Raw genomic sequence first — 971,973 nt, 5'->3', positions numbered from 1 at the left:
GAATAGTACTTAATATCAATAATTCCTTGCTCTGACAAAGAGCTTTCTATTTCCAAAGTGTGCGTATGTTAAAATCCACTTTAGAGAAGATGCATCAGCGATCCAAGAGGCACCACGACTTACCTGAGATCCCACAGCCAGTTCCTGGAGGTCCCGCCCCTTCCACCACCCACCCACCCTGCCTCAAAGGCTGAGATAAGTTGACTGGTCCTTCCATCCCTCCTCTGTCTTGAAATTACATCTTCCCTGCCAGCCTTCCACTTCCAGCTGCAACCTGCCATTCCAGCGTCAGGACCACCCCAGCCTGATACAAATGCCATGATTCCATCAGTTTAGACTCTTCCCTACCCACTGGTTGGCACCCAGCTGCCCATCACCTGGCCAGTGCTGCTGGGACTTGCTCTCCCTGCCCCCACCCCCAGCCCACCCCTGGTCCCTGAGGCTCCCCGATGCCCTTTCTGACCTCTGCACCATCCACTGGGCACTGTGTACCTGCTGCTGTGTACATGGGGTTAGTGTCAGGAGCGCCCTAGGGGAACAGAAACCACGCTAGGTATTTGCACAGAGAGTATTGAATAGAAGGGACTGGCTTGACTGGTGTGGGCGGGCTGAAAAGTACAAAGGGAACATGGTCACACAGAGATCACCGCAAGGAGAAGCCCCACCCCTAGGCTCGGAGAACAGGCGGGTGAGTTGGGGGTTGTCAGCACCTGGACACTCATGAAGGCCTCCCATAGAGGTGGGACCAGGCCCCAGAGGAGGTGGTGCTACCCACCTGGTGCAAGAGGGACGTGGAAAAGAAGCAAATGAAGCAGCAAGCCCCCAACTGTGTCCCTCTGCGATGGAGAGCCTGCTGGAAACATGGTTTGGTTTGCGGAGTTTCAGCCACGGCCTCACAGAGCACAGAAGGGAGGGGTTAGAGCTGGGAGCAAACAGGCAAATGACCTGCAGCGCGATCGTTATAGCACCGAAATGCACTGAGCACGGCTGCTCCTGGCACGCATTCTCACACACACAGCAGCCTGGGGGCGCTGTGACGATCCAACACTCTACACGAGGAAGTGAGAGAGTTTGCCCAAAGTCCCACAGCTAATAAACGACGGAGACAGGACTCAAAGAGCTTCGTCCCTTATGTCCCGCTGTCTGCAAGGTGCCCACACTGGGCTAAGGAGCTCTGGCAACAGGTGGGCATGTGTCCTGTGGGCAGGGACGGTGGCTTATGCAAGTGTCAGCCCCAGCACCAAACTGCCTGTGACACGCTGGGACCCACTGAGCCCTTGCTCACAGTAGGGCCTGCAGTGAGTGACGAGTCACAAAGGCGGGGCAAGAGCCGGGCTGAGCCCGGAGGAATGCCCCATGTGCTGGGTGCAGGCTCGCGGACAGTATGCGGCCCCCTCAGGAACTGTGTTAGGGCCACTGCTGCAACAGGACTGAGGTGACACTGGACCTCAGCATTGCCCTTCTCAGACCTTCAGTGGCTCCCTGGTGCTAACCAGCTAAAGACAAAGCTCCCACGCAGGCTGCCCCTCGGCCGCTCTCCAGTCCTCTGCTCTGCACACCCACGCCATCCCCAGAGGCCACCGCAGCTCTCAGCCTCCACGCCGTCACTGTTCCTTCCACCCAGAACGGCCTCCATTCTCCTCCATCCCGAGGATCGCCTCCTCTCTGAAGCTTTCTTATTTTAAACAAGATTTTTATTAAAATATAGCTAACATACACTATTATATGAGTTTCGGGGGTACACCATAGTTATTCAACATTTCTATACCTAAAGAAGTGATTTCCATGACAAGTACAGCAACCATCGGACACCATCCACACTGTCACAATATTGTTGACTAAAACGACTACAGTCATTTTAATTTTTCAGTTACAATTGACTTTCAGTATTATTTTATATTAATTTCAGGTATACAGCAGAGTGGATAGACATTTATATAATTTATGCAGTGATCCCCCTAATGAGTCTAGTCCCCACCTGACACCACACGTAGTTGTCACCATATTATCGACTATTCCCTGTGCTGTACCCCACATCCCACAACTACTGTGTAACAGCTAATTGGTGCTTCTGAAGCCTTTCCTGACCTCCCTCCCCTGGACCCCCTTGTCCCAGGCAGGAGGACCACTCCTTCCTACACCCGCTGGACCCCATGCTTCTAGCTTAGCGCCTGTCATTCTGAATTGTCTAGGATTGTTTACCTGTGTATCTCCCCTACCCGCACGTCTTATTCTCGTAGCCCTTGACACGACCTCACACTCCAGCACATAACTGATTTTTAGTGGCTGCTCAATGAATGAATGATAGCAAACCAGCCAGGGCAGAGGGCAGAGAGGAAAAAGTACTGAACCAAATCTTAGGGAAGCCTACCTCCTAGTCTGCTTGACCCGTGAGGGTCATTTGCTTCTCCTGGCCTCAGTTTAGCTCATCTGTCAAATGGAAAGTCCACTGCCAGGCTCACGGCAGGATGCCTGAGCCGGGACATCTGCCAGCCTATCTGCTTCCTCCTTCAGTGGCCATGGGTGACGTTCAGGCTGCACGCGGGCAGGACCAGGAGCCTGCATCATTGAGCCATGACTCCCTCTCAGGCACAGCGTCTACACGCTGGACCATGCTGGACGAGAGAAGAGGGGACCCGTTGAGCCCCATCCCCTCTAGACCTCGAGTTCCAGCCCCCAGAGTCTATGAGGTGCCGACTCCCCTGAACATCTTCCTGTCCTGACCCCAAAGACGCCCCATCAGCTTCACAGATGCCGCAGAGCACCCGGAGCATCCCTGGCTCCTCTGGGGACCCTTGAGACCACCAGGATCCTCTTCACTTGTCCACTGGTCCCCCTCCTGGTGGCCTCCAAGCACCATGGGACCTGACCCTCGGGTCACCCAGAACTCCCTCTGCAGCCTGTGCAAACTCCCAGCATCCAGTGTCCTCACAATCTCTCTGCACCCCTCTGGGCACTGCCCGCTCCAGACACATGGCTGCTGGCTGCCTGGCACGGGGACTCCCCACAACCCTCCTGCCAGTGCTGCTCCGGCCAGCTCTCTCCTGGACGGTGTTGGGATTCAGCCTGAGGAAACTTCTGGCAGCACACACGTCCCCAAATCACCCAGGCAGGGGAGAAGAGAAGGAGAGACGTGGGGCGGCAAGGGGGTCCAACCCAAACCCCACCTGCTCTTCACATGGCCCCGAGGCGTGGCCCTGTGCTTGGGGCACCCTTTTCACCCTCGACTTCTAATCAAGTTCCAGCCCAGGTGCCTGGGGACTCCACGGCCTGGGCCCAGGCCTCCAGACAGAGACAGCGAGTGATTCCATTTTAAAGACGAAAACTGCTTCCGCTGCGATTACCACAAAGTGTATGGAGTACTGAGCATGGTTTCCAGAAGTGCGCAGAGCAGAGCGGTGTGGCCACGCCTGGGTATCACGGGGCTGCAGGGACGCTCCTGCCGCTGTGATCCGTTCCAGGGCAGGTTACAGAGCAGAGGACAATCAGGCGGGAGGGGTGGGGACCTAATTCCAAGCAGCACCAATCCCCTGGTGTCTCCTTCGCAGGGGGATGGATGGAGACAGAGGCCGTTTCCAGGCTCCTCCCTGTCCAATAGGCAGAACCCCAAGGTGGGGTGACCAGGATTCTGGATTCTCTGCAGAATCTGGGCTGGGAAGGCGGACCTGTGGGCTGCAGGGGCTGTGCAGTCCCTCCACGCCCTTCCTTTCTGCCTTTTCCCCTGTTCCCATCTTCCCCAACACCTGTCAGGCCCAGCCCCAGTTACAGACGGGAGGGTTGTTGTTCTTTTCACTAATCCTCTTGCTTTAGTCTTTCAGAAAAACACTCGACCTCCACCTTGAAGGGGGCTATGTGACCCAACGGACCTGAAGCCCCCTTCTTGGGGAATAAGAACACATGTCTGCACAGAACACATGTCTGCCCTGCACTGTGGTGTGAGCGTTGGCTGGAAGGTGTGGGACACACGTGTACATGTCCTGAGATTCTCTTTGTCGACTCCTTATTTCCAAAGTCTTGCTACCTTCCTCAGAGCACTTTCCGTGCGGCCTGAGCTGACTGAAGTCCAAGGTGAAGTCCTGGGTCTTCACAGAGCACACCGTGAGCCGTCTCTCTGGGTCCCGACCGTAATCCTGACTCATCCCAAACAGCGCACCACGCAGGAGCCACAGAACCCGCTTCCCGAGCGTACACTGCGTCCAAAAGACGCAAGCACTTCTAAGTCCCTGCCTGTGGCATAACCTTGACCAGTGGACAGTGGGAGGGAACGGGCAGCTGGGGAGGTAAGTCCCCTCCTTTCTCCCGCCTGTGGACTCCTTACTCCAAGGTGTGGTTCCACCTTGTACCCTGTCTGGACAAGGGCCCCTTTGCCAAGTGAACGAAGCCCATCAAGCAGCCATGGTGTCTGATTGCAGCTCATTTTGAAGTGGTAACCGAAGCAGCAATGTTGTTTTGCATCTTTTTCTTGGGTCGCCCCTCTTTTCCTCGCCCTCCCCACCCTGAGCATGTACCTCCCAAGGAGAGGGTCACACTTGGATGTTTGCATTGGGACCTGCTAAGACACTTGCTAAGCTTGCCCTGCCGACTGGAAAAATGAGCTGGGTGCTTCCTCTGTCCAGTAGACAGTAGACGCACAGATTCCCACCGAGCTGGTTCTCCTCCCCTGCGGGGCGTGTGGAAGAAGTCACACCCTTGACTCTAGAAATGAGCCCAGCCACGCAACCTGCTTTCACTACTGATGTGTTAGCAGAAGGAGCGCGTTTCATTCTGGGCGGGGTGGGGGAGGGCATTTAGGAAGCAGTGTGCCATTCCTTGTGACACTCTGTCCTGGGTTCAAGGCCGCACCCATCCAATCCGGGGGTGTCGCCTCCAGCTGCATGACCACTGGTGGCAGCCCCAGTGCCACTGTCCCCAGCAGCTACCTTGCAGCACGCCATTTCTTCCGTGCATTTCACCCCTCTTCTAGAAACACCTTTCCCCGTCTTCCTCCACAGCACAGCTCAGTATCTTTTTCTGACACCCCAAGCCACACATGCACACGCACGCACACCAGGGGCTCCCGGGAGCCGCCCACACCACTAACTCCCCACCGTGAGTATTCATGGGCACATCCATCCCGCCCCACACAATCTGAGACAAGATCCTTTTTCTCTCTTGGTTCTTTGCATCAAGAACAGTGCCTGGCACAGAGCATGGACCATTGGCTGTCACGAGCTGAGAGATCTAGGTTCGGCTTCAACTGTCACCAACTTCTGAGACATGGACGGACCCTGGCCAAGGCGCCCCTCTGAGCTTCAGCTTTCCCTTCTGGAAAATGGGGATAATGTTCCCAGTCCCCTTCTCATGTGAGAGGATCACATGAGAGAGAAACTAGTCCTCTGGTGGCATTCAAGACCAGCACTGAAGTAAAGAACAACAACGGCTAACAGTGGCCCAGCTACTAGGGGCCTGCCCAGCTGGAGGACACCTCCCTCCCGCCTTCCCCCAGGATTGCTGGCTTTGCCCGCCCTGACTCAGCTCCTTATCTGCTGGAGGATGAAGCCAGGCCCCCTCCTCTCCACCCCTCCTCTCAGATTTTATATGACCTCAGAAGGTCATTCCAGAAGTCTGCCTGCACACTTCCTGCTGCAGCCCTGCCCACTCCCGTCCTAGTTTCCCTCCTCAGGTGTCCTAAGAGCACAGGCCTGAATATAAACCTCCAAGGATCCTGCAGCCCTGAGGCTGACCTGTCTGACCATTGCTCAGGACAGAAGCAAAGGGGGGGGGGTCCTAGTCTGCAGGGAGTGGACAGAGAATCGGGGAGCCAGGTCAGATAGCAATTAGGACTCCCCAACAGCCAGGCACAGAGTGACACAAAAACCCACCACCACACCGCCACCACCTTTAGCTGCCTGGCTTCCGGGGGAGGGACCAGTGTCTTACGACTTTCCATGACGTGGGTCCTCTGCCAGGACCAGGGCTGTGGGGAGGCGACATTTCCTGCCCTGGGGGCTGGGGTGACAAGCGAGTTGCTGAGTGTGCACACCTTGTGGGAGCACACACACACGCCCTGCTCCCAGGCTCCTTCTGCACCCATGGAGTTCCCCCTGGCCCAGGGAGGCCCCCAAGGTACGTGTGACATTGAAGAATGTGTGTGGGAGGGGACAAGACCACCAGGTCCCTGCTCTCTCTTGGGGCCAGAGCCCCCACTCAGAGGACGGGGCCCCAGCGGGAGCCGGAGCTGGCAAGGCTGATTGCTGGTGCCCACAACCCCTTTCCTTCTCTGGGGCTGCAGGTCCACTCAGCCCTGAGAACAAAGGTGACAGGGTCTGCTGTGTGCTTCTCAGGGAGGAAGGAGGGGGCAGGAGGGAAAGGGGAAGGCGCAGAACCCTGGGCCAAAGGAGGACCTGCCTTCCCTCCCTGACTGTGGGTTCGACTCCGGGCCACCAGAAGGCCAGCTGACATCTCAGCTCCCCTTCGTGGTACCGTTGCCAGGACAAGCCTCTCTGCTGCCTCAGCCCTTCTGTGCCCCCTGGGCCCCTTACTCCTCCTCCCTGAAAAGTCCCCCATGTTCCACCTGCATTTCTCCTACTGTCATAACCATCCCTTTCCTCCAGGTCCCTGGTCAGAGGCATGCAGGGCCCCTTTAAGCCTGTGGTGGTGGGGGACACGGAGACAGGCAGCCCCTCACTGAGAAGCCCCAGCTGTACTCTTTCTGCTCACAGGGAACCGAAAAGACCCCATGCCAACCTTCAGCACCTTCCATCCCTTGGACATCACCAGCAGGGGCTGCCAGGGCCTGGGCTTGCTTCCGAGGGCCAGGCTCCAGGCCCTGAAGGTCGAGGAGGCCCAGCCCAGCCCCAGAGCCCCCGCTGTCCACGCCTCGGTGAGTGGGGGCCTTCATCTGCTCCGAGCCCTCCCCTGGGGGAGGACTCACAGATGGACACAGGCCAACTGGGAGATGGCAGGGGTGATGTGGGGCACAGAAGGAGGGAAGGAGACAAGCTGGGAAGCTCAGGCTGAGGCCCAGGTGACCAGGGCACAGTGTCTGAGTCCGGAAGCAGCCATCAACGTCTTTGTTCACGGCCTTCATTTGCCCAGCACACCCTGGTCTTCTGGCCCCGCCAGTCCCCCCTCCTAGAGGGTGAGCGCTCCCTCATTCTGGCCTGGGGGGTGACCTCCTGCGTCATTCCTCAGCCTAGGGAATGACCTTCTGGACACTGGAAAGCCTCGCCCCATTTAAGCACAGCCTGCCACTGGCCGCTGCTGGAGCAAAGGCCCAGGAGCAAAGTGGGGAGAAGAAGGCCTGCCAGGGAAACCAGGACAGTTGGAGCTAAAGAGGGGACTTAAGTTAGACCTTGGGAAGGGCTTTCTGGGCAATTATACCCTAAAACAATCAAGTAGGATGGGGGGTTGGGAGTTTCCACCGCACGCCCAGGAGGGGCTGGGGCTGAGGATGAGAAGATGGCCGCTGGCGTGGAGTCAGGAGCAGGCCCACTAGTCATGGCTCCTTTCCCTCCCGGAACTCTCCCCCTAACCAGGCACCTCCCCAGGCCCCAGGCGCTGCCGCCAGCCCAGAGGATGCTGGAAAGGCTGATGAGGCGCCTAGGGAAGGAGACCAGCCCCTGCAGGCCGAGACCCGGGCTTGGTTCCAGAAGACCCAGGCCCACGGGTTCCTGCAGCATGGGGCAGCCCCTCCCTGGTTCCATGGCTTCATCACCCGGAGGTGAGTCACGGAGGAGGAAACGGGCCCAGAGAGGCGTGGGGACAAGTCCTGGGTCTCGCGGTGGGTCAGGAGTAGGTGGAGGCTACAAGTGCAGGTATGTCTCCTGGAGGCTCCTGGGGCCATTCACTCAGGCACCTCTCCTGGGGGAGAGCGCCGGAGAGGTTCCAGCCCAACCCCCTCAGTGCCTCAGTTTCCCCTCTCTAGGCTCAGTTATCCTCCCCTATCTAAGGCCTCGCTCCTCCTGGTCTCCGCCTGTGTCCCTCGGGCTCGCCCAGCCCTCTGCTCTCTCTTCCCTCCCTTGCAGTTCCTCAGTTTGCTTCTCCTGTACCTGTTTGCCTCCTCTGTTCCGCTTGTAACGTGTGACATCTAAAAGTCTATTGCTATCCCTGGTGCTGCGCGGCCCTTCCAGGATAAGGCCAGGATGCAGGGCTGCAAGCTGTCCTGGGGGGCCCACATCCCCTCTCCCACCTCCACTCTTCTCTAGCCACTTCAGCCTGCTTGGTTGGGGGTAAGGGTCCCCCATGAGAGCTGGGAGACAGCGGAGGCTGGAAGAGTCAGAGCAGCACTGTCTCTTCTCCACACCCAGGGAAGCCGAAAGGCTGCTGGAGACCAGGCCGCTGGGGTGCTACTTGGTGCGGTTCAGCGAGAGCGCCGTGACCTTTGTGCTGACTTACAGGTGAGGGGCGGGGCGTCCCGCTAATCCGAGGGGCTGAACTTGTCGACCCCTCTTTGCTCTGCCCCCCTTCTCCTCACTCCCCACCCCTGCTACTGAGAGTGGGACACCCTGGCACAGGGCGGGTGGCCCTGGCCGGGGAAAGGGAGCGGGTCACATCCCTGGTCGCATCCAGACTGGCGCCCTCCAGGAGCCGGACTTGCTGCCGCCACTTCCTGCTGGCCCAGCTTGAGGACGGGCGCCACGTGGTGCTGGGTGAGGACAGCGCCCACGCGCGGCTGCAGGACCTGCTGCTTCACTACACCACGTGCCCGCTCAGCCCCTATGGGGAGACGCTCAGCCAGCCCCTCGCCCGGCAGGTATGAACCACCCCCTGACACCCCTGACTCTCAGCCAGGGACCTAGGCCGTGCCCCTCCTCACGCAGAGCCCAGGCCGCAGGACGAGGCCCTTTCTCCTCGCAACAGATTACCCAGCCATGCCTCTTGCCCACACGTCTGGGCAGGAAGCCCTTCCAGAAAGATGCACGCTCGGGGAGGGGCATTAAGAAACCATCCCCGCCGCACAGAGCCATGAGGGGCTGAGTGAGAGTGCCCAGACAGGCGCATGGGTCATTTGTTGTTTATATTAAAAGCTGTTTACCAAGTGCCCGCATGTACCAGATGCTGGCAGGCCCTGAAAAAAGAGCCAGAGACAAGACAGCCGGGTCCCAAACCCACAAATAGTGAGGGAGATGGGAGGAAATAGAGAGTAGGATGCCGCCACTCACCTGGCCGGCAGCCATGTCTCCTGAAGGAAGTTCAGGCAGGACCACTCTATGCCAGCATCGGTCTGGGCACTGGGAAAAGAGCAGGAAACAAAACTAACCAAAACATCCCTGCCTTCATGGAACTTGCATTCTGATAAGAGGAGACAGACAACAAACACGTAATACAGAGAACACATAATCCGTCCAGTAGTAAGTGCTGGGAAGAAAAACCAAGCTGTGACAGGGAGTGACAGGTTTAGGGCTCTTCTACATGGAGACATCAGGGAAGGCTGCTCTGGTAAGGGGACATTTGAATGGAGGCCTGAGTGAATGGAGGGAGGGAGTCACAGCAGACAACTAAAGGAAAAGCATCCTAGGCAGAAGGAACAGCAGGTGCAAAGGCCCTGAGGTAGGAGGACGCTTGATGTGTCTGGAGAAGAGTGAGAGCAGGGGAGGAAGCTAGCATGGGTGGTGAGGTGGGAGATGAGGGCAGAGAGGTCAAGGGAGGGGGCCCTATGCACTCTTGTGTGGATTTGAGATTTTATTCTGAGCTAAAGACTTCTCAAGCCTCTTGCATTTTTACAACCACCGGCACAAATAGAGAATGGCCTGCCCTGTGTTTCAGAGGAAATTAAGTTTAATGCTTGATATCGCCCGTGACCCCAGCTCTGCCCTCTCCCTGGTATCCTTGCCATCCCCGGTCCTCATCCAGGGGACCCAGGGCACGCCACATTCCTGTGCCCCCCCCCAGACCCTGTTATTCTGTGCGCCTGGATCACCTGCCCACTCCACGGCCGTCCCTCCCGCCGCGCACCAACTTCCTCTGGCCTCCTCCTTTCCCAGCAGACTCCTGAGCCAACAGGACTTTCGCTAAGGACTGAAGAATCAGACTCGGGAAGCAAAAGCCAGGACTCACACACCCAGTACAGCCCGATCCTCAAAAAGGAGCAGCCCGCAGCCCCCACACAGAAAGAAGGGGTCGGCGAGCCAAAGGAGGTATCCTGCTGGAAGGGGCCCGCGAGGAGGCGGGGCGTGCGGGGCGGGGGCGGGGCGTGCGGGGCGGGGGCGGGGCGTGCGGGGCGCCCTGGGGCTCGTCCCTGTGACCCACAGGCCTCCCGCCTCGCTTCTTTCCTAGCCCTCCCAGCCGCCCAGGCCCAAGCCTCCTGTCCCCGCCAAGCCTCAGCTGCCCCCCGAAGTCTGCACAAGCCCGGCTCCGAGACCCCGCCCGGCCCCGCCCCTCAAGCCCTCCCACCCCATCTACCACGAGCCTGAGGAGCCCATAGCTTTCTATGCCATGGGCCGGGGCAGCCCCGGAGAAGCCCCCAGCAACATTTATGCCGAGGTGGAGATGGAGCTGTGCGCAGGGGGTCACGGCCCGCCCAGCATCCCCGTACACCCGGTCCTCCGGAAGTGCCGGTCCAGGCCTGTCCCTGGAGGCCAGGTAAATGGGGGTGCAGGGGAAAGCTAGACCACGAGAAGGACTTCCTGAAAGCTAGTTGGGGAGGGTAGAGTAGCTGGATACCTGGGTCAGGGTGAAGATCAGAGGGTCCAGGCTACCAGCATCCTCTGCCTTCCCCCACCGGAGCCTGCCTTTTGGTCGGTATCCCTCTCACCCAGCTGGGCCTCTTCAGACCCACCTGAGCTCGGCCCCGCCCAGCCTCTCCTCCCCAGTCTGAACTGCGGCCCCTGCCGCTCTGGCTCCCTCCCCTTAGCCTTGGTGGTCCTGCCATCTTGAAGGAGGGGTTTGGAGTCCCTGTGTCATCTCAGAAGAGCTTAAGGGAGGGGGCACCTGCACCCCGCTCCTTCCTGCACTCCCCCTCTCCCTCTTCTGTCCCCACCTACGGTCTTCTCACTGATCAGTTCAAGTCAGCATCTCCTGGGAGGTGCTGGGCCCACCAGCTGCTTCTGCCCCTCCTCAGGCCCTTCCCCAGCCTCTCTCCCCACTCGCTCTCGGCCCTGTGTCTGCCCCACTCACCCACACCCCTGCCACCTGCTGCTATCCTAGAGCTGACATCACCATGTCGTGTCTCCATCCCATCCTCTCTCCAGGCTCCCGCTCAGCTCCCCAGCGTCCCCCGGCTTCTGGAACTTAGTAACAGCCAGCACTGCCCTCACCCTTCCACCACTGCTCCTCGGGTGCTCCCTACCTGGATTCATAACCCTCTGGCCGCCTGCGGCAGAGCCAGAACGCTGGGCTCCCTCCACACGTCCCTGCTCCACCCCCGCACCCATGTAAGCTGCTGTTTCTACTGGGTCTCTTCCTGTCCCCAGGTTCGGCCCCCTCATCTCTCACGGGCACTTTTCCAAGCGCTTTTTCACTGGTCTCTAGCCACCAGTCTTGCCACTTCTGCTACACTCCGCCCCAGGAAGCCACAAAGGTGTTTCTAAAACAGCCGACTGGCCCACGAGGCCCTCCATACTCGGAGGGGGTGGGGGGTGTCACCTCATCAGCCTTACCACTCATCCTCCCAGAGCTATGCAGTTTCTCCAAACACACCAAGTGGTTTCACACCTGCTGGGGTTGGCACGTGCCAGTCCCTTGGCCTCCAGCGACTCCCTGCTGCCTGGCAACCTTCTAAGCACCCTGCAGACTAGCTTGCCCTTTTCACCTGGAAAGACGTCCCGGACCTGGCCACAGAGGCCATCCTCTGTGCTCTGTACACACCGGCCAGGCCACTGAGCACCTGAGACGGAGCAGAGTGGGCTCCCTGAGGGCAGGGCTAGGATTCACTCAGCTCTTTGCCTAGCACCCAGCACAGTGCCTGGCACAGGGCAGGTACTCAGGAAACGTCTGTTGAATGAATGAGAGGGATTTGGCCCTGCTCTGTGCAGGCCATCGTCTGTTAAGACCAGATGTCTTGGTCCTTGAGGCTGCAGGTGGGCCCGAGAGGGGAGAAGGTGTGACCTAAGACTGTCCCTCTCTCTGCAGAACCCAGGTGGTCAGCGACTGCATCCTGAGGACTCTGTGGCTGGACAAGGCCCTCCCAGGCCCCACCAGCCCCTGCCTCGCTGGGGGCACACCCTCCCTCACCACTTTGCTAGACAGGTGCTTCAGGGGCCGCCTCAGTAGCTGGTGAGTCTGAGCTGGAGAAAGATAACCAGAGACCTTCACACACACGCACACAGCCAGGTGCCCTTCTCGGGAAATGTGGATGGCACAAACTGTCAGTGATCGAGGCTGGAAAGGACCTCAGCCTCATCCATTGCAAAGATGGCACAAAGGTGTCACCTTGTGTGCCAGCTCCAATCCATTGGTCCTGGATGCCCAGGGCGCTGCAATGGGAAGGATGCTAAGGTCGTGTCTGAACTCAGCAGAAAAGAGCACGTGATTGATTAGTGATGTCTGCTATGGGTGAGAGAAGGGAGAGGAGCAGCTTCTTCTCTGCCCTTCTGGACCAAGTCCAACTCCCTCCCTTGCTGTGCAGATGGGGAAACAAAGCCGGAGAGGGCTGCTGACGTGGTCGAGGACGAGAGCCCGAGCCTCCTGACCGCTGGTTTAGCGCGGTGTTCCTGGCCCCACACCCACTAAGTCTTCTCTACGGGAAATGTCAGAAATTTCCTCAGAAGGGAACCCTGCTGCTTTCCAGAGTTCCGCTGCAGGGGGCCTGGGTGCCGGTTCCCCTCCTCCAGGTCCCAGCTTAGCCCTGTTCCCCCGACAGGTCTGGGACCCCCATAAAGAAGCCTGGAGGTCAGAGGAACAAATGTGGAGTCCACTCCCTGTAAGGGGGACACAGCTCAGTGCCCTCCCAGAGCCCTCAGTGGTTGGCGCCCCTCTGAGGACGTGGGCCCTTGCAGCCTCGCCCTGGCCCCTCCTGGAGGCTCATTTCCTGGGCCCTCTGAGCCTTTGGGTCTGGGCCCTGGTCCAATGCTGCTGTTGTCTGAGGATTGGATTTGGCGAGAACAGATGTTAGAATTGTTTGTTGATTCTTGTCTGGCTAATAAATCATCGCCAACCACCTCCCCCCACGGGACCCAGGCTCCTTCTGTCTCTGTCTCCGTCTCTCATACTGTGGAAGGCAGGTGCCTGAAGCACCACGGCAGTGTGGGGAGGGGTCCGGGGGCTGAGAGACATCAAGACACGGGAAACAGACTGCTCTCTGCAGTGTTCCTTCCCTAACGGGCTGGCTGGGCAGGTATCCTGGGCTGCCAGGCAAGGAGGGGAGTGGTCGAGGAGCAGCCCCAAGCCCCTGCCGAGCGCAGGACTGGGAGGGGGCGTGCCCCATTAGCCTGGGTGTGGGCCCTTCCACGAGGGGTGGCCCTGCAGTGGCTCCAAGCCCCTCCCTTGTGCCTTCCCATGAGCCTTTGCCTCGTCAGGACCCCTTCCCTCCCAGGAGCCTCCTGCTCCCCACTGAGCTCCACTGGGGCTTCAGCCACCTGAAGGGAGGGTCTGCCTGTGTCTGTTGTCTCAGGTTGGGTGGGGGCTCCCTGCGGCAGGGCTGGGTCTGCCCCTGCACTGCCCTCTGGCCCAGGTACCCCTATGGTCCCCTCTGTGGCCTGTCCAAGGCCATCAGTGCCCGTCAGAGGCACAGAAATCCTCCAGACCCTTCCCTGAAGCCATGTCCCCTAGGCCTAGGGGCCGCCACCACCACACCACCCCCAGCCTGGCGCAGGTGCCAGCCCAGTGACAAGCAAATTTCCCTCCTTTCCACTCCAGTGCTAATCAGCATAGGGAGAAATAGGGTTGCTGAGTCAACAGAGTTGGGGTTCCACTTCCTGCTGGCTGTAGGTCTGGGCTGCCTCCTGAGCAAGAGGAGAGATGGGGCGGGAGGGAGGGGAGCAGATGGTTTGCCGAAATCAGAGGGAGAGGAGTCACCTCCAGGCTGACTCCTCGTGGCAGGGGAGCAGGCCAAAAAAGATCCCTGTTTAGAGAGAGCTGGCAATCAGAAAACAGGATTTCCTTGGACTTTGAGATGTGACAGGATGGGCGGTGTGGGGACCAGTGACTAGAGGGGGCAGAGTGGGACCCGGTGACGTCCAGTCTTTCTGGCTCCACACAGCTGGGGGTGGGCTCACCCAAGGGGTGGTGGGAGACCCAGATGGCCTGGCTCTGGCCGCGCTAACCAGCTGCAGCCTCTGGTGGGCAGACCTTTGCTCGGAGCCACTGTTCCCCACACAGCTTTGAAATGGGGGTAATGCCTCCCTATCTGCACACAGGGCCGCTGCACGGATCAGCGGAGGCCATCGCCTCCTCCCACCCAAATGAAGGCAGAGCACGGCTGCAGGGCTGAAAGGGATTCAGACCCTTTGTGACTGCTCTCCGTCCAACTAAGTGGGAAAGGGAGGTCTAGAGAGGGCAGGTGACAGGGAGTTGGAGGCAGTCAGGCCCAGATCTTGTCACCTCAATCCCGGGCTCCCCTTAGAGCACGGCCCCCCACCCCCGCCAAGTAAAAGGATAAGACCCCCCCACCCCCGAGGGCTCCAGCTGCAGGCCCCGCCCTGAAGACTAAGGTGATGTGATGCAGCCCGGCTTCCCTTCACACATGGGCCCCTGCACCACCTCGCTGACGGGCTCTGGCGACACCTCAGGGTGGAGAGGGTAACTTGTACCGGAAAAGGAGCTGCAGCCAGTGTGCTGAGCAGGTAGCACCCCAGCCGGGGAGCAGCGGGCCAGGAGGGTGGGGGCACGTCCCAGCTGACTCAGCCTTGCCCCTTCAGAGCCTGCGAAGGCCTGGCTGAGTGGAGGGTCCGGCTTTGGCCCAGCTCCAGCCCCTGCAGCACATGGCTGCCCTGAGCCTGCCGGCCCGGCCTCTCCCCCCTGAGCGCCCCCTTGCATTCCTCAGCAAAGCAGTCTTCATAAGGTGCCCTGTGCCTCTGGCTGGGGTAAGGGGGCTGGAAAGCGATGAACCCCGTAACCTCAGCTGCCCCTCCCACAGTACATCAGCCCTGGGAACCCACCTGTCTGTCGCTGAGGCCTTCCCCTAACTAGCTGTACCGGCCTCCGGACACCGACCCTACCTGAAGGCACGCGGCGCGCGGAGGGAGAGGTTAGGGCGGCAGCAGAGCTCCCCCAGGCTCTACATGGCTTCACCCCTCTAGACTGCAGCTTCTGGGGTAGCAAGCTCAGCGCCCGGCTGGACTGAAGACCCGCGGGGCCCTCCCCAGAGTCACGACACCTCCTTATGGCAGTTTGGCCGTCTGCGATTCCTAAGTGGGGCCCTTGTGCATCCCAGCTTGGTCCCGATCAACGCGCAGCCACACTGGATCTGTGCACCCCCCCAGCCCAGGTCTGCAGGGCGGTTTGGACCTGAGGCCTGTACCCCTTCCTCCCTTTGTCACCCCGCTTTTCAGCCTGCCACTGCTAGCCAAGCACCATCCATTCCTGCCTCCTCTGCTCTCCCTCACCCCTGCCTGTCTTCTCTCCTGTTTATTTACCACCTCCAGGAAGCCCTTCTAGATAGCCTGTTGATTTTCTACCCTGTCAATATTTCTCCTGGTGACCGAGAAATTCCACCCACTAAATAAAATGTCATCGTTGGTAGGACTAAAAAGTAACTTAAAAAGAAACATGGCTTAAGATTCCTCACAGAGAATCAGAGGCGGCGGGAGTCAAAGAGGAAACTTAGAGACGTCTGACCTAACTGTCCGCTCCCAGGAGACTGGACTCTCCCTGCGGACCACGCTCTGCCCCCCAGCCCAGAGCCCTTCCCACAGCACGATGCAGCCCAGGCCCTGGGGAGGAGAGAGCTGAGGTGCTCTGAGCCCCGGGAGAGCAGGGCTGCCCAGTGGCCTGTGGACTGGCTGGGATGCATCCTCCCTGGCCCTGCTGAGCCGCCCAGACCAGCCCCCTGCGGCCTGGGGCCGGTGGGCGGTGGGAGTGCTGGCGCTCCTTGCTGACGACCAGCTGGAGGCACGACTGGGACAACTGCAGGCCGAGTGTCCCCAAGGGACACAGGAGCCCTGTCTGGCTCCAACCCGAAGTAGGTCAGGTTTCAGATAAGCGGTGGTTTTCCTGGAAGTGATGAAGCCGTCCTCCGCACTTAATGACAAACAGGCTGGATGAGCCGGGGACACGGGCCCAGAGCAAGGTGAGAGGCTGGCCCCTGCCGCCTGCATCTCAGCCCAAGGCCCACCACACCCTTCGAACTGCCCCTCTGGCCTTACCCTTCCTCTCTGTCGCCGGGGCGGTCACACAGTAACTCCTCTGCGTTTTGTCCGGTCGTTGGTGCCCCTCCGCCTGGCACCCAAGGCCAAGGCCTCGCCCATCTTCTTAAAGGAGCCTCTTCAGTGTCCCATCCTGCAGAAGCCATGGCGGGAGCCCCACTGGGCCCCATGACCGCAGCAGCAGGCTCAGGGAGAGCTGCCCAGTTCTGTGCCCACCTGAGCCCTGCCCTCCATCCCGTCGCTTCTGGGCATTACGGACCCCGCCACCACCCTTCCCCTCCCTCACCAGCAAAAGGCGAGGGGCCCAGGAGCCTCCCAGGAGCCCAGTTGAGCCCCCAGGCTCTATGCCAAGCTTCCACGCCAGTCCAGGCCAACAACCAACGTAACCCTGGATACGACCAGAGTCACTTCGCCACTTTTGCTCCTGCCGGACTGTTCTAACAATCTGTCCTGTCACAGAAGACCTCCTGACTTCCCCGTCGTCTACGACACCTGAGAAGGGCAATGATTTCCCATTCACTGCCCCATTCACTGTCCATGCAACTCCTGGGTCCTCGATGGACAGGTGGGTACAGAGGACAAGGCAGAGCCACCATTCAGGCAGCCCCGACGGGTGGGAGGGTGCTTTATCCAAGGCCAACACCGAGGCCCAGGGACGCACGACAGACGACGGGGGTCCAGAATGGAAAAGGAGACCATGCGAAAAAGTAGGAAGGGGGCAGGGCAGGTGGCATCTGTCAGACTGAATGTTTTATTTCAACACATCCCTGGTTAAAAAAAAAAAAAAAAAAAAAAAAGGCGAAGGGAGGGCGTCAACATTTTATCACATCCAACGGGGAGCGAGGCGAAGCTCCCATCCAGGACTCGGCCCTTGCGAGCGTCACGCGAGTCTGCCAGCTGACACAGCCCCATCTTCTGACTCGGCGGTAAGAAAACCTGATCCAATGTGTCCGTCCTCACGGCGGCGAGGCCAGGCCCTCAGGAAGGAGCGGGGTCCAGGCCGGGCGCGTGGCCTAGAACCCATACTTGGCCTGGGTCTGCCGGCGGCTGAGCCTGCTCTCCGACCACGTGTTCTTCAGCTCCAGCTCCCGCTCCTTGGCCTGCGGCGGGAAAGGACCAGTCAGCCGGGGCTCTCCGACCTGTCTCTGGCCCCCAAGCTGCGCAGTTTAAAATCTTTCTCCCATCACAACCGTCATGGGCAAATAGCAAACCCCTTTTCTCTTACTGAAGCGTAAGGGGAAGACATCTCTCTGGGGAGCTAACGGGTTCAGCAGAATAAAAACTCAAGAATTCTGGACCTTCAGCTGCTAGAATGAAAACTGGAATCCTCAGGTGGGAAATGGACAAATGACAGCTAGAATCTGGCATCTGTAAGGTGACACTTCAGCTGCTGTGGGTACCTGGCCAGCCCAGTGGGAGGGAACGGCCTCGAAGACATGGACGGATCCAAACAGGACACCAGGCAGTAATCCTGGTGGGGACACGTGGCTTGCTAAGGTGCTCAATGCAGTGTGCGTGGGGCCCCAGAAACACACCACTGAGACGGCCTGAAAGGGGCCAGAATCCTGCCTCCCCTCTGACGTCCACAGGTCCCGGCTCTGCAGTGCATTCTGGGAATGCAGACACTACCCCACCCCATGGAAAGTCATCAGGCGCCTGCTCATTTCCCGTGGAACCGGGGGGGAGGGGGGGCAGCTAACAGTTTGGGTTTAAAAAAAGACGCTACCCTCCAAATCTTCCTCAAATAACAAGACCGAGTACAAAGGAGTTCCTGAAAAGGAAGGTGAGAACACACGATAAAAACAGCAAAAGCCAGATCTGCCACTGAAATCCCCGAGAAGCAGACACCCCCCAGGAGTCTTCTCCCTGCCGGTACCTGTGACACAGTCCATACAGCTCGTCTGGAAAAGGGGGCTGTTTAACGACTGCATGAGTATTCGAAAGCTACCGGATCCTAGCAGATAAATACCAAGACGTGCTCTAACTCCTGAAGACATTTCTGGGTCATCTGTGTTCTGAGTTATTCGTGCTGACGCTCCCACCATAAAAACCAACCTCCTCATCGCTGGATGTTTTGCTAAAAGCTGGTGAACCAACTTTTTCTTTAAGTAGTTTTTAATTATTAAAGTTGCTGTTTAAAAGAACCCTGTGCTAAGCCATCCCACGCCGCTCTCACAGGTACTTCTGGGGCGTCTGTACCTGGTCTCACCTAAGTGCCACTGATACAGTGGGTGATTCTCAGGGACACGTCTCCCCCTAGTGGCCACATGGAGAACAGGGGGCCACCTGCGGGGCGCAGGCGCCGCACCTGGGCTCCTAGCCCAGCTCTCAGCCTTCAGGTTCCCGGGGAACCTGCGGACAGGCCAGGGTCCTCAGCGCTCTCACCTGATGAATCAGGTATGTGATCTGGTGTTTCCGCCGCTGCTGGCCTGTTGGTTGCTCACCTTTCTTCTGCAAGGGAAGAAAACAATCACTAACCCACAGAAAGAAACACAGAAGTTCCTCACGTGCCCAGGTGGTGCAACATTGGGGAGAAACCGGCGACAAAGCCCAAATCCTGGGGGAGAAAAGTGAGCCTGGAGCCGTTTCTATGCTTATGGACTTAGAAGTTATTTTATTAAAGCCATTAGGCAAAAAGCGCAAGCTCAGAGTACTTGCCTGAAATAGCCTGCTAATACCCCATTAGACTGGAAATACTCTGAGGTCAGGGGTGTGTCTTCTATTTGTTGGTCCCCACCCCACCCCCGCAGCACCAAGCCCGGGGCTCTGCCCACAGTGGACACTCGATAGCAGCTGCACGGCCTGCGGTCAGTCTGAAACGGGGTAAGTGCCTGAGGGCTGGCAACCTCCCTCCTCTCACAGCCCCTCCCCGCAGCCAGGCCAGGTGCCCAGTCTGCCTCCTGCCTCCTGCGCTCCACTCTCCCTCATCAATCACATTTGCCTGAAACCCCCACCCCCTTCTAGTCCCTGCCAGCAGCTTCCCACCGCTCCAATCTCAGCCTCCACCTGTAACGGGCACAGCCCCCTAACAGAACTCGGATGCCAATGGCTTCCTGTCAGAGCCTGCGTGCTCTGGCTCTCACTGCGGGTTTCCTGTCCTCGGCCAGCGCTGCCTCAGACCAGCAGCTTCCCCTCAGCCCCACCCCCTGCCCAGTCGCCTCTGGAGTCTCCTCGGAGCTTATGTGATCAATCTGCATGGTGGTGGCTTACACGGGAGCGTCCTTCAATCTCTTCCCCACAACACTGTCAAGTCCACAAGGACAGGAAAACGCGTCTTCTTTTTTTAAATTCTAGCTCAATACAACGAGATGGTGGAAAGAAAGCTTGGCCCTGGGACAACAGCAAAGTCCAATCCCTTGCTGGTATTTAATGTCATTTAATGACAGTTCAAGATGACAAACATAGAAGATGCAGCCCCATGGCAGGCCCATGCCGGGCACTGAAGCAGTCACTACCACGTGGTGATGCCTCCCGACCAACAGCCAGCAGAGCAGGCGCGCGCTCTAGGCGCGTGCTCCTAAGTGGTTTCCCGGGCAGCGGTGATGGATTTGTGCTGCTCTGACCACAATCCTTTGGTCTGTCCTGTGTGACCGCCAGCATTCAGTTCATACAAACGGCTGGGGTGCAGATGGCCACAGAACAAAGCGGAGCCAACGGGGGAGCAGGAGGAATGAGATGCCCGACCTTGGCCTTGCTGGTGCTGGGCTGGAATCCAGGGCCCCCCCCATGCTCCCCGGGGCAGGCCCATAACGTCCACGTTTGCTGCACTCAGCTACTAGGTGAAAAGGCGTGCCTTCGCCTGACTGAGACAGCTAGCCCGGATGAGGCGGGAGTGGTGGGGGACGTGAGCATAAAGCACGAGACGGGACCGCAGGCAGCAGGGCAGACGATGGAGAGGCGAGGGCAGGGGCTGCACACTCAGAGGCCAGGACCCCCGTGCCCCCGACTCCTGACGCTGTGGTGCCCACACCTCAAAGACGCGCTGAGCCACGTCCCTGCTTAGCAGGGCTGCAGACGGGGTGGCTGCAGGCAGGGCGTGAGCGGCTGTGGGTTCATCCAGGGTGGAGCCACAGCGCATCAGAGATGGGAAACGGCTGTGTCTGGACGCAGCGGAGGCAGGGGTGGTACCTAGGCGCAGGGCGTCGCCGGCACCAGTGGGAGCAGGGCCACGTGTGCTGTGGGCCCCCAAGCCGGCCGCCGACCTTGCCACTTACTTTGCTGAACGACTTCATGGTCTTCTCTTCCGTCAGGGACTTGGTCACCCACTGCTGGGCCCCACCGAGCTGGTCGTCACCTTTGATGTCCACGAAGTTGACCTCCTCCCGCCCCCGGTTCCTCTTGCCCTGCAACCGCTTAAACTGGAAGAGGAGACACAAAGCAGGAGTGGGGACCTGGGTGGGGACCGGAGACGTCGGCAAGGACCCACAGGCCACGGGGTTTGGAGCCCGTCCTGCTACAGCCACCACTGCCCTCTGGCCATGCTCTCCACCTGAGGCCCGAGGCCAGCTCCTCAGTTCTCCCGGACACAGGGAAAGGCAGGCCAAGGAGGCACCTCCAAACACGAGGGGGCGCGGCCACTGGTAGGGCTCCGTCCTCTATTACGTGCAAATTCTATCTGAGTAAGAATTCGGGGTAAAGCATCTGGGAATTGTCCTCTAAAAATCAGTACTTTGTACATGTGTGTGCCCTCACTGGTTGGCAGCGCTGGTTCAGCAGACCCCACACCAGAGCAGACGCCAGCGAGGGAAGACATGGAGCTGGGTAGAGAGGGAGTGTCACAAGGAAAGGCCTGGCCCACTTCCCAGGAGCCCGCTTCTGCTCCCTCCTCCTCCTCCTCCTCCTCACAGACCACGCAGACCACGGCACAGCCACCCAAGGACGTGCCTGGAAGGGCTGTGGGTGCAGGGCGGTCAAATCCAAACACTGTGGAACTTCAGTGAGCCCTGGGCCCTGGTCGAAGCATCAGGAGGCTTAGGACAAAAAGGGCCTGACTATGGAACCTGCCAAGGACGCGCACAGGATGGTGACTGGACACCACACAGGTGTAAGTGTGCAAAGGGACGGGCACCTTCCCATGCACAGGTGCACAGATAATTGTTTTTATAAGAAGCTGCGTGCAAAGGGGCGCACCCTCTGCTTCTCCGACCCCCCACAGGCGGCGACATCCCTGCAGATGAGACAGCACTTTACGTCCTGTGTGTGGCCTGATGGTTTTCTCTCCCTTGTGCTGAGACTGCGGAGCTCAGTCAGGTGAGACACAAGGGCCATTTACTGAGGCTGCTGCCCCTCCACCCAAATCCATTCTCCCCTTGCCTGACATGTGAATGAACCCAACATTTTGGCTAGGCATGTCACCACCCAACAGAAAAGACTGCATTTCCTAGGCTCCCTTGCAGCTAAATACGCCCATGTGACCAGATTCTAGCCAATGAGACAGAAGGGGAAGTGAACGCAGGAATTCTGGGAAGTCCCTAAAAGGGGAGAGAAATGTCTCTCCTCTCTTTTGCTCCTCGCTGCTGCAGAGGGCTGGCTGGACTGCAGATGTGACAGCTGTAGCCTCAGCAGCGATCACCAACCCTAAGAACACAGGCCACAGCCTAGGGATGGCAGAGCAGTGATCAGGATGGCACTGGATCCCTCACAACTTGGTGGAGCCATCCCACCAGCTGTGCCTGGCCTGCCGGTGTCCAGCCTTCTTTTATGAGGAAAACAGTTACCTTTTCATACACGAGCCACTGTCACTCGCAGTCTGTTATGTGCCACTGCACCTGACCCTCACTGAGTGTATAGTTTGATAAAGAGGAATCTTTTACCTTCAGATTGTCCCTTAGTTTCTGATTTGTCTGTGGGTCAAAGAAAGTCACTTGCGCTTTGTTAACTTACTGCTTCGTCATCGATGAAGGAGGCGTCTGGGGAGATTTCTTGGGGGGGGCCCAGGGCTGGGTCCTGTGCGGGGTAGTAGCCACCACTGTAATAATCCTGCAGCCAAGGAGGGAAAAATACAGCATCTGAGGGCACAGTGGAGAGGGGACAGGAATCCTCGTCACAGGGGCAGTGTGACGCCCACACCACCGACCAGAGAGGCACAGATCCTAAGCCCCCAGTTCCCAGGATGATCCCTGCAGCAATTCTGGTCTGCGCCGTCCAGACAGGTGGGTCCTTTTTAGGAACAGGTGACAAGAGATAAAGACAGTCTCTCCTGCTCGTTTACAGCCTGCACCCCTGGCTGCTTCCCGAGAGCGCTGCCACCCTTTCCATCTACCGTGCCCCAGCTCTGCTCCTCCTGCCCGTGACACCCCAGTAAGCCCCGATGTGAGCAGGGTGAAGTGAGGGCGTGCCACTGTGGACTCAGGGAAACCACCGCTAATGAACGTGCAGGAGGCTACAGACCCGATGGACACCCAGCCACTGCCTGGCGGTATGGGGTTTCCAGAGCTGGGAGCAAACAGGTGTGTGTTACCAGACTTTCAGCTCAGGTCCCCCTTAGGGGTGTGCTGTCCACACGTCGCTGTGGACCCGAGCGGAGGTACAGACCAGCGGGGCCAAGCCAGGCTGCCCCTGGGCTGATAACCCGTCCCCACCCTGTCACACTTCCCCCAATCCTTCCACCTTTGCCCAAAACTCCAAAGTAACGCCCCTCTAGGAACATTCATTTTATAGTGAGCCACGTGGGAAATAAGGTTTAATACTGACTGAATCAGAAGAATATATAGAAACCCAGCGCGGTTAGAGCATGGTTTCCCATCAAAGTGCAGCTGACCCTTGAACATGAATTTGAGCTGCGTATGTGGCTTTTCCCCACGTCTGCCGCTCTTTTCTCTTCCCTAGCTCACTGTATTGTAAGAATGCGTGATACGTGTAACATACACAGTATGCGTCCGTGCACTGGTCAGTATTGGTAAGGCTTCCGGTCAACAGCAGGCTGGTAGTTATGCTGTTAGTTACGTTTTGAGGGAATCAGAAGTTACAAGAAGGTTTCCGAGGGCTGAGGGGAGGGCTGGCCCCCTAACCCCACATTGTTCAAGGGCCAACTGTATTCACAATAAGATACATTAAGTTGCAGGGTACCCTGGGGTATTTAAAGTGCCTTCATTTGCATAGACTGCCTCAACGCCCCGTTTGTAACTGGATACAGACTTCCAATTTGTTAGTCATTTGCAGGATGTAAACCGGTGGTTTCTTAGATTTAAAGAGCATCTTTTCTTGCTCAAGAGATCAAAACACCCTCATCTTCCTCCTTCCTCCTAACAACGTTTAGGGAAGGTACACTGTCTCTGGTCAGATACAAGGATACAAGAAGATACAAGAAAGTTCAACAGCAAATATGTGGGCAACACTTCAGCCTTTGATCTGAACCCAGGCCCAGACTGAAGAGAAGATGAACACCGACCGTTCAGGGCCGCGGTGGCTGAAGAGGCAGCTGCTGGGACGGGCCTGCCAGCTGCCTCTGCTGGGCCACCATTGCTCTAAGCCCCCCACCTCCTGGGACCCTCTCCGTCAGGGAGGCTCTGGCTGCTGGGAAAGTCTTTCTTAAACCCGGTTACAACCTGGCATCCTATCCTCACGCTCTGAGGCCACACACACCACCAAACATCTGAATAAAAAGCTGCCAGCACCGCTCACCAAGCATCTGTGGTTCTGGGCACCACGCTCCGCTGACAGTTCTCCCTCAGCCCCGTCACTGCCACTGCCATTGCCTCTAACAGCTGCGGGGCCTGTGGCTCGGAGAGGGTTACGGGTCTGCCACCCACAGAGCTTGGGGTTCAGACCTCCTACTCCATCACTGCCCAGGTTATGGCCCCCCTCCCCTCTCCAGGGCCTCGTTCCAGTCCTTTCAGCGGCCTGTGCCTCCTCTCCCCGCCCCGCCCGCACCCCGCCCTTCCCTCCCACCCCTTCCCCTGTGTGCTCAGGGCTGCGTGTCTCCAGAAACCCCTTGGGCTCACAGCAGCTAGAAGCCTAGACCACGGCTCGCTGCCGTCACCCACGTCCGCGGAGGCCATCTTGGATCTCTAAGGTCAGAGACCACTCCCTCCCGCCCTCTCCCTGCACCTCCCACCAGCTCCAAGGTGAGCTTTTGCTTCCAGAATAAAGGGATCACTTACATGGTCCCACTGGTCAGACTTCAAGACTCAGGAAATCTTAGCTCAACATTGTTCAGAACAGAGGTCGGCCGTTTGGAGGCAGGACAGGTAGAGGAAAGGCCCTACCTGCCCACATCAGCGGCTCCGAGCCCTCCGCCCGCCACGCCGGCCCCACCCACCTGATAGTAAGCACCGGCGGCACTGGCGGCGCCATATGCGGAGAACTGACTGTAGCCGTAGTCGTCCCCAGGCTTGGGCATCCACGGGGCCCCACTTGAGCCTGCTGCCATCTTGAATTCCAGGGGGGCATTGGCTGCGTCGTCCTGGAAGGCCGGCTCCGGGTCCGTGCCCGGAGGCAGCTCCTCGGGGACGGCGGGGATGGGGTAGGGGTATGGCTCGACTCCAGGAGGCTCGGCCTTGTCGGGGAGGGAGAAAAAGTTCTCGGGGGCGACTTCCTCATCACTGTCGTCCTCCTCCTGCGTGATCTGCTTCGTCACCTGCAGGGCGGCACTCTTGGCAGCAGCCTTGATGGCCGAGGGTGACGGCGTGGTGGTTGTGGTGCCCACAACAGGCGCAAGGGCGGACGGCTTGGACTTAGAAGCCGGTCTGGGGGGCCTGGTATCAGAGGAGCCGTCCGCGGGTTTCCGGGAGAAGGCATGCGGCAGGAGCAGCCTGTTAGTCTCTTTCACAGTCAGGTTTTTAGGCTGGGGGAGCAAGGCTGACAAACCAGTCCCCTCACCGGATCCCTGGTGAGCCCGGGTTCGGGGGAGGAGGGAAGAAAGATGACAGGTGCTATGTTAGGACAGGTACTACTGACGGACCACAGAAGAGAACTGTTATGTGCTCTAGCCTAACTCTCATGCCCTCCACCCACGCAGGTCACCCAACGTGGGCCGACCCCTCCTGCCTCAGGCCCTTCTGCTGCTGCTTCTCCCAAGGTAACACGCCATCCGTCTTCCTCGGCTCCATCCCAACCCAGCCCCACTCCCTCTGCCACCGGGCCGTCCCTGATTCTGTGTTCGGCAAACACGACGCTCTTCCTGTCACATCTCCCTTCTTCCCAAAAAGCCCAGGGCTCTCTCCAGCTGCTCAACCTGTCCCCGTCCTGAAGGTTCCCCTTCGTGGGAACATGCTGCTCCTTTGGATGCTACTCAAAGTCAAGGACAGGTGCTGTCCAAGAGAGACGCTCACACGTGTTGCCACGAGTCCCCTGCGCTGCCCCAGGAAAGTCCTACAGATGTGGTGCATTCGGCTTTTTCATGCCCGATTCAAGCATTTAATGGATCAATGTGTACGCCAGCTGGTCCTAAGGTGCCCCTAAGAGGAACCCCCGGATCCTGCTTTCTGGATGCTCCCGGGCCAGCCAGACCTAACTAGGGCTGAGGAAGCGCCAGCCTGAAAACGGAGAATGGAATAAGGTCACTGTGTCACCTTGTGTCTTGGAGTCCAGTGCGCTGCAGCCTCTCGGCCAAGAAATGCCCAGAACACATAAATACTGTTTCTGGGTCAAGCAGTCCAGACAAAACCGCTCATGGGAAAGTGGGCTCCTCTCCCGGCTGTGTGTGCATAGGTTGGGGTCCCTCTAGCCCAGCTGACCTGAGGCTCAGGGTAGCAGGAGGCAGACTGGGGGGCCGAGTGGAGCACACCTGCAGGCTGCCTTGGCAAGGCTCGGCTTCCCAGGTGACACCTGCGGTCACAGCTGCGTCCCTCCACCCGTGCTGGTCCTCACCCTGCCTACCAGCTCAGTCTCCCTACCACTTATGTCTTCCTACCATGGGAAGACCACACTTCTTCCTGGGCTGCCTTCTGATCTGAGCCAGTGTCCCCCCACCTCTCAGATGCCAGCCCGCCTCCTCCAGGAAGCCCTTCTGATAACAGGAACGATGCCCCGCTCGGTCTCAGCTTGGCAGTTTCCTCCATGACTCTTTCATCACCCACCACCAGTAGGGACAGTTTTCTGTCTAACTTCCACATGACTGTCCTTCTGAGACCTCTCAGCTAAGGGGGAAGTGACACCCTAACAGTCAGGGGACGGGGCAGCTTCAGCATCTACACCTAAAACCTCCAGGCAGGACCACGTCTGATCACCACGAGGTCAGGGCGTGTACAAGTCACCGTGTGCCGGGTACAACAGGAAGAGACTCCTGGGAGCCGAATGCAGGACGTGGGACACGGAGGGACAGACAAGCAGCAGAGGTCACCTGCTGGCACTGCCAGTTCAGGACTCCTGGTCTCGGTCATGGCGCAGCGGCCATGACAGCAGACCCCTGGGCCTGAACCCCGGCTCTGCCCCCGCTGTCTGACCTCGAGTCAGTTCCTTAAGCCGCTTCCTCCCATGTAACAGGGATGATGAGGACACGACGACTTAGGCACTTACCAGAGTAAATGAATTAAACGCTGCTAAAGCACTTAGAACAGCGCCTGGTACACAGTAAGTGCTATTTCAGCGCTCACTGTCCAGGTTAGAAATGAGACAGGGAGAAGATGGGTAATTTTAAAATACAGATGTTCTCAAAACAGACTCATAGATACAGAGAGCAAACAGGGTTGCCAGATGAGGAGGGTTGGGGGAGGGTGAAAGGAGAAGGGACTTAGAAGTCCAAGTTGGCAGTTATAAAACAGCCACGGGATGTAAAGCACAGCACAGGGGATGGTCAATAGCATCGTGGTAACTGTGTGTGGTGCCAGGTGGGGCCTGGACTAACGGGCGGACCACTCTCTAAGTTACATAAGTGTCTCAGCAGACGAAACAAATATAATATTGAATGTCAACTGTAATTGAACAACTTTTTTAAATTTAACAAATAAAATGCAGATGTTCCCTAAATCATTCTGACCAATTTGTTTACCCTTCTGAAGAAATCCTTTTACTGGAAAGTAATGAATCAGATTGCGCTCTGGCCCACCCCCCCACGCCCCCACCCTGTCCTGTAAGAGGGAACACAGAAGCCAGGGGACAGTGCGGGGGGGGTGGGGGGGGCAGAGAGGCACACGGTCTGACGTTGTCAAGGAAAACGCGTCAGACCTAAGAGCCGATCCTCAGAGCCTCACTGGGAAACACTGCCGTCTCAAGCCCATCTTCCGGGGGGAACACGGGAAGAGAAACGGCTTCTATTCCGTCCCCACGCTTACCTGAAGGACAGTTTTCTTCTTTGTGGGTTCATCTTCCTCGGAATCTGACTAAGAGAAAAAGAAATGGAGTAAGGCCTCACTGGTGGAGGACAGAGGAGGAAACACATGCAGGGAGGCAGGTGGACAGGACCACCGGCCGCGGGGCGGTCCATGCCCCGGGGCCCAGCCCAGCAGCGCCGCCCCCTTGCTCTCAGCTGGCCCCGGGAACGGGGTGCGCTGGCCCCCGGTGCCCCCTCCCTGCCCGACCTGTCGCACAGACTTGTTGGCATCACTTGCTGTTTCTTTAAATTAAAACTATTTCCTTCTATTTAATCTCTAATGGAACAAAAGGCTGTGTGCACGCTTCTGCCTATAAATCTGTCCACTGGCAGGTGAGCGGGATTTGGGCCACAATCCCACCCGGTCTCAGCCTCACATCTAAACCACCGCACAGATGCCCTAACCACAGGGCTGGGGACTCCAGTGGGACCACGCGGTGTGTTAACTACTCTTCTAGAGGCAGTAAAGGTCAAGGCCATTGGAGAAATCCATTCCAAGCATGATGTACTGTCTGCCAGACAGCTGTGCGTGTCCAGGGGGCAGGCGAGCGAGTGACGAACGACTGTGCGAGTCTGGGCAGCACAGGACGCCCTCTGTGTTACCCCTCTGACCCCAGGACTGCTTCTCCACAAGCTCTCGCGCTGAGAAACAGCTCAACTGTTAGCTCAGAACCAGTTCCTTAGCATCTTCAACTCTCAGAAAGATGCACGGCACATCACCAGCAAGCTTTAACACTGTATTTTTCAAATCAATCCCCTCACCAAGAGCCTTCAAAGCTTCCCACCTGTTCTCAGGACCGTGGTTGGGGTGTCTGTAAGCACAGGTGATGGGCAGGACTCCGCTCCAGGCCTCTCCCTGCCCTTTCCGTGCACCCACCCCCGCCCCGCCAAGCTCCTTTCCGGCTTTGTCTGCTCCCAGCATCTCTTCATCGTCGTGACTGAGCTGTTCTACGCAGGACTCTGTGCTAGGTACTGTAGACGGGGCTTCCGACTGGTGTCCACGGCAGGTCAGGCTATGACATTGGTCCACTCGGCCCACAGGGCTCAGGGCAGGTCGAGTCCCGGCCCGCTGGCCTCCAAGGGGTACAACCCTGGAGCACTTACTGTGCTTCAAAGACCTGTGTGTGGCATGACCTGAAAAAACCCCTGCCCTCAAGAAACTCACAGTCCAGGAAGAAGAGTGACAAGAACCCAAACTACAATAAGCCAGGAGGAGCCCTGGGCAGAGTGGGGTCCAGACACGCCCCAAAGCATGGTGCCTTCCTTCACGCACAGCCTCTCCCTGCACCCGCGTCACATGTCGCGAGCGCCGCTCCCTCTCCCCCGGCCTGCACGCTGGACTTCCCGACCCAAAACTCCCGAGAGGCGCTACCTGCTGAACCTCACCTTGCTGTGCTGCTCCGTGTCCCCACGGCCCACGCTGGGTGGGGCAGCATCACTAACCCGGCTATGGAAACGGCACGTACACACGCGTGCACTCACCTTCGCTCTGACAGCAAAGGCCCTTCCTTATTATAGCTCAGTGCTGCCTCACAGCAGTCAGGACACCATGATTTCAACGACCAGCTGCTGCCAAATGTCTGAAAACCACCCACACGGGAAACCTGTCTTGATACTTAAATGTGGGGGATAAGAGTGGGTGGTACCTGCTGAGTACCTACTGTGTGTCAGGCAACTTCCGGCCTTCCATTCAGTCCTTACGTAACGTTCGAGGGAGGCAGCAGTATGTCAGCGTTACAGGTAAGGAAAGCAACGCTCAGGGACCATAAACAACGGCCGCCCCAGCTCTGGCTCCGAGTTTCTGGGGCAACACCGTGCTGCCATGCTGAGCTGCCCATGGCTGCCAGGCCTGAGATGCGCTAGGTCCCCGTGACACAGCCAACAGCACCAGACACACAATCAGGAATACAGCTTTGAGGCTCAGCTTTGTCATTTACTGGCTGGGGACTCCCCAATAAGCCCTTCAACTCCCCAAGCCTCAGTTAGAAATAGCACTTACGCACCTCACGAAGACGTTCTAGACACTGCATAAGCTACTATGCATGAAAATGCATACAAACTAAAATCCTAAACAGAGTGCAAGGTTATTGTTCTCTCTGGTCTGCCAAACTCATCCAAAGAAAAAGCCTTAAGGCCCAAACGCCTAAGCGTCTTCAGCCTTTCTCTCTGTTCCAAACTCTCACTGCCGCCGGGGCTCCTGACCACCTCCCACCTTTTCCCGGGAAGACCTGGCTCCCTCCCAGCAGACCACACACCTCACTCTGGACTATACACGCTTCTCAAGCCGTCCCAGGCACGGTTAAAGGGGAACGTCTCAGGCAATAGGCCCAATGGAAATGATCTGAAAATAAACTATCCAAGTTGGAGACGATCACGTTTACAAAACTGTATAAGCATATTCTTATTTTTCAGACCCTGTGCCAGACAGACAGTGGCTACTGTGAAAGTGAAGGCAAACTGTCCTACAGCTAATAGAACTAAGACCAGATCAGCTGTGGGAAGGAAATCCAATTTCTCTTTAAATGTCACAGAGTGTTTCCATTACCCTGACAGCCCGAGTTTCGGGTTTAAAAGCACATTAATAAGAAGACGAATGTACAAAGACGTTAGGGACACCTCATTCCTTCTGGACTTTGGGCACTGTTGTGGCTACTCCCCATCCGTCTGTCTTTGAACATCTTACAGGAATCTACTGAACCCCATTATAAACCATCTCGTCATGGGCACCAAGTCGGACAGGCTCCCTAAAACGAAACACCAAAATGAGACCCTGAAAACTGCTGAGCCCCTAAACCCCTGTTAAGTCATGACGACTCATCTGTGAAGCAGGGGTAGAGACAACCCTTCAGCTCTTTAAAGCTGACAGTGCTGAGACAGTCCATCACGGACCTGGGGCCACAGAGCAGCTCAGGGTGGCGAGGTGGGGAAACAGAATAAGGACCCCAGAGCTTGAGTCACGTCCATCCTAGAAGAGGCTGGGAGCACGGGACCCACTGGTCGCTGTGAAGAGACCACGCAGCACTTCTGGGCAGGCAGGGCCCGGCTGAAGCAGCGCCCAGGAGAGCTGGGAGGGAACTATCCAAACACTTCACAAAAGACAATAAACTTCGGTGTGGAGTCCCAGAGGCAGGGAGATGAGTAATCCGAGTGATAAGAGCCGTGCCCTCCAATCACCCTGGCGGGAGGGGGGAGGGCGGGGAGGGGTACAGCTGCCGGGAGCACTCAAAGGAAAATCAATGCCACTTCTGTCAAGAAGCGCCGGAAGCAGTGGGCTTAGCCTGAGCACACAGCACTCCATTGAGACCCGAGGAGGACTTCCCTCACGCGAGAGGTGCAGACACAGTGGGGTTCTTCCTTTATCATAGTAAAACACGTGTAACAAAAAATTGGCCACGTTAACCATGTTTAAGTGGACAATTCAGTGGCACCAAGTACGTTCACGAGGTTGTACAAGGATCACCACTGTCTATTTCCAGAACTTTCTCATCATCCCAGAAACTCTACCTATTCAGCCCCAGCCCCTGGTGACGGCGATGCTCCTTTCCCTCCGAATGTGCCCTCTGGGCGCCTCATGAGTGCGATCATACAGTACTGTGCCCTGTTGTGCCTGGCTTGCTACTTACTGAAGCGCAAAGTCTTCAAAGCCCATCCACACGGCTGCACGTCAGAATTTCCTCCCTTTTGAGGGCTGAGGAGTGTTCCGCTGTGTGCACACACCACACGGGGTCCACTCATCTGCCTGTGGCCACGTGGGATGCTGCCATCATGTGGCTACCGAGAGTAGTGCCCCCTAAACACTGGAGGACAAGTGTCTGTTTCAGTCGCTGCTTTCAATTCTTTTCAGCTCCGTAGGAAACTGCGGGATTGCCCGGCAATTCTAATGAACTTTTGGAGGAACTGCCAAACTGTTTTCCACAGGAGGCTGTGGAGTCAACTCCCAGGGGCCTATGGCCAGCGGGGGCACCTGCCACGGGCCCCGAGAGATGGGGCCGAGCACAGGGTGGGGAGATGAGCGCTGGGCCAAACTGGCGCCCCCAGTCCGGGAGGCACCAACTGGCTGCGTCTCTTCAGAAGAAGGCACTGTACTTCTTCGTGGCCTCACAAGCCCTGAACCTCAATGGCCACCGCTGTCCTCTCTTCTCCAGCTGCCAGGAGTGACAAGACACATACCCCCCGAGGCTGCTGAGCAAGAACGGAAACAGACATTTTCCATTAAGCTGGGCCCAGTGGGATCTGCTCATCCATCGGAGCCTCGCTCCCCACGGCGGCCTCCCCTTATCTCCCAGGCTCTGGTTCTGACAGACTCTCCCTCCAAAGAGCCCTCATTAGTGGCCAGGAGCCAGGGAGGAAGTGAGGGCACGGGCGCAGGCGCAGCAGGTATAAGCACACGTCACGCACACACGTGCACACAGACACATGCACACACGTGGCACGCACGCCGCCACCACCGCCAGGCTCCAACCTCAAATCACCACCACACTCGTCTCTGCCATGATCCCAATGAGCTGGACACGTCAACTTTGTGTCCTCGTGGGTCTCAGCGTGTCGCGCTGACACCCGCCCTCCGGCAGGATGGCGCTCTCTCTGCCACTTCTCTCTCCTCATCGGATGGCTCTCCCCTTGCTGCCTGCCCAAGGCTCTGTCTTTCAGACAGAACAAAACCTGTCTGCATGCAAACACAGCTTTGCGGCTTCCAAACAGGGGTTTCGGCGAGTCACTGCTCCTCTACCTCCTGTTTCCCCATCTGCAAACGCGGCTGATACTCAGCTTACAGTCACGGGAGGCGCCCCACAAGTGTCCGCGCACTTTCCCCTTCCTGAGCCGCTACAGTCAGCTCTTCCTTACTTGGTTAGCAGAAATGACCCAAATCGGTGAAACCTCAATCCCCCGGCTTCAGACTTCCCATTACCTCGGTCAACAATCCGAAAGTGTGGGTAATACTCATGCAAACAAGCCGAAATTCCTGTTTGCTGTGGAATACACTTCTGACAGGAAACTCTTCCCTACTTACTCCTCCAATTCGCGTTTCCTACCTCCTGATCTTAGAGTCAGCCTCCCCTAAGCCCATGAAAGCGACAACGGACCAATACCTGGAGGTGGCTTGGGTCGCAGCAAGAAGAGTAAGAGGAGACAGAGGAGGACGGGTGTCCCCTTTATGGGCCATTTCTGACTCCTCACATGGAGTTTGACCTGGCACCTGGAGAGAGAATACGGTATTAACCTGTCCCCCGACTGCAGCTGATCAAACCAATCTCTCCTGGAAAACTAGAACTGGGACTAAGATCGTAGTTTAGTCTGGGCTGATCACCAACAGGGAGGGAATAAAAACAAGGAGGTATGAGTGGCCATCTTTCACCTGCAACGAAGGCTAAGCGAGCAGCAGAGGAAAGCGGTCTGCAGACAGACAGGAAGAAGAAAATGCGCAGCGAGAAGCCGCAGGGCTGTCCACGTCCTGGCCCCAGGCCCCTCCCAGCCCTGGGTACATCAGGAGGCACTACCACCGAGGCAGCCCCAGCTGCTCTGATACCTGCAAGCAGGTAACCGCAATCCCTATCTGCTCCGTCTCCTGTGTTCCCCTCTAAATGGCACCACTGGGCTCCTGGCTGCCTGAGCCAAAGGCAGGAGCTCAACCCTGACTCGTCGCCTCACCCGTGACTTCCAGTCAGTCCCTTACTCTTGTACTTCTGCTTCCCAAAGACATGGAACCTCCACTTGCCTCCATCCCCGGCCACTCGCTCACCCAGGCGGCCCTCATGTCTCGCGGTGCCTGCCAGCCTTGCGCCCGCTGTCATCAGAGGGTTCTCACTCAGGCTGGAAGGCGCTGCACGCTCCCCAGGATCCCATACACGTGGCCTCAGCTCTCTCTGTGGCCCCGTCTCTCACCACCCCGCCCACCCATGGGCTCCTGGACTGCGCCCTGCCCACTCCAGGTTCCCCACAGCATTTTCATCGCTCCGCCTCTCCCTCTGCCTCTGGTTACCTCCTCCTCATCTGTCTCAGCTCTGTTCAGACATCTCCTCCTTCTGGAAGCACCCCCAACCTCTGGACTGGGGTCTCCCGGGGCACCAGCTCTATCCTGGGCTTTGTCTGACGTGACCTAAAATCTGTCGCCTTGACGATCTCCACCAAAGACCATAAGCTCCTTCTGACTCTTACTGTACTCTTAGCTCCTGACCCAGAGAAGTAGCTCAATATTGACTTAATTCAATTAGTTAATAAGAGTTCAGAGTTAATTACTTCTACTTTAGCACCAAACTCTGAAGGGAAATTTAAGGAAAACTAACTCATTTTTTCAAACATGTATTAAGCGCCTACTAAGTGCAAGACACAAAGTTTGGATCCAGAGGGGCTTAGAGCTGGGGGGGGGGGGGGGCGGGATGTACAACTACTTTCAAGGCAAAGTCCCCCTCACCTGCTCATCCTGAGCTCCCTCCGGCCTCCCTTCCCCGGGAATTACGTGTTCAGAGAACAGAAACACCAACTTGAACAGAACACGGGAAACCGAACCAGCTAAGGGCTAGCATGTGACTTAATTTTAATTGTCCGTGTCCCAGTTCCCAGGAATTCAGTGAAGTCTACTTACAAAGCAGGGATGGAGTTAGGCGTTCTCAGGGTTTTCTGCCACTGCAGCCAACCTAAACGGAAGCGTCTACAGCCTCCACCAGCACCTTGTTCTACCTTCACAGACCTAGAAGTGAGCCTTTCCCCCGTCACTGTGGAAGGGTGCGGCCTGGCTCACAGTGTCATCTTCCCCCAAATATCACAAGTGGGCTGAGGTCAAGTTTGGGAAGAAAACTGTGAAGAGGAGAGAAAAGAGAATGCCGTGGAAACGAACCTGTTTTCCCTTGTCTTTCCCTTGTTTCGGATTAAATCAAGGCCAAGTACATCTGAGCGGGGCAACAGAAGGCTTTCTTGGATCCCAGACAAAAATAACAGACTTAGGTGAGAAAGAAGGGGAATAATAAGGAAGAAGGTTTGGAACAGGATAGTGAGGGAGATTCTGGAACCTGCTTCCCTGAATAATCCACGTCCACGCGAGTCGATTCACTCAGAAAATATTTAGGTGGTACTCAGTATGCGTCAGGCATTGTTTTAACCACTGGGGACAGCAGTGACTAAAACAAACGCTAGGCCCTGCCTGCGTGGAGCACACATACCAGCAGAAAGAGAGGCAAGTAAAACATACAGTGTGTTGGATGTCGAGTGCCGTGGAAGCAAATAAAACAAAGAAGGGGCTTGGGAGGAATGGGGGACAGGAGGCTGCACTGTACACAGGAAAGCCAGAAGTCCTCCTGAGAACACGTCTTTCAAGCCAAGACTCGAAAGAGGCGAGGGAGAGAACGTTAGATGTGGGCAAGGAACTGGGGACCGCGAGTACCAGGAGTGGAAACAGCCCCTGGGCAGAGCGGGATGTCTCAAGAAAAGCAGTAAGAACAACCGTGTCTCGCAGGGCTACCGAAGGTGAGCCAGGCACCGACCGGGTAACTTTCCAGAAGAGAAACAGCTCAGGATAACTCTAAGCCACTACCTACCTGCCCCTCGGCTCAGTGGCTCAGTGGCTCAGTGGCTCCGGCTCAGTGGCTCCGTATCCCCAAAGTACTCGCTCCAGAAAAAGCCTTCTAGTTCCTGCTCCAACGTCCAGAAAACAGCAGTTCGGCTGCCTCTTCTAGAAAGAGTACCCAGGCTCCCTAATTCCCCTAGGCTGGACAGTACCTAAACGGTGAAACTGAGGCACAGACCTGGAGTTTGGATGGACCCAGCTCTGAACCACGCTGCCCTGGACCAGCTAAGCTCTCACCTGCTCAACAACACGTCTGTCACCTGTAAGTCGGGTTCTCTCCCGGGAGGAAAGGGCCAAACCCTCAGTAACTCCCCTCCCAAAGAGACGCAGGCCTCCTATGTTTTTCCTCCAGACCCTGATGCTTTCAAGTTCAAAGGCAAAGGAAAAGGTTCGTCTCCAGTGTTCAGCCAGGGCTCAAGGATCCTGTCTCCTGTCACTTCTTCGGGTGCCAGATTTTATGCTGTTCTCAGGATGGGGGGGGGGGGGGGACACACAAAACCCGGCCTGAGGTGAAGATGCAACAGGAGGAAGCAGAACCAGTGTCCCTGGGCCTGGGCCTGTCACGCCAGGTGCTGGTACGTGGCCCTGGTGCCGGCGAGTCCAGCGTGGAGAAACCTGCACGGACAAACATCCTCACTCCCCAAAGCTGGCGAACCGCAGCTCGGCTGACCGCGCTGCACCGGGACCCCAGCGGCCGGGGTCCCTCCCGCCGCCGCGCCCAGGCCCGCGCCGCGGGCGGTTTCGGGGCGCCCTCCCCGGATACTCACTTCCCCCTGATGCAGCTCGGGCGCCGCAATCTTCACGGGCTCGGTCCTCTTCTTTGGCTTGGGCAGCCCCGGGGGGGGCCCGGCAGCGGCCGCAGGCGCGGGCAGGCTGAGGCCAGGGCCTCGGGCCGACGGCAGCCCCAGGCCCAGTCCCTCCCCGACTCCCGCGGCTTCCGCCGGGCTCACTCCCGGAGGCGGCGGGAAGCCTCCCAAGCCGAAGGGCAGTGGGGGAGGCGGCTGGAGCCGGGGGTCTCCGCCGGGGGGGGGCAGCAACAGCGGCGGGGGAAAGGCTGGGGCGAGCATCTGAGGGGGCGGAGGCAGCAAGGCCGGACCCTTGGGCGCGGGGAGAGAGGCGAACAAGCCCCCTAAGGTGGGCCCAGACGCAGGGGCCGCCGCCTCCTCCTCCTCCGGCTCAGCCTCGTCCGGCTCACTCTCATCGCTGCTGGCGTAAGCAACCAGCGACATGGCGCCTCCCGCTTTTGGGGCGCCCTGGCCGGCAGAAGAGGCCTACTTGAGACCGGGGATGCCCGGAGGCCTAGTGGGCCCCGCCACTGGGCGGGGCGGGCAACCGTAAAGTCCACCTTCTCCGTGCTCTAGGGCTGGCCCTGGCAAGAGCCCATGGCCACGGCAGAATTCCCCCGAATAAGGCTTCCCACTTCACTTAAGCTCCCAGTCCCGGGCAACTACACACAGCTAATGGCCGCCGACTCACTCCGCCTCCTCCTCGCCTCACTAACACAGGAACTACAACTCCCAGAGAACACTTAGGGCACTGCCCCATTCTGCGCCGCAGGGAGCTCGGTGCAAGGCACGACGGGAATCAGAGTCCGAGGAAGGATTAAGGGGCGCGCAGAAAGACAGACGGGCAACCCGCCTCTGGCGCGAGGTCTCCTGGGATGAGTAGTTTTGGGTTTCCTTGGTCGCCTAACAATTCCTGGGTGACTACAAGCCCCATCGGTCACCGCGGTAGTCACGGAGGCGGGTAGAAGAGCATTTCGGTACTTGAAGTTCCCTAGGGTAGCCTCTAGGGCGCTAAGATTTATGGGAGATGTAGTGCTCTTAGAAACTGCAAGTGATGCCGGGAATGAGAGGGAGTCTGGGAAGGTGGTGGATTGAGGAAAGTGGCTTAAAGGGAAAATGATCTGTAAATGAACGGACGAAGCACCCGAGTCGGCTGAAAGCGGGAGTTTGAATGAAACACCCCAAAAAGAGCCAGGGCCTGAGAGACCTGTGCGAAATTGGGCTGCGGGCCGGAAAGAAGCAAGACGTCAGGCCTAACAATAAACATCTGAGAGCTGAGTAAAGATGACGTAAGAGGGAGGCGCTCTCCCGCGCCGTGACCGAGGTGCACACCCAGGAGCACACCTGGCTTCCAGCCTGGGGCCTGGCCTTCCTCGGCGGCCACCCGTGAGGCAGACGGATGCGCGGGGCCCTGGAAGTCGGAGCCGGGTGCTTGCGCTTAATCCCTCCCCCTCGCCCAGAGCGGCCCGGGCATCTCAGGCCCCTTCCCAGGTCTCGGCGTCGCCTGAGTCCGTCCCCGCTGCTGCGCCTCCCACCTGTCCATCCGCATTTGTCCTCCGTGTCCGGCTCTGTGTGTGCCTGGTGTGTGTCACACTAGTATCGCTCTGTTGGGTGTGCCCTTTATCTCCATCCCTGTTTGTGTCCTTCTCTTGCTCACGTCTGCCCCTGAGTCTGTACCTGTCCTCCCCTGTCCACCTGTGACTGTGTGCTTTTCTGTGTGTCCTTTACCCATATTTGCCCCTTCCTGTCTGCCTGTGACCGGCTGCCCTCTGCTTGTCAACTCTGTCTCCATGTCCTTTACATGCTAATCCACCTCTGCGTGGGCGCCACCTCCCTGCTCCCTGAGAGCAGGAGAGCCTACAGAGCTCAGCCCGGAAAGACTGTTGAGGTTTGGGAGGAGGCTGGACAGGAAGACGAGGGACAATGATGCTCGCGACAACGAAAAGGACAGTGAAAGGGCCCAAGCGTGCTAGTGCCCCGAGGAGCTAGACCTCCCAGGCCTACCTACAGCAGGTGCGCTCTGCACAGTGCTGGCCTCTAACACCTGCTTTTCTAAGCTAGGTGCCCCAACCCAGTCTCCGGCGACTTTCGGCAGTCCCCTCTCTTCTCTCTTATTTTTCTCCTTTGAAAAATGGATGGAGTATGAAGGAGCCCTGTCCGACTACTGTGGGAAATGCCTGCTATTAACACAGTGGAAGGACTTAGAACCCTAAGAGAATAAGGAACTTGCAAAGGGATCTGACAATCCTCATTCCTGGCCTTGCTGCCCTGCAGAGAAGAGAAGCCCCACCAGATCAGGGACGTGTCCTTGACACGGATTTTCCAAGCTGGGTCCTCTTCCTGTAAAGATCAATGATTCATTTATTAGGTATATACGCTGCCCTCAAAAGGTTGTTTTCATGCAAGTTGATGATAGAAACTTCAGGACAGGGAGGGAAGGGATTTATCTCCTATGTGCACCCTTTTATACCTTTAGAAATTTGTAACCTGTGCACATATTACTCCTTCAAACGGAGCGATAACAGGAATAAAGTCTTCCAGTAAAAGATAGTGAATTGAACACATATATCTAATGGGGTTCCCTCCTGAAATCCTACAAAAACTTCAATAAAGGAAATTTTTTTAAAAAAGGCATTAAAGACCATTTTGAAGATTTAACCCCATAAAGATGGGGCGATGAGTAGAGGAGACCACAGTGACAACATTTTGGAAGATGGAATGCAAATGCCCCAATGATAACCGACTGGGCACATCCTCTAAGAGACCCAAGCTGGCCTTGGGGACATGAGAATCCACGTGATGGCCTGTAGACGCCTCTAAGGGCTCAGGAGCGGGGGCAGCAAGTACCTCTGGAAGCGAGTGAGAAGGGGAGGGAACCAAAATGAGGATTGGTCAAAAGCTGTTTAAGAAACAGCTATGTGCCCTCCCCCAGCCAGTCTGCTAGCAGGAGACTGCCTCTCCCCGACCCCAGAAAAGATAAAGGAAGGTTTTTTGTTTTTTCCTCGAGAGGGAATAAAACAGAGGGCTTCTGCTATGGGGCAAACCAGACACAGTCAAGGACAGAGGCACTGCACAGAAATCAGGGGAATTAAAGCAACATACACGTGTGACACAGAGACCACCCCACCCCCACCCCCACAGCCCGGCTTCTTCCAGAAGACTGGCCACTGGCCTTTACCCTCCAGACTAGATATTGGGGAAATCACTGGAAAATCTGCTCAGCCTAAGAGGAAAGACTTATGGAGCTTGATATCAGGGGTCCCCCTACAAACTTTCCAAGCAGGTAACATCGTTGGCAAGTTCTCAGCTGACGAGCCCCAACCACATGCCCAGAGGTACCAGATGGTGTTTGAGTCCCTCGCTCTTAAGCATAAGCAGGTACCAAGGTGTATATTGAGGAAAGCCTCAGACATGGGTGACAGAGACAAAACAAACAAAAATATAGAAAGTGCAGGGAGAAGAAAACTTTATAAACCTACCAATAATTTTCTCAGATGACCAAGAGAAAAATACTGTATGCATGAAACAAGAACAGAATGCCATAAAAAAGTAACATAAAAATAAAAGCGCTCTTGAGAAATAAAAACACAGGAGCATAAATAAAATTCTCACAAGAAGAGAAAAGTTAAGAAAATCAGGGAACCAGCCCAGAAATATCTAAATAATAAGAGTGCAGGAAAACACAGAGGGGAGGAATTCATCAAAGGAATAATTACAGAAAACTTCCCAGAACCGAGAGACAGCTTTTCAGATTGAAAGGATCCACCAATCATTCAGCATAATGGATAAAAACGGACCCACACCATCATGAAATTTAAGAACACTGGAGACAGAGATCTTACAAGCTCCCGAGGAAAAGACAGATCTCTCAAAATGGGTCCAGCTAGAATAGCTCCGAACTTCGTACCAGCCATACTGTACACTGGATGACAATGGAGCGAGGGCTTCAAACATCCGAAGGAAACGTATCTCCACCCTCGAAGTCAACTCCAAGCCAAACTCTCAATCAAGTGGGAGGGCAGAATAAAGACATTTTCAGACGTGTTACATTCTCAAAAATTTCTGTTCTAAGCATTTTTTCTCAGGAAGCAACTAGACGATGTGCTTCAAAAGGGGCCGAGGCGGGGAGGATTAAACCACGAAAGAGAAACACCTAGAATTTAGGAAGCACAGTCCCCAACATGGGAGAAAGGAGGGGGTACTCCCAGGATGCTGGGGTGGGGGGGAGAGATTCCAGGAGGACAGCTGTGCCAGGAGGAGAAGGCCACCAGTCAGGCTGGATCAGGACACAGGGCTTTCTGAGTGACATCGACAAGAACTTGAAATTGATAGTAAATCGGACGTGCCTAACTATTTTAAGAAGAAATTGAAATGGTGGAGAATGTGTCGCTAAGTTAGCAAGTGAGAACCTAGAAAACTAAACAAAAAATGAAAATAATCAACAGGGGAAGGAAAATGATATGCACAGAAGTCATTGCAGCTCAGATGTGACTGATATGTGAATGCCTAATATTAGTGCAACAGAAATCATAGTATCACTCTATTGGGATGACCGATGAGTGTCTGACGGACAGGAACAGTCTCTGAGGCTGACATGGACAGAGGAAAGAACTCAATCTCTCCCACAGATTTCCATCAACAGCTAATACCTAAAACGGAATAAATCAAGAAGTATGTTGCTTAGAGATATGGCGGTAAATCACCAAAAATTAGTTAAAACAGTTTGCATGTTGAATATTGTCTCTGGAGAGAGGGAGTGAAGAGAAGCGGGAGCCGGGACCACTATTTTTCATCAAAACTTTGTAGAACTCTGCTTCTTCAGATCACATACGACTAAAACAACTGCGACAAACTCAGATGCACAGAAGTGGGATTCCCGTAACCCTTGGCTCTTACTTTCCTTTCATCATCTGTCCACACATGACTCTTATTAATTTATTTAAATATATATGTGTATATATATGTGTGTGTGTGTGTGTGTATTATACGTACATGTATCAATTACTTTTATGAAAAATGAAGCTGAATTTTTAAACAGCAACGTGGGAATCTGGACACGTCACCCCTTCCTGTGCTGTGAAGGCTGAAGCCCTCTCCCCTCAGGAGCTCTCGCCACAATTCTTGGAGAAAAGAACCCAGAAATACAGCTTCTCTCAGCAGGGACCACCATTGTCTCCTGATCTGGCAATTCCAGGCCTCTCCACATCTGTCCATCTGTGCAGCTGCCAGAAGAAGCTTCTGGAAGTTCATTTCTGCTCATGTTTCTCTCCTGCCCAAACCCTTTCATGGCTCCTACTGTCAACCAATTCGATCTAAACTCAGGGGTGTCCGGCCCAGGCATTAGCGATTTTTAATTCTTGAGGTGATTTAATGTACAGGTCAAGTGGAAGGTCATTGCTTTGGAGCACGCTGTCCAACAGAACTTTCCGTGATGATGGAAAGCCCTATATGCACTGCCTGGTACGGCAGCCACTCGCCACAGGAGGCCACCATAATAGTCACCTATGCTAGAGAGTATACAGTCTTAGGGAAAAGATCCAATGAGTTTCACTTAAAAAAAATAACTTTTTAAAAAATGGTATTTTTTTATGGAGGATATTCTACATATAGAGATTATAAAACTTAGGCACGTGTAAGAAAAACAGCTACTACACTAACAGCTAATACTGAACACTCAGTAGCCAACAGTACCTCCTACCGACACATCTATCACGTTAACTGATTATCAACAACCCCTTTGCAGACGACAAAAGTGACACAGAAAGACTGAGTGACTACAGCAGGTGACAGGGCTGCTAGGTTGTGCAGGTGGGACTCAAAGCCAGCCCATGCCAGCCGCCCTCATTCACTGGAGTCACGCCATCTCTCTTGAGGCATAATGCTCGCCGCAAAGGAAGCCATTTTCTAACTAAATGTCCCTCAAAATCTCAGTTCTATCCAACACTTACTAGGCTCCAGGCTGTTCAGAGCCCTTGTAGTACATTCTTTCCTTCCTTCCTCATCGCAACCTTTTACGGACCTGCAGACGGAGATTGGGCAGTTAAGTCGCTTTCCTAAAATGACTGTTAGCGGGGGAGCAGGCACTCAGACCATTACCTGATTCTTACCCACTCTGACTCCCCCTAAAATGCATAAAAGCATGGCTGTTCTTTTTTGGGGGTGGCATGCCGGGGAAGGGGCCATGGAGACGCAGTTTTTGGGGCGGGGAGGTGGGGGGTAGGTCAAGTTCCTTAGAAGTTAGGTGCAAGTTTGCACACAGATCATCTCCTTTTCATTTCACAACCACCCCATAAGGGGGACATTAGCTTTCACACTTTTACAGTGGAAGAAAATCTTGTTTAGAGAAGTTATAGTTGTTTGCCAAGAGCCACATTCAAACTCAGGCCCCTGACATGCAAACCCAGATCGTTGCCACTGGACCACAGTCCCTCCTGCTGCCGCCACTCCGCCTTCCTGCTGTGTCTGGACAGCAGGTCCACCCACACCTTCCCTGACCTTGCCCCTCACTTCAGAACCCCACGGCCAGATCTGCAGCCGCAAATCTTCTCTGCTCTGGGGCCCCACGTCCCCTGGCTCCTGTCTGATCTCCCTACACGTGTGTGGAAGGCAGCACCAGCATCAACAAGGTCATTTCACTGAGACATCTGTGGATTGCGTCCCAGCCGGGCTGGCAGTCTGGGGGCCTGCGACCTGTGTTCCAGATCTTCCCACTCACATGGTGGTTTAAAGCAGCAGGAGCAGCAGCAGCGCCCTGGGGCTTGTTACCAATGCAGACACCTCAAACCTACTGAATTAGAACCTGCTTTTTACGAGGATTCCCAGGTGATTTGTTTGCATGTTACAGTCTGCACAGCACTAAGTTAGACCTGAATCCCAAGGGAAGCGGGCTTATGCCCACCTGCCCGTGTAACTGACCACCTGCCCATGTAACTGACCCTCTGCGGCTCTTGGCTCGGTTGTTAGGGGCAGCTGGGAGTTGGTTGATGCTATTGTAAGGAGAACTTGGATATTAAATTGCAACCAAGGCCTGGGAGATTAATGCGACAAAGGGAACCCTGGTTGGTTTGTGGCAGCCAGCATGCGCTGGTGGACTGAGACAGGCCCAAGAGATTTGCTGCAAAAAGAAGTTACAAACCTTTATTGCCACCTCCAAACAGGGCATTAGGACGCAACGAAGTGGAAAAATGAATGGGACTCTCGGTTTTAACTAAATTGGGATGTGCCAAATTGGAAAATAGTTTTCAAATGTTTGTTGCACTGAAACTGCATGTTTATACTAATAGGACACCTACTGTGACACTGGATTTACTGAAATATATTCAAGGACAAGAGTCTCTCCTTCAGGGATATAAAAGTACAGTACAGGGACTATAGTCAGTAATGTTGCAACAACTATGTATAGTGCCGGGGGGTACTAGACTAATTGGGGGGATCACTGCATAAATTATATAAATGTCTAACCACTTAGCTGTATACCTGAAACTAATATAATACTGAATGTCAACTGTAATTGAAAAAATAATTAAGAGTCTGACTTTGAATCAACTTGCTTTTTCCACCAAAAAGCAAGCGACCAAAAAAGTCTCTCCTAAAGACCTAAGAACAACAAAGGAAAGCATTAGCGCAACAGACTGGACTGTCACAGGAACCACATCTCAGTGGAACGCAGCACAGAGGAAACACCAACTGTAGCTTAGCTGGTCTGTTGCAACAAGTTTGGATGTGCTATTGAACAAACTGACAGGTGTATGGCTGATGACATCCTGCAACAGGACCTGCAGAGTGGCCGGCTGTGCCACCAGCCTGGGGCTTGGAGTGCCTGTGGACAGGGCCAGAGGGAGTCCAGGCACAAGGGGAAGATGCTGAGAGAGTACACATACAAAGGCAAAACTTGTGAAGTCGTTGCCATGGGCAGGACAACAACCGACTGATACAAAAGGCTGTTGAGGGCCACTGCAGGCCTCAGCTATCAGCAACCACACCTGGCGTCTGCTGCTGGCGGGCAGTTATGTCACCCTATCTTACACTTCAGGACACTGATGTGGAGTCCAGGCATCATCCCAGATCTCGGGACTGTTGAGCAGTGGCGTAGGATGTGGGCCTGGGCATAGGATGTGGGCCTGCACTTCCTCCAGAGCTTGAGGTAGGATCAAGAAACACGCTAGAACAAAAACATGCGTTTTACCTATTCGAACCTAGCATGTTTTGTGGCAAAAGTTTAGGGATCTGGCCACGCTGAAACAGAAGATTCAAATCTGAGAAACCATACACATCAGGAATTTGGGCAAATCCAAGACCAATACAGTCACAGCAAACCAAAGAGAGAAATTACAATGAAGTCTCGTTTGGCTCAGAGGGGAGAGACCCGAGTTCAAGTTTTTGGCCCCATCCTTCGGTAACATATGACCCAGGCTAAAATGCAGACTCTGGAATCCAGCAAAGTCACCCTGGTTCTTTGAGGCCCAGCTGAAGCAGCCAGCTTTGGGAAGCCTTCCCAGATTGTCCCCCACTCCCACCCCGAGGTAGTTAGTGCCTGGCTCCTGGTCTTCAGTTTATGATGATTTGGGATTTACTGGCATTCTGTCTCTTCCCACTAGAACAGAGCTCATCTTCGCGGGCTTAGCTAGTCGTAGAGCCCACGTCTTTTGCCAGGAAGTAGCATGGAGAACCGAGATCTATCTAATAATGCACCCAGGACGTGGCTACTCTGTGCCACAACCCCTCGGCCACTCCTGGCGACCAAACTCGTCGCGGGGCGCCAATCCCCGACGTTTCCGCGGCCACCCCGCACACTTTGCAAGCACGTGGAGGTCCAGGGCGGACCTCTGCGCGCGGCGGCCCGGCGCCCACCCCAGTCCCGCCGCCCAGACGCTGCCAAGCACGGCGGGCGCCGAGCACACGCGCGTGGATTGGGAGGGAGCAGAGGGCAGGGAAAGACACTGTGAGTAGACGCAGCCACTTGACTGCGTGGGGGCCGCGGTGGTGAGCAGCCGGGGGAGGGGCGCCGCTCCGTCCAGCCCGGCGCCAGCTCCTCCCGCCCGGCGGGCACCCACCGACAGCGGGCACACAAAGCCGGCTCGGCGAGCTCGGCGATCGGCTCCGCACGCCTGTGTCGCCGCGCGCCGCCAGGCGGCTCCAGGTTGGGCGTCGGGCGGTGGCAGGCCCGGGCGTCCGGAAGCTGCGCGCATCGAACCGCGGCGGGAGGGGGCGCGGAGAGGGAGGAGGCGGAGTGGGAAAGGGAGGAGGGCGCAGGAGTGGGGACCGGGCGGGGGGTGGAGGAAGAGGCCTCGCGCAGAAGAGGGAGCAATTGAATTTCAAACACAAACAACCGCACGAGCGCGCACCCACCGCGCCGGAGCGTCGCCCCCGATCGGCGCCCGCCCCGTCCGTGCGGCGCGCGGGGAGACGCCGTGGCCGCGCCGGAGCTCGGGCCGGGGGCCGCCATCGAGGCAGGGGCCGCGCGAGGGCCGGAGCGGAGCGGCGCCGCCACCGCCGCACGCGCCAACTTGGGCTCGCGCCTCCCGGCCCGGCGCGGAGCCCGGGGCGCCCGGAGCCCCGCCATGTCGCGATCCAACCGGCAGAAGGAGTACAAATGCGGGGACCTGGTGTTCGCCAAGATGAAGGGCTACCCACACTGGCCGGCCCGGGTGAGCAGCGCGGCCAGCCGCCCGATCCCCCTCCGGGCTTGGGTTGCATAACACCCCGGAGGGCGCAAGCGCTCCGCGCGGAGGGGTGGGGGCGGGGGGCGCCGGAGCCCCCGACTCTTTCCCCGACGCCTCCAAGCCCACCCGCCGGTTATATAATGGGGGAGGCGACCGGGTGGGGGCGGCGAACACCCGGCGAGACGGCGTCCGCGCGTAGAGGCGTGTGCGCGGCGTGGGCACCCGAGGGCGCGGGTCACTTCCCGGCCCGGCTCCGCGTCCTCAGTTCCGCCCCCGGCCCCCATACTCCCCGCGGTTTGGGCCGGCTGCCTGGGTTCGGGCCAGTCGTGTGACTCCTCCCACCCCCCAGGCGCCACCGCCACCCCCTCTGGGACCCCCTTAGAGACCCCCAGTTTCTTCATTGATTGTTGCCCCCAGCTCTAACTTCTTACTGGATTAAAGGGTTAAAGACGAATCCCAGCCCAGAAAGGAATACATGGAGGCGGAGTTCGCCTCTAGAAAACTTTGGTTCCGGGCGGCGGTAAACGAGGTCTGAAGTTGGGAGGGTCGAGGAACGGCTGGGGACGGCGTAAGACGGGTCTACCTGGCTCGGAAATTAACCGCCAGAACCCTTCTTCACTCCTCAGCCCCACAAAAATGTCCCTCTACATGCTGCCAACTCAGATTTAAGGCTGAGGGTGGCAGGGCCCTGTGGGACTGGGAAGTCCACTCCAGACTGTCTCTTACTGGAGCGGGGGTGCCGGAGTTTCTAATCCCTCCCCCCACCCCATATGAGTCTCTCCCGCCAGAAAGGCCCAGTCTGCCATGTGGTTGATCAGCCCGCCAATATGAGGGCCCCTCCCCCCTTCCACCACCTGGCCAGGTGGGAGGGTGGGGCCCAAAAGCCCAGTCTAGTATCCAGTCTTGTTTTCCATAAGGGCTGAGACAGGTGAAGTAAGGAGGTGGGGGGGGGCCACAGGGTGCAAAGAGTTTGTGGGTGTCACGGAGGGAGGGGGGCAGTGCCTCTGGCAGCTTATTTCAAAGTTGGTGTCGGGAGGCCTTGGTACTAGGTACCTGCCGGACTGGTGCTTAGCTGTAGGAGGCCTGCAGAGTGAAGTCCAAGGCAGCCCAGGACCTCTTCTGGAACCCGGGGGCCAAGTGCAGAGCTGCCTTAGGGCTTTGGCTTGCTCTTGGCGTGAGTGTGTGTCTTCTGGGGCCCAGACCCTGCTCAGAGCTTAGGAAGTGGCCCTAGGTTCCCCTCCTTCAGTGTCAGAAACCCACTCGGGACCCTGTCCTGAGCAGTCTGCCTGATCACACAGGCCTTGAGCTCCTTGTTCCTGGAACTTCTAGATGCCGGGCCTCCAGAAGGGGAGTCAAGTAGGGAAAAGCAGGCTCTCCCAGCTTCCAGGGCCTGCTAGGGGCCCGGGGGAGGGTGTGGGGGGGAGGCCAGAGCCACTGAAGCCTGTGTGCATGTGTGCGTCAGGCGTGTGAACACGCATGTACTTTACCCTGCACCTTTGGTCCAGCTGGCTTCTTGGCCCAGATGCCAAGGCCCTGGTGGGCAGGGCAAGAACTGAATCCAGTCTTGACTGCCCAGGCCTCCTGGCATGGGACGAAGTCCAGAGGCTGGCCTTAGGCCCAGGGTGGGGGCACAGCTAGAATATGGGCTGCAGGGAACCCCTTAGCACCAGGGAAGAGAGAAGGGGTCAGGGGAGATACAAATGGGCCTATGTTGTTCCCTGTGGGGGAGACCATCAGGTTTCTGGTGGCCTTTGAAGTGGGGGCTGGGGATGCCATCCATCTCATCTCCCCACTGGCCTCCAGGGCACGGGGGGGACAAGGAGCAGTCTCTTCCTTTTTTGTGGCCTGGACCTTTCAGATAAAGTTTGTCCCCCTCCCCCTTGGCCTGTGCTCTGGCTCCGGACTGTCACAACTGGGGGAGCTGCACACCCAAGGCTCTTATCTCTGGCAGGCATCCCCCTGGACCGCCGAAAGAACAGATAAATCAGTCCCCTCACCATGCCTTGCGTGTGGCCTTAATCCCTAGCGTGGCAGAGCCTGAAGGGGCCTGGCCCCTCCTGAGATGGATGGAGTAGGAGTGGGGGCCTCCCCTCTGCCGGGTGAGGGCCCCTGCGTCTGGGGAGCATGGCTGACTGGGTGAGACTAGAACAGCCCAATGCTGGGCGAGTCCAGCCAGAGGGGCCACGTGGTAGGTGAGACCTGCCTGGAAGGATGGTGTGACTCCACCTTAACCTTCTCCTTCCCTCTTCCTCCTGCCTGACTTCCTGGGGGATCTCCAAGCACTTCACAATTAACCTCCAAGACTCAGGGATTTACACACACACACACACACACACACACACACACACACACACACACACGTTCCTTCCTCCTTTCTCCCTTCCTGTTTCAGTCCCAGAAAACCTGAGCAGCCAGAGGGCCTCACCCATCTTTCCTCCCTCTGCCCCTCCCCCAAACCCAGGCACCACCTTCTCTTTTCTGCCATGAGTTTGCCACACTTTCCCGGCCCCAACTGTCTCCTGCCCCAGATTTTCCGGTTCCTGGGGCAGCTGGGGCCTGGGCCCTGGGTGTGGTGGTCAGAACCCTGTTTGGCAGGCAGTGTGGCCTTGGCCTTCCCTGTTGCCTTCCTCTGAGCTGGGCAGGCCCCCCTCGGCCTGGACCAGGTCCTCTCCCCTACTCTTCACGTGGGAACTTCAGAGCCCTCTTCAGACCTCAGGGTGTCCTTGGGATCTGGGAGGACAGGGTTTCATATTCTAGGGCTGGTGGGATGGAGCCCTGCAAATGCAGACGGGTGGGAGTGGGTGGGCCTGGCCTGGGAGAAGTAACCTGCCTGGATACCTGGAATGGATGAGAAGTAGCAGGGTCCCCCTCCCTGTTAGGCCAGTGTGTGGGGTGCAGTAGGGTCCCCACCCTGACCCATTTAGCCTTGACTCACTTGTTCTGAGTCACAGCCTGGTTATAAAGGCACCGCCTGGGAGACTTCTGTCTGTACTGGGGGTACCGGCCTCCCCAGAGACGTATCTACGTCTAGGAAGAACCACCTTTCGCTTCCAAATGCAAGAAAAGACATTTCCTTTGTAACGTGAAGGATAAGGGTCTACTACAGAAGGGATTTCTCCCCTTTCTAGGGTGAAGGGTTGGGAATTCCATTAAATAAAAAGAGCACATCTCTCCTGGCCCGTCCCCCACTGGTGCCTATACTCAAGGTGCGGGGTGACGCTTTGGGGGCAGATGCCCATCTGTCCAGGCCCCACCCCCCTCTTTCCTCTAGGGCCACCCTTTATTTGGCTAGAGGCCAGCAGGGCTGGTGTGTCTGGTGTGTCTCCTGTCTATTTTTAATTCCCGTCCATTCTTTTGTTTCTCCCCACCCCTGAAGCTGGGCAGCCGGTGGCCTCCTGGGTCCTCTGTCACACTGGTCAGCTACCCCTCTCCGAGTTTGCTTTCCCTGGGAAAGAGACCAGTGCTCTTGGAGAGGAGGTCTTCACTTGCTCCGTCTGCTCCTGAGCCTCAGTTTTCCCCCTTTCATCACATGTCCTAGAGCACATTCCCGATGCGCTCCGGGTGGGCGGGACCCTACCCTGTCCTAGTGCAGAGACCCACGGAGAAGGGGTTTGCTGCTGTGCCGCCTCCTGGGATCTCTAAGCCCTGGAGGCTCTCCTTCTGTTTTTTTGCTTCTCCCTCTGAGAAGAGGGTGGGGAGCTAGCGGGTAACTAGACCCAGGTGTCCTGGCCAAGGCCTGGCCCTCCAGCCCTAACTGTGGTTTCTAGCTCGGCTGGGGGACCCAGGTGCCAGACTCCAGGCTTGGGGGTGGGGCTTGTGTCAGCATCCCCTCCTCCCCAATCTGGAGAGAGGGCCTGGGGGGAGGGGTGGTCACATTCCTGGTTGCTGAGTGGCCCCGGGGGCGGGGTTGGGTTGTCATGGTGATAGAGATCCTGTTTGTGGGGGGGGGCGGTGTGCCTTTCCACCCCCTGCACTCAAATCCCAGCTTCTCCTGGTCATCCGGAGGGCCCAGTTGGTGCATGGCCTTCTTGGGGGGAGGGGCTGGACCTCTGTCCCCAGAGGCCACAGGGCAAGGGGGGAGGTGCCCAGGAGCCTGAAGACTGCCGGTCTGAGCAAGATGCCCCTCAGATTCGTGCCCATTCCCACCCCATCTACTGGGTGTATCTTAGCTTATTTCCATCCTCCCAGCTTCCATATCTCCCCAGTCTCCCAGGCAGGCCCTCTGTCCCCTTCTTGGTGGACGTTAATCACTGCCTTGGCCTGTCTCTCCTAGCTGTGCCTGGGGCCCCAGTCAACATGGCCACCTGGCCTCTGTCCGCGGGAAGCCCGGCTGCTGGGCTGCTGCAAGTGCTGCTGGGAGTTGTAGTCTCTCCCCCAGCCTGGCCTGGGCTTCCAGGGCCTGATCCGAGAGGCTGGCTGGGCCACTCTCTCCCTTTCCCTGACCTTGGACCTGTGCACCTTCACCGCCACAGTGCTCAAGCCCCCAGGACATGTGGGGCAGGGGACGAAGTCCGAAGATCTAGCTCTGAGACCTGGCCCTCACTAACTTGCCCTGTCATTTTGGGCAAATCACTTTTCTTTTCTGGGCCTCAGTTTCCCCATCTGTAAAGTGAGAGTTTGACTACATCAAGTGACTTTCACAGTGCTCCCCAGAAGCTTTCTAGGGTTGCTACTGGGGGGGTGGAATAGGCAGCCCCTCGGCCTCATGCCTCCACTTCAACCAGAGCAGTCTGCTGCTATCGGTTTCAGAAATTGATTCCACCATCTTTATTGTGCCCGGCACTGCTGGGGATAAAAGCAGACCTGCTGTCTGATTTGGGGGCAGACATTAATCAGAGGACAACGTGAATAGCTGTAAAATGGGAACTAGGGAAAGCACTGAAGCAGGGGTGCTGAGAGTTATCTGGGAGGCTGACCGGGCCGGGGGAGACGGGCAACTTCCTGGAGGAGGTGAAGATGGGGCTGAGGTTGGAAGGCTGGTTAGGAGTTAGTGAGTATCGGAGGCTGGAGGGTCAGTTTGACTAGAGAAGCAAGCAGAAGGGCCGTCCTCTCAGGATGAGTACAGACAGCAAGCACGGACATGGGAAGTACTGTGCCAGGTCACGGTCATTTTGCACTCAACTCCACGACTTAAGTACTGAGACTACCCCCATTTTACAGAGGAGGAAACTGAGGCAGAGGTTCCAATGTCATACAAATATTGGTGGCAGTGTTGGGGTTCAGATCTTGACATGGAAAAGGTGGACGGGTGGGCCCTACAGCCCTGAAAAGCAGCCATGGAAAGGTTTCCAGCCGGAGTAGGAAGTGCTCACTGGGTTCCACACTTGGGAGGGCCCCTCTGGCTGCAGTGCGGACAATGGGTTGTGCAGCGAGGATGGAAGCTATGGTTTTAGTCCAGGCCAGAGCTGACAGTGGCTGAATTGGGGTGAGCTTATGGGTAGGATCTGGGCATGATATGGGCGGGACAGACGGAGCTGGGGTGGTGGGTGGTGGTGACTCCAGGGTGTCTGCTGGGCCATCATGTCTGACTTCGTTTGAACAAAGTTCCACTTGCTAAGAATGACTCTAAGTAATAACTAGAGTCAGATGGGTACTAGATTTATGGGGTGATAGATGGGAGGAGGTTGGGGGACGGTGTAAAAGGGGAAGGGATTAAGAAGTACAAGCTGGTAGTTACACAGTAGTCACGGGCTGTGAAGTACAGCATAGGGAATATAGTCAATAATATGATAATAACTAGTGCTGGGGGGGTACTAGATTAGTCAAGGGAATCACTTCTTAAATTGTACACGTCTAAGCACTATGCTGTACACCTGAAATTAATACAAAATAATAATGTAAAAATAAAAAGTGAAGAAAATGACTCTAAAACCACCTTGGCGATCTCCTGGGTCCCTCTCAGTCTGATTTTACACAAAAGTGCCTTAGAGGTCAGCCCCCCAGCCCCAAATCTGCGGCCTCAGGCCTCTGGCTCACCCCCGCTGCCCTCATCTTACCTACAGATTGACGAGATGCCTGAGGCTGCGGTGAAATCAACAGCCAACAAATACCAAGTGTTTTTCTTCGGGACCCACGAGACGTGAGTGAGGGGCAGAGGCGGGGAGGCCCCCAAGGCCACTTTGGGAACTGGGTGGTCGTGGCGCCCCTTCCCTGTTGGGCCGGGCAACTCGGAGGCCGGCAGGGGCCCCGGAGCACAGCCTCGCCTCTCTCCCCAGGGCGTTCCTGGGCCCCAAAGACCTCTTCCCTTACGAGGAGTCCAAGGAGAAGTTCGGCAAGCCCAACAAGAGGAAAGGGTTCAGCGAGGGGCTCTGGGAGATCGAGAACAACCCCACCGTCAAGGCCTCCGGCTACCAGGTGAGCTGCCGCCTGCCCCGAAGAGTCCCGGAGAGCAGGTGTGGCCGCCGCAGGCGCGGGGCGCCCCGGGCCACACAGGACCCTGCAGCTTAGTCTTCAGGACCGGGTCTCAGGAACCAACGCCGCTGGGCCTTTCAGAGTAGGCGGAGCTCGCGGGGCGTGGGCGGGGCTTCCGGCCAGAGGGATGGGCTTGCAGGTGTGAGGCCTGGGGGGCCACCCCTGGATGGATGGAGGCAGGCGGTAAGTGGGGACAGGCCTTCGTTGGGCCCAGCCTTAGCTCTTCCCCAAAGGCTTCCAGGAGGAGGTGCTCGAGAGCCGGGCAGGATGAGGCGGGAGGGTGGGGGGCGGGGGTCGGCGGGGAAAGGGTCCCAGCTCCCTTTGGGAGAAGTTGACCCGAGGTTTTGCCTCCTGCTCCAGCCCTCCCCCCTCCTGCACAGAGCCCTGCCTGCCCGGCCAGTGGGTTTACCCCGGGGCTAATCCGACAGAGGTGGGTCTCAAATCACTTGTGAGACTGGGCATCTGGGTGGGGGCGGGGGAGAGGTGGGCGAAGGAAGGAGTGAGTGGCTGAGGGAGGGTCTGGGAGGGGCCTGCGTGGCGGCGGCTGGTGCCACTCAGCCTGTGCTGTCTGCCGCAGTCCTCCCAGAAGAAGAGCTGCACGGCAGAGGAACCAGAGCCCGAGCCTGAAGCCGCTGAAGGCGATGGTGACAAGAAGGGGAACGCGGAGGGCAGCAGTGATGAGGAAGGGAAGCTGGTTATCGACGAGCCCACCAAGGAGAAGAATGAGAAGGGGGCGCTGAAGAGGAGAGCAGGGGACCTGCTGGAGGTAACTGCCCCTCCCCCGCGGCCCGGAGCAGGGCTCCCAGTCTGAGGGATCATCTTGGGGAGTCCCTTACCGAGAAGATGGGACACAGACCAAATCTCAGCCAGCAGAAGGCTGGGGGGGGGGGGCACAGGCAGGTGGCTGGCATCTGCCCTCCCCAGCCTCAATCCACCTTGTCTCTGCCAATCAATCTGCCTAGGATTCCCCAAAACGTCCCAAGGAAGCAGAAGACCCTGAAGGGGAGGAGAAGGAGGTGGCCATCTTGGAGGGTGAGCGGCCCCTCGCTGTGGAGGTGGAGAAGAACAGCACCCCCTCTGAGCCCAGCTCTGGCCGGGGGCCCCCTCCAGAGGAAGAGGAAGAAGAGGAGGCAGAGGGGGCTGCCGAGGAGGATGCTGAGGCCCCGGGCATGAGAGATCATGAAAGGTGAGCAAGCCCCCGCCCCAGCAGCTGGGCTGGGAGGGCCTGCAGCAAGCGGTCAGCCTCTCGGGAGGCCGGGTGGGCTCTCCTAGGAGACCGGCACTGGCTGGGGTGAGGCTAGGCCAAGGCCACACCATTAACCCTTCTCCCTTCCAACCCTCCCCCGCAGCCTGTAGCCACCAATGTTTCAAGAGGAGCCCCCGCCCCGTTCCTGCTGCTGTCTGGGTGCTACTGGGGAAACTGGCCATGGCCTGCAAACTGGGAACCCCTTCCCCACCCAACCTGCTCTCTCTCACTCACTCTCCATCCCTAAGCCCAGCCCCTAGAGCTTGACCTGGATGGGGCAGGCCACCTGGCCCTCGCCTCCATGTCCCCACACCCGTTGTCTGAGTTCGGGCTGTGTTTTCTGCTCCGTGCGATGAGATGAGGCCACTGTGTCCCTCCCTGCCTGGAGCTGTCTCCCAGGCTTTCTGTTGGGGCCTGGACCAGCCTTTTCCACCTCCTGACACCTCTCTGCCCCTTCCCCAGGCATTCTGGACCTCTGGGCTGGTTGGGGTCAGGGGTAGGAGTGGAAAGGATGGAGACTAAACAGCAGGGTGAGCGTCTGGGGCCTAGGAGGGTCAGTCCTCAGATCGGGGCGGGCAGGAGGACGGCATCTTCTTGAGCTCCTATTCTTTCTTCCCTCACCTATTATCCCAGCTGCGTAGATTTAGGGAAAGTGGGACAGCTTGTGGGGGAGGGACTCTGTTCCATAAATTCTTGATTGACAACACCCATTCTTTTGCTAACCCCAGGAGTTCTGGGAGTTGTAGTTACTCATCAGAAGATTTTGGGGCTTCCCAGTTTGGGCCAAGCACCTGAGATCTAAAGCGTTGACCTACTCAACTTGGATGGGAGTGTTGAGAAATAGCTGCCCCCCTTTAGATCTCTGGACAGAGATGGGATGCCCTGGGGAGACCTCTAGCTGCCCCTTTTCCTCTCCCCATAGTGCTGAAGGCCAGCCTACAGTCACATGTCACCCAGACATAAAGGAAAGACACATTTTTTAGGAAATGTTTTTAATAAAAGAAAATGTAAAAAAAAAATTTAAAGACACCTATCCCTTTGTGTGCGCCCCATTCTGCTCCTTTCTTTCCCACTGTTGCCCCATTTCTGAGGTGCACTGGGAGGCTCCCCTCTTCTTTGGGGCTTGATGACTTTTTCTTTTGTAGCTGGGGCGTTGGGTGTTCTTCCGGTGTCATTTCCCATCCACATACTCCCACTTGGTCCCCTCAGTGTTGTCACCAGATGGATTAGTAAGCCACTGAGAGGACCGAGGGAAATGAGTGCCCTTTCCCAACCTCTGTTAGTGGTCTCCATGCCTCTCCTCCATCTCGTCTCTCACTTTTGCCTCTCTCCCTTGGGCTCTGATGAAAAATTGCTGACTGTAGCTTTGGAAGTTTAGCTCTGAGAAGCGTAGGTGATTTCAGTTCTAGGAAAATAAACCTGTTGATTACTACATTGGATTCCGACTGGTTCTTTGGGGGTGTATTGGTTAACTGAAGAGGGGGAGTGGGAAAGGAAATGATTTCTAAATCAACTTTTCAGATTGAGGTTGGGGGTGTCAGCCTCTCCTCCATTCTCAGACTGTTAGAAATAGCCAAAATTCTATGCAGGAAAGTCAGAATAAACTACACTATTCATTCTACTTCTTCCCGGCCACTGTTTAACACAGGTCCCCTCATAAGCACCTGGGAAGGTTAAAGAAAAGCTTGCCCACAAGTGGAGTGTGAGGGTGCCAGTGTCAGCCGCGCCTACGATGGCCGTGGAAGGGGGGGTATTTGGGTTAGTTGTAAAAACAACTTTGACTCCCCCCCCCCCCCAAAGTTTAGAGCTAGGGGTTGCTGGCACCCTTCACTGGTGATTAGGGACGAGGGGGTTGATCGGGTGGAAACCTCCCAGGGTTCCCTGAGTCAAGTGAAACAGCTGGATTAGATCGCTCCAGGTTCCTACCGGATTTGACATTTTGTGACTAGATCAATGACTGGCATCTTGGAAGCGCCCACGTTTCATCCCTTCCTTCAGGAGCTTTTTAACCTGTCCGGGACCCTTTCAACGGAGAGGGCGGGTGTGGAGCCTTGCCTGGAAAGGGAGGCCCCGTGTTTTGACTAGGAAGCCACAATCACCTAGAAAATGGAGCCATCGTCCCTAGAAACTTCAATTCCCAGCAGCCCCTACACAGCATGTGCAGGAATGTGTCAGGTGCGGCAGCCTATCCCGCTTTGCCTCCGATTCCCGATGTGCTTCGCGCTGTTCTTACGCTTCTTTAACTTCTTACCCACCCAGTTTCCGGTTTCCCGCGTGCTTCGTAGCGGCGGACTACAACTCCCAGCATGCAGAGAGGCTAGGTTGGTTGTTGAGCTTCCGTTCTACGATTAGACTACATTTCCCAGAAAGCCGAGGGAGAGGGATGGGCGGGGCTCGGAGCCCACGTGCAGGAAGTAACGGGCCGAATGTCCGCGGCGCAGGGGATAGAGAAGGTGAGGGCCTCGGGCCGCAGGTTTGGGCGGCTCTGGGCTGTCCCGGGAGGCGGGGACGGGAAGGGCCTTCCTTTTCCCCGGCGGTGGTTCAGCGGTCTGTCCCCGGGTTGCCCTGCACCGGAAGCTTCGAGCGGGTGGGTGCTGCAGATGGCTGGGGCCTGGACTTCGTCCGTGCCTGGGAAGGGGCTGGTAGGGGAGCCTTTGGAGCCGGGGCGTGAGAGGCAGACACCGCCACACTACCTTGCACGGCCCTTCCGGAGCCTGCCGCGAAAGCCGCACTGTGGGAGCGACACCGGCCTCGCCAGGGCTTGGAGGGAAAGAAGGAAAAGATCTAGGGGGCTGCTTGTGGGATTTCCAGAGTTCAGATTTAGAATGGCTGAGGTTCCTGCAGGAGTCAGGCAGGAGTCGTGGGTGTTTACACTGGCGCTGCTCCTGTGGAGCTTGTCATGCGGGGTCCCTGGTCCCACTCCCCGCACAAGAACGCAGGATATGGTGAGGCCAAAAAGGACCAACAGCCATGGATGAGAGATTCATACCACTATAGTCTCACTGATGGCTGCGTTGGAGATACAGGAAGCAGGAGCCACAGGATCTGGAATCTGCCGCTTCTCTGCCAACCACCCGACCCCCTAGCATAGCCACAACCCGCTTGCTAACTGCAATCCGCCTTTGCCAGCTCAGCCGCGGCAGTTATATCAGTGGCTAATGGCTAACTGGTTACCGCTGATGGCCATTTACTACCCGAGCCAGCACCTTTCCACATGAGGCTGAGAGCCTGGAAACTGCTCCCTGGGACTCTGTCCCCACAGAGCTGTATGAACTAGGACAAGTCACTTCAGCTCTCAGGCCTTGGTTTCCTCGTCTCCTGTCCACTTCCCTCACAGGGAAGATCAAATGACAGTGACAGTGACGTTCCCAGCAATACATCTGTCACGTAGTAGTCTGAATGGGAACACTGAGGCCCTTACATTGAACCAGCATTAATTGGAAATAACATTAGGCCTTTTCCATATTGAGAAGTATAAAAATGAAAAATGACACAATATCTCACTGTTCAGATAAGCCGGGGTTTTTTGTTTGTTTTTTTAATGCACAGGGTTAAGAAATGGAAACGTTAGGGTAAGGGGGATCAAATATATGGTGATGGAAGGAGAACTGACTCTGGGTGGTGAACACAATGGGATTTATAGATGATGTAATACAGAATTGTACACCTGAAATCTATGTATTTTTACTAACAATTGTCACCCCAATAAATTAAAAAAAAAAAAAAAAAAGGAAACGTTATGGCAAGGAATGAAGTGGAAAGTAACAGCCCTCCCAAACAATTCCTCTCCAAAACAAGTACTTCAGTTGTTTCCTATTTCCTGCCCGTAAATATTTACGCCTGTGCCAGAATATATATTTTTTAAATTTACTCCAAAGGGATACTGCTACTCAAATTATTCTGTACCTCGCTTTGTTGAAATATTAAGTCACTTGAATGACACCAGCAACCCTGTAGAGTTTTCTGGACGGTGAAACAGCTCAGAAGTGAAGTGGCCTAGGGTCACAGAGTAAGAGATGGAGAGGCCGCACTGGAACCCAGGTCATCTGACTCCCAGCCCAGAGCTCTTTAGGCCAGTACAGTGCGCTGTGCTTGTACTTTGAAACGAGGCTCCTTCTTAGCTGTCAATCAAGATTAATGGTACCTCTTCAGCTGTTGTCCTTAGGCGTAAATGAGATGGCACAGGAAGCACTCAGCATGGCACGTGACAGGGAGGTGGTGCCCATTAAATGGAAGCTCTTATTTTGTGCCCAGTTCTCTCACCACTCGCCCATTGATCTAGTCCATCCAAAATTGGGAGGCTTAGTAGATACTTGGCTGAGACGTTTAGGACCCAGTTAGCCTAAGTCTGGCCCTGGGGCTACGTTAGGGAGGCCTGGTCTTTCCCTGACGGGATGGGCACTGGAAGTGGTGTAGGAACCTTTCGGTCCCCGTTTCTGTCTCTGTTCCGTTTGACTGTGTAAGTGCCTGCACCTGGGCCTTGTGCCAGTGTTTCATCCCATTACCTGTTTCCTTCCTATCCTGCTGTTCGTGCATTTATTTAATGACTTGATTGAGCACCTGCTATGAGGCAGCTCTGCTGGGACCTGCCGATTCAGGGGTCAGCTAGCTACCTCGGTCCCTGTCCTCAAGGAACTTTTGGACTTTGAAGTCAGTTACACGTGGGTGTGAAGGCTGATTCTCCCCGTAGTAGCTTTATGACCATGGGCAAGTCACTTAACCGCTATTTCTCATCTGTAAAGTGAAGACAGCACCTTGTGGAGATTCAGTGAGATGAGGGCCACTGAGCAGTGGAGTAAGTGCTTAAAAAAACGTTTTTCCCTTTGCTTTTTTGCTCCCTTGTTTCTCTCCGTCTACCCAGAGCTGACTAGGAAGGTTTCTGGGTCTACCCCTGGCCAGGGGATTTCGCACAGCCTCCGGCCATGCGTCTCTCTGTCCTGCTGGCCTTGGCGTCCAAGGTCACGCTGCCCCCCAACTACCGCTACGGGATGAGCCGCCCAGGCAGCCTGGCAGACAAGAGGAAGAACCCTCCGGGGACCAGGCGGCGCCCAGTGGCTGTGGAGCCCATCTCTGATGAAGACTGGCATCTGTTCTGTGGGGACAGGGTGAGGACCTCAGGCGGGGTGAACGGGGGCGCTCCTGGCAGGACCCGCTCCCTGACTTCCGTGCCTTTCGCAGGTGGAAGTCCTGGAAGGCAAAGATGCCGGCAAGCAAGGCAAGGTCGTTCAAGTTATCCGGCAACGAAACTGGGTGGTCGTGGAGGGACTGAACACCGTGAGTGAGGATTGAGGAGGGGCTGCCGGGACGTCTGTGCCATCAGGGAGGCAGGAGACTGGTGGAGGGGACATGGGACGACAGCACCTTCTGTCTTCCACCGGGGCTGGGTGCTGAGCTGCGGTAGGTTAAGTCCCCGTCACACCCCGAGGTTTCTGACATCCCCCCTTTTGGACAGCATTTCCGCTACATTCGCCAGACCAAGGATGACCGGGGAAACATGGTCCCTAGCGAAGCACCCCTGCTCCACAACCAGGTCAAACTTGTGGATCCTGTGGACAGGCAAGCACATGGGGCTCTGGCCAGGGGCCACCCTGAGTCCACAGGTGTCAACCACACTATGCAAGGGGAATGCCGGGTTGGATGCTCTGGAAACTGGGAGGGAGGGGCCATCTCATGGACATGAGCCAGTCAGCAACCCCAACACAGAGGTAGCAGAGAAACAAGATGGGGACCTCGGTGTTTTCAGCCATTGAATTTTGGGTTGGAGGGCGGCAGGGAGATAGGCTCCCAGGCCGGGCTCACCTTTTCTATCCACTAGGAAATCCACTGAGGTGGAGTGGAGATTCAATGAGGCAGGAGAGCGGGTCCGAGTCTCCACAAGATCAGGAAGAATTATCCCCAAACCTGAATTTCCCAGAGCTGACGGCATCATCCCTGAAACATGGATTGGTGAGGCTGGGTGAGGGGCAGGAAGGCAGGGTGGGGTGGTAAGATTGGGAGTGGGCGGTGTTAAGAGTCCCTCCCACCCCTCTTATTTCCTCTGGCTCAACAGATGGCCCCAAAGACACGTCAGTGGAAGATGCTCTAGAAAGAACCTATGTACCCCGTCTGAAGACCCTGGAGGAGGAGGTGATGGAGGCGATGGGGATCCAGGAGACTCGGAGACACAGGAAAGTCTACTGGTACTGAACCTGGGGCAGCAGTCCCTCCGCACGCCGTAGCCTTGAAGGCTGGGCACCTCTTCTTCAGACATCAATAAAGAGCCCTGAGTCCTGCCGTGTGAGCAGCTGTCTACTGGTGGCCTGGTGCTTGTTTCAAGGACCGAAGTGGTGGGGGGGCATTGTGACCTGATGTTATGACAGAACGTGGATGGAAGTTAGCGAGCCTTAGTGGGGACCTCCCCAGGGCATGGCCTGCAGATTCCAGGGTGGAAACCGAGTGGGAGAGGTTCCCTCCAGTGGGGACCTCTGAGTAACAAGCACCGTCTGTCTTGGAGGGCAGGGGATGGGGACGTGAGCCCTAATGTCACACCTCGGCAGGGTCTCAGTAGGGGAGGGGGATGCACGTCTGCAGATGCTTCTCTGTGCCTAATAAAAACGGAAGGAAAGATTGCAATTTTCTTTTTTAATAAATTAAAAATAAACTCTTACATGGCATTACCTAACACGTGGAGGGAGAGGGGATGAAGCCGAGGTCTGTGGGGACCCAGGGTCCCAGGGACGATGCAGGGGGCTGGCTCTTGGGGACACACATGCTCTGCCACATCCTGGCGCCACGGGGCCCTTCCCGGCCTGCCTCAGCCGTCTTCAGTCTCCAGAACAGAGAAGGCCTGGCCCAGGGGCTGCTTGGTGGCCACCAGAACCAGGTTTCTGGGCGAGAGTTCGGGGCTGAAGATGGGCAGGAGCTCAGCATGGAAGCCTGGGAGGAGGAGGGCTGCTCAGAAGGAGAGGTGGAGCCCCGAGCCCCACTTCTGGCCCAGCCTGCAGGCAGGCATGGCCCCTCTCCCACACGGAGGCCCCAGGGGACCAGGAACATGGGAGGAGCTTCTCAATGCTGGGGAGCTCGCTTACAATGCACCCCAGGGATGCACACCAGAGACCGCCTGAACAGGCCCTGCATCCCACTCCCGTCCCACTGGTGACTGAAGCAGGTGGCCTGACAATCGCCAGCCAGTGACAACCTGTGGGGCCTGGAGGAGGAGCCCATGGGCCCGGGTCCCTGCTGCAGGTCACCCTCACCCTGCTCCTGGATGTAGAGCAGCCGGTCCAGCAGAATCAGTGTCTCCACCAGCGGGGCCAGCAGCAGAGCCAGGCTGAAGAAAGCCACCACCCGGTTCTCCTGGGCCTGCTGGGCTCCGAGGGCAGCGGCATCCAGGGGCAGCTGGGGATCCAGCCCCACGCGCTGCAGTCCGCGCCGCACGTACCTGTGGGTCAGCCGCGTGCGTTCAGTTTGGTTTGGGGAACCTCCCCTCCCCCTCCTAAGTGGCCCTTCCTGATGTCATTTCAGCATCACTTGATCTGCTGCCCTAATTTGCATTTTAAACATTTCTCTGGCTGTGAGCTGTCTGTCCAATGGCAGATTGATCCACAAATGTATTTCAGCCAGATCGGTCCAATCACTCAGCCATACTCTTAGCACTTAAAAATCTTGATGGTCTCCTGATAAAAGAGTGACAACTCCCTTTTAAAGGAACTTTGAGAAACTGTGCCTGATTTTCTTTCTGACGCGCTAACCAGAGGTGGGGGGGATCAGACCTCCCCCCGCCCCCCCTCCAGTCTCACTGTTCAATCTTGATCTCGTGGGCCCTGGGGATCCCCTGCACGCCCGGCCGCCGCAGCTCAGGCCGGGCCACACGGATGGCAGTCTCCAGGGCTGCTCGGTAGCAGTGGGTGCGGAGGCCGGGGGCCTCGTCCTGCAGCCTCTCCGCATACTCCTCCAGGGCGTGGCAGGCCCCCTCCCGCAGCCTGTAGGACAGCTGGGAGCCAGGCAGCGCAGCCACCCACTGACTCAGTGGGTAGCCTCCAGGGTCACTCAGCTTCATGTAGCAGCAACCCACCAAGGCCAGGGCCGCCACCTCCGGGCGGGAGAAGTGCCTCAGCAAGGCCACGCTCAGGTCCCCGCAGGCGTGGAGGCCTGTCAGCAGCACGCGGGCCCCACCCCGAGGCGAGTTCTCCAGTGGGAGCAGAAGCTCCTCACACAGGGCCGTGGGGTCTACCCACCGAACCACGTGGTGTGGAGAGCGGCGAGGGCTGGCTTGCACCCCCTGTGGAGGCAGGAAAGGACAAGGCAGGTGGCAAGCCTGTTGGCTGTCCCCAAGCCACCTCAGGCTGCAGGAAAGGGTCTGTCCTGTTCCCTCCCAGGGAGGCAGGTGGGGAAAAAAGCTGGGGCGTGAGAGAGAGCTGGACCGTGAACCAGGGCAGGAGATAAACTCTGGGTCTATCGTTACTAACTGCAAGTTTTTTAATCTCTGAGTCCCAGTTTCCCCATTTACAACGAGTCTAAGACCTGATGACCACTTCACAAGTGGTTGTGAGAAGAACGTGGCGGTGTGGACAGCACTTGTAACTGCGGGGCCGTAAGAGCTGAAGAGGCTTTGGCAGGTGGGGGACTCGGGGAGAAGGGAAGCGGAAATAGGGACCACACTGGTTCACGCGTGGAAACGAGAGGGAACGTGGCCCCGGCGGGAGGGCTGGCCTACCTGCGGGTTCCTCCTGTCCTCTTTCTCCAGGGTCTGCAGCAGCTCCTGGTCCAGGTGCTGGGCTCTCCCCACCAGTCTCTGATCCCCTTCGATGCTCTTCACCTTCAGCCCCAGCCCCAGGGACATGAAGCGGGACAGGTGGCCCTGGAGTCAATGCAGGGAGGGTAGACAGCCTTGCTCGGTGCTCTTCCCCACTGTCACCTTCTCGATCAGGGGCCTGGACATCTGGGTCCCAGGCCCCCAGAAGGTTTCAATTCTGCCTTTTACTTCCCCACTCCTGGCACCTGCGTCCCTGGGTCTGGGGCCTGACAACCTGCCTTCCACCTGTTCTATCCCCACGATTCAAACCACCAGAACGTTAGGGGTCTTTCTGGCTCACCTGGCCTGAGCCCACATCCACAACCTGGGTGCAGGCCGTGACGTCACTCAGCTTCTTCACCAACTGAAAGAGGAGGGAACAAAGGTCGCCTGGCCACTGGTTCTCATCCCCGGGGCCCTCACCCGTAATGAGGGTGGTCAAGCTGCAGGTGGCAGAGGAAGAGGGGTAGAGGGAAGGTGCCGTGGAAGAGATGAGACAGGGAAAGCAAAACGGGGGTGGTGGCCCCAGGCTCGGGCTACTGTCCTTGCTCCTCTCAATTTCCCCACAGAACAAGGACAAGAGCCCCACTGTGAAGCCACAAGCAGATAAGGATGTAAACACAGGAACAAGACAGTAATCCACACACAGCCACCAGCCAACCCAAAAACACCCCAAACCAGCCTCGAGATGATTTTCGTATGCCTGCCAAGGAAAGGAACTTCCGGGGCTTGGGGTCCGGCAGGTGATACGAGGTGCACACATCTCTGTAACGCACCCAGGCTCCCAGACACCACCCAAACCCAGCCATCTCACCTCTCCGAGCCTCCGGATCTCATGCTGCTTCTTGGGCCTGACGTGTTTTCGGAATGGAGCTGTGAGTCGGGAGCTCTGGCTGGGGTTCTCCAGGAACTCGGAGGGGGTCTGAAACCCAGGCATCCGGGTGAAGGCCAGCGCACGGGCTGTGGACTTCAGGGCCAGCAGGGTGAGTGGCCACACCGACCTGTACCTGAGATAGCCCGGCCCAGGCCCCTAGTGAAGTCCCATTGCGTCCCAAGTGCACAGCCCAGGAAGCCCCTGTGAGACTCTGAGCAGTGGCAGGCTTTGGGGTTCAGTGCCGAGCCCCCCAGTACGGGGTCCCTTGCCCACCATACCTGACCACTTCCCCTTCCCTGGGCACCTCCAGTAGCAAGGTAGCCAGCTGTGGCGGTGTCAGTCCATCCAGCGCTTCCTGCCATGAGCCGGGCAGTGTGCCCCACAGGTTGTCTGTGAAGAATTCCTGCAGACAGGAGAAGCCATCAATAGGCAACACCTTTCCCACTCTCTCCCACCCACTCTCAGCACAGGGCGACTGGCTGCAGCCAGCAGGTCCCCTCTTCTCTCAAGCCTGCTCTGGCTTCCCCCTCCCTCCTCGGAGCCCAGACTGCATTCTGGACACACCTCTCCTTTCAGCAGGGTCCCACTTACTTATGTGTGTTTTCTCCACTCAACTGAACCTAAGGGCAGGGAGGGTGTCACCGCCAACCCCAGTGACTAACACGCAGTGTTAGTGTGTTACCATTTACTAACCTACCATTACACGTGCCAGACCCGTGAGATGCCTGAAAGTACTTTTACTCATTCATTGGTTCAACACAAATTCTGGAGCTTGGATTAGGTATCACGCTTTCCCTATTCTAGACTCAGGGGCTACAATGAACCAGACAGACAAAAAGACTCTTGCTCTTGCACAGTTTACATTTAAAAAAAAAAAAAAAATCAGGTAACATCAAGTGCCAAACTAAGGGTGGAGGGTGAGAGGGTGAGAAACTGCTACTTTGGAGAGAATAATGAGGGGACACTGCCTGAGGAGTCGACACACAAACTGACACTTGAATGATGAACAGGAAACAGGCATGTGAAACAATTCAGATAATAAATAGCAAATACTTATGAAGTACTTTAATATACCAGGCACTGTGCCAAACATTCTACATGGATTAACACAATTCACCCCCCCCCCAATAATCCTATAAGATAGATACCATGTTTATCCCCAAGTTTACAGATGAGGAAACTGGCACACAACAATTAAGTAAATTGCCCAAATCTATAAGCTAATATGCAGCAGAGCTGGGTTTGAAATCAACCTGACTCTGAAATTCTTGCTTTTAACCACTGTACTCCATTGCCTTTCTGCGGAGGAAAAGCATTCCAGGCAGACCAGTAAGTGCCAAGGCCCAGGGGCCTGCCTTCTTTGTGGCAGGTCAGGCCCGTGGAGGTGCAGTGTGGACAATGTGGGAGAGAGTGAAACATGACGGGGTTCCAGAGGCAGGAGAGAACGGGCTCCCCCAGGGCTTTGTGGGTGAAGGTAAGGAGTTAGGATTTCATCAAAGCACCTAGAAAGCAAGGGAGTGTTATGATCAGATTTACATTTTAAAGACATCAGTCTGGATGCTTCTGAAGAACTGAGTGTGTAGGGACTGAAGTAAACAAGCGATCAGTTAGAAAGTATCTGGGAGAGAGACGGTGGCGTGGCCCAGGGTGGCAGCAATGAAATGGAGACAAACGGGTGAATTTGGTATCTACTCCGGAGAGGGGGCCAACGAGACTTGAAAGGTTGGACTGTAGATCAATGAGGAGCTGAATCGAGGATGGCTTCTGGATTTGGGGGCCCAAACCCAGCGGATTGCTGGTGCCATTGACACAGCATCTCATTTCTTGTTCACAATGAGCCTGCAAACAGGGATCCATTTCACAGCCCAGAAAATGGGGCGAGGAGGAATTTTTCTTTCATGTCTGTGGTGAGCACAGTAAGGGAGGCAGGGTTCTAGACCGAGTCTGTCTGACTCCAAACTTGGGACGCTCCGTTACATTTCAAAACTAGGGATTTATTCAAAGCGTGAAGGAACGAACATGTAGGTTCTTGGAACCCCTCACATGTTCTCAGGCGAGTCCCACGTAGCTGAGCATGGCTCAAATGTCCACGCGTTTTATTACTCTGGATTTGGAAAGGTTAGGAAAACACCTTACATGTTAGAAATGTTAACATTTGTGTCATTTGTAAAAAAAAAAAAAAAGGGGGGGGGGAGGGATCGCCCAGTTTTAACCCCTCCTCGTAGAGACTGACCAACTCCTGGGAGAAAAGCGGTCAGAAGCTCCCTCTCCAGATTCCCCCCGTCGTGGGCCCCTAGCCAAGCGCACAACCGGGAGCCCGCCCGCACCCCCGGGGCCTCACGATGATGTAGGCGTCCAGGATGGGACGGTAGAGCGACAGGACACGGGTGAGGTTCACCGCCAGCTGCCTCCTCCCCTCGTAAGAGAGACCCCGGACGGAGACGCCCGGCATCCGGGGTGCAGCCGGCGGCGCCGGGGCGAGAACGCGGCGAGGAGGGAAGCGGGGTCGGCACCGCAGGCGGCGCTCAGCGCTGCGGGCGCGGCGGCAGGAAGGCGCTCAGCGCGGGCCCCCGAGGCCGCCTTCCGGGGGTCCAGGTGGGGGTCGCAACCCGGGGCGCCCTCCTGACGTCACAGCGCGCGACGTCCCCGGCGTCGGAGACGAGCGGGCGGGGCGCGGGGCAGTGACGCCGCCGAGCCGGGCAACGGCGCCCAGGCCCCGCCCCTCCCCTTGCACTTCCCGCCCCTCCCGGAAGTGAGGCCCGGGGCCCCGGCGCACGGCAGTTCCCGTTCGGCCGTCGCCGGCTCCCCACACCCTCCGAGCTGTATCTCCACGGGGCTGGGGGGCCGGGGAGCGCATCCCGCCCCCGCCAACGCCGCCGCCGCCGCCGCGCACGCCCCGAGCCCCGGGCCGCGCTCCTGGAGGCGCGGGCGCTGCGGGAGCGGGAGCGGGAGCGGGAGCGCGCGCACCGGCCGCCGGCCCGGGCCTCGTCGGCGCTTCCGCATCCGGCTCCGGGCGCTTCCGGCCTTAGCGAGCCCAGGTAGGAGGTAGGTGGGCAGCGGGGGGTGGGCTCCGCGGCCGGCGCCCGTGTGCTCGCCGGCGTAGGCCGTCCCCGCCCCGGCTCCCCGCCTGCCGCTCCGTGCTGTCGGCGGTTCTCTCCTGGGCGCGTCCTGCACGTGGGTGAGGCGCACGTGGAGAGCCCTCCACCTGAAGACGAGGGAAAGGGGTCCCTGCCGTTGCATCTCTGCATGTGGGGCCCGCGCGGGGGCTGCCTGGGCGACCCCCAGGTCGCCTCCGCCTGCGCGGCGCGGCTTCCGGGCGTACTTAGCCGTCCCCTCGCTGGGCAGGAGGTAGAGCTCGTCTTTTCTGGCTTCCCAGACTCTCAGAGTTCACGCTGGGTGGCCCTCCAGCCCCCTCAGTTCACAGACCTAGAGAAAGGAAACGACCTTCCTAAGACCGCACGGCTGGTGAATTGGGGGGTTTCCTGGCCCAGACCGTGCTCCTTCCGTCATTTCACACTGCAGATCCGTCCCCTTCCATGCGGGAGGCTGCTCTGAGTCCTGCAGAGATGGGTCTGGCTGTTCTCCCGCGCCGGCGGGCCCCGTTATCAGGTTCACTCTCTTCCCCAGGGCATGCTACCAACCTCCCCGTGTTGGTGTGTGGGATTCGGCAGAGCATGAGTCGTCTGCCCTTGCCTCCGTAAGCCACGCTTCCCCGCTGCTGACCCGCCAGCCACCGTCCTCATGTCTACCTTACTGCTCAACCTGGATTTTGGCGAACCTCCCCCCAAAAAGGCAGTAGAGGGGAATGCCAAGCACCAAAAATTTGTTAAGAAGCGGCGGTTCTTGGAACGGAGAGGCTTTCTCAACAAAAAGAACCAGCGCCCCAACAAGGTGCCGAAGCCGCACTCAGAACCTCCAAAGAAAGGGGAAGGCCCTCAGGTGGATGGCACTTGGAAGGTCCCTCCCCTTGCAAAAAAGAAGAAGACCGCTGCCTCCAGCAGTGGGACAGAGCAGTTCCTGGACAAGAAAACTGTGCCTTGGCTGACCCCTGCCCCTTCGCAGAAGGCTGGTTCTCTTGTGGCTGCAGTCGATTTGCTGGGGGAGTTCCAGAGTGCCCTTCCGAAGATCAAGAGCCACCCAGCTCGCCCCCGGAAGAAGGGCCCCCAGAAGAATGCCGCCCAGAACTCCACCCAGGCGCATCCAGAGAGTACATGCTCTGGAGCATCCCAGAAGGTGCCAACGAAGATGGTGGCGATTGACTGCGAGATGGTGGGCACAGGACCCAAGGGACATGTCAGTTCCTTGGCTCGCTGTAGCATCGTCAACTACAGCGGAGACGTGCTGTACGACGAGTACGTCCTTCCCCCCTGCCACATCGTGGACTACCGCACCCGGTGGAGTGGTATCCGGAGGCAGCACATGGTGAATGCTACGCCCTTCAAGGTTGCTCGGAGCCAGGTGAGAGGCGCGGGGTGGGTGGGGAGAGGTCCACGTCGCTTTCAGCCAAGGCTATCGCCCTGGGAAGGCACCAAAGGATTGTGGAGGGAGAAAAGTAGGAAGTGGAATATCAGGTGAGGAAGAGGCTCCCTGTTGGAACAGGTAGGGAGTGGTGAAAGTCTGGAAAGGTCAAACTAGCTGATGGAACCAACCTCGTTGGCTCAGACTTATTTTAGGTCCCGAGTTGGATACTAATCTGGGGAACTGGGAAGCTGTGTAGGGAAGTGACAGGCAGCGAGGGACAGAGCAGCGGGCATCAGCGCCAGGAAAGAGGGTTCAGTGTGGGAACGCTTTGTACAGTTGGAGCCTAGGACAGAACAGAGGAAGAAAGGGCTTCTCAACCCAGAAGTAGCCTGTGGCGGTGTGAACAGTTGGTGTGGAAGCGGGCAGGGTGTGGACAGAAGAAGCTGGGCATTAGCTGTATAAGTGGGACATGTCGCCTGCAGTGGCGGGGATAAAAGACACAGGGCTGGTATGGCGAGCTGACCTGCTCCTGTGCCCTGTGCGGGATCCTGGGAGCACAGCCAATGAACTGCAGGAAAGGAGAGATGAAGGGAGTGAAGGCGGGTGGCGGGCTGGTCCTGGGACGCCTCCAGAGGGCGCCCGTGGCCTACGTCTTGTAATGTCAGCTCCACACTCTTCACCTTCTCTAGACACTGTTCCAATCATTCCTTGTATGCCAGAACAGTCCGTTGGAGGTTCATCAGAGGTGAAACAGTTGCATTTCAGAAAGAACTTGGAAGGAAGAGTGGGAGAATGCCCCGTCACCAGGGGCACAGCCGGCAGAGGCGTGGTGGGCAGGAGATGGGCGGGTCTGCTCAGCTCTCACAGGGCTTTGTGCTGGGGGACAGTAAAGGGCAGGTGAAGTCGGCCGCTGAATACCTGCTTGGTGCACTGCACGTGGCTTTCGCTTGACGCACTGCCCCAGTGCCCACGCCGGGGTGTGGGACCAAGCCATCCAGGTGAGTGTGGCCCCTTCCCAGGGTCCCCCGGGAGGCCCTGCCCTGATTGTGCACGATTGTGGCTTCACGGTCCATGGCGTATCCTTTGGATGTCCTCACTGGTGGGGTGTCCTCATACTCTGAGGTGCTGAAATGGTGAGAGGTTACTTGGTTCACGTCTACTGTGAGGAAGGTTCCTGGACAGCTGGCAGGTACCCTCTGGTTATGAGCAGGAGGCGCTAGAAAGCCACAGGACTGACCGTTAAAGCAGCACACGCGTGGGTCACCTGACCAGTTCCGTCTGCAGTTTAGTCCATAAGTGCTTCTTAACCTTTCGTGGCCTTTTGAGAGTCTGATGAAAGCCGAAAAAGAAAAATCCGTATCTGTTTGCATAAAATTGGGGGGCTTGCATCAGCGCCCTAGAGTCCATCGTGACTCCATTTGTCCCAGCTTTGTCCCTAGGGCCACGTAACGATAATGGTAAAGGACTTCATGTAGCAAGTCGGAACGGCACTGGATAGTTACATGAACATCTCACACGGGAGCGTGACTTGGGACTGGGGGTAAATTAAGCCGTCATTCGGGTGGAAATTAATGAGCAGGTGAGGAAGGAACCACTGCGACATCAGGCCAAACAGCGTTACGCTGTGAAAAGTCTGCTTTCACCTCAAGTGGAGATGGAGTGCAGGTGGAAGAAAGCAGGTCGGGGGGCATTTCAGGACGCGGCAGGCGGGCTCTTGGAGAGAGCCTGGGAGGACCTGGGCAGCAGGGCCCCGCCTCCGAGCCCTGCTCACCCCCTTGCGCTGCTTTCAGATCCTGAAGATACTCACAGGGAAGATCGTGGTGGGGCATGCTGTCCACAACGACTTCAAGGCCCTCCAGTACGTCCACCCCAAGGCCCTCACCCGCGACACCTCCCACATCCCGCCCCTCAACCGCAAGGCCGACTGCCCGGAGAATGCCACCATGTCTCTGAAGCATCTCACCAAGAAGCTGCTCAACCGGGACATCCAGGTAGCGTGTCCGCAAATGCTGCCAGTCCCCTGCTTGCAGTGGAGCCATGCTTGCTGCCTCTCGGGGCTCTGGCCCCAGAGTTCCTTCAGTCGTAGAGAGATCCAGGCGGGCTACTCTTACGGGAGCACGTTGGTCTGAGGGCCCGGTAGCTTCAGTGCACAGCGGAGCAGTCGTGTCCTCTGCCTGTCAGTGTCTGGAGCACCTGGAGGGAGAAGAGCCCTGGCGGGTGTAGCAGCCCGAGCAGAGGAGAAAGGCAGCGGTGCTGGTCGGGCCCCACCGTGGGTGCAGGAACCTCGTGTGCATTTCACACGTTGGCATTCGAGGAGGTGGTGGCCTGCCTGGTGAGGGGGTGACACGTCGTACGTAGAGTTAAGGAACTGGGGAGGACGGCGACTCAGAAGGCCCGGCTGTGCCCCGGGTGTTGTCCTGCAGAATGTGGACAGAGCAGGCAGTAGCCAGGACGTCCAGCACTGACCCCTGGAGATCAGAGGAGCCGTAGACCTGCCTTCAGCCCACTGACTGCAGGAGCAGCAGCACAGGGTCCGGGCAGCCGCCGGGAAGGGAGAACACGGTCTCTTGTCGCTTCATGCTCTTCTCTTCCTGCCCCATCCAGGTCGGGAAGAGTGGACATTCCTCTGTAGAGGACGCCCAGGCCACCATGGAGCTGTACAAGTTGGTTGAAGTCGAGTGGGAAGAGTACCTGGCCCAAAACCCCCCAAAAGACTAGCAGCAGTGGGGGTACCGGTGATGGGCAGGAGCCGCCGGCACAGCGGGAGTAGCCGTGGGCAGTGGGCGGCCCCACCAGCTCCGCACCTTCACAGCTAGCCTGGCTGGCACAGAGGCACCACCCCATGCTAATACCCACTGAAACGTCACCTCGGGTGTTGTGTCCTGTGTCGGGTTAAGTGTCCCCTGAAAGGAGGGTGTGTCCCTATCCACAGGGGCCCTGTACTGTTTACCTCTGAAATGGTGCTAGCCACAGGGCATGCTGGGAAATGTAGTCCCCCAACGGCCTTACCACTAGGGTGGCTCCATGTCCCCTATACGCCCTTTGTTCTTGAGTGATTAACAGCACCTTCTTTCACGCTCGCAAGGACCCTGTTGGGGTGAGAAGCCGTGTGATCATACTACGTACCTCAGAGTCTCATCCAGCCTGGGTCACGGCACCCCTTTCTTCCCACCCCGACTCCCAGAGGAACCACCCTGCTGAGGTTTAGCTCTTGGGGTTAGAGTGTGTGACGTGGAAGTCAACTTTTCTGATTGAGGAAAGCAATCTCCTAAAGCAATCGAGGGTTTATTTAACTTAGATCCCACTTGGTAGGTTAAAAAAGAAAAAGTGTTTTAATGGTTTTTAGTCTACTTTGCTAAAGCAAGCCTCTGAAAATTCAGATTACTCCCTTGAAAATTTTTTATAATGGAGAAATAGTTGTGTGGGGTTTTCCTTTTGCGTTCACATTGGATCGCTTTGTCACAAGGTCTTGTAGACTGTCCTGCAAGGGGCTTGCAGACGCTCGGGTGGCACTAACAGCCCTTGTTCGCTGGAAATCATCAGGCAGCTTGTGCTCTGGTGCCTCGTCCCTGTCGCTACGACAAATCAAGGGCCACACAAGCAGCTTCACGGGTAGGGTCTGTGACCAGAGCGACTTGAGTGGGCGAGGGGGGCAGGCACAGCGTGCTCAGTGACACTGGCCTGGCAGCTCCCACTGCCCTTCCTCCGTGGTACACACACTGCTGGGTCTCGGGCGGGTGAGTCACAGGCCTGACCTTGTCGGGCGTCCTGTCGGTGTCCTGTCTTGAGACTGGACACCGGGACTGCTGCCCTCTTGAGTGGCCAGTTTGGCTCCAGGGCCCGGAGTCACTGTCGTGGCTGCCTAAGCAGGGGACTTCTGCAGCCACTGGACCCACACGGCCGCTGTCGTGGCCTGCGCCACAGGACCTGCTCGCACAGACAGCTGTTGGGCTCTGACAAGTTGGTTCCTGCAGAGCCAACAGGAAACGTCCAGGACACTTCACAAAGAGGTGCCAGGCGCCCTTACACACCTCTAGGTGGGAAGAATCTAGAAAGTCCACACCCAAGATGACACACATAAAAGTCAGTCTTTATTACATTGTGATCAGCGAGCTGGAACTTCTCATTCGAGTTCAGTTTTCAGGGTGCCTGTTGCTGAAACAACCTAGCTTTGTGTGCCTTGGTGAAGTAGCACCTGCCTTTTATGCTCCATCCCTCCCCCCACCACATGTTCTGAACAGCCCCTGGTCTCGGCCCAGCGCTGGAAAGAGCTCACTTGACTCACCAGGAAGAATGTGGGGAGCAGAAGACCTTGCAGTCGTTTCCTCACTGTTTTCTCTTATCCCACTTGCTGGCAGAGCCCAGCTCCTCCTGCAAGGGTGCCTGGGGATCCCTCGTCCTTGAGTCCCTTCTCCACGCTTCTGTCCCCCGGTCCTGGCTTCATCCAATTGATGGACCACCCCCATCGCAGACGGCTGTCTGAATTCCTGTCAGCAAGTCCTGCTTTAAATCCAAGAGCCTTCAGAGGAGCACATGCTGCAACAAAACACAAGGTGTCCTCATAACATTCTCCTCATGCTTAATGACGTTTTCTAGCGCTGAGGTCCCCTGCAGCACACAGTGTGGGAACTGTTCACCTAACACTTGGTAGTCTAACGTTTCCTTACTCAAGGTCCTTATAGGGGGCGCCCTCAGGAAGTACTGACCTAGTGAAGGCTCCAAGGGGGAATCGTTTAATTCCCAGTGTAACGTGAGGACGGCTGACCATAGGAACCATCAACAGGACTGTACGACGTCGCCCCAAGGCACTAGCCCAGCCCAAGTCCGTTTAGCGAGACAGACAGGCTCGTACTCTACGCCAGGCTCATCCATGTATGGTTGTCTTGTTCACGAAGGGCTTATGTACCCCAGGCAGCGGGAGAGGAACGGCAAGGTGCCTCATTTGACACTAGGTTTTAAGTTTGGTTTTGCCACTTAAACACATTGGTGACATGAAGTCACTGCTGCTTGGGGCCTCAGTGTTTCTGGCATCAAGGGCCTGGATTCTTCTCTAACCTTGATGTTGCACTGGTGATGGCTGTCAACAATGACAACTATTTGAGCGCCAGCGCCAGGCACTGTGCTTAGTCCTTGAGGTACCTTGTCCCATTCTCTGAAAGGTGGTGGTCTCATCAGACAGTTGAGGAAACTGCGGCTGGAAAAGGTAAGAAATCTTCCCCAGGCCACAGAGCTGGTGGTCGGTGATGCTGGCAGTCAGCCCTGCCCAGTCAGCCCGTCTGAGACCTCTGCTCCCCACAACTGCCCTACTCTGCTGTTAACGCTCAACGTATCTGGGGATACGGGTCCTTCCTCTCCGTCATGAAGCACCCTCTGTGCCAGGCACTCGGGTGATGGCATGTTCTTTGCCCCCGAGTTGCTTCCAGCAACCTGGAGAAGAGAAACCAGTGAGCCAATGCCAGGGCACTGGCTGTCCAGTCACTGGGGTTTAAAGCAGGAGTGATGTGGTCAGATGTGTATCAGGAAGATGGTTCTGGCAGCCAGATGGAAACTGGGCTGCAGAAGGGCCTGGGGTGAGTTCTGTGAATAGTTTGGATGAGCCATGACATGGGCCTGGAGAAATGAAGTGGGAAGAGGCATCTGAAGGCTGAGGAGATGGCATCAGCAAGACTAGAGGTCAGGGCAAGAGGGCTAACGGTGGGCGTGGAATTACAGTGGACAGCAGAGGTGCCATTGGCCAGGGCAGAATACGGCAGGCAGAAGAGCGGGTCTTTGAGGAAGGTGACGTGGGTGTGGATTGGGCTGACTGAGCTGCCTGGAGAAAGCCAACGGAGACGTGCAACCAGCAGCTGGAGACACCAGACTGGAGCTTAGAGTGGGAGCTGAGGCTGGAAACGAAGCCTTAGAGACAACGGCACAGCAGTGGGATGAGGCTTTTATACATATAAAGAGAAGGTCAAGATCAGTCTCGGGAAATACACCTCCTTACAAGCTGCAGGAGGAAGAGGACGACCTGGGAGACTTTCGAGAAGGGCAGAGATTGTGTCAAACACCACGGAGAGGGCGGGAAGATGAGAGCAAAGAGAAGGGTCTGTTGGTTGTAGCCCTTTGGTGCCCTGCATCTGAGCAATGTCGGGGTGGGGGTGGGGAGAGTGGCAGAAGCTCAGTGGGGGTTGGAGAGAAGGGGGTGCCCACTGCTCTTTCTTGGCTCTGAAGAGACGTGGATGAGGGTCGCTGTCGGAGCGAGAAGCCTGAAGTGCTGACAGGCAAAGCCAGGAGAGCACATGGCTGAGGAGGGGCAGGTTACAGTGGGTCCAGAAGGCGTAGGGGGAGGGGTCCCAGGCTTAGCCTTGGCCAGCAGTAGGCACCCCCGGTCTGGGACAGAAAGGACAGAGGAAAGGTCGGCAGCTGGAGCTGCTCCTGCGGGGCAGTGGGATAGTGACCTTGATTGTTTGTTAAATTGGAGGCAGTCATTTGCTGAGTTTGAGGGGGAGGCCAGGGGGCAGAAACTTGGAAAGAATAAAGAGTTTGGGGCCACCGAGAAGATGGGAGAGTGAGCTCAGAGAACCCAGGGAAGGCCGTCAGCGACAGCGGAGTTCCTGGTTGAGGCCAGAACCTGAACCTGCAGGGGCACTGCAGGCTGCTCACCATGTTTCCCCGGAATCATTTAGCAGCCCAAATGCAGAATGGTTGGGGCTGCGCCGGCTGCGGGAGGACCAGCTATGGTCCCCAGGGAGCGTCCGATCGGCTCAGCTGAAGGATAGGGTCCAGTTCCTGAGAGGCTAAGCTGTTGAGTGAGCTGTGGGGAGGCCCCCAGGTGGCCACAGGATGAGAAACAGGTAGATCAGAGCCTGGGTTAGACGCACAGGGGGCATGAGGGGATGTAATAAGCACATAGCCTGAACCTTAAAGGGTTGGGGGCCGGGGTCTTCTGAGGGTGGCTGAGGCATCACTGAGAAGCATGGACAGCTCTGAGCCCTCCCAGCCAGCGGTCTCGGCATCGGCCAGGGCTGTGTCCCTCTCGCTTTCAGACCTGACCTTTGTCCGAGTACCTCTTTCATGCACCTAGGAAGGACAGCTAACTAAATGACCAGATCACAAACGAGTACTCACGAAGATACCCAAGTATTTCTTCCAGGCTCAATCACTGGTTTTGGCTGAAGTCCTTCACTGACACTTCATTCGTCTGTTCAAGAAATATTTATGGAGCCCCAACCATGCACCAGACAGCGTTGTAGGCCAGCAAAGTCTCCAGGGACTCCCTTCCTTTGGGGGCTGATGAGTGAGATGAAAAGTAAGGGGATGAGGGAGCGACATATGTACCTAAGATTTTAGATGGCTGTTCAAGGAAGGCTTCTCTGAGGAGGTGACGGTTGAGCAGAGACCTGAAAGAAGTGAAGACAAGAGTCATATGAGAATCTGGGGGAGAACATTCCAGAGAAAGTGATAGGTGCAAAGGCCCTGAGGCAGAAGTGTGCTTGGTGTGTTCCGGAAGCAGCAAGGAGGCCAGCATGGCTGGAGCAGAGTAAGCGGGGTGGGGGGAGCTGCAGTAGGGGTCAGAGAGCGGGGGAGAGGTTGGCGTGTAACAGCCGTGACAGCCGCAGGGGCAATTGCAAGGGCTTCATGGGAAGCGGGGAGCAGCCATCTGGGCAGAGGACTGGTGGGAACTGACTTCCAGTTGAAGGGACTCCCCGTGGCTGCTGTGAGGGCAGAGAATGGGGACAGAAGTCATGCCGTCTCTTGCTGTGACCTAGGCAAGGGACAGGAGCCAAGGCAGTGGACATGGTAAGTGGCCCAGCTGGGGACATACACAGATGATCTTTGATGGGTATATCCCTGGACAAGTGTTTAAATCAAGGCCTATATCTTTGGCCTTTCAACTCCCACCCAAGCGCCTGTACACACTGGCCCCCCAAAGAGTGTTCAGGGAGTACATATGCCCTCAAAAGTGGGGGACCCATGTGTGCTGCAGACTCTGGGCAAACAGGTAGCATGGTCTTGCTCAGGCAGAGATGACGTGGGTAAGTGACATGTAGTGGCACTTGGAGGGCAGGGCTCATGGTGAGCAAGGCCTTCCCACTCCCCGCCCTGCCCCCTCTGCCCGCCCCGTCCTGGTTGTGCTGACTTACTGGTCTTGTTTCTTTCTTTTAATGCCTTCGGCTTCTAGCCTTAGTTAGCGGCACCATGCTTTCTTTGAAAGGGTATACAGAACGCATAGGATTTAGAGAGGTGGGCGTGGGGGAGAGGCGGACAGAAAAGGTGTTCTTAAGAATTTGGCATGGAAAGGCAAGCACACCTTACTCCCCTTCCAGGCCCAACCAAACTCCACTGTGAAGTGTTAAGAGCAAAGCTTTGGGAGCCGAGGGACCGAGCAGCAGAGGCGCGCTCTGGCAGGGAGGGCTCTGAGGCATGCCCCTCCCTCAGGCCCTGTGCCCGGCCCTCACCCTGTCCCGAGCTCCGCAGCACCAGGACGCAACTTGACTGGCATCTGCTGGCTACAGGTAGCCTCCGCGAAGGCCAGGCCCTCACTCCCTTCCACTCTGTGGAATCCTGTTTGGTCGCTTCTTTGGAAAGATTCCATGAGACGGATCCAATCCAGACCGAAGGAGGAAGAAGGCAGAGAGCCTTGCCGTGGGAGCTGGGGCCCACACCCAGGACCCACAGGGAGGCAGAGGCAGGCAATCCAGCCTGAGGCTGAGGAGAGCTGGGAAGTTTTCCTGAAGGGGAGTGGAGCTGGGTAGGAGCAAAGGGGTGGGGCTGCGGAAAGGGCAGCCTTGGAGCCTTCCTCAGAGGCTAGAACCCCCACCCCACCCGACCCCCACACACTGTCCATTCCAAGGCAGGCACTGCCTCCTCCCAGCTTTGGAACCAACTCCCTGGGGCTCCTGGAGGCCTGGCTCCAGGGCGTCAGGGAGCGTATAAGAGGCCACGGTCCATCGAGACCACCGTCCGCAAGCAGCGACAAGGGTCCACCCCGTGTCCTGGACTCAGGACGACTCCCTCTCGAGGCTAGTTGCTTCCAGCTCAGTGGGAAGACTGACTGACCCAAAACCTGGAGCATCTGGAAACCTGCGGCCAACAGTCCCAGAGCTTTGGGATTTAGGAGGCGTGAGACCGTGGCCCGTAGGCTGGCAGCTGTGGAATCTAGGAGCTGCTGGCTCCTTTGATCCCCAGGGACATGTCCCTGCGGATCCCCAAGTGCCAAAGCTCCCGCCTGCATGTGTTCCCCAGGCTGGTGGAAGAGACACGGGCCAGGGAGGCGGGGGGCTGCTCAGGGCAGTGGGCGTGCCCACCTGGCTCACTGAGATTCACTGGCCCTAGCCCGGTGCACTCTGGGAATGAGGGCAGGTTGAGGGACCCTGGTGGATGGGACGGGGTAGGGGGTGCTGGGCAGGGGGAGGCGGGGAGACTGTTCAGTCTCTTTCTTTGACAGCTAACATTTTCCAGAGCTGGCGCCCGCAGGGGAAAGGAAATCAGAGCTTCCCACCTCACACATCTTTTTCCCATTTTGTTCGGGCTGCCCAGGGAAAGCCATTAGGGCTAGGTCAGGGGGGCCTGCTGGAGGAGGGGCGGCGGGGGTCACAGGGAGGACAAGGCCCTCGCCTGGTGAGGGGGCCAGACCCCCTTCTTAATGCCCTACCCACTCATGATAGGCGGCTGGGGCCTCCCACCCCGCTCAAATCCTTCTGCACCTCTCATTCTGTCTCCAGGGAGTCTGGCCGCTGTGCCGGGGCTGCAGCAGGAAAGGCCCTGGGGTGGCAAAGCTGTTCCTGATTACCTGCGTCCTGGGGCCCCAGCTTCCTTCCCTGAGCTGCTAGCACAGCTGGTTTCTATAGGCCCCTAGGAGCCAGGCTGGAGCCAACCACTGTGTCTGGGGACAGTTGCTGCATCGGGGGCCAGAGAGGAGGGGAGTGGAAGCACTCAGGAGTCCTGAAGACTTCTCCCAAAGCCAGCTGAGCCCTCCCTGAGGCTGACCCTGAGCCCCTCGTACCCTGACCCCTGGCAGAACCTCAGAGCCCACACCTGGGAACCGTCCATCTCCTCTCTGGGACCTTGGCCTTCCTCTTTCAGTGCCCACCTCTGCAGTTTGGGCTACAGGAGGAACATATCACCCACCTCGTCTGCAGCCCTGCTGATTTATTTCCTCCTCCAGAAACTCCAGCTCATCTCAATGGGGGAGGGCTTCCCTGGACCCCTGCTCTTCCTCCATTCCCCAGTCGCAGAGGGTGGGAGAGGTGGCAGCTGGAAGAGGGCTTGGGCTCCCAGGCCCAGCACCCTGGGCAACAAGACAGGGGTCGAGGCTAGACTGCCGCTCTTCACCACTGTCCCCAGTTGCCGTGCAAAGCTGGGTGTCCAGTCTGCCAAACTTGTCACAGCTACAGCCTTCTCCCCCCTGCCCTGGGCTGCCAGGGGTTCAGGGGCCGGTGCAGGGCAGGGGGTGGGAGTGGCAGAGGCCCCAGTCACTGGGTCATAAAAACCAAGGGGAGTTCAACTGCAGGAGGCGTTGCTGCTCTGGGCGGTCCTTCAGGAGGGGGAGAAGGGGCCCAGGCTGTCCCGCTTCAGGTGTTGGCAGCTTCCCCCAATAGTCCAGACACAATGGACCCCCATCTCATGCTGGAGGTTCTCCAAGAAGTGGGGAGGCTCAGAAGAAGGGGAGTCAAACTGGCGCCTTTCGCTGTAGTAGAGAGAACACTGAGTGGGGAAAGAGGTGACCCTCCACCACCGCCGCCTCAGTGTTCAGCTGGTGAGAAGCCCCAGTGTGGGTGGTGGGGGCAGGAGAGGGACAGAGAAGCAGAAACCCCAAGGACAGAGAACAAGGTGCCTGCGGCAGCTGCAGCCCCTATGCGGGTCTCCAGGCTCTTCAATGACTACTGGTGGCCCCCGCCCCCAAGAGGCCAGCAGAGCCGGGCTCTCTCCGGAGACAGAGTCAGTGGCCACTGGTACTCCCTCTCCTCTCTCTCCTCTCAGCCTGCCCCCTCGGTGCCCGGGCCCAGCCCTCGGAGAACACTGGCAGCTGGAGCTGGGAGCCAGGTGGCAGAGCCAAGAACAGAACAGGCCCTGGCAGTCTGGGTGCTGTGTGGTCCTCTCTGGTCCTACAGCGCCTCGCGTTGCAGCCAGCCCCTCCTCCCACTCTGTGGTTCTGACCCTACTGGTCCCCCCATGCCAGGGCTGGAACTGGCCCTTTTCCCCTGGTCACCCAGACTCTCTAGCCGTACCCCCCCTAGTGCCCAGGGTCTCTCCCTGGTGCCTCCTTTCTGGCTCTCTGGCCCTGGCTCCCAGCTCGCACTGCGGCTTGCCGGAGACTCTTTCTCCTCTAAGGCCCATCCATCCTGCTGCAAGGGCAGAGTTATTTGGGGAGACTTGGAGCCAGGCCTTACCAGATTGGAAAAGGGCTGGGAGACGGGAACGGAACCTTCCCATCGGGAAGGAGGGTCAGACCAGACGGGGATGCGCCCACCCACTCTGTACGAGTGGAATACTAACAAGGGCTCAGGGAGGCCCGGACATTCCCAACTCCTTTCTTCAACTCTGACTTCCCACCCCTGTCCAAGTCCTGCCTTCTTTCCTGCCCCTACACGGAGTGGCAGAGACCCAGGGTCCAGCTCCACCTGGGTTTCATTTCTACATGACTCCCAGCCAACAAACTCTCCAACCCAGCAGATGCAATAACACGGCTCAGGGTGAGGCCCTGCCACAGCGCTGAATTTGGCCGGAGCTTTTCCTTGGTCCCAGCTGGGGGTGAGGGCGAGGGGTTCACGACAGTCCCGTCCTTCCCATCCCCGCCTCAAGGGAGTGATGGATGGGGTGGGGGTGTCTCCTCTAACCAAGCCAGACCCCTCAATCAAGTACATTCTACACCCTCTCTCAGTCCCTCCTCCAGCCGCTCAGAAGCCTGCTCATCTCCGTTCCTTCTGCTGTAAACCCAGCTACTTTCCTTAGCCACACTGCAATGGGAACAAAGCCCCAGAAAGTTCCTTTCCTAACTCTGGCCAGTTTCCTCCTCACCCCACCCCCATCCTGCCTCTGCTCCCCCCCCCCCCCCGTTTTTCTCACCAACTCTGCACCCTCCCCCACTTGAGTCTCCAAATTCCTGGGGGAGCCCCAAGAGGGGTATGACTGGCTCCTAGAAAAGGGGGAACGGGTTGCAGCAGATTTGGTCATAATTAAATGGCCAGCGACACTGGGAAATTCCTTCTTATTGATCCCGGCGGGAAATTAAAGCCAGTTGTTTTTCACTGAGCGGCTGATGCAGGCTAAGCTCCTGCTCGGCCCTCGCCCCTGCCCCTGCTCCTAGGCTCCAGGTTCTCCCATTCTCCTCGGCCATCCCCCTTTGCCCATCCCCCAGCCCACTCCTCCCACCTCCTCTTCCCATCCCCCAGACCCTTTCCCCTGCATCCTCCCTAAGCTCTGAGCCCCCTGCATGCTCCTGTGGGATAACAGGGCTGCTGGAGGCCGAGACCCCCAGCCCAGCTGCTCAGCACCCTGCCCCAGACCCTGGAGCCACCTTCCTCAGCTGGGGTTGGGGTGTAGGGGCTGGAGTTCAGGCCCAGAGCTGCCAAACCACAAACACTCACATCTGGAAAAAATTCCCCTCCCAGCCGGACTTCCCTTTGTCTTACTTCTGTCTTTTTGGAAATTCTGGCTGGCTGGCCAGTGGGGGGAGTGCGGAAGTAAAGGGAGGAGAGTGGGCCCGGGCCTCCCTGCCCCTACCCCAGGGAGCCCCTGAACAGCCTCCCAAGTACCCTCAGCCAGACTATGTCCATCCTCACGCTCCTGTAGGTCTGGGTTCCCTCATCCTGGTGACCATCTTCTGGGTGAGGTTTGAACCTCCTTAGTCACCAGGCTTGTGGAGGCGAGGGCCTACGCTTTGCAGTAGGATGACTATTGAGCGGGACACTGGGTTTTTCTGGCTGGGGGCTCAAGAGGGCTGGAGTGGAGACGACACAGTGACCTGGGTGGAAGAGGTGGCGGGCGTCGGGGCGGAGGAGGGGCGGCGGGAGTCTGGTTTCTGCCATGTTCCCTCCCCCAGCCTCTCCTGATCCCTTCGCCTGGGAGCCGGATTTCACTGTCAGAACCTAATACCGCTCCCTTTACCTACAGCGCTGCCGGAGCCGGCGGGTGGGGGAGGAGCACAGGCGGAGCCCGCACCCCCAGGCCCTAAATACCACCCCTGCTTCTGTCAGTCTGGCCTCAGAGAGCTCCCTGGCCTGCTGCCCTCTTACTTCCAGAAGCCCAGGTCCCCCACCCCCAAATAAGCTCTCCCACACGAAACCTGGACCCCTCAAACCAGGCAGAAGCACCCAGCTCCCTTCAAATCTGGCTTTATTGGTTACTGCTGGGTGGGGCCCCCATCACGAAGTCCTTCCTACAGCCTAACCTGCATCCCTGCAGCTGCACTCACCCTAGGGGCTTTATTGTTCTACAGATACATTATTCAGAGTTTCCTCCCTTACAGCACAAGCTCGACCCCCAGTGCGTTCTCCAGTCTTTGGCAAATCCTCCAGCCCCCGTCCTTTGGCTCCAGGCCTCCGGCCTCCTCCCCAGCTAAGGCCCCCAACCCCCTAGACCCGGTTCAAGACTGTAAGTGACAGCTCAGAATCTCAGAGCCTGTCCTCTGCTCCACCCATGGCCACGCTGGCAGGGAGGGGCCAGGGCAGAGACCCAGGGCTGGGGCCAGATGTGGGGCTTCTCGTCCCGGCCTCGTGGGGAGCCGGGAGGATGGAGGGGTGCACCGGCAGCAGGGCCACGTGCGCGGACTCGCCGAGGGCACCTGAGCCGTAGCGTCCCAACGCGCGGGACCCACCGGGACGGCTCGGCCCGCTCAGGGCGCCGCATCCCGGCCCGCTCCACTGCTCTGCAGTGGGCGGCCTCGGGGCTCCCGCCTGTCTCCGAGGCTCCCCGCCAGGCCTCCATTTCTACTTCTCGGTACCCCGGCCCTCTCCGCAAAGGGCTCCGCGGGAAGCAGTGCCCTGCCCCCTCCTTTGATCGCCCACTTCAAAGCCTCTCACCGAGGGGCGGCCGCTCCTTCCGCCCGTTTTATGGCTGAGAAGGGTGACACCTGAGACCCTGCTCCGCCCCTTCCCCGGGCACCCAGCCTCCCTCCATCCTCCGTGGCAACGCGGCGCGCCGGGGCTCCGCGCCTGTCGCCGCCTCCCCTCCCTGCCGCTACTGAGATCCCCTCGGGGGTCTACGCAGCAGAGCAGCAGAGAAAGCGCTTTAATAAAGAGCTCGTGTCAAGTGATTGGCTGCGACCTCTGCCCTCCCCAGCCTCGCGCCCCGGGCTCCTGCTTAACCCTTCGATGCCCACCCTGCGCTTTAAGAGGACCGAGTCTCCCAGAGCCAACTTCCAGTGTCCGCAGACACTACCGGAGCCCGAAACCCGGTGGGGAGTCAGGGCTGGGGGCTGGGTAGGGTGCCGCCCCCTCCCAGCCCCTTCGAGTTGTTCCAGCAGGGGGCGCCCTTGCCTCACTTAGGTGCCAGGCCCCGAACCCCCGGGGCTCCCAGTGGGTCCCTGAGTTCGTAGGGGTCACACTGGATCCAGTTCAGGCTTCAGTGGAGCCGCAGTTCGGCCGCCCATTCTCTTCCCCAGCTCCGGCTTGCGAACAGGGATTCACCCGCTGGTGGTGTCGCCGGGCGTCCGGCACCAAGGAGTCGAGTGCACCCGGTCAGGTTGGGAAGGGGTGGAAACTTGCATGACCTGACCCTGGGGTTCGGACTGCAGGACCTGAGACTCCGGCGTGTGCGCCCCGGGCCTGGCGCCCCCGCTGTCCTGAGAGCCCAATCCTAGCGCTAGCGCTCTGTCCGCCTCCCCATCCTCCCGCTGGCGCGGGGCAAGCTATCTGGGCGCCCAACGAACCCCGGACCCACCCACGGGGCCAGATACTGAGGCCGGGGGGGGGGGGCGGAGGGTGGTGGTGGGAATGCAGGGCCCGAGCTCGGGGCCCCCCAGGTGGGGTGGGAGGCGGGGCGGGAGGCGGGGCCACCTCACTCTTGGGCAGGGGCGGGACCGCGCAGGGTATAAAAGCTGCTCGCACGGGAGACCAGGCCAGCTTCGGGGTTGTCCTGGGACGTGTCCTGTTTCCTGAGCCTCACGATCGGGCGAAGGCGGCCGCATCTCTTTCGACTAAAAGACTCAGCGTCCAGTGCTCCAGCCGAAGGATCTAAGGGGACCGCCACCAGCGCCGCCACCATGCCCAACTTCTCTGGCAACTGGAAGATCATTCGATCGGAAAACTTCGAGGATTTGCTCAAAGTGCTGGGTAAGATTTTCCAGGGCCGGGGAGAGGAGTGGGGACGCCGGAGTCCTCGGAGGTGGGTACGAGAAAGAAAGGGGGGCTGGAAGCAGGGCGTGGGAGGCTGGGCGCCTGCATCCTCAGGAAAAGGAACCGCACACCTGGGTCCCGGGGCGCGGGGCCGGGACGCCCAAATGCTGCCTTCTCCGGCGGGGCGCCCACCGATGCCAGCTCCTGCTGTGACTCAGCCTGTGAATCAAGCAGAGCCCGAGGTCGGTACCCCTTGGGGTGGGGCTGAGGGCCCTCTGTAGTTCATTCAGAAGCTGCAAACCCTGCATCCGGGCAGGGAGCCTGGGTCCCTACCCCACCGGGCCCCCTCGGACACATCCCAGCCTCCTTCCCCTGTCTCTGCCGGTAACCCCGTTCCCAGGGCAGGTTCATTACCTCTCTTCTCCCCTCTCCACCCATCAGGTGACCCGGTAGATCCGGTACCCCAGCACCCTCTTGGTCCCCCTTCTTCCCCCCTTCAGCACTTTCCATTCTGCTCCTCCCACCCCATCTGTGAGACAAATATTTTCCTACAGTGAGCAGCTCCAAAGTCCTAAAATCGCTCTGGATAATTATCACTTTCTTCAATTTCAACAAATGGCTTCGTGTGTAAACCCCCCACCCCACCCCCTTTCTGAATCCGAGTTCTTTTCCCTCCCTCCCTGGAGACACACTGCAGCCCAGCTGGGTGTGCTGGATAAGGGTGGGGGAAGTTGAACCCACCCAGAAGGCCCTTCCCAACTGTACCCTCTGGGGTCTGGGGAAGGGGCGAAAGCAGAAAAGGACTGAAGAGGGGCTCTGGGAAGAGATAGATTAGCTAAGCAATTGGGAGGGCCCCTGGGAGCGCTGGAACCATCCATTTCTGGACTGAACAGGGAGATGCCAGGTGGGCCGGGGGGCAGGGGTGCGCTGAGTGGGCTGGGAGCTGTAGGAGTGAATCTGGACCTAGGAAGGGTCTGAAATGCTATGGGGGAAGCGGCCGTTTCCATCCTTCCTTGCTGTTAGTTCTTCTTGCACTCTAACCACTGTACTTGCAATCATGGCAGTCTTTCTTGCTCCGCCCTTAAAGAAATTAAAGACCGAAAGGACAGAAATTTTCCTTTCAGAAAGCCTAGATACCATTCCCTCCCCCTTCTTCTCTGGGTTCTGGCCTCTCCCCACAGTGGATGAGGCAGTGGCCTGCCCGCCACCCCCACCCCCCCCAGCCCCAGCTGGAGAATAAGATGTAAAGCCCAACCCTGTTGTCTGTCTGTCTTCGTCTGTTTGTCCTCCCTGCAGGGTCTCTCAGAGCCACGTGCCCTCCTCAGGTCCTGCTGGGGGACAGATTGAAAACAGACCCGTTAGACAAACACAGTCCCGAGTCAGCCAAGGTCTGCTGAGCCCGGCCCCCGCTCCACAGGCCACAGAGGCTAGCTGGAGGGGCGGCTCCTCGGAGCCCAGCAGCCTTGCGTCCACGCAAACCCTAGTCCCTTCTCACCCCTTTGTCCTAGTCACGGGTCGCTCTCCTGGTGAGGGACGCGTAGGTATTTGGAGGGTTACCAGCCCATCCAGTATGGTGGTCATGGCACGGAGCAGCTTCTGCCTCTGCCACAGGACAGGTAGATGTTAGCAGGATGGACCTACCAGGTGGCCACAGAGAGGGATGGAGTGAGTCGTGTCTCCTCTACCAAGTCAGTCGGACCTGGAACCAGTCATTTCTCCCTGGGCCTGAGCCAGAAGCGGGCTCCTGGGCCTCCCTCCCTCCCACTCCCTCTGTCTGGACCATAGTGGGTCTGCTGTGGCGGCTGAGGGGAAAGAGGATTTGTTTCTAGGAACCCAGGTCTGGAGAAGGGCCGGGAAGTCTGGGCCAGATCAGGGTGGAGACTCCCGCTCACCTGGCCCAGCCCAGCTTGCCCCCGCGTCCCCACCCACTGCTTCTCTGAGGGGTTCTGCTCCAGTACAGGGCCAGAGGCTGGAACAGGCCAAGGGGTGTGGAGCTTAGATTGGGCTCTGGCCAGAGGTGCCTCCCTGCCTGCTTTTCTTCCTGTCACAGGGGGGCTCCTGGCTCCCCTACCCCTTTTAGCAGAGAGAAGGGGTCCAATCTAGGAAAGGATATGGGGGACAGGCTCAGGTACTCTGAATGAGAAGGCCCCAGCTGGGTGATCCTGGAGTCAGGGACGCATCAGGGGAGGGGAGGGAGGGGAGGGCCGTGTCCCTTTCTGTTCCTTGAGGGGAGAGGGGCGTGGGAGCCTTCCAGGGGGGCAGGTGAGCAGGAGTCTGATGCAGGGAACTTTCAGCCCTGGCTCTGGTTTTTGCTTTGCCTTCCTTCGATCAGTGAAAATAACAACAACCGTAAGAATAGCTACCGTTGCCTGGAAATTTAAAGATATGCCTGGCAGTGCGCCTCAGGTCCTAAACACGCCTCATCCCGTTTGCTGGGCTTTAGAAGAAGCTTTTGTTTCCACTTGACAATTGAGGGATCTAAGGCTCAGAGAGGTTAAGCCATTTGCCCAGGGTCACCCAGCCTGCAAGGGAGGCTGAGCCAGGTGGAAGCCGGCCTAGTGCATCTTACTGCAGAGCCTCTGGCTCCCCCAGGCTTCGGGCCACCTCTTCCCCTGCTGAAATTCCCTGCTCCTTCTCACCCTGGGGAAGGACAGAGATTGGGCAAATGAAGGCCTACCTAGCTAGCACCAGCCGGGGCGGGTGGATAGGGCGGAGAGGGAAGTGGTCCTTACTACCGGGACACAAATGGTGAGGCCTGCCTGGGGAGGGGTGAACACACAGTGGCTCTGGTGAGCGCACCCCAGCAGAAGGGCTCAAGCAGGGTGGACCAAGGGCCAAAAGAGAGGTGGACAGAGCCATGCTGAGGGTGCCTGCTGGGCGAGGGGAAGGGGAAAACTGCCCTGGGAACTGGAGAGTGGAAGCTGCGATGGGCCTGCTGACTCATCAGGTGGGGTGTGGCTAGGAGCAGGTTCCTGGGGCGGGACACAGCCTTGCTGCCCCTCCTCCCTGACCCCCACCACCTGCACCACCTGCCCTCCCTTCAGGGTGCTTTCTGGGAAACCCAGGCAGACTGTCCCCTGCCCCAGCTGTCCCACTGGGGGTGTGACTGATGCCTGGGGGCCTCTGTCGTCCCCTGCAGGGGTCAATGTCATGCTGAGGAAGATCGCTGTGGCTGCAGCCTCCAAGCCAGCAGTAGAGATCAAACAGGAGGGGGACACCTTCTACATCAAAACCTCCACCACCGTGCGGACCACGGAGATTAACTTCAAGATCGGAGAAGAATTCGAGGAGCAGACTGTGGATGGCAGACCCTGCAAGGTGAGGCTCCAGGGACATGGCGTCTGTTGTCCCCGCCTATCAGCATGCCACTCTGGGTCTTTTCCTGGACTCCGTCCACTCTCCATTTCCAGGGGAGAAAGTCCCCAGGTAGTGGTGGCACGTACAAAGGGGGTACCTCCCAGCCCTCTCGCTGCACTGTCCCTGCTGTGGGCCCAGCGCACGTGGCCATCCCTCTCTTGCAGAGCCTGGTGAAATGGGAGAGTGAGAACAAAATGGTCTGTGAGCAGAGGCTTTTGAAGGGAGAGGGTCCCAAGACCTCGTGGACCAGAGAGCTGACCAATGATGGGGAGCTGATCCTGGTAAGGCCTGTCTCCTCCCCGCTAAGAGAGAGCCCGTGGCTCCCTGCAGAGATTTTTCTGGGTGCAGGGGGTTCAAAGACAATTCTGGTTGGTCCCCCCCATGGGGCTGCCATCCCTGCCCTGTTCGGTGCCCTTCTCAGGGAACAATAGACACACACTGAGGGGCCCTCACAGTTCTCCAGGGGCTGTCCCTGGTGGGTGGAGGATGGACCCCTGGGCTTTGTTGCCATCCTCCCTCCCAGGCATTTGGGGACCAGTTCTTACCTGTCAGTCCTGAGCCCAGAAGCAGGTTTGGGTCTGGAGACCAAGCAGAGTAGCTCTGGTCAGCTCTCTTCCTCCCCTCAAGCCTGGGGGCCTCCCAGGCTGACACCGACTCTGTCCTTCCAGACCATGACAGCGGACGATATTGTGTGCACCAGAGTGTACGTCCGAGAGTGAGTGGCAGTGCGTGCAGAGACGCCCGAACACACCGCCAACGCCAGCCCACGCTCCTGCTCCGCTGCCCCATTCCTTCCTTGTAGGCTAGCTTTCCCCCCACCCCATCACATGCCCAGGGTGCTGGGAGCTTCCTCAGGGGCTCTGCTCCTTCGGCCCCTCCTGCCCTCCCTGTACCAACAAAGGGATGGATTGCAAGAGCCCAGATCACCCATTCCGGAATCACTCCCCGTCCCCCCACTCCCCGTCCACGTCAGCCCCAAAGCAGCCCAGAGCACAGCCCCTCTCTCTGAGGGCCCTCTGGCTTCTACACTTTGTTCCTGTAGCCTGCACCGTGTAGGATATTTATTGGATAATTTTATTAAAATGTTTTAAAAAATATAACCTGTCCTTGGCTCATTGGCAAGTTCAACCTTGGCTCTGAACTGCAGTGTGGGAGCTGAGGTCCCAGCAGCAGGGATGAGTTCCAACCCTTCCCCTCCCCCTTCTCACCACCACCCCTTCATTTGCTGCGGAATCCATGAGCATCCATGAGCATGGCTTCCTTGGTCCCCCCTCTGGCTTCCAAGGTCACCAGGGCCTCCTCCCCCTGACCTCTCAGGGAGCGCTGGCCACCCAGGAGCTGAGTCCCACCTCCTCCCACATTCTCCATGATGGTGACACAGCTTCCTCCTCCAATTGTTCTCCTCTCTCCTCTGGCCTCCGTCTGGTGGCGACCCAGGCCTGGCCTCGGCCTCCCACGTGTCCCAGATGAGCTCATCGACACCCCAGCTGGCCTTGCCCCTGCCCAGGTCTCTGCTGTGTCTCCCACACACCTTCTGCCTGGCTCCTCCACCTTCCAGGCCCCGGGGGCCTCCTCCCAGCCGTCTCCCTGAACCTCCATACACAGGTCTACACCACGTGTTCCCAGATTCCATCCCGGCCTCACATGCCTGCCCTCCTTGCCCAGGCCCACTGCCCTAGGCCAGATTTTGTCATCGCCCGTCATGTTTTACACAGCAGCAGCTTCTGACTGGTTTTCTGTCCTGTTCTTCCCTTTATGTGGCGGGATCGAGTGAAATGGACACAAGTGTTGGAATAAGAGTTCCGAATTCTGGTTCTGCCACTTGCTATTTATGTCACTTCAGACAAGTTACTTAGTTTCTCTGAGCCTTAGTTGTTGTGTGTGTGTGTGTGTGTGTGTGGTTTTTTTTTTTAAACACAAAATAATGTGATTTCATGGCCTACCTACTGAGAAGTTTCAGTTTGGTTGGGTGTGGCTTCCGGGTTGCTGAAGTCCAGGGCTTCGACGAAGGTTGTCAACCTCTCCCTCTGGCTCAGTCCTGCTCATCTGTTTCTTCTGTGCATTGGCCATAGCCAGTCCTGTGACACAGACGTTGCCTCTAAGTCATGGGAAATTGGCCTCAGATGCCCTAGGCTTACATCGTACGCATGAGTTCCAAAGGAAGAAGGACTCTCTCCCAGGGTCCAAACGAACTCAGTTTGGTTCTGCTTAAATCACATGACCGTCCCTTGGACTAGTTCCTCCTGGACGGGCAAGGGGCCGAGTGACCGGCTAGGCCTGGACCTCATGGCACAGCCATGGCCAAGGCACAGGCGGGGCACTAACTGGCAGCCCAGCCAAGCCCCACCAGAGGAAAGGAGCTGTTCCAATGAAGAGGGCTGCCATGATTAGGTTTCTAATCTATAAAATAGCAGTTCTATCTAACAACTACCTCATGAGGGTGATGTAATAGTTAAATAAACATCACTAGGTACCTGGCACTTCGCAATAGAGAACCCTCCAAAAATGACGGTCATACTTCTCTGATGCACCCTCCACCGTGTGGCCTGTGTGTGTTTGGGGGGGGGGGGTGTACTCTAAAACACAAGTTTTCTGATGTCAGTGCCGCGTTCAAAAATAAAAAGTTCTCTTAGCTGCAGCCCCTCTTTGTCCAGAACAAAGTCCAAACTGGCCCTAGTGGCCCCTACCCCTTCCTGCATGGGCCCCTCCCAGCAGGCCTCACCCCCCCACAGCCTGCTCTGCATGCAATCCACCCTCTGGCCACTGGCACCCCGGCTGCTGCAAAGCTCAGCTCCCCGCGCAGCCTGCAGCGGCCTCTCCCTGACTGCACTGGGCTGACAGTCAGTGGTCATGCTTCACAGCCTGTGTTAGCGGGTGAGCTGCTGCCTGCAAGATGCGGTGCCCGGGGGCTCAGGGCCAGGGAGTTGGGGAGACAGCCTCCAGAGTCTTTGGGCAACTGAGAGCCCTCTCTGAGTGTGGGGTGGGGGAGGTGAGGGAGGTGAGGGGCCCTTTCACTTATTCATCCCGCTATAGAAGCTGAGCACCCTGCTAGGTGCTGGGAGCAGAAATAAATAAAATGGACAAGATCTCTGCCCTCATGGGGCCTGTGGGGGAGACAGACCTTGAATGGGGAAAGATAGACAATTAAAAAATAAGTGCTCCGGGGCCAGCCTGGGGGCTCAGGCGGTTAGAGCTCCATGCTCCTAACTCTGAAGGCTGCCGGTTCGATTCTCACATGGGCCAGTGGGCTCTCAACCACAAGGTTGCTGGTTCGATTCCTTGACTCCCACAAGGGATGGTGGGCAGCGCCCCCTGCAACTAGCAACTGCAACTGGACCTGGAGCTGAGCTGCGCCCTCCACAACTAAGACTGAAAGGACAACAACTTGAAGCTGAACAGCACCCTCCACAACTAAGATTGAAAGGACAACAACTTGACTTGGAATAAAGTCCTGGAAGTACACACTGTTCCCCAATAAAGTCCTGCTCCCCTTCCCCAATAAAATCTAAAAAAAAAAAAAAAAATAAGTGCACCAATAAATGATTGCACACTGGGTGCTGTGAGGGAGAGGGAGAGCATGATAGAGGGGACCTATTTAGATTGGGGGTGGGCAGAGGGGTGCGAGAGCAGGTGTTCTGGAGGAAGAAGCACTCAGGGGTCCTGAAGCAGCTGGGGGGGTGCAGCAGAGGGGAAGGTCCTCTGGGCAGAGGAACCCCAGGAGAAAGGTCTGAGGGGTGCAGGGCGGCTGGTGCCACTGCCAGCAGCCAGACTGATCTGAAGCCCACAGTATTTCTTACTTTATCCTAAGAGCAATGAGAAGCCATCGAAGGATTTTAAACATGGGCTGGCATCCCATTTGTGTTTTTAGGTCTCTGGTGGAGATGGGTGGGAGAAAGGGGGGGTGAAGGCAGAGCCAGCAGGAGGCTGGTGAGGTGCTCAGCAGAGGGGAGAAGGGCGGTGGGGGGCACGGCGGGGGGGGGGGGGCAGCACGGCCTCACTGATGCATCAGAGAGCAGGTGAGGGGAGTGAGAGACAGGGAGGTACTGACATGGCTCTCAGGCTCCTGGCCTGCCTGGGCTTTCTGGATGTGAGTTTTCTGTTCGTTTTAATCCTGAAGACCCCTCACTCCTGGGTCTGAGCCCCCATTCTGTCCTTTGTGCTTCCCTCCTCCCCTGTCTGTCGCCCTCTCCTTGACTCCAGCTCCATCTGACCTCCATCCAGGCTGCGGGCTCCAGGCTCCCCCTTCCTACCGTAGCTTGACCTGCCCCTTCCATCCAGTAGACCTTCAGGCCCCGCCCCTTCCCGGGCCCAGGGGGCTGCAGCTGTCTGCCAGTGTGCTCAGGAGTTTCCCCGCTCTTGTTTGTCTGCCTAGCTTGTCTCTTTCTGGACCAAAGATGCTGAGAAGGGCAGAGAGAAGAGGTGGGTTGCTCTTTTCAGGGAGATCCCAGAAGGCAGGGACTGGGTCTCCCCATCAGAGTGGGGGTTACCTGAGGGCAGTGGCTGTAGGGCCCATCTGAGACGGGTTCCCTGCTTGGCTCTAGTTCTCCAGCATTTTCCCCGCTCCTCAAGAAGACAGGGAAGTGACTGTCCTGGCCCAGAGATTGGATCAGGGTGGGGCCACCTCACCCTTCTGGCCCCGCCCGTGAGAAAAGCCCTCCAGCTTCCCGCCCATCCCCAAGGCCCTCTTGGGCTTCTCTTCCGTTACCTGGGCCTGCATTGCTCAGGGGTGCGTTTGCGAGGACACATGCAGGAAACTCCATCCCCAGCCTACACCCCCCAAATTGTGAGATCTCCGTGGGCGGGCAATCTTCTCTAAAGTCCTAACTTCTCAGAGCCCAACACCAAGAGGCTGAGAGTCCCAGGCAGCAGGGAAGCCTGGGCACTGAGCCCAGGGGAAGGGGGCAAAGACAGTGGGGCATGTGTGATTCTGCCCCGGGCTTGGGGGCTCACGGACATGGGAGGGGCACGGACAGGCCCTGGGAAAGTCTGACCAACATTTTCCAGAAACTGAGGTGCACGTGTGGGCACACACACCCAGGACAGGAGCATGGTGCTGAGGGAAAGGCCGAGCAATGCCACAACCACAGGGTTCAGGGCACAGCTGAGACCAGACAGGAGAAAGCCTGAGGGGAGCCCCAGGCCCAGGGTGGTGCCTCTTGATGAGACGGGATTGTAATGGTGGCACTAAGTCTTCTATTTTGATCATTCTAATTATATCAGAGATCCAAATCTCAAAATAGAGGATTTAGTGCCACCATTACAATCCTGTCTCATCATCTCTGAGGCCCCCAGAACCCAAGGACAAGTCCATGCTTATATGTGGCAGGAAGAGCGAAGTTACAGGAACCCACTAGGGAGGGACTGGCAGAAGCGGGGGCCAGAGACGGGGGTGGGGAGAGGGGAGAGAGAGGGACAGAGAGGAGCAGGGAGAGGAGAGGGAGAGAGGGAAAGAAAGAGAGACAGGGAGGGAGAGAGAGGGAAAGAAGGGCAGCGAGATGGAGAGAGAGAAACAGGGAGGATGAGAGAGCAAGACGGAGAGAGACAGGGGAGAGAGGGAGACAGGGAAAGGGGAGAGAGAGGGAAGGAGAGAGTCGCTGAGGGAGAGACAGGCTGGGAGGAGAGGAAGTGAGGAGGCTGGGAGATGGGGACACGGGAGACTGCAGGGGGCGAGGAGGGGGAGGAGGTGCAGACCAGCCAGGAGGAGAGGAGGACCGGGAAGAAAGGGCCCCAGGGGTGGGGTCAGAGGAGGGGGCGTACTGGTCAGGCCCTCTGACCCCAGGTCTCACAAAAGGCTGCCTCAGGCCCAAGATGGATGGGACTGGGGCCGCCCTGCCCTTTGTGGCGGGCGATGAAAGCGAGCAGGCTCTGAGCAGGGCCCCCCACCTCCGGTTGGCTCCCCTTCCCCTCCCTGTGGTGACTTCTGGAGGCTTCAAGTGTTAGTGGGGGTGGGGGAGAGGCTGAGGGGAGAGGGAGGAGCCAAGTCCAGCCAGGTATTTCTCCTGGCTGGGCCAGTCATGCCTGAGAAAAACGGGGGACAGAGTAAAGAGGGGGACCTGGGGTTCCCTCCATCTGTATAGGAAGTGAATCAGTCATGTGCAAATAAGATGCAAACACAGTGTCTATAGAGCCGAGCAGAGGTGCCTGAGACTTCGGAGTGAGGCCCGCGTCCCCTGCTCAGGCCGTGTTACCTCTCCTTTGGGCCTGCCATTGCCCTCCTGACCTCTTGGCTGCTTCCTGCCCCTGGCCCCTTGGCGCTGCCAGTCGAGAAACCAGTTCTGTTCCTGCCTGGATAAGGATCTCTGGGCTGGGCTGGTCCCAGGCAGCGGCAGAAACCTGGCAGGCTGACAGCGCCCCCGCCCCCCGCCTGGCTGCCAAGACTCCCCACTCCAGGCCCACCGAGGGGGCCACCCTCCCTCACCATCTCCCCCGTCCAGTACCACCTTCCTCCAGCCCCTGGGCAGACTCCCTGGGTGTCTATTCTTAGTCTGCCCTGCTCCAGGCCGAGCTTTGTAGCTCCTCCAGAACGAGGGGACCTAGAGGAACCCCTCCTCCAGCTCTGGCTCCAGCCCCCAGTAAGTGTCCAAGCCCTTCTCCCCCAGTGGCACTTGGACCCCCCAGAGTGCCTTGCCAGCCCCATTCTCGCTGGAGAAGTTCTCCTCAGAAGAGCCTTGTAGGAGGCAGGGTCTGTCCCCTGGCTTTTTCCCTGGGTGTCCCAGGAGCCAGGTCCCCTTCCTCCCACCCCACTCCCGTTTCCCATTCCCTGCACCATCTCTGCCCCTCGCCCTCCCCGGGGTCCCCACAGGGCCTGGACAATCACTCCCTGCCCTCTGCCCAGTCACTGGCACTGCAGGGGGTAGGGTGAGAGGGGGTGGACCCCATGTAACCCCAGCCCATGGCCTCCCCTGGAAGGACCATTCATTTGCTGGGACATTCTGGTCCCTTTCTCGTCCCTTGGAGCTGCAGCCTCCCACTCATCCAACTAGAGGGACGCCAAAAGGTCATCTCCTCCATTCCTCTGCCTCCTCATCTCACGTCTGCCTGACCTCTGCCCCTACCCAGCGTCCCAGAAACTTCACTGCTCCCAGCCAGCCGTAGGCTTGGCCAGCCTCTCCCAACTTCCCCCAGGGATCCAGCCACTTACAGGGGCAGGGGGCATCCAAAAGCAGAGAGGAGGGGAGCTCTGGGGGCGGCAGGAGGAGACTGCAGCTCCCACCCCTGCCCTGGAGGTGAGCAGGTGTGTCAAGCCAGGCTGGGATTCAAGCTGGTGACTCAAGCTGGAGCAGCCTGACAGCTGCCGTCGTCGTCCTCCACCTCAGGCCCTCCCTTCCGGACACCGAGGTTGAACCTTAGAAGCTGGGAATTCTAGAACCAGAGAACAGAGCCCCAGAAGGAGGGGCCCTCGGGGATCATGCCTGGAGAGGAAACTGAGAACCAGAAAAGGGTGTGGTGCACCTGGGGAAATCCCTGGTAGCCTGGGGGGTGGGGGCGGCTGCTTGGGGTCCCTACAGAGCAGCATGGCCCTCCCACATCTTCTCCCTCTCCTTCAGTGTGGAGAGAAATGTTAGTCCCAGAGTCTGTCTTCCAGCTCTCACCCTGCACTGCCCCTCACTGGGCCTCTCTCCTCCTTCTGGGCTGCAGATTAGAAAGCCAGGCCAGGTGTGGGGCCCTCCGGCTCAGGTGGGCGATTAGGGGCTAAGGTTTCAGCAGGAGCCTGAGAGCCCAGTGATCCAGGGCCCAGCCTGGGGGAGGGACCCTGGAGGAGATTCCTCAGGGCCGGACCCAGCCCCCAACCCACCTCAGCCCACCAGAGACAGGGGTGTGCCTGAGTCTAAGGAGACCCAAGGCCAGCTCCTCCCCTACAGGTGTCATCACTGATTTCAGGGTCCTTCAAAGGCAGGACCCAGGCCCAGGCCTGGGCTCGGGCAGGCGGGCAGCACTTATTCTCCACCTACCATTTATGGAGCTTCAGCTCTGTGCCAGACACACTGGTGAGCGGGGCCCACACATCCATCGCTGACACAGAGCTAGCTCCCCTCCATCCTTCCTCCCCTCCATCCTTCCATCCATTGAGGGGATGTTTCCTGAGCTCCTACTGGGTGCCATGTGTGTCGTCTCACACTGCCCCCAGTCCCAGAGCCAGGATGGGACCTCCACGACAAGCTCTGTGGGACATGGAGGCCAGGAGGGCCGTCTCTTGCCTTGGCCAGACTCTGCCACCCTCTGCCAGCCTCAGGCTGCTCAGGTCTTAGCCCCAGCCCCTTTCCTCACAGCTGTGTACAGAGGCTAAATCTTTCAGTGAAACTTTCCTGTGATTGTCCTTCTGTCATCACAGCCTGACTGAGAAGCCAGCCAAGGACCTGTGGAAACACAGAGGCAGAAAGGCGAGGTCACCATGTCTGGCAGTCTCATGATAACCCAGCTGCGTCCCACAGCTTAACAGAGAAGCCAGTCCACCCTCCACAGCCTCCCCATTGCCCCCGTTCCTCCAGGGAAGTCCTTCCTGAGGGCTAACTCAAGTGCCCTCCTGCTGTAGCTTCAGCTCCCTGGGGATGGAACCCAGAAGACAGGCTCCTTTCCTCTAGGGGCTTCAGGGACGAGGAAGGGAGGCCCGTGGATGCACCCAGGTGGGGACACTTCTCCGCTGCTCTCGCTCTCACCGTTCTTCTCTTTTCCTCTCCTCCACCCCTCATGCTCTCCCCTTCCCTCCTCTCCCCTCAGTCCCCACTGCAGCTCCTGGCTGGGAGCCAGCATTGTTCCTGCCTGGCTCCCGTCCCCTCCCCCGCCCCCAGCCCACGGGGTACCACCAGGCCAGGCGCTGCTGCTGTAGCCCAGGCTGGGGGTGAGGGCCTGTTTCGTCCCATCCGCTGCTTCCTCATCACTCCGCCCTTCTAGCCCCCACTGATGGCCCCCACCCCGCCATAGATGGCCGGGGAGCTTGGATTACTCAGGGCCCCCGGTTATTTTTAATGCCACCAGCTCAGAAGATAAATATACCTCCCCTCCCCCAGCTGCCCTGCACAGACCAACCCCCGCCCCCACTCCCACAGATTCCTTCCTTCTCCCAACATTCATCCAGCCTCCTCACACCCGACTCAGCTCTAATCCTTCTCCTCACATGCCCTCCTTGTGGATCCCCCTTTGGCCCTGGACCCCCAAATCCCACAGATGAGGTGGGAGGTGTCCTGCTGTCCTGGCTCCACCCCGTGCCTTCCTTAGACTTCACATCCAGCAAAGGGCATCCCTGGGGGGCGTGGGCAGGGCAGGACTCAGCCCTGGGAGGAGGCGCTGGACAAGCTCCTCTCCTGCAGGGGACCTGCCTCCTTGGCCAGGGGGTGGGGGCTGCTGCCTCTCCCTCTCCTTTGCCCCACTCCACTTCACTTTGATCCTGGGATGCAGGCAAGTTCTTCGCGGACTTAATCGCCAGGCCTCTTGCTTTGGCCCTCAGGCAATGGCTCCGGGCAGGGACCGCAGCTCTCCAGGAAGGACAGAGAGGTACCTTGGGATCGAGACGGATTGTTCATCCTGCATTGTTGGAGTCCCTGGGATTGAAGAAGCCAGCAAGATCCACTAGGACAGCCCCTAAAACGAATCACCCGAGTGGCTAGCGGGTCCGTGCTCCAGTAACAGGGCGAGTGCGCCCTCTGGTGGCAGCCTGCGCAGAGCGGCAACGAATCTCCTTTGGCTGGCACGTGGGCCGGGTACCATCCCCCGCGCAGGCATGTTCTGCTTCCTGGGTCCACATAAGAGAAGCCTGGGCCCTTTTACCCAACGGCCGTTCAGATACTTAAGATGCCTCACGCTATGTATTTATTTTCGAACATTTCACGTTCTCTATCAATAAAGAATTATATTACACACAGGGGCTACCTCTACTCCCTTGCGTCCCCTTCCACCTCCCCAGACCACTGTACTCTCCTTTACCTTCATCAATACTTCGCCTTTCAGAAATGTTTTTACTACACCTGTACGTCTCTCCAACTAGCACGTTCTTTTGCAGCGTTCAGGTCAACGGGCGTCTGCTGTGCGTGTTTACTGTGGCTGCCTCCCTTCTCAGCACCACGTCCTCCAGCCTCATCTGAAGCGTCTCCACACTTACGCTGAATAAACGCACCTCTGATCGTGAAAAATTAAAAACCCTGACAGTGCCAAGACCATGCGCAGCAGTGGGGATGCTTTCCTACCAGGTTCTCGGCGACCCGTCCTCCTCCTGCCATCATCACCTTCTTTCCCAGGCTTACTCTGAACTCTGAGTTCAAGGTCCTAGCTGTGTGATCTTGGACAGGTTACTTAACCTCTCTGAGTTGTTTCCTCAGACAGACAACCATAGAAGACAATGATAACACCTGCCTCCCTACTTTAAATCTTTCGAAGTTTAAAAAAAATCCCGTTCTCCAGGGAACGTAGCTTTTCTTGGGCCAATAGCGACCCCTGGTGGCCATGCCCCGCTGCAGTCCCTTCTACTTGCTGCAACATGGAAAGACCTAAACTGAGGCAGGATGAGGCAGCTTGCTTCTTTGCAGGTTGCTCATCCAAATCACAGACCCAGAGGGACATCTCATCCTTCTGAACAACCTCGTCCATGCTCAAGGCCCTCCGTTATCCACCCACGCGTGCATCATCCTTCTAAATTGTGGCTCCAGCCCTCATGTCTCCCCATGCTACCCGGTTACCCTTCAATTCAGGCTAAAACCTCAACTGCCTTGCTGTGAACATGAGAGAAAGGGAAGGCAGCCCCACCATCCCTCCAGTTGGGAAAGAGAAAATGAAGAGAGAAGAAGCACTTCTGTCCTCGAGCACCAGCTCCAAGCCTCCCTCCTGGGGACAGGGAAAAGCAGCAGGGAAAGGCAGGGTGCAGCCCCTACCCAGAGTTCTCAGGGAAAGCCGGACTTCTGGGGGGGCGGGGGCTGAGCCTTCTGTCTGCTAGGCTGACCACTCTCTCTCAGCCTCTCCACATCCCACCTGCCTTCTCTCACCTAGAATGGGACAGAGGTAAGTCCTACAGGGTGGGTCCGGAGACTTTGTTTGGGACATGCTGGCATCAGAAGCTGCTATGTTTAGTTTTGGCGCTTAGCTGCAATCCTGAGACTTGAATAGATTCCAAAAGTCTTCATCGAAAATCATTACAAGTTCCCTTACCATCCGGTTAGCCTCCTCTGGGGTCAATGCCAACCCATGAAGGTCTCTCTTTAAATACAGTATCCAGAACAACACTCCAGGTGTGGCGGGAAGTGGGACTGTCACCGCCTCTGATCTGGACACAGTCCAACTATTGGTCACTTATGTCCTTTTCACTTTTTTTTAAAAAAAAAGATTTTATTGGGGAAGGGGAACAGGACTTTATTGGGGAACAGTGTGTACTTCCAGGACTTTTTTCCAAGTCAAGTTGTTGTCCTTTCAGTCTTAGTTGTGGAGGGCACAGCTCAGCTCCAGGTCCAGTTGCAGTTGCTAGTTGCAGGGGGCGCAGCTCACCATCCCTTGCGGGACTCGAGGAATCGAACTGGCAACCTTGCGGTTAAGAGCCCACTGGCCCATGTGGGAATCGAACCGGCAGCCCTCGGAGTTAGGAGCTTGGAGCTCTAACCGCCTGAGCCACCGGGCCGGCCCTCCTTCTCACTTTTTAGGCAGCCACTTCCCGTGCCAGTCCATAACAAGCTGTGGGCTGCTAACCCCGCAGGTTTTCTTCACTAGAAAAGCCGTACTCTTTACTCTTCCTTTTTATGCTTTTTTTTTAAGCCAAAAGTAAAAATTTCCATTTATCCCTATTAAATGTCATCTGGTGGTTTTTTTTTCCTATTCTGTCAAAATCTAAGCCTCAGTTCTTGCATAATCTATGGATTTGATAAATGCAGCTTCTATGTTTTCATTCCAGTCTTGAATAAAAACTCGTGACAGTCAGGACCAAGGACAGAACCTGGGGGGGGGCAGTCCACAGAGCTCTCCTCAGCTGGCTCATGGACACCTCTGGGGACATCCCTGGCACCCGCCAGTGTAGTGTCACCTGGTCAAGGGACACAGGATGTGCAGCCAAACGCCTCACAAGAGTCCCTGTAGTCTGGTGCAAGCGTGGGGGAGCGAGGCCACCGGGGCCACCTGTGCCTGTGGAGTGCCGGCCAGCCCCCTGCAAGGCCTTGTTTTCCTCATTCCTCCTTGCCTCAAATGCCCTCACATGTTATCCACTCCGAATGTGCTAAGCACTGATGCAGTGTTTGCTGGAACCCACCTTCTCCTGCCTCGGGACAACCAACTCTTCTCCCTCATTCTGGACCATTGCTGCCCCCCATGAGCTCCAAACCTCGCCCACAGTGGCTCATGGGAGGCGCGTTCAGGTTTGCTCCAGCTTCATGGCGTTCGTGGTGATGAACCTCAGAAGGCTATGTGCAAAGACCGCCACAGCTGGTCTTGTTGGATTCGCAGAACAAACTTATGGGCCTGGGTAAGTAGTAACCTCCTTGACCAAGTCGGTACACTGAGGCTCGCTTAGAGAAGTCCCGTGACTTGCCCAAGGTCATTCAGCGAGACAGTTCAAAAGTCAGACCCACTGCTCTTTGCACGACACACAAGTGTCCCTCCTCTGCGTGAGACTGAGGAGCCCAGGAGAGAATTTCACCCCCATGTCACCCCTTCTCTCCACGGGACCCCCTTGAGGACCCCAGGGATCCCAAGTATTCAGCCTCTCTCTTCCCATAGTGAGGAGCTGGAAGAGGAGGTTGGGACCCCAGTCACCTCTCCTGGACACAACTCTTGGGGAGCCCCGAGCCCAAACATAACGGCAGGGTTTGTGAGGTGATGTGAAGCTGGAGAAGCCTCAGCCACCCCCCACTCCGCCCCCATGGGCCCTCCTGGCCTCCATTCCGCATACCTGTAAAGAATTCCGAAGCCCAGCTGGCCTGGGGATGAGGCATTGACCTTGCTGTAGGCGCCCCCACCCCCTACCCAAAAGCCCTCTCCATTCTCTGTGCTCCCCCAGCTCGCTGACAACACCCTGGTAACTGACTAAGTGGTACAATCATCTTATTATATCTACCCCACCCCCAGACTATGAGCGCCCATTACTGTTGCCCTCACATCACCAAAATGTGAGCTCCTCCAGGGCTGGGGCACCGGGCTGACACATAGTAGGTGCTCAGTGAACACCTGTAGTGCTATAGCGGATTGATGTGAGCAGAAATTCCTTCCCCAAGATCCCCTCGGTCTCATTATCTCTGACTGTCCCCCTCCTGTCCTGCTTCCCCTTTACATGCCCCAAACCTTACCTGTCCCTCACCATCCAGCTCAAGGACCCCTCCTTCTCCAGGTCTTCCCAGGTATTTCTATCCTCAGCGAGCTGTCCGCTTCCTGAAAGTGTAGAGCCATCAAAGGGATGCTTTGAGGATGCAGTCAGATAACGTAAGCAGAATGGTACAAGGTGATTTGGCCCATCACAAAGGCTCAATGAATCTGGGCAAGTTGTGATAAAGGAAAGGGGTGCTTCTTTCTGCTTCCTCTTGTTGGCCTGTCCTGCTAGCCACCAGGGGGCGACCTCTGCCCAAAAGTCCTGGACACCCAGGACAGGATGGGGTGCCGCTCCCTGAGAACTGGCGGAGGCCTTGAACTACCTGAGGTGGGTGGGTGAACCTCAGGCAACGTGGAATAGCTGCAGGAAGGATGGAGGTGAGTAATGAGGAAAGTATCCTTTTGTCCAATCTCTCCATTTCCTGATGGAGACAGGCCATAGGGCGTGTGTGCTGCGTCTCCCAATATGACCTATCTGTTCTCGTTTTCCAGGCAGTGTGTCTTTTACCTCTCTCTGCAACGTTTCCTTCTGCCAGTATTTCAGGAGGGTGAGCATTTGCTATTTACAAAAAACATGGCCACATCTATCCTTTTACAGTCCGTGAGATTTCCATCATTGCTCCCATTCTGTGGATGAAGAAACTGAGTCTTAGAGGAATTCAGCAAGTGATACTCTCTTGGGTGTGCTGAGTAACTGATACTCGCGTCCTCTCCCAGCCTGAATCCCCTGGTCCCCCACCCCCACCCCGCTCAGTTCTGTGCATAATCTGCTTTTACCCGGGGTTATGACCCGTCCTCACCGCGCCCTCCCTCAGAAAGCCACCACCATCGGATCAGATTCTCCCTCAGTTCCACTCTCCATCCGGCACACCCTGTGGCAGGAACAGGCTGCCGCTGTTCCTCCAACCTCTAAGGGGTTAAGGCCTGGGTCCCGCCCCTCCCCCCCGCCCCCCGCCAGGCTGGCGGGGGTATGAATAGCCTTGCTCCCACCCCCGACTCTGGGTCGCTAGGGCTGCTCCTTGCCCCTCCTTCTCATTGTCCCCATCGGTCCCTTTTCCCTTTCGTCCTAAAAGCTCTGAGAACCGCTGGCTTCTCCCGGTATCCCGCGTCTCTCCACCTTCGGTGGATCAGGATGGAGGGCTGCCTGGGGGAGGAATCTTTTCAGATGTGGGGGCTCAACCGGCGCCTGGAGGCCTACCTGGCCCGGGTCAAGGCGCTGGAGGAGCATTACGAGCTGCTCAGCGCGGAGCTCGTCGGTCTCCGGGCACAGTCCGGGGACGCCTCCTGGCGGGCCCGTGCCGACGAGGAGCTGGCCGCCCTGCGTGCTCTCGTCGACCAGCGCTGGCGGGAGAAGCACGCGGCCGAGGTGGCGCGCGACAACCTGGAGGAAGAAGTGCAGAGCGTGGCGGGCCGGTGCCAGCAGCAGCGGCTGGCGCGCGAGCGGACGGCGGAGGAGGTGGCCCGCAGCCGGCGCGCGGTCGAGGCGGAGAAGTGCGCGCAGGCCTGGCTGAGCCGCCGGGCCACGGAGCTGGAGCGCGAGCTAGAGGAGCTGCGCGCCGCGCACGAGCAGGAGCGCATCGACCTGACGGCGCCCGCCGCCGGGGCCCCCAGCTTGCCGGTGCCGCCCCGCGGGTCGCCCGCGCCGGGGCCCGACGTGGAGGAGCTGGCCCTGCGGCTGGGCGAGGCGTGGCGCGGGGCGGTGCGCGGCTACCAGGAGCGCGTCGCGCGCATGGAAACCGCGCTGGGCCAGGCCCGCCAGCGGCTGGGCCGCGTGGTGCAGGGCGCCCGCGAGGGGCGCCTGGAGCTGCAGCAGCTGCAGGCCGAGCGCGGCGGCCTCCAGGAGCGCAGGGCAGCCCTGGAGCAGAGGTTGGAGGGCCGCTGGCAGGAGCGGCTGCAGGCCACTGAGAAGTTCCAGGTGAGGAGGTGGGGGGCCGGCGAGACTAGGCTTGGAAAAGTCCCTACAGGGGCTCAGAGACCTTCTGGGGTAGAGAGTGGGGGGTGGGGTGGCTGGCCATTCAGGGACCACTTCTTAGGAAACTCAGGGCCGGTGCCAGAGGCCCTAGACTTTCACAACTCCCTTTAGAGTAGGGTGGGAATGAATGATGAGGTTCAGAGCCTTCTCAAATCACACCCCCTGGAAGGTGCAGCAGTCCCCCACTGTCCAGATGGCCCCTTCAGACGCCCCTGGGGCCTTCCCGAGGCTCTGCTGTCACTTGCAAGATGCCCAGATTCCCTCTCAGCGCTGAGTATCAATCTCCGAGTTCCAAACCGCCCTCCTTCCCATGACAGGTGGGGCTGTGGGGCCCTGGATGAGGGGCCACCCGCGCTTGTCCATGTCATGGCTTCTGGACTCCCTGAGCACATTCCAGAAGCCTGGGACAGCTGCACACACACACACACACACACACACTGCACAGATGTGACCAGCAGCTGAGAAAACAGCCCCCTGCCTGGGGCAGACAGATCTCTCCTTGGCCACCTCCCCACCCCTCCTCTCAGAAGAGACAGATTCCAGAACATGTGGGAAGTGGCGGGGGTGGGGGCCTGGTGTGAGGAGCAAAGGACAGTGATTGGGACCAGGGCGGTTTGGCTTCCCAGGCTGCAGGCTCCAAGCCTCTTGATTAATCACTTTTCCCTCTGCTCCCACTTTTTTTCCTCTCCTGCTCTCTGTAACCCGTCTCCTCTCCTCCCTCACGCCCCCCCTTCCTGTGGGAGCGGAACTCCGAGAGCATGTGCAGCCCCTTAATCTGCATCCTGGCCGTGGGAGGCTGAGAGGGGCCCCTGCTCTCTGGGAGGCTGCGAGGGGGTTCTCGAATCTGCTGGGCTGACAAATCCATAAGGTGCAGCAGCCCCAGGGCGGGGGGGGGGGGGGGGGATGCAGGTTAGTCAGCAGGCAGGCCCCCGCCCTCACTGACTGCCTCTGGCTTGCTCTACAGCTGGCCGTGGGGGCCCTGGAGCAGGAGAAACAGGGCCTCCAGAGTCAGATTGCCCAGATCCTGGAAGGTCGGCAGCAGCTGGCACATCTCAAGATGTCCCTCAGCCTGGAGGTGGCCACGTACAGGTACGGGCTGACCCCAACCCGCCCGGTACACAGGTGCACACACATGTGGGGGCAGAGGCTCCTCCGCGACTGGGCCCAGAGTCACAGGGGCAGCGGCTCTGCCACCACTAGGTTCTGTGACGCCAGGCTGATCCCTTCCACACCAAGACAGGTCCCACCTGAGCCCACCTGCTTCCCCATGGGGTCAGATCCAGGGAAGTACCCTGTGCCCAGGAAATCCCCCAAGGAGAGGTGATGTTGCTGAGTGAAACGGCCGAGGAGAGACGGGGCACGTGTGGGCCATCCGCATCCAGACCCTTACCCCCAGGGACTGAAAAGCCCCATCTGTATGTGTGTGCTCGCACCAACGGGGTACCGCCTTGGGCAACCTCAGAAGGGAGGAACTGCAGGTGTGAGGCAGTGGCACTGGCTTGCACTGACAGAAGACGGGCTGGGTGACGACCAAGGCCCCTTCCATCCTGAATGTCTTGGGTCCTGACTCCTCTTGAGCCCTGTCGAGTCCCTTGGCCCTGCCCAGCTCTTCTGGCCACATCCAAGTTGGCTCAGGAAAGGCTACGACTGAGCAGGTGCTGCTTCTTTAGCTGTGTGGCTTTGCGCAAACTCACAGCCTCTTCTGGGAAACTGGCCTGGTTGGCTGAGGTTCCAGTGAAGGAGCCTGAGGAAGGGGCCTTGCCACTGGGAAGGGCTGCATCTACCAAGCCCCCAGGGCGAGGCCCAGGGCTGGACGTGCCATGTGGAAATGCCCCCAGAATCCACTGGCAAACAAAGGCAGGCATCCTGGGATGGGGAGGGGAGGCAGGGCCCAGAGAGGAAGGTCGGTAAGGACCCAGAGAGGAGGAAGGAGCAGCTGCAGGAGCTCAGAGGGCAGGGTGCTACGCGGAAGTAGGGAGGTGAGCCCGCAGACAATTCCAGCCAGACTTGGTCATGAGGAAAAGCTGAGAGCCGCTGCTGAGTGGACCCTGCCGAGTTGATTGGTTCCCCCTCTGCCTGTTGGTCCCTTCCTCCTCAGTCCCCATGGGGCACTGAGGCAGGGACATGGACATAAAGACCTCCATTGCGCTGGGAGGCTTGGGCTCCAGAGCACTTAGAGGTCCCCAAGATGAGGGCCTTGACCCCAATCAAACCACTCAGGGGAGGGGTCTGGGCAGCTTAACCTCTGAGTTTTGAGGCATGAAAAGGATTTGGAGAGAGGGAGCTGAATTCTTTTGCTTTTGTCTGTGACTAGCTCTGGGGGCCCTGGGGAAGGAGGAGGGAGCCTATCCCATGGGAACAGCCTGAGAATTCCCACTTCCCCTGGGAAGCCCCCTCCTCAGACCCTCCAGATGGCTTGTGGACAATGGCAGCCATTAGCATGAGAATGGCCCCCCCACACCGAGGATGAGGTCATTGGCCTGGGGTGGGGAGGGGGGAACAAGCCTAAGCAATATGTGGGTGTGTGTACACTGTGTCCGCTGTGTGGGAATCAGCTTGTGTGTCTGTGAGCCCAGCTGTGTGTCCCAAATATGTGTGACTGTGTGACCAAGTATGTGATGTCTGGGTATGTGACCCTGTGGTTTTGTGTACACAGCCCGTAGAGCCCCCTCTGTGGCTTTTGTGCGGTGCTGTGAAAATGACGAGGCCTGCATTGCCAGGGTTTTCCCTGGTGCGCTTGCCCACAGGCCTGTGGGTAGAAAGCTGACCCAGCTTTCCCTTCCTCACCCCCAGGACCCTCCTAGAGGCTGAGAACTCCCGGCTGCAGACACCCGATAGTGGTTCCAAGGCTTCCTTCAGCTTCCAGGGTAAGAGTTGGGGCCATGTTCCCCCTCCCCGAAACTCTACCCTCCTTAGCTATTTACACCCCAGAGTCACGCCTTTCCTGAGAGGTACCAGTCTAAGTCTCGAGTCCTTGCCCCCCAACAACAGCTCAGGCTGACTCAGCCCAGACAGAGGGGGCGAGGGCAGGGCCCATGGGCATTCTTGCCAGAAGTAGTCGCTCATCTGTGACACCATGCCCCCTGCCAGGACGTACTGACTCTGTTTCTTTTCTTCTGCCTTTCCAGACCCCAAGCTGGAGCTGCATTTCCCTAGGACCCCAGAGAGCCGGCGTCTGGGTCCTTTGCTCTCTGTCCTGAGCCCTACTCCCCTGTCCTCACCCTTACCTGATACCCTTGAGATACCTGTGCCAACCTTTCTGAAGAGCCGGGAAACCCTCCAGGCCCGTACCCCCACCTTGGCCAGCACTCCCATCCCACCCACACATCAGGCCCCCTTCCCTGCTACAGATGGAGAGATCAGAGCCCAGGGTGGCCCTCCCTCTGTGTTCCACTCACAGGCTGGGAGTCGACAGGTTGCACAGGCCATGCCCGCCAGCATCCTGCCGGGACCAGAGGAGCCTGGGGGCAAGCAGCGAGAGGCCAGTCCAGGCCAGTCCCCTGAGGATCATGCTTCCTTGGCCCAACCCCTCGGTCCTGACCACCCCAGTTTAGAGGCCAAAGATGGAGAACCCAGTGAGTCTAGAGTATGCAGCAGATTCCAGGAGGAAGGTGAAGGGCAAATCTGGGAGCTGGCAGAGAAAGAAACAGCCATGGAGGTCAAAGTGGTAAGCAGCTTGCAACAGGAAACACCGCCAGAGGGGGATATGGGCATGAAGGGAATCCAGAATGCCCAGGGTCTTTTGAAAAAAGAAACTCTGAAGTCTCTGGAAGAGGAGATTCAAGAACCCCTGATGTCTCTGGAAAAACAGAGCCATGAGACACTGAGCTCTCTAGAGAAGGAGACTCAAGAATCTCTGAGGTTTTTAGAAGATGAGAGCTTAGAAACACTACGGAGTCTAGGAAAGGAGAAGCAAGAGCAATTGAAGTCTTTAGAAGAAAAGGAGATGGAGATAGTGAACACTCTAGAAAAAGAGACTCTAGAACGACTTAAGCCGATAGGAAAAGAGGACACACAGACATTGCAACCTCTAGAAAAGGAGAACCAAGAATTAGTGAGGTCTCTAGAAGAGAACTTTGAGACACTGACAGCTCTAGAAAAACAGAATCAAGAGCCATTGCGGTCTCTAGAAGAAGAGGACCAAGAGACAATGAGACCTCTAGAAAAAGAGAACCAGGAGCCACTGAGGTCGCTAGGAGATGAGAACCAGGAGATCATGGGACCTGTTGAAAAGGAGATTCAACAGCCACCGAGGTCTCTAGGAGAAGACCAGACAACATTAAGACCTCTGGAAAAGGTGGAACCAGAGCCACTGAAGTCTCCTGGAAAAGACCAGGAGATATTTAGACCTCTTGAAAAAGAGAATCAAGAGTTATTAAAAGAAGAGAGTGTAGAGGAAGTAAGATGTTTAGAAACTGAGAATCTAGAACCACTAAAGTCTGCAGGAGAAGATCTGGAAATATTGAAATCTATAGATGCTCAAGAGCCATTGTGGTCTCTAGAAGAAGCGAATCCGGAGACAGCAAAACCTCTAGAAAAGGAAATTCAGGAACAGCTGGAATCTGTGGAAGAGAGCCAAGAGTCCCTGAGGGCTCTAGAAGAGGAGAATCAAGAATCACTGAGATCTCTGGGAGAGGAAGGACAGGAGCTGCCGCTGTCTGCAAACCAGCAGAGGTGGGAAGGTGTGGTGGTGGGGGATCAAGAACTGGGCCAGGAAATGCCCCCTGGGAGGGCTGGAGTGGACACAGAGGACGACGCAGAGCTGGACCTGAGGGAGCAGGGTGGCTTTGCTGCACAGGAGGACTGTGTGGATGAGGGAGAGCTGCAGCTGACTACCGCAGGGGGGGCGTGGAGTGCAGGTGAGGAGCACCCAGGGAGCCCTGAGCCCAAGGAGCAGAGGGTCCCAGCTGAGGGATCCAGTGGGGAGGGAGACGTTGAGGGCCTCCAGGACACTGAAGGGCAGCCAGGGCAGGTGGGGGACCCAGGTCTCCGAGCTCCCTGGGAAATGTCAGAGGTGACAGAGCCTGTGTTGGAAGGTGAGGATGAGGCCCCAGGGGATGGCCGAGCCTCCCCAGAGGTCACCTTGGGGTTGGAGACAGCCGTGGGTGAGTCTGCTGCAGGAGCCGAGCAGGGACCCGAGCAGGAGGCGGTGGGGCTGGAGGACCCAGGCCACCTGGGCAGAGAGCAGGTGACAGAGCCACTCCTGGGGGAGGAATGTTTGGAGGCACAGGGGGTGCAGGGCTTGGAAGGGCCCAGAAAGGACCTAGAGGAGGCAGCTGCTCTGGAACCAGAACTTTCCATGCTGCCCATGCAGAACGGAGCCCCCCTGGAGTCCCCCGGGGCTGGGCAGGGGTTGGAGCCTGAGGTCTCCTGGGGAGCAGAGACGGTGTTCCCTGCTGAGAACTTGTGCCATGATGGAGGTGATGCCCCTCTACCCAGGCCCCCGGGGTCAGAGGGAACTGAGGGGGGTGCAGAACCAGTGCTGGGGGCCCCCACCCCCATCCCCAAAGATGCCCCTGGGTCCCAGCCCCCCACTGAGGGGAACCAGGAGGCTATCTGGGGGCTGGAGGGCAGGGCCGGAGGCCTGGGAAAGGTGGAGGACGAGCAGGAGGAGCTGGGTTCCGGGGAGTTCCCTGAGGGCCTCCAGGACGAGGGCGAGGGCGAGGACAGCAGGGAGGAGAGTGAGGCTGATGGGCTGGGGGAGACCCTTCCTCATTCCACCCCCCTGGGCCTCTACCTCCAGTCCCCTGCCTCACCCCAGTGGGACCCGGCTGGAGAGCAGAGGCCCTCCCCTCAAGGGGAGACCAGGAAGGAAGGCTGGGGTCCTGCTGTCCTGGCCTCTGAGGGCCAAGGGGCCCACCTGGAGGAGGAGGAGGGGAGGGGAGATGACGATGACGATGAGGAACGGGGCCAGGACTCTGACCTGTTGGAGGAATTTGAGGACCTGGGCACTGAGGCTTCTCTCCTTCCTGGGGACCCCGGGGAGGTGATGGGACCTCTGGGCCAGGTGTCCCAGCTGCTACTGCAGCCTGCAGCCTGGGGTCAGGATGGGGAGTCTGATGGGTTTGCTGATGAGGAAGCCAGTGGGGAGGAGGGAGAGGAGGAGGAGGGGCGGGAGCCCGGGGCTGGGCAGTGGGGGCCCAGCTCCTCTGCCCGCGGCCTCCAGGCCCTGAGCAGCCCTCAGAGAGCGAAGCTCCTGGGCTCTGAGACAGTGGATGTCAGCATCCCCTGGGACGAGAGCTTGAGGGGCGCAGCGGCCTGTCCCCCCGTGACTGCCCTGGGGGCTGAGTCCCAGGACAGCACTGAACCCTCGGGCTCAGAGGAGGAGTCTGAGGCTGCTCCCTTGGAGAGGGAGGACCCAGTCCCTGGCCCTCTGGGGACCCTCAGTGGGACCATGGACACCCCTGGTGTCAATGGCCAGGGACCCAGCTTGAAGGATGAGTTGGAGCACGTGAATGGGGGGGTGGTGAGCTGGCTGGAGCAGCCTGACACAGCAGGGCAGGGGAAACTGGGGGCCCCTGGGGGGGACCGAGGGAGCCCTTTGGAGGAGGAGGAGGGGGGTGCCCTGAAGACCCCCTGGGCAGGTGCTCCTCTTCACCTGGGCCCTGGCCAGTTCCTGCAGTTCACCCAGAGGGAAGGAGACACAGATTCCTGGTCCTCGGGGGAGGACTAGGGACAGTGCAGACAGACGTGGGTGGGGACATGTCCTCAGGCCCCCGCACCCCGGCTCGGGGCTAGCACCTTAACAAATGATCTCACTTGTGGTCTCTGTCTGAAAGGCCTGGGTGGCCAAGGTGAGTGGGTGTGACAAAGGGACCTGTCCTGAGAATGGAGCCTCCAGGAATAAAAGCAGCCCCTCAGCCCATGCAAACGGGGACACCGTGCCTGCAGTGTCCCATGAAGTTGAAGCCAGCTGATCCCTATAGCATTAGGCCCCTTTTCCTTGCACCCCTTTTCCTCCCCATCCTTTCAGCAGGAAAGGCCTGGGCCGGTGGCTCCTCTAAGGCAAGGGGGCTCACCAGCCCTGCCCCTCCTCACTGCACCCTATGGGGGTGCTCCTACGGCCTGACTCCCCATATTCCTGCCCTGATGGCCCTGTCTGGCTCGGCCCTGCCTAAATAAAGTAATGCCTCCACCTGCAAAGTCTGGACTCTTCCTTCCTCAATTCAGGGGGTCCTCAGGGGCATGGGAGCTGGGGAGGCAGGAGATGCTGCTGTCAGGGAAGGGCTGCTTCCTGAGGGGAGAGTCCCTGGGGGACTACTGGGCGGGACAAAGGCAGACAGACTCAGGCAGCAGGCAGCGGTGCTAGGGCTCCCGGGAGGGCTGGGGCTTCCAATCCAGGTGACCTCAGGGCCTGAGATAGTCCCGGCCATTATCATCATCTCTGCCACAGGCCTGATTACAGGGGGTAGGGCTTGTGCCACCCCCAGCCTGGCCCCTCAGTGCCGCCAGCATAATAAGCCCCTTTGCCCCAAACCCAAACAGTTGTCTGGGGTGTGCCCGTGTGCTCCGACTGGCTGGGGCCAAGCAGGCGGGGTGGAGAGGGAGGGAGGCCTGTTCTGTCTTCACCTGGCTGTGTGGCCTCAGGTCAGCCTTGAACCTCTCTGGATCTCAGCCAGCCACACAGTGAGGGACACTGGGCTGGGTAACGTGGGGGCCTCCCAGGGCAGGGAGAGCAGGAGGAAGGCGGGGGGACTGAGCTTTGATCTTCAGCGGGGCTTTCCTTTCAGGCTGAAGCTAGGAAAGTGGAAGTGAGGGGATAGACTGAAGCCGCAGGGGTGGGAGAAGAGCTGGGGGGGTGTTAGCTGTGCTGTGTGGATAACGGGTCAGATGGGGGAGGGCCCCCCAGCCACAGCTCCCCACCCCCCTCCCCAGGAGTTTTCTGGGTTCTTGGATTGGAGGGGCTGAAGGCTTTGAAGTCAGGAGACCCAAATGGAAACCACTCCCCAGTTCAGCTCAGCCAGGAAGGAAGGTCTGGCGACACCTCTAAACATCCCGGGTGGGGGGTCAGGCCTGCCAAACAAATGTTCCACATTTAGAGACAATCTCAAAGCTGAGAGTAGGCTCTTCCTCCCCCTCAGGCCTCAGGCTGAGAGCAGCGGGAAGATGACAGGATGCGGTCCCAGCCGCTCCGGCCCCCCTTTGTCTCCTGGCCAAAGAGGGGTGGACAGGAGGCCCCTGACAGAGTCTCACTGTCTGCCTCTGCCTTCCTCCTTCCTTTCCCCATTGAGCACTCAGGCCCCACTTCACCCACACCCCTGCCCTGGGCGGCCAGGATCCTGTGTCTCCCCACCCTCTGGCAGCCTGAGCCTCCACTGTCCTTCCTGGGCCCGCTGCTAACAGGGCCCCGTGTCATCGCGTCAGGCTGACGGGCTGGGGGCCAGCCCATTGGCACCCCTCCCTGGCCCTCTGTGGGACACAGGAGGCCTTGGGCACCCCTGCCTGGGCAAGGGACCAAGGACAGAGGCCGAGCCAAGCAGTCCTCCCCGTGCCGCGTGCCCGTCCTGCCCCCCACACCCAGGCCCCTGACCCCTACAGTTAACCAAACCAGCAGATTCTGCTCCCCTATCCCCAGTGGCTGGGGTGTGAGCTGGACAGGTCTGAGGACCCTCCCGGGGGCTGGGGGTGGAGAGGGAGGTGTGTCCTCTCTGGAAATGGTCATCTGTCTATACAGCGAGAGAAATGCAGGCTGGACAGGGACAGAAACATTCCCGGTGGTGATAACAGGAGTTACTCTCGTTTTCCAGCAAATACCGACTAAGCGTCCACTACAGGCCATGGAGTGTGCACAGGGGGCCCAGGGCCCCTCCCTCCGGGAGCTTTACCTCCTGACTGAACAAGGGCCTATTGGAAACAGAGAAGTGTAGGAGGTTAGGGGAGCAAAGAGCAGAAGACCTCACGGACGGGGCTGGGCGAGGATGGGAGGAGTGGGCCAGTGGGGGAAGCAAGCGGGGTGGGAAGAAAAAGGCTTCTAGTCAGAGGAAACAGCATGTGCAGAATCCTGGGGCAAGAGGAGAGTGTGGGCATTTGAGGAACAAACAGCAAGAAGGCTCGCTTGCGCTTGCGTGGCCACAGGGTGGAGAGGAGAGAAGGCTGACAGTGAGATTGGAGACACAGTGGGGGTCAGGCGCCGAGGGAATAGGGACTACTTTCTGATGGATATGAGGAGCCTCTGAGGTGACCTGGCCAGGTATGCTTTTCAAATAAAACCTGGCTGCTGTGAGCTGGCCTGGGGTGGATGGGAGTGCTTCCGGCAGACTCCTGCAGGGGTCCGGGCAGGGGCTGGGGGCCGGGCTGGGGGAGGATGGAAGGGCAGCAGTGTCAGGACTTGTGATTCTCTGCGGCATGGCAGCCAGGAGACCCCAGTTCCATCTTCTGAGCTGGAGGACCCAGCAGCAAACCTTGAGCTCCAAGGGGGGCTGCCCTCGGGAGGGTGCAGCTCAGGGGACCAGAACTGGAGGATCATTGGCTTAGATATCACCCAGACAGAGTCCCCAGGGAGCTCTGGGCGGAAAGGAGACACTTGAGCTGCTGGTGAAGGAGAGGCCAGAAAGCAGGAGGACCCAGGGCTGTGGCATCTGGGAAGACCCTGTCATTGTAGAAAGCTCTGGAAAGCAAGGCCTTTGTCAGCCCAGTGCCTGGGGGCCAGAGGGTGCTCAGTAAACATGGACCGGATAAATGAATGAAGTCTGGCAACAGGAAGCACTTTGGAGGGTGGAGTCCCCCCCACCCCAGGGAACAAGGAGGCAGCACCCTCCCCCCACCAGCAGGAGCACAAGTGGGAGGTTATTCTGGGGCCTCCTCTGCATAAATATAGCCTCTGAGTGGGGTGGGGGCAGGGTGGGGGGCCGGAGGTGGCTTCCTCGTTTGTTTGGGGCACTTCCTTATAAGGCTGTCAGGCTGATGGCCGTGGATGGTGAGGTCAGGGCTGAGCTTCCATCCAGCCCAGCCTGATGCTGTCACTGTTGCCAGAGTGGCTGCGAGTCTCAGAGGAAACCAAAGGCCCAAGCTTTGGGCTCCAGCCAAGAGAGCACCGAGTGGGGCCTCTTAAAGGGCTCCAGAGCCTCATGTCCACTGTGGGAGCCCAGTCCAAGGGTGGGGAGAGGGTGTCTTTCCAGGGTCCTCTTCGGAGGTGGTGCTGGAGCACTGGTTTGCCCACCTGCCTGAGTGCCTCCCACTGCAGGCTCTGCCCCCTCGCTCTGACCTCTTGAGAGCAAAGCCTCAGAACTCATTCATTGCTTCCACAGGCCCTGGTCCTTCGCCTCCCCTCAGCTCCCCCTTCTCAGACCCTCCTTGGGGAACCAGCTGCTGCCACTTGACCTGTGGTGTCACAGCTGCTGTCAGCAATGCCATCCTTGCCAGGCAGGGAAGGAGGAATGTGATTTAATTTCATCTGGAATGTGCCCTCTGGGGCTGCCCATCGAGGGGGAGGGAATGCAGACCAAGCCCACCCCAGCCCAGGAAACCCAGAGGACTCGGCTTGGGACAGGCCCAGGGGTCACTAGTGGGCCCCCCCCCAGCCCACAGGGGAGGCTGTTCCAGCACGGGCCCTGTGGCAGGATGGAGCTTCATGGTAGGTGGGAAAAGAGAAGGCTTCTTTGAATAAAAAAAGGACCCCACGCCTGAGCCCACAGGCCCACCTTAGAAAGCTAGGAGGAGAGCCTCAGGGGACAAAAGCGGAAGGGACTGCTTGGCTCAAGGGCAGGAAAGAGGCAGGGTGGCCTCTGGTGAGGGCCGCAGAGCCTGCGACAAGGTAGAGGAAATCGGGGTCCTCTGCTTCCTCTCAGGGTTCTGAGATCCAGCCTCCTCCTCTCTGCGTCCGTCTACCCTGGGGACCCATAACCCAGGATCCCCAACACCCAGATCAAGCTTGTCTCTTCTCCCACCTTTCAGGAGACCCTTCCCCAAGCCCACTATGCCAGGCTCTCCAATGTGTACTTTCTCCTGTCACCTCACACCTGTCCATCTTGCTCCAAAGGGAAGGACCCCAGGCTGCAGCATCCTGAGTCCTAGAGCCCTATCCCCCCATTGCCTTCTCCTCTCCCAGCCCCGTTCCCTCTCCCCACCCCCATGAATCAGCTGTGACTCCAGAAATAAACGGAGGCAGGTGCGGGGGGGCCTCTGTCAAGGAACTACTTTCCAGCAGCTGTGGACTCAGCTGCTGATAAGCCGCAGCCCAGGGTCCCGGGAGGGGGGCTGGGAGATTTTGGAGGTGGCTCTGGCCCCGTCCTGGGTCCTCTGGGACTCCATCCTCCCTGCTGAAGGGAACACCGTCCCTGTCACCCTCTCTCTCGTCTCCCCCTCCTTCCCCATCACCCCCTTTCACCTCTCTTCTATCTCCCTCCTATTTTTCCTCCTCCTGGGCCCCTCCAACTCCTGAATCACTTGGTGTCTCCCAGATTCTTTCCTTTTCTGTTCATCCCATTTGCCAGGAAGTTATACGCATATGTTAGAGAGAAATTCAGCTCACCTTGACGGGGAAACTGAGGCACAATGATACTGAGTCCCTAGATGCCACTTGGGGTCCAGGGGGCTGTGGGCTGCTCCCCTGAAGAGCTCCAGTCTAAAGTGGTCAACAGCCTTCCGTCTAAAGACTGAGGAAGAACCACCGGGAAAGAAAGACAGCAGCCACACATGCAGCCACCAGACGACTGATTAACAAGCCAGTCAAGTCTCTCAGAGGGGGCTTCCCTCACATCCTCCCCCCTTCTCCCTCTTGCCTTTTCCTCCTCCCTCTCCCAGCCCTTTCCGTGCACCTCCCTGACTCTCCCATTTCTTCCTTCACAGGAGGAAGGCGTTTGCTTTGCAGCAGGCAGGCCGGAAGTTAGGTGGCAGGAAGGCCCTCTATCTAGGGAACAGGAGAGAGGGATCTCATGGGGGTGGGGGGCCCTCAGGGAAAGCCTTCCCCGCCACGGGGGCTGACAGGCGCCTTTGGGAGGGCTGTGGCCACAGACAGGCCGGACAATGGGGCTCTTTCTCTCCCTGGCAGGAGCAGGCTCACAGACAGGGCCTCAGGGTTGGGACAAAGGCCTCAGTGAGGTCAGGGCCGCGTGTAGGAGCGGAGGTGGGAGGCAGGGTATGTGTCAGAGCAGCCTGGGGGCAGCCGGGGCTCCGGGGCTCTCAGGTCTCCTGACTTTCACCCAGGCTGGCCCTCCCACCCCAATTATACCCTCTGACCTCCCTCATCTCCAGGGAACAGGAAACCCTGTGGGGGACCCCATTTTAGACTTGTGGGGAAGGTTGAGAGTTGAACCGCATATCCAGGACCTTGGCAGGGTGGGCACATGGTCCGGTGTGTCCTGGGCCCCGGAGGCAGAGGTGGATACAGGTGTACCTACTCCAGCTTTCCAAAGAGACAGGCCGACCCTCCATGAGGACCATGCCCCTCCTCAGGCCAAGGTCAAGGCCACACACACACACTCCCTGGACAGAGTTGGATTCTGGGCAGCGTGCTGAGTCACCCCTAGACCAGCTCCCCCTTCTCCAGGAAGCCCAACAAAGCCAGAGGGCTTCCGGTTCCGGCAGTCCTGCCCAAACAGCCTAGCAGGTGTCAGAGCGGGAAATGATTCTAGTCCCAGCCCTGTACCACCCTCTGGAACACTCCTCATCCCCAGACCAGAGAAGATGGTGACCCCTGCCTACCGCTGTGGGGCAGATGCAGCGAGAAAGCATTGACTACGGGGCTGGGAAACCAAAGCACCTTCCAGGGTCTCTCTGGGAAGTCCAACCTGCTATCTAAACTCCGTCCCCATGTGGATGTGTTTCTCAGAGAACCGCCCTTAAGAACCCAAGGCCAGACACTGCTTCTCCTCAGCCTTCTCTTCAGGCGCTACCTTCAGAGGCCCACCTTGTCTTGATCCACTCAAATTCCAGCTAAATTCCCTGACATCCCTAAAAATGCAATGAGTGGGCAATCACAGGGTACTTCGGGATACAGTGGGGGTCTACCCTGGCTCCAGGATCACCCTCTTCTCTGCAGCTCCTTAAGAAACAGCCCTGCTTTCTAGCTATGTAGGCTGGATTGTGTGGAGAGGGCAGAAGGTGGGGCGTGTGAGCCCTGGGGTGAGCAGAGGAGTGTGGTGGTAGGTATTCAGGACTGGTTCTCAGAGACCAGCTGGTTCGGGGTTTGCATAGAGTGGAGAAGGTTCTGGAGCTGGGCAGGGATGACCTGGGAGAGCCCCTGTCTTTCTCTGTCTTGCCTCGCTGTCTCTGGGTCTCTCCCTGTTGCTCTCAGCCTTTTGCTCCTCTGGATTTGTCTGTCTCCAAGTCTTACCAGGGTCCACCAACTCCTAGGAAAAGGAGTGAGAACCGCGCACGTGGGCATAAGCAGGAACGTGTGCACATGACAGTATGCACGTGTGTGGTGAAGTGTGAGGATGTGCAGCAAGAAGATTCACCCCATCGCGGAGACAGATGGCATCCTGACACACGCTTTGCCACAGGGCACAATAAGGCACAATGTGTGCGCTGGGATGAGATACACACACGCTCACACTCACACAGCCGGTCATTCTCTTCAGTTCTCAGAGTGACCTCATCATCTCAAACTCCGCTGACTCACAGCCGGCTGGCCAGCTCAGCCTGGCCGGAAGTCTTACCCCCCCACCCCAGGCCAGCGGCCCCACGTCCCCGCCTTGGGCAACTCAGAAAACAAAGACCGCGGCGCCCCCTGGCGGCATCCTGGGACTCCTCCGGCCAGGCTTCACTCACGCACGCGCACATGGCACTTCAAGACGCTGTGCCTGCAGCCGCTGCGCCCTCTGCTGGCCACAGCCTGTGAGACCTACAGGTCATACCCCAGAGCTCTTACCACAGCAGGGCCCGGGACGGCTCCTCTGCCCTTGTCTTGTATCCCTATTCCTGCATTTCTGCCTCCTCTGCTGGAAGTAAGCCTCCCTGCAGTCTAACCCCCAGACCTGCATTCCCTTCGTCCTCACCCTCACCAGCTGCCCCCGCGTGACCCCCCTCAGGAACCTCAGAACTGGGATGCCAAGTACCCCCCTCTCTGGGCCCTCAGCCCCTCCTCAGCCTGAACTGGCCTAGGTTTGGTTGACTGGGCACTCGGGGCACTCCAGCTCCTTCCAAACATCCGGGTGCTGTCCCCCAGCCCCTGTGGGCTCTTCCATCCCATAAATACTTACTGGGCAGCTGCTCTGTGTCAGGCACTGTTCTATCCCCTGACATCCTGGGGACTCCTCTGACCTTCAGAAACCAATAAACCCAGAAGTGAGGCCCAGCCCAACCCCATCTCTCTCTCTCTCTCTCTCTCTCTCTCTCTCTCTCTCTCTCTCTCTCTCAAGCATCAAACTTGCTTGGGCTCAAACACAGCTTTATTTCCTGCTGGGTTTACAGGCACACTGTCCACAAACTCATTCCCTTGGAGAATTGAGAATGAGTGGTCAGCGTCCCTCAGGGAATGGAGGGGACAGGACAGCTGGCAAGGAGAGGGCAGTTGAGGCACTTAGGGACTGCTTGAGGCCCTGTGGGGAAAACCTGATGCCCAGGGCAGGGTTGAAAGGGCCTAGGCTGGGCTGGAGCTACCCAGGTATTTCCCAGAAGCTCCTCAGGCACTGTCACCTGGACTCCAGCTCCAGCCCTCTCATGTGGTCACTGCCCATGGTGGGGCATGAGGGCAGTGCTGGGGCAGCAGTATTCAAGGTCTTGCCCCTAGGGACCCGGAACAGGACTGGAAGGAGAGGTCAGCAGTGCCTTCCAGCGCCCCAGTAGCCTCCCCTGACGTCCTTCTGGGGCTTTCACTGGGCGCAGAGCTCGAGACTGGGGAAGACACACACACTCAGCCTCCACCCTGGGCTCCTCTCTTCTCTGCCCTCTGGTGGTCTTGCTCCTTAATTCCTGACCTCATCAAAACCCTTGCACTGGCTCAGCCCTTAAGGGCCCAGAGCTTGTATGAATGTTCCAACACCAGCACTGAAGGGGATTCCAGGGCATCCGGCCTGCCTCCTCCCCTTGGCCCCAGAGAGGGACAGTGATTACTCCAAGGTCACACAGCCAGTGACTGGCCAAACTAGGATGGGAGCTCAGGGCTACTGTTGGCTAGTTTCCCCCTCCCGCCTCCTCCCGGCACTCACAGGCCTGCGGGGCACACAGGAGATCTGGGGGGGCTCCCAGTGGCCATTCTCCTGGCAGCGGATCAGTGGCAGGTTTCGCTGGGCCAGCCCCTCCCGGCACTGGTAACGAAGCACTGTGTCCACCTCATAGCGCAGCCGCGGGCGACCAAACACTTGAGCCAGGGGCAGCTCCGGTGGGGACCCACAGGACACTGTAGGGGGGACACAATCAGTAACTGGGAGCCTGGCTCTATGGGTGACAGTTCCCAGAGGAGTGGGTCACAATCTGACACAGAAAAGAGCAGGGATTCCTAGTGGACCCATCTACTCTGTTTTCCCTCCCCACCACGGCCTGGGACACAGTTCTGCCTCCTCAGTGCAGCTTTGCACCCACCCTCCTTCTACCTACACTCAGCTCCCAGATCCCGAGCCCCGCCCCGTCTTCCTGGCCCACGCTCACCCAGCCCCATCTTGCACGTGTAGGACAGGTGGTAGTTGCAGGGCACATCGCTCCATTGTCCCTGGTCATGCCACACCATGACCACACAGTTCTCTCCGGACAGGAAGTAGCTGTCAGGTTGCCCAGGGCTCCAGTTCTCATAGAGCTGGGGGGTGGGGATGGAGGAGGTAGTGAGGTGCTCCAGCACAGGAGCCTGCGAGGAATGGACCTGGGGGGACTTTGGGGGGACGGATAATGGGAACCGGAAGAGAAGACAGAGGGGCACAAGGAAGGGGGGCAGGGAGAGGAAAAGGGCACAGGAAAAGGAAGGAGCCAGAAAAGGGGGGAGAGGGAGGGTCGGGTCACTGGGGTTGGAGGCAGAAGTGCTTGGAAGAGAGACCTAGACAGGCTGAGGGGCGGCGGGAGCCTCTCACCAGGGGGACGCCGTCTGACCACAGGAAATCGCCTTCGATGGTCCTGTCATTGAGCCCAATCCACTGGTACTCCCGGTATCGATCTGGGGAAGAATCGCAGGGGACACCGCATGCAGTGAGCTCCGCTGCCAGCAGATGGCGGCCATCCCCCGGGACCCGGCGGCCGGTGGGTGACCGCCAGGGAAGTCCCGCCACCCAAAACTCCGTGCTTCCCTCCCTCCTGCACACAGGCCGATGGAAGGCCGGGATGTGGTGGGTGAGGAAAGGAGAAAAACAGCACCCGGGCTAGAAAAGGAAAACTCTAGAAAAAGGGTGAAAACGTTCAACGAGGTCAGAGTCAGCGAAAACAGATAGGAGACCAGGGCGGTGGGAGCGACTGAAAGTGGCCCCTGAGCCACCGCCAGGCTGATGCAGGTGTATTTCCTGTGCGAACCTCAGCCTCCCCTGCCTGAAGCCCCGTCGCCCACGTGTGGAGTGGGAAGGTGGGAGAAAGGGGAAGTGAACGAGTGAATGAGGTAAACCAAGTAATAAGTACCTGAATTAATGAGCAAGCGGTTAATTCGTTAACACATTCAGGCTAACTAATGAGTGAGTGTGGGGGGTCCCCTCCCGCCCGTCCCCAGCCCACTGTTGATGAAGTCCTGTTCCTCGGGCGTGCTGATGCTGGCCAAGTGCGCGCCGTACATCCGGCACTGGGTCTCCGCCTCCTCCCAGCTCCTTCGGGTAGAAAAGTGCTTGTAGCAGGCGCCCTGGAAGGCGTCCCAGCCGGGGCTGCAGAAGCGGAGGCCTGGGGCGCAGAAGGGCAGGCAACTTAGGCCGGAGGACCGCAGAACCCGGGGAGGCCAGGTACCCTGCAAGGGACTTGACTCCTCCCACACGGCAGCCCGAGGGGCGGGGCTGAGGGCAGGAGGGCGGTGCCGGAGCTAGTGGGGAAGGAGGGGGAGAAGACCCTGGAGGGGCCTTGGGCTGGGGGGGCCTCGATGCCTTCCTTCTCTGAGCGTCGGGGACCAGGGTGAAGGCTGGAGTCCCGGCCTGGGTCTTTGCAATCCTCCGCGCTAAAGAAGAGCTCCACGCTCCTCTCTTCCCAGAAGAATGGAGACTGACATGTATTGACTCCAAATGCGGAGTGTGCTAAGCACCAAACCCCTGACACAGGCGTTTTTTTGGTTCCACTTAACAGATGAGGAAATTAAGGGTAGGGCTCAGAGAGGTTAGGTGATTTGCCTAAAATGGGGATTCATTAATGACAAGGGCCAAGCCAGTGCCCTCCCTCCCTCCTCTGGAACCTGCCTGCTGTGGCAGGGTCCAGGCTTCAGGTCACCCCCTCCCCCATCCCTCCACCCCTCAACACACTCACCAACATCGCACAGGTGTCCCCCGTAGCCAGGCAAACATAGGCAGCGGACCCCTTCCTCCTCCTCCAAGCATGTCCCACCATTGTGGCAGGGACTGGGGACACAGTCACCTGAGGGGGAGAGAAGTGAGGTGGGAGGGAGCAGGGGAGCACATCTCTGCAGCCTGAGTCCCTCAGCCCTAACCCCCTTGTCCTGGGAGCTATCACAGCACCCTAAAATTGCTCCCTGGACCCTACCTCTGGCCTGAGCCCAGCAGTCAGTTCTGGGTTTCTCCCCATCCCTGGTCCCCCTCGCCACCCCCACTTCAGCATTGGCTCAGCCCTGGGCTGGCCATTGTCATATCCACCAGCGTGAGCCCAGTCTAACAGGGGCAGGGGTGGGGGAAGGGAGTGGCCAGGAATGCCCTCAGGACCCAACCCCACTAAGGGGAAGGATACTGGGGAAGGATCATGAGACCTGGATTCTGGTCTGGCTCCTAGCTCTACTGGGTGACACTGGGCAGGTCACATTACCTCTCTGGGAGTTGAGTGCCCACCCCCGTGTCTCTGTGCCAGGTCCCAGTACAGTTCTGCAGACTCAGGGTGGGCTGTGTGGAAGTGGGGAGAGACCCCACGGCATCAGTGAGTGTGGCTGGCCCTTTATCGCGCCTGGGACCTGATACTGGGGGGTCCAGATGGGAGCTACCCACTACTCCTGCTGTCCACTGGCCAGAGTCAGCCCCAGAAGCTGTGAGTGAAGATCCGGCATGCTTCCCTCACTCCACGCCCTACCCCTCTCACTGGGCTCAGGAATGAAGCTGCAGGCCCCACACCCTCTCTCAGCACCATCCAACCTCTTGGCTCCCCTTCTTATCTCTGCAGACTCTTTCTCCTTACCAGGCTCCCCTTTGCCCCTCCACTTTGGGCCTTCTGCAGGTTCCTCAGCCTAGAAACCCCGCTGATGCGTCTCACTCCCTCCTCCGGGCGCCCTCTGCCAGGACAGTCGTCTTAGGCTAACACATTACCCTGAAGCTGGGTGCAATCTGCTGGGTGGATTCAGCACCACCTGGTTGGCCATCTGCCTCCTCCTCTGTACTGTCTCTAGATCAGGGTGGGAGGGGCTGGCTGCTCAGGCCAGGCCTGGGTGCTGGAGGGGCTCAGATTCTACTCCTCCCTGGTCCTGACCACCCAGGGGAGGAAAACCCCACAGACTGACCGCACAGACCAGGGCTCTCAGCCCTGGGCAGTGAAACCATCTTGGGGACCATGGGGGTGGGGCGGGCCTTCAGACCTAGCCATCCATCCCCAGCAGCCATGGCCAAAGCCCACAATGCTTCACTCTGGCCCAGGATCCCACTGCCTGGTGGGGATCAGAGCAGAGGTGGGGGAGGAGAAGCTGGAGTCCATTCAAAGAATTTTGCTGGGATGACCTAGCTGTTTTGGGTAAAGTGAATCAGCTGTTCCAGCACCACTCCCCCTGTCACCTCCCCTTCTGCCAATAGTTTCTTCCGACCTGGTAGTGCTTAGCCAGGGCTAAGGGGGGGAGGGGAGGTGTTTTGTTTAACCCTTTAAACACCAGGCCTCTCCAGGAGTGAGGGAGTCCTGACCCCCCCCCCCCCCCCCCCGCCATTCCTCACTTTCCTGTTCTTCCTGTTGTCCCCTCTCCAACTCTCCAACCCCGGGGGACAGAAACTTTCAAACTTGGTCCCTAAGGCCCCACCCCGGCCACAGGTCCTTCCCCATGGCTATGGGAGGCAGAGTGGGGTAGGGAAGTCCTCTTGAGATTTTCTGGTCCTTCTTCCTCCCCCTCTTTGGGCCAACTACTGCAAGCAACCAGGAAGTCTGCCCTTCCAGCCTCTGCCTTAGCAGGCCAGAGGGCTGCTCCTCGTCCTCCAGGTTAGGCAACTTAGACCCTGCAGGCCCTGGCCACGTGCCCCTCTTCAACCCAACCCCACCCCACCAGCGCTGCGCTCCAAGGCCAACCGGGAGGGAGCCAACAGTTGAAATGGGTGAGCCTGGATGTGGTGCAAGGGTCCCTAGCTTACGCTGGACCATCTAGGAGAGGCGGTCCTGGGACTGAGGGCGTCCCAGCTTTCTCTGGCTTCTACTGGCTTCTCTGAGCAGGTAGAACTTCTCTCAGAGCCTGGAACCCATCTCCCTGTTTCTCCTCCCTCCACACTGTCTCTCTCCCTGGCCTCCGGATCTGTGTCTTCTCCAGCTTTAGGGAGATCCTTTGGGTATAGAAAGGGTGAAACCATTCTTCCTAGGGGGTGGGGTCGTCATTAGTGCAGGGGTTAGTGGAGGAGGGGGAGGCGATGGGCAGTGGGATGAAAGTTAGATACCATCCCCTTGCTGAGATGTGGGGTGGGCACGGGCCCTAGAGCACTGGATGCCAGGGAACTGCCTTCATGCAAAGAGGGACTTTCTCGGCCATTCCTCTGTATGTGTGGCTCTATGTGGGAGCCATGGAGATGGACCAGAAATGAATACAAAGGCACACACACGCTAAGGAGGTTTCTCCCTCCAGGAGTGAGGGACCACACTTCCCAGCACTCGGCAGGCTGATGGAGATCTCTGGGGTGTGTACAGTCAGATTTGGGACCTCAGCAGTCAGGAAGGAAAGTGGAGACAGGACTGAGAAGGACAGGATGAGGGGACAGCCAGGGGCTATTAGACCACTAGGACAGGACAGGGTGCAGGCTGAAGATGAAAAAGGAAGTGAGGCAAAGAGACAGACAGAGAGAGGGGGGCGGGAAAGAAAGTGAAGGAGACATAGCGCCAAAGAAGCATCCAAGAGCTACCCAGGACGCGAATCTGTGGAATGCAAAGGGCAGACAGCTGGGGGTGGAGACAGAGGGTGCCAGAGTTTTGGTTATAAAGCAGTTTAATAGAGATTTATTTCCAAGACTTGTTTTCCATGAAACAATAAAAAAAAAAATACTTCACAGAAGTAGTTGCTTAAGGCTCTGTGGGGATAAGGGCTCTCCCAGACCCCAGAAGTTGAGGGGTTGGGATGGGGTCCCAGGCTTCCCTGATATTAGTGGGAGACAGCTGAAGGGGAAGGGAGCAGTGGGGGACTGGCCTGGGCCCTGAAGAGGGTGACAGGCAATGAGAGCTCCCTCCTGCACGAGGCCTGAGGCTGCTCTGTCGGGTGGGTGAGGTGTGAGTCACAGCTGGAGAGCCCAAGGTGGTCAGTGGTGGGGCTGGGGTCACAGGGTGGGGATTTCAGAAACAGGGGGGGGTCACAGGGTGGGGGTCACGGAGTTGAGGCCACAGGGTGAGGAATCAGAGCTGGATGGGAGTCACATGGTGGGATATCCAAGCTGGAAACCACAGTTGGAGGTGGTAGGGGAATGAAGGCAAAGGACAGGAGAGACTGGGCAAGGGTGGGTTAAAGGCCTACCGGTCAGGTGGCCCAGAGCTGCAGGGGGAGAAACAGGGGCAGGAGAAACAGGGAGGCTGAGCCTTGGGCAAAGTTACCTGCTGAGGGGGCCACGGCCACTCCACCGCGGCTGGCACTGTCAGTGGGCAGCGCCGGCTGGGCCCGCACTGAGGTCCCTGCTGGGACAGTTCTTCCAGAATCCTCTTCGGAGGGGGCCTCCAGCTCCCTGGTTCCCTCCGGGGCCCGTGTGGCTGGGAGCAGAGCAGGGGCTTCCTCAGAGCTCCCTGTCTCCTCACTCTCTCCTCGAGGGACCCCAGACAGCTCAGGGCCCCCAGTCTCCTCCCCCACCTCTCTCGCCCCAACTGGAGTGGAAGGTCGTGGGGATGCTAGTTTCCCCTCCCTGGGAGTGGGCTGAGTCTCAGTGGGTGGTCCTAGGACCCTTGGAGGCCTGGGAGCCTCTGGCTTTCCATTGGGAGGTGAGGATGCGCCAGGCTGTAGGGCTGCCCTTGCAGATGGGGGTGCTGGGGAGAGCGAGTCCTCTAGGGCCAGCTCAGTGGGAAGAGAGGCCTCTGGGTCCAGGCTGCTGAGCTCGCTGGGCCAGGCCCACAGGGCCTCCTCCTCCCCCTCCTCCTCTTCCTTCTCTTCTTCATCCTTGTATTTGTCTTCTTCCTCCAGAGCCTTGCCTTCTTCTTCTGAGGACTCCACGGGAGGTACAACAGACTTGGTTTCGAGTTCTAGGCAAAGCACAGATGGTTCAGCACCAGGGACAGCGCCCTCCAAATGGGAGAAGGAGAAAGGTGGGCTGGGGATGGTGAGGCCTGGGGGACAGGGAAGAGCCCGCACTGGGCAGAGCCTGTCTTTGCTCCACGCTGGGAGAATTTCACTTGGAGATGCGATGTGGAGAAGGCTCTGCGAGCTGTCATTAGCCCAGGAAAGCATGGTCCTTACATCTCCCTCTCCTAGTCTGTTAACATTCTCTAATCTGTTTTGGGTATGTGAGGGGAAGGAGAAACCAAAGAAAGGAGACCCCTACTTCCCAGAGGGAAGAGACTTATTCCAAGCACCTCCAGGCCCAGAGTTGGGAGTGGAAGTTGCTGGAAAGGCAAAGGTAGGGAGAGAAGCCTTGGACCACTAAACTGCCGATGAAAGGACAGGGCCGTTGTGCTGCCATAACCCCACCATCGAGCTGGGCTTCTGCACCAACCTCTCAGGTGCAGACTTGAGGGATTCGAGTTACCTAGGAGGGTCCTCGGGGCCTCTGCTGGATCTTCTGGAGTGGAGCTTCCACCGCCTCCATCCTCCATGATGGGGATGGAGTAGATGGCCCCTCGGGACTCACTCTCCTCCGCAGCTTCCTGAGGCAGCTGCAGCTCCTCCAGGGTCTCTGTCACTGTGACAATGGCCTCCAGTGCATCAGGGGCTGGGTTGGAGTCCTCAGGGATGGCAGAGGGCCGGGCAGAGTCTGTGGCAGGAGGAAAGTGCCAGTGGGGATCAGATAGGTGGCTCTGCCCTCCCAGGTCACGGCCAGCATGTGAGGGTGCTGGGTGAGACTCAGAGACCGTGGGATTCTCTCAGTTCTCTCTCGTCCTCCCTGTGGAGCACCCATAGGCCCTGGGAGCACCCTGGAACTTCATCAGTCGTTCCTCAAGCGTTAATCAAGTGCCCACTATGTGTCGTGCCAAGCACTCTGCAGGGCACTGAGGACACCGTGGAGAGCAAAACAGCAAGCTTCCTGCCCTCCAGAGAGTTTGTATTCTAGATACAGGTAATCAACAAATAAACATATAACGATATTACCATACAAAGAACAATTAGGCAGAAGTAAGAAGATGGGACAGGAAGTACTGCTTTGGATAGAATGGTAAGGAAAGGCTCCAGGGAGAGAGCTTCCCTTGAGGGAGGACATGGCGGCAGTAGGATACACAGAATGGCCTCGGCACCTTGGGCTTGCAGAGAGGTGCCAGGGATCTTAGTCATCCCAAGACTTTTGAAATGGAAGGGGACAGACTGCCATCACCACAGGAGAGCTGAAGGGCACACAGTCACCACCTGAGGACATCAGTGCTGAGGCAAGAGGTCCAAGGAAGCGGCCACCCCATCTTTCTGGGGTCTGCTCCCTTCAAGTGACCAGAGTTTTTGAATGGATTACCTCATCTCTAGGGAAGTAAACCAAGAGCAGAAAACCAATGAAGTGAAGGTGGAACTGGGCTAAGAAAAGGCCTGAGGGCCATCTGTGTTCAGCCAGATGAGACAGGACAGCCTGTCCTGCTCTCGTCACCTGCTCAGTGAGCCTTGCTAATGCCAGACAAGCAAACCTTGCCCTTGCCTGCTCTGTCCTCTACTTGCTCCCAACCATAGTCATCCTCTCCTATCCCCTCTCCTCCTGATTCAATTCCCCTTCCATTTCTCCCCAGAACAGTGTTTGGACATAGTCATAATCAGTGCATGGAAGTATTAGCTATGATGGTGATGATGGTAATAATGATGATGATAGTGATGACGATGGTGATGGTGGTGATGGTGATGGTGATGGTGGTGATGGTGATGATGGTGGTGGTGGTGGTGATGGTGATGATGGTGGTGGTGATGGTGGTGATGGTGATGATGGTGGTGATGATGATGGTGATGATGGTGATGATGACAATGATGATGGTCATGATGGTGATGGTGATGATGATGACGATGATGATGGTGATGATGATGATGGTGATGGTGGTGATGATGATGATGGTGGTGATGATGGTGGTGACGGTGGTGGTGGTGATGATGGTGATGGTGGTGATGATGATGGTGGTGGTGATGATGGTGATGATGGTGATGATGACAATGATGATGGTCATGATGGTGATGATGGTGATGATGACAATGATGATGGTCATGATGGTGATGGTGATGATGATGACGATGATGATGGTGATGATGATGATGGTGATGGTGGTGATGGTGATGATGGTGATGATGACAATGATGATGGTGATGATGATGGTGATGGTGATGATGATGACGATGATGATGGTGATGATGATGATGGTGATGATGATGGTGGTGGTGATGATGATGATGGTGGTGATGATGGTGGTGATGATGATGATGGGATAGTGATGACGGTGATGATGGTGATGATCATCTCTGTTCCTGGAAGCCTTTTCAGAGGGACCGGTCTTCCTATACTTTACTTCTCCATTCCCCCCCAGTTCCAGGCCAAAGATGCCTGGAGTTCTGTCCCAGTGAAAGTAATGCTTTTCACTCAGTCTCTGCTCATGCTGGGAGCAAAGTGTCTTGTCGTCCCTCAGATTGAGCCCCGTGTCTTCCCCCTTCAGACTAAGGGCTCCCCGAGGGTAAAGGCTGCATCTTCTCCTCCCATTTCTTCCTCCAGCCCTTGTATTGGTACTATAGGCTCACAATAGGGGCATGGACCCGATACCCCATGACAATGCCTCCCTGATTGTCAGTCACCCTTGGCCTGGGCCCTGTGCCTCTGTGTCCCAGGCACTGTCCCCCTGTAGTCCCCAATATAAGATATGGGCAGGAAGCCACCTCTACACCCAACTGTCCTTGAGGGCCTGCTCCCTGTGGGGGGACTTGCATCTTTTCATTAGTATTTGGTGATTAAAAATCTGATACTTTCAAGCTGAAGATTCTGGAAACTCCTCTGAGGGCTCTTGAGGCATTTGGTTAACCGGAGGAGATCCTCTGTTGCATTCAGAGAACATTGCTCATCTCTGCTCTGTTAATGAGCTGACCAGAAACGGAAACATACTTGGCAGCCCAACATGGAGAGAGGCAGCTTTAAAAGTGGAAGAGACGAGGCACGGACCCCTGTTGTGGAAGCAGGTGAGGAGACGTGAGCACTCCTTGAGGCCACACAGCCAAGCCAGAGGACCTGACCAGAGCTGGGACCGTAGGTGAGCGTCCCTCTCGCCTCCTAACTTCAGGCACGTGGCCATGACCTGGCAGGAACTGCTCAGAGGTGGGGTCGGACCTCAGGACTGCCTTGCCTCCGTGAGGTGGGTCTCAGCGTCTGCAGGAAGGCAGCTCACCTCGGAAGCAGTAGACATTGAAGCGGCTGTGCTTGTTGGGGAAGCCGGTCTGGTTGGGGAAGAGGAAGAGAGTCTTGACACCAGGCAGGCCCCCACCACAGCGCTGGCTGGGTGTGACAATGGGATAGCGCACACTGCCATCAGCCAGCCAGCCTGGGCTGCAGCGGTCCAATCCGCCATCCCAGGCGGCATACAGCTGGCCTGTGGTGGCAATCTCTGCACCCCGCTCCCGGCAGTATGCCTGGGCCTCCTCCAACGTCAGCTTGTCCGGGGGGGCACCCAGGAACAGCTCTCCTAGTGGGGAAGAGGATGCTGGGTTACCAGAAAGTTGGCAGCCTCTGCTACCCTGGGCTCCCGCAGGGACCCTCCAAGCCTCAGTGTCATCTGTGACATGGAGTCAACTACCCTATTTCATAGGATCAAAGCCTGGCTAGGACCTCAGGAAGGGTAGTATTGCTCGGAGGAACCTGGCCCAACTTCCTCACACGGCAAAGAAGGAAACAGAGGCCCAGAGATGCTGAGAGGAGAGAGACGCACAGGAGGAAGCAGCCAGAGTCCGACCGTGAGCTCAGTCTCCTCCCACCTTTCCGTGGCCATGGCCATGAACTTCCCTCTATGGCAGCGTTTAGAGGGCGGGGCACTGGTGGTTTCCTCATGCCTGGCTGCACCCTTAAACCCATGAGGGGCCCCAGGAGGACCTGTGGGCAGCAGTGTCCCCTGGGAGCGTGTCCCCTGGGAGCCCCTCACCCCCAATCACCATTCAGGTCTTCAGCGTAGCAGTACACATCATAGAGGTCATCCGGGTCCACGATGCCGTAGTTTCGGACCCCGGGGAAGCCGTCCATGTCCCCATAACAGGCCTCTCGTGGTGTCTGGATGGGATACCTGGGGACGCAGCACATACACCTTCACTAGGGAGCCGTCCGGGGGTGACCCTCCCGACTCACATCGCCTTTCCCTGCAGCCACTTGTCCTCCCAGCCCTGCATGGCCAGGTCCAGGCAGCACCAGAGGCCACGGCCACCTCAGAGACAGCTAGAAGCTCCTGTCCACAGCCTCAGCCCACCTCACGGTCTGGTCAGACAGCCAGCCAGCATCGCACTGCTCGTAGCCCCCCAGGTAGGCTGCGTAGAGCTGCTCCGGGGTGGCGATGCGTGCTCCGATGCGGGCGCAGGCCTCCTGGGCCCCGGAGAAGGAGAAGGCGTAGCGGGCAGAGCCCTTTCGGTAGAGAAAGACGACCCCTGAGGGGAAGGGAGGACTCCTGAGCATGATGCTCTGCACGCTGACCTCTCCTCCCCCTCCTCGTCACTCCTCTGGCCACAAAGGGCACAGTCCAAATGGCACTCATTCTACAGCATGAGGGACTTAAGTTAGACTCTAGGTAGACTTCCCTCCACCTGAAGAAAGGCAGTAACAAAGGCCTGTATGTCTGCCACTCCTTTCCCAACTCAGTCTGTGTGTTTGCTTTCACCTCAGACTGTGGGCTCCCTGAGGGCTGGAGCCCTCCCCTCCCTCTCTCGGGGAACCTGTCTCTTTCCCTGCCCTCTCACCTTTGACTTTGACCTCCACAGCGTCGCTGCTGTCATCTATGCCGTGCTGGACCTCGCAGCGGTAGATGCCTGAGTCATTGGGCCGTAGTTCGCTCAGCACCAGGGAGACATCGGTGAGTGACGCCGGGTAGGCGGGCAGCGCCACACGGAAGCGGTAGGCCTCGCTCACCTTGACACGGAGCCCACGCGCGACCAGCACCTCGGCCTCCCGGCCCCCGGACAGGAAGGTCCACTTGACCCGTGGGGAGCCCAGCGCGGCCCGCCGGCTCGGTGGCGGCCGCAAGTAGTGAACGTGGCACGGGATGGTGAGGGCACCACCCAGCACGCCCTGCAGCGGCGCTGTGCCCGGAATGCGCACACGGAAGGCCCGGTCCTCTGTGAACAGGTGGGGCCCACAAGAGTTTCAGTCGGATGCTCCAGGTCCCACCCCGGGGGTTCCCAGCCCTGTCCCAGGGCCCCTCCGACCCCACCCCAGGATTCTCTGGGCCCTTGGGTTTTCCTAACTCTGTCCCTAGAACCTGGGCCCAACTCCCAGGGTCCCGCAAACCCACCTCTAGGTCCCCAGACCCATCCCCAAAGTCTCCCAGTCAATTCCATCCCCAGAGTCGCCCAGTACCACCCCGGGGTTCCTGGGCCCCAACCAGGATCTTCTAACCCCATTCTCTACGTCCTAAGCCCAGGGCTCAACATTTCTCAGGATTTCTCCCAACTCCACCTCTGTTCTGCCTCCCAGCCCCTCATCCTGTCCCCAGGGTCCCCCATCCTCCACACTAGAGGCTGGCAGCCTTGCACCTCGTGTTTCTCCCTAGGGGACCCCAAGTTTCCACACCCTTCCAGAGGCCCACAACTCATTCTTTATTTCCAAGTGTCCCAACCCAGACTCTCCCCACAGGCCTCCCAATTCTATCTCCTCCTCTCTGGGTCCCCCAAGCCTAGGTGAGAAGAGGTTGGTTAGGGCCCAACAAGAGGCCACTCCCTATGGTAAGGGAGATGCAGGAGACAGAGGAAGTGACTCTGGGGGACTGCTTACCTGAGCTGTCTCCTTCCAGAGCATCAGCTGAGGCCTCAGGGACTCGGGCCAGGACCAGAGCTACCAGCAGAGGCAAGAACAGAGGGGCCATGCTGCAGGCTGAGGGGGGACATGAGGAGGAAAGACAGGGTTAGACCTCAGGAGGGACTTCCCCTGGCTCATGACCACATCCACGTAGACTCACACATATCCTGGCCCCAGAAGCCCACTGCCCCCACCTCACCATTAACACTCTGTTTCTGATCCCTGTCTCCCCACCAAAGGATTCTTCAGAGCCAAGCCCTTGGTCCTAGTCAACTCGCTGTGTGACTTAAGGCTAGTTCCTTACCCTCTCTGGGCCTTTGTTTTCTTACTTGTAAAAGAGCACCATGATTACCACCTCACAGGCTGTGATGAGGCTATGTGCTTTGAGAGTGCTTTAGATCCTAAAAAATCCTGTACAAATGCACAGCACCCAGCACGCAGTAGGAGCTGGGTAAATGCTAATAGCACACAGCACGAATGGTGGGTTCCATTACACTGAGAGCTCCCTCGGCCCCTCCCAGAGCCTCCTCCTCCCACAGTACCCCTCCAACCTTCCCTTCTGGTCCCTTCTTCCCTGAGACCACACCCACCTGGCCTCCTCCAGGAGGGTCTCCTAGACTGCACCTGGGCAATTCACAACTTCTCTCCAGCCCAACCCCTCCCCACCATTACTTATAAGGAAACTCTTCTCTTTACTCCCCAGCATCCTGCACCCCCTCCTTGGCTGCCTTCTCCTTTCTTCCTCCCAGCCTTTCCTTTCTGCCTGGCACGGGTTTTCCCACCGGATCTCCTGGCTCAGAAACCAGCTGGGACAAAGCCCCTGTCTCTGCCAGTCTGGCCTCCATCCAGCCTCTCCCTCCCCCAACCCCAGCCCTGGGCTGGGGGATGGGCTAAGGGGGCTGAGAATAAATGGGAGTGAGCATCTCCCTCCTACCCTGGGCTATCAGAAGCGCTGTGAGAACCCAGAATATTCCTCTGAAGATCTCAAAGCACTTATACTCTCCTAATGGAGAGATGGGGGTGTGACATCGAGAAATGGGGCCCAGAGGGCCTTCTGTGAGTCCCCAGTGAAGCCAAGTCAGGCACCAGGCCAGTATGCCCCAGGAGGGAAGGCTGCAGAGCTAGTGCCCAGCATCATCTTTAAGGGTCAGGCTAGACTTAGAAGACCATAGAGACCCAAGTGAGCCACGGAACAGACCAGTGGTGCAGCAGGAGAAGTGACGATTAGACTGCAGGCAAGACTTCCTAGAGATCAGGCTTATTCCCACGAGCTACTGATAGCCACTTCAGGCTCATTGTGTAACCTCCATCTTCCCCGCCCTCTCAGGCTCAGCCTTCGTTCATGTCCCCCTTTTCCTGAGCCTGAACTGGTAGGAAATTCCCCTCTTCTCCCAGATCCTTCTGGGGACTCCCCCTCACATTGCAACTGCTTCCCCGCTGTGGCTGGGATTATTTCCTTAGGGTCAGAGTTGGGGGAGGAGTGGCAGGGACCAGATGCCCAGGGCATCTCTCTGACCTTTGATGGGACCAGCTCAGAGGTTCCAAGACCAGCTCTGGGCATGGGGGCACCTGGGAGGGCTGTTTTCTGGGGCTGAGGGGACCACTGGCCTGAGCACCTAGTGCTTGTGGGTGCTGGGGGACTCCTGCCCATTTGAGCTGTGCTAGCTCCAGGGCCAGCCCCTCCCTGCGGCCCTCCCTCCCCTCTCTCTGGGCTGGAGCTGGAGCTGCTCACAACTCGGCTCCCAGCTCTCTGACCGGTGGCCCAGAAACCCATATAGTCGGAGCCACTCTGGGACCAACACCCTGGACCCCCCTTTCACCTCTGTTCTGAAGGTGGGGGAATGAAGGCAGGAGGTGTGAGGCTGAGGACCTGGTCACCCAGGAACATGGAGGGTATGCTACCCCCACCTCCAGGAATGGGAGTCACCGACCAGGCCAACAGGGTGGCCGAGTGTACGGTTCTCACAGTCAGAGAGCTCTGCCAGCTCCACCCTGCCCGCCAGGCACACCAGGCTTGGGCCTTGGCTACCTCCTGGTATAGCTAGGAGTCCTGAGAAAACTTAAGCCTCCCTCATCTGGCCCCAGACTCAGACCCAGGGGTCCATCCCACACACACGCCCACCCCCACTCCACCTTCTCGGCCTCCATCCCGACCCTCGAGAGCTCAGCAATCTTCCTGTCCCTTCCCCTGATGCCAGTGCTCTCTCCTTCCTGCTCTAATGTCTGGGTTTCTGCCCTTGTCTTGAGTTTCCTGAGCTGTTCAGGAAACTTCTCCCTTGTTCCATTGTCACTCCTGTCCTCCCATGGCCGTCCATCTCTCTCACAGGCTTCATGGACCCAATCCACACAGAGACCAGGCCGTGGGTGTGGTCACCCAACATCCACCATCTCCATGCTGAATGCCCACCAGCCGGCGTCCATGGTGAGCCTGGTAGGAACAAAGCTCCAGCGCTCAGCAGGGTCAGCAGGCCAGAGCGCAGGTCCCAACGGGAGGGAAGCCCTCGTGGGGACTTGCTGTCCCCGAGTGGCTGTGAGCAGCAGCAAGAAGCCACACAAGGCAGCCAGGCCTTCGCAGGGCCTGCGGGAGCAACCGCAGGGGTGGTATAAATGGTCCTATTTACTGGAAGCACAACTGCTGATACTATTAGCAACATCACCAGCGGAGCTATTGTAGCTGCTCTGACTGTACCACCTGCAGTGAGGAGGCTGCTGCTCCCATTAGCCGTGACAACGTGGGCACTGGTAGTACCGTGGGGGGTCGATGGGTCTTGACCTGGCTGGTATTGTTGGGAACAGAAGGAATGCGGATATTAATGTGATAACAAAATTGATGGCAATTCTCCGGTCCTGCTAGGACCATGTGGGCAGAGCTATTCTGACAGGAAGAGGAGGGTATGAAAGGACCAGGGGGAGGGGCTTCCCAGCCCAGGGCAGTTGTAGGAAGGCAGGCAGGACTGGTACCTGACTGAGCCAGGCCCCTTTTGGAATGCCTCCCGGCTATAACCTCAACCCGAGAAAAATGCTGTTTCCGCGTTACACGGACGGACGGACGGACGAGGAACCCAGCATTCAGAGAGGTCAACTAACTTGGCCAAGGTCACACAGCAGGTAAGTGGGGAGTGGGATTCCAGCTCCCGTGGGCGCCAGGATCGCCCGCTCCAGTGGCTCCTACCGGCTGTCCTGTGGGCAACGCGAACGGGGTGCTGTCCGCACCCACCGCGCACGGAGTCGAGGGCTGACTCGGACCACCGCCACCCTGCCCCTGCCGAGCGGAGATGCGGTGCGCAGCGGGAGGACGCAAGGACCTCGGGGGGCGTTCCCATTAGCTCGGGGACTCCGAGGGGGCTGCTGGCAGCAGCGGGCTGCCGGCCGCAGAGAAGGACATGGCAGTAGGGTCGTAGGGTCGGCGGGTGGGGTGCGCGGGATCCCGGGAGGCAAGGACTGCGGGTGGGGGGCGCGGACCACCAGGCGGCCGGAGGGCGCTCCCTTCTCTCTCCCTCCCAGGTCCCGGTGGCCGGGCTGCGGTGGCGCTCACCTACCGGCTGGCGGCCGAAGACTGGGGTGGGGGTGCCGCACCGCGAAGTTTGTCGCCTCCTCCGTGGGTCTCCGCCGGGTCCACGGCTTGGTCCTGCAGCTGCAGCCGAGACTGCGGCGGGGACCGCGCGGACGCGAGAGGTTGGGCCCACAGGACGCTCGGAAGAGGGCGCCGGGGCCGCCGCCGCACAAAACCCCCTTTCTTCACCCCCGCCCCCGCCCCGCCCTTCCCCGGGGCTGCCCCCGCCCCCTGTCCCGGAACGCGGGGGGCTCGGGAAGGTCACGAGACCCGCTGCCTTCCCTGCGTCGGTTCCCGGCGGCAGTTGCGAGAGCAAGGACGAGCGAAGTAGGACATCCTTCTGGGGATGAGAAGCCCAGGGCTTGGAGTAGGGAGGGCGGGCAGGAGGGGCGGGGAGGGAGAGCGGGCCAAGCTGGAGGATGTTGCAGCTGGAGGGATGGAAGTTAGACAGTCGGAGGGACTTCCGCTGGCCAAGGGGAGAGGAGGAGGCACTGAGACTTAGACAGTGGGAAAAGGACGAAGAGAGTAGGAAGCTTTGCTCCTAGAAAGACACTGCACGCACATAAAAATGGGGGAGGGAAAGTCTTTTCTGCAGGCAGGATGAGCTGCAAATGGCCCTATCAACCTCCCTGGAGGACGCTCCGGTTGGGTTTTGTCTCCTGCGGTGCTCCCACTGCCAGCACTGACTTTGCAGGGATGAGCTTAGACAGCAGACTCAGGGGTTAAGCAAAGCAAGTCAGGAGCTCTGCAGACATGGTCAGGGGACCAGTGGCACTGTGAATGGACAGTACTGCTCATGCAAACCAATGTGCAAACGCAGGCGTTGCTGGGAGCCTGAGGGCCCCTTGGCCAGGGCTGTGGAAGATGAATGTGCAGCCTGGTGCCAGGGGGTGGGCCTCGAGTGCTGCCCAGCCATTGGGGCGCCTCAGTGCCCAGAATACCAATGACACCCCCTCCCAGCTCCAGAGTCTTGCTTCTTTCCCAGGCTCTCTCCCCTCTCTCCTCCTTTCCTCCTCCCGCCGGGACTCCAGGCAAAACCCCTGGCACAGACTGTGAGCAGGACAGCCAGACGCCTGGATTCTGTCCCCTGTATACCAGTGGTGGCCTCAAGGAGAGCTCGTCCGAGGCTTGGATCCCCGTCACCTCCAGCAGCAAGCCCAAATATCCCCAAGTAAGGTGAGGTGCCTGCAATACAAATGCAGCCTCAGGAAAGATCCCTGTCCTCCCATCTCCAGGCAGCCAAGTCCCTCCTGGACGGGAATTCTGGACTGCCCTCTGCTGGCTGCCCCAACCACTCCACTCCCTCCCCCTGGGCTTCCACTCCCAGTGCAGCAGACTTGGCTCCAAAGGGCTTTGAGAAGCTCACAGAAAAACTCCTCCCCCAATCCTTGAGCATCTGAAGGTGAGAGTCTGGCTCCTCCCCAGGGACCCATGTCGGTAGACACAGGCCAGGAAGACTGGGGGTGGTAAGTGGGAGGTGGGGGGCGTGGAGGGTGGTATAGTCAGTCCCTCAGTAAGAGAAATGCCCAGGCAGGGCTGTGAGACTGAAGGGGACAGAGCAAGGTGCCTGGGATAGTGTGGGGAAGAAGAGACCCCAGTTTATTCATTTCATTAAACAAATATTAACTGGGTTCCACTAAGGCACTATTTCAGGTCTTGGGAATGCTGTCCCAAGTGCTCTAGTGGAGAAGAGGACCTGAGAAGGCCTTTGGGGACAGATGTCCCTTTGCTCCACTCAGACCTGGCATCCCCTGACTGAAAGAGAAGCCCCCTCCCCCAGGACAGGTTCAGCCTGGGTCCCTGCATGCAACCTGCCCCCCCCCACAGCTCTTCTCCATTAGGGCTCAATGGGGCCTGGCAACCAAGTGGCTGAAATTCAATCCCAGTGGGGCTCACACGTAACCACAGTTCTTGCCTCCGGAAAAGCTGGCTGTGACCTGGGAAGACAGAGCAAGTGACCTTCCTCGCCACCTTCCCCCGTGACTAGAAGTGTGGCACACATCTTGGTGCCCTGGGGGAGTCCGACCTTGATCAAGGGCAGGAGCACCTGGAGCAGGACAAGGGCTGGCGGCAGACAGTCTGTTCCAAGAGGCAGACCCCTGCTGGGAAAGCAGACGCGCGAGAGAACAGACAGCGGCTGCTGTGAAGGTGGAGCTGAGAGCCATGGGCAGGACTCAGTCATGGGCATGGAGGGCAGACTCCTGCTTTGCTGTTTGTGGTGGCAAAGCCTTGGGGGGTCTTAGTTTCTCTGACACTATTTCTTCTTCTGTACAACAGGCTGAGGAGCAGAGGCTGCTGCCCTGGGTGGCGTCTACCACACTGGGGGACATTTACTGCACTGGGTGACATCTGCTGCACTTGGGTAACACCTACCACCCTGGGTGACGTCCCCTGCACTTGGGCTGGGTAAGGGAAGCACCTGGCCCATGGCACGGACTCAGCAAAATCTAGTTCTTTTTCTTTCACACACACACACACACACACACACACACACACACACACACACACTGTCCACCAGGTCTGCTGGCTGAAGGTCAGTGGACCACACCCCTGTGGATGGGATGGAGGGCTCGGCACTCGAGAGGAGCATTTCCCAGTGGAGGGATGAGTACTTCCCAGTCTGCCAGCTGTGAAAACTCACGCTGAGCTCTAACACTGCACAGGCAGCGGCTGCTCAGGGACTTTCCTTCCTGTCTTCTTCACCGGCATCCTGACCCATGGTCATACGACACCCCCCACCCCCCATTTCTATTCACTTTCTGAGATGAGAAACAAGAACTTCTCTGTAGGTCTCAGACAGGAACCCTCGGGCCGAGCTGAAAGCAGACAGGATCAATAGAAGCAGGGAAAAGGAACGTCAGATTTCAAGTAGGACCGCCTGCCCCAGTAACCGGAGGAGAATGTCTCAGGTAACCTTAGGTACCTGAGACAAAGACACAGACCCAAAGAGGTGAAGTGACCGTCTAGGGTCACACAGTAGGCAATTGACTGGCCATGACCAAAACCAAGTCTCCTGCCTCCCAGGCAGGGCCTTGCCAGGGCACCCAGCTGTCTCTCTCAGGGGACAGGACGTTGGGGAGGTGGAGAAAAGACAGAGAGGAGGGAGAGTGGAGCTTTCGCTCCTCCCACCCCACGTGCAGCCCAGCTGGCTTGCCTCCCAGTCTCCTGGGCGCTGGGGAGTTTTCCAGTCTCTCTGGAGGAGGACAATCCATCTGCCTCTTTCCCTCGGGCTGAGGTCATGACCCGAGCTGAGGAAGCAGGAGCTCCCCTCCAAGTTCTCGCCTCCCAAGTGCCCCCACCTCCAGTGTTAGTGCTGGGACTTCCTCACCGCATTCCCAACTACAGTGGCCTGTCCTTCCAGCCCCTGAACACCTGCCCCCACTGCCCCAGACTTGGCAGTGGGGGCCAAGGCAGCTTGGTTCCTCTCTGAGGCCCTGCACGTCACACAGGGTCCTACGCCATGGGGATGTGCAAGAGGGGCTGCAGGGGCTGGAGGCAGCGCTGAACGCTGGCACAGCTGTGTTCAGAGAATGGGGCTTTGATAGCTTCTGAAAGGGGCCAGGAAGCAGGGCCCCCCAGCCCAGGCGGGGGAGAGGCCAGGAATGGCTGGGTATAGCTCTGAGGGCTCCTGCAGCTGAGCACGGGGGTGGGGGGGGGGAGTGGGGGGGGCAGACAGTGGTGGGGCCTACAGGCTGAGGACATGTAGGAGAACCCCTGTTACACAAACAGGAGCCAGTGCTCCCCAAGCTGACAGACCCCTGCATTGAGGGGTGCAAACTCTTGTGTTCCAAGGAGACCACCAGTCTGTGACACAAAGAACAGCTGAAGGTACTGGAAGGTACTGAGTACAGCCAAACCTATTTCTTGAAAACAGAAGTCCGTCCCCTCAGGCTCCCTGCAGCCTCATACCTCCTCCTGAAGGGGTCGACACTTGCTCACTTTTCTGTGATGCTAGACCAGCTACTAACCCCTGTGAGCCTGTGTCCTCACCTGTAAAATGGTCCTAACGTGGTCTATGGATTTGACGTTGGAGCCATGCGAATGTTTTAGAGAAAACACAAAATCAAATTGGAAAGAATTAAATGAATTTTAAATTAAAAAGAAAAGTGCTTCATTCCCTAAAAACCTAAAACAAACGTAAACAAATGCACTTCACTTCATATGAAGTTGGAGACAAAGCCACGCAGAAGAATTTTCTTTCAAGTGATTATAAAACTCAGCATTTTGACTATACATTTCTAAGAGCAAAAGATCCACGGAGAAATCTTAATGTTGGTGTTACTGTTTTGAAAGCGCTATTTATTGTGATAAAGCAAATAAATAATGATAATAACAGTAATAGGAACTAAGATTTTCAGTGTACGGAAAGGAAAGTTAAGCAAAAACTGCTAACCTGTCATCCGAATGAGACATAGTAGCATGAACTCATGATTTGTAGCCGTATCTTCACGTCCAGTTTACGGGAACGGCTTAGAAGCGGTGACAATGCAGTAACAATGGGTATTCCTCGTGTCCCCATTGTAGTCTCTAAACCAGGAATCTGGAGAAATTCCAGGCCTGGGGCAGGATAGCTTTTCATACCTGAGAAGAAGAAAGTTATGACACGCAGGTCAAGTTCATGTGAAAAGGACCCAGCAGCCAACTTGAGAAGACTCCCACTGGCCAAACAACTTCAGCATTAAAATGAATAATGACTGTAAGAGATGGAAGCGTGTCAAATATATACATAAAGTCCATGAATTCCTAATGCTACTGAAAGATAAAGTCACTGGTGACCTTTGGACATTGAGAGGGCACCAACCCACGACTGTGACAATCAACAGGCTGGAGCAGAACCGGTTGGTGCCCCCGCCCACGTCCCCTTAGCAGTCAGAAGCCGAAGGTGGCCGGCGGCCTGAGGATTCTTTTCTGCCTGAGGAAGGATGCTTGGCCTAATGTGTGGCGAGTCAGAGGGACCGGAGGGTTAATGCCCCTGGAGCAGCCCTCAACCAGAGGGGGAGGTGGTAAACCAAAACCACAGGCCCCTCCCCTCTCAGGCGGGAACGCACAGAAGCAGGTTCTCCAGTTTCCCAGAGCTCCCAGCCGCTTACAGCCCCAGCTGCTGGCAGTCATAACCTCTCAGGTATGTACTGGATTCTTTCCCTTCCCTTCTCACTTTTCAGATCTATTAAGATCTGGGAATTTTCAGACCCATCAAGTCAGGAGCACACGTGGGTGGGCACAGAGCAATCCCAACGGCACATTTGTGACTGGCTGTGGGCACATTGGGAGGCTGCGAGTAAGCGAGGTGAACAGGAAAACCAGGTCCCCACATGACCTGTTTCTGCTGCCCCCGTGCCTCTCTCAGCTCACCCGACAGCTCTGTGGGGCTTCTCTGTGATTCAGCTGCAGAGGAAAAGGCCCAGGCCTGGTTCATGGGTGGGTGTCTTTCACACACTGATGGGAGCCCAGCTGGCCTGCTACACATGGCAGCCCCACTCGGGGGGGCCCTGAAGAGCGGTGTGTGGGAGGAGCCTCCCCACAGGCCACCCACTTTCCGGTGAGAGGGGACCTGAGCAAAGTCCATACAAGGACTCATGAACAGTGGCAAATGGCTTGGTTGGTTGGTCAAGGGCCAGGCAAGGGCAAGACTGCAAGGCTGCACGTAAGGCAGTTCTGGGGAAGAGCTGAATGGCTGGAGTCACAGCCGTGGGCATTGTGTCTTGTGGACACTCACTGCAGAGGGGCCATTGAACAGCCAGGGGGACAGAAGGACTCCAGCGGGTAACAGCCAGCCTTTGTCCTCCGCCATGCCAGGCTGGCACAATGAGCCCAGGACTGGAGCGGCTGTGGCAGTAGACATGGAAACCAGCAATGGCTCCTGCCACCAAGGCTGATCTAGCTACCGCCCCTGCTGGATGGTTGGCCTGTCAGCAGCAGAGACAGACACTGAGCCCTCGACGTGGTCCCATGCCTCAAGGAGCCGAGCCAGCCACTGGGCTGCATGGAGGTCACCATGTACCTCTTTCAGGCTGGAGGGCTGGGCAGTATCTCCTTAGTGGGGTTTATATTCTGGATGTGGATTTGCCTTCCGGCCCCAGTGCCTTGGACAGCACCAGAATCCAAGGGCGTGAAGGAAATGGTTTATCCTTATGCAATCCCACACAGGCTCTCCTCCATCCATGGGAATGCATGTCACAGTGAGGAAATACGACAGTGGGCATATGACCACAGGCTCCTCTGGCCCTACCATACACACCACCCAGAAACTGCCAGCCTGCCAGTCCACTGGCACGGCCTCCTTACAGCACATCTGAATACCAGCTTGGGGAAACACCCTCTGGGATTGGGCTACTGGCCTTTAAAATGCAGTATATATTTTAAACCAATGGACATTGTACAGTGCTGCATTCTGGACCACTAGAAATCACTGGTCAGGAACCAGGGCATGGAAGTGGAATCCCCCTTACCATCAGTCTCCATGGCGCTTGGGGGAATGTGTGCTTCCTGTCCCTATAAATTTAGGCTCTGCTGGATTAGAAGCCCTAGATCCCAGGCAGGGAGCTGTGTCTACAGGGGTCCCAGTAAGGGTACCCCTAAAGCTAAGACTACAGCATCCTCTGGGTCATTTGGGGTGCCTCATGCCACCCGGCCAGTAGACAAAGAAAAAATTACCCTGGCAAAAGACATTTGACCTTGATTATCCCATGTCCAATGGGACTCACGGAACGGCAGCAGCTGCAGCAATGGCGGCCTGTCAAGGGCATGGCAGTGAAAGGCTCAGGGCTTCAAGGATGAAGGTGTGGGTTTTTCCATTGGGAAGCCCCAGAGACCAACAGAACGCATTGCAGAGGAGGGAGGCATTGAATACTGATTACAGCCTTGGAACCAACTGCAGGAATGGTTACTGTAGTTTGTCCCACTGGCCCTCCTGTTGTAAGACTTCTAAAGACTTAGAAACGGCCATCAGTGACCACTTTGAAGAATCAGTGATGGGACCAAGTGAACTTAGCATGGGGCCACCAATGGGTCTGAGTACCGCACAGGTGGGTGTACCTGTGACCCATATCCTTCAGCCGTCACCTCCACAAGGAGAAGGCTCTCCCTGGGAGCTTTTTCTCTGGCTGTGGGAGCATGTTTGCGCTCAGGCCTAGCCAGGAGCTCTAGAGGGTTCATGCTTCCAGAAGCAGCCCTCAACCTTCCCACAGGAAGTTGACCGGTAACACCCTAGTTCCTTTGCCCCACGCCCTACGGTGGGATTCTCTGAGATGGGTTGGCCACTGTCTCCTAGAACCCCAGGTGGGACTGAGCCCAGTGAGTGCTCCACCAGCTGTTACACACCTTCCCTTTCCTGTCTCACTTCTCCACCCTCTGCCTCTGAGCATGACCTTCCAAACAAACTATGTGTATTCAAGGTCAACTCAACATCTGCTCTCAGGGAATCCGTTGTCTTTGTTAGTTCGGGCTGCTGTAGCTGATTCCCACAGACGGGGTGTCTCAAACAACACACATGTGCTTCTCACAGTTCTGGAGGCCGGCAGATCTGGTGTCTGGAGAGCAGTCTTCTCGTTGTGTTCTCACCTGGTGGGGAGCAGACAGGAAGCAAGCCCTCCCGAGCCTCTTTTTTCTTTAAAGGTAGTCTTGCAAAACCTTCTGGGAGACTGGCAGGGTACAAACACGTTTTGAAATATGTTTAGGCCCCTTTTAGGTTTGCTCTGTGGTGCCCAGGGTACAGTAGGCCTGCGGGTTGGAGCGCTTGGGCTTAGGCGAGTGTGTGGCGCCCCCGCGTGGTGCCCGGCGCAACACCCTGGGTTCTCCGCTTCTGTCCCGGTCCCGGCCGCGCACGGTGCCTCCAACTCTTCTCCGCTCTTTTGGTGCCTTCTGCTCGCCACCCCCCTCTCCTGCAGGCTCACCCCTCCGCGGCAGTGGCCCCTCCTCTCATCTGTCTTCCCAGGCGCGCGTTCCACACGCTGGGTCCAAGGTCAACCCCCTCACCTCCCACGCCTCGTCACGCTTCCAGTTTCGCCCAACACAAAAACTCCCCCACTTATTTTATTGCTGTATACAGAAGTCAGTTAATGCCCCCTGAGCGCCCTCCCACCCCCTAGCAGTGGCTGAGTCACCTGCTGGGGGCACTGGCGCAGGGCCTTGATCCGCGGGTCTGGGGATAGTAGTCGCACCCCGCCATCGGGGGCCCAACTACCTCCAGTCCCGACGCCCGGCCAGCGGGGATCCGCGGCCCCCAGCCCTACCCTCTGGGCACCGGGAAGGTGGGCCAGAAGCAGCTGCTCCTTATTTGGTGGGAGGGGAGGCTCGCGGGCAAAGGGCGGCGAGAGACCCCCGCCACGACTCCCAGGCTTCGTCGCGCGCCCTGGAGGGGGTGCGGTGGCCTCTACTCTGAGTAGCAGTAGGTCCCGTAGGCCGCCTGCTGGGGCTGCGGGAAGCCGAAGCTGCGCACTCCGGGATCAGGGAGGCCCCCGCAGCGCGGCCGCGGCGAGGTGATGGGGAAGCGCACGCTGCCGTCTGCCAGCCAGCCGCCGTCGCATTGGTCCAACCCCGAGAACTTCCAGGCGGCGTAGAGGTGCCCGACCTTGGCCACCATGGCCCCGCGCCGCTGGCACGCTGCGTGGGCTTCAGACAGCGTCAGCCGCCCGGGCACGAAGAACACTCGGCCTGGGGACCGGAGCGAGTCACGGACTGGCCGAGCGCAGGGCGGGTGTGGCGAGGATTCGGGCTCCGGTGGAGCAGAGTGGAGGGCCAGGCTGAGGGGAGGGGGGCGGGCTGGCTGGGAGGAGGGGAAGTACCCAGGCAGGGGTGCAGGTCGGGTTGCGGGAGGTGGGAGGCAGCGGGCAGGCGGAGTGATGCAGGACCCGGGCTCGAAGAGACTGCAGAGCCGCGGTGATCTCAAGCCTCCCGCGTTCTATTTCCCCGCCCCATTCTCCAGCCCCCGCCCCAAATCCCGGTCTCAGCCTCGGTCTCCGGCCACGCCTCCTCCGCAGCCCGTCAGGCCCCGCCCCTTGGCCCCGGGGCGCTCGCCCCGCCTCTCCCTGCTCACCTGCCAGCGCCGAGGTGAAGCAGAAGGCGTCGTAGCGGTCGCGCTTCCGGTCGCGGGGACCGTAGCTACGGATACCAGGCCGACCGTGACCGCCGCACGGAGCGCGTGCGTTGAGTACCGGGTAGCGCACGGAGCCCTCGAGCAGCCAGCCCGCGTTACACCAGTCCAGTCCCTCGGTCCACGCTGGCGGGAGACGGGGGTTAGAGGCGTCTGCAGGAAGGAGCCAGGCCCGAAGGTCGCCTCGGCCCCTGTGACAGCTTGGAGGGGACCTCGGCGGTGCCGGGGCTCGGCTGCTCACCCTCGTACAGCTGGGCGTAGGTGGCCAGGCGTCCGTCCTGCTCCTCGCACGCCTGCTTCGCCTCGTAGTAATTGAACTGGTACCGGCCGCGGCTGGGCTGGTACGGAAACACCACACCTGGGAGGGGGAATGGCGGACAGCCTGGGGACGGCCGGCAGACGGGGGGGGGGGGGGAGGAAAGGCGCAAAGCCTAGCAGAAGGGGCTGGAGGAAGACCCTAACACCCCCGCAAGAGAGGAACGCGGTGGGAATCGAGGGGCCTCACCCTCCAGGCGCAGCGTCAGCGCCACGCTCTCGTCCTCCAAGCCGTTGATAAGCTCACAGCGGTACCGGCCCTCGTCCTCCAGGCGGACGCCCGCAATGACCAGGGAGGCGTCTAATCGGTGCCCCTTCCGCATCCTGGCTCGCCCCCCCAGGGCCCCGTAGCCCCGGGCGTGCAGTCCGTTGGTGATGAGGATCGGCGTTTCCCGGAGCTCCCCTGGTTCCACTTTGCTCCAGCGTACCTTGTAGCTGGGCGGCGGGGTGCCCAGGACGCAGGGCAGCGTGGTCGTGGCCCCACGACGAGAGTGAATGACCTCGTGGATGGGGGGCAGGAGGTAGTGGGGGCCCCGGTAGGGTGCTGAGCAGAGGGGGCCACAGTGGCAGGATCCCCCGACCCCCACTGCCCCAAGTGCCCATCCAGTCCCTGTTCCCCAGGCTCCCCCATCCTCCCCTCCGTTACCCACTCAGCAATAACTCACTCCCTGCGTACCTCCAACAACTGCCCTTTCCAACTTTCCCCACAGCTGGAGCCTCTTCCCCCTGTTATCTAGATTCTGGGCGGAGCCAAGGTCTTACCTAGGTCCCCCAGGGCTTTGTGGAAGATGGTGAAGGCCCAAGGGAGAAGGAAGTGGCAGAGTGTGGAGAGATTGAGCCCGCCTGGCATGATGGGGAGTCAGCCCGCTCAGTCTGCAGGGCACAAAGGGTGGCCATTCTTTAGGACTAAGGGAATGGACGCAGGGCAGAGAGGCAGGTTGGAGATGAAATTTCATCAGGGACTCCTCTGAGGGGAGTGTCCAGCTGGAAGCCATGGGGACAGAAAAAGGGGCTTATATTGGTGGCAAAAGGAAGGTGATGGGGGAGAGGGTCAGGAGCAACGCCCACCCCTGCCTATCCCTCTTCCTCCCTCCCATCCCTTCTGTCTGCAAGTCCTGATTTAGCACCTCCTCTCCCTGTCCCCTTCTCATCACAGGTGCCACTTCCCAAGTCTTGCCATCTGGATTACCAGCTCCAGTCTCTACCCTCCCAACACGCATTCCCATCCAAAATCAGAGTAAATATGATCTGGTCGCTCTCCTGTTTAAAACAGTGGCTCCCATTTCCCTGGGGGTAAAGCCCAGTCTCCTCACCACTGCTTCCAGGGCTCTCTGGGATCCAGCCTCTCCCTGCACCTCACCACCTGTGCCCTCTGCCCTGCGCTCCAGACATGTTGGACTTGCAGCTCCCGAACAGCCCAAGTTCACTCTCAGCTCCTTCTCACAGGCGTGGTTGGCTGGGCCTCACCTCCTCTGGGAAGCCTTCCCCCTCCACACTGGTGCAGTGTGGTCTGCTTCCCCTATTGCACTGGACTGGGGCCTTTTTTCCTTAGAAGTAACTTTTATTAGCAAATTGCCAGTGTGAATTTGAAAGCAATACATGTGCATTTGTAGACTATAACACGCAGGTTTCCAGTAATTATAAAGTTATTTTAAAAAGATTTCAAACACAATTGTCTATTTCAGTAGCTGATTTTTCCCTTTCTTTATTGTATCTCTTCATCACCTTGACCATTTTTAAAAAACTGAGGACCCCTTGGTTTTATTCATTTTTAAAATCTGGTTCCTCCACTTCCTAGCTGCATGACTTTGAACGAGTTACTTAACCTCTATCTGCCTCAACGTCCTCAGCAGTCACATGTGGATTATAATACACACCTCCTTCCCTGAGTAGCAGTGAGGATTTGATGAAAATAATACATCTAAATTATTTAAAATAGTGCCTGAGGCGTAGGAAGTGCTATGTGTGTGTTAGCTCATTTCTGCAGCTCCCAGCATGGTTTCTGGCATACAGTCGGCGCTAAATTCATGTGTGTGTGTTAGTGCATGAGCTCACATTCGGGACGTCTGGGGGGCCTAGCTGGGATATGGGGAGAGGGAGGAAACACCGAGGAGGAGAAAGCTAGGGAGCTGAGCTCCACCTTCTTGCAAACGAAGGCCAAAGATGACCTCCTGTGGAAGTGGGGGTCGGGCACAGAAAAGACTTCCAGTGGTTAAAAGGTAAAGGAAGTATCTGGGGCAGGGACATGAGCGAGAGAACCATTCTCCTGCACCGAGAACCTGGGAAGCAGGGTGATGGGGCGCCGAGACTGACGGAGGGAGCAACGATAATGAGAGCCGGCACTGACCAGTTCAACGTTTAAAGTGCCTGAAACGGCTCTAAGCACTGACATGTGGACTTTTACATTCACTCCCCTCAGTAAGCCTACGCGGCAGGAACGATTATGAATTCTGTTTCACGTGCTCAAACAAAGGTGCACATGGTTTAGAAAAAGCAGTGTAGAGGTCAAACTGCTTGTAAGAGGAGGGGCTTGCTGGGGTCTGACAGTGAGGGGAAGCCCCTAACCACTGATCCGTATGTCCATATTTCCGAGGCAGGTGCACACACCCCTTAGGAGAGTGAGAGGCCGACAGCTCCAGTGCCTACCTGTTAGAAGCTGCTGTCTTCACGGAGGTGGAGGGAGCGGTGATTGGCAGCTTTCTGTCCTGCTGGAGGAACAGGTTCCCGGTGAAGGAGTTGCCTGGGCCCCTGGAGGTCAAGGGACCTTAGAATCCGGGACTTGGGCACCTGGTCAGTGCAGCTGCTCCTTTTGCACCTTTGAGGAAATGCTTGTGCCCTAAGCTCACAGAAGAAGGCAAGGTGACCAGAACGCCGCTCGCCGTCAGTCCACTAAGCTAAGTGACCGGTGTCCAGCCCTCTGACCAGGCACTATTTCTGTGGGGCTTGGGATGAGGGCTGGGGACCCACGAAGGCGTGGGGAGTAAAGGAGGCAACCAGGAAGGGTCACCTAGAAGAGCATGGAAATTGGGGTGCAGCTTCTAGATGCTCACTGACCAGGGAAGTGTGGATTGATTGGTGGTATGAGAATGTTGGGCCAAGGGGCAGGGGGATAAACTACAGGTGAGGCTCAAAGACCCATAGCTGTCCAGCTCCAGCTGCCTCCGTTTTTCCATATGGGCCCCATCTAAGGAGCACCCCTTCCCTCCTGCCCCGAAGAAGTGCTCACCTCTGCCCTCTGGTGCCTGGGCGTGCATCGCCTAAGGGAAGAGGCGCTCAAGGTGGGAACCAGGCTTGTAGGACCTCCAGCTGCTTCAGGAAACCGGACCCCTCTGTCCAGTCCCCCCGTCTGTCCATCTGTTTGTCCCTTCCTTCTCTGTCTCCACCCCATCGGAAGCACAATTTCCCATTGTCTCTGTCTTTCCCCCTATTGTTGAACAACAGGGGCCCTTTCTTTATCCTGTGGGTAATGACAACGAAATGTCAACAGCTGGGGATGTGGGGTGCAGGACCGGCAGCAATGCCACCGGAAAAAGGACCTGGGTGGGGGTGGGCTTAGAGCAGGAACTGACATCCCCCAGGAGGGCAGAATGGGGGAGAGAAGGTTGAATTGGGTCCCCCTCAACACTCCATGCTTCGAGGCTCTAAAGAGATTTGGGGTGAGGCCAGGGGGAGGGCGGTCTCCACAGAGGGTGGAGTGAGCAGTTGGAATTGCAAAGAGGAGGTGGAAATTAGGGAGGGCGATGTTTCTGTCCCTGGGAAGGGACACGGGAATTTCTGAGGCTGGACGCAAGGTCTCCGAGAGAGAGGTTGTTGTATTTGTCCCCTAGCTCCCCACCTCCTCCTTCAGCGCAGGTGGGTAATCAAGCTCTCAAGAGGAGGGAGCTCCTTCCTCCATGTGCCTGGGTGGGGAGCACTTCTCTCACGCCCTTCTTGTTGGGAACTTCTTTCTGAAGTCTAAGCTGCTGTTGGAGTCTAAGCTCATTGTCGAAACCTCTCTCCTGAGGTATAATTTACAGGCGACAAAGTGCACACACCACGTAACTACCCCCCATCAGGTATAGAAACGTGCTGCCACCCAGAATAAGCCCACTCGTTTTTGTTCACTCTCAGTGCAGAGGGAGGACTCCCTCCATAAATAGCCATCTAGAAACGCTCTGAGCGTCCAGTCGCCTGTCGGCCTTTTCTCTCCACCGAGCAACCCCACACTGGTAGGTAGTTTTGTGTTTTTAGAACCACACACGTTCAGACCCAGAGGGGTTCAGGCTGCCGCCTCAGTTATCAGACCAAGAGGAGATGGGAGGGGAAGGGACCCGCTGGGTCTGCAGTCAAATCTAGAACTGGCTGGTTTTTTCCAATGACCCCCCTTCTGCTCCTCTCCTCGACTCTCCAAGTCAGAGGAGTGGCAGGGTTTTCACTGGGGCCAGATAGAGCGGGTGCCCACCCCACAGTACTGCTTACGGCCCCAGCCACTGTCTTTTCCCTCATCCACCCCATCCTTTCCCTCCTCCTCCCACAGAGGACAAACAGAAGACAAATACCCGCCTGTCTCCTGGGCCAGGACACTGTGATCCACGGCCTCTGATTGGCCTCTGCCCAGCTCAAACAGCCTCCCGCGGTGGTGGTGGTGGGGGGGGAGGTATAATGGCTCCACAGCAGTCACTGCCACCATTCCCACGCTCACACAGCACCCGCCGGCACCCGCCACTCCTTTCCCCCGAGATCACTCCTGAATTGTGGCTTGGAAGTCTCTGGTATATAAGCCCAGAAAAGGCTGCGTTGGGCATCCAGGGAAGCCTAGAACCATTTGATAGATGCAGAAAGAACCCCTGAGGAGGGAAGAGAAGGGAAAAGACCAGGAATTAAATACAGTGAATAGCCAAGCTGTGTTTAGTTTGCTCAAGGTCACTTTCATTCTCAGTTTTCCCAAAGATGCTTTGAAATAGGAATGGGGTAAGCTGGCTCAGGCTTGAGTTTGGCACCTTCTCACTAAACCAGCATCTTCTGAAGAGAGGCCTCTGCCACTCTTGTCGACCAGGGCGAGGTGGGTTCGTCTAGGACAAGCACGGAGTCCTGCCACCTCTTTCCCTACCACCACAGCCTCAGCTTACACCCCCGGGGTGCATTCGGCTGATCAATTTTCTGGGCCCCTGGTGAAGGCAACCATGACCCCAGTCTCCTACTGGGACTGTCACGTCAAGGACTGGAAGAGTTGGCAGGACACTTTGGGGGTGGGGGGGGCGGGGGGAGCAGGGACTAGGTGTGCACAGTCTGGAGGTCTAGCAGGCAGCTCTAGTTCCTCCTCTGCTGGCTCTCACCTTTGTCCTCCTCCCTGGGAGCCCCAGGTCACCTTGTCCTTCAGGCCCAGGCTCAGGCGTCATGGGGCTGGGTCCTGGCTGCACTGCAGGGCCACTGCAGGGCCCCAGGGAGTCAGCCTTGAGAAAGACACACTTTCGACCCAGGAGGCCCCACTGCACCCTTTGTCCTGTGCATAGAGCTGAGGGTGCAAGGAAGGAAGGGATGGGGTGCTGCCAACCCAAGGCATGGGCATGAGGCCACATGGGTTATGGGAGGAACACTGGACCATGGTCGGGAATCCCATTCCTGCCAGACGCTAACCCTCTGATTATCAAGCGGGCACCACTTCTGCCCGGCGGGACTGGCTGGTGTGGGGGGAGGGAACGGCATTCTGCCAAGTGAAAAGCACACGATGGCTTGTTCTGTGGTTGGTTCGAATTGAAGGAAGGCTAGAGTGGGGGAGAACAGGGCAAAAGGATGAGACCCCTGGACCCACTCACCCTCGCACTAGCCACAACCTCTAAGCACAGGCGTCCCAGAAAGTCAGGCAGCCGTAGAGGAGAAGAGGGAAGAAGGAAAGAAGGGGGGTGGAGAAAGGGAGGAAGGGGAGGCCAAAGAGATCTGTCCCTCTCCCTCTTCATAGTTCCATCTCTAGTGAGAGCAGGAGGGTGTCACCGCTGTGCTTCACGTGCCCTTGCAGCCCTGGCAGGAGACGGAGCTTCACCTGGAGCTGCCCTGCCCAGCCCGGAAGTCCCACACACAGCTCGGCCCTGTTCATCCTCCGGGCCCCACACCAGGCTGCCTCATGCGCGCTGAGGCGCCCTGCGGCGCCGGGCTCTGCTCCCAGCTCTCCCGCTGTGCACGGTGGGGGCATCACCACGTGTCTGGGGCGAAGGATGTTCCAAGATGAAAATGCAGCAGAAATCCTGCGGCTCCGGGGCGTCCTTCAAACTCTTGCTTCTGGTGCTTAGCTAAGCTCTAGTTCGGAGGTAGGGAGCCCCAGTTTCTCAAAGCATTTTTCTTCCTATCTGTGGCAGCAGCGCCAAGAGAAAGCACGAGGCTGGGATTCCTAGCTGTTTTTAGCTCCAGCGTTGCCCTCTTTCCCACCTCTACTCCCACTAGTAGAGGTGCCTTTTGTGGGGCCCCTTTCGGGAAATTTTCCACAGCATTTTAACCTATATACCTGGACTATGCGTATCTCATTTAAAAAAATAATTTAGGGGCGGCTGGTTAGCTTAGTTGGTTAGAGCACGGTGCTCTTAACAACAGGGTTGCCAGTTCGATCCCCACATGGGCCACTGTGAGCTGCGCCCTCCACAACTAGATTGAAGCAACTACTTGCCTTGGAGCTGATGGGGCCTGGAAAAACACTTAAAAAAAAAAACCTTAAAAAAAACAACCCAAATGGATATGTTCCAGAAACTTGGAAAGGAATTCAAGATTTGGTGGTATCAGGGTCACCCTCCCGTCCTCCCGCGTTTGTCGTCTCTCTGCGCCAAGTCCCTTAGCACCAAGGACCTCTGATTTGTGTCCATTTGCTGTTTTAAGATTATTTTTTCCTGATAAAATATGTTAATTGTAGAAAAATTGAAAATCAGAGAAAAGCTATAAAGCAGGGGAAACACTCATAATCCTTTTACCTAGGAATGAGGGCTTATGACATGTTGAGTGTTCTTCCCTTGTTATTTTAGGTGTGCTTACAGATTTTTATTTTTTTTTTGAGACAGAATTCACATACCACAAAATTCACCCTCCCCCCCCCCCCTTTTCCTTAAGTGGAACACCTCGGGAGCCTCTGGAAATGGGCACAATCTGGGGCTGTTTCTATGGCAACTATACCTGCCAGTGGGCCCACCAGACGCTGTACGCCCTGGGAGGACCGGAACCGTGGGTCCTGCACACATCTCTATGGTTTCGACAGCCTAGAAGGACCTAATCGGCACTTCCGGGAAGATGGCGGCGCACAAGGCTGCTCTGCCTCGTGTTTCCGCGGAGCGGACCCTGCTGATATGAAGGTAAGGGGCTACTATGTCTTCAGTGGTGGCAGTCGGAGCCCAGGCTCAAAAGAGTAGTTTAAGCCAAGTAAAACTGTGGCAGGAAGGCTGGAGTTGAGATCTCAAGAAGAGGGAGCTCTAGGGAATGGGTAGCCGGCTCTTGGAAGCGCTGTGAGAAGTGTGCTCCTGGGCCACCTCATCTGCAGAAAACTCAGGTTGCATGGAGAGGAGACAGGCTCTGCAAGTGTTCCCGCAGCCCGGGACCTTGCTGCTTCTGTCCACAGGTATCCGTTGTAAGTCCGTTACAGCGCTTCTCTCCATTAGTTCAACAAACAGTGACTGAATGCAATCTCGATTCCTGGCGCTGCACTGAGCGCACTGGGGTTGCGGGTAAAGCGCGTCCCTGACGTCCCGGGGCGTGTTGTTTCCAATTGCTGCGACAAGGGATAGGCTGTGCTAGGACTTCCGCAGAAAGCACAGACACTGAGTGAAAGACAGTGAAAAACACTAAGTAAGTGTAGTGATAAGGACGCCACTCCTGGAATGCCTGAGCTCCTGGACCCACTACTCTCCAGTTGTTTCTTTTGGGCAAGTAAGTAGACCTCTCGGTGCCATTGCTTCGTTTGTAAAGTGCAGTAATATCACCTTCTAACAGGGCTGTTGGAAAGATTAGATGAGATCATCTGTATGAATCAGTTAACAGGCTGGCAGTGAGTAAATGCGTAAATGTTATTATTGTTGAAATCTGGGGGCTGATAGATCCGAGATTACTTCTGAGAAGAGTTTTGAGGTGGTCTTAAAGGCCTCAGTGTTTGAATTTTCCTTCTCTTTAACAGTGTGAAGAAGCAAGGCAGGGCCATTTTTACTCAGTGGTTTTCTGTTGGAACTCTCAAGGTATCAGTTAGGTTTTCAGATAATCATCCTTCACGGTGGAAATGTGAACAGAAAGTCGTTCTGAATTTGCGTTCTTCAGATCTAACCAGACTGGTCATCATTCTTAAGCCTAATATATAATGTTTAGGAGAGGTGACAATGCCATGTCTGATTTTTGTAAAGCATACTTACTAGACCTTCTTAAACTCACGTGAAAGTTTCACCCTTTAGAGCTGTCACTTTGGGAGGCTTCAGGATTGTTCCAGTAGTGCCATTAACCAGCTTTAAAACAGGTCTGCAATGCCTGTAATAAATGATCTTAACGCAAGTTGAGTTTAGTGAGGCAAGTCAGCAGTGGTAGTCTCAGTTTTGTTTGAATGTCTTCAGGGATGAGCCATATGAACCATTTCAGAGGCAAATTTGGTATATAAGTTTGATAATGCCATTTTGGGGTCCAAAGGAGGGACGCTGGAGTGACTATAGAAACGCAGCGAGTTGGGCTGTGATAGAAAGAGGGCCACTTTGGATTCAGGCAGCCTGGGCTCATGTTCCAGCTCGATCTCTTACTAGCTGTGCAACCCCAGGCAAGAAACCCAGGCTCTCTTTTCCTGGCTTGTAAAGTCAGGATAAGTCCTATCTCACAGGACTGGAGGGATAAATGAGATAATATATGTGCAATTCCCTGGTGATGCATTACATTTTCAATAAGCGTGCCCTTCCGAAGCTGGACAGTTTCAAGACGGGTGCTCAACAAGATAGAGACAGCGCCGTTGGGAAGAGGTGTGTAGCCCCCGCAGCGAGAGCACAGTGGAAATGCTAGGACGTGGGTGCAGGATGTGGGCTCCGTTAAATACTGGTACAACTCCAGTTAACAGGCATCTCTTCCTTGCTTTGTTTTTTCACGGTGCTTAGCCATGGGAGGTGTTCTCGTGGTGGTGAAATGAGGCTTCTGCAGATAAGCTGTCCGGGCTTGAGCTCTGTACATGTGAGCTGCGTGACCTTGAGCAAGTCACCTAAGCTCCTCTGGCCTTTGTTTCCTCATTTGGAAAATAAGGCTACTAACACGTTCCTGAATGTAGAGTTCAGGAACTCTTCCTGGGCTGGGAAGATTAAATGAAATCCACGGAAAGCCTTACCCAGACGGACATGTGGTGATCTGTCCGTAAGTGTAGGTACATTAATAACTTTCGGCAGGTGGACGTTGACCTCTTGGTGGTCAGACGGGGCGCTCGGCAAGGACCCGCCTCCTTGCTCTGTCTCTGCCTCAGGTTCAGGAGAGAATTCTTAAGAGAGCGGTCAGGAAGGATTCCATGGGTGATTTGGGCACTTCCTGCTTTCCTCTTAAATGGATGATAGGAACCTCCTCTGGCGAGGACCTGAGAACCGCGACTTCTCTCACCATGAGTGTCACCCCAGAGGTCAAGAGCCGGGGGATGAAGTTTGCTGAGGAGCAGCTGCTCAAGCATGGATGGACTCAAGGTGACCCCCATAGGGCCCCCACACCCCCCAATTCCCTGCCTACCCTGTGCCCAGGGGAGAGGCATCGTGCGCGATTACCCCTGTGCAGTCCATTCAGCTGGAGAAGGAAATGCTAGTTTAAAGGGAAATTTGCTGAAGAAAATGCCTGACTTTTCCAGAAAAGGGAAGGAGGAGGAAGAAATTTGACAATGGGTAGTAGGAAGTGTTGGGAGGACTGGGAGAGGGAGGAAGAGGTGTGACCTCTGTTCTGAAAGGATTAAGAAGGAAAGATAGCTCAGGCTCAGACCCAGGCGGGCGAGGGCATGGGCAGGTGCTAGAAAGAATGGAACTGGAGGGCGCTTCCAGAGGAATGGACTCTGCCCGATGGTGGGTGTGCGACGGCAGGAGTGGCCTGTGTTGGGGGACAGAGTGAGGGTTCGGGCCGGGCCGAATAAGCCCAGTCATTCACTGTCTCTGCAGGCAAGGGCCTGGGCCGGAAGGAGGACGGCATCACCCAGGCCCTCAGGGTGACGCTAAAGCAGGACATGCATGGGGTAAGCCTGGGTGGGTGAGGGGCATGTGGATGGGAGAGGGGCCCCTTGAGGACAGGGAGGCAGGTCCTCAGAGTTCATACTTCTTGTGGCAGGTGGGACACGACCCTGCCAAGGAGTTCACCAACCACTGGTGGAGTGAGCTCTTCAACCAGACTGCGGCCAGCTTGGTGGTGGAAACTAGGCAGGTATGAACTCCCAGGGACGGGCACCTGGGATGTGAGGGCCTGGGACGTGGCATGTCACCCACTCCCTGACACGTGCCCACAGGATGGAGTACAGGTGCGGCGCCTTTCTAAGGAGACCACCCGTCAGAGTCAGCCCAAGCCCAACCTGCTGTATCAGAAGTTTGTGAAGGTATTAGACACTGGGAGTGGGAGGGTCCATCCTTTCTCCCTGCCCTGGTCTCCCCTGCAGCCTGAACAATCGCCTGGGATGCCCTACCTGCTCTCAGGATGTCCTAATGGGGATCCTGGGACCAGCCTCACTGCTGCTTAATCAGACTGCCCAGACGGTCGGCAAGAATTGGGACCTCAAGGTTGCATGGTCCCTGCCATCAGCTGAGGGGGCAGTGACAGGAAGTGGGAGTGGGGCAGAGAGGGGACGTCTAACTCAAAGGACTTAGAAGCCAGAGACCTGGGATTATCCGACCCATCTTCATTATCTAGATGTGGCCAAAAGGGGGGCAGAGGGGCTTCTGAAGCGCCCACAGCTGGCTAGGGGGGCAGACAGCAAGAGCAGACCGGTAGAAGGGAACTGACGTTTCATGGTCTCGTACGTGCTAAGGGCCCTGCGTGGTACCTAAGGAATTGCCCATTTCCCATCACCTGCTGCCAAACCCCAGCTCCCCGCCCGGCAGTTTGTCCTGCATGGAGCATCCAGTGTCCTAGCAGATTTCATCGTGTCACTGACTCCTTGACTTACGGTGACACGATCCAGATGTATCGGACTGGCTCGTATGCCCTTCATGCCTTGTCCCTGCGACTTCTCTCGGGAGCTCTGCACTTTAGCCAGATGGAATCGGATTCTTTTCAAGGTACCGTGTTCTTTCACGGTCAAGTGGGACATTCTGCTCCCTTTCCTCCTTTACCTTCCGATTCTTTCTTGTCTTCCAGAGCTCAGCTACCTTTAGCAACTTTGCCAAACCCTGCAGTCTGAGCGGGGACTCCTCCCCTAGCACAGGAAACACTTCGTTATAACTGTGTGTTCCGCCAACCTGTCCGTCACCACGTAGATTCCATCTGGGTGGGGCCCCTCTCATTCTTATTCCACTCTGTCCCCGACCCCTCGGCCCATAGCTATTGGAGGGGGAGAGGTGCCATCATTACTGGCAGTTACTGGCATCATGGCATGACTGCCAGGGGCAGTTGTCCCACCGTGAAGCCCTGGTGGCCCAGAGCATGTCTTCCTCCCTTGTTCTGCCCACTAGCCAGCTGTGAGCAGGGAGCCCAGGACTGCCCCTCCTCGCCCTCCCAGCCCACCTCCGGCCAAGTTCAAGTATTCAGGTGGGGGCACCCCTGGGTCTGCCGGGAGTGATGTAGGGCTGGCAGAGTTGTGCCTATGGCTGTGAATTCTGGGGTGGGGGGCCTTCCAGGCAGGAAGAGGGTTGGCAGTGGTGTTGAGCCGGCCTTGTCCAGCCCATGGTCCCTCCTTCTAGAAGGCCACCCTGACTGCAGGTGGGGAGAAGCCAGACAAGGACGCGGAAAGCTGCAGTGACGACGACAGCCAGGGGCCCCAGCCTCCAAAGATGTGAGACTTCGTTTTAGCGCTGGGGATGGTGGGAGGAGACGCTTCAGATCCAAGGACCGAGTCTAGTGCCTGACGCTTCGGGGTGGAACTGTCGCACTAACCCTTGCACCCACACCTAGAAAAGTGCCAGGTCCTCCCAGGACCCAGTGCGGAGGGGAGGTCAGGCTTTCCAGCAGGCCTGTCCTAACGCTGGGTCTCTCCCCACCCCACAGCCTGACTGACGAGATGCTGCTCCAAGCCTGCGAGGGGCGCACAGGACACAAGTGAGTAGCATTCACCCCTTCTCTTCTGCCGTCACAAGCCCACCCGTGATGGTGGCCTGTGCCACTTCTTGACTCCTTTCCACCCGAGAGGATTTCCACTGTCTGCCCTTCTCTGTAGCTGCCTGAGGACAGGCCCTCCACCCCCACCTCTGTCTTGAGGACCAGGCCTGTTTTTTCCAACCCTCTGTCTGATTTGGGCCCCGTGTATTTTAGGGCTGCCCGTCTTGGGATCACGATGAAGGCTAAGCTGGCTCGGTTAGAGGCCCAGGAGCAGGCCTTCCTGGCTCAGCTCAAAGGCCAGGCCCCTGGGACCCCTCAACGGCCGTCTGAGAACAAGCCACTCAAAACAAAGAAAAAGAAAAGGAAGCAGAAAGAGCAAGAGGCTACAGCAACGGAAAGGAATGCAGACGAGTCCTCAGGACACGCTGCCCGGAGCATCAGGAAAGGCAAGAAGAAAAGACAGCGTCGAGAAGAAAAGGTCACAGAGGACAGAGATGGAACGGCCATAGGGAGTGAGGAGGAGGCGAGCAGAGGACAAACTGCTCCGTCCCCCAGGAAAGGGAAGAAAAAGCGGCAACAACACTGCGAGGAGCTAGGGGTCGCAGATGAAGGGGCTGAGGTGGCTGGAGGCGGCGGCATGGGGACGGAGGCGGTGGGCAGCCGGGCACACACTGACCTGTGTGGCAGGCGCAGAAGGCAACGTGAGGACGTGCACACAGGGCGGGACGTCGAGGCCACTGCAGGTGGTGGGACCCCAGGAGCAGCAAGCGGAGCATGCAGTGACGGGGGGAGCAGAGGTAAGAAGATGAGGCGGTGGCATCCGGAGGCCACGGAGGGTATCGTGGGTGTAAGAGACGGAGGAGGGGACAGCAGGCCTAGGGACAGCTCAGGGAGCGGAGGTAAGAAGAGGCCGCGACAAGCAGAGGAGGAAGGAGCTAGAGTCAGCACCCAGCGGAGGGCAAAAAAGAAGAAACAGAAGAGACAGTCGGGTCGGGGCTCCATGGATTTCTTCTCGGGAGTCAAAGCCTGAGACCTGAATTCCTCCTGCCCCCTGGGGTGAGGGGTCCCCCAAGGAGGGATCTGCTCCGGAGCGGTAGTGCCATGCCTTACCTGGCTGCGCATCGTCCCACGATCATGAACTCAGGAGCCAGGCAGCCAAGGGACGAGGAGCTGGGGCTGTGGGCCAGCAGAGCAGATCCCCTCTGAGGGGCAGCCTTGCTGAAAGCTGAAAAGGCCGACTCTGAAACGCCCTGACTTCACTGCTGTGCAGGCCGAGGGAAACGAATTTAGGTCTGTGGGCTGGAACATACGATTCCAAGTGCTTAAATAAACAGCTTGGGCTCTGAGCTTCTGTGTCCTGACTGGCAGCCCCATCCCAGCCTGGGAAGGTCCTAGATACAAATTAAGTTTCCTGGGACGGACGCCCTTGAAGAAACTCCTGTGGTCTTGCCGCAATGCTAAGTGGCAGGGGAAGCAGGAAGCTTAGAAAACCACACTCCGCTCCACGTGCGTCCCTAAAGGGCCAGTGCACCTCGCAGCATCTGAAAAGTCAACCTGCACTGCCAAGGGCCACAGCTAGTCACCCCCAGAGATGAGACCCTGTCTCCAGTGTCATCCCCTGGCACCCGCCACCCATGAACCTGCCAAGAGAGCTCCCAGGACGCCACAGTTCTGGGAGGGGGAAGCAAGGCTTTATTGGGGAAAACACCCACTGCCTCCCCTCACTGCAGACGGTGCACACACTCAGTGTCCGGGTACGGTGGCAGGTTCAGCTGGTACTTCTTCTCCAGAGCAGGTGGCACGAAACGACCCCCCAGGTAGTGGTAGCGACCGGTAAAGTGGGTGGCAGACTTTTTGGGTGCAGTCAGGGAGATGAGCAAGTCTGGCTGGATCCCTCCAGGGTTTCCCTTCTCCACATCCCATCCTGGAGAGAGGGTTGTATTCAGGAAGAAAGGAATGGGAGCCCCCGCATCCCACCCGAGGAACTCGCATCCTTGGAGCTCCCTGGGCTTTGGCACCAGCATGGAAGGGACACTCCTGAGCTCTTTGCTCCCTGGCCCTGCTGTGGGGCCGATTAAGGCATGTTCTGCACCTCTGGACTCGGGAGCCATGGGTCAACAGTCGGGACTCCCAGGTCCCCACTTCAAGGGGGCAGGGCCCCAGGCCCCCAACCCCCCTGGACCCAGCACCTGAAGGAATGTCGATGCTGGCGATGGGCACAGTAAGTCCACTCAGGACGCCCAGGATGCTACGGAACGGCTCCCGAACGTCCCCCTTGAAGCTGAAGCCAAAGATGGCGTCCACCACCAGCTCATACAGCTCATCAATCAGCACGGGCTGTGGTGGGCGGGAGAAGGAAAGGTCGTCAGCCCACAGCTGCAGAGCCCTTTGCAGGACAAGGCTGTCCCCTGCACCCAGACCGGTCATAGAGCCACACGCCATTTTCTCATTCAAATGGCAATCTGAGGCCATGAGTCAGGCCAAGCTGAGTCCAGACAGCTAGCAGCTCTCTGCCTGTCACTGGGGAGGCCACCGTGTCGGGGAGCCTGAGAAGGGGTCACGAGCGCCAGGTTCTGGTCTGTGACTTTGGATAAACCATTTCCCTCCACTGCACCTCAGTCTCTTTACCTGTAAAATGGGTTAATTAAAAACAACACCCAGGTTCTCAAGTTCCCTACCCCTAAGTCCATGCATCTGCAGAAAGTGTTTAGGCCAGGGGTGTCCAAACTTTTTTCAACGTTTTTTACCAAGGGCCTTTTGCGGTAAAATACACAAACAGCCGGGCCACTCACTGGAGGTGAAGTACGAGGTGAAGTACGTATTGCCTCACCTGGTTTATTTAAGTAAACTAAATATATTTTTGGAATTTGCTGCAGGCCAATTAACAATGGATTGTGGGCTGCAGTTGGCCAGCGGGCCACAGTTTGGACACCCCTGGTTTAGGCTTTTGCTTCAGCTCCTCAGAGGGGCGGATAATGTTTACTGGCTGCTTGGGGAGGAGGAATGGCCAGAGTGACAGGAGGGACCAGGGCAGGAGGGGACGGAACTTCAGACAAGGTGGTGTTGGGAACTCGTCGGACACCTGTGGAGGAGGCAGCTCCACGCTTCTGCGCCAATAGCACACTTAGGGGCCTCTGCCCCTGTGCCAGGCACTGCCCAGCCCCTCTAAGAGTCTGCGTGTGGAGGAAGAGCAGCAGAGGCGCTCAGCTGGGAGCCCGGGAAGAGCAGAACGCTGGTTACGGCGGGCGGGCGCTGAGCGGCGGCCACCTACCTCTGCGGGCATTTCACCGAGGAAAGGGATGTCCATTTTCTGACACTGGGTCACCAGTGCGTTGAAGAGTGGCTTGTTAGGCCTTTTGGGGTAATAGATGGTTGGCTGGTAGCCCTACGAGGAAAGCGGTGATTCAAGCCCAGATCCTAGCGCCCACCCCCACCCCGCCCTTCCCCGCGCACTCACAAAGAGCTTGAGATGTCGCGCACAGACCAGGCCATCTCCGCCATTGTTCCCGGGGCCGCAGATGACCAGGACAGTAGGGGGGCTCCTGGACATGGACGTGGGGGGATACGCCTGAAGGCAGAGTCGGGATTCAGCGGGGCTTGGGGCGGTGACGGCCCAGGCTGTCCCGCTGCTCCTCCCGCTGCAACGTGCGCAGGCCTGGGGGCCGGGGCGAGCGCTGGGCCGCTGACCTTGGCTATGGCTGTGGCGCAGCTGAGCCCAGCCAGCTCCATAAGCTGGTCCACGCTGAACTGGTACTCGCTGAACAGCTCCTCGTCCACGGCCTGGGCCTCCTCCTGGCTGAGCAAACCCGTCGCCTGAGCCCCCGCCGCTCGGAGCTCGGTCCCGCCCGCTGGGAGACCCGTGCGCCCGCCGGGAGCCCCGCCTACCTCAGGTACCGCACCGCCGCGCTCGCCATGACCTCCGGGTCCCCGCGGCCACCCGACATCAGCCGCGGGGGTCCCCACCAGGTGGGGCCTGCGCGACAGGCGTCAGCCTGGGCTCTGATGCGCGGCAGGCGCGAGCCCGCCACCAGTAGCCCGAGCCCCAGTAGCGACCGCAGCCGGGACATCCAACTCTCGCGGAACGCGCCCCCGGCCCGCCCGGCCGCCCCGGCGCATGCGCGGCGCTTCGCCCCGCCCCCGAGAGGCCGGCCGGGGGCGCCCCGCCGGAAGCGCCGATCGGCTGCTGCGCGCTTGCTCTTGGGGGTTCCGCCTCCGTCGGTGCGCTTCCCTTTACAGCCCGGGTCGCAGCCCTTCCCGAGAGCATTTACCTGCTATGCTAGTTCACATTTCCAGCTGGCCCAACGTGCTTTGCTCCCAACTGCCCCTTGGTGATAATTCTTCAGGGTTAGCTTAGCAGTGAGCCCGGGTTCCTGCCCTGCTATTAACTAGCTGGGTGAACTTGGGCACTCCTGTCTGGAAAATGGGACGAGGGGACGTTTCATAGGGTGGTGACGCGTGCAAGGCGTCGACAGGGCCTGGTACACGGGGCTCAATAAATTAAGCTAGTGTTCTTCTGCACGCTTGAACTAAGCATTTTATATAACGTAGGACCCCTGTCCACTACATTAGCTCCCTCTGCCTGTTTACCAGGATAGTATGCTGTACTGCCCTAATCATAGAGTGCTTAACCCTTAATCAAGGTAATAGTTATGGAAATAGAAAAATTATAAACCTTAATAGGCTGAGTATGCCACGGTCAAAAATGTAGTTGAAACCATAGACTCCAGGTCACGATAATATTTCAAGAAAAAGCCGGAGAGGAAAACTACATTTTTTACCCAAGAGCTTTTAAGAATGCAAACGCACTCTTGCATGGTTAAGGGAGACGCTTGTTGAATAACAAGCCAGTTAGGGCACTAAGATAATTATCCAGGTGGAAAGAAGTTCCTGTTTTTAAGCTAGATTTATTCTTTTCTGTGCCATGAATGCCTTCCTGGCTAGTTCTCTGCAAAAGGCGAGAGCCCCTCCAGCTTTAACTACTGGTCTGATAGTCCCCATTTCAGTTGTGAGGTTTATCATGTCCTGTGGGGTGTGCCCTTGGCCTCCAGCATGCTCGTTTTATGTTTGTTGTGGGAAATTGGACTTACCAGACTGTGACTGTGGTGGAAAACTTTTTGTTAGACTGTGTTTAAGGTTGGAAATTGGATTTACCCATAATCTTATCCAAGACCTCATTAAGTTGATAACTTCCTCAGTATATAAATAGCTTTACTTTTACATATTGTCATGTCAAGACCCCTACAGGCATGTTCTAGACATTAACTTGGTGATTCTGGAGATTCATTTCTAAAACACAATGTGCGGTGTGTTTCTTTAACAGAGACAACATTTTGCATACTTACACGTGCCAAGTGATAACAGGAATCATCCTATGTCATCTTCACAGCAACCCTGTTATTATCCCCATTTTACAGATGAAAAAACTGAGGCTCAAAGATGTTGAATGCCATCTGATGGTACACTGATAGTTGTCAGTAGAGCTAGGATCCCCGCAGCTTGACCTAGAGTCTGCAGTCTTAAGCACCATTCTATACTGGACTGTTCCCCTAAATGCAGATATATATATATATATAATGAAAGGCTTGTCACTGCTGACTTTATTCTGATGAGATGACTATAAAATCATGACACAAAATACATCCCGCCACACACACCCAGAATTTAGAAAACAACCAAATGAGGGCTGTCCCCAGGGAGGCGGTGCCCAAGACCTGGTCCACCATGTTGCTGCCCTTTTGGAGTTTTCTTTGGGAAATGCCTTCAAAACCAATTTAGGAAGGGCCTTGGATTGAGCACCTGCTTAATGTAATCTTGTCAATCCTATGATATACTTTTATCCTCAGGGCATTGATGAGGAAATTGAATGGCAGAGAGAAGTCAAGTAATTTTCCTAAGATGATACAGTTACTAAATGGTAGAGTGTGACAGATGACACTGAGTTGGCAACACTTGCGCCTGGCAGACACTGCTACTTGTCCCTCAAAATCCATGCTCTTTTTTTCTGTTGGTAACAGAACCCCTGTGTTTCACCTGGCCATGTGGTTGCCCATCTAAACTCCACGTTTCCCGGTGTCCCTTGCAGCACCGAGGCAGGCACATGCCACAGCCCACTCTCTCAGCCCTGGACTGCTTGTAGGAGACAGGAATGAAGTTCTGTCTGGCTAATGGCTCTGTCATAGTGGCCTTTGTTGCCTTGGTGACCTGCATCCTAATAAAGACAAGAATGCCTGACAAGATACCACAGTCCATGAACACAAGGAAGATGAACAGCTGTGTCCCTAGCGCTTACTTTCATGTCTAGCACATAGTAGGTCCTCTGCAAATATTTGAATGAATTCTCAAAATCTCATTGCAAAGTAGTTCCCAGTACAGTAGAAGCCCTTTTATAGGACAAGATCAAGGGTGGATTATCTTATTTCAATTTAAAAAAGACATGCACTTGCCATCTGTCAAAGTATGGCCAGGCTCTTTTCTTTGAGGATGGGGCCCATGATTGTAGTTCCCCATCTTCATTCTTCCATAAACCTCACCAGTTTTTGTATCACCTGCAATTTGCCGTCTGCTTCTTTGAGATGGAAGAAAAACTAAATGGCACATTTGAAGCAATCTGCAAAATTTATCTAGGTTTTTATGATTTCCTCCCAATCTGTAATAACCTCCTTGCTCACATCTAATCCAGCAACAGTTTTTAAAGTGACTCACCGTCACCAAGTCTTCTAAGGCTTCAACTTAGTTTTCACAGAAACAGTGCTTGTTTTCACACTCTTGGCTCATCAGTTCATAGATTTAATTAAATGACAAGTGACAGTAACACGTACACCAGCAGAAACACATTTGGTGTCACGGGTCGCAGAGCTGCACAACACTGAGGTAGGGTTAGGATCACGGCTTCACTTCGCACTAGCTGTGTGGCCCCGGGAGGACAAACTGCCTAACTTTTGTGCCTTCTTTTCCTCCTCTGTGAAAGGGGACTCATCTGCTGTGAGGACTAAACACTGGGAGGCAGTCAGAATGTATGTGGCACGTGCTAAGTGTGCAGTAAGCGTTAGGTGATGTGCGTCGCTGCTGGAGGTGACAGCACCAGGGACCTGCACGCAGCCTCTGCTGTCTCACGGAGGAAGTGGGGTGCATGGGTTGGTTACTACATTTAGTATTAATATCCCGTTTCCCATATGAGAAGATGGAGGGCTGGGGAGAGTCACTGACGCCAAAGCCTCTTGCCAAGAAGTCTTGGTGTTTAGAACTCGCAAGGGCCTTCGTCGTGAAGTCTGGATCCAGAGAGAAAGGGGGAAGATTCACCATCCATTCTCCTTTTCTTTCTCCTGTTGAGTCCAGAAATCCCAGCAGGGAGCAAACAGCCTCAGTGCGGAGGCTGCAAATCCCTCGTCTAGCCTGCTGGGAGCCCACCTGCTGTGTTGTATTCTGTGTCTGCCCAGCGCTGAGCAACCGGGAAGACGCTCTGTCCCAGAAACCCCTCGCGTGTGTGTTGGGGAAGCCAGGGCTGCGCCAGCAGGGTGGGGTCACATGATCCTGCAGAAGCCCGACGTGGGAGGTCTCCTCTGTGGGCCCCTGCCCAGGGCTTCCTTGGGCTGCGCGGATGACCTGAAGGAGGCAGGGCACAGCTTGCCAGTGGGAGTGGCTGTGGAGAGAGCAGAGGCCCCTTCTCTGGCCCTTACCTCTGCAGGTGGACTCCAGGGCAGCAGGGAGGAGGCGTCAGGGACATGTGCTCCCATGCAGTGGGGTCCCTCCCTTTCTCTGAGGCCGACAGGCAGGCCGTGCAGGAGGCAGAGGCCACGCCAGGCCTGCAGAGCTGGCTGAGGGTTCAGATTGCTAAAGGGCTACGCACATACCCCCCAGCCGCAGACAGCTCCCCCAGCTCTAACAGTGACCAGGCTCCATCAAAATTGTCCAGAGCCACATCCTCTCCCGCTCCCTTTATCCATTCTCCAGGTCTCCTTCCCTCCCCCAGGGACCCACCTATTGGCTGGGGGCCACTGGGTACCGGAAAGCCAGGGTACTCCATTTGGGGGTGCCTTGGCCTCCACATGGGAGATGGGCCCTGGGTCCTGGGCCTGGACATACGTACTCATCCAGGCCTCTCTGAACCAAGAACCATCATGGCGGAAGAGAGAACAAGGAGGGTGGGTGTCAGAGGGTGCCCCAAGGACTGCGCCCTGTGTGGGGCGGTGCGTGGCATGCCTGGGCCATCGGTGGCTAGATGGGGGAATGGTTTGCTGGTGCCCTGAAGGAAATACTGAAGAGAAGTCAGTGAATTCAAGTCAACCAGCAGCAAGGTGCTCTGCTCCCCGAGTTGGAAGGCCTTGGGGGGAAGAGACTCGTCCACTGCCAGCTGCCTGGAATGTATAGGCTTCCCACCAGCCCTGCCGCTCTGAGACGCACAGCTCTGGAAGTGAGGAAGCCTCGGAAGCGAGGACAGGGTGATTCTGGAAAGGCTTTGGGGAAACCGGGCCAGGGTCTGGCGAGGGTAGAAATGGGGCGGCAGTAAGGGAAATGCCGGGGCAGAGTGTTCCCTTCAGCCTGACAGCCGGCATCTACTCACACTTCAGTTTCGGTGTAAGCCGGCCCGGCACAGGGATTTTCACGGAGCCCTCTTCCCCTTCCTCCTCACAGCGCACCTCTACCTCTTCACCTTCCCACCCACCTGAAGATCTGTGGGGGCAAGGACAGGGGCTGAGCCTCACCGGCCAGGTCCCCTCCCCCGTGGGGTTACCTATGAGGTCCCACGCCTGCCACACTGCTTTAACACTACCTTCCAACACCCTCCAGGCCACGCCCCTCCCCGAAGCTCCGCCCCCACGCCTCACCTGTGCTGCAGTTGGCCTGGGCCCCTTCCCACCCTGGCTGGGTTCCCCGCTGGCCAGGCTCCACCTGGAACCTGGGGCCTCCTTGGAGCTGAGGTCTGGGGATGAAGGGGAGTAAAGAGACTTGAGAAAAATGGCTGTGGAGGTGTGCGTGAGTGTATGTTCCCTCCAGACACAGGGGCCCCAGAGACAGAGAAGTGCCAGAGACAAACGGCTGTGCCACGTGCCTGGGAATGAAATTCCAGGGTGAGGCCCTTTGTTCTGTTAAGGCCCCACTGGTAACTATCATGTTAGAGCTTAGGCTCATGGGCTGTGAGGCGCGGCCAGAGTCTGACCACCACCCCATCCTGCCTGGGGACTTCAGGAGCAGTCACAGAAAGTCGGTGGCCAACTTTAGATGGAACCGAGGTCCTCTGACTCCCAATCCAGTCCGCTTCCTGCACCAGGCTAATTTCACTTTGTATGCAAATTGTCAATAGGGTGTCCTAGTCTTTAAAATAAGAGAAGACATAGAACCTATTGAATAAATACCGTAAACACTGAAATATAATCTCAGCTCCTGGGGTGGGAGGTCTCCTGAGGGTATCTCAAAGGGTGAGGGAGGGAAGGCCAGGTGGAGAGACGCCAACTTGTAGAGAGGCTGGGAGTTCCTTGGAGCACTGCCCCCCTCCTGTGGCCGTTTCGGGAACTGCAGCCAGGGACTCAAAGCACCACCTCCTCCCTGGTGGAGCTCAGGGCCCTGGATTCCACCCGTTGGCCTTCACCCGCTGAGCTGGTCACCACTCAGCCAAGGCCCTGGCACAGCCCTAGTGTTGGGCACGTGCCACGACCCCCAGCCCTCCGCCCAGCCCCTAGTGGCCTCGGGAAAGTGATGTGTGTCCCATATGCTGGCCCTGGGTCAGATAAGCTCAGGGGAGCGGTCAGTGTCCCTGACCTGAGAACGGCAGCTCTGCTTGCCTCCCCCTCCCCCCAATAGTCTCCCCACCCTCAGTTCCCTGTCTTGGGGGTCTTCTCACCAGGGTGTGAGCTGGGACCAGCCCCCCCTGGGCCAGGTGGGTCCTCATGGCATCTGCCAGCTTGGCCACCAGCCGCTCTCGCACAGAATCTGGCTCCTTCTGGGGAGAGGGAAGGTAATGGGGCCATGGGGAAGGCCTGGGAGTGGGGAAGAAAGGAACAGGAAAGGGAGCAGGGAAGGGGACTTTGTCTTCCTTCTCTTTTGCTTCATCCCCGTGCCTCTGCCAGGGTCCTGCCCACAACAGTGTCCTGGGACCTAGCCCACAAGGTGCCAAGGGCATGTTTGACGAGTGAATGAATGGGGGAGAAGGCACTGCATCGAGGCAGGAGTGTCAGCGGGCTGGCAGGAAGTTGGGCCCCGATGGAGGGTCTCACCTGACACCGGGCCAACGCTTCCTTATAGTACCTCAGGGCCTGCTCATGCTGCCCCAGTCTGGCTGTGGCTGCCCCTAGGCCCTCGCAGGCCTGCCACTGCCCCTTCACGTCACCTGGGGAAGACAGTCTGACAGGTCCTTTCATGGCTCCTTACCCCACTGACCCTCCAGAGGTACTCCCCACCCCCACCCCCACCAGCCCCAAGGACTCTGGGCCACCTGCTACCCCCTGGCCCTCACCTGCATCCTGGGCAGCCTGCAGAGCGTGCAAGTAGTTGTCCCTGGCGGCCTTGTGGTCCCCCAGCTGGCTCAGCGCAAACGCCAGGCTGCTGAAGCTCCGGCCCTGTTCCCACCGCTGCCCCACAGAGCCTGGTGACACAGCCCCCACCATCCCCAGAGGGCCTGGCTGCTGGGGCATCCGCACCCTGCCCTCAGCAGCCAAGGGGCGGGGAGTGGGTGCACACCTCCAGATGCACAGAGAGGCCTGAGCGTTCCACACTCCTCCTCTCCCCAGCCTGAGTTTTGGCCTGAGTGCCTCCCTGGCTAGTCTGAGCTGGGCGGCAGGCCAGGCTGGTGTGAATAGCTGTTCCATCTCCCAGCCCCAGGCTTCTCCGCTGGGCCCACAGCCCTCTGTCCTGCCTGGCTGTCCCATTCCTGCACCCTCAGCCCTCAGCGCTGGTTCTGGGATTCCCGGCCCCACGGCTAGTCCTTAAGGTCCACCCATGCTTCAGCCTTGGGGCCCCTGCAGGCACCCCCCTTAGTCCCTTGGCCCCAATCCCATCCCCCAGCCCCGGCGCTCACCATGTAGGTCGGCAGCCTTCTGGTGGAATTCCCGGGCCTCCCGATAGCTGCCCAGGGCATTGTGGGCCATCCCCAGGTTTCTCAGCACTGTGGCCTCCTCTCCCGGTCCCGGGCACAGGGGCAGGGCCTGCAGGAAGGCCTCTGCTGCTAGTGGGAACAGCTGGAGCTGGCAGTAGCTCAGGCCTAGGTCGTTATACAGTTGCCCTAGAGGGCGGTGGCCAGGTCAGAGGCAGCTGAGGCTATACTGGTGTAGCCCCTGTCCCACTCTCCCAGGGTCCCCCTGACCCCTTCCCCAGCCCTCGGAATTGCCTCTGCTTCCACCCCACCTCCCAGAGCACCCCAGGTCCCATGCCTCGCTGCCTGAAGACCTCACCCAGCAGTCCCCGCTCAGCGCTCTTCTCAGCGAGCCTCCGGCTCTCCTCCAGCACCCGCACCACTTCTCCCACACCGTGCTGCCCGCTCTGCAGCAGGCACCCCGCTGCAGCCCCCAGGGCCAGGGCTGCAGCCCGGGGCTGCCCTGCTTGGGCATAGGCCCGGCTCGCCTCCTGCAGGTAGTGGGCTGCTAGCTCAGGCCGTCCCAGAGCCTGGTAGCAGGCTCCCATTTTGGCCTGGGCTTGCCCCTGGTCACCGAGTGGCTGATAGTGGCCCAGGGCCCTGTGGTACCAGGCCAAAGCTTGAGGCAGGTCCCCCAGGGCATGGTATGCCAAAGCCACGTTGAAACACTGGTCACCATGACACCTGCCCTGTGCCTTCTCAGGCTGGGCTCGCAGGAGCAGCTCAAGGCCTCTGGCTGGGTCCCCAGTCTCCACGTAGGCAGCCCCCAGGTTGAAGGCACAGGCCCGGAGAACAGGGGCGTCCCTTTTCCGTGGGGCCTTGGAGGCCAGGAGGAAGGCCCTCTGGAAGCTGGTCAAAGCCTCATGGTTCCGGCCGGCCAGTAGGGCCCCGTGCCCGGCCCTGGTGAGGGCTTGGATGCTGGCCTCGTGCTGTGGCCACTTTCTTCTCTTCTCTTTCTTCTTGGAGCTTGAGAGTTCAGGCTCAGGCTCTTGTGGGGTACCGTCAGGGTTGGGGGACGACATGGCGCTGACAATGACAACAGACAGCACAGCGCCCAGCACATCACCCTGGGCTTCCTCCAAAGCAGGATCCCCATGTCCCTGCCCTGCTGGGACCCCAGGGCTTCAGGAATGTCTCTTTGGCACCTACTCCATCTGTCCCACTGGGAACCATGCCAACTCACTCTACTGTCCCGACTAATTCTTAGTCCTCCTTCAAGACTCAGTTCAAGTCATAGCTCTCCCCTGCCCCCCAGCCGGGTCCTTCTGTACACCCACCCCACCCTCTGTCTTTTACGGCACCTGTCACACTGGATCAGAGTTGGTAACGTCCTGTCTCTCTCCCCATTCAGATCTGGAGCAATTCGAAGGGCCTGGCACATAGTAGATTCTCAATAAATGTTCATCAAACGAGACGGAAGGGTTCTGGGGATGGGTGGTCGTATGGTAGCACAACACCACGAGTACGCTCAGTGCCACCTAACATGGCTTAAAATGCCACATTTTATGTTACCTCTGTTTTACCGCAATACACTGTTTGCTGAATGAATAAATGGACGGATGAACAGAGCAGACCCAGGCCCTCTCCTCCATCATCTCCTCCGTCCTGTGCCTCCACACACACCCATCCACTCATAAGCTAGGTGCTCCTGCTGTCTAACCCCAAGACATAGTTGGGGGTCACTTCAACAAATACTCAGTGAGCTCCTGCCATGTGTTGGAGCCATACAAAGCCCTGGGGCACAAAGCGGGAAAGGCTATCGAGTTGGCAAGGAGCCAAGGTCCAGGCGTGAGGACATGTCTATTTGCTGCCCGCTCTCGTCCTGGGGGGGGGTTCTTCCTCCCCTGTCCCGTTGACTTCCTGTCTGCTGGCTGATTTCAGTCCCCAACACCCTGCTCTGTCTCCAGGCTACTCTTAGACCCAAGTGCACTTCTTGGGTTTAAGCCTTTTCATGAACTTTGCTCCCAAGAGACAGAGAAAAGGGTGGAGAAGACCCAGGCCCTGAGTCCTCAGCCCCACCCATTTTCTTCTCTCCCTCCCCCCTCTTTTTAGGACGAGCAGGCTGCGGTGATACATTCTCCTTTTAAAGAAATTCCCACTGCTTCTAAGAACACCCAGGACTCCTGCTTCTTCAAAGGCCCTCACTCAGTCTTGGGGCTGCAGCCATAAGATGCCTTACCTCCTTCCTTCCTTCCTTCGATCTTCTCCATAGAGGGCTTTCTGGAATGGTCCCTCAGGCTTGGGTTACCTCCCCCAGCTCTCAGCTCAGAGCTGCAGGGTTACCAGACAACCAGGTACCGCCCTCCTCTCCTAGTGAATTCTTTGATTGACAGATCAGGTGCCCTATCTTAGACATGGATACCTGGATTCCGCCGCCCTTCCTGTCCCGTCATTCCCCCCTCCTGCAGACACACCCCTCAAGTACCTCATCAGGGGCTCGTTGCTAGTTAGAACCTCAGAGCTCATCTATGCAGTACCCCTATTTCACAGAGTGGCGGGGGAGGATGGGTGGGGGACCCAGGCTCAGAGAGCAGGTGTGACTTGCTTGAGGTCACAGAGCAGCCAGGCAGCTGGGATTAGACCCCGGGTTTTCTGATTCTGAGCTGACTGGCTTAGCAGTACTCTTCTCTCCCTGTGACTGCAAACGTTAAGGAGGCTTGAGCTGGCGGGAAAGTGAGCCCTTACACGCATACACACGTGAGCACCCACACACACTCACACGCTTTTGTGTGGTGGTCTCACAGTTGGGAACAAGGTGAAAGGCAGATGGTCAGGAGAGGCCTGGGGATCAGAAGAGCCTCCCTGCCCCATTTCCCCAGCTCCACTGCTCTGCAGCCCCCAAGCGGTGCTTAATGAGCAGACGGCAGGCCCCAGGACAACCAGCGCCTACGGCGCCAACTCACCAAGCTGGCCTTGCATCAAAGCAGATGCCTTCACTGGGGGGGAAAGGCCTCTTTAAGTTCACAGGACTTTGCCCGAAACAGTAAGGCAATAGCGGGGCTCAGCGATGGCCTCCTCCCTCTGTATCACTGATCTCTGACTTATTTGGCCGGATGTTTATCACTCATTCCAGGACAGCAAGCTTCTTTAGGGCACTCACTGTGCTTACTCATCTGTGCACCGCACCACCTGGTTTAGGTAGGGCACAGCCCCAAGCAGGCCCTCAAGTTAGCGGGACCAGGGAATACTATAGAAGCGGGGCGGGCTTAGTGGGAATACCAGGGGGAAATGACAGGGGCACCGGCAGGGCCAGGGGCGGGGCTACTCGAAATAAGACGGTTTGGCACCGAAGGAGCCCAGGAGGGACAGCAAGCCAAGCTGCCGCGGGGAGGGCGCGCCCTTCTCCCGTTGGGGCGGTGCTCTCGTGCTCTGCACCTGGCGACCCGCCTGTGCAGCCTGGAACTACAAATCCCAGGATCCCAGGCGCGCAGACCGGAAGTGTCCTGTCCGACCTTGGCGACAGTGAGGGGCGGTGGCCGGCGGCGGGAGATTCAAACTCGGAGAAGGAGGAACATGGAGGGGAGAGGCGCGGGCCCGGGCCGGGCTGTCTGTGAGTGTCAGACGGGGCGGAGGAGGGCCCAGCGGTGGTGCCAGCAGTCGGGGGCGCGGCGGTCGTGGCCTTGGGAGAGGTTGGGGCGGGGGGCGGGCGCGGGGCCTGCCAGGCAAGGGCCGGCGGGACACTGTCCTGGGGGGGCGCGAGCGCCGAGTCCGGACTCCTGCGGCGGGAGTAACGCTGTGAGCAGCCCAACCTCCCGACTTCTGTGCTTACAAAGCGTTTTCTCTCTTATTCCCAAGTTCTGGGGCTCGGGGGCTGGGAGAATGCGGGTGGTCTGGACGGCCCCTTCAAATTCAGTTACTGATGGCTGCCATGCTTGCTGAGCGCTGCCAGGGGACAGGACGCCGGAAGAGACCGACCTGGAGGTTGAGGGGAACCAAAGTTTTGCCACCCCAAAATATGCCTTTTGGGATATTGACTTTAAGCGGGTTATTGGGAAACAAAGACTCAGAAAGAACCTTTGACCCTCCCCTTCACCTGCCTGAAGGAAATCGGGTAGAAAACCTGCGTACAGGAAGGGAGCGTCCCCTCGGCATGAGACTAAACTAAACGAGGCAGACGGAGAAGTCCCGCAAAGGCTGTTTGTTGAGCCCCGCTCCGTGCCCCACTTTCTGCGCGGCCCAGCAAGAACTCGTCACCACGTGTTTGCTCTTCCTCACCTACCTGTGACTTACCTGCTCTCCCTTTGAAATCCCACACCCCTGCCTCCCTCTCCTTGGGCCAGAATAGCATATGAGCATCAACTGCCCAGTGCCTCTTGGGGTCGCATATTCTTATGGCACCCCCCACCTACATCCGTAATCAACTTGGGACCTTTTCTTCTGTTAATCTGTCTCCTGTTAATTTGATTATTAGCCCAGCCCGGAGAACTTAGAAAGGTGAGAGGAAAGTTCGTTTTTTGACCCCCACAGGGGGCTCCTTGACTTTTCGATGCCTCTTTGAGGCAGTGTCTGTTAAACGTCAGGATGCCAGAGTGACCAGGGGAGCGTGTTTAAAATGCAAATTCACCAGCCCTCACCCAGAGCGGCAGGTCCCTAGGTCTGGGTGGGGGCCCATCATCCGCACGTATTCCAGCACTGCTGTGCTTCGTCCTCACCTCAGGTAATTGCGATACAGGTAGTTCCTGGTCCACACTTTCCAAATCACTGCTCTAGAAAGAGCGATGAGTCCGAAGGATGGGGCCGCAGAAAGGTTCCCATCCGACCTTCGGAAAGAAAGGCAAAATCTCCTCTCCCACCCTTTTCCCTTCCTCTCCATTAGATTTCAGAAAACAAAGTCCGTGTTCAGCAATGTGGTGAAGGAAAGCTAGTTCCAGACCTGAAAAGAGCTGGAAGACTGATTTTTTTTTTAGACTGTGTGTGTCTGTACAAAGCCCCGCCCGTCTCTCATAGTCCTGAATTCATAACTCTGAGGTGATGTCATTCACTTACCGGTTTATTTTCCATGCTTAGCAACCAGCAACCAGCACTTGTTCCTTGAACACCCCCTCGGAGGAACTGCTGGATTTCCTGCGGTTAGCCAGTAATTTCAAATCTGAACACGGAGGGTGTGTGTACATGTGTGTGAACTGCCAATTCAAACAAGCCCCGCCCCTCCCCCAAAACATTGAAGGATATGTAATAAAAAGAAATAAGATCAAGAGTGGGAATGACATTCAGTGCTGAGGGAAAGACAGATTGGCTACGGTCTGTCTCTTTTCAAGCCCTCTGAGTTTATTTTCTCGGTGGGTGTGTGCTTGTGTGTGTATAGGCTTCTCTCATCCTGATTCTGTGTTTGTCTAGAGAGATGGGGGAGAGGAGAAAGCAGGAGACGGGGAGCCTGTGGCCAAGGCAGAATGTGAATGCCCTCTCATTTCAGGGGTTCTCTGTTCGTGAGTTTGGGGGTCAGAATATTGTCTGCATTTTGTTTAGCCTGGAGATTATTTTCCTCCTCCAGTGACCAATACCAAAAAGGAGAGTAAGATACCACCTTTGTGATCTTTGAAAATTTTTTGTCCTTCCATTTAATCCCAAGTGACTGGCCTCTTTCACGCGATGCTCTCTGTTGAACTGCCTTTCTCCTCTTTCCACCTGTTCATTCTTTAAGATTCTTTAAGGTTCATTTCATCGGTAGAATCCTTTGCTTTCCCTGCTGCGGGTATAGACTGTTCATGGGCTGTAATCACAGCACATGAGGTTGGAGTTTTTACCTACCTGCTGTCCTACTCTAATGATTACCTCTGTATTTGTCGAGAGCAGGGGTCCACCTGACATGTGGAGGTGCTGGGTGAACGAATGGCTGTTGAATCATGAGTCCTAGTCGGTTCTGCTCACCTCGCCTCTGGGACAGTACCTGAGGACACAAGCCCTGTTCTTGGAGAACTCAGTCTAATTAGGGATAAAATAAGGGGTGAAGTTCCCAGCCAAGGAGCTATGTGGACATCCCCGCTGGGCGGCACTGAGCGAGGGTCCATGACGTAGATTTGGGAAGGAGGAGGAGGTCAGGAAGATGGCTGGGGAGGATGGGGAGGGATGCGTCAGACAGAAGGGTCCCCTGTTCATGGGTGGAGAGCCCCCACCCACAGGGTGCTGACCAGGGCAGCTTTGCTGGGCAGAAGAGCGGAGCCAGGCTGTCCTGGGAGGAGGGAGGGAGATTTGGGAGATGCGTCTGGTCTTCGAGCAGTTGCCAAGGGCAGTCTGTTAAGAAGAAGCTTCAGGGAGGAGTGGCCAAATGGCTCAGTTGGTTAGAATGCGAGCTCTTAATGACAGGGTTGCCAGTTCGATTCCCACATGGGATGGTGGGCTGCGCCCCCTGCAACTAAGATTGAAAATGGCAACTGGACTTGGGGCTGGGCTGCATCCTCCACAGCTAGATGGAAGGACAACGACTTGACTTGGAGCTGATGGGCCCTGGAAGAACACACTGTTCCCCAATAAAAAAATTAAAAAACAAAAAGCTTCAGTGCTACGACCGACCCGCTGCTGAACGCACCTTCTTGGGCCTTACCCCTCACTCCTCAGGTGACCGCCTCACGGCTGAGGAGATGGACCAGCAGAGGAGGCAGAACGTGGCCTACCAGTACCTGTGCCGGCTGGAGGAAGCCAAGCGGTGAGCCGAGCGGAAGCACTGCCCCTGGGGGCTCCCCTCCCACGCCGCCCACCCCAGGCACCTGCCCCCAGGGCAGAAGCGGAAGCACAGGCGTCCATTCTGTGGGAAAGGGAGACTGGGAATAGCATCTTTCTTTCTTTTTTTTAAGGCTTTTGTTTTTCTAGAGCAGTTTTAAGTTCCCAGCAAAATTCAGAGGAAGATACAGAGATTTCCCCCATGCCCCTTGCCCCCCCACACACACATGCACACATCCTCCCCCATCATAAACATCCCCAGCGGAGGGCTCGTTTGTTATGATGGATGGACCAACACTGACACGTCACTGTCACCCAGAGTCCGTAGTTGACTTTAGGGTGACTCTTGGTGTTGTACGTTCTGTGGATTTGGACAAATGTGCAGTGACGTGTCCACCCCATAGGCTCACACAGAAGAATTCTTTCACTGCCCTAAATTCCTCTGAGCTCTGTTCATCCCTCCCTCCCCTCACACCCCTGGCAACTACTGATCCTTGTACTGTCTCCATAGTTTTGCCTTTTCCAGAGTGTCCTGTAGTTGGCATCATGCAGTAGCCTCTTCAGATGGGCTTCTTTGACTTAGTAATATGTAGTTAAGGTTTCCTCCATGTCTTTTGATGACTTAATAGTTCATTTCTTTTTTGCTGAGTAATATTCCATTGTCTGGATGGACCACAGTTTACTAGTTCATTCACCAAGGACATCTTGGTGGCATCCAGGTTTTGACAATTATGAACAAAGCTGCTGTAAACATCTGTGTGCAGGCTTCTGTGTGGACATAAGTTTTCAGCTCTTGTAGCGGGCCAGCTGCCACAAGTCAATCGGTTCCCGAATGGGGGAGTGGGAATGAATAAAAGACACTCTCACATATGATGATGGCGATCGGGGGCTCCAGTGATGCTGAAGTCACCTGAGTTTATTTTACTGCACCCATATATGCAGTTTGAGTACGTGCAAGTATGTATTAACATAACAAATGTAAATTCTTTAATTCTTTAACTTTCACATAGAGGATACAAAATTCACCGAAACTCTCACAAGTAATTATCTTATCAATTGCCCTGATAGGCATCAGCCTTCTGTGTCCGGGAACTGGCCGTTCCACCACATTCCTCAGCAGCTTACAAGCTCAAGCTCCCCCCAGGTGCAGGCAGAGACAATTGCCTCAGGGGGAGGAAACAGGTAGCATAAACCGAGCCATTCTGTAAAGCTCAGAGTCACCTGTAACCATGGCTCCCCACAAGCTCTTTTGGGTAAATACCAAGGAGCACGATTGCTGGATCGTAAGGTGAGAGTGTGTTGGTTTTATAAGAAACCGCCAAACTGCCTTCCAAAGTGGCTGCACCATTTGCGTCCCCACCACAGTGACTGAGAGTTCCCGGGGCTCCACGTCCTCGCCAGCTTTTGGTGTCGTCCGCGTTCCAGATTTTGGCTGTTCTAATGGCTGTGTATTGGGATCTCATCGCTGTTTTAATTTGCAGTCTCCTGATATAAGATGGGGAAACATCTCGTGCTTATTTGTCATCTGCGTGTCTTGTTTTCTTACTGTTGAGTTTTGACAATTGTTTGTATACCTTGGATAACAATCCTTTATCAGACTTGTCTTTCGCAAATATTTTCTCCCGGTCTGGATCGTCTTCTTATTTTCTTGACACTGTCTTTCGTAGAAGTTTTTAATTTTAGTGAAGTCCAGCTTATCAATTATTTCTTTCAAGAATGATGCCTTTGTTGTGTCTAAAAAGTCACTGCTATACCCAAGGTCATGTAGGTTTTCTCCTATGTCTTCGTCTAGGAGTTTAATAGTTTTGCGTTTTACATGTAGTTTGATGCTCCATTTTGAGTAGATTTTTGTGAAGGTATAAGGTCTGTGTTTAGATTCAGGTTTTGCCTGTGGAGGTCCTGTTGTGCCAGCTCCATTTTTTTGAAGAGACTGTCCTTTCTCCATGTGTTGCCTTTGCTCCTTCGTCCCAGATCGGTTGCCTATGTTTATGTGGGTCTATTTCTGGGCTCTCTGTTCTGTTCCATTGGTCTACTTGTCTGCTTTTTCACCAGCCTCACCCTATCTTGATTACTGTGGCAAAGTCGGGTAGTATCAGTCGTCTAGCTTTGTTCTACGCCTTCAGTATTGGGTTGGCTATTCTGCGTTGGTTGCCTCTCCACATAAACTCTAGAATCGGTTTGTCAATACCCACAAAGTAACTACCTGGGATTCTGGTTGGGACTGCATTGAATCTATAGGTCAAGTTGGGAAGAACTGACATCTTGACACTATTGAGTCTTCCTGTCCATGAGCGGGAATATCTCTCTGTTTATCTAGTTCTTTGATTTCGTTCCTCAGAGTTTTACGGTTTCCCTTACATAGGTTTGTACGTATTTTCTTAGATGTACCCTAAATATGTGATTTTCGGGGTGCTGATGTAAATGGTACTGTTTGTAATTTCAAATCCCACTTATTTGTCGCTGGTGGACAGGAAAGCCACTGACTTTTGTCTATTAACCTTGTGTCCTGCAGTCTTGCTGTGATCACTTGTTGGTTGGTCCCAGGAGTTTTTTGGTCAGTTCTTGCAGATTTCCTACATAGACCATCTTGCCATCTGTGAACAAAGACATAATCACATCCATTTGCTGCCCACACACCTCAGTGTGTGTCTCTCAAATGTATGGGCATTTGCTTACATAACCACAAGCCATTCTTATCCAACGAAGTTATCTGCGAATCCTTGGGAGAGCAATACCCAGGCCATTTTCAAATTTTCCTGATTGTCTTAAGAAGAAAAAAAAATCAGTTTTTACAATTGACTTATTCAAATAAGGGTCTTAAGAAGTTCAGATATTACATTTGGTCGTGATGCCTCTTAAGTCTCCTTTAACCTAGAACAGCCCACCTTTTCGTGCTTTGTGTCACCGGCTTGTTGAAACCGGGTCATTGCTGTGGAACATCCCCCATTCTGGCTGTCTTGTCACTTTCCTGTCTCCCTCCACTTGTTCCTCCCTCTCCACATTTCCTGTAAATGGATGTTGGCTCCAGAGGCAGGATAAGTGCTTCATTCTTTCCTTTTAGTCAATAGTGTATTTTTAACGTTCTTCAAAAAAGTAGGTAGGGTGGCTGGACAGGAAATCAGGTGTCTGTGACAGGGACGGCGTGAGGTGACTTAGGACTGGCTGTCTTTCCCATCGACCCTGACCTGCGGAGAAGTTCGCGGGGCCCTTCTGAGGAGCCCTTTGTCTCCCTCAGACAACTGTCAGCATTTATACTCAGTGTTCTCACGTCTGTGAGCACATGAGCCCTGCCTGGCAGCTGCCCCTGACGCGGGCAGTGAGGTGCTGAGCTTTCATTGTGCGGACTCTGCACTGAGGTTCAGGTGAGGTGGGGGGATGAGTGGCTGCCCCCTCCCATCCACCGGGGCTCCCCCCCGCCCTCACTACCATCAGAGCTGGCTTAGGGGCTGACTAGGCCATTCAGCCCGGGGTGACCTTTCTGCACCTGGGCTCTCCGAGCGCATGACAGTGACAAGTGAGCACCTCCCTTTGGCCCACAGTCAGTGCATGAGCAGACTGCCTGAGGGTTGTGTCGTGTAGCGGATGAGCCTGTGTAACCCCCCTGAGGGTGGGCCGTTCAGGAGCTGCCTGGGGAGGACTTCCGGGGGTGGGGGTTGACAACTGGCTGTCCAGGTCTCTGGGGCAGCTCGGGAGAAGGTGGCAGGAGCCAGGCAGTGGGCAGGGAGGGGAGCTGGGAGTGGGCTGCCGAGGGGGCGAGGGGCGGATGGGCCTGTGGTTAGGGGGTGCTGAGCTGCGGTGGCCTGGTGGCCAGAGCCGTGACAGGGCGCCCCCGTGTCCTGTGCTCGCAGCTGGATGGAGGCCTGCCTGAAGGAGGAGCTTCCGCCCCCAGTGGAGCTGGAGGAGAGCCTCCGGAACGGAGTGCTGCTGGCCAAGCTGGGCCACTATTTTGCGCCTTCTGTGGTTCCCCTGAAGAAGATCTATGACGTGGGGCAGCTGCGGTACCAGGTGGGAGCACAGGTCCCCTCTTCTCCCTCTTCCTCTCAGACTGCGCCTCTCCTTGCAGCTATGAGTAGGGTGGCTGTATCGTCACTGCGAGCCTGGGTACTTGGGAGGACAGCCAGTATCGTTGGGTGTCTCCCAGCCAGGCGTTGGCGTTAGCCTTAGCGAGGGACGCCCACGAGGGGGCTTTGAGACCTGCTGTGAGGCCCCCAGCAGAATTGTCTGCCTCAGGCTTGAGGGCTTCGCCACCCTGAAGGTGCCCTGGGCTCCCTGCCTGGCTCTGCGCTCCCCTTTTTGTAGGCGCCTCACTAGCTTGCTAACCCATCCCTGTGCCACCCTCCCCACACGTCCCGCTGGGTCGTCCGTTCCCGGTGGTTTCTATCCTGGGGGGTGGGAAGTCCACGGGGCAGGGTCCTCTGGCCCCCCAGCTCTTTGGATCTCCAAGCTGTGGTCTGGGCTGCGCTCGCAGGGAACCCTGGGAACGGTGGGAATGGATTCTCTTTCTTTCCCATTCAGGCAACCGGCTTGCATTTCCGCCACACAGACAACATCAACTTCTGGCTGTCCGCGATTGCCCACGTCGGTCTGCCTGCGGTAATGCCGGCCTCGGGCGGGGCTTCGTCTTGCTCTTCCCCACCCCCAGCCCTTACCACACACACTCGATCTGCCTGGCACCCTGTGGCCCTCACCTCCATGTGTCTTCTAAACTAACTTAATCAGAGGGCTTAAGTCCCTTGGGGCCGTGTCCTCGACCCCGGTTACTGGATCCCCGCCTCCACTTCCCTGTGGGTGAAAGGAGGGGAAGGCTCCCTGGCCCACGCGGCACGTTCCCACTCGGCAGTGGGCCCCTGTGTAAGGCAGGAGATGGAGTTCATGCTGGGCAGCCGTCTTCCTACCGGAATTTCATAGCGGGGAGCAGGCTGCACCACGTCCGTATGAGGCACCCCCCACCCCCCAGCCACCTGGACACATGCTGCGTGTCCTGTCACTCGGGAGCTCAACTGGCTCCTCGACTGTAAAACAAATGTCAAAATCCTGGCCCTGTGCACCTTATAAGGTTGTCAGGAGGCTGACACGCTGGCGAGTTCCCTTTGTGAGTCTACACTCAAGGCACGAGAGGATTCTACACTGTGGTTTCTTTCTGCTCTGTTTCTCTTCACTGCAGAAGAGAATTATAAGACAAGGAAGTAGAAAAAAAGGAAGCCGCTTTAGGGGGAGGCAGGAGCGGTGGAGGCCATGTGTCCTCAGTGGGGTGGTGGCACTCGTCTCTGGATTTGCTCCCTTCTTATGAATCTAACGTACCAACAGGTACTGAGGTTAGACCTCACTGCAGTCGCCAGGTGGCATGGAAAGCCGTGCCCGCGATGACTCAGTTCCTGAGCAGAGGCCTCTGGTTGGAGGCGGGTGACATGGCCCGACCCCTCTAGGGTCCTTGACAGAGTATCCCCCCGGGGCCCTCTGAGAGCGTGGTCAGCCCCCCCGCAGGCCACCTTTCTGACGAGTCCCTGGTGGGGGCACAGGCTGGCTGTGTGCTGGAGACCAGGCCTGCTTCCTGTCGCCCTGATGGCCTTGCCTGCTGTTTGGTTAACCTGGGGCCGAGGGTGAGGCTGGGTCCCGGCTTATTATGTGTCCCCACTGCCCTTCTTTCACCTGTGCTTTCTGTAAGTGGTTGGAGGAACTGACTAGAAGCCCCAGGCCACAGAGGAGGGCCCGTGGCTCCGCCTCCTGCCCAGACCTGGCATGGTCTCCAGTGGCAGTAACCGGCTACTTTCCCCGCAGACCTTCTTCCCAGAGACCACGGACATCTATGACAAGAAGAACATGCCCCGCGTGGTCTACTGCATCCACGCACTCAGGTGACGACCCCAAGCTTCTGTCATCCTGGCGCCTGTGGGTGGACGCAGCCAACAGTTGACAGCGAGAAACGCTGCAGCCGGAGGGCAGAGGGCAGACCCTGGGGCACACATCTCAGGGGAGGCGCCAGGGTTGTGCGGTGATGGCCACACTACATGCATGTTTGTGGGACCTCTGTGCGTGCCTGTGGGTGCAGGACAAGGGCAGAGGGAGGCGGCTGGGCCACACAGGACCCATCGAGAGCGCCACATGCCCGTCACGTAGTGTGAGTGGCGAGGGCTGTTGGGTTCTCAGCCAGCCATCGGCCCCCACGGGGCTGAACCGCAGAGAGTGATGGAGCAGCTCCTGTGTCCTCCACGCCGTGTCTTCCTGACCTGGTTTCCCGTGTCCTTTCAAGCCTCTGTGCCTTGGCTCAGTGGGTCCCTCCCTGCCCTCCATGCCCATTGGTGACCTGCTGGGGCCACGTGCCCTTCTCTGAGGCTTTGCTGACCCCCGCCGCCCACAGCAGCCTGTCTTCTGTAGCACTTGCCCAGCAGTGCCTTCCAAGCACTTCTCTCCCTGTGGTTTGGGGGTGACTGAGGGTGGGAGCTGCTGAGTGCGTCCCTCTGCAGGTCCCCACAGTATTTCCTGCAAACCCATATGGGCAGCGTGTCCAAATGAATAGGCCCCAGTGCCTCTTTTCTTCCCCAGCCTCTTCCTCTTCCGGCTGGGACTGGCTCCTCAGATCCATGACCTGTACGGGAAGGTGAAATTCACAGGTAAGCCTGGCACCCTCCCTCCCACCGCCGTTCTGGGCAGGCCACTGGGCTCTGGCTGACGAAGGATACCTGGGTGTCATTGCAGCTGAGGAACTCAGCAACATGGCCTCGGAACTGGCCAAGTATGGCCTCCAGCTGCCTGCCTTCAGCAAAATCGGGGGCATCCTGGCCAGTGAGCTCTCGGTGGATGAGGCTGCAGGTAGGCATTCGGTGAGAAGCCCTCGGTGGCTTCTGCACGCCTCTCATCCTCAGGCAGGGCCGCCCGGCTACCTGGTTTGCCTGGCCCCTGTGGGTGGAAAAGGGGCTGGTGTCCGAGTGGCCTGCAGCTGGTGTGGGCTGTGCCCCGGCGTCCTGACCTTGTCTCCTTGACCCCTCCAGTGCACGCAGCTGTCCTTGCCATCAATGAGGCAGTGGAGGCTGGGGTGGTCGAGGACACCCTGGCCGCCTTGCAGAACCCCAGCGCTCTGCTGGAGAACCTTCGAGAGCCTCTGGCTGCCATCTACCAGGAGCTGCTGGCCCAAGCCAAGATGGAGAAGGCCGCCAGTGCCAGGAGCCGCGTAAGGAGCCGTGGGACTTGGGCTGGGGCCTGGGGGCTGGGAAACGAGTGAGGCCAGGACTGTGCTCCGTCTCGAGGTTCCAAAGTTGCTTAGAGAGACTAGCTGGTCAGTTGTCCTAGAGAAATGGGAGAGGAGCTCGGGAGAACACTGGGAATTCGGAAGAGAAGGTGGGAGAAGAGGACTGGGTGGGGGTCTTTGGTGAGGGCTGTACAACCACATGACATCGCACTGGAGGTTCCAGAGGTTGGTTTGGCTTAACGGTGTCAGTGCCAGGGGGTTGGACCCACAACTTCCCCAGGTTCCTTCCGACCAGACTGGTCTTTGGCCTTGAGAAGGCCCCCAGAGGAAGAAATAGGTATAGATGCGGGGTGAGGGGATTGAGTTGGTTTCCGGGGTTCCCCTCTCAGTGTGGTATTTGCAGGGTGATGAAGAAAGCCAGGACGTCTATGACCGGTACCTAACTCAGGCTGAAATCCAAGGCCACATCAACCAGGTCAATGGTAAGGGAGACACCAGGAGGGCTGGGGGGGGCTCTCAGGGTGAGCCCCCGCCTTGCACGGTTTGGGGATGTCTCTCAGGCCTCACTAGGCCAACCCTTTCTCGGGGAACGGTCCGAGTCAAGGCAGTGTGTGCCCTGCCTTTTGGCCAGCAGTGTCTGAAGAAGTCCCTGTGGAAGGGGCTTCTGTTTGGATGGAGGGCCATGGAGAGGACGCGGGGTCCTTCCAGAAGGGGGTGTGGAGAATGGATGAGGGAGGGGGAGGTCAGGGTGGGAGGGGCCGCTCGAAGCCTCAGGACAGAGTGGCGTCTGCCTGTTTGGGCCAGGACGTGCTCAGGGTGTGCGGAGGCGAGATGGGAAGGCCGTGTGGATCAGGCTGAAGAATTTGGGCTGCGGCAGTCAGGCCCCAGGGGCCCAGGAGGCAGCGGGGGACGTGACTCTGGTCAGCAGGATGAGGGCAGGCTTCTGGGGCTGGGCTGGGGATGTGCTGGGCGGCCCCCCACACTGCCCGTTGAGGGGCTTTGTCTTTTCCAGTCCTTGGGGCTCTAGAGGCTGTTGATGACGCCCTGGAGAGACAGAGCCCCGCAGCCTTGCTGGAGGCCCTTGGGGACCCCGCCCTGGCCCTGCGAGGAGTGAGGAGAGACTTTGCAGACTGGTACCTGGAACAGCTGAGCTCCGACAGAGAGCAGAAAGCGCAGGTCAGCCTCTGAATCAGCTGTTCCCTCTGTCCAACCAGGATGGGGGGGCCTCTTCCTTAGTCATCGCCTGTCAGTAAGTGCTGACTACACGTTTCAGTGGTTCAATCACCCCAAGGCCTGATGGGCTGGGCCCGTCAGCTTCTGCCCTCCGAGTCAGACGGGCTGGGGCCCAGGGCCATGGGGCGGGGGGAGTAGGCTCCCCCATTGCTGAACTGGGGCCTCGTCTTACTGGTCTCATTGCAGTGCTGTTGACGTTCTCCCTGACACTGTCTTCGTTTGTGTTGCCTGTTGTTATTTCAGAGGCATGCTGTGCAGGACAGCCAGAGCTTAGACGTGGGTTAAAGGGAGGGGCCGGCCCACCGAGAGGGAACGGTGGGACTGAGGGTGGCTGCCTGGGGGCGGCTGGGAGCTCGTGCTGGCAGCTCCTGGCATGTGTGCGTGGCCCAGGAGGACTCCTGCTGCCCCTCTTCCCTCTCCCAGGAGCTGGGCCTGGTGGAGCTTCTGGAAAAGGACGAGGTCCAGGCTGCGGTGGCTGCTGCCAACCTGAAGGGTGATCGGGAACAAGCCAGTAAGTTGTCCCCAAGCTGAGCCGGGCCTGGCTGTGTCGCTGGCTCTTGGGAGAGCATCCAGCCCTTTCCCGGAGTCTGTAGTGCTGTGCGAGCTGCTGCCCAAGAGCCAGCCCGGCAGGGGCCTTCTCCCGCTGCATGTAGTGTGCCCTTGTCCTGGCTGCCTGGAGGGACACTGCAGACGGGCCCCTGTGGTCTCAGGGACAATGGCAGTGCTGCACCGGCTCAACTCCCGGGTAGGCAGTTTCCTTCTAGGCACTTCCCCTGCTAGCTAGAATTCCTCTGCCTTCTGAAGTGTCGTGACCTCTCAGTTGAGAGAGAAAGTGATGATCCAACTCAGTTTTCCCTAGAAACATTATGAACAAGTGTAGTTCTTTGTTAAAAGAGTGAGAGTTGGCGATGTCTCCGTCCAAGGGGATGGTTCTGGGTCATGAGTGGAGAGATGGCGGCAGAGGAAGCCCACTCCACCTGTGGCACCGTGCGGTTACGAGCTGCAGTGCAGCCCGCCTGGCTGCTGTCGGGCTCTGAGGTCGCTCCGTAGCCAGGCACCTCTGTCTGAAGCTTGTAGGAGCTGCACAGCCCCGGCCACTCGCCTGCGGCTGGCCTCAGGGCGTGCCTGCTGCCAGGGCGACCTCGCGGGCAGGGATCTGGCCTGGTCCTCCGTGTTGGGTACCTTCGGACCTTCACGAGTTCCGCCATTATTTATCTGCCTCCAGTTCCGTCTGCTCAGCCTGGCAGATGAGACCTCGTGTTCTCCCTCCCATTTCTCCCCACCAGCAACTAGCTGTTCCTCCTTGACTGTCCCCAGCCTGTCCCAGCACCAGGCCTCTGGGCCTCTGGATTACATTTCCCCCCTTTTCCCTCGAAAGCATGTGGAGACGTCCTCCAGCGCTGCTTCCCGCTTCGTCCTCTGTGACGTTTTCCTATGGTCCCACCAGCCTCGCGCGGCCCCTGCATGGCACAGCGTCGGGGCGGTGGGGGGGACAGACATCTCTAACAGCAGTGTCTCACCACTCGGTGGCTGTTTGTGTCCTTACCCCCCACAGCTGTGGGCTCCTCCGTGCCATGGCCATGTCCACTGGCCAGTGCATAAGCCCGGCGTTTAGGGCTAAAACTGCACTGATGCCCCAGGCCCTTTGCTTGCTCCCACACTTTTCAGCCCAAAGGGCTCCACCTCAGAGCTGGTCCCTCATTCCTGTGCTGTTGTCACCATTGGGCCAGCCTGGAGCCCTCCTCACCGCACCTTGTGTTCACCGCCCCTGGCCTGCGTGCCCACACCGCTCAGCCACGCGCCCTCTGGGCCCGACAGACGCCTTCTCCAGGGCCTCTTCCCGGAGTGTCCCAGCCCCTCGTCCCCACCAGTGGCTGAGCCTGGCAGACTAGTCTTCACGAGTAGTGACAGGCCGCTCGGCTCTGAGGTCCCAGCACCTCCCAGCTGGCGGCAGAGGGAACTGGCTCGGAGTGGCAGCCCGTGCAGCCCTCCCCCTCCTCCCTGCAGTGCTCCAGGCTGTGGCGAGGATCAACAGAGCCATCCAGAGGGGCGTGGCCGCTGACACCGTGAAGGAGCTGATGAGCCCCGAGGCCCAGCTGCCCCCCGTGCACCCCGAGGCCTCGGCTGTGTACCAGCAGGAGCTGGCTGTGCTCCAGCGGCAGCGGCAGGGGGTAAGGCCCAGCACCGCGGGGTCTTGCTCTGGGTGCCCAGTCAGCGGAGGGGCCAGGCAGTCTGCCCAGGCCACCTGCTGAGGGTCTGCTGAGGTGCTGGCAGAGATTAGGGGCCAGGACAGGCACCAGCTTTGCCCCCGAGCGTAGTGTAATGCCCTGAGCAGAGAGTGCTTTACACTGGCATTTACTCCTTGAAAGAAGCCTGTCAGGTAAGTGGTGCTTCCGTTTTAGAGAGGAGCAGACTGAGGCGCAGGGCTGAGTACCCGCCCGGCGGGTGTGGCTGGCAGTGCAGAGCATGTGACGCTGAGTGTGCCTGCAGCCCGTGCTCTGAACAGCTCTGCTGCCCACTTCACCCCAGTCCATACGGCCTCTGATGGAGGCACTAGGGACTTCCGGGCTGTTAGCCGACTTAGAACACCCCCGAGGGTCCAGGCAGAGACAGGAGGGCAGAGCGACGTAAGTGGGATCCAACTGCAGATTGGGGAGTGGAGGGAACAGAGCTGGGGTCAGTCTGGGAAGGCTTCCTGGAGGCGAGGACGCCCACACAGGCATGTGTAGAGCGCCGACTCCAGGCCGGCCCCTCAGAAGCGGCACAGAGCAGTGACCGAGGTTGTGAATTCTGAAGCCACACGCCTGCTTCAGTCCTGCGCTGCTACTTCCCAGCCAAGTGACCTTGGGCAAGTTATGTGCCTCCTCAGCCCCCTAATTCATGTATAAAGTGGGAACAGTAATGCATTTACCTCATGGGATTGTTGTAAGGCTTAGACGAGTTAACGTACGACGTACGTGCTTAGAAAAGAGCCTGGCATGTAGGTTGTAGCCATTACTATTATTAGTTACTATCATTCACAATGTTCTGTTGGTGGGGGACAGGCAGGGTGCCCCAGAGAGGGAGCAGCATAAACAGTGTCTGAAAGGAGGGGTGTGGTGCAGGTGCGCCCACTTCATCTTTCTGCCGTGGGCCGGGGCCTAGCGCAGTTCTTGGTGCGTGGAAGGTGCCAGAAGGGAGCTGGCAGAGCTCACTGGTTGGATGCGGGCTCTGGACTCAGGCAGCTGGGCTCATCTGGGACAAGGGGATCCTAATGGCACTTGCCTCACTGGCTTGTTATGAAATTTCAATGACAATGTGTGTGAAATATACATTCTCAAACGTTAAGTGTGATTGTTACTGAATGAATCGGGCCGTTGGGGCTTTGGGACAGACGCTGGGGTACAGGAGCGTGGGGGGCAGGGAGCCCCAGGCCCTTCACCAGCCCCCTTTGCAGGAGCTGGACCAGGAAGAGCTCTTCGTGGCCGTGGAAATGCTCTCAGCTGTGGTCCTGATCAACCGCGCCCTGGAGGCTGGGGACGCCAGTGGCTTCTGGAACAGTCTGGCGAACCCTGCCACAGGCTTGGCCGGGGTGGAAGGCGACAGTGCTCAGCGGTGAGGAGGGTTGAGCCCCGTGTTAAGGGGCAGAGGTGGCGGGCATGCAGCCAGCACCCCGAGTTCTGTGCAGAGGTGAGCCTTCTGCTCGCTGCCCCATTCCAGGCCCACTTCTGTTCACCGTCCCATGGCCTGCCCTTCTCGAAGGTGGGTGAGGTCACTGTCATTCCCTCCCTCCCGTATGCAAAGACGAGCACCCGCTCAGGGGCCAGGTACTGTCCAGGGGCAGAGCGAGTGAGCAAACAAAGCTCTCCTCCAACTCACATGCTTGTGAGGGAGGCAGACCAAAGCCAGCACGTCAGGTGACCAGAAGAGAAGAGCTGTAGCCCAAAGTAAAATGGGGCACTGGGGACAAAGGTGGGGCTGGGAGGGACATGTGGTTTGTCCATTTCGCTCAGTGTGGCTGCAGCAGTCCCCTTGGGTAAGGGGGTCGTTCCGAGAGGGACCTAGTGGGCCTTAGTGGTTGCCGCCAGGCGCTCGGGCACAGGCCCTGGGAGGCGTGCGGGTGTTCAGAGCTCAGCGGGAAGCCGTCTGGCCGAGTGGACGAGGGCGGGAGGTGACGGTGAGGCCCTGGCTTCCACTCCCAATGCGGGAGGGCGAACAGCTGACCTACTTTAGCGGGATCGCTGTGCTGCCGTGCTGGGAGCTGGCTGCAGGTTAGAGGGGAGCCAGGGAGCCCTGGCAGGCGTCGGGGAGTGACCGGGCAGAGGTGCTGGCGCTCGGCCCAGGCGCTCAGAGGAGGTGGCAGAAGGAGCCAGGCTGGAGGTCTGCTCTGAAAGCTGCACTGACGGATCTGCTCATGTGCGGGTGTGGGGTGAGAGGATGGCTCAGGCACGACTCCCAGACCTGGGCTCGGAGCTGGGAGTGAACATTTACTGGGACGGGAGACGCAGGGTGAGCGGGTAGCCCAGTGTGGTGTGGGCTGCAGCTCTGAGGGGCTTACGTACGGTGTCAGGCGTTCACCCGGACGCTGAAGGGGACGCTGGGCTGGACGTGTGCTGGGGGGTCATTAGCACTGGAGTTTGAGGCCATGAGTGTGGGGAGAGAGGGCCTAGGCTGAGCCTAGCGACACCCCGCATTCCAGGTCAGGGAGGAGCCAGCAGAGGGGCCCAGGCACAGCCTGTGGGGACAGAGGAGAACCAGAAGGGAGGTGGCTCGGAAGTCCCCTGACCTCTGGCTGACGCGTGCGTTGCCCACCTGCCCCCAGTTACTTTGACGCTCTGGTCCGACTGCGACAGGCGTGCGGCCTGGACGGGGCCTTCCTGAGCTGGACCGAACTGCAGGCCACCGTGAGCCGGGTCAACGCGCAGGTCCAGGAAGAGACCGACCGTGAGTGGAGCCTGGGGGGAGGACGGCCCCCTGTGGGCAGCCCTGTGTTGTAGCCGTAAGCCTGGGCCCTCTGCCACCCTCTGTCTCTCCCAGAGGTCCTTGCGGTCAGCCTCATCAACGAGGCCCTGGATCAGGGCAGCCCTGAGAAGACCCTGTCCGCCCTGCTGCTGCCCGCAGCTCGCCTGGACGACATCAGCCTCCCCGTCGCCCCTCGCTACCACCACCTCCTGGTGGCAGCCAGAAGGCAGAAGGCCCAGGTGAGGTTTGGGCTGGCTGCGTCGGTCACCGGGGCAAGAACAGCCCCTGTGGGTAGAGCTGTGCCCACTGCACCCTGGCAGAGCCCCGACTTCATGGACCCCGTCCCTTTGGGGTGGGGGCAGGCGGGGTTCTGATGTGGCCCCGGGGCCGGGCACGGAGCAGAGCTGCACTTCCCAGCACCGAGGGTGGGGCCTTGTGTGTGGCAAGATGGGCCTGGGAGCCACAGCAGAGGGCTAGACATGTCCTGCTGTCACATTAGTGACACATGACCTCCAGCCAAGCCCTAATGCCTCTGAGCTCAGCTCGCTCGCCTGTAAAGTACCCCAGGCCCTGGCCCTCCCTGACTCCTGGGGTGGGGGTAGAACATACATAAGCTGAAGAACGTGGCAGGGTTTGGGACCTGTGACGCCTGGGCATGGGCTGTGCAGAGCGCAATCGAGGGCCGGGGTCCCGGAGCCAGACAACCTGAGTCTGCCTCCTGGCGGGCTGACCCTGCACGTTACTTACCCTCTTCTGTGCCTCAGTTTCCTCGCCTACAAACTTGTGACAACAGTGAACTGCCCTCGGAGGTGGGGGTGTGAGTAAGATGATGCACTGCGACACTAGCTAGTGCTGGGGGTGCTCTCTGCCAAGGTCGTCCCCGTACTGTGTGATGTCAGCTCCTGGGAAAGTTCTTCGGAGCACTGGCTGGCACCTAGGGCAGTCTGTGAGGAGGGGGTTGGCAGGAGGTAGAGTCCGGCTGGGGGAGGGTGAAGCAAGGGGCAAAGGAGCCTGCCAGTGAGAGGCACTGGCTCCCCTGGCCTGTAGAGCAGTCGGGAGCAGGACTGGGCAGGAGATGGCCATGGCCAGGGGCAGGGGCAGGGCTGGCCTGAGGAGCTGTGACGTGAGGCCAAGGGCGTGGGGTATGGGGCAGAGATGGCGCCCCCGTGTGGGCTCTCCGGACATGGCTGTGGCACAAAGGCGGGGAAGTCAGCCGTTGACTGACTTCTGGTGGGTACTGGGGGTGTAAGAGCATTCTGGGGGTGCTGTGGCCAAGCCGAGTTGATGTTGGGCCTGAAAACAGGGCAGGAAGGAGCCTTCTGAGCCCGGCAGCAGTCCCAGCGGGCCACAGGCCATGGCAGGGCTGGGGTGGGGGACAGCGGGGACCTCCCTGCCTGCAGCTGAGCGGCTGGGCCCGGGAACCAGGGACACCCGCCTGGGCCCTTCTCCCATGTCTCAATTTTCCAGGGGACAGGCGATCCTGGAGCCGTGCTGTGGCTGGAGGAGATCCGCCGGGAAGTGGCTAGAGCCAACCAGGACACGGACACTGCTCAGAGAAGTAAAGGGCCTGGGGCAGCCGGTGGGGGCAGTCAAGGAGCCCGGGCAGGCCTGTAGCGTCCCCCGCCATCTCCCTCTGCCCGCCGCCTCGGGGAGGTGGGCAGGAATCAGAACAGCAGGGCCGCTGCTGGACCATGGTGGGTTCCTAGCAGTCACTGGGCAGCGTGTCGTCCGCAGTGGGGAGCCCATCGTACGTCCACTGCCTCCTGGGAGGGCACTTTCCCCAGCATGTGTGCGTGTGACAGCACGTGGGGGCCACACGCCCACCCCAGCTGCTGCTGCTGCTTGTTCAGGTTTCACCCGTCAGCTCCGGCTAGAGAATGTGGTCTTAAGGGTGGGCAAGAGGGGTTGGTTTTGAGAAGTGGGCAGGGTCCGTGCCGATGGACACAGCGTGGCGTGCTCGGTGTCTGGAGGCCCTGCGTCCACTGTCTGTCTGTGGGCGACTGGAAGGCAGGCGCTGCGTCAGCCGCCCCCTCCTCGGGGGCTTGTCCTACGAAAGCCCTGCACCCTGTGGGGGGGCACAGGGCGGGGCCACAGGGCGGGGCCTGTGGGAGGGGCTCGGGAGGACTGACCACGCCCTCTGACTCCCCTGCCAGTGGCTCTTGGTGTGGCAGCCATCAATCAGGCCATCAAGGAGCGCAAGGCGGCCCAGACGGCGCGAGTGCTGAGGAACCCCGCCGTGGGCCTCCGAGGGGTGGTGCCTGACTGTGCCCACGGCTACCAGCGAGTTCTGGAAGGTGCCATGGCCAAGAAGCAGCGCCCAGGTAGGGGCCCTGGCCTGGCCGCGTCTCCGCCTGCCCCGCCGCCTGGCCGCTGCTGAGCCATCTCTGCTCGCTTGGCTTCTGCTTAGGAGACACGGCGCTCTGGGCTCGGCAGGACATGAGGGACGGCACCGCCTACTACTTCCATCTGCAGACCTTCGAGGGCACCTGGGAGCGACCCCCTGGCTGCAGCCTCAACACCTCCCACCTGACTCGGGAGGAGATCCAGGTTGGCAGGGCCCCTCCCAGGGAGGGGCTATGGATGGGGGAACCCCTGAGGGACAGGCTCCCACCCCCAGGGCACCACAGCCTCTCCCTCCTGCCTCCACAGTCAGCCGTCACCAAGGTCACCGCTGCCCATGACCGCCAACAGCTCTGGAAGGCCAACGTGGGCTTCGTGGTCCAGCTCCAGGCCCGCCTCCGCGGCTTCCTGGTCCGGCGGGAGTTTGCTGAGCGATCCCTCTTTCTGAAGACCTGGCTCCCAGCAGTCACCAAGATCCAGGTGGCGCGCTCCGGCTCAGTCCTGGGGGCCTGGCCCCCCTGAGCTGCAGGGCTCTCCCTGCTTCCTCTGCTCAGTGGGGCGAGGCGATCGCAGCCTCTGAACGCTGCGGTTAAGAGTGTGGTTCTAGGCCCGCCCGCCTGGGTTTGCACCCCAGTTCCATCATGTGTCACAGGCCACTCACTGTGCCCATTTCCTGTGGGCATTGTGGCGCCCACCTTATAGGGTGGTGAAGACTGCGCGAGGGGGTGTTGCTTCTGCACAGTACCCAGCAGACAGGCAAAGGCGTGGCCTCACTGCTAGTGACTGTCGCCACCGTCACTGTCCCGCGGGCCTGAGGGCTGCTCCTTAGCTTCCCCACGAGGAGAGGGGGACAGTTCGTTAGACATCAGGGTTCCGACGCCCGGGGGCCTTCCCACCAGAATGGCGGGGCTTAAACACAGAAGGGATGGGGGACCCCTTAGGGGAAGGACTTCCACCCTTTCTCCTCAGCCAGCCCTTTCCAGTTTTATGCTTGCAATCTGTGGGTGATCGTGTGGCCTCTGAGACTGGCCCACAGGGAACTGGGACGTGAGGCCATCTGGGAAGGTGGCCCTGAGGCCCGAGCACTTTATCAGCCAGAAACAGTGGGAGGGGGGCAAACAGACCTCCCCATGTCGATGTGATCTGCAGGGCCTCACGGAGGTGGCGGTGGTGTAAAGGTACTTTATTTACAAACGTCTGAATGCCTGGTGTCTGCAAAGGCTGCCACTTGGCATGGGTGTGAGACACACATCTCCTCGCCAGAACTGGAATACAGCCAATGTTAGACGTTGTGACAGGAGAGACACAGAGCCCACCCCGGCAAACGCAGGGAGACACATGCGCGGCTGAGACTGGCCGGTGGCCCTCAGTGACAATAGTGACCAGCGCATGTGGGTGGTAATGAAGAACGCAGGCTTTGGAGCCTCCCAGTGCTACCGCTTCCGGGTCCTCTGGCCTCGGGCCCCCACCGAGCCCTCTCCGATACAGCCTCCTCGTCCCTCCAGCGATGAAGGGGGGAAACTGCAGGTAGCTCTCAGGGCAGCAGGCGCCCCGTTGTCGGCTGCCAGTAGGAGATGGTACAGAGCCCAGTGAGCAGCACTTACTGGTCTGAATCGGGGACCCCTCCATCCTGAGCCCAGGCTGGAAGTGCACGCGCAGTCTAAGGAGTGGAAAAGCCACACCCACAGCGGGAAGACGATGGAGCTGGAGGCGGGTTTGCCACAGGGCCTGGTGCCCTGCGGGGCCTGACCTGGGCCCTGGGAGACAAAGGCCACCTGCTCTCCAGCCATGGGGAAGTGAGAGTCAGAAATGCGGCCGCTTGGGTTGCTGAGACTATGATGTCCTGAAAGCTTGGAGCTTGGCTGGGACCCCAGCCCATGCAGACTGGGGGGCGCCCTCCTGAAGGAGGAGCCACGTAGGGGTGGGTAGGGGCAAGAGCAGAGAGGAGACCCTGTCTGCTGCAGCTGCTGCCCAGAGGGCACAGCGGGCAGTGCCTGGAGGAGAGGGAGACATCGGAATGGGGCCTCCTGGCCCTGGGGCTCCAAGGGGACAGTGTGTCACGGGCCCAAGCTGTCTCTCTTACATCCTGTTCCAACAGAGGGACAGTGTAAGCCCAGGCCAGGGAAAGCCTGCCGGGAGAGCTGGCTGTAAGAAGGGCTGGGAGGACCAGTGGCTGAGAGGGCTGCTCTTAATGCACCAAACTGGCACTGTCAGTGGGGGCATGTCTTCCAGTGGGGAGCTCCCTCCAGGACAGGTTTGACGCTGGCCCAAGAGACAGGAAGGGTTTCAGTGGGAAGACCAGGCTGGGGGGCGAGGGTGGGCACAGGCAAAGACCAGGGGCAGAAAATCCTAAGGCGTGTTTACAAGAGAGTGGACTGTCTGATGTGGCTAGACTCCTCACAAAGGCGGGACCAGTGGAAAGTCAGACGGGGTGTAGGTCAGGTGGGTGAGAGCTTTGGGGAACTTTGGGGATGAGAGGGACGGTGCCAGTGGTACTGTAGGACAATGCATCTCACACAGGGAAGAGGCCCCTGCGAAGGAGGCTGGCAGCTTAGAGACCAAAGGGGGCGTGGCTTAGGGGGGAGCCGGTCACTCGGACCCTTTGCGGCAGAGAGGCCATCAGGCTGACAGCTGAATTCCGGGGACCTTGGAGAGAAGATTTGCTTAGAGCCAGGGTGGGGAGCTGGATGGTGTCGTAAAGAGAAGTGTGAGTTGTGAGAGGTTTAGTGACCCACGGCCCCTTGGTAGAGATGATGGGCACACAGCCAGGGCCGGTGCTGTGTGATGGGGTGCAGGTGTGACGGGGTGTGGGTGTCCCTGAGTGTATTTTGGGGGATATGCTGCGTGCTTTAGTGAAGTTGGTGGGTAGGTGTGATGCTTCATTTCTTCTAAGCTTGTATCTTACAGTTGAGTTCTGGGAGGAGGTGTTGGTTAGCATGGGTGTGTGTGTTTGTGTGGTGCATGTATGCACATGCGTGTGCTGGGACCAGGGCGTGTGGCAGAGGGTGTGCTTAGCTCTGTAGGTGTTTGGGCCCCTCATGAAGTTGGGAATCTTTTGGGATCAGAGCCTGTTTCCCCATCCCCCTCTGCTTGCCTGTCCCCACCGTTCCCTGGGGAGCCCAGGACGACGTTTCCACAGGGCTCTCAGGCCAGCAGGGACCAGCCAGGCTTCCCGCCCTTTCTCTCCTGACGTGCAGGCTCATTGGCGGGGCTACAGGCAGCGGAAGGTTTACCTGGAACGGTTGCAGTACTTCAAAGCAAACACAGGTGCCATAATCAAGGTAGCTATCCCTATCTGGGCGGGTTCCTGTCTTGTGAAGGATCCTCTGAGAACAGTTTTTGAGTCCTCTCACCAGCTTGTGACCTCTGGAGCTGGCTGACTTGTCCCATGTCCAAGGCCAGTGTGTCTCTTCGCAGATTCAGGCGTGGGCCCGTATGTGGGCGGCTCGGAGGCGGTACCGGAGGCGTCTGAGTTACTTCCAGCAGAATGTGAGTGTCGCCTGCTCCCCGTCCTCACCCCCGACCTTTCCCCATGAAACCAGGCCAAGGGCAGCCAGCCATCCTCCTCCCACCTGTGTACGTGGCAGGTGAGCTCCATTGTGAAGATCCAGGCGTTTTTCCGAGCCAGGAAAGCCCGGGGTGACTACAGGACGTTGGGTAAGCTGCCTGGTCTTCCCGCACTGAGTGAACTGGTTCCGCTCCTCTGGCGGAGCGGCTGCTGTGCCGTCTGATGGTTTTCAGCCATTAGCAAGGGAGGAAGTCACACCGCCCCTCAGCTTACAAAGCGGGGCCTTTTCGCTCATCCACAGCTGGTGTCCCCAATTTCATGTGGACTGGAGTGGGCTGGGCAGTGAGATGTGCCCCTGCCTTTGGGGTTCCCCCAGTTTGATGGGAGAGATAGGGATCCCGCAAAGTCAGGCAGGTCTGGAGATCCCTCCTGGGGTTGCAGAGCAGTAAAGGGGAGGAACGAGTTGTCTGCAGGAATGTCGAACGGGTGGTGACAAAAGCTACCCTGCCCCCCCCCAACAGAAAGCCTGGTCACGGGACGGTCCCTCTAACCAGGCTTGTTCTGGACCAGGCTTCAATTCTCTTCCTGCCACTACCACCAAAGCAAAAAAAAGGGGGTCTTTCCCCTCTCCCTAGAGTTCTAACCCCCTCCCCGCCCATGACTCCCCCGCCTCCCGCCCTCTGGCCCAGCACGCAGGAAGCAAGGGGGCTTGTAGCATCCCTTCTGCAGCGCTGGGACCTTGGGGAGCTCCATGGCCTGCCCCACAGTCCCAGTAGCGGGCGTGCATTTAACCCTAAAGAGGTCCTCCAGGCTCCTGGTCTTGGGGGTCCGCTCCTGGTGAGGTGGACTGATGGATGGGCCATCGCCAGGTGGCCCTCGGCCCTTGGGCTCCTGAAGTGGGCGCCCCTTTCCTTCCTGGGCCTGAGGCTACTCTCCTGGGCTCCACCTCCTCAGGCCCCTCCCACCCTGTCCTGCTGCAGGGGTGCTGGGCACGCCCCAGGCCTGGTGCCCCCCGTCCCTCGCTGCAGCCTGGCCCTCGTGTGCTCACACACTGCCCTGGCCCTCTTTATCTTCCTTCCCTTCTCTGTGGTTCTGGAAGGACTTGCTTCCCCCAGTTCTGTCTCCCTGGTTCCTTAGCCCAGGCTCCTCTCAGCACTGCACTTACCGGCCACGTGGCCCTCGGCAAGTTACGGAACCTCTTCATTACCTCAGTTTCTCACGTATAAAATGGAGGTGGTGATAGCACGTGTCCTGTGGGGCTGTTCTGCAACTAAAGGGCTTGGTGTCCGTGTTTCATCGAAGCCAAGGTGCCGTCCATGGTCTTCAGGCCTCGAACGTCCAGCCTTCTCCGCGCAGTGACCAGACCAATCCATGAACCAGGCCACGTGCTCCAGTCACTCGCTTAAATCCTGTCAGTGGCCCCCGTTGCCCTGGGGATAAAGCCGTCTCCTGACCACAGCTGCCAGGGCTCTGGGATTCAGCCTCTGCCTGACCTCTGGCCTGGCTGGCCCAGCCCTGCCCGCACCGCCTGTGCCCTCTGCCCTGTGTCCAGATGGCACAGACTTCTGGCACTTCCTAAAGCAGCCATGTTCACTCTCTCTCACCTTTTCACAGACATTGGTGGGTCCTCACCTCCGGGAAGCCTTTCTTCATTCCCCAGGGGTCTTGGGTGGCCTGCTTTTGTTTTCCCAAAGGTCCCCATGTCCACACCCCCCCCCCCAAAGCACTGACCGCACTGTCGTGAATTGTAGTTTCTTTGTCTGGTGCCTTACGGGGCTGCCTTTAAGGACATGGCCTAGTTTTATCCGTCTTCACTTAGTACTAGCTGTGTAGCCTAGGGCAAGTTGCTTACCCTCTCTGTGCTGCAGTGATCTCGTCCATTCGTTACAGCACACTGACGTCACAGGGCTGTTGTAAGTACGTAGAGCAGTTTCTGTCCCACAGTGAATATTACACGTAGTCGTTTTGTTGTTATTCCCTGTAGCTGAGCTCAGAAGTTTCTCTTTGCTCAAATACCTGCTCCTAAAGAGATCCCAGGAGAATGGGCATCGAGCTGTGACCTCCCTTTGTTGTAAAACCCACTGGACATCCCTCCTAGCCGTGCCCTCCACCCCCGCCCTGTGCAGACACTGACAGGAGGGGAGTGTGAGGGGAGGAGGGCTGGGTGGAGGCTGATCGGTGGACATGACCTTGGGATGAAGGCCGGGATGAGTTGGTTCAGCAGCAGGGGGTAGGGAATCGGGAGAGGAGGGCCCCGGGCTCAGAGCTGGGGTCCCCGACTGGTGTGGAGGTCACTGCAATGGCCCAGGGTGGGCGTGACTGCAGAGCAGGGGAAGGACAGTGGTTACGGCAGACCTGGTTATAAGTCAGGCTCGGGGACAGGGCTGGCTGGGGGGCTGCCACCCCCTCCAGCGTCAGTCAGCAGCAGCTAGAGCAGGGCTGGGCTTTGGGGCATGCTGGCCACTGGCAGAATGGGGGCTGAGGGCACAGCTAGGGTGGGCTGGGTGAGGAAGCCTCTGGGGGGCACGTCATCCTGACGCTCGCCCCCTTCCCCCAGTCCACGCGCCCCACCCCCCACTCAGCGTGGTCCGCAGGTTTGTCCACCTCTTGAATCAGAGCCCGCGGGACTTCCTGGCTGAGGCAGAGCTGCTGAGGCTCCAGGAAGAAGTGGTCAGGAAGATCCGGTCCAACCAGCGACTGGAGCAGGACCTCAATCTCATGGACATCAAGATCGGCCTGCTGGTGAAGAGCCGGATCACGCTGCAGGTGAGGCCCCAGCCCCCAGCCCCCTGCTGCTGCTTCTGGGGGCTGCCACCGGGCCTCCTCCCGCCGGCCGCTGAGCCAGGGCGTTTCAGCGTCTGATCAGCCGATTCAGTGCCAGCTCCAGTGACCCTGTCCTTCCAGTAACTTGCTGGACACACAGCAGCAGCAGCAAGGGTACCTGACAGAACCCGGGAGTGTCACCTCCTCTGACCGTGGTGATGGGACCGCGGGCCGGTCACATCACCTCCAAGTCTGCTTTCTCATTAGTAAAGTGGGGTCATGGGAGGAGCCACCTCAGCAGGCTGGGTGTAGAGAAGCCCCTCAACCTGCCAGTCACTACATAGAGGTGCAGGGGCGGCGGAAGTGATGTGTGTCCACCGACGCTGGGACAGCCGTCTAGTGAGAACAGCAAGCCAGGAGGCCGATGCCTCAGGCTGGACCTCCGGTTCTCTCTGGGGACGCACCCTGAGAGTGCAGGGGTGCCCGGTGGGGCCTCGGGGCAGTAGGAGGGGCCCCTCCTGTCCCTTGGCTCATGCCGAGAGCACCATGAGCAGCCAAAGCCTGGCTCTTCCGGGCACTGGTTCTGGGCTGTACGTTCTGTGCTCTGGGCCGCTCGTACCACCCGCTGCCCCCCGCAGGAGGTGGTCTCCCACTGCAAGAAGCTGACCAGGAAGAACAAGGAGCAGCTGGCGGAGATGATGGCGCTGGACAAGCAGAAGGGACTGAAGTCGCTGAGCAAAGAGAAACGGCAGAAGCTAGAAGCGTACCAGCATCTCTTCTACCTGCTGCAGGTGAGCGGACGGTTCTGGACGGCATGTCTCCGTCTCCTGGGGGTCTGGGACCTTGGGGCCATCATGCCTGCGCCTCCACTAAGCTGTCCTTTCCCGTCGCGCTAATGCTGGGCCCCCCAAGGGAGACCTCTCCTCCCGTTGGTCTGGAGTGTTCCCGGAACCCCTGAGAAACTGTGCCGGTGCCCTCTGCATCCCACGTGCCTCTCTGGCCGCCAGTCCCAGGTGCATGAGCAGCCACGCCCGTCGCCCCCCTTGCTCACAGACTCAGCCCATCTACCTGGCCAAGCTGATCTTCCAGATGCCGCAGAACAAAACCACCAAGTTCATGGAGTCGGTGATTTTCAGCCTGTACAACTACGCCTCCAACCCCCGCGAGGCTTATCTACTGCTGCAGCTGTTCAGGACGGCGCTCCAGGAGGAAGTCAGGTAGGTTTCCCGGTGCCAAGGAGCGGGAGGAGAGCGGGATACGAGGTGCCGCGATTGGCGCCTTCACAAGGGGGCGGCTTGCTGAGGTTGGAGGCTACAAGTGGAATCGAAGACCTTTTCTCTGGCTCCCATGGAAGGACTGTGAGACCTCTCCTAGGACAGCATGGGGGGAGCACATGGGCGGACCTGGCAGCGCAGAGAGGGGGGCGTAGGGACAACAGGACTTTCCTTAGGAGAGGGGACTCCCCCCAGAGCAGGCTTTGAAGAGCCAAACCTCAAAAAGGAAAAACACTTGTTAGTCCTGCGAAGAGGCAAGAGGCTACCTCAGTGCTTTGCTAAACCACAGGTCAAGGGTGGAGCGGCCCCAGGATGTGGTGACTGGTAGCCCAACGGTGGTGAGGCTGGTGGTGCGGTTCTACCGCAACGGGCGGGGCCAGAGTGCCCTGCGGGAGATCCTGGGCAAGGTGACCCGGGACGTGCTGGAGGACAAGACGCTGAGCCTCCACACAGACCCTGTCCACGTCTACAAGAGCTGGGTCAACCAGACCGAGGCCCAGACAGGCCAGCGCAGGTGAGCGGGAGGCGGGGCTGGGCTCTGATGTGTCTGTGAGCAGCTGACATGCCAATCTGACAGCCACCCTGCAGGGTGAAATAAGGTGGCCTTTCAGACCCCTCTGGTAATTCCCGTGGAGCTGATCACAGAGGAGCAGCACGGTGCATATCAAATGTGGTTAATGGCTGTGTGGTGCTCAGTGCTCGCAGGCCCGGAGTTGGGGTGTGGATGAATGTTCAGGTGTCCCGATGAATAGGCAAGTGAGACACTGGCAGGTCACTCAGATGCTTAGGGACTAGGGATGGGGCCGCTGAGGAGAGCGGCAGTGCCGGGGGCTTCTCGGGGCCTGAGGCCTGTAGGTGGGGGCCTGCAAGGCTCTGGCCCGGCCTTCACTGGCGCCCCTGGGCACTTCCCACAGGCCCCAGCTTCTCCGTGGGCATCCAGCTCTGTTGCTTCACCTTCCGCCCACCTGGCTCCAGCCCTGAGTCCTCACTCGTTCTGGCCTGAGCACGTGTGTGTACCAGGTCCTGTCGTTAGATGAAGAGTTTCAGACTAGAGCCTCGGAGAGGGGAGGCTGTGGCAGGGGGCTCTGGCTGACACCTTGTTCCTCTCTGTCCACAGCCACCTCCCCTACAGTGTCACCCCAGAGCAGGCCCTGAGCCACCCTGAGGTCCAGAGACGACTGGACATCGCCCTCCGAAACCTCCTTGCCGTGACCGATAAGTTCCTCGTAGCCATCATCTCGTCTGTGGACCAAATTCCGTATGTGCAGCAGCCCTACCCCAGCTGAGGCCAGGCCGTGGTGGGGAGAGCAGAGTGGCCTTGGGGGGTGGGGGGCGGAGTGCTCAGGGCTTCCAGGAGGTGGGTGCAGGGTGCTCGAAGCTCCTGCTGGGTACTGAGCTGGAGCACGGCATGCAGTTCTCTGTGTGGTCTGTCAGGGTGTCACTGCAGCCAGAGAGGGGACCCTCACGTGACTATGGGGACGTATTGTCATCAGAGAGCAAATGGGGACAAAATAGGGCTCTTCAGTCCCAAAGTCAGAAGTAAATACTTCAAACCAGTAAGCGCTTTATAGCTCTCTCCTGCCTCAAAATGTGCTCAGGAAGGGTTTTTCTGAAGAGCAAGTAATTGAGGGCGTTGGCAGGTGGGGTTCCCTGGACCATCACTCAGCCCCCATCCTTTCTGGTGCCCAGTGCTGCACAGGGCAAGATGGGGTGCAGGTGAGGGGCCCCCACAGAGTTCAGAGCTCTGCTCCCTGACAGAGAACTGGACTAAGGGTTTACAACTGGGGTTCAGGAAAGAATGTCCCAGAGCCAATAAAGGCAAGTACACTTCTGTCTCTGGTACCCCAGCAGACAAATGGCTTTTAACCAAATGCGAAGAGCTCTGTGGCTGGCGTACCGGTAACAGGAATAGTAGAAATGATAACAGTGGGCCCTGGCCCGTTTGAGCGGCACCCATTACCTTCAGACTGCGTCTCACTGACCCTCCAAACCCTGGAGACAGGGAGGGCCAGCCCAGGGAGTACGTCCCAAGGGGCCTGCAGCCTAGTTGTGTGTCTGTGGCCAGTGGCGGGGTCAGGCCTGGAGCAGCTTCTCCAGGACACTGTCCCCTGGGGCTCTGCCTCGCCAGGCCAGGCCCTCCCAGGTGCTCTGATAGCTGCAAGGTCATCACCTCATTGCCCCCTGGGCTGTCCTGAGGCAGGGCTCTGGCTGTGAGAGTCAGACACTCAGGGTACAGGCTAATGGTGGGGAGGGGGGGGCACTGGGCTCTGGGGTGCCCCCAGGGGAGACCAGAGGGGCCAAAGAAGAGGCTCCCAGGCCAGGCTGGAGACGGCTGACCCTGGGGATTGACACGGGGCTGGAGGGCAGGGCGAGACCCAGGGACGCTGGGAGGAGGGCAGCAGGGAGCTGGCCCAGTGCCGGTGCTGTGCTCCCGTGCAGCTGGGCCTGGGGGACAGGGCAGGCGGTCGTACCCGGGTCTCGGCAGACACGGGCAGGACCCTGGTGCACTGATTGTCCCCAGCTACGGGATGCGGTACGTGGCCAAGGCCCTGAAGACGGCTCTGGCGGAGAAGTTCCCCAGGGCCCCGGAGGACGAAGTCTATAAGGCAAGGGCCCCGCCCGGCCCCCGAGCTCTCCTCCGCCCCGATGGTGCCTGTGAGCCCCCAGACCCTGTACTGTGACCCCAGCAGGACAGCAGGGCTTCGGGAGGAGCAGGGCCCGTCAGGAGGTGTGGGACCTAGTCCCAGCTCTTGCCCAAGTCTGCTGCGTGACCTGGAGCATGGGGCCCCTGCTCTGGGTCTTGTGTCCTCGCTGGCCGAGGGGACTGGGCTGGGCTGGGCTGTGGAGGCCCAGCAGGGCCCTTCTGGAAGGCTGTCCTCTGCCCGCAGGTGGTCGGGAACCTGCTGTACTACCGCTTCCTGAACCCGGCAGTCGTGGCCCCCGATGCCTTTGACGTGGTGGCCATGGCGGCGGGCGGCGTCCTGGCTGCCCCGCAGCGCCACACACTGGGGGCCGTGGCCCAGCTCTTGCAGCACGCCGCGGCCGGCAAGGCCTTCTCTGGGGAGAGCCCGCACCTGCGCGTCCTCAACGACTATGTGGAGGAGACGTACCCCAAGTTCAGGTCTAGGGTCCTGCCGCCCCCTCTTCTCTCATCTTTCATGCCCTGCTTCCCCTCCCTGGAGCACACGAGGAAAAGAGGCACAGGGGTGCGGAGAAGAGTTAGGGGGCTGGAGGAGAGGCTGGTGGACAGGAGGGGGGCTGAGGGCGGAGCGTGGGCCGAGTCAGGTGGCTTGCACGGCGGCCGGAGAGGGCCAGAGCAGCGGCTGATGGCACGGCTCTCACCTTGGGCGCAGGAGGTTCGTCTGCCGCGCCTGCCAGGTGCCAGAGCCAGAAGAGCGCTTCGCGGTGGACGAGTACTCGGACATGGTGGCTGTGGCCAAGCCCGTGGTGTACGTCACCGTGGGGGAGCTGGTCAACACACACAGGGTGAGGGGCCGCAGCCAGGGGCTGCCGGGTCACAGGCGGGCTGACAGGCGGGCCTGGGGGGTCCCGGGTGGAGGGCTGGCCGGCCTGCAAGCTGCCCCCATCCTGTGCCCTGCAGCTCTTGCTGGAGCACCAGGACCACATTGCCCCCGACCCCCGCAACCCCCTGCATGAGCTCCTGGAGGACCTTGGGGAGCTGCCCGGCGTCCCCGACCTCGTTGGTGCGTGTTGCCCCCGAGCGTCCAGTCTGGGGTGGGTGCCAGGAAGCTGGTTCCACACTCGGCCTCCCTCTCCCTCTGGTCTGGACATGGACACAGGGACAGACTGATGTGGAGGGTGGATAGACAGACATGGGGTACGGGCCTATCTGGGGTCTCCAGGGCGTCCCCCATGAGGGAGGATTTTGGGACCCATGGGATGAGAGGAAGTGAGTTACAGGACACACATCAGGAAGGAGGTGGTGACAGGTATGACAGAACCAGGGGCTCCAGGAGACCCCGCCCCCGGCCTCAGGGTGCCAGGGCTGAGGCTGTGGGGGAGACAAGTCCCAGGGTGACAGCCCTTCCGTCGGTGCTCAAGGCTGAGAGCACAGGGCAGCACCACCGAGCAGGGAGCTTCCTGGAAGGGCGCGTGTGCACCTCGGCCCCACCATGCATGTCCACGCGTCCACTTGTCCCTCACTGGTGACTCTGCCTCAGGGGAGAATGGCGCGGAGGACGGCAGCATGGATCTGAGCAAGCTGGAAGTGTCCCTGACACTCACCAACAAGTTTGAAGGGCTAGAGACAGACGCTGAGGACACCAGCGCCCAGAGCCTGCTCCTGAGGTGGGTGACAGTGGCCTTGGCCCCTGCTCTGAAGTGGCCATTGTGCCTTCCTCCTGGGCTCTCCTGTCCTTTAGAAAGTTCTCCCAGAAGCCAACTGGCAGTCCCCTTGCTGCCATCAGCTTCTGAGCTGTGTTGTAGCCGAAGGGAGAGGAGGCGTTAGCGTATTGGCATCAACGGATGTGTGCGTCCTGTTGTGCTGTTTACCGAACGCTTTTGTATGTGTTGTCGTGTAACCTTCGTAACAAGCGGCTTGCCGTTGAGGACAGGCTCAGGGTTAGGTGACTGGCCATGCCACAGCCCGGCGGGGGGCTCGTGTCTAATCCCATTGTTGTGCCGTGATGGTTGGGGTGGGCATGGGCTGGGTTCCGCAGTTCTGCAGAAGTGAGGGCGGCTGGCTGGTCATCGGGCAGAGAGCGGCCACGTGGCCACCTCCTGCTGCCAGCAGGGCAGCCATCCGTTCCCCCTGTAAACAAGCCAGTGGGCCCTCAGCTTTGTCCACCATCGGAGGCCACAGTGGGTGGGGCAAGGGGGGCACACAGAGCTGCGCAGAGGGGTTGCTGTCGGAGCAAGGAGGCCTGAGGGGAAGGGACACCTTGACCAGGAATGGTCTCGCAGGGGACGTGTGCACTTCAGCCCAAGGACTGAACAGAAGGCACTGCGGAGGGCCCTGCGGGCCCAGGACATGGCGTGTGGTCAGCCTGCGTCACGGGGGGTCCCCCTCACCCCCTCGCTCCCCTCCTCCCTGTGGCCCTGGCAGCCATGTGCCGGGCACAGTGCATTTGCTCTGGCTCCCGGCCCGCCCCCGTGCAGACCCTTCCCCGCCCGTCACCTCCCATCACGGCCTTCCTCCCGCAGCACCAAGCAGCTGCTGGCCGACATCCTGCCCTTCCAACCTGGGGCCTCCCTCCAGGACACGCTGTCCCTCTTGGCCTCCAGGGAGCAGGTGAGTAGCCAGGCCAGCTCACAGGTGCTGCTGGCCCCTCCCCTGGCGCTTCCCCTGGTCCTTGACCCCAGAGACACCCAGGGGAGAAGGGCGGCCCTAGCTGTGGATGCTAGGGCTGTACCTCCCTCCCTGCCCGCCAGTTCACCAGCCCTGATGCTGGGCGATGTGTTCTGGGCAGGAAAGTCATTGTGTGGCGCAGGCTGGCACTGCCTCGAGCACTCAGGTCTGGCGCTCAGAGAGTGGGTGCTTGAAGGCCTGGAGGCAGGAGAAAGCGGTAAGTGGGTGGGGGACCAGGAGAAAGTCAGGCCAGCTGGCGTGAAGACTAAGCCAGGGGCTTCCCAGAGAAGGTGAGGACGGCCCACAGAGGCAGGTCCCAACACAGGACAGACGGGAAATGTCCCCAAGGACCCTGGAGCCATCACAGAGCCATGGTGTTGGGAGTTCTTTGTACTTGTGTTCTGGTCTGCCTCTGCCAAGGCGCCCTATGGCGATGCAGGGGGCCCCCGATGGCCTTCACACCCAGTCCCTCTGCCCAGAAGCTGGGCCCTGGAGGCACAGTCCTGCTGACACCCGGACATGTCCGGGGCTGGCCTGGCAGGCCCCTCTAGCCAGCGTCTCTGCCCCCAGGAAGCAGCCCACAAGAGGCTGATGTGCCGACGCCAAGCTCAGGAGGCCCAGACCCCGCAGCCTCTGCGAAGACACCGCTCGCTGGCGGCTCAGTGCCTCCTGCCGCTGGCCGAGAAGCAGCGCCGCGTCCTGAGGAACCTGCGGCGACTGGAGAGCCTGGGCGTGGTCAGCGCCCGCGACGGCTACCAGGGGCTGGTGGACGAGCTGGCCAAGGTGACAGCCTGGGCATGGGCCCGTGTGTGCATGTGGGTATGTGTGCGTGCACGTGTGTGTCTGCGCAAGTGCTTCTGCGTGCGTGTGTCTATGTGTGTGTATCTGTACATGTTGGCACCGCAAGGGTGGGCCTCTCCCTGGTAAGTGGCCACCCAAACTTGTCACCAAGAGACCTCCAAAGGGTCCTTTTGGAAAGAAAGGTCTTAAAATTAGCAAGGGAAGCAGGTGTTCCTGTGATGGTCTTTGACTAAAACACGAGGAGCCTTGGAACTACCAGTGTCCTTGGTGGGGGTGGTCTGAGGCTGTCCTTTGGAGGCTGGGAATGGCGTCCTTGAGGCCGTCCTCCTAGGAAAAAGAGCCGGGGGTCTCTGTCTTCCTGCTTCCTGGGCCCCTGCAGTGAGTGTGCCTGGGCCTGCGTCAGGCCGAGGTTCCTGCCAGGAAGGCCAGCTCCCCCTCCCTGTCCCCTGTCCCCTATCCCCTGCCTGTGGCCCCAGGACATCCGCAGCCAGCACAGGTACCGGCAGCGGCGGAAGGCAGAGCTCCTGAGGCTGCAGGCCACGCTGCAGGGCCTGGACGCCAAGGCCACCTTCTACGAGGAGCAGGGCGACTACTACAGCCAGTACCTCCGGGCCTGCCTGGGCCACCTGGCCCCCAGCTCCAGGTCGGTGCTGCCTGCCGCCCGGCCCTCCCTGACTGTCTGGGGCCTCGTCTCCTGCCCTCGGGGTCTCGCTTCCTCCCCAGCAGCGCCAGACAGAACAGTGTCCTGGGTGTTGAAGGGTTTAGTGGATGAATTCTCTGGGGCCTTTTTTAATCAGGAATTCTGGGAAAGGGAAGAAGCAGCCCTGTCTTCATTACACTGCTGCCCAGCTCGTGGAGAAGGGCGTCTTGGTGGAAATTGAAGATCTCCCCAGCAATCAGTATGTGTCCCTGGAGGGCAGAGGGTCACCCTTCCTGTCCCATTACCTGTGGTAAAGCGCTGTCCTGCCTTAAAGAGGCTGTTAGAATGGGGAGAACAGAAAGTTCTGGGCAGTGGGCGTGTCTGGCACAGCTCCAGACACCCCGAGGCAGAGGAACTGGAGGTGAGGTCTGCTGATTAGGGCCGGGCCGAAGGGAGGCTGGCGGAAAGCAGAGCTGGGCCCTGGGAGTGACCAAGGGGACTCAAGGCCCTGGGTGACACGGGGCGCAGTGTCCCTGGGCAGGGGCGATGGGTCCCCGTTTTGAGTCCTGTTCCTCACAGCTTCAGAAACGTGGTCTTTCACATCACTCCTGGAGACGAGGCAGGAAAATTCGAAGTCAACGCCAAGTTCCTGGGTGTGGACATGGAGCGATTTCAGCTTCACTATCAGGTGAGGGGACTGTTGCCAGCCCTCGGGACACCTGCGGGCTTCCGGTGCGCTGCCTAATGACCGCAGGCCGGCCTCAATGACCACAGCTCTGCTGCCCACCCGGTCAGTGGCGTCTGTTCCTGAGAGAAGGGTGCGTCAGCCCCAGGCCCTCTGTCCCCAGGCCCTGCCGCAGCCCCCGGTTCCAAGCATCAAGCGGGATTAGTTAGTATCTGTAGCCCCATCGCGTGTCAGGGACTACCTGTCACCTCGTGTAAGCCTCGCCCCAGCTCTGAAGCACTTTACCCATTTTATAGGCTCTGTAGCTGAAGGGTTAGTTAGAAGCCATGCACGTCAGGCTGGCGCTCAGGGAGGCGGTGATTTTAAACCCACTGCTTTCCACTCTGCGCTTGGGCCTTTGAATGAGAAAATGTTTGGGCCCTGGCTCTGCTTGAATCAACACTGGTCGCGTCCCCGTCCCTGTCCCTTGGCCTCGGTTTCCCACCTGGGACGTGGGGTTTCAGTGCCCACTGCAGTGGCCCCTGCCAGGCATGGTGAAGAGGCCTCCAGCTCCCCTTGCCCTGCGCTCCCTCCTAGGACCTCCTGCAGCTCCAGTATGAGGGTGTGGCTGTCATGAAACTCTTCAGCAAGGCCAAGGTCAACGTCAACCTGCTCATCTTCCTTCTCAACAAGAAATTCTTGCAGAAGTGACAGGCAGTGGGTGCTGCCCGCCTGCCTTCCCTGGCCGGATGCTTTCCCGGCACTCACTGCTCCGCTTCCTTCAGACACAGGGCTCGCACTGGGCCAGTCTCAGGGCCACGGGCAGGGGCTCCAAGTGGCTAAGTCGGCCTTGCCCCAGAGTCTGGCTGTGCGGCTTGGAAGTCCTGGAACCCCAGTTTCTGAGCGAGATGGCAGGGCGTGAACCTAAGTGGGCAGAACCCTGCCCTCCAGCCTGGGGAGGCTCCTGCTCCGGGTCTGCTGCTGCCCCCCCGTGGTCACCTCAATATTGCATGCACTGCTCCTGGACCCTCCCTCAGGCTCCCTAGCCCCGCCCCCACGTCAGCAGTCGGGAGTCCCTGCCCGGCTGAGGCCCAGGAGGAGGCAGAGGCAGCTGACCCTCCGTCCCCTCAGGTCCCATCCCTTTGTTTACGGTGTGTCTTCTATGGGGGTCACTTCTATAGGGGTCACTAGAGTATTTATTCTCCTTCGTCCAGCCGTACGCTTGGCACCACTGTGCAGCCTGGATCATGGTGTGAATTCTTTCACCTCTTTGAGCTCCGAGTTCTCATGTCCTGGTTCACACTAATACCCTGCCAACCTCATTCCTTGTATTTGAGGTCACCTTAGGCCAGGGCTTCGGCCTTGTTCTCTCAGCTCCAGATGCACAGAGCTGCCTTCCCTTTTCTCTTTCACCTGCGGGACACGCACAGAGCAGTTTCCACAGATCTGCAGTCTTGCCTCTGGCCCCACATCTACCAATTCCTGTCCCTGTTGCCTTCCTGATTCCATTTTAATAAAAGCAGCTGTTACCCCACATCTGTTTTTAACCCCTTACTTCATTTGCTCCAGGGCAGGCCTCCACGTCTGGGACACGGCGTCCCTGAGAGCTGGGGCGTCCTTCCTGCACCTCCCACAGCCCCCCGCCTCCTGTGCAGGGGGGGACCACTCTGCCCGCCCAAGCTCGTAAACACTAATGAGATGTGGCGTTTATGCCTCTCTTCCCTCTCCGGGGACAGGAGGGGGAGGAATTCTTAGGTTCCTATTCTGTTTTATCAGCCATCTGAAGGCTGAAGCCAGAGGAAGAGGACGCAGTCCAGGGTCCACCCGCCCTCGCACGTTTCCAGCAGGTTCTGTGCCTGAGCCGTGGGTGACAGCACCCAAGGGACTTGAGCCACAGCTCCTTAGGCCCTTACTGCAGGTTCTATGCTCTAATCCAAGTCCCCTTCCCATGAGGATGCCCCCTCCGTCCCTCCCTGTCGGGGGGGACAGGGCACACCCCTGCCCTAGCATCTGAGCTCCCAGGCAGCCCCGCTGGGCCCCACAGGTTTGCCCGGTGCAGCCCGCCTCTGCACTGCCTTCCATTCTGTCACTCAGGATTTGTCTTGCTGTCACATTCAATCTCAGTCACATCCTTTCCCCCCTTCACATGCCACAGCAAAGACTTCAAGTACCGCCTGCTCTGGGTGACAGTGACACATACCAGTGGATCCAAGTTTCTACACATGATCAGTCATCATTAAAAATCTCACACTCGCAAAGGACTCCAGCACTGTCGCCCTGTGACGCCCGCACGAGCACATGACCTCGGCCGCATGCAGCACACAGGAATGTCACCACAGCCAGTTGCTGAGGGCCTGTCGGGTGGAATGTTGACGCCTCACAACTGCAAAGGTGTGTCACCCTCTGCTTAACATGATGACATAGGCATGTGGGGTGGGTAACTGCCCACGGCTACACGGCTGTGTAGTCAGGCCCCCCCACTCAGAATTCATAGCACTTTTCTCTGAAGGGAACATTTCCACTTCCTCACCCTAAGTGATGGTCCCTGAGCTTTAGTTTATCAATGTCCTTTCCTAACCTTCAATGCTCTGTCTGAGGTACAGGCATGGGCGGGGCACACCAGTGCTACCTCTGGAGGACAATTTGGCAACATAAAAAATGGAAGTGCAGGGCGCCAGGACAATTCAATGGGAAAAGAGTTGTCACCAAATGGTGCTCGGACAACTGGATAGCCACGTAGGAAAGAAGGAAGTTGGATCCCTAGCTCACACCATATACAAAGTTATACAGATCATAGACCTAATTAAAGTAAATTAATTAAACGTATCATAGACCTAAATGTAAGAGCTAAAATGATCAAACTCTTAAAAGAAAACATACAAATTTTCATGACTTTGGATTAGGCAAAGGTTTCTTACGACAAAAAGAAGCATAAGCAACAGGAGAAAAAATGAGTAGATCGGTCTTGATCAAAGTTATAACCTTGTGCTTCAAAGGACACCTTCCAGAAAATGAAAAGACAGCAGACAAAATGGGAGAAAATATTTTGGTTATGTATCTGATAAGGGACTTGTATCCAAGACGTATAAAGAACTCTTCTTACAACTCAAAAATAAGAACCCGAAAAAAAAAAAAGACAACCCAATTAAATGGGCAAAGAATTTTGGTTCCCATTTCTCCGAAGTGGAGGTCTGAATGGCTAATAAGCACATGAAAAAATGCTTCAGAATCACTGGATATTAGCAAGTGCAAATCAAAATCATGAAATCCCACTTCACCACACTAGGATGGCTAAAGCAAAACAGGTAACAACAGATGTTGGTGAGGATGCGGAGAAATTACAACTCAGACGGCCGGGAGGTTGTGAGATGGTGCAGCCAGTTTGGAAAACAGTCTGGCAGTCCCTCAAACTGTTAAACATAGAGTCACCATATGACCCAGCAATTCTGCTCCTAGGTATAAACCTGAGAAAATTGTACAGGCTTTTGTGTGGACATATGCTTTCAAATGCTTATAGCGTCATTATTCATAATAGACAAACAGTGGAAACAACCCAAATGTCCATCACTGTGAACAGATAAAAAGTGGTCCATCCACAGAATGGAATATTATTCAGCCATCAAAAGGAACCAAGTACTGACACCTGCTACAACATGGCAGAACTTTGAAAATATGGTGCTAAGTGAAAGGCACATACCAAAGGCCACACGCTGTATGATTCCTTTAATATGAAATGTCCAGAATAGTTAAATCTGTAGGAACAGAAAGTAGATTCATGGTTACCAGGGCCTGGGGAAGGGAGACAGTGGACGGTGATTGCTAATGGGTGTGTCTTTTCCTTTGGGGTGATGAAAAATGTCCTGTAATAGAGTGATGGCTGCACAGCTCTGCAAATACAGTAAAAACCACTCATTTGTGTACTTTAAAAGGGTGCATTTTATGGTAAGTGAATAATATTTTAATAAAGCTGTTATTTCTTTTAATGTAAGTGGACATACTGAGCAAGGAAGTTTTCCTCTGGATACACCTGGATAAGGGGTCGGAGAGCTCTGGAGTATTTGTGGCAGGATTGTGTGTAAGGGCAGTGATTTCAGTAGGGCAGCCACCCCACGGAACGTTACATAGCCAACAGCGGTGATGAGCTACCTCTGTGTCCCGATGCGAAAAGCTGTCGATTGTATATGTCGGTCGGAAGAAACCTGGCAGAGGTCACCTTTGGGGAGTAGCAATGAGGGGGTATCTTTCTGTGCTCTTCTTACAATGGGCTTCTATTAATCTCACAGAAAGGAACGCCGACACACACTTTGGCCCTAGAACTGAGGTGTGAACCACAGCGAGGAGTGGCGTGTCCCTCGAGTGGCAGTAGTGCTGCCTGGAGGGGGACCCACAAGTTGTTCCTTAGAAACTTCCAGCCAGCTGCCTGTCATTTTACCCCTGAATCGAATATGAAAAAAATGGAGTTTACATTTTCTAGGTCTTTTCCATTTCATTTTTCTAGCAACTACTTGTTACTGTATTTTATGAAAATATCAGTCCCTAACAGAGAAATTTTTAAAAAGTCATCCTTTACTATAGACAGTTTGAAAAGAACCATTCTAGAGGGCATGCTTTTAGTAAAGTGACCTAAGAATTCACACTGTTGAATTAAATAGATTAAGTAGCTGAGGTCACACAGTAAACACAATGTTAGAGTCTGCTTTATTCATTTAGCTATGAAAAAAATTTTCCATGTCTTTAAAATTCCTTCCAAACATTAAGGTCTATAATAAAGCTCATATATTTAATGTAGTTAACTTTCCTACACTGTGGAAGTGGTTTTCCATTTTCACTATTATAATTCTGTAACAGATATCTCTGTGTACAAAAGCTTTATTTACACTTTTACTTACCTCTTTCAAATACAGTGCTAAAATAGAAATGACTAGATCAGAAAGCATTAGCTTTAAAAAAATGTTTTTTCCTGTTTATGATACATATTCATTGTAGAAAATTCAGAAAATATTTTAAAAGCAAAAAAAAAGTGAAAATAATTCCTGACACCATCACAAAAGGATAACCACTTGTAACGTTTCGATGTATTTTCTTCCAATCATGTGTCAGAATCACACCATGCATCTTATTTTGTAACCAGCTTTCTCCGTTTACCATTGCAGACATTTTCCCACCTTAAGAGGATGTACCATAATTTACTTAATCCATCTGCTATAAAATAAACCATGTAGATGGCTTAAGTTTTTATATAAAAGAATGCTATGTTGCAAACCATCTGTGGAGCTTTTTCCCTTGGTCTGTTCCTCGGGGGAAGCGACCTTCCCTCCCTCATGTGACTGGGGGGGTTGTGAGTGGTCTGCGGAGTCACCCTCCACCCCCCACTGACCTTGGGCTCAGGTGCCATAGCAGACACTGGACTGCCTTCCGCTGTGCCGTGGGAATTTGGATTTGGGTGGCACCCATGAAGGGAAGCCAACTGGAGATGGCCCTCAGTTTCCGGCACCAGGACCTGCGGAGGGGTCAGTATATCACCTTTCCCAGGTCAAGTCATCTCCCTCCTTACAACCCTGAGTGCTACTGGGCATGTCTGACAAATCCTCCTCTGAAGTTCCTCGGCAGGCACTGTGCTTTGTCCTTTACAAGGAAGCTGTGGGGACAGAGCCCCCGAGAGCAGTTTCCAGGATCTCGGCCTCACGTGGAAAGGTGCTGGCTCGGGAAGTAGATGGCCGTGAGCTGTGGCTAGTTGGCCATCAGCTGTAACCAGTTAGCCATTAGCCACTGATATAACTGCCGTGGCTACACTAGTGGGGTGGGTTGGTTGGTTGGCAGAGAAGCGGACAGCGGGTTGCAGATCGTGTGGCTCCTGCTTCCTGTGTCTCCAACCCAGCTGCCAGCGAGACTATAGTGGTATGACTCCCCTATCGATGGCTCCCTGGGTGTTCCTTTTTGGCCTCACCATATCCTGCGTTTTGGTGTGGGGAGCGGGACCAGAGGCCCCGCATGACAGATGTCTTCCTGACGCGTCCTTGTACCTAAGTCTGCGTTTCCTTGGACTATTTCTAGAAGGGATGTCACTGTGGCAAAGGGTAAGCACTTCATACAGGAGCTTTTAAAATGTGACCTAGTGTCCTCCAGAGAGTCTGTACTGATGGCAGAGAGACAGGGCCCGACAGGGGGCAGAGAAGTGTGTGCCCAGTGGGCCAGGAAGGCGCCCAGCAGGACCCTCAGGAATCAATGCGAACCTGCTCTTGGGGGGCCTGGGGAGCACCTCAGATGCCGTTCCACCATTGAAGTGTAAGAGGGCCCCTTTCTCCAAAAGGAAAACAGGGATTGCCAAACACAGTGTGGTACCCAGTACTGGATCCTGGGCCAGAAAACAGGGCTTTCATGGGAAAACTGGTGAAATGGAACAAAGCCTAGGGTTTAGTTAACAGTATCATGTTAATATTTGTTTCTTAGTTTTAACAAATACAATGTGAGATGTTAACTTAAGGAGATTGTGCGAGGGGCACACAGGAACTCTCTGTACTGTCTTTTGCCACTTTTGTGTAAATTTAAAACTTCCAAAATTACAAGTTTATTTAAAACTGTATTGCACCAATTTACAGTCCCGCTAAAAGGGCCCAGAAATGGCAGTGTTACTGTGACCTTACCAGCAGCAAGTATTTTTAAAACGTCAGTCCTTTGACAAATATTTATGAAGTGCCCTCTCAGACGTGCCCAGCACTACCTGAGGTCCTTGGGGCTCCGTCACTGAACAAGGCAGACACACAGCGATGCCCTCACAGGGCTGACAGCGTGGCGGGAAAGACAGACACCTCAGTGTGTCGGCAGTTATAAATAAACGCTTTGGCAGAAAGGAAGAGCAGACGGTGAAATAGCGGACTGAGCGGTGGGCTGCAGCCTGAAATAGGACGTCAGGAGGTTTCACGCAGGAGACCGCTCAGTGATGACTGAGGAGGTGAAGAGGTAACCAAGTGGACATCTGCACAGAAGGTTTGAGAGGCAAGGTGGAAAGACACCTCATGTGTAGCCTGGCAGCGGCCATACTAGGTGTGGCAGGGACCCTCCCCCTCAGCCCTCCCCCCTCCCCCCAGCCCTCCCCCCTCCCCCCAGCCCTCCCCCCTCCCGTTTACTCCGACACATTTCCCAGAACCCCTTGCAGATAGGCGGAACTCTATGACTAGTTTGAGCCAATGAAATGTGAGTGGAAGTGTAGTGTGTCAGTTCCAGGTTTGGCAAAACACATGCCAACGTGACTCTCTGGTCTCCCTTTCCCTGGTGTGGCACGTGGCAGCTGCACGACGGTAGTGCCGCCATCAGCCTGGGTCCCTGGGTGACTGTGGAGCAGAGCCTTCCCTACTAACGCATGGGTGACACATGTCATGAGCTGGGTCACCAGCTGGTGGCGCCCTGGAGAGACAGCCACTGTCTGGCACTGAGACGCTGACTGTGTTAAGCTACGGAGACTTGGGGACACAACTTAGCCCACCTGGCTGGATACAGAAGCACGTGGCTCCTGCTCTGTATGAACTGAGCCAGTTGTTAATGGGAAGAAAGCTAGAGCACGGTTGTTTAAATCTCTTTGATAATTAGGAAATGCAGCAGATTGTTTCTTAAGATGGCCATCACAAAACCTCTCATCCGCCATGCGCTTCCTATCATGGCATTGCCACCTCCACATCTCGTCCCACTGGAAGGTCTCCAGGGCAATCACACGCACAGAGCTGTCACCTCCTATGACAACACTGCCTTCTTCTGGGACACCTCCTGAAGGACCTGCCTGGGGCGCTTCTTGAGGAGATGTCACTCTTCCCAGAAGCACATCCGTGGTGGTTTGCTTGGTTTGCTCCTTTGCCTCATCGTAGATTTGCTTGTGAGCAGACAAAGCACCATGAACATGCTACTCTGTTAACGAGAACCTTTCAGGGTTGGGGTCCATGTTCTCAGACGTTTTAGGCGCTTGTTGAGGTCGGCAAATGTGTCTGCTAACCCCTTCGCTGTGCATTTTCTTGGGCACCCTTCTCCTCCTGCGGTTTCCCTTTCTCCTGCCTCTTCCTCGGCTGTGTGTGTGCTGCTGCTCCAGGGCCGTCATCTCCCCACGGGTCACTGCCTCAGAAACCCCTCGAAGAGCCCCCCAGTGTCGTCCTCACCCACCCTCAGCCGCAGCCTCGGTGATTTTGGCATCCTTTGCATGACAATATTGCGGTGGCTTCGAGATGGCTTCGATGTCCCTAGTGATAGAACTGTGTTGGCTCCATCGTCCTCTTATGGAACCAGCACGTACGCTATCCGTGGTCCACTGAAACGTCCTTTTGTGACGCGGGGCTGCATCTCACAGTATTTGACATTTGTGCACTAGTTAATGTCCGTCACCACCCAGCGCTACGAATGTTTTCCTTTGTGACGAGAAGTGCTTCTCAATCTGGAATGTATACATTCAATCACCTATGAATCTCGTGAGGACGCACGTCATGATTAGCAGGTCTGGAGCGGGCTGAGTTCTCGGCTGTTCTGCAGTCTCGCAGGGGATGCCCACACTCACCCCAGTAGTCGGTCTCGGTGACCCCTGCTTTCTTCTGTAACCTTCCCAAATGTTTGCGGGGAGCTCAAGTCTGCAGTTTGGAAAACGGATCTTTCCCTCCTCTTAAAGACTGGAGCTTCCTATTTCCACCCCCAGTCTTCTGGCTCCTCGTCTATTCTCCAGAATTCCTCACAGACGGGGCCCAGGCCCCCACACCATGTGCACACACGTCCTCAGTGCAGCCGCTGAACTTGACAGGGGGGAGACAGGAAGTCACGGAAATGGGCTGTACAATCCAGTCTCACCTTTCTGCACTTCAGTTCTCTTATTTCCACCGTAAATATCTGTCTTAGGAAAGAAAAGAGGAGTTGGGAACCGTGTTCCCTCTGTCATTTGTCACTAGCACTCCATCTGCTTCAGCTCAGGACTATTTTTTGGCCCTTCTGTGATACTTTTGTTCCAAATATGACCTCCCCCGGCCCCTGCCATGAGAGAGAAAACTCCGAGATGGTCTCCCTGTGCCAGGCCTCAGGCCTCCTGGTACCAACGGGTCTGTACCTCCTCGCACTGGCCCGCGGTTACATGGTCCTGCCCCCCGGAAGGAGAGGGGCTCTGTTGCTAGGAACCATACGCACATCGTCACGTTCTCTATTGTCATCTTCGTGGCACCTTATGGGTAGCGCCCTCACATTGTCACTAAGGAAACCGAGGCTCAGAGAGGGTCAGTGACGCACCTGAGGTCACACAGCTGGAAATGACTGAGCTGAGACTGAAGCTCAGCTCTGCCTGACCACCCTTGTCTCCTGGCGTTGTCTACACCTCAGCAATGCCGAGGTCCCCGTGGGACCATACAGGACCTCTGGGCGCCCTTTCCTTCCTCATGAGCACTTCCGACACTGAATTCAGGAGGTATTGTCCTAACTGTGCCCTGAGTCTCACTCCCCTCCAGTGTCCCTGCGACCACCCTGTCAGGGCTCTCTTCCTGGGCAGCAGTGGAACCACTTTCTCCCTGGCCCTGGACTGGGCACAGACAGGCCCTTCCTGCTGTCTGCTGGTGACCACGGTCCTTAACCCCTCTGAGCTTTGCGTTTGTCACCTGTAACGTGCCTGACGGGCTATCTATCATGTGATGATGAAAACTGTGTATCTTGCCTTTCAGAGCACCTCGCATAAAGCTGGGGGTGGGGTGGGGATGGAACAGAACAAACTTGAACCCTGTTTATCCCTGATTTCTTCTCTTTCTCACGGGCCAGGCCTAAGGCAGCCTCTCACTGCCTCCCCTCCCCCCCCCCAGGCAGGGCTGGGGTGTGTGAGAAGAGGGCTTGCGACTTCCCAGCCCTTCCGAGAAGAAGGGACTGAAGCACACCCTGTTCCCTGTGGGCTCTGGGGGCCTGACCAGCGTGTGCAGCAAATGCAAGTGGAGATCTGGGGGGAGAACCGGTGTCTGCAGGACGCCAGCAGGCAGCCGGGCCCTCCAAGGCAGGGCTCAGTGTGGGCCAGCACAGCACCCACCCCCGTCACCCCCCAGTACCCTGTCATGGTGCCCAGGAAGTACTTGTGGCATGAAAGTGCTTGTTCTGAAGGGCTGAGCCCATGGGAGAAGCGACAGATGGCTTCCTAGGATCACAGGTCCACAGACCTGCTAGCCACGCGGTCGGGTGGGTGACAGGCCTCAGAGGAGAAAAGGTGGACCTTCCTATTGAAGGAAACCTCTGTCAAACCACAGGCAACCTAAAAATAAATGTAAAACCATCGAATAGAAATCATGAAATACAGTGGAGCACTTCAGCTTTGAGAACGCAGACGCCCAGGATGGGCGAGGGGCTGCCAGGCTGCCCCTCGCTGGGGTCCTCCATCCGGCTGGGGGGTGCAGCTCTGACCACTGGCTTCTCCCCACCCCACCCCTCCCCCCGGCCCCGCCCTCGGTGTTGCCTTTCCGCAGAGGCTTTTGGCAGATGGGCAAGTCCTCGTCCCCTCCTGTCACCCCGTGAAAGATGCTTAACCTGGCCTTTTGTCCCCCCCCAGCCCCTGTCCGGCCCCCGCCAGGCCTCAAAGACAGTCTGATGCGTGTCGTACAGGCGTGTGACCAGCTCACTTACACCCTCGCTAACAGGCTTGCTGAGCCGTGGCGGCGCCCCGCCTCTGTACCTGTCACAAGCAGGGTGGCAGAGGGAGCCTTGAGCTTTGTCACCCTGCTCCTTTACTGTCTCCCCGCCCCACCTGGTATCAGTGGTGCCGGGGCCCCTTCCTGTGCCCTCCAGGTACCCAGCCTCTGGTTGCTTAGCAATGGCGTGCCTCGTCCCCGACCTCAGCCTTAGCGCGTCCCTTGTCGCTGTAGTAGCAGCCACAGCAGGGAGAGCCAGGCTGGACACACAGGAGCTGCTGCTGACAGGGAACGAGCCCCAGTGTGAAGCCCACGGCTACTTCTTCACACTCAGGTCCCACACTGACTCTTGGAAGGCTCTGCCATGCTCCCCTCTCCCCCGCTTCTGCCTGCGTGCTGGCTCCCCCACCAGCTTGGGCTTCTCACCCCACTTGTCTGCCTTTCTGTCTGCCCATCTGCCCCTGGAGTCTCTCCCCCTCTTGGGGCTCAGGCCCTGGCCCTTTTGTCCATCCTGTAACTCCACATCCACGCGTCTGCCGCTGGGGTCTCTGCAGTGGCCCAGGCTCTCTTTGGGCCCCTCCTGTTCACACTGTGTAACTTCCAGTCTCCCCTTCACTGACACAATGCCCTTACTCACCAGCTCCAAGGGCTGGCCCCCACGTTGCCAGCAACCACGATCGCACCGCTTGTTACCACCTCTCTAGGAAAGGCCTGTGGGGGGAGGGGTCACAGAAGAGCACCCCAGCCCCCATTCCTGCTTCCTCACTCAGCCTGCCCAGGATGTTACCGCCAGTGGAAACTGACCTTCAACTCCTGGCAAATGAGAGGAGGCCTAGGCCCAGAAAAGAAAGCAAGTCTTTCCAGCCCCTCAGCTACAAGGTCAGGGCCCCAGGAGAAGCCCCTGACGAGGTTCAGTCCTGTGATGTCAGGATCTGCCCCCCCCCACCGGAACAGCGCTCCCAGCCCCCAGCTGACAGCACCCCCAGTCTCCCTGTGTCCCCTGACTTGACCTCTTTACCTGCATTCCCTGCCACCCTACTTCTTCAGTCTGACAGTATTGTCTGGGGGTTAAGAACCAGGATGAGGGCGCAGTCGGCAGAGACAGCTGAGAAGAAAGACTTGCAGAGCACGGGGAAGTGGGCTGGTGCCCAGCTCCCGGGAAGGCCGGTTGGAGGGATGCTGAAATGAGGGCATGAGGGAGGCTGAGGGAGGGGTCCGCATTCTGCCTTCAGAGCCGAGGAAGCAGGCAAACGGCAGATGGAACAGAGGAGGCAGGAGGCGGGACCGAGTGACCTCACCCAAACCCTGTAGTCTGCTGCTATTGCAACCTGGCGAGGCTCCCAGCTCTCCTGGGTCCCCAAGTAGGAGAGCTTTTTATAGTTCACTCCCCAACTTGGGTTTGAATAATTAAACAAGATGGACAGAAATAGCAGCGGGACAGCGAGGGAGGTTATTTTGGGGTTTTCTGGAACACAGAGGGCTCCTGGGCTGCACCTCACCGTTGCAGGGGGAGGAGCCAGCATGAAGGCCCATGGGAGATTCCTGTGGACGGGAAACCCACCCGCACCCCCCTTTTCTCGGGTTGACAGGGTTGCTGTCAGCCAGAGGAGGGTCTCAGGGCTGCTTCCTGGTCTTCAAGGAAGGGGAGGGCTCTCTGCCTTCTGCTCATAGCTCCTCCCCCGACAGGAAGTCCCTTCTGTTGTCTGTCAGCCCTTCTGCTTCAGAGATGGGGACAGATGTTGACAATGAGATCAATAAGCAGCTGCAAGACAAGCTGAACAGGACGGGGTGGCTAGTGCTCCGCTGGCCAGGGCACTGGAATCAGGTTATAGGAGGTCTTGAGCCCCCTGCCCCTGCTATGACTACGGGGAAGTGGGGAGGGAATGAGGGGTGGGGTGGTGGGAGAGCTGGGGAAAGGAATTGGTGGGGGACAGACTAGGCTCCAGAGAAGAAAAGGCCAGAGACGATTAGTGTCTGACTGAAGGACTGAAGTGTCAAGAAGCCCCCTTGTTCCTGCTCCATTACTGTCCTGCGTCCCTGCCAGAAGCCCAACTGGGTTTCCTGGGCAAAGTCTTAGCAGCTGAGCTGGGGATGGGGAGAGGTGGAGAGGCCCTCTCAGGTCTCCATTGCAGACCAGTCGCTTGCGTTTGTTTGCATAATACTTTTGGTTTGACTGCAGAGATTAGGGCCTCACCCCCGCTCTACCTGAGGCTCTACTACAGAGCTTAAAACCAACCTAGGCACAGAGGACACATTTTTAGTGTTTTCTCCCTTCCGGTGACAACTTCAGGGGTGAGTTTGGAGGTCAGATTTCAGGAAATACTGGAATCATTCATTCATTCATTCAACAAACATCTTGAAAGCACTAACTGTAAGTCTCGCCTCGTGTTGGTACTGGGAATAAATTAGTACAGCAAGATTATTGAGTAAGAAGCTCACAGTTCAGTGGGCGAAATGACCATCCTATACGCTACTCCCCACCATCACTGTATGCTTGCAGCCCAGTATACAGGAGCCTCACAGAAGATGTCCCATTTAATCCTCACAGCATGTCTACGGTGTACGTAGCATTAGTTCCATTTGAGATTTATTAGAACTAAGACAAAGAGACTTGATTCCAACTTCTGTGCCTTTTAACCATTGCCCTGTGGTCACTAACGCAGGGAAGGAAGACACAGATTCACTAGATGCGCTGGGGGTTCGAAAGTCAGTGAGCTAGTCTGTGCTTTGCATGCTCGGTGGGGCAATCAGGGACAGCCTCCTGAAAGAGGTGGCTTTGTGCTGGACTCCACCCATTCTACAAAAACTGGAGTTGACTAGCCACTAAGCGCTTTGTTCTTGGTGTGGGGATGCAAAGTCCTTGCCCAGCTGGGCAGGGATGGAGGAGAGACGGAAGTTATAACTGGGCGAGTCTTCAATGCCAAGCGCTGTTCACTGTCGATGTTGTCCTGCTGCTCCTGGGTTTCTCTCCCAGGCGCAAATACCCAAAGTTCTGGAGAATCTGGAGGAAAGGCCTGGCTTCCTACTCTGGAAAGTCTTCCCTAATGCCTATCCTGCACTTTTTCCTGTTCCAACAGATTTCCTCACTTCCCATTTCATCCCTCTTTTTCAAGGCCAAAATCTCACAGCAGTAACCGGGCAGATCGAAAGCTGCTGGCCCTTTAAGGCCACCTTCTCCCCCCCACGTGCCGTCTGGTTGGGTTGGCGACGCTGACGCACGCGTGACGTCAATGGCAGCTGGTGGAGTCTGGGCACGAGGAGCGAAGTTGCGATGGGGGTGGGGGAGAGAGCGAGAAGGCGGTCATTTGCACTTAAAGGGGCCGTTCCCGGGTTAGTGGTCAGGACTTTAAAGAAACGTGTATCTGGCAAACTTTGCGTCCTGAACGACGGGGCAGTAAAAAGGCGTGGTACAGCTGAAGTCGCTGGTGACTCAAGTTTGCCATGTCAATCATGTCCTTCCGCGGAAAGGGGGAAATAGTCCGCCGGTGCCCGGGTTGGAAGCACGTGATCTGTAGGGGCGGATGGGGGGGGAGAGGGAAGGAGGGAGGAGCTGGGGAGACGAGTGTCAGGCTTCGTTTCAGCTGCCCCCACCCCCACATCCTGCCCACCCTCCAGCAGCTGCCACCACATCCTGCCCAGCCGGGGGCAGGGAACTTGTGTGTGTGAGGGGGTAGGCACTGACCTGGGACCCGGCTTTGGCACCCCTTCCCTGGCCCTTTCAGTTCCAGGGTGGGGCCTCTGCCCTTTGCCCTGGGCCTGGCCCCTGGCACCCTGGCACTGAGCTTGGGGCACAGCTCTCTGCCTGACTCCGCCCTGTCCGCCCCCCCCCACCCCACCTCTGGCCAGCGGGACTTGTCCAGAATCCCAAATCAGAGCTGCATCCCTGGGCTAGCATAGTTATCAATTGGCAAAAACGTTTGATGACGTTTTTACACTCTTAATCCAGGCACACACGTTCATGTAACAGACATTCGCTGAGCATATTCCATGCCAGGGCCTGCAAAGCCCTGCAGACCCAAAGTTGAGTTAAACTGCTGCCTCCAAGGAGCTCAGGAGCTGGTGATGAAGAGTAAATTAGAAACCAAAAATGTCAGTATGATATGGCGTGTACTAATGAGGTCGATACACAGAACAGAGAGCGGCATGGACAAGTAGAGACACAGGAAGGAGGACACACAAGTCCACGCGGAGAGTGTGTACCCAGCAGGACCACCGCCCTGGTGCTGACAGCCGTTTCCCTCACAAGCAAGATGGGGGATGCAGGGAGAGATTGGGGCTTTTGCTAGGATCACTGGAAAACTGGGAGAATGATGATCCCAATGGAAGGGATGAGATGGATGGGGGTGCAGAAGGTCCACGTGACTTGTGGGTAAGGCTACATCAGCCAGCCGAGGCTGGAACAGCAGGAGTGGCTCCCCAGAGTTACAGAACCAAGGCCAGGAGGAGAAACAGCCTTTGGGGATGAGGAAGACCTTTCCAAATTAGGTTGAATTAGGGATGCTTGGGAGCGTGAATAAAGGGAGTTGCTGAAGTCGCTTTGCCATGTCGACTTACGAAGATGATACTGTACAGAGGCGTTTAAACAAACTTTGTAGGACTTTGGTGGGCGACTTTCTGACTCCGGGGGGATTTCATAGCAACTTTGAGCAGTTAGATAACTTTTCTCTAGGAAAGATGGGTTGGTAGCCAGAAGCGGAGAAGGAAAAAGGAGACCTAAGCGTCTGAGCCTCCTCAGCATTTTCCACCTAGAGGACTGTGGGATGGGTAGTCCAGAGGCTAGGAGAAAAAGATGTAGTGAGTCACTTTCAGAAAGTCTTTATTATAATCTAATTTCCAGCAACATTACACTAGATCCTTTCTTAGTCCTCCATGGAAATCAAGACCTCATGTTTGCTACTTTTCCTTTCCCATGAAGTTCTCTCTCTTTCTCTCTATTGAGATAGATAGATACAGATATAGATATATAGATATACAGATTTTTTTTTTCTATCCCACTTGTAATGTCTATCAGTTTCTCCTACTCTGTTCTTCAGTGAATTATCATTTCAGCATCTTAGGGTTCAGGACACTCCATCTCCCCCATTGATCTCTTCCCTCCCCTCCTTTCTCCCTCTGCTCCCGCCCCTTTAACACCCTCCCAGGTGACTCACCTTCCTTCCTCATTCCTTTGTTAAGGACCCAACATTCCAAGGCAGGGAGGACCAACTGGCCAATCACAGCCCTGGCAAGCCTGAGTCTGGCTTGAGATTGGCTGGAACTGTGGTTGGCGGGAGCTCACCACACAGCTCTGTAGGAGGTTGGGGAGGGGGTTTCTGAGAATCAGCCCTGGGCAAGAAAATGCTCAAGGGCTGCTTTTGTTTTTGAGAGAATCCTCCTAGTAGAGCTAGGGCCAGAGAGGTCTCTGGCTTGGAGAACCTTAAAACTGGAGGCTGGCTGAGACCCCGCAGGTCTCTTGGTCCTCTGGGGCTTGGCAGCCCCCTGCCCACTTTGGTTTTTTTCTGTGATCTGGGACTCAGTGGTCTGAAGGCTGAGTTCCCAAGCCTGTTCCTAAGAAGCCTTTTCCAGCAGCCCTGGATCCCTCCAGTCTCAACATTCTGCTTTCCCGACGTCGGAAACAGCCGGAAAATAAACACCCTGATGACTAAACGGTTTCTCCAGCTAGAGCCTAGGGAAGCACTAAAAATAGAGGCCACAAGTGAGGGGAGGTTCCCCACTTGAGGGAGGGGGCACTTTCCCATCCTGCTACTGCCACAACCGTGGCCTGGCACAAGCCTCTGTTCTCAGAGCCCTTGGGGACAGGGCAGATGGGCTTCCCTTGTCTACCCTGGAGGGCCTGGCTGGGGAGACTGACATCTCCTGGTGCTGGGGTCCCATCTCCCGGATCTGATGGGGCCCTGAGCAGCTACATTTGGGGACAAAGGGGGACACTGTCCAATCAGGTTTCTTGAAGGAGGGGTCAGGTGGAAGGACTGGAAACTGAGGCCAAGGAAACAGGAGCCTGGCTCCCTGTCTTAGGACATAGTAGGATAAGCCTCCCACCTATTTGCAGAGCAATTCCACTGAGCTTGCCTCTTCTGAGGCCTGTATGTGATCACAGGCCTAAGGGGGCTTGCAGTCGGCCCTTGAGTTATCATAATGCAGCATGAGGTGTTCTAAGCAATCGACTCAGGAACTAATTTAATCCTCACGCCAAATTGATGAGTGAAGTACCATTATCACCACCTCCATTTTACCCATGAGGTTCATGGGTAAATAATGGGAAGTTAAACAGTGTGTGTTCAGTTAGTGAATGGTGGAATAAGGATTGGACTACTCCAAAGGCGATGCTTCCAATCGCTGTGACATTCGGCCTCTCTTGGTATATACTAGTCTCTTCAGCACTTAACCCAGAATCAAGTCTTTGTCCAGTAAATCAGACCCAGCCTGATAGAAATCAGCATGTATGAAGAACTGAGCACCTTCTGTTCTGCAAGCTTCTTTGAGATCTAAGCCAGATTCCATCATTTCCTCAAGCTCCAGGTAGAATGCAGCAGAACCTGGAGGTAACAGAGATGCTGGAGAGGAAGTCTGACAGGTCAGTTGTCCAGTAGGCGTGGCACCCACACTCCTGTTGTAGAATGTGTAAAGATTCGACACACCCTGGAGCAACCAGGAATTCATTTTTTTTTTTTTAAGGGTTACTACTGCTTCTTTAATAAGACGCTTTTGGGCGTTTCCTTTGCTTGGGGAAATTAGGGTCCCGCCCCTTTAAATTGCCCCTTGGCTGTAAGTGCTCTGGGGCCTCAGGCACTGGGGATTAGGTCACCCAAGAACTATGAGCTGTCGCTTTAAATTGCTGGGCGTCTACCGAGCCAGGCCCTGGTAGGGAAGGGGGACTGTCACAGGTAGAGGGAGCAAACGAGCTCCCCAGGTAACCCCCAGAGATGAAAGTGGGGCTTCGGCACACACTAAGTGGGGGAGATGGAATCTTTTCACCACTTAGCGTCTACCCTTAATTTATCTATTTAGACTTCCACCGCTCAACTCTCCTGGGGCTCGGGTGGGGGGGAAGCTGTCGGAGTGTGTGTGTGTGTGTGTGTGTGTGTGTGTGTGTGTGTGTGTGCGTGTGTGTCCGGCTCTCGCAGAACCTCCCCGGAAAGGACCTCCTTAAGCGCGTGGTGGCAGCTGTGCTAGGCGGCCGTCCCGCGAGCTCCGAGGGGGCACCATGGGCGCGGGCCGATCCCTTTAAAGGCCTCTGGGTCTCGCCGCCCCACTTTGCCTCGCTCTGTCCCTCCCTCCCTCCCGGCCGGCGGAGGGATCTGCCGTACCCGGCGCTGCAGCCTAGCTTGGGCGGGCGGCCGGGTGGGGGCCGACCCGGCCCGGCCCGGCCGGGCCGGGGAAGCGAGGGGCGGGGCTGCGTCCCCGGGCCCGCCCCTGCTCCGGCCCCGCCCCGCCCCCCCACGGATCCTCCCATTGGCCCCCCGGCTGTCCATCACCCCCTGTCTCCACCCCTCAAGCTAGGCTGAGCTGTGCCTACGTCGGCCTCGACTCCCGGGGGCTGGAGGAGTTACCTTTGGAGCCCGAAAGGAGGAAGGAAGCAAAATATCAACACAGCCGAGGCGGCTTGGGCGCTCGGCCCCGATCCCCCGCCTGCCCGCCGGCTGCCTGCCCGCCCCCGCGCCCACGACGGGGGCCCAGGCCCCCCGGCGCCGCCCAGGGCCCGCGCGGACGCCGGCCTCATTTATTATTCCCCCGCCCAGAACTGCGGCTTCCCGGTGTTGAAGATCCCCCGGACTAGGGGCGAGGGCTGCCGCTTCCCTGCCGTGACACCCTCTCCTTGCCCCAGCGGGGCCGGTGAGTAGAGAAAAATAATGCGTCTGCCGCTTTAAGAGGCCCCCTCCCCCACCCCGTCCTGGGGCTGGGGTGGAGGGTGGTCTAGACCGTCCCCCAGAGGGGTGGGATGGGGTGGCCTTCTGGGCCGAGAGGAAGTCGCGGAGCTGGCTGTGTTTTCGTGTGGCGTTGGGGGGAGATTACATGGGGGACTGTTTGTGTTAGGGAGTCGGCTGTGGGGTCGGGGTGGGGATGGGCGGCTTGGGGGCGCGCCGGTCAGTTGGTGTCCGGGGGTTACGACGGCCTCCGAGTGGTGTGGGAAGGGGCGCCATCCTTAGAGGGGTCTCCGGTGACAGCCGGGACCGACTGACATTTTAACAGCCGGCCCTCCCTCCCTCTCTCTCCTCGCGCCGCCTGTTCCCTCCTCCTTGGCCCGAAATGGTGCAGAAGGGGGCCTGGGAGGGCGGCGGGAGGGTGGGGGCGGGGGGAGCCGCAGCTGTTTGGGAAGCGGGGGAGGGAGGGGGGGATGTTGTTCAGATGACACCGAGGTGGTGGGTTGGGGTGTGTGAGTGTGTGTGTGCCTGGGACTCATGTTTGGCGGGTGCCTGTGGAGTTGGGACGCGGAGTCACCACGGAGGTGGGCACACAGGACCCTTCCTTGGGACCTCCTAGCCCTCTTCCGAGACCCCTGATCTGGTTTGTCAGGAGCCCCAGCTGGAGAACCCCCGGCCAGAAGTTTGCAGCTGTTCAACATCTGGGCAAGAGTTCTCCAATCCCTCTCCACCTATGGCAGGCTGAACTGGGCTTGGAGTGGGGGTCCAGGGAGTGGGGTGGGGGGCTTTTGGAGACTGAGATGCATCTAGTCTCTCTTCCCAGTGCCAGCCCCATCCTGCCAGTGTGGGTCTTACAGAGATGCGGGGAAAGGGGCCCCCTCCCCCAGTGATTCAAACTGACCTCCCCACAGCCACCTGAGGTCTGGTGTGAAAGGAGGGCTCGTGGGGGTGGGCAGGCTCCTGGCCACTGGCTCGGTTATCCCAGGTTTGTCCTTCCGAATGGGAGGCCCTGAGTCCCCTTAAGCAGAGCATTGTTGAGGGGTTGGGGGAGGGCACTGTGGGTGGGTCCTGTGTCCCCTTCCTGTGCTGAGCCCCCCTTTGAGGTGTCCTTATAGGCCTGGCGTCTTGGTTGGGGGGGTGGCCCTCCCCCACCCCCTCAATGGGTCGCCTAGGCAGTTCAGGGGCCAGCCTGTACTATGGGAAGTTTGCCGTCTGGGGCAGTGACCTTGGGCTGCTCTGGCCTGGAGATAGGAGGGGAGCACAAGATTAGGTGTTTTCAAGTCAGGGAGCTGTCCACCTCCCACTCCTCTCCCAGCCCCCCGCATGGAAGTCTCAGTAGCATCAGAAAGGCACATGTCAGTATTCACAGATGTCCACCCGCCCCAGGTCTCAGCCTGGCCGTCCCAGCTCCCACGGCCTGCCTGGGAATGAATTTCCTTCCTGTGGTTTCCCAGTGTTGGGCAGGAGGTGGGGGTGGGGTGGGATCCATGTGAGGGTGGCTGAGGACCTGTTTCTGTGAGGTGATGGGGACCTGGAGCTTACGCTTTGCTCTTTTCCCACTTGCCCCAGCACAGGCATTTGAACCCTTGACTCTCAGTGATCATGTTCTCTTTGTGGTAACTCTCCTGCCCCCAACACACCTGGGGTGTGTGTGTATGTGTGTGTGTGTACATGTACAGTTTAAGGGGAGGGGTCCCTGGTTTCCCTGGGGAAAGGAGGAGCTTTCACACACACTCCTTGAGAGACCAGAGAGGTTACACTTTTCGCCTAAGACCACACAGCAAATCTGTGTCAGAACTTCAGTTTAGCTGCCACTGTTTCAGGCGCAGCGTCATGCGAGGGAGAGACCATAGGAAGGAAGACACAATCCTTGCTCTTGGAGGCCGTGGTCAAAGGGGAGAAGCAGGGCCAGTCAGAGAGCATTATAACCCTAGTGTTGGGGGATGGGCGTGGGAGGCTGGGCTGGAGCTTCTGTCTGCTGCACTCAGTGCCTGGAACAGAGTGGTGGAAGGGTGCTGCGCGCTGCCGATTGTCCAGCCCAACTCTGTACCTGCCGCCCCTGGGCTGGAGGGGCCTGGGCTTTCCAGCTCGGCCCTGCTTGGCTACTGGCTCTTTTCGTAGGCTGGGAGATATGATAGTCTTTCTGGCTGCTGTTATATAATCTGTCTCCAGCAGTTTTTTCTTTTTTTTTGAAATCTTCCCTGGGTCTTTCTTGGGAGGTGTGATGGGGGAGGAAGCAGAGGGTAGACTCCCCAGGTGGGGGCTGGAGAACCAGTAGCATGGAGGCTAGGGGAGGCCTCCTGACCCCTGAGGGGACCGGGGGAAAAGAGGCCTGTGTATGGTGACCTAGCCCCTGCCAGCCTCCCCCTCTGACCCAGCCCGGGGATGGTCTCTGCTGTGGGCGTCCCTCACCCTCTGTGCGTCCTGCCAGCCCCCTCCTGGCCAGCTGGGCCCTTGCCTTCCGTGGTTGGCACTGGGTCCGGAATCTCGGTGCTTACCTTGGTGCAGGCCTGGTGTGGGTGGGCCCTGTGTCAAACACGTTGACACCCACTTCTGTATCTCTGTGGGGGCAAGGGGAGTCAGCGACAAATGGGGGGGGGTCCCAGCATTTCGCTAGTTGTATTTGGAGCCAGGCTCCTGCTTCTCTGCCAGAGGGTGGTGGTCTTTACTGGAGAAGAGGCGTTGATGGGGTGGGTGAGAGGGGCCTCGACCTCCTGGGCACAAGTCCGAGTTGGTGTTCAGCTGGGTTCTGTCACCTAGAACCTGTCATCGGGTCAGGTTCTGGGTCTGTGGCACTGTGGTGGCGGGTTCTCCCCAGCCTCTGGGACCGTGGCTGGGACTCGCCAGGCTTTCTGAGGCCAACCGGTTTGAGGCAATTACCTCCCTTTTATAGGGAAGCAGGAGATGGTCGCAGGCGGCATAGCCTCAGCATCACTGTAATCGCTGGTGGCTTTTATGAGCCAGTCATGGGTTCGGAGTCCGGCCAACTGTCTGTCCTTCTGTCCCAGTTGGGTGACTTACTCATGGGGGGAGGGGGAGGTGCTAGGTGCCACGAGCTCTGTTCTGGAAGCTTGCTGTGTCGTGGTTGCCCTGTCTGTGCACAACTGCAGCAGGCAGGATGGGGCTCAGACCTCAGGAAGAACTTCCCAGAGGAGTAGATGGGGAGAGACAGGACTCTGACTTGGCCTGGGAAAGAAGAGGCTCTCAAAGCGTTTTCTTCTTCAGTGGCTCTTGGTGGCTCTGCTGAAAGGCCTTGAACTTTAGCCTAGTGGGGATGGTGCAGTTTGGCTCCCGGAATATTTACTTTTTCTCCCCCTACCTGGGGCTGAAAGTATTCTGAGGAGAGTGTGTCCTGGAGCTGTGGGATGGCTGCCTTGGGCTCCTTTCCCCAGCTGAGGGCTGCGGGTGCTGGGTGGGCGGCCGGGCAGACTGGCACGCCCAGGTGCCCCTGGCTGGCCCCCAGCATTGACCGGCACCGTGGTCATAGGTGTGCCAAGCTCACACGCGTGTGCAGACACCCACGGAGCAGCTGCCGCCCTGTGGGGGCAGGGGCAGTGAGTGGCAAAGATGATTAAAGGATTGGAGATTGGGGATACGGTGGGGGGCGGGGGGCTGGACTCAAGACACTGAAGGGTGTGCAGGATGAGAGATGGGCTGGCTGAAGCAGGCGGGATGGAGGTCAGACTACAGACGGGCTTGTGCGTAGAGGGGCCTGGCTGACTGCCATCCCTGCCCCTACGTCCCCACCCTCCCCCACAGTCCCTCTCTGTGGCCCTGACTTTGCCTGCCTCAAGCCTCACACTGGCCTCACACTGACGGGGTGTCCTTGGATAAGTCAGCTTCCCAGATGTGGGAGGGTGTCACCTGGCCTGTGGTGATCAGAGCACCTGGGTGTTTGGGGGTTTGTCACTGCTCTCTGTTCCCCTCCCCACTCACCCTGACGAGTGCGGCCACTCTGAGGTGCCAGGGTTACATCTGAGCCCTCAGGCTTTTGGGGGCAGATGCCTGGCTGGGCGGTCCCCGAAGCCCTTTTTATTAATTTTTGCTTTCTTCTGATTTTTCCTTTTCCTGAGGCTGTGGCCACAGCCTCCCCTTCTGGGAGCCTAGCCATGCACTCACTGACTCTGCCTGGACCCTGGCAGCCTGGGGGGGACAGTTGTCCCCACTCTCTGATCTTCCCTCCCTCCTGCTTTCGGCTGGGAGGGGAGGGACTTGTCCGCCAGGCCTGCCGCTGGCCACACCCAGGCGGGACCATATTTACTCATTTAAACTCACCCTCCCAGGAGGCTCTGGGCTCTAGGCCTGGTCACTGACCTGGCTCAGTGCCTCTGGCTGGGCGCTCTGGCCACTCCCCAGGGAAGCGTATAGAGAAGGAGCTTCTTTTTGCACCTGGTCGAGGGAGCGTTACCCCACTCACCCTATTTTCTAGTGTACCTGGGAGACCAACAACTAAAACGTTTGAGCTCCTTGTGGATTGGATGAAGGATGCTTCTAACTTGTGTGTCCCTGTGTGCCAAGCTCTGTGCTGCAAACATACGAAGACTCGTTCAATTCTGTCCACACCGTTTTTATAGTTGAGGAGAATGGGCAAAGGTTTCAGTGACTTACTCAAGCTTTCCCGGTGAGGAGGTGTTCAGGAAGGGACCTGCCCTGCAGGGGGCAGTGGGACAGGAGGCCCTGGGAGGCCCCGCAGTGGCGGGAAGAGCCGGCTGGTAGGCTTCCCTGGCAGAGGCAGAGGGCTACAGTTTGGTGGCAGGTGGAGGGGAGGTGCTTGGTTTCCCTGAGGTGTTGTCCTCTGATTGAGTGCCGTGGACAGAGTCCCCTGTGAAGCAGGAATGACTGACCCTCAAGAGACCCTTCCTGGGGCCCCGTTAGTACCCCCTGGAATGGCCACATGAAATGGATGAGGAGAGAGACTGCACTCCTGGCTGCCTGGACCACGCCTTCCAGGTCCGAGGCCCGGAATTGCCCGAGCCCAGGGGGGACCCGGCCTGTGCTTGGCCCAGGGTGAGCAGGATGCACTGTGCTCAGCAGTCAGCCCACCTCTGCCACTTATTCCTGCCCGGTGACCTTGGGCAAGTCCCTGCCCAGCTCTGAGTTGGTTTTCATTTCTAGGAAAGAGACACCTCACCTGGGGACGAGGCGGTGCAGCGGGGAAATGTGTGGTGCTCAACAGAGTGGGTGCTTGGAAACTGGGTGCCTCCTTTCTTAGGACCTGCCTCCTGAGGCAGCTGCCCAGCCAGAGGGGGGCGGGGCGGGCAGTGTCCTGGGTGGGGACCCGCAGGTGTCTGTGTTGGGGGGGTCCTCCAGGCCTAGGGTGCAGTCTGTCCTCCCCTGGACCCCCCCCCCCGTCCTGGTGGTCTTGGGAGTCTGTGTGCAGCCCTGCCCGCCCCCATCCAGCCGTCTCCCCGTCTCAGAAGCCCTCCACACCAATCCCTGTGGCTGCACGCTCACCCTGCCGGCAAATACTTGGGGTTGAGGGTTGGGGGAACCAGAAATTAGAGAGCTCATCCCCAAACCTCAAGGGAGCAGGTGTGGGGGGAGGAGGGGCCTGTCTCTTTCCTGGGTCCTTCCAGTCCAGGTGGATGGGGTAGCACGGAGGCTAGGGGACAAGCAGATGACCTCGAACCAGCAGCTTTTCCCCTGGAGGCATGGGCGCTGTGTTTGCTGAGGGGTGATGGGGGTTGACCGAGGAGGGCCTGCTTCAGGCCTTCCCGGACACGACCGGCCTGCCCTCCAGCCCCCACAGCTGCCTGCTTCCCTGCTGACTCCCCTGTGCAGCCTGCCCGTGGCAGGCCCTGGGGCCCCAGCTGACTGGGTGGGGACAGGTGTCCGGGACCAGCTGCTCCCTCTTGTCTTGTCCACCTGTCAGCCTGGGGGTGGGGAGCTGATGGGGAGGGGAGGGGAGCGGAGGCACCTCTTGGCCCCCTCACCTGCTCCCTGGGGTGCGGCCTGGGTATGGAGCAGCAGGAGGATTGAGCAGCCCCAGGCAGGGCTTCGCCCTCAGAGGAAGGACAGCTCCAGACATAGCCATGGCAGAGAAGGCTTGGTAGGCAGGGGTCCTAGCTGGCAGAAATCAGAGGGGTCTGCACAGCGTCTCCAGGAAAGGGTGAGAAGCTGGGTAAGGGGCACGAGTCGGATCTGGGGCAAGTGTTTGCATAGCCGTGTGCAGGTACCCCCCCCACTGCCCGCCTGGCCCCCCTCCATCTGGCTGGGCATCTTAGCCTCACCTGGCACCTTTCCTGAAAGCAGCAAGCTAATCCTGTAAGAGCTGCCTGGCTGGCCGCCTCGCAGGCCCACGCAGCTCCGCTGCCCGCCCTCGCCTGCCAGGGGCTTAGAGGACTGTCCTTCCAGGCAGAAGGGGACCAGCCACCGCCCTGCCCTGAGCCGCCCCTTTAAGTCCTTGCTGGGTGGCTTCCCGGGGTCATGAAGTCTCTAGGAGGATTTGCTTTCCCTGATTGGATTGGCCTCTTTTGGGCCCCTGTCTGTAACCGTAGGGGGGACACCTCCCGCTCTGACCCTCCACCTTCCCTTTGCTGTGGAGTCTGAGGGCCCAGGGTCAGGCCCCTCCCCTCTCGCTGTGTGCTCACTGTCCCAGCAAGCGGGGCCTGACCTGCTTCCTCTGCTTCAGCTAGAGCACCCTGCCCCTGCTCTGAGGGTGAGAAGAAAGGGTCTTGCTGCTTTAAACGGGACAGACCACCGCCCTGGGAGAGCGTGCCCCTCTGAGACTGTCTTCCTGCCTTCTTCTCGCCCCGTTTTCCTCTTCAGCCTGCTCTTCCTTTGGCCAGGGGCCCATACTCCATAGTTACCCCTGCCCTCATTTCCACCGGAAGTCCTTCCCCTGATCTAACCATGAGACCCCCGGCTACAGTGGGAGGCAGCCCAGATCCAGCACTGGTGTCATGCTCACCCCAACGGATCGCAGGCTGACCCGCCCCCAAGGCCCCAGCTGCCACTTTCACTTCTGTCTCCTGAGACCCCAGAGGGAAGTTGGGTGGGGAGGTGGAAGGTGACACAGTAACCGTCCCAACTGCCCCCACCTCTCCTCAGCCCCCCTGTCCACTGGAAGGCAGTGCCGTGGTCGGCTCCTGGGAGGGGTGGCGGTTCGCTGGCCCGGAGGACTTCCCAGGAGTAGACGGCACTGCTGGGCTTCACTGTCTCAGAGGGCACGGCTGCCAGTGCCATGCGGTAGCTGACAAGCAGAGGTCACTGTCTGACCTCACCAGGGTGGGCAGGGGACTGGTGGTCTTCCAGTTCCCGTTGGTTGGAGTGGAATGCTGGGGCCTGTGTGTCCTCCAGATGTCCCCAGCTACCCGTGCTCAGTTGGGTGTCTTCTGACAAAGCCACTGGAGCCCCGGGACCACTTAGAGGCCCAGAACTGTGGCCTGGGGAGTCCTCTGTGGTCTGGCATGTCTCTTGCCTGCTGTACTGGGCCGTTTCCTCTCATTGGGCACTCTTGGGAGTGGACTTTGGGAATAGGGGTCGAGGTAGAAGGACCCCCCCCACCCCATCCTCCTGCTGCCCCGCCTCCACACCAAGGAGGGGATGGGGCTTTTCTGTTGGGGAGCCCCAAGGCCGCGTGGAGCCAGCACACCTCACCCTCTGAATCCTGTCCGGTAACTTCTCACAACGGCACCTCCCCAGCCCCATCCTGCCTCACATGAGTGGAGGACCCCATGGGATGAGAGCTCTGGATAGCGCCCTGGCAGGGGGATGGGGACAATTCAGGAATGCTTTCCGGAGGAGAAGGATAGGACTGGAAGCCTGAGGTTCCAACAGCTCCATTTGGGGTCCCTAAGTGCCTCGGTTTGCGGGGTGGCCCAGGTTCTGGAATGGGAAGTCGAGCCTGATGGAATAAGGTCAGAGACACTATGCAAATCCCCATGCAAATGGGCAGTCGTGAGTCATTACTGATGGGCCTGCTGGGGTGGAGCATGAAGCAGGGCTCAGGCCCCACTGGCGCCCATGACAGTGACCTTGGGCCAGTCCCTACTGAGGAACCCCAAGGAGGATCCAAGCCCTGAGGCCGACAGGCATCCCTGTGTGTGAGGGGACTGGCATGACTGAATCTGCCCCAGGCCCTTGTGTGCCCACCTGGCACCAGCCTTGAGCCCTGTCTGTTGTGGGGGTTCAGGAAATACTCCCCTTCAGCTCCCTTCTGGGGCTGTCTTCTGGCCTCCACGCTGCCTTCCCTCCTTAAGCAGGAAGACAGTGGGCCCAGCCAGGCCGAGTCTGCTGCTTCCTCTCCATGGAATCACCATCTGACCTTCCATTTGGGCCTCTGAAGAGCACGGGAACCGAGTGTCCAGGCTGGAATGGCACTTGTGTCCCTCATGCACTCTACGGACCCATTGCACTGGCCAGTGGGTGAAGCCTGGAGGGGGCAGTAACTTAGCCAAGGTCACACAGTGACTTAGGGCCACAGCAGGGGTTAGAATGCAGGTATCCAGAATCCCCGCCCAGAGCCCCCATGTTTCCCTGGGACCCCACCCACTTTGTGTCTACTAGGATTCAATCTCCCGTTGCCCCAAATTCTTCCTGAGATGTGGCTGGGTGGCTCCAGGAACTTGCAGGGCTTGGTGGGGAGGTTCCTAGGAGCCAGCCCAGAGGCCACGGGGGTGGGGGCTGGCCGCTGTCTCTGTAGGGAGACAAACACCTCGCAGCTGCTACAGGAAGGATAAGCTGGGCTGGGAAGCAGCAGAGGAGGCTCAGGAGACAGACCCTCACTGGAGAGGCATCTCCTGGGCAGAGAGCAGGGTGACCCCCATCCCAGGAGGTGTGCCAAGGAGGAGAGGGCGGGAGCCCAAGGGTGGGGCGCGGGAGAGGGGAGAGTTGTCCAGCGGAAGCGGAGGGAGGGGAGGGCTCCCATACCGGGCGCTCCTCTTGGCAAGTCCATTCCTGCCCCTTAAGCCGAGGCCGCAGTGCCGCCCGCACTTGCATTCCTAGGGCGCCTGGGACCTGAGACCACCCCTGTGGCAGGTCCAGCTTTCCTGGACTGGTCCTCCCCTCCCCCAGCCCGACAGCCCGCCCCCAGGTCCCTTGTGGGTGAGTTAAAATTAGCCCAGTGCCCAGGCTAAAAATAGCCCCTGCCCAACCCTGAGGCTGCTGGGCTGGGGGAGGGGAGTCCCCAGGGAGGGGAGGATGGTGGGAACAGGGGTTTGGGTAGTGCGCCTGCCAAACTGGGAGGAGGATGGCGTGGGGGCCTGGCCTGTGCCTTTGAGAGCTGACCTAGGAGAACTCTGCCCCTGCCGTGGGGGTGGGGGGACAGAACACGGAGCCAGGGGAGCACTGGGTGGGGCACTGGCTGGGCAGGGGGTGAGAACTGGGCGGTGGCAGGGGTGGTGAGGGGCCGTATGGCCTTGCTCAGACTTGGGGGGATGCCCCCCACTTCGGGACCAGTACGGTGTTTGTGAAGGAAGGTTATCTACCCCAGGCCTGTGCACCCTGGACCCTCTTCCTGGGCCCCATCTCTCGGCGTTCGGGGGCGGTCACTGGGTTCACCTTCCTGCCCTGTTCAGACCTCCTCACATGTGTTTGGTTAGAGGGAACCGGTCCCGGTCCCGGGGCTGCGGTCAGTGAAGGACTGGAAGGTGGGGAGCTGGGGCTGGGCTGGGAATAGCAGCGGTCCCCCGGGACCTGAGAGGGCCCGCGGGCCTTGGGCTCACCTCTGCCCACTCTCAGCACCTGCCTGCCCTTAAAGTCAGGCAGAGCCCAGAGCCTCAAGGACCGAAGTGCTCCTGGGTGGGGGGCGGGGCTGGGTCCAGCGCACCCCCGGGGCCCCCTGGCCTCTCTGCCCTTGCCCAAGGGGGACCTGCCCTTCTCTTGTCTGTCTCTTGGCTGGACTGCAAGTTTTCAGGGCGGGGATGGCGTCCTGTGGAGTTATGCCACGTGCCCTGGCTTCAGGGCCGGCTCTCGGCTCTCTTCTCTGTCACTTCTCTGCGAACCTCCCTCTCTCCTCCGGCCCTCTCCTGTCTGCCCGTGTACCACACGCGGCGTTGCTTTTGGCCTCGCTACCTTCCCTGTCTCCTTTCCTGCGTCTGTGTGTCTGTCCCCCTCTGCCACCCCCTCTGCATCTGCCTCACCCACGCCTCCTCCCTCATTAGTGAGCAGGCTGCTTGAGGCCGCCTGACTGTGGGGGTGACAGGTGGATTGGATTGTCACCCCTCCCCCAGTGCCTGCTGCTTATTTCATGCCCTGCAGCCCAGCCACAGGGATGGGGCGGGAGGAGGGATGACAGCTGTCTGCAGTGCCTCCTGCCTTCCCCGCCAGTCCACAGCCTGCGCCCCGAGCAGCCTGGCAGGGAGGGATGAAGGGCCCGCTTAATGAGAGAGCTGCTCGCTCACTGCTCGCTCGCCGTGTGGAAGAGCAGGGCTGAAGCCAGTGCCCTGTGACGGAGGCTGCTCCCTCAGCCTCTCTGGGCACCTGCCCCACTGGGACCAGCGCTGGAGTGGCCGGTGTGGCCCCCTCAGGTCCTCAGGTCCTCAGGACGGACACGGTGGGGACTGTGGGGTCGAGGGGACACAGGTACTCCCCTGACACTTGGCACTGGGAGGCACTTCTCTGCTGCTCCCCAGGAAGGGCAGCCCTGTCACAACTGCTGCTCGCTTTGCTTGGGGAGACAGCCCGGCCGCTGCCCCCGCCCCTGCTGGCCCCAGGCCACCTTCACACAGGAACTGAGATAGCATCATTCTGAAACCCGAGAATGGTTTGAATATTGCTCAGGTACCCGGAGGTGTTACACTGGGGGAGGCAGAGGCCTGCTGCTGGTCCCCTGCCCCCCCAAACCGAGACCCCCCTTGGGGTGTATTTGCATACTGTTTGTACCTCATTTGCATGTTAACACCACCCATGTGTTCCTATTGGGCTGGAGAGTGGCTTGGAGAAATGGCTGTCCGTGGGGGTCCGCTGGGTCTCCTGTTCCCTCGTTCCCTCGGTCCCCTCGGCCGCTGCTCCTCGTCCAGGGTGTTGTCACGTGAACCTGCTGCCCTGTGTCCTCTGCTCTCCATGTGCAATGGCTGCTGTGCGACCCCCTTTACTCCCTTCATTCAGCCCGTCTGCTGTCCTCTGCTCCTTCAGTCTCCAGGGGGAGGGCCCTACATCTGCTTGCCCCCACGCCCCACCCCGGGAGGTCGCCTCGCCTCATCCTGCCCAGAGAGCACGGCCCTAGGGAGTGAATCAGAATCAGAAGCAGCCAGAGACTTGGAGGGGGTACTTTCGGTTACACAGATGCTGCCAGCCCACAGAGTTACAGGTGTAGGCTGAGGGTCATCTGAGCATGAAGACCATCCTGGACACGTCCTTGTCTCCATGGCAGCCCTAAGCCCTCCCAAGCCTTGGGCTCCAGGAGAAGTCGTCCAAAGCCAGGTCATCCTAGAGGAGGAGCAGGTGGGAAAGGAAAGGAGAACAGTGGGGCCAGGGCAGGCCAGGGAGAGAAGGCTCACATCTGGAGACCAGATGCTGAGGCCGCTGGCTCCTGGCAGTTGATTAGGTAGGTGATCAGGCGGACGGCTAATTAGGGAGGCCCAGGTGTTCACCAGTCTCCCTAATTGGGTGGGAGGGACGCTTGGACACCAGCGGCCTCCACACCTTGGATGTACCAGTTCAGGGTACGCTCTGCGCACCCAGGCTCCAGCACCCCGCCTACCAGTCAGGGCTGAGTTCATGTTCTCGCCTCAGGGCTTTCTGGGACTGCACAGTGTGGCCTGGAGAGCAGGCTCGTGCAGCCTGAGTCGCTTTGCAGGGGGCTCCTGCTGGGAGAGGAGGGAGGACGGCCAAGGCAGGGCCATCTCCTCGTCTGGCAGTGCTGGCACGGAGACGGGGGCAGTGGGGAACGGGCCTGGCGACATGGGATTGGAACAAGTGCTTTGGGCCACCTTGGCGGGGAGTAGGGAAACACGGTGCCCTGAGCCCCTGTCGGGGCGCTCCGTGGGTCCCTGTGGCTTCCGTGTTCTCAGTCCTGATACCTCTCGCATCCCAGCTCCCCCAGCCTCATGAGGCGGGGGTGGGGGGCGGTGGAGGAGATCAGCCAGGGAGATGGTTGCCAGGCGACAGTTGCCTAAGCAACCCCATCCTCTCTAGCTCCATGTGCTCAGGGCTGCTCCTTAGAAGACTTTAGAGTCTCCCCCTCTGTACCAGCCCACCCAAGAGTGGGAGGGTTGAGGACTCGAGTGGCAGGGCTGGTTGGAGGGTAGATGGTGTCCAAATGGACGCGCTTCAGGCGCAGCTGGGAAAGGAAGGGTTCTGTCTCCACGGAGCACAGAGGGAGCTGGTCCTGCAGCAGGAGTGGTGGACGCCAGACCACCAGAGGGCTTCTCCCAGGGTCACACAGATGAAGCAGTCCTTCCCTTCAGCAGACATTTCCTGAGCTTCTCCTCACAGGGCTGGGGTGGCGGAACAGGCAGCTGTGCTTCCTGCCCTCACCAAGCTTCAGTTTCACGGGGGGGTCAGGCGTTACATAGACGCACAGAACTGCAATAACTTATGATGGTGATAAGTGTTGGAAAGAACAAGATACCCTGAGAGCAAATAATTGGGGGAGCCAAAGGAGTGAAGTTGGCTTGCAGGAGTGGCCTTCTGGGGGCCGCGAGCGCCAGCTGAGAGCCTTCTCTCCCCACCTGGAGGAAGACCTGCTCTTGGCATCGGCCGTGAACGACAGGGGTTACATAGTAGCAAGAATCTGCTTCTGAACAAAAGGTGGTGAGAAGGTGATAGTGAACAGGGAGAGGGAGGGCAGGAGACGCTGTGACGGCATTTACCGGTCTGGATCGGGGTTCCAAAGCCCCACCGGGGAATCCTCTTCCCCCTAAGTCCTTGCGCCTGCCCCGCAACCTCACTGTGCCCGTCTCGCTGCAGCTCTAGAAAAGACAGCCTTTGGATTGCACTGGGGGGCAGGGGAGCTGAAATCCTTGGGCTGCAGCCTTTACATGGGGGTTTGGGGTCACAGGCGAGGAATGGGGGGCTGGAGCCGGTTCTGGGCTCAGGTGTCTGCTGGGCTTGTGTTGCTGCTGTCCTAGGGCCCTTGTAGGGGGACAGGAGGAGGCACAGGAGCACCGGGAGGTGGTACCTGGGCACAGAGTGGGTGGAGGTCCTTCTGGGAGTGGGCAGGGAGCTCCCGTGCCTTCTAAAGACATCTGGACAGAGTGGAGGCTCTCCAGCTGGGCTTGGGGAGGCCCAAGGGATAGTCCTGGTAATGGGAAAGGTGGGGAGGGGCATTCCTGCTTCCTGCCAAGTGCACAGACTCCCTGCCTTCCCTCCTCCATGGCCAAGATGTGGAGGCTGAACATTAGGACCTACTGTGGACCCTTGGGGGCCACGTTTGAGTGGAGCTGAACAGGCTCAGCCATTGGGAATGGGGGCTCCTAATTACAGGCGTCTGTCATCAAACAGCCCAGTGACACCTCTGCCCAGGTTGGGTGGGAGGCCTCTGCAGTGGGGTCTTTGGAGGGAGCGCTGGATTTGCGTGGCCCGGGCTCCTCCCAGGACCCAGCCGACAGGCTTTAGAAAGCACGGGCCCCAAACCCTCCACCACCTCCCAGGAGGCCCCACCTCTCATGCACACACTCCAGGAATTGAAGGGCTGGAGGAACTCCGGGGTCACGTTGGGCCTCCATCCCACCCTGGGCCTCCCCAGCCCCTGAGGACTCACCCAGCCTGTTGGGGCACTGCCCACACCTGGCAGCATGCACCTTTCCTGGCTCCGGCTGGGCTCTCGTCCCCACGCCCCTCCCATCCCAGTGTGCCCCCGAGTTGTACAGTGCCGTCCTGGCTCTGATGGGAGACGGTGGGCCGTGCCTGGTTTATAGGCGGACTGCCTGGTGCCCGTGTGCCTGGCTGCCAGCGGGCTCCTTTGCGTACAGCAGCAGCTCTGTATGTTCTCTCGATGCTACAAGGTGACAGAGGTTGGGAAGCATTGTCAGACTGAGCTTGGGTTCTAGACTTGGCCCGTTCCTCTAGAGCAGGGATCAGCGAGCTGCGCCCGTGCCTGTTCTTATAAATCTAGTTCTGTTAGGGCACCGCCACGCCAGTGTGTGTGTGTGTGTGTGTGTGTGTGTCTACAGCTGCTTTCATGCCACAAGGCAGAGTTGAGTAGTTACAACAGAGTCCGTATGGCCTGCAACATCTGAAATATTTATTATTTGTCCCCTTGCAGAAAACAGTGGCCAAACTCTGGTCTAGAGCAGTGGTTTATGTATTTGTTTATGGCAGCAGAACCCTTTCTTCAAATAAACTCATAGGCTGAAGCCAGCGGACTGGTTGGCGAGCTCGTGGTTGTGCAGCCCCAGCCCCGCTCTGGACGCCAGGCTCCTGGGCTCCGTGAGCTGGTGTGATGACGACCCTGCTCTAGACCTGCTCTGAGGGTGTAGAGCAGGGGCGCAGACACACCATCGTGGCACCAGGCTCCTGAACAAGAACCACTGTTTTTAGGCCAGAGAGCAGCGGACAAGCCCAGGTGTCTCTACCCTGGGTGGGCTCTGGGGAGAAAAAAGGGGTGGGGTGTTTTCTAAGACCCAGACCTCAGAAGCCAGGCAACGCCACGTCCTCTGTCTGACCTGGAACCTGAGGGCAGCAGTGACGGTGTGGAAAGGGCCTGACCAGAGTCCTGGGCCCTGAGTGTGAGGTCCAGCTGTGCCTGGTGCCGCATGCCGTCCCCTCGGGTTGCCACCATGTCTTCGTTTTGAGGCTGGAGCTGACACTGCCTGCGTGTCTCGGGGTACTGTGGGCCCGGCCTGTGTACCCAAGGAGCAGGGCTGAGGGCTGCCTGGCTGACAGTCCTCTCGTGACCCCCCCCCCCCCAGGTGGCTGTTCAGAAGGAGTCCTGCAGACCATGAACTGAGCGCTGCTGCCAGGCCGTTCATGAGCACAGTGTGAGGCGAGCCGCCACCCGCCACCCAGCGATCCCCTCCCCTCCCTGGCACTGAGATCCCCGGAGAAGATGGGGAGGAAAAAGATTCAGATCCAGCGGATCACTGATGAGCGGAACCGACAGGTGAGGAGGTCCTGGGGCCCGCAGTGCAGTGAGGCAGAGCACTGACCTCTGCCTCCGTTCCTTGCAGCCACTCTGAGAGGGCTTCCTGGAGGAAGCGGGTCTGGAGGCTGCCATGGAGGGGGAACCCCCACCTCCCTGCAGCTCTTAGAACCCTGCTCTCACCGGGCTGTCCTGTACCCCTGCCCACGAGCCAGGGGCAGGCCTCCAGCGACCTCGGGACTCCCCTTTTCCACGCCCGAATCCTTCCATCTTCCGACCCCAGGGGTAGAGCGGGAAGCCCTTCTGTCCTCCCTCCCTGACCTGTCATAGTCCCCAGCACAGGGACGCGGAGGTGCTTCCATTGGAATCTGAGTCCTCTGCCTCCAGCGAGTGGGCTGTGGGATGTGTCCTGGCCATGGGATGCTGGCCTATTTCTTCCCCAGACCAGGGACTCCTGGGGACAGAGCTGTGTCACCCTGACGTGGGGGCTCCCGAGGCAGGGGCTGCGTCCAGCGGCCTGCAGGTGGGGCTCCTGGGCAGGCCTTGACTGAGCCCCACCTGGCCGCCCACTGCCCCCCTGCAGGTGACGTTCACCAAGCGGAAGTTCGGGCTGATGAAGAAGGCGTACGAGCTGAGCGTGCTGTGCGACTGCGAGATCGCGCTCATCATCTTCAACCACTCCAACAAGCTGTTCCAGTACGCCAGCACCGACATGGACAAGGTGCTGCTCAAGTACACGGAGTACAACGAGCCGCACGAGAGCCGCACCAACGCCGACATCATCGAGGTGGGCCCGCGCGCGCCCTCCCCTGCCTGCCCGCACCCCCACGCCCCCACCCGCGTGTACATCCCCACGCCCGCTCACAGACCCGGGCGTGGAGGAAGGGGCAGTGCACCCTCAGTCTCTTCACATCCCTCGGGCGTGATGTGACAGCTCTCTGTCCATCTTCCCCATCCCTCCATCTTTTGGTCTGCTCCTGCATCTGACGCTTCCTTCATCTCTCTCTCTCTGTTTGCATATCTCCTGCTGTCCCTGTCCCTAGGGCTCTCTGTTTCAGAGAGCGCTCCCATTGTGAACTGTTGAGGGATGCAGGCTTTGGGACCCAGCTCTGGCCTTTCCTGACCACGTGGCCTGGGCACATGGGTTAGCCTTCTCAAGCCTGGGTGCCCACCCATCTCCACGAAATGGGGCCAGCGCCTGCTTTGAAGGGTGCTGTGGGATCGAACGAGATGGCACCATTCTCGCTCCTCACATGAGGCACGCGTGTCCTGGGCTGTGAGCTCGTGCTGGTGGAGAGGGTCCCAGGAGCCTTCCTGAGCGAGACGGACTCAGAGATTTGGAGGAAATACTCTTCTTTTTGTATTAGAGAAAACATTTACCGTGGGCTGCAATGTAAAATTTGCATTCATTTTAACGACAGCGCAAGTGTCTGAGTATGTTTTGAGCATGCAGAGGGCAGCTTTGGGGTCTTGCCCACACCCACGAGGTGTGTCCTTACGCCGTGTGGCCACATGTGAGAAGCTCTGGCCTTGGGCTGGGACAGCATATGGGGTGGTACATGGCAGGAACTCAGTAAGTCTAGTCCCCCTGTGCTTTTCCCTCTTGCCCCTCTCCCTCTGTCTCGTGTCTGTTTCTCTCCCTCCTCCCCATCTTCTAAGCAGAGCCCAGGAATTGAGCTGGGCAACGCCAGCCCTGACCACCTTCCCCCTGGGGACGCCCAGGCACCAGCCCCTCAGCCCGTCACCCAGAACCCTCCCCACGTCTCGCCCAGTGCGTTCCCTGGGCTGTGCCCACCTTTCACCCCTCATCACACAGTGCCGTCGGAAGGGGTGGCACTGAGGGAGAGGGCTGGGGAGATGCCGGGACCCCTGCAGAAGGAGGTTGGGGAGAAGTCGGGGGTCTTCGGGAGGAATGCCAGTGCTCCGGAGAGGCAGGAGAGGCAGGCGGGGAGGCCCCTCCCCCTCTGACTGCCGTGCGGTTCCAGACGCTGAGGAAGAAGGGCTTCAACGGCTGCGACAGCCCGGAGCCCGACGGGGAGGACTCCCTGGAACAGAGCCCCCTGCTGGAGGACAAGTACCGGCGCGCCAGCGAGGAGCTGGACGGGCTCTTCCGGCGCTACGGGGTGAGCCCCACTCACGCCCCTCCCGCCCCCCCCCAGGCGCTGCACAAGAAACACAGGGAGTGTGAGAGCCCCGAGGTGGACGAGGTGTTTGCCCTGACCCCCCAGACGGAGGAGAAATATAAAAAGATAGACGAGGAGTTTGATAAAATGATGCAGAGTTATAGACTGGCCGTGAGTAGTGGCGTGGAGGACGCCCCTGTGGTGCATGGTGTGGCTTTGCCCTCGGCTGCCTCGGACCTGAGGGGGTGTGTGCTGAGCCGTGCTGGGCTGCTGGTGATTCCTGAGGAGCCTCTGACCGTGGCCCTGATAAGCCTGTGACCCTTGCTGAGACTCACTGGGAGCATAGGCCGGGAGAGGCCTCCGTGTCCCCCTCACCAGCGAGATGTGTAGATGACGTGACATCTGTACAAGACAGGAACAGACGGAATGTGCTCTCTGTCGGGACTTTTTTGGGGCCAGGCCCCCAGGCCTGCTCGGACCCCCAGGCTCAGACACTCAGGAGCATTGTTTAGGAGAGGCAGTGAGGTGGGGTGAAGCCCTGAGGGGGAGGCCGGATGGACTAGCCGCCACAAGTGAAGGAGGCGCAGGCCTTCAGCAGCCGTGTGTTTCATCTGTCCTCAGGGCCTCTAACCTGCTCCCTGTGTGTCCTGCCTGGCTGAGGACTAACCCGTCTCCACTAGGGGGCCCCAGGGGGCCGGTCCCCTCTGCAGTGGGCAGAGCCCCGCCCTCACTGTCGGGGCCAAAGCTGGACCCCACAGCACCCCCAGCAGCGTGTTTCCTTGGTGGGAGTGGCAGGCAGGGCTCCAGAGGGCCGGGCAGAGACGGGGCTGCTGGCCTGGGATGCACCGCCCAGCCCCGGAACAACTCTCACCTGCCTTCCCAGGAGAGATGGGTCCCAAGTAGGGGTCACCCTGGCCTTACCCTGACTCTCCATTTTCTGTCTAGTCAGCTGTCCCGGCCCCCAACTTTGCCATGCCCGTGACAGTGCCCGTGTCCAGTCAGAGCTCACTGCAGTTCAGCAACCCCAGCGGCTCCCTGGTCACCCCTTCCCTGGTGACGTCATCCCTCACGGACCCACGGCTCCTGTCCCCCCAGCAGCCAGCACTACAGAGGAACAGTGTGTCCCCCGGCCTGCCCCAGCGGCCCGCCAGTGCAGGTGAGCGGGCTATAGGCGGACAGCTGAGGTGGACGGGAGATGGGATGGGGACCTGGGCTTCTGCTTTCAACTGAGAGCGTCCTGGCACCTGCACGGCGTCTCCCGGCTACGTGGCTCTGCCCGGTCAGTCCCCAAACCCCGCTCTGGAGGGGGTGTCCTGTCAGCTCACGGTTCTGCTTGTCTTCCAGGGGCCATGCTGGGGGGAGACCTCAACAGTGCGAATGGAGCCTGCCCCAGCCCTGTGGGTGAGTGTGGCAGCCCTTCCGGGGTGGGGGAAGGTCCTCCTGCTCAGCGAGCCAGGGTCCAGGGACCAGGAAGGACCTAGATACAGGCGAGGAAGACCCCGGGGTCTGAACTGGAGGTCCAGTCTGAGGCTTTCCAAAGCTCTGAGAATTTTTCGTCTGTAGCAGTAATTGGTGTGAGCTGTCAACTCAGGGAATTCTGGGCAAACTGAGAGAACGGACCAACGTTTCTAGTTGGAGGAGAAGATCCAAGTTTTTCCAACTGAGAGGGAGAGTCTGGTTGGGATCTGGGGGTACAAATACATCTGGCATTGGCTGATAGCCAGTAGGCACAGATCACACATACACGTACACACTCATGCGCACACACTCTCTCACACTCACTCTCACCTGTGTAAACATTACACACTCGATGCGCACTTGTGAGCACACATCAGTAAGCCACAGGAAAGGCTGCCCCCCACACACACCCCTACCCCGGCAGCTGACAGCCCCTCCTGCCCTGTGCCGGTGTCCGGCCGGTGACTGACTTCGAATGTCACCATTGACGTCACCCTGGCATTCCTGCCATTCCCAGAGTGATCCGGGAATTGGGATGGAGGCAGGCACACACTTACAGGGCAGCAGTATGCTCTCAGGCGACAGAGCAAAGTGACACTTCTGACTGGGGTCACCCCACATCTCTGGGCCCCAGAGTCCCCCAGCTTAGCACCAGTCACCAGGCAATGGCTCTCTGGCAGTGATTGTGTCAGGCCCGGGAAATGGGAGAGGCGGGGGAATACGCTCCCTCTGCAAGGAGGGGGACCTCAGACCTCAAGGAAACAGCGGCACACACGGGCCCTCACACCTGGCACGTGGGAAGTGGTGAGGGCCCTAGCGTGGCCTCCAGCTGTGTGCCCTGACAAGTCATGACACCTCTGCCACCCTCACATTTCCTCTTGTAAATAGGGCTGAAGATACGTGCCGTGTCCTCCTCGAGGAGTAGTGTGAGCATTAAATGAGAGAATATGTGTGTGGAAGCCGCACGTAGGTTACGTGGAGCAGATGTGAAGATAGTTACTACGCTTACTGTCCCAGTCTTCACTATGGGGGTGGCTGGCTTAGCCCCCAGTGAACGGCTCACCTTCCCCAGAGCTGCAGCAGCTTGTTACATGCTCATCCTAATCGCAGTGTCCCTAGCTCGTGGCGAAGGGACCAGCTCGATCTGGTCCCTTCTGCCCTGGTTGCTCTGCCCTGGTGACCAGGATCCACTGAGGCCCCAGTTCCAGGCTGGCCCCCCTTTCCCAACCTGGGCCATGGTGTGCCCAGTCGGGGCAGGTTGTGGGGTCCAAAGGTCCTTCTTGTACATGGAGACTTGGGAGACATGGGGGAGACTTGGCTGCCAGAGGACCTAGTGGTCACTGTGACTCTTTTTCATCCTTCCCATGAACCTCGGAGCTCCTGCTACCCAGCCCCTCACACATCGCTTAGGGACGAACCCAGTGATTCTGGAGGACGAGGTTCAGGGGAAATCAGAGAGCTCCATACCCACCCAGAGCCCGAATGTGGCTCTGACCAGTGCTGGGGGACAGTACTGTCATGGGGACACTTGGCAGGGCTGAGGCGGGTCTGTGCATTTCCTCTCAGCCTCATTTCTTCTCTCCTGCAGGGAACGGCTACGTCAGTGCTCGGGCCTCCCCTGGCCTCCTCCCCGTGGCCAATGGCAACAGCTTAAACAAGGTCATCCCTGCCAAGTCTCCGCCCCCACCCACCCACAGCGCCCAGCTTGGAGCCCCCAGCCGCAAGCCCGACCTGAGGGTGATCACGTCCCAGGGAGGAAAGGGGTTAATGCACCACTTGGTGAGTGGGGTCTGGGCCGAGCGAGCGAGGGTCGGGCTGGGAGTGGAGAGTGGACGGAGGAAAGAGCTGACCTCCAGCAGGAGAGACGGTTACCTAGCAGTTAAGACTTCCCAGGAGAGCTCAGGGAAGCATGGTGGGGGAGACACCCCGAGGGCCTCACACAGGGTGGGAACGCAGAGGTCCCAGCCTTGGGGCAGTCGGAAGGGACAGAGATGGGCGAGAAGGTTCTGTGACGGGGGACAGGGGAGGTGTGCCATGACCGCAGCATGGTGGGATGAGATGACGTGGGGACGCAGCAGCTTCTGAAGTGGGCAGGACGTCCTGCTCCCACACAGCGAGGGGCACGGGCTGGCGGTGGGGGCGGGGGCGTGAGGGGTGGAGGCCAGAGACTGAACGTCCCTTGGTTTTATTTCTGCTCCCAGACTGAGGACCATTTAGACCTGGTAAGTGAGACGGGGAGAGGTTTGCTGTGGCTTTGAATTCTGGGTCAGCCCGGGGCTCTGCGGTGCCAGCATGGGCTACATGTGTGCCCTGTCCTTTCGCCTGTGTGTGTAGCGTGTGTCGTGGGTTATTTGGTTATTTGCCGGGGGCTGTGCTCAGTGCCAAGTGGGACACCGAGGTAAATGAGGCGGGGGTGAGGGCTCAGACTTGCATGTGTGTGTACGTGGGTGCATATGGGTGTCGTGTGTGATGCTGTGTTCATGCAGGCACACGTGTGTGTGTGTGTGCAGAGGAGTGGGCCAGCCCCAGGCTGTGTCCCAGGATGCCCGGGTTAGACCAGGGGCTGGACTGCTCGCGTGCCTGTCCTTCCCTCTCCTTTCCTCTCTCTCTTTCTCCCCACCCCTCTCCCTCTGCCTGTCTCTCTGTTTCTCCCTCTCTCCCTGTTTCTCTCTCTCTCCCTCTCTCCCCCTCCCTCTCTCTCCCTCTTTCTCTCTCTTTCACACACACACACACACACACACACACACACACACTCTTACATACTCACCCTCAGCCAGGCGTGGGGTGGGGACTCCTCCCCCCAGCTCCCTGATGGGAGGCCAGAGAGGCTGGAAAAGGCAGGCAGGCTTTGGCGGCCAACACGGCGGCAGTCTCGGCCCCAGCGTGGAGTTGGAATAAACAAGTGAGTCAGCGGCAGATGGAGCTGACAGCCCCACGCACGTGTGTGCATACACGCAGGCACACGCATTCCGCGCCCAGATGCCAGCGCGCCTTCCCCGGCGTGTGCTGTAGTGAGATGGGTGGAGAGCAGACTCCAGAGGGACCAGCTGGGAGTTCTGTCCCCTCTGTCACTTCCTGAGGAGACGGCGTGGGGCCAGCATGTGTGCCTTCCTCTCTGCATGTGTGTCCGTGTGAGTGGGTGCGTGTGGCATGTCCCTCTCCATGGACCTCAGTGTCTCCGTGTCTGTACTGCGGGGCCTCCGTGCTCCAGCACCCCACCTGGGCCTGGATTCAGGGACGCCAGTCTGGCCTTGGAGTGGAGGGCAAGGCCTGGGCAGCTTCCCCACCTGCCATCTCCTGACCGACAGCTTTTTCCTACAGAACAATGCCCAGCGCCTTGGGGTCTCCCAGTCTACCCACTCGCTTACCACCCCCGTGGTTTCCGTGGCAACGCCAAGTTTACTCAGCCAGGGCCTCCCCTTCTCCTCCATGCCTACCGCCTACAACACAGGTGAGTGTCCCTGGGCTGTGAGCTGTGTGAGAAGGGACCAGACAGGGAACGGAGAGGTTCTCTGAGGGACACCCCAGTCTGAGGAAGGCTTTTGATTTGGGGGAGCCCCCACCTGGTTAAGGTTGGCAGATTTAGCCAATAGAAACATAGACTGCCCAGTTCAATCTGAATTTCAGATAAAACAATGAAAAATAAATAATGGTTTCATCTGAAATTCAGATTGAACTGGGGATCCCTTATTTTTAATACAGCACCTAGTGGAGAAAGCAGGCCCTGGCCTTAGGGAGCCTCCCGTCGGAGGAGCCAGGCCAGGGGTATGCTGGTAGGTGCCTCGGGCCACCAGGGTTAGGGCGTGGGGAGGGGACATGGCCAGTGCAGCGAGGCTTCCTAGAGGAGGATGAGGGAACAGAGACAGAAGAGACAGGGAGGCTGAGCGGGCCACAGAGAGGACTTGTCCAGGTTCCTGGGAAGGCCGTGGGACTCCAGAGTGGGGGTCTCTCGCCCCGACGCTGGCTGGTGGTGCCTGGTGGACTGATGGGGGCCAGGAGGACGAAGTTTGGGGGGAGGGAGCTGAAGGCAGAGTCACTGGGACACAGGGGAGGTGTCTCTAGGTAGAAGGATTCAGGCAGGACACTCAGTGCCCAGCCGTTCTGGGTCCCCAGGGCTGCCCTGGCCTGTGCCACCCACTCACACTGTCCCAGGAACAGTCTGTGACACTGTCAGCCGTCCTTGCCTGCGTTCCAAGCTGCTGTGTCAGGAAGGGCTGCCCAAGGGGAAAGCGCCCGTCATCCTGTTTCAAAGCACGTATGGGGCTGGAGAGCCTGGGCTGTTACCTGCCGAGGAGCCCTCTGCCGTCCCCAGGTCCTCGCACCTCCAGGGAGCTTGTGTTAGGGCTGTTCTGTGATGACCTCAGACTAGACCGAGAGATCCCCCTACTTCTCCCCGCCCCCAAAGCCCCATTCCAGAACTGAATCACACTGGGTCCCGGACCCCAATGCAGGTACCCCCAGAACCCAGACCTGTGTGTAGCAAGGCCCCTTGGGGCAGGAAGGAAAGCTGCAAGAACTGCCTCAGGTGGACGGGCCGGGCCCTGGCATATGCGTCTGCACAATCCTTTGTCCACACGTGCACCCACTCCCAGGTCGTTATGTCCTCGGGCAGCTTCAGATGGCCGCACGCCTGGGCCCAGTCTGCTCATCTGTGAGAGCTGTGGGCGGACAGGCGGCCTCGGAGGCTCATCCAGCCCTGCCACTGGGGCTCAGGACCCCCCCCCCTCCCCCCCCCCGGAAAAGCCGGCTCCCTGAGGGCAGGCGGGGTGGTTGCAGAGGGCACGCAGACCACTTTTCAGGAGCTGTTGTTTTGGGGGAATCAGTGCCATGGTGGTGGTTTTCTGCCATCTTCTCGCGCCCCTGCCACTTTGTGAGTGAGGAGGGAGGTTCAGGGGTGTCTGGTGCGCAGCAGGCCAGACTTTAGTCTCTGTAGTGTGAAAGCCGGTGGGGACGCTGGGCCTGCCCCTGGGGCCTCCCGGGAAGTGTGTGGCCTTCCTCATATCCTCTCAGCAGCCAGGGGCTCCAGTCCCTCCTGCTGCGGGAAGTTTAAACAGCAGGTGTTTTCAGGTGACTCCAGGTACGTAAACAAAAGCCCAGCAAACATCTTGCTGTTTAGTTGTTCACTGGTTATAGCCCTTGGCCCTAGTTTGTGTTCTGGCTGGGGGTGATTTGGCTTTGGCAGTGTCTCGGGTAAGGGACAGGCCTGGCCCCTTGTTGACACTGGCTGCAGAGGTCTGGCTCTGGTCACTCTTGGAGGGGCCGAGCCAGCTGCCAGGTGGCCTGCAGGCCGACTTGCTCTTGTCTCGGAGGAAACGAGCGTCCAGGTGGATGGAGTGGGAGTGTCCTGGGCAGGTGGGAGCCTGGGAGTTGAGTTTCAGCCATTCACTCATGAGGGACAGGACAGGCGGGAGGCACTGTCTGGGCTGCCTTCCTTCTCTGTCACACGAATGTTGGGAGTAGTCGGCCCCAGGGGCCCTTGCTCTGCTTTTTAAATACAAGAATCTGAAGGCCAGAGGCCAGTGGGGACTGGCCATCGCTGGGGTGAGATACGGACGTGATAGGGAGATCGAGGATCGTCCCAGCCCTGCCACTGGCTCTCTCGTGAACTGGGCAAGCTCCTCACACTGGAGGCTGCAGTTGCCTCATTCAGAAATTAGTAACAAGTAGATCCTGGACTATTTATTGTGTCCATCCTGGTGCAGCAGGATGCACCAGCTTCTCCCCTCGCAGTGCTCTGGGGTTTGGCCCAGCGGCTCCATCCCCAGCTGCTCCGGGTCCTGTGTGGACAGGCCTGGGAGACTGGGGACTTTGCAGAAGTGTGGTGGCAATTTAATGGCAGTTTGCTTGGGACTAGGCTTTCCAGACGGGAATTCCCGCCAATTCTCAGGAATGTTTTTTGCTTTCCCGTTCCCGAATCCCGAGATATAAACTGTTTTCTGTTCTCCAAGATGAATCGTTTTGACAAAGTGATGGCCAATACTACAAACTACCTGGGTTCAAGGAGCCGATTTTCCCGATTTCCTGACCAACTTTTCTCAGGATTTGCGAATGGGAAAGCGAAAAACATTCCTGAGAATGGGCGGAATTCCCACCTGGAAACCCTACAGGGGCTGGGTACTTCACCTGGGCCTCCTCTGTCTTGGAAAGGCGCTTGAACGTACTAGCCCCTCCCTGCTTTCTTTTAAATTGAGGTTCTAAAAGTGATGCTTCCACATGGTCAAAAACAACAACAGTGCAACACTGCTTGCTGTAAAGACCGCCCGTCTTCATCCTGTTGAAAGTGTTGCTCACGGCTGTTAGATTTGCAGCTCTTGACCTGGGAACACCGCCTCGCGGATGATTTGCCGCCTCGTGGATGATTCGCGTCTGTCATCAGCGGCTCCCGGAGCCTCCGCACCCCCCCCAGGCGCACCCTCACTTTGTCCCCCTCCCCCCCACCCTGGCAGATTACCAGCTGACCAGCGCGGAGCTCTCCTCCTTACCAGCCTTCAGTTCACCTGGGGGACTGTCACTAGGCAACGTCACCGCTGTCACTGCCTGGCCACAGCCACCACAGCCCCAGCAGCCGCCCCAGCCGCCTCCCCAGCAGCCGCCCCAGCAACCGCCCCAGCAGCCACCCCAGCAACCTCACCTGGTCCCCGTGTCTCTCAGCAACTTAATGTGAGTCCCCGGGACCCACAGTCTGCATGTGTTCGGGGAGGGAGAGCTGAGGGGCCGGGAGAGCGGGGCCTCCTGAGAACTGGGCTCCCGTAAGGGTGTCGTCTCAGTGGACAGCACGGGAGGCACAGTGACAGCCCTGGTGTCCTCTGTACAGGCCTGGGAGACCCAGCCAGCCAAGGGTGGGGCTGGGGCGGCTGGTGGCAGAAGACGACATGGCAGAGAAGGAACTAATGTGACTTGTCCCCTTCTGCCCTTCACTTGGCCTCTGTCCCCGTCCACTTATCTCTCCCTCCCCCTCATACCCCCACCCTGTGTTCTCACCCTCTGTCTGTCTCCCTCTCTCCTGTTTCTGCCCCTGTGTCCCATCCCTGTTGCCTTCTGCAGCCCTGGCAGCCCCTTGCCCCACGTGGGCGCTGCCCTCACGGTCACCACCCACCCCCATATCAGCATCAAGTCGGAACCGGTGTCCCCCAGCCGAGAGCGCAGCCCTGCGCCTCCCCCTCAGGCTGTTTTCCCAGCTACCCGCCCTGAGCCCGGCGACGGTCTCAGCAGCCCGGCTGGGGGCTCCTATGAGACGGGGGACCGCGATGACGGCCGGGGGGACTTCGGGCCCACGCTGGGCCTGCTGCGTCCGGCCCCGGAGCCTGAGGCCGAGGGCTCGGCTGTGAAGCGGATGCGGCTGGATACCTGGGTACTGTAGCATCACCCTCCTGCCTGCCAGTGTCGCCTCGCGGGGCTGCCCGGTGTGCCCCCAGCTGTCTTAGGTCCCGCCCTCAGCCCTCCGGGGACAGGACTGACACCCTGTACCCCCACCAAAGGCCCGTCTCCTTCCCTTCCTCCAGCATCAGCCCATCTGCTCGATGATGTCCTCCCCTCAGAGCTGGCCCTGCCACCAGAGTCCTGCCCCTCCAGGGAGAGGGAAATGGGGGGCACGAACCCTGTAGCCTGAGCCACCCCCTCACACCCCCTTCTCCATCTCCTCTCTTCACAGACATTAAAGTGACGGTCCCCACCCCCCTCTCAGCCTCCCTGATGAAGAGTTGACAATCTCACCGCCCACCCCCTGTCCTGGGCTCCTCCCGCTCGACCCCCACTTCCTCTCTTGTGCTCCGTGTCCTGTCGACGGTTACATTTGTGTATAATTATTATTATATTATTATTAATATTATATTTTTTTTAATTTGGATTCTCGCTTTGGAGGGGGGATGCTCCCATCCCCTCTTTCTGCACCCCTGCCATTTTCACTGGCCGGGGGAGCTCTTTTTTGCGGGCAGGGGGGATACTTTGCACGTTGTACACATATGCTGCAGGAGGGGTGGGGGCCCGAGAGGCGTCTGGGAAAGGACAGGTGCCGAGTCCTGCATGCGGAGCCCTCCCACCCCATCCCCCAGACAGAGGGAAATAACCAAAAAAACTACCAAACAACAAAACCCTTACAATAGACTGAAACCCCAAAGTCGGCTGGCGTGACGGTGGGTTTGTTTCAGGGCAAAGCGAGGCAGGGGCTCTGGAAAGGGTCTCTGCGTCTGGGCTGTCCCGTGGCCTCAGGCACAGGGGGCAGAATACCCATGCCTGGCCTCCACACGCCCCTGCACATGCACGATGCGTCCTCACTGCGTCTTGTGTGAGCTGCACCCCCAAGTGGGGGGGGTGCTGGCTGAGCTTTGGGGCTGGGAAGGCTGCCTGGGAATCTGAGGCTGGGGGAGGTCGGAGGTGGGGGCCCCTCTGAAGCCCCTTTCTGGAGAGAAAGAGCCATGACGAGAGAGCTGAGAAGGGACAGAGGACGAGCCAGGAGTGAGTGGGGTCCCCTCCCTTTCCCAGCGTTTTCTCTAAGATACACAGTGCAATAGCTCCCTTCCCCTCAGTGACACCAGCCCTGTCAAGCTGGCCATAAGCGGGGGGACTGGGGACAGGAGCTGGAGTGAGGTGGCTCAGTGGGAGCCGGCCTCGCCCGGGCAGGTGTGAGCGAGGGGACTGGCTCTGCCCTGCACGTACACGTCCCTGAGGAGTGCACGTGGGATGGGGCGAGCATGGGAGGGGCCTGGAGGTCCGCAGGCCTGCCTCCCGTGTCTCCTGCTGGGCCCTCTCCCAGCCCCCCAGCTCCTTCGCTGCCACCTCACCTCCCTGCGCGTCCCCTCATTGTCTCGCTACCTCCTGTCCCTGCACCAGGCCCCGCACCTTCCCTCTTGGCTACTGTAACTGTAAATAGCAACCTTTGGAAACCGTTAGCAGTGTAACAGTCCAGGAAACTGTTTTTTTGTTGTTGTTGTATTGATATGAAATGAGATTCTATTTTTGTCAAAGTATATTGTAATAATAATGACTCAAACGGCCGTACTGTACAGATGAGGTTCTTCTGCTGTTGTCCTTGCTCCCCCCCCCCCTCCAGTCTGCCCCTCTCTGCCGCCTCCCCAGGTCCTGCGACCTCGGGCTGGATGACAGCAAAGTGGAGGGGCTGGCCCCCAGCCTGTGACCCACACCACCCTCCCCCAGGGGCCTGGCGTCTGCCCCTCCTTCATGGAAACCCAGCTCCTCTGCCCAAGGGCCGCAGGACTCCCTTGGGGTTTCACCCTGGTGGGAAAGCAGAGTGGACTAGGCCCATTTGGGGGCAGGTGACTCTTTGCCTGCCTCTCTGACCCAGCCGCTGGCAGTATTCTGACACGACGCAGGGGGCGTGGGGCCGCACGTGGGCCTGCGTGTTCCTAAGGGCCCTGCTGTTGTATGTCTGAGTGTCCCTGTGCATGGGCGCGTGTGTGCACGCGTGTTTGCATGGATCTCTGAGCCCCTCAGGCCATGTGCATGAATCCTCGTGTGAATCGAGCTCTGAGGGCGTCTGCGTGCGTGTGCTGCCTGGGTGTGTTTGCACAGGGACAGGTGGCTGCTGCAGCCACTCACCCTGGCTTCCAGCCCCATCACCCTCCTCCCTGAGCCCCCGTCCCTTCTTCCCCCCTCCTTCACCTGTTCTCACTCTCAGCTCCGATATTTTTGTCGTGCAGTCAGGAGGGAGCTGGCAGTCGGGCCTCTGCTTCTCCCCGCAGCCCTGCCTCTCCAGGCTTAGTGCAGATGTCCCCCCAGTGCCCCGACCTTTACACACAGCTCCCTCCTGGAGTGCCCTCTCTCGCAGCCCCGTCCTGCTTTCAGGGTGACACTCAGTTCCTCTCCCTCCTTGGTCAGTGAGCCATCCTCCTCACAGCTTAACCTCCACCTGCTGAAGGCCACACGGCATGTCTGGTCCTTCCTGCAGGTCCCGAGGGAGTTTCAAGGGTCAGTGAGACTTGATCAGGGCCTTGAAAGAAGACAGGATGTCGTCTTGTGTGTGTGTGTGTCCCAGAGCCTGCCCAGTAATGGTGAATGGCTGGATGGGTGAGTGACAGGTGCTCAATAAACGCTGAATGACCGGCCTTCCCTGCTCAGGCTATGCCTGCCACCAGCCTGTCCGCCTTTCTAGGCTGGGCTCGGCCACCATTAGCACAGGGTGGGGTGAGGCCCCTGCAGCTCACGGTGCAATATTAACCAGTTTTGCCCTCTGCCTGGCAGCGGCAACCCTGGCTTTTGATGACCATGTATGGGTGTGTGTGTCCCTTCTTCTCTATCCCTGGGGGCAAGGGGTGGTCTGCGAATGAACATGTGACATTTCTGCAATTCACTGTCCCAAGATTTCTGCTGGCCGGCCAGATGAGGGTCCCTGGGAACCCAGACCTCAAGCGGGGGCTGCATTTCTTCTTCCTCTCACAAGCCAAATTTGCCTCCACCCACTCCTTCCTCCAAGACCGTGCCGTGGCAGAGTCCTCACGGTGCCCCGGCCCTCCCCAGGCTCAGGCTTCCCACAGCTTTCGGGGACAGTGGGCACAGAGCCCCCCCCCCCCCGCCGCAGTGATCCCTGGCCCCCCCGCCCCCCCCCCCACCGTGGACAGGAAGGATGTGATGCACCTTCTCTTGCTGATTATTTATTTGTTTGGAGAGACAGAAATGATGTAAAAGTGTATCTAGAAATATCTCTATCTATATATTTTTAACTGACTCTGCAATCCCCTGGGGTGGGGTGGGGGTGGATTTAGGCTTTCACAGCAGGGAGGGGACCTGGAGCCTGGGAACTCCTCTCCTCCCCTCGGCCACCTCTCCACCCCTAAACACTTGGTAGAAGGAATGGGATTTGTATTGGGGAGGGGGGGCTGGAATGTTCCGGGAGAATCTGGATTCTCTCTGTCTTCCCTGTTCAAGTCCCAGAGGGAGGGGGGGGACAGGCCACAGAGGTGCCCCACCCCCAAGCCCGACAATCACCCACACTCCTGCGGCTCCCCCTGCGTGTGCGCAGGGCGGGTCCACGTGTGTGGCGGTCAATTTGTTTTCAATATTTCTTTTCGTGCTGTATGGTGATGCTTTCTTAGTATTCTACACAATAAGAAAAGACAAAGTCCTTGAGATTCTTATGAGTTTTGTTTGAAAACTCTTTCACTATATTTGTTGTGAAGAGGTTTACTATTAAAAGGAAAAGAATACACGTTTCTGATACTTTGGCTCGGGGTCTGGTTTCTTCGGTGCGGTCAGTCGGCGGAGGGCAGGTGGGACAGTGTCACCTACCAGGTGACAGGCTTGGTGGTGGCCTGCGGCCAGGCACTTCCAGGTACCTGAGGTGGAGTTTCAGGTGAGAACTTTGGGGCTGTCAGAAGCAGAGGCAGCCCCAGGACTAGGGAAGGTTGTCCCGTAGGAGGGATCCTGGGAGGAGAAAGACAAAACACCTCAGGGCCAGGTCAGAACAGGGCGCTGTGTGGTGAGCCCGGGCAGTGTTGGGACCCACAGCTCACTCCCCCAGGGGCATCAGCCCTCCTCTCCTCACACATCCCACAGGGCCCCCCACCTGGTGTTCTGAGGGCAGGTGGCTCTTACCCTCCTCCCGCACCCTGCACAGCTGTGCTGTGGGCAGGTGCAGGGCTCACTGCTAACAGGTTTGGCCACCCAGGTGCCGCAGAGGCAGATGGAGCGTGAGGGGCCCAAAGACAGGCCTACAGATGCTGGAGATGCACATGGTTAACTCTGGTCGCTGCAAACGCAGCTGGCTGCACAAGTGCGTGGGGCAGTCACATCCACACTGCCTTGGGTTTCCTCACCTGCAGCATGCGGCCATCGGCTTCCCTCCCGGGTCCCTGCAGACCTCACCTGCTGCTCCCTCAGCTGGAGCAGAGATGGGTGAGCTGAGCAGGAAGGGCTTGGGAAGACACTGTCTCTCCTGCCGGCTGCCTGCGGTGGCAGCTCCTGGGTGGCACCCAGTTACCCAGCCTGGTTCTCACGCCCTTGTGTGGTCCTCATCTCAAATCATGGCTGGTAAGTATGACCAACAAAACACGGCAGAAGTGACGGTGTGTGATTTCTGAGACTAAGTCATGGCTTCCTGTCTGTCTCTCTCTCTCTCTCTCTGGGGGATGCCAGCAGGACACTTAGGCCGCTCTGTGGGGGGACCCATGTGACAACTGAGGCCTCCCAACAACAGCCATCTGAGTGAGGGCCTCCTGTCCTCTGTCCTTAGTTTCCCAGCTCCCCAGATGTTGTGACGGGGGAACCACAGTGTGACGTGCACTGCAGTTCACCCACGAGGTGACAGAACGGCCCTGACCTAGCACCAAATCCTGAGCCAGACCTCTCTCCTTTGCCCAGCTTGTCGCTGCTCCTCACACCTTGTGGCGCGCCGCTCTGCGGGCATCGCCCGAGTCCTGGCTGGGCATGGCGATTGCCCACAGCTACTCTCAGTTCCCTTCCTGGATGCACGGGAGACTATTTCCGGTCTCTGCAGTCAGTCGAGCAGGATCTCTGGACTAGTTCTGGCCAGTGGATGCGAGTGGGAAGTGATGTGTGTCACCTCCGAAATAGAGCTGGTACCTGGTTCTCCGAGTGCTCCTTCAAGTTGTGGGAACCGTGGAAGCACGTGGAAGTGGCCTGGGTCACAGAGCCGCCTACGGACCTTGTGACTAGAAAATGAGTGTGTGCTGAGCCAGGGACTTGGGTCTGGTGTCTGCAGCAGAAGTATCCAGTCCTGAGCGATGGCGCGTCCACTCACGCTTGGACGGCCTCGAAGCCTCGTCTGCTGTGTGCCCCTGTGGTGAGCTCCAGGTCTCTGCGCTTGACATAGCCGCTGGTTCAGCTCCTATGTCTGCCACTTACCAGCCGTGTGGCCTCGGGCAGTCGTGATCTCCCCGAGCCGCTGTTTCATTGACTATCGAACGAGGAATTGCCTGTTTCCTGTAACGCCTGCCTCCTTCTCTAGTCCGTCCTCCCATTTTTGGGCAGCTCTGATCAATCATCTAAGACATCAGGGCTCTCCACGCCCACCGCATAGAGTCCACGCTCCTCAGCCTGACTCCCAGGCCCTTCAAAGAAGCAACACGTCTTCTCCAGACAGTCCGTTGTGTCTCTGGCTACACATCCCTTGGGCTCCAGGCTGGTCAGGCAGCCCACTCCATTCCTGGACAGGCCCTTTGTATCTCTGCTCATGCCATCCTGTTTGACATGCAGCAAACGTGCATTAAGCCCCTACTCTATGTAAAACCCTTTGTTAGGCACTGGGGATGCAGAGAGGCTCTGACAAGTCTAGTTGGGGACAGAGCCAAGGGAACCAGCCATTGACACTTGAGTCAGCAGTCTGTGTTGTGTCACATCAGACAGATATGAGTGGTCTGTGGGACCAGCGACGAGGCACACCCAAATCCCAGTCGGTGCAGGTCAGGGAGGCTTCTTAGAGGGGGTGTTCGAGCTGGGGTTTGAAGCCTTGGAGTTTCCTGTGCAAATGAGGGCAAGGAAGGCATTCCTGACAGCCGGAAGGGCATGAGATCTGGAGAAGGAACTGCACTCACTCAGGAGGCCCAGTACTGTGGTGATCAAAGGCACAGCAGAGGAAGCTGAAGAGGCAGGCGGCGGCCTCCTCAGGAAGGGCCTTGACTGTCATAATTTAGACTTCATTGTGCAGACGTCTGGTCAGCAAAGGATTTAGGTGGAGGACGGACTTGATCAGATTTGCATTTCAGAAAGCCCCCCGTACAAGCTCCCTCTGACAGTCCTGCTGAGAACGGTGGAAGGACCGGAAAATTGAGGCTGGGTCAGGATCCTTTACAAGTGAGAGGGTGAATTTTGTCCATGTGTAGAGGAAGACGAACAGAACTTGGCAACTGCCTGGGGAAGGCAGAGGGGGAAGGAACGGGAGGACGGCCCATGGCTCCCAAACTCGTGCTTGGACGACTGACTGGATGGGGTGCTGTGACTGCAGGCAGGGCCCCCAGGTATCTTGTGAGACGTCCGCCCGGAGAGAACCGTGACCTCTCCATGCCTCAGCTGCTTCCTGTGTAACAAGGGTTGCTGTGAAATTTAAATACATGGTACACAGCAATGACTGCAAACCATTCCTGACCCATCATAAGAGCTCGGTAAGAGTTATTTTTGTTACTGCTACTTATCAAAGACATGAAACTAGACCAGCTTACTTAGGTAAGACGAGGTCTATGGGCAAAAAAACTGCACTATCCCGTTTCTATCTTTTGAGGCCTTTCCTAACATTTAAGGTTTCACTCTGTCAAACTTCTCCTTATTTCCCCGTCCTACCCAGCTGGCGGTGTTCTCTACTGAGGTGTTAGCCATCTGCCCTTCTTTCCAGCACCTGCATCGTTCTGCCTGAAAATGTGGGTACTAGTTTCTATCTTCTCTCTACGACTGGACTGAAAGCTCCTTTAAAAAACACCCTGCCTCCTGCCTTCTTGTGCCTCTCTCAGTGCCTGGGACACATTAAATGTTCAGTGAGACCAAAACGAGACAATGCACGCGAACGTGCACTTTGTCAAGCATGGAGTACTACCAACCCGGAGGATTTCTTTTTTTTTTTTCTTCAAGGGCGTGGTGACTTTCTGCAGCTTCTGTTCTCCTTTCCAGCTCCCGGGGCTGAGAGGGAGTGTGGGTTCCATTTCTCTGGGCTTAGCTATCAGTCTACTGAAGAAGTGGCACCTACTGGGCTCCTTCCCCCCCCCAGCCCCCCCCAGGTGGTTCTTGTGAGGCAGGAAGGGTGGCACGTGATTGTTCCAGCTAAGGAGGCCAGGCCAGTTCCCTGTACCTCACGTTCTTCTGACTCACCCCTCAGTCCCATGGGCTGACTAACTTTTCCAGCCTTGTGATTGTGGAAACTTGTTTCAGGAACAGCTAACGGATGTGAAAGGGACATAAGGTGACCCCACCCCAGGCTCCAAAGTGGCTCTTACTGGAGCCCACACAGGATGCTTGTTTCTCTTCACAGACTCAAATCATTGTGTTACTGCCAGGCTAAGGGGTACGTCTGCTTCTTAAGGCCAGACACCCCGTGTCTATTTTCCAGTTGGTAAACTTGAGGCCCCAAAGGAAGAGGTGGCTCTCGGGTTCTTCCCACAGCGCTTCCCGCAGTTCCTGGCTAGTTCTATTCTAGGTCAGGTCAGCCTGGGGGCCCAGGATTCATTGCTTCCAGTTGGACTGACTTGCATTTAACCATCCCCCCCCCCCACACACACAGCCCCACTTTGCTTTGTGCGCCTTTCCACGTGTTTACAGCTCCTGGGCCTCGCTCGGGCAGTTTGGTCTCGTAAAAGTGCGGTCTCCGCCTTCGCAGCGTGGCCGCCCAGAGTCACTCCTATTTACTGCGCATCGGCCTCCACGTGCCCAGTAAAAGCGGTGACGACACCCTGGGCCCGAAGGCAGGGAAGGGCCCCTCCTACCGGGAAGCTCGCCGCCCGCCAAGTCCCGCCCTCACGTGACCGCGGCGCCAGTCCTCGCCCGTCACTGCCCTCAGCCGGGAGCGGAGGCTGCCGCCCAATCCGTGCGCTGCCAGCCGGGGCCGGGCGGGGACCGCGGAGCCGCTCAGGGTTCGGGAAGAGAAAAATTTCCATCTAAGGAGAAGTCGGGAGGCGGAAGACAACAAAGCACTTGTCTAACCTGTCCCTCCAGCCCGTGAGCTCCCACGGAAGCAGAGGTCACCGTGCCAAAGCGCCTCGGCGGGGTCTGGCACACAGTAGGTGCTCACTACGTTGACTGGCGCCCACCCCGCGGACGCTGCCAGAAGCAGAGTTGACCCCGCCGTCCTTCCCACCAGCCCCTTTACTCCCATTCGCTCGCTCCCCATGTCATGGAAAAGGGCGACCGTTCTGCAGCTGGCGAGCCGACGCTTGCAAGCCCGCTGCCCGCGCCCCGGCCACACTCCGCCACCGCTCGGCCCGCACCTGCGTGGGGGCGGACAAAGACCCAAACCCACCCCCAGCGCCCCACCCCCGCCGCCGCCGGGCAGGAAGTGGATCTTGCGGCTCATTCTATTGGCTCCTCTAATGACGGATGGGAGCGTCAGCCAACCGCGGCCTGGGCGAGACGCATGCGTACACAAAAGATTGAGCCCCCACATGGGGAAAAACAGCCCTGCGGACGAAGTCTGGCTGGGTCTCAGCCGGGCCCGCAGGAGGCGCGCGTGCGTGGCTGTCACCGCTCCCTCCCGGCCCGACGCGAGGGGCAGATGGCGCCCTCTGGCCTGTTGGCCCTGTTCCCAGACGTCTGGCCTCGGTCAGCACTGCACACCTCTGACCCGGCGCTGTCTGGACGGTCCCAAGGAATGGACGAGTCCCGGTCCCTGCCCTCAGCGGGGACACGACCGTCCCCAAACACAGCCAGAGAGCCATTAGCCCTAGGGGAGCCGTGGGCCGACAGTAACGTGAATATCAAGTTGGGGATGATGCTTCTCAGTCCACCAAGTGTTACATCCGTTATCTCGGGAGTTCCTCGCAAAACCCTTTATGTAAAGAAGCGGAGGCTCGGGACGCGAGGGCCCTGCCCGTGAGGGTGTGACGGGCACCCAACCCAGGCCGCCCCGCTCCCTGTGCGCGCTCTCCTGCCTCGATAAGCTCCCCGCCTGCTCTCCGAGGAGGCTGTGTCTCATTGAGGTGATGGTACTTCAGACAGAGGGAAAGCGAAGGTACAGTTTCAGGCCCCCCCAGCCCCCCGTTTTTTAAATGGACAATGAGTGCTAAGGGAGCTCAGAGCAGGAAAGAACTTGGGGCTCTTGGGAGCTGAAAAGGCTGCGTGAAGAAAGCTGAAGCTGCAAAGTATATACGCGGATTGGATACACCTTAGGAACATAACACTGAACGGAAAAGGAAATCCCAGAACACCCCAAACATTTGAAATGTGTGTAAATGTCAAAAAAAACAAGCAAAATTTAAAACTATAGTGTTTACACGTGTCTGATAAAACGTTTTGAAAAGCAGAGGAGTGATCAATGCAAAACTGATTAGTTACCTTGCAGAGCGCGTGGGGGTGGGGTGGGGAAGAACGGTGGGTGCCCTTGGTAAGAAGTTAGTGGGTTAAAAGGTGATTTATGGGTATTTCATGATATTTTATATCCCACAGAACAATTATTCTTTTGTACGTATAAAATATAATTTAAAAGATGATAGTACAATCACCTCCCCGCCGCCAAAAATAAATATGTGTCACATAGTTGGAGAGACGGGAGAAAGGCTTACTTATATTATGCTTGGTTTCCAGAGCATTTCTACACATTTTATCACTTGATCCCCAGAACAACCCTTCAAGATGTGGTGTCCATGTTAGAGAACAGCAGATGCAGCTAGAAGTTACTGAAGGCCAGTGAACGAAGACAGGAAAGGCTGAAACGCAGAAGGACGGTGGGGCGCCCTGTGCAGCGAAACCTCCAGTGTCCCGAGCACTGCTTCTGAAACAGAGGGACAGTAGACAGTTGTTGAGTGGCGAGCGACGACCTACTAATCATGTGGGTGTCCCCTAGTGAAACAGGCCCCCTCTGGGACTAGCTGAGCCCCCTGCACAGCAAGTGGGCATCGTGGGAACAGAAGTACAAAGAAGTGATTCTCTCTCTGGGTGAAGGCAGAGTATAGATCACCTCTGAGGTTCTTTTCAACATTAAGGCTCTATGAGTTTTTTCAGACTGAAGACAAAACCAGTATTAAGATACGAAGGCACGCCACCGGGGTGGTGGAAGAGGTCACCAAAGAAAGGCAGGCCTTTCCGAATGTCTCAACATTTGGAAGTTAATAGGACCTATTGCCAGAATAGGAATGAGGTGTGTGGAATGTCGTCGTGTGTGACTACAGGATGTTGACCCATCCCAGCTGGGAGAATGGTTCTGCTACTGACCAGGGCAAACCAGGTAGAAGGCGGACATTCATTTAGAAATGCCTGGCAGGTAGACGACAATGCAGACCAGTGCTCGGGAGAAATACGGCCTGAAGGCGCCCTGAGGGGTAAGAGAGAGAACACTGGAGTTGGAGTTCGGAGACCTGGTTTCTAGACCTGGCCTTGACTTGAAGTCACTTTGGATAAGTCACTTAACCCGTGAGAGACTCTTTCCTCATAAGTTAAAGATCATATACACACAACAAGAACGAAAAAGGAGAATGCGCCCTACCCCCATCTCAAGATCTAGTGAAATCTACTCATCTGGTTAAATATACAGCTGTCCGCACCTGGAACTTTGTTTTCCTCTGTTGTCCCATAATATTATGTTCTTTCTCCATTATAGAACTCACCCCGTTTTCCTCTGTGTGCTTGTGCTGGATGGAAGTGAGTCCCTGAGGGAAGGAACTTTGTCTTACTCCAGTTCATGTCTCCCAGTGACTCGCACAGAGTAGGAGCTCAGTATGTCTTAGAATTGCACCGAACTGTGTGGTGAGCCAGAAGCAGCTCTGTTTGATCTCTCTGAGACCTACCTGTCCTTATTTGTAAATTAAGGCAGTTATCTTTGAAGTTCTTTTGAGTTACAGAATTCTGTTATCCAGCCATGTTCTAAGAGGGTTGAACTTGCTGATCTCCAAATTTCTCTCCAACTTCCCTGTTCGGTGATCTTATAACATTGAGTTGCACGCGATCTCATAGAAGTGATAGTTGAACAAGTTCTCAAAAGGAAAATGTGGAGAAGATTGAGAACAGAAGTGACACCGCGTTCTCCAGTACAAGAAAGAGAAGCCTTTGAAAGTGACAGAGGGGTCAGTCCAAGAAGCAGGAGAAATGTTAGTGGCAGGGGTGACACGTTCAGATGCTGGCGGAGCCGGGCAGGTACAGCACGTGAGTGAGGTGGCCCTGCAGGAAGTGTCAGGACTGGTGGTGGCCAGAGAGGCCACAGCCCATCTAAAGAAGTCAGATCCTGCATTGGGCAAGTTTGGCAGCGCAGGGAAGAAAAATCAAGCAGGAGGTACTGGAGACGATAGTGCCAATTACCGTCCTTAAGTCTGAGAAAATCCTGGCATGTGTGTAAGTGAAGGGGCCCGAACCAGCGGCATGAGAGGTGCTGAAAATGCCCGAGAAAGAGAAGTCAGAGAGTGCATAGTCGGAGATGATGGTAGAGGTGAGAAACCAGCCAGGGGAAGGGACTGGCTGGCCTTTCCAGGCAAGTGACCAGTCTCCTTCTCTGAAGCAGGCAGAAGGCGTAAAGGCGTGACTCATAATTATATACAGATCCTCAAGGTGCGGAAGGCACCCTGTGTGTTTTCTCAGGGACATGGCACGGTCACATGTCCAGGGACGGGTGGTGCAGCAGAGCTCCGGAACTAGATGGTAGGCGATCTCAGAGGCACTGTTCTTCACCGGCTTCCAGTCTGTGTATCCCGCCTCCTGTGCTGTGGTCACACAGCAGCCTAGCTGTCTGTCCCACCCAACCTTTCCCTAAGGAAAGAAGAAGTTGTGGGACTGTGCCTCTCTGGGATTGAGTTTATAATATCCTGAGTCTCTCCATCTGGTCTTCAAGAGAAGGGTCTGCAGTCAACGACAAGTAAGATTCCTCGCGGGAGGGACAACTCAAGCCAGACGGACCCCGTTGAGACCCCAATGAGCTGTTATAAGAAATAATAAAAAGCAGCCCTGCCCCTCCTTCCTCTTGTTCTTGTGGGAAGCTGCTGCTGGCCTCTGCTACTCCCTCTCCCCTTATTGTGAGAGAGGCCCATTAGAGCGATAAGATCTAGCTCTTTCTGCTCAGCTCATGGGACAGTTTCACTGCGAGAGACTCTCTCCCCCAGGGTGGTGCATACCGCACCTTAGTCATCTTGGGACGACATGCTTCAGCTGCTTTGGGACAAATAATTGGGTATTGAAATCATTTTTTTGAATTGGTGTAGGATTTTCACAGACCCTGCCTCTAATCATGTGATGCTCATTGTTTGTAATCAATAAATACTGTCAGTGACCCGATTCAGGGCTCCAGTCTCTTGAGGCTGCGAGTCCCTTGGTCCTCTGTGATTTAACTGTATATGAGTCTCTGTCTCTTTATTATGGTTTAACCCTCGCCTTCCCAGGCTTGTGTTGTGCAGGTCGCAACACTGTGCAACACATCCCTGGGCATTTCCAGGTTCAATTGAACGAGAACTCAGTGTCCTCAGGACTGAAACTGTTCATGACTCCCACGGTCCTGATCCTAGCTAGTGGTGACCGTACTTTCCCAGTTGCTCAGACACATCTCTCTGTCTCTCTCTTTCTCTCTGATTCTCTCTCCCTCTTTCTTCCCCCACCTCTGATTCTCTCCTTCTCTCCTTCTCCAAATGTGTGTGTGTGTGTATGTCTGTGTGTATGAAGGTATTTAAAAGGACAGGAACATACTTATATTTTATGTATTAGGTTTTCTTTTTCATTTACTAAATCATGATCATTTTATCACGTCAGTAAATACTTTTCTACATTTTTAGTGGCTGCATAGTATTGTCTCCTACACATGTACTCTGTTCTACTGTCTTGTTGAAAATCCTGTTTCCTTTTTGCATCACAAATAGCACTGAACATATCTGTACATTTCTTTGATTTCCTGAGATTGAATACTGAGAACTGAGCGTGGAGGGCCAAGGGGTACGCACATTTGAAAAGCTTTTACTACATGATGCCTAATTGGCCTTCCAGAAGCATTGGACCAGCATTCATTTGCCTGTACCTTTGCCAACATTGAATCTTACTCATTTTCATTGTTGCTGATTTGATCAATTATCGCTGACCCTCCAATTCTCAGCCCCTGACTTCCCGCTAAACCCTCCATCCTTCCCTCTGCGTATTCCCAGGTCTCCTCTGGGACACACAAGTCGCTGGAAAGGCAGAGGGGGAGCGATGCTGAGTTTCTCACAGGGATGGTTCTCGGTCTTCCGCACTTTCTAGCCCCACTTTTGCCGCTCTTGTGCACAGTGGTTTGTCTTGTGTGACTTCACCCTGCCTCCCTCTGTCCTTAAATTCCTGTCTCTAGGAGGGGGTTTTCCTCGCTCGTTGACGCCGCACATGGCCCCGGCCCTTCCCGCGTCCCCGACAGTGTTTGTCTCCTGCCAGCGCCTTCTCCCATTAATAGAGTATTAGCATCTTCCCTTTGGCAACAAATGTCCTTAAATCTCTCTTCCACAAGAGAAAAATGGAGTTCCATCACCCCTTTTATCCTCTCAAACTCCTGCCTTCTTCTCTCCTTCCTGCTCCATCACACTTCTCCAAAGAGAAGTCGAGAGGTGTCTGTCAACTCTCATTACCTCTGTTCCAGCCCAAGTCCCCAGCGGCCACAAAGCCACATTGAAAGCCTTGGTCTCTGTCCTCTGTCTCACTTCCCCACAGCCCATGACGCAGGCCCATGCCCTCCATCTGTCCTGTCCTGATGCTGTGTCCTTCCGGGGCTGCGTGATTCCTCCCTGGCCTGGTTTTCCCCTCTCAGCCCCGTGTCTGTGAGCTTGCACCCCTCTAATTGTGTGCCCTGGCCTCCTCTCTTCCTGTCCCCTCTCTTTGGGTTTCCTCACCTACTTCTGTGGCCTCGGTGATCCATGCATTGATGGTTCACAGCCTCTCTCTCAAATTCCAGACGCTAATGACCTAGTTGCCTGCTAGACAGCTGTAGCGGGACAGGGATGTGAGTCCTGAGATCCGACACGTCCCAAACTGAGTCTGTTAACTGACAGCTCTGCCCCTCCCTCCACGTTTCCCATGTCAGTTACGGCGCTTGCATCCTTCCGGTTGTCGTGTTCAAAACCCACAAGCCAGCAGCTGCCATGTACTGGGTACCTGCCGTGTGCCAGGTGCTTTTCACACAGAGTCAAATCCTGTCCTCCCACAAAAGTCGTGTCAGGCAGGTTTGCTCTTGTCATTATGAGGAAACTACTAGAAAGTGGTGGTGTTCAAGGAGTCTAGTTAGTGCTAAAGTCTGTGCGGTATTTCACGCCGTGATCTCTTCCTTCCTGCTCCTCTGTGCGTATCCAGCAGGCCCCCGGGTCCCGGCACATCTCCCTCCTCTCTGCGTACCCACCCCAACTCCTGAGGACAGGTTCTGCTCTTCGTGCCTGCAAATTAGCAAAGCTTCCTCAACCATAATGGCCAGATTTCATCATGAAGCATGGTTTGAAACATGCCACGCCTTGCAGATAGAAACCCTGAATGGTTCTTGGCGCTGAATGGACTGGAAACCCTTCAGCTTGGCATCCAAGGCCCGACCCTCTGATGCAAGCCTTCCATCCGGCCAGTGCCCTTTGGGAACCTGTGCCCCACGGAGCCGGGACGAGCCTCCCACAGGCCCTGCACCCCACATCTTTGTTCTTGCTTCCCTCTGTAACTCCCGTTCTTCCTTACCCCCGATATGGGGCTGCTGAAACCCTACCCACACGTAAAGCCCAGTTCACAAGCCACCTCCTCCATAAACCCTCCAGCTCCTCTGAGGACGCGGTCGGCTGTACCCTCCGCCGCCAGCCATAGCCGTCTTTGCCTTTTCTTTCCATTCTTTCCCTTATCTCAGAGACGGTGTTGTAAACGTGTGTCCCCACTCCTCTCTTCTATTCTCAGAGGATACGGACCAGCCATCTTTGCTTCTCCCACACGACCCCACTGGACTGTCTGCAATGGGCCCGTGCTGTGAATCAACTTTAGTTTGACTCAGTCGAACCAATCAACCACTTGGTCCATTCCTGTTACTCCTGCGACGTCTGCATCCCAGGCTCCGCTGTGCTGTTTCCGAATGAAATTGCCAGAAGAGAGATGGTTTTTCCCATCGCATTCTGACATAAGTGGCCTTCACCTCCTTTGCCCAGTCAGTCTGTTCCGAGTGGGTGGCAGGAGGCCGTGTCCGGGCTTGGGACTCAGCAACACTGGGGCGAGGCCCCCCCACGCACCACTCCCGTGACTCCGTGGGGCGGGCGGGCTGCTTTACCTGGCAGAGTGTCTGTGAAACTTACCTCACAGAGTTTTCAGGAGTCGATATTATGCAAGTGAAGCCCCCAGAACAGTGCCTGGCAAAGACTGGGGCTTAATAAATGTTGGGTATTGTCGTCAGTGAAGGAATCCGTGAAACGCACTCCAGATGGGTTATATCTGTTGACACTTAGTGGATGGGCCGCCCTTATGGACACTCGCCTTGTGCAGACGAGGTGACACTGTAAGAGTGTGGCCTGGGCCCCCAGCCCAGCCAGAGCCCCTCCCTCTGGCCGGTCCTCCCTCCCCCTCACTCTCTGCTTGCCTGGACACACTGCCATAGCCTGGCACGGCCACCAGGAGGAGCATTTGTGCCACACACGGCCACCACACCTCGGGACAGCAGGCCCGACTGAGTCCCCTGGCTGCGTGTGTCCCCTCTGGGAGGCCTTGCTCTGCAGTGTGCTGTTTGGCGATGCCACCATGGCCATCTCCCAGTGTCCTCCTCCCACGACACAGACGCCTGCTCTAAATGGATGGAGCCAAGTGGGAGCAGGGAGGCCTGTGGCTCAGCCAACCTCCCCTCCCCACTAACTCGCTCCAACTTCCTTTACCTCAGTTTCTTCACCTGTGAGATGGGGGTGCTGATACCCGCCCTGGGAGCCTCACCAGGTTGCTGTAAAAAGTAAACGTCCTGCCTTATTGGTGACAATACTTAGGAACTGTAAAGCCCCACAGGCGATGGCTCTAGTACTGTGTCTTTTCTCCCTCCCGCTGTCTGGGCAGTGGACACTCACGCCCGTCAGCCTGTGCCCAGGCGGGGACGCATTGTTAGGGGCGGCCGGCGGGCAGCTCATCTCCACGTCTGCTAACAAAAAGGCATGACAGGGACTGGAACTTGAGTTACCTGGAATGTTTCGAGGAGAGAGGCTGGGGCGTCTTTTAACCGGGAGAAAAGGGCAGAGCAGCAGCAGGAAAGCGAAGATACCTGGAAACAAGTGGGGGGCGCCATGACTTGCTCCATCATTGCCCAGAGGGAAGGCTTAGGATGTTTCCACCAGAAGATTAAGTGAATCAATGGGTAAAAAATGCATGTATTCTCTATATGATTCTGAGTGAATGAGGGAGAAATGTGGTCCCTCTCTAGGGTTAGGTATTTTAAGGGCTGGGGACACTAGATGGCAGCACAAGGCCACAAACCAAGAGAGAAACACAGAAACACCTCTTCGGGCTGCTCTGAAAAAAGGGGCACCTCATCTGTACCCCACCCCACCCCGACTTTGAGCAGCTCGTCCCTTTCTCTGCATATGTCCTTTCAAATGCTGACAGTCTCTCTAACGGTGACGACAGGCAGGGAAGGGAAACCGGGAAGCCCAAACACCTATTACCAGGGGCTGCGTGGAGACAGCCCCTGAGAGCAGGAGCTTCCCAGCTGTCGAAGGGGTCTAAGAAAGGGAAAACTGGGAACACTGCAGGATAAACCTGGATTAGGTTAAGGAAGCATTTAGATGGGACCCCCTCACCCCCAATCTAAACGGGGTGGGGAAAGAACTGGTGACAGGAATCTTTTTATATATGTGATCAGTGGTACCCTGAGAAAGTCGCTCATCACCCCTCAGACATCTCTCCTCCAATTTCTCCAAAGACAGAGACCCCACAGCAGGAATCGGGCCAGGTAGTTACATGGAAACGGTTCATTTTATTCTTCCATCAAGTATTGGTTCTTTGCTAGAGGAGAGAAGTGTCTGCCCAAAGCTGGGGGCCACTGAGTAGACCCCCATCTCAGCCAGGAGACCCTGAAAAGCTCCTGTGGATGCAGGCAGAGGGGCCATCACAACACCTTTACCAGCATAATGCAGGCCGTCCCTCAGCTCACTCTGCTTGGCTTTGTGACTCTGTGACGAAATCCCCAGTGTGTACCCTTTCCGTTCATCCTGCTGCTGTTCCACGCCCTACTGTCACAGCTTTCCCTGGGTGTGCAGCCCACGACGCCCCTGCCACTGCCTGTCACCCAGCTTGTCTGTCTGGGGCTCTGGCTCACTGTCCCCCCTGACTTCTCCCCATGCTCTTCCTTTCACTGGACGCCTGAACACTGTCTATCAAATTGTGCATATACAGCCCTTGAAACAACACGGCAAGTATCAGTGAGTATCGCCACTCCTAGCGGTCTCTACTATTTTACAGTTTATAAGAGATTCCACAAGTCTGTCCTCTCACTCATTCGTTCATTCACCAGCTATTTACCAAATGCCTGTTATCTGCCCAGCACAACTCGGGGCGCTTGCCAGAGGAATTAAGCAAATGGGCATGATCCCTGCCTTCAAGGAACTTTTGAGGAAGCTTGTGGTTTTTCATTTAAGCTGACACCTCCCCTGCTTTGTATTAGAATCTGGGCGTTGGGACGAACGTTAGACACCGGCTGGTTCAGGCGTTGACCTGAAACCCAAATTCCTTCTCCTCCACCTCTGACGGTGGCCATGTCACGCTGACATCCTCGTGTTTGGTCTGTTCCAGGTATTTGTACATTCTTCTTCATGCCAGCCGGAGTCTGCTGCTTCCATTCCCTGAGTGTCCTCCTGCGACATTAAGTAAGACTGCCTCTTTTCTCAGGATGATGGCCCATTAATTAGCAAAAGACAGGAGGCAGATACCAGGTCTCGGGCGTCATAGGTTTTTCACAGTGCTTCATTTTTGAAGAGTCCCTCTTTTTCAGATCATTTTAAGTGTCTCCCATGTGCCAGGCACGTCCGTAGGTGTTTTCATATAGCATGTTTCTCCTGACTACGAACCCTGGGCAATAGCATTGTCACTTCACTGGTTAGGACAAAGAAGAGGAGGCAGGTGAGGTTACCCACCCGTGGTCCCACCCCTTGGACGTGGCCGAGCCCCTCACTGTAATGGTGAACCCTCTTCTCAGTGCTCTGTCATATGTCGTATCTCACTTCCGGTTCACAGAGGTGAAACAATCTTCAGCTTTCTTTATCTGGGTGTTTCTTCCCCTTGGAGAGCCAAAGTCACGTTCGCTGCGAGCATTTCCATCAGGGTGTTGGCTCCCAGGGAGTGGTGGTTACCTGCCTGTCCAGGTCTCTGTGCTGGGCATTCTCTGGGGCATGGTCCCCCACAATCTGCAGGTCCCTGTCCTACTGGCCCTCCAAGGGCCGCCCAGCTCCTGCCACCTCCTGAATGAAACCTTTCCTGATTCCTCATTTCCCCAGTTGAACATTCTCTTTCTCTCTCCGCAGAATTTCCATCTCGTTCTCTGAGCACATACCATGTCCTGCTCTGTACGCAGTAATTTGTGTCTTTGTTTGCACTCTCACTGGGCATCACCTCATCCCGCTGTGTGTCCCTGAGTGCCTCGTACACAGAGGTACCCAGCAAGCTTGTCACCTGGACAGCCCTTGTGACTGGGAAGGTCACATTCGAAACCAGAGACCTTGCTGAGCCTGTGACTGTGTTGTCCTGTCCCCCGGTTGCTTTTCGAAGCTGGTGTCCCTGCGGAAGACCAGGATTGTGGGAGGGCAGTCAGCCCACGCACACAGAGTTGGGGGCCCAACCTCGGCAGACGGTCCAGCCGAGAGCCCCTTTAGGTTCTTGAGCAGATTAGGAAAGAGCTAAACGTGATGGTTGAGGGACAGAGTGGAACAGCAGTGACCATGACAGAAGGAAACTGAGGACACACGGCTATGCTTTGTGTGTGGAACGCTCTCCTGATTTCCTCCTGAATAATTCTCACGTCCTGTGAGTCCTTGCCCACATGCCACTGCTTTATATTGCACTTATTTTCTGCAGCAGTTACCACCTTTTAGTGTGTAGCTTGCGTGGTCTCGGGCCTGAGCCTGGTCTTGCCTGCGGTTCTCCTGCCTCCAGCCCTGCCGTCCCCCAGAGTCTCCTCCTAAGCCTCGTCCTCCCCCACTTACCAAGCCCCTCTTGGGGACAGAGTATAACAAACAGGACAATAAGTGTGAAAAGCCTATAAAGTAAATGACTTTTAGATGGACTCACGTTAGTGTTCATGTGGATTTTCCTGTCCTTTTCCCCACGGTTCTGCCAAGGGAGGGAAGAAACGTAGATTTCCATAATTATTTCCTAATAGTCACAGGTGGGAGACAAGAGAGAAAGACCAAAAATGAGCTGGGGCTAAGGTGGCCTCAGAGCTGAGGCAGCAGGAAGGTGGGGGCCGGCACAGCCTGCCCCACAGGGGGCCTGGTCCTCAGAGACCCCCGCAGCCCCTGCCCGCCCCTCTCCCCATTCCCAGCGTCGCAGGCTTCCGAGAAGAATGCAGGTCAGGAGCATAAGTGACCTTTCACACCTCAGACAAGCTAAGTTTGTTTTCTCCTTTTCTGTCCAGTCCGCAGCAGGAGGGAGGGGGAAATGGGACAGGCCTTGTCGAACTTTCTCGGCTACAATACCCCGGAGGAGCTGAAGTGGAGGGAGTAAAGGATCTATTTATTTTGGCTCAGGAGGGACAATGTAAGCAGATGGTCTTTGATGGGATTAGCGCGTAATCTCTAAGACCCTGGTAAATTGGAAAATGATCCATTATATTCAGGGAACCTTTGGGGCGGCTTCAGCTCCTGGGGAGGGAGGGGCAGGCCCGGGGGGGCACCTTGTTAGAAAGGACCCCCCTCTGGGAGCAGCCGAATCCCGCACAGAGACTTTGGGAAGAAGTTCGTTAGCTGTGCGATGCAAACGCCTCACCTCTTGAGAGAGCGCAGAAGTGCGAGCTCTCCCTGGGCCAAGGCAGGGCCTCCTTTTTCTCCTCCCTCCCTCTCCTTTCCTCCCCCAGCTCTTGGCCCAACCCTTCCCTTTCCCAGGGCGTTCAGGGGACTCTCTCTGAGAACAAACGATATTGGGTCTCCTGCCGTGGAGGGTCAGAACATTCTTCTTAGAACCCAAATTATGTCCGTCCACTGTAACTCCATCCGTTGCTCACTGCAGCGCCCAGCCCCAGGAGGACCCCCTCTCCTCTCCCTGCTCAGAAGAGCCAGGACGAGGGACACGGGCCGACCCTCTGGGGGGGTGGAGGAGGAGGAGGGAGAAATACGAAGGGGGAGGGGAGGTGATAATGAAGCGTTTCTCCAACCCTCCATCCTCTTAACTCACCTGCACCCCCAGAGCCCCGGTGCCTCCAAGCCCAGGGTCCCCTCCATCTGGAGAATCTAGGCTGAGTTGGGGGGCAGTTGGGAGAGCATTCCTACGAGAGACCGAGAGACCCTGCAGCAGGAGGGCACTGGGGCTAAGTCGTGCGGGTACGTGTGGTATCTCGCAGCCACACAGCACTCGGCAGTTCATAAAGAAACTGAGATGCAAAATGTCACTGGGATCTTGTAACAACGAGTGAGGGGGGCGGTTGAGACAGTGGCCAGCAGGTTTAGAGGGTAAGTGATTTGCCTAATGTCACCCAGTTTAGTCGGGGCCAGAGCCAGGAGTGAAAGTTAGCACGGAGACACGCTGAGCTCTGTGTTCGCAAGCACGAGTCTCAGCTTTCCTTCTGACTACTCACGTCTTGTTTATTCATTTCAGCGTGTAAGTTGTTTCCAAGACTTGATTGTTGCAACCATTCTTGAACAGGAATCTGATTGGGGTTGTAGCAAATGTATAGAATTAACTTGGGGAATGAAAAAGTAAAACATGTATTCCCCGTACATAGCGTCACCGCAGTGCTCTGAAAATAAGTACAGAAATAAGGACAGTGGGGGAGGGGTGGGCAGCCAGAAAGCGTAGATTACTCAGTTCCAAACAGGGACTCCAGTTTGAACTGTAAAAGGTGTAGCAGGTGGCGGGTGGACGTTCCAAGAGGAACTGGACGTGTACAGTGTTTTATTTCAGGCTATCTCAGTGAACCAAGGGACGTTTTATTCTATTTTAGTATTATTTTTAAAAAGAGTGACACTTTACGTCATAAACTTGTTTATTTGAGAGAATTTGAGGCTGACACAGGGATTGGAGGCCAGAAAACAGGAAGGCCGAGTAGAGAGGCAGCAAGCTACAGCCATTCCCTGCTCCCGACATCCCCCTACTTCAACCCCCCAATACGGAAATAAAAAAGTTGACATGACAGTTCTGAGTTGGCAAAAAGACACTATTCCTTGAGTACGAAGCGCCAGGCAGGCACTGGGCACATTCATTCCCTGAGCTCACAACCCAGGGAAGCAATTTCCTCTCCTCCATTTCACCTGCTCAGAGAGCTTAAGTAACAGATGCAGGGTCACACAGCCAGTTAAGTGGCGGGGCTGCCGCTGCAGACTGCGCTCTGCCCAGCCCACCTCAGGGCAGGGCCCCTCCTGGGAGGCCCTGTGGTGCCTGGTTCTCCTGGGTTTCTCCCCTCGAAGCAGCGCGCTCCTCACCTCCCACCTCCACAGCTCATGACTTCCTCTCAGGTCCGCTCACATCCTGCCCCAAAATAATAGTGTTTTCTGGTGACATTCAAAATGCTCTGGGAGGAGATGGCTCGGCCACCAAAGCTGAACTGGTCTCGTTCCTTCCAGCTCTGATGTCTTTCCACTGGAAGGACGTCGGTGACCCCAGCCCGAGCTGGGGTTTGCTCTGGGCCTGCCCGCCTCTCGGAGGCTGGGATTGCAGCATCCCGGAAACGTCTGTGCCCGACGTCTGGGGGAGTTGGGCTTGCAGTGTCCCTCCCTTAGGCACCTCTTCTGTGCCCTGACGGTCACAGCTTCCCATCACCCGCTGCACCTGAGAGCCTCAGGCCCAGAACCCCAGGTCTACAGTTTCCTAATTCTTTGGAGCCTGTCACAGGCTATGATGTTCCAGTGTCCCACCTGCCCCTGGAAACCTGGGGTCTAGGGGCGGCTCTGGGCAGCTTTGGGAGAGAGGGAAGGGCTCCCAGCAGCGGCTTGAAGGGGCAGGGGTATCAAGGCCTGTGGCCAAACTCCCTGAGGGACGGGGACGTCCCACTGCTGTCCCAGTCTCTGTCTTCCCTTTATTTTTCTTTCCCGCCTCTCTCCTCTCTTGTCCGCCTGTCCTGGGCGCCCTCTTCTCTGCTCCGTCTCACCTTCCTTCTCCTGGGCTTGCCATGCTGCCCTGTCGGCCCCCTGCTTCCTGGTTACTAATTCCCAGCCCCCGGGGCAGGTAGGGCCGCCGCCGCCCCCAGTCCCCAGGCTCTGCACGGGCCAGGGCTTTCCCGAGGCCCCGCTGGGCGCCGCGGACCCAGGAGCGGCGTCTGCAAGGGCCTCGCCGCCAAGCCCCTGACCCTGCGAGGTGACGGGTCCAGGATCTGCTGGGTTTTGTTTCCCTGGGGACGGGGTCAGCGGAGGCGGGGCGGCGGGGGGCCCCGGAGTCTGCGCCGCCAGCGTGGGGAGTGGGCCCTGGGGACCTTCCCGCGGGACTTTTCGCCCCAGCCGGGTGCGGAGCAGGCGGGCGCGGCCCGGGGTCCCCGAAGCGCCCGCCCCTCGCCGGCCCGGCCCCTTCCCCTCCTGCGCCTCCAGCTTTTCTTCTGCACTTGCCTCGTCTATATTTAGTGTAACATCTTTAATGTCTTGGGCATGTTTCCTTTTAAAATCTTATTTAGCGTTATTTTATCTTTTTTGTTTGAACGTTTGTTTCTTTTCAGATGCATTTTGTTTTTCCCTTTTCGCTGTTTCCGATTCTATCTGTTCCTTTTTGCTCCGTCGTCGGCGCCTGGCTCCTCCCGGCCTTCGCCTCCTGTCCTGGGCGCCCGCGGTCGTGCGGCCCGCACACCCTGGCGCCGCCGCCGGGGGACTTGGTGGGAAGCGGGCGCTGAGCGGGCGCTGCCGGGGCGAGTCCAGAGGGTCGGGCGGGCGGGCCACGCGTGATTTCGGCCTGGCCCAGGGCCAGACCTGCAGTCCACACACAGGAGCCTCAGGAGCCGCAGACCACGTCCACGAATCACACGGACACACAGCCAGCCTCACAGCCAAGGCAAGCGCACCCACAGCTCGCAGGGACAAACACCACATGCGCAAATGTCACACACAACACTCAGAGTGAGGACAGGTGGGCACCTGTGCGACCACAGCACACACACCAACCCCCACACGTGACTGCACACCAGAAACACGACAGACACAAAACCTACTTGCACAAACTCAGCCGCTCAGGGCATCTCGGCGCTCTGCTTGTGAACCCAGTACAAGGTGACCCTCCGGGGACCACGGTGCGGTGCGTGGGAAGGGACTGTGCCTGCTCTCCCCAGCAAGCACAACCGGGGCGTGTACACAGCCTCCCCGACCTCAGTGTCTGCCGGGACCAGGCTTGTAGGGGCGCCAGAGGCGGGGGACATTTGACCAGCGGAGGGATCCAGACCAGGTCTGAGAGCCGGGCCCCCAGAAATGAGCCCCAGACCTAGAGAGCCTTCTGCGAAGCAGCCAGAACCGGCGCTGCAGCCAGAAAATGGCACCGCGTTCAAGTATGAAGGAGACATGCGATGTGTGTGCCAGGGTGTGTTCCTGCCACATGCCACACAGAGCTGGTGCCTGGCCAGATGCCCACAGAGAGGCCATTACTGTTGTGAAAACGAGCAGAGGGGTTGTATGTGGTGCCAGGAATAAGGAACACGAATGTCCCGATATAGGGACCAACACACACCTAGGGAGATGCAGCCCCCAGCTCGTGGGGGCTGTCGTCAAGCTGGCACGCCAGCCAGGCCTCTGTCGCCAGGGCCGGTCTCCCTTCCAGGACACACATGACTGTTTGTCATCACCGGTGCTCTGTGGGGGGGTGAAAGGCTGCTTTGTGACAGAACCATGTGTATCTGGGAGACTTGGGCCGCTTTGGGGGGGGACCCCGGGGTAAAAGACTACCTGGATTGCGCCCCTGAAGTCCTGGGGCTGAACTGTGCCATTGGTGTGGCAGTGCAGGCGGTGACAAGCCTGGTGATGGAGGGGCCTGACTGCAGGCGGCTGTCAGTTGGTACACAGACTGTGCTGGATGCGAACGGACCCGCTCCCTTCACGCACACACGCACGTACGTTCTCCCCACGTGCACACACAGCTCCCCACAAGCGCACGGGGAAGAGGCAGACAGTGTGGTTACAGGTGTCCACGAGGACGCTGGGGGATCATTCTGTAGGAGAGACGAGATGAGAGGTATTTATTTGCATACACACAGCTCCATGAGTCTGGAGCTCAGTTGTTTGTACAGGGGGCCACAGGGTAGGAGAGTGTGTAGCTCAGAAGAGAAATGCCAGTGAGCACCCCTCGGACAGACAGGGCAGTGCCAGGCTGCGTGCAGGTGGGGCTGCCCGGGGAGGGCTTGACCGGTTGTCGCAAGACTCAGCTGCGTGCAGAGATGTGCTTGATGAAATGGCCAGTCCACTCACCAGTTCCAGGCTGAGCCTGGGGGAGAAACCAGCAGAAGTGAGGGCCACATCCCCGGGGTCTGACGTGGGCTACAGCAGGGAGACCTGGGCCTCTGGAGCTGGCTGGCTGTCAGTCTCTGTGTCTGCCTGTCCGCGCCTTTCTCTTTTGCGCCTGTGGGTCTCGGCCACTGGTGGCCTCTCTCACTGCCTCTCTGCTCTTTTCCTATTCTGTATTCAGCCACAAAGAAACCCTGCCAGACCCAGGAGCCGGTGTCAGTTCCAAAGCATGCCATTGGTGATACAGCTCACCCTCCTTGCTGGTCCATATATTGATGTGACAGGACATTTTCACTTCAGTGTGAAAATCGAAGTACCGCCTTGAAATGTGGTTTCCTTTCTGCCTCTTGGCTGCTGTCTCTGTGTCTGTTTCGCTCAGGGACCCCCGCCTTTCTTCATGACACTACACGCGAGCAGGCATTTGGCCCTCGACCCTGCCACGGTGTGGGCAATCCGCCCGCCCCCAGTGTTGCCCTCTTTGAAGTTGGCCTCAGGTGGGCAAAGGCTCTTTCTGAGACAGAGACAGCTGGTTAGGCACACTGCATGCGGAACCTGGAGAAAGACACCTGAAACTTGACGAAGTTACAAGTATCTCTAGGGGCTCTGTGGCCAAACGGAGATTTTTCCTTGGGCCACCTGGGGTCGGAGGCCTCTCCGAGTAGAGGGGAGCATATAAGTGAGTCGCTGGTCTGTGACCACCAACGGCCACTGGCCAGGCGGGGGAAGAGGTACCCAACCAACTCAGTTGGGCAAGTCCTGAGAATCTTAGGAAGGCAAAGCAGTAAAAAGTGTCAGGTCCTTCTTACGCCCGCGTAAGAGCAGGCTGAGGCCGAGAAGCAGGCGCGCTGTGAGGGCGTCCGCGGAGCCCAGGCCCCCGGGGAGCTGCTGCCGGGCGGGCAGTGGCCCGGCTCCCGCCCCCATGGAGCAGGCCCCTGTGTGCGCGGACCCACCCACCGGCCGGACTCGGTGTGTCTGTCTCTGCGTGAGTCCGTCTGGGAGTCCTCCGCCCCCCTGAGCTGTGTGTCTGTCTGCGCCCATCTCCCTCCCGCTTCGCTTCGCAGCGTTTCTGGCTTCCTCTGTCTCTGTTCTCAGGTCGCTGTCTCTCCACCGCCCCCCCCCCACCCCTGCCCCTTTGTTAATTCAGAGGCTCCTTACTGAGCCCCTCCCCACTCTTCCCAGAGTAACGGGGAATAAAATGAGAATAACCCCCCCCCAGAGGGTCTTCCTGTGCTCCTCCCCTCAGCCCCCTCCGCCAGGGGACAGGCCCCTCTTCTAATGTCAGATAATTGCTGGTGCGGAGCTCCGAGGAGCCAGAGCTGTTGGCAGAAAGGGAGGGGAGAGAAATAAGTAAGAATCTGCTTCCATTCAGCGGATATAGGTTACCTGATTTGCATATATGCTAATGATGCTATAATTACCCGGCTGTTCTGGCCTATGGTGAAGTTCTATAAATACATAGGATAGCAGAGCTGGGCCTAGCAACAGCACCCCCAAATTGTAAATATAAGTAAGTATAGTGTGGCTCCTGTGCCCTCGAAATCCAGAGCCTCTCTGGTTAGAACACACCTGCCCCAGATCCCGCTCTTCCTGTCAGGGAGCCCCCCTGCGATGGCTCCAAGGCCACCCCAAGGGAGGACGAAGGAGATGCCTGAATGAGAAAATGCGCTCGATTACGGTGAATCCTTAGTATTAATATCATTATGAGTAAGTTATAACTACTCTTAGGCAAATCAAAGATTTCCCCAAATTAGCAAATTAGTTATCACCTGAACACCTCACCTCCCACAGGCGCAGCTTTGGGGTGCAGGCCTGGGGGTGGTGGGACGAGGACACCTGCCTCTCCTAGGCCTGCTGTCTCTGATGTGCTTCAGAACGTGCTGTCCTGCTGTCTACAGGAGAGGAAGTGGCCTCCCCTGCTCCAGACACCGCCGTGCCTTAGTCACACTCCCCATGCTCAGGAGACCAGGTGGAATTGCGCAGATTTTTGGGTGACAGTGGCAGAAGTGGGGAGGAAGCTTGGAGGAACATAAAAGACGCAATCCACAGCTGTCTGCTTTTAATTATAATTATCCCCTTTCGCTTCCTTTCTGGCTAATGAGGGGGGATTTAATTTTTTCCTCCCTTTGCTCCCCCTCCTTCCCTGGAATTGAGGGGTGGAGTGAGTTGGGATCCTCCTCCCCTTCCTCCCCTGTCCCCTGGTTACTGGGAGAAAGGCAGACTCTAGAGGGTGGTGACAGTATGAAGAGATTTGTAGGAACAAAAGAAGGACAGGTTTGGATTGCTGGACACGTCCCAGAGTTGGAGAGACCCCCCCCTCCATCCCACTGGCACCCCCTCCCATCGCCCCACAGCTTCCCTAGACAAGGAGCTCAATGTCTTCCAGCCGGTGAGAAAGGAGCTAAAGGGAGCCCTGGTCTAGAGGGAAGGAGGAGGGAAGGGGTGGCGAGCTGGGGGTGCAAAATTAGTCTCAAAGGATCTTTATTTCTGAGCTAGTGAAGCAGATGTAATCAACGGAGAGCAAACTAATCGTGAGGGGAGGGACGAGGGGAGGGGGAAGGCGAGGCTGGAATTGGGGGACTGGGCCAGTGCAGGGCTGAGGATTGGGGGGCTGGGGGCCCGGAGTGGGGGCGGTCTGTTGCCTTCTCCCACAACCACCCCGGCTCTTCCTACTCTGGGGTGGGGAGAGAAGGGCCAGGTCTATACACTCTGACCTTTGAGCGCGTAGGGATGGCCAGGCCAGAAGGTGGCAGGGAAGGCACCAGGCAGCAGCCAGCCCCCACCCCAGCTGAGGGAGGTGGTACAGAGAGGGGAGACTGAAAGCAGGGGGGGAGGGTGAGAGAGGGGAGCGGGCAGAGACTCAAGTGGCCTCAGGTCTGTGGGACAAAAGTTGGAAGGAGATTTGTGTATGAGAGAGGAGAGGAGGGGGCCTTGGAGAAGGGGGGGCTTTGACAATGAACTTGAGACAAACTTCATTAGCATGCAGGCCTGCTGTCTGTCACGTCGAGCTCAGACTGAGTTCCCATGCAGGCCAGGAGGAGTGGGTGGGAGAAAACGGGAGGGGCTGAGAGTAGGGGTGAGCGACAGAAAAGAGACCCGACCATTGTACCATTCTGGGCCCCAGCTTCCACCAAATATCGGGACCCCAGCCCTGGAAACCAACCCCCAAATCACTCCCCTCCTCTAAGAACAAGATAATTCATCTCAGCTCTCTGAACCTGTGGCCCCACCCTCGTCTTCTCTCGTGGACGCACAAGCGCTGGCCTCACCGGCCCTACCTTGCTCCCCCCTCCAGCTCTCAGCCTTCACCTTCCAGTTGTCACCTCTCCTTCACAGCTAAGCTCTGGATTTGGGACTGTCTGGGCTGACAGGACAGGCAGTGAGGGGACGGTTGGGAAGGAGGCCCGGGAGCACTCTCCACGCGTCCTCTTCCGTCACTCAGCTCCACTCCACCGCCACACACAGCATGTAGTCCTGTTCTTAAGTTCCAGGGGAATTAGAACTGCAAGGAGACGGGGACGGGGGTCTCTGTGGCCCCCTTTCTCTTGCTTCCTCTGGACAGAAGGTGGCCTGAGGAACAATAGCCTGCCTTAGCCCCTCTCCCGGCCTCGGGTTAGAAAAGGCGCTGGGACACGGTGGAGATGACAAAGACCCCTCCCCACGCAGGCACAGGAAGGAAGAAGGAGAGGGTTCAGCAGAGGGGAATGTTATTTTGGTGGTGGTGGTGTCTCCAGACAGGGGTAGCACCCCTTTTTGCTGCCCTTCCAGGGAGAGCAGCGAAAGAAAGAGAGGCGAGCGAAATTCCTGAATGGAGAGACAGATGCTACGTCATCGCCATCGGGAGCTGCGTCCTCCCTCCACAGGAGGCAGAAGCCGAGGGAAGCAGTCCAGTGCCCGAGCCGTCTCTTCACAGAAGCCCGGTAAGCGGCCACATGGGCTGGGGGTGGGAAGAGACCCCCAAATCAGCTAGGTGCCCTAAGCTTCCTACTTCACCTACTGACTAACGGAGGCGGGTGCAATACCCCCAGGAAGGAAAGGCTATCAAAGGTTTAGGGGGTGACCAAAAGGAAGGAGGCACGTGTGGAGGGGGAGTTGGCGGACCGGGGTTTCAGCTCGAGCCTCTACAGCACCTACGGGGCACCTCTGCCTCCCCCCATCCCTGCATGAGCCGCCAACCCGGAGTCAGCTCACTAAGTTTGTCAGTGGGGTTCAGGGGGCTTCAGGGTCACGATGCTACGGATCCTATTAATCCGCCCCCCCCCCCACCAGACACGCCAACATCTTAATGCTGCCAGCAGAGGACTGGCTGGGAGGCAGGTTGGAGGAGGCGGGGAGAGGAAATGGTTCCTTGCCGCCCAGAGACCTCAGTTTGGGGGGAAAGCAAGGCTGAGGGACCGGGCTGTGGGAGGAAAGGAGCCGTGTTTCCTAGAAGGTGGAGACCGGAATTAGGGGGGAAATCCAACATTTTATAGGCTTTAGATTCATTTCATTTCCTTCTTCCCTGCTTTTCCCATGAGCTGGCAGGTGGGAAAGGGGCTGAGGGATTAGCTTCAAGTGAGGCACTGGGGGCTAATGCTTAGGTTCTAGAAGGGGAGAGAACCCTGCTCTAGCCCTCACCAGACCCATCAGATGGTGGGTTTTCTGTTTTCAATTTTTTTTTTTTTTTAAGAAGAGCCGGAGGAAATAGAAAGAAGGCACTATTCTTGCCCCTACCCCACCCCCATGGTGCTTTCTGGGGGACTGGCTGGGAGCATAGTGGTTCAGTGGAGGCTGGAGGCCAGCAGACTGTTTCTGGTACCCCAGAGGTCAGATCTGTGGGCGAGGCTGAGGCTGCCAGCCACCAAAACGCACACACGTTCCATGCCTCCTGGGCTGTGATCCTTGTCACCACCATCAGTGAGGAGAGGTACAACCTCCAGGGACCCCAGGACTCTGATCTGGGTGACAGAAGGAGCGCGAGCCTCCCCCAGCCCCCGGTGTACCTGCGCCTACTTTCTAGCCAGTCTGCAAGTTGGGGGTGGGGTCGCTCCCCCTTTGGTACAAGCTTTATGGGATGGATGGGCTGGCAGAACTGAGGCTGGGGGTCCAGTGGGTGTTAGAAGTGGGGAGGGGGCATTCGAAACACCCCTCCTAGAAATCAGGCTTGGATTTAAGGCTTATCCCTGCTCCCAGTCCCCTTTTCTCTGATTTCCTCTGAATTCAGGCAGGTTATCGTCTTAACTTTAAAAAAAGGAGAATTAGTTGTGGAACTGAGTTTGAGATGCAAGGATTCACCAACTTACTGTAACACACACACACACACACACACACACACACACACACACACTCCTCTTAGCATTTTAGGAGCTGGGTCGCCTATGGTGTACATGTTATTTCCAAATCATAATTTAGCCTGAAAGAAAAATACTGGGAGGGTGAGACTATAAAATATTGAGACTGGGTTCCATACCCAACATCAAAAATTAAAAAAAAAATACTTCTTTGTATTCACACCTTTTGTGTATGTGAACAAGAGGAGAGGAAGAGGGAGAAAAATCGAGAGCTACAGGACACGTCTTTATAGATCCTTAGTGAGATGCATGGAGAGTTGATAGGTAGGTAGGTAACAACCCAGATGGGGGAGGGGAGCTGGAGACAACACGACTGACCATATCTTAAGTGCACAGCACTTTACAGTTTACAAGGCAGTCAGATTGAAACAGACAAAAACCTGCCCGGATGCCAGACCCTTCCTTCTGTCCTGAGCATGCTTTCAGGTCAGGTAGGCCAGGAGCAGCGGGGGTCTGAGGAGCGGGTGGCCACTGGGCAGGGGGTTACTCCTGCAGGTTTAGGCCCTAAGCTTCCAGACGGGGTGGAGGGAGGTTGGGAGGAGGCACTGGAAGATGTTGCTGGAGAGGCTATGCCTGTGCCCGGCCTGCCCTCCTCGTATGTCCACATGTCCGCTGTCGGGGCTTTTCTCCCCGGCCAGCTCCCCGTGCAGCCCTGAGCTGTGCTGACTGAGGAGGGGCGCTACACTGTCTAGGTCCTGACACCGTGAGACGAGGAGGCTGGGAGGCTGGGCGTGTTGGGCGACCACGGCTGGTGCCATTCACAGGCCTTTAACCTTTGTTTTCTCCTCCTTGACAGGAGCTGGGCGTCCTGAAGAGGCAGCTGTTTGTTTCTGGCATCACCGTAGTGGCCACCTTTGGCTTTTGGGGTATTTATTTTCTTGTTTGTTTTTGATGGCGGTGTGGGTGTGGCCCTGTGTCATGTCACCTGTGTTTGCTCCTGTTCTCCACGTCCCTGTCCCACTCCCAGTGGCTTCCAGCTTCCAGCCCCTGGTTCGGGTCTCCTCCCACTGTGGGGAGACCTGTGCAGTCTTGATAACGGGGTGCAGCAAGGTGGGGGTGGCTTAGGAATGAAAGGTCAGGTCACGCTGTACCCAGCCCTGTGGCAGCAAGGGCAAGCAGTGGGGTTCAGGGACCTTGTTCCCCTTCTCTCATGGCTCCTGAGGGCAGAGATGCAGGCCAGCTAATGGGGGAGGTGGCTGGCTGTGCAGCAGGGATCTGTTGATGGCTGATGGAGGCAAGAAAGGAGAGCAGTGTGGGGAGCGGGGAGTGGGGACCTGGGGACCTGACCCCACTGCGAGTGAGCGGGGTGTACCAGGACGTGTCCCTGTAAGCGTGGGTCGTGGTGCTGCTGGAGTGTCTGTGGAGGTGTCACCGCGTCTGCCTCAGTCGCTAGTTTGTGTGAGCGCATGCGTGTGGGCAGGCCCAGCCTCACACTCACGTCTTTGCCCCTCAAGGGGACCATTCGTGATGGCCGACCCTCTACCATCCCTGTCACCTTGTTGTCACCTCCCCGACTCCACAGGGCTCTCAGGCAAGTGAGCAGTGTGTGGGTACCCCGGGCAGCGCTGGCAGCAGAGCGGGGGAGGCTGCGCTGAGACAGGCCTGAGGCGTCCCCAGGCTGCCTCCCAATAGGAGGAGACACTGGTGGGGAGTGGGGCTGGTGTCCCCAGGGAGAGAATCTTCCAGATTGTGGCTCCATGCTGTCTAACCTCACCTGCCCATATGGAGGTTTAAATATATATACATTTTTCACAGCTTCAGCATCTTTAATGCCAGTTCTTACTTTTATTTGTCACTATCCCGTAGACAATGCAAATGCTCTGTAGCCAAAGCACAATGTGTGGCGATGTGTATACAGTGCACCCATAAGACAGAACAAATACCTGAACCCACCCCCCTCCAAACGCAGCTTTCATCTGTGTCTTCAAGGCAAGTTAGCCGGAGCACCGAAACAAAGAAAAAATAGGCTTTTTATGTAATTACCTGAATATTTCAAGAGCGTGGCTTAATGCCAAAGTATATTTTGAGGACCTACATTCTAAAGATCTGTCCAAAAGCTGCACGAGAGTGTGATTCAGGCCCAGGTCCATCCGTGGGCCTCTTCAGGCCCACAGACAATGGGTGGGCATGAGGCCCGGTGGGGTGGGGGTGGGGACGGCCCCTGGCAGAGAAGGCAGCTCCTGGGCTTGCAGACACAGACAGACAGACAGACGCAGATCACCCCCAGGACTGTGTGCTCTCCCATGGCCCCCCACAATCTCCCTGGGAGGACTTGGGGTGGGGTCTGCAGCCCCTGGCTCTGTGGGTCACTGCAGGGGACTGTGCTGCGCTGGAAGCAGCGGGCTCTGCTCCAGCGGAGGCCTTGCCTGATTGGGGTGGGGGTGCCAAGCACAAGGGGAACCAACGCAGCCATTTGCCGCAGCTGTTATCCTCTGACAGGCCCGCCGTATCCCATTCTGGACAGTGGATGGGTCCCCTCGGGCTCAAAGGGGCGTCCCAGCAGTCACGGACACACTGCACACAATAGACCTGCTCCCCTGCCCTCCCACGCACCCGGCACAGATCCCACGGCCACACCTTTTGTCCGTGATGGCAGCTCAGATCTGCGTCCTGCCCAGGTGCACGCACAGCTTTATCAATGCGGTGATCACTGAGCACCCCGCGTTTTAGGCGTGTGCGAGATCCCTACCGGGAACTCAAACGTGTATGAAATTGCCTCTGCCCTATGGGGCTGTCCCATTTGCTCCCTGATGTAGTTTGTTTCGTGAAACTGGAGCAACGTGGCTTAGTTATCTGACCCGACCCCATAGAGGTGATGGTGGGCACCCTTCTGCTTCTTTCATGTCCTCCATCTCCACTGGAATAAGCACACATGCCCGCTCCCCTTTATCCCTGAGCAGGAGTTGGGGGGAGAGCGGGGCTCAAGTCCACCGGACAAAACCATCAGGAGCCCGGACAGAGCGCGGGAGTCTATGCACGTAGTACCAGGGCTCCTTAGGCTAGACTCCATTTTATTTTGGGGGGCCTCCTTCAGGTGGGACACTGTTTCGGCTGAGGTACCTCTGTAGAGCCCAAAGCCACAGTAAGAGGCGGGGATCTAGGTCTTTACTGAGCTAGCTGGAAAATTTAGATATGCACCCGTTTCTCTCTTGACCTTGGTTTTGAGGAAGTCCATTTGAGTCTGAATTTGGCCACTGGGGGGTGGGGTGAGAGTCTGCTCTGGGCAAGGAAGCGTTTCTGTCCTCCCACCTCCCCCCAAAAAATATAGCAGTGGCTGAAAGACAAGGGAGTTCATGCTGGCCCCAGCTGCCTCTTTCTCTGCTGTGTGGATGGCCCAGGCCAGGGTAAGGGGCTGTGGAGATCAGCGTGGGCCCCACAGAGGGCAGGAGACTCGGTTGGAAATTGGTGACAGAGAAGAAAGGGGCCAATGTTGACTAGCAGGGCAGCAGCTCTTTCCCACAAGCTGGCCCCAGCCTTCCAGGCACTGGGTCAGGGGAGGAAGAAGGGGAGAACGGTTTGCTCAAGGTGCTTTGAAGAGATCTTGTGGGAGGGCAAGATCTTCCCCCTTCCTTTGGAGGGGAAGTTGGTGGTATATCTGGAGAAGTGTGGGCCCTACTTAGGGTTTCTGGAATGTCTGGAGGACACTGGGTGTCCTATAAAGGGGTGTGAGTGGTGTTCTGAGAAATATTTGAGGTTTGTAAGCACAAAGAGAAAAGGCAGAGGGGGCCTATAGTTCTTCCGGGGCCCTGGTGTGTGCGGTACACCTGGGGAATGCATTTAGCAGCACTCCAGTGGGGTAGATCTACCTATGGGAGTGTTTGGGGAGGGTTCTGCTTTCCTGCAACTGGACTGGAGCAACAGGGAACTCCGTATTCCATTCTGAGCTGTAGGGTCACCTGGGAGGGGGCAGGAGGAAAAAAAGTCTCTTTCCTTCCCTCCCCAACATTGGCTGGTGTGCTCCCAGTTCTGGGAGGGAGAAGAATTGACACTATGGAAGCTTCTAGAAAGCTTTTTCCTTGAGTAAGGGCCCTGAGACCCAGTGGAGGCTGACAGGGAAAAAGCCATGCCAAGCCCAGGCCTGAGAACGTCCTAGACTGGGGCACTCAAGCAGCGGGGCTTCAGCTCCATACTGTTGTTCTGGAAGGGACACAGGGCCCCTGGGGTTTACCCTATTTCAGAGTGTCCCCCACCTCACTGCCACACAGTGATTGTTCAGACGTCCTCCAGCCTTTGAGGGGAACACCAGCTGAAACCCGCTGGCCATCAGTTTGCATCTAACCAAGGCCAATAGCTCAGGCTCTGTTTTGTCCTAGACAGGGCCGAGGCGCGATCCAGGGCGGATGAAACAATCTGGCCAGGCCTGATGCCCAAACCCGGGGTACCCTGCAGTGCCCCCCTGTTGGCACAGTGTTCAAGGACCCCTGGTGGTAGGAGCAGCCCATGTTAAGCAGAGGGACAGGCTCTAGGTTTCTAAGTCCTAGGATTTTTTAGAAAAGGAGCCAAGAGTAGGGGCGGGGGAGACAGGTTTGTTGGGGACCCGGCATTCAGACTGCTGGGTGGCAGGCACAGCGCTCAGTGACGCCCGAGCGGCTTGCTTGCTCGGCCAGGCTTGGAGAACCCCGATCCTGCCTGTGGATGGCCGTGGGGTTGGGGCGCAGCATTATTCGGCCCTCATTCTCCCGGCCAGATGGGGAGCCAGGTCGGGAAAGCCTGGAACCTGAAAGCTTGCTGGAGGGTGGTCCTCCGAGTTACCGCAGCTCTGCAGACACCCGGAGATGGAACGGGGGTGAGGGTGCAGGACTCGCGGATGGAGGCGCACCGGTGGGGGAAGGAAGGGAAGGAGCTACTGAGAGCCCCCACGTCCGAGTCAAAATCTGCGGGTGTTGCCCGGGCGAAGGCCAGCTGGGATCCCCCCGCCTCCCCCACCTAGAACTTTGGTGCAGCGAGCAAGTTCAAGAGAGAGTCCCGTTTCTGCAGACGAAAAAGGAGGCTCAGCCTCGCTCAGAACTCGCCCCCCCTGCCCACGCCGGCTCTCAGTAGGAGTTCCAAACTCCCTCAATCTTTCCCGCACTGTTTTGGGTTGAAAACCAACAAGAAAGGTTCGCGCCCGCCCTAAAAGATTAGAACCATAGTCTGGGAGGAATGAGAGCCCGAGAAGCACAAAGAAGATCCTCCTGAGAGGAGGCGGGAGGCAGTCAGGGCCAGAGTCCCCAGTCATCTGGTTGTCTTTTCCATCTGTGCGCCCTGGTCCTGGTGCGCTATACCTACCTAGGGCCAAAATGGAAAAGAGAGGACCTACAAAAAGGGTGAGGTTAGGGATCAAAGCCCCGCATGGCAATGGACTGGAGACGGCAGGCGGGTGTCTGGAGAGGGCGAGGCAGCGAGAGGTTGGGATTCAGCACACAGATGTAGTACTTCCTCCCTGCCTCCCCATTCTCCGGGGGAGGGGCGCCCCAATTGCGAGCTCCAGCTCAACCTGGGAAGGGGGAGGGGCGGGGCCGGCGGGGCAACGAGGTGTTGACGTCAGGCCTGGCGGAGCCAATCAGAGGCTGGCCTGCGGAGGGAGCGTGAAAGGATGAATGAAAAGTCCGGAGCCGGAGCGCGCCGGGGCCAGAGCGGCGGCAGAGCCGGAGCAGAGAGCTGGGAGGTGAGGCCCTCTCGGTCCTGCTCGGCTCGGCGGAGGCTGAGATCCGGGCTGGCGCCTCCGCCCCGGCGCCTGCTGAGCCCTGGCACCCGGGACCCAGGGCCGTGGCTCTCGGTGGGCGGGAAGGGGCCGGGAGGCCCGCGCCGCAGAGCACGGATGAGCGCCCTGGGCTGGATGTAAGTGGCCTGGCCGGCTCGGGGCCGAGGTGGGCGAGCGCCTGGGAACCCAGCGTGCCTGCGCGTGCGCCCCGAGGGGCCGGCCGAGCCCCACACCCTCCTCGGGGCTCCCGGGACCTCCTGGGCGATTCTCGTTCTTGATCGGAGCCCCCGCCAACCCCTTGGGCTCCTCTCGACTAGGACCCCCGGCCATTTTCACCGCCCTGGGTGATTTCTGGAGCCCTTGGTACAAAGCCGTTTCTCTGGGGAGTCCTGCAGGGCCTGGGACTCGGTTCAATTGCCTGGCTCGCCCTCCGCTTTCCATCCCGCACCCCATCTCGCGGGCGCTTTCCCGGCTCCCTTCCCGGGCGGGGGGTGTCCTTGCCTTCTCCTCTCTTGGGAGTCTCTGGGTCGCCTCCCACCCCACCCCCATCAGCTTCCCACTCTCTGGGTTGCCGGGATTTCCCTGTTTCCTACCACGGCGCCTGCGGGGTTTTACCACCCCGGCTTCGCTGCCCGCTCCCCCTTTACTCGGCGTCTGCATCTAGCCCTTTCCCCAGCACGAGCTCCGCTCCTCCTCCACCGCCTTCGCGAGTTGGGAGTCGTGGTGGGGCCGACCCCGCGCGTCCCCCTACGATCCCCGCGCGAAGGCCCGGGCTCCGCGGAAGGCTGAGGCGCGAGCTCTCGGGCGAGCTCTGGGTCTTCCAGGGGAGGGCAGTGCAGACCCGGCGAGGTGGGGAGGCCTCGCCTCGGCGCCGGTGGTCTTCCCGGGTGGCACGAAAAGCCCGCGAGTCCCTCCTCCCTGGGACCCCCGGAACTCCCGCTTCCGGCTCGAATGGGGAGCAGGAAACGCGGCGTGGAAGCTCTGGGGTCCGGGCCCGGGCCCGGGTCCAAGGGCGATCTCTGGACTTCGACGCCACCGGCGGTCGCGTCTCTATCCCCGTATCTCTGAGTCTTACGGTCTCGGACTCTGTTTCTCTCTCCGCCGCTCATCTCCACCCGTGTTCCCTGCCCCAACCCTCACCGGCGGGCGACCTGGAGGCGCGGCGGTGCTGGCGGCGGCGCCGAGAGGCTGCGTGGAAGAGGCGGCGGCGGCCAGGAGGCGGGGTTGGTTGTTATCTTTGGTTATCTAGCTGTATGAGTGGTGTGGAGTCTTCATAAAGCTAGATAACCGAAAGTAAAAATAACCCCATACACTGCGCAGAGGGGCCCCGGGAAAGCGGCCGCAAGGGCGGGCGGGCGGGCGAGACCTGAGCGAGAGCCCAGAGCCGCTCCGGCCGTGGGAGGCAAGAGTGGGATCGGCGACGCCTCCCCACTCCCCACCCGGTCCGCACAGGCGGGAGTCGCCGTCCTGTCCCACTTTAGCCAGGTGCAGTATCTTCCCCCGCCGAGTTGAGGGGAAGCGAGAAAGCGGCCTGTGGCTCCGTCTCGGCTGGGGCCTTTCGGGGCAGCCTGTGGACCAGGTCACTACTGGGGTCGCTGCTCCAGGGAGGGCTGTTGACACGTAGTTGCAGGGTGCTGGGGGCCGGCGCCCGGGGCTCCCCGCCCAGGCCTCTCCCGCGGGCGCTGGCGCAGTTCCCTGCAGCCTGTCCACAGCGATTGCAGGGCTGGGAGCTGAGAACGCTGGTCTTTGCTTTGATGGCTCCCTACAGCCATGTAGGTCCGTCCAGCTTGCTCGGGAGCTGAGAGTGGCAAAGTGGGGAGATAAGTGGAGGGAGGGCTGGAGGTCCTGGGTGGGGGGTGCTCCTAAAGTGGACGGGGTGGCTGGGAAAGCTTTGGGCGCCGCCTGGGCTCTGGGGCAATGGGCACAGACTGTCTCTCTCTGCTCCGTTGTCCTGTGTTTGTCCTTACAAGCCAGGACCTGAGTCTGATGCCTTGAAAAGCTTCTCGTGCCAGCTTTTGTCTTCACTGACCCCAAGGGTTGTGTTGGGGTCTTTCCAGACTCCCTGCCTTCCCACCCCATCCTCACCCTCAGCAATCATCTCCCGAGCAAATGGCCTCGAGGAGCTCAAACACTAAGGAATTTGCAGCTTAGTATTTACGCTGCCCAAAGAAAGCAAAGAATCGGAGATTAATCAGGGCCATTTCTAAAAGAATCCGTTTATCTGGCCTGACCTAAATACTTCAAGCAAAAGAGTGTTTCGGTGCCATTGAGAGGAGCACGGTTTCCAATCACTTAGTAGAAAAAAGTAACTGTGGCCCCAGCTAGAAGTAGCCCCCTCATATTTGCTGCGTCTCCCACATCCTGCCCCTGGTATTCCAGAACACAGGGCAGGGGAGGGGCTGAAAAGAGGGCAGGGGAACTGTGCAAAGTGACTTTGTACCGACTCCAGTTTCCAGTGTAAATCTAAATTTTCCTCCCAGGAACTGATCTTATAGCCAGAAGATTATGATTCAATTATATTATATGTGGGAGAAATATTGGGGAACCCAAATTAAGACACTTGGGCTTCAGAGGAGCCTGGAGTACATGTTTCCTTCCTTCAGAGTTTGGAGAAAGGAGAGGTTAAGGGCCTCTTGTCTTTTCAGCTGTTTGGAACTTTGGGGGTGGGATTTGGAGGGAGGCAGTTGGAGATGGATTTAGGGAGAAAGGGAGCAGGTTTGGGGCCCAGACTAAACCCCTAACACCACACCTACTGTCAGGTAACAACGCTCCACCTACCTGCCTTTCTTTGACCCTCCAACACGGTGAGGCAGCTGTTTTTAACCCCATTTTACAGACTCAAATGAGTTGCTAATGTCACTCGTTGGTTTCAAACCCATTGCTTCTTCCACTGCTCTCCACTTGCTTGCCACAGGGTCTGGAGAAGGTGAGGTGATGAGCAGGAAGGAGGGAGGGAAGAGGGGGTGGAGCAGTGAGTGCACGAGGAAAGGGGAGGCCTGGTGGTGACCACAGGCTGAGGGGACTTGGCATCTGAGAAAGACACGCACTGAGAAAGATAAGCCTTTTGGGCACTTGGGCCACTGGTTGGAAATGTGTCCTTGGGATCTGCTGTGGCTCATCTGAGGGAGACTTAGAAGTGACATTAAAAGCACAATGGATTCATGTTGCTTGCTGTGTCCGTTAGTACATTGGAGCTTAGAATCTCCAAAGAAGAGAGGGCCTGAGGGAACTGGTGGTAGGTTGAGGGTTTACATTCTACAAAACACGCGTTGCAGTGGGAAGTGGGAACAGAGGCCAGGAGGGATGTGGGGGTGAGGGTGTGTCTGCCTGCGCCTGTGGGTGTGTGGGTGGGCTTGTCAGGGGAATGATGGGTGACTGTGCTCGTAAGCTGCGTGTCTGGAGGAGGGTGAGACAGTGGTGTGTAGCCTCCTGTGAGTTTGGATGTGTGATCCATGGAGCAGGAAGCTCGGCCATGAGCTTAGGGCTCCCCGGCTACACACAGGTGTAAATCCACCTGAGGAACAGCCACTCTGGGATCTGGGGTTTTTACCAAATGCAGACATGACAGTGACCCAGTGCTGCCTGCCCCCTCCCTCAACCTTTAAAGTAGCACCCTCTCCAGCTAAACCCAAGAGAACTGACAGAATGGGGGTGCAGGGGAAGCTGGGTTGAAAGGGGCTGAAAAGGGCCCCACCACTTACCAGTTAGGAAATTTCTTCCTTTGTATCAGCACGCTGTGCCTGCATCCAAGAATTTTTAGTTCTGTTCTTCAGATCTTGCCAATACCCACCTTTCCCTACAGGAAACCAAAATCTAAGCTGGTTTCTTTATCTATTTCTGTCCTCAGCCTCTCACCCCCATACCCTCCTGTTGAATTCTGAATCCAGGAGTTCCAAGGCAATTTCCCCCTAACTATCTGACTCAGGTTCTGCATTATCGCTGCATAGGAAGGGTCTTGTTGAAATGTCCTTCCAGGAGTAACAGTCTCCCCAGTCAGCAAACCCGAGATGAACATCAGCAGAGCAGATGTGACGGAACCAGGTTTGTGTTCAGGGGCTATAATCTCTGAGCCTCAGCTTAGGTCGTTGTGTAATGGGGATAAGAACGTATATCCTTGGGGTTGTTACATGGAGCAAATGAAGCACTCCCTCTGGAAGGTCCAGTATGCCGTGAGACCCGTGGGGAGAGGGTCACGCTCAGGTTGCAGACGGGCGGGCGAAAGGCTCCGGTTTGGAATAACTTTCAAGTGATTGATCTCAGAATGCAGAAAGCGTATTCTCAACAGAGGCGCTCAAGACATTTAAACTTGAGGAAGTTCTTCCTGCTTTTCCGCTTTGGGACCTGGGTAGACAGTGTCTGAGCCGGGGGAGAGGAGGGAACATCCTTGGGAAGCCTGTTCAGGGAAGAGACTGGAGTCCACATGGCAGAATGGCCATTGTCTCTTTCTCCTTAATGGATCTTAACGCTTGTTGGTCAGAGTACTTAGGACTGGTAAGCGGACTTATGTAGATAGAGCTACGGCAAGTGTAAGTGATAATTCCAAGTTTATTCCATTGAGCATCTAGAGTTACTAAAAACAGTTTATTCCATTAAAGGACGAGGTAGTGGGTATAATTAACAAACCAAATAGAGACCTGCCTAACCGTGTGCAGACTTTTCTTCATCCACGAGTGACTTTGAGAAGGGGTGTTTTCTCTCCTCTTGCCTCCCCAACCCCCAACGGTCCCAAGATTGCTCACCCAACAGAAAAGCACCAGCCCCTCTGCATTTTTCTATGTCTGGAAGTCTGCACTTCCCAAGGTCTGGGAGTCGGACTACGGATACAACCCCATGTTCTGGGGACAGGCTGACCTTTCCACCTCCCTTCCCTTGCTGTTGAGACCTCAGACATCTTGGGGTCATGGCACTGTCTCATCCAAAAGCAGAGAGAAGTGAGTTTAGGTTAATGCTTTAAAATCACTGGAGGGAACGAGGAGACAAAACTATAAAAATGTTCTCGGAGCTTTGGGGAGAATGAGGAGTAGGGCTGTGGGAGGTAAGGGGTGTGGGGGCTTACTGAGATAGGCGAGAGGTGAGAGAGAAAGGGAGCCCTTCCTCGCTACTGGGCTCTCTCAGGGCTCGGAGTGACACCCCCTCCTCCTGCCCTAATCCCCCATTAAGGCTGCTCTGAGTTTGTTATGACAGCGGCTGAAGGCAGCTGAATTGCTGTTTGCTGTGTCTACTAATTGGGCTGAAGGGTTGGAATCTGGACACTGAAAGAGACCATTGTTGCTGTTTACCTTCCACAACTGCCTCCCTGGGGACCTTGTGGGTGAAGGGGAGCCGCAGGCCCTCAGGTCGTTGCACCCATCCCTTCACTGCAGGAGGGATTGAGCTGGGGAGGCAGCTCATCTCGTGCCTTGGGGTGGTTCAAGCTTTCACAGCACAGAAAAGACAAGCCCACCACCCGAGTGGGTCTCCAGGCCAGCCCCGAGCCGTGGGGAGCTGGAGGAGACAGGTCACACGCTGTCCCCTTCCCTGTGCACCCCCTTCTTCAGGGGCCCCAGCTTTGTCTCTTCCTCCACCTGGTCAGGCGTGACCCCTGCAATTTTTATATCTGCTCCCTTCCAGGCCAGTGATTCTCAACTTGATTACGTACTAAAATCACCTGGGGAGCTTTAAAAAAAAATACTGATGTTTGGGCCCAATGAAATCAGAGTATCTGGGAATGAGGCCGAGGCTCAGGAGCATTTAAAAGCTCCCTCTGTGTCTCTAATGTGCAGCGAGGGTTAAGAGCCACCGAGGAGGCTAATCTCTCTCTGCCTGGGACACACACCTGCACGTACACCTGGGCATGTGCACGTAGGTGCACACACACACTTTTCCTACCTTTCCTCCCAAGCTCCCGATATCTGTCATTGTGTGTTTTCACCTGTGTAGCTCCCTCATCTTTATTACCTAAAGTCCTTGTAGGAGCCTTAGAATTGAGAGGTCTGTACCTATCAAGGTCGCGCCCTGAGCTCTTCCCCCAGGGCAGGAGTTCTGACTCCATCTCCCTGTGGATTTCTAAACAGGGTCCGGGTGAGGGTTGAGCGAATCCGGGACACTGGAGTCATTAGGATGACGGGGTGGGACGGTCAGAACTCCGGGGGGACTTTTATGCTCTTCCCCCAAAGTATGATAGTATTGGCCATTTGCAGATCTTCAGAGAGGAAAAACTTTCTTCAGGAACACAGCCGCACACACCTGCCCCTTTGCTTACTGTTTCCAAACGTTTCTGCTTCTTCCCTTTAGCTCTCACCCCGGGGTGGGTGGGCGGGTGGCTGCTTCACCACCCTCCCGCCCTCCTTCCTCCACACGTGCGTCCGAGCCGCTGCCAGCACCACGGACAGCTCCCAGCGGTGAGTGAGGGCTGTGCTGACGCCCTTGGGGACGGTAGGAGGGGGTCCTCCGGTCTGCACGGGCAGATATCAAAGACTCTAGATTTTTACATCTGTGGGCATTGTTTGCACGCAGCTGTGGAGTCTCAGGGAGAGGGAAAGGCTGAGGGCAGTTGGCATTCCGTCTTCAGGAAATTGGGTTTGTCCACATCGGGGAGTCTGAGTGAGAGGGGCTGCTCCGGCAGTCAGCAGGGTGAGGGTTGCTTGCAGAAAGGATTTCACCTGAGTTCATGTAAGATACAGAGTAAATGGATCAGGTAGAGCTAAAATGAGCCTTACATGTCATCAGCCCTATATCCCTCATTTTACAGATCCCAAGAGTGGAAGAGGTATGACCAGTGTCACTCAGCTGGTTAGTGGAAATGACAACCCTGCCAATCCAGGCTCCTGAATTCCAGCCTGGCCACCTTTAAGCATCTCCCTGCCTGAGCTGGGCAGAGCAGGCTGGAAGCTGGTATGAAAGTTCACTGGCTGCCCCTTCCTTACAAAACAAGGACAGGATGCATGTCTGAATGTGAGGGCCACACAAGCCAGGAAGGGGTGGGACTGGCTGTCCTCTCTGTCTGAGGGGGTTGGAGGGGAGGCCTCCTCCGGGAGAAGCACGTGGAAAGGCATACCTAGCAGTAGCTGGCAAACTCATGGGAGAAAAGGCAAGGAGGCAACCATCTGCCAGGGAACAGAGGCCAGTGGATGGCCACAAGGAGTCTCCAGAGGCTAGCAAGAGTCACACAAACCGGAGCAAGCTGGAATAGGGCCTGGGAAAGGCCCTTCTGTGCCCCGGCCTGCTTCCCCATCACCGTGAGCCTAGAAACAAAGGGGCCATTCTCTCTAGGATTGGATGCCGCCATCTCCGGCTGGCAGTGCCAGGTGGTGGGGGCATCAGGGGGTGTCAATCTATTATCCCCCCCAACTCTTAGGTCTTCTGGGGCTAGATGTTGGGGAGGTGGGTGTTCCATGCTATGTTGCCATGGTAACCACCCCAACCCCCACCTTCCAAAGCACAAAGAGAGACAGCTTTCACCACCACCCCCCTCCCAGGAAGAACCTGGGTCTGGTTGGGAATCTTCCCTTGGGAATCCTCTTTCTGCTGCACAAGCCATGGCTGCACAAGCATCACCCTCTTTTCAGTCCCCTGAGAAGGAGGGTGGTGCAGCCAGAGGCTCTGGCCAAGGCCTTGTGCATAAGCTGAGTCCCTTGTACTTAACCCTCTCTCCCCTCACCCTCTCCTGTACCTCACCTACAGCCAAGGCCATCCCAGGCCTTTTCAGCTGAAGCAATGAGGCCTTGACCTACTCTTTCCCAGAAGTGAGGGAAACCCCAGTACTCCCCTCCAGCCTGCAGGCTGTGGGAATGGAGAGGCGGGGGTCATTCCTGCCTCCTCCATCTGCACCCCTCCACCATTACTCATTAAGCATTCTGCCCCTCCTTCCGCTCGTTAAGCCTTATTTGCATACATTTGCATAATACAACTCATTTGCATTCCAGGAGGCTCGTGGTAGGAGCCAGGAATAAAGGGGAGGGGGGGTTGAAGAAGAGAGAAAAGGGGAGAGATTTTGTTTTCATCAAAGTGTGTGTGTGGTGGGGGGAGGTGGCAGGAAGAGGACAGAAATAAAAACTCACACTACTTCCTTTCTTCCCTTCTGCCCTCCCTCCCTGAGCTGGACTCAGATGCCAAAGAGAGGTGCCAAGGGGCCAGCTTTTCTGTCCTTTTTTTGTCTTGCTTCCTCCGGCCTTGGCTCCCCAGCTTGGCCCCCCACTTTGTTGGGCTTAGGCTTCAGAAAGAAAGAGGCAGGGTAGGAGGCAAGGCTGTGGGAACGGAAGCCGAGGGAGAGGGAGGCCGCCATCTTAGGTAGCTGGCGCCTGTAAAATGGCGCCAGTGGCAGGTCTGGGCCGAGAGCCAGCCCTGCTTGGTGGACATGGAGGGAGGCGAGATCAGGAGAAGGACTTTCTGGCTGATGGGGAACTCTGTTGAGTCTTCCCACGGGTGCAACTGGGAAGAGAAGATGGGGAGAGAAGGAAGGAGGGTAAGGATGGCAGCCCCATGGAAAGGAGCAGGGTGCTAGGCGAGGCCTCCGCTGGTTAGTTCCAGACCTTGCGTGTAAGCTGAGCTCCGGCGGTCAGGGGTCTTGGAGGACTGTGGTGATGTAAAAACTGCTGGAGGAACCCGAAGTGGGAGCATCTGCAGGAAGGGGAAACATTGGCAGAAAGAGGAAGTATCAGCAGGAAGGGGGCTAGGCAGGGTCACCTGCCAGTTTGAGGGTCTCGGGCCTGTGTAGGGCCGCTGTGTACTTGAAGTGAAGCTCCAAGTCGTCTGGCTTCCACCTTCATAACTCTGGTGAAATTGCGCCTTCTCGGGCCACTCACCCTCCTTAACTGGACCCAACAGCCCTTGTTCAGTCCTGGTGACGTCTGGGACATTTCCTACTGATAGCAATCCTGTGTCCTCCTTTGGCCTTTGGCTCTTCTGTTATATCCCTGATTGTTCCTTCTGGGTTCTGTTCACCCAGTTCTCCAGGCAGAAGTTCTCCCCAAGGGTCACCTATGAGCTCCCCGCTTTCTTCTCACTCTCATTCACTTCTGTCACTTCTGCCACCTTTCCTGAAGGCCTCCTGGAGGGAAAAGGAGAAGTGATGAAAGCTAAAGGGGCTGGAAGTGACCACTGGTCAGTCAGGCTGAGGAGTTGGAGGCAGTGGGTGGTGGAGAGTGGACACCAGGTAGAGAGTGGACACCAGCAGGTAGGGAAGGGCCTGGTGTGAGGGCACCAGAGCGTCCAGCAGGGGGGCCTGGCCGAGGAGGTACAAGCCTGCTCATTAAGCGCTTGTGTGCTCTTCCGTGGGCTGGATTCCACGGGGTCCCTGGAAGTTAGCTGACAGCATCGAGGACGCAGGATGCAGTTGGGGAGCAGCACGTAAGCACCCCCAGGAGGCACGAGGACACCACATCTAGCTGCCCCTGGAACCCAGCACCCAAGCAGACCAGACACTTCACTGGCGCTTGGCTAGTTGTGAGCAGATGAAGGAACCCAAGAGCCCGAGGCCGCCTGGGGCAGGGTCTCTGCTGCTCCCCCCTCTGGGATCGCCCCCATCGCCCTCTCCCCGCCCCACATGGGGGGGAGAGGTGTGGAGAAGCCAGGCTGGGTTCCCAGCACAGCGAGTGCCCTGAGGTTAGGAGAGACGGTCCACTGGAGGGAAGAGCAGAGAAACAGCTTCAGTCCTAGGAACTTGTGGAAGAGGGGGTGACGGAAGCAGTAAGGGGGTGGCCAGGGGTGGCCCAAGGCTCTGAGGGGAGTCTTACCCTCCTCTAGGAAGAGGCTGGAGAGACTGGCCACTGGGTTGGAAAGTAAGTGGGGGGTGTCAGCTGCTGTCTGCCCCGACCCCAGCTCCTGCACAAAGACCTCTCTGTGAGAGGCCATGGTTTGGTCCTGTCAGGTGAGGGGACTTAGCTCCCCATGGCCCATGGGGGTGGGGCGGGGTGGGGTTGGAGGAGGGCAGAGCTGAGGGGTGGCCTCAGGCTTTAACCAGGTCCAGGAAGGGCGGAAGCTGCCCCTTGGCCAGGGTCTCACAGGAAGGCTGTGCTGGAGCAATTCCCAGGACAGGCTCCTCTCTGATCCAGTCAGAACCCAGGTCCCCAGTACAAGGCTCCCCCGTCCCTGCCCCGTTTCTTCCCAGCTGCATCTCCCAGTCCCGCCAGCCCAGCCCTGCTTCTGGGGCGGGCTCCGTCTGAGCCTCACCTCTCCTCTCCCCGAGTCCCCATCCATCTCCTGCACAGCTTCCTCCCCCACGGAGGGCTGTATTGGGAGACAAGACTGGCCAGAGCTAGGAAGGGGTCCCCAGGCCACCTCAGTTTCCACAGCCAGTCTCGTCCTCCTGGGGAACGGTCTGCCCTGGCCTGGCCTCCGTGTCACAGATCGCTAATCAGCAGTATGGACAGGCCTCCTCCCCCATTAGTGTTTGTGTTGGGAACCCTGGGAGCCCCAGTAAGACGGTGGACACAAGCTCAGCTTGCAGGTGGCTCTGTCCACAGGAAGCACAACCAAACAAGGAGATATGGGTTTTTGAGTCGAATCAGACAGGCTGGCCCGATGCACATTCTGGCGTCTCTCCCTTAGCAGCAAGTGACCTTAGGCAAGTCACCTACTGTCATAACTTCCTTCCACGGTTCTGAGGGTCAAATGCACTGGTTTGAATGCAAGTTTGTAAGGCCATGTGCAGATGTCCAGTGACATTCTAGATGCTGGGTGACCCAGTCACACGGGCCACTGCAGGGAGGTGGACACAATCGGGGAAGGTGTTGGAGATTGGGGAGGACAGTGAAGGGACCCTGTGAAGTTCCTGCTGCAGCGCTGGGCCCGCCAATGGCTGGAGCTACCGTAGGCTCAGGGCGACCACCCTCCTGACACTGGTTTGGGAGGCACGTTTCCAGCTGGGTGGTGGGCTCCATGACCACAGCTTCTTCCGTCTTCCTCAGGAATAACTCCTAGCTGGGTCTGCGTGAATACTGGCCAGCACTCCCGGATGGACGGACAGACGGATGGGGCAGGGACAGCAAAGCTCAGTTCCCCATGCCCCAGCCACTCTGCTCCCCCCTTCCCACGGCCACATCTCAGGTCTCCCCAGGGACACTAGCCAGGCCTGGTGGCCTCCGCTGAACATGGGCAACGTGGTGCTCGAGCCCCCGACCTCATGGTTCCCCGTGGTGTTGTCAGCAGTGAGCTAAATGCACTCAGTTAGGGGCCTCAGCCCATGGTCCAGGGAGGCTGCCCAGGACGGTCTCGGGCCTCTGCGGTCATTCCTTGTACAAGCAGGAGTCGGAGGCGGGATGCTTTTGGCTTCATGCCCCACAAATAGCAGTGCAACCTCAGGTCTGCAGGGAAGAGGTGGGTGGAGGCTGGCATATGGAGGGAGAGCCCTGGGCACAGGGGGCATGAGCTTCGCCCGGCTGGGGCTCCCTTCTGCTGGGTTCGTCCATCTGGCACCAGCTGGCTTCCCCGCGCTGCCCTGCAACCAACCAGACTCCTCCTGCTGTTGCCATGGCAATTGGCTGCCATCTTGTGCTCAGGGCACTACTTCGTATCTGGATTTTCCCGGGGGGTTCCTGGAGGATGGGAGGCAGGTCTCCAGCGATTTGTCCCTTCCTCCTGATCTCCAGCCAATAACGATCACTATTAATGTATGATTTTTAAAAGTAGCCCAGTGGAGGCTTCCTGTATGTCAGGTTCCATGTAAATACTCTCCACGTGTTAGCTAATGTAGCTAAGAAAGCATTAATGAGGCCACATTTAAGAGGTTCCCACCCGTGTCCTGTTTCTGTGACAGACTTTTCCTCTCTCCACCCAGGAACTTCCACAGTCTTGCTTCTTCCTGCCTGGGGAAGTCCTTCCCGATGTCTGACCGACCTCTGTACCGCCGCAGTGTCCCGTCCTTGACCTTGGCCTGACATGGCTGATCTGAGAGGTGAGGATGGAACTGCCACAGCTTTCATCACTTGTTTGGGCTTCCTGGACTGTAGCTGTTGGGCTCAGGAAACTGAGATGTGGCTGGCTTGGCGAGATGCCCCAGTGTCCCTTAAAGACTTGGGGGGCCCAAGCCTAAAGCCTTTCGTTTAGAGAAGGGGAATCATTGTCACCAAATGCTCAGACGGACGTTCCCCCTCCGTATCCCCATCTCAGCCAAAGAAAGAGGCAGGTGCCAGAGACCCTTGGAAAGGGCGTCTCCGGGCTCTTGCGGGCTGTGGAAGGCAGACTCCTACTCGCGCAATTGGGGAATCCTGGGATGGTAGGAATTCTGTCCCTGGGGACTCAGAAGGCATAGAATGGTCACCTTGACCTAGAGGGCTTCTACAAGGGGCAGTGAGCAGGGGCCAGCTCTGCTGGGGGAATCCAGAATGAGGAGCAGGTGGGGACAGAAAGGCCATTCTTAACTGAGGAAGCGTGGGCTGGCAGGGAGGGGCTGGCGATAATTTATGATGTCATTGTTCCCCGCCCCCCTGTCCCAGCCCCCTGCTACTGTGTACCGTTGCTAGGAGATGCTGGCTCCTTCGTGCTGGGTGGGTGGAACAGGGAGACTGTTCCATCTGGCCGCCTCCTTCCCCACCCAGGGGAGGCCTGACAGACAGTCTGCTGCTTCTCTGAGCCCAGCCAGCCTGGGCTAGGAGGGCTCCCAGGCAGGCTGAGGACTGGAGCGAGGGACCCCCCGGAAGGGGCCGTGGAGGGCCCGGCATCGGGGCGCTGAGGAGTAGCGCCTCAGCTCCAAGACTCGGGAGCCAGCCCAGGCGGGGAGGAGGGGCAGAGGGGAGCCCAGGCTTGAGGGAGACCGAGTCCTTACGTTTGGGGAGCTTCCAGTAGGATGGGCGAAGCAGACCTCCCATCCCCATCTCTCCATAGCACCTTCAGAGTCAAGGTTGGAACCTGGCAGAGGTGGGGGTGAGGGTGACGTAGGGGAAGGCAGAGGTGAGGCAGGAAGGCACGAGGTAAATCTGGAAAGTGAGGAGGGTCAGGGTAAGAGGGAGGTGACGATCCCAGCGGAGCTGTGCCTTGCAGGCGCGCGGGCTCACCTCTCTCTGGGTCTCACCTTTTAAAGCTCTTAGAGACGTCAGCTCAGGTGAACTTGAGGGGCTTCCAGAACTGCTGGCTCCCAGCCCCACACGGGGCAGGAACCACAGCTGTGCTTGGAAGCCGGTTACTGTGCAGCCCTGATCTGCCCCGTCTCTGCTGGGCACAGCGCCCCCACCCCAGGAGGGAAGGACCAACGACAAGCCTTGTGGGGGAAATCCTTATTTCCATTAATCTTCCAACAGTCCTGAAAACTGGGCGGGGCTGTCCCCACTTTACAAAGGTGGAGTCAGCCCCAAGAAAGACATGTTGTCAGAATCACAGGACTCCTAAGTCGGGCTGAGCTTCAAATGGGGTTCTGGGATCCCTGAGCACATGCTCCCTCCCTCCCCGACGCTGACTTCCGGCGGGAGGGGCTGAGAGGAGGAACAGGCCGTGCTTCTCAGGTGCAGGGTGAAGTCTGAGGGATGCTAACACAGGCCTTGCAGGCTGAAGACAGGGCTGGGAAGAAGCCACAGGAGCTGGGAAGTGCCCCAAATCCGCCCAGGCTGGTCCCTGGCCCAGGGAAGCGTGCTTCCTGCCTTCCTGAAGCAGGTCCTTCATGCCACCACGTCTCTCACCGGCATGGCATGAGTCTGTGCCCCAGGCCTGTCCCCACCCCGTGGCCCTGGGTACAACGCCCAGAGGAGGTACCAAGACTCAGCCCCTGTCATGGTGGCCCCTTTGGCATGGGCTGTCCCCAAGCCCTCTGCTGGATGCTCCCCTTGGAAGTCTCCTCTGCCTCCTACGGAGGGCTCCATCCAGAGAACTTTTTCACTCGAGACACCTCAACATTTTCTTTTCAGACCAAAAAGAAGAACCTTCCTCACGCAGTTGTCCTGGGTTTCCTCTGAGCTTTCCTGGATCAACTGAAGGGTGAGGCTAATGTCCAGCAAGCTGACACCTCCTCCAAGAAGCCCTTGTGCAGGATAGAAGCAGCCCCTACGCCTGGAGCCACCTGGGATAAGACGAGGCCTCACCATTGCTCCCGGGGCCACAAGCTGCCCGTCCCGGCCCAGCCTGGTCCCCACTGTTGTCTGAGCTGAGATTCCTCTGAGATGGAAGTGCCATCTCCTGTCTAATAAAGACTGTTGTCCACTGAACAGCAGTGCTGGTGGTAGTGGGTGTGGCTGTGCAGGGTTGGGAGAAGGGCTGAATGAGTGGACGGCGACCTGGGCTCCCTCTGAGAGACCAAAGCTAGAAGCCACCATAGCCACAGAAGGGGCCAAGGAGACCTTCACGAGGACAGAACTCCTATGGGGTGGGGGGTGGGGGAAAGAGCTCCCTGGTTCCCTCCATCCCTCAGCCACCCCAAGGCTCCTGGAGTCACTATCTGGTCAGTCCCCTCAGAGCGATGGCTGGTGCTCCCAGCCCGGGAGGCCGCTCGGTACCATCCCAAGGACCAAGAGAACGGGAGGGGGCAGGTTGCTCCCCATGCTGCCTGCAGGGAGGTCCCTGGGTGGCCTTCTGTCTCGTCCACGAAGGGACCGTCCTCAGAAATGCCCTCCTGGGTTTGAACAGACCCCAAAGAGAGCACCCCTGCCCCACAGGGGCACCCACTCCTGCTTCCTCCCTCAGTGGAGACATGGGAATGAATATGCCTAGCAAGAGGGATTCAGGTTAGAGAGCAGGTAGGACTTCCCAATGAGCCTTGGGAACCAGGGCAAGAAGGGGCAGGGGCTGCTCTGACCCCTTGTCCCTGTAACACATCTGTATCCAACATGCTCCCCCCAGAGACAGGCCCCTCGCTCTGGAGCGGCTGCTGGAAAGTTCGCAGAGGCCAGACTTTGCAGCTCTCACCGTCCTCTTCCTCCTGCAATCATAACCCCACCATGGAATTCTAGTCTGAATCCTGGCATTTTTCTAAACAAAAAGACTGATGGTAACACATTTGGTACAATTCTAACAGCACAAAAGGGAAGGTGTGTCTCCTCACCACTGTCCGCAGCCACCTGCCTCCTGTCCCACGAGGCCACCACTAGTACCTGTGTCCTCCAAGCACCTGCGTCTATACCGGCTGCCATTTAAATACTGAGCACAGCATTTTTAGCTCCTCTAGAGCAGGACTCCTAGCTCGAGGTCAAGTTGAGCCCCAGAAGCCCTTGCACCTGCTGAGAGGGCACACGGAATGCTGGCTCGGCACCTGGGCCCTGCCCCCAGGCAGGAGGAGCACATTGGAGCACCTGGTGTAGCCCAGCTCCTCGCTTTGCAGAGGAAATGAGGCCAGAGGGGGAGGGCTATGTGCAGGGGCCCCAGCCTGTCAGGAGGAGATTCCCAGGGCCCTCCACAAGGACGGGGTCTCGGAGGGCTGACCCGGAAGAGGCAGCACCATGTGCATGAAAGCCCGGCACACCTACGGGGTGAGCCCAGCCAGACAGCACGTCAGAGAGAGGTTCTCAGCCCTCAGACGCTTCCTGCTACCGACCTTGCAGGGACCCAGGGGCCGCTGTTCCCTGGGGAGGTGGGGGGGCGCGACTGGAGACAGGGTCTGGCCTGAGGTCAGCTGAAGGAAGTTGCCCAGGTCCGCCTGCTTGTGTTTGGGTCCCAGCAGCAATCTTTGGGGCCTCCTAACGCTCTGGGTGTTGGGGTCCTGTGCATGGGAGAGGCAGAGTGACGGGCCAGCCTCGGCCTCCTCTGGTGGCCTCCTGGCTGGAAGGGGGCTCCCGGTGAAGGAGTCTGACAGGCCCGAGGAGGTGGGACGAAGAACTCCTCGGAGCAGGAAAGGAAAGCAAGGCACCGGCCACCGCAGGTGGGAGAGGAGCCACAGAGCGTGGGCTGCCTTTGGGAAACAGAAAGCCCCAGACCCAGACGGGCAGCAGGAGCAGGGGCCCCTCCCTCGGCAGGCATGCTGGGACTGGGGTAGGAGGGTCCAGGACGGACACCTTGGAATGTGCTGAGAGTCCCACTGAGCGTATGCAGATGAGGCCTGTCTGTATGTAAATGAGACCGTCTGTATGCAGATGAGGAGAGAGGGCATTCTCTTCTCAGGGTTACCATAGAACCCACGTCCACCCCCTTCCTTCAGGGCCCCAGCTGCAGGGCAGCCTGGGAGAAGGAGGCCAGGCCTGGGGCAGGGAAGCAGGCAATAGGTTAGACTTCAGAAGGACTTTCCAAAGGAAAATGGCCAGTTGTGGGAAGGAAATGGGGGATAGAGGGGCTGCTGGGAGAGTCAGGCAAAAACGATGGGGGTGGACCGTGAAAGAACGTCTCAGTCACCTGGAAACAGAGGCAGACTGACCGAAGCTTCACGAGGGAGGCAGGAAAAGACTTCGATTGGGCATCTGCTCTGTGCCAAGCCCCACATGGGGTGCCTTCCACTCAGCGTCCCTTGGGTCCCAGTGATAACCCGTGAGGCCTTTCGCAGGTGAGGCCCCGACAGCCCAGGTCACACCATGTGCAATGGCAGGGCCTGGCCTGATGACATCATGGCAGGCAGCCACAGCTGAGGTCCTCCCTATGCCTTCCTGGCACGTAGAGAAACTGGACCGGCTCCTCCTGACCCAAAGGGAGGTGAAGGTGTCAGGGGTTGGGGGGCTGCCGGGGTGGGGGCACTGATGCACCCAGATGGGCCTGCAGAGGGCCGAGGACTGGTGGTGGCCCGTGTGGTGGGGCTATTGGGGGTAGCTGAGTGGGCAGAAATCAGGGCTGGGAAGCATGCCAGGGATAGTACAGTGGGGGAAACTGAGGCCCAGGGAGATCGCTCAGTAGCTCCAAGTCCAAGCTGGGCCTGAACCCAAGGCACTGGGCCCCTTCCTGGGAGCACAGAGCCTGGTAGTGGGGGTGTCTTTGAGAATGGCCTCTCCTCTTCCTCCAGTGGCCCCCGGCCCCCCACGTCCAGTGGTGCAGCCAAGACCTTTGTGGGGAAGCCGTGGGGAAGACAGGCCCCTTGTTGGCCCATTCATCGCGCGGGCGGCTCAGCGATGCCAGCCCAGTACCGGCGGGGCTCTCCTTCCTGGGGGTGCCAGCGGCCCCCACCACTGCCACTGCCCGCCCCCCGGCACTGTCATTTCCTGGAGCCTCAGGGCTTTGGCCCTGGTCCCGGCTGAAGGATGGCGCCTTTCACAGCCTGGCACCAGAGTCGTGGGAACGCTGGACGGCAGCTGGGCACCGGTGCCCGGCTCTGCCCACCCCCAGCCCGGCCGACCTCAGAGAGGGGAGAGGAATGGGCTGCCCCCAAAAAGCCCCTCCAGGATGGGGCCCTAGAAATCCTTAGCACTAATTATGAATCTGGGGACAAACAAGGCATTTGCAAGTCAATTAGTGACAGAACTTTCCCAGGAAAGCGCTTCATCCAGGCTTGGCTTCAGACAGGGCCGCATGCTGGGTCATCTTGTCCCTCCCCCTGCCTCTGCCCAGGGACAGAGGCCGGAGTCCAGCCCCCGTGTTCTGCCAGCACCTGTAAGCCTGACAGTGCCATAGGCCTGAGTGGGCACGAGAAGTGGAGGGCAAGGCTACGCTCTGTTGGGGTCAGCTAGAGGTCACTACCAGACCGCCACCAGGAGAACAGCCGCCAAGAGCCCTGCCTCAGTTCCACCTGTAAGAGAACCTGGCAGCTACTGACTGGAAATGCTGAGGAGACAGCTGGCCTGGATGGGGTGGCATGGGTGGGTGGACAGAAAACTAGAAGTCACTGTGAAAGGGCCAGGGGGACATGCTTCCCAGAGAACACAGAGAAACCAGGAAAAGAGGGGACCAAGAAGAGAGACAAGTGTCCCAGGCACCTTAGCTCAAGCCTGGGCGGCAGGTGAGCGGGAGGCACACAGCCCGAGGGCTTTCAGCTACACCTGTGGGAACTTCAGGTGGGCTGGTCGTCAGCTGTACGTGAGCTTGTTCCTCCAGGGCTGGGAGGCCCTTAGCTGGGAACCGGGCTCTCTGCTGAGAGGACCCCTTAATTGGGGAAGGAGAGGGAGGGAAGGGACTGTTTGGGGCAAAAGCCCAGGAGCTAGCCTGCCATCTGAGGGAGATTAAGGGATTATAATTAAAACGTGTTTGAGGGACCAAGCAGGTGGGCTGGTGCTAACGATCTAATTGGGGCCTTAGGCAGGGCTTCCCTCGGGGCCTGGCTGCTGGGCTCCTAATGGTGGGGGGGGGGGGGCTTTATCAAAGGAGGCGGAGTTGAGGGGCTGGAGGGGAAGTCTCCTTCACTTTGAACACCCCAGCTCACAGGGTCACCTGCTGGGAGAGGCTCCCCTAGTACCCTCCCCAGAGGCCAAGATGAAGGCTGCTGCATAACGGAGTTTCGGGGCCTGGAGAGGAATTTGGGGGGCCAGGACTGAGAAGGCTTAGGAGCCCCCAGAGAGGAGACATTGAGACGGGTGCTCAGGGTGTCCTTGAATAATTAGAACAGCCATCATTCGTCAAAAGGGCACCGCGTTGAGCACTGTACAAATCCCCTGACTCACTTGTTTAACCCTCACAAGACACTGTAAAGGAGCCCCCCCCCTCAGGACTAGACTGAGGGGGAGTTACCCATCTCTAGAGGGCCCAGCCCCCTCGCTGAGCAGATGCCAGGGGTCCCACTGACCAGGCGTGGCTCCTTTCAGACCCTTCCTTCTTTCGAGGAAGGGACAGGTGGCCAAACCCTGTCTAGACTCAGAGACCTCAGGCTCAGGGTCAAAGGCCTCCTGCTGTGGAAGTCCAGCCTCACCAGGGTGGTACAGCCCCCTCTCCTGCCTCTCAGGCAGGAAGCGCCCTAGGAAGAGATACACGTGGGTCACACCTTTGCACACGCTGGCTCTCCTTGGAAAGCCATCCCTCCCTCATGTTCTGCTCTGAGAGGACTTTCGCTCCCCTGTGTCCCCGGGGCTCCCCTGAGAGCTGACAGTTCTCTCTGGCCACCCAGAGCCTAGCTGAGAGGGTGCTTTCCACCCATTTGGGAGCTCTGGTGGTGTCTGCAATGGGAACTACGCATGCAGACCCCGGCAGGGGGGGAGCTAGTCACTAGTGCTGTAGCACACCCTTTGTGCCTTTGGAGTGAAGGCATTACTCTGAAAGAAATGTAATTAAACAGTAATGATTACTCCTCTTTAAAGGCTGGGGAAGGACAGTGTTTAACCCCAAAGACCCCTCCTGTCATGCAGGATGGCCTGCGGGGTCTCTGCTCCCGCTCCCCACACAAGAACGCAGGATGTGGCTAAGCAAAAATGGAAGACCCACTATATTCTTGCTGGTGGCTGGGTTGGAGAAACACGAAACAGGAGCCACACAATTCTCAACCCTCGCTGTGCTGCTTGCAGGCTCAGCCACCATCTTCTTGCTAGCCCCCATTTTCTGCTAGCATAGCCACAGCAGTTATATTAGTGGCCAATGGCTCACTGGTTACAGCTGACAGCCAACCAGCCGCAGTTGATGACCATCCAATCACAGTTGATGGCCATTTACTACCTGAGCCAGCACCTGTCCACGTGAGAGCCTGGAAACTGCTTTCTGGGGGCTCTGTCCCCACATTCCACCCCTACAGGCTCTCGCCTCACAATCTACGCGACAAGCATCTTCCGCGAGGGTCCCTGTGCGAGGAGCCTGGAGGTGAATGCAATATCCTGGACACAGCCAGGCTCTCTGGGCACAGCCAGGGTTTCTCAGGGCACCACCAGTCCTTCTGGGCACAGCCAGACTTCCTGGGCTTCTTAGGGTACCACCAGTCTTCCCGGACACAGCCAGGGTTTCTCAGGGCACCACCATTCCTTCTGGGCACAGCCAGACTTCCTGGGCTTCTTAGGGTACCACCAGTCTTCCCGGACACAGCCAGGGTTTCTCAGGGCACCACCAGTCCTTCTGGGCACAGCCAGACTTCCTGGGCTTCTTAGGGTACCACCAGTCTTCCCGGACACAGCCAGGGTTTCTCAGGGCACCACCAGTCCTTCTGGGCACAGCCAGACTTCCTGGGCTTCTTAGGGTACCACCAGTCTTCCAGGACACAGCCAGGGTTTCTCAGGGCACCACCAGTCCTTCTGGGCACAGCCAGACTTCCTGGGCTTCTTAGGGTACCACCAGTCTCCCCGGGCACAGCCACGCTTCCTGGACTCAGCCACGGTTCTCAGGGCACTGTCATTCTCTCTGGGCCTCTCAGGGCACCGTGCTGGAACAACAGTGGCTCACAGTCAAGGTGCTTACATATTCTCAATGGCGGCCGGTCAAAACAGAAAGGCAAACATCCACCAGTTCTACTGCATGGCAGTGTATTCCCAAACAGTCAAGGGTCCATTAAATTAGGGATGGAAGGCAATTCCCCATAGTCCACAGTCATTCGCCAGGGCTATCCTGGGGGCGAGGGACGACCTTGACCTCACCCTCAGCTCCCACAGAGGACTCAGCAAGTGTTTCCTCCTGGGACAAGTCCTGCATCCGGGCTGCCTCAGCAAGCACTTCCCAGCCCAAAGGGCTGCAACGACCTTCGCTTTCTCTGGCCTATGCTGGTTGGCAAAATGTCCACGTCTTCCCACCCCTCCACGGGGGTCCAGGTCTCCAGCAGCTGCTCCTCCTGGTCTTCCTGAGACTGAGTGTTCATACGCACAAACTGCTCCACCGCCCTTCGGGGAGCTTTGGCCGGCACCGGCACCGTACCCTGCTCGCTGTGCCATTTGTCGTGCAGGGTGCCAGGCGGGGTCTCTGCTCCCGCTCCCCACATAAGAACGCAGGATGTGGCTAGGCCAAAATGGAACACCCACGGAGCCATAGGTAGGGGAGTCATACCACTATAGTCTCGCTGGCGGCTGGGTTGGAGACACAGGAAACAGGAGCCGCACAACTCTCAACCCTCGCTGCGCTGCTTGCAGGCTCAGCCACCATCTTGCTAGCCCCCATCTTCTGCTAGCGTAGCCACAGCAGTTATATTAGTGGCCAATGGCTCACTGGTTACAGCTGACGGCCAACCAGCCACAGCTGATGGCCATCCAATCACAGTTCATGGCCATTTACTACCTGAGCCAGCAGCTTTCCACGTGAGGCCGAGAGCCTGGAAACTGCTTTCTGGGGCTCTGTCCCCACACCTCCTGTGGGAGGAAACAGTGAAATTCCAGTCCCTTCCCTCTGTCCTCCAGTCCCTCATCTGCTCCTGCCTCCTCCCAGGCCCCGGGGCTGGGAACTGAGCCCCACTCTCCTCCCAGGTGCTCCACGCCTGGCCTGTCGGGATTGGCAGATTGGCCCGAGAGGGAAGCACCCCTCCCTATCCAGCTGGTGTTGTGAGCAGAGCCCCTGGATTCTGGGATTCTCGCTTGCCCTGTGCAGGTGGGCGAGTCTGGGGTGCTCCTTGAGCCAGCATCTGCCCTGGGAGGGAGACAGTGATGGTCCGGCCGCTCCCCTACTGCAGCTGAGGCCGTTGTGAGCGCTGCCAGGAGAGCGTGGGGACCACTGCTTGCCCTGCTTGCCTGGCCGGTCCCTGATCACCTGCTGCGTGTTGTCCTACAGGCCACGACCCTCTCTGCCCATCAGAGTCCCATCTGGGTCATGGTTGCCTCCTGCCCATCCTATGCCCACAGCCAAGCTGAAGATAAAGGAGTTCTGCTCATTCGGTGGTAGCGTTCTCATCTGAGAAATGGGGGCACAGCTGTTAGCTATGTGCCAGAGCTGTTGGGGGAATCACATGAGCCAATGTACGTGAAGTGCTTGGCGCACACGGGCGTGAAGCGGGGCTTGTAAATGGTGGCTGTTATTATAGTTATTAAATGGGAGGGACCCTGCAGATTGCACTAGCCTGGGGCCTGCTCCTCATTATGGCTCGGGCTGGGAATAATGAGGCCTTGTGGTAATAGCTGCTCCCACTCACAGGCCCTCTGACAAAAGGACTGCGCCTGTGGATGGGCCCGACAAAGTGAGAAGTGAATGGTGCATAATGGGACACTTAGGGGCTTAGCCCTGCCTCGGGGGTGCTGGGAAGGCTGTGGCTCCAGGTGCTGAGGGGCCCATAGGCCAGAGCCCCAGGCAGACAGGCCACCCTTTCCCTGCTTTAATGTGGTGCCACCAAGAGCCTTTAGATGCAAACCCAGGTCACCCCGGCCTCCGGCCTTCGCTAACAGGCACTGAGCGTCTCCGAGTGCCAGGTGCAGGTCTGCGTGTGGGGCACCGGCCTGCACCCACAGACCCCGGGACCAAGGGCTTCAGGAGGCTCGTGCAGGAGATGGGCAAGAATCCAAACAAACAAGTGCAATCCACCGAGTGTCAGGTGGCGATGAACGACCTGGCGAAACAAACACCGGGCGGGGAAAGGGACCTGGAGGGCTGGGGGCGGGTGGGGCACTGCATTTTAAAGTAAGGTGCTTAGGAAGGACCAGATTCTGTTCAACTTCTCTCGTGGAAAATTTGAAATAGACACAAAAACGAGCAGACTAGTATAATCAAGCCCCACCGCCGCCACCGGGCTCCAACACTGCCAGTCTTGTTTCACCCACACTTCCAAGGACTCTCCCACCTCCGTGGCCACCGGGGAGGCCAGCATTCCAGGCAGAGGCACAGAAAATGCAAAAGCCTCGTGCGGCTGTCTGGAGGAGCAGGCTGTCACCTCAGCTTGGCCCCTCCTGGCTGTGCAACCTTCCACGGGCCTCTTAACTGCTCTGAACGGCAATTTTGTCTTCTGTGTGATGTGGCGTTTTCAGGGGTGGAGTGAGATCCCCTGCGAGAGTTTCATAAAAGGAGGGCAATGGGCAGGGTTGGTGTCTCCTCACAGGCAGGTCTGGTCCCAGAGAAGCTCAGTGACTTGGCAAGGCCCTTCGAAACAGAGACTAGGTGGGGGTTAGAAAGGGGGTCTGGGGTTGGTTTCCTGAACTCAGTCTAGCAGGCCCCAGTGATGGGGAGGGGGCCTGAGCCCAGAGCATAGCCATGTTTGCTGGCCCACCCCTCACCCCCACCCCCATGGGTGGCCCACGGGTCCCAGGCTGCTGAAGACAAGTGCAGGGCCAGAGGCCTGAATGGCCAAGTGTTCTCTGAGGAGGCTTGGCCCCTATAAAGGTTCTTATCACCACCTCCCAGGCTGACTATCACCCAGAGGGGCCTTTCCTGGGGACACAAAGAGACCCTCAGCTCCAGTCCTCTCAGCAGGATAATGGGCCATTCACGCAGAGGGACCCCAGCCCTACACCTGGCCCTCTCAGGCAGCCGCCGCCTCCCATTGGCCCAGGCCCGCCTTGCAGAGGGGTGTTGGTGGCCGGAAGGCCGGCCCCAGCTGGAGCTCTCCTGGCGCGTCCCCCTCCTCTCCAAACCCCTGAACGCAGGGCTCCCAGTGGGGGGAGCTGGGCCGCCATTCATCCCACCCCCACTCACTCTCACTCCGGAATTTCACTCCTCTCCAAGTCCTTACAGAGCGATGGGAAAATGGGAGGGAATAATTAGGAAAATCATTAGCGTCTCAAGGCCCATCTGAGAGGGATTAAGGGATTAAAGCCTTCCAGCACTTTCTCCTACTTTAAGGTTCTAGTAGGGTTTGTTTTCAGGACTTTTTTTCTCTTTTTCCCTGGGTTGGTGGATCCTTCCTTCAAAAGCTGCAGAAAAAAGTCAAGCCATTGAAGTCGGGATGGAGAAAAATGGGGGAAAAGCAGGTGTGTGGGGGAACGTCCCTTTCCAAGCTCTCCTGGGCCGCCTTGGACCACTTCAGGGGCAGAGTTGGGCAGGGGTGGGTAGGAGAGGGGTGCAGAGGCCAGGCTGGGCCGGAGGGGAGGCCCAGACAGTCCTGCTGAGAGTGGGGCTCCCTTGGAAGGCCCCCTCAGGGCCCAGCCCTGCCTGTCAGGCCACCTAGAACCTCCTGAGTCTGCAGCCTCTCCTGTCCCCGACTAGGTCCAACTGAGTCAAGCTGGGCCAAAGGGCACCTTGTCACTCAGTGCCCTGAGGGTGGCGGTCAGGGAGGGGACAGCGAGACAGGAAAGGCCACAACCACAAAGCCCGACCTGCTCTATGCACAGCCAGCCGCTGGCCTGGAGCAGTGCACGGTCTGGTTGGGTGAGCAGATAACAACATCTCCTTACATCGCCCTGTGAGGTAGGCTGGAATGTGAAAGGGGTAAGAGGGTCTGCAGAGGAGGGAGACCTACTCCAGTGTGGAGGGATTAATCCCCTGGAAGAGAGAACCCCCTTTTGTTTCTGAGAGCCTCACACCTGGTAGGTTCTCAGTAATTGTGAGGCACGCTGTCCGTTCCACGAGGAAGCATCATCCCCTTTACGGAGTCTCAAGCCTCACTGAAATGGTTCCCTCATCACAGGACAAACTTGAACACTCTACTACCTGGCTAAAGGCAAAGCGGGCCTGTGGAGGCCCCGAGAGCTCTGGGCGCTGGAAAGCAAAGGTGCACATGAGCTCTCTCCGGTCTTCATGGCTTCCATCCGCCCCGCCCTGCACCTTCTGGGGACGGATACCAGAACCACTGGCTCACACTGTCCGTCTCACGCACTCTCTGACTTCCCTGGTTCCAATTTGGGGCTGCTGGAGTGAAGGCTGCCCCTCCACTTCTCCAGAAGCCTCAGCTAAACCTCTTCCCTCTGAGGGCCTGAGACCAGGCGGGGCTGGCCCTTCCAAAGATGGAGTCAGGCAGAAGCCCCGCCCCCCCAGCCAGCACCTGGACGATATTAGCTGCTGCCGGTTGCAACCTGCTACAGCATCAATAACCAAGTTTATTAATGGTCTTAATTAGCAACTGCCAACAAGAAGCCCAGTGTTAATTCCAGCAATGATGGAGGCTTGCCGGGCGTGGAAGGAAGGGTGGACATGGGATGGAGGGCTTGCAGACCCTGTACAATGCTGGGTCTGGCTGCAGCAGAGGCCAGCCCGAGTGGCTGCGGAGATGGGTAGAAGGAGCACCCTTCCCCCAACGGCTCCCACACCAGGGTTCCTTGACCCCCCACGATGCAGCCACCTCATATGGTGTTGGGACAAAATGAGGCGTGAGAAATTGTGGGGCGGGGAGGTAGGGTGGGGGGACACCTCTGTCTGAGCCTCAGAGTCAGAACTCAGACTGCAGCCCGTGGGACGATGGCGGGTCTGTGAAAGCCAGAGTGAAATGAGCTAGAAGGGGATTGGGAACAAGCCCACAGTGTCCGGGGTACACATTCCTTGCTCTAAGGAGACGGAGATGGATGGTGCTGAGCTGGGAAGGAAGGGACCCTGGACCGCGCCAGGGGGCGGGGAGCTTCTCCAGCTGAGGGCTCTGCCGCTTTGAACAGCAGGGTGGGAAAGTGAGTTTAGACCATGCCAGGCCCAACAAAGCCCACTTCCTCTCTCAGCCTCAGAGCCGCACTAGGCCTGCCCGGGTCCTGCTTAGAGACCCGGAGACAAGCCAGAGCAGACTTAGGGGGCCCTGAAAATCCAGGCCAAAGAGAGAGGACCGCCTCCAGGGCAGGGAGCTCTGGCCCACCCTCCTCTATGGACTGACCAGAGCCAGTGCCCTTGGGGAGGACGGGAGGGGTTGTACTCTGGGGTTCAGGCCCTGTGTGGAGACCTGTGAGGATGTGGGTTTGTCTTCTTTCTGAGGCGGCTCTCGGGGTCTCTGGGTGAGTTCATGGGAGGCTGGGTGGTCCGAGGTCACAATGCTTTGCCTCAGAGACCTGGACAAGACAGCAGTCGGTGAGGAGCAGCAGGAGGCCCCCCTCCCCCAAGGGTGGGGAGTGAGGGTGGGCGGGGCTCCTGCTGTTAATGCCTCAGCCTGTGTCCCCTGACACCAACTTTCCTCTCACCTGATAGTCTCCCAAATGCTATCCCAGGAAGCCAATTTCCACTGCCCCACCCCACCTCAACTCCCTCATGAAGGCCAGGAGGGAGAGAGGGGAAGTGTGCCATGTTGGTGGAAAGCTGGGCCAGCCCAGAAATGAAAGGCCTGGGAGGCAGCTGGGACCGCTGCCTCCTGGAGGACGGCCGGCCCCCAGCACCTCCTCCCTCCTCCCTGGGACCACAGACCTGAACGTCCTCACTTTCCTGATGCCCCGATTGACTCTGCCCTTGCCCCCCCCCGCCCCCCCATGGTGAGCTCTGGGCATCCCTGCACCATCTCCAAAACAGCTTGTCACTGGAGTGGCATCAGCCCTTGACCTACGTTTTCATGGGCGTTTAGGAAAAAGGGCCTCACTCGGCTCCCTCACTGTGTGGGCTCTCAAGTCCATTTCCTGGAGCTCAGCCTGTAGCCTCCGAGATCAGAGCCCGAGTTCCCAGCCGGAAGGGACTCTGCTCCAGCACAGAGCTGCATTACCCACTGTCCGGCTATCCTCCTCCAGGGTTGGACCAGTACCACCTGTCCAGTGGACACAGGCTCTGGGCCGAGGGTAGAGGGATGCCAGGCTTTCACTTGTGGGAGGGGATGTCATGTGGCTCCCCCCTACACACTTTACATCATTGGGCACATTTATTTCAGTCCTGCCAGGGCTGGCCTTTCTCCTAGTAAAATGCCAGGCTCCTTAATTGGTGGTGGACCCAAGGGCAGGCAGGGAGGCCTGGCCTGGGCTTGGGCTCAGAAATCAGAGAGAATCCCTAAGATGTCTGTCTGGTAACTCTGGGGAAAACAGGAGTACTTCCCTCAGGGCTCTGGAAGGGAACTGCTCCAGAGACACCGGTGGGAGTCCATTGGCTGAAGGTGCTATGCAAAAATGGACGGTGATTGGGGAGGGGCGTGGTTAACAGGTAGGGAGCGTGGGAACAGCACCCGCTGTGGGTCAGAGACAGAGCCTCGGAGAAAGGAACTGGCGTGTGCGTCGGAGCAAGCTGGGAGCCCACCACGGTCTGACCCCCACGTCAAAGCTCTTTGGGGAGAGTAGCTATGGAGGGGACAGGTGACCAGTCCTCGTGGGCCCTAAGGCCTGGTTTGGGTCACCTTTGCCTCCCTCCCCGGGCCGGCGGACTGCACTGGCAGTCAGACGGTGCGAGACAATGGCGCTCTGTCCCGGCGGGCGGGCGCTTGGCCGGCCGCTCATCCCGAGGCGGTGACCGCCTCCCCCACCCCGCCGGGCCGTCAGCCCCTTTCAGGCGGTGGAGGCCGGGCGGCGGCGGCGGGGATTCTCACAGGCCGTTGGCATTTGCATAGCCGGCTCGCCGCCGGGAGACATTGGCCCGCATTGTTCCCTGAGGTTCCCGGCCGGGCGCATGGGCCGGGACGCGGGACAGCGCGGGACCCGGCTGCAGGCGGGCGGGCCAGACAAAGGAGAGGGGCGCAGAGCCGGAGGCGGCGGGTGGGGAGACCCTGACAGTGGGAGAGAAATATCGGGGTGAGGTGGGGGGACGCTGCTGCCGGGTTTGTCTGCCGGGGACGGCCACCGCCCCCCACTTCGGACACCCACGCCGTGTCTAATTCCTCCTCCCGCTGGGGCCGCCTCCAGCCGTGATGTGAATCCCAATGGTGGGGGTGGATCTCAGGCCTTTTCCCAGGCGCCGGGGCTCCGAGCGGAGCGCCGGTCCTCCAGAGGTCACAGGAGCAGCTCCTAGCTGCTCGCCAAGGGGGCTCTGGCCACACAGGTGCAGAAGCAACCTGAGGCCCCTGGGGTGCCCCTCGTCCAGCTGTCTGGGCAGGTCCTGTTGCTCACACACACTCGTGCCAAGCCAGGACACTGGCCGCTTCCAGAACCCTGCTCTCAGTGCCTCTGGCTCTGCGGGCTTCACACTGACCCCAGTGCAGCCCGTCTCCCCCCATCAGTGGGGCCCCGTGTGCTTGTCCATCATTGTCCGCAGAGCTCAGGCATTGGGGCTGGACAGAGAGTTCATGAGTGGCCGAGTGGCCGATTGTCCTGAATTGAGAGGAATAATGGTGGTGATCGGAGGGGCTGTCCCTGAGGGGTGAGGAAGGAGCCATTGTCACCCTGTTGACCCAGCCTGAATGGATGGGCCACCATGTTGGGGACCAATGGTGCTGAGTCAGGAACTACGGAGAAGACCAGGGAGGAGCTCGGTCCTGGTTCACAGAAGGCTCCAAGGGTACCTGTGTTTCCTGCCCTCTAGGCTCCCTGGTTGAAAGCAATCATGGGGTGAGCACCCCATACCCAGGCCACAAATGATGGCTCAGTGCAATTCACAGAACCGTGTATGAACAGCATACCAGGGTGCTGGCATTCGAGGTAAAGTTGGGGGAGGGAGAGAAGGAAATGCAGAGTGAAAAACCAAGGGCCTGTTTTAGGAGAGTTCAGCTCTGGACAGACAGTCCCCTGAGCCGTGGGGGCCAGAGCTCAGCAACTTCTCCCAAGTCACGGGAGGACTCCTGTGGGTGACAGAGCTTGGAACTACTTGGCTACAGGAGATGGAAGACCATCTGGTCTGTCCTTTCTCAGGGACCTCTTGGTGGGCTGTCCTGGGAACTGTGCCCCCCTCAGGGCTCAGTTGTCCCTTCTCCAGGAAGCCCCCCTGGATTCAGACTTGGGCAGCCTGGGCTGGAGCAGCCCATTTTTTCAGGCCTGTAGGAGGCGGTTTGGTTGTGGTGAAGGAGGAACCAACAGTGGAGAGGGTCAGGTCAGGGAAACGGTGGGTGAATGAGCAAGTGAATCTTCTCAGCTTTCCAGGGCAGAATGAGTTGGGGCAGGCAGGGTCTCATCCTGTCCTGGAATCTCCTCTTGAAGGTGCGTGGGGGGCTCTGGGGCGGAGCAGGTCAGCAGGACTGGAGCTGAGGCCCCAGAAGGTTGAATAGAGCTGGGGCCTCAGCTCTCCCAAACTCCCTCCCTCCCAGCAGGGGAGCTCGGACAGGAACCCTCTTTGCAATATCCACAGTCAGCCTTCTGCCTCAGCACCAGGATGTCCCTGACACATCCAACCCAGCCAGCACTGGGCCGGAGGCTGCGGAGGAAGGAGAGCACCAGGGTGGGAGGGGCATAGTGGGGCTCTGGGCAGGGGTGGTTCCCACTCAGCACTTGTGCTTGGCCTCTTTGCCAACCGAACTCAGTCCCTCCAAGCACAGTGAGAGCGGGGCCTGATGGGGCACCTTCTGTCTCCATCCCAGGGCCAAGCCTGGGAAATCCCTCCACTGCCTCCTTAGGTTCCTAGGTCTGAATGGGTTTTGGTCTTGAGGGAGAAAGTTCTGTGGTCACGCTCAACTCCTGCCAGAAACCTGGGGGAAGGGCGGGAGAGGGCAGGGCGGGGTCCCACTCCTTCCCTGGCAAAGAGGCTCCAGCCTCCTGGAGGGACGAGTCTCTGTTGCGTGAGATCTGAAGCTCCTAGTGCCCACCTGACATGTAGTGGTGGCACGAATGGTGAGGACCAGAGCTGAGGCAGATGGGAAGGCGGTTAGGCTATAGGAAGGACTTCCATTCTTGATAGAGGCTGGAGCCGCAGGAAAGCCACATCTCCCTCTGCTGGGTCTAGAGTGCCCTCTGGTGGCCAGACGACTTGAGGCCGTTGGAGGCCCTGGGCCTGTCCTTCCCTCATCTTTTTCGGAGCTAACTTTCGGGGGCTGGTCCACGCCTCAGACTCGGGACAGGGATAAAAGGTGGTGCCTGGGCGCTGGCTGCTTCCAGCCTCTGAGGAATCAGTGGCAAAGAACTCCTTATGCCACTCAGGTCCTGCGGGGGCCCTCTTCCCACTCTGCTTAGAAGCCACCCAAGTTGAGGGTCAGAACGACAGTGGCTCTGGAATAGGAAGAACTTTGCAACAGCCCAAGCTGTCCCATAACAGACACAGGCTTTCTGGGAGAGAATGAGCTCCCTGTCTCCAGGCAGGCGAGCCCAGGCTAGTAACCTACCTGGTAGAACACAGCATCCATGCGAGAGCTCCACGGACCCAGGGAGGAGGGACGTCCCCACCCTGAGGTTCTAACACCGGTGAGTTAGAGGGTGAGAGGAACGTCCCAAGTTCCCAGCACGCACACACACACAAAGGCAGAGTCCTTGGTGACAGTGGGGTTTATCGCCCTGGCTCTCCCCGTGGCTGTGTGACATTGGACCAGGGGTCAGCCGTCACTGGGTGCCTCACTTGTAAATGGGGTGTGGGGGTGGGGGTGAGTGGCAGTGAGGCTGCTGGGAGGTCCCCCCCCAGGCCAGTTACAGCCCTGCTCTGCCAGCTTCTCCCAGAGCTGCATGTGGAATGGAGGCTCCTTCTGGCTGGTGACTTCTTCCCGCAGCAGGAGGGATGGGAACTAGAAAAGGGATTCCCAATGGTCGCCAGTGTTCATCTTTTAAAAGGGGAGCGTCCTCTCCAGGGCTGGAAGCAAGTTAGGCCTGAGTGTCCAGTTCCTCCGTCCTCAGAGGTCCCTGGGCTTCATCCTCTTCCTCCTGGGGCACCTGGAGGGCAGGGTGGGAGAGTAGGTGGAAGGCTAGGTCCAGGGCGCTGGGGGCCACAGCTCAGGGGGAACCCCACAGGACCATGAGCAAGCAAGGAAGGGAAGCTGGGTCATAGCAGGTGAGGCAGGGAAGACGAGGGGCCCTGAGGGCCTGAGGGGCTGCAGCAGGGTCTCACCTCCCAGTACACCTGGTCCTCGTAACACTGGGAGTCTGGGGGGGCATCCAGGAAGGGCAGCCTCAGGAGGAGCCCTGGCAGTGGGTGGGAAGGGAGGGTGTGTGAGGCTTTTGGCCACCCCGTGCCACAGGGCGCAGAGGGGCTTGGCAAGCCTGGGGTCAGTGTGATCCCTAGCCCAGGCAAGTCACAGCTGTATTTGTCGAGCACTGACTGTGTCCCCAGCCCTATGCAATGCGCTTGACAAGCATTGCCTTCTGGAGTAATCACAGCGACCCTGAAGGTGAACTGACTCCCACATTACAGAGAAGGAACTAGGGCTCAGAGAAGTTAAGTAACACACTCAAGTTTGCACAGCTGGTAATACACCAAAGAGTGATTCCGTCATGAACCACAGCCGCCGAGCTCTCTGCAGCCTCCTATCCAGGAGGGGTGCAGAAAGTGTTTATTGAATGAATAAGTACTTAGATAAATGAACAAACAGAACCCTGTTTGGGAATGACAACGTCACGTTGAGGACAAGGGGGTGAAGACAACCACAGGTTTTATTTTGAAGGCGAAAAGGACTAAGACCAGACAGCAGGCAGCACTGAGCAGTGGGCAGTCTGCCTCAGTTGAAGGTTTCATTCTGCAGTCTAGTGGTGAGCCAGGCCCCTTGGCTCCCTGCCCCCGTCCCCACCAAAGACAGATAGCTCTGCACCTGTTCAGGGCCTCAGCCTGAGGTTGGACTGCCCTCTAGTGGGTGGAGGGAGCAGCGCAGGGACGCCTCAGCCCCCAGCGGGCTCCCCCTTGCGTTTGGCGCCAGGAGGGAGCGAGTGCCCCCCTGGTCCTCCCCACCTGGAGTCCGTTACCCTGAGCCCTACAACCCCACCCTGCACAGGCACCAAGTAGGCGCTCGATAAATAACTGAGTAAAGGAATGCCAGGGAGTGGGGTCCCATGGCGCTTCCTCTGGAGAACCTCTTCCTGTCTTCTGCCCTCCCTGGAGCTCCTGCCAGCCCCCGACCCCCGTCAAAGTCACTTACCTCCGAGGCTCCCACCCACAGAGGCAAACATCAGTGTGACAAACAGCCCGAAGAGCTGGTACATGGCCTGAGATCTGGCACTGCGCTGGACCTCAGCTACGAGTGGAAACACGCTCTGTAGGCTGCAGGGAGGTTGTGGGGACATAGGGGTGGCACGTGGAGCTGACACAGTGGCCTCAGGGATCTCAGGGGAGCCCACCAGGCTGAGTCTCGTCCCTGGGCCTTTGCTCCAGTCAGGTCCACAGCCTGGAATCCCCTCCCACCCTCGTGGGACAGCAGACACCCACACACTTTTCAAGGCTCAGTTTGAGGGTCCCTTTTGCCTGCCTTCTCCTGAGCCCTGATGTGCAAACATGGATCGTAAGGGTCATTATCTCTTACTGACCCTTAGTAACAATATGGATAAATGAGTGAAGAGAGACACTGCTTTGGTTGGTGGTGCACAAAACGGGGAGACACTGTGGGGGGCTCACTCCAGGGGACAGTGACTTCAGGGTGGGGGAGGGGGAACTCACCCATCTCCGTAAGCTTCATGGGTGGCCAGCCCAGCCACAAGGACCCCCAGAAGGGCTCCCAGGACCCCAGGCATCCCATGGAGGTTATGGACGCCACACGTGTCTTGAATTTTGAATTTTGACTCAAGGACGGGCTGGAGTAAGGAGAATAATAAAGTCTCACGTGCCCCCCCACCCCCCCGGGCCTGCTGGGAAGGTGAGAGAAAAGGCCCTGAAGACCCATTTTGCCCAGGGCTAGAGAGGCAGCTGTACCGTGAAGAACTTGTACCCCAGCGTGGAGACAGTGCCAGCCAGGAAGCCAGCTGCCAGAGCCCCAAAGGGTGTCAGCATCATTTCACTTGATGTCCCCACCACAACCCCTCCGGCCAGTGCTGCATTCTGGATATGGACCTAAGGGAGCAGGGGAGAGCAAGGCATTGGTGGCCCTTTCACGTTGTCACACCCACACCTAACCCAGCACAGTGGGCACCACGCTCCCGGAAGCCTCTCCACCATCTAGCCTCTAACTTTCCCGCTGTCGCATCATTGCCTCTCACTGTGACCCCGCCTCCACGTGCCTGAGCCCTTACCTGTTCCCCTGGAGAATGGGCCTGGCGGGGTGTCGGAGCTCTCCCCCCTCCCGGGGCCTCCCTCTGTTCTGCCATGGCCCATACCATGTCCAGCCGCCCATCCCCCCCGACAAGGGCTGACAGGGCGAAGGTGCTGAGGGTGCTGGCGCTCAGGGAGTAGTACGTGTTGAGGGCCGTGCGGTGCTGCCCGTCCCCCAGCGTGGTGGGTGCAGAGTTGAAACTAGGCCAGAAGATCCACAGGAAGATGGTCCCTAGATGGCGGGCAGGCAGGCAGAGTGAGAGGAAGTGAGTGGCTCCCCCACGAGCTACCAGCCGTGTAACTGCGGGCAAGTCATCTCCTCTCAGCGGCCTCAGTGTCCTCGTCTGTAAAGTGGGGATAGTAACACCTCCTTCATAAAGGGAGGACTGAAGGAGGGGTTGCAGGTGACGTACGTACGTAGCCCAAGGCCGAGCATAGTAAGTGCTCTACAAACAGTCGCACTAGCAGCCCTGGCACAAAATGGAGCTAGAGATTGGAAGCCACAGAGGCTGAGAGTCTAAGTATCAGGAAAGGAAAGAAGAAAAAGGCCAAGTGCACGGCATGGCAGGTCCTCAGCGGGGTACTTGACGTCTGTGTCAGGAGAGGAATTGGTTTTAGCACCTCGCCGACCTCTGAGAGGGTGGACCCTGCAGTGTGCAGGAGAAGGCTCTGTCTGCGAGCCCCGGATGCGCCAGGGGTAAGAAGTGGGGGCTCCGTGGGCCCTCCTGCCCATGTGAGGTACCCGGGTCAATCCTGGAGGGAGAGGGAGGAGCAGCCAGCACACAAGGTGAGGGGCGGGCTGGCACCCTGTAGCGTGGGGCAGCATGGCAAGGGGGCTGGAGGGGCAGCCCCTTCGTCCTGACGGTCCTTGGTGTGCCACGGAACTCCTCCTGCACCCCGCCATCTGCTCTGCAGTAGAACCCACACACTCACACCCGTGCTCTGACGGGAGGGCTTGGGAGGGATCCAGGAAAGGCCGGTGTCCTGCGGGAAGGTGCTGGGAGGCAGAGGAGAGCTGAGAATGCAGGAATCTTGGGGAAGCCTTTGGACTCGAAGCCAAACTTATCTGGGTCTCAAAGGGCAAGGAGGCCTCAGCTGCCCTAGGGTTCCGTGCGCTCTATTTCACAGCAAGCGCGGAGCAAGAAATACAAAACCAGCCTCTCTTTTTAGTGTAAGAACAGGCCCTCGGTCGTTTTCAGTACTGCCCATGAAAAAATCAATCACCTGTTTCCTGTTTGCGAAGGTAGAGAGGGGAACAGAGGCCAGGCTGCAGGTAGGTGCTTAGCAGAAACAGCTGGTGGTGCTGGTCACACCCTACTGCTCCCTGGGCAACCACGACCTCCACCCCCAACCCCGGTGCAGGGGCTTCTGGGAAAAGGGCCTGGGAGGAAGCATGGTGACAAAGGCCTGGGGGTAAGCGATGGGAGCAGCTGAGAGCAAGTGGGAGGGAGGAGAGGAGGGTGAGTATGGCAGGCTAGGAGCCTGCTTTCTCACTTGTGGTGGGCCCTGGAGGGTTTTGAGCGGGGATGGCCCCTGGGGATGGGTCTCGGGCCTGTGCATACCCAGGGCTGACATCTAAGAACCTGTCTAAAGCTGTTGAGAAGGAGCACAGGTCCGGGCTCTCACAGGAGAGTCCACATGGGAAAGGTGCTCCCCACCGGAAGCCCGGGGACCGCAGGCAGCACCCTGGGACCTGGCTTGGAGATAGCCCACCTCAGGGGGGCCTGGGACCGGCCCCCAGCCCGCCCCACCTTGGAGGCCTCACCAATCATGGCAAAGAGATCGGAATGGTAGATGGAGCCCTGGCGATGTTTGCTCTTCTCCAGCTGCGGCCTGTAGAGGACCCGTGACAGGACCAGCCCGAAGTAGGCGCCGAAGGTGTGGATGGTCATGGAGCCTCCTGCATCCCTCACCTGGGGGCCCAGAGCGGAGGTGCAGGGGCAGCCCCCCAGGGCCTGGGCCTGGCCTCCCCCAGCCCTCGTCCCATCCCCCTCTGGACTCACCCCCAGGAGACTAAGCAGCACAAACTCGTTGAGGCCAAACAGTACCACCTCCAGCAGTGCCATGAGCAGCAGCTGGGCGGGCCCCGTCTTGCCCAGGACAGCCCCAAAAGAGATGAGCACGGCGCCCGCACAGAAGTCAGCATTGATCATGCTGGGGGGGCAGTGGGGGGGATGAGAGGGGGGTCAAGACAGGGGGGCCCTGGGGGGTCAGGGGAGGAGCCAGGGAGCCCCCCACCTGCCTAAACACCTCCCTGGTAGGCAGGAAGGGTCACCTCGCCTTTTGTAGACAGAAAACCCAGTGTCTGGGAGGTTCTGGGAAGTGGGGAACGAAGCCCATGGCAGGTGGAACAACCGGTCTTGAACCGGGAGCTCCCCAGATCTTGCCCCTCCCATGAAGCTGTCTACCCTCCCAAGAGCTGGTGAGTAACAGGGGCCTGAAGATGGGGAGGTGTGGCTGAGTGTGCGGTCGGTCGGGCAAGAATGGGCAGGGCACCTACGAGAAGTAACTGCCGGCTGGGAAGCCTGTGCCAGGAGCAGACGTGAAGGGCAGGCCTTAGGCTGGGTCCTGCAGGCAGCGGCCTCCCAACTAGACCCGGGGCGGGGCGGAGGGGGCGCTGCTGCCCACCTGTCCACGCCTACATGGATGTGGCCATCGTGGAATGAGTGCAGGAAGCCCTGGACGAGCGTGGACCACTGCAGGGCCAAGGCGGCCAGGAGGAAGGTGAAGCCCACGCTGCTGAAGCCGTAGCGCTGCAGGAAGGCCATGAGGAAGCCGAAGCCCACGAACACCATGGTGTGCACGTCCTGGAAGCCTGCGGGCACGGCAGCTGCTCTGGGCACCGCCACCAGCCCAGCAGCCACCCTGCACGGCCCCGCTCTCACCAGCCAGGGCCGCCTTCAGGCTGGAGCCCAGCCTGTCAATCTCCCCAGGCGTGGCGGGGCCTCCCAGCCGGGGCCACCTGTGCAGAGCTGGCCAGCTCGGGGCAGTGGGACCCAGACCATCCCCGCTGTCCCCACGGCAGAGCAAGGGAGTAGGGCCTTCTGTTCTCTGCGCTGGCGCCCTCACTTGCCCTATCCTGGGGAGAAGTCCAACCTGTGTCTCTCCTCCTGCAGGCCCTGTCCTGCCCTGCTCAGAATTCTCTTCCCCTCCAGGCCTCTCTTCCATTTTCCCTTGCGGCTGGAAAGTCCTTCTTTGTGTCTGACCTCCATTCCTCACACTTCAGAATCTATACCTCTCCATTTGGAGGATTTTACATTTAAAGAAAATAATTCACGGACTAGCTTTAATTTGTTAGCAGAAATGACCTCAGGGAGAAGGAATTGGAGGGAGGGGCAGGCCTGCTCCCCCCCCACACACCCACACCCACAAACACTCCAGGGCAAATGACGCCCTTGGAGTTATGCAACATGGCACCTCTGGGAAGGAGGGTTTCACTTCTTAGTCTCTTTCCTTCTATAGTTTGACTTTTTAAATTTTATAGGTGAATTACTTGAATTTTTTCAAGTGTCAGTGGGATTTCTGGGCAGGGAGATTTGGGGTCTTTTCCGTTTGCTTTCTATTCTGTGCCACTGTGCGGGGAAAAAAACAACAACGTAAGCAAACAAAAATAATGTACAGTAATATTGACGATGTGATAAATACAAATGGTTTGCTTCAGTGTGGTTCTGTCCCCTCCCCACCTACTTGTAAATAGGGCTTGAAACAGCCTCGGTGCTATTCGGCCCACACTTGGGTCTGTATGTAGGAAGTACCGCGTGTTATATATGTATCTTTGCTGTAACCGAAAACACCAAAGAAAGAGGACGACGAGGGCACTTCCTGCATTTGTTGTAAATAAGTTATTGAGAAACAGGGCCATCGATGACCCGAAACGTGTCCCCTGTAGAGCTGCACACAAGCAATTTCTCTTGGAACAAAGTGCTAGGAAATGTCACTTCCCCCGAGGAACCGGTCTGCTTTCCCGCACTCATGTGACAGATGTTTACTAAACACTGGTACATCAGGCTCTGGGAATGTAGCTGTCATCAAGTAGCCACAGTCCCTGCCCTCACGGGGAGGGCATGGAAGACACACATCAAAGAAGCAAAGATTGCATATGTGAAGCTTCCTTGGTTCTGATGAAAACACAAAAATGATCATATTTCCTTTTTTCCTTGGCTGCCTGGAAGCTCAGAGCTGCACTGGAATCTCAATTGCAGGCCCTTACTGTGGTCATTCCTTATGTTCTGCTTCTCTGCTTTCCTTTCCTTATACATGTGTTTTTGGTTGTAAATGACCTCAGATCTCTTGTAGAAAGAGGCAGGTCATAAAGGAAACAAAATTATGGTCATCATTTTTTGTTTAACCTGAAGAAGCACCCACAAGCCGAAAAGTTATTATATTATTGAACTTTAGCACATAATCAGTAACTTGGAGAGAAGCAAACTTTTATGCTTTTTAGTGCTGTGTATGGAATGAGTTTGCAAGTCCCTGGCAGAGGGTTGGGTGCGTGCTGGAACTGGAGGTCTGCAGCTCACAGCAGCCAAGGGCAGAGAGGCTCTAGCGGCCCACTGGCCTCCCTAAATGTCCCCAACACTGCCACTTCTTCAGCCTTGCCCTCTACCCACACCACCCAGACTTCTCTTCCTGATCAGAGGGCAGCAGCTATGCCCACTCTGGCCCTGATCCCATCCCCTGGGCACAGGGACAGGTGAAGCCGCGGCTCATCAAAGCCCTGGGCTCCCAGATCTTAAAACCCAATAGAAAAGAAGCATCACTTAGAAGTTAGCCCACAGCCTACGTTCTTTTAGGCCTCACTGCCTGACTTCCTTTCTCCTTGTGCAACTAATAAAAGGCGTGCCATGTCTGTTCTTTTGCCCAAGGACAGCAAGATAACACAGGGGGCCGGGTCACAGGGCTTCATGCCCACTACTTGCCGAAACCCACCTGGGTTTGTTCGGACTCAAAACTCAATCCCTTGGTCTTTCAACTGGAGTCTAAACATCAGAAAACCTCTCCCCCTGGGGAACGTTCCATACAGGCACTCTCCATGGGCTCTCCGGAAGCCCATGGGGGACAGATGGGGCTGTGTTCTCCTGGGAGAGGTCACAAGCCACCCTGATCCTGGCCACATCCCCCTTCCTCACCTGTTCCGAGAAGATCCCGATTCTGTCTGTCCTAAAACCCTCTCCTGGCCAGTAAGGTGTATAGAAAAGGACATGCTGGGCAGCCAGATGGCTCAGTGGTTAGAGCGCAGTGCTCATAACACCAAGGTTGCAGGTTCGATTCCCACGTGGGCCAGTGAGCTGCGCCCCCCCCACCCCCCCACAGCTAGATTGAAAACAATGGCTTGACATGGAGGTGATGGGTCCTGGAAAAACACACTGTTCCCCAATTTTAAAAAAATAATAAAAGGACCTGCTCATACTTTTCTTCTTAGAACCCTTTCTCATGTTTCCTCTTATGGCCCCTGTGACCCTGGGCTTTTCCCTTCCTTCTTATTTTCCATTACTCGCCTCATGGGGTAGGAAGCTTGCATGTGAGGGAAAGGCCGCAGATGGGTCAAGAGACCTGGTTCCAGCCTGGCTAACTTGCTGTGTGATCTTGGGCCATCACATGCCCTCTCTGGCTCTCTGCACATCTGAGAGGAGCAGACCGGATGGGCTGAGGGCCCTTCCTACATAACGACATAACGACAGGCCCTCAGAGCAGCCATGCCCTTGGCACGGGCTAGTGCCCCAGCACAGCAGCAGATGCCGAGCTGCCTTTCATCTCCCGAATCAAAGGGTGCCGCTACACCCACTTTGGCCCCGATCCCTTCCCCTGGGCACAGGGACAGGTGAAGACGCAGGTCATCAAAGGCTCCCGGGACCTCACCCCTCCATCCTCCCCGACCTTCCCCCACACCAGGGTCCCAAGTCCACAGAGGTGGAAACCTAGGGCAGAAAACGAGGGAGGACTCCCACCGCCATTCCTCTTACTGCAATCCAGGGAGGGCAGCTGAGTCCAAGGCGAGCCCACCACTGCGGCAGAGGGGTGAGAGGCTGGCAGGTTGCAGGGAGACTTTGAAACAAGCAAGGTTTGGAGGCCTTGCCTGAGACCCAGGGGAGAAGCAAGTGGGGGTTCGTGGCAGGCAGCCAGGTCAGGCCCTTGGAGAGGAGCTTACTTCTCTCAGCCTGTGGACTGTTCCAACTCCCTATGTCTCTGGACAAAGCATGACCCCATGAGCCTGCCATCCCAGCTTCCACGGCTCACCTTGTCCAGCAGGGGCTGGGGTAAGAGATGGGGAGGGAGGTGCTGTCGCTCACTCTGCCCAGGATGGCTGGGGGTCTGATGCTTCATGCCCATGTCCAAACCTCCATCTCACCCTCTAGGTCCTCAGCACTGTTAGCTTCCTTTTGTCAGGCTGGGGCTGGGACAGGGGACAGCCTGCCGCCAGCTCTGCATACAGAAAGTAGGGTAATAATGGCCTGGGATTTTTTTTTACATGCGACTCTTACACTCTGGGCCTTGTTTGAATGTATATTCTTTAAACTGAGGCATCCTTCTCCCCATTGCCCAGATGGGGAAAACTGAGGCTTAGAGAAGACCTGCCAAACGTTTGTGATAAAGTATGGGAGATCTGGAGTCCTTGGCCCCAGCTGCACGGGGCCTGAGCCACAATGTTGGGCCCCCAACCTAGAAGGAGAGGCTCTGTCCCCTGCAGGGCCTTATCAGCAGGCAGGTGAATTGTGGGGCAAGGAGTTTGATGCCTGAGTCCCAATTCCAGCTCTGCCACTCAGGAAACGGGTGATCAGGAGCAAGTCACAACCCCTTTGAGCCTCAGCTTCCTCCCCTGTGAAATGGGCTGATGACTTTGCCATGCCTCCTTCTCAGAGCTAGGGGTTGCTGCTCTGTGGTTGACTGGTAGGTAGGTGAATCATTTTCTCTCTGACTCTGGGAGGGCGGGTGGTGTTGGAGGACTGGGGAAGTGATGCCTGAGCCCTCTGGTCTCGGCTGCCTTCTTCGCTAATACCTGCCATTACGGCCTGCTGGACCCCACTCCCTAACCCCCATTCTCTTTCCTGTGGTCAGGGTGCAGGCCCCAGGTAAAGTCAAGTCTCCGGAACAGCCCAGCAAAGCCCAATTAGGCCAACTGGGAGGTGGGGCAAGGGAGCAGTTAAAGCTGGACTGAGGCTTCCAATCTGGGTTTGAACCCCAGCTCCTTGAACCAGCCACTTAACATCTCCGAGTCTCAGTTTCCCCACCTTTGTCTTCTTCAGAGACTAAATGAGAGAACGCATGTGCCGCCCTCAGCACAATGCCTGGACCATGGCAGACACTGAAAGCGTGTTATAATAAGTCTGGTGCACCTTCATCTCAGAGCGAGAGGGTTAACCACCGAGGGCTAGATCTGGGCACCCAAACGCTCCCTCCCAAGACACCGGGGAGCTTGGGGTCTTTGCTCCCCGAGCGCCCTCACCCGCACTCACTTGGGTAGCGAAAGTAAAATTCATTGTCCGCGTTACTGTGGTTGCCCCAGTGCCAGAGGGCAGCGTCGGTTTCGTGGTTGTAGCGGACAAAAACCGCAAAGAGGATGGCGGTGGCGACCTGGACGAGGAGGCACAGCAGGGGCAGCAGCAGTCGCCGGCCCGCGGCGCGGCGTGGGGACCCGGCCATGGGACAGAGGCTACGAGTCTCGGGCTCCGGCTCTGGGCTCGTGGCACGCGGCAGACACTCCGGGGCGGGCGCAGCAGGTTTCACCGGAGCCAGGCCCCGCCCACGTGGAGGCCACACCCACGCAGAGGCCACACCCACGCGGGGATGACCTCCGCTGCTCCCAGCTCCAGCCCGGGAAGAGGGCCCGAGACCTCAGGTGGGGCAAGGACGGGGAGGGTCGGGGGCGCTCGGACACCCGGGTCCTGTCTCTCTTGGCCCAGCTGACCCTGTTCCGGTTGGTCCCGCTCCTTGGGAATGACCCTGGAAAGGCACCCCGTGTTCTGCCTGCTGAGGCACAGCGGCGACCTGGTCGGTGGAGGAGACCAAGGGAGTCGACCTGCCCCTCCCCCAAGAAATGGTGTTAGTTTAGAGTGTGTTTCCCAAGGAATACGCGGCCCTTAAAGGCCCGGCCTGGCCCCTCCAGGGTTAACGCAAGAGAGAGTTGAGGAGTTACTCAACCTTTTCCCAGCTGAAAAGCGAGATGGAGGATGGAGATAAAGAGCCGGCTCTCCAGGCGTTGATGGTTAACCCGGCCCCAGGGCGGGCGGCCGCCTCCGGAGGTCTGAGCCTCAGCAGTCCAGCTGCACCCCGCGCCACGCCTGCTCAGCCTCCCCACCCCCAGCCTGCACCCCACCACAGTACGGAAGGCCGGGCAGGGGCTGTGCTGACCGCCGGGGTCCCTGCGCCGCCCACTGTGGTTATGAGGGCTTGCGCTGCCCCAGCAGCTGGAAAGAAGGGAGGCGGGGTGGGAGGAGGGTCTTCTCACTTGGGGTCGAGTCCCTTGTCACGTAGTAAGATCTGCATCCCCCGAGTCTTGGTGGACAGGCGCCAGGAGGCACTTCCTGTGAGCTGAGCTTGGGACATGAGCCCAGAGAGCCCTCCCTCCAGGAGCCTCTGTCCAGTTGGGAGACACACAGTTAGGAGGGAATTGAATTACCACTGGGGTAAGTCCACAGGCTGTGGGGGCCCAGGAGAGAGGCTGCAGAACCCACAGGAGTGGGGATGGCGGAGGGACGGAGATGGAGCATTGCTTCCTGTGAGGTCATGTCTACAGGCGATCTAGGAGGGCACCCCTGGAATTGGGCAAGTGAAGAAAGAAGAGGGGCCTTTCAAGAAGGGAAGCCTGGCTGTGTGAGTGAGTGTCCAGTGCACTCAGAACTGGGGCTAGAAGGGCCTTGGAGACCCTGCTGAGGCACATGGCCTGACCTAGAGGCTGCTGGACCACCTGAGGGCCTGGCACAGCTGGTCCTGCCACCCGCAGACCACAGGCGCTTAGAGGAGAAAAGCTAAAGGCCAGTCTCTACATTGCTGCCTCTGTCAGAGGGGGCTGTGATGTGGGAGGGGCTTGGGGGTGTTTGCAAAGATGTCCCAGGCCCCTGCTTGAGGGGAGAGCTGCCGTTCCCAGGAGACGTGGTCCAGGCTCAGAGGGGCCGGCCACTCCCCAGAGCAGGTGCAGAGTGGGGCTCCTTCTCAGGAACGCGCAGGGCCAGAGGTGACCCTGCCTCCACCTTGCTTTCCCTTCTGTCCTTTCCCCAGTTCACCTCCTCCCCTCATGGGCTTGAGCTCCAGCCCAGCGTGGGCTCTGGGGTCAGCTGCACTCAGCTGCCCAGCTTCCTGACCTAGGGGCCCAGCCAGCGAGGCATGGGCAGGCGTGGGTCGGCCTCTGGTAGTGCTGGCTCCCTGCAGGCCAAGCAGGCTCCCTGGCCCCTGGCCCACAGGCTGTCTCTACTTGGTCAGCAGGACAGCTGATTTCCTGCTCCTTCTGGGGAGTGGTGGGGGCAGTGGGTGTCTGGTCAAGTGCTTGGGTAATGATTCTTGGATCATTCAGCATCTGGGTATCCCCCCAGGCTCAGTGTTCGGCCCCAGCGACGCAGCCTGCTTCTGGAGCCCGGTTTGGTGTGGGGGTTGCCCAGGCAGGCTCTGGACAGGCCCGCTGAGGCAAAGCGCCCTCAAGAGCTACAGGACCATGGAGAGCAAGGGCCAGGCGGCTGGGCCTTGGCAGCCTCTTCTGGGGGCCCCCCTCCCTGATCCCAGCCTCTTCCACCTCTATCTTACCTGTTGACTCTCTTAGTCTCTCTAACTTCCTTGGGCTCTCTGATTTTCCCTCTCCTCTGTGGCTCATCCATTCAGTCAACAACTAGTCGTTTAGTGCTAATCCTGGGCCAGGTCCTGGAGCAGTGACCTGAGGTTCTCACCCTCACTTGTAAGAGGCCTGGGTCCTGGAGGTCCCCAGTCCTGGCCAGCGTTAACCCTTTATTTGCTGGATAGTGGTGAGGTCTAGAGGGAGCCCCTGAAAGGGCCAGGATAGCTGGGCCAGCCTCTGAGGGGACACTTGGAGACCTTTGGGCCACAGATCTTTACCAACCTGTATTGGAGGATGTTGATATTTTAACAACTAGCGGATACCAGCTGGTATTGCTCTGAGGCCAGCAGAGAGCCAGACCCTGACAGTCCTCCATGTTTGAAGGCCCCCTGGCCCACCTTCCCGCTCTGAGGGCTCTCTGGCCCACCACCCGCATGGAGAGGCTCAGCTCATAGTGTTCTTTTGGATGAGCTCGTGATGGCAGGTCCTAGGCTCTCCCTCCCGCCTCCTCTGGCCCTGAAAGCTCTCATGGAATTGGGGGCCTCATCTCCCACTCCTCCCTCTCCCCCTGCCCCGATCTCTTCTTAGGGGCCCCTGACTCTGTCACCAGCTCCCATCCTGCCTAGCCTGGGGTCTGTCCAGTCTTTGACCTTCCATCTCCAGTTTCCAGCTGTGACCAGCAGAGCACCTGAAGGGTGGCCAAGGGAACCGGTGTCTGCTGCCTGCCCTGGCCCAGCCTGGCCAGGCCGTGCATGGGAACCAGGGCTCGGGTTACTGAGTAACCTGGGGTTGCTTGGTGCTGCTCTTTATCAGGGTCACCTCCCCACTACTCCCTGCTCTCTGGGCTCAGGAATCCCCCAAGCCACTTGGCTCCTTTGGGTCCACTGAGCCATCTCCAGTTTTATGGGGAACAAAAAGAGAAGTAGCGAAGCATCCGAGTCATTGAGACATTCGTCATTCACTCATTCATTCCGCATTTCTACTGGATAACCTTGGCACGTCACTGAGCCCTCTTTGAGTCTGTTTCCTCATCCAGAGGAGGAATGCTATTCCCTTTGTGGGATTGTTACAGCTATGGCAGATAATTGATGGCGAGTGCTAGCATTTTCACACGCTTTCAACGGATGTGATAATTGTTACTCTTCTAATTGGCTGAGCAGACAGGACAAATGGGTGGCCGACTGGAACACACTGTGGACGCCTGCCTCTGAGGACAGACGGATGGAGGGGGACAGACACAGTCTCAGTGCGTCCTCCCGTTATCGGCTGGAGGAGTTGGGCAGCAGGGGCCAGGGGCTTAGGATAGCACACTCAGAAGGGTCATCAGGCCAGCAGCCCCAGTGATATAGCAACTCTTGAATAGAGGAGATTGGGAAAGGCAGAGCCTTCCTCCATTCAACAAATATATATTGAGCACCTCCTGTGTGCCAGGCACTGTGGCGTGTGCTGGACACCCAGGGGCACAAGGTAAAGCCCCAGCCCTGGGCGGGGGCACGCTCTGGGGGAACGTAAATGAATAGGCAGAGGGCCACATGGGGGAGACCGGTCCTGTGGGGTTGCACCCCGCGATGGAGGTGGTCAGTGAAGGCTTCTCAGAAGAAGTGGTGCCGGCATTGAGACCTGGCCTAATTTCACAACTGGCATGGAGGAGGGGATTCCTTTTCGTCTGACACTCTGGTGTGAAAATAGAAAAGAGACTGTGTTAGAGAGTTCCTCCGTGCCCATTTTGTGGCAGTGGATAAACCCCAGACCTCAGTTTCTCCTAAAAACCACAGCCACTGCAGCACGGTGCAAAATATTGTGTTTATTTGGCCTGGTGAAAATTAAATATGGCTTTTCTTCCCCCAAGGGCTCACCATATTAGACTCCACGTAAAAATTTGTGGGAATCAGATTACCTATGTTAAAAAAAAAAAAAAAAGCCAGTACCTTGAAAAAGAGTTTGTCAGGAGGCAGTGACCTCAAACCAACGTTTTTATCATTCACTTACCACGTTCTGTTTGCACTCCTTTTCCATGCCAGGTGCCGTGCTGGATTCTGGGGGGCTGTCCTCAGTGCGCCATCTGTCACCACCACGTGGAACAGAGCTGGGTGAGACGTGGTCTCAGTTCCTGAGGCCTGATGGCGCCCTGCTTCCGTGGTACAACTCTTGCCCGTCCTTTCGGGGTGTGTGGTCAATTCCTGACCAGGAAAAGTTTTGCAACAGCCAAGTGCAGAAGGTAAGAGGGTGCTCTCAAAAGGAATGGGTGATAGGTCAGAGTCCCAGCTGTCCAAGAGCAATTTTGTAAAAGCTGAGAGATTTATCCGACCTGAGGGGAAATCCTTCTGGTGCCTTGAACTTCAGTTTCCTCGTCTGCCACACGGACATGGTAGCAGTGCCTCTCCCACAGGCCCCGCGAGGGTTCACGTCCACACAGCCCGTGGCGTGCAGGACGGTCACGGTTATTCCTGCTACTAAGAAGGAGCCTTGTAATAAATGCTGTGGCCATTGCGTTCTTTCCCTTCCATTCTTCCTGTTACCAGCCTTTGGGGAACTTTGTTAACTGCTGGGAATGGGACAACTGGCCCTCAGTCCTTAGCTTTGGAAAATAAAGAAGTGTGTTCGGTTAGCTCTCAAGAGCCCGCGTGGGGCCCCTTCTGAGAAAAGGCCAGGAGGGGATCCAAGGTGTGGGCTTGCTTCTAGGACTGGGTCACATGGAGGTGGCTGCAGTCACAGGGAGAGGGGCCCAAGAAGCCACCTGCCCACCTGCCGTCTCTTCTCCAGTTGTCTCAAGGATTCCGCCACTGAGCCCTGGACAGACAGATGGCTGCCCCATGTCCTTCTGCCTCTCCCTCTGCCAGGAGCTGTTGTGCAGGCATCATAGGATTGGCCCTGGCTCCCTCCCTGCCCCGTGAAACACAAGGGACACTTTTTTTTAAATTGGGGAATATTGGGGAACAGTGTGTTTCTCCAGGGCCCATCAGCTCCAAGTCATTGTCCTTCAGTCTAGTTGTGGAGGATGCAGCTCAGCTCCAAGTCCAGTCAGTCGCAGTTTTCAATCTTAGTTGCAGGGGGCGCAGCCCACCATCCCATGTGGGAATTGAACTGGCAACCTTGTTGTTAAGAGCTCACGCTCTAACCAGCTGAGCCACCCGGCAGCCCCACAAGGGACACTTTTTGATGAACACCTGTTTTCTCCGGAAAGGGAGCCGCCGAGCAGAAATGTCCTTCACATCTGACTGAGGACAGTGTTTGTGAAGGATGGAAGCACATGTCCTCTGCCCAGGACCTGGGAAGGGACCCGGCACGGCAGGGTGGGAGGGGCCGGAGGAAAGGTGGTGATGTGGGTCCTTAGGCTCTGAGCAGCTCAGGATGCAGAAAGGGACAGGACTGGGCTCCCTCTAGTGCGTGTCTGGGGACATGGCCTGTCGGCTCCAGGTCGCCCTCCGGCGGCCATGCCAGGCCCTGAGACACGGGACACGTGAGAGCTCAGTGTGGTTCAGCACGCGCCCGCCCACCCGTTCAGCTCTTCATTTCATAGTTACTTATTGAACCATGCGTTGCAAGGTCAAGCAGGCCCTGCTTTCAACCCCGAGAAGACAGGCATGGACCGGGAGGGCCGTCTGGCCAGAGTGAGCTGAGCACGTGCAGGGCTCAAGGCCCTGGGAGCGAGTTGGGGCTTTACCGGAAGGATTGTGGGAGCCAGTAAGGGGTCAAGATGGGTAATGCTGTCTGAGTAATTATTTCAAAGGATTTCTCCGGCTGCCTGGGGAGCAGGGACCCAGGGCTAAGTGGAAGCAGGCGGCCAGCGGAGGGGCCGCTGGGACAATCCAGGCAAGAGTGGTGGTGGGTGACCGTGGAGAAAGCAGGAAGCAGTCAGTTCCTGGCAGGACTTGGAAGGGAGAACCGACAGGGTTCACTGAAGGGCTGGGCCTGGGATAAGAGAGAAAGGACAGATGTCCTTTCCTTGTGATGGACGGAACTGTGTGTTGAAGCCTCCAGCCCCAGTGGGATGGCATTTGGAGACGGCCTTTGGGAGGTGATGAGGGTGAGACGAGGTGATGAAGGTGGGGCCTTCATGTGGGATAAGTGCCCTTGTAAGAAGAGACACCAGAGAGCTTCCTGTCTCTCTCTGCCACGTGAGGACACCGTGAGAAGATGGCCATCTTGTCTGCTCCCCAGACCTCCCCACTGACTTCAAGTCATGTATGTAACTGCCCGGTGGACATTTCCACTTAAATAACTAATGGGCATCGCAAACCTAACAGTCTAAGCCGAGCTTCTGTATCCCACCCCTACCGCTCCCTCCCCCAGGCTTCTCCGTCTCATAAGTGAAGACTCTTATCATGGCAGATGTTCAAGTAAAAAATCAGATCCTTGACGTCCCTTTCTTTCACACATCACATCCATCCATCACCGAATCCTGAGAGCCATGCCTTCAAAATATATTCAGATCCCCAACACTTGTCACCACCTCCATGGCTGCCACCTTGGTCCAAGCCAATGTGTAAGAGAAAGCGGTGACCTAATGTGGCTCCAATGGCTAAGCCACCGTCAGCTGTGCTCCTCTCAAATACTGAAAAACTTGCGGCTAGACTTGGCTCCTCACTAAAGCTAAACTGACTTCCCAGTTGGAAATTTCCAGATGCTTGTGCTTCTCTCTTGGTGTTCCAGGCTCAAAACTGGTCCTTCTCTGCAATATAGCTCAGATTTACCCACTGCACATCTTCATTTCCAAATCCTTAATCCAGACCATGGTGGATTCACATCAGATTACTATTAACTTATACAGGTCGCTCAACTTCCATTCTCCCTCCACCCAAAATGCGTTGCCCATGGTGTTTCCACTATCTTCTGTGTGCCTCGGCATGATGTGACGCTTCCTGTGGCTCTCCAGGGCTTCAGATACAGAGTTTCTAAGGGTTGCCATCAGAATAGTTCCTGGAGAAAGCTGCCTCCTCTGTTGTCAGCTGCTGTGCACTGTACCCTATTCTGGGGGGTGAGGGGGGTGGCAAACCTCTTCTCCTAATTTCTGATGACTTATTCTCCTATCTCTCGGTCTTTGTCCAAGCTTCCCAACTGACATGAAGCTACCTTACTTCATCTGTCCATGCCACACAATCCTGCCCCTTCATGAAGTGGCATCAGAAAGCCACTTCCTCCAGCAAGATTCCAAGATTGGTCCAGATGTACCCTAGTAACCTCTATCTCTCACCCTCCCCATTACTGTCCCCCTCAATGTACTGCCATAGAGTACCACTAAATTTTGCAATGAATTCTGTGTCGTCCGCCTTATCAGACAGCAAATCCCCCCAAACTTCTCTTCTGTAACGTGGATCTCTAGATACCTTGTACAGAGCTCTGCACTTACTGTGAACTTGTGACCTAAGCAACCACGTGGGATATAAGATAAGAATGTGGGAAAGTACACACGCAATAACTTTGTTTCATAATTCATTCACTGAACTGGGGCAGCTGATGCACACAGACCACGAGCTCAGGCTGGGAGTGAAGAGTCCTTGCTTTCCCTCCCAGGAGCCAGTCGTGTTATGGATGCTTGTAAATGTTCCAGAATAGTCATCTGTTTCTGGGCCAGCTGGGTCTGGAGCAGGAGATTGGTGTACATACATTCCAGGAGTCCTAGGCATTCCTTAGGCTTGTGGTCAGCTCCTGCAGGAAGCGCAGTGCAGGACCAAAGGGGACAAGAGAGAGACTTGTGACTGCGGGCGGGGCTCCAAGATGGCGCCTCTAACCTTTCCAGGCGCAGCTCAACCCAGACACCTTTGCTCAGCCGGCTCCTTTTCAGTGAGGCCTGCCTGGCCACCTGATTTTAACTGGAAACCAGTCGCTGGAATTTCTTACCTTTCTCCCTTGCTGCACGTATTGTCCCCACAGTATTAATGGTCATGTGTCCTATTTTGTAATTACTTATTTAATAGTTGTCTAAGCCCCCTTTCTGGAACGTAAGCTCCAGGAAGGCAGGGAGTTTGTCTCATTTGTTCACTGCTGTGTCCCTAGCACCTGGGTGAGTGCCTGGCAGGTAAGTTGTCAACAAACCCTTGATGAGTGGATGAAATGGGCTGGGAATGGGGCCTACCTTCCCTTTCACGAGCTTGGGGTGCTCAGCCTTCTCCTCCCACCTGACATAGTGTCTCATTAGCAGTGACCTGAAGCTCTGCCTGCTGTCTAACCTCAACCAACCTTGCTGCATCAGCACATTTCCCCCCTAATGTTTTCAGCTACATTAAAGGCAGCTAGCTCTTTATTCATCTTGGTAGTTACATTACCTACGGTTTGTGTATTTATTGGTCTTGACTTCTGAGGTCCTTAAACTCGGAGGTCCTCAAAAATAGGGGTCATGACTGTGTAGTGCCCTGTTAGGCTGCCCATGGGTATGCTAAGTACCCACTGATATCACCATGGGGGGAAGAATAATAGACATTCAAAGAAACTGCGCTAATAGTTACTGTTTCCTTCCCTGGCCACCGTTTAACATTACTAGCAAGCAGTAGAATTTTCATTTCAGTCCTGCCTAGTCTAGTCACGGTGCTAACCAGGAAACAGCACAATTAGTAGAGTCAGGAAGAAATCCGTAGAACCGAGTAATCAGTAAGCTCCCAATGAAACACCTAGAGGTGCCCGGACTCCAAGCTGGCTCCAGGCCAGTGGGAGACAGCTCAGGCCACCTCCTCTATGCTTGGCCCCACCCGGCTGAGTCCACCTGGGAAACCCTCCCTGCACCCTTACCTGAGTGCAGCTTGGTCGCCTGGATGTTCAGGAAAGTAGCTGGTGGGGCACTGGCTTGGAGATTAATAAAGCTGGGGGAGGGTTTGGCGCGACAAAGAGGCAGAGCATCACCTTCCTCTTGGGCTGGAACAAAATCAGAGGCAATTACTCAGAGCTCATCCCAGCAAGGCATGGCCTTTCCAGTTAGATGCCTGCAGCTGGTCTATCCACGCGGGGGCTGAGGCTCTGCCCTGAGTCGCTTCAAGGAAAGTTCCATAAGACACACAACAGCGAGACCAAAGTGGGGCTAAGGGCAACCGAGCAGAGGTGGGATAAGCTACAATCTCACCAGCTTCCCTTTTACAAATTCTTACTACCTGTGCTCCACATTCACCAGTGTACGACATACACAGTTTCCTAGGTGCTTAGTATCTGGGGAGCGACACAACCCCGATGCTGAGGAGATGGTGACATAAACACAATGAGTCTGACAGTCCAGGGTGGAAGTAAGGCCTTTCATCTTTTAGTTGTACCCAGTATGTGAGTAAATGTGAAAATGAGTGCTTTTGAAAAGGGGGAAGAGATCAACAGTACAACACAGAGGTCTCCAGGCAGGAGGAGGGTATTTATTGGACCTTGGAAACAGGAAACTTCTGATGAGTGGAAAAGGTATTTCAAGTGGGAGAGAAAAGGATTGCAAGAGCAAAGGGAAGGAAGAATATCGCCGGACTGACGAGCCCTGGGAAACTGGCCAGAGCTAGGGGTAAGGAAGGTGGGATGGGCCATGCCAGACCCACTGCAATAGCGAATCAGATATTTTAGGCTTTTGCTTGAATGCAGTGGAAAGGCTTTGAACCGTTTAGGATTAGAAAGTATGACTAAAATTGAATTTGAATTAATCTATAGGTATTCAAATGGGTTGGACATTGGAAGAAGTTCTCAAATGGGAAAATAGATAACCTTTGGCAAAAATAGTTAAGTTAGAAGGAAAAATTGATTTGTCGGAAGAAGATGATGAATCCTATTAGAAGACGTATGCTCTTTTTGTCCACTGAGCAACCCTTCCTTAGGAAACTATTCTGTCCCCGGATTCCAGGCCACACTGGTGGGACTGTATCAGGCCCCTTTCCCCAACAGAATAAGGCATGTGACCCAATCGTGGTATCCTGTCCTCCTTGGCAACTGTGATTGATCCAAGGGGCAGGCATGGGAGGCAAGCTGGGCCCGAGTCATTCTCTGGGGTGACATCTGGACTCTGTGTCAGAGAAGCTTGCTTGCTTCTGAGGTGCTGCGGAGATGTAAAGCTGGGGCCAATGAAAGCTACGGAATTTGGCCATCATGTCAGGGACGCAGGTACAAGTAAGAGATGAGAAACCAGGAGGGAGATGGACAGACAGACAGAGACCCTCAGGCACTGCACCCCCGTTCCAGTGCCAGGGGCCCTGGTTTTTGCAGCTCTTCCTGTTCTGTGACTATCTCAGCCTCCCACCCAACTGCAGCAGCCTCTGGATTTCTGATTAGACAACAACAAAGGATGAGGCTGGGGAGAAGCAAAAGGAGGTAGGACAGAATAACAATAAAAACAATGACAAAAGGTGCTTTCCACACCTTATCTCATATATTTGTCACAATGACCTTAGTAAGTCGGTAGCTTTAGCCATATTTTATTTGAGGAAACTGAAGTTAGGAAATTCACTCCAGATTCCACAATTAACTTGTGGCAGTGCTGGAATTAAATCCAGGCCTGTCAATTCCAGAGTCATGCTCTTTACCACTGCACCATACGCTCTGTGGAAAGAGCTAGTTCACTGATGTCCAAGGTATGACATAGCAGGACTCTCAAATCAAGTACTCTGCTCCACCTGCAGTTAAGTGGCTAGACAGACGGCCTTGGGCACGTCCCTGGCCACCAGTGGGGCTGCCCTGCTCAACCTGAGTTATCTGTTCACTCTAGTCGTCACTATGTCTCCTGCGACCCCTGTACACAAAGTCTTGTAAGTATTAAGAGGAGATACAAAGGAAGAATATTATATTCATTCAACACTTAATTATTGAGCATCGATAATTTAACAGGTCCCGTTCTAGGCACTGGGAATACAGCAATGTTCCCGTTACGTGGGATGCAGAACAAAGACAAATACTTCCCAATTAGCCTAGTAACAGGAAAAAACATATACAACTAGAATCATTTTCCCAAATGTGGAGCAATTAAGGCCTGGCTTTTAAGGGCAGGGGAGCCTCCGGCACACACCTTTCTTGTTAGCAGGATGACCTGTCCGGTGCTCCATCTGAGCACCAACAGATGTGTTTCCAGATGCCTGGAAAGAAACATAGGGTCACGTGATCAACAACCATGCTATTATTTTACTGTTGACAATTTTCTAAGTTCTCTCCAGCAGATCTCAGGCTGTTCCAATTTGGGGAGGAAAAAGTGGGAAAGGGGGTACTCTTCTATTTTATGGCCAAATGTTAAGTGACTCTTCACGGATTGTTTGTTCTCTCGTGGTCCCTGCACTAGTTTGGAATCCAGATGTTTCCATTATTATTGCTTCCTTTTTTTTTTTCTGGACAAAATAGTAATGCAACCAAACCCAAACCTTAAGAGTCTCCTACGAACGGGCAATTACTCTCTGTGTTCTCTCCACGTTTAATTTCCGTGTCAGCCCTTTTCCTTTCCTGTTAAGGTCATTGAAAAGCTCTGGCTCAGTCATCTCTAATGGACTAGCAGTTGAGTGGATGTCATGAGGGCAGGGGAGGCAACGGGCGTGGAGAAAAAATCTCAAAGCCCTACGTGGAGCCCTTGAGAAAATGTTTTGGAGAGAATAACGGGGGGAGGTTGCGGGGGTGGGTGGGGGAAGGAAGCCATCACCCTCCGGCGCCGCTCACAGCCTCGGTCGGCAGAAAGCATTTGCCTAAGAATGGTGAGGTTCCCGCACAGCAACGCGTCCAGAGGAAATAAACCACAACTCCCAGCGTGCCCGACAGGACTACAACTCCCATGTCACCCCGCAGCCACCCCGCCAGGTCTTCCCTTAACTGCCGGTTGAAGTCCCGCCCTTCTTTTCCTCCCCGTAGCCAAGGCTGCATCGAAAGAGTGACGGGAACTGTCCCCCCTTTCTTGACCTTCGCGGCCTGAGAGGAGCTGAGGTGCAAGCCAGTCTAATGCCATCACCTGCGGTGTTAACTGAAAGCCACAACCCCAGCGTCCACCCTGCTGGCTGAAACACGCGCAGCGACGTGCCGGCCAACTGCCCGAGCCTTTGCGCTTGCGCCGAAGCTCGCGCCGCACGCGGCCGGGAGCGGCCACCCTATTGCGCAAGCGCCGTTTCCATCCTCGTGCTCTCTCTATCTAGCTTGCCCTGCCGTTCTTGCGTAGGGGGCGGGGCTAGGAGTACCAATTGGCTTATTTTTGTGCCGGTCAGAGAGGTGGGCGCGCTGATTGGCGGCGACCCGGAAGATAGCGGGTTTAGGTGTAAGCCCTGAGGAGGCAGCGTTTTCTGGGCTTCTCTCAGGTTCTCTCTCCAGAAGCTTCTGCCGGTTCCCCCAGCTCTGGGTACCGGGCTCCGCATCGCGCCGCCATGATGGGCCATCGTCCCGTGCTCGTGCTCAGTGAGTTGTGGGGAAGCCGATGGAGGGACCCCCGTTTCGCTCCCCGTCGGGCTGCACTTTTCAGGGTGGCCCCAGCCCAGTCCCGCCATGGTCCGGCCCCTGAGCCTCCAGTCATCCTCGTTTGGGAAGCCCTTTCTCCCGCTCTCCTGCCACCCCGTAGCCCATTCCGCTGCCTTCACTAAGGCAAACTGACCTGTCCTCACGGCTGCCCACCCCGGGAGCCCCTGCCCAGTCGGCCTTGCGTTCGCCCCCTGCGTGGTTTTCGGCGTGGAGGTGAATGGATAGTGGTTTTTGGTTTGGCCCAGCTTCGTAAGCTTGGTCAGTCGCGTAGTAGCGGTTGTCCTCGGCCGAATTGCTTAGGTGTTTCCATCTGTCTTGTTGGGGTTCACAGTAGATCCCCGTAGAACCGTGAGGATCAAACGAGATACGTAGGGGAACAGCTGAAAAGAGGGGCTGGCAGACAGCGAGGGGTGTCCTTGTCACTTTTCCCTTGAATTTCCGCCCAGCAGCCCGTCCCTGTTCCCGAAGTCACTCCGCTTCCCTCACTGGTCTGTCTGTCTGTCTGAGATGTAATTGTTCCCTCCGCGTCCCCTGCGTTGTAATCCTTCCCACGAACCGACTTGAGTTTTCCCAAATTTCTTAACGGGTTCTCTTTACCCTTCAAAACATCCCACGTTTCTTTCTGACTGACGAGCACCTCGCCCATCGTCTTCCCTGGTTTGTTTCCATCCTGTGTGTCGCTTCTGTGTGGCATCTGCAAGACCACCTAATACCCCAACTAGGCATAGTATCTTCTGTCTACAGAAGGCCGTTCGGAGATTTGAACCATTTCCTGTACGCCTAGGAAATAACTATTGTTAGGGGGGGAAAAATCACTTAACCAGAAAAATGCCTGTTCTTGGGATGAAGCCGTCAGAAAGGTTCATGCAGGGTTTTACTCACCAGGGCCTGAAATAGGCATCTAAAGCGTGAGAATTGTGAATGTTTAGATGTGATGAGACGGGATTGGACATTTTTCAGATTTAAATTGTTGGCAGGAAAATGTATAATTTGGAGAGAGGAAGGAAATAAGCGTGTGTCGGTTTGGTTATGGACCACGGGCTTGTCTGCACTGAGGGGACCCTGGGGTGAGGGGTGCATTCATCCCTGGCCTTCGTGGCGAAAACCCACTGGGCTCCCTGTTAGAATAGGTAACAGCTCTTACTGATGGTACGTGGGTGACTGAGGCAATCTTACTACAGCCAAGCCTGGAGGGACTAGCTTGCAAACGGGGACACACTTGAAGAGTGTGTTCTCATCCCACAGCACGCTGTGGGGGCTCTCTCAGTAATTATGCCCGGTCTATCGAGAGAATGATTCTCCCTCTCCAAATAGGGAAAGATGAACCCTAGACTCCCTTTTACATAAAGCAGTGATTTGTGCTTCTTTTAGGGTCACCGGCCTTTTGAGACTCCGATGAGAGGCTATAGATCCTTTTCCCAGACGAAACCCCCATTTTCTCATATAATCTCAGGGATTTTCGCTTTGCCACAGAGGCCCACTCGTGAATCTCAGATTATGAATCCAGCTGTAAATACATGGGTGTTTGGTTAGAGGGAAAGTGATGACCAAGATTCCAAAGTGGAAGCATCATGGGTCGTTTCTAACACTTTTTTGAGGTGTAATCATACCATAAGCTGCACGTATTTAAAGTGTACAACTTGATAAGCTTTGATCTGTGTATACACCTATGGAACCTGTATATTTGTTTCTATTTTCAGAAGGCGGGGAGTAAATAGTTTATATATAATGGGACAATCCCACACTGTTGTCTTATCTATTTTAGGCCAGAACACAAAGCGTGAATCTGGAAGAAAAGTCCAATCTGGAAACATCAATGCTGCCAAGGTAGCCTATCCGTGAAATTGTTTACAGTGTGGTGGTTTTCCTCCAGGTGCCTTCCCTAGTATTTCTGTATCTGTTTGCAGTTAGGCAGAGGAAAGGTTGACTTCCCTTCTTTTAGGTCATTTCCTTGATAGTGGTAGAGAGAAGGAAGCCCTTTCTCTGTGCATTAGGCCTAAGCATCTTCTCATACTGACATAATGCCATCGCTGTGTATTTTACAATAATACCCTATTTGTGTCTGTCTACTAGACTAAGTTCCCTGTGGGGAAGGATTGTGTATCCCCTCTTGTATTCCTTGTGCCCACTGTAGATCCCAGGTAGTACCCAGTATCTTTGGCATAAAAAGCCCTCACTGGGTCTGATTTAGCATGGTGTGGCGGTTACTGTGATGGAAGAAATCCTAAGACATGGACATGCATTTATCTGGACTGCTGGGAAACTGAAGATCTGGGAAGCGTGTCCCCTTTTTTCTTGTGAAAAGTCATTTCTTTCTACCTCCACCCTGAAAGCATTCCCAAAAGGGAAAACAGAACAGAAGCAGCCACACAGCGTGCAGCATCTAAGATGCTCACCAACCCTGCTCTGGGTGGGGGTGTTGCTTGCCTACCGGCTCTGTGGGTCCATCGTGCCCCTTTCCTAACACAGACACTCACCCTGTCCTCTGACTTGTGCTCATGTGTTTATATTTTCTTTCCACTAGACCATTGCAGATATCATCCGAACATGTTTGGGACCCAAGTCCATGATGAAGGTAGGCTCCTCTCTTACTGAAAGCCTTCGACTACAGAGTTTCCCTTTCTGGTACCTGGAAGACTTAAATATAACTTTTGCTTGTGTCCTAGATGCTTCTGGACCCGATGGGAGGCATTGTGATGACCAATGATGGCAATGCCATTCTTCGAGAGGTGTGACTGACTTTTCGTTATGATTTCACACCTTTATAAAGGATCCAGAAAGATGTATTGATGATGACTAGTTTCTTAGGGCTGCTGGAACAAATGACCACACACTACGGAGCTTTAAACAACAGAAATGTGTTCTTTAGACTGGAGGCTACAAATCTGAAATCAAGGTGTCAGCAGAGCCGTGCTCCTGAAGGCTCTATGGCAGGGTCTTTCTAGCTTCTGAAGGCTGACCTTATCCTTGGCCTTCCTTGGCTTGTGAACTCGGTCTCCTTCTCATTTGTCATGTGGAAGTCTCCTGTGCCTCTTACTATAAGGACACCAGTGGTTGGAGTTGGGGCCTACACTCATTCCATATGACCTCATCTTAACTTGATTACATCGTCAGTGAGCCTATTTCCAAATATAGTCACATTTGTAGTTTGCAGCGGGTAGGACTTCAGCATGTCCTTTTGGAGGACACAACTCAACCACCACAGTGGTGCCCCCAGTAAATAAAAGATACTGTTCTGTTGTCAGAAAAACTGTAATAGGTCAGTTGGCCTAATACATTTTCCCCAAAAGGAAAGGGACTTGGAAAGGTGGTTTACTTAGATATTTTGGGGGCCACTTTTAATCTTTCAAGCTGTGGTAAAACAAGGGAAAAGGGAATAAGTATGAAAGCGAGAACCTTAAGGTTAGGGCCAAGCGGAATGTGAAGCGGGCTTTGAATAGTGTTGATTCTAGTGGCAAGCTACATGTTTCTTTTCAGATTCAAGTTCAGCATCCAGCAGCCAAGTCCATGATTGAAATTAGCCGGACACAGGATGAAGAGGTTGGAGATGGGACCACATCAGTAATTATTCTTGGTAAGAGGAGAATGGAGGGATAATAAAGAAAATTTGATTGAAACTTGAAGATTTTTGCTAGAAATAACGTCCGTGTCATATTTTAAGAAGGAAATTGTTACCAATCCACTAATCACAGATATTAAATAACTTGCTGCTAATTATCTGTGTGTTCTCTCCAACTGAGAATAAAACATTCATCAGTAGTATAGAAGGAGCTCTGTAAATCTGGTTGAATAAAATACAGTTGATTTTCGTTAGTCTCAGTAAGTTTTATTCTATGAAGTCACCACAAATTGAGTTAGCAAATGCTAAACCATCGCTCTTAGGGGAAATAATGGGGTAGGTTCCTGAGAGCCTCGGGTCGCATTCTTCAACTGAGAAATACCTTATTTTGTGTGTTTTGTTTTAAACACATTTTTATCTAATAACAATGTTGGTTCATTAATACTGAGCTCATGGGCAGTAGCACTGCAACTCGTGCCTGAAACAAGCTCATCTAATGTTTTCTCTGTAAGGCACATCACAGCCTTGTTCCATTTAGGAAAACTAGACCACACTTTAGCGCTACACTTGGGGGCCATTTTAAACAGTGAACTCACCAACAAGATGATCAAAAATGTGAAAACATGGTACTAAATGTACCACATAAAGGAGCCTTGATTATAGTGAGAGCTGTAGCAAGGCCGAGTGTTGTCTTGTTTAGCCGCAGCTGGGAATGTGTTCCTTGGGCGACTCACATGTTTCATCTGCACTTGTCTGACCACGATATGTGCAGATACCTACGTGGGGTTACAAATAACTAAGCAAGTAGTCAGAGTGACACTTGGACGCTTGAGAATGAGTCTGGACCACAAGTTTTAATGACTAATCTTTCCACTTCCTATAGGATCATAAAGGGTCACTTCTGAAAACTTGGTATATTGCTTTTATTTGTTGTATGCATTTTAAGTTGGTGAAATTTCTAAAATCGAAACATGCACTTTTAAAAATCTGATTGCAACAACATGTTGTTAGGATATGAGAAAACCACCATATTTTAGGGTGCCAATTTATAGTGTTGGCCAATGTGCCTAAAACATAAGAGTTCTACAATAAAATTATTATATGAATTTTTTAAAAAAATAGTTTTTATTGGGGAACAGTGTTTTTCCAGGACCCATCAGCTCCAAGTCAAGTCGTTGTTTTCAGTCTAGTTGTGGAGGGCGCAGCTCTCCCATGTGGGACTCGAACTGGCGACCTTGGTGTTATGAGCACTGCGCTCTAACCAACAGAGCCAGCTGGCTGCCCTATTACATGAACTTTTTAAAGTGACATTTTCATTCTAGAATGCTCTTGTGCTGCATTTTGAGAATGGTGAGTTGGGTGGGAAATTCGCATGAGTCACCACCAACTAATCACCTCTTTAGATTGAATTCTTTTGAGGATTGAGAATTACATATGGCCATTTCTGTAGTTTGAAAAAAAAACTTGGAGGATGAAAGAGGGAGGAAACACTTCATATGCTTTCTCACTTTTTTTGGTAGAAAATGAGCTTTAGAGATCAGGTAAAATTTTCTAGCTGTAGTTTTAGTTGAATCTCCTGGAGATACTAGATAGGTTAAGTATCCATGAGTCTGGGCGTCTCCGGTATAAGTTTCTTTTTTAAAAGAAAAAAACTACTATCACTTAGACACCTTTCTTCCCTGTTCCTGTTCTGACTATTCTTTAACTGGGCACATCCTTCCTAAGTTAACTTATTCAAGCTCTTTTTTATTTGATTTTCTTTTAATATACATGATGGTCAGTTAGGAGTTGGTATAAAGTATTGAATTCAAACATTTGGGCACATGTCAAAGTATACATGTGAACTTTGGCACATATGTGTAAATTTTAAAATTAGTGCTCGTGGTCAAGTAGTACAAGCAATCTGTGCAAAAGGCTTTCTGTGACCAAAAAATCACATTTCTCTCGTTAAACTTCAGGGTGTTTTTTTTTGTTTTTTTTGTTTAGAAACAGTCGTTTCCATGTGTGCATCTATATATGTGTTAGTGTGTGTGTGTGTGTGTGTGTGTGAATTACAAAGTAAAGACAAATTTTAAAAGAAGGGGACATTTTACCAATAATCCCTCAACCAGAGGGTAAATTAATGTACATTTTTGTGGGTGTTCTTCCAGGTGGAAGGTTTTGTGTGTTTTGTTTGTTTTCAGTACCAGCAGTTTGCATGTTAGCTGTTGAGATAATAAGTCAGTTTTTTGGTGTTGTTTTTTTTTTGACTTTTTGAGTTAGTTTCTACACATTAGATATAACAACCACCTGTTTTTTGTTACGTGTTTTTCTATTGTAGTCTTTGGAAAAATGTTTTCCTTTTGTATAGAAAACTGGTAAATAGTTAGATCAAGAGAATAAGTAAACCCTAGGTTCAATCTTTGATCATTTAAAATACGTGCAGTGAGGATGTTTTCTTTATGAATTGGCTTGTACAGAGTATAAAATTGGGAATAGTATAAACAGCCAACTGGCCTGTGTTTGAGGAGATTTTATTTTAGGAAGAAAAGTATCTTTAGAAGTGTGATGAAGTTGCCTTGAGACCCAGGTACTTCCTAAGACATCATTGTGGTGTGTGCTGTCTTTCAGCGGGGGAGATGCTGTCCGTGGCGGAGCACTTCCTGGAGCAGCAGATGCACCCGACAGTCGTGATCAGTGCTTACCGGAAGGCCTTGGATGACATGCTCAGCACCCTTAAGAAAATCAGGTACTGGGGGGCAGGAAGGCAGAGCGGCGACTGTCAGATATGGGGGGCCTGGAAGACTGGTCTGTTCTTCGATGGTGAAGGAAGACCAGGCACGTCACACACGCAGTGGTTTTACCCTGCGTCATTTTGTGAGAAGGAGAAATGGGAGAGTAAGGGAAGAGAAGGAGAAGGGAAGTAAAAGCTTCAGAAAATGGCAAAGGATACAAAGCAGACAGAGGAGCTGGATTTAATTGTTCAGAACACTTTGATTACATCTGTCTTCTTGGTTTCATGTTAGGCGCTGCCATGGGAAATGTGTAGTGAGTAAGATCGGCCTGCCTTTCAAGAGCTGAGATTGTTTTTCTCTTCTTCTGCCCCCCAGTCCGGTTCAAGCGGTTGTTTCTCAGTCTAGTTGTGTAAGACACAGCTCCCTGGCCCATGCTGGTATTATGAGCCTTGAGCTCCCCGGGCTGAGGCAGTCGGTCGACGGTCATTGGATGGCCACTCACGCAGGCCACCAGCCGCTCATGGCAGCACATAGCAGCACACGGTAGCCTATGGCAGCCCAGAAGCGCTGAGATTCTAGTGGGAAGGACAAGGGAAGGACTTGGATGGCCGTAATTCAGGACTTAAGATACCCTGCCATCACGTGGGATTCTAATTCTGATACAGTGCTGTGGGGGGCGGTGGCCCGCAGTTTGCGGTTAGAAGCGGAAAGACTGAGACTGAAAGTGCTGCTTGAATCCCATGTAGTAATCAAAGGACTTGCTGTTAGTCTGTTTGCTGAGCGTTGACAGGGTAATGGAAGGAATGCCGAAATGCATGATTTCACGCAACTTTCTTTAAAAATTTTTCTCTAGAAAGTAAAGCTTATAATGTTCTACCTTTTTATGTGGTTGGGGCATTGGATACATAAGTAGTAATTTGGTGAGTTTTGTGTTGTATTGTCTGCTGTTAATAAACAGTGTACGATAATGGCTGTATCTGGTACTCTCGGGAGTGAGGTATTTGATTTAAATCAGCTCTATGAAGTAGGCTCTGTACGAAGGTCGTGATAACCGTAGGATTTATTGAATGTAAGGCGCTGAATTGCTAGAAAGTTTTTCTTTTTATCGAGCAATAACTGCCTGCATGGCTTAGATAGTACTTTTGGAGTTGTTGCTTCGTCCCTAAAATGCAATTCAACGATATTTAATGATGGTTTATTATGTGCTTTACACTGTTACCAGAGGGAGTTCAGCAGTATGAAAATGGGGACAAGATGGCATCCAAGAACTTTTGTAATTTCATTTTATGGTTCTCAATAGTCTCACCATGGACAAATTTATCATTTTGTTAGGGGAGACTGACACATAAAAACAGTACACACTGGTGCACCGTGTAGTTTTAAGATGCCAGAAGGAGTAGAACCAGGTGTCCAAGGACGGTACAGACCGGTGCTAATGATTGAGGAGCTCAGAATTTGGTAGGTAAGGCTCAAGGACCAAACGTGTCTTGAGCAAGTTGTCAAGTTGGAGTGTTTATTTGGTTGAAGCTGAAGGTAAAGAACATTATTTTACCGTCAGGTGTGTGTATACGTGTGGAGGGTTGTCAGGCTTGGGAACACATTACTGGGGATTTGAGACACCTCCCAGGGGTGGGTTAGCTGTAATCTTGCCAAAAGGCAGAGGGATGGACCAGATTACTACCTTTTTTTTTTAAGTCTGTGCTCTTTTCATTTTTTAACTTTTATTTATTCAAGTGTGTTTTTCTAGGACCCATCAGCTCCAAGGCAAGTAGTTGTTTCAACCTAGTTGTGGAGGGTGCAGCTCTCAGTGGCCCATGTGGGGATCGGACCCGCAATGTTGGTGTTACGAGCACTGCGCTCTGACCAACTGAGCTAACCCGCTGCCCCGACCAGATTACTTTTTGATGTCACTCTCACTTTCCTGCAAAGGAAGATTGCCCTGGTTCTGTCTGTTGGGCCGTGATAGTCTCTGAGATAGAGACAAGGGACTTCCTTAAATGTCCAAGCTCCCGCTGAGCATATCACTCATTTTTCTTTTCTCCAGTACCCCTGTCGACACCAACAACCGCGATACGATGCTGAACATAATCAAGAGCTCCATCACCACTAAAGCCATCAGTCGGTGGTCCTCTCTGGCCTGCAGCATCGCCCTGGACGCTGTCAAAACTGTGCAGTTTGAGGAGAACGGCCGGAAGGAGATTGACATCAAAAAATATGCAAGGGTGGAAAAGGTAAGTACTTGGGGACAAATTGTTTCCTTGCGTGAATCATCCCACTTGTGGAGGAAATAGGTTTAAATCAGAGCAAGGTATCTTTGTAGTCAGAACTAGAAAGAAGAATATTTGCTGCCTGGAAAGCAAAAGCTTGAGAAGGGGGTTATTCCTGCAGTAATTCTGTTACTGTCACTGTTGTCCCTACACAAGGCTTCCAGGGGCAAGGGAAAGGCTATTGGTGTCTGTGTGTTTGGTCAGGATATAAAAAGGGTTCTAGGGAATACTATTAATAAACCCCAGAAAGTTCCTCCACCTCCTTGCTAATTTAAGGTCAAAAAGCAGCATTAATACCTTGTGGCCAGTAGATGGAGCCCATGCCTAAAATTCTGTGGGAAGATCTTTCAGGAAGTAGAAGAGATCTGAGCCCCTTTATTAAACCTTTGTCAGCTGCTGAACTGGGAGTCTCAGCTGACCTTCAAATTAGGTGTCATGGCCCAAGATTGGTGTACTTTGTAGAGGGAGAAAACGTGATTGCAGCAGCACTTGTTTTTTGAGGTTCATGAAAGGCAGATACTTTAGAAACCCGAAATAGTGGTCCTTTGGGAAGGATGAGCATCTGGGAAAGGAGCTGAGAAATTGTCTCCTGCCGGTTGTGGATTGAAGTGGGTCTTTGCTCAGATCCCCGGGGGCATCATTGAAGACTCGTGTGTCTTACGTGGCGTCATGATTAACAAAGACGTGACCCACGCGCGGATGCGGCGCCACATCAGGAACCCGCGCATCGTGCTGCTGGACTCGTCTCTGGAGTACAAGAAGGGGGAGAGCCAGGTAAGGGCCCCGCCGGCTGGCGCTGACGGGAGGCCGCGCCTTGTGTGTGCTTGTTGCCGCACGTGTCTGCTCCGTCGGTTACTGACCTTGACGTGCGATCTTGATTCTTACATCAACCTTTTACAACTGTTGATCGTGACGTCCATTTCACAGAGGAGGGGTCTGACGGTCAGAGAAGTTAGGTTAATCGCTTGAGGAACACAGCTGGTACCGACCGAGTCAGGGTTTGAACCCAGCTGTGTTTGGCGCCCGTTTCACACTCCCATGCCACCTTTCCTAATGCCTCATTCAGACAGAGAGGAGGGGTTAATGTCTCTTTGAAGGGCTAAAGGAGAATTTCCAGAGAGCAGGAGGCTCACGGGGCTCCGTCACCCTTGGTTAAAACGAGCTGATGGGAGCTTATTAAACAAGGATTGGGAACAAGACTCGGTGGGTTGGTGGGAGAGGTCAGACCCAGAATTGCTGTGCGTACTGACAGGCTAGACATGACACTGAGCCGAGTGGCCAGAGACTGAGGCCCCAACTCCACTAATTGCCTGGTGATTTTGAACTCCAGTTGCTTTATAATGAAACAGAGGAGTTAAACTGGGTGACTGCTAGAACTCCATTGGCCTCCAGAGGTGTGGGGTCATGGCTTTAACCTTATTCTCTCTCACGCTTTCGGGACGCGGGTGAGGGCTGCGTGGGGGGTGGAGGAGTTCCTGAAGAGCTTCGCCAGTCCAGGGTTGTTCAGAGTGACTTGTCTTCACCACAGACTGACATTGAGATCACGCGAGAGGAAGACTTCACCCGAATCCTCCAAATGGAAGAAGAGTACATCCAGCAGCTCTGTGAAGACATCATCCGTCTGAAGCCCGACGTGGTCATCACAGAAAAGGGCATCTCAGGTGGGGCCCGCTCCTTGTCCAGCCCACCGTGGAGGTGGGCGAGGGGGCTTTGTTTCCTTGCCTGTCGGCACAGGGACACAGCACAGAGGGGGGCCGGGGGGTGTGCGCTGAGGACATGAGGAGGAATTGGGTCCGGACTGGAGTCCTGGCTTTGAGCCGCCACCTCCATTCTCGGGTTTGCAGATTTAGCTCAGCACTACCTCATGCGAGCCAACATCACAGCCATCCGCAGAGTCCGGAAGACAGACAATAATCGCATCGCGAGGTGAGTAGGCCGGTGACACCAAGATTCTTCCTGCGCACGGGGCTTCACGATGGCGTTGTTACCTGAGAGGTGATGAGGGAGGAGACAGTCAGCCAAAGCAGTTACAGTGGAAGTAACCTGGGTTTAGTGTCTGCCGTCTGCAGAAATCTTGTCCCTAGTCCAACACTCGTCCTGCACGCGTCCCTCTGTACTGCTCCTAACCAGTAGTGACCAGCTCATGCTTGGAAATCTGCGAGCGCTGCCTTGGCGTAGGGGTGCCTTACAGAGGAGTCTGCTTTTAGCTGGAACATCTCAGAACAGCTGCCGTTAGTGCAGCTTTAGATTGCATTCATGACTTCAGCTCGGGTACCAATCACTTTGAATGCAAGTTTATATTTTTAAAAAGGTAAGTCTACCCCAACGTCACATAATGTAGATCTAATCCAGTTTGATTTGTCTGCTTGCTGTGAAATGGCTTTGGGCACGTGTGTATGTATATGCAGAGTGGACTGTGCCCATGAGTGGGGGTAAGAGTGGCGGGTAAGAAATTAGTCCTACATTAAAATTGGGTCCGACTAGACGTACGTGCTCAGTCACCTTCTTCCTTGCTGGCCTTGGCATTTTCTTTAGTACAGTCCTGTGATTGGCCTTCAGCTCTAACTGGGTGGGACAAGATGAATTCTATCTAGAAATGACCATTGTGGGATGTACACATTAGATATGCATAGGAACTCATTTGTCCATTTAATATTCACAAATATACTTTGAATTGAACTGTATCTGGTCATAGTAGGTGTTTTAGGTATGTGCACTTTTATTCATAAAGCCATACTTAACGAAACGTCATGTGTTTATAAATCTATTTCACCAGGCAGCCAGGACCTCTTGAGTTATGTAGCAGCGTTTCTAGCAATCCACTTTTGCCCTCTACCCAGCCACAGACACCAGAGACTAGAGAGATGGATAAAAGTATCTGAAATCATGCAGTTCTCCCCCCCCCCCCCCCCCCAATCAATAGAGCCTGTGGGGCCAGGATAGTCAGCCGACCTGAGGAACTGCGAGAAGATGATGTTGGGACAGGAGCGGGCCTGTTGGAAATAAAGAAAATCGGAGATGAGTACTTCACATTCATCACTGAGTGCAAAGACCCCAAGGCCTGTACCATTCTCCTCCGGGGGGCCAGCAAGGAGATTCTCTCGGTGAGTCGGCCTTGGAAGTGGGGCTGACGGGACGAGCTCATGCTTTCTGGAGTTTCCCAACGGGCCTAAAGCTACGCTGTGGCCCATGTAGCGTTATTTTGATCCGTAGCCCCAAACGTCTGCGTCTCCTGCTTGCTTTTTTGAGTAGGTTTACACTATTGTGCGGCAGATGTCCGGAACTTTCTCACCTTGCAAAACTGAGACACTGTATCCATGGGACAGTGACTCGTCATTCCCCAGCCCCCAGCAGCCACTGCCTCTGGAGTTTTTAAGTTGATGTTATAAATACTTTTTCCTCAGCGAGTTTAAGTAACTTACGAAAGTCACAGCTGGTAAGAAGCCTGACCACGAGTGACACGTCCTGCCGCAGCCCAGCCCTGCTGCGGTCGTAGTGCTGTGCCTGTCCAGGTGATAGCACCTGCCTGGCCCAGGAGGGATCGATTCCACGGGCCTTTCTTAGTTGCCCTCCTTGGTGGTTCGCTGCACTTGGCAGTCAGGAGCTCCCCTGTGCCTCCGCTCTGTCCCGGGTCATCACACTGGCTCATCCCTCTGTCTGCTTTCCCCAGGAAGTGGAGCGCAACCTGCAGGACGCCATGCAAGTGTGCCGCAATGTCCTCCTGGACCCGCAGCTGGTACCGGGGGGCGGGGCCTGTGAGATGGCGGTGGCCCACGCCTTGACAGAAAAGTCCAAGGCCATGACTGGGGTGGAGCAGTGGCCGTACAGGGCTGTTGCTCAGGCCCTGGAGGTCATCCCTCGGACCCTCATCCAGAACTGTGGGGCCAGCACCATCCGCCTACTTACCTCCCTTCGGGTGAGTTCCTGCCCTGCTGTCCCCTTGGGTTCAGCCTAAGAGACGGTTCACGTCTGTCTGTCTGGGTTCTCCTTTAAGGCTTGTGCCTTGGTAGCGCTTCTCCTAATTTTTGACTTGTTTGCTCTGATTGTCATTTGCTCTTATCTCTTTCTTACCAAGCCAGGATTTTTGGTTTCGCTTTTACCTAACGTTCCCTGCCAGCTTGCTTGTTCCCAGTATTTCCCCTTTTAACTTACGCCTCGCTCTTGTTCCGATGACAGGCCAAGCACACCCAGGAGAACTGTGAGACCTGGGGTGTCAATGGTGAGACGGGCACTTTGGTGGATATGAAGGAGCTGGGCATCTGGGAGCCACTGGCTGTGAAGCTACAGACGTACAAGACGGCAGTGGAGGTGAGGCCCGCCCGGCGCTTGTTGTGCGGTCTGTTTCCAGACGCCCAGCGACCCGAGTGGTCGGTCCCTCCCTGAAGGGTGGGTACAGAAGGCAGAGTGTCCCCCAGAGGCCTGCCGAGCAGCCCACCCTCCTCACCTCCAGCCGGAACGAGCAGGGCAGGGTAGCAGCACCAGCTGCGCTCCTCGCGTAGGGAGTCTGCATTTTATAATCCATTTGAGACTCCAGAAGGGCAGCTTTCTGATAAAATGGCAGTTACGTGGGAGGAGCTAGGGGGTGATGTGTAAGAGGAAACAATGTCGTCCCCGTCTCTGCTGACCGATCGGGGCTGTGGTTTTCCTCCTAGACGGCAGTCCTGCTGCTGCGGATTGATGACATCGTCTCGGGCCACAAAAAGAAGGGCAACAACCAGGGCCAGCAAGGCGGGGCTCCTGACGCCGGCCAGGAGTGAGGGGCGGGCCCGTGGCCTCAGCCCAGAGCCAGCAACCCCCTCCCCGCCAGACTGCTGGACACTGTGGGCGTCTTTGTTTGGAAGGGGTCAGGTGGCGGGGCAGCCCCAGGCCCCCTGTCCCAGCTCGGTTTGCAAAAGGCACTGATATGTAATTCTTCTCTATTGTAAGCTTTCCATTTAGTTTGCTTCCGATGATTAAATCTGAGTCATTTGAGACAGTTGTTATGTGTTTTTCAGTCTTGGGTCATATCTCTGCCTGCTGGCAAAGAGGGCGGAAGCAGGACACCTTGCTGGGGAGGAAGGGAGCTGGGAATGAGGTCACTGCGTCAGCCTTCTGAGCAGCGGCTGGGTGGGATGAGCTGGGGTTCACAGGACGGTACTTACTGGGAGGCTTCGAGCAGCACCTCTTTGCACTCACCTCAGAACAGGAGGAACCTGTCCAAACCCGGGGTGTTCCCCGTCTGTGTGTGTGTGCAGCCAACACCCAGCCCCTGCTGCGCCCAGACGTGTGGCTGTCATCCCGTGTCCTGTAGCTCCGAGTCCTTCCTGTATCGCCTGATTCCAGCCTCCTGGCTTGGCGGCCTGTTGTCAGGGCTGCTGCTGGTACAGGAGGGCCTCTTCCCTCCCTGCTGGCAGGTCGCATTCTGCGCTTTGTTTTCGTCAAGGAAAAACCTGAGGAGTGGCCCTGGGCTGTGGGAGGCTAGGCGGGGTGCCTTTGATGTCTTCAGTGCCCTGTGGGCTCATGGGCCGTCCTGTCCTGTGATTCACGGGGTCGGCCTCGAGCTCCTCCTGATCATGGCGCTCAGTGTTAAGTTGAATATTAGGTCGAATAGTAATAATAGCCCATGGTGCTAACTGTGTAATAGACACTTCTGCTCACTGTACATTAGCTCCCCTCACACACCCCCGTGGGCTGGGGACCTACGGCCACGGAGCTGGTAAGTGGCAGGCAGCCTGGCTGTGCTGGCTGGACCGAGCTGTGAGGCGGAAAAGGCGTGAGGGCCTCGGGCCGTGCTGGTCATGCCTGTGCTTCGCATCCTGCTTTGCCCAGTGTGAAGCCAGCTTCTCTGAGGGCCTCTGAGGTAAGCCTGCCCACTTGTGCTGAAATCCTGCCTCTCCACTTGCAGTGTTAATGATTCCCTCAGTTTTAAACCTACGATTAGTAGGGTAATTCTGAGATAAGTAGAACAGATGTTGAAGAAATGGTGTTGATAAGACCTGAGAAATGAGGGAGGGAGGAAGCCAGTCACCCTGTGGATTCCCCCTTGCCATTAGTTCCTTCCTCCTCTAGGGCCATTCAGGTTTCAACTCCACAGCCAGGCACTTGGGTAATGTACGTGGGGCTCCCTGTAACATAGGAGTTCACCTGCGCTGTCCCCGAACCCGTGTGGCCTCTCCTGCTGTGTTAGGTCAGTCTGTACTCCAGGCAAGCTTTCAGAGCCCCTGTGCTGCCCAAAGCCTGACTGGAACACTGATTAGAAGCCACCCAAGCTGTGCCTGAGCCCTGATCACTGACCTTGGGGACCCCGTGAGTACAGCTTGCCACCTCCTCGACTTTGCTCATGGCTCTGCCTACTGATAAACTCCTAGGTTCGGCCAAATTCCGCTTTCCCCCATTGACACAAAAGTCTTCAACATACAAGTGAAAAAGCAAATGGCAGAAGTCTACTCAGACCCTCTGTACTCAGCCAAGGCTTGTCTTTAGTCCCCCTTATGAGGTCCCAGAGTTGACTCTTTGGAGGACAGAAGTACTGCTTTTTTCTCTCAAGAAAAAGGAAAATTTTTGAGGGAACTTGAGTTCATCCTAGAGTAGTCACTTGGGGACAGGCATGAAATTGGATTCTTACTTCATTCCATCAAAATTAATTCTGGGCAGCGGAAAGACTGAAATGTAAGAAAGTGAAACCATGAGTACTAGAAGAAAACATGAGATTTAAAAATAATATCAGTGGGGAAAAATAATAAATGCAACTACATTAAAAATTTTGTGTGGCAAAAAGGGCACAAACTGGAGAGGGAGGATGTTTCAACAACACAAGAGTTAATTTCCTGAAAGAACTTGGCAGTCAAGAGATAGGGCCTGCAGAAAAATAGGCAAAGGGTATAAATAGCTCCAGAGAAACAAAAATACACGTCGTGGAGAGATGCTTCCCCGTATTCCCGGGGAAATGCAAATGAAGTCTGGCAGACACTCGGAGGCTGTGGGAGTGGGCGCTCAGACACGCGGTGTGAGCTGCAATTGAAGAGCCTCGGAGAAGCGTGGCCTGGCAGTTCCACTGCTGGGTGTTTATCCCATGGATTCGGTTGCAAATAGATATGAAAAGCTGTGCATACAGGGGTGGCCTTCCCGCATCCCTGAATGTTGAAACTCAAGGTTCTGGCCAAACACCCAGCACCTTCTGCACCCAAGTGCTGCGCAGAGCGCACAGCTCCCAGGGCATCGGCCCGCAGGCCGCCTACGTGTGCGGCGCACTTAACATTCCTGAACACGCAGAGTACCTTAGGGCACAGCACAATGACGGTTGTCTCGGGGAAGGGACCAAGTTGCTGGACAATGGGCACCCTGTGGCACCTCAAGAATTTTGTACCACGTGCATTTATTAGTGAAGATAATTTTAATAAGCAAAAAAGCCCAAGAACAACACTGTTCATTCAGCCCGACGTGAGATGCTTTTGACAACATGTTTTGCTCTCATACCCTGTTTTCTGAGGTCTGAGCTCTACCTGGGGGCTCAATAAATACCAATTATTGACAAAAACAAAAACACCTTCTCGGGTGTGCTATCTCCCTCACAGAATTCCTTCCGATTCCTCGCGGCTCCTTCCCCATCAGTCATTTTATTGGGATCCATCTGGAGCTGGACTCCAGACGTCATGCCCACTTACAGGCGACGGACTGTTGAGTGCGACCAGTCGGGTAGGAGAGGTTGGCAGGGTGTCTGCATGTCTGTCTAGTCTCGGGTGTCGCTTGCCAGCCCAGCTGGGGGTGAGGACCTCCCCACGATCCGATTCCATCCTCGCTCAAGCCTAAATCTGGGTTAAAGGAGCCGGTCTCTTTAAGGACTGGTGTGATGGCCCCGCCCTCTAAAGATGTCAGCTGAGTGTCAGTCACATGACTCGGTGTCTTCCGCCGTCTGAAGCTGGGGCTGCATGTGCAGCTGTGAGGGGCCGCGCAGGGGTTGGGGGCGCTGTGCCCCCAGCCCCGTGCTCCTCCTGAGTCTTCTTCTGGCTGCAGCCCCGCTTGGCCTGCGCGGGGAGGAGACCCGCCAGGTGAGGGGCGAGAGCGTGGAGGTTTCAGGAAGCGCTGCCTTCCGAGGCTGGTTGGAATCTAAGGCCACCCAGGGGCGGGGGTGGGGGCTGCACAGAGACGAGTTCCTCACCCTGGGGGTGGGGGCAGCCTGGGGTCCCGGGGTGGATTGTGGAGCAGTGCGGTGTGGGGGCTTCCCGCCCTCTGCTGAGGGCTGGGCCCCGACTCAGCCCCGAGAGACCCAGGTCCCCGCGTACCTCCGTTTTCTTCCCTCAGCTCTGCCCAGGGTCGGGCCAGCCCGGGCTGTCCCGGTTCCTGCACCCCGACACCACGATTCCCTGAGCTCCCACCCGATTTCTCTTGTCCGCACCCCTGAGGTCCCACCCTGTCCCCAGCTTTCCCAAGTCCCCTGCCCCTACCCCCAAGCCTCTCCTTTGCCCCGTGTCCCTCTCTCACCCTGTTGTCTTGACCCTCCACTGCTCCATGCTCCAGGTGTCTCTGGAGGTCATTCCCGACCCTACGGGGCCCCCCGAGAACCTGCTTCATATCCGGGCAGTGGGCTCCAACTCCACCCTGCACTACGTGTGGAGCAGCCTGGGGCCCCCAGCAGTGGTCCTGGTGGCCACCAACACCCCCCACAGCGCCCTGAGTGTCAACTGGAGCCGCCTGCTGTCCCCTGAGCCCGCCGGGGGCCTGGTGGTGCTCCCCGAGAACAGCGTCCGGTTTTCTTCTGCCCTTGTTTTTACCAGGGTGAGCCAGTTGGGCAGAACCAAGGGGGACAGGAGACTGGTTCTCATATTAGAGGGAGGAGCTGACGGCTGGGTGGGGGAAGTAGTCAGGTATAAGCCTGGGGGTGGGGTCAGTGAGTGTGGGGGTGACTCAGGAGACAGCTGGCCTGCAGCACTCCCCCCCACCTTACCCCACCCGCCAGCTGTTTGAGTTTGACAGCACCAACACGTCCGAGGAGGCGGCCGAGCCTCCAGGAAAACCGTACCCCCCTTACTGCTTGGCCGAGTGGTCCTGGAACAACGTCACTGACTCACTGGATCCTGCCACCCTGAGCGCCACATTTCGAGGCCACCCCATTCATGACCCCACCAGGGCTTTTGCCAATGGCAGCCTGGCTTTCAGGGTAAGAGTGTGGGGGAACCAGAACTCGAAAGGCTGGTTTAGGATGCTGGCAGTCGCTGAGGGGGCAGCCTTCCAGCACAGGTGTCCGTCTGCCTATGCCACCCAGGGCCTTTTCCATCCTAGGTGCAAGCCTTCTCCAGATCCGGCCGTCCGGCCCAGCCCCCTCGCCTCCTGCACACGGCGGACACCTGCCAGCTAGAGGTGGCCCTGGTCGGGGCCGTTCCCCGCGGAAACCGCTCCCTGTTCCGGCTGGAGGTAGCCACCCTGGGCCAGGGCCCTGACTGCCCCTCCATGCGGGAGCAGCACTCCATTGATGATGAATACGCGCCTGCCGTCTTCCAGGTCAGGCTCCCAGGGGGCGGCAGACGGTGGGGATGCAGGTGGGACCCCCATGGGGACCTCAGACAGTCTTCAGCCACTTACATTTAGCAACACTGTTCAGCCTTTTCACGGGCTGGGCGCCATGCTCATGACCCTGGCCCCGTCCCTGCCCCCTCAGTGGAGAGGATGGAGGGCGAAGGCAGCCATGCAGTGTGAGTCGGTGCTCTGGCAGATGGCACGTGCCAGGGCCGAGGGGCCCAGAGGAGGGAGCTGAGTGGTGGTTGCCAAGTATCAGGGCTGGAAATACACTCAGTGCCATCCAGTCCGACTGCCCTCCCTACAGAGGAAAGATTGAGGTCCCAATGCAAATAGCCCGTGAATTCTAGAACCAGGCTTGGGCTCAGAACGAGTGGTGACAGATGGGGTCTGGGAAGGTGGGAAGGTGGACAGAGTTGGGCGGCACAGTTGGTCTTCCTCACCCTGCCTTGTCTCCTTTCTCCCCAGTTGGACCAGCTGCTCTGGGGCTCCCTCCCATCAGGCTTCATGCAGTGGCGGCCAGTGGCTTTCTCCCAGAAGCAGGGGGGCCGAGAATCATCCCTGCCCTGCCAAGTTTCCCCTCTTTACCCCACCTTGGCATACCTTCCCCAGTCTCCCATTGTCCGAGCCTTCTTTGGGTCCCAGAACAACTTCTGTGCCTTTAACCTGACATTTGGGACTTCTGCAGGTCCTGGCTACTGGGACCAACACTACCTCAGCTGGTGAGAGTCGGGCCTGGGCCGGGTCGGGGATGAAGTGGAGGACGCTGGGCCCTGTCAGCCTCCCCTCCTAAGCCTGTGTCTCTTTCTCACTCTGCTTGTTCTAGGTCGATGCTCCTGGGTGTGGGTTTCCCTCCCATGGATGCCTTGTCCCCGCTAGTCCTGGGCATCATGGCAGTGGCCCTGGGGGCTCCAGGGCTCGTGCTGCTGGCAGGGGGCCTGTTTCTGCTGCTGGGCCCCAAGCGGTACTCAGAATATCAACCCATAAATTGAGGCTCACTCTCTGGAGAGGACATTACTGGACCTGCCTTGCTGTGCCTCAAACCTCTGCAAGTTTGAGGGTCAGTGTTCCCAGCCAGGTATTCCCTCCGCCCATCATGCTTTTCTGCAGAACCTCAGCGATCAGCCTCAAATCCTGAGACCACCAGGTGGGGCTTCTTTCATACTCTGGAGAGGGACCAGGCACAGGGTTATTGCTAGAGGGCAGGTGCCCTTGGAGTTGCCTCCTTGCTCCTCAGCCCCCATTTCCCTTGGATGGGACTCGCAGGCTGAAATGGAAGGCCCTCTGACTGGCTGTCTGTCTGGGGGGGGACTTGAAATAGACTTATTTCTTCCACAGGGCTGGTCTCTGTGTGAGTGTCGTTGGGCTGGTCCCAGGGATAGAGAGGGCTGAGCGCTGGACCTGGAAGGCAGGTTTCTGTGTACCGCCCCACTTCCTCACCAGGCCCAGTTCTCTGTCTTGACGTGGGACAGAGGCTCCCACCAGCCTCTCCCCATCACAGGGGGCAGGGAGGTTCTGGTGCAGCATCAATCAAACAAGGGACACTTGAGGTGGGGGTGCAAGCACAAAGAAAGAGCCAAGTAAGACTGTGGTACTCATTTATTGTTACACACACATATTCACATGGGGTGAATACTAGTCACTGTGCCTTCCAGCTCCTGCCAGCCACCACATGCGTGGACATACACACACACGGACACACACACACATTCATACACCTGTGAGGGGTGGTTCCTCTCCTCTTCTGGGCAGTGTGGAGGGGGGTCGTTACAGAGTTGGAAGGGAGGAGGCAGCAGCTCTGAGCTGGGGCAGCTGTAATAGTCTTGTCTGAGGCTAAAGGGCTTTGAGGGTCCATCGTAGAGGGTCGTGAACCCCGGCCCCCAGCAGGTTTTTACCCAGCGAGCAAGTCCTATTTGATGTGCCGGCCCGGCCTTTCTCTCTGGGCATGCGCAGTACTGCCAGTCTCCTTAAGGCCCCGCACGGATATGGTCAGGGTTTGGGCTGTGCGTCTGCCTCGCAGGAGGCTGGAGAGGAGCAGAGCCAGGCACTGGTGGGCCCTAGTGGCCGCGGTCGGAGCCCCGTGACCTCAGCATCCTTAAGGGACATGGCTGTCCACTCCTTCCCCGCGTCCCTCCCTCAGGATTATCCCGGGCTCCAAAGGCGAAGGGCGGCGCCACGTGGAGACGGGGGGACAGTCCAAGCTCACTGGATGGGACCCTGTCGGGGTAGCAGCGGGTTTGTCCCGCGGAGGTTCCAGGCTGGGGGCGAGGGGGCGGGGCGGCTCAGCCCCAGGGGCGGGGCCTGTAGTCGGAGCGGGCGTGGTCGGGGTAATCCAGGCGGCTCTCGGTGGCGGTGAACATGCGTTCCGGCTCCACCACGAACATGTAGTAGAGGTTCCACACCAGCATGGACACCAGGGGCAGGAACGTCAGGCCGTAGCCAAAGCCTCGGAAGGAGCGGCCCACGGCGAAGGTCAGCCAGTATATCAGCCTGCCGGCGAGAAGAGGGCAGCTAGCGGGCGGGAGGCGGAGGTGGGGGGGGGGCGCGACCGCTACTTCTAAAGCCACTTGCTAGTTACTCTGCGGCACTGTTTCATTGACACTCCCCGCATCGCTCTGAAGTGAGTTTATCGTTCCCCTCCGTCTTTTATTTGTTTATCTTGCAAATTTTAATTAAACATTTTGAGGAGGCAAGGTACAGTCGCATGGCTCAAAATACGATGCTGCTGCGTGTAGTAAAGGGTCGTCTTCCCTCTGCTGACCCCCAGCCACCCTGCTCTCTTCCCTCACCTCTGCACTCTCCCACCCCAGATCCAATGTTATGGTATCTTGTGCAGCGAGTGATTTTTTTTTATGCATATAGGAGCAAAAAGGATGTGTGTTTTCCTTTGCCCCCTTTTTTGAAGCTTGGTAGCATACGCTTTAGACTGTTCTGCACATTGACGTTTCCCCATTTAACACATCGTGGAGGTTATTTTTATCTATCTATAAACAGCTCTCATTCTTCTACAGCTGCAGCACATTCCTCTGTATTTATTTCCCATTTTGCAGATTAAGAAACTAAGATCCCAAAGGGGTTAAGACTGGTCCAAGGTCACCCATCTGGGAAATAGGAAAAGCGTGATTTGAGCCCACCCTAATCCTCACATCCTCTCCTGCCATTTCAGACAGGCAGAGGGAAAGAAGAGAGTAAGGAAGCCAGCTTCCATAGGGCTTGAAGCCGACAGGGACAGGTCACCCACAGCAAAATGTCTCCTCTTGGAAGATCCACTCAAAATACACACCCCTTCCCGGGGAGGGTGGGCAGTAGCTTCCTCTAATAGGTGAAGGACCACTGTTACAAAATTGAGGTGTCCCTCCGTTTCTGCCTGTTAAACAGAGGAAAGAGTAACTGCTGCATCCCTACTGCCCCAGGAGGCAGCGAGTCGTAATAACAATAAAAGTTCACAGCAAACCCTTACCAAGCGCCAAACTGTTGTACTGCACTCTACAAGAATTAACTCATTTAATCCTCACAACTCCAGTTCAGAGATGATGAAATGGAGACACAAAATGCTTAAGGAACTTGCCCGTGGTAGAGTAGAAAGCACCTTGGATGAGGGAAGGAAGGGAACTGGATTCTAGTCCTGCCCTGTGATTCCCCCAGTCTGTCGTTTCCTCTCTAGCAAATGGGTCAGATGGACCAGACAGTCGCTGAGTCTTTAGCTCCCTGATGAGTCTTAACCGCCTAAGCCAACTTCTACCTGACACCAGCACTCCCAGAGAGGGAGGTGGAGTTACAAAAGGTGGAGGAACATTTATCTCAGGAAACATCTCCTGGGAGAAAATACAGGGCTGTGTGATGGTGAGGAGGCTGAGGGGACAGAGGACGACTAGACTACAATCAGAAGTAACAGGAAGACAAATGTTAGCTCGATAGGAAGATGTTTTTAGCAGTTAAAGCTACCGGGAATTGTATATGGATAGTGACAAAAGGAAATGTATTAGGGGCAAAAATGGAAAGACCTGTGTTTATTTGGCTTCAGAAATTCAAAGGTGCCTTCTGGGTTAACAGTAGTTCCCATGGAAACACCCCTAAGGATTTCATGGGACTAAATTCGAAATGAAAGGAGAGTAATTAGGCTGCCGTGAGAGCTGACGTGGCCTTGGCTTGTATGAGCCGAAGGCCAATACCCTTCACCAGCCCCCCACCCTCACCCCATTTGACCAGCAGGAGAGTTTCCTGCCCTAGGGAAGGATGGTGAAGGGGGCAGGGCCACTTAGGAAAGTAAACACGGGGAGCAGGGTGCTGGAGTGGGGGAACAGCTGTTGTCAAATATCCGAATTTGTCCTAGGCAGTTCCAGAGATCAGGGTCAGGGCAGCAGTCTTTAGCACAACACAAAGAACTTCCTAATAACGAGGACCTTTGAAAAACGAAACAGACTGCCAGATAAAGAACTGAGCCCTTGGTCACAGGGGGTGTTCAACTAGAGGCCAACGGCTACCTGACCAGAGTGTCACCGGTGGGTGGCTGCAATGACACCTGGAAGCCCTTCCAGTTCTAGATGGTATATGAGTCTCCGAAATCGGTTTCCTGTGGGAAGAGGTTTGAGCTGATCACCTGCTACCAGGTGAGGTAAGGTGCAAGGGAGAAAGTGGACTCACCTTTCCAGGGCGCACGTTTGGGCCAGCGCAGGATCCAGACAGCTCCCGGACCCCGGCTCTCCGCACATGCACTCACCTGGGTCCCTCTAGCGCCATTACCTCCCCTGTGCCCCACCCCCAGCCCCAGCTCACCGGGAGATGGCGAAGAGGCCAGTGAGCAGAGGGAGCAGTTTGAGGGTGTCCTGGGGCAGGTAGGTGGACAGCACGGCCAGGTTGAAGAAGTAGAGGATGAAGAGCTGGACCGACTGGGCCACGTACTGCCGGTGGATCTCCACCTCCCGCCGGGGCTCCCCAAAGGGCCGCAGGGCGGAAAAGCACAGCAGACTCAGCCCGTACACCAGGAGGCCTGGCAGGGGTGGAGACGCAGGGTCAGAGAGCACGAGGCAGGCAGCGGGGGCAGGGTGCATGGTGGAGAGCTCATGGGCATGGGTTTCCACAGTGGGGCTTGGGGTCCTGGGAGGGGCAGGCACACAGGGTGGCAGAGCGAGCCAGGCCCCGAGGGTCCAGCCTCAGTAACGGGAAACTGCTGCTCCCCAGCCAGGCAGGCCTTGCCCTGGAGTCCAGCTCCCAGATGCCCCTTCCTTCTCACAGGGCCCAGTCTCACCCAGCACAATGGGGAAGGTGGCGAAGACCCCGCAGCGTAGTGTGTAGACGAGGCGGGAACTCATGGTGGGCAGCCGAGGGGCATCGAAGGGCAGGAAGGCGTACGCCCCGTACAGCAGGCAGGGGAAGAGGACCAGGGCGGCTGCCACGGAGGCCACAGCCCGCAGCCCCTCGTGGCCCCCGCAGCCCCCACAGGAGCGGCTGGGCGGCCTCACCACAGCCTCGGCCCACTTGCGCTCTGAGGGCTCCGGAGGGGTGGCTCGGGTGGGCAGGAAGTTCCGGCGGCGCTCTGCCGCGCCGGCCTCACAGCGCACAGCGAGGTCCTCCTGGGGCCGCCGCTCGATGCACTGCAGGTCAATGGGCACAAAGGCCCGTGGCGCCTTCCCAGGCAGCAGGTCTACGTCATCGTCACGCAGCTCCTCTGGTTTGCCAGGCGGCTCAGACTCCAGGAGCTCAGGCCCCATGTCCCGCCAACCGGGGGGGTCCGGGAACGGGGCAGTGGCCTGGGGGCCAGTCCCCCAGGGCAAGGTGGCAGCCTCGCTTACTGTGCTGTCCAGACCATCCTCTGTCCCCTCTCCAGCTGTGGGAGACCCAGCTGAAGATCCCACGCTGGAGGGCTCAGCGCCGGGGGGCTCGGCCCCACTTTCCCCTTCTGGCTGCCGGCCATTGGGGACCAAGGCTTGGGGTGAGCTCTTCTCCTGGGCCTCTGGCCCCTTCACTTCCAGCAGGGCCAGGGTCTCGGGCTCTGTCATCCTGGGACCTCAGTTCTGGGGTCTACCGTGAGGTCATGTCACCCTGGAGGTTAACAGGAAAGCTCTGTCAGAAGCTCCGTCCTCTGGCCCTTAGGATGGGTTGACAGAGCTGGAACTGTCCAGGGCAGTTGGCACCATGGGCTTGAGCCCCTTCTGGGACCTTGGGGAGAACATGGCATGCAGGAAGGTGTTGAAACAGTGAGGAAGGAGAGACGTGAGCAGCTGAAATGGAGACACCCTTCCGACATCAAACGCCAGCCAGCAGGAGCGGGTGAGTCAGGGGGCATAGGTCTTGGCAGCTGTGGCCTCAGCCAGTCCCCACCCACGCCTTCTGCTCCCCTCCACCAAAACCCCTGGGGTCATGGCCACCTTCGTGCAGGAATGGGAGGGAGAGGAGGTGCCTAGAATTTTGCCAAGAGCTGCCTTCCCACTAAGGACCTCCTTGTGGACAGAGAAGCTGCCCCCTCACCTTCAAACCTCGCCTTCCCTGCAGATTCCTGCTTGGAACCCTCCTGGTAACCGATCCCAGGGATTTGCCAACAAATCTGTCCTGAGGAACTGGCATAGCAGTGCACCCTGTTCTTTCGCCTCCAGTCTGGGTACACGGGCAGTTGCCAAACTCCTCACTAGCCCACCTCATCCATCTGCAGAGGGCCTGGGTCTGTCCATTCTGACTTCTCGGTCCTATCATGGCTGTTCCCCATGCCTCCTCTCCAGTCTCTCCCTTCCCTGCCGTCCCGTCCGTTCTCCGTCTCTCGGCTTCTTGATGGGGCTCACCCCCTCCCTCCACCTCCACAATGGCTCCCTACCCCTTGCCATTTGGGCCCATGACACCCTCTTACTTTCCATCTGGAGAGAGACGCAGGGTCCCCAGTCCCCACAGTGTCCGGGAAGGAGCTGCCCAGCTCCCTGCTGGCTCTGCAAGTATCCCTCTGGTCTCCCTCCCTTTACCTGTGTCTCCAAACCAGTCTGACCGGAGCAGGTGGGGCCCAGCTTAAAGGGGCAGGCCCCGCCCTGCTAAATCTGCCGACAGAAAAAGCCTTAGAGGTCGCCTGCCATCCTTTCTGAAAGTGGGGGTGCAGCTGGGCATGGGAGTGAGCGTGTGTTCTAGGCAAATGGCATGTGTAGGGGCTCCCTGCTCAGGAAAACAGAGGGGGACCATGGGGTTTGTGCATCACAGGCTGCTTGGAGTAGGTTGGAACACCCAGAAAAGAGATGGAATTTCTACACTTTATTCACATTTACTGAGCACCTGTTATTAGCCAGGCACTGGTCTAGGCACAGACTCCAGAGACAACAAGATAACAGGCAAGGGCTCGGTCCTTGAGGGGCTCGTTCTCTTGGGGTCACAGATAATAAAGAAGCCTAGCGACTCAGTAAATGAGACGATTTCAATAGGGAAAACCTCTCTGCCAAGGTGCCTTTTGAGCTGAGAAATGAAGGGAATGAGGAGGGTGAGTGTTGCAGGCAGTGGAACAGCAAGTGAAAGGCCAGTGAGCGAGAAAGACTGGCAGTTTCAGAAACAGAAAGAAGGACGGTGGCTGGAACCAGCAGCACAGGGGTAGATGTTCCCATTTCAACGCGTACACAGCCCCCCACCCCCAAATACCTTGCTTTTTACCAAGAGAGCAATAGGAATCCAAGGTGACCTTTTCAATGGGTCGACCAGGGGGCAGAAACGTGAGTGAGAGAGTGGCTTCTCATTCCTGCGGGACCTCACCACTAAAGGCATTTGAGTTTCGTGAAATTTTTTTTTCTAAAAAATTCTGACCGTAGTCTGAAAGAGACTCGACTCAAATGGAGTGAGGGGAGGTGAAGGGGCAGAAGGATGGATTATAAATGACCACCGTAGGACAAAGCAAAATCCGCTCCCGGCTCCTAAGCATGAGCCCATTTGCCCCATTGAGCTTAGCTTCACCCTTCTCGCTGGGCCCACTGTCCGTTCTCTAGCAGCTTTGTCAATAAAGTTTTTCGCAAGGGCTTGAAGAAGCCGGAAAGAGGCCATGCTGCCCAGAGTTAGTTCTGGCAACTTCCCGGGAGGGAAAGCGAGTTTCGCGAGATTTGGGGGCAGCAGGCCACTGGCCCGCCGCTGCGCAGCTGCTATCGCGAGACTTGGCAGGCGGGGGCGGAGTCGCGGGCAGCCGCCTCAGCGATGGCGGCCGAGCAGGGCCGGCGGCGGTGGCGGCTGCGGCTACGGCCGGAGACGGCAGTGGTGGAGGTAGCGGTGGGCGGCGGGGGCCTGTGACCGGAAGCCGCCCCCGGGCCCGGGCACCATGAGCCAAGGCCCCCCCCCAGGGGAGAGCAGCGAGCCCGAAGCAAAGGTCCTCCACACCAAGCGGCTTTACCGGTGAGAGGGGCCGCGGCGTGAGTGCAGTCGCGCAGGGAAGTGGGGGGACAGCGAGGGGCGGGGCCTCCAGGCGGGCGGGGCCCGGGTGCCGGGCTGGGGCGCGGGCGGTGGAGGAGGGTGCAGTTTTGGAGGGAGCGGGTGGGGGGCCCCGTAAACCGGGACGGAGCTGAACGAAGCGATTGGGTGGGTGGGAGGTTGGGAAGGAAGCACGTGGAGGGAGGGATCCCCACAGCGGGGAACTTGGGGCGGGCACCGAGCTCTGCGGTTTGGGGGTCAACAAAGGGGGGCGCTTGAGGGCTGCAGGGGTTGGGGAGGTGAGGGTGGAGCCAGAGGTGGAGGGAAACCCGGAAGGGATGAGCCCTCGGAAGCCCGAGGACTGAAACCGAGAGCCAGGGTAGGTCCTTCCTTGCCGCCTCTCACGGTGTGACCTTGGGCCTGGGCTTCCTCGTCCTTAAAAGGAGAGGTTTGGATTTGCTACGCCCTGAAGTCCCTGATGGCCCAAAGTTTTGGGATTCTGAATGGAAGGAAAGAGGCTGGAAGAGTGTTGCACTGAAAGGGCCCTGCAGGACTTGCAGTCCAGTGTCCTCAGTTCCCGGGAGCCCATTTCAGGGCACCTGGGGACTCGACTCCTGCCTTCCCCCAAGCCTCATGACTCTAGTCCTTTGCCAGGCCACCTCCAGTCTTGGCTTCTGGTTTCCGCAGTGCACCTCGCGCTCCTCCTCGGCGTCTGTAGCCCTTCAGTCCTCTGTTGGGAGCCGGCCAGGAGGCGTTCTTCCCACCCTGGGTCAAGGATATTTTGTGTTGGGCAGCTGGAACATGGGCTCTAGCACTGGATGGAAATAGAATGAAGCATAGAGACTCCGGTTGGGTTTTCTCCTTTCTGGTGCAGAGTAAGGATTGCGGTTTCCTTCGGCTCAGGCTCTGTTGAACAGAAGTGTTTGCACGAGAGATCGACCTTCGGAGCCTAGGCCCTGTCTTGGCAGTGAAAGAGTCAAGAGCATGTTGTCTTTTCCTCCTTTGAGTGGGCTGCGCCCAAAATAGAAAAGTGATCCAGCCCCGCAGCCCCTGGGCTCCCACTGCGGGCTGCCCCCCAGGTGGCACGTGTGTCAGAGCTGCCTGTCAGACAGCGTGGGCAGTGTCTGCAAGATGCCTTGCTTGTCTCCAGCTTTGGTAAAGGCTCTGATCATCCTGATCACTCTCAAATCTAGTATTTTCTTCAAGCCACTACCTGCACAGGACTGATTGGCTTAAGCCGATGTGTGGCTGACATGTGTGCTCGTGGCAGTCTGCCTGCAGTCGTGTGTTGTCGGCTTTGAGCAGGGTGGGAATTGGAGGCAGCGGGTCTCTGTTTTTATAATTTATTATAGCACGGGTGGGTGGAGAAGGAACTGGGGGAGGGAGGTCTTGTGTCTCTGCCCCACATAAGTGTGTGTTGTGAGACTGGAACTGTTTCACTCTGAGCTTCAGTAAATTTGGGACTTTCCCACAATCTAACGGCTTACAGAAATGAAATTCTGAAATGTTTTCAGCTCCTCAGAAGACAGGCAGCTGGAGAAGGGATGCTGAAAGGGACACAAGCACCAATTAACTAGGCCAACGAACTGGTTTTTAAAAACATTTTTCTTTTTTGACACTGTTCTAGGCCTGGGAGTACAGTAGTGAATGAGACACAAGACAGTTTTCGTGGGTTTTGTTCTACAGCAGATTACAGTCGAGTGGAGGAGCTTATGGCCTGATGGGAAATGGAGCAAACAGTGCTGCATCCTCGCAGGTTTAAGAATTTGCAGTTAGAACTTCCCAGAATAGTGGTTATTAACCTTTAGAATGGAGGGAACACTCTGGAGCCTGTCCAGAAACACACACACACACCCGCCCACATCTGTCTACAGACACTGAAGTTAAAAGCCCTGCCCTGGGGACTCAGCTGGCATAGAATAAATCCCTGACGACTGCCTGTGCCCCTGGCATCCAGGGTCAGGCTGGCTACAGGGCTTGGCTCCCACCTCTGGGCAGCCCAGCGTGGTTGGAGAAGTGCTGAGCTCTCAGGACTGCTTGTGAGAAGGCCTGATTGCCATTCCACTCACTGTCACTCTGCCCTGTATAGGGCAGCTTTTAGTGCTGTACGCCCTGAGCCCCCACAGGGCGCCCGCCTGCTGTGGCCCACTTTCCCCAGTCCAGCAGCACGTTTCAGTCTTCTGGAACGATCCGGACTGTTCTGGGAATCATCACTCCCTGGGTACTGGTTGCTTTTGTGTCCAGAGCTGTGCCTGATTCACGTGTTGTCACAGCTGCTGTCACCCTCTGGATTTTACCCTCCAGAGATGACACCTACCTCTGGAACGTCTTAGCCATCCACCGAATTTCCTTGGCCTTTTCGCTTAGCGTCTGGTCTCTCCTCCTCAGCTTTATAACAAGAAGGGTGAAGGTCAGACTTACTGCGCACTTGCTATGTATGGGCCACTGTCATGAGTGCTTTCTGCATTAGCCACTTTAATCCCCACAAAATAGATGATAACGTTATTCCCATTTTATAGATGGAAGAACTGAGGCATAAGGAAGTTAGATAGCTATTTTGCCCAGGACCACGTAGCTGGTGAGAATTAGAGCCAGAGCCTACACTCTGTACTAAACCAATAGTTCATTCAGCAGAATCCAGGAGCCCTTATGATGAAGCAGCTCAGGAACCCCCACCCCGCTTTCCCAGACCCACTATTCCAAAGCAGAACTCCACACTAGGAATGCCACTCCTTTATGTCAGAGATAAGAAGCCCTTCCGTAATCATTCATTCATTCCTTCACTAGTTGACTGCCCGCCATATACCAATGTTGTATATAGATTATTTATTCCTCACGACAGCCTCTGCAGTAACTGCATATATTATTATCTCCAGTGCTGTGGGTGTGGTAACTAAGGCTTAAAGAGTAATTTGCCCCAAGTTACAGAGTTAGGGAGGCACAGCCAGGGCTCCAACCCTAGATTTTCTGCCTGTGCTTTTTCCCCTGGGAGAGTCCACTTCCCGTGTCGCAGGGTTCCTCGTCCTTGGCACTGTCGATGTTTTGGGCGGGGTAGGTACTGTGGTGGGCTGTCCCGAGTACTGTGGGGTGTCTGGCGCACCCACTAAATGCCGCCAGCCACTCCTCCCCCTTACCACTCGCGTCCCAGTTGTGACCATCGGAAATGTCTCCCTCGTGGCCAGCTGTCCCCTGGGGGCGGCTGCTGCATGAGGATGGAGACGGTTCATCCTGTTTGGTGCAGAGCTCGGCCTGCTGCCTTCTTGTCCCCAGCCTGATTCGTGCGCCGTTGCTCTGGGCTCAGCATCAGCGTCCTGGGTGGGCCGTGCTCGCGGCTCAGTGGCCTGTGTCTCCCTGCAGGGCTGTGGTGGACGCCGTGCATCGACTTGATCTCATCCTTTGCAACAAAACCGCTTATCAAGACGTGTTCAAAGCAGAGAGCATTAGCCTGCGGAACAAGTGAGCTGGACACGAACCACAGGCCCTTACAGCTCCCCTACCTCTCTTCCCCCGAAAGGAACCCTGGCACCTGTGGACGCGTGTTCCCATACCTCCTGGCCTCTAGAAACGCTGTCACCTGTGAACACGCGTTCCCTCACCTCCCGACCCCGTGTACAGTGAGGGGCTAGGACGTCTCTGGCCCTCCTAGGAGGAGGCGGGGTCCCTCCCTCTGTGTGCAGCTTACACATTGGTAGACTGGTGCCATTTGAGTTGGGGAAGCGGCCATACTGATAATGAAAGGAAAGAAGGAGGGGATACAAAGGCAGAGACAAAAGGAGGGTAGGCTGCAGGGGAGAAAGTGCAGGTCCTTAATTATCATTCTAACTGCTCCCGTCTATCTTGTGGGGTGCCTCGTGCCTGCCGGGACTGCTGCGTCCGGTCACACTGACTGACCCTGCCTGTCTCTGGGGAGGCCGGGGAGTGTGTGTGGCGGGTGTTGGCAGGTGCCCCACGAGGCCTGGGCAGCCCCTCAGCCTGCTGCGCCCCTGCAGGCTGCGTGAGCTGTGCGTCAAGCTGATGTTCCTGCACCCGGTGGACTATGGGAGGAAGGCCGAGGAGCTGCTGTGGAGGAAGGTGTACTACGAGGTCATCCAGCTCATCAAGACCAACAAGAAGGTGGGCGAGGCCAGGGCTCGGCGAGGGGCAGCTAAGGAAGGAAGGGCCAGCGCGTGCGTGGCTGGAGATGGGGCCCAGGAAGAGATGGCGGCATCTGGCGGAATTCGGGTTGCGGAAGGAGGGATGCCGAACCCAGATGGGGAGACCTAAGGGTGCGACGTGATTCCTGGGAGGGAGGAGGGGACAGGGGGCGAGTGCCAGAGCCAAGAAGAGAAGTTCATTTCCTCGTGAGATGAAAAGGGTCAGGGAGGGGGAACGGTCCCCCGAGCTTGTCGTCAGCCACGCCTTCCCCTCCTGTCCCAGCATATCCACAGCCGGAGCACCTTGGAATGTGCCTACAGGACACACCTGGTCGCAGGGATCGGCTTCTACCAGCATCTCCTCCTCTATATCCAGTCCCACTACCAGCTGGAGCTGCAGTGCTGCATTGACTGGACCCACGTGACCGACCCCCTCATAGGTCAGTGACGTCTCGCAGGGGGGCTGGAGCAGCCAGCACCTGGGCCTCCACTCCGTCCTCTCGGCCCTCAGCTCAGCCCTGCAGCTTGGGACCCGCCAGGAGGGCAGGATTCTCGCAAGACTTACAGATGTCGTGCGGTTTGGGTTTATGCAAACAAGCGTATGCATTCGGGTGAAGGTCTTAAGGGGAGACAGGCCTGCGTTGATCTGGGATTGCAGGCGGATGCGGAGTCGGGACGGATGGAATGAACAAGACTAGGTCTGGCACTAGGCATTTGTTTCTTCTCCCAGTTGGGTTTGGCTGGCACTGTTCCTTTAACTTCAGAGGTTGTTTCCCAGGGTTTGATGAAAGTATTGACATTGACATTGTGGACACTCTTCCAACATAGGGTAGTCTCTCCAGCCACCTGATCATTGTGCTGGCAGCCGTACTCGGCCTCCGCTTCTGGTTGGGGGCTTTTCTTAAGCTGTGCCACCCTTTAGATCCCCTCCCCTTCTCCCAACCCTTGCTCTCCAGGCCCTGCGCCCCACACGCCAGCTCCAGGCCCAGCCCTCACCAGGGCATAGACACTGCGTCAGAGATGGAGGTGCTTTAGGGGTGCTCGGCCACCCTTTAGGGTTCCTCCCCTCCTCCAACTCCTGCTCTGCACGCCCTGCCCCAGCCACGCCACGCCCCCTCAGCCCCACTCCCCCCTCAGCCCCACGCCCCGCCCTCACCCGGACATGGATGCAGCTCAGAGGCCGGGTTGTGTCCTTGCACGGCCTGGACGCAGTCTCTGGACAGAAGCACAACACTGCATTTTGTGCATTTCAAACAAAACAGCATTCATCAGAGACAGCGTTCGTAGGCTTTATACCAGATGGCTCGAGGATCCAGCACCTAAAAAAGGATTAAGGGCCCTTACTTACTTCAAAGGTTGATTCCCCGGATCTCCAGTTTTTGTCCTTCTGTTGTTTTCTCCATTCGGCCAGCTAAGAGGTGTCTCTCTAGCAAACACTCAAATGGGGGCTGCACACCCAGGAAAGCGGCTGCGAGGTGGGGTAGAATCGAGGGTTGTCTCCAGAGCCAGGCTGCCCTTGGACCTTCCCTGCTGTGTGACCGATTTCCTCAGCTGTACAGTGGGAGTGGGTGAGAGGGACAGTGAAGGGCCACCTCGCGGGGTCGCTGCGAGGCCCAGCCAGGGTGACACTGGAAGACACGAGGCAGGGCCCAGCACACGGGAGCTGCCCCCCAATACTCCTCTGACTGAACTTACACGGAGGTGTGAACCCAGGCACCCCATCCTCGGGCATGGCCAGCACGCCTTGTCTCCGTCACGGGCAAGCTCCAGGCAGCGGCCGTGGTGTCCTCTGCGGTCCTCGTCCCTGGAGCAGGGCTTCCTTCACATCCCGTCCTCACCCTGACCTTCCTCCTTATGTGGGAGCTTCTGCCCCCGCACCTGCGACTGTCCTGACACTTGGGCCTCAGGTCCTCTTTCTTTCTAGAAGCCTCCCTATGATGACGTCCGTGTGACTTTCCCCCAGGGAACCGTCCTGGGTTGAGGACCCCAGCCCTTCCCGTCCAGTTCCTTCCTGTACCGTGAAGGAGTCTGCTCTGTCTCATAAGATGCTGTTCCAAGACCAACCCTGGCTTGTTCCTTTCTCCACCCAGGAAAGGTGTCTCCCCGCAGGTAGGGGGCCAGGCGTGGGCTCACGGATCTGTCCCCCTCTCTCTCAGGATGCAAGAAGCCAGTGTCTGCCTCCGGGAAGGAGATGGACTGGGCACAGATGGCATGCCACCGATGTCTGGTGTACCTGGGCGATTTGTGTAAGTCTCCACCTTCCGTTCTCTCTGTTGTCGGGGCTGCAGGACAGGCCCCAGCTGCTTCCATTGTAGGTGCCACCCTTCACGGGGCTGGGGAGCAGGAGGCGTGGTTTGGCCTCTGAGAACTTTCCATTTCATCTGCTGAAGCAGAGTTCCCTCCTTTTCATTGCTCTTCCGTGAGCTGGAGAGAATCAGTGAGTACAGGAAGCAGGAAAGTGTCCGAGCTTTGGGAAAGTCAGGGTGATAACTCCGTCTTAGTAGTGGTTTGGGAAGATACCAGTTTCTCCTCCTTTGGGGTTTTCTGTTCTCTCCATGGACTCCTAGAGGAAGTGAGAGCAGGCCTCAGGGAGGACTTCCTGCCTGACAATGTTTCTCAGTGGAAAAGCACCTTCTCCCGCTCTCCATGGCCCCGGGTCCCAGTCCTGACAGACAAGCGAGGTCGTCGGGCTGGGTGCTGGCCTCCGTCCCCTCCCGCCCCAGCTCCTGCGGGCCCCCAGGCAGTGAGCGCAGACAGTGCTTCCCTCAGCCACCCCCCGGTGCCCTTAGCCGTGACGTGCTCCTGCGGCCCCCTTCACCAGGAGGACATCACTAAGAAGAGCCTATTTACTTCCCAAACACTAAATACTCTATGTCTCAAACTTAGCACGAGGGAGAGAGTTGAACAGCAGCCATGCAGATTTAAGGCTGTGCCAGAGGCCCAAGCAGCCTGCTTCCTGGCTCAGGTGTCTCCTGCCCGGGCTCCTGTTACAGCTCCTCGGAGTGGACGCCCAGGTGAGGGGAGGTTCTCCTGAAACGTGGGCCATGTGTCTTCCTCCTCTGTCCCCTGCAGCCCGGTATCAGAATGAACTGGCTGGCGTGGACACCGAGCTGCTGGCTGAGAGGTTTTACTACCAAGCCCTGTCGGTAGCCCCCCAGATTGGTAAGTGCAGCCCCTCTGGGGCCTCCCAGCCCAGCAGCATTTTCCAGGAGGAGGACGACGCCATTGAGGTGGCAGGCAGGCCGTCCTGACTCCCCTGGTCGCTTGTGGTGCATCCTCTGCCTTGTAACGCACCCTTGGAAGATGGTAGAAGGGGAAGAGAAAGGGGAAAGTCCTGAACTGAGAAGGAGAGAGGCAGAAGGGAAGGAAGGGAGAGGTGGCGTCCCTGTCGCTGAGGTCTGTATAGAAAGGGGAGACAGTGTCATCTGCCCACAGGAGGCTGAGGGAGAGAAGGGACTGGGCTCTGTCGCAGGGACAGATGGGAGCGGCGTGTAGGAAGGAGAGCTCAGAGTGAGGGACCAGGCTGGGGGGCAGGACGGCCCCGTGCAGCTGTCAGCCTTGGGGGAGCCACAGCTGCCGCTGAAGGAATGGTGCCCGTCAGAGCTGCAGGCTGGGCGGGAACAGACTGATCAGAGGGGAGTCTGTGGCCGCAGCCCCAGCTCCGCTCCCACGGGTTCTCTGATGCCGCGCTGTGGTCGGGCCAGGCAGCTTCGCATGTGTCTATGGCTCCAGGCGTGGGGCTTCTCTTTCTCTCCAGGAATGCCCTTCAACCAGCTGGGCACGCTTGCCGGCAGCAAGTACTACAGCGTGGAAGCCATGTACTGCTACCTGCGCTGGTGAGAACGGGGTGCTTGGCTCGCCCCAGCCCTGCGCTCGCGCCCCGACTCCTTTCTCTCCTCCCTCTCTCCCTCCGCTAGCTCCTGGCTGAAGTAGGGAGGGGAAGGCTAAGATTGCGGGGTCCTTCCCCACACAGCCCTGCTGCTGTTTACACAGCCACCTGCATTTGTAGGCGTGGGCAGCCGACACTGCCGTCCGCTACCTCATGCAAAATACGGGACGGCTGTGTTGAAGGAGGAAGTCAGTTTGAGAGTTGAGAACATGTTACCAGAGTAGCCTCTGACCAGAACCTCGGATTGTAGAGCTTGAGTGTCTCGAGGGGATGACAGTTTGGGGGGCCAGCATAACAGCAGGCGGGTCACAGCTTCCCCAGTCTGACACTCAGCTCTGGGGAGAAGAAGCATTCTTTTCAGGGCGCCCGAAGTTGATTAGGCTCAGGGCACTGAGTCCCCATCCCCACATGCACATGAGACTGACAGGTGAACCGGGGTGCTGTTGATTGTGACTAAGAACGGCCAGGGAGCTGGGAGACGCACTCTGGCCCCCTGATGAGGGCTCATGCCTACGTGAGGACCACGTCATTCTCAGAAGAGGTTGTGTCGTGAGTTGGACTTCAGAGCAAAGGGACGATGTGGTCTTCATAGCGCAGGTGGTCAGAGCGGAATGAGAAACGCTGGGTTCTGACCAGGATTCCACGATCCTGGGCTCACCTGGTCAGGAAACCTGGTCCCTGTACGAGTGGGGTGTTCGCTCCCAGGGTGCCCCTTCTTTTCTGATCAGTACAGACTGGCCCCTCGTGCCGCTGTATTTACCTCTCAGTCCAGTTACCAGGCTTTTTACCTTCTGTTGCCTCTTTCCCACCACTCATTGGCTTGTCCTGGACCCCCCCCCCCCCCATCACATTCACACCATGATTTAGGGTGAGTCACTTCCAAAGAGCCCAGCATATCCCCGTTCGGGGGGTACCCGCTATGCATAAGTCCTACCCTGCGCCCTAACTCACCTGTCTCGTGGTCTGGGGTTCAGGCGTCTGGCAGGGCTCCGTGGGGCCGCTCTCTTGGTGGCACAGCCTGAGGTTAGTCACTGGGACTCAGCAGCCCTGGAGGTCTCAGCTGGACCCTGTCACTGGTCTCAATCTCCCCCTGTGGCCTCTTCCTCAGGGCAGACGGCCTTCTGACATGGTGACAGAGAGACACACACACACACCACCCCACCCCACCCCCCAGTGCATAGCAACCCGGGAGCCTGGGGAGTAGAATCTGCCAGTCACTTGTTCAATATCCTGCTGGTCAAAGCAGTTGTGTGGCCCTCCCAGCCCCCTGCCCAAGATTTCATGGTCCCAGGAGACAGCCCACTCTCAGTGGAAGGAGTAGCCAAGAATTTGTGGCTACCTTTAATTCACCACAGACGTATTTCTTCTTTTCTGTACCTCGCTTTTCATAATTAAAAAGTTGTTGAAGAGAAAAAAGGTTTAAATGTACAGCGCACTGTTACGGTGGAGCCAGACTTGGGGGGGCGGCCCGGCTCTGCCCTGTGTTAGCTGTGTCACCCGGACAATGCTCGCTCTCCCGGGCCCCGTTTCCTCATCTGTGTATGTGGACAGTAGTGGGGTGCAGCGCCTGACACATAGTGGGCGCTCAGTATATATTTGCGTTTGAATGACTGTTGTGAGGCTCAGCTGAAATAGTGTATGTATATGTCCTCGCAGAGAGGAGGTGCTTGTTAAACGCTACCTCCTAAGTGCTAGATGCTTAAAAAAGAAGAGTGTATTTCAGGGCTGGTAACTAAGTTAAGTTTGTAACAGAGTAGGATTGCTTGTCTCCTTCCTAGATGCACAGGAGATGTAGGCGTCATCCTCACTGATGAATCTGGAGGTTCCTGTGTGTGTTTTCTTGGGAGAGGGCTTCCACCCGAGTGTGTGTGGAAGGGGCGGCTGGGGCAGCCCTACCTACCGCAGCCCTAGAGCCCTGGTAGGGCCACCGACATTTCCCCTCCCCTGTCTGCCCTGCCAAGACTCAGCAGCCCGCCTCTGTCTCCTTCAGCATCCAGTCGGAAGTGTCCTTTGAGGGGGCCTGTGGGAACCTCAAGCGGCTGTATGACAAAGCTGCCAAAATGTACCACCAGCTGAAGAAGTGCGAGACCCGGAAGCTGTCCCCCAGCAGGAAGCGGTGAGGCTGTGGGAGGGAGCAGCCCCCCTTCTGCAGTTGGTGCTGTGGGACCCGGGGACTCAGGCCACTCACCGTCCCCTGGGCTCCTCATTTCAGATGCAAAGACATTAAGCGGTTGCTGGTGAGCTTTATGTATCTGCAAAGCCTGCTGCAGCCCCAGAGCAGGTGAGTGGGGGGCGGGGCGTCAGCCACCATCTGTGGGCCATGGGCTGAGCCGAGACGGGGTGCCAGCTTCTGTTTCTGGGGCACACCTCTTCCAGCCAGTTAGCCTGTCTTGACACCCCTCCCCGTCTCGCCCAAGGGTTCTGTGCCCGTTCTCTGGGCAGCTCTCCTCTGGCGCAGAGTGGGCTCTCCCTGGACGTGGAAGGAGCGTCTGAGCGGGAGGAGCACCGCAGCCCCCTCCGCGCCTGCCCTCCCCGTGCTGTCCTGTGTGCTTGGGGATCAGCCCAGCCCTGCGTCCCCCTGCTGCGCTCTCTGGTCTCCCCGCAGGACCCCGCAGTCTTGTGGTGTCTGAATCCCGTACCCCCCTCTTCTCGCCCGCCCCCGCCTCCATCACTGACCCCCTGTTACTCCCACCCCTCCCTAGCTCTGTGGACTCGGAGCTGACGTCGCTTTGCCAGTCGGTCCTGGAGGACTTCAACCTCTGTCTCTTCTACCTGCCCTCCTCACCCAACCTCAGCCTGGCCAGTGAGGAGGACGAGGAGCACGAGAGTGGATATGCGTTCCTCCCGGACCTTCTCATCTTTCAGATGGTGCTCATCTGCCTTATGGGCGTGCACAGCCTCAAGAGAGCAGGTACCTCTCCCGGTGCCTCTGGGAGCCTCGCTGCTGCGGCCCCGCTGGCTGTGGGCAGGCAGGGCCCGGGCCCAGGGCCCTCGCCACGAGTGAGCTGCCTGTGAGTGAACAAAGGCAGCGGCCCCCTGCGTCCCCTCCTCACCCTCCCACAAATGCACGGCCAGGCCGGCCCGGGCAGATACAAGCGTCTGCTCTGCAGAACCCCGCTGGCGGGTGTGTGTGGAGCCAGTTGGATGTGGAGGTGCTGGGTTTTGGGAGGGGCCCGTGTCAAAGCCAGGGCAGATGAGACGGGCCGGGAGGGCGCTGAGGAAGCACCGCGAGCTGGCACGTCGAGAGCAGGATGATGGCAGAGCCGGGACAGGGTGTGGCCTTAACGCTGAGGGTGCGACGTCCTCAGGCTGGGCCCTGACGCCTGCTCCCCTGGCTCTAGGGTCCAAGCAGTACAGCGCGGCCATCGCTTTCACGCTGGCCCTCTTCTCCCACCTGGTCAACCATGTGAACATGCGGCTGCAGGCGGAGCTGGAGGACGGCGAGAACCCCGTCCCGGCTTTGCAGAGTGATGGCCCAGGTGTGGGGGGCGCGGTGAGGGGCGGGGCGGGGGCCGGGCGGGGTGGGCGCATGGGAGCAGGGTCTGGGACACCTTCCAGCTTCCTGACTAGCCTGTTTCAAACACAGACGAGCCGGAGGGCAAGGAGCCCTTGGAGAAGGAAGACGGCCCAGGGGCCGAGCCCCCTCCCGCAGCACCTCAAGCAGGCGAGCTCAGAAGGAGCCGGAAATTCTCCCGCCTGTCCTGCCTCCGTCGCCGCCGCCATCTGCCCAAAGCCGGGGACGACAGTGACCTGAGTGAGGGCTTTGACTCGGACTCGAGCCGCGACTCAGCCCGGGCCAGCGAGGGCTCCGACAGTGGCTCGGACAAGAGCCTTGAAGGCGGGGGCACGGCCTTTGATGCCGAGACAGACTCGGAAATGAACAGCCAGGAGTCCCGATCGGACCTAGAAGACATGGGGGACGAGGAGGGGACACGGTCCCCAGCCCTGGAGCCCCCGCGGGCCAGGCCCGAGGCTCCCGAGGCCGTGAACGGCCCTGTGGGCCCCAGCGAGGCGAGCATCGCCAGCAGCCTGCGAGCCATGTCCACACAGATGTTCCAGCCCAAGCGCTGCTTCCGGCTGGCGCCCAGCTTCAGCTCCCTGGGGCTTCCGCCCTCCGAGCCCCGCTCGCCCTGTGTCAACGGGGATGTGGACAAGCCCACAGACCCAGGTACGGGGCCTCGGGGGACCTCCGACCCCGCTGTCCTCCCCAGCTCCCAGCCGTCCTGCTCTCCTGGTTTCGTTCCTCCCCCTGCACCCTGCCCAGTGGGTGTGGGGCGGCCTCCCCACATGACTTCCTCCCCGGGGCCATCCCAGGTCCCACAGCTCCTGAGCTAGAAAAGCCAGCAGCAACCAGGGCAGGTGGGTTGGAGTAAGACTCCTCTCTGAGGGTCTTCCCTGTGGAGGGGACACCTGTCGCCGGCAGCCAGCATTGGCGGAGCCTCTTGGTGGCCTTGTCGCTCGCCACTGTGCCTGGCACTGCCCTGGTCACACTTCTCTCGCTCCGAGCCTGCCGCTTGCTGATTCTTACTTGCCCTGTAAATTTTAGCTGAAAAGTCACTTTGTCTGGGACTTCCAGGGCGAGGTGACTGTCCCTTCCTGTGGGCTCCCATAGCCTCTGCACCTCACAGCTTCCAGCCCTTTCCCAGTCACGTGAACTTGTGACTTGTCTGTCTCCCCAGCTAGCCTGAGAGCCTCTTGAGAGCAGGACAGCCTGTTTTGGCCTCAGCGCCTGGCATAGGGAGTGGGGCACTTAGGAAATAGTGAATGAATAGAAGAAATGACGCTGGTGCTCGGAGGTGGGGCGGCCTGCTGTGTTCTGAGCCGTGGAACAGGAGCCGGGAGCTGGAAGTGGCTCCTGTGCCTGTTGCCCCCTCCTGCCGCTGCGGCCCCTCCCGCCTGCCCTGCCTCCCGCCCCGGGAAGCACAGCTGTAGGGCAGCCTCACACGTCAGCACGCGTCTAAGAGAATCGTGTTTGAGAACGGCGCCAGGCTCTTCGCTTAAGTCACCAGTTAGACGCTAGTGGGCCTGGAGAAACGGGGCCAGGGTCTGAGGGGATCTCATCTTCCCCCCGAGAGCTCAGCAGTCGGGTCAGGGCGGGCATGCTCCCCGCGCATAGCTGAGCTGTCACCATGTGCCCTTGGTCGCTTAGCCTGGTGCCCTGTCCCCACCCCAGCCTCGGAGGACAGCTCTGAGTCCGAGGGCAGTGAGTCCAGCGGGCGCTCCTGTCGAAATGAGCACAGCGTCCGGGAGAAGCTGCAGGTGCTCGTGGCCGAAGGCCTGCTCCCCGCCGTCAAAGTCTTCCTGGACTGGCTGCGGACCAACCCCGACCTCATCATCGTGTGTGCGCAGGTGGGTCGCTCCGGCCCCTGCCCTTGGGCAGGTGCCAGCGGGGGCGCGGCAGCAGGGATGGTCTGGCCAGGATGGCAGTTCCGGCCACACTGCTCTGCGCTGGGTTCCCCCTCTCCAGGAAGAGCAGGCTTGACCTCTGCCCTGGAGGAGCCTGTGGCCTGCGATGCAAATTGTGTGGGTGGGAAGGGGAGCTGCATGGCCTGCTCTGTACCCCCAGCGCCAGGCGTAGCACCTGCCATTAGGAGTCGTGCTGACCATGTGTTGTGTGTTCAGTCCCGAGAAAGGAGGGGACGCTGAGCACTGACGGCAGTGACCGGTCTGGGGAGCATTGGGGCTTCCAGTCCGTTGTGGAGGTGCCTCGCCCACAGCCTGAGCCACTGGTTGGGGCGATGGCAGCCTTCTCCCCGGGTCCGGAGTTTCCGGGGGGAGCCCCTGGCGCCTGGAGGCTGGTTTCAGTGTTTCTCCTCCAGGAGCACACCTGCCCTGTGCGGAGGTCCCTTCTCCCGGCGGGTCGTCCCCTTCCCCAGGTGACAGTGCTCAGGGCCAGGCACACCCTGGGTGTGTGCTCATGGTGGTGACAGTCTAGTTACTCATGCACTTAGTCATTGGGGAGCGTGCTAAGACAGAGCCGTGGGCATGGAGGGCGGAGGGAAAACGGGGCTCGGTGGGGAGAGGCCACCACCAAGGTCAGGATAGTCCCTGCTGTGGCCACGCCTCCTCTTCCTGGGAGGCCTTCTGCTGACGCTGAAGGCTGCCCTCCTTCCTCACTGGACCGGCCCCCTGTTCCCAGGTTCCCCACTGCCCCCGGGCCTCTATTGTTCACTTCTTATCAGTCCCTCCAGGCTGGTGACCAGGGCCCCAGGCCCCCAAGTGTAGTGCTCTGGCTCACCGTCACCCCACGCTGTCCCCTCCCCCCCCCAGAGCTCTCAGAGTCTGTGGAACCGCCTGTCTGTGTTGCTGAACCTGTTACCAGCGGCTGGCGAGCTCCAGGAGTCTGGTGAGTGAGTGCGGCCGTGGCACTGCTCTCCTCCCTGCCCTCATTGGCCCCACGGAGCCTGTCCCCCTTCCTGGTGACCCAGCCCTTGGGGTAAGGAGGTTAATGGCATTCACCACCCAGCCTGCCACACACAGCGGTCATTGTGGCCTTGGCCTCTCGGGTTTCTCACCCCAACACCGCCCCACGTGGGCAGGTGGCCTGGCCTGTGGGGGTGCTCCCAGGGGAGGCAGTGGCAGGGCAGAGCAGCGGCCTGAAAGCCAGCCCCGGGCGCTGGTGCCGCGCTGGTGCCCTGCTCGTGGGGAACCGTTCTTGATCTCGAGCTGGAAACCTCCCGTCCCAGCACCTTCTGCCAGGGCTGTTCGTTCCTCTGTCTGAGGCCCCTCCTCACTCCCATCCAATGTGCTTGCCCTGCAGTCGGGGGCCTTCCCAGTCCTGGTCCCCCCACCTGCCTTGCTCCCCCGGCCTTCCTGCTCCACGCTTCCCGAGCTCCGCCTGGCGGCCCCATGTGTCTCTCTTTCCTTTCCTCCCTCCATCCCTCCCCATTCTGTCTCATCAGCCTGGGGCCTCCCCCAGGGCGTGGTCTCAAGGGTCCTCTTTCTCCCCAGGCCTGGCCCTGTGTCCCGAGGTCCAGGATTTCCTTGAGGGCTGTGACCTGCCTGACGCCCCCTCCAGCCTGCTGCTCCCAGAGGACACGGCCCTTCGGAACCTGCCTCCCCTGCGGGCTGCGCACCGGCGCTTTCACTTTGGCTCGGAACGGCCGCTGCTCAGCACCTTAGAGGAGGTGAGGCCCTGGTGTGTCGGGCCAGGCGCTGCTATCAGTCCACGGCAGCAGAGCCGGCTCAGGCGGCCCCCCCTCGGGCTGCAGGCTGTGCGTCCTTTCACTCACGGAGCCGTCTGAGCTGCCTTCCTTCTTGGCAGGGTGGCTGCCCTGCACGGGTCTGCTGTTGTAGAACAAGCCTCGCTCTTTAGGCCCCTTTTGTGGGGACCAGAGCACGTGGGTTATTAGGGCTTTGAAATCTTCCATCTTTTCTGCTGTGGGCCCAGCCTCCTCTGAGCTGAGTGGGAAGCAGCAAAGTTAGAGCTGGAAGGGAACGTGCTGCCGACTTGGTCCAGTGACTTTCACCCTTGAGTCTGTCAGCACATGGGCCATCTGGGGGCAGCTGGGGAGGCAAGCAGGCCCCCCCGGCCTCCTTTCCAGCCAGAGCAGCTTGGCTGTAGTCTGGTTAACATATGAGGGTTCTGCGTAGGGTTGCAGCTGATGGGGAAGAAGGGGTCTACTGACTAAGATGGAGGGGTTGATACCGTCTTGTCCCCCATTTTGCACATGAGGAACAGATGTGGGGAGGTGGCAGCAGGAGCCAGGTACCCCCCTCCAGCCCGGTGCCCGGCTCTGGGCCTCGGCATCTCCATGCCCACCGCAGGCCACCAGCCTTCCCGAGGAGCGCCACTCGCTGAGGGGCAGGGAGGCAGGTGGCAGGGGCCCTGGCAGTGGCACCCGCTCAGCGGCCGGCTCGCATGTCCCCACAGGCGGTTGTGCGCGTCTGCTGCATCCGCAGCTTCGGCCACTTCGTCGCCCGCCTGCAGGGCAGCGTCCTACAGTTCAGCCCGGCCGTGGGCATCTTCGTGAGTGCAGCCCCGTCTGAGCAGGATGGCCTGCTGCAGCAAGCGCAGGCCCAGCTCCGCATGGTGAGTCACCGTGACACACCCACCGTGTGCACCGAGGAGCCGGGCCAGGCTCGGGAGTGTGATGTGGCCGGGCACTGGGGGGGGGGGCTGGGAGCAAAGCAGCCTGGCAGCCTGGCACCGGACCTGTGTCCACTGCTGGGGCTGAGGGCCGTCTGTCACTTCCTGGTCTGTGCATGGAGGAGTCACCTACCTTGCTCAGCTACATTAGAATCAGCTTTAGGGACTGTCGTGATGATAGAGTGAGTGAGTGCCTGGCACGTGATCTCGGGTGTGTGCTCAGAGGGGCGGAGACAAGCTGGAATGCAGTGGAGGGGCACTGGTGTCCGTCCCACAGAGGCCCGCGAGGAGGGTGTGGCCTGTGCTCGCTCCTGTACACTCAGTAAGTCCTCCGTTCACACTCACTGCACGTCTGCCCTGCTCAGACCCGGCTGTACCCCAGGCGCTGGGGCTGCAGAGCGAACAAGACGGGCCTTTCTCTCTGAGGCCAACACTTGGCGGCAGCAGCCTGGCTTCCACAGTGGGGTTGGCACAGCCCTGGGCGCAGCTGGCACCGATGTGTTGGGGGTGTCTGACCCGGAGGCACAGCACATGCAGCTCGGCAAGCCCCAGGCTCGTCTTCACCCCAAGCCAGTCCCCTCCTGTGTTCTTCCTGGGGCCCCCCTCTCTGAGCACCCCTTCCCGCGGGTGGTCTGTTGGGCTGGGAGGGCACCGTCTCCCCAGAAACCCCCTTCCTGGCTGTCTTAAAAGCAAGGACATTTTGTTAAAAAACCTTTTGTGTTAAGGCCTTTATTGTTTTGTAGGGGAAAACACAGGGGGTTACAAAAATCATTACGGGGAAGTTAATCACAGGGCTGCAAAAGTGTAAGAGGTTTTGTAGGCGTTCCCCCAGCCTAAGTTCTTGACTCCTCCTGGGGGGCAGGGGTACGTGCGAAGCCCTCCCGTGTGGTGCTGGACAGCACAGGCCAAGCTGGCCGTGGCCGTGGCCGGCTGGGGCCGTTCCTGCTCATCTGTCACTTACCAAGAGTTCTGTGTGCCAAGCCTGGTTGGCACGGACATGTCATTTCACCGTTGCAGCAGCCCTGTGAGGTGGTGCTGACACCCTCGTTTTATAGACGAGGAAGTGCAGGGTGACAGAGGAGAGGGCTCAGCAGGGCAGGTGGGCGCCCGAGGCCGCTGCTCCTGCTTGGGGCTCCAGCGTCTCTCCCCTGCAAGACCTCGGGGTCCCCAAGGAGCGCGCTGGCCCACGTCTCTAACTGCGGGGCCAGCGGTAGCAGAGCCTGGGTAGCAGCTGCTGCTCCTGGGCCCAGGTGGACCCCACGCACCTGCGTGGGTCTCTGGGGGACTTACCCTAGTGCCCCAGCCCCTCTCTGGAACACGGGGTCAGGACTCCAATTCCAGCTGAAAAGGAAGATTTCCGGGCTGGCTTTATGCAGGGAGGAGAGGGCACCGCACATCCTCGCTGGTCTGCCCAGGGCTGTGGGGCAGTGGGCCTCCCGGGGGCTGTGGCCAGGATGCCTGAAGGGGACACGGCAGTGTGCAGGATGGGGTGAACCTTGCACAGCCGGTGTGTGAGTGTGAGAACCAGTGAGGAGGGACGGCAGGGCGTCGCACTGGTTTCCCCACTGCTGGCTGTTTCCTCTGCCAGAGTCCCGCCTGCCTCTGGCTGTGTGTGCCCTTAGTTAGTGTCCCTCAGCCCGTGAAAGTCCCTTGGTCTCTCCGAAGAGTATTAGTCAGTTATTCTGTAGGGTCCCTCAGAGGGACTCTGCTTGATGGCCTCATGCTCAGAACGAGGTGGCACTCCCACGTTCTCATTTTAAAGCACCACCCCGATGACGCCAGTCACTCGTCACAGAGCCTGCAGTGGCCCCCCACGTCCTGTAGGGTACGTCCCCACCTGGAAGCCCTCCCTGTCCACTGTGTTAAGGAATTCAGCCTCATCCAGAGACCGAGGAAAAGCAGCGCAGGGCTGAGGGTGGGCGTGCTAGACACCAGGCCGCTAGAGAGCTGGCTGAATAGGGCCAAGTCTACTTCAGTCCCAGAATTCCTCTCCGTCTTGATTGCTGGAGAAAGGAGTGTGACCCCAGGAAGTTGGCCCAGCCTGAGCTCAGCGCTGATTTTCCCCTCATAGGCACAGGAGGAAGCTCGGAGGAACAGGCTGATGAGAGACATGGCCCAGCTACGACTTCAGGTAGGACGACTTCAGGTAGGACGGTGGCAGACCCAGATGCTGCTCCTGCTCTTCTTACCTTCACTGCCCAAAGGCCCGGTGGAGCCCCGCCCCCCCGGCTCAGACCCGCCCCCTCCTGGCCTCTCAGAGCCTGGTCCCTACGCCCCTTCTCCGTGGATCCTCTTGCTGCCTCCACGTCTCTCTTCCTCATCTTGTTCCCTTAAGCCTTGTTTCTACTTCCCTCCAAGGCCACTGGCAGGAGGAGCCCCCTGTGCCCTTTGGCAGCAGGAAGCGCCCCCATAAGAGCCCCCTTGAGCCCCGCCCTCCCTGCCGGCTGCTCCATCTGCTGCCTTCTCTCACCAGCTCGAGGTGTCTCAGCTGGAGGGGAGCCTGCAGCAGCCCGAGGCGCAGTCAGCCATGTCCCCCTACCTCGTCCCCGACACCCAGGCCCTGTGCCAGCACCTGCCTGTCATCCGCCAGCTGGCCGCCAGCGGCCGTTTCATTGTCATCATCCCACGGACAGGTGAGCGTGTTGGGGATGTGGGGGACACTCTGGGCTTGGGCTGGGACCCTTCTCTGGGCCGTTCACACAGCGGCCTTGGTCGAGTCCTTGCTCCTCTGAAGCTCAGCCCCTTCATCCATGAAATGGCACGACGGTCTGCTGAGCCTCGCTCAGTCCCCGACTCAGGATGGTTGGAGAAACATGGCACATCTCAGGGAAAGAAAGCACTTGGGAAACTGCCCAGCACGTGGCGGGCAGGTCACTGTGGAAGGACCGGGCGCCCTGGGGGAGGCAGCGGCCCTCTCGTCCCGCAGGGCTGGGCGAGTGCAGGTCCCCAGCAGAGCCCCGGCCACCGCAGTCTGAGCTCCCTGTCCTGTCCTTCCCCGCCCCGCCTTGCCCACCAGTGATCGACGGCCTGGATTTGCTGAAGAAGGAGCACCCGGGCGCACGAGATGGCATCCGATACCTGGAGGCAGAGTTTAAAAAAGGAAACAGGTGAGTGTAGGCCTGCTGAGTCCCGACCGGCTCCCAGACCATGGGTGCTGTGTGTTCCTTGTTACCTGTGCGTGACACACACTAGCTGTAGGTAGGTCCCTGCTCAAGGTTTGTTTACTGCCTGGGGGGGAACCAAAGATATAATTAGAAGTCCAGGTCTTAGGTGCTGAAAAAGAAGTGACCTGAAGAGCCAGGAACCCTGTGGGGTCTCTGACCTACTGTCCCTCTGCCTCACTGCGGGGAGGGCAGGGGAGCGGACACCCCCCCTGCCCATCCCGTGGGCACCTTTACAGGGGTTTCTCTGGCGTTAGGGTTGGGACGCAGACACGGTCAGGTCTGCAGGGTGGGCAGGCGTGCCTTCCTGGGGCTGTGGGGGCTTCCCACCCCCCACCGTGAGCTGAGGGCCCCACTCAGGCCTTTCCTTCTGGCCTCCCTGCTGGCTGACCCCCCACCAGCCACCGGCCTTGCCTGGCCAGGAAGCTGCACAAAGCCCGCTTGTCTGGGCCTTGTCCCCAGAAGCGTGGCTTGGAAAGCATCTGCTCCTGGCTCCCAGCCCCTCCCCCGGGAGGAGCCAGGACTCGATGTTATCGGAGGAAAGCGAGCTGGGCTCAGAGGCCAGCAAACTGCGAAATGGCTCCCAGTGATGGGAGAGACGTGCCCCCTCCCGCCCCCTAAAACCAGGCCTCTGAGCCACAATGGTCCGCTTTGTGTGGGGCGCCCGCCCTCCTCTGCCCCCCATCTTCACTCCCCCGTGTCCTTTGCAGGTACATTCGCTGCCAGAAGGAGGTGGGGAAGAGCTTTGAGCGGCACAAGCTGAAGAGGCAGGATGCAGATGCCTGGTAGTTTTAGCCCCGCCTCTCTGCCTTCCCCCCCACCACACACACACATAGGGGACAGGACAGGGGGACAGGGCCAGCGAATTCTGAAACTGGTGGCTGACCCGCCCAGGGCCCGGAGGTGCTTGGGCTCTTGCCAGCCCGCTCCCCACAGCCCATCTCCGGTGCTGGCTTGACCCGCTGCAGCCCTGGCTGCCTGGTTTCTGTCACTCAGTTGGTGCCCTCCCCGTTCCTGTCCCCAGCTTCTGTCCTGGGAGGCCTGGCGTTTCGGCCGAGCTCATGCCGACTGGCCTCCCTCCTCTCCCCACCAGGGCCCTCTATAAGATCCTGGACAGCTGCAAACAGCTGACTCTGGCCCAGGGGGCCGGGGAGGAGGACCCAAGTGGCATGGTGACCATTGTCACTGGCCTTCCACTGGACAACCCCAGCGCGCTGTCAGGCCCGATGCAGGTGGGTCACGGAGGAGGGGACCCCTTCCTCTGTCATGCCCCTTTTCCCCAGCCTGCCCGCAAGGACAGGAGCTCAGACTGTCCCCATCTGTCCCACCCCTGTGCACAGGCAGCTTTGCAGGCCGCTGCACACGCCAGTGTGGACATCAAGAACGTTCTGGACTTCTACAAGCAGTGGAAGGAGATTGGTTGAGACTGACCCCCAGGCCCTGCAGTGGGGCTGACTCCAGATCTTTCCTGCCCTCCCTGGCAGCCAGGACCGCCACCTGTAGTCACCCCACCGCACGCAGACTCAGCACGCACTAAGGAGGGAAGCCCCGCAGCACGCAGGCTGAGGGAGGGCTCCGGGGGGGTGCGGTCCCCGGTTGCCAAGATGATGTCAGGAACTGAGGAAGGTGCTTGGGGCAGGAGAGGCCTGTGGGTCCTAGTCAGCCTTCCTGCCTCAACCCCCTGCAGTCCCCAGGGGCAGGTGGCAGGCATGGGTGTCTACGTGTCATTGGAAGGGTTCTCGGACCTCTGAGGGGAAGGGACAGCAAAGGGGCCTCCTCCCTCCCCCAGGACACGAGGTGGTTGGGACTAGGAGTTTGCAGCCACCAGCCCTGGGGGAGAAGTGGGTAACCCCACATAGCTGGGTGGCTCTGCAGACCCTTCCCTGAAAGACCACCTGTCCCCACTTCCCTGCAGGGGCTGGGCAGCTCTGGGGCCTTGGGGACCCTTGAGGGAGAGGGACCTGGAGCTGGCTGCACCAATAGCAGTCGCCCCCCTCTGCCTCTGCCCCCGTCTCGCTCCCAGGGCAGGGGGCGGCCCCAGCAAGGGCCGCGGGCAGACTGGCCTGTGTGCTCGAGTCCTGTGCCCAACAGTCCCAGTCACCGCTTTGTGCTCTTGGCTGCTGTGCTGGGACGGGGGGTGCCAGTGAGAGGAGAGGGGGTGCAGTGAGGCCACCACCCCGACAGGATCAAGGAGAGGCCCCTGGAAGTGGCCGGTCAGGGGGCTCCCCTACTTGGGCTTCCCCAGCCCCGCGGTGGAGCTGAGCGTGGGCTCGCTTCCGGAAGGGAGGTGACTGGGGAGCAGAGCACGAGTGGCTCAGGGCAGTGGGCAGGGCTGTGGGTGGCACTTGGGCCAGGATTGCCTGGGCCCCCCCTTGGGCTGGGCTGGGGGTCTCAGCTCTGTCCCCACCCCCAGCGCTAGTCCAGCTTCCCAGGTTCTCAGGAGCAGGCTTCCTGCCTCCTTCCTCCGAGACGGCGCCTGGGACAAGCTGGCAGGGACTGAGACAAGCATCACTTTATAATAAAAGACCCCGAAGCCCACTGTGTGTCCTGGTGTCTGTCCAGTCTCGGGGGTGGGAACGGCCTGCTAGAGCGGCCTTTGGAAAGGTTCCTATGAGGGGCCCATTGAAGCTGCAAGTTGGCGATTGCAGCGAACCACCCAGAGGTGGTTTTGTGACAGCCTGTCGAGCCCCTTGGCCGTGTGTGTTGAGCCGGTGCCTTCAGGTGACGGTGAGAACAGGGCTTTGAGGCCTCGGAGCTACCAGGGGCCGTTCTGCAGTCTCCAGCTGGGTCGATGGAATCAGAACGGCCTCCGGGGGATACGGGGTGGGCCTCAAAGCCAGCCCAAATCCTCAGCCTGTCCTTCTGCAAGGCCTGGCACCTTGAGTGTATCACAGTGAACCTGGCAGGTCCCTTGAGGCACAATCAACACGCTAGAGGCCTTTGCCCTGGACAGAGGCAGTGAAGCAGAGGGACGGGTGGTTTCTGAAGTCCAAGGCCGGGATTGGGAATTGTCCACCCAGCCACAGGCAGACACCCCCAACTGGGAATGCTGGACGGGGACAGCCCGGTCTGGGGGAGCCCGGGCCCTGGCTAGCGCCCCAGCCTGTGCCGACCAGTCTGATCTCCGCTTGGGTCAGGCTGGAGGGGCTGCTGTGTGGAGGCGGCCGAGTGAGCTGCCTGCTAATGGGCCTGGGCCACCCCGCGCTGCTCCCTGGAGGCTGCACAAGGCTGGGATTGTTCCCTGGCTCCCCTTTGTCTCCCACACCCCGCCCAGGCCTGGCCGGCTGGCCTGCCACTTTCCTCTCCCTGCTGCTGGCCTGGCGGCTGGAGCACCCCGGGCCTGCTGACCCACCAGCTTAGGAGCGTCAGCCAAGCTCTGGGTAAGGAAGCTCACCTGGGGCTCTGCCCCCGTTGCGGGGGAACAAGCTGGGGCAGCCCCTCCCCCATCTGCAAGGCTACAGCAGATGGGAGACTACACATTCTAGTCTAGAGGCCTTAAGCTAAGGGAAGGGACCCTGAGGGGGGGCTAGAGCCCAGCCAGCATCCTGCCCGCCCTTCCCCAGGTCGCTGGGCAGCACTCCGCACGGGTGGGAGCGCCCCCATCCTGCTCCTGGGAAGGGCAGGGGGATACCTTTCGAGGCCCTATCTGTCTTAAAGCTCAGCCGGGGTGCAAGGACTAGGGACCGGGTGAGTCTGTCTTGTTCCCAGCCAGGCCCCCAGCACCCACCTCGCGCAGAGGGTCCCCGAACTGTAGAATGACAGGAGCAGAGGCTCAGGGGACCGACTGGCGGCAGGAAGAGGGGCGGGGCTAGGCCGCAGAGTTGCTTGGAAGTTCTGGCCCCGGGAGGTGGGGGCGTGTCCTAGTCCCTTGTCCGCCGGCGGCTCCCTGCCTAGCGGGCCCCGCCCCTCCACTTGTGCCAAGGAATGTGCCTGGGAGAGGGCCTGAGCGGCCGCAGCCACCGGACGCAGCACACAGGTCTGGGGCTGAGAGGGCCATGGGGTCAGGGGGGGCACAAGGGTAGTCCCCAAAGAGCCAGGCGTCCCCCTAATTCCGTGCCCCACGGGCGGGCATCTGGCGTCCCCGGGAACTCTCCCCGCGCACCGTGGACCGAGGGCTTTCCGCTGGTGGTGGGTGGGCTTAAGCGCTCAGTGCGGACCTCGGAGAGGCAGGCTTCTGAGACAGAACTGGGGGATGGGGTCCCGGACCCGGGGTCCGGGGTTACTCACTGAGGGTGACCGGATGCCCCCAGGCTAGGATGGGGAGGGGTCAGGAAGCTGGGCCAGTCTCCCCTGGCCTGAAGGAAGCAGCCTGGTGGCCAGCTACCACACGCACGCACGCATGCGCGCACAGCCCACCCTGGTACTGGTCAGGCCGCGCCTGGACCTGGTGATAAGGGGCCTGTGGATGGGAGCAGATACCTGATCCTGGTCCGCACCCCTTCACTCTGTCTCTAGGTCAACGTGGAGGTGCCGGGCCACCATGCTCAGCCTCAAGCTACCCCAGCTCCTTCGAGTCCACCAGGTCCCCCGGGTGAGGGGCTACACCCTCCAACACCGACTGCCCCAGGGACTGACTGGGGCAGAGGCCCTCTTAGCACCGAGGGAAGCCCCTCCTGCAGGCTGACTCCTATCCCTCCCATGGCAGTGAGAGCTGCCTCTGCGCCCGGGGAGCCGGCTGCTGACCCGCCCCCCAGGCCAGACTGCTCCTCAGAGCCCCTTCCCAGAGCGCCCGGCCTGTGCCCGCTCAGGCCGCCATCCTATGTGGGCCCCTGCGCTGGCTCTTGCTCCTCATCTGCTCTCTGGGTGCCGGACCCTGTGCTAAGATGGCAGTCGGCTTTGGGGCCCCTGTGACCTCCCGCCCACTGTCCTCAGGCCGGCTCCCCCAGCGCTCGCGGAGGGAGGGCCCGGCACAGTACACAGTGACCCCCTCTCCCGCCCACCACTGCCCCAGGTGTTCTGGGAAGACGGCATCATATCTGGCTACCGCCGCCCCACCAGCTCGGCCTTGGACTGTGTCCTCAGCTCCTTCCAGATGACCAACGAGACGGTCAACATCTGGACTCACTTCCTGCCCACCTGGTGAGGGAGGCTGTCCCCGCTCAGAGGGTGCTCAGACGGGCTGCGGCGCGAGCTGAGCACGTGCCGCCGCCGCAGGTACTTCCTGTGGCGCCTACTGGCGCTCGCGGGGGGCCCGGGCTTCCGGGCGGAGCCCTACCACTGGCCGCTGCTCGTCTTCCTGCTGCCCACCTGCCTCTACCCTTTCGCGTCGTGCTGCGCGCACACCTTCAGCTCCATGTCGCCCCGCGCGCGCCACATCTGCTACTTCCTGGACTATGGCGCGCTCAGCCTCTACAGCCTGGGTGAGCCCCGCGGGCGGCGGGGCGGGGGCGGCCGCGCGCGGGCGGGCGGCACGGGGTGCGGGGAAGGGTGCGCCCTTCGGGCTTCAGCTCCGGCCCCGCCCCCTGCTCCCCAGGCTGCGCCTTCCCCTATGCCGCCTACTCCATGCCGGCCTCCTGGCTGCACGGCCGCCTGCACCAGCTGTTTGTGCCCGCCGCCGCACTCAACTCCTTCCTGTGCACTGGCCTCTCCTGTTACTCCCGGTGGGTTCTTGGCCAGCGGTGAAGGGGAGGGCGAAGGGACAGGACAGGGCCCCGGGGATCGCCCAAGCCGGCCAGCCAGCGCGAGCCTGGCGCTAGCACCGTATCTGCACTGTCTCCTTCCGTTCTCCCAGCCACCTAAGGGGCGGACGGCTTTAGCCCCTTCACAGGTGTGGTCATTTACGGAGCTCAAGTGCAGCTGTTCATGAAGGGCTGGCAGAGCCACTGAGCTCCGTTGGCGTTCCCTCTTCCTCTGACCGCACCCCAGCAGCAGCACCCCAGCAGCAGCGTGGTGACCAGCTTTACCTCCTGCTCCCCAGGTTCCCCGAGCTGGAGAGCCCTGGGCTCAGTAAGGTCCTCCGCACGGGCGCCTTCGCCTATCCCTTCCTGTTCGACAACCTCCCACTCTTCTACCGGGTAAGGTCCCTGGATCCCTGCTGCCCCCCTCACCACGGCCACTGCCCCAGCCCCTCCTGCTCAGCCCGGCCTTTCCTTCGGCAGCTGGGACTGTGCTGGGGCGGGGGCCACAGCTGTGGGCAGGAGGCGCTGAGCTCCAGCCACGGCTACCACCTTGTGTGTGCTCTGCTCACCGGCTTCCTCTTCACCTCCCACCTGCCCGAGCGGCTGGCACCTGGACGCTTTGACTTCATTGGTGAGAGCAGGCCCGGCCTGGGAGGGGGCGCAGGGAGACAGCTCCCCAGAGCAGAGAGGCCACTATGGCCAGAGGACATCCTGGGGGACCTCGGGGTCCAGGCCCACCCTCCACTTTGTGCATGACGGCAAAACTAGTAGCCTGGGTGCCAGGGGTTTTGTGTTTCACGCCTGTCCGCTCATTCTCTCCTCCCGGTAACTGGGAGTCAGGCTTCCTTCTTCCTAATGTTGGGGTAGTAGCAGGCCCAGAGGAGGGGCTGCCTGGGGCATGGGGTGTGTGCCCTGACGTGCCCACCCTCCCACAGGCCACAGCCACCAGCTCTTCCACGTCTGTGCGGTGCTGGGCACCCACTTCCAGCTGGAGGCCGTGCTGGCTGACATGGGGTCTCGCCGAGCCTGGCTGGCCACGCAGGACCCCCCGCTGGGCCTGGCGGGCACCGTCGCCACGCTGGGCTTGGCGGTGGCCGGGAACCTGCTCATCATCGCGGCCTTCTCAGCCTCTCTGTTCCGGGCCCCCAGCACCTGTCCCCTGCTGCAGGGTGCCCCGCTGGAGGGGGGCACGAAGGCCAAGCAACAGTGAGCCCATCTCTGAGGCTGCCCTGGAGGGAGGCAGGGGCCAGGCCCTGGTGCCGGGGAGGAGCCCAGACCCAGACCTGAAATGTGGGGGCGCCTCTGGGCCTGGAACCGAGTGACTGAGGAGAGTGCAGAGGACGGGAGAGGGGGCGCAGAGAGCAGGAGGGTCAGTGAGGTGCGCTTGGTGGTGCTGGGCAAGTGCTGAGGGTCTGAGAGGGGACGTCGTGTGTCCAGGCAGGAGCCCCCCGACACTGGGACGGGCAGGTGTGGGGGCTTGCATCGGGTCCCCTGTCTGCTGCTCCAGGGACGAACTAACACAACTAACCCAGGCCTGCCCTGATCGCTGCTAACTGGGGTGAGGGGCCCACTGTCGCCCCCGCCCCCAACCAGGCAGTGCCGCCTGCTGGCAGCTCTTTGCCTGGGCCCCGAGTCTGTCCTGGTCACGGCAGTGAGCGCAGGGCCGTGAGCGCAGGGCGTGCAGACCTTCTGGTGTGTCACCGACAGTGCAGTGGGCTGAGGTGGGGGGGAGGGTGCTGGGCTAGAGCGGGGACCCTAAACTTTAGAAAGCCACCTTCAATGCTTCTGGAGCGAGGCAGGTACAAATAAAAACACCCAGCGCTTTGGGAAGCACTCGGACTGAGGACGTACAACCCGCGGCGGCGCCGTCCTCCCGGCACCACCCTAAGACGCACAAAGAGGCGGAGCCCCCCAGTTCCTCTTCTGGATTTATTCTAGAGTAGCTGGGCCGGTGGGGACCCCACACTGGTAGGGCAGGGGTGAGGTGAGGGTGAGGGGAGGCAGCGGGTGCCCGTGGGCAGGCGGCGGGGCGGGCGGCAGCTCTAGGCGGTTCCGTAGAAACGCGCGTAAGCCTCCTGGAAGCCGATGTGGTCTGCCAGCTCGTCGCAGTCGGGGTTGAGCTCGCACACCTCCCTCTTGGGCTCCAGGGGGTCCGGGTAGGGGCCTGGGGCTCTGAGAGTCCCACACAGCGGCATCAGCCCCCCGCCCCCCCCCCAGAAGGCCCTCCTCCCCTCCCAATACTCCCAGCTCTTCCTCTCACCCCAGCCCCTGGTCCACGTAGCGACGGAGTCTCTTGACCACCTCACTGCCCTCCTGCCTGGACACGAAGGCTGCGGAGAGAGGCCAGGGGTCGGGCGGCTGTCAGTTTGGGGGCACAAGGTGGGGAGCAGGCTGAAAGCCTGGCAGGAGGGCTGCGGCTGGGGACCGGGGTGGGCAGCCCCATTGGGTGACGGGCACACGGCCATTTTCAGGCCTGCATCCTACCTGCTCCTCGGCTGGACTCTGCACGGCTCGGCTTTGCACCTGCAAAGGAAAGCAGCCTGGTTCAGCCCTGCTCACGCCCAGGCCCTCTCCTGCCTCTAGCATGGGGCTGAGCCTGAGGGAGGGCTATTGGGGAGGCCAGGCACTCTCCCCTCGCAGCCCCCCTCCTCCTCGGCCAGGCAGAGTGGGGGACACTCACCTGCCTGGCCAGCGAGGCAGAGTACGGCCAGGGCCAGCAAGGCGAGGGTCATCAGGGGCCTCATGGTGTCTCGGCGGCGGCTGCTGGGATTCAGCTGGCCTGCGTCCGCAGCCTCCAGCTCCATTTATACCCTCCGGGCTGGACCCCAAAGGCTGGGCGGGGGGCTGACCACGGTGCAGGCGGGTCACAGGGGACTCTGCCAGGGCTATTTGGGGGTCATCCGCCCGGCTCTACAGGCCAAACCCCAAAGGATGTTGTGGTTGGAGTTAGGGCAGGCCCCGGGGAAGTGAGGGCGCAGGGTGGGCGGGCAGCCAGCCTCTGGGTGCCCAGCACCCCCACTCCCTCAGCAGGGGACGGGTGTGGGGGCCTAGAGGCCTAACAGATTGCAGCGTACTGTGATTTCCACTGTCAGCCGTGGGCAGGAGCCAAACCCCAGGGAGGGAGTGCCGGCCGTGTCCTCATTCACCCTGCGAGACCGGCCGCAGGCCTGGCGGGGCCCGTGGGGGCGGCTGGTCTGTCAAGCCAGGAGGAAGGGCTGGGTAGCCCAAAGCCAACAGAGGTGGGGCCAGCAAGAGATAAGGACAGCCTGAGTCTGGGGCAGGCAAGGGGGTCAGTGTGATGGGGACCCCCATCCCATGCCCCTCCCAGGGCCTTTGAGGGCTCCTGACCCCCGATCCTGGTGGGAACAACCTTGGGGACCTGTCCTCCAGGGGAAACATCCAGCCTGAAAAAGCCTGTCCCACAGCTGAGCCTGGAGAGGAGGCAGAGTGACCTCTCCCCACCTACTCACCTGACAGCACCCGCCATCCCACCCCAGGGCCTGTGGGGGGCGAGGGGGCAGCTGGATGTGTGGATGCTGTAGCTGCAGGGCAGAGGAGAGCCATGGGCTCGATGCAGGGGGCCAGGTGGGCGTGGTGAGCAGGGGCCACCTGAATTCTGAGTGTCCCCAGGGCTCCCACAGACCCAACGAAGCCTGTTTCCAGTTAGGGGGAGAGCCTCACGAGGGAAGAACGTTTTGCCCCACGCCTCCCCTCCCGTCCCCTCTGCCCGCTGGTCTGGAGGAAGCACTTTTCCCACCTTTGCTGAACCCCCATACCCGCTGGCCCAGGCTGCCTGGGAAACCAGAAGCCCATCTGCTCTGTGAACACCGAGGCCCCCCTTGGAGCTCTCCTCAGAATTAACTCAAACCATCAAATTGAAGGGGGGTCTGGGTTGAACAGGGACACCACCTGGAAGCTGGTCCTCACCTCAGGGAACCCCGGGGTTCTGGTTTCTGTGCCAAGGGGCTTCACCCCCACCACCCCACTGAGCCTGGAGGCTTTGGACTGCAGCCGAGACCCCGGGGAGCCCAGGAGGGGCCGCGGCCGCAAGGCCCCGGCGGAAGCAGCGTCCACAGATTACAGTGTAGTGAGTGGAGGAAGTTTATTTAAGGATGTGAGGATGTGGGCAGAGCACGGCCAGGGGCCTGGGGCTGGCCGGCAAGGGGGCAATCAGTGGCAGATTCCCCAGGCCAGGCCGGAGGGAAGGCTCGGGAACAGGGGGAGGGGGACCCAGAGGAGCGAGGCAGGGGCCGGCTTCCCAGGCTGGGAGCTGATCGCCCCATTAGAAGACGACAGGATGGGATCTGAAGGTAGCGCATGTGTGACCCCCCAGGAGCCCCAAGGCACTGGGGCCTGCGCAGGCTGGTCCCCCAACTTATTCCATCACTGCTTAGGGACCGGGCACCGTTTCAGCTGATCTCAGAGGCGCCTTTTTCTCCGGGTCCCCGCGGCTCTCACTCGGGCTCCTTCAGCACGGCCACCAGCTCCTTGCGTCCTTTGTGTAGAGCCTGCCATCAATGGGAGCGGAGAGACAGGCTGGGAGGGAGATGCCCCACAGCCTTCCCCTGCACGGCCTCCCCTCCAGGGCCACTTCCCCAGGCCCAGCAGGCACTGACAAGTCCCCCACTCAGCAGGTGTCTACGGCAGGCCGGTGCCTTGGCCACCCAGCCAGGGCCTCCCCAGGGCCCCCAAAGTGTCTCCTTCCGTCTCGGCGCCCACCACACTATCTAACAGGAACGTCTCGAGTGCAGTGAGTGGACTTCTGCTGGGCCAGACACAGGTACTGGCGTAGAAGTGCTCTCTGCAGCCATCAGCCGATGGGCCTGGAGCTGCCATGGCAAGGGCGGCCCTGAGAGCAGGGGGCTGAGCGGCCAGGGCCCTGTGCGTCATCATTTGGCCAACTTGGAAGCCAGGGCCCAGACAGGAGTGACTGGGGTCTCATGGTGACGGAATAGCAATGGCATAGCAGCATCTGGCCAGGGGACTCAGCGGGGTGGCCCCACAAATGCCCAAGACACAACTCTGAGCTGCGGGAGCCACCCCACAAGACAGCACCAGGCTGAGGGCTTTGGTCGTCTTGCTGCTGCCACTCAGGCCCCCAGGGCCGGTCTGTGATATGGGGACGAGAAGGGCAGAGTGAGCCTCCTGCCGCTGCCCAAGCCTCGGGGCCCTGCTGAGGCCGGGATGGGGTCCTGAGGCTCAGCTGCCGGGCCTTGGAAGAGATGCCCAAGGAATCCAAGAGCTGTGGATTTGGGGCCCATCCCCCTGGGAACAGGAGGGTCTGCCCCAGGAAGGGAGCCATCGAATGGCTGTAAGCTAGACGTGAGATGAGGGGTGAACCGAGAGGGGTGCCGCTGCTCAGGCCCTCCTAGAAACCGTCTTCTGGAACCGCACTGTGAGCCAGGAAGCAAACGCATGTCACACACTGCGGCCACACCTGCCGTCTGCCAGCGGCCTGAGCACCCTCTTCCCCTTACTCACCAACTTGGCCCCAAGTGACCTTGGCCGCTTTCAAAACTTCAGTCCACCCTGAAAGGACGCATGTTGCATGCAGGACGTTTTCAATGGGAAGCCCCCGAGGCCACCACATTGCATGTGTGGTGAAGGAACTAGACACGGAGCTGCCGGCCCCTTGGGCAAGTCACTTGTTCTCTCCGGGCCTGCTGTCTCCTCTGCTGCACCAGGGGACAGTGCCTGAGGGCAGGGCTGGGACACCCACCTGCCAGGCCTGCCACCGGGCCTGGCCCTGTAGCTGTAGCTCCTGCACCTGCCGTCGCCCAGCCAGGACGGCGTCCGCCAGCTGCCTGTTCTCGGCCTCCTGTCTCTGCAGCCGGCGCTGCAGGGCGTCCCGCTGACGCAGGAGGCAGGGCACGGTGACACTGCACAGGTCCTTGTCCGGGATGCCACTGGGGCGCCTGGAGGGGGCAGGGCGCATCGGTGAGGATTCTGCCTCCAACTCCAGCAGGGCAGGGGGCCTTTGTGTGTCGTCATGGCTGACACTTGGCAGAGCAGCCAGCGGCCCGGGCCAGCCTCATGGACGCGACCCCACGCCCGCTCTTCAGCCTCCTCCCGCCCTCCCTGCCCCTTCTCCACGGGCCAGAGGGGTCCGGCAGCAGCCTCCCCAGGAAGGCCCCCTCAGCCCACCTCAAAGCCCTGGACGATGCGCGCTTGCTGGGGCTCCCCTCCCCAGAGGGCACCGTGGTGTCACTGTTCTCACCAGGCCGGCTCCTTGCGGCCTCGGCCTTCTTCCACAATGGTATCCAGGGCGTTCAGGACAGCCTCCAGGTTCCCCTCCGCTTTGATGTCAGAGACCTCCTCCTGAAGGGCGAGGAGGAAGCGGAATGGTGCCCACAAGCCCCGAGCGGAAACATGCGAAACTGCCAACAGCGCGCGGCCAGGTCGGAGCCAGCTCAGTGCTGCTGTGTCCTCAGACAAACACCCACCTGCCCACGTGTGACTTCACAGCATAAAGGCGAAGATGACAACACTTAGAGCGTCTGCAGTGGGCCTCGGTGCCACCCTCACCGGGCACTGCGTCCCGACCACACGGACCCATCCTGGAGTGTGACAGCAGGGGTTTCACTCTCCTCTGGGACCAAGGGACACAGATCCTTTCTGGGTCCCCTCTAGTGCACAGTCCCATGAATTCAACAACTAGCGAAACGCCCCTCTGGGTCAGGCACCAGGCACTGGAGACACAAGAAGAGTGACTCCCGTGCCCTCGCTGACCTCACAGGGCTGGTGGGCACACAACATGTCAACACTCAATTCCCATCCAGGACAATGACAGAAAGGTCACTGAAGACACCCAGTCATTTGAAGGGACATCTGTCACTGCAGCCTGCTGGACACGAAGGACACTTCTAGGGACAGCAGGACCCCGAGGGCGGACGGTAGAGGCCCTGCCTTCAGGGGGCTGGCAGGCTGGCGGCAGGACGCAAGCCAACAGTACCCGCTGGGCTTCTTGCCACTCACCTGGATAGATGTCTGCAACTGGGTTACCAACTTGTCGTAGATGCGCCGTGTGACCTCCGGCTGCAACTGGTAGAAGCGCTTGTAACAGTCGGTGAATCTCTGGTAGCTGGAGCGGGGGAGACAAAGCGGGGAGTCAAAGGCGGCCAGTCACCAGGCAGCGCTCGTGCTTGGGCACCCCGGCTCTCATCATAGGTCTCGGCTGGCATCGTCCCGGGTGGACGCAGGGACGCAACGCGTCTCATCTGCAACACCAGCCAGTCACAGGGGACGGCTCCCGCCTACCAGGCCCCCGCGTTCCCTCCACAGAGTCCCAGCCGAGTTCAGGTGACCATTAATGCAGCCACATTTCTGATGCTTGAACTTCACTGACCATTAAACCAGCAGCAGGGCCTGTTAAAACACAGATCCCTGGGCCCGACCCGTCTCTAACAAGCTCCCGGGCGCTGCTGGTCTGGGTACCACACTGTGACGCCCTCAGGCACCCCAGGCGCCTTGCAGGCCTGGACTAGGATGGGTATGTGGCCTCTGTGAGGTTTCCTTGCTCCTACAAAGAGCCCCAGAAGGAACGTGCCCTTTCCCTGGGACGGGACCGTACCCAGGGGATGCCTCCAGCGCCCAGCGGCTGCGGGCCCTGGCCTGGCATAGTTTATCCCTCAGGAGGAGGCAGAGCAGAAAGAGGCAAGTATTGGGGGTCTCCAAAGACATCGTCTTGCTAGTGAGGTAACGGATTTCCTCATTGTTCACGCCATTTCAAATCAGGCGTCTGTCATGGCAGCCGAGAGCACTTGACTGACACGTCCCTGGTAGCTGGAAAAGTCAAAGGGTACCCAGCACACTCCCAATGGCTGTTGCTGGACAAAGAATCCTGGAAGTTAATGACTCTCCCAGCCGTCTTCTCTTCCTCCTCCCCTTTGCTCACACGCTTCTCTGTCTCTCACGCCCTGCCCTTCCACGATCGCCCACTGAGTACCCGTGTCACCCACCAGGCAGGGGGTGGCACGGCCCCCAGCGCTGCTGTAGACATGGCAGCAGACAGAGACCCTCGTGTGAATGCGGTGATGACACTTGTGGAGGCTGCTGCTGGGGGTTACAGGGCCGAGACTGAACCATGGGTCATCTTTAAGCTGAGGGGCTGGCTTTATTCGTGGAGAGCTGCTCGCAAGCCTTCAGCAGCACGCCTCTGGGAGAGGGTGACAGTCGCTCACCTTGGATGGTACAGATTTGATCTGAGTCCACCCTGGAGGCTAAACCGAGGCCCCAAAGGACAATACAAAGAACAGACAATGGGCCTTTCACCCTCAGCAGAGCCCCAGACGTCTTGTTCTGCTGCTGGCCCAGCAGCCAGGCAGTCTGTGGCTGCATGGAGGGACATGGGAGGACGCGTGACGCCTGAGCAAGTGCGGCTGAAGTCGAAACCGGGTAATTGTGGCTTGAAATGGTTTGGCTTGGACGTGGAAGATCCTGTCCCTCCTCCCAGCCCACATGACAGGCAAGGGGTCTGAGCTGGGCACCTCTCAGTTCAGTTTGGGCAGCGGGCCGCTCACGGCCCAGGGCGGGGGGGGGGGGAGGCAAACCGCCACCAGTGCTGCTCAGGAACTCTGCTGTCCCCCGTGGGGTCTGAGGATGCAGTGAAAGTGAAGGGCCACATGCTGCAAAGACAAGGAGGGCAGGCGGCCAGCCGAGGCCAGCGCCAGGGAGCACCGGGGAAGCAAAGCGATTCCTCACCTTCCCCCCAGTGTTTGTGGATGTGGAGCCCCAGCAGCGGGCACCTATGTCACAGGCGCCCAGCACAGTGACCTGACTTCCACGGACTGTGAGACGCTTACTGCTAGAAGTTTAGTTCACCACACCCCTCATCAGCTGAGGGGCCCTGGCCACTTTCTTTCCCCCTACAAGCCCCAGTCCCTCATCTGCTGTGTAAATCATGAGCCTCGTGAGGAGTAAATGAGGTTACGGAAGCGCTTCGCACACGCCCGGGGCAGGGGCGCTGAACGCCCGGGGCTGCCGCTGCTCTCGCCAGCTTCAGAGCCCTGCCCCTCGGAAGTGCAGGGCGCTCAGGCCCGGGGCGCCCCACACTTGAGACGTGTCCTCCCCTGCGGAAGGCAAGTGCTCGGTAAAAGGCACCTTGGGGACAGTCACGTGTGCAGAACAGGCCCCAGCTGCAGGAAGAACGCACTGGCTCCTGCTGGAGTGTGCCCCTCGCTCACCATGCTACATTTATCATTCATTAAAAGCAGCTTTTAAAAACTGCAGTTACCAAGTTTCAAAACCAAGATGACTACATCAACTGATTTAAACCAATTGTTTTCTCTTGAATACTTATTATGCGCTGACACACCCTCACTGGTTTTGAACTCAGTGATAAAACATTTCATTTCCTGCACTAAAAACTCACTGTGAATTATCACATAACTTAAAAAAAAAAAAATGACTTCAAAATATCGAGCCCAGGGGTGGCTGGATGGCTCAGTTGGTTGGAGGGGGAGCTCTTAACAGGGGTGCCGGTTCGATTCCCGCATGGGCCAGTGAGCTCGCCCTCCACAACTAGACTGAAGACAACGAGCTGCAGCTGAGCTTCGGGAAGGGCCGCCAGATGGCTCAGCTGGTTAGAGCGCGAGCTCTCAACAAGGTTGCCGGTTCAGTTCCTGCGTGGGATGGGCTGTGCCCTCTGCAACTAAAGATTGAAAACAGTAAGTGGACTTGGAGCTGAGCTGCGCCCTCCACAACTAAATTGATGGGCCCTAGAGAAACACACTGTCCCCAAGTATTCCCTAATAAAACTTAAAAAAAAAAATCGAGCCCAGATTGAGCTCTGGTGATTTGTTGATTTGTCAGTCCAGCGGTTTATGTGCAGACAGACTGCAGGCACGGAAAGGTGGGAGGCTGGACAAGTAAACAGGAGCCAGCATGGCTGGGCTAAAGGAGCACGGCTTGCCCTCCTCACCATAGGAACGGGCTTCTGGCCCAACTGAACGCCTATTTCACACACTGTCCACTAGAGGGCAGACGGGGACTGGCGCTTCCGTCCCAATAAAGAAATGGGGCAGAGAAATTGAGATCTAGACAAAAGCTTGGGGGCGGCCTGGTGGCTCAGTTGGTTGGAGTGGGAGCTCTTAACAACAGGGTTGCCGGTTCGACTCCCGCAAGGGATGGTGGGCTGAGCCCCCTGCAACTAGCAACGGCAACTGGACCTGGAGCTGAGCTGCGCCCTCCACAACTAAGATTGAAAGGACAACTGGATCTGGTAAAGTACTGGAAGTACATACTGTTCCCCAATAAAATCTTTAAAAAAAAATAAAAAGGAAACCAAGGTATCCAAACAGCTGGGGAAGAGGGGGGTTCGTTTGTACCACTGTGGGGACAGAGCCCCAGAAAGCAGTTTCCAGGCTCTCGGCCTCACGCTGAAAGGTGCTGGCTCAGCTAGTAAATGGCCATCAACTGTGATTGGATGGCCATCAGCTGTGGCTAGTTGGCCGTCAGCTGTAACCAGTGAGCCATTGGCCACTAATATAACTGCTGTGGCTACGCTAGCAGGAAAATGGGGGCTAGCAAGATGGTGGCTGAGCTAGCAAGCGCGGACTGCAGAGAGGCGGATGCCACCAGCGAGAATATAGTGATATGACTCCCCTGCCTTTGGCTCCGTGGGTGTTCCTTTTTCGCCTCACCATGTCCTGCGTTCTTATGTGGGGAGCGGGAGCTGAGACCCTGCCTGGCACCCTGCACGACAAATGGCGCAGCGAGCAGGGTACGGTGCCAGCCAAAGCTCTCCAAAGGACGGTGGAGCAGTTTGTGTGTATGAACACTCAGTCTCAGGAAGACCAGGAGGAGCAGCTGCCCGAGAGCTGGACGGACCCCCGTGGAGAGGTGGGAAGACATGGACGGTTCCCCAACCAGCATAGGCCGGAGAAAGCAAAGGTCATTGTGGCCCTGTGGGCTGCGAAGTGCTTGCTGAGGCAGCCTGGATGCAGAACTTGTAGTCCCAGGAGGAAAGGCTTGCTGAGTCCTCCATGGGAGCTGAGGGTGAGGTCAAGGTCATCCCTCACCCCCAGGACAGCCCTGGCGAATGACTATGGACTATGGGGAATTGCCTTCTATCCCTAATTTAATGGACAGCTTGACTGTTTGCTTGGGAACATACCACCATGTAGTGGAACTGGGGGATATTTGCTTTTGTGTCTTGACCGGCCACCATCGAGAATATGTAAGCACCTTGATTGTGAGCCGCTGTTGTTCCAGCAGGGTACCCTGAGAGGCCCAGAGAGGGTGGCAGTGCCCTGAGTGCCCTGGCTGAGCCCAGAAAGTCTGGCTGAGCCGAGAGTGACGGTGCCCTGAGAAATCCTGGTTGTGTCCGGGGAGACTGGTGGTACCCTAAGAAGTCCAGGAAGTCTGGCTGTGCCCAGAAGGACTGGTGGTGCCCTGAGAAACCCTGGCTGTCCGGGGAGACTGGTGGTACCCTAAGAAGCCCAGGAAGTCTGGCTGTGCCCAGAAGGACTGGTGGTGCCCTGAGAAACCCTGGCTGTGTCCGGGGAGACTGGTGGTACCCTAAGAAGCCCAGGAAGTCTGGCTGTGCCCAGAAGGACTGGTGGTGCCCTGAGAAACCCTGGCTGTGCCCAGAGAGCCTGGCTGTGTCCAGGATATTGCATTCACCTCCAGGCTCCTCGCACAGGGCCCCTCGCGGAAGATGCTTGTCGCGTAGATTGTGAGGCGAGAGCCTGTAGGGGTGGAGTGTGGGGACAGAACCCCAAAAAGCAGTTTCCAGGCTCTTGGCCTCACATAGACAGGTGTTGGCTCAGGTAGTAAATGGCCATCAACTGTGATTGGATGGCCATCAGCTGTGGCTAGTTGGCTGTCAGCTGTAACCAGTGAGCCATTGGCCACTAATATAACTGCTGTGGCTACGCTAGCAGAAAAATGGGGGCTAGCAAGATGGTGGCTGAGCTAACAAGAGCGGATTGCAGAGGCAGATGCCACCAGCGAGAATATAGTGATATGACTCCCCTACTTATGGCTCCGTGGGTGTTCCTTTTTGGCCTCACTGTGTCCTGCGTTCTTATGTGGGGAGCGGGAGCAGAGACCCCGCCTGGCACCCTGCACGACAAATGGCGCAACGAGCAGGGTACGGTGCCTGCCAAAGCTCCCCGAAGGGTGGGGGAGCAGTTTGTGCGTATGAACACTCAGTCTCAGAAAGACGAGGAGGAGCAGCTGCTGGAGAGCTGGACCCCCGTGGAGAGGTGGGAAGACATGGACGGTTCCCCAACCAGCATAGGCCGGAGAAAGCTAAGGTTGTTGCGGCCCTGCGGGCTGGGAAGTGCTTGCTGAGGCAGCCTGGATGCAGGACTTGTAGTCCCAGGAGGAAACGCTTGCTGAGTCCTCTGTGGGAGCTGAGGGTGAGGGTCAAGGTCGTCCCTCACCCCTAGGACAGCCCTGGCGAATGACTATGGACTATGGGGAATTGCCTTCTATCCCCAATTTAATGGACAGCTTGATTGTTTGATTGGGAACATACCACCATGTGGTGGAACTGGCGGAGGTTTGCTTTTGTGTCTTGACCGGCCGCCATCGAGACTATGTAAGCACCTTGACTGTGAGCCGCTGTTGTTCCAGCAGGGTACCCTGAGGGGCCCAGAGAGAGTGGCAGTGCCCTGAGTGCCCTGGCTGTGTCCAGGATACTGCATTCACCTCCAGGCTCCTCGCACAGGGCTCCTCGCGGAAGACGCTTGTCGCGTAGATTGTGAGGCGAGAGCCTATAGGGGTGGAATGTGGGGGCAGAGCCCCAGAAAGCAGTTTCCAGGCTCTCGGCCTCACATAGAAAGGTGTTGGCTCAGGTAGTAAATGGCCATCAACTGTGATTGGATGGCCATCAGCTGTGGCTAGTTGGCTGTCAGCTGTAACCAGTGAGCCATTGGCCACTAACTGCTGTGGCTACGCTAGCAGGAAAATGGGGGGCTAGCAAGAAGATGGTGGCTGAGCTAGTAAGAGCGGATTGCAGAGAGGCAGATGCCGCCAGCGAGCATATAGTGATATGACTCCCCTACTTGTGGCTCCGTGGGTGTTCATTTTTGGCCTCACCGTGTCCTGCGTTCTTATGTGGGGAGCGGGACCAGAGACCCCGCAGGCCGCCCTGCACGACAACCACACTTAAGGTTTGTTCCAAAGGCCTGGTGGTAAGAACCCAGTGACCGGCACAAAGACAGGCAAAGGGCTCAGTGGGGCAGAAGAGAGGCCCAGCCATCCGACAGATGGGGGCTCCGGAGAGCAATGAGGACGGATGAACTGTTTAGGTGACAGTGACTGGGAAAGCTAGAAAAATGAGACTGGCCGAGACCACCCCCTTACACCTTAATCCAGGCAGATGAAAGATTTTCAGTAGAGAGTAAGATGATAAATAGCCAACAGAAGAAAACATGAGAGATTCTCTCTGTGATCTAGGTGTGGGGAAAGCCTCTATAAGCAAGATCCCAAAAGCACAAACCATAGGGGAAAAGTATAATTACATGAAAAGGAAGGGCTTAAAAAATAAATTATTAGGCGATACTTAATTTATTATCACTGAGGAATGCTGAGTTAGTCTGGAGGCTGAGAAAGGAGCGTCATGGGGATCCATCCAGCTTGGGGGGGGGTCCCCAGGATGACCGCTTTTCTCTTTCTGCTTTATCCTCCTGGTGTAAAGTGCAAACAACTATACAATCTGTTGTTTTGTTTGTTTTACCTGAATGAAGATTTCTGTTCCTTAGAGGACATTACAGACAAAGTTAACACCTCATAGACAGAAAGAAATCTTCTTCAGTCTAAAACTGACAAGCAATTGATTTCTAGACTATACCAGGAATTCCAGGAAATCAAGATAAAAACTCCAACTGAAAAAAAAAAGGAGGGGGGTCTGAAAAAAAAAAGCTGGAGGAAATGAGTAGGCAGTTCACAGAAGAGGAAACCAACTGACTACCAAGTACAACAGGAAATACCCAAACCAATAACATGCCAATTCAAATAACAGATACCGTTTCACACCTTCAAAGCAGCAGGGGTTAGAATGGCAGATGCCCAGAGATGGCGAGGATGCTGGAGAGAGGAACAGCTTTTCTGGAGAGCAGTCTGACGAAACACAGCTAGGTGTATACCGCTGGGCCCAGTCACCCCTCTCCGTTCCCGACCTCACAGAAATTCTAGCACTCGTTCGAGAGGGGATGTACAAGGCCATTCACCCTGGCATAACTAGGCGTCCATGAGAGGTAGTGGGTGAGTGCTGCGTGCTTATCACGGATGGCAGGTCCTGAGAAGCTCTGATCTACATGCGCTTACAGGGTATAGTTAGATCTTCTTTAAAAAAAAAAAATGGTGTGGAGTGAAAAAAGACAGCACGATCATCTTTCATATAAACTGAAAACATATACGACAAAACAACATTTTACACAGAAACATTCAAATGTCACTTCCTTGCACTCACCCTAACCCGGAGCCTCTCCCCACTGCTCCCTATTTCCTTACCCTGATTTTTCTCTACACCCCGAAGGCAGGGACCTTTCTGTCTTGATCACTGCTCCATGTCCAGCTCCTAGAACAGAGCCTGGGACATTGCAGATGGTCGATAAATATGGGTACATGAACAGTGAATAAATGGAGGACAGACAGCCAACAGAAAGAGGGTGTCTAGGAGGGAAGAGGAGGGCAAGAACGCGTAGGGAAGAATCAACCAATCAAGGGAGGGAACGTACCTTGACGTAATAATGAATGTGTGTCATGAATGGTCCATAAAAAGAATGGGTTCTTTTCTCAAATTCATTATATGGAAACTAGGCCCTGCAGGGTAAGGCTGTTACCTGCCTGTCCAGCCTCCTCTGATTTCCCTCTCCCTCTGAGCACTATGCTGTGGCCACTGCCTCTGCCGGTTTCCAGATGCCCTGACGCTCCCAGGGCCTCGGCACAAGCTGTCCCCTTGCCGAGATGCGTTTTCTCTAGTTCTTTCTCTGGTTCTTCAAGTTTCAGCTCCATGTCCTCAGCGTAGGCTCCCCTAACCATGCTAGCTAGTGTTCTCCTTTCTGCCAAGTTGCCGGCACATCACCTGCTAACGGCCTCACCAAGCTCTGACTGTTGTATTCATTGCACGTCTCTAGCCATTGAATGTAAAGCTCCGAGTCGGGGCCTGTCTGCTGAGCCAGCGCCCGGCGCCTGACCAGGTGCCCAGCGGACGAGGCACTGAGACACATGCTGAGGGAATTAATGCGTGAAGAAATGGATCGTAAGGGCTCAGGAGGAAAGGAGGGCGGGAAGAAACCCAGAGGAGATGGGCGTCTTGATGAGGTCGAAGGACAGAACTTCGGGGCCGATGGGGAAAAGGCGGCGGCCGAACCCTGGACGTTCTCATGTGTGTTTCGGCATTAAAGCGCTCGGCGCTGGGACCACGGGCAAAACTGTTCCTCTGAAGCGCCCGATACCGTTATAACACTGTTGTATAAAATAAAAACCAAGGCAGGAAAGTGTCTCTACGGTAACACATTTAGGCCCCACAACCACGCAGGGAAGGGGTTCCTCCCAGGAGAAATCAAACTCGAGCGCTTTCTCCGCGGCAGGCCCTGCTCTAAGCGCTCCCCGCGGATCTACTCATTTATTGTGATTCTCAAATCCACCCTCGGAGAAGGGTCCTCCTGTTGCCGTCTCACTGCTGAGGGGCCGGGCGCAGAGCAGGAGCCCTGCTCACGTGACGCTGCGCCGTGAGCTGACCCCTGACCTCACTCCAGAGCCCGCGTCTCTCCTCCCGGCTGCGCACAGGGCAGGCAGGTGGGCGGTCCAGGTGGGCGGCCTTACCTGGCCACACGCCATACCTGGGCACACGTCACGTGAGTCCCGGAGGCTCCGGGACGGACAGCGCGCCGTCAGCCGGCCGCCCAACCCTCGGACACCGCGTCCCACGTGACTGGGCTGCCGGTCGGGTTACCGCCCTGGTCTCGCGGGATTTCCACGCCGGCGGGCCAAACCCGCTCCTCTTGGCCGGTCCCGCTGGGAGACTTGCTCGCAGCCTCACTTCCTCCACCTTACCTGCCTGCGGCGACCAGCTTCTGCAGGAAAGTGTCCACCGTGGTGTCGAGGAGCTTCACCCTCGAAATGGTCATGTCGGGGGGCACCGATTCCGGGGACGACCCCTCGGGCCCTTTCTCCTCACAGCCGCCGCCTACATTAACATCACTCGCTTCCGCCATGTTGAAGTGAACCGCCAAATCGAACTGGCCCGGCCGCCCCGCCCACCGGAGTCCCCGATTGGCTGCTCCCGGCGCTGGACGCCCCCGATTGGAAGCAGCGGAATGTCCATCACCGAGCCACCGACGGGGAGGGGAAGTGCCGGCGGCGGAGGGCTGTGCACAGGTGGGAGGAGAGCTGTGATAGAGCTTAAGTACCGTCTGGCAGGCCGGCGAAGGAAGCGCGCGCCAAAGCTCAGGGGCTCAATAAAAACGTTTAATTACACTTCAGAGACTTCGTACAGTGTAACAGTGAATGTTCACTGTTAATATTCACAAGAGTCCATTTGATCAAATGTTCACCGCCTCGGCATTTCCATTCCCGTCCCTGGATACTCCTAACAGCTTTCCTGTCTTGCCCGGTCTCCCAAGTCTCTTGGAGTTTTGGCCAATATAATATATCACAGCTTCCAGCTGGTCTGGTCTGTGGTCCTGGGGAAACGGAAGCCCACTGTCCCATCCCCACTACGGCACTGTCATTGCAACCAATCCCGTCCACTAAAGTGTTCCATGGGCAAGTAGGGGCCAGGGGTCTGTCACTATACACAGACTGTCCTCTCAAACTGCGTGTGAGGGGGGGGAGGGAGGCACACAGAAAGTGAGTGAAAGACTGAAATACTGTGAGAAAACAGAAGGAAAGGCGTCTGAGAGGCAGAAACATCCTACACATGAGGCAGGAGACGACCTGCTGCCCCTGACTCTGTACCCACTAGGCCAAAGTGGGGAAGGACTGAAGACAAGTCTCTAGGGAGGGGAAGGTGCTGAGAAAACCAATCTCCAAATGTATCAGTAGAGTGAGCTTCAAGAAAGGAGGGGTCCTTGGCTTCCATATGTTGGTGGTTCTTAGGGTAAAGGGGTGACAGGGGCAGGAAGATGCCGAGTGATCTGTGGGCCCAACCCTTTGGATGACCATTTATGGACAGAAATGGGCGGACTCTTGATAAAGTGCAATAAGAGACAGACAAAAATAAGTTAAAGGGAAAATAACCCTCAAAGATAAAATACCAAGACGGGCAGTGGTGGTGGTTAAAGGTAGAGAAATGTGGTTTTCAGATTCTGATGTGGCCAGGGTGACAGAATGGGACAGCCATAAGAAATGGCAAGGCTTCAGGTAGCTAGCACCTTTCACATGGGCACCATGGCCTTTCCCAGGGGGTGGGACCAGTAAGGTCTGGAAGGTCATCCAGGTCAAATGTCTCAAGGAGAAGTGCAGGCGTTGATAGGCCTTCTCATCCCTTACGCAGCACCTCCACCTGCAACACAGGCTTGGCAGCTGAGGTGGGCGGGTGAGGACGGAGGAGTGCTCATCCCCTAGCTCCTGAGCTCGACAGGTAATCTCGGCAGTATCAGGCTGGTAAACGCAGTGGTCCTGGTGTTAGGTGACTTGCTGACCCCCTCTGTACCATCTTCCAAGTGGCCTTCTAGCGGGTACGGTGCCCAGGAAGACTTCACATCGGGGAGAAGAAAAACAAGCAGTTCCACATCCCAGAAATTCCCATCCGGAGACAACGTCCGTTTCCATGAGTCCAAGTGACTGGGGTGTATGTCTGTCATGTCATGACTGCCTGGGGTTGAGGACCCATGCCCTCTCCTAGGCCTGGCCCAGCGGGGCTGGGCACACAGACCCTCTTGTTGCTTTCCAAACCAGCTCCTCTCAACCTGACTTCAGGGCAGTGCTCCAAGCCCTGTGTGCCCCAGATAGCCTGCCCTACTGAGAACTGCGCCCAGCACAGCAGCCATCTGGGCCAGGGGAAGCCCCAGCTCATGTGTCCTGGGACTGCTGGGACGCGAGGGACATGGAAGGCACAGGGAACTGGGCCGGAGGGAAAAGCTACATTACATTTTCCACCTGTCTGAGGAGGGGGTGGGCTCTGACTGCAGGATGGGTGTTTAGCAGGACAAAGACAGTAGCCTAGTTCACAGATGTTAAAAAAATATATACACACAAAATAAAGTATCGACATTTCTCCCCAACCTAGTAACTCTCCACAGAGAGGACGAGAGCTCTGGCGAACCAGAGGTTTTTTGCGGCTGTTACTCCCTGCACAAGCGTACCTTGTCCCCAGTGGCAGGGAAAAGCAGAGTCGTCTGGTGGGCAGCTCAGGCCCAAAATACAAACAAGCACACCTACAAGATGAAGCAGGAAAGGGCTGGCGGCAACTGCTTAGAACCGGGGCTGGAGGCCCAGGGGGAAGAACCAGTGGGAGTGAGCAAGCCCCACGTACAGCTCCACTCACGATGTCAGGGACACGGGGAGAGTCAGACGAAGGGTCGGCAGGGCAGGTGTGAAGTGGGGCTGGCGGGGAGGGCAGGTTTCCTTAGGGCAAGAACGAGTACAGGGACTGAGGGAGGGAGCCATTTGGCAAAAAAAATGAAAAAGAACCAGGTGGGCGCCTCTCCAGCCAGAGCAGCTCAGCTTCCGTGCCTGTCCCGGAAGGGCACCTGGCCCCGGGCAGGGCTAGCTATGTGGGGGGCACTTGGAGAAGATGCCCCCCGTCCTCTGCCCCAGCCCGGGGCAGTGTGGAGGGCAGCAGGCTTCTCTCTCACCGCGGGTTACCAGTGTCTGGAGTCCACCAGCTCGGGTCGCAGGCTGAGCTTCTTGAGGCTCTCATAGCCCACCACAATGACAATGGTGGAGGGCGTGGCTGAGATGATTCTGGCTGAGAGGCCCTTCATGAGGCCCCAGGGTCCCTCTTCTGCCATGAGCTGTCGGAAGGTCAGGATGATGGAGTTCTTGCCCTCGACCTGGAACCATCAACACAGCAGAGGTCACAGTCTGCAGTCAGAGCCCCTGCTGGGTCTCCCCTGCCTTAGGCAGGAGTCGGGGAAACGGCACTTGGGAGTTGGGGCTTGCCTCTGCTTCCGAGCACAGCCATTTAGGACGGGCTCTGGTGCCAGGCTGCCTGGGTCTGCATTCTCCCCAGTTTATTAGCAGCATAACCTCAGGTGATTTACTTCCTTAACTCTGCACCTGTAAAGCAGTGATGGTCGTTCCTATGCCGTGTGGCTGTTCTGAGCGGTAAACAAAAGAATACTTGTAAGTGTGGACTGGGTGTTTCCCTCCCACCTCGGGGAGGCTGGATTCAGTCACCTGCAGCTAAGATCCTCCGCCAGTCTGATTTTGACTGGTCACCTCAATCCCTCGAACCCCCATGGCTAGAGCCCTCCGCTCCGACACTGTCGGCCCCCAAGCACCTGTCTTCACTGTCACAGTGAGAGCCTTGCTGAGGCAGAGAACTCCTCTTCTCAACCTTCCCCATCCCTCACGCCCTGCCACCAAACTCCACCTTTAGACCCCACGCTCCAGCCCTCAGCCAAGGCAGGAGAGCCCGTCCCGTCCCCTGTGCTGTGAGCGTCACAGGTGACCCCATCCAGGCTCAGCACCTGCCCACTCCACGCTCCCTCGGCCTCTCAGTCCTTTCATCTGACCACCCTGCTGCCCTGGCTTCCCACGGATCCACGGCCTCGCAAGGGCCCTCTAGCTACGCCCTGTCTCCTGTGGCCTGGGAGCACCTCCACGTAGAGACCTGTCCTTTCTCTGATCTCCTTGGGGACCCCCAGAACAGGGCTCAGGAGAGAATAAGGACGGAACCTGCGCACTTTGGTACTTGCAAACCAATCAGATGCCAATTTATTCATTTTCAAATGTGTGTGGTAGGAGAGAGGGCACTCTCTTCCAGAGGCAAAAATACCTCGATTTACCCGCCGCCTCCACCCCCACACTGTGTATCATGGAAACTGACTGCCCCCAACCTGCTAAGGTCGTTTTCCTTCCCTCCGTTCCTCATCATAACCAAATGACCCCCCTCTCCTGGACAGCTTTCCTCTTCAGCTACCCAAATCAGACATTAAAACCCCCCATTCTCTTGACCTAAAGCTTTATTCAGCAAAAGCTGCTGTATATTAAAATATAAAATGCATATATTACATAGCATCGTTCAGATTCCATTTCCTCACACTAGGTGCTGTGAAAGTGTTTTTGAGCTAACTGAAGACGGACTGTAACTTCTGGACACCACCACCAAGGGCTCGTCAGCGTTCCTGCTGCGTGCGCACAGTACCATCTGTGAAACCTGTTCCAGAACAGTCACTGTCACTGTAGAAAGCTCATAGCCCCACGGAGAAACCAGACAGACTTAGGAAGTTAACTGAAGTCGGTATTTCTAATCACCACCACAAATCTGCAAGACCGGAAAAGGGGGCTGACAGGCTATGCTAACGGAATGAAAGGCTGGAAGCAGTAAGAATTCCTAGCGGCCTGCAAGGCAGCAGACAGGATGAGAGAAACACGCGAGGTCCCTCAGAGTGCTCGGCTGGTCTCTAGATGGTACATCGTAACACACAGAAGGGGCCTGGACGACCAGGACACAGAGGTCAGGGCGAGGAGGCCGGGCCTGAATATCACGCTGCTAACGGCCCGTGTGGGAGGAGGAGGCTGGTCTTACCTGCACTCGGGTTCGGATGACGTCCATGGGATTGGTGAGGATGGAAGCAGTGGCGGCAGCCAGGGGGCCTGAGATGGCTTGAAAGACAATGTGAGGACACTCCTTAGGGCAGAGGCACGAGAGCTGCTCTGGAGGGAGGGAAGACAGCGCCTTAAGACATGGGGCCCCAGCCTGTCGGTCCTCACACTGCTGCTGCCAACGAGGGCAAGCCTTCCGCCTTAGCCACCTAAGACGTCCCACCCGCAGTAACTCCCATCTCTTTTCCTCTTTGCTTCCTTCTGAACCAAGAGAAATTTTAAATCTCAGGCCTCTTCCAGTACTGGTTATATCACTGATTCTGGACAAAATTCCTCTGGAGGAGGGATTTCAAAACCTCTTTGCTGGGGGACGGCCTGTTAGCTCAGTTGGTTAGAGTGCGGTGCTCTTACAACAAGGTTGCCGGCTCCATCCCACATGGGCCACTGTGAGCTGCACCCTCCAACTAGACTGAAACAACTACTCGACTTGGAGCTGATGGGGCCTGGAAAAACACACTTAAAATAAAGAAAAGTTTTTCAAAAAATCAAAAACAAAAACCTCTTTGCTTGCTGACTCCCTTCATATCCCATGGACAGAAATCCTCCCTGATGGGAAAATCCTACACAGTTGCTCTACTCCTCCCGACTCCTAGGCTGGAAAAGCACACACTACATTATTTTCTACTACCTGCACTGAGTAACTGATAGGACACATTAAAAAGCGGTGACCCTGACTGTCCCTAAGGAAGGGAGCTGGGTGACTGGTGGAGGAGGAGCCTTTTCATGACATACGTTTTCCTACCTTTTCAGCTTTGAATCCACGTGAATGATTTTACCAATAACAACAATTACAAGGGAAAGTCATATCCTATAGGGAGGACTTTTCTCTAGCTTTTATTAAGAAAGAAAAAATCATTTTCCAGAATGCTGGTGAAGACGGGATAGTTCCCAGGTTCACCCGTCCCAGTACCACTAGGAAGTTCACCTGCAGTTGAGTGTTTTGCTTCACTCTCCGGAGGCGAAAGACAAGTTCGTTCACTCATTCAACAAAGACAGACTGAGAGGCGACCATAAGCCAGTGCCCCTGGGTTCTGAGAGTGTAACAGTGAATGAAAGAGCCTCAAATCCCACCTTCCTATGAAGTTTACAGACAGGCAATACATAAGCAAGCAAAATACATAGCTATAGCAGAAGGTGACGTGTGCTAGCTATAGATGAAAACAGAGCCAGAAAGGGAGATAGGAAATGGCAAGGATAGGGGATGAAAGGGCTGCCATGTTAAATAAGGTTGTCATGGAAGCCTCTCAAGAAGGTGCAGCTTGAGCAAAGACCCGAAGGAGAGTGCAGGCCATATGGCTCTGGGGAAAGAACTTTCCAAGCAGAGACTATCCTGTGCAAAGGCCCTGAGGTGCACAGCTGAAGTCTTCCAGGAGCAGCAAGGCCAGTGTGCCTGGAGCAGAATGTGAGAGAGCAGAATAGTGGATGAGCTCAAAGAGGCTTGCCACTTAGGACCCTGAGGCCATCGCAAGGACTCGGGCTTTTACGCTCAAGGATTCCTCTCTCTCTACACTTCAGCTGCCATAATACCTTTAAGACCTCTCTCATGTTTGGGTAATTTGTAGTCAAGCAACCAAAGACAAATAGTATGGTGGGGGTTGGCAGGGCAGAAGTGAGCCACGTGGCAGTGGCTCTTCCCTTCCCAGATCTGTAATCACTTTCTCCCCAGGGGCAGCATACAAACAAAGTGAATTGGTGGCTCCACCTCACGGGCATCCTGTTTCTCTTAAAAGCAAGCACTTTGCAACCATTAAAGGGTAGAGTCTGGCCTGGCACTGCCAGCCTCCGTGGGCCTGTCTGCACTGGCCCCAGGCCTGCGAGCTGCAGCAGGATCCAGACTCCAAGTCTAGTCACGCACACAGGCCACCTTCCTGGGGCTTAGGAGAGGATGGAAAGACCGAAGGCAAGAAGGTGGGGAACGGAGGTCTGTCTTTCTCCAGTATTTATTTAACAAATGTTTACTGGGCACCTACTATCTGACTTAAGTCCCTCCTGGCTAAATGACTTTGGACAAGCCATAAAAATCAATATTTATTTAATGCTTCCTAATGCCAGCCACTGAGATAAGCACTAGATATAAAACAGAAATAGATGGGAAATGCCTTCATGGAACTTAAGAGTCTAATTAAGGAGCTGGGAGTGGGAATGAAGTAAATACCAGTCATGACAAGTGCTATGAAGTAGTAAGGTGCTGAAACAGAAAACAGAAACTGTCCTCTTTCCAGCTGGGGAGTTAAAAAAGCCCTCTTTGCAAAGGTGGCATGGAAGCTAAGGCCGGAGGCCTGACAAGGACCCAGCCACGAGAGCGAGAACCGGGAAACGTATTCCAGGAGGAGGAGCCCTGTCTGCAAAGGCTCTGAGGTGCGAACAGAGCTTGGTGAGCTTCAGGCACCGAGAGAGAGACAGTGACAGTGGCCCAGAGTGAGGGAAGGGAGAGCAGCACGAGATGGGGCTGGAGAAGCAGACGGATCGTCTACACCTGTGCTCTGTGGGACGCATTCGATCTTATTCTAAAGGCCCATACGTCAGCATGGGTGTATTTTAACCAAAGGGAGTGATGAGAACCAGTCTACTCACTCAGCAAACACTTACTGAGCACTTTGCCTCCCCAGACCGAGACACACAGTGGTCACAGCCTGGCACATCGTGGGTACGCAACAGATGTTAGTTTCCTCCCCCTTCCAAGAACCTTTCGCGTCAATTCTCTCTCAGCAGAGCTGGAAAAATACGCGTTAAAAAATAAAAGGCCTTTCCCCTTTTATTTACAGCGCTAAGGCCCACACGAATCACTCCAAGGCAAGTGTTACCGCTGCCTTAAGATGCCCGGCTCTGCTTGTCTGATGCCCCGACTCTAACATAAGCTCCTCCACGGCAAGGCCCGGGTCCTGGTCATCCTGGATGCCTCTGGGGTCGGCTGTTTGTGAGTGAACCGCCCCTGCTCCCAGTCGGCCTCCCACCGCACCTCGCACCACGAGTGGGCGCGCCCTCCGGCCCCCCCTGGCCCCGCGCACCTGCGTAGAAGTGATAGAAGGGCCACCAGACGGCGCTGTTGGGGATGTAGGTGAGCAGGGACGCCACGTAGCCGCGGTAGAAGCCCCGGAGCCCGTCGGCCCGCAGGATCTGCCTGATGATGTCCTTGGTTTGGCCGAAGGCGATCACGCCGTGTCCCTGGGCGCTGCCCCGCACCTGGAAGCGGCCCGCGGTCTCGCCCTGGCGCTGCATCATGAGGTGCTGCGACACCACGTCGATGGGCACCGTGATGCTCTGGGCCACCAGCGAGGCCGAGCCCCCGGCCACCAGCGACTTGACCGTGTTGCTCTGGCTGTAGTCGGCCACAAACTTCCGGGTGAGCTCGTAGGTGGTGACGTAGCACTGGCCGGAGATGAGGGTGAAGGTGTTGACCAGGAAGCCCCGGTACAGGCCGGCCACGCCGTCCGCGCGCAGGATCTTGACGAAGGCGTCCGCCGTGCCCTGGTACAGGCTGCGGCCCTTCTGCACCTGCAGCCGCGTGCGGATGAGGGTGAAGGGGTACACGCTCACGCGGATGGCCATGGTCATGGCCACGCCCAGCACGTAGAACTTCCGCTTGTCCAGGTGCTCCCACTCGATGATCGGGATGTTGCGCTTGTCCTCCATGGCGCCGGGGCCCTGGGATGGGGCGGGTGAGAGCCGGGCTCAGCGCCGGGACACGGGCCTGGCTGCGCGGCCCCCGCCCTCCCGCTATCCGTCCTTCTAAGTCCAGAAGCCGCTCCTCACCTGTGACTCCCCGGCCCCCACTGGCGCCTCGGCTCCCTTCCCCATCATTGCGGTGTCGGCCTCTGCCCGGCTCCTGGCGTCATGGCCCCCGCCTGCCAGGCAGCGCGCAGGGTCCTGCGCACAGACCGACTGCCTGGCAGGATGCGAGGCCGGTCAGCAGGCCGAGGGGGTGTCACCAGTGGCATCGAGGAGGAAGCGCTCCACGTTTGAGGCTCCAGGCCAATGAGGAGGCCCTGCCTCTGGCCCTGCACCCTCAGCGGGCGCCTCTCGGCACCTTCCCAGCTGACTCGCCTGACCTGACTTCTGGTTTCCAGCTGGCCCCTCTGAGCCCCCCAGCCCACACGCACCACACACTTACATTTTCTCCTGTCCGCTTCAGGAGAAAGTGTGGGGAAGAAATTAAGTGGGGCTTTCACACCACGGGGGTCACGCATGCGCGCGCACACTACACACATACACCTCCCCTCCCTCCAATGAAAGGAGTTAGAACATTAGGAATGAGGCAAAGGTCAGAGTCCTCTTTGGTTATTAGATAACTCACTCTAGAAAGGACAGAACCACCTGATGGGTCTTGAGAACTACAGGGTAGAGAACACCTTGGTCCCTTTCATCCCTAAGGAGGTAAATCATAATAACCTCAGTCCCACACACGAAGGGAGAGTCACGTAACACAGAGGACACACTCTGCCTTCGAGAAACTCACAGTCTGTTCCAGGAGACACACTATCCCTCTGGGGACTGGATTTCAGCTCCAGAGAAACCAGGGTAAATGAACGTACATGTGACCCTGTACATGTGGCCCTCCTGTCGTGTGTTAAACAAACGGTTATGTTTTCTAACATAATAACTACCAAGCCGGGAGCTGTCCCACGAGAGGACGTCCTGTATCGTACATACTCGGTAACAATGGAATGTGCTCCTGTATAGGACACTGGACATTCTCAGCCAGAAGGGGAAAGGTGGGAAGTTCAATTCCAAGAAGTGAAAAGTCAGGGACTCCCCAGGCTTTCAGAGAAATCCCCAAGGGCTGGGAAGGGAGGTGGCCGCATCACAGGGACACCTCTAGAGGGCCGAGACATTCTCCACAAGCAGTCCTGGTGACAGTGACTTGACAAACCTCATGTCAAGTGTTTCATCAGAGTCCATCTTCAACCACCTTCCCCAGCCAAAGGTCTCAGCTAGCCGGAGTAGCTTCTTGGTTTACCATTTACCATGGAAGTCAGTGGGGGAAGCACGGTTAGCGTTCTAGAATTCCCTGAGCTGGACTATCACATTCATGAAAGGACAGGAGACCTGCAGTGCACGCTGAGGCATGTGAGGTAGGTGTAACCAAGTCAGGCTTCCTGGAGGAGGACGAAGCAGTCTGAATGAAGTGGGGAATGCATGCAGACAGTGAAAGGAAAAGAACAATGGCTTGGAACAAGTGGGTTGGCCAGGATGGAGAATCTAGGCTGTGGAAAATGAGCTAGAGGCGGGGTTCCAGGAGAATCCCTGGAACACTCATGTGCCACTTGCTGTGGGCAGAGGTGGCCCTTCCTCCCCAGCCTCAGCATTGGCCATCCACCAAGTCCAGTGGGGCAATGTGTCCTTTAAGGACCTTCAAGAGCAGGTGGTCACTGTCTCCCCTGCCCCCAGTGACTGTCATCCAGTTCCAACTGAGATGCAGCAAGACTAGGATTTACTGAGCACGTACCTATTACCTCCTGTGATCCTCACAACTTAACCTGTGTAGTTAGACACTTCTGCTAAACGAGGAAATGGAAGGTCAGATACATTAACAGGAACAGGCCCAAGGTCACGCAGCTGGTCAGTGGTGGAGGCAGGATCAGAGCCAAGAATTCTCTACTCCACCTTCTACCCTGGGAGTTGGGCAGCTCCAGCACCAGTCACTGCTCGCTCTAAAGCTGCCGTTCCCACACGGGAGGCAGAATGCATGCCCTCATGACTGCTGGTCACCCAGGGATAAGACAACCTCCTGGCCCCTCCGGTGCCCAGGGAGTTCTCTCAGCTTTGTTCCAGAAACATCAAGAGCTGCCTCTGCTTTCTCTGTGCTTGTGGAGTGAGCGAGCTGAGCGCCTGGGCAGGCACACTGTTGCACAAGACAAATACCACAGGGCCCAGGCAGGACGGCCTCCTGCAGGGCTCATGCAAACCGTGTGCTAAGCAGCATGCAGAGACAGAACAAAGGGTTCTGTTCCAGGACCGGTTTCGGGGGCACCACCTCAACTTGTCAAGCTGAATCACGCAGCACCGACATCTCCGGATGAGAAATCCTAAGGCAGGAGCCAGTGCCCACTTTGCTCCGTCTCTGACATGTGCCAATCTTATTTTAAATTCCCAGAAGAAAGGGGGGACTCTCCAAGGCTGGGGCAGGGATCTCCCGCCATTGCCATGGTGACAGGAGAAGCCACTAAGGAGCATGCCTCAGAGGGATAAGCCTCTAGTGAAGGAGAAGAGGGCATAGCATCCACCACCACCACCCCGCTATCCCTTCAAAAGGTGGGGCTGCTCCTAGAAGGTGGGATCTCAACCTGCTCTTTGTTGTTATGTGACCCCCAACGCTCCTGCTGAACTATCACCACCAGCTCCTGTCCGGCCTTCGGGAAAGCCCTCCTTGCAGACACGTGTTGCGGACTTCCTCTAGCCTGCCCTCCCAACTCGATCAGGCCACCTCATCACGGCTCTTCCCAGACCCCCGTTTGTGTGCCTGGCTGCAGTTCTGAGCTGCCCCCATCTTTTAACACTAATGGGGCACAAAGGCTGAAGTGCTGCCTATGGGGGCCCGACACGACCTACGATGGCCTCAGGTCATCAAATGGGATGTCAGAGGCAGAACCCCGACTACCAAGCCCACACGTGCAAAGGGACACAAGCGGTGGGCCCGGGACACCGCTGCTCTTCTTCCACTTTGTACCAGAAAAGTCACACTCGACTATTTACCAGGTTTTGAGATAAGATTCTGGTTCAGACAAGGCAGTGTCACCTCGAAGGCAAGGTCACGCAGTGGAAGGAACAAGAGTAATCAGGACACTCAGGTTTGAGTTCCAGTTCCATCACTTACTGGTACGACTAGAACCAAGTTACGTCAGTGACATTGTTTCCTCATCTGTGAGATGGGGCTAATCAAGCCTGCTACAGCTCTACAGTCACACACCCCTTAACGAGAAGGATACACTCTGAGAAATGTGTCATTGGGCGCTTTGGTCACCGTGCGAACATCAGAGGCCCTCACACACACCCAGGTGGCGTAACCTGCTGCACACCCAGGCCATGCCCGCGGTGTGGCCTATTGCTCCCGGGCTACAAGCCTGTACAGCAGGTCACTGTACTAATACTATAGGCAAGCGGAACACAATGGTGAGTAGTTGTGTGTCTAAGCGTAGAAAAGCTACAGTAAAGCTACGTTATACAATAGAACGGCACACCTGGACAGGGCACTCCCCACGGATGGAGCCTGCAGGAACGGAAGCTGCTCTGGGGGTCAGTGAGGGAGTGGGGAGTGGGTGTGACGGCCTGGGCCGACTGTAACTACTGCAGACTGTACCCACACGGTACACAGGCTACACTACATTTACAAAACAACACGTGATGTGTGAGGCTGCTGCTGGCGTGACGCAGCACGCTGTTTCTGCAAACTTTCTTTTCTATAAGTAGAAAGAGTACAGTCTAAAACGATTAAAAAGTATAGTGTAGTAAACACATAAACCAGTAACACTTGTTCATTACCAAGTAGTACGTGCTGTACATGACTGTGTGTGCTGTACTTTATACAACAGGCAGTGTGTAGGTTTATCTGCACAGCGTCACCAGGCACGTGTCAGGACAGGTACGCAGTCACTGGGCGACAGGAAGTTTCCAGCTCCAGGACAGTCTTATGGGAGCCCCGTCATACATGCAGTCCGTTGTTGACAGAAACATACAGTGCACGACTGTAGAGCAGTGTGGTGCAACTCATGTGAGCTAATGTGTGTGGAAGCCCTTGTTAGCAGCAGAGAGCCGGCACTGCAGCAAGCTCTCCTACACAGCTGCTCCACATCCTCGCTACTCAGCCTGCTGCACAGACCGGCAGCATGGGCGAGAAATGCAGAATTTCAGAACGCACGCTCATCTGCTGAATACGAGCCAGCATTTTAACAAGATCCGGAGCGATTACCATGTGTATCAGTTTAAGAAGCACTGCTTTAAATATGAAGGACGGTCAGTATTGTAACAATGATAACAACCACCCTGCAAGTCCAGGACCGTTATGACTGGGTTAGGAGCCCTGACTCCACCCTGACTGGTCACCAGTACTGGGCCCAGGGATGACGACTGGACTCATGCAGATCACAGTCAACCACCCCTACCAAACTACGTCACCTTCTGTAACTCCCAACAAGACACCCCTGGGGATTGGGCCCCATTTCTCAGCTGCAGACGAGAGCTTTGCTTCCTCCTCCTGTTCCTCTGTTCTCCCTAGGACATGTGCAGCAGCGCTCTGCATTCTGGAGCTACCGACATGATTGTGAATACATTTACACGCTTGCCCCCCTGTCTAATGAACACGCATTTCCTTAGGGGAGGTCCCTGGGGATACCGCCCTCCTGGGATTCGGTGACATTCCCAACCAGCCTTGCTCTGGTGCTCAGTAGGTACCCACGTGACGCCTCATCACAGGCACCACATGACAATCCTCTCCACCTACTCCACAGGACACCCCCCTTCATACAACGTCTGTCCTGCCCCGCACAGCCTCTGGGTCCTCGGACATGCCAATCGCCAGCTTCGGCGAACCTCATGCGCCTCCGCCAGGAAGAGATGCCTCGTTACGGTCGTCCTTCATCCCCACAACTGCGTGGCAGGCTCCCGCGGAACTGCAGCGGGACACTGCAGCCGCACGTCGCCCCCTTGACAGGTCCAGGTCCTCGGAGACCTTAGTCCTCAGGCACCCCAAACCAGTGGTTTCTCACCTTCTCAGATCAGGGCGGTCCCGCCGCGTCTGAGGCGAACTCCCAGCCCAGGCCTCTAGGCCGCAACTCCCACTCTAGCCTCTGCTCCCAGAGACTGCCGGCCTCGGGTCGCATCTTCCTCCATCTCGGCAGGACTCCGGGCACTGCCGGAACCGGAAGTTGGGGCGCAATCACTCCCGCCCCCCGAGGATGAACGGTGGGCAACTGCACCAATAGCGTCTGAGCTTTTGAGCCTCTCCTCCCGGCCCTGGGAGCTGGGGTAGATGGTCCTGGCGGCCATCTTGAGTCCGGGCATAGGCCACGCCTCCATTCGCTTCGCCGTGCCCTCCGCTCTACGGCGCGTGCGTGTCCTTCTAATGCGCGACAAGCGAGTCACCCGGTGCTTCTTGACGATCCAGTTCTAAACGGGTCACCTTGTGTTTGGGGTCTGTTAGAATCCTCAGGTTCAAATTTAATCTGTAATTTTCGTGTAACTTTTCTCATCTATGACCCCCAAATAGTAGAGGCCGATGCGCTGCAGGGGGAACTAAGGGCAGACAACCAATTTGGAGTCTTGGGAACTCAAGAAATGGCAGGAATAGGGGACACCCTGGAAGTGGAGTAAGTGACATTTAGAGTCTCTTTCAACTCTGAAGCGATTTGCCTGTACATGGGTTTAAAACAAGAGGAAGAGCTCTTTAAATGAGGGACTGGGAGACCTGGAGTGGAGTCAATTCATTTCAAAACAGGTATTTCTGCAACTCAACAGCAGAAAGACAAACGACCCAATTTAAAAATGGGCAAAGGACTTGAATAGACATTTCTCCAAAAAACATGTACAAATGGCCGACAAACACATGAAAAGGTACTCAGTATCATTAGTCATTAGGGAAATGCAAATCAAAACCGTAATGAGCTCCACTTCACACCCATGAGGACGGCTGAAATTAAAACAAACAGAAACCCAGGAAACAGCAAGTGTCAACGAGGATGTGGAGAAATTGGAGCCCTCAGACATTGCTTGTGGGAATGAAAATGGTGCAGCCGCAAATCGTGCAGCCGTGCTGGAAACTAGATTAGTGGTTCCTCAATAAAGCAAACAAAATTACCATATAACCAGGCAATTTCACTCTGAATATATACCCCCAAAGAACTGAAAACAAGTGTTCAAACCCCAGCTGTACACGAATGTTTATAACAGCGCTATTCGCAGTCGCCAAAAAGAAACAGGTGGTGGTACACACCCACACAAGGGAATATTATTCAGTAATAAAAAGGAATGAAGTACTGACACACCTACAACATGGATGAACCTTGAAACCATTATGCTAAGTAATCCAGACACAAGTCACATATTGTGTGATTCCATTTATATGAAATACGCAGAATAGACAAATCTATAGAGACAGAAAGCAGATTAGTGATTGCGAGGCACTGGGGTGGGGGGAGAGACAAAGAATGCGGAATGACTGCTTAATTAGTAAAGAGTTTCATTTGGGGGTGATGAAAATATTCTGGAGCTACAGAGTGGTGATGATTGTACAATATTGTGAATGACTAAACATCACTAATAGCAAATGTTATGTGTGTTTTACTACAATAAAAAAAATTGGGGGAAAAAATGATACCTCTGGGATAGATCCCTGCTGATTTGTGTTTACACTGCTTCAAAACATCTAGTGGATATTTTGAATTTGGTGTAATGGTTAGTTTCGTGTCAGTCTCACCAGGCTAGCATACCTAGTTATTCAATCAAACACTAATACCTATCCTTGCGGTGAAGGTACTTTGTAGGTGTGGTTGACATGTACAATCAGTTGACTTCAAGTAAAAGAGATTAGCTTGTTAAGGTAGATGGGTTTCATCTAATTAGTCGAAAGGTCTTTAGGGCAAAATTGAGGTTTCGCTGAGGAGGAAATTCTGCATCAAGACTTCAGTATCAGCTCCTGCCCCCAGAATTTCCAGACAGCACACCTGCCCTACAAAGTTCAGATGTGCCAGCCTCCACAATGGCATAACCAATTCCTTGAAGGATATATACTGGAGAATCCTGGCAGATAATTAGCATGTCAAAAATGGAATGCCTGTTCTTCCCCCAAGTCTCACCTACCCGCTGTCTTCCTCATTTCAGTTCATTGGCAACTCCATCCCTTCCATTTGCCCAGACCAAAAACCTGGGAGCCATCCTTCAATGTTCTCTTTTTCTCACATGTCCCATGCAACCCATAATCAAATACCATTGGCCTTAACTTAACAATATGTCCAGAGCTTGACCACTTCCCACTACCTCCATACGACCACCTCGGTCCCAGCCACCATTATCTCTCACCTGGATTGTTCCAGTAGCTTTGTCACTGGCTTCTTTGCTCCACTCTTGCTTCTGCTACTTTCTAATCATAATACTCAGAATGCGAGGCACACAGACACACAATGACACGGCAACACTGTATACAGAGGGTTACACTGAGGCGTGCACAGGGCACTGACTCCGTGTGGTGTGGGAGGTTAGAGAGGAATGCACAGGGGACCACGTTCCAGGTGGAAGAAGTAGCACGCCCAAAGGGGCCTCACTATTAGCTCCTGAGGCGAGATGGTTATTCATGTCTGTGTCACTGAGGCCTGGGATAATGCTGGGCACCCAGGAAAGGTTTCCGTGATACTGCATGGAGGGCACAGAGACTGCAGTGGTGCCAAGGTGTGCAGGGAGGAGCTGGAGGTGAGGCAGGCCATTGGGGTGTGCTAGAGAGGGAGGCAAGAAGCCTGAGCCAGGGATACACTGTCCCCGGTGCCTCCCCACCAGCCCAGCTGGGCTCTGACTGTTGTCAGCCCGTCCCTATGGCTGGAAGGCAAGTCCTGCGAGGGCCGGAAGCAGGTCTTTTTCAGGTGTCTCCCCAGCTCTCTAGGTCAGGTCTGGAACCATCACAGGTACTGAGTGTCTGCTGAATGAACGGACAGACATCCTTGGCTAACAGGTGTGGCGACGGTGTGTGTGTGTGGGGGGCAACAGGCATAGAGGACATGTCCAAGGGGACTTTTAAGGGGGACAAGAGAAGACGCGCTTGGAGGAGACAAAAGCAGTGGCCAGCGAGGTAGGAAGGGAAGCAAGAGCACTGCAACCAGAGGCCAAAGGACAGGTGGTACCTGAAGGAACTGTCACCAAGGTCAAAGGCTGCAGAGAGGTCGCATAGGGAGAGACTGACCGAGGCTTTTCTGTCATGAATGGCAGGCATTTACAGGGGCCCCTGTCACTGTAGCGCCTGCCTCCCTCACAGTGATGGGGTCAGGATACCTCCTGTCCCCAGGGTGGGGACAGTCCAGCCGGGGAAGCATGTGTACCATTATGACTGGGACTAAATTCCTCCTGAGTGACACCGCCAGTGAGTGCTGGGGAAACTGGGCAGAGTCATCAGCCAGTCTGGGGCAGGCTGGAGAGAGGTGCGGAGGAGAGTACCTCTGAATTGTATGTGACAGGGAGCAGCGCTGCAGAGTCTCTGGGGGAGGCGGAGAAGGGGAGGGCAGGGAAGGGTCCGCAGTGCTTAAAGCAGAAAGCTTCCTGTGTTCCTTTCTTCCGACAGGTGAACAAACGAGGTGCAGACTGGAAAGGCTAACGGCCGGGAAGGCCCTAGAAGCCCTGGCCCGGTGCCCTTTCCACTGCCCCACGCTGCCCCATAGCCCCTGGCCTTCTTAGTCATTGGGGAGACACCAGAAAGGAAGTTTGGAAAGGGGGCTTGGAAAACAAAAGCCAGGCCTTGGGGTGAAAGTGTGGTGGGTAATGGGCAGAGGCAAAGGGGCCAGCAGGGGAGAAAACTAGAAAAGCTGAGGAACTCCAATCAAGGAGCCATGGCAGACAGGCTCTGGAAGACACATGTGCCTCATGCCCACTGTGGCATATCCACAACTGCCAAGACAAGAAACAACCTACTTGTCCGACAGCAGGGGCGTGGGTAAAGAAACTGGGGTCTCTGCACACCATGGAGTATTATTCAGCCTCCAAAAAGGAAGGAAAGCCTGTCACAGGCTACAACGTAGCTAAACCTTGAGGACATTATGCTGAGTGGAACAGGCCAGTCACAGAAGAACGGATACTGCGTGATTCCACCGACATGAGGGACCTCACGTCACAGGGAGCAGCATGGCATGGCAGTTGCCAGGGCTGGGGGAGGGGACTGGGAGCTGCTGTCTGGTGGGTACAGACTTTCAGTTCTGCAGGATGGAGACCTTCTAGAGAACTGTTGCACAACAAAGTGACTACACTTAACACTATGAACTGTACACTTTCAAATGGCCAAGAGGATACATTTATAGTATGTGCTTCTTACCACAATTCAAACTTTTTTAAAAACTAAAAAAAAAAAAAGCCACAGTATCAGAGACTTGTGAGATTAGGGTGGCTAAGGTGTACAGGCTACATAGAAATCAAGGTGGTCAGGGGCTTATGGGTAATTGGGGAGAGTCGTCTGAGCAGAGGTGGGGAAAACAACCAGACCACAGTAGATACACGAGGGTGAGGTTGACACTGTGGTGTGTGTGTGGGGGGGTTTGGGGGGATTGGGGGTAGGGGTAGGGGGTGGGGAGGCAGCCAGCACGGACCCTCTCTGGTGTTTGGTGGTCACAGGAAAGAGCAGGATGGGGGGTAGATTGAAAGGGTGGAGTTGGGGAGGTTATTGTTTGCGTATTTTCCTACAGAGTCCGCCTGAGGGTAGGAGAGGGGAGATTAAGCAGAGGGAGTGGTGAACTGAGGGGAAAATGCTGGGCTCTCTGCGGAGAGCAGGAGGCAAAGGCACTGCTCAGCTTGGGTGGGAAGAGGCACATGTGCCTTTGTGACAGGAGGGAGGGGGGAAGGTGGTGTGGGGGTGTGGACAGCACACTGATTGTCAGCTACCGAGAAGGATGTGGCCAGGCCAGGTGGGGGAGGCTGCATGGGCTTTCTATAAATTAATCCACCAGGAGTTGGAACCAACAGCTGGAGTGGAGAAGGGGGGTTGAGTTAGAATCACGAGAAATGTGGGAGAGCTGGGGACAGCAACTGTGAGGACACCTGCCAAACCATCACCCAGCGATGGATGAGGTGTCGCCTGGCCAGCAGACACAAGCTGAAGCTGGTCAGCACAGATGTTAGTGCGAAAGGCAGTCTGACCACTCTAGCAGTGGCCGGAGTGGGGGAAGGGCACTTCCTCTGGTTTTAAGGGGAGCTAGCAGGGCAGAAGTTTAGGGGACAAGCACCCCGCCAACCTAGCCCTCTTCCCACTGATGTGCTCAGATACTGGTCTCCTTCCATCTCGCAGTCCTCTGCTGGAGCATTCTGCTTCAACAAGAACAGCACCGGTCGTAAACTTTGTATTTTTAATAAAAAATAAACTGTCTGTGAGAAGTAGTTTTTGGAATCCCAAAACAAAGGAGAGGGGAGAGGACAGAGGTCAAAGGATCAGTGTGAACAAGGCTCAGATACTCCTGCCATTCTAGCCAGGCTAGAATGGATCACAAGCTCCCCCAACTGAAGCAAGAAGAAAGGTGCTCAGACTCCAGGAAGGACTTCCCGGGAGTCAGTGGTGCACAGCTGAAAATGGGAGCAGGAGGGGACATCTCCCTGAAGAACCCTGGGAGAGGGGAGTTTGGTGTCTGAGGTGGCGCTGCCATCCGAGTGGAGTCCCCAGGTGCGACATGCTGTCTTGTGGTTGTTCAGATGTCTGGTGTTGATTGTCACTGGGTCCTGCAACAATCAGACGTTCTAGGGTTTCCTGGAGCATAAGTTTGCAGAGGGTCCTGGAATGGCCAGAACCGAAGGATGCTCTCCAGCGCCTCCTGTCACAGCCCAGGTCCAGGTCCGGGCAGCCCCCCTTGGAGAGCTCATGTGCTTGGCAGAAGGGAGTCCCACGGGGAGCCAGCCTCTGTGCCCAGCCGCTGAGTGCCGTTGGTGGCTCAGGGTGGAGGGGCTCCTCTTGTGGGAGGAAGGTGGTGTGTTGTACAAGTCCCATCCCAGTCAGGTGTGCACTGCCTTAGGCCGCCCCGTCAGCACGGCCAGGCGCCATGCCCGACTGCACAGCCCAGCCTATGCCTAGAGGTTAAGCCACCTCGGTGCCCAGGCAGTTGTTCGTATCCATGTCACTGGCAGAGGTCCTGCATTCCTTGGGAGGTTGGAGCTGCTCCCTGCTCAATGGGGCCTTCTCCCCGGGGGGCAGGGTCCCACAGCCCTGGACCTTGCCCCGGGCGCGGAGTGCCCCCAGTGGGGAAGAGAGGAGGAAGATGAGGGCTCCTGAAAGCACTAAGGTGAGCAGCACGGTGACGGTGAGGAAGTGGGGCCAGTAGGACCGCTGGGCAGCCAGGGTGGCCCCGCCCCCGACCTTGGTCAGCGGGGTCTCCACGCGCTCCCGGGGGATGCCCGCCAGTTCAGGATCCAGGGCCGGGGGCTGGTCCTGGAGGCCCACCCAGTAGGAGACCACGGGGTATGAGAAGCCGTTCTCGGTGGCCCAGCACTGATAGAGGCCCCCCACCCCGTCGTGCAGTACCAGCAGGAGGGAGCCATTGTAGACCACAGAAGAGGCTCCCAGGTCCATAGCTGTCCCCCGACTCCAGCGGTAAGAGGCCAGGGCGGAGAGGCGGGGGCAGGGCAGCTCCAGGATGGAGTTGGGGGCAGCAAGAACTTCTTTAACTGCAGGTGAAGGAAAAGGGACAAAGGTTAAGGGTGGTGGGGGAGAAGCAAGGCCGGAGAGCGTCTGCCCTACACACGGATTCCCAACTCTCGTCTCCAACTGCCATCTCGACTCTCAAACTCAACTCTGACCCCATCCCTATCTCCAGTCTGGAGCCCAAACTAACCTCCAGCCCATCCGACTCCAGCTCTGACACCAAAACCCACTTTACCCGCCATCCTGAATCCCAGTATAGCATTCCTGTCCCCTCTGCCTACAGCCAGGTACTGAATCCATCCCACCTCCAGGAGCTCAAGCCAGGCAGATGCTGGGCGAGGAAACTGAGGCGAGAACTCCCACCGCTGCCCGGAAGTCCTCCCGAGCCCTGGCATTGCCCCTGGTGCCACACTTACTGATCTGGGGGCGGCTCTGAGACCGCAGGCTCCTGCCTATGGGGCCGCTGGCACACAGCCACTGTGGATTCCCTTGCTCCATGTCCTGGCCCCAGGACTTCCTGAGAAGGCAGGGAAACCACAATCACCCATTGAAACAGACAAAGTGAGAAGAGGAGGGAAGGCGGAGTGGGAAAGAAGGGGATGGTGGGAACACAGGTAGGACAGAGAGGAGAGAAACCCAGGACGCTGGAACAGCTTCACAACTGCTGGGCGCAACCCCACCTCTGGAGGAGCCCCCCACAGGAGCAGGGACTTGGAGGGACAGGAACCCAGGCTGGGCAGAAAGGGCCCAGCGCCATCCAGGACTGGCACTCACGGGACGGAGGTGGGCAGGAGGCGGCACATTCGGGACTCAGGGTCCCAGGCGCAGTGGGGGTCCCGGGCAAGGACACAGTCCATACAGCTCTTGTAGACACTACAGTTGGCTCGGGGAATCCTCAAGACGCCTCCTGAGAAGCCTGCAAACAGTGCACCCTGGAAGAGAGATGGAGAGTGTCAGGGCGCTCCGGCCAGGCCAGGCCAGGACCCAGCACCCCACGCCCGCCCCATTGGGTCCCTTCCCACCTGGGTGGGGGCCAGCTGCAGGTTGCGAACAGGTTCAGGGTCAGGAAACAGCTGGATCTCCTCCACCAGATGGGCCCTGCCGTCCCCACTCACCACAGCCTTGTGCAGGGACCCTGTGGCTGTGGAGACAGAGCGCTGAACTTGCCTCACCTCAACCACACACCCCTCTTCCCCCTCCACGACCACAGATGGCCTCTCAGCTGTCAGAAAGGTCTTTCTGAAGTTCCATGTCCACTGGACACAGATCTGCCAGACCGTTTCCCTCTGTGCCATGAAGATGGAACACCATTGGCGACCCAACTGTCCACGATCTCGGTGGACACAGGGCCGTGGTCAGTTGAGCGCTTCTGTGGAAAATCCCATCACCAGCCTCCCTCACCTCCACCAAGTATTTCTACTCAAAGGTATTCCAGGGATTGTTCCCTGACTGGCAGTGCCAATCCCTCCACCCCTGCCCCGAAGCTGGACTGGGTTTCTAATCGCATCACATCCTACGTCACTGAGTCAGTGAGTTTCCTGTCTCCAGGCACTCCACAAGGTGAAGCTTTCTGTCTGTGTATATCCTACATAGGCACATAGGATGCCTTGTAAAGATCCTAAAAGAATGAATGAACCTGGTACGTTTCCTCCACTAAGGTCAAGGTCCCCACCTCACCAGGCCCTCCAAATGCACGCTCGGCAATCTTCCACGTCCCCGCTGTGCTCCGTCCCCCTGCCCACAATGACCATTTGAATCCACTGCTCTCCTCAAACCTCCTGCCTTGTCTGCCCCTCATTCCCAGCTCATCCCTCCTTCAGAGAGAACACAAAGGCCTTCACATGAGGTGCCCTCTGCTTCCTGCCCACCCGTCTCACCCCTGCTCGCCCACCCCAGCAGGGACGTGGCTCTCCTGTTTGGGCCAGTCCCTGAACTCTGGCTTCCTGCTCCCTCTGCAACTTCCCCTGCCAACTAGCCCCTTGTGACAAGCTGTCCCATGTTTAAGAAGAGAATGCTGTTTGAACCCCATGCCATCCACCAGGTGCCCCCTTCAGCCAAGCTTCCGGAAGAGTCACCTGTGGACTTGCTGTGTGCAGCTCCTCTATCTCTCACTGTCCACCTCTTCCCCCAGAAGATAAACAGCCCTGGCTAAGGCCACCAAAGGCCTTGTGTGTCCCTCCCCAACCAGAAAGCACTGGGACTGTATTGTTTTGTCTCCCCACTGTATTTTCAGAGCCCAGCAGGGTGCCAGGCACATAGTAGGTGCTCAGAAAACACTTGTTGAATGAACGTATGAGTGAATGAACTCAAAGGTTTCCCCCTCAACCGGAGTTGCAGCTCCTGCCCTCGTCCCCTGGGGGGTGTCCTGGAGCATTTACTCACTGGTGCCCAGGTACATGACCAGGTAGGTGTGCCCATCGAGGCCCTGGGCTGTCTCCACCGCAAGTCGTGTGTACTCCACCCCGGACTTCACTAGCAGGGGCTTCGCCACCACCTGCCCATCCATCAGGAAATGGTCCTTCATGAAGGTCAAGGCTTTATCAGAGGACGGGCCCACCGAGCACTGAAGGGGGAAGGAGACAGGTCGGGTCAGCTTCTCCGTCCCTGAAGCTCCCCCATTACCTCTTCTCTCTCTCCTCCCTCCTCTGCTAATCTCCTCTGCTGCCCTCCTTCATGGCAGCCCTCATCTCCAAATGGTGGTTAAAGGTGGGACTCCAGAGCTGCCTGGCCTGGAATTCCAGCCTCTGCATGCCCGAGGGTCCTGAACAGTGACATGGGCACACTGCCAACCCATGTCAGGCCTGCCGTGAGGACGAAATGGAAAACACACGAAAAGTCACTGGAACAGTGATTGAGTGAATTAAGGGCTCAGTAAATGTCCGCTGTTCTGACCTTCCTCCTTCTCACCTTCACGGAGGAGGAGTTGTGACAGAAAGTAGGAAGTGAGGGGACGACGACGACGATGACTTTGCAGGCCAGCACCATGTTTTACTCACGTCTGCAGCCCCGGCTCAGCACAGGACCTGGCACACAGCTGGCATGCAATACATGTCTGCTGAGTCATGACTGAATAAAAGATGTCACAGAAGGGGGTGCTGCGGCAGGGAGCGTGTCTCATCACGATTTTGCACGGACTTGCTGCGTGACTCGGGGAGAGTCTCCTCCCCCTGGGCCTCCTTCATCTCACCCACAAAAAGAGGGGTTGAACCGGCTGTTCTCTAAAGGCCCTGCCAACACCAGCATGCTGCGGCCCTGTGACACCTGTGTCCCGCTCTTTGGTCAGCACCCTTGCCCTCCACATGCGCGAGCGCTGTCTTAGGACCGGCCCCAACTCTGTCACCTACGCTGTGTCCTCAGACGAGTTACCTCACCCCATGAGCTGCAATTTCCTCATTTGTAGAGTGAGGTAATAATGTGTGTCTCGTTCTGATGCCAGAATCGGCTCATGCACCTGCTCTCACTTCCCTCCCAAAGGGATTGTTTTAAAGGCATGAACCAGGATCAAGAAAGAGGACAAAGGAAACAGAAAAAATGAACAAACAAAAATCTAAGAGAAAACAGAACTGTTTCAGAGAACAAGAAACTTCCAGCCAAGTATCATTACTATCTTAAGAGAGAGAAGTGAAGATGGTGGAACGATGAGACAAGACCAGAAAGCTACAGAACAGGGGTTCTGACTTCACGAGGGCAGCTGGACATACGTACGTCCTAAAGAAAGGACCCAGGACGACAAAGTAGCCTGGCCTCTGAAACCAAACTGATCAAGTTTCTAGATCCAAGTACCGATTTACAAAACACACTTAAACTCCAGCACCGCCATGCAAAATCAAGATCCAGATGGTGGAAAATTCTACATGACAAATCAATTGCAAGAGACAAAAAGAAGCTAGAAAGGGAACAGCTAAATGAAAAGAAACTTAAAAGAACAACCGATCCAAATTTATCGATCTTATTTGGATTTTGATTCAAATAAACAAACTAAAAAATACTCTTATGACATCTATGAGGCTGTTAGAAATGCATATTAGGTTAAGGAGTTACTAAGGAGTTACTTTTTGGGTGTGATAACGGTACTATGGGTATTTTTTAAACCCTTATCTTTTGGAGACACATGCTACAATATTTATCGGTGATATAATGGGTTGAATGGTGCCCTACCCCCCAAAAAACGTCCATCTAAAACCTGTGAATGTGACTTGATTTGCAAAAAGGGTCTCTGCAGATACAATTTAAAATCTCGAGATCAGCTCATTCTGGACTACTATGGGCTCTAAATCAAATGATAAGTGTCTAAGAGAAGCGGAAGAGACACACACAGGAAAAGCTAAAGTGACGACAGAAGCAGAGAGTGGAGTGATGATGCATCTACCAGCCAAGCAATAGCTAGGACGGCCAGCAGCCAACCAGGAGCTAGGACAGAGGCCTGGAACAGATTTTCCCTCAAGATTCCAGAAGGAACCAGCCCTGCTGACACCTTGAATTTGAATGCCTGACCTCCAGAAATCTAGAATAAATTTCTGTTGGTTTCAGCCACCAAGTTTGTCATTTGTTACGGCAGCCCTGGGAAGCTACAGGTGCGATTATATGAGTCCAGAATTTGCTTCAAAATAGCAAGGGAGGAAGTGGGTGGGGTATAGATGAAACAGGTTTGATTGGCTGTGAGTTGAAGCTGGCTGATGGCTCTATGGAGATCCAGTATGCTCTTCTGTCTACTTTGTATATTGAAATTCTCCATCATAGAAAATTTTTACAAGAGATATTTAAAGCTCAAAAAATGTAGGAAATTACATATTTTAGCAGAAATTAAAAATCTGATAGGAGGATCAGAAGATAAAATTGAGACACTCTCCCAAAAAGCACAACAAAACCAAAGCCTTGGAAAATAGGAAAAGATTAAAAAAGTTAGAGAACCAATCTAGGAGGTCCAGAAAGCAGTGAGAAAGCATTCTAACTCTGGCATGTCAGCTCCTTGAGGGACTTTGGTCTGTTTTGTTCACAGCTGTGTACCCAGTACCTAGAGCAGTGGCATGTAACCTCAAAAAATATTTGTTGAATGAAAAGGAAATAGGAGGAAGTAGTTTGAGAACACTTCTTAGAACCGAAGGAAGTAAACTTCCATGCTGAAAGGGCAGACTGAACATGCAGTACAGTATATGGACAGAGCCCCACCAACGCACCAGATTGTGAAATTTTAGAGCAGCCGGGGACCAAGAAAAGGCATTACAAGATTCCAGTGAGGAAAAAAACCCACAACCAAACAGGTGACATTCAAAGAGTCAGGGATCAGAATAGGTTTAGACTAACAAGCAATGTCACCCCCATAGGTTTAATACAGATGTAAAAAGATAGCTTTGGACTTTTCAACAGCAGGGCTGGAAACCAGAAAATGGTAGACAAGCCTTCAAAGTTTTGAGGGAAGAGTATTTCTAGTCTGGACTGACATGTACCGAGCCAAACTGTTAAATGTGAAAGCAGAATACAGACATTTTCAGACACTCACGGTCTCAAAGGATTTTACCATGATATATCCCTTTCCAGGAATCTACGGAGGCTTTAAGACAGAAAATAAAAGAAGAAGCAGCAGCAGCAGCCAAGGGATGCAAGAAACATCATCACAAAGAAGATGCAAAGGGAATGTCCAGAATGATGACAGAGAGTCTAGGACGGCAGCGGTGCCCGGATGCAGGGAGCCCGGGCCAGACTGTGGCAGGCAGGCAGGGTCTCCAGGAAGATGAAACCATTAGAATACCTACCGGGTCTGTCTCAGAGGAGATTCAGATAATTGAGAAGAGTTTGGGGTTAAATTAAAGATAAGAGCTTACGGCCAACCGACCACTGGTGACCGACTGCCTCAGTCGAGGGGAGCGCAAGGCTCATAAAACCAGCGTGGGCCAGGGAGCTGTGTCCTACACAACTAGACTGAGAAACAACGGCTTGAACCGGAGTGGGGGGGAGTGGGCGGAAGAAAGGGGGAGGGAGATAAGAGCTTAGAAAACAAAGCAAGCAAAAAAAAAAATCAAGATAATTCCTAACCCCAGAGAAAATAAAAAATTATGCAAAAGCAGAAGTAATTATGGCTTGGCTCACTACTTGGCTGACCTGTGAATAATGAGTCCTAATATAAATATTGCTCTAACCGAAATTACTATAAAACTGTGCTGGAGATGAGGGCTGGGTGCACTGGTGTGCTGACAGGCAGCTCTGGGGCGGGCGCTGGGGGGACCCTGATTTGTAGTCTTTGTGGACTTCCCACCGTGGCCGATTTCAACCTACCGATGTAATGAATGTCACTGGACATGAATTTGGAGAGAGCTGTGCAAAGAGAGTTCTTGCTAGTTGCTACAAGCCAGCTCCAGAACACCCCTGGGGAGAGGGGGGGAGGCCGGGGAGCAAAGTTAAAGCCTCACCTTCCTGAATGGGAATTCAATAGATACTGCCTGAAACGGAAACGTCCAGAAGTAGCAATAAAAGTATATTATTTAGACATTTGGAGATAAATACCAAAAGAACCAGCCAAGCGAGTTGAAAATGGTTGTCCCTAGAGAGGAAAAAGCGGAGGGCGCAGAATGGAGCTGTTTTTTTGTAACCAACCATGTAGAAGCACGTGATTCTTTAGGGTGTAAATACACAACTCTGACCCAAGACAAAAGTGAAATAAGACATGCAGGGGAAGAGGCCCCACACGGTCTTTCTCCCTTGTTCCCTCAGTGAGACACCCAGGTGTTAGGTGTGTACTTAGGTGGGGTGGGGGTGGGGCTGCACACCTGTGGAATGTGGGCAGCTGGACTCGGTGTATATCTGAGAAGAAGGGACTGAGAGGTAGCACTAACATTTATTGGGCACTTAGGACGCCACCATAGGTGCTTTGACAAGCTCACTCTGTGTGTGTCTCTGTGGAGGCGGGGCTTTGCTCAGTGTGGGGAGTGGTACTCACGCTGCCTGGCCGCGGACTGATCCCATCGGCAAACCCATCAGTGGTCCAGCGTGAAGTCTCTTTGTTCAACTCCTTGTATTTCCCTTCAAAGACATCCTCGATGTCCTTGAGAGAAAAGGCACAGACTGCGGAGCTGCTGGTTCCGCCGATCTGCCTGGGGACAGCCAGAATGGACATTGTCTGGATCTCCTCTGCTGCATGCCCCATCCCTGGCCCACCCTTGGTGAAAAACCCCAGGAGGGCAGGAGCGTGGAGGGATGGGCCAGCCTCCAGCCGCCTCTCCTCCCCCAGCTATGGTAATAGGGCTGGAGGGCCCCAGACTCTGACCCCTCTAAGGATTTGAAGTGTGACCATCCTTAATGAGAATTAACTGGGGCTCAGGACCCATGGGAGGGGCAGTGTGACCAGCCCCTGACAGGCTCCCGATGAGGCCCTCCTGCCTTAGGTCCCGTGGAGTCCTGGTCCTTTACGGGACCTAAGGGAGAACCAACCAGAGCCTGACGACAAGACTGTTTTTATTCCTCAGCCCTGGTCTGTGGAAACAGAAGGTCTGTCTTTCTTTTTCTCTTTAAGCTGACCGTGGCACACGAAGTTGTCAGTTCTGGATGCCAAAGATACCAGACCCTGCTTACACCAGGTATCTTTGGTACCTGACATGCTGTCAGCAGGTATCTAAAACACCATGGGGCCAGATCACAGCAAACCAGTTAACCTTTCTTAGCCTCCAAGCAATGGCTACATTTTTTTTATCTTATGATGTGTTTCCCTCTTTGCTCTGGCCATTAGGAAGCTCAGAGCTAAATTTGTGACCAGCAGCCAGAGACTGTATAAATGACAACTATTTGTAATGGGCTGATCTCATCCTTGGCTTCTCTTGTTCTCCTTTTATTCCCCGTTCCTTATTGATTTTCTTTTCTTTTAAGGGTTGCCTTTTGTAAGCGGCCTCCTATCTTTTTCGGAAGCAGGCAGGATATAAACTAATAAGACCCTTTCTGAACTTTATTTTTCCCATCTACATGAAGGGCACGCATCGAATGCCTTCCTATGTGAAGTGCGCGGTGTGTGTTCGTCGAACCAGGACAGCACCGGTGCTGGCCCCAGATGCCGCATCCATCCAGCCGCCCCCCCTGCGTTCCCGCCCCGCCGCTCACCACTGAGAGCTGAAGACTGCATAGACGTGGGCAGCAGTGGAGGAATCGCCCGGCACCAGGACAGCGTGGCGGATGATGTTGAAGGGCAGCTGCCCGGGCTCGGCACAGAGCAGCTGGGCCTTCAGGAAGGTGGTCCACTTCTTCTGCAGCAACTTGTCCCCGCCCATATCGTTCTAGGGGCACCGGCTGAGTCAAGGGCCACCCCAGACCTGCGGGCGTGTCCCCGCCCCCTGACACGCCTTCCCCTTCTCCCATTGGCTTCACGGCCAGCCCCGCCTCCCGTCCAGGAGACCGACCTTGCAGACTCTGGCCACCCGCGATGTGTGGAGCTTGTAGAAGAACTCGAACTCGCTGGCTGTCTCCTCGAAGAAGAAGTAGACGACCTGGGTCGAAGGGAAGGCTGCCACGAAGGAGGCGTCCGCTGCAGGGGAGGGGCAGGCAGGCTTAGGGATGAAACCCCTGGATGCTCTGGGCTCCCCTCGGTGAAAACCCTGGGGTTGGCTCTGGAGGCCGGAGACAGGGTGCCTCGGGTCCCCCGCCGGTCGAGGGTAGCCATGCGGGCTGGTACTTTTATATTTATGAAAGGCGAAAGTTTCACGAGGATGGGAGCTTCGTGTTTTTCCCGGCTGTACCCCGGTGCCGTGAACATAGTATGCCCTCAACAAATGAGAGCCGACGGGACTCGGGGCAGGGGGCCAGACCAGTGCTGGCTGGGGCTCAGGTCCTTACGTTGCAGCCAGCGCAGGAAATTGTCGGTCTTGAGGACAGGCTGGGATCCCAGCGTGCGCATCAGGATGGGCTCACTGCCCAGGAAGTTGTTCATGGTGCCCGAATAGAGCGTTCCGTCTAGATGGGGGGAGAGCAGGGAGACCTTATCAGGTGGAGGGTGCCCTGCCTGCCTCAGACCTGCCTGGGGGAGGAGGGCAGCATTCTCACTAATCTCTGGCCTTCTTCATTTGTTCTTCGCCTTCCTGTGGAGCCCAAAGTCCAGATCACAGCCCCCCACTGAGCACCCTTCTTAGGTCCTCTGCTGGCAGCAAATGGCCAGCCGTCCTTGCCTTGTCCAGCCTTGTTCTGGCTGCTCCCCCACACACCCAGCTGAACAGCTTGCCAAGTAGAATCACTCATTGTTCCCAGGAGGCAGCTGTGTTTTCTGCTTCCATATTTGGGTCCTCCCCTTCTCTCCCTGGCACACCTTTCCTATCCATCTCCCTGTGTTTCAAGGTTCCATTCAAAAGCCAAAGGTTACCTCCTCCAAGAAGCCAGGGTGGGAAGTCTAACGGTTTGTGGCGGGAAGGCACGGGGCCGTGACTTCTCTGTAACCCCACAGTTCTTAGCACAAGGCCTGAGCACCAGGAGGTATTCACACAACGCCTATTTGTTGAACTGATAGCTGCGTCTCAGGCCTGGCCTCTTCTCTGCCCTCCCAGGCCCTCCTGCCGCTGTGTATCTCTCCACATCCATCTCTCTCCGCCTCCTTTGTGGCAGCTTCAGCAGGAGCTAGTGGTTGGGGTGCCCGATTCTCCCTCTGACCTTATGTCTGAGGCTCCTGGCTTCCCCTGCCTCTGTCAGATTCCATGTCACAGAGTGACCTGGGAAAGCAGGTGTTGGGATGGACCAGGGAACGTGATACTCACCTACCAAGACAGCTGTGTGCTTGTGGGCGGGGTCAAAGGGGCTTTGGCCTTTCCCCTCCACAACCTTGTCCTCAGAGATGGGCAACAGGTCGGAATCTCGGAGTTCCTGGGGGGGCGGGAAGTTGGGGGGCTAGAACACCAGAGTCTCACGTGTGGGAAATTAGGGGTGTGAGGGAAGAAAGGAAAGGGACGTAGGGGAAGTTGGTCCAGGGCCAGGAAGCTCCCAAGGGTTCTGCATCTGGAAGGCCAGAGGTTTCCAGAGCAGCAGAGGATGGGCTGGGAGTAGGTATAAGGGCGGAAGCGTGGGGCCCGAGCAAGGTGGGTGCCAGGGAACTCACAATGAAGACACAGGCAGGGCTGAAGGCGAAGGTGCCGCAGGCGTAGAGGTGAGTGCCATTGAGGGAGACCAGGACACGAATGAAGTTGAAACACTGTGTCTAGGGGAGACAGAGAATTCAGGCCTCCAGGCCACTTGCCCCAAACTCCTGGGCCCCCAGAGTCTGCCCCCTCACTTCCTAGTGTGGAGAAGGGCTGGGCATTGCTGATGTGGTCCCTGTGTGTCTTCAGAGGACAGGATGAAGATTGGAACCATACATCATCTCTGCTGCCTGCCCTGCCTGAGGTCTGGGGACCTCAGTGATGGTCTTGGGACACAAGCCCCTGTACCCCACCTCAGCTTACCTCATTGCTTTTCCTCTTCAAGGCACAGTCATTCTTTTTTCTATCACTGGCCGGCCAGGATATCTGAAGTGGGGAGTTGGGAGGGGAGAGAGGAAAGGACATGAGGTGTTCAGCTCTAGTTTTGACCTACCACCCCCTCCCTGGCTCTGCTGTGAGATCACCAGGAGGCATGGTGGCTGGTGACTGGCTGATGGGCTAGAATGACATCACTTGGTGACGAGGGCTCTTACTCTGATGATACTGATATTCATTAGGACACAGCTCCGTGCTGCTAGAATGTGGCCTGTGGAATCAGACCTGAGTTTGCGTCTAGGCTCAGGCACTTACTGGCTGAGAGACCAAGATCAATTTCACAGGCTTCTGGAGGGCACAACCCAGGGGCATAGGCAGATCACCTAAGGCAAGGCGTGGCATACAAGCAGCAGAGTTGTCAAACCACGTATTTCCTGGGGAAATTCTTAAACGTGTCAGTTTCTGGGCCACGCTTTAGGGAATCAGCATTTGCATTTTTAACCCGTATCTCCATGATGCTCCAGAATTGCTAGCTCCCCCCTCCCCTTTTTCCTTCCTCTTCCTTTTCCCTCACGTGATTGCCATTAGTAGGGCGACTATACTTGAACACAGAAGCCCCACGGATTTCTCCAGTGGGTGGATAGCACATTATTAACACAATTTGAGTCGATGCGTCTCTCATGGGTCCATATCAGCCGTTTTAGCAACTGGCATTAGTCAACCAGTACTCATACCAATGAGCAGTGAGGCCGCTATAGTACGTCCTGTGTTACACAGACCAGCTATATATAACCAGCATTGATGGTTATCGCTGAAGACAGTTGACAATCGAATAACATTGGCGTTGGGGGCACCAACCACCTAAGCAGTTGAAAATCCACGTATAACTTTTGACTCCCCAAAACTTAACTACAGTCGTCCCTCGGTATCCACGGGGGATTGATCCCAGGACCCCCGTGGATGCCCCAGTCTCTCTTATAAAAGAGGGAAAAACAATGTTTACAGTTGGCCCCCCGCACCCATGGTTGGTTGAATCGTGGATGGGAACTCCAGGGATACAGAGGGCCAACTGTATGTTTATTGAAAAAAATCTGCGTATAAGTGGACCTGCAGGGTTCACACTCATGTTGTTCAAAGGTCACTGGGTGGATAACTGCAACGTGTGGTGATTCACCCTGAGGCCACCCAGGCGTGGGGGCAGCTGCTGGCCCCTCCTCACTCCCAGCCCACGCCTTTGACCCCCGGCCTCCTCACCATTTTCTTCAGCCTTGGCACCCCTGGATCCTGGATGTCCAAGGCCAGAATGGCCTCTCGGACCCCCACATAGAGAGTGTCTTCATCAGCACTCAACAGCAGAGTGTCAAAATCCTGGAGGCCCTTCTGTTGGAAGAGGCTAAGAACCCTGCGTCCGTCACCTGTTGGGAGGCGGCGAGAAGGGGTGAGTGATGAGGAACTGGTGGGCAGGCAGCTGATTTCTGAGGTGACAGTGGGGGGAAGGGAAGGCCTGGACGAGTGTGCTCCCCAGGCCTTGGCCGCTGGACCCACTCTTGATCAGCAGCTCCCCCCCTCACCCCACCCCGCTGGCAGCCATAGCTTTGTGTGTTGAGCCCACCGCAGAGAGGAGAGGGAGCCAGAGACAGGGCAATGACAGCCTGGGGCTGGGGGAGAGCAGCCCACACCCAGGAGGTAGACAAAGGGACCAGAAATAGAGTGAGGCTCAATGGATGCTGAGGGGGTGGGGGCTGTGCTGGGTGAGGACACGCTGGTCCCTGATGGGGGGGGAGCTGAAGGCAGATAGATAAGAAGGTGTTGGCAGCCACAGACAGGAAAGCGGACACAGACAGATAGGACTGTGAGTCAGCGTCACTGTGGGTGGGTTATCGGGTCCCACTCACCAACCCCACTCCCTTCCCCTCCCCTGTAGGAAATTTCCACTACTACACTGACTGCCACAGGCTGATCAGAAAGGAAACATTTTTCCTCAAAGGTCCAGTGGCCATGCCTGCGAGGGGAGGGGAGCCCCGATGACTCATCTAGTTCCTCTCCATCACCTTGGTGTAGTGATGGGGGTGCTCCCGTCCCACTATCAGCAAGGGGCAGGGAGCCCCTCAACTCCTCTCTCCTGGGCACATCTGCTTATTTGCATTAGTTAGAATGCTGCCAGGCTGCAACCTCTGGAGGCTCAGAGTCTTAGGACCGAGACGGGGGCTGGGGGATCGTGTGTGGCAAGGGGCCAGAAGGGACAGACCCCCAGAACTGTATAAACCCCCGTTACGGAATTGATCACCCTGCAGCATGACTGACTGCCCATCTGCTTCCCCTTGGGGCTCTGAGCAGGTTGAGGGCAGGGGCCGAGTCCTGTTCACATCCGTAATCCCAGCACCCAACACAGACGGGCCTCCCCATCCAGGGGTGACATGCATTGCCTTTACCACGTTGCCCCTGGAAGATGCTACAGACACAGCGGTGCCAGGAGCCCCTCCCCTACAACTCCTATAGGACCCGTGTCCTTCTGAATCTTCTCCCTGGAGGCGAGAGGGCCCCATAGCCTCAGTAAGAAACCAGCCAAGCTGTGCCTCCAGGGTCCTGGGGCCTGTCCCCCAGCCAGGCCACCCTAAGTTCTTGTATCGCTGGTGTCCACAGTACTGGACATAGTCTGTGTGTCCAGCATGGTCTGTGTGGATGGCATGGGCCCGCTGTGTTCTGGGCCAGCAGGTCCACAGATGACCTTGTGGCATGGGCCTTGGCTTTGGGGGCACCTGGGGCTGTGAAAGCAGTTACGGGTTTGAGGTGCCACTTGATATCCGTGACATTTAAGGAGGGAAATGAAAATCAGCAATTTTGGAGAACCAGAAGGAACGGTGCCCCTGGCCCCTCTCCTCTCTGTGCTCAGTCTTTGTCCCACGTGGTTTGGTCTCTCACTCCTATCTCAATCCAACCTTCTCTTTCTGGCTGTGTCTCTGTCTGAGACCCTCTCTCCCTGGCATATCTCTCGACTTCTCCACGTCTGTTTTTGTCCCCTCCCACCATTCCTCTCTCCTTCCTCCACACCCCTCGGCTGATGACATCCCCATACTTCCTGGCCATCAAACACTTACCTGCGTAGTATCTGAGCCTGGGTACGGGCCCCTGCCCACCTGCCCCTGCAGGGGACGGCGGCAGCAGCAGCAGGAGTAGTTGGAAGAGGAAAAGGCCCAGGAGACTCCACGGGTCCAGGCCCAGGGCTGGAAGTGCCATGCTGAGCCAGACACTGTCACCAGATGGCCCTGAAGAAATAACACTCTCTGGGCAAGGTCCTTACCACATCCCCCCTGGGGACCAATCGGAGAGCCCCAGGCAGCAGAAGTGTTGTAGGGAGGTGCTGGGGAGGGCTGGTTTCCTCCCATCAGGGAGTCTCACTTCCATGTCAGTACAGGCTGCAGCCTTCCCCTCCCCTCTGGGTAGGAGTCCCTTGAGACCCATCCTGCCCTCTGGTCTCTTTTTACACACAGCCCCTCTCTGCCTTTCGCACTTCACTCACAGAAGTCCTTCTGGCTTCCTACCCTTTGCCTTCCTTCCTCCCATAGCCCAGAGCCCAAACCACTGCCCGCGCCCAGGCAGGGGGCTTCCCGGGAGTTCTGCTCCTCACACTCAAAGTGTGGATTCCTCAGACCCGCCACTCCCGGCACTTTCAGGTCTGTTGACACCCTGACCTTCATACTCACCCCTGCCCTTTGCTGACCTAGGCAGGCAGATCAGGTGTGCTTCAGCTGGTCTGACCTGGCCCCAGCCCCAGCTGGGCTCCGGTCATGGACACTCAGGCCTACCTGGCCCTCTTCTGGCAGGGAGGCCATGAGTGTCTAGCCCGCCAGGCTAGCTCACAGCATTGCCCAGGGAGTGGCCCAGGGCATGGAGTGACTGGCTGTCTCCCAGCCTCTGCAGCTGCCCACCCTCTCCCTGGTCTCTCTTCCCTCGGACCGCCAGCCTCCAGCCACCCAGGTCATCTCACACATACCCTCGAGCGAGCCAGAGTGCAGAACCCAGGTGTCTGGACTCGGGCGGAGGTGCCATCCGAGAACAAAAGTGAGAGGGGGTTCCCAGACCCCGGAGGAGGCCGGGGACAGAGGCTCAGCCCGGCTGGGCCGAGAGTGAGACCCTCCAGGTACCCATCATGCCAAAGCCAGCACTGGGAGCTCTAGGGAAAGGGAAACCAGATTTTCCACCTCTCGAGTTCTGACAAATCCCAGGCTTGGCGGAAGTTGGCAGACTGGGAGGGGAATACAAGGAGACACGCCTCTCTTTCCCCCTCTTCTCACCTCCCTCTTTCCCGAAAGTTTTAAAGGACAGAAAGTTTCTAGGTCATTTCAACCATTCCCTTGTTCTGTCATGTCACATCCCGTCTAACTAGTAAGGTTTCTCCTCTTAATGAAGATTCCCAGGCAGGAGATGACACGGTCTTTCATATTCCTCTTTTCACTCAACCACAAGGTGGGGTCTTTCCACTCCTACCTGCTTGAAAGTCCCTGCACTGGTGTAACCTTCAAACTTCCCCCTCCAGTGGGGCCATCGTCTAATTGCGTTAGGCTCTTATTTACGGCTTGCGGAGGGAGTCCCCCTGTGGTCTGGCCTCCATCACTCTAGGGCAGCATCAGGCCAGTGGGAGGCCCAGAAAATTTCCCACCCGAGCTCACACTTGTGGAACATGCTTCTGAGGCACCCAACCCCCAGTGGTGGCTGCTCAGCCCCCGCTGAAGCTCCAGGGGGCACCTCATAAAGCAGGGTTAATGAGGCCTCTAGCACCCAGGGCTCCGTGACCTACAAAGGGGGTAGTTTGCTCCCACTCAGCCCGACCTGCGAGACTGAGACTGGGGCTCAAAGGGCACAGCCATCCCAGGGCGGATCTGACTCTAATAAATCACCCACCTCCTTCTTAAAGGTACAGCCCTCATTGCCAAGAAGTCCTTTCTGTAGTGTGACGTCCGTCCCTCTTGCCTCAGCATCAGCCTGCAGGGCTATGTGACCGCCCGGCTGTGCCTGAGAAGAATTCCTTGTCCAAGGCTGCTCAGCCTCCTGTCCTTCTCCCTCTGCTGCCACTTTTCTTCCATTTCCCTGGGGGTGGTCTCAGCCAGACCCCTCCTGACAACTGTTTCTGTCAAGACTTGCCTAAGACTCCCCCAGACTCTGGCAGAGGCTGATTGCCAGGTCCTGGGGAGAAGCCAGGGACACGCCCCCCAGGGAAAGTCTTCCTGACTCTCAGAGTCGAGGGACACTCCCACCAGGACCCCACCTTCTGTGTGTCCCCAGCCCCAGCTCACATTTGGGGACCTACCCTGCCCCTGGGCCTCTCTGCTTGAACGATTGGCTTATCTGGGTCGCTGGGAGGAGTTGTGTTGGGGGGTGAGGAGGAAGCCTCACGCCCTGCTCCCTGTTCCAGCTCTGAAAGTGTTGGATGAAGGCCCTGCCCCTAGTTCCTCCTTCTGCAGAGACCCAGGGATTCTCCTGGCCCCAGCCTTCCAGCCAATGAATTGTCAGGATTATCAGGCTCTGGTCTGCCCAGCTCCTTTAGCAGGTAGGTACCACCAGGCTCCCATTTCACAGGTGAGGAATGTGATTTGGGCCTCATTCCGAGCTCGCCCCTTAGCTACACTGCTTCTCTGGAGTCCCGCTCCTGCCCTAGTCCAGGCCATGTAGCCTCTTGGATGGAGAAGGCAATTGTGGAGGGCGGAGGGCGGAAAGCTCTAGGTCCTCTGGGCTGAGAAACAGTATCTCTGGGGTGATTCCTGACTCAAGAGGGAACAGAAACCTCTGTGGGTAAAGGGCATCCATCAGGCACCGGAGCCTTCCCGGGTACCACCCCCCGGCCTCCACGGGACCTCCTGGTCCAGCCCCCTGCCCCCTACCCACTGCTCCTCTTGCATCAGAGCCTCTGGAGTCAGACCCAAAGTCGCACTGCCGCCCTCCCTTGAGCTGGCAGAGCCCACAGCCAGGGCTGGCTTCATGGGCACATGTCCTGAGCAGCCACACAAGGCCCTGCGCTCAGGAGGGCCCACGCTGCGTCTAACGCTCCACTGCGACTGTCTGGATCCTTTTGAACAAGGGCCCCATGTTTTCATCATGCACTGGACTGCACAAATGCTATGGCAGGTCGTGGCCACAGCGCACTAGCTCTGAGCAGTGGGGTCCCATCTCCTCACGGTACAAATGAGGAAACAAGGCCAGGGAGGGGAAGTGTCTTGTTTGGTTCAGGTGACCTGGGGGTGGGAAGGGGTCAGATGTTGTGGGGGCTTCCCAGCTCCTTTGTCCCCACGCCCTGGAGCCCAGCGAGGGCATCCTTGTGACAACACTGCTGGCTCCAACCCCGCCCCCTGCTCCAAGGTCCCCCTGCTGGGGGACGCCGCCCCCAAGGCCCCTAGACCACAACAGACCTGGCCCCTTCCTTCCAGGCTTTCTGGCCCAGGGTAGGGGTTCAGATGTGGGGGTAGGGGTGGGAGGGGAGATGGCCACATCAGTCTCCAACCCTCCCCCATGCTCGCCCCAGGGAACCTGGGTACCTCACTGAGGGAGGGGCTCCTGGAGCCAGGAGAGAAGCCACTCCAGGCTTCACCGATGACCCAGCAGGCCCATGTTCCCTATCTCCTCTCCCTTCCAGCCTCAGGGGCAGCCCCAGAGAGCTCAGTCCTGGGAAACTCAGCTTCCCGGCTCCCCTTCGCCAGTCCCACCTGCTCTGCCCCTCGTTGCCCTCCTTTTATGGTCACAAGCAAGTCAAAGCAACTTATATTTATTAAGTGCCCACTGTGTGCAAGGCACTAGGGATGTTCCCAAGCCTCTACTCCCCCGGCACCCCCCACCCCGCGGTCTCCCCGCCTTCTCGCCGCCCGCCCAGCCCAATCCCCCAACCCCTTACCCAGCGTCTCCCAGGCTTCCTCCTCCAGTCTGACTAGTGCTGGAAGGCTGAGCTGACTACCACACACAATAGCCCGACCCCGTCTGTCTGCCCCCTCCTCAGGGCAAAGCCAGCGCCAGACAATGGCCCTCCCTCTCCTTTCAGCACTGTCAGCTCTCCTGCTCCCTTACCTGGAGCGTGGGGGTGCCGCCGCGGTTCCCTCCCCCTGGAATGCCAGGCTTTGGGTCTCCTGGTGCTTCATCCCGCCACACCCCCGCCCCCATCCCCAACCCCATCCCGCCTCACTGGTCCTCAGTTGCCATGGCAACTGCATCTCTAAGTGGGAGGGACTAGAATCTCCCCATATTCTTCCTCCTCCTACCCGTGTCCCCCTGCGCCCCACCTCTTGTGACTCCTGGATCCACATGTGGAGGCGGTGGGGCTCCTGACGTGGAGGAGGCAGGAGGGCCACCCTAGCCCCTGGGGGCCATTGTTCAGCTCCCTCACCCACCAGTAGGCGGGCGCCACAGCTCCGTGTCCCCCAGCTGGGCTCAGGGTCAGCTGGGGCCAATTCCCCTTCTGGTTGGTTCCTCTGGGCTTCCCTTTTCCCTGCATCTATGTAGGGTGGTCACACCTGGAAGCCAGCCAGCCTGACACCATGCAAACTGAGTTTGCCAGAAAGGAAGCAAACGAACACATAAATATCTATGCAAATAAGCCAAGAGACATGGTCTCTTCTCTGTCCAGAAGCCTAAGCCCTCTTCTGGTAACAGTAACCTGACTTCTGTGTGGGGGGTCAGGTTCCCATCCTGCCGTTCGTTCCTCGGCTGCCTTCCCAAGAACATGGCTTCTCCAGAAGCCTTCTTTCACAAATGCTCTGAGACCTATTGGGAGGGGAATGTTTGGGCCAAAATAAAAGAGGGATGGAGGGCAGACTCCAAAGGTCTAGACCAGAGAGGGATAAAACAAGAGACAAGTCTGAGCTGGGTCCTTTCCCATCCGTGAGGGAGCAGAGGAGGGCAGGGATCTGTCTGGGAGCTCTGGGAGCTGGGCCTTGCATCCTCTCCCAGCCCTACCCTGAGCTGCCCCAGCCTCTCCTGTCCTCGCTGGACTCTTAACTTCTTCACTGGTAACAAGAGGAGTTGAAAAAACCCCTTCCAGTTTGGCCTCTCCCCACGTATGAGAAGTTTGTGAAAAAGGGGCTGGGAAGCAAGAGCTCCGGATCCCAGGACGGGCTATCTGTAACTTGCTGTGTGATCCTGGGCAGGGTACTTGCCGTCTCTGATTCACATAGGTAGAAGAATCTCTTTGCAGCCCACCTGGGAGCCACATGGCTCATCTCTAGACTCAATAGTATTTGGGGAAGAAGTTAGTGTGCTGGTGCCAGCCCTGGGCAGAGGGTTTCGCAGGCCACCGTCTGGTTCCCTTTTAGGTCTGGGTTGGGGTGGGGGTTGAGCAAAGAGGGCAAGGCATGTACTGAAAGCAGAACTGAACTCTGAAGTCACATCCGCCACCGCTCCTGACTCCATCCTCTCTGCCTTCATCCCCTACGCCTTTGGGCCTGCTGGTTCAGACCCCTTCCCCCCTCCCCCCAGGATTGGGACACAGGGTAGGAGGGGAAGGAAGCGTTTGGAATCAAGGTCAGCGGGGGTGGGGGGATGGGGGTGGGGGTGGGATGGGGGTGGGGGTGGGATGGGGGTGGGGGGATGGGTAGAGGAAAAGCGAACTAGTGTTGTCGGGAAGGAATGACTGCAGATAGACTTCACATCCTGGGAAGCCCTTGGCCCCACCCCCACCGCCTTCCCTCCCTGTAGGGGATTGGACCCTGTGTCTGTGGCAGACTTGGGAGAGGCTGCATTTCTGAATAATCCAAGGCAGTAAAGTAAGGCGGCCTCCAGGCTTCCCCTGGCTCCACGTCACCCCAGGTTACCCAGCTGGGCTTCTGGGAGCCTCTCTGGGCCTTGACCTTGGAAGGCTCTAAGCTGTCCTGCTGAGGGAGTGGCCACCTAGGCTGGGTGGTAGCTGTGGCTGTCGTGAGAAACTTGCTGGGGGGAGCTAGACACCCAGGTCCCCTGTGTCCAGTTCTCTGGGGGGGAGGACACGGCACCTTTCTGTCGTCTAATCCCTGTTTCTGTTGCGGCCTCACACTCAATTCCATTTCCTCTGCTTTGCTGAGCCTCAGTTTCCCCACCTGTGGGAAGATGAGGTGTGGGAGCCCTCTGTCTTTTATTGTGGGAGGGGCAGGAAGTGGCTGATGAAGTTTAGCAAATGAGGGTCCCAGGAAAATGAGATGGGGGAGTGCAGGGTGAGGGGACCCACACATCCTGTGTCCCTAGGTTCTGTCCCTCAAAGTTCTCCCTCCTTCCCCCAGTCTGAGGCCAGAGGACCACCCAGCCAGGGCCCCCACATTATCCGCGGAAGGTGGCACGCAGACACCCCATATCCACAGTGCTAGGAACCTGGCATCCCGCAGCCCCCCTCCCAACCCAGGGACCACAGCCCCCCTTCCCCACCACCTTCAAGCCTTACCCCCAGCCCAGCGGTGGAGACCCTAACCCTGGTGTCCAAGACTTCCAGCAGAGTCAGTAGGGGTGGGGGGCGGAGCAGAGGCGGGCATGTCAGGGGGAGCAGTGGGGGCCCTGCCAGCCCCCTCTTGCCAGCCCCCTCCGGTGCCCCAGTTCCCAGGCAGCTCTTAAAGGGACCAAGATGAATTAGCAAGGGGCAGTTTAAGGGGGTGGGTACAGAGGAAAGTGGGTGGTGGGGAGAGGATTAGGTTTGCCAGAGGCAGGAGGGCCAGAGTGGGGGGTATGATGCCTCTTCTACGCCCCAGACTCCTCAGTCTAGCCTTTTCCTCATCCCATGTGAGCCCCACGTTGGCCACCCAGCTTCTCACTACCACCTCCTGGGATCCTGGCCCCTATTCCCCTTGGGCCCCTGCCCACTTCCTCCCCCTCCCCCATATTCCTGCCACCTCAGGCTCCAGTGAGAGCTGCCAGCTGGCACTGACTGGTACTGCGCAGGGAGAATTAGCCCACGGATTTTAAGGCCCTGAGGCCTGGCCCCAGAGGGGGAAGGGAGACCAGCACCTCAGAGCCCCTCGCGGGCATAGGAGCGGAGGCACCTCCCGAGGACCTCTCCAAGCCTTGTTTCCTAAGGAGAGAGACAGAGAAATGGAACCCAAACGACAGCAGACAGACGGACAGCAAGCCTCAGAAAACTTCAGTTCTCATCACTCCATGGCTTAAGGTCCCCGCTGGCTCCCCGGTGCCCACGGCAGGCATTCATCCCCAACTCCTTGGCCCCCACCCATCTCTTCAGCATGGAAGGCTCTTCCCCAGTCCACCCGGACCCTGCCTGTCCGCAAGTTTCAGTTTATGTCTCCTGCCTGGAATATTTCCTCTCATTTCTACCCGATAGAACTCTTCCCGTCCTTTCATACCCACCCCCAAAGAACCCCTTCCTCCGTAAAGCGCTCCTGGGTCCTCCCACAGTATTCTGAGTCGCCACAGTATCTCCTGGCAGTCAGGGGTCCTGGATGCCACCACCGGCAGGTCCCAGCCGCCTCACTTAAAAGGTGAGCTCGCCCCCTAGTGGTCGAATTGGCTCCATCTCTGGAAGCGACGGGACAACAGGTCTCACTCACTCAGGTTCCATTCTGGCCGAGTGATTCCGAGTCTATGCCTTAACAGTACGTATAAAGGGCCTACTATGTTGTCGGGTACTGCACTGGGGGGGAGAGTACAGGCAGAGAAGATTCAGGCGGTGCGGGTGGGGAGAACTCAGGATGCCGGTTTCGGACATGTTCCTTCGGGATGCCATTAGACTATTAAGTAGGTATTTGTGTCTGGAGTTCAGGACAAAGGAATGGGCTGGACTGTAAACTTGGGAGTCCCAAGTACTGCACGGACAGTATTTAAAGCCATAAGCCTGGAGGGAGTCTCTCAGGACCCAGTGGAGACAGAGAAGAGGACAGTGGAGCCCAGGGGCACACCATCTGTCAGAGGTCAGGGAGAAGAGGAAGAACACACACAAGGTCACACAAGGTCAAGAAAGGTGAGGAAGTCACCACTGGGCCAGCAGTGCAGGGCTTGGGGACCTTGACAAAAGCAGTCTCTGTGGAATGAAGGAAGCAGATCAATAGTGAGAGTGAGGAAGGGAAGTGTGAAGAGAGAAGAGAAGGTGGGAAACAGTCACCTGAAGCAAGGGGACATGGGGCTAGGGACCGGAGTAGCAGGCTGTGAATTTAAAGCAAGACTGTTTGGCAGGGGAATAATCAGGATTCCATCCTATTACCTGAGATATTTAAAGAAAAAGTATTCACTGCAGTGTTATTTACATAAAACTGAGAGTCAGTGAACTGTCCCAAGGGGATTGGTTAAACGGGGTGTTGTATAAACATTCAGCCATGAAAAAGTACGTTTCTATCATAAACATCCTTTATGGAATATTGGCAAAACATGATCTTAAGAACCCACATGAAGATAATCTTGCCAATTAAAAAATGAGCAAAAGGAATAGAAACATGTTACACTAGAATAAATGCAAATAAGCAAAACCCATTAATGGGGGGAAAAAGTCAACTTCTCTTCAGAGAAATGTAATTTGAAACGATCATGAAAGATCATTGTTTTCCTATCAAATTGGCAAAGATTAAAACTGACAAAACTTGTATTGGGAGGAGTATGGAGGGAAGTGAGCCCTGCTGCCGTGACAGTGACAAGAGTCCACTTGTCACTTGGATGATTCTCAGCAATATTATTAATGGCCTTTATCAGTGTATACCTTTGACTCAGCCAGTCCCCTTCTTGGAATGTATTTCACAGAAATTCCCAGAGATACATGCAAACATGTACATTCCAGGAAGTTATTTGTAACACCCAGGAGAAAATTGTAAATGTATGCATACATTTGAAAATTGAAAAAAATAAAAAAATTCTCGAAGCCTCCTACTGAAAGGAGGGAGGTTATGGCTGAGTAGTGGAAGTACAGATGGCTATTATTTTTTCTTGCCCTTTTCTACCCTCTCTGTAATAGCAAAGTATTCCTTACACGAAAGAGAAAAAAAAAGAGTTATTTTTAAAGCCATATTTATAAACTTTGAAATAACACTGGAAAGTCCTGAGGCATGTTAACTGAGAATCCAAATTTCAGCCACAGTGAGATCTCAGGGAAAAAATGCCTGGAAGGAAAGCCATCAGTGGTTGCCTCTGGGCGATTGAAAAGGGATGACTTTTTTCTCAATCTTACTACAGAGTATGTGTTGTATTCTAACCCCCACCCTCCAAAAAAAATTTTTTTAAATAATCACATGTAGTCTGCTGAGTGCTGAGTTGCGTGTGAGTGTCCTGTGAGGTGACCACGTGTGCAGACGCCCCAGCTGCGCCACGTGACCAGCTCGCAGCAGTTTCTGCGGACTTGCTTAGTCCTTCCGCCCTCCTCAAGAGCCGGGACCTCTCCCGCGGTCCGGGTGCTCCCCAGCCCGGGGTCCGCACCGCGGTGCCCGGGATGCGCGGACGCCTGGCGGGCCGTGGGTGAGGCTCTGGCGCCCCCAGGTGCCCGGACCGGGAAGTGCATGTAGATGCCCTCAGGTGGAACTCTCTCCCTTTGCTGATGCGCCCAGGGCTGGGAGAGCGTTTCCTTCTTTAATGCTGCCCACCTCAGGCAGGGACCCCTTTCCCAGCCCGTGGGGGGTCAGGTGTTTCCAGCATGACTTCAGAGGTTCTTCTCCTCTCATTCATTTTGCTTTTTCCAATCTGCTTTCCCATAATCTCAGGCATGCTTTTTCTCACTGACGTGACTGCTGGCTCAACTCCTCTGCCCCAGGGACTGTAAACTATTTTATCATCACGACTTTTTGTTCAGAGGGGGAGTATGACGTCACTGGAGCACGAGTCTGCAGCCAGAACCCGTGGGATCTCTGCCACCTACTAGCTGTGTGGCCTTGGGCAAGTTAACTGAGCCCCAGTTCCAGGGGCAAAGGGGACAGGACAGTACGAAGGGCAAAGGGACAGTGCAGAAGCTTTACAATCTATAAAGGGCCACAGAAAGGTTGGCACCGCAGCTTTTCCCCCGTCTGGGGCCCTTTCCTTCAGTCCGGGCTCATTTCCCCAAGATTATAACGCCCACCCCACGCCAGGCTCCTGCTCCGCCTGACACACCCTGGTCTACAGCAGTCCACGTTTTCCGGACTGTAAGTTCCCTGAGGACACCCATCATGTTGTCTTGTTCATCTCCTACCCCCTAGCTGAGCAGAGTGGCACAGAGGGACATCGTCTACTTGTTTGCAGTCAGCCCCACTCCTTCCCCATGGCCCTCAACTAGTTTCTACTCCCCCAGATGGCACCATGCTCAGACTGGGTCCATAGCGTACTCGTGCTGAGCTCAGGATCCAGCGTGTGCTGGTGGGAGGAAGTTAGGAAGGAAAGGGCCTCCTACGGGCTCCACCTTTGAGGGATTCCACAGGGAGAGCCCCCACATGGGTGGACATTGCTTCCGTCACAGCCTCTTCCCACCAGTCACCACAGATATGTACCCAGAGGTGCTCAGAAAGCTGCATCTTGTCCCCCTAGAGCAGGGGTGAGGCTGGGCAGCAGCAAGCATCCGCACGTGGGTGACCGCAAACTTGTATGTCTGTCCCTCAGAACACACGGTGACGCCCACCAACAAAGACACCACAGCAGCCAGGGGTAAAAACAACTAGTGTATTTTTTCGGGGCGAAGATAAAGGGTGCAGATGGGGAATGTGGAGGCAAGGGGATCCTTAGTGTTTGCCAAAAACCACTGCCACTCACCCTCCACCACTGCTCACCTTCCTCTCAGGGGTGTGGCCCCGCAGGCTCCCACCCCTTCCAGTAAGTCTCCTTGTCCCTCCTTTCCTGCACCCACTTGACCTCGACCTCCAGTGACTGGGCAGAACTCATCTGGCTCTAAAGCTGGGTGAAAGCAGGCTCAAACTCACGTTTCTCCCCGCTCCATTCACCCCCACCTCATCCCCATCTCTTGTCTATATAAAATACAGAAAAAGCAAGCACAGCTGGTATCTGGGAGAATCAAGCCCCCCGGGGCTGGGGCAGGGGTGAGACTGGGGGGAAGGAAAGGCAGGCAGAAGGGCCTCAGCCACGAGCGCTGGACCGATGGGGCGGCCCAGGGACCTGGCTCAGCCCTTCTCCCTTGGAGGCTGGCTTAAAAAGACTCCACACCTGCCTCTCAGGCACCATGTTCTTGGGGTCCCGGGGGGCGGGGGTGGGAGGAAGGCAGCAGGCAGGGCAGAAAAGCAGAAACTCGGCTCTGCAAAAGCACCCCTGTCCCTTGGCTCCTGGAAGAAGCCCTCTTTGGTTTTTAAGGCAGATATGGAGTTTCACGGAAGCAGGTAAAGGAAGAGTGCCTTGAGATAGATGCTTTTTTTTTTTTTGCTTGTGTTTTTCCTTCAGTATAAAATCACTGTAGAAAATAACCTCTCTTAGAAAAAAAAAAACAGAAGAAAAAAAACCAAAGGGGTATTTTTCTTTGACTTCAACCCCCATCCCATGACGAGCAGGGAGGGGGTGGGCAAGAGGTGAGGAGGAAGCAGGGGGCCTCCACCCCCACCTCTGCCTGGCAGGTCCCAGATTACATGATGCTGCAGTTCTGGGGGCTCTAAGAGAGAAGAGAGGAGAGGGAGGTGTGAGCTGCAGTGCCTGGCCCTCTACCCTCACCCCCAACCCTCAGCCCTGCCCCTGCCTGCCCTCCTGTCTGGGGCTCAGACAGGAGGGGCAAGACGCAGGAGTGGACTGTCTGGGATCTCGGGCTGCATGGGGGAGGCTCCCACTCCACCGGGGTGCGGAAGAGAAGGCCGTCCCCCTCACCGGGCCACCGTGTCCTAACCCTCAAGGACCAGAGTGTGGTGTGGAGGCAAAGGGACAACTCACCTGGTTTCGGGGACTGGAGTTGCCCAGGAGGTAGGAGCGGGTGACCAGGTTGTCCCCGAAGCTGCCACCCCCACTGCCCCCCACACTGCGGTAGCTGCGAGTGACTGTGACACTGGAGGCAGAAGAGCCAGAGGAGATGGATCCGCCCACCTGGGCTCCTGAGCTGCTGGCAGACGCCTTGTCGGCGGGCTGCCCGCACGTCCCGCACAGTACAGTGCGTGAGCGCAGGTTGTACTCGGCCGGGTCCCCCGAGCCGCTGCAGTGGGAGCCCTGAGGAGGGAGACACGGCTAAGGCGAGACTGACCGCCCAGGCCTCACACAGGGCTCCGGCAGCCTCCACCAGACAGGAAGGTGGGGCTCTGTGCTCAAGGGACCCGAGGGAGGGCGGCAGGGTTTGGGAGGCTGGGCTGGGAGGATGGGACAGGAGGACGTGAAAGGGAGAAGGGCCAGGAAGACGTGGGGAAGGGAACTGAGATGGTGGCTTTGATTCTGCCCAGCTATTCTAAGCTTAAGAGCGGAAGGAGAACGAGCAAGCTTGGAGGGCCGCAGGTGTGCCAAATCAACTGGGGAGGTGGGGACGGACAGAGAAAGTTCTTGCAAGAATGGGGGAAGAGAGGACAGGCATGCCACAGGAATTGGGAGGACCAAGAACGGCAACGCATGCAACAGAAATGGGGGGAGAGAGGCAGGGCTGTGCGCCCCACGTCTGTCCTCCCGTCCCAGTCCCGAGACTGATCCAGACCCTTGTCCACTGCTCCCACAGAATCATCTATGGCATCAGGGAGTTCCCACTCCCGTCCTTACCAGAGTAGGGCACCCAGACACCTGGGTTCCCTGTTCAAGGTATGGGGAGGAGAGAGAAGAAAAGCCAGGGCAGCAAGTGAAGTTCCAAAACATTCTTTAATGAAAATACTTTTGGCATGGGGAGGCCGGGGAGAGGCTGCCCCCTGGCCTGGCTGGGAGCCCAGTGTGGGCTCGGCCTCAGCGGCGGCTGCCACTCACGTGGTGGTGATGGATCAGGTCATCGCCATCCTCATCCTCGTCGTCATCGTCGACCACAGTCACTGAGCGCACCAGCTTGCGCATGGCCACCTCCTGCCGGGGACGAGGACCAGGCCCAAGGGTCAGGGGTGGGCCGGGGGGCGTGCAGTGTATCCACTCACAGGGACCGCTAGGCCTGGCCTGTGGCCTGCCCCTAGTCCATCCTGCACTTACTTGTCCTCTGTGCTGCTGGAGCCAGAGGGACACCGCCAAATGGGGTGGGTATGACTGCGGTCCCGCCTGGAACAATCCCCCTGTCTAACCCCCACCCTCAGGCAGCTGGGGGTGCATCTTCTGGTTTGCCCACTGGGGGGAGAGTTTGGGGCCCAGGGCCTGCACCACAGAGCTGGGAGAAAGTAGCCCTGAATTGGTGTCCCTGGGTGAGGGGCTGTGGTCACCAGGGGTGGCCTCGCCCAGTGCCCACGATAGGCCGGCCGCAGCATACTCACCTCCCCACTGGAGCTGATGAGCGCCGTGCGCAGGCTGTTCCCGCAGCCCCAGGTGTTCTGCGCCTTCCACACCAAGTCGGTGGGGGGGCTGTGAGTGGCCCCAGCTCCTGCAGCCCAGATCTGGGGACGGAGGGATCCAGAAGGGCGTTCAGTCCAGCGCACCATCGTCAGGCCACCCCGCCCCACCTCAGGCCACCCCGAGTCCAAACAGCCCACCACTTACCGTCACCACCTGGCCAGCCTTTAGGGTGAACTTTGGTGGGAAACGGTAGGTCAGCAAGGGCTCATCTCCGTTCTGGCGCTTGATCTGCCAGTTGCCCATGGCCTGGTCCTGCCGGGAGGGGACAGAAGGGGAAGGTGGGGGATGCTGGTCCCGGCCCCGGGCTTCCTCTGGCTCAAGGGTGCAGGCAGGCACAGTCGGAGGCACTGCCCCCAGCCCTGCACTGCCCTTGCCCCCCAGCCGCATCCTGTGACACCCCTGCTGTGCGGGGTACACTCCCCCACAAGGAGTTGGGGACTACTGTTCACCCCCATTTCACAGCCGTGGAGACTGGTTGGTACTCGAGGTATGAAATAACTTCAGGGCTGCAGTGTGTGGGAGGTACGCACGCTCACCCGGGTCAGCCTGTCAGCAAGGCTCCCCCCTCCCACGGGGTTCCCCACTCGCAGCTGCCAGGCCCTCCCACCCGGCGGGCGCACCACCTACCTCGTTGGACTTATTGCGCAGGCGCACGAACTTGCCATCCTCGTCCACCTCCTCCACCGCCACACGCCCGCTGGTGCGCGCGTGCTGCGAGAAGCTGCTGCGGCTCTCGGTCTCCAGCTTGCGCTTCTTGGTGACGCTGCTCCCACCCTGCGTCTGGGATGAGTGGGAGGAGGCACGGCCACGGCTGCGCTGCGAGGTGGGGCTGGGGGACAGGCGGAGCCTGGGGGCAGGAGACAAAGTGGGGGGCTCGTCAGGGCCACAGCGGCGGGCGGGCCACAGGCGGCTGGGAGCACCCGAGGCCTCCGCAACCCACCTCTCCTCCTCGCCCTCCAGCAGCTTGCGGTAGGCGTGGATCTCCATGTCCAGCGCCAGCTTGATGTCCAGCAGCTCCTGGTACTCGTCCAGCTGCTGCTGCATCCTTGCCCGCATGTCCGCCATCTCCCGCTCCTTCTCAGCCAGCAGCCGCCGGCTGGTGTCCCGCTCCCTGGACAGCGAATCCTCCAGGTCCCGCAGCTTCGCCTCCTTGGCTGTCAGCTGGGTGCGGCGGACAGGGGGGCGCTGGTGAGCTCCCAAGGGCCCCGAGTATGCAGAGGGAGGGGGGACACCCAGCCACCGCCTGTCCCCAGGATCTCCAGGGCCACATAAGGGCCTATCACTGGCTCTAACGTGGCCTGGGCTGGCGACTGGAAGCCTCCCCAAAATCTAACAGAAATGTCTTGTTCTGAGGCTAGAATCTATTTCTTCCTGTCACAAATGGCACAGCCAGCCAGACTAATGATGCTTTTTATGCCTCGCACTGAGTCTGGTGGGGGGACTATGAGTTTGGGAGGACAACAATGATCTCCATATTGAAATGGGAAACCGAGGCTCTGAGCAGTGAAGGTCACACAGGTGAGATAAGAGGAGGAACAGCAAACAGGTCACCTGAGTGCAAATCCTAGGCCCTTTCTCCGTCTGCCGAGGGGGCTGCGTTCTGTCCCTCTCCCCTCCCCTCTGTCCCTCTCCCCTCCCTGCCTACATCCTGCCCAGACTATTGGCCCACTGGGGAAGGGGTGAGGCGGGGCGGCACCTGCTTCTGCAGCTGGCTGAGCTGGGCCGACAGGCTGTCGATGCGAATGCGGGACTGCTGCAGCTCCTCGTGGGCTGCCCCCACCAGGTTGCTGTTCCTCTCAGCCGACTGCCTGGCGTTATCCAGCTGGAGGGCAGGGCACTGGGTTAGGGCTGCAGAGGCCTGGGCACCCTGCCCCCCCCCCCCAGCCCCGGTGGGCGGGGCGGCACCTTGGCAGAGTAGGTCTTCTCCAGCTCCTTCTTGTACTGGTCCACCTGCTCTTCATGCTGGGCCCGCAGCTCCTGCAGGGCGTCCGACAGCCGGCTCTCAAACTCACGCTGCTTCCCGTTATCAATCTCCACCAGCCGGGTCTCATGGCGGCGCTTGGTCTCACGCAGCTCCTGGAACCAAAGTCAGAAGTAGGCTCGGAGGCTAGGACCCAGGTGGCCAAGCCCCCCACCCAGTCTGCCCCACTGTGACCGGGGAGCTGGGTGCTAGCTGCCCCCACACTCACCCACTGGCACGAGCCCTGCACATACTGAGCCCCCAGCCCCGAACGTGGGGCCTGCAGGACCCACCTCGCTGTAGATGTTCTTCTGGAAGTCCAGTTCCTCCTTCAGAGTCTGCAGCCTGTTCTCAGCATCGACCCGCCGCAGCATCTCGTCCTGAAGCTGCTTCTTGGCCTCACCCAGGGCTGCTTCAAGCTGAGAGGAGGGGACAGAGGTCGGGCAGAGGGGTCAGAGGACATCAGAGCTGGAAGGAGGCCGAGAAGTGGGCTGCCCCCAGTGCATCCCTTTCTATGTGTGACAGAGGAGAGAGAGCCTTGGATGCCCACAGAGGTAGTGCTGTGTCCTCACTCGCAGCAGCCACTCCGGGAGGTACTGCGCTCAGAGGGGAGATAGCATCTGCTCTCTCTGGCATACCACAGCAGTTGCCATAAAGGAGGTATGTCCGAAGTCCAGAACCAAAGTGTGCCTGGGACAGTAGAGGAGGGTTTGGGAAGGGCTCCAAGAGGCTGAGACCTGAAGGACAGGTGAGTGGGACCTGGGGAGGGACAATGCCGTGACTGCAGGGCAGAAGAGAACAGGGGCAAAGGCACGGAGGTCTGAAGGGACACGTGCCCTTTGGGGTCTTCAGGAGGGGCAGTCCCGCTGACGCCTGAAGGATGTGGTCGGGCTGGATCATGAAGAGGTGCGCCCTTATGTGCCCTGAAAAGACCCTTTGGAGTTTGAGCACGGGGGGGCCCCTTCTTAGATCTTCATCTAGAAAGCACAGGCTGGCCAGTACTGCTGGGAAGGGCTGGGGGCAGGGTGGAACCAGAGGCAAGGACTCGGAAGAGAACGGCCCAGGCTTGGTTCTGTAGTCAACCCGCTGGCATCTAACGGTCTGTCCATGGCGTATTGTGGTGGCAGAGCCTGGGAGGGCAGAGAGCCCAGGACGGAAGCTGGGCAGTTGACTAGTGCTGGCCCGGCTCTGTGCACAGAAGGCTGTGAAACTGGGAACAAGCCAGCAGCTTTGATTCTGGTCCCCAGCTTGGGACATGAGAGGTTAGAGGATAGAATAGACAGCAGAGTGTTTTGAAAGTAAAGACCACCATACACACGCCAAGCATTAAGAAAGTGTGTCCCGCCTGTGATGTACCGCCAGCTCCCGGCGGGTCTCTGTGGATGGCCCACGCTCCTCTCCTGCCCCCAGCGAGGTCACCGCTCTCTATGAGGGTGGCCCGGGAGGCATCCAGGGCCAGGCACAAATCATTGCAGTTAAATGGAAATGGCTTGTGGATTATTTTAACTTCAGTGTGCTAGGCAGAAAGAGTGTGGTCTGGAGGGGTGCAGTGATGCGAGGGCCGGTGAATGGCTCTGAGACCCGGGGACAGGTCAGACAAGGCACCTCCTAAGAGTAACTGGGGAAGCAGAGTGAGTATGCATGTGTGTGGTGGTGGTGCTGGGTGTCAGGCGGGGTCCCGGCGGGGCCTGGGGAGGTGGCCTCACCTTGGCCACTTGGCCCCGCAGGTCATGAAGCTCATTCTCCAGTGTGCGCTTCTCGCTGAGGGCGGTGCTCAGTGCGGCCTCCTTGGAGTTGAGCAAAGCCTCCAGGTCCTTGAGCCGGGCCTGGGCAGCCAGCAGGTCTCCCTCCTTCTTTGTATTGCTAAAGAAGCAAGGGAAGAGCGGGTTGAAGGGGAGGAGTCTGTGTCCGTAGAGAGCCAGGTTCCCCAGGGAGAGGCCGGTCAGCTCTGCTGTGCCTCCAACTGCCAGCAGAGGGCGTCCTGGGTTTGGATTTGTCTGCATCTGCCAGCCTCTGGGGCTGGACTCCCACTTTCCCCAAGGTCCCCCAAACCCCTTTCCTGCTTCTCCACCCTTCCCATGACTCAGTGCTCAGGAACGTGCCTGGGGCCAAGGGCAAAGCTTGGTCCCGTGTGATGAATGCTTTTCCCTCTCCCCTCCCATTCCTTCCCAAAGAGACAGGGCCACCTTTGTCTCCTGCCCCTTCCCACACAGGGCCTGAACCTTCTCCTCCCAGACTCCACCCGCTTTTTATTCAGCCAAGCCTCCGTCCCAGCAGAGATCCAGACAGCCAGGTTCCCAGCCCTGGGGTCTATGTGTCCCTACCGCTTCTCAGTTTGAGCCCCAAAGGTGTCAGTCACCTCTCCTAGTCCCTTTTACACTCTCGGGACTGTGGGGCGGGAGAGTCTGGTGAGAGGTCAGAGAGACCTGGGATGAGGGTAACCAGGCGTGGCATGGAGCCTTCCCTTTCTCAGATACAGTCTGGGTCTCCTATTCTGGGTGGGGCACAGGGCTTCCAGCCTCCCCCATCCCCCATCTGGACTTCATCAGAGCCCAGAGAATGCCGAGCCCCACCCGTCCACCACAAGCCTCAGCATCTGGCTGCAGATACAGCCCCCACACCTCCTGGCCCACCTGCACCCCAGCCTTGAACCTCCTCACCCCTCAAACAGGGTAAAGCCTTAGCTAGAACCCAGCGAACTGGGGCTGCCTCTGCCACTCCCCCCCGTTTCTGGGCCCCTGATTATTTTTGCTGAATAGTGAACTGGAGAAACAGAGGGGGCCTATTTTCTTAAAAACCTCTGAAGAACCTAAGAACTCTCCAGATGTGACGATCCCTTCGCCAGTGTCTGGTGAGGGAAAGCGGGAGACCCAGAGGGTGGGGGGAGAGCCGTGGGGCCTGGTCCCAGCTGCCATCTGTAACACATCAGTCCTTCAGTGCAAGCCCACCACAGCAGATGGGGGGGAAAGGAAAACCAAACGTGGGCAGGGGAAAAATTCTATCCTGGAAAGGAGAAAAGTGGCGCTGCCAACATGCTTCTGCTGCCGCAGGACTGCTAAGCTCCAGGAGACCTAACGATTCACTGTGGAGCAGGCGGGAGGACAGACTTGGACGCTCAGGCCAGGCCAAGACTGAGGCCGTGCTCTGCCACCTGAGGAGGCTTCAGACAGGAGCCACCTCCCCTTCGGCCGGTCTCCACTGGGAGGGGACAGAGTGACGTCAGACAGGCTGCCCCAGCTGGCATGCCTGTTCCTGTCCAGGCCTCTGGCCACACCTCAGAACAAGCTGTTTAATGCAACAGGGTCTGTCTCCTGTAAAAAAGAGGCCCTTCCAGAACTGGAGGACGTTTCCCCTCCTCCGGCTCAGCCAGAAAAGCTAAAAATAAAGTCAAAACCCAGCTCAGGTTTTGGCTGCCATCCGGCCCGCGCCTGGCTGGGAGCACAGCCCCAACTTTCCATGACTTCAGAACTTTTCCGAAGCTGAGGCAGCTGCAGGGGGAGGAGGAGAAAGAAGAAAAACCTCTGGTAAAGGGAAGCGATGCGGCAGGCATGGACCCGAGCTCCTTGGGTCGATTCCCAGCCGGCAAGGGCTCCCAGAGGCAGCCCCTCCGCCCTGCAGGCTAACCACCGCAGCCGGCCTACGGGGGGGCTCCCAGAATTTAGAGAACTGGAAGCAGCTTGGAGAGGGTTCAGCGCCACCCCCTCCTTCCTCAGATGAGGACACTGAGGCACGGAGGAGAAAGGTAAAGGGCCCCGTGTCAGGCATGACAGGGACAGGGGCATGGTCAATTCTGGCTGCTGACCAGGACTCCTCCCCCCCCACTTCACTGCTTCCTGAGCCACAGGTCTAGAGAGAGGCAGAGCCAGCCTGAGCTGGGAGAAGCAGGAAAAGCGAGGCTTTCAGGAGGCAGCCCAAGGGCGTCTCTTCCCCAGTCCTGCCTCCCCAGACACCAGAAGGGGAACTCCGGGAGTCCTGCTTGGACACACCCCTTCCGTGGCTGTGCCAGGCTGACAGCGAGCGAGCGCGGGGAACAGAGGTGCACGCTCCCTGCCCTCCGGGAGCTTACAGTCGAACGGGTACAGGACTGTCTAATCTCTTCCCTTCCTACTGCTCCCAAAGGTTGGGTGGTGGTAATAATAATGATCATTAATAATAATAAAACGGTGAACACATATACAGGTACCAGGTGCTGCCCTAAACCTTACACTGTTAACGTGGTCTTCACAGCCTCCCTACAAGACAGAGGCTATTGCTATGTGGTTGGGGAAAATGAGGCAGGGAGAGCTGTGTCCGGCAGCAAGTCGGGACCCCACTGGGACCAAGTGCTGCTTCAGCACCTGTCACACTATAATGGTCTCCGAAGAAATTAAGGGGGCTGCTTTGCTCTCCCGCCTGGGGGCCGTTCCAGGGCTGAGACACAGGCTCACACACAGGGAGACGATGAGCACAGAGGAGCGAGAACAGCCTCTGCGGTTTTCTTGGCCAGATGTGGGGAGCTCCCGTCTGTGGGGGAAGAAGCCACTATCATTCATGGCTTATGACTCAGACCTCGGGCGCTCTGTGGCCAGCGAGCCACACGCACTCCCCGAGATGGCTCCCCTACATCCTCCTCGGGCTCGCCCGCCCAGCCCCTCCCTAGCTGGGGTCTTCAGACCCAGCCAGGACCCCACACACACCGGCCAGGGTGGAGTCCTCTGGGGGTTGGCGGTGGGAGAGCTGGGCACGTGCTGACTGGGTGGGGCAGGCGAGGGGAGCTGGGCAGGGTGGGAAACGGGCCCCACAGGTGAGTCATCCCCAGGCCGACAATAGCCGGGCAGGGGTCGGGAAATCCTCTAGTGTCCACAGGGGAGACGCTGGCTTTGCCCACGTCCTGCCCCAGGCCCCGTGCCATGCCGGTGGGGGGGTGGGGAGGGGGCCACTCTTTCCCTGTCGTCTGCAGGTTCCTCAAGCACAGGACTGGCCCATCCCTACCACCCCATGAGACAAGAAGGGCTGGGCATCCTGTTGCTAACTCTTCCCACAGCTGGCAGATCTGATCTCTGAAGGAGGGAAGACAGTGGGGGGGGGGGGGCGGAGGGCAAGGCAGCTGTGAGGACAAGAATAGGGTAGACAGGGGAGCCGGGGGCCTGCGGGGCTGAGGCTGGCGGGACGGGGAAGCCCGGCTCCAGGCCTCTGCAGGCCAGCACTCTGGGGGCTGCTTTTGGGGAAGAAAGGCGCCCAGCGCAGCAAAGGGGCTGGATGGGCACCGGGCCAGGCACTGGCCCGCCCGCTGAGTCACACTCCTCAGCCCAGCTCGATGCCAGATATGGAAGCCAGAGCCTCAGCAGGCTTGTTTGGGCCCAGTGGCTGGGAGCAACTTGCTAGGCCCCAGGGAGGGCCCCCATTTCCTGCCTGGGCTGAGGAAGAGACAGGGGAGCAGAGATAAAGGGGCTAAAATAAGAAGTGGAGGGGAAAATGGCCAAGGGGGCTCCCTCAGACCCATCCCAGTTCCCTTGCAGGCCACACCTCTGGCCCTCGGCCTCACCGACCACCAGACCAACGGAGTTCCCCATGGCTGCTCGCAGACCCTGGGCAAGAGGTGGTCCCCAGGGGGCAGGAGAGCACAGGTCTGAGCCCTGCATCCCTGCCTCACAGGAAAGGGCGCCCCCTGTGGCTGGGCTGGCTCGGTGGGTCGCTGGCTTAGGGACAGCTCTCCCCTATCCCCAGCCTCTAGACCTCTGGCCAGGCTGACTTCCTGCCTGGTGATGGGGCAGCTCCTGTGGCCACCCCAAGCCTCCTGCAGGGTCCAGCCACTGCTCCCTTGGAATATATCTCCCTTCCCTCCGCCCCTCCCACCCTCCCTCCATTTATCCAAATACCCCCTCAGCCAGCCCCCTGGCTCCCCTTCCCCAAGCAGTCAAGTGTTGTTTTATCTACTGGCTTATTGTTTGCAGTTACATTGTGTCTCTGGGGCTTTTTCTGTCTGTCCCCTGATGCCCTGACACCAGGAGGTTCATATGCTCAAGGCCTCTAGAGGGACCTCCTCCTGGGCCAAGTCCTGCACATTTATAGATGGGGAAACCGAGGCCTGGAGAAGGGCAGGCTCTGACATGAAAAACCTGCCCACCCAGTCACCTCCGGACACTCACAGCACACAGGACAGAACACGGACAGGGCGAAGAGGGTGGCGCGGAGACACCCAGGAAGAGAGGCTGGGACACGTGGCGGCGACCTCTGCCTTGCTGACTGAGACACCCCAGTGAGAGTGTCACAGAGGCCCAGAGAAGCCAGCCTCAAACACACTCCCACAACAAAGCCATGAGGTCTGACGTCCCCCATCCCCAAAAGGAACCACGGCTTGGTTTCTTGGCTGGTCTGTGGGTCTGCCCTCACTTTCAGGTCAGGGCCGGATGTGGGAAGCCTGGGACATCTGGCTTCCCCGCTCCGCTCTGGTATTCAAGGCACCTTCCCTCCCTGGAAAGTTCTTAAAAAGAGGAAGTGAGGGCAGGTGTTCTAGGACCTCGAGCCCCCCCTGAACTCCACCCTGTGAGGGTCCGAATGTCTTACACCCAGAAAGTATATGGTAGCCCCCCCACGGATCCCCCCCACTGCCGACCTCCGCACTCGGGCACATGCACCCACAGCAGCCATGGCCCTGCTTCCACACGCCTCTCTTGGGTGTGACAGCCACCACACATGGTCGGGGCCTGAGGCCCATCTGATCCCCTTTCAGAGCCACCAGGCTCTCAGCTGTCCTCTCCTCAGACAAAACTGGGTCTTAATCCAAGCACAGGGAGGGTTGGAATGGGGGTACGGGTGCTGAGAAGGGGGACAGGGGTCTGGTGACAAGTGCAAACGCGGGGCCTGGCAGGGGGCCCGGCCTGAGGCACAGCTGCTGGGGATACCAATGTGGCAGGGTACAGAGGTGGGAGCAGCCTGCAGCCACCGGCCAAGGCACCAGGGTTATGGGCAACAGGCGGCTGGCGTCCTGACCACCCGCTCCCTCAGGGTCCCCTGCCAAACACCACTTTCCTTCTTCCTGGCCCTTCTCTCCAGAAAGCACTCCTGTGTTGTCACAAAAATGCAGGGGTGAGGCCTGGGGACAGACCAAAAGTGGGGCCATGGAGTGGGGCGGGATGGCCGCCCCTTGGGGGGCCCACTGGCCAAAGGGAGGGACACTTAGGGGACGCCCACAAGAAGGCGACTCGGCAGTCCCTTCTCAGGACATATTAACCCTCCATCTGGTGGCTCCTGGTTATGAACGCTGACTGCAGTGGGAGGGGATGGCCTGCACCCCAAGATCAAGGACGGAGGTGGGGGAGGGCGGATGTAGGAGTTCTGGTCTCACTGCATTCCAGCTCCTTCCAGCTCCAGCCTAGGAAGCTGCAGCTCTCTCCCCAACCGGCAGAGGGTGGCAGCTTAGCGTGTCAGAGAAAGGGGGAAGGGGGGGAGGGGAGGGGGCCTCGGCAATCCTGAGCTGCCTCCTCTCCACTGCCCAGAACCAGGCCCCTCGAAACCAAGGGTCTCCAGTTCCCCTAAGCCAGCCCCAAAGGGACTCGTATGTCCTGGCCCCCCTCCATGTGTCCCCCGTCTGACTTACACCCTCATCCCTTCAGCAAGAACACCCACCCTAGTTTCAAGAAAAGGCCACCCTTTCATTTTCTTGGACGGAACAAGCTCCGGGTCTCCTGTTCGCTCCCCACTCTGCCCTATACCGTGACTCAGCCCCTGGGCTGGGCCTGGGATCCCAGCCAGAAGTATTCCTGGCTTCCACAGGCAGGATTTGGGCTTCCTCTCCCACAAAGGGACGGGGAGGCCCCCAGGCCCGCCTCCTTCCCAAACTGTCCTCCTTGAGGGATTGGTAAGGGCCGAGACCTCCTCACACAGCCCAGCCACAGCATGGGTGCAGCGAGGGCTGGAGGTGGGCAGCTCAAGGTCATGCCGCCCCTCGTCCGACTCCAGAAACATGCTGTCTAATTCTGGCCGGCGGTAAGCTAACAGCCCTGCCTTTCCCAGGGCCTCCCTCCCTTCCCAAGACAGGTCAATGGGACATTCTTTCTCCTTCGTGAAACAGCCCTTCGCACTGCCCTGAACTGTCCTTTGCTACAAGCAATAAAAGCAAAGTCTAAGCCAAGAGTGTAATAGCATAACTAACCATTTCTAATAAACTTTCTTAGAGACAGAGAGAGCCTTAGTACTTTTAATCCCATAGCTTGTGGGAAATATTTCTATTGACAATAGCATTGGCTGTTAATTATATTCACATGCATTACTTTTGATTTTAATATTTATAGCCTGGCATGTTAGAGGACTGTTTGTTCACTTTGGGGGCCACGGTACTACTTTGGAAGCTGAGGGATCTCTGGAGACCTGCTCTATCCCCTTCCTTTTATTGCTAAGGAAACCCAGAGAGGGGAGGTGATTTGCTCAAGGTCACACAGCAATTTAGTGGCAGGGCCGAGCCTAGAATGAAGGCCACCCAGGGCCAGGGCTGTTTCCACTGCCTCACACTACCTGTCATTTTGTTGGTGACCACCCTCATTAAGGGGTGAGACCCTAAAACCTCCCCTAGCCTCTCTATGGATAGCTCCAAGGTATTAGAGCTTGGCCTGTGTCCCCATCAGTATACTGGGGCCCAGGCAGGTAGGAATCAGATGAGCTACGCTGGTGTCTGGGCCTCTGAGCTAGACCTGGTCTTGGCTGCTGCAGCTGCTGGAGGTGGCAAGGGGCTGGGGGAGGAGGGGGTGAGGCGGAGGACAGAAGAGGGCACTGTTGGTAGGTGAAGTCGTCTCTACCAGTTGTTCTCTCAGCTGTCCCTGGCTTCAGCCCTGACACTGAGCTACTGAATCACTGGGGGTGGGACTGGGAATGGGGACAATGGACACATCCCAAACAAGAGTGAGTCTCAGACTTCCTGGAGGCCAGGGAAGTGCTACCCAGGGGTCCTGATCACGGGAAGGCTGTCGGGGCCCTCGGAGGAATTATTATCTCTTGCTTCTCTTGGGCTCCTGAAGTACTGCTCAGCCCTGGATTTAGCTCACCTTCTTCTTGCCCTTTGAATCAGAATGTGGACTTGGGGGAGCGGGGCGGGGGGGCAGAGATAACATCAGGAGGCTCCCTCAGGTGAGGACTGGGGCCCAGGTATCCTCAAAGGCCTCCATCAAAGGCACAGCCTCTTTCAGACCCAAGCAGACAATTGTGCGGACAAGTCCCAAGCTGGGAATCACCAGGCTCCCCTCCCAGAGCTCTGTTTTCAGATCCATGGCCTGGCGGGATCCTGGGTCTTTCCAGGTACAAAAGCCGCTGACCAAGTGTTAACAAGCCCTGGCAGAACGATGGCAGAGCGCTGAGGCGTCACTGGTCCAGAGCAGGAGGGAGCCTCAGCCACCCCACTCCACCCTCCCGACCCTGCAACCTGTTCCCCAAGTGAGAGGGGTAGGTTTAATGGTATGAGCACTCAACTGGAAGTCAGACGTGGACCTGGGCTCCAGTCTTCACTTGTCACTCCCTTGCTGTGTGACATAGAACAAGTCTCTGCACCTCTCTGTTCATACCCTGATGAGAGAGTGTGGATGGACCTGGGCCTGTGCCCACTGCCTGTCCCCACCAGGCTGTTGCCTGAGGTGGGCAATCCAGGAAGTTGTCAAGCACGGGGGCCTCGTCCGGTGGGAAGAGGTGCTTCTGCTTTGTGGGCCTGGGAGCTCCCCACTTCTGACTCACCCTTCCTCCACCAGTTCCGCACGGGAAGAGCCAGGCACCGTCCTGCAGCCCAAGCCCGTAACTCTGGCCTCAGCTCTAGGACACTTGTGCACACTGCCCGTCCGGAGTCCTGGCTCCAGACCACCACAGAGGTCCCAAGGAAGGAGACAGGAAAGGATCCCAGGACATCACTGTGGGGAGTGGGGAGCAGGGGGAAGGGCGGGGATGCAGATATTCAAGCCCCCATCCCTCCCTCTGAGACATCTGCTGTCTCTTGTAAAGCCACCAGGGCAGGAGGGAGGGGGGCAGGCTGAGTCACCCACCCAGCTGTCTTGCCTGGGGTGGGGCCCTGCTCCAAGCCTGGACCCCAGGCAGGCCTTCCCAGTTCTCCCTACACTTCGGCTCCAGGATAGAAAGAATGTGCGTATGTGTGTTTGTGGGGGGAGTGGTGCTGCTTGGAGCCCACAATCCAGCTCAATAAGAGGGCATCCCAAACCCCTGGGTGTGGTCGAGGTACCCAGGCCGGACCACAGGAGCTTACAGACAGCTCTGTATCCCAACACAAACCTTGCCCTGAACTTGGAGCTCTAATTAAACACCTTCTCTCCAGGTTTTAATGGGAGAAATTGGGACAAGACAGGCCTCTCCTCCTCTTCCAAATTCTTCATTCTACTCTTCTCCACCTCACCCTGAGCACAGCAGATGCGAAAGGGAGCAACAAATCCTAGCTCCTCCCACTGGGAACATAGAAGGTGACTGTCACCCCAGTCTGAGCCCTCTTTGTCTCCACCCTGCCGCCGCCCATCAGCCTAGGATCCAGGTGTGCAAATCCACCCCCCTTTGCCGGAAGCCCAGCCTCCCCAGCCAGGATCAGTGGGGGAGAAGAGAGGCAGGTGGCTAAATATAACATGTACACACGCCACCCCCGCCCCTACCCCACGTGCGCACACCCCCGCCTGGTGTCCCAGGCCTGGACAGCTGCACCAGAAGGCAGGGGAGACAGACTGCTGTGGCTGGCTTAGCTTCCCCCATCAGCCAGGAAAGCCCTTCGCCGGGCTCTGCGAAGGTGGTTGAGTGGACAGGTTTCGAACACTGACACTCTCTGGGACTCCCCCAGCTTACCTCCTGTCTGTCCTACTAACTAAATTGTCCACATCACTAGTGAAAAAGACAGGAGCGACCCCTTTCAACAGGAATAAAAGCCCATCTCCCCACACAACTAGCAACTCACTACTCTTTACAAGACATGGATCCGCCACACGCCCCCTGGGCTGGGGGCTGGTGAAGGGGTGTCTAGAGAGCTAAGAGCAAAAGTTTGGAGAAGATAAGGGGAAGTCAAACCATAGGGCCCCCACAACCGCGGGTCTGCAAGCACCATTAGTTCTCTTTGGGTTAGGTCTTCATGGCGAAAAGGGCAGCAGACAGGAGGAAACCAAATTCCTGGGGGGCTGTAGAGGGGCTAAACTTCCAGGCTCCAAAGGTCTTTTTAGAAGAGGGTGGAGTCAAGTAGGGTGGGGTAGGGTGGGGCCGGGCCGGGATGGGTGAGGGAGGAGTGGCCTAAAGCTTCCAACGGCTGGATTTCAAAAATGTCACTGTATTCCCGGTTTATTAAGGCCAAGACCAAAAAAGTCAGACTGAGAGGATGGGACAGAGGAAAAGCGGTTGGGCCTGGCTGGGAAAATGAAAGTGGCTCACCCCAAGAGGGGGAGACCGAGAGGGACAGAGCCCTAAACCCTCCAAGACACCAGGCAGAGGGCGGGGAAGCTGCCCGCCCGGGCAGCCAGACCTGGGCACAACACAACTTCCTGAGTGGGAGCCTCTGCCTCCCTCCCTTGCATTCCTGGGCCAAGCAGGCCAAGGGCTGTGGGAGCTGCGGGGGAGCCTGAGCTGGGATCCACTCTCCTGGAGCTGTTTGGGGGTGCTGTCAGTCCAGGGAAGGTCCCAGAAATGCAGCGAGTGAAGGAGAGTTTCCCAGGTCTTAGAAAGAACCCAGATAGGGCCGGGCCAACGGGGCCACCTCCATGCCCCTGCGGTGTGTGTGTGGGGGTTGTCACCCTGACTTGGTGACCTCTCTCCAGCACCAGTGGACATCTGCCAACTTGGGAGTTTGTCTTAGTGGACCTCATGTATTCAGACCCAGGCTGGGCAAAACTGGCACTGTGCCAAGCCTGCCAAGAAAGTTCTAACTGGACCCTTTCACCCACTGCAATGTGTCCTGCGGTGCCCAGACTTCTTAGACTTGGTGGGGTCAGTTCTGCTTTGCTCAAGTCCCTCCCCGCCGCTCCAAATGGCTGGCAAACCTTCCCCTGACTGAACGGGCCTACCACCAACCCCTCCTTGGCCCTGATGCCCTCACGCTTGGATACCCATCTCCCAGAGACCCCTCCCTTCTCTGTCCTGTCCTGCCGATTTCCCTTGGCACTGCCAGTCACCCGCTAGGGGCAGTTCCGGGGAGGGAGGAGACTATATGGCAAAGTTATCAGCCTCCTGGGGCCGGGCAGGGGTGACCAGTCCGCCCACACACCACCACCTGGGCGTGCGGCCACCTGGTCCCACTCACCGCGCTTTAAGCTCCTTGAACTCCTCGCGCACTTTGCTCAGCTCCAGCTGCAGGCGGGCGCGCTCCTTGGCCACCGAGTCGAGGGTCTTGCGGGCATCACCGAGCTCGGCCTCGTACGCGGCCTTGATGCCGGACACCTCGCGGCTGACCACCTCCTCCGACTCGGTGATGCGAAGGCGCAGACCTGCGTTCTCCGTCTCCAGCGAGCGCACGCGGTCGATGTAGACGGCCAGGCGGTCATTGAGCTCCTGCAGGTCCTCCTTCTCCTGCAGCCGGGTGATGCGGGTAGGCGACAGCGGGGTGGAGCTGGCCTGCGCCCCGCTGCGGGTGGCGCGCCGCTGGGACGGAGTCTCCATGGCCGGCAGGGTGGCAGTGCTGCCCGCGGGGCAGGGATCCCGGGAAGGGCGCGGGGCTCGGGACGAAGGACAGAGGCGGGCCGGGGCCGGGGCCGGGGTCGGGGTCGGAGCGCGCCGGCCGGCAGGCTCTCAGCTTGCTCCTGGCAGGCGTGGGGATCTGGGCCCGGCGCTGTCTGACGTGGGATCCGGGTTGGCTGCAGTGGCTGCGGCGCTCCCGCGAACACTGAGTCACCGGCGTCTGGGCAAAGGCTCTAATAGGTCCTGGGAATGGGAGGAGGGGCCACTGCTCTTAAAGGAGCCGTCGCATACCCATGGGGTGGGGGCGGGAGTGGCGAGCAGAGCAGAGGACAGCCCAGCCCGGGCGGAGGGGAGCCCCACCCTCTCCCTCGCACCTCAGTCTGCCCGGGGCTTCGCTGAAGCTCGCGTTTTGGTTCCCGCTTGCTCAGCGCTCCCGGCTGCAAGCCTGCCCCCACTGCCCCAGGCCTTGGGGGTAAAGGGCAGAGCCAAGGGGTGAGAGTGGGTGGGCGAAAGGTGGGGGTGGAGGGAGAGGGAAAGTGGATTTAAAGCAAGGGAGGGCGCTAGGCAGACAGATCCAGGAAAGGGGAGGGGGGGAGGGCTGAGGCTGGTGCCCATCGGGGTGACTCACTCTTCCACCACCAGCTCCCCCTTTCCTCCCCATAGTAATAGTGAGTCACCCCTACCCCCACACACACACACGTGGGCAGCCCATTCAAAGCTGCCATCTCAGAATGCCAGGGTGGGGTGGGGAAGGAATCCCTGGGGGCACACAGCGAAGTTCCAGATTCTGAGGTCCATCCCCTGACCACCTTCCTTTGGACCCAAGCAATTGGGAAGAGAGGCTGTGTAGGACCCTCCCCCTTCAGTCCCTCCTACCGCTTACCCCACCCTGCCAAATCCAGGGCTGTACTGATTTTTTTTCTTTTTCCAGGACTGTACTTATTTTAATGGATAATTTAAAACAGATACCAGAGCTGTGTGTGCACTCATCACGTTGCCAGGACATCAGGTCCTAGATTTTTGTGGTTCCTAAAGGGGCCTGAAAATGGGAGCAGAGCAGGGGGCTGGATGGCCAGTGGTGAGTTTCCATCCTGGTTTCATCCAGAAAGGGGTTAGTGGGGAACAGGGACAGCAAAGCCCCCACAACCTTGCTGGATGCAAAGGCCAGCACTGCACTTATCTACATTCCTGCCCAGCCAGGTCTACTTCACAGCTGGCTCTGGGGAGGGGCCAGGCCCTCGCACAAAACAGGATCACCCAGGTCCCCAGGCCCGCACCCCAGGCTCCACAGCCTCCATCCTTGGTCCTCACCAAGGACCCCTTTGGTCAGTCTTCCACTCTCGTCCCCTAATCCTGGGTCTGGCCCCACCAGCCACATTATCTTTTCTAAAAGGTGGCAGAGCTGAGGCTCTGGAAGCCATGGGTGCCCTGCCCCTGGCAACCCACAACTTATTCTGATGAGGAACCAGGGTTTCTGTAATATGCAAAGGAAGCAGAGTTGGTCAGGCCCTCTGTTGTGGGTTCTGGAGCTGGCCTCAGATGGACGAGAGGGGCTGCAGTGGGCTTAAGGCAAGGGCTCTGAGTGTTTAGGGAGGGGCCTCAGGAAGGGCGGGGATGCTCAGGTTCCCAGCTCTAGGAGGGTCCTGCGCAGTGCAGAGCATCCAGGATGCACCCATGTGAGGGACCCAGGACTCAGTTACCTCTCTCCCAGGGTGTGGCACCCACCCTGGGCTCCCCAGACAAAACAGTCTTGTTCTGCTTCTCCCTCTTCTGTTTCCCAAACCAGGAGTGGAGGAGGGGGTGGGAGAGCCAGTGAAATGTGAGGGGCAGGGCTCCTGCAGTCCCACTGCCTCAGCCCCCACCACACTCACAGCCCCCCCCCCCACCCTTTCTGGCTTCCCCTCTTGGCTGGGGAAGCAAAACCACACTTAACTCTTCCTATCCCGGACCTCCTCATCTTTGGGGGAAAGAGGCAGAAGAGAGGTGGGAGGAACCCCACCCCAAATTTCACTCTAGGCCCTTTCCAGAGTCCCGGGCCTCACCACCACGAAAATGACCTCAATCCTAAATCTGAGCTTCAAAGCTGGCCTTTCTCCTGAATACTCAGTCCTAACTCTGGATCCCACGTCTGCTCTCCCCCTGCCAGGGTACAGGTCCCCAGTCCCAGAGAAGCAGGAGAAAGTGGAAGAGGCCAGTTCAGAGGACGGAGCCTGCTGGGGGGAGCGTGGCAAGTTGGGACTGGGTGGACCCCAGGTCCCAGTCCTGCCGCTCACCTACTATGTGACAGATAATACATCTGCTACTGACTTCTCTGGGCTTCAGTTTCCTCATCTGGCCAGAGTGGCTACTCTGCTTGGTCTCAAGGCAGTTGCTCACTGGTGGGAAAAACACAGGAAAAGGCAGGACCAAGCACAGTGGCTAAAGGGCAGTATAGGACCCTGACCTGCCAAATGAATTCTAAATGGGTTCCAGAAGCCTGGGAGCTGGAGCATAATCAGAACATAGTGGGTGAGTCCAAGGGATGGTTTGGGCAGTGAAGGAGCTCTTGTCTTGAAGACCAGTGACCTTGGAGGGGGGCCCTCCAATGTTTCCACAGCATCCTGGGCCTCCCTTGAGGACCCTTCCTCCCAAAAGTGCTGTGGGGACAGAAGGGGCCAAGTCTTGGTTATCTGTGTCCCCAACAACTGGCCCAACGCCTGGCGCACAGGAGGTGCTCAGTGTTTTGAAATGAACAAATGCATCTGGCCCTGCCACTTTCAGGAGAGTGACTCTGGGCAAGTTACTGCATTTCTTTCAGCCTCAGTTTCCTTATCTATAAAATGGGGATACTGCAATGATTAAGTTACAAGCATTTGAAAGGAGGGTCCTTAGAAGAGGTAGAGTGAGGGACTTTATAGAAGTGCCTTATAGAGAGACAGAGAATTCACTCATCCAACAAATATTTATTGAACACCTACTATGTGCCACCCACTGCTCTAGACACTAGCATACAATAGTGAATAAAACAGACAAAAATCCCTGTCCTCTTGGAGGTGACATTCTAATGGAGGGAGATAGGCAATAAATAGACAACATTACAGTTTGTTAGAAGGTGGTAAGCACTACGAAAATAAAAATATAAAGCAGGACCTATATGCTTTCACCTACATTCTCAGGTTGGTCCCCAAAACTACCTCATGGGTCGGAGCGGATGTCCCCGTTTTACAGGTGAGGCTGACTTTCCCAAGACTAGACAGTAAGTAATAGGCCAAGCTCAGACTTGGACCAGGCAGCCTGGTCCAAATCCAAGATGTGCTTCACTATCTCATGCCACTTTGGCGGGAGGCGTGGGAGGTGCTGGGGTGGACTGGGGCCCAGAGGAAGTCTGGACACAGGCTGGGCAGAGGCTGGGCAGCCAGCAGAGGTGAGGCGGGGCAGTGTGGGAAGGGCAGGCCGGGAGACATGGAGAGGCAGGAGCTGGGGCTGCATGCGACGGGGTCTGAGGGTAAGATTCTGGCTGCTTGAGAAGGCTGGGGTCAGGAAGGAGAGAAGGGGGGCATGGAGACCAACAAGCAAGGACGCAGAGGCGCTGGCCTGGCAAGAGGCAAGGCCAACGGAGCGGGCTTAGCAGAAGGATGAGACCAGGAGGGATTCCAGAGGCAGCCTGACTCATGCAGGGAGTAGGTATGAGGACCTGTTAGCCCTGTTATCAGGCAAATGGGATCCGCGTTAACTTGTTGACCCTACACAACAGCTCTACAACGTACATACCGCATTAGCCCGCATTAGCCCCATATGACCGACGAGGAAACGCGTTCTTTTAAGGCAGGGTCTCTCTACTCTGGCGCTATTGATACCAGATAATTCTTTGGTGGGGGGACGGTCTGTGCACAGGGGGATGCTTTGCAGCATCCCTGGTCTCTACCCACTAGATGCCAGTAGCACCTCTGCCCCTCATGACAATCAAATATGTCTTCAGACATTGCCAAGTGTCCCCTGGGAGGCCAAATCTCCCCCAGTTGAGAACCACTTGTCTAAGGTCCCATGGTTGAGAGCAGAACTGGAATTTTAACACAGGCTGTCCTGACTGAATGCCCAGATGGTACCCACAGGCTGTAATCCTGGACAGGTGGGGTGGGAGGGAGACCTCAAATGGGTCCTAGGCCATTGGGGAGCCAGTTCTACTCCCCCATAGGGCTGGCAAGGGGTGACTTTTGGAGGCGGGTCTAGGGAGTGGGGTGATTTGGACAGTCAAGGCCATGGTTTGGGAATGCCTTTACTGTGACTTAGTTCTTGAGGGAGGGTCCCTGTCTTGTTCATCCTTTGATCACAGGGTCGGGACAAAACAACTGTTAAAGTGCTGAGTCACTCATGCCCCATGCACAGGTGATGGTCATAACCTTGAAAGTGGAAGGACTTGCCTGTCCTTTAGGTGGCTGCCATGTACCAGGCACCGGGCTAGGGGCTGCCTGTAGGGGATCCTATTTCATTTTCACCTCAGCCTTACTTATGAGGTACGTAGGATTGTCTGCATTTTAGATGCCAAGAACCCAAAGCTCCGAGAGGTTGAGTGGTTGGCATGAGGTTGCACAGCGGAGTAGACTGCCTTCTTCCCACCCAGATTCAGCAAGGAGGAATCATGCAGGTTCAGAGCGATTAGCTCAGTTTAGCTCAGTGGGGAAGGCTCTTAGAAGGAGCGGGTGATCAAAAGCCATTTGTAAAGCCAGAGAACCCCTCATCTCACCCGTAAAGCCCAACGTACTAAATGACAGAGGTAAAGTCTCTCTAGTAGGGAGGTTTGGGGGCCCCTGCCTGCCATGCAGGAGGCCTCCAGGGCTCTGGGAAAGAAGCCCCTCTCTTTACAAGTGGGCTTCTGAGGCCAGAGGAGAAAAGACCTGCCCAAGGTCACACAGCCGGGCCTGCCCAGAACCCCCCAAATAGCACTCTGACCACATGTCACACTGTCACAAGAGACATCACTGTGGGCAGATCTGAAGGGGCTAGCCCATCTTAAGCAACCCGCATGAAGGTTACTAGGAGTTACTAGGATGAACGTTACTAGGATGGGCCATCAGCCAGAGTGGTTGTCTTCCCTCACTGCTCCAGCCGGCCGGAAACGGCTGGATAACACCTGGCTGGCGCCTGGCAGGTCTCTCCCTGGCGACCCTTTCACAGTCAAGATCACTAACTTAATCCTCTCAAGTCTCTCTGAGGTGCACAGAGCGAGCACTGTGACCCCCCTAGTACACATGAGGACACTGAGGCTGGGCCCCTTTCTCAATGTCACACAGCTGACAAGTGACAGAAGCAGGCCCGAAACTCCACGTCTGCCTGCTACACCCACCTCTCTTCTGCCCAGACCCCAAGAAGACCAACCCAGCAGCAAAATCCTGGAGGCCAGTAGCTCCTTCCCAACATTCCAACCCCTCCCCCCTGCTGTTATCAGTGTTACCTGATAACCAGTTGGCCCACGACCGCGCCCCCCTCCCGTGAGTCTCATGCTCAGAACGGTCACAATGCACACTACAGAACGCAGTCCTGCCACAATACACACCAGAGCAGAGCCAGTGGAACAGAGAGGCAGCAGTGACATCCCCTTCTCTCCTCTCCATCCCCCAGCTTTGGCCCCGCCCGACCTGGTGGCGGTGGGGGAGGGCAGGTAGGGGTGGGAAGGGGCGGGGCAGCGGGGCCGTGGGCGGGGCCATGTGGACGCGCCGCACCGCCCCCTTCCCCCCATCCCCCTCCCGCACAGCAGTGGGAGCTGTCGTCCTGGAGGCGGGCAGCGCTGCCGGAGGGTGCTGACGCAGGCGCCGCGTGTGGGCGGCCGCCTGCGAGTCTGCATGTGTTTCTGTGTGTGTGTGTGGTTGCTGGGGCCTCCCTGGACTCCTAAATGGGGGTTTCCTCTCCCTGTTGCCAAGGAAACAAACAGAAGCGCCACAACTCCAGGCAAGTGGCTGGAGGAACGGGTCCCCAAACCCCTTGTCCCTGCACACTTCCAGGAAGTGAGGCAGAGAGGTTCCCCTTTCACCCTCCCCACATCCAGGTGCCGGGCAAACGTTTGTGGGGCCTGAAACCAGAGTGGTCAGCTGTCCGGGTTTGCCGAGCCCTGGGGAGTTCCCAGGTACAAGGCCTTTCTGTGCTAAAACCGGGCCAGTCCCCGACCAGCCGGGACAGTTGGCCTCCCCAGGAGTCCGTCCAGTTTCTGTGGGGAGGCCCTCTTTTAAAAATATGAGGCTATCTTTTACAAATTTTACAGGGGCACATGGCAACGTGGCAGGGCAGGCTTCTCACTGGGTCCTGGAAGGGCCTGTGCAGTGGGGGCTCTGCAGCTTCACCCGCCTTCGCTTCCTAATGAATATGCCCGTCCCCAGTCCCTGCAATCCCCAAGCTCCTCAGGCCACAGGAGTCAACTGGGAAAGAACTCTAACGGGAGGGTGGTGGTGAAGCAGACGTCCGGAGGGGTGGGGCGGAGCAAGGGGCACTTTCTGGAGAAGTGGCGGGTGGCAGGTGGCTAGGCAGGGGCTCTGCCCCATCAGGAGCGCCTGGAGGGAGGGACTGTGGGATGGGGAAGGGACTGCCCAGCGCCAGCGCTTCATGCGTTGCGGGGAAGCCAGAACTTCGGCGCTAGGAGGAGTCTTGCGGCATCCTGCAGGCCAGCCCTTCACTTCGCGACCTGACTCAGCCCAACTCCCAGATTCCTCTTTGCCCCGTCAGTCCAAAGTTTACAGGGCACTCTGAGAATCCACCTCACTTTGGCTCTTGACCGCTGAGGGGCTCTTTATGACAGGGACAGGTAATGGGAAAACGGGTGGGGCAGCGGGGCCTGGCTGGAAAGGACAGGATGCACAGGCCCCGGGAGGGGCCCAGGGGGCATCTGTTTCCTCTTGGCCAAGGTTCCCTCCATCCTACCCCCAGCGGAGATGAAAATGGTGCTGGCTTCCTGAAGCAGAGCTTCCTGGCCTGGTAAGGAGGGCCAATACCATGTCCATCAAAACATCCCACATTACCTCACCTGTCTCCCCTGCCGCTCCAGGGAGCTGAGCTAAAGCTTAGGGGTGGAGGTATATTTCCTGTTGGGGCAGAGGTGAGGTCCTGGGGCTCTGAGCACCAACGATTGCCAGGAGTGATAACCAGGCTGGGCTCCCAGTGGGATGGGGTCGGGAGAGGCAGGGGACCTGTCTGGCTCAGGGGTGGGGTCTCACTCAGGCACCTTAGTGGCTCTGGGTGGAGGATGAACCATGAAGGGTAGAACGCAGCGGGAAAGTGGGATGAAGGGAGAGATAAGGGTGGGTAAAGGGAGGAGATTGGGGAGATAGTACCACGAAGGAGGAAGAACTGAGTTTTGAAGGGGTTTGGAATCACATCTGGAGTCTAAGCCAGGGGGCCAGAGAGTGGGGAGCTGGGCAGAGGGGAGGCCCAGGAATTGAGGAGAGGGGCAGCTGCCCGGACAGACACCAGCGCTCCAGCCCCAGATCCTGGTGGGGCAAATATTTACCTGGCAACGGTTGCTAAGCAGGGAGGAAGGAGGAGGGAGGCCAGTAGCTGGAGGCCTTGGAGGCTCCTCCCCATCCCTCACAAGAGAAAGCTTGGAGGCTGAGTGAACCATCCATACTGGCCCGGTCGGCTCAGCTATGTCCCTTCACGTATCTTGGGGTCACCTCTACCCACCCAACAGGCCAGAAGGCTGGGCTAGGTGGGATTTAATCCCTGGGCTGCCAGGCGTTTCCCCCCCACCCCCAGGACAGCTCTTGGCAAAACACCCACTTCCCAATCCGCTGGTCAGTGGGGGTGGAAAGGTCCAAAGAATCAGGATACAGTGAGGAAAGAGATGCTGAAGGAGGGAGTCAAGATGTCCAGGAGACGGAGAATGGAAGAGAGGATGAGGTGGCGGAAAGGAGGGAGTCCATCAGAGGCAGTGAAGGAGCAGGTGGGGGGCTGATGGGCCCAGAGAAGAGGGGTCCTCAGGGGCACTCCCTGCCCTGGCCCCTGGGCAGAGGCGGGGGAGGGGCAGAGGAGAGGAGGGTGTGCTCTGATGGAGCCAGATGTGGCCCATGTGACATGGGCTGTCTTTGGCATGGGCACAGTGGGCAGGCTGAGCTGCCAGGAAGGATTAGTCAGAAGCGGGGAGGGGGGAGGAGAGCTAGTCCAGGACCCCCAAGGAAGCAGATGGGAGCTTTGGGGAGGCTGGAAGGGCTCAGCGCCTGCGAGGGGAGCTGGCGGGGGCATGGGCTGCCCTCCCCAACCAGCCTTCAGGTTCCCATCCATTCCCCTGGCACAGCCTCCATTTCCATGTGCAGAAAGACACCCCTTCCTAGGGCCCAAGATGTGTCCGTCACACAGGGGGGACTCACAGGTCCCCTTCCTTACCCACCTCCTCAGGGTAAGTCTCTGCTCTGCAGGGCTTCTCCCTGGGGGTCCACAGGTTCTCACCCTCTGCCACAGGCCCTCTGGAAATTGGGGCACAGAAATGGGAAGGCACAGAGCAGAAGCTGCTGGGGCTGAGAGGAGGGTCCTGGAGCCCAGGCTCCCCGGTGCTGATGGGGGTTCTCAAAGGTCGAAGGGTTGGCCAGAGTGGCTGCCACCCTGAATGGGGGCAGACAGAGGGCTGTCACTGTGAAGCGACACCAGAGGAGGGACTTCTCCAGGATCCCATAACAACATGAGCCAGGCCAGAGGGGTGGGGCACCCCAGAGCAGACCTGAAGGGTGGGCCAGGGCACAGCAGGTAAGGAAGACCTCTAGTGACAGAACGAGGGACCCCTGGAGAGCCAGGTCCAAGCTGGCAACCACAAGAGTGTTGTTTTCCAAACTCTCATCGGAAAGTTTGAAAAATATACATGGAAACATGACTCACTGCCCCCTCCCCAGGGCCCCCCTTTCCTGGTTTCTGTGATTTTTCTCCCAAGAGTTAATTCAAATCATATTCTCATAGAAACCAAGCTTAATGAGGGAGGGCAAAGAGCAGCTGAAGGAGGTTGAGAGGCGCCACGGGAGGGGCCGGAGATGGAGAAGTATGCTGGGCAGGGCACACAAGGCTGCAGGGATTGTCCCCTGTGGTCACCTGGGGAGGGGCATTCAACTTCCAAACACCAGCCCAAGTGAAGGGTGGGAGTAGACTCCACTCACACCAGTACCACCGAAACTGGGATGGCCACCACATCCCAGGACCAGAGCTGGCCTTCTGGCCTCCTCTTTGGAACCCCACCCAGGGCTGCCACTGAGCCCGGGGCTGGGAGGGGGTGGTGTGGGGAGCTCTCTGAACTCAGCCATCTCCACTGCTCCCCCCAGCCCCCAGACTTTTGTGGAACAGGCAAGGGCACACCCGTTCCTTTGAACCAGGGAGTGTCCCACCCGACAGGGTGTCTCTGGGCCAAGAATTCCCAGCTTGTCCCTCAGAGGGGGACTGGGCCAGGACGAGTGGCCCTTCCACTGCAGAGTTCCTGGAACAGGACTCCAGGCATTCCCAGGGGTGATTCCAGAGCTTCCATACTCGTCATCCTTGCTTGGGTGTCCCAGATGGAGTCTCCAGGCCTCCCCAACCCCCCGCCCCCTCTGCTCCTCCTTCCTTCGCCTCTCCCTCCAGCTCCCTAGGCCAGTGAGTCCCCAAGTCCTGCGGGGTCTACCTCCACAATCTGTCTCCATTCTGCACACTGCCTCCAGCTCCCGTCCGCTCACCAGAACCCCTGGGTGACAGCAGCGCCTCCCTGCCTCTTCCCTGCCTCCGCTCCAATCCCTTCTCCACCCTGAACCACAGCCATCTTTCCAAAATGTCACCCTCGGCATGTTTCCACCAGACTTCAGACTAACAGAGCATCCCACTGTATTCGGGACGGGGTCCGGATCCGTGAGTGGGCTTGTCAAGCCCTCCACGACCGGCCGTGCCGTCTGCGGCCTCCACCCTCAGCCTGCGGATGGCAGCAATCACCACCTCTCGCCTTACGTCTAAGCTAACGCCACACACTTTACCTGCTGACCAACTCCTCCTCATGCCCCAGGCGCAGCTACAGGTGCCACCAAGACTGGACCAGTGTTGCCCTTAAGCCAACACCTTTCGTCATCCTGTAGTGACGCTATCTGTACACCTCTGATTCCCCCATTAGGGGAGCGCCCTGAGGGTGGAGGTTGGGGCGTCTGGCCCGCTTCTGTCTTCCCAGCCCCCAGCACAGCGCCTGGGACACAGGAGGGGCTCTGGTCGCGCTTGTGTTGACCATGTCACCATGCCTCCATCATGAATCAGCACCCTCAAAGTGCTCAGCTTCTCCCTCCACTTATTCCACACCCCACTCTTCAGCGCCTGATGCGAGTGTCCGTTTCCTCCACGCGGCCCTCACTGTCTGCCTTCATCAGAGCAGTACATGTGCCCTGACTCCACGTCTCCACACCCAGCCCGGGGCACATGGTCCCACCAGCGGTGACAACAGCTACTGTTTATACAGCACACACTATGTGTCGTGGCTTGCTCTAGGTTCTTTCCATTCATGGCTCATTTGATACCTAGAGCAGGAGCTAACAAGAGAGCTTGGCCGGAGAACCTGACTTGTCTGAGGGATCAGGACAGACCTGTCCAGGAGGCCGAAACCCTGCAGCCATTGCGTGTACAGGAGGAGATGGGCATAGGTTAGGCCCTTAATGAATGTTTATTGAGGGAAGGAACAGTACAATTGTCTGCCTTTATAGCAGGTTGTATCACTACTGAAACATTATCTCCGGGCAGCCCTGGAGTAAGCATAGCTAGGTCAATATTCTCGTTTTATAGAGGACTTAGTCCAGGTGAGTGGGAGGGACCTGCTTCCGGCCACACAGGTAGTAATGGGATCTCATTCAAACTGTGGCACCTCCAGGGCTGTGCAGAGGGTCCTGTGTGGTCCAGGACAGGGGGCCGCTGTGCTGGGGGCTGGGGAAGGGGGTTACTGGAGAGTTTTCAGGGGTCAGGGCTGGGGGGAACCTCGGAGACCACACATCCAGTGGTCTCAACTCTCACTGGGCATCAACACCACTTGGGGGAGGGGGCTTTCCAAAGTGCCAGCGCCCAAAGCTCAGATATGTTGATTCAGTAATTGGTCTGGGGTGGGACCTGGGCATTTTCGGTACCCACCACTTCAGTCTGTCATCTTATAGATGAAGCAGCTGAGGCTTGGAGTGGGAATTATGGTAACAGCTAACCACGCACGATGCCACACTGTTCTAGGTATTGCAGGTATGTTATCCACCCGACCCTCACCAGGACGCTGCACTGAAGCCACTTACTGCCGGCTCCATGCTACGGTGAGAAAACAAAGCCCAGTGGGTCCAAGGTCACACGACCAGTAAGTGGTGGAGCTGGGATTCAAACCCCAGAGACCTGGCTTTGGAACCCACACTCCCAACCTTGACCCCACAGCTGTCAACTCCAAAGTCGCCAAGCAGCCAGTGGGAGAGCCAGGCCTGATCCCATATGTCTGGGCAGAAAAGTCCGGAAGCCAGTGAGAGTGGGTAAACTGAGGTCAGAGACGCCATGGTCCAAGTGGGAGGCCTGGAGGCTCCTGAAGGGGCTGAGTGGTGCGGGGCTGGGCAGTGGGCACCTTCTTCCCCAGGGCCACCCTTCACTGGCCTGCCTCCCTCCCCTCCTGTAGGGGAGCCCTGACCAGCCCCAGCTGAGCTGTCACCCTCCCTGAGCTAATTGATGCAGCCTCCTAATTGCTGATGACAAAGAGGCAATTAAGCCCAATTAGGGAGCAAGAGAATTAGTGCTCAGCTTCCTTGGCCTCTGGGCTCCCCCCCACTGCGATCTCCAGGCACCTGCTGCCCACCTTCCCCTCCCCCAGGGAACAGAACTGCTACTTGTATTGACATTGTCCCAGTTCACATTCTTTCTTTGCTCTCCCAAGGGTCAAGGGCCAAGCACCTGTTTGTCCCCCACCCTCACTGCAGGGCAGCTCAGTCTCCTAGGCCCGCTAGACAAGTGCATTCGCATCACCTCATAATTCACAAGTACTTGGCCACCATCCCATCCCCCCTACCCACAACCCTGGAGGTAGGGTACCCCTCATCATCACTGGGGCTCAGGGACAGCAAGTGATTTGCCCGAAATCAGAGTCCACTTTGACCCCAGATCTCGTACCCTTGATGTACATATGGGATAAGTCGGTTGATGGCACCTCCGTTATTCCCGATGTAACACGGCAGGTAAACGAACTGCTCCACTATGTCAGGTTGTCCCATGTAACCTGCTGTCTCCTTCTGTTCACCTGCCTGACTGTTCCAGAGAACCCAGGGCCAAATTCAAAAGCCAGGAGACGGGCTCGGTGTGAGGGCCCTGGGAGTAAGCACGAATTTACTCTGTAGCCCTGGAGAGACTGTTTCCCGCCGATGGGCCTCAGTTTCTCCATCTACAGAACAAGTGGACTGGACGGGAAGATTTCCACGGCCCTTCCTGCTTCCACCCTCTGCTACAAGGGCAGAGCTGGTGAGGGCTGGGCTTTCCTCCTGCATGCCATCAGGGCCTGGGGGGGGAGGATGGGGATACCCCTTTCATACTGAAAGTTGGGGGCCCCATAGCTCAACAAGAATGAAACCATCCTGACGGCAACTGGGGGAGGCCAGGCAACTCCCTGGCCTGGAGGATGGCAACTCCCAGGCTCTAGCGGGGGAGTTGCAGGACAGACACCACACACACACACACTCCTGCCCCCAGGGCCGGAACACAAAGAAAACTACGGGGGAGGGTGGAGGAGAGTGAGAGCTGGGCTGGGTCACAGTTCTGGCCCACATCAGGCCACGCATTCTGGCAGCCTCCGACCCGCCAGTGTTGGGCCAGCAGGGAGGCGTGGGGAGCTGGGTCTTGGCCACACTCTAACTTCCATGCCTTTGTTCTTCCTTTCCTGCTCTGTGAGTCTTCACAAGCATGGTTAGCGTCAGGCGAGCCTGGGTTCTAATCCTGCCTCTGCCACTCATGTCCTACCTGTCACCCTGGGCCTCGTCTATAACATGGGGTGACAGTAACCCAGCAGGGTCGTCGGGAACAATAAGTGAGATGCATGCACAGTGAGAGGGCAGAGAACCCAGTTCCGTCCTACACCTGGCAGGGTACGGGCTCCGGGGCTGGGCTTGGGGGAGTGTGGCTGAGCACCCAGGAACCACAGGGCATCCGGTCCCGGGCACCCAGCACCCATTACCCAGTCCCTCTGCAGCAGCCTTCCCTTTCCTGTGGTGAATCACTGTTCACAGGCCCTGGGGACCCAGGAGTCCCCGGCTTGCCACAAACACTACCATTGTCATAGAAACCGGGCCTCCTCCGCTGATTGATTTCACCACATTGTCCCCCACGCTGTGTCTGGTTCCTAGATCTCAGCTTTTGACTCATTGATTGAACCGCTTCTCGTTTCAGGTCCCTAAGATACTGTCAGCCTGTCCCCACTCCGTGGTCTGTTCCCCCAGCCTCTGAGCCAGGGCCCCACTCCCTTCGCTGTCAAGTTAGGCAGGGCACCCCCTTAGGAAAACATCTGTCCAGGGGCAGGGGCGGTGAGCGCGGCAGCCTGGCTGCCGGTCAGGAGCCCAGCCAGCATCACCCGCCCGCTCAAACGCAGCCCGAGGCTGTGAGACCGGCCAGGGCAAGGGAGGTGGCCGCGGGCAGAGACCGGCGGGCGCTGGCGCCACCTGCTGGCCGGGGGGACCGGCCCCCCCCCTCCTCCTTAACGGTGGCCGTGTCCAGACTAGTCCAGAGTGGCAGAAGGCCCTGGCTCTGTGTCCTCTCAGGGGACAGCCATCCACACCATTTGTTCATCCGTTCAATCACAGATATTCACCATCTGTGTGTCCTCATGGAACCAGCAATTAAATCACGAGTGCCTCCAAAAGGGGCAGCTGGGGGCGGGGGAGGATGGCAGAGGACCAGGCACCCGACCCAGGCTGCGGGTTTGCAGCGGCCTCCCCGGGGGCGGGATGCCTAAGCCCTGAATAATAAAACCAACATTTATTAAGCGCTTTCTGTGTACTAGGTGCCATGTCAGCACTTACATGCCTCTTCCCACTAACCACACAACCCCATGAGGTAACTGCTCCTATTATCTTCGTGTTACAGACGGGAGAACAGGTTCAGAGACAGTAAGTGATCCGCACAGGCGCCGCCCGCTCACCTGCGGCCCAGGTTTGGAGGAATCCACACTCCCACGGTAAGGGAGGGGCACGCGTGATCCGGCGGAGGAAACCGCAGACATGGAAAGCTCGGAGCCTGGGCACAGGGACTAGGGCAAAGGCGCCGGAAAGAAGCGCCCAGGGAGGGAGGAGAAACGCCAGGGAGCGAATAGAGTTTGGAAGTGGGAGGGACCAGCAGGGTCAGAGATCAAGCCGGATGAAACCTGAGATCGGCCGCAGCCCCAGCTCTGAGAAGGCCCTGGTCAGTGTGGGAAGAAGGCTAGGCCCAGAAACTGGGAGTAGCTGGTCCCTTTACACAGGTCTGAGGTCAGGGCTTGGGCCAAACAACAGACCTTGAAGTCTGCGAAGGCGGCCCGGGAGATGCGCAGTTACCCCCGGGGGCGGTATGGGGGTACTTCTAGGGAATAGGCAGTAAGCGGCACCGGTCATAGTGTCCTCTCTCCAGCACCCAGCCTGAACCCATACGTGGCAGGAACGCAGTACTGGTGCGAATTCACTGGCAGGACTTCTGACTGGTGTGGCTCAGGAGGGATCTGCCAGCGGGTGAACCCCTCCCCTGAATCACGGAGCCTTGGCAGTAGCATGCCCTTCCTTGAGAGGGCAGGGGAGTCTAGATACGCGGGTCAAGTGCTCCGGCCAGGGCCCCTCCACCCACAGGCCTTCAGGCACTGTTCTCCCTGCCAGGGACCCTCTCTGCCCCCTCATCTTGGCTGTCCCCCACTCATCCTCCAGAGCTGAGCTTAGGCGACCTGACCACGCAACGGCCCTCCGTGGCCCTCCTGAGTCCGCTGTGGCAGCCAGCATTTACCCTCCACAAGCACCTAGCCCACAGTGCTGTCAAAGCCAGTGTCCACTTTCTGCGAGCTATAACCCACTCACTGAAAGCCCCCCAGGACAAGGGAAGTGTCTCTCCACAGCCTGGCAGAGGGGAGGCACTCCATAAAAATGTGTGTGGATTAACTGAATGAATAAAAGGAAATTACCGTGTGATACTGAACAAATCACTCCCCATCGTTGGGCCTCAGTTTCCTCCTCTGTAAAGTGGGGGCAGGACAGTGTGGAACAGTGATGTGCGTCTATGTGCTTAATAACCTGTGGGGAAAGCCCTGGTTTGCGGCAATTGCCAATTTCGATGGTGCAAATTCTCTCACCATGGCTGGTTTCAAGTTGGACCATGGGCTCTCACCAGCACGGGTAAGGCACCTCTAGCTCACCACTGCAGGTGGGTGGCTTGGGCCAGAGGGCCTCCAAGGCACTTTCTAGGTCCAATATTCTCGTACAAGGCCCCTCCCAGGAGCCTGTGGCTCGGAGGTTAAGCTGCTCCCCACTCTCATTACCTCCCCAGCACCTCCAATTATCTCTTGTACCCAGTTCTGGGACCTGGTGCCCTTTAATTGCCGCGGTGTGCTCAAAGCCCTAAAAAAAAAAAAGGCCCATGTGACTGGAGTGGAGAATGGGAGGGAGGGCAGGGTCAGCTGGACAGGTGTGCTGGGGCCAGAACGTGACGGACATTCTAAACCACACGAAGGCATTTGGGCTTGAATCTAAGGGCACAAGGTTTTAAGGGAGAGAGTTTCATGGTCAGATTTTTTTGTCAAATGATCTCTCCGGCCACTGTGTGGAGAATGGATTTGAGGGGGCAGGAGAGATGAGAGAAGAGGAGGGAGACCAGTTAGAGGCTACTGCAGACAGCAGATGATGGTGGTGTGGGATAGCAGGGCAGGCGAGAAGTTGTTGGACTTGGGAAGTGTTTTGAGGTGTAGTGGAGCGGACTGGTTAATGGACAGGATGGGAGGAAGTGAGGGGAAAGGCAGGAATCATGGATGGCTCCTGACTGCTGGCTCGAGCACCCATGTGGATGGAGATCCTTTACCGGAAATGGGGGAAGAGCAGGTCTGGAGTGTTGTGGCAGCACCGGGACTAAAAACTCCTGGTACCAAGCCAGCATCTGCCTTCCCCGTGGGGACCGCTGGGAGAAGGCATGGAGAAAGTGGGTCAGAGGAGAGGGGACACGGCAGTGGACGGGGCAGAAGCCAAGGGCACAAAATAATGGTAACAACAGCCGACACGCTGCGCTTTATACAGGTCTGGTTAGAGTCTCACAATATGAGTAACCTTTCTAAATTCGCCACCTCACACCTTTCTACCCCCATGTCCTGCTTTATTTTTCTCCATAGCGATTTCCACTACCAGAAGTCACATGATCTCCTTCTTTATTGTCCCCTCCCTTCTGTTTCGTTCAGTGGTGTATCGCCCAACACAGCAAGTGTTCAATATATAGTATTTATTGGATAAAGATTTTAACTGTGGATTAGGTAGGTATTATTATTATTCCCCTTCAGACTCAGGTAGTGGGACTCAATGCCTGTTTCCTTAGCCTGTCCCTTGAACAGTGTCTCCTGGGGACTCAGGAGGGCAGCTGGACGCGAAGCCAGCGTTAGGCAGCTGGAGGGGGCTCAGGATAACCTGGGGAGCTGGTCAGACCGTGAGGACGTCCAGGTCTCAGCCACCTGGGTTTTTATCCTGAGTCAGGAGTAGACTGGTAGCCTCGATGTCTCCCACATATTGGATGACCTGCCAGAAAAGGGCAAAGTGGAGCTTGAGAGGACACCTGAGGAGGCTGGGCTGGGCAGGGAGCCCTCGCTGGGCAGGAGAGAAGCACCTGGGCCCCAGAGTGGCAGCCTAGACTGGAGCCGCTCCCAGCAGTTGGCCTGCAGCGCCACCTCGTGGCCAAGGTTCAAATGCACTTTTTTCTCCAACTGTCCCGTTCCTTAGGGTCCAGGCAAAGGGGACACCCGCCCAACCAGCAAGCCCCCCTGGGCACCTCTGGCAACCTCCACTCATCCCACCAGTGCTTTCCCTTCGCGTGAACCTCACTCATCCTTCAGGGACTCCAGACCTACCTCACCCAGGAAGCCTCTCCAAACTGCTCCAGCGTCAGTGACCACTCCCTCGTCGGTCTCCAGAAACTCACTGGCTGTCACTGTTTACCTCTGGGGTCCTAGGCTCTGGAGTCAGACAGATCTGGCTTCGAACACTGGAGTGTCCACTTCCCAGCTGTGTGACCTGAGCAAGGTACTTAACCTTTCTGAGCCTTAGGTCTCTGGTATTCAGCAAAGATGGCGATTCCAGCCTCACAGTTGTGACAAGGATTAAATGAGATCAAAGCTATGGAGGCCCAGAGAGCCTGGCAGTGAGCAGGCACTCAGGAAATGGCAAGTCCCTTCCTGCCCCACTCTGACTTCTTTCCTTTCCTGAAAAAGGTAGCATGATGGAACAGAAGGCACAAAAGAGGAGTCACAGGACTAGGGTCCTCTGGGCCATTAGGTAACTGATGAACTCATTCATTCATTCATTCAACTTCGAGTCCACCTAAGACAGTGTATACAGTGAGTGTGTCTTTTATATCTGTTAATTCACCTGTGCCAGGCTGTGCCTCATGCCTCAGTTTCCTGTTAGTGCCTAGCAGAGAAGGCACTATATATACAACAACCCACCAAGGGCATGTATACTGCCTCCCCCTCCCTGCCCCAAGACAGCACCCTGCTCTGGCTGGCAGCAGGAGCCTCTCCCCCTCCCTCGCCCCAGCCCGAAACCAGAGCTGGCGCCACTGGGTGAGGAATCTGGGGACCAACTGTCACAGCTCCGGTATCACCTGCCTCCGGGACGCCTGGGTCCAGCCCTGAGTCCCAGAGAGTTCCTGTCAGCCAGCTGTCCTGCGGGACCCTAGCTTGGCCCCAACCCCTCTGAGCTGCTCTCCCGGGGGAAATTAGAGAGTGCAGGAGACCTGGTAGGGGGAGCTGGAGGGATCCCAGGGGAGGAGCAGAGGTGTTTGTCTGTCCAGGTCCAAAGCTCAGGCTGGGCTTTGAAACCCTTGGAGGTCAGGTCCGTAACAACAGAAGGACCGGCAGTGATCTCCTCTCTCCTCCAACTGCTGTAGCCCTCCGAGTCCCAAAGACCATCTGGCTCTCACATTGACTCCCATGATCACTGAGCCAGGTAGACTTGTTTCTGTCCTGCCGAGGGCAGAGACCAGGTTTGGTATTTCTTTTGTGCATCCTACAGAATTTCCAATATATTCTCATTGATTGAAATGAATGAGCTGAGTGTGTACCAACAACAGAACTGGCTGCACTCTCAGGAGCAAAGTGGACATCCTGTAAGGGAGGGGGGCATTTAAGAAAAGAAGATGGAAGCCCCATGAAGCAGAAGAGGGGAGGTTCAGCTGACTAGGACACATGGACATGGGTAACAGAACCTCTAGAAGGGCCAGCCAGCTTGGTAGGGCACTTGGTGGCAGCCTCCTGTGTCTCCCTCCCTCTCTTCTTCCCTAGAATAGGGCAGGGAGGGGCAGTATCAGGTGTGTGCCCCCTTCACTTGGTACCTGGTGTCTATTCGGAGATATTAGGCACCCAGTTTTGCTCAGAAAATAGAAGGGACACAGCTCTTCACAGACAAGCAGTCTGGATCACCCACCCCACTCCTGCCCTGCAACCAGGCCTGTGCGTGCACACGCGTACCCTTGCACAATGACACACATACAGCCAACTGAACAACACCACAGCGTCCTTTGTTCCTCAGGCCTGAGGCCAGGAGCCCTGTGTGTGTGTGTGTGTGTGTGTGTGTGTGTGTGTGTGTCAGAGTTTGCCTGTACTCCAGTGCTCAATAGGAATTATTTTGGGGATTACTGCTGTTTGTCTGAAATGGTCTTATTACTGCAAGTCTATCTAGAACTGACTGCAAGAGACTCACGGTGGGTCAGGATCTCCTCCAGTGCCTGGCACATTGTAAAAGCTCAACAGGAAGTAGTTTGCTGAATGAATGAATGAATGAATGAATGAATGAATATTAATTAATGAAGACCACAGTCTAGCCAAAGCCAACTGTAAGGGGAGGGCAACCAGGGCCAGGAAACTAACATTGATCAAACACCTAAGAGAGCCATGCATCAGGCCAGGCATTCAGTTTATGATTTCCATTTTAGAGATGAGGAAATTGAGGCTCGGCAGTAAATAACTGCCCAAGGGGTAGAAGCCACAGGCAGCATGTCTGGCTCGAGGCCTGCCCCTTCCTCTTACACCACGAAGCTTCAAATACACTGTTACAGTCAACACATGCTTACTGAGCTTCTGCTGTGGGCAGGGCTGTGTGCTGGCTGGGCACTGGGGGGCCAGGACAATGACAAACATGAGAGACACGGTCCTGTTCTCTAAGGTCCTGAGGGGGAGAGATATGTCACCTACACACCTTTCTGGTCATAAGGCAGAGAGTGGAGGAGGGGAGTCCCCTGAACAAAGGAGGCCAGCAGCCTGTGGGAGCAAGGAAAGGACTCATCAAAACCCTGCCCCCGAACCTGGCCCCTCAAGGTGCCCACCTTTGGGCTCCTCTGCTGCTTGGACGCTCTGGTGGTCCCTGTTGGGGGTGGACATGCCCCACACCGTCTGCAGGCACACACTCCCACGTGTATACCCGTGCCACAGCCACAGACCTAAGCTCGCTCACACAGGTCCCACACTCCCACTCGGGTTCAGAGTGGCCTCTGCCTTGGATCTCTAGCAGGGAGCATGAATGCACCCAGGGGGCTGATTTGTCCTTGTGGACCAATGAGGTGGGCCCAGCAGGGACCGCCATCTCCCCTACCCCATGCCTTTGTCTACCCCTTCCTAGCCAGCAGCTGCCCCCTCCCCACTCTTACACACTTGTTTCTGTCCTTTGTTTTCCACCCTGGCCAAATCCCCAAGGCTTCTTTGGTCATTAACCTCCTGCTTTAATTAGCTTAGCGGGGAGGAAAGTGGAAGCAGGGCAAATTCAGGGGTGGGTGTCTAGGGGGGAAATCTCATTTGGGTGGGGACAGGAAGGCTCAGACCAGCTGGTGACAAAAAATGCCTGGCACACAGTAAGTCCTATGCCACTGTTTGCTATTTCTATTAATGTGAAAAAACAGTCACCTGGTCCACAAAGTAAGAACGTTCCCCTAGTGAGAGCCCCCTGGCCCCAGTACCACAGCTCCCCCAATCCAGGGTCCTGGGGCAGAAGGAGAGGGGATAAGAGTAGGGAACAGCCCACTCCCACTGGGCCTTGTCTCTCCATTTCTTCCTCTCCCACTCTTGCTTGGAGGTGGTAGGAAGAACCCGATCCCACAAAAAGGTTTGTCGTGAATCTTACGTTAAATCCCTAATCCAGGGGGCACCCTTCCCAACTCAGGGGCCTTCCGTGTTTCATCAGTCATGGCTCCCCCCCCCCAAAATCTTCTGCCTAGCGAAGGAGCAAGAGCCCCGCAGCGTGCACCCCCAGCCCCTCCTGAGATCCTTTGGCTCCCACCCTGCCATTGGTGTGCAAATTTACTCTCTCCGAGAACCAGTTTAGGGAACTGGGCTTCGCAAACGTGCCAGGTCTGAGGTCATCTCATCTGTTCCCCCACATCCAAGCAGGACTTTACCTCACAAACTAGTTCAGATTTTTTGTTTCCAAGCGCTCCAGAAAAGCACACCTTACCAGTGCAGCTCACCCACCCATTCTTATAAAACTCTTGTGCGAAGTTCTTCAAGTCTGACCTCCAGCCCTTAGGCTACAATCCCATCCTTTCTCCTCTTGGGAAAGACTCAGGCATAAAAAGGTGACAAAAGAAATGGTGAGGATACGGGGGGAGGGGAGAAGAAAAGCTTGCACTACATTTCAACTTCCCCAAACTCCCTCCAAAAGTGCCCAAGTGTCCAATTCATGCCTTCAAAACTTATTTTTACTTGCACCAAATTTCCAGAGTCGGAGCTGAATTAATGGGTTTTCAATGGGGGAGTGGAATGATGGTGGGGGCTAACGAACAGATGGCCCTCAAGTTGTATGCATGGCCCAGGCCTGAAGGAAGTCTGGGTCCCCAGTCAATCCGGTCTCTCCTTCCTCCTCCTGTGGCACCCAAAGCTCATGGCTCTCACCCCAAACTGTTCAGTCACATGACGCCCTTAAGACTTTCCCAGCCGCCCCACTCTGTCCCCCACTTCTCTCCTCGCCCCCCACCCCTTCATCCTTCTCACCTCAATCACTCTACAGTCCTCCCGGCTCCCCTCCACTGATCAGAAGGCCGTGAACTAACTCACCTCCCAGTCGGCGCCTCTCAGATCTCCGAGACTGGGGGGCGGGTGGGGATGAGGGGAGATGGCTTGCCGCTTGGGGATGAGGGGACCCCGTCCTTTGCCTGGGGGTCCCACCCTCCAGCCCGGCACCCCATCCTGGCCCCCACTGCGCGCAGAGCCGGGTCCTCTCCGCATCACGGCTGCGGGCTTTGTCTGCTCTGCGGAGAGCCTCTCCCCGCGGCCCGGAGCCGGATCGACTCTGGGAGCGCGGGAGGGGGAGCGGAGAGGGAGCGCGCCGGGGAGGGGGAGAGGGGAGCGAGAAAGCCGCAGTGACCCAGGCGGGACCGCTCCCCGCCCTCTCGTCCCCCCTCATTACCATAAGAAAGAGGGACCCGAGACCGGCCGGGATCGCGAGGGAGCCCGTCTTGGGAGGGGGACGCCCTCCATTAGCCTTTTTTCAACCGTTGCGTTTCTGTACACTAAGTCCTCTCCCCGCGCCCGCCCCTGGGAAAAATTAGGGACCTAGGCTTTCATCCCACCCCCAGCTTCGCCTCCGAGCCGCGGGTAAAGACCGAAGGCAATTCCCTATCCTCCTCGGGTCAAGGAATTCGTCCCCGCGCCCCCGAGGGCGGGAAACTACAACTCCCGGCATGCCGCGGGCGCCCCCGGCGCGCCCCCCTCCCGTCAGTTCCATGCTGCTCCATCCAGTTCATTTAAAACAAAAGAGTTTGAGCGCTGGAAGGGGCTGGGCTCTATTGGGGGCCACTGAGCGACGCTCCTGGACTGGGGCTCGGTGCGGGAGCCTACGGGGGGCGTCTGGACGGCGGGGTCTAGAGACTCCCGGGTCCGAGGCGGGAGGGGTGGGGGCAGAGATCCCGCAGCCCCCCGCCCCCCGTCACCCCCGGAGAGGAGAGGAGATCTGCTTTCTTGGTTTTGCTTCTCTTTCCCCCCACCCCCACCCCGGGGGCTGGGGCGAGGGGAGTCGGGTTACAGGGTGTTTGGGGAGGGGGGCTTAGGGGGAGGGTCTATCTTTCTATCTCGCTTTCTTCCCCCCTCCCCAGTTCTTTGTTCCCCCCTCCCCACACACCCCCTCCTCTCCTCTCTCCCCTCCCCTCCTCTCTCCTCTTTTCCCTTCCACCACCTCTCTCTCTCTCCCTCTCTCTCTCTCCCCCAGCTTTTGTTTCGCCATGCCTAGTCTAGTGGTATCTGGAATAATGGAAAGAAATGGGGGCTTTGGAGAACTAGGGTGTTTCGGGGGAAGCGCTAAGGACCGAGGGCTGCTGGAAGACGAGCGCGCCCTTCAGCTGGCTCTCGATCAACTCTGCCTCCTGGGTTTGGGGGAGCCCCCCGCCCCCACGGCGGGTGAGGACGGGGGAGGTGGGGGGGGCGGCGCCCCTGCGCAGCCGGCCGCCCCCCCGCAGCCGGCCCCGCCGCCGCCGCCCGCGGCGCCCCCGGCCGCCCCGACGGCGGCCCCCGCGGCGCAGACGCCCCAGCCCCCCACCGCCCCCAAAGGGGCCAGCGACGCCAAGCTCTGCGTGCTCTACAAAGAGGCCGAGCTGCGCCTGAAGGGCAGCAGTAACACCACGGAGTGTGTACCCGTGCCCACGTCCGAGCACGTGGCCGAGATCGTGGGCAGGCAAGGTAAGCGGGAGGCGGCATCGCGGAGAGGGGCTGGATGGGGGCACCCCATCCCTAGCGCGGAAAGTTCATTTCCTCTCTCCTTGTCCGCCTCTGGCTCTGTCCCTTCCCCACAAAGGGGGACCCGCCCCCTACCCTGATTTCCAAGTGCCACAAAGTTCCCTGCTACCCCCAGTCGGGACTGTTCTCCAGATCCTTCCTCCCCCTGGGCCCTGCCCTTAGACAAAGAAATATCCTCTCTTAGAGAGAGGGAAAAGGGAGGGGGATCGGACTCCCAAACCAGGGAGGCTGTCCTGAGGGGGTGTCCACTCAAAGCCAGAAAAACTGGAGGAATGTGCAAAGAGTTACTCAGAGCCCCTACTCCGGCATCTGCTAGTGGGCTGGGGAGGGGGTACCCCTGGGACCCCCAGCCGCCTGGAGTTACAGACTTTGGGGGGAGACCTGGCCCAGGGAGCCAGACTGAGTATCTGTCTCTTTGTTGGGCTGAGTGTAGGAATGGAAGGGGGTGTGGCTCATGGGAGGGTCCCAGCCTTGGGAGGAGATGGGGAGGGGGCTCTTGGGAGGAGGGGATCCTGTGGTCACCCACATACCAAAGTTGGACGGTCTGTGGGGTTTTGGAAGGGGTGCCTCCAGCGAAGTGCCACGTCCTGGTGTGGACCTCTCCTCCTCCCTCAGGCTTTTGTTCTGGGCTGGCCACGGCCAGGGGCCAGAGGCCTGGAGAGGGGTCTCTGGTCGTGAGAGAGTGGGACAGGGCTCGAGGGAGCATGCTGGGGGGCGAGAAACCTTCAGTTGGACATTTGGTGCAGGGCCTGTCTGGGTGCCTTTGGTGGGGGTGTAGAATTAATCCAGTGTAGTCTGTCTGATACCACACCCTCCTCCGCTCCAGCATCCCTGGGCGGGTGGGGGTGGGAGTGTTGGTGAGGGTCCAGATTGAGCAGACGGGATCTTGGGGACCCTTCCCTCTCCCGGTTTCCCAAAGGGGAGTGGGGGGGCGGGATTTGGAAATTGCTAGGGGGCCGGGCTGGGGAGGTGGGGTGGGGGAGGAGCAGGGGAGGAGCTGTCCCACAGTGGGGAACAATAGAGGAGCTGCATTCCGGCCGGGAGTGAGGGAGGAGGCCGGCTGCTGGCAGGGGAAGAGGGGAGGAGAGCCGGGGGGCCCTAACCCTCATCCCACCTCGTACCCCTGGAGTGCTGGGGGTGGGGGGGATTTTGCAGGGAGACCCAGAGTGGAGGAGGGGCAGATAGATGCCACTGGCCTGCACAGCCCTCGTCCCCCCAGGGCACTCCATCTCTTGAGCTTTCTGATTTAAAAAGTTGGATTTCCTCTTGTTGCCAGAAACTGGGGACCCAGAGGCCTGGAGTTGGGTGGGGACACTGATGTCTTTTCTTGGGTGTGGGGGTGGTCTTGGGAGGCCCCGGAATTTCATGGAGTCATTCTTCCCTCTTCTGCCTCCGCATCAGATGGGCCTGCCTCTCATAAAAGTAGGGGGGTTTCTCCTGCTCAGAGAGGACAAGCTTCCCCCTCATTCCTTGAGTATATTCAAATCCTCCCTGTTGTGTAAACTCCCTTCTCCTGCAGTGAGTGCTCCTCTATTTGACCTCTAGGAAGGTGAAGCCCAGTGGGTCTTCCCTTCAAGAGATGCTTCTTCCGTCTTTCGAAAGCCAGGGTGAGGTCCCCACCAACTCTGCACCTCCAGGCCGCCAGCTCTCCTCCTTCCTCTTAGGCCCTGGCCTGTCCTCCTCACCCCAGCCCCACCCCCCAAAAGCACCTGGCTCTCAGCTCTCCCAAAACTTCAAGCCAGACCCAGGTGGCTATCAGACACCATGGGAGTAGAAGTTGTAGGAGAGGGGACGTCACTGGTCCTCTATACTCCATGCCTCACAAATAGAACAATCACTTACTGGCATTAAAGCAGCAAGGATGTGAGCTCGACAACAGGTAGGACTTCTCAACTGCCAAGAGGTTTGAAGACAAGAAGGGAGGAGCAAATTCTCCTTCCTGAGGTCTCCTGAAGGGGAGGAGGAGCTGCCCCCAACCCACTCTGTTGTCACATCGGCCAGTGTGCTAGGGTTGGAGCAGCCATCTGGAGTGGAGGAAGGAGAGAAAGAAAATGAGCTCCCTTCAGGCCTGTGGCTGGAGCGTTGGGGCAGAATCAAACACTGAGGCCTAGTGGCCCTGGTTTTGGGGGGATAGGTGGGTAGTGTGGCGGGGAGTGAGCAAGGCGATGGTGAGTCTGTACCTGCAGAGGGTTGCGAACCCTCCATATGAGAATGGGGTGAAAGTTGTGGGGTGGGTATGGGCTGTGCTGTTTGTGCTGGGGCGGGGAGGGGTGGAGGAGTCCCGGGGTGGAGGGAAGGTTGAAGAAGCAGTCCGCCTGTGAGTGTGAGAGGGGTGTGTGCAAGTGCCCCACCAGTATTGTTTAGAGAAAGGTACACAGTGCATGACGCTCAGGCCCGTGTGTGTGCAAACTCACACACGTGGCACGTGTGCTGCGAGAAAGCCTGAGAGGCTCTGTGCGAAGCTCGGGGCAGGGAAAGGGGACGTGGGAGAGGAGAGAGGCTTGTCCAGTCAGCCATCGAGGTCTACAACCTTGGGAGATGGTGTGGCCCGCCCAGCCTCCCTCACTCTTCTCTCTCCCCTTCTCCCTCTTTGTCTCTTTGTCTCGGCTTTTTTCTTTCTCTTCCTGCCTCTCTCCCCGGTCTCCCAGCTTTAACCCACTCCCACTTCAAAGCAGGAGTGTGGGTCCAGAATACCTTCTACCTCCCCGTATCAGCCGCCAGCCCCTCTCAGCTCTCCTGCTCCCAGGAGACAGGGTGGCAGAAGTATCCCTGGGGCCTGGTGCTCTCCCTCACGAGTCATTAGCTTCATACTCTTTTCCCTCTTGAAACTGATTCTCAGGCCCTTCCCAGCCTCCCATACGCCACTACTTGCTGCAAAGTTGCTGAATTTGAGAAACACTAGTGGGTGGAAGGGGTGGGGGGGTTGTCAGTGTCCTAGAGCAGGTGGGGGTCAGTAGTCCCTGATTAACTTGGAGGACACTTTTAATGAATGGAGGTCAAGTGAGGAGTATAGATTGCGGGGTTACTGAGTGCACTGGGGTTCTGTGGAAAGATCAGGGTCAGTGACAGATGGGGGGATTAAATGGTTTGGAAGCTTGTAAGTAACCAGGAATCAGTAAAGAAATATAGGGAACTGCACGTGGTTGGAAAGGAATTACCCTGTTTCTCCGAAAATAAAACTTAGCTGGACAATCAGCTCTAATGCGTCTTTTGGAGCAAAAATTAATATAAGACCCGGTGTTATATTATATTACATAAGACCGGGTCTTAGATTAATTTTTGCTCCAAAAGACGCATTAGAGCTGATTGTCCCGCTAGGTCTATTTTCGGGGAAACACGGTAGTGCATAGATTTGAGGTTAGCAGCTTGTCTGGGAGGTTCGGTGATTATTTCTGGGTTTCAAGGAGTGAATGAATTTGGAGGGTCCTCAACGGAATTCGAGGGAAAGCTGGCACATCTGGAAATCTAGTTGATAGGCGTTGGGTACATCTGAGGTACGATGCGTGGATTGTTCAAATGGGGGGGGTTCAAAGGGTAGATGGAGAGGTTGGGGGGTGGGGGTGGGAGCACAAACCTTCCTGCACCGTGAGCTCCTTTCTCAACCCCCTTCCCTACCTACCCCAGGCTGCAAGATTAAGGCCCTGAGGGCCAAGACCAACACCTACATCAAGACTCCGGTGCGGGGCGAGGAGCCAGTGTTCATGGTGACCGGGCGGCGGGAGGACGTCGCCACAGCCCGACGGGAGATCATCTCAGCAGCTGAGCACTTCTCTATGATACGCGCGTCGCGCAACAAGTCGGGCGCCGCCTTTGGCGTGGCGCCTGCCCTGCCGGGCCAGGTGACCATCCGCGTGCGGGTGCCCTACCGCGTGGTGGGGCTGGTGGTGGGCCCCAAGGGGGCAACCATTAAGCGAATCCAGCAGCAGACCAACACGTACATTATCACGCCAAGCCGCGACCGCGACCCGGTGTTCGAGATCACGGGCGCCCCGGGCAACGTGGAGCGCGCGCGCGAGGAGATCGAGACACACATCGCCGTGCGCACCGGCAAGATCCTCGAGTACAACAATGAGAACGACTTTCTGGCGGGGAGCCCCGACGCCGCGCTGGACAGCCGCTACTCCGAGGCCTGGCGGGTGCACCCGCCCGGCTGCAAGCCGCTCTCCACCTTCCGCCAGAACAGCCTGGGCTGCATCGGCGAGTGCGCAGTGGACTCTGGTTTTGAGGCCCCGCGCCTGGGCGAGCAGGGCGGGGACTTTGGCTACGGAGGGTACCTGTTTCCTGGCTACGGCGTGGGCAAGCAGGACGTGTACTACGGGGTGGCCGAGACCAGCCCCCCGCTCTGGGCGGGCCAGGAGAACGCCACGCCCACCTCGGTGCTCTTCTCCTCCGCCTCCTCCTCCTCTTCCGCTTCCGCCAAGGCGCGCGCCGGGCCTCCCGGAGCGCATCGCTCTCCCGCTACCTCCTCCGAGCTGGCGGGACTCCCGAGACGCCCGCCCGGAGAGCCGCTGCAGGGCTTCTCCAAACTCGGTGGGGGCGGCCTGCGGAGCCCCGGCGGCGGGCGGGATTGCATGGTGTGCTTCGAGAGTGAGGTGACTGCCGCCCTCGTGCCCTGCGGACACAACCTGTTCTGCATGGAGTGTGCAGTCCGCATCTGCGAGAGGACGGACCCGGAGTGTCCGGTCTGCCACATCACAGCCACACAAGCCATCCGAATATTCTCCTAAGCCCCCCCCCACCCCGTGCCTCCTGGGGCCACTCCCCAGGGGCCCGCCCCCTGAGCTGTTTTCCACTAGGGCCTTTTGGAAATCAGTAATTCGAAGGGCAAGGTGCTTAGAGATACTCGCCGCTGGGGAGGGGGAAAGGGAGGCGATGGTGGCTGGAGGGTGGGCCACTTTCAGAGCCTCTGGTCACCCTGTCTGTCCTGGAAAGGTTGGGAGGAGGCCAGACCGAAAATTTACTAGAGTTACAACTCTGATACCTCAACACACCCTTCAATCTGGAAGCAGCTAAAAAACTTTTGTTTTGCCAGAGGTGGCAGCTAAGGCATCCTGACTCCCTCTGTCCACCTCCCCGTGTGTGTCACACTACCCCTCCCTCTGTGGAGGGGAGGGAGAGGGAGAATTACCATGTGTATCTAGAGGTGCTCTAATCCCCAAGCCCTCTGGTCCTGACCTCAGACCTCCTAATGTGACCCTCGACCCTCCGCTGCCATATCCTGTTTGGGAATTCTTCCTGGGTTTCCAACAGGGGGAGGGGGTTGGGGCCCTTTCAGAAGCCTACAGAGATTGTGGGGGGTGGGGGAAGCATGCCAATCAATAAAGGGCTCAGACTTGTCTGTCCCCACAAAGCTGGGCTAGAGGAATCTGGAGGGGCCTCCCTCTGCCCCTTCAGCTTTTCCCTCCACTCTCCCCATCTTTCCTCCGTTTGGGTTCTTCCTTTCTCTTTTGCTCTTTCCGGAGCTCTTCTCTTTGCTTCCCCTTGGCGGCTGTCACTCCCACCCTGTCTTGCTCTTTGTCTTTTTTCCTTCCCTCCCTACCTCCTGCCTCTTCCAGCCCAGCTTTGGGGATACCATCCCCCTGGGGAGAAGTAGGGGAGGGACATTTTGGTGGTCCTCCTAATTTTCTGTCATCTGGACGCCCTCTCCCCAACTCCTCCAAAGAAACACCTCGAATTCTTGATGGAATGTATCCCCATGCTCAGTGAAAATTTGAGGAGGGGCTAGTACTGGGGTACATAAAGGGCCAACCCTCCACCTTCATCATCTTTGGGCATTACATTTAGGGAGCAGTTCTTGGGCTGGATTCCCTGGCGGTGGGAGGGGCAGAGCAGGGTAGTGGGTCTGCTGTTTCAAGGAGCAGGAAGGGCCTGAGGCAGGAGAGAAGCTGCTGGAGGGCAGGGCTCTCCTCCCCTGCAGCACCCCACTTCCTGGACCTGACCTTTATCAGTGAGCAAATCATGGAGTCTCTGCCCTACCCACTGTGACTGAGGACAGAAGCCAGGTCTGCAGAGGGGTCAGTGCAGGGCCCATTCGGAGAACCTTGGGTTATAGGCCTCACATCCCCTTTGCTGCTTCCCTACTGCTCAGTTGGGTCTGCCACCAGCCTCCCACCCTCCTGGTTCCGCTGGCCGGGCCAGGAGAGGATGGGGGATGAGAGTCCCTGGGGGTCCCAGGAGATTCTTGTATATAGTGGGTGGGACTATTGTAGGTGATCCGTGAGCACTTAAGCTCTGGAGTCCCATTCTTCCTGGATGGAGAGGGGGTGCAGGGATGGGGGTACAGAGGGGATTTCCTCTCCTTCATCCTGTTGTGAATTCACTTACCTCTCCTCAGCCTTCCCCTCCAGACCACCAGCCAGGGAGGGGAGAGGAAGGAGGTCACAGCCAGGAGAACTGGCCTGTGACAACTTCCCTCCTTCCCGCCAATGTGAGCCATCCTGAGATGTCTGTACAATAGAAACCAAACCAAATGGGCACCCTCGGTCGTGCGGGAGGGGGGGCGGGGATGGGATGTCTGTCGATCCCCCTCCCCCTCTCCACTCCTTATCCACAAAGGCAGAAGACTGTTACACTAGGGGGCTCGGAAAACTTAATCCCACCCTTACTCATTGAGCCAAACCTAGAAACAACAAAAAACATACATAGTGAGAGACAAAATAGAGGAGAGAAAGAGAGCGTGAGAGGGAGCCAGATAGGTGACCAACACAAAGGAGAGAAAACAAAACTAGCAAAAAAAAAAAAAAAGCAGTTCTTTATAATTTAATATTCTATTTTAATAAAGGCGTTTATTACCGTATAAATGTAGCAAAGAACCTGGGCTAATATGAAAAAAAAAAGACTTTTTATTAGGTAATTTATTATATGAAAAGGATATTTTATTTTATGATAAAGTGATCCTTAAAAAAAAATAAAAAAACTTTAGAAGGTTTAGAATATATGTAGGGAGAGAAAAAAATACATTTGTATTCAGAGTTAAATCTTAAAAAAAAAAAGTGTTTTTAATATATGTTCGGGTTTACGTTCCTTTTTCCCCCCACTTTTTTTTGGGGAGGAATGTCATTTGCTTTTCCGGGGGGAGCATCCTGGGATGGATGGTGGAGACCGGCGAGGGGAGCCGGGTCCCTCTGGGGCCCTGTAAGTGGATTGGATTTCACTCCGCAGGCTCCCCTCCCCTCTCCCCCTCCCCCTCGGGGGAGCCGGCAGAGCCAAACAAAGAAAGGGATTAACAAGAAAGGAAGAAGCTGGAGGACTGAGGACAGGATCCTGGGGTGCCCCCCCTTCCCCTGCCCTGTCCCAGGGGCAAGTGAGGAGGGCAAGTCCAGAACAGGCCTAGCAGGTCTACGGGACCCTCAGAGGTGTGAGATTTCAGAGAAATTGTTTTTGTTTTTGTTTTTAACCAAAAATGAGAGAGAAGAAAAAGAAAGAAACCGAGGGGTTTAAAAGAAAAGAATACTACAAAATAATAATTATTAATAATAATAATAATAATTCAAATTTATTTCATATAATCCTAGAGAAAAAGAGAAAGAATTACTAGTTACTTAGTAGATGATATTCAGATAGCTTAAAGTTTAGTAGCATTGCGGGCCCCTGGGTCCAGTAGAATGTATAAAAGTAAGGAAAGGAAAATAGAGGAGGGAAGTGTCTGACCCACCCTGAGTCACCCCATCTTCAGATATCAGGGTGGGAGCTTCCGGTCTGCTGGGGTTGGTTCTGAGAATCCTTGGGTTTTTAACTTGTGGGACAAACATGAGGGGCTCAGTTCCCAGGGTCTTTGAAAGGATGGACGTTGCTCATCTCAACCAGATGGGGGCAGCCGAGGGGGAGAGCACGTCACCCGCACCCCAGTAGCTGGGGGCGGGCCATCCTGGCTATCCTGTTTCTGCTGGGCAGCCCTTACTCCAAAGTGACATGTCCAGTCTTGGGGCTCTCTGGGAGGATGGAGACTGGCCAGCTCCAATGCTCCTGAGCCACCTCCCGGGCCTAACACGAAGTCCTTCTTGAAGTGTGACCTCAATCCACTTCACTACGGATGAATTCAAGAGCCTGGCAGGTCATGCCACGGGCGGGAAGCACACACTTCTCACCTCAGAGTTTGGAGGGCACTGGGGGAGTCCGTCCCCCATCCCTGTTCCCACCAGTATTCCACTCGGCTTTTGGCAGCAGTGGGAGTAAGAATCTCAATTGTTCCCCTTTAAAAGCTGTACTGTCCCATAGGAGTTAAGATTCCAAGAAGGACTTCCACAGGGGGTAGGTGGAGACGCTGTCCTTGAAGGCCTGGGAAAAGGGGCCGCCAGGGGTGCAGAGGCAGGGGTGGGGGCAGCACAGACTTTGGGTGACCTCCACCTCCATCTGTCAGTGTTCAGGGAGGGGACATCCACCGAGCCATCAAAAATTGGGGAGCTTGGCTTTTGCATGTGAGAAATCAACTAATTTTGTAAGCACTTGCCTTCTACCAACCCCAGCTTGCAATCATGTCAGGCCCCGCCTTCGAGGCTATCCAAGGGGGGCAGGGGGCCGCTCTCCTTTCAGCAGGAAGAGCCTACCCCAATACACCAATGACTGTCAAGCCCCGACTGGCCCTACACCCCAAACATCTCCCTCTCCCCAATGTACTCTTCTCGCCCCATCTCGGACAGGTTATCCCCTGCTCTTTTTGTCCTAGAAACCCCGCTAGTTTGGGAAGGTAGCGTCTGGGGTGGGGAGGGCCTCCCCTTCACCACTCGAGGGTGCGGGTGGGGTAGGGTGGGTGGGTGGAGACAGCCCTGGGGCAGGGGGGATGGTCTCTCCACTGTAGAAAGTAGAGTAGGATTGTGGTCAGACTTATTCTGAGGCATCTAGTGAGGACACATACAAATCCACCAAGGAAAAATAGTTCAAAAGCAAAATAAAGGCGGGAAACAACGGACCCATGAATAACCGAGTCAAAGTGATGTTGCACAAAATGCAGAGAAACCAAGAAGGGGAGGGTTAATGTATTAAATGTGCTATTAAGAACTTAATTTTATTAAAAGTATTATTACTTAAGGCTCTGGCTTTTCTCTCTGCATGTGGGCATTGTAGCTGGGGGTTCTCTGCAGGCTGATCCTGGGTGCCTCTGCTCACCCCGGAGGCCATGGATGGCTCCTCTTGTCTGTTCTCCACAAGTCCCCACTTACCCCTTCTATTTCTTGGGGATGCAGTCAGACCCCCTTCCACGAGACCCTGCAAAACGGGAAGGCAAGGCAGGGTGCCCGACACCCTGCCTGGACAGCCAGCTCCTGGGCTTACTGGAGAAGGGGCCCGAGACAGACAGACCCTCCCCACTCACTCCCACCAGATTCAGTCCTCTCTACACATCACACCCCCTCTTCTCTGGGTCTGGCAGAAAACTGGATGGAGGACTTGGATCGCCCACCGCCCAGGCTTAACCCCCTTCTTGCCCCAACACACAAACTGGGCTGGCTCTGACACCCCCTTCTCTCTTACGTCTCCCCTGCCTCCTCCCCTCACCCCTGGCATTGGTGTGACCTCAGTTCTTGGCACCAGGGCCCTGGGCACCAGATGGTGCCCGCCGATGGTTTCCTTTGTCTCGCCTTCCAGATACCCCCTCTGTGCCATGCTGTCCTCCCTCCCCCACCTGCCCTGAGGGTTGGCAGAGGGAAGGGTGAGCACCTCCCACCCCCTTGGCACTGTCCCCAGACCACAGGACTCCAGAGGCAGCTGGCCGGGGGGCAGTGGGGATGGTGGGGAAGATGGAAGGAGGGTGAGGCGGGAGGGAGGGGCCAGAGTTGAGGGAGGCAGCATAGCCAGGCGTTGGTACAAAACAGTTTATTTGAGGGCCCTAGTCTGCATGTTGGAGGGCAGATAATAGAGAGATGGGGGTGTGAAGAGCTTAGAACTCTGCAGGGCTGTGAACAGGGAACTGGCCAGGCTGGCATCTGGAACCACAGGGCAGCGAAGGTCCTGCAGCTGGAGTGGGGTTGGGGGCCGGGGTGAAGGTCAGAGGTTGATGCAACAGGATCTCTTCTCGCCAAGGCCAAGCTCCTGCCCAGCCTGGGCACTGCCCAGGGTGATGGCGTTGGGCCGCATGCTGTTCTGCCTCTGCTTGGACACCTTTGCAAAAATCTCTGAGGGCGCAGAGGGCAAGGGTCAGGTCAGAAGGTGTGGAGCCCGTGCTCCCTGTCCTGTACACACACCACATGCCACGTTCTGAGTACAGGTTGGCCACACCTGGAGGAGGCTTTGCCCAAAGGCAGTGGAGTTGGCGTCCCTTGTCTGGGTGGGGAGGGCCTAAGATGGCTCCCCAGGAAGTATGGCCTTCTGGTTCCTTCCCTAAGCTCCAGGCTGGGGGGCCGGGGGTGCTAGGGAGGCTCTGAGGAGGCTGGGGGTCCACAGAGGGGCTGAGGAGGCAGTGGGGGCGGCGAGGCTGGGCATCTGCATTCCTCCACTGCCCATGGAGGCCTCAGGGGTGCGATGGGGTGCCCAATGGAGGCAGGGGCTCTGACCTTTGAGGACGGTCTCGAAGGCCAGCTCCACATTCGTGGAGTCCAGGGCTGAGGTCTCCAGGAACAACAGTCCATTGTTTTCTGTCAGGAAAGGAAACACACCAGTAATTGTGGGGTCAAAAGCAAAGGGAATGACACTTGCTGTTCACTGTGTGCTAAGCCTTGGCGTGTGACGCTCCTTTAATTCATAAAACCACCTGTGAGGTAGGTTTGTACACTATCCCATTTTCTAGAGGAGGAAACCGCAGCCCAGAAACACAGGGGATGACAAAGACCTTGCTCAGTGTCCTATGTCTAGTAACTGGCCAAGCGTCGTCAGGCAGGGCCATGGGCCTCCCGGCCTGTGCCCTTAACCACTGTATCTTGCTGCCTCTAAACCTCAGAGGACTCCAGGGGGAAATGTGATGGGAGACGGCTGATGCTACGTTTCAGCTCTGAGCACTGTCTTAAAATAAAGAAGTGCCCATCACACCAATCTCCAGGCAAGCGGTGAGACAGCGCGAGGGACACAGGGTCACCAGGGGAAGGGCTGGGAAGCCCTGTGGAACAGGACATGGAGGAAGGGCAGGCCGGCCCGGGGGCTGGGCGGGTGGGGGAGGGGTCAGCCTGGGGCCCGGCAGGCCCTCACCAGCAAACATGCGGGCCTCGTCGGTGGGCACCTCCCGAGCCTGGCTGAGGTCACTCTTGTTGCCCACCAGCATGACGACGATGGTGGCCTCTGCGTGGTCATAGAGCTCCTTCAGCCAGCGCTCTAGCACAGTGTAGGTCTGATGCTTGGTTAGGTCAAAGACTAGGAGGGCCCCCACAGCACCACGGTAATACCTGTGTGGGGTACAGGGGTAGACAGACGCCAGGGCAGGTGGTTGGGCCCAGCCCGAGCACAGCCCTCAAAGCAAAGCCACAGATGAGTACCAGAGACTGGGAAACAGAAAACTGAGGTCCAGGGACCCAACACGGGACAGGGCAGCCGGAGGCCCCACGCCCACCCCATGTCTGACACTGGGAGCCTTCAGAACACGGGTCTTGGAGCCTCTGAAGACTCCCCTCCCTGCCCTACAACCACTGGCTCCCTCCTTCCTCATGGCCCCTCTGCCTCCTTAGGTCCTTGGCTCTGATTGTAGCCCCTGCCATCCACCAGCACGGACCTGGGCTCCTGGATGCTCCACCTCCAAGGTCTGCCTCACGTGGCTGCCTGACCCACAGGCCCGTCTACTCCTGTGGCCGTCCTTCTAGGGCCAGCTAAACACTGCCCTCGAGCAGTAGCCCTGACTGGACATGTCCTCACAAGCACCTAGCCCGGGTCCTTGAGCCAGCGGGAGCTTCTTCTGATGGTGACATCTAACTGCTCCCGTTTTACTGAAGACTCAGTCCACTGAGGCTCATAGAGGTCAGGTGAGCGACCCCTTAAGAGCCCCTGGCAGGCGCTGCCCCACCACACACACACAGACCCCCCTTCTCACATGTGGCCTGACAGTGGCTGGGAGATACTCTCCTTGTAGTGTCTGTCAGGACACACTTCCGGTGTGTCCTCTGAGTCTTTGTAAAATGCAGTGGAGGGTCCAGCCCTTCACCTTGGTGGTTAGACCGTGAGGGTTGCAGTGCTTTGTGAGGGCGCTCTCAGTCCCCGGACCTGCCCCATCCCAGCTCCACCTGGATTCACGGGCTTGGGCCTCGTAATGGCAGCCCCTCACGGCCACGGTACCCAGAGGATGGTATAAAATGCCCAATGTGAGGTGCCTGCGCCTTTCTGGGCACACAGCAGAGGCTGTGGTGGCAACGACTCTTGTTTTGGGTCCCAGTGGTCAGAATCACTAGATCTGGCCTCAGACTCTGTGTGGCTCACAGTACTGGTGTGTCCTCAGCCAGGGCTGTGGCGACCTGCGGTCCCTGCAGGGAGCACATGGCTGTGTGCCCTGCTTCCTGTGCCCCACCTGTCCTCCGGAGGTGTCCCCTGACCTCCCCAGCACCCCCAGCCCGGGGCTCACGCCGAGGTGATGGCTCGGTACCGCTCCAGGCCAGCCGTGTCCCAGATCTGAGCCTTGATGGCAGCAGTACCCAACATGACAGTGCGCGTGGAGAACTCCACCCCGATGGTGGTGCGGCTGTCGTGGCTGAACTCATTGCGCGTGAAGCGGGACAGCAGGTTGGTCTTGCCCACGCCAGACTCTCCGATCAGCACCACTGAAGAATGGAGAGAGAAGGGCTGAGCTGGGCAGACGGCCGGCCCAAGCCTGCCTGAGCCCCGGGGTCTGCCCACCAGCAAAGGGGAGCTGAGTTCAGAAGACTGAGGAGGGAGCCGGGGCTCCTGACTGCTGGGCTTGCTGAGTCCATCGAGGCAGAAGGGCTGGGAGCTGGACGCGGCTAAGGGTCTGGTGCTTTCAAGTTCCCAGGTCGTCCATTGAGACAAGGCTGCAGTCAGCCTGGGGTTCCGGGTTGAGTGATGTCTGGGGGCTGCTCGTGGGTGTTGCGTGGGGAGGTTAGCAGGTCTGTGACTGCACAGGGATGGCAGGCCTGGGGGAGGGTGCACATTCCCGGCTAGGGGACACGTTGTTGTGCTTGTTTCTCTGTACATGAGCTGGGAGCACAAGTGAGAGGCTGGGGTGTGTGTTTGCACAGGAGCAGAGGTGTGACTAGGAATGTGGGTGAGGAGCAAGTTTGGCACATGGCACGTCCGGAGGTGAATGTGTAAGAAGCTATGATCCCGTTGTCCCCTAGCAGGGTCAGTCTTGCAAGGTGAAGACCCTGGGGCTGGGTGTTACACCACCTGTGTGTGTCCCTCAGCAAGTTATTTAACCTCTCTGACCTTTTTCATCCGAAAAATGGGAATAACACTAGTACCCGTCTTGTGGGGTGTTGCAAGAAGTAAATGAGACATTGCCAGGATGTGGTGAGCGTGCAAAACTGTTACTGCTATGATTGTGGTTGGTGGGTCAGTGCGGTTACCCTCAGGTTTTCAGGGGCAGGGAGCCGCTGGGGTTGAGTGGGTGCTGATGTAAGCATGACCCACACACTGCCCGGCACTAGGCTGAGCTGCAGGACTAGAAGGAGTCACCCGGGGTGGTTCTGGGAAGGCAGGCTGGTGCCCAGGGACTGGTTCCCACTCGGCCTCTGACTAGCTACGTGACCTTGAGCAAGTGGCTCACCTTTTCTGGGTTTGTTTCCTTGTTTATAAAACCTAGAAAGGCACCCACCTCCAACTTAAGGCATTACTTATTTGTGTAAGGCAGGAAAGAGCTGGGAACAGTATGGCTGTGTGTGTGTGTGTGTGTGTGTGTGTGTGTGTGTGTGTGTGTGTGTGTTCCTGCCTCTCCCCTGCCGGGAAGCTCATCCCCACTCATCTGGCCAGTGGGTGAACACTTAGCCTTATCCTCAGGCCCCAGAGGCTCAGGCCTTTGGTGTCAGACAGACTAGGGCTTGTGATGCCGTGTGACCTTTTGTAAGCTACATAACCTGTCTCTCATCTGCATCTGTGAAATGGAGATCTAGTTGTTAACATTTATCTCAGAGGCTTTCCACATATGAAGTCACTTCATCCTCACAACAGTGCCACAGGCAAGTACCATTAGTTCCACCACTGCATTTTTACAGACAAAGGAAGGAGGCGCTTGGGGGGGTTAAATGACTTGAGCAAGATAACATAGCTAGTGCGGTAAAAACACAGGAGTGCTGCCCAGATGTGTCCTCCAGGAAGGACTTGCCCCAGCCCAGGGAGTGCAGTCAGCAGGCAGCCTCCAGCTGCCCGCTCCTCCAGCACCTGCCTCCTCCTGCATCGTGCAGACAGCTGCCTCACCTGAGGTCACGCCCCCTGGGCAGCCTGCATCCAGGGCCCCAGCAAGGCAAAGGTATTACGGGGCTCCCGGCCCATTGGCCAAGGCTTGGTGACCCTGTCTTGCATTTTCACTTCCCTCTCTGCCCAATCCTGTTCCCTCCCCCTTCTTTTCACTGGAGTTGATCCGTAATAAGCATCTTGCATCCCAAACTTCTGGAGACCCCAACCTGCAGTAGGTATTAAGTGGCAGGGCTGAAATCGGAAGGCAGTCTGCCTCCTGACCATTACGCTTTCAAAATGAAAGAGAACTTTGGGGGCTGTTGTGGTGACTAATGAGCCAGTGGCTACCACATGGTAAGGGTTCAATAAACAGTAGTTACTATCGTGTTTCCCCGAAAATAAGACCTAGCTGGACAATCACCTCTACTGAGTTTTTTGGAGCAAACATTCATACAAAACCTGGTATTATGCTATATTTATTATATTATTCTACATTATATTACATTAATACATTATATTTATTAGTTATATTACATTATTACAAGACCCAGTCTTATAGTAAAATAAGACTGAGTCTTATATTAACGTTTGCTCCAAAAGACACATCAGAGCTGATTGTCCCGCTAGGTCTTACTTTCGGGGAAACAGTGTGATCGCCCTAGACTATTGCTAACCTTTACCCTGTCTCTCTTCCTGGGAAAGATGCTGGGAGTACAGGTTCCCCAACCTCAAGTTGCCTGAGTCCCAAGTGAGGGCGGGGCTGAGGCTGGGAGAGGCAGTGGGGTGGGGTGGCTGGACAGGGAACCAGAGCCCCGCCAGCCCCCCTGCCCTGAAGGAGGTGAGGAGGTGGGGGTGGCGAACAACGGGGGAGGGGGGGACGGGACGCAGGCTGAGATAAAGAGCAGGAAAGACACGTGCACACTTTCAGGGACAGCCACGCTGAACCCAGTGCCTGGCATTACGTCCCAAGGGACAGACCGAGGAGGCCACGGCCCCAGGAGCCCTCGGGGTTCTGTCAGCCCCTGCTCCCAATTCACCACATCTTCCCTATATCTTCACCTCGCCCCATGACAGACAGAGCGGGACCCTCCTTTGTCTCCTTTTCTGTATATCTGCCCAGAAAAATGACTTTCCTCCCCTTAAGTCTGCCTGAGGGAAGTCCTCTCTGAAGTCTGACCTCCACCCCTTCTGCTGCAGTGGCTGAGTATTCCTAGGGATGTGGCATTAGGAACGGGGCAGAGGAGCCTCACGGGCACTATTAGGGACAGAGGAACACATTATTTACAACAGTAGAGCATTCGGGCCACCCCAGACACCAGACCTTCCCAGCTCCCTGCAGCTTTCTTTCTTATCCAAAAGATGAGCCCAGGGGGTGGGGGGCGGGGGGAAGAGGGTGGATTCCTGGTTAGAGATTAAAAACAAAATAGGAGGCTATGCCTCTGGCTCTGTTGGTCTCTTTCTGGGTTTCTCTGGCCTCCTCTTTCTTTCCGAACCCCAACTCACCCTTGAAGACAAAGTTATAATCTTCCTCGGTCCCGTTCCCCATCTCGGCTCCACATAAGAGGGTACAAGTGTCTTCGGGACACAGGTGACTGTCTCTGCGTTGGCTCAGTGCCTTCAACCTTCAGCTCTTGAGACCTGGATCCACCCCTCCTCTCATTGGGGGTAAAGGAACTTCCGGCCAGCCAGAGGGACTGAGGGCCTATGTCAGGCCAGGCCAGGCCTGGGGACGCTCCGCTCTGGCAGGTAGGGGTGCTGTAAGGAAGCTGAGAGGACGGAAGCTGAGAACAGGAAGAGCAGGGCACTGGAGACCTGGGGCCCAGGTGGGTGGAGACGATGACGTCAGACAGGTTAGACAGGTTGGGTGTCTGCTCTCAGCCTAGGCTCCCGCAATGAGGTGAGCAGGCTCCAGGGGGTGGTAGTGGGGAAGCTGGGGCAGACGGGACCTTCCGAGAGACAGCTGAGGACCGAGTGCATGGCGCTAGGCTCGTAGCACCTGCAGCACAGGGGGGCCCAGCCGCCAGTAAGTGACAAGGCCCCTCAGGGAGCAGAAGCCGGCTTGGCCTCCTGCTTTTCCTTTAGAGCCTCTGGTGGGTGGTTACTGGGGGCCCCAGAGGAAGGGCTGATGGGGTGGCAGTCACCTATCTGTGCGCAGAGCTCTGGGAGTTGCATCTTGGGCCCGGCAACTCCTGCCCCTCCCAGACAGCTCTGGGCCTGGGAGGGGCAGCGTTTCTCACCCTGGGTGGAGCTGGAACTTGCTACCTACAGGCTTCCCTGCAATGGGTCCCTTTCTACAGCACTGGGAAAGGGGCTGGCAGCTTCCCGCCCACACCTGCTCTAAGGACACAGGTAGGGGGAGACCTGGACAGAAACAGCCAGGTGGGGTGAGGGGTGCGAGTGTAGGGCCAGGGTGCGGAGACGAAGGCCTGAGAGGTCTTCTGGTTTCTTCAGATCCCTGCCCAGGACCTGAGGCGTCGCCGGAAAGCAATGGTGTCTGCAGAGGGCTTTGAGAGCTGGAGGTGCGCGTCAGAATGTGAAGGCCTTGGAGAGGAAAGGGGTGGCCCCCTCCCAACCCCAAGAGTAGGAAAGGCAACCCCGCCAAAGTCGGGACCTACGGACACTGAACTCCCTGGCTCTATATGCTCTTTGTTCAATATGACGCCCACTGGCCCTGTTCCTCGGAGCTCACTTCCAAGGCTTTGCCAACCAGGTGGGTGAGATTCTGAGTGGCGAGGGCCAGGTGAGGCCACTCCACTGGAGACCCTGGTGGGGGAGCAGGACATGAAGAAACCTGTAAGCCAGTCCTGCTCCGTTCCATCCCGACTCCTCCCAGCCAAGAAAGCAACCAAGACGTAAGACAGGACTGAAATTTATTCTTGGAAAAAACAAAGTCCCTCCCCTCCCCCCACATTCCAGGAAGGATTCCCCAGGGGGCCCTGCCCCTCCAATGGTCATCTCTCTCGTCTGACCCCAGCTTCCACCAGTGCCCCTTACGACGCTGCTACCTGGGTAAGGGGTTCTTCCAGGTACTGCACCAAGGCTTGGGCCTGCGGGAGGGGGAGGAGAAATCGTCCCACATGTGGCCTGCCACGAAAGGGACCCCAAATCCAGGTCGACTCCCAATACCGAGCACCCAGCCCCCAGCCCCAGTGGACAGGGACTGGGTGACATGAGGACCCAGGAAGGCGGTGGGGACGGGAGTGGACACTGACGGAGCACGGGGGCCGGGCCCAGGTGGCGGAGCCATGAGCACACATACCTTGGCCTTGAGCATCCCGAAGCCGACGGTCTCCTTGGCATACATACACAGCAGTAGGTTGGCCACTCGCGTGATGGCCACACGGCCCTCCTGGGGGGGTGACATCGTGGGATGGGAGGCTCTGCTTGGCACCCTGAGCCCCCTTTCCCCACGGGCTCCTCGTGAGACAGACTGTGTCTTCCTTCCACGCCCCGGGCAGGGTGGGAGCTTCAGCTGGGGGCTTTGGCCGCAGCCCTGGACATGGGGTCCTGTGCCCAGATTCCAGCCTCAGCACAGCCACGAACCAAGTCACCCCAGAAAACTCAATCTCCCAGAAACTCGGTTCTCTTTCTGTAACCCCTACCTCATCCCAGTTGCTGAGGGTACTAGCACACGGGAAGGAATTCTGGGCTATTCTAATGGGCGATGTTATTATTATGGGTTCACCTCAAAGACACTATAAGGGGCTTGAGAGCAGAAACCCCACTCCTAGTCCTCTTTTCCAATGGCAATGTGTTTCAAACTGTACACTTGACGTCCGGGTTAGGAGACTAATTAAGAAGGTTGATTAGCATCAAAAGAAAAAAGGAAGGAAAAGAAGAGAAATGAAGAGAAGTGCGTTGCATGCAGTAAGGGAACTTGTTTGAGTGGGTGATTGTGTGTATTGGGCTCCGGCATCACGTGTGTTTCTTATGGCTGGGTTGTGGTCAAATGTTTGAAAGCTATTGCCCTATAGCACTAGGTCTGAGCTGGGCACCCAGGAGTAATGAGTTGAGCTGGAATGCATCCTTGGCTGGGCTGGGGGCAAGGAAGGGGCAGGTAGCTGAGTTACAGTGGAAACCCTTCATTCTTGCGGCCTTCTCCATTCAGTTCAGCAAACTTTCACTAGGTATCCAGTGTGTGCTAGGAACCCTGTGCTGTCTCTCCGGCATCACCTATGATCCTTCCCCCATTCTCATGCCACTCCAGCCACATCTACCTTGTTGATCTGTGGCCAGGCACCATTCTGCCTCAGGGCCTTTGCACTTGCTGTTCCCTCCATCAGAAATGTTTATGCCCCAGACAGCCACACGGCTTGCCAACTTCCTTCAAATCTGTGATGAAATGTCACCTTTTCAGTGAGATTGTCCCTGGCGCGTGCCACCCTTATCTCACTTCCTTGCTTTATTTTTCTCCATTGTGTTTTTAGAAAACTAACATCTTATTTTTTTAAACTGACATATTTTTTTCTTCCTCAAGGGATTAAACAAGGGTCTGGAGACTCTCATAGTTCTGTGAGTCAGTGAATCCGGCATGACAGCACTTTGTGTGTACCTCACTCTACAGTTTATACCCACTCTTTTAGTTCATCTTCACAACAGCCCTGTGAGGTGGGGACTGGGGGTTATTGTTTCCACCTCAGAGAGGAGATAAGGAAGCTCAGAGAGGTTAAGTAACTTACCCAAGGTTCCACAGACGGTAAGTGGCTGGCTGAGACCAGAACCCCAGGCAGACCCGGGGTCCAGGGCTCCTTCCTCACCACTGTGATTTCTGCCTATCATAAACGGTGCTGCGGGCCAACTCTTAGCACTCTTCCCGAGATCCTGCCCCTCCAACCAGCCGGGACCGGGGATCCCCTTGGGGGACAGAGGAAGTGGCTTCCCTCTCCATACCATGCAGTCCATGAGGATGAATTTGAGATTGTCTTCATTAAACGCTTGGTTCCCATTCCGGTCGTAGGCGGCCCAGATGTTACTGGCGATGGCGGCGGTGACCCGGGCGTCAGTGTCCCCGTAACCAGAGTAGGCCAGCAGAGATCCCTCGTTATTCAGCAGCCTGGCGAGGAACCGGAAGGGGCAGCGACGTGCTCAGGATGGGGAGTAAGAGTCCTGGGTTCCCATCCCAGCTCCCGCCACTGGCGCTTCTAGAAAGCAAGGGTCTAGGTTGAGTGTGTCCTAGAACGTGCCCAGAGCACCCAGCACGTCGCTTTCCCTTGTCGAGAGGGGCCCTCCAAGGCGGCTGCCCACTCTGCCTCCTCCCTTCCCGGAGATGTGTCCCCACCCCTCCCTCGGAGAGCCGCGCGCTGCCCGACTCCAGTGCTCGTCGCTCGGGTCCTCGGTCCGCACTCACAGGGTGCTCTGGACACCTCCAGTGTTGGCTTGGCTCAGCACCTGGGTCAAAGCCTTGGGACGTAGCATGCCTGCAGCTCCCAAACCCGGGTTTTTGCACCCAGACCTCCGAGTTGCCTCCTGCGGGCCTCCGCCGGCCCCTTCCGGTGGTTCAGCTGACCTGCTGCCCCGGAACGCCCTGGGAGTTGTAGTTTCTCCGCCTGACTTCGTAGTTTGTGACTCAACCCCGCTCCACCGCGGAGGGGACTGGGAATTGTAGTTCCTTGAGGCCTCGTGAGGCATCCTGGGAACGATAGTTCGCCTTTCCACTGAGACCACGCGGTTGTGGGGGAAAAGAGCGGGAGTGAAAGGACATTGGCGGTATTGGAAGGACATTTAACCCCCTCGGGGAGAGAAAAGTCATGTCCGCTTGACAATCCACGACTCAGTAATTAAAAAAATGAAAAATAAAATCCCTGTGTTTGTTAGGCACACCTTTGGTTGCTTTTCAAAGCAATTTTCTACATTATGCACAATTCTGTGAGATGAAGCCATAGATACTATTGAGGAAACCGAGGCTCGGGAAGGCCATGCAGGCAAAACCCAGGTCGCTGGAACAGTACCTAATAGAGTTCATTCAGGCCACGATCCTCGGGGGAATGAAATCAGTTCTAGAGATGAGATTTTAGGTGGACGTCCAGAAGTGGGAAAATGCATCCTCCCAGTCGGCAGAGGCCCCAGGCCTGAGAAGGATTTGGGCTTCTCGAGAAAGACCAGCTATCGCAGGGGACGGAGATAAAGCGGCGACACAGAGAGTCCTTTGTCCCGGAGCGGGAGTGACCCGCGGTGGGGGCAGGGGATGCTTTGGGCCGGAGGGGACCTCGGCTCAGCTCTGGCCCGCTCGGATGGGCCGTGGTCCCCCGTGGGGCGCTCGCCCCTCACCCCAGCAGTGAGGGACTCGCCCCGTCCGCGTCCCGAGCGCCCCAGGGGCCGCCGCCCAGCGAGGCCCAGACCAGGCTGCGGGACCCCAGGCTCGGCCCTGGGCGGACCCTGCTGCAGTGGCCCCCCCAGTCCGCCCGGGGCGCTGTGGCTGCCGCTGGTCCGGAGGGGGCGGTGAAGCCTTGGGGAGGGGAGGGAGGAGAGGGGAGTGTTGGAGGCGCCGGAGCCTAGCCGGGCCGGCGGGGCGGGCGGGGAGGAGGAGGAGCCGGAGCGGGCTGGCGGGCGGCCGGGTGGCGGCGGCGGCATGGCGGAGCCGAGCGGGGCTGAGACGAGGCCCCCCATTCGGGTCACCGTCAAGACCCCCAAGGACAAGGAGGAAATTGTGATCTGCGATCGAGCCTCGGTCAAGGAGGTACTACGGTCGTCGGGGGGAGCGCGGAGGAGGGGTCCGCGAAGAGAGGGGGGTGGCTCGGGACGGCCGGGCGCAAAGAAGGGCCTGGGAGAGGAGGGCGGGGGCCCAGGCGGCCCTCGGAGGAGCGAGAAGGAGGAGAGGCGGGTCAGGGGCGTCCTGCGAGGGTAAGTTGGAGGAGCGTGGCACGCGTGTTGGGGAAGGGAGGCCGGGGCTTGCCTTGTGGCCTGGACTGGGGGCGTGGTGGAGAGAGGGGAGGGGGACACCTTGCGCAGGGAAGGGGCAAGGACCCTGGGCTTGCGCCGTGTTACTTATAGGGGTTCGGGGCGCCGAGGCAGAGTGGGGGCCGGGCATGGTGCTGAGCCGGGAGAGCGCGCGGGGGACGCCGCGGAGACCTCGGGCGCCTGCTGTGCGCCTGGGAGGACGCCCCGCCTTCTTCGCCGCCCCGGCAGTGGGGGGAGGATTTCCCTCTGCCCAGATCCTTCCTGCGCTTTCCAATCCAGGTGGTTACGTTTGGTTCTCAGCCCTCCGGGATTTACACAGTGTGCAGTAGGTGCTCAATAAAAACGTATCCGATGAGGGAGCGTTGCCTGGGTTCGCCACCCCCCTGTGGCTGCTCCAGAAATTCACAGGGGCGGGGCTTAAGATAGGCCATCTGGTTGGAAGGGAGGGATCTGGAAGCTGCCTGGCTTAGCAAGTGCACTGGTTTTGGAGCGCAGGTTTGGTTTGGGGGCGCTGATAGATTTGGGAGTCTAACTCTTCCCAAGCCAGCCTTTAGTACCCTCGCTGCCCACGCCCTACCCCCAACCTTATAAAAAGGCTATATTCCGTAATTTAAATCCTTTTCCCTGCAAAGCTGGATTTGAAATCAGCTGTAATTGAGAGGCAGTGTGTTTGGTTAAGAACCTGGGCTTTGGTGTGGAGACTTGAGTCCGGTCTGCGGGCGTGCAAGTCACCTACCTGCCCAGCTGTTCAGTTTCCTCGTCTTCCTAATGGAGATGGTGACTAATGTGTATCTCATAGGACCTAGACTCTTAACTCGTGAATAGTTGGTGCCGGTATAATAACTGGGCTCCTTGTGTTGTAGTTGTTACAAGCACTTTGGGAATGAAGAGGGAAGAGAAACTGGGGGTTTGAGAAGAGAAGGCTGAGGGAGACTGGGCCTGGGTCCAAGGCTGCTGAAGAGTGCTGCCCAGGCAGTACCCTCAGGGACCTGGGCAGAGGGACTGGGGGGGACGGACAGGTAGCAGAAGGGCTTCCTGGGGTGGGAAGCCCTGGGCTGATTAAGGGAGGAGCCTCTCATTGGTCCATCGCCTTGGTTAACAAAGGAGCTGCTTATGGCAGTTGGAGAGATGGAGTGAAGACTGCGAGTGGACCGCCCACACCTAGAGGTGGCAGCAGAAGAAGGCAGAGGCTCTTGATGGGTGGAGCCCAGGCAGCCTCCACAGTGACCTCTGCCTCTTGATCACAGTTCAAAGAGGAAATCTCACGGAGGTTTAAGGCCCAGCAGGATCAGCTGGTCCTGATCTTCGCAGGCAAGATCCTCAAGGATGGGGACACACTGGACCAGCACGGGATCAAGGATGGGCTCACTGTCCATCTGGTCATCAAGACCCCTCAGAAGTAAGTTCAGCAGAGGAGCAGGCCGAGCTTCTCATTGGCCCACCTTGCCCCATCTGATACTTTCTCGCCCATCACTCAGCTCTGCCGGTGGAAGGTGGCTCCTGGGTGGGTTGCCAGGCAGGCCTGTGATCTCACCTGCAGGGGACTTAGGTCTCCCAGAATGCCCTGAAGACACCCGGTGCTGGCTCCTTCCCTCTGTCCGATTTACAACTGCCCCCCCGGCATCACCCCACCCCAGCCTCGGGGTTGCTTAGGACGCAGCGTGGGTTTGGGCAGTAGCTGCACAGCAAACACGGAGAGGGTTGCCTTCCCTCTTCCCGCCTTCATGGAAGCTTGGATCTTCTTTCTCTGTCCTCAGGGCTCAAGATCCGGCTGCCACCACTGCTTCTCCCCCCTCCACTCCAGACCCTGCCTCAGCACCCTCCACCACACCCGCCTCACCTGCCACCCCTGCCCAGCCCTCCACCTCTGGCAGTGCCACTTCGGATGCTGGCAGTGCAAGCCGGAGGAGCAGTGGAGGGGGGCCCTCCCCAGGGACTGGGGAGGGCCCTCCCAGTGCTACTGCATCCATACTCTGTAAGCCCTCAGGAAGGAGGACACTGTCCTGTTGGGGGGTTGGGGGAGAACCAAGGGGTCTGATCGGGAGAGGGTACTTGAGCCACATGGAGGAGGAAAGCTAGCCTCTGAGAGCTTCCCAGAGGAGGGAAGCATGGCTAAGTGTTCAGAGTGAGGGGAGAAATAGCGCTGGGGATGTGGGGGACCCTGGGTGAGCATATTGGAGTTAGGGGCACTCAGAAGGCCGTCGGTGGTCAGGACTGTGCCTGGCTCCCAGCCTCTGCCACCAGAGGGCTCAGCCCGCTAGGCTGACATCTCTGCCAGCAGCGGATCTGGGCTGGGCAGCAGGGATGATTAGAAAAGGGAGACCAAGAAGCGGGGGGGGGGGGGGGGATCCCGGAGACCTGAACTCGGTGGCTCTGGGGGGGGGGGGGGATCCCGGAGACCTGAACTCGGTGGCTCTGGGGGGGGGGGGGGATCCCGGAGACCTGAACTCGGTGGCTCTGGCCAGGTGGGGGCAGGGCTCCTGTGGCCGACTGTGACCCCGCCCTCCCCGCAGCTGGCTTTGGGGGCATCCTGGGCCTGGGTAGCCTGGGCCTGGGCTCCGCCAACTTCATGGAGCTGCAGCAGCAGATGCAGAGGCAGCTGATGTCGAACCCCGAGATGCTGTCACAGATCATGGAGAACCCGCTGGTCCAGGACATGATGTCCAACCCCGACCTGATGCGTCACATGATCATGGCCAACCCCCAGATGCAGCAGCTGATGGAGCGCAACCCCGAAATCAGCCACATGCTCAATAACCCCGAGCTCATGAGGCAGGTGGGTGCGTGTGTGGCGTCGGCGGGGCAGGGGGTCCGGCACTCCGGGGCCTGCCCGGCCTGGTCCCACCGTGTCCTGCCTTGACCTGGGTGTGCAGGCGTTCCGTAGCACACTGGGAGTCCAGTGATGCAGACACCGGCCTGGCCTTGCAGGAGCTGCTGGTGTCAAAGGAAGTGGGACGAGTCAGCAGGCAGTTATAATACAGTGTGGTCGCCACGACCGCAGAGCTGGTCACGGGATCCCTGAGGAGCACATGGGGGGTCCTAATCCTACCCTGGGGCTCCAAGGGAGCCTCCTAGAGGAAGTGTCACCCAAGCTGAGACCCAAAGAAGGAAGAATAAACCAGAGGAAGAAAAAGAGAAGAGTGTCCAGGGCTGAGGGACAGCACGTGTAAAGGCCTGGGGGTGAAAGATCACAGAGTGTCCCGGGAGTGCTGTGGCTGCCCAGGGCTGGGTGGGGAGGGGAGGCCCAGGGGACGCAGTTTTGTGTCGGTCTCTGGGAGCTCCGTCTCATGGCCCAGCCCAGCAGGGGACAAGGAAAGACTATCTCAGCTGAGTTGTAGACACCGTGCTGGACGCAGCAGAAGGTAAGTTCCATAAGGGCAGAGATTTGCAAGTATCCTCTTCACTGTCCAGGACAGTGCCTGGGTCCCGGCAGTCACTCAGTGGATGCTTCCAGATGGCTGCTTCTGGACTACGAGTCAGAGTCTCATCTTAGACGTAGGGTGCTTAGAAGAGGCAAGTGTGGAGCAAATTTGGGAAGAAGGACAGGGAAGGCATTCCAAGTTGCATGGGAACAAGAAGAAGTCATGCTCATTTTCTCTCCTGCACTGCTGTCCCCCGGAGTTGACACAGACCACCCCTTATCGAGAGTGAGCCATTGGCTCTAAAGAGAAAACCTCCATCCTGTTTCTCAGTCTTTAGTCAGGCCAGAGACCTGGGGGTGGGATGAAAGGGTGTTAGTAGCTTTGTCCTAGCGTGAACCCTTTCCCTCTCCAATCTGTCACTGACCGGAAGCGCAGGATGGCCTTGGTTGGACAGACCTGGCTCCACCACTGACTGGCTGTGTGTCCCCAGCAGTGAGTCACTGAACCTGTTTTCTCATCTGCAACACAGGGAGATAAATATCTACCTGGGATGGTTATTGTGGGCATTAAATGACTTGAATTCTGTAAATTACTTACGCAGTGCCTGTGTATCATAGGTGCTCGATGGATGTGAATTCCCACTTGAGCCTCCCCTTTCTCAGATCCCTTCTTGCTTAGTTTTCTTGTGCTCCCTAATACTCTGTGGACCCCCTGGACCTGCAGGAGGACAGCTGCTGCCCTCACCCCTTCTGGGATCACTGTCCTCGCTAGGAAAAGCCAAGCAGAATGCCCACAGGGAAGAAGTTCCTCAGGCAGGCGCTGGGCCCGCCCGCCTGATGCAGGCCTCGTGGGCTCGACACTCCTGGTTCCAGGGCCCTCTGTCTCGCTTCTCCCCCAGACGATGGAGCTTGCTCGGAATCCAGCCATGATGCAGGAGATGATGCGGAACCAGGACCGGGCCCTCAGCAACCTGGAGAGCATACCTGGGGGCTACAACGCTCTCCGCCGCATGTACACGGATATCCAGGAGCCCATGTTCAGTGCCGCCCGGGAGCAGGTGGGGCCAGAAGTGGGGGTGGGCGTGTCCAGGGGCATCAGGCTCCATACTCCCTACCCCTGACACAGGCGAGCCTGGGGTGCTATCCACTCCTCTTTCTTTCCCTAGCCCCCCAAGGGTGGGCCTTGGCTCGAAAACAGTTCTCACAGTGACAGCCAGGGATGGTCCCAAGTCGTCCAGGGCTGAGGCACAAGGGCTGAAGGTAGAGTTCGTTGCGCAGGGAAGTGGGTGAGGTGTAGAGCCCAGGGCATTTGCCATGGGCCTGACAGACCTCTTACACCAGGGGCTCACAGGTTGTGGGGCGGGCTTGGGGTCAAACAGCTGACCCTCGCACAGTGTCTCAAGTGTGGTCCCCGAGTCACCTGCGGTGGGTCACCTGGAGAGCTTATTGAGGATGAGATTCCTGGTCCTCACCTTGGAGCTACCTACCAGCCCCAGCTCTGGAATCAGCCTCTGAGAATACGTGCTTTTAAAAATGCTTTATCAATTCTTTCCAAATGCATAACCAATGTAGATAAAAATAGCCTTCCCTGTATCCGAGTTGCCATATGTATTAATAGATTCAGGGCCTTTTTTGGTTCTTTATTTTTAAAGTTTACTTTACACTGAATACTTTATGCATTTACATGTTTCAAAATTGAAAAGGTGTGTGGAAACAAAAGGGTATTTTAAAAGTAAGGAAAGGTATACGAGCTCAAAGTATACAAGAGAGACCCTTCTGTTTTCATATACCAACCACCTCTGTCCTACCTGAGAAGTCACGAATGTTGCTATTGTGGACATTTTCCTAGCCGTATTTAATATTTGCAAAAAAGACATTACAGATGGCATTGCAGCCTTCACCTAGCCCTCTCCCATTGTCCGGCTCTCTTTCCCTCCACAGCTAACTACCACCCCGGAGTTGGTGCTTGTCATTTTGATTCTTTTATTACCTATGCATGTAGCTGTAAATACTCCATAGCATTGTTTTGCATATTTTTCTACCTTATAGACATGGTATCATGCTGCCCGTATAATTTTTAATTTGCTGTTTAAATGTTTTAAAAACATTTAATTGAAGGATAAAACAGCGACAGAAAATACACATATCATAAGTATACAGCTTGATGGATTTTCACAAACTGAACACCCCCTAACCAGCACTCAGGTGGGAAGGTGGCATCTCACGTTATTTCTTTTGCTGTGGAAAGGAAAAAACACCATGTCTTGGGTGGCCCATGCTATTCCCATGCTGTCTCTGTCCTGCACCAGGTCTCCACAGATGAGTATGTGTCTTGCTGACTCTACTCAGCCCCACTGGGCTGTCTGTCTGTTGGTGCAGTGATACCACGTCTTAATAAGCCTGGGCACCCGGTGGCATGAAACCCACCCCACCATCATCTTCAATAGCATCTTCGTTACTTTTGGCATTGCTCTTTCAAATTACTGTTTGTAGGGATCAACTCTGAATTTTTAAAGGATTTTTTGGGTTTATTTTAAATTCTATTTAAGTAATTAAAAATAAATATACATCAGAGTAACCCATTCACCTAGCTAAAAAAAAAAAAAAAAAAAAGCAAGTAATTGAGAGAGAGGCTTATAACAAGCGCTCCAGCTAATTCTGAGGGACCCTAAGGTGTGAGAACCACTGGTTTAGTGCACAGAACTGGTTTAGCATTTGGCATCAGCAAACCTGGCTTCAGATGCCTGTGGTACCGTTTCCTGGTGATGGGATTCTGAGCGCGTTGCCTGACCTACCGATCTGGGCCTCAGCGCCTGGATGTTATAGCCGTGGTTCTCAGTCATTTCCGTCTCAGGGTCCCTTTATACTCTTAAGAATTACTGCGGGTCCCGGAGAGCTTTGGTATTCACTGTGTCTGAAATTAAAATGAAGAGATTTTACAAATATCTATTAATTCATTTAAAAATAATAAATCCGTTGTATGTGAACATAAATAGCATTTTCTTTTGAAAATAACTTTACGGAGGAAAGAGGGACCTTGCGTTACATTTTTGCAGCTATAAGACAGCTGGATTCTCAGGTATGCTGCATTCACCCTGTTGCGCTGTCACACGTTATATAGCTTTTGGAAAACTCCAGTCAGTACTCACAGGAGGAGGAAAGTGCAAATGGCAAATAACATCTTGGAATTATAAAAACAGTTGCGAACCTTGCAGGGGTCCTAGGACCACACTTGGAGAACTGGTGTATTAGAGGGATACTGTAAACATTAAAATGACTGTAGCAGGCACGTAGTAGGTGCTCAATAAATGATTACGCCGACAGGCAGTTCAGGAAGAGATTTGGTCCTTAGGGTGCACCAGGAGGAAGAACGCAGGGCCCAGGACTAGGAGGGGTTGGGTGCCAGGCCGGTGAGCAGAACAGGAAATTGGAAATGGACAGACTGAAGCTATGGTGCCCAGACCCTGGCATCTGCTGAGGTAAAGGAACCAAGCTCAGAGCAGGGCAATCCTTGATCAGCCCTGGTTCCCGTGACCCACTCTGAATACACAGGGAACGTGACTGGATGTGAAACCCCATGGTGGGGAGGCGCTGAGGCAGCTCAGAGACCTGCTTAGGTCCTGACCACCTGGGGACTCAGGAGAGGGGAAACGGGCCTGGGACGTCCCTTAGACAGATTTCTTTCCTGGGAGCTGGCGGGTCCGGAGGGGAGGTCCAGGGGCCACCTTGGACAGCACGCCATATGATGGGTGCAGACCCTGAGTGACACAGTGGGAGCTGGTGCTGAGGGGGACTTTAGCTGAAGCCGCCTGTCCGGGGAGGTAGGCCGTGGAGGGAGGGGAAGGAGGAGATTGGAGACCCAGGGAGGGCGTGCTCAGCCGGGGATGTGTGCCATTTTGCCCCTGGAGGGGCAGCCCACTAGGGGACCCAGGCATTCAGGGAGAGGCTCTGGGGAGTCCCATTGGACCAAGGTGGTCGGGGACGGGGAAGCTGGGGCAATTCAGGGTTAATGTAAAAGCCAACAGTTACTCATTGAGCACCTAGAGTGTCAGGAACGGGGTGCAAAGGTGAGCCCCACGTTGTCTCCAGCCCTGAGGAGCTGAGGAAGACCAGGGTCTCCTGCACACTGGGAGTGGGTGTGAAGCCCTTTGGAGCACACGGGACTGCAGACCACGTGCTGAGAGCCACTGGGAAGACGGGAGGGGTCAGTCGTTAGCAGCAGCCAGCTCCCACCCTGCAGGACGGGGCTGGTGCTGCCCATTGTGGGCTCCCCATCCAGCTGAGGGCCTCGGAGCTCTTAGATCTCTCTCCCTTTCCTGGGGAAGGGGAGGCTGTCAGGTGAGAGGAAAGAAAGGGCAGAGCCCTTGCCCCTGGTTTGTTTCAGTCCTTAACCCGAAACCTTTCCCTCCTCCCAGTTTGGCAACAATCCCTTCTCTTCCCTGGCCGGGAACTCCGACAGCTCGTCCTCCCAGCCTCTGCGGACTGAGAATCGAGAGCCCCTCCCTAACCCCTGGAGCCCCTCGCCCCCCACCTCCCAGGCCCCCGGGTCCGGTGGGGAGGGCACCGGAGGATCGGGGACCAGCCAGGTGCACCCGACAGTCTCGAACCCCTTTGGGATCAATGCGGCTAGCCTGGGGTCAGGTATGTCCTGGGGTGGAAGGAGCTTAGTGGGGTCCCCATGGCTGTCCCTCAGGCCCAGGACTGAATGGGGTTCACAGTGCTCCAGAATATTGAAGACAGAGGTGAGACTGTATTGAAGCCACAGAGCGGGCTCTGCAGCCTGGGGTCATGGCCCCACCCCTGAGAGGGTGACGGTTGGTTCTGGCCATGTCCTGATGTCCCCGGGAGTGACCTAAGTCAGAGTGACCCCGGGAGTGACTCGTGAATAAACCAGACCCCACCTAAGCTCTTTCAGCATGACGGGAAATGGGGGTGTGGGAGAGGAATCAGGGCAGACCTGGGGTCATGTGAGGCTGGGGCAGAGGGATATGTAGGCTGCCCTGTACAGAGGTGCAGGTTACACACTGCTCAACCCTGGGGCCTGCCCCATTTATCTGAACTCTACATATGACCCTGGGGATGTGTTTGGTAGATGCCCTGATTTCTCTACCCTGGGGGACACCTCATCTCGGTTGGGAAAGTCCCTTTCCCTCTATGTGCATCACTTCCCTTTTTTATAAAATAGGGGACTTGAACCTGATCCTGGGTTCCAAACTGTGCTCCTGAGTCCCAGGGGGTCTGGGCCATCTCCAGGATGAGGGAGGACCAAGTGAGAGAGGCTCCAGGCCTTCTCCGGCTCCAACCAGACCATTGACTTACTTGGTTTCTGAGTGGGATTTGGTTTGAGGAAAGGGTCTTTGCCACTAAGACAAGTTCGAAAACCATTGATCTTGGTGATTTTCGTCAGATCCTTTGTGAGTCGGATGTTATCGTGGCAGCAACAATCCAGAGGGGCAGGAATCAGACCCAGTTTCCAAGTGGCTCGGCCTTAGCAGGGTAGATGGGAAAGGGGCCAGGCCAAAGCAGGGCGAGAGGACCTTGGAGTCAGGAGAGCCCTGGCCCACGCCCGGTACCTGGGTGGCCATTGTACCGTTGTCCTTCTGAGTCTTGCCACCACTCAGTGTGTAAAGGAAGGTAGACCGATGCGAGGCCGCTGGTTTCCATCGGGACCCCTTTTCTCCTGTTTGGTTTCTCTTTTCCTGCTTGGGGTAGGGATGTTCAACAGCCCGGAAATGCAGGCCCTGCTGCAGCAGATCTCAGAGAACCCCCAGCTGATGCAGAACGTGGTCTCCGCCCCCTACATGCGCAGCATGGTGCAGACGCTCGCCCAGAACCCCGACTTTGCCGCTCAGGTACGGACCTGGCCCCGGGGTGGTGGGGTGTGTGTGTGCATTGGGTGTGGTTACTCGGGGCCAAAACACCCCAGACACAGCCTGCCTGTGTCTGTAGGTCAGGCTCCCCCGCTTCCCAGCTGTGTGAGCTAAGCAAGTCGTGGAACCTCCCAGTTTCCTTGTCTGTAAACTGGTAATAGCAGCAGTTCCTCATAGACCAGTGAGGATTATGGGAGTCAGTGCATAGGAAGTGCTTTGAGCGTGGCACAGGGTAGGCACCGTGCCCTTGGGGTTGTCAGCCCTCATCATCGTCACACGCAGGGCTGAGCAGCCTGGCTGCTGACACTCATCATTGCCTGGAGTGTTCTGTTCCCTCTCACTGTCCCACTTAGGTTGTCAGGACACTTAGGGGTCTGGCCAGATCTCCTGCAGGGGTAATGGTGCTGAGCGAGGCGAGGCTGTGGGGGAATTCCCAGGGTGGGTAGGCCCCGGCCTCCCCTGACTACCTTGACCCTGGCAGATGATGGTGAACGTGCCACTGTTTGCGGGGAACCCCCAGCTGCAGGAGCAGCTCCGCCTGCAGCTCCCCGTCTTCCTGCAGCAGGTGAGTGAGGCGCCTGAGCCCAGAGGGTGGGCCTGCAGGGGGCCCTCAGGGTGCGGCTGCCCCCTGCCCACTACTGCCTCTCTGCTCCTTCGCCACTAGATGCAGAACCCGGAGTCTCTCTCCATCCTCACCAACCCCCGTGCCATGCAGGCGTTGCTGCAAATCCAGCAGGGGCTGCAGACCTTGCAGACCGAGGCCCCCGGGCTGGTACCCAGGTGAGGGTGGGGGCAGGTGGGCAGTGAGGTTCTGGCCACGGCTCCCCTCGACCCCTCCCTCCACCACTCAGACCAGCCATTGTGTCTCTGAGGGTCCGTTTTCCTGTTTCCTCTAACTGCTTTTCCTTCTGGACCTCATGTTCCCATCCCTTTCTCAGAGGCCACCTCCCACCTCTTGGTCTCTCCTGCCCGCAGCCTCGGCTCCTTCGGGATGTCCCGGACGCCCGCGCCCTCGGCAGGCAGCACCGTGGGGCCTGTGCCTGAGGCCCCCACCTCCTCGCCAGCCCCGCCGGCCACATCCTCTCCAGCTGGGGCTCCCAGCGCCCAGCAGCAGCTCATGCAGCAGATGATCCAGCTTTTGGCAGGAAGTGGAAACTCACAGGTACACAGGGCAGTGGGGCAGGGGCTGACTGCCGCTTCCAGCCTGGCGGTGTCAGGGGTCGCAGCAGAATAGAGACACAATAGAGAGCAGGCTTTGGTCAGCCAGACCTGGTGTTAGCTCCTGGCCTGCACTTTCCGGCCCTAGACAAGTTGCCGGTGGGGCTCTTCCATTCCCACAGCTGTAAAATGGAGGTGAGAATCCTAATAGCCCTTCCCATGTGCTTACGGAGAAGCTCTCATTCCTTTATTCCTCACAACTGCCTCGTGATAATTTCTGGGTTACAAAAGGGGAAAACGAAGGCCCAGAGAGGTGCAGTGGCTTGCTCCTCGCTGGTACGTACGTAATGGAGCCAAGATTCAAACCGAGGCAGGCCGGCTCCAGAATTTATACTTTAACCACTGTCTTATACCACTTCTGCTTCTATCAAAGGATTCTTTTGCTAATTAGAGCAGCCTCCATCCCTGAGACTAGAGAGGAGGATTCTGGAAGGTGAGCTGACTAGAGCCCTGGGCCACAAAGTGAAGGCCAGGTGTATGGGGAAGGAGTGAGGGTGACCTTGGTGAGCCCCTTAACCTTTCTCCGGCCTCTATGACTCATCTGGGAAAAGCCTTTCGGCAGAAATGTGTGCCCAGCTCAGGGCGAGGCAGTCTGTGCTAGGGCCAGGCCAAGTGATCGCCAAGGCCTGACTGGGTTTAAGCTGGCTTAAATCCTTGGATGGCACTGAGAAGGTGCACAAAGGGCCGGACGGCGCTTCTGTTCTGTGTCAGAGGGCCTCTGTGACCCTCAGCAGGTCCTTTCCCTCCCTGGAGTGCACTCTCCTGTCAGCGGCCACCTGGCCTGTGATGTCTGAGCTCCTTCCAGCTCTGAGGGTCTTCTGTCCTCTGGGCTAGCCCTCCCTCAGCATCCCAGAAAACACTTCCAGGAGACGTTCACAGGAGCGTCAGACAGGAAAAATCTTCTCTTTTTGTTAATAACTGTGCTTGTTGATTGGCTAAAATTACACAGGTTCTGTCTTTCCTGGGGCCCTTCCCTGGCCTTTCCGATGGCTGCATGTGTGATGGTGGCCAGGAGGGGTTCAGCATGCACCTTATCGACTGCAGAGCATTTAGCTTTTGGGGTGTCTGTTAAAACCTCCAGACTGTTGATGGAAAGCCATTAAGAAGACAGGCTGATCGAGGCCTATCTGTTACTTTGAAATTTTAACAAAGATACCCCTGCCTTATTATTACACAGTTGTTTAGTGACTTGGGGCACAGGGCTCCTTGGCCCGTCTGCAACCCACGCCTCCCTGCCCCACTGGTTGACTCAGGATGTTCGAGAAGACCTACTGGTTGTCTTCTCTCCATCAGAAGCCCCCAGCTGCCAATAGGCCCCGCTCGGTCTTGCGCCCACTTCACGAAGCCTGTCCCCTGCAGGTGCAGACGCCAGAAGTGAGATTCCAGCAGCAGCTCGAGCAACTGAATGCCATGGGCTTCATCAACCGCGAGGCCAACCTACAGGCCCTGATTGCCACAGGAGGGGACATCAACGCGGCCATCGAGAGACTCCTGGGCTCTCAGCTGTCCTAATCCTGCGGCCTGCCTCCTGGTCTCCCTGCCTGGATGCCAGCCAGTGGTTCCTGTCAGCCCCTCCCTCCCCTCTTCAGCCCGTTATCCCTTCCATCTTCTCCCCTGTCCCTTCCAGACAGCAGGGTGGCTTTAGAGGCGTCGGTGGGCCCCGACCCCGTAGCTCTGAGAACTTCGGTTCTACTTCTGCATTCTCTTACAGACTCTCCTCTCCTGCTTCTGCCTGAGCAGAGCTGTTTAAACGGTTTTCACACTTTTGCTGATGGGCCCCACAACTGCCTCCTGCAGTCTTTGAACTTCTCAGTGGCCGTGCAGAGTTGAAGGAGGGACTCACGCTCTGGTTTACTGGAACAGGGTCTTCTGTCTGGATCACTAGAGTTTGCTTCTTGTGTTTACTTCTGGTAACTCTTCTTTCTCTCCCCGGCCCCTCCCTGCCCCAGCCTAACCAGCGCTAGGATGTCATACTCGGAAGGAGGGCCGGGTGGAACAGGCTGGGGTGTTCTTCCTCACCCTTAGTCTGGTCAGCACGTTTTCAGGGGGTCTGTTGGGACTCCCAAGGGTAGATGCCTGGTCTCCCTGTCTGAAGAGGGAAATAAAGACAGCCCTGCAAACAGGAGTTAACAAGCCCTGGGCCAGCCCAGGGGAGGCTGGTGCAGAAGAGGCCATGAGGTTTTTGGAGGAAGGGAATGGGCAAAACAGCCGGAACTGACGGAGCGGAAGCACCAGTTACTCTTTCAGGCGGGAGAGTCCTGGCAGAGGACACTTAGAGATAGATGCTTATGGAACTGGAGTTGAAAGGGGCTCAATGAAGCTAAACCGTGTGGCTCACAAGGGGTCATACTGGCTCCATTTCCTCAAACACATGTGCCGTGTACAATCTGACACACATTTCCGTGAAGCCAGGGCCTGTCTGTGTCCTCAGGTACCAGTGATTTGAGCCCCCCACAAAAGACATGAAGTGGATTGGGGGTGTGTGTGGGGTTGGTGGTGCATGCATGCACACACGTGTGTGGGAGTTAAGTGGGAGGGTGGATTCTTAGGTGATGTCTGCTTCAGAGCTCCCCCACCAGAGAAGTAGGCGGAAGGGCCAGTCTCGGGCAATAATACATACCACCCGGAGAGCTCGGCCCTTTGGCCCCTGGATGTGGCGTAACCCAAGGATAGTATGGATATCCCGTCTGAAGCTGCCAGGGCTGTGACCAACTCCCTTACACTCACTGCTTTCGGGGAATGGTAGAGGGTCTTTCCCTCCAGAGCCCCTGCCCTTTGAGTTCTTCACTGTTTCCCCCAGGCCAGAAAGTGCTGTTTGAACAAGGAAAGGAGAGGGTGGCAGTGGCGCCTTTGATCTGGATTTGGATATTGCTCTGTTGGGGCACAGGAGGCTCGTTTCACCTCCACTGCTGCTTAGCCCGGCTGTTAGGGTTGTGAGGACCCGCGGCTGAGAATATGGAGGCCCGAGGAACAGAATTTCCTCCCCATGGGAAAGGGTCCCAAGCAATCCAGAGAGGATGTCTGCGTGGCTTCCCTCCCTCCTTCAGCTCCCACACTGGCCTTTGTAAATAAATGGTGTGGTCTTTGTTGTGAGGGTGTCTTTGTATTTGTTTTGCGTGGGAGGAGGCTGGCTGAAGAGGACTTGGTTCTAGAGGGTTTTCATAAAGTAGGTCTAGGGGAATGTGAAGTTGGGTTCAGTTACCACCGGTGCTAGGAAACATTGAGGGTTAAGGGCTAAGCGGTCATGGGATGGCTATAGCTCCTGATTTAGGAATGGGAAGGATTGCGCTCTTCCAGTCCCGTCCCCATTGGTCAGCCTGGGAGAGGAATCTATGAAGGTGTTGGGAATATTCCTAGGTCATTACTTCCATCCTCTGATCTTTGGGCAAGACTGTCCTCTCCTTCCCTCAAGCAAAAGGAGCAAAACGAACCTTTGCATCCAGAACGTATGCAGGTGAGTTTAGTCATTCTTGGTCTTGAGCCCTGAGACTAAACCTGTTGCTACCACTGACTGTGTGGATTTGAGGAAGTCTTCATGTCTGAGGTTTTATCCGTTGTACAGTAAGGTCGTGTGCTGGAGTTCTGTGATAATGAATGATCCGTGGGTAAAAGGTTCCACTAGAGATCATGGTAGACTGGGTGTTTCAGACCAACTCGTGCTACAAGTTCTAAAAACTGGTGACATACTTAAAAAGGAAAAAAAAAATCTGAAAAGCATCAAAGGGCCAAGATTGGCTTGAAATCCAGAGAGAGAAACCTATAGGCTGCCTTTGACCTGGGGGCTTTGGCTCACTGGGAAAATGTTGCTGAGAGGGTTTCAAGGGCCTCAAATGATGAAGCTAGAGGAACAAAAAATTGGAATCTGAGGACAGCTAAAGATGGGGATGCTAGTAAAGAGGATGAATCAGGGAACAGCCAATTCCATTCTGCCTCCTAGTCTCCCACCATTCTGGGGGGTCCAGTAGTTCTCAAGCCTCAAACTTGGAGTCAGAGGATCCCAGATGCTTTGTAGAAATCTTGACTGTAACATCAACCTAGACCTCAAAAATATTGTGATAAATAATTTTTCAACTACAGCATCAACCACAATAAAAATTAATGAAGCATTTAAAGAGATAAGGCAATATAAGTGAAAGCAAACAAATGACAGTAAGTAGACCCACGGCAATTCCATATATAGGAATTGTGCAGAAATGAAAACACTGATGCTTAGTGTTTCAACAAAATAAAAGCCACGCTTGGAAATTTCAGCAGCTATCTGAAACTACAAAAACGGACAGAGCACAGTTAGAAAAGGACCAAATAGGAATTGTAGCTAGAAAAATAAAGTAAGGTCTCAATACCATATTTCCCCGAAAATAAAACCTAGCCGGACAATCAGTTCTAATGAGTCTTTTGGAGCAAAAATTAATATAAGACCAGGTTTTATAGTAATTTTTGCTCCAAAGAACACATTGGAGCTGATTGTCTGGCTAGGTCTTATTTTGGGGGAAACACGGTAGATGAGTTTAACAGCAGATTAGACATGGCTGAAGGAGGAATTGGTGGGTTCTAGAAATAGGTCAGAAGAGCTACACAGAATGAAACTTGGAATAATAAAGAGGATGGGAAATACAGAAAAGACCAAGTTGGGCTCACGTTTAATTGGCATCCCAGGAGAGGAGAGAAGGGAAGAAGCAATCGGAAGAAATAATGGCAGGATTATCTAGGCTTGATGAAAACCATCAATTGACAGATTCAGGAAGCCTAATGAGTCAAAATGAACTTGCACTCCGCCAAAAGCAAAGGGAAAATGTTTTAAAGCAAGTAGAGAATAAAGACAGTTATGTTCAAAGGAGCATACAACTCAGAGGATAACTCTTAATATATGCAAACTGAAAAAATACGTCGTTTGGGAGGAGATCCCAGGATGGAATGAAGAAGGTAGCCAAAGAATCTGTATCACAAGATTCAGAAACAATGACATTGTATGAAACAATGTCACCAAAGGGAGAAAGAGGGGGTGCTGGCCTCAGTAACGGAAATGAGCGGAATTTGCAAGACTAAAGGCAAGAGAAACTGCACATGGCCTAGTAGGTACATGCCCCATGGATGTACTGTTAACAGCTGTTACTATATGTGGACACTAGAACTGAACAATTGAGACGGTGGTGGGAGCCAGGTGTCTCACGGTTGGAGTTCACAGGTAAGCAAGGGGGTGAGGCTAGAATGACATATGTAGTAATGTATTGGAGGTGGAGACATGAGTATGAAATCCCCGAATGTGGGTTTGGCTGATGTTTTCTCATGCTCAGATGGATTTTGCATTTTGACAAGCATGTCCCAGAAGTGGTGTGCCTTTTCGGCATGTGATATCAGGGTACACAGGTAATGCTCACCTCGACCACTCGGTTAAAAGGGTGTGGTGTCTGGTTTCCCCTCTGTAAGGTTATTACCTTTACCTCTGTACTTAACAAATACCTTGAAGGAGATACTTTGAGACTATGCAAATATCCTGTTTCTCCTCAAATGTTCACTCCCTACTTTCAGCATCCATTGTTGGGTCTAGCTGCGATAATTGTGACTGGTGTTTTAATAGTGCTTTTCTATTTACTTCATTCCTTCCATATTTGTTGGTTGCAGTTCTGTAAGGAAGAGCCATCCTTTGTCCCCCATTTGTAGGTTTATTTTTATCACTTTATTATAATACACTTTTTAAGCACACATGGGACATTTATAAAAATTAACCACAGACTACAAAATGCAATACATCCCAATGACTTATAACAGTTGCCCACACGGTGCTCTGCCCAGATTCTCTTTACTGGGCCATACGTCCCTTCCCCCCTGCTGTTGGGGTGATTGCTAACCGCTCACAGATAGCCTCTTCACCCAAAAACCGCCCTCAGTCAACAGGGTGGCCGCCTTGCTGGAGACTTTTCGCCACCCAACCTTGGGCAGCCCACAGTGAGTGATGGACAGGGGCTTACAAAAGGCCAAACCTTTGCCTCAAAAGTGTGACCAGTTTTGAGGTGTAACTCATGCTGCAGAGTTCCCTGGGGTCAGGCCAAGGTGGACTCAGAGACCACATTCTTGCTTAGTTTGTCCCCTACCCTCCCCAGCTCCCTCACTGTCTTCCCTCCTCAGGGCCTTCTCTCAATAATTCACCTGCACAGGGCCCTCCCTCTCAGGCTCAGCTTCTTGGGAACATGACCTCAGACGGCCACAGTCCCTGATCTCTGACATTCCTTCGGAATTATTAGCGTGGGGGAGGGGGGAGGGGGGAGGAGGGGAAAGGCCCCTCTTCTTGTTGCTAGGGGCAATCACAACCTTAAAAATGGCTTCTGCATTCACTTTGGGCAAACAGTCTTTGTTCCTGTCTTACTGTTTGATACAATTAGAAGCTCAAAGGCTTTATTTTAGAGCTGAGAGTCATTAGGAAGAAAATGACACAACTCTGGAGTTGAAAACCTGAAAAATTAAGCCTGAAGCCTCTTCCCTTAGTGACTTCAAGACTCTTTCTCTTCAGGGGGCTTCTCAGAGTTCCAGGCCTCAAGGGTTGAAAAAGCCGCCTCAAACCTCCCTCTCAAGGTCTCAGCCACCCACAGGCTAACCCCGCGTCTTAGAGATGGAAATTCATACCGAGCTAGACAAGATGAGAAGATGCTCAGAGAGAGAAAGAGGGAGAAGGGTAGGAAGAAAGTGGATACATCTACAAAAACAAAAGGCAGGAAAGAAAACAACCTGGAAGCATCAGGCGCGTACATGCCATCCACAAAAACGAAATGTGCTTTATGTACACGCTGAACGATGACGCGCTCTGTTCTGGCTTCTGCCCAGACCTGCCCTTGGAGTCTCCCCAGGGGCCCATTGCGACCTTTGCTCACAAACGGAGCCTGGGACCATGCCACGCTCATCCAGAGCCCTCCTTCCTATGGAGTCCAATGCCTCGTTTCCCTCCACCGACTTATGCCTCCTGTGGCAGCAGCTACACAGGTATTGGCAGAACCAGGCCAAACTCCAGGGGCATGGCTGGGTCTTGGAGGTGGGTTCGCTCAAGCTACTTTCCAAGACGCTCACGTGCTCCCTGGGCCTCCGTGGGCGCGTCCTTGAGTATAGGTGTGGCTTCTGGCTCATCCTAGGCGATTGCAAAGAGGTCGGGGCCCCCTTGGAGTTCTCGTCCTCATCATCTGTGTCATCCTGGTGTTCCTCCTTCCTCTTTTTTCTTCTCCCCATCTGGAAAACGACAACCTTGTTCCGCTTCTGCCTCTTGGACTGAGCAAGGCCGGCATCTTCTTCCTTGGGGAATGCAAGAGCGAGGAATGAAATTGCTCTCCATTGACCCGTCCCATGACACACCGGACTTCTAGCGGTGGGGTGGGGGAGTGAGGCGGAGGGGGGCAGATGGGAAGGAGAACTTAAGGCGAGCACCCACCCGCGTGTGTGTACAGGTGGGAAGCACAGATAACCGAAGACTGTGCCGCTTGAAGTAGACATTCACTTAAAATTACTAAAGAGAAGTTACAAAGCGGTGTCTGCAAAAGACAGAGGCATATTCTGAATGCGGTAGAAGAGAGCTCATTATTTTGAAAGGGTTCTGATGCAGATACTTTGATTCAATACTCACTTTAGACGGCAGATAATAACCCTCTAACTTACCAGTTCTAGAAATCCTTGTTGTTCATATTTGGGGGAGATAGATATGTTTATTATCTTGATTGTGGCAATGGCTTCACAAATATATACACACATATGTCGAAACAGCGAATAGTACACTTTAAATATGAGAGGTTTATTGTGTGTCAATTATAGCTCAATAACAAAAAACGTGGCTAGCATTTCAACCCTCCTCCAAATAAACAAACAAAGAGTTTATACATCAAGTGTGCTTAACAGCATATAAATGTTGAAAGAATACCACGGGGGACTAATAAAAATGTGGTAATAACTGGGGTAGCTATCTCTGTGCGTGAGATCTTGAATCAGACAAACTGAGCTCAGACTCTAGCGTGTTTGCTTCGTTCTTAAATGCTCTTGGGAGAGTTACTTAACTTGCCTGTGCCTCAGTTTCTTCATCTGAAAAATGGGGATAATGACAGTATCTACTTTATAGGGTTGTAATGAGGTTCAAATGAGAGAGAAATTCTTGTAAAGTGGCATGAGTACTTGATAAAGGTAAGTTGGGATTGCTATTACTGCTGGTATTTTTTTTTTCTGGAAGCAGTAAATTTGAGCCATGTTTAGTAAAGCAGTGAATTGGAAGGATGTAGAGAAGATACGGAAGATTGCCACAGGACACCTTAGGGGAGCTCAGTGAGCTAAAATGCCCACATGGGTGTAGGGCACGCGGAGGAAGGGGTGTGGAGCAGGCTACTCACACTGGTCAGTTCCAGGCTCGCTTGGTAGCCCGGGTCATCAGCGACGCTATGGATGGACGTCAAGGATACATCCAAGTTGCTAGAGGAGGCACTTTTTGTCCCTGAGCCTCCCCAGGCTTCTTTGGTGTCCTAAGGGGGAGCAGAGGGAGAGGTCAGTGAAGAGCAGCGCAGGTCACAGGAGCGGAACCACCCTGCCCTTGCTCCTGCCGGCGTCCCATCCTGCCCTCCTACCCTGAGAGTCGAAGATGAAGACACATTCTCCTTCCTTATCATTACCCTAAGGTTCTGGGATCACCAGTGCGATGAGACTCTGGCGTGTCCCTGCCCTCCCTCAGCACACACTCTAACCCCCATGTCCTCACAGAAGTGGTTGTCATAGCGATAGGGAGGGTGGGGTCCCAGGATCATGGGTTCAAGAAAGGCTCCTGTGAAGGATGGGAGAGCGCGCGCGCATGCGCGCACACGCACACCTGTTTCATTTTTCAGAAAGAGGAGGCTGGATATGCTCAACCCCCTCCCCTCAACCGCCATCAGGGCAAATAGGAAGAAGATGGGGCTTAAGAACAGAGATTGGTCAAATTTTGAAAATGGGACCAAAACCCTAAAGGGCCTCAGGACATAGCAGATGGAGATTTCAGCATCCACCTGGGAATGCGCCTGTGCGGGAGAGAAATTCAGCAGGAAGCACAAAATAGTCCAGCATCCAGTTCCGGTGGCTGGGTCTGTCTGAGACTTCAAGGGATCCCGGGCTTAGAGGGGACCCTTCCCTGTCCGTTTCAAGAACCGGAGCTCTCTGCCTGAGCCTCCCATCCGCTCCGTGTGGGGAGGCAGCAGCCAAGAGTCCATCTTCCATGCATCGCTCTTTTCCCTCCACGCCTCCCCGGCGAAGCTTCTTTGGTCTGGCCTGCACACATGTATCGATCTAATGCGAGCTACAATGCATGATCCTGACAGCGTCCTAGGTTTGTTTTTGAGTCAGCAAGGGCATTTGGGGGGACATTGAATATGGGCCGTATGTTACATAATAGCATCAGAGCAATGTCAAACTTCCTGGGCGTGGCATTGTCACTACGGTTCTGAGAACGTCCTCGTACCTGGGACATACGTGCTGAAGCTCACAGGGGTGAAGTGTCGTGATGTGCAGCTTACAATCAAATGGTTCAAAATATATGTGTGAATGTGTAGTGTTTGTACATGTGTATAACGTACAGAGGGTGCCAAAAAATGTATACACATTTTAAGAAAGGAAAACATTGTATTAAAATTACACGGATGGCAACCACTTTGAGCACCTCTTGTAACTGCAGAAGTCAAAGGTGACTTGTATTCGTCTTTTGTGATTAGTACATATTAAATATTACAATTTTAATACAGTTTTTCCTTTCTTAAAATGTGTATACATTTTTTGGGCACCCTCTGTATATAACATCCATACATGCAGTAATTTATCCATAGAGAGAAAGCAAATGGGCAAGATGTGAGCAACTGCCAAATCGAGGTAAAAGGTAGACAGGTATTAATTGAACCGTTCTTTAAAGTTTCTATAGGTTTGAAGTTTTCCAAAATAAAACAGTCATGTGTGTGTGGATGGGGGGGGGCAGTGATTGAGCACCTACTGTGCTCGGCAGTGTTCTGGGCTCTGTAGCCCGGCCTTCTTTTCCAGCCTGTCCTGTTTCCAGCCAAACCTGACTACTACGTGGTCGGCAGCAGTGGTTTTCTCCTCCTGCCCCGGCTTAGTTCTGTCCTGTGAGTATTTATTTCTAGGGTAGCCACTCAAACTGACACAAACTCTGGGTGTGTCCCCGCCCTCTAGATGCTCGCAATCCAGTGAAGGGACAGACGTGGCAACAAGTCATCTCACTACAGTGTGGTGGGTGTGGTGGCCGTGTGGGAACACATGGCAGGGGCACGACGACACTGCTAGGTGTCCCTTTGTGTCTGGAAGAACGAGCAGGTGGGCACAGCTGGGTATCTGGAAGAAAACAGACCCATGAGGAGCTGGCTATTAATGCACACAGACTCCTTGCCTGGGAAGGGAGACGTACACGTGCTCACTTCCTCCGAAAGGTTGCCTTCTGGAGTCAGCCTGGAGTAGACACTTGAAGTCCCTTCTCACAAAGGACCCTTCCCTTTCCCACCACTGGGCTCTTGTTCCTGCTGCTGCCCCTTGTGGTGAGGCGGGGTGATCACTGTTTCTGATTTGTCTTCTTCAGAGTGGCACCTACAAACCAACCAACCAGCAAGGCGCTCTCTTGCTCATAGAGACAGCCTCTCCAGCACAAAGATGCTGTGCTGGTTTGCTAACGTAGCTCCTGTCACTAGAGATGAGGGTCGGGAGGAACAAAAGGGTGAAGGGACTGAGGGGGACACAGGGCCTTCATACCGCACTCTCCTACTGTGGGATGTCTTTGAGGCCTCCAACGGGGATTTCAGCTTCCTTCCCCATTAATGAGTCAGGAAACTTGATAGGGAGAAGGTGGATCCCCTGTGCTTTCTACCCCCAGCTGCACCTGCCACCAGGAAGGTATCTTCCCTGGGTTCAGGCATTCAGTGGAGTCAGCCAAGATGCTGGCATTTCCTGGGGACTGGCTGGGAGCTGTGCCTTTTCTCTGCTTTTCTTCTGGAACAACACTTCATCCATCTCCCAGTGACGGAGAGAAGTGTTGTTCCAGAAGAAAAGCAGAGAAAAGTCTTTCTGGCTATAAAATCTTGGGCTTTGGGATTTCAAAGCCCAAGTCCAGAGATGTGTCAGAATATACAAGAACTGTACTGTCCAATACAATAGCCACCTATGGCTCTTCCAGCTTAAGCTGAAATTAGTTAAAATGAAATAGAACTAAGAAAGTCCGTTCCCCAGTCTCACCAGTCACAATTCACGTGCTCAACAGCTACATGTGGCTGGTGGCTACTGCACTGGACAGCGGAGGTATTACAGGACGTTTCCATCATCACCGAAAGTTCTGGTGGGCGGTACTGCCTTCGAATGAAAGGGAGGTTTGTCTGTTTCGGCCACTGCTATGGCCCTAGGGCCTAGGATAGTGTCTGGCACATGGGACAGTGATCAGTACGTGTTTGTTGAAGGAATAGTGGAGAAGTTAGAACTGGTTTTCCATCCCATCTATCCCTTCACCCAAGTGTCTCAGCTAGATAGAGCCTGTCCAAACTGGGGAGGAAGAAAGCGGAGAGAACGGAAGAGAGGGGATTTTAAGTACACACTGTTCCCCAATAAAGTCCTGTTCCCCTTCCCCAATAAAATCTTTTTTTCTTTTTTTAAAAAAAGAAAGACATCAGATAAGAAAACTACTGTAGTAAAAACACCATACAGTAACGAGTAAGAAAAGATTTACGTTTTTGGCACCTCAAAGGGCTTCTGAATAAAGCTCACGGCTTGGTGACTTACTGGGTGTAGGGGATGACGACGTGTCTCACCTGGAAATAGGAAGAAGGCTGGCAGCCCTGAGAGAAAGAGCTTTTCTCTAATTCCTAGTTCGACAGTACATTCGACATTCTAGATCCAAACCTCTAGGTGTGGCAGTGCCACAGAGCACCTCCTCAGGGGCTGGTCACACACCGTAAGGGCGAGCCAGCTTCGAAGGCCACTGAAGAGGGCCGAGTAACAAGAGCGAGGAGCACGCACACCCAAGCCTGTCCCAGGCGCCTCGCGTTCCCGAGGCGGGCGGGCCCTACAAAGGGAAAGGTGGGGCTTGCCCCAGAACTACAACTCCCAGAAGGCATCTGACGGAGCACCAGTTTCCGGCCAGAGCCTATTTCCGGTCTTTCGGGTGCTGACGCTTGCTTCCGGTCTTGGTGGCGCCGGAAAGGCTTTTGGGGCTGAACACGGTGAGTCTCGAGGTTTTAGGAGTGCTCGCCCGAGGGGGGAAGAGTCTCGTGTCCGCACGTCAGTTAGCGGCTGAGGGTCAGCTCGGGGCGGGCGGGCAGGGCAGAGGGCGCCGCGGGAGGACGTGTCATCTTGGCGGGACGGGGGAGGGGCAGAGCGGATTGAGCCCCCGGAGGGACCCAGAAAGGGATGTGGGAGGGAGGACCCCGCGAGCGCGCGGTGGGGGTCCCAGTGGAGCTGGGCAGAAGACGAGAGGGCAGCGGGAAGGCAGCAGCCGAGGGGCCTCCTGTGTAAAGGACAGCTGGAGGCGGCTGCAGGTCCGAGATCGGCCACCAGAAGAAAGCCCTGCTCTGGCCACGTGGTGTCATCCATCTCAGGAGACCCCACCAGTTAGGGAGCACCCCGGGCTCCTGGCAGAAAGAGGGTGGCGGATATGCTGGCGCTGTGGCCTCTGCACTGCTCTGTGGAAGGGGCTGCTGCTTTGATAGACGTTGTCCTGGAGGAGTGTCAGGAGGTTTTGGTGATTTTACACGCTTGGATCGACTGCTCACTTGGCGTTTTTTCTGCACAGATGAGGCTGCTGGCATTTGTGGCCTTGGCACTATTTGCTGTCACTCAAGCAGAGGAAGGAGCCAGGCTTTTGGCCTCCAAGTCACTGCTGAACAGATACGCGGTGGAGGGCAGAGACCTGACCTTGCAGTACAACATCTACAATGTTGGCTCCAGGTAAGGAGCCTCTGGGCTACAGGTGGGGCCCTTTTCAGGGTTCTTAGATGTCCCCGGTGGGATCAGGGACCAATAGGGATTTATCTTTGGGAGACGTCCACTGACAGATGTCATGAGCGAATGAATATACTGCTGGACCTGATTTTGGAAGAGGAGGACATTCTCACCTGAGCTGCAAGAATCATGCTGAAACAGGGACAGGAAAAGGAGAAGGCAGAAAATGTGTGGTCCTTTGTCACATCCTGGGTCAGCGCGTCTGCTTCCTTTGTCTCATTAGCCTGTACGCATTTTGGTTGCCTTTTCTTTATTTCGTTCCCTTTAATTTTCTCTGTCATATGCATTTGGGTCCTTCTCTCCTTACACACACACACACACACACACACACACACACACACACAGAAATTGGGGCAGGAATGAGTTCGAGCCCATTCTTTCCTACATACCTGAGTATTTTGGTGTCTTGGGGCCATAGAATCCAGCTCTTGACCTGGATTCTTCAGTGCAACCAACCCAAGCTACTGTGTGTCTCAATCTGTCTTTTGTACTTCTGAATTTTTAGGGCGTGCAGGCAGACTTGATTGCTGGTGGCTTCAATTTCACGTCCACAGCTTTCTGATCTTTCCTGTTGCCTCCGTCTTCTAGTGCCGCGTTAGATGTGGAATTATCCGACGACTCCTTCCCCCCAGAGGACTTCGGCATCGTGTCTGGAATGCTCAACGTCAAATGGGACCGGATTGCCCCGTATCCTCTTCACACTGGGTGACGAAGGCTGGCAGCGGGGGAGGGGACATGGCCAGCAAAGCCGCAGGCTCCCTTCAAATAGTTCAGGTGGGCGTGGCTGTTCTTCTGTCACCTCTGTGGATAAGACGGGGCACGAGAGCCTGGTGACAGTTGTATGATCGCCATCTAGGTAGTCCTGAGGAAGGAGGTTACTGGAGTTCAGGTTCTAAGGTCCCAAAGCATACTCTCTTGGGAAGGTGTAGACACTTAGAAAGATGTTTGGCTGGGCAAGGGTATATAAGGTGCTTTTAAAGGAAATGCAGTTGGATGCTAAGGGGTGACCTTCTAAAATCTCTTTACTTAGGTCAGTGAGTCTCTCGTTGTGATCTGTTAGTTATTTCCTGAGTGTTTTGAATTAGGATTCCCCCCACCCCCCTGTGAATGGAAGTATATTTGATTCCCCCCACCCCCCTGTGAATGGAAGTATATTTAGATTTTTCCCCTCCCCCCTTCTCCTGCCTCCCCCCCCACACACTCCGTTTCAAGCCGTTGTTTCTCAGTCTAGTTGTGTAGGACACAGCTCCCTGGCCCATGCTGGTATTATGAGCCTTACGCTCCCCCCGGCTGAGGCAGTCGGTCACCAGTCGTCGGTCAGCCGCTCACAGCAGCTCACAGCCGCTCACGCTGGCTGCTGCCCACCGGCCATTCATGGCAGCACACAGCAGGCCGCAGCAGCTCACGCCAACCTCCAGCTGCTCAGGGCAGCCCAGGTCCAGGGAGAGCTGTTGTTCACAGTCCCAGCTGCAGAGGGCGCAGATCACTGCCCTATGTGGGACTCGAACCAGTAGCCTTTGGTGTTAGGAGCACCGTGCTCCAACCGCCTGCGCCACTGGGCCGGCCCGTATTTAGATTTTCTGTGAGTTTAAATGATTAATTTTTCATCCATAACACAATATTGCTTTGAAAGTTTACTTCAAAAATATCGATACTGAGTACATCGTAGAGCCTTAAAACTTGGCTAGAAAGACGTCATATTGTACCCCGCACTTTAGGCTTAAAAAAAGTCTCCGTTTATAATTCTTGCAGAGTAACCCAAGTGTGATACCACCACATGGGTCAGCAGCTCTTTTTGTGAATGGTGCATCTGGTCCACAGGTTGAAAGGCTGTTGTTGCAACTTGAGCTCCATCTGTTTCCCTTCCTTAAGTCTCGGGCCAGTGCTAGCAACGTGTCTCACACTGTGGTCCTGCGTCCCCTCAAGGCTGGCTATTTCAACTTCACCTCAGCAACCATTACTTACCTGGCCCAGGAGGACGGGCCCGTTGTGGTGAGTTGACAGCGCTCAGGTCTGCTCTCCTTTGAAACCTCTTGCAGAAAATTATCAAAGCAGCCACTAAACTCTGCGGAAGATAAGAAGGACCAGAAACTGGGGCCATTGTCCTTAGGAAGGAAGTGTGGTTGGGCCCTAGAATGAAGCAGTTGAAATGGACGGGAGGGGAGTACTGCGGGAACCCCTTCCTCTCCGTTCCTTCTGCTTTGCTTTTCATCGAATGTGTCTTTTACTGCCCAGTGTACTGCTGTTCTTGCCCTTCCAATTCGTCTTCTGTGTTGCTTTCACGTTATTCCCCGTCTTCTCTGTTTCTGCATCTTTCCCTTGCTTAGAATGCTCTTGCTTATTGCATCAAGGCCGAGCTTTTCTGCCTGTCATTGCGGACCCTCCAATGTCCAGCTGTTCTCTGCCACTTGAAAAGACCCTCCGTCCTAACGAGGCCAAACCCCTTCCTGCTCTCCACCCCCAGTGCTGTTCTTTCCCCCTTGTTCTCTGTTTGAAGTACTTTCTGAGGCCTTCTCGAGACCCAGCTGTGAGCTGCAGCTCCGTGTTTCTGGCTCCTCTGGCTCCTTTTACAGTTCGTACCGCTCTTTTCTCCTCGTTCTCTCAATCACCATCCATGGAGGGCGTCTGAACTTCCACAGCTTGGAGTCTATGCCACTTGAACCGTTAATTATTTCCTGTCCTCAGTAGTTTTCTTTCTTGTGTGTAGCTCTCTCCCACCCCTACCTCCCAATTTAATTATAAACTCCTCGAGGCCAGGGACCGTGTCTTAGATTTCTCTCCATTCCCCGTATATAATAGAAACACACTAATAAGCAGTTTTTTGATTGATGTAAAGTCAACAGACGTTTCTTGAGCCCCTGCAATGTGCTAGACTCTAGGGAATACCCAGAAGCTTGAGACACTGTGCCAGCCCTCAAAAAGCTTAGGTCATGAGTTTATAAAGCCCTCTGACCCCATACAAGTGGGCTGTAGGCTCCTTGGGGAGTGCCAGCAGGGAAGGGACTTAGCAGTCAACCACTAAACCACTAAGAGAAATGGAAGATTCACTCACATTCAGTGCACTTTCTGAATGTTTTTTTTTTATAAGCCTTGTGGAACTGTATTTTTGTCAGCCTAGTGACATTTTCACACTTGAATCATTTCTGCTTTCAGAACCAACTTTAGGACTCTTTGTTTCTACCTGGTATTTGATGGGTTAAAAGACACGAAATCAAAGGCTCAGCTGCCACTTTAGAGCAAAGTTGTTTGCTGTGGCCTCCGAGTCTTGGCTTCTCCACGACAAAGGAATGTGGGCCAGACTCAGCCGTGCACTAGTAACGTGCGTTTCGATCGGGCTTTCTACGTTTCAGAATCCTTCTCATTTCATCCGAGAAGAGTATTTCCACTTGAGGGATATGCAATGACTGCCAAATGCAAGCCATTCCATTCCACACTTGGCCCTGCAGAGGTGGTGAACAAGTCTTTCCAGAGTCTGAGGCTGGCAGGGAAGGATTTGGTTTGGAATCCGGCTGCATACCTGGCCTGCCTTGTTTAGTAAATGCTCGTGATGTGTTTATCAGGTCTCCTGGCTCCAAACTTTCTCCTCCTTACAGCACACTAGGAAACATCCGCTCCGTCTCGTTCAGAAGCTTTTCCTCCTTTTGAAGCTCTAAGAATTAAATGTTTGAAGTAGGCTGGCTGGGACTGCCCCTTCTCAGATGAGAAAATGTGGGACTTGCCCTGATGCCCTTTTTTTCTTCTTTCTAGATCGGCTTCACCAGCGCCCCGGGGCAGGGAGGAATCCTGGCTCAGCGAGAGTTTGACCGAAGATTCTCGCCCCACTTTGTAAGCCGAACAGTGTTCTCTTATCATCCCCCTGGGATTAGAACACCCTTCTGCTTCTGGGACTTCTTAGCCTCCTTAGAAGATTTGTGTCCTTGGTTGGTTCTTGCCATATCTGTTTTTTGGTGTCTGATACAGCCATCAGATACCCTGATTTAACCGTGATTAGAGAGCTTTGGTGATGAGATCACAATTGTCAGAACCAAAACACTGCCCTATTTCTCTCTCAGCCTCGGGTAGAGCCCCACCTTGGATTCCTGGGTCTATTTTGAGATTTAAAAGACTATCTGCTTAGATTCAGAGTCATAGAGCATTGGGAAGGTGAGGAGGGAACTTGGCCATGGTCTAGGAAAGACTTTTTTGAGGATTGGCCTAACACACTGAACGAGGAAGTTCATTTCTTCAGTCATTGAGTGAATATTATGAAGGTCCGAATTGTGTGCTCAGTGCCGTGCTTTGCTTTGGGAAGTGGTGACCGAGACACAGTCCCTTCCATTAAATACCTTTGGGGCTCAGAACAAGTCAGCGGGAAGAGCGTGACAGATCATATACAAGGCGTGGGAGGTGTCCTGGGGCAGGACATCTGGCCTGGTCTCAGTGTGGGGCCTTTCTAGAGGAGGTGATATTTAACCAGTCAGAGCAGCAGCTCCGAGCGACAAAAAGCCCGGCGCAGTCCAGGAATGGCAGGTAGTCTAATGTGGCCAGAGCATGACGGTGAGGCGGAGGAATGGGGGTGGGGCAGAGGCGGAAGTGGGGTTAGAGCACAGGCTTGACTGTCTGGGCAGCTCCTGGCCATCTCCCTCCTCAGAGCTCGCCTGGGAGGGAAAAGCTGCTCTTCTGGTCCCGGTTGGGTCAAGTGAGGCCTTGGCGTCGCGGCTTCAGAGGTGGGTTGGTCTTCAGAGAGCCATTCTCTATCGAGTGGTCGGAGCGGAGCCTTCCGCCAAGGTTCTGTGTGAATCTGGGGCCAGGCTGCTCCCTTTCTGGTCTGGCCCCTGCCTCCTGGCCCCCCTGCGCCGCGCCCCCGACCCTAAACAGGCCTTTCGTCTTCCGCAGCTGGACTGGGCAGCCTTCGGGGTCATGACCCTGCCCTCCATCGGAGTCCCCCTGCTGCTGTGGTACTCCAGCAAGCGGAAATACGACACCCCCAAAGCCAAGAAGAACTGAGTGCAACGCCCACAGCCCTCCCTTCCCGAGAAATCCAGGTGCTTTCTAGACTCCAGAGGGTACCTCAGACGCAGCTCTCTCCCTCAGCCTGGCCGCCTCCTGGATCCCACCCTGCTGTCAACCAGAGTGAAGGGCCAGGCCCAGGAGTCCAGAGCCGCTCGGTCCCCTCCTGAAGCCATACAAGCAGGACTGCCGTCGGCAACAGCCTTGAGCCAGCAGGGCCTTCAGGCGCGCCCCTGAGGTGCTGTGGGGGGTGCTGCCGGCAGTGTGACGCTCCCAGGGGCGCAGGAGGGGGTGCTGGGGACTGCCTGACATCAGCCCCATCGCCTGCCCTCCCCTCAGGAGAGGGGGGAGGTAAAACGAAAGCTGTGGGACTCTTGGAGGGGACCCAGTCTCTGTTCTGGGTGAGGGACGTGCTTACCAAATGGGGTTTTCTAATAAAAACAAATGCCACTCTGACTTGTCCATTTCCTCATCGGCTGTGGGGCACCGCTTGGAGCTGAGGCCCGAGTGCTGAGTCCCTGCCTCGTGGCTGTGGGCTGCTGGGTCCTGTTCCCACCCAGACCTGCCCCCACCGAGCACCTGTGTTTCCATCCCTAATTTCCAGCTCTGTCCTCACCAATCACATGTTCCCCTAAACCTTCCTTGCCGGTTAGCTCCTCTCCACAGCTGGAGGAGACACATGGGGAAAGATGGTCTGCAGATAAGCAGCTGTTCTGGTCCCAGGCGGACAGTCTGGTCTGATTTATTTGCCGAGTGTTTATGACACGCTATCTTACACCTGACTCTAGCCCTTCCTCTGTTTAAGAACCAGCTCTTCTTGAGCTTGACTTTATTTTTAATGCCTCTGCACTGAGCTCAGGCTGGGCTGGAGTGCCTGGATGTCCCCACCTGTCCCCTAAGCACGGCGTGTGGAGAGGCAGTGGCTTTTGCAGCGGCTGGCAGCGGTGGGGAGGCTGCTCTGAGCCGAGTCTGTCCAGCCCAGGAATGCCGTGGTTGAGATCAGCCTCCCAGGCAGGGGAAAAGCCCAACAAACACCCGCTTTGTTCCCGCCACCAAGCTTCCCAGTTTCAGAGTCCGTTGGGCATGGGGGTGCTGCCCAACTGGTTTAACCTTTCCTTCGCCCAGCAGTGGAGTCTCGGCCCCAGGAAGGATGAAAAGGACATGGAGACAACGGGAAGCTCCGGGGGGAGTAGCCCTCCACCAGCTCACCTCCCTCCTTCAGGGGCTGCGGCTTGGACACCCCAGGATGGCCCAGGTGAGGGCGAGAGTGCGTTTGCCGGCTCCGTGTGCTCCTGGTGGAGACCTGGGATGTGCTAGAATCGGGGAGAAAGTGGGTCAGTGTGGGGTTGAGCCCCGCATAGGGAAGGAAACGGGCTGGTTTGATGTGTGTCGTCTCGCTCTCCAGGACGATGAAGGCGAAATGTTAGTCTTTGGAGCAGGGACCACACTGTCCCATCTGTGTGGTCTCCCCTTGAAACAGCATGAGGAGTTAACCTGTAGGAGGAGGCCGGCGGCCTTAGAGGACAGGATAAGCTTCACCACTGGAAGGTGACAAGGTGGCTTCCTCAGTCTGAACTCGGAGGTGTGCCCTTCCCGAAAGCCGGCGGTCTTTACCTTTCCTTGTGGAACTCAGTACTGTGTCCTGGCCAGTGGTTAGGATGAAGAATGCTGGGGGGATGGGGTGGGAGGGCCCCAGACCTGGTGGATGACATTGTGCGGCACTTCGTGTCACAGGCACCTTGAAAAGGGGCCAAAACCAGATCCTTCATCTGTGGAGAGACTTCCTCAGAGTCAGGATGGAATTTGAGCCCCGTAAGTAATGGGCTTGGCGACTGTAAGAGCCTCTGACATCTACAGACAGACTTCGCTGGAATGGTTCGCTCTAAGACTGAGCCCTCTTAACTTCCGGAGGCAATCTGATGGGGGAGGAGTGGCAGGCGGCCTCCTCCACCCAAGGGAACCGCCCTAGGGAGGTTGGAACCCTGACCTCCCAACTGCCTGCTGGCAGAGACCAGTAAGCCCTGGCCCCACATCCTTCCTGGAGGTTGGGTACCAAACTGAGGGGCTCCTCCCTAAAAGGCAATACAGGGAGTCGCCCAGCTGCCATCGTGTTCCAGGTCCCACCCTGGAAACCAGCTGTCTGTCCCTCCCACGTTGTCCAAACTTTCAGCTGGCCCCTGCTCACCCACACACCCAGCCCTGGTACCAGGAGGAGCCAGGCGCCCGGATTCCACCCCCTTCACATGCCAGGCCTCACGACTGCGTAAAGAAAGTCGATGGGAGACGGTGTAAGAATGTCCACGAAACTGGCAGTAATGCAGCCGTTTGGGAAGTCCTCGAGCCTTGGTCCCTCGAGAATGGCTCAGGGTGGTGGGAGCAGCATGGACCACAGACAGAGGCCACAGTGCTGGGTGTCCCCCCATCCACCAGTCACTGGGTCGGGCCTCAGGTAAATCACCCCCCTTCCCTGTGTCCTTCTGACCAATTGTGAGATGGTCTAATTAGAGGGTTTCTGAGGACCTCACACCAGTAAAATGAGGCAGCTGTTTACCCTGTGTTCTTGTGACGTGAGAAGCAACCCCTGTCACCCATCACGTGGTTTGGGGCCCCGCCAAGTAGGGAAGGGCACAGTTCCCACAACTGGCAGCAACTGCCCTCTTCCTGTGACCCAGAGTAAGAGTTTTCGAGCAAGCGCACACAGACCACGGATAACCTACTGTAAGCCTCTGCTTTGACGGAGCAGGATAGGCACAGAGTGAGGGTGACACACAGGCGGCAGCTAGACTGACTGGTGTGGGAGCAGCATGTATGTGTCGCTGTTTGCACATGTCTCACGTGGCACCCCCATTTTACAGATGGGACGAGGCTAATGGGTCACTTCTCCAAGGCCCCGTAACGAGTGGGCTGGCAACCCCAACGGGGCCGGCAGGAGAGGCTCCTCAGTACCTCAGGAAGTCCAATGTCTGCCCACGCTGTCCTCTGCCCCAGGGAAGCAGCGAGGGTGAGTCAGCCCCCCAAGCGTTATCGGGGCAGGGGTGGGGGAGCTGGTCTGATATCCTGCGCCCAGTTTGCACAACAAGCTGGAGGGAGCCAGCCGTACGCGCGCCCTGAGCTGTTGGTCACTTGTTCCTGTTGGCAGAAGCAGAGCCCTCCTGAGAGGTGGCCGCCCTGGTGAGGGCCCTTTCCTGTGTGTCCTTCATCATAGAAAATACAGTCCCCTCCCTGCTGTAACCTGCCCCTTAAAGGGCCCGACAAGCGGTTTCAACGCCACATATGGGAGAGGGCACAGGGCCTCCCTGACCCCAGTGGGACCTTTCTGTTAAGTAGGTTTCCAGCTGGGGGCCATTCCCTGCAATGTCCTCTTTCCCCCTCAGCTCCACTGGTCCTGTCGGAGGGAGGGAGGAGGCTCCCTGGACGCCAGGTTCCCACGTACTCCCCTAGGGTGACCCCCAGCTTGGCTTGCCCTACCCGTCTCCACGTGAGCCTGAAATCTGGTGGCTGCCCTTTGTCCAGGGAATGCTGAGGACAGGAGCCCTCAGGACCAGCACTGGCACCCACGGGGTTAAAAGCCTGTGCACACACCGTCCAGGGTGTTTGAAGTGGGGCGGGGGAAGGGGAGGGCCTGAGGAGTTGAAGAGGCAGCTGGTCTGGACGGGAATGAGTCCCCCCATCTCCTGTGCAAACTTCTGGAACATGAGCCTTTCCCTTCAACGGGCCAAATGAGAGGCACCCCCTTTAAGGTGCTGGGCTGGGTTCTCAGAGGGGCTACCTGGAGCAGGACTTCTTCCCACCTAGACGCACCAGCGGAGGGCAGGAGCAGGTGCCCCAGCTTTGGGATCCCTCCCAGGTCTGGTGAGTTTCTCTCTTCCCTTTTCCTGGGTCCTCACCCTGGGAATGGGCATTCTCCCCACCCCCAGAAGCAGAGACCTTCAGGTACCCCCTGCACCCCAGAAAAGGGCAGAACAGTTTGTAGCTTCTTCACCAGCCTCCTGCATTCAGCTCCCATTTTTAATTCAGGGAGCATTGTGTGTGTGTGTGTGTGTGTGTGTGCGTAAGTGTGCAAATAGCGAATCACAGGATGGCCAACAGTTAACATTTACTACTTGTGCGACAAGTAATGCTAAGCCCTTTCTATATGTTCTTAATCTTTACGGTCCTGTGGGGTTGACAGACCACAGTCCCTGCATTAAAGAGGAGGTTGGGAGAAGTTAAAGAGCTAAGTAAGGCTCGTCGGTCGGGGTAAACTGCAGGAATGAGCTTCAGAGTCCTCGGACACCATGCTGTCTTCTGGCGTTTTTTCTTACTCGGGAGGGACGGATGGGAAGTACAGCTCTGGGGTTTCAAAATCTTGCCCTTCTAATTTATTCAGGGTCCCCTTCCTCTAGTGCCGGATGTTGTTCCTTTATCAGTGTGGGTTAGTTGTGAGATTTAAAGGCCACCATCTCATAGCTGAGAGCTGGGTACTTCCCGATTCTCATAGCTGAGAGCTGGTGACCCCGTCCACCAGAGTGGGGCCCCCACTCTGCCCCCTACCTTTGGCTGTCCCCTGGGATCTGATGGGTTAATTCCCCAGGACACAGTGGCCAAAGTCTTCTCAGGTGTGTCCCTCTGAACCTCAGACCCTCTCCCGCCCCACCCTGCTGGCACAGTACCCAGAACGCATGCCAAGAAACTGGCAGGAGGTAGGACACAGGTGGTTGTCTGGCCTGCCCGCCCCGGGGAACCCAGGGTCCCCGCAAACATCCAGTCCCAGCAGAAAGGAAGAAGGTGGCTTCGCAAGGCTGTGTTTGGTTTGCAAACCAATTTTAAGCAGCAGTAGCAGAAGGAAAGGGGGTCACGTGTGGAAGCCCAAAGCTGCCCAATTCCTGGCTGATTTGTGAGCCTGGCAGGTTGGGGTGACTTAGGGTGGGTGTTTGAGATGCCCGACTGCTGACCTCGTGGGAGGAGTGGTGGTGAGCCCAGGGCGCTGGGGATGGCTGACTCTGGCTTTGAACTTTGGAATTCAGCCCAAACAACGAAATCCATAACTCTGCCCTGTGGGCCCTGGAAGCAGGTGGGAGCCTCTCAGGAGGCAGCTGGAAGCTGACGCGGGCAGGTGGCTGGTGGCCATGCTTCCCGTCCCACTCAGAGCTGGTACACAGGTCCCACCATTGTGTTTGTGCACAGACCCTTTGGGGGTCCTCTTGTCTGTTCCTGGCCCTGAATGAACGAACCCTCTCTATACACCTTTCGCCTTTCCTTTGATTGTTGGCATTTGACAGGAAAACCAGAGAAGGGGAGGGAGTTCCGGGACACCACTGTTCAGTACACGGCAGTTTGCTGTGTCTCACACTGAGATAGAGTGGCGATGTGACCAAACCGGGGACTCGGGTGTAGGAGCTGCCATCCAAGGGGGTGTCCAGGGTACGGCTGGGAAGGAACTGTGGTTGCCGGGGTCTTTCTCTGCGGCTGAGAGAAGCCCTGCTTCTCTCCAAGAAGTCTGCCCTCCTTGCGGGACACTCTTGCGTTAATGGTTTACCTTCTACAGGAGAAGCAGCAGGAGGGTTAAATTTTGAACCATCAAAGGGTTTCCTATGACCCCATCTCCCCCTGAGGACTTGGAGACCCGCAGGAGAGGCCAGCAGACCACTTCGGGCCTCTCCCTCCCATTCTTTATTACGTGGGTCTTTGTGGCCTCCCCATTATTGCCCCCTTCAGGAAATTTAGGACCCCACCCCCCACCCCCCACCTCCGCCATGTTTGTGGGCAGCAAACAAGCAGAGCCCTACCTGCCCCTATGGCCTCGTTCAGGTTTGTTTACAAGCTAATAGGAGGCATAAAAAGGACAGTTAACTTCCCCCAAAGAAGTGAAATTCCTTTTGGAAGTTTCTTCCTTTCTTTGGCTGGGGTGGCGTGGGGGGTGAATACCAATATGGCCAGATGTCTCTCAAAGCCACTTGTTCTCCTTGGGAGCTAGTCTTGGGCTTTCAGAAAAGAACTCAGGCTCAGTACTGGGATGGGTTTGCTTCGGAAGCTCAGCTCCGCCTCCGACAGGCCTATGACCTTGAGCAAGTTACTGTACCTCTCTGTACAGCCTGTTTCTTCAGATGGAGAACAGGGGTAATGCTAGGTTATGAGGAGCCCACAGACGAAGTGGGCACTTGTGGGTTAACTCTCCCCCCTGGAGGTGCCGGAGGCTACTGGGGAAATGGGTTTGCTGGGGTCTTCACAGCCCCCAGTCCCCCCAGCTTGATGGTGAGTGCCTGGTTGGTGTACAGTGAGCCTTGATACCTCTTTTTCCTCCTTCCTGAGATGTTGAGACCCGGCTGCTGGACATTAGGAGTCTGCAAATTTCTGTAGAGACCCAGTTGATAAGTATTCCAGGCTTTGTGGGCCACATGCACGGTCTCTGTCGCAACTGCCAGCTTTCCTGCCGTACTGCAAAGACAGCCAAAGACCCCATGTAAAGGAAAGAGTGCGGCTGTGTTCCCCCCCCAAAAAAGGACTTGATTTATGAGCACTGGAATTTGAATTTCATACAATTTTTATGTGTCACAAAGTAGTACTCCTCTTTCGATATCCGCCCCCCCAATGCTTTAAAAAAAGATGACAGGACAGATTTGGCCCACAGGCTATATGTTATAGTTTGCAAGCCCCTGCTTTACTAGAGGCCACTCTGTTTCTCCCTTCTCTTTGAAGGGGACAACTTCATCAGGGACCCAAAGGACAGCAAAGCTATGTCTTCTTGCTCTGGTTGTGTGTACTGTGTTCTATCAGAAGTTACTTATGACAGTCAGTCCCTGTCACAGGTGTGACATGTCATTCCGTGGGTTATTTATTCTCTCTCTTCAGAGAGGATGGTGGGGTAACCACCTCTTCTGCGTCTGTCTTGGGCCCCCCTCCTCTCTCCAGCTCTCCATTTCTCCACGCCCTGCCTTCTCTCTGCCTCTCAAGAGCAACAGTCATAGTAGTATGTTTCAGCATCTAATACGGTCCAAACACGTTAGTCACACTGCATACGTTGTCACCTAGTCTGTCAACATCCTTACGAGGTGTTATCATTCCCATTTTGCAGATGATTCTGAAGCTCACCACCATTAAGTTCCCAAGGTCATGTGGCCTGTGAAGGTGGCAGAGCTAGCCAGTCTGACAGGCTTCAAAGCCACGATGACACCGTAAAGAAGTTAGGGTCTCACAGTTTTGGATAAGAGATGTCTCTCTCTATTAAAATATTGTGTACTCCCATCCCAGCACCTGGTAGACCAGCCAATCACTGATGGTTAGTGCAATGCTAGGAGGTTACACACTCAGAGCGGGGGGCCGGCGACCCTGATGGTCTGTGTTGGTGGGAAAACCATGCAATCCAGGGGCAGGGGAAGGAGTAAAAGGCCTTCTCAGAAGCTTTTTTTCATGCTTTCCTCTCCATCCCCACCTCAGGCTGCTGGTCCCAGACCTAGTACATCATCTATCTCTGCTCAGCGGAAGCAGGGATGTGACATGATGTGATCTCATTGGAACTAAATAAAGCCATTGTGTGAGACCCAGCCCTGGCGGCTCCCTTGCACCATTTCCTGAGCTCAGGCTTGGGGAGCGGTGGGAGGAGGCTGGGAGAGAGCTAATAGAAGAAGAAGGAAGGAAGGGCCCAGAGCGTGGGGGCGCCAGCTCGAGTGTCTCTGGGAGGGGGTTGAGGAAGGCTTGCTACACCCCATCTCTTTGAGGGACAGAATCAAAATGAGTACATCACGGCATGGAGGGGTGGCGGTCAGGAAAAAGGAAAAACTTTCTGAGAAGTGGAATGCAGATGCGAAGATGAAATCCATTTTCCCAGAGGGCAGAGACCATGCCCGACATGCCAGAGCTCCTGGGAAAGGGTAGAGCTTCGAGAAGAAGTCAGATCCCAGTGTTCTGAGGCGGCTGCAGAAGGATGAGATCAGGATCGGCTCTGAGTGTGCAGTGGGCCCGGGGGTAGGAAGGGTGCCACGTGCCGCAGGTGGTGTCTCCAGGAAGGGAGAAAAGGCTTCATTCCGTTCACTGTGTTTCGTTCCTCTTGCGGCATCCAGCCCTGCGGCAGCAGTGGCTCAGCAGACAGAGGCGTGGAGCTCAGGCAGTTTTCCTCTTGCGAGGTCACTGAATGCCAGGCCCAGGTCCTCAGTGCCCCCTCGGTGCCCTCAGGTGCTGTCCTGTCCCCAGTCCCCCTTCCTCTCTGCCCGGTGTGCACCTCCAGCTCTGACGCTTCCATCCACCCCTGCTTTGAACCCCCCTCACCCCCCAATCTCAGCTTTGCAGACCGCTGTTGGCAGGGGCCCTGGCCTGGCGCTCGGGCTCTGTCCTTTCTGCTCCTGCAGATGTGCCTGTCATGTTTACAGCAGCACATCCGGTGGCAGGAGGCCGGAGTCTGCAGACAAGGAGAGACAGACCTCCCGGTGGCTGCTGCGGGGGGGCCCCCTCTGTGTTGCTTCCAGATGTGACGATCAGGGGCGGGCGCAAGGCCTGGGCCTCGTTTTCTGTCGTCAGACCCAGCTGGCAGGGCCGCAGATGCCACCTGTGGAGGCCTGAGCCCTGGCCTCCTCCTTCCCTATGGTGAGCAGGCACAAGCGCCCTCTCAGTCCTGGGAACACAGGCCGCACACAGGCCAGTGACACAGGGAAAAGTAGACTGGACGCTCCTGGTGGGGTGGGGTAACAACAGGGGGTAGGCTTGACACCCTCACAGAAAGCCTTGGAGGAGGCAGGATTGTAGCTCCCTGCTCCTGGCCCGTCTGGCTGCCCCCACCATCTCGGTGGCTGGGGTGTCCCCAGAGAAGGGGAGCCTGGGAGACTCCTTCTGGCAGAAGATCCAGAGGCAGAGACAGGGCAGTGAGGTGTTGAGAGGTCTGCCTTCCATGTGGGGGCTCTCCCCGCCCCGCCACCATCTTGGGACTCTGGTATCTGGTACTTCTTTCAGGAGTGCGGCTCAGCATTCCATCTTTACGAGCGCCTGAGGGTTCTTAACTCTGAGACACACTGAGGCACGCCCTGGTGGCAGCCAGGGGTGTTGGGCAGTGAGAAGGCCCTGGAACCTGCTGCCGGAGGCCTGCCCTCCACTCCATGGGGAGAGGTCAGAATGGCGCCCTTCCCCCCGTGTGACCCGTCCAGGAAGAACTCAGGACTTCTCAGAGTTTCTCTGCCCAGACTCCTCCCTCTCCCACTTGGCCAAATCCTAAGCACTCCACCCCTGCAGGCCCATTGCGAGGGCTGCCTTGGACCTTCGTCCCCCTTCTGAGTCCTCCAGCTGGTTAAGCGTGCTCGTTCCTTCAATGGCACGAGGCCTTTCGTTGAAACGTCTCTTGTGGCGTTGGTGTGCCCAGGCCAGTCAGTCGTGTGGTTGGTGCTTCTGTCTGCGTCTAAGCACGTGTCCCTCACTAGCTTGTGGCTTCCTTCAGGACAGGAACAAGGTCTGTTTCTCTTCGTTCGCCTTGGTTTTCTGCCACGAAGGTGCCCGGGAAATGGAATAGTAACGAGTGAATGAGGACATCATTCCAAACTGGAAAGAACACTAGGCTGGGAGTGGGAACACCCACGTGCTGGGTGATCCGCTGTGACCCTGAGCCAGCCATTGGCCTGCTCTGGGCCTCCCTCGGGAAAGGGCGGGGGGCCGGATGCCCTCGGCCAGCTGCCTGTGACACCTGTCTGGTTCCGAGGGTCCAGTGTTCTAGAACTCTGCTCACGGCTCTGTCTTCTTCACTCAGACTGGCCTGCGTGAGCCTCCCATGAGCAGAGACGTCCCAGAGGTGTTCCTCGCAGGGGGAGACCCACTGCCCCACAGCCACACTCGCCGCTGCCTGTCTGTGGTCGAATCTAGAGAGCAGCTGGAGGAGGACGAGGAGGAGGAGGAGACAAAGGAGGGCCATGGCTTCCACGCTGTGCCGCTCCGGAGGACGGGGGCTTTCCGTGCCCAGAGCCTCCACTACGACCCCTTCAAAAGGCATAGTTGGGGGCCAGACGGGAAGCAGCAGGATCCTCTGAGCAGGTAAATCCCCAGGGCCCCCCGTCCTTCCTTCGTCCACATCTGGGGTCTGGGGGAACATGCATGGAAAGGAATGGCAGGAGTTGAAGAGACCTGGTCCCCTTGTCCCTTCCCTGGAGACTCAGAAACCCAGGCCTAAGGCAGGCCTTTGGGGACCACAGACCCAGCCTTTCAAAATGTGGCTGTCCCTAGCGGTCCTAGCGCCTCCTCTCTACCTGCTGTCAAGGACAGGTGGGGGTTGGTGTGGAGGGGGGCAGGCACAGAGCTGGGTGAGTACAGGACCCCTGGGTCTTGTTGCCTGCATCTCCCACCTTGGGTTTCATAGACCCGTACAACGCTGGAAGGTGCTGGAAGGCGCTCAGGGATCACATGGCCCGATCTCCTCATTTTGCAGACGAGGAAACTGAGGCCCAGACAACGTTGGGAGGTTTCCTGAGAGAAGTGGGCCCAGGTTTGGGACATTGAACCTGCCCCTTTGCCAGATGGCGGCCTACCTGCTGGGTCCAGGCCAAAACAGGTCCGAAATATCTGCCGTGAAGGGGGAAGAGCGACTCTTCCTCAGAGGCCAGCATGTGCTTAGCAGACCGGAAGACAGGGACCCATGTGTCCCCCACTCCTGGAAATTCCCTACCCACTTCCCCAAACACAGAGGAAGTCAGAAAGAGAAGGCCGAGGGTAGCATCAAGAATTCAGTGTGAGGGATCATTGTGAGGGCCTGCTAGCCACGGAAGGGCACTGTCCCTCTGCTGTCAGCACGGTCCCCTTGCACAAGCTCCCTTAGCTCTGGTGAGTAGACCAAGTCCCCCTAGCTCCCGGGCAGGGCTGGCTGGGCTGGGTGAGGGCAGAGGACGCTGTGTCTTGTCCCTGCACTGGCTTGGGTAGGACCTCAAGTGAGAAGGTTTGCTTGCGGGGCTCCTGGCACCTTGCTAGAGCAGCTGGTTGAAGGCAGAGGTGCCCTAGGTACCCCTATATGGTGCCAAGTGGAGCTCACAGTCTTCCAGGTGTCACCTTTCACTATCAGGCGTGAATTCTGTCCCCTGGGTGGGCAGGGAAGGGACCCCGAGGCACACCATTTAGATGAGCAAAGACAAAGCTGGCTTCCGAAACCAGGCAAGGATGGAGAACCCAGCTGGCCCTTGGCCTCCCCAACACTGGCTGTCTGTGGGAGGGTAGTACTGTTCTTTACCAGCAGGGGCCACCCTTGCCCGCCGCCCGCCGGGCATCTCTCCTGAAGCACAGGCCCAAGCAGAGGCCAACTTGGGTCTGGGCTGCACTTATGCCAACAGGAAGGGCTGGGCTGGGGGCAAGCACCGGGCTGGGCTGGGGCTGTGTTCCTCCCTGGTGCCCGTCGCTGGCCACTGGGTACAACGGGCAGTGGTGGCAATGTGTGTTTCAGGAGCACACTGCAGGCATCGGGATGCGTGGGCCCCCAGGAGGCCCCCTTACTGCAGAGCCAAGAGGACCTGGAACCCTTTGTGGAGTTGCAGCACCGTGGTGGCCCAGCCCGCCGTGTGGTAGGGACCCACAACCCCCCACCCCACCCTGGGGCGGCCCGCCCTCCCCATCCTGCCCTTTGCCTGTCCAGCCATCACTCTGTGCCTTTCTGTTCTGCCAGCTGCTGGGTCTCTCTGTGCCCGGGCATCACCCTGACTCCATCTGACCAAATAGGAATCTGTCGTCTGCCCCCCACTCTTGGTCTTTTGCCTCTGCTCTTTCTCTAAGACCCTCTGTTCCTTCCTTTCTGGGCCTGTATCTGTGTGTCGATGTGGGGATCTCTGTGTCCCTCTCATTAAAAGGCCCCTGTTCCCCTAGTTGTTATAACCACTTCTTTCTGTGGACTCCACATTTCTCCGATTTGAAGCTGAACTCATTATCTGGGGGATGAAACGAGGCATCTGGTACCCGAAAGACAGTCGTCCTCTAACAAGATAATCAGAGGATTATTGAATGAGGAGGGATGTAGAGATTGCCCAGCCTCTGGGAACACAGCTGGGGGCAGGGGGCCTCACACCAGGACCTGGGCACCACTGAGGGGACACACCACTGGGCTGCCAGCTAAGGGTGCCTGAGTCCACAGAAATGTCTCAAGGCTGGTGACGAAATGTTGCCTCCCTTTCAGCACATGCCCTAGTGGGCAGGCGGGAGGGTTTATTGTTCAGGGGCCTGTGGTCTGGGGGAGAGGCTGGGAAAGGGGTGTTACAGCCTGTCCTGTCGGGGGCAGCCGGAACTGTCTTACCCGTCCCCCACTTTTCTCCGTCAGCATCTCTGCATATGTTCCCTCACCCCCACTTCAATGTGGAATGGTGGCAAGAACAGGACTTCCAAGGCACACGACTCCTGGGTCTTTCCTTCACCAGCTGAACAATTTATTTCATTTTTCTGAAAATCAGGATAATAAGAACGATCTTTTAAAGTCGTGATCGTTAGATGAAGAAAAGTTGTCAAAGTGCCCAGTACAGAGGCTGGCACACAGGATGAGAGGGAGAGATAACGGTTTCTTTTTCCTCTTCTCCCCTCCATTTCTTAGTACTTCTTTCCCTCTCTCCCACCTTTCTCTTCTCCTCCTCACCTCCCCGCCCTGTTCTTGGTATTATATGTTTTCTTCTTTCCCCCCTTTCCCTAGTGTTTTGCTCTGCCTTCCTTTCTCCATCTAATCTTCAAGCAATCCCCTTAGCTTTCTCCTTGTCTGTATGTTTGGGTTTTGTTTTGTGTTTTTTCCATTTCTTCCTGGAAGAGTAAGTGTGTATAAGTTTCTCCTCCAAAATCCACAGACGAAAAGTCTGAGTCTCATTAAGCTAGACTGGGGCTTGCAGACTGGCGGCCCACGAGCCTAATCTCATTCCAAAATTTATTTTCTTTGGCCCGCTCGGTGCTTACACTTTTAAAACTTCAGATGTCCTTAAACGGGACTTGGACTCTCCAGTCTGCCAGAGTGGCGAAACTCTCTATTGTATTTTTCCATTTGTCTGTGAAATAAGTGAATGCCCAGTAAATCAACCACCCATCCCAAGAACTAGAACGTCACCAACACATGTCTCTTTCCTTATGTCTTCCTGTCTTATTCCCATGTCTCCCTACCAGAGAGAGGTAATCACTATCTTGAATTTTCTTTATCGCTCATTTACTTTTTAAAAGAGTTTTAACACAAACATATGCATTATGAAATGATGCATATTATTTCTTGTTTCTGAGCTTAAAAACAATGATGTCCGTAGTGTACCAAATTTTCTATAACTTGCATTTTCATTCACATTCTATTTCTAAGGTTTCTCCCTAAGGTTGCAAATAGAGTTCATTCGTTTTCATTCCTTTCTTCTGTGGATGGATATTTGGATAATTTCCATTCCTTGCTCTTATGAAGAGCGTCACCATGAACGTTCTTTTACCCGTCTTCTGGTGCACATTGCAAGAATTTCTTCAGGGTAGATACCTTGGAGCGGAATTGTTGCGTCATCAAATGCACAGGTGTTCACGTTAATAAGATCATAGCAAGTTGTTCCGACTTCTGTGAGCAGTATGTGAGTTCCCTTTATAGCAATTGGAGTTATCAGACTTCTTAATTTTGCCAATCTGGTTATAAATCTCACTGGGGTCTTAATTTGAATAATCTTTATTTCAAATGCAATTGGGCATCTTTGCATTACGTGTATTGGTCATTTGTGTTTCCTCTTCTGTGAAATTCCTCTTCATGTCTTTTGCCCATTTTTCTATTGGGTTCTTTGAGGAGTTTTTCTTTAATAAGCATGTATTTTAATTAGCTGCGTTTTTATTTAGATGAAGTCCAATTTATCAATTTTTTTCATGGTTAGTGCTTTTGGTCGTGTTTAAGAAATCTTGCCGACCACAACAATGTGAAGATTTTTCTCCAGTGTTTTCTTCTAGAAGCTTAATAATTTTAGCTTTCATGTTTTGTGTACATGGTAAAAATCAAGGTTTTGGTGGCGGTTTTCCCATATAAATATCCAGTTGCTCCATTAAAAACCATACTTTCCCCATTGAATTGCTGTGTGAGTATTTCTGGGCTCTGTTCTATTGATCTATTTGTCTGTCCTTAGGCCAGTGTCACACTGTTTTAGTTAATGTAGCTTAACTGTAAGTCTTCAAAATGTAGTAGTGTAAGTCCTTCAAGTTTATTTTTCTTTAAGATTATCTTGGCTGTTCTAGGCCCTGTGCATTTCCATGTGAATTTTAGAATCAACTTATTAATTTCTGAAAAACAAAATTCCTGCTGGATTTTGACCGAGATTGTACTCAATTCAAAGATTAATTTAGGACAAATTGACATCCTTCTAATATTCAGTCTGCCTATCCTTAACAATAATAATATCTCTTCAGGTTAGTCTTTCTAAAAATATATGTCTTTTAATAAAGTATTAGTTTTCTTCATACGAATCTTGCCAATTTTTATTAGATTTATTTCTAGGTACCTGATAGTTTTCATTGCTATTATAAATGCTTTTCTTATATTTAAATTACGCTTTATAGTTACTTTTGGTTTATTGAAATGGAATTGAATTAGTCATTCTTCTTGCTAAGCGCTCTCTCTTTTTTTTTAGTTATAACACCTTATCTATGGATTTGTTATTTTTGTTTTTGTAAGTAGACAATTATATTATCTTTAATCTTTAAGTGAGCTTTGTTTCTTCTTTTCCAGTATTAATTCCTTTCATTTCTCTTTCTTGCCCTACTGTGCTGGCTTGGGCTCTATCGCAGAGTTGAACAGAAGGTGATAATGAGTATTCTTTGTCTTGTTTCTGATTTTAGCGGGAGTATGTCTTACGTTTCACTGTTGAAATTGACTTTTGGCTGTACGTTTTTGAAAACTACTCTCGATCAGGTTAAGGAAGATCTCTTCTACTCCTAACGGCCAAGGCTTTGGTTTTACAATGAACGGGTGTTGAATTTTATCCGATGCTTTTCTGCTTTTCCTGAGATGGTTGTGTTTTTTCTCCTTTAATATGTTATGGAGGCAAATTACGTTTAAAGATTTTTCTCATGCGAAATCACCCTTGTATCCTTGGGGTGCATCTAACTTTGTCGCGATGGATTATTTCTTTATACCTTGGTGGATTTCATCTGTGGTATCTGTGATCTATTGCTACGTAACAAATCAAACCCAAACTTAGTGGTCAAAAACAGTAACCTTTTTTGTTGTTGTTGTTGCCTCATTCTGTGGATGGGTAATCTGGTCTGAGTTCAGCTGGGTGTTCTTTCGCTGGTTTCTTCTAGACTCATTCCTATGACCTTAGTTATCAAGGATAACCATACTCACATCAGTTCTGATGCCGTGCTTCTTACCACATGGCCTCTCCAGAAGGCTTGGGCTTGTTCTCAGGGAAATAGCATTTCAAGTGGGCAAGAGTGGAAGCTTTTAAGGTTTCTTGAGGTTCACAAATCACATAATGCCACTTCTGCCATGTTCTGTTCATCAGAGTAAATCACAGTCCCGCCCACGTTTCAAAGAGTGAAGAAATAGACTCCTTGATGGAAGGAGCTGCAAATAATGTATGCCTGTTTAAAATCTGCTACAGTTTGCTAATATTTTGTTCGTGGTTTTTGTGCTTCTGTTCATAAGAGAAACTGGCCCATCGTTTTCCTTTTGTTTGTGTCTGTGTATAGCTCAAGGATCCAGGTTCTACTTGCCTTATAGAAAGAGCTGGAGAGTTTTTGTTTTCTATCTTTGGAAGAGTTTGTAGTATAAGACTTCAGTGATCTACTAGTATTCCTTGAAAGCTATCTCCCTTGCCTGTAAAACTGTTTTGGCCTGCTGTGTTTTGTTTTGTTTATAGAAAGATTAACTACTGATTCCATTTCTTTAATAGGACCATTCAGACTTTCTATCTCTTCTAGATTCAATTTTGGTAAGTTATATATATACATATATGTTTTAAAGAATTTGTCTTGTTTGCATTTTTAAAACTACTGGCATTAAGTTGTAGGTAATATTCTCTTTCTAATCACTGCTCTTTCTGTAGTTAGCTCCATTCTACTTATATTTGTGCTGTCTTTCTCTTTACCACTCTTACCAGAGGTTTGTCTATTTTACTTGCCGGTTCCTAAAAAACAACTCTGGGCTTTATTCTCCCTATAGTATCTGTTTACGACGTCATTGATTTCTGCTTTTACCTTTATTATAGGCTTCCATTTTCTTTGGGTTTGTTTTGTTGTTCTTTTTCCAAACTTTCAAAGTTGGCATAGTTCATTAATTTTTTGCTTAGAAATTTTCCAATATAAGCATTTCAAGGCTACAAATTGCCCTTAAAATACCACTTTGGCCATCTCCCACAAGTTTTGTTATGTAGTATGTTCATTATTGCTATTATAAAATATCTTTAGATTTCCATTATGATTTCTCTGACCAATCAGTTTATTTAGGAGGGTGTTTTAACATTTCAAAATCTATAGAGATTAAAAAAAAACACTTGAAACATTTTTGAAGTATTACATACAGAAAAGCATATACAACTGACATGTACAATGTAATGAATGATAACGAAGCAAACACCCATGTAACCACCCCAGGTTAAAAAAAAGTATCACCCAGATCCAGAAGCCCCCTGTATCCCTCCCCTTTCATAACCCTCTCTCCTGGCTGAGATGCCCACTTTCTTGACTTCTGAGATCGATTTTCCTTGTAGATTTGCCACCTTTATATGATGCCTTTCTCAACAATATCATTTAGTTTTCCCTGGTTTAAACTTTGTATGACTGTAATCATACAGCCCATAAATCTTTTGTGTCGTGATTCTTTCGCTCAGCGTTATGTTTGGGAGATTCTTCAGTGTTGCTGGGCGAGCTGAGCTGTGGTTGGTTCATTTTTACTGTTGGATAGCATTTTAATGTATAAATACATCAGAGATTCTTTATCCAGTCTACTAGAAAGGGACTTCTGGGTTTTTTCCTATGATCTCTGTGACACAGAGTATTGGAAATTGTGCAAATTTGCCTTATGGCCTGATATGTGGCCAGTTTTTGTAATGCTCCATGTAGGCTTGAAAACAACAAGTTATTTTCTAATGGTTGGGTGTGTGGTTTATACATATTTTCACTCCCTATCGTCTTAAACCCAGACAGCCTCAGTTTTTTTTTTTTTCGTTAGTCACCTGGCCTCTGTAGGTCGAGTTTATCACCTCTGGGGAAATCTTTTCAGGGTAAATCATTTCTAAGATGTTCTCCATGTTAAGGAAGCCTGAGCTTGAATTGCAGCAGAATGGTGACTGGTAAACAGCAGGAGGAACTCTCCAACTATTTCAAGTGGAATAGCCCAGATATGAGCCGTGGAGACGGGTGGAAGGCCTGAGGCCCTGACGGAGGGTTGTGCTGTAGGAAAGTGAAGATCATGGGGGGTGGGGAAGAGGGATGAAGCTGACCTTTGTGTGAGGATTCTTGACATGATTCTAGGGTCAGGGTTCCTGTCATCCATCTGCTGGCCCTTTGGACCATTCGGCCACTGGTATGCTTCCCAAGTCTGTATCCATGAGTGGCATCAACTGCTTCTTGGGCAGCTCAGATCCAGCTGGTAAGTCAAAGTGGGGAGCAGAGCAGCTGTGGCCCCCTCCCCCGTCTGTCTCAGAGCCAGGTGATTAGGCCTCAGATATCCTGGGTTTTGTCTAATCACAATTTGGAACCCCCAAATATCTTTATTCCGATGAGAGATCTGAATTCAGGACTTTGGCCTTCTGGCATTCTCCTTCCAGTGACGAGAGCATAGGACAGTATGAGGCCCTCCAGCTTCCCCTGTTCCCAGAGATGGAGGATAGTTACCTGCAATGCACCTTGTCCTCAAGGGCAGTGTGGCACCTCTGCCCTTCCCAGCCACCAGAAACAGGCCTGGGACATGGGGCCCCAGCCCCCTTCTCCGTAACCCTGGTTCCCAAGGCTTTCAGCTGCTCAGAGCCCGCCTTCCCTCCCACTCCCCAGAGCCCGCCCTCAGGAATGGCGAATGGCGTCACACGCACCTGCAGCTTGGGAACCTGATCCAGGTGGAGGGGGTGGGGGAGGCGGCCCTGGACGCCTTTGTCTGGCTTCAGCTGGACACTTCTCGTCTCCTTTTGTGTTGGCAGGAAATTTATCCCAGTTCTCTGCCGCGGACCTCAGCCAAAGGTGAGTTGGGGGGATTCAGGTCCTTCAAAGGCCTAGATGGGAGAGGGGCAGTGGGACTGGGCCATGGGTTTGTCGCCCTAAGGGCCTCTGCCTCCGAAAACATTGCTCCCCTTAACATTTCTGATCAAAGACCTCCAAATGTCCTCCCTGAGCTGCAAAAAATTCACTCTCTTCTCATTGGCCTGGGAAGGCTGGGGAAGGTTCCTGGTAACCCCAAGGGATGGGGAAGAAATCAAGGAAAGAAAAGGCGTATCCAGACGCTGGGGTGTCCGTTGAATAAGAGAGAGTGGGGGTTGCTTGCTGTCGTCAGCGTCAGAAAGGTGAGCAGGCAGACGGGCTGTTAGGCTGTCCCAGGGAGAGACCGTGACCACTGACCGTGGATCGATGTTGGGTGGCTCAGGTAATGGGGGGTGGCCGTAAGGAGAGCTGGGCAAGGGCTGCAGACCCCCACAGATCTGGGCAGAGGGCAGGGGCTGAAGGCAGAGTTCAGAAATGAGGTGGAGGCCAGGACAGTTCCCAAACGATGTAAACAGGCATGAAAATCAGCACCTGTTCCTTTGGCGTTAGCGCGGGCCAGCCCTCTGAGAGGCTTGGGTGTGTGAGCCAGTAACGGGCCCTTTAAGATATCAGGCTCTGATTTGTGGTCCTGAAAATCTCTAGCTGACACATCCTCCTGGCTCTGGGTTTGGGATTAGCTCATGGGATGGGGCTGATGAAATCCCAGGAAATTCAGTCCTTATTGGCTTTAGGCCCAGAGGCCCAATCCAAGCAGCAGAGAGGGTCGTACTTACACAGGGCTCTTGTTTGGCATGGGGACCATGCCCCTCCCCCCAGAGAGCCCCCACCCCATATCACTTCCGTTGGGAGCGGCCTGAGAGAGGAGATTGGGCCTGGATTAAGTAGGAAGGGGTGGTCTGCACTTATCTGGGAGGAGCCTGGAGTTTTCCTCATAAATAGAGGGGCCTGGGAACCTGGTGTCCACATCCAGGAGGTCGCAGGAGCTGGGCAGTGGAGGTATCTCTCTCCTCCTCACCTTTCTCTCAGAGTCTTTCCCTCAGTGGATCTTTCTCTTCCTCACCTTTTCTCTCAGTCTTTCCGCTCGCTCGCGTCTCCATTCTCTCCCCTGGTCGTGGCACCGTCACCCTCCATCTCTGTGCCTTTGCCTCTCCCCTCTCTGCAGCTGTAGCCAACTGGAACGGAGCTCAGGGACCTGGGCCGGCTCCTCCCTGCGACGGACCTTCAGCTTCCTCTTGAGCATGACTGGAAAGACCAAGGTAGGAGTCAGACAGGGAAGCAGGAGGCCTGGGGACCACTGCCTCCCGTGTCCCCTTTCTCCCCATCCCGTCGGCCTCTCCCTGCCCCAGCTTCCCCTGTAGATGGAGACTCCAGGCAATGTTCAAGTTTTAAGGGAACGCGAGCCATCCCTCCTAGCCTCCCTCACCTTCCCTCTGCTTTCCCCATCCCTGCAGCTTAGCAGCCAGCTGTGGACAGCTGGAAGAGAAGGTCAGGAGCCTCAGCGGCCACGGAGTGGCCTAGCCCTCCCTGTTTAGCCGTCACATAGCTAAGAGGTGGGCAGCAGAATCATAACCATCGGGCATAAGAATGGTAACAGTTACAGCAGTACTTTTTACTTCTTGCAAAGTGCCTGTAGGCTCATGATTGTATGGGTGGGTACGGCAGTCGCAGGAGTTGAAATCAGACACCAGGCAGAGGGGCAGCCAGGAAAGTTGATGGTTCTGGAAGCTGCACACCGTCGTCTGGGGCCATGTGCAGTGCTGACCCTGCGCAGGTGAGCACGCCGCTTTCTTCTCTCACCACCCTGGGCTCTGCGGAAGCCGGGAGCCCTGCTGCGGCTGAATTCCTTTCCACTTTCTTCATGGACTGGCAGAGTGAGCCCCCCCTTTCCTCTCGTGCATGTGCTCCTGAGCACCAGGCACACCCGCAAAGGCAGCAGCATATTCACCTGGAAGGACCACGGGAGTCACCCAGGAAGGTTACCAGGCTCCTGAGGCCCCACCCATGGTGGTGCCAGGGCTCTGTCCTCTGCCAGCCTCAGCCAAGTGTGCCCTTCCTCTGCAGGGCAGGGAAAGCACAGATACAACCGGGCTGTCAGCACCTTCTCACCACGGGCCAAGGTGGGGACGTTGAGGCCTGAGACCATGCAGTCTGAGCGGGGAAGAACAACTGGAGAATTCTAGAGCTTGGGGGGGGGGTGGCGGGGGGACTTCTCCTTAACCATGGGGAGCAGAGCTCTCTAGAGAACAAAGAGAACACTAGCCTTGGGGGGAGTCCCGTCCTGTCCCTCACGTCCTGTCCCCCAGCCCCCCACGGCTCTCTCTCTCTCAGTTTAGGGTGGGAGTCTGTTGGCAGAACCGCCCCCTTTCCCTGCTGTGGGAATGACGGGGGAGCCAGTTCTGCCCAGCAACCATCCAGATCCCAGCTGGTCTGCATTGGCCCCCACTTGGCCTCACAGGCTGGGGAGGGGATGAGGAACCGGCCGAAGGGGAATGTGGGCACAGACAGGCAGCAGGAAAGAGCACATCAGGACACCGTCCCACTCCTCCCCAGGGTCCTCGGTCTGTCCTCCTGTTTCCCTCTCTGTCATCTCCTGGTCCATCTTCCTTCTAACCTCATGCCTGGTGTGCCGGCCTCACCAGAGCTCTTCTTCCTGGTCGTCCCAGCCCGAGGTAGGAGGCTTACACAGGTCAACACCAGGGGGTGGGGCTGGCAAGGAGCTCAGTCAAGCAGTGAGAGAAGGAAGTGGCTGATTCCTTCCTATTTGATTAGCATGGCAAATCAAAACACTTTTCCAGAGATCATCTCAATTAATTCTTATAACACTCTGGCAAAGATGGTATTTCACTCTCCATTTTTCAGACACGGTAACTTAGAGGCTAAGTTACGTGCCCGAGATCCCGCAGTTAGTGAGAGGTGAAGCCGTATTGCAGAGCCAGAGTTTCAGCTATAGAATGCTGCCTGCGCCGGGCAGTGAACCTAATGAAATCGCCTGTCCCGTCTTCCGCCATCTTCTGATGACTTGCTGCTGGAGTCAGTGATGTCTCCATCCTTCCCTCCCAGAATGCACGAGGTCCCGAGCAATAGGAGAAACAAGCTTTTTCCTGGGCCCAGGTCCCGTGTCGCTCTGTGTGTTACTTACAGGCCACGGCTCTGACAACCCGCTTCTCCCCTGGGCTGGCCTCCGCACCCCTGCAATGTGAGGGACACATCTGCCAAGTCAAATGACCTAAAGAAGGTGATGGCTACTTTTAGCTTCTGGCAGAAATTCGGTTGGCTTTTGTTTTTGTATACTTAAAGAGTTTCTGAACAGCTGGGTGGTGCCACTGGGTAAGAGTAGAGAGGGTTGGGGTGAAATGGTTTGGAAGAAGGGGCCGGAGAGGCCAAGGACGAAGGAAAAGGGCTCGTTGTTCCAGAGGATACAGAAAATGAAACTCAAGTCCAGCTGCAGGCTTAGCTCACTGAAAGCCCAGGTGTGTTTAGGGGTAGACCATTTGTTCCCTTTACCCCACCTCCAGGTCCTCTTCCCTGATACTCATCTCCTAAGAGGAAGGAGAACATAGGGTGACAAACAGCAGGTGGGATGAACACTAGACTGAAGAAGGGGGGAGCCAGGAAGCGGTTGGAGAGTTGGGTCCTTTTCTTTTATAGAAACCTTCTAAGTTGAGTTTGGGGACTGAGATCCCTCAAAACACCGTGGGATTCAGGTCCCAGATTTATTGGGTACTCAGCCTGGAGTTTGGCCCTTTAAAACTCTATTCTTAGCTTGCAGCACCCTCTCATTCCCAGCCTGGGAGAAAAGCTGAGGTCCCAGCCCACCCCTTGTCTCAGGGCCCCCAGTGGGCGGAGCCATAAGGTCAGGGTTCTGACTTCTGGCTGCTGTTTTTAAATCGAGTGCATTCCTCAGCCTGCCCACTGTGGGGAGGTGAGTCTGGGGTTCAGCCCAGGAGCTGGTTTAGGGGAGTTCCTGGGGCCTTGCCCCAGATGTTCTCGGCAGGTGCACCCCAGGAGGAATCAGCTCCCCTTGGGGCCTGAAAGTCCTTTCTGCTCTCTACTTTCCTTCCAGCCTAGAACACGCGCGGTCCTTTCCTCTCCTTTTGTCTGGCCTTTGCTATATAAGGATCCTAACGGGGAATAGTGAAGAAGGAGGTGAAGAAGCAGTTGCTAAACAGGAGGTGAGGCCACAGGAGCCGTGTGGGGGTGGCGCTGGGGGTGCACAGCCCAACCAGCTTAGCCAGTGGTGAGGCAGTGACGCCGAAAATAGTGGCAGAGGCTAAAATTGGCACCTCCAAGAGTGCTGAGTTGGGCTGGAAACCTGCAGCCTGGCTCTGCGGTCCTGCGGGCGTCCCCCCCCCCCTTCTCCCACACCTTTTGGGACCAGAATCCCGCAGGACTCTACGAAGGAGGATGCGGTCTAGGGCACTCGGTGCTTCCGGTTTCTCCGGGGAAATGGGAGACCCAAGGAGGCAGAACTGAACTGCAACGTGAATGGGCATAGTTAGGTGGAGGAGGAATTTTCCCAGTTGCAGGAAACTCACCAAAGGTGGAGGTTGCCTCAAGGGCTGGAGCAAAGGGTTCAGAAAGAATGCACCCCACCCGCCTTCTTGTGGAGACACTGGCCCGACTCCAACTGCCCCTGACTGAGGCAGGCTGGTCTTTTGGTTCTGGCATAACTTGCAACAGACAGGACTGGAGTTAGACACAAGGAAGGACTTCCTCAGCTTGGCTTTCAGGAAAGGTGGCAGTTCCTCTCCAGCGGGGCTAGGGGAGGGGAATGGACCGAGTGCGGTCTGGAAGGCCCCAGAGGGGTGGGGGCTAGCTGGAGAAGTCTCTCCTCTCCCCATCTGTCTTCGACCTCTGTTAGTAAATCCTTTCCACGCCTTCTAAAGGTCCAGCCTTCAGTTCCCCTTTGACTTCCCGCCCTCTCCCCACCCCTGCCCCCAGTCGTAAAAGGGGTCTGTCGGCTTGGCCTGCTTTGATGGGCTGGAGGGCCAGGAAGGAACTGGTGCGGGTTCCCTGGAGAGCTGGGGGAGGATGGGGGAAGGGAGACCAGGGCTGGGCAGGGGTGGCTTTTAGGAAGACCAGATCTCAGAGGCTGGTCTCGGGGGCTAGAGGACAGCCCAGGTGCTGGAGGGGAAACAGGCCGGGGGCCCTCATCCTGTCCCGGGACGCCCGCACTTCTCGGAGCTGCCCCTGCGGGTACCGCGCTGTTGGTCTCCGCGGGCACCCGCCCTGCTCTGCCCCGCCTCCCCCTTCCTGCGCCCGGGTGGGGGTGGAGACTCCGGTTTGAGGAACTGGCGCGGGTGCCGGGTGAGGGGAGTCCGACTTCCTGTATCCAGACCTCGCGTGCCTGCCCGGCCCCCGCCTCCCCCACAATAGCTGGACGCCTGGGTCCCGCCGTGACCCCCCGACTGCCCCCCACTGGGGGATTATGTCTCGGATTGAATCCCTCACGCGGGCGCGGATCGACCGGAGCAAAGAGCTAGTGAGCAAGGTGGGCTCTGCAACCCCTCTCCTCCGCGCGTCCTCGGGGTGCCCTTCGACCCCGGCCCGCCGCGCACTCCCCTGTCTCCCCGCCTGCTTGCTGGGCGCCAAAATCGGGCGGAGCATCGGCGGGCCGGCGGCGGCCGGGTGGGTGGGGACTGCAGTGAGTGGGGAGGGGTGGGGGGCCGTAGCCGCGACCCGCGCTCCAGCTCCGCACGGCCTCGGTGCCTGCCGGGTGCCGGGTCCCGGGAGAGAGCGGGCCCAGCCTTGGTGGCCTCTGATTCGGCGGGACCGGGTGTTCGGGGCCACACCAAAGAAAGTTGCTCGTTGCTCGGGTAAGGGACAGGGCGGGCGGGAGGGGTGTGTATTGGAGTGGGGGCGACCAGAGCTCGGCTGCACCCCCTCTGCCCGGGTCCCACCGACCTGCTTTCGGCCGTCCCCCCCACCCCGCAGTCGCCGCCTTGGTTGTTCCCCCTTTGTCCCCGCCATCCGGCCGACGGGACCGGAGGGGGTGGGTTCTCGGCTTCCTCCCACCACCACCCCTCCGAGACAAAAGTCAGCTCCTCCTCCGCGCAAATGGACTTTCCAGCTGTGATTCAGTTCTCCCCTCGGGTGGGTGGGTGGCTGGGGTCCGGACGGCTGTGGCATGGCTGACTTCCCCCCTAAGCCGCACCTTGAGGTGAGGGCAACAGAGGTCTTTGTGTAGCTGGGATCCTTTCCTCCATCCTTAGGGGCCCTGAGCACCCCTGTTCCTGCAACGCAGGGGCCCCCACCCCCGTCTGCCCCGCCAGCTTCCCAAATCCTTGTTCTCTCCGCCTGAAACCACCTGAAACCCTTAGGCTGACCCACTGGGCACCGTGCCCCCTGCCCCTCCTCCCTCTCCCCCAGCTCCCTTATCTCTTTCTCTGGGGATCTGTTCACATATCCTTTCGAGAGTCTGGGTATATAATTATCCTCACCCCCCACCCCCACCATGACCTCTTGGCCACTCTTTTCCGAGTATCCTTTATCCCTGCCTTTGTACCCAGGCCCACTCCCAAAGGCTATGGCCTCTACACGCAGCCCCCAGGAAGTGATGATGCTGACTCGGGGTGAATAAGTGAGAGCTGGGATAAGTGAGAGCAGTATGTGCACGTAGCCATGCCCGCCCGCCGCTCCGGGCACCCACACCCGCCATTCTCAGAAAGGCCAGGATGCGGCCCACAGCTGGTTTAACTGTGGCTTCTGTCCTCCCCCCCCCCCCTCGGGCCCCAGCGCCTGCTCCAGGCCCCCAGCCTTGCGGAACCACTGTCACCACCTTCAGGCAAGAGCAGTACCCTTTGGAGCCCTCGAGGATGGGGGACACCGCCCCACCTGCTCCTAGCTCCTAGCCTGCCTGCCTACCTCTCTTGAGGTTAACTTGGAGAAGGTTCTATCCTGAAACTTTCCCTTGGGGGGTTGAGATGAGACTCCGCTAACAGGAAAGCAACTGGGGATTGGAGTGGGGCCTCAGACAAACCAAGGGCCTGGGGCCAGGAGGTGGCTGAAGTATAGAGCAGTGGGGTGGCCAGAGGCCGCTTGGCTCAGCCCTGCGCCAGGCCAGGCCCCAGCTCTGAGAGTCTGTTTATTTTTCAACCGTTGGAGCTGAGACCCTGGAGTATTGCCAAGGGGGGTGGAGAGCTTTTTTGAAACCACGGAAATTTGGTTCCACCCTAAAAAGGAAAGCCATGGGGGAGCCGGTGGAGGGCAGACCTGGAGAGAGGGGGTGTAGAGAAGAGTTCTGGGAGGATAGATACTGACTGGGGCCTTTCTCTGTTATTGGGAGGAGCTGGGGTGCTCAAGCCCTGCTTTTTTGGAGGTGGGACCTGGGAAACCAGAAGCTTTGCTCTTTCTATCCTGGGGCTGGCCATGGTGGGGGCAGTGGGACTCTGGCCACCTGGCCAGGGGTGGGGTATAGGGGGCTGAGGTGGATTTGAGAAAACTAAGGCCGCTGGAGCAAGGTGGTTGTCAGTTTGGGCTGGTCTGAAAGGGAGGGCCAGCTCCGGAAAGCTGTGGTTACAGAAGGGGGAGTTGGTTCTTAGCCAACAAACCCTGGATCCCCTCTTCCCCCTCCCCCCGCAAACACACCAGCTGTCTCCTTTCTTTTTATACTGTGGTGGGAAATAGAGGGGGGCCTACTGGAAATGAGATTATTTGAGGAAGACATTCTCTCCTGCTACCTATTAGGGGGCATGTCAGCTAAGCCCTGACACCCCCCTTCCTTGCCTCATGCCCCAGGACCTCCTTGTAGGTGGAGACATTGAAGTGGAACCTGCCTTTTCTTCCCATCCTCATTGAGCCTTTCTGTGTGGCTCCCCTCCCGTGCTTGTTTCTTTTCACTCCCTTTCTGTCCTTTCAGGCTGTTTTCAGCCCTCCACCCCCTCAGTTCTCTCTGCTCTACTTTCTACCTCCAGGCCCCAAGCCCCAAGCCCCGTAGGTCCCCGTTCTCTCTTAGCCCCCTGTTCTCCCTCCCACCCCCATTCCCAACCTTCATGCATCTCAGAACAAAGGGTCTTTCCTGCCTAGGAGCAAGCAGGGGCCAGAGATGCAGCGATGGTTGTGGAGAGTGGGAGTCCCCTTGGACTCTCTAGGATCCCAGCATTGGATTCGCGAGAGAGGAGAGAGACTTTCTTTGTCCTGAGGAATGGAGAGGTGGCTGGCTTTGTGTGCAGGATGAGGAGTGGAGCCCCAGGGGAGGGCTAGGTGAGCCCAGGAGGGAGCTGAGAGGGGCAGCAGCTTTAGGGGGAAGTTGAGGCATTGGGGGTCCACAGAAGGCTGAATCTTTGGGGGGGCACAGGAAAAGATTCTGTGGGTCATGGAGGTTAGGGAAAGAGCTGAGGGGAAGGGGGGAAGGGAGCCGAAAGCTTAGGGAAATCTTAGAGAAATCGCTGATTGACTGCAGCGGTTGGAGGTGCCTGGAGCCCACTAAGGATTTAAAGGGGTCTGAGTCCAGGCCGTCAGGCTTCCCTGGGACCCTGACTTGGGTATCAGGGAGGAGACAGCTTTCAATGTGTGAGGCCCATGCCTGCACGGGCCCTCTACGTTGGGGGTGTGTACGTCTTTCCGTCCGTCCCCAGATGCTCTGGGGACTGTTTTGAATGGTGGTCCCCACAGTAGGAGGCTCGTGCTCTGGATACAAGGAAATAGTTCCAGTCTTAGCTTTCGTCTTTGGTGTGAAGCGTCCTCCAGGAGCTTGAGTTTGTAGATGGGTCAGGGTTCCCGGAACTGGTACGAGACATGGCTGATTGGAGCTGGCTGGGCCCCTCTGGGTTTGTTTATGTCTCTTTGGGGGGGAGGGTCTGCAGGCAGCAGCTGCCCCCCTCCCAGCTCCGCCGGCCTGTGCTGTGCCAGGAGGGCAGGGAGTCCTGGCACAGCTATTGTTCACTTGCACAAATGCCCGTCTGTCTGCACCACCCCGCCCCCTCTTCTGGTCTCCCTCTCCTGACCCGACAGGTGTGGCCGGGTGGGGGGCAGGCTGGGGTCCAAGATGCCTGGGTCTCGCGGTCTCTGGCCTGATTTCATTCCCTGTGGCCCTAAGCGCTCCTCTGCTTCACCGCTGTGCCCTCCCCCTCGTCCAGGGTCTCGTCCTCATTCATCAAGCAAGTGTGTATTAAGTGTCTTTGTGTGCTCAGCGATGCCTTTTTGTGTAACGTGTGTGGCTTTGGCCCTCGTGTTTCAGTCGGCCGCCTCCTCCTCAGCCTCCCGCCTTTATCTTGTCCCTGGAAAATCATCAAGGAGCAGAGCCCGGCTTGTGACTGTGCCAAACCCTCTTGGCCCCACGGCCAGGACCCTGTCTCATTTCCCAGCCGTGTAGCTCATCCCCGTGACTCAGAGCGCTTTGCAGCCTCTGACTGCACCCCGGCTGGCCAGGGCTGAGCCACAGATGACTGGAGCCCCTGCAGGGCCTTCTGCTCTCCACTCAGAGGGCCTGGACGGTCTCCCTGTGCGGGGAAGGGGCTGCTGGAGCAGAGGCCCGGCTGAGGACCATGTGACCCCAGGACTCTGGGTTGGGACACCCGATGGAGGAGCAGGGACAGCTGTGGGCGTAGGCCTTGCCTGGACAGGCTCTGCCATCCCTTGCCGTCCCGCTGGGAGCACAGGAAGCCAAGTCCAGCTCTGGGATTGCTTTGTCCTTCACCTGCCTTTTCTCTGCCTGGAGAGCAAAGTGCAGAGAAGGGGGCAGACTGCCTCTGCCTTTGAGCTTTTGGGGCACCAGCCGCAATGCCCTCTGCCATTTACCCCGTCTTTCTTTCCCAAAAAGTGACCAAGAGCTAGGATGACAGTCAAAGGAAGGGTTGGGTTGGCCGCCTTCTGGGCTCTGAGGGAAACCCTGAGGGTCTGAGCTCAAAGGAAGGAGGAAGAGAGAAAAGGAGAGATGAGGAGAGGACACAGAAGAGTCAGCGGTGACGTGGACTCAGGGCCCCAGAGTGGGGGAGGCTGCTGCGGGCCCCCCACCCCCGTACAGGTGTCCTTCCGTCCGTCCGTCTGTCCATCCACTCCCCCCTTCCGTCCTTGCTTCCTTCCTTTCCTCCGTTTTCAAACATGTGTTGAGCGCATGTTGTGCTGGGTGCTCACCAGTGTCACCTCTGTCACCGTGGTACAGGTGAGGGCTGTGCAGCCAGAAAGGCTCCCGGGAGGGTTCACGAGAAACAGTGACTCTAGACGCAGGACGGGTTAGTGCTGATCCAAGCAGGAAGGGCCTGGGGGTCTGGTGGGTGTTATGGACTGTGGGGCAATGGGTCCTTTTCTTGGCGGACAGATTGGGGCGTGGAGGCAAAGGGCTGTCCTGCTGGCGGGCAGGTGGATGGGAGACCAGTGTGATGACCTTACTCGGAAGAACACCTGGCAGCGACAAGCCCATTCCTTGCTTCTCTGCAGTGGGCTCCCCTGGTGAGCAGGCCCTGTGTTCTTGCATCTTTAGCAGCCAGAGCTGAGCCCTGGGGCGGGCACAGGCTGCCTCTGGGACAATAGCGCTAGGCAGTGCCAGGACTGCTAGCTGCTGGGCAGCGCCCGTGTTGGGATGTGCTGTTGCTGTGGCTGCTGCCCGCTGCTGGCCCACCTAGAGAGGGGGTCGCTTGGCGAGAGGGTGAGTGTTGGAGGTGGAGGAGGCTGGGCCCAGAGCACCTGGGTTGCCTGTCGGAGGCATGGATGCCAGAGAGGGAGGGTCACAGAGACCCCATTCTCTGGCAGCCCCAGTCCTCACCTCCCTTGCCCCCCACCTCCTTCCCAGGTGAGCTCCCCAGAAGGCCTAAGGGTGGAGGGCAGGGGCCTGCGAGGGGAGGGGCGCCCAACACTAGGGCAGGTCTGCAGCGCTGCCCCTTGTGGGGCTGACCTTGATTCAGATGTGTTGCTCTTTTTGATGATATTCATGGTTTTGTTTGCTTGCTTTTAATTCATTTTGTGTGTGTCATGGAGAAGGCTGGGAGGTCAGGAGAGGAGGAGAGAAGGAAGGGTGTGGTGAGAAGACTTAGTTGGATTTGACCTTTGAGATTCTCTAAGGTTATCATTCAGAGCAGGATTCGATCTGAAGAGCTATAATCTGGAGCAAGGGAGGGTTTTCTAGTGGTCCTGGTAGGTGGGGACCAGAATGGAGGCCTGGAACATTGGAGGCTGGAGTTAGAGCAGGTCAGCTTCCTTAACCAGGCTGAGCTGGAGGGTCAGGGCAGGAAGAGGCCAAGGGCACTGGAGGAGAAGCAGGGTGACAAAGGGGGGCGGGGGAGGGAGTAGAGGAGGGCCGCCCCATGGCGGCAGGGAGGCCAGGAGGTAGGAGGAGGGAGAGACAGAGGAGCAAGGAAAAATGCATGTTTGGGATGGGGCGTGACCTTGAGGCTTCAGGGCTCTGCTCATCAGACAGAACTGGAACCTCTGAGGGCGGGCAGGAGAGAGAAGGATCCCGGGCCACCAGGAGCCCAGGACTGGGACTGGCTAGGGCAGTGCAGGGGCCCAGTGCCCTCTGGCCCTGTGGTGTTGACTCAGCTCCCGCTCACTTCCCTTTTCTCCCTAAGCACCAGTATGTCCCGGCCCCTCCCCCAGCTCTTAAGGGCTAGTGTGGCTGGAGCTGGGCGCCAGGCCTGGGCGTCTGAGGGCCGGCCTGAGGGCTCCCCTGAGTTCTGATGCTCTGTCCCAGGCCCCCTCCCCACAGTGTCCTCCGACTGGGGGCCCTTACCCTCGGCCTCAGCTGATTGATCTGATCCGCTGGTTGGTTCTGAGAAGCTGGGAACCCTTGGAGGCTGTCTTGTCAGCTTCTTCTCTGCCCTCTAAGAGTGGAGGGAAAATCCAGGCTCTGAGGCGACCCCTGGGGAAGGCCCTGGCATAGGTGGGAGGGATGATAATCTGTCTTCTCACCTCACGCTTTCGGGGAAGCTTGGGCTTGAGGAGGGACAGAAAAGAGGTCAGGGGGAATGAAAACCAGCAGAGGGTCTGCTGAGGTCAGGACAGCAGAAGAGAGAGCTGAGCGGGAACCACCAGCGTCTGAGGAGCTGAGGAAGGGCTAGGTGTGTGCCATCTTGAGGGAGACCAGGAGAGCTGACAAGACCTGACGGAGGGTAGATGCCAGAGGGACTTGCGAGGAGGGAGAGACCCGTCGGATGAGGAGGGACAGAGGGGGCTACCCTAGGTTTTGGAGGGTTGTACCGGAGGGATAACGGTGAGGCTGCAGGAGAGCCTTCCTGCCAGGAGTGAGGCCCAGCCTGAGAGCCCGGAGAGGAGTCACTAGACCACAGCCAGGCTCCTCCTATCTCGGGGTGAGTGGGGGACGCGCTGCCTCCCGCACAGGTGATCCCTGGCTGAGTGTGTGGGGGGCAGTCAGGCTTGGTACCCGGACTCTGCGTTGCTGGTGGCAGTGGAGGCATTCTGCCCCCTTCAGGCAATCTGACAAGGGGATCTCCTGCCCCCCACTGTGACTGCCTCGAGACAGCACCCGTTGTCATGGTTATAAGAGGAGCTAACTCCCATAGATTTGAAAGCGCTGGTGAGCTGGCACCCTCTGCGTCGTCTGCTCTCTGCGCATCTTCCCCGGCACAGAGGAGAGAGCACAGCCGCTTGGGGACGAGCAGAGCCAGGGCTGGGAGGTGGAGTGAGGACGCCGCGGTCGAGAGCCAGGGACATGAGTGGCACCAGGAGGCAGCCCAGCCGCAGAGGCCAGGTGGGTCCAGCGCTGGCCTGGTCCCTGCTGGACAGCTGCAGCGAGCTCTGCTGTGGGACTGGTGTCCTCCCGGCAGCCCCAGGCAGGCGTTCCTCCCTGCCCTGTGTCCCTGGACTCCTCAGGCACCCTGGCATCTCCCAGCCTCACTTCCTGTCTCTCTCACCCCTGCTATAGGCCCGGGAGAAGGAGAAGATGAAGGAAGCCAAGGACGCCCGCTATACCAATGGGCACCTCTTCACCACCATCTCCGTGTCAGGCATGACCATGTGCTATGCCTGTAACAAGAGCATCACGGCCAAGGAAGCCCTCATCTGCCCGAGTAAGTGGTTTGGACCCTGAATGTCACTCTGACTTGGTACCCACTGACCCTGAGCTTTCCATCTGTCCTTTCTGCCCTGGATCCCTAGGGATCACTCCTCTCAGGGCCCCCGCTGGGCCCACATGCCAGATGCTTGCTCCCTTGCTCCCTTTCCTCATGCCCGGGGATGGTGGCGGTCGGAATCCAGCATAAGCAGGGTTTATGCAGCATAAGCAGGGTTTATGGGAACATGGGGGAGGGGAGGCTGGGATGGCTCCCCGTGCAGCTGTCGTCCTCTGGTGTCCCTGGAACAGCTGCTGAGGGTCCGGGGGACTGGCTGGAGAAGGAGCAGGAATGTATGTGAGGGTGGGTGGGGGGAGGCCTGGGGAGCTGGGGGGCAAGCTGCCGGCCTTGCAGCTGCCTCTGCCCATCTTCTAGGCAGAACTGGACACTCCAGACTTCAGGGGCCCCATGCCCCTCCCTTTGCATTGACCGAGGGTGGAGCCTGAAATCTCTAGGTCTCTGCAGTGGGAAGCAGAGGATGGGTTAGGACCCTCTGCTCATAGTTGCAGTCTGGCTGACCCCACCGCAGGAGGAGGGCAAATGGCAGGGATGTGCGCATTGGGGATGGGGTTCGAATTCCCACCCGGCTCCCGCCTCAGAGGGTGGCCCTGTGTTTGGGAAGCATTACACAAGCAAGGGCTTCTCCTCCCCAAGGGGCCAACATACTACCTGTGCAGAGCCGCCTGCCCCACCCCAATTTATGGCAAAGGGCCGCTTGGGATTGGAGCAGGGCTGGGGTATTGTGACCTGCAGCTGAATGGCGGGGCCGCAGCGCTAGCCTCTCAATCCCTGTGGGACGGGGGGAAGGAACCCCCAGGGAGAACCAGCTGGGTCTCCCCGCTTCCTTGCTGCTCAGCTTAGAGTTATGAGGATGAGGAGGGAGTCCCAATCTAGATCCCTCTAGAGACCTGACAGAATTCCCAATCCAGAAGCTTGTTGCTAGGGGAACCTGTGAGGCGGCCGCGAGCACTATTTTGAGAGCAGGTGGAAAGCGTGGGGAGGTTGGTCCAGAGACGCGGTGCTGGGGGTAGGGGGGGCAGCCCCCCCACTTCTGTCTGCCCCTCGGCCCCACCCCACGGGCCTTGTATTTGTGGAAGTGAGTGCGGCGCTGGGCATTGTCTGAAGGAGTGAGCAGTTTCCGGTGTTGCTTCCCCGGGGGCCGGGAAGCTGGTACAGGGCATGTTGGGAAGGGACGGCCCGTGGCCCCAGCGACTAGGCTCGGCTGCTCCTCCCTCCTCTCCTCTCCTCTCCACCCCCATGGCAAGGTGTGTGGGGCTGGTGGGGGAGAAGCAGACGGAGGGTGGGAGCTGTGGGTGTGCCTCAGTGGGGGAACAGGACTCCCGGCCTGGCAGGGAGAAGGCAGCCTGCCTTGTGTCGGAGCAGGCATCGCTGAGCAGTGCAGAGGCAGGCCGGCTGGTGGGGGACAGGACAGGCTGAGCCTGTCCCCAGTCTCCCCTTGGCCCGTCAGCCTCCACACTGCTGGGGCCCGGCCAGAGGTCACAGAAAGAGCACAGCCTTTGGACTCAGGCACACCTGAGCTGAAATCCCAGCTGTACCGCTCGCTGCCTGACGTCTGGCTGAGCTGAGCTCCAGGACAGGTTCCTCACCTGTGAAATGAGGATAACATAACGGAGGCTGCCTCAAAGGGTTGTTAGGACCAAGGCAACGTGGAACGTTTACTAGACGCTCAGGGGCGGGTATTCCCCCCTCTGCCCCTAACCCCCGTCCCAGCTGCTCCTGTGCCATCTTCTGCTCTGTGGGCGTCCTCGCTTCTCTCCCATCTGTCATTCTCAGCCACCTTTGTGCTTCTTGAGCTCATCTCTGGCAGCCAGTAACCCCGTCTTCCTCTAATCCCCCCCTCGGATCACCTCTGAGTCAGGATTGCACATCCCCTTGATTGCTTAGCTGGGTTCAACACCTGTACCCTCACTTCATTTCCTGTTGGAGGGACGGTGGGAGGGGTGGGGCTGGGGTGTAGGGATGGCAGAGACGTCTGGGAAGGGGGAGAGTCTCTGAGCCAGCGTGGCCAGGGGGAGATGGGTGTCTGCATGTGGGGGTGCCCCCTCCTGTACCACCCGGCCCTCCCTTCACCCTCTTTACCCCACCCTCCCAGCCTGCAATGTGACTATCCACAACCGCTGTAAAGACACCCTGGCCAACTGTACCAAGGTCAAGCAGAAGGTGAGATGGCAGGGAGGGCAGAGGGCTGGGGGAGAGGGCAGTGAGTGTGCGGTACCCTCAGACCCTTTTCATTCATTCCCTCCCCCTGTGTTCCTCTGTCACCACGGGGCAGCCGGACCTCAGGCCCCAGCGAGCCAGCCCCCAGCACTGGGCTTAGCCACCCTGGTGCCCTGCCAGCTTTCTCCCAAGGGGGCCGACTCCTGCCCTGTGTGCCCTTGTAGGTCACCCTTGGGTGACAGCTGACTCGGTGTCTCTCTCTTGCTCTGTGTCACAGCAACAGAAAGCCGCCCTGCTGAAGAACAGCACTGCCTTACAGTCTGTGTCGCTCCGCAGTAAGAGTGAGTAGCAGGCCTGCGGGAGCCCCCGGGGCCTGGGCCCCCTGCCTCCGAGCCCTGGGCTCTGCTGCCCCCTTGAGGTGGTTCCCTGGCACAGCACCTTCCCCCGCTTAGGTGGAAACAGGTGATGGATGTCCAGGCTCCAGCTTAGGGACAGGGCAGGACAATTCCCGTGGGGGGCTGGGCGTCAGCCTGCTCGCAGCCTGTAGGAGTATTGTTATCGTTCCTTCAGTTTTTCACACTGCACTTGGGAGCGTTGGTGGTAGCCGTCAAGTGTCAGTTCACACAGCTTTGGTGGGACAGGAAGGGCATGGTGCTTAGTCAAGAAGACCAGCGTCCGAGGCCCCGCTCAGCCACGGGCTGAATCGCCCTGACAGGTCTTGGGACCTTTCTGAGCTTCAGTTTGCTCCTAGGCTTGTTGTGGGAAGGGGGAAGATAAGATTAAAACTACTGCCCACCTGTCAGGTGACATTGCCCTTGTCGTGTCTCTTTGACTGGCGCGGGCCCCGGGTGGGCTGGGACAGGCGGCCTCACCTGTAGTCCTGGAGCCTGGGAGGCCTGAGTCCTGGGAAGGCACCAGGCATGACGTGTGCCTGTTTGGTGCCCCCATAGCCACCAGCCGGGAGCGGCCAAGCTCCGCCATCTACCCCTCCGACAGCTTCCGGCAGTCCCTGCTCGGCTCCCGCCGCGGCCGCTCCTCCCTGTCTTTAGCCAAGAGTGTTTCCACCACCAACATTGCTGGGTGAGCCTCCACGGGTGGGGGGGCAGGCGGGGGAGGGCAGGGAAAGCCAGGCAGGCAGAGAGAGTGGCAGTGGGCACCGGGGGCCTGAGCAGGCCTTGCCACCCCTGGGTTCAGAATTACAGGCAGACGGGTAAGGAGAAGTTGGGTGCCTGCCTCTCGGGTCCTGCCGGGGCCGCGCGCCTGGGAAGGGCTCTGCTGCCCGCGTCGGGGTGTTGAGCTGGGCCCTGTCTCCCACAGACACTTCAACGATGAGTCTCCACTGGGGCTGCGTCGGATCCTGTCGCAGTCCACAGACTCGCTCAACATGCGGAACCGAGCCCTATCGGTGGAATCCCTCATTGATGAAGGTGAGCGTGCCAGCCCGGGACCTGAGGGGCGGTGGGGCAGGAAGGCCCGGGGCCCAGGGAAGGGGATTGGCTCTGAGCTGTCCCCACTGGCGTCCAGGTGCGGAGGTGATCTACAACGAGCTGATGAGCGAGTTTGAGATGGACGAGAAGGACTTCACTGCTGATTCCTGGAGCCTCGCCGTGGACGGCAGCTTCCTGCACCAGCATAAGAAGGAGGTGATGAAGCAGCAGGATGTCATCTACGGTGAGCCTCCTCTTCCGTCACCAGGTCCTGCTGTCTGTCCTCCCTCTGCCAGCCCCACCTCTCAGGACCCCCGGCTTGGCCCCTTGGTCACCAACACCCTGCCCGACATCCCACAAGTTGCCTCTGGCCCCTGCCTTTTGGGGCCGTTGGGCTCCAAGGCTCTTTGTTTCTATCTTCCTTCAAGTTAATTCTTAGTCTTCCCTCGGTGCCTGTCACGCCTGGTGCCGTGCTAGGGACGGTGGGGACCCAGATGTGGCGAGGACACGTGGTCTGTGCCCTAAAGCAGCCAGCAACTGGAGAGGGCGACCGTAAAGCCAAAAAACGATCCGTAAACGATCATAGGTCCTGGTCAGGCTGAATGTTAACCTGGAAGGGGCCTTGAGACCCTCCGACGAGCTCCGAGGTCCCCCGCCCCCCCACCCCCCCATGGCAGCCAGGCTGGGGTGGAGGCCACACGTGCCTCTGTCTGTGCAGAGCTCATCCAGACGGAGCTGCACCACGTGAGAACGCTGAAGATCATGACCCGGCTTTTCCGCACGGGGATGCTGGAGGAGCTGCAGCTGGAGCCCAGCGCCGTGCAGGGCCTGTTCCCCTGCGTGGACGAGCTCAGTGACATCCACACACGCTTCCTCAGCCAGCTGCTGGAACGCCGGCGCCAGTCCCTGTGCCCGGGCAGCACCCGCAACTTCGTCATCTCTCGCTTGGGTGACCTGCTGATCAGCCAGGTGACAAAAGGCAGGGCCTGTGGGCAACTGGTGGCAGGGGCTGTGACGAGAGTGGGCGTCTCTTGCCTCTGAACTCAGGCAGGGGAAGCCAGGACCGCTGGAGAGGCAGGAGGCCAGCGGTGGGCAGGTGTCCGGGGGTGCAGTGTGGCTCTGGGGGGACACTGACCCAGCTCGTGCCCCGCCCTCCAGTTCTCGGGTCCCAGCGCGGAGCAGATGCGGAAAACCTACTCCGAGTTCTGCAGCCGTCACACCAAGGCCCTGAAGCTCTACAAGGAGCTGTTCGCACGGGACAAACGCTTCCAGCAGTTCATTCGGGTGAGCGGCCCTCTGCAGGATCCACACCCAGGCCCCGTCCCCGGCGCTTGTATGTGCCACAGATGCGTGGGTTCAGGCTCCACTCGTGGGGCCCCTCACGGCAGCAGAGCAAGAGCTTCCCAGCGCGGGGCCCGTGGTGTGTGTCCCCGTTTCCCAGCTGCTCTCCCCTAGGCCAGCGTGAGGTCTGCGGCCGAGTTAGGGCCAGCCCCGGAGTGCAGGTTCCAGGTCCTGCGTTCTCGGAGCCGCCCTCCCCTCCGGCCCCACACGGGCCCTGACCCTGCCTCTGCCCTTGTAGAAAGTGACCCGCTCGGCGGTGCTGAAGCGACATGGGGTGCAGGAGTGCATCCTGCTGGTGACCCAGCGCATCACCAAGTACCCGGTGCTCATCAGCAGAATCCTGCAGCATTCCCACGGTGAGAGGGGCCCCGAGCCAGGGACGGCCGCCCGGGGCGAGGACAGGCCCGCGGTGACCGAGGGAAGGGGCCCCGGCAGCCCCTGGAGGCGGCGGGGTCGGGACTCGGGGCCGTGGGGCCGGAGTGAGGCTGGCTGAGCCACCCCCTGCCGACCATGCCAGGGGTCGAGGAGGAGCGCCAGGACCTGGCGACGGCGCTGAGGCTGGTGAAGGAGCTGCTGTCCAACGTGGACCAGGACGTCCACGAGCTGGAGAAGGGGGCCCGCCTGCAGGAGATCTACAGCCGCATGGACCCCCGCGCCCAGACCCCGGTGCCTAGCAAGGGCCCCTTCGGCCGGGAGGAGCTTCTGCGACGCAAGCTCATCCATGACGGTTGCCTGCTCTGGAAGACGGCGACCGGCCGATTCAAAGGTCAGTTGTCAGCTTGGCAGGCTGGGCAAGAGTGGCAGTCAGGTGTAGGGAGGGCGAAGCATCCGTCCCTTAGGAACCGCTGGACACAGCCTGGCACCCAGGATGACAGGGGTGCAGCGGGAGTCCAGAGTCTGGATTTAACTTCTGGGCCCCACGGGGACTTCCATCTCAGTACGTAGTCGTTTCTCTGGTCCTTGCCTGCCCGGAGAGCTCGGACTTGGATGAGGAAGGTGGAGAAACTCCAGGACCAGAGGACAAGCTCGGGGCATTTGGTTCCACCTGCTGGAGCCCCAGCCACCAGGGCAGGAGTTTGGGAACACAGTGGGCTGTGTGTGGGGGGGTGTTGGGGGCGGGGCACACGTTCCCAGGCTCCCTTCCCAGACTGCGTTGCCCGATGTTTCCTGCCCAAATCAGGGCCTGAGAGTAGCAGGCCTTGGCTAGGGTGAGGACTGAGGGACCCAAGCAAGCCATACTGCCTGAGACCACAGCCTGGCTGACCCTCTGTCCTCTGTCGGAATCCCCAGCCCATGCTCCTAGAGGCTGCAGTCTTTCGCAGTCACTTTCCTTCATCCCTTTCTCTCCTTCCCATCCCTCCCACGCAGCAGCTAAGAATATAAGCCGGGGGGTGGGGGTGGGGGTTTAAAAATAGCAAGGCTGGAGAGCTTTATTTTTGAAGCATTCAGCAAAAGCCCTGCCCTTCCCGCTGCATGCCCACAGTTGGGTAAGATCTCCAAGGGAAAAGGGTGAGTGTGTTTTCTTGACCATGACACCTGCGTTTTTGGACTTGACCTTTGTTTCCTCCTCAAAGTGCGGGACCTCATAGCCGCCGAGGGCCAGGTGGGTGGTGTAGAGGAGAGTGCAAGGGGGTGGCTTCATTCCACTGGAGAAGGAGCCCAACTCTCCCCTCCCTGCCCGGCTCTGACGAGAACTGGGAATATGCTGGGCCCGGGGAGTTTAGGTCCAATATCCAGAAAGGTCTTCGTTACTAGTTAAGTGTTAGACCTGGAGCTGAAAGGCTGAAACAGGGTGGCCCTTCCTTCTCTGGGAATCTCTTCTACTCCTAAAAAGCCTGGACCCTTTCACCCAGAAAAATACACGTGTGTTATATTAATACTCAGAGTTGCTTATGCACCTTCAGAGGGTTTGCAGAACCCCTGGAGCCCAGCGGTGGACCCCAGGTTAAGAAACCTGCCTCGGTTGGGTGAAGATGGGTGTCCTCAGAGGCACTGGCTGACCCTTATGGTCTCTTGGAGCTCTAGAAGCTCTTTTACCTGATAACACGTGCATCTTTTCTTGCCCCTCGCATTTCTGAGCTGTAACAATGGGGACGTGGGAGGTCTGCACAGGTGGAGGGAGCAGAGGGAAGAGGGGCCAGGAAAAAGGGGCTCCTGAGCTCCGGCCGGGGTCGGCCGGTCCTCGCGAGAGAAGCCCTGCTCAGACGCTCCCAGGCTAACTGCTCTCCGCCTTTGTCCCCACCAGATGTGCTGATGCTGCTCATGACAGATGTGCTGGTGTTTCTCCAGGAGAAGGACCAGAAGTACAGCTTTCCTGTCCTGGTGAGGCCTTCCTCCTCCTCTCTCAGCACGGCCTGTGTTTCGGACCTTTCTTGCTTTCCTGCCTGAGCCCGAAAGCACCCTGGAACCCTCCAGTCCAACGGCTGATAGCTACCATAATAAAATGGTTGTAATAAGATAAGACTGCAGGCCCTTTTACACCTGTGAGGAAGGCCACTAGTACCTCCTCTATGCAGATGTGGAAAGTAAAGCTTAAAGTTAACTACCGTGTTTCCCCGAAAATGAGACCTGGCTGGACAATCAGCTCTAATGTGCCTTTTGGACCACAGATTAATATAAGACCCAGTCTTATTTTACTATAAGACTGGATATGATATGATGTGATATATGATATGATATGATACCAGGTCTTATATTAATATTTGCTCCAAAAGACACATTAGAGTTGATTGTCCGGCTAGGTCTTATTTTCGGGCAAACACGATACATGGGCAAGGGTCTTGTGCGTCTAGGTCCTCTCTGGTTGGCACCAGAGCTGGGCTCTTGTCCTGCAGGCAGACTCTTCCGTCCTTTGATCGTCCAAGTATCCAAGAGTCAGGATGCCCCCGCTTAGCCCTCCTTTCCCCTGGCCGCAGGACAAGCCCTCGGTGGTGTCACTGCCGAACCTCATCGTTCGGGATATCGCCAACCAGGAGAAGGGGATGTTTCTGATCAGCGCGGCGCCCCCTGAGATGTACGAGGTCCACACGGCGTCGCGGGATGAACGGAGCACCTGGATCCGTGTCATTCAGCAGAGTGTGCGCCTGTGAGTGTGTGTGTGACCTCAGGACCTGCCGCTTCAGGCCCAGGCCACAGCACCCCCCGGGGACAGAGCCCAGGGTTCCGAGGCTGGGGGGAGACGAGAGGGCCCAAGCCGGAAGGGTCATCTGTGTTCTCATACACGCAATGACGACCCGGTGTGAGCGGACTGGCCGAGGAGTACTCTAAGCTGCGATGGCCGCACACCTGCCAGCCAGCTGGTCTGTGGGCACGCGGCGATTCATGGGATTGTATCGCATTTTACCTTTATTTTTCTCAAAATGAGTGAAAAAGAAGATGACAATAGCACTGATACTGGAGATGAGAGGAGCAAGCCTCATAAACAAAACTCCACATAGTAGCGGCAGGAAGGAAATCGTTCCGTGTGCTCACGTAGCAGATCTTTACCCTCTGTTGGGCATACATTAGATTTGAGGCAACCAGTCAGCTGTGTGTGTCTATTGGGGCGAAACGAGTCAAGCAAAGAAGCATGTAGTGTTGAAAGTGGATTCTGGGAGATAAAACTCAGGATGCAATATATACAGGGTGCCAAAAAAAGATACACACATTTTAAGAAAAGAAAACACTGTATTAAAATTGTAATACAATGAATGATGCTAACATTCATTTGATTAACGCCATGTTTTGCGTGAACTGTCATACTACACATTGCAGTATTCAACTTCAGAAAGTAATACGTAGATAACATCTCTTAAAATGTGTACATTTTTTTTGGTACCCCTGGTGTATGTATATATATATGGAGAGAGAGAGAGAAATTTTTCAGGGAATGGCTTCTTCTCCACTTTATAATGTGTAAACCTGTTGTTTTAAAATGTCTGCAAATTACACTTTTGAACAAACTTTTTCAGAAATGCATAAAAAACCGTGAAATTGCATATTCTAGCAAAACAACGCAGAATACGTGTCCCGTGGACATTAGATCCATAGTAACCTCTGTGTCACTAGTACTAATGTTTGAAATTGTGAAAATTAGAATTCATATTCTTCGTTGTAATTGATTTATTGAGCTTCTGCCATGTCCAAAGCACTGTTACATTGTTGCAGTTAATCCTGCCGAAGAAACATGTAAGGAAGTTAGTATCCCCATTTTTCAGAGGAGGAAATAGAGCGGAGACCTTCTGGGAAATAGCGGAGCCAGGGTTTTAGCCCAGTTTGTTTGGTGCGAAAGCCTGTAGTTGTCCCTCTGCCGCTTCTCCAGGTGACCTTAGGAGAGGCACATAGAGACCCGTAAATGCAGGTGACCAGGTCTAAGAAAAGGGATGGTCATGGGTGAAGGGAGACAGGGCTGTGGCTGGTGGGTCTCCCCTGGGAAGCACCGAACGTGTTTGGCTGATTCCTGGTGTGTAACCTGGCCTCCTTCCCCCCACCACACCCAACCTGTTACCCCTCCAGGTGTCCGTCCAGAGAGGACTTCCCCCTGATTGAGACAGAGGATGAGGCTTACCTGCGACGAATCAAGAGTAAGGCCGCTCAGTTTGTCAACTAATTCATGATATATCCACACAGTGGGAAACGATGCAAGTGTTTTGGAAAATGATATGGTTCCATGAGGGCTGATGGAGAGCCATAACTAAAATATGTTGTCAGGTGAAAAGAACAAGGTTTAAAACAATGTAAAGTGGGGATAAGTATGTGTCATATGTAGTGTGTGTGTGTGTGTGTGTGTGTCTAGAAAGATAAGGTATTACCGTGGCTGCCTCTGGGAAGGGGAGCTAGCAAGACGAGGGTTGAGACCCTAACCTACTTGTTTACATGGGGCCTTATATTAGTTAGGGTATGACCTAAGGTCTGTACAAAAAGACCAACAGAAATCAGCTGCCTAACCAAGGTAGATTATTTCTCTCCACATATCAGTCTAGAAAGGGGAAGTGCAGAGTAGTGGTCCCACTCTGCCACCTTCAATGGGCAGATTCCCACCTCTGGGTCCAAAGTGGCTACGAAAGCTCCCACTGTCACATCTGCCTCCCAGCTAGCAGGGAGGCGTGAAGGAACAACGAGCCTGTATACCCATTTCTTTTAAAGGCCCATCTGGACGACACTCATATCCGTCGGCCAGAATTGAGTCACGTGTAATGTCTAACTGCAAGGCAGGCTGGGAAATGTAGTCTTAACTGGGCAGCCCTGTGCCCCATGACTGTACATGTTCCCTAACTGGAGGGAGATGGGAGAGAATGAAAACTGGTAGACAGCCGTAGTCCCTGCCACTGATCCTTCTTGCTTTTGTTTTGAGAACAAAAGTGCAGATGTTACTTTTCCCCAAAAAAGTTTTTTCTTTTTTAGTAAATGCCAAACAAATCAAATTTAGGTTCTGCCACTCTGCCCAGCCATGACCCCTGACCCCTGGGGCTGCCCATTCCCCACTGGCTCTCCTGGGTACCCTGGGCCTTCCCGTGTGCTCACCTGTCCTTACCCACAGTGGAGCTCCAGCAGAAAGACCGGGCACTGGCAGAGCTGCTGCGAGAGAAGGTCGGGCTGTTTGCCGAGATGACCCGTTTCCAGGTGGAAGAGGACGGCGGCACTGGGTTGACCCTGACCACACTGCCCAGGGGCCTGTTCCGCTCCGAGTCCCTCGAGGCCCCACGTGGCGAGCGGCTGCTGCAGGATGCCATCCGTGAGGGTGAGGGGCGCCTAGGTTAAGAGTGTGGGCTCATCCGCTCATTGTCACAGACTGGGCACACGACTAGCCCTGGATGCACACACACACTGGGGATGTCAGCCCGTGGCCTGCAAAGTCCCTGCTCTGTCTGCTGGGAGCTGGGCAAGGCGGGGAGAGCCTGATCTTTCCTTCTGGGACCCTCTCGCCCTGCGCACCCTTAATGACCTTTGCCACGTCCAGTGCCCATGCAGTCAGTGCCCGTAGGGTCCTGCTCTGCTCCTGCCCTCACCGCTCCTCTTCCCTTTCAGTGGAAGTCCTGAGAGACCTGCTGGTGGGCCCTGCCGTGGAGCTGCTCTTGACGCCCCGGGAACCAGCCCTGCCCGTGGAAGCAGAGCGTGGCGGGAACACAAGTCCGGGGCTCACTGCCAGTGAGTAGTGGGTGTGCGGGGTTACGGAGAATGGGGTGGCACCAGGGGCCGGGCCTTCAGTGTCCTGGGGAACTGAGCTCGGCCTCTCCTTGCCCCTCAACAGATGGCGAGGCCAGAACCTTCAACGGCTCCATCGAGCTCTGCAGGGCCGACCCAGACTCCAGCCAGAAGGTGGGTCCTCAGGAGGGGTCCACACCGGGCCCGAGGGTGGGAAGGGACAGCCGGCCACGGATCCTTGACACCGAGATGTCAGGGACTTGTGTGCCTGCTGACTCCCCCTCCTTGACCATTTCTGCAGGATCGAAATGGAAATCAGTTGAGGTCACCACAGGAGGTGAGATGGGAACTTGGTGGTGTGGGAGGCTCCTCCCCGTCTGAGGAATTGGAGCCAGTTTGGAGGGGCGTGGGGACAGTCTGTACCTCACAGTCTCCGGAGTCGGGCCGTCCCCACACACGCACTAGTTCAGCTTCTGGGCAGTCCCCCCACCCTGAAGCTCGGGCCCTATTCCCACCCTCTCGTCTGTCCTCAGGAAGTCTTGCAGCGATTGGTCAATCTCTATGGACTTCTCCACGGCCTACAGGTGAGTGGGGCAGGAGCAAGAACAGGGGCAGTGGTGGGGATAGGGGGCGCCAGGGCAGAGCTGCCCTCCCAGGCAGGCAGAGCCTCTCCCAATTGGGGTTCTCCTGGGCCCTGGGGGTGGTGAGGAGCAGAAGAAAGAGGGGGTTCTGATACAGCCATCTGTCCCCATTCCATCTCAGGCGGCTGTGGCCCAGCAGGACACTTTGGTGGAAGCCCGGTTCCCTGAGGGCCCCGAGCGAAGGGAGAAGCTGACCCGAGCCAACTCTCGGGACGGGGAGGCTGGCAGGGCCGGGGCCGCCCCTGTGGCTCCTGAGAAGCCGGCCACGGAACTGGCCCTGCTGCAGAGGCAACATGGGCTGCTGCAGGAGGAGCTGAGGCGCTGCCGGCGGCTGGGCGAGGAGCGGGCCACCGAGGCTGGCAACCTGGAGGCCCGGCTCCGGGAGAGCGAGCAGGCTCGCGCCCTGCTGGAGCGGGAGGCCGAAGAGGCCCGCAGGCAGCTGGCCGCCCTGGGCCAGACCGAGCCCCTCCCCGCCGAGGCCCCCTGGGCCCGCAGGCCGATGGACCCCCGGCGTCGGAGCCTCCCTGCGGGCGACGCACTGTACTTGAGTTTCACGCCCCCACAGGTAAGGAAGGCGGGAGTAGCAGTGACAGGGGCGGATAGCAGGGCCCAGGAGAGAAGCTGAAGGAGCTGGGGATTTGAGCGATGGGCTCACAGCCTCTTAGGGTACTGGCTGGGGGACCACAGGTTTTGGGTGAGTGCAGAGGTCAGGCATTGGGGTCTGCCGGGAGAGCCAGTCTGGGGGCCGGCAGGGCACTGCCCCCGGCTGAGCAGGGCCACGGTCTGCACCCTGCTCATCGCGGGGCTGCCTGCCTTTCCTGCCCGCTGGCTGCAGCCCAGCCGAGGCCACGACCGCCTGGACTTGCCTGTGACAATTCGCTCCGTCCATCGACCCTTTGAGGATCAAGAGAGGCAGGAGCTGGGCAGCCCTGACGAGCGGCTACATGACAGCAGTGACCCCGACACAGGCAGCGAGGAGGAAGGTGGCAGCCGTCTGTCTCCGCCCCACAGTCCACGAGGTGAGACCCTGGCTGAGACGTGGCAGAGAAGTGGGGTGCAACCTGGGTTCAGACCCTGGGGCTGTGGCTTCCAAGGGAGTCTGCACCCTGGAGCACAGGACCTCCGGGCTAGGCAGGAAGGTCCCTCACTACCCACTGAGGTCTGAGTGACTGGGAGGGACACAAAGGACTTCCTGTTTTGGCTGATGGTGAAACTCCAGGAAGCCGAAGATGTAGGGGGGCCACCCCTTCTCCAACAGCAAGTTGGTGATTCCCAACCTTTTGAAGCAGACATGGATTTTTGAAAATAAAAAAAAAATGTCAAAGACCTCCAAGTTCTTACAGTTGGTTCAGGAAATACAAATAGCCAAAAGCTACTGTAACTCCACCTAGGAATCTTAAAATACTTTGTATTTCATGACTCAAACTGTATCTTCGCATACTTACAGGGTGTACACAGTAGCTAGCTAGGTGTGGGCACATTCCTTACACCCACGGAGGTTTCTCCCACCCCCAGGGAGTCACGGACCTCGCCACTCCTCAGCCCACGGCAGGGGGGCACTCGTGGAGGGGTGCAGTTGCTCACCCACTAACTTTGCCCCGTCCCCCTCAGACTTCACCCGGATGCAGGACATCCCAGAGGAGACCGAGAGCCGCGACGGGGAGCCTGTCGCTTCCGAGAGCTAAGGGGGCCCCCCTCCCTGTGCCCCCCGAAGAACACTGCTGAGGAAGGCAGACCGTGGGGACTCCAACCTGCCTGTGACCAGGGAACTTTTGAAAGAACTGCTGTCTGTCCTTGCCAGCTCTTGGGATCCTTGCACACCTGGGGCCATTTAGGAAGCTGGGGAGTTGGGCCGCAGTGCCCCCTGGTGGCAGCCAGAAGCTACACCACAGATGCCAATCTTTCATGCCTTCTCCCCTCTACTTTAGGAAAATTTATTTATTTATTGTTTATTAGCTGTGGAGAGAGAGGGGAGACTTAGAGGACCAGGGACATGGGAACCAAGCCATAGGGGTCAGGGGGCCTTGTCCTTCAACACTACTGGGGTTCATTCAGGCTTAACCATGTGGCCACTGGGTTCTCGCCCTGACACCGCCCAGCGACCCCCCCTGAGGGGAGGCTGCGGCCACAGGACCCTGCTGCCCCTTCCAGAAGGGCTGTGGGCAGGACCATGCCCCTCTCCCTCTCCCCTCAACCTCTCACTGCTGGTCTCCCGTCTGTCCGTCCTCCACGGACCCCCAGGGAGATAACCTGGCTTCCTGGAGGTGGTGGGATGGAGGTTGAGGTGGCCATAATGGTCCATTGCGGGGGTGAGGGAAAACCCCACAGGGACCAGAATGTCTTTTTGTTATCGTTGTTTTCTTTTTTGTACCAAAGCCAACTGCACGTATTTTATATTTTTAAGAGAAGATTGTAGGCAACTAGAAATTGCAGCCTTCTATCTCCTCATCGCTGAAGAACTTGAGGGATGGGGGAGCTTTGACTTCTCCCCTCATCTGTAGTAATGGGGAACCTAGTCTGACTTCTTCCCCAGCCGTTTGGAAACAAAGTTCCAGGGAGAGTTGGGGAACCTCTGTGAACCCTGACCTCACCCTCACCTCAGCAACCATGACCTGAAACCTCAGCCTGAACTTGGGGGATTTTTTTAATGGACCCCCAGTGCCCACCCACCCCAGACCTTTTCCTGCCCATTTGATTGTAAAAAAAAAAAAAGAGAGAAAGAGAGAAAAAAGATAAAGCAGGGAAATTAAAGACCTGGAACCCTGTGAAGTGCCATGTCTGAATGTCTGCCGGTTCTGAGGGTGCTTGAGCCAGGCGGTGACCTGTGTGCCTCTGACGGGGCCCTTTACCTCTCACAGGAAGGTCCGCCAGCCTCCCTGAAGACGGGGTCCTAACAAAAGAAACTGTTGCAAACCCTTTTTGGTATTGTTGATACTCAGACACAAGGACCAAAATGAAGGGGCCCTTGATCAGGTTCCGGTGGCCGTTGGTGATTCCAGGACATTATTAGAAAACTCATTTCCATCTCATTTGCATGCCATGCTCAGAAGCCCAGCAGCCTCTCAGCCCCAGCCCTTTTGGCACAGTCCTCTGTGCCTCCCCCAAGTGTCATGGGTTTTCAAGTTCAGTCCCCACTCTGCCCTGGGTCTTACGTGTCATGAGAGTAACCTCTTCAAGATGGTTCCCCTCCAGAGTTGCTGCTCTTAGCTCTTAGGCTCTGAGAGGCAATGAGGTTAGGTTGATTTCAGTTCTCGTTTTTTTGGCTAATTTTACTTCCTGTTTCTGGTTAGTAACAGCTCTGGGGTGCAGGGAGGGGAGCGAGTCTAGAGGTGTAGAAATGCTGGTGTAGAGCACATGTCTCTGTGGGAGCCCCTGGGGTGAGATAAGAAGAGTGGGGCTCAAGACCTCAGCTACAAAAAGGACTTGGAATCCCAAGATGGGGGTCAGCAGCCCCTGCACCCCTGTTATTCTCCCACCGGCATCTGGCCTTTACAAGGTGCTTCCTCAGTCTGCGGTGGGAATTACTCTCATTTTACAGATGTGGAAACCTGGGTGCAGAAAGGTTGCCAGGCCCACACAGGTGAGCCAGCAAGGGGCCAGCCCCCAGCTGCAGCCTTCCTCTGCTCCCTCAGTGACTAGAAGTGCCAGGACTCCAGGTTTCCAACGCAGTGGCTCAGCGGTGGCTACTGTATCACCTGGGACCCAGGGCCTGTGAAAGGAGAGGAGGAAGGCCAGCGTGGGTGGGGTTCAGACAGCACCCAAAGACCCCTGGAAGGGGGGTTGCAGGCTCCTCCCACTGCCCACAGGGACCCCGTGAAGGATGCTGGTCAGGCCCTGAGCCTGTTGGAGGAGCCCATGGCTGTTCCGGGCAGCACGGTCCCTCCTGCCACCGCTGACCAAAACCCCCTCCCCATCCTTGGAAACGTGACGTCACACTGAGAGATTGATGAGTCCGTCTCACCTTTCACCATTCCTCCCCAAAACCCCTCCCAAATCCTATTTTCAGGGAAACGCAGTTTTAACCGTCCCTCCTGCAGTTTCAAAGCTCTGGCTTCGTGCCACGCAGATGCCTTCCCGCTGGAGCGGAGCTGCCCAGCCGGGCATCGCTGGTCCTTCCCTGCGTCTCCACCCCTACCAAGGGTAGGCCTACTATGTGCATTCACTCATCTGTGGCCAGGACCTGTTTAAACGTCAATATTTACCGCTGGGTCCCATTCAACCGGCCCCCAGAGGAGCCAATATCCGGAGCCTGGCAGGGCAGGGCCATCGCAGGAGCTGCGGGGGCGGCACTTAGGCGGCTAAGCATTTCCCGTCCCGAACTGGCTGGGGACAGACCTGCAGTTTTGGAACCAGATTAAACATTACCGAGAAGAGGAAATTAAACATCAAGAGGCTAATTAAATCTCTTCAACATTGCTTAATATGTTGTGAATTGGGTGGCTGTTTAGAGCCTCTTCTCAGCAACTGGAAGGAACCGGTGCGGGGGCGTCTGAGGCCCCCTGGCCGCCCTCCGCGCGCAGGCGCTGCTCGCAGCTTGCGGATTGGGGGGCGACGAAGTGGGAGCTGCAGCCCATCGTCCCTCTGCCACCTCCCCCCTTTGCAGGGCTTCCCCCTGGAAAGTTCCTTCTGAAGGCCAACCTTGGCCACTGCTGCGTCTTGTTTCTGGATCTGGAAACCAAAGGGGAAACCCTGCCCTGGAACAACTTTAAGAAGGCTGGAGGGGCCAGCTCCTCTCTGAGTTCTTTTGTAAAACTCGGATTTTACTCCAGAGCTCGCGATTCACCCCAGATGAGCCTCTGGCCCTCCAGCCCTGCCTCCCAGCTGCCCCCTCTTTTCTTCCTTTTTCTTCTCTCTCTGTCTCCACTTTACACGAAATGTAAGAATAACAGTTAACACTATTTAGGGCAACAGCCCGCTTTTCAGAGGAGAAAGCAGGTACGGAGAATTAACTTTGTTCCCTCAGCTGGTTAGTGTGGGAGCCGGACTGTGAACCCCGGGTTCTGACGGGGGACTTGGGGCAGCGAGGGGACCAGCACCCGTCTCTGCGCCTTCCATTTCCCCCACCTTCAGCCTCATCCAACCCCTTTCCTCATCTCTCACCTGCCTAGGCCCCACCCACCCACATCCTTGCTTGTCATCTTCACTTCTCCCTCCAAACCCGGATTTACACTCCTGCTGGGCCCTGCCAAGACTGCAGCAAGACCCCTCGTGTGGCATCTGCCTGCTGGGGAGCTACAGCTTTTGCAGCTGAGGTCTCTGCGGGCAGCACTGAGAGGGTAAGAAGGTGCAGCTGTCCCGGGATGAGTGCAGTTTGGGCCTTGGCACCAGAGAAAGACAAAGGGCACACCCGGTTTGAGGGGAGGGGTGGGAAAGGGAGGCCAGGCAAAGGGAGAAAAGCACTGAGCCCTCATCCAGGAGCCTAGAACCCCTAGGGGGAATTTCCTGGGAAATCGCACTGGAGGCAGAAGTGGGGCGAAGACGACTTGTGTCCGCACTGAACTGGAGATGGCACTGGACAAAAGGTCAAGGCAATTTGCGACTCATACACAGGTTTATTGTTAGACCCCCTCCTTTCCCACCTCCACATGGGAACTTCAGTTTTGTCCTACCAGCCTGACCTGGGCCGGGGCGGGCCGGCCCCATTCCACCACACCCAGAGTGGGAGCAAAGATCAGCCTTCCCAAGGGATGGCGGCCTGGCACAGGCCAGCCTCTCTCCGGGGGTGGCGCTGCCCCTGGCGGGCCCCAGCGGGGGAGACCTCCAGCTTGCACCTTCAGGCAGGGGTGCCTGTGTCCCAATTGGCCAGCATGGTAGAAGGGCCGCTGTCCTGGCGAGCGCTCTGCGTCCCCCGCCTGCTCCCCGCCTTTAAAGCCACCTGCTCTGCCCAGCCCTGGCCCTGGGGCCACAGCCGTGCGCGCAGGTCTCGGAAGGTGTGCGCCAGGGCCCGGCGGGGCTCCCGCCGCAGGAGACAATACAGCATGGGGTTCAAGCAGCTGTTGCTGTGTGCCAGGCAGGTGGTGACCGGGTACACGTAGGTATGGATGGCGTAGAAAGTGCTGTCCCAGGGCACCAGGTCAAACCTCACCAGGACAGCCCAGAAAGTGACCACATGGTTGGGGAACCAGCAGAGGAAGAAGGAGGCCACCAGGATGCCGATGGAGCGGGCCATGGCCCTGCTGTCTTGCCGTCGCCGTTGCCGCCGCCGCAGGAAGGCCAGCAGCAGCAGGTAGCTGGTGGTGATGACACCCAGGGGCACCACAAAGGCCAGCAGCACCCTCTGCAGCTGGTAGGCCCCCAGCCAGTACCTGCTGGGGAAGCGCAGCAGGCACAGGCGTGCGCCCCACAGCTCCCCCTCGGCCCCAAAGACGGCTGTGGGCAGCGTCACCAGGGTGGCTGCCACCCACACCGCCAGGGTGGCCACGCGGGCCCAGAAGAGCGAGAGGTGGGTGCCTGGCCCCCCGGCCATGGCCACCACCCAGTAGCGGGCGACGCTGAGCGCCATGATGAGGAAGATGCCGGCATAGACGTTGAGGACAGTGGCCGTCAGCACCACCTTGCAGAGGGCACCGCCGAAGGGCCAGTGGAAGTCCAGGGCCGACTCGGCCGCCCAGAAGGGCAGAGTGAGTGCCAGCCCCAGGTCTGCCAGAGCCAGGTTGAAGACAAAAGTGTCAGATGGTGGGCAGGGGGCTCGCCGAGCGCAGTTACCCAGCACCCACAGCACGGCCAAATTCCCCAGCAAGCCTGCAACCCCCACGAGCGCGTAGACCAGGGCGACCCCAACCCTTAGGGCGAGGAATTCCACGGGCATGGCAGCATCGTCCACACTCAGCACGCCGCCTGCAGACCCGTTGCTCCAGAACACGGGCAGCGGGGCGGAGGTATTGGGTGTGGGCATCTCAGGGCATCAGAGGTCAGCGGTGCCGGGCAGCAGGGGCCATGGAATCTCAGCAGGAGGCTCCAGACCTCAGTGCTCCTCTGGGGCCTCTGGCTGCTGGGAGCCCCAGCCCACACCCACACCTGCATGGGCGGGGTGTGGATTGGACAGTCTGCCCTTCCCCATTGCTCTTGGTGATGGCGGGTGGGTGGGGCAGGGTGAGGTAGGACCCAAGCTGGTGTGTGTGTGTGTGTGTGTGTGTGTGTGTGTGTGTGTAGGGCTCTGGGGCAGAGGAGAAAAGGGGCAATTACCCCACTATGAAGAGCAGCCCCAAGCCTCTGCTCCAGGGAGAGAGCTAGAGAGATCCCGTCTCAGGGATGACAGGAACCAAACTGCATCCCCCTTCTCTGCAGAAAGTGCTCTCTTGGGGCCTGGGGGAATGGTCCCCCCCCAGGGGGCATAAAGCAGGGAATGAATGCCAGAGAGAGAATGAGCAGAGCTTCTGGAGTCCCATATCTGCTACTCACTTGCTGTGTGACTTTGGGTGAATTACTTCACTCCTCTGAACCTGTTTCCGTGCTTAAAATTTTCAGATAAAAGTATCTGCTTCACTAGACTGTTGTGATAGAGTTTGATGATACATCTGCAAAAGCCCTTTGTACGTTGCTATTTGCATGACTGATGATTAGTTCAAAGGAAAAGTTTGGGGTGTTTATGGCAGAAGAGAGCAGGGTACTGAGAGGTTATCACCAAGCCCAGGGACCCGTGCCAACTAAAACACAGGTTGGAATTCATTGCAGCAACAACTGACCTTGAGGCAACGGGCAGGGAGGGAAGGGGGAGAGGAAGTGACAGGGAGTGCTCTCTCCCTGCTGGGAACTGGCCTGTGAGGACTGAGGGAACCTAGGAATATCCTCAGTTCTCTTCCTGCTCCTGAGTAGTAAGTAGTCTTGCTAACCTGTCATTCCACTGTCTTTCACCCTTTGCTGCTCTAGTCTATGGAGTCAAAGGTCAGGGGTCCTCCCCTTCTCCCATCCCCAACCACATTTCAGAGCTCTGGATCCCAGATATGCCCTCCCCACGCCCCATCCTGTCTCCCCATGACCTCAGTCCTGACTGGAAAAAATGCTTCATTGGGCCCTCCCATTTTGTGCCTGCACCCCTCCCCCGTGCAGAATTTGCTGTGATGGGGAAAAGAGGAGGGCCGTGGGTAGACAGAAAAGTGAGGCTTTCTCAAGGATTCTGAAATAGTCAGCACCTTCCTGCCCTCTGCCAGCAAATCAAGATGTTTGATGTTCAGCTCCCTTGGAGTGCTGGGGGCGGGGAGGGGCCCTTCGGGACAAGGAGTCAGCAGGGTGTTGGATGAAGCCTGCAGGAGAGACCCAGAGGCAGGCTCAGACAGGGTGCAGGATGTTTGGGGTTTTCAGCAAGGAATGGGTGTGGGGGGAAGGCAGAAGGGGGTGCCCAGCCCAAGTCCAGGTGAGACCCAGGGGCTACCTCCCGGCCTCATGGACTGGCCGTGTTTACTCTCCCACCCATCCAGAGTCACCTTACCCCCCTGGCACGAACATGTCTGCTCAGCGCAGTACTGATTTTCTCTTGGCTCAGAGAAAAGGAGCTGGGTCAGAATTCCAGGCTTCTGCTATCCATTGGAAATATTTGGTCCTCTGGTCATTTCTTTTTTTTACCTTTATTCATTTCTAATCAATCCTTTCCCTTGGTCGGCGGCTGTGAACACCCGCTTGAGGTTATGTAGAGAGGTAATGCCACCAGCTGGCCACATCTGAGAACTTCACTTTGGGCCCATGATTTCTATTTCCTAGTCTTTTTCTTTCCTTCTTTCTTCTTTCCCTCCCTCATTCATCACAGTATTTCCCAATTCCTTACCATGTGCTAGGCTCTGTGCCAGATGCTGGGGAGACAAAAACAAATAAAATATGGTCCGTTGCCTCATAAAATGTAATACACTTGTTGAGATGGATGGGACCTTTAAGATCATCTCGTTCAAGTTCCCGTTTTATAGGGAGTGGAAGTGACTGGCCCCAGGCCACTACGGATGTGGTGGCAGAGTCAGGATTCGAGATAAAAGATCCATGACTCCTGGTACCTGGCTCTTTCCACTCTGTCACGGAACTTTTCAGGATAATCTCTTCCCCCTTCCCGAGTGTCAGACGCGCCAGTCCCTGCCCTTGGGAAGCTCCTAGGGAAACTGGATGTGGACACAGGAACAGAGACAGCTCCTCTCTAGATGGTCTTCATTCACAGCTGCTGGGAGATGAGGAGCTGGAGTCAACAAAGACGGCTTTGCATCGCCACGTTCATGTACGTCACCAGCCCGATTTTCTCCGTCAGGGTGCCAGGACCTGCGGTGGCAGATTACCGTGTCACGCTGACATGAAAAGGACTTCTAATGATGGGCCGCCCTCATCACTGATTTTCCACCCCTACAGCTTACCGTCTCCAGCCTCAGAGGAGACGTCGCTGATGCCTAGAAGTCCCTTTCCGTGTCCCCGATGAGCTTGGGTTTCCGTACCTTCACCCAAAAGGCATTTCCCGGGTTTCTGGTAAGTGCCAGGCACGGTGCAGGCCTGGGGCACGACAAAGGCCAAGCTACCCTGAGAGCTCACTCAGGAAAGGCAACCGCAATAGAAACAATCCTTGTAAATGTGTCAGAAAGGTGCTGTGCTAAAGACTTAATAGAGAGTTCAGAGCAGGTACAAAGGAGGAAGTGTTTAATGTTAGCTTTTCAGTCCTTGGGCAAGTAGGTATCGTTGGTTTAATCAGCTGTGGCCACCAAGTCATGAAATATGCAGGACTGTATTTCTGGAGACTGGGGGAGGGGTATGCTCTGCAGAAGGGGCTACGTGCTGACAGCCAATGAAATGGCTGGCACATTTCTCTGTCCCCTTGCATACGCCCCCTTCTTATATGTACATTTCTAAAGATTCCTCCTCCACAAACGTGATCCAGTTTTGTAAACAACCGTGAACATACCCATCCCCTCAGCCTAACTATTGCATTCAGAAGAAATGTAATGGGGCCTCTTTCCTCACTCTACAATCTCTAAGCGATGTCCATTCTTTTCCAGTTCTGTTGGAATTGGCTCCAGGAACGATCCTTTGACACCTTACACCTTTTAGAAAATAAGTACCCAGACATCTGATGTACGATACTAAGGGAGAACACAAGACAACTGCAAAACTTTTTGCAGTTACTCTAACAGGTGCCAAATGGTGCTTTTTGATGCCATTGTTTTTACAGCCATGGCCTTTTCCTGATCGTTATTTCTCTAGAACAACTTGTGGCCTGGAAGGAACCCAAGCCTGGATCTCCACTGCTCTTCTCCTGCTGGCTTTGTCCTTAGGCCCCTGATGAGAAATGACACTTGGGACTGTCATATTTTACATATCACCTCCAGGTACACTCATTATAACCATATGAAAAATCACGAGAAGTATTTTTGAGCAGTCCAGATGTTAGGGGTTTCTGCCTAACAGAGTTCCACGTTCCAATTGTCAAGAACCTAATCATGGCCAATCAATGCTTTAACTTTCGTCATAAAAATCTAGTATGGCAAACAATTTGGTATGGCCTAAAATTTGACAAGGAAATGATTGATTTTCCTTCAGCTGGCCTTAAGTAGTTTCAGACTACAAAGAGAAAGGGTTTTCTCTAACAAGATTGCATAAGTGCATTTTTCCCCCTCTGCCTCTTCATCAGAGAAACCTGGGTCTCTTTGAGGACTGTGGGTCTCTTTGGGGACTGTGCTTTTCTTAACGCTCTAAAGAATAATCAATGCACTGCTATCCTCCCATTTTGCTAACAGTCCCCTGAGCTGTACCCTGTCTCCTGGTTTGTCACTGCTGACTTCTCAGTCAGCAATGGGTTAATCCATGCCAGCCAGTTCCACAGTTCCACGAAGGGTCTGTGATTTGCAAACCCACTCTTAGTTACCAATAGTATCCACACGATGGAATATTATTCAGCCATAAAAAGGAATGAAGTTCTGATACATGCTAGAACGTGGATGAACCCTGAAAACATTAAGCTAAATGAAAGAAGCCAGACTCAAAAGGTCACATATTCTATGATATCATTTATATGAAATGCCCAGAATAGGCAAATCCATAAAGACAGAAAGTAGATTAGTGGTTGATGGTGGCTGGCGGGAGAGGAAAATGGGAAGGAACTGCTAATGCATATAGGGTTGCTTTTGGGGTGACGAAATTGATGTGGAATTAGATAATATTGATGGCTGCACAATTTGTGAATTCACTAAAAGCCACTGAATTGTACTCTTAAGTACCCTTTTTAAAAAGGGTAAATTTTATGGTATGTGAATTAGATCTCAATTTTTCTCAAAAAGGAAAAAAATAAACACAATGTAATTACAATCAGAATCCAATTGCACTGTGTTTTGGGGAAACAAGGCAAAGGGAAAACAACATTGTTTAATCTAAAATTCATTTGGGGGGGTAAGAGCAGGGCGAATTGGATAAAGGGGTCAAATATATGGTAAAGGAAGGAAACTAGACTTTTGGTGGTGAGCACACTATAATAGAGTACACAGATATCGAATTATAATGTACACCTGGAATTTATATATTCATTTAAAAATTAAATAAATAAAATTCACTTGGAAAAATACACCTGTATGTAGGAAATGTAGAAGAAAGAGAATCGGCTTGCCTAACAGGCATTAAAATATGCATAGAACAAAGCAATAGACCAGTGCAACAGAAAACAATGCAGAAAAGTTATATATATCACACGAGTGTGTGTGTATACATATATATTATATACATATATAAAATTTCATGTATCATAAAGGTGTTGTTTGTATGGAGGGGACACTTGCTAAATCCTAAAGGGAACACACTATCAATTTGACTTTTAAATGAACTTGAATTCGATGAATCCTATCAGAATGTAGACTTACTTGAAAACACAGCATTGTATTTCACTTATTCGAGCTGAGCTAGAGACTCCTTGCAGCTCCAGGAAACCCCAAATGTTGGAAATCTCTTGGCTTCCACAATCAACTCGAATGTCTCAGCTGGCATTCAGGGCGTTTCGTGACCTGGCCCCCACAGTGCAGCCAGGTGAACGCTAAGTACCTGACCCCGGAACAGGGTGTGTATAACCTGTGCTGATCACCTCTCCCGCCCTCCTCACCCAGACGTTCAGCTTCCGTGTCTTTCAAACACCTGCGTCTAAGCCCCACCAGGCTGAGCATTTTGTCTTCTTCACCGTGGCTTATTATACAACCTTATTACTACAGGTATTTGCCTGCGTGTCTACCCCGCCACATTACGACTCCTAGAAACGCAGGACCCGTGACTTATTCATCTTGACGTCTTTATAGGTGGCCTCCTCTTAAAACTGGCGCACAGAAAGAGGAAAAAAAAAAAACACAACACAGAAATTCTTCAGATGACCTTTGGGACGAATCATTTTTCTTCCCCTAAATAGGTAACTGAAACGGGAAGTGGGCAAAAGTCGCGAGAAACCTCTCTCCCCGGCCAGAGGTTGGGATTCCACGCGAATAAAGCTGAGCGAGGGGAGAAACCTGGTTAATTCCCTGACTCATGCGTGTTGTCTTGTCGGTTACCAACGTGCCCACAACAAAGATGGAGTCCCCCCCGCCCGCCCCAGTTCCGCCTTCACAGGAGGGCTAGGGTAGCCATCTTTGTCAGGGGCAAGGCGCGAGCAGGAAGGTCACACCTCCCTGTCTCCGGCAGCGCCGGACGCCTCGAAATCAACGAGAGGCCAATCGGAATCGACGTTTTGACCGGAATTGCTTTGCCTCACGACCGGAAGAGGCTGTGCGTGAGGGCGTTGGGGGCGGAAGTGACGGGAAGGTGGTAGTGGGGTAGTTGGCGGGTGGTTGAGCAGAGCCGGTCGCCATGTCCGCGGGGAGCGCGACGCATCCCGGAGCCGGCGGGTAAAGCTCTGCGGGCGAGGGCGTCGCGGCGAGCGTGGGGCGCAGGACGGGCGGAGGGGCCGTGGGAGCTGCGTGTGGGCGGAGGGCGCTGAAGTGGGCGGTGTGCATGGGGGAGGCCGGGCTGCTGGGGAGGACGGCGAGCAGGCCTGGGGCCCCCGAGAGAGGCCGGCGGGGATCGGCGGGAGGAGGAAAGCGGGGCTTTCGGGAGGACGAGCCCCGGGGACGGCGAACACGAGGGCACGCGGGAGGAGGGCAGACGGAATAGAAAGGAAGTGGATTCTGAATAAGCGTTGAGAGCCGTGAGGATTTGGAGCAACGTTGCAGGAATTGTCTGTTTAAGATGGTAATTTTAAGCCCCAGTGGGAGAGGCGAAGGTGTGAAGGGAGCGTGACAGACGGAAGACGGGGCGCTGAGGCTTGGATGAGAGGAAGAATATACATAAAGGCTCTGAGGCCTATTATTTTCCTTGTCTTCACTGCAGGCGTCGCAGCAAATGGGACCAACCAGCGCCGGCCCCCCTGCTCTTCCTGCCGCCGGCGGCCCCGGGTGGGGAGGTTCCCAGCAGTGGGGGAAGCCCTGGGGGCGCCACAGCTGCGCCGTCGGGAGCCTTGGATGCCGCTGCTGCTGTCGCCGCCAAGATCAATGCCATGCTCATGGCCAAAGGGAAGCTGAAACCAGCGCCGAACGCTGCCGAGAAGGTACGCGAAGTTGAAGGGACTCTGCTAATTGCGATTTTAGTGAGGTTCGTTTCGTAACCCTGTCATCTCCCAGGCGTTTGTGTTAATGGAGAAAACGGCTACAGGCCTTGCAAGATCACTTAGGTTTGGAATGTGTCAGATGATATGTTGTCGTTTGTGTTTGCGAGGCGGTTGTGACCGGGCTGCTTGCACTTGGGGACCCAATAGCTTGTTTTCTCTACGTTTGCTTAGTTCAGCTTCCCTTCTACCTACATGATTGTGTAAAGCCGTGATGTAATATTTTTTCTGATACATGTGCGTTTTCCCTAAAGTCGAAAGAGAGGTTCAGGTAAAGCAAGTGAGGTTTAAAATGTCTCTAATAAGAATCTATCTGTAGACCCCACGTTGTAATAATGACTGCGTAACTGAGCTGCCATTAAACATGAAATAAATGACTCATTCGTATATGGGTGGTTTTGTTGTTTTCGCACAATTGAGGAAATTATTTGGTCGTTTTATAAAACTGATCTAATTAGAATCTTACAACCAGGATGGATCTGAACTTTGAAGCCTTTAATGTACTTTGCCATCGAATGCAGGAATCTTCCTACAGGACAATGAGTATAGTGGCTCTCTGTTACTAGAATGCATACTTTGCACTTTAAAAAATCCCTGCAACAATTCTATGGAATGGATGATTGTCACCAGTTTACAAAGAAGAATCAGGCTCATGAATGGAAAGTGACTTGTTCAAGGCCTCTAAGTGGTATTAGTTTTTGCTGGGAAGCCTCCATAGAGTTGTAGAATTCGGTGTCTTCCAAAGCAGCCCATCCCATTGTATTTATAATTTGAAAACAATACTCTTTTGGCTTAAAATTTGCCTTCCTTGGTACCTGTGAAGAGTTCTGTATTTGAAAATGCAATTCATGTGAGGTGATGGATATGTTTATTAGCATGTTTGGTGATTATTTTGATGTATATGTATAGCCAAACATCAAGTTGGACATCTTAAATATTCAATTTTCATTTTTTGATTATGCCTAAGTAACGCTGGGGGAAAATGGAAAGTGAAATGCTCTGTTAGCTTTCCAGTTTATCAGTAGGTAACAGCCGGATGTTTAATCAGTAGGCCATAACCTGTCTGGATGCTGAAATATTCAAATTGTGCAGAATCGGTGCAAATGTTTAGTGAATTGGGAGTTGATTACTCATTGTATTTTTATGGTTTGCAAACACTGTGAGTCAACTTTCCATTTCTAAGCTCTACAAGGAAATAAAAGGACACTGACGAAGATGGACTGCTCCTTGAATATTAAAATTCTTAATACTGATTTTAATCGTTTAGACTCATTTTTCTCTAAAAAGTAATCTTTGAAATGGTAAATGAATTCAGCAGGAGGCAGCGTGGCACATAAGTACTGGATTTAGAATCAGAACACCTAGGTTTGAAACCCATAGTCTCCTGTTCCTGGCTGGGTAGCTCTGACAGATGTGCCTCGGTTTCCTCATCTGGAATGGGATTGGTAATACACCTGTGCGGTCCAGTCCAGTAGTTACTAGCCACATGTGGCTGTGTAAATCAAAATTTGAATTAAAAATAAAATGAAACATGTAGCTTTTTGGTCACATTAGCCACATTTCAAGTGCTCAATGGACATGTGACTGTGACAGTCCAGTGGCACCCATACTGGACTGCCAGAGAACACTTAACGTCACCACAGAAGGTTCTGTTGGACAACACTGATAATCTTTAAAGGTGGCCAGAAGGCTTCAGTGAGATAAGATGTGTAATGGGGTGGAATGTTAATTAGATACCATTGAAAGGTTTTTGAGATATTGCAAGGATGGTATTAGTTGAATTTGATATGTTGTGACTATAGAGTTGGCACACACGTGACGTGAGTTGTGCTTTGGACTCGACCGTGTATTTACTGCCCGCACAGCCAGCCAGTCAAACTGTAAAGCAACTTTCCTTTTGGAGTTTGCAGTTTCTAGTCTACAGACTTCTGTAATGGTGTGGTCATAAAAATGCACCCATGACCAAGGTTGTAGCGAAGTCTGACGACCTTCAAGTAAATTGACTGACCTTGGCGTCATTTTAGTGAGGTTTTGTTTGCTTATTAGTTTATTTATGAAGAATGCCCAAGGAGTGTTTCCAAGGGTGTTTGCAGGCTGGTAAAGGGAAAGGTAAGGAGGTGGCGGGTCTTGGGAAGGGGTGGCTGGACACGGGGCAATGGGAAGGTCCTGTTTCATCCTATCCACTTTTTAACCTGATTTCCCTCTTGGTAGCTTCAGGCCCCTGGCAAAGGCCTCACTAGCAGTAAAAGCAAAGATGATCTGGTGGTGGCAGAAGTGGAGATCAATGACGTGCCTCTCACATGCAGGAACTTGCTGACTCGAGGACAGACTCAAGACGAGGTGTGGAGCTGTTGGGCCCCTGGGGAAGTTGGGGTGGGGGGCTGTCGTTTCAGGAAAACAAGACTTCCAAATACAGACAGACAGGAGGCAGGCACTTGTTAGTTGACTTGGGTCAGAGTCTCCAAAGTCAAGGCGGGGTTTAATTTTAACTGCAGAGACTTCTTAGTGAAGGTGAAGAAATGGGTTAATTCCCTGGGGTGGCTGAGTAGGGAACAGGGGAACGGGAGTTTCGGGTAGTGGTGAGGACTCATTCCTGCCTTGGTGGGAGTGAATGGGTGGGGATACTCTGTCCTGCTACCTGTCATTGAAATCGGTCAGTTGCCACATTCTCTTTTTAATGGAACGTTTCCTTTTTAGATCAGCCGACTCAGTGGGGCTGCAGTGTCAACCCGAGGGAGGTTCATGACCACGGAGGAAAAGACCAAAGTGGGACCAGGGTGTGTGTGCTTCTCCTGTGCTTTGGGGAGGGCTGGACACACGGCTCGCGTTGGCTTCATAGTTTTCATTCTTCAGAAGTGTGTGTAAATGTTTGATTAGCAGCTTATACGGCAGCTGTTTGGTTACAGGTGTGTGTGTGTGTGTGAGTGTGTGTGTGTATGTGTGCGTATGCTTTATTGCAGAATTTGGGACATCTCCAACAGGTGGGAGAAGCGTTATTTTCTTCCCTGTTGCTCTTTGGTTTTTTATTTCACAGTTAATGTTTCTATTGATGGAAACAAATTATGCAGAAGTATCAAAGGAGACGATTAACCTTTGATGTATAGACTTCTAAACTTTTTTCCTATGGAAATAAATACTTCCCCCGATAGAGGAGGTCATGTTTTGTCATAATTTCCCTTAAAAAAAAAAAAAAGTTCTTTTGTCAGACCCCTAAGGTCTCTCTGATTATAGGTTGTAGGTTATCCATGTAAATATTTCATCTCGGTTTAGTTTCATCCCCTCCATTATTCAACTTTTGAGGGCAGGTACTCAACAAGACAACATTTTAAACCTTGGCTTACACTAAATGTAATTAGGAGGCAAAATTTCCTCCTGAAACTGAAAATGTATACGTGCTGGTTACTGTTTCAAACTCTTTTGTTTTTAAACAGTTGTCTTTTATTTACAGCTTTTATTAATTGTATGGCCACAGATCACTTCTTACATTGTAATTCAAACCTGGCTCTAAGCTGCTGTTACATTTCTAAACTAAGGCGTCTCCTCGGTGGGTGTGGGCCTGTGGAGAAATGTGTGTGTGCCGTCACTCCCTCCCCATTAACTGGGGCAGCCCGGAGCTCATTTGTCCATAACCTGGGAGGCAGCAGGAAAAGGCCTTGTTCTCAAACACTGGCCTATGGGGCGTCACTGGATGCCAGTCCTTCTGAGCCCCTAAGAACAGATCTGATCCCTGTGTGAGCCAGTTAACTTGAAGCAACCAGAAAAGTTGATTCGTCCCCCCGCTGATAAGCCATGTTCTCAGACATTAGCACCAGTCCCTTTCAATGACTTGGAAGCAGGGCACATTACAAGTTAGTTGTGGTGACCCATTTGGCGCCTCTTGTAACCAGATTGGGACTATCCGTCATCTTCTATTTCTCTTTATAGGGATCGTCCATTATATCTTCATGTTCAGGGCCAGACACGGGAATTAGTGGACAGTAAGTAATACTTTTGGCTCACATCGCTTTTTGTGAAGGGCAGAGTACAGGGCTGTGTGTAATAGGCTGGTAGACGGTCCCTGGGGGGTGTTTATGAACTACTCATGAGTGTGCACGGGGGTGTGGAGAGGTTGGGAGCCAAATACTTGAGTCACCTATAAAGTGGATTAATGCTCAAGTAATTGAGTGTTGGCCTGTGTTTCTCATTGGGTACTAGTCAGCTCTTTCAGTGCTCTGGTGTAGTATCTTACGCTCTGTGTTTTTCCCTAGGAGCTGTAAACCGAATCAAAGAAATCATCACCAATGGGGTGGTGAAAGCTGCCACAGGGACGAGCCCGACTTTCAATGGTGCGACCGTCACTGTGTATCACCAGCCAGCACCCGTCGTGCAGCTGTCTCCAGCTGTTAGCCAGAAGCCGCCCTTCCAGTCAGGGGTATGTTTTGTGGAGGGATCATTAACAGCTTTGTCATTTCTATAGAAATGACACGTGCCAATTAATACAGAAAGCGTGAAGAAAGAAAATCTGAACAACACCTATTATTGACGTGCTATTAATGGACCACTGAGGTTTCCAAGATGTAACGAACACCTGAGCACACATCTCTTGCTACTGAAATATTCCAGAAAGGGACTTGACAGATCAAACAGAGAGTGTGCATATGGTATATTTCAAGTCAGTGGTTTGAATTTCTGTTTGTAAACTTGGTGGCGCCTGGAGGACTAAGAAGGCTGAGTCTGATGAAGTAAGACTCTGCCGATACCATCCTCCTAGAAAAACGGGTTGCAGAGAGCAGCCCTCCCTGGAGAGCTCAGAGGGCTGACTGTACTACCCAACACTCTGCTCGCTTTGCCGCAGGCTGTCTACCCTGATTTCTTAATTGATGGGGCCTTCCGCCGAGGCGGTGTGGCCATGCCTACTCAGGGTTGGACTTGGGGTTTTCGGTTCTTAAGTAGATTTTGCTGAACCGAGTGAGGTGTTAGTGTCATAGGTAGGGATACGGACTGTGTAGTTCTTATTTAAATTATTTTTGTGGGCTCTTGGTAGAAATGATAGGGGTCCTTATTCTGGAAGTGATGTATCTGGAGGGTTAAAGTATTTTGCATAATAATTTTTTAAGGTTCGGATTTAATTATGTGTTCTCTGTTTAACCTGGGTACTCTGCTCTTTATAGATGCATTATGTTCAAGATAAATTATTCGTGGGTCTAGAACATGCCGTGCCCACTTTTAATGTCAAGGAGAAGGTGGAAGGTCCAGGCTGCTCCTACTTGCAGCACATTCAGATTGAAACGGGTGCCAAAGTCTTCCTGCGAGGCAAGGGTTCGGGCTGCATTGAGCCGGCATCCGGCCGTGAAGCTTTTGAACCTATGTATATTTACATCAGGTACGCTGGGCAGGGTCCTTGTCGGTTATCAGTATAGACAGGAATGATTGGGAAGAAGAAAATTGGGCTTCATAAGTAACGTGAGGGACTTAGGTAAACACTGAGAGGAATCATTTCACGATTAGTTGAAAAGCTTCCTGAATTAGGTTAAAAAGATGAACTTTTTGGTGTTCAAGTCCTTGGGTTTTATTCAAGTCCAGTTGTCCTGAAGGGAGCTGGGATGAGCCTCTGATGACTTACATTTAAATCTATGACAGTATCTTAACGTATCTTTATATCAAGAAGTACCATCACTCAGAGAAAGACCAATAAAATATTGGTGGCCACAATCTAAGTTACATCCTAAAGGGCTCGTGACACTATTTTGTGATCCTTTTTTGTGGTTTTCAGAAGCTTAGATTTGTGCTACATTGAATATATTAAATTCATAAAGCAGCACACAAAGTGAAAGAATCCTGTATCCTGTATTTTTCCCCCTTTGAATCTTGGTTCTTACTTTGCAGTCACCCCAAACCAGAAGGCCTGGCAGCTGCCAAGAAGCTCTGTGAGAATCTCTTGCAAACAGTAAGTAACACTTGTCTGGTGCTCATTTGGCACAGCTCCTGCCTTTGTGGACTGTGTCTTAGCTGTGTTTCCTACCTGTGTTAGTTTCCTAGGCTGCCACGCAAAACTACCACAAACTGGGTGACTTAACACAATAGAATGTATTCCCCTCATACCTCAGGAAGCCAGAAGTCCAAAATCAAGGTGTGGGCAGGGTTGGTTCCTTCCAGGGCCGTGCGGGCGAATCTGTGCCAGCCCGCCCCCACCCCCCCAGCTTCATGTGTTTGCCTGTGTTCCTTGGCAAGCTGTCTCATGTCGGTGCGACTCCAGGCTCTGCCTCCGTCGTCACCCGGCCTTCCCCTGTATCTGTCTCTTCTAAGGCCAGCAGCCATTGGATTCAGGGCTCTTCTCGTCCAGTACGGCCTTATCTGAACGACCTAATAAGGTCATAATCTGAGGTCTAGGCAGACATGAATTTGGGGAACACTATTCAAACCACCCTACCATTCTGGCAACTACTGTTCTCTGTAAGGAAGTCAGAGTTCCCTAGCCAGGGGCACCGATGGTCTGCATTTCTTCTTCGGGAACTATTTCAGTGTGGAATTTTGAAACTGGTAGTACGTTAGTGTCTCAGAGTCTCAGTGTGGTCGGTTATTGAAACCACACCTTATCCCTGCTCGGGTCACTTGGGATAAGTACGCCAGATGCTGTTCAATACCAGCGTTAGCCACAGTAGCTATAGAGCTATACCGGTTCAAAAGCAGTTCGCAATGTCTTTGGGATCGTTGCCTGCTTATTTTAAAAACAAACAAGTAAAAGTTAAACTAGGGCTGTCTGGCCAGCACCTAAAGGAGATCGGGTTTGGGGGTTCGACCCTGTGTTCGTTCCGATTGAAGGATGCCCTTTGGCGATGTGCTGTTTCCTTGCTTTGGTGACGGAACCCGATTTAGCTGCCCTCGTCCCAGATCCCTTCCCTGAGTGCTCCCTGTCTTTGTCTTTGATGCTGCTTGACGTTACTGAGTTACTAAGCTGCTTACAATGAGGAACGAGTGGGAAAGTGCTGGACTTTTATTAAACCATGAGCTCCTCGGGCACAGGTCACTCAGCACATGAGAGAACAAGCAAGTCTAAATTTGACTGAAACACCAGTGGGGATATTTGAATTCCTGACTGCTTGGTCCTAGAACTGTATGTCAGGTCCCTTAGACATACTCAGTAATAGGACTGCCCCGCATTCATTTGTTTTTGCTTCTCTTTCAGGTTCATGCCGAATACTCTAGATTTGTGAATCAGATTAATACTGCTGTGCCTTTACCAGGTGTGTGTGTCTTGAAGTGTTTCACCAAAAAATATTTTGCTAGCGATACTTACGAATAAAATAATGATACCTGAGGCTAAACTAACTGCCTGGGCACCAATGACGTTCCCTTCACCTTAGGGTGATGTGGAAAGCCATTTGAGCCTCAGTGTTTTTCTTCCCTAGAGATTAAGTTTAATATTCGGCTAAAATGTCTCCTTCTGCTGCAGCTGATTAAACACTTTTTTTCTTCCCCCTCAGGCTATACACAACCCTCTGCTATAAGTAATGTCCCTCCTCAGCCACCATATTATCCATCCAATGGCTATCAGTCTGGTTACCCTGTTATTCCCCCTCCTCAGCAGCCGGTTCAGCCTCCCTACGGAGCACCTGGCATGGTGCCACCAGCTGTTTCATTGGCACCTGGAGTCTTGCCAGCATTACCTACTGGAGTCCCACCTGTGCCAACACAATACCCGATAGCACAAGTGCAGCCTCCAGCTAGCACTGCACAGGTAGGATGCAAGGGTATGAAACGTGGTGCCACCGGGCAGGAGAAACCGGGCCAGGCTAGGGGCAGGAGAGCGGTGGTGAGACTGGGACTCGTGCGTGACGTGAGGTGCCGTTTGCCTCTCGTCCTCGCCGTGTTCCCAGCACCAGGCTTCTGAGTACTTGGCAGTAATGTGTATTCATCCCAAAATTAACAGTTACTTTCCCGAGTCTTGGCCCGTACAGTAGTGCAGGCATTCTATGAACGGCCCGACGGTACACTTTTTGTCTTTGTGGGCCGCTCAGTCGCTGTCATAACTCCTGCCACTCGGCTGCTGTGGCCCAGAAGCGGCTGCAGACAGTACCAGACGAAAGAGCATGGCCGTGTGCACATCACACTTGGCCGACAGAAATAGGTGGCAGGTCAGGATGGTGGTGTGTCATAGCGTGCGCCCTCGTTTGCCTGGGCCCGGCGTTCCTGTCCTCCCCTTAGTGATTGGCACGGAATTACTACTCAGAGGAAGAGATATTGTACCACATACAGGTGTTCCTAGGCCAAGAGATACGTGAACTTGCCAAACTTAAGCATTCTAAATGCGGATACATATTTCTCAAACCATAAGAAACCAGAATTTTAGGGAAAGAGTAGGCAGCTGCTCCTCTAGGCAGGTTGTGTACCATCCTCCTCAGGCCGGGGAGAGACCCATGAGATGGCATGGTAATGGATTTATGGCGGGCCCTTCTCCGTGGGTCTCTCATAGTGTACCCATGCCAGAGCAAACGGCAGCCTCGAACCATGGCCCGGCCGCCTTCCTGTGGGCTGTGAGCGCTGAACGGGGCTGTACAGAGCGAGACAAGAAGGGGTTCTGAACTAAACACTGTGGGTGGTCCCCGGTCGTCATTTTACCTTTCATAGGGAGGCGGAGCCATGGTTCTCCAGCTTTGAGCCTCATTCTTTGTAATTAGAAAACAGTAGAGCAGAGTGATTAAGGGTTGGCTGTAGAGATAGGCTGGCAGCATCCGTCATGCTTCGCCATTGTGAGCTGCGTGACCTGGGATGTACCGTCACCATTCCAGGTGTTAGTTTTCCTTCTATTTAATGGGCATGATAGTAACTAATATCTCAGAGGATTGCAAGGATCAGGGAAGGTGATCTGATCAGTCAGTAAATATTAGCTGTTTGTTATAATATTTTCCTTTTAGAAGTGCTTGTTTAACGTGTACTGTCTTTGCTTTTGATGACCCTCATTCCTTTTTGGAACAACTTCTTAGAAGGTTAGACAGTAAGTTGCTCTCGCTCTTGACATAACAACTCACCATGGAAGTGGTCCAAGGACTTGCCTTTGCCACAAGCGTTAGCAGCATGTATGACCCAGAAGAGCTAGTCGCATTGATTGAAGGGCTTTAATAAGAGCGTGTCCTTGGTAACTTCTGAACTGAGTAAGTGGCTCCAGGTACTACCGTTTGTTAATGGTTGTGTTGGCTCCTAATAGCTCAGATGCACAAGGAGCGCTGTAGGGATGGTCGATTTCATGTTTCCCTACTATGAAGGTGGGCAGGCCAGGTAATAATAATAGTACTGTTACTGAATTGTGCATGAAGGAAGCTAAGAACCAGACAATGAAAGATTTGTCGTGACGTATTGGTCATGACAGCATATCGTAATCATTGTTGACGTCCCGCGCTGGGCTTTCTCACACTTGTTTTCCCCTTGGTTTGTTTTGGTCTCAGACTCCGCTGAGTGGACCTTTTATTCCTGCTGCTCCCGTCAAAACGGCCTTGCCGGCGGGCCCCCAGCCCCCGCCCCCGCCCCCACTCCCAACTCAGCCCCAGGCACAGAAGAGGCGTTTCACAGAGGAGCTACCTGACGAGCGGGAATCGGGACTTCTGGGATACCAGGTTAAATACAATCCCCTGTCTTACTTTCCAAGCTGTAGCCTACTATATTTTCCCTTGAAAGAAAGAGAAATTCATCTCTGTATCCGCTATCCCCCCAGTACTAGCATGTCTGCCTTCTGGAGTTCTTTAGATCAGATTTTTATCCTTAGGGGATCAATTTAAAGCAAGAGTGATGCCTCTTGGGTGGCTCTTGTTTTGGGTGTCAGTGTGCTTAGAGAATAAAGCTCTCCCCCCAGATAGGTCTCCTGACTGGCCTGTGGGAGGCGCTCGGTAGAATTCTGTACTTGCTGGTCCGCGCAGCTGACTCTTGCAAGCCTCTGATAGGTTTACCTCCCTGCACATCTCACTGAAAGCTATCATTCTACCAATACATGGTTTGTGTGTAAAACCCTGGCTTTCGGTGTACGGTTCTTCCCATTCCTTCCCCCTAAAAAAAGGCGATTTTTTCCCCCCCCAAATCCTACCCCTCCCCAAAAATGTAGTGATTCTGTGCATATATATCATTATAAACACAGTCATTCACTAAAGAGTTTTTTAAAGTATTAAAATAACGTAGCTTTGGTGCAATTTTGTTTTATCAGGAGAAGCACCTTTACGTTTTGCCAGAAACAGACTTGGAAGTGTTTTTGTAACTAGGTTTATACAAAGCAGTGACGTATGAGAGTTGAAAACAGACAGACGTAGCGTGATGGCTCCCAGCGCCCCCGACCATCCCTCCAGGGAAAAGGAGTGTGTGCAGTCTCTTCGCCTATAGTTATGCTCCAGACCCCAGAGAGCCGTGCAGTGTAGATTACTGCAGCTGACCAGAAAGGGAGGTGCTTGACAGTTACATTAAGGAGCTAAAGTCAATGCAGCAGCTGTAGATTTGCTAATGCCACTGTATTTTTCTGCTCATAGCATGGACCCATTCATATGACTAATTTAGGTACAGGCTTCTCCAGTCAGAATGAGATTGAAGGTGCAGGATCGAAGCCGGCAAGTTCCTCAGGCAAAGAGCGAGAGAGGGACAGGTAAGTCAGGTGGGACGTAACGACAGGAATACGGCCGGGCGCCGTTCGAGCGCACCGTCAGTGTGAAGGGTGATTGCTAGGAGCTTCCGTGTTCCAAAGCTGAGATGCAACCATTTGGATCAGACAAGTTCCTGCTTGCTGTAATTAGCGCAGTACTGGAAAGTACAGTGATGTGACTTTTACAGTCTTGGATGCAGGCGCGCTCAGCTTTGACTCATTCTGTGCTTGCTTATCCGGGCAGTAACAAGTCAATAATGCTTGCTTATTAAGGGTAGGCAGTAACAGAAGTGTTACATGGTCGAACCATTTTTGCTACTTAGAAGCATAGAATATCACGGGTGGAGGTATTTGACTGAGAGCCCAGCCTGCCAGCCAGTGCCTGATTTCTCCTGTCTTGTATTATTACGAGCCTTCGTAAGTGGGAGCTCACTTCCTGAGATGGTTATTCTGGTTCTGGCATGGTCTGGCTGTGTAGGCAAGGCCTGATAATCGTACAATTTGAACATAGCTTAAAGGATGGGTCAGGTGGAAAGGGTTGAAATTAATGGTAAAAATGAACTTGAAAATTTATCTGCGGACAGTATTGTTATTCCACTTCTTGTCTACTGGAGAATTTAAAATTGAAGAGTGTTTCATTTTTTCTTTTAACAGGCAGTTGATGCCTCCACCAGCCTTTCCGGTGACTGGAATAAAAACAGAGTCTGATGAAAGAAATGGATCTGGGACCTTAACAGGCAACCATGGTGAGTAAGGTGTAACTGGGGGAATAAGGAAGTGGCTAAGATTGGTCTTCAGCCATTAGTTTTCACACCTGATGTTTATTCATCTGTGACTCGTTTAGGTGTCCAGTCCAACCTCTTTGATCTAATGAGAATACTTTTTTTTATTTATGTGGGCAGATTATAGTTATACAGCCTTTTATTTTCAACCGACGTGTGTCTAGAAACGAGTCAGTCGACTTGTATTTTATACATAGCATCAGTGACATTAAAACCCTACGAAATACTAACGATTGGTAGGTCATTTCAATATTGTGTTGCCTTGTTGTCTAAGTACCTGAAGGTGATCTGACACAGACTTAGTGAAGATTTTTTTGTATTGAGAGCTGAGCCACGTCCCCCCGTCATAGCTCTGTTAGTGGGGGAATAGGTCAGCCTGTGGCGGTACAAACACAGCTGCTCCTTAGTGCCCCAGAGCTCTGAATCCTGTGAAGGCACTTGGGTTGCTGTTCTTTACCTGTAGTCATAATAAAAATGAATAGGAGAAAATAAATTTTTTTCTTTTCTTCTTTTCTTTTAACTCTTTAAAAGGTGAAATATCATCTTCCAGAGACTCACTTGCTAACTTTCCTTTTTTCTTTTTCTTTCTTTTTTTTTTTTTTTTTTTTATGTTTCTTTTTTCTTTCTCTGTTTTCTTACATGGTTCTGGTGGACCCACATTTGCTGGTGCTGATGCTGTTTTTCGTGTGATCTTCAACGTTTTTGGGTGACCACTGACCCTGTGACTTCAAAATGGTGTCCAACTAACCACTTACAATTAACATCTTTTTTTTATTAACGAATTTATGGTATTGTCTTTTTTTTCTTTTTTTTTTTCTTGGTGGGGAATGGGGTTGGGATTGTTTTTCTCTATTCTAGATTATCCAGTCAAGAAGATGAAAACTACAGAGAAGGGATTTGGTTTGGTGGCTTATGCTGCAGACTCATCGGACGAGGAGGAGGAACATGGAGGTCATAAAAATGCAAGTAGTTTTCCACAGGGCTGGAGTTTGGGGTATCAGTACCCTTCGTCGCAGCCACGAGCTAAACAACAGATGCCATTCTGGATGGCCCCGTAGGAAACAGTGGAACAGAGTTTTGACCCGTGGTGACTCTTCTTTAGCAATAATGCATGCATTTGATTTACCAAGACGGGGACCTGCACTGGGAACCATCGTGGACGTTCGTGGAACTTAGAGACGCAGTGTCCCCTTTCTTAAAGGGGTTGCATTCTTTTTAAAACAGCCCTTTTTCTGCAGTGGCACAGCATCTGTTCAAATTTACTTAGGATCACAGATTTGTCTCAGAAGCTTTTTTTTTTTTTAACGGTTGGTGATATGTGCTTGTTTGGCAAAGCTTCCCAACAGGGTCATTCCAGTATACATTGACCTGGTCCAGCCTTTTCCAAACACGTAGCCCCTATTCCGTCGTAAAGAAAGTTTTATTTGTATTTTACTACTGTTTGTTCAATTTTGATAATAACTGGTTACACACAAAGCCTTACTATTTATTAGTGGGGAAATGATTTTAAGGCCATTCTTTCCTTTCTGTACTAAGTCTCTGAATTCCTTAGCCCCGTTTCATTTTTGGATTCCTTCTGTTTTGGAAAGTGCTGTTTTACTAATTTCAAACTGTCAGAGATAGCTGGATCCTGGGTAGGAAAACAAAGTTATGTTTTTCATTGTGTCTTTTTATTGGAATGGTCCAAAGCTGGCACCTTCAGGCACACTTGTGGCATAGCCAACGCTGTGTTTATTGCTCAACTGGGTCAGAGAAAACTACTTGATCAGAAGCTGGTCGGAACTCATCACAGAAATGAAACACAGCGTCTGTCTCTCAGAACTGGTTGTCTTTTTATTGGAATGGTCCAAAGCTGGCACCTTCAGGCACACTTGTGTCGTAGCCATGGCTGTGTTTATTGCTCAACTGGGTCAGAAAAAACTACTTGATCAGAAGCTGGTCGGAACTCATCACAGAAATGAAACACAGCGGTCTGTCTCTCTCAGAACTGGTTGCAGCGAAAATAGAGAGATGTGACTGCTCGCTATAGGATGGGGACTTAGTGACTGAGATTGCCCCTCCTTTTTCTTGGCATTACCGGTTTTGCCAAAAGAACTTTTTTGTATCAAATATATTGATGTGTGAAAGTGAAGGAGCTAGTCTGCTGAACCAGGAGTAGTTTGAGATACTGAACTGTCATTTTTGCACATTTGAATACTTTGCAGGCTGGCTTTGTATAAACACCCTCTGGTTTCCTATATGTTGTAAATATTTAGACCATAATTTCATTATAAATAAATGTATAAATATTCTGCTCGTGGTTTCTCTGTTCTCTCTTCCACAAGCCATCCATGCACTAAAATTCATAAATTTATTTACTCATAGTTGGAATTACACGACAAAATTCTAACCCCATCAGAAAAATACATACATGGACCCAAAAGTTGGCCTATGGTTTCATGAATTTTATGACTTTGCAAAGTAAACCCTTAGAAGGCCAGATGAAAATGTAAAACTAATATGCTTTATGTTTTCCATTTTCATATTTTAGCTCTCCTTTATTAAACTCCGTTAAAGGGACTTTAAAGGGACTGAGTGAATGAAACCTATTTTTAAAAGAAATGCAAATTATTTGTGGGAAAGCATTCTCAGGAAGGAAGGAGGGTGAGCAGAAGTTGCAACGGAAGGATTTCCCAGAAGGTTCCTTCTAGTACCTGTGTGTGCTCCCTCAGAAGAGGAAGATAGTGATCGTGCCTTCATTTGTTTCTATATTTAATTCAAAGCTACCTGAAAACTCAAATTTCCTGTTGGGAGGGTATTTGTTTACAACAAAAGAAAATTTTTAATATCTTTCATTTACATAAGTAAAATAGAGAACACGAACTAGACTCGGGGACACGTGGCCTTGGAGACCTGGCCCTCTGTGTTCGAGGGCCCGAGTTCCTTGTAGCTGGTCCTTTGAAGATATTTGCTTTTTCTGCTGCTGAGCGGGAAACTTGGTGTCTGTCCTGTTTGGGGGAGGATTTGGCGGCTGACCCGTCCCGTTTCCTCCTCTTTGGCCAAGTGAGTTGATACTAAATGACTCCCTCAGAGGCCGCCTGCGTGCCTGTCACATCCTCGGCTTTTGACTCGCGTAGGTCATTGTTCGGCACGTTTGTGTGCGCGCGCGCCTTCGCTGTGGCGCCCCACCCAGGGACAGGGCCTTCGGAGGTGGCGAGTCGCCGAGCCGGGGTGAGGACCTGGAGGGGACACGGCCCTCCCCGGAGGGGCGGGGCCTGTCGCTGCGTCACGGCGCGGCCCCGCCCCTCCCGCCGTGGCGCCATCTTCCCCGGCCGCGGGAGGGGTCACAGGTCAGTGCCCGAGCGTCGCTGTGAGTGGAGGGGGACACGGTGATGGGACCGGGCGTGGCCTTCCCGTCCGGAGTGGGAGCAGCGGGGTTCCTGGGGCGGGGGCGCAGCTGGGGGAGGGGGCGTGAGGACCCCTGCGGCCCGCGCGGCCCGCGCCTTCGGTCCCCAGACCACTCGCGCCGGCGCCGCCTCCCTCCCGTGGCCGTGCCGCAGCCGGAAGAGAAATGCCGAATTCCTTTGTCTCGTTTTTCTTTGGGAAAACCTGTGATGTGTCACAGGACCGAGCCGCCCGGAAGGGACGGTTGGGGAGGGGAAGTGTCCTCGGCCGCGGGGACCCGCCAGCCGGGAGCTGGAGCACTAGGCCAGGGTAGGGGCGCTGGGCGCTGGCTCTGGGACTGTCGCTCCGCGTCACCAGCCTGGGCGCCCCGGGTTGTTCCTTCTCCCTAGGTGCCTTTCTTTTCCTCGGGGCCGCGCACGGGTCTCCGCGAAGACAATGGATCCTGGAACCCGCCCCGGGGGCAGCTGCTGCAGCAGCCCCCCGGGGTTCTCCCGGGAATACAAACTGGTGATGCTGGGCGCTGGCGGCGTAGGGAAGAGTGGTAGGTGACATTTCCTTCCAGATTTTAAGGAGGGAGGATGAAAATGTCTGAACACGAGTGACCGCCACTCAAACCGAACGGGAGAATGGCTTCGTGCAGTGTTGATAACTTCGAATTGTTTCCGTGGCGCCTTGTGTGGACTTTAACGTTCATTTCTTCTTTTGAAGCTATGACCATGCAGTTCATCAGCCATCGGTTCCCGGAGGACCACGACCCCACCATCGGTAAGTCCGATTAGGGGTTAGATTTCCACAGAAACCCCCAAAAGCGTCTTTCTTGGTGTCCGTTTTTCAAATGGTTTTTAACTTTCTATTTTGAGCCTTTTTCCGTGTCTAATTCAGATTTATTTAACAAGAGAATCATAGCAGGATGGGTAAACAAATGAATATTTCCCTTTTTCTCGGTTAACTCTCTATATACATAAGCATACCCTGTCTTGAATCTGTCTGTTAACCATTCGTGGGACACTTTCTTTGTCACTGTTATGATGGGTATACTGTATTGCTAGATTAAAGGAAAAGTTTAAAGGCCACTTAACAAACCTTTTGCTGTCACTTCGCTAAGGGTCTGACTTGAGACTGACTCTGTAACTCGCTGTAACTATGAGTCAGCTGGTTTGAACTTCCACAAAAGGAAGCAGAAAAGCGAGTAGAGCCAGCCAGCTGACCTCTTAGAACCCAGGCTCGCAGGGCCTGGACCACCCCTCACGCTCTTCCTTCACGTCCTTAAGCTCAAGTTCATTAAACAGTAAGGCCCGCCATTGAGTCTTTTATAGTCCTCGACGCTCTGTTGTCGGCGAGACGCTGTTAGCATAACGGGTGACTTTATTTTGCCTTTTTAAAAAAAATGCTGTTCTCTACAAAGACTAAGCATTGCTGTCATTCCTAAACCATAAGGAAGTGGGTTGGATTCTAAGGGGTGTGATATCCCAGGAAAAAAGGGGTGGGGGGGACAGGGCACAGAAGGTCTGCCATATTACTAGTATTTTCAGGATGTGGCACTCGGCTGGGGTCCTGGGTCTCCAGGAAGGATTTCCATTTGGCCAGGCCTCTGCTGCTGTTTTCTGCAAAGCCAATGAGTGTTCTGTGCTAACCCAGCTTTGAATGTGGTCATTTTATAGGAGACCGCTGTGGATGGGAGAAATGGAAACAGTTCTTGCCCCTTCGTGTCTGAGAGAAATTTAGAACTTGTTCAGGGATTCGGACACTGTGGGAATTCTAGAAAGAAAACAAAGTTAGGGTTTAGGACAATTTACTTAGAACTCCAAAAGTATCTTTTCCTTTCTTTAAAGTGCTCTGAAAGAGTTACGTACTTCTTTTAATTGCTCGACTTTTTTCCCAATCAGCTACCCTCCTGACAATATTAACTGATTCACCAGCAAATACTTACCTCTCTTGAGTTCCTATTGTGTCCCAAGCACTGAGGTAGGCCCTGGCAGGTAGAGCCGTGAGCAAAAAGAAACCAGTGTCTGTTCTCACTGACCTTATAATTTAGCGCGTTTTGTTTCAAACTTTGGCTGCTAACTCCAAGACGGAAAAGTTTACGTTGTAACCAGTACACATACATGTATACATATGCACACATGTATATGTAATTAAAATAGCACAGAACTATACTTATCTCACTATGTGCGGTGTGCTCTGGTTATTTTCTCTTGTTAGGTTTCTGCTTGTTTATTTTAATGCTGGTCCCAACCTATTAAATTCATTTATAACTCACTAATCCTATTCGACAGTGACTTGTAGTCAGAGAAACATTGATTTAGTGAGTTCTTCATTTTTGAGGAAGAGTCAGATGCAGGGGTTCAAGAACAAAATTTTAAAAGGAAATACATCAGGATGTAAGCAGCCATTGTTTGAATGATGGAACGATCAAGTGGGTTTTTTCTTTTTACTTTCCTGTATTTTCCAAGGTTACTGTAATATAATGATATGCGTAAGGAAATTTGCTTTCATAAAGGAGAAATGGTGGTGATGTGGATGACTTAGGAAATAGGAAAGTGAGTTATGATTTTCCTCTTGTCTGTAGTATTAAAATGAGAAGGAGCAATGGAGTATGGGTAAGCACAGGACTTTTGAGTCAAGGAGCCCTAGATTTTAATTCTGGCTATATCATTAACTATGTAATTTAATTCTGGGTATGTTATTAGTTAGCTATGGGGAAGACGTATTAATGTTTTAATTTTCCTTATCTGTAAAGTGGAGATACTAATTCCTCCCTCACTGGATTATTGTGAGTATTGAATGAGTTAACGTATATAAATTACTTAGTATAATGTCTGGCATGTAATAACTGTTTAGTAAATAAATGGTGCAGTTACTTTTCTCGCCTAATATTTTTAAAAAACCAGAAAAAAAAAATCAGTAAGATAATCTCTCAGAAACCTTTTTTAGCTTAGAATTGTGGGTGAAGTCTTATAAACTTAAGCTATGAATAAACTTACATCATGGCTTATGTGGAAAAACAAAATAAAACCTTAGTTGAAGACCCGATTTATGCATCTCAATAGGTTTAGTATTTTTCCTGAGAAAAGGAGGGCCCTTAAAGAACATTGGTGTAACCTGATTTTCCATTAGACGGATTTTAAAGTAAGGTCGCATATTCATTGCTTGTGGGTTTACAGTACACCTTCCTTCCTTCTTGTAGAAGATGCTTATAAAATCCGGATCCGTATTGATGACGAGCCTGCCAATCTGGACATTTTGGACACGGCTGGACAGGTACCCAACCCCCGAATGCTATGAGTCAGGCAGGGTCTTCTCACTGTGGTAAAGGGGAGGGGAGGGCTCGTGCGGAGAAGGTCACTAGTTCATGTCTTTTGATTTTTCATGCACCCTGACTCAGGATAGCAGGTAATCAGCGCCTCTCTTCTTTAACCCGAAATAAAGCGCTAACATGGACGCCGTTCTGGGGGGCATCAGACCATTGATGACTCCTGTCTCCTCTAGGCAGAGTTCACGGCCATGCGGGATCAGTACATGAGGGCCGGAGAAGGGTTTATCATCTGTTACTCCATCACTGACCGTCGAAGTTTCCATGAAGTTCGGGAGTTTAAGCAGCTCATTTATCGCGTTCGCCGTACGGATGACACACCGGTGGTTCTTGTGGGAAACAAGTCTGATCTGAAGCTGCTGAGACAGGTGAGGGCAGAGCTGAAAAGGCCGCCTGGACTCTGGTGGGTTTAGTCATTTTTATTTCGGTTTATAGATTCCTCTGTCTTAAAATAAAAATTCAAAATTAGCTTCACCCTAACCTGGAAGACGAAGACTTCCCTCTATGCACTGGTGTGCTATGATTTTAGATAAAATCGGGATTTTGGGAATCAGTTTGTCGGACGAAAGCTACCGGATAGTAATTAGATGACAAGTAGGACTTGTGTTCAATGAAGGATCGTGGAATGGTCAGTCCCTAAAACCTCAGAAACAAATCTGTTTGTGTCGCATGAGAAGAAACTGAAATTAGACTTCCAGAGATACTTCCAGAGGTGAGGGTTAGGAGCCCTGGGAGGGGAGAATAAGAGAAAGTGTAGAGGATTTTGGGTAAGTGACACTCTGTCTAGGGCCTTGCTGCTTGGTGCAGAGTTTCTGGAGCCAGAGGGCACGTTCGGGACGACTGGCGGAAGCAGTGAGTGGTCCAGACTCCTTGGAAGTAGTTTGACAGTAGTTCAATTCATAATGCTTCTCAGTTAATCCTCATTCGAAAAATCTCTTCAGCGATCTAGATATAAAACGTTCACTGCCAGGCTCTTTATGGTAGCCAAAACTTAGGAAAAGGCTAAATGTCCGAAAGTGGGAGAAGTTGTGGGACATCCATAGTTGGATATATCGATTTTGGGTTCCTTCGAGTTTTCAGGATCGTGGTTTTTTAAGTATAGCTCTCTCTGCCTTGCATTTTACTTTCTTAAAATGAAAAGTATGAAGAAAATTGGTATCTCTAACTGTTCCCTGTTCCAAAGCGCTGTCTTCGAAACAGAGTAGAAATAGATTCACCTAATTCGAAGGCAGAAGAAATCTCAGAATTTGTGTAGCCCTGCCCCCCCCACTGCTCCAGGCACCCCTCAGTGCTGAGCATTTGGAGGTGTTTTCCCCCTGTCCAGGTGTCCCCTTCCCCTGTGGGTCATTGTAATTGTTTCCTCCGGTGCCATTACAAATTTTCTCACGGTTCCATTTGTAAAGGTCACCAAGGAGGAAGGGCTGGCTCTGGCCCGAGAATTCAGCTGTCCGTTCTTTGAGACGTCTGCTGCGTACCGCTATTACATTGACGACGTGTTTCATGCCCTGGTCCGCGAGATACGCAGGAAGGAAAAGGAGGCAGTACTGGCCATGGAGAAAAAATCGAAACCCAAAAGCAGTGTCTGGAAGAGGCTGAAGTCACCATTCCGGAAGAAGAAAGATTCTGTCACCTGAGGTGGCGAGGCGTCACCTGTGGACTGCAGTGCTTGGTCAGAGGGGTCCAGCACGTGCTTTCGTGAGCCGGGTCCTTGCCCTTTCTCCTGTTACGACTGTTGTTTTTAAAGTAACTGATGAAGGGGACGTGCCTCCTAGGAGTTTTCACGATGTGGTATTTGAAATATTGTCTCTTAGCTAATTCTGATTTATTAACCCAGTGGACCACTGTCTGCTTTTGAATTGTCACATTAGAATTTGATCTACCCACGTGTCGGGTTCTGTTGCTGATGGTAATGAATGAATTAATGTACGTTGTCAGGCCCCAGGGGGCCGCGTGCACCATGAGCTCTCCAGAGGAGTGCATGGCCCCGCCTCCCCCTTCAACTTCGGTTTCCTGGGACTGTCCCCGAGAAGGACCTCCGTCTTCTGCACACTGTGCCTCCTGGAGACATCACAAAATCCACACAGAGAAACTGGTGCCAAAGAGAGCGGTGCTGACGCCCAGCAGCTAGCTGTGGGACTGAGTCCTGTACAGACAGTGGAGGGACGAGATTGGGGGGATCGGGCCGGAGTTCATAGGAGCTGGGCTAGAAAGAGGGCAGGGTCAGGACGGCGTCCCCAGCGCCACCGGGCTTCTGTAAGAAACGTGCTGGGATGGGTGACAACAAACAGGAGCGTACGACTTGCAGTGAAGGCTCCTCATAGGATGTTGTTTTACTGCTTTCAGGGTTTGGCCTTCCTTTACCTTCAGAGGCTAACGCTGTGGGAACCATTCCTGGATTGCTAACCTTGCTTCATCTAAATCCCTGCTTGGGAAAGCCATCGCCTGGACAGGCTTGTTTTCCCCGAGGTGCACCCAGCAATACATTCATAGCTTCTAGTGCTTTCCCTTAGCCTCCCCGCGCTCTCCAGAAGAGCTGGGCCTGGCCATCTGCTTTAGGCCCTTCATCAGACTGATGGCGTTTTCCAGGCAGAAGAGACATCAGGAGTCTGAGTAGAATTGTGTTGCTGGCACAAGCCTCAGTGCTCTAAGAAAGCCTGTGGCGTTTCTGTGTAATGAGCCCATCGTGAGGCTTTAAAACCCCCATGCGGCGAGTTCCTCATTGAAGATTTCTTTGCGAGGACCCAGCTGAATTCACCCCAGGGTTGTCTGAAGCTTGACAGCTCAGCCTGAGAGAACAGCACTTCCACAGCCTGTGCAGAGCTGACAGACTGTCGTCCAGGAAGAAACAGCTGTAGTGTTGGTGGTGAGTTCTCTCTTAGAATCAGGATGATTTTGACACCCGAGTCCTGTGCGGAGGTGAAGTGCAAAAGTGCTCAGAGCAATGTCACTTATGCCGAACATTCCATGCCACTGAGCGGTGTTTGTATCCACTTTCAACTCAGAACGTGACTGTGTGATGCCTCTTAGAAAGCACACAGCTCAGCTTACTGTTTTCCGTTTTTATTACGGGCAGGACAGGGTCGTTGGGTTCTCCCGTCCAGTCAATGGCAGATGTTGCAGGTTTAAAGAAAAGTGCTGGCTGTGACTTTTTCAGCTGACTGGTGGTTTCTTTTAAAATGCCTGGAAATGTTTTTGCTACAAATGAGTCATGTTTTATGGTACTCAAGCCATCCAAAAGTGAAAGACCTGGAATTTGAAAATGTGCAGGACAGAAATCTTACTGAACCGTAGCACTTTGGAGAAGCATGAAGGTAGAAAAGAAATACAGCGCAATTCTGGATTTCACCACGTTTAAACCAGCATTAAGCCTTCTAAGTGTGATGCCTTAGCTCGCGTGACTGATGACCTAGTGACCTGTGGCTTTCATCGGCAAGAACTTGACAGCTGTATAACTATTCGGGATAGTCCAGGTAGCAGAGCATTGTCGGAAGGGAAAGTCTGTTAGGCCGGAGAGAATTTGTATTGTACAGAAGGACAATAAGAAATCAGTGTTGTTAAGACTATCACTGTTATCTGTCTGACTGTTGGACTCATGAGCCCTTCAGTTGGGATTGAGACTTCTCTTCGTGGTGCTAAATAGTCTGACGCATACGATGTGTGTGAGTCAGAGGTCTCTTAGGAATCACACAGTGTCCGTAATTGATAAGTTCTAAATAGTCAGCTTTATCCAATTTGAGGGCATTACAGTCAATTACTGCCTGGAACTTGGAGGAGAAAAATTCAGGGACAAGTTCAAAAGCACGGGAACTATTCACGTCCAGGGCAGATGGGTAAGTTACAAATTTAGACGCTAGTGTCTAGAATCAGGTGTTTGGGATTCAGAAAGGGACCTGTGTTTTACCTTCTTGATATGTTAGCAGTTACTGGTCTACTGGGGTGTGTGCGGAGGACATGTTTCCACTGACGCCCTTGTATATGAAGACAGTTTGTGTGATGCAATACAGAACTCCGAAACCACCTGTTGGCCTTCTCCTTTACGTCCCGATGTGTGGGGAGAAATGTTCGGAATCATTGTAAGGGGTCATTTTAAGAAAAACATTGGATACCGTGAGATTTTATATTCTGGTGTCATGCAGGAGACCCTGCTCGCTGTGCCATTTGTCATGAAAGGTGTCATGTGGGGTCTCCGGTCCCGCTCTCCACATAAGCATGCAGGACATGGCGAGGCCAAAAAGGAACACCCACGGAACCATAGGTAGGGGAGTCACACCACTATAGTCTCGCTGGCGGCTGGGTTGGAGACACAGGAAGCAGGAGCCACACTATCCGCAATCCACACTCGGCCGCTTACTAGCTCAGCCACCATCTTGCTAGCCTCCATTTGCTGCTAGTGTAGCCACAGCAATTAGTGGCCAGTGGCTCACTGGTTACAGCTAATGGTCATGCAGTCACAGTTGATGGCCATTTACTACCTGAGCCAGCACCTTTCCACGTGAGGCCGAGAGCCTGGAAACTGCACTCCTGGCTCTGTCCCCACACTGGGAAGTATTCAAAAACATGCTAAGCGCATGAGTTCTAGAACACTAGTGTCACGTGCTCGGGAGCATGTCATGGAATGCCCCTTCATTCGGAGAGATTACGTCTTGGGTAGGGAGACAGGAGAAGCACCCTGAAGGTGCTGGCACCTTTGCCAGCTGGGCCAGGGTTAAAGTCGTTTCAAGGACGTAAACTAAGTGTGAGAGTGAGGAGTGAAATTGGAGGTGGTTGCTGGTATCTCCACTAGGCTGAATGGGTCTCCGTGTTGTGGAGAAGACTTAGTTTGGACACTAAGGCGTGTATTTCGTTATTTAACAGTTACCAAGTGGCGCAGGAACTGTCCGTGTGGCCCACTATTGAAACGGGTCCCGAGGGCCCGGCACTCCATTTTCTGCTTAACGTCTGTCAGGAAAGGCGGTGGAACCACGTGCTGTTTTTAAGGGCCGTGAGGGATTCCAAGGAACATAAAATACCCCTGCTCTGGTGAAATGCAGAGACAAAACCATGAGAGCGCAGTCTTAACACAGTACGTTATGTGCTCCAAGCAGGGAATGTCACAGGAACTCAGAATTAGTATGGCCGGACAGGGGGGAGAGTGAAGAGAGCCTGAATTTAACCTGAAGGGAAAAATAAAGAGATCAGATCAAAGAGATGTAACTTCTGAAGTTTCTCCTCATTCCTGCTTCTCTACTGCATATTTTCTTTAAAAAATTATTTTCTTATATAAGCAGCTGACAAGTAATGGCTAGGGTTGCAGCTTTTCCAAGCTCAGTCTCGAGAAGGGTGAGACGGAGGGCACTTGGGAGTTCCACAAGCTAATGGCGTTCTTGGTCCAATACTGCGAATGTTGGGTTTGCAGTAAACCTGGATTTGTTCACCTTTGAATTAAAATCTTTTTTCAGATTATTCCTCCCCCGTTTGACCAGCTCAGCTGGAACTGAACTTAGGTGGCACCGTGCAGGGAGCTAGTTGGAGAGAGAGCCTCGTCCTCTGACTAAGGGATCATTCACCTTGTTCTCAAAATACCTCTCAGTGATGTCACTGCACACACCCGTCTTGTCTTTCTCCCTTTTCTGCCTGCTCAGAAGCGCTGTGACACAGGTAGGTAGAGCGTGAGTTAGAAGAAAACAAGGAAATAGCCACTGTGTTTGTATTTTACTCAGAAGTTTCGACAAGTGTTTTTCCGAGAAAGTTGGGAGATGAGTCTGCTGCTGTTCCTCCTTGGTTTATTGCTTAGCTGTTTCCAGGGTGTGTGTGCTCTTGGCCTGTTTGGCTGGACCGCACCCTCGTCGGTGAGGAAAGCTAGAGCTGCCTTAGCGCTTGTCTGCAGAAAGACCCGTATGCATCGCGTGGAACTGACGTGCCGCCTGTCTGGCCTCACTGTCAGGAACACGGGACCAAGTATGGCCTGGAGGCCCCAGGATGGATCTTTAGGACTTGTGGTCAGCGGTCAGTTGACTGTCCCATGTCCGGATGGCCAGAGCTGGGGTGTGGACAGCTTCCTTCAGCTGAAATGCACTAGCTGACCTAACGGAAGACCCCCAGCACGTCCTTTCTGCTCCTGGGGGGTTCCAGCTGATTGGGAAGACGAGGCCACATAAAAACCGACATTACATTGACCAAAACAACACTTGGCAAGGTCTAGGATTAACTTGGTAGGTGGGGTTAGCCCATTAGGTGTCTCAGGAGGAGGAGCAGTGCGACAGGGAGCAACAGAAAAGCCAGCACTGTGCAGAGGACAACTCCGACACAGGCCTTGAGGGCGGAAAGTCCAGACCGGATCACGTGACGTGAGGGCTGGGGTACAGCCAGAGGCCAGCAGGGCCGGGCTGGGGGTGGAAAGCCAGGGAGGCCGGTCCGTCGCGAGCACAGGTCCCAAATACCTGGTGATTCTGCATCAGAAACAGCTGGAGAGCCATTTCGGTTTTTTTCTCCTTTTCTCAGCCTGTGGAAATGTTGATTTGATGGCTCTCTGGTAGGACCCAGGAATCTGTAAAAACAGAACCCCCCCCACCCCCAGGTGGTTCTGCCACAGCCATGCAGCCGGCCCTGGATGACTAGGAGTCACTGAGCTGGACCCGGGGGCCGTGGAAAGCAGTGACGGGCTGTTATTCACAAGGTGGGAAAGTCAGTGGATGTACACCTGGGAGGAAGCAACAAAAAAGGCTCTGATAGTGCACAGGTAAGGAGACGGGATTGGACAGGACAAGCAAGAAAAACTTACAGGACAAAGGGCGGGGAGGTCTTCGTGTTGGGGGCGTTCTGAAACTGCCAATCAACTTTTGAGCACGAGTTGGCCCGTAGACAAAAAGGACTGGACGTTTTAACCTTGCTTAACAAACAAACAAACAAGCAACAAACCTTGAGGAGCAGCTTTTGGTTCAGTGTGTACATTCCACAGCACACATGACCATGTCATGAAGTCACCCAGCTTTTTGAACAAAAGCTGCTGGGGTGTGGACGTGTCATTTCCTGCCTGTCCCAAAGCTGGTTATTGCTAGCGTTTATTACAGTTTGCTGTGAGCCAGGAGAAAAACCTTTCGCTCCCAAAACACCCCCACTAGATGCTCTCCCTGGATCCCCTGCAGTGGAGCGTGGAGGTGAGGGAGAAGTGGAGGCATGCTTTACATGAAGGTGAGTGCAGGGACGGGCTCAGGGACAGGGCAATCCACACCAAACGGCTGGCGGGAAAGTGTCTGCATGTCAGTTTGGTCAGAAATAACACAGTCCCACCCCAAACTGTGGCCACTCTTTCTTTCATATCCTTAGACTTCTCGAGAATACGTGGGTTTGACTGGCTACTACACACTGACCACCACCAAAAACACAGTAACAGAAACCACTTCAGACCCAACTTCTGAAACTCCCCGACTCGGCCTCCAAGGAGAAGGGGAAGCTAAGCCTTTGTGAGTTTGCCTGCATCCTAGATGGTACATATTTTGCTGCCGGCCTGTCTGCCTTCATCCAACAAGTTTTCACGAAGAGTCTGCCACAGGCCAGGCTTGTGTTCGGTGTTGGGCAGTCCCCAGTGACTAAACAGACAAGCACACAGTTCTCGGGGCATCTCTAATTCTAACGTGCAAAGTCTCATGGGAGATTTGGACCAAAGGGCAGAAGAGAGCGCAGGGGTAAGGGACATGCAGAGTGTCAGTCGCTTGCTAACGGTCGTTACATGTTAGCGTGGAATCTGGTGGGAGGGAGTGGAAACCATGCAAGTGCCCAGGTTCATGCCACTGCAGGTGACCCTCTGCCACATTCTTGAGGACCTTACAGTTAAGGTCACGAGCACATTCAAAGGTGCGTCAGTTCCCACTGGGCTCTTTCTGTGGCTTTCTTTGAAGTCTCCACCCGGTCAGCAGTGACGGTAGGAAAATACAGATGGTAGAGAAAAAGCCAGGCTGCTAATCCAGGCTCCACGCTTATGAGCCGTGGAACTTGGAACAAGTTATTGAAACTCTGGACTTCAGTTTCCTCACCTGTTAAATGGGAATAATAATAATAGCACATATCCAACAAGGTTGTTGGAAGGACTAAATGAGTTCCAAATGTATAAAGTGCTTAAAACAGTGGCCAGGACACCTAAACATTCAGTCATGTTAGCCACTTTTGCTATTATCATTAAAAAGAAAACGCATCGTTCTTTAGGGGCCCGTTAGAGCTTTGTAATTAGATTGACGCTCACTATCCCAGGTAAGGAGAATTACCAGCCCCCCAGGCCTGAACACCAGAGCAGTTAATGAGTTCCCAGGCTTTTATCCAGGCTGTTCTGGGAGCACATCTCTTCCTGGGCCCGTGAAGCCTTACGGCCTCCTGCAGGGGCTTGTTTCTGAGCTCCAAGCAGAGTTCTGAGCGTCCCAGAGGGGCTCAGAGGTGGTATTTCACCCAGTACCATGTTAGGCCCTTGGGATGGTCTCTGGGTTACTGTCTTATAAAAGCTCTGCTGATTACAAATGACGTTCTCAGCCTTCCCAAAGAGGGGACATAAGCACTAGACTGTTTGTCTTCTCAACCCACACGGCATGGGGGGCGGGGGGTAAAATCAGGATGTGGGGCACTTACTAGGCTGGCAACGCTCCTTGGAGAGTGTGTCGTAAGATCCCAGGAGAAAATACTTAGAGTGAGAGGTCCTGCAGAAAACTGTGTGTGTTCTCTCTCGGGTGCCCACCCGGTGACCATTTCTCCTTCCAGAAAAAATGATTTTATTCGAGAATCCACCTCTTTCCCATACTCAGTTCCAGGGCAATGGCAAAGGTAATCCCATCCTCCTTGCCTGTGATTGGTTCAGAAATGCCGAGGGGACAGTTTGGACCAGCAGGATTAGAGGAGAGAATTGCTAGAGGCCTCGGGGTGGCTTGCCTTATTTTTCTGGGAGGTGTGCTGAAGCAATCTCCTCTCTCCTCCTGAAAATGAATGAGGATGCATGGAGCCGTGGAAGGGGTTCTAGAAACATCAGGAAAGCCTTGGGATAACGCTAATACTGAACATCAGATGGGCCCACAGAAAAAACCTGGGTCCCTGATAGTTTCAGTGACCTTCTGCTGGAGTCAGCTCCAAAGCCTGCCCACCTTTGACTTGTAGTTGGGTGAACCAATGCACTGTCATCGTGTTTAAGCCAATTCAAATTTGGTTTCCTGTTAATTGTAGCCAAAAGCATCCCGAATGCCGAGATTCTCTTACTGTCATTTTGTTATACCATCATGTTACTTGTCAAGACTGTCACCTAGAAAAAAGGAATCTATAAAGCTCCATGCGTGCCATGATTGCAATCCTAAGCTAGTTAAAACAAATTGGAAGGAGCTGTGCCCAAATGAGTCATCTCTGTCTGTAGCTGGACTTTTCCTGTTTCTACGAACATGTGCTGTATTTTGCATGTTTTCTGCCATGATCCTGAGTGACGGATCAGGAGAAAATGCACAGGAAATAAGACTGGGAGACAAAACGTTTGTTAAGGTTTTGGAATCTTGACGATTTTTTTCTAATTGTCCTATGATACGCTTCTTATATTAGTTTTGTCATTTAAAAATGTTTTTTAGTTCCTTCACTGAAACTTAAAAAAAAAAAAAGCAGGGACTTTTCCTCCCACTTCCTTTCTCTCCATCTCTAGCACACACTCTGGGGGGATCGTTTACCCAGAACAGAAAACGTGGAGAGGGCACCGTTCCAGGCCTTCAGGCAGCCAGGGAAATCCACAAGGATCAGTGGGCAGTGCTCACGTCACCCCATGCCTTGGCCCCAGACCGCGGGATTCAGCGCTGTGCCTTTTCTTTCAGAGCATTTCTTGGTTGGTAATGACACATTTATTAGTGATTATGCGACGAATGCTTGTCCCCTGTATTGTACCCACAGTATGTGGCACCTGGCGGACACTTAACACGTAGTTGTTGGCTGATGTGTGAGAGCAGAATCAGCCGGTCTCAGCCTTGCTTCTTGGAATAAATATGTCCAATTACTGGGGTGCTAAAAAACATCATCTCTCCGTCTGGTGGTTAGGATCTTACGAATGACGTTTTGAGAGGAAAATAGACTAGAAAAAGGACTAGAACAAGCAGCAAACCAAGTCGCCTACCCAGTGAGGGGCTTTAGGACGGGAGCCTGGAATCTGCATTGTTTTAACAAGTGCTCCCCGCGGACGATTCTGAACCAGGTGGTTGCAGGCCCACACTTGGAGAAAACGCCCTAGAACGTCCCCTTGGAGTCCAAGTGTTAATTTCACAGCCATCCAGCTTCCAAGAGAACCACGCTGACGTCACTCTGTCTTTAATGTCAGTCGGCTTTTATTTTGCAGTTGTGTGGTGCGTTTACAAATTCAACATACAGGATAGCATTACATATCGTAGGTTAGCGATACAGCGTTACGCGAGTTCACACAATTCATGTTAGCTTTTTCAGGTTTTTCTTCTTTAATTTGACATGTTTATTTTATTTTTGAGTTTCCTTTTCACAAGAGAAGACACAAGGTAAAGAAAGACGACCACACTGGAGAAGGAGCAGAGTGAGGGATGTGTCACTATCATGGCCATAAGAAAAGCCTTCCAAGACGGACTTGCACTGTCCCCTCTCCTGAGCAGGCGCCCCTGTCCCCCAAACCAGTTCTGTTTTCACACCTAGAGCACATAAACATGTGTGTCTTGGCCGTGCTCCACGGAGAACCGAAAGAAGAAATAACTCATAAAGGGACTTCTGTTATTAAGAAAAACTCTTGTCTTCCCAAAGGAAACAAGACAGGACAGAAGGACTGACTTTTGGAAAATCAGAAGTGACCATTCCCTAACCCTTCCTGACCAGGAGTGCCTTGTGCAAAAGCTAGGACGTGAGTCTCTTGTCTTTCTACTGACTCTTAGGAGGGGGCATTCCTCCTCCACCGTTACCAGCTAGGTCTGGGAGGGATGAATGTGAAAGTCAAGGTCAGCTAAGAAACTTTGGGGCAGCAAGGTCAAGGGCACGATGGGTCAGGCCTGAGGTAGGAGGGAGGGACCCTGTACTGTCTGCCTCTTGGCCTTTTTCTGGGAAAGACACCGAGGCAGCTGTCAGGCTCCAGAACTACTGGTTCCTCCCCTGTCACCACCCAGTGCGCAGTAGACCCAAAGAATGCCAGGAATAAAGCTACAAGGAGGTGGGGGGCAGAGGAGCGGGCTGCGGCTATTCCCAGACTTCCGCCAGGAGGAGCTCAGAGGCACACACAGCGGGGCGACCACCACCGGGCTGGCTCCACCTGTTGCTTTAGCATTGTCTCTGGGAAGGAAGCGAAAGCAGTTGCTCAGCGATTTCTGATCTTTAGACATTAAGGCGATGAAGAGGAACCGTTGAAATTCTTTCCTAATGGGGCTTCAGAGTGCTCCTGTCAGATGTACAGTAAACCCTCTCAAAATGCATTTTTAGAAAAGGAAAATTAATTTCTTCTACATATGATACAGTATTTACATTCCACAGAGTACTGGTGGTGGGAACCCAACGGATGGTGAGAGACAGAGTCGGATTGTGGGGGGTGGGGGCTGACAGGGACAAGGACAGAGCTTGGGCTTCGTGCCCGCTCATACCACTCTGCACTGTCAAGAATCCAGGCTTCGAAACACAACGAAAGGATTGGGGGCTGGGGCAGGGGTGAGGTTGGTGCAGATTGATTTCAAATCCACAAAAGCTAAGGGCACATCCAGGCAACACCCACTCCCGCCACGGAGACCCAGATTTTCAACCCCCGTTTCAGAAGCAAGTTAGAAAGTGGGGTTCGGGCATGGGAGTGGATCTTCCACCTCAGCTAATCTCTCAGGCCTTGCTTCAAGGTGCTGCTTATCTGAGTTCCTCTCCGGGCTGGCAAAAATATCTCCTGCCTACCCAAGTTTCCTTATCGTCAGTGACTTAAGTCTCTGCCACCTGAAGCGTCAGCCTTAGATCCATGGCTGGACGAGGGGTAAGGAGGCTGACGTCTCATCCCCGCAGGGTGTGCGATGTCTCCAGGACGAGCATAGAACCCTGTGGTTCCCCCTTCCCTCCACCTTGTTGTGAGGCCCGGAAGTTCCGAGAACCAAGCACTTTGTTTTGAGGGAAAGGACATCCTGAAAGAATCCAAGTCACCATGAATGACTCGTGGCGTCACACTGTTATTTTTAAGAGCCATTACTGAAAATTTTAAGGAGAAGAATCTTTGAAGGAAGGCCCGTTGCCTTCTGAAGCAAAACTGATCACATCTAAGCTACCTGAGAAGACACTAAAGCTTCTCAAGAGTCGCATTTCTGGAAAAACAAAGGCCAAGTTAATCTTTCAAACCTCTGATGATTTCTAACCCATCGACCAAGGAATGGCTGTCGCCCTCCATACAGAGATGCAAAGGGAGGGGTGGGGGTCACAGTCATCTCACTTCTCTCTTCGTCCTCATACCTGCAAAGAGCGTTTGGGATCAGCGGGGCTGTTTGTTGGAACTGTCCTACCGCTGAGTTGGAAGTCTCCAAAGCTCTTTTTGGAGAAGTCATCTTGTTTTGTGAACCCAGCTCTACCTCCTAAGTCGGATGGGCCCATGCGCTTTATCACAATCTAACCACAGACTGCCGTCTACCCCTTCATAGCAGGAGCTCCGATGGCGAAAACACCCCATTTTTCAGAAACCCTTTCTCCCACACATGCTGTCTAATCCATCCCACCTTTGTTTCTTGCCTGGCTAACGGACCTGTGGACCTTGAGCTCCAAGAGTGGAGAAGTAAGAGGTAATAGGGAGAGGAGGTGGTGATGATGTACACGTGAGGTCTTACAAGAGCAAAATACTCTTTTGCAGAGGTGAGGAGTGAGAGTAACTCCAGAGAAGCCCAATAAAAAGAGGCCAATTTCAGGTCATCAGCAAATACAAGTCGGCACAAAACACAATTTTCATGGGTTAAAATCTGTAACTTGATATTGGCAGTTAGGCTACTTTCTTCAGTTTGTATTAGACATGCAAGTATAAGGTTACATTGTTATATATAGACTTGTAGAGGTCTTTCCCTCTCTTTTTTTTCCCCCATTAAAAAAAAAAAAAGAATTTCTAGTGCCTTGCAAAGGAGAAAAATCATCATCGCTAAGAACTGATCTGCAGCTGTGGTCATGTGGGATGTTCTTTGTGGGGTTTTGTTTTGTACGAAATTTTCTTCTACAACTAAAATGAGGTCTCGAGTCCACTTCTCTCTGTCACCCCTCTCCCCGCCACGTCCCTGCCCAGCCCGGCCCCGGGGGGAGCGGTGAGGGGCACAGGATCAGTACTCGCTCAGACTGTGCCACTTGGCCACAGGTTTGCGGGGGCTTTCGCAGACCTCTCTCCAGTGTTCGGCACCACTGGCGGTGCCGCTGTGCGCCCCCAGGATCAGCCTCCCCACCACCTCGTTCTTGGTGGTGCGATCAAAGTCGATGACGAGAAACTCAATGCTGATGTCGGGCAGGAGGTCAGTGGGGATGTCATAGATGAAAGACTCATTGAAGACGGGGTTCAAAGTGCACTTCTTGACATGGGTTTTCTTCTTGGCGATGCGCTTTCTGCCGTAGTAGACGTTCACCTTGACATAAGGATCTGGGTCCCCCAAAGAGATAAGAAAAAGGGAGACAGGCCTATGACACGGTCCTCTCTTAGGAGATGTGGTCTAGTGTTGGAAGGGGGGGATCCTGTCTGTCTCTTTGGTGGCCACCCCCACGTGGTTTTGGGTGATGGCACAAACATGCACGCTGGCTGGGTTTCAGTCCGCCCGCCTGGACGAGGGCCCCGGGGAACCAAGAGAAGAGAATAACCTCCTCGAGTCAGGTTTGAAGAAACCCCATGCCACCGGGAAGCGCTTTCAAGGACACAGAGACTAACAATTGCCTGCAGCCCTTTTGAGACGTCTCACCTGGAGCAGGGAGGGCCCGGCACCAGGCAGGATGCCATTTAGGGTACCTCGCCGAAGGTAACGACCCCATTTGCTCACCCAAAGCACCTCCCTGGCTAAGAAAGTCTATAACCTAGATATTCGTCAGGAAGAGGGGCAGAGAGACGGACAGGTGCAGCGTGAAAGGCGGGAGGGGCCTGAAACGTGGGGGCGTGTCTGGGTCACGGGCAGGAGGCAGGGTCTGTTCCGAAGGTTAGAAATAGGTTGGAGTAAATAGCTGCTACCTGAGAGGCCGGTGATATCCATCTTCGGCAAGTGTCTGGCTTTGAGGACCACCACTGTCATTCTCTGGGCCACGGGCTGATAGGACAGAGACACCTGGAGCTCCCCTCTGCTAATGCACTTCTGTGGAGAAGAAGCAACAGGTGAGAACCCAGCAGGCGCAGGCCCGGGCGGAGGGCAGGGAAGAGCAGCCCCGAGAGGGAGCGTGGGGAGAAGGCCGCTCAGCTCAGCAGGTGCCCGTCGTGTAAAGCTGTTACCGTCGCACTGAACAGGGAGGGAGGTGTGCTAATGCGGGTGGTGACACTACATGAAACCATTTGCATGGACAGACAGCCCAGCCTGGTCTGGATTCACGTCCTGCTGCCACTTGTCACCTGTATGACCCAGCACAAGTCCCTGACAACGCTGTACTTTGGTTTCTCATCTATAAAATGGAGATAAAAACTATGCAACGCACGGGCTTAGGAAGAAGATTCGGGAAGTTAACCTGTGTAAAATGCCATGGTCCGCCCGACGAGTACATTCTCTCTTATTCTCTCACTTGGTTCTTGTGATAAAAACGCTTTGAAGACTGTCCCGTGGGAGGTTGGAAATGTGGGTCTGAGTCAACCTTGCCACGTTCGCATCACCTGGCCGTGGGCGAGTCCCTGAACTTTCTGGAGCCTGTCCCTCCATTTCCCAGGGTGACCAGCCACCCTGTATCGTGCGCACTTCACGTCTTCCTCAGCCCGGCTGGCTCCCGCCCTCCGCCCACGTCTTTGTCTCCCGTCTCTAAGTTTCATCGAGGCCCTATTTTGAGCATGAAAAACCTCTAGTCCTCCGAGAACATTTTAAACATTTGGATACTTACTCCATGCCCGGGGTGGGGCAGCCAGCGCTGACAGGACTCCCGAGGGTAGAAGAGACAGAGATGTGAGCAAACGTGAACTAGGCCGAAAAGGAACAAGCCTGTCTAAGTGCTGCCGGGAGGCCCTGGGCAGGCTCTGCCAGCTGACGTCTGGGATGAGTTTATGAAGGGTGAGTGAGGGACCGTGAGACAACAGGCAGGGGGGGCGGTCATGGCCGGCGGAGTGGTGGGGATGGCCGGGACAAAGGCACTGGGTCCTGAAGGGGTACGTGGTGTTCAGGGAAGGGCGAGGGGGAGGGGCCGTGTGCCTGGTATTGGGGTGCCTGGCCAGAGGGATGTGCCCGGAACCTGCGGTGGGGGGAGCGGGGGGGGGCGAGGGGAGGCTGAAGGGCCGTGGGGACACTGGAACAAGCAGCAGAGTCAGCCCAGTCCAGAGGAGGTCTGTCAGCACACGAGTGACAAAGTGACCGTCGTGGTTGTTACCATCTTAGTAATAATATGATTGTCGTGAAAGCTGGAGAGTGAACTGCAGTGGACAAAGGTCAAAGTCAGAAAGCTCAGTGGAGGGGCTGCTGCAAGGCTCAGGCAGCTACGGGGAGGCCTGGAACCGGGGCTAGAGCAGAGGAGATGGACGGAGGGGAGCTGTGTCTCAGGAAGAGTCGTCAGGGTTTTCTAGGTTTGGTGGCTACTTGGATGGCCGTGTGAGGGAGAGGGAAGAGATGCAGGGCTATTTCTCAAGTTTCTAGCTTAGGAAGTGGGGCTGGGGCTGGGATAAGGAAAACAACAGGAAGTAGGGGATATAATAAGTTAAATTTAGGACAACTTCATTCCCCGACTATCAAATCTGATTCCTTATAGTCTTTATAGCTTCAACGAAATGTCACTTACGTCAGGAATTCTTAGATTGAGCAAAAATAGACTCTTCTCACCACCAGCCTTACATACCCTCCAAAATGACTTATCCTGTATGCACTTACTAAGGGCCAGGCACTCTGCCAGCAGCTATGCAAAGCTAGACAATCAGGAACCCTCTCCTCAAGAAGCTCGCAGTCTCGTGTTCTACCTGCTCAGGTGTGTCTGGTGCAGTAGTAAATAATTTAACGAGCTCATTAGTGAAAAACAGGGGGGAAAAAACCCTGAGTCTATGCTTTATCAACCTCAAGTCCTCTCAAGGGAAGAACTCTGATAATATTTCACATGGCTTAACACACTTCTCGAGGTTCCATTTCACACCAGGAGCATGTGGAAATGTCTCTTGTAAGGCACAGAACATGACTGAAGAAAATTTAAACTTAGCCTCTAGCTTTTGAAGTTGAAGTACAAAAGAGAATAGATTTAAAAAAAAGATTTTCATGGCTTTTCTTCAACGCCAGAGTGAAGCTCCACAGGTTTCCCTTCCCCAGGACATATATGTTGTCAGTGCCTGACTGGGTCCATGGGAAGAACCTTCAGCCAGTTTACAGTGACAGGCTGCTTGCCCGTGCCAACCAGGACCCTGCGGGGTGGCTTCCTTTCCACGGGAATCAGACCACAGAGACTGTAGACTCACTTCTGGGAGGAGCCACGGCCAAATGGCAGCAGGAAAGTGTTGCTTGTGACAAAGCAAATCAGATGCCTTCCAGACATTCAGAACTGAGCTATCCAATACAGGACCCACTAGCTCCACACATCTATTTAAATTTTAATTTGTGAAAATGAAAGAAAATCGAAAGTTTAGTTCTTCAGTCACAGTAGCTCTACTTCAAGGGCTCTACAACCTTATATGGCTGGTGGCGGCCACATGGGGCAGTGCACAGAGGGGACAATTCCATGTCACAGAAAATCCCAGCACACAGCGCGGGGCGAGAAAGAACCTATGGATTATTTGGGCCACTGCTCCCCTTCATTTCCATAAATAATGAAATGTTAACTGGATCTGATGTCTATGTCTGAGGCCACCCTTGAATACTGGTATCTAAGTGTTCAATACGCAATCTGTAGCTATGGTTCTAACTTTATATACAGAAGGAGGATAGGTGGGGCAAAAAGATTTGACGTAAAAACGAAGGGTTTAACTTGTAAAAATAACATTGACTGCAGGACTAGGCTTTAGGTTTCCCGATTATTTATCTAAAACTCTGTTTCCTACATCATCCATTACAGCCAAATCTTCCTCCTCTAAGCCCCCACGCACCTTCCCTACTCAGAGGACGCGGATGACTCCTTTTAATACTTTTCTCCCCTAAAATCGCTCCTCAGGTAACTGTTCTCCACCGGATCCCCCTTCGCCTTTGGTATTTTCCCTGGGCAGAGTGCCTGCCGCTCTGTGATGCCCACATCCGCAGCCACACCACCACCTGAATGCTATTCCATTCTGCAGTGAAGACCAGAGTCTCACGTCCGTCCCCTCACCTCCCCCACTTCTCGTTCCACCCAATCCCACTCCAAGCATCACTGTCAATGGCTCTTTGTCACGGGCTGGGAGCGAGCTCTGTTTCCCAGCCCCTTGCTTAGTGAGGCAAAGGCCCTGCTGAGGGGCCGGGAAGCAAAAGGCGGAGGAAGGGGACAAGGGTGTTAGCCATGCCTGACAGAGCAGGGAGGCCTGGCGCTCAGAGGGCGGGATCCTCCTCCCTCAGTGGAAAACAGACCAGGAGCAAGGAGCGGGGGTCCTAGAGACATTCAGAGGAAGGCAACACTTGGCGAGGGAGCAGTCTATTTCTCGGTTTCCTCTAATGAGCAGAGCCCCTTCCAGAGTGATTTTCTGGCCAGAGTTTTTGCACTAGGTGGACGCACACATCCTCAATAAACCGTTATTGGGGCTGGAAGTCCAGCTAAGGGCCACCTCCATCCACATAAATCACAATCATGGGAAAACAAAAGAAACAAAAGCCTTAATGTTCAAGCACATCCCCCCTGTATCCGCCCCAATACTCATGCATAGCAACCTTCTTTATTGTTCCTGGAAACTTGACATTCCTTTTTCTTTCTCCCTTTTCAGTCCCTTTGGCTAGAATGGATGACCTCTAAGGTCCCTCGTAAATCTGAGATTTTAAGAATCCTCTCGTTCCCATGACCATCATCCCAGGTCAGCAGCACCAGATCTGGCAGTGGAGAGACAGGAAAAGGTTTGGAAAACAATGACCTGCAGAAATTAGGAGAAGTGGAGCAACACTTTATTACCTACTTTGTAAATCACTTCTTTCCCCCCGTCTCTTCTTTATCCCCCAGCCCTCTCTGTATCGCCTGCCTTCTCCTGGTGGGGGATTTATTATGGGAATGTAAAGTCACTTTAATTTCTATCTGAAGGAAATATTTGGAAAAAAGCTGCCATTGAAAAAAAAAAAAATCTAATCCCAAAGTCCAGCTCGGAGATTTGGGGCATCTCGATAAGAGTTTATGCTGTGATCTTCTTGCACTCGTAATCAAGGGTTAAGATTGAATGCTTCTTGCATCTTTTTGGATATTCCTAAGAGCTGAGAGTGCTCTCACAAGCCATCCCAGGAGGCTTCACGCTCCAGCCTAGAGGGAGGCTGAGCCCACAGATAATAATTGCTTGCCGGGAGGAAGGCAGTGAACTGGTTAGAGTCAGAAGTGATGGCCAATCCTGTGCTTCTTCACCTGGAATGGCCTGTCCAGTGGAAAGGACAAGCGTGTGTTGTCTGCTACAGGCCAGGAAATGCAGTGAGGAGTGGGCGGCTTCCTTAGAGAAATGCAGGTCTCACCAGTGGCCACCCAGGAATCTTCGGAGGAAGATAATCTGGCCCCATATGATAAGGGGATGCCTGACACAGAGTGTGGAATAGTCCGGAACAGCTCTAACTGATGAGCTAAGGGGAGATCCAGAAAGGGCGGACTCTCGGCCAAGCAGGGAGGACTCAGGAGATGTTTGGAGGCTGTCATGCTAGGGAATCACAGGGACGAGTGACGGGGAGATGACAGTCATGGCTCCGATGGGACATGGCCCTGCCCAAGACGCTGGCTGGGGAAGCCTGGGCGGCTGCAAGGCTCTGGAGTGGGGCCGCACAGGCTCCGGTGTCCTGTCTGGGGCCTCTTCCAGCGGGGGTGTTGCCCAGCCCTGGCTTATCCCTCCCGAAGGGAGTTAATAAAGTGGAAAGAAATGTGCCTCTTGCCAAGAGCCCCTGGCAGCTTAGCAAATGCCATTGTCTGTGCTCCCTACGCCATGTCCTGGATTCGAGGCTCTTTTGTACGCAGCCCAAATCAGTCCCTTCCCTTGCCGTCTCTTCCCAGCTGCAGCTTGGCACAGAGCCATCCTTCCGTCTCAGCCTTGGGCTGCGAGGGCATCAGACTCGGGAGGAGTCTGGCTAGTTGGCAGCTTTACCAAGGTTGCGGCTACAGGGAAGGCTGTGTTGGAAAAGGGTCTCCCTGCGAGAAGAGCTGGATGAAGGCAGGGAGGGGAACACTGGAGCCACTGCCAAGAGGAACCTAGAAATGGGGGGGCGGGGGGAGGAGCGGCTGGCAGAAACCTGTGGAAAAGAGATGGTGGGAGAGGAGAGCGGACAGAGGGGGTTCAACAAAGCAGGGGCTGCGGTTTGTGGCCCTGCCCTGCCCCGTGGCCTCTGCCCCCCAGGCTATGAGAACCCCTGCTGTGTTAAGACTCTAGGATGTCTATTAGACCCCGCGTTGGGCCTGTGTTTATGTCCTGACCAAACGCCTCTAATATTCTTCAGAATGTCTGGGCTTCCTTGGCCCCGGGAGGTGAGCTGAGAGCCATGTGACAGCAGCAGTGCTGAGGGCGGAGCTGGCCGCAGTGGGCCAGGCGCCTCTGGAAACGCTGAGAAAGTGAGAACACACCTCCAGGGGGAATTGCCCCTGGCCCCTGCCCCATCTCGGTGTGTCTGTGTGGTGCCTTCTTCAGCGGACAGACCTTGTACCTGCGAGCGCACTGGGCGCTTTCCCTCTGCTGGTCTGGAAGCTTCTTTAGTCCAATCCCTAGCTCTTGCCTCCCCACTGAGTCCAGTGTGGGCTTGCAGGCAGCAAAGGCATTAAGAGATGAGCGAGCACGGCACCTACAGCCGGGGCCCTTCCTGGGAGATGGGCAGCTGTTTCTAGTGACCCTGACATCCTTCCTGAACCTTCTATGTGCTTCTCCACTGATGCAGTTCTCCCCATCTTCTTTTACTTTGTCAAAACAAAATACAGACATCTTCAAAGGACACATATCTCCCAGGGGTCAAACGTTATTAAAAATAGAAATAATAATAACAGTAGTTACAGTTGACGGAAGGTTTCCTATGTGCTAGGGGATGATGTAAATCCATCAGCTTCCTTAACTCCTTTAAGAAACTGAGACAGAAGCTAAGCCACTTGCCCGAGGTCACCTGACTGGTGGCATGTGGATTCAAACTCGGTCTGACTTCCAAGCCCTTGCAATTAACCACTTATGTTTTCTCCTGAAAAGAGAATGAAACTGAGAGTTCCAAACGTCTACACCTTCTTTCAAAGCTCCTACCACACTCGCAGCACGGTAACTGCCAAGACTGTCTGTCTTTCTCTCCCACTATAGTAAAAGCCCCTCCAGGGCAATAATATGCCCCGGGGTATTATGTCATTTGAGCCTCCTAACCCTGTCGGGAAGGCAGTCTTAACAGCTCCATTACACATGGGGAAACAAGCCTAGCAGTGTCCCTCACCCATGTCACACAGCTGGAAAGGGGGTGAGCAGGGACGTGAAGCCAGGCAGTCCAGCTCTGAGGCCCTAGCACGTCAGCACAGAAGGACACTGCCTCCCCGTTTGTGGGAGAGGAACTAGTGGAGGACGGGGGTACATTTCTTACACCCCTGAAGTTACAACGTAAGACCCAGCGCTGGCGCCGTGGGAGGAGGGCAGAGGGAGGGCTCTCAGGCCCCCTCTAATGCCAACGGGGAGGAATGGGGCCTGGCGTCTGTGGCAAAGCTTCAGGCCTGGGGAACAGGCTTGAAGGTGAAGCGATGCATTAAAAAGCGTTTATAAAATGGTTATTCAAAGACGTAGGTATAGTACGTGACGCGAATGACACCCGGAGCTTTGGCTTGGAAAGGGAAGCCGAGGGGAAAATCACTGAACTCTTTTCACCATTTTTCAGCTGTGAGAAATAAGTTCGCTGGAGGACGACATGTTTTGGAGAAGAAATGAGCCCCTATATCCTTGATATGACTGGGGGTCCAGTCTGCTCCCCGGGAGCTGGGCACAGCATCAGGGTGCCCACCACTAAGTGCATCTCAGGAGCCACCTGCCCATCGTCTCCCCAGGAAGGCGCTCCTTAGAGGAGACCACCGCCAGGCCACGGCTGAGGGCTTCCTCCTACAGCCCCTCTTTGCCACCCATTCCATCCCCTTCCCTGCCATGCGTCCTGAGATCTCGTGGCCCCCACCCACCATCCCGCCCCACCTCACGCTTCCTCCTCACCTGGATGTTCCTTTTGATGATGTCCCTGGTCAGCTGGACCTTGCCTGTGCTGGGGTCCACCCCGGCCAAGGGCACCATGACCTCCCCGATGACGTCGTCCCGCGAGAAGCGGTCAAAGCTGAGGACGAGGAAGTGCAGCAGCAGATCCTGCAGCTGGCTGTACGGGACGCCGTAGAAGGTGAAGGTCTCGTCAAACACTGGGTCCAGGGTCTTGCGCAACACTCTGGTCTTCACGCGGTGCCGCTTGTCGGGAAGGATGGTCATTTTGATGTAGGGGTCAGAGCCCTGGGTCTGGTCATCCATCACCGGCAGCCCGTGGGCCTCCTGGATTGTCACCACCAGGGCTTTTTTGGGGAAGTTATAGTCCACCGAGAAGGTGAGGGATCCTAGCATGACGTCCTCCTCTGGAGAGGATGGAGAAGTAGTTTTGCTCTCCCCAGGGGTCAGGCTGGCCATCGGGCTCCTTAGTTCTTCCCCATAGTCCACTTTGATGGGTAGCTGGTCCATACAAGCTCCAGAGCTGGGCCCTCGGGGACCCTTGTCCCGGCCCAGCAGGCCGGCCTCGGCAGCGTCCACCAGCAGGTTCCCTCGTCCACCTCCCCGCCCAGGGCCATCTTTGTCTCTCCGCACTTTGATGATTTTATTCTTGTTGCTGAGGGTCTCTGGGTAGATGCTGATGCCCTTGAGCATATGGATAAACTTGTATGGGGGGTTCTTGTGCTTCTTCTCCGCCTGCTGATGGCAGCACGTCCAGACAAAGACGGTCACCGAGACACACACCACCAGCACGGAGGCCCCGATGAGGCCGGCCACCACGGGTGACACATCTGAAGGTGGAGACCAGAGAAGCGTCAAGGCAGGTGGACCTCAAGCCCTGGCCTGAGCTCCTCTGCTCGTCAGCAACCTACTCTCCCAAGCCAAATGGGCTCATCGGGGCTTTGAACTTCTCCCCCATCTTCAAGCTGCCCTCTCCCACCCTCTTCAATCAATGCATGGCTCTCCCTTTCCACCAAACCTGGGTGGAAGTTACCTGGATGGAACCGTTACCTGGATGGAAGTTACCTTCCCCAGAAAGCCTTCCTGACGTGCCCTACCTGCCTTCCTGTTCTTTTTGGCTTTTCCTCAGTATGTACGGACTTGCTTAGCTCATATAGACTTGAAGCTGCCCTGTAAGTGTTACAAGGTCACCTTTTACATGGGAACCCCTTCACCTCAACTGTTACACGAGGGCACAAGCTGTCTGGCTTCAGAAGGACACTCCACAGCATCCAGTACAGGGTTTGTCAACAGTGGGCCTGTGTTAACTGACTGACTGACATACGGGGTGGAAGGATGTGGGCTTGACCTTGGATGGTTTTAGTAGGATGCTCAAGGGGGGGGGGGTGTAGAGTGGGTGGGTAGTAAAAAGAAGAACTCTGGGTCTAAGTGCTTTTAAAATATTTTCCAAATTTCAGCTCCCAGGTATTTAAAATAGAAAAACTTTAAATAGAAAAAACAGACGGTGGAAAATGTCAGATCTTTCCTTAAATGTTACCTTCTTAGTAAGACCCTCCCTGACCACCTATTTAAAAGTGCAACCTTCTCCACCCCCGAGAGCCACACTTCGTAGCCCTGCTTAATTTTCTCCACGTCTTCTCTCTGACACACACACAAACACGAGAATACATATAGACACACACACACACACTCGTATAATTTTGCCATTTATTGTCTATCTTCACTAGAAGGTAAGTTTCATGGACAGGTTTTGTCTCTTTTGTTCATTTCTGTATCCCCAGCACTAAAAACACATAGTAGGCACTTAATACATATTTGTTGAATGAATGAATTACTAAAAAGAGACAGATTCCTTCCCTTTCCTTTCTCTTGTCTACCTTTTCCCACTCAAGTTGGACCCCTGAGTTAGATAATTAGGTTTGGGGTTATTTCCCCCTTACATTCACTGAAGCTGATTAGTCTAGATCCATCTCCAACTGAAAACTTTCAAACAGAGGTTGGATTCCCCCTGGTCAGGCATATTCTAAAAGGGATTTCTTCCATGAGGACTGCACTAAATGTCTGATGTTTATTCTACTTCAGACATTTCATGGTTCTATGAAAAAAAGAAGGGCTTACATTTTAAAATAATCTAGATAAAGAGTAAAGCTATTAACAAATAAATCAATTATCCATGGCATTGGAGGACAAAAGGAACAAGGAGCATGGGTCACTGCAATTGTCCATGCCGTGCTGAATAATAATAGTGGTTATTCTCAGAGTATTAGGTGGAATGAATTATGAGGGAGAGGGTTCACAAAATGGGGCGTTCAGCCTGGAGAGTAAGAGAAATAACACCCTGTTCATCACTGAATCCCCGAGTCTCCTGCATCTGATACGGGCTCAGGAAATATTTGTTTGAACAATTGATAGGTTTCAGTTGTCAATCAGAATGGGCACAAGCTGCAAAAATGGCTATTCATCAATCAGGAGCTTTCCTGAAAATTGTTTGCTACTGATTCATGAAACTGAACATTGATTATCTCCATGCGAAGAGGAAAACAGGGAACTACCAAGACAGGTATATTTTCGAGACTTATTTGAAAGGGAGATCCAAAGGCCCTCGTTGGGAGATACCTGTGTGACCCTTTTGGCTCTACCATAAATCTACTCTGTGATCTTGAGGGAACCCACTGCTGCTTCCCAGGCCTCAAGTTTTACTGTTAGAAGATGGAGGCGGGGTGGGTAAGAGAGAACATGAAGGATTCTCACCTTTCATTGGTCAGAGAAGGAAAAGAAGAGAAACAGACAGATCCATCTGCCCGAGGTGATCACCTCGGAGACCTCCCCCACCTTGTTTCCCACCTTTGCCCCACTTTCTTCTGTATTTGATCGTTCCGTAAGCCCTGCTTCTCTCCCCCACACTCAAGGCAGTGAAGTAGAAAAATCATCAGAACTCTTTGTCTTGCTTTCGTCAAAAGCTCGGTGGGAAAAAGAACTTGGACCTAATGGCTGAAGTGTGTTTCAAAGTAGTTGTAAATTGCAGTGACCCGGGCTGCTTGTTCCTTTTGTCCTCCAAGGTCATGGAAAATGGGAGTGTTGGCTTGGTGTATCTCCCAAGAGCTATGGCGTTTGAAATGAAGTACTCTGGGACACTTGAAAAAGTCAGAAGTGGCAGTTCTCTATGTGGGAGATCCTCTGTACAGGTCAAAAGACCTGCACGACCCATCGGGGCTATGCCCAACTCGGTCAGCTTCTGATCTGACCTGTTATTGACACTCCCTTTATTAAAACAGCCTTTCCCTGTCAAGGAGGCCGGTGTGATACAGTGAAATGAGAATGATCTTTGCCATCAACTGGATATTGGTTTAAATCCTACCATGACCTCACCAGTTTCTTTGACTTTATTGTATCTCCCTGAGCCTCAGTTTCCTCATCTGGCAAATAGATATAATACCAACACCAGAGGCTATTTGTAAGGATCTAATGAAATGTAGTATGTGAAAGGCCGATATAATTTCTTTTCTCTTTTCCCTCTACAGTAAATCATTACATTAAACTCCACACCATTCACTTTCCAAGGAACTTGGGACTGCAATTAGAGAAGAAATACGTTGGCAAGAAGGCCTAAGAAGAAAAGGAAAGTGCAGAAAGAAAATCATGGAGTGCAGTCCGACTGCAAAAGGGACATGTTTTGGAAATTTGGGACTGAAGGAGGGAAGATGCAAAGGTGAAGGGGAAGAAAGAAACACCATAAAGATTTAGCCTTGGGAGTCCGTGGGACAAGCACTTAGAGGTGTGATCTGTTGTCTGCAGACTCTCCCTGACCCCATGTCCTCTCCTGTAGTCTCTGGATATTGAGGGAGTTCTGCACAGAGTTCTGCTTATTTCCAAGGACCCCTTACTGGGGAGTGAGAAAAGCCATTTCCTGGTGGGACTGCGGCCCCACCCTAACCTTCCAGATTGTCTGAGGGTTAGGATCTCTTAGGGGTATGAAGGAACGAACCCCAGGTTGACAGCACTCAGACTGGCTTCTACCACCCAAACTGGGGGCGACCTGACGGAGAAGCTGGGTAATTCTTTTTCATTTTTGCACCAGGAGAGCACACCACAGGAAGTTTGTTGCCCTAGCCTATTTTGGGGGAATCTCCAAAGGGGGAAAAACTTGCTTCTCGAGCTTTTCTTTCCCGTCGTCTCCCCTATTTTCCACTCCACTCTGCTCCAGGGAATGTAACTGATCTTGGAGCCCATCGGGCTGGGTCGGGGACCAGCGGCGCCGAGATGACGTAATGCTTTCTCTGGTACACAAAGCGGCCTCCCCCGGGCTCGGCCTCTCTCGCCCCTCCCCCTCGGGCCTGGATCGGGCCCCTGCCAGCGCCAGCGCGGGTGAGTCCCCCTTTTTGAAAAGCCAGCAAGCCAGCCCAGGGAAACAGGGAACAAAGGCCCGGGAGGAAGCGCCTAGGCGCTGCCAGGAGGCCCAGGAATAGACATCACGTCATCCCCCAGCCCAGCAGCACCAAGCGCCATTTGGAGGCATCGGACGGACCCACCATTACGGTGCAGAATACAACTTGCAGTGCTCACGTTGCATCCGGCTGACCGGCTTAAGGAGTGGCTTCCTTTCTGCTCCCCACCCCCGCACCTCTCTCCCCAGAGGCCGCCGCCTCCCCTGGCTGCTAGCCACACAACCCCCAGTCTCCAAGCTGCCATCTTGGTGCCCCATCCCCCTTGCCACCTCCCTCCCCCGCAGCCTGAGGGGTAGGAGGGGGAGGAAGGGGCACCGCCCTGCGTGCCCCAAGGGGGAGGGCTCGGCCTACCCCACCTCTCCTTCCCCAGAGGGAGGGGTTCACGTCTTCCCGAAGCTCGCTGTTTTTCACCTCCAGCAATGCCGATGGTGCACCACGCAAGGTTTTCGCATCCTGCACCTCCCACCCTCCGTGTGGCTCTGGCCTTCCCAGCCCTGCAGCCCACAGCTCAAGTTCAGGCGCTGTCCACTGCCCGCTACTCACCAACACAGGCCCGATTCTAACGGGGATGGCTCTTGAAGGCCCTGGTCTGGGCTCCATTCCCTGTCCAGCTGCTGGGCTCTCCTGGCTTTGCAACGGTGTCGACTACCCCAGGCTTAGTTTACCTCTTAAGATGCTCCAGGGCTGTACTTACCAAAGCTAGGTCGGATATTGGTGATCTCAGCCATGTCGTAATCACAGGCTATCGCTATAAAAATGCTTTTGCAGCGGTCAGACAAACTCTGGGAACCCCCGGTCAGTATGGAAGCCGCCGCTGTAGACTGCTAGGTCAGGGGAGGGGGAAGGTATCAGGCAGACGCCTCCTGCGACGGTCTGGTCCCTGGTTGCCAGCTGCGGTCTCCTCTTAAGATGCTCCAGGGATGCTCTGAGCTAAGGATGCAGGTGCAGGCAGACTGGTCCTGATGCGAGGTAGGCCCCGCCTTCTTCCGAACGGCCCTCGGCGGGAGACTCCGCCTCTGTCCGAAAAGTTCCGGAAGGCAAGGCCCGCCCCTTTCCGGAAGATCCCGGGGAGGGGACCCCTCCCATCGCCGAGATTGCCTAAGAATGAGACTCCGCCCACTGACGGGCTGTGGGTCTATAAGGAGAAAACCCTGAGGCCTGAGTAAGAAGTGTAGGTACATTATCATATGAGGTTCTATAGATCCTGTGATTACAATTCCCTGGGCTTAATATAGCAGCAGAATGTTCTGGGTGCCTAGGCTTTTGGAATAACAAAATTCAATACTGCTTGCATTTCAGTATCCATTGCCATTACTGTTATGTATTTCTGAGACCACTAAAGGTTATAGGAAGCTTTCTTAAACTTAAGAAACTCTAATTAAAGACCAAACCTTGTGGTGGACACACAACTCTAAAAATTTACTTGTAATAATTTAATTGTATAAATAAAGCGGATGGATTTTGTGGTGTGTACATTCAAGCTGTTTTTATAAAAAGAGTAAGGAAGAGTGCCAAAGTTAATCAGTGTTGGATACGTCTCTTCCAAAAGTTGCAGGAGCTTAGGGCTGCTTAGGAGGGAGGGGAGAAGAAAGGGGGGGTGACGGGGCGGAGGGAAGAGGAAACCAACAGATCTGTATTCTGTAGGTTCAAAAGCAGGACTCAAATGAAACTCCAGGCTTCCAGAGACTTCCTTGGCATTTGGGAGAATTAGGGTGATGCAGGTAGAGTCAGACAACTCGTGGGTTGTCCATGATTCCATCAAATCACTCTTCATTTTGACTGTGGATACTTTTCATCCTGTCGGATTCTGTTTACAGACAGGATGGGGTCAAACAGATTTTTAAATGGATAAATATCTGTTGGTGGTTCATCTGTAAAATGAGAGAGTTGACTGTATTTTTCCAGCTTTGGCATTCTGTCCTAGAAGAGTGGAAAGAACGCGGTTCTAGGAGTCATTTATTCGTTCAAAACACAGGTGTTGAATTATTGAACATCAACTATGCCCCAGGCACATTCCCAGGTACCAGAACGGTGCATGAGAAGCTAGTTAGGATACCTGATTCCCCTGGATAGCTAGCTGTGTATAGCTGTGTGAAATCACCTTCCCACCTGAGCTAGAAGTTTGTCTTGTGTAAATTGGAAGGTTTAATAATATCCATTGTCCCATTGGGTTTATTGTGGAGATCAAATCACCTATGATAATGTAAGTGAAAGCATTTTGTAAAATGCAGAGTATTATACAGATATGAATGATTACTATGGATTGAGTCCATGACAGCTTTATTCAGGAAACTGCACTGCTTGTAACCCAGGGATTCCTCTTTCTGAAATTTTATGAATTCTCCACTTCCTTGGTCCCGTATTCCAGGTGTCGCGCCGCGAGAGGATTAGTTGTGTAACGAAACCACTGAATCTCAAACCCCAGTTTTGTTTTGAGTAGGATAGCTCCATGGACCGAGAAAGCGAAGCGTTGCCTTTAAATTTTTTTTGCCAGCAACTGACGCGCTAGTCTTTCGGCTTCATTCCGCCCTTACAGAGGATGGCGCTTAGTGGTCTGCGCATGCTCCTTGGCGACCTGACGCCGCGCACCGCGACTCGGGGTCGCGCACGTAAGTCGCTGCCGTTGGCTGACTTCCGGTGGTGCCGACGCCGAGTTTCCGCGGGCTCAGGCCGGCTGGTGAGCTTACCGGGTCTTGTGCTGTGGGGCGGGAAGATGCTGTGGGAGCTGGACGTCCCGGCGAAGCATGTCCGGGCTGAGGGCGTCCGGGTCTGAGGGCTGGGGCGGGGTCGGGTCTGAGGGCGGGCGCGGGTCTGGCGCCGGGTGCGTTACAGAAGGTAGAGTCGTGAGGGGGTCTTGCTGGGAGTGGGGACTTGGGCCAGGGCTGTTCGCTGAGGGCAACAGCGCAGTTAGGATCCCTTTTTGAAATCTGTTTCCAGGAGGGGCCCGGCCGGGGCTGCCTCTGGATTCGCGTTCATTCGCTGTTGGTCTGACCCCAGTGTCCAAAGCGGGTGTGTGTGTGTGTGTGTGTGTGTGTGTGTGTGAGGGGGGCGCCCCTTAGAGCTGCTGTGTTTTCGGTGCCTGGAGCCCAGACCTGTGCGCTGCCGACTGGATGGTGGCTGCCGCCTTTCTTCCCCTTTCCCCCTTCTCCCTCCTTTTCTGGGCCTCAGTAATTCGTCTGTGAAATGCAGGACTCGCCTACGCTGCCCCCTCACCCACGCACCACCCTCCCTCACAGGGGTCAGCGGAACCTTCACGTGTTTATGGAGCTGTAATTACCGAGATGAGGGCATCGTTGATGGGGGGTTGGGGGGAGACCTTTCCTGGTGTCCCGGGGAAGCTGCGTTAGGGAGGCTCAAGACTGACCGTGTCGTTCAGACTCTTTGCCGTTAGAAAGAACCTTGTTTGGCTGCCCTCTGGTCCGTGTTTTCATCTAGTGCCCTGATAGCTGGGCGTTCAGACCGTCATTGGACATTGTCGGTGACGAGGACTCGCTGTCATACCCGGCAGCTAGTTCTAGTCTTGGACCTATTTTCTCAAGTAAAGGTTTTTTTTTGGGGGGGGGTAGAAAGATGCAGTTAGTTTCCACATGATGCTTAACTCTTGGTCTGAATGTTGCACAGGAATAAGCACTGAGTAGGAAACTCATACCCTCTTTTGTTCATTCATTTATTCAGGGAACGTTCATTGAGCCTCTACTATAGGGCAGATGCTGCTGAGTCGTAGGACAGTTTGAAAGAGTCGTTCTCTTGAAAAAGTGCATCGTTTTGGGGAGAGAGGAGATGGGGAGACGACAAGAAGCAATCACAAAAGTGCTGCGTACTATCAAGGAGGTTTGCGAATAGGTGCTATAATAACATGAAAGCAAATACTCTCCCGTTTAGGTTAGCGTTGCCTTCAAAATGTGATAATTGGAATTGACGGCGAGAGTCCAGAAGTAACACTATAGAGAACAGTCGGAATCTCTCTTGCTTTCAACACGAAATTTCTGTTAACATGGCCTAGCCTCTTCACACAGCCACACTTTGCTTTTGGGTTGTTTCTGTTAATGGAAATACCCCTTTATGGAAACAACAGCAGAAGACATTTACTATCTATTGACATTACTATCTAATGATGCAAGTGCTGTTTTTATTTTATGGCTGAAGAAAGTGAGATTCAGGTTAGGTGACTTACACAAGGTCACAAAGCTGGAGAGAAGCTGACTCGGGAAACAAATCCAGACAGTTTGACTCCCAGTTTGCTCGCAGGATCACACTATTCTATCCTCCTGATGGTAATAATAATAACTAACACATACTGTGTAATTATAACAGCTCTATGAGGTAACAACGATTATTTTTTACAGTTGAGGAAACAGGTTTAGAGAGGTGACGTCCCTTGGCCAAGGTAACTTACTAACCTGTGGTAGGGTTAGGATTTCAACTCAGGCTCTAACTGCGGTCTCTCAACTCTCACCTAACAGGAGATTGTGCACTTGGTGTGAAAAAGGTGCGAGGAAATCCTATTATCGTAATTAACACGAGGGTGGTAAGAAGCTGCTTTTACCCTTTCAGGATGGAACCAAAGTAGGACTTTAAAAATGTTGCCCAGTAAGAAGAGAAGAACTGCGGTGACAGAATCCCCACATCATCAGGGCAACCAGGAGGGAGATGACTTAGCCCCAGAGTCGGCCGTGAAACCAGACTCGGACCAGGTGAAAGACTTGGGGTCCGTGTCTGTGTCCTGGGGTCCAAGTCACAGCAGAGCAGCTGGCCTTGAAGTCCAGTCTGTGCCGGCTGCAGGACAGCAGCTGGGTGTGGACGGTCCGTCTTTGAGCTCTAGGGAACTCAGCCAGGACACAAGTGCACCCGTTCCGGAAGCTGTTGATGCGGCCACCTCTAAGGGACTCACCGTCCCGTCCTCGGAGTCCTCCCAGCCCCTTGCTACGCACATGGGGAAAGAAAACCTCCAGGCCACTGGCTCAAGGAGAGGGAAGAAAGTGACGCTCAGGCCCAAGGCGGTTACCCAAGAAGACAGAGGTGATCGTCCTATGACAAAGGAGCCTTTTGCAGGGGAAGCCAGTGAGGAAGTGAAGGAGGAAGGAGGTAAGAGATGCCAGGTCCTCAGGCCATGTTTTCCTCGTGTCTGCACGCTCGGCTTTGCCTCGACAGGATACGTGTTTCTGCCAGCGGTGCCGATTTGGTTTGGAATTAGAACTGCGGTCTTCCTATGGGTCAGCAGTGAACTTGGGGAATGGGTGGAGACTTTCTTCTCCTCTCTCATTCCTTAGCTCCTCCTCTGGGTTCGTTTCTTGTATCCTGTCGTGTCCAGAGGGGAACTATGTGTGGCCACTTAGTTGTGACTTGGTGGGTGTCCGTGAACTGGGGCTTGTGGAGGAGAGACACTACCTGGGACATGGGGAAAGGCTCTGCAGAGGTGACAGAACCCTCAGAGATGACAGAATGGTGGCATGGGCAGGCATGGGCCACGGACAGTCTGCAGAGGCAGGGGAGGATGGCGACATGGTTAGAAGTGAGACATGGCTTCAGAGCAGGAGGCCGTGTTTAGGTTGTGAAGGGCTTTGCTTTTCACACTCACGTATTTGAACTTTTCCTGGACTTAGTGGTTGCTAAGAGCATAAAAGAAGCAGGAGGCGTAGTTGTGACCTCAGGAAGCTTGTAGTGCAGTTGGAAAGACAGGACATAGACACACAATTCATTTGGAGCAGGTAAGACAGTAAGTACGTGATCAAGTGCTGGAGAGTGTGGTGCAGCTCACGAGGGCTTTTGAAATTGGAACTTGAAGGATCGCTAGGTTCTGATGGATCGTGGGGAAGGCGTGGAAGTGGAAGAGCACGTGCTGCGAACGTGTGGGGTGCTGTGTTTGTGGGGAAGTGTGGCGGCTTCAGATCACTCAGAGCCTTGCCGTTGTTCCCTTGAGGGCTTATAAAGGATCGGAATGGGTGCTGACAATAAAGACAGAGAAGAAAGGACGTATCTTAGAGACATGACAAAGGCAGAATGTGGCTCAGAGACCGACCAGTACCATTAGACATACCTGGATTGGGGCTGGTGAAGCAGCCTTCTTCCGGGGAAGGTATGTGAGGGGCTGAAAATGAGTTCAGCTCTGGGTATGTGGAGTATGAGGTGACACTGGGGCCCTCAAGGGGCAACAAATTCGAGATTGAAGTTTGGAAAGAGGTAGGACTAGACATGTTCCAAGCGTTAGTGGTGGTGGTTCTTCATGGAAAGGAGTGTGGAGGGAGAAGGTAGCCTTGGGTTGATGAAGATTCCAGAGAAGGAAGGACAGAGGCGACAGTAAGAGTCAAGGAGGGAGGAGGATTTTAAGAGCAAAGTACTTTATTTAAGAGCGAGGGATGCGGCATAGTGTATGCATCGTTAATGGTTACCTGACCAAAAGGACTGGAGCAAGATGCCAGTTTCCACAGCAGAGGGTGACAGGACGGCAAAGTGTGAAGCCGTGTTTGTGATTCTTCCAGGAAAACCTCAGCTGCATCCTGGAGGGGAGATGCCGTTGCCTCCATCAGGCAGCCACGCTGCCCGACCAGGAGCCCAGCCTCGGAAAGCAGCTCGGCCGGATGTGGGTGCCTGCCCTGAAGGAAAGCCCCTCGGGGCTGCAGCTCACCGAGCTGAGGAGGAGGCAGAGGATGACGGACTCTTTATTCCAATGGGTAGGCTTTCCTTTTCTGTCCTTTTTTTTTTTTAAATTAAAAACCGCTATTGAAGTATAATATGCAGAAAACGGTGCCTGTCCTAAGACATCCAAGTTCACTGAGTTTCCAGAGATTGAATGTTATGAGTACCCCAAAGTCCGCCCTTTTCAGTTATTACCAGCACCCTACCCATGGGCCACCGGTCCCTCCCTCCAGCCGCATGGACCGGCTCCTCGGTTTTGTGCTTTACGTGAATGGAATCATACGTTTTGTGACTGCCTTTTCCCACTCAGCATTATGTTTATGACATCGGTCCACACTATGTGCTTGCAGGTGACTCATTTTATTGCTCTGCAGTATTCTGTTGTTTGAATATTCTGCATTTTCTTTATCCATTCAATTCTGAACGGGCGGGCGTGCGGAAAGTTTCCAGGTGTGGGCGGCCGTGAGTGGTGCTGCTGTGGACGGTCCCGCGCAGACCTTCGGGCGAACACGTGCGCTCGCTGTCTCCGCTGGCTGGAATCGGCCGGTTGTAGGACTCGGCCGCCTGAAAACTGCTTTGTTTATTGTGAAATATAGTGCATACAAGCACGTGAGGAGAGCCTGCTTTATTCGATTTAACACATGGTTTTAAAGTGCGTGCCCGTGGATCGTACCGCCAATGCTAGCGCTCCATTACTGTGGAGGGCGCAGGTGGTGATGGGGGCAGCCACGTCTGGCTTCTGAACCTGGGGGAAGGTGTTCCGAACCCCTCCATTACGTATGGCAGTAGTTATGGGCTGTTTCTATATTGTATCAGTTTAAGAAAACACTTTTCCTAGTTTTTGGACAGTTTTACCATATATTGAGTTTTGTTAAATGCTTTTTTTTTTTTTTAATCTCTATTAAGATGATACGGTTTTTCTCCTGTATTGTGTTAATGTGAAGGGTTATATTGATTCTTAATGTCAGCTTTATTAAGATAACTTATATGCAATAAAATTTATGTAGTGAGTTCTGAAAAATGTGTAACTACCACCACGGTCAGTGTATGGAACACTTTCCTCGCGCCCCCCCCCCCCCCCCCCCCCCCCCCCCCCCCCGAGTTCCCTCTTTCCCCCTTGCAGCCCTCCGTGTTCAGCCTTTGGCAGCCTCTGATCTCATTTCTGTTCTTATAGTTTTGTTCCACACTGTCATGTATACCTATGGTGTCACAGCACATGTAGCCTTTTGCATCTGGTGTCTTTCACTTAGTGTAATGCTTCTGAGATCCATTCACGTTCCTCTTCGTTGCTCAGTAGCGTTTTATTGCATTGAGATACCACAGTCTGTTTATTTGTTCACCAGCTGAAGGGCATCTGGGTTGTTTGCAGTTTCTGCCTGTGTGACTAAAGTTGCTGTCACATATAGGCCTTTGATGGACCTAAGTTTTTCGTTTTCCTTGGGTAAATAAGTAGGAGTGTCATTGCTGGGGCTTATGGTAAATGTATGTTTCACTTGATAGAAACTGCCAAACTGTTTTCCAAAGTGACTGCACCACTTTGTGTTCCCACCAGCGTGTGTGAGATTTACAGTTGATCCTGATCCTTGCCAGCCGTTGTCAGACTTTTCAGTTTTATTCGTTCTAGTAGGTGTATTTCTCTGAGGTTTTCACTCGCATTTCCCTAATGAATAGTGATATGGAGCATATTTTCTGTGTTTATTTGCCATGTGTGGATTTTTTTGGTGAAATGTTTGTTCACGATTCTGTTGTTTGCCTTATTCCTTTTGTAATTACTACATAACTTGCAGGAGATACTTTGAAACTGCACATACCCTGTTTCTCTTCAAAGTTTTAACCACTAATTTTTAACATCCCTTGGATCGCCTGGATCAGTTTTATGGTGTTGTTTAATGGTGATTTTCAATTTCTCTCATTCCTTTGACATTTATTAATGGGAATTTTTCTGTAAAGAAGAGCTGTCCCTTGTCCCTCATTTATTTATGCGTTTATTCAATTTTTATGAGTATGGACTCGTGGATATTTATTTTATTATTTGAGTTATAGTGCAATACTGTCATTATTTATTTTGCTCAAATTGTTTCAGCGTTAGTCCTGGGGAACTGCTTTAGGTTTTACTTTTATGGGCTATGCCTTTGGTGTCATAATAAGGAGCTCAGCCTAATGCAGTGTCACCAAGTTGTTGTTTTTCCTGTTTTCTTCTAGCAGTTGCTTAGTTTTGCATATTACATTTAAGTATGCGATCCATTTTGAATTAATATTTGTATAATGTGAGGCATATTTGAGATTTATTTATTTATTTGCATACGGATGTACAGTTGTTTCAGCCTGTTTGTTGGAAAGATTCCCTTTTCCATTGAGTTACTGTTGCACCTATATGCAAAAATCATTTGACCGTATCTGTGGGGGTCTTTTCTGGACTCTACTCTGGCCCATTGATCCGTGTCTGACCTTCCCCCCCAAAACCACACAGTTTTGATTACTGACTTTATAGGAAGTCTTTCAATCAGGTAGTCTGCGTCTTCAACTTTGTTCTTTTCTTTTTAAAACTTATTTATTTAAGTGTGTTTTTCTAGGACCCATTAGCTCCAAGTCAAGTAGTTGTTTCAGTCTAGTTGTGGAGGGCGCAGCTCACAGTGGCCCATGTGGGGATCGAACTGGCAACCTTGTTAAGAGCACCACGCTCTAACCTGCTGAGCCAGCCGGTTGCCCCAAAAAGGCAATTTTTAGTGGCTCGGTAACAGTCTGGTGTAGGGATGTACCAATGTTCAGTTAACTGTTCCTTTAACATTGGACATTTAGCAGTTTTCTGTGTTTTTGGTAAAATAATTAATGTTCAAATTAATAACTTAATTATTCATTCTTCCAGTGTCTTTGCATGTCTAACTATTTCCATAAGAAGAATTATTGCATTGAAAGTTAACAAATTCTTGATATATAGTCACAAGTGCAAAAGCAATTGTTTGAAGTTACTAATAATTTTTCACTGAGTAAATACTGCCAGGGTGCAGCTTGAAGGTTATGAAGTCTTTTAAACAGACAAGGTCAACTTGATATTAATCGTCTTTAATCCCTTGTTTTCAGACAGAAGCCGACCAAAAATATCAGATGGGAGCCTCATTTTGGAGTTGCGTGATAATCTTACCAGATTCTAATAATCAAGAAGTTTTTCTTAGGGTGGCCAGTTAGTTAGCTCAGTTGGTGAGAGTGCGTTGCTACTGACACCAAGGTTGCTGGTTTGATCCCCGCATGGGCCACTGTGAGCTGCGCCCTCCTTTAAAAAAAAAGTTTTTCTTTTTGTCTGGTTGTATATGTATTCCTTTCTTGTAGAGTAGCGACATTTTGTCCCTTTTTTATTTATATAGTTCAGAGTAGAGTTTTTGTTGATTTGCTCTGTGTTTTTCTCTTTTCTAGACTGAATAGTATTATAATAGACATTTTATTTGTAATTTGTTTCATTGGTTACACAGCGTGTGTGTGTGTGTGTGTGTAAAATTTTGCTTAATCTCCATGGCATCCCTGATGGGCAAATATCTGTATTTACAAAAGAAAAAAATGGGGCTCTATTGCCAAGGTAACCCAGAACGGGGCCACAAACCCAGGGTTTCCGATGTACTATCTGTAGAGTGCTGGTTAAGACTGCAGATTCTAGAGCGGGAATGCTTGGCTTCCAAACATGGCTGTCATTACTAGCTTTTGGGAAAGTTTCTTACCTCTGCCTCAGTTTATTCATCTGTACAGTGGGGACAAGAATAGTCCCTACGTCATAAGGTTGCTGTGAGAGACAAGTGAATTAATACGTATAATGTGTGTAGAAGACTGACATGAGATAAGTATTCAGTGAGTGTTAGAGATTGTTACGGTGACAGTTCTGCCATCTCCGTCACGACCACCTCAAAGTCGACTTGGATGTCCAGGCCAGACAGCAGCGGCTTGTTTTTCTTTCTGGGAGCAGTTGTTTGGAGATTCTGGTGATGTTCTTGGTTTGTTTGCAGAGGAGCAAGACAATGAAGAAAGTGAGAAACGGCAGAAGAAGAAGAAGGGGACCAAGCGGAAGCGAGACGGGAAGGGTCAGGAAGAAGGGGCGTGTGACCTGAAGCTGGACGACGTGCTGGACCGCACCCTGGAGGACGGCGCCAAGCAGCACAACCTGACGGCCGTCAACGTGCGGAACATCCTCCACGTGAGTAAGACGGAGAGCTCGGGAAGCAAATGAGAATGGCCCGGAAGTTCCCGACTCCTGCCTGGTATGTGACTGACTCGTTTTGTGAGGACCCGGGGCAGAACATTTCACATTCCAAGATAGCTTTCTCTTTACACTCAGCACGAGTTTGGAATCTGAACACACGGTAAAGAACTTAACTGGGAAGGTAAACTGTCCCTCTGCTTCCTTCCACTGGTTTGAATGTTCAGTGTATTGTTTAGCACATTCAGGACTAACGTTCACACTGGATTTACCCTTTCGTGGGTTAACAGTTTGCAGTACTTTGCACATATGCAAATACTGTTCTTTGATATGTAGCAACACAGCTATTTACAAAGCCTTTGTTGTTTATTACTGTTTCTCTTAAGCATCTAGTACCTCACTGATCTCTCTTTATGTGAGCCATTCCTGTTCCCCAAAGCAGCTAATGAGGTTGGCCTGTTCGCTGCTGCAGTGTTTGGAGCTGTGTGCTTTTGTCCACAACTTGCTTCTTTGCTTTCAGTTCCCTTGCATCCCCCCAATCTGAAGCTGTTTGAGTATCTAGCAGAATTACAGAGACATGAGTATTATCTAGAAGACACATCTTTGTTGCATAAAGTGAAATTTTATCTTTCTCCAGGAAGTAATCACAAATGAACACGTGGTAGCGATGATGAAAGCAGCCATCAGTGAGACGGAAGATATGCCGATGTTTGTGAGTAATCCGTTTGTCACGGAGCAGAGCTCCCTGTAAACTGGCGATGTGGGGCAGGTCTCTGGGGGCTCTGTAAATAGTCTGACAGTTGGGGGCCAGGGCAGCGTCTCAAAACCCAAGGATCACACGATGATTTTTATTGACTCGTTTCTTCTCGTTTTCCCCTCCTTAGGAGCCCAAAATGACACGCTCTAAACTTAAGGAAGTGGTGGAAAAAGGAGTGGTAGGTGTTATTTTTTATTTGTTTAGCTTGGTAAATAACCTCTAATCATAAGTTATTTATAGGGAAAAAAATACAGGAAAGATTTATTGTTTGCCTGGGTTTACCTCCTTAAAGAAGGATTTTCGCAAGGCTCATAATACCAGCATGGGCCAGGGAGCTGTGTCCTACACAACTAGACTGAGAAACAACCGCTTGCACTGGAGGGGGAGGTGGAGGCGGAAGAAGGGGGGGGAAAGGATTTGTAAAAGACAAGTAGACACGGAATATATGAAACCATTATCAGAGTTTATTTTTATTTTAATTGATGTGAAATTATTCCTTTTTGGAGGTACTAGATAGAGAACCATTTAGAATGGTTGAAAGCAGTGAGAGGTCAGATTTTTTATTGCTGTTCTAAGATATGTGCAACGTGTTTAGAGTGTGTTTTTCCAAGTGTGTCCAAAGGGACCACTTGGGTTGAGATCACCGTGGTGTGGGGTCCCTCAGGAGTGCCCACTACCAGTGCACGTTCTTGGGCTCACCCCAGACCTAGGAGTCAGGGCCCGTGGGTGGGCAGGGGACTGTGCATCGGTGAAAACGTGCTCGTTTCTTCCTTTGCACATGGAAGTACGAGAACCACGTCACTTCGGAAGCATCCTGGTGCGTGTCATATCCCGTTTAGCAAGCACCTGTCCTGTGTGTGCTTACCTTCTGTGGCCAGGCCGGCGATAGTTCGGAGGGGGCCCGTTCTGTCTCTGATAGGAAGGAAGATGGACCCCAAATGCATGTTGTCGTTTCCGTCAGTCTGTCCAGTTCCGTTCCTTGCTACCTAATAGAGGAAATAAGTCTGTTCCTCTTCCATACAACTTTTCCTCTAGTTGAAGAAAGCTAGTATGTTTTTTTGTAACATTCTTTCTTGCTAGACATTCCCATTTTTTATTGGTCTTTATGTGACAAGGCTTTGAATACCTTCACCAATCAGCCCCATTTCTTCTGAATGTGCCTAGTTTGTCAAAACTGTGGCTAACGTGGAATCTACTGCCCAGATGTGGTTCAACTAATACGAGTGAGGTTATCCCTTCAGTGTTCCAGATACCGTATTTCTCTTAATGTGGCCTAAGGTTGCACTGGCTTTTTTTTTGACAGCCACATCATTTTCTTTTGTGTAATTGACTAACTGGTTGCATAAACTGAAATCGTCTTTCTCCAGGGAGTACACAAATGGACATGTCGCAATGATGAAAGCAGCCATCAGTGAGACAGAGGTTGTATGTCTCTCTGACATACAGAGTATAAGTAACATTAATTCCATATTTGATTTGGAAAAAAAGACCGAGGAGATCCACTGCAGGCTCTGGATTCTGTTTCCCAGCCCTGAATACAGGTGTAGAGAAGTTGGACAACCGAAGACTCTAGTTCATGTGGGAGAGCAAGGATTAGGGTTCAGGCCTCCTGTGCCTTACAGCTTAATAGACTGACTCCAGCGCACTTCCCGGTGGGTGTGGCAGTAGGGAAACTGACTGGTTCAGAAAGAGACACGGGAAGAGGTGTGGACCTGAGTCACATCAGCGCCTGTCCCCCCTACTGGCCTCCCTGCGCAGAGCGAGATAAAAGGCCGGAACGCGGCAGGGCTGAGATGTGGGGAACCCGAGCTCCTTGTAGACACAGTCCAGCCTTGGATTCTGTTCATGAGAGGATTCTGATCGGGTCAAAAGGAAGTGGTCAAGAAATTATGCCCCACAGTGGCATTTGTTAGCAGTGCGTGGGAGCTTTAAAAAATTCTTTATAAAATGTCCCCCCCCCCCAACTCTATTGTTTTAAAACATACAAAAAGTTGAAAGAATTGTAGTGAATCTAGATTCTATCTAGATCTAACAATTATAACATTTTACCATATTTTCTTTATAGCTCTCTATCTCTATTGGTTTTTTCCCCTGTACTATTTCAAAATAAGTTGTGGACAACTTGACAATGATGTCAAAGGCCACTGTATCACCTGTAATATCTTAGGTTTGTCTACTATTGTACTTGACAAATAGTTTTAACGTTCGTTATTCCACGTGAACCAAGCTGTGATACAAAGTAGGCAAGGAGGTCTTGTCTCCATTTATGGATGATACAGAGTCTTACTGGGGCTATGGCAGAAATGCTAATGATGGAAATGGATCCTCTCTCCTTTCTTCTGTCAAGCTGACAGCAGCGAGTACACCCTCAGGGGTAGTCAGTGCCCCTAGCTCGCTGCAGCTGGCGCTAGGTAGACGGCTCTTTGTGATGGCAAAGAGGAATTAAAAATGAAAACAGCCTATTTCGGTTAAGAGAACTTAATTATTTATATTCTTTGTTGGTAGGTGATTCCGACGTGGAATATTTCACCAATTAAGAAGGCCAATGAAATTAAGGTAAACTTGGAAGGAGGTAATTCCTACTGTTTTCCAGAAAGACTTCGTCCGTTTTTGAAACCTAAATGCTTCCTTTCTATTTGTTAACATTTTGGGGAACTTGGAATTGAAACTTTTAAAATCCCAGCTTTGCTCTTAACGCTGTGACCAAAGATTGAAGTTCTCCATAGGATGTAGTAGTCACTCACTAGTGCTATGTTTTCCTGAGGAGATACATAAGATCAATGAATGGTGATATGGGAAAGTAAATAAATGTCTCCTAAGTTTAAAAAAAAAAAAAATCCCAGCTTTGTTTTCCCCTCCTGTTACTCTCAGATTTGAGTCTCTTGCTAGGACTCTCTTGAAGCCCCACTTTGCTCATTGTGTTCTTAGATTTTTCTCTCCCGCTCTGCCTTTTCCCCTTATTTTCCACATCCATACGACTCATGTTTCCTTTCACTTTATTTCTTTCTGGAACTGGACTTGTGTAGCCTCCTCAGTTCGTGGATATTCACCTTGAAGAAGATGATTCGTCAGATGAAGAGTACCAGCCGGATGACGACGACGAGGACGAGACCGCCGAGGAGGTAGGTGGGGCGTGTGAGTGTCAGCCGCGAACACAGACAGAGTGGGGCCGGGAGGCCTCGCCACCTCGCCGCTTCTGTAGCCAGGACTGAGACGCGAGCTTTCTGAGCTTCCCCTGTGCTGTTGCCTATCGCTGGAGTGCATTTTCATTCCTGTGTGATACTCTGTCTGGACGTGTTTGTGAAAGGATTTTAAGTGAAGGCCCTACAGGTTCCCCCAGTGTGCAGTGCTGGTGGGCGTAGTGAGCTGATCCCTCCCACCTTCCGAATACTGAGCTGCTCTTTCAATTGTATTTGCTCTCACTCTGACGGATTGACTGACGGATACTCTGTCTCCTGAGATACTTCAGACTCAGTGGAACGAGGTAGGGGCAGGGATATGAATGAAAGTGAGTGGGGTTTGTTTTGTAGAGTTTGTTGGAAAGCGATGTGGAAAGCACTGCGTCGTCTCCACGTGGGGCAAAGAAATCCAGACTGAGGCAGTCTTCTGAGATGACCGAAACGGATGAGGAGAGCGGCATGTTATCAGAGGTAAATGTGCGTCGCACACAACAGAGAAGTTCTAACTGGAAGGAAATATGTACCCGTGATTCTGAGCCGTCACCCTTTGCCAAACCCGATGGCAGGTCAGTCATCGTGCCAGTATCTGCCTGGTGTTTTTGATTGGTTATAACTGTTTAGCAAAGTCTTTTAAGTCACTGAACATCTTAGAGAAAGCTAAACTCAGTGAAAGGGAGAGAGCTGCTTTGAATTCTCCTTAAGGGGCCGTGACGAGCAGAGTTTCTTTTCTTCGACCCTTCCCTGTTTCATACCTGTTCTCTAACACTTTCCTAAAGCCATGTTTATTAGATCGCCCACTTCTGGTATCTAAGTAGCACCCTGCTGGCTTCACTGGAAAGAGCATGACACCTAGTTATGTAGATCAACGCGAGTGGACTTGACAGTGCCCTTGTGTTATGTCCCTCTATCGAGAGGGGGAGAGAAAGATCACTAGTACGTGAAAGATATGCCTCTCCCTGCTGCTTTTTCTGTTTTTCTCCTCGTTCTCCCTCCCTTTTATTTTTTAACGTGCTTGCCTCTTTAAATCAGGCTGAGAAAGTCACCACACCTGCCGTCAGGCACATCAGTGCTGAGGTAGTGCCCATGGGGCCCCCGCCGCCCCCAAAGCCCAAGCAGACCAAGGACAGTGCGTTCATGGAGAAGTTGCACGCTGTGGATGAGGAGCTGGCTTCCAGTCCGGTCTGCATGGACTCTTTCCAGGTAACCGTGTTTCTAAAGCGCTGAGAAAGTCAGATGGAGTAATTTAGTTGTGGCTCAGGTTGGGGAGGGAGAGGAGAAGATATTAAATTCTGCTATAATAAGTAAGAGCCGTGAAATTGTAGGTCTTTGATACTCTTATTTCATTTGTGCTATTTTACTGTGAAAGTGGCAGTTCCTGAGGACAGAATAAGGTATGTGACAGAGAGCATTTTAAAATGTGGAACATAGAAACAGCCGTCAGCCAGATCCCCCAAGTACTAACTTTTACCACAATTGCCTTATTCTCTCCTTCTTTCTCTCTCTATACACGTAATTCTTTTCCTGAATCACTTTAGGGTATGTTGCAGCATGATGTTAAAAATTTCCCTAGGGTTAAGGTGTGCCAAGAGAGGGAACAGAAATGTGTTGGGAGGTTGTTGCAGTTGTCTAGGGAACACTTTCTAAATAGATCTGCCTTTTCACTAGAGCCCCTATCCAAATCTCAGCTGCTCTTTCTTTTTGTAGAAATCGCCCAACTTATCCTAAAATTCGTACGGAAATGCAAGGAACCTAGACTAGCCAAAACAATCTTAAAAAAGAACAAAGTTGGAAGTCTGTACTTCCTGATTTCAAAAGTTACTACAAAGTTACAGTAATCAAGACAGTCTGGTACTAGCCTAAGAACAGACACATAGATCAATAGAACAGGATTCAGAGCTCCGAAGTAAACCCTTACATCTGTGGTCAGTTGAGTTTTGACAAGTGTGCCAAGGCCAACTAATGAAGAAAGAATAGTCTTTCCAACAAATGGTGCTGGGACAATTGGAAATTCACATGTAAAAGTATAAAGTTGGACCCTTACCTTACACCACACACAAAAATTAACTCAAAATAGATTATTGTTATACCTGAAACTAATATAAAATAATATTGAATGTCAGCTGTGACTGAAAAAAAGAAATAATTAAAAAGAAAAGATCACTGACCTAAATGTAAGAGCTCAAACTGTAAAACTCTTAAAGAAAACAGGAGTAAGTGTTTGTAACTTTGATTATGCAGTGGTTCCTTAAATGTATCACCAAAAGCACAAGTGACAAAAAAAATAGGTACATCGGACTCATCAAAATTAAAAATTTGTGTTTCAAAGGATGCCACCAAGATAGTAAAGACAACCCACAGAATGAGAGAAAATGATTGCAAATCACATATCTCATAAGGGACTTGTCTCCGTAATACATAATGAACCCTTGTAACTCAACAATAAAAACACAATCCAGTTCAAAAATGGGCAAAGGACAGATGGGAGGGGGTTGGAGGGATGGATAAAAAAGAAGGAAGGGAGTAAGACGTATAAATTGGCTGTTATAGAAACAGTCATGGGGATGTAAAGTACAGCACAGGGAATATAGTCAATAATATTGTAATAACTATATAAGGTGCCAGGTGGGTACTAGACTTATCAGGGGATCACTTCATAAGTTATATAAATGTCTAACCACTATGCTGTACACCTGAAACTAATTTATGGTATATCAACTGTAATTGAAAAATTAAAAAACATTTTTTTAATGGGCGAGGAATATGAATAGACATTTCTCCAAAGAAGATACACTCATGGCCACTAAGCACATGAAAAGATACTCAGCATCGTTAGTCATTAGGACAGTGCAAATCAACTGAGAGGGACCACTTCACAACCACGAGGACGGCTGTTGTGAAAACCATGTTCGATGACAAGTGTTGGTGAGGATGGGGAGAAATGTGGACGGAAAGTGGTGCAGCCACTTTGGAAAGCGGTTTGGCGGTTCCTCAGAAAGTTAAAACATAGGACCCCGCAGTTCCCCTTGAAGAGAACCGAGTACACACGTCCATGTAAAAACGTGTAGACAAATGTTCACAACAGCATGATTCAATAGCCCCAAAGTGGAAACAAACGTTCGTCACGTGATAAATGAATAAACCAAAAATGGCATATCAGTATAATGGAATATTACTGTGCAATAAAAAGGAAGGAAATACCGGTACGTGGTAGGAAATGGATCAACTTTGAAAACGTTATGCTAAGTAAAGGAAGCCAGAGACAAAAGGCTCCTTATCGTATGATTCCATTTATATGAAGCAGCCGCCTAAGCAAATCCACAGAGACAGGAAGCAGATGAGTGCTTGCTGGGGCCTGGGTATGGGGAGGATGGATTTCTTTTTTGGGGGTGAGGACGTTGTTCTGGAGTTAGTGTTGATGGTCACACAGCTCTGAATAGAGCAAAACCCACTCAGTTTTACCCTTTAAAAGGGTGGATTTTATGGTATGTAAATTCTACCTTAATACAGCTGTTACAAATGTTCCTGAAATGTTGGTTTTAAAAGCTGTCGTTGTCCTTCAAGTTTCTTGAAGAAGGCTAAACCCCAGTGGTTTAGAGAAGAGACCTGTGGTTTCCGCTGAGAAGAGCAGCATGCAGGCTCCGGGGAGGTCGGGGCATTTGGAAGCTGTAGGCCTCAGTGACGTGTTTCTGTGTCTCCGTTGCCAGCCCATGGATGACAGCCTCATTGCATTCCGAACCCGCTCGAAGATGCCCCTGAAAGATGTTCCCCTGGGGCAACTGGAGGCAGAGCTCCAGGCTCCAGACATCACCCCAGACATGTACGACCCCAATACCGCAGATGATGAGGACTGGAAGACGTGGCTCGGGGGGCTCATGAATGGCGACGTGGGGGACGAAGGTCAGTGGCTCCGGTGGCGCGTATTGTCTGCTCTGTCCCTTAGCCCCGTGGTGCTGTTGTTCGTGAGGAGCGTAAAGCAAGGGGTGTTCTTGGTTAATTGAGCTGCATTTTGTGTTTAACCTACAATTCACTTTAAATCAACAGTTAAATTCTCTGCCCTCCCCTTTTTGATGAAGAATCTTTTTGGGACTCTTGAATGCTAAGAACCCCCCCGAAACATGAATGCACACATAATTTTAGATACCGTTTCGTGAGAGTGCATTGACTCTAAGACTCTTGCGTTAGTTGAGGTTCTTTATGATGATGCAAGTGAAAGAAGACTAACTCCTAACTTGCACAAGGTCAGGTGAATCCAGACTCCGCAAGGGGCAGAAAAACCTGCAGTGGGATTGAGGCACTGCCCTTCTTCCCTCTCTACAGCCGTCATCTTGACTTCTTTTTGTGGGTCAGCTCCATGCTCGAACCTGTTGTTTTCCATCAGACTGGAACTATGGTCATAAGCGCACCGCTTTCTTCTTGCTTGGCCCGCACGTGAGAAGGACTCTCTGACACGCTGCGCTGTGGAAAAGCCAGAACAACTCAGACTGGCTGGTCTGATCACAGGCTCACTCTCGGGGTGCGTGGGATTCGTAGGGACACTGCTCAGCAGAGACTCCTGGATTGGCAGCACCTTCTAGAACAATGTGCTTGGATTAGGCACTTGTTCAAGAGAAGGGGTAGTGTTTGCAGAAGTGGGGAAGGAGTAGTGATCAGACAAAAACAGTGCGGCCTGCAGTCATGCCTAGTGGACGAATCCCAGCCACAACCCTGGTTTGCTTTAGAATACAGGCAAAAGGTCCTATTGAAATAAACAAGTTGTCTTTGGTGCACCATTCATCGTTTTGTGCAATGCGTCTGTGTAGATTGCGAAGATAGAAGGAGATTGTGTGTGTAGTGATTCCAGACGATGCCACATTCTTTTGATGGAATCAGGGCAGTTTTGTTATTGTTCCCTTTTGACTTTCTTCAGTGGAAGTGACCAGAATATTTTATTAGTTGTGTTGTAGAGGAGTCACATGTTTTAAAAAAATTTATGTAACTGAACCAAGGTCAAGGTTACTTGCATTTTTATGTGAGCAGAGTCATCCAGTGCCTGTCTCACGTTAATCTGAAGCTAATTCATTGCTCCTGTTTCCGGATCAGATGGTGTCCTATCAAATCTGCTTACAGACAACCTACACAGCCCATCTGTATTCTTTGCCTGCCTTCTGAGAACAACCACCACGAAGTGGTATGTTGAAAAGAATGATGCTTTAGGATAAATAGGAGAACATACAGTCTGGATGGAAATAGACCAAGTAAATGTTTGGGTAGGTAAGGCTCGGAATAACTGGAACACTGAATGAAAGAAAATAAATCCTTGAATGTACCTTATAAAGCGTTTATAATTATATTGTACATCGTTTGGCAAATGTGTATTGAGTACTTTCCTTTTATAAGGCATTGTACTACGTAGGCTCCGTGAGAGAGAAAGGTGCATGGCGTTTGTCAGGAAGTCAGACTGGTATGAGTGGTGCCTGGCCCGTTGTTAGATGTGCAGTATGTTTCAGGTGAATGAAGTTGAATAAGCTCAGATACAGCATAAAAATGGCATAAATGCTGTTCTGGAAGAGGGAGGAGGAATTCTTGTTTAGAGTGATCAGAGGCAGTGGTAATTGAGATGGACCTTTGCGAGAGATTTGACGACAGTGACAGCGAGTGAGGGGGGAGCACATAGGTGGAAGTAACGCGAGATGTAATACGTATTCTGGGTTCTGTACGCTGTGTCCTCCTAGGAGTTTCATTTTCTGTATTACATACGTGCTTGGTGTCAAGAAATCAAATTAGTCCTCACTTCACATCTTTGATAGGCTTTGGCAGTTTAAGTAAAATGACCTAGAATGAAACCAGCTTTACCATAAGCTAATTGACATACTGTACACAAGAGGTAAGTTCCTGTGGCATTACATCAACGGAATCACAACATGATTGTGGTTGAAGGAAATAATGTTATGCGACAACTGCCTGTATTACATAATGAAACTAAAGCCCCTCCCATGCTGACAGTTTCGTACCCCGGCGGGATCACTGATAACATTTTCGTGTGCATCTCTTAAGAGTTTTCAAATCTAAAATTACCTTTTTGTTTTTCACATTAATGTAGAAGTAGGGAGAATTTTAGTTCCAAATTTAAAATAAAGACTTTCCCCCAAACATTTAGAAAAGACAGATAGCAAGTAAGTTGGTATGGATCTTAGCACTTTTCTTTTTCCCACCCACCCTCTGTAGCAGAAGTGCTAGTGAGCGACCGAATGCACAGACTTGTGTGAGGGGAGGATGGAAGCTGAACTCGAGTCATCGTAATTGACAACTGACATGTCACCCGTTAGTCTTTCTGAGGGGAGTCTAAGCTTCTGACTTTTCTGTTACCCCTCAGAGAAGCTGATGAAAGCTATGTAGCCTCTCTAGAAAGCTGTACACGTCTACATACATGGATTTTTTTTCAGGATTTGTAAATCTTTTTCATTTATTGACACTTCCTTTTTCTACCAACCTCTCCCAAGGCCTGCGACACCAAGGCTCAAATCTGTGCAGACAAATGAGCAGGGACTTAGGTGTTTCTGTCGATTTTGTAGAAATCTCCGAAAAAGTCTTGTGCCAGTGGTAAGAAGCAGTTTGTGACACTGCTAGGCTTGGAACCCAGTTTTACCATTCCAGGAACATGTCTGATAGCAGTAGTCTCGGGACATTAAAGTGTTTTAAAGCTGAATATGACTCTTCATAAGCCAGCTCTGCTTTTTTGTCCTCAGAACTAAGCTGATACAAAATTTTGCCAGTAATTAAGTCAGGTTCTCGTAGCTTCGTCAGTGGCAGCAGCTTCAGTGCCCTGACGTTCATCACCTTGGTTGGAAGAGCTGAGACAGTAGCTGTTGAGGGGGGAAGGCCAGACAGTTGGCTGCCAGGGTTTCGGGAGTCCAGGGCAGTGTTTTTTATCATATGGTCCCTAGAACTTGCAGCACACTCAAGGAGGGTAAGGTGTGTGTTGGGTGGTGTTAATTAAAGCTGCAGATTCCAAGGCCTCCCCACTTAATCAGCATCTGATGGGTGTGGCCTAAGGGTCTAATTCTTTATATCCTAAAGATTGGAGACTACTGGTCTGGGAGTTGAGTGCCTGACCTAAAGCTGTCCCAGGAGAAATGTCACCTTAGTATGACAATCCCACAGTTTGTGACTCCTTCACAGTTTCTGTTTAGGAACAGGCAAGACATCACAGCATCAGCATTAGAGAAAGTTAGGAAGAGAAGAACGCCCATGTTTCTGTACTCTAACATAGCGTGCGTGTTATGGTTGTGTATTTTTAGTTCTTTGAGTCCTAGTTTAGGGGTATAATTTTTCACACTTAGGATTATTATGTGTATGATATTGGGTTGTACTTTGTCATGTATGTAGTGACTATTTATGCAATGTTACATGTTTATGTTTTATACATACATACTATTTCATACTAAGGCATCAGAATTATAGTCATTCCCTAATTATTGGGAATTAGGGGTATTGCTTTTTTTCACTGTCGCTACCTTTGTATAAATAGTTTTACAAAAGTGTTATCTTCATGAGATGCACTATTCAAAGTGGGATTACTGAGATAAATTATATATTCAGTTTTCTGGCTTTTGCTGCATTTTGAGAGACTTAAGCCTTGTTTGAAGGAAGAAAGGAACTTGACTTATTGGAGAGGATACTAGGTGAGACGGGTCAGCTGTGGGAAATGATCTGTGCAAAGGCATGGACGGAAAACAGAATAAGTTATTTCAAACCTTAAGAATCCATGTGCTTTATTGACAGATTCTTACGGTGCTGAATATCTTACATTTTTACTGGAGAAAAGATTTCAGAGTGGGAAATAAGTGTCTGAAACATTTTTGTCCCTTAGATGAGGCCGATGATGACGACGATCCAGAATATAATTTCCTGGAAGACCGTGATGAGCCAGATACGGAGGATTTCCGCACCGACCGGGCCGTGAGAATCACCAGTGAGTCTGTGTCACAATCACGACGAGTCCTGCTCTGGCCCGTCCCCGTCTACGTTTGTTTGCTCTGGAGATCTTTGAGGGTGAAGCTAAGACATTTAAACTTCCTCTACCCATTTATTTCTGTAATTCTCGAAATTGAGGAATATATTCAGGAAGCCTGTTAGGCACTTGGACACCCCAGTCTTGTGTAAAGGTAGGGACTGTTCTTAGTACCCAAATGATTAAGACACGGCCTCTGCCTTGTAGGACATCGGCTTAGTAGGGGACACAAACAGAGAAAGTTAGAATCCAAAGTGATAGGTGCTGTGAGAGGTTGTGTGTAAGGTGTGCTTGTGCCTCAGAGAGGATGTGATCTAGTGTGTGATGTGGAGGGGTGTGTGTGGGGGAGTCACCAGACGAGAATTTCATCTTAGTTTGGAAGGAGGAGCAGGACATTTCTGGTGAGGTGGGGCAGAGAGGAGATCTGCCAACCACGGAACTGGGAATCAGCAACGAATGTGTTTGGAGAATCGCGAGTGGTTTGGTACAGTTGTGGAGTGAGTGGTGGTAGAAAGGTGAGCAGGGAACCTTGACTTTGAGTTTTGATCTATCGAAAAGGATTGCTCAGAGTTTTACGCAGGAAATGAATTGGAACTGATTTGGATTTTAGAAATAGCATGTTGATTTAACACCAGTTTAATGTACTGGTTTGGTGGTAAAGAGAACAAGATTGGAGGCATGGAAACAAGGAAATGACTTGGCTTGAGTCGTTTTTAAAAAAAATTACTTCATTAGCTAGTTTGCCAGTGATGGAAAACACGTGTTTCAGAAACTATTGATTTTTACTGAGTGTATGCGTGACCCTCTACTGGAATAGTATACACAGCACAGAGAAGGTAGGTTGTTGGCTTTTGACCAGATTATGGAGAAAGCTTTATAAGCATCTAAAAGTATTTATTCCATACCTAAATAACACAGCTTTTTGTGCGAAGAGAATTATGTAATCACGGTCCTTTAGGACTTACGTTCTAATTTGTTGTTTTATTTGATCTTTCATCTTGTTTTTAAGATTAGAATGCCACTTCCTTTATGAAGCTCTTCCATTTATATTGGTATGTTCCGGCAGTTAAGGACAGGAGGCACTGACAGGGCTACCAGGAATCAGAGAAAGTACAGAATGAAAAAGCTTGAGGATTTAGGCTTGGAGAAAACCGTGAAGGAGGGCGTAGGAAAGTACCGGAAAAATCAAGAAAGTCTGGTGGCAGAAACCACGGGCAGGGTCTGTCCAAGAAGGAGCTCTGGTCCACAGTGTCATATGCTGGGAATGAAACATCTGCTCGAAGCAGAAAAGTAGGTCTCCTTTCGGTTCAGCTCTCAGCCTGGAATACATGTGCCTTCCCTTTCTGTTTGTGACTCCCTTCAGTTTACAGTTTCTCAGGGAGGTCTCCTCCTTAGCATCGATCTTCTTGCTTTGGACTCCATACCACTTGCTATGTCCTTTTTAATACTTAAAAATCACTCTCAGAATTGCTTGTTTAGTGTCTGTCTTCTGCCCTAGTCTGTGAACTTCTGGAGTTTGTACTCAATTGCTGTAGAGCCGGTGTTTTGCAGGGTGCTGACAATATTTGCCCATCAAATAGTGAACTTTTCTGGGATGCCTGCCTGAAAGGCCATCCTTTCTAGTCGGTGATCATAAGTAAAAGCTAGGGTAGAATTTTAATGTTCTTCCTCCTGTTCTCATATCTGACGTTGTCATATTTAATTATAATCCCTTTAGGAGGACTTGCCCTTACATGCATAACCAAAATTTAAGAGTAAAAAAGCATAGAATCATAGAGTTTGAAAAGTTTCATGTGGTCATATTTTTTTCTCCCACTTGTTTCCAGTCTCTCATGTGGCCTTTTCGTCTGTTTGGGCACCGCTGGTGGGGAGCTTGTCCGTTTGCAGAAGTGTGTCTTCCATGAATATTTCGCTGCTGAACCCAAATCAACCTTTTACAGTCCCCTGTTTGTCCTTTGTGGCTGAAAAATGTAATTTACTCCCAAGTGTGCAGAGTAAAAGGTGTTTCTTTTCCTGACTTTTTTCTTTCCTAAGCCAGACACACCAAGTTTCTCCAGTTCTCTGGATGCCGTGGTTTCCACACCTCTCACCGCCCAAGTCACCCTTCTCTGCATTCCAGCCTTTATTTTAAAAAATTTCTCACTCATTATATTATGGAACTTTTCAAACATAGAGAAAAATTCAAAGAATTGTACAGTACACTAACCCATGTACCCACCACCTAGTTTCTTTAATTAACTTTTAATATTTGCTTTATCACTCAGCTCTCCATCTCTCTAGCTATAAATCTGTGTGTGTGTGTGTGTTTTAAATGCATTTCAGAGTGAATTGTAGGTATCAGTACACTTCACTCATAAACATTTCAGCATGTTATCATGAATTAGAGCTCAATATTTGTTTGTAATTTCTCTTTTTAGGTAACTTTGTACTTAGTTGTTTACTCAAATTTTAATGTACCATTCAGTGAGTTTTGACGTGCTTACATCTGCGTAAGCCAAACCCCTCTCAGCATACAGAATTGTCACCCCAGGAAGTGTTCTCATGCCCCTGCACCATCCCCCTAGAGGAACTGCTGTTCTGATGTTTTCCCATCACAGATTAGATTTGCCTGTTTTATGACTTCGTATAATTGGAATCATACAGTCTGTGCTCTGTCGCAAGGCTTTGTTCACTCAGAATAGTGCTTTTGAGATTCATCCACATTGCGTGTATCTCTTACTACTGACTCGGAGTCCATGCGTAAATATACCAGTTTGTTGATCCATCTTTTACCCCCAGGTGTTGATGGACATCTGGGCCCTTGCTGAGTTTCGGTGACCTTGAATAAGGCTGCTCTGAACGCTTGTGTTCAAGCCTTTGTAGGCGGATGTGGTTCTTCTCGTGGGTCAGCAGCTACCTAGGAGAGGTCAGAGGACAGATGTAGGTTTAGTTTTATAAGAAGTTGCCAGACATTTACCCCAGTGGCTTTCCATTTTCCATCCTCATTAGAATTCCAGTTGCTCCGTGTCCTCACCAGCATTTGGATTTGAGCCTTTTAATGCCCTCTGGGAAAGGCCCGCATAGAAATGACCGCAGTCCTTTAGACGCCGTCTGGCTCTGCGCTCGCTCAGTGAGGGGCCTGCTTTCCCGGACGTGAGCGCTATTTTGCAGCAGCTGTGTCACACTGAGCTTCAGGTCAACCAAAACATTCTGGTCTTTTTCACATTCGTTGGTTTTGAGGCATTTCACCTTTTTGTGCCCTTAAGAAACCGATGTTTTAAAATCCTGAATGCAGCCTTTACATTTCTCCTCGTTATGATCCGTCCATTAATGTGAGAAAACAGAATTTGGAAGCTGTCATCAGTTGGTCTGACAGTCCCTTCCAGCTTTGTATCACTTACCGATTTGATGACTATTTCGTGGGTCTCCTAGGCCATGGAGGGAGTTGCTGAGTAGTTCAGGTACTAAGACAGGGTCCTGTGACACACGGCTCGAGACTTCTCTCCTGACTCTGTTCAGTAGGACAGGTCAACAAACTGAATTTATCTTACCGTAAAGTCATCGAGCTCACATTCCGTGTATATCTTCCCACTAGAATTGAAGCTTCAAGAGAAAGCTTCACTTCTGTTCGTTCTGTCATGTGTCCCAAGCATCTAGAGCAGGGATAGAGCCCCCGTTGATGTCCGTAAATGTTTCTGAGTGACTGAATGGTGGATAGATGTGAGGAGCTTGCTGAAAACAACACACATTGTCTTCTTGGAATTCTGCCTTATTGCAAAATGGAATGAACTATGCCAACAACATGCTGTTTGGCTCTTTTGCAGAAAAGGAGGTGAATGGGCTGATGGAAGAGCTGTTTGAAACGGTGAGTAATGATCCTGGAGTGAGAATTTGGGATGCAAAGTGGGTTCTTCTGACCGCCCCGAACCCCGTCAGTCCACCTGGGAGAGAGGCTAGTGGCGGGGGAAGTTTGCTAACTATTAGGTTGGTACAAAAGTAATTGCAGTTTAAAAGGTTAAAAAAAATTGCAAAAACCGCAATTATTTTTGCAGTAACCTCCTAACAAACTTTGATCACCCATATGTAGGTTATTCTCTTGCAAGCTTTGGATGGCCCCCCAGCTATCATTTGGTGCATCCATAAAGATTGCGAACTGGTTTTAGATTATTCTGAGCAGACATAGTTACCTTTCTCTTAAGTTTGTCCCATGAAATATATTTATGAGCATTTTGAGTCATGCATGCTCTGTCCTCACCATTATAGGTTGGCCGATTGAGAGATTTTTTTCCCCTGTGTGGGACTGTGGGTGCCTGGAGGGAGGAAGGTGCTGCTGCAGCTCTTTCTGGGTGCTGCTAGCGTTGTTAATGTCCTGGGAACTGCTCTCCGCTTTCCCTTGGCATGGCTGCAGCGACGTCCGTGTGCCCATCTCCCAGGGAAACCCACCTTTTTCTTCCCCTCAGTTCCAAGATGAGATGGGATTCCCCAGCATGGAAGATGACGGCCCCGAGGAGGAGGAACGTGTGGCTGAGCCCCGGCCTAACTTTAACACACCTCAAGCCCTACGGTAGGCTAGCCAGAGTCCTTGAGCCTCAGAATGGAGGCAAGTGTATGTCTGGAAGGTTCTGCAGAGATGTCCGTTTATTTCTCAGCCCTAACTGCCCGAGTTGCTGATGTCGGGGTCCCAGCCCTGGGGCGTGTTAGGTGTCGAGTGGCCAAGTCTCCTTACTATGGGGCAGTGCAGCTCTAGGCCATGCTGTATCTGTTTGGGAAGGGAGAGAGAACAGTAGCTGGCATCCACGGCAACCTCTCCAGGTGAGTGGTGCTGGAGGGGCGCGTGGCACTCTGGCCAGCCACAGAAACCGCCCAGATGTCGGAGCCACGTCCCCGTCCTGCTGCTCATTTGCCGCTAGCGTCTGGTAAGTGGTGGGGAAAGCCTGCTGGTTACCTAGGCAACGCCTTTTTATACCCCTTGCTTAGGTAAACCATGAAGCACCTACAGAAACGCCCTGGCGTCTGAAATACATGTACTGCCCCCTTCACACAAAGCTGGCACTTGTGTTGCCCCACCCAGATGGTGGAGGCTTTCATTTTCCCCCGTTTCTGTGATGGGTTTGCATGATCCGTCTCTCTGTACTTTGTTGTTACCCGTTCTGAGTTGCAGCAGAGGGCAGGGTGTGGCTTATGCCACGGGTGGAACACAGCTGAGCGGAGAGACCACGGCCTCTGAGTAGTCCTGTGTGTGACCTGAACAGCATTATCTGACAGAGAGCTTGGGGTCGGCCTGCCAGCTGCACCTTAGTGCAAAAGACAAGGCGTACTAAACAGTGTGCAAGCCAGACGTGTCAGTGATGTTCCATCCGATAAATGCCGTAGTATAACTACCACAGAAACCTCGGGATTTCACTTTGTTTTTAGTTTTATTGAGGTGTAATTGACAAAGTTGTAAGATATTGAAAGTGTACAGCATGATAATTTGATCATGTATATATACACTGTGAAAGGATTCCCCCGTTGAATTAAACACTTCTGTCACCTCACATATGTACTTTTTTTAAAAAAGAACATTTTCAAGGTTTCTAAGAGTGTATTTGACCCGCTTGCTGCAAGCCGCAGTGCATAGAACACAATTCAGGTGCAGCAGAACGGAACCATTGCTCCGTCTGTAAACCTATTTCCGTTCCCAAGTCAACTCTGTAAATTTTAAAAATTTGGGGATTATGTGACTACTTTAAAATCCTTGTTGAAATTCAGTTACTTCCGGCATTCAGTTGATCTGCTTGCACTGCTGCTGCTGCTCTTTCAGCAAGAAAGGCAAACGTGGTTTAACCTTTGAGTAAATAACGTGTGGGGAAGGAGAGTTATCTGTGCTCCCCTTACCAACTCTCCAGGAAATACTATGACTAGAAGGAGGTCGGCCTCCTTTTGCGATGCCGACTTTTTCTGGGCTCTGTTCTTCTGTTCCTGTTAGCAGTGCAGATAGTCAGGGGTTTTCAGTTCTCAGTAAGGGTGTCCAGAGGACGGTCCCCTGCCCTTAGGGTTTTACCCTGTGCCTGTCTACACACTCGTGGGAAATACTGTAAAAGGAAACGTAATCTTATTCTCAAAGGCTGTTGGAAAAAGTCCTTATCATTTAACTGTTGCTACAACAGAGAGAATTTCTTGAAATACGATAACCTGGCAGTCACAGCTACCTGAGCAGGTCTTGCCCTGATGGCGCAACGTGTCAGCGCGTGCTCCATCACCCAAGTGTCTCGTGCTGCCTCCACTGCAGAGCTAGCACGCCAGGTGTTAGGATTCGTGCTTCAGCCCTGCCTGGACGCAGGTGCGACGGTCGGGTTAGAAAACTTGGAGGAGCAATTCAGAGGGATTTTCATGGACGGAGTTAGGTACTGGAACCAGCTTCTCACTGTTGATTCAAACTGCCTGTACTTTAGTGTATCCCCTTCTTGCTTCATGCTAGAGGCTCTTGGACTTTTTAAGAAAGGAAGGCAGGGCAGCCGGGATGGGTGGGAGTAGGAGAATGGGAGAAGCTAGACCTGGGGTGGGGCTCACGGGTGAGTTAGAGAACACAGGCCGTGCTTTGAGCAGGTCGTGTATCAGCGTGCAGAACACGGCCCCGGTTAACGTGGGTGTCAGTGTGATGCAAGAAGGACGAGTTCCCATGGCTCCTTGACGCTTGTTATCCCGCCCTTTCTCTGCGCCTAGGCTTTTGTTTAATTTCCCTGCGTTACTTAGAGGGCTGATGGTAGAATGGGTGGGGCAGTTGGGAACCATCCTGTGTAGATCTACGCTCAGAACTCTGGGGAAGGCGGGTAGGCTGCGCGTGTCGCCTGCGGGCTACCGTGGGAGGGGGTGAGGGGAAGGACTCGGCCTCTCGGCCCATGAGGAGGTGTCGGATGTGTCGTGGACCCAGGGCAGTGCTCACATCCGGCCGTCTCCCGTGGGCGCAGGTTTGAGGAACCGCTGGCCAACTTGCTGAACGAGCAGCACCGGACGATGAAGGAGCTCCTTGAACAGCTGAAGATGAGGAAGTCTTCGGCCCGACAGCAGCAGGAGGCGGACAGGGTGAAGCCGCAGCCCGAGAAGGCGCAGCAGACGCTGATCCTGGACCCCGCACAGCGGCAGAGGCTGCAGCACCAGATGCAGCAGGTGAGGCTGCGCGTGGGGTGGCGTTGGCACTGCCCGGCCCACAGCGGCACAGCCACGCCCCGGGGAGCGGCTTTGGGAAGGTCAGAAACGTGTCGTCTTGGTGCCGGGGAAACCGCAGGCCCAGGGTCTTCCCACAGCCCTGACCTTGACAGTCAGGTTCAAGAGTCCTGTGGCTCAGGCAAGAACACACTTAGGACCCGACAGTGTCCAGAGTTCTGGATTTCAGTGAGTCCTTGGCACTCCATTCGGAATATGACAGCCTCCCTGCCAGAGTCGGTTTTCTTCTTTCCAAACTCAGTTTCTATGGTTGGAAGTTAAGCTTCCTCTGGTTCTACCATTTAGCTCAAGGGGAACGAACACATCTGCGAAGTTCATATCAACATACTGTGTTGTTCTCAGATTCCCACCAGAAAGCAAAACACGTGGCACAAAGTTGCAGCTACCTTGGTAAGATCTTCTGGGTTCTGGAAATGCCGTCCTAACGTGTCGCTGTGTGACTTGTTTTCACTCCCAGCACGTTCAGCTCTTGACGCAAATTCACCTTCTCTCCACCTCCAACCCCAGTCTCAGCTCGGAGGCCAGCACCGCCAGGATATTTCTGGTAAGATTCCAGGTGTCCCTAGTGCTAGACTAGAGTGTGCAGTAGCTCGGCAGGTGGCCCTGCACAGGTATTCCCCCGTCGTCACCCACGTGGTTCTCCTCTCCTGCACGTTTCGTCGCTCTTCTGGTGGCGTCCCTGTTTGCTGAGACAGCGGAGCCCTGAGTTCCATGAAAGTGCAGAGTGTGTTCCACGTCCTTCCGCGCGTGCCTCACGTTTTCATTGGGTCCTCGTCCTCATCTTTAGATCCACCCTGACTTCTTAGGTTTTCAGTGCTTCTCTTTTTATTGAATTCATTCTCCATTCATTAGACTCAATAACTGTGTCTTATGTAGAAAATTAATTTTGCTCATGACATTTTGAAGTATTTTGGAGGAAGGGCTTTTAATTTTGAAACTTTAAATGCTATAAAAATTGCCCCTGAACTTCTGGGCAGGTAATGATGGTGAGCTTTGCTTCTTGGATAAGTCTCTCTGGCATTTGAGTGCTGTGTTGGCTGGTACTCCAAGCTGTCCTGGTCGTCAACAGTTGTGTTCACCTCTTCCTGTGTTCAGAGAACTGTGAGAAGTACTTTGTTCTAAGTGTTATTTGAGAAACCAGACGACAGAAAATTTTGAAAAGCAGCGGCTCTCGCTTTTGAGAACCTTGATTGTAGCTGGGAGCTACACTCAGCACCCAGCAGGCGCAGGAACACTCAGCCTGAGGACAAAACCAGAACAAAATGGGTGTGTCCTCATCACAATTCCTGAATATCAGGGCTCAGCAGAAGCTCAGTGGGGTAACACTAATGCTACCTTTGTCTCCTATAGTAGGAAGGACACGTTCCTCCCTCCGAGGCTGAGGGCTGTGGGTGCTAATGGCCTGGAACTTAGATCTCCTTTGTGTCCGCTTTTCCCAGGAAGAGCTGGGAACCTTCGCTCAAAGCTCCATCGCCCTTCACCAGCAGTTCAACCCCAAGTTTCAGACCTTGTTCCAACCCTGTAACCTGGTGGGGGCCATGCAGCTCATTGAAGACTTCAGCACACACGTCAGCATCGACTGGAGTCCTCGGAAAAGTGTCAAGACTGGTAGGGGACAGACGTGTCCACTTCAAGTTTTTACTTGCAATGAGTTGGGAGTCGTATTCCATGGATAGTTTCCTGGGGATGGAAGAGACAGGAGATGTATAATTTCTCCCTCCTCTCTTCTGGACTCCCTTTGTACTCATGATCTAACTTCCAGAATTGTGTGGTAATTGAGCAGGGAATGGAGGCAGTGGACAGGCAGGGTCGTCGGGGCGACATGGGGCTCAGTGCTAGGAATTGGACTGAAGTAGACACACGGGCAGGAGCGAGAGCAAGACACTGGGGTCTGGGAAGACGGAAGCCAAGTGGGAGGGGAGGGTCAGGTTTAGGTCTTCGCTCTCCTTCCTCAGGATCGTTTCATGTCCCATAACAATTATCGTGCTGTCACCGTTTTGAAAGAATGTTGGCTTGGGACAAGGCACAAATCAGAGATGCGGCCCTTGCGCCATGTTCAGTATTTTACAGAAATTTGCGGGTTTGGGTTTGGGTTTTACCTTGCGTTGGTTTAGTATTTTTTTTAGAAAATATTTGCTGTTCCCTGAATCCAGCTGTTTGCTTCTGCTTTGTTTCCTGGTTTAACACATTAGTCGTGGCTTGCTCTGGACTTTGGTTTGTCTTTGGGTTTGATGTGAAATCCCTGACTCTTCTAGTGAAATTGAATATAGTTGGATTTAAGTGCATTAGGTTGTGGACACTGATCTCTAACTGCTTTATTAGCTGCGTGTTGTCACTGGAAACACCAAACGACTGCTAACTTAGCGTGTGGTGTTCTGTGTTTTCCTTTTGGGCACATGAAAATCTCATTTGTGGAAGGAGAAATATGGCGGTAGCAGTGCTTATCTCTGGGAAGTTAGACGTGCCTGGAACCCGGGGCTCAGGCAGCGAGCCAGAGTGGACGAGACTGAATTGTCTCATTCCCTTTATGGTTTGTTTGTTCCCAGCCTCAGGAGGAATCTGGGAGAACTTAATGAAAGTTAAGTAAGAATCAAATCAAATCAAATTTGGAATATCAGATTCTTGAGGGAGATTAAGCAAGTGGGAATCTTATCCCGGAAGAAAGAACGCGTAGTTGAACATCACGTACTGTTCAAGGATTTAAAGGGGGAAGGAGGTAAAATTTTTGGAGCGTACACTGTGTGCCAGGTGTCACTCGGTACTTTGTAGGTGTTGATGTTACTTAGTGTGTTAAGTAACATAGTCTGGGAGACAATGAGAGAATCAGCTTTTAATACCACTGAATGTGAAGCCCTTTAGGCAAATGTTAGGCTGAGAAAGTGGTGGAAACATTTGGCGGGAGGGTGTGTGGATGGCAAGACATCGTTAGGTAGGACCAGCTCTCCCTAACGCAGAAAGGCATTCAGGAGCTTTTGTGAAGCCCTCTTGGTGCTAGAATTTCATTTAGGAAAGATTTTTTGTTTTCTTTTTCTTACAGCCTGTAAATTTCCCTGTTTGCCAAAGCAAGTAGCTTGGATCCTGGCCACAAGCAAGGTTTTCATGTATCCGGAGCTCCTCCCAGTGTGTTCTCTGAAGGCAAAGAACCCCCAGGATAAGAACTCATTCACCAAGGCGGAGGACAAGTAAGGGTTTGCTGTGGGGTGGGGGGGTGGGGGCAGGCACCGAGTCCCAGGACAAGACCTAGTTCTGTTCTGGAGGAGTTCAGGGGAGTAAGGTATGTGCAGTAAGACAAGATTCAAAGAGAAGGACGCATATGGGGAGAAGGTTCTCGTTCTAGACGTGCTTGTTTCAGCAGGGCCAGACACTATTCTTTTGGGGAAATAACATGCGCCCTTTGGAACATTAAAAAAAAATTTTTTTTGTCTTTTACCGTGTTTCTCTGAAAATAAGACCTAGCCAGACAATCAGCTGTAATGCGTCTTTTGGAGCAAAAATTAATATAAGACCCAGTCTTATTTTAATATAATGTAAGACCGGGTCTTACATAGTATAAGACTAGGTCTTATATTAATTTTTGCTCCAAAAGACGCATTACAGCTGATTGTCTGGCTAGGTCTTATTTTTGGGGAAACAGTATTTAATGTATTAACCAATCTTCTCATGTATACTATTAGAGGAAATTTTCCAAAGGAAAAATGTTTTTATATCCATTATCCTAACCACCCCAAGACAATGATTTTCCTCTTTGCATTTCTTACATAATTATTGGCAGTTTAAGTATAATTTTGTTGTTTTTTAAACCTCACATGTTGAAATTGTTTTTCTCTGTGCTGTACCGTTGTCCTTTTTTGTTTCTGTGTCGCGTCTCTTAAAGCAATATTGAGTGGCCTGATGATGGTCCTTTTATTTGCTGGCACCCTCCCCCTCCCCCGCCCCAGTTTTGCTGTTGTCAGTGACTCCATCTTTGGACATAGAGCTTTTGAAAATCCTTTGAGTTTATCCTTTTGGGTAAATTCCCAAGAGTGAGATTATCTGATGAAGGTTAGGAACGTTTTTATGGCTCTCGATACATGTTGCCCCACTGCCGTCAGTAAATGCGGACATAGGCAGCCGGAAGTGAGCACACTATGGGAGGTGGTGTTGGTGCTGATTTCAAATGGCTAACTCGGTGCCCGTTGCTCTTTTCGTATTTGTTCTGTTGCACCCGTCCTCCTTCCTCTGCATTCCTTTGAGCTGCGTTTGTATTATTAGTATAAAGATCACGTGGTCTGACATTTATTAGTGATTTATGCCTAGGTTTTCCTCTTTCCACTTGATTGTGTCTTATTCATAGTACTTACGAGTGCTCAGTAAATACCTGAAATTTTCTGTCAAGTAGCCGTTCACTCGTGTAAGAATTAGATGCAGAAAAAGTGGATTGGAGAATGGGGAGTGAGTCTGGGGGGCTTTGTAGAAGAACGCATGTGAAGTGAGGTTTCACGCCCCTGCTGCTTTCTCAGTCTGTTAGTTTTAGGACTGAAGCACTTTGAGGGGACCGAGTTTCCCAAGCCCCTCATCAGCAAGTACCTTCTGACGTGCAAGACTGCCTGCCAGCTGACGGTCAGAATCAAGAACCGAAGCATGAACAGAGCTCCTGACAATATCTTCAAGGTCAGCGCTCCCTGCAGGCGGCTGCCCTGGGGCCTCGCCCACGGGCCGCGCCCTCTTTCTCCATGGGCCCAATGGGGAGGGGTCTTCCCCTACAGCGATTCCTCCCGCCTGCGCTGAACTAAATCTCCTCTCGCCTTTCCAGGGACGTTGATCTAGCATTTTCCTCTCGAGTATTACCTTCTTCCTCTGTTTGCTTAGAAAGGAAGCTGCCACGCGTCCCGGAGGGTTAGGGCACTGTCATTGCAGCTCCTGAGAAGGGGCAAAGTTTAAATAGGCTCCGTCTAACTAACCACCTCCTTCCTCTTCCATGCAACCTAAACGCTTCCCTCTGGGTGACCAGCATGGAGATGAGAAGTTAGCAGACAGGCAGTCATTGCACAGTCTTTACCAGTTAGACGTTAGTTGAATTTGAAATGCAGGAGCTGATTCAGCGCATGCTGTTGCTGTACATGCATTTGTGCGTGAGCGCTCGTGTCTGCCTCAGTCTGCCCGCCCCTCTCCCCCACCTGACAGAGGGCCGTGTCTCTGACAGGAGTGTAACTCGTGCTTTATTCTTCCTGCGCAGTTTTACAAGAAGACCAAACAGCTGCCCACCTTAGGGAAGTGCTGCGAAGAGATCCAGCCCCATCAGTGGAAGCCGCCTGTCGAGCGGGAGGAGCACCGGCTGCCGTTCTGGTTAAAGGTAAACCTCCTGCTCGGAGAGGCGGGGCCGCAGGCCGCACGGCAGCCCTTCACCGCTCTCGGGCTGGCGCTGTGGAGCCAGGACTTCAGAGGTCTCCCTCATGAGCCCTTCTCCTGCTGCCCCCTCCCCAGTGGTTCTACAGGCCTTTACAAATAGTGGGGACAATGATTGTTTTCCCCATGAAATTCAGAAAAGCGTTTCTGGAGTGTGCAGTTGGAATGTAGTCTTCGTAGAAATTTGATGTCAAGCAGGGAAATCTTTTTTTTTTTTTAAATTTATTGGGGTGACAATTGTTAGTAAAAATACATAGATTTCAGGTGTACAATTCTGTATTACATCAACTATAAATCCCATTGTGTGTTCACCACCCAGAGTCAGTTCTCCTTCCATCACCATATATTTGATCCCCGTTACCCTTAAGGAAAATCTTGAAAAGATGTCTCGAGACCATCCTGGAAAAGTCCCTGAAATCTGGAGAGCCCTATTTTCTGCCCCCCAAACTCTGACACGTGCTGCATCTGAGCACTCTTGTTGCCAACAGGCCAGTCTACCATCCATCCGGGAGGAGATGCAGCGCATAGCTGACGGGGCCAGAGCGGGAGGAAATGGCACCACGGACCCTGAGATCAAGCCGGACCCAGACCTAGGGAAAAGCAGCTCCGACCCGGGGGCTGAGAGCCGGTACCCACTGCTGCTGCCCAAGGGCGTAGTTCTGACCCTGAAGCCAGCTGCCAACTGCTTTTCCAGGAAGGGCTGGAGACAGAAGCGCTCGTCCGCCCTGAAGCCCCTACTGATCAGACCCAGCCCGTCTCTGCAGCCCAGCTCCAGCTCGGGGAGACCCCCAGCTAGGTCAGCTCAGTCAGAAGCCCCTCCGAGCAAAATGCTGCTCCGCCTGCCTCACAGCCTGCAGCCAGCCGCTGTTTTACAGACCGTGTCAGGCGTCCCTCCCCTGGGGGTCCCTGGGGGCGATACTTTTGAATCCCCCACAGCACTGCCCACTGTGCCCCCTGCGGTCAGGACCAGCTACCCTCTGTCCGAGCCCCAGACCCTGCTCTCCTCGGCTCCTGTGCCCAAAGTGATGCTGCCCTCACTTGCCCCTTCGAAGTTTCGAAAGCCCTACGTGAAACGGAGAGGCCCCAAGAGAAAGGGGGCCAAGGCCTCCGTCTGCCTGAAGTCTGTCCCCCTCATCAACTCGGCCCCTGTTATCTTCACTGTCCCTGCCGCCACTGTGAAGGTTGTGAGTCTTGGCAGTGGCTGCAACGTGATCCAGCCTGTCAATGCCGCTGTGGCCCCCAGTTCGCAGACGATTCCCATCACCACACTCCTGGTTAACCCGACCTTCCCCTGCCCACTGAGCCAGCCCCTCGTGGCCTCCTCCATGCCCCCCTTAATTGTTTCTGGCAACTCTGTGAAGCTTCCTGTGCAGCCCAGCCCTGAGGAAAAGGTCCCGGTGAACGGGGACATGGGCTGTCCTTTGGACGAAGGGAAAAATGCCTTCCAGGGCCTGGTACCCAAGTTAGAAGCCCAGGACCTGTCTCCTCTCTGTGCTGCCGTCTTACCCCCGAGGGAGCACAGCCCAGGGCCTGCGCCCGCAGACGGGCTGTGCCGGGAGGACTCCCCGGAGAACAGTGCGTATGTCTGGACTGTTGTGAAAACAGAGGAGGGGAGGCACGTCGTGGAGCCTCTGGCTCAGGGCTTCCCAGAGTCTCTCAGTGCTCTTCCTGGGGACTTGGATAAAGTGGTCAAGATGGAACCTAAGGACCATGGGCAGGAAGTGTGCAGCGCCCCCCCGGAGCAGGCCTTTTGTGAGGCCGTCAAGGAGGAGTGCTCTGGGGAGCCGGACGCCGGCTGTCCACGCGAGGAGCCCGGCGTTGCCAAGGAGGCGAGGACACAGCCGGTGCCCCCAAAGGAGGAGAGGAGTCCACCCGCTAAAACCCCTCCAGCCTCGCAGGAGCCTCCTGACGGAGCAAATGCAGGGAATGGGAGCAGAGAGTCTGCGAAGAATGCTGCAGCCCCCCCTGAGCCTGAAACGGCACTGAGCAGCCCCCCAGGGAAGCCCGAAGGCTCTCCCAGCATCGATGGGCGCTCAGCGGGGACCCCGGCTGGGCCAGAGGAGGAGGAAGAAGAGGACTTTGACGACCTTACGCAAGACGAGGAGGATGAGATGTCGTCTGCTTCTGAGGAATCCGTGCTGTCCGTCCCGGAGCTGCAGGTGAGCGCGGGGGTATTCGCAGCTGCTCGGACTCGTGTGCTACTGCATCGGTAGGCCACCGTCCTGCGGGTTTTAGGACTTTAGGTAGTCCTCAAACCATTTTTACTCGACTTTTGAATGCATTATGGGACATCATTTTGGGTTTGAGGTGAGAGGAGAGGGAAACGGTGAAATTTTACTTATTACATTCAACTTAAGCTAATTTAAATGTTAAATTGAATCACCTAAGCACATTATAAATGCCAAAAAAATAGGTCATACGTGTGGCCCGTGGCAAAGGAAAACTGTCTTCAGGGTAGAGGGGACCTTCCAGAATACGTCCTCTCCCCGCTCCTGTCAGGCTGCCGTCCCAGCGACCCCTGGTAGTTGGGGGCCCCCACCCCACCCCGATTGATTACCCTCGGCTCCTTCTGATGGGCTCTGCGCAGCCAGCACGTGGGGGGCCGTCCCCAGCCCTTCTGAGCATTCTGGGGCTTTGCAGGAAACGATGGAAAAACTCACCTGGCTCGCGTCGGAAAGGCGCCTGAGTCAGGAGGGTGAGTCTGAGGAGGAGAACTCGCAGGACGAGCACTCGGATCCCGAGGAGGAGGAGGAGGAGGAGGCAGAGGGGGCGGGAAGCCTGCAGAAAGAGGGTGACGTGGCCCATGCAGCCGGCCGGGGCCCTGCCGAGAGGCCTCCCACCCCCTTTGCCTCGCCCAAGACGGCTCCGGAAGTGGGCACCAGCAGCACCCCCCCAGGTGAGCTCGGTGAGCGGTGAGGCCAGGCCTCAGTGGGCCTCACTGTCTAAATGACGTGTGCAGAGCGGCTGGCGGGTAACCCGGGATCTGCCTCTCCCCTGCAGCCCCCCCCCCACACTGATGTTTACGTTGGTGCCTTTGCAAACGAGATGCTCATGGCATTTTGTATTGGAGTCTCACCAGCTGCTCGATTTGTGTTAGGTTTGTCCATGTCCTTAATTCATCTGTCACGCGTGAGTCTCAGAGCTGTGCTCACTGCAGAAACACTGCTCATTCCTCACCAGACCTCGTCCCCAGAGAGCCCCGCACAGGCCACTCTGCCTCGTAGACTGCTGGCTCTGCACCGAGCCGACTTGACAGGCAGACGGGCCTCATCCCATTTCCCACCAGCTTCCTCCTGAGTTGTCCATACTGTCGGTGGGGTGGGTGGGCTGGGGGCTCAGGGGCGGAGACACAGCCCTTCTCACGTGTGCTCTAGGAGAGAGCAGCAAGGCTGCCGGCAAGGGCCGCAGCGGCCATCGAGCTCGCAGCAAGCGCGGCAGTCGGGCCCGGGCCAGCAAGGACACGTCCAAGCTGCTGTTGCTGTATGACGAGAACATTCTCGAGCGGGACCCACTCAGGGAGCAGAAGGATTTGGCCTTTGCTCAGGCTTACCTGACCAGGGTAGGCAAATGCGGCTTCCTGTTTCCACCATTCCCACTGAAGGGGGCGCTTCTCCTTCAAGGGAGGAGTGCTTAAAATGGAGACTGCCTTCCGGGCTGCCCGACAGCCTTGTGTGCCTCTGCCTTTGCCCTCCTGGAATCACTGAGATCTGTGTGCGACAACCACAAGGAGACGGAAGTCAGTGCCAAGCAGGGTGATTGTTAGTACCTCACATCAGAAATTGGGGAAAGATGATACCGCCATCATGGGTGAGAGGCTGTGACCTCACTGCGGGGCTAAGAAGGACCTTTCCCGAGCGCTGGGCTTGAGCAGAAAGGCCTTTGGACACTGGCCAGAGAGTGGATCTCAGGGAAGCACCTTGACTTTCAGAGACGTGAAGCAGCCTGTTCCTGGCAGCTGGCTCCTCCGCCAGCTAACACTGCTTTGATCCCCCAGCAGAGTGGAGGGCGAGCAGTGAGAGCCGTGGCTTTTTCTTGTCTCCTGATGTTTTGCTAACAGTCCTAATCTCTGTTATTTACCCTCGGATAATCCACACCGAGATAGATGTAGCAGAATTCCTTATGTATTTCCGTGTGGAGCTGAAGTCAGGAAGGCGAGATTAGGGCTGTGAGCTCGAGAAAAGCCGGCCTGGTTCTGTGGGGTGGGCCGTGGTCCCTGGGGAAGGAAGGCCTCTCGGTGGCCCACTGCAGAAGGGGAGCTATTCCTTGCTCAGCGCTCCATGTCGTCTGCTAACAGATCTCAGGGCCTGTCGGGGGAGGGGCCTCTGAAGGAGGAATCCTGGGGCTCCCCGGCAGTAACTCCTCCTCCCCCCTCGGTGCCCTTGTTTTCTGCTGGGGCCCAAAGGAGGGCACTGGCGACTGACGTCTTCCTGTACAGGTACGAGAAGCCCTGCAGCACGTCCCTGGCAAGTACGAGGACTTCCTCCAGGTCATCTATGAATTCGAGTCAGGTTCCCAGCGGCGCACAGCGGTGGATCTCTACAGAAGCCTGCAGGCTCTGCTCCAGGACTGGCCCCAGCTGCTGAAGGACTTCGCCGCGTTCCTGCTGCCTGAGCAGGCCCTGGCCTGCGGGCTGGTGAGTAGATGGGCACACAGCGCCAGACTCGTGGCTCAGAGCGAGACGGGATGAACGGAGCTGCGTGACGCTGTCCGCTGTCCCGACTCGGCGAGGCGCCGAGAGCCGTCTCTCCATGGGCCGCCCCCCCCCAACCCCCTTCTTCCATTTTCTCCCATGCGGGGTGGGGGTTACCACTAGTTGCCATTGAAGACTGTGGTTAAATCAGGTGCCTCTTGCTTGTCACTGTTGTAAAGCAGGCGTGCAGTCAGCAAAAGGGAATGCGTGCCTACTACGTGGCAGGCGAAGTCGTAGGGACGAGGACTGTGGTAACTACAGAAGACGAAATCCTTCCCCCGTGGAGTTTTCATCCTCATGGGGAAAGTTAGATGATAAACAGTCAAGTATGTGTGTTACGCAAATTATAAAATAGACATAAACAGTAAAATATGTAGCATATAATGCCTTAGAGTGATACCATTCTATAGAAAAACAAAGCAGGAAAGGGGACCTGGGAGTTGTAGGTGAAGGGTGAGGGGCATGTTGCCGTTTTACCCGCGGTGGGCTGGGCTGCGAAGGCCAGGTGGTGAGGTGACGTTGGAAGGTTGGAGAATGAGGAGCTAACCAAGGGGCATGTCCCAGGGGTTCTGGGTGTTTGTCCTGGGAATAAAGGGTACATTGAGACTACTCTGGGTGTCTTCAGGCAGTTAGATGGTAATGGAGTAGTGCAAACCACGCCAGTCTTCTGTTCCTGTGTTGTGAACAAATGAGTGGATGTGTGAAAATTCTTTGTAAACAGTGAAATGCCGCATGGGCCTGAGTGCCTGATTTCACAGTCCATGAAGCAATAAACACCGTGAGATTTGTCCGCATCGTGACTCTTTCCTTCACATCTTACTTGCCTGGGGCCACGAGACCCCAGAGACCCAGGGCGGGTCGATGCCTGGGTCTTAGGAGAGTGGCTTTGCCAACCAGAGCCCTGCACCCTCGTGCCTGGCCTCGTCGTCTCGGCTCGTGTGGCCCGTCGAGTCCTCTCTAGCAGCTCTAGTAGGTGACTGCTCTCGCCCTCTTTCCACTCCGGTAGTTTGAGGAGCAGCAGGCTTTTGAGAAGAGTCGCAAGTTTCTTCGGCAGCTGGAAATTTGCTTTGCGGAGAACCCATCGCAGCACCAGAGGATTATCAAGGTCCTGCAGAGCTGTGCGGACTGTCCGCCCCAGGAGGTCACGGAGGTACCTTTCCCATCCGGCCTCGTCCACCACCATCTGGGCCTTGGGCCTCTCCCTTCACCCTCCCCTAACTGGTCTAGAGCGGCTTTTGGGGTACCATGCGCTTACTGGAGGGGATGAAGGCAGGGATTCTCAGGCTGACTCGTCTTCATGCTCAGGAATGCCATAGAGCCTTGGAAGGAAGTTCCAGGAGGGAGGTGATGGGCTCGGCTGGGTGGTGCCCGAGCTGGAGGTCAGTGGGGCAGGGGCAGTGTTGTCACTAGGAGTCACACCTGTTGCTAACAGCCCTCCCGTGTAGCCAGGCACGGAGGGAGAGGGGCTGCAGAGTCCTCGGCTGTCCAGGTGGACGTCGGTGTCTCCCAGGGGACTAGGAAAGCAGAGCTTGGAATCCGTCCCTGGGGTGGATGGGCAATGCAGGCTGACGGGCTCTGCAGACTCCATCTGTCTGTGCCGACAACTCTTCCCAGCTCAAGACACAGATGTGGCATCTGCTCAAGGGGCACCACCACCTCCAGGACGAGTTCTCCATCTTCTTTGACCACCTGCGCCCCGCAGCCAGCCGGATGGGTGACTTTGAAGAGATCAACTGGACAGAGGAGAAGGAGTATGAGGTACAGGCCGAGGCTGCAGGAGGGCGGGGGGGGGGGGCGGGCAGACGAGGGGCGTCTGCCGGCTGGTCCGTGCTGAGTGGCACCAACTTCTGCCCAGTTTGATGGCTTTGAGGAAGTGGCACTGCCTGATGTGGAAGAGGAAGAGGAGCCTCCCAAGATACCCACGGCATCGAAGAGCAAAAGGAGAAAGGAGACGGGGGCCCCGACTCACGACAAGGTACGGGGCTCATTGGTGTCGTTTCACGAATCACGTCTTGCGCCTCTGCCGAAATGTCCGCTTTAGGATGGCGCCAGGCCTCGGCTCCGAGGCTGCTGCAGGCGTCAGAGCCCGTGGGGGCAAAGTGCAGCCGCTGGGGAGTCCAGAAGGACCTGTTCCCGGTCTTCCTAGCTCAGCTGTTTCTCTTGCCCTTGGGTCTTCATGTCTGCCTTTGTGTTCATGTGAAGGAATAGAGCCAAGACTCCCAGTTGAATGATAATCACAGCTGGCACTCAGCTGTGTTACCAAGTATCACGCATCTCTTGGGAGCTTTTTCATGGGTTATCACTCAGCTGACGCCCAGTAACCTGTGCAGACAGCGCTCCCCTCTGCAGTTTACAGAAGAGGAAGCAGAAGACAGAGGCCATGGCCAGGTCTCGCTTTTCCTAAGAGCACGGCTAGGATGGGACCCCACGTAGCCAGCTGCAGGCTGCGCTTTCTCACTGCTCTCAAGAAGTCGCGTTTTTCCTCCATGTCCGTTTACTCCATGTCTTTTGCTCTTTCTTGGGGAAAAACTGACTCGAGGTAGCTGCATGACCTTGGGCTGTTTATTCAGTCTCTCTGTTTCCTTGTCTCACCGTCAGTGGGGACAGTAGTGGTACGTGGGTTTATTGAACAGTGTCACTGAGTGAGCCTTCCATTTGTACAAAGCCCTCCTCCAGGGGATGGGAGAACAGCGGAGACCTCAGGGCACAGGGACAGACAGACAGACAGACAGATGAGTGAGTAGATCGCAGCTCAGGAGGGCGCTCTCCAGTGACTGCCTCAGGCTGTGTTTGACTTAAATATTTCCTCAACGTCTGGGCAACTGGGACATGTCAGTCTTTGGGTCATTTAAGGATGTTTCCGGGATTCATAATAGGCTTTCCTCGAGGTCGACGTTGATTTCCTCAGGCCACGCGAGGAGATGGTGTATGATCGCAGAAAGGCCGGGCGCCGGGGCGGGCTTAGCTTCCTCACTCGGAACCGCAAACGCTGGGCAGCTGACCAAGCCCAGGTCTCTCCTAGGAGGCTGAGTGGCCAGACGGGGCGAAGGACTGCGTGTGTCCCTGCCATGAAGGAGGCCCTGACTCCAGGCTGAAGAAGAACAAACGCAGAAATTGTAGTCACTGCAGCGGCAAGGTGAGCAGGGGACGGGTGCCCAGGGCAACCCCAGGCTGCTTGGGGCGTTGTTCCTGCCACAGGTGTGGACCTTATTTATATCTGTGTACAGATACAAGTAAGTTCATTACAGACACACAGAACACACATAGAATCTTTTAAAAACATATGGATTTTGCTTTTTAAAGAGAATCTTATGGGTAAAGCTTTTGGAGTTGGAAAAAACTCTACCACTTCAGATAGTTCTGTCTTAGATTTTTTTCCCCAATGAAGTAAACCTGTGTCAGGGACGCAGCCCCTAAAGGTGGTCTGGTTCTCTAGAGCCAGGGTGGTGGGCAGCGGAAACGCGTCCGCAGGAGTGCCCGGGCTCGTCCTGGCCAGCCGGGTAGAGTGCGTCCTGGTTGCCTTGCTGAGCTCACGGCAGCGCCCCTTCCTTTGGTCGGCCCCTAAGACCAAGGAAGTCAAGACGCCCGTGACCCAGAAGGCCATCCCTGCAGGTTTGTGACGGCAAGTCCTACAAGAGCAAGGAGCCTCCAGAGTTGGTGGGCGGCAGCCCCCCCCGAGAGACAAGTCCTGTGCCTGCTGCTAAGGAAGCTGGGCAGAGCAAGGATGGGACGGAGGAGGATGGTCCAGAGGAGCGGGGGGGCACTGAGGCCCCCCCGAGCAGGGCTGGCAGGAGTGCCCGCAAGGGAGAGATGCCCGTGCCAGGTGAGTGAGCCGACGGCCGCCCCGGCCTTCTCCCTTTCTGTGTCTTACTGTCACACGGTTCAAGCAAGAACAGCTTTGACCCTGGATAAATGAGTTTTTAGCGATGGGCTACCACCCCTCCTAGTGACAAACCGGTGGGAAACACTTCTCCCGTCCAGCCTTAGCTTTCCCTGCGTGGCCTCCGTCCGCATGCAGAATCAGCAGGATTCAGGCGTGCTCGTGTTCCCGTGCCTGGATCCTCCCCCGTGGCCAGCCCCGCTGATCCGCATTCTAGACTCTTCTCAGATTGGCAGCCAGACTTTCTGTCTTCCCACTGTGCCCTCAGCCCCCAGCCCCGCCTTAGATCAGAACTGATCTCCGTGCTTACCTGCGTGAGCCTGTGGTGCACTGGGGCCTGGCCAGACCCTTAAGTCCTGGTTTTCTCCTAAGCAGGACCGGCATTGGGGAGCAGTTCGCTGTCCCCTCAAGAAATGACGCCTTCAGACCGGCAGTTCCTCCCAGATGGCCCACCGGCCCGCTCACCAGAGCCGCGTCAGCTTCCCTCCAGCACTGGCGCTGTGCCAGCCAGCGTGGGGAGAAGCCAGGCTGGACCTGAGGCGTCCCCCAGGCTTCTGCACGAGGGGGGCGGCCAGAAGGCTGCAGGGGAGTCGGACGTTCCCATGCTGGTCTGGGATGCCTCAGAAACTGGGAAACGGCCTGGAACTGGCGACCCCCCTGCTTCCTTCCCAAGTCCTGCTTCCTCGAGGACCAGAGACTTAGGGGGAAGACAGGCGCCTGGGAAACCAGACGCTCATGAGAGCTGGCTGCCTTCAGGCAGAGCTGGGGTGAAGACGTCAGAAAAGAACGCCCTTGTCCATGAATCTTCATCAGGAATTGACACCTCAGAGACTTCTCCCTCAGCCCCTAGAGGCGGTTTGACTAAAGACAATGGAATGCAGGGCAGGGGTCCAGAGGGGGAGCCACCGCCAAAGGCCACGGAAGTCACAGTATGTGCCAACAACAGCAAGGTCAGCTCCACTGGGGAAAAGGTGGTCCTGTGGACAAGGTGGGTAGGGCCGGACGTGTGTGTTTGGAAAGTGCATGGAACGCAGCGGTTAGCGATGCAGGACTGACCACGGCGTGTGCTTACAGGGAAGCCGACCGTGTGATTCTCACCGTGTGCCAGGAGCAAGGAGCGCAGCCGCACACATTCCGCGTCATCTCCCAGCAGCTTGGAAACAAGACCCCCACCGAGGTGAGTGGGGGGCACCACGGGGGGCCTGGCAAGAAGAGGACAGGCTGGCCAGCCGGGAGGTGACACCCACTGTGACTATAAAGGTGGGCCCCAAGGAAAGGCCTGACTCTTCAGGGTGGTGGCACTGGTTCTAGAAGATTTCGAGGCAGCGGCCCCAGAGATCCCAGTCGTTTTTTTTTGGGAGGGTGCGACTTTGGGCAAAACAGCCCCTCACCCTGAGTCTCCTTTCGTGGGAGGAGGACACGTTACCCTGTTTCCTTTTGTGAGGACACCTCACCCCGAGTCCCCATCTGTGAGGACACGTTACTCCGAGTCCCCATCTGTGAGGACACGTTACTCCGAGTCCCCTTCTGTGTGAGGACACCTCACCCTGAGTCCCCGTCTGTGTGAGGACACGTTACCCTGAGTCTCCGTCTGTGAGGACACCTCCCCCCGAGTCCTCTGTGAGGACACAGCCCTTACTGTGCGGGACAAGTCAGGCCGTTCGCCTGGCCACGTGCTTCCTGCTGACGTGCCACTAGCTCGGGCACAGGGAACAGCCCCCTCTCGTCCTAGGTGTGCCACCGCTTCCGAGAACTCATGCAGCTCTTCCACACCGCGTGCGAGGCCAGCTCTGAGGATGAGGACGACGCAGGCAGCACCAGCAACGCCGACCAGCTGTCTGACCGCGGGGACCTTCTGTCCGAGGAAGAGCTGGATGAGTGAGACGGCAGCGTGCCGGTGTCGCCTGCACAGGACCCAGGCCCCGGACCCTGATGAGGGACACGGTGCTTGTACTTTGAGCGCAGTGGACAGCTGAGGAGCGGGCAAGGACCAGGACACGGCAGGCTGGCAGGGCTCTGCCGTCCGCATCACTGTCTTTTCTGAAGACCTTGGACGTCCACTTTGTACATACACAGCGTCGAGGGACAGGCTCAGCTCCGTGCCCCCGCCCCCGTTCTTTGTCCCGAGCGTACACTCGTGGTTCTGTCATCTGAGCAGTGTTCCTACATGTCATAGGTGCGTGTGGGTGTAGCCAGTCCCGACACCAAGCGCCTGCATCCGCACTTTTATTGTACACCCACTTTCCCTTCCGGAACTTCAGTCCGCGAGGCTGTCCCCGCCCTGGTAGCACTGGGCCAGGCTGCGGAGCTCGTGGAGCAGCTCCTCCAGGTCCCCCTGTTCCACCCCAGCCTCCATGAAGCTGGCCCAGCGCCGCAGGTCCACTTTGGTGAGCTCTTTGGCCAAGTCACCCAGGGTCCGATCCAAGGAGGAAGAGGAGCAGAGAGCCCCAAGGACGGGGACGCTGTCCACTGCTGTGGAGGAGAGGGCGGGGAGACCTGTCACGGGGGTCTTCTCCCCTGGGACTCCGCGTGTACAGAGGGGCTCAGCCAGTCTGTGGGCTGTCCCCTCAGTAGACCAGTACTCCAGAGGAGAGCAGTTCTCAGGAACCAGCGTGAATAAAGGAGTGTTTGACTGTGAACTTTCTAAGTACCTTTACCCAGGAGGGGACAGAGTAAAACCGCTCCCACGCTTAAGTTGTGGTTTTCTTCCCGTCCTACGTACCTGCCCCGGTTGGGGGACTGTCCAGGCCCGAGCCCTGCTGGCTGAGGCTTGAGAAGAGGTGGGGGTAAGGAGGGGCCACCTTGCAGGGCGTCAGCAGCAGATGGGAAGAGCTGGGGGGCAAGAAGGAGGGCGGCAGTAAGAGGAGCCGGGGCCTGAGGGGGCCTGAGGTCTGGGAGCAGCCCGGAGAGCTTGCACTGACCTCCTGGCTCCAGGCTGCTGCAGCTCCAGGTACCGGGCCAGGACTTCTTCCCCAGTGGCGCACGCGTGGAGCACGGAGGGCACAGGTGTCCCTGGGGGGAGCTGACTGCCAGGACAAAGCCAGAGCACCTTAGTCTGGGGCAGCGTGCTAAGGAACCAAGAGTCTTCTGTTCTCAGGCCCTCAGCTGAATCGGGCTAAGGGGGGGGGGGGAGGTGTGGCGATGAAAGGGGCTGTGCCCTTAGACTGTCCGGAGGTGCCAGGGAGAAAAGGACAGCTCACCTGGTGTGGCACGCTCTGTTGAGACCCCTCAGCACCACTGACTGCGCAAAGCACCGTGTTCCAGAAGGGTCCCCACATGCAGACAGCGGGGTCCACGGGGCGGCCCCTCCAAGTTGCACCAGGGCGTCGGGAAGGGACTGGTTTGGAACCAGGGGGAAGGGGATGGTTGCTCCTGCTGTCACCACCTGAAAAGAAGGATGAGATCCAGTCCCAGAGCTTTGTCGCGGCTCCGACCCGACCCCGCCTGAAGCTTCCTACCTTTTTCCCAGAGAAGTTCAGCATGTTAGCCAGATGGACCATGGAAACTGGTGAGGAACGCAGGCGATAAGGAACGGTGACTGTGTCCAGGGCTGTGGCCAGGATGGCACTACAGTGGAAGGGCAGAGTGGCCTGGAAAGGATACCGAGAAGAGCAATTGCCTTTCGGGGCTGGAAACGAGTGCAGGCAGGATGGTAATGGCAGAGAGGTCCGGGGCTTTGGGACAAAGCGGGTGTGTGAGGCCCATGGTGGCAAGCACAGGACCCGGAATTAAGGCCACCTCCTTGCTAAGTTCAAGCTGAGGCTGCAAGAGTGGAGCCAGTGACAGGCTGCCTCGGTGAGTCAGGGTCCCCAGGGTCCCTGTCACGAGCTGTCACCAGAGCATTGAGCCTTACATCATAATGCAGGTGCCGGAAGTGGACGGGGGGCTCAGGTCGCAGCCCCAGGCTCCCGCCCAAGGATAAGGGGCAGACCAGGGAGCTGTGAGCAGACAGATGCACCAGACCGAAGGCTGTGTTCAAGAGACGGTAGATGTTTTTCTGGGGCTCCTGTTGAAAGAAAGGAGAGTAGTTTGTTTGAGCAACTTTCTCACTGGGCTCTCATTGCCTCTTCTCCCCACATTTTACTCACCCTAAGACTGTAGGGACCGGGGAGCAGCCCCCAGGTCACTATTCCTCGCCCCGTGTACTCATCTCGAAGCAATTCTGAGGCCTTAGCGCCCAGCCCAGAGAAGCCATCGTGGAGGTCACACAGGATCTGGAAGCCCTGGAGAGGTGAAGGATGGAGGGTGGGACGGGACAGGATGGGAAGGGAAGCTCCCAGCCCCATGTCCTCCGTGCACACCGCTACCTGCAGGTAATCACATTCCTCCACGTAGAAGTGCAGCCTGTCCTCCAGCTCTTCCTGGTACCTGGGTTCCTTCAGGATGCTCTCCCCTTGGCCAAAAGCCTCCAGGCGACTTGCTTCACTGCCATTTATAGACAGAGCCCAGGATTCACTGGACACCCCTCCACCCCGCCCTGAGGTCTTTTTCTCAGGGAGGGCACGGAGGGTGGTTTCAAGAGCCTCATGCACCATGGGTGGGCCCCGGTTTCTCACCCCCAGCCTCTGGGCCCCCGTACCCATCGTGGTTGTACTTCTGAATCATACAGATGCTCCGAGGATGGAGATGGACTCTGAGGAAGTCTGACCAGACTTGGATGCTTCCCTCAGTGGGGATCCGTGGCTTTGGAGGTGTAGCAGTGGTGAGTGGAGCGGGACCTGAAGAAAAGCAGAGGAAATGTGCCTTGCTCGGGGTCCCTGATCTACCCAGCCCCCATCCTGCAGAACCTGGACAAGTCTCACCTTTGCCACTGGGAATGGACTTGACCCTCCAGACACCATCACTACACAGCACTCCCTGGAGGGATGGGAAAAGTCTCCATTTAGTTCCAAGCAGCCCACAGACAAAAGTGGATTTCTACTCCCCGATTTTGGTGGCCACACCCTGTAGCCTCCTTTCTGTTTACGCCTTGGTCCTTTAGGAGGAAAGGGTGCCTCTCCCCAAATCCCCCTCGGGCCTCGAAGGTGACTCAGTGCCCCAGTGAGGCATGGTGGCAGCGCTGGGCCTGCAGCTCAGGGCCGAGGCCCTCACCTCTGCACTCAGAAGGTCCTGGAGATAAGGGTTCTTCGGATGGAGCTCCTCTGTGTGTGTGGTGAGCTTCCCCTCCCTGAAAGAGATTGGAGACGGGTCCTGGCCACAGGTGCCGCGTCCCCAGCTTCCTGTGCGCACCCACACTCCTCTCCCAACAGCCCCAATACCAGGCTATCGCAGCGTCTCGCTGTGTGTCCCTGTAGAGTCCGCCTTCTTGTTTTAGGGAATTCATGCTCCCTGCACAAAAATGACAGGCCATGTTAGGTCAAAGCCTCGTCCCTCCACGCCTGCTAACCCCATCTCCTGACGGTCTGCCGTCACCAGCACTTGGTGCTTCCAGATTTTCCTGAACAGACATGAGTTGTTCAACACCCTGGCCTAGGCGACTCCAGAGTCCATCCTGTCCTTAGCTGTGGGACCGGAGGCGAAGGGCCCACCCCAAGGTCGTACAGGAGTGCCACTTCCACACACCACTGGCTCCAGGGCCAAGCAGCCCATTTCCGAGATGGCTCGGGAAGGGAACCGAGGTGTGCCTTCCTGCGTCCCGCGGGTGGAGGCCTACTGCGGTCAGTCTCCCTGGGCTCCTGGGCTCTGTGCTTCAGCCCAGTGCGGTCTGGGAGCCTTGAAGCGAATGGGCGCTAGAGACTCCACTGGCAAGCGAAGGGGAAAGTGGGCACCGGGCTGACCCGGCCGCCGCCTCACCCTTCAGGTCCATGAGGATGAGCCTCGGCGTGTAGGTCTCCTGGCCGTGCAGCGTCCGGCCGGGCCGGTACAGGACGTCGGGGCACAACTCCGCCGGCGTCTCCTTGGCGTCGGTCGGTTCGCGCAGCGCAGCATCCTGGAGAAGCACAGGAAGGACTGGACTCGGGTGGCGAGAGAGGCAGCACGGAAGTAAGGGCTGGAAGTCCCAAAGGCTCCGCTGGGGCAGCCGCCCCGAGACCTCACCTGCTGGTTCCACCAATGCGCTCCCACGAACCCCGCAAAATGTCCCAACTGCAACGTGAGGACCTCCCGGGCCCCGCCCGCCATGCCGCACGACTCCACTGGGTCGCGCAGCCGCCGCCTGCCCACTCACCACTCCCAGCCGATTGGCTCAGTAGGCTTATGGGCGGGGCCTCGTCCTCTGCGCCCTATTGGTCCATAAACGTCTTTTCCTAGAGGGTAAACCATTCGTTGGCCTTTAGAGACACCGCCCATTATTCCCGCCTCTTCCTAGCGGGAACCAATCCTGCTTATTGGTGGTTGTCAAGGGGCGGGGCCCACGCCGGAAGTTGTCGGCGCCCGAGCCTACGCGCCATCCTGGAGCTTTCTTGGTGCTGTGTTTGCATGTCCGGTGGGGTCCCCGGTGAGGCTCACGCTATTTCTTACTGCTCTCCAAGCTTGTGTGTCTTCTCACGGGAGACTTCAGGCAAAAGTGAAACCTTGCCAGAAAAGTCGACGCTCCCCTAACGCCTCCCACGCGCCCCCTCCTCCCGCCCCGAAAGTCACCGCCTTCCGGGTGTCCGAGCCTGTGCACTGGCTTAACTCAGTCTCTGCCTGTTTTCCTAGCTGCCTGTCGCACGTAAACCGGAGCACGTGTTCTTTTGCGTCTGCCTTTTGCTCGCTATCGTTTGTGAAGTTCTTCCCTGTACTTACGGTTCGTTCTCATAGCATCAGAACAGTGATTGCATGAACGTACCACAAATGGTTTATTCTGCCGATAATGGATGGGCTTTGGCATTGTTTCCAGTTGGGGGCTGTTCGGTGCTGCAGTAAGTCTTGTGCGTGTGCCCTGCACACACTTCTGTCGGGTACACACCAGGAGTGTAATTGTTGGGTCGTAAGGATGGGCATGTTCGACGTTGGTAAATAACACCAAGCTGTTTTCTAAATTTACCAACTTAAATTCCACCACAAGTGTAGGGGAGTTTTCAATCGATGTTCCATGATCTTCCAACATTTTAAAATTTGAGTCCTTATCACTGGTTTTAATTTCCCTGATTACTAGAGGTTGACAGCGCCTTTTGGTATGTTTACCAAATATTTGGATATCCATTTTTGTGAAGTGAGTGTTCAGGTCTCTTGCCTATGTTTCTTGCGGGTTGTCTGTTACTGTTTTGTAGGAGTGAGTACTTTATTCTGGATACAAGCCCTCCATCAAGTTATGTGTTGGAAATATCTTCTCCCATGCTAGTTGTCCTTTCATTTCCTTAAAGGGGGTCTTTTAAAGAACAGAGTATTTTGTTTTTACATATAGTCACATTGACTGATCTTTTCAAATATTACCAATGCATTTTATGTTATGTTCTGGGCTCATGATCCTGTTGTATTGGTTTGTTCCGATTTCAGTCTTTACACACCACGTTTTAAAAACACATCTTAGATCTGTGAGTCCACAAGAGACTAAAGAAAGGGGAAGGGAGGGTGCGAATTAGGGGCGACAGAAGGAATAGCAGCAAATAAATGTAGACAGAATAATAGAATTTAAATTTAGATTGCAGCCATTAATTTAATAATTTATTCAGATGAGAATCATCAATGGATATTAAAACCATTGGGTGGTAATTTGTTGGAAAAGGAGGTGATTTCAGGATTCAAAGTAACCTTCTGCGGATAACTTGTTAATTACATTGGAGGAAATGTAGTCTCACAATGATGGATGCCAAAATTGACCAAGTGATCAAACTTAGTGTCACCAGTAATAGAACAAACTGAAATGGTGGGATAGTGTGGCACATACAAAATATCATACATAATATCCTGTGTTATGCTGGTTAAAACCCTGTCACCTGTGTTTGATCTGGAGGAAACAATATACCAATCCAGAATGGGGAATAGTATAAACAACTGGCCCAGCATTTAAAAAAATGTCAAAAGACAAAAAAATCAGAGGGTCTATCAAAGATAAAAGGACACAGTAAGGAGAGATTATAGCTTAAATGTGTGGTCTTTGATTGGAACCTGAACTGGTAGGGCCCGGGGTGGGGAGAGCCATAAACACATTGTTGGGATAATGAGAAGTTTCAAAATAAACCATATATTACATGATATTGTTGTATCGATGATGAGTTTCTTTGATGTGATATTCTGCTTATGTAGAAGAATATCCTATTCTTGGGAGGTATGTGATGAAATACTTGTCTGTAATTTACTTTTAAATGGTATGTTATCTCAAAGTAAATAGATAAAGCAAATGTGACAAAATTAGCAATTGAGTCTAAGTGAAGGTTATATGGTGTTCTTTTGTACTCTCAACATTTCTGTAGGTTTGAAATTTTTCAAGATAAACGGTTAGGATAAGTCTTGTCTATTCTGGGCTCTGTGTATGTCCACATATATTTTAGAATCAGCTTGTCAATTTCCACAACAAAATGTAAAATCCTATAGGTGTTTTGACTGGGATAGCATTGCATCTCCATAGATCAATTTGGGGAGAACTGGTGCCTTTACAGTATTAAATTTTCCAATTTCTATTCTGCCTTTATTGAGGTCTTTAAATTTTTTAAAATAAATTTTATAGTTTTCTATATAAATGTCATATGTGCCTTTTGTCATATTCTTTTAAAATTGTATTTTCTGTTATTGATATAAACAAGACTGATTGGTACACTGACGTGACCAGCTACCCTGCCATGCTCGCTGATTAATTTTAATCATTTATCTGTAGACTCTTGGATTTCTAGTCTTATCCACAAATGATGATGGTTGTTATGTATTTTCTAGGAATTTGTCCATTTCATCTTCAAATTTAGAGATATTACCATCAAACTGTTCGTAATATACCCAGTTAATCTTTTTAATGTCTCCAAGGTCTGTAGTGATATCCTTTATCATTTCTGATATTTCTTCTTTTGAAGGTGAAAAATTCCTTTTACTTTTTTCTTGAATATTCTCATTAGAGTTGTTTTATCAAGTTAATAGTATTTTCAGAAAAACTAAATTTTTATTTAAGTTTTGAGTTTAGTATTTTCCTAATCATTTGGTTTGAATCACTTTCTGATTTCCATTCTGATTTTTTTCTCTGACCTATGGGCACATCACGAAAGTTTTTAATTTCCAAGCACAGTGGGGATTTTCTGTGTATATTTTTGTTATTGATTTCTAGCTTAGGTTGTTTTGGGATCAAAGAAGATGGTTTGTATGATTTAAATTCCTTGAAATTCGTTGACTTCTTTTATGGTCCAGTGACAGTCAATTTTTAAACAGGTTATACATGTGCTTACAAAGAATGTACATTCAGAAGTTTTGGGGTTTAAAAAATATACTGTCATTTGGACAAGTTTGTTAATCATGCTCATTAAATATTCCTACTGATACTTTTTGTCTTCATCAGTTACTGATGTATGTTCACTCTCCCACTATGATCGTCTGTTATCTCCTTAGAGTTTTGTCGGTTTCTTAGGCTCTGTTGTCAGGACCTACCACTTTACGTGTATTATCCTCCTGACAAATGGAACCTTCCACCATTATAAAATACCCACTTTTCTCTGGCTATGCAGTTTACCCTCGTGTCTGCTGCGTTTGATAGCAACACAGAGGACCTCCTTTCTTTTGGTTAGTGTTTGTAATACAGCTTTTTTCACGTTTTCCTTGCAGCTTTAGATTTGTGTCTGGAAGACGGCATCTGCTGGAAACCAACCCCAAGATGGAATGAGGCATGCAAGTGCTTTATCTGGAAAGCCTGTGAGGGACCATCCTGAGGAAGGAGAGGTGGCCAGGCGGCCGGGTGAGCCAGCAGACCACGATGAAGGTATGACCCCTGCGAAGAACAGAGGGAAGGAGGAAGTCTGACCGCAGTTTTTTAAAGACCCTATTGAGGTATCATTTTCATCCATTTTGAGTGTACAATGATTTTGTGACTATGCAGAGTTGTACCTTCATTATAATTCAGTTTTAAAACTTTTCCAGCATCCCCAAAAATGCTTCTGTGTGATTACAGTTAAAGCCTGTTCCTACCCCAACACTAGGCAACCACTGCTGAACTTCTGCCTTAGAAATCTGCCGTTTCTGGATGTTTCACATAATCACACAGTATGCGCTCTCTGTACGGTGTTTGAGGTTCCCCACGTCGTACCACGTACTGGTTTCTCTCCCTTTCTGGTTATGCCTTTACAAGTTGAAGGGTATTTGGGTCATTTCCTTTTCAGCTATTATGAATAATGAACAGTCTCACGCTGCTTCAACACAAATCTGTGTGTGGACGTGTTTCCATTGCTGAAGGTTAGATCCCTACGGGTGGAATGGCTGGGTCGTGTGCAAACTGTTTAACATTTGGAGAAACTGCCAGAGTGTTGTCCAATGTGGAAACATTCTGGAAAATTTCCATTTCTATTTTATATTTGCACCAGCAATATCTGAAAGTTCCTGATTGTTACTGTCTTTTTTATTTATAGCCCGTCCTAGGTGGTGTGACGTGGGGTCTCGCTGTGGTTTTGATTTGCATTTTCCTAATCACTAGTGATGTGGAGCCTCTTTGCATTATCTTCTCAGCCATTTCTATGTCTTCTTTAGAGAAATATCTATATTTAAATTATTTACCTATTAATTAGTAAAGGAGTTATTTATATATTCTAGAAATTGATTTGTCACGATTTTCTCAAATCTCCCAAAGACGGCACGCAGCTTGTCCTCCTCTCTGTGCACTGAAGGTACGTGAATCATTACATGCGGTATCTGCGTCGGGGTTTAGTACTTGATTCTTTCAGGAACTTGTAGAAAGGGGCTGTACCGTATGCACACAGCGGCCAGACTCAGCTGCATTCAGTAAGGTTCTCAGGGACCCCGATAAAGGTGTACGTACAGGGAGCGAGTGCTCAGTGTCTGGGAGGGGGAAGGAAGCTGTGACTCGCAGTCTCCTGAACTGAGTTGAGGCTGGAAAATAGTACTGTTGGAAATTTATCTAGAACGTAGTCTCTTTAGACACTCGCCAAGCAGAACGCCAGAGAAATTCAGTTTGGCCAATATGAAGACTCTTTCCATCTTATAAATCGAACACATTTTAAGAAAGATAATTTAATTGTTAAGGAAAAAAAACATGATTAATTAAAAGGAAAACCACATGTAGTAAACTGATGTGAGCTCCAAAAACAAGAGGACATCTTACTGCCATTACAGTCGCTTTACATTCACAAGGAACCCATTTCAGCGAAGGGTGCGAGCCGACAGCCGTCCTGTCCAGTCCCACGAGCTCCGCTGGGCGACCGCCCCCTCCGACTGGGTGTGACCACGGCTCAGAGGCAGGCACAGAGCCGCTCCAGCTGCCCCGGGTTCGAGTTACTCAGGAACAGCAGCTCCCTTTTCCCTTCCTCCGTGTGGGCTAAAATGGAGTCAACAGAGATGTTGGGGGTTTTCTCCCACAGCATTATGTTACCCAGGAAGTTCCGTAGTCAGAGGCGACAGTACCCAGACTGTTCTGATGTAACTAGCACTCACGACACCTCCCTTTTCGATGCTTTATCCTAATAATAAACTATTAGGCTTCTAAGCGTAAATCCCTCCAATCCAGCATCTGCCTCTCCCTCTGTTCCGAGAGTAGTATCTTCTGGACTTTAGGACTCTGTCAAATCCCCACCCCTTAGAAATGTCTCCACTGTGCTTCCCAGCCCACAGGCAGCAGCTTCACGCCCTTCCATAGCCTCCTCCCTAGTGATGGGACAGCCTTCCTCTTCGCCTTCCCCTTCCCCTGCACCCCAGCCGCTGCCCCCCCACCCCCGGGCTGCGGGGACGTTTCAGATGCACACCCTGGGACAGCCCCAGTGCAGGCCAGTCTGCGGCTGGCCTCTCACACTATCAGTTATTCTGTGGGTGTCCCAGCTTCTGGGTCTCTCGGTCAAAGTTTGCTGAATGATGAGTAAATGCAACAGGAACAAAATAGATAAAACCCCCAAAACAAAGAAAAAAGGCAACGACGAGAGTGTGGCAGCAGCCACACCAGGTGCCCAGACTGCGTGTGGGCCTGTCAGCACCAGCCCCTGATCCTGGCCTGCTGCTGACACTCAGCGAGGCACGGACAGCTTCTGTCAATCCAACCTGCTGTCCCATCTCCTCAGCCAGAAAGGAGTCAAGACCAAGGGAAAAAGGCTGAGCTACAGATTACAGGCTGCTGCCGAGGGGACACACCAGGCTGTGTCTCGGGGTTCTCCTGAGAGCACAAAGGGAAACAACTGACCTTTCTCATGTTGAAGCCAGCTGTTCTCCAAATAATACTGAAGACAACTTTCAAATTCTTTTGGGTTATAGTTGGAAACCAGGATGGGAATAAAGGGGTCCAGGGCATCAAATCCTTCCTGAGGAAAAAGGACAAAGATACAGTAATTGGTAAGTGACATGGGCAGAGATCCAGTTATTTAAACACTTCAAGGGCACGCGCTTTGCTTTTCCTCTGCTCTGGTCCTTACTGAGGGCGCCCCACTCAGGGCTCCACGCACGTCGCTGCCTGCCGTGGCTCTAGCCAGCCACGAGTACTATGTATAAAAAGAGAGGACGCTTGAGGGGGTGCCCCTTGTTTGTATATACATAAGCGTATAAATACGTATATACTTTCATTTTTTCCAGTTCTTACTTGAATAGTCAGCAATAGTTTTGACAGTTCAAATATTCCAAATAGAAAATAAAACTAACAAGGATGTGGAAAAGACCCTAAATGGAACATAAACTGAAACAGACAAATCAAACTGTACCGCAGCCCCCCTTACCAGCCAGAGGTACTTTCTACGACCCCCAGGGGATGCCTGACACCTCGGGTAGCGCTGAGCCCTCCATATCCTGTGTTTTTCCTCTCCGCACTCGCCGTTTCACTTAAAGGAAGCACTTGACCGCTTCTCTTTGAAATACCTGAACTGCCAGTGCTTTGGAGTCAGTATTAATTAAAACGTGTGACCAAAACACAAGCCCTGCGACACTGCGACAGCCGATCGGATGACCAAGAGACTCCTAAGTGACCAATGGGCGGGGAGCATGAGCAGTGTGGGGACACAGGACAACAGGGTGAGTCACGTCCCAGGCCGGATGGAGCAAGAGACAGCATCACACTGCTCAGCAGAGTGTGCAATAGAAAACTTGTGAATTACTGACTTCTGGAATTTTTCATTTAGTATTTTCGGACTACAGTTGACCATGGCAAACTGAAATCGCCGAAAGTGAACCTGCAGACAGAGGCACTGCTTATCTCAAATTTCAAACATCACACTGAAGGGATGAGGGAAACTAACCCGTTAACTTCTGAACAGAGTGTGGACTAAAGACCCTTAGGCTAAAGATAAAAACTTCCCTAAACAAATACTGCGACCCAGTTCAAAGCTGCTTTTCTATAGCGTCAAGGTTAGCAGTTCTGAAGCTCCTCTCACTGTAACCTGAGACGAGTTCGTGAGGAAATGTGCTGTGGCTGATGAGCGGGTTACTCACGGGCGGCGAGGGTTACAGACACGGAAAGGGGGAGGACGTAACGCGTGCTGTGATGCTAGCCTGGGACCTGCTTGTAAACACACGCACTCATACTGGTCATGAGCTCGGCGGGGGGCCCAGAAGGGACACCCCCATTGCAGTCCTCTCGGTTCCTAACACCATGTCCTCTGAAGCGAACAAGGCCGAAGCCAGGACAGGGACATGGGAAGTTCAAGATGAGTCTGGAACATAGTCTTGTGCCCAAGAGTAAGCACATACAGAAGGATGATGGGCACTTGTTAAGAGGACAGAGAAGCCAGCTGGAAAGGCTCCTGCTGGCCACATCTGACGTGATGTAAGCCCGGAAGTAAACAATGGCAGAAAAGGTTACGCATTCGCATGTCTGCGCTGAAACAAATACATAAGAGAGAAATGGAAGAGAAAGCCAGCTGATACACTTAGAAGAAATGGTGCAACTAGAAAATACCTATTTTACAACTACCTTAATAACTGATCTAGGGAAGACGCACCCCTGGTACGAAAGCTGGTCAAGGACACGAGTGGAGTAACAGACACTAACCCAGTCTCTGCAAGGTACTCGCCGACTCCAGAGTAAACCAGGAACTTTGCTGAGGAGGAACCGGAGTGCTGGGGGGGCGGGGAGGGTCACCTCATAACTAAGTGGTCAGAGTTCGCCAGGCCAGTGATGGGGGGAACACTGAGGAACCGTCCCAGATGAAAGCAACTACAGAGACGTGACAACTGAAGGCAACACCTTACCCAGGACTTGTTCTTTACAGGACACCCGGCTGACTGGCAAAATCAGCCTAAGCTCTACAGACGGGGTACGAGTGTTTCAGCGATGTCTGTGTCCTGATCTGATAACTGTGCTGTGGTTAGATGTTGGGGAGCTGTGATTTTTAGGAAGTCCATGTGACTAAAGAGGCATCATGTCTCAGGTTACTGTCACAAAATTCAGAAAAGAAAAGATAGCGGGAGAGAGTATGGTCGAGTATTAGCATGCTAGGAATCTGGGGGAAGTCATGCAATATGCGTTTCCTCCAAGTCTGAAACTAGGTCAGACTTCTTCAGACAGAATGACTACCTAAGGGAAAACAAATTTTCCAGTGATCTGACCTTTCCCAGCAACTCCTGAGGCAGGTAGGCTTTCCGGGGCTTAAAGAGAGAGCCAGTCTGGCTCAGAGTCAGCACAATGGCACCTCCGTTCTGAAAGGAGAAAAAGCCACATCAGAAAAAGCTGAAAAAGATAGAAAAATGCACTTCTATCGTCTGCAGATTTGTTTGTCTGCCATACAGTGGGGTGGCGGTGTGGCCCAGCACAGCTGAATGGCAACGCTACCGGTTATTAGTTCTAGCTTTGGCGCCCGCAGTAAATTGCTACATAATCTCAAACTTTTCCAAAGTTGATAAGAAGATACAAAAACACTGTGAACAACTGCAAGCGAGGTAATCACACCAACATTTAAATAAAATGATTTTGAACAGCTTACTCCAGCGAAGTGAAAAGATTAAAAGCCAAATACGTAGGTTTTAAACTTGGTACAGTTACGGGAATTAACAAGATACAAGACCTTTCTGTCCATCAAGTCTTAGGTGAAGCAGTTGTGGCTCTGAAGTGAGAGCGCGCTGCCGTCTGAAGCGTGTTAGCATCTCTGGACTCACCCAGTCGTTCCGTACCACTTTCCTCAGGTTGTAAATGAGGGCCAGCTCCTCTGGGGCGATCTGCACTTGTCAGCATGGGGTGGCAGGGAAGGAGGGAGGGGGACGCGGGCGGGGTGGAAAGCAGAGACCATTACTTGCTTTGCCTGGATCACCGCAAAGCCCTCACCTACTAAAGGCGTCACCTTAGTCCCCGAAGCCTGAGAAGCTCACAGCTGCTGGCCCTGAAACTGGCAGCTTCTGGAGAATAAAAGCAATCCCCAAGGAGAAAACACCCACTGCTCTAAATACCCGCTCTCTCGATGCTTCCGATCTCCTCTGCTTAGACTACAGAGCCTCATTTTGAAAAGAAAGAGAAAAAACTGACAAAACAGCTTTTGCTGTCATGTGCTGTTCAAAATACTCTCCCTTAGTTTTCAATGGATGGCGGAACTTGGCATTACCTCCTACTGATGCTGCTTTCACTCTACATCTTAATTCAAATACTTTAAGGGCAAAAAGACATCTCCCATCTAGTGAGTCCCAGCTGCGTAGGTGACGGCACCAGAAACCAGAGGACCCAGAAGAGAGAAACTCAGTTTTCCTACCGGGCTTTTATCTTCTCTCTTCAGTGTCGTCCTTCCCCAGAGAGCATTGACTCCATCCACTGCCACCAGGAGGCGGAAAGTTCCTAGAGAGCTTTGCCTCTTCAGCTCTTTGAGCACAATCCCCACGGCATCGGTGGCGCTCCTCACGCGGGTCATGCCCTGCAGGGGACGAGACGAGACAAGACGAGATGGTGCTTGCTTGCCGCCCTATAACCCTGTAACAGGCCTTCTCAGCCCGGGGCACAGCACTTTCCTACCTGTTCAACCACTTCGCCCAGGGGGCTGCCTTGCTCGGTGCTTTCTCGCTTATTCCACACGTACTTCTCTTGAGTCTTTATCTACAAACAAAATAAAAATCCAAACTGGCTACTCAGCCGAAGGATGGCCATCCCTAGCTGACAGGTAGGAGGTTAAGGGTGTTAGGAATAGTTTTAGTCTATTTTTCAAGCCCTATCAGAGATCTCAGTATGGAAGTGAATGCTATCGAGACCATTTCTGCCTGGAGCTTTAAAATATCCATCTATTATATACGATTCTGACAAAAAAGGTCCAGGAGGGGGCCTCAGCACCTGCATTTTTAACAAGCTCCTAGGTGATTCTATCTAGCGCTGAAAACCCCTGGCCTAGAGATCATATTCAAGAGTCACTAAAGAGTAACTTTACCAATACATTTCTGGTTCCAAAAGTGGTCTCATCTGGAGAAAATCATGTAGTTGAAAACATGCTTTAGAGAGTATGAGGCCGTGACCTTGGAAAAGTCACTGAATCAGTCTGGACTTCAATTTGCTGCCCACAAGAAATACAAAATGGTACAGTTATTTCAACTACGACATTAGGTCTCCAGAGTCTACTGGTCCTCAGAGCACAGGAGATCAAATCCATTTACAGAATGTCCAGCAGCGAACTGCCAGGAGTGTAGTCACCTGACTCAGGAAACGCTCGTTTGCAGTTTTGAAATTCTTCAGCCAGATCGAAGCCTCTAGAGGTTGGTCGAAGCGCTGTTTGTTGTAGGTGGACTGCAGCAGCTCCCGGCAGTTTTTCACCCAAAGATGAGCTAAAAGGAGGTACAAGAGAACAGACTGTGCAGGAACGGACTGGATTCACGTCAACATACTCTGTGCTTCCCTGAGTTATGGGAATGACTTCGGTCTCCCATGGATATTTCTGAAAGCCTTGCTGTTTCCAGGCTTCCTTTTTTGTCTGGCCCATCTTAAACATCATTACGATCAACACACAAGGCACACCGAGTGTGTGAAAGGTCGCCCCAGCTTCCTGGCAGTTTGTAAAGACAGTCCGAAAACATGGCTGCACACACGGGGAGGGATGTGTGCAAGTACGAGAGTTATGTTTTTAAGATGCAGGCTGACGACTCGAGAATGCTGATAGCCAGCACCGTGTCAGAGGCGCTTACGGGCACTCCAGGTTGTTGACCGAGGGCAGTAAAGCCCGCGATGACCTCTCAGGCGGGAGTTACGCTCTCTCACGTGTCAGAGTGAGGACCGCTGGGCCAGAGAACTTCATCCTTATTCCCGAAAGGCTCCCGGAGGCTTTCAGCGGAATTTCTCCTTGTTGCATTTACTTCTCCTTGTGCGTCGCTTGTCAGTAATGCGACGAGGTTATGAACGAGCTCAGGCCTGTGCACCTGGAGCCAAGGCCTCTCCCAAGGCGGGCAGGGCCCTGTCGCATATGAAAGCCACGCGCTACCACAGTGACAGGAGAACTAACCCCGATGTGGGGACAGGAAGGGCTTACCATCTGGAATATGCAGTACCAGCCAGTCCTGTTTGGCACAGAAATGAATAATGTGGCAAAGGCTGAGGGTTTTTCCTGTTCCCTTCTCCCCATCTAAAGCACTTGTTGTTAAAGAAAACATGACCAGAGGTGACCTTCTACTGCCAACAAGTAGCACTCTCGCATGGCTTCTGTCCCCGACCTGAGGGAGGAAGCCCGGCTCCAGACGGCCGGACAGGCAGCAAAGGATACAGAGAACGTATCGCACGGCCGGGTGAGCAAAATTGGTGTTTTTCAGGTGATGCAGAAGCTCTAGGGCTGGCTTCCTTACCATCAGGCAGGCTTCGTTGAATGTCTTCACCTAACGCAAAGGGAAGGAGAGAGGAGTGAGGGTGTGGATTTCCGGCCACGTCTCGGATGCGCACTGCGCCTACCGTAACCGAACTGCGTACAAGTTACATTATGATCTTTGTCTGTCTGCAGCACAGGAACTATTTTCACAGTACTTTCCTATGGAAAGTATTAAATTCGTTTTGAACAACTACTTGATTGGCTGCCAAAGTTTGTAGAAATCTGTTGGGTAACACACGGAAAAGAGCAGGCTATTGTTTATTTACGAATATCTTGCCTGGCTTCAAAAAGGATTTTAAGTAAAGGCAGATAAACATGGCCTGAAAGTAGTTATAGTAGCAGCAGCACTATTTACAGAAGATAATCAATAGCTGAATCTGTTTTTTCAGACTCAAATGTCATATTTTAGTGTCCCGCTCACTTAACCCCGCCCCCTGTGCGCACAGCTTGCGCGCTGGCCCCGCCCCTCCCTGGCCCCGCCCCCCCTGTCCGAGCACCTGCTTCAGGTAGCGCGGCGGCAGGCCCTGGGGGAACAGGGCCTTCACGTCCGGAAGCGGGATGTTGTAGTGCTGGCCCTCGTGCCGCAGTTCGTGCTTGGCCTAGGAAACAGGTGCGACAGGTGTAATGGGGCCACAGGCAGGGCGACAGACCCCATCGAGGACACAGCTCTCTCTCAGAGCTGGAACAGGTGGCTTTCATTTCTTATCGCAGACATAACGTGCTGGTCGTTGCCCCAGTCCTGTGTGTATATGAAGCTGCTGTCAGCCCTCCAACCCCCAAAGATGGAGCTCGTTGCTCAGCAACAGTAAGCCCTGGACGTGGAGGTAGCAAAGTCAGTTCTTGCCATCTGGATTCTTCTATGCCGTGTAGAGAGATGCTCCGGTCATGTGACAGCATCATCTGCATGCTGCTGTTTCCATAGAAACACCAGGGACTTGGCAGATAAAGGGACTACAATTACCGGGAAAGCTGAAGGACACTTCGATGAATTCATTTACTTGCTCTATTTCATTTTGTGAGTGTGCAGACAGGTGAACACTAGAGGCAGAAAGAAAGCACGCCCTGCTGAGGTGGCATTGGGGTAATGAGTTCTTTTCCCCTCCCACACTCACAGCATCGCCTGTTAAGGTGGGAAGACTCAGAAGGTAGGGACAGGAACAAAAAGAAAAAGCTGTTGGTTTCCTTCATGTTGAATGAAGCACAGCCCCAACAACTAACTGTATTTATTAAGCAGCAAGGATGCCGGGGAAGGAGAGGAGAAATCGCCATCCAGCCTAACGGGCCTGTGGGAGAAAATACTACAGTGGACCCTGCTGGAACCCTGGCTGCCACTGACCACCCTCACATTAAGTGCCGGTCTTCTCAGCAAGTCGTTAGTTCCCCGTCCAGAACCCGGAAATCCACTTAGAAAGGTAGAAACAGCCCCAGACTGGTTATTAGAACTGGGTTCTCTAGCTGCCGCGCCGTGATCTTAGGCCTCTCTGTACCAGGGTCTGTTCACAAACTCGCTTATTACCTGTTTGAAAAGAGTGTGACTGGAACCCAGCCACGCCCATTTGTCTGCGTCAGAGCTAAGGAGTTGTGACAGAGACCACTTTGGCTCATAAGCTTACAATTTTACTACCTGGTCCTTTAAGGAAAAGTTTGCTGACCCATCTAAATTTAACTGCTAAAGAACCGCCTTGCCAAGTATTTACCACGCGCCTACCCTGCCCAGCAGCGCTGCATTTAGTGGTGCGATGACAGCAGAACAAACGCGGACCGACCTGCCCGATTGTCCTGTCACCACGGCAGCAGACAGGGATGGGCGGCCTGGTCTCAGCCTACTGTCCTGGGTGCATCCTGTGATGATATGGAAATGTGCTTAGCTTCTCTGGGCTTTAGTTTCCCTGATATGTAAAATGACAGCAGCACTAATTAAGCCCTGAAAACAGCCCATACACACATGAGCAACTCACCGGGTCATTCTCACTGGTGCGGGAAATGGCTCTGGGCCTCTCACTTGAAACCTGGTCGTCCAGCTGAGCAGTAAGGTTTTGGGGTGCCTGGGTCCCTGTGTGCAAAAGACGTCCAGGGTCCAACTATAAAAGAAACCATTTTAGTGGTTTGGAATTGTAAGGCTTTTCTGTTTGCTATAACATGGAGGCTTTAAGCCAGGTCTGCAACAGGGAAAAATGTCACTAACATACAGTTTAGTTTTATGTAAAGCGGATCCCTGTGTTATTTACAACGCTCTGTTCACACTGTGCATCTGTTCCAGCATGTTGCTGAGTCAGGGCTCTGTGTCATATGGAAAGGACAGTTCCTTAGAGTCTGTTGGGGACCACAGCACAGCCATTACCAACCTGAACAGGACCATTCTTTCAATGCTTCTCCACAGGGCTGAATGGTGGTCAGTACTATATAGTTATCAGAGGTTTAGTGCAGCTTCCTGCGTGACAGGGACAAGTCTACCCCCCACCCCAACTGTCTTGCTGGCTATACCCTGGAATCAAGAGTCTACTGATAAAAGGAGAATGGAGTATGTAAAGCATCCAGAAAAGTGAAAATAAACTGTTCTACAGGCAACTTGTGAACTGCACATGGAAACTGCTGAACTGGGGAGGGGTGGGGGGGAGAAGATAATTCAGGAGACAGATCTGACCAAGTGCTAACTGGAGAATCCCCAAAGTGAGCCTGAGGGTCACAGGCCTTATGTAGAAGTGAAGACGCCAGTTACAGGAGAAGCTTAGGAGCGGGAGAACAGGAACGTGAGAGGTGGCTGTAGCCAGGGAGCTGACTGGTAGATCAGTAGGTAACAGGAAAGCTGCCGGGGTCTGTAGTCTCACCAAGCTGCCCGGGAGTACGGGAAGCGTGTATCGTACCACCCCTTACAATGCTTCTGACCATTTCCTAAGAAGACCCTGAACTCCATACCAACCTTCTAACTGGTATCTTTACCTCTAAATCTTTGACTTTTTGTCTTTCATAGTCTAAAAGATTGTCCTCCCAAAATAACAGGATTAACCTTCATCGAATGGAAAAGCTTGGTTTCCTGCTGGTTTTAACATAAGCCCTGAAGTCCTGAGCAGGGAAATCAAGGCCATGGCTGCCACCTGCCTGTCATTCTCGTTCCTGTGTGAACTCGTGGCCATGTGACTGCACTAAAACGTGGTGTCCACTTTTATGCCTCTGTACTCCTGCTCACTCGACTTCACCTTCCCTCTCTCCCCACTGAAGTCTTACTCATCCTGTAAGGCCCACCTCAAACGTCACACCCTCTGTGAAGACTGGCCTCCAGTCATAAGTAATTATCTTCCCCTCTCTGCTGACAGCGCATTCCACATTTTCTCTGGGCCTTGAACTGCATTCATGGCTTTTGTTAACTGAGTATCTATTCGAGGCTAGGCAGTATAGTGTTTTACACACGTTATTTTTGAGCCAACAATCCTGGAAGTAGAATATCATGGTGCTTGTTTTATGATGCGGGAAACCAAGAATGGGGGAAATTAAGTAATTTTGCCTACGGTGACAAAGTTGGTAGGTGGTGAAGACAGAATTCAAATCCAACTTTGTTTGACTCTAAAATCTCTATTCTTTTGATCAGATCATGTTACCTTATACACAGGTTTGTCTCCTAGGCCACACACACTTGGAGAGATCAGCTTTATTCATCTTTGGATCTCCTTCTCTTGGTACCTGACACGACACATACTAGAAGGAAGGCTCTTCCATTCGAGACACGTAATGGGGTGTGCGTGCAGCACCCAGCTAGGTGAAAGCACCCTGCACGCACACCTCCGTGGACTGCACAGACCCCTGAACCAGAATGTGGAGATTTAACAGAACGCAATATGGTCAAGCACGAGAGTCGTTCTAACTTGGTCTGAGAACAGCAGACACCCGTGTTCACCTAATGTGCCACTTCTCCACATTCCCAGCCTCCCTTGGGCACACACTGGGGTTATTTGACTAGTTCTGGCTCACGAGCTGTCTGTGAGTACAGGTACCTTTTTCTACAGAGCCGCTAAGAGTGGACATACTCTCTCCTTCCCCTGCTGCGGCAGTCTTCAACTCTCCGTGCGGGATGGCGCCCCAAGATGACTGTCTCCTGTCTGCCTGCCCCCTCCCACGTTTGCCTGCAAACCACTTTGGAAATACAGCAACAGCAAAAACAACACAAAGCATGTGTACACATCAGACAGGCTTATGTGCTGCGTTAGGCCCGTGAGAATTCAGGGACAGTCAGCTGAGCAGAGCTGTCCGGATACTACACCCTGGTGTGCATAGGACTCAGTCTTTTCAATGTGAGTGGGCAGAAAGCACCGTGGCCAAAGCAAGCGGCAGTCGGGGCAAAATTAAAGACCTTCAAGGGCCACGAGGTGGTGCTGTTTCGACAAGAATGCTAAGACTCTGGTTAACTGCTTTTTGCAGCAAATTAAGAGCTAGCAAAATGGATTCCTTCCTTCTTACGGCGTTATATGTGGCATCAGCCGGCTAGTCTTGTTTCCAGGGAAAACAACCATATGTGCAGCTGCCTCTGCACAGTTCCAGAGTGAATACCATGCAGTTCCCGAAAGAACGGTGTTCACGAGCCAACCAGTTACTCTAAACTGTCTACAAAAAGCAACCAACTTCTCACTGACATCTCTGCAGTTTGGATTCACTTCGTCCTTGTCTGCCAGTAAAGAAAGTTTAGCCTTTAATGTAACCAGTTGGGGCCAGAATCTATCCCTCTGCCGACCAATGGGTTCTTTTATGTCCATAGGTTTATTGTGAGCCCTGTAGCAGGAGGGGCTGCTTTTCTAGGAAATCTAATTTGTAACTAAACGAGCAGATGGAAGTGACTAAGCCCTTCTGGCTCGGTGCTCATCTGAGGACTCAGCTCCCGGACAGTTTCCTCTGGGCCCTACAGATCCGGGGTGGGTGCTCGCGCTGGGCGCTGTAACAGGCACCACAGTGACAATCGTTTCTTCACGAGCCTGCGACTGCGCGCTGAGGTCGTGGAGAACGTGGACCCGAAAATACAATACAGCGCAGCAGTTATGGCCACAGGCTTAAGTCAGACAGACCTGCCGTCTAGTCTGGGCTCTGCAACTTCCCAGCCTTTCTAATCCTCAATTTCTGCATCAAAGATATTATCTACTTCATGAGTTGGTCACGAGAATTTAAAGAAATAAAGCACCGAGCCCAGTGCCTGGCACACAATGAATGCCCGACAAATAGTAACCATTAGTGAAATGAGTCATCTTAAAATCCTGAGTACCTGCCATATGGGAGGTACTAAAAACTATTTCCTAAATAAATGAAAGAATGAAGTAAAGCAACAGAATGTTTTTTTTCCATATATTTTATTATTTCATTCAACTATCAGATGCTAAAGTTCTAAATTGGCAACATATTTTCCTTTAAAATATTTCATTAAGGGATGATAATTATTAATACAACTAGAGAATATTGATAAAATTTAATAAAGATAACTGCAATCAAGCTCTTTATTTTTGTAAAAAATAACAGTTATCCTATGATATGCTGAGTTCTCAAGCACAACTGTCTACTGAGACCTGTTACTTGCAGATTTGTAGGGCAGCTGGGAGAGAAGTCCATGGGCAGAGAAATGGAACTGGGCCTGTTCTTTTGAGTGTAAACTTGTAACTGAAAGCACTAGTCAGCTGAGGTTCTCCAGAGCATTTGATTCTGGGCATAATAAATCCATCTAAAAGCAGTTCGTACAAAGTGTTTAGGTCAGTGAGGACTCACCTTGTGGACCCTGGAGATAAGCCTTGTCATTCCTTTCAGCATTGTCCCTGCACGCTTAAAAAAAAGGGAAAAGGTCAGCCAGAACTGGGGAATGGTATCTGCACAATGGATTAGTATCCGGAATATATAAAGAACGTCTACAAACTGATTTAAGAAATGAGAAGACACGTACAGACATTTCACAGAAAAGTTAATACAAATGGCTAGTAAACCCAGGAAAAGATTTTCATTCTCATTATAAACCAGGGAAATGGAAATGAAAACCACCACAGTGAGACCATTCCCAGCCACCGTATTGGGAAAAACGAAAAGGTCAGGCAACAGCAAATGGTAAAGAGGCTGTGAAGCTTTGGGAATCCCAGACCTGGGGGTGGTCTTGGCCCCCACGACACAGTCACCCAGTGCCCAACACCATCCAGCATCCATCTTTACCTGGCACCTCACCCCTCTGATACCCAGCCTCACCTGGCACTAATGCCAGCTCAATTCTCTTAATTCTTGTCATTCTCCCTCTACTTCAACTAACTCAACTCCCTGCCCCGACACTGCCTACACACTGGGACCCTCACAGTTTGCTGCCGGGACTGTAAATGGTGCAGCCACTTGGGGAAGCAGTCTGGCAGTTCCTCAAAAGGTTCAACGTGGCCTTACCAAATGAGCCCGCCATCCCGCTCTGAGTTATGACCCAGGAGAAATGAACACACGTGTACACTCAAAACCGTGGGCACAAGCGTGACAGCCAAAATGTGGAAACCACCCAGATGTCCACCGACTGACGACGACACACAGAATGCGGTGTAGCCGTAGGATGAGTATTACTCAGTGACGCAAGAAATGACGTCCTGATACCTGCTGCGACGTGTGCATTTGAAACAAGGGAAAGAGTCTGTCACCAAAGGCCACACGCAGCATAACCCCAATGATACGAAATGTCCACAACAGGCAAATCTCCTGATAGAAAATTAGATTAGTGGTTGCCAGGGGCTGGGAGAGGGCAGAATGCAGACTCCTGATTGGGTTATTTTGGGGGAGATAACAATGTTCTAAAATTAGATAATGGTGGGTATACAACTCTGTGACTATACTAAAAACCCACCAAATTGTACACTTTAAAGACCCTGAATTTCATAGTATGTGAAGCTCAGTAAAGCTGGTGTTTAAAAACGCTGCCACTTAGCCGTATTGAAACAGCAGCCCCAGCAGAAGCTGACATGGCGGATGGCTCCCTCGCCAGACCAGACAGGAGCTGGACCCACAAGCCCATGCTGGCACGACAGCGTCCTGTGAAGCACGGTGAGCTGCCGCCGCATGACAGTCCACCCCAGGCTCAGGGGCTCAACACGGCAACTGCTCCTCAGGCTCTGGTCTGCGGCCCCAGGCCCGTTAGTTCTTTGGCTCTGGGCCGGGCCTGGTTCTCTCTGTGGCGCTTCCTCGTGCATCTAACCAAGGTTGGCTGGCTGGTCAAGGGTGGCGTCAGCTGGACTGACTGATTCTGTGCCACACTGTCTCAACCTCTAGCAGTGTATCCTGGACTTGCCGTCATAGCGGTGGCAGCGGTCCAAGAGCTGAAATAACTCAGGACCTCTTCAAACCTGGCTCAGAACCAGCACAGACTTCTGTCACGTTCTACCGCAGCCTATTGTTGGCCAACCCAGCTTCAAAGGGGGGGAAGGAGACTTTTCCACTTTATGGGAAGAGCTGTTAAATCAGTTTTTCCGCCGTGGAAACTGTTAGAAAATGAAGACGTCGGGATGTAAACATGGTGACTGGACTTCAGAGCTACAGTCCTCATTGTTACACCACATTTCTTCGTAGGTGGCCGCACTCTTTTATTTGTGCAGCTACTTGTTGATTTTGATCTTAGCTAAGAATAAGTGAATTATTAAAATTCATTTTATTAATTTTGAACCTTATGTCAGTTTGCTGATATTTTATTAATAATTTTTTTTAATGTCACAATTTTAAACATTTAATTATAAAAGTTAACCAATGAGAACCAAAAGTTGTTTCGATGACAGTCTAAATCAGAAACGATGAAAGAGAGGTTCAGTTTCATATCAGTTTCAGCATCAAATGAATATCAGCTTTTATTTTGTATGTACAATATTAGCAGTCTTGTCACACAGGTAAGTAGTTGCAAGTGGTAACCATTTGTGATAGTTTTTTGTTTTTACTTTTAAAAATTTTAGATCAACAGACTTGTAAAGCAGTCTCAAGGACTTCCCTGCACCTGTCCCCGAGCTTCCCCGTTACCACAGCACAATAATCAGAACTGAGAAGTTAACATTGTCAAATAGGACCATCAACTAAGCTCCAGACTTTATTTGGATCTCCCCAACTTCTCTGCTAATGTCCTTTCTGTACAGGATCCCGCATATGGAGAGCTTTCGGTTTTTGAAATCTATCACATACATATTACTACCCTTTAAAATTTTTGTGAAAATTATAAACTTGGGCCAGCCCAGTGGCTCAGGCGGTTGGAACTCCATGCTCCTAACTCCATAGGCTGCCGGTTCGATTCCCACATGGGCCAGTGGGCTCTCAACCACAAGGTTGTCAGTTCAATTCCTCGAGTCCTGCAAGGGATGGTGGGCAGCGCCCCCTGCAACTAAGATTGAACACAGCACCTTGAGCTGAGCTGCTGCTGAGCTTCCGGATGGCTCAGTTGGTTGGAGTGCGTCCTCTCAACCACAAGGTTGCCGGTTCGACTCCAGCAAGGGATGGTGGGCAGCACCCCATGCAACTAGCAACGGCAACTGGACCTGGAGCTGAGCTGCGCCCTCCACAACTAAGACTGAAAGGACAACAACTTGAAGCTGAATGGCGCCCTCCACAACTAAGATTGAAAAGACAACAACTTGACTTGGAAAAAAGTCCTGGAAGTACACACTGTTTCCCAATAAAGTCCTGTTCCCCTTTCCCCATAAAATCCTTAAAAAAAAGAAAAAAATATAAACTTGAAAAATATATCCTCAGTGATGTCATTCAAGTAACGATGAACAGGATACAGTTACCGGAAGAGTTCTACAGCCTAGCTCAGTGGTTCTCAACTTGGCTGCACAGAAGAAACATCTGGGTATAATTAAAACTTCTGATGCCCAGACTGCATCTCAGACCAGTTAAATCACAATCTCTGGTAGTGAGTGAGATTCAGACATCGGTATTTTTCCAAGTTCCCGAGCTGCTTCCAATGTGCGGCCAAGCATGAGATCCACAGCAGAGATGTCAGTGGTTAAGGAATTTTAACCCATTTAACTAGCATATAGTCTTTGGGTATGGTTATTCCACCAATTAAACATTCAATGCATATTTCTCCAAAAAGCCACGTGAGACTGCCAAACATGTTACTTTAATGAAGACACGATATATACATAATGGCACTATTCTGAGTTACCATTGTAGGAATTCTGACAAAAAGGATGTATTATCTGCCATGACTTGACTGATGTCATTTCCTGATGATCAGTAATTCTTTTTCTAAATCAGTGGTTCTCAACTGAGGCAATTTTGCCCCCTATGGGACATGTGGCAATGTCTGGAAGCTTTTTTAGTTGTCACAACTTGGGGGAGTGGTGCTACTGGCACCTAGTGAGAAGAGGCCAAACTTCCGGATTAGAGGATTCTGCTAACCATCCTGCAAGGCCCGGGAGGGGCTCCCACAGCAAAGAATCACCCAGCCCCAAATGTCTGTCAGTAGTGCCAAGGTTCACAAACATTGTTCTAAATCCTGAGCCCTGCAGGAAAAATTTGGTTTTTGGAGACTGATCTCTTTGTTTTCACAATTTCAGTTAGAAAACCTAGAATTTGTTCCACTGCATTTTACAATCCTCATTATACCTGTCTCCCCAAGTTGGGATTCCTAGAGCAGCATCAGGGCTACAGAAGTACGGGGTTTCTCTGAAACCCACTGATGACACACTTCAGCCCCTTGCAAACTCCTCTGAGCTCTCAGTATCACACCTCTAGTGTTTTTGCTAGAAACCACGCACTTCATCTCCAAATGAAAAGGGAGCAACTGTCGAGGAACTTCACTAACTGTTCTAATACAGAACACAAAGGAGGAAGGAAATGGAAGGGACTCCATCCATCCGACTGCCTCCTGCTGCCTCCTGCGTAGGCGAGAGGATACTCTGGGTATTGCTCAACAAACTAAACCTAGAAAATTCCTCAACAAATTGACTCCAGACTGGGGAAACATCGGAGACGGCCCTAAAGGCTTCACAAGAGGCATGTGAAGTGTACACATATGCCCACAGTCCACACCCTAGAATTTTAGGGCTCGGGTACATCGACCCAACTGTACGTGTGGATGATAATGGTTCTGGCGTGGAGATGCATACGCGCTACAGACTCGAAGAAAAAGATATGCACAAAACAATCTGATCTACTGTGCTAGTGTTGCAGGTAATTTTCTTCCTTGATTTTTATTTTTAATGTTATTCACAATAATAGAATATTAGTGATATTAATATTGTTTATATATTAAAAACTGTCCAAACTTCAATAAAGTGTCCATGGTAAAAAGTTTTTATGAGACCTCAGCAAAACCATTTTTATAGTGATGTAATAAAAACATAGGGGGCCCTATGTATATTAGATTGTTCAATTGCAGTACTGTTTCTAATATTAGAATGGGAAGAAACTAAATATCTGTCAACAGTGGATAAGCAGCATATCCATACAACGGAACACCATGCCATTGTTTAAAAACAAAACCACCCCGAAGCCATGTGGGTACTAATGAGGAAAAATCTCCAATATATATTAGGTACAAAAAAAAAAAAAAAAAAAAGGCAGTGTATATAGCAAGCTATCATTTAAAAAAGGGCAAAATATATCCAATTTGTTTGTAAAAAGGTAAACATTTTGAATAACATACAAAAATTCGTAATACTGGTTGCCTTCAGAGAGAGGAAATGGGTCCCTATGGGGACAGGAAAAGAGGGAGAGTGGTGTCTTCAGTAATTTTTGAATTCTGAACTGGGTTGCTATTACCCAGGCAAAGAGTAAATCTTTAAAAATTAAATCAGCAACCCCCTAGTGAATCTTTTAAAGCTACAAGTAATTATTCTGTATGGATATTTCTGTATGGATATTTCTCTATATAGGAAACCCTGATGCTTCAGATTGTGTCATACTGGGTCCCCATTTCCAATCACACACCTAAGCCCACCTCTAGAGTGTCTGAGAGACCCTTTGGTTTCTCAGGTGAGCACCTTTCACATAACATTCTCTACAGGAAAAAGTAACATTGTTTTAAGCTTGTAAAATCTGTTTCCTCTCTGAGCCCAGGTTTCCTATCTATAAAACAAGAGCATGAACTAGCCTGTTTTCCAGACATTTCCCCCTCTGGGAATAGAACTTTTACCAAACTAAGAGCAATTTCTAATACTGACACGGACAAGAGCTCAAAGGGCTGTGCTGGGAAAGAGGCGTAAGGAGCACATACTCCCCCAGCTACTAAGTACTGGAAAAAATCTGAGGCTCCAAAAAACTCGTCACCGCGACAGCAATAGCTAACATGTACTGAACACTTCCTATGTGGCAGGCCGAGTTCAAAGTGCTCTGTGTGACTTAACTCACTTCTTCTTCACAACAGTCCTATGATGTAGGTGATGCTGTCACATCGAGTCACAGACAAGGAAACAGTGGCAACAACAGCAGAATGGTTCAAAGCACGGAGTCCATCAGGACTGCTGGGGCTTGAAACCTGGCTCTCCTACTGAGCTGGTGTCACTTTGAACCAAGCACTTAAACACTGTGTGTGTGTTTCCTCGTTTCTAAAATGGATATAATGGTAGAGTCTAAATACAGGATTGATGTAAGGATTAAATGACTTACAACATCGGGTGGTCACGATTACTAAGTTTCTACCCAGGTTTACACAACTACCAAGTAGAAGAGCTGGGGTTCGAACCCAGGCAGTCTGGAGTGTACGCTGCTCCTCTGCTGAAAGGCAGTCGTCGGAAGCACGAGTTCAAAACCTTGGTACCCAGACAAAAATTGCAGTTCTTGTTAAATAGAAGATTATTCAGAGAATGTTACGCTTATACAGCATTTACCCACACCTTGTGCCGTGGAAAGTCAGTCCCGATGCTATTCCAGTACGTTTTATCTTTAAAATTTCCTTTAACATTTGAACCTTTATTTTAAAAGTTGATACTGAAGAGCTTTTCCTATTTATCTATTTTGCATTTAGTCAACATCCCAGCAAGGAAGCTGGGATGAAATAAATGTTTGATGGCTTCTGTTCCGGTGGGGAAGTGCGGGGCGGCTGAGCGAAAGGTGCGGCGGGCCAGCCGCATCCAGAGCCCGGCCGTCCGTACAGCTGAGGGCTGGCGCCAGGAGCCGAGCCCAGCACTAGGGAAGCACGGCGACCGGACATACTGCAGGTTTGGTTCCGGACCACCACAGTAAAGCGAGTGAGGGGAAGGGATCCTTTTGCTGGGGGGTCTTGCCTTCCATTTGTAAAAACCACGAACACCTAGGAAGCGCAGTACGAGGCGTGACACAAGGAGCCTGTGCTGGAAATCTAGCAGCTTTGCTGAGTGCTTATCACTGTTCTTAAAGAAAACTTTCAGTTAAACCACACTTCATTTAAATGAAAGCACAAATAATCCGAGACAGAAAAGTTGAGAGGTTAGTCAGGATTTGGTTCCCCTTTCTCTGTTAGTTTCCTATCGCTGCTGTAACGAATTACCACAAACTAAGTGGCATAAAACAACACAAATTTGTCATCTTAGAGGTCTGTGGTTTAGAAGTCCAAAATCAGTGTCTGCAGGGCTGTGTTCTCTCTGGAGGCTCTAGCACAGAATGTGGTGCTTTTTTATTTTGTTTTTTTACTTTTCTGTTTTTAGAGGCTTTTTCATCATTACAGCCTGAATAGCTGGTCAAGTCTTTGTCGCATGGTGTCACTGTGACACTGACGGTTGTCTCCCTCTTCCATCTTTTCAGAACTCTTATAATTACAGTAGGCCTATCAGATAATCCAGGATAATCTCCCTATTTTAAGGTTAGCTGATTAGTAACCTCAACACCATCCAAATCTTTAATTCCTTCTTGCCATCACATGTTCACAGGTTCCAGGGATTAGGATGTGGACGTCTTTGGAGGAACCATTATGTTACCTTCCGTACCTTCCTTGGTTCAAATAATTCAGTGTCCATTGATTCAATACTATAATTTATTCAAAATATTGAGTACCAAATGTATTTTGGCCTCTGGTAGACACTGGGGCACCCAATTAGCTGACAAATCCTGAGTGCAGTTACTGAATGTTAGCTGAAGGCAGAGACCGTAAGTAACTTTCTTTATATATTGTGTAGTGGAATCCCGTTACAAGCATGTGTTTTTTTTCTTTGTAGCATATGCATTATGTTGCTGATGAGAAATTTTACCATGAAGGCAATATGGTATAGTGAAATGATTTTGCTTTCAAGAGACAGGCAAACTCCACTCTAAACTTACTGGACTTCTCTGAGCCTCAGGCTTCTCATCTTTAAAATGGGGATAAGATGATCTATTTCTAAGTGTTTATTACAAGGATTCAACAGGAACACGTGTTCTCCTGGCACGGTATTCCACCAAGGTTAACTCTTAACCCTCTCATGTTTTAAGTAATTCATTTCAACATTTCCATGACTCGTTTTGCCCCAGACTATAAAATATGAAAGAAATGTGTTGGCAGGGTAACTTTTTACCATGGACAGCTTACTGAAGTTTGGACAGTTTTTAATATATAAACAACATTAGCACTGCTAATATTCTACTATTGTGAATAAAATTAAAAACGTGCTGGTAGGGTAACACACTTGCATACATAACACAATTTAAGAAACATCAATGTCAACCTAAATGGGCTCCCTGAAAGGGCTGGGACTTAAGACACGGTTAGGAAAAGCAAATACATAGTGAGGGAGTTAAAACTGATTTCCTCTTTACCTTAAAAAAACCAAAGCAAGCACACAAAACCTGCTGCGTATGCTGAAACAGGTAATGGGGACATTTAGGAGTGTCGTCTTGAACTTGAGAGCTGACGAGGCCTTTGGGGTAAGTCTAGCACAATGACTTTCAAACTAGTCCCTCATCCCCAGACGTCGGCTGATGCTGAAGGAAAGGGAAACCCAAGTGCATCCCTCCCTTAATACATTCTGCTTTGCCCTTTGGGTGAAACTGAAAACTACTGGATACACTTTGGGGTTTTCTGTGTATGTTAATAGTCTCTAGTTCTCCTGAATCCAATGCCTGTAAATGTTCATACCGAGTTTTGAGAAACAGAAATCTGATAGGCCTAGTTTTGCGTTCTTTTCTATTAATGATTGGGAGGAACAGGACACACACTACCAATTACACCCACAAACCTTATCAACATCAACAGTAGTGTGAACGATAACGTAATAGTCGGCGCTTAGTTGTGCCTAGGAGCTAATTCTACTTTACATGTTATTATTTGACACACCGACCCTGAAGGCAGATTTGGCGTTAACTAATTTTTTATGTCCAGTTTTCCCTTTCTTGTTGATAAAGAACTAAGAAAAGTAACCCTGTGAAGGACACGCCAGACACGGAAGGTCGAGCCCAGAACTGAACTGGAACCGCATGGTTTCCTTAGCCTCCGCCACCACCAGGCTGCCTGACGGGGTTCAAAACGCACCGTCGTCCGCGAGGACTGAGTGGTGCACGGAAACATCGCGTGCGGGCCGTGGTGCGAAACTGGAAAACCTCAGCCGGGTTAAAAGAGAACAGAAAGCAGGCCGACCACCGCGCCGGTTCCTCCTCGGCTCCCAAGTCCGCGACGCGGAGCCCGGAAAGCAGCCCCCCAGGAGGGTCGGCTGCCCTGGCGGCCTCCCTCCCTGCGCCCGGGGGTCCGAGTCCCGCTCCGTCCCCGCACGGGCACCACGCCCGCGCCGGCCCATCCCTCACCGAGTCGCGGGCCAGTCCTCCTGACGCGGTGAGCGGCAGACACCGTCGAGGGCTGGCTCCCAGCGCTCGGCCACCGACGGAGCAGCGAGCGCGGCGCGAGCGGCAGGAAGGACTCAACGCGCAGCCGCCGCGGCCTCCAACCGCCGCCCAGCGGAGGGGCGCCCGCCGTCCGCGCCCCGCTCGCCGCGGCCCGCAGGCGGAGGGGGCAGCGAGCCGGCGTCGCGGGGCCGCGCCCGGGAGGCGAGCGGTCGCAGGGGTGCGTCCGCCACTCGGGCAGTTCCCGGCGGGACCGCCGGCTCCGCGCGGCCCGCCCGCCCTTCTCTCCCCCGCTCCCGCGGCCGGCGGAATGGAACAGGCCCGCGGGGGGATTGTGGGAGGCGCACGCGCGAGGGGTGGAGGGAACGCGGGGGGGCCGGAGGAGGCGGCGGCGGCGGCCGTGGCGGCGGTTGGTGGCAGTGGGGGCGGGGAAGGGGGAGGAAAGACGAGGAGGCGGAGGAGGAGGAGGCTGGGGCTCGTGCCGCCGGAGGTACGCGCGAGGGCCCGCGCCGGAGCCGGCTTGACAGGGGCCGAGGGGGCGCGGGGGGCCGCGCGCGGAGGCGCCCCTGAGCGAGCGCGTACGGGCTGGCGGGCGCGCGAGGCGGCCGGAGGCGGTGGTTGGTGGGCGCCGCGAGCGACGAGCCCAGCTCCACTCCGGCGCGTGCGGGCGGGCGGGCGGGCGTGCGCGCTGCGCCGCCCGGGCCGGGGGAGGGGGGCGGAGGGGGAGCAGCCGAGGAGGGAGGAGTGGGAGGTGGGGGGGCACGAGGCGCCCTTCGCTCCCTCCTCCCGAGGAGCCGCCGCCGCCGCCGCTCTGCCGCCGCCGCTCCCGCCGCCATTTTGGGTTCGCTTTGCGGAGGGGGAGACGATCCCCGTCTCGGTTGCGGGACCCGCCTCCCCTCAGTTTCCCCCGCTGAGCCCCACGCCTTTCCCTTCTCCTCTCTCGCATTTCCGCCAGTCCGCTCACCCGCCGGCCGCCTCTTGACAGGAGGGAGGGATCCGCCGTGGACCGCGGGAGCGGAGGAGCCTGGTGGCGGCCGTCCCCTCTTCCCCACTTGCCTGCACTCTCATGTGTGGGCCTCGGCCTCTGACACGGTGAGTAGAGGCGCCTGGGGAGGCCTCGGGGCCTAAGCACTTCCGCGACCACTCCGCCCTCGGCTTCCCGGGAGCGCCTGTCATCTCCCGGACCTGGACCTCCGGGAGCGCGGCGGGGTGGGGGAGGGGAGGGCCGGGCCGGGATCCTGGGCCGCCCGGGAAGTCCCTCCTGGCGGGGCGCAGGGGTGTCCCTGACAGGCGGGCTGCTGGCTTGGGGGAGGGGGCGGGAGAGTGAGCGCGTGGAGGCGGAGTCGGCTGGGCCCCTGACAGGTTAGTTTGCGTGTTGTGCAGGCACGACGGGGGCATCCGCCACCGTCCAGCTCGTGGCGGCGCGACGGGCGCGAGTGGCGGGCGGGGTGATCTGCGGAGGGGACTTTACCTGTGCGATCGGCTCTGGCGTCCCTGACACGCCGCACGGTACGAAGGGACGACAGGATGAGCTCAGTGTTCCAAGTTTAATAAATGTTACTGGGGAGTTTGTATAATCCAGGGAAAGACATGTTTTTGGTCTAGAAGACAGATGGCCTGTTGGTGTATAGCGGCTGTGTTTGTGTGTGTATGCAAGGAAGGAAAGTGTTCCGGAAGAGTTTGCTTGTATTTGTGTAAGTGTGATGGAGTTCCCCTTATAAGTGAGTTTATTTTTAAAATAAAACTTGGGATGCTCCGTGCTGGCTGATACGGGTGTGCATTTAGGGTTTGGGAGCGCCCCGTTACTGGGCCAGAGCAGTCATGGCAGTAGTGTTTTACACATAGACGGCATGTATGTGTGGGGTCAGGGCTGGGAGGAACGTGTCACAGCCAGCTGTGGTCTTAGGAATAGTTTGTGTCTCTGGAGAGAGTGAATTGTGTAAACGTGAAGGCTCAGACCATCTGTAACAACCATTTCTGGGAGGGGGTAAAGAGTGTGTGGCCTTCTGGGTCGATCTGATTTTACATTAACCTTTTATAGTAGCATAAAGCTTTTCCATTTTTCAGACTGCATTTTCAGTTTCTTTGTGATTCTAAATCTCTGTAGGGTAAATGTTTTCTCCCATTTTACAAAACAAGAAATTGATGCAAAAAGAGATCATTTTTCCAAGGTCACATGTTAAATTGGAGAGAAAGTTAGGACTGGAATTGAGGTGTTACGACCACTAGTCCAGTGGTATATGCCCTTCAGGAGGTCTCAGTCAGGCAAATCTGAGTTTAGTGGAAAGGGAGCGGCATATGTGACCTGTTGAATTGTATTACATTTGGTAGAGATCGATTGTACCAGACATGTATGTGGCATGTAGGTTGTCCTGCCAGGTTGGCCTGTCTGAAATAGGTGTCCCTGACTATATTATTTTTTTGTTTATGGAGGAAGCAGAGCATTTCTAACCCTTCAGCTTGTATGTTTGAAGGAGGGATGTCACTCATAGCTTAACTTATACCAGAGCAGGTGTATGGGGACTGACAGCGTAGCTTTAAATCTTTGAGAGGAAGGAGCTTCTTTCATTCATTCAACAGCTACTTACTGAATAACTACTCAATAAATGGTCCTGCCTTGGGGTGAGAAGAATCAAGGTGACCCTGTTGAAACAGCCTGGATGCAAATGAGGGACGACTTGTCTTGACAGTGATATGTGTTAATTTGAGCGAGGCAGACAAGTCAATGTGGAACAAAACTGGAAAACCTTCCTAAAAAGTCTGTTCAGTTTGGAGGAAATTTAAGATCTTCTGGACATTTTTTAATATGGAAGGATACAAGTATATTTAAGCATCTTACAGGGTGGCCAGTTTGTGATAGAATGTGCCTTCTTTTGTTGTTGTTTGTTTTTGGCACTTAATGAGTAAACTGTTTTTGGGGATCTTGGAATTGTTATATGTGCCTGTGGATACTGGCACTTTTTGACTAGGATGAAGGAATGCTTTGAAAGACTAATCTTATAGTAAGGATCCCCTCTGTGAATATGAGAGAAGAATACTTGGACGAAACCAACTTTATTTCTGTGGAAAATGGAATGTTTCTGATGTGCTAGGTTAGTGGTTCTTAAAGTTTTTTTGGGTCACTTACCCTTCTGAAAATCTGATGAAAGACCCTCACTATAGAAAATGAGCATAAGCACAGTGATGCGAATCATGCATACAATTTCAGGAACTTAAATCGTGATGAAATAGAACCAGTTTATGTGCAGGTCTTATTTGAAGCCTTTTAAATTTATTTATTTTTTATAGTTGTGGGGTGAAGATGTTGTCATGAGTTTTTTAAAAAATTTATTTAAGTATGGCTGGTATACAAAGTCTGAGTTTAAGATGAAAGATTCTAGAATAGTATTTGAGCATGCTGACACTAAGGAGAACTTTAAGATCCATTTTTTTTATTGCTTTTACTTTACTCTTTGCAAACTTGTTTCTGTAATGTTAGCATGTGATTATGAATCAGGTGGTAAGAGAATATAATATAGCACAAATGTTTATAGTTCTTTTCAGTATCTTTTTATTCTCAAACTCATATTTTTTTCCAGTTTTGCACTGGTACTGAGGTGTTTTAAAGCTCACTTTCTGGAGTTTATTTTAGTTATAACAAACATTGAGTTCATTCTGTGCAGGGGACACAGAGATGAATAATACATGGTGCCTGCCCTTGAAGAGATTCGAATCCAGTTGAAGATACGAATTGTATGATGGTAGGAGCTTTCAAAACGGCAAGGAGGAGGGACGCGTGTTCCTACTTTAGGTTTTATGACTTCATTGCAGAGAGTTTTTGCCATTACTTATTCTTAGGAAGCTGTAAAGCCTTTGTATGCAACTTTGTAGAGAAAAAGTGTGCTTTGGTATCAAATGATTGACCATCTGATGTTTTTGGATGAAGGCACTCTGGCTTGAAAAGGAGGTAATCATTGCTGGCGTCCCTATCTTGTTTTGGATGTATTTCTACAGTAAGTTTATGTAAAAAGGTCCTAACGTCATTTTGGATATACGTGCATCTGGGATACACTTCTAGGGTAAAATTCAGTAGTTATTTCACAGACTACCCGTGAATCTAGTACTGGCAATGAAAAATCATTTCTGCATTTTAAAAAGAATAAGAAATTCAGAAAGGTGTTTTACTTGGACAGATTACAGGATTCATCAAGACAATGGGAAGATCTTAAGAAAAACGGTCTGGTTGTCTCCTTTATTGTCATGGCCTCTGTGTAAGAATGTCATATAAACTTGTCAAAATTTTAATATTTTATCTAATTTTTAACTTGGGTATTAGGTTCATGGTTTTTTAAAAACATGTCGTGTGTGTGCATGTCTGCATATAGATATGTAGGTAATCTCTTCTATGTAGGAGATACTTCACAAAAAATGATGCTTGTAATAATCAAAATTATTCAGGCCCTTTAAGGATCAAGAGTGGAAAGCAATTTTTATGTCCTATCCTTGAGTTGCAGTCTAAACTACAGAGCATCACTTCCGATGTCTTGCTAGGCACTGTATCTTCGTAGTATTAGCAGTTCCACTTAAGGCTTTATTCTCAGTCTTCCATACCAACGAATAAAGAGTCAACCACATTCAGTCCTGCCCCAAATGGTCAGCCTACACACAGAGCAGAAGTTTTACCATATGTGTAGGTGGTGTGTCTCCAGTTAAATAATTTCATACTGCTATTCGAATTATGTATGTTGGTCTGAGTCTTTTAAAGGTAATGTACAGCCTGACTGAAATCCACTGTGAGAGCTGCTTTGTGACAGCCTTTTCAGGGCATGAGATATCTTAAGCCTGGCTGTGCTGAGAGGGAAATGAAAGTAGTTTTTGTTTTGTTTGGACCTGTATTGTAGTTTTTTTCCTTTTTTTTTTTTGGTTGTTGTTTATATTTCTTTGTATGTAGAGGTTAGATCTTCATACTTATGATTTGTCATCTTAATGATAACTATCAGTCTTACATTTCATGTTTTAGAAATCACGTTTTTTAGTGACTGCCTCACTGGAGATGTCAGTGGCAGTGTGATGTTGACACAACACAAAAAGTTATGGATTCGAGTGATGACAGAAATTTGACTAATAACCTTACTGCTGCTTCAGAGACGTATTTCCTTCATTGAACATCTTTTTGTTATGTTTGAAGACTATAAGATTTTATTTTTAGCATTAATTGTTTTTGCTTTTCGTAGTTTTTAGTCATTTGCTCTCAGTCACGTGCAAGCTGATGACAGGATTGTTTACTTTTTTTTTCGTTTAATTGCATTTGTTTTTAAAATGTGGAAGATTTCAAACTGCAGAGATGAATAGAGCAGTATAATGAGTTCCCATGTGTTCACCATCCAGCTTCAACAGTTACCAGCACCCAGTTATTACACTGTAGCCCCATCCACTAGTCCCCCCCACTTCCCGTGCTTTTTTGAAGCACTTCTTCCAGACATACCATTTCATCCACAAGTACTTGAGTGAATACTTTTGTTGCACTCTAAAATGGGGAATTATTTCTCTGTAGTTAGGTTTATTTACCTTTTTAAAGCATCTGATGATAGTTGGAACTAAACTACTTATACGAAATACTTCCGATCTATATAAACTGTCAATAGGGAGTCCCTCTGCAAACTAAGAAGTGAGCTGAATAGAAGTTCACCTCACTGCTTGTAGGTGTTTGCATTGAAAAATGCAACAGGTAGTTCCTGTATTTGCCAGAAAAGCTTATCAGCTTTTTCAAATGCACAAGTGATAAGTAATGTAGTTTTTTTGTTTGCTTTTGTTTTGTTTTTAGTCAGAGTTACAAGATGGTAAAAACATTTTCTAGTTCCTCTTGGTTTTCTAACTGGATCCAGTTACCACAAAGAAATCAGATGATTCTGGTGATGTTGAACAGGAGCTAAAATTGGTCTAATGTCCACTTGCTGTTTAAAGAGTAAAATGCACATTGTTTTGAATTTTGAAATTCTAATTGTGGACATTTGAAAATCCATCCCATTGCTTAAATTGCTTCATATGAACCGTGTTCCAGAGGATGGTTATCATGATGAGTAGAAACATTGTATAAAAAGAAAGTTAGTGGTCCTATTGAGTTACTGAAATGAATCAGAGTATAGAGATTTGAAGTGGTTGCTAGTGAAGAGATTTACAGATATATTCCTTCCACAAAAGGCTGACAATTATAATTCAGATAAATGTGAATTCCATCATTAGTGAAAGTTTGGCTGATTTATCTCTTGTTAAAGCTTATAATCCCACAGTAGCTAAATCATGAATCTTCGACTTTTTGGTTTTGCATTTCTGTCTTCTCTACATTTGCTACTTCTCATTCAGTTTTATTTGTCCTCGGACCACAGGTGGACAGTGTGTCAAATTATAAAGTAGCCATATCATAGCTTCTTGGTGTAAAGGACATTGTTTAGAATGTGGAGGAGACATTCTTTATAATAAAGTTTCTTAAATTCAGCACTGCTGAAAATGCAGAGCTCCAGAGTTTAAAGATTAGTGTTTACTAACATAAGCCTAACGGAGCTGAATGGAGAGAATTTTAAAAACTGTCTTTGAAAGAAGAAGCTGCTAACTCTGATATTTGAGAAAATGGGGGAGTGAATCAGTCATGTATAATAACTACTGGGTGAACAATATTATATATAGTAGAAAGGTCTTCAAAGAAGATTGGAGGATATAAATCTCAAGTAGAGATTCCATCAAGCTAAATGATAACACAGGTTGGGGAGTTAAAGTTTCTGCAGAAGCATAACAAAAAAGCAATCACCTTTAAACCTCAGTGAGTTAGAGATTTAATTTGTGTGTGTGTCTAAGGGAAAAAACCTCAAATGTAGAACAGGTCAGGGTTTAATTTCAGTTTAACAAGTATTTCTTCTATTCCTTTGTTCGTTCGTTCATTCATTCACTCATTCGTCACTCAGTCAACTCACATTTTCCCAGTGTTTACTCCATTCCCACTTCTGTGCTTAGGTGTTGGGGGGGAAAAGACTTTTCCTTGCCTCAAAGAATTGTGACTCCAGTAAGAGGAACAGCTTTTTAACAAACATGACAAAGTACAGTGTAACACATTATTTATTCCCAGGTAGAGAGGGGAGAAAGTTACTGAATCTTTGGGAAGAAGGGAAAGCTTAGGGATGTCTTCCTACACAAATAGGAAAACCCAGGTTTGAAAGGATAAATTGTGAGTTATTCAGTACGGCTTAGGGCATTCTAGGTAGAGGAGGGTCATGTGCCCAGTATGAAAATGAATATAACATAGACTGAATTCAGGGGACTAATTAGGGTCAGTATACTTTCCACCCATTCTCCTACGATATCCTGTGTGTTCAGTGCTGTATAAGATTGGCCTTTGTACTGAGAGATCGTCAGCAATATGAAGATGAAACTAGTGTGTTCAATACACTCTACTTAGAGTCTGTCGTTACGGTTAGAAGTAATTTCTAACAAAGACTAAAATCAAGAAAATAACTGGTTTTGTTTTAGTTACTTAGAAAATTTTTTCTAGAATGCACCCCGTTCCATCAGTATTTTAGTTAAGCAAGCTTTGATTATAGTAGGTATCCATCCAGCCAAATGCAAAAATGTATAACTGCTTTTCTTAATAATGAACAACTCTCCCAGCCTCCAGATTGGTGTATTCCCCTCAGTTTGTTGAAAATCCCAAACAGAGGTTAACTAGTCAGGTTGACTAGGCTCAGATACCAGTTTTGCTGCTTACTGACTGTACTGTTGAGCAAAACACTGATGCTCTTTGGTTTCCTTGACTGTAAGTTGATGATAATACTTGAGCACAGGGTTGTTGGAGGGTGGGATGAGACGGTGAGTTTAAAGTGCTGAGCATGACGTGTGTCATGTAGCAAGTGCGTGATAGAGATTTGCTGTTGTTAGCTATTTCTCGTCTTCGTTTCCTGACAAGATAAATTATTTTTTAGCAAAGCCAGTGACCTCCCTTATATTTCCTATAGGAGGTAAGAATATGCAAAATGCATTTTTGAAAGTATATAAACATCTTCCTTAGAGGTATGTGTATTTTTCTAATTCTTAATTTATCTTATTTTCCTCACATGTGAATTCTGCTTTTGTATTTTCCAACTTCACTCTATGCAAGGCTTTTTTTTTTTTTTTTTTTTTTTTTTTTAAAGATTTTATTGGGGAAGGGGAACAGGACTTTTATTGGGGAACAATGGTCAAATTGTTGTCCTTTCAATCTTAGTTGTGGGGGGTTATGTTCAGCTTCAAGTTGTTGTTCTTTCAGTCTTAGTTGTGGAGGGTGCAGCTCAGCTCCAGGTCCAGTTGCCGTTGCTAGTTGCAGGGGGCACAGCCCACCATCCCTTGCGGGAGTCGAACCGGCAACCTTGTGGTTGAGAGGACAGGCTCCAACCAACTGAGCCATCCGGGAGCTCAGCGGCAGCTCAGCTCAAGGTGCCGTGTTCAATTTTAGTTGCAGGGGGCGCTGCCCACCATCCCTTGCGGGAGTTGAGGAATTGAAACTGGCAACCTTGTGGTTGAGAGCCCGCGCTCCAACCAACAACTGAGCCATCCGGGAGGCAGCTCAGCTCAAGGTGCCGTGTTCAATCTTAGTTGCAGGGGGCAGAGCCCACCATCCCTTGCGGGACTCGAGGAATTGAACTGGCATCCTTGTGGTTGAGAGCCCACAGGCCCATGTGGGAATCGAACCGGCAGCCTTTGGAGTTAGGAGCACGGAGCTCTAACCGCCTGAGCCACCGGGCCGGCCCTATGCAAGGCTTTTGTGTTTGGCTTCTTTTTACCTTCTTATCAAATCAAGGATTTGTCTCCAAAGTGAACAGGGATGTATCTTACTGGGTGAATTTTTTGAAATGGAAAACCTTAAATCTTTGAACTGAAATGGGTTTGGTTATGACCATTCTCTTTAAAACTGATCAGTATTTCCTTTGATTTTTAGGAGCCCAGTGTATTCTTCTAAAGCAGAACCCATCTCTTTCACTAAACCACCTCATTTGATTCAGAAACAAGACCAGCATGTATTTGTTAAGTGTCATGGTGTGCCCGGCACCGGGATGCAATGATGACCGGAATAAGGTCCGTGGCATCTTCCTTTTCCTTCTCCAGGACGAGGTCTTTCAGTGCTACTGTCACATACCGCTTCTCTCACACTACATGTGGTTCGGCAAGACTTGTGTTCTTAAGGTACAGTAGGGATTTCGGAAGGAATGTCTTGGGATAGGATTATTTTATGCCAGAGCAAATCAATTCTAGGACAAAGATCTCTTCTCCTTGAGGAATCTTTATTGTGTGCTGTGTTTTATCCAGGCAGTCCATTGGGCAGTTAGTCCTTTGGGATATCCGTGGGCTTAACTCCTCTGTTCAGAGTCAAATAAAAACCAGCATTCGGCCTCCTGTGCCTTCTAACAGAAGGAACATTTCTTTCATACAACAACTATTCGTTGTATACTTTATGCCAAGTGCCGTTCTAAGCCCAGGGCATATAGGAGTAAATAAAACACTCAAAAATCAGCTTTCCTAGTTAGTGCTCACTTTCTAGTGCGTAAGATAGATATTAAATAAATAAGCATGACGTCCTAGCGTGTGGGGGTTAAGTGTTGCACAGGAAACGTAGACAAGGTCAGGGGATGTCAGGAGGTCAGGGACGTCCTCTGAGGCGGTGATATTTGAGCAGAGACCTGAATGCTGTGAGGGGCCCCATGCAGCCCCCGGGGTGGAGAGGGGGGTGTGAGCCTAAGCCCTGAGGCAGTAGTGTGTTTGCTTCATTTAAGAAGTAGGAAAGCGCTGGAACAGAGTAAACAAGGTAGGGAGGAATGCTAGGAAATAGGCAGCCAAGGGCTTGGTAATCCAGGGTCTTAGAGGGCTTGACTAAGTGTGCAGGTTTTATTGTAGATTTGATAGGAAGCTGATGGAAGGTTTTGAGCAGGGAGTGACTTGATCTGATCTATACCCTTTGAAAGGCAAGAGGGATGCAACCAGAGTGGCCAGTGAGGGGCTGTTGTGACATTGAGGCAAAGGTGACTGAGCTGAACCTGGGTGTTATCAGGGAGGTGACTGGGATACATGGTGAAGGGGATGGGACAATAACTTGTCTTACATGTGGGTCTACAGAAGAGAGTTGTCAGGAATGACCAGCGACGACCTCAGGAGTTGAATGCTTTACTGAAATGAAGAGCCCTGGGAGAGGCCGGTGGCGGGTGTGCTGCCGTCAGGAATCCGGTCTGGATATATTGCCTTTGCGTTTTCCATGAGATGTTTCAGGTGGCGTTACTGAGTAGGCAGTTGGATGTGTAAATCTCCAGTGGGGGCACGGAGATATCTGGGAGTTGATCAGTGTGGAGTTGGTATTTAGAGCCAGGGGACTTGAGGAGATGACCTAGAGAGTTGGAGTTCTTGGACTGCACTGTGGGGTAGTCTTGACACTTAGAGGAAGTTAATCAACAGTGCCAGGGCTGAAAGGATCTTTTGATAAATTTGGGAATTAAACCTTCCTAAGAAAACCTAACAAATACTAACTAGTCAAGACATAGAAACAAAAATAAAATGGTTGATGAACAAATTGCTATTTTTTAAATCTGTTAAATAGCTCTTTGATTGTGTTACAGAGATCAGAACACTAATTTTATATGAAATTAAGAACCAGAGTGCCTATTTCTACTTGATTACTCTAAAAAGATAGCCAGCTTGGTCACTGCCTTCCTATCTATCCATTGTGGAGAACAATATAAGGTAAAAAAAAGTTTATAAAATGATGAATGAGGTATCAAAAGACCTGAAGCTCCTTACCCATTAACACGATGAGTGTTTCTAGCTTTGAAAACTTACAGAGTGTGATATCAACCTGCCTCCTGATTTCTTCGTTAGTCTATCATTGGGTATTGTTAAACCTTCCTTTGAAGAAGCTGGTTTTTTAGTGAGTCAACATATGTAATATCCTAGAATACATGTGTAAGGTCCACTACCTGTAAATATTAGGGGCTTCATATCATTTAGGTTGATTTACTGCCTGTTTAGGGACATATTTTCTGGATGTGGGTAACGATCTATTTAAGTATATTGGAGGTGTCAGAAATTGAAAGGAGTAGAAATAATGGACAATAAAGGCAGTCATAGCATAAAGGTTATTTGTTGTTGTTGATTTAAAAACCTTTTAGAAATCCTCTGAGCTAATGCCTGAAACAGATACTGTTCTCTTGTTTGAGTACACGACTCACACTTGCCAATCCACCTCTACCATTAGGAAAATGTAGGGCCCATCTGTTGAATTGGCACTGTGCCTAAAAGGCCGGTAGTTTTGGACTTCTATCAGTCCTGGAAGAGAAATTAATTTCAGAACATTGAGGGGAAACATTTCTAGTAACAACGTATTCCCCAGGGTTTAGTTGACCTCTTGTTGCTATTTTATAGAAATCACCAGAGAATTAAGGATCCGTATTGTGTATGATTTCTTTTTCGCAAGTCAAAGTAATAATCAGCAGATGAATGCATTAGAGAAGCCAGTTTGCTTCCAAGTAAATGGTGCCCTTATGAGGACACTACCCAAAATTCCCGTAATATTAGAGGCAGTCTACTTACGTAGGACTGAGATGTTTAAGATAGTAGTACGATTTGGGATTCCGGTAAGCCTCTAAAAATGTTTCTAAATGAATTTGTTCCACAAAAATCTGGAAACTGTTCACTGAGGGGTAGAATTAGATGGTGAAAACTGGCCATCTCCTAGTTTCATGGGCATCCGTTTTGTACCTTACCTTAAAAATGGGATCCAAAGTCTGGTGGTGGTGGTGGTGGTGGTGGTGGTGGTCGTCATTGGCCCCAGTAAGAATGTAATGAAACCTTGTACCCTTTCCCCAAAGGTACACACACACCATACAGTTTTTGGTATATCATTTTTTGGAGTTCATGGGCAATTTTGATTATAGGCCAGAATCCTTTGTTTCATAAGCATCTTAATTACGAATGCTATGGAATGACAGTTGCATTCTTCACCTGTTCCCCAACAGAGACTACTCTTAAAAATGGAAATAAACACTTAAGGACGTGGCGGTTGGTTGGTGGTTTAAGTAAATCTTTGCTGAACTGTCTGTCATCGTCCACCTTCCTTTCCCTTTCACCCTTTTGGTAATGCAGTAATTTCTGGAGAATCATCAGTTAAAGCAACAGAGTAGTGTTAGGATGGCCGGCTGGGTATAAGAAAAGTGATTGTTCTCCAAAATCAGTAAAATGGCAGCAAAGCGATAATCGTGTGTCACGCCTTATGCTGATTGGCTTCCTGCCTGTGGTTACCTCGCTTTCCTTACTGCACTCCACACCTCTCTGAATGCGATTCCTGAATCTAAACCTGACCTTGGCCTTGGTAGAACAGACTCTTTAGCACTCTCTTCAAGATCTTGCCCACCTCTCCATCTTGGTGTCTCCCTGGGCCCCTGGCCCTTGTGTTTCAGCTCTCTGGACCTGCCATCCTTCCGAGCCCGGGTCATTTAGATCTACAGGACTGTCACATTTCTCCCAGTGCGGGGCTGCCCATCTTCTGAGACAACAGTTTTCCGAATTGATTGTATGACTGTATAACTCTATCAGAATATATAGGATTCCAGTTGCTCCACATCTTCACCAACATTTGGTGGTGTCATTCTTTTTAACTTTAGCCATTCTCGTGGGTAATAGTATCACATCGTGGTATTGATTTCCATTTCTCTGATGACTCGGGAGGTTGAGCATCTTTTTATGTGTTTGTTGGACATTTGGACGTCCTCGTTTGTAAAGTGCCTGCTCTTAACGTATTTTCTGAATGCATTTCCTTTCTCAGATACGTATATGCATCGCGAATATCCAATTTATGGCTTGGCTTTTCACTTTCTTGGTGGTATCCTTTAATGAACAGAAGTTCTTACTTTTGATAAAGTCCAATTTGTCTTTTTCTTAAAAAAAAAAAAAGGATGGTGATCTAATTTGAAAAGGTATGGACTTGGGGGTGGGGGCCTTGGGGGATTATCAACAGTCATAGAGTTTCAGGCAAGATGAATAAACTCCAGAGCTCTGCGGTACCTGTAATCAACGCTGTTGTACACTTAATACAGTTTTGTTAAGAGGGTAGATCTCACATTAAACGTTCTCACCATAGTAAAATAAAGTTAGGTGTGTAGTAGGTGGTACTCTATTGAAAGGAAACAAAGAAGAAAGGAATGGATTAAGAAAGTAGCGAGTCAGTATTAGAATAATGGAGTTAGAAAGGATGTGTAGAAGTTATTCGGTTAATTTTCTGATTTGTATGTAGCTTTGAACAAAACAACAAGACTATGAGAGGTGTGTGCGTATGGTAACTTAGGTATTTCAGATCTTTGCAAAATATGTATTTATTGGATTTTTGTGTATTATAAAACTAATACAGTTCTGTAATAGGTCAAGAGAAAATACATAATCTTTTTTTTTAACTTCCAAGCTTTCTCCCTAAAGTAACCAGTGCTATCAATTGGTATATAATCATCTATACTTATTTCTGTATATATACAAATACATACGGTTTTTTCCTGCTCTTTACAAGTGTAAGATCATGCTTGCTTTTTTACTTAAAAATAGCAGTCATGCTGTGTGTGTGTGTGTGTGTGTGTGTACTTTTTTTGTGTGGCTACATCAAGGAGTGCTATAATAAAATTTGGTGGTGCTTTTATTTTTCTATGATAAGAGTTTCAAAAGCAGAATTACTATTGAAGTCAGAGTATGTAAAATTTAAAATTGTAATAGATACTATAAATACCACTTTCCAAAATAATGGTGGCTACTACTGGTGGCCACTAGTGCCTATTTTTCCTTGCCAGTATTAGCTGTTATCAGTTTTCAAAATTTCAACCAAACTGATGAATGAAAAATACCTTGTTTAATTCATACCTCCCTGACTATTAGGGAGGTGGTACATCTTTTTATTTTTATTTTATTTTTTTAATTTATTTTTTAAATTTATTGGGGTGACAATTGTTAGTAAAATTACATAGATTTCAGGTGTACAATTCTGTATTACATCATCTATAAATCTTTTTATTTTTCTAATTGATTATTTCTATCTCTTTTATAATTGCCTTTGCATATCTTGTGTGTCTTTCTTATTTACTAGTTCATAGAGTAACTTTATATATTAGAGATATTAACCCTTTTTCATGTTTGTTATATTTTCTCCCAATCTATTGTTTGTCTTTTTATTGTTTACGATGTCTTACCATACAGATGTATTATGCTTTTAGATAAATTTGTGAGTATTTCTTTTATGTCTTCTACTTTCGTGATTTGATTGAGGGTTTCTCCACTAGAGGCTATAGAAATATTCACAAATATTCTTCAAGTGCTTTTATTTTTGCATGTAGCTCTGAAACCTATGAGGAAATTATTTCTATATGGAACGTGAAGAATGGGTCTGACTTTCTCCAAATGGATTGCCAGTTAGGTCATGCAGCAACATATGTCAAATAAATCAGCTTCTTGCCATATTGAAATCTAGTAATTGGAAAAAGTTTTCACAGGACTACCATTAGCCTATATTTTGTTTTTATGCAAAGTAGGAAAGGAATCCCTTCCACAACATGCTTTATTTTGATATGCCAGATAATTTTTAAATGGGTTTATTGAGATATAATTCATGTACTATACAATTCACTAATTTAAAATGCATAGTTCAGTAGTTTTTAGTATATTCACGTAGTCATGGAACCATCACCACTAATTCCAGAGCATTTCAACTTGTATCCATTAGCAGTCACTCTCCTTCCCAGGCGTTCCTCCTCTCCCCTAGCCCTAGGGAAGTAACCACTATCTCCTTGCTTTCTCTATAGATTGGCTTTTTTTGAACATTGCATATAAATGGAATCATATAATGTGTTGTCTTTTGGAACTTGCTTCTTTCATTAGCATAACGTTTTCAAGGGTCCTCTGTGTTGTGGCGTGTCAGCACTTCATTCCTTTCATTGGTGAGTAGCACTCCATTGTACGGACAGTGTTGCGTTTGTGTGGACACAACTTTTCATTTCTCCTGGGTAGCTCCCTAGGAGTGGAATTGCTGTGCAACCTTGGGAGGACCTGCCAGACTGTTTTCCAAAGCAGCTGCACCATTTTACATTTCTACTCCAACTTCCGCACAGAAAGTTTTTATAAAAAACAAATGTAAGATATTTACAATGTAAATGCTGCCCTCCTGGAAATGGCTCTTTTGTTTAGTGTACAACCGGGTGCACTGGCCCTGAGTTGACAGCCCCCACCCTTGTCACAACGTAATCATTCATTAATGGGAAAGTTGACCTCGGTTTCCGTCTTGTTGCCATTGTAGGATTCCCTAGGGACAAAGATAAATGTCCCTATATATTCCTTGCAACCACAGTCCCACCCCACCTTTAAAAAAAAAAATTAAAATTATATATTTAATCCATGTTAATTTGGCTTCTTGGGAAGAGCTGAGTATAAGGTTTGATTAAATTACCACCTGACGGTCTATGGGTATAATTTTTTACTCAGGATTTAATTTTGGGAATGCTTTCTGTGTGTATCTTCCTCTTGTGGCTTACTGGTTGTAATTTGTGTCTGCTCTTTCACTTTCATATTCTAAGTTTCTAGAAGTAGTTTGTTCGTATCGTAGTTTTTCTTTGCTCCTGAGACATATTTTTTCCTCCCAGTTTAATATTTCTGAAATTAGGAAATAATAATTGATAATTACATTTAATATGATAGTTAATATGATAGAGGTTTTTAAAAATTTTTTTCCTGAAAATGTGGGCATTCATTCATAAAGCCTCTTAAAATCGGTGGCATCATGGAATTTAAAAAATATATACAATATATCAATATGAAAACAAATAATTTATTGGTGATTAGTACTTTGGAAGTTAGGAATTATTGGTGATTGTCACTGTCTTTTAAATGAAAGGTCTCTCTTTAGTGGAGTGAAAAAGTTTAGTTTGTCCTACTTTGTAAGTGTAGTTTATATATTGTATCAGTTATGTTGTATAAATTATTTAGGATTATAGTTCAAATTTTATTGGTGTCATCATGGAGGTAGTTAGCATTTTGTGATTTCAGTACTTAGGTAATGGCAGTGATTCAGGGGTTTCATGTAAAACCTCTTAAATCTGTTCGGACTGCTTACCTTTTTACTTTTGAGAACAGATTACATGGTTATACACATAGCACTTATTTTTTAAGTTGTGAAAACAGTATGCGATTATATAATATCTAAAGAAAAATAGCAATTCTTTATTTATTTGTCTGATGTCTTTTAGTCTTTGTCTTATATTCATGATTAAAAATATAGTAATGTGTATATTGTTTATTTAGTCATTAAGTATTGAGTATCTTTTACTTTTCAGGTAGTTTGCTAAGGATGTGGCCGTGAATAAAATTAGGCAGACAAGATTCTTATTCTCATGGAGCAAGTGGTCTAGTGGAAAATAAGGCTATAACTTACTAGTACTGTAAGTGTTAAGAGACAGTATAATGCGTGAGCGCTTGGCAGGAGGTCTCTGGTCTGGGGGCTTGGGAACTGTCCGCCTGATGAAGTGACCTTTAAGCTGAGGTAGAAAAGATGAGTAGAAGTCATCCGGGAAGGGGGTGGAAGAGAGAAGTAACGTATAAGTTCTTCTAGAAGAGGGCAGACAGGCATTTGATGACCTGACAAGTCCTTGGAACACGTGTGTCACACATACCTCAGCTTTTGCTGTTTTTTGGTTGTAATTTGCCCCTGCCTCTGAATGGTGAGGCTAGAGGTAGTAGGTAGGGGCAGACAACAACCACCAACACTGGTATGTGTGTGAAGTACTGTTCTAAGTGCTTTCAGATGTTAGTTCATTGAACCCTAACAACAGTTTCTATTTACAGACGAGAGAACTGAGGCACAGAGAGCCTTGCCCAAAACAAAATGAGCACAGCAGCACTGGGATCTGAGCTGTGCGTTCTGGGTCCCGCGTTTGTGTCCCTAACCACTGTACCACACTGCAGTGCCCATCTGAGCTGTGAGTTACGATTAGGACCAGGAACCTCCATGTCGGAAAGCCAGCACGAAAGAATTCCAAGGTTTGAAGCAGGGAAATGACATAGATTGTTAAATCATTTCTGGCTGCATCTTGGAGCAGGGACTAGAGGAGAGCAGGGGGTGTACAGAGACGTTAGGACGCGCCTGCTGTATTCTGGGCAGCGATGGTGTTTTGACAAGTCAGTGGCAGTGGAATTAAAGAGAACTGAATGTAATTGAAAATTACTTATGTGGTCTTCACAAGTTTGGATGTTAGATCGAAGATTGGGAGTGGAGGAGTGAGAGGAGCCAAGGATGAGGCCAGAGTTTGACTTGAGCCACTGGTGGTACTGTGATTACTTAGCTAATACGATATATTCTAAGAAATATGATCATCTGCGAGGATTTTAAAGAGCATTAAAGCTAGGACAAATTAAAATGCATATCGTGCTGTAAATTTTTAAATCTTACACAGTTATATCTGTTTTTCAATGTTGGAAAATAGAACAATGATTTCAGTCTCTATGTTTTAAAGACCACAAAGAAAAGCAAAAAATTATCACAGATGAGACAAGCTGATTTTACTTGTTTTAAGCTAAAAAATCTGCCAACATTGTTCTGTCCACAACGATCGTTTTAGATAAGTATACTTACTCAAAAAGAAAGTTATTTTTATATATTAAAGAAAGTTAATAAGATAATTACCTTTCTTACCTAGTTTTTTAAAAACCTTATAAAATTTACTTTGTATTTATATGTTGTCTTGCTGCCTCCCTTTGTATGTATCATGTTCATATTTCCAGCTGTCTGCTTGGTCTTCCCACGTAAATGTGTGACAGGCGTCTATAATGTAATGTATTGTACTCTTAATGTAATGTACTCTTTCTTCATCTCCCTTTCAGTCTCATCCTGGCAGACAAGTTCTAGAATGTCAACCACATGAAGGCAGGGTTTTTGTGATTTTTTTGCACAGCTGTATCCCTGGCTCCCGTTACAGAAAGGGTCTCAGTGGTACAGCTCACGCGTTGCTCACGTCTTGAGTTTCTTTACCTCCCTTTTTACTTCTTATTGACAAATTATGTCAGTCACACCTCTAAAATACCTCTCAATCAAGCCATTTTCTTTATTTCCAGTGCTGCCACCTTAATCTGTCAATCTTATGACTGGTATTCCAGAATTAATGTTTGCTGTCTTTCTAAGTATTCTTCCACAGCAAACAAGTTTTCTTAAAATGTAAATTGTGTCTTGTTACTCCCCTACTCAAAGCTGCGTTTTGGATTCCAGATCTTTAATAATATAGCCCAATAAGGCCCTTGGCAAGCTATTTTCATTTATCTTTCCATTTTCATTTTGTGCTGTTCCCCCTTTGGATTATCTACCGTTAATCTTGACAATCTGCGGGACTGTTTACACATACTGCTCGCTATTTTCAGATCATTTTTACCTCCACGTTTTGCCTAGCTATTTCCTACTCAGTCTGGGTCTTGCTTATTAAAGTTAAATATTCTTCTAAGATGTGTCCCCTGTCCCTCCAAGTTCCCTTTATATACTTTATATCGTAGTACCTTCACATTGATTATGTTATAATTACATATTTATGTGATTAGTCATTTGTCTGCCTATCTCTCTAAAAAAGTTCATGAGACCCAGGACCATATTTATATCACTTACAACTATCTACAATGTGTTGTCCCAGTTTTCAAAAATGTGTTTTGCGGCTCTTCAAATATTTATTGAATGAATGAAGGGATGGATTAAGAATGATAAATTCGTAAAGGAAATGATGGCATGGTTAGAGAGCTAGTTGGAGAGCCAGCGGAATATATCATAGCAGCCAAGTGAGCGTTCCAGAGAGCAAGTATGCCAAGTGTAGCAGGAGGGAGTAACAAGATCAGGATAGAACTGACCTTTGGGAGGCAGCATAACATAGAATTTAAGAGGAGCCAGACAGACATGGGCTCTACCTTTTATTGGCTGTTAGCCTGTTTTTCCATTTCTAAAAAGGGAATAATAATAGTAACTGCCTCGTGGTGGTTGTGAGGCTTAAATGAGGTAAATCTATATAAGCATTTAGCATAGACCGTTGCACATATCCAGAGCTCAGTACATTTTAGGTATTTTTTATTACTTTTAACTTATTAATGCTGGGCCCACTGAGGATTCATTGTCGCACGTAAAGAATATGAAGTTGATTGTATGTCGCCTTGCTAAAGAGGGTTCTGTCAAAGTGTGTCTGTCCCCGTCCCACCCCTGCGATCGGGTATCTACACAAAATGGTCTCCAAGCACAGTTGAGTTGTTTTCCAGTGGTTTGGTGTGTCCCGAACCAGGGCTCTGTATTAGCAGCGAACGTGTTCATTTCAGCCAGATCCACTGGATGTGAGATGCGTAGGAGAGGTTGGGTGGGCAGGGGTCTTCACTCTCTAGAGGAAATAGGGCTTGGAGGTGAAACGGGTCGGAGCAGCTCCTGTTTCAAGTCCGTATCTGTATTGCTCGCCAAATGTTCAGGTGCCGTTGCAGAACCTACAGAGTGGCATTCGTAAATCACTGTGAATGGTGATTTATTTTGTAAATGTATACATAGGCTCTCACATGTTCTTGTATTTGTGTTGATATAATGTGTATATTCTATTCTAAAAAGTTTGTTCACAGCTAACGTGATCTAGGCACAAGGGCTTCATGCTGTAGGTTTAGTGGTAGTTTCCCTGGAATTTGGACCAGACTGTTCCAGATTGTTTTAGTGATTTGAAAACACTCTATAAATCCCAAAGTTGTGAAATGAATGTTGAACTTACCTCTTTGAGTGAAGAGACTTTTGCAGTCTTTGTTCTGTGTGTCTCCTTGGAGCTGTGTTTTAAATTGAATGTGTCGTGGTAGGAAGCATAGTAAGTTGTGTAACAACATGGAATCCTTGCCCCAGGATGGAAAACCTAGATTTGTGTAGATATCTTTCCAAAAGCTGAAAGAATATCATTCACAAAGAACATGCTTTGAAAGTTCAGAACAGCTTTCTGGCAGCTGCTGTAGGGACTGCTTTTCAAACAGTTTACATTTAGCAGATAAAAAGCATTCTTTGTTGTGAAGTATCTTCAGAATTTGGATTTATCTTTACTAGAAACACTTAAATTTGGTATGTGGGGTTTGCCAATCATGATTTTCCAGCCCCCGCTGCCTAAATGGATTCACAAAATATGCCCTTAAGCGTACTGTTCTTTTTCCTCCTTGATCAAGTTAGGGGAACAATCTCTTTCTATTTGTATAGACATTTTTAGGGTGGTGGTCAGTGTTTTCAAATGAATTCCTTTGCAGCTTAGTGATATTCTGCTATTTTATAATACTGCGTGTCGCTTGAGTTCAGTTTTTTCCTTTTTTAAAATAAAGAGAATCACGCTTTCCCAAACACTTTTATGGAATATTTTGAAAGTAAGTACTGTTAAAAAATGCTTTGAGTTCTTTGGAAGCAGTAGTGAAATTCGACTTTACATTTATAAATATATATTAAGACTTCTGAAATTCTTTCATTATGAAAAGCACAAGTCGCAGTAAATTTTAAAATTGTATACTTGCACATAGTGGATATAAAAGCAATTGTTTTGTATACATTATTATTTATTTTTATTCCAGAAAGGATTTGTTTTAATAACTCATCCAAAAAATATATGGCCGGTCCATCAGTTCACCATTAGTAACAGGATGGGCATTAGAAATTAAGAAAGAAGGAAGAAGAGAGAGGAAAAAAAATCAGAAAAGGAACAAATTAAAGCCAATGAGGTGAAATCCACGTAAGGCGTGAAGTTACTTCAGGTATTTATTGAGCAGTGCCGGGTCCTGTCCAGGTGCTGGGCTTCTCCGTTCAGCTAAGCTGCCAAAAGTCCATTTCCTGGTGGACTTCACACTCCAGTGGAAAGATGTAGGCAGTAAATAAATAGGTTGCACACCATGTAATGAGAAGAGCAATGGAGAAAAATGAAAGAATACAGTGTGAGAAGAGGGTGGTGGGCTGGCTGTTCTAGTCTGTAAAGGGTTGTCAGGGAGCGCCTCTTCTGTAGGCTACGTTTGGGCAAAGACATGAAGGAAGTAAAAGAACAAACCATGCAAGTATCTGGGGAAAGGGTGTTTGTTCTAGGCAGACGGAATAATCACTGCAGGCCGTGAGGTAGGAGTGTTTTTGTTCTATTTGAGAAACAGAAGGAGGAGGCCTGCATCCCCCTCTTTTGGGAACTAAGAGGCGAGACTGGTAGGAGATGGAAGAGAGATAGAGGGGATTGTAGGGCAGATGAAATAGGGTCTTCAGACCATTGGAAGGACCTGGGCTTCTACTTGGGGTGAAGCAGGAAGCCATTGGACAGATACGGAGTAGAGGAGTGACGTGATCTGACACAGGCTTTACGAGGATTATCCCGCTGCTGAGCTCAGAAGACCAAAGAGCCCCAGGGCCGGAGAAGCAAGGAAGGTTAGGCTAGTCCAGTGGTCAAGCCCAGATACGTTATCGCGTGGATCTGATGGGTAGCTGTCAAATTAGTGGGAAGGGAAAAGTTTAAGAAAATTAGTGAGAAATAGGCTCTCACTGATTATGTGACACTATAATTACATTACTACATTCTGTATATATTTCAAAGGTAAAGAACACTTTGCTGACCGTACGGGTACGGGGGGATTAGAAATAGAAAGGAACCAAGGGTGATTAGAAATGTTGGGCCTAAGTATTTCTGGTTGAAGTTGCATTTATTGAGATGAGGAAGCCTGTGGGAAGAACAGATGGTGGGGGCGAAGATGAAATGATTTTAGGCACATTAGGCTTGAAAGTACCTAATTACTACACATCCAGTCAGTGTCGAGTAGGCATTTAGATGTGAGTCTGGAGTTCCGGGAAGAGGTCTCAGCTGCGCTGTCTGGAGAGAGAAATTTGTTAATCATCGTGTTGGATGGCATTTAAATCCAGAAGCTTAAATCTGGTCCTTTAGGAAGTAAGTGTCGATAGAACAGGGAAGAAGAGATGCCCTGGGGCACGCCCGGGTGTGGAGCGCGGGGAGGGAAAGAACTGGCAGAGGTTGGCTCACTAGTGGGTGAAGAATCCCGAGAAGGGTCCTGGAAGTCAAGTGAAGGAGGGAGCGGCCGTTCAGCTGGTCAGGTACTGGTGACAGGTCAGGAGCCGTGGCCGTGGTACCTGGCGGTGGAGGGGACATTGTAACCCTGGCCAGCAGTTTCTGTGCAGAGGTGGTGGTGAAAGTGTAAGTGACGTGTTCAAGAGGAAAAGAAAAGACGCGGCATTGGAGACGGGGAGTACAGACAACCCTTTCGAGGAGTTTTGTTGAAGAAGTGGATGCCTGGTGGGGGTGCGGGGTCAAGAGGAGTTGGGAGCTCATTGCATTGTGTGGAGGAAAGGGGAGAAGTGGGGGTGTGAGGGAGAAAGGACACGCGGTTCCCTGAGCAATGCCCCTGAGAAGCCGGCAGGCACAGGATGCAGCCTCCAGTGCAGGGCGTGGTGCTAGAGACAGGTGATACGTTCTGACAGAAAGGAGGGCAGGAGCGGTGGGAGCAGGACGGGCGAGTGGGGAGACGCGGCTGGGAGCTGGCAGTTTCCTTCTGAGCGTTCTGCTGCCGTCATCAGATTGGACGCCACGTCAGCGAGAGGGCGATGCTGTGGGATAGGTGTCCAGCGGTGTGGTTGAGGGACGGACATGTGACAGCACTGAGGGCCACCGGAGGTCAGTGGTCAGGAGCAGAAAGGGACATCAGTGAGCATAACAGTTTCTCTTCCCCCAACTTTGATGGTACAGGGATAGAAGGGTCATCAGTATGATTTGGAAGCTCTTACTAGTGCAGTTAAGATAGTTTGGGGATTTTACAGAAAACCCCTGTGGGAGTTACAGTCAGCATACAATAAGGAAAAGCTTGTGTATAGGTTTCAAATTTATAACACAAGATGAAGGCATGTAAAAAAAGAAAAGGAACATTTTCTACGTGCCAAACATTATGTTTGAAGCTACAGAGGCCTTAAAATTCACTCATTCATTCAAATATTTATTGGGTACTATTAATAAACTATGTGATGGTCATTGTTCCGGGGGCTGGGATGTAGTGGTGAACACGCCAGGAGAGGTCCCGACCCGCATGGAGCGTACATTTTAATTACAGTCTGCCTGGGGTGTAGCTGACAAATGGGGAGCAGGAATACAAATGACCCGAATCGTGACCCTCTATGGATAGTAGGTATTTAGGGGAGGGTCAGGTCAGTGCGAGCTTGAAGGCAGGTCTGAGAACAGAGGTCCACAATTCATCGTCCCAAAGTTTGTTGCTTTTAGAAAGATAACAGGATGCAGAATGGGTTCCTTTCACTGCAGTGTGTAGAGTACCACTCCTCAATCAAACACGGTAATGTTTCAGCATTGAAATACACAACTATCCACAGATATTGTGGCAATTAAGACAAAAATGGATCCAGGTCAGGTTTTGTCACTAATGAGTGATGAAAAGGCTTTTGGTTTTCAGACTTTGGATTTCAGGATTGTGAACCCATCACGGAGAAGATGGAACTTTGTACTCTTAGAGGGGAAGCAAGCACGTGGCACAGAAGCAGAAATGAACGCCATTTGTTAGGGACAGTCAAGAAAAGACTTGACTAAATCCCAGGGGATGTGCGTTAGGACGTAAGGGTGAGACCAGTCTGGATAGTCAGAGCCGGATCAGGAGAAGCCTGACTGCCATGGTGGAGCGTTGCTGTGTGAGGTGAGAGCGAGAATTGTCCGAGTGAACTGACTGGGAGAGCCTCTCTCAGCTGTGTGAGTGAATAGAGGGGAACAAACTCAGAGGTGGAGGGGGCTGGCCAGTACTTACTGAGAAACTGCTTAGAAAGCTGCTGCTACCACTGGTGATAATACCAACACTGAATTGTTGGTACCTTTTATTGAGCTTGCTATGTGCTAGCCCTTGGGCTATGCATTTTACTTACATTCCTCGTGAGAGTTACCAAACACTATAGCACGTGGTCTTTGTCCTTGAGAATCTTATAATCTTGTTGGAAAGAAAAGTCTTAAGGCTTATAATTTAAACTATAAAATATTCTACTTCATAAACGGAACTTTCTAAGGGTTAGGATGTTCGTTTTCCAGATACTAGTCCTGGCTCTTGTTCTAGATACAGGCTTGAAATAAAGACTGTCATCCTCAAGAATAGTGAGTTGTTTTCTTTTGGTTTTACATTTATTAGTCAGCCTTCTGATTATATAGTGATCTGGTTTCCTGAGGATCTTTATTCATCAGAAGGGGGTTGCCTTGTGTAGAGATTATTCAGTTTCTCAAGTAAGGGGTACCACCTGCTGTAAAATACTACATTACTGTGCAGGTTTAGAAGTATTTTATGGATTTGGGCAATTGAAGCGTGCCAGCTGACTACTGCTGTTAGGAAAACTTGTAAGAATAAATTTCTGGTTTTCGAAGTTTTTATAACAATTGTTATAAATCATTTGTGCAATTAGTTGTTTACCATTTGTCTTTCTCACTAGTGTATAAGACTTGTAAGGTTGGAAACTGGATCTGTTTGGTTGAGTGCTGTGTTTCCAGCCGAATGCCTAGCACATGATAGGTGCTCAGAAATATTTTTGAATTCAGAGTTGAATTGTACAACAGAAATAATTCCAGCCTAAGAGCCCTAATGTAAAAAAAAAAAAAAACCCCTGACAACCTCTTATAAAAAAAGTCTGGAGCAGTGAAACCAGCCCAAAACATGATTCTTCTTTTTTTTTTTTAATTTATTGGGGTGACAATTGTTAGTAAAATTGCATAGATTTCAGGTGTACAATTCTGTATTAATCATCTATAATCCCATTGTGTGTTCACCACCCAGAGTCAGTTCTTCCATCTCCATATATTTGAAAAACATGATTCTTTACCCTCAGTGAAACTGATTTTATTCAACTGAAAATGTAAAAAATACATTCCTTTAAAACCGAGGAATGCTAAAATATATGAATATAAAATTATTTTTATCTTAGGCTTGTGTTTGCAAAAGCTTTTTGGTTGAGTTCTAACAGTGGTTCTTAATCATTGATTTGTACCATACCACTGCCGCTTGTTTATGATAGCTGTAGAATAATAAACTTATTCTGAAAATTTAAATGTAATTATAACTAAATGAATTTGAATTCATTTTGAACTACATTTTGATTTAACTGATTTGAGGTTCTTCCTGACTTCCTTTCCCCCCTCCCCCACCCCCGTTGCTCTTGTAACCAGTTGTTGCCTCTATTCTGATACATGTTTGTTGTGGTCTATCCTGCAGAGAAAGAGATGCTGGTTGCACATTGTGGAGATCCCTGTTTTTTGTGGAACACAGTTCTGTAAAATACTCCTAGGATTCCTTGGCAATAACACACACTTGTGATGGACCCTAGAAATACTGCTATGTTAGGATTGGGCTCTGATTCCGAAGGATTTTCAAGAAAGAGTCCCTCTGCCATCGGTACTGGCATACTGGTCAGCAAGAGAGAAGTGGAGCTCGAGAGCAGCACGAAGGAGGACGAGGGCCCTCGCAAGTGGAGCCGGGACCGGAGCAGCGAGGCAGGCAAAGGTGACGGGCTGGCTGATGCACAGCAGCAGTTTTCAGTGAAAGAAACGAACTTTTCAGAGGGAAACTTAAAGTTGAAAATTGGCCTTCAGGCTAAGAGAACTAAAAAGCCTCCCAAGAACTTGGAGAACTATGTATGTCGACCTGCCATAAAAACGACTATCAAACACCCCAGGAGAGCACTTAAAAGTGGGAAGATGACGGAAGAAAAGAGTGAGCGCTGCCCTTCAAAGCGGGTAGGTGGCGTCCCGCGGCGCGTGGTCGCGGGCAGTGTCTGGGTTCCTCGAGTAATTCTTCTCTAGCCTACACGCCTGTTCCGGGAAGTGGGACTTGCATCCTTGTGTGTTGTTTCCCAATAGTCTGTTTCGAAGCCTGCTGTGGGCTTCGAGGCTTTCCAGAGATGGGAGCGCTAGTCACCCACATGTATTTGTGTTTGTAAAATGACGCACATACTCCCAAGGGGGCGTGTTCAGATCCCTGCTCCTAATGGCTTAGTGCAAAGAAGGCTGGATTGGTAGTTAGGAAGCCTGGCTTGAGTCTTGCCTTCCTGTTTACTAGTGTGACTCTAGACAAAAGAACAGAGAAGAAACTGAGGCTCAGAGATGGGAAATGATTGTAATGCCGCCTACTTTTTGAATGGTTGGCAAGATCCAGTGCACTAACACATGTTGAAAGCTTTTGTTAAATGAATTGTCATGCAAGGATTAATTCCTGTTGCTCCTCATAGGCAAGTTAACATATTAAAAATTGTCCCCTCTTTCCCACCAGCTATCCAAATATAATAACTGATTTTTCTTAACTCGTTACTCTGTCTAATAAGATATTAAGTTTGTTTTGGACTATATGTTGATCACAAGTTTTAGTCACTCTATACAATACCTAGTTTCAGGCTGAGCAGATTTAAATTGTATGTGTACATAAATAAAACAATGGTTTAGGCAGAAAGTTTTGGTGGAACATTTTCGCTGGAATTTGGGAATATTCCTGACTATGAAATAACTTGATTTTTACTGTTAATTCCTTAACATAAAACTCGTATGCTGTCTGCATGATACCAGAAACTGTAATGATGCAGGCTCTTTGTTCTCCAAATTGCTATGGCACCCAGAAATGTTTAGTAGTTGCCGTTCTGCACAAGATAAAAGACATATTGTAGCTTGGGAAGTTTTATTGATAAAATCAACTGTGAATGAGTTGGATGATAAGTCAGGGAAAAATGGGTACTGTACCAATGAATTTGTGAAAAAATTAGCTGGATGCTTCTTAGCTAAATTGGTTACTCTACCCTGAGCCTTACTTTCCTGACCTCTGAAATGAAGCCATTACCTGTTTCTGCTGACCTCAAGTATTGTCATAAGGTTGAAAAAGATTTTTATTTGGATCTTTTTATTTGAAACAGCGTTACAGTTTATTTGCACAGCTAACTTGTAAAGGGAGCTAGGATGAATAATTGCCTTTAGTAATCTTTCCATGGTGTTTTTAAAATATTCAGTACTGAGGATGAGGTTTTGTACTGAAAAGGTTTCACCCACAATGCGTACTTACTCTCAATGTATAAGTTGTTTATATCCCACATATCTTGTTTGTAGTGGAATCCAGTCTGTGGTTTCTGAGGGAAAGTATTTGTATACTTAACAAAACTGCTGGTGATGGGTGGTTTTTTATTTTTCCAACAGTTACTTTAAGCATAGGCTGTTGGTTATCACCATCCTCTGAATTAGTTCAAACATAATGTAAAGAGCAGGGCCTATGGAGGCAGAACCAAATTCAATTGCTAGCTTAATAACTGCACAGGCAATTTGGTTGATCTTTCTGGGCCATGTTTTTCTCGTTTATAACATGGGACTTAATCCCAATCTTAAATGGTTATATAAATAATTAAATTTATGTGTAGTATCTGGCATGTGATAGGTTCATATGAATGTTAGGGTTAGGGTTTAGGGTGTAGGGTTAGGTTTTCAGGTATCCCTCTCATCCTCAACTTGCTCTCTGAATTCAGAAACTGGTTAAGATAGCAAGGGATATACTTTGGGCATGGGAAACGTATAAAAAAATTTAATGTATAAGAGTGTGGTTATTGGACCAGCAAATATTTGATTAGGTAATACCCTCCTATGATTGGGAATTTAAAAACTACAAAAGGAAACAATGAAACATTTTACCGCCATCACCTTTCTCCCCCCTCTGAGTAAATCCATTTTGGAATTCCCTTTTAGGCAATTGTGCGAGAACCCCTTATTAATTTACGATAATTCATTAAGCAGAGGACCCCTTATTAACTTATGATAATTAATTAAGCAGAACAACCATTACTCAACCAAAATGAAGAAAACTATTCTGTATATGAATATGTCATCAGGTTTACATTTACTCGGAAAATAACGCCACATTAAGAACAAATTGCTTGGAACCAAAATTGGTGCAAAGAAACTTCCAGTAAAGGAACTCCAACATCAGTGTCTGTATCTCCCACAAATATATACAAGCAAATGCATGCCCCCCATTTAAAAATAATAAACAGTAGCACACTATGCACACTGCCCTGCATCGTGCTTTTGTCTACTTAAATAGTGTGTTCTGGAGATTTCTCCATACACAGACTGAGAGATACGGCTTCAGCTCTTTAAAATACAGGTTACAAGTATTTTTTTCCGGTTGGTCATTTGTCTTTAGATCTTGCTTATTTTATTTTGCCACACGGAAGTCTTTAGTTTTTTACCTAATTCAATTAATCTTTTCTTTTATGGCTACTAGAGTTCGACATATCATTATAAAGACTTTCTTCACTCTAAGTTTATAAAAGATCTTATGTTTTTTTGTAGGATTTTTTTTGTTTCATTTTTAGCATATAAATCTTTGATCCGTTTTGAGTTTATCATATGTAATGTGAGTTGTGAATCCAACTTTATCTTTTTCCAAATGGCTACAGGTTGTCCCAGGACTTTTATTAGTAAGTCCTCTTTACTCCTTGGAGTTTAGACACCGCCTTTACCGTACACTGACTTTCCCTATGTACTAGGGTCTAGTCTGATTTCTCATTTTATGTCATTGGTGTCTCTATTTATTTGAGAGCATGATAGTTTTAATTATGTCTTATATCTGGTAGGGCTAATCCTTTTGCATTACTCATTTCAGAGTGCTCTTTGCATTCTTGCTTATTAATTTATAAACTTAATATGATTTCAGTAAAAACAGAATTTTTTTCTAGAACTTGACCAGTTGATTATGCTTTATATTTTGTGCATTTTTATCTGTGGCTGAACTTGGAAGCTAGTTGGGGAATGATTGAGAAGCTCTGAATTTGCTTTGTCAGGAATTAGGGTGTGTTACTAACCCCTTTCCTGGTCCCCACTTTCCCTCTAGGCTGTGGCTTGATGCATTTCCCCTCTGGACGACTGTGCCTACTTACGGCAGCCTCCTTTTTCCTTTTCTTCTGGTATCCTTGGAGATTTTTCTTAGTTTCTGTGAGGTCAGCAGGCCAATAAACATTACATTTTGTGCTGTATTGAGTTATTTTGTTGTAATAGAAGAATCTTCACGGTATTTAGCCTACCATATGGCTAGAGTGGAAATCACACCTGATTATTTTATAAGAAATATGTTCATTATTAATTTTACAGCAGATTTTCCTGTCTCATTTTTGTTTTTCTATTGTGGAAAGAAATTTTTTTTTAATTTCCTGTAAAATTCAGGGTATCATGCAAATTCATGCAGTACCTGTGTCATTTCATAAGTTGTCAGAACAGTATATTCATTTTTCTGGAGCAGTGTTTTCGAAAGTGAAAGTAGAGATGGAAGTCATAATATTTACTTAAATTTATCACACATTAGCTTATAAGGAGAAGAGGCAATAGTACATTTCTTTCGGGCATTTAAACAAAATCCCAGTTTGGAATTGTTAAACATAGCTAGTAATATGTGATCTTAGTTTACTTAGGATACTAAGCCAGGGGAAAAAAAAGTGCTTTTGTGACAAATGAAAAATACCCAAATGAAAAATAACCAAAATATCACCTGATACAGGAAGTAGCAGGGGATTAAAAACAAACTTGTGTGAGCAGGAAAGGTTTGGGGTGCTTTGGGTCTCCAGTACACTGATTACAGGTTAGGTCAGATGGCACGGAAGCTTGGTACTGTGTTGACTACCACTTTGTCAGTGAATAGTTTATTTAGCCTAGTTGAGTGGATTTCATATGCACAATGAATTGGAAACAAAATTTACAGCCCTAATTATAATTTTTCCTCCAAAAGATAGTTTTCTGTTCAGAAAAGAAATTCCTCTGCCAACTTAATGTATTGTTTAAGAAACATTTCAGTGGAGATGGAATTTTAAATTTCAGTGTTTTTTTTGTTTTGTTTTGATGGAGAGTTATTAAAATCCACATGAATCCGAGTTTTCTAATTAAGGCCTGTTGAGCTTGAGATTTTATTAAGTTATACAACTGATTGATGAATGTGGTTTCTTTAGTAAGAAACCGCACAGATAATAGTAGTGTCGCAGTTCTTCCTCAGTGTCCGCGGAGCTCAGCTCGTTTGCCTCGCGATTTTTCAGTTGCCGCATGCAAATCCCAACTGTTTTGAAATGAAATGTTGGGGAAAACATAGGTTTGGGCTTTTCATCCCTTGGCATTTCTGCTAAATAGCAATAGTATGTTTGGTTTTCTACATACATTCCTTCCTTTAAATTGTGCCCTATGTTGGATTTGCCCAGTTTTAGATAAGATGTATGTATTTTTTATTGAGATATGATTCACCTACCACAAAATTTGTTCTTTTAAAGTATACTGTTCAGTGGTTTCTAGTATATTATTAGCTACATGCAAAGTTTTACAACCATCAGCGCTATCTAATTTCATTACCCTAAATATGTATTTTTATTGTGTCGATTACACTGTAGATAACTGATCAGAGAACTGATACTTTACTTTGTACTTTTCACTGAGGGAGATGAAGTTTTGTATTATTTAATTTTCAATATAATCTCTAGTCAAAACTCACAGTTTTCTTTGATTGATTTATTCCTCCAAAAAATATGTGCCTGCCTATGCTGTATAGTAAACAAGTAATTAGGATGTAATGTAACTTTCATAATGGACACAGTGTTTATGGACTCACAGAATGGTTGGGACAAAGTGGTGAGCAGGAGTTATATGCAAGGGAGGCTTTCCCGAGGAGCCCTTGTTTAAACCTGGGTGTTGACGTCTTTGTTAGAATTGCTACAAAGAGAAGGGCTTGGGGGCAGAGTAAATAAAGGGCAAAGGCATACTTAGCATGTCTCCCAGAGGCTTGTCTGCTGTGCTGTGAAACAAGAATTGCCATCCGTTAGTGTAGTTGAGTCCTGAGAAGATAAACAGGACAGAGGACAAGCAGGGCACTTACATAATCAACTTACGTGTTGCACTCAGAAAACTTAGGGAGCCTTCGCGGCTGCGTTTTCTGTCTGCGTTTACTTCTTAACAGATCTTGGGTTGAAGTTTCTTCTCTGACTTACAAAATGGGTTGTTTTAATTTTTAAATCACGTAGTGTTGCATTTAATATAAAATTTAAAAATAAAAATTGCATGACTATACTCATTCTTCTTAGGATTTTTTCTTTGTTTTTAAAGTTTTGTGGTCCTACTTTATCTTAGTATTCCTCTTAGAGGAAACATTCTGAAGTTAAAATTGCTTTTTTGTCAAGTTTTTCTAGTTGAGAAATTCGGGGTTTTTTTGTTGTTGTGTTTTTTGTAGTTGTAGTCAGTAGGAGCCCTGTGGTTTATGATTGTATCGTTAAGCCTCACCAAGGATTAGTGCCTGGATTTTATTTTACAAATCTGTTGATGGTCTTCGTGCAGGAGTGAAAAGTCACGTAGGAATAATATTGGGGCCGATGGGTCGAGCTTCTCAAGGACACAACTACAACAGCAGGTGGCATTAGAGATCAGGTTTAAGGATGAGTTGCAAGGATTTAGCTGTTAAAGTGGGGAGGGAAGTGAGGTGTATTGGGGGTTCAGGGCACAGGTGGCAAAGCTCAGCATGACCCTTGAGTGTCATTGGTCTGTTTAAAGATTATCTGTCGGTGTGTGTATTTTTCTTAAACCAACTACTTTGAAATCTAGGAATTAAGGATACTCTTCCAAGAGGAAAAGGAAACTTTTGCTGTATGTCTAATATCCCCTCTCCCCTCCTAACTAAAAGGGGGAAAAATAGGAGGGTGTCATCCAGGATGTTTCATAACCGTTGCCTTCTTGTTCTGAGTATCGCTTTGCAGCAACAAGTGCCTGATGGCAGGTGTTAAGAAAGGTACATGCAATTGGATCAAGACCGACCAGAGAAGGGGATGGTAGTTTGCATGTTAACTCTGGCTTCTTTGAAACCTTGTCTTTCTAAAAGCTGGATTCATGGTGTCCTTAAGGCTTCAGTTTCTCCAAAATCTATTCTCTAAATTGAGAGAAAACAGATTAACAAAAGAAGATAATATCAACAAAGGTGTTAGAAATGATAAGTGTGATTAAAGTGAAATGATTATGGTATCCAGAATTCACTCTTTAAACAAAATAGGTTCTGAACTATTACATGTGGTCTTTTTCTACTCTTTATTTTTTAACAGCCAAGTCGTGATCTATTGTTTTACCTACATTTTTGGAAAACATCTCAAAGTCAAGTATACAAGCTTGCAGTATAAAGTTCTGCTACTATATTAGGAAGTCAGAGTTTAGGAGGTGTGCACAAGCATTTTGACAGAAATGCACAGATGGTAGATGCAGACACTAGAATATTTTAGCTATTTTTAGCCAGGTTAACATAGAATTCTAACATCTGAGAATATATGGGAAAGCAGAAAGATGAACCTAACAATTGCGGGATGCAGTAGTAACTTTCACAGTAAAAGCCGTGAAACAAGGTGGAATCTACTTCTGAACCCCACCTTTTCAGTTGTTGGCAAAATGACTGAGTGTCATTATTCTGTAGCTCCTTGTCTAGTCCTTGGCTGCACGGGTGGGGGCTACAGACTGTTAAAGAAATATCAGGCAGATCCTGGAAATTACAAACCAGAGGCAAGGGGAGCTTGGTAACTTTTCTTTTTAAGCCATTTGTTTGTTATTTATGACCATTAGGAATTAGCAAAGAAGTGGAAATTCTCCTAAGCATCTCTGGTGACATTTTTTCCTTCTGTCTGTTTAAACCTCAAGAAGTAAATTATCTAAGATAAAAATGAAAAATTAGAAAAATAAAGTTAAGGTTATTAAGTTCCTGAACAAAAAGAAAACAGTTTCAGAATGTGATAGAGAAAGGAAGGAGGAGGAGGGAGTGGAAAGACTCCGGTCACGTATCGCTTGGTTCTGTGACGTGTTGCCTGAACCCTCCCAGGCAGCGTTATGCTAACTTTTGTGCTTCCATTGCGTGTTTTTCTGTTTGTAACCTATATCACGCACTGAAATTAATTTGTCTTTTATTAGTGAATGAATGCTCTTTGAGTGTCAGGATGAGCTTTCTAGTTTTTGCATTTCGTCAACACTGAACATGCTTTAAAATAGTCCAGTGCGATTACGGACTGTGGGTTACGCATACACGAATCCACCACCACCACCAAAACCAACCCTGAAAATACAGGTTACGGATCAGAGGATTTGTTTCCCTGGCCCTAAATGGTGCTTTTGCATATACTTGCATAATGGAGCTGCATATATGTTTTCTCTCCTTTACTAAAAGTGTATATTCAAACTTTCAGGTCAATTTAAAACAGTCTGTAGTTTGCTACTTTTAAGACGTGAGTGTTACTACTGCTTGTAATGCTACCACCTGGAGCAGTTTCGTGCATTTCCTGCTAAAGGACAGCTTAGGTGACTACCCTCATCTTATGCTATAGGTCACACAGAACCTTTTTTGTCACAGCACGGCGGTAAACTAGGTTGTATATCGTGTCTCCATTTAAAAACAGCCCTAACCCTAACACGTTCTTAGTTTAAAAAAACATTTTCAGATGTCAAACACCTTTTGAAAAGATTTACACATCTTAACGACTCATCCACCAAATGGTACCAGTATTATAGCCCAAGTGAAACTTTTGTCGTTGTTACTATCAGCGTTATGTTTATACCAGTGCCTTTGGAGAACGTGTGTGTGTTCGGGCTCTTTAGCGCTAACCAGAGAATTTGAGACGCTAAATGGTCACGTTTTCTCGTCTTACCTGTACCTTGAGGGTTGAGTGCCATCTATGAGTGTCGCCTTTTTTATACCGACTTACGACAAGGTCCAGAGTACACACCCGCATTATCCCGCGGCCACTTTTCCACTCCCACGCTTTTGTTGACAGGCCATTCAAGCAGGGAGATCTGATGGTGGTTACTAGGTGTCCCCAGGTCCTGCTTCAAATGGGTTCTGTTGTCTTACCTCATGTACTGTTTGTTTACTCTGGACGCTGCTTCAGCTCCAGTTATTTTGTAGCAGAGAAGAAGAGAACAGCTGGCGCAGAGCCCAGCTTCTCTGTGGCAGCAGCTATTATGCAAATTCTCCTGGAATCCTTCACATTTCAGTAAAGGCTGCTTTTCTCCCTTTACGTACACAAAACAGACAGCTAAGGGGGCAGCCATGATCTGTCCTAAGCCTTGGAGACAAAACGAGGTGCCCTGCCACTCTTTTCCCCAAATCACACCCATTAGGGAGGCAGATGCTCCCATACATGGAGGGGAAAGCAGCTCCCTGCTAGTGCGGCATCTGCTATAAATACACCAGGAAGATTAAAACTGCCATCGTCAGTTTCGTCTCAATTCTTGCTTTCATTTTGCAGTAGAAGCTTCTCTGATCAGCCCTGCGTTTGGCTGCTTGAGCAGTTAGTTCACTTTCTCTTAGTGTGGGGTATTAGGGGTAGCTGCTTCAGGGTGCTGTGGTTTGTTTTAATGGCGCACGTAATGAGGGATGGTGAGTGGGGCTTGCTAATGGAAAAAGTCATTATTGAACCAAATTGAGAGAAGGCATAGCTTCCTTAGTCCCAGAACGTGAAGCCTAAATATTATCCCATTGACTCGCTAATTCACATGCAGCTTTTTATGGTTGTCTGTTCCTATCTTTTGTTTTAAAGACTGTAAATCACTCCAGAGACGATCTCATACAGACTGCTCCGTACGTGCACATTGCTAGTTAATTCTGAGGCACAGCTGCATGGGAGTGAGTGAAGACTTTGGGGGGAATATCAGAATGAAAGGCCCTTGATGATGAGATAACGAAGCCCAGAGCCTTTGTGAGCCTTCATCAATAGGGAGAAAAGGTTGAAAACTTGTTGAAAGAGAAGTTGTTTCCTGTCTGACCTCACTTTGTGAGTCAGAATTACAGGGTACATAGTTCTAAATTGTACCTCTTTCCCAATTAGTCAGACAGGGATTTGGGGGGAAAAATCCTGAGAGAAAGATTATAGATTAAGTTAGATATGTGCATGGTGGTGGTTTGTCAATTCAGGAATAAAATAGGTAATAAAGAAGCGCCTGAAGACTTCTTTCCTCTCCCGTTGACGCCTGGGACAGGTTGGCATGGTGTGATTGTTCCTTAAATTCTGTTAAACAGCAAGACGAGCTCTTTGCTGGTGGAAGTTCGTATCACATAATAGTTTCTATGTTGTTATTGCTATTCTTTTACCATAATGTTCTCTGAAGGAATTAAACTTCCTGTAGTAATAGGTTTTGGTTGACTCTTGATCATAATGGGGCAGCATAGTATAAAGTGAACCAGCATAGCTGGAGTTGGGGCTTTCATCTGGAGTGTAGAGTTCAAGTGCAGTGCTCACGGACTTTGTCAGTGAAGAAAAGCCCTTGGAGGTCTGCTTTGGAAAGAAAAGAATTGGTGGTTTCTTTATTAAAGTGCTCAACTTAATCATCTATATGTTAAGTTTTCTTTAATATTTTTGTTTAGAGACCCCCCCTTCCCCATCCTCAGATGTTTTGGTTCTCTTTTGATTACATGCTACCAACTGAAACTATGTACCTTCCTTGAAGATGTTTTCTGAATATCTTGAGGCGCAAACTTAAGGTTCTTGCTTTACTTACATTTCTAATTTCTAATGTAGTTTTGTGAGTAACATGTTTCATACATTTCATTTGGGAAAATTTTGTCCATAAACCTTTTTCTTTACATTTTTAGTGTTTGTCCTAGAGTTTACAATATACATTTACAAATAATATTAAGTCCACTTTCAGATAACACTGTATTGCTTCACGGGTACTTTATAATAACAAAATAATTCACATTCCTTCCTCCCTTGGCCCTTGTATCATTGCCATCATTCAACTCATATATAAGGATATATAAATATAAAGCCATACATTAGCAAACACATTGTTGCTATTATTATTTTAAACAAATTGTTAGATCCATTAAGAATAAGAAAGAGAAAAGTTTTTATTTTACCTTCACTTTTTCGTCCTCCAGACAAGTGCTCCTCCTTTCTTTATGTAGATCTAGGAATAAACTATCAAGGTTTAAGATCTATATGAAGACAGCTTTCCAAACATTACTGAGTCTTGAAAAAATGGAAAAGCTTAAGATGTTTTTGAATGAGAAAACCTCATTGTAAATGTCAATTCTCTCAAAACTTATTTGCAAGTTTTTTTATTGGAGTAAAATATAGATAACATCACATATTTTGAATCATTTTTACATGTCCAGTTGTATGGGCGTTAAGTACATTCATGTTGTTTTGAAACCATTGTCCCCATTTATCTCCAGAGCTTTTAACCGGTGACTCCCTGTTACCCCCTTCCTGCAACCCCTGGCAACCGCCATTCTGCTTTCTGTCTGTGAATTTGTCTGCTCTAGGCACCTCATATAAGTGGAATCATGTGGCATCTGCCTTTCTGTGACTGGCTTATTTCATTTCGCATAGTGTCCTTGAGGTTCATCCATGTTGTAACGTGTCAGAATGTCCTTCCTTTTTAAGGCCGAGTGATATTCCATCGCATGTGTGGACCACAGTGTGTTTATCATTCATCTGTCGATGGAGTTGCTCCCACCGTTTGGCTGTTGGGAATCATGCTGCTGTGAACATCATTGTACAAAATCCTTTCAAGTCCCATTTGTCTGGGACGTTTGTAAATATAACAATCAAAGTAACATTTGCTGGCACTAGATAAGTTGCTTGTAAAGTTTAAATGAAAAATAAGCAAAAGTTGCCCAGACATTTCTGCAAAGAACAATAGCGCGGGAATCAGACTTATTATTAGATAATAAAGCAAAGTTAAAATCATTCAGACCTGTGAAGGCGGTGCATGGATAGACAGAAAATCAATGGCCCAGAATGGAGCCTGTAGCAATAGACCCACGTTTGTACGAGGATTTAGTACACAAGAAGGGTAGCATTTCCCATCAGAGGGCGACTGATGAAATGATTCAGTAAATTCCACTAAACTGGGTCGCTGTCTGGGCGATATTAGACATACGCATACACACATGTATTCAACTTCAGGAGTGTGTGGCTTTTTATCTTTTCACTGCTCTGTTTCCTTCGAGAATAAAAAGATGCCGTTGTTTTCCACATTTTAAAACTACTTCGATTGCACTTTAGCTCCTCGCTCTGACCCCCATTTCTGTTTTCCTACTGTTCGTACGTGGTTTCCGATTTCTCTGTGCCCATTCTCTTTTAAACCCATTCCAATCAGATTTTTGCTTTTGCACTTTATAGAAACTGCTGGGGCAGTGATCGCCCCCTCCCCCAATGCTAAGTCCAACAGACAAATCTGTGTTCTCGTTTCTCTTTGATCTGTCGGTGGCCACTCTTGGAAGCGTTCTTCACTTCAGTTTCGAGGCACCACAGCGCTTTCACTCTGTGTCTTTTTTCCCCCTTGTTACCTTCTGGCTCGTCGGTCTTTGCTGGCCGTCTTCATCTCCCTGATCTTTGAATGTTGCGGTGCCTCAGTCAGTCTTCCGTCCTCTACTCATCTCTACTCACCCTCCCCTGGTTGTCCCAGCCAGTCTCAAGGCTCTAATACCTGTGTGCTGTTGACGTCCAGATGTGACTCTTCCTGCTCAGACTTCTCTGTTCGGATGTTTAGAAGTCGTTTCAGTCTGACCATGTCCTGAACTGAACGCCTGATCGTCATGTTTAAGCCTCCTCCCACCAGGCTTTATCTTCCCATCACTCCCACTGTTGTGCGTCGTCCAGCCACTATCATCTCTTGTCAAGATAACGCCTGCAGCTGCCCCCAGGAGTCCATGCTCTTAACCTGAGTCCCTACAGCTTTATGAGGAGAGCAGCTAGAGGGAGGGACGCCTCGAAGACGTAGGTGAAATCATGTCATGCTTCTGCTTAGAACCTTTAGTGCTTCCCCATTTCATTTAGAGGCAAAGCTCCGGCCTGTGGACTGGCCTGAAGGCCCTTCGTGGGCGAGCCGGCTGGTCACATGCGTGTTCCTCTCCATGGTTGCTCCAGGCCTGTGGTCTCCTGCGGGCCTGCTCACCTTCTCGCTTCACCTTTGCTCGATGTTTCCGCGGCACTGAGGCCCAGTCCCCTAACTCAATTTCACAGACGCTCCTAGAACTCGCAGTTGCTTTCTGTTTTTCCCATAGCAGTTACCACCGTCTAACAAATAATATTTTAAAATTGTACTGTTTTTCTCTCTTGTCTTTCTCTCCCACTAAAATGTGTGCTTTGTGAGAGCAGGCATTTTTGTCTGTGTTGTCTTTGCTGTATCTCTCGCAATCAGTAGTCACCCAATATTTACTGAATGAAGAATTAGGTCACATACCTTTTCTGCATAAAACCTTCCAGTGGCTTCCCCCCTCTCTTGGACTGAAATGAGTCTGTCCCCTTACCCCTGCCCGACTGCTCTTCCCTTGATTACTCCAGCAAACCTGGATTCCTTGAATCCACCAGACCAGCTCCTGCCGCAGAGCCTTTGCTCTTGCTGTTTCCTCTTCGGTATCGTTCTTCTCCTGGGTAACTACAAGCGTGCCTCCCTCACCTCCTGTGGGTTTCTCCGGAAATGTAATCTCAATCAAGACTTTCTTGACAGCCTGCTTTAATGCTGGTGGTCCCTTCCAACCCTAGTCTGTTTCTTTTCTCCTCCTATGCTCTGATTTTCTGCATGGTTCGTTTCACCATCTGATGTACTGAGTGTTTTACTTTTATTGGCGCTACCCCTCTCGTGTATTAGAATGAACTCGACATGGTGAACGGGATGTTTTTCCTCACTGCTGTTATTCTTAGCCCTTAAATAGTAGTTACTTAATAACTATTTGCTGAAAAAATGAATTCCTGATGAAGCAAGAATTTTAGATTATAAAGTAAATAAAATCAGTAGTGTTCTTGAATACCATCAATTTATAGAGTTAGAAATATAACAGAAAAGAATTTATTCACAAAAGTAACAGCAGTATTTATGTAATATTTAGAAGTAAACTTGATAGCAAGTGTTTAGGATCTATATGAATAAAATCATCCAGTAACACCAAAAGGCTTGACTCAGTAAATAAATTTACTTTGTTATTGTGGAGCTAATATTAATGTTGAGATAGCTTTTTTCTACATTAATACACAAAGTTAAAGCCATTTGGAGTTTTTAAACCTTCAAATGGATCTCAAGGTCACCTGGAAGTATACATATGCAGAGATTACCAGAGAGCCTTGTGAAATGTTCTGAAATTACTGGTAATGGTTGCACAGCTCCGTGAATATACTGAAAATTACTGAACTTGTGCTTTAAAAGGGTGACTTTTATGATATGTGAATTGTGTCTCAATAATGTTATTAATAAAATAAGGAATTTCTATAGGAATACAAAAAGGAAAACATTAGTCTTTTTCAAGTATTAAAAAATATAAAGTTAATATATTGTATTAGTGACTTAGGAATAAACATAAATATGCAGGAAGCAAAATGGAGAGCTTAGAGAAAGACCCAGATAGGAATAGGAATACATGATGAAAGTATTTGAAATCAGTGAACATGCTATGTTACGAGTAATGGAAAAACTCTTAGAACAATGGACAAATCTTTTGAGGTAAAGGCTACTTCCCTACACAACAGATTATATTTTAAAAACTCAACACAGATAGATAAAGTTTAATAAAAAAGAAACTGTGAAAGCATCCATTGAAAATGTGAAGGTTGTCATGTTTGGGAGGACGTGGTCTTTCCAAAGATGATACGAAAACAGAACTAGAAAGCTAGAGACTGTTTTATATAATACAGTGTTTAAGAGCTTTGGCTATGAAGTCAGACCAGGTTTAAATCATACCTCAGTCTCTTACTGGTTAAGTGACCTCGGGCTGGTAATCTAATATCTAAACTGTTTTAAAAGCTATTTAGTGAGGATAATTATAGTAAGTGCATCATATGGTTGTTGTAAGGAGTAAGTGGCAGATTACGTGAGGTACTTGGTACAGTTTTTCATATGTATTCGAATGCGTAACGTACTTTAACTTCTTTTTAAGAAAAATAATTAGAAGTGGAAAGACAACGGATAAATTAGGGGAAATAGGTGCAACATGAGAGAAACAAAGAACTATTATTCCTAAAATATTAAGGGTTCTTCTAAATCAGAAATGATACACTTCACGATTTGGAAAAATAATTATGAATTGAGACCTTGAGCAGCAATTTCACTGCTGCGGAAATACACATGACCAGTAAAATCATGTGACAAGACATTCAAAAGAATAGGTAATAAAATGTAAACAGAAATGCAGAAAAAGCCTGTCTGTAGGTTGTAAAATATTAAATACTGACAATTGGAATAAAAAGTCTTTCCTTCACACCTAAAACATTAAACTCAGATGGCTTAATAGGAAAACATTGTAAGCCATACAAGAACACAGACCAACAGTAGGGAAAGAATCAGTAGATCAATAGATCGACATAGACTTTATAACCGGAGAACTAGGAATATTGAAACCATCTGAAAGACTTTGAAGTGAGGAAACAATATCCATTTATAAAAGGTTTTCAGGACAATAACAAGTGGATTGAAAAATGAACTAAATAGTAGTTAATCCTAGAAATAATGACATTTGACATGAAAACTCAGTGAGTTTATTAGAACAGTAAATGAGTCACTTTCTGGAGCTTGCTGTAATCAAATTACCCACTTCCAAGGTTTGGGAACATCCAGAGTAACAGGAATGCTGTTAGTGTAATGTTTAATTTCAAAATGGTCAGGGTCAGGGTTGTTAGATGTTATTATTTCTGCCGCAAGAATCATTGCTGAACTGTAGAATATCACAAGTCATAAAGTATTATCTTGGGTTACAGAAATGTAGTGTTTATACAGTCTGGATTTTTATCATCAGCTTTTTTTTGTTACAGTGTTTTGGCACTTTGCTTTCCACCATGTAACTATTGTATTAATATATACCCTTTAACCTTCAGGCAGTTCCACCTTTAGACATTGATCTGAAGGAAATAATTGGACAAGTAGGCAGAGATTTATATAATTTGATGTTCATCATTATATTACTTATAAAAATAACCAGAATTATTTAAAAAGCAGCCAGTAGGTGGCTGACTTTACGAATTATGGACTACTATGAAACGATTGAATTAATCATCAAACTCGATTTATTTACATAGAAAGGTGTCTTCCTTGTATTAAGTAGGCTAACAAAACAGCAAGCTTTTTTGGCCCTGTTTTTATAAAAGAATGTACATGTGTATATTTCTGGGTACATGACGAAATATCTGAACTGTAAAAATATTTATACATGGATGATAGTAGTCATACTTTGTCTCTTTTTAATGAGCATACTTTATATTTGGAATAAAACTATTTTCATGTTGAAAAAAATTATATGCCTAATGGGATATTTTGATAGTTCTTTTTCATTGGCTAATATATAACATACTCTCTTAAAAATGATACCTCTTATTGCTAGTTGTCATTTTAAAGGGTTCTTAGAAATGCAATAGAATAATATTACTGGTGTGAAATATAGTTTTCAATAGCTTATAATATTATCTTATTCACTCAGTTTATCTAATGTCAGGATTTAGAAGAAAAGATCTTTGAAACCCAAACGAAATTATCTGTGTATGTCTCCCTCCAACCCCCTTTTTATCATCGATCATTTACTGTGGGATACTTACTGTGTTTTAGCCTGATATTAATTAATCTGAGATACTTATTTCTGACAAAGGTGAAAAACCAGATTTGAGTACAAATTCTTCATCAGGTTAAGGGAGTTGGGTACTTTTCTCTTAGACAGAATTTTTAAATTAACTTACTAGTGAAGTGTAACATACATATAAATTTTAAGTAAAACCGCTCAGTGAATTTTCAGAAACTCTGCCACCCCATGTAACCAGCATCCAGTGTAAGAAGTAGAACGTTACCAGCACCCAGCAGGGCTCCGTGAGCTGCTTTCCTCTTGCTGCCCCACACCTGACTTTTAACATCATAATCCGTTATGCTGGTGGGTCTTGCGCTCCATGTAGAGGGAGTCGGGAGTGGACGCTTTTGTTGTGGCTCCTTCACTCAGTCTTGTCGGTGAGCTGTGTCCATGTTATCACGTAGTCATAGTTTGGACCAACAGATTTTTAAAGGTGTCACAAACAATATTGAGGGACTTGAAAGTGTCATGATTTTCAGACATAAATATATTTAATACTTAAAATAATAAAGCCTTTTAATTTTTAATTTTTAAAAATAACTGTAAAAGTACAGAATGGGAGTATTGTTTCTTTAATAGAATGGGAAGAAAATGTAAGGGTTTCTTTAATTACAAGCTTAATATGTATCAGAGACTGTCAGAAAAGCCAGTTTATTCTTGGGCAGAATTGTCGAGTCCAGTCCAAAAGAAGAGATAGTTCCCTTAATTCTGAGTTGAGCAAATATTGATTGTATTGTTCTATTTTAGTTGCTATGTCTAAAGAGGAATATTGACAGACAGAAACATGTACTTCAGGAAATGACCAGAAAGAAGTGGAACTGCTTGGGGCAGAAGGTTCAATATGTTGGTTGAGTTCAAATGTGTGAAAAGCTGTTGAGAAGAAGAGGAATTAGACTTATTCTATCTGATTCGAGAATGTGAGACTCAGATCAGTAAATGAAAATTGTGGAAAGGTAGATTGTACTTCACTCCAGGGAAAAACTTTTTCTTACCCGTATTTCTCTATGGTACATTTCAAATTAAGAAGTAGAGTGACTAGTACGCTAGTGAAGACGCTAGCGATGTGCACCCATTACCAGGGTTATCTTGTACATTCCTGACCTAACACTAGGAAACAGTCCTTTGTACAACGTGCCCTGGTGCATTTTAACACGAATGCTGTTTAGGGAGACCAGAGTCTTCGAGTGTTAGAGGTGTTCGTTGCTACTGGGTTTTCGTTGTTTTTAGATATTTCATTGAACAGAGGTAGGGGTGTATGTGTGTGACAGAGAGAGAAAGAGAGGCACTTCTTGTATTTATAATTTTAATGTGAAATTACTGGGTTTTTACTTGTTTGATTTTATATTGTATCTCCTTTTTTCTTCCAAAATTTTGGTTCCTATTAACACTCACTAGTAACTTACTTGATCTATGTATCTATCAATCATCTAGGTTTAAAATAAATGAACCAATGTTACCGCTAGTATCTTGCTCACTGGATGCAGTTTAAGATATCTTTATTGTCAGTCTTTTTGTCTTTAGAATGTATAGTGTGATCACTGTTTTAAAGTAATTCAGAATAATTATTTTCCATATAGTTATGTAATTAATTTGATAGATATATTTGTTTCCATTGTTTTCACTATTTAGAGAGTTGGGATATTTTTCTTTATGACATAATTTTGTTTCTTAAATATGTGAAAGACTTAATTGTAAAGTCAGAACCTAAAGCAGATTCGCAGAAATCTTACTTGTAGACTTGTTTCTTCCCTCATACGTCACTGTTTTTATTAATCTTTGCCTTGTTCTTCCATTTTTAATGTAATCAGGTGTAATGTACTGATTACATTGCCTCCGTTCATTCCCATCTTATACAAAAGATAGCACATGATATAACTACTGTGCTAACAGCAGGATGTTGGTGTTTCCTCCCCCGCATTTCATACTACTCAGTTTTACGGATGTACTTTGGTTTATTCAGCCAGTCTCCAGTAGGTAATCATTTGGATTATTTTAGGGCTTTACTATTAAGATATTGGTACATTTTATAGCTTTCTGGAGACGTCCTGTTTTTGCCAGAGTATCTTGGGATAAATCTCCTAAAAGTGGGATTCCTTGGTTGAAAGTATAGGTAAAGGGATGTGGTGTTTTTCTAGTTATTACTAATTTCCCTTCTATAAGGGTTATACCATTTTATATACAGCACATTTTCACACATGTATGCTTCAATTTGTTCCTGGGTTTTCTGTCTTGTTCCATTGGTTCTTTTGTCTTTTCATGTGTTAGTTCTATACTGTTTTAATGGTAGAGGCTTTAAAAAATATTTGGTACGATTATTCCTTTGCTTTTCTTATTTTTAGATTTTGCTGGCTATTCATGCTTGTCTACTTCTCCCAATGAATGTTATAATTTTTCTTATCACTCAAAGAAATCTTGGTATTTTTTTGGGATCGCATTAAATTTATAAATTTGCTTAGGGAATATTGTCATTTTTATGTCTTCTAGTCACAAACACAGTATGTGTTTTCGTTTGTATTTTATAGTTAAGAATTGTTTATGTCAGTTATACCTCAATAAAAAAAATTATGCTGAAATGTGAAGAAAAAACCCTTTGTCATCCAAAAGTAAAACAGACTGTTGTAAAAAATAATGAATTTATTTGTAAAGTGTATAGTGAGGATTCATGCATTATATAGCAAGTTACTTCCAACTCTAAGATTTTATATAAAAACATTTTAAAGAAAATATGAATGTATCTTATTGTCTTTTCTAGACCCCTCAAATTAAGAGAGAACTTGATTGTTTGTTAAAGACTATAATTGAGAAGAGTTAAAGGAGTGGAAGTAGGTCTGAGATTGTCCTGTATTGGTTTGAAATCAATGGAGGAGGCGGGCAATAAACTATGATTTGAAAAGAGGACCATGGGATATTACTTCTCTTTTCAAAAACAGTACATTCATATGCTAATGTGTATTTAGTCAGTCTAAAGTAAGATGAAAGTAGACTATTAATTGCCTTTTAAAAGCAATGTCACAAAATATCACAGGGATATTTCTAAATACCTGGTAAAAACTAGGTGTACATGGTTGAAAGTCCACCAGCATAACATGTTGATGGCCTCTGATATAGCAGCAGTAGAACTAGCATACTTTGGCATTCGTGTAACATTATTAGGTTTTTTTATTTTTATTTAATTTTAAGTATAGCTGCTATACAGTATTATATTAGTTTCAGGTGTACAATGTAGTGATTTGACATTTTTATACCTTTCAGTGTGATCACCACACTAAATCTAGTAGTCATCTGTCACCATGCAAACTTACTGCAATATTATTGACTATATTCCCCTTCACCTTTTTTATCCATCCTCCCAACCCTCCCACACCCCCCATCAACCATCAGTTTGATCTCTGTTTCTATAAGTCTTATGTTAGATTCCAAACATAAGTGAAACCATATGGTATTTGTCTTTCTTTGCCTGACTTATTTTACTTAGCATAATACAACAGGTCCATCTGTGTTGTCATAAGTGGCAAGATTTCATTCTTTTTCATTGCTGAGTAATATTTCATTGTCCATCTGTATCACATCTGTAATCATTCATCTATCGCTGGATACCGACCGTGTTTCCCTGAAAATAAGACCTAGCCGGACCATCTGCTCTAACACGTCTTTTGGAGCAAAAATTAATATTAAGAGCGGCTCTTATTTTACTATAATATAAGACTGGGTCTTATCTTATAATGTAACATAATATAATATAATACCAGGTATAATATAATATATAATACCGGGTCTTATATTAATTTTTGCTCCAAAAGACGCATTAGAGCTGATGGTCTGTGTAGGTCTTATTTTCGGGGAAACACGGTAGGTTGCTTCCATATCTTGGCTATTGTAATAATGTTGCAGTGAACGTAGGGGTGCATATATCTTTTTGAGTTTGTGTTTCCTTTTTCTTCGTATAAATACCCAGAAGTGGGATTGCTAGGTTGTATGGTGGATCTATTTTTAGTTTTTTTGAGGAACCTTCATACTGTTTTCCATAGTAGCTGTACCAATTTGTAGTCCCACCGAAAGTGCATGAAGGTTCCCTTTTCTCCACATACTTGCCAACACATGTTATTTGCTGACTTTTTGATAACAGCCATTCTGATTGGTGTGATATGATATCTCATTGTGGTTTTGATTTGCATTTCCCTGACGATCAGTGACATTCAGCACCTTTTCACGTGCCTGTTGGCCATCTGTGTGTCCTCTTTGGAGAAATGTCTCTTCATCTACTCTGCCCATTCTTTTATTGCATTGTTTATTTATTTATTTTTGTAATTGACTTGTATGAGTTCCTTCAAAATTTGGGTATCAACCCCTTATCAGATATATGATTTGTGAATATTTTCTCCCATTCAGTAGGTTGTATTTGTTTTCTTGATGGTTTCCTTCACTGTACAGAAGCTTTTTCGTTTGATGAAGTCCCATTTGTTTATTTTTGCTTTTGTTTCCCTTGCTGGAGGGGACACGTCCAAAAAGATAGTACTCAGATTGATATCAGATAGCTTACCTATGTTTTCTTCTAGGAGTTTTATGGTTTCAGGTCTTACATATAAGTCTTTAATCCATTTTGAGTTTGTGTTTGTATATGGGGTATATGAGTGGTCCAGTTTCTTTCTTTCTTTTTTTGCATGTATCTGTTCAGTTTTCCCAACACGGCTTGTTAAAAAGCCTGTCATCTCTCCATGGTATATTGTTGCCTCCTTTGTCATAGACTAATTGACCATATACATGTGGATTTATTACTGGGCCCTGTATTATGTTCCATTGATCTGTGTGTCTGTTTTTGTGCCAGTATCATGCTGTTTTCATTATTATAGCTTTGTAGTATAGTTTGAAATCAGGGAGCTTGATACTTCCAACTTTGTTTTTTCTCTCAGGATTGCTTTAGCTAGTCATGTTTTTTTGGTGTGTGATTCCATATCATTTTTAGGATTATTTGTTCTAGTTCAGTTAGATTTTTTTTTTAAAGCGCTATTGCCTATCTTATATCTGAGATGTGATCGATTAGTTTGTTCAAATGTAATACTAAACTGAAGTGGTATAAGCTTTACTCTCTCTGAAACCTTTTTCTTGTTCAAATTTTAGGACCCTTCAAAATTGTACAAGAAAGCAGGTGATGTTGCCGCCATTGAATGCCAATCTGAAGAAAGCATCCATCTTCATTCACAGGGAGAAAACAATCCTTTGTCTAAGAAGCTTTCTCCAGTCCACTCCGAAATGACAGATTACATTAATGCAGCGGCCTCCGCGCTGGTTGGTGGCCGGGATCCTGACTTAAAGGACAGAGCATTACTTAATGGAGGAACGAGTGTAACGGAGAAGTTGGCACAGCTTATTGCAACTTGTCCTCCCTCCAAGTCTTCCAAGACAAAACCGAAGAAGCTGGGGGCTGGCACTGCGGCGGCAGGACTGGTGGGCAAGGGCTTGACCAGGAGCGCGGGCGTCGGCTCTGTGGCTGGGGTCATCCATAAGGGCTTCATAAGGAAACCAGCCATCAGCACAGCGCTGGGCTTGGTCACTAAGGATCCTGGGAGGAAGCCGGTGTTTAATGCAGCGGTGGGACTGGTCAGTAAGGACTCTGTGAAAAAGCTAGGAACTGGCACTACAGCGGTATTCATTAATAAAGACTTGGGCAAAAAGCCAGGGGCCATCACTACAGTGGGACTGCTGAGCAAGGACTCAGGAAAGAAGCTGGGAATCGGGATCGTCCCAGGTTTGGTGAATAAGGAGTCTGGAAAGAAGCTAGGATTTGGCACTGTGGTTGGACTGGTTAACAAAGACTTAGGAAAGAAGTTGGGCTCTACTGTCGGCCTCGTGGCCAAGGACTGTGCAAAGAAGATTGTGGCCAATGCAGCAATGGGGTTAGTTAGTAAGGACATCGGCAAGAGACTAGTGAGCTGTCCTGTGGCAGGACTGGTCAGTAAAGAGGCCCTGAACCTGAAAGCCGAGGCACTGCTCCCCACTCAGGAGCCCCTGAGGGCGTCTTGTAGCGCGAACATCAGTGCTCATGAGAGCCAGGAGCTGTCCGAATCCCTGAAGGACAGTGCCGCCAGCAAAACGTTTGAGAAGAGCGTCATACGGCAGAGTAAAGAAAGCATATTGGAAAAGTTCTCAGTTCGAAAAGAAATCATCAATTTAGAGAAAGAGATGTTTAATGAAGGAACATGCCTTCAGCAAGACAGTTTCTCATCCAGCGATAGGGGCTCATATGAAAGCTCAAAGCATGAAAAGCAGCCTCCCGCATATTGCACTTCTCCAGACTTTCAGATGGGAGGTGCTTCTGACGGGTCTACAGCTAAGTCCCCTTTCAGTGCAGTAGGAGAAAGCACTCTCCCTTCCCCATCACCTACTGTGTCTGTAAATCCTTTAACCAGAAGTCCACCTGAAAGTTCTTCACAGTTGGCTCCTAACCCGTTACTTGTAAGTCCTACCACAGAACTAATGGAAGAAATTTCTGAATCTGGTGGAAAGAACCAATTTACTTCTGAAGGTACCCACTTGAACATTGGTCATAGGTCTATCGGTCATAGCATGAGTATTGAATGTAAAGGGATTGACAAAGACCTGAGTGATTCCAAAACTACACATATAGATATTCCACGAATAAGCTCTTCTCTGGGAAAAAAGCCAAGTTTGAGTTCTGAACCCAGTATTCATACAATTACCCCTTCAGTTGTTAATTTCACTAGTTTATTCAGCAGCAAGCCCTTCCTAAAGCTGGGTGCAGTCGCTGCACCTGACAAGCACTGCCATGTTGCTGAGAGCCTGAGCTCCAGTCTGCAGTCCAAACCATTGAAAAAAAGGAAAGGAAGAAAAACTCGGTGGACTAAAGTGGTGGCAAGAAGCACGTGCCGGTCCCCAAAAGGGCTAGAATTAGAAAGATCAGAGCTTTTTAAAAACGTTTCCTGTAGCTCACTATCAGGTAGTAACTCGGAGCCAGCCAAGTTCATGAAAAACCTTGGACCGTCTTCATTTGTAGATCACGACTTCCTGAAACGCCGGTTGCCAAAGCTGAGCAAATCCACCACCCCGTCTCTTGCTCTGTTGACTGACAGTGAAAAACCATCTCATAAGTCTTTTGCTACTCACAAACTGACCTCCAGCATGTGTGTCCCTAGTGACCTCTTGTCTGATATTTACAAGCCCAAAAGAGGGAGACCTAAAGCGAAGGAGATGCCGCAACTGGAAGGTCCACCTAAAAGGACTTTAAAAATCCCTGCCTCCAAAGTTTTCTCTTTGCAGTCTAAGGAAGAACAAGAACCCCCAATTTTGCAGCCAGAAATTGAAATTCCTTCCTTCAAACAAAGTTTGTCTGTGTCTCCTTTTCCGAAAAAGAGAGGCCGACCTAAGAGGCAGATGAGGTCCCCAGTCAAGATGAAGCCACCTGTCCTGTCAGTGGCTCCATTTGTTGCCACCGAAAGTCCAAGCAAGCTCGAGTCGGAAAGTGACCACCATCGCAGTAGCAGTGATTTCTTCGAGAGTGAGGACCAGCTGCAAGATCCAGAAGATCTAGATGACAGTCCCAGGCCCCCTGTCTGCAGTATGAGGGACCTGGAGATGGACCCAGATAAAAAAATTGCAAAGAGAAACAATGGACAGTTGATGAAAACAATTATCCGCAAAATAAATAAAATGAAGACTTTAAAGAGAAAGAAACTGTTGAATCAGATTCTTTCAAGCTCTGTAGAATCAAGTAATAAAGGGAAAGTGCAATCCAAGCTCCATAACACCGTGTCAAGTCTTGCTGCCACATTCGGCTCTAAATTGGGCCAGCAGATCAATGTCAGCAAGAAAGGAACCATTTACATCGGAAAGAGGAGGGGCCGGAAACCCAAAACTGTCTTAAATGGCCTTCTCTCTGGTAGCCCCACCAGCCTTGCTGTTCTTGAGCAGACGGCTCAGCAGGCGGCCGGGTCAGCATTCGGACAGCCGCTGCCCCCTTTACTGCCCTCGTCTGCCAGTAGCTCCGAGATCCTTCCGTCCCCCGTTTGCTCCCAGTCCTCTGGGACTAGCGGGGGGCAGAGCCCTGTGAGCAGCGACGCAGGCTTCGTGGAGCCCAGTGCGGTGCCCTACTTGCATTTACACTCCAGACAGGGCAGTGTGATCCCGACTCTGGCCATGAAGAAGGCCTCCAAGGGGAGGAGGCGCTTATCTCCTCCGACTCTGTTGCCAAATTCTCCCTCGCATTTGAGTGAGCTCACATCTCTGAAAGAAGCCACTCCTTCTCCCATTAGTGAGTCACACAGTGACGAGACCATTCCCAGCGACAGTGGAATCGGAACAGACAATAACAGCACCTCGGACAGGGCGGAGAAATTCTGTGGGCAGAAAAAGAGGCGGCATTCTTTTGAGCACGTGTCTCTGATCCCCCCCGAAACCTCGACAGTCCTCAGCAGTCTTAAAGAAAAACACAAACACAAATGTAAGCGCAGGAGTCATGATTACCTCAGCTATGACAAGATGAAAAGGCAGAAACGGAAACGGAAAAAGAAATACCCGCAACTCCGAAATAGACAGGATCCAGACTTTATTGCAGAGCTGGAGGAATTAATCAGTCGTCTAAGTGAAATTCGAATCACCCATCGAAGCCATCACTTTATCCCCCGAGACCTCCTGCCAACGATTTTTCGGATCAACTTCAATAGTTTCTATACACACCCTTCTTTCCCCTTAGACCCTTTGCACTACATCCGAAAACCGGACTTAAAAAAGAAGCGAGGGAGACCCCCTAAGATGAGGGAGGCGATGGCTGAAATGCCCTTTATGCACAGCCTTAGTTTTCCTCTTTCGAGTACCGGATTCTATCCCTCCTACGGCATGCCTTACTCGCCCTCACCCCTTACCGCTGCCCCCATAGGCTTAGGTTACTATGGCAGGTACCCCCCCACTCTCTACCCGCCTCCGCCGTCCCCTTCTTTCACCACTCCGCTTCCCCCTCCTTCCTACATGCATGCCGGTCACTTGCTTCTCAATCCCACCAAGTACCATAAGAAGAAGCATAAGCTGCTTCGCCAGGAGGCCTTTCTTACCACCAGCAGGACTCCCCTCCTTTCCATGAGCACCTACCCCAGCGTCCCCCCCGAGATGGCCTATGGTTGGATGGTGGAGCACAAACACAGGCACCGGCACAAACACAGAGAACACCGGTCCTCCGAGCAGCCCCAGGTTTCCATGGACACTGGTTCTTCCAGATCCGTCCTGGAGTCACTAAAGCGCTATCGATTCGGAAAGGACACTGTCGGAGAGCGATACAAGCATAAGGAAAAGCACCGGTGTCACATGTCCTGCCCTCATCTCTCTCCCTCAAAAAGCTTAATAACCAGAGAAGAACCGTGGGTCCACCGAGAGCCTTCAGAATCTAATCCTTTGGCTTTGGGATTGCAGACACCTTTACAGATTGACTGTTCGGAAAGTTCTCCAAGTTTATCCCTTGGCGGATTCACTCCCAATTCTGACCTGGCCAGCAGCGATGAACACACAAACCTTTTCACAAGCGCAGTAGGCAGCTGCAGAGTCTCAAACCCTAACTCCAGTGGCCGGAAGAAATTACCTGACAGTCCCGGACTGTTCTCTGCACAGGACACGTCACTGAGTCGGCCTCACAGGAAGGAGCTTCTGCCTTCCAGCGGGAGGCCAGCCCAGACCTCGGCAGGTAAGGGGGCCCTCGCGGCCTGTCGCTGGCTTAGAGAAGTCGATAATTGGGCCCACTGGTTGCCTGGCACGTGGACATGAACTTTTAGTAGGTCTACTGGCTTTTGTTTTTATAAATGTATGTTGAAATGTTATCTTGGAAGTTTTCATCTTCGGTAGATGTGAGAAGAAGTGAGATAAGGCATGTCTTTGCCTCAATTCATACTCATCTTTTCGAAACCAGTAAAAGTAATTTATCTTTCTTAACTCAAAAAGGCAGTTCTTTAGTGAGGAACGGCTCCTAGATATGTTGGTAGCTATGCAGAATTTTTAGTGTATACTAATGTGATAATTATAAATGCTTCTGTGTTGCAGGAAGAATAGTCCGTATGTCTCAAAAATCTAAGCATCCAAATTATCAGCTTCACAAAATTTAACTGAAAATTCAGAGGGACTTCATTTTGCAGATTTCCTTTAAGTAACTTTATAAAAGCTGCTTCTATTCATATAAAATGACATAAAACCAACCTAGATAATGCACTCGTAATGTCTAGAAAGTGTCTTAAGAATTGAAGAGAAGATAGAAACATGAAAGCGGAAGCACTGCCCATTCATATGGAAGCTCTCTGTAAGTCAGGAGTTTTTTAATCAAAGATCTCAACCGTACACGTTTGTAAATTAACTCTAGGAAATCCGTAAAACTTCTGGTGCTATAAGGAAAATTATATGTGTGTATGCTTGTGTGTAGTTTTTAAGAGAAGGTCCATACGTTTCATTGGATTTTCCAAGTAAACTCTTTAAGCCTCAATATCCCTTCCTATAAAATGGGATTCATAGGGTTATTATAAGAAGTAAATGGGATTATAGTGTAAGCAAAGTGATTTGCACGTAGTAATCACACAGATGCTAATAGGTATTGTTATTAAAAACCTGAATAGTAGAGGAAATGATGAGCTCCCTCAAAGACAAGTTTTTGTTCCTAGTTTTCATTATTCGTAAAGTTGAAAAATAAAAGCTACCTTGATGGGGAAGCTGAGCATTGTTTAGTTGTTAACAATGTAGTGTAATAAAAGGGGAAAAAATCCTAAACTTTAGTTAGGGTCACTCAACAAAGAAAATTTTTTTTTACATCTTTAAAATTTGTTTAATAATAGATAGGTAATCTAGGACCTTTTAATAAGGTATTTAATTATAATAATTCACTCACTGCTGTTTTTTATTTTATTTTTCTAATTCATCGTTAATCATAGTTGCCATACAACATACAATATTATGTTAGTGTCAGGGGCACAGCAGGGAGTCAGCATTTATACCTTACAACGTGATCGCCACAATAAGTCTAGTAACCATCTCAACAAATTTTTGACAAATATATATTTAATCAACAAGAGTGGTGGCCTAGCTCCTGTCTGCCAGGCATTCATTCTCCTTTGTGGGTCTCGTGATGGCACAAGGCGTGTGGGCTCACTATTCTCGGGGAACCTAGAGTGGAGCCGCTGGGCCGCCGGGGCCTAAACAAAGTACGTTAATGTCATTCAGTTGCTACGAGGGCTGTGGAAGCAGAAGAGAAAGTACAGGGTTCTGGGGCCTCACTCAGCCAGCTCCCCGGAGAGAGGGACCCTAACCTGTGACCTGAAGGCTGAGCAGCAGTTAGCGAGGTAAACAGAATGCCACTCTTACGTTGACCCCTCATTCTCTCAGTCATGTACTTCCTGAATTCCAGGGCACCGCGCACAGTTCCGGCCCCTGGCACGTACTAGCGGAGAGGAAAGGCCTGAGGTCTCGCTCACTCACTGGCAGCGTAGTGAACGTGAGCGATAGAGGGGAGAGCACGGAAACAGTGTCGGACTTGCGCAGACTCCTGCCGAGTTGGAATAGCAGCAGTGTTCGGGTGGACAGTGAAGGGGGAGGGCTGACCTGCTCAGATGAGAGTTTTTGGCTTAAAACTTGTAAGATGAGGAGCCGCTAGTTTCTCAAGCTGAGGCGTGAGCGGAGGACACTTGGAAGATCCGGAGCTGGAAAGGAGCTTCCGTATTTAAAAGCCTTGGGGTGGGGGTGTCATCGTGGGAGCAGAGGGACCACAAAGCGGAATGGTGAGAGTGCCTCATCCACAGGCTGAGACAGAGCAGAGCACATTACACACCTGAGCCCGGAGAACATCGGGCGGCTGTGGAGCAGGCAGTTGGACGTCTAGTTCTGGAGCTCAATAGAGATGCTTGAGCTGGACATACGGGCATTTCACTGTGAGTTCTGAAAAACGTGTTTGGCGGTATCATTCACGAAAAATCAAAGGCCTTCTGGGAAAGATGGAGTTGGGAGCAGATTCCTAAAACCTATGCAACTTTGTAGCCAGAGCACCAAGAAAAATAATTATTCTAGGGAATACCAGCAACCGTTAAAAGGACTTTAAATTGTTTAATAAATAAACAAAATACTACAGTAAACATAGGGACTTAGCTTTTTAGGAAAATGTGAAGGTAGCCGGACAGGTGACAAGAAGGGATGAAGCTGCTGAGCTGTGGACACAAAAGCGTGTCATTGGCAGCGAGATGCAGAGGTACCAGGTGGAGCACATTCTGGTGTATTGTCCTTTTTCGCTTGTTTTGTGAGATTGGGGAAACCACACAGTAAGCACTTGTAGGAAAGTCTGGCCAGTTGGAGCCGAGGAAGAACGTAGGATGAACGTGCGTTGGGAACGGACGGCCTCGGCGTTTCGTTTTTGTTAGTGTTCTCTTCGTTCCGCTGCCTCTAAACATGAATGTGTTTGGAAAATCGTGTGAATTCATACAGCTGCCATGTCATCCTGCTATTCTGCTGTTTATCCGTTGTACATGAGCACGTTTCCTTTGCAGAAACACGATAAAAAATAGACTGTGCACTTACGAATCGTCAGTTGGGGCCGCATTCTGCAGTTCCCTCTCTCGGTGGAATCTGGGGGTGTGGCCCTCCCACCCAGCTCCCCACTGTGTTCACCAGCCAAGAAGCTCCCCAGCCCTCTATGTCCAGAGTTTTGATTAGGGCTTCATTCCATAGGATGGTGGAGTTAAACCACTGGGCCTGTGCTGGAACCAATCTCTAGCTCCCCTCCACCCACTGGACCGGATGCTGGCCCGGAGTTTCATCCCTCTCATCATGTGATCGGTCTTTGTAGTGATAACTCCTATCCTGAAGCTATCTTGGGGTCCACCTAAAGTCACCTCTGTGACATAACAAAGAAAGGCACTTCTATCCCTCAGGAAATTCCAAAGATTTTTGAAGCTCTGTGCCAGGACTCAGAGACAAAGAGCAGATATATTCTTAAAAGTTTTTCTTTGAAAATACAAGAACAAATGTATTCGTTATTATATCACACGTCTAAATTCTTGTGTTAACTGGTCTATATCTTGGAATCTGTCCATCTTCACAATTACTCTTTTGATAAGTGGATAGAAATGACTTGATTTTCCAATAGGAACTTTTTTTCAGGTACACATGAAAACTGATTTACCTGTCCTCTTAAAACCAGTTGAAAAGATTTTTAGTTAAGGAAAATAAGTAAAAAGTACTAAATAAGGCATATGGTATCTTCTAACTGGGTCAGTTTGAAAGTCATAACTTGTTTTGTTTAGACGAAACTTTATATACCTGATTTTTTATCTTCCCAGTGTGATGGTGGCTGTCCCTTCAGCACTTACTGTGAGTCTGTTGTTTGCCAGATGCGAGGAGCACAAGCAGGAGTCAGATACCGTGTCTGCCCTCACGTTTGCAGTTCGGCAGAGAACAGACATGTGTGTGATTATCAACAGCTGCTAAAATTGAAATATTCACAGTGTGTTTGGGGAGCACAGAAAAGAGGGACTCGCTTAAAAGGAGCTGAGAAGAGGTTTTGAGTTGGGTGTGCAAGAATAGAGGGTGAAGGCTGCTTCTTACAGAGAAATAAGCTTCTCTGGGTCAGGTCCTGCGCTTCGGTACCTGTAAGTGGTCAGGTACGGGGCCCCGACATGAGGCTGGAAAGGTAGGCGGGGGCTGATCATAAAGCCCCTGGTTTATAGACAAGGTACCAAGGAGTCTGGAGTTTACCCTGTAGGCAAGGGGCAGTTTTAGAGCAGAAGAATGACAGCTGTATGGTGGACGGATTAGAGAAACATCAGGTGGACCAGTTTGGAAATTGTCCCAGCGAAATATTACGGGGTTTTAATAAGGCCGTGATAGAGATGTATTCAGAAGTACCGTGTTTCCCTGAAATAAGACCCAGCTGGACCATCAGCTCTAATGCGTCTTTTGGAGCAAAAAATTAATATAAGACCCGGTGTTATATTATACCCGGTATGGTATTATACTGTACTATACTATATTATATGATATTATATTATATATTATATAAGACCCGGTCTTACAGTAAAATTACAGCGGGTCTTATAGTAAAATAAGAGCGGGTCTTATATTAATTTTTGCTCCAAAAGACGCATTAGAGCTGATGGTCTGGTTAGGTCTTATTTTCAGGAAAACACGAAAATAAGTAGATTTCGTAGTAGATTTTTAAAAGCGGTAAGGGGGAAGGATTTTAGAGTGTCTTCAAGATATCTTTCTTGGGCAGTTGGTTGGATGGTGATGTGATAAAGGAGGTGTGCGAAGGAGAAGGCTGGAGACAAAATGGATTGGGTTTGTGCTGTTGAGCGAGATACGTGGGTCTGTAGCTCAAAAGAGAAATCAAACCTGAAGATAAAAGATGCAGACATGATTGTTGAAGCCATGAGAAGGAAGCATAGATAACATTTAGGGGGAACACACTGGGTTTCCTGAGGGAGCTTGTAGTCAGGAGTGTCAGTGCTAGTTAGAGAAGGATTGGAAGTAGATGGTTTGCTTTGCTGTAGCAGATTATCTTAATCTAAGAGCCGTGGTCTAAGAGCCCTTTCCATAGTATCAAATGTTAGATTTCTGGGCGTTAAGGAATGAAAGGGAAATGAGGAAATCAGACAATTAAAATTCTTACAGCTTTAAATTTTATGGCAGTTCTGACTGGTTTATTATTTACTCTTATAATGTCAAGGAAATAATTGTATCTTCTCAATCTGTGATTATTTTACAGTTTTTCTTCAAGTATAAAAAGAACATAACTAAACTTCGTGTTATTTTAACTTGACCTTCTCAGTCTTCAGTTGGTATTTTCTCCATACATAACTTGAAGAGATAGATTCATTATACATGGGTTGGTATCCTGTTAAAATGTCCAAAAAAGTGCTTATTATACCATGTATTACAAAATCGTCATTTACCTTCGTGACGTTGTTATCCTAAAACAGCTCTGAATGGCCAAAACAGGGCAGTTTAAGCAACAAAATAAATAATAACAGTATTGGATTATAACTTAAAGAATAAGGGAAATATCCATGAGTCCATGACAATATAAATGAATGACTGATTAAATAAATAAATGGAGGAAAGGGACACCTCTTCCTTACGATACATGTAGACTGTCCCTTTCAAGGAGCTGGAGCTTAAGCCCCTCTTGCTGGTTCTGGGCTGGATTTGGTGACCTAACTCCTAAGAGCAGAGGACGGAAAAGGAACAGTATTAACTGTACAGGAAGGAGGCCTAGCAGACAGCACCTTAACCAAGTGCAAGGTTAACGTCCCTAGTGATCAGTCACAATGGGGCAGGTGCCCTCTGCTGTAGTATCAGACGGGAGCTTCAGTCCTGTGATACTCTTTCCAGAAACTCATAACCCCCATCTTATCATAAGAAAACTAAACAAAAAAAGGAACAAAATGCCTGACCACTACGCCTTGAAAGGAACAAAGACCTGAAAAAACAGGAAAGGTTGAGAACCTTTCACAGATCAAAGGAAATGGGTTAAGGAGACATGACAACTAAGTACAATGTGACGTCCTAAATTGGACCCTGGAATAGGAAAAGGACGTAAATGAAAAAGTTACACCACTGTCAATGTCATAGTTTTGACAAATGTACCGTAGTTACGTAAGATGTTAACATGAGGGGAAGTTGGATAAAGGATGAGAATTCTTGCACTGTACTGTCTTTGCAACTTTTCTGTAAATTTAAAATTATTCCAAAACCAGTTCAGTTTTTAAAAAAGCGGACGACCAGTTGTTTAGTGAAACCTATCTCAAACTGGTAACTGGTTAAGGAAAAAATGGATTCTTTACTATTAATATTGAGTAGCCTTATTGTAAGTGTTCGTTGGAATAAAACAGATGTGATTGATAAGTTATGTTGGTGTAAATTTGAGGGAAAATAAGTGAAATCAGATTGGGCGCAGGCAGGAGTGATGGGCCTTCACATGTAGTCTGCGGCCCGGCACCTCAGCTTTCTGTCCTGGTTCCCCGGACGAGGACTCGGCCTCGGCCTGACTGAATCCTGCAGCGGCTTGGAATGAAACTAATTGCAGCTTGTAAACCTTTAGCAAGAGGAACAGGTGTGATCGTGTGAGAAATGATGTCCGTGCTGTGATTAGTTAACTCCTTTTTACTCACACACGATGTAAGTGCTGTTCTGTACCCGCAGTGTGAGAGCAGCTTGATGCGAACGGAACTGCAGTGACATTAGACACTTTCAGTGAGGACAGGGTTTCTGGTTTCACCCAATCTTACTAACTAATTCTGTTTAATTAAGTATCTACGTTAGATAGACATGAAATAGGCCTCGTCTGAGCTGTTGCGTCACGAGATTCCGTTGCTGTTTGCGGTGCATTTCAACTCATGGCTGGCTGCATGTGCCACAACCCGCAATCTGATTTCAAGAATGGGGAGAGCAGAAGCATGGAGCATTTTTACACTTACAGAGTCCAAGTTACACAATCAGCAGGCAGCCGGACGTGATTGTAGGTGTTGATAACTGTTTTGCCTCCCATGAATAAATTAGGGGGAAATCTTTTTGTTTGGAAAAAGTATATTCACTGTAAAAGTATAATGGTCGAGGCAAAGCATCCTGAGTTTTATTTTGGTTTTTAACTGAAGAATTTTCTGATTTCTGACATTTCTCTACATGGTATATAGATAAACCCATAAGTGAAGTGTGAACATATAGAGATGAAATCAGAACATTGATTGTGGTGATTAGTGCGGTTTGGGGAATTTCTAGAGGAATTCCATTTCAGTGAATGATCTGATTTGGGCATTATGAGAAATAGCCCAATTAGAAGGAGAAAAACACAGACTTCTAGCTTAAAAATCACCAGCACAGGCTCTGAATCATAGTGCATTTAATTGGTGAGTCAGATGAAATGTACTGCTTTCAGTAAATGTATTTCCCACAATTGGAAACAGCTGTTTTCATGGTGGAGCCAGCTCTTCTCTCAGCATTCGCCTCATTCAGAGAAGCTTCCAGCGTTCCCGTGAACTGTGAACCAGAGCAAAGGATTCAGAACTTGAAACAAAAAATCTTGATCAGAGGTTTTCAAATAGTTTGGTATTAAATTTTGCAACTTGCTTTAGTTTCGGTGGGAAAGAGTGGTTTAAATGTTAGAAATTAGTTTTAAATATATTATTTTAAAAGTAATTTATATAGTCTTTGAACTGACTATTGTATAGTATCCTTCCAAATCGAGCAGACTTACTCTGTTTTTCCATCATTTACCCAAAGATATTTCTAGCATTAGAAACATCAACCCTCTCGTTCAAACCATTCCCTAGTTACTTGGATCTTTAGTATTGAACTCCCAACAGGGTGTGACCAAAACTCATGCTGTATTAAGTTATGAAAGTTTAATAGTGGATTTAGTCTAAGGAAATGCACATTTAATCCTACAGCTGCTCATTCACTGTGTTCTTTGCTAATTTACGTTTGGAAATTCCTCATCTTTTAGTCTGGGATACTCAGGGCTTCAGTGAAATTAGGTTGAGTTTTTATTCTAGTGTTTTCTTTGTGATGGCTCCCCCCACATACAGACGCTATTATCTGTGGGAATTTTCTCTATTTATGCTCATATCTTTGCCCATTTGACTCTGTCCTCACACCCAGGCATCTATCTGTAAACTTATTCCTTTTTTATCTTTGTTTCAGTTCCACGTGTGTAGACATCCATCAAGATCTCTTGTGACAAATCAGCTTCAGAACCTCTTCTTGGTTCCCACCCATTTTTGTGTATAATGTAAAGATTTCCACATTCTTATCCCTTTAAAATCCAGTTATATTCTTTGTTTTCTCAACTTCCTGGCATTCTTATTCATGAATTCATCTTACGCTTTTGCTATAAAACTACCATCTTTCTGCTTTTTTGTCTAATTTGATACAGATGTTTCCCCAAAACCTGTCTTTCTTTAAAAGCTCATTGAATAACGGCCACAAAGATCCAGAGATCCCACAACCACGCCGCTCCCAGAGCTCCTTCACGTCTCTAAGTTGGTTTTTAATTGTTAATTCCCTCTTTATTGTCCCGGTTTATGATACTCAGTTTGATTTTCAGGTTACCTCCTTACTAGTAGGCTGCCTTCTTTTTCACATGAAGGCCTCTATTCTAACAGAAGAAAAAACTTTCTTGTAGTAATCAACTTGCATTTGTGTTGAAGTCCAGTTTGAGTTAGGCACTTTTGTGATTAATCTGTAATTTCTGCTTCCTTCGTGTGTCTACAACTTCTAAACATATTTCTGAAGCTGTCATCTGAGTGATGAGAATTCGGTAGTGTTTCTACCCAGTAGTTTTGTGAGTTGAGGAATTCCCACTTACGTTCCTTGTCGGCTTCCAAAGTACTTATTACTCAGTTTTACTCTATACTGAAATGAGAAGTGATGGGAACTCTGATATCTAAAGTTACACGTGTTCTCAGTGTGTATTCTTTGAGGAAGGTTCTGATTTTCTTACACTGGAGGACGTACAAACTTCTGATCCTGTGAGGAGGGGACAGTCTTCACAGATCCCTCCAGGCAGATCTGAAATGACCTCTGATGAGACATGAACAAACATTCGTCACGTGATGGAGACGGCAACAAAGCAGTAACTCCCCTTAGGACTCAGCCATGACTTAGAGGAACCAGAGGAAGCAGAGGAAACAGAAAACTACTTTCTCCCCCGGTCCAGGGCTGACTAGAAAGCCAGACACCTCCCGGTTCTGACTCATCATTTGGGCACGTCCGGTCCTGTTGATGTCATCTAGAACATAATCCCAGCCCTGGAGAAGACTCGGTGGATTAGAAGCTTCACTTCAGAGGAGCTTTTTCCGACCTGACAGTTACCTACCAGCCGTGGAGGTACCTATCTTACTAGTACTTCTTCATTGGAAGTACTTAACTTTATTAGTGTTTCTTTATGTTCAAGATAAATGCTTGATATCTTAGATTAGTCCCAGTTCCTACGTGGGCATAAGTCCCTGCCCTTCTTTAATTTTTATTCTAATATCGAATGGTTGCCTGTGCGTGTCAATGACATTGATAAACCCAAAGAGTCAGATTATGTGTAATAGTATAGCACTTATAAAAACCTTTTGCATTTTTTTACGTTATCTCATTTTGGATCTCACAACAACCATGTGAGTTAGCGTGCTTTATTAAACCAACACTGAAGTACGTTTCCTTGCGTGATCGTACAGTTTCCTTACGGCAGAGCCAGGAGTCAGCCTCGCCAGGCCTGATTCCATGCTCATGTGCTTACCACTCCACCGCACTCGCTCTGCCTGGCCTTCTGTTGGAGGTTTTGAGACATTAACTACGTTGGGCTCTTTTGAAATGGACATGCTAGTTCTTTGGGGACATTATCTTGCTCTTCTCCGGCCCCCCAGCTGCGTAATGGCACTTAGGAAGCAGGGTATTTCTGGCAGTGCTGGAGATGACGTTTGCAGGTTTCACGTGCTCGGGCCAGTTTGAACAGCTTTCGAACATCTTTAGCACGTACTTCTTGCACTTGAGTTTATATCGTCTTTTTCCAGTCTTGAGCTTGGTTGCTTTACATCATTAGGTAACAGTTTTTTCCGATATCCTCATCCTCTTATTGCTTAAGCAGTGTTTTTAAATGAAATAAGAGTCGAGATCTGATGATTCCCGAGCCCTAGAGACCGTGTCTCAGGGCTACAGCCTGGTTCCCTCAAATACAGAATGTTGTCAAGAACAGCTCTGCTCTGTATGAACAGGGGATTCAAACAGACTTTTGAAAATGAAAGATGAGAACCTTCCTGAATGAAGTTTTATTCCAGTCTCCTAATAAATCCTAAGAGTAGGCAGCTGGCCTCCATTACTTTCAGGAAATGACAAATGGCTCAGAAGCTAAGCAAGCTAAGCCATCTCTCTCTCAATTGTTTCAGTTTCTCAGGAATTGCTGTACAAGGCTGCCAATAACGGTCTCCGGGGATCTGCCCCCATTCCACCTCCCACTGTCTCCTCTGCAGCTCCAGATGCCACCAAAAGAAGGAGCTTTGAAGAAAGTGCCTGTACCCTCCTTTACCCTGAGGTGGGAGAGGCCAGGCAGGCTGGTTCTCAGGATTGCCTGGTGCTCAAAGGTACAGTTGAAGCCTTCATCAAAGTTTTCTTGAAGATGACCAAGAAATTTGGGAAACGTTACCAAGTAGCCTAGATACTGAAGACGGAGCTCAAGCGTGGGTGGCACAGATGCCGCCTGAAATGTAACCCATGATGACATACAAGACCCTAAACGCGCTCCTGGAGGGCACAGACTATGCGCTGCGTCTTACGTCTCGCCACCTCTGCAGTGCCCGGCATAGGCCCACGCACTGAAACTGTTCCATCCGTGACAGTTTATGACTGAGAGAGAATGCTGTAGAAGGCGCTGTCCAACCCTTCTTCCTAGCACTTGACCTAAGATTGTTTGCCCAGGCAGCAGCAGAGTAGTGACAGAGAGTTCAAGGTCTCAAGCTTCTTGGCCACTGTTGTCTTCTGTCTTGGTTGTGTGTCTGAGTAGGAAATAATTATCTGTCCGGTATATGAATTTTTCAGTATTAATACTTAAAGTTACGTCTTCATTAATGCCTGGGCTTTTACTTCTTACTTTGTCGTGGAATTTAGCTCTTTAATGGAAATCTTTTCTGAGCCATACTCTGGGGGGATTTATTGTACTGTTTTAAAATCCCTTTGTGTCTGTTTTTAAGATGCAATACTAGACCTTCTTGCTTCTTGATTAGATCTGACAGTGGTCATCACTGGGTTTCAGAAGTAGGATGAACTATCACAGCACCAGTTTCCCAGAATCCAGCTTGTTACTCTTGAATGGCAACGCATAGTCTTCTACCTTCCTGAGTGGTGCAAAAAGAGCCTGCTTCAAGGATTGACAGTGGTGTGATTTAAGATCGTAAGCGATTCAAACAAAGCCCGTGGTGTAGTGTTTGTCTTAGAGCAAGGGAGACAGTAGCTTAGCTCCATTCAGTTCTTCTGTCCCCAGATTGTCTGTCGGTGAGTGAGTCACTTCTGCAGTAAGCAGTTAACTCATTTAGAGGAGATCTTACAAAATCACATCTTTAAGTATTTGACTTCTTGTACCTTTTGTGCCTCCAGTTATATGTCAGGCTTTTTATTTGTAATGTTTTTCAAGTTAAAAGTGAACATTTCAGAGTGCTAGTAGTTTTCTGACAAACATGAAATGGACAGTCGTTGTGTATTCTCAACAGCTGGCGTTTCTCTCTCTCTCTCTCTCTCTCTCTCTCTCTTTATTTTTTAAGGAGGGCGCAGCTCACAGTGACCCATGCAGGGATCGAATCGGCAACCTTGGTGCTACCAGCACCACACTCTAACCCACTGAGCTAACTGGCCACCCCAACAGCTGGCTTTTTCAGTCATGAGGAATCCAGTACCAGAACCAAGTATATTTTATTCAGGAAAATAATCTTTCCTGAATGACATACTTTTCTCTTGAGTAGATGTGTTAAATTATGCTGCATTAATTTGGGGTTTTGGTAAAAGTACAAGACTTGCCGAAAGGACATTGACTTTCTTTTTCTTCATGAGCTTTTATGTAATAACCAAAGAACCTTAAGTGTACAGCTTTAAAGGAAGTTTATTATAGTCCTTGGGTTAATTAGTCAATATGCTATAGAGGAAAAACAGGCTATGAAAATGACCTCTGTGGATTATCTGGGATATGTAGATTTTAGGTCCAGCTCTTTAACTTTCATCTCTGATTCTGTTGAATAAAATGCTCAGGTTGGACCTGCTTTTTTCACATCAGTCATTTCTAATTAATTGCTTTGTAAGTTTTGTCAAATTTGTGTGATAAATTTGAATCAATAATCAGGAACAGATTTAATTAAACTTTTGTTAGTGATTTTTATCAATAAACATCTCAATTACATGTTTCATAATGGTAATATTAGGTTGGTGCAAAAGTGATTGCGGTTTTTGCATTATTTTTAATCTTTTAAACCTCAATTTTTTTTACACCAACCTAATACATAGAAACAGAATCATTCGTTCTCTTCATTCTTCCACTCAAACTAGTTTCCCGCTGGTACTGTCACGGGAGAAATCATGTGTCTGAGACCTGTGGCATTCTGTCGGGGTGTCCAGTGTGGCGTGTCCACTGTTCACTGTCCCCTTCCTGCTGCCTTCGAAGTCCTGTTATTTCAGGGAATAGCAGTAGCACCAATTGAATGATTACACACAGAATGGCTTAACAGTCTTTTTAGACTGGGATTTTCCTATGATGTCTGTCTCTTCCTGTCTTTCCAGGTTCCCAGCCAACCTCAGATAAGTCTTCCCAGCGAGCGTCAGAAAGCACAAACTGCAGCCCAACCCGGAAGCGGTCTTCATCTGAGAGCACTTCTTCAACAGGCAAGTGCTGTCGATTCACCAGCCATTGGAGATAACGTCCCATCTGTTACTTACGAACAGAATTACAGCCTAATACTGTAGACCTGCAACGTGAAGGGAAACGTGTTACATAGTGACGTACACCATACATTGTAGGAGAAAACACAAGCGGTTCTGGGATGTGAGAACCACTAGTGATGGACCTTGAAACAATGTAACAGTCTCCCCTGGGTGCCCCTCTGTGTCCAGCTAGACGTGGAGTAGTCCTCCCTCACCTGCGGGGTTCTGTTCCCTGACCCCCCAGTGGGTGCCTGCAGTCAAAGGAGGACTGAAAACCATGGTGGAGAGGACAAAGTAAGGGGTGAGAATGTATCTGACACAGTGACAGCAGCGCGTCTGAGAAAGGCACAGAAGTATACAGTAGCGCAACGCAGCTTTTGCTCCTCGAGTGTCCAAACGGCGTATGATGCGGGTTGGAGATGAAGCTGTCAGAGTAATGAGGGGCTGTGGCGTGTATTCGCATGTGCTGCAGTAGGTTGGTTGGGGTGTTTGGTTTTGTTTTTCATTTGAAGCGAAGCAGTTGGGAGCCATGAAGGAATTTGAACAGGGAATATAAAAATTGTTTGATATTTTGTATCAGGCAGAATAGGCTGAATTTCCGTGGCGTCCGTGGCGTAAAACACCAGAGATGTGGGTTTTGTTCGTGCTGTGTGGCCGTCCTGGCCTGTGCCTTGTGTCCTTCTCTGCAGGACCCCGTCTGACAGCAGCCTCTGTCTGGGACGCTGCTTGTCTTGTGGAAAAGGGTTAAGGGCCATAGTAAAGCACTGACTGACTCTTAAAATTTCTGCCCCAGTAACATGTTACTTGTCACATTGCAATGCCAGAGAAAGTCACAAGGTTAAGTCTTACATCAGAGAGGTGTGGGAAGTATAATCGTACCGAGGAAGGAGCAGCAAATATTTATGAACAGTAATAATCTACCTCATGCATTTTAGGAAAAGACTGAAACATTACATTGTGGAGAACGGAGTGGGGAGAACAAATGCATAAAGACAGTAGATAACGGCTTCAGGTTTGGATATGTTACATGTGAACTGTCTTTGGGCTATTGAGGTAGAGATGTTGGATAGCCATTTGGAAGCAGTGGTTTGTAATTTGAGGCACATGGCAGAGACACGGGTCTAGTCGCATATTATAAACTTGAGTCTGACAGTGAATGAGATTGCCCAGGGAGAAAGTGTAAATTGAGAAGATGACAGGAATGGAGATTTAAGAAGCATTAGCATTTGAGAAGGAACTGGAAGAAAAGATGTCAGTGAATGACATAAAGATTCTAAATAAAGTTTTAAATAGGAAAATCAGAGAGTACATGTCTTAGAAGCCTCTTACTGTCAAATGTAAAGAGGTCGGGTGTCAACTGTAATTGAAAAAAACAGATAAATAAAATAGATTATCTTTCATTCAAAAATACATATATAAAGGCAAAATAAACATTATCAGACAAACAAGTTTAAAGAATGTATTGCCCGTGGGCCTACAGCAGCAGAAAAATTCTTCAAGCAGAAAGGAAGTCATACTAGATGGAAATGGATTTACCAAAGGAATGAAGAGTTCCAGAAATTTTCATTAACTAGACAAATATAAAGCACCTTTTTCTCATGTTGTTTTGAAGTGCATGTAGAATTATACCAAGATACCATCATTTTGGGCCATAAAACATCTCAATAAACTCAGAGATTGAAATCATACAGAGTATATTGTAAGAACACAGTGAAATTCAATTAGAATTCAGTAACACAGGATATCTTGAATTCTCCAAATATTTGGAAATTTAACAACACACTTCTAAAAAGCCCGTAAGTCAGAGGAAATTCACAAACAAAATTCGAAAATATTTTAAAGTGAATAACAAAATGTATACAAATTTATGGGATATAGCTAGTGCTGTATTTTGATCTTCAAAGAGTTACATTATTAAACAAGAAAGGTCTGTAAATCAGTAGCCCAAGACCTCACCGTTAGGCAACTAGAAAAAAGAAGAGTAAGCTAAGCCCGAATTAGAAGGAAGAAAAGAGCAGAAATAAACAGAAAACATAGCGAAATCACTGAAAGCTTATGCTGGTTCCTGGTGGAGGTGGGGCAGATAACTAGCCAAAAGGATTAGGAAAAAAGAAAAGTTGAATTAGAGCTGAGGGATTTCTACAGTTACATTAAATGGAGTTGCAAGTAATTGGAAGATAAAGTGTATTATAGAAACAAAGGAGGCAGGATTTTCAAGAATAGTGATGTAAAATATAGCTGAAGTTTGAAACTTTAAAAAACACTGAATTTAAACAAGACTATTGGATATTATTTGAAGGAAGTTATTGGTAATTTGAAAAACAAATTCCATTGTAGTCTGATGAGATTGGAATCCAGAATGTTGTAAAGGAGTCTCGAGAGTAGTTCCTGCTTTAGTCACAGAGATAAGAAATCCGCTACCTTTGGAAAAGTGGACCCTATGATCATTAGTAGTAAACTAGGCATCTTGAGAAGTGGCCTATTTTGATCTATTTGGCCTATTTATAATATTGTGAAACTAGCATAGCTTGCCCAGAGGAAATTCAGTATTTCCCACGTGGATTACAGTCATAAAAAGTTGCTGAGTGGTTTCGGAAGAAACAAAGATTACCAGATCATTGGGCCACTAGGATAACAAGGTTTATCTAAGACCACTTATTTTCTAATTTTACTAGAAACATATTCTTTCTAAACTAGTTTATACAGATGTTTTCTATTCTAATTTTAAAGCTCTCCCCAAGAAGAAAGTTTCACTTTCATTCCTTTGCCGTTACTGTTAGGAAAAGCACTGAACTAGACAAACATCTATATTTAAAGTTTAGGTCTCTAGCCAAGATCCAAGATTGATTTGACTGTCAAGTACTTGAACTGGACATTCATTTTTGAAGAAGTAAACTCTTATTTCATTCTGTTCCTCATCTCAGAGAGTAGGAATTGTTTTTTTAATCCACATATTATTAGGGAAATATGGACCAATTTTGACTGTATTATGGTTACTGTAATGTACCTTATTCAGAAAGGTAAACTACCAACTTACCTGTGAAAGACAGATGCCTATGGTATTATGATATTTATTTAATCTTGCTATGAAAAATAGAGCAATATCCCTTGACTTTTAATCCTGTGTAAAAAGTTATTTTTATAAATAACTAGCTGTGTTCAATTTTTATCTCTGTGTGATTTGTCTTATCAGTGAACGGCGTTCCCTCTCGAAGTCCAAGACTGGCTGCGTCTGGGGACGACGCTGTGGACAGTCTGCTGCAGCGGGTGGCACAACGGGAGGACCAAGAGGCCCTGGAGAGAAACATGGACGCCGTGGTGGCATCTGCCTCGGTGCCGCCTGCCTCCAGCCCAGGCCTCAGCCACAGCAAGGAGCGGCCCCTGGGGAAAGCAGACAGCCTTCTCGTGCCCGCGGTCCCCACTGACCCCTGCGGTAATGGCATCTCCCTCCTGTCTGAGAAGTTGCCAAGCAGCTGCTCCCCCCATCATATCAAGAGAAGTGTAGTGGAAGCCATGCAGCGCCAAGCTCGGAAAATGTGCAATTATGACAAAATCCTGGCCACTAAGAAAAACCTGGACCATGTCAATAAAATTTTAAAAGCCAAAAAACTTCAAAGACAGGCCAGGACAGGAAATAACTTTGTGAAACGCAGACCAGGTCGACCTCGGAAGTGTCCCCTCCAGGCTGTGGTATCAATGCAAGCATTCCAGGCTGCCCAGTTTGTCAGCCCAGAACTGACTGAGGGTGAAGAGGGAGCAGCACTCCCCCTCGGCCCTGACACGGTCACAGACGTCATTGAAGCTGTCGTTCAGAGCGTAAGCCTGAATCCAGAGCACAAGAAGGGCCTGAAGAGGAAAAGTTGGCTGTTGGAAGAACAGACCAAGAAAAAGCAGAAGCCATTCCCTGAGCAAGAAGAACAAGAGAATACTAAAAGGTAAGTCCTTGTTTATGTGAGTAGGGGAGACTAGCTTTTGTACAGGTGTAACATACCTGTGCCGCTAATAATTCACTTCATCTTAGAGCCTTGCGTTAGGTAGGATCTGTCCTCTGTCAGAGTGTTCTTATTCATGGCTTTCCAAAAGCATAAATAATTATGAAGCAAAGCGGATGCAGCAGTCCAGTTCAGAGCCCTCACTTTGCAGAGGAGGAAATCAAGGCCCGGAGAGGTCACGGATCCTTTCCAGTAGCTATAGCTGTGTGGGCGGGGTTACTGTTACTCTCGCACCATCTGTCTTACCTTCACTGTGCTCTCACCTTTTCATCCTGACATCAAAGACTTTCTTTTTTTTTAACTTTTATTATTTTAAGTTTCTTCAGGACCCATCAGCTCCCAGTCAAGTAGTTGTTTCAATCTAGAGGCAGCTCACAGCAGCCGGCCCATGTGGGGATCGAACTGGCAACCTTGTTGTTAAAAGCACCATGCTCTACTCAGCTGAGCTAACCAGCCACCCCGTCAAATACATTTTTAAGTCTTCCTACATGTTAGATTTATTTTATTCCTAGTGTCCTTTTCATATTTTTTACTTTTTTCTAAAAGGTATAAAGCAGAAAGTAAAACAAAACATTTAATCCTTTTGTTAGGTATCCAACCAGGTTCTTTCCCTGGAGGTTTATTTGATATTTTTAAATGAGTCAATACAATATTCACCATTTGAGATGGCGTTAGCTTTACTAAATACAGCATGCTTGGTGTCACTTAATTGCACCCCTAGCTCACAATTAGAGAACTTAAACCTGCTAGACGCATTTTCAACCTTTTAACATAATATTGTCAAATTGATACAGATTATCAGATCGACCTCTTGATAGCCACACCTGTTGATACTTTTACTAACATTATGCAGTAATAGTTGTGGACTACTTGCCCCACCCTTATCTGCCCTGGAAATTATCTCTTTTTTAATCTTTATCAATTTGACAGAAGTGAAATGTACTTCCTAAATGTTACTTCCTACTTGTTTCAGTTTGTACTTTTTGCGTATTGGAGGAGATTAGTATTTATCTTACCTATTTTTAAGTGCTCATTATATATAGTAAGAATATTAACCCTTCATGTTTGTTGTTTGACATTTGATTTTGTTTATGTTTTCTGTCAGCCTTTTTCTCTGTCATCTGCCTTGATGAATCCTAAATAGAGAGGTTTTTCACATCACTCTGTGCATACATCTATAAAAAAATACTTTTTATCCTAGCGAATATATGGGATTTAAATTTTTCATGAGTAATACATGCTTGTAAATAAGTCAGTGAAACTAGAGCTTTACTGATTCAAAAGTTAAGTCTCTTTTCACATGGCCTCATTTCCTCGCAAATCCTGTCTTTCTCAGGAGTAAAACTGTTAAATGAGTATGTTGTGTATCCTTTGATACCTTTCTTATGCATTTACTAATCCATACATGTGCAAAGCTGTTGTTTTATGTAATTGGTAACATACTAAACTTAATTTGGTAACTTAACTTTTTATCTTCATGTATCTTGGAGATCTTGTCATCGGAACATACAGAATTATCTTATTCAGTGCTAAGAATATATTATCATTTATTTAGTTATTCTCCTTCAATGGATTGCACATTACTTTTTTACATGTAGGACTTCAAATCAGTTGAAATTTACTTTCATATAAGGTATGAGTTAGTGCCGTGCTTACGGCTGGTCATTAGTCGAAGTTGCAGATTTGGGAGTGAGCATGACCCTTCTTGTGCTGGGTGTCGTTGTTTCTGTTGTCAGTGGACTTTAGTAAAGGGTTTCTTTGTTTTGGTTTGGTTTGGTTTTTTGGAAAAGCAAAAAAAGATTTAATTTAAAAAGAGATATAATATTTTTGAATTTTTGAATGGTGACTTGCCACTATTTATTAATTTATCCTTTCCCTACTTATTTGAAACAATACCTTTATTGTGTACTAAATTCTTATACATCTTTGGGTCTCAGGGTCTTTCTTTTATATTCTTATATTCTCTTCCCATCAGTCTGTTTTGGTATCTGTTACTCCATTTTAGTTACTGAGGCTTTAAAATGCCTACAAAGAGAATGATTTCTGCCTTTACTGTAGTAAGAAAGTGACAGTTTGTGACATCTTAATCATTCACTTCAGAAAGGGTCACCTTAAAAATGTGCTTTGAAGGGAAAAGGCTTTATTTCAGATAAGCCTTTCTGTGCCAGTAAATTCTAGTGTCATACACAGTCAGCAATATGAAACACTTATTTTCAACAAAATTATATTCTGAAATTTGAAGAGATTATGAAGAGAAAGATACAGTTTCACAGTTTCTGCCCTTAAGAGATTGTACAGGAAAGGACATGACACAGTGAGTTCCCAAAGACAGCAAGTATTTCACCTTTCTCTCACTGGAACCTACTCTCGTACTTGTTATGTAGTAGGAGTTTGTTCATTTACTTATTCAGTAAGTAATCATTGCAGAATTAGTCCATGTGCTGAGGACAGATAAAATGTGAGCACATCTCGATACGCTCCCGAGCGTCATGGATCTCAGAGTCTCAGTGCTAATAGGAAGAGTTATGTAGGGTTATGAGGGGAACCACAGAGATAGGTAATTGACTTCTTTCCCTTGTAGAAGTAGTGATGAAGCTGAAATCTGAAGAATAGACATCATCGGTTCTTTGAAGGAACAAGGCTAGAGCAAACATTATAGGCAGACAAGTGTGCAAATGCATGGGAGGTTGAGGGAGGTGAAAGCTGTTGTGGCCAGAACACAGTGAATTAGAGCAATAGGGTATCAGATGAGTCCAGATGGGCATAACGCTTATGTGGGGTAATGCCTGTGAGCTGACCTCTAGACTCAGAAAAATCTGGGTTCAAATTCTGCTTCTAAAAGGGAGAAAGATAAATTTTTTAAACTTGTGTAAAAAATAAAATCATACTAAAAATATTAGTTATATTTAGAACTGAATACTGTGCTCTGTAGTAAAGCTTATCGGTTGGATCTAAAGAGGTACCTGGGGCAAGATCAATAGGCTTTAATGCTTGTATTATTTTTTAAAATGCTGAAAATTTATGAACTAAGAGTCCAATGAAGAAATTAGTAAAACCAGAGAATAAGCCTCAAAATGGTAAAGAAAGGGTATAAAACATATACATTAACGAAATAAAGCTGCGGTACAGTAGAGAATCACTGAAGACCAAAGTGAGTTCATTGAAAACTAATAAGATATACGAAGTCCTGGTAAGGTTAATCAATAAAGAGAGAAAGGGAATAATAAAATTAGGACTAAGAAGGAGAGCTATATGTGAGATGTTACAAAGTGACTACTGGAAGAACTTCTGGAGCAACAAATTGGAAAACTCAATTGAAATGTGTGCATTTCTGAAAAAAGCCTGCTCTGGAAGACATGGCCTGAGCACTCCTCTTAGGTGACTTAATCTGTAATTTAAAATCTTGCCACATAGAAAGCATGAGGACCAGACAGTTTAAAAGAAAGTTCTACCGTACTTGAAAGAAAAAGATCATTGCAGGCTCATTACTGCACATTAGAGGCTCCGGGGATAGGGGGGCACATACCGAAAGTACGTAAATGTCAGTAATCGGGTTAAATCTTGACGTTGACACCCATGGAGACACAGGACAGGTGACCATATAGAACAGCGCTGGTGTCCCGAGGTCCTTCCTGTCCTAAGCCGCTGCCTTTCCACTAGCCCGTCTCCTGGGTTTGAAGGTAACCATATCTTTACCTTGCATACCATTGAAGCGTGTAGCTGGAGGCAGTAGAGTTTAGTTTATCCTCCCTGAACTTCATGGTTTTCTGTCTGTAGACTTGAATAATTATAACAATAAAAAGCTCAAGTTGTCAACTTAAGAGCAGAGGCTGACTTGCATACTTTGGTACTTTGGGCGTACTTCTCATTACTTATTAATTTAACACCAAAATGCTCTGAAACAATGAAACCCTGAATCTGCTTCAGAAAGGCCCTTGCTTCATATTCATATTAATATTAGTAACTTCCGTGATTCTGAGGCTGACCCTTGTGGCCCAGGGATGACAGTGATCTACTAGAAACCATGAAACACCCAGGCTGAAGCAAATCTGCTGATACTTGGTGTTGGCTGTTCAGCTGGCTCATCCCTCTATGGGGGAGAGCAGCCAACAGGTATTGGGGGTCATGACCCACCTGTGGGGGAGGTGAAAGAAAATTGCTCCTGACTCCCTGAATTTCATTGGGAAAGTTATACAAGACGTGCTTTTGTGTCTCACCGTTTTTGCTCAACATACTCACATTAAACAGTTTTTGTTGTTGCATGTTGCTGTAGTTACCTCCTTTTTGTTACCGTATAGTAAGCCATTATTTGTATATAATACCGTTTTTCCATTTTACTGTTGAGTTATTTCCAGTTTGAGGCTGTTATCCAAAACTGCTGCTCTCTCTGTTCCTCTAATGTCCACTGGTGGGTATGGGCACTCATTTCTCTAAGGTACATGCCTAGGAGTGGAATTACTGAATAAAGCAGTGGATTTGCCCCAAGACTTAATTTCAAGCTGTGGTATATTAAGCTCGTGTGGAAGTGTGTGGGTAAGAGAAAGAGACCCCTGCACGCGTACAAGCTTCGTACGTGACAGAGCTGACACTGTGTTGATAGGGAAAGAAATCAATAGTCAATAAATTGTGCCCCCGAAGCTGGTATTGGTAGGAAGGAATGGGAATGAAACTGGGTTCTGCCTTACCCCATACACAAAAGTTAATTCCCAACTGATGAAATACATAAACCTAAAAAGCAAAACTTTAAACTTTTAGAGTTTTGGAAGGAGAGAAGCTTCCTGACCTTGTTAGAAAGGATTTCATAAACAAGGCATCAAAAGCAATAACCATACGGGTAAAGATTGATGGACTGGATTATATTAAAACTAAGAATTTCTGTTCATCATATATTATGATAAACATGAAGACTTGCTACAAGCAGAGGAAATGTATACCATATAATGTGTACAGTTTTGGTGCTCAGCATGTATAACAGCAACAACGTAATCTAGCCTGCATAATCTAGCAATTCCCTTTTAAGTAATTTAGGAAAACTCTTGGCCAACGGGCACCAGAAAACACTTTTTGAAAAAGTAGTGGCAAGACTGGTTATAATACATAGCAACTGGAAATATCCCAGATTAACGGAAATAAGTATATTGTAGTTTTTCACACAGTGGAATATAACATGGTAATACAAATTAATGAATTACAGCTGACATGTAATAATTGTGGATGAATCTTAGAAACATAATACTAAATGAAAGAAACAAGTTCCTAAAAATGATATAGTAGCGGATACTATTTTTTTTTTTTTTTTTTAGAAAAACACAGAAACTAAGCAAAGTATTGGTGTAGATGAATATATCATAAACCGTATTTTAAAATGCCATACCTCTTCTTTCCTGAAAAATTCAGTCTTAAAGCCGTTAGGTTGATATCCACTTGGGGTATGGAAACCATGGTGACCCCGAGCTGGGCTTTGGAACCTTAATGGAGTGAGGGGTTGGGCTGTAAGATGAGAGAGAGGGAGAGACGGGATCAACCCAGCCTAGGGCGGCAGGAGGTGAGTAAATGAGAAAGACTCTTACAAAGAGCCCCCACTGTGGGGTGTCAGGGACCGGCAAGGTGAGGAAGATGTCCGTCCCAGACCGCGGTGGAAAGTTTTAAAATTCTATGAGGAGGCATCTGCGTTTCTTATATGCCCGCAGGGTGATTCTGATCTGTGTGGGTAGCACTTGGAAACCCGTGGCCGTTGGTGGGAGGGAAAATACACACACACACACACACACGTATGTGTATGTGTATATATTATATATGTATATTCAGGAAAACAGCAAACATTTTTGATTGAAGAAGAAAGAAAGATAAGGTGAAGACGTAGAAGTGAATTTGGCTGGTACGGAAGACAATAAAAAGGTGATAAATGAGTAAATAGATAATAAATAGATTCCATGATCAAGTAAAATTTATCCCAGTTATGTAAGACTTGTTCAATATGCAAATGTCAGTTAATGTAATCTAGCACAGCAGACTAAAGAAAAGTCATGATCATATCAATACATGCAGAAAATGAATTGGGCAGAACGATGACAAAACCTCTCGGGAAGCTAGAAATAGAAACTACCTCAACATAACAAAGACCACATGTGAAACCCCAAACTCAGGGGTGAGAGACAGAGCTTCTCCCCCAACAAGGCAAAGATGCCCACTTTTGCCACTTCAGTTCAAGAGTGTTTAAATTCCTAACCAGAACAATTAGGCAAGAAAAAGAAGTAAAAGGCATCCAAGCTGCAAAGGAAAAAGTAAAATTAGCTCTGTGTCCAGATGCCACGTCTTAGATTTGGAAAACCCTAAAGATTCCACAGAAAAAATTGTTTAAGCTACTAAACGGATTTAGCAAAGTTGAGAATACAGAATCACCATACAAAAATCAGTTGCATTTCTCTACACTAACAACTTTCCAAAAAGGAAATTAAGAAAATTCCATTTACAGTAACATCGAAAAAGAATATAATACTTGATAAACTTAAGAAGGCAGGAGACTTACACATTGAAAACTTCAAGCCGTGGGACAAGATTAAAGAACACAGATCAATGGAAAAGCCTTGTGGCTGTGCATTAAGATATCAGTGCTACCTACCCAGAGCCGTCTGGAGAATGAGTGTCATTCCCACCAAAATCTCAGTGTCGTTTTCTGCAGAAATAGAAAAATCCATCCTAAAATTCATAAGGAATTTCAAGGGACGCCACATAGCCAAAACAATCTTGAAAAAGAACAAAAGTGGAGGACTCAACACTTCAAGGTGTTTTTTTCTATCTCGCATTTTTGCACAGGCAGGGACTTTGACTGTGATGCTGAATGTAAGTGATGAGAGCAGACGTTTGCTCTGTCCTTGATATTAGGGAAATTGTATGTCTCTCACCACTAAATGTGAGGCAAAAAGAAAATCTAGGAAATCCCCTGCTCAGGTCCCACGGTCCCCAGCCAGTCTGTTTGCGTATGTTTATTTGATATATAATTTCCAGGGTTTTCAGTTGTACTTAGTGGGAGGATAAGTAGACATGTCTATTCCATCTTTGCCTAGAACTGGAATCACCTTAATTTTTAAAGATGTTTTTGATTCATTTAGAATTATTTCGGCAGGTGTTTTCCTCTCCCTTCTGGCACTTACAATTTATATCATTGCCTTCTGGCTTGCGTTGTTTCCAACGTGAAGTCTACACTCATTCTTATTTTTGTACTTTTGTGTAGATTGGGTATTTTTTTCTCTGGCCCTTTATTTTCTTTATCAGATAGTTTTCAGCAAGTTTATTATGATACCACCTTACTTGTTTTATTTGAGTTTACATTGTTTATGGCTTGCTGAGCTTCTTAGAACTTTAAATTTATATTTTTATCAAATTTGGAAATTTTTTGACCATTACTCTTGAAATTCTTTCTTTCATTATGAATTTTTGTTACATTGTGAATGCTTCATTATTGTGTGTCTGGTGTTTGTTCTTTTCCCACTGTTGAGTTTACTTTGGTAGGCAGTGAAGTTACTTGCGATCGGCATGGATTCTTTTGAAGATTGTTTTTAAACTCGTAAGAGCTGGCCCATAGTCCAGCCCTACAGAAATGGATACTATTACCCTCCCCCCGTGTTGGACAGTGTCTGTCCGTTCTGCCCAGTGGGCCCCGAGTATCTCCCATCATGTCTGAGCTCTGGGAGTTGTTCAGGCGATAGTGCTGTGGTCATTCTTCGTGCAGCCTTAGGAACTGCCCCTGCACAGGCGCAGTGTCCTGAGGGACACGCACACGTAGATCTCTAGAGTTTGTTTCCTGCACAGCTTTCTGCGCTGCCGTGCTCTGCCCCACGGGCTCCCGCCGCCCCAGCCTCTCTGCACGTACTCTGGTCTCGCTCTCTTTTCAGCTCATCAAGTTGGGCGTTCTCTCTGCTTTGGTTCTGCTGCTCTACCACCATCCTGCTCATAAAGGAAAAGTGGTTGCAGGACTCTTCTCTCTTTTTTCTTTCCGTTTTCTCGGGGGGTCACAGTGCTGCACTGTAGTCCAGTGTCTGATATAATAATTGTTTCGTACACTTTCCAGGTTTACAGTGGTTTCCAGGTTTATACCAGGTTACAATGGTTCCCTGTAGTTTTACAGTTGTTTCTCGTAGTTTTCTGTTAGTTTCTGTCAGTAGGACAAGTCTGCTATCGGTTACTCCAGCATGGCCAGATGAGGCAGTCTCCGTATCTCTTTCTTTAATTGCTGTTATGTTTTTATAAATAGACAGTCATTTGTAGGAAATTATTTTTTTCACCATGAAATTATCTTTAAACTTCTCTTTGTAGCTTTACTGAAGCAGCAGTTGAGATTCCCAGTCCTCCTGAAACCCCAGCCAAACCTCCCGAACCTGAAAGTACCTTGCAGCCTGTGCTTTCTCTCATCCCAAGAGAAAAGAAGGCCCCACGTCCCCCAAAGAAGAAGTTTCAGAAAGCAGGGCTGTATTCTGACGTTTACAAAACTACAGAGTAAGTAATAGTACCTCTCAGCTAACATCCGTTACAGACCTGTTATTGTCCCATGTTTGAGAAAACACTTTGACCGTCAAAACAACATGCGTAGAATGTACACGAGTAGGAATCGCATCACAGACACCTCAGGTTCTCTGTCGTCCTGACACTGCACTGTGGTTTGGGGGCTGGTAGATCTTCCCCGTCTTTATCTTCTCTGTCTTTGTAGGTTACATTTCTATAGTTTGGATTCAGATGGTGCTTTTTTGTTCATTAAAACTAACAAGAAGGACATTATGCATGTATCTAAAACGACCTTGGTGATTTTCGGCAGCTCGTTGCTCATCAATTGTGTTCCAAGCACTTTGCCAGACGAGTAAAATCCTCCTTACTTTTAAAACTTCACATTCCCTTGGGAAAACATAGCTTGATAAGCACTCGAATTGAGAAGTTTTAAAGCACCAAAGAGCTCTCACTACCTGTATCATGAGTAAGAAGTATCTCACAGAATCGAGTTGGGTTAGGTTCGGAGCTTCGGTAACAGTTCGCAAGGTGGAGAAGGGTATTCCATTCAGAGAGTAGCACGTACCAAGGCACGTCCTGGGTTGCAGAGATTTTTCATATATTAGAACAACTCAGAGGTTCAGTGTTTCTACAATGTAGTGCTGTTGTAGGAAATAAACAAGTGATAGCCAAAACCGTGGACTTCACTGACTCAAGGTGTTTATTCCATTAAGTGACAGGAACTTAAAAATGGTATTTTGAGAAAGGAACTGAAAAGTACGAGTTTGTGTTTTAAGGTCAGTCTGGCAACAGAGTGGAATATGAATTGAGTGAGAGCGTTACTACTGGCAGAAACTCACACTAGCCATTAACAGGTCATGAGGGTCTGAATTTAGGCAAGAAAGAGTAAAATTGAAAGAGGAAAGGTTAAATGTTAGAGACACATCTGACTCGGTCAACATGTGAATCACAGAACTTTATTAGCATTGAAAGATTTTTCATTGATTTGCCACTGAGTTAAATGTCACATAAATTCTTTGTACTCTATTCCTGCTTCTTGATCATGGAAATGTTTTATTACTTAGGTTTAGTTTCAGCTGCCAATCATAGGAAATCCTCTCAAATCACCAAGACTGAAAAGATAGACTTTTGTTTTCCTCTAATTTAAAAGAAGCTGTGAAATACACAGTTCAAGGTTACTATGGTATCAAAATTAGATGGAGATAAAACCACAGTCTCGATATGGAAGATGCATTAGATGAGGAAATATTAGAAGACCGGTGGGAAGCTGGACGCCCTTGAGGTTTTCCAGGATGGAAGTAATGTCATGAACTAAGGAGAGAGCGGTATCAGGATGTTGGAAAGGGTGGAGTCTTGACACTTTTCTCACAGTAACATTGAAAGGAATCAAAGCCTGATTGGATGGCAGGGAGTAAAGGACAGGGCCAGAGTCCTGGGTTGAATGTTGCATCCCCGGGTGTGTGGCGGTGTCAGTAGCTAAGATGACAGATACAAGGGGTGCAGCCGGTGCTCCTGGGTTTCAGAAAACCTCTCATTAATGATGTAGGCACCAAAAAAGTCTAGTGTATTAGTCATCAGACTATTAAAAGAGGTTAAGCTGTGGATCAGTATTCAGTGCCTGCTGTAACAAATTACTTACGTTGTTAAAAGCAACACACATGTATTTTCTACTTCCTGAGGTCAGAAGTCCGATACGAGTCTCTCCAGGCTAAAATTAAGGTTCTGGCAAGTCTGCATTCCTTCTGGCGCTCTGGGGTAGAATCCTTTGACTTGCCTGTCCAGCTTCAAGAGGCTGCCCACGTCCCTTGGCTGCCCACATCCCTTGGCATGGGGCCCCTTCTGTCTTCCAAGCCAGGAGTGACAGGTTGAGTCCTCACATTGCATCACTTCCACCTTGGCTCTGTTTGCACTTCGGTTTTCACTGACTCTGCCTCTCTCACAGCCCTCTTCCACTTACAAGGACCCTTGTTATTACATCGGGCCCACCCAGATAATCCAGGATGGTCTCCCTGTCTCAGAATCAACAAATTAGAAATTTTAATTCCATCTGCATGTTCCCAGGTGCTGGGGATTGCAACGTGAATGGGGGGGGGGGGGGGGGCGGTTATTACGTGCCTACTGTACCCCTCTAGGCTATAGGACAGGGGATGGGGAGTGGGGTTCTCACTTCTGCTTTTCTGTTTGTCTGGAAGTTAGAAAAATGCTGTATTACTTTTAGAATTTAAATTTTGTTTTCTCTAAATGGAAGATATTAAGTATCAGACATATATCAGATGAATTAGAGAAGGACCGTCAGGCTTCAGGGGCTGTGTGACAGTCAACAGCACAGTATGCAAGACTTCACACGACTGACAGGAGCCGTCAGCTCTCCTCTGAGGCCCGTCACTCGTAACATTTTGGGCAAATGACTTTCTCTGGGAATCGTGAAAATGAAGCTTGATGTATAAAATTAAGCCGTTGAACTATAGAGCTCATAGCTTAAGATTCTCCCAGCTCTCAAATACTGACTTCTAAATCTTATAAAATAAGAAACTCGCATACACTTACTTTGATTTATGGGCTAGACTTTGAGTACTGAATCTCTTACAGGAAATGGGGTAACTACAGTTTTATAGCTTGCAGACTTATTTTCATGGGAATCATATATAAAATATAGATGTACTTTATAATATTTATTATGTATCATACATAATGTTTGCACTTAGCTATCATTTCCTCAAAATAGTACAGATCATTGGAAATAAAATCATGGTACCATCTTGCATTTGATATGCCATTTAAATTTTCAGAATACTTTTATGTTAAATCTGTGGAAAATGGTAAAGCTGGTAGTTACTATATCTACTTCTTAAGAATCTGACACACAAAGGTTAAGGAACTTACCTAAACGTAACAGTGTTTGCCTTTAAAACCAGTTCTGGAGTCGAGTGCTTAAGGCCACACCACTTGTTTTACCATTGACTCCTGCTGCTTTTCAGAGACAGATTTGTAGGGCAGAGGATTAAAATTTCTGTCTTACGTACAGAAAATCTGATGGTTAACGTAGGATGAAATACCAGAACCTGGTTCATTTTCCCCTGAATTGTTTTAGGAATAGTCGAGGCTCTGAGTCTAATTTGAATGTAGGAGTGTGGAGAGAATGAATGCTGACATCACGCCACTCCCTGTATGAAGTAGATTCAGGCTTTGTATTTGTTTCAATTAATAAACTATCTTTTAGAGCAGTTTTACGTTCACAGCAATAATGGAGCAGGAAGTACAGGGATACCCTTGGCCTCAAACCCCACAGAACTCCCTCATCTCTGCTTGGCCTAATGCTGCGCTTGACAGGTGGTGACACAGAAGCTAATGAAAGGTTAAATGACTTGCTCAAGTCACACAGATTATTTTTAGCTAAAACAGCTTAAAATTTCATTTATCTGATCTTTATTTCAGTCATTAATCAAGAAAACAAAAATAACCCATGTAAAGTGTTTTTTGAATCATTTTTAAAATTTTCTTTAGGGTTGTTGTTTTTTAGGTATAGTTGAATACAACATTATATTAGTTTTGGGTGTGCAGCGTGTTTCAGTATTTGTATATATGGCAAAATGATCACTGCGATCAGTGTAGTTAACATCTGTTGCCTTACGTACTAGGAAAGTTTATTTTCTTGACAGGACTTTTAAGATCTACTCTTAGGAACTCTCAGATATCCAATACAGTATTATTAACTGTCGTCACGATGCAGTGCATCCTGTGACTGTCTGGTTTTATTCCTGGGAGTTTGTCTCTTTTGACTCTCATGGCCCATTTTCCCCACCTCCTACCCCCTAAGAGTCTGTTCTCTGTATCTCTGTTTGGTTTTTTTTGTTTTTGTTGTTTTCAGATTCCACATATAAGTGAGATCATATGGTCTTTGTCTTTCTCTGAGTTATTTCACCCAGCATAATGCCCTCGAGGTCCATCCTTGTTGTCGCAAATGGCAAGGTTTCCTTTCTTTTTAATGACTGAATAGCATATCACTACATTTATTATATTGTAAATAATGCTGCATGAACATGGGGGTGCATACGTCTTTTCCAGTTAGTGTGTTCGTTTCCTTTCGATACATAAATACCCAGAAGTGGAAGTGCTGAGTCATATGATAGTTACATTTTTAATTTTGGGGGGAACCTCCTTACGATTTTCCACAGTGGCTGCACCAATTTACATTCCCACCAACAGTGCACGAGGGCTCCCCTTTCTCCACATCCTCGCCAACCTTGTTATTTCTTGTCTTTTTGATGACAACCATCCTAACATGCGTGAGGTGATAGCTCACTGTGGTTTTGGTTTGCATTTCCCTGGTGATTAATGACGTTGAGCACCTTTTCATGTACCTGTTGGCCATGTGTGTGTCCTCTTTGGACAAATGTCTGTTCAGATCTCCTGCCCATTTTGTGATGAAGTTGTCTTTTTCCTGTTGAGTTGTATGAGTTCTTTATCTATTTTGGTTATTAACCTTTATCAGATATGATTTGTAAATATCGGTAAGATTGCTTTTTCATTTTCTTGTTGGTTTCCTTTGGTTTGTAACTTTTTAGTTTGATGTGGTCCCTTTTGTTTATTTTTGCTTTTGTAGCCTTTGCTTGTGGTGTCAAACCCAAAAAAATCATCACCAAGATGGATGTCAAGGAGCTTAACCCTCTGTGTTTTCTTCTAGGAGTTTTATGGTTTCAGGTCTTATTTTCAAGTCTTTAATCCGTTTCAAGTTGATTTTTGTGTATGTTGGAAGATAGCTGTCCTAAGTGGCTCTGCCTCCTAAATCCAGGTGAAAGTAATTTTGAGAACAGTGTTTTACATCTTAAAGATCACGTGTAAATGCAACTAATTTTGTTCCTACAAACAACTGCAACATACCATTCATTGACTCTTATTTCATAGTTTTCGTATCTAGTAATTAGTTCATAGTTTTCATATCTGAATAGCTGTTAACACAGGTAGCAAATTTTGTGAATGGTATTATGACAGGTAGCCTTTTTGATCTTAGGTCTGTAATGTTTATATCTAGGAATTTGCAAGTGATTTCCTACGTTTAATCTTTGTCCATTTTGTCTTCGATGCAGTCTTCTCTGCTTGACTTTGTTTTGTGTTGGAATGTTTTAGTAGATTTGCCTTTAGCTATCTAACAAAGAAAGGTTGTAGAATTGTCAGGATTTTAGTGGCTATTGACTGAAAATATAGTACATGTTGCTAAGAAGGCGCTTTCATTTGTTTTTTGTGTTCCCGCCACACTTGGGTGACCTGCCTGTGTCACCACAGTGACTGAAGTCCGTGTTCTAATCTGTGGGTCTGTTCCCACGTTGTTTCTTAACCATTTACTATGAACAATGTCCAGCCAATCCATTAGTATTTAGAACTTATCCTATGAGTCATTTCTAATCAACCAACAATAAAAAAGAAAGTAAACTTAATGAAACTTATCTTTGTTAAAAAAGACTAAAGATAAAAAGAAAAATATATTTAATTCCAGAAAAAGTTTTGCAAGCAAATCCAGGCTTTAAAAGAAGTATTCTTCATAGGAAAGTATAATGGGTGAATTTCAGTGCAACACACCCAAAAACACCAAGATTACATTTGTTTGTTCTCATATTACCATATTCACAAAGATCATGGCCTCCCATCTCTCTAGACATCAGCATCGCAAAGGGACAGGATTGTGAGGGAGTCAGTAACTTACCCAAAATGGCTGTGGTTCCAGGTGTCAGTTTCACTTTCACAGTCCCTTTTTGTAGTGAAGTCTCCACCTCTAAGGTGGATATTTTACTGCATAAATCTGTTCAGTGATTTTTCTGATTCAGAATCATGAATTGGATGTTTATTGGACCAGTTTTATGTGCATTTATAATATACAATATTGATTAATACACAAAGATGTCTTTTGTGGTTTGCTTCCTACTACGAGAGCAGCATGCTTCTAAGCCTTCAGAATCAGCTTTGGCTTGGAAACACTGATAAAATTCTAAGTTACTCTTATGTGTCAAAAGTATTTTATTGCCCTTATCAACTGACCTACGGAGATGAGGAACCAGAATCCTTCCGCCTTACCTCTGTCAGGTTTCACATGGAGGACCTGGGAAAGACTCCTCTTTCTCTAAACGCCCACATTTGCCCGTCTTCCTAACCTGCCAAGAAGTGCCGTTACTTATTCCCTTAAATTATGGGATTTTCTAAGCCATGGTGCGGATGGCAGTCCAGTTTCCTGAGGATTTTATAGGTATCGTTATGTTTAGGAGGCGTACTACTTGGATTCTTCATGGTCCCCAGTTTAGTGTATCCACTTACGTATCTTATTGGTCCTACCTAATAACTCCATGGTCCTAAAACACATGGGAAATGTGAGCTATCAGAAAACACCTGTGTCGCTCTCTGCCCTGGCTCCTGGCACGAAGTCCCGAAAACCCTGGCGATTTCCTAAGTGACGAGAACACAAGGAGCGTCCTTGTTCTGACATTTGTCTTTGGCCCTGACCCTGACACAGGGCTCCCAAAACCTTTGGAAATTCCTAAGTGATCAGATGCTGGGAGCATCTTGATCCTATTGAGGGGACGCCGGGTGGGCGCCTGGCGGGGGGCTGTCCCCAGAAGGACCAAGCCCTGAGGAGAAGCTGGGAATTTTCAGCCCCACGCCCCGTCCTCCAAAGGAGAGAGGGCCTGGAAATCAGAGTTACTCATCAGCCATGCCTGTGTGGGAAGCTCTGTAAAATCCCCACAGTGCAGAGTTCAGGGCGCTTCTGGGTTGGGGCACATGTTGGGGTGCGTGGAGTGTGGGCCCAGAGGGCACTAGTGCTCCGCCCCCTCCCTCATGCCTGGCCCTCCGCAGAGATGCCCTCCGCAGAGATGCGTCTGGACGTTCACCTGGGTCCTTTAGCACATCCTCTAATAAGCTGGGAAACAGGAAGTGAACTGTTACCTTGAGTTCTGTGAGCCGCTCCAGCAAATTAATCAGACCCAGGAGGGGGTCGTGGGAAGCTTCCATGTACAGCCGATTGGTCAGAAGCTCAGCTGACCTAGACTTATGACCGGCGTCTGGGAGCGGGGTGGAGGGCAGTCTGTGGGGCTGGGCCCTTACCCTGTGCCGTCTGGTGCTCGTCTGGTGCTTGCTCTCCAGTGTAGTGTCAGCATTGACACCCCGCTGGTGTCGCAGAAGGACTTGGGGTGGGCGATACCTCCACACATTTGGTGACTGAAGTTGCAGCTGTAAAGTGCTACCTGTAAAAGTAAAGGAGACACACAGGAAAGAAACTCAGTGGGGAGCACGGGGGTGTCCCTGCACAGGCAGGGAAGAGCTGGTGGTTTTTCTAAATGGGGACAGGAGAGGTACTTTACATTATACAGATGCCGTATTCTGAATCATTTTTTAAGCAGGCCAGTGCGGAGACATTCAGCGCTTGTGCTTTCATCTCCTTTTTATGGCTGCTCTGCTGACCATGCCTTTTGCGGAGGGGTGAAAAGAGATTTGAAGTAACAATGTTTAGAAACATTTTTTAAGTTTATCTATTTATTTATTTATTTTTTTTACAGAAATTGTATTAAGTTTTCGGGTAGGCTTTTAATCGATATTAAGAATTTTCACAGGATAGTTTTTCTAAATTTAAGACATTTGGAACAGTATACCAGTTAACGGATATTTCGTTCTAATTTATACAAGTATAGCCTATGAACTTGAGAATTATAGAAAAAGTGAGCTGAAAGAAATGGTCTTTATCATGCACTCATTAAAAATGGAATATTGACCACAATTAAATCAGTTTGTTCAGTCCTAGGTAGTTAATTCTTGTTTTGCTGGTCTTGAGTTATAGAAAGTGACTTTCACAAAGTCATTTGTTTCCTGGCTTAAAACGTCTTGGAAATTCTGTCCCTTTTTACAATCCAACAGGCATCTGTTTGAGGTAATGCTGTCAGCTAATAAAGGGAAATCTGTCCCCGTAAATCTATTCCCAGTAGTATCATTAGTCAGAAATAACTGATACAGTCATTTCCTGAGGCCGCTTTGATGTTTCTTCCGACAGTATTGGTTTTTGCTTCTAGCTGTGGCTTTTAGGCAATTGTATGAAACAAATCAGAAACCACCTTTAGATAAGAGTGAGTGGCTTTGGTTAACCTATTGTAATTATAAATAATATCATAATGAATGGAAATGGAGTCCTTTATAAATCACTCATAAAGATTTAACCAAAAGTTACTCAGAGAATGAAAACATAGAAAGTGAAGGCACTGACAATTCTGCAGACCCTTCTGATACATCCAATAAAACGTATGTTATGATTGTCACCAACTGACAAGGAAAATCCAACCTAGAAAAACAAATGTTCTTGACAAAGAGGATAAAGTTTTGACAGTTACTGTTCCGGTGCAGTATAGGAACGTTAGTACGATTTTGTTCAACCATCAAAATACGCAGTAGCTCAGACGTACGCACATGAATAAAATACGGCTTAACGTAATTAACTAGGGAACTTGGACTTCGTGTTGATTTGCCGGACAGGAAGCTCTTGGAATAGTGATGTGTGTGGCATGAAGTGGGGGACAGGCCCTTCTTGTGACTCCCTCAGCAGCTGTCTGGGCAACTTCAGGGATAGTTTGAGGATAGAAGACATCTTAATAGGTTTATTATTTTAAGTTTGGGGCCTAGATTAAAGGTGACATGACTTGAAAATAAGGTGAATAGTGCTTAACGCCAAGAAATATTTAAGCTAAATTCAATAGCAATTAATGATTGTTAGGAATCCTAGCTTTTTACGTTTCTTTCTGAAGTACTTATATACTCTTTCTCCAGTTTGGTGGCGGGTTTGCCTGTCTGGATTAGATATCCCTGTATTACATCCAAATGATAAATCAGTAAAACTGCTCATTACCATGGAGCGAGAAAGCTGGCCACAAATCCTGAATGGGTCACCTCTATAAATAGAGGCACATTGCCTTCTTTTGATAAGAAAACCAAAAGGGTGTTTTTATTTACACACATAGAACAAGGAGTCTCATGTTATTTATACACATAGACATAGAACGAGGCGTCCCTTTGCAGCTTAAGCCATAGGCCAGAAGTGAGCACCTGTCACAGAACCGGCGTCCAGCTTCCTGTCTGCAGCGGCCGCGCTTCAGTCCTACAGGCTGGAAGCTTTTCCTCCTGAGTGATGTCGATGAACAGTGGCTCACAGTCAAATGAGAAGCACAGAAAACGCTGGCCGTGTTCAGTCTCGGACGAACTGACAAAGACAGCCAGATGCTCTCTCTTAACCTGCCAGCCCGCAGCACTCACACAGAGCAGAGTACTAAACAAATGAGAGGCCACGTTGTTATCAGCAACAGGGAAGTAAGCGGCCATGCTGCACCTAGCCGCGCAGCCGGACCTGGCCAGGAACGAGGGAGACAGTTGCTCACGTGATCCGCAGACCCCTGATGGTGTCACGTACCGTAGACATCAGGGTTGCAGAATCAAGGATGGAATCATTTTTGTTAGGGAGCCAGTGAGTAATTGATGGGATGTATTCAGGGCTCATTTATTTGGGGGACTAGAACTATGCAGGTGAGCCTGGAATTTCTTGTGGTTTTGTATGTTTGCTCATCTCAGGCTGCCAAATGTTTATTTCCCTGACTACTGTCTGTTACGTGCTTGCTTCTACCCTAATGGCAGCAGGGTAAATGTCGGCTTGGCTTCGTTCCTGTTTTAGCTGAATGTATCATTCCTAAAAGGCTATTCCAGAAATGTAGGTTTTAAAAATATTTGAAAGTACTTGACATCTGTCCCCCCAGAAATGTGTATTTAAGACTTAAGCCACTGTTAAATCCTCTTGATAGAGTGAGGAAATTGCATTGCCTCTGACTGTTTTCCATTCTTGTCTTATCATAGCCCAAAGAGCCGACTGATCCAATTAAAGAAGGAGAAGCTGGAGTACGCCCCAGGAGAGCATGAGTACGGGTTATTCCCCGCCCCCATTCATGTTGGTGAGTATCAGTACACAGGACATTGCTGAGAAGAAATGCTGTTTCTCGAGTTTGGGCGAAGGGTCTTCTGTATCTCCAGTGGGGTCGAGCTCTTTCTTTACCATTAGTTTGTATACGCACTCTGAGGAATCCTGCAAACTCTTTGCTGTCGAGGAGTCAGAATGACGTAACTTCCTCACTGGAGTTTCAGTAAGCAACATCCATCTGGAGCATTCGGTTCCCTAAGTACATCCTATAGGAAAAGCCAACTACTTGGCAGCTCGGTTTCAAGTGTTTCAAAGGGGTGAGATGACTTATGGGTATGTAATAATCAAAGGAAGAAGGCCCACTGCTCTCCCTGATCATTATAGAGCTGCTTGAAAATTGAGCAAGATTTCACTTTCTGTTTATTTTTGGAGAAAATGTTGAGGCTTTGTTTAGCATTTGGGTGATAGTAGCTTCTAGGATCTTACTATGAAGCGTGTCCGACAAGCAGGAGGTACCTGGACGTCATCCCAGATTCCTGTCGTTCTTTCAGCACCTTATCCAGTCCGTCTCCAAGTTCTGTTATTTCCATGCTTGAACTGTCTCCTACTCTCTCCAAATTCTGTTGCCAGCGCCCAGCTCCGTGCCTCTCCGCCTTTGCTCGGGCTGCTGCAGTAGCCTTCCGACAGGTCTGTGCACTTCCCCGCTCGCCCCTGCGTTCCGCTGTCCACGCAGTGACACGAGATGGTTTTCTCAGCTGAACTGGATGACACTTAACACCTTCCGGTGGCTCCGCCTTCGAGTCAGCTACAAACTCCGGAGCCTGCCTTTGAGGGGTGGCCTGGCCCTGACTGCCCCAGCAGCCCCCACCTCCGTTCCTGTCTGCTCCTTGTTTACTGTATGAGGTCATGTTGGTCTTCTTTCAAAAGAACGTACCAGCCATTTCCCACCAGACGATCGTCATGCTTATTACTCCCATTGCCTGGAAACCTCTTCTTCAAACTCTGCCCATGATTGGTTTCTTCTCACCCTTTAAGGATGAGCCTAATGTCAGTTTCAGCTTAACTATCATTTTCTTTAAAATTTCTTTCCTGGTTTTCCCACCAAAGAAGGTCCCTTTCTTTATTCTGTATCAAGGACCCTGTCTTTCTTCCTAGACTCTGTAATGACTGTATGTTTACTCACTTATTATCTGCCTCCCCCGTTATATTACACGTTCCAGGAGTACAGGGCACATGTCTTATTCTCCTCTGATTTCCCAGTGTCTGGTACAGAGTAGAACTTGAACAGTTATTGTTGTATAAATGAGAGAAGAGGAGCAGTGAGGCTAAGTTGCTGAGTGTGGATGACAGCGTTTTCTCAGGAACACCTTTCCTGTGCAGAAGATGTGAGTCCCACCTGCAGAGTGTTTTCTCTTCAGCTGTGCTCCCTTGACCGTCCTGACCGTGGGGCTCGTCTCTATGGCCCCATTATCTAATCCCCAGAGGGCCCGGCACCAGGGGGACTTAGAGCAGCAGACAAGGACAGGTTCTGCGCTGAGGATCCGTGGGCTGTAACTTCTGTGTCGGGCGGCTGGAGAGCGGTTTAGCTACAGGCCAGAGTTACAAGGCTTAGTTCTCAGCCGGTAACTCAGCTAGTGCGCACTTAATGAAGGTAAGAATTAAGTGCCATTTTCTCTGGGCTTAATGCCAAAGTTCTCTTGAAAAAGCCTTTTGTTTTTACTAGTGAGGTCATAGCAGTGGAAACAGATTTTCAACAGATTTACCTATTTCCTAGAACCTACTAATGATAAGTAGGCTTTGAAAATAAGAAGTAATTTACAAGTCCCATTTAAAGGAAAACATGACCACCTTTCAGAGAGAAAAGGAAAGGATTTCTTTGCTCCTTCCGTAGTGTTGGGTGGCAGGACTTACGATCTCAAGGCTTGAGCACACAGTATGAAAAATTCACCAAAATATTAGATTTCATCTAATTTGCACCTGGGATTTAAATGATTTTCCCCCCATTTTTCAAACAAAGATTAGCGAAAGAAGCATTTTTTCCCCAAATAAGGAGCTCCTGCCTAGGTTCCCCCGAAGTATCCGCTCCAGCAGGATTTGATAAAGAAAATCTCTAGGTGGGGCTCACTTCTTAGCCGTGCATTAGCTGGCTCTGGTTTCAGAACGTTTCGGGGGAGGAACCATGTTTTTGTTCCAACTCTCAATATAGGGACTGGAGAGGAGGGATACAAATAACCAGGAAAAGCATCGTTAACCACCGTGGATCCTCGCTGCTGGGAACAGGCGCGATGTCAGGCGGCTGTGGCAGGAAATTGTTCTTTGAGATTAGTGGAAGTAGATGTAGAAATTTCTTTCCTAGAAAAAAAAGAAAAGGTATTCTTTTAAAAAATTCAAAACTTACGATCTCCTTCATTCTTTTACACCCTCTTCTCTACAGTAAACACGTGAGATATTACTGGTAAGGAAAAGAGTTAACTCTTCACGTTCAGGGCTTTTTCCTTTTAAAGCTCAGCTGACTACATTGGAAGAGCTAATTGGCTTTGTTCAGCAATTCATGAATCGGGCAGCATCCCGTCCAGCGGACAGAACAGAGCTCCAGGTTGCTGTGCAAAATGGGAGACTTTTAAAGACAGAAAGGGGTGGGACAGGAAGTCATCAGACACAAAAGAAAGGATCATTTCAAGCATGGTCACCTTTCTTTGGGAGAGGGGAGGGGTCTGTCAGGCGGATTACCCCACTAGTGCTAACCAGGAAATTACATTCGTAGGGAAGGTTGAAACTGTAATTAAATCTTAAGTGTGGTGATGTAGGCTTAGCACAACTGACTCCGTTTGGGGCCTGTTGTCTCTTTTTTAACAGTCCTATCTTATGACCAATTTTGACTTTCTTAAAAATTATTTTTATATTGTTTTTAAGAAGCAGTACGTACTGATAAAAAAATTCTAATATAAACGAGTGTGAGTTAAAAGATAAAGTCTCCCTTCCTAAAGATATAATGGTTTAGCATATACCCTTTCAAACTTTTTCCTGTATAGTTGTCTTTTTCCAACACTTCATTATGAACTTTTCTCCCCCCCTTCTTCCGCTTTCCCCCTCCCCTCCGGTTCAAGCCGTTGTTTCTCAGTCTAGTTGTGTAGGACACAGCTCCCTGGCCCATGCTGGTATTATGAGCCTTGCGCTCCCCCCGGCTGAGGCAGTCGGTCACCGGTTGACCGCTCACAGCAGCTCACGGCAGCTCTTGCCGGCTGCCAGCCACTCATGCTGGCTGGCAGCCGCTCCTGGTGGCACACAGTAGCCCACAGCAGCCCACGGCAGCTCACGCCAACCTCCAGCTGCTCACGGCAGCCCAGCTCCAGGGAGAGCTGTTGTTCACAATCTTAGCTGTAGAGGGCGCAGCTCACTGGCCCATATGGGAATTGAACCCGCAGCCTTCAGCGTTAGGAGAAATTTTAGTGAACACTTCACCTAGATTTTGTCATTAACATTTGACTTTATTTACTTCATCATATATTTATCTATCCATCTATTAATCCATCTTATTTTTTAATGCATTTCACAGTATACTGCAGGCATTGATACACTTCCCCCGAAATATTTCAGCATACACACAGGACCAAGATCTCAGTATTTGTTTATACGTTTTTCTTTAGAGGTGAATTCACCATCAGTAAAATTCACAAATCTTAAATGTACATTTGCTGAGGTTTTTAGATTTTCCATGCACCTGTGTAACCCAAACCCTCCCAAGGCCGTTCTCATCACCCCAGAAAGTTCCCTCATGCCTTTCCCCAGTCAGACCCCATCATATATAGCTAGTTAACTTTGTTTTAAGTTTTAAAAAAATGAGCCCGTGCTATAATGTTGTTCTGCAACTTGGAGAATATGTTTCATGTGAGTAAATATACACCTCATTTTGCTTTAATAGCTGTGTAGCTCGTATTCAAATGTACCAAAGCTTACTTCCCATTGGTAAACCTTTAAGTTGTTTCCAGTTTCTCATTATAGGCCTCATAGTTATACATTCAGCTTTGTTTCCCTATCAGCAGCTGGACTCTAGACTTCTACCAGGTGTAACCCCGGAATCTTATTATATTACCTTACCTCCATAGTTATTTCTTCCTAGATATACCTGTAACCCATGCTGCTGTGTCATCAGACTTGTCAATAAATAAACTCATTATACAGTACATGTTAAAATAACATTTTTATAAAAAAATAACTTTCCAAAAAATTTTTTAATGAGAAAAGTATCTTTATTTTACATTTTTGCAAATGTTTTTAATGTCTGTCTTAATATAAGACAGCTGGATTTTCTAATCTGTTTTTGCATTCCATCTGTTGGAATGTTATTTTGGTTTAAGTACATGAAGATATCTGACCTCACACAGATAAAAAGTTGTAAAAGAGAAGAATATTTTCATAATTTTAGGTAATTGTAGATATTCTTTGACAGTAAAAATATAAATGTAGTATTTTCTTAAAGGCGCGTTGCAGTGTAGAGTTTGAAATCAATGAACTTTCTGTATTCTGTTACATTAATAGCCATTTGTCTTTCTTGAACTTTAAATGGATTTTTACCCATGTCTGATTTTTATCATTTCATGCATTGGTCATCAAAAAATACTGCTTTGTTGAATTCTATTGCTCTTCCATTCCCTATATGTATCCAAAACAGTTCACATTTGTTTGTGTTGCCACTTATTTTATGAGAAAGTTTTAAGTATTGGAAAACAGAGTCTCACGGTAGTGGACATCGAGTCTTCCAAACTCCCAGTGTTCACTTCCGACTTGCATGTTATCATTGGAAACAGATATTTTCAGTTGTTTCTAGGAGTAACAAGCTCACTGGCCTCTGTTTCAGTTCCTAAGTCAGCATGACTGGAGTTCGTCAGTTCTTTCAAGTAAAAATGGTGGTCATTAGCAAAGCAGCTAATTCAGCCCTCTGTTCCCGTGTTTGCACAGTGCATTTCATGTGACAGTGTCACGCCTCCGAATGCAGCTTTATGCGCACTGCCTCCGTGTCCTGTGGATGGTTACACGGTTTGGCTCGGGTCAGGGTTTAACCTAATCTTTGTCACTTCATCAAGCGCATCCTGACGAGCCGGCACAGTCGTTTCTGCTGGCTTCGTTTTGCTCATGCAGTTTGGTGCCACTTGCCTCGATTTACACGCAGATGCCTGCAGTTTCACCCGCCATTGCTTTACACCTTTAGGACGAGTGTCAGCGTAATGACAATGCGTGTAACGTCTCAGTAGTCGTATTAAAGTAGTTTCACCTCTGGCATCACTTTTAGACACAACCATCAGGACCAGTATCCAAATAACTCGGGAAAGTGTAAGTCCTATCGTGACAGCGCGTCAAGGGCAGTAAGGAAGCTGAGGCGACCTCCCTGAGGAGCCTTTGAAGTTGACATATCTTACATATTAAAAACTAGTGGTGCTTTTTAATAGGAAAAAAACTAACAGATCGTAAATTTCCATGTAAACACTAGATTAAGTTCAGGGACTGCCATTTTAGAAAACTCTGCTACTTCCCCTCTTTATAGTCCCCCGTCGATTATGTCCAGTGATGGAGGAGAGTGGGGAGCGGGTGCTCAGTGAGGGATCTTACTAATCAGACAGTTCTTAGTATTTCATTTGCTTCGTAATGTCCTGCGTATTGTTGGTAGTAAATTGGCTACGTTGTCTTATATAGGCTACTATTAAAATATATCTTTAACATATACTACATGGCAGAAAATAGTAGCTAAAATAAAAATTGGTGATGGAAAAACTCCATAAAATTAAAATTAAATCTTTATTTTTCTAGTCAGTGCATATTAGCTCTTATGGCTATTAGGCCCTTTTATGAATAGACATTGACATTTATAGTATTTCTTTGTTTGTTTCAGGAAAGTATCTAAGGCAAAAGAGAATTGACTTCCAGCTTCCCTATGACATCCTTTGGCAATGGAAACATAATCAGGTACAATGAGCCTGTCTTACCAGGTTTCATTCTTAAGTGGTGGGGGGGGGGGGCGGTACAAGTCTTTTTCTCTGCTTCCTTGGTATGCTTTCATTTTAGGAGGTATAGAGAAGTGTCCCTGTGAAGGTTAGAGACTTCTAAAAAATGAATTTGCATCCATATTTAATGTGACCTATTTGCCTTTACTCATACTTCAAAATAGCAGTAAGTTCCTACTTCCCTAGGCAACCTTCTGTTATTATTCTGGACTTTTATTTTGGTAGCAAAGATTCTGTTCTGTAAGAATCCTCTTGGCTGCAGGTCTCCAGAGAATTTAAATGTACTGCCAGCAGCACTAAGAAATTTCAGGCTTTATTTTTGTTGGCTCCTTCCCATCAGTTTGGAATTTATTTTTCACATACAAAAAGAATTCTTCTACCAAAGGAAAGAGGGAAAATGTTTAACACTCTTCTACTTTTAAAAGATCTTGAAATATACTGGGAACTAAAAATAGGAAGGTGCTGTTTTTCTCTTGCTTTCCTAATGGAAAAGTTTCCCCCAGTAATTTTTGTATTAAGCTATAGCCCCAAGACCCCATACATTTCCACCACTGGGAAATAAAAATAGTCATGCAAGTGAGGTGAATAAGCTCCTGAGTTTTGCCAGAATTCCATCAAAGTTTAATTTTGGAACGCCAAAAGCAATGGACATTTTCTTCTGCACTCTCTTCTTTGGTGGCCTTGCTTGAATTCTGAGAGGATCATAGCTTACATATTTGTCTCAGAGAGTTCATAAGAATGAGGGAGACAGTGCTTTGACTATACCCACTGAAAAACGATAGTGGGGTTATTTTTATAGACCAAGGCACTGAGCTTACACCAAGTGGCTACTTTTTTATACTATCTTCTATGGTAAAACACTGGCCAACTCTCTTCTAATACATTCTTTTTTTTTCCTCCTAATGTGTTCTTGATTACAGTGTGAGAGTTTCATTTTCCTGCCTGCCCCAGCTTCTTTATTCACTAAATTAATTGCCTTAATGAAAATGTAAAATGTGTTTTCCTGCAATACCCACCCTGAAAAAGCAAGGGTACTCATCTTTTTAATTTCATATACCTACTTAGACCATCTGAAAAGCCCTAGGCCAGGTTTCCCTTTTTTTCAGAGGGAAATAGAATCTTAATTTATCCAAATGAATAGCTTTGATCTGCAGTGTGATTTTCATTAGTCTATCCAACAACATGCTGAAGCAACATATAATTCAAAATGCATTTTCTTTAAACTATTTTATATTTATATATCTTCTGTGAGTCTAGTTCTCTCTTACCCTGATCTAGTAAGTCACCTTTTATTTCAGGGAAAAAAGTGATCGCACCAAGAGTTTCTCTCAAATGTGTCCAACCCAGAAAATCTTGTAAATATTTCCATATGGGCAGAGCACATGGATAATTTCCTGTATTTTCAGTGATTAATGCTGTTGTCTGGCATTTGAAGTTAATGCTATATCAAGATTTTTCTTTTTTTTTCTTCCAGCTATACAAAAAGCCAGATGTCCCCCTATATAAAAAAATCCGTTCAAGTGAGTAACTTGGGAGCTGTTTTTTCTGTCTCCCTACCATCAGTGTTCTTCTTATCCTTTATTTTCACAAATTATTCTTTGCTGTCTTCTCTCAAGATGTCTACGTTGATGTCAAACCCCTGTCTGGTTACGAGGCTCCCACCTGTAACTGTAAGAAGCCAGATGATGACACCGGGAAAGGCTGTGTGGACGACTGCCTCAATCGGTACTGTGCTAAACTGACGCCTCTAAAAGTGTAGGCTTTGCAATTTGTAAGACACTTCATTTGGAGGGAAACGTTAAATAGCCTCTTAGACTTTTCCTCAAGAAGTTGCACAAACATAGTTGTTGGGCTGTTGTAGTTTGCTCGGGCTGCCATAACAAAATACCACAGACTGAGCGGTTTAAACAACAGACATTTATTTCTCACAGTTCAGGAGGCTGTGAAGTCCAAGGTCAAGATGCCAATAGATTCGGTGTCTGGCGTGGACCCACTTCCTGGCTTACAGACAGCTGCCTTCTCCCTATGTGCTCACGTGGTCTTTCCTCAGTGCACACTCAGGGGAAGAGAGTGAGAGAGAGATCTCTGTCTTCCCTTCTAGCAAGGGCACTGATCCCCTCGTGAGGTCCCCACTCCCTGTCTGCCTCCCAAAGGCCCTGCTTCCAGATACCGTCACGGCAGAGGGTAGGGCTTCAACTATGAATTTTGGGGGGACACACATTCAGATGATCCATGGGATGAATAGAATAACAGAAAAAGAATGAGATTTAGAGTCTTATGTACCCAGGTTTTAATCCTCTTACTATTTGTGATTCCTGAGGAAAGGTATTTAACCCCTCTAATAAAAATAATAATACCTTTTTTTCTATGGGGGGTTTTTGTGAGGATTATGTGAGACAAAGTTCATAAAGTATTAAGCAGAGCTGTAGAAACATTCCTAGGTCTCAATAAGTAGCCATGAGAGAATAAAGTAGGCTGATGGCAGTGCGAGAGAAGGAGGACATGACATATTTGAGGGGAAAGCTGGCTTAATAAACCATTAGCATGCGACAAATACAGACATGATTGAGTCAGTGATGTCAGTAAGAGGTGGTAATGTTATTTTCAGAGATAGCGAGTGTGCAGTGTGACTGGTTTAGAGATAAAAATTATGATTTTCATTTGGGACCATTGATATTAAAATGACAATGAGATTTCAAAATGGAAATGTCTGATGGAGATAAAGGAGTACAGATAGTTTGTTGGTTTCAGTATTAACATAAGCAAATTTACAGCAAAAGGACCCATTGAAATGCACACCAATACTCCTGGATAGTTTTTCTGGCCAAGGACAGCTGCTTCTTTGGTCTCTAGTCATCTGTCCTGATGGCTGGGGGAGTCAGTGTTTCAGTACCTCCTGCTTCAGCATGCCGGTGGGGAAATTCTACTTTATCTACCTACATCACTATAAATGTCTTGGCATTGTACGAGGTGTGATCAAACAATATGGTGAATGTTTAAATTAAAAAAATTATTACAGTAAAAGACACATTGCCAATAATTCCCCTGGAAATACTCCTCCTCGCTTCGAACACTTATCCCATCATTCTTGCCACTTTCTGGAGCAGTTCTGGAAGTCCTCTTTCTGAGTGTCTTTAGTTGCACTGTCGTAGCTGCCTCGATGTCCTGAATCATTCTGACTTTGGGGAAGAGCCAGAAGTCACAGGGTGGCAGATCCAGTGAATAAGGTGGATGAGGACACACCATAATGTTTTTATTTGACAGAAATTGCTGTATACTAGAAGTGATGTGTGACACAGAGCATTGTCATGATGGAGGATGATTTATGGCACACTTTAAAATACACCTTCCCTCAACCATAGCTCACACCCGACTGACTACACCAAACAAGTTGAAACTTGTCACCCACTGTTACTAAGGTTTGATGTGTCACTTCCCATATTGAAGATCCCTGCCTTTCTGTTGGATGGCACTCGGCAGCAGCGTTCACTGTATTTTGTGATCACAACAGAAAAGCTCCATGTCACACATCACTTCTCGTATGGCAATTTCTGTCAAATAAAAGCATTACGGTGTGTTCTCATTCACCATAGTCACCAGATCTGGCACCATGCGACTTCTGGCTCTTCCCCAAAGTCAAAATGACCATGAAAGGTAAATGTTTTGAATTGATTCAGGACATTGAGGCAACCACAATATTACCTTGTTAACCAGTCTAACCTTATTAAAATAATTTCATGTATTCTTTTTAAAAATTCCTACAAAACATTAGGTGGGTTCATGAAGGCATATATAATGTTAATTGACATGCAATTATTCCTTTTCTTTCCAGAATGATCTTTGCCGAGTGTTCCCCCAACACTTGCCCCTGTGGTGAGCAGTGCTGTAACCAGAGGATACAGAGGCATGAGTGGGTGCAATGTCTAGAACGATTTCGAGCTGAGGAAAAAGGTTGGGGAATCAGAACCAAAGAACCCCTAAAAGCCGGGCAGTTCATCATTGAATACCTAGGGGAGGTTGTCAGCGAGCAGGAGTTCAGGTACAGTAGTGAATGATGGTACCCGGTAAGGTGACAAAGGTACCAGGTTAGAATGGAAAAGGGAACATTGGAAATGACTTTCAGCTTAACCAGTAAGTGGCTTTCCATCATGTCTCTCCTCAGGAACAGGATGATTGAGCAGTATCACAATCACAGTGACCACTATTGTCTGAACCTGGACAGCGGGATGGTGATTGACAGTTACCGCATGGGAAATGAGGCTCGATTCATCAACCACAGCTGTGACCCGAACTGTGAGATGCAGAAATGGTAAGGAAGCAGGGGAGGTGAAGCCAAGAATCCAGCAGAGCAGAGGCAGTGAGGGCACCCAGAGATTGATCTGTCCACAGTGTCACTCAGCTGCCACAAAGCGGCGCAGGCAGTTTCCCATTTACTAGGCCCTCCAGGCAGAGAGTAAGCTTCTGATACGTCTTCACTTCAGCCTAACTGCTCACTCCCAGGAAATTATAAGTATGTGTATGTGTATAGGAAACAATAATAATACCTACTAGTTACTGACACCTTATTATGTCCCAGGCACTGTGTTACATGGTTCTTCTCCTGTCAGCCCACTGGATTTGTCACAATGAGAAATAAAAACAAGGGCAATAGATTAGAATACAATTGAGAAGAAAAAAAAACACATCTGAAAAACAATTCAAAAAAGAGAATAGGATAGGAGAGAATTCTGGGAAGATGGTGGAGTAGGAAGCACCAGAAATCGACCTCCCCTTAGACAATTGCACAGGCACCATCGGTCTGGTAGAACGATTCTGGAATTGTAGAATCTGTTGAAGGCTCGCAACTGCCAGGGGAGGCTGCGATGGTAAATCGCAGTTTGTTTGAGTCAGTTTGAGCTCCTAGAGCAGTCGCAGCTGCCCATCTTCCATCACCAGCCACATGGCAGGCAGCTGTACGCGTGTTCCTGGAACAGCTTGTGCACAGTTTGCAGAAACCAGGGTGGGTAAAAAGGACCCTGTCCTCCAAATACTGGGATCTGTTCTGATTGTCAGTTGCCAGGTTGTTGCAAGCACCTCTCCCTCCAGCTGAAGTAACTTCCGGGAGATTTAAAGGGCCAGTGCCCTCTTTTTCCCCCCTTCATTTTTCACTTTTCCCCTTTCGTGAGCCAGGCATTAAAGATTAGGTCATTCAAAAGCAACTGCATATATGGGGGAAAATTTAATGTGACTGTGCATATCCAAGGAAAGGCTCAGGACAGACATAAGAAGACACTGAGTTTACACCTCGGGCTGATCTTGGTAGAGAGATAGCGTACAACAACCACACACACACAAAAAAAATTTTTTTAAAGCCAACCTTGGGGAAGGGGGAGAATCTGATTTCCAGAGTTATCACATTATTAAATTCAAATGTCCAGTGTTCAACTTAAAATCATAAGGAATACAAAGAAATAGCAAAGAATGGCTCATTCAAAGGAAAAAAATAACTCAACAGGACTTGTCCCTAATAGAGACTTAAAGGCAGATACACTAAACAAAGATGGAAAGAATCAGTAAACTAGATGATAGGACAATGGAAATTATCAAGTCTGAGGATCGGAAAGGAAAAAGATTGAAGAGAACAGACCCTAAGGAACCTCCGTGACACCATCAGCAGACCAACATATGCTTCGTTAGTGTCCCAGAAGGAGAACAGAGAGAAAGAAACAGAATATTTGAAGAAACAGCGGTTGAGGTTCCATTTATTTGAAGTTCAAAATGGTCAAAACTAATCTGTGGTGATAGAGATCAGAATAGTGCAGTCCTTTGTGGGGAGGGTACTGGTTGGGAGAGGAGCTTTCTGGGAGTTTACAGAGGTATATATATATATATAAAATTGAGCAAGCTATGTATTTAAGCTTTGTGTATTCAACTCCATGTAAGTTATACCCCTAAAAAAACATTTTTAGGGCCGGCCTGGTGGCTCAGGCGGTTAGAGCTCCATGCTCCTAACTCCGAAGGCTGCCGGTTCGATTCCCACATGGGCCAGTGGTCTCTCAACCACAAGGTTGCCGGTTCAACTCCTCGAGTCCCGCAAGGGATGGTGGGCTCCACCCCCTGCAACTAAGATTGAGCACGGCACCTTGAGCTGAGCTGCCTCCCGAATGGCTCAGTTGGTTGGAGCGCATCCTCTCAACCACAAGTTGCCAGTTCGATTCCTTGACTCCCGCAAGGGATAGTGGGCAGCGCCCCCTGCAACTAAAATTGAACTCGGCACCTTGAGCTGAGCTGCCGCTGAGCTCCCGGATGGATCAGTTGGTTGGAATGTGTCCTCTCAACCACAAGGTTGCCGGTTCGACTCCTGCAAGGGATGGTGGGCTGTGCCCCCTGCAAGTAGAAAACGGCAACTGGACCTGGAGCTGAGCTGCACCCTCCACACCTAAGATTGAAAGGACAACTTGACTTGGAAAAAAAGGCCTAGAAGTACACACTGTTCCCCAATAAAATCCTGTAAAAAAAAAAAATTAATACAGTATATAATCAAATTTTAAATGTTATGATACAAAACTTTGGGGTGTGGCTGTATGCCAGTAAAAATTTACAAAGACATGGGGGGAGTTTGTCACATTTTTCCATTCTCTGGTGTAGACTGAAAAATGCTTTGTGAATTTAGAAAAAAAGAATACCAAAAACTGAAGGTTAGAGAAATTCACATTTGATAAGGGAGTATCCAAGCTAAACCTGGATGTGTCCTACATGGGCAGAAGCAGAAAGGAAGAGAAGAGAAGTTTGGGGGGTCAAACAGACTAGGTTTTAACCCCCTAGTTTTTAATGCAATTGCTGTGTGACTGTGAACAGAATATCTAAGCCACATGTAACCTCATATATAAAATTGGAATCGTAGCACCTGCCTCATAGGGTTGTTCTGAGGCCGAATGACAACTTGTTAGCAGTATGACGTAGTGGGGAAGCCTGTGAAGCCAGACTGCCTTGACTTGAAACAATTCCTGCAGCCATTTGCTGGGGGCAAGTACTTACCCTCTCTGTGCCTCAGAAAAGGGGGTTATAATACTACCTAATAATGGTACCTTTTTTAATGCAGTTGTTGGGTGGATTAAATAAGTTAGTGCAACAGAATGTTATAACTAATATAATAAGCACTCTATAAATGTTAGCTATAATTATATAAAGCATCTAGAACTGGGCACGATAGATCATTATAACTTACTGTAAAACAACAAAAGAGACTCACGTACAGGTGAGAAAGGTGGAGATCAGTGGGAACTATAAGCTTTTCTTAGGGATGCGATAGGAAGCCATTTTAACTTACTTGTTAATAACTGAACTAAAACCATGTTTTAGAGGAGCTTTGAATACCGAGCAGGAAAAGTTAGACCTATTCGAATCGGCAACATAGAGCATGTTTTCCAGGAAACTGATTTAGGACTGTTGGTTTGACAGTATCCTGTAGGCGGAATAGAACAGGAGACAGACTGAGGGGGGAAAGATTGGCCAGCAAACTCGAGTGACTGGAGACAGAAACAGGCAAATTGGAAATCCGTGCACCAGTGGTGGTAGTTTCCAGGCGTGGCAGTAAGCCTCTGCCTCTACTCTGCCTTTCTCTCTAGGTCTGTTAATGGCGTGTACCGGATCGGACTGTATGCCCTGAAAGATATGCCAGCTGGTACCGAGCTCACTTACGATTACAACTTTCATTCCTTTAACGTTGAAAAACAGGTAAGAAGAATAAATATAAGAGGGGAGGTTGGCTTTGTCACCGTGCCCTGTAGAATACAGGCCTTCAGGAAACATTGCTCATCTGTAGCCATTCATTGGGGAAAAATTGTTCTCTTCACTCCACTGAGCTAGGACACAGAGGTCCCTTGTAGCACTGCAGGAACAGACTGCCCGATCGTTTTTGGTCTGCAGTCAGTTCTTAACTATTCTGGTAGAGTTTTCCCAACGTGTAATCTTTCTATTACAGTAGAAACTCATTTGTATTTATTTTACTCTCCATCAGTTTTTTCCTCTATGTGAAAATGCCTTGATTTAGACTTACTTTTGGGTGTCTAGATGCTCAGGCATCCTGTTTGAACTTGTGAATGAGATGGCAGGCTATAAGCATTATTCTCTTTTCTTCAAAGCAACTGTGTAAGTGTGGCTTTGAGAAATGCCGAGGGATCATTGGAGGCAAGAGCCAGCGCATGAATGGGCTCCCCAGCAGCAAAAGCAGCCAGACTGTGGCCACACACAGAAAGTCCGGGCGGTCCAAGGAGAAGAGGAAGTCTAAGCACAAGCTGAAAAAAAGGGTGAATAACCATCTCCCGGCTCTTTCCTCAAATAGCCACTTAAGGCGGTTGCTGAAATTGGGGGACTCCCACGGGTGGTGTCTTTAGCGTCGTTTTAATGCTCTTCGAGTTGATCTCTGATCGAACTTTCCTTTTCCTGCAATCTGATCCGTCTTTTTCAGAGAGGCCACCTCTCTGAGGAACCCAGTGAGAACATCAACACCCCAACAAGATTGACCCCCCAGTTACAAATGAAGCCGATGTCCAATCGGGAGAGGTAAGAAGGAGGTTTCTTCACTGAACTTAAATTAACGTCATTTGCTCGTCAGTTTAAACATTATTAAACATCTGTGTAGTTGAACACGTCTTGAAACAAGGATTCAGGGGATCGGTGAGCTCAGAGTGGGGAAAAATTGTCTTTATTTTCCCTAATTTCTAACTGAAATTTAGCATTTCCTTCGACTGCAACCTGTAGGCAAAAAAAAAAAAAAAAGTGTGTGTGTGCACGTGCGTGCGTGTATGCGTGTGTGTCGTATTTGCAGTTTCCGTGACTTCGTCACCACGTTCAGGTTTTCATGTCATGTTATAGGTGTTCCAAGTATCTCAGAATATCACTTACATTCATCTCCACCTCAGAATTTTTAGGGCTGTTAAAGCCACAACTAGATCTGTCATGTATGCAAAATTAATGTTTATTTCTATATCACATTTTCAGGTTTTTTAATATTCCAAAAACAGTATTCAGTATGTTTAGTTGCCTTTTAATCCTATGTGTTAAAATTACTTAAAATTTTATATTATTTTTAAAGTACGTCTAAAACATTGTTCAGAGAAAGGTTACACAGGCTTCCTCAGGCTGCCGGGGAATCCATGGCCAGAACAGGTTAAGAATCCAGGGTCTTCAAAAGTTCGTCCTTATGTGTGATTTGACTATCATTTTAGCCCCGTTTATCCTATTACACTTTGAGGGATAGAAAGTTTAAACTTGAGTAAAACAGAAATAACCTGAGCAGTGGTTCCAACTTGAGCTGCATGTTAGCCTTGGTGCCTACAAACTCCTGGTGCCCAGGCCACACCCAGGGCCCTCAAACCAGAATTCTCAGAGGTGGAGCTCAGGTATCTGTGGTTTATAAAGCTCCCCAGGTGATTTCAATGTGAGCCAGAGTCAGGCACTATAAAATTAGTCTCATCTCCACCTACTGAGGCCCATAGTTTGAGATTTATTCAAGGTCACGTCTGTTTATATGTGTGCTAGGGTAAAAAAGTATAGAATCGTCAAGCTTGTGTAAGTTCGGTCACGATACGCACGGCTCCTTTAAGTTCAGAGGTGTGGAGGCCCCACCCTAACGTGGTTTGCCCAGTACGCACCCATCTCACATGCCTTTGCTCTGCCGTCCGGCCAGGCTCCTTGTCGTAGCTGAGCCTCAGCCTGTATGTGCTGCATCTCAGCAACTTCCTCTAGGATTTGTACAAACCCTCCACAAAGCTCTGCCTTCAAGTCAGGCCGCTTCAATTGCCATCTATAAATAATATAGGGAAATGTTTTCTGTTTTGTGGGGGGAAAAAAGAATCAAGATGCAAAACTGAGTAATGTTGCCCTGTATGTAATTCCTTTTATAAAGGCTGAATTCACTGAGTATTCATTGATAACATCTTAATAGTGGCTTACGTAGAACAGACATGGAGTAAATGCTGATTGAATTCATGAATAAAGGAACACCTTTCCTCTTTCTTGGCAGGAACTTTGTATTAAAGCATCATGTGTTCTTGGTCCGAAACTGGGAGAAGATTCGGCAGAAACAGGAGGAAGTGAAGCACACCACTGATAACATTCACTCGGCGTCATTATATACCCGCTGGAATGGCATCTGCCGAGATGACGGGAACATCAAGTCTGGTGAGTGAGGCCTGGGAAACGGTCCTGTTAATTCCTAAGATTGTCTCAAAAGTGGTGCTTTCAGCTACTTTCAAACAGTCTATTCACAGATTCCTTTTAGTCTGGACCAAAACAGTTAAGATCCAAACATACAAGCATCAGTCAGCAGTAACCTGTCCCTCCCAGGTCTCCGGCTGCCTTGTTTCTACTCTAGGGAACAGGAGGAAACCCCCTCCCACCCGTCCCCAAACAGCTTTGCCAGCCTGCAAGTCCCTGGACGTGACAGCGGTAGTGGATCCTCTGTCTGCTTTCCTGCCTGGACAGGAACTTGCAGACGGGGCACATAACTATGCCAGCTGCAGGGGGAGGTGACACCAGTGTCGAGGAAAATAGAACACATGGCAGGAGCCCGTGGGGAAGAGAAGCCACATAGAGCTCCCGTTTTCCTGAGGCTGATTTCCGCTTCCTCCTTGCAGACGTCTTCATGACCCAGTTCTCCGCCCTGCAGACAGCCCGGTCTGTTCGCACAAGACGGTTGGCAGCCGCAGAGGAGAACATTGAAGTGGCCCGGGCAGCCCGCCTCGCCCAGGTCTTCAAAGAGATCTGTGATGGGATCATCTCCTATAAAGGTGAGGTGGCCACATCCCCGTCCCACACAGTCGTTACTCTCACCTGCGACATCCAAGACCGGAACAAGGGACGGTTTAGAGTCAGGACTGTGGAGAGTTACAGGACTGGCTGGATGTAGTCTTTGGGGATTGTTTCAAGTCCCTACATCTTGTATGTCAACTTTTTGTATTATTTGTACCGTAGTTAAGTGCTGTATTTTTTCCCCCCCAATTTTTCTGCTCCACCCCCCCACCCCCCACTCTGGTTCAAGCCATTGTTTCTCAGTCTAGTTGTGTAGGACACAGCTCCCTGGCCCATGCTGGTATTATGAGCCTTGTGCTCCCCCCGGCTGAGGCAGTCGGTCACCGGTCATCGGATGCCTGCTCACAGCAGCTCTTGCCGGCTGCTGGCCACTCATGCTGGCCACTGCTCATGGCAGCACACGGTTGCTTACGGCAGTTCACGCCAACCTCCTGTTGCTCACGTGGCGCAGCTCACTGGCCCATGTGGGAATCGAACCAGTAACCTCAGCGTTAGGAGCCTGGTGCTCCAACCACCTGGGCCACTGAGCCGGCCCTAGAGCTGTATTTAGAAATCACATTTCTTAGCTATGGGATAGAAAGAAGCAGGTCTCTGTCTTGGATGTAATTTTCCTGAATGAGGCAGTGAAATAGCAATTTAAGAAAGAAATACGAACATGTGACATTACAAGTGGTTCTTAACCTTTTTTGTTTGACAGATATTTTTGAGAATCTAATATAATAAAGGTGTGGACGCTTTCCCTAGAAAAGTGTATCTACATAATTTTGCATATATTTCGGAGGGTTCACAAAGCTCTGACCTCTGCATTAAGGCCAAGGATGTAAAGCTGCAAGAAAATTACTTACAAAGCATTTTCATGCCAACGCCTTTCCCCTACTTTCCTTTTTCAAGGCACAGTTTTTGGGTGTGTGTTGGGGGTAAGGTTAGAGGAGAGAGTTTTTAATTTGGTGTGGGAAGTTTGGTAATGTACAAACTTCCTATGACCAGAAGTCTGGACTTTCTATGACCAGAAAATTTAGAGATGTTTACAGTGAGAGATTTTAACAAATGCTGCTTTGTGCCATCAGCTTGGCTGGTCTTTCTTCCTTTCCCTAAATTCTGAGGAATTTTTTTTCTTTTTTCTTTCTCTGTCTGCTATTTTCATAGTTTAGTGGCTTTCTGCTGTTTTGTTAACCTAAGGTAATAGAGAGGAAAGGGGGGACCAAGCTGTCCTGAAATGTCAAGTTCTGTGGCACCTACGTGTACCCTTTACCTTCCCAGAAGATCACGCTGCGTTCTCAGCCACCCCATCTGACAAGTGTTAGGCAGCAATCGGTCTGTGTGCCTGTCCCTGCGTTCTGGGCATGGAACCGAAGGCTTTCTCTCTCTAGGAAGTTACTAGAAGGGATGTAAGGTAGCAGGTGAAGTAGCCCCACAGCGTGAGTGCTGTTTTGGTGATACAAATTAACCGTTCTAGAAAATATTTACAGTACATATTATTCATTATCTGGAATTTAATTGAATCCAAACCAACAGAGAAATAATGAGAACTAGAAAACAGTTTTTGGATGAGATGGTCTTCGCTGTAGTGAGATTAGTGGAGCTGGAATCCGCCCAGAGCAGCCCAGCTACCCTCGTAATTTCCCATGTCTCACTCTTTCTTCACAGAAAGTTTCCTCATCACCCAGCTCACGTGCTGTGTATCAAGTGTATGTACTGTGTCTCTTACGCTTCACTAATCCTGAAAGTACCTTCCGGTCCCTGTCTTGACCCACATTTCTGAAAAGTCCTTGCATTTTTTATAGTCAGGCTGCCAAAGAAAACTTCGATTTTTTTTTTTTCTAACTTAATTTTAGGGGTTCTCCTTTTTCAGTTTCAGAGTTAATACTTGCCTGCCTGGTGTCTTACAGCCCTTCCACTAAGCCTGGCATTCTTTTGCAGATTCTTCCCGACAGGCACTGGCAGCACCGCTTTTGAACCTCCCCCCAAAGAAAAAGTAAGTCCGCACGTGTGGCGCGATTCTTGGAATTTTAGAAAAGGACTGGGGGTAGCAGACTGACACCTGGCTCTGTGTTCCAGGAATGCTGACTACTATGAGAAGATCTCTGATCCCTTGGATCTTTCGACCATCGAGAAGCAGATCCTCATCGGCTATTATAAGACTGTGGAGGCTTTCGATGCTGACATGCTCAAGGTCTTCCGGAACGCAGAGGTAGGTACTGCTCACGGGCTTCAGGCTCGGCTTATGGAGTGGGATCGGAAGGGAACCGTCCCAGGACGTTCAGGATTTTCACTCTATTCTGTCAACCTTCGTATTTCTGGTTAAGAAAGGCAGCAGTTGTTTTTGAGTACCCTTAGGGCAAGGGTTACATTGCTCAAGATAATAAGTACATGTGAAACACACAGACGTAGGTACAGGCAAGTAGTTGTAAATCTGTCTTAAGAATGGAATTGAGTGTTAGGCGAATAGGTTGTAGAGTAAGTGAAACTCATGAGAGAAGGAGAGGACGGACTAGTGTATGGTGCGTAGAAGAGAGGGAATCATCAGCGACTTTGAAGCCCCTGGGAGAGGGGTTTGAGGGCCTGAGAGGGAACTAGATGCAGGGAGAACTGAGGCTGAAGACAAGGAGTGAAGGAAGAAAACGCGTGCGAGAGAAGGATGCGAGCCGTCTGTAGCGTAACCCGCTTTCCCCTGAGATCCAGCTTCCACATGTCTTTAAAACCCGTGGCTCTGTCCCGGATGTGTCAGGACAAGGGTGACGGAGCGCTTCTCCCCCACGACGTCTGTGTATTTACCAAGTGCTCAGAGGGCCTGCGGAAGGCGCTGCCTGCCAGCAGGAGAGCGCATGGGAAAGGGACCGTGCAGGCAGGCCCTGACGCCTGTGCGTTTTAGCTCACTTTCGGCTGTTTCCAGCTGCCTGGCACTCACGGGGTTTGATGGCACTGAAAAGCTTCTCACCCACACGGGAGGGTGAAGAGAATGGCGTCACCGCGTAGGTGTGCTTCCAGCCACCGTGAGAAGCGCAAACAGCTTCTCTGTCCCGCTTTCTGCAGAAGTACTACGGGCGGAAGTCCCCGACTGGGAGAGACGTTTGCCGCCTGCGAAAGGCCTATTACAACGCCCGACATGAGGCCTCAGCCCAGATCGACGAGATTGTGGGAGAGACAGCGAGTGAGGCCGACAGCAGCGAGACCTCGGTGTCTGAGAAGGAGAGCGGGCACGAGAAGGACGACGACGTCATCCGCTGCGTCTGCGGCCTCTACAAGGACGAGGGCCTCATGATCCAGTGTGACAAGTGCATGGTGAGCGTCAGGGCGGGAAGCCGGAGCCGGTCCTGGCGAGCATGGCGCCCGGCTCAGCGACGCGGCTGGCCCCGGGTGGGCGTGGCAGCCTCGGTCAGCGTGGACTTTGCCTGGTTTCTGTGAGGTGTCACCTCACCGGTGCTTCCCCCTGTCGTCTGTCCCCCTTTTTATTTTCTTCTCTTTTGTTCTTTCTGTCCCTCCTTTTCCTGCCTCCCGTTCTTTCTGCCCGCTTTGCACTGCACGTCTCACGGGACCCGGCCCAGGATGTTGGCATTTAGGGTGGTGCTTTTCCTTGAGAAAGAGCGTCCCACTGCACGTGCACTGAGAGCTCGTGACAAAGGGCTCCAGGCCTGGGCTGAGCCCCGGCATCCATCCCCGTTTGCTCTTTCTGAGCTTGTCACCTTATGTGGCCAGTGGAGCCATGAGCAACACACAGGGCTGCTGGCAGGAAATAATTAGATGAGGGGAAGTGAACGCTTCGTCAGTGCGAAGCCTTTCACAATAGCCCATCACTGATGTGTATTGTTTAGTGAGCAATACTGCGGTGCTATTGAATCAGTCTCCCGTTCTCTGTCTCCGACCTCGTTGCCCAGATCTGTACAGTGGGAACCAATCTGCATACTTGTGGTCAGACAAGTCCTTGTTCTTCCTTCCCATGTTATCATTTATCCCTCATTTTCCCTCACCCACTTATCCCTTAGTTTGCTCCTGTTTGACCGTCTCCTGTTGTTAACTCTTTATTCTCCGCCCCCAGCACTTCTATGGTGAGTCTAAGCCACCCCCGCACCTTTTCCTGCAGGTCTGGCAGCACTGTGACTGTATGGGGGTGCACGCAGACGTGGAGCATTACCTGTGTGAGCAGTGCGACCCGAGGCCCGTGGACAGGGTGAGCAGCCTCTGCCAGCGCCCTGCTTTGAATGGAGGGGACTTACCTGTCCTGGGGCGCCGAGTTTCCTCTGGCAAATCCCCCCCCCTCTGGGCCGGTTTCTTACACTTTCCATTGAGGGTGATAATTCTGCCCTTTTCTCAGTGAGCGAACGGAAAATAACATACTTAGAACTTAGCGGAAGGAATGGTACTATATAAACTGTGGTTTTTATAAACACTAGCAACGACTCATAAAAGAAGTAGCTTGTAAAGCCCAGAACTTGAGTGCTCTGAATACACTTAACGTTAAGCGGCGTGTAAGTGGAAGAGCACTCGACTCCGAGCCAGCAGAGGCTGTTCCGAGGCCCACTTCCCGGAGAGCCGGCTGGCGGGCTGGGTAACTGGCCGCATTATGAAGCGGGTTTTGTGTTGGCTCTGCTGTTTCTCCGAGTGGCTTTGGGCAAGTCACCTCTATAAAGGTGTTTAACGGGCTGCTGCTGTCACTGCGTGGCCAGCTCTTTGTGGAATGTTTGTCTTCCCCGGGGCTCCGGCTGTTTATATGCTAGGAGGCCCCCCACCCCCACCATCGTTGTGACAGAGTTCCGCCCGACCCCTTTTGAAATGCCCTCTAGATGGCACAGAGCAACCGCACAGTTAATGCTTCGTAGCATGTAGTTTGGGAGACTTCGCCTGTCAGTTTCGTCCTGTACCTCACTTTTCCAAGTTGAGCATCTCCACTTGCTTTCATCCGTTTTTGTACCTGTGGTATACGGGGCGGCTGAACAGTGAGTTGGCTGGGAATTCTAGGTGCTGGTCCTCGTCCTCTTGAGGAGAGGTCAGCGGGCTGGGGTAACAGTCCCAGCCCTTACCCATTTGGCTTTTTTCCTGCTCTTGCCAGGAGGTACCCATGACCCCTCGACCCCACTACGCCCAACCCGGCTGTGTCTACTTCATCTGTTTGCTCCGAGATGACCTGCTGCTTCGTCAAGGTGCGTTCGCAGGTGCTCGCCCTGCTTGTCAGAGCTGACCTTTCTGATAGCAGGGAGGACCTGCTGTCTGCGTCGCAGTTCCGTCGCCATGGGGCCGTTAGTAGCAATGGAATAAAGGGTTTTCTGTCCTTCAGTCCTCAGGGTCCCCACATTCCCCTCCACCAAATGAAGCTGGGAGAGACCGGGGGGTTATAAAGCTAATTGTAAGGCTGGGCAGGACACTCAGGACCCCGGAGGTGGAAGACCTCCCACGTGTCCTTCTCATAGTCCGGAGGTGTGATCGCCACCATTAGACTGCTGCTTGTCACTCTGTCTTGATGGTGGTGCATTTTCAGTCCCTTCTCCGTCAACCTTGGGCCAGACAGTGGATACCTAACAGTTGACACAGGAATCGTTTGAACCTCGTCCTGTGTTCTGTGCCCACCCAGGTGACTGCGTGTACCTGATGAGGGACAGTCGGCGCACGCCTGATGGCCACCCGGTCCGTCAGTCCTACCGGCTGCTGTCTCACATTAACAGAGAGAAACTGGACATCTTCCGCATCGAGAAGCTTTGGAAGAATGAAAAGTATGTGTTGAGGTCTAGCCCTTCCTTCCAGCTGGGCCCCTCCCTGCACAGAGCTGAGTGTTCACTAGGGTCTCGCTAATCAACTAAACCTCTCCCTTCTCTTTTGCTTTTTTTAGAGAGGAACGGTTTGCCTTTGGCCACCATTATTTCCGTCCCCACGAAACCCACCACTCTCCGTCCCGTCGGTTCTATCACAATGAACTGTTTCGGGTGCCGCTGTATGAGATCATTCCCCTGGAGGCCGTGGTGGGGACGTGCTGTGTCCTGGACCTGTACACATACTGTAAAGGTACGGGACCTGCGCCCGTCCCCTGATCACTGCGCCCTCTCCACGCTTACCATCTGGTACCAGATTGTCCGGGGCCAGCTGGAGCTTCTGAGTGCTGTCCTGTGTGTGTCCTCGCTTCTTAATACTGTGTACTTGGCACTCTCTTAGTATTTGTGGGAAGGTAATGCTCCTCCAGCCAGCCAGGCCAGAATCCTAGGGCCGTCGTCAACTGTGTGCGTCAGTTTTCGTGGTTAAGAGCAGGGGCTGCGGACTGAGCCCATCTCACTTCATCCCCCAGCTCCACCTCTGTGCCCTGGGCAGGCAGGTTCCTTAACCTGCTGAACGTAGGGATTGGTATCTATTTTAGAATTTTTTATGGGGTTTTTTATTTTTATTTTTACTTATTTTTTGGGGGGCAGGTTTTGAGGTTTGTTAAAGCATTAGCAAACAATACGCAAAAATGAAGTTGTTAAGATACTTGAGAGCATGTTGTAAAGCTGAAATGAGGTCTGTGACAACGCTTAGCCCGATTGATGGCTCACAGGGAGAGGGCTCAGTGCGTGTAGCTGTCGCAGAGGTCAGTGCCAGCTCTCCCGGTGTCACAGCGGAGTCCAGGGGAGAGTGTAGGCTATTTGGACCCTGACTGCTTGTAGCTCCATTCCCCCAGTTAGAGAGCGTGCATTTCCACATGTGCTTTCCTTAGTTATGCTGCCTTTTTTCTTTTCGTTGGGGAATGTTGGGGAACAGTGCATTTCTCCAGGGCCCATCAGCTCCAAGTCAAGTCATTGTCCTTCCATCTAGTTGCGGAGGGAGCAGCTCAGCTCCAAGTCCAGTCGCCGTTTTCAGTCTTAGTTGTAGGGGGCGCAGCCCATCATCCCATGTGGGAACTGACCCGGCAACCTTGTTGTTGAGAGCTCGCGCTCTAACCAACTGAGCCACCCGGCCACCCTGCCTTCCTTTCCTATAACTTGCCCAGAATCTGCTCTGGTTTTCCTTCAGACTCCGCCGTGCTCACGTAACCTACGTTTCTGGCTTCTTCTCATCCTGTGGTCTGCGCTTTGACTCCAAGTTGCCCTTGTCCTTTCTCGACACTTGTGTCTGAGAACCTTCCTTCCTCTGCAGCCTCCATGCTTAGTAATGGCTCCAGGGTCTCGCTGCTCTCCCAGTGGGGTGTGCTAGCCGCTGTGCAGCTCGGGGAAATACGCGGTGATTAACAGTGTTTGGACCCATAGGGAGACCCAAGGGAGTGAAGGAGCAGGACGTGTACATCTGCGATTACCGGCTCGACAAGTCGGCCCACCTGTTCTACAAGATGCATCGGAGCCGCTACCCCGTGTGCACTAAGCCCTACGCCTTCGATCATTTCCCCAAGAGGCTGGCGCCCAGGAGAGATTTCTCGGTACGTCCTTCGTGCTGACCGCGTGGCAGGACCAGGACGTTGTAGGTCCTGCTCGGAGCGAGAGCAGGACCCCGCAGGTAGCCCCCTGCTCCCTCCTCCTGCTTCCGTCCCAAACTGTGCAAACGTCCGTCTCTGCTGGGGGTGTTGGCACAGCATCAACACACTCATCTGCGTGGCCTGGCGTGGCTGTGTCTCAGGAAATCTTGGATTTCCCAGCTGCACTTGCCTCTTTTTTCTCTCTCACCTCTATAGTCTTTGCCCTGGAGCCCCATACTACAGTGTTTGGTTTTGGTTTTCACACCATAATTTTAAAAAGCAAGTACAATGCTAGCAAGAACCTTGAAAAACCTTTGGTGAGAATAGTTCACTGCTTTTTCTTTTCGTTCCTGGATTTAAAATGTAAGACATCATCATATACCATTTGAAGGGTACAGAAGCATTAAGAAAGCTTGTGTACAGTCATGCAGCACATAACAACGGTGCTCCCATAAGACTGTCCTGCAGCTGGAAACTTCCTGTCGCCCAGTGACCGTGTACCCGTCCTGACACGTGCCTGGTGACGCTGTGCAGACAGACCTACGCGCTGCCTGTTGTATAAAGTACAGCACACACAGTCATGTACAGCACGTACTACTTGGTAATGAACAAGTGTCACTGGTTTATGTGTTTACTACACTATACTTTTTAATCATTTTAGACTGTACTCTTTCTACTTATAGAAAGCAAGTTTGCAGAAACAGCGTGCTGTGTCACGCCAGCAGCAGCCTCACACATCACGTGTTGTTTTGTAAATGTAGTGTAGCCTGTGTACTGTGTGGGTACAGTCTGCAGTAGTTACAGTCGGCCCAGGCCGTCACACCCGCTCCCTACTCCCTCACTGACCCCCAGAGCAGCTTCCGGTCCTGCAGGTTCCGTCCGTGGGGAGTGCCCTGTCCAGGTGTGCCGTTCTATTTTATAACGTAGCTTTACTGTAGCTTTTCTACGCTTAGACACACAACTACTCACCATTGTGTTCCGCTTGCCTACAGTATTAGTACAGTGACCTGCTGTACAGGCTTGTAGCCCGGGAGCAATAGGCCACACCGCAGGCATGGCCTGGGTGTGCAGCAGGTTACGCCACCTGGGTGTGTGTGAGGGCCTCTATGTTCGCACGGTGACCAAAGCTCCCAATGACACATTTCCCACCATTAAGCGGCACATGGCTGTATTACCCCACTACCCGGGAAATAACCTCTGTTAACGTTTCATTATCAGCCTTTTTCCTGTGTGTGCTTTTCTCAACTTGTTGTGAACGTACTTCTCCTGTTGTTTTGTGCCTTTCCATAAAGCTTTTCGCGGCCCATCCGTTTGCTGTAATGGAAGCCAGGACTGGCTTCTGCATCCTTGAGGCTTCTTTTAGTGGGCCTGTCGTAGCTGTCATCCTGGAAGGCTTAGAAATAGTCCGACCAGAAACCAAACCTTTGTGTCCCTAGTTTTCCAATTATTTTCGGATTTTTCTAAACTAGATTCTTTCTGCCCAGCAGCCAGCCCTGCCTGTCAACTAGACTCCTCTGGTCTTCTTGCTCAGTCAGCTGCTCCCTGATTAGCTTTGAGACCCCAACTATGAGTCCTTCAGCACTGGGGTGGGGCAAGAAGAGTTATGAGCCAGTGTCACTGTCACTTCAGGCTTACACATTCAAAGCAGCGCCGTGGCCTGCAGATTACTAGAAGTGCTGAACTCCTGACTTGACAGTCACCCACTTGTCAGGGCTCAGCCCTGCTCTCCTCCTCCTTGACCACCCGCCCCCCTTAGCCTGGGGGGCCCAGGTCCCCTGCTCCAGCTTTGTCAGCCCCGCAGGACACTTACCTCTTCTTCTCTTCTCCGCAGCCTCACTACGTCCCAGACAACTACAAGAGGAACGGAGGGCGGTGAGTCCTGTGGGGTGTGAGGAGCCCTGAATGGAGCCAGCACCACCACCGACCCGCTGGGCCCAACCCCGAGGATTGGGGGTCCCTGGCAGAGTAGCCCACTGTAGCCACCAGAAAGGGCAGGGAGGGAGGTTAGCAAGGATTAGAGATAGAAAAGGGTTTGGAACAGATGCTCGGCAGACCCAGAAAGGTCTCTCTCTTAGATTTCTGCCAGCTTTCCCTTTACCCCAGGCTGTGTCAGCTCCTGGGCCCTTCGTCAAGGAGCAGACGTAGCTAGAAATGCAGTGTCAGCTGAGCACTTGGGCTCTTCATTTCTATTTGGGTGTGTGTTGTACATAAAAGGGGTATTTTTGGAGAAAACACTGAAGGCTTTTCTTCATTGATAGCTTACATGCGGGAAAAATACTGGATAACAGGCGTGACGAGAGATTCAGGAAAAGTAAAAACTCCATTTACGTTCTTACTGTAGTTGGTCCATGGGTATCCGCAGGCTGTGCCATGTTTCTCTGTACTCACGAAGCCGTCAGAACTAGCTGAGCAGTTTCACCCACTCGGTTATGTTTTGTCAACTTGTTGGATTCCTGAAAGAAAGGAGAAAAATGGAATTTTACAAATAGAAATTAAATTTCAGAGAAAGGCAGTGATTTGCTCAAAAGATAATGAAGTGAAGACCAGAGCCAAGTTTCTTACCTTTGACCCAAGGCTCTGGCAGCGAACCCCGGGTCTCAAGCCATCTGAGGTCTCTCCCCTTCACCCCCTTCCGTGCCCAAGTGCCCTGCTCGGCCTTACTCTGAAATCGTGTATCCTTCTGGCAGATCATCCTGGAAGTCCGAGCGCTCAAAGCCACCCCTAAAGGACCTGGGCCAGGAGGATGACGCCCTGCCCTTGATCGAAGAGGTCCTGGCCAGCCAGGAGCAGGCTGCCGCAGAGATGCCCAGCCTGGAGGAGCCCGAGCAGGACGGGGCCGGTGCCGATGGCCGCGAGGCCGAGAAAAAGCCAGACGAGAGTAGTCAAGAACCCCAGGCAGCCTGTACCCCCGAGGAACGGCGGCAAAACCAGCGGGAACGACTCAACCAGATCTTGCTCGGTCTCCTTGACAAAATCCCTGGAAAAAATGGTAAGAATCAGGCTAACATCTAGGGTTTGAGAGAAATGGGAAGTTAGGGAAGAGGGAATGAAAAAGAACCACTTCTGACTCCTTGCCCAGAATGGAAAGTCTCCTAAGAAAGATAGAATTCTTTCACGGGCATGAAACTGGGGTGGCGAGAGGGTCCCTTCCCTAGAGGACAGCGTGTGAGAGCTGGGCTTTGAGGCCCGAAAAGGAGCCGTTGAACTCCTGGGCTCTCCTCAGAGCTCACTCACATCTGAAACGGAGTGGGCGGGTGCTGTTTGATGCGCCTCCTTGGTTCTGTTTTCAGCAATCGACGTGACCTACTTGCTGGAGGAGGGATCCGGCAGGAAACTGCGAAGGCGCACTCTGTTTATCCCAGAAAACAGCTTTCGGAAGTGAACCGCAAGGAGCGAGCACCTCAAGCGTCTGGGATCCAGAGGAGCTGGTGGTCCTGCCTCCTGTTCTCTGCGTGCAGACAGGGGCGGGCAGGTCCGTCCAGCAGGGGCATGGGGCCATGTCGTTGACATTAGGTACTTAGTAAACCTCGGAGCTAGTGGAGAGGAAGAGGAGGGTCTGTCTAACCCGGTCGGCTGAACTTGTTTTCCTCTCCAGCTCTTTACCCTGAGGGTTAACAATGCAGGGACGAGGGAGAGCACGTTAGGGGACCAAAACCTTTTGGCTCCCCCAGCACCTGCCCCTCCCTGTCACCCCTGATCCCAAAGGCACTGCTTCCTATACCCAGGTGTAACTCAGTCCACAGGGATAGACCCAGGCCGCCCGCCCCTCCCGCATCTGTTCTCGGTGGGCTCCAAGAGCTCCCGGACACCGAGGACAGAAACAGTAGCTGGGCCTCTGCCCAGATCCCCGACCAGGAGGTCCCTCTGTCCTTGCTCAGCCAGCTCAAAGTCAAACAGGAGTAGCCACCTCAAGCCCATGGGTGTGCTGCCTGCCCCGCCTCTGCCCCAGTGAGGGGGGGGCAGGGGCCCCCCAGTCAGCAGGACCCGTGCTTCCGGGACTGTCTCGGTGTGAACCTTCAGAACCTGCCCAGCGTGTTCTTTCTAGCGTGAAGGCCAGGCCCCCGCCAGCACATGTGCGGTTTACGCGCTGTGGTTTGTGTGTCTGCTGTGCTGTGCGAATGGAGATTCATTCCAAAAGAAACGCATTTTAAAAGCTACATAAAAATGAACTCTAACCCCCGCCAAACAAAAGTCACTACATGAACTGTTGAACAGTATTCACCTATCAGAGTATTTGTTGTGAGTGTAGATTATCAGTTGAAAACACTACTCTTATTTTAATTGTACAGTTTTCAGTGTCCATCTCTTAAAAGAGACAGTGTTCCCCTCACCCCAGTTCCATCTCTCCTCACCCTCCTGTTGGCTTCATCATCAGGAGAGAGATCAGGGTGTTTCCTTCCTTCCCATTCTCTTGACCAGAAGTTACCAGACAATACTGTCTCTTTAAAAATAAAATTTAAAAAGCTTTGCTTTGTTGTCCTCTCAGACATACATATGCATATACGTTTTAGATGTTCTTATAAGAGAAAAGATGGTTTTTAAATGTGCCAAGTTGTGTGTGTATATATATATATGTATGTACATATATATATGTATATATATATATCTGCTGCGTGATTAGTAAGCAATACAGTAGTAAACAGGTCCCCATTACTTTTTTCTAATACCGGACCAATGCTGTCCTGATTGTACATTTTCCCTTATGATGACGACGCTCTGACTTGTTTAGGTAGAAACATTGACCACCTTCCATTCCATTGAATCTTTTTCTTTTTCTCCTTTCTGTGTCAATCTTGAGGGAAAAAAAAAAAAAAAAAAAAAAAAGACCGGGGATGCCAGAGGTCCCCTTGAGCAGAGAAAAAGCAGAATAAATATTTTATTAAAGAAAAAAGAGAATTAAGAAAATAGTTTGGAGTATTTTCTTACTGTAGAGAAGCACTGTACGTTACTGAGAGGCCTGGGTATCAGATGCTCACGTGTGGAGCTGGGAAAGCGCATGTCCAAGCCCATTTGAGTGGTTTCTTTTGGTTTTCATTTCAGGGAGCCAGGTGGGAGGGAGGTGGGGATAGGGGCACTTTGGGGGTCTCCTTTTAGTCAAAAGCAGGAAAGTGACAAGAAAGAGTTTAAAATTCAATATTTCCTTTAATAGTGTTAAACACTAAAGTTTTAAAAAAGACAAAAAAAGAAAAAAGAAAAAAAACTTTGTAAAATGCGAAAACAGAAGCAAAAGACACTACGCTCTGTCATTTTATCTTTCTTTTGTTGAAAGACTAAAAACTGAAATGTTTTTTAGACAATCAAATGTTAGGTAAGTGCAAAAACTTGTTTTTTCTTACTGGTGTAGAAATTAATGCCTTTTTTTATTTTTCGGTTATTTTATAATAACGAAATAAAAAGAACCCCCTAGCTGCCAGGTGGGTTTTGGTGTTTGAAATGCGGGGCAAAGCACTACATCACTGCAAATAGTTACAGTTAGTCTGCATGTCTGTAGGCTGTGTGATTGCGGAAAATATAAATGCTGCTAATATATTTCCTTTTTACAAAAGCATATCTAAATAGATGATTGTTTTGATGTTAATCTTTGTAAATTATGTATTACCAATTTTAACATTGGATGTAATTGCATAAAAAGCTTGCATCTCAATCCTTGAAAGTCTAGTATTAAATGGAAAAAACTTTTCCTAACTACAGAGTGGTGAGCTTGCTATTTTTTTCCTCTTTCCTAGCCTCCATTTATCTTCCAGTATCTTCTCCATCCTGTTTCCAAAGAGATCTTTTTAAAACCATATCATCAGCCTCGTGGGCCCGACACGGGCACCCTCGCCGCTGGTTCCCGCCGGATGAAGCCGTTTCCTCAGTACTGGGACCTTTCCAGTCTGGGCCCACTCGCAGTCGGCATAACGCTGTGTCCATCTCTGTCCCTTGCACACACACACAGCATCATGTAATGCTCATTAACAACCTCTGAGGGTGACAGGAATCACTTCCAGCCACATTTTTTAGCCTACCATCTTACTGTCCATCGTAAGCAGTTGACGTGTGTTCATTTATCTGCTCAATCTTCAGAGCAGCCCTTTTAGGTCGGTACCAAAACCCAGTTTTATAGACGAGGAAACTGAAGCAACGGAGAGGTGAGGCCGCTTGCCCAAGACCATGCAGCTCGTGAGTTAATCCTCCTACTAGCCCTCTGTAGTTACTCCCATTTTGTGGGAGTAGAAACACGCTCAGGGGGGTTAGTTAGGCAGCTTGCCCAGCTCGCCTCGTCACTGGTGTTGGAGAAGTTCAGAATTGTCATGTTCATCTGCAGACAGCAAAGTGGCAGGAGTCACCACAGCGTGGTCCTGCCAGCGGGAGGGTCAGTCCACTCCTGCCCAAAGCCTAGAGCCCTACGGAGTGCTGCCTGCTGTGGGTCCCACGCGTAGGCTCGAGTTCAGCTGCAAAACAGCTGCACGGAAGCACCAGGATGGCCGGCTGCAGGGGTGCCATCCGCACTCCTGAGGTCCCCCAGCTGACAACAGTCTCGCGACTGCAGGACAGTCCCTTAGACGTTAATGTTTCTTCATTTGGTTTTTCCCTGGAATTTTTTTAAACTTCAGGACCTACTACAGCTGTTCTGTTCTAGATAATATATGATAGTAATAGAATACTAAATTGAATTTTGGATCAATGTTTGGTCTGTTTCCTGACGCTCTGCAAGGAGGTCCCACTGTGCTCTTACCTGCTGCCCAGCCCTCAGGCCACCAGGCGCTGACGGCAGGTGTCACCAGGCCTCCCTGATGCTCTGACAGCACTGAGCTCAGGACTCGTGGAGTAGGAAGACCCACTCTAAAACCAAGTACTGGGCACAGGAGTCAGAAAATGGAGAGGGCAGGTAGAATCATGGAAAATAAAAGCTGTCAGTGTGAAATTTCTGCAACTGGAGATATCACAGGCCCCCCAGATCAACACTGGTCCCCAAGTATGGAAGTCTTCCCTATGTACTGTCTGTCATACCTTCGGACTTTATAAAATGCAACTTCTTTTGCAGTAGTAATTGCAGTTAAAGAAGCGTCCCAAGCTGGAGCAGTCCAACCGCTAAGACTACCTAGGACTCCAGGTGCTGTCAGAGCCCAGTGGAGAAGCGTCACCCCGGAAAACAACTGAGATGCAAACCAAGGGCAGCCAAGCACAAGACGCAAAGGAGCGCAAGGAGCAGGTGAAAGATGCGAACTGGCCAGGAACGGGGTCCAAGCAGTGAGAAAATGCCAACGTGTGAGTCATTTGCGTCTCACCAAGCCTGCTCCTGGGTACTTAGAAAGCTTTGCCTAAGCCTGTTTCCCTCTCCTGTCACCAGCCACTGCCCTCTCCAACCACGTTCCAGAGGCCAGGGAAAAGACCAGGGATCCCCCGTGTCACCTCGGCTCTCAGCTTCCCCAGCCGTCCAGTTGCCTGGTTGTAACCACAGCTTCGGGCCTGGGCGATTGTCCTCTCGCCCATCGTGACATCCAGCCCATCCTGAACCCCAGAGTACCTGAGCTACTCCCCTTTCACAAGACGCAAAGGAGGCTCATTAACTCCTAACAGTAATGGATGTCAGGTTATTGTGCTTCTGAGATCCTGTCACCGCCCCATGCTGATGTGAAGTAGGAAAACAATGTGTCACTTCTTGCAACCCTTTCATCCTCCCCATCACCCCAGATCTGAGGAGTACAATTCAGGGGCGATCTAAGTCTCCCCGCTGTCCCGCATTTACTCAGGCGCCTGCCATATCAGTCACAACGAAGCAATCAAGTCACGGGACAGACGGAGGGGCACCTCTGAGAGTCAGGCACCGTCAGGGCACGTCAGCCCTCAGGGAACAGTAAGGACTGACCTGGGCTTCCATAAGGGGGTCTCCCTCCTCTATCCCACAGCCTGTCCGGAAACCAACAGTGACACACACGCATTCAACTCCCACACTTTATTGCGACAGGAGGAAGGAGGCCGACCACCACAGGACACCCACCAGGGGTGTCTGGACTTCAGCACCTGATACAACACGAGGACACAATAAATACATTAGGCGACATGGGATGGGGGGGTCACAGCTGGCCCTTCATTGTAAGAAGAGGCGTCCACTGTACTGGCAGCGTCCACTTACACACCAAGAAGGGAGAGGGGGCTGGACGGCCGCTGTGCAGGGAGGAAGGGACGTTCCCTTATGCAGATGGGGAAGAGGCAAGATGGCATGGAGGGAAATTCCTCTGATATACTTGGAAGGGCACGGGCGGGAAGAGGCAGATTTATTTTACATATCAGCAGAAACGGATATGGGAGGCAAGTGTCACTTGGTGACACCCGGGAGAATGCTTCTGGGATGATCGGTTTACACGGGTTAGTGTGCAGAGGCCATTCCATTCCCGGGTGACAGGAGGGAGACAGGCGCAGGAGCGGAGGGTCCCGGGCCTAGAGAACAAGCGAGGTGTACCCCACGGGCACCAGCCCCTCCGCCCCATCCCGCCCGCAGCGCAGCCAGTCCTCATCCACCGTGGCGAGGACACGCAGTACTTCCCCACGCCGGAAGCTCAGCTGGTCAGGTCCTGCGGCCGAGTGGTCACAGAGCGTGCGGACTGCCCTGTGGGAGCCAGAGGGGGAGGCTGCGATGAAGTGCGCTGGGTGCCAGCTGTGCCTCCCACAGTGTGGCGCGTCCCTTTCGGTTCAGCTCGGGGAACACTGATGGGCTCAGGGGACCATCTACCCACAGGCGATTCTCGGGGCCCCTGCGCTCCCGAGCTCCAGCCTGCTGCTTACCTGACACGGTTTACACGTCTACGGACTTCAGTTCAACGTGAGCAAACTACATGACGGCCTGCAAACCATTCCTGCCTGTGCCCTCTGTGCTGGCAGACAGCACTTGCCACCTGCCACCCAGCTGCTCCCAGCAAATCCAGTCGGTCGCCACCTGCTTGTCCTCTGAACCCCTGCATAGGATCCAGCTGCTCTTCCTGAATTGCAGGCTCCCTCCCTGCACACAGCAGCCAGTGGTCCTTCCGAGGCTAAGCTCCCCAGTGGCTCCCACTGCCTCGGTGAAGTCCAGGCTCGTACCTTGCCCACTGGAGCTTCTGGCCACCCACTCACCACTGCCAGCTGCCTCCCCTCCAGCCACAAGCAGCTGTGCACCCCCAGTACCCCCTTAGCACACCTGGCCTCCGCTTTCACATTCTGTTCATTCTGCTACATGTACACCCCACACCATCACTGGGCCTTCCCTGAGTCCCCAAACCTGGGGGACTCAGAAGCCGTGTCTCCACGGCCCCAAAGGACTCAGCCTTCCTCTCCCAGAGTCTTGACCACAGAATTTGCATGGCTGGTTTCCTCACTGGTAACTTCACTGGACCACACACTTCCTGAAGGCTGGGGCACCCCTCCCCTCGCAGAATGCTTGGCACATAGTGCTTGGACGTATTGCCAAATAAAAGATAAATCGAGAAGCCTAATTCCGTGGACGGAGAAACCAAAGGAAGCCAGACCCCAGAGTAGGAGCAGCCCCTGGTGCCAAAGTAGGACACCCCACTAAAGGGAAGCCCAAGCCTTGAGGGCACGCATGTGGGCACATGCTCGTCCACGCCCCGGGCCACATGCTTTTCTAACATTGTGCTTAGTCTTACAACAACCATAACAAAGGCATAAATTACCCTCGGTACAGAGAGAAACGAAGGCTCAGAGATGACTGTCACACCAAGAGACAGCAAAGATGGAATGCAAACTAAGCACTGCTGATGGCACAGCCCTCCCCTGCGCACGCGCGCACGCTCCCACACGCACACCCGGACCCTCCTTACGTGTGGGTCTGCAGCGTGCTGGGTGCTGAGGTCTCGAGCTCCTCAGGAGAACAGGAAGTCTCGGGAGGTGCCCCCCACTTCACCAGAGCCAACACACTCACTGTGGGAGGCAGCCAGCTAGATGGTCTCCTGGAGGAAAGGACATGGTCACAGGTCACCCCACCTCCAGAAAAAGAGCCCAAGAGCCCAGGGCTTTGGAGGAAGGACGAGGCTGAGGGGCCTAACCGTGGCTCAGAAGAAGTCAGGAGTTGGTCACTGCCGAGCAGCGAGCAGCGGCTGTGGGACCCAGGTGGCTTTAGGGTGATTAGGGAGGTGACGACAAAGGTCTACAACACCGGCAATCACAAAGGAACCTGTGAGATCCAGAGGCTCCCTGCAGCGCCTGAAGCTGCGTCAGACCCCAGAGCAGAGTGCTGGGCACATTTCTTTCTCCCGAAGGGACACATAGTGGTTTTTTTGGCTGAGGGCCAAAATGGACAGCCGTCACCTAGGTACCTACTTAACCATTCAAATGTAACCACTTCAGAATGGAGCCATTTTTAGCTCATCGCGGTAGGAAAACACTGCCAACCTCCGACCTGAAGGACCCCTGTGGAGTTTCACAGTAGGATCGCTGGGGGCTCTGGGAGGGAGTCAAGAGGTCATGGAAGGGCCAAGAATCCCGTTACCTGGACTTCAGAGCTCCACCTGCCGATTCTGTGGGGCCCCCAGGCGCTCCAAACAGTCTCCCCAGCCATACGCCTCTGCCTGGTGCCACGTCCTCCGCGGGCTGCGCTCTCTCCTGGGCGCCCTCAGCCGCAGTCCCGGGCCGCCTGGATCCCCAGCGGGGAAGGGAGAAGCCCTCGGAGCCCCCAGAAGCGTAGACCCGGGAGGCCTGGGTCAGCTGCTCCCACCAGCCGCCTGGCGTGGGGGAACTTGAGGGAGCTGAAGGGCCTGGAGGGGTCGCCCCAGAAGCCCCACGAAGGCTCTGGGCCAGCCGGCCCCCCCAGTGCAGCATTGCTTGCACAGTCTGCTGCAGGGCTGGGGGCGCGCCCGGGGGAGCAGGGGCCGGCGGCGGGCCGGGGGGCAGCTGGTGGTGGTGCTCAAAGAGCAGGTCCAGGTGGAAGGTGAGCACCGACAATGGCTGCAGCAGCAGCAGCAGCTCTGTGGACAGCGAAGGGCAGCCGCCCCGGGCCAGGGCGAAGAATCCGGTGGGCAGGTACAGGAGGGACAGCAGGCCTGGGGGAGAGCCACCAGCATCAGCCCCGCCCTGCGCCTGCCCACCCAGGCCTGTGCAGGGCACTGGGGCGGACAGGGACATGGTGGGGACACGCAGACACATCCCTACCCACGAAGAACCAAGGCCGAGCGGGAGGCACACGTGGAACAAGTGGTGACAACAAACTGAGTGATTGGAAGTGGCCTTGAGGGTCATGGGAGCAGAAAGGGGGTGGAGCCTCAGTGAAGGAGAACCCCAGGGATGAATGAAAGAAATGAGGGGGCAGGAGGGGCCTGTTCTAGGTGGAGGGAGGACTGGCAGGACCAGGGACAGGCCCAGACTTGGGGCAGGGGAAGGAGGCGGAGGCCAGAAAACGGAGACCTGGAGGTTACAGTGAGGACTTGGGTCTTTCCCCCTCTGGGCTACGAGACTCCTTGAGTTTGAAGCAGAAGAGTAAGAAGATCTGAGACGCGGATTAAGATCATTCTGGCCTCAGTGGGGCCCGGCAGAACGGATCCCGTTCCCTCCTCCCTCGTAGCCTAGCAACCCCATCCTCTCCCATTTGAGCCTCTAACCTGCATCTTCCTGGAGGCTGGAAAACCACAGCTCCAACTGCTTAGTGCTGGGGGGAAAGGAGGAAACAGGTTCAGGGGGGGAGGACTCCAGCCCTCTCTGGGCAGAACGGCAGATGAGACTGCAAGAGGAGCGGCCTTCCCTGGGAACACGGGGCACCACTACTGTGTCCCACCCACCGTACCCCTGCCGTCTCCAGGCTGTGGGAGGGGCGCCAGAAGGACGGCCACTCACTTGAGAAGGCCCAGAATGAAGGCATGGAAGCGGCTCCGGCTGCTGGTCAGCGGGGCCAGACGGCTGACCTGGTTATACAGGGTTCCAAGGGACCGGGTGCTGGAGCCTGGGGACACGGGTGCTGTCAGCCAGGCCCCAGCCCTGCCCCAGTGGCTGTCCCTGCCGTCACACTCGCGCCCTTCACCTGGCTTCACCGATGCCTCCACCACGCTCCAGGGACTGCTCCTGCGCTGCCCAGTGATGAGGTCCTTCTTGAAAGGCTTCAGCCCGTCGGCCACCAGGGCGTGAAGGGCCGGACAGAGGGTGGTCAGCACCAGGTGCCCCACATCTGGGCTCAGCCGGCTGTCCCCCAACTGGGCCTGGAGGCAGCACAGTGGGTGTGGGTCCAGAGATACCGCCAGCCTCCCCCATCCCGGGGCTACATTCCTCTCCTCACTCCCCAAAACCCTCCCACAGCCGCGTTCACCTTTTGAACCAAGTTCCGGGCCGCCCCAAAGTGCGAGATGATTTTATCCACTGAGGCGCTCACAGCTATCAGAAGACCTGGGAGCCGGGCAGGGAAGGAAGACGTGTCAAAGCCCCCTGTCCCTCGGGGCACACCCAAGGGACTTGGCGAGACGGTTCATGCCATCTGACCATGAGAAAGGAGGGCCGAGGGAGGTGAGGGCAGATGATTCTGAAGCCAGGGGTCAAGAGGCAGGAGGTCCTACCTTTTTTCTGCTCCTGCAGCTGGCCAGTCCCACTCTGGGCTTCTGCCATCCACAGTCGCTGGGCCCCGGGGACACCGGCGAAAGACCAGGAACTACGGACTGGAGGAAGGGAAGAACGCGATGACACTTACCAAGGGTTACCCCAGGACTCCAGGCTTCCGCACAGGTCACCTCCAGCGAGTCCACAGCGCCCCCGCCCTTGAAGAGTCTTGGGAGAGGGGACGCAGGGCTGGGTAGAGCACGGGGCAGGTCGACCCGGGTCCCCGGAGTGAAATCCTGCTCAGATCCCTGCACTCGCCGCCCCTTCCCCGTTCCCATTCCCTTAGGGCCGCGCTCCCACCTCCACGATCCCGGAAGTCCTGGCGCGGGGACAGCCGCGCTCACCTCCCGCCCGCCCGCCCGCCCGATTAGGGCCTGTAGGGCGGCAGATGACAGGCCGACGGAAAGGAGGGGCACCCTGCGCCCGCTCCAGGCCCTCGTCCAGCCCGCGGAGACCCAGGGTGCACGTGGGGAGACCCGACCAATGGAAAGACAGACAGACGGGAATGGGAGGAGAGAGGGAAGGAGAGGAGACCCAAGGACTGGGAGGCTGGAAGGCGCCGGGAAGGGGAAACCCGGGTCTTCCGCCAGCATTTGGCGGAGGCTGTCTCCGCAGCCCACGTGGGGCTGGCCTCACGGGGAAGGCGTGACCAGGACCCCTTGGGCCAAGGCGCCCGGGGAGCTTCCCGAGCAAGGTGGGCGCCAGGCCGTAACTGCACTGGTCAGGGAATCCACAGACTGTGCGACCCAAGGTCCCTAACAATGGACTTGCTGGAACCCCCCTTAAACTCAGTATGGAAGCTGCACAAGCCCACTTCCACTACGCCCGGGCCTCGAAGGAGAGGGGCAACCTTCCCCCAACACAGGAACCTGGCCAGACTCCCCAGAACCAATGAACTTGCTAGGAATCGGCCCGGGGTCAAAGGGCGGGGCCGAGCCGGGTAACCCCGGGGGAAAAACTGAAGCAGCGGCCTGGGCGGGGCTTAGGAGTGGGTGGGGCGGCCGCCTGGGGCGTGGCCTGCGGGGCCGGCCCGTGTCCGTCTTACGTAGCCTGGGCGGAGGCGGTGGGCTCCTGGTCCGGCGAGGGGCCTTCGGCGGACGAGGTGGCGGTGGCAGCGTGGGGGCAGGTACCTGGCGGGATGGGGGAGCCGCGGCAGGGAAGGTGCTACTTCTGGGAAACAGCGGGGACAGCAGCAGTGCCAGTTCGGGGCTGGCCAGGCAGGGCAGGGCCCCCCGAGCCGGAGGCGAATAGGCTCCCACTGGGGACAGGCGGACAGGCAGCAGCTGCTTCTCTGGGGGACTCGGCGCCCCCAGCAGCCGCAGCCCGGCCCCGGGCCAGCCGGCCAGAGGCGCCAGGAGCAGAGACCCAGCTGAGCCCGCGCCCCCACCCTCCAACAGGGGGCGCCCGTCGGCCGAGAACCGGAAAACCAGGGGCCGAGGGAGCAGGAGGGGACGGGCTGCAGGCGGGATTGGCGGGGCAGGTGCGGAGGGGAAGGAGGGCAGCGGGACCGGCAGCCAGGCAAGGAGGGGCGGGAGAAAGAGGGAGCAAAGAGTTAGTCCCGTAACCCAACGACCCCCCCGGTTTCCCTTTCCCGGAGCGCTCCCTGGTAAGGGGACGGGGAGGATGGGTAACACAGAATGGAGGGGAGACGGGAGGAAGCTTTGGAGGCATGGGCGAGGCCGAAGCCCGGCCCTTCTCTGGCTTCCTCCGGCGGCCTCTTACCCTCCAGGCCGGCCTGCGCGCCGGGCTCGTCCGGCTCCTTCGCGGCCGGGGCCTCCTCGCCAGCCGCGGGGCTGACCGCCCTCCCCTCCTCCGGCTGCCCCTCGGCTATGGGCTGCAGCCCGGGTCGGTTCTTCTTCCTCCGGGGAGGGACGGGCGGGGGTGGGGGCCGGGGCGGGACCAAGGCCCAGCCAGCTGGGGGGTCTCGGGGCGGGAGGGGCGGGGGCGGGGCCCGGCTTCGGGACCGAAGTTCCTTGAAGGTGGTGACTTCCCGGGGAGGCGCCGGAGAGCCGCCCAGCGACCCGGTGGGGGGCTGCTCGGTGTCGGGCGAGAAGACGATGAGCCAGTCACTGCGGTCTTTCTTGGCCTGTGGCACGAGGGGCAGCCCCGGGCCCCGCTTGCGCTTCTGGGCCAGCTCGTGGAAGGACGTGATTGTCCGGTGGGGCACCGGCTCCTGGTTGACGTCACTTCTCCATCCCCCATCAATTTTCCCTGCATCTGTTTTCAAGCCAGAAGCAGATATTCCTGCGTTGGTTTTCCATCCGGGGTCGAATTTTCCAGGTTCAGTTTTCCAACTAGAGTTAATATTCGCATTGATTTTCCAACCAGAGTTATTGTTGTCGGTGATTTGCCAGCCAGCTTCAGTTTTCTCTGTGTCAATTTTCCAAATGGGGTTGATTTTCCAACTGGGTTCGGTTTTCCCAGCATCGATCTTCCCGTCATCCACCTCCGGGAGCTCAGCGGTAGGGAGGTCCTGCTCCTCACCCTCATCCTCTTCCTCTAGCCCTGGAGAAGGGAGGTCCTGGCCGGTGGTCAGTGCGTTGCAGTTGGAGTCCAGGCCAGGGCCGGGTGCGGAGGAAGCCCCGGAGCAGGAATCAGGAGAACAGCAGAAGCTGTCGGGAGAGCAGGCGCCAGGGCCTGCGGAAGCCAGTGGGGAGCCCTGCTCCAGGGGGATGATGCTAGGCTGCGGGTGGACATCTTGGTCGCCAGGGAGGTCCCGCGAGTAGACTGAGATGGGGGACTCGTCAGGGCTGAGATCTGAGCAGGAGCTGAGAGAAGACGAGCAGCCCGGGTCCGAGGGAGAGGCAGCCCCCTCTTCCTCCTGTGCTGGGTCCTGCCGGGTTTCCAGGCCGGGCCCGTGGTCCTGGCAGCATCGGCAGGGCACGGCTGGGCTGTTGGAATTGGCGTCCACCAGGGTCCCGCTGCAGGGACCCCGCCTCTCCTTGCCCCCGGTGTCCCCTGGGAGTGGGGATGTGCTCAAGGGCCCCTCACGTAGCTCAGGACGACGGGACAAATGAAGACCCAGAGACACATGCTGGAGGTGGATGTGGTTGAGGTTGCAGAGCAAAGCCCTCTGAGGGGACAGCATGGTGCTGGCGGCGACGGGGAGGCCTCTAGAGAATCAGGAACACCGGGCCTCTCACATCCGCCTACCTGGCAACCGCCCGATGCAGACCTAGAAGACAGGGATGGTGAACCCCAGCCAGTGAGGGTGCGTAGGCGGGAAGGACACCGAGGTGACTGACGGCTGGAGCTCGCCTGGGAAGTCTGCTTTGGGAAATATTCAAATGAGATGCAAATGGCCATCCACTGGCCTTTAGTTTCCTCTGCAGTGTTTGCAGGTGAAGTCGAATGTAACCCCCCGGGAATGGGGCGGGGAGGATCAGAGAGTGCGGCTGCGCTCTGGATCTCCGTGGAAGTGTGGGGGCTTGAAAAAGGATGCGGCCCAGAATGGACCCCGGGTCCTCTCTGCCGCAATCACTCCCAGAGGAAACGGCCAAGGGAGGCCCCGCCCAGATGCTCTGAAAAGCTGGGCGGACGGGAGGCGCGTCCGGGGCTTAACGCAGGAAAGGGTTTGGCGTGGGGGAACGGACCGAGCAGCAGTCAGCTTGTCAGACCTGCCCGCACAGACCCCGCAGGGCTCCAGCCTACCCGCGAGGTGCGCCTACACCCTGCTGGAACCCCCGTGTGTCGGTCCATTCTCTCCGCACTTGTCCATCACCCAGCCACCACCCCACCCCTATTCATTTTTACGACTCCCTCTTGCCCCACCCCGCATTCCCGATCCATTCATTTACACCCCCAGGCCGACCTCCTCACCGCGGTCCTCCTGCAACCGCTCCGGCCTTGGACTCCTCTGGCTCCCCCGGACCCGCTGGTCCCTGGTCCCCGCAGGTCTCCGCACAGACCGGAGGGGAGGGGCAGTAGGACAACCCACCGCGCTGCGCAGCCGCGCCCCTTCACGCATGGGCGGGGCGTGGCTCTGACCCAGCCCCAGCACTTGACGTCTTGCTTGTGTCACCCACTCAGGCCCATCTAGCAGTTCTGGGGATGTCCTCAGGGATGTGGAAGGCAAGGCCAGCAGTCCTGGCTTCCGTGCGGCCGCCCTCCCCCACCCCCGCCCTAACCACTGGCCAGAGCTGCACCCCTGGCTGGTACAGACAGTAAGAGCCTCAAGGTTAATGTAGCGAGACCTGGGACGACACGGTCCATCCACCCTCGCTTCCTATGCCATTGAGGAAAAAAACCCGTTCGGCCTGGGTCCGCTGTGTGGAGTTGGCACGTCCTCCCCGTCTGTGGGTTTTTTCCGGGGACTCCGGTTTCCTCCCACATCCCAAAGATGCGCAGTTAGGTGACACTGCATAGGTGTGTACATTGTCCCGAATGGGTGTGGGTATGGGTGTGAGCGAGCCTTGCGAGGATGTCCTGTCCAGGGTCGGCTCCCACCACCCCCACGACCCCAAACAGGATTAAGCAGGTTGGAAAATAATCTTGCTTTTAGTCATTTTTCTTAAATGAGTGTGTAGCTCACGTTTATTTCAGTGTTTAATACTAGAAGTGTCTTGGGTCTTTATTTAGAAGTTTGGTGTTTTGGTTTTTTTTGACCAGAAACATGTCGTGGGAACGTAACTCTTGTTTCTATCAATTAGCCAGAGCTAAAACTCGAGTCAGTACATGTCAGTTCCCGAGAGCCTATGGAAGGTCAGCAGACTGACTAGCTGATTGAGCGCCCGCTCCCCGGCTGGCAGCCGTTCACTTTTTCCGCTTGTAGATCTTCTGTGCTAGCCTCAGGAAGATGGCCGGGGGCAGGGGCGAGGCACACTGCTCGATGAGAGCCACCAGGCGGTCGTAACTGTCCTGCTCATACTGCGCGAACACGGCTGGCAGGTCCATTTCCTCGTACAGCGCCTTCACCTGGGCCACCTTCTGGGCCTCCTTCTGCCCGTAATTCTCCTGCAAAGGGTTGGGGGCAGGAAGACGGGCTGAGCCTTCCCGCAGCACCCCCAGGCCCCCACCGCGCCCCTCCGATTCACAACGTCAGTGTCTCCGATCCTGAACGTCCTCTGCCCCATCCGTGCTCAGCCCTCCGCTTCCTCTCCCCAGGGTCTCTGGACCCAGGCACTGTTGACATTTGGGGCCAGGTCACTGTGTCCTGGCTGTATTGCTGCCCTCCCGCCGTCACTGGGTGCCTGTAGCACGTGCACACACACTCAAGTTGTGACGAGATGGAAGTGCTGATGCTGACAAATGTCCCATGGGTGAGAACCAGAGCCCATCGCCTTTCCCGTCCGCTCGGGACCCACAGCCTTCCCTCCAGTACCCTCAGGATCTGCTGCTGCACAGGGGACGCCCGGAGCAGACACTGCACCACCAGCCAGCTGCATTTGTTGTCCTGGATGTCAGTGCCAATCTTGCCCGTCACACTGGGGTCCCCAAAGAGGTCGAGGTAGTCATCCTGGGCAGGGAGCAGAAAAGGGGGTGAAGAGGCTCCGGGGCAGGGGGGGAGGAGAGCCAGTGCCCCGCGCCTTCTTACCTGAACCTGAAAGAACTCGCCCATCTCCAGCAGGATCTTCTTGGCACTGCTGTGCTCCCTCTCCCCGTCGATGCCCGCCTGGCGAGGGGGGAGGCGAGGGGTCACCAGAGCTGCCTTCGCCTTCCTGTGCAGCCCCCAAATCTTCTCCCCTCTCCTTTCAGACACCCCGGCCTCCTCATGCTCCAACCTCTACCCCACCCACTTTCAGCTAGGCCTTCCGAGACATCATAGCAGGGACTAAGCCGCTGTGCGTGCCCTCAGACTGTCTTCTTTCACGAGGATGTCCCTGGGTCATACTGATCCTTCTTCCTAACCTCTTTGCTCCCTCCAACTTCTTTCAGGATGAAAAGGAAAGTTGGAGCAGCAAGGGCAGGGAAGGCCATGAATACCACTGCCGCCCGTGAATGCCGCCTGAATTCTCTCCTCCCGACTCCTGTCCACAGGCAGATGGAGGCTTTCTTGTTCCCCTGTGATGGGCCGACCACTTTCATACCACATGCCTCAAGGAACCTTTACAACAATCCTGTGAGGTGGGGATTCTATCCTCTTACGGCTGAGGAAACAGACTCAGAGAATCCCCAACTTGCTCAAGGCACCGCCACCAGTGGGGGCACCACTGTCTGAAGTTCCGTGCTCGGCGCCCACCTGAGTGGGCAGCGAGGGGTGGGGCACTCACCATGTACATGGCTGCAGCGACAGGGAGGTAGAAGGAGTAGAAAGCTGTCTTGTACTTGACGATAGATTTGTACCTGAGTAGGGGGAGCACAGACTCCTCAGAAGGGGAAGGCTCACTGGAGCCCCCTCACCGCGCAGGTGCGGTTCCCACTGTCCCTCACCTCTTTTCAGTGAATCTGCTGAGATCCACATTGCCCTGGGGGGCCGTGATCAGGTCCAGAGTCTGTCCAAGCTCAGTCTGATAGCAACTCTAAGGAGGAGGATGGCCTATGAGCCGGGCTGTCTCCAGGGCTGGGGAGCCCTGAAATCCTGGGGCCCACACCCCACAGCAGCTGACAACAGTGAGAGCGCACCCCAACTCAAGGCCCATATTCCTTCACACATGCAGCCGGTTAGCACTCCCGCCAGTCACACAGGGAGAGCACCCTGCGATGGCCACCACCACTCCCACCCTCACCAACTCCCTTGCGGTCTTCCTCTTCCGGGCAGGCCGCGGCCTCCTATACCCTGAACCCAGCTAGAAGAGGACGGCTGGCCTGCAGGGGGCAAGGCTACGGCGTGGCCAGGCTGGCGCCCTGGTCTGCAGCCCCACCTGCAGGAAGAGCTCGATCAGGTTCAGGTAATAGGGCTGCTCCCGGCAGTAAAACTTCAGCAGTCGGTAGATACATGCTTCTAGAAGAATCGCGTCATTCACGGCATCCAGACCTATGCCTGGCTGTCGGGCAGAGAGGAGGAAAGCAGGCAGGCTCAGCCCAGACTGACCAAGAGCCTGTCACTGGACACCTCGACAGGCTGTGCCCACCTCCCTGTGGCCTGTTCCTGAGCCGCGTTACCTTCCGATACCAGCAGCTCTTCCCCCGTCGGGTGAGGGACGCATCCATGATGTCGTCTGACACTAAGAAGAAGGCTTGGAGCTAGGGAGAGAAGGAACAGTGGAATGCGGCCCTCGGGGCCCTTGGTCACACTGCCCCGTCCCGGCCACCAGCCACACGGCTGGTCCTCCAGAATCACTAAGCAGGGAAGGAAGGTCAGAGTGGGGAGGCCGAGGGCTCCTTCTGGGCTGTGGGACTTCGGCCAGTTATGTGACCTCTTGGGCTCACACTTCCCGACTATAAATGAGACTGAAACACCTGTTTTCAGACTAAGAGACTACGACAGACCTGTGACATCTCCAGACAAGCAGCCTTAGATGGCCCCTGGCATCAGGGAGGCGACGGAACTGCTTCACCTGCTGGACTCTTGCCAAAAACATCAATGATGCTTACAGTAAGATTTCTTCGTACAACCTGACTTTGCATGACTTCTGAGACAAAGGGCTGTTCCCACGTCAACGGCCAGGAGCAAAGCCCCCTTCAGGAAGCTCACCTGGGGTTGCAGGTCTAATGGGACTGAACTCATGAGTGACTCCTGGTGACTTTCAGCCGTGGCTCTTGAGCCTCCTGAACCCCAGAAAGCTCTCCCACTCCGAGCGCCAGCCCCGGGAAGGCCCCTGAACGTGCTGGTTTCGCCACTAGACTGGGCTCCTTGGAGGCAGGGGAGTTCCCAGAGCTGGCACAGCGCTCGTCCCAGAGTGGCTGTGTCATAAATGCTCAGCCAATAAATAAACGAAATGCCGTCACGTTCCCCACGGTGCTTCTTGCTGTCAGGCTATAGATTCTGGCTCCTTAAAACAGCTTTTCAAGACATGGTTTTTACATCTTCACCCCGTCCTGATGTGTGCGCTCTGGTGGGTCTGTGCTGCTCAGAGGAGGCACCTAACATGGCCCAGGGGCTCAGGTGAAGAAAAAGGGCCGTGCCCATCGTCCCAGGCCAAGTGCTTGGCGATGGAGGCTCCATCTGCACCTCGACCTCTTCCCGCCCCTTGACGTGGGGCCTGGGCTTCCCACAGGGGGCACGTGCTTTATTTACATCGTGTTTGGAGTGACAGGGTCCCTCTGAAGCCACCGATGCTTTCAACCAGCACCCCCCAACCACGACTCTCTCCAAAGGGCCCCCACGCTACGGCCCCCCTCAATCTCCTCTGTCCCCCAGCAGTGATTCTGACCCAACTGCACAATTTATTAGGGGAACTTTAAAAAAACACCAGTGCCCAGGTCCCACCCCCGATCAATTAAGTGAGAACTCTCTAGGGTTTTCGTGTTCTAAGTCTTCTCAGGTATGTGCCATAGTAGGGGGTACTGGGAAACAGCACACTACCTGTGTCCCATCCGTCCCAAATGGTTAGCCTGACTGTTATCATGAGGAAATAGACAAATCCAGACTGGGTTACGAGCCACTCTACCAAACTACTGGCCTAGACTTCAAAAAAAAAGGCCAATTATGATGGAGGGACTATTCTAGATTAAAGATGGAAGAAAAACTACCAAATACACTGCATCGTGATTTGATCCTGGATGTTAAAAAAGAAACTACCTGTAATGTACATTTTGGGGGCATTAGGAATATTTAAATACAGACTACACATTAGATAAAACTGTATCAGTGTTAAACATTTTGGATGTTGCTATGGTCTGAATGGATCCCCCGAAATTCGTATGTTGGAATCCTGCCCATCCAGGATGATGGCACTGGGAGACGGGGCCTGGGGGAGGGGACGGGTCATGACAATGGAACCTTCGTGAAGGCATTCGAGTCTTTTTTTCTTTTTTTAAGGAGGGTGCAGCTCACTTAAGGAGTGGCCCGTGTGGGGATCGAATCGGCAACCTTGGTGCTACCAGCACCACACTCTAACCCACTGAGCTAACCCATCAGGGCCTGGGATTCCGGTCTTTGTAAACAGAGACCCCACAGAGCTGCCTGGCCACACCCATCACAAGAAGACACAGCGAGCAGGTGCCAGCTCTGAACCAGAAAGCCGGCCCTCACCCCCCCCAGGCTGGTGCCTTGACCTTGGACGTCCCAGCCTCCAGAACTGTGAGAACCAAATTTCTGTTGTTTACAAACCACCCAGTCCCCGGTATTTTGTTGCAGCAGTCCACACAGCCTAAGGCAGATGTGATAAAGGGAAGGTGGTTATATAGGCAAATAAGGCAAATATCCGTGTTTTTAGGAGGTAAAGGCTGAAACAGAAAAAATAAGAGGTGGAAGGAGATGAGGCAGAAGGAGAAAGACAATAGAAGCAGAGATTAGAACTAAAATCGCCCAAGGAAAAACGACGGTGGACAGCTGAAGTGGCCCCTGGGAGATGTGATAGCATTCCAGCCGTGTTTTCCTAAAACAAACACGGTTCCCAGGTGACCCAGGTGCCGGCAGGGTTGACAACTGACTCTGCAGGTGAGCTGCTGGCCCTCCAGGTCTCCCTTTCCATGGCCGCGCAGCTCTGCTCCTCCTCCACCCTTCCTTCCTTCTTCCCCTGTCGCCTCCATGTTTATGGGCATCTCAGCCCCTCCTGATTCCTACAGGGACCCTCTGTCCCCCGGGGCCCTGTCTCTCAGGGATGCCACCGTCCCTTTATCTCCTTGGAGGCAAATCCCCATTCTCCAGCCCCATGTCACAAGCCCGTCTGGAATTTTCCACACCCACGGGACAGACAGCTCTACCAGCTCCAGCAGGACTGTGCTGCTCCCTCTGGTCTCGTCACCACTCCCTCCGGAGCCAGTGGCACCTTTCCTGGGCGAGGCACCTCAGTACCACCCATCATCCACCAAATCCTGAGTGGCGCATTGCCACGCTTCAGGGCATGGCACCCTCCCAGGACTCACTGCCTCTGTCACTAATGAAAGCTTGAGGCCAGGCCACCAACTCAGTGGGCTGCTTGTTTCCCATCTCTGCTCTAGAATAATCTTCTGGAAGAACTATGTCCCTTTGCTCAGAGGAGAGGTGACACCTCTACGCCCAGTTCCAAGGCCCTGGCCCGCAGGAAGCCTGCAGGTGAAATATGTACCTACTGGCAAGAGTGTCTGTTAGCCCGTAGGTAATTCACTATAAATTCGGCCGCAGCACACAAGAGGCACAGAAACACAAATAACCCAGAAACGGGTTTCAGGCCCATCCCTCCTGTTCCCACCCAGGGCACCCCCACCAGGAAAGCTCTCCTCCGGCCCTTTCCCCACCTCTCTCACCAGTTCCACACACCAGCCCACAGTCAGGGCCCGCTGAAAGCTGTCAGCATCCAGCTCTTTCGGCTCCACCAGCGCCTGAAGTGTTACCAGCACCGTCAAACCCCGCTGGTACTTGCCTCCGAGGACATTGTACTCCAGGACCTGGGGGGCAAGGGCAGAGGTACAGGCCATCAGTGTCCACAGAGCAGCGTCTCGTCCTTCCCTCTCCTACTTCCAACCGCAACTCCTCCTCCAGGGAGCCTCCAGAATTGCTCCTCTCTTGGTTACTTCCCCCAAGTCATGGAACACAGCTAGAGGAGGTCCCTAGCCCCAGGCTCTCTCTGTAAATTCACTGTAGTCCTCAGCAAACAATAGTGCAACATGAAAACCCACTCCCAAGCCCAGGGCAGGGATTGAACCTGGGAGCACTGTGTTCGCTGTGAGAGTGGCTGGCATGCTCAGGTCTGTCGTCCTCTGGTGCCAGCCCCATCCTCACCTCCCCCAGACTTAACCTCACAACCCAGACCCCCTTTCCCAGCCACTTCCTCCTACCCACAGTTCAACCTTTCTGCAAATGAAAAGCCTCCCTCACTGCATTAAAGACAAGCTCCGCCCCCAAAGTTAGTCAGGAGAGAGCTTGCAGGGGACCCGGATTGGGGGACCCAACCCCACTCCCCCCATGGTATCTCCTGCTGGGGCCCCTCATTTTACGTCTGCTGCTCTGCTGACAATCTGATCTAACTCACTGGGAAGACTCCTTTTAATCTCCATCCCAGTGTAGACAAATCTCCTCCTTTTCCTTGGTTCCCCTCAGGCAAAGGAGACAGCATTTATAAAAAGAATTAGTAGACGCTCCAAAAGAAGCCAAGTATTAGGCAACGTAAGTACCCCGGCAACAGTGCCTGTCCCAGAGCGGGGTCTCTGACGGTACGCGCACGCTTCGCTGAGGCCCCTCAGACCGCCTTCATCCCTGGTCCCTGCCGACGTAGCACCTGATGACTTCCTTTCTCCACCAAATCAAAAACTCAGAGCTTCAGGATCTTCAGGCCCAGGGGCAGCCGCCCATGCAAAGCAGTTTGGATGACCCGCCAGGAATGATGGCACAGGCCCCTCCACAGCTGACCTGGAGTCACTCAGGTAAAAGCCTGCCCCCACGCCTGTCCAACGTCCCCCCAACACCACAGCTGGATCCCACACATACAGTGAGCGAAGGTTCACTCAGATGGCACATCCCTCACCTCCCGGAGTCGGGCGATAGCGTCGTCCGCGTCTGAACATTTCACGTCATCTTCAGTCAGCACCTTGATAATCTGGGGGAAGTGCTGGAGGAACTTCTCCTTTGCTTGGCCATAAACATCCAATTTCTGGTCTCCATTCATTCTGAGGGAGGAGTAAAGTGCTCTGAGGAGAAGGGGGACAAATCAGAAATCTGATCAGCCGCTGCCTCCCCAAGACCCCTCGCACCCACTACACTCACCGAGGCTCCTCTGTCCACGCTTGGCACCAGCAGCGGCCACTGTGCCAGGCCCCCAGGACTGAGCCCCTGTACACCAGGGAGGGCCGCCGAAGGGGACCCAGCCACCTCTCCAGGGGCACCCAGCTGGGGGCTGGCAGCAGGAAGACCCCCACAGATCTCAGCCAGCGGGACAGGGGCATCATGGGGGGTGGCATAGGGAGGAGGCACCGAGCACTGCAGGGGCAAGCACCAAAGGCAGGTACAAGGTGGCAGCTCCCCGGGTCACCCCCCAACCTTTGACTTCCGGGCCCTGGCCACGCCCTCTTCTGGAATTAATTCCCCTAATTCTTCGGGGAATTAACAGAAAGGACCCGCAGGGAACAAAAAGTATGACTGAGTGACTGAGACTCAATGCCACCTAATTTTATCCTCAACTGTCAACTCCTCCTCCAGGGAGCCTCTGAAATTACTCCTCTCTCGGCTCCTTCCCCCAGGTTCCGGGGCACAGCTGGAAAGGTCCAGAGTGAAGAACCTCAGGACTAGGGGAAGGAAGTCACCCTATTTCAGAGATCGGTGTGAGGTCTGGGAGGTGGGAAAATACGTCGGCAGCGGCGGCGCTAAATCTGGAACCCAGGTCTGCCTGGTAGGCGGGAGAGGGGTCCAGGCTGAGATGCCCCAAGAAGAGAAGAATTGGAGCCAGCACCCCTGGTGCTACGGCCATGTGGCCTGGGTTCTGAGACTGGGCATCCCGAGCCCCAAGGGGAGCCCTGGGGCTGCGGACACGGCCCCGAGCAACAGGCGAGTGAGGAGGGGTCGCAGCAGGAGAGCAACCCAGGTCTGGGCATATTGGGGGTGCCAGGAAAGCACGACAGGCTTCGGGCGTCTCCACACATCCAGAGGCTCAGTCAATCGGGCCCACAGGCCCCCAAAACCGGGGAAGTCCGACACAACACACCGGGCCTGTGCCTCAAAGTATGACGACAAAGGTAAGGCCGAGTCTCTGTACCCGGCCTCCCATCCCAGCCCTCAGCCCTCTCACCTGCTCCCGGATGCCGGTTCTCAGTCCAGATGGTTGGCGAACTAGTTCTAAAAGCTGTGCCCGCGCTCAGCTCAGCTCCCTGGGTCTAGTAGTTCAAGATCCTTTTTCACTGTTGGAGGAAATGCGTCATTAGACTACAATTCCCGGCATGCTGCGCGAGGGACCGCGCTGACACGATCTAGCGTAGACCGGCTGGGTGGGACCAAGCCACGCTGATTGGCTGCTTCCCCTCGTAAGAGCATGGGGCCTTTTAACGAACAACCAATAGAAGGGCTGCGCCCAAGGCCAAAAGACTAGCAAGGACCCGGCTGAACGCAGGCGGAGTGGGCCTGGGGGCGGTACGTAGTCAGAGATTGGAAGCTGCCGCTGCGAATGACGTCTGCTCTGGTACAGCTTCTGTGCTCCTGAATGTTACTACAACCCCAGCAGGACCAGGTTTGTCATTTACTGGTTCTCAGGCAAGTCATTTAACTTCTCTGACTCCCCGGTTAACTTCCTTAAAACTGGCTTTGCTCATCTGTTAAACTAGGATAATACCACGAGATAGTGTACATAAAGTGTTTTAAGGGTTCGAGAAAAGTAAGACAGAGCAGAAATTAGAAGCCTCACCCCTACACACACACACACACACACACACACACACACACACACACACAGCTTAACTTTGCACACCATGGCTTCACATCGTTGCTCTATCTCCTTTAACCCTCCCAAATCGCAGTAACTTGATCCATCTGGAAAGGTGCCTGAAACACCAAACCACCTAGGGCATAAATGGATTTCGTCATTATGGAACAAAAATCATTTTGCAAGGATACCGGATTTCACCACTGCTATTTCAACATTGCACTGGAAATTCTAGTCAGAGCTACTAGACAAGAAAAAGAAACCAGCCAAATTGGAAAAGAAGTAAAAATATCTGTATTTCATAAACAATATGATTGGATATATAGAAAATCCACAAGAAAGCGGCTAGAGCTAATAAACTCAGCAAAGTTGCAGGGTGCAAAGAACATGCAAAACTCCATTGTGTTTCTACACATGTGCAGTGAAAAATTTCAAAAAGGAAACAAAGAAAGCAATTCTATTCACAATAGCATCTAAAAAAATACCTATGAATAAAATTTAACCAAGGAGGTGAAAGACTTGTACACTGAAAAATAGAAAACATTGCTGAAAAAAATTAAAGAAGACCTAAATAAACGGAAAATATTCCACATGAAGATGCCAATACCACCCAAAGCAATCTGCAGATTCAAAACAATCCCTATTAAAATTCCAACGTTTTTGTGGAAATGAAGAAGCTGATCCTCAAATTCATATGGAAGTGCAAGGGGCCATCAACAACTAATAAAATAATCTTGATAAAGAAGAACAAGACTGAAAGGCTCACACTTCCCAAATTGGAAACTTAGTACAAAGCTTTAGTAATCAAAACCATGTGGTAGGTCTAAGGATAGACCTATAATACCAATGGAACAGAATTGAGAGTCCAGCAATAAACTCAAAATGGATTAAAACCTAAATATAAAAGCTGAAACCATAAAAGTCTTAGAAGAAAACATAGGAGTAAGTCTTCATACCTTGGATTTCGCACTGGATTCTTAAGTATGACCCCAAAAACATAAGGAACAAAAGAAAAAAATAGATAAATTAGACTTCGTCAACATTTAAAAACTTTTGTGCATCAAAGGACACTATCAAAAGAGTGAAAAGAAAACCTACAGAATGAGAAAATATTTGTGAATTATACATCTGATGAGGGTTTAATATCCAGAATATATGAAGAAGTCCTAAAACTCAGCAAAAATAGAAACCCAACTAGAAAATAGACAAAAGACTTACACAGACATGTCTCCAAAGAAAATATACAAATGACCAATAAGCACATGAAAAGATGCCCATATCATTAGTCATTAGGAAAATGAAAATCAAAGCCATAATGAGCTACCACTTTACATTTATTAGGATGACTATAGTTTAAAAAAAAATGAAAAAAACGAATGTTGATGAAGTTGGAACCCCCGTACATTGCTGGTGGGAATATAAAATTGTGCAATATAAAATTGTGGAAAAGTTTGGAGGTTCCTCAGTGTTAAACATAGACCCACCATATGACCCAGATGGGGACCGTCTTGGCGTGCCCTGATGCGTCGGCAATGTCCTTGAACATAGCAGGCTGATCAGACATGGGTTGTGTTTTTTTTTTTTGGGGGGGGATATTGGGGAACCGTGTGTTTTTCCAGGACCCATCAGCTCCAAGTCAAGTCATTGTTTTCAATCTAGTTGTGGAGGAAGCAGCTCACTGGCCCATGTGGGAATCGAACTGGCGACACTGGTGTTATGAGCTCACACTCTAACCAGCTGAGACAACCGGCCCCCTCCAGACCTGATTTTTAGACAGACAACTTTGGCTGCTGTGGAAGGCTCCCCTGCAGGGGGGGTCCCCAGCGATGGAGACCCTGGGCAGGACAGGTCTGGGCAACTGATGAGCAGAGGCAGGCCACAGTAGGCGGCAGAGAGGACAGAGAGGAGGTGGGTTTGGAATCTGCAGGTTTTATTGGCTAATGTCAGATATGGTGGTGAGAGACTCACAGTTTCACTAAGATGCAGAGAAAGGAGGCAGAGCAGGATGGGGTGAGGGTAAGGAAGCAAAAAGGAGTTGCCTTGTCCTAATAGAAGGTGCAGAAGAGAGGAAGGGGGGCTGAACAGTGAAGCATGGCCCCCACCGAGGGGATGAGAGGCGGCCATTGGAGGTGAGGGTCTGCAGCCCAGGAGAGGCTGGGCCGGCCGGACCCTGTTGAGTCTCACTGAGGGTTGGGCCCCTCACCATTCACTCATCATTCAGCTATTTACTGAGCGCCTACAAGGCACTAGGAATATAGCGGTGGACAAAACAGACAAGATCCCTGCCCTTCTCGGACTGACTTTCTAGGTGGGATGGGAACACAATTAGCAAGTCAGATGTTAAAAGTCTGAGCGGGAAGGAAAGGAAAGCGAGGGGGGAGATTGCCGTGTGCACCGGTGTGGTCAGAGAAGGCCTCACCGCTCAGGTGATACCTGAGAAGCAATTGGAAGGAAGTAATAAGCGAGGCTGAGCGGAAGGCAGGGGGGAACAGCGAATGGCTCGAGTGGCCCGGCCCTCTCTGAGGCGGGAGCTTACCTGCCTTGTGTGAGAAGCAGAGAGGTCAGTGTGACGGGAAAGAGGCTGTGAAAGGGGCAAGAGGCCGAGGAGGAGGAGGGCTGAGGCAGCAAGGCCTTGCGAGGACTTGGGCTTTTTCTCTGAGTGTGATGGGGACGCTAGTGGGTGTTACATGGAGTGCTGTGCTCCCCACGTCTCCCCCTGCCTTCCGCTCCCCAACCCCTCTAGGGTAGGGCTGTTGTGCTTCTCCCCGCTCCCACCAGCGTTGAGCCCTCTGCATGCCCCACCTGCAACGCGGGAGGTGGACAAAACGTGAGAGGCCTTCACAGAAGGCTCCAGCAGGAGCCAAAGACCAGGGCACGTAGACACAGCAGCCAGCAGGTGGGAACAGCCCACGTGGCCGTGGACAGATGAGTGGATCAACAAAGTGTGGTCTGTACAGACGATGGAATATTTATTATTCAGCCTTAAAAAGGGAGGAAACTCTGATGCGTGCTACAACGTGGAGGAATCTTGAGGACATTATGCTGGGTGAAAAAAGCCAGTCAGACAAATATTGCGTGATTTCACCTGTATGCAGTGCCCAGAGTAGACAAATTCAGAGACAAGAAGTTAGATAGAGGTTACCAGGGGCTGGGGGTGGGGAGCTACCGTGTAAAGGGTATAGTTTCTGTTTGGGTTGATGAGAAAGTTCTGGAAATGGATAGTGATGATGGTGCCCAATATGGTGAATGTACTTGAATTGGACACCTAAAAATGGTTAAAATGGTCAATTTTGTTTTATGTGTATTTTACCACAATTTTCGTAAAAAAGAAAGAGACTGGGCCCAGGCTGGCCTGTGCCTCTAGGTTCTCTCCGGACATGCTCCCCCTTCCCCCCATGCAAGTGAGGGTTCCACCGGTGGGGTTCAGAGGGCCCATTACAAAAGCTATGAACAAAATTAAGTAATTTCTTTGTAAGCAAGGAGAGCGGGATCTCAGTGGGGAAAGACAGACCTGAGTGTACAGGCCCGGCTGCCCTTTGCGTTAAATAGGGAAAGGTCGTACATTGTACCTGCATTGTCTATTTCTGGGACAATACACAGAAAATTCAGAGGTCTGATGGCTGCTGGGGAGTCGGGAAGGGGGAAACCCTTGGCCTGTACCTCGTGCCTCCGAACTGTGTCATTGTGTAAATTGCACAATTGTTCGAGTGTGACTGTCTTTGGAACACATTTTACGGCACCTGTGGAGGTACCGGCGCAGGGCCCCACCCGGATGTTCTGATTACGGAGGTGGGGGAGGCGGCATGCGTGGCGCGGGGACCGCACTGTCCCGGAGCTCGCTGGTGCGGCGCGCGCCGCACGTCCGCGCACCTTATCGCACCGCGCCTCCGGGAGGCTCCTTATCTCGGTTTGCAGATGACGAAGCTGACGTGCAGACGTCTCTCCACCCCGGCCTGGCTCGCACACGGGTCCGCGTCGTCGCCTCCCGGGCCCAGAGCCCCGGCCACGCCCTCCCGCCGGGGAGCGGGCGGGCAGGCATCGGTTTGCAGAATAAAGCTGCTTTGGGCTGGAGGACGACCTTGGACTCACGAGTGTGCGTGTGCATGCGTGTGCGTGAGGGTCAGGTGTATCTATAATTGTGGGCATCTGTTGTATGAGCATGTGCTTGTGGCCTGCGGACTCCGTGTGTGGGACGGTTAGGGTGTTGCGTGTGCTCGCGAGGAATGCGGGTGTTTGTGGAATGGGGGTGCCTACATGTGTCCCAGCGCTGGGGCTCTGTGTCACCCCGACTTCCCCCTCATCCACAAGGCCCAGGCTCCCCACGTGCCCCTCTGTTCTGAACACACCTCCATCAGGCCTGACGCTTTATTTATTTATTCCTGTCTCTCCCCTGTCTGGGCAGGAACCTGACCTTGGTGACCTCACACCCTCAGAGGCCACATGGGCAGGGGGTAGGGGGTGGAGGCTCGCTCCATGCTGGTGTCTCTGTGGGGGGAACAGGCCGGCCTGCCAGCGGCTCTCTGTGTGTCTCTGAGGGCAGCAGCGTTTATGGGGATGGAGAGAGACCTTACCTGAGAAGCTGGAGTCACCTGTGCTGTTTGTGACCTGTTGTCCTTCTCGGATCTTCTCACCTACAGGCCTCCTGTTCAGGGCTGCCTAACCCTGTGACAAAGTGCACATTCTCCTACATGGTCACTTGTGACCCCAGGGTCAGCCAGACTGCTTCTCCAATTTGATATCAGGCCAAAGCTTCTGTCCCTCGGCTGGATAGGACAGGGGCCTCCTTGAGGCACCAAGTCCCAGTTGGCCCCTGGGAACTTGAACTTCTGGGATTCTTGTCCTCTTGGCTGGTCCTGGAATCAGTTCACAATTTACGGGGCCAACCGTAAACATGTCCCTCTCCAGTCCCCAGTCCCTGAAGTCTGTCATGTCCCCTCTGGCTGTAACTGTTGTCCATCTTCCTTCGTTCTGCCTTCTGTGTAGAGAGCCTAGGACCTCAAGCTCACCCCCCTTGGGAAGTCCTTCCGACAATCTAGACTCTTGGTTCTCTAACCAGAATCTCAGCCTTCTCCCATCTCTGTCACCAAAACCATCATGAGAAGGAAGAAATGGACCTTATAGCTCGGGTCCCGGAGCCACACTCTCTGGGCCTGAATCCCAGCTCCACCCAGACAAGCAGGGTTCCATCAGGAAACAGGACTTTCTCAAACTGGATAATTTGAGGAGTGTTTCATAACAGGGTTATACACAAAGGTTACCCTAGATGCGGTAATGGCGGTCTTAGGTACCCTCAGGGGCCCAGGGGATAGGGAGAGAATGGTTTCTCAGATCTGGAGGGAGAGGGATGCTGGCAGGAGCTGGGACACACAGCAACCTTGCAGGGGGCAGGGGCAGGTAGATGCCCAGCCTCCCTTTCCTCCGTCTCCTTCTCTGTCAGGGCCCTTCTCCACCAGCCAAGCCCTACAGAAGCCTCCTGGTCCCTGGGCAGAGTGGAGAAGGGTAGAGAAAGGATCTTCGGGGCAACCGAAGATGCCCCGCTCACTTTGCTCACCCCAGTTCCCTCATCTGTGAAAGCAGCTATTAATCCTCCGTTCCTTCTATGTTGTGATGATAAAGGGAGGGGATGCACATGAGGCATTAAGGGGGCAGACAGACCCCACTGCATGCCTACTGATTTTAGCGATTAATTGGCTTCTCAAACTTAGCTGAGGTAAAACGGGGACCGTGAATGTTTGCCCCGCAAACCATGTCTCCCCCTTTCTGGGTGAGTGGCCGACCACATATCCAGCTGCGCAAGCCAGGCTCCTCAGGCAATCCTTGAGGAGATGGAAACCTCCAGCTCCCTCTGCCCACATCTCTCTGTCTTTCCAGCCTGTCTGCTCTTCAAAATTCATCTCAGATCTGTCCCCCTCTCTCCATCTCCACCGCCACTATGCCAGTCCATCACCTCCCACTGGATCACACCTAAAACCCCTCACGGGTCACCCTGCACCTACTGTCTATTCTCCACCCACCAGCCAGAGGGACCTAGTGCATCCCCTGGATCATGTCACTCCCCTGGGTAAACCCAGTGCCCTCCGAGGCCCTGCTGAGGTCTCCGATTTCCAGGGACCATGCCCCTCCCCTCCAGACACATGGCCTCGCTTCAGGCTTCAGTGTTCCCTCTCCTCAGCACCAGGCTCCTTCCGTCCTCAGGGTGTTGGCATATGTTATTTCCAACCCCACGGAAAACTCCTTGCTCCAAATTGTCCCCACCGGTCCCTTTTCATCCTTCCAATTTCAGCTTAAATATGACCACATCAAAAAGGCCTTCCCTGACCACCTCATCTCAAAGCCTTTTCCCTCCTTTCTCCCCGCTGGCTTCTCTGTTCTAGATGGTCTCCATTCTAAACTTTCGCAGTTTGTACTGACGGACTGATTTGTTTGCTACTTGTTTGTAGTTGGTCTCCCCACCATATTGTAAACTCCACAGAAGGACAAAGGTTCTGCCTGTTTCGCTCACCACTGTGTCCTCGGGACCCAGCACAGTAAGTAGGTGCTGCATAAATATTGGAGCGTGGTCAGTGAGCAAATGGCAGCCAAGGTTAGGGTGACGGTGATGCTATCAGAGCCCTTCCAGAGAACCCCACCACACTGTCACTGTGCTCCCCACCACTGTCCTCCGGCTATAGCTCCTACCCCAAAAGCCCGCTTCCCAGAGCCGTCTGGGGCTAACTTCAGTACGGGCAAAGAAAAAGGGGCCATGTCACTGGCAAAAAAAATCTCTGTTCAGGTTGATGACCAGACAGTATGAATGGATTTAAAATTTATCAGGAAAAATGGATGAGAGAGGAGGAATGCCAGAAGACGGGGGAAGAGAGCCAGTAGGTCTGGGGGAGGGACTCTGTGTGGGGCCAGGGGCGGCCTACTGGGTGTGTCCCTTTTCTTCTCTCTGGCTCCCTTAGATAAGACAGCAGTTGTGTCACCCTCTCCCCCTCTCTGCGCAGTCCAGGCAGCCCACTCCTGCAGCCCCATTCCTGCACTTGAAAGCATGTCAATCCAGAACAAGAACACACAAGCACAGCAACTTTGGACATGGGTCTCTAAACCCCGCAGGGACTTAACAAAATCCATCCTGACTGGGGCTCCAGGAGGTAAGGAGGGTCCCCAGCAGCCAGTGAAGGGAGGGGGAAGATGAGGGTGGAAATCAGGAGTAGAGACGAGGGTGCAAAAGATGCATGTCTGCTGCTGGCTAGGAGGGATTTGGGGGGCCTTTGTGTTCATCGGGGTTGAGTTATGGACTCTGGTCCGGGCCTCTTTTCCCAGCCCCTGGAGGCAGGGCAGAGGGGAGCCTGCAAATGGGGGCCACGGGACATTCCCGTGATTCCTGGACTCTGACCCCTTGGCTTCCAATGACAGAGGAGACACTGGTTGACATTTTAACCAGTCGGCAGAACTGGCCCCCGCCCAGCCAGGCCTCATGCCTCTGACAGCCCGACACTGGAGCGGACCCCCGCGGCAGGCAGGCGTGCGGTGGCATGGAGGGTACGCTGCAGCGGCTCCCCTGGGCTGGGCCAAGCCACAGGGACCCCAGGTCCTGGGGTAGCACTGAAGGGGCTGAGGATACTCAGAGGAGGGGGTGAAGGAGCCAGCACCTGGAAGGAGAAAACAGGGACTTAAGGAAAGGGAACTGGCTGATACTGGGCCTGGATAATGAGGGGTCACTGTGGACTAGATATCCAGGGGGGCTGAGGCTGAGGGAGGCCAGCGGCTGAAGGGCAAGAAGTCAGGGGTTGTGAGGGATCAGATAGCTAAACGGTCAAGAACTTGCTCCCAGAGTTAGGCCTGGATGTGAATCCCATCTCTGTTACTTAGGAGCTATATGCTATTGGGCAACGTGTTTAATCTTTCTCGGCCTCAGTTTCCTTATCTGTACAACGGGGATCATTATAGAGCAGGTAACAATCCCTGCTTCCTGGGATCCTCGTGACCACATCAGATAATATATGCACAATGGCCAGCTCAGCTCACAAGGACCAGGAAGCCGAGGGAAGGGGTACAGGGCTTGTGAGGGGAAAGGCAGGGAGCAGAGGCAGGTGCCCATGTAGCCCCTTCTCCTGCAGGCCCAGCGGGGTACCTGCGACGGGCCAGCGTGGCGCAGCTGAGCCAGGAGCTGGGCACTGCCTTCTTCCAGCGGCAGCAGCTGTCGGCGGCGATGGCAGACACCTTCCTGGAGCACCTGTGTCTGCTGGACATTGACTCGGAGCCCCTGGCAGCTCGCAGCACCAGCATCATTGCCACCATCGGTAAGCGCCCTCCGCGCCCGCCCGCAGCCTCGTGGCGCCCGTGCTGTTTCTCAGGGTGCTTCCTCGTCTTTTGTCTCCTTTGAGACTTGTCTGTACTTAACGGAGTCATTCATTCAGCAAATATTTGCTGAGCACTTGGTAGATAAGGTTTTGAGCCCTGGGAGTGGATCAGTGAACTAGACAAAGATCCCTACCCTTGGGAAGCTGACAATCTAGCCGGGTGGGACAATAGATAATACACACAATAAATTATTGAGTGTGCTAGGAAGCGATAAGTACCCTACTATGGGAGAACAGAACAACAGAGCATGGTGAGGGGCACCAGGGGTGCCAGGGCAGGAGGCAGTCTGCAGATCTGAGGAGAGTCAGGCGAGCCATTACTGAGAAAACCAGACCTGAGCAAAGACTGAGCAAAGATGAAAGAATGAGCCATGCACGCATCTGGGGAAGAGAATTCCAGGCAGAGGGAACAGTGAGCACAGAGGCCCTACGTCAAGGAGGCGGGCATGGCTAGCAACCATCAAAGGGAAGAGTAGCAGAAATGAAGAGATTTGGGGGGAGGGGGGAGGGGAAGACCATGTAGGGAGACTACTGTGTTTTGAGCTGGGGGGTGGGGGTGGGGAAGACAGGCTCTTCCTGATGCTTAATAGACCCATGCTGGCGGCTGTATTAAAAATAGATTGGAGGTGGGGGTGGGGACAAGGGCAGAAGCCGCTCCTGCAGTATTTCTGCCTCAGACCAGGTGGTGGCAGTGCAGGGGGTGAGAAGTGGTCCGATTCTGAATGTATTGATTTGGAAGGTAGAGCTGACAGGATTTATTTCCTGATGGATTGGATGTGGGGTGGGGTGAGGGTGATTCCAAGGTTGAGGAACTAGAAGGATGCATTATCAACGCAGCAGGAAAGACTGGTGGACAGGTCGGGGGCTGGGGGGAGAGGAAATCAGGGGTTCAGTTGGGGGCAAGCTGACTTTGCATATTAGACTGTGGTACGGAGTAGGCGATCAGATACACAGCTCTGGGCTTGGGAGAGAGGTCTCATTTGGAGATATAAACTGTTGGCATATAGATGGTACTCAAAGCCATGAGACCAGCTGAGACCACCAACGGAATGAAGGTGAAATGACAGTGAAGAGAATGGGACATCTAATGTTCAGGGGAGGGGGGCAGAGAGGCTAAGGAGAGCCAGGGAGGCAGGAGTGACTGAGAAAAGTGGTGTCCCGAAGCCAAAGAGGTATGTCAAGGACATGTGCCCAGTGCTGCACATGGGACAGCTAAGATGAGGACTGAGAATTGACCATTAGATTTAGCAAAGACACAGATTCTCGGTGCCCTTGACAAGAACAGATGCAGTGGAGAGCTGGGGGCCAACGCCGACTGAAGTGGGTACAGAGGAGAATAGGGCGTGGGGAACTGGAGGCAGCAAGGACAGGTAACTCTTACAATGAGTTTTGCTGCAAAGGAGAGCAAAGAAATGGGACTGGGGGTGGCCGGCTAGCTCAGGTGGTTACAGCTTGGTGCTTTTAACAACAAGGTCGTCCGTTCGATCCCCACATGGGCCACTGCGAGCTGCGCCCTCCACAACTAGATTGAAAAAACTATTTGGCTGGAGTTGATGGGCCCTGGAAAAACACACTTAAGAAAAAAAAGAAATAGGACTGGAGTTGGAGGGGAAACTGGGATTTAGATAATTTTTTTATGATGAAGAAGGAACAGCAGTGTTCCATGCTGATAAGAATGATCCGATAAGAAGGAAGACATTAATGTCTGAAAATGGCAGAATCTGTCTCTGAGCAGGCGAGCCGGAGACCTAGTGCACAAATGGAAGAACTGGCTTAGGAGGGGCTGCAGGGCCCCTCAACTTAACTCTCCTCAGTCAATAGGAGGCCCATCAGCTCTGCAGCCCCGAACCCCAAATGCCCTACCTGCCCCCATCCCGATATACCCCCCTCATAATCTGGGGTTACCCTCACACAGCCCAAGCCCCTCCAAGCCCCCCTTCCACTGCAGCGCTGCCTCCGCAAGGAGGCACGTGTTGGCTGGAGAGGGGAACGGAGTTTCTGACCCGTGAGCAGGGGTTGCTTCAGATAATAAGGGTCAGGTAGCGTGACCTCTGTGGCGTGCTCGGGTGTCTCTGAGGTTCGGGGAGAAAGTTGTCTAAGCAGCATCTCTGGTTCCAGGGCCGGCGTCTCGCTCTGTGGAGCGCCTCAAAGAGATGATCAAGGCCGGGATGAACATTGCACGACTCAACTTCTCCCACGGCTCGCACGAGGTTCGGGGAGGGGCCGCGGGATGCGGCGGGGCTAGAGGATGCCCGGGGTCCTGGCCACCTTCCCCTGAAATCCCCGCTCGGTTCCGTCCCCAGTACCACGCTGAGTCCATCGCCAACATCCGGGAGGCGGTGGAGAGCTTTGCAGCTTCCCCGCTCAGCTACCGACCGGTGGCCATCGCTCTGGACACCAAAGGACCCGAGATTCGCACCGGGATCCTGCAGGGGGTGAGAGGCGGGGGTCCAGCAGGGGGCGGCAGGGCGCAGAGGCAAGTGCTCTGGGGGCGGAGCGTGGGGAGGAGCCGAACACGGGACTTGTGGCTCCGCCCCCAGGGCCCAGAGGCGGAAGTGGAGCTGGTGAAGGGCTCCCAGGTGCTGGTGACCGTGGACCCGGCGTTCCGGACGCGGGGAGACGCGCACACCGTGTGGGTGGACTACCCCAACATCACCCAGGTCGTGCCGGTGGGGGGCCACATCTACGTTGACGACGGGCTCATCTCCCTGGCGGTCAAGAGAATCGGTGCGGACTCGCCTCGCGCCCCGGCCGCGTGCAGAGCTGGGCTCGCCTCTCCCCTCCGGCTCCCACATTCGCCCGGTAGACCCACCACACTTGGCTGGGGCCGCCGTCCTTCCCACCCGTCCCAGGAGCCCCTGGCATCCAGACTGCTGGGCTCACCCAGGCTTGGGGCTGGGCGGGCGGGGTAGTCGTTTCTTGCACAGACATCCGCCGTGAGCTTATTCAGTGCGGAGCCCAGGCCGAGGGCCGAGGCACGAACAGGACGTGGTTCCTGATCTCTTGAGGATCCAAGCCCCTGTTCCCTCTGCCGTGACTCTGCGCCCCGCCTCAGCCCTGGCTTAGGCTGGCTCTTTCCACGCCTGCAGGCCCAGAAGGGCTGGAGACCGAGGTGGAGAACGGCGGCGTCCTGGGCAGCCGGAAGGGCGTGAACTTGCCGGGCGTCCAGGTGGACCTGCCCGGGCTGTCCGAGCAAGATGCCCGAGACCTGCGCTTCGGGGTGGAGCATGGCGTGGACATCGTCTTTGCCTCCTTTATGCGGAAAGCCAGCGACGTGGCTGCCGTCAGGGCTGCTCTCGGGCCGGAAGGACAGGCCATCAAGATCATTAGCAAAATTGAGAACCACGAAGGCGTGAAGAAGTGAGGCTTGGCCTTTGTCCCCATCAGGCCCTTAACCAGCCCCATCGTCCCTCTTCTCCCATCTCCTGTCCCTGGCATCTCCTGGCTCTTCTCCAGCCCTGACTCCCCAACTGCCCAGGTTTGATGAAATCCTGGAGGTGAGCGACGGCATCATGGTGGCACGGGGCGACCTGGGTATCGAGATCCCAGCTGAGAAGGTTTTCCTGGCTCAGAAGATGATGATTGGACGTTGCAACTTGGCGGGCAAGCCAGTTGTCTGTGCCACACAGGTCTGGAGTGAGCCTGGAGAGGGCTGGGGCACTCTGGGTTTGGGGACACCTGAGGGTGAATACCTGTTCCTTAGGTCTATAGCCCATTTTGCTGTCCAGTGTTTGCTCCTCAAACAGTGAGGTTAAGAAGAGATACTGTGACCCTCATTTTCAGATGAAGGGGCTGAACTGCCAGGAGAACAGACTTGGTGACTGGCCGGGCTTTTAGGGCGCTCTGAGGGCCTGGATTTCAGAGAAGTAGCTGGGCAGGGTCCCTCATCAGAGTGTGACTCCTGCAATTCTGACCTGCACGTGTCCCCCAGATGCTGGAGAGCATGGTTACCAAGCCACGGCCCACGCGGGCAGAGACCAGTGACGTGGCTAACGCCGTGCTGGACGGGGCCGACTGCATCATGCTGTCAGGGGAGACCGCCAAGGGCAGCTTTCCCGTGGAGGCCGTGATGATGCAGCACGCGGTAGGAGCTCAGAGTGCCAGGCGGATGGGCCGCACGGCCACCCCCCAGCCAGCCCCTGGGGCCCCTGCCCAGGCTGACCGCATGCTGCCTGCAGATTGCCCGGGAGGCAGAGGCCGCCGTGTACCACCGGCAGCTGTTTGAGGAGCTGCGCCGGGCAGCCCCCCTGAGCCGTGATCCCACAGAAGTCACCGCCATCGGTGCTGTAGAGGCTGCCTTCAAGTGCTGTGCTGCTGCCATCATCGTGCTGACCAAGACTGGCCGGTGAGGGGGACACCGGGGACCCTAAGATGGACCTCTGGGTCAGGGGCAGGCTGGGATGGGCCCCAGGCTCGGGCTTTGTCTTGTCGTCAGAGATGAAGAATATTGATTTGGGACATGAGGAGGGGTAGCTATGGGACCTGGATGCCAGGAGGGGCAGGTCTGGGAGCACACCAGGAATTGTGCCAGGGAGCCCCAGGTGGGTGGAGGGGGAAGATGGCATCACTGGGAACGTGGGCTTCCAGGCCATGTGGGCTCCTAGGGCTCAGAAGCAAGTCCTCTGCATTTCACCCCCAAAACCTTACGCTGCTGAGGTGTTGCGGATGGGCCCAGAAGGTCTGAGTTCAAATATTTGCTCTGAAATGACACCCTGGGTGTCACCCAGGCTCTAAAGCTTCCTCCGTTTCCTCACAGGGTTGTGAGAAGCAGACATTTGTAAGTGAAGTACCGTATAATGGCACCTTCTCAGAGCGGTTTTGTTTCTCAAGGAGGTTTTTCCTTCCTATCTCATTTGATATATGAGTTATTATCTCCTATCTTCCTTGTGTGGTGAGAAAAGCAGGCATTCTTATACCCACTTTATAGGTGAGGAAAACCAAGGCCCAGAGAAAAATGATGCTTGTTGGTGACGCCTGGAACCAGAACCTAGCTCTGGTTTCCTGGGTCAGCGCTCTTTCACGGTTCCAGGCTGACCTTCTCCACCTCCCTCAGCTCAGCCCAGCTCCTGTGTCGGTACCGACCCCGGGCAGTGGTCATTGCTGTCACCCGCTCTGCCCAGGCTGCCCGCCAGGCCCACCTATGCCGAGGAGTCTTCCCCTTGCTCTACCGTGAGCCTCCAGAGGCCGTCTGGGCAGACGACGTGGATCGCCGGGTCCAGTTCGGCATTGAAAGCGGTGAGCCGCCCAGAAGTCCTCCCCACCCCACCCCCGGATTAGGATCATGAGCCCCCCAACCCACTGCTCACACCCACCCGAAGGGCCTTGCCTCTCTCCTCTGGTCCCAGATTTTCTCTGTGGGGCTCACTAAGACTCAGAGATGTTTTGGCCTCCATGGGACGTGCTGAGGGAGGAGGGCAGAGAGAGAGGCCAGGGCCGTCCCTAAGAAGTCAGCCCAGCTGCTGCCTGCACCAGGTGGCTAGAGCCTGGCGTGACATAAGGCGCAGGAGGCGAAAGGGGAAAGGGGACCCGGGACCCAGTCCCCTTAGAGCAGCTGGAACATCTATCTAGTTTACAACTGGCTCTGAGCATACCTCACCTCTTCCTATCGGCATAGCAACCCAGGTGGACAGACTTGCTGCTTAGCAACACAGCCCATGCCACCCACCGACACACCTGCAGCTCTAATACACTGCAGTGGTCAGACTCCCCGTGGTGCCACCTGTGGCAGGCACCGCGCAGCATGCCTCAGGCCCCTCGTTCCCTACAGGGTGGCGTTGAGGAGGTAGACGGTGGTGGCTGGGTCTCATCACAGGGCTGGCTCGGGTCCCTCAGCAGCTGATTGCGCCTTCTTCCCTTCCCCCAGGAAAGCTCCGTGGCTTCCTCCGTGTTGGGGACCTGGTGATTGTGGTGACAGGCTGGCGACCTGGTTCTGGCTATACCAACATCATGCGGGTGCTAAGCATATCCTGAGAGGCCCCTCTCCCTCTGACCCAGCCGGCTCTGGACCCCCTCCCTCCTCCCGGGTCCCTCCACCCCATGTCCTCTGTCTGTCTTCTCTACTCCCAGTGCTACCTGCCCGAGGCCACATCTGCCGCCTGCCCCGTTCCAGGGCCCCTTCCCCTCTCCATGTCAGGCAGGCCCCGAAAGGCTGTGCAGTTAAGCACTGGCCACCCCGCAGCACCAGTCATGCAACACCTGTGCCCGGTGCTCTCAGCTGACCCTAACATGCTGCGAGCCTTGAATCCCAGCTTACGGGTTAGTGCTAGGTCCCCAGGCTTCCCACACCGGGGGTGGGGGACTCATGTGCAGTATCTACAAAATCACCATTTTAGAAATAGTTCACATCCATGAGTCTGATATTCTCATATGTGGCCCTCATGGTAATCCAGCCATCTCCTGAGGAGTGCCACCTCTTCCTTCATTGTAACAAAGTGACATCAAAGCACCACCTTCTGGGGAAGCCAGAGGAGGTGGGTGCTGGGAGCACTGACAGCCTGGAGCGCTCATCTTACCGCTGTCGTCATGACCCCTCCCTGGCCGCTCTCGGGGCCACCTCATGCCTTGCTGGGTGAGATGCCCTGCTGTCTCCTGCGCCTAAAAATTCCTCCCTGCCCACTTTGTTCCCACACACAAACCAGGAGCCAAAACGAGTGTCTCTACTTTCTTTTTAAACCAGCTGTTTGGAAGTAATGATTAAACTTCTCCCACACACCCAGAACCCCAGAACTCCCCACCCAGGAGAAAAGGGTCCTGGCCCCACATTCTTGGATGCTGCAGAGTAGACATGGAGACAGGGGTGGGGTAAGGGGTTTCTCTTGTCCCTGAGAAGGCAGAGGTGCTGGCTAGCCTAGCCTTCCCCAGGCTCAGACACTAGGGGCCCTCCCCCTACTCCTGCACCTACAGCAAACTCAGTAGGAAAAAACCCCTAAAAGAAAGAAGAGCCCTTCCCGCTCCGGTGGCCCTTCCTGTCGCTACCTAGATAGGGAGAGGGCCCCACTGCTGCCAGTGGAGTTGAGCAAGGACCACAGTAGCTGGTATGGGGGAGCCCTGCCCCTTCCTGTCTCCCTGCTGGGAGAGGAATGGATAAAGGGATGGGTGAATAAAGTGAATTGGTAACAAAACTAGCAAATGAATAAGTACAGTTATTAAATGATTGAATAAATATGAATAAATAAATCAGGAAGGGAGGAAGAAAAAAAATGCCATGTAAGGATTCAGCCACTTGCCCCCAACTTGGGGGGATCTAAGCTGGCACACTAAATAAGGAGGTGCCAATCATCCCTTAGCTTCAAGGGGGACACCAGTGGGCAGGGACCCATGGAGGAGGTGGCTCCCAGTTTACAGAGAGACAGTTCTGCCACAGAGACAGACAGCACAGGGAACTTGTCAGGAGTCGTGTGTTCCCACTCGGGGGACGGGGGTATAGACAGGGAGAGCCCACACGTGGCAGTGAAGGTGGGTGCCCACATTGAGGACCCACGACATCTGTTCACAGCAATAGGGGCACGAGGTCATTGGCAGTGCCCGGCTATGCTAGGGGGACAGGAAGGTAACCATGCCAGGCAGAACCTGTAGGGTCACGGGAAACAGACATCTAGTTACTTGGCAGTGATGGCAGTGGCAAGTACTTGTGCTTAGTAAGGTGGGATTATGGGCCCGGGCCTGCACCTGGCAGGACCATGGCCAGGGAAGACCTTTGTCCAAGGGCCTCGTCACTCGGACTTGGCAGTGGGGATGTGCGGTGCCTGGCAGTGCCTTGCACGGTGACGTGGTAGCTTGGATGGATGGGTGAATGGGTCAGGAGGCTGCGGGGTGCCTGAGCTGAGGGCAGGACCCTCTTCTTGGCAGTGCAGGGAGATGCTCCCATAGGGCAGTGCTTCAGGCCTGCCCCAAGAGGCGTCTGCCCTTGGGCACACATTACTGCACCCGAGAGCTTGCCTAAGGGTTTCACATGTTGGCAGAGAGCTGGGGGCCCCGGGGGGTGGTTGGCTCAGGCGCTGGTGGCCTGGGGGACTGGGCCGTCCCTGGAGGCTTGACCAGGAGCCCTGAGGGGGGCAGGCGTTCACTTCCCGACCCCTTCCGTCCAGGAGAGCCATCACCTGCTGCCCGCTGGGGCAGAGAGGGTTGGGACGCGGACAGTGGGCGGCCCCGAGGTCCTAGTCGCCGGCCTCCTCCTCCTGGGGGGGGGCCCAGCAGGGACACCTGGGAGCGCCCAGCCCTGGACAGGCTGGCGTGGAGGGTTCGGGCAGGGGGGGCAGGCAGGCGGGAGGTGGATGCCCATGGCCCCTGGGCCAGCAGAGGGCCAGCTCGGACAGGCACCAGTGGGGAGGCTGGGGAGCCTGCAGAGCGTCGAGCGGAGCGAGCAAGGAAGGTGGCTGGAGAGTCAGGGGAAAGGGGCTGGGGGCCCCGCTGGTGGGTCAGCGCAATGGCCACACTGGAGGTCATGGCTGCTGCCTGCAGGGGCGCGTGCACCAGTGGCTCCCACAGCACTGGCTTGCCGCTGAGCCGGGCTCCTGTGCCTGGGGCCAGGCCCCGCACGCCCCGAGCCATGTCCCTGTCGTGCTGTACCAAGTGCTGCTCCACGGTGCCCCCGCCGCTGCCCGGACTCGGCTCAGAGCGCTTCCGCTGCAGCATGGAGCTCTTCTTGCCTGGAGGTTGTCCCGGGAAGGAAACCAAGAAAACATATCAAAAAATGTGAGGGCCAAGGGATGGCGGCGGGGTGGGAGGTGGGGTTGGAGGAAGAGGGTCAGGGCCTGAGAGTATGTGTCAGAGAGGGTGAGTGTCAGGGACTTGGGGAAGGAGGGCTTGGGGCACGGGGACACCCGCAGTGTCCAGGACTAGGAGACGCTGAGACAAGGACGGTGAGCGGCTGGTGAAAGGCCTCCAGGGGGCATGTGCGGGGCTGGGTGGGCCGGGGTGTGACACAAGCACTGCGCCTGGGCCCTGGGGCGCTGGGGCTTCTTGCCATGCCCGTGGCTGAGGGCCCGGTGGGGCAGGCGGGGCAGGCGGGGCAGGCGGCGGGCCTCACCTATGCGGTGCAGCCGGTCCATGGCCACCGTCTCAAAGGCCCGGCGCATCATGGGGTACTCCTCCAGCACAGCGTTGAAATGGTCCACGCTGAGTGAGTAGAGGCGGCAGTAGGTGTCAGCCCGCACGCTGGCTGTGCGCCGGCCCCGCGTCAGCAGGCAGATCTCTGCCGGAATTGGAGGGAGGCCTTCAGAACCACTGTCCCCAGAACCCCCTCTCACGGGGCCTGCAGCCACTGACCCAGCTTCCCCGGGCTCCTCCCCAGATGGGAGAAGCAAAGGGTGACCCACGCAGGGTCCCTAACTGCTCTGCTCACTCCAACTTAAAGCCGACAAACAGCTCAGTCTTGCTGGTCCCTGGAGTCCTAGTTAATCCCACGCCACTTTGATTCCCACCGCACTGCTCTATCCCAAGGGGTAGGCCTGGGGCAGCGCCCTCTGTGTACCCCTCCCCTCCCGCTCCTTTGAATGAACACCAAGGCCAACCCAGGAGGAGAAAAGCAGTGCCAAAGGGCAAAGGGCAACACCACAGGGACTCCAGAGGGTGGTGGGTGGCTTAGGGACGGATTACGTGAGGCTCAAGTCACTTAGCACAGCAGCTGCAGAACTGCCCCACTGCCACGGGCTGGGTCCCTGAGTCACACCACCGGGTAGCCACCAGGCTCACGCTTCTGCTTCTTTCCTCTGTCCCTCATCTCAGGCGCGTCACCGCGAGTGGGTTCTAAGAGGCTCAGTGGCCCAGAATGGACAACCTGCCTGTGTGCGTTGGAATCTCTTAAGAAGCATCTTAAAAATACCGAGCTCCAGGCCCAGGGACCCTGATGATGAGCCGGGCAGAGGCTGGAACTCTGTGATTCTCCCCTGATCCAGAGGAGCAGCTGCCCTTCGTCCTCTGCTCATCCCCCCACCCTCCCTGAGGCCCGCTGACCCCCGAAGTAGGATCCGTCAGTGAGGCGGGTGTCCCGGGCGCCGCGTGCCAGCACACTGAGCAGCCCATGCTGGATGAAGTACATCTTCCTGCCCACGGAGCCCTCACGCACCACGAGGTCCCCCGGCTGGAAGACCTCAAAGCGCAGCTTGGTGAGCACGGCCGTCACGAAGCTGGGGTCGGCGTGGGCGAACAGCGGCATGTGGGCCACCAGGCCGCGGCAGGTGAAGTTAATGATCTCCTGGGCAGGGGAGGGGCCTGTCAGGCAGGCTGTGCCCCCTGCTGCAAGGGACCCCCCCATGGAGCTCATCTGTCTCCAGAGGCCCCACCCCTGGGGTCATGATCTGCAAGGATGGGGCTGCTTCAGTGGCCCTGGGACCGTCCCCCAGCTCCTGCCTTCAGGGCTCTCCATGCGCCCTCGAAGGGCCGTCCCCCAAAACAGAGATCCCTGCAGCCCCTCCCCATGTATATTTCATGCCCAAAAGCCCTTCAAGAAAGACCCTAGCCCGTAAAAGGCCCCCAAAGGCCTGGCCTCCTGGGCCCCTCCCCAGATGGCGGCCAGGAAGCCCAGGGCCCCCCCAGCCCACCTCCCGCAGCGGCTCGCTCAGCTCGCCCAGGATGCTGTCCTCGTCGAACATCTTGCCCTGGTAGCGGTGCTCGTAGTACTCGTGGATGCGCTGCCGGGTGTCGGCCGGCAGCTTGTGGAAGGACATGTACTGCTCCACCTGCTTGTACTGGAGGGAGGGCCAGCCCAGCCATGGCCGCCGGCAGCAGCGGAGGTGGGTGTGTACGGAGGAAGGTCACAGACATGGGCCAGACCCAGACGGGGGAGGGAGACAGAAGGGGACACACGGGGCCACAGCAGGGCATAAGGATAAGGGAGGGACAAGGAGGACACAAGGCACAGGCACAGGAAAGCCCAGAGGGCGGTGTCCCAGGACAGGGGCACAGGTCCAAACAAGGAAAAGGTGCACAGGGGCAAGGAAGGACAGAGACCCAACATGGGCGCGCGTCAGAATGGGCCTCCGGGGGAGCCGCCCGCCCCAGCAGCCCTCCGTGCCCACCCCTTCCTCCTCCTGCCCCTGCTCACCTTCTCCTGGTACTGGCGCCGGGAGGAGTCCAGGGACTGGATGAGGGCGGTGGCGTGGCCGATGAACATGGCGTAGCAGGTGGCGCCCACAATCATGCTGAGCATGGTGAGCCAGACGTCGGGCATGCCCACGGGCGCCTGCTGCCCGTAGCCAATGCACAGCATGTGGCTCATGGCCTTGAACAGGGCGTGGGAATACTGGCGGCCCCACGAGTGGTTCTGGGGGGCAAAGTATTGCACAGCTGGGCAGAGGGCCCTCCGAGCCTCATCCTCCTGCCCCCTCTTCTCTCTTAGTCCTGCTGCCTCCCCCTTTGCTTCCGACCCGCCTCCTAAGAGGCACTTAAGTTGGTTCTGGGGGGCCCCTGAGGCAGAAGGGGCCGCTTTTGCAGCTTGGGGGCCTCAGTTTCTGCCTAGGTTTCCTTCCCTGTCTGCTTCCACCGACACAAACACTTGCTCGGGGTCTCTTTCCCTGCTCCTCTTACTTCCCACCTCTTCACTCCGGTCTTCTCTCTTGGTCATCTCTCCATCCTCTCCCACCTCCTGCCCCCTGCGGTCCTCCTGCTGCTCCAGCAGGAGAGCCCTTAGCAGGCCCAGGAGGCAGCGCCGTGGGGAGTTCTCACCGCCATGTGGTTGATGGACACCCAGCAGTCGGGTGGGAAGTCCTGCAGCATGGGGACCAGGAACTGCAGGCAGCCGTCCCAGTGACACAGCAGGAGCATCATCCCAATGAGGTTGAAGATGCGAATCACAGCACTGGCCAGGTCATAGGTCATGTGAAAGATCTGTGGGGTCCGAGGGAGGGCCGCTGTGGACAGGGACCCTCCCTGCCCGGCCCCCTCCATTCCCAGCCTTGCAAATTCTCTTTGAATGTCTCTCTAGCCCCAGCCCCATGAGTTTAAACAACGTGGCCATGATTTGTACAGCACACATATGTAGCTGATACGAAGTGGGTCGTGTTACTACTCTCATCTTATAGACGGGAAATCACTGCCAGTCATGTGGCCAGAATCACACAGTAAGCATCACAGCAGAAACTCAAAAAGGTCTGCTGTGCAAGCTGCCCAGGTGGAGCCTGGAAAAGAGGAGGGGGCATTTCACAGTATAATGTCCCCAGGGCATGTGTAGAAGAATTAATGTCAGCAGCCCGCTTCCCCTCCAATAATAATTGTTATAGGTAATTTGCTGAGAACGTAAACCATGTGCCGGCACCGTTCTAAGTGCTTAACTCCTCTAATCCTTATATTATAACCTTATCATATGCAAGTATATTTAACATTCTTATCTTGTGGAAGAGGAAACCAAGTCTCTCTAGTAAACAGTAAAACTGGGATCTGACCACAGGCAATGAGACTGCAGGACCCACGCTTGAACCATTCAACTCTGCTGCCCTGAAAGCCTAGCTTCTTCCACACCCTGCGATTCCTGGCCCCCCTCCCACATCTTCCTCCCAGAGTCCAACTGACCTTCAAGTATTTGCCCAGCAGCTGTGCTCCGTGCTGCACCACCGTGTTCGCCTCGGGGCCCCACCCCCGGAACCCTCATTCTGTTCCTGCTTCTCCCCCAGCAACTTTGGAGACAGCCACCCTCAGAAGCCCCACCTGCCCAGAAGTCCCCCAAGCCCCCCCACAGCGCAGTCCGGGAGGGGGTCCGCGAGCCCCCCTGCCCACCTCCCTGCCCCACCTCCTCCCACTGATGGATATAGCGGATGAGGCGGGAGAGGCGGAGCAGCCGCAGGAGGCTGAGGATCTTGGTGAAGCGCACGATTCGCAGGGCTCGCGCTGTTTTGTAGACCTCGGCGTCCAGTCGCGGCTCCAGCTCCACTACCAGGAAGATGTAATCCACAGGGATGGAGGAGATGAGGTCAACCAGGAACCAGGTGCGCAGGTAGCGTGTGCGGATGGCCTGCGGTGCCAGCAGGATCTCGGCGCCTTCCTCCACCACGATGCCCGTGCGGAAGTTGAGCACCAGATCCAGCAGGAAGAACGTGTCAGACAGGACGTTGAAGACGATCCAAGGTGGGGAGTTCTCCTCCTTGAAGAAGGTGATGCCCACGGGTAGCACGATGAGGTTTCCCACCATCAACAGGAGCATGATCAGGTCCCAGTAAAACCTAAAGTGGGTGTGGAACGGGCAGTGAGACCACAGTGATATTTCACCAGCCACTAGACTGACAGCAGATGGTCTGACCTGGCCAAGAGTGGCAAAGATGCAGCATACGGGACTGACCACTTACAGCTGGTGGGAGTGGACATTGGACCACCATTTGGGAAAAGAGTTTGGTATTATCTAGTAAAGAGAAACATTGTACTCCCAGCAATTCCATTCGCTGGAGGAGGTATATACCGGAATAGCAGTGTTAAATCCGGAAACAACCTGAGTGTCCGTCAGTAGAAAACTGTAGATAAATGAGATATAATGCATCTGATCTATTCATGCCCCTGTATGCTATGCAACTGTGAAAGCATCCAACTGCAGCCACATTCCACAGTATGTATGACTCTCACATACTTAATGTTGTGCAAAAGAAGCAAGAAACAAAAGCATACACATCGGATGATTTCACTTGTACAAAGTTCAAAAGCAGCCAAACTCAAGTGCATAATTTAGGGAGTCACAGAAAAATGGTAAAACTATAAAGAGTAAGAAAATGAGTGCCATAAAAGTTATAATAGTAGGTGTGGGAAAGGAATGTGAAGGCAGTAGGGAGCTTATAGGGTACCTGCTCTTGACCTAGATAGTTGTTACATTGTTATTTGAGAGTGTGCTTTAGAATTACTCTTTCAAATATATATATATATATATATATATATATATATATATTTACATAATATATATATATTTTTCAAATATAATGTATATACATAATATATATATATAACATATATCTCAATCATATGGTCCACTCTATATTATACCATTCTCTCCATATCTACTATGTATGTATATATATATACACTATGTATCTATATATATATATACTATATATCTGTTATGTATATAACCCCTATTATCTCTACCCTTAATATATACATATATATCTTCTTAATATATATGTAATACCCTTACTATATATATGATATATGTCACTATTATTAAATATTTTTAAAGTTAAAAATCAAGCTCCCTGTGCTAATCTCACAGGGTTGTTGAAAAAATATGCACTGAGACAATGGCTGTGACAGTTCTGTACAAGCACTAGCTGGTGGTGTGACTCACCCACTCTATTCCGAGACTCCTTAAGAGGTTGCTGCTCCCCCATCTCAGCTATCTGCCCATTCCTGGTGTAGTACTTCACCCCCTTCCCAGCCTTCCCCACCCCCACTCACTTCCCCAACCAGTCGGACCCATGGTTCTTGTTTCTCTGCTGGGATCTGCTCTACTGTGTCCCAGGCTGGGGGTGGCCTGTCCTGCCTCCCATCTAAACTGAGCTTTTCAGGGATGCTGCACCCCACTCCACAGCACCTCAGACAGGGCTGCCCATGGAGAAGCTCCATAGGAGATCCTGCCCGCAGCTAGGCTTGAAGCTCCGCCCTCCTTTCCTCTCCTGTCCTCCCTGTGCCCACTGGGACTCTGGCTGAGCCCAGGCAAGGGCATGAGCAGGGAAGAGCCACACTGCTGTGGTGGAAGCTGTGGAAAGAACAGGTCAGGAAGGAGCTAGGTGAAGCCCTCATTCAGAACAAACAAACAAACAAACAAAAAACACCGGACAATTTGAGGGTCCCAATTAACTATGATGGTTTTATTTCCAGGACGCAGCTAATCACATCACTGACCCAGGACCCAGCCCCTCTGACTGTAAAATCAATTCTTTCATCCCCCGAAAGAAGCTTGGTGGTCCCCAAGTCCAGGCCTCCAGACAGCCCCTCAGACTAAGTGCTTTCAATCAACCAAAAAAAAAAAAAAAAATCCTCGACCCCCTCTTCCTCTCCCACCTGGGCCACTGGAGAAATCCTGTACTGTGCGCTGGGAGAGGAACGGGAAAGAGGGTTCGCCTAGACATAGAGCAACTTCACTGCCAGCTCACAGGCAGGCACAAGCCTGGCGGGTGATGCAGTGGAGAGCACAGATAAGAAGCACCATAATGAGGGAGAGACATGGCTTCTGGGGGGTACATCAGAGGGTGAAATGGGGGAGGGGAGGGAGATCCACCGGAGACTGGAAAAGGGGCATGGTGAGGTGGGAATGAGGCAGTAAAGGAGATGGGAATGGAAGAAATAATGGGAGACAGGAACATTTAGGGAATGTGGAAGTCTGTGGATTCAAGACGATGTCTAGGTCTCCAATTGTATTTCCAGACTCCTGATTCACGCCTCATCCCTTCGGCTCATTTCGCTGCCCGGGTTAGGTGCTTTACACATGTCCTTGCCTCACCCAAAAGCTGTCCTTCATTTCCCGCAAGGACAGGATTGCTCTCCTCCCCTAGCGACCTTGATGTAGAGGTACAGCCTGATGGGGACTATGAAATGGCCCTGCCCTCACTCTCAGTGCCTTTTCTCTGATAGTCACCTGGGCGGTGGCCGTGCCCCCGCGTTGCTGCCTCAATCGCTGAGCCACAGCCATGCCCCGCTGCATCCCGCCTTCAGCACCAGGGACAGCGACCAGACTGCTGTCAGAACACCCCCACTTCCCCAGGGTCCCTCTTTTTCCCGGTAGCCTGCCTTGAAGTAGGCAGGTGCTAGGGGGTGGGAATAGGGGGTAGGGTGAGTAGAAGATAGCGGAGCTCGGTTTCTCCATCAGGCTGACCGCGAGCCTTGGAATATGCCATAATTTCCCAGGTCCCCAGCAAGCAGTACTGGAGGACGCAAGGATCCCTAACTCCAGTAGTCCCTGTGGTCCAGGTGGAGTGCCGGGTTCCTGAAACGGGAAATCCAGGTCTCCGGCGTCTGCTTGTCCCTTCCGGCGCCCCCAGCCTGAGAAGTCATTGAGAATTCCCAGGCTAGGCTGGTGGAAGTGACTCTCTCGCCCCACCCGGGAACCCCTCGGCCGGAAATGAAGTGACCGTGGAGGGTGAGGCGGGCCCGGTCCCGGTGCCGCGGCCGTGGGGGTGGGATCTGCGTCCCCCGCCCTCCTTGCCGGGCCCCCAGTACCGGAAGTCGCTGTAGGGGTGGATAATCCAGGCCCCCGCTGACTTGACCCGCTCCTGCTCGATTTCCACTGCTCTGTGGCTACCGAACACGCGAAGGCAGAACTTGTTGACCGTGGGCTGGAGCAGCGTGCCGAGCTGCCTCCTCTTGGACTCGAGTCCGGATCCGGACCCGGGGATCGGACCCGAGGTCGCAGTCGTAGGCGCCGGGGCAACGGGAGGCACCGCCTCCAGTCCAGGGGTCGCCCGGTCGCCGGCCCCCGTCGTCGGCCGCGGCTCCGCCTCCATGACGCCCCACGGCTTACACGCTTGGCTTCCTAGACCCGGCCGCGGCCATCCGGGACCCCCGGCCCCTCCCGGAGTCGGAGCCCGCGCAGCCCCGCGGGCTCGGAGCGGAGGCGTAGTCGGCTGGGAACTGCCAGCGTGCCGGGCAGAGGGGGTGTGGTGACAGATTCCCCCGCGGGCGGCGGGCGGGTTGCGCTGCGCCCCCTGGCGAGGGCAGCGCGAAAGCTGGGCAGGGCAGACGGGGGCGGGGCTGTCCGAGAGCCTTCCCTGGAGGAGGCGGAGCCAATGAAGCCGGTACCGGGAGGGACTCCGGGGCGGGCGTGGCTTAGCGAATGGCGGCGGTTGTCCAAGAGTAGGAGGAGACCCCGGGGAAACGCAGCAGGAACAACGGAGAGGGCGTGGCCTAGAGTTGACGGGCTTTTATTCATAGAGTGCCAGGGAGGTGGGGACGCCTCCAAATGGCGGGAAAACCGGAAGGTGGTTGTGGCTTGTGAGACCAAGGAGGGCGATGGATTGGGGACCAATGGAAGAGGTGGGGAATGGCTTTTGAGATTCTTCTTCCCCACTCTCTCTCCTGGACTTCCTGCATTCCACTTTCTTTCTCTCCACACTCTAAGCATATTGCTTTCTTCTGTTCTCCATGCTGCTCACCCTGGTATTTCCCTTTCCGAGTTCACTCTGCCAACCTTCAAGTGCAACTCTGCCCGTCTCTGAGTGGACCCTGAGGGCACAACAGTTGGTTCAGATCTCATGTCCTCTAGGAAACTTAGAGACACGTTTCCCAGGTAGGACCTAGCCTAGAGCTTTCTAACCACTTTTTTCACAAGGCTGCCCTTAGCTGTTTACAGGCCTTTCTCTCCCACTAGACTGTGAAGCTCTAAAGAACAGGAGCCTGACACCTGGCACAGTGCGGACACATAGTGGACACTCAGTAAATGCTTGTTGAATGATCTGGGAAAGTGTACTTGGAGGAGGAAGTGGACTCGCCACTGTCCTCTCAGCGCCTTCACTACCCTTCCTCTTTTATTTTAGGGAACATTTCCTAAACCATTTCTGGCTAAGTGATCTAATCTCCATCTGACAATCCTTCATTCCAGCTCCCCTGATAGTCTGACTTTAATAGACTTATCCTCAGGCTCTTCTTCATTTCCCTTTCTATTTCTCAGTCCCTTCTATAGCGTCTCTCATTGCCCAGTTTGTCTCAAGGTCTTCTCTTTCCTCTTCTTTTTTTCAATGCAATAAACTTACACTTCTTATATTGTGTGTAAGTACGTAACATACCGTTCTCAAGTGATCTCCACTTTTTCAGCACCCGATTCTACATCCCTCCATCTCAAACCTTTCCTTCACGGCCGTGCCCCGACCCCACACGTGCATAGCTTTTGTTTAGGAAAAAAGGCGGGAGTCCCTCTTTGCTGTGGGTAGATGGGCGAATTGCTTTAAGAACTGGGTATTTGCAACCTACGTTGGAGAATCAGACCTCAACATCAGGCCTCAAAAGGTTTGCGGAGCGGCGACACTCCCTAAATGACAAGCGTTTTTTGGAAACCTCCAAACCCATTTCGGTGAGCCAGTGGAGTCTCATGAAAGGGGCAAAAGATCGAGAAGGGACGGAGAAGGACACGAGGGGGGCGGAGCGGCCCTGGAGCCGCAGCGACTCCCTCTCCGTCGCCATGAACTTCCGCCCCCGGAACCTCCGCGGCTCTCACCGGTCGACGCCCGCAAGCTAGTAGGCGAGGACGCGGCGGCGTGCGCGGCACTGGGGGCGGAGCCCAGGGGTAACTGGGAAGCGACGCAGGACGTGCGTGCGTGCGTACGTGCTCGCTCACGGTGGCGGCGGCGGATCGGAGAGGCCAGAGCCGGAGACCCAGCTGGGATCGGGCCCCGGGCGGGGGCGGTGCGAGCGGCGCCCAGCGGATCCTGGGGGCGGGGACAGAGCCGGGGCGGGCGGGACTGGAGCGGAGCCCGGGCACGAGGCGGGAGGTCCCAGGGTCTCGGGTTCGGGGGGTGGAGCCGCACTTTGTCGCCGCGGGGGTGCCGGGACTCCGGCCGCAGTGCCGCCGCCATCACGGACTTCCTGTGGGACAAGCGCACGGGCCTCGCCGCCAGAACGGTGAGCGCGCGGGCTGGCGGGCCGCGGGGTCGCGCGGAAAGATGGCGACCGCGGGGCGGGCGGGGATAGGCTTGAATTGGGGGCCAGGGACCCAGGCGAGATGCGGGGAGGAGGAGGGCTGAAGACCTGCGAAGCGGTAGAGGTGAGGGGCAGGGAGTTGAGGTGGAAGAAGACCGATGGATCCAGGAAAACCTATAGCAAACTTGGGAGGGACCCAAGGAGAAGGGATGGTGGAGTAGGCATAGGAGTGGTTCCAGGAATGACAAGGAGCAGAATCTCAAAGTTGAACCAGGGCTGGAGAGGGGCAAGACACCCCCGTGTCACTTGGAGGATATGGGAGGAGTTTGACTTCAGAAATGAGTTCTGGATTTTCTGAGTGAGAAGGGGAAACAAAAGACATACAAGTTGAACAAGGTTGTAGACTGGAGACGCCTTGTGGGGTTACTTTGGTGGCCGGCTGTATGTGGGGAGGTGACATTTATGTGGCTGTGCTAAGCGAGGTTGGGTTACCTGGGAGAGTCTTGTGCTTGCATCTTCTTGGCTTCCTGCACGCCCTGTTAGGCCAGGCGCGAATCAAATACCAGCCTCCTCCTCGATTTGAGGAGGTTGGAAAGAAGTAGCTCCGCGTGGGGGCCAGATGCGGAGTCATTAGCCTTCCCACAAGTAATGCTCCCTCCACCGAGACTTCTGTCCCTGGGCCTGTTTCGTTTCATTCAGCCCTCCTGTTGTCATCTTCCTGGATTGTGACAATGATTTATCTTCTGATTCTTTCCCTGAAGGAAAAAAAGGATTTGTGCGCCACACCATTCCAATCCCAATAACTGGAAGGTGGCTGGCTCTTGGCCAGGTGATGCCGATGTTAATGAAAAAACCCGTTATTCTGTACTTCCTAGGCACAGAAGGGGAGGGGCCAGGCGGGAAGCTGCGCGTAGCTTGGGTCTGCCTGTATTAAGGGGTTTGGCTAGAGATGCGAGAGGTGATTGAGACCCAGAGCCCCAGAACTCGCTTATACGCTGCTGCATGTAGACTCCTAGTAAACGGGATTCCTGCTCTTAGGACACAGATGGTCTAGTTGGGGAGATAAACTGCACCTTTAAGAACTGTGAAACATTTATTGTAACAATGTATACTAAAGCTTTATTCTGTGGAGTTGTGAGGAACTCAGATGGCACAGACCTGTCATAGATCCCAGCTAAGGATGAGCTATGGCAGTTGCCACCAGTTCCACCATTTCTCTCGTAATGAGCTGTGGCCCAGGCCTGCAGGTCTGTCTTCATGGAGCCAAGTTGGAGGAACATCAGAGGAGGGCAGTGCACTGAGTGGGGCAGAATTAAGGGATTCAGGGGGTGAGGGGAGGCTTCCTAGCGTTTTCCCCCAGAGTTAGTGGGTGAAGGTATACGCCATTGAGGAGGTATTGTGGGTACAGAGGAAGACTGAGGAGGTTGGTGTGGGTGGTAAAATAAGAGAGAAAGGCAGAAAGCAGCTTAGCACCTGTGTCCTTGGGGACACTTCTGAAATCTCCGAGCTTTCCACACTATGTCTGTTTTTCCTTCCCTTCCAGATGCCCCATCCCCGAAGGTACCACTCCTCAGAGCGAGGCAGCCGGGGGAGTTACCACGAACACTATCGGAGCCGAAAGCATAAGAGGCGCAGAAGCCGCTCCTGGTCAAGCAGCAGTGACCGGACGCGGCGGCGGCGGCGGGAAGACAGCTACCATGTCCGTTCCCGGAGGTGAGGCCTCGTACTCGGCGTCCCTTGTTGAGTCGTTTTACCTGCTAAGCAGCTGGGAGAAGGGATGCTCCCGGTGGGCGACAAGAGGAGGCACGTGCTCTGTGGTGTGAAGAGGGCTGTCACGGAGGCAGGGAACAGTGAGGGGCCGAGGGCACCCAGCAGGTTTGGTTCAGGGAAGACATCCTGGGCAGCATGGCGTCTAAGCTGGTCTGAAAGATAAGGGAGAAACGTCCCAGACAAAGAAAGAGGAGGCGCTGGAAGTGGCTAATGAGCCAATAGACGAGACAGGGTGGTCTGCGTGGTTTTAATAGCTTAGTGGCATATTCAGGGGGAGCGATGGCTTAGGGACAGTTTGGAGCAAAGCTGGATGTCAGGAAAGGCTCGAGAATGAAGTGGCTGTTTGTTCCATTGAGTCAGTGCAGGGGTGAGGAGGCCCCCAAAGGCAGTAGTTCTGCCCATGTCTTTTCAGAGGTCTTGGTGACAGGCAAGGGGTGAGTCGTCCTCGTGCTTAGTTCCTTCACTTTTGTCGTCCTTGGTCCTGTCGGAGTGACATGTTGAGTGTCTGAGAGCCATTTTTCCAGCAGTACTTTTTGTCCTCACTGAGGGAGGACGTCGTACTTGGTGCGGCCAGGAACGTGGCCTGAACAGATGCACCTAATGGGTGTTTATTGTCCAACAGCAGCTATGATGACCGTTCATCAGACCGGAGAGCGTATGACCGGCGATACTGTGGCAGCTACAGGCGCAACGACTACAGCCGGGAGCGGGCGGACGCCTACTATGACGCGGACTACCGCCATTCCTACGAGTACCACCGGGAGAACAGCAGCTATCGCAGCCAGCGCAGCAGCCGAAGGAAGCACAGGCGGCGGAGGCGGCACAGCCGGACATTCAGCCGCTCGTCTTCGGTGAGTGCCAGCCCAGCCCTCTGTCCCCACCCCCTCCTCCAGCCCTCCGGGACCCCGGTAAGTGACAAGTATCCTTGTGCTCAGCGGAGCAGTAGGGCATGGACACAGGTGGCCGCTGAGTCTGTCTGCTCTCCTGGAAGCTCTCTGGCTCTCGGAGGGCCCTGGCACCTGCTTTGGAGATGGATGGGCACGGGGCGCTGTGAACCCCGGTGCCCCCCCGGCATGCGGGCCTTGTGCTGGGAGCAGCTCCTCCCCCAGAGGCCTGCATCCTCTCAGGGGGCCCTTGCTTGTGAACTGCCTTTCGCCCCCAGGGCCCCCTCAGCAGGTGGGCTTGGGTGGGGGCAAGGGGAGAGCTGTGCCTGCCTGGAAGGGCACTGTCGAGCATGGGGTTGTGGGTGACACTGGCAACGACACCACTTCTCTGCGCTGCCCGAGCCTCTCCTTGTTCCCGTTTTGGGTTTGGGACTTGGGGTTGTGCGCCGCTCTCTCTTCTCACCCCGATCCGCCTTACTGCATCTGACGTGTTCCCTTCCACTGTCCCCCATCATCGTCTGTCCCCCCTGGCTGGGCGCCTGTGACCGGTGGCCCTCCACCACCCACCCCGCCTCCCTCCGGCCCCCGCTCCGACACCTGGCTTGCTCCGACCCCCCCCGCCCCCCGACAGCAGCACAGCAGCCGGAGAGCCAAGAGTGTAGAGGACGACGCTGAGGGCCACCTCATCTACCACGTCGGGGACTGGCTACAAGAGCGATGTACAAGCCAAATCGTAACAATCCTATAGCCTGTAATGGTCCCATAGCCATCTAACGTCCCAGCCAACCCAAGTCACGGCCTTTTTTGCCTTTTCTCAGTGGTGTTGTTTATCTGGGTGGTTTGAGTTGCTGTTGAGAATTGACCTCTGCCGTCCACTCCCAGCTCTCATGGCCCCTGGGTTAAAGGTGGTGGGACTCATGCAGGGGTTTTCTTCCCCTGTGACCATCTGTATCTGTTCCCCCTTCCTTCATCTCACCCCAGGTTGCTGTACCCTTTTTCCTTCCGACTTAGCTCATTCCCCACCTTCTCTCCCTCCCTCTCCCCGACCCTGCTGTTTTTCATTTCAGATGAAATTGTAAGCACCTTGGGAGAGGGGACCTTCGGCCGAGTTGTACAGTGTGTCGATCATCGCAGGTAACTGTCAGACACACACACACACACACACACACACCGCCCCCCCTTCAGGCAGCAGTACCATACCTGCTAGGAAGAAAGAGGTAGTGAGGGTTTTCTGGGGGTTTTTTGCTGATTAGCCAAAGGTAGGATTTCTTAATGCCCAGACAATACCATTCGATTTGAGACGTTCTCGAGAACCCAGCAAAAGCCTCTTCTGCCGACCCACAGGGGCGGGGCTCGAGTTGCCTTGAAGATCATTAAGAATGTAGAAAAGTACAAGGAAGCGGCGCGACTTGAAATCAACGTGCTGGAGAAAATCAATGAGAAGGACCCTGACAACAAGAAGTAAGCAAGCACGGGGCACGTGGGGCGTCTGAGAGGCTCCACCCCTCCACCGGGACCCCTTCCCCACCGGGGTTAGGCCGGCGGGGGCCCGAGCCCTCCTCCTCCATCCGTTCGTCTTTAGTCCATCCTGGGAGAGCAGTAGGACATCGGAGTAGAAGGGCGGGTCTCTGATCCACTTCCCGTGTTTGCAGGGCCAGTAGGTTGCTCTGCAGTTTGGCTCCAGCCCACCACGGTGGGCTCTGTAGGGATTTGCCCTGGAAATGACCCTGAGACTGAGAATCAATATTTCCATCCAGAAATTAATTGAACTTTAACACCTAGAAGTATGATGATGAGGCCACAGACATTTACCTGTAATATTTCTGTTCACACACATTCCATAAGCCAAAACAGAATAAGAGCGTTATAAGCACAGATAGAAAAAAACAATAGGTACAAATGTGGGCCCGCGGTGGCTGACGATGAGTGAATTTCCGGAGTGGGGGTGGGATCAGGATTTAGGAGTGACACTTGGACAGCTCAGGGTCATCACTGGAGCCTGGCACTCAACAGCTCTTCAGCAAATAGAATTTTTGTACCCATTTAAAAATCTGCAGGAAAATAGGTTGAAGTTTGGCAGGTAGTCCATCTCTTCTTGGCTGTGCCAGAAAGGCCATTCCCTAGCTGAACGGAACTTCGGTGGCAGTGCTAGTATGCAGTCCCTCCTTGTGGGGTGGGCAGAGGGGAGCTCATCAGCCACTCCCCTCCCCCATCTCTCTTCTCAGCCTCTGTGTCCAGATGTTTGACTGGTTTGACTACCATGGCCACATGTGTATCTCCTTTGAGCTTCTGGGCCTTAGCACCTTCGATTTCCTCAAAGACAACAACTACCTGCCTTACCCCATCCACCAAGTGCGCCATATGGCCGTCCAGCTGTGCCAGGCCGTCAAATGTGAGTGGGGCGGGCCTGGCGGGCTCTGGGCAGCCTCTCCTTCCACTGGGCCTCTTCTGTCTCAGTTGGGCGCTGGCGAAACCCCTAGACAGTCAACTCGATTATCTGCAGATCTTATAGTCACTGTCACGTTGACATCTCTTCTGACTTTACTCCTTGGCTGACTTCCTCACCAGCGCTGATGGCTCTCTTTCCACATCCGGCCAAGCAGGAGCTGGAAACAGCCTTTGAAGTCAAAGCACCTCAGTACCTCTTTCCCTTCATTCCCCTCCCTTGGGAAGTGTGAGGCAGGTAGCAAGCACAGAGACAAAAGGACAGTTCGAGCTAGAGGTCTTTGTGTGTGTGAGCTGGGGTGCTGTCCAGTCCCAGCAAAGCAGGTGCAGTCCAGGGGCCAGGGAGCGAATCCAGGCCAGGACACACAGTTCCTCTTTAGTCTCCGGAACAGCCCGGTTTGGCAGAGTTGAAGTCACAGAATGTCAGGTACACACGTCAGAGTCAGTACAAAAATACAAGCCATAGCCAAGTGCTTCCGTTGAGGATCACGTACATATCTTACATGAACAGACTGGGCATTTCCTGTGGAGGACGTAGAGCAGGAAGCAGCCCAGCTATTCTGGACCAGCCTCCTTGCCAGCTTTGAGCTGGGTGACCAAGCCCGGGTGTCTGGGGCCCCTTTGCCCTGGCTGCCTGGACCGACCCCAATGTGGCCTTCCCCCTGCAGTCCTCCATGATAACAAGCTGACACATACGGACCTCAAGCCTGAAAATATCTTGTTTGTGAATTCAGACTACGAGCTCACCTACAACCTCGAGAAGGTAAGATGGACAGGGTCTTTCCCCTTGGCCAGTTTTCCTTTCTCCTAGCCCTGTCTGTCCTCTTTTTTCCCTCCCGGCCTGACTAAAGCCAGAGTGCTAGAACACATTGAAAGGGAGCGATTTAAGAAGACTTAAATTGGGGAGAACTTGGGAAAAGGACCTCAGATAATTTTCCAGTCGCGTGGAAATGCTTTTAAGGTTGCAGCTTTGGACTTCCCTCTCTTTTTTTGTAAGGAAAGCTCAGCTCCCTTGACTGACTGAGTTCCTGGAGGTCTCGCCTCAGGAAGCTCTCCCTCTGTTTGCTACCTGTTAGGTATTTGCAGAAAAACTGCACCTGTTCCTGGGGTGTAGTCCTCAGGTGCAGACTTGCGTGCTGTTCTGTAATTGTTCCTAATCCTCTACCTCCCCAACTCCTGCAGCGCTCTGCTGTGAGGCAGGAGACTCCAGCGTGCGTGGGAGCAGGTGGGAGGTCACAGGTGCTTTCTTAGGGCTCAAAGCACTTCCGAGAATAGTGGTGGAGTCTTGGGCTGTGGTGTGGAGGTCCATCCTCTTCCTGCTTTGCTCCTAGAAGCGAGACGAGCGCAGCGTGAAGAGCACGGCTGTCCGGGTGGTAGACTTCGGCAGTGCCACGTTTGACCATGAACACCACAGTACCATTGTCTCCACTCGCCATTACCGAGCGCCGGAGGTCATCCTCGGTAAGGCGGGACAGCGTCCCCGTACCGGAGCGGGCGTGGTGGCGAGGGCGGCACCCCTAAGCCTCGTGACCCCTTTTCCCTCCCTTCCTTCCCAGAGCTGGGCTGGTCACAGCCTTGTGACGTGTGGAGTATAGGCTGTATCATCTTCGAGTACTATGTGGGCTTCACCCTCTTCCAAGTAAGTGGTGGGGTAGCTCACAGGCCCGCCTGGTGTTCTGCTGCCGGACTTCCCTGGTGTCTGCCGAGGACCTGCCTGCTTACCCCTCCACGTTGCCTCTCTTCCTGGCAGCTGGTCCTCAGCACCCCCTTTCCGGACCCACGTTCAGTTCTGGCTTTCTTTCCCAGACCCACGACAACAGAGAGCATCTCGCCATGATGGAAAGGATCTTAGGTCCCATCCCTTCCCGGATGATCCGAAAGACCAGGTGAACCTTGAGTGGGAGGGACTTAACCCTTTTCCTTTTCTCTCCACAAAATTGGTCTATATCACGTCATTTTCTTTTTTCTTTGACACCTCCCCTTCCCCCAGCTACTCTCAGATGGGGGAATAAGGGAATTATCCCACGAGAGGAACCTCCTGATTCCTCAACTTCCCCTTCCCCTCTAGGAAGCAGAAATATTTTTATCGGGGTCACCTGGATTGGGATGAGAACACATCAGCTGGGCGCTACGTTCGAGAAAACTGCAAACCACTGCGGGTGAGCTGGGCTGGGGATCAATGGTGCCCACCACCCAGAGGTGTTTTGTTTCTGGAATGCATTTCACAAGCAGAGGGTTAGGAAAGAAGGGGAGGAAAACTGAAAGAAGACATCTTTGGTTAATGGAAGAGAGATAAGAGGGAGTTGTTTTATGGAGGAAAGGAGATTAGACAGCTGTGTCTTTCTTGAGCCAAGCAGAGATCACAGCAGTATCCTGGATTCCTTAGGCCAGACAGTAAAGAGTACACTACCTTTGAAGAGCTTACGTTTTAATGAGGAGCTAAAGAAGATTCATGAAGTTGACAAGCATATGCAAGTAGAAAGAACGTCCAGAGTATGAAGGAGTAATGGTGCTAGTGGGAACGTAGGCTGAGCTGTGCTAGCAGAAGCGGTCGCGGTCAGGTAGCATTCCTAATGGCTGCAAGCAGACAGAGCCCTGGGCCTCAAGATGGAAAGCTAGGGCCGTGAAGGAGAAGGCAGGGTCTGTAAGGTGTGGCGCCTCACCTTCTTCCCGCCCTCCATCACCAGCGGTATCTGACCTCAGAGGCAGAGGAACACCACCAGCTCTTCGATCTGATTGAAAGCATGCTAGAGTATGAACCTGCTAAACGGCTGAGCTTGGGTGAAGCCCTTCAGCACCCTTTCTTCGCCCGCCTTCGGGCTGAGCCACCCAGCGCCAAGTTGTGGGACTCCAGTCGGGATATCAGTCGGTGACGATCAGGCCCTGGACCCCACTGCATCTGTCACAGCAGTGGGTGTCCAGTCCAGGACACTGGTGCTTTTTTATACAAGAGAACAGAGCCGGAGCCCACTCCCTCCTGGCTCCTTGTATACCTGTGAATATGTGAGATATGTAAATATGAGAGCTCGGACCCTGCCTTGTACATAACGCGATACCATTCCACACTCTTCCCAGCCTCACTTGCCCCTTCACAGTTGAGTCGGATGGGGCAGAATGAGGTAACCAGGTGGCATCCATCCCATGTTTTATAAGGAATTTTGTACAGTCTTTGTGAAATAAAATGACGTGCTTCATCCGACCTCCATCCCTGGAGTTTGAGGTTTGGGACGCTGGGGTGCAGGGGTGAGAAGATTGGCAACCTTTCTGAGTTTGGGTGTTAAGGGTGTCCCATCTTACTCCCAAATTAACTAGTCAAGCCACCAGTTTAACGGTTTGTCTCTAGAGGGTAGTGATGAGTGGGGTATTATTTCTTGCAGTTTAGAACGGAGAAGGGCCCTAAGGTGGCACTTCTTTCATCTGGAATAATGAGGGTTGGGTCCGACTACTGTAGCCATTAGTCTGGGCTTCAGGACAGAACCAGAAATTCAGGCGAAAAAAAACTTAAATCAACTGGGCTCCTGGGAGGCCGCCACCACCGGCGGGAAGACTCCCGTCGTACCTCTCGGGAGACGGACGGACCAGGATTCGGGCGCGAAGCTTGCTGGGAGGTGTAGTTCGCCAGTGGGGGTGGAGTCACGTGGGGAAAGCGGCGCGACTTGGCTAGGAAGACTGCGTTCGAGGTGTCACGTGGGGGCACTTCCGGCTTTGCCTTCCGGGCGCAGGCGCAACCCGCAGCTGCTGCGGGGATCCTTGTGACCCTTCCGGTCGGTATAGCCAATCGGTGCACAGCGCAGCGGGGCGGACCGAGAGGAGCGGAGGGGCCGCTGAGAGCCGCCGCCACTGCCGCGGCAGGGGCGTGGAGGCCAGGGGCGGCCTAGGCCGCGGTTGAAAATATGGCTCAAAACAGAGACGATGGGAACCCGTTCGTCGAGCCCGGCGAGCTTGACAACCCTTTTCAGGTGACTTGCGCCGGCCTTTGGGCAGCTGGGTTGACTCTTTTCGGTCCCGGAGGATGGGGCTAAGTCGTGTTCCCTCTCGTGACATTTGATCCGCGGAAGGGCCGCCACGTGGGGGTGACGGTGACTCCAGACCAGTGAGCACCCTGGAGGGGCGGGCCCTGCCCCTGTAAAGAGCTGGTACTGGCATGTAGGGCGAAGGGTTTGGAGCAAATGTTGGGCAACAGCGTGGCCCCCAAGGTGCAGTGCTTGGAGTCACAGGCAATTTAGCAGGGGACCCTGTGAGTTCCCCCAGGGGCACCAGGTGCCAGCTGAGCCTCAGCTCTCCGCCCGCAGGACCCAGCAGTGATCCAGCACCGACGTAGCCCGCAGTATGCCACGCTGGATGTCTACAACCCGTTTGAGACCCGGGAGGTGAGATTCAGGAGGGCAAGGAAGGGGAGGGTGTGCCAATAAGCCCACTCTCTTGGGGTGCAGGGGACTTTCCTGCATGCAAAGGAAGGAAGTTTGCTCCCTGAGAGAGGCCGATTTGCCGTGGGATGCCTAATCCTTCCGGAGACCGCAGGGCCACCGATCCATCCAGTTGGAGCCCTGAATATTGGCCCTGGGAGGATCTGGAGTCTGGCAGGGCCTGAACCAAGGCGCTGTCTACGGAGGCTTCTTTGAAGAAATTAAAGGATGAAGGAGCTGGTCGGAGCTGAGGAGCAAACAGACTCGGCTTAGGTTTACAATTACAAGGCAAGAAATGAGGGAGACTGGATCTATTGTCTCCGTGGGACAGGAACTAGTAAGAGTTTTAAAAAGTGAAGGAAGTACGGGAGAGGAGTGCTTTGAGTCCCGACTAAGGAATTGGGTGTGAGGGGTGATGAGGGGTGCTGCAGGCCTAAAGGAGTTCTCCGACATAAACACAAGGAGCTTCTAACAACTGGGGGAGGGGCTGCTGCCTTGGTAATGAGTTCTGGGTCTCAGGGTATCCAGGCAGACTAGATTCCTGTGTTACGGGGACCAGATTGTCTCTAAGGTCTTCTCCATACCCGACAGCCACCACCCTCCTATGAGCCTCCTGCCCCTGCCCCGTTGCCTGCACCCCCGGCTCCCCCCTTGCAGTCCGCGAGAAAACTCAGCCCCACGGAGCCCAAGAACTATGGCTCCTACAGCACCCAGGTAAAGGGGCTGTGTGGGAGGCACTTGGGGAGCAGGGCCAGCCCTGGACCCCGGATTCACGTCTCCCTCCTCTGCTCCTGCTGGGCAGGCGTCGGCTGCAGCAGCCACAGCTGAGCTGCTAAAGAAACAGGAGGAGCTCAACCGGAAGGCAGAGGAGCTGGACCGGAGAGAGCGAGAGCTGCAGCATGCTGCCCTGGGGGGCACAGCCAGTAAGCGGGGCCTTGGTAGGCTGGGGAGGGCCTCTGACAGTTTCGAAGGAGGAAAGGACCCTAAGAGCCAGCTTGCTGAGTTTGAATCTGGGCGCTGTTGCCTACTAACCGTGAGCCCTTAGGCACGTTGAGTGCCTCTGTTCCTTGTAAAATGAGAGTAACATTTGTACCTATTTGACAGGACTGTTGTGGGGGTTCGGCAGGGTCCTTTGTAGAGAGTGCTTGGCCCAGTGCTTGCAAGGTGTAAATATAACACTCAGTGTTAGTACTGCCCCCCGCCTTATCTTCTTGGACCCCGAACTGGAGATAGAAGAGAGGACCTGGGGGTGGAAGGAAGGGGGAGACATCTTCTTGGGTCTCTGTTCATTTCTGAGGTCTCCCTGCCTTTTTGCCTTACAGCTCGACAGAACAATTGGCCCCCTCTGCCTTCCTTTTGCCCAGTTCAGCCCTGCTTTTTCCAGGATATCTCCATGGAGATTCCCCAAGAATTTCAGAAGACAGTATCCACCATGTACTACCTCTGGATGTGTGAGTCGTGAGAACGCTTTCTGGAGGAAGAGTACAGGGAGGAACTCGTACATCTTTCCTGCCGTGGAGCCCACGCACCTAGGACTAGGCACTCCCCCCCTCTTCAGGGTTTGAGTTGAAGGGCTCATTTCTCCAGGATCTTTCTGGGTGGCTCCTCTTACAGGATGTAGAACTTACTCTCCAGCCTGCTAGCAAATGGGTGTCCTGGCCCTCCCCGTTTCCTTGTGCACAAATGGGTTTGAAATCCTTTAAATGCTTTTGCAAAGGGGAAGGTTACATGTGATAGGGATTGGCTCGTTCTGTCTCCTCTGGTGAATTGAGGATTCTGTGAAGGCAGACGCTGTCTTCCTGTCCTTATTCTGCCACACTAGGTGAGGGCTGTAGGGTGGCCTCCTACAGGAAGGAGCTCTCACTGCAGTCCAGGAGAACCCATCGTCCTTTCCCTCTGTCCCTTAGGCAGCACTCTGGCTCTTCTCCTGAATTTCTTGGCCTGCCTGGCCAGCTTCTGTGTGGAGACCAGCAATGGCGCAGGCTTCGGGCTCTCTATCCTCTGGGTCCTCCTTTTTACTCCCTGCTCCTTCGTCTGCTGGTACCGCCCCATGTATAAGGCTTTCCGGTAAGTTAGGGGATCGGGGTAAGGGGCGGGGACTCGGATGGACCCTCATGCTCTGCTCCTCCAGCCCTAATTCTTCTTCTACTCCCTCCACTTTTCTCCTCACAGGAGCGACAGTTCATTCAATTTCTTCGTTTTCTTCTTCATTTTCTTCGCCCAGGACGTGCTGTTTGTCCTCCAGGCCATTGGCATCCCAGGGTGGGGCTTCAGGTCCGTGAGGCTGCCATCCACCCTCATCCCTTCCTCCCACTCCTCTAGACCCAGTCAGGGTACTGGGGTAGGAGTCGCTCAGCAAAAGGAAGCATGGTTTTTATCCTTGGGAAGTGTTAGTTTACTGAGGGAGACAGGACATACTTCCAGCTAGAGACAGCCTAGACAGAACTCTAGGCAGCCGCAGATGAGGGGAAGAAGGGCGGTCAACCTGGGAAGGCTTCCTAGAGAAGGTCTGTAACCACAGTGGAGGAGGGGAGGGAGAATCGTCAACAGAAGAAAGGGCTGTTGGGAGTGAGAACGTCTGGAAGAGCTGGCAGAGCTAAAAGCTAATGTTTCAGAAGCTGGGATTAAACTACGAACATTGTGGATGGAGTTTGGGATCGTGGTGTGTGGAAAGCTGCCAGACTGATAGGGGGTGAACGCTGCCACCCGATGGGGAGGGTGGGAATAGAGCGTTTGCGACACCAGCGGGAAGGAGGCTGGGGGGACAGAGCCCTTCTTCATGGCCACATGCTTGCCCCCCACAGTGGCTGGATCTCGGCCCTGGTGGTGCTGAAGTTCAACACGGCTGTAGCTGTGCTCATGCTCCTGGTTGCCCTGTTTTTCACCGGCATCGCCGTCCTGGGGATCGTGATGCTAAAGCGGGTGAGGGGCTGTGTTAACGTGGGGCCAGGAGAGAGAGCTCACGTCCCTAGGGGCCTGGGTGGAACATTCAGGAGGAACTTGGGAGGGCCAGGCTGATGAGCGGCTTCTGGGCTAATGGACCTCTGAGCTGGGGTGGGGGTGGGGGTGTTTTTGTGCGGTGTGTATAAGAAGGAAAAAACCAGAGCAGCAGGCTCGGGAGTGGTGGTGGCAGTGTGAGGTTGGCGTGCAGTAACCGTGGCTGGAACGTGCCCTGACGTCTCTGCCTTCTACTTGCAGATCCATTCCTTGTACCGCCGGACAGGTGCCAGCTTTCAGAAGGCGCAGCAAGAATTTGCGGCTGGTGTCTTCTCGAACCCTGCGGTGCGAACCGCAGCTGCCAATGCGGCCACCGGGGCTGCGGAAAATGCCTTCCGGGCCCCGTGAGCCCTGACTGGGATGCCTGGCCCTGCCACCTGAGGGAGCTGACCTGGCCCCCAGCCCTGCGGACTCTGGGACTTGGTGAGACATCACCACGTGATGTCTCCTCTGTAGTGCCCCCAGCCCCACAGCCGTGACTGCTGAACCTGACAGGGATGCCGGAGCCCACTGTGACCCAGTCACTGCTCCCCCGTCACCGCCCAGTCAGGCCACACTGCTGCCACTCTTACACACCCCAACCCAGCTTCCCTCTGCTGTGCCAAGGCTGTTGCTTCGGTTATTTAATAAAAAGAAAGTGGAACTGGAACTCAAATTCCCGTTTCCCGAATTTTTACTGAGAACTAGGCCTTGTTTGTGAAAGAGGAGAATGAGATGGGGACTGGAGCAGAGTGTGAACTCCAGAGGGAAGGTCAGACCTGGCTTTAGTGTGAACTGCCAGCTGTCCAGGGCGGGGCAGCAGAGCACCGGTGGCTGGGTAGCTGGTGCAGGAAGAGGGAGGGCAGTCCACGGTTGGGCGTGGAATCCCGGAGCCTCTCCATTAATGCCGGGAAAGAACCACTGCCTCTGCTGGGAACACAGCGGGCCCAGAGGCCTGAGAGGCTGGGTGGGGCTCAAGAGGGCCCCGAAAGTGATGTTAGCTTGGGCCTCGGTCCAAGGAGAGGCAGGGGCTGGAGAGCACGCCCGCCGGATATGTCGCGGCTCCTGCTCTCCCCTCCCACAGCGTGTCTGCCGGGACTACAACTCCCGAGGTGCACCGCGCCGGCCAGCGCCGCCACGCCACGCCCCTCCTCTCGCACCATCCCCATCCCCACCCCCTCCCACCTCCAGTCCCAGACCCGCTGCAGCCCGAGCTGGGGGAGCGGATCGTGGTGGGGAGGGGAGCGAGGCAGGCCACCCAGGGGGCAGCGGAGCTGTGGCCTCTCCCCACCAGGAGGCCCTGGATCCCACTGGACACTCCGCGGGCACACCGACCGCTCCTCCAGAGTCACCCACGCCGACCCCTCCCCTCTTTGGACTTCTTTCCCATCCTTCTTGTCTTTACCCTCCCCACCCTTCCCTGGGTTGCGGAACGCCGCCCTCTCCTCACTCCCGGACCAGCCCTTCTCGTTGCCTCTCTTCCCTAGAGATGCGATGAGCCTGTGCCCCGGCGTCCTCATCGCCGTCCCGGGCACGGTGCCCGTCCAGTGCCCGTGCTGGGGAGGGAGTACTCCGCGGCCCCTCCGTGACGCCCCTCCCTTGGGGAGCCTCCCAGCTGGAGTCCCTGGGCCCTGCCCCAGGGGACCCAGCCAGGGGGTGGGCTCTAGAGCGAGGCGGGTGGAGAGGAGGAACGGGGCCTTGGGCGCCTCTGAGATGCTCCCAAGCGCCAGGGGGGGCCGAGCGAGGCTCAAGCAACCGGGCGGCAGGCATGATGCCCTCGCCTAGTGACTCCAGCCGCTCGCTTACCAGCCGGCCCAGCACCCGGGGCCTTACCCACCTCCGCCTCCACCGCCCCTGGCTGCAGGCCCTGCTCACGCTGGGACTGGCCCAGGTTCTCCTGGGCATCCTGGTGGTCACCTTCAGCATGGTGGCCTCCTCCGTTACCACCACCGAGAGCATCAAGAGGTCCTGCCCATCTTGGGCTGGATTCTCGGTGAGTTGGGTGCACAGTGGTTGGGTGGGGGCGGCTCCTTGGGCCCCACCCCTCCACACCAGCTGCCAGTCCAAATCCTGGCCTCTCCTCCCTCTCCTGGTCCTCTCCTTCCTTACAGGGCTGAGTGCACCCTGTGGTGAGGAGCTCACTCAGGTGCCTCCCCTGCCAGGCTGAGCCTGTGCCCACTCTGTCCCCAGCTGGCGTTCTCCGGAGTGGTTGGCATTGTGTCCTGGAAGCGGCCATTCACTCTAGTGGTAGGTGCCAGGGTGTGGTGCCCACTGGGGGGCAGGTGCCCAGCACCTGAGGGGCTGTCCCTTTATGCCCTCGAGAAGGGAACTGGCTCTCCAGTTCGTGTCAGCCCTGCACAAGTGTGTGTGAGGAAGGGTGGTGCCCTCCGTGGTGGAGGGGCACTCCTGAGGGTCCTGGCCTGAACCTGCACCCTTTTCCCCCCAGATCTCCTTCTTTTCGTTGCTATCGGTGCTGTGTGTCATGCTGAGCATGGCCGGCTCTGTTCTGTCCTGTAAGAATGCCCAGCTGGCCCGAGACTTCCGAGACTGCTCCATGGTGAGATCTGAGGAGGGAGAGCGGAGAGTAGTTGGGGGAGCTGTGTGGGACGCCTGGGTGTGTCCTGACTCAGACTGCCTCACCGTCCCCACTTCCACTCAGGAAGGAAAGATGTGTGTGTGCTGCCCCTCTGTTACCCTCCTCCGGCCCTGTCAGGGCTCAGGGCAGGAACTGAAAGTTACCCCTAACTCCACCTGTGATGAAGCCCGAGTGGCCCTCAAGGTGAGCCCGCACGCCCACCTGCACCATTCTTCTTCCTCCCCCATGCGTCCCCTCCTGGGGTCCTCACAGGCCGAACCTGTGGGATTTACGCCTCCCCAGGCCCCTCTCACATCCCCCTTCCTTCCCCAGAACCTGCTCTTCAGCGTCTGTGGGCTCACCATTTGTGCCGCCATAATCTGTACCCTCTCAGCTATTGTCTGCTGCATCCAAATCTTCTCCCTGGACCTTGTGCACACGGTGAGGGAGGGCCAGGGTCAATGCCAAGCAGGTATGATGGGGGCGGGGACTCGGGTTGAGGGGGTGTAGCTAAAGCGGGGGCTTCTGGGCTGTGGGCCACCTATGAGGCATGTCTATTATTGTAGGGATGCTTGGGGGACCACAGAGGGGGGCGAGGAGGGGAATGACAGGGAGTGAAAGAAGTATGTCATGCCAGGCTAGGGCCAGGGGAGGGGGCTTAGAGAGTGGGACTAGAAGTTGGGCGGAGTCAAGAAGGTCCTAGATGGGGGTGGGGATAAAGGGTTGATGTTCTGGAGGCGACAGAGAGCAGGTGGTGATTCTGGGTGCAGACCGGGTCATAAAGAAGTCGTTTCTAGATGGGCAGGGCTAGAGCTGGAGGTCCTTGGTGGGGGCAGGGTTAGAGGAGGAGCTTGTTCCGGCTGAGGGAGGGGCCCAAACTGAGCCTCTTGGGGGGGGGGCAGAAAAATGTAGATAAAAGAGGAGTTTGGGAGCCAAGGAGCTGCGTTCCCAGAAACCAGGCTTGCTGACCTGCTTGTTCCCCAGCAGCTGGCTCCTGAGCGCTCAGTCTCAGGCCCCCTGGAACCTCTGGGCTGTACATCCTCGCCCCCAGCCCCTCTCCTGCACACCATGCTGGACTTGGAGGAATTTGTACCGCCTGTACCCCCACCTCCCTACTATCCCCCAGAGTACACCTGCAGCTCAGAAACAGATGCACAGAGGTGAGGCCCGCTGGACCCTGCTGAGGGAGCTCCGGCAGGGGGAGGGGGCGGGGCTGCAGCCTGGGCTGGTGGGGAGGGTCTTTGTGGAGCAGGAGCTCTCCAGGCTTTGACCCTCTTCCCCCTCCTGCCAGTATCACCTACAATGGCTCCATGGACAGCCCAGTGCCCTCGTACCCTACTGACTGCCCCCCTTCTTATGAGGCCGTCATGGGGCTACGAGGAGACAGCCAGGTAAGAGCAGGGCTTGCTGTGGGCGAGGGAGCCGGGGCTAAAGCCCGGAAAGCTGAGTGAGTTGGCCAGTCACCGGATACAGATAATAGTTCTCACGATCCTATAACACTAGTGCACCACTTTGATCTTCCCTAGAGCGCAGTGAGGTGCGTGGCGTAGGAACTATTATTTCTATTTTACACATGCGGGAACTGAGGCCCACATGAGTGACTTGTGCAAAGGGACACAGCTGGCCTGCCCTCCAGGCCCCCAGTGCGCTGTCCAGCACACGAGGGGTGCCGTGTCAGTATGTGGGGCTGGACTCTTGACCCTTGTGCTTTCTGCAGGCCACTCTGTTTGACCCTCAGCTTCATGACAGCTCCTGCATCTGCGAGAGAGTGGCCTCCATTGTAGATGGTGAGCAGAGAGTGGTGGGTGGGGGCACACACAAGGGCCAGCCGGCTAGGATAGCAGAGCTGGGGGCGGAGGAAAAAAGGGGGAGAGGAGGCTGAATTGGTGGTGTAGGGACAAGCGAGGGCGGTGGCTTCTTGGAACCCTGGACTTATCTGTCTCCTTTGAGATAAAACTGGAGGCAGCCTGGCCCCCCAGAGGGCCGGAGAAGAACTGCCCAGGCCGGGTGGGGCTGGTGCTACCCAGCGCCCCCTGCCGCCCACAGTGTCCATGGACAGCGGGTCTCTGGTGCTGTCAGCCATCGGCGACCTCCCGGGGGGCTCCAGCCCGTCTGAGGACTCCTGCCTGCTGGAGCTGCAGGGCTCCGTGCGCTCCGTGGACTATGTGCTCTTCCGCTCCATTCAGCGTAGCCGCGCGGGTTACTGCCTCAGCCTGGACTGCGGCCTGCGCGGCCCCTTTGAGGACAGCCCGCTGCCCCGACGGCCGCCGCGGGCCGCCCGCTCCTATTCCTGCTCTGCCCCGGAGGCCCCACCCCCGCTGGGTGCCCCTACAGCCGCCCGCAGCTGTCACCGGCTGGAGGGCTGGCCGCCCTGGGCGGGACCCTGCTTCCCGGAGCTGAGGCGCCGGGTCCCCCGGGGAGGCAGCCGGCCAGCTGCAGCCCCTCCAACCCGAGCCCCCACCCGCCGCTTCAGCGATAGCTCAGGTTCCCTCACCCCACCGGGGCACCGGCCTCCTCATCCGGCTCCCCCGTCCCCGCTGCTGCTGCCACGGTCCCACAGTGACCCCGGCATCACCACCTCCAGCGACACCGGTGAGCAGCCCCCCCACCCCGCCCCCACCAAGGTTCAGGAGGGTAGGTACTGGGAGGTGGAGGGCCAGTGCTGCCAGAGATCTGGGATACTGTCGTTGTCCCCCAGGAGAAAGTGTGAGTCGCCCCTGCGGCAGACACTTCTGGATTGTTCACTTCCTAGAAAAAACATCAGTATAGCTTCGTGGCTAAAAGAGCAGGATTTGTTCTTTGAAACAATTCTATAGCTCCCAGCTTGGGCCAGTTACGAAGCCTTAATTTCTCACCTGTAAAACAGGTGTCACAATGGTACCCCAACCATAGGTACGGTAGAGTTACTGAGAAATGAGATAACGCGAGGAAAATGCTTAGCCTTGGCACAGGAAGTGCTCATTACCCCCATGTGTGCCCGCCCCAGGGAGGCTGCCACTGTGAACGATGCTGCCCCCATCCCTTTGTTGGTGAACTAACAGAGGGGATGGGGCGGGGGATCTGTGAAAGTGCCTCTGGGCTTGAATTCTCACAGGAGGGTGGTGGGCTGCGTGGGCGTCCACTGAGCATGCCCACTAGGTCCGTTTCTCTCCCCAGCTGACTTCAGGGACCTTTATACCAAAGTGCTTGAGGAAGAAGTTGCTTCTGTTTCCTCTGCAGATACAGGTCAGGCATGTGGTCAGTGCCCAGGGGTCGGGGCAGGGTGTGCTGCCTGGCACTCGCTGCACGTGTATCCCTGTCCCTTTCCACCCACAACCTCTCTGTCTCTCTCTGCAGGGCTCTGCTCTGACGCCTGCCTCTTCCGTCTAGCCCGATGCCCATCCCCCAAGCTGCTGCGTGCCCATTCAGCCGAGAAACGGCACCCTGTGCCCACCTTCCAGAAGGTCCCCCTGCCCTCGGGCCCTGCACCCGCCCACTCCCTGGGGGACCTGAAGGGCAGCTGGCCAGGCCGGGGCCTGGTCACTCGTTTCCTCCAGATGTCCAGGAAGGCCCCAGAGCACAGCGGGAATGGAGCCCATGGGCATAAGCAGGTAGGCATTAGGAGAGCCTGGGAATATACCCAGGAAAGCCCGGAGCTTCCGGTTGGGTTGGGCCACACTGATGCCCACTCCTGTGTCTCTTCAGGTGCCCAGGAGCCCGTGGGGCCGGCCAGGCCGAGAGAGCCTCCACCTTCGAAGCTGTGGCGATCTGAGCTCCGGCTCCTCCCTGCGGCGCCTCCTGTCTGGCCGCCGGCTGGAGCGTGGTACCCGACCCCACAGCCTCAGCCTCAATGGGGGCAGCCGGGAGACTGGGCTGTGACCGAGGCTTCTTGCCACACTGAACAGATGAATACTGGGGCCGTAGGCACCAGCTGGTTGGGACCAGCAGCCCCCAGCATTCCCTTGCACTGGCTGGCACAAAAAGAAATCCGCTGAACACCCCCCAAAAGAATCCCTTTCCCTCCTACCTCTGGGGGCTCCTGCTGCTTGCCTCTGCTCCTCTGGCCTGTGGTGCATGGGTGTTCAGGCTGTGGGGGAGATGCCCCTGCTTACAGCACTGGAGGAGGAAAAGTCCTGACCCCCCAGCACGAGAGTAGCTCTCTTTGATTTGCCAGGGCAACTATGGCCGGACAAGGCATGTCCCGGGTGTTTAAGCATAGGGGGCTGTGTGTCTGTGCAATTGGGTGGTGAGGCATGAAGTCATAAAAATCTGGCTGGCCTCTCAGCTCTGCCACCTCTAGCTGCATGACCTTGGGCAAGTTATTTAACCTCCATTGCCTGACCTGTAAAAAATGGTGAGGACAAATGTTTCTAAAGCTCTTAACACACTAAGCCTTCAATAAATTTCAGTTTTCCCCTTCTCTTCTGGATCATGCTTTATCACCAATGAAATTTGTTCTAGCATCTCTCATAGTTAAGAAAACTCTCCCAAAACTCATATTTCTTTCCAGCTGCCACATTGTATCTCTCCTCCTTTTCATAGAAAAAGGTTTTCTTCCTTCCCTGAACTTACTCACTCCCACAGCTCCTTACTCTACCTCTCCTCAGGCGCTACTCTGACAGTTTTCAGTAACCAAAAGATACCAGACCCAGTGACCGTTTCTCTACCTGCATCTCACTTGACCTCTAAGAAGCATTTACTCAGAAAATCAGCGTCTTTCCTCTTGACTTTTTCCCTTGCTAGTCTTTGAAGACATTCTCCTCTTTTTCCTCCAACTTTACCCTCTCCTTATCTTTTGCAATTTTTATACCTTGCTGGACTCCTTAACTCCGGCGGGCCCCAGGGCTCTCCCCTCAGCCCTTTTCTACTTCCACTCTGTCTGTTGATGTCTCTACCAAAACCCACAGCTCCATGGCTTTAAATACCAGCTATGTGTTCATGGAGAACTCCCTTCTTGACCTCTCCATGCGCTCCAACCTCCAACTTGAATCTTTTCTGGGATGTCTAAGGGCATCTCAGCCTCAACATGGTCACAACTGAACTCTTGATTCCCACCCCCAGTACCTGTTCCTCTTACAAGTGTTCCTTCTCAACAAGTGGTGCTGCCACTCACACAGCTGCACATTCCAGAAGTTTGGGACTCATCCTGATTTCTTTGCCCTCAAGCAACACGTCTGATCCTATCCTGAATTTATTCACGTCTCACCAGCTACCCAGTTCAAGCTACCAGCCTCTAAATGCATCTATTTCCATTCTAACTAACAGTCCATTCTCCACTGGCAAAATGGTAAGAAATCATGTCACATCAAGGTTCCACCCAAATCTAATGGCTTCCCATTGTATTTAGAATAATCTCCAAACTCCTTCTGAGACGATGGTCAGCGCCTTTTCGCCAGCTCTTTCCCAAGCATTAAACACGTTATCCTGTGGCCACTGCCTTCACTGCCTTTAGCTAATTTGGGTCTTCGTTCCATTCTCACCTTCTCATTGCGCACCCCCCACCCCCACCCCAGTCATTCTCTCACACTGCCACATTGTTTGGGGACACTTAGCACTATCTAAAATTACTTTGGTTTCGTCTGTGTGATCCCATGGAATGTAAGCTCCTGAGAGCAAGGACTGGCTCACTGCCCTGGGTCTAACACTTAGTAGGGCCTCAACAAACTCAAGTTACTTAAGTAACAGAGTGGGGCCTGGGAAGCTTCCCGACCCTAAGATACTGGCGACAGCCGCGTGCCCCGCAGGGAAGGAAGGGAGGAAGGAGGGGCGCTGTCCACAGATGGCGGCAGGCTGCGAGGCTTCTTGAATAATTCACCATCATAACAACCCCGCCTCAGGGAGGGTTGGGGTGCGGCCAGGACGACAAAACGAGGTAGGAGCGACTAGAAATCGGTGCTCCCAAAGGGACAGTTTCTGGGCACTGAATGTTCCCTATCCTGAGGTTCTCGAAGGAGGAAGCTCAAGAATCCTGCTCAACTTCCGGGGGCGGGACTCATTGAGGGAATTCAGTCTCCCCCCCCCCACCCCGCCCATGACAGGGTGCGGGCGGGTGTACGCCAAGGCGCACGCGCGCTTCTCGCCTCCCCGTGACCCCCGAATACGCTTGCGCCGCATCTGGGCTACGGCTGGTCAACGAGAACCGTTCGTCCCTAGGAAGACCAATAGGGAGCGCGGAAGGGGCCTGCGTCCTGCCCCCTGACTTATCCGAGAGAGGCCGGGTGCCGCCCCGCCTCCTGCGCGTCCCGCGGATGCGCGTCCCGGGGGCGCAGCCTCTCCCGCGCGCGCGCTGCAGAGCCCCCTTCTCCAGCCCCACCCACCCGGCTCTGCGGGGCTGCAGTGGGGTTTCCCTTCGCCTCCGGATGGGGTTGCTGTTTCGCTTCGCCCACGGTAGGCGCACTGGATGTGGCACCGTTTGCGTCGTAACTCTCCCCTCCCTGCGTTTGCACTTCTCCTTTGCGTCATTGTTATTATTTGTAGGGATGGTCGTCATTTAGTAACGAAGAAGAAGGGATCGAATCTTCGAATCCTCCTCTTGTTTTTTGAGGGGTGGAGTGGGAATAAGGTCTGTGTAATCGATCTATTCTGCAGTCATTCGACACACGTTCAGTGGGCACTGGACCAGCGCCCCGCGCGCCGCGGGGATACGCCTGGGAGCCGGGTCAGACTGGTCCATCCCCTCCTGGGCTTACGCACCGACCCAGCAGCAGGCAAACGAGTTAGCAGGCCACTGGGCGCCGTAACTGACATTAAGCCACTTGTACAATTAATTCATTGTGATAAGAGCTACAAAGGAAACGTAAGGGCTGTGAGCTTGTGTTACAGGAGAGGTGTGTGTGGAGGGAGAGAATTTTTTGGAGAAAATGACGTCTGAAGCGAGTTCTGAAAGACGAATAGGCATTAGCTAGGCTAAATGGAGGTGAACAGGGATGCGAACCGACGGAAGACCCTTTGCGAGGATTCAGGTTCGAAGGATGTAGAACAAGGGGACAAGTCCTGTGGCCAAGGGGACAAGTCCTGTAGCAGGTTCCAACTGGCAGCTGGTCTCCCTGTCTTGGCACTTGCCCCCTACAGTCTGATTTCTACACAGCAGCCAAAATGACCTTTTAAAAATATAAATCTGATCTTCTCATTTCCCTGCACCAAACTCTCCAGTGGATTTCCATCTTAGAACAAAATTCAGACTCCTTGGCCACCAGGGCCCTGCAGAAGCTGGCCCCCGGCCTCCTCTAAAGTCATGTCTTACAATTGTCCCCCTCACTGGCTCTATCCAGCACGCCCTACCCCTTTATTTTGCTTCATAGTTCTCATGGCCGCATGAGATTGCCTGGTTTTGTGTCCACCAGCTTCTAGGACATAAGCTCCAAACAGCTAGGAGCTTAATCATCGTATTTGTTGCTGCAGCCCCAGGATCTAGACCAGTGCCCGGCACCTAGTAGACGCCCGTTATTTGTTGAATGTGTGAGTTGGGGAGCTCATTGAAGGGGTGCCTAATCCAGTCAGAGGTGTCAGGAAAATGGTACTCATGGCAATAATAGTAAGGCTGAGGCATTCGTGATGGAAAAGAGGAGTTACTCATTTTTTTCAAGAGAGAAAAAGAAAGGACTGGTGGCACAGAGGAGAGCAGAGGCAAGGTGGAACGCAGCCTGTGAAAGGAAACGGGACGCGGCCGAATGGAGCATATGGTGCAAATGGAGGGGTGAGACGTGAGGGTGGGACAAAGATCCCGGAAGCCCTCTTGAGGGCAGTGTGGAACCCACAGAAGGAGTGGAGGACGGAGAGTGTAGCTTCGGAATTTATATTTTAATTAGACCATCCAGTTCTTCGTGGAGAATGGATTGGAGGAGAAAAGGGGAGGTTAGGAGGCCGAGAGAGAGATGCTTTTGTAGTTCAGGAGAGAAATGATGGGGAGAAGGGGCAGGGGGTACAGTCAGGGAGGAGCCCCAGGTTCCTGGAGGAAGGGCTTCCATTCATGGGGAAAGAACACAGGAAGAAGAGCAGGCTTGGCGGGGGAGGGGATGATCTCATGATACATGTGACAGTTTACTGTATTAAAATCTGAGGTGTATGGGAGACACACAGAGGAAAGGTCTGGAAGGCAGAGTTCTCATGACCACATGAAATTGCATTACACCGCAGGAGAAAGATTGGGGTTGGCCGTGGGGATTTGGGAACCAAAAGCAACTAGAAGGTGATCGAAGCCATGGGGTTGTCTCTTTAGAGCGGGCGTGATGTACAAGAAGACAAGGCCTCGAGTGAAACCTCAAAGAACACCTGCAGGCAGAAAGAGGAGGGGAAGCCTGCAAAGAGAAGGAGCAGCCAGAAAAGTGGGGGCGACATCCAACCAGGAGAGGGCAGAGTCATGGGAACACAGAAGAGCACTTCAAGAAGGGAGGGGTCCTGTGTCAACTGAGGTAAAAAGTCAGGTGAGAGCGGGTTTGGAGCCGGGAGGACCGAGTTGGCCTTTGGAGAGGAGGAAGTCTGAGAGAGGGCGCATCGAGTGTCGCAACTCGGTCCAGAAGTTCGGCATGAACAATAACATGACATGCAGTGTTGCATTAACTCCTCCTAACAACCCTTGTGGCGAGCGTTTTGGAGATGAGGAAACAAGCTCAAGAAGTCAAGTCACTTCCCAGTACCTCAGAGGTAGTGAGTCATGAAGCGAGGATTTACATCTGTGACATCCCTCCGGTGTCCATGCTAAAACACCCTTCCACGTGTCTTCTCCTTTAGGGGACAAGAGAGAAAGGGTGGCGGCCAGAGGAAGCAAGAAATAAGGTAGAGGTCTTGGACACGCGTCTCCTTTGACTACCAGAGGGAAGAAATAAAGGCTGAATAACTATAATGGTTATACTTCCTGCCCCCTCAGGCCCAGAACAGTGGGAATGTGCCCGCAGGTCATGGGTGTTCAGTATTTGAAGCCGTCCTTCCTGTAGCCTGAACCAAGCCCCCTCCGCTGGGTCTCCCTGACCCCAATAATCATGTTCAGAGTTAGGTTCATTCTTTCTGAAGTTCATTCTCCCTCAAACCACACCAAGGACGCCCCTGAAACACCGACAGGCAGGGCCTTGCGTAGTGGACTGTGATTGATAACAACGTACTCATTCAGCAAACACTGAGCCCCGATTCTGTGCTTGCCTCTGAGTGGAATGTTTTGAGGTTCCAAAGAAATAGGACCCATGAAATTTACTCTGCACGTGTTTATAACATTAAGGAAGGCTAAAAATATGCTACTGAAATATCAGGGAGCATATTTCTTGGACTCTTTCAGGGAGCATATTTCAGGGAGCATTCTTGGACATAACGACTAAAAGTGGCTTGGCCTTCAGGGTAGGACGGATCTGAATTTAGGCTTCGTTCTGCCACTTATCTACCGTCTCTTGGTCTCAGTCTTCTCATCTGTAACATGGGCCTGTCGGGCCAATGCATGTAATAAGCACTCACGAAAGATTGGCTATTATCTTGAGAAAAAAATACAGGATAGCGCGTGAGGGTCAAGTCCTTTCCGTTTGCTCTGGGCTTTACCGGGAATGCCGTGGTTATTGTTTCAGAGTTGGTTAATCAAACTATTGTAACCATTGTGTAGTATATACATTTTCTTAAACTTACACAGTGTTATATGTCAATTACATCTCAATGAAGCTGGGGGGAAAAAAGAGTTGGCTAATCAGATGGGTGCGAGAGGGAAGCCATACCCTCGTCAGGGGCAGACGGGGTCTTACTGGAGAAAGGAGTCATTTTGGGGACCAGTCATCAGGAGGAGTGGGGTATCTTCAGATCAGAAACCAGAGCTGAAAGGTCGGGTCTTGGGTTGATTGGTTTATTCATTCATCCGTCTGGTATTTTTTGAGCATCTACTATTCTGTGCATGGAATGAGAAAGTGTCTCTCTTTGATTTGACCTTGGAGGTGACAGTGGGACTTGGGGGAGGGGGTGGGCGTCCTCTTTAGGGAGTTGGTTTGAGGCTTAAAGAGCAAGGAGCATATGACATGGAACCTAACCAGTCTCCAGGGCTGGAGTTTGCTGCCAGAGCCAAGCCACAGCCTGGCACAGGGCTGGCCCAAGTGGAATCGGAACTCCACTGCTGGGTCAGCCAAACTATTTTTGCACTTCTACTCTTTTATGTTCATTTCCCAGTTGTCCATCCATGGCATTTAGCTACATCTTTTAAAAAGGGGACAGAGGAACACACTATGGCCACCTGGTACACCTAGTGGGCACTGCACAGAGTCCAAGGCGTTTGAGGTGACTCCCTAGGGCAGTGGTCGCTCCCTAGGGGACATTTTGGGAACTTGCGTCTTTAGTGGAGACCACTGTTAAGAGGCACTTTGAGGATTTAATGGAGCCCAGGAAAAGGTAGACGTTCTAGAACATGCCGGACAGCCCTGCACAAGAAAGAATGGTCTCTCATTCTCCTTGACTTTGGAAATTTCTGCTCAACAACATATGCAAATATAAAATCAAATATAAATCAGCAGGACTTTATTATGTAATAATGCAGAAAAGATTTACAAGAACTTTTCTTCTGGAAAAGTCCAATGATTTAGAAGATCATTATGGAGAAGGACGCTTAAATAAAATAAAATGCCTTGAAATCACTGCACCTGCCTACTCAGTGTATTAGAGCATTTCCAACTATGGAATATGTTTAGTTGAATATTTTCAACACTATAGTTGCAGTTCCTGAAAAAGCAACGAGCCAACTGCAAATATGTCATAAAATTTTTACTAGCTTAATTGAGGTGAAAGTTACAGACTATAAAAATCTCCTTTTAAGTGTACAGTTCAATGATTTTTAGTAAATTGACTGAGTTGTGCAACAGTTAACCTCCATTCCCCCCCCCCCCCAGCTCCAGGAAACCACTAATCTGCTTTTCTGTCTGTATAGCTTTGCCTATTCTAGAATTTCATAGAAATGGAATCATACGATTTGTGATCTTCTTTGCCAGGCTTCTGTCACATAACATAATGTTTTTGAGGTTTACTCATGTCGTGGCATGTATCAGTATTTTGTTCCTTTTTATTGCCGCGTAGTACTCCATTGTGTGGAAATACCACAGTTTGTTTATTCATTCACCAGTGGATGAACATTTAGGTTGTTTCCATGAATACTGCTGCTCTATAAACAGTCACAAGCAAGTCATCGTGTGGGTGCATGTTTTCATTTCTCTTAAGTAAATACCTAGAAATGGAATTGCTGGGTCATATGGAAACTCTATGGTTATCATTTTGAGGAATTACCAAACTGTCTTCCACAGCGGCTGTGCCATCTGACATTCCCACCAGTAACATACGAGTGTTCCAATTTCTCCACCTCCTTTCCAACACTTGTTCTTGTCCACCTTTTTTATTATAGCAATCCTATGCAAAGTGGTATCTCATCGTGGTTTTGATTTGCATTTTCTTTTTTGATTTGCTTTTCTTTTTTCTTTTTTAAGGAGGGTGCAGCTCACAGTGGCCCATGCAGGGATCTAACTGGAAACCTTGGTTCTAAGCCTGGGTTTAGTGTTAGTAGCACCACGCTCTAACCAACTGAGCTAACCGGCCACCCCTTGACTTGCATTTTCTTAATGACTGATGTTGGTTGAGCATCTTTTCCTGTGCTTGTTGGCCATTTGTATATTATCTTTGAAGAAATGTCTCTTTAAATCCTTTGCCCATTTTTAATTGGGTTATCTTTTTGCCATTACGTTGTAAAAGTTCTTCATATGTGTATTTTGGATACGAGGCTCTTATCAGGTATGTGGTTGCAAATATTTTCTCGCATTCGGTGGGTTGTCTTTTTACTTTCTCGATGGCATCCTTTGAAGCACAAACACGTTTCCCTTTTCATTTTGATGAAGTTCAGTGTGTCTTTTTTTTCTTCTGTCACTTGTGTTTTGGGATCATATGTAAGAAACCATTGCCTAATGAGATTCTGGACTTTAGCTATGATGACACTTTGGGGAACCTTGGAAGGAGGTAAGAGTATTTACATGTGGGAAGGCATGACCTATTGAGGGCCAGAGAGTGGACTGTGGTAGATTGCCTCCTAGCTGGCCCCAGACGATCCCTGCCTCCCAGAGTTTACACCTTGTTTGGTCACCCCACCACACAGTATAGGGAAGACCCGTGAAACCAATATTGCAGATGTGATGATGTGTGACGCCTGAACTAGGACATGGTGGCTTCTGCCTTGCTCTGTCTTCGGTCACTCACTCTGGAGGAATCCAGCCACCATGTTGTGAGGACGCTCAAGCAGCCCAGTGGAGAAGTCCACATGGTGGGGAACTGAGGCCTCCTGCCAACGGCCAGCTCCGCCTCACCACCTGTGTCAGTTAGTGGCTCCTCTTGGAAGCAGAGCTCAGCCCAGTGAAGCCTGAAGGATGACTGCAGTCCTGCCAACGTCTTGGCTACAGTCTCATGACAAACCTCAAATCGGAGCTGTCCAACCAGGCCACTCCTGGCCCACCAAAACTGTGTGAGATAACAAATGTTTATTGTTGGTTAAAAAAAAAAGAACAAAGAAACCAGTGCTGAATCCAAGGTCACAGAGATTTACTCATATGCTTTCCACCAGGAGCTTTGTAGTTTTGGCTCTTACATTTGGGTCTAGGATCTATTTTGCTTTAATTTTTGATGATGGAGTGAGGTAAGGGTCTAAGTTTATCTTTTCCACGTGGATATCCAGTTGTCTCAGCACCATTTGTTAAAAAGACTGTCCTTTTCCTTATTGAATTGCCAAGACTTAGAATCAAATAATAAATTTGTGGAGACATGTGGATATTAAATTTGTGGAGACATGTGGAATGCACTGACTTAGTCATAACGATTGGCTTTTAAACATTTCAATTCATCATATATTTAATACTTTTGCAGCATAATGATAATTACATATTATGAAAATGACATATGATGAAAATTACATATTGAAAGTATTTATTAATACATGGGCTGGTTTTGCTTCTGTTATTTCCTAATTTATTCCATTTAGGTTAGTGCAAGATCTGAGTACATTATGTCTCCTAGGTAATCATGCCTACGCGTTTTCTTATCGAAAACATAATTTATTGTCAAGATAGTCCAATTATTTTTCCTTCATATTCCAATTAAGGCAGCTATACTGATTCTTTTAAATTATGTGTGTAGGGAAGCCATGGTATCTATACGTTTATTTCAGGATTGTAAAGAGTATGTTAGAAAATACTTGGCATGAAAAGGGGGTGCTTGGGCTGTTGGGCTGAGATCTTGAGGGTGGGGAGAGTGATGCTCAGGGACAGGAGCAGAGCCACCCCTCCCCAGCTGAAAACCAACCATTCTTGCCCATCTTGGGAGTTCTGGGTTTTGGTGCGCTCTTGAAGCCATAGACCCTAACTGGTGTCTTTGGAGAACTTGGAGAACACGGAGAAATGTTGTTGCCACGTAGCCAGCATTTCAGAAGCCAACTTGGCCTTCATCTTGGGCAGGTAGAACCCTCTGTAAAAAAGAAGGGGCGATTTTAAAACAACGCAAAGCACACAGAGCAGACTGACCCAGCAGCTTTGGAGAACAAGCAGCACCTCGTGGTGTAGTATTTGGCATACCAGGGGCACTCGTTAAATGTGTGGTGTGTTTAGCCAAGGGACTCTGAGTAGCCAGGGGATTCAGGGCAATTTAATGACCTTTCTTAGGCTCCTCATCTCTAAAGTGGGGGAAAGAATAGTATCTGCCTCGTGAGAATGAAATGAGAGTAAGTGTCTAATGCACACAAAGTACTCCCTAAATATTAGCCCTTATTATAATCAGCTTTAGAAGATGAGATCCGTAAGCCTCAAGGGAAAATCAGACTGGGAGAGAAATCTGTACGATGACGTGGTGTGTCACAAACTCTGTTCCCACAGAGCGCAATAGGAAGGGGAGGGGGCCCCGAACAGAGCAGACTATGTCTACAAGCATTGCTTAATAACGCCGTGAGGAATGCATGAACTAGAGGGAAGTAAGGTATGGATCCCCTGTCCTCCTCCCAAAAGAGTCCTGTGCCGCATTTCCTTGAAAAACAGGAAGTCTGGATGGGGCAGATACTGACACATTGATGATAGTTCAATCCAGTTCAGGAGTTTGGTACCTCCCCACTCGATGTCAGGCCGTTTACCTAGAATGAGTAAGACATTCTTTGACAGAACTCCGTAAACATAGACGCAGCTTGCTGCGATATTTGGTGTCCAGCAGCGTACTAGACACACACGATGGTACTTACACGTTACAACAGTGCTATGAGGTAGGAGCTGTCACTCCCCTTTTATAGGTGAGAGACTGAGGCTTCGAGTGAGTGAGTCATTTATCGAAGGTCAAACAGCCAGTAAACAGTGGAGCCAGGCTTCAAACCCAGGCCTCACTGAGACAGTACTGAAGTGCTATGGAAACCTAAAGAAGAAATGATTGACTTTACCTGGAGTGTGCCCGGAAAGACTTCACTAATTACAGAAAGACACAACAAGCAGTTGCTGAGCACCTCCCATGTGCCAGACACCAGCGTCTGTCACTCATTCCGGGAATGACCCTGGGAGGCTGCGTGCGGTGTCGCCTGCCGAAGGGCAGGGAGTTGGTCAGGTCATCATTGCGTGTGTCATTCCCACTAAGTCAGGTGTGGTGTGGTCCATGTGTGATGTGGTTGTAACAGCAGGACTAAGGCTCCAGCTTGTACACTTTCAGTATCTGAAAGACTTTACACGGCCTCCCCATCCTGTGAGAAAGCAGCCGCATCTGACGTGAAACAAGCGTGGCCTCAGACTGCAGTGTTGACCCCTCCCTCGGGTCCCACCATCCCTCTGCCCTGGGCCCATCCTCCCTGCACTTCACTGCTTACTATTCCCTGCTCTGTCTCTTCCAGGAAGCCTTCCAGGATTAGCTCCCTCCCTCCATGCACACTCACTGTCTTTATCTTGTCTGCGTGTCTGACTCCCCGCCTGCTTCACGAGCCTCTGCAGGGCAAAGCCTGTCGTAATCATCTCCCAGTATTCTGCACAGTGAACCTCTTTCATTAGTATTAGCTTTGTTAGTATTACTTTCACATTTTGTTCTCAAGAAAGTCACGTGCCTGCGGTGGTTCCCATCCTCTGGGATCTGGGAGCCTCTACCCAATCCCCCACTTAGACCTTTTGATCTGCATTCTTCCTGAAGTTGTCATTCCAGAATTTCACGGGGTGTATAATCGCCAACAGCCTGGAGGAAGCCAGGCGCCCTTTACAAGTATGGTTGCAGTTGCCTCACTTCCTGCATCATGTGACTGTCCCGTCGTCATCACATGACCCATCCACTCTATTATGCCGGAAAGAACCCGAAAGGCTAGTCCGCTGTGGGTAGCTACCCGGGTACCTGCATCCCTACTCTCGTTGACTGAACCCTCTGTCTTCTCCAAGGCTTGGGAGCCCTGCAGCCTTCTCATCTGGTGATGGAGCTTTCCAGACAGGTGAGTGAGCCAGGGCTCCCCACTGCGCTTGTCTGCTTCTGGAATCCTGGCCATCCAGGCTCTGGAATTCAATGAATGACAGACTCTCCTTGGACTCAGGCCGTCATAGCACTTTGATGGAGGGACAGAAGGAGGAGGGGAGCGGTTGAGGGAGAAATGGGTGGGTAGAGGGGAGGAGGAGGGTCCTGGTTGGGGTGGGCAGAGAGCTGTCGCTAGCAGAGGGCCTGTTCCACCCCATTAAAGGTGGGAGACAAAGCTGTGGGCGGCCACAGGCAGCCGAGCGCTGCCCAGGAGAGTAGTTGGGGGTGGAGGGGACCTTGCCCTTCAGCCTCCCCTCATTCTGTTCTCAGGAGTGTCCCAAGCCCCTGGGCAGGGTACATGTGGTGGCTGCCAGCCTCACCGGGTTGCTTCTACTCCAGGCAGTGTCTTGGGCATCAGGTGAGTGCCTCGAGGAGGGAGGTGTACCCGAGACTCCCTTCTTGCCTATGGTCCTTCGGAGCCTTCTGGCAAACTGGTGGTGGACTTCAGTAGGTAACCGAGTGACTGAGACCGCCCTCGGGGTGGGGGGATAGCCGGAGGACCTCTGAAACCTGTGTGCCTCCCTGCTGACCAGTGTGCCATCGCCCGGCCTCGTGCTTCAGCCCATCGCTCTGCTCATGCGCCCCCCTGCCCTTCTTCCCTCCCAGGTGCCCGCCCCTGCATCCCGAAAAGCTTCGGCTACAGCTCAGTGGTCTGTGTCTGCAATGCCACGTACTGTGACTCCCTTGACCCCCTGACCCTGCCTGCCCCTGGCACCTTCAGCCGCTATGAGAGCACGCGCAGCGGGCGCCGGATGGAGCTGAGTCTGGGGACCATGCAGACCAACTGGACGGGCACAGGTAACCAGTACACCCCTCACCCCTGAGCCAGGCTGGGGTCGTCCTGGAGCTGAATCGCGCCAGAGGTCACACGGGTTTCTCCCCTGTGGGCTGACACCCCTGATCCCCTGCAACGTCCTCAGGGCTGCTACTGACCCTGCAGCCGGACCAGAAGTTCCAGAAAGTGAAGGGCTTTGGAGGGGCCATGACAGATGCTGCTGCTCTCAACATCCTGGCCCTGTCACCTGCTGCCCGGAATTTGCTACTGAAATCGTACTTCTCTGAAGAAGGTGAGGAGGAGGGGGACGAGAGGACAGTGCGCTTGGTGCTTTGATGGGTCCTCACTTCCACCGATCCCTGATTCTGGGTTCTCTCTTAATGCCCAAACAAACCAGAGTTGTTCTCCCGTGGCCCACTGATTGCCCAGGGACTCTCAGGCTCAGACGGCCTGTGCTTCAGGGAGCCCACGTTCCCTTCGGTCCTGACCCAGACATCATTTAGGACGGGCAGCTGGTCGGCCACGTCCCGCATTCCCCCGCTGGCTCAGATGCCCCTCTTTTCCTGCAGGAATCGAATACAACCTCATCAGGGTACCCATGGCCAGCTGTGACTTCTCCATCCGTACCTACACCTATGCCGACACCCCTGATGACTTCCAGTTGCGCAACTTCAGCCTCCCAGAGGAAGATGTGAAGCTCAAGGTGGGCACTGTGGCTGCCAGGCCCTGGTGGCCCTGACGCCTGGTGGCTGAGAAGCCTCCGGCTAGCGCACTGTGCAGACAGAACTGGGCCCCTGCTCCGTGTTTGGTCCTGGGGGTGGGAGGGCGGGGGCCAATGGCGAGGCCCGATGCACTGGTTGGGCCAGTCTGTCTATGTTCCAACGCTGGGTGTCTCTCCTCACTACCTTTGTTTCTAGATACCCCTGATTCACCAAGCCCTAGAAATGGCCAAGCGCCCTGTCTCACTCTTCGCCAGTCCCTGGACATCACCCACTTGGCTCAAGACCAATGGGGCAGTGAATGGGAAGGGGTCACTCAAGGGTCAGCCGGGGGACCGCTACCACCAGACCTGGGCCAGATACTTTGTCAAGTAAGGGAGCAGCAAGGCCGTGGGGTTTGGACCAGCTGCCCCTCTGGGACCCCCTGGTCTGTGTCCCAGCCTGGTTCTGCCTCCAGATCTGCCTCTCCTCAGCTCGCCTTTTTACTTTCTGGGCCTTACAGATTTGGGACCCCCATTTCTCCCCCTTACTGGGCCTGTCCCCCCAGGGTCTTGGTCCGCTTTCGTGGTCATGCTCACAACACCCTTCCCCTGCCAGGTTCCTGGATGCCTATGCTGAGCATAAGTTACAGTTCTGGGCAGTGACAGCAGGGAACGAGCCCTCTGCTGGGCTGCTTAGCGGGTACCCCTTCCAGTGCCTGGGCTTCACCCCGGAACACCAGCGAGACTTCATCGCTCGTGACCTGGGTCCCACGCTCGCCAACAGTGAGCACAGCAGTGTTCGTCTGATCATGCTGGATGACCAGCGCTTGCTGCTGCCCCGCTGGGCACAGGTGGTAAGGCCGTGACCCCCATGGGTACCTGTGACCCCCAGATCCAGCATCCAAATGACTGGCTCCCAAACAGAGTGCCTTCCCTGCCCCAACTCGACTCCTAGAGCACCCTGGGCTGGGTCCAGGTGTCCAGGTGGCACCCATGGGGCACTGGGATGGTGGTGACCCCTCTGGATGTCCAGGGCCCCGTGGGTGTCCCTTCAACCCCCCCCCCAGTTGTGTTCATCTCACTGCCCATTTCTCAGGTCCAGAGCTCCCTGTGTACGGCCTGGTTCAGTGGCCTCCTTCCCCTCCCCGTCCCCGGTGCAGGTGCTGGCGGATCCGGAGGCCGCTAAGTACGTTCATGGTATTGCTGTCCATTGGTACCTGGACTTCCTGGCTCCCGCCAAAGCCACCCTAGGGGAGACACACCGCCTGTTCCCCGACACCATGCTCTTTGCCTCGGAGGCCTGCGTGGGCTCCAAGTTCTGGGAGCAGAGTGTGCGGCTCGGCTCCTGGGACCGGGGGATGCAGTACAGTCACAGCATCATCACGGTGAGCCCCGCCCCCCGCCCCGCCCCGCACGCTGCCCGCCCTTCCTCGTCTCCGCGGAGGATGAGGACAGGCCCTCCTCTCCAGCTGGCTTGCTCTGTGGGGCAGATTTCAGGACGTCGTGATTCCCTGTCTTGCCTTCCCCTCACAGATTCCCCCCCACACTTGTTCTGAAGGCTTGGGTCTCAGGCAGTTCCATCTGCCTGGGAGTCGTCGGTTTCTTGTCTCTCCTTAGGTGCTAAGGATACGACCCCCCTCCCAAGGCTGAGGCAGCAGAGCCCGTCTCCATGGCGTGACCCTTAACCACGTTATCTGGGGACCCAGCGTGGAGCCTTTGTCTCTCTGCCTTGTTCCCACCCTAGAACCTTCTCTACCATGTGGTCGGCTGGACCGACTGGAACCTCGCCCTGAATCCCGAAGGGGGACCCAACTGGGTGCGCAACTTTGTCGACAGCCCCGTCATCGTGGACATTGCCCAGGACACGTTTTACAAACAGCCCATGTTCTACCACCTCGGCCACTTCAGGTGAGTGCAGGAAGGGCACCCGCACTCCACGCCAGGCCCAGCCTCACCGGCACTGGCTTATATCACCCCACGAGGAGCAGGGAGGTGTTTAGGGTGGGAACCTTGAGAGGCACACCTGTCCCTCTTGCGCCATCTGGGCAAGAAGTGACTTGATGGCATCAGACACAGACAGCCCCTGAATGCCTGCTGCTCGGCTGGGCGGCAGGAGGGCCTGGCGTGCCAGCAGCGTGGCTCAAGAGCTGGAATTAGGGCGGAAGTTTGACAAGGGTTTGGGGGTGACTTCTTGGGTGAGAGGTCGATGGGAGCTGAGCTGCCTGCAGAGGCAGAGGGGCTGGGCTGGAGTCCCTGGGTCCCTGACGACGCCTGTCCCCACTTCAGCAAGTTTATTCCTGAGGGCTCCCAGAGAGTGGGGCTGGCTGCCAGCGAGAAGAACGACTTGGAGACAGTGGCCCTGATGCACCCGGACGGCTCTGCAGTTGTGGTCGTGCTGAACCGGTGAGAGCAGCAGCAGGGCCTGGGGACAGGGCTGAGGGCGGGGCAGTGGGCGTGGCAAGGCCACACGCTCAGCTCCTCCCCTCCCCCCACCCCCAGCTCCTCTAAGGATGTGCCTCTCACCATCGAGGATCCTGCGGTGGGCTTCCTGGAGACTCTCTCACCTGCCTACTCCATTCACACCTATCTGTGGCGTCGCCAGTGAAGGTGCAGATGCCCAAGCAGGCGCCTGGGCTCGACATGGGCATTAAAAGGGACAGAGTCAGCTCGCATGCCGTCTGTGGCTAAAGAGGGTACAGCAGGGCCGGGGTGAGCTGGTGACGTAACCCAGGAGCAGTGGTTTGGGTGACTCACTCTCCCCTCTAGCTGGTGCCAGGGGCTGGAGGCCCCTCGGGAAAGGCTTGGGGAGGCCGAGTGGCCCCCCACCCCCAAGCTTGTGTGATCGTGTGCTCTATGCTGGTTGCCTGTGGAAACTGGGCCCAGGCCCAGGGTGAGCTCACTGTCTGTACAAACACAAGATGGGAGTGGGGGGGGGGAGTGGGGGACGGAGAGACTAGGAAAGCTGGACCCAGAACCAAGGACTGTGTCTGTCCTGGAGATGCAGGAATGGGCCCTTGTACAAGCAGTGTCAGGATCAGGGCACAGGCAGCTAAGAAGCCAGGCATTGTGGGAGGGCTCAGGCACCCACACGGCCCCTCGGCGTCAGCTGGCAAAAACGGTGGCCCCTTAAAGGACGGAATGTCTGATCCCAGTCAGTGTGATCAGGTTTATTCTGGGGGGACACCCCATTTCTGGCTGTACCAACAATGGGGAGACACAGGGTTCTCTGGAATGCATGACAGTAGAAAAGTCCGTCCTGGGAACACGAGGACCAGTCATTCCTCTTCGTCCTCCTCGGCCATGCCCAGCGCCCGCGTGTCTGGGGTCCGGGCAGGCGCTGCCCGCTGGATAGAGACAATGCCGCTGAGCAAGGCATAGCCCACCATGGCCGCCAGCCCCGCCAGCACGGAGAGGATCTGGTTCCGGCGCCTGTACGGCTCCTCCTCAGTCTCTGGGCCTGCTGGTGTCTGGCGTGGAGGTGGCACCTCAGCTGACGGGCAAGGAAGGAAGGTGGGTGGGGGGGCTCGTTCCTGGACCCCTGCCCACTGTCCCAGGGGCCGGTGCCCCCTCCGTCTGGCCTTACCTCCATCCCAGGGGAAGTAGAGGCTGAGGATGTGGGTGCAGTAGGCACAGAGGTTGGGCAGCCCCCGCAGGTGGGCCTGCAGCTTCCCACTGGGCAGCTTTGCCTGGAGCAGCAGCGCCAGGTAGCTGAAGACAAAGGCGTCGAGGGAGGCAGGGCTGCAGCAGAGAGGGAGGGGTGGGATGGAGTGGCCCTGGGCCGCCAGGGGAGGAGAGGACACAGTCTGGACCTGGTGTGGGGGGCTGCCTAGGTGGCGCCAGCCTGGCCCTGAATGGGACTCTATGCCAGGGTTGCATAAAGGGCACATTGAGTGCTCCGCAGGCCCCTCCCGTGCCTGGCGGCCCTCCCACCCTCCTGTACCACTGAGGCGGCTCCAGCCCCACACACAGCCCCACTGTCACCAGACCCGGTGTCTGTCCCGAGGACCGCCTGTCCAGAGCCGGCACCCACCCCGGCCCCTGCAGCTACGTCTGAGCCGGCATCTTCTTCCCAGCCACCTCTTACTCCCCTGGAGTCAGACTCACGCGTCTCCAAAGAAGAATCTGTGAGAGCCCAGGCGCTGAGCAAGGAGGGTCAGGCATTCCAGAGCCTCTTGGTAGAGCTACAGGGAGGACAGGTAGGCTGCGGCTGCGGGCGGGCGGGCGGGCGCCGGCCACCTCCCCTGCAAGGCGCTCCCGCTGCTGGCGTCAGCCTCGGCGCCTCGTACAATAGCCGCCTGTCCCAGACGTACCTCCTTCTCCAGCGCCTCCTCGTCCTCAGGCCTGTGCTCGCCACACAGCAGCTGCAGCCGCTCCATGTGCAGCCGCTGCATGCGGCCAGGCAGGAAGAAGTTGAGGGGAAAGGGCAGAGCCTCTGCATACCACTTCCGGGTCACTTCCACAAAGTTCTTGCTGTCCACCCAAAACGTATGGATCTGCGTGGGGTACACAGCAAGGGAGAGGCAGGTCTGGGCCAGTGCGCCTGCCCGACTCCAGGTGGGCTTCCGATGCCCGTCCACTCCAAGCCTGGGGCGGGGGTGCCCGCCCCCCTCCCTCGCTGGCCACGGACCCTGGCAGGCCTGGCCACACTCACTAGCACTGGGAGCAACTTCTCCTCCAGCAGAGACATGAAGGCTAAGGTGTCGGCCCCTTGGCGGGCAGACAGGTCGTAGTCGGCATTGTACTTCTGTGGAGGAAACGGCCACCATGAGATGGATGGTGGGGGATTCCAGGGCACGTCCCCAGGGGCACCCCGTCTGGTGCCACCGCCACTGGCCTCTGAGTGTAACGCAAGCAGAGTAAGAAGCTTTTCCCACCGAGGCCCCCTGGCCTGGGCACAGCCAGTAGCCTGTTGCTGTTGGCGGGAAGCCTGGGCCTTGGAGCCCGCTGGCCGTCAAGGTCCCGCGCCTACTGGGGGGAGGAAGGAAGGCCCAGCCACAAACCAGGACGAGCTCCCAGAGTTTCCACAGAAAGGTGGCAACATGCCTGCTGACGGCAACTTTCTAACAGTAACTTCCCCAACCCAGACACCACAAAGCTAGCAGCGTGGAGCTCAGAGGCAGGTTGGGCCTCCAGCCACGCCTCAGGAACTAAGGGACGCCATCCTTGTGCTCCTGGGACCCAGTGAACCCATGCCCAGGGCCCCCTGGCTTGTTCTTGCAATGCCCAGCTCTTCATGATTTCCTGTATTTCATTCCATGGCCCAGGCTCCACCATCACGCACATTCCAACTGTACCCCAGGTCTCAGGCTGCCACAGTGTCCTAGGCAGCAGTGTCTGTTCCCCCCTGCACATCCTGAGTAAGCTTTGTCCCCAAATAACCTCCTGAGCACGATCCTTAAATCAGTCTGAGCCTCACTTTCTCCGCTGAGGAATGGGGACACTGATCTCCCAATATGGCTACCAGGAGAAAACGCTGGAAACTGGCAAAGCTATGCTCATACATAAGGAAACTGCAGTGATCCAGTCCCTGCCAGGAACTGTGGCTTTTACCTGCATCCCTTCTCTCCGTGCCTCCCAAGCTTCCATTAACTTTCCAGCTCTTTAATTTTTGGAGAAAGAAATGAAGAAGAGGGTCCCACTTCTGACAATGTGTTCCCTTTTGGAACCAGACCAGGAAAGTGAGAACTCTTGGAAAGCATCCTGGCTAAGCCCCCTAGTTTTACAAATCAGGAGCTTATGGCTGTGGGACGTTAAGCGATTTGCCAAAAGTCACACAGTCAAGGACAGAGGGAAGAGCAGAGCCTACCTCCCCACTCTTCTTGTCACGCTCTTGCAACTTCCCTACCCTGGCTCTACGCCTTGTCCACCCTGAGCCCCATATCCTGCCCAACCTGGTCCCTGGAAAAAGGCAATGGCCCTTAGAAGTCCCTTTCTGAGCTCATCTGAACTCCCTTCTAGTCTCCTTTCCCTTCCTTGTGTCATGAGCTTGTCATCTGTCCCCCTGCCCAGCAGGCTGAACGCACTGTGCCTGTGGATGTCCCCACCGTGCCCCAGCTTAATCTCTGGCCTCCTACTCACTGCATCGCACCAACCTTGCGTGTGTCTTCCCATCACACCATTGTTCCTTGAAGCTCTGGGCCACCTGTGTCTAGCTTGGCATATACTCGGTACTCAATAAATGTATGTTGCACTGAACTGACTGGACTTTCCTCACTGGCAGCCCCCCTACCCAAGCCACCTACCTCTTTTCGAAGGTGGGTGATGATCTTATGTGGTACTGAGATGACCTCTCCATCACTGGTCCGAAGGGCAGGCAGAGTTCCTGACATTGAGAGAGAAGAATGCCCACCAGACCCTTAGCTGCCTGTCCAAACATGTCTGCACCACCTCCCTATCTATCTCCTGTTCCTCCCCCTGTACCCTCACTCCCTTCCTCACCCCACCAGGGATACTAGGTACCTGAAGGGCTCCGCCAGGGATTGCTGATTTTGTGCACCTTGAGGGGGGCACCAGTAAATCTGGCGTAGGTCTGCAGGAAAGGAAGCAGAAGGCAGGGAGGCCAGAGACATGGCCCCCATGGGGAATCAAAGAGAGAAGTAACATTTATTGAATACTTGTTGTGCTATGGTATATGCTTAGTACTTGCCTCACACACACGAAAGAGGTGAACATTACTATGCCCATTTTACAAAGGGCGACACAGGACTGAGGTGATGGACACAACCATGATTACAAGTCAGCCAGAAAAATCCTTCCCTCTGTCTCCTCTCCTACCATCTGCCTGGTGAACACCTATCCTCAGAAGTTTTTTGTAACCAGTATATCCCTTTTCTTAGAGGCCCTGACATGCCCTTCCCGGTAGTCTGTAGCCTGTTTCTACTGATACCTTAGCACCCGAACATTTTATCCCATTTCTTTGCTGACGTGTCTGCCTTTCTGTAAACAACTCCAGGGGAGAGACCAAGCTTTATTTATCTTCGCATGCCAATGTCTGGTATTTGGAAGAGGCCTAATACTTGCTTATTAAATGATGGACTGAATGAAATGAGTAAATCTAACTCCAGAGCTCGCTCTATAGAGCCTCACTGTGGGCCTTTTGGTTCAAAAAACAATAAGCTCAATATACACTGTTTAAGGAGGAGGCGGAGGAAGAATAAGAAGAAAGGGCGGCTGGGGAGACGACAGAAATGCCAAGACGGAGAACCCTGCGGCTGTTCAGCTTTAGGAAAGCTTCGGGGGAAGAAACAAGCGCACAGAGAGGAGAACGGAGCTCCCCAAGGTCACACAGCCAGTAAATGGAGGAGCAAGGACTGAAACCCATTTCTTGAACCCCCGACCAGGCCTCTTTCTATTGCTGCACAAAACCTAGGCTGCTAAAGCATAGGGCACTGAGCCCATATCAGCCGGGCACGTTCTTTGATTGCCTCAGTTTCCCCCCCCCCAACGCCCGGGCTGAGGCGCCCTGGCAAAATTCGGATGATCGGCTAGTTCGGGGCCCGTCCCTAGTCCTCCAGGGCGCAGCAGAGCACGCCGGCACCAACCCTCACCAGCACCGCCAGGCTGTCCAGGTCCACTGACGGCAGCCCCCAGCCCCCAGACCAGCAGAACAGCTCCATGGGCGCCGCCATCTTGCCCGCCCTCTGTCCCGGAAGCACCTCCCTCCCCGCGTCTACCCGGCCCAGCGCGGGCCCGCCCTCCGCCGCCGCCCGTCGGGTCGCTCGAGGCGGCCTGGGGAGGGAGGCCCCGGAGGAGGCGCGGCTTCCTGGGGCCCGTGAGGCGGCGGGACGGCGCGGGGCGGAGCCGAGGGCTTCTGGGAGGGCGGCCGCCGCCAGATGCACTGGCAGCTCCCGGAGGGGGGAGGGCTCCAGCCCTGGCGCGCCTCGGAGAGTCGGGGCGCCTAGGCGGAGGGGAGCCCAGAACCCCCGCAGGCACGGCAGCCGGAGAGAAGGGGGTCCCGTGCGCCTGGGTCGGCTCTGGGGGCTCTCGCAGATCCGCACGTGGCCTGGACTGCTCCGGGGCCCCTCAGGGCTCGGCCCCGAGCGGGGGCTGCGGGAGGGGTCCCCCGAGGCGCATGTTTTCCACAGCGCGTTATGTTTGGAGCCGGCCCCGCGCCGCCTGTCGCCATGGAAACAAAACAGGGGCGGTGGCGGCGGCCGGAGCGTAGCCGGGCTAGGGCCTGCGTGGGGGGATGGGAGGTGGGCTCCCGCGCTGTTGCCTTGGTAACGGGAACGGAGGCGCCCCTCCGCTTCATCCGGGTCACGGCCTGTCAACCAGTACCCCCGGTGTTCGCAGTCTGGCCCCCTTTCCTGGTCTACTCTCCTGTTCCTAGTGTCCCTTGCCCCTGCTGATTTCTTCACTCCGACCTCACTAACCACTGTTTTAGGCTCTCCCTCCAGTTCCCATTGGACACTTCCAGGTTTTCCTAGGAATGAGGGAAAATGGAGGCACAGGCACGTGTCAGGGGACCCCCCCACACACCCTAATAAAAAGCACTCGCCCTGTCAGAGCAGCGTATTTCATGCCCTGTGTGCCTCCCCTGGACACTATGGCGAGCTCGTTTCCACCACTCCCTTGGCATCGTCTCATGCCAGCTGTGGAATAATGCCCACTGTCGAGCACTGCAGTGCCAGGGGCTCCTGCCTTCCCCAACTATGCCTTCCAGAAAACAGTAGCATTTGGTAGTGGCCCCCAACAATGAGGTGCCAGGAGAGAGGGAGGCAGCAGGGCGAGAGGACCATTAGGAAGAGGCAGGAGACTGGAGGCCTCCAGGACTCTTCGCCGGTGCCCTTGGTTGCCGGAGCTGGGGATGCCTCCAGGGTGATTGGCAGCTCTTTGTTTCAGCCCCCCCTCACCCGCCTGCTGGCCCCCCCCAACTCCCCCTTCCAGTCCCTCCGCCCCCCGCTCCTGCTCTCTCCGCCTAGCCTTTTCCCCTCCCAGCCGCCTGCCTGCCAGGGGTAGTGAGCCGGCTGAGCGGCATGGAGACGCAGGGACTTCGAGGGGCCCTGGCTCTTCTCGTCCTTTGCACTTTGGCATCTGCCAGTCAGGACCTGCAGGGTAAGTCTGTCTCCATCCTCTTCCACCCCTCTGCCTCCTCCCCTTTTGCCTCCAGCCTAGCAGCAGGGAACATGTGGGCAAGGGGAGAAGGGGAGAGTCCTGAAATTGAGCTGGAGAGATGAGTTGAATTACGGCCCTGTGGAGAGGAGTGAACTCCAGAGGGTAACACCAGAGGGTGGTAGGTGAGAGGGACCTGGCCAGGGTCAGCCCGAGGCCAGGGCACAGGACTCAGGAGCTAGATGCTAGCGCTGCCTGGCTGGGTCCGTGTCTGAGCATCCGGAAGCACCCCAGGGTCTAGGAGAGCAGCGTGAAGGTGGGGCAGCGTGTGGACCCCTCGGCTTCTCCGTCCACTGGAGTGCTGGCTGCCCAAGGACAGGGTGGGGGTGGGGACTGAGAGGTCTGGGCTCTCCCGGAGGTCTGGTGGTGGGATGGGCCTGTGGGTGTGGAGAGGTAACTGGAGCAGATGACACAGGCACAGATTCTTTACTGGCTGGAAGGGAAACCACAGATTGGCCAAGACACAGGACGCAGCGGAGCTGGGCCCTCTGTTCCCGAGGGAGAGAGCCAGAGGCGGGAGGGTCGGAGCCCTCGGTGGGCAGCTGTTCTCATCCAGAGCGAGGGTGCTGAGCCCCCAGGATGAGAGGAGGGGCATTACGGTGTGGGATGAGCCAAAGCCAGCGGTGTAAAGAGAAACTGCCGGCCCCGTTCTGCTCCGTGGGCACCAGGTGCTGCTACTCCTGCCGGGATCCGCGCAGTGACTCCCGTGCGCCACCTGCTGGGCACATCTCAAGTTTGTGGGGCGCTATTTCTGTATTTCCAAGTGAGCCCCAGGCCTCTGGGTTCCGAGGGTGGCAGTAGGTAGTGTTGAGGGGACGGAAGGCACCATGCGCTGTCCTTTGATAGCGACAAGGGTTGAATTTCGAGAAGGTCAGTAACACTGCCTGGTGCTGGGAATGATGGAGGCCCCACCCGGGAGCTTAGGGGAAAGGGCAGGCCTTGGAGTCTGACCCCTTTCTCCGACCTTGATAATCCCTGTCTGGCCAGTGATTGACCTGCTGACGGTGGGCGAGTCCCGGCAGATGGTCGCTGTGGCAGAGAAGATACGGACAGCCCTGCTCACGGCTGGGGACATCTACCTCTTGTCTACCTTCCGCCTGCCCCCCAAGCAAGGTGGTGTCCTCTTTGGCCTCTACTCTCGCCAAGACAACACACGATGGCTGGAGGCCTCTGTTGTAGGCAAGATCAACAAAGGTGACTGGTGACCCCCTCATCCCCACTCCCATATCCCTCTCAATTTTCCTTGGGCTCCACTGGGGACCATGGACCTATCAGGCTGTGTCCAGGCAACAGGGGGCACCTGGTTTGGGGTGCGTAGGAGGTGCTGCAAAGGCCAGGTACCCAAACAATAGGGTAAGGCCTGGTATTTGTAGGGATGGGAAGCTGTACGCGGGGATGCCTGGGTGGGGGGCATGAAGCTGTGCAGGGAGGGCCCGCGCATCCCTGGGGCAGTTCAGTGGGTACAGAACCAGCTGCCGCCTGGCAGGGGATAGAGTGATCTGATGCCACTGAAGATTGAGAAAGTCCTAGTCTTTGAACCAATTTAAAACGCACATATTGTGTACCTACCATGTACAAGGTGTTGAGTGATACCTAGCTGAGTAAAGGATCGCAGCCCTAGCCATGTAGCATCCACAAGAGCTGAGCCAAGGCTCAACTGGGAGACGGGATGGGGGACGGGGCCCATACTGACGTCCGCTCCTGGGCAGTGCTGGTGCGGTACCAGCGGGAGGATGGCAAGGTCCATGCAGTGAACCTACAGCAAGCAGGCCTGGCCGACGGGCGCACGCACACCGCTCTCCTGCGACTCCGAGGCCCGTCCCGCCCCAGCCCTGCCCTGCAGCTCTATGTAGACTGCAAACTGGGCGACCAGCATGCTGCTCTTCCGCCGCTGGCCCCCATTCCTCCAGCGGAGGTCGATGGGCTGGAGATTAGGACTGGACAGAAGGCTTATTTGAGGATGCAGGTGAGCAAGGCGACCCTGGGGTGTGTGTGCAAACAGTTTGCACCAGTGGGAGCAGCAGCCGGTAGGTCCTCCCACCTTACTCTGCTCCTCTGCCCCCTACCCCCAGGGCTTCGTGGAATCCATGAAAATGATTCTCGGCGGCTCCATGGCCCGGGTCGGGGCCCTGAGTGAGTGTCCGTTCCAGGGGGACGAGTCCATCCACAGTGCAGGTAACAGAGACTTCTGCTTGCTGACATCCTGGACCCCAGGTCACATCCTGTGGTCTTCGGGGACTCATCCTCTTGACCTCTCCCCTTAACACTCATTCCTTTGGCTCCCCTATTCCTGGGGCTCTGACCCTGTCTCTCCAATTTCCTTCACCTCTGACACTATAATCTCTAAGGACAACAGCCACCCAGAGGTGCGGGTCAAAAACATTGCCCCCCCTACCAGGGTGGCCAGAAAAACAAAACGGGAAGACTAGACATCGGAAGAACTCGAGTGGGGTGAGGAAGTCCACTGCTTGGTCAGGGTCTTGAGTCTTTCTTAGCTCCCACTGGTGGCTGTCACCGACCAGCAGTTTCTCTGAGCACTGCCCATCTGCCTGGGCTCTGACGGGTGTTCAGAGGCTCTTACCTAAATAAAACGCCCATTCTCCCAGATGTTTCAAAGAAAGAGCTCTTGCGGCAGAAGCCTAGGAGGGACGAAATGGGATGTACTGGGGCCCTGGCTCTGCTTTCGGTCACCTCCCGGTCCCTTCTGCCACTGCCAGGCCTGGGAACCACGAGGATTGGGTTGTGACTGCCTCTGACACGCTCCCTCAGGGGCCCCTCACCCTGCTTCTGTCACCTCTGTCCTTCTACCTTCCAATACCCCATCTTTATTCCAAGGCTCCAGCCCTTTGTCCCCGGCGCTTCCCCTACCTCTTCCCAAGCCAGGCCCCTCTTCGCATTACCACCCTCTGACTGTGTTTTTTCTCCTCCCTAGTGACCACCGCGCTCCACTCCATCCTAGGTGAGCAGCCCATGATGAGGTGGGAGGGGCGGGAAGCTGGGGAGGAGGTCCCAGGCTTTGGCAGCTGCCTGAAACGAAGTCCTCTTGGGCCAGGAATGGGGGTGGGGGTGGGGGTTAAAGGTGGTGGGGAGTGGGCAGCAGTGGCAGGAGCTGGCTTATTACCCAGAGAGGGACCAGGGCTGACGTCCCAGTCCTAAGCTTCCCACACCCTGTGCCCTGACAGGGGAGCAGACCAAGGCGCTGGTCACCCAACTCACCCTGTTCAACCAGATCCTGGTGGAACTACGGGATGACATCCGAGACCAGGTTAGTGGGTGGGCCAGCGACGGTGGCACTGGGCGGGGTGGGTGGCAGAGGCCGCGAGCCGAGGCCTCCCCATCCTCCTCCTGTCTGCCCGCAGGTGAAGGAAATGTCCCTGATCCGAAACACCATTATGGAGTGTCAGGTGTGCGGTGAGTGGGAGCGTAGGGGAGGGCGCCAGGTGGCACCGCTGTGCTCCCCCCATGGCTTTGGCCCCCACTTCCAGTGATTTGACCTCTCGGTGGCTGACTGTGCCCTCCCCCAGGCTTCCACGAGCAGCGTTCCCACTGCAGCCCCAACCCCTGCTTCCGAGGCGTGGACTGCATGGAAGTGTACGAGTACCCAGGCTACCGCTGTGGGCCCTGCCCCCCTGGCCTTCAGGGCAATGGCACCCACTGCACTGACATCAATGAGGTGGGGGAGGGCACAGAAAGCTGGGGGGGGGGGTGTTAGGAGGCCCAAGAAGGCAGGATGAATGTTGGTCTGAAGTACAAGAACCTGGGGCTCAGGAGAGGTTGGAGACCAGAACGGAAGTGTGAGGAGCCCGGGAGACAGAATCTCTGGGACAAAGACTGAAGGGCCACCCAGGGAAGGTGCTGGGGAGTGGCAGGGGCAGTCTGAGACGCAAGCCAGGTGGAGGGCAGGAGGAGGCTGTGGGGGGGGGGCACCCTGAGCCCTGTGCCCTTGGCTGGGGACACAGGGAGCAGTGGTCCTAGGAGCACAGGCAGGGCCTGACTTCTCTCCTGCTCCCCAGTGTGCTCACGCCGACCCCTGTTTCACGGGCTCCAGCTGCATCAACACCATGCCTGGCTTCCACTGTGAGGCGTGTCCTCGAGGCTACAAGGGCACGCGGGTGTCTGGTGTAGGCATCGACTACGCCCGCGCCAGCAAACAGGTCGAGTTGGGTATTGTGTGTGGACAAGAGAGCTTGGCCGTGCAGGGCCCAGGGGCTTCTGGGTTGGCCACGGGGCCCTGGTGATAAACGGGATGAGTGACGCCACAGGCTCACTGGCTGTGCACTGGTTGGCGGTCTGGGCTTCACATTGACATTCACAGATGGGGCCACCCCAGTGCCCTCCCGAGGAGAGCCAGCACCGGTCTGGTTCTACCCAAAGTCTGCTTCTTCAGGTCTGCAACGACGTCGACGAATGCAACGATGGGAACAACGGTGGCTGCGACCCGAACTCCATCTGCACCAATACGGTGGTGAGCCCGGTACCCGAGTGTGTGGGTGCTGGGAGTGTGCAGCCCCTTCTTCAGACTCCCTGCATCCCCTCCTCCACCCCCAGGACACCTCCCCCAGGTGTTCCACACGGACCTGCCCCTTGCCAGCTGGGACCTTTAGCAAGTTAGGTAGCTTTTCTGAGCCTCAGCGTCCTCATTTGAAAAGTGTTGCTATTACCTACTTTAAAGTGCTGTCAGGAGACCCTAAAGGAGATAATTGATAAATAGTGGCTCACTGATATGTCCCTGGCATGTGGCCACGTGCCCATCCTACACCGTGGAGGCTGACCTGCTTCCTGAGATGCTGCGTCCCTACACTTAGGGCTCTTTCAAGTGTGGTCCCTGTCGCCTGGGCTTCCTGGGCAACCAGAGCCAGGGCTGCCTTCCAGCCCGGACCTGCCACAGCCCAGCCCACAGCCCCTGCCACGTCCACGCGCACTGTCTCTTTGAACGCAATGGTGCAGTGTCCTGCTCGGTGAGCTAGACCTGGGGCTTGGAAGAAAAGGGAGAATCTGGGGGACGGGCAAGGCTAGTGAACCTGACCGGGGGTTGGGGTGGGGGCCCAGGAACTGGTTGGTGAGAGGAGAGCCTGAAGCAGGGGAAAGGCTGGGGTGGGAAGCCATCCCCGACCGCTAACTGCCACCTTCGTGTCGCCACAGTGTAACGTGGGCTGGGCTGGGAACGGGAACGTGTGTGGGCCTGACACGGACATCGATGGCTACCCCGACCAGGCTCTGCCCTGCATGGACAACAACAAGCACTGCAAGCAGGTGCAGGCGGCAGGCGGGCATGAGGGCATGAGGGCAGGGGGCAGGGCGGGCGCCCCAGCCACACGCCCCAACATTCACCCTCCTCCCCACAACCGACCTTTAGGACAACTGCCTTTTGACACCCAACTCTGGGCAGGAAGATGCCGATAACGACGGCGTGGGCGATCAGTGTGATGAGGACGCTGACGGGGACGGGATCAAGAACGTTGAGGTGGCTCCTGGGCTCCCCTCCCCGTCGGTTCCCTGCCCCCCAGCCCCTGGCAGCTCCCCAGGGCCCCCAATCAGGGAGGCAGTAGCCTGCTGGCCAGGACAGGTGGCCTCCTGGATGTGGGGTGGGTGGGCTGCACCACGCAGGTGGGCCCTCACCGGGCTGGTGACCGCAGACAACGTGGGTACCAGGCAGCCAGCACTTCACGGGAGGACTGATGCTTTCCCTCCCCAACCAGGACAACTGCCGGCTGTTCCCCAACAAAGACCAGCAGAATTCAGATACAGATTCATTTGGTGACGCCTGTGACAACTGCCCCAACGTTCCCAACAATGACCAGAAGGACACAGATGGCAATGGGGAAGGGGACGCCTGTGACAACGACGTGGATGGGGATGGTGCAGCCCGGGCTGAGGGGGTGGCTGGGAGACCTGTGACGATTTGGATACAGTGGGAATGAAGCCGGGAGGCTAGGAAGTCTGAGAACTGGGGAGGTCAGCCTGGGTGAGAGATGACCTGCCACATTCCCCACCTCGGGAATGTGAGGTAGGGTACGGGCAAGGCGGTGGGCCAGGGTCCAGGCAGATTTCCTGAACAGCTGTCCTCTGATGGAAGAGAAAGCTTGGGGCTTCTACGGACCTAGGAGAGAGCATGACAACCTTTTACTACGCGCATGTCTTATAGGCATCCCCAATGGACTGGACAATTGCCCTAAAGTCCCCAACCCCCTACAGACAGACAGGGATGAGGATGGGGTGGGAGATGCCTGTGACAGCTGCCCAGAAATGAGCAATCCTACCCAGGTACAGGGGAATGGAGAGGGCAGGGGACAGATGGGCGACTGCTGTCGGTTATCGAGAGGGTGACGACGGGCCCCTCTCTCTCAGACAGATGCAGACAGCGACCTGGTGGGAGACGTCTGTGACACCAATGAAGACAGGTAGGGTCTTGACCAAGATGGAAGGTCTTATAGGGCCTCTTTACTTTCCTCTAAGTGTCACCTCGGCTCTGTGGCGTGGCCTTCATCTGCACACCCGTTAAGCAGGTCACTCCCATAACCTCCCCTCCGTTCCTACCGCTGGGCCTGCGTCTCACCTGGCTGACTGCAAGGGGTCAGGTGAATGGGGGCTCGACCACAGAGGCTCCTAAGCAGAGACAAAGAACGTGGTGCCTTTCGGGACTTCATGTGGTGCCTGTTCTCCTGGGCAGCGATGGGGATGGACATCAGGACACCAAGGACAACTGCCCCCAGCTCCCCAACAGCTCCCAGTTGGACTCAGACAACGACGGACTCGGAGACGAGTGTGATGGGGATGATGACAATGATGGTGTCCCCGATTACGTGCCTCCTGGTCCTGACAACTGTCGCCTGGTCCCTAACCCCAATCAGAAGGACTCAGATGGTAAGGCTGGGGTCCCAGAGGACTGGACGGTGTGGGCGCTGCCCAGGGCGCAGTGGCAGCCTTGCTGGGAGTGAGGAAGGGCAGCGCGGGGCGAGAGCTCAGGACTCCCCTGCGGCGGGAGTGGTGGCCAGCGGCGGTGGCCTGGGCCTTCCTGAGCGCCCAGCCGCACTCCGCCCAGGCAATGGCGTTGGGGACGTGTGTGAGGATGACTTTGACAATGACACCGTGGACGACCCCCTGGATGTGTGTCCGGAAAGTGCGGAGGTGACCCTCACGGATTTCCGGGCCTATCAGACGGTCGTCCTGGATCCCGAGGGGGATGCTCAGATTGACCCGAACTGGGTGGTGCTCAACCAGGTACCAGGCAGTGGGCTGGGCGGGCGCTGTCACCCCAGCCGCAGTGGGCAGCGCACCCGGACCAGGCTTTCTTCTTTCTGCCCACCACCAGGGCATGGAAATCGTTCAGACCATGAACAGTGACCCTGGCCTGGCAGTTGGTATGTACGGGACACCTAATTCCATAATTCCAAACAGAGGAATCTGACAGGGGCAGAGGGTGGGGGGCAAGCTGGCCACATATCCAGCAGGCATCCTGCCCACCCCCAGCACATGATGGACCGCCCGTAGCTTTGCTGCCTGACCTTGACCTCCCCCACCCCCCAGGTTATACAGCCTTCAACGGGGTGGACTTTGAAGGCACCTTTCACGTGAACACAGTGACAGATGACGACTACGCAGGCTTCCTCTTCAGCTACCAGGACAGCGGCCGTTTCTACGTGGTCATGTGGAAGCAGACGGAGCAGACCTATTGGCAGGCCACACCCTTCCGGGCTGTCGCCCAGCCCGGGCTGCAGCTCAAGGTCCCAGAGCCGCCCTCATTCCCCAGTCCGGGGCCCTTGCCCACCCTCTCCTCCTGCTTGAGCTTCAGGAACCCTCTCCCGCAGATGCTGGGCCTAGAAGTGGGCTCCCTTGGGCTCCAGAACATTCTCCTGATCACCTAGATGTCCTTGTCCACCTGCACTTACCCACCTGTTGTCTCCCCTCTTCCGGATCCTGTGGGTGACCCACTGCCTTTGCTAATGTCCCCCAGGCAGTGACATCAGTGTCTGGCCCAGGCGAGCACCTCCGGAATGCCCTGTGGCATACTGGCCACACCCCTGATCAGGTACGACTGCTGTGGACTGACCCACGAAACGTGGGCTGGCGTGACAAGACCTCCTACCGCTGGCAGCTGCTGCACCGGCCTCAAGTTGGCTATATTCGGTGAGGGGAGGGGCTGAGCCCTCCGGAGGGACCCCAGGAGGGACTCACCAGTGACCCCTCTACTCAGTGCCTTGGTACCATGGGCCCAGACTGGGACCACTTCTCTCCATCTCCCCTCTCACCAGACACGCGCCTCAGCCCTGCTTTCCTCCTGGCATCAGGTAGCCTGGGCTGTGGTGCCGAGGACACACAGGCCAAGAGTGGGGCAAGTCCTTCCTTTTCCGTGCCCATTTCCCCTCTGTAAAACGAGGGTGCCTCTCGGAGCCTGCGAAGGCCAGGCCAGTGTGTGGAGAGGCGCGTGACATCCAGCCCCTTCACTCATACAGCCCAGAACCTGCCTCCTCACGGTGTCTGACCTGGAAGGGACCGTCATTTATAGAAGCTCACAGCAAGTCCCAGACGTCACAGCTCTTGGCAGCACCGCTGAGGCCTCAGTTCATCACTTTGTCCACAACTTTGCCTAGTTGGTGGGGATGACAGGGAGGGGAGGGGAATGGCCAAGTGCCCAGAGGCCAGGCACTTGGGCTGCTTTCCCTTTAAGGTGCCTGGGGCTGGGGGGTGGACTAGAGCCTGGGAAGCGGGTGACTTCACCCCCCAGCCCATTGTGCTCATCGTCATGGCAACCCAATCCTCGCTTGGAATGCGGCTGGTGCTTTGAGATGCAAAGGGGCTGGACAAAGAGCCAGGGGCCCCAAGCCTGAGAAAAGCACCCCCTTCCCTCCCCTTTCCCTCTCCCTTCTCTCTCAGGCCTGAGGAGGCCAGGGGGGCTGGGGATGAGCAGGGTCCTGGCAGAGTGGCACAGTGCCCACCGGCACCCTAGCACCAATGGAAACCCCTATTCTGGACAGAGTGAAGCTCTATGAGGGTCCCCAGCTAGTGGCAGACTCCGGGGTGATCATTGACACATCCATGCGAGGGGGTCGCCTTGGTGTATTCTGCTTCTCCCAAGAAAACATCATTTGGTCCAATCTCCAGTACAGATGCAACGGTGAGGCGCTCCACCCCGGTCACCTGCCCTCTCCTGCCCTCGTGGGAGTCCCGTCTGACCTTATGGCTTCTCCTTCTTCAGACACAGTGCCCGAGGACTTTGAGCCATTCCGGAGGCAGCTGCTCCATGGAAGAGTATGAAGAGGTGGCTGCCCGATTTAGAATCCTGATTTTAGATCCTTTGGCCTTGGGGTCCATACTGGAGGCCTCAGGGTCTCATCTACAGCCCCTCAGCCAAACACAGACCCTCCTCTGGCACCTACCAATTCAGCCCCAGAGGGGTGGTGACCCCACTGTTGAGATGGGACGTTTTCAAGGGGTATTTCTCAGGCGCTAACCCCAGGAAAGATAACAGCACATTGCCATAAAGCTCCAGTTTTCTAAGCCAGTGCAATTGCTTGTTTTAGGGATTTTCGGGGAGAGTGTGGGAGCAGGAAGGAACCTGAGGGGGGCAAGGGAGAGGGCTGGTAGGATGGAAATTCAAGATCTAGAGGAAGTTTGGCTCATTTGGGGGCACGTGAGGAAGGTGGTGGGTGGGGGTTAGGTGAAGGATGGGGGGTTCGGTTAAGGATGAGGTGCTGTCCGGGAGGATGGCTAAAGTCCGCCCAGCTCCACTTACCCACGGTGGCAGCAACGACACTCCAGTCTATCTTAGATCAGCCGTGATCGAGAGCCAGGAGGGGTGGGGCTGCCCCGCTCGGGGTGAGGGGGAGGCCGGGGGGCCGGGGGGGCCGGAGGCCGGGACGAGTGCAATATTGGCGGGGGAAAGAACAACACTGCACCGCGTCCCGTCCCTCCCGCCCGCCCGGGGCCCGGGATCCCGCTCCCCACCGCTTGAAGCCGGACCAGCCCAAGGTCCGGGGGCACGCTGGGGAGTTGGGTTCACCTCAGAGGCCAGAGAGACTTGGCCCCGGGAAGAGGGTGAAGGGGACGGCAGGGGGAGGGGGGAAGGGAGAAGGGGCGATCGCAGTATCCCGGAAGGCCACTTTCCGACGCCCGAGCGTTGCGCGCGCTTGCTCTTTAAATACTCGGACGGCGCGGCGCGGGGCCGTCACCATGGTAACGCGTGTCCCAGCAACCGAACTGAATGGCTGTTGCCTGGCAACACCGGGGGCTGAAGTTTTGGGGCCGCCCACCTAGATACGCGCCCGTTCTCTAGCTGGAGGGTAGGGGGCTTCCCCGCCTTTCCGGCCCGCGCGCCGCGGCGCTGACGTCAACGCCCCCCGCCCCGCGCGGCACAAAGCCTCGCCAACGAGGCGGAGCTGCGCGCTTCGGCACGACTGTCCGTCGCCTCCGCGCCGGCTTCCTTCTACTCCCGCCGCACCGAAGTGTTTTTAAAGTTCATTTTCCGATTTGTATTCTTGGGGCTAAAAATTGTTTTCTTAACGTCGTACTGCTTGCGTCGGCCGAGGCCGCAACCCAGGACCTCCGGATGGGGCCTGATACCCTTAGTTCCACTTGCTGTGACCCTAAATACGTCCCTGGTCCCAAATATTTCTGCACTTCAGAATAAGTGTCGGTCCTCCAAAATTACACACCCTCACATACAGTTGTGCCCACCACCAACACGTGCCTACATGCCCCAAATACCGCTCTGCTCCCCAAAGGATATAGTTCAGTGCCCCCAAATACCATTCTATCGCCCTACGTGCTCTCTGTCTCCTAAATACGTAGTGTCCCATTCCCCCTCCCACATTCCCTCTCACATTCCGATGTCCTCTCTCACGTACTGGGTGACCTTTCCATGTACCTCAGGACCCCTCCCACTTAGCGCCATTTCCTCCAGATACCGCCCCACGAACCCCAGTGTCCTCTCCTAAAGTTCCTAGCCTCTCCATCGAAGGTACAGGGCGTTCCTCGCCTTCTCTGGCCAAACCACTGACTCCTCTCTCTGGGGCGCTGCCCTCCCCAGCTTCTCTCTGCTCCCACCTAGGCAACGCCGCCCAACCTCACCCTCGACGGGGGCAACCCCCTAGCCCGCCGGGGCAGGCACCGTGAGGCTCCCGGTGACCACTAGAGGGCAGGAGAGCACGACCGGCCCAGCTCGCTGCCGGCCGCTACCAGGTGCCGGACTGGGGAGGAAAGACCCTAGGGCTCGGCGGAGCCCAGGTCTGGTCCTCGTTTAAGTGGAAATTTCTTTCCCCGCCCCCTTCTCGGTAGAAAGCCAAGGAAGGAACTCAGCTGCTGAAAAGTGCGGCAGGGGCGGGGACTGTGGGTTTCGGGGTAGAACTGCGTGCAGAACGGGACCGGGAGCGGTTAGCAGGGTGCGGCTATTCCGGGAAGTGGCGGGGGGAGGGGGTCCGAAACTAGCACCTAGTCCCCACTTTATCAAGCCTTCCCATTTCTTCTCAGCCCCCTGAGTTGGGCTTCAGGGGGCGCAGGGAGAATGGGGAGGTGGAGTAGGGGACCTGAGCGTGAACTTCCCGCGTTGACCTAGCCCGCTTTCTCGGTTCCTTTTCTCACCTTGGCTGTCGCCTTGGGGCTAAAACTGGGACCCAGGTCCCAGACTCCCCCTTTTCCCCACACACACCAACTTCTGGGGCTGAGGAGTGGTTGGTGAGAGGGGGAGGCCAACTGAAGAACAAACAAGTTGTCAGAGGATTGAGTGATTGGGGCCGGAGTAGCCTACCTAAGGGGACAGAAATGGTTGGGGAGGAGGAGGAAGAGACAGCAGGTAGGAAATGGGGGAGGGGGCGGGGTTTTGTCACCTGTCACCTGCTCAGGCTGAGCCTAGGGCGGGCGGGGGACCAGTATAAAGCAGCAGACGCCTGTGCGCTCCACCTCACACGCAGCGCCTGCCTGAGTCTGTTCTGACCCTTCCTCACCCCGCTCACCACCACCATGACACCGGGCATCCAGGCCCCTTCCTTTCTCCTGCTGCTTCTATTGACAGTGCTTACAGGTGAGAGGCATAAGGTGGGGAGGGGCTGCTCTGCTCTTGTGGTCTTTCCAGCCTTTCTGTGGGTTTTGTTTCCTGGCAGATGGCACCCCAAGAGGCAGAAGTTGCAGACAGGTGGCTTAGTCTGTGCCAGAACAAAGGAGAGAGGCTATGGACAGGCTGAGAAGAGGCCGCCCCCCAGGAGAAAGGGTGCCAGAGGCAGGCGAATTTCCTAAAGAGAGGGGTGGGGGTGGGGGTGGGAGCATCAGGAGAGGTAAATCTTAGGAGTGGAGAGTGGCCAAGAGAGGGGTGTGGGAAGAGAGGAGGCTGCCCACAGGGAAGTGGGGGAGGACCGACTCAGGGACCCACTCCCCAAAACCTCTTGGCATTTCTTCTCTGGATGCCAGATGATGTATTTTCTCCTTGTTCTGATTTGTCCCGGAACACAACGCTGTGACCTCAACCTCTTACAGCTACCATCAGCTCTGACCCCACAATCCGCCCTGAAAGTACACAGACTTTGACTCCCCGTAACAACGCAATGTCCAACTCCACTGAGAGGAGTTCTGTGAGTGCAACCAGCCACCCTGCCACAACGCCGGCCACCATGCCAGCCCACGGTTCCACCTCATCCCAGGCCACCAGCCCTGCCACAACGCCGGCCACCACGCCAGCCCACGGTTCCACCTCGTCCCAGTCCACCAGCCCTGCCACAACACCGGCCACCACGCCAGCCCACGGTTCCACCTCATCCCAGGCCACCGGCCCTGCAACAACGCCGGCCACCACGCCAGCCCACGGTTCCACCTCGTCCCAGTCCACCAGCCCTGCCACAACACCGGCCACCACGCCAGCCCACGGTTCCACCTCATCCCAGGCCACCGGCCCTGTCACAAGGCCAACCACCACGCCAGTCACCCATGCCACCTCGTTCCAGGCCACCGGCCCTGCCACAACGCCGGCCACCATGCCAGCTCATGGTTCCACCTCATCCCAGGCCACCGGCCCTGCCACCACGCCGGCCACCACACCAGCCCACGGTTCCACCTCATCCCAGGCACCCGGCCCTGCCACAACGCCAGCCACCACGCCAGCCCACGGTTCCACCTCGTCCCAGGCCACCGGCCCTGCCACAATGCCGGCCACCACGCCAGCCCACGGTTCCACCTCGTCCCAGGCCACCGGCCCTGCCACAACGCCGGCCACCACGTCAGCCCACGGTTCCACCTCGTCCCAGGCCACCGGCCCTGCCACAACGCCGGCCACCACGCCAGCCCACGGTTCCACCTCGTCCCAGGCCACCGGCCCTGCCACAACGCTGGCCACCACGCCAGCCCACGGTTCCACCTCGTCCCAGGCCACCGGCCCTGCCACAACGCCGGCCACCACGCCAGCCCACGGTTCCACCTCGTCCCAGGCCACCGGCCCTGCCACAACGCCGGCCACCACGCCAGCCCACGGTTCCACCTCGTCCCAGGCCACCGGCCCTGCCACAACGCCGGCCACCACGCCAGCCCACGGTTCCACCTCGTCCCAGGCCACCGGCCCTGCCACAACGCCGGCCACCACGCCAGCCCACGGTTCCACCTCGTCCCAGGCCACCGGCCCTGCCACAACGCCGGCCACCACGCCAGCCCACGGTTCCACCTCGTCCCAGGCCACCGGCCCTGCCACAACGCCGGCCACCACGCCAGCCCACGGTTCCACCTCGTCCCAGGCCACCGGCCCTGCCACAACGCCGGCCACCATACCAGCACACAAAAGCACCTCTGCCAAGGCTACCACCATCCCAGTTGGCAAGGGTACTTCATCCCCAGTTTCCAGCCACCACTCTGATATGCCCACCACCCCTGCCAGCCACAGTACCAGGACTACTGCCAGTAGCACTGACCATAGCACAGGACTCCCCACCTCCCCCGGCCATAAGACTCCTCCCCAGCCACCTCTCAGGATCTCCGTCTTTTTCCTGTCCTTTAGCATTTTTAACCTCCCATTTAACTCTTCTCTGGAAGTTCCCAGCACTAGCTACTACCAGGAGCTGCAGAGAAAAGTTTCCCAGTTGGTGAGTATCTGCCCTTCCTCCACGTGCTTCCTCCCCCCTGCAGCAGCGCTTGGAGCTGCTGGAACCCATGCATTGAGCCTCAGTGCTTCCCCTCTCACCCCAGTTTTTACAGATCTATAAACAAGAGGAATTTCTGGGCTCCTCAAATGTAAAGTTCAGGTACAGTTCTGGGTGAAGCCTCGGGTGGGTAGATGGTGTCATGACTTTAGGGAAGCACCACGGGGACATGCATGGTTGGGGGGAAGTGCCCAGAAGCTGGGGCCCGTGGTTGAGTTGCCCATTTCCCTGCGAGCAGGCCAGGATCCGTGGTGGTGGAATCAACGCTGGCCTTCCGAGAGGGCACCATCACTTCCGATAAGGTGGAGGTACAGTTCATACAACACAAATCAGAAGCAGACAGATACGATCTGGTCATCGGCAGAATTAATGGTGAGGCCACGCCCTTTGCTTTGGGCCTGGACCATGCCGCCAGGGCCCCTCTCTGTCCAGCATTTGGGAGACTGCCCTGACCACTGCTTTTCCTTGCAGCTTACGATGTGTCATTTCCTTTCTCTGCCCGGCCTGGGTCTGGGGTACCTGGCTGGGGCATCGCCCTGCTGACGCTGGTCTGTGTCCTGGTTGCGCTGACCATTATCTATCTCATGGCCCTGGTAAGTGCTTAGTCTCCGGCCCTGACCAGAGCCCCCCCCCCCCCGGCCCCGCTAGAGGGAACTCCATGGTCCCCCCAACCTCCTATCTTCTCAGGCTGTGTGTCAATGCCGCCGAAAGAACTGTGGGCAGCTGGACATCTTTCCAACCGGAGATTCCTACCATCCTATGAGCGAGTACCCCACCTACCACACCCATGGGCGCTATGTGCCCCCTGGTGGTACTAAACGGAGCCCTTATGAGGAGGTGAGGATGGGCCCCACGGGTGGGAGGAGACAGAGGCCTTGGCTGGGAAGGGGTTCTGGGGTACTTGGAAAATCCAAAGAACTTAGAAGAGGTGAGAGAGGACATGAAATAAGTAGTGCAGGGAGACCACATGGAAGAGAGGGGACCTCAAGAGGGAGTGTCCCCACTCCCAGCCTTTCCAGAAGAGCATTCACTGGTCAGCTGAACTGGTGCCACGGCCATGGCTGGGATGCCCAGAGGTGCAATGGGTGGGGCACCATGCCCAGGGGAACCCTTCGTGCAGGACTCACAAGGAATGAGCCCCTATGCCCCCACTCTTCTCCTAAGAATGGAGGGTAGATTGAGAAAGGCTGGTGGGAGGGGCCTCTCTGATGCAATGCGGATGGAGGAAGAATTCTCACCAAGCAGGGTGGGCCTGGGTGGGGTCTTAGGAGACTCAGGAGAGCACGGACCCCTCCTCCCTCTTTCCTCGCCAGCCTTTCTGTCCAGGACCTAGTAAATAATTACTTTGCTCCCCTGGGGCGGGAACTCCATGTGGGGGAGGGGGCTTTCCTTTCCTTGACCCTATTTTCCCTCCTCCTGGGACTTCCTTCTCCCGGTTTTACACAGATGAGCAGACACACCGCTCCTTAGGCTGCAGGGGCGAGAATGGAGGGAGAGGTGGCAGGAGGGAAGAGAAGGGGGCTGATTAGAACCAAGGGAAGGGAGTGAAGGGGAGCAGAGGGAGGAGGACTGGCCCTGTTTACAGTCACCAGGCTGTGACGGTGCCTGGCAGGTGCCCTCTCCGAATTAACCCTGTGAGAACTGGTCAGGCGCCTGGACCGGTGACCCCAGTCTGTGGCGTCATCCAGGGGCTCTGGGGTGGTGGCTTCTACCAGGAAAGCTTCTGCCCCTCAGCCTGGATCCCTTCATCTCCCACCTAGGTTTCTGCAGGCAACGGTGGCAGCAGTCTCTCTTACACGAACCTGGCAGCCACTTCTGCCAACTTGTAGGGGCATGTTGCCTTCTGAGTCTCCAGCCAGTGCCAGCTGCCTCCGTCATGGTCTTCCCTGGCAGAGCGCCCCGCGCCCACCGTTCTGGACGGGTGAACTGCGAGTTCAGGTGGGCTACTCACAGCCTCCCTCACAGACCCCACCGTGTGCCCTAACCCATCTGAGCCCCGGTGAAGCCCATCAGGGCCCCTGGGGACATGTCTGGACTGGCCCGGAAAGCCCCCAGGTGGGAGTGGGAACCTGAACATGGCTGAATAAAATGTGGCCTCTTCTGCGCGGGCCACCAACTTCTGATCTGTCATATGTGACCCTCAGATAGTAGGGGTGGTGAGAATGTGAGGGGGGTCTGGAGGGGCCTTTGGGGAAGAAGACGAGGGGAGAAGGCAAGGAGCTGGGTTCATTTGAGCGGCAGGGGCTGAGGAGAGATGACACTGGGCGCCTGAGTGGCTAGTGGAAGAACTCAGTCACCTCTCCCCTACCTCTGGCGGCACAAGAGGAAGGAGGAAACGAAACCTAGGTGACCAGGGCTCGCCCCTGATTTCACCCCAGCGAGGGGCTGGCGGCCCACGCCCTCCTTCCCCTTTGGCATGATGCCCTCAGGCAGCTCTATTCTGAGCTGCCTGAGTGTGAAGTAAGTCCTCAGGCAGCGATAATAGCCGCAGAGTCAACAAGGCCAAGATAAGTGTCAGATCCGGGGCTGGCGCCAGGCCTGCCCCATCCACCCGCTGGCTCTGGGGTCTGCTCCCCGCACCCTGGGAATGGGGAAGTGGTTCTGATTCACTGACCCCTTTGGACCTAGGCACGGTGCCCGCCCCCTCCACCACATTCCCTCCGGGCCTAGGAGCCGCCGCCCCGTCGGGGAAGTGGGGGAGGGAGTGGACTGACCGGTGGCCACCAGAGCGATGCGCCCCCTGGAGGCCACGGCCGGCTCAGGCCCGGGAGAGGTACGTGGGAGGAGAAACATAATAGGCGTGGAGCGCCTGGCTTGGGGACCTCCTTCCCTCAGGCGCTATATATCCACCAGGCAGCCCTGCTCTGAGCCGTGGTGGATCCCTCCCGCCTGCCACACAGAAACTAAGGAATGACAGGTCTCAGGGAGATGTGCCTGACATCACAGTTTATTATTTATAAACTATGAAAATAAAATGACAGCTGTTGCTTGGCACAGGCCTAGCAGTGCCTACCGCAGGGGGCAGCAGCGGGCACCACAGGCCTTGCCTAGCCCAACCCAATGGGGACACCCACCCTCCGCTGGGGCCCCAAGGGAGACTTGGCACGTTGGCATAGGTGCGGGACAAGTAAAGCATGCAAGAGGGAAAAGAGAGGTGTAAGAGGCATGCGGCGGAGGAGTATGGGGACCCACATAAATAAAGCAGGACAGGGTCCCCTTCCCCTCACCAGGGAGTGAGTGCCTGGGCAGTGTCCAACCAAAGAGCCTGCCCGTTCCAAGGCTGTAGTTCAGCATCAGTGGGGCAGAGAGCTTGCTTGGCAGGGCAGAGAGCAGAGCTGGGGATCATGCCCAGTGTTCCAGGAGCCTTCCCTCCCAGTCGGGCCCGGGGAGGGGCACAGGGCAGGGACCAGGGATGGGGGTGGCGGGGGTGGGGGGGCTCGCTCCATGACCTCGGTAAGATGCCGAGGTCAGGCCATGGAGCAGAGGCTTGGGATCAGCCTGGATTAACAGGTAATGGAGATAATGGGGGACGTACAGGGAGGTGGGCAGAGGACAGTCCCTTGGTCAAGGGACGGCGCTGGGAAGACAGACACGGGGGAACGGACAGGACCTCATGGTAGGAAGAGTTGGAGGGAGAAGCTGCCGGAGGAATAACCGGGTTCCAGGAGGCTTGGAGGGCCAGGGCCCAGGAGGGGCCAGAGAAGGTCAATCCAGCTTGGCGAAGCCCCCAATGGTGACCTTCCTCTCAGGCTTAGTGCCCACGGGCTCCTGTAGCTGTACAGCGCCACCTCCAATGAAGCAAAAGGCAGGGCACACAGGCCCAGAGCAGTCCAGGGGGCACTCCAGGAGCCCGCGGAAGGACACAGCATCCAGGAAGGAGACCCGGCCCCGCTCGTAGTCCAGGCAGATGCCCAGGCGGGGCGGCAGGGGCACCGTGCAGCCGGCTGCGGGGCCATCCCTCCCCGTCAGCCCTGCACCAGAGCTGGCCCCGGCCCCCAGCAGGATCTTGCCCATACCGATGGTGAGGAAAGCGAAGGGTGGCGACGCCTCCACGGTAGCGTCTTCAGCCCCACTGTCATGTCCGCTGTCCGGGTCGTACCTGCAGGGACGGGTGGTGGACAAGAGGTTGGGGGTAGAGTGGGGGAGGGGGAGCCCAGAGGGCTGAGACGGTGGAAGGATGGAGTGTTGGGGAGCCAGCGGTATCGGGGTATGGAGGAGAACACATGTTGAGGAGACAGGCTAGAGTGCAGGGAGCTTGGTTTGGCAGGAAAAGGGTACGGAAAGGAAATGACAGAGGGTAAGACAGCTCCGGGGCAAAGGAAAGACCAGGCACACTGACGCATGCAGCCTCCGCGAGGTAGGAAGGCGGTGAGAAAAATGGTGCTGCGGACATCATGCCGAGAGAGGGTTCTGAGGGTCCGAGAAGCTGCTGGTCAGTGACTGAGGTGCTGGGGGCACAGGAAGAGCAGAGAGGATGTCGGGAAGGTCAATGGTGGGAGAGCCTGAGGGTGCATCGGTGTCAGAGACCAGGGGCGTCAGGGGATGTGGGTGGGGACGAGCTGGTGTTAGAGAAAAAGCATTTTGAAGAAGCGGGGTATCAGGGCAGAGTGCTGAGAGAGAGGGTCGGAGGGGAAAGAACGTGTGGGAGGGTGTCAGGTAGGCGTTGGGGGTAAGAGGGTTTGGAGGTGGGAAGTTCCAGGGAAGAATTTTAGGGCGTTGAGACAAGATGTGTGGGGAGAAGGTACAGGAGGTGGGGAAAGGATGTTGGAAAGGGGGTATCAGGGAGAAAGCACATGGAGGCTCGGAGAGAGGGTGGGAGGGAGTGGGGACGGCCCCCTCTTCTATCATCTCTTTCCCTGGCCACACACTCCAAAACTCGAGCCTCACAGCCCTTCCACGGGGCCCACGTTTCGCCGGCCACAGGCCCCTGACCTGACTTCCATTATCGTACTGCTACCTCCTAATCTCTTCCCAGCTCCACCCCTGCAAGTCTGTGCTCCCCTTGCCACCCTGCACTGTCCCCAGCTCCTCCACCCAGGGCCCCCACACCCCATCCCTTCCCGAGAAACCTGACCTGGGGCTGATCACATCGGGGGCGCCCTGGAAGCTTTCCTGAAGCTTGCTCTCCAGCCCGACGCCCACCTTGACCAAGTAGGAGGCTGGGTCTACGGCGCAGGCCCAGTAGCTGCGGCCCTGGGTCACAGCCACATCACCCAGGACCACATCCACACTCAGGTGGCAGCCAGTCAGCAGCCGCTCCGCAGCCAGCAGCAGGGGCAGCCCCGGAACACTCCGCACCGCTCTCTGGTCCTTGCTGATGGTCAGCCGCTCTCGGCTTGTGCCCCAGCGGCCATCGAGGAAGAAGTGCAGGACTGGAGTGGGGGGCGGGCGTTGAAACAGAAGGAAGGACTTCAGGGACAAACACGGGCACTGGGGACTGTGAGGTGTTAGCACAAGACACTGGGACATTTCAGGACACGGAACAGGTTGCTGAGGTGTGGGCAGGAAGCTCCGGGAAGAGGGCTTGGAGAACTGGAATGGGGGGGCATAAGGGAAAAAAAAGGGGGCATCCCAAACGGGCATGGGACCCCAGGAAGGGTTTTAGTGATGAGTAGTGGACACAGAAACCGGTCTCCCAGACCCAGTTGACTCCATGCTTTCTCTCATCCCTTTCCCATGGCTGGCCCTGTGGACAGTCCCCACTGCTGTTCCATTCCGCCTGGTGACAGCCCCGCCACCATCTGCCTACACTTTCCAGCCCACACCCTGGTGCCCACAGCTGGTCCTTACAGCCAGCCCCTCCCCCTGCTGCCCTCTATGTGGGTGCTGCCGCTCCTGGTATGCCTACATCCCAGGGTCCGCACGCTTCTGGAGAGTCACTTTACTAACATTTACGGAGCCCTGGAGCCGGAAAGACTGCTAAGACTTCACATCTGTGAAGTTACTTGATTCTCACAACAGCCCTCCGAGGTAAGTATTGCTACTATCCCTGCAGAAGAGGAACTTGAGGTCCAGAGACGGTGAATAACGGGCGCCTAGCCACACCGTTGGCCAGAGTCAGAGCTGGGATTTGAAGGAGGCAGCCTCGCCCCAGAGCTAGCGGATGTGGCCCACTGCGTCATACCGTCCCTCCAGTGCCCGGGTCCCAGCATGCCCGGTGCCCTCCCGTGCCACTCACCCGGAGCTGGGGGCGTGTGTAGGTGGACATCTTCACTGTACTCGCCGTAGCCAGCCTTGTTGCAGCCACGGACACGCAGGACGTACACCGAGCCTGTGTCAGGGTTCTCGAGCAAGGCACTGGTGCCCCTCACCTCCTCCCGCCGCTGCCAGCGTGTGGGGCCCGGCTGGGCAGGCACGTCCGTGCGCCGGAACTCAATGGTGTAGTGCCAGGCAGGTGGTGAGTGGGGGGGCAGCCGCCAGCATAGGAAGATCTGGTCGTAGGCAAACGTGCGCTGGGTATCGATGACAGGAGCCTCGGGCACTGTCGGAAGAGACAGTGGGGTCAGTCAGGGCCTGGCCACTGTCCAGGCAGGGAGGGCAGGCAGGAAAAGGGGAAGCAGCGGGAGCCGGGGGGGTGAGTGTGGGTGAGAGGGACCTGGGGAAGAGACCCGTCTGGGACCAGGCAGGGCACCGGTAGGCAGCGCCCAGGGGAGAAGGAGAGAGGCACGCAGGAGGCCTGGGTGCTAGTCCTGCCTGCCACCTTTCACTATGGCTGTAGGTCAGTCACTTCCCCTTTCTGGGCTTCAGTTTCCTCTGTCAAATGAGGGTGTCAGACCAGATGGGGACCCTTCTTTCTATGACCCTTTTTATTCTAGGAATAAAGAGGAGCCCCAGGGAAAGGCCACTGGAACCCAGGCAAGAGGGCACTGAACAGGAAAGAGGGGACAGAATGGGAGGGAGATGGATAACCGGTCAGTAAGATAGAAAATGGGAGTAAGATAGAAAATAACCAGTCAGTCAGATAGACAGAGGGTGAGCAGAAGCTTGATGGCAGGGGACAAAGGTCAAGGAAAAGAGAAGGAAAGTCCAGAGGACGAGTCACAAGGACAAAAGATCAGACAGGCAAGGATTAGGCAAGCACCTAAGGAAGGCGGAAGAGAGACAGGGCACTGGTCCGGGAGGACTGACAGTCTGGTTAAGGCAGGACAGTGAAGGAAGCAAAGAGTGGATGGCCGAGCTGCGTGGGGGCGGCGGGGCGGGGCGGGGGGGCCCGGCGGGGCAGGGTCCCCGGGGCAGGGCCGCTGACTTGCCTGGGGTTCTCCGGAGCAGAGTCCGCGGTGGCCACAGCCTACAAACAAAGAGAGGGAGAAGCAGCGCTGAGCGCGGTAGGATGGTGTGGCCGGTGGGCTAGGTGGGAGGGATGGCTGGCCAGGCCGGCAGGAAGCCGGGAGGTCCCCGGTGGGCACTGCCCCCCGGGCCCGCTGCTCGGGAAGAAGGGAGAAAGGCTCTAACTGGGCATGGGGCCTGGCCATCTCCTTACCTCGCAGGAAGTTAAGCTCGGTCAGCAGCTTCATCTCACGCCCCACGTCCAGCTGGCAATGGCGGAAGGAGGAGCTGGCAGCTGGTCGAAACATCTGGAGGGCCTCTGTAGCTCGGGCAATCCTGGGATGGGGGCAGGCAAGGGTCAGGCACTGCCACCTGGGCAGCCACCCTTCCCCTCGATTCTGTCTGCCCACCCGTAGAGCCCTGGCCTCTGCTTTGATTCTCTTCCTCGTCCCTTCAGACAAGCTGGGTATCACTTTGGCCTGGTGACAATCCCCGGGGCCCAGCTCTCTGTTGGGCGGTACTTGAGACATTGTCTTGGGCAATATCTACACCCATGATGCCCCTGCCCACTGGGAGCCCGTGGCCCTGAGCCGTGGCCGGGAGTACCTGTTGTGTAACTGCTTGGCTGCTTGCACAAAGCAGGGCTGGTCTGTTTCCTTAAGGACCTCCTGGGCATAGCCCACCAGACCTGAGCCATCCAGCAGGCTGCGGTGCTCCTGGAGCTGGGCGCTGAGACGGGCCAGCCGCTCCTGCTGGCACTCCTCTATGGCCTGAAGCAGTGATGCCCGCTTCTCCTCCAGCACAGCCCCCAGCCCCCGCACCAGCTGGGACACCTCCTCCTTGGCCTGCTGACCACTCACCTGCCCAAAGAGCAACACTTACTATCTTCTTGAAGGCAGTGCCTATGCCGGCCTCCTGGGGCCCCACACCATGGCTAGGATCACAAAGGATCCAGGGAAATGCGACCCACCTGCTCCAACAGGGCCAGGCTCATGGCTGCAAAGGCTCCTGTACATGCAGATGGGCTCAGCTCCTAACCATCTGTGCTCACCTGGAGCCCAGACCACGGTCCCCAAGGACTCCCCCACATAAAGGAGACGGTGAGTGCTCTCTCATCCGCTTGGACTGCACTAACACCCGCCAGCATCTGCGCCATCCTAATTGCCCATCCACACGTCAGCGGGTTCAAGCAATCTGGCAGCAGGCAGCTGAGCCCGAAGGCATCAGAGCTACATCCCAGGGGCTTCTCCAGCTTTCCCTGTCCTGGGTGACAGCCACCCTTTCCCCACTGGAACTCCAGGTACAGCCTGTCCTGGGGCACTGATGTTTCTGCCAATCTGCTTTAACCAAAACCCCAACACATCCAGGGACCCCACACGGGCTTCCTGAGCGTGCAACCAGCTGACTGAGCCATGCCATTCACACCTCCTTGCTGCTTCCAGGCCCACGTAGGGCCCAGGGCCACCGCCATGCCCTCCCTCACCTCAGTGTGCCTCACGGTCTCCTCCAGCTCACAGATCTGGGTCTGTACTGTGTCCTGGTTTCCCAGGATGTATGTCAGGCTCTTTGTCAGCTTGTCCTGAGGAGGGAGAAAGAGGTGGGCATCACGGCCGGCTCGGTGGAAGCCAGGAGTTAGGAGGAGGTGTGAGTGGGTTAGCACAGGGGCCCACGGAGGGGTCTTCACCTTGAGGGCCTGGTAGGCGCTGAGCACCGGTGTGATCTTGTGCCCGCTGTGGGTGCGCCTCACTCGGCAGAGTTGGCATACCAGCCGTTGGCATGTTTTGCAGTAGTGAGTCACCTCTTCCTTGTGGTCTGGGCACATCAGACCCTAGGGACAGAAAGCAATGGCATGGTCAGGTAACGGTGTTTAAGAGTGCTCACCTCCACTGGCCAGGTGGGGGTGCAGGGGAGCCCAGCTGGTGGTGCTCCACAGTGCCACCTGGTGGTATACACTGGCATCAAAAAGAGCCTTTCCTGCACCTTCCAGGCACCAGCTTTGCTCCTCCCTTGGTCTACCTTGGGAGACGTGTGTTAATAACAATAATCATCATGGTAATTGATCTTGGCCTTGTGGTTAATCATTAACCTCGTCTATCTTGTTCACACCATATCCCAACGCCTAGAACAGCACTAGGCTCATAGGTGCTTGATAAATATTTGTTTAATGAATAAACGCACACAGACCTTTTTAGTGTACAGATAACTTTCACAAACGTTATGGCACGTGATCCTCAGACCAGCCCTGCAGGTGTGGACATTGCAGAGCAGATACCATCAACCTCATTGAACAGATGAGATGGAGGCTCAAAGACGTGCAAAGATTTGTCCAGTGCCTTTTGTTGTCATCGTCACAGAGAAAGAAACTTGGCAATGGCAAATCCCTGCCCACCTCCTTTTGGGGGCCCACAATGCCAGGCACCCCCACCCATCCAGATGGCATCCCTTCCCAGGCCCTGCAAGAGCTGGCTCACCTTGGGGCGGAAGGAGAGAGTGGGCAGGGTGGGCTCATGCTGGGCCTTCTGGGTGCCCCAGGGGTGGAAAAGCTTGAAGCATTCGTTGCAGAAGGTGGCACGGCACTCGGTGCAGCCCTTCGTGGCCTCTAGTGGTGGGGGCTTGCACAGCTGGCACAGGATGGCGCCACCCACACTCACACTCTGGCGGTAGCGCTCCACCACACGCTCCAGGGTCAGGTTCCGGAACAGCCCCGCCAGGCCCCGTTCCCCCAGCTCCACATCACCCTGGCAGGCTGGGCACGGGAAAACAATCACCTGGGGATGCAGAGCACCTCGCTTGCGCCCGGGATATGTCCCAAAGCCTGTGGATGGGCCGGGAGATAAAAATTACAGCTGGCTGGGGGTGGGGGAAGTCTGTTCAATTTAAAAATTATTTTTTATTATGCCATAGCTCAGCTGAGCTCTTAGAGCCTAAATGAGCAGTATCTCCACCCTGGGAAACACAGACAGATGCCCTGACCAGGGATGGACCCCTTCCAGATTCCTGATGGACAGCCCAGCATCCCCACCCCCACCCCGTCGGTCCCAGTCCCACCTGACTTAAGCAGCCTGTCCAAGCGATCTGGCTTGGGGAGAGTTCTGCGGGAGAGGCGGGGACTGCGGGTGGAAGGGGTGGAGGCAGGAGAGGTGGGCTCGGAGCTGGGGTCCCCACCATGGACTACATAGCCCTGCTGGCCCAGCACCTCGCGGGCACAGGTCTGGCACACATTGTGGGTACAGGGCAGCACCAGTGGCTGCTTGTACATCTCTTGGCACACTGGGCACAGCAGTTCCTTCTCCATGTTCTTCATGCTCGTCTGTGGAGGGACCAGGCGGTTGAGTCAGAGCTTGGACACCTGGCATATCTTGACAGGCCCCTCAGCTGCCCTTAGAGACCAGCCGTTTCAGGAAGGGGCAAGACAAGCTACTTATAGCTTTTCCCCAGCACCAGCCTGGGCTTGGTTCACAGACCTCCCAGCTCTGTCTCTAGTCTGCTTCCCTCCTGCAGAGCTAAAGGCCTACGGAGGAGGAAGGATGGTTGGAGCTCAGGGTTGGATTTCGTGCCTCCCCCCAGCCTCAAGCCCCACCCCCATTACCCCTCTGCTCAGGCGAAACTGCAGCCCCTCTCACCTAGTCATTAGCCCCCTCCCCCATTTCTGCGCCAGCCCCAGGCACCCTCTCAAGGACACCGCCCATTCTGCAGCTCGGTGCGGACCCCCGCCTCCTACTCTGGAACACCAGCCCCCCACCTGCCCCCCCACGTGACTCCTCCCTGTAGATAGACGTCGCTCCCTCTCCATCCTGCTCACCCCCGCGGTCTTCTGGCCGCGGCTTTGGCCTGCGACCGCCCCAACCTCCATCCTCCATTCTTCACTTCCCCAGCCTTCTCCTCCGGTTCCCCGATGCTAACCCATTCTCCTTTGCCCCCCACCATCTCGCCCTCCCGCTCCCATCCCCGGCACAACCTGGCTGGCCGCAAACCCCTCCCCAAGCAGTGGGGAAACAAGCGTCCCGCCTACTCGCCCCCTCCCCACCGGAAGTACCCCTCCTTTTCTTGGTGGCGGGGGTCCTCGAGCTATGCCCCACCCCCTCACCTCACCTTGGTCCCTCTCTTCGCAGCCATCCCGATCAGGGGCGCAGCTGACACAAAGGAGGGAGGGACACGGAGGGAGGGGGGAGGAGGTAGTGGGGGGGAGCAGGGTTGGCACCGCCCCTGGGAGAGCCGGGCACGGGTTGCCATGACAACCGCGGGAGGTTCGAAGGCAGCTGGGAGTGGGGGTACGCTGGGTGGGGTGGGGTCGTGGAGCTGTCCAAATTGGGAACTACACCCTGGGGCGGCTCCTTCATCGCTCCCCAGCAGTCCTCAGTTTTCTTGGAAATTGTCCAAGCTCACACACGCCACCTCCTCACAGTAAAGCCTCCTTGCCCCGCAGCCCCAGCCCTGGTGCCCTACTGGCCGCTACCCTAGCCCACCCTCTGCGTCCGAGCAGCTCCTTGGTCCTCACATCCCAGCTGATGGACGCCTTCACGGCACCTACCGCCCGGCTGCCCCAGGGATTACCCTCTCACACCTGCATCCCGACCCTCTCAGTACTTTCTGCCATCACCAGCCCCCTGTCTTCATCCCAGCATCTCGCTGGATCCCACCTGGTCACGGTCCCGGTCTGCCCCGGACCCCTATACCGCCCCCCTTCCCTCGACCCCACCTTAACTCACACTGATGCGGACCAGTGCATCCATGATGGAAGTGAAGGTCTGCATATCGTCACCCTCAGCCATGGCCCTACCATGCCCGCCCGCCCCCGGGTGCCCGATCCCGGCTGCGGCTGCGAACCCCGGGCTTAATGCAGGAGCCCGGTGGGGGTGTGGGGAGGGGTGGGGTGAAATATCACTGCGCATGCTCCAGGGACAAGCCTCGAACAGCGCCTGTCGGGGTAGGAGGTGGGAAATAGTTTTCCCCACGTGGTTCTCAGAAGGCGGTCAGGGGGTTGGGTAACATGGAATGGTATTTGAGGGGAGGGCCATTTCTTAATGTTCGCGTTCTTCATCGGCTCCTAATCTTACTCATATATAAAGCGGGAGGCTGGTTTTAAAGATGGGCTCCACGATGGCAGGACTAGATTTTGGTTTGGCCAAGAGTCTACGGGAGACGTCGAGGCAATGATCGTGGGGGAGGGAGGTTTGAGGAACAGGCACTAGAGATGACATATTCGTAAACGGCAAAGAAGACAGAGGTGGGCTAGAGGTTATGGGCCATGGTCCCAGCGACTTGAAGAGTTAAGTGCAGTTGCCATGAGAGGCAGCAGATGCTCCGGGTGCGGGTACGGGCGGGGGACTGGGGCGGTGGCCAAGGATGCTTTCGGACGCAATATTTCCTCCACGCCGGAAGAGGGCGCGACGGGCAGGCGCCGAGACGGAGAAAGGAAGACGTAGGGGAAGCAAGTTCGCGTTGGGTGCTGACGCGTGCGCACAGGCAACAGCGCCCGGTTCGGCTCCCGTCTTTCTTGGCTGGAGGCGCAGATTGGACCCACGGGCGGGACGTGATGGGTAACGGGGCCAGCGGGGTTCCCCGCACGGACTAGTGGGGGTCGGAGTTGGCACGGACCAGCCTTCCTGGTCCTCTCCCCGCAGAGCTGACGTGTCCTGGTGCCCAGGGGGCGGGCATCTGCACGGGACGGGAGGGTGCCGGGCGTCCCGGGCTGAGAAATTCCTGGGGGTCGCCGTGGGGAGTTGGGGAGCGTGGAGCTGGGGAGTGTGGCTGCAGACCTGGGATTGCTTGGAAGTGGTCGGGCCCTTGAGCCCCGAGAGTTGCCGAATCTGCCTGCGGCTCCTGGAGGGAGAACCGGGCCCGATTCTCCGTCTCTTCTCTCATCCCCTCCAGTGGTGGGTACGGGCACCTCGCTGGCGCTGTCGTCCCTCTTGTCCCTGCTGCTCTTCGCTGGGATGCAGATGTACAGCCGCCAGCTGGCCTCCACCGAGTGGCTCACCATCCAGGGGGGCCTGCTTGGCTCCGGCCTTTTCGTCTTCTCCCTCACTGTATCCTCCCGGCGGTGGTGGGGGGCGAGGGGTTTGAGGGTCGGAAGGGGGGAGGGCCACGCAGACTTGTACCCCTCCCATTACCCACGCAGCTCTGTCCCCACTGCACGCCCTACTCCTTAATTCCCTCAACCCAGGCCTTCAATAATCTGGAGAATCTTGTCTTTGGCAAAGGATTCCAAGCAAAGATCTTCCCTGAGAGTAAGTGACAATTGGGGGTTGAGTATTTGAACCCTCTCCTCTAACCTCCCCCAACACAGTACTGAATTTTCAGGTGCTTAGAAGGTAAAGCAGACGGAAATATGTTAATAAGACTGTCTGGAGACAGATGACGCCTTTGGATCCAGCACTTTTTCCAGCTCCTGGAATGGGAGCCGGAAAAGAAGACCTCTGAAAGCCAGAAACTCAGTTGCCTTCTGGCCAGTTCCCAGGGAAGGTTTGAGGGGAACAGGCAAGTTTGGACCTGTTTAGCAGCCATCTGTGGGGAGGTGTTCTTTGTTCCCAGCAGCAGAAGCAGGAAGAACTGAGTTCCTTGAGGGAGTTCTGATGTGAAATTGACCTGATATTAGTGAATTCTATTTGAGATGAGTTTGAAGAGCGCTATGTCAGCAGAAATCTTGGCCAAATTGGAATAACTGTTAGATTGTTTTGTGTTTGAAATGATCCTTGTTACTGCTCCTCTAATTGAGAATTGATGATGTGGTTATTTATGGAGAATTAAGTTCATAAAGCAAATTAGGCGTCAAAGCCAGATCACCTAAGGAATGCCACATGCTCGGAAATTGGCAGATGCCATCTGGTGTGAAGCGTGAAGCCCTCATCCAGTAGCACAGATCTGTCATCCTTGCCCTCCTGTAGGTCTTGCTCTCTCCACCTTGCCCTCTTGTGGGCTTCCAGAGCTCCTTACATCCTGCAGCCCCAGGACTTCTCTCCCTCTGAGACTTTGTTTCCATGTAAATTGATTGTCTTCATTTGCTTCTGAAAGAAACCTTTGTTGTGGGGCTGGGTTCTTGGCTCTCTGCCCTGCCCTGCCCTGCCCTGCTCTCCCCACCTGGCTGGTGGGGTTTGCCCTTGCTTCCTGCCTTCCCCCTGTTTCTCCATTCTTACTCTAGATAACCTGAGACCCTTTCCTGCCCCATGGGCCTGTGTATCCAGGCATTCTGCCCTCCAACCTGTGTCTAGGGAGTGAGGCTCTCATCTTCCGCCCCTGGCCAGCCAGTTTAATGAATTGATCCCCCTTGGCTGGTGTCTGTTGGAAACGCCTTGATCCTTACGAGCAAGCCTTGCCCTTCAGACTGCTATCACCTTTCTTTTTCCTTTCCACTGGAGGAAAGCCAGGACAGGGTAGAGCTGGTTTCCTGGGCATCATTAAGGCCTTCTGAGGTCCTCCTGCTGTTGTCGTGCGATATCCCTCCAAGCAGGTTCCCCAGGATTCAGAAGGCCCCAGATTGCTCCTGTTCTTCTCATAGGAACGCCTGCTGTGTCCATTCTGACCACCACCCTCCGTGTCCCCTCTTTCCTCCCCAGTTCTCCTCTGCCTCCTGTTGGCTCTTTTTGCGTCTGGACTCATCCATCGAGTCTGTGTCACCACTTGGTAAGTGCCTGATAGCTGGCTGGGTGAGGGGTACTGCATCCTGTTCTTTGGCCCTGGATCCCCCTGTGGTGGTTCCAGCCTCCCCCATCCCTCCCTCCCCTTCTGTTCGCCTGTCTTCCCCATGCTTCCCTGTGCTGGTGTCTGCCCTAGATGGCAGGCTGGCCGCGTGCCCACGGATGCCGAGACCTTTCTGTCTTCACCCCGTAGCTTCATCTTCTCCATGGTCGGTCTGTACTACATCAACAAGATCTCCTCCACTCTGTACCAGGCAGCAGCTCCAGTCCTCACGCCAGCCAAGGTCACGGGCAAGGGCAAGAAGAGAAACTGACTCTGAATGTCCAATAAAGTTGGTTCTTTGTAGCTCTGTGAACTGTGATACGCTGTGGACCTCTTCTGCCAGTGCCTGCATGGGTGGGCAGAATGTTAGGGCAGGTGGCCCCCGGCTGTTTTCAGACAGTGGGGGGGGGGCTTTCCTTCCTCCAGGGTTCATTTTTTTTTTTTTTACCAAATATGTATGGAGGATCGTCAGTGGCAGGTACTTTCACAGGCATTGGAGTGTATGTGCTGTGTCTCATGGAAGGAAAGTGTATCTGTGATCTGCAGCCTTGACCTTTGAGAAAAGGGGTAAAGGCTGCAGTGCTGGAAGGCCTGCCCATCGGAATTGGAATAGGTCTTGGGACAGGAGGGTCAGGGGAGGAAAAGCTCACCCCACACCCCCCCACGGGGTTCTGGTTACACCTGTGGGGGCTCTTATGAGCCCCGCCCCTCTGCCCCAAGTCTGTCCGTGGAACTCCCTGCTTATGTCACCCTCCTAGACCCATCTCTCCTACCCCAACGCATGCCAGTGTTTAGAAAGACTCCCAAGATTGGTCACCCCCATCCCCTTTGTTTTGGTGCCATCGTTTTCCTCCAATGTCTAGTAGCCAAGAGACTAGGAACTTCCTAAGTTTTAGCCACGTTTGTAGAACGACAGGGACGAGGCCATCCACCTCAGCCCCAGCCCTGAGGGGAATGAGGGCTATGGCTTCTCAGGTCCTACCCTGTCCCCGCTCTGCTAAGAGGAGCACCCCTGTCCAGAGGGTAAGCACCGTGCCTGATGACGGGCAGTAGATGGCCCTTCTAGAACAGAAAATCCTGTACGTAGAATGTGACTGAGTTAGGGAAGAAGACAGTGAAGATGAAGTGAATCAAAAGAGCTGTCACGGATTAGAGGCCCCCACCCACCCCCAATCCTGTACCTAGGGGCTCCCCCAACCCACCTATTCCCATAGGTGGTGGGTCCCCCAGATCCTTTCTCTAAGGCTGAGGGAGTGCGATGCAGTTTACCCAGGATGCCTATAGAGGGCGCCATGAGCCCACATCTCCAGGAGACCCGCAACCTTGTCCTTTACAAGCCCATCCTGAGTGAGGCCTGGGGAGGGTTGTTGCTGGAGGTCCAGTGGAACCGGACCTTGGACCCAAAAGGTAAGCTCACTTGGGAGGACGAGACTGAGTTAAGTCTCCTTCCTTCCCTAGGCTGGCAGCAGAGGCAGAGAATTCAATGGAGACCAGAGCTCGCCTGAGGGAGCGCTCTAGGCTCCAACTTACCTAGTGATTGGGAGGGGTTGCAGTACGTGGGACCCTCTGGGGAAGGAGAAGTTGTCCAAAACGGACCCGGGATCTACGGGGAGTTGGTTCTGGGTCTCTATCAAACCTTGCCTTTGTCCTCACCTGGGGTGGGAGTGGTGGGCAGAGGGCCAGGTCCCAGGCCTGGTGAGCACAAGACACAGCTGCGGGGCCTGGCCACCTGGGGGCACCTTGCCTTTCAAGATGAGCGCTTGGGTGGGGCCAGGCTAGGGAGGAGCTGGAGATCAGGTGTCCGGGCAATGCCAAGGGATCTGGGCACCTGCTGCCACCCACTGCGTAGGAATCAATTGCAGTATGTGGCCCACGATTAATGACCCCTTCCTCAGGGAATGGGTGCATTTACAAGGCAGCTTGGCGCCAACCTTGGCTCTCCACCCAGCCTATCTTGGGTGCCTAGTTGCAGGCTGCCTACACCTGACCTACCAATTAACCCTGGCAGGGGTATCCCAGCCACCTGGTCACCATCATTAAGTATGGGGGTGGGAGGCCATCATGGCTTCTGGAGACCTGGAGGTGACAAGGGCAAAGGTGCTAACCTCTTGGCCCCTGCACTCCTGAGGCTTTGCTCCACCAAGGGAGGCTGGAGGCCTGGGGGAGAGAGGGGCGGTCCCACCCATGAAGGACAGAGGGAAGCCAGATGTTTCCTCCTGCTCCCTCACACGTGGCCCCTACACCCTGCGACACCCGCCTGCCTGCTCCGGAAACAAGAGTAAATAACGCAGTGGGGGAGGGGATGCGAGTGGGGAGGCTGGCTGGCCGGCGGGAGGTGAGGCCACAGATCAGAAGGCAGTGGAAGGTGAGACAGGTTAAGAGGGCTCCGTGTCCCGGCAGAGGCTGGACTCGCCTGAGACTGGCACTGGCATGAGGGGGACGGCTGGCACATAGGGCACGCCAGAAGGTCAGGGCGGGGTGGGGGCGCCCAGGGCGGGCAGGGAGGGGGAGCCCACGCCAGGCCTTGGCTCCAGCCCTTTCCGGCCCTTATTGTCCTTGGTGAGAACAGGACGCTGTCCCGTTCCCACTGCCCGGCCCCCCCAGCTCTGCTCCCCTGGGGGCTCGGAAAGGATGTTGGGAAACAAGAGCGAACCAGAGACTCGTAGAGACAGAGATGCTGAGAGACACAGAGACAGATACAAAGGGGAAAGGTTCAGTCAAAAGCGAGCACTGAAGCTCTTTGTGAACCCAGCGGGCCCTTGGCCTGTGGGAACCACGAAAGAATGGGAAGCTGGAGGCCCTGCCCTCGGGGACCTCCGGGCCAGCGGGCCCTGTGCACACTCCCGCTTGACTTCAGGTCACCCACAGAGCCGCCTCCTGAGCAAACAATGGCTGAATCCTTGTGCAGGCACAGTTGGTGGCACTTAATCGCTCGCTTCAGATACAGTGATTTGCCTCTCTCCCTGCAGACTGGAAGTTCCTCTGGGGGCAGGAGCAAGACCTTGTTTCCAAGTCCCACCCCCACAGAGCAAGCTGGCCGCACAGAGGCTGCACTGTCAGTGCTGTTTGGTTGAGTTCCTGTAGAGGCACAGAGAGACCCCACCACCACCACCCCCACCGTTGGCCCTGGAGTCAGGAACCTGTACCCCCTGGGGGGAAGGGCAAAGCAATGTGCCATAGGCCTGCACTCTGCAGATCTCCCACCTGAGATTCCGCAGCCCGGGACCTGGAGGGGGCATGTCTTTCCCATCTCTTCTACCTGGGCCCACACTTCTCAGCAACTGTTCCCTGGAAACAGGTCCTCCAAAGCCTGGGGAGCAGCCAAGGTCCCTTCAACTACTGAGGCTTTAAAATGAAGAAAAACTGAGACACGTTTGAAGTTCTTACATTTAACAAATTAACAGTTTTTAACACAATCAGAACTTGTACTTGTGCCAGTCACAAGATCGTTACAGGATTTTTAGAACCTTTTCTCTATAGAAACTATAGGCCCCTGTTTTATCATATAAAGTCCTGTGATGATGGGCATATCAGATTCATTGTATGATTCATTCTACTTTTGTATATATTTAAAAATTCCGTAGTAAAAGTTAAACCACTTTGTGGTAAGTCCCTCCTTTTTGTTCAATCAGAGAGTAACCTGTGACCGTCTGTAGACACACTTGGAGATAATATCCAAAGTCTACATTTGAGGCCCATGTGACAATAAGGTCTGAGCCAAATGGCCCTCAAGCCCTGTGAGGAGCCCTTCTCTGAGAACTCCCCTCGCCCCAAATAAGCTGGCAGAGCAGGAAAGTTTCCTTTACCCATTTCAGGCTGAGGGCTGAACTGTCAGGAATTAGTAATGATCCCATCAGCACAGGATTCTACAGAAAAAAGCCTTCCACAGACACCCTTTCTGGGCCAAGAGTTGCCACAAGGGCTGACCTCAGGCTGCTTCAAGGGACTTTCTGGGACCGAGGTGTGTGTACACCTGTGTGTGAGGTGCTGAGAGTAACAGCAGGGAGACGCCTCTCCTTGCTGCTCTCAGCCTCCGGCCTCGATGGCCAGAGGCTTCTCCTGACTCAGCTAAGCTGTTTCAGGTACTAGTCAGGATGTGGGACAGTGGGAAAAACCCAGGTCTTGGAATCAGACAGACCTGAGTTCTAGTTCGAGCTCTAGAACTAGACAGTTAGTTACCTCAAGCGAGTCGAGTGACCTCTCTGCCTCTTATATTCCTCAACTGTAGAGCGGGGATAATAATTCCTCTGTCAGACTGTGGTGAGGAAGATTGGAATTAAATAACAACACGGAAGAGCCTATCCAGCCAGTGCTCGACCCACTAGGCATCTGACAAATGTTATTTTTCCCTGTGATGATGATAACACCTTGGGTTGAGTACTTACCACTTGCCAGTCGATGTGTAATACCTAGTGCTTTACAGATATTCTCAATGTCAGCTGTCATGTCAACCTTACGAGACTAATATTCTTATTATGTATGATGCTTAACTTTATGTGTCAACTTGGCTGGCCGTGCTGCCCAGATACGTGGTCAAACAGTATTCTGGATGTTTCTGTGAGGGTATTTTTGAGTGAGATTTACAGTTAAAATCGGAGTAAAGCAAGCTGCCCTCCCCAGTGTGGCTTGATCTCATCCTATCCACTGAAGGACTGTCCTGAACAAAAGGTGCCTCCCCAGAGCCAGAGGGAACCCCGCAGCTGGAGGCCTTCGAACTTAACCTGTAACATGGGCTCTTTTCTGGGTCTGCAGTGGCTGGACTCCCGACTGGGTCTGTGCTCCCCGGGGCTGGGAGCTGGCCCTCTACCCATGGCCCCCACCTCAGGCCACGAGGAAGTCAAGTTTTCACAGAGAGAAACCCTGCAGACTTGGGACGTGCCAGTCTCTCTACTCATGTGAGCCATTTCCTTAAAACAAACAAACAAACAAATCTCTGTGTTTCTCTGGAAAACTCTGACTAATACACCCCGTCTTCGTGAAAGAAAATGAAGCAAAATGAAAAAGAGGTTACAATAACCTGTTCAAGATGATAGGTGACCTTTCTGGGTTCCGGCCTGGTGTGCGGGGATGTGGCTAAACGCACGAAGACGGTCGGCATTGGTAAGTATGGGACCCGTTATGGCGCCTCCCTCAGGAAAATGGTGAAGAAAATTGAAATCAGCCAGCACGCCAAGTACACCTGCTCCTTTGTGGCAAAACCAAGATGAAGAGACGAGCTGTGGGGAACTGGCCTTGTGGTTCCTGCGTGAAAACAGTAGCTGGTGGTGCCTGGAGCACCAACACCACTTCTGTCACAGTCAAGTCCGCCATCAGACGACTGAAGGAATTGAAAGACCAGTAGAAGCTCCACAATGGAAATATTGCTAGCCTAGAATAAATGGATTCATTTTTGTAACAAAATTTTAAAACAAAAAAAAAATAAGTGAAGGCAGGGCTGGAGTTGAAAGTCAGGTCCATCAGTGTCTGTCATGCCGCTTAAAAAATGTGGCCACAACGTGCCACCTGGCCCCCACCCCCTCTCTGACCTCATTCCTTGCACTCATCCCCACGCTCACTCCATCCTACCCCCGGCCTCCACGTGCCTCCTGTGCCAGGTATGCTTCCATCTCAGGGCCTCCGCACTTCCTGTTCCCACTGCCTGGAACACTAGTTCAGTGGATATGTATACTTCTCCCTCCTTCATCTCATTCAGGTTTTCTTGCAATGTTCTCCTTCTTAGAGAGGCCGTTCTGACTGCTCTGTAACAGTACAGTCTGCCCCCCTTTAGCCACTTACCTGCCTATGTTTTTCTTCACAGCACTTCTCACTACTTTATATATTAAATATTTGCTTGATTGGTTCTTGTCTGTCTCCCAGCACTTCATAGAATCTGTCTGTTTTGTTCATAGAACACTGCTTGATGTCTGGTAGGTTCTCAATACATATCTGTTAGAAGAAGAACCAGGAACCCCTTCAACACACCACTGCCACAGCTCTTAGTTAAAACTAAGCTCCCTATTACTGAATCCTCAGAATCAGCTGCCAGGCCTGTTCCTGGTCCTTCCTCCCTCAGGCTGTCTTCTTGTCCCATCTTGGTCTCCTCTGCCTTACCTTCACCCAGCCCTTTCTCCAATCAGCCGCAGGATCTCAGATCTACCATTTCCTCCTAAAGCCTGGCTGTAATTTTGTGAGTGTGTGTTTTGTTGATTACAGGTGTGTCTGTCCTGTGGCCCCAGTGGAACAGTGGGTGCCCTGAGGACAGGGATGAAGTCAATACAACCTGACCACCTGGAACCTTTCCAAGGACCAGTAATAACCTTGGCACCTGTGGGCACACAGAAAGCTCTACTGTCTGACATGATACACACAAGCACACATGGGGGTCACCTACTCCTCTAAGGGGTGAAGCTGCTGACTTGAGGGACCAACCCCCATGCCCCACCCCCGACACACACACAAATACTTTGAAGGGGTCTTTAATAGCCTGGCCTGCTTTTCCAGCTTCATCTCCTGCCGCTCCCCAGGAAGCCGTCTTTGTCCCAGGGACAGCCATAGAGGATTACTCACCGGGACTCAGCCTGTGTGCCTTTGTTCAAGCTTTCCCTTGGCCTCGCATGCCCCACCCCCTCACCTGAACAGCTCTTAGTCATCTTTCCAGTATCAACTCAGACGTCAAGGCCTCTCTGAAGTCTTCACACACACACACCAGCCCCGTCAATTCCCTCCTCTGTGCTGTAGTGTATGTAATTTTGCGACTTCCCCCATCTTCTGTGCACTTTAGAATAAAAGCTACCAAATTTGGAATTTGTCTCCCTCGGAAATCAAAGCTTGCAAAAACAGAAAACCCCCACAACACATGAGTGTCGCCATCTTCAGAAGCAATACCTCAGAAAATGGTTTGAGAGTGATGGGAAGGAGGCTGGGGAAATACTGCAGGAGCAAAGGGGCATCCTCAGCCCTGAGCTGGAACTCTTGACAGTGATTCATAACAAGAACAAGAGTAACTAACACTTACTGGGTGCCCCCCAAATGCCGCACATTGTTTTAAGTACCCAACCTACCTTATTTCCTTTCATCTTGAGAGCAACCCTACGAGGGAGGATTAGTTATTGATTCCATTGTGCAGCTGAGAAAACTGAGGCTCAGACAGGTTAAGTTACTTGCCCAAGGTCACATAGCTAAGTAAAGGACCCAATGTCTGGACAACTGGGCCTTAACAGCCCACATTTAAAATCCCCAAGCTGTGCTGCCCTTCATCCCCTGCTCTAACCATGTGTACTGTATCCTCTTGTAACAGCAGAAGGGTGACTGATGGTCTGCAAAAGATTGGCAAGCAAGGAGTTGGACCATCAGAAACTGCTGGCTTTTTAAAAAAAATTTATTGGGGAATGTTGGGGAACAGTGCGTTTCTCCAGGGCCCATCAGCTCCAAGTCAAGTTGTTGTCCTTCAATCTAGTTGTGGAGGTTGCAGCTCAGCTCCAAGTCCAGTCGCTGTTTTCAATCTTAGTTGCAGGGGGCGCAGCCCACCGTCCCATGCGGGAATTGAACCTTGTTGTTGAGAGCTAGCGCTCTAACCAACTGAGCCACCGGCCGCCCCCAGAAATTGCTGGCTTTCGTCCAGGGCTAGCCAAGGCCAAAGACCCCATCCATGTTTGGCAGATGACAGTGTCTGGAGTAGTCATATTTCCTGGGACCAGGAAAGCTGGGTCAGTTTCCCTGGAGACCGTCAGATGCTAATCTGTCCTTCCCTCTGCCCCTCATCTTACATTTACAGGCCTGCTGGGTTTCCCACACTGTGCTTGGTCCTGGAGATACAGTGGTCCTGGGCAGACCAAGCAGGGAAACAACAAACCTCCAGCTGGATATGGTAAGTGCCATCTAGAAAAGAGGCCGTGGGAGCTCAGAGAAGGAAGGTGGTGAAGAATGCTGCAAGACAAGGTCAAGTGCCAGGAAGTCTGGTTGGAGGACATGAGGCTGAGGCTCAACATTAGAGAAATATGTGCCCACATTTTTCTGGTGGCATTATTAGGGTTTCACTTTTCACATTCAATTTTTATTTTTTATTTTTATTTTTTATTTTTTTTATTTTTTTTTTAAATTAAATTTATTGGGGTGACAATTGTTAGTAAAATTACATAGATTTCAGGTGTACAATTCTGTATTACATCATCTATAAATCCCATTGTGTGTTCACCACCCAGAGTCAGTTCTCCTTCCATCACCATATATTCGATCCCCCTTACCCTCATCTCCCACCCCCCACCCCCCTATTTTTATTTTTTGAAAGAGGGCACAGCTCACAGTGACCCATGCAGGGATTGAACCGGCAACTTTGGTATTACTAGCACCACGCTCTAACCAACCGAGCTAACCAGCCACCCCCACAGTCAATATTTTCTAATGCACTAGGAATTAATTTTGATATAAGATGTGAGGTTGAAATCTAACTGAATTTACTTTTTTGAATGGTAACCTGGTTGCAAATGGTTTTCAAGCAACTCATCTTTCCTTACTCTCTTGAGTTGCCATCGCTATCATGTGCTAAACAGATATGTTTGATCTGTTTCTTCACTCTTTATTCTGTTCCGTTGACCTCAGGAGGGAGGTGGTGCTATATTGTCGTGGCAGAGCTTGCAGCTCTAAAGTCAGATTAGCTGGGGTGTGCCTCAGTTTCCTCATTTGTGAAATGGAGATAATAATAGTTCCTATTTCATATGATGGCTGTGATGACAGAAGGAGATAATGCACAGAAAGTACTCATTACAGTGGTTGGCAGAGTAATCCATCAATGAATGTCATCTGCCATGATGGTTCCTATTTGCCCATCCCTGGGCCAGGAACTCAGGGGGGTGAAATTACTAAGCACATACCTTTGAGCTGATGGGACAGCTCTGCTTCTGCTACTTACTATCTGCATGACCTCAGGCAAGGTACTCACCTTTTACTATCTCTCTCTGTTCTGGTTTCCTCACTCGTACGTGGAGATATAAAAGTACCTACGGCAGCGTGTATATTAAACATGAGTGTTGGACAGGGCATGACACATAATGGCCCCTCAATGAATGTTTACTCTTCTTCCACAGATTATTATTACAACGTTATAATTTATCATGTGTCTTTATGTGTTGTAGTCCCTTCTCATTATCTTCTCCCCAAAAATGTTCTGGGGAGTGGCAGTCGTTCAGAGCCAGGTCTACTGTGGGTGAATAAAACAGAATTTCTGGATCTGCCAAGCTGTTGCCTAGCTCCTGGCCTGTGCTGAAAGTAGCTGAGACCAGTGAGGTCTTGAGTGAACAACCAATAGGATTTTGGGGGGAATGGGGAAGGGGGGGCTTTGAAATTCCTATAGCATGTTTTCTTTTTTTTTTTTTTTCTTTTTTAAAGATTTTTTTTATTGGGGAAGGGGAACAGGACTTTATTGGGGAACAGTGTGTATTTTTTCCAGGATTTTTTCCAAGTTGTTGTCCTTTCAATCTTAGTTGTGGAGGGTGCAGTTCAGCTTCAAGTTGTCGTCCTTTCAGTCTTAGTTGTGGAGGGCGCAGCTCAGCTCCAGGTCCAGTTGCCATTACTAGTTGTAGGGGGCGCAGCCCACCATCCTTTGTGGGAGTCGAACCAGCAACCTTGTGGTTGATAGGACACGCTCCAACCAACTGAGCCATCCAGGAGCTCAGTGGCAGCTCAGCTCTAGGTGCCGTGTTCAATCATTAGTTGCAGGGGGCGCTGCCCACCATCCCTCCAACCAACTGAGCCATCCAGGAGCTCAGTGGCAGCTCAGCTCTAGGTGCCGTGTTCAATCATTAGTTGCAGGGGGCGCTGCCCACCATCCCTTGCGGGAAATCGAACTGGCAACTTTGTGGTTGAGAGCCCACGCTCCAACCAACTGAGCCATCCGGGAGCTCAGTGGCAGCTCAGCTCAAGGTGCCGTGTTCAATTATTAGTTGCCCGGGGCGCTGCCCACCATCCCTTGCGGGACTCGAGGAATTGAACCGGCAACCTTGTGGTTGAGAGCCCACTGGCCCATGTGGGAATCGAACCAGCAGCCTTCGGAGTTAGGAGCATGGAGCTCCAACCGCCTGAGCCACCGGGCCGGCCCAGCATGTTTTCAAAAATGTTTTTATTTTGTCTTAATTCTTACTTTAACAAAGGAATTTGCATAGTTTAAAAAGCCAACAGTTCTGCAAGGCATTTAATGAAAAATCAGTTTCCTGCTCCACTCTCCCACCCCTACACACATGCTCTTCCATAAACCATTCTCAAGTTTCTTGGCTGCTTCTTTTGGTATGTCCCTCTACATTTCTAAATAATATGCTTATATTATTATCTCTTTTTCTCTATTTTAGATATACTCAGCTGACTGCCTGCCATGGACGATGAGGATATAGTTCTCTCCCCACTTCCACCCTCTCACTTCAAATGTATTGCAATTTTTAGTTAACTCAGTCTCTCAGTGCTCACATTATTATGGCTGTGAAAATATTCTTCACAGCTGAGTTATGTAGTGTTTGTACGAAAACTCTGTAAGTCTGTAAAAACTGCTTTTGTTAACATGAATGACATGGGGCTGAGAAACTTCATTCTCTAAAATCATGGTCATAAACTTCGCTGTTTAAAATCAGTGAGAATGGAACGTCCCACTGTTGCCTGGAGGTCAAAGCCAGGTGGATTACTTTGGCACAAAGAAGCAGCGATTTCCAACCTGGGTGCCAAGCTCCAGATAATGGGGTTTTGGACACAACAGTCTAGATTCGTCTTAATTGTGTTATCTATTACATAATTATCTACAATTAATTATCTTAATTTTGTTTGCCAGGTGGACCCTCAGTCCACTTCTCAGCCGAGGCTTGCTGTTGATTCCCTCACTTACGTCCATGCTTACCTTGAACCTATCAAAACACTGCTTCATTTCAGTATTACCTAAACTCCACCTTTCCCACATCCTGTAAGGACCCTGTTTTTTCCTTTGACGAGCCACTCCTCAGCTCTGCTGGTGTGTGGGCTCTCTCTTGCAGCAGCAAGTTAATAGACCTAACTCTGTCCAACATGCAGTATGTTCCTACTGGTCTTTATCAGGCAGGATTTTATCAATTCTTTCTTTCCGTTCTTTTATAGCTGTTTACCTGAAGTTGATAATTGCCTGACCTTTGCTTTTATTTGGTTTTCGATATACCTATCAGAAATTCATCCACCAAGCTCTTTGAAAGACGTGTAGACCTTCCCTCAATACCTCAAGCGCGTCAGGTACTTCCTCTGTCCCCAGACTTTTTTCTCTAAAGACACCCTCCCGGAGCCCTTCTTCCCCTGGCTCCAAGCTGTACTGGTTGCTCCCCTGCGTTCCCTTTTAAAAATATGACAACCTTTGTCCTAACACCTATCTCAAGTAGTGGTCAATGCATCTGTCTACCTGACTCCTCTTTCCCCCTCCGCCCCAGGAGGGGCCCAGTATCTTGATATCTCTATTTTTCCAAAACCTATCATGGAGCTCAAGAAACGTTCGAATGCATGAATAAAAGAATAGCTAAATGAATGAACCAATGGGATTTCTCTGTAGGAGAAGTGAAGTTTAAGGGAAACCACGTTACATTCCCATTTTGTTGCAAGGTTTGTCGGTGGCCTCAGGCTTTCTGCAAGCCCCACGCCAGCTTGGAGCGGGGTCCTGAGGGAGAGAAGCAGCACCGACAGCCCTCAGGACCCAAGGCGCAGTTTGCAGAGCTGAGCCAGCTGAACTCAGCTCAGCGAAACCGCGCGAGCCACGAGCCCTCCGAGCGCCACCACGAGGACTACAACTCCCAGAAGGCCGCGCGGAGGTGGAGCGCGAGCCGCGGAGGACTCCTGGGCGTGACGTCAGAACTGCGCGGAAGGGGAAGCGCGCGGCCGAGTACGTGCAGCTTGAACGCTGAATGAGGTGGGCGAGAGAGATGGCGGAGCGGTGCTGAGGGTAGGTGAAACGGAGCGGGGTAGTCACGGGTGGAATGGGTCTCGGATGAAGTGAGGGTCGCGAGGCGGAAGGACCTCGAACTCTGCTTTCTCTTTCCGCAGCGACCATGACGAAATTAGCGCAGTGGCTCTGGGCACTGGCGCTCCTGGGCTCCGCCTGGGCGGCCCTGACCATGGGAGCCCTGGAGCTGCCCTTGTCATGTCGGGAGGTGCTGTGGCCACTGCCCGCCTACTTGCTGGTGTCCGCCGGCTGCTATGCGCTGGGCACTGTGGGCTATCGCGTGGCCACTTTTCATGACTGCGAGGACGCCGCCCGCGAGTTGCAGAGCCAGATACAGGAGGCCCGCGCCGACTTAGCCCGCAGGGGGATGCGCTTCTGACCCGCTAGCCCACGGGCTCCGGGACAGCCCTCCCCTCCGTCCCCCATTAAAGAGCGAGCTGACGTCCTAACTTTGTTTTCAGTCTGAATGTGGAGAATGGGAATTGGGGATTCTGTGGGGAAGTGCGAGGCGGGCGAGCCGCCTTCCTGAGGCCGTGTGAGCCTTCATGTTTGCAGCCTGCTGGTGTTTGCTTTTTGCTCCAAAGGAGACAAAGCCCCCCTTCTCTTCTCAGGATGGAGATGTTTTTCACATTTCTGGTCCTTTTGACCCTGTCAGGAAATACTTGAAGCTTAACCCAGCTTTTTCACAATATCCAACCTCTGTTCTTTTTAAGGCCTTCCTAGGTCAGCCCTAGGTTGCTCCTGGTTCTTTCTCCTCCTTTTCTGAGCCAACTTAATCAGCCCAAGAATAACTGTGGATCTGGTAGTGCACCTCTACCCTTCACCAAACCAGGCAGGTTGAGAATCACTGAAGAGCCATGATGGGCAGGAATAGGGAACAGTTTATTTTAAGGCACATTCTAAAGATTTCACCCCAACCCCAAAATTAAAAAATATAATCTCTGAAAAATAAGTGTTTCATCTCCCAGGTCCCGCGCAATCTTCTAAGTAAAGCTCTTTCTTTGGTCTCTCAATTCAAAGCTGTCTCTTTTTCTTGCCCATAACCCATGGCACCTGTGAAACTGGTCAGCAGAAACAGCTGAAAGAAGGCGGTCTCTTTGGTAACAGAGGGGCATTAAGGTGCCCCGTGGTCAGGTGAACTGCCTCAGGTTTGCAGGAGCTGATAATTCCTGTCTTGTGCCTGGGGGTACTTCCAGAAAAGCCAGAGGCGAATGAAGCTGGTTAGGATTCCTGGAAGGTTGGGTACCTGAAACCACAAGGGCTGCTATGAGGCGCGGAGCTGATTTTCCACCTTACACCCTTGTCACCCCATCCTCATGCTGCTTACCATGATGTAGGGATCTCTGAGTCGAAACCCGTAGAGGGTCCAGGAGGCAGAGGCGAGGAGGGTAGCAATGGTGAGTGAGAAGGAGAGACGCTGGGTCGATTTAGTCTGAATAACTTTGGCCTGTGGGAAAGGATGAGAGACACTCCTAGCCTAGACGCAGTAACGCTCCCACGTTGCCTAAGAATTTCCTCGGAAAAAAGGTCAAACATGCTCCCTGATCTTGTTACCCAACCTTTCCCCGCTGCCTCCCACTCACCCGTCTCCTTCTAGGATTTGTATCTTCCCTTTGGGGGCGTGTAAGCTACAGTCTCTAGCTATGGGAGCCTGACCCTTCTTAACCTCCCCCACCTCCCTGGACATCCCCACTCACCAAGTCAGCCAATGGTGAGAGGTACATACTGATGGTGAAGACACTGCAGAAGAGGCCCAGCTGCTGAAGCCTGGCCTCAGTGTTGGGTACCAGGAGCCAAAAGTAGCCAAAGCCCAGGAGCAGGACCCCCAGCAGGGCTGCAGTCTGGAGGAGCACAGCTTGCTGCAGGGGAGGAAATAGCCTTCCTTCTAGATGTGCCAGAAGCCCTGACTCCCTGCTGGAATTAATTCAGCCTGCCCTCTCCAGTGGGGGAGCCAGCCTTTGCCTAAGCTCCAGAATTGTGCTCCTCACGGCCGTTTTCCCACCAGTGACTTCCTCCACCCACAACTTTGGAGGTTACGAGGGGAGGGAAAGATCTTTTTCTTTGTGAGCTTGGTACACACAGTAGGAGCTTAATAAACGCCTTTATGATTGAACACGGAAGCAGAGCTAATCATCTCATTCTCAGCCACTGGCCCTGGCTCTGAAGGAACTATGGAGACAAAAGCCCTTTGCCCTTAGGCTTGTTGGGAACCAAGAGGCGAGGTAGACCTCCAGCCTTGCCAGACTAGGGGGTGCCGTGGGAGTCTCAGAAGGCTGGCTTGATGGAGGAAGGACTGCAGGGCTGGAGGGCCCTTCCAGGAAAAGGTGGCAGTGCCAGCCTGTTAGTCTTCTAGGAACAGTGTTTGCCCTGCAGCAGAGACGTGGGGCCAGGGAAGGCCTCTACCTTTCGAGGGCAGTAGTGCAGATACACCAGAATGTACAGGCTCTGAAGCAGGGCTCCCACCGCGTTGACGACGATTAGGGTCCAGTCTCCCTTCAAGGTCCCATAACTCAGCCAGCTCAGGTTGCTGCAGGGTGGAGGGGAGGCACATTCGCCCACGGGGTTGTGGGAGGGAGACCCGAGGGGTCTCTTCCCCGGTTCTCCCCCCCACCCTCACCTCCCTCAGTCTTTCCCGCCGCAGTGGTCGCTCCTCTCACTTGACATCCGTGGTGAGAAAGGGCAGAAACTGGACATTGTCCACTCTCCGGGTCATCCGCATGTGCCTTAGGTCCGAGCTGTAACGGGGCCCCAAAGGCAGGGGTGAGAGGAGAGAACAAGGTGTTGGGGAGTCGAGATCCCCAGTGCCTGTCACCCTCCCCAGGCAACTGCAGATCCCCGACCCCACCCTCAGCTCCCTTGCTTCAGGTTAAATGACCAGCCTCTCCCAGGCCCCCTGACCCGATTCCCATTGACCCCAGGTTCCGGCCGCAGCGTGGGGCTGCGGCCACGTCTCCGTCCCCTCGCGTCCCTGTCCTGACTTCCTGGTCCTGCTCTAATCCGGCCCCGCCGCGCTCTCACAGGCCAGTGGAGAACATGCCGAGGGTGAAGAGCACGCAAGCTCCGGAAAGGAGCGAATCGGCCACGCCGCCCGCCTCCATCCCCCCCGAGGTCGGCTCCCGTGCTGGGCGCCGCGGGCAGGCGAGCTGGGTGCCTAGCCCGCTCGTCGGAGCCCCGCCCCTTCGCACCCCGGCTCCGCCCCCTCGCTGGGCCGTCCCCCCGGAAACTGAACCGGAACTCGGCCTGAGACGTCAAGCCGGAACTCGGGCCGGCTCGTCGGGTTCGCAGCCGTGACGTTGCCCTCCGGGTCTCGGTCCGTCGCCTTCCTAGGGCTCCCCACTGTTTACCCCTTGGATCACCTAGGTCCCGGCCTCAACTCTTCCCCGCAGCCCCCGAGGCTACGTGCTGGACCTCAACACAAAAGCGTGCTGGATCGAACCAGACTTCAGCGCGCTTCCCATCCAGAGCTGGAGACCAGAACCTCAGGGGCCCAGGGTTTGGGAGGCTTTTCTGTTTGCTGAAGCCTCTTCTTCCCAGCGTCTCCCTAAATAACAAGGATTGCCAGGAATGACCAATTGTCAGGTGCCCCCCCCTTCAGCCACAGCACTTCGTTTGCCCCCACCTCCCGCCCCAGTCCAACCGGACTTGCTGCCGGGAACTGCTTACTCCCAGCTTCCCACAAGTCTCGTTGGTGGGGCTGCGGGGCGCGCCTCATGCCGCAGCTGCGTTCCCAGGGCCGCCCTGACTCACCCCGCCGCCTGAGTACCTGCATGGCATGCCAAAGCCCAGGGCCCAGCGTTGGGAGGGTGGGAATGAGGCAGAGGGTGGACAGGAAGAACCTCCCGAGTGGGGTGCAGTCTAGAACCCGAGAGACCGCGTGGGGGGCACTCCTGTCCCGGACAACCCTGAGGAGGAAACACCCCACCCGCTGGGGCTGCTGAGGGTATGCGTTCCAGAGGGAGGGAACAAAATTCAAACCCAGTTGCGACTAGTGTCACATAGCAGGGACTCGCGGGTCATTCATAAGTGAGGACGGGTGGGAAAGCACTTACAAAAACACAAACATTGCTTTATTTGAGACGAAGAACATTGTATAAAAAAATTCCAGTTGTAGAAATGACACACCACAAATTTATATACAGATCCTGTACACGCGGGCCCTGCCCTGACAGCTACACTCTAGGCACAGGTTGGCACAGCCCCCCTGCTGGCACAGCTCTGGGAGTGCTGTCCCCCGGATGGGGGATGGTGCAGTGGCTGGCTGCAAGCCTCTCCACAGATGGAAGAGGCGGGTGGGCCCAAGCATCCCGCCTCTCCTGTGGCTCCCAGGCAGGAAACTGTCTTGCTTTTCCTTCAGTCGGGTCATCCCAGCATCCCGGGTCTCTGGGAGGGGCATCTTTGCCGAGCTCGATGTCCACCCACATGACCCTGGACCCCTTCCAGCTCAGGTCCCACAACGCCCTTTTTAAGAGTCCATGTCTCACAGCTTGTTTCTTTGGCTTAAGGGCAGGAATGGCGGGGGAAGGACTGTCCCCACTTCTCTGCCCATCCCTTTGAGGTGGAGGCCAGGAATGGCACTACCGACCCCCTTTGGGTTGAAACCCTTAATACTGACCAGCTTTAAGGCTGCTGGGTGGCAGCTTGTACATGTGGTGGGAGTGGTTCCCAGGACTGGGGCTTCGGGAGGGACCCCAAGACAGGTGAGGGTGCCTGCACCTGCCTCCTCAGCCCAGTTCCAATCCTTAGGCCTGGTGTGGCACACACCTTCACTGGGTTTGCAGCAGCAGGAATGGCAAGAGCAGCACGGCCCAGGCAAGTGGGAAGAGGCGGGGGGCAGCACTGTGGCCGATGCTGTGTAGAACCTGCGCCTCCGGGTCGTCTGCAAGGGGAGGGCAAGGGTGCCTAGGTGAGCAGCCCCACTGCTGGCGTGCCCGCAGCCCAACAGGGCTTCCAGTACCCAACCGCCTCAAGCAGACCCCCTTCTGTGCCCCAGCTACCTACCCGCTGGGAGCCTCTTCTCCTGCGGATTGGCATGGGCCTGAGGACTGTGAGCTAAAAGAGAGGGGTGGCCACACATCAGTCACTGTACCAGGGAGGCAGGGGGTGGGAGTGCTGGGCAGTGGGACTCCCCCTGCATCCCAGGACATCAGGCCAGGCCCAGCAAAGGGCTGGAGGAAGGAGGCCCACAGGGACCCTGACACTCACTGATTTTGCCATTGACGGTCACCTTCAACCTCAAGCACAGGTCTTCTTGGTGGTGGATGGGTTTGGCTGCAAGATAAACCCACAGGGTGTTAAGGAACCTTTGTTGGAAGAAAATAGAAGCACAAATGCCTGGGTCCCTGCTCATTTTAATCCCTCTTCCGGTAAGCTTTGGTGCTTACCTTCCTTAGGTTCTGCCCACTTCCTGCCCCATGTTCAGCCCAACCTCCCTTCTTTGGAATAACCCTTGGCTTTGGAGACGATGGTGAAAAGAACATAGCCACTGTCCTCTCCCCACAGTCTGTCTGTCACTGCTCCCAGCCTGTACAGTACGCTCCCCTTACCTGGCCACGCTCTACTCCCCCTGCCTAGGCCTCATGCACAGGGTGAGGCCTGGATCCATTCTACGCAGAGCTGATCTTACCACTCTTAAAACCCGCCAGTGGCGCTCCACTGTCCTCACGATAAAGTCACACACTGTAGCACTTCTCCGCCCCTGTGACCTGCCCTGTCCAGCTCTCCAAGCTCCATCTCCCCACTTCCAAGCGTCTCTCCTATTCTAGGCAGGCTGACCAGACAGAGTTTCCTGAAGGTGTCATGTTCCCTTTGCACACGGCCCCTAGTTCACGGCCAACTCCTCTGCTTGTCCTAAGCTCTGGGAAGCCGGGGAGCCTGCCCCCAGCCTGGCAGGTGCTCATGTCATACTCTTCTAATGGTCTGTTAACCTGTGTCTCTTCCCAGGTTCCTTGAGGACAGGGACCCTGGAGTGTTTTATTTAGCTCTGCGCCTGCAGAGCCAAGGCGAATGCCCAGGACACAGAAGCTCACTGCACATGTGTCGCATGAACGCAGGAAAACAGAATCCAGGACGGGAAGGGGTCGTCTGCAGCTTGACTCCCCACCGAACAGGTACCAAGCATGTGCACCCGCTCCCGCAGCCGCCATGCCACGTCGCGTCCCGTCCCCGGGCACTCACAGATGTAGTAGTAGCTATGTCCCTCTTTGAACTCCTTGCCCAGGGTAAAGGGCGTGAAGCGCTGGAACTTCTCAGACAGCTTCTCGGGGCCGTGCCTGGCACTGGGCTGGTTGCACTGCCAGCGGACCTGGTCCTTGGATTGGGGTTGGCACTGCTGGTACTGTTCTCGCTCCACCAGGTACAGTGTGTACTGCTCCATGGCAGTCTCTGCCACAGTGTCATCCTCGTAATGGGGACAGATGATGTCCAGGTAGTCATTGAGCCGGACATGTACTGTGTAGGCTTCATTCCGGAACCTGTGCGTGTGCAGAGGGAGGGGAGACAAGCGGTCCCTCAGAAGCCAGACCAGAGCTGAACCTCCATGTTTACTGACCCCTCACAGGTCACAGTGCCCCCCCCCACAGATGTTTCAGCAATCTCAACTCCCAATCTTGACTGACCTCGCTCTCTCAAATATCTTTCCACCATCTCCAAACACCCCCACCATTGTCTCCCATAATCCTCTAGCTAGCATCCACTTAGGATCTTTCAGGTAACAAAGCACTTCCCATAATCCCCTTGATATGTATTTACCCAGGGATGGGCTTCTAAATATTTCCTTAGCTCACTCCTCATTGTCTTCTACCCGTAAATATTCCCCGAAATGGAAATGTACCTACCAGTTGCTCCTTTGCATGCGATTAGACCTTAGTCTGAGACCCCAGTGGCCCATTCCACCGCCAGGGTCCAAGTCACCGTTTGTCTTTACCAGGCTAGCACGCAGCCCCCACACAGCTGTGTCTTCCCTTCTCTTACTCCTCTCATTTTATCCCGACCCACGGAGTACACGTCCCATTTCTCAGCCTCAGTTCCCCCCCAGGCCCACGAGTAATGCCCAAATCCTTTAACTTAAATCACTTTCATCAGTTCATTCATTCTCAAGTGTCGCCTTCTAGCTACTCAAATTTATGCTCAGGTCTCCTTGTGCACTTCTCTCAAAGCACCCCAAAACATTCCTGTCCCTTTATCTCCAGAAGCCACACACTCACCTCCCAAGAGGTGAGCTCCAGAATGCCGAGTTCTCAGATCTGAAACTGCCTCTCCCCCCCTCTTCCTAAGGTGGAGCCAGCTCCCCTCCCCCAGCCCATTGCCCCCAGGCTCCGCAGGCTCCAGCCAGACTGCCCACCGGCCCCTCCCCCCAGCTCCAGACACCTGGCTCCAGTCTGGGTGGGGTCCTAGGAGGGGGAAAAGTGCCTCCCCACCTCCCTCTCCAAGCTGGTCAGCTTCTCTAAATTCCCCCAAGCACTGCCAGCTAGACACTCAGCAGAGCTGGCTGCCAACTTGCTGCAAACCAAAGCCCTGGGTATGGGTGGTGGGGGGAGGGGCAGGAATTAGGCCAAGAGGCCTGAGGTGGGCACCCACTGCCCAGTCAGCACGAGCCCTGAGAGGCCTGGCTTTGCAACTGAATGCCAGTGCTCAGGCTAGCTTCCCAGGGCCCCTCCCCCACCCTAGGGAAAGAGAGTCAAAGAGAGAGAGAGGGAGGAAGGGAGGGAGGCAGGGAGGCAGGGAGAGAGAGAGCAGGAGAGGAGCAGAGAGAGGCTTTTAAAATTCCTCTCCGGAGAGATAAACATAGAAGCCATTTCAGAACAGGTATTTCAGCTCTGGGCCTGGCGTCTTTCCCTCCTTCCCGTGACGGGCACTGACTCATTCCTCACCCACCTCTGCCACCCGCCCCAGCATTCATGAGAACCTGGAGAAATGTACCTTGTCATATGTGGACAGTCCCTAGGCCCCAAGGATGGCACTGTGCCCACTTGCCCCGGGCACTGTCCTCCAGGCAGAGCGAGCTGGCGGGTCTGAATGGGCGGGGTACCTGCCCCTCCAACACCAAGGAGACCAGTGCCCAGCTCACACTGGCACCGTCCTTCTTCCCACGCTGCCTGGAGATAGATCCCAGGGCAGATGCCCACTGCCCTGAGTCACCCATGCCAGCCTCACACCCGCCCAGCTCAGTGCCACCTCATCTTTGCCCCCAAGCTGGGCCCTGCTTGGCTGCCCGTGGACTCCATTCTGGGCAGGCTTCTCTTTAGTCCTGCTTGTGGTAGGAGCGTGTGTGGCCTGCAGGACAGGGCAGAGGCTGTGCTTGGTGGGGACACCCGTCACCCCCCTCCTGGGGTACAATCTGCTCCACTTAGCCCCCTTTTGACTCTTGCTCTCCATCTGGGAAAGGGGGGCAGCGGCGTCAGGGAAGGGGGGCAAGGAAGAGGCTCCTTCCTGAAAGAGAGGAAACCTGGGAGCTTGGGAACGGAAAAGGCCAGGGCCCCCCCTCCCTACTCAAGGCTTCCTGTCCCCTCCTCCTCCTTCAGCCAACACCTGGCATGGGCATAAACAGGGACTTTGCTCTCTCCCACTAGGACAAGATGGGGTCAAGAAAGCAAAGAGCAGGCAACAAGGAGTGGAGTGTGGGAGGGCTGACTGGGCTGTCCCTGTGGCCGACGGGCAAGAGGGCATTGCCCTCTGGGGTTGGCAGCTGGCTGTTCCCTCCCCACCCAACACGCCACAGATACACCCCCCCCCCCCCCCGCACCAGGCAATGCTGCCACATGGTTAGAGGAAGCTGGCATAGTATATTCTCAAGGGGGGGTGGGGGGCAGGCGTGCTAGGGCTGGGGTGGCCGGGCTGAGAGTTCTTCCTGACCCCAAGCTCCTGCCTCCTCTCCCAGCTCCGCCCTACCCGCCTCCCCTTTTCGCGCAAATACTGTTCCCATAACTTCAGAAAACTCAAGGGCAAGAACAAAGGGTCCCACGGAGCTTCTTCCTTCCAGTACCATTTGCTTCCCAGCCCTAAAGCTGCCCAGGAGAAATTAACTCCTTCCTGCCCAGAGCCCTTTGTAACCCCGTAACCCCTTCCATTCCTTCTGGACCTTTTCCCGTGACCCCCGCCCCCATCGCTTCAGTTTTGCTACTTGAACTGTAAGCAGGTGACTCCCTCAGCCTACCTACACAGCATGTGCCTCACTCACGTCACCGCAAAAGATCCCTGGGAGGTGGGGGCTTTCCACAGTCACCTAAATACAGAATGCACACTTGATGCCTGCAGCCCAGGTCCCTGCCGAGGGGTCCTCGTACGATGACAGTGAGCATTCTGCTTACTTCTGATGTCGTATCAGGTACCTGTCAGTGTGGGCAGATGCCCGAGTGACAGACAAGCAGAGGCACGGAGGCTTTCGTGGGGGAAGGGCCTAGAACAAGAACCCTGGCAGCCGGGGTTGGGGGGTTCCATGCTGGAGGCAGGAACTGTTCAACACGGGTCCCTCACTTCGGAGAAATAGGGGTGCCAGAGGTAAGGAAAGAGGGGCACAGACAGTGCCTGTGCCAGCAGACCCGAGCAGGTTCCTGCCCTGAGGTGCCTACTCCTAGCTGTGGGGGACAAGCGAAGGCAAGGACAACTACGGAATCCCTCCCGCCTCTTGTCACCTCCCCAGGACTCCGGTCAGGGGCTGGCCGGACAGTAACCCTGCGGGGCGGCAGCGCCAACCGGGCGCCAGGCTGTCGGATGGCGACTCGGGACTTACTTGGGGTTTGAACTGTTCCAGAAAACGGTGTGGCGGTCGGCAGCGGCCAGACTGCAGCAGAGACCCAAGAGAGGGGCCCAGAGAAACTCCATAGCGCGGGGCCTAGCCAGGCCGAGCGAGGACGCGGGGCTCCTCGGGGTCTGGGCTCACGCCGGCTTTCTCCGCGGCGCACTCCGCGCGGCGCTCAGATCTGGCCCCTGTGCTTCGCGACTCCGCCTTTTGGGCCCGCGCCGCCCGACACCCCGCCCCGCCCCCGCCCCGCCCAGCCAGAGGCTGCCCAGGGGCTTGGGGGTTGGGGAGGTGGAGGAGGGGAGCGTAGGGTTGGGGAGCAGAGCGCGCGCCTCTGCCGGAACAGATCGTCTCCGTGCGGCGCGTTCGCACGCCTTGGGGGCCTGTGTGGTTTGGTGGGTCCGGGTCCCCGGGCGCAGGAGGGAACCAACTCCACCGGCAGCTCTACGAACACGCGGGGGAGGGACCTGGCTTTGCAGCTCCGCGTGCGCATCTCGCGGGATGCAAGGTTAAGTCCCGCACCTTTCCCGAGCCTTGCGCCCCAGGCTCGGGTGCTGCGTTCCCACACTTGGCTTCCCCGCCCCCCCTTCCCGGACTCTGCGCTCGGCTGCCCCTCCCCACACACGCTGCTGTTTGTTTTTGTTGGATTTGTCAATGTTGTCTTTGTTCGCGAGCTTGTGTCATCGACTAGATGCCTGGAATAAAGCGCGACCCTGTGTGATCAAGTGTGTAACGTGTGCGGCCGGGGCTAAGGGCGCCTCTGTGCCTGTGAGAGAGAGCCACTTGGGATCCTGGGCGAGGGGGTTCGGTCCTGTTTCTAGAGCGTCAAAGGGCACTAACAGCGTGTGTGTGTGTTGTGTGTGTGTGTGTGCCCTCACACGTGTGTACCGTGCGAACGTGCTTTGACTATGGACTGAGAATCTGAGCATGAAGGATGACAAACGGTAACCACACATGTGCATATGTGCGTGTGGCATGTGCAGATGTGTGATGGCGTGCAAGTGTGAAAGCATCTGTAAGTACTATTACAGCGCGTGTGGGATGGGAAAGCGTGTGAAACTTTGACGTGTGTATGCTAATGTTTGTGTGAAGAGGAGGGGAACCGGGCACAGGCGAGCAGGGTACCTGTGGTGGGGGCGGGCGTATTTGCACGGCGTCCCGGGGCAGGGCCGCTGGATCTCCCAGTCTTCAGGCGCTAGCTCGGCCCCCTCCCCCTGGCCCTGCCCTGTAAACAAACCCTCTGGAATTCGCTCGGGGTGGAGGGCCCTCCCCCGCCGGGGTCTACTGCCGTCTGGAGCTGGGCTAGCGGGTGTGTGTCTGCCTCTCAGCTCGCGGGGTGGAGTGGGTGGGCAAGTGTTTGATTGGGCTCGTATATGTCTGGCGCGGGAGAGTGGAGTGCTGTGTGCCTGTGTGTCAGGTGGCCTGTGTGTGTATGATCGTGTGGCTGTCTGTACGCGCGCCCTCGGTTGGTGTTGGAGTGTGTGCACACCCCTGGCCAATTCCCCACACGGCTGCGCAGCGCGGGAAGCCGCACACCCCGGGCGCCCAGCGGCCGCTGGCCCAGCTTCCCCGGTTCCCAGGCCGTTTCATCTTTCTCTTTTACTGCCAGGCCTGGCGACAGCCCCTGTAATTATGCGGGCCAGGACGCCAAGGCTAGTCCAGCGCTGACCGGCTGGGGAGGAGCCTGGGGCGGGAGAGGGCCGGGCCAGGTCCCCAACCCCGGGGCGCAAGCTGCTCGAGGCCAGACTCTCCGCACTGAAGGTGCGCTGATGGTAAATGTTTACCCAGCGCCAACTAGGTGCCCAGCCCGCCACCGGCCAGCGAACCTGAGGCCAGGTCCCCGCCTGGCTTTGCGCACCGCCCCCACCCTCTGGCGCGCACCTGCCCCAGGCTACGTGCGGAGCCCAGCGTTTACCCGAAGGGCAGCCTGCCCCTCCCGCTGGGGCCGAAGTCTACAAGTCTACCCCCGACCTGTTGCAGGGTGGAGCTTCACACGCATTTTCCACACCTGGGAAGGCATCTGGGTGTCGGCCTCCCACGTGTGTCCCAGGCGAGATGACCTCATCCCTGCTCCTGTGTGGCACAGATTCGAAGGTCCATGAGGGCAGGGATGGTTTTGGTTCACGGCTGTATTGCCAGAGCCTGGCACAGCGCTTAGCACCAGAAGCTGGTCAGTAAATATTTGTTGAGTGGGTTACATAATTGTTTAGTGAAGGTACTTCTGCTGGACTTACTGCTCTGAAAAGAAACAGGAGGAGGGTTCGAGAGGGGAGGGGTGATGGTAACTTAAAGAGAGGCGTCCCAGAGATGGTGTGGGGCACATTTCCTTGTTTCTCTGGCGGCTGGGTCGGCTGCGGAGGACCGTATGGGGTCCCTAGGCTGCACCGCTCGGGCCTGGCAGGTTCAGGCACGTTTGGCCCAGTCTGGCGGAGCCACGTCCGTTCCCGCCCTGCCTGCGTCTAGGACTGGGGCCAGCCGGGTAGAGAAGAAGTGGGGGGAAATTTGGGCACGAATGGGACGCGGAGCCTTCCTTCCCTGGCTTGGCGCTGTCCCCAACATTCTCACGTAAGGCTTGGATCTCGTCACTCTTCTATGCATATATTTGAGCGTTTGGTGGTCATTCGTCAGACCTAATGGGGAACCCCTAGGCGCCGGGTGTTGTAATGGGCACCGAGGGTAAGGGAAGAGTGCGTTTAAGATAAAATTCCTGCCCTTGGGGAGCCCCCAGAACAGTAGAGGAAATAGACAAGCCAGCCTTGTTTTGCCCTGAAGTGCCGTAGCATTGGCTGCAGACCCACCACCTGCCTTCGCGCTGCCCTGACTCTCCGAGAGCCACTGCGACACCTGCTGGCCTGAGGGGACAGGTGCAAGCAGTGTGCGATCCAGACAGACAACCGAAGGGACGTGTGCCCGGTGACAACCTGATGACCAACTCAGCTCGCAGCCTGTCCCCTCCCCCACCCCAACCCTCAGCCTGCCCAGGCGGGCCTCGTCTGGGTTCTGGCACTGGGCTACCTCTCACCACAAAGCTATGCGCCTGCGTAGGCTCAGCACCGCCACCCCCCGGCAAACATCTGTGCGACTGGCGGGAGCTGTCAGGTGTCTGTCTGTCTGTCTGCCTACCTGTCTGGGAAATTCCCCTTGTGAGTCCTTTCTGGGAATTCCTAAGAGACAGGATTAGACCTCTGAGTGCCTAGGGGGAGACCCGGCCTTGGGAGGGAGGGACATGCCGTCCACGTTTGGGCGCCCCTCTCTCCTGGAGGCACCACTTCCAGGCCCAGCTGCTTGATTGCTACTCCTTTACTGAGCTCCCTGTGGTTTGGGGAGCCGAAGGCCCGAGCTACAGCGCCCTGGGGGGCATCTCTAGACAGTGGGGTGGGGGTGGGGACCCTGAGCCCCGAGCAGCCTCTGCTCCACTTCCTGGATGTCATTTTGAAAAAGAAAGTGTATGTTTCCCACTTCATTCATGTGTGAAGTTGAAAAACAGAGAACAAAGGGGGGGGAGCCACCCACCACTATTAATTAACATCCTCCCCGCTCCCTGCCAGGCTTTTGCTTGTGAGATTTTGTTTATTTGCTTTCACACAGGGTGACAAGCACCACTCATTTCTAGTTACCCTTTAACTTGATGACAGAGGACATTTTCCATGTTGTAAACTCTGTGGACAATATTTTTAACGGCAGCATAACCCTCCATGGAGTGTTTCAGAGTTTACCGATGTAATGAGGCAGCATAGAGATAAACAAACACATTCACACACATACGCAAGCTCTCCTCGGTTGCTGAGCACTTGCGTTGACTGGTCTTAGAACTTAGGAACAAGCCTGAGGTCGACTTTCATTCAACAAGTATTTATGGAGCATAAATACTGGGCTCTGGATTGGGGCTGGGGCCTTAGTGGAGGACAGTCAGTGAGTTTATGTTTTAAATGAAGTCTGGGCACCTGCTTTCCTAGATTTTGGAGACTTTCCCAGATGTGGGGAAATGATGTTGCCACACTAAAGCCAGATTCTTTTGACCACTAGTCCAGTTCTCTTCCTGGGGGCCAAGGTCACCAGAACCTAATGGATTTGCCCCCCTCATCCAACTTTGGGGAGGGGAGACAGACTCCAGGGGACAAAGTGGAATTCTCTCCCCGGGGCCCACTGCAGGGGAGAGGAGGGTGGGCAGGATGGGGCCAGGCAGGAGGTGGGA

The 971,973-nt window shown here is 54.1% G+C and overlaps 58 protein-coding genes, 10 long non-coding RNA genes, 2 other non-coding genes and 1 pseudogene across 196 annotated transcripts; 37 read left to right on the top strand and 34 right to left on the bottom strand.

Annotated features, from left to right (window-relative positions):
• Nucleotides 1-5,972: 5,972 nt before the first annotated feature.
• On the top strand, nucleotides 5,973-13,093 carry SH2D2A (SH2 domain containing 2A). Of its 6 annotated transcripts, none has more exons than XM_074318835.2 (10): nucleotides 5,973-6,105; nucleotides 6,702-6,862; nucleotides 7,518-7,702; nucleotides 8,289-8,378; nucleotides 8,566-8,734; nucleotides 9,969-10,118; nucleotides 10,258-10,563; nucleotides 11,172-11,354; nucleotides 12,052-12,195; nucleotides 12,548-13,093. In XM_074318835.2, the coding sequence occupies exons 1-9, from the start codon at nucleotides 6,072-6,074 to the stop codon at nucleotides 12,190-12,192; spliced, it is 1,419 nt and encodes a 472-aa protein (XP_074174936.2). In that variant the 5' UTR covers nucleotides 5,973-6,071; the 3' UTR covers nucleotides 12,193-12,195; nucleotides 12,548-13,093. The 6 variants fall into 6 exon arrangements, with proteins under 6 accessions (XP_074174936.2, XP_074174935.2, XP_074174934.2 ...); XM_074318834.2 differs by having other exon boundaries at nucleotides 9,966-10,118; nucleotides 12,782-13,093; XM_074318833.2 differs by having other exon boundaries at nucleotides 9,966-10,118.
• A 3,865-nt stretch (nucleotides 13,094-16,958) lies between these two features.
• PRCC (proline rich mitotic checkpoint control factor) lies at nucleotides 16,959-36,542 on the bottom strand. Its single transcript, XM_019711149.3, has 7 exons — nucleotides 35,803-36,542; nucleotides 27,437-27,484; nucleotides 24,484-25,050; nucleotides 22,107-22,202; nucleotides 20,438-20,581; nucleotides 18,609-18,674; nucleotides 16,959-17,323 (listed from the first exon to the last, which is right to left on the bottom strand). The coding sequence occupies exons 1-7, from the start codon at nucleotides 36,262-36,264 to the stop codon at nucleotides 17,237-17,239; spliced, it is 1,470 nt and encodes a 489-aa protein (XP_019566708.1). The 5' UTR covers nucleotides 36,265-36,542; the 3' UTR covers nucleotides 16,959-17,236.
• An 8,531-nt stretch (nucleotides 36,543-45,073) lies between these two features.
• On the top strand, nucleotides 45,074-54,571 carry HDGF (heparin binding growth factor). Its single transcript, XM_019711183.3, has 6 exons — nucleotides 45,074-45,467; nucleotides 51,485-51,561; nucleotides 51,698-51,836; nucleotides 52,471-52,659; nucleotides 52,856-53,079; nucleotides 53,243-54,571. Exons 1-6 carry the CDS (start codon nucleotides 45,381-45,383, stop codon nucleotides 53,247-53,249), a joined length of 723 nt encoding a protein of 240 aa, XP_019566742.1. The 5' UTR covers nucleotides 45,074-45,380; the 3' UTR covers nucleotides 53,250-54,571.
• An 877-nt stretch (nucleotides 54,572-55,448) lies between these two features.
• On the top strand, nucleotides 55,449-59,419 carry MRPL24 (mitochondrial ribosomal protein L24). 2 transcript variants are annotated; one of them, XM_019711165.3, is made up of 6 exons: nucleotides 55,449-55,592; nucleotides 58,001-58,244; nucleotides 58,318-58,413; nucleotides 58,592-58,695; nucleotides 58,955-59,085; nucleotides 59,189-59,419. In XM_019711165.3, the coding sequence occupies exons 2-6, from the start codon at nucleotides 58,062-58,064 to the stop codon at nucleotides 59,323-59,325; spliced, it is 651 nt and encodes a 216-aa protein (XP_019566724.2). In that variant the 5' UTR covers nucleotides 55,449-55,592; nucleotides 58,001-58,061; the 3' UTR covers nucleotides 59,326-59,419. The 2 variants fall into 2 exon arrangements, with proteins under 2 accessions (XP_019566724.2, XP_019566726.2); XM_019711167.3 differs by lacking the exon at nucleotides 55,449-55,592 and adding an exon at nucleotides 55,599-55,726.
• A 326-nt stretch (nucleotides 59,420-59,745) lies between these two features.
• On the bottom strand, nucleotides 59,746-65,488 carry METTL25B (methyltransferase like 25B). 10 transcript variants are annotated; one of them, XM_019711163.3, is made up of 8 exons: nucleotides 65,128-65,488; nucleotides 63,065-63,189; nucleotides 62,727-62,834; nucleotides 62,214-62,355; nucleotides 61,835-61,978; nucleotides 60,918-61,399; nucleotides 60,375-60,559; nucleotides 59,746-60,054 (listed from the first exon to the last, which is right to left on the bottom strand). In XM_019711163.3, exons 1-8 carry the CDS (start codon nucleotides 65,236-65,238, stop codon nucleotides 59,933-59,935), a joined length of 1,419 nt encoding a protein of 472 aa, XP_019566722.2. In that variant the 5' UTR covers nucleotides 65,239-65,488; the 3' UTR covers nucleotides 59,746-59,932. The 10 variants fall into 10 exon arrangements, with proteins under 10 accessions (XP_019566722.2, XP_019566721.2, XP_019566720.3 ...); XM_019711162.3 differs by having other exon boundaries at nucleotides 62,214-62,276; nucleotides 62,727-62,919; nucleotides 65,128-65,470; XM_019711161.3 differs by having other exon boundaries at nucleotides 62,727-62,879; nucleotides 65,128-65,464.
• Nucleotides 65,489-65,570: 82 nt separating this feature from the next.
• On the top strand, nucleotides 65,571-70,588 carry ISG20L2 (interferon stimulated exonuclease gene 20 like 2). Of its 2 annotated transcripts, none has more exons than XM_019711182.3 (4): nucleotides 65,571-65,824; nucleotides 66,414-67,244; nucleotides 69,038-69,238; nucleotides 69,852-70,588. In XM_019711182.3, exons 2-4 carry the CDS (start codon nucleotides 66,528-66,530, stop codon nucleotides 69,963-69,965), a joined length of 1,032 nt encoding a protein of 343 aa, XP_019566741.3. In that variant the 5' UTR covers nucleotides 65,571-65,824; nucleotides 66,414-66,527; the 3' UTR covers nucleotides 69,966-70,588. The 2 variants fall into 2 exon arrangements, with proteins under 2 accessions (XP_019566741.3, XP_019566740.3); XM_019711181.3 differs by having other exon boundaries at nucleotides 65,571-65,831.
• Nucleotides 70,589-71,330: 742 nt separating this feature from the next.
• Nucleotides 71,331-77,704, bottom strand: LOC148757809 (uncharacterized). 2 transcript variants are annotated; one of them, XR_016021801.1, is made up of 3 exons: nucleotides 77,361-77,704; nucleotides 74,568-74,629; nucleotides 71,331-71,783 (listed from the first exon to the last, which is right to left on the bottom strand). It is a non-coding gene; the product is annotated as an uncharacterized LOC148757809 (long non-coding RNA). The 2 variants fall into 2 exon arrangements; XR_016021800.1 differs by lacking the exon at nucleotides 77,361-77,704 and adding an exon at nucleotides 75,689-75,810.
• A 3,740-nt stretch (nucleotides 77,705-81,444) lies between these two features.
• LOC141568460 (uncharacterized) lies at nucleotides 81,445-100,472 on the bottom strand. 3 transcript variants are annotated; one of them, XR_016021799.1, is made up of 6 exons: nucleotides 100,335-100,472; nucleotides 99,118-99,763; nucleotides 87,808-87,942; nucleotides 86,410-86,525; nucleotides 83,763-86,031; nucleotides 81,445-83,587 (listed from the first exon to the last, which is right to left on the bottom strand). It is a non-coding gene; the product is annotated as an uncharacterized LOC141568460 (long non-coding RNA). The 3 variants fall into 3 exon arrangements; XR_016021798.1 differs by having other exon boundaries at nucleotides 81,445-86,031; nucleotides 99,118-99,199; nucleotides 99,645-99,763; XR_016021797.1 differs by having other exon boundaries at nucleotides 81,445-86,031.
• CRABP2 (cellular retinoic acid binding protein 2) lies at nucleotides 82,372-86,584 on the top strand. Its single transcript, XM_019711184.3, has 4 exons — nucleotides 82,372-82,504; nucleotides 85,647-85,825; nucleotides 86,029-86,145; nucleotides 86,533-86,584. The coding sequence occupies exons 1-4, from the start codon at nucleotides 82,435-82,437 to the stop codon at nucleotides 86,581-86,583; spliced, it is 417 nt and encodes a 138-aa protein (XP_019566743.1). The 5' UTR covers nucleotides 82,372-82,434; the 3' UTR covers nucleotide 86,584.
• Nucleotides 100,129-108,251, top strand: NES (nestin). Of its 2 annotated transcripts, none has more exons than XM_074318545.2 (4): nucleotides 100,129-101,051; nucleotides 102,073-102,197; nucleotides 103,902-103,975; nucleotides 104,237-108,251. In XM_074318545.2, the coding sequence occupies exons 1-4, from the start codon at nucleotides 100,269-100,271 to the stop codon at nucleotides 107,779-107,781; spliced, it is 4,527 nt and encodes a 1,508-aa protein (XP_074174646.2). In that variant the 5' UTR covers nucleotides 100,129-100,268; the 3' UTR covers nucleotides 107,782-108,251. The 2 variants fall into 2 exon arrangements, with proteins under 2 accessions (XP_074174646.2, XP_074174647.2); XM_074318546.2 differs by lacking the exon at nucleotides 100,129-101,051 and adding an exon at nucleotides 101,206-101,976.
• A 7,169-nt stretch (nucleotides 108,252-115,420) lies between these two features.
• On the bottom strand, nucleotides 115,421-132,080 carry BCAN (brevican). 4 transcript variants are annotated; one of them, XM_019711139.3, is made up of 14 exons: nucleotides 131,947-132,080; nucleotides 128,384-128,482; nucleotides 127,354-127,728; nucleotides 126,870-127,044; nucleotides 126,562-126,689; nucleotides 125,805-126,098; nucleotides 123,002-123,226; nucleotides 121,863-122,498; nucleotides 118,407-118,514; nucleotides 117,678-117,836; nucleotides 117,050-117,132; nucleotides 116,637-116,781; nucleotides 116,198-116,388; nucleotides 115,421-115,883 (listed from the first exon to the last, which is right to left on the bottom strand). In XM_019711139.3, the coding sequence occupies exons 2-14, from the start codon at nucleotides 128,472-128,474 to the stop codon at nucleotides 115,776-115,778; spliced, it is 2,718 nt and encodes a 905-aa protein (XP_019566698.3). In that variant the 5' UTR covers nucleotides 128,475-128,482; nucleotides 131,947-132,080; the 3' UTR covers nucleotides 115,421-115,775. The 4 variants fall into 4 exon arrangements, with proteins under 4 accessions (XP_019566698.3, XP_019566699.3, XP_074175183.2 ...); XM_019711140.3 differs by having other exon boundaries at nucleotides 131,943-132,076; XM_074319082.2 differs by lacking the exon at nucleotides 131,947-132,080 and adding an exon at nucleotides 131,580-131,678.
• Nucleotides 130,771-135,901, top strand: LOC109434313 (uncharacterized). 5 transcript variants are annotated; one of them, XR_016021796.1, is made up of 5 exons: nucleotides 130,771-131,515; nucleotides 131,912-132,287; nucleotides 133,196-133,426; nucleotides 133,887-134,108; nucleotides 134,238-135,901. It is a non-coding gene; the product is annotated as an uncharacterized LOC109434313 (long non-coding RNA). The 5 variants fall into 5 exon arrangements; XR_002135799.3 differs by lacking the exon at nucleotides 131,912-132,287; XR_016021795.1 differs by lacking the exons at nucleotides 130,771-131,515; nucleotides 131,912-132,287 and having other exon boundaries at nucleotides 132,374-133,426; nucleotides 134,238-134,366; nucleotides 134,750-135,901.
• Nucleotides 135,902-136,238: 337 nt separating this feature from the next.
• Nucleotides 136,239-144,852, bottom strand: HAPLN2 (hyaluronan and proteoglycan link protein 2). 3 transcript variants are annotated; one of them, XM_088799679.1, is made up of 7 exons: nucleotides 144,593-144,852; nucleotides 144,013-144,074; nucleotides 142,129-142,350; nucleotides 141,557-141,801; nucleotides 141,293-141,409; nucleotides 140,995-141,177; nucleotides 136,239-136,541 (listed from the first exon to the last, which is right to left on the bottom strand). In XM_088799679.1, the coding sequence occupies exons 1-7, from the start codon at nucleotides 144,752-144,754 to the stop codon at nucleotides 136,357-136,359; spliced, it is 1,176 nt and encodes a 391-aa protein (XP_088655805.1). In that variant the 5' UTR covers nucleotides 144,755-144,852; the 3' UTR covers nucleotides 136,239-136,356. The 3 variants fall into 3 exon arrangements, with proteins under 3 accessions (XP_088655805.1, XP_074175184.2, XP_019566701.3); XM_074319083.2 differs by lacking the exon at nucleotides 136,239-136,541 and adding an exon at nucleotides 139,979-140,612 and having other exon boundaries at nucleotides 144,593-144,814; XM_019711142.3 differs by lacking the exon at nucleotides 136,239-136,541 and adding an exon at nucleotides 139,979-140,612 and having other exon boundaries at nucleotides 141,557-141,910; nucleotides 142,129-142,239; nucleotides 144,013-144,071; nucleotides 144,593-144,721.
• Nucleotides 144,853-148,537: 3,685 nt separating this feature from the next.
• Nucleotides 148,538-154,895, top strand: GPATCH4 (G-patch domain containing 4). 2 transcript variants are annotated; one of them, XM_019711175.3, is made up of 8 exons: nucleotides 148,538-148,676; nucleotides 150,885-151,007; nucleotides 151,467-151,540; nucleotides 151,633-151,725; nucleotides 151,808-151,894; nucleotides 153,195-153,286; nucleotides 153,499-153,549; nucleotides 153,763-154,895. In XM_019711175.3, exons 2-8 carry the CDS (start codon nucleotides 150,929-150,931, stop codon nucleotides 154,577-154,579), a joined length of 1,293 nt encoding a protein of 430 aa, XP_019566734.3. In that variant the 5' UTR covers nucleotides 148,538-148,676; nucleotides 150,885-150,928; the 3' UTR covers nucleotides 154,580-154,895. The 2 variants fall into 2 exon arrangements, with proteins under 2 accessions (XP_019566734.3, XP_019566732.3); XM_019711173.3 differs by lacking the exon at nucleotides 148,538-148,676 and adding an exon at nucleotides 148,741-149,247.
• Nucleotides 154,896-155,218: 323 nt separating this feature from the next.
• NAXE (NAD(P)HX epimerase) lies at nucleotides 155,219-157,678 on the bottom strand. 2 transcript variants are annotated; one of them, XM_019711177.2, is made up of 6 exons: nucleotides 157,435-157,677; nucleotides 157,237-157,345; nucleotides 157,007-157,117; nucleotides 156,821-156,934; nucleotides 155,739-155,886; nucleotides 155,219-155,473 (listed from the first exon to the last, which is right to left on the bottom strand). In XM_019711177.2, exons 1-6 carry the CDS (start codon nucleotides 157,614-157,616, stop codon nucleotides 155,271-155,273), a joined length of 867 nt encoding a protein of 288 aa, XP_019566736.1. In that variant the 5' UTR covers nucleotides 157,617-157,677; the 3' UTR covers nucleotides 155,219-155,270. The 2 variants fall into 2 exon arrangements, with proteins under 2 accessions (XP_019566736.1, XP_019566737.1); XM_019711178.2 differs by lacking the exon at nucleotides 156,821-156,934 and having other exon boundaries at nucleotides 157,435-157,678.
• Nucleotides 157,679-160,217: 2,539 nt separating this feature from the next.
• Nucleotides 160,218-167,425, bottom strand: TTC24 (tetratricopeptide repeat domain 24). 4 transcript variants are annotated; one of them, XM_074318843.2, is made up of 10 exons: nucleotides 166,794-167,425; nucleotides 165,916-165,986; nucleotides 164,934-165,640; nucleotides 164,561-164,764; nucleotides 164,000-164,128; nucleotides 163,761-163,873; nucleotides 163,388-163,486; nucleotides 162,375-162,469; nucleotides 162,110-162,219; nucleotides 160,219-161,188 (listed from the first exon to the last, which is right to left on the bottom strand). In XM_074318843.2, exons 3-10 carry the CDS (start codon nucleotides 165,634-165,636, stop codon nucleotides 161,070-161,072), a joined length of 1,572 nt encoding a protein of 523 aa, XP_074174944.2. In that variant the 5' UTR covers nucleotides 165,637-165,640; nucleotides 165,916-165,986; nucleotides 166,794-167,425; the 3' UTR covers nucleotides 160,219-161,069. The 4 variants fall into 4 exon arrangements, with proteins under 4 accessions (XP_074174945.2, XP_074174944.2, XP_088655802.1 ...); XM_074318844.2 differs by lacking the exon at nucleotides 165,916-165,986 and having other exon boundaries at nucleotides 160,218-161,188; XM_088799676.1 differs by having other exon boundaries at nucleotides 164,934-165,986.
• Nucleotides 167,426-168,041: 616 nt separating this feature from the next.
• On the top strand, nucleotides 168,042-203,463 carry IQGAP3 (IQ motif containing GTPase activating protein 3). 2 transcript variants are annotated; one of them, XM_088799675.1, is made up of 38 exons: nucleotides 168,042-168,164; nucleotides 171,170-171,257; nucleotides 175,120-175,276; nucleotides 175,787-175,864; nucleotides 177,050-177,126; nucleotides 177,815-177,882; nucleotides 177,968-178,081; nucleotides 178,261-178,439; nucleotides 178,861-178,939; nucleotides 179,470-179,633; nucleotides 180,114-180,201; nucleotides 181,698-181,861; nucleotides 183,127-183,284; nucleotides 184,492-184,613; nucleotides 184,707-184,870; nucleotides 186,099-186,189; nucleotides 186,785-186,952; nucleotides 187,039-187,178; nucleotides 187,281-187,451; nucleotides 190,169-190,252; nucleotides 190,374-190,460; nucleotides 190,559-190,628; nucleotides 193,037-193,245; nucleotides 193,881-194,033; nucleotides 194,296-194,459; nucleotides 194,806-195,030; nucleotides 195,634-195,774; nucleotides 197,038-197,122; nucleotides 197,405-197,637; nucleotides 197,870-198,002; nucleotides 198,118-198,220; nucleotides 198,698-198,824; nucleotides 199,680-199,767; nucleotides 200,395-200,607; nucleotides 201,102-201,268; nucleotides 201,423-201,524; nucleotides 201,845-201,953; nucleotides 202,527-203,463. In XM_088799675.1, the coding sequence occupies exons 1-38, from the start codon at nucleotides 168,128-168,130 to the stop codon at nucleotides 202,638-202,640; spliced, it is 4,914 nt and encodes a 1,637-aa protein (XP_088655801.1). In that variant the 5' UTR covers nucleotides 168,042-168,127; the 3' UTR covers nucleotides 202,641-203,463. The 2 variants fall into 2 exon arrangements, with proteins under 2 accessions (XP_088655801.1, XP_019566761.3); XM_019711202.3 differs by having other exon boundaries at nucleotides 168,043-168,164; nucleotides 190,389-190,460.
• Nucleotides 203,464-219,990: 16,527 nt separating this feature from the next.
• Nucleotides 219,991-250,128, top strand: MEF2D (myocyte enhancer factor 2D). 4 transcript variants are annotated; one of them, XM_074318998.2, is made up of 12 exons: nucleotides 219,991-220,381; nucleotides 235,206-235,396; nucleotides 235,959-236,162; nucleotides 237,535-237,669; nucleotides 238,444-238,654; nucleotides 238,843-238,899; nucleotides 240,545-240,735; nucleotides 241,158-241,178; nucleotides 242,278-242,407; nucleotides 245,403-245,616; nucleotides 246,001-246,307; nucleotides 246,608-250,128. In XM_074318998.2, the coding sequence occupies exons 2-12, from the start codon at nucleotides 235,343-235,345 to the stop codon at nucleotides 246,617-246,619; spliced, it is 1,536 nt and encodes a 511-aa protein (XP_074175099.2). In that variant the 5' UTR covers nucleotides 219,991-220,381; nucleotides 235,206-235,342; the 3' UTR covers nucleotides 246,620-250,128. The 4 variants fall into 4 exon arrangements, with proteins under 4 accessions (XP_074175099.2, XP_074175101.2, XP_074175098.2 ...); XM_074318997.2 differs by lacking the exon at nucleotides 237,535-237,669 and adding an exon at nucleotides 237,361-237,498 and having other exon boundaries at nucleotides 220,016-220,381; XM_074319000.2 differs by lacking the exon at nucleotides 241,158-241,178 and having other exon boundaries at nucleotides 219,992-220,381.
• Nucleotides 250,129-273,326: 23,198 nt separating this feature from the next.
• On the top strand, nucleotides 273,327-296,224 carry LOC109434316 (uncharacterized). 10 transcript variants are annotated; one of them, XM_088799671.1, is made up of 7 exons: nucleotides 273,327-273,489; nucleotides 274,869-275,020; nucleotides 277,227-277,296; nucleotides 288,387-288,493; nucleotides 288,844-288,986; nucleotides 293,869-293,985; nucleotides 295,928-296,224. In XM_088799671.1, exons 1-5 carry the CDS (start codon nucleotides 273,342-273,344, stop codon nucleotides 288,865-288,867), a joined length of 501 nt encoding a protein of 166 aa, XP_088655797.1. In that variant the 5' UTR covers nucleotides 273,327-273,341; the 3' UTR covers nucleotides 288,868-288,986; nucleotides 293,869-293,985; nucleotides 295,928-296,224. The 10 variants fall into 10 exon arrangements, 4 of the variants coding, with proteins under 4 accessions (XP_088655797.1, XP_088655796.1, XP_088655798.1 ...); XM_088799670.1 differs by lacking the exon at nucleotides 288,844-288,986; XR_016021791.1 differs by lacking the exons at nucleotides 273,327-273,489; nucleotides 288,844-288,986 and adding an exon at nucleotides 273,960-273,974.
• A 15,663-nt stretch (nucleotides 296,225-311,887) lies between these two features.
• On the bottom strand, nucleotides 311,888-322,303 carry RHBG (Rh family B glycoprotein). Its single transcript, XM_019711152.3, has 10 exons — nucleotides 322,037-322,303; nucleotides 317,211-317,397; nucleotides 316,586-316,736; nucleotides 316,348-316,495; nucleotides 314,648-314,814; nucleotides 314,247-314,384; nucleotides 313,995-314,128; nucleotides 313,480-313,601; nucleotides 312,459-312,532; nucleotides 311,888-312,283 (listed from the first exon to the last, which is right to left on the bottom strand). The coding sequence occupies exons 1-10, from the start codon at nucleotides 322,221-322,223 to the stop codon at nucleotides 312,215-312,217; spliced, it is 1,377 nt and encodes a 458-aa protein (XP_019566711.3). The 5' UTR covers nucleotides 322,224-322,303; the 3' UTR covers nucleotides 311,888-312,214.
• Nucleotides 322,304-329,761: 7,458 nt separating this feature from the next.
• TSACC (TSSK6 activating cochaperone) lies at nucleotides 329,762-334,619 on the bottom strand. The gene is made up of 5 exons (XM_019711153.3): nucleotides 334,608-334,619; nucleotides 334,223-334,399; nucleotides 333,302-333,368; nucleotides 331,072-331,194; nucleotides 329,762-329,994 (listed from the first exon to the last, which is right to left on the bottom strand). The coding sequence occupies exons 1-5, from the start codon at nucleotides 334,617-334,619 to the stop codon at nucleotides 329,822-329,824; spliced, it is 552 nt and encodes a 183-aa protein (XP_019566712.2). The 3' UTR covers nucleotides 329,762-329,821.
• On the top strand, nucleotides 334,109-348,230 carry CCT3 (chaperonin containing TCP1 subunit 3). The gene is made up of 14 exons (XM_019711151.3): nucleotides 334,109-334,659; nucleotides 336,485-336,546; nucleotides 337,244-337,294; nucleotides 337,386-337,448; nucleotides 338,197-338,293; nucleotides 340,889-341,006; nucleotides 343,037-343,223; nucleotides 343,884-344,033; nucleotides 344,788-344,920; nucleotides 345,104-345,185; nucleotides 346,183-346,363; nucleotides 346,930-347,175; nucleotides 347,436-347,567; nucleotides 347,912-348,230. The coding sequence occupies exons 1-14, from the start codon at nucleotides 334,629-334,631 to the stop codon at nucleotides 348,014-348,016; spliced, it is 1,638 nt and encodes a 545-aa protein (XP_019566710.2). The 5' UTR covers nucleotides 334,109-334,628; the 3' UTR covers nucleotides 348,017-348,230.
• Nucleotides 348,231-351,124: 2,894 nt separating this feature from the next.
• Nucleotides 351,125-354,088, top strand: GLMP (glycosylated lysosomal membrane protein). The gene is made up of 6 exons (XM_019711199.3): nucleotides 351,125-351,286; nucleotides 351,756-352,013; nucleotides 352,195-352,395; nucleotides 352,518-352,736; nucleotides 353,220-353,473; nucleotides 353,578-354,088. Exons 1-6 carry the CDS (start codon nucleotides 351,167-351,169, stop codon nucleotides 353,741-353,743), a joined length of 1,218 nt encoding a protein of 405 aa, XP_019566758.3. The 5' UTR covers nucleotides 351,125-351,166; the 3' UTR covers nucleotides 353,744-354,088.
• Nucleotides 354,089-354,481: 393 nt separating this feature from the next.
• Nucleotides 354,482-359,805, bottom strand: TMEM79 (transmembrane protein 79). Of its 3 annotated transcripts, none has more exons than XM_074318685.2 (5): nucleotides 359,593-359,804; nucleotides 358,000-358,793; nucleotides 357,528-357,741; nucleotides 357,236-357,324; nucleotides 355,105-355,241 (listed from the first exon to the last, which is right to left on the bottom strand). In XM_074318685.2, the coding sequence occupies exons 2-5, from the start codon at nucleotides 358,748-358,750 to the stop codon at nucleotides 355,237-355,239; spliced, it is 1,059 nt and encodes a 352-aa protein (XP_074174786.1). In that variant the 5' UTR covers nucleotides 358,751-358,793; nucleotides 359,593-359,804; the 3' UTR covers nucleotides 355,105-355,236. The 3 variants fall into 3 exon arrangements, with proteins under 3 accessions (XP_019566760.1, XP_074174786.1, XP_074174785.1); XM_074318684.2 differs by lacking the exon at nucleotides 355,105-355,241 and adding an exon at nucleotides 355,250-357,154 and having other exon boundaries at nucleotides 359,593-359,805; XM_019711201.3 differs by lacking the exon at nucleotides 357,236-357,324 and having other exon boundaries at nucleotides 354,482-355,241; nucleotides 359,593-359,734.
• Nucleotides 359,806-360,862: 1,057 nt separating this feature from the next.
• Nucleotides 360,863-382,922, top strand: SMG5 (SMG5 nonsense mediated mRNA decay factor). 2 transcript variants are annotated; one of them, XM_088799663.1, is made up of 22 exons: nucleotides 360,863-361,097; nucleotides 364,470-364,568; nucleotides 365,102-365,225; nucleotides 365,529-365,685; nucleotides 367,402-367,491; nucleotides 368,318-368,407; nucleotides 369,003-369,081; nucleotides 371,125-371,250; nucleotides 371,347-371,415; nucleotides 371,837-372,045; nucleotides 372,476-372,613; nucleotides 372,721-373,302; nucleotides 374,284-374,483; nucleotides 375,405-375,480; nucleotides 376,086-376,261; nucleotides 377,008-377,166; nucleotides 379,295-379,354; nucleotides 379,697-379,856; nucleotides 380,240-380,330; nucleotides 381,095-381,169; nucleotides 381,478-381,616; nucleotides 381,725-382,922. In XM_088799663.1, exons 1-22 carry the CDS (start codon nucleotides 361,024-361,026, stop codon nucleotides 381,806-381,808), a joined length of 3,057 nt encoding a protein of 1,018 aa, XP_088655789.1. In that variant the 5' UTR covers nucleotides 360,863-361,023; the 3' UTR covers nucleotides 381,809-382,922. The 2 variants fall into 2 exon arrangements, with proteins under 2 accessions (XP_088655789.1, XP_074175237.1); XM_074319136.2 differs by having other exon boundaries at nucleotides 360,864-361,097; nucleotides 374,308-374,483.
• Nucleotides 382,923-383,606: 684 nt separating this feature from the next.
• On the top strand, nucleotides 383,607-387,841 carry PAQR6 (progestin and adipoQ receptor family member 6). Of its 4 annotated transcripts, none has more exons than XM_019711118.2 (8): nucleotides 383,608-383,764; nucleotides 384,840-384,915; nucleotides 385,336-385,463; nucleotides 385,539-385,744; nucleotides 385,858-385,984; nucleotides 386,302-386,398; nucleotides 386,483-386,633; nucleotides 386,938-387,841. In XM_019711118.2, exons 2-8 carry the CDS (start codon nucleotides 384,865-384,867, stop codon nucleotides 387,210-387,212), a joined length of 1,035 nt encoding a protein of 344 aa, XP_019566677.1. In that variant the 5' UTR covers nucleotides 383,608-383,764; nucleotides 384,840-384,864; the 3' UTR covers nucleotides 387,213-387,841. The 4 variants fall into 4 exon arrangements, with proteins under 4 accessions (XP_088655791.1, XP_019566677.1, XP_088655792.1 ...); XM_074319140.1 differs by lacking the exon at nucleotides 383,608-383,764 and adding an exon at nucleotides 384,231-384,360; XM_088799665.1 differs by having other exon boundaries at nucleotides 383,607-383,764; nucleotides 386,302-386,633; nucleotides 386,938-387,384.
• A 76-nt stretch (nucleotides 387,842-387,917) lies between these two features.
• On the bottom strand, nucleotides 387,918-388,881 carry BGLAP (bone gamma-carboxyglutamate protein). Its single transcript, XM_019711122.3, has 4 exons — nucleotides 388,683-388,881; nucleotides 388,487-388,525; nucleotides 388,263-388,332; nucleotides 387,918-388,174 (listed from the first exon to the last, which is right to left on the bottom strand). The coding sequence occupies exons 1-4, from the start codon at nucleotides 388,804-388,806 to the stop codon at nucleotides 388,045-388,047; spliced, it is 363 nt and encodes a 120-aa protein (XP_019566681.1). The 5' UTR covers nucleotides 388,807-388,881; the 3' UTR covers nucleotides 387,918-388,044.
• A 1,206-nt stretch (nucleotides 388,882-390,087) lies between these two features.
• On the bottom strand, nucleotides 390,088-402,209 carry PMF1 (polyamine modulated factor 1). Of its 2 annotated transcripts, none has more exons than XM_019711121.3 (5): nucleotides 402,011-402,209; nucleotides 392,978-393,083; nucleotides 392,220-392,320; nucleotides 391,722-391,917; nucleotides 390,088-390,510 (listed from the first exon to the last, which is right to left on the bottom strand). In XM_019711121.3, the coding sequence occupies exons 1-5, from the start codon at nucleotides 402,169-402,171 to the stop codon at nucleotides 390,457-390,459; spliced, it is 618 nt and encodes a 205-aa protein (XP_019566680.2). In that variant the 5' UTR covers nucleotides 402,172-402,209; the 3' UTR covers nucleotides 390,088-390,456. The 2 variants fall into 2 exon arrangements, with proteins under 2 accessions (XP_019566680.2, XP_088655793.1); XM_088799667.1 differs by lacking the exon at nucleotides 402,011-402,209 and adding an exon at nucleotides 400,463-401,446.
• LOC141568659 (uncharacterized) lies at nucleotides 399,499-400,078 on the bottom strand. The gene is made up of 2 exons (XR_016021790.1): nucleotides 399,986-400,078; nucleotides 399,499-399,636 (listed from the first exon to the last, which is right to left on the bottom strand). It is a non-coding gene; the product is annotated as an uncharacterized LOC141568659 (long non-coding RNA).
• A 194-nt stretch (nucleotides 402,210-402,403) lies between the features above and the next one.
• On the bottom strand, nucleotides 402,404-415,593 carry SLC25A44 (solute carrier family 25 member 44). Of its 2 annotated transcripts, none has more exons than XM_074319141.2 (4): nucleotides 415,432-415,593; nucleotides 409,738-410,374; nucleotides 406,653-406,780; nucleotides 402,404-404,952 (listed from the first exon to the last, which is right to left on the bottom strand). In XM_074319141.2, the coding sequence occupies exons 2-4, from the start codon at nucleotides 410,360-410,362 to the stop codon at nucleotides 404,761-404,763; spliced, it is 945 nt and encodes a 314-aa protein (XP_074175242.2). In that variant the 5' UTR covers nucleotides 410,363-410,374; nucleotides 415,432-415,593; the 3' UTR covers nucleotides 402,404-404,760. The 2 variants fall into 2 exon arrangements, with proteins under 2 accessions (XP_074175242.2, XP_019566679.3); XM_019711120.3 differs by lacking the exon at nucleotides 415,432-415,593 and adding an exon at nucleotides 410,483-415,379.
• A 5,146-nt stretch (nucleotides 415,594-420,739) lies between these two features.
• Nucleotides 420,740-441,954, bottom strand: SEMA4A (semaphorin 4A). Of its 4 annotated transcripts, none has more exons than XM_074319138.2 (15): nucleotides 441,843-441,954; nucleotides 435,550-435,717; nucleotides 433,706-433,866; nucleotides 432,440-432,502; nucleotides 432,097-432,195; nucleotides 431,759-431,864; nucleotides 430,851-430,967; nucleotides 430,418-430,542; nucleotides 430,122-430,294; nucleotides 428,971-429,124; nucleotides 424,419-424,599; nucleotides 423,059-423,177; nucleotides 422,811-422,968; nucleotides 422,453-422,553; nucleotides 420,740-422,059 (listed from the first exon to the last, which is right to left on the bottom strand). In XM_074319138.2, exons 2-15 carry the CDS (start codon nucleotides 435,686-435,688, stop codon nucleotides 421,473-421,475), a joined length of 2,283 nt encoding a protein of 760 aa, XP_074175239.2. In that variant the 5' UTR covers nucleotides 435,689-435,717; nucleotides 441,843-441,954; the 3' UTR covers nucleotides 420,740-421,472. The 4 variants fall into 4 exon arrangements, with proteins under 4 accessions (XP_074175239.2, XP_019566727.3, XP_019566729.3 ...); XM_019711168.3 differs by lacking the exon at nucleotides 441,843-441,954 and adding an exon at nucleotides 439,717-439,849; XM_019711170.3 differs by lacking the exon at nucleotides 441,843-441,954 and adding an exon at nucleotides 439,505-439,597.
• Nucleotides 441,955-446,000: 4,046 nt separating this feature from the next.
• LMNA (lamin A/C) lies at nucleotides 446,001-484,778 on the bottom strand. 2 transcript variants are annotated; one of them, XM_074319139.2, is made up of 13 exons: nucleotides 484,567-484,778; nucleotides 462,988-463,604; nucleotides 452,456-452,612; nucleotides 451,043-451,168; nucleotides 450,695-450,865; nucleotides 450,486-450,611; nucleotides 449,730-449,950; nucleotides 449,417-449,636; nucleotides 448,934-449,041; nucleotides 448,711-448,830; nucleotides 448,223-448,315; nucleotides 447,221-447,490; nucleotides 446,001-446,948 (listed from the first exon to the last, which is right to left on the bottom strand). In XM_074319139.2, the coding sequence occupies exons 2-13, from the start codon at nucleotides 463,341-463,343 to the stop codon at nucleotides 446,922-446,924; spliced, it is 1,995 nt and encodes a 664-aa protein (XP_074175240.2). In that variant the 5' UTR covers nucleotides 463,344-463,604; nucleotides 484,567-484,778; the 3' UTR covers nucleotides 446,001-446,921. The 2 variants fall into 2 exon arrangements, with proteins under 2 accessions (XP_074175240.2, XP_019566713.2); XM_019711154.3 differs by lacking the exon at nucleotides 484,567-484,778 and adding an exon at nucleotides 477,454-477,589.
• A 491-nt stretch (nucleotides 484,779-485,269) lies between these two features.
• MEX3A (mex-3 RNA binding family member A) lies at nucleotides 485,270-495,267 on the top strand. Its single transcript, XM_019711157.3, has 2 exons — nucleotides 485,270-486,183; nucleotides 489,865-495,267. The coding sequence occupies exons 1-2, from the start codon at nucleotides 485,730-485,732 to the stop codon at nucleotides 490,965-490,967; spliced, it is 1,557 nt and encodes a 518-aa protein (XP_019566716.2). The 5' UTR covers nucleotides 485,270-485,729; the 3' UTR covers nucleotides 490,968-495,267.
• A 767-nt stretch (nucleotides 495,268-496,034) lies between these two features.
• Nucleotides 496,035-503,205, bottom strand: RAB25 (RAB25, member RAS oncogene family). Its single transcript, XM_074319022.2, has 5 exons — nucleotides 502,000-503,205; nucleotides 498,713-498,908; nucleotides 497,356-497,549; nucleotides 496,728-496,808; nucleotides 496,035-496,349 (listed from the first exon to the last, which is right to left on the bottom strand). Exons 1-5 carry the CDS (start codon nucleotides 502,040-502,042, stop codon nucleotides 496,222-496,224), a joined length of 642 nt encoding a protein of 213 aa, XP_074175123.1. The 5' UTR covers nucleotides 502,043-503,205; the 3' UTR covers nucleotides 496,035-496,221.
• A 144-nt stretch (nucleotides 503,206-503,349) lies between these two features.
• LAMTOR2 (late endosomal/lysosomal adaptor, MAPK and MTOR activator 2) lies at nucleotides 503,350-506,159 on the bottom strand. Of its 2 annotated transcripts, XM_019711126.3 has the most exons (4): nucleotides 505,844-506,034; nucleotides 505,387-505,549; nucleotides 503,756-503,845; nucleotides 503,350-503,543 (listed from the first exon to the last, which is right to left on the bottom strand). In XM_019711126.3, exons 1-4 carry the CDS (start codon nucleotides 505,909-505,911, stop codon nucleotides 503,487-503,489), a joined length of 378 nt encoding a protein of 125 aa, XP_019566685.1. In that variant the 5' UTR covers nucleotides 505,912-506,034; the 3' UTR covers nucleotides 503,350-503,486. The 2 variants fall into 2 exon arrangements, with proteins under 2 accessions (XP_019566685.1, XP_088655788.1); XM_088799662.1 differs by lacking the exons at nucleotides 503,350-503,543; nucleotides 503,756-503,845 and adding an exon at nucleotides 503,865-504,003 and having other exon boundaries at nucleotides 505,844-506,159.
• A 796-nt stretch (nucleotides 506,160-506,955) lies between these two features.
• On the top strand, nucleotides 506,956-536,262 carry LOC109434299 (translocon-associated protein subunit beta). Of its 4 annotated transcripts, XM_088799661.1 has the most exons (15): nucleotides 506,967-507,172; nucleotides 508,641-508,792; nucleotides 509,151-509,368; nucleotides 509,907-510,169; nucleotides 511,654-511,812; nucleotides 515,170-515,395; nucleotides 516,467-516,606; nucleotides 517,106-517,189; nucleotides 517,289-517,404; nucleotides 517,600-517,786; nucleotides 530,609-530,763; nucleotides 531,406-531,504; nucleotides 532,701-532,809; nucleotides 534,565-534,642; nucleotides 535,693-536,262. In XM_088799661.1, the coding sequence occupies exons 1-15, from the start codon at nucleotides 507,065-507,067 to the stop codon at nucleotides 535,801-535,803; spliced, it is 2,205 nt and encodes a 734-aa protein (XP_088655787.1). In that variant the 5' UTR covers nucleotides 506,967-507,064; the 3' UTR covers nucleotides 535,804-536,262. The 4 variants fall into 4 exon arrangements, with proteins under 4 accessions (XP_019566682.1, XP_088655787.1, XP_019566686.1 ...); XM_019711123.3 differs by lacking the exons at nucleotides 530,609-530,763; nucleotides 531,406-531,504; nucleotides 532,701-532,809; nucleotides 534,565-534,642; nucleotides 535,693-536,262 and adding an exon at nucleotides 519,202-520,935 and having other exon boundaries at nucleotides 506,956-507,172; XM_019711127.3 differs by lacking the exons at nucleotides 506,967-507,172; nucleotides 508,641-508,792; nucleotides 509,151-509,368; ... (5 more) ...; nucleotides 517,289-517,404; nucleotides 517,600-517,786 and adding an exon at nucleotides 529,940-530,039.
• On the bottom strand, nucleotides 523,497-530,409 carry LOC109434300 (uncharacterized). The gene is made up of 5 exons (XM_088799738.1): nucleotides 530,069-530,409; nucleotides 529,771-529,882; nucleotides 529,629-529,682; nucleotides 526,200-526,328; nucleotides 523,497-525,120 (listed from the first exon to the last, which is right to left on the bottom strand). Exons 1-5 carry the CDS (start codon nucleotides 530,407-530,409, stop codon nucleotides 524,614-524,616), a joined length of 1,143 nt encoding a protein of 380 aa, XP_088655864.1. The 3' UTR covers nucleotides 523,497-524,613.
• A 2,303-nt stretch (nucleotides 536,263-538,565) lies between the features above and the next one.
• On the top strand, nucleotides 538,566-581,390 carry ARHGEF2 (Rho/Rac guanine nucleotide exchange factor 2). 11 transcript variants are annotated; one of them, XM_088799659.1, is made up of 28 exons: nucleotides 538,566-538,807; nucleotides 545,513-545,793; nucleotides 547,187-547,304; nucleotides 551,613-551,651; nucleotides 553,192-553,309; nucleotides 553,854-553,893; nucleotides 555,074-555,167; nucleotides 566,729-566,873; nucleotides 569,029-569,096; nucleotides 569,371-569,434; nucleotides 570,044-570,173; nucleotides 570,411-570,520; nucleotides 570,618-570,764; nucleotides 571,239-571,489; nucleotides 571,679-571,804; nucleotides 572,100-572,217; nucleotides 572,379-572,627; nucleotides 574,107-574,183; nucleotides 574,777-574,946; nucleotides 576,356-576,423; nucleotides 577,380-577,580; nucleotides 577,868-577,987; nucleotides 578,091-578,158; nucleotides 578,286-578,321; nucleotides 578,518-578,568; nucleotides 578,747-579,190; nucleotides 579,527-579,644; nucleotides 580,237-581,390. In XM_088799659.1, the coding sequence occupies exons 1-28, from the start codon at nucleotides 538,766-538,768 to the stop codon at nucleotides 580,308-580,310; spliced, it is 3,567 nt and encodes a 1,188-aa protein (XP_088655785.1). In that variant the 5' UTR covers nucleotides 538,566-538,765; the 3' UTR covers nucleotides 580,311-581,390. The 11 variants fall into 11 exon arrangements, with proteins under 11 accessions (XP_088655785.1, XP_074174988.2, XP_074174989.2 ...); XM_074318887.2 differs by having other exon boundaries at nucleotides 538,568-538,807; nucleotides 579,461-579,644; XM_088799658.1 differs by lacking the exon at nucleotides 538,566-538,807 and adding an exon at nucleotides 539,444-539,653 and having other exon boundaries at nucleotides 579,461-579,644.
• On the bottom strand, nucleotides 552,134-555,108 carry LOC109434309 (uncharacterized). Its single transcript, XR_002135794.3, has 3 exons — nucleotides 554,972-555,108; nucleotides 553,749-553,925; nucleotides 552,134-553,527 (listed from the first exon to the last, which is right to left on the bottom strand). It is a non-coding gene; the product is annotated as an uncharacterized LOC109434309 (long non-coding RNA).
• Nucleotides 581,391-584,157: 2,767 nt separating the features above from the next.
• Nucleotides 584,158-585,886, bottom strand: RXFP4 (relaxin family peptide/INSL5 receptor 4). Its single transcript, XM_074318895.2, has one exon. The coding sequence runs from the start codon at nucleotides 585,518-585,520 to the stop codon at nucleotides 584,399-584,401; it is 1,122 nt and encodes a 373-aa protein (XP_074174996.2). The 5' UTR covers nucleotides 585,521-585,886; the 3' UTR covers nucleotides 584,158-584,398.
• A 5,434-nt stretch (nucleotides 585,887-591,320) lies between these two features.
• Nucleotides 591,321-605,868, top strand: KHDC4 (KH domain containing 4, pre-mRNA splicing factor). 3 transcript variants are annotated; one of them, XR_012491749.2, is made up of 14 exons: nucleotides 591,321-591,443; nucleotides 591,925-592,141; nucleotides 594,410-594,538; nucleotides 594,896-594,975; nucleotides 596,123-596,175; nucleotides 596,446-596,609; nucleotides 597,349-597,560; nucleotides 598,064-598,124; nucleotides 599,364-599,421; nucleotides 599,662-599,915; nucleotides 601,621-601,788; nucleotides 602,714-602,798; nucleotides 603,450-603,541; nucleotides 604,436-605,868. XR_012491749.2 is itself a non-coding variant. In XM_019711158.3 (14 exons), exons 1-14 carry the CDS (start codon nucleotides 591,406-591,408, stop codon nucleotides 604,633-604,635), a joined length of 1,839 nt encoding a protein of 612 aa, XP_019566717.3. In that variant the 5' UTR covers nucleotides 591,321-591,405; the 3' UTR covers nucleotides 604,636-605,868. The 3 variants fall into 3 exon arrangements, 2 of the variants coding, with proteins under 2 accessions (XP_019566717.3, XP_088655775.1); XM_019711158.3 differs by having other exon boundaries at nucleotides 602,686-602,798; XM_088799649.1 differs by having other exon boundaries at nucleotides 603,450-604,578.
• Nucleotides 596,888-597,015, top strand: LOC141568725 (small Cajal body-specific RNA 4). The gene has a single exon (XR_012491945.2).
• On the top strand, nucleotides 600,603-600,738 carry LOC141568723 (small nucleolar RNA SNORA42/SNORA80 family). Its single transcript, XR_012491943.1, has one exon. It is a non-coding gene; the product is annotated as a small nucleolar RNA SNORA42/SNORA80 family (small nucleolar RNA).
• Nucleotides 605,869-606,755: 887 nt separating the features above from the next.
• Nucleotides 606,756-614,291, top strand: RIT1 (Ras like without CAAX 1). 2 transcript variants are annotated; one of them, XM_074318883.2, is made up of 6 exons: nucleotides 606,756-606,906; nucleotides 607,351-607,502; nucleotides 607,670-607,726; nucleotides 610,149-610,222; nucleotides 610,451-610,642; nucleotides 611,678-614,291. In XM_074318883.2, the coding sequence occupies exons 2-6, from the start codon at nucleotides 607,397-607,399 to the stop codon at nucleotides 611,906-611,908; spliced, it is 660 nt and encodes a 219-aa protein (XP_074174984.1). In that variant the 5' UTR covers nucleotides 606,756-606,906; nucleotides 607,351-607,396; the 3' UTR covers nucleotides 611,909-614,291. The 2 variants fall into 2 exon arrangements, with proteins under 2 accessions (XP_074174984.1, XP_074174985.1); XM_074318884.2 differs by lacking the exon at nucleotides 606,756-606,906 and adding an exon at nucleotides 606,909-606,926.
• A 6,271-nt stretch (nucleotides 614,292-620,562) lies between these two features.
• Nucleotides 620,563-637,092, bottom strand: SYT11 (synaptotagmin 11). Of its 2 annotated transcripts, none has more exons than XM_019711111.3 (4): nucleotides 636,784-637,092; nucleotides 631,648-632,474; nucleotides 624,418-624,538; nucleotides 620,563-623,841 (listed from the first exon to the last, which is right to left on the bottom strand). In XM_019711111.3, exons 1-4 carry the CDS (start codon nucleotides 636,815-636,817, stop codon nucleotides 623,531-623,533), a joined length of 1,293 nt encoding a protein of 430 aa, XP_019566670.3. In that variant the 5' UTR covers nucleotides 636,818-637,092; the 3' UTR covers nucleotides 620,563-623,530. The 2 variants fall into 2 exon arrangements, with proteins under 2 accessions (XP_019566670.3, XP_019566669.3); XM_019711110.3 differs by having other exon boundaries at nucleotides 624,415-624,538; nucleotides 636,784-637,089.
• Nucleotides 635,951-682,613, top strand: GON4L (gon-4 like). 4 transcript variants are annotated; one of them, XM_074318860.2, is made up of 33 exons: nucleotides 635,951-636,009; nucleotides 638,626-638,766; nucleotides 640,644-641,174; nucleotides 642,569-642,760; nucleotides 646,718-646,905; nucleotides 647,546-647,620; nucleotides 647,793-647,843; nucleotides 650,171-650,221; nucleotides 650,692-650,787; nucleotides 651,196-651,315; nucleotides 651,874-652,044; nucleotides 654,549-654,741; nucleotides 658,694-658,795; nucleotides 662,638-662,678; nucleotides 663,274-663,377; nucleotides 665,764-665,962; nucleotides 666,477-666,563; nucleotides 667,459-667,627; nucleotides 669,057-669,201; nucleotides 670,519-670,669; nucleotides 671,235-671,351; nucleotides 671,893-673,563; nucleotides 674,045-674,300; nucleotides 674,779-674,963; nucleotides 675,840-676,037; nucleotides 677,101-677,244; nucleotides 677,709-677,852; nucleotides 677,950-678,069; nucleotides 679,117-679,230; nucleotides 679,707-679,917; nucleotides 680,350-680,924; nucleotides 681,049-681,151; nucleotides 681,707-682,613. In XM_074318860.2, the coding sequence occupies exons 3-33, from the start codon at nucleotides 640,670-640,672 to the stop codon at nucleotides 681,766-681,768; spliced, it is 6,540 nt and encodes a 2,179-aa protein (XP_074174961.2). In that variant the 5' UTR covers nucleotides 635,951-636,009; nucleotides 638,626-638,766; nucleotides 640,644-640,669; the 3' UTR covers nucleotides 681,769-682,613. The 4 variants fall into 4 exon arrangements, with proteins under 4 accessions (XP_074174961.2, XP_019566659.3, XP_088655769.1 ...); XM_019711100.3 differs by having other exon boundaries at nucleotides 635,953-636,009; nucleotides 680,350-680,962; XM_088799643.1 differs by having other exon boundaries at nucleotides 635,953-636,009; nucleotides 640,553-641,174; nucleotides 680,350-680,962.
• Nucleotides 682,185-686,168, bottom strand: MSTO1 (misato mitochondrial distribution and morphology regulator 1). Of its 4 annotated transcripts, none has more exons than XM_074318873.2 (14): nucleotides 686,011-686,168; nucleotides 685,768-685,903; nucleotides 685,233-685,302; nucleotides 685,066-685,141; nucleotides 684,777-684,831; nucleotides 684,554-684,692; nucleotides 684,282-684,399; nucleotides 684,063-684,197; nucleotides 683,828-683,983; nucleotides 683,433-683,564; nucleotides 683,175-683,359; nucleotides 682,896-683,042; nucleotides 682,697-682,806; nucleotides 682,185-682,446 (listed from the first exon to the last, which is right to left on the bottom strand). In XM_074318873.2, the coding sequence occupies exons 1-14, from the start codon at nucleotides 686,092-686,094 to the stop codon at nucleotides 682,232-682,234; spliced, it is 1,758 nt and encodes a 585-aa protein (XP_074174974.1). In that variant the 5' UTR covers nucleotides 686,095-686,168; the 3' UTR covers nucleotides 682,185-682,231. The 4 variants fall into 4 exon arrangements, with proteins under 4 accessions (XP_074174974.1, XP_019566662.2, XP_074174975.1 ...); XM_019711103.3 differs by having other exon boundaries at nucleotides 682,896-683,000; XM_074318874.2 differs by having other exon boundaries at nucleotides 683,828-683,980.
• Nucleotides 686,169-686,309: 141 nt separating this feature from the next.
• On the top strand, nucleotides 686,310-828,821 carry ASH1L (ASH1 like histone lysine methyltransferase). Of its 4 annotated transcripts, XM_074318857.2 has the most exons (29): nucleotides 686,310-686,410; nucleotides 689,641-689,862; nucleotides 737,739-738,259; nucleotides 759,213-763,779; nucleotides 776,364-776,465; nucleotides 779,698-780,439; nucleotides 788,813-788,992; nucleotides 798,872-798,966; nucleotides 804,820-804,893; nucleotides 806,406-806,451; nucleotides 806,548-806,656; nucleotides 808,764-808,970; nucleotides 809,094-809,240; nucleotides 812,539-812,647; nucleotides 813,055-813,219; nucleotides 813,381-813,475; nucleotides 814,938-815,095; nucleotides 815,551-815,703; nucleotides 817,646-817,700; nucleotides 817,784-817,916; nucleotides 818,759-819,007; nucleotides 819,807-819,893; nucleotides 820,773-820,863; nucleotides 821,292-821,430; nucleotides 821,547-821,719; nucleotides 822,931-823,097; nucleotides 824,965-825,005; nucleotides 825,821-826,122; nucleotides 826,424-828,821. In XM_074318857.2, exons 3-29 carry the CDS (start codon nucleotides 737,840-737,842, stop codon nucleotides 826,513-826,515), a joined length of 8,898 nt encoding a protein of 2,965 aa, XP_074174958.2. In that variant the 5' UTR covers nucleotides 686,310-686,410; nucleotides 689,641-689,862; nucleotides 737,739-737,839; the 3' UTR covers nucleotides 826,516-828,821. The 4 variants fall into 4 exon arrangements, with proteins under 4 accessions (XP_074174958.2, XP_074174959.2, XP_074174957.2 ...); XM_074318858.2 differs by lacking the exons at nucleotides 686,310-686,410; nucleotides 689,641-689,862 and adding an exon at nucleotides 712,870-712,962; XM_074318856.2 differs by lacking the exons at nucleotides 686,310-686,410; nucleotides 689,641-689,862 and adding an exon at nucleotides 713,428-713,564.
• Nucleotides 691,037-713,752, bottom strand: DAP3 (death associated protein 3). 5 transcript variants are annotated; one of them, XM_019711105.3, is made up of 13 exons: nucleotides 713,529-713,752; nucleotides 703,515-703,568; nucleotides 699,734-699,856; nucleotides 698,273-698,374; nucleotides 697,677-697,785; nucleotides 697,446-697,538; nucleotides 696,617-696,747; nucleotides 695,951-696,031; nucleotides 695,694-695,852; nucleotides 695,110-695,169; nucleotides 694,564-694,653; nucleotides 692,213-692,330; nucleotides 691,037-691,360 (listed from the first exon to the last, which is right to left on the bottom strand). In XM_019711105.3, the coding sequence occupies exons 1-13, from the start codon at nucleotides 713,646-713,648 to the stop codon at nucleotides 691,275-691,277; spliced, it is 1,326 nt and encodes a 441-aa protein (XP_019566664.3). In that variant the 5' UTR covers nucleotides 713,649-713,752; the 3' UTR covers nucleotides 691,037-691,274. The 5 variants fall into 5 exon arrangements, with proteins under 5 accessions (XP_019566664.3, XP_019566667.1, XP_074174970.2 ...); XM_019711108.3 differs by having other exon boundaries at nucleotides 713,437-713,565; XM_074318869.2 differs by lacking the exon at nucleotides 713,529-713,752 and adding an exon at nucleotides 712,437-712,799 and having other exon boundaries at nucleotides 703,515-703,561.
• Nucleotides 828,822-831,057: 2,236 nt separating the features above from the next.
• On the bottom strand, nucleotides 831,058-839,659 carry RUSC1 (RUN and SH3 domain containing 1). Of its 4 annotated transcripts, none has more exons than XM_074318862.2 (11): nucleotides 839,508-839,659; nucleotides 837,411-838,863; nucleotides 836,734-837,144; nucleotides 835,649-835,747; nucleotides 835,405-835,481; nucleotides 835,123-835,297; nucleotides 834,939-835,044; nucleotides 834,707-834,753; nucleotides 833,602-834,151; nucleotides 832,934-833,062; nucleotides 831,058-831,726 (listed from the first exon to the last, which is right to left on the bottom strand). In XM_074318862.2, the coding sequence occupies exons 2-11, from the start codon at nucleotides 838,774-838,776 to the stop codon at nucleotides 831,558-831,560; spliced, it is 3,129 nt and encodes a 1,042-aa protein (XP_074174963.2). In that variant the 5' UTR covers nucleotides 838,777-838,863; nucleotides 839,508-839,659; the 3' UTR covers nucleotides 831,058-831,557. The 4 variants fall into 4 exon arrangements, with proteins under 4 accessions (XP_074174963.2, XP_074174962.2, XP_019567390.3 ...); XM_074318861.2 differs by having other exon boundaries at nucleotides 839,500-839,652; XM_019711831.3 differs by lacking the exon at nucleotides 836,734-837,144 and having other exon boundaries at nucleotides 839,500-839,652.
• On the top strand, nucleotides 836,699-843,514 carry LOC109434674 (uncharacterized). 2 transcript variants are annotated; one of them, XR_012491751.2, is made up of 2 exons: nucleotides 836,699-836,814; nucleotides 841,563-843,514. It is a non-coding gene; the product is annotated as an uncharacterized LOC109434674 (long non-coding RNA). The 2 variants fall into 2 exon arrangements; XR_016021789.1 differs by lacking the exon at nucleotides 836,699-836,814 and adding an exon at nucleotides 837,190-837,294.
• Nucleotides 840,193-848,573, bottom strand: FDPS (farnesyl diphosphate synthase). Of its 4 annotated transcripts, none has more exons than XM_088799653.1 (11): nucleotides 848,432-848,554; nucleotides 847,414-847,626; nucleotides 847,175-847,316; nucleotides 845,958-846,098; nucleotides 842,730-842,810; nucleotides 842,489-842,611; nucleotides 842,058-842,146; nucleotides 841,898-841,970; nucleotides 841,222-841,299; nucleotides 841,009-841,143; nucleotides 840,193-840,641 (listed from the first exon to the last, which is right to left on the bottom strand). In XM_088799653.1, exons 2-11 carry the CDS (start codon nucleotides 847,605-847,607, stop codon nucleotides 840,441-840,443), a joined length of 1,257 nt encoding a protein of 418 aa, XP_088655779.1. In that variant the 5' UTR covers nucleotides 847,608-847,626; nucleotides 848,432-848,554; the 3' UTR covers nucleotides 840,193-840,440. The 4 variants fall into 4 exon arrangements, with proteins under 4 accessions (XP_088655779.1, XP_074174981.2, XP_074174982.2 ...); XM_074318880.2 differs by having other exon boundaries at nucleotides 847,175-847,337; nucleotides 848,432-848,553; XM_074318881.2 differs by lacking the exon at nucleotides 847,414-847,626 and having other exon boundaries at nucleotides 847,175-847,337; nucleotides 848,432-848,573.
• Nucleotides 848,574-855,464: 6,891 nt separating this feature from the next.
• Nucleotides 855,465-864,532, top strand: PKLR (pyruvate kinase L/R). Of its 2 annotated transcripts, XM_074318876.2 has the most exons (12): nucleotides 855,465-855,585; nucleotides 856,045-856,191; nucleotides 857,161-857,343; nucleotides 859,522-859,613; nucleotides 859,707-859,838; nucleotides 859,944-860,130; nucleotides 860,493-860,763; nucleotides 860,882-861,032; nucleotides 861,335-861,487; nucleotides 861,582-861,748; nucleotides 862,457-862,638; nucleotides 863,267-864,532. In XM_074318876.2, the coding sequence occupies exons 2-12, from the start codon at nucleotides 856,089-856,091 to the stop codon at nucleotides 863,371-863,373; spliced, it is 1,728 nt and encodes a 575-aa protein (XP_074174977.2). In that variant the 5' UTR covers nucleotides 855,465-855,585; nucleotides 856,045-856,088; the 3' UTR covers nucleotides 863,374-864,532. The 2 variants fall into 2 exon arrangements, with proteins under 2 accessions (XP_074174977.2, XP_019567400.3); XM_019711841.3 differs by lacking the exons at nucleotides 855,465-855,585; nucleotides 856,045-856,191 and adding an exon at nucleotides 856,457-856,582.
• HCN3 (hyperpolarization activated cyclic nucleotide gated potassium channel 3) lies at nucleotides 864,052-874,679 on the bottom strand. The gene is made up of 8 exons (XM_019711837.3): nucleotides 873,535-874,679; nucleotides 870,128-870,557; nucleotides 869,068-869,229; nucleotides 868,448-868,666; nucleotides 867,945-868,091; nucleotides 867,358-867,598; nucleotides 866,432-866,596; nucleotides 864,052-866,051 (listed from the first exon to the last, which is right to left on the bottom strand). Exons 1-8 carry the CDS (start codon nucleotides 873,816-873,818, stop codon nucleotides 865,351-865,353), a joined length of 2,349 nt encoding a protein of 782 aa, XP_019567396.2. The 5' UTR covers nucleotides 873,819-874,679; the 3' UTR covers nucleotides 864,052-865,350.
• Nucleotides 874,680-875,637: 958 nt separating this feature from the next.
• CLK2 (CDC like kinase 2) lies at nucleotides 875,638-884,244 on the top strand. 9 transcript variants are annotated; one of them, XM_019711882.3, is made up of 13 exons: nucleotides 875,638-875,928; nucleotides 877,490-877,659; nucleotides 878,339-878,567; nucleotides 879,232-879,319; nucleotides 879,668-879,734; nucleotides 879,945-880,061; nucleotides 880,826-880,992; nucleotides 881,714-881,808; nucleotides 882,377-882,506; nucleotides 882,602-882,684; nucleotides 882,852-882,931; nucleotides 883,114-883,204; nucleotides 883,733-884,244. In XM_019711882.3, the coding sequence occupies exons 2-13, from the start codon at nucleotides 877,490-877,492 to the stop codon at nucleotides 883,916-883,918; spliced, it is 1,503 nt and encodes a 500-aa protein (XP_019567441.2). In that variant the 5' UTR covers nucleotides 875,638-875,928; the 3' UTR covers nucleotides 883,919-884,244. The 9 variants fall into 9 exon arrangements, with proteins under 9 accessions (XP_019567441.2, XP_019567447.2, XP_088655778.1 ...); XM_019711884.3 differs by having other exon boundaries at nucleotides 875,644-875,928; nucleotides 879,235-879,319; XM_019711886.3 differs by having other exon boundaries at nucleotides 875,652-875,928; nucleotides 878,342-878,567; nucleotides 879,235-879,319.
• A 533-nt stretch (nucleotides 884,245-884,777) lies between these two features.
• On the top strand, nucleotides 884,778-889,103 carry SCAMP3 (secretory carrier membrane protein 3). Its single transcript, XM_019711892.3, has 9 exons — nucleotides 884,778-885,004; nucleotides 885,338-885,415; nucleotides 886,043-886,165; nucleotides 886,254-886,374; nucleotides 886,774-886,902; nucleotides 887,359-887,518; nucleotides 887,624-887,725; nucleotides 888,256-888,373; nucleotides 888,650-889,103. Exons 1-9 carry the CDS (start codon nucleotides 884,939-884,941, stop codon nucleotides 888,794-888,796), a joined length of 1,044 nt encoding a protein of 347 aa, XP_019567451.3. The 5' UTR covers nucleotides 884,778-884,938; the 3' UTR covers nucleotides 888,797-889,103.
• A 132-nt stretch (nucleotides 889,104-889,235) lies between these two features.
• Nucleotides 889,236-895,401, top strand: ENTREP3 (endosomal transmembrane epsin interactor 3). 3 transcript variants are annotated; one of them, XM_019711880.3, is made up of 12 exons: nucleotides 889,236-890,420; nucleotides 890,618-890,674; nucleotides 890,874-890,984; nucleotides 891,087-891,206; nucleotides 891,336-891,443; nucleotides 891,990-892,162; nucleotides 892,294-892,393; nucleotides 892,720-892,789; nucleotides 893,049-893,594; nucleotides 894,159-894,227; nucleotides 894,339-894,592; nucleotides 894,687-895,401. In XM_019711880.3, the coding sequence occupies exons 1-12, from the start codon at nucleotides 890,196-890,198 to the stop codon at nucleotides 894,858-894,860; spliced, it is 2,007 nt and encodes a 668-aa protein (XP_019567439.1). In that variant the 5' UTR covers nucleotides 889,236-890,195; the 3' UTR covers nucleotides 894,861-895,401. The 3 variants fall into 3 exon arrangements, with proteins under 3 accessions (XP_019567439.1, XP_019567438.1, XP_074174972.1); XM_019711879.3 differs by having other exon boundaries at nucleotides 891,987-892,162; XM_074318871.2 differs by lacking the exon at nucleotides 894,159-894,227 and having other exon boundaries at nucleotides 891,987-892,162.
• Nucleotides 895,402-897,189: 1,788 nt separating this feature from the next.
• Nucleotides 897,190-914,155, top strand: GBA1 (glucosylceramidase beta 1). Of its 7 annotated transcripts, none has more exons than XM_019711860.3 (13): nucleotides 897,208-897,368; nucleotides 899,200-899,404; nucleotides 906,356-906,405; nucleotides 906,756-906,843; nucleotides 907,092-907,283; nucleotides 907,406-907,552; nucleotides 907,830-907,963; nucleotides 908,178-908,350; nucleotides 908,577-908,814; nucleotides 909,121-909,345; nucleotides 909,705-909,868; nucleotides 910,247-910,363; nucleotides 910,460-914,155. In XM_019711860.3, exons 3-13 carry the CDS (start codon nucleotides 906,388-906,390, stop codon nucleotides 910,563-910,565), a joined length of 1,602 nt encoding a protein of 533 aa, XP_019567419.2. In that variant the 5' UTR covers nucleotides 897,208-897,368; nucleotides 899,200-899,404; nucleotides 906,356-906,387; the 3' UTR covers nucleotides 910,566-914,155. The 7 variants fall into 7 exon arrangements, with proteins under 7 accessions (XP_088655776.1, XP_019567415.3, XP_019567419.2 ...); XM_074318878.2 differs by having other exon boundaries at nucleotides 897,225-897,368; nucleotides 906,117-906,405; XM_019711856.3 differs by lacking the exon at nucleotides 899,200-899,404 and having other exon boundaries at nucleotides 897,191-897,368.
• LOC141568591 (uncharacterized) lies at nucleotides 903,916-905,327 on the bottom strand. Its single transcript, XR_012491756.1, has 3 exons — nucleotides 905,194-905,327; nucleotides 905,023-905,088; nucleotides 903,916-904,433 (listed from the first exon to the last, which is right to left on the bottom strand). It is a non-coding gene; the product is annotated as an uncharacterized LOC141568591 (long non-coding RNA).
• Nucleotides 911,113-915,807, bottom strand: MTX1 (metaxin 1). Of its 5 annotated transcripts, none has more exons than XM_019711863.3 (8): nucleotides 915,502-915,765; nucleotides 914,420-914,489; nucleotides 914,203-914,282; nucleotides 912,612-912,704; nucleotides 912,271-912,453; nucleotides 912,065-912,141; nucleotides 911,544-911,698; nucleotides 911,113-911,450 (listed from the first exon to the last, which is right to left on the bottom strand). In XM_019711863.3, exons 1-8 carry the CDS (start codon nucleotides 915,586-915,588, stop codon nucleotides 911,236-911,238), a joined length of 960 nt encoding a protein of 319 aa, XP_019567422.3. In that variant the 5' UTR covers nucleotides 915,589-915,765; the 3' UTR covers nucleotides 911,113-911,235. The 5 variants fall into 5 exon arrangements, with proteins under 5 accessions (XP_019567422.3, XP_019567423.3, XP_088655781.1 ...); XM_019711864.3 differs by having other exon boundaries at nucleotides 915,508-915,765; XM_088799655.1 differs by lacking the exon at nucleotides 912,612-912,704 and having other exon boundaries at nucleotides 915,508-915,807.
• Nucleotides 915,808-916,026: 219 nt separating this feature from the next.
• On the top strand, nucleotides 916,027-926,569 carry THBS3 (thrombospondin 3). 5 transcript variants are annotated; one of them, XM_019711854.3, is made up of 23 exons: nucleotides 916,027-917,014; nucleotides 918,059-918,265; nucleotides 918,781-919,037; nucleotides 919,144-919,246; nucleotides 920,004-920,030; nucleotides 920,254-920,336; nucleotides 920,431-920,482; nucleotides 920,596-920,744; nucleotides 921,085-921,225; nucleotides 921,459-921,536; nucleotides 921,877-922,029; nucleotides 922,214-922,324; nucleotides 922,428-922,535; nucleotides 922,771-922,930; nucleotides 923,217-923,335; nucleotides 923,420-923,472; nucleotides 923,742-923,935; nucleotides 924,114-924,292; nucleotides 924,384-924,432; nucleotides 924,599-924,795; nucleotides 925,026-925,198; nucleotides 926,047-926,186; nucleotides 926,268-926,569. In XM_019711854.3, the coding sequence occupies exons 1-23, from the start codon at nucleotides 916,936-916,938 to the stop codon at nucleotides 926,324-926,326; spliced, it is 2,871 nt and encodes a 956-aa protein (XP_019567413.2). In that variant the 5' UTR covers nucleotides 916,027-916,935; the 3' UTR covers nucleotides 926,327-926,569. The 5 variants fall into 5 exon arrangements, with proteins under 5 accessions (XP_019567413.2, XP_074174967.1, XP_088655771.1 ...); XM_074318866.2 differs by lacking the exon at nucleotides 920,254-920,336 and having other exon boundaries at nucleotides 920,431-920,475; XM_088799645.1 differs by having other exon boundaries at nucleotides 923,424-923,472; nucleotides 923,742-924,292.
• On the bottom strand, nucleotides 922,809-923,766 carry LOC141568589 (uncharacterized). Its single transcript, XR_012491753.2, has 2 exons — nucleotides 923,628-923,766; nucleotides 922,809-923,171 (listed from the first exon to the last, which is right to left on the bottom strand). It is a non-coding gene; the product is annotated as an uncharacterized LOC141568589 (long non-coding RNA).
• Nucleotides 926,570-928,902: 2,333 nt separating the features above from the next.
• MUC1 (mucin 1, cell surface associated) lies at nucleotides 928,903-933,303 on the top strand. Its single transcript, XM_074318872.2, has 7 exons — nucleotides 928,903-929,087; nucleotides 929,537-931,125; nucleotides 931,229-931,284; nucleotides 931,421-931,554; nucleotides 931,654-931,775; nucleotides 931,870-932,019; nucleotides 932,943-933,303. The coding sequence occupies exons 1-7, from the start codon at nucleotides 929,027-929,029 to the stop codon at nucleotides 933,009-933,011; spliced, it is 2,181 nt and encodes a 726-aa protein (XP_074174973.2). The 5' UTR covers nucleotides 928,903-929,026; the 3' UTR covers nucleotides 933,012-933,303.
• An 808-nt stretch (nucleotides 933,304-934,111) lies between these two features.
• Nucleotides 934,112-943,317, bottom strand: TRIM46 (tripartite motif containing 46). 3 transcript variants are annotated; one of them, XM_019711895.3, is made up of 10 exons: nucleotides 943,158-943,317; nucleotides 941,497-941,758; nucleotides 940,920-941,263; nucleotides 940,133-940,276; nucleotides 939,932-940,027; nucleotides 939,055-939,308; nucleotides 938,663-938,784; nucleotides 937,361-937,663; nucleotides 936,257-936,554; nucleotides 934,112-935,281 (listed from the first exon to the last, which is right to left on the bottom strand). In XM_019711895.3, exons 1-10 carry the CDS (start codon nucleotides 943,218-943,220, stop codon nucleotides 934,888-934,890), a joined length of 2,280 nt encoding a protein of 759 aa, XP_019567454.1. In that variant the 5' UTR covers nucleotides 943,221-943,317; the 3' UTR covers nucleotides 934,112-934,887. The 3 variants fall into 3 exon arrangements, with proteins under 3 accessions (XP_019567454.1, XP_019567456.2, XP_019567455.1); XM_019711897.3 differs by lacking the exon at nucleotides 943,158-943,317 and adding an exon at nucleotides 942,541-942,786; XM_019711896.3 differs by lacking the exon at nucleotides 943,158-943,317 and adding an exon at nucleotides 942,251-942,432.
• A 95-nt stretch (nucleotides 943,318-943,412) lies between these two features.
• Nucleotides 943,413-946,431, top strand: KRTCAP2 (keratinocyte associated protein 2). Of its 2 annotated transcripts, none has more exons than XM_019711899.3 (5): nucleotides 943,413-943,988; nucleotides 944,323-944,477; nucleotides 944,615-944,678; nucleotides 946,005-946,071; nucleotides 946,279-946,431. In XM_019711899.3, the coding sequence occupies exons 1-5, from the start codon at nucleotides 943,748-943,750 to the stop codon at nucleotides 946,397-946,399; spliced, it is 648 nt and encodes a 215-aa protein (XP_019567458.2). In that variant the 5' UTR covers nucleotides 943,413-943,747; the 3' UTR covers nucleotides 946,400-946,431. The 2 variants fall into 2 exon arrangements, with proteins under 2 accessions (XP_019567458.2, XP_088655768.1); XM_088799642.1 differs by having other exon boundaries at nucleotides 943,780-943,981.
• Nucleotides 946,432-946,593: 162 nt separating this feature from the next.
• LOC141568481 (uncharacterized) lies at nucleotides 946,594-957,667 on the top strand. Its single transcript, XR_012491635.2, has 3 exons — nucleotides 946,594-947,535; nucleotides 953,882-953,974; nucleotides 956,448-957,667. It is a non-coding gene; the product is annotated as an uncharacterized LOC141568481 (long non-coding RNA).
• On the top strand, nucleotides 948,431-953,845 carry LOC109434655 (large ribosomal subunit protein eL43 pseudogene; annotated as a pseudogene).
• Nucleotides 957,668-957,883: 216 nt separating the features above from the next.
• On the top strand, nucleotides 957,884-958,491 carry DPM3 (dolichyl-phosphate mannosyltransferase subunit 3, regulatory). Its single transcript, XM_019711828.3, has 2 exons — nucleotides 957,884-958,042; nucleotides 958,144-958,491. Exon 2 carries the CDS (start codon nucleotides 958,149-958,151, stop codon nucleotides 958,419-958,421), a length of 273 nt encoding a protein of 90 aa, XP_019567387.2. The 5' UTR covers nucleotides 957,884-958,042; nucleotides 958,144-958,148; the 3' UTR covers nucleotides 958,422-958,491.
• A 414-nt stretch (nucleotides 958,492-958,905) lies between these two features.
• Nucleotides 958,906-961,221, bottom strand: SLC50A1 (solute carrier family 50 member 1). 2 transcript variants are annotated; one of them, XM_019711822.3, is made up of 6 exons: nucleotides 961,061-961,221; nucleotides 960,700-960,777; nucleotides 960,446-960,569; nucleotides 959,740-959,901; nucleotides 959,370-959,489; nucleotides 958,906-959,288 (listed from the first exon to the last, which is right to left on the bottom strand). In XM_019711822.3, the coding sequence occupies exons 1-6, from the start codon at nucleotides 961,138-961,140 to the stop codon at nucleotides 959,187-959,189; spliced, it is 666 nt and encodes a 221-aa protein (XP_019567381.1). In that variant the 5' UTR covers nucleotides 961,141-961,221; the 3' UTR covers nucleotides 958,906-959,186. The 2 variants fall into 2 exon arrangements, with proteins under 2 accessions (XP_019567381.1, XP_019567382.1); XM_019711823.3 differs by having other exon boundaries at nucleotides 961,080-961,216.
• Nucleotides 961,222-962,087: 866 nt separating this feature from the next.
• Nucleotides 962,088-967,904, bottom strand: EFNA1 (ephrin A1). The gene is made up of 5 exons (XM_019711825.3): nucleotides 967,770-967,904; nucleotides 964,217-964,512; nucleotides 963,245-963,310; nucleotides 963,041-963,091; nucleotides 962,088-962,918 (listed from the first exon to the last, which is right to left on the bottom strand). The coding sequence occupies exons 1-5, from the start codon at nucleotides 967,859-967,861 to the stop codon at nucleotides 962,806-962,808; spliced, it is 618 nt and encodes a 205-aa protein (XP_019567384.2). The 5' UTR covers nucleotides 967,862-967,904; the 3' UTR covers nucleotides 962,088-962,805.
• LOC141568480 (uncharacterized) lies at nucleotides 963,935-968,503 on the top strand. Its single transcript, XR_012491634.2, has 2 exons — nucleotides 963,935-964,149; nucleotides 967,680-968,503. It is a non-coding gene; the product is annotated as an uncharacterized LOC141568480 (long non-coding RNA).
• The last annotated feature ends 3,470 nt before the right edge of the window (nucleotides 968,504-971,973 follow it).

This window comes from Rhinolophus sinicus, chromosome 7 (genome assembly GCF_057876585.1).
Source record: "Rhinolophus sinicus isolate RSI-liver-muscle chromosome 7, RSI-T2T, whole genome shotgun sequence".
In the NCBI taxonomy this organism is placed as follows: domain Eukaryota; kingdom Metazoa; phylum Chordata; class Mammalia; order Chiroptera; family Rhinolophidae; genus Rhinolophus; species Rhinolophus sinicus.
The sequence above is the reverse complement of the archived record's forward strand: the minus strand, read 5'-3'. Positions and strand labels throughout refer to the sequence as shown.

Coding starts and splice junctions, on each gene's coding strand:
- SH2D2A (XM_074318834.2), top strand. CDS start 6,072: ATGGAGTTCCCCCTGGCCCAGGGAGGCCCCCAAG. Junction 10,119..10,257: donor GGGTCGGCGAGCCAAAGGAG/GTATCCTGCTGG, acceptor CTTCTTTCCTAG/CCCTCCCAGCCGCCCAGGCC. Junction 10,564..11,171: donor GGCCTGTCCCTGGAGGCCAG/GTAAATGGGGGT, acceptor TCCTCTCTCCAG/GCTCCCGCTCAGCTCCCCAG.
- PRCC (XM_019711149.3), bottom strand. CDS start 36,264: ATGTCGCTGGTTGCTTACGCCAGCAGCGATGAGAGTGAGCCGGACGAG. Junction 22,203..24,483: donor CCGCCGGTGCTTACTATCAG/GTGGGTGGGGCC, acceptor CCTTGGCTGCAG/GATTATTACAGTGGTGGCTA. Junction 17,324..18,608: donor TCACATACCTGATTCATCAG/GTGAGAGCGCTG, acceptor TTCCCGCCGCAG/GCCAAGGAGCGGGAGCTGGA.
- HDGF (XM_019711183.3), top strand. CDS start 45,381: ATGTCGCGATCCAACCGGCAGAAGGAGTACAAATGCGGGGACCTGGTG. Junction 51,562..51,697: donor TTCTTCGGGACCCACGAGAC/GTGAGTGAGGGG, acceptor CTCTCTCCCCAG/GGCGTTCCTGGGCCCCAAAG. Junction 52,660..52,855: donor GAGCAGGGGACCTGCTGGAG/GTAACTGCCCCT, acceptor CAATCTGCCTAG/GATTCCCCAAAACGTCCCAA.
- MRPL24 (XM_019711165.3), top strand. CDS start 58,062: ATGCGTCTCTCTGTCCTGCTGGCCTTGGCGTCCAAGGTCACGCTGCCC. Junction 58,414..58,591: donor TCGTGGAGGGACTGAACACC/GTGAGTGAGGAT, acceptor CCTTTTGGACAG/CATTTCCGCTACATTCGCCA. Junction 59,086..59,188: donor CATCCCTGAAACATGGATTG/GTGAGGCTGGGT, acceptor CTGGCTCAACAG/ATGGCCCCAAAGACACGTCA.
- METTL25B (XM_019711161.3), bottom strand. CDS start 65,238: ATGCCGGGCGTCTCCGTCCGGGGTCTCTCTTACGAGGGGAGGAGGCAG. Junction 62,880..63,064: donor AGGGAAGGGGAAGTGGTCAG/GTATGGTGGGCA, acceptor CTGGCCCTGAAG/TCCACAGCCCGTGCGCTGGC. Junction 62,356..62,726: donor AGATCCGGAGGCTCGGAGAG/GTGAGATGGCTG, acceptor TGCCACCTGCAG/CTTGACCACCCTCATTACGG.
- ISG20L2 (XM_019711182.3), top strand. CDS start 66,528: ATGTCTACCTTACTGCTCAACCTGGATTTTGGCGAACCTCCCCCCAAA. Junction 67,245..69,037: donor TCAAGGTTGCTCGGAGCCAG/GTGAGAGGCGCG, acceptor CGCTGCTTTCAG/ATCCTGAAGATACTCACAGG. Junction 69,239..69,851: donor TGCTCAACCGGGACATCCAG/GTAGCGTGTCCG, acceptor TGCCCCATCCAG/GTCGGGAAGAGTGGACATTC.
- CRABP2 (XM_019711184.3), top strand. CDS start 82,435: ATGCCCAACTTCTCTGGCAACTGGAAGATCATTCGATCGGAAAACTTC. Junction 85,826..86,028: donor TGGATGGCAGACCCTGCAAG/GTGAGGCTCCAG, acceptor CCTCTCTTGCAG/AGCCTGGTGAAATGGGAGAG. Junction 86,146..86,532: donor ATGATGGGGAGCTGATCCTG/GTAAGGCCTGTC, acceptor CTGTCCTTCCAG/ACCATGACAGCGGACGATAT.
- NES (XM_074318545.2), top strand. CDS start 100,269: ATGGAGGGCTGCCTGGGGGAGGAATCTTTTCAGATGTGGGGGCTCAAC. Junction 101,052..102,072: donor AGGCCACTGAGAAGTTCCAG/GTGAGGAGGTGG, acceptor CTTGCTCTACAG/CTGGCCGTGGGGGCCCTGGA. Junction 102,198..103,901: donor CTGGAGGTGGCCACGTACAG/GTACGGGCTGAC, acceptor CCTCACCCCCAG/GACCCTCCTAGAGGCTGAGA.
- BCAN (XM_019711139.3), bottom strand. CDS start 128,474: ATGGCCCCTCTGTTCTTGCCTCTGCTGGTAGCTCTGGTCCTGGCCCGA. Junction 127,729..128,383: donor TCTGGAAGGAGACAGCTCAG/GTAAGCAGTCCC, acceptor ACCTGTTCACAG/AGGACCGGGCCTTCCGTGTG. Junction 126,099..126,561: donor CTACGCTGAAGACCTGAATG/GTGATTGGGGGT, acceptor CTTCCCCACTAG/GAGAGCTGTTCCTGGGTGCC.
- HAPLN2 (XM_074319083.2), bottom strand. CDS start 144,754: ATGGGGTGGAGACAGAGAAGGAAGGGACAAACAGATGGACAGACGGGG. Junction 141,802..142,128: donor CAAAGCCCTGGGGGACCTAG/GTAAGACCTTGG, acceptor CCCGCCGCCCAG/CTACAAGGTACGCTGGAGCA. Junction 140,613..140,994: donor CTTCACCTCGGCGCTGGCAG/GTGAGCAGGGAG, acceptor TCCGGTCCCCAG/GCCGAGTGTTCTTCGTGCCC.
- GPATCH4 (XM_019711173.3), top strand. CDS start 149,199: ATGCCTGAGCTCCTGGACCCACTACTCTCCAGTTGTTTCTTTTGGGCA. Junction 151,008..151,466: donor CAAGCATGGATGGACTCAAG/GTGACCCCCATA, acceptor CTGTCTCTGCAG/GCAAGGGCCTGGGCCGGAAG. Junction 153,550..153,762: donor GAGGGGCGCACAGGACACAA/GTGAGTAGCATT, acceptor CGTGTATTTTAG/GGCTGCCCGTCTTGGGATCA.
- NAXE (XM_019711177.2), bottom strand. CDS start 157,616: ATGTCCCGGCTGCGGTCGCTACTGGGGCTCGGGCTACTGGTGGCGGGC. Junction 155,887..156,820: donor TCGGTGAAATGCCCGCAGAG/GTAGGTGGCCGC, acceptor CGCCCACCACAG/CCCGTGCTGATTGATGAGCT. Junction 155,474..155,738: donor CAGCATCGACATTCCTTCAG/GTGCTGGGTCCA, acceptor CCCTCTCTCCAG/GATGGGATGTGGAGAAGGGA.
- TTC24 (XM_074318842.2), bottom strand. CDS start 165,995: ATGTGCCAGGCCCTTCGAATTGCTCCAGATCTGAATGGGGAGAGAGAC. Junction 164,129..164,560: donor GAAGGCTGCCGACCTACATG/GTGAGCGCCGGG, acceptor CTGTGTCACCAG/GCTCTGTGGGGCAGCGGTGG. Junction 161,189..162,109: donor GCTTACACCGAAACTGAAGT/GTGAGTAGATGC, acceptor CTCTCTCCACAG/CCACTCCCACTGGCAAGCTG.
- IQGAP3 (XM_088799675.1), top strand. CDS start 168,128: ATGGAGGGGAGAGGCGCGGGCCCGGGCCGGGCTGTCT. Junction 177,127..177,814: donor TACTGCATCCACGCACTCAG/GTGACGACCCCA, acceptor TTTCTTCCCCAG/CCTCTTCCTCTTCCGGCTGG. Junction 194,460..194,805: donor GCGCTCCAGGAGGAAGTCAG/GTAGGTTTCCCG, acceptor GCTAAACCACAG/GTCAAGGGTGGAGCGGCCCC.
- MEF2D (XM_074318997.2), top strand. CDS start 235,343: ATGGGGAGGAAAAAGATTCAGATCCAGCGGATCACTGATGAGCGGAAC. Junction 241,179..242,277: donor CTGAGGACCATTTAGACCTG/GTAAGTGAGACG, acceptor TTTTTCCTACAG/AACAATGCCCAGCGCCTTGG. Junction 242,408..245,402: donor GCCTACCGCCTACAACACAG/GTGAGTGTCCCT, acceptor CCACCCTGGCAG/ATTACCAGCTGACCAGCGCG.
- LOC109434316 (XM_088799670.1), top strand. CDS start 273,342: ATGAAGAGATTTGTAGGAACAAAAGAAGGACAGGTTTGGATTGCTGGA. Junction 277,297..288,386: donor GGCCACCTTTGGCTTTTGGG/GTATTTATTTTC, acceptor TCTTCCCTTTAG/CTCTCACCCCGGGGTGGGTG. Junction 288,494..293,868: donor ACCACGGACAGCTCCCAGCG/GTGAGTGAGGGC, acceptor CTCTCCACCCAG/GAACTTCCACAGTCTTGCTT.
- RHBG (XM_019711152.3), bottom strand. CDS start 322,223: ATGGCCGGGTCCCCACGCCGCGCCGCGGGCCGGCGACTGCTGCTGCCC. Junction 316,737..317,210: donor ATCCATGTAGGCGTGGACAG/GTGGGCAGCAGC, acceptor CTGCCCCCCCAG/CATGATCAATGCTGACTTCT. Junction 314,385..314,647: donor GGGATGGGCGGCTGGACATG/GTATGGGCCATG, acceptor CTGCTCCCTTAG/GTCCATATCCAGAATGCAGC.
- TSACC (XM_019711153.3), bottom strand. Junction 331,195..333,301: donor TCATCCTGCTAACAAGAAAG/GTGTGTGCCGGA, acceptor ATTTTGTTCCAG/CCCAAGAGGAAGGTGATGCT. Junction 329,995..331,071: donor GGCGACCAAGCTGCACTCAG/GTAAGGGTGCAG, acceptor CGCTTCCTGCAG/GAGCTGACCACAAGCCTAAG.
- CCT3 (XM_019711151.3), top strand. CDS start 334,629: ATGATGGGCCATCGTCCCGTGCTCGTGCTCA. Junction 337,449..338,196: donor GCAATGCCATTCTTCGAGAG/GTGTGACTGACT, acceptor GTTTCTTTTCAG/ATTCAAGTTCAGCATCCAGC. Junction 343,224..343,883: donor AATATGCAAGGGTGGAAAAG/GTAAGTACTTGG, acceptor GTCTTTGCTCAG/ATCCCCGGGGGCATCATTGA.
- GLMP (XM_019711199.3), top strand. CDS start 351,167: ATGTGCAGCTGTGAGGGGCCGCGCAGGGGTTGGGGGCGCTGTGCCCCC. Junction 352,396..352,517: donor ATGGCAGCCTGGCTTTCAGG/GTAAGAGTGTGG, acceptor TTTCCATCCTAG/GTGCAAGCCTTCTCCAGATC. Junction 352,737..353,219: donor ACGCGCCTGCCGTCTTCCAG/GTCAGGCTCCCA, acceptor CTTTCTCCCCAG/TTGGACCAGCTGCTCTGGGG.
- TMEM79 (XM_019711201.3), bottom strand. CDS start 358,750: ATGACAGAGCCCGAGACCCTGGCCCTGCTGGAAGTGAAGGGGCCAGAG. Junction 357,742..357,999: donor CACCTTCCCCATTGTGCTGG/GTGAGACTGGGC, acceptor CACCCCTGCCAG/GCCTCCTGGTGTACGGGCTG. Junction 355,242..357,527: donor GGCCTCTTCGCCATCTCCCG/GTGAGCTGGGGC, acceptor TCTCGCCGGCAG/GCTGATATACTGGCTGACCT.
- SMG5 (XM_088799663.1), top strand. CDS start 361,024: ATGAGCCAAGGCCCCCCCCCAGGGGAGAGCAGCGAGCCCGAAGCAAAG. Junction 369,082..371,124: donor ATGTACTGCTACCTGCGCTG/GTGAGAACGGGG, acceptor TGTCTCCTTCAG/CATCCAGTCGGAAGTGTCCT. Junction 377,167..379,294: donor CGCAGGCCCAGCTCCGCATG/GTGAGTCACCGT, acceptor TTCCCCTCATAG/GCACAGGAGGAAGCTCGGAG.
- PAQR6 (XM_088799665.1), top strand. CDS start 384,865: ATGCTCAGCCTCAAGCTACCCCAGCTCCTTCGAGTCCACCAGGTCCCC. Junction 384,916..385,335: donor GAGTCCACCAGGTCCCCCGG/GTGAGGGGCTAC, acceptor CCACTGCCCCAG/GTGTTCTGGGAAGACGGCAT. Junction 385,985..386,301: donor GGCCTCTCCTGTTACTCCCG/GTGGGTTCTTGG, acceptor CCTGCTCCCCAG/GTTCCCCGAGCTGGAGAGCC.
- BGLAP (XM_019711122.3), bottom strand. CDS start 388,806: ATGGAGCTGGAGGCTGCGGACGCAGGCCAGCTGAATCCCAGCAGCCGC. Junction 388,333..388,486: donor AGAGTCCAGCCGAGGAGCAG/GTAGGATGCAGG, acceptor CTCTCTCCGCAG/CCTTCGTGTCCAGGCAGGAG. Junction 388,175..388,262: donor TACGTGGACCAGGGGCTGGG/GTGAGAGGAAGA, acceptor TGGGACTCTCAG/AGCCCCAGGCCCCTACCCGG.
- PMF1 (XM_019711121.3), bottom strand. CDS start 402,171: ATGGCGGAAGCGAGTGATGTTAATGTAGGCGGCGGCTGTGAGGAGAAA. Junction 391,918..392,219: donor GGCCGCAAGGAGCCGGCCTG/GTGAGAACAGTG, acceptor TGCCCCCTCCAG/GCGCCCCAGTGGCATCCCGG. Junction 390,511..391,721: donor CCCGGTGGCAGGCCTGGCAG/GTGGGTGTCCCA, acceptor CATTGATGGCAG/GCTCTACACAAAGGACGCAA.
- SLC25A44 (XM_019711120.3), bottom strand. CDS start 410,530: ATGATGGGGAAGGGAGCCGAGGCGCCAGTGGGGGCCGGGGAGTCACAG. Junction 410,375..410,482: donor TGGGGGCCGGGGAGTCACAG/GTGAGGAGCGGC, acceptor GCCCCATCCCAG/GGCCCCGGCGCCATGGAGGA. Junction 406,781..409,737: donor CTTCTATCACTTCTACGCAG/GTGCGCGGGGCC, acceptor CCCTCCCTCCAG/AGCAGCTCTCGTGCCTCTGC.
- SEMA4A (XM_074319138.2), bottom strand. CDS start 435,688: ATGGCACTTCCAGCCCTGGGCCTGGACCCGTGGAGTCTCCTGGGCCTT. Junction 433,867..435,549: donor CAGGCTCAGATACTACGCAG/GTAAGTGTTTGA, acceptor GCCTCCCAACAG/GTGACGGACGCAGGGTTCTT. Junction 429,125..430,121: donor GCAGTCTTCAGCTCTCAGTG/GTGAGCGGCGGG, acceptor GGCTGTCCCCAG/GCAGATCGGCGGAACCAGCA.
- LMNA (XM_074319139.2), bottom strand. CDS start 463,343: ATGGAGACTCCGTCCCAGCGGCGCGCCACCCGCAGCGGGGCGCAGGCC. Junction 450,612..450,694: donor AGAAGACCTACTCTGCCAAG/GTGCCGCCCCGC, acceptor CCTGCCCTCCAG/CTGGATAACGCCAGGCAGTC. Junction 448,831..448,933: donor AGGCTGGCCAGGTGGTGACG/GTAAGTGGTGGG, acceptor CTCCGTCCCCAG/ATCTGGGCTGCAGGAGCTGG.
- MEX3A (XM_019711157.3), top strand. CDS start 485,730: ATGCCTAGTCTAGTGGTATCTGGAATAATGGAAAGAAATGGGGGCTTT. Junction 486,184..489,864: donor CGAGATCGTGGGCAGGCAAG/GTAAGCGGGAGG, acceptor TACCTACCCCAG/GCTGCAAGATTAAGGCCCTG.
- RAB25 (XM_074319022.2), bottom strand. CDS start 502,042: ATGGGGAACGGGACCGAGGAAGATTATAACTTTGTCTTCAAGG. Junction 498,909..501,999: donor TTATAACTTTGTCTTCAAGG/GTGAGTTGGGGT, acceptor TCCATTCTTCAG/TGGTGCTGATCGGAGAGTCT. Junction 497,550..498,712: donor TACCGAGCCATCACCTCGGC/GTGAGCCCCGGG, acceptor TACCCCACACAG/GTATTACCGTGGTGCTGTGG.
- LAMTOR2 (XM_088799662.1), bottom strand. CDS start 506,124: ATGCCTCACGAGGCCTCAAGGAACTACAATTCCCAGTCCCCTCCGCGG. Junction 505,550..505,843: donor GGAGGTGTCCAGAGCACCCT/GTGAGTGCGGAC, acceptor GTTCCTCGCCAG/GCTGCTGAATAACGAGGGAT. Junction 504,004..505,386: donor TCATCCTCATGGACTGCATG/GTATGGAGAGGG, acceptor ATCTGGGCACAG/GACCCCATGTCCAGGGCTGC.
- LOC109434299 (XM_088799661.1), top strand. CDS start 507,065: ATGGCGGAGCCGAGCGGGGCTGAGACGAGGCCCCCCATTCGGGTCACC. Junction 516,607..517,105: donor ACCCCGACTTTGCCGCTCAG/GTACGGACCTGG, acceptor TGACCCTGGCAG/ATGATGGTGAACGTGCCACT. Junction 534,643..535,692: donor GAAGATTCTCGCCCCACTTT/GTAAGCCGAACA, acceptor CGTCTTCCGCAG/CTGGACTGGGCAGCCTTCGG.
- LOC109434300 (XM_088799738.1), bottom strand. CDS start 530,409: ATGGATGACACCACGTGGCCAGAGCAGGGCTTTCTTCTGGTGGCCGAT. Junction 529,883..530,068: donor CGAGACTCTTCCCCCCTCGG/GCGAGCACTCCT, acceptor TTCCCTTTGTAG/GGCCCGCCCGCCTCGGGAAC. Junction 529,683..529,770: donor GAAGCTGGCTCGCCCTTACG/GTGTGTGACCAG, acceptor CTGTCGAACTAG/GAATTAGAGAAAAGCTCTTT.
- ARHGEF2 (XM_074318887.2), top strand. CDS start 538,766: ATGTCTGCCCACGCTGTCCTCTGCCCCAGGGAAGCAGCGAGG. Junction 570,174..570,410: donor TCCACCACCAACATTGCTGG/GTGAGCCTCCAC, acceptor TGTCTCCCACAG/ACACTTCAACGATGAGTCTC. Junction 571,490..571,678: donor GTGACCTGCTGATCAGCCAG/GTGACAAAAGGC, acceptor CCCGCCCTCCAG/TTCTCGGGTCCCAGCGCGGA.
- RXFP4 (XM_074318895.2), bottom strand. CDS start 585,520: ATGCCCACACCCAATACCTCCGCCCCGCTGCCCGTGTTCTGGAGCAAC.
- KHDC4 (XM_019711158.3), top strand. CDS start 591,406: ATGTCCGCGGGGAGCGCGACGCATCCCGGAGCCGGCGG. Junction 592,142..594,409: donor CGCCGAACGCTGCCGAGAAG/GTACGCGAAGTT, acceptor CCCTCTTGGTAG/CTTCAGGCCCCTGGCAAAGG. Junction 599,422..599,661: donor TACTGCTGTGCCTTTACCAG/GTGTGTGTGTCT, acceptor CTTCCCCCTCAG/GCTATACACAACCCTCTGCT.
- RIT1 (XM_074318883.2), top strand. CDS start 607,397: ATGGATCCTGGAACCCGCCCCGGGGGCAGCTGCTGCAGCAGCCCCCCG. Junction 607,503..607,669: donor TGGCGGCGTAGGGAAGAGTG/GTAGGTGACATT, acceptor CTTCTTTTGAAG/CTATGACCATGCAGTTCATC. Junction 610,223..610,450: donor TTTTGGACACGGCTGGACAG/GTACCCAACCCC, acceptor TGTCTCCTCTAG/GCAGAGTTCACGGCCATGCG.
- SYT11 (XM_019711110.3), bottom strand. CDS start 636,817: ATGGCTGAGATCACCAATATCCGACCTAGCTTTG. Junction 624,539..631,647: donor TCATCAAAAGGAACATCCAG/GTGAGGAGGAAG, acceptor TCTTCTCCACAG/AAGTGCATTAGCAGAGGGGA. Junction 623,842..624,414: donor TATCACCGGCCTCTCAGGTA/GCAGCTATTTAC, acceptor TGGGGGACCCAG/ATCCTTATGTCAAGGTGAAC.
- GON4L (XM_019711100.3), top strand. CDS start 640,670: ATGTTGCCCAGTAAGAAGAGAAGAACTGCGGTGACAGAATCCCCACAT. Junction 663,378..665,763: donor AACACACCTCAAGCCCTACG/GTAGGCTAGCCA, acceptor CCGTGGGCGCAG/GTTTGAGGAACCGCTGGCCA. Junction 669,202..670,518: donor TTCACCAAGGCGGAGGACAA/GTAAGGGTTTGC, acceptor CTGCTTTCTCAG/TCTGTTAGTTTTAGGACTGA.
- MSTO1 (XM_074318873.2), bottom strand. CDS start 686,094: ATGGCGGGCGGGGCCCGGGAGGTCCTCACGTTGCAGTTGGGACATTTT. Junction 685,904..686,010: donor CGCATTGGTGGAACCAGCAG/GTGAGGTCTCGG, acceptor GTGCTTCTCCAG/GATGCTGCGCTGCGCGAACC. Junction 684,832..685,065: donor AGGACCTTCTGAGTGCAGAG/GTGAGGGCCTCG, acceptor CCATCCCTCCAG/GGAGTGCTGTGTAGTGATGG.
- DAP3 (XM_019711105.3), bottom strand. CDS start 713,648: ATGACAGGCGCTCCCGGGAAGCCGAGGGCGGAGTGGTCGCGGAAGTGC. Junction 696,748..697,445: donor GGTACTGCATATTCCAGATG/GTAAGCCCTTCC, acceptor ACCTCCTTTTAG/CTCATCTTTGGGTGAAAAAC. Junction 691,361..692,212: donor CTGGCTTCAACATGAGAAAG/GTCAGTTGTTTC, acceptor ACTCCATTTTAG/CCCACACGGAGGAAGGGAAA.
- ASH1L (XM_074318857.2), top strand. CDS start 737,840: ATGGACCCTAGAAATACTGCTATGTTAGGATTGGGCTCTGATTCCGAA. Junction 815,704..817,645: donor TGGGATCATCTCCTATAAAG/GTGAGGTGGCCA, acceptor ATTCTTTTGCAG/ATTCTTCCCGACAGGCACTG. Junction 819,008..819,806: donor TCCAGTGTGACAAGTGCATG/GTGAGCGTCAGG, acceptor CTTTTCCTGCAG/GTCTGGCAGCACTGTGACTG.
- RUSC1 (XM_074318862.2), bottom strand. CDS start 838,776: ATGCTGTCCCCTCAGAGGGCTTTGCTCTGCAACCTCAACCACATCCAC. Junction 837,145..837,410: donor CGCGCAGGCCGGCCTGGAGG/GTAAGAGGCCGC, acceptor TCCCGCCTGCAG/CCCGTCCCCTCCTGCTCCCT. Junction 835,298..835,404: donor CCCGGAACTTGGTTCAAAAG/GTGAACGCGGCT, acceptor TGCTGCCTCCAG/GCCCAGTTGGGGGACAGCCG.
- FDPS (XM_074318880.2), bottom strand. CDS start 847,607: ATGCCACCCCCCATGATGCCCCTGTCCCGCTGGCTGAGATCTGTGGGG. Junction 842,612..842,729: donor AGAGCTGCTGGTATCGGAAG/GTAACGCGGCTC, acceptor TCTGCCCGACAG/CCAGGCATAGGTCTGGATGC. Junction 841,971..842,057: donor AGCAGATTCACTGAAAAGAG/GTGAGGGACAGT, acceptor CCCCCTACTCAG/GTACAAATCTATCGTCAAGT.
- PKLR (XM_074318876.2), top strand. CDS start 856,089: ATGTCAATCCAGAACAAGAACACACAAGCACAGCAACTTTGGACATGG. Junction 857,344..859,521: donor CAGCATCATTGCCACCATCG/GTAAGCGCCCTC, acceptor CTCTGGTTCCAG/GGCCGGCGTCTCGCTCTGTG. Junction 862,639..863,266: donor CCAGTTCGGCATTGAAAGCG/GTGAGCCGCCCA, acceptor CCCTTCCCCCAG/GAAAGCTCCGTGGCTTCCTC.
- HCN3 (XM_019711837.3), bottom strand. CDS start 873,818: ATGGAGGCGGAGCCGCGGCCGACGACGGGGGCCGGCGACCGGGCGACC. Junction 869,230..870,127: donor ATATCCATCAGTGGGAGGAG/GTGGGGCAGGGA, acceptor CGGACCCCACAG/ATCTTTCACATGACCTATGA. Junction 868,667..869,067: donor TGTCCATCAACCACATGGCG/GTGAGAACTCCC, acceptor TTTGCCCCCCAG/AACCACTCGTGGGGCCGCCA.
- CLK2 (XM_019711882.3), top strand. CDS start 877,490: ATGCCCCATCCCCGAAGGTACCACTCCTCAGAGCGAGGCAGCCGGGGG. Junction 881,809..882,376: donor TCACCTACAACCTCGAGAAG/GTAAGATGGACA, acceptor CTTTGCTCCTAG/AAGCGAGACGAGCGCAGCGT. Junction 882,507..882,601: donor AGCGCCGGAGGTCATCCTCG/GTAAGGCGGGAC, acceptor CTTCCTTCCCAG/AGCTGGGCTGGTCACAGCCT.
- SCAMP3 (XM_019711892.3), top strand. CDS start 884,939: ATGGCTCAAAACAGAGACGATGGGAACCCGTTCGTCGAGCCCGGCGAG. Junction 885,416..886,042: donor ACCCGTTTGAGACCCGGGAG/GTGAGATTCAGG, acceptor CATACCCGACAG/CCACCACCCTCCTATGAGCC. Junction 887,726..888,255: donor ATCCCAGGGTGGGGCTTCAG/GTCCGTGAGGCT, acceptor TGCCCCCCACAG/TGGCTGGATCTCGGCCCTGG.
- ENTREP3 (XM_019711879.3), top strand. CDS start 890,196: ATGATGCCCTCGCCTAGTGACTCCAGCCGCTCGCTTACCAGCCGGCCC. Junction 891,444..891,986: donor CCCTGGACCTTGTGCACACG/GTGAGGGAGGGC, acceptor CTTGTTCCCCAG/CAGCTGGCTCCTGAGCGCTC. Junction 892,790..893,048: donor AGTGGCCTCCATTGTAGATG/GTGAGCAGAGAG, acceptor TGCCGCCCACAG/TGTCCATGGACAGCGGGTCT.
- GBA1 (XM_019711856.3), top strand. CDS start 897,230: ATGCGCGTCCCGGGGGCGCAGCCTCTCCCGCGCGCGCGCTGCAGAGCC. Junction 906,406..906,755: donor TGATGGAGCTTTCCAGACAG/GTGAGTGAGCCA, acceptor TTCTGTTCTCAG/GAGTGTCCCAAGCCCCTGGG. Junction 906,844..907,091: donor GGCAGTGTCTTGGGCATCAG/GTGAGTGCCTCG, acceptor CTTCCCTCCCAG/GTGCCCGCCCCTGCATCCCG.
- MTX1 (XM_019711862.3), bottom strand. CDS start 915,588: ATGGCGGCGCCCATGGAGCTGTTCTGCTGGTCTGGGGGCTGGGGGCTG. Junction 914,490..915,501: donor GCCTGGCGGTGCTGGTGAGG/GTTGGTGCCGGC, acceptor CCTTTCCTGCAG/ACCTACGCCAGATTTACTGG. Junction 912,454..912,611: donor AGAAGTTGCTCCCAGTGCTA/GTGAGTGTGGCC, acceptor TACCCCACGCAG/ATCCATACGTTTTGGGTGGA.
- THBS3 (XM_088799644.1), top strand. CDS start 917,651: ATGAGAGGAGGGGCATTACGGTGTGGGATGAGCCAAAGCCAGCGGTGT. Junction 919,038..919,143: donor AGGCTTATTTGAGGATGCAG/GTGAGCAAGGCG, acceptor CCCTACCCCCAG/GGCTTCGTGGAATCCATGAA. Junction 919,247..920,003: donor CGAGTCCATCCACAGTGCAG/GTAACAGAGACT, acceptor TCTCCTCCCTAG/TGACCACCGCGCTCCACTCC.
- MUC1 (XM_074318872.2), top strand. CDS start 929,027: ATGACACCGGGCATCCAGGCCCCTTCCTTTCTCCTGCTGCTTCTATTG. Junction 931,555..931,653: donor GGTCATCGGCAGAATTAATG/GTGAGGCCACGC, acceptor TTTTCCTTGCAG/CTTACGATGTGTCATTTCCT. Junction 932,020..932,942: donor AACGGAGCCCTTATGAGGAG/GTGAGGATGGGC, acceptor TCTCCCACCTAG/GTTTCTGCAGGCAACGGTGG.
- TRIM46 (XM_019711897.3), bottom strand. CDS start 942,681: ATGGCAACCCGTGCCCGGCTCTCCCAGGGGCGGTGCCAACCCTGCTCC. Junction 939,309..939,931: donor AGACCGTGAGGCACACTGAG/GTGAGGGAGGGC, acceptor CTCTTTGGGCAG/GTGAGTGGTCAGCAGGCCAA. Junction 937,664..938,662: donor CGAGCTTAACTTCCTGCGAG/GTAAGGAGATGG, acceptor CTCTTCCGACAG/TGCCCGAGGCTCCTGTCATC.
- KRTCAP2 (XM_019711899.3), top strand. CDS start 943,748: ATGCTCCGGGTGCGGGTACGGGCGGGGGACTGGGGCGGTGGCCAAGGA. Junction 943,989..944,322: donor CCACGGGCGGGACGTGATGG/GTAACGGGGCCA, acceptor CATCCCCTCCAG/TGGTGGGTACGGGCACCTCG. Junction 944,679..946,004: donor AGCAAAGATCTTCCCTGAGA/GTAAGTGACAAT, acceptor TTTCCTCCCCAG/TTCTCCTCTGCCTCCTGTTG.
- DPM3 (XM_019711828.3), top strand. CDS start 958,149: ATGACGAAATTAGCGCAGTGGCTCTGGGCACTGGCGCTCCTGGGCTCC.
- SLC50A1 (XM_019711822.3), bottom strand. CDS start 961,140: ATGGAGGCGGGCGGCGTGGCCGATTCGCTCCTTTCCGGAGCTTGCGTG. Junction 960,570..960,699: donor TTTCTCACCACGGATGTCAA/GTGAGAGGAGCG, acceptor TCCACCCTGCAG/CAACCTGAGCTGGCTGAGTT. Junction 959,289..959,369: donor TCAGAGATCCCTACATCATG/GTAAGCAGCATG, acceptor TTGTGGTTTCAG/GTACCCAACCTTCCAGGAAT.
- EFNA1 (XM_019711825.3), bottom strand. CDS start 967,861: ATGGAGTTTCTCTGGGCCCCTCTCTTGGGTCTCTGCTGCAGTCTGGCC. Junction 964,513..967,769: donor TGGAACAGTTCAAACCCCAA/GTAAGTCCCGAG, acceptor GCACACGCACAG/GTTCCGGAATGAAGCCTACA. Junction 963,311..964,216: donor ACATAGCTACTACTACATCT/GTGAGTGCCCGG, acceptor TTTATCTTGCAG/CCAAACCCATCCACCACCAA.